The sequence below is a fragment of the Rhinopithecus roxellana genome, chromosome 1 (assembly GCF_007565055.1).
Source record: "Rhinopithecus roxellana isolate Shanxi Qingling chromosome 1, ASM756505v1, whole genome shotgun sequence".
NCBI lineage: Eukaryota > Metazoa > Chordata > Mammalia > Primates > Cercopithecidae > Rhinopithecus > Rhinopithecus roxellana.
The window spans coordinates 178,521,264-179,674,696 of NC_044549.1; the positions used below are offsets into that span (position 1 = coordinate 178,521,264).

The 1,153,433-nt window shown below is 38.8% G+C and overlaps 9 protein-coding genes, 1 long non-coding RNA gene, 2 other non-coding genes and 1 pseudogene across 20 annotated transcripts in view; 6 read left to right on the top strand and 7 right to left on the bottom strand.

Moving 5' to 3' along the window:
- Window positions 1-5,139: 5,139 nt before the first annotated feature.
- Window positions 5,140-113,692, top strand: COL6A5 (collagen type VI alpha 5 chain). The gene is given in 42 exon segments (XM_030933673.1): window positions 5,140-5,206; window positions 7,730-8,329; window positions 10,906-11,538; window positions 16,273-16,833; window positions 20,044-20,598; window positions 22,639-23,214; window positions 26,345-26,920; window positions 28,707-29,047; window positions 29,154-29,235; window positions 32,174-32,316; window positions 32,899-32,991; window positions 34,756-34,809; window positions 36,742-36,813; window positions 37,147-37,173; window positions 37,285-37,329; window positions 37,421-37,474; window positions 40,445-40,489; window positions 40,491-40,508; window positions 41,128-41,193; window positions 41,598-41,651; window positions 44,948-44,983; window positions 45,498-45,560; window positions 47,062-47,124; window positions 48,179-48,241; window positions 50,286-50,348; window positions 52,533-52,583; window positions 52,705-52,740; window positions 54,099-54,161; window positions 55,232-55,294; window positions 57,611-57,646; window positions 57,764-57,800; window positions 60,980-60,991; window positions 69,094-69,578; window positions 77,145-77,238; window positions 77,789-78,141; window positions 78,143-78,449; window positions 81,473-81,563; window positions 84,119-84,330; window positions 98,376-99,062; window positions 100,457-100,553; window positions 101,257-101,501; window positions 113,592-113,692. Coding segments are annotated over 42 exon segments (7,845 nt in total). The 3' UTR covers window positions 113,618-113,692.
- A 36,938-nt stretch (window positions 113,693-150,630) lies between these two features.
- LOC104675733 (collagen alpha-6(VI) chain) lies at window positions 150,631-302,773 on the top strand. Its single transcript, XM_010380392.2, has 37 exons — window positions 150,631-150,680; window positions 193,066-193,163; window positions 195,480-196,076; window positions 197,311-197,931; window positions 199,017-199,577; window positions 200,381-200,938; window positions 203,337-203,912; window positions 206,925-207,494; window positions 214,467-214,810; window positions 214,895-214,973; window positions 220,521-220,675; window positions 223,071-223,163; window positions 224,422-224,475; window positions 225,930-226,001; window positions 226,085-226,111; window positions 226,450-226,494; window positions 226,588-226,641; window positions 227,682-227,744; window positions 231,652-231,717; window positions 233,018-233,071; window positions 239,946-239,981; window positions 242,232-242,294; window positions 243,976-244,038; window positions 255,197-255,259; window positions 259,556-259,618; window positions 260,391-260,441; window positions 262,121-262,156; window positions 263,228-263,290; window positions 268,721-268,783; window positions 269,877-269,912; window positions 270,032-270,068; window positions 272,038-272,049; window positions 276,054-276,547; window positions 286,194-286,290; window positions 289,480-290,151; window positions 292,841-292,934; window positions 301,906-302,773. Exons 2-37 carry the CDS (start codon window positions 193,097-193,099, stop codon window positions 302,093-302,095), a joined length of 6,789 nt encoding a protein of 2,262 aa, XP_010378694.2. The 5' UTR covers window positions 150,631-150,680; window positions 193,066-193,096; the 3' UTR covers window positions 302,096-302,773.
- A 2,881-nt stretch (window positions 302,774-305,654) lies between these two features.
- On the bottom strand, window positions 305,655-380,811 carry PIK3R4 (phosphoinositide-3-kinase regulatory subunit 4). The gene is made up of 20 exons (XM_010380382.2): window positions 380,299-380,811; window positions 378,444-379,219; window positions 367,315-367,448; window positions 364,986-365,568; window positions 361,746-361,880; window positions 359,913-360,134; window positions 355,158-355,331; window positions 350,434-350,579; window positions 348,442-348,645; window positions 339,409-339,610; window positions 337,781-337,968; window positions 336,412-336,622; window positions 331,569-331,734; window positions 317,521-317,685; window positions 312,904-313,115; window positions 310,936-311,067; window positions 308,199-308,299; window positions 307,676-307,764; window positions 307,306-307,414; window positions 305,655-306,206 (listed from the first exon to the last, which is right to left on the bottom strand). The coding sequence occupies exons 2-20, from the start codon at window positions 379,174-379,176 to the stop codon at window positions 306,036-306,038; spliced, it is 4,077 nt and encodes a 1,358-aa protein (XP_010378684.1). The 5' UTR covers window positions 379,177-379,219; window positions 380,299-380,811; the 3' UTR covers window positions 305,655-306,035.
- Window positions 380,812-453,211: 72,400 nt separating this feature from the next.
- LOC104675793 lies at window positions 453,212-454,002 on the top strand (annotated as a pseudogene).
- Window positions 454,003-475,802: 21,800 nt separating this feature from the next.
- Window positions 475,803-634,343, top strand: ATP2C1 (ATPase secretory pathway Ca2+ transporting 1). Of its 7 annotated transcripts, none has more exons than XM_010380337.2 (29): window positions 511,563-511,932; window positions 512,195-512,377; window positions 546,595-546,705; window positions 548,194-548,310; window positions 550,816-550,905; window positions 553,976-554,011; window positions 557,257-557,318; window positions 558,158-558,266; window positions 570,673-570,828; window positions 571,876-571,944; window positions 572,968-573,043; window positions 576,083-576,149; window positions 580,735-580,859; window positions 581,713-581,810; window positions 583,897-583,992; window positions 584,082-584,171; window positions 586,348-586,452; window positions 591,977-592,133; window positions 595,893-596,063; window positions 597,227-597,324; window positions 610,245-610,295; window positions 611,223-611,389; window positions 613,345-613,413; window positions 613,986-614,102; window positions 614,913-615,060; window positions 615,596-615,691; window positions 616,855-616,996; window positions 618,548-618,672; window positions 633,786-634,343. In XM_010380337.2, exons 2-29 carry the CDS (start codon window positions 512,372-512,374, stop codon window positions 633,879-633,881), a joined length of 2,850 nt encoding a protein of 949 aa, XP_010378639.1. In that variant the 5' UTR covers window positions 511,563-511,932; window positions 512,195-512,371; the 3' UTR covers window positions 633,882-634,343. The 7 variants fall into 7 exon arrangements, with proteins under 7 accessions (XP_010378621.1, XP_010378631.1, XP_010378639.1 ...); XM_030933688.1 differs by having other exon boundaries at window positions 511,594-511,932; window positions 512,310-512,377; XM_010380344.2 differs by having other exon boundaries at window positions 511,610-511,932; window positions 618,548-618,642.
- A 1,794-nt stretch (window positions 634,344-636,137) lies between these two features.
- ASTE1 (asteroid homolog 1) lies at window positions 636,138-645,030 on the bottom strand. The gene is made up of 5 exons (XM_030933727.1): window positions 644,706-645,030; window positions 643,373-643,495; window positions 642,113-643,229; window positions 641,962-642,010; window positions 636,138-636,199 (listed from the first exon to the last, which is right to left on the bottom strand). Exons 3-5 carry the CDS (start codon window positions 643,202-643,204, stop codon window positions 636,138-636,140), a joined length of 1,203 nt encoding a protein of 400 aa, XP_030789587.1. The 5' UTR covers window positions 643,205-643,229; window positions 643,373-643,495; window positions 644,706-645,030.
- On the top strand, window positions 644,903-966,280 carry NEK11 (NIMA related kinase 11). The gene is made up of 17 exons (XM_030933708.1): window positions 644,903-645,209; window positions 647,767-648,036; window positions 697,411-697,576; window positions 720,732-720,850; window positions 738,006-738,070; window positions 739,095-739,221; window positions 758,165-758,314; window positions 758,408-758,486; window positions 760,856-760,941; window positions 772,359-772,478; window positions 775,374-775,467; window positions 777,210-777,317; window positions 779,205-779,319; window positions 838,602-838,762; window positions 855,018-855,078; window positions 889,480-889,576; window positions 965,410-966,280. The coding sequence occupies exons 2-17, from the start codon at window positions 647,867-647,869 to the stop codon at window positions 965,597-965,599; spliced, it is 1,908 nt and encodes a 635-aa protein (XP_030789568.1). The 5' UTR covers window positions 644,903-645,209; window positions 647,767-647,866; the 3' UTR covers window positions 965,600-966,280.
- LOC115892058 lies at window positions 709,819-709,925 on the bottom strand. The gene has a single exon (XR_004051951.1). It is a non-coding gene; the product is annotated as a U6 spliceosomal RNA (small nuclear RNA).
- Window positions 966,281-971,517: 5,237 nt separating the features above from the next.
- Window positions 971,518-977,148, bottom strand: LOC115898656. Its single transcript, XR_004058317.1, has 2 exons — window positions 976,928-977,148; window positions 971,518-972,690 (listed from the first exon to the last, which is right to left on the bottom strand). It is a non-coding gene; the product is annotated as an uncharacterized LOC115898656 (long non-coding RNA).
- A 108-nt stretch (window positions 977,149-977,256) lies between these two features.
- NUDT16 (nudix hydrolase 16) lies at window positions 977,257-981,726 on the top strand. The gene is made up of 3 exons (XM_010380289.2): window positions 977,257-977,587; window positions 977,691-977,960; window positions 978,807-981,726. Exons 1-3 carry the CDS (start codon window positions 977,450-977,452, stop codon window positions 978,984-978,986), a joined length of 588 nt encoding a protein of 195 aa, XP_010378591.1. The 5' UTR covers window positions 977,257-977,449; the 3' UTR covers window positions 978,987-981,726.
- Window positions 981,727-1,060,434: 78,708 nt separating this feature from the next.
- Window positions 1,060,435-1,101,266, bottom strand: MRPL3 (mitochondrial ribosomal protein L3). Of its 2 annotated transcripts, none has more exons than XM_010380272.1 (10): window positions 1,100,982-1,101,266; window positions 1,099,788-1,099,972; window positions 1,098,684-1,098,775; window positions 1,096,140-1,096,238; window positions 1,087,967-1,088,066; window positions 1,085,676-1,085,736; window positions 1,069,227-1,069,335; window positions 1,067,765-1,067,842; window positions 1,065,953-1,066,030; window positions 1,060,435-1,060,767 (listed from the first exon to the last, which is right to left on the bottom strand). In XM_010380272.1, the coding sequence occupies exons 1-10, from the start codon at window positions 1,101,071-1,101,073 to the stop codon at window positions 1,060,615-1,060,617; spliced, it is 1,047 nt and encodes a 348-aa protein (XP_010378574.1). In that variant the 5' UTR covers window positions 1,101,074-1,101,266; the 3' UTR covers window positions 1,060,435-1,060,614. The 2 variants fall into 2 exon arrangements, with proteins under 2 accessions (XP_010378574.1, XP_010378581.1); XM_010380279.2 differs by having other exon boundaries at window positions 1,101,047-1,101,199.
- Window positions 1,077,190-1,077,326, bottom strand: LOC115892201. Its single transcript, XR_004052086.1, has one exon. It is a non-coding gene; the product is annotated as a small nucleolar RNA SNORA58 (small nucleolar RNA).
- A 39,808-nt stretch (window positions 1,101,267-1,141,074) lies between the features above and the next one.
- The window catches only part of CPNE4 (copine 4), a 736,278-nt gene continuing 723,919 nt past the window's right edge, over window positions 1,141,075-1,153,433 (bottom strand). The window contains exons 17-18 of one of the 2 annotated variants that reach the window (XM_010380265.2): window positions 1,148,930-1,149,166; window positions 1,141,075-1,141,671 (exon numbers count right to left, since the gene is read on the bottom strand). In XM_010380265.2, coding sequence (XP_010378567.1) covers window positions 1,141,537-1,141,671; window positions 1,148,930-1,149,166 — 372 coding nt within the window. In that variant the 3' untranslated portion in view covers window positions 1,141,075-1,141,536. The remainder of the gene's footprint in view (window positions 1,141,672-1,148,929; window positions 1,149,167-1,153,433) is intronic. The other variant, XM_010380256.2, reaches the window with a different exon arrangement.

The window sequence follows — 1,153,433 nt, forward strand, 5'->3', positions numbered from 1 at the left end:
TGTGTATGTGTGAGTGAGTGTGTATGTGTGTATGTGTGTGTGTGTGTGTGTTACTGGGTAAGGAGGAGAAGTGGGGGATTAAGAAAGTCTTTCAGTAGCTTCAGTACAAGGCAAAATATGATAGGTACCAAAGAAGAGGAGGGACTTGGCAGTCCAGGTGGCTAGAATGAGTGTCTAGGTGTGGACAGATTTGAGAGTGTGGAGGAGTGATGCCATGGAGGAAACAAAAGTAATGAAAACCAAAGGAAGTAGAGTCATATGGCACTCACAGGATGGACAGCCAGCACAGGAAAATGAGGCTAAATAATTATCTAGCCTCACAGTTTGTTTTGACAGGAAAACTCAATGTGCCCTCCAGATGCTCCAGAAATGGGATAAGGCACCAGGGAGGCTAAGCCGAGAATTTAAGCTTTAGCTCAGCCATGGACTTGTTCTGTGACCTCAGATCCTCAGCTGGGTGTGCGTGAATGGTGCATTTGCAGCCTAAGTCCCTTATCAACTGGAGACTGTGGTCCCTAAAGCTGTGCCCTTCTCCCTCTACTGGAGCTCCATATTCTGGCCAGCTTTTGTTGCATAAATCCTGAGTGAGGGATGCTTAACCAGGGAAACTGGAAGGCAGGCATTAGGGAGAAGGGAAACAGTGTAGAGGACAGAGGGGAGATGACCTGACCTTTATTTCTTACCATATTTCAGGACTTTTTGCTCCTTTGACTGCAAAAGGAGAGAAAGAGAAATTAAACTTGGTGGTTTCAGAATGCTATAGTTTGCCATTACTTTTAATGGTAAAAACTGCAATTACTTTTGCAATATTTGTGACATGCTTGATTTAGGATTTAGCAGTCTAAACCTCCAATAAACTGTTCACATACTTACTTCTAATCTCATGGATTCAAGAATTACACCAAGGCCTCTGCTGTGTGGTTATAACTCGCTAAATAATTTCTTTTTCCCTTTAGTGTCTGAACCTCTTAGAGGGTTGCAGGCTTTATCACGTGCCTTTATGTTTTGCTAAATTAAGCTTTTTCTCCCTACTTCACCAACTCACTTTAACACCTCATGCCATAGGTGATAAAATAGATTGCCCCATAAAACAATACAGTTTCTCATTCAGAATGGTGACATTTGTCTTCACAGATATTTTTAACCAAAGGAATGCAATCAAAGAAGGGATGTGATTATTCATTAGTCTATTATTACCCTCTTATTTTGTCTCCTGGCAGTGGCTAGGGAGCTTTAGCCCCCATCTCTATGTGGCTGATCTACATGTGCTGAACATCCCCACAAGAAATAGCAAAGCTAGCTGATTGTTGCCCAGCCCTTGGCATGTGTGCCTTCTCTTCAGATGTGCAGTTTGGCTGTTGGTCCACCCTGAAGTGGGCTTGGGGTGCCCTTCCCTCAGATGTGATACTAACTTTGAATTCCCAATCAGCCTCTGAGAGTTTGAGCATTTGAAAGTGTGAGAAAGGGTGAGTTGGTTCACTAGGTAGCTATTCAAACTTGGAGTTTCTTTGGGCCCCAAGTCTAGTTTGGGGTATATCTCCTCCAGAATGGCCAATTAATTCCTTAAAGTATCACTCATACATGCCACTCTCTGCCTCAGGTCCTTCCATCATAGAATCACAGGATCAGAGAATTTTAGAGTTAGGAGGAGCCTTAGAGATATGATTCAACTATCTCCAAAGGGACCCCTACTATTATATCTTAGAGTCTGTATATTCTAAATATTTTTTTCATTTTTCCTTTGGTATAGGAAACTTTGAATTTTGGAAAAGTTGGAAATTTAGCACTGCCTGCTGACTTCCTGCACCAAATCCAAACTTCAAGATGTTACAAAAGAGACAGGGAGGCTGAGCCATCAAAGGACCAAGAGTCATAGAAAATAAACAATTAATAAGGAGTGGCTTCCCCTGAATAACTACAGGGCTGTAAGAGGGGATTGGGAGTGGTAGAGCCTAGATTATAACACTGGACATTTTCTTTTCTGAGAGGCTGCCCTCTTCTATCTCCATCTTATCTGGAGGAATACAAACTTTCACTTTGTTCCCAGGCATATATTACTTGCCAAGGGAATTAAAAATAAGCATATAAAAAAATGAAAAAATACTGAAAAAAATTCATTTCAGAAGCATGAACAATAAAAAAGACAGACTAATCAGAATAACTTATACCAAAACAGTGTAAATAATGGAAAAGACAAATAGGAATGTGAAGTGAAAATAGTGAGACATACTATGTCGGGGTAGGTAAGGGAATATTATTTGGTACCCAAAGGATGGCAATTTGGCAGTATCCAGAGAAACTTAAAGTAAATATACTTTTGACTCAGCAATTCCACATCTACAAAATTAAGCTATTGACACTATTTTGGAGTCAAGACATGCAAAGTGGGAATTTGAGCTGAAGAAAGAATGGGAGCAGGAGCTAAGCCAAGGGATGTGTGCATGAATGGTCACCTGGGATATGTCCTATGGGCTCCAGTGTTCATAAGTAAAACTCTACTGAGCTTTACTGGGTTGAGACCAGCTTAATCTTACTCTCTAAACATACCACCAACCTAAAGAAGGATGTATACACAGCTCTGAACATTTATTGGCTTTGGAATTCATGTGGCTGTACAGAAAGGTCTCCTCTTTATCTTTGAATTCTTATGATCTCCTATATTTAAAGAACATCAGAGAAAATATGAAATAAGATCTCAAAATTCTATTCTCCATAGAAAACCCATATTAATGGATTGTAAGATAATATTAAGATGCTAAAACTCCATAAATTTGTCTACCTGTTCAATGAAAACCCTATCAAAATCCAGATGCCTTTTTTTTTTTCCAGAAACTGACAAGGTGATTCTAAAGCACATGTAGAAATGCACAGAGCTCAGAATAGCCAAAACAACCTTGAGAAAGAACAAAGTGGAAGGACTCACACTTTCCAACTTCAAATCTTTCTTAAAAGTAGCATAATCAAGACTATGTGGTACTGGCATAAGGATAGAAATATAGATAAATAGAATACAATTGAGAGTCTAAAAATAAACTCATCCACTCATAGTAAATTTGTTTTTGATGAGGGTGTGAAGACAATTCAATGGTGAAAGAAAAGTATTTTCAACAAATCGTACTAGGACAACTGTAATTGTATATCCACATACAAAAGAGTGAAATTGTATCCCTACCTCACACCACACACAGAAACAACTTAAAATGGGTTAAAGAACTAAATGCAAGGCTAAACTATAAAATGTTTAGAAGAAAATATACAAGTAACCCTTAGTGACTGTAGGCAATGGTGTTTTAGATATGACACTAAAGCATTAGGAACAACATAAAACAAAAAAACCCAGATAAATTGGACTTTATCAAATTTAAAATCACTTGTGCCTCAAAAGACACATTTAAAAAGTGAAAATACAACCAACCCACAGAATGGCAGGAGTATATTAGCAAGTCATATATCTGTGAAGCATCTAGTATTCTAGCATCTAGAGTATATAAAGAATTTTTATATTACAACAATAAAAGACAAATAACCCAAGTAAAAATGGGTAAAGCATTTAAATAGATGTTTCACCCAATAAGAGATACTAATGGCCATTAAGTATGTGAAAAGATAACATCATTTGTCATTAGGGCAATGCAAATGAAAACCATTTATACCCACTAGAATGGCTATAATAACAAAATGGAAAATAAGTGTTGATGGCGATGTGGAAAAGTTGGAACCTTTATACATTGCTGTTGAAAGTGTAAAATAGTACAGCCACTTTGGAAAACAATTTTGCAGTTTCTCAAAATGTTAAACATAGTGTTATGATAGGACCAAATATTTCACTCCTAGGTACCTACTCCAGATAAATGAAAACATATATTCACATCAGCATGTACATAAGTGTTCATAGCAGTATTATTTATAACAGACCAGAGGAGAAACAACCCAAATGTTCATCAACTGACAATTAATGTTTTAAACGTTATACATCCATACAATGGAATATTACTCAGCTTTAAAAAAGAATTAAGAATTAAGTACTGATACACACTCATACTAAATGAAAGAAGTCAAACATAAAGGCCACATATTATGTGATTCTGTTTATATGAAATGTCCAGAATAGGCAAATCCATAGAGAAAGAAAGATCAGTGCCAGCACCTATAGAAGGGTGGCATGGGGGAGGGAGTGGGGAATGACTGCTATGGGTTTGGGGTTTCTTTTTGAGGTGATAAAAATGTTGTTTCCTCTGAACTGGGGGCTTAATCTAAATGATTTATTGGGTCTTTTCCACATCCAGCTTCCAATGATTCTGTCAATCTTCTTTAATGAGTAACAATTTCAAAAGAGCTCTAAAAATCAGCCCTTATACCTTTGGTATCTGTTTTAAGGCCAGATCTATTTTTTGAGTATTGGCCATTTTAATCTATTTCTATTCTTATAAAGAACAAACTATGATTTGGTTAAATTCCTGAGATTTTAATTTCCCAGGAAGCATTCTGATTGATTGTGAACTATGTGGAAAAACCAAACCTAAGGTACTTTGTGAAATTGGGCATAACTGTAAGTGAGGAAGCAGTATTCACAAGGACTCAATGAAGGAAGAGACATGTGTAGCTGTTGGCTTTTTAAGCCAAATTATGAACATATATGATAGTGGCATAATAATAAAGGGTAGAGAATAGTGACTATGTAAATTTTGTGAGGACACTAATTTTGTATAAAGCTTATGACATAGTGGTTAAGAGGTTGGGTGATGCAATTGCTTTGTCTGGGTTAGTACTGTGGATTGATCTACCTCTTACCAAGACATTTGGTGCTTCAGTTTCCTTATCTGTCATGTAAGTGTAGTAATTGTACCTCCCTATAAGATTGTTGTGAGAATTAAATTAGATGACACTTGTCAAGCAAGAGAAAGGTGTTTGAGCCTTAGCCAGGGCTCATCAAACATTAGCATTAATATTTTCAACAAATACTCCAAATGCTTGATGAATTTTATAAACACACTTGGCACTGCTTGACAAATACTTGTTTACAGTGTACCATGATCTAATACAACTATCTTCACGGTTATTTAATGGTAAAAAATAAAAAATTTCATATCATAAATAATTTTTTTTTGCAGAACAAAAGTAAAAATCTTCACTAACAAAATGAAGATCCTGCTAATTATATTTGTCCTAATCATTTGGACTGAAACATTGGCAGACCAGAGCCCAGGTACCAGTATATTTTATGTTTATTATTATTTAGGAAATATTTTTATACCTCAGTAAACTTTAATAAACAGAGGGAAATAATTTATTTACTAAAAATCAAAGTATGCAGCATTTAGTAATTGTTATACAATATCAAACAAACTTAACTTGTCAAAGACAGCACAAAGCCATGAGAAAAAGTCATGAGTTATGTTGCACCTGGCTAGAAAAATTCAGTTATCCATTGATTTGCTTCAATCTCAATATTACATGTCTCTATGGATTGAGTCAGTCCATTTGTTTATAGATCCATTTGAATCTTGATCTTATAAATGAAAGAAAAGGAACCCCGCACAGAAATAAATTCTAAGTATTTCATGACTAAACCATTGCCTTCCTTTCCTTTTATAAGCATGAAATATATATTTACACACAAACACACACACATAGTCATACATCACTTAACAATGGGTGTACTTTCTGAGAAATGCATCATTAGGCCATTTTGTCATTGTGTAAACATCATAGAGTATACTTATAGCCTACACCTAGGGTATATGATACAGCCTATTGCTCCTAGGCTACAAACCTATACTGCATGTTACTATGCTAAATATTATAGGCAAGTATAATACAATGGTAAGAATTTATATATCTAAACACATCTAAACACAGGAAAGGCAATACCTTGCACTGCCACATTATGACAGCTGTGATGTTATTAGGTGATAAGAATTTGTCAGTTCTATTATAATCATTTTTTTTTTTTTTTTTTTGAGACAGTCTCACTCTGTCACTCAAGCTAGAGTGGAGTGGTGTAGTCTCGGCTAACTGCAACCTCCGCTCCCTCGGCTCAAGCAATCCTTCTGCCTCAGCCTCCCAAATAGCTGGGACTACATATGCATGCCACCACACCTGGCTAATTTTTATATTTTTTGTAGAGACAGGGTTTCATCATCTTGCCCAGGCTGGTCTCAATTTCCTGGGCTCGAGTGATCCTACCACCTTGGTCTTCCAAAGTGCTGGGATTACAGTGTGAGCCCAGCCAGCTTAATTATAACCTTCTGAGGACACTATCATATATGCAGTCTGTTGTTGACTGAAATGTCATTATGTCATTGTGAAGCACACGACTGTGGTGTGTGTGTGTGTGTGTGCACGTGTGTCTGTATAGGAAAAGAGAGAGAGAATGCATGAAAGGCAGGATTTTCTACTCTATTGTAATTAATAAAAACATCATTCAAAGAAGTATTTTTAACTGTGCATTGTCACTGTGTTACTCTAAGATTTCCTGATGAATTTCTGAGTTACCTTGAAAGAGAGAGCCAGTTGTTAGACATTTACTAGCACATTACTAATTTCAAGAGCAGCATGGCTGACCATGACTGCTAAGGTAGATACTATTGGCACCTCCCTTGCCAGACTTTTCTTGTCTGGCTGGTGCACCCACCTCCCAGATACTGTGAATACTGCTGGCAACAGCTCATGGCTGTGGCCCATTTTCTCAGGGGAACTGTTCTCAGCTTTCCCACTTAACCAAAAGGTTCTGCCTACAACCCTCTGCTCCTCTCCAACTTCTGGGGATAGTCTGCAGCCAATGACTGACTGATAGGGTAGTACAAAAAACTGGCCCTCTTGCCTCAAAGAGGGACAGCTCTGCTGTAATTTAGGCTCCAGAGCCTCTTGCAGAGCAGGCCAAAGCTAGACCTTACCTGATGACATGCCCTTCTCTGCTTGTTCCCTGTCCTGTTCTGTTTCTCTTACATTGCATGCCCTCAATCAAGCACTTTCATCTGAAATCCTGGTTTTAGACTGTGTTCTGCCACCTGAGACAATTGCTTACCTATACTGTTTCCAAAAATTGCTGTAGCCCTCAGACTGCTTTGGCCCATTCTTACACTGCTAGTGAAGAAATACCCGAGACTGGGTAATTTACAAAGGAAAGAGATTTAATTGACTCACAGTTCCTCATGGTTGGGGAGGCCCCAGGAAAATTATAATCATGGCGGAAGTGGAAGCAAACATGTCCTTCTTCACATGGTAGCAGGAGAGAGAAGTGCCAAGCAAATTGGGAAAAGCCCCTTATAAAACTGTCAGATCTCCTGAGTGCTCACTCACCATCATGAGAACAGCATGGGGGTAAGCACCCCCATGATTCAATTACTCTCTACTGGGTCCCTCCCATGACATGTGGGGATTATGGGAGCTATAATTCAAGATGAGATTTGGGTAGGGACACAGCCAAACCAGTCCAGTCAGGGACTTTCTGGGTTGGTACAATATCAGAGTTTGGGGTTCCAGAACTAAAAAAGGAAAGAAGTTTATTGTCTCTTGTATATCTGTTGGCTAACTTTACTAAAGCCCTTCTGTTTGACATTTTAGCAAAGGCAATTATCGTTTCTTCTGTTTGACCTCCAAAAGATACTTTTCTTGGGATTCTGATGTGTACTTAACACTAGGGTGTAGTCTTAAATAAGTATTGTGATGTAAAATATAAAGCTGAATAATAACTTTGTTTTTGCGTGTTGTTATTTTATTTTGATAGGGCCAGGCCCTGAGTATGCAGATGTTGTGTTTCTGGTGGACAGCTCTGATCACCTGGGACCTAAGTCGTTCCCATTTGTCAAAACGTTCATCAACAAAATGATCAATAGTCTCCCCATAGAGACCAACAAATACCGTGTAGCCCTGGCCCAGTACAGCGATGAGTTTCACAGTGAATTCCATCTGAACACCTTTAAAGGTAGGAGCCCCATGCTGAACCACCTCAAGATGAACTTTCAGTTCATTGGCGGGTCCCTGCAGATAGGAAAGGCTCTTCAGGAGGCTCACAGGACCTATTTCTCCACACCCACAAATGGGAGAGACAGGAAACAATTTCCCCCAATTTTGGTGGTCCTGGCTTCGGCTGAGTCTGAGGATGAAGTGGAAGAGGCTTCAAAAGCCCTGCAGAAAGACGGGGTGAAAATTATCTCTGTGGGGGTGCAGAAAGCTTCTGAGGAAAATCTGAAGGCCATGGCCACGTCCCGTTTCCATTTCAACCTTCGGACAATCAGAGACCTCAGCACATTTTCCCAAAACATGACACAGATCATCAAGGATGTAACCAAGTACAAGGAGGGAGCCATCAATGCTGATATGCAAGGTAAGGAAGCCCTTGGTTGAAGAAGTGCCTGATCCACAGGTGGGTCTACATTTGTCCACCCTGACCTCTTGCAACTCATGTTAGGTTTTCATGATTAGCCATGTTGGAGTATTGGAAACTTCTACACATCATACCTGCTCACTTCTGCCTTTGCTTGTGCCATTTTTTTCTGACAAGAGCTCGATCTTATTGCACTCCTTTGTTTTCTTATAGCTTGAATAACTCCTGTCATCATATAAATCTCATCCCTACATCCTTTTCCTCTTGGAATCTTTCCTTTCTAATTTCTTTTTGGGTTTCAGTTCCTTGCACACAGCTTATGACAGCAGCACTTTCCGTTTAACTATCCATTTCTGTGTTTGTCCTCCTTTCCTTCCCCACGACCACCGAGCAAGAAACAGGTAGCACATGAGGGCGGGATTGACAACTTATCTCTCTATCCTTTGTGCCAAGCACAGTGCTTGACAATGAGCTGGTGTTCTATTTCTTAATGAATTAATACATAAAGATCTTATAGATAAAGAAATAGGATCATTGTCTATTCTCTTTCCTTCACAGTCTTGTTACAGTATGAGGCTCACAATAAATATTCAATAAATGCTTGTGAACTGATATATAGTGATACTCAGTGAGAAGAATGATAACCTTAGAATGAGACACTAGTAGTACATGTTCGTATTTTGTGTTCAACTAGGAAGAAGAGGGGATGCCCTCAGTGGTGCGGTAATGCAATGCATTCTGCTGTGTTGAGCCCTGCATCTGATGTGTTGTCTCATCCTGGACTTTTAGAGTTTAGGACCAAAGACTTTGGAGTCAGGAAGGTCTGAGTTCAAACCCTGGCTTGGCCACTTAGGACACTGAGTCCCTTACTTAACCCTGAGCATCAGTTTCCTTACCTGTAAAGTGAGGATAATAGTGTCTACCATATAATATGAGTGAGGTGGTTTGTATGGCATTTGGCACACTGTTTACTGTTATTAATAGTGACAACTATTTGCAAATCAATACTGACCTGAGAAGGTCATTCTTGGAATTTGTTTAGCTAACTGTGGGGGATTCAGAGTAGATTGGTAGATTTATGAGAATTATTTTTAATTCTATAAATATTTTTGAGCTCTCACCAGGCACCAGGTACTGGAGGGATAGTGATAAGTAAGACACGCTTTCTGCCTTCTCAGAACTCACAGATGGGTAGTTCTTGGCAAGGTTGAGCTTATCTCTTGGCTAGCTTTCCACACCTGCAGTTCATCCACCTGTGCTTGGAGTCTATGTTTTATGTGAATATGGCGTACTTTCCCTTAGATTCCAAATTTGTATAACCAACTGCTTACCTGGCATCTCCTCTTCAATACTCAGTAGTTTCTCGAACTTCCCATGTCTGAAACAGAACACAAATCCCCCCTGTAACTTGTTTTTCTCACTATCTTCCCTATCTTGAAAAAAGACACCACCACCATTCACTCAGTCGTTCAGGCCAAAAACCCAGGAGTTTTCACTACTTCCTCTTTTGTTGTCAATACTCACATCCAATTTATCCAGCTTTCTGTTCTACCTCTAAGTCATGTATCAAAACTATCCTTGTCGTTCCATCTTAGCAGCTGTAATACTTGCCCAAGAATCCTTATCTCTTTCCTGGACTAAGACCATTGTTTCTTAATTATTATCCCTGAATTCATTATTTCCTCTCAGCAACTGGAATGATATTTAAAATATTTAAATAAGATCATGTGACTCCCAGAATATCTGGGCCCTGCTTCCCTCTGGCCTTATCCGTCAGTGTTTCCCCTCACTCATGGACTCCAGCTACTCTGGACTTCTTGCTTGTTCCCACCTCTTGCTGCTCTATCTGCCAGAATTCCTCTTCCTTCAGAACTCCACATGGCTGAATTCCTCTCTCCAGTCATTTCTCAGCCCATATGTGATCCTCTCAGAGAGGCCTTCCCTGATTTCTTCATGTCTCAGGTAAGTTAACCCTCCCTTAGCGACAGTGTAGTCAGTCAAGTCACCTGTTTTATTTCCTTGCTAGCACTTATTACTATGTGAAATAGTACAATCTAGTTATCTACCCTCCCCAGAGAATGTGAACTTCCTGTGGTCAGAGATATTTCTGCTAACTCATCCCTGCATCCCAGTTCTTGAGAGTGGGGGTGGCAGTGGGAAAGGTAGCGGTGATGGTGGACGTGGTGGTTCCTTCACTTCACTAGTAGTGAAGGTAGTGGCGGCAACTGGTGGTGGTGGTGGTGGTGGAGGTGGAAGTGATGGCAGTGGTGGTGGTGATCATACCAGTAGGTCATGGTGGTCATGGAGATAATAGTGGTGGTGGTTATGGGATGTGGTAGGGAAATTGATCAGAAGCATTCTTCAGACAGAGGGAACAGCATATGGAAAGCTTTTGAAGTCAACGACCTTGTAAGTGTTTAGAATTTTGATCTTTTGTTCACTAAAAGAAAACAATGCTGTCTACATCCATCATGACTACCTCTATCCTAACTAATGTGCTTGACAATGTAAAAAGTACCTTTCTCTCTCTGGGCCAGTGGTGTATACTAATCCTCACACTTTTTCTCTCTCCATAGTTCCCTTCCCCATGTCCTGTCAGAAAGATTCACTTGCTGACCTCGTGTTCCTGGTGGATGAGTCACTTGGGACCAGAGGAAATTTAAGGCATCTTCAGACCTTCCTGGAGAACATTACCAGCTCCATGGATGTGAAGGAAAATTGCATGCGACTTGGACTGATAAGTTACAGCAGTAGTGCCAAGACTATTTCTTTTCTTAAATCAAGCACAACCCAATCTGAATTTAAGCAGCAAATCAAGAATCTTTCCATTCAAGTTGGGAAATCCAATACAGGGGCTGCCATTGAGCACATGAGAAGAGACGGCTTCTCAGAGTCATATGGCAGCAGAAGAGCACAGGGAGTGCCTCAGATTGCAGTCCTGGTCACCCACAGACCATCAGATGATAAGGTGCATGATGCTGCACTGAACCTTCGGCTGGAAGATGTTACAGTGTTTGCCTTGAGCATCCAAGGGGCTAACAATACCCAGTTACAAGAAATAGTGTCTTACCCTCCAGAACAGACAATTTCCATGCTGAAGTCCTATGCAGACTTAGAAACTTATAGTACAAAGTTCCTAAAAAAACTCCAGAATGAAATATGGTCCCAAATTTCTACTTATGCTGAACAAAGGAATCTTGATAAAACTGGTATGTTTTAAAAAATACTTTTCTAATTATAAAAGTAATATAAGTGGTTACCTAGGACTGAGTGGGGGGGGGAGTGAGGATCAACTGTAATTGGATAAAGGAACTTTCAGGAGTTGTGGGAATGTTCTAAAGCTGGATTTTGGTGATGCCCATACAACTTCAAACATTTATCAAAAGTCATCGAACAATACACTTACAAGAGATCAATTTTATAACATGTAAATCATACCTCAATAAAATGTAAAATATATATGTTAATTATAAAATACCATAACAGTATGGCTTGACATACAGAAGAAAATAGAATCACCTGTAATTCTATCTTCATATAAAACCGTTAATACTTTTCATGTTGTCTTTAGTCTCTTCCATCCCTCTCTCTTTCTCTCCCTCCCTTCTCCCATCCCTCCACCCCTCTCTCCCTCTCTGTCTTCCTTTCATTCATGCACACACAGACACAGAGTTTTTAAAAATGATATCACATTGTATATATCAGTGCTGTCCAACAGACCTTTCTGTGATGCTGGAAATGTTCTTTATCTGTGCTGTCCACTAGGTCAGCCACCAGCCACATGTGGCTACTGAGCACTTGAAATGTGACTAGTGTGATGGAGGAACTGAATTTTAAATGTCATGTAGTTTTAATTAATTTTAACTTTAATAGCCAGGTGTGTCTAGTGGCTGTCATATTGAACAGTATAGGCATAGAGAGTTGGGTAACTTTTATTAGTTACAACTATATTTGGGTGTGACCACAGAAGAAACCAAAATTACAGTGATTGAAACAGGGTAAGATTATTTTTTCTGTTTCACAAGTAAGTCCAGAGGTAGGCAGACTGAGCTAGTCTGGTACACCACAGTGTCAGAGACCCTGTCTTTTTCCACATTATTTTTTGCTGTTCGTGGGCTTAATTCCTAGGATCGTTGTCCAAAATAATGGCTCCAGGCATCACCCTCACATCCAGAAAGCAAGAAAGACAAAAGGGAAGAAAAAAAGGGCAGGGCTCTTCACCTTTTCTTCAAAGATGCTCCCGAAAGTTATGTGTACCATTTCTGCTTACATCCCATTGGCCAGCACTTGGTCACATGTCACACCTAAGTTGTGAAAATGGGAGTTGGGAAATGTGACCTTTATTTGGGGAAGTCAAGCACCTAGGTTAAAACTGGCAGTTCAATTGGTGTAAAGAAGGAGAAAATGGATATTGGAGATAACTAGTAATATCTGCCTTACCCACTTTTCCATCATCTTGATATGATGATCGTTTGTCTGTTTCCTTAAATATTCTTTTGAAACAATTCCTTTAGGTTGAGGAAAAATATTCCATGTAATATATATACCATATTTTAAAAAACATATATTAAATTGTTGGATATATAGGCCAATGTTTTGTTTTTGTAAAAGTCTTGCAGGGACATCCTTTTACCTGTATTTTTATGCACAGTCATGGTTATTATCTGACATTTTGATCCTATTTTTTTCTTCTATCATTCCAGTGAAGGATCTTCTAGTTAAGATTCTTTGTGAATCTGCTATAGTTTTACTGAGCTTTTTTCAAAAGTACATGCCAAGAGATACTTAATATGACTTTGAGCTTATCTAATTCTGAGATATCTGCTGTCTTCACACATTTTCTCTGTATAGAAAATGCTTCCAGGCAATTGAAACTGGAATTTGGCAGCACGTAACATGGAAAGGAATTTTAATGTTCCAATGATATTAAAGGCTAATTTTAAACTCAGACCAGCTTCAATGTAATACTGTTATTAGGGCATAGAAGGGATGTGTGGCATAGACTCTCTCAGGAGTTTGCAGTGATGCCACAAAAAACTATTACTGTCATTACAGAAATTGTAAATGGGAAGATGTGGGACCAAAGCTAGGGCACAAGGCCTCACTATATAACTCCTTAGTAATCCAGTTGTTTTACAATGTTGGTACCTGACTTAGGTTGGGCTCCTCAGAAGCAGATGCCAGGTAACAATTCACATGAAATTGATATATTAGGAAGTGTAACCAGGAAAAAAAAAAAAAGGAAATTGGTAGGAAAATGAGGAAATGGGAATAGAAAGGAAAGGACAATAAGAAAAGTCCCATGGATAGTAATGTTAGCTCAGTTCCATGGTGTCATTCTAGAGATAGTGTATATCAAACATCAGAGTTGTCCCAGGCAAGGAAAAAAAATATGTAACTAGAGAATTTACATTTAAGCACATGCAGGGAATGTAAATTTCTGGACACTTCTGGTTCAAGTACCAGGCAAAGAAGTTTCCAGAAACTCAGGGGCAGCTCACCCACAGATATAGCATTTGCCATTGGGAGTGAAAGCAAAGCACTAGAAGCCAGTTTGCATAAAAATGGCAAGAGATTTGAGAAAATATAGGCGAAAACACCAACAGTGTCTGTTGTAAACTTAGAGTCTTTTGAGGAGCTTGTTAATAATTCAGTTGCCCAAGCATCACTCTAAAACTACTGGATTGGTCTCTGAGGGTAGGACCTGGGCCCATGCATTTTAGTGAGCTCCCTAATTAACTCGGGCTAGCAACATTTAAGACCTACCACCTTAGTGATGTTCCTGTGGTCTAGAGTGTGGTGGCCAGCTTTGCAATTTCAGAATGATCAACGCTCAGAGAAAAATCTATATCTAGCTTAGTCACTGCTATATCCACTACATCTGGCACATAGTAAGTGTTCAATTTTTATTCCATAAAACTTCATTAAATCAAGGCTAAACTCACATTAATCAAACTCAAGCGACTGATGTATGGAAAAAGAATGACAATTCTCTACGTAAAAATGAGAGCTATCAATGCCCAGGGGCTTGGACATTCACATCTTCCAAGTGGTACATTCTCTCCCTATAGACATGCCAAATTAGAAGCTAAATTGTAATCAAAAGTCTGCGTGGGGTTGTGGAATCAGAACAAGAGAGTTATTGTAGTTTTATAATTGAAATGTTTAGTAGCATTCAATTGGGCAGATGTTTCTACTTTAAAATTAAATACATACATCTATATTTTTATATATATCTGTATATATGAATGCACAGGTGAGGCCTTGAGCCAAGGGACACATTCTTTGGCACTGTTTAATTGAAATTTTGTAGTGATAGAAATATTCTCTGTCTATGCTGTCTAATAAGGTAGCTGCTAGTTATATGGAGCTGTTAAGCACTTGAAATGTAGGTAGTGTACTCAAGTAGATGACTTTTAATTTTATTTGATGTTGGATAGTTTAGATTTACATTTTAATGGCAACATGTGACTAGTGGCTAGTGTATTAGATAGCACAGCCCTAGGCAGGGATGGATGAGCATTGCTGCAGTTACCTACTCACATTTTTCTCTCCCTCATTGCTGATCACCACTACCTTTCTTTTGCTCAAGACTTAATTCTTCTTTATTAGATATATAAATTAATGCATTCTGGTTACTTTCAAGTTTTGTTGGCCTGGGATCAATCCTGTCTTCTGCAGATAACCACTTATCTTTGCCCTAATGCTTTATGTATTGATTTTATAGTTCATTTCTCAGGGTCAGATTTCTTTTCAGTATATCCGATTTCCTAAGGAGCAACTGCTGTGGGCTGAAGTAGTGTCAATAGCTACAAATTACCTAAGAGCTGTCAAGAAAACCAGATAATGACACACACAACCCAAAATTTTGAAAATATGTTATTTCTCTTACCCGGTTTCTATGAGTGACTACATAAAGTAGTAAACAGACTGCTAAGAAAGCAAAAGTAGTTTTTCATAGATTCAGCTTAACAAAGGAAGGAACATTGAGAAGTATTTTATTAAAAAAAAAAATCAAACTCCTATGATATGCCAGGCCTACTGGGCAGAAGCAGAGAAATAAACAAAGTCTTTGTCCTCATGGATTACATTCTGTGGTAAGAAACAGGCCATGCTCATGAACAAATGAAGAAGGTAACTTCAGAAAGTAACATAAAGAAAATAAACACTGTAAGAAGATAGACAATGACAGGTGTGCTTTAGACAGGGGGAAGTGAAGACCTTTTTTAAGAGATGACTTGATAACATTCATGATGAGAAGGAAGCAGCCATGTGAATATTTGGGGGAAATAATATTTCAAGAAGAGAGGAGGGTACGTGCAAAGACCCAGGGACACGTTCTAAAAACAGAATGAAGCCCAATGTGGTTGGAGCACAGTGAGTGAGATGAAGAATTGCTGGAAATAGGGTCAGAGAGAAAAGCAGGAGACAAGATAAGGCCAAGTTTTAGTTTTTAAGTTCCAAATGCAATGATAGATCATTTAAGAGGAAGAACAATGTGATCTAAGTTTAGCTTTAAATATCTTGTTCTAGTTGCTCTGGGAAGAAGAGATTATTGGTGAAGTAAGAGTAGAAGGTCGTCAATCCCATGCCTTTTTTCAAGAAATGATAGTACATAAACTGTCTAAGAAGGCAGGTGTCAATGCTAGAAAAACTAACTTGGAGCCTTGAGTCTCGGGAATTTGGTCTTTACTCTTTAATTTACTAGTTACGTGACCTTAGACAAACTACTACGTTTTGCCCTGTTTCCATTTTCTCACAAGGTTGTTGTACATTTCAAAGGAGAAAATGGCCATGAGTGTGCTTAATGAAGCACGCAGGCTCTATGCAAAAATGAAATCTTCGTTCTTTAGAAATGCCTCAACCTCATGTTACTTCACAAACCCTCTTGCAAAGTTCTCTCTAGGTTCTCTGATTTACAGAGAATACACTTTGTTTTCCAGGCTGTGTGGATACCAAAGAGGCTGATATCCATTTCCTCATTGATGGCTCAAGCAGCATCCAGGAGAAAGAGTTTGAGCAAATCAAGAGATTTATGTTGGAAGTGACAGAAATGTTTAGCATTGGCCCAGACAAAGTCCGAGTTGGAGTTGTGCAGTATTCAGATAATACAGAAGTAGAATTTTATATCACTGACTATTCTAATGACATTGACTTAAGAAAGGCTATTTTTAACATTAAGCAACTAACTGGTAGAACTTATACTGGGAAAGCTCTGGATTACATACTACAGATAATAAAAAATGGAAGTAAGGATAGAATGAGCAAGGTTCCCTGTTACCTCATTGTGTTGACTGATGGGATGTCCATGGACAGAGTCATGGAACCTGCTGAGAGACTAAGGGCTGAGCAAATCACCATTCACGCAGTTGGCATTGGGGCAGCTAATAAAATAGAACTGCAAGAAATTGCTGGGAAAGAAGAAGGGGTTAGCTTTGGGCAGAACTTTGACGCTTTGAAAAGCATAAAAAATGAAGTTGTTCGTGAAATCTGCACTGAAAAAGGTAAGCAAAACAAAAAAGGCTTTATTCTCCACATTTCGTCAATTGCTTAGGCGGATTAATGGCCAGGCTGAGACAAGGTCTGATGTGACCAGCTGTCTGGATAACATTTTGCTAGCTTCCTTTATCACCATGGAGCGATTCAGCCCCTCACTTTTAAACCAAATGCCAAGACTGGAGAATCTCTCTATAAACAGTTGCCCCAAGGCCATCTTGGAAGTCATAAGTGGGAAAATTGCTAAGAATGTTGGGGCCTTGACAGAGCCCACTACTGTGAAATGAAAAAGATTCTATTCTGCATGTGAGGTGTGCGTGTGTTTATGTATGTGCATACACAGATGAGTACAGGGGAAGTACAGTGTTTGTGTGTGCACAGTTGGGTACAGCGGAAGGAAAATGGACTTTGGCTCTAGATAGCTTAGGGTTTGTCTCACATACTTCCACTTGACCCTGGAACATTGTCATTTATAAAATGAGGATAACACCTACATCAGAGAATCCTTATAGGTTGAGCACCATAAATGCCAACCATTATTTTTGTATTAAATGCATATCAAGTATATATGTAATAATTGTTCATTTTTCTTTATAACAAAAACACGTATTTGCATTTTTGTTCTAATTAGAGATTAAGTACCAGAAGTTAGGAGAAACAATTTGCAAATTTCCGTATCTCGTTGTTTGTTATTTCTATTATTAATAATGGCCACTTACACCACTTATTAGTTAAGATGGTTATGTGTTGATTGCTAGTATTAGCACATGAAAATATTGCTTGCTGAGAAGCACATTAATTTACTGGTAAAGAGGAAAGATGCTAGAGTCAGAGTCAAGGTTCACACCCTAGCTTTACCACTGATTAGCCATGACCTTGAATAAGTTACTGTCTACTTGCCTTGGTTTCCTTGTTTGTAGGCTTATTGTGAAGCTTAATGGTGATAACACACATGGAGCAGTTAGAGGAGTGCCTGGAACATAGTAAGCACTATACAACAGTTAGCTGTTGCAGAAAGTGGTTAAGGTATTCACTGATGAGGAAAGGAAGAGAATTCTCACTTATTTGAACTTACTAAAGTGAAAACATATTTGAATTTTCTCTGAGTCACTACAAAACAAAAATAAAAAATAAGTAAGCAAATAAATAGCATTAATAACAAAATCCTAAGTAAGTAACAATTTTGTTCATTTTTCTCCCTGTTACAGACAGTAACAGAGTTGGGTCTTTAGGATGTCTTAGAAAGAGTGCAAGAATAAAAGATTCCCCAATGTTTCCTGGAGTTGATGCTAAGAAAAGTAAAAGGATCCCAGGAAGCATAAAGTAGGTTATATCTCAGCTCCTTTCAAGGGAGAAGGTCCTGGACCAATCTAGGGAGGTACAGTATATCCCTTGCACTTCAGGTAGTTGCAGTTGAAGTGGTCAGCCTGAGCACCATCATGCCTGGAGGAGGATATACCTTGTGGACAAGGAAATGAGTCATAAAAGGGCTATCAGAGAAGCAGGAAAACAAAGGAGCCAAAGCTTCCAGAGCTAGAAAAACACTAACGAGTCTCAGAGCAGATGCAGATGGAGTGAGGCACAGTGTATTAACAGGGTGCAGGTTAAGCTGCAATAGCGAAAAGACCCCAGACTACACATCACAGAGTCTTATTTTTCTCTTACATCATAGTTTAGGGTGAATAGTCCAGGTCTAGTAGAGAGGCTATGTGTTCCATCCTCAACACATAGCTTCCATCTTTAGGTCAAAACTGAAGATCCGGTTCTTATCACCTCCTGTCCATGGAAAGGGAGAAAGGACCAAGTGAACCTACCACACTCAACTGTTTTAATGTAAGACCCAGAAGTGGCCAGATCACTTTTGCTCATACCTTTTGGTTAAAACTTAGACACAACGCCACAGCTAGCTTCAAGGCAGGCTGGGAAATACAATCTTTAGATGGACAATCATCTGCTGATCTAAAATTTTATTAACATAGAAGAATGGAAAGATAGATATTCAGGGACATGAAGTAGTTTCTGTCACAAATAGATACCAGGAGGTAGATCCTGTGAATACTAAACTGTATGTAAAAGCCTATTTCTTTTACATGTGTTACATGGAAGAGAATCTTCCACACTTCACCACAGTGGTCAAGGCCACTCTATCAAGGCCACAAACATCTTCAGCAATTTCTCCTCTTATGACTTTCAAGATGGTTCTGAGGCAGCTTGAATCTTAAAATAGTGGTGTAGTCCTCCTGGTGGATCAGAATGTGACCTTACACATTTATTAAGTAATAGTTAACATCTTTTCATTTTTTAAATATATGGCTGATGCTGTGTTTATTTTCAGGAAGTATGGGATAGACTTCAGAGTGTTGAGGGAGAAACTGTAAGAGGAAGGAAGGCAGAGATTACAGATAGAAAAAGGGATTAAGACTAAAAAGATAGATGCTAAAGATAATATATTTACATATTATATATATGCAAAACATGTATCATGAATACTGTTTTTAATAGATTATAGAAATTGGTTTTATGTATGTACATATGTCTATATTATATATAGAACAATGAATGTACATACATATGTGTGTATATATGTGTGTGTGTATATATACATATGTATATGTTCATTTCCAATCAGGCTGTCTAAAGTTTATGTATAAAGGAACAGTCCATGTTGAATGAGTATGTGCTTACTGAAGCACTTATCTCTAGTAAAAACTTTTTCTTCAATTTCTAATATTGATTTATAGTGTTTATGAAATCACTTAAAATTATCCCAGAAAATAATGCTGTTTAAAAATTATTTGAAATTGTGTTTCTCCAGAATATACATAAAACCCTGGAGTGTTAGTACTATGAGTGCAAGGAACTGATTGCTTTGGCTCTGGTTCCTTTTTTGTATCACTACTGCATCCTTAACACATGGCTGGATGCTTGGCATTTTTTACACCTCAAAATTATGAATCAATTAATTAAATATGAATAAATGAGTTATGCATGCATGCATGAATGAATAAATACACATTTTGGAAGTTGCATTTCTGCTTCAGGGTTCTAGTCAACTAGCTTCTACTAAAGAAGCAAATACAATTTTCAAACGTAACAACAGTTGCTTGAGTTAATTTTCAATGTTTTCTCATTAATGCATTTGTTTCTGCCCTAATGCCACTTTATGAGAACGATTCCAACCTGGTTTTTTCTGATCTTTTTTTTTTTGTAACATGCAGGATGTGAAGACATGAAGGCTGACATCATGTTTCTGGTGGACAGTTCTTGGAGTATAGGAAATGAAAATTTTAGGAAAATGAAAATCTTCATGAAAAATCTGTTAACTAAGATTCAAATTGGTGCAGACAAAACCCAGATTGGCGTTGTTCAGTTCAGTGATAAAACTAAGGAAGAGTTCCAGCTCAATAGATACTTTACACGGCAAGAAATTTCTGATGCAATAGATAGAATGTCTCTCATCAATGAAGGCACTTTCACTGGAAAGGCACTAAATTTTGTAGGTCAATACTTCACCCACTCCAAGGGGGCCCGTTTGGGAGCCAAAAAATTTCTCATTCTCATCACAGATGGAGTAGCTCAGGATGATGTGAGAGATCCTGCTAGAATTCTTCGGGGCAAAGATGTGACCATCTTCTCTGTAGGAGTATACAATGCCAATAGATCTCAGCTAGAAGAGATCAGTGGGGATGGCAGCTTAGTTTTTCACGTTGAGAACTTCGATCATCTGAAGGCACTAGAAAGGAAACTTGTCTTTCGTGTGTGTGCTCTCCATGGTAAGTGCCCCTGTTATCTGTCAGGACTCAAGGATGTGAGCTGTTGACTTTATAATGAGAAACAGTATATGGCACTCTGGCCCTGGCCTCCACCTGGACTTTAATGTTAAGTTTTAGTCTTTATGTTATATTAAAATGCCTGTGACCTCCAGGGATGTTTCAGACTAACAATTTTGGCATCTAGTTTGGCACAAGTTAGTATGGCATTGGTGACTTCAAGTATATTCCAAAAAGATCCCAGAATTTTACTTTAAACTTCCAAATGTTTAATACCCACATACCTGGATTTTCCAGAGCCAGTTTTGAATCCCAAATTATTTTCTAGAATTGTTTCTTGGCTATCTATAGCCATTGTTAAGCAGAAAATAACTAGAAATACAATTTCGTCTTTCTTTTAGTTAAATTTTATCTAGTATCCTAAGCACCACCCACCAAGAAAACCCTGGGTATTTTAAAGATAGTTTATTTTCATTACTTCACATTATTATTCTTAACCTCTATCAAGTGGATATTTTATATTTGTTCACGTATCCATCCCTTTGGGAAATTGTAATTTGTCACTTTTCTGATTACTTGAGGTCATCATTTTATTCTTACAAATTGTAGTGCTTTTAAAATTGTACTGCACAACCTTCAGTTTGAGCCTATCAATTTTAATGTCTTTTGAATGAGAGCTTTTTCTCAATCCACACATAGACTAAAACACCTATGTTTTAAAATCTATCATGTGCTATTTTCTGTGTTTTGGATACAACTAAGAAAACGAACCAAAGTAAGTTTGTTTTGTGTTGTTCCTCTGGCAACATAGAGATTTTCATTGGACTTTATTCGTCAAAATTGTGCATGTGGAATTTCCAGAAACTTAACAAAATGTCTTATAAACACATAAGTGTTAGGTGATAGTTCTAAAGTTTCCTTGGTAACCGCTTAATTGGAATTTTTTTCTTCCCCCAAAGGTGGCAGTGATTCCAAAACTCTTGATAATGTTGGCAGGTGTACCTAAAGGCTATAGCTTCAACTTTGAAACCTGCAAGGCTCTTCTTGGCATTTCTTCATTTTGATTAATGTAAATGTGGAGGCCTTGTCTACAGCATAACCTGAAATTCATCTGACTCATGCATTAGATTGTCTCCTAAGTATCAGGTCATGACTAGTCACCAGTTCTGAGTGGGTCATTGACCAAGGGTTTTACAGATACAACCTGGGGATATTCACAGTATCAGAAACTTAAAAAATTTGAGACTTTATTATTAGAAATAAGAGTTGACAATTAGCTAGGCAGGTGGAAAGCAGAGAAAGCAAATCTTTGGAATACATGCGCATAAGTTATTGAGGGAAGGAAAAGAGTGGGAAAGAGTCCACACTTTGGAAAGCCAGCCAAAACAGTCACTTGTCTTATAATGTGGAGGAGGGTTTGGGGTCAGGGAAGAAGTGATAGGAGTTTTTGCTCTCCTCCTACTTGGGGCCACTCCTTTCTGAGTTCTAATTGAAAACATCAGGGAGAAAAGCATAAATAACTGCAGAGAGACATGATACACAGGGATGGTGTGCATACCCAAGGGTCCAAAGATACCTGGAGCCAGAGGGAGTAGGGTAAAACCACCAAGTTATACAATGAGCTCCTGAGCTTTCCACAATAGTAGGTCAGTTTGGCAAACATCAGTATGTCTTAGCATTACATTGACATTGAACTAGCTTCTAACATTGCCTTTCAGTTGAAAGCCTGCTTAGTAAAAGACGTTACATGTCCTAATGAGATATAGCAAAATAGAGTGGTGTGGCATAAGGACCACTGATCCTGGAGTGATATAGATAGGGTACAAATGTCCTTGGAGTCATGATGTAGGCAGGTTGTACTTCTCTGAGCCTTGGCCTTTTTTTTTTTCTATAAAATGGCAGCAGCCACCTCTAAGAACTAGGTGAGATGTAGTGTCTGACACATAGTAGACTCACGGCAAATGCTAGTTCACTTACCTTCTCAGCACCCTGCGTAGAATGCACTGCGGAAAGTTTGTGACTCCTGTTTTCGTCTTCTTTCAGATTGTAAAAGGATTACAGGACTAGATGTTGTGTTTGTGCTGGATCATTCAGGTAGCATAAAAAAACAATATCAAGATCACATGATTAACCTAACTATCCATTTGGTGAAGAAAGCAGATGTTGGCAGAAACGGAGTTCAGTTTGGAGCCCTCAAATACTCTGACCAACCTAACATCCTTTTCTACCTTAATACGTACTCGAACAGATCAGCAATAATTGAGAATCTGAGGATGCGCAGGGACACTGGAGGGAACACCTACACTGCCAAGGCTCTCAAGCATGCAAATGCCCTGTTTACAGAGGAGCATGGCAGCCGCATCAAGGAAAATGTGAAGCAGATGCTGATTGTCATCACTGATGGGAAATCTCGTGACCATGATGAGCTCAATGACACAGCATCAGAACTGAGAGACAAAGGCATCACCATCTTTGCAGTGGGTGTAGGAAAGGCCAACCAAAAGGAACTTGAGGGTATGGCAGGGAATAAAAACAATACTATCTATGTAGATAATTTTGACAAACTGAAAGATGTTTTCACACTTGTTCAAGAAAGTATGTGTACTGAAGCACCAGAAGGTAAGTTGTTACTTTTAAAGTTTCTATGGGGGTAGCAATAAAAATTTAAATAAAAAGTAGATCATAAGTCTCAGGTCTCCGATTGCCTGGATGTTATGGACTGAACATTTCTCTGCCCAGGCTATCAGTTTTCTCATCTCTAAAATAAATGAGTTGATTGAACAAGATCCCAAAGTTTCCTTCCCACCACAGCATGCACTGAAGAGATTATACAGGAAAGTTCCAGATGCATTCCCTGGCATTTTGCTACTCTGTTGCCTTTTTCTGGCAGAAAGAAATTCTTCTTAGGGTTGTATTCACCTTACCCCATGTAATGGCTGCTCATCGTGCTCCATTTGGTTAATGGTCTCAGTGTAGCCACTGGACATTAGTTTCAGGCCAAACTCAAGTGGAAAGTCTCATGGTTTAAATGGATAGACTTTTGTCTTCAAAGATCCAGGCCCTCTAAATGGGATCATAGGCATTCTAGAGAGACATCAAAATTCAAGTGGTCTGATGTGCTTTTCTGTGTAAGTGCCACCAGTATAGAGGGCAGGATATGAGAGTTGAATGTGGTACACGTAATGGAAGCTGGCTGAGAGAAACAGGGAGGGAAGGGAACTGAGATGATTACCAGCTACCATCGAAGTTGGTAGGCTGGTGACATCACATTTAAGTGAGGACAGGGTGAGATTTGCCACTTGTGGTCTCAAAAGCAGTAGAGACTGATAAGTAACCCAGGAAGGGCTGCTGTGCCTAATTGGAAGGTCCGAATTCTTGTGATTTGTGTATTGACTCAGTCTTCCCAATCTGGCAAATGAAACAATCAACTTTTGAATTTCCTTTCTTCTTTGCTTCCTTCCTCCCTCCTTTCTCTTGTTTCTTTCCTCCTTTATTCCTTCCTTTCTACCAATAAGAAGCTCACTTTTGTAACTAATATAAATCATGTTTCTAAAACTGACATTAACCCACTTCCATATTTGTAACTTGTCCAACTCCAGACAAAACCTTCCCTCAAATCCTGTGTCAGATCAGCATTTGCTTGGCTAAATAAAACTATGCCTGACCACCATAGCTTTACCTTACTTAAGTAAGCAATTAATTCATCTTCTTGGTTTCAGATATTGAATGATGGTATCATCTTTACCCAAGGAAAATTATGATTTTTCTCAAGACAGCAGGACCACCCCAGTTCTTCTGCCCATTCCATCCTCTCCCTGGACTCTCACCCTGGAGCATAGGCTCCACTTCCTCAGTCCTGACACCTGCCAGTCCACTTAACACTGAGTGTTCCTTCTCCTACACACTGGATGAGGTCACTCTTCTGCTTACAGTTTTTTGTTTTTTGTTTTTTGGGGTTTTTTTTTTGGAGGCCTCCCTGTGCCCTTGGAACAATTTCCAAACTCCTGAGCTCTATCTAGCCCCTGCCCACCTCCCCAAGCTCATTGATCACCTCTCTCCTCTTCAAATCTACCCTGTCCTTCTGAAATTCCGCCACATCTTTGTGCACACTATCCTGCCCACCATGACCACTCCAGCCCACCACTGTGCCTGCCTGCATCTCACTTTTCTGTCAAGTTTCAGTCTTTGTGTGCTAGTTTCCTGGCCCAAAACCTGACCTCATGTCCCCACTGTATCCCCCAACTCTCACACCTCCTATTTTCCAAGTGGTAGCAATTGACACATATTTGCTGTTTTCCTACCTGTATCTGTCACAAGACTACAAGCTCTGCAGGCAGGCTTAATCTCCTTTGTTTGGGGTGTCCTCCAAATCTAGTACATTACTAAGACTACAGTCTTTTCCTAGGAGTGTGAAGGCTGTTTTATTCTCATTTCCCATGGCTACATTTTTGAGGTAGTGCTGAAATGGAGTTTGGGATGCAAGATGTTTATGAGGAATCCACACCTGTAAAATAAACAGGGAAAGCAAGATGGACCAAATAACTCAAAATAGTGACATAGGCTAAACAAAGCTCCAAACCTAGCAGACAGCTCTGAAGCAAATATTGCCCATGAGAACTGTCCAGCATCAGCCTAAAATGGCTGGGACTAAGGGAGAACTCCCTTCCCACTTTGTACCTGGACGTGGTGGCCCTAAGAAGGGCATGACTTTTGGCAAGGCATCTCTCTATAGTGAGACAGACCCTGAAAGTGCTGACAGCTGGAAGCTGTCTACTGCCTGCCCATACTCCCATAGCTGGGAAGTAAGTTCTTCCTTGCAGGTCTATCCAGGTAGCCACCGTCTTTGTGTCTGCCACACCACACTTACAAGGAATTGTGTGACCGTGAGTAACCTACTGTCTCAATTACCTTTAGTAATCACCGTAGTGCTGCTCCTACCACAGCCATTGAGTTTGACTGGAAGTGAGTATAGAAATGTCCCTTCGATTTTGGGACATTTCAGATTGGACTTCAGGGAGCTGACTGTATGCTCTATTTACTAGCCATTCACACTTCTTCTGAGAAATTCTAACATTTGAGTCATGGTATTTTTAAAAAGCATTGCAGTAGAAAAAAGTGCTAAATTTAAGGGTAAAAAGGACCTAGAGGTCCAGATACCAGCTCCACTCCATAGTAACTGTGTGCTCTTATATGAATCACTTAGCCTCTAAATTCTATTTCTATATTTATAAAATTAGAATAATTAGTCGCAAGGTGGTTGTGAATATTAATGTTGTTATTATGTGCCAAAAGCATTTTTAAAATGCTACTCTTCAATATGGATGTAAAGTGATAACATGAATAGTAATAGGAGTACTAATAATAGTACAGTAAGTAAGTACTATTATCCTGATGGGGTAAATGTCCCAATCTTGGTGTTTTGAAGGGATGTCTAGCCTTTGTAATAACCTTTTAATGAGTACATGAAATTTATTCAAACTTCTTACTTTCTTTCTCTGATTAGCTTTCAGTGTCTTTTCAAATGGATTGTATAAATAATTAAACTTTGAAAAAACTCTCTAATCTTTCCTCCTCTTGCTATTTTTTCTTCTTTTTGAGGATCAATCAGTGATTCTTCCTCTTGTTAACTTATCTCAATTTGCTAATGTAAAGCAATTGAAGTATTTAGTAAAGCAATTTAAGTATATGAGGAAAGGAAAAATTTAGAACGATTCATGAGGAAAATAATTTATTCTTTTTTCTATTGCAGTCTGTAGTCTTCAGGAAGCTGATGTGATTTTCCTTTGCGATGGCTCTGACAGGGTATCTAATTCAGATTTTGTTACCATGACAACTTTCTTGTCAGACTTAATTGATAATTTTGACATTCAGTCTCAAAGAATGAAAATTGGTACGGCTCAATTTGGAAGTAACTACCAGAGTATTATTGATTTGAAAAACTCTCTGACTAAAACCCAGTGGAAGAATCAAATTCAGAATGTCTCCAAGAGCAGTGGGTTTCCGAGAATTGACTTTGCCCTTAAAAAAGTGAGCAACATGTTTAATCTATATGCTGGTGGGAGAAGAAATGCTGGTGTCCCCCAAACTTTGGTTGTTATCACATCTGGAGATCCTCACTATAATGTGGCAGATGCAGTAAAAACCCTGAAGGACCTTGGAATTTGTATCCTGGTTTTGGGCATAGGAGATGTTTCTAAGGAACAGCTTCTGCCAATAACAGGCAATTCTGAAAAAATAATCACTTTTCAAGACTTTGATAAGTTAAAGAATGTGGATGTGAGAAAAAGGATCATCCGTGAAATTTGCCAGAGCTGCGGGAAAACCAGTAAGTGTTCCTTGTTTGGTTTTCTTCCATGGAAACCTCATTTCTCCATTTCCCAAGAGTGTCTAATGGGCTAGCTCTAGCAGAGCATATATTTAGAACATATATTTAGTGAGAATATCTCACTTATGGTGCAATGATACGAGACTTCACCGCTTCCAGGAAGTTTAGATAACTCAGCCTCCCTCAAAGACAAGGAAAGGGTGCAGAGGCTAGAGGGGACCCCTGGGCTGTGTCCTTTGGTCAGCCCTGTTCCCTCACAGCAATCCAGTGTTTATTCTCCTTTTAGCACCTAGATCTCTGTCTCCTATTTCTGTCCTCCTAGTAAATGCCCTGCATCAGCAGGAAGTAAGTAAAATAAACATTTGCTGATTGGAAGTTTTACTATTGTACCTTTGTTAAACCATCTTGTAAGGGACTCGTGGTGTGTGTGTGTGTGTGTGTGTGTGTGTGTGTGTGTGTGTGTGCATACAGTGTATTTTTCTTCTTTTAATGATTACATTCATATAATCATAGGCTACAAACGATCTGAATTGTCCTTGGAGGTTATTTAAGCCAGAGGTCACAAAGGCACATGGCTGCAAAGACCAGGTGGGTAATGGAGATGAGTCAAGTGAGTAGAGTATGAGGACAGTGAACTGGAAAACAATGATGCATCTCACAGGAATGCCACCGTTCAGCTCCAGCTGAGATTGGCCACAGGGGACTCAGCTTCTCTAAATTTGAGGCTAGGAGTTGGGAGGACAGCATGTAAGGAAGCAGTAGCGAATGATAACGGTTTGTGGAATTTGCACAACATGCAGAAATTCCTTAGCGTTCTTACGTTTCTAGAGGTGTTACGATTGAAGTCACTTCTTTAACAAAATGTGTTAGTCTTTCCAAACTCTCCATATCTTATATGTCCCATTTGTGGTGCTCAAGTGGAGGCAGATTACAGTGGTGGAAAAAGCCCTGGGCCTGGAATCAGAAAGCCAGAGTTCTAACTCTGGTTCAGCGGCCACAACCTCCACACATCACTGTTTCTTCATCTGTAAAATGAGCAACTGGGCAGGATCAGAGTAACCAACTGGCAGCTTGCAGTTGCCGTTTGTTTGTCGCATCCAGTGTTGATGAGTTGCTAAATTAGTTGACAGCATTCACACTGAAGGTTCTACATTAAAAATGTAGACATCAGGCTCCTCTTTGAAAAATCAGAATATCTGACAACACTAGGCCCCATTTCCCACAGAGCTACTCTCAGCTGGAACTGAACAGCGAACAGACCCAGAAATGGGTCATTGTTCTCGAGTTTATTTTCCTCACACTCTGCCCACTTGAATCATCTATCTTATCTACCTGCATTTGCAGCCATCTGTGTTTGTGATCTCTAAAACTCAAATAATCTGAAAAGACAGCTCAAAACTTTAATGTATTCTGATTATATGAATTAAAATATGTCACCATTAAAATGCATCCCCACATGCATGGCACACACACACACAACAGAGTCACTGAGGATGAGACTAAACTATGGTTTGAACTTCAAATAGCTATTGGAAGTTTTGATATTTTAAAGGGGACAGAGAAAACCCCTGTGATATATGTTGGTATCATATATATATATATATGTGATATACATACACACATATATGCATATGATAAAGCAGCCAATATCTTCCTTCTTGAACACTTTTTGGAGACTAGAGACCCTCTAGCTCTGGGGCATGACAGTGCTCCTTTCTTCTGCCCTATCTCTCCTTCCTTACTCCTGTCTACTCATTAATCTTGACTCTTTTCCCTTGGTTTCCAGATTGCTTTATGGACATAGTGGTTGGGTTCGACATCTCCACTCATGTGCAGGGGCAGCCTTTGTTCCAGGGCCACCCCCAGCTGGAATCCTACCTCCCAGGCATCTTAGAAGATATCAGCTCTATCAGGGGGGTGAGCTGTGGGGCTGGCACAGAGGTGCAGGTGAGTTTGGCATTTAAGGTGAACAATGACCAAGAATTCCCTGCCAAGTTCCAGATCTATCAGAAAGCGGTGTTTGACAGCTTGCTGCAAGTCAACGTCAGTGGGCCAACTCATCTGAACGCACAGTTCTTGCAGTCTCTTTGGGACACATTTAAGAATAAATCTGCATCCCGGGGCCAGGTATCCATATTACATTCTATTTCCCATCTCCACATTCTTCCATTTTTTCTTCATTCCCCAATTATATATTTAGCTTTTACACCACACCATTTTCTTATTTCTCTAGGTGCTGCTTATTTTTTCAGACGGTCTCCAGGGTGAAAGCAACATAATGCTTGAAAATCAATCAGACAGGCTCAAAGAAGCAGGTATTGAGTAGAATTTTTTTTTTTTTTTTTTTTTTTTTTTTTTTGAGATGGCGTCTTGGTCTGTTGCCCAGGTTGGAGTGCAGTGGCGCGATCTCAGCTCACTGCAAGCTCCACCTCCCGGGTTCATGCCATTCTCCTGCCTCAACCTCCCGAGTAGCTAGGACTACAGGCGCCTGGCTAATTTTTTGTATTTTTAGTAGAGATGGGGTTTCACTGTGTTAGCCAGGGTGGTCTTGATCTCCTGACCTTGTGATCTGCCCAACTTGGCCTCCCAAAGTGCTGGGATTACAGGCATGAGCCACCGCACCCGGCCAAGTTGAAAATTTAAACAGTGAAGCATGGAATATGCTTAACAAGTCTCTACCTTTACTCAGATGCTGTAGATGTTGAGATTTGCCTGGCTACTTGTAGCAGAGGCTGTTGATACCTCGTCTAATCCCCTCTTGACCAGCCCTCGCACTCCTCCCCAAAATGCTTGCAAATGCTATGGCCAAGTACTTAGACTTATGACCTTCTATATAGACATATGCCCTTGATTGACCTGAACCATATACCTGGGCGTGCTTGGAATGGGTGTGGAGTTACCATGCCTCACGTTGGTGGTGGTGGGGGGCAACTATGATATAGGGATACAAAAACCTGGCACTCTTGCTCAAATGGATCAACTCTAGTACAATTTGCACTCCAGAGTCCCTCATGAATCAGGCAAAGGCTAAGACTTCATTGAGATGTATTCCTAGTTACAACATCTCCTTCCCTTTCCTGGTCTCTCTCTCAATACAGATACCACATACATACAAAATCCTCTCTCAGATTCCAGTTCTAGAGAACCTGACCCGAGACAGCTCCTACTGTTTCTTATTTCCCATATGAAAGATAGCAACATGGATTTGGAAAAGCGCTTCTCACTATATATTTTCTGTCCATGTCATAGCTTCAGACTGAGCCGGAAGCTCAATGCAGAAGTTGAGAGTAGGATGCAGCGATGGAAGACTCCACTAATTGTCAAATGAGATGCATTGTTTAAGAATTCCTTGGTGTAGCCCAGACTGGCTTCTAGGGTTCAGCTTCCACAGGAAACCTCACTAAAGGCCACAATACGATCTGTTTTATTGCTTGGCGTGTCTCTTTCTCTGCACAGATCCCTTCAATACCTTCTCATTGTTCTTGGGATATAGATCAAATTCCTTGACATGGCCTGGGAGCGTTGCAGAACCTGGCCTCTGCTTCCAATTTCAGCCTTAACTTATTTATTTATTTATTTATTTATTTATTTATTTATTTATTTATTTATTTTTGAGATGGAGTCTCGCTTTGTCACCCAGGCTGGAGTGCAGTGGCCCAATCTCGACTCACTGCAACCTCTGCCTCCCGGGTTCATGCCATTCTCCTGCCTCAGCCTCCTGAGTAGCTGGCACTACAGGTGCCTACCACCACGCTCAGCTATTTGTTTGTATTTTTAGTAGAGATGATGTTTCACCGTGTTAGCCAGGATGGTCTCGATTTACTGATCTTGTGATCTGCCCACCTCAGCGTCCCAAAGTGCTGGGATTACAGGAGTGAGCCACCGTGCCCAGCCAAATTATTTCTTATATTCAGCATTCCAGGCATATGAAACTATTTTCATCATTCTTCCTCCAAGGTTATACATATATATAATTTTTTTAGATGGATTTTTGTTCTTGTTGCCCAGGCTGGAGTGCAGTGACACAATCTCGGCTCGCTGCAACCTCTGCCTCCTGGGTTCGAGCAATTCTCCCTCCTCAGCCTCCTGAGTAACTGGGATTACAGGTGCCCATCATCATGCCTGGCTATTTTTTTTTTTTTTTTTTTTTTTTGTATTTTTAGTAGAGATGGGGTTTCACCATGTTGTTGACCAGTTCGCTGGTCTCAAATACCTGACCTCAGGTGATCCACCCACCTCGGCTTCCCAAAGTGCTGGAATTACAGGTGTGAGCCACTGTGCCTGGCCTCCAATGTACTTTACAGCCTCATTTCTCTGTCCTTGCCTAGAGTTTCCTCTATTTCCTTTCCTCCCCAGGTACTCTCTCCATCTTCCTTCTCTGGTTCCTTCCATTGGCCAACTTACATTTATCCTTTAGAATCAGCTTCGACATCAATTTTTCTGAGAAATCTTCCATGACTCTCCAAGAATGGGTTAGGAGCTTCTCCTCTAGGCTTTCATAGAAACCTGATGTTTCTCAGAGCAGCTATCCAATTCTTGACCCTCTGTTCCATTAGACCAATAACTCTGGGGAAGGAAAGAAGTAAGCCTGACTTACTCATCTGTATCTCTGTATTATACAATGATTAATGCATAATAGGCTCCTATTAATAATTTTAAAATTTGCTTAGTGAAAAGATGAATAAAGTAAATGAACTAGTAAATGAATTAATGAGTGAATAGATGAATTAATGAATGAACTGGATGTGGTCAGGAGTTCAACTGAGACAATTGCCCTGGGTTTTCCTCATGTTCTCAGGGTCTGGCCTCCCAGGGGTGTTTGGAATTGGAAATTAACTTGAGAATTATCATTAATTTACATTTAGAAAAATTCAGAAAAACTCTCTGAAGATGAATAATGCCCTTTCTTAAAAATCACTTTTCAGTGTCCAAGAATTGCACCAACATTGGTGGTAAGATGTGGAACACAGTTTTCTATTAGTGTTTTTCTATAGATTTGTAAATTGTTTCTCTTGAATACTTTTATCAGGGGATTTCATGCAAAAGTCAGGGACCAGAGCTGGTGCATATTCATAAAATGCGGGCAAATTCACCGTTAGTTTCTTCACATGTCAGGAGTACTCCTTCCTCTTATGTTTGTTTTTTCCCCTTTTCAATTCTTTAAATCATGTTCACTGAGCAGAATTATTATGCCTTCTTCTTTTTCATGTACAACCCCTTTGTTTTATTTATATTGTGGTTCTCACCACATAGGACTTGATGCTCTGCTGGTAGTGTCCCTTAACACAACTGCTCATCATGAGTTTTCTAACTTTGAATTTGGAAAAGGATTCAATTACCGGACTCATCTGACTATTGGAATGAGAGAGCTGGGCAAAAAACTCTCACAGTACCTGGTGAGTTGTTGAACAAAATCCCCAGTTGTTCAAAATGCCATGGGAACTAAATTGGAATCTTGATGAGAACTTTCAAAGACTGCCTTTGTTTACCCCTACTAAATTAAGGCATGGTCCTTAGTATATAAAAAAGTGTGGAAGGCCACAGCATAGTATTTTGTTTTTGTGTGTTCTTTCATTCTTTGTCATTCACTAAATGAATGCATAAGGAACTAAAAAACCAACCAACTCATAACTGAATTTAAAAACCCCCAACTGTGTTGCAGAAATTCCAGGAAACAGAAGACTGTCAACCAGAAACCAACAAGTCTTAGGTGAAGTTGGGTCATGGCCATCCACATACTGGATGCCCTGTCTATAAACAGAGGTCATTTCCTTTGGAGAGGCGATATTGCCAGTGCAGTGCCTGGCACCCTCTCTGCAGTGTTAAATTCAGAAAGCACCTCTTATTCTCTGCAGCCCCTCGTCCAAAGGGAGAAGATGAGCTTGTAGGTGGTGGATTATGATTTGTATGAGTACAATTCTTATGAAATAAAGTTTCTGACAATTGTTATTCACTCAGCTTTACTTTTTTTTCCCCAGGGAAACATTGCAGAGAGGACTTGCTGCTATACATTCTGCAAATGTCCAGGAATTCCAGGACCTCATGGGACCCGAGGACCACAAGCCATGAAGGTGCCACTCACCTGTGATACTATTTTATCTAATGTGCTTTAATTTGGTACAGGTAGGACTGAGACTGAGTGATTGAATTTACAACCTTCACTCCATGCTAATGGAATTCCTTTGGACATTTCATATGACTTTTTTGGTATAAAATCCAGGTCAGGAGAGCTCACTTTTGATACTGTTAGCAAGAATAACTCCCTTTTCTCTTATATACCCTTGGCAATGTTGCTTCTTGGTTTTGCAATTTATACTTTTGTACCTGCTTTAGAAAGTTTGAAAGGTGGTAAGAAGTGAAAAATAGTGGAGATGAAACTGGGTGTACTAGCTTGCACCGGTAATCCCAGCTACTTGGGAGGCTGAGGTGGGAAGATCACTTGATTGTTCAAGACTGGCCAGGGCAACATAATGAGACCCTATTGCCTTAAAAATAAATAAATAAGTAAATAAATAAAAAATAAATAAGAGTTGTGCTTCATCAGCAACAGAATGAGATTGAACCACAAAACGATCATAGCATTGCAGATTCATAGCCCTTTAAAACACAAATTATAAAATATTATACAACAATAGGATGAATAAATATGTCATGATATTTTCAATAAAATATGCCAATGAAAATTAATGAACTACAGCTACACACAACAACATGAATAACTTTTACTAACAAGGTAATGACCAAAAGAAAAGCGAAACACAGAGGAATATATGTGGTAAAATTCTGTTTATTAAAAGTTATTGTATCTAGGGAGGAATACTTAGCTGGTGAAGTATTCTTAAAAGGCAAGAAACTATTATCAGAAGTCAGGAGTGCCCTTGTGGAGAGGGGCCAGGGGTGAATTGTGACTCAGGACAGGCGCTGTGCTTGGGACCAATAATGCTCTATTTCTTGACCTGCGTGGTGGCTACATATACCTTATATATAAAAATTATAAGATTATTCTATAAAGTTACTTTATAATAATTAAACTATACACTCATATTTTATATACTTTTATGTACGTTTCAAGTGGATTTTAGGTATCACAATAAAAATGAAGTTTTTCATTAAAAAAAGAGATCAACAATGCTTGCTCATGAGTTCTGCACTGTCTATCCTTATGGAAGGATAATTTATATTGAACTTTCTACTGCACTGTGATGTTTTGTTTAGCACAGTTTTTTCCATTACTTTGCTCAGGTCAATATTAGAATTATGTTCCAGAAGCGCAACCCCCCCAGTATACTGATCAGCCAGCTGGGCCTGTGTTAGAGGGTGGGGAAAACAAACTCAAATGAAATGTTTGCCACAGGTAAGCCACGACACAGTTAAACCACACGTGGCTAAGGGAGAGATGACTGCAATTAAAATATATGCAGTCTTGTTGGAAGTGCCTATTCTTCCTTGAGCTCTCAAAATAGCAGAGCAAAATAAAATAATCCCTTTGGAAATGTTATAGGTTTGTCTGCTAAAAGGGTTGTGGCTGGCACGACTGTCCTCCCTGCAAATCACTCAGGCACAGGTGTGGCTCTGTGGGCCTCATCTGCTGGTGGGTTCCAAAGGTCAGCCTCCCGCAAGAATTAGGAGTGTCGCCTTCTGCAGAGGGGCTTCAAAGCTAAGGACAAAAGCCAGCTCCAGATGTTGTCAGATTCTCCCCAAACTCACAGCCACATCTGCAAAAACTGCAACCAAGTTGGAGGAAGGGACTTGCTTAGAATGCCTAATGATTTCACAAGTTTGACTTGATGATGGGGGGTGGTGACTACAATTTATTGTTCTCTCTTTCTTCCCAGGGTTCTCAAGGTCTGAAAGGCAGCAAAGGACACAGGGGAGAGGACGGAGACCCCGTAAGTTTTTATGACTCCCCCTCTCCCCCCTGCCACTATACACACACTGTACACACACACACACACACACTCTCTCTCTCTTACTTTCTTTTTCACAAAAAGCTTATTTTCATACAAAAGGGGTAGATGGAGTTTTGTTTATATCTTTATTTTTATATGTTTATGTTTATTTTGTTTATATGTTGATTTTTGTGCTTTTTTGTGGGAAGAAGGGTTGCCTTTCTTTTCATTTTTCCTTGTCTGAATTATGAGGCAATTACTAAGTTTAAGTTTGGGGTAAGGAGGGAACAGGCTTACACATGTAGCCTGGCATGTTTTTATCAGTGGGAGAGACCTGGGCACCCTCCTCTCTACCCCCAAGCAGGGCACAGCAGGTTATCTGCCAGGGAGCTCTCTTTAGACCTAAAACCCAGTGCTTAGTACATGGCTTTGGGCCAAGGCTGGAGTATACTCCCTTCCATGGAAAGGGAAGACGGCAAGGCATCCCTCAAGATGGAAGGCATGGCTTCATGGTCAAACGCTACACAGAGGTTTGCAAATCTCCATGTTTAAAACCAGAACTCTCACTTTCTCATCAATCAAATTATGAGAAAGAATTTGAAGAAACTGAAACCACTTAGGTGGCTCTGTTTGGGATGGAAAAAGTTCAGAAAACATCCAGACTGGATTTCTATCACCTTAGATCAAGGCCAGTTCCTCATCTGGGCAGCAAGTTATAAGGATTGAAAGCAAAGACTCTAGAGTCAGACTGCCAAGAGTTGGCCTAGATGTGGGTCCTTGAACGAGATACCTAACTTCTTGACCCTCTGTTTTCTCATCTGCAAGCAATTATAAATTCCTCTACAATCTAATGGCTGACCTAGTTTACAAAATGACCACTAAGGGGGTGCTGTAAATCACCTACTCTGTACCCTCGGAGGCGAGGGTTCTTGGAGACTACCAAACTAGCATGAGAGTGCTTTCAGTGTGGGGAATAGTGTCATCCACCTGCCTGGCCGAACCCACCTCTGGCAGAAAGTCCAGGCAATGGGAAGCCATAGGGCTAAGGTACCTCTCAGCCTGTGGCCATGGGCAAGGCCTCCTCCTTTTGCAGGGAATGATCCTCAGAATAAAGAAAGCAAAGCAGGATGAAGGCAAATCCTTTCTCCCTCCCTCTTTTACTGGCAAGGCAAGAACTAAGCTCATCACTAATTAATTATTCATGCAGCAAAATGGGAGCACCTGCTATGCACCTAGACATGAGCCAGTCACAAGGGACATGATGGTGAAAGACACAGTTGGGGTTCCTGCCCTCAAAACGCACAAAACTGTTCCTTTCTTAAGATCCATTTTACTTTAGCATTTATCTGTATTTAAATATTTCCTTGGAGAATCAGGGTTGTTGGGAGACACAGAAATCATTGACCTTCGGTGCTCATCCCTGCATGGATAGTCTGACTTTGGGGGTCTTCAACCTGGTGATTCCTCCTGTGAGGACTGGCTTTTCTCACCTTTGCTTTCTCATTCTCCTAGTAGCGTCACTTTCCAGCAACTGTTTCTACTCAGTAGCAGTACCCTAGCATTGACTTGTGAGTCTCCTGTCAGCAATGCTGACTCTCCCAGTATAGCATTAGGGCCCTAGATGAAATTACTGGAGTTTTGGAATATGGCTACAAAGTGCAGCCACTGTGCTGTTTGATCAGGTAGGGAAGTGGCTGAGCTCTTCTTGCACCTTTTTGTGATCTTGGGTCCGTAAAAAGCCCTGAAGATTAACAGGAAACATGTTTGAACATAGAGGGGAAAAACAGATGTAAATGAGTGAGATTGAAGAGAATTCACTTTTTCTGAAGCTCATAGTGCCCATGTGCTTTGTCTTAACTCTATGAAAATAAACCACTGTCAGCTTTTGGCAAAAACATCACTTTGGGTACCTGTCTGTGCTCCTTTTCTTAGGGAGTACGAGGAGATGCAGGACCCCAAGGAGATAAAGGGATTGCAGGATGTCCAGGGGAGCAGGGTAAGAAGGTAAGGCTCTTCTGTAAATGTTATTTCAAATTCTCTATAACATTCTCTCCCTCTCTCTTCCCATTCCTTTCCTCCCCTGTTTTCTCTCTTCCATCACTCCTCTCTCTTTTCCTTTATCCAGTTATATCAATGAGTTTTCCTGTCTGCAGATTAATTCTGCTTTTTAATAATGTCAAGGAGTCTTTAGCATTAATAAATTCCATCTCTAACCTCTTTGTAGATGTATAGCTCATAGCAACTAAAGAAATACATGCTCACTCACTTTAGAGAGGCAGTCTTTGAATTCACACTCTGTCTTTGATATGTCAGTGAGAGATATTTCATCTTTTGCAGGGACCCAAAGGATTTTCTGGACCTAAGGTACTGGAATTTTTTCTTAGTTTAATTTGATATCTAAATGGGATTAGTTTCCCAATAAGCATGTGGCAGAGACCTGCTTTTACCTGACGGCTGTCTATTATCGTCTCTCAGGGAGGACATGGAGACGATGGGTTTGATGGACTTGATGGGGAAGAGGTAAGCCATATTTCTTTAAGTATCATAAAACTGTCATGAGGTTGCTAAAATTTTTTTAAGTGGGAATTTTGTTTTTCTTGTATTCTTTTAGGGCTCTCATGGATTTCCTGGAATAAAAGGAGAAAAAGGTGATCCAGGATCTCAGGTAACACGTTTCTTTTCAATACATTGAAGAAGGATAATTTGATGACAGAGACAGTTTTAACTGCTGTGTGTCAGTGGTTATAGGGGATAAAATTTACAACTGACTTAACCACATAATGAAGGCCTATTAATACTGAATATGTGCTGCATACCTGATTGGAGCAAGGGGGTAACTATGTAATTTTCAAGAATTTCCACCTAGAAAAATTTAGCACACACGAGGTTTTTCTATGGGCATCTTTCTCATGTATGAAAATGAATGCTTTTACCTGTCAGTGGTTTCTTTTGTTCATCTGTTTTTTACCACAACATTTCCGTCAATGTCAGTAATTTCTGTGTTGTCTTTATTATGTCAGAAAAAAAAAAGCAAGAGAAAGAGACAAAATTATTTTGGTGGCTATGGTGGCAAATGACTGTGAAACATTTTTTAACTTTACATTTATTTCAACACTCATTAATGTGTGCCTACTTGATTTCAAGCAGCTCTACTTTTATGTTCTGATCCATTTATTTATGAAATATTTTTGAGCACCTGTCATTTGTCAGGCTTGTCATGTGCCAGGCACCTGTCATTGGCCAGGCATATATTCTTATTTAATAAGAATCAGAGGTGAACCACACAGCCCTTGTCTTCAAAGATCCCACAGTATAGTTGGGGAGACAGATATATCAATAGATTTACATAAAATGTGATTGAGGTCATGTTTTAGATATCTACATGGGAGTCCAGAGAATAGCATGTAACTCAGCCTAGGGGCAGGGGTTGTCCAGAAAATCTTCTTGGAGGAAATGACCTCTGAGCTGAAGAGAACAGGAATTCAGCAAGGTGAAGATGTGGAGGAAGGGCATTCCAGACAGAGGGAGTAGCATAAGCAAAAACATGAGGGTTCAGGGCACTGCCAAGTTTTTCTTCCTGGAGGGAGCATTAGAATACAGGCACTGGGAGGTGAGGTTCAAGACGTGGTGGGAAGAGATCAAGAGATTGGGAGGGCACTAGCGAGTGATGTGGAAGAGCTTGGTTTTTAACCATAAGGCAATGGGGAGCCTTTGAAAGATTTTAAGCAGAAGAATCACAATCAGATTTACATTTTAGAAATATTACTTGCAGTAATGTGGACGATATTTTGGAGATGACATAGATGCAAGGCAAAGATGAGAGGCAGCTCTGTAGAAATCAGGTGAGAAGTGATGAAGCCTTCAAGTAAAGCAATGATAGTGAGAATAGACACAAAATATGCTATAGTTGTAGCAGGGCTCAGACTGAAGCGAGGTTAACAGGACACCTAAGGTGCAAAAGGGGCAGAATTATGTGGAGTAAATACCTACCTCCGTTCTGCATCCTAGGTGCCTCTCTCATCTCACACTAGTCCTGGTTCTGGGACCTGAAATCTCCAGATATAGGCGAGTAGAGGAATAGGAAATAGAGAGTCAGTCAATGTGCCTGCAAGGATCCTGGCTTGGGCAAGTTTAATTGGAAATAATTAGGTTTGAGATGACAGTGGAACATGTTACGGGAAGTCAGGGAAGCCGAATGGAGGGGCTGGCTGGAGCCATGGCAGAAGAACACAAATTGTGAAGATTTCGTGGACATTTATCACTTCCCCAATCAATACTCTTATAATTTCTTATGACTATCTTTACTTTAATCTCTTAATCCCATCATCTTTGTAAGCTGAGGATGTATGTTGTCTCAGGACCCTGTGATGACTGCATTATCTGCACAAATTGTTTGTGAAGCATGTGTGAGCACCTTGAAATGAACAGGATAACAGCGATTTTCAGGGAACAAGGGAAATAACCATAAAGTCTGACTGCCTGCGGGGCCGGACGGAAGAGAGTCATGTTTCTCTTCTTTCAGAAAGCGAATAGGAGAAATATCGCTGAATTATTTTCTCAGCAAGGAATAACCCTGGGAAAACGAATGCATTCCCAGGGGGAGGTCTCTAAAATGGCTGCTCTGGGAGTGTCTGTCATATGCAGTTGTAGATAAGGGATGAAATATGCCCTGGTCTCCTGTAGCGTCCCCAGGCTTGCTAGGATTAGGAAATTCCAGCCTGGCGAATTCTAGTCAGACCGGTTGTCTGCTTGCAAATCCCGTTTTCTGTTAAGATGTTTATCAATGACAATGTGTGCCCAGCAGGACATGGATCTTCATCAGTAATTCTAGTTTCACCCTGGCCTTGTGATTTCACTCTGCCTCTCTGCCCTTGTGATATTTTATTGCCTTTGAAGCATGTGGTCTCTGTGACCCACTCCCTATTCGTACACCCCTCCCCTTTTGAAACCCCTAATAAAAACTTGCTGGTTTTGCGGCTCAGGGGGCATCATGGAACCTGCCGACATGTGATGTCTCCCCCGGACACCCAGCTTTAAAATTTCTCTCTTTTGTACTCTTTTCCCTTCTTTATCAGACCAGCCAATACTTAGGGAAAATAGAAAAGAACCTACATTGAAATATTGGGGGCTGGTTCCCCCAATAGAACATCCTTATGGAAGTTTCCAGTGGGCAATTTAATTACAGATGTTAGAAGTTGTTAGACTGGCTAGGATGTCCAATATCATAGCCACTAACCACATGTGATTATTTAAAGTTAAATTTTAATTAATTAAGAAATTATGCTTTTTAGTGGCATTGATTACATTTTAAGTGCTTAATAGCCACATACAGCTAATGGCTACCATATCGATGAATGCAGATGTAGAACATTTCCATCACTGCAGAAACTCCTATTGGACAGTGCTATGTTAGACCATGAGAAGTTTACCAGTTTCTGAGCCTCACTACAAATAATACTGACCATAGGCTTAAAACTGGACTTAGTACTGCTTGAGAAGTCTAAGGGAATCTGACTGTGATGAAGAACAAAGAGCATTTTATCTGATTAACCCCCCTACACACAAAACTTCACATTTAACACCATTATACAAACCTCTTAAAAGCTAACTCAGAAATTTATTTCATTTTTTTCAGGGCAGCCCAGGTTCCAGAGGTGTCCCTGGGCAGTGTGGAGAGAAGGGGCTTCCCAGGAGATCCAGTAAGTTTTCAGGGCCCAGTTGGCCCTGAATTTTATACTTGCTCTACAGTTCCTATCTCCTTTCCCTTTGTGTTTCCTGCTACCCTGTAGGCACATGCTTGTCTTAGGAGTAGGGATGATAGGTGTTGGCTGAGGCTTTGGGAAAAGTCTGTTTGTGTCTTATCTGGGTTAGGGCCATCTTCTGAGTCCTTATGGTACGTTGAGACTTTCTGCTTCCTTTGGGAGAACATTTCCATAGCTTTATTTATTGGACTTCTAATCTTGCAGACCTACAGATTCACTATTTGCAGACTCAGTTACAGGGGAATCTTTTTACACCTTTGAGGGAATAGCCTAAGAATGTTTGAACCAGTGCACCAGTGAAGCTGCCATCATAGAAAAGGGAAAATCTCAATGTAGCAAGCACTCTTTTAATTCTTTATTTATTGCCAAATCTTCTTCAAATTTGAGGAAGTACTGCTTTCATTTTTTTCCCAAAATCCTGCGAGTTTCAAATGTGAAAAATTTTCTCGCACCTCATACCTTGACCCAAATTAGCTTAGTACTTGAACATCATACCATTTTGGAGAAAAAGCTGGTATTTCTGGATTCTAAACTGCTTTTAAAAATCTTTCTCTAGGGTAATCCAGGACAAAACAGTAACATCAAAGGACAAAAGGGCTCCAAAGGAGAACAAGGCAGACAAGTAATTTGATCTATTTTATCTATGAGTTGATTAATTCTGTTATTGATCCAAGTAAATTTAGTAAGATATGTAACCTTTCTGTAATTGAACAAATGCTCTTAAGACCACATTTAAAAGACCTTTTTTTTTTGGTATGCATATTTGTAGTAGGGTACACTTTTATGAGCAAAATTATGAAGTTTCTGACAAGTGATATTATTTGGGAAAATGTAGTAGCAGTGCATATTGCTATACTTTTTTCTTCTTTAAAGGATGTGTATAACTGACTGTTAATATGCAGAATGATCACAGTATGACATGTTTATTCTGCCATTTTAATAGTGCTTGAGGTTTTGATGCTGATGCCTTTATGATTTATTCAGAATTTTTGCCTTTTGATCTTGAGGGAATTATTATATTTTTAGGGTAGAGCTGGACAGAAAGGGGTGCAAGGCAGTCCTAGTTCCACAGGAAGCAGGGTAAGTATTTCTGTGAACATTTATTTCCCCTCTTTACCACTGGAAGATGACAGAGGCATTCAGAATATTTGTTGCACAGAGTTGACTGATTCAGGGCTGAAATATTTTTCAGGGCTTCTCCCTCTTGACACTACTGAAATTTGGGGCCAGATAATTATTTCTTGTGAATGGCTATGCTATGCATTGCCAGATGTTTTGCAGCATCCCTGGTCTCTACCCACTAGTATCAGCAGCACCACCCCTCCCCACTGCCCACTGGTGACATTCAAAAATGTCTGTAAATATTGTCAGATATCTGTGGTGGGTATAATAGTGGTGGACTTGAGAGGTAAAATCACCCCTGGTTGAGAACCACTGAAATATAGTCGGCCTTTCCCTTTCCACCTTCCAGGCATTTTGGGATGTCTTTGAAGAGAGCCAATGATTTTAACACAAAAGCTCTCCTTTGGTAGCTTACATAAGGATATTATGAACTAGGTAAATATACTTTCTCTTTACATGTTGCCAATGAGAAAGAGGACTCATGAATAAATTCTTCCTGAATGGACCAAAGCACGGGCAATTAGGGTCAAGTGGCAACCTTGAGGTGCTGTCATAACTTTACAGCATCCCATGTTATATCAAGCCTGTCACAGCAAAAAACAGAGATATTCAACTTCTCTATCTTTTTAAAAGGAACAACCAAGAAATAGCCTTTCCTTCTGTGGACTGCTGAAGCTAGAAGTGATGTTTATAATGTATTAAAAACTCCTCTCTCATGCACTCAGCATGGACATCATTAAAAGAGAATAATGGACAAAGTCCTAGATTTGGCTCTGAGTTTTGTTCAAGAAGGAATTGAAAATGCTTGGATTTCTTTTCTAGTACAAATTTGGAATCTTCTCATTATTTTGAAGGCTGTGGCTGATTGCCCTTCTCTCTGGGATAGATGGTGAAGAAATATGTTTTTATACCACTTGCCTTTGTTTATCTTGAACCACAGTTCTTGAAGGAGAAGAGCTGGAGTTGGAAGGGGTTAGGCTTCCCAGAGCTTCTGGTAAAATCTTTGGGACTTTGCCGTTTTCTTCACACGAGAGAATTAAAATGTAATAAGAGGAAGCAGTAGAGCAGCAAGATGAGCTAAATGCTATAAATTTTAAAGATAAGTGTATATTTTTGTTGGTTTAAGAGGAAATACTTTTAGTTTAAAATAGCTTTATGACTGACACATCAATCAGGTACTTTAAAAAAAGAGATGCCAGGAGTGGTGTAGGCAATAAATCATGGACAAACCAGCCAATTACTTTTAAGTCATTCTAAGAACATGAGGCTCTCGGCTCCCTCCTCATCTTCTACCCATTTCCCTGCTGCCCTCCTCCTTTGTAATTTCTTTTCTCCTGAATTAAACAAGGTAACACTGATATAAAACAACATCAGGTTTTCTCCCCTCTCCCCCAACTTTCCGATGCAGAATAGAACTCTCTGTGAGGGTGGGAGCATCTTAAGTGGATGATAAATTTTAAACAACATAAGCCAATCCAAGACATTGCCTTCTATGTGACAGAATTTCAACTTATGTAAATTAATTGTTTTACCTGTTGTTGCCAAAACAGTGGATCCACACACTGAAAACCACACTGGAATCCACATTCCAGGCCCTATGCTTTTTGCCTGCCATCCACAAAGAATACTTCTATAGCATCTATTTTGCGCCAGGTCTTGTTCAGATCACATTCAAATATTAATTCATTTAATCCTCATAACATACCTGTGAGGTAGATACTATTATTATATCCATTTTTTACAGAAGAAAAAAATCAAGAAACCTTGGGCAGCTTGCCCAAAGTCACAAGAGCTAGTAAGTGGCACAGCTGGGATTTGAATTCAATCTGCCTCCCTCCAGAGTCTGGGCTGTTAACCACACTGGGTGAGGTTTATTGGGCAATTTCCCTTTGCCATACAGGCTTTAAAGAACAAAACTGAGCTCAAGTCCGCCTGACTTTTAAGGACATATCTATAACCATTCTGCATACAGTCTGTTACACAGAATACACATTATTTTATCCTTGCTTTTTAATGAAGACAGAATTGTGATGTCATGGGAACCATAGCCTCAATCTTTGTTTACTGTTTCTTCTCTGCTTTTTTATGTCAAGAGCTTTGGAGATTGATTCTGGGTACAAACAGCTGAAAAGTTTCAATGGGTAACTTCTTTCGAAGAGGATTTGCATCTTAAAAGCAAAAAGTCCCTTGAATCAAGGGGCAGAACCTCAGTGGAATCACTGTAAGCACTAGCCAACCTAGTGGAGCTGACACTTGATCTGGTAGTTTAGTCTAAGGACCTTCAGAAGGTGGGCAGTTGAAAGAAAACAGCAGTTCTGAAATAATTTCCATGGCTACCTTTCTGAATAAATGAAGGAAGAAATAGAATTTTTAAAAAAATACTTGCTTTGTACCTAAAGTAATCATAGTTGTTTATCACAACACTAAGTGAATTGGTGGTCAGGATGTTCCACGGCTCTCTCAAAGAAGCAAGGACAGGGGTTGAGGGGGTGATATGAGGGTGCAAATCTTATTCTTGCTGTTAAGGGATAAGGAAGTTAGGATCTGGGGACTGAATCCTTTTCCCATTTGGCTACCCTCTGGAAAGGAGACTGTGTAATATCCACTAGGTAGAGGGCCTGAGCTGGCAACGTGAACTTGCTTCTGGATAGGCGCAGACAGAGATTTGGGCTTCAGGGATCAGCCAGGCTTTTTTGTCCTCTGTTGAACCTAGTGGTAGCCATTTGGACATTTGGATCACCATAGTTGAGCAGACCCCATCAGCCATTTATTTCTTGTAGAATTCTATAGAGACTAGCCCCAGCGGGCCCATATGGGACACTAAATCTAGAAATTTTTTACCTTCTCCCAAGATACAATCACGGGCCCAGGACAGAGAGAAAGGGACGTGCCACAGCTCTTCTCCCATGGGAAAGCTCTGATTAGCAGACAGTTCTTTTTGGAATTTGCTGGAGATGGAAATATAGAAGACAGGATCTTCAGGATGATTTGATTCTCTAAACAGCCTCCTGGATAATTGTTAGAGGCTGTCAGACTGGAACTGGGTCTGTAATGACTTTTAGATTGGTTTGCAATCAATCCTCCAAATGTTAGTCTGTAATTAAGTGCCCAGTGTGAAAGGTTGTCTATGGAAAACACCTCAGGGAAACTGTTTCTATGAGCTGCTCATTACTTATGTCAATCAGAGAATGAAAGAGGCTGGAACCCCTCCATTCAGAGATCCACATACTAACATTTTGCCTTTTCTGTCCCAGGGAAGAGAAGGTCGAAGGGGACTCCAAGGTGTCTCAGTATGTAACCTTTACTTCCTGTTCTCTGTGGTTGATGGGACCAAGGACGTTTCTCCCATGTAGGTGGTGCTGGGAATCAAATCAGTAAGCATTTGACAAGGGTAGAGGAAGTGCCCAGTACTGGACATTATCCCCACTGACCCAATGATCACTGCAGCTCCCAGGAACAGAACAGTCCTAAGGAAAAGCCTGCCTGATAGATACCTGGTAGACAGGCAGAACCTGTGCAATTCCAAATATTGTGCGTTTGACTGCTCTTCATGTGCTTTGGGAATCAGTTTCAAGAGGGAAAAATTCCTTATTGGAATAACAAACAAGTTTATGTTCATTCATTAGATAGTCTAGAACAGTCAAATCCTAGGCCAAGTAGAGGGTGAGCCATGAGTCAGACAAAATAGTACCTATTTCTGATGTACATACTATAAAGAGAAAATCTATACGGAAACAATGTGTAGAAAATCTATACGGAAACAATGTGTAGAAAATCTTGACACTGGAAATTCTTGTTCATCAGGGAGAACCAGGAAATCCTGGACCTACAGGCACATTGGGAGCTGAAGGATTACAAGGCCCACAGGTGTGTTGGAATATTTTGTAAATATTGATAAATGCTATAAAGTTATTCTGATGGGAAGAAGGCAGGTATTTCTGTATAAAAATAAATAACTGAGAATCTGCCCCCTGCCCTATTTTGCATTCCCCATCATGGGGTGGGGGATGATTTTGTTCCATCAAATTTGATTCATTATTTGCAGGTCACTAATAAGCCTTTGTAGAGGAAAGATGTGCTGTTGTGCTCACCTGGTATTGTGTCTTCATATTAGTAATAATGAATGATTAATACCTTCATATTACATTAGTAATTAACACCAGGATCAACAAATTGGTTTTCCGTAGCTGGAGTCCTGCATACACAGGCTCTTACAAAGGAAAATTAGTTGGAAGTTGGAAACTGCTACTTGACTTGCCTAAAGCTAACCCTACAGGGGTATCAGTATTTCTGGAATATGACTGATAGGGCTTTCTGTGAGCCATTTGCATCTTTCATGGTCATATCATTAGTAATATGAGCATCGGAAGTCAGAGCATCATAGTCTTGCTTCCCTCCATGCCAGAAAGGGAAGCTGTGGTCATTCTGGAGAGTAGCTTTGTAACACGTGGTTGTTTAGTCGTCTTATGAAGCCCACTTTACATGAAGCCCAACTTAAGCCTGGACTTGTATGGAAGGGCCTGTGTAGCTGTGCCTATTCTAAGGTCTTCCCAGGAATTCATTTTTTTTTTTCTAGAAAGTTCAGATATTAGGACCAAACTGGAATTTGGGATTCTCTCGAGTGGTTCTGGGGTCCCTGAACCAAACCATGAGCTAGCAGTTTCTCTAGATTAGGTAGGGATGGGACCAGCCTAGATCCATTCCCAGGCTTTGGAGTGGATATGGGGGTGGGAATGACAGTTACTTCAGATACCTCAGACATCCAAGCGTCCCTTTGACATTGAGACAGTGAATCAAGGCTCACCTGGTGGCTCCTGGGCAGCCCAGGGCCGTTTCACAGCTGGTACTTCAATAGGAAGAAACGTTTTTGCTCCTATATGAGAGAACCACGTGAGAACCATGTGTTTGATGGCAAATATGGTAGAAAAATAGACTTTGATTCCTCTGATCAGGGTCTGCTGCTAAGATGCCCTTTTGTGCTAACTTGAAACAACTTTACTCTCTATTTTACACATCGATAAGGGCTTTGGCTCAGGTAACCCGTCCCTTTAAAGGAATTCATCTGACTGTTGTTTGCATCTTACTTCCTTTTCTTATAGGTTTCATTTCCTGATTTGGCCTATTTTTATTTCCTCTGTAGGAGAGGGATGAAGGTCTTATATCCAGGCAGGGAATTCCTTAAAAAGATCTGGACCACTGAGTCCACTGGGCCTGTCCTCAATTACTCTTAATACATGCTTAATCTCAGGGTTAAAAGGCTGCGGGAAGGGTTGGATCATTGCTTTTCTGCAGGGTATTTCAAAAGAAACACTGAGAAGTAAGCTTTCATTGACATCATTGCATTATGTTTCCTTTATTACCACTAAAGGGGTCACAGGGAAATCCTGGCAGGAAAGGAGAAAAAGGAAGCCAGGGGCACAAAGGACCTCAGGTGAGTGACAGAGACATTAGGCTCAATGATTCTTAACAGTTATTTTCCTCTTACTGCAAAACAATCTTCACATATAATTTTTTTTGTATTATTTACATATACATTATTTCATTTCTGGATTATCTGGGGCAAAATTTTAGTGCAGCTCAGATTCCTCATACATAGCTAAAGCACTCCTCTTTCTCCTTCACTGGGGTTTTACTCTGAAAGCACAGATCCATTTCATCAGCCTAAAGAAAGCATTTGGAAGAATACAAATATTGCCCAATCATAACATTTCCTCCAAAAACTGATACATTGTTCTGCTTTTTCTAACTTTTAAAATTTATACGTGCCATGCACATATATCTCCCTTGACTACAGATATCTAAAATTGACTGTACAAAGATCCCTCGCTGCTCAAAACTACTTGATTCCTACATTCACCTCTTGAATTCATTATCTGAATCTGTTTTTTTTTTCCTGAGAAATAATAGTTTTGGATGGTGAAGGATTCTTAGGAAAAATGTTCTAAATCTATTCAGTTCTGTTCAGACAGCGAGAGTTCACAAGGCAAGGGATACCCATATTTCTATATTCCTAGCATGTGTGGTCAGTTATCTTTCGGATAATATGTGTGTGAAAGACACTTCTGCCCATTTTTTTATTGGAAAGCTGAAACATATCCCACATGCCGTTATGGATACGCATGTGGTACGTGCACAAAGGTGGCAGCAAAGTGTCTCGTTCTAAAAAAATCAGTGCATTATGACAATTTTCCCACATTTGGAAATAGCATTGTTGACTCAAGGGTGCCTTTTCTTTTTCTCACTAAGCCCCATTTGGACTAGTGATGTCCCTGCGGATGAAAACATGTGGTCTCTAACTAGGACTGGAACCTGAGTCATCTGGTTCAGCCCTGCCATCTGCCTCTCTCCTTCTGAGTGGCTGGATCTTTTGTTAAGGCTGCATCAAGGAGTTGTCGGGAATACCATGAAGGAAAGTGAAATGTTTCTAATGGACTTTCTAAGAATTACTATGGTGCCAACTTTTTAGTCTCTAATATGTTTTTCAGGGTTCTCCTGGGCCAATGGGAGCCAAAGGGAGCACTGGAAGACCTGGACTTTTGGGGAAAAAAGTAAATATTATTTCTGTTTTTTAATTCTTTTAAAAAACATATTTTATATTTAATGGATAATAATTTCATATATTTATGAGGTATAATGTGATATTTTCTTTTTTTAAATTATACTTTAAGTTCTGGGATACATGTGCAGAACAGGCAGGTTTGTTACATAGGTATACATGTGCCACGGTGATTTGCTGCCCCCATTAACCCGTCATCTAGGTTTTAAGCCCCGTATGCATTAGGTATTTGTCCTAATGCTCTCCCTCCCCTTGCCCCCCACACCCTGACAGACCCTAGTGTGTGATGTTCCCCTCCCTGTGTCTATGTGTTCCCATTGTTGAACTCCCACTTATGAGTGAGAACATGCAGTGTTTGTTCTGTTCCTGTGTTTGTTTGCTGAGAATGATGGCTTCCAGCTTCATCAGTGTCCCTGCAGAGGACATGAACTCCTTCTTGAAAAAAGTAAATGTTATTTGTTATGGATTTCAAATACAAAAGTACCTCAATTTGCTTCCTGATTTTCATGTTAATTCCTCACGTGATTGAATCCAAGCACCATCAGCAAGTCACCAGCATTCCGCTAATATGTTCTCTTCCTTCCATTGAGCAAAGAGTGTCTAACTGCTGACCTCTCCATGAAGCTGCTGTTTCCCTAAAAGAGAGTGATCTCATCCATCAGAAACAACTCTAAAAGATCTCTTTCACTCCCTGATCTCCTGAATTCAAGAATGCACATGGTTGCTGAGTTGAGTGGAGGATAGGTGGTGTCAGAACTGAAATCCATTAGTGCATGCGATTCTCAAACCACAACTGTCTCTGAGGTGGCTCTGTTGGGGACTGTCAGAGAGCAAACTATTGACCTCATCAGAATCTGACTCCCTGTTTCAAACCTTTCAATGGCCCCCTCTCCAGGGTCCTGTGACCTGTGCAGCCACACAGGTGGCCTTGCGGAGAAGAACCCCCTGCTGAGTTTAATGCCCTGCTGTCATGGTCTTGAATCTCATTTTTTAAGCAAGGGGCCTGAGTTTTCCTTTTACACTGAGCCCAGCAAATTGTATCATGGGTCTTGGCTTCCCCATGGCCTCCACGAAAATATTCAAACTTTAAGGTAGTTACAACATAAATAAATTCTGGGGAGCTAATGTATAACATGGTGACTCTGGTTAACAATACAGTATCGTATACTCGAAATTTTGCTAAGAGAGTAGATCTTAAATGCTCTCAACATAAAGCAAAAATAAAAAAGGAAAAGTGGTAACAAGATAAGGCAATAGACACATTACCTAACTTAACTGTGGCAATCATTTTACAACATATATGTATATCAAATCATGTTGTACACCTTAAACATATGCAATTTTTTGTCAATAAGGTAGGGAGTCATTTACACGACCCTTTGCTATTTGCCCCATTTCATTCTAAGGTTTCACTGCTTACCTCCCTCCTTTGTGCCTGCCTCAGGCCTCTCACTAATGCCTTCCCTCTTCCTGGATCACTCTCACCCCTTCCTTGCCCAGTCCCCTGACATACAACTCATCCTTCAGTCCTCAGCTTTTCTGCTCCTTGCCTTTTGGCAGCCTCCTCAGGCCCACCAAATCTGACTTAGACTCCCCTTCTGTTTGTTCCCATAGCACCCTGAACCTTATCTCACAATATTATAATTGCCTGTCTAATTATTTCTCTTTCCAGCCAGGTGAGGGCAGGACCACCCCTAATGTGTTTATTTTGCAGTTCAATAAGTAATTGTTGGATAGGCAAATACGTCAGCAAATGAGTCAACTTTCCCTGGAGTCAATTTTCTACTCTTTGCCTTTTCCTTCAGTCCTTTTATAACTCTGGAAAAGTAGCACATCAGTCCAGCTCTGGGCTGTGCTAGGCATCTTCTGCTAGCTATGGAAAAACTATAATTTGTGCCCTACTCTCATCCCCTTAGTGAGGACTGACCCCTCACTGAGAACTTTGAGTCTCCTCATTGAGTGGACAGAACCAGGTTTGATGGTAGGAACCAGGTTTGATTTTACTGATCTGAAGCTCTTCTTGCCCCACTTACTAGGGAGAGCCTGGACTTCTTGGAGATCCAGGGCCAGTGGGGCAAACTGGGCAGCGAGGAAGACAGGTATGAAGTTTTGAAGTCCCTCCCCTCCCCAGATCTGAGTATTCAATTCCAAGGTAAAGAGAAGGGGTTGACACCATCAGCCCAAGTGTGGAGGGCATGGAAGGTATCTCAGCATCCAGGAAGGTGTGCGAACATTTCTCCCACCCGCTAAAGCTCTCATTCCATAGATAGTCTGTCAACATGAAGGAAAACAGCAAGCAGGAGAAGGGGGGTAGGCAGAGAGGATAATGGGTGAGTTAGAACAGGGCATTTCAATACCTTAACAACCAGCATGGCCACATAGATGCATATCCTTTGAAAAACAACACCGCCCATTTCTCCTCCCTTCTTGCAAAAGTCTGGGGTGACAATGAGAGATAGAGGAATAGGGCTATGAAATGGGGCATCGCATTTTTAGGCCTGCACTCTGTCCTAATGGCTTTGGCTGTAACAAGATCTCAGCTCATGGAGCAGCCAGTATAGGAACAGTTATTTCATTTTTAAAAAATTAATGTTTATCATAGAAAATTTACCAAGCACAAACATTATTCACAATAGCCAAGAAAATGTGGACTCAACCTAAGTATCCATCAATGGATGAATGGATAAAGAAAATGTGGTATGTACGCATAATGGAATATTATTCAGCCTTTAAAAAGAAGAAAATCTGGTCATTTGTGACAACATGGATGGATCCAGAGGACATTATGTGAAATGAAATAAACCAGGCATGGAAAGTTAAATACGACAAGATCTCACTTATAGGTGAAACGTAAAAAAAGTCAAAATCATAGAAACAGAGAATTAAAATGGTAGTTACCAGAGGTGGTAACTGGGGAGATGTTGGTCAAAGTACATAAAATTTCAATTAGAAAGAAGGAATAAGTTCAGGAGATGTAATGTGTATCATGGTGACCACAGTTAATAACAATATATTGTATATTTGAAAATTGCAAAAAAAGAAAAAATATGGCAAATAAACATAAGGAGCCAGAGGCTTACAGGAGAACAAATGATTAGGGCACAGCAAGTTTCTGACTTATGGCTACACCCACAATCCATTGCCTCCATAAAGGCTTTCAATCTTCCTTCATTGCATTTTCTATCCATAAAATTAAATGCTTGTAGAATGGTCCAGCAAGTCTTAAAAATTATCTTTTTATGTGATCTAATTTGAAAACATGAATCTAAAAGTAAAGGAAGAAAGAAGGAAGGAAGAAAGAGAGGAAGGAACGAGGGGAAGGGAAGAGAGAGAAGGAAAGAAAATTTACCCAGAATAAAAGATAGGAAAGAAAGAAAAATTACTTATAATCCATCATTTTGATCTATTTATCATTATCCTGGAAATTTTAAAAAATCACTCTAAACAACGTATTGTGAGCATATTTTCATGTCATTATATTTTTCCCTCAACATCACTTTTAGTGGCTTCAAAATATTCTACTAAATGCATGTACATTCATTTATTTGACCAATATCTTGTTAATGGTTATTTAGCTTGCTTTCAGTTTTCCACTGTGATAAATAGCACAACAATGAACATTCATGTACCTAACTAATATTTTGGACAAAACCATAATGAATTTCTACGTAGAGATTTCTAAAGTAGCATAGCTGGATCAAAGACTATGTACATGTTTCATAAAGGCTTTGCACTCCATTATAAAGTACCCTTAGGAAAATTCAAACAGTATGTGGATCCATGTGTTATTTCAGGAGAGTGTTTGTTTTAGGGCATCCACAACAACAGGTATTGTCACTTTTTTCCATCTTTACCATTGACAAAAATACTATCTCATTGCAGGGTCGAATTTGCATTTTTTTGTTACCAGTGAGGACGAACATTTTTTCTGTATGTCTATTGACTATTTATAATCCTTCTTCAGAGAGTTCTTCACCTGTGTTGTTTGGATCAGCTCCTAATTTTCTAGGCAAGAAACTGCCACTGACTCCACAAGTCCCGAATAACCACTCCTCTGCTTCCTGCAATATTTACAGAATGGAACTGGTCAAAGAAGTACAGGGAACATATCAGGGAGTGAGGAAAACACAGCAACACAATGTTCCCAGGGTTCAAGGTCACCAGTTAGGCCCCTTCTGCATGGAAGTCCCAGTGCTTCTCTTTTGACACTGTAATCTCCCCAGTATAGATTAAAATTAATTTCCACTTTTGAGAAATTGAAATAAATTGGTGTGTTTACACAGGGAGATTCTGGCATCCCAGGCTATGGTCAGATGGGACGAAAAGGAATAAAGGTAAATATGGAAAGCAATTATTTTTATTAATTGATGAATCAAACTAAATAATACAAGAAGAAATGATCATACTGCAGAAGTGATATATTGATGTATTTTTGTTCTGTGCTGAAAATTATAGGGCCCAAGAGGATTCCCTGGAGATGTGGGGCAGAAGGTATTGTATGCATGACCTTTTGAAATTACCGTGATCTTAACCTTCTACTTGAGAACTGAGATAAACCTGTAGGTCTGAATGAAATGGGAGCAATAAGGAGAAACCCAGGACAGTTGTTTTCCTTGGGCTTCCTGAGGAAAGAACCATATTTAACCCCTATGAATCTTTACATTGGAAAAGATTGTTCTGTCCATCATTGCCTGATGCCTCTGCCTTGAAAGCCTACCTCCCGGTATCCTTTCAAGTTCAGTACTCTCTCCTCTTCTTGATTTTCTGCCTTGCTGATTTCATTCAATACTCTTGGCTTTGGTTATTGCTATTTGTTCTTCATTATTGTGCTCTTTATTTTCTCTCACGAGAAAGATTACAATATCCTTCTAATTGGGTTCCTACTTCCATCTTCTCCCTGATTCAGTTAATTCCAAACACTACTGTCCCTTGATTTTTTCCAAAGCATAGCCAAATTATGCAACTTTCCTACTCAAACATCTTCAAGAATTCTTCATTGCCTGCCAGATTGAAATCCATCTTCATGCTGTAGAAACAGACATACCTTTCATCTCAACCCGAGTAGCTCAAGTTAGGTCTGTTTTTACACTGGAATTCTGTAAAAAGATCTCCCTTTTGAAAAAAAAAATGTCCAGAACAATGTCTTCTATATAAGTGATGCTTATATTAAAATATAAAATATGAGTTAAAAATAGAATATCTAATTAATCAAATAAACTATAGGAAAACTGTCAACTGTTCAATCCTCTTAAAACTGTTTTTAGTGAGTTGATTACCAAAAGAGATTCTTAAGTACAAAAGGGTGCAAAAGGGACAATATAAATAACCATGAGGAAGAAAGTCCTCATTGTACAGGATCAATTTTCCAATTTACTGATAAAGGGAGAAAATTAGCATAATTCAACTTATTGATAAATGTGAAATAAGCATATTGATAAATAACAGTCAAAATTTTTAAAAATCAGAATATATTATTTCACTTCAACTTTTTCATAAATGTTTTATGAATTTATAAAGTAATTCATTATTTATTATTTCACATAGTCAATACTCCAAATGTTTTTCTGGGTTTTCAAGCATTTTCTTTGGATATTTTTAGTAACTGGATGACCACTGAATTGATATGTAGATGTAAATATTTATATTATTAGAAAATTAAGAACAGTTTGAAGAATAAGTGTACCAATGACTTGGTTCCAAATGACAGGAAAAGATGACATTAAATATTGCATTGGCCTTCATCAATATATAATTGTCATAGTATCAATTAAGTTTGGGTTCAGAGAGTTTTAAAAATTCTTTCATAGCAAATACTTCAACATCTTAACTCTTGATATCTGAATCTTCAGGGTGATATTGGTGATCCTGGAATTCCTGGGGGACCTGGACCCAAAGGATTTAGGGGACTAGCAGTAAGTAGCCTATAATTCCAGAAATGATAAATATTCCTTTGGCAGACTTTGGCTTTTATGTTGTAATAATAAATGTGGGATTATTGATTCAACCCGAGGGCATCTGAAATGCCACTTGCTAGCTGTGACCTTCAACACATCTTTTCAGGGTCTCTATTTCTGTAACATAAGAACTGAACTTAGTGATATGTAAGGTCACATTCAGCTCTAAAAGTTTATGGTTCAATGAATCAGAACTATTTTAAAGATTTACAAACTGATAACTTGCTGTTCCAAGAAATGTCAATGCCTTCCAGTCTTTTCTAAGGTGCATGTTAAATCCTGGCATATTAACCCTGTGAGTGGAAATGAAGGTGACGGTGGGAAGATGTCCTTCCCACTGTGTTCCTGAGGGTTTCTGACGATTCCACTATACATCACAAGGTCATATGGCCTATTTTGAGGAAGGCTATTGAGATCTTCTAGTTAGCAAAGTGAAGAGTAGAATGTTATGCTTACTTACTTAGAAGCAAAATGCTGAGACAAGCAGTCTTTCATTTGAAAGTTTGAGTGCCATATCAGTGGTCACCATCAGTGTGAATAAAGATGCAACTCAATGGATACTTTCCATCTGGCTGGATAAATTTCATTAGTATTCGTATCCATCACTTTGAGGTATGAGAATGACATAACCCACTCGTGTCCTCTTATGTGTGTAGGGAATCATTTTTCTTATCTGATCTTTTACAGATGTGAGTTTTCTTATTAGATCTCTGTGTGCCCTCGTATATTGCTTTTCCTGTTAGCACCAATCCCAATTTATGGCTAGTTAAGATTGAAATGCACAGCCAGTGCCAGAACAAAGTATATCACTATTAAAGAGGCTAGGAGGGAAATGGATGTTTACCAGTCATTAAGAATATATTGTTTATATCACAAGCAATTTACCTGACTTCAATTAATAGCTGCTGTCTTTTTAAAATACTTTTTTAAAATTAGAAAGTCTTATAGAAACTGAAGTAGTCCCCGTAGATAGACAATGTTAGATATATTAGATAGATACTAATGTATTGATATATTCCTATCTGCAGCTCACTGTAGGCTTGAGAGGTGAAGAGGGATCTCAAGGACTCCCAGGCCCTCCTGGACAGAGAGTAAGTGTACCCATAAGAACTAAGTAGGACATAGTAGTTTCCAGCATGTTCCATGGAAAGAGCACAGCATTTAAAGTCAAATGCACGGGATTTAAGTCCAGATTCTGCTTTTTGCTAGCTGTATGACCCAGTCACTGGGTCCTTCAGTTTATTTGTAAAATGAGGGGATGACATATTCTATCCTAACTACTTCAAAAGGTAGCTGTGAGGATCAGATAATCAAATGTGAATACTCTTTGTAAACTGTAAGGTTTACAAAAAGTAATATTGCATTGCAAAATAATTAATAGTTAGTAAATAAAATATATAAAGTACAATGTAAATAGTTAATATTGGTTAACTCCAGTATTAACTCCAGGTTGATGGAGTTTACCAAAACCACGATTGTTGCCTTCCTATCCTCAAAATTTAGACTTTAGAGTGATTTGGAAATACAAGCTCAACTTCCTCCTCTGATTCCATTAAAGAAAAATGGCACCTCTGGCAGCTTTCCCAGGCAGAGTCAGGCATATCTCCCACTGACGAAATAGCCATCTCTCTATTTTAGTGTCTCCCAGGTTGTTGTAATGATTTAGTTACATGTCTATCTCTCCTAACAAGCACAGTCAGGTGAGAATTAAATATTGCGAGCACCTGTGTTTTGTGGCGGAGGCCCAGGCAGCATTGTGTAAGGAATGGATAAGCTGCTTATCTTGTTTTGTGCATTGTGAGTTTTTTCTGATTACTTGAAGAGGTTCTTGAACTTGGGTCTTTATTATAAAAACAAAGAATACGAATGGTTTTGTGGACAACTGAATCCATGTTAGAATGACAATCAGCTAACTTTAAGGATACTCTGATACAATATTTACTTTTTTGTCATTAAGCAATGCGTGAATATTCCTAGTCACGTGAGTGAGAATGTAGTCTCTGGGCCGATCTGGTCTGTTCTGGATTTATCTCCTCAGATTCTGGGGCTCTCATCTGGGGACACCCACATCTTCCTGGTCTTGTGCTCGGCCCAGCTAGTCTGGACTGGAATTTGGCTTCTTTGCCTCAGGCTCTTGATCCTCAGCCTCTGCTTAAGAACTTGCTCAAAGTTATTCAAGGGCTCGCTCTTTCAGGAAATCCTCTCCATGGTTCTGATTCTCTGGAAAATGTGGACTGCCTACTCTGTGTATTAGCCAGAAACTGTTTATCTCTCTGTTTAAATGGTCATGCATTATTTTCTGTTGTCTGCCATAACTTGTAAAAGTAAGAATGACACTGCATGTTTTTGTGGATGTATAATTTCCTGATTTGAGTTAGAAGGTTAGTATGTCCCAATGGGTACAATTAGGGATGCCAAAACAGTTCTGGTTAACTCCAGCAATCCACAATAGGCCACATAGACATTCAGCAGACCTTTAACTGTTTAATGGATGGATGGACCAATGGAGAAGTGACCCAGTTGTCATTTAGGACAGAGGTTCTTATGCCGACATCCCTGGTTGAACCTCTGAGGGACTCAATGAAATTGTACAAGTGTAAGCATGAATCACATTTTTTTTAAGTGAGCATACAGGCATTCATTAGTTGCCCAAGGGAACCTATATATGCAAATATATTAAGAATCACAGCCAAGGAGAAGCCTGATCCTAATTAATGAAAGTAAGAAGGAGCAAAGAGAAAAGCTCAAGCTGCCAAGAAAGACTGACTGCTTTCAGGAAGTCTTCCTTGATTTATCTCACCAAATTATTTGTTTTGCTTTGTTCCATAATCTCTTGGCATTTATGAGCTTGTTGTAATGATTTAGTTACACTTCTATAACTCTTCTTTTATGTAATGTTTATTTTGCTGTGTATTTTGCTGTGTAATTGTCTTTCGGTCTTTCTCATATGTAGAGGCTGTTTCTTATTTCCTGTGTTTTGCACTCTTGATGTGTAATATAACTGTTCCTCTGAATTCTCAATAAATTATTCTCCTTTGCACTGCCCTTTGGAAAGTATGCTGTTTATAATTTTAAGCATTCTTGTGAGAAATGCTTTCCTCTAAGAATTACATCTTTAGTACAAATATCTTTAAGAAATACCTTTGTTTCTTCTTATCACTGAAGAAAAATAATTTCGTTAACTTTGGTAGACATTAGCTTACCTGATCTAACACTGAAACAAAAAATTTACACCCTTGGTGTGAGTAGAGAAAATACATGGCAATTAATCCACTGGGTTCAGGAATATTTTAACTACTCTCTACCAGCTGTGCTTTTAAGAAAGAAAGATTTTTGTTTTCTCTTGTTTTATTACTAAAGACTTCAGTTGGCATACCACTAACTTGCTCTGTTTTTGTTTTTCCTAGGGCATTAAAGGCATGGCAGGGCAGCCTGTATATTCTGTATGTATCTCCTTATTCACGAAAGAAAACTCAACAAGTTCACTGGGAAGTAAACACAGCTACTCAAAGGTCACTGTACTCATGTTTCTTTTCTCTCTCTTTTTTCAACATTTACAGCAATGTGATCTGATCCGGTTTTTGCGGGAACGTAGTTGTGAGTATCTGTTATGGAATGAGAGCATCCATCAGTGGTTGGTGAGGCACTTAGGATTGTATGCAGTGTGAGTATGTGAGATCAGTAGACTGAGTTCACTGGTGGGAAGCCTCTGTAACAAGCTTGCCTGGAGTGCTTACTGTAGAACATTGCACATTAAAGGAGAGAGGAAAGGGGGTATAAGTAAAAGTGCCTTCACTCATGGGGCAATGCAGACATCAAAAGAAAACATGCATATGGGCAAATTAGAGAAAAACCCAAAAGGTGTGTGAATTAACTCACATTCATATAACAGTTATGAGCAAAAGGACTGAGAGGGCATGGTGTTAAAGGGGTGATCATGGGGGTTTGGGACTAGTCAGTTAGTTGCTCAGTTAATGAAGGATGTTTCCATAGGGGTAACTGAATCCAGCTATGGGAAAGTGATGAGAGTGGCAAAAAATGGTTTCAGAAAAGGAATAAAGCAGGAGTTGAAATAAAGAGGTTGTCTTTGGTTCTAAAGAAGGAAAAATAAGGTAGAAAAGCCCAGTGATATCATTTCTGAAAATTTGTCCCAAGGAAATACAGCAAAAGAAAGAAAAAAATATAGGTAAATATGATTGGTGGAATATTACTTACTAAAGCAAAGTGATTATACATTTAGACTGTTTACACTTATAGAAAAATTAGGTTACAATATATCATCTTCTGAGAAAATATTAACCAAATATAGTTTTTATGAAGACAAACTTTGAAAAATACAGGCATTAAATATTATAAAATGAAATTGAATCCTCATTATTTTTGCATGTAGGTAAATACATACATAGAAACAAGTACTAGAAGCAAAAGTAGAAAAACAATGATTTGCTGTGTTCAAGGAGGTGGAATTTTAGGAGATCTTTCTTCATTATGTTTCCATTGTGGTTTTTAAATAATCATAATCAGAAGAATGTAAAAGGGGAAAATCAGAGACTTTACTGAAGGAGACTAGATAAAAATGTTGTCATTGCAAGTATGTGGCAAGGAAAGAACAGCAAAAAAGCAGGTTTAGAATAACTGTCAGGCTAGCAGAGGAGAAGCTGAGTGTGTCACGAAGGATGAGTAAGCAGAGGAGGAATTGTGAAGGGAAATCAATTGGTTGGAGAAGATGGTGAGTTTACATATTTTGGAGGTAGAGGAATGTTGTGTAGACACTATATGAAACGATCGACCCCAGTGAAATGGGGCTTTTGTAAAGATGAGGGAAGGAGACTCAGATGTTGAAATCATTCAGTGCTGGTGGTCCTTAAAAACACATGGATGGATGAGGTTTCTCAAAATGTAAAACTAGAGAGTCAGAAACAGAATCTCAAGAGGTTTCTGTTTCTTGGCAAAAAGAGTGGGGCCAAGGTACAGAAAAATGGCATTCCAGAGATGTGAGAGTCCTGCCAAATGTGGGCAGCTTGAAAGGAGGCAAGAGGAAGGAGGCAATGGAGAGGAGATTCAAAGGGAGGAGATAGCGGGAAAGGCTGTTCAGTACACAGGAGGAGATGAGAACTAGGGACTGGGACTACAGGGAGAGAAAAAGGGAAGAACCATTGTAGGAGAAACGAATGTGGGATCAACCTTCCTCAAGATGTTGCCAGTCTTCTCAGTAAAATCAAATGACGTCTTCCCAAAGAAGACCAAAGTTAGGTGGAAGGGGCTGGGGAGGTGAGGACCAGCCTTGGAGGGTTTGGAATTTGAAGAGAGAAGTTTTCCAACACAGAATAAAAGGAGTTAGCCCATAAATCAGGAGGTCAGAGAAGAGTAGGCAAGTTCTATAACCACACAGGGCACTGATTGGATAACATGGAACTCCAGGATGCAGACTGGAGATAAAGATGCAGGCAACAGGCCATTAGAGCTGATCTAAATGGCCTCACTTAATAACTGACATTTCCAAGGTTTCTCATCTAACATCATTTGCTCCTCAATCCAGTAGCAGCTCTGTGACACCCAGGGGTGAGGGCCAGGCTGAGACCTTCTTTGGAGAATAAAAGAAGGCATCTAGGAGGCTGGGGAAAATTAAGAGAGAAAGGGGGTGGTTGAGAATAAAACAAAAGAGCCCAAGTGATTAGCATTTTGGAGGGAGATACATAAGTAAAGAATTTTAGGAAAAATCAACTTAAAGGAAATTGCTCAAAAGAATTTAAGTAATTTTCCCCTAAGTCACCCAGCTTTGCCAGACTCAAACCCAGCAGGTGTTTCTGCTTCTAGAGCCTGTGCTTGTAGCCTTGGAGCTGTGTTTGAAGTGAACAAGTGGAAGTACTCGGGAAAAAGGGGTCTGTTTTGAGCCTCCAGATGCAAAGGAGTCTGTGGGTTATGTGTGCTGTCTGATGGCAGTTAGCATCCCAGTGGCCATGGGGTTAAGACAAACAAAAGGTGCTCACAGGGTAGATGGCAGGGGACCACTACTGCATGACAGCAAGACAGAAGGCTGGTGTGTTGCCAGTGTTAATAATATCTTTTATTATATTGGAGTGACTCATTTGCTTCCTAGGAATAGAGTGAAATGAACATGGAAATTGTTAGGCCCGTGGTTTCTTAAAGATGTGTCAATACTTGCCCTGATTCCTCTCAGTTTTACAGAGTAAATCAGAGAAACCAGATGGTGTTTTGCTCAGGAGAAACTCCTGGGGTTTTTTCTTTCTCCCTCTGGATGTAGAGATCACTCAAACAGAGGAGCTGTGCTTTTTATCAAAGGCAAAATTCACTTGGAAATCCCCCCATGGTTGTACAGGAAAATAAAGGCTCCCAAGATATTCATCAGGGAAGAAAATAAGAACCCATATTTTAGCCTTGCGTTGCTGAATGACTCTCAGAAGGCTATAAGATGAGAGACAAAACAAATTGAATTTCAGCTATCTTGCCGTTTAATCAGAGACTCATCTATTTTTGCTTCTAAGACGAGTGATCAGTGTTTCAGTTTCAACCAAAATTCTGCTAAAGTCTGCTGGCTGTGGTTTACAAATGGAAAAGGTTAGGAAGGGTCACAAATTAATAAAATTCTGTTGACATCTTCCTCAATACTTTAACCTTGGCTTCCTGTCAAGAATTAGCCTCATTTGCAGTTAGACTCAAATCACATTTTCAGCTTTGTTAAAATGATGTTTTTTGAACTATTTGTAGTCTTGTTCCAAAAACATAACAAACTTTTCCCTCTCTCCTTTTCACAGCTTGCTGGAAAGGTGAGTATTCTTACCATGCTCTTCCCTGCTGAGATCATTACTGCATTCCAACAAGACCAGTCTGAAGGAAGCCCTCACCCCCGTGGGAAACAGGACTTCTTCATTCTATGCAGACAGTTCTTTCTTTTGATTATGACTATAGTTGTCAGTGTCATGATTGACCTGATTATGAAATGGTGACTGAATCCCAGCCCCAAGCCTGGGACCCATCACAGTTTACAACTCACTTTCTCCCCAGAGGCGGCCCTTTGCTGCTGGGGGATTCAGTAAACATGGCTCTCTGACTAATCCACATTCTGTTGCTCTGTCGGCCGCTGATGCCCTTGACACTGACTTCTTGGGTGTGAGATGTGTCCTTTCCTCCCTCTGGCCCACGCTCATACCTGTCATTTCACTGAGTGCCCACTACTTGTAAACCTTTCCTGCCCATGGCTGTGGATGATCTGCCACCGATTTGGGGCTGCACGGCGCCTTAGAGCCCTTGGATGGCAAGGCCACTGGAGCTAGTGGCTATGTCAATTTTAAAACCTCCTGGTCTCCTAGAGGCCTGCTGATGTAGACCCTCAGGGTCTTTAAGTGTGGTGCAGGTTTGGAACTATTCACCTTAATTCTGCAAAAATATATGTTGCACACAGTAAGCGATCAATATAACTTTATGGATTTGGATTAAATGTATCTTGCATTTTTCTTATTCTATTGTTCATTATCAGCTTTCATATTTTAAAATTACTGAAATTTCTTCATGGTAAAATTCTTTGATTCAAAACACTTCTCTAAATCAATACTTCCCTATTTTTATTACCAAGAACAGTGATTGGGATATGGGATATTTTGAGTGTAATATGCTTTGGGAGTTAGCCAGATTGGGGATAGTAGAACAGCCTGAGCAGATGGAAGTGCTTATTAAAAGAAAAATCATTTTTCTTTTCCTGTGTTCAGATTTTAACAAGGACACTGAAAAGTGAGGTTTGGTACCTAGGGTAGATTTTCTGTGAAATTGTAAAGTTCAGTCATCATAAGACATGAGTATCGAGCTGGGAATGGCAGATAGTCCCATTTTTGTAAGAGCTTATTGCAAACCTTCATTGGTTCATGTTGCTTCCTTCCTCTTGCCACCCTGGTCTTCATTGAAAGCCAGCTTTCCTGAAGCCCCTGAGATAGCCCCTTTTTGGAAACAGCCTCCTAATCCTCTGAATCCTCATTAAGAATAATCTTTACTCTATACCTTATAGTATAATGATGCTTGCCAATACAAGTTCCTCAAGGGCAGTGCTGTACTTGCATGTATTTCACAGTGAATGTTATACTGCATTTCATGTGGTAGGTACTCAAATATTTGTTGCAAAAGTGGATGGAAATCTTACAACTATCTTTATTTTTTTATTTTTTTTATTTTTATTTTTTTACGAATCCACAGAAGAATAATGTTTCTTTTTTCTTTTTTTTTATTTTTTATTATACTTTAAGTTCTAGGGTACATGTGCATAACGTGCAGGTTTGTTACATATGTATACTTATGCCATGTTGGTGTGCTGCACCCATCAACTCGTCAGCACCCATCAATTCATCATTTATATCATGTATAACTCCCCAATGCAATCGCTCCCTCCTCCCCCCTCCCCCCTCCCCATGATAGGCCCCAGTGCGTGATGTCCCCCTTCCCGAGTCCAAGTGATCTCATTGTTCAGTTCCCACCTATGAGTGAGAACATGCGGTGTTTGGTTTTCTGTTCTTGTGATAGTTTGCTAAGAATGATGGTTTCCAGCTGCATCCATGTCCCTACAAAGGACGCAAACTCATCCTTTTTTATGGCTGCATAGTACTCCATGGTGTATATGTGCCACATTTTCTTAATCCAGTCTGTCACAGATGGACATTTGGGTTGATTCCAAGTCTTTGCTATTGTGAATAGTGCCGCAATAAACATACGTGTACATGTGTCTTTGTAGTAGAATAATTTATAATCCTTTGGGTATATACCCAGTAGTGGGATGGCTGGGTCATATGGTACATCTAGTTCTAGATCCTTGAGGAATTGCCATACTGTTTTCCATAATGGTTGAACTAGTTTACAATCCCACCAACAGTGTAAAAGTGTTCCTATTTCTCCACATCCTCTCCAACACCTGTTGTTTCCTGACTTCTTAATGATTGCCATTCTAACTGGTGTGAGATGGTATCTCATTGTGGTTTTGATTTGCATTTCTCTGATGGCGAGTGATGATGAGCATTTTTTCATGTGTCTGTTGGCTGTATGAATATCTTCTTTTGAGAAATGTCTGTTCATATCCTTTGCCCACTTTTTGATGGGGTTGTTTGTTTTTTTCTTGTATATTTGTTTGAGTTCTTTGTAGATTCTGGATATTAGCCCTTTGTCAGATGAGTAGGTTGCAAAAATTTTCTCCCATTCTGTAGGTTGCCTGTTCACTCTGATGGTAGTTTCTTTTGCTGTGCAAAAGCTCTTTAGTTTAATTAGATCCCATTTGTCAATTTTGGCTTTTGCTGCCGTTGCTTTTGGTGTTTTAGACATGAAGTCCTTGCCCATGCCTATGTCCTGAATGGTACTACCTAGATTTTCTTCTAGGGTTTTTATGGTATTAGGTCTAACATTTAAGTCTCTAATCCATCTTGAATTAATCTTCGTATAAGGGGTAAGGAAAGGATCCAGTTTCAGCTTTCTACTTATGGCTAGCCAATTTTCCCAGCACCATTTATTAAATAGGGAATCCTTTCCCCATTTCTTGTTTCTCTCAGGTTTGTCAAAGATCAGATGGCTGTAGATGTGCGGTATTATTTCTGAGGACTCAGTTCTGTTCCATTGGTCTATATCTCTGTTTTGGTACCAGTACCATGCTGTTTTGGTTACTGTAGCCTTGTAGTATAGTTTGAAGTCAGGTAGCGTGACGCCTCCAGCTTTGTCCTTTTGACTTAGGATTGTCTTGGCAATGCGGGCTCTTTTTTGGTTCCATATGAACTTTAAAGCAGTTTTTTCCAATTCTGTGAAGAAACTCATTGGTAGCTTGATGGGGATGGCACTGAATCTATAAATAACCTTGGGCAGTATGGCCATTTTCACGATATTGATTCTTCCTATCCATGAGCATGGTATGTTCTTCCATTTGTTAGTGTCCTCTTTTATTTCACTGAGCAGTGGTTTGTAGTTCTCCTTGAAGAGGTCCTTTACATCCCTTGTAAGCTGGATTCCTAGGTATTTTATTCTCTTTGAAGCAATTGTGAATGGAAGTTCATTCCTGATTTGGCTCTCTGCTTGTCTGTTACTGGTGTATAAGAATGCTTGTGATTTTTGCACAGTAATTTTGTATCCTGAGACTTTGCTGAAGTTGCTTATCAGCTTAAGGAGATTTTGGGCTGAGACGATGGGGTTTTCTAAATATACAATCATGTCATCTGCAAACAGGGACAATTTGACTTCTTCTTTTCCTAACTGAATACCCTTGATTTCTTTCTCTTGCCTGATTGCCCTAGCCAGAACTTCCAACACTATGTTGAATAGGAGTGGTGAGAGAGGGCATCCCTGTCTTGTGCCAGTTTTCAAAGGGAATTTTTCCAGTTTTTGCCCATTCAGTATGATATTAGCTGTGGGTTTGTCATAAATAGCTCTTATTATTTTGAGGTACGTTCCATCAATACCGAATTTATTGAGCGTTTTTAGCATGAAGGGCTGTTGAATTTTGTCAAAAGCCTTTTCTGCATCTATTGAGACAATCATGTGGTTCTTGTCTTTGGTTCTGTTTATATGCTGGATTACGTTTATTGATTTGCGAATGTTGAACCAGCCTTGCATCCCAGGGAGGAAGCCCACTTGATCATGGTGGATAAGCTTTTTGATGTGCTGCTGAATCCGGTTTGCCAGTATTTTATTGAGAATTTTTGTATCAATGTTCATCAGGGATATTGGTCTAAAATTCTCTTTTTTGTTGTGTCTCTGCCAGGCTTTGGTATCAGGATGATGTTGGCCTCGTAAAATGAGTTAGGGAGGATTCCCTCTTTTTCTATTGATTGGAATAGTTTCAGAAGGAATGGTACCAGCTCCTCCTTGTACCTCTGGTAGAATTCTGCTGTGAATCCATCTGGTCCTGGACTTTTTTTGGTGGGTAGGCTATTAATTGTTGCCTCAATTTCAGAGCCTGCTATTGGTCTATTCAGGGATTCAACTTCTTCCTGGTTTAGCCTTGGGAGAGTGTAAGTGTCCAGGAAATTATCCATTTCTTCTAGATTTTCTAGTTGATTTGCGTAGAGGCGTTTATAGTATTCTCTGATGGTAGTTTGTATTTCTGTGGGGTCAGTGGTGATATCCCCTTTATCATTTTTTATTGCATCTATTTGATTCCTCTCTCTTTTCTTCTTTATTAGCCTTGCTAGCGGTCTGTCAATTTTGTTGATCTTTTCAAAAAACCAACTCCTGGATTCATTGATGTTTTGGAGGGTTTTTTGTGTCTCTATCTCCTTCAGTTCGGCTCTGATCTTAGTTATTTCTTGCCTTCTGCTAGCTTTTGAATGTGTTTGCTCTTGCCTCTCTAGTTCTTTTAATTGTGATGTTAGAGTGTCAATTTTAGATCTTTCCAGCTTTCTCTTGTGGGCATTTAGTGCTATAAATTTCCCTCTACACACTGCTTTAAATGTGTCCCAGAGATTCTGGTATGTTGTATCTTTGTTCTCATTGGTTTCAAAGAACATCTTTATTTCCGCTTTCATTTCGTTATGTACCCAGTAGTCATTCAGGAGCAGGTTGTTCAGTTTCCATGTAGTTGTGCGGTTTTGATTGAGTTTCTTAGTCCTGAGTTCTAGTTTGATTGCACTGTGGTCTGAGAGACAGTTTGTTATAATTTCTGTTCTTTTACATTTGCTGAGGAGTGCTTTACTTCCAATTATGTGGTCAATTTTGGAATAAGTGCGATGTGGTGCTGAGAAGAATGTATATTCTGTTGATTTGGGGTGGAGAGTTCTATAGATGTCTATTAGGTCCGCTTGGTGCAGAGATGAGTTCAATTCCTGGATATCCTTGTTAACTTTCTGTCTCGTTGATCTGTCTAATGTTGACAGCGGAGTGTTGAAGTCTCCCATTATTATTGTATGGGAGTCTAAGTCTCTTTGTAAGTCTCTAAGGACTTGCTTTATGAATCTGGGTGCTCCTGTATTGGGTGCATATATATTTAGGAGAGTTAGCTCTTCCTGTTGAATTGATCCCTTTACCATTAGGTAATGGCCTTCTTTGTCTCTTTTGATCTTTGATGGTTTAAAGTCTGTTTTATCAGAGACAAGGATTGCAACCCCTGCTTTTTTTGTTCTCCATTTGCTTGGTAGATCTTCCTCCATCCCTTTATTTTGAGCCTATGTATGTCTCTGCATGTGAGATGGGTCTCCTGAATACAGCAGACTGATGGGTCTTGACTCTTTATCCAGTTTGCCAGTCTGTGTCTTTTAATTGGAGCATTTAGTCCATTAACATTTAAGGTTAATATTGTTATGTGTGAACTTGAACCTGCCATTATGATATTAACTGGTTATTTTGCTCGTTAGTTGATGCAGTTTCTTCCTAGCCTCGATGGTCTTTACATTTTGGCATGTTTTTGCGATGGCTGGTACCGGTTGTTCCTTTCCATGTTTAGGGCTTCCTTCAGGGTCTCTTGTAAGGCAGGCCTGGTGGTGACAAAATCTCTAAGCATTTGCTTATCTGTAAAGGATTTTATTTCTCCTTCACTTATGAAACTTAGTTTGGCTGGATATGAAATTCTGGGTTGAAAATTCTTTTCTTTAAGAACGTTGAATATTGGCCCCCACTCTCTTCTGGCTTGTAGAGTTTCTGCCGAGAGATCTGCTGTTAGTCTGATGGGCTTTCCTTTGTGGGTAACCCGACCTTTCTCTCTGGCTGCCCTTAAGATTTTTTCCTTCATTTCAACTTTGGTGAATCTGGCAATTATGTGTCTTGGAGTTGCTCTTCTTGAGGAGTATCTTTGTGGCGTTCTCTGTATTTCCTGAATTTGAATGTTGTCCTGCCCTACTAGGTTGGGGAAGTTCTCCTGGATGATATCCTGAAGAGTGTTTTCCAACTTGGTTCCATTTTCCCCCTCACTTTCAGGCACCCCAATCAGACGTAGATTTGGTCTTTTTACGTAATCCCATACTTCTTGCAGGCTTTGTTCATTTCTTTTTCTTCTTTTTTCTTTTGGTTTCTCTTCTCGCTTCATTTCATTCATTTGATCTTCAATCGCTGATACTCTTTCTTCCAGTTGATCAAGTCGGTTACTGAAGCTTGTGCATTTGTCACGTATTTCTCGTGTCATGGTTTTCATCTCTGCCATTTCGTTTATGATCTTCTCTGCATTAATTAGTCTAGCTGTCAATTCTTCCACTCTTTTTTCAAGATTTTTAGTTTCTTTGCGCTGGGTACGTAATTCCTCCTTTAGCTCTGATAAGTTTGATGGACTGAAGCCTTCTTCTCTCCTCTCGTCCAAGTCATTCTCTGACCAGCTTTGATCCGTTGCTGGCGATGGGCTGTGCTCCTTTGCAGGGGGAGATGCGCTCTTATTTTTTGAATTTCCAGCTTTTCTGCCCTGCTTCTTCCCCATCTTTGTGGTTTTATCTGTCTCTGGTCTTTGATGGTGGTGACGTACTGATGGGGTTTTGGTATAGGTGTCCTTCCTGTTTGATAGTTTTCCTTCTGACAGTCAGAAGGACTGTCTGTTGGTCTGTTGGAGATTGCTTGAGGTCCACTCCAGACCCTGTTTGCCTGGGTATCAGCAGCAGAGGTTGCTGAAGATAGAATATTGCTGAACAGCGAGTGTACCTGTCTGATTCTTCCTTTGGAAGTTTCCTCTCAGGGGTGTACTCCACCCTGTGAGGTGTGGGGTGTCAGACTGCCCCTAGTGGGGGATTTCTCCCAGCTAGGCTACTCAGGGGTCAGGGACACACCTGAGCAGGCAGTCTGTCCGTTCTCAGATCTCAACCTCCGCGTTGGGAGATCCACGGCTCTCCCCAAAGCTGTCAGACAGAGTGGTTTGCGTCTGCACTGGCTCCCACTACTTCCCCTGTTGGTCTTCAGCTGTGCGCTGTCCCCAGAGGTGGAGACTACAGAGACAGGCAGGCTTCCTTGAGCTGCTGTGAGCTCCACCCAGTTCGAGCTTCCCAGCGGCTTTGTTTACCTACTTAAGCTTCAGCAATGGCGGGCGCCCCTCCCCCAGCCTCGCTGCTGCCTTGTGGATAGATCGTTGCAGACTGCTGTGTTAGCAGTGAGGGAGGCTTCATGGGCGTGGGACCCTCCCGGCCAGGTGTGGGATATATTCTCCTGGTGTGCCTGTATGCTTACAGCGCAGTATTGGGGTGGGAGTTACCCGATTTTCCAGGTGTTGTGTGTCTCAGTTCCCCTGGCTAGGAAAACGGATCCCCTTCCCCCTTGCGCTTCCAGGTGAGGCGATGCCTCGCCCTGCTTCAGCTCTCGCTGGTCAGGCTGCAGCAGCTGACCAGCACCGATTGTCCGGCACTCCCTAGTGAGATGACCCCAGTACCTCAGTTGAAAATGCAGAAATCACCGGTCTTCTGTGTCGCTCGCGCTGGGAGTTGGAGACTGGAGCTGTTCCTATTCGGCCATCTTCTATCTTTATAATTAATAGATTATTTTGGAAGATTCTGGGGGAGAACAGATTTTCAAGATCCCCAATCAGCTATAATTTCTTTTTATTCATTTTTAAATTTTACACACAGTAAAATTCATTTCTCTGTGTATGTGTTCAGTTTTACCACATGCATAGATTCATGTAACCACTACCCTGGTCAGGACACAGAACAGTTCCATCAGCCCAAGAACTCCCAGCAATTTCATTTTACACAGCTGACTGATATGATAGTGGGCTGTGAAGTCTGGGCATTATATAGCCAAATATTCATGCTCTGCATTTATATAACAGCTTCAAGTGTGCAGACCAGATTTCTTTCCTTTCTTTGTCTGTGGGTACCTCTTGTTCTAGAGCTGGATGAAGCACTTGCTTTGCCTCTGTATGAACCCACTTCATTGGAGTAAAGGGTAGGGGAAAGGATTTTGATCCAGTGAAATAACTTAATACTTCTGCTTTTCTTTTTTCTAGAAAAATGTCCGGTATATCCAACAGAGTTAGTATTTGCTCTGGACAATTCCTATGATGTCACAGAAGAGAGCTTTAATAAAACACGGGACATTATCACTTCCATTGTCAATGACCTTAACATCAGGGAAAATAACTGTCTTGTTGGAGCAAGAGTTGCCGTGGTTTCCTACAACTCAGACACCAGCTATCTGATCCGTTGGTCTGACTACAATAGGAAGAAGCAACTCCTCCAGCAGCTTTCCCAAATAAAATATCAAGACACCACAGAGCCCCGAGATGTTGGTAATGCAATGAGGTTTGTGGCCCGTAACGTGTTCAAACGGACGTATGCAGAAGCCAACATGAGGAGAGTTGCTGTGTTTTTTAGCAATGGTCAAATGGCCGGTAGGTCGTCCATCATCACGGCCACCATGGAGTTTAGTGCCCTGGATATCAGTCCAACAGTCTTTGCTTTTGATGAGAGAGTTTTCCTTGAAGCTTTTGGGGTAAGAATTTCTCTTGGCAACTTCTTTATTTTTAAGATAGTGGTATTGTGATACGGCAGGATGGGAGAGGTAGAGACTCAAGGAATATATGTGGCCTCTTGAAAACTCCTTTACAGTTTTCACAGCTATATTATGTTCAGTGTCTGTGAAATCCAATCCTGAATAATAACAACGGTCAATGATAACAGCAACCACATTTGCTCAGTTCCTGCTGTATACCAGGCACTGTCCCTAGAGCTTTCCATACGTATTCATACATTCTCACAGCCCTCAGGGGTCAATGCAGCTGTCATCTCCATGTTAAAAATGAGGAAACTGGGGCCGGGAGTGATGGCTCGTGCCTGTAATCCCAGAACTTTGGGAGGCCAAGGCGGGCAAATCATGAGGTCAGGAGATCGAGACCATCCTGGCAAACACGGTGAAACTTCATCTCTACTAAAAATATAAAAATTAACTGGGCATGGTGGTGCGTGCCTGTAATCCCAGCTACTCAGGAGGCTGAGGCAGGAGACTCACTTGAACCAGGGAGTTGGAGGTTGTGGTGAACCGAGATGGCACCACTGTACTCCAGCCTGGCAACAGAGAGAGACTCTGTCAAAAATAAAATAAAATAAAATAAAATAAAATAAAATAAAATAAAATAAAAAGGAAACTGAGGCCCAGAGGATTACTAGTGATTTAACTATATACCACTACTAAGTGGCTAAATTGAGATTCCAACTTAAGTGTATGTGATATAAAGGGCCATGAACGTGGTGCTCTACCAGCACCTGCAGAAACTGCTCTGGTGTTTCTCAGATTTGTTATCTGCTTGCTGTAGCTCACAGAACAGCTGGCCTTAACCAGTGATGGAAGACATTCAGGGGATCTTTGGACCCCTATGGTCATGCAAAACATTTGATGTATATGAACATTTTTCCCAAGAGAGGTCCTGTCACTTTTGGATCCACAGATTCTCAAGGGATCAATGCTCCCCTTCCCTTCCTCCTAAGAAACTTAAAAACCTCTTCATCTGTTCTACAACTTTTCAATATATTCAGATTATCCATAAAATACATTCTTCTGGAGCTGTGTAAAGCCATCATGTCCTTCAAGAGATTGTAAAGGTCTATTTTTATAAAAAATGTACAATTTCTACCATATAAAGAGAAAGAATCTCTCTATAACATGGAGAGAATCAATCTGTTCCTAACACATCCAAGCATTTTTTGGAAATAGGAGCTACAGAGAGTTACAACAGATTCTGACAAAAAGGATTGCAGGAAGTCAAAGTCCTGTGGTTTTCAGTTTTTCTTTTTGAAATTTTTCTGCCTCCTTAATTTTTCTCTCTGGGGAAAATAAGTGACATTTCAGCTTTGAGAGTTGCATAAAATTCCAGAATACAAGAAATCTGAATAAGACATCAAATTTAATCCTTCAGATAGGACTGTGCCAAAGCCCTCAGAATCCCCAGTGGGAAAGAGCCTCCAGTCACTCTTGTTAACAAATCATTTTAAATTTGCATCATGTCTACAGAGAAGGTGACCCAGGAAGCTATCTGGTTCTCATCACTCTGCTCTTACCAGATAATAACCCGACACAGTCATTCTGACCGCATATCACGCCCTTTAGTCATTCTTTATTCTTCCCTGCCTTGTGCTCTTCTCCACTCAGGACATCCTCCTCTCTGTTCCCCTCTCTCAACTCCCTCCCTCCAAACCTCTTCAAGTCCTCTCTACTTCAACTCTGAAGGCATAGAGCTGCTACCCTTGATGTCTGAGAGCGTCTGTTTCCCCACATACCCACACTGGATTTTACCTATTGAGCTTTTTAAATGTTTGCCAATTGGGTAGGTAAATAAGAGTATCTCATTGTTTTGATTATATTCCTGTGTGAGGTTAAGCATTTTTTCATATGTTTATTGCCTATTTTTATTTTTCTGTGAAATTCACCTCACATCCATTGTATCCCTTGTTTTTGGCATTATTATTTCTTTTGGCAAGTCTGCTCTGAAATAGTTTGCCTTACCTTTTTTTTTTTCTTTATTTCTTCTAAAAAAAAAAAAAAAAAAACCAGGATACATGTGCAGAACATGCAGGTTTTTTACATGGGTATACATGTGCCATGGTGGTTTGCTGCACATATTGACCCATCCTCTAGGTTTCCTCCCCTCAACCCCCACCCCTCAACAACCCTGGTATGTGTTGTTCCCCTCTCACGGTCCATGTGACCTCAAGGTTCAGCTCCCAATTATGAGTGAGAACATGTGGTGTTTGGTTTTCTCTTCCTGTGTTAGTTTGCTGGGGATGATGGCTTCCAGCTTCATCCATGTCCCTGCAAAGGACATTATCTCATTCCTTTTTATGACTGTGTAGTATTCCATGTGTATATGTACCACATTTTCTTTATCCAGTCTATCGTTGAGGGCATTTGGGTTGGTTCCATGTCTTTGCTATTGTAAATAGTGCTGCAATAAACATATGTGTGCCTGACTCTTTCTTGTTAAATGATTTATATTCCTTTGGATATACACACAGTAATGGGGTTGCTGGATCAAATGTATTTCTGATTCTAGATCCTTGAGGAATCGCCACGCTGTCTTTCACAATGGTTGAATTAATTTACATTCCTACCAAGAGTGTAAAAGCATTCTTATTTCTCCACAGCCTTGCCAGCATCTATTGTTCCCTTTTTAATAATCGCCATTCTGACTGGCATGAGATGGTATCTCATTGTGGTTTTGATTTACATCTGTCTAATGATCAAGGATGTTCAGCTTCTTTTCATATGTTTCTTAGCTGCATAAATGTCTTCTTTTGAGAAGTGTCTCTTCATATCCTTTCCTCATTTTTTGATGGGGTTTTTTGTTTTTTTCTTGTAAATATATTTAAGTTCCTTGTAAATTCTGGATATTAGACCTTTGTCAGATGGATAGATTGCAAAAATTTTCTCCCATTCTCTAGGTTGCCTGTTCACTCTAATGATAGTTTCTTTTGCTGTGCAGATGCTCTTTAGTTTAGTTAGATTCCATTTGTCAATTTTGGCTTTTGTTGCAATTGCTTTTGGTGTTTTAGTTATAAAGTCTTTGCCTATGCCTATGTCCTGAATGTTGTTGCCTAGGTTTTCTTCTAGGGTTTCTTATGGTTTTGGGTTTTACGTTTAAGTCTTTAATTCATCTTGAGTTAATTTTTGTATAAGGTGTAATGAAGGGGTCCAGTTTCAGTTTTCTGCATATAGCTAGCCAGTTTTCCTGCACCATTTACTGAATAGGAGATCCTTTCCCCATTGCTTGTTTTTGTCAGGTTTGTCGAAGATCAGATTGTTCTAGATGTGTGGTGTCACTTCTGAGGTCTCTGTTCTGCTCCATTGATCTATAGGTCTGTTTTGGTACCAGTACCATGCTGTTTTGGTTACTGTATCCTTGTAGTATAGTTTGAAGTCAGGTATCATGATGCCTCCAGCTTTGTTCTTTTTGCTTAGGATTGTCTTGGCTATATGGGGTCTTCTTTGATTCCATATGAAATTCAAAATAGTTTTTTCTAATTCTGTGAAGAATGTCAATGGTAGTTTAATGGGAATAGCATTGAATCTATAAATAACTTTGGGCGGTATGACCCTTTTCATAATATTTATTCTTGCTATCCATGAGGATGGAATATTTCCCATTTGTTTGTGTCCTCTCTTAATTCCTTGAGCAGTGGTTTGTAGTTCTCATTGAAGACGTCCTTCACATCCCTTGTTAGCTGTATTCCTAGGTATTATATTCTCTTTGTGGTGATTGTGAATGGGAGTTCACTCATGATTTGGCTCTCTGCTTGCCTATTGTTGGTATAAAGGGGTGCTTGTGATTTTTGCACATCGATTTTGTATCCTGAGATTTTCCTGAAGTTGCTTATCAGTTCAAGAAGTTTATGGGCTGAGATGATGGGGTTTTCTAAATATACAATGATGTTGTCTGCAAACAGACAACTTGACTTCCTCTCTTCCTATTTGAATACCCTTTATTTCTTTCTCTTGCCTGATTGCCCTGGCCAGAACTTCCAATACTATGTTGAATAGGAGTGGTGAGAAAGTTAGCCTTACCTTTTTATCCTGGATCCAGTCTCAAGTGGAATTTAAACTTGCAAAGCCCTACTGATGTTCTAGAAATTTCTAAAAATTTTTAAAAGTATTAGCAGGTTAAATCTCTATAAGTCTGATTTTTCTCTATAGAGTATATCTTTTTAAAAATTACCCATGATCTTTCCTCTTGTGAAGTTGGATAAAATGGACAGAGTTATTAGTTATTCACATTCCCCTATTTTATTATTTTTATTAGTTTTATATATTATCATTTATTATATTATTTAGTATTAGTATTACTTATTAGTTTTGTTGCTGGAAGAGACCCTCTGTCTACTATAGATTGATTTTTTCCCTCTCTGCCACATTATTCCAATCAGGAGAGAGAAATAAAACAACTTTCTGATCTAGATTTTCAGTTACTGCTTCATTTCTTGGCTCCTATATAGCAGTCTCCTAGGGGAAAAAAGAAATTGTCTATATTTGCTGTCTCTGGTGCCTCTCCTGGCATTCTTTCTTGAGATAATCCCAGGCACATTTTGATTCCTGCGACTCTCCTGATATTGCTCATGTCAAGGTCAACTGTGATCTTCATGTTTCTACACCCAGTGGTTGATTCTGTTGATTCTGTCTGCAACTCACTGAACTTATTTGCAGCACACAACATTGTTGATTCTGCCCTTCTTTGGGAAGCATTTTCTTTTTTGGGCTGACTTTTAGTAAACCTCATCTTCCTGGTTTTTCTCTTACCTCATTAGTTGTCCCTTCTCAGTCTAGTTTTCCGATTCAGCTTCATCACCTTGGCCTCAGAATGTCGGTATTGCCCAAAGCACATGCCTTAGCCCTCTTCTCTATCCTTATGCAATCCCTTGACACTCTCATCCAGACTCAGGGTTTTAAATATCCTCAATGATATGTCCATCTCTCATCCACACTGCATCCTTGAACTCTAGATTCATACACACAACAGTCTATTCAGTACTTCCACTTGCATGTTAATGGATATTTCAGACTTACCACATCTAAAATGAAGCTTCTAATTTTTTCCCAAAACTTGTACAACGTACAGCCCTCTCCATCACAACTAACAAAAATCCTATTCTTCTACTTGCAGTTATCTATGATTCCTCATCCCTTCTTATATCCAACATTCTTAACTTTAATGTGTGTATATATGTGTGTTTGTGTGTCCATGTATACAAAAGTGCATATATGTACATATATACACTAAAATGTGCATATGTGCAATAAAGTATATTAGTACTTATTAGCAAATATAGCATTCATTTAAGTACTAGTATTAAGTATTCGTATAAGTACTAATCTTGGTATTATTTGTAAAAAATATATATCCAGAATTTGACCACTTCATAGTGTCTCTGTCTTTGACACCTTGATCTAAACCACCATTATCTTCTGCCTAGACTGTACAATCACCTTTTCCTTAGTGGCCTTGTATTCGTTCTTGCCCTGCTACAGTCTGTCTGAACACAGCAGCTAGAGTAATCTTATGGAAGCCCTAAGCCACCGGGTTATTCTTCTGCCTGAAACTCTGCAATTTATCATTTCTCTCAGAGTTAAAGCTAAGTCTTTACAATGGCTCACAAGGCTCTGAATGATCTACCACCCAATCCCTTTTAGTAACTCTCTAATCTCACCTTCTCCTTGTCTTGTTCTCTCTCACCCCATCCCAGGCACGCTGTCTTCCCTGCTGATCCTCACACAAGCTAGGCATGCCCCTGCTTCCCCAGAGCTTTCACCTGGCTATTTCCTACGCCAGAAATTCTTTTCTCCATCTTCCCTCTCCTTTGAATTTTTGCTTAAATGTCATGTTATCAGTGGACTCTACTTAAATGTTATCCCAGATTTTTCCATCCCTATTATCCTGCTTGTTTTTTTTTCCCATAAAAAATATTACTTCCCAATATACTAAATAATTTACTTTTTTATTATGTTGATGATATAGCTCTCCCACTAGAATGTAAGATAGAGGTTTTTTTTTTTTTTTTTTTTTTTGTGAGACAAAGTCTCGCTCTGTCACCCAGGCTGGAGTGCAGTGGCACGATCTTGTCTCACTGTAACCTTGGCTTCCTGGTTCAAGCGATTCTTCTGCCTCAGCCTCCTGAGTAGCTGGTATTACAGGCATGTGCCACCACGCTCAGCTAATTTTTGTATGTTTGGTAGAGACGGGGTTTCACTATGTTGGTCAGGCTGGTCTTGAACTCCTGACCTCATGATCCACCCGCTTTGGATTCCCAAAGTGCTGGGATTACAGGCGTGAGTCACCGTGCCTGGCCAAGATAGAGGTTTTATCTATTTCATTTATTTTCATATCCCCAGAACATAAAACTACACCTATAACATTGTAGGCATTCAATAAATATTTGTTGAATGAATGAGTGAATGAATGAATGAATGAATGAAGAGCATGGGGTTTACTCCTCTGAATAAACTTCCTTGGTTTACGAGGTCAACATCCAGTCTTTACATGTGGGACCAACAAGGTCAAATACAAAATAACACCCACAGCATCCAATTTAATAAAAATAGAGAGTAGGAATGTAGTAAACAGTTTCTAAACATATGGCTGGAATGATTATAAATATTTTCCAGTGTTGATTCAGCACTTTACAGAAAAACAGAGGGTTTGGCTTTTCTAGCCCTTTAATTTGCTGAGGGAGAAAGAGAAAAAGCATAAAAATCTTTGTTGATGGAGAGATAGCCTCCTCACTATCTGGGAATGATAGATTTCTTTCATAATAAAAGTATCTGTTTTGCATGTTGCCTCACATAGAGTAAATGCCCAATAAAGAGTTATTGACTCAATGAATGAATGAATGAGTGCTGTATATTGCCCATTACAGTGAGTATTAAAGTATTTTTAAAAGTAATCAGGAAATAAGAAATCAGGGAGTGTACCACCAGGAATTTTGAATAAAATTTTGTCCATTGCTTTTTGAAATAGACTTTTAAGTGGAATTTGTGATTGAGAAGGTCCCCTTGACAACTGAGAGATGTGCCTTCTTCTAGATAGAGTGGACTGGAAATAGTTGGGATCACTACCTACAGAGGCCAAAGGAAGCTTGGGAATGTACAGTTTATGCAGGGCCCAACTTCAGAAGCTGGCATGTGGTGTATAATCAGCTGGTGCATAATCGGAAGTGTGTACAAATTTAGTCCAGAATTGCAGGCTTGGAAAGAAGAGATTTTAATACTTGCCCCAGTGAGTAAATCTGGTCAGGTTATCTCATGGCAGTTTTCTCATTATAATCTAGGGATGATGATACTTGTTCTATACATACTTTTTGTGTTATGTTTAGGATAAGCAGGGGATTTTGTGTGTGTATGTGTGTGTGTGTGTGTGTGTGTGTGAACATGCACTGAATGGAACAAGGAGCTATAATGCAAGGTAATAGTGATTAGTTGGGTGTTTTTTAAACTAATCCTTAAAGTGACTGCACAGTGGTTTCCTAATAGTGACTAAAAACAATGAGCAAACATGCATTCACTTCTTTTCCAATGCAGTTTGACAACACTGGAACATTTCAGGTGATTCCAGTTCCTCCAAATGGGGAAAATCAAACATTAGAAAGACTTCGGCGCTGTACACTTTGCTATGGTAAGACCAATGAAGAGAACTGACTGTGCTGAAGAGCTTAAATGCCTTCTAGATGAGTTATTGAATGTGGCTTTATCCAGAGATTTCTATTTTTAATCATAGGTTCTATTTTCAGTTTTCTAGTTTTTCAATACCATATGTCATGGTTTCAATCTCTGGAATGTTTGGAGTTTCCATACAATGTGAAAATTGGTTTAGAAAATTATCCCAACCAATGTAGCATTTCTTGGGGACGATTGGGTAGTTTATATCAGAAGTCTCTAAAATATCAAAAATATTTTTTAAATGAGTTTGGATATGACTTGTACACTGCAGGTATATGTGCTACCTACATCTGCTTTCAACAAAGCCCTCCCCTTATTGTCTACTAGTGCCTGGAGAAGTATTGGGACATTGAAAATTTCTCATTAATTTAAATGATGTGAGATCAAAGAGATATTGATCAAATTATAATTCTTGGTAATTAGTCACTGAATCACTTGAAGATCTCAAACAAGTGTCCTGTTGGGTCAGTGTTGAACCAATGATGTGTCTCTCTGTGTGTTTTCAGATAAATGTTTTCCAAATGCTTGCATTCAAGAGGCTTTCTTACTTGAAGATTCATACATGGATATAGCCTTCCTCATAGACAATTCTCGGAATATAGCAAAGGATGAGTTTAAGGCTGTGAAAGCCTTGGTGAGCTCAGTGATTGACAACTTCAACATTGCTTCAGACCCTTTAATCTCAGACTCTGGTGATAGGATTGCCTTATTGAGCTATTCTCCTTGGGAAAGTTCCAGGAGAAAGATGGGTACAGTAAAAACAGAGTTTGATTTTACCACTTATAACGACCAACTCCTAATGAAGAATCACATCCAGACTTCCTTACAACAGCTAAATGGAGAAGCCACAATTGGTCGCTGCCCTACTGTGGACCACTGAAAATCTCTTTCCAGGAACACCCTATCTAAGAAAACACAAGGTCATCTTTGTGGTCTCAGCTGGAGAAAACTATGAGAGAAAAGAATTTGTAAAAATGATGGCTTTGAGGGCTAAGTGTCAAGGCTATGTCATATTTGTGATTTCTCTGGGCCCTACACGTAAGGATGACATGGAGGAGTTAGCCAGCTACCCACTTGATCAGCACCTGATACAGCTTGGGAGAATACATAAACCAGATCTGAATTATATTCTGAAGTTCTTAAAGCCATTTTTATACTCAGTCAGGCGTAAGTTATTATTTCATTGTTTTTCTTTGTTTTAATAAGCTAGTGTTTGTTAATATAGTATTGTGTATATATTAACAAATACTATATTTAAAAAAACCTACTTTTGTGTCTATAGCTAATCTAAACATAATTTATGAATTAGGTGGTGAGATGGGGCCAGGAATGGATCATTTGCTGGTTATACCCTGTTTATATCCTGGTCACAAAATGGCAAGGCCTGAGGCCTGTTTTTATCACAGTGTGTCTGTTAGGCAAACTCTCAGCACTAGAAAGCCACAGAGAGACTAGAGGTCTTATGAGTCACATTTGCTCAAGAAGTTCTAGCAGCAGTTAGGTAATTTCCAGAAGAACATTCAAGTAAAAGTTTCACTTGCTATACCTGTTTTATTTCCAACTTTGGTACACCCTGGAGACCTGTGTGAGGATGTGAAGATAGCAGAGTCCTGGGCAAACACATCACCTAGTAGTAACCTTGTTAAAATGCAGGATGTTCTTACTGAGGATGTCTAGGGTGAAGCCTGAGATTCTACATTTCTAACAGGTACCGCAGTAATGTCAATGCTGCTGGTTCATGGATCACATTTTGAATAGCATGGCTCTAGGCCAGTGCACTATAAAGGGTTACTCATTGGATGAGTGCCAGGCTACAAATTGATGTGTGAATAAATAAATACACAGATTGAGAGTAAACATCTAGAAACTTTTAAGGCAATTTGACATTGATTGCTGTGGCATACAGTTGCATGATCAGTGGACTCTCTCTCATTGAACAGGAATTAGACCAAAAGCATCAGTCTGCAAAGAACTAGAAATAAGAATACCTTGTCCTCTACCACAGATGGTTTGGGAAAACACTTTTCTAGAGCAATTGTTCTCAATAAGGCACAATTTGCCCCAGGGGACATTTGGAAATGTCTGGAGGCATTATTTGGCGGTCACAACTTGGGGATGCTACTAGTATCAAGTAGAGGTCAGGGATATTGCTAAACATCCCACAATTCACAGGACAGACCCCTACCACAACAAAGAATAATACATCCCCAAATGTCAATAGCAATAGCACTGAGGTTGAGAAACCCTTCTCCTTAAGATCCCACAGAATCAGAGCTGAACCTTTCCTTTCTGGAAATCTGACAGTTTTAGAAGTAAACTTGGCTGGAATCAGTTCTACCACTGTACAATCCCAGTTTCCTTGCTATTCAAAGGATTTCCCAACAACACCACAGTGATAATGTCTTGAGCGTTCACTTTTCATTGCAAGGAGAGCTCCACCTTTCTCCTGTGATTCATATTCAATTAAATAATCCAATAGTTGCCCTCTTGGGAACACTGTTATTTCTTTAAATCTAAGATGCCCTCAATTGTATAATGTAAAGGAAAAAAAGTTTCCAATTAAATTTTGATACCAACTTTCCTATTAGAGCATTTTATTTTACAGCAATTGAAAGAATTCTTTTGGATGTATAGTAAATATATCACTCCTGTGCATGCATAAAAAGAAAATCTATGTGAAATAGGCAGGATAAAGCATTCCTAAAACAACTTCTTATTCAGAATTTGACTCTTTTGAGCTACTTCTTGGCTCAGAGTCATTGGTATCCATTTTTTTCTATGCAGTATTGTTCTTTGGGCCATTAAGATTGATGATAATGCAACATTTTAAAAGACTATAAAACAACTCAAAGCTGGTCATGCTGGACTGTTAAGTGGCTTTGCAATTATGTAGAGGTAGCCTACTTTTGACTTTTACCTGGGAAGTGTTAAACACACCCAATTCACTGCCTTCCCACAACCACTTGGTTTGTAGGAGTGAAAAGACTCCTCTGCTGGTATTTATGGGAATGTTTTCAAACTGCTATCCCCAATTCTACAAGTTTTGGTGCTGGCATGTTTGCTGTTCCCACATGCACAGGCAATGACCACTGCCTCACAATTCCTGCCCACCCAACAGTAAGTGTCAGATGCAATTTATCAGAGATGCATTTTCATTTTAAAGAAATAGAAAAAAGGCCGGGCGCGGTGGCTCACGCCTGTAATCCCAGCACTTTGGGAGGCCGAGGCGGGCGGATCACGAGGTCAGGAGATCGAGACCATCCTGGCTAACACGGTGAAACCCCGTCTCTACTAAAAACACAAAAAATTAGCCGGGCGTGGTGGTGCGCGCCTGTAGTCCCAGCTACTTGGAGGCTGAGGCAGGAGAATGGCGTGAACCCAGGAGGCAGAGCTTGCAGTGAGCTGAGATCCGGCCACTGCACTCCAGCCTGGGCGACAAAGTGAGACTCCATCTCAAAAAAAAAAAAAAAAAAAAAAAAAAAAAGAAATAGAAAAAAAGGAAAAACATGCTCATCTTAGAATTCAAAAATGTGATTATTATAAAACTACAGACATTATTTGAGATATTTTCATAGAACCTTGGATCATTCAATGGCTGAAGGTCTTCTTTAAAATCTTTTATTTTCCTGAATGGGGCAGGGTAACATACTTCTCAATATTCCAAAATGTATAGAACAACATCAGGAAGGGGATAAATAGGCATGTTATTTAGACCAGTAAGGTAAAATCTTGTCTGTGATTCTTTTCCTCATAGGAATCAATGTTAACGGGTGCAGAAGCACAGAAATGATATCAATATCATGTAATGAAACATTACCTTGTCTCTGTTTGATCTGTTAGCATAAGTCTGGGTGAAAAACCTTTGATGAACCAGAATAGAGTATCTCTTAGATTATGTTAGCCTGAGCATGTGAAAATCATGTGTCCCTGCATCACAGCTAGCCCTTAGATGAACAATTTGAGGAAGTCTGTTTCCATGATTCTGATAATCCTTTGGCTGCTAAAACACTCTGAAATCAAATTTTGAGTGCTATTTCTAACAGCTATTTTCTGTTTTCACCCCAGCCAAATTTTGCTGAAATATGTTAGTGACATTAATTGCTTCAAGAGGATTCCTGTTGGGATTCTCTTTACCTAGGAAACATCATTTCCAGTTTTAAAATCTAACTATAACTTTGTTCTCTCAATAGGGGGATTCAATCAGTACCCACCACCGATGCTTGAGGATGCCTGTAGTCTCATCAATTTAGAAGGAGAGAATGATCGAAATGATGGTTTCCAGTGAGTTAGAAAGCTCTTATATTTACAAGTGACTGTTAATTGGCTGATGGGAGTATAACTGGTTAATAACACTTTATTAGGTTGAGTATGCTAACAAGGTCACTGAAGTAGACTTTTTATGCATTCCATTTTCCATAGCTGAAATTACATATCAGGTATGATTTCCAATTTGATGTTTTTATAACATCATAAGCTTTATTACAATTTTGCTTTTAAATTCATGGTTTCTTCAGAAATTCCTGTATTGAAATTTACCCCAGAATAGAACCCACAATTTATCCTCGATCCACCTCAACCTCACTTCTTATTTCTCCCAACCATGAGTTCTGGTCACACTGAACTCTTACCTGCCTTGTGTGAATTATCCCATTTCACACTGCCTGGGACTCTTGCTCCTTTCAGTGAAACCCTAGCCGTCTTTCATGATCCAGATTGAAGCTATCTTGTGTTTGAAACCAATGTTTACTCCCCATCAAAACCCATAGTGTTTTTTTTTTTTTTTTTTTTTTTTTTTTTTTTTTTTTTTTGCACTGCTGAGGCACTTATTAGGGTCTACCCACGGTCTTGTCTTGCTGAAGTCCGAGGCTACATATGATTCATGTTTCATCTCCAAAAGTTAGCATAAAAGACTCCACAATATAATAGTGTATATAATGTTCCTTGATATTGTATCCTAAATAAAAATATAACTAATTAATCTGAATGAATCTTTGCTCTGAAACTGAGTGACAGTGGCCCGTCTTGGTTGCTTTCTTCTTTTCTATGTGCTTCATCGAGCTTAGATCCCTGAGACCGTGTTTAGACCCAGGTTTAGACCCCGGTTTAGGTCCAGGTTTAGACCCGCAATCACCCCATCTTCTCAAATTGCAATTAAGTAAAAGAGCTTCTCAGAACAGATAAGGTCTCTTTGATACACCCAGGAGCAAAATGGAAAGGTGAGTTCTCCAGAATTCATGCAAGCACGTGTTCCTCTAATGTCATATTTCATTTACTTGGTAATTATGCAGGGAAGCATCTAGCAGCCAACACCTTCTGAAGGACAATGTGGCACTGATCTTACGTGAAGCGGTGTTTCCCAACCTTGAATAAATCATAAAGTTGTTGACAAGGGAAACCAATCCTATAGGACAGCAGACAAAATATAATGTTATTTAAACATTTACAAACACAAATCTAGCTGTAAATATTATACACTTATAGTTCTTATGCAGCTGTTAAACCAAAACAAGTTAATACATCAAATCCAGACAAACTCAGTGAGACAAAAATTTTCAACACTAACTTAATGCAATGAATGATTCTTCTTTGTCAAAATGGAATTTTTAAAAACCAAAAAAATGGTAGATGTTGGTAAAATATATAAAATATGGTGCATGCTGCAGAAGAACATCGACATGCAGCTTGCCTACTCTGTTACATGATGACATGATTCCCCACCACGTATCTTCACCTGCACTACTGCAAAATTATTCACACAGTGTGCCATCACACATGATATCATTTGATTTTCTCTTGGTGTGAACGTATTATTTACGTATTACATCTGACTTTGCTTCCTCTCCTCATTAACTCTCAACAGTTAAAGTCATATTACTGGGTGCCAAACATTAGTATCAAATGCAAATGCAAACACGGACATTGAAATTACATAAAATTGCATAATCAAGAATAAACTTCTATTGAATATGTTTTACATCATCAACCAAATAAAAACACAAAACTCTCAAATTATCACAGAGAACTCTTAAACTGCTATGATTATAAATGTAGACACTATTTTAAGAGGCACTGATATGGGTTATGTTTTATATAATCTTACTTTCTCACAGCAGTGCTTGGTAGATTAAGTTTTTTCTGCATTTTCCATGGTGATTGGTATCAATCTGAGATATAATATGATTGTTCCAAATGCTTGTGAGTTTCTTTTCACTTATCTAAAACTCTGTACATGCTGGACATGATGGCTCACACCTGTAATCTCAGCAGTTTGGGAGGCTGAGGAGGGAGGATCACTTGAGCCCAGGAGTTCGAGACTAGCCTTGGCAACACAGCACGACCCAATCTCTACAAAATTAAAAATTAGCCCGTCATGGTGGCATGAATCTGTGGTCCCAGCTACTCAGGAGGCTGAGGTGGGAAGATTGCTAGAGCCCAGGAGGTTGAGGCTGCAGTGAGCTGTGATTGCACCGCTGCACTCCAGCCTGGGTGACCCTGTCTCAAAAGAGTGAGTCCCTGTCTCAAAAAAAAAAACAACAATAAAACTCTGCACAAATCAAACTTGGTTATTCCAAAGTAGTACTTAATAGCCTCTAGACAGATGTGAGGATAGAATAAGTAGAAAATTTTATCAGAGTTTTAAAAAATAATATGTATAATGAATCTCAATGAATTATTTGATTGAAATGGATTTATATTTTCACCACCCAATTGGTTTTTTAAGGAGATAATTAAATAACTATGTTAAATGTTAGGATTTTTTTATTTGCCTCCTTCTCTAAAGTTATCTAGACTCACCTAAAGTTTTTTTTGTTTGTTTGTTTTTTGTTTTTTCCTAGGTTTACTACTGAGCTACAAGAAGATTTTTCAGGAGAGAATGACTTCATTGGCCAAGAATTAAATTCTGGGAGAGAATCATCTTTTGTAAAGATAGAGGACAATGGAAGTGACTATTTCGTTTACCTTCCAAGCCCAGTGTCTGAGCCACAAAAATTAATGATCAGTTATGAAAAAGATAAAAAATCTGCAGACATTGCAAGTCTCACTTCTGGTAAGAAAATGAAAAGTCATGATGGAAATGTTTAAATAGCTGGGATCCTCATCTTTTAACACTGGTAGAATATCAAATAAATTAAGGCTGGTATCTAAAGCAACTTTTTTTAAGTTCGTTATGGTAGATACAACTTCTACTTTTATTGAAATTGAATGGTGACAGGCACTGCTAGGGAGATCACTGATAGAACCTCTCAGAAATGTCCCTGATATTCTCACCACGCTTAAGATTTCTCTAGAATCCACAGTTTAGAAGGTTAGTATGGTGTAGAAGGAAGCAGTATAGTGAACATCAGAGCAAAGGAGGGATTAAAATGACTTTTTTTTTTGGTGGGGGAGATGGAGTTTCATTCTTGTTGCTCAGGCTGGAGTGCAATGGCATAATCTTGGCTTACCGCAACCTCCGCCTCCCGGGTTCAAGCAATTCCCTTTAAAATGACTTTTAAAAGTTGGCCTGGCCAGTGTTCCAGAATTTGTGATATTATGAGAAAGTATGTTTTATTTTTGTGGTACCCAGAAATGATAGAGCATAAACTCCCTTGATGCCTACTCTATACATTTTAATGGCAAAGCAATAACTTTTGTAAAAATGTAATAATTTCAAACAAATCAGATATAAAGGAGTGTGTCTGTACTTTCATTAAAAAGTGTGATGGGAGGTAGGAATGGTTAATGGGTAGAGAAAAAGGAAAGAAAGAGGAAGAACTTCTATTTGATAGCACAACAGGGTAACTATAGTCAATAATTTAAAAAAATTTAAAAATAACCAAAAGAGTGTAATTCAATTGTGTAATACAAAAGATAAATGATGATTCTCATCATTCCATGATGAGAATGAGGTACCCCATTCTCCATGATGTGATTATTATGCATTGCATGCCTGTATCAAAACATATTATGTACCCTATAAATACACCCACTCTATACCCATATAAATTAAAAATACATTTATTTTCAATTCCAAAGAGACTATTCAGCCATTCCACCTATGCATCTGGAATCTTCTAAAATGCTTATTTGGCAGAATGTCAGCATTTTAAGCATTGTTCCAAAAGTATCATATGGTAGTTAGAATAGGTAAGTACAAGAGAAAAAGGGGCCAATTTTGTACTATAATATTCATTCTTAGTAGCTTCCCCACATAAATTTTTTTTCTTGGGTTTAACACTTACATCCCCACAATTATTTCTAAAATATAAATATTTGAACCTTATCTTTAAAACAGCTAAACTTACCTTTGTACAAGCTACAATTAAGGATAAAAAAGACAATCATTAGTTGAAAAATAGGCACCTTAGCTCAAAAAAAGAAGTGATGCAGTAAAACTAGATATATGTAGTACCATGGCATTAGGACATTCAAATGTGTATTTTTTTTAGTTAAAACTTTTTTTATTTTCTTGTAGACACAAACTAAAGAAGAAAATTAAAGATTTGTACCTTTTAATGGATATTAATTGTGCATGTTCATTTTAATGAATAGCAAATTACAGTAGCCTTCAAGGCACAAGAATTTGTTATGGTTTGGTTTTAAAAGGGGAAAAACGAGAAGAAGTGGTGTTTTGGCAGAGGGTTAGAGTATCAAATTGTCATTTGTGGTAGCTTTGTTAGAGCGAAGCATTCCAAAGTCTACTAATTTAGAAGCTTAACATTTTCAGGAAAGACAGATATGACTGGATATGAAAGGAAGGAAGGAAAGAAGGGCATCTCTGCAGCCATTGTTAATGACTGATGTTCAGTATAAAATAAAGACTTTTCATTGGTTTTTTCAGCTCCCTGAGAATCAAGATATGTGTAGTTAGTGTAAGGTCCCATTTGGCTGAAGAAATAATTGTTCATAGCTCTAGCAGGGAAAAAAATGTAAATCCTACTGCACCCAGTTTCTCCTGAAGTGAGTTGAAGTATGCTGAGTTCTGGGGATGATTACGTCAGATTGGGATAGCCTGGCAACACTGAGTGTTTCAGACAGAAGCATAATGTGTATTTTTTAATCCTTTAAAATAAATGTGAGTCTCAGACCATAAGTGTTTTCTAGGAACTTTGTGCTATTCTTTCTTTCTTTCAATCATCTTTAGCCAGTTGCCAAAAATTGCTGAGAACTTCCTGTATAGTGTGCTGTCCTGTAGAGTGAGTTGTAGTTCAGATATTTTATTCAGTCACTCAGAAATGAGCTTTGATAAGTTCCAGATGTATGGCACAAATAAAAGGTTGGTAAGTTTCATAAGCACCTCCATATGCTGTGTTTGTTACCCATTCATAATCTAATTCTTTTGGCTGATGGCTGATCTGTCTGCCCTTGAACTGAAAGGCTGGGAGAAGTCAGGAATCTTAACCATTTAAGAAATTTGTAGTACCCAGAGTCCTGTGAGCTGGCAATGAGTTGTGTATCTCCCTCTTTCCAAAGAAGCACAGTCACTGACTATCTTCTTACCTATGCCTCTTTCTCTGTTTCTCCCCATCTGCTCTGGTTTGAATTGAAATCATCTTCAATTCTATCACCTTTCCTGGCCCTCCTTTTACTTACAGCAGCCCAAGGACAACCCATATCAGAATTACCTGGAAGCTCATTATAAGCACAGATTCCTAAGCCCTCCTGATAACTACTGTTTCATACTTAGGAGTGTGAATGAGGAGGAGAAAGCTACAAACTTTATAACCACTGTAGGTAATATTTGTATGCCCTCAAGCTTGAGATCAACCACGTCAATGGTTCTCAAAGTGTTGTTCCTACACAAGCAGCATCAGCATCACCTGGGAACTCATTAGAAACACAGATTCTCAGCACTTGTCCTGGACTACTGAATCAGAAATTCTGGGAGCAGGACTCACAATCTGGGTTTTAACAAGAAGCTCAGGTGATTCTGATGTAGGCAGAAGTTTATGGGTCACCGCACGTTTGAACATTTTGGTGTGCCAGATTTAATCTGTGCTCTCAATGGAGCTGAAAACAATTGGGTATCTAGAATCACAGAATAGAAATGAGAATTTGTGTTGCTAAAGAGTTCCACGTGAAGTAGATTGTAATTTTATCTTATTCAAGAACATCCATCCATCTATCCATCCAACATCTATCTGACAAAACACATTTAAGATCTAAATATGTAGACATTATCTAGAGATACTAACAAGCTTTTTGAACATAACATCTGCAATATAAAAATCCCTTGCAACATGCAGTCCCTTCTAATTACTTGCCACAAAATGCACTTTGTTCTTCGACGTTATGTAACTCTAAAATGGGTTGTTTAATTCTAATTAAATTGCAACTATTGACCCACTGGTAAACTAGCACTTTCGTCAAAGATGCTGTATTATGCTTGCAGATATTTTCTTGTGAAATGTTTTTTAAATGCTATATTAACCAGTACTTAAGATACAGCTAATCTACTTTCATAATTAAAAAATAGGATAATTTGTAATGCATTTTAAATACCAACCCAAATGCAGCCTAGGGCCTGCTCCTAGCTTTAAGCAGCCCCAGGCCTTAGGATAACTTCAGCTGATGTTCTTTTCAATGAGCTCATTAAGAAATGAGAAGCAACACTTGCTGCTTCAGACTAGGCTGGAGTTTTGCTTAAGGGAATTTACACAGGTTTTGTTTTTCTGTTTAATTTTTCTAACTTTACTCTTATTCTGATTTATAAATTGTTTTGGTTTTAGAGCCCATATATATGTATTTTTTGCTTTGAATTACTCCTAGGATAATAGAACTGGAAGGGTATTAGTGATGATCTGGTAAAAACTCACCTGGGAGCAGCTCTACCCTACCCCACACAAGGGGACATGTTGCAACGTCTGGAGACATTTTTTATTGTCAAAATTGGAGGACCCTACTGGCATCTAGTGAATAGAGTCATTGCTAAACATTCTCCAATGCACAGGACAGCCCCTCAGAACAATGAATTATCAAGTCACTCTTAAGGGAAGTGTTTTAGAAGAAACCTCATGCCCCCAAGTTTATGGAACTGACAGACTCACTAGACAGGCACTCTACTGCTACACCCTGTCCACTGTTCCCTTATTAACTGTCCAAGATTCTACTATATATTTTTTACAAATGATAAAAGTACTATTATGCCATATAAAATTCAAATACCAAGTTTCAAATCAAACAATTTAGCAAATTGAGTTATTTTCAATGCATAATACGTTCTTTTGTTTTTCCATAGGCATATAGGTTTACAGTTTTATTTAATTGCATATCCTGCTTTTCATACGACATTATGTCACAACATTTTCTATATTACTGTAAGCTTCATACTGATTTTTTTTTTTTTTTTTTGAGACGGAGTCTCGCTCTGTCGCCCAGGCTGGAGTGCAGTGGCCGGATCTCAGCTCACTGCAAGCTCCGCCTCCCGGGTTTACGCCATTCTCCTGCCTCAGCCTCCCGAGTAGCTGGAACTACAGGTGCCCACCATCTCGCCCGGCTAGTTTTTTTGTATTTTTTAGTAGAGACGGGGTTTCACCATGTTAGCCAGGATGGTCTCGATTTCCTGACCTCGTGATCCGCCCGTCTCGGCCTCCCAAAGTGCTGGGATTACAGGCTTGAGCCACCGCGCCCGGCCCATACTGATTTTTTAAATGTTCTCAAAATGTTCCTTTTGAGGAATGGATGCATGTATTTGACCATTTACTTTTTTTGCACACTTGGATTGCTTCTAATTTTTGCTGTCATGTATCAAACTTGAATGTATATTTTTACTTGGGCTAAATTTAAATCTGCACTGGAATAAAATGCAGCAGTATTGGCTTCTGAGTCATCCAAGGAACATCAGCTGAATGTTCTGCTTTCCTATCAGTACACTTTTCAAATAAGAAATCAGCAGCAGAATTGTAGTAATGTCTGGATTTTAGTAACATGTTTTAAATGTTATTAAATAATAACATGTTTAAAATGTTAAGAAATCTTAACCATCGTGTTGCTCTTTGTGAAATAAACTGAGTCTCCCATTACTTCATTTTAAGCTGTCAACTGAGATGGCTGCGCTTCCTTTTACTTGGCAATTTGTTATGAATACTGTCATTATAGTTTTGGTTGTCTTCCATGAAAGTTTCACATGTGAACAAGACGCATGTAAACTGAGGGTTCAGAATAAGCGGACTATCTGAATTCAGACGTACACTGACATTGCTTCTGTATGTTTTGTGCAATCATTTGTTGCAACTAATGAATGTTCTAGAGTGTTGGTGGCATTTTATGTCATGTGACCCTTTCTAATGGAATAAAAACTGGGTACTTGAAGTATTAAGTAGATGATGATGGTGGTGATGGTGATGGAGGCGGTGGTGATGATAGCATTGGTGCTGGTCATGGTAGTAGCAAAGATGATGGTAGTGAAGATGTTTGCTGTTGCTGATGGTTGTGGTTGAGGTGGGTGGTAGGGATGGTGGTGGTGATAATATTCGTGGTGATGGAGATAAAAGTATGAAGGTGGGGTGGTGGTGATGGTGGTAGTGATGATGGTGATAGTGAGGAGGTGATAGTAATGGTAATGATGGCAGTGGTGTGGTGGTGGTGGTAGTACTGGTGATAGAAGGAAGACATGATGGTGGAGTGGTAGTGAGAGTGGTGGTGATGGTGATGGCTGTAGTGGTAGTGGTGATGGCAAGTTAGTTGGATGATGGCAGCCCTCATGGAGGGCTTACTATATGAAAAGACTCTTAGATTTTTGCATGAATTTTTCCTTAACTATTCAGACATTCTTTCATATAACAAATATGTCTTTGGCTCCTGTTCTGAACTAAGCCCTGAAGTGGACTTTTTGGGGAAATTAGGGAGATTTTAAAAAAGACTCAGACATAAGCTCTGTCTTCAAGAAACTTGTCATCTGTCAGGTATATTCTGTGTGTGCAAAAAATGACTACTTCAATTCAGAAAATATTGAGTTTAATTAAAAAAAAAATGTGGCATGCTTTGGGGGATCAACATTCATTCCATTCAGGACACCTTTCAAAGTATTGCAAACACAGTATCACTTTTTTTTTTTTGAGACAGAGTTTCACTCTTGTTGCCCAGGCTGGAGTGCAATGGCACGATCTCGGCTCACCGCAACCTCTGCCTCCCAGGTTCAAGCAATTCTCCTGCCTCAGCCTCCATAGTAGCTGGGATTATAGGCATGTGCCACCACGCCCGGCTAATTTTGTATTTTTAGTAGAGATGGGGTTTCCCCATGTTGGTCAGGCTGGTCTCGATCTCCCGACCTCAGGTGATCCACCCACCTCGGCCTCCCAAAGTGCTGGGATTACAGGTGTGAGCCACCACGCCCGGCGAACACAGTATCACCTGATTGATAAACAATGAATGAGGAATAATAGTAATCACAGAAGCTACTGCTTATTGAGGGCAACCATGGGCCAGCCACCATATAAGCACTTTATAGACATGATTTTATTTAATCTTTATTAAATTAAATCTATCATCATTTCCTTTTACAAATGAAGACACTGATGTAAAGGTTAAGAACCTCACACAAATTCAGGTAGATTGTAAGTGGCAGAGCCAGGATTCAAAAACATGACCATCAACACACAAACACGGACTTTTAACAACGTATGCCATGTTGCCTGGTGATGGTCATTTCTGCATTTACAAATGAGGAGATATATCCAATGGCCAAATTTGAGTATAAACTAAATCACTAAATCATGTAATCATAGTTTTTGTGGCACAATTCTATTTTTAAATTTAAATTAAAAAAAAAAACCTTCTTATAAACTCATCCGGAGGCACAGAGCACAGAATAAATAACTCCATTAAAACCAACCTGCCATATCCCAGGTCATTTGGGTGTAAATGACTCCTAAGGCATGCATCGCCTTTTCTCAGTGTGCTGGTCCCTTTCTGCAGACTACTGTTTCAGAGTAGGAAATGACCCACAAGACTCACTCTTATCATCTAAATGCCACCTAGAAAAATCTAGGCCCAAAAGACATGAATTATAAGTCTTTGGAGAAAAGGATGAAATCGATTTTAAGGCAGTCATCCCTACTTATTCAGGTAAATGAGGAAAAAGGACTTCAAACAGCAAAACAAGAGAATTTTTAGTATGTCTATATTTCCCTTAGGCATAAAATCAATGACATCCATTAGACACATACGTATTTGTGCCTGCCTCCTTTGTTGCCCCAATTCATGCCTTTAGAACTTGACCAGTGACTTTACCAGACAGGAGGGGTGATGGGCCTGGGCTGGCAGCGATAAGTGGAGAGGTGTATGAATGATTACCTACTCCTTGAAGTTAAGCATGTGTCAACACAACAGAATGAGAGTTCTCATTTCTGAGAGCATCTGTACACCTGTGCATGTGTGTGTAAATTAGACCAGCTGACTTTGCTTTTTTCAGTAGAAGTCCTGGTTTGGATAATATACTGTCATGGGAAGGATTTTCAGATGCCTGAGACTTTTCTTTGTTTCTTTCTAAAAATTATATTTGTGGAGTAATTAGGATATGCAAAGCATGGTGCAAACTTTAATTTTCTCAAAAACCTTGTAAGGTTGTGGTATATTATTACATATTTTTAAGGTAATGAAACTGAGGCATGGAGAAAACTCAGGGTCACAAAGTTAACAAATGACAGAGGCAGGACTCAAACTCTGAATATTCTGTTGATAATCACTGTTCTACAATGCCTAAGAAGAGAAAAATTACAAATTGCATTTAATTCATATGTAGTTGCTTACTTTTGGAAGAAAACATTCTCTGGTGGCTTCAGCCAGAAGGAACAGCCATTGACTGAGAAGCACATTTTTCACACCAGGTCCCAGGGCCTTAAGCGAGCTGGTTGATGAGTCACTTCATGTTTCTGCTAGACTCCCATCTCTAATGACCAGTTCTTCTGAAGGAGCTAGACCAAGCTGGGTTCAAATCCTGCCTCTACCACTTATCAGCCATCCTTTCTTAGCCAACTCATTCACCCTTTCCAAGGCTTGGTTTGCTCATCTGTAAAATGGAAATGGTGATTTTTCTACCCTCATAGTGCTTCAAGGAAGATTAAATGAAAGAAGACAAGCATAGAGCTGAGCACAAGACCTGAAGCAAACTAAATGCTTGATTAAATACTAAGAAAGTAGAAAAGCCAAAAGAAAGTACTGCTAATCTCATGGGAAATCATAAAAAATATCAACTTGGAAAATATTAGGTACAGTTCATCTGGACAGAACCTCACAGATCAAGTAGCCTCAATTGTACATGTGGCTTGCCTATGAAGAACACATGGTTAATTTTGTCCCCTGAACAAATTTCAAAGCAGGCCACTGGATAATTCATGTATATCTTGAGATTTCCCACAAATGCCATGAAAGGCAGCATAGCGGCCTCACAGTATATCTCATCCCAGTCCAGATGGCCCAAGTCCGTTAGAGCCTCCCTTCTCTAAGTTTCCTTTCCAGCCCCGCTTCTCCCTAACGTTACTGGAGCACATTTGGTGTTGTGGCTTGAGTCATTGGCCAAAGTCAGGCTACTCTCTGGGGGTGCTTCCCTGGAAATTCTGCTGAATCCCTAATTCCTTCCAAATCTTGCCCGTAGGAAAGTAGGTCAGCTCCCCTTCCTCTGCCATTCTAAGGAAATTCTTTCACAGAGTTGAAGATGAGAATTTGGCTGGGTTGACATTTCCAGAAAATACACAGCACCATTGTGAGCTATGGGTATATTTTATCCACACTTCTGCCAGATTATCTTGAAAGAAAATATTTTTGAAGACCTTGTCTCCCTAAGTAAGATGAATTATTCTCCAAGTAGAATAATCACACCCTGGGTTTGACTAAATTTTAGAGTTTTCAAGGTACATCATCTACATTTAGCCTCAGAGATTCTCATTCTAGTCCTTTAAGTTGGGAAGGGACCTATTTTTAGACATTTTGTAGATGAAACATACCTCTTTAGAAAATAGTTCTGAGGGGTATTTTAGAAAAGGATTGAGATTTTGCTTGTTTATAAAGAAAAAACTGGAAAAACAGTAATATTTCTGGTATGGGCTTGCAGAAAAAAAATATTTCACTAACGTGGTAAGTTAACCCTTTTGCTTCTACTAGAATATTTATGAATCTACTAGAATATTATGAATATCTTTTTCTTTTTCTTTCTTTTTAGAGATAGGATTTTGTTCTGTTGCCCAGGCTGGAATGCAGTGGTGTGATCACAGCTCAGTGCAGCCTCAAACTCCTAGGTTCAAGCGATCCTCCTGCCTAAGCCTCTCAAGAGTAGCTGAGACTACAGGCACACACCACCATGCCCGGCTAATTTTTTAAATTTTCTGTAGAGATGGGTCCACTATGTTGCCCAGGCTGATTTTGAACCCCTGGCCTCAAGTGATCCTCCTATCTCAGCCTCCTAAAGTGTTGATATTACAGGCATGAGCCACCACACCCAGCCATGCTTTTCTTTATGTTTAACAAACTGTGTTGGTTGGCCTTTTTAAAGAAACTGAAATGCTGTAGTTGAAAAACAGAGATCATGGTAACATCACAGGTAATGGTTAGTCAACTCCACAACTCCAAAAAGGATCACAAACTCCAAAAAGTTAGAAATGTTCATTTAATTAATCTTCACAATTCCTAACACACTATGGCTGAGAACTCTAGAAGTGTTTCTGGTGGTGATGTGCAAAGAATACAAAATACATGCTGTGGTCTGCACTTCTAGTTTCATGTTTGGTTGTTTAATCAGGGACCTCAATCTTGACCAGAAATTCTAAGAAGAGTTTGCCACTGGGTTCCTGGTGGAGAATAGGAGGTCCATAAATTTCAAACATGCTTGTGCAATGCAAAATCCTGTTCAATTACTATAAATGTATTTAGTGATAAAGGAAGAATGTGGTGTATATATGACCAGTTCTTAGTCCTTTGTAAGAAGGAAAGAAGCATCTCAAACAAGATGGTCAGTTCTCATCTTTTAGAACTGCCCAAGATGGAGTAAAGTAGTTGAATTTACCTCACAACTGTAATAAACAAAAGAGAAAAAATAAACAAAATATATGAAATAACAACTTTTAAGACACTGGACATTAGGAAATGAAATACAGTAATCTTTAGAGAAGGGAAACAGATGAATGCTACAAGTGCTCCGGCTTATAGTCCTGAGTACTCTCAGGCCATGGTACAAGAAGAGGGCATTGAGGAGGAGGAGCCCAATGAGCTCCTGGAGCTGAGGACTCAGAGCTGAGAGAACAGGAGGCCCAAGACAGTGACAGCTGACAGGGTGGGATACCAGAGAGGGATAACTGCACAGAGAGTAAACCCCAGAGGTCTGCAGAGGGTCTCCCTGGGTTATTCAGGACAGTATTGACAGCACATGCATGTGAAGGAATTACCTGAGACCAGGGAAAGAACCCTCTTAAAATAGTGCCATTTACTCAACAGGACTAGGAATCATGTTTTTTTTCCCACCAGCAAGCCTGGAAAAGAACATAATTCACATAGTAATGGAGAGAAAACTTAGGAAGGTCTTAGCTCAGCAATAGGAAATAATTAGCCCTGAATTAACCACTGCTTTAGACTCACCTAGCAAATCATAACAGCAAGATCCAAAAGGATCAAACTCTTTCCATGCAGCTTAACTGCCTTCCAGAACTAAGCACATGGATATTTACAAGAATACAAAAGTATTTCACACCTAACAAGGAAAATTTCCCAATGTCTGTCATAAGCAGAAATGCACAAAACATAATGAAGAGTATAATCACTCAAAAAACAAACCACAACAGACATAGATGTTAGAATTAGCAAAGATATCAAAACAGTCATTGTAACAGTATTCAATATGTTAAAAAGTTAAGTGGAAACATGAAAGGTATAAAAAGAAGATTCCAATAGAATTTGCAGGGTCGAAAACCATTTTGTCTGAGATGAACGATACACTGAATGGGATAATGGCAGGTTAGATTTGGCAAAACAAAAAGATTGGCAAACTTGAAAACATAGCAATAGAAATTCTCCAAAATGAAACACAAAGGAAAAAATATTTAAAAAATGAAAAGAGTATTAGTTAATTTCAGGATCTTCTCCCAATAATTGATTAAAAAAAAAAAATCAGCAGGAATATAGTAGGCTTGAGCAGCACTGTCAACTAATTTGACCTAACTGACATTTGTAGAACACTCCATCAACAGTAGAATATATAATCTTTTCAAGTGCACAAGAAACATTTACCAAGATAGACTATATTGTGGACCATAAAACAATGCTCAACATTTTAAAGGATTCAAGTGGTAGCAAATGTGTTCTCTGACCAAAACAAAATTAAATTATAAATCAATAGCAGAAAGATCTTTGAAAACTCCCTAAGTATTTGGAAACTAAATAAAGCACTTTCAAATAGTCTGTGGTCAAAGAATAAATAAAAGGGACATTAGAAAGTATAATATTTGGAAATAAAAGAAAATAAAATCAATATGCCAGAATTTGAGGTTCCATTTAAGCAGTACTTAGGAGGAAATAAATAGCATTAAATGCCTATATTGACAAAGAAGAAACGTTTCAAATCAATGATCACAACTTCTACCTTAAGAAATCAGAGAAAGAAGAACCACATAAACCCAAGGTAAGTGGAAGAAAGAAAATAGTAAAAATGAAGTGGAATTCAGTGAAATTGAAAAAAGAGAAACAATAAAGTCAATAAACCCAAAAGTTGTTTCTTTGAGAAGATCAATAAAATTGATAAATCTATAATCAAACTCACCAGGAAGAAAGAGAAGACACAACTTCCCAATATCAGAAATGAGAAGGGAGATGTATTCAAGGATATTAAAAGGATAACCAGGGAATATTATGAATGATTTTTTTTTTTTTTTTGAGGCGGAGTCTCGCTCTGTCACCCAGTTGGAGTGCTGTGGCGCGATCTCCGCTCACTGCAAGCTCCGCCTCCCGGGTTCACGCCATTCTCCTGCCTCAGCCTCCCGAGTAGCTGGGACTACAGGCGCCCGCCACCACGCCCGGCTAATTTTTTGTATTTTTAGTAGAGACGGGGTTTCACTGTGTTAACCAGGATGGTCTTGATCTCCTGATCTCGTGATCCGCCCACCTCGGCCTCCCAAAGTGCCGGGATTACAAGCGTGAGCCACCGCGCCCGGCCATGAACAATCTTTTGCCTATAAATCAGCTTAGGTAAAATACACAAATTTCTCGCAATGTATAAACGACCAAAGCTTACTCAAGAAGAAATAACCTAAGTAGCCTTATACCTATTAATGAGATTGAATTTGTACTTCAAATCTTCCCATAAAGAAAACTCCAGGTATGGATGATTTCACTGGTAAATTCAACTAAAAATTTAAGGAAGAACTAATACCAATTCTATGAACACTCTTCCAGAACATTAAAGAAAAGGGAATATTTCACAACTCACTTATTTCATTTTATTATTTTTAATTTTTATGAATACATAATAGTTGTACATATTTTTGGGGTACGTGTGATATTTTGATAGAAGCATTCAATGTGTAATGATCAAATCTGGATAACTGGGATATCTGTGAATAAAATGGTGGTTAACAGAAGCTAGGAAGGCTAATAGGGAGGCGGGAATAGAGAAGAGCTGGTTAATGGGCACAAGATACTTATTAGAAGGAATAAGATCTAGTGTTCTCATGGTTAACAATAATTTATTATATACTTTAAAGTTAACACCAGTTAGCAATAATTTATTGCATATTTCAAAATAGCTAGAAGAGTAGATTTGGAATGTTTCCAACTCATTTTTTGAGGCCAGATTACCCTGATACCAAACCCAGACAAATACATCGCATGAAAGGGAAACTACCGACCAACTACAGAACATCGTTCATAAGGATGTGAACATAGATGCAAAATTCTAAAGAAAATTTTAGCAAGTTAAATCCAACAATAGATTTCAAAAGAGATAATATGGAATTTATACCGGAAGGCAGGCCCATTTAACCATCAAACATTATCTAATAAAGCATTTTCACAGTTAATAACTTCACCCATGGTGGTGGGGTATTTTTTTTGACATTTTATTTCTATATTAGGTTTATAGTATTAATAAAGGTTGACTCATTTGTTGTTGTGAGAATTAAAATAATGTAAAAGTATCTAACAAAGGGTTGAGTAGAAACAGAGATCAATACATTTCTGCCAGTTAAAAATCTACTTTTTCTTGATTAGGTTCACAAATTCACTTCTTTCATAAAACCAAAGAACATTGGCCATCTACTTCCTGTCTTTCGGAGCTGGCATTTCCTGTTGCCGCCTCGCCAATCAGCCATCATTCATATGATTGTAGACAGGCTTCATGATCTCTTAGGCTTAGAGCAGAACTACTTGAAGTGCTGGTCTGCAGCAAGATAAGAAGCTTGTCTCAGAATATAAATCAAGACAATGTTTTCTTCAAAGAGAAAGTCTTGCTATGAAAATAAATAAATAAATGTCAGCTGAACTAATCAGTGTGCTTAGTAATATAGTTGACTTACATCATGGTGCAAACTCCTTACCTTAAAGTGGGCTGATGCACTGTTTGCAGGCACTTTGAGTACCAGCTTCTTAGAGTATGTCATATCTCACACAGCATTTAGATTCCAAAGTCAGCACTTGTTTATACTTGCTCTCACGACATTGCTGTATGGTATATATTTTGAATACATATATAAAGGTTTTTGTGCTTGTGCCACCAATAAATGTAACTTTAGTATCTATACTTTCTCTTGAGGTCATTACATATAATTAAATTTCATGCAAATGTGTACTCCAAGTTTTTTAGCCATGTGGAGTACATTAAAAATGAATGTTTCTCATCCTGCATATTAAAATCACTGGAGGATAAATCAATCCTTTCACAAAGATCTGAGATAGGATAGCAAATGGGTTTTTTCTTATGTGACAATATGTGTCAAATGGTAATGGCTCTGCATGTGCTATGTGGGTACAGATTTGGAGGGTGCATCTGGGAACAAGCAATGTGATTATTGATGTCTGCCATGAGTATGGAAATGAAGCATGGTAATACCCTCATGCTGTGTATTTGCCATCTATGACTAGGAGCTCCAAACTTATCTTTCATTAAAAAGAATGACTTGAGTTATTCTGTTGCAGGACATGAAAATTATGGCAGAAAAGAAGAACCAGATCATACTAATGAACCTGGAGATGTCTCTCTTCAAGAATATTACATGGATGTGGCTTTCCTTATAGATGCTTCCCAAAGAGTAGGAAGTGATGAGTTTAAGGAAGTAAAAGCTTTTATAACCTCAGTGCTTGATTACTTTCACATCGCCCCCAATCCACTGACCTCCACCTTAGGAGACAGGGTTGCTGTCTTGAGCTACTCTCCCCCAGGCTATATGCCTAACACTGAAGAATGCCCTGTCTACCTGGAATTTGATTTGGTTACTTACAACAGTATACACCAAATGAAACATCATCTCCAAGACTCTCAACAGCTCAATGGAGATGTTTTTATTGGCCATGCCTTGCAGTGGACAATTGACAATGTCTTTGTAGGAACCCCCAATCTGAGGAAAAACAAAGTTATCTTTGTAGTATCTGCTGGCGAAACCAACCCTTTAGACAAAGAAGTCTTAAGGAATGTGTCTCTGAGAGCCAAGTGTCAAGACTACACCATATTTGTGTTTTCCTTTGGCCCTAAACACAATGACAAAGAATTGGAAGAATTAGCCAGCCACCCTCTGGATCATCACTTGGTCCAACTTGGCCGAACCCACAAGCCAGATTGGAACTATATCATCAAGTTTGTCAAGCCATTTGTCCATTTAATCAGACGTAAGTCATTAATTCTCTGATTGCTTTTGTGATAGATTTAATGTTTCTGTGTACAGTCCATCAGCAGACTTAGTAAAATGATCCTCACTTCAGTTAAGGGTGGTAGAGTATAAGTGAGTAGGAGGGAGTAAAAAAATCTCAGAGAAAATTCCCAGATTTTTTGACCATGAGCCTTGCTGCTGCACTGCCAAAGTTTTAGCCAGGAAATCCTCAGATGGATGAAAAGTGCCCTTTAGCCCTAACCTGTGAGTGTTTACTATGTGTCAGGTTCTTTAAATTGATTGTGTCATTTAATCTTCAGTGCAGTCCTCAGAGGAAGGTATTCATAACCCCATTTTGTAAGTGAAAAGATTGAGATTCAGAAATGTTAAATAAACTGCTTAAAATCTCACAAGTAATAATTAGTAAATTCTAGACTCAACCCCTCACATTCTGACCCCAGGGCTATGCTCTTGTCTCGTAAATCATACTTTAATTACTAAACCCTTAGCAAGGTGTACTGCTGTAATAAATAATATCGCAGTGACACTGCCCTCCACCTACTCCAAGGACTTCTATTTTGTCTTGTCATTATAAATTAACCTTAGTTCTGACTTGAATTCTTATGAGCCATAGGGACAAATCTCCTCTAAAGCCTCTATTCCAGACAGCTGGCAGGGATTTTTAAGGGTGTCTTTACACAGTGGGGCTTTGAGGTTGGCTGCCCCAGCCTCTGCCCATGTGTTGTGACTTTAGACAAGCATATAGCAGCACATCCAAAACCTTGTAACATCAAACAAGTCCTAGCCTGTGCTGGGAATTAGGAATGTGACAGAGGTTACATTGAATGGTCTCTGCCGCTGCTGCAAGTTTACTAGAGAATCACAAGGATGCGGGTTTTCTGGCACGCGTAAAGCCCCAGGGCTTACATAGTTCTCAGGAATCTTGGAATTTAGCAGTTATATTTAGTAGCAAGTAAAAATTTGGCTTCTCCCAACCCCAAGATAAATAGGGCAGACAATTTCAATAGCTAATAGAGTCTTCTCCCAGAACTTAAAGTGTAATTTCAAAAAATAAAAAATAAATAAATATTTTTTTAAAAAAATAGGGTCTTCTAGAAAGATCCTCCTTTTATAGGGAGAGAAACAAATGATAGGAAGAATTTAGAGATGTCCTTAAATTATATCACAAATATGTGATAGAGCATTGGAATTATTTATTCAATGACTGGCTGTATCTTCTTGACTCTGCCAAGAACAAACAATTTCCATGTTAGAGTGTGCCTATTTTGCCAAGTCCGTTATAAAAGTTGTTCCTGAAAACACTGCCAACCACATGAAAATATGAACTGACTTTGGGTGAGATAATAATGTAGATGGGTAAAATTTAGACTAACCAGCCCACTCTCTCTCCAGGTGCCATCAACAAATATCCCACCAAAGATATGAAAGCCACATGTGTTAACATGACCTCTCCCAACCCAGAGAACGGTGGCACAGAAAACACTGTATTGTGAGTTGAGAAATTCCAAGTTTGCATCATACCACAACTGGAAACAGTCCTTAAGAAAACTGTGAAATGAACAGCATTTTAGTTTTCAAGATCCAAGTGTGTGTGTGTGTGTGTGTGTGTGTGTTTTAAATGCTACTCGTTTGTGATGATAGCACAGATCTGAAATTAATCACAGATAGAACAGGACTTATATTTGAAAGAACTATGTTTCCATTTTTGTTTGTTTTACCAAAAATGCCTCCTATTAGTACCTTTTCAGTAACTAGATAACGTAACTCTAATATTGGTTACTGCCAAAACAGAAAACTTATATCAAAGATTCCACGTAACATTTTTAGAGCAGAATAAAAACATAAAAAACAAAACACGACATTTGGCCATTTAGAAAACAAAACACATATGAGGATTGGCAGGAAGGATTCTTTCAAGTTTGATTTTACAAAGTACAATCCTAAGTACTCAATAAAAATTTAATGATAGAAATTATATTGGTTTGGAATTCTAAATTGCAGAGACAAATGTCTAATTTCCCTTCAGAATATTAGAAAATTGCACGAGTCAAATTTCATTTGTGAACTGCACTTGGGCTATTCCAATCACATACATAAAATGGGTTCCTCTTATATCATCTGGTGGTATTCACATTTAATCTTTCAGGGGACTTGGCTAACTAATTTTTTATCTCTCTTCTCTATTACTTCAGACTTATTCCTGGGATATATGAAATAAAGACAGAAAATGGTGAGCTGTTTGATGAATCTGATTCCCAGGTGCAACATTTCCTTGTATTAGGCAACAATCATAGTAATGGTTCTGGGACAGCTACTGATTTGATGCAGAAGTTATACCTGCTCTTTTCAACTGAGAAATTGGCAATGAAAGACAAGGCAAAAGCACATTTAGAAGAAATTTCAGCTCCAGTGGTTGATAAACAGCAAGAAAAAGAAGGTAATCTTGAGTACCATAGAGTTGAAGACCCTCAAGTACCTTTGTTTGGATTTTCCGCTGGTGGAAGATGAGCAGTTAGAATTCACTAGGAGAGGCAGAGATGACAGGATGAGGATAAAAGAGGGGCTTATCATCTAAGCATCCAAGGGAGATAAAACTTCAGAAAGGCAAAAAATAGTCTTTGTTGACATATTCAGAATTACAAGCAGGTATAAATGCTTGGTGTGGAGTCAGGAAATTGGGAAGTGGGAGGGACAAGAACAAGGACAGCAGGTCCCAAGTAAGCAGAAGCAGCCCTGCATCTTTGTGCAAGATCAGGGTGAGGGGGAACTGTGCAAGGAGCCTCCAGAGTTTTAATACTCGATATCTGCTCTCTCCCTTAGCAACTAGAGCTTTTTTGGTTTGAGATGGAGGCCCCTAGCTGAGCCTCAGCCTCAGTGGGACGTGGAGAGGACAAGGCCACCATGGTTCTGAGATCTGTGTGGAGACTGTGGGCAGCTTTATAGGCTGGGTGGGGAAATGGACCTACAGCTAAAAGCAAAATAGGAGATGGAGAGCAGGAAGCTGTTGGCTCTACGGCAGTGATTCATAGTCCTTTCTGTGTCCCAGAGTCATGTGGGAAATGATTTTAAAATAAATATTCCTGGGTATCTACTAAAGCTGAAAATATGTATATCCAATGACCCAGCAATTTTACTTCATTGTATACACCCAATAGAAATATACATATTAACCAAAAATTATGTAGTAAAATGCTTATAAAAGCAGAATAAAAAAATAAATTTTGGGATATTTGTATAATAAAATCCCATACAGGGGCATGTATGTATACTTCAAAAAAGTTTATATATATATATAAACACATTTATAAATATAGATATAGTTAAAGCTCTAGATATATATATAAACACACACATACATAAACATATAGTTTTAGATATGGGTATAATTGTAGGTATATCTATATGTAGAGAGAACAAAATCAGCAAAATGATGGAAAATAAGAGAAGTGAATATAGAGAAAATAGGAAAAATACAGACACACAGAGAGAAGATAGATATAATAAAATAAAAATTAAATATAAGTATATTGAAATACCTGGTTCTCATCAAAATGGAATAAGTTCATTTTTGTTTCAAAATGGAATGAGCCCATATCACTTATCTTTTCCACTGATTACAACTGAAAATTCTGGATGAAATACAAAAGCAACTACCTGAGAACTCTGAAAAGTAAGCAAAAGCACGTATATTGTGAAGGGGCATGAGTTTCTCATTTTCTTTTCCCTTTTCTTTTGAGGCTTTATGCTGAGGGCAAGCTCAAGTACAGGAACTGTGTGGCAGTGAAGTAGATGGCTGAACTTCCTTAGAAACCTCATCTTTTTGGCCAGAAGAACTAGGAAAAAAGAGGCCCTGTGCATTAAAGACGTCCTACTTTTTTCCCCCTTTTCTCTCTTGGGTTTGCCTTGAAGGCGGGCATCAGTTGGCAGCTAAGTGGAAAGCTAGACACTTAAAATTAAAGAGAAGCCCTTTCTTTCTTGCTGAAGGCTGAAAGAGTGAGGGTTGTGATCAACTCAGTATACCACTGGAGGCTATTTGAGTAAACAGCAAACTGTTCTCCTAAATGCAGAATGTTGGCAAACTGACCAACTGCGTATGCCACCCAGAAGGAATGCTGAGGGCAGTCATGCCCCAAAAGCAAGTGTTTCTTGTAATTAGGTACATCTGAAGCCTGTTAGTAATGATATGAACCTGCGATCAATTAAGCAGCTGGCCAATCGCTACCTCCTCCTCTCTGCTCTTGCTACTCAATAAATACAAAGGGCGGTGGAAGCTCAGGGACTGACTTTGCTCACTAGAAGCAGGGAGCTCTCTTCTTCTTCCCTTGTTCCTCTTCCTTTAAAAGTTTCTTTTGTCTTAAGTTTTCATTTCTACGTTTGTCCCTTTGTTCAGTCTCATAATTATGGTCTCAAGCAGTAATAGTAGGAACTTGTAATGACGGTCTCAAGTAGTAACAGCAGTAACTGTCGTAGTGATGGTCTCAAGTAGTTCTGGCCAGAGAAACTGGAAAAGAAGACCTTGTGGGCCAGCATGTGTGGGTAACCTTAGAGAGAAGAGAGCTGAACAAAGGAATACTCTACTTGTAGTTAGGGGACCTATATGAGTCTCAGGCTCTTCCCTAAACTGTACATGGATAAGAAAGACCCTAAAAAGAATAGCAGAGGCCCTAGAAACTAAACTGTGACTGTTACTCACAGTTAATCAGACAGCACTTGCATGCTGAACCTGAGATGATTGCCTGCTAAAACAAAAATATTCTACAGAGAATCATAACAGGACTTAGAGTCTAAACAACATAATATTCAAAATGTTCAGGATACAATCCAAAATTATGCCACATACAGAGAACCAGGAGATGTGAACAATTCTTAAAAAAAAAAGACAACCAACAAATGCCAACCTCAAGGTGACTCTAATGTTGCAATGATCAAAGACATTAAAGTAGCTATTATAAGTATGCTCTATGGGGTAAAGGTAAATAACTTGAAATGAATGGAAAGATAGACATTTTCAAGCAGAGAAATAGAGATCACAAAAAAGAACCCAAAGGAAATTTTAGAAGTAAAAAATACAATATCTAAAATTTTAAAACATTCACTGGATGAGCTTAAGAGCAGAGTGATGATGAGAGAAGAAAGAGTCAGTGAAGGCTGAGTGCAGTGGCTCACACCTGTAATTCTGGCACTTTGGGAAGCTGAGGTGGACAGATCACTTGAGCCCAGGAGTTTAAGACCAGCGTGGGCAACATGGTGAGACCCCATCTCAACAACAACAGCAAATCAGTCAGATGTGGTGTCTTGCACTTGTACATAGTACCAGTTACTCAGGTGGCTGAGGTGGAATAATTGCTTGAGCCCCAAAGGTCAAGGCTGTAGTGAGCTATGATCATGCCGCTGCACCCCAGTCTAGGCAACAGAGCAAGACCATGTCTCAAAAAAAAAAAAAAAAAAAAAGAAAGAAAGAAAAGAAAAAGAAAAAGAGTCAATGAACTTGAAGAAAGATTAATTATAGAGTTACACAAACTGAAGAGAGAAAAGATTGAGAAAAAGGCAAACAGAACCTTGGAGACTTGTTGAGTATCAGAATGTCTAACATTTGTTTCACTAGAATTCCATAAGGGAAGTAGAAAGATTCATGAAAAAAAAAAATTTTTAGGAAACAATGACCAAAAATTTACCCAAATTCGTAAATTACCCCTAAATTGTTAAAAGATATAAATTTACAGATTTTAACAGCTAGAAAAAAAATCAACAATTCAGACACATCATAATCAAACTGCTGAAAACCAAGGATAAAGAAAAAAAATATTGAAGCAGCTAAGGAAAAACTATGATACAAAATAAGGGAACAACTCAAATGACTGTCGATTTCTCATCAGAAACCACGGAGGCTAGAAGACAGTGGAACAACTTCTTTTTTTTTTTTCTCTTTAATGTACTGAAAGAAAAGAACTATGGACACAGAATTTTATATCCAATAAAGATATCCCTCTCCCTCTGGAATAAAGACAAAATAAAGGCATTCTCAGATGAAGGAAAATTAAGAGAACTTGTCACCAGCAGACCTGTTCTAAAGGAGAAATATGTGACAGCCAGGGAGTTGGAGTGAGGTCAAATGACCGGTGACCCAGTGGGCAGGAGACATACTGGGCAGGTGAAATTAAGGAAGGGACACAAATGAGAAATCAAGTGGGTGATTGAAAGGGAGGAAGGCTGAGTAAGAAAAAGTGGTGAGAACCAGACACAGATTGCCCATGTGAATAGCTGTACTGTCTGTGAGATAATTTCATACCCATGGTTTCATTGGATTCCCTTAAAAACCCTTTGTGGGAGACAGAAATTAATATCCCTAGTATGCAGATGGAGAAACTGAGACTCAAAGAGGTTTAGGGCCTTGCTAATGACTCTGTTTTGGTAACTTCTGATTCAGGATGCTTTACAAACATCTGGAGGAAGGAATAAGGGGTAGATCAGAAACAGAAATGGTGGGTTGAAGAGGAGGTGTATTAGTTTGCTTGGACTGCCATAACAAAGACCATAGACTGGGTGGCTTAAATAACATTGACTTATTTTCTCATGGTTGTGGAGGCTGGAAGACCAAGATCAGGGTGCCAGCCTATAAGGTTCCTGATGAGGGCTCTCTTCCTGGCTTGCAAATAGCTGCCTCCTCTCCTTGTCCTCATATGATAGAAAGAGGATCTTGGTGTCTCTTTCTCTTTTTATAAGGGTAACGATTCTGTAAAATCAGGGCTTCACCCTTATGACCTCATTTAACCTTAAATGCCTCCTTAAGGGCTCTATCTTCAATACAGTCACATGGGGTTAGGGCTTCACTATATAAATTTGTGGGCAAGAGACACATTTCAGTTTATAGCAGGGGATATAATTAAAAATTACTCACAGGAAAGAACCCTGTAAATTGGTAGTTCCCAAACTTGTCTGTACGTTAGAATCACCTAGTTATTTTTTTAAAAGTCCAAAGTCTTGCCCACACTCCATATCAATTAAGTTACATTAGAGGTAAGACACAGGCATCAGTTATTTTGTTTCTTCGTTTTGTTTTGTTTTTTGAAGCTCTCAGGTGATTTCAATGTGCATTCAAGTTTGCAAAACACTGCTATAAATCCTCGTTGAATCATTCCTGTTAGACAGCTTTACATATCTCAAGGTGATTTGCTGCTGAAAATAATAAGGTTGGTAGAATCAAAAGGATTATCATCAAGTGTGCATCTTTGTTGTTTGTTATTATTCTTCATTATTTTCTCCAAAAGTTTTCTGCATTTTTCTATTGTAATGATATGTTATACATCTAGAAATAGATGATGTCTTTAATTCTTTTTCTCTCAGATCTCTAGCCAACAGCTTGGTTTAGTTATACTTGGCCAGTCCTGCTCCCTGAAGTCAATCTGAGTCTCTTCAGAAAATATCAGCTTGACTTTTTCTTGCACTCATGAAAGCTTAGTGACTGGAAGTCACTGAGTTGTACTTTATCTTTTTGCAGATAAGGAAATGGAAGCTACAGACATCTGAAGCATCTTACCTAAGAATTCACAGTAATTAATCCAATACTTTCGTCATAGTGATTCATACTCTTATGTTTATAGAAAATAAGTTTACCTTAAAGTTAGGCTGTGAAACAGAAATAATAAAATCTATCTCTGAGTTGTTGAAAAGTTGAAGATGATGCATATAAAGCTCAAAATATACACTATCCCTGGAATATAATCAACTTGTATTATCCCTATTTGAATTATCTAAGTTTGATCATCTATTTGACAATTAAAAATATAAATCCATTGTATAGAATTATCACTTTATGTTATTTTGTTCATCTTTTGTTTTCCTAAAGAGATTGAACTTTCCTTTTCATCTGTCCATTTGTTTGATATTTTCATTATATATTTCTACTTAAAGGACAGATTTTCTGTTTGCTCATTATAAAGTACATTTTCAACAATTTGATGTAGATATTTTTAAGTGGAACTGTATCTTTTTTTCTTTAAGCCAAACCCAAGGCTTGTTTCTTGGTCTTTATTTTTCCAGTATCAACTGTAGTGTTTCTCAAAATTTGTTCCCTGGACTAGCCACATCAGCATCATCTGGGAACTCATGAGAAATGCAGATTCTTGGATTGTACGCCAGACCTACCGAATCAGAAATTCTGGAGGTGGAGCCTCCAGAGGTTGAGAACCACTGACCTAGTATTATAAATATCAAGTCTAAATCAGACTTCTTTAATAGGGGTCCTTTCATTGGATATTAATAAGTATTTGGGGAAAAAACATTTCTCTAGAAATCACCGATAAGTAGATATGGGTTTTTCTGCAGGACTTTTTATTGTCTTTAATGGAATATTAAATTATATTAATATTCTGAGAAAACAGCTATAATCAAACCAATCTGGACACAGAATCTTTTAACAGCATTTTATAGGGCTAGTATTTTGTAGAAAACACTTCAGGAAACAGGAGTTGAAAGAGTTAATCCTGGAGCCAGCTGTAAATTTGAATCCTATTTCTGCAATTACTGGTCATGTGATCTTGGGCATGTCACATTGCCTCTCTGAGCTTCCATTTCCTCATCTGCAAAATGGGGATAATAATATAACCTACGTCATTGGCTAATGTAAGCAGTAAATGAATATGAAGTACTTCAAACAGCTCTTAGCATAGAGTAAAAGCTTAATAAATGTTAGCTACTATTTAAAATTGTGATCATGTTGATGATGACAGTGATGATAACAAATGATATCAGAGCTAGCGGTTATGGTGAAAAGAACACCAGATTGGGAATGAGGAGACTCCAGTGCTAGTTTTAGTTCTGTCACTAACTGGCTTTATGATCTTGAGAAGTTACCTGATTGCTCTGGTCCTAAACTTTCTTCTCAGTGTAATGAAAAGCTTGGACAAAGCCAGTGTTTTTTATACTGGGGTGTACATACTGGGTGACACACAAAGATTTTCCAGTGCGTGGATTTCAAAGGCTAGTCTTAAAGGGCTCCATCTACCTGAGAATGTATTTGTGTCTGAGGAATCACAGAAGGGCATCCTTTTGTGCATCCCCTTTTAAAAACATCCCCCACTTCACACACACAAAACGGCACATCTCTCAGCCATTCTGAATCTAACTGTGGTGCTTTGCCCCAGATGTAAAACCCCTCTAGGGAAGTATTTGGGGTGGGGTGGAGTGGGGATTGTCAAACTGGGAGTCATTTAAAAATATTCTGTCTGTAGTCCTTCTTTAATCAAAGCACCATAAACCCAGGTAAGGTTTCAAATCTTTTCCATCCTGTACATACTTCTGTTAAGGAAGAAGTGTGTTGCTAGAAATGGGGTATTTGAACTCATGTTAGAACGTTTTGAATTCTGGTGTATCATGGAGGGAGGGTGATAGCAATGATGATAAATTTCATTTTGTAATCTGGCCCCTCCCATTTCCCAACTATTGTCAAAGGGTGTGTCTCTCCTGACTGGGATTTCCATGAGAACAAACAGTGAGTGTATTGGAGATAGACGGCTGAAGAATGCTATGGCCTGAGTGTTTGTGTCCCCCCAAAGTTAGTATGTTGATGTCCTAACCCCCAAGATCATGGTATTGGGAGTTAGGACATTTGTGATTAAGTCATGGGGGTAGATCCCTTATGAATGGGATCAGTGTCCTTATAATAAAGGAGGCAAAGGGACTCCTCTTCCCTTCCACCATGTGAAAATTTAGTGAGAAGGCACCACGTTTGAACCAGAAAGCAGGTCTCTCACTAGATGCTGAATGGGCCAGTGCATTGATCATAAGCTTCCCAGCCTCCAGAACTGAGAGAAATAGATTTCTGTTGTTTACAAGCCATCCAGTTTATGGTAGTTTGTCATAGCATCCTAAATGGACTAAAACAGAGAGCAAGCATTCTTTTGTCAGGCAAAAAACAAAAAAAAACAAAAAAACAAAACCAAACAACAACAAAAAACAAAAACCACAAAACAGAAAACAAAACAAAAACCCACTATGGCAAGAGCTATCAACCTATCTTGGGATAGAATCATAGTAAGATATCATCACAGGAACCCCCAATACCATAATTATTTCAACTGAGAGATGAGATTAGACTCTTTCAAAGGCAGAGTGTGTGTGGATTGGCTTTTACAATAAAGACCATTTCTTCCAATTAGGCTACATGGGGAACATTTCCCATAAAGTGAATGAACTAAATTGAAGTTTCAAAATTCTGAAGTAAAAACATACAGAAAAGATGATTAAAATATTTTATCAAAAAATATACTACTAATATAAGTGTCAAGTGTGCTTAATTTAGCAATATTAAACTTTTCCAAACATTTTAGTTTTTCAAGATAAATACAGTGCCTCTTAGTAAAAGAGTAACGGGTATAATTAATAGCCATTTGATAAATTTGGTAAAGCACTTTTTAAACAATATTTCTCAGAAATTAGAAAATGTCATCTAAATGACTAGATAACTGATTGTTTTGTAAAACTTTTTGAAAGATTACTGGGTGATTTTTGGGATATGATTCAGAAAGAAATCAAGTAGTTGTTTGACATTGCTCTGACAAAACTCCCTCAAGATCCATTGACATAAATAATATTTATCAGTGCTTAAATATATAACAATAGATATTAATAATTCTATCAGTTCTGATATTAAATCTTGCCTTACTCTAGCAAAAACAGTAATAAGTAAAAATAACAGGGAAGAACTATCCATTTCACTAATAAATGTATTTCGAGCAAAAATGTTTACTTTTTGTCTTAATAGAATTACCAAAATTTAAATATATATAGTTTTGATAAATTCTAATGATAATTCATCTTTAAAAAGTGTTAATACTTAGATGCTTACCGTCATAGAAAATAAGAACATACACTTAAATATATATATTTTTACAGAGAATTATGATTAGGCAAACAAAATATTTTAAAGCATATAAACATATTAGAGTTAGAATGAAATTCTATGGGGAAAGTGGAAGGGAAATACAAATTTAAGGAGAGAAATGAACACTATAAACTATCTGACATTTAAACATGAGCGTGTTTGCATATATTTTTAGTAAATAATGGTAGACTGTTGGATAAGTTAAGAGAGAAATGTTGAGGTTTTATTTTTAAATGTCAGTTTTTATAATATGTCACAACGTACATCTTTTTCAACCACTTAAACTCATAATGAAAAAAATAGATATTTAAAATGTTCAAGGCAAGAAGTAGATGTTTTGTTTTCCTTTGAGGTGTGGCTGTAAGCAAAAGTTTTAAAAGACAACTAGGCTGGAGCCTCTCTAAGATTCTGTTTTAGACCAGATTCCCCTGAAGCCAGCCCAGAGTTGAGAATTTCTGTGCATGTGAGTTATTGAGGGAGTCCTCACAGGAGAACCAGTAAGGAAGGAAGCAAGACAGGGAAGAAGTGCAAGGCAAATAAGGGTGTCATCTCAGGCGAAGTCCCATAGAGGGCAGCTTAAGCCCAATCCTTCAAGGAAACGCAGGCGTCTAAATTAGGCTGCAGAGATGTCCTGAGCTGAGGCAAGAGAGTTAGGCTTTCTTTTTTTTTTTTTTTTTTTTTAATCCTTTAAGTTCTAGGATACATGTGCAGAACGTGCAGGTTTGTTACATAGGTATACATGTGCCGTGGTGGTTTGCTGCACCCATCAACCGGTCATCTACATTAGGTATTTGTTATCACTCCCCTTGCCTCCCATCCCTTGACAGGCCCCAGTGTGTGATGTTCCCCTCTCTGTGTCCATGTGTTCTCATTGTTCAACTCCTACTTATGAGTGGGAACATGTAGTGTTTGGTTTTCTGTTCCTGTGTTAGTTTGCTGAGAATGATGGTTTCCAGCTTCATCCATGTCCCTGCAAAGAACGTGAACTCATTGTTTTTTGTGGCTGCATATTATTCCCTGGTGTATATGTACCATATTTTCTTTATCCAGTCTATCATTGATGGGCATTTGGGTTGGTTCCAAGTCTTTGCTATTGTGAATAGTGCTGCAATAAATATACGTGTGCATGCGTCTTTATAGTAAAATGATTTATAAATCTTTGGGTATATACCCAGTAATGGGATTGCTGGGTCAAATGGTATTTCTGATTCTAGATCCTTGAGGAATCGCCATACTGTCTTCCACAGTGGTTGAAACTAATTTATACTCCCACCAACAGTGTAAAAGCATACCTATTTCTCCACATCCTCTCCAGCATCTGTTGTTTACTTTTTAATGATCGTCATTCTAACTGGCGTGCGATGGTATCTCATTGTGGTTTTTATTTGCATTCCTCTAATGACAGGTGATGATGAGCCTTTTTTCATTTGTTTGTTGGCTGCATAAATGTCTTCTTTTGAGAAGTGTCTCTTCATATCCTTTGCCTACTTTTTAATGGGGTTGTTTTCTTTTAATTGTAAATTTGTTTAAGTTCCTCATAGATTCTAGATATTAACCCTTTGTCAGATGAATAGATTGCAAAATTTTTCTCCCATTCTGTAGGTTGCCTGTCCACTCTGATGATAGTTTCTTTTGCTGTGCAGAAGCTCTTTAGTTTAATTAGATCCCATTTGTCAATTTTGGCTTTTGTTGCCATTGTTTTTGGTGTTTTAGTCGTGAAGTCTTTCCCCATGCCTATGTCCTGAATGGTATTGCCTAGGTTTTCTCCTAGAGTTTTTCTGGGTTTAGGTCTCACATTTAAATCTTTAATCCATTTTGAGTTAATTTTTGTATAAGGTGTAAGGAAAGGGTCCAGTTTCAGTTTTCTGCATATGGCTAGCCAGTTTTCCAACACCGTTTAATGAATAGGAGATCCTTTCCCCATTGCTTGTTTTTGTCAGGTTTGTCAAAGATCAGATGGTTGTAGATGTGTGGCATTATTTCTGAGGCCTCTGTTCTGTTCCATTGGTCTATATATCTGTTTTGGTACCAATACCATGCTGTTTTGGTTACTGTAGACTTGTAATATAGTTTGAAGTCAGGTATCTGATGCCTCCAGCTTTGTTCTTTTGTTTAGGTTTGTCTTGGCTATATGGGCTCTTTTTTGTTTCATATGAAATTTAAAGTAGTTTTTTTCTAATTCTGTGAAGAAAGTCAATGGTTGCTTGATGGGGATAGCATTGAATCTATAAATTACTTTGGTCAGTATGGCCATTTTCACAATATTGATTGTGAAATACCTGAGCATGCAATGTTTTTCCATTTGTCTTCTCTCTTATTTCCTTGAGCAGTGGTTTGTAGTTCTCCTTGAAGAGGTCCTTCACATACACTTATAAGTTGTATTCTTAGGTATCTTTTTCTCTTTGTAGCAATTGTGAATGTGAGTTCACTAATGATTTGGCTCTCTGCTTGCCTATTGTTGGTGTAAAGGAATGCTTGTGATTTTTGCCCATTGATTTTGTATCAATGTGCAAGAGACTTTGCTGAAGTTGCTTATCAGTTCACTAAGGTTGAAATGAAGGAAAAAATGTTAAGGGCAGCCAGAGAGAAAGGTCAGGTTACCCACAAAGGGAAGCCCATCAGACTAACAACAGATCTGTCTGCAGAAACCCTACAAGCCGGAAGAGAGTGGGGGCCAATATTCAACATTCTTAAAGAAAAGAATTTTCAACCCAGAATGCCATATCTAGCCAAACTAAGCTTTATAAGTGAAGGAGAAATAAAATCCTTAACAGACAAGAAAATGCTGAAAGATTTTGTCATCACCAGGCCTGCCTTACAAGAGCTCCTGAAAGAAGCACTAAATATGGAAAGAAAAAACCAGTACCAGCCACTGCAAAAAGCATAACAAATTGTAAAGACCATTGACACAATGAAGAAGCTGTGTCAACTCATGGGCAAAATAACCAGCTAGCATCATAATGCCAGAATCAAATTCACATGTAACAATATTAACCTTAAATGTAAGCGGGCTAAATGCCCCAAGTAAAAGACACAGACTAGCAAATTGGATAAAGAGAAAGGTGGACTTTCTTACTTCCTCCCAGGTTATTGATTGGTCAAGAGCTGCTGTTAAGAAGAATGTAAACTCCAGGTACTCATGTGCATGTGGTTAAAACAGGTCCAGTAGCTAACAGCAGTCCTCGAAGAATAGTAGGTGCTGATGTTGGAAGCAAAAGCTCATATGGCAATGGTTGGGGAGGGAGGCCAAGAAGGGGAAGACAGAAAATGAAGGAATATTGTCCTAGAAATTAATGTTAAAAAAAGAAAGATTACAAGGATTCTGGACAGAACCTTGATATTGTCTATTGCACACCCCTTCAAGCACCTACTTAATACCAACCACTAAATTTGCTAAGCATGGAATGTCAAATCATTAATGTACCAGCATTCTTCCAGGAAGAATTATGTCTATGATTCTTCTTATATATTGTTCATTTATTTCTATTATCACATCACCCTGAGCTGGACTTCTATTTTGACCATTGAAAATGACAAAAGTATTGTATTTGTTTTATATGTGGCATATGAAGGAGCAGACCCTGGAGGAACATTTTGAACAAATATCATGACATTAAAAGCAGTGAATATTTTTATATTTTGCAGATGGTGAAGATACAAGGTCATCATAGGAGAAAAGAAGATAGCTCCACTGACATGTATAATCCTATGTAGTTCTAACCAGAATGTATAATCATCTATTAGAGGTAGTGTGGTAAATAACAGGGACTTTTCACAAAAACAATTGGCTAATAGCATGCTAAATTTGTTCTCCATCTCAAATCTGAGGAGAAGAATTTTCTGAGTGAAGACATCAGTAAGAAGACCTGACAAACCAGGAGTGATTTCATTTCTCCTGAGAACTGGGGAAACCAACCTATAAGAGTTAACTTTTCTTTGAAAGCTCTGCACAGTTCAGGCATCGATTTTGATGATGTATCTGTCTGAAAAAGATTGTCATTATTTTCCTCACATCTATATCTCAGATTGGACTTCTCTAAAAGCATTTAGAATTGGAATTTCCTAGGAATATCTTCTACTCATTCTTAAAACTGGAAAGCCACGCCCATGTCGTTGGTTCTGGGATGAACCTAACATTTCATCTAGCAGTGATTGTCCTCTAAAACCCACCTGTCAGGATACTATCACCCATAGTTAATGCTTGCTTTTCACCAGGACAGTAACAAAAGAATGGAATTGGTGAAAAAGAAAAAAGTGATCAGAGGCTAATTTTATGAACCTCTGTTTTGTGCTATAATCTTTTGTTTATATTTTAGAATGCTTTGCTTTGTGTATACAGAGTTTTTGCAGCAAAAGAATTACGGAAAAGCACAGATACTCTATGTGACCAGAGATGTTCTTGGGAATTACAATGTAGCAAGAGATAATTGCTAAAATAAAAACAAGTCTGACTTGGAAGTTTGTTCTGATCATTATTATTTAACTACAGTCTAATTCAACCCTAATAGAACACCAGTAGAAGACTAAATATATTTGGAACATTTACATAAAATGTAAAATTAGCTAACAGTGAATTAGTTTTAAAAATCATTCAATTTGGCTAAGGCAACAAGTAATTACCAAGTCAATGAGCATCTATTATATTAAAAAATGAAATGACTATGTTAATGGGATAATACCATAGGCTATTTTGTACTTTTCCTTGACCTTACTGATGTTATTTGTATAATTTAAAAATAATCCAATTAATTCTAAGTTGCTGAGATTTTTATAATAACCATTTATTGCTCTCTGGGAAGTTCCAGATTCAACTCTACTCATTTAGTAAAGCTTTGTTTTCCCCTAAGAACTCTGATATGTGTAGGGGTGTGTGTGTGTGTAAACATACACATGAAAAATATATCAGATATCTAAATCTGAAAATGACGTGATTATCAAGAATGTGAAGCCACAGGAACTCACCCTCTGCTGATGGGATTGTAAATTGTTTAAACAGCACTGTAGCAATATTTAGTTAGATGGATGATACACATACCCTAAAACCCAGCAAACCCACTACTAGATCTCTACAACTATGTGTGAGAAGCTCTCACGTATATATGCCAGGAACCAAATACAACCATGTTCACTGCAGCACTGTGTGTTTTAGAGATGAGCTGATGCCAACATGAATGTCCTAATGTGGTCTACTCATACAATAGCATATGATACAGCAGCTAAATTGATAAACTGGAGCTGTATCTGCAAACATAAACAAATTTCAGATATAATATTGAACCAGAAAGAGTTGCAGAAAGATATATTATGATATCATTTATACAACATTTTAAAACCTGAGAAGTAATACCACATAATGTTTATGGCTACTGACAACTGGAGTGAAAACGCAAAGGCATATGTGGGGATGACAAACACCAGATTCAAGACAATGGTTATCTTTCAGTGGTAAGAGGTAAAGTGGGGGTCCAATTATCACCATAATGTTTTATTTCTTGAACTGAGTGATGGAAAAGATGTACTTTCCTTATGAAATATGTATATTCTCTATACATATTTCAATGCCTGACATTCCATAATTTAAAAGAGCAAATTAAGTAACAAAAATGCAAAATTCAAGTAAATCCTTGTCCTACATCCAGGACTATGTTAGGAATTGAGAGGGATTTTTTTGTAATTAGGTAACTCCACTTGATCTTGAAGAGTTTGCACTAAGTCAAGGTCATTAGAGTTAGGTAACCTTCTGAGATAATGGTTCTTCTTAAACATTGACCATCTGGGAAACTTGTCCCCTTCACTGATATGCCACATAATGTTGATCAATATATGAAATTAATTTTATATCTGGTCATTTGAGGTTGCATAGAGCACAGCACAATTTGATGCACATAAGAGCCAAGATGAGTGATACTAAGTGGCATTGTTTCGTTGGAGGAGCAATTACGCTGTAAATACAGGGAGCTTTAAAATAAATTTTGGGCATTCAACAAAAAATATACTACCTGAATGTGTGCTGTGGGCACAAAATGTCAGCAACCAACATCAGAGAATGACCATAGGTTAATAAAAATACAGTGAATGAATTCAGAGTCAGGCTGCTAAGTACAGCCAGTAATTGCTTTGGAAATCAAAGAAGGAAAAAAAATCACCTGGGATTTAAATAATTGAAGAAGACTTCAAAGAATAAATGGGATTCACACCAGGTCTCCACTTAAAGGCTCACAATGCTTTCCTTCCAGTTTCCTCATAATAACAATGAAAAATCCTTTCATGCCTTAGAAGGAGTTTCTATAGGTCATTTTCTAATCTGACCTTTGCTCGCCTTTCCAGCCCAATCTGTTCTCACTGCAAGGAACCTCTTCCACTCTCTACCTCCTATTTATTCTTCCAGGCTGGCTCTCACCTGCTTAGGAACGCTTTCTATACAGTGGGGTTGGTAATCCCAACCCCACCGTATATTCTCCTAGTACCCGGATCTCTCCCTCTGGGCCCTTATTAGGGAGAGTTATAATGACCCATTCACTTGTCAATATCCCCAAGAAGCACTGAAGTGAGCTTCTCCATCTTGTTTATCGCTGTGCTCTCAGTACCCAGGATGGTGCCTGGCACTTAAAAGGCATGCAATAAAGATTTGATGAATAAGTGAACGAACTTGCCTTGAAGGATAAATATGGTTTGGTTTGATGGCTATGAGGGGAACTGGTATGAGCAATGATGAGAAAACAAAAGCTAGAAAGAGCTGTGTGTCTGTGCACTAAGGCAAGTGGAGAAACTGGCTTGTATGGAGGCCAGCGTGATTGGAAATTTGAGACCACAGCACGTATGGTGAGTGGCTGAAGTGCCTTTTTAAAAAAGCCTTTAAAAGTAGCAAATTAAAAAAAAAAATCTTGAACCATTCCACAACATCCAGTTTGAATATGGGATGATCTATAAGCAGAATAGCATGCACATAGCATGGTATGTGCATTAAGCACCCATTTTTCAGAGTTCTATGCAGAAATGACCCATGGTCAACCCACTGCAGCCTTACATGACATGAGAAAATGTGCTGTAGAACAGCTGGTCAGAATTACAGATGACTAAGAATCCTGTGATAGCTCTGGAAAACTGCAGTTGACATTTCAAACCTAATTTCTAGATCTTTTATCTGAGTGTAAGCAGTGGGGGTGAAAATTTGAATAAGCACAGTTGAAAGTTTGTGCAGCTCCAGTCAGCCTCCCTAAATTGGAACCCTTTTCCATCTTTCTAGAGTAACCTGTCTGTACTTCCAGAACACCCCTCCCACTGCAAGATTACCAGAGATCCAGCCCCAGAACCCTGGGATTTTCTTTTGACCAAATTTCTTCTCTAGATGTGCATTATCCACCTTGAAACCCCTAGACTCTCTCCACTGCTGAAATGGAGTCAAGGAGTGATAGGAGAGGAGGATAGAGAGCTTAGCCCAAGCCAGCCTCAGAGGGCCTTGTGCACCAGGCTGAAGAGTTTAGATTCTATTTTGGAGGTAATGGGCTGCCCCTGAAGACAGAGAAGAGACGTGGTTAGACATTTATTGTGGCTCACACTGGCTGCTGAAAGAAGAGAGAACTGGAGGGAAGAAAAACTAGTCACAGGGTAACCAGTTATCTGGGCAAGAATGGATAATGGTGCTCAGGATGGAAATTAGTTGACATATGAGGGAAATACTTAAGAGATAAAAGTAGTAGGATATGATCATTGATGGGTTTGGACAGAAGATAAGGGAGTGGAGAAGACTGGGTGTCTAGACCAGTGGTTCTCAAACTTGAGTGTGTATCAGAATCCCCTGAGGGCTAATTAAAATATTTATTATTAGGCCTCACCGCAGAGTTTCTGATTTAGTAATATGCTAGAATCACTTGAGATTTTTAAACTACTAATGCCTGCACCTCACCCCTGGGATCCTGACGGAATTGCTGTGGAATGCAGCCTGGACACAGCATTTGTAAAGCTCCCGGTGACTCCAATGCTAAACCCAACTTATTTATATTTGGAATACAGGCAAAGGAGCCATTTGGGCATTAAATTTGTTAAAATTATTTTTACATATTCCTACAAATACCTCACTATGTGGGCCCTGATATGTGCGTAAATATATAGTCAATCTCTCTGGAAAATCAATATAGCATATAATGACTACTATGTAAAAGGACAAATACTAAAAAGATAAAATAGATACTACTTCCACACCTAAAGCAAGAGGAAGGAGGAAAAGAAAAGAGAAAAAAAATTCTGTTGAGTTCTTACTATGTGCCAGATAGTATAATAAGTACTTTATATACACTATCTCATCTAATGCTGACAACAAAAGCAAGAGTAAGATATCCTTATCTCCATTCCTTTAATAAGGGATTCTGAACTCAGAGAGAGATGGTCACACAATCCAAGGTAAAACAGGATTTAGATCTGGATTTGCCTGGTTCTTCCAAAGACTATTTGCACACATTCTTGTTGGAAGAGAAACTGGCTATATGGTACAGAGAAAAATAGCCAGGATTAGGCATCAGGTGCCTGAATCCTAACCCTAGCTCTACCCCTAACTAGCTGTGCCACTTTGAATGAATCTCCATCTCTCTGGGCCTTGACTTCCTCATCATCAAAATGGGGATAAAATTTTTACCAGCCTTGTAGGATTAAATGAGATCATACCTAGCCCAATACCTGACATATGGAAGATACTCAAATAACGTTAACTCTTACTATCTACTTCCTCTTCATCCTCATATTCAGTAAAATGAGGGAGCTGGGCTAATCGTCCCTAAAATTCCTTCATATTATGAATGCTGTGATTAAGAATTTACTACTTTCTTTGGTGTCTACAGCTACTTTCTGATACTCTTCAACTAGTGACTTCATCTTAAGAACTGGTCTTTGTTTAAAATCAGCCTCTCTTCCTATAACCCCCTATTTTACCACTTCATCCCCTCCCCTTGGTTGTGTGGCTGGCTGTGGCTGTTTCCTGGCTATCCATTGCTGCCACAGAGTTATGTCAGTGTTTTGGTGACTCTCGCAGGAGCTCCATCACGTCTCTTGTGCAGTGTTGCTGTGTTCAGCAACCTCTGTAGTGCCTGCGTGAGCGTCCTTATGCCAGGTCAGCAGGAATTCCGTTCCGTGAACACATTTGCAGTGATAAATGGACCACACTCTGCAGCTCTGAGGCTAATGATCTTATCTGTTATCTGATGCCCCGTAGGCTTAAAGATGTGTCCAGGATGCAATTTGGAATTATGAAAAGAGTAAAACTTGTTCTACCACATGCTGGTTATGTGATGCTGGACTTGTGGTTTAACTTTCTGGAACCTCCATTTTTCTCTTCTGTGAAACTGGTTTTGTGCGATTTGGCACATTAAGGTGCTTTATATGGTGTTTGGCTCACAGCAGCTCCTCAGAAGTTGGGAACCATCCCAACTGACTCCATTTGGGAAGTTGGCAATAGCCTTCAGGGTAGGCTAAGGAACAGGGTTGTGTAAAATTTTGGAGACGGCTGATCATGGCGTTATAAACCTTTTATAGTAGACTTGCAGTCACGGTGACACTTCTGTTGCTGGGTAAGTAGCAGATTTCAGCAATAGTTTTCACTTCAGCATTCCTATTGGAAACATTTCTAAGGTTCTCCACACAGATTGGGATCTGACCTCTGGCACCTTCAAACTCATAGTAATTGCATAGCAACGGGCTAATCGCATGGTGGAGCAGGGTCTAGGGCAGTCCTTGTGTATATGCCTTCTTTAAAGCAGCAGGCTGGTTCAGCCCCCTACAAACACAGGAGTGACTGTCCCCATGGTTTCTGCCAATGTTAGCAACCTGCCTGGGCAGAAGACTTAACAGCTGCCTGACAACATGTCCTGACATCAGCATTTAGGTTTCTTGTTTCAAAGTTAGAATAACCTTTGATTAAGCAGGGTTTTAGCATGCAACACTGTTTTACCCCAATACCAATAGGGGATGGATACAACTAACATAGACTCCAACTTGCTTGACCTCTACCAGAAACTAGCTCAAGCTGATGTCCCCACCATGTCGTGGCTGTTTTCTAGACAATTGTTTCTCAAAGCGGAGTTCAGGGACCACCTCCATCAGAATTTCGTCAGCCTTGTTAAAAATGCATGGTCCTGGCCAGTCGCAGTGGCTCATGCCTGTAACCCTAGCCCTTTGGGAGGCTGAGGCAGGTGGTTCACGAGATCAGGAGATCGAGACCAGCTGGCCAACACGGTGAAACCTTGTCTCTACTAAAAGTACAAAAATTAGCCAGGCGAGGTGGTATGTACCTGTAGTCCCAGCGACTCAGGAGGCTGAGATAGGAGAATCACTTAAACCCAGGAGGCAGAGATTGCAGTGAGCTGAGATCGCACCACTGCACAGGTTCCTCCAGACTGACTAAATTAGAATCTCTAGATATGAACACAGAAGCTACATTTTAACACACTCCTTAGTTAATTCTTATGTGTATTATATTCTATTTCTTTAATCTGTGTTGCTATAAAAAATATTACTTGTGGGGGACAGGGCACAGCTAAGAAACAACAGGGGAAGCAGCAGAGGCCTGTGCAGACCCGAACAACTCTGTCTGACAGCTTTGAAGAGAGCAGTGGATCTCCCAACACGGAGGTTGAGATCTGAGAACGGACAGACTGCCTGCTCAAGTGGGTCCCTGACCCCTGAGTAGCCTAACTGGGAGACATCCCCCACTAGGGGCAGTCTGACACCCCACACCTCACAGGGTGGAGTACACCCCTGAGAGGAAGCTTCCAAAGGAAGAATCAGACAGGTACACTCGCTGTTCAGCAATATTCTATCTTCTGCAACCTCTGCTGCTGATACCCAGGCAAACAGGGTCTGGAATGGACCTCAAGCAATCTCCAACAGACCTACAGCTGAGGGTCCTGACTATTAGAAGGAAAACTATCAAACAGGAAGAACACCTATACCAAAACCCCATCAGTACGTCACCATCATCAAAGACCAGAGGCAGATAAAACCACAAAGATGGGGAAGAAGCAGGGCAGAAAAGCTGGAAATTCAAAAAATAAGAGCTCATCTCCCCCTGCAAAGGAGCGCAGCTCATCGCCAGCAACGGATCAAAGCTGGTCAGAGAATGACTTTGACGAGATGAGAGAAGAAGGCTTCAGTCCATCAAACTTCTCAGAGCTAAAGGAGGAATTACGTACCCAGTGCAAAGAAACTAAAAATCTTGAAAAAAGAGTGGAAGAATTGATAGCTAGAATAATTAATGCAGAGAAGGTCATAAATGAAATGACAGAGATGAAAACCATGACATGAGAAATACGTGACAAATCCACAAGCTTCAGTAACCGATTTGATCAACTGGAAGAAAGAGTATCAGCGATTGAGGATCAAATGAATGAAATGAAGCGAGAAGAGAAACCAAAAGAAAAAAGAAGAAAAAGAAATGAACAAAGCCTGCAAGAAGTATGGGATTATGTAAAAAGACCAAATCTACGTCTGACTGGGGTGCCTGAAAGTAAGGGGGAAAATGGAACCAAGTTGGAAAATACTCTTCAGGATATCATCCAGGAGAACTTCCCCAACTTAGTAGGACAGGCCAACATTCAAATTCAGGAAATACAGAGAACACCACAAAGATACTCCTCCAGAAGAGCAACTCCAAGACACATAATTGCCAGATTCACCAAAGTTGAAATGAAGGAAAAAATCTTAAGGGCAGCCAGAGAGAAAGGTCGGGTTACCCACAAAGGGAAGCCCATCAGACTAACAGCAGACCTCTTGGCAGAAACTCTACAAGCCAGAAGAGAGTGGGGGCCAATATTCAACATTCTTAAAGAAAAAAATTTTCAACCCAGAATTTCATATCCAGCCAAACTAAGTTTCATCAGTGAATGAGAAATAAAATCCTTTACAGATAAGCAAATGCTTAGAGATTTTGTCACCACCAGGCCTGCCTTACAAGAGACCCTGAAGGAAGCCCTAAACATGGAAAGGAACAACCGGTACCAGCCATTGCAAAAACATGCCAAAATGTAAAGACCATCGAGGCTAGGAAGAAACTGCATCAACTAACGAGCAAAAAAACCAGTTAATATCATAATGGCAGGATCAAGTTCACACATAACAATATTAACCTTAAATGTTAATGGACTAAATGCTCCAATTAAAAGACACAGACTGGCAAACTGGATAAAGAGTCAAGACCCATCAGTCTGCTATATTCAGGAGACCCATCTCACATGCAGAGACATACATAGGCTCAAAATAAAGGGATGGAGGAAGATCTACCAAGCAAATGGAGAACAAAAAAAAGCATGGGTTGCAATCCTAGTCTCTGATAAAATAGACTTTAAACCATCAAAGATCAAAAGAGACAAAGAAGGCCATTACATAATGGTAAAGGGATCAATTCAACAGCAAGAGCTAACTCTCCTAAATATATATGCACCCAATACAGGAGCACCCAGATTCATAAGGCAAGTCCTTAGAGACTTACAAAGAGACTTAGACTCCCATAGAATAATAATGGGAGACTTCAACACTCCACTGTCAACATTAGACAGATCAACGAGACAGAAAGTTAACAAGGATATCCAGGAATTGAACTCATCTCTGCACCAAGCGGACCTAATAGACATCTATAGAACTCTCCACCCCAAATCAACAGAATATACATTCTTCTCAGCACCACATCGCACTTATTCCAAAATTGACCACATAATTGGAAGTAAAGCACTCCTTAGCAAATGTAAAAGAACAGAAATTATAACAAACTGTCTCTCAGACCACAGTGCAATCAAACTAGAACTCAGGACTAAGAAACTCAATCAAAACCGCTCAACTACATGGAAACTGAACAACCTGCTCCTGAATGACTACTGGGTACATAACGAAATGAAGGCAGAAATAAAGATGTTCTTTGAAACCAATGAGAACAAAGATACAACATACCAGAATCTCTGGGACACATTTAAAGCAGTGTGTAGAGGGAAATTTATAGCACTAAATGCCCACAAGAGAAAGCAGGAAAGATCTAAAACTGACACTCCAACATCACAATTAAAAGAACTGGAGAAGCAAGAGCAAACACATTCAAAAGCTAGCAGAAGGCAAGAAATAACTAAGATCAGAGCAGAACTGAAGGAGATAGAGACACAAAAAACCCTCCAAAAAATCAATGAATCCAGGAGTTGGTTTTTTGAAAAGATCAACAAAATTGACAGACCGCTAGCAAGACTAATAAAGAAGAAAAGAGAGAGGAATCAAATAGATGCAATAAAAAATGATAAAGGGGATATCACCACGGACCCCACAGAAATACAAACTACCATCAGAGAATACTATAAACACCTCTATGAAAATAAACTAGAAAATCTAGAAGAAATGGATAATTTCCTGGACACTTACACTCTTCCAAGACTAAACCAGGAAGAAGTTGAATCCCTGAATAGACAAATAGCAGGCTCTGAAATTGAGGCAATAATTAATAGCCTACCAACCAAAAAAAGTCCAGGACCAGATGGATTCACAGCTGAATTCTACCAGAGGTACAAAGAGGAGCTGGTACCATTCCTTCTGAAACTATTCCAATCAATTGAAAAAGAGGGAATCCTCCCTAACTCATTTTATGAGGCCAACATCATCCTGATACCAAAGCCTGGCAGAGACACAACAAAAAAAGAAAATTTTAGCCCAATATCCCTGATGAACATCGATGCAAAAATCCTCAGTAAAATACTGGCAAACCGGATTCAGCAGCACATCAAAAAGCTTATCTACCATGATCAAGTGGGCTTCATCCCTGGGATGCAAGGCTGGTTCAACATTTGCAAATCAATAAACGTAATCCAGCATATAAACAGAACGAAAGACAAGAACCACATGATTATCTCAATAGATGCAGAAAAGGCTTTTGACAAAATTCAACAGCCCTTCATGCTAAAAACGCTCAATAAATTCGGTATTGATGGAACGTACCTCAAAATAATAAGAGCTATTTATGACAACCCCACAGCCAATATCATACTGAATGGGCAAAAACTGGAAAAATTCCCTTTGAAAACTGGCACAAGACAGGGATGCCCTCTCTCACCACTCCTATTCAACATAGTCTTGGAAGTTCTGGCTAGGGCAATCAGACAAGACAAAGAAATAAAGGGTATTCAGTTAGGAAAAGAAGAAGTCAAATTGTCCCTGTTTGCAGATGACATGATTGTATATTTAGAAAACCCCATCGTCTCAGCCCAAAATCTCCTTAAGCTGATAAGCAACTTCAGCAAAGTCTCAGGATACAAAATCAATGTGCAAAAATCACAAGCATTCTTATACACCAGTAACAGACAAACAGAGAGCCAAATCATGAATGAACTTCCATTCACAATTGCTTCAAAGAGAATAAAATACCTAGGAATCCAACTTACAAGGGATGTAAAGGATCTCTTCAAGGAGAACTACAAACCACTGCTCAGTGAAATAAAAGAGGACACAAACAAATGGAAGAACATACCATGCTCATGGATAGGAAGAATCAATATCGTGAAAATGGCCATACTGCCCAAGGTTATTTATAGATTCAATGCCATCCCCATCAAGCTACCAATGAGTTTCTTCACAGAACTGGAAAAAACGGCTTTAAAGTTCATATGGAACCAAAAAAGAGCCCGCATTGCCAAGACAATCCTAAGTCAAAAGGACAAAGCTGGAGGCATCACGCTACCTGACTTCAAACTATACTACAAGGCTACAGTAACCAAAACAGCATGGTACTGGTACCAAAACAGAGATATAGACCAATGGAACAGAACAGAGTCCTCAGAAATAATACCACACATCTACAGCCATCTGATCTTTGACAAACCTGAGAGAAACAAGAAATGGGGAAAGGACTCCCTATTTAATAAATGGTGCTGGGAAAATTGGCTAGCCATAAGTAGAAAGCTGAAACTGGATCCTTTCCTTACTCCTTATACGAAAATTAATTCAAGATGGATTAGAGACTTAAATGTTAGACCTAATACCATAAAAACCCTAGAAGAAAACCTAGGTAGTACCATTCAGGACATAGGCATAGGCAAGGACTTCATGTCTAAAACACCAAAAGCAACGGCAGCAAAAGCCAAAATTGACAAATGGGATATGATTAAACTAAAGAGCTTCTGCACAGCAAAAGAAACTACCATCAGAGTCAACAGGCAACCTACAGAATGGGAGAACATTTTTGCAATCTACTCATCTGACAAAGGGCTAATATCCAGAATCTACAAAGAACTGAAACAAATTTACAAGAAAAAAACAAACAACCCCATCAAAAAGTGGGCAAAGGATATGAACAGACATTTCTTAAAAGAAGACATTCATACAGCCAACAGACACATGAAAAAATGCTCATCATCACTGGCCATCAGAGAAATGCAAATCAAAACCACAATGAGATACCATCTCACACCAGTTAGAATGGCAATCGTTAAAAAGTCAGGAAACAACAGGTGCTGGAGAGGATGTGGAGAAATAGGAACACTTTTACACTGTTGGTGGGACTGTAAACTAGTTCAACCATTATAGAAAACAGTATGGCGATTCCTCAAGGATCTAGAACTAGATGTACCATATGACCCAGCCATCCCACTACTGGGTATATACCCAAAGGATTATAAGTCATGCTGCTATAAAGACACATGCACAGATATGTTTATTGCGGCACTATTCACAATAGCAAAGACTTGGAATCAACCCAAATGTCCATCTGTGACAGACTGGATTAAGAAAATGTGGCACATATACACCATGGAATATTATGCAGCCATAAAAAAGGATGAGTTTGCGTCCTTTGTAGGGACATGGATGCAGCTGGAAACCATCATTCTTAGCAAACTATCACAAGAACAGAAAACCAAACACCGCATGTTCTCACTCTTGGTGGGAACTGAACAATGAGATCACTTGGACTCGGGAAAGGGAACATCACACATCGGGGCCTATCATGGGGAGGGGGGAGGGGGGAGGGATTGCATTGGGAGTTATACCTGATAAAAATGACGAATTGATGGGTGCTGACGAGTTGATGGGTGCAGCACATCAACATGGCCCAAGTATACATATGTAACAAACCTGCACGTTATGCACATGTACCCTAGAACTTAAAGTATAATAAAAAAATTTTTTAAAAAAATATATTACTTGCTCAAACATGTTTTAAAATCGAATACTAAAAAGTTAATAATGAAAGCTAGCCACTACCTTTCTTCTCCTGCCCACCTCTACTTTCCAGAAGTTACCACATGCTAAGTTCTGAATATTCATTTCCCCCAAAATTCATGCCTTGAAATTGTAACCCACAAGGTGAGGGTATTAGAAAGTGAGACCTTGTGGTGGGGGTGGGGGTGATAATTAGATCTGTCTTCATGAATGGGACTAGTGCCTTTACAAAAGAGGCCTGAGGGAGTTTGTCTCTTCCACCATACACGGACCTAGAGAGAAGGTACCACCTACGAGAAAGCAGGCTCCCGCCAGATACCCAAGCTGTTGACATGTTGATCTCGGACTCTCCTGCCTCTACAACTGCAAGAAATAAATTTCCCTTGTTCATACGCTGCCCAGTCTATGGTATTTTGTTATGGCAGCCCAAATGGACTAAAACAACATACTATACTTTTATGAGTTTCTTCAATTTTTACCTTCCTATTTCTAAATAACATGCCAATACTGCAATTTCATGTCATATTTTAGACATATCTGCTGACTTTCTATTTTGATTAATATTTAGCAATTTATCTAGCATAATTATTCATTCTCACCTTCTTGATATAGTCCCTTAAGTTTTTGTTAAGAGTTAGGTTTGCTATTTTAAAACTATATAAATATTGTTCAATATTGATCCAAGAAGGGACTGTGAATATATTCACTTTCTCATTGAACTTCTATTTCATCTTGGAGTTTCAGCTCTATCAAACAACTGTCAATTTTAATTTCTAAATATTTTAAGATATCAAATACTTAGCATTTTATTTCTCTTGCCCTTGGAGACATCACTCCCAGAGTTCCCCATTCTGCTCTGCATGAACTCTTAATTCTGGTTTCCTTATTCTCTATTGGCTGGTCTCATGTTTTCCTCTTTCTTAGTCCATTTACTTACTTTAAGTACATTCTCCAGTAACTTCCTTAAAAAACAGTGCATTGCAGGGATAGTTTTTCAGTACTTATCTGCCCAAAAATATCTTTATTCTGCCCTCACACTTGAGCGACAGTTTATAGTGATTGACTAGTGTTCCCCCAAAATTTGCGTTCACCAAGAACCTCAGAATGTGAGTGTATTTGGAAATAGGATCTTCACAGATGTAATTAGTTAAGATAAGGTCATACTGAATTAGAGTGGGCCCTAAATCCTATGACTGGTGTCCTCATAAGAAGACCTTATAAAGACACAGAGACAGAGACAGAAGAAAGAGGGCCACGTGAAGGCAGAGGCAGAGATTGGTGTGACACATCTATAGGCCGAGGAACAACACCGAGGATTGCTGACAACAACAGCAGCCTGGAGAGAAACATGGAACAGATTCTCCCTCATAGCCTCTAAAAAAAATGAACTCTGCTGACATCTTGATTTTGGACTTCTGGCCTCCATAACTGTGACAGAATAAATTTCTGTTGTTTTAAGCTACCCAGTTTGTGGTGCTTTGTTATGGAAGCCACAGGAAACTAATACATGGTTTGTCTGGGATAAAATTCTGTGTTGAGGCCAGTCACGTGGCCTATGCCTGTAATCCCAGCACTTTGGGAGACCAAGGCAGGCAGATCACTTGAGGCCAGGAGTTTGAGACCAGCTGCCCAACATGGCAAAACCTGTCTCTACTAAAAATATAAAAGTTAGCTGGGTATGGTGGTGTACACCTATAATCCCAGCTACTTGGGAGGCTGAGGCACAAGAATCGCTTGAAATGGAGAGGCGGAGGTTGCAATGAGCTGAGATTATGCCACTGCACTCTAGCCTGGGTGACAAGAGTAAGACTCCGTCTCAAAACAAATAAACAAAAAATTATATGTTGAGCACCAGCTGCCTCCAAATTATGACCACACTGCCCTGTGTCATTATACTTTCCAATGTTGGTTTAAGAAGTCTAATGACACTTTAATTTCCATTTCTTTGTATGTGAAGTGTCCCCCACCACAAGCTTTCGGTATCATGTATTTATCTCTGGTGTCCTAAAGTTTGTTCACCAAATTTAGTCCAATAAGTGAACTAATATTCATTAGGATCTATCTTAGTGTGATTCCTTTTTTTCATCAATTGACATGGGCACATGGAGAGCTTTTTCAATCTGGCAAGTCAAGTCCTTCGGTCCTGAAAATTTTTTTACATTATTTCTTTGACAATTTCCTCTTCTCTATTAGTTGAAAGTTCAATATCCCAGATTGACCTCCCCAAATTTCTTATCCTCTATTTCCTATTCTCTACTTCTCTGGTTTTTTTTCCCACTTTCTTAGTGATTTCCTTGGCTCTCTCTGTATTTTCTGTTTATCCAGGTTGCTTATTCTGTTGGTTTGTATCTTTTTCATATTGAAAACTTTCGTCAAATGTACGTAAACCCAGGCTGTTTGAGTTTAACAGTGTGACCGCAAATAACTGATTAGAAACTCTGTGTACAGGAGGAACTTGTCAACCAACTCTGGAGAGAGAAAGAGAACCTAAAAACCCAACCATTTTGCATGAAAGATTTCAGTCAATTGCTCTATACTCAGATTCATACCTTACCCACATCTTTTGCTGTATTCACCATTTTAAATCCTGAGATTTCCCAAGGTTCTAAAGGAAGAATCAGATTGGTTTCTGTATCTCTTCCTGACACAGTTTATAGGTTTCTCCACTCCGCTGAGAAAGAAAGTCACCACTTCAAAAAGATTTCTCTCTTTGAAAAATTTGTGTTAATCCTTATTTGTGGCTGTATGTTCTCTCATTCTCTTTGTCCTTGTCTTAGTCCATTTGTGTTGCTATAAAGGAATACCTAGCCGGGCGCGGTGGCTCACGCCTGTAATCCCAGCACTTTGGGAGGCCGAGATGGGAGGATCATGAGGTCAGGAGATGGAGACCATCCTGGTTAACACGGTGAAACCCCGTCCCTACTAAAAATACAAAAAAAATTAGCCGGGCATGGTGGCGGGCTCCTGTAGTCCCAGCTACTGGGGAGGCTGAGGCAGGAGAATGGCATGAACCTCAGAGATGGAGGTTGCAGTGAGCCGAGATTGCGCCACTGTACTCCAGCCTGGGCAGCAGAGCAAGACTCCGTCTCAAAAATAAATAAATAAATAAAAAAGGGAATACTGAATACCTGAGGCTGGGTCATTTATAAAGGAAAATGTTTATTTGACTCACAGTTCTGATAGCTGGAAAGTTCAAGATTGGCCATCTGTGTCAGGTGAGGGCCTCATGCTTCTACCACTCATGGTAGAGGTCAGGGGAGCCAGTGTGTGCAGAGATTACCAGTGAGAGAGGAAGCAAAAGAGGAAAGGGGCCAGGCGTGGTGACTCTTGCCTGTAACCCCAGCACTTTGGGAGGTAGAGGTGGGAGGATCACTTGAGGTCAGGAGTTCAAGACCAGTCTGGCCAACATGATGAAACCCTGTCTCTACTAAAAATACAAAAATTAGCGAGGCGTGGTGGTGGAAGCCTGTAATCCCAGCTACTTGGGAGGCTGAGACAGGAGAATCACTTGAGTCCAGGAGGCAGAGGTTGCAGTGAGCTGATACCATGCCACTGCACTCCAGCCTGGATGACAGAGACTCCATTTCAGGAAAAAAAAGAAAAAAGAAAAAGAAAAAAAGAAAGAAAGAAAAGGGAAAGGTGCCAGGCTTTTTAAACAACCAGCTCTCACAGGAAGTAATAGAATAAGAACTCCTCCCTACAGCCCCCTTCAGGTAAGGCATTAATCTATTCATGAGGGATCCACCCTCAGGACTCAAACACCTCTCACTGGCCCCCACCTCCAACATTGGGGATCAAATTTCAACATGAGGTTTGGAGGAGACAAATATCCAAACCTTAGCAGTCCTTGTACATTTAAATTCTTTTTCTTTTTAATATTGAAAGGGATTCCAAGAAGAGATAGATGTGCGTGGTCATCCACCTTGCTGAGCAAAAAGCTTCCTTTGTTTTCTGATGTATAATACACAGGAAATATTTCTATTATAATGTGTTGTTTAGTGAAATACTTGAAGTAAAACAAAAACAGTGGCATTGGAATTTGGAAGATGTGGGTAGACATCGTTTCTGTCACTACACACTTAATATATCTGAAACCCAGCTTCCTTGTCTTTATATTTTAAATGTATTCTTATTTTTTAAATTAACAAACAAAATTTTATACATTAATGGTATACAACATAATTTTTTGAAATATGTATACATTGTAGAATGACTAAATCAAACTAATTAACAGATGCACCTCATATACTTGCTGTTTTTTAATGGTAAAAATGCTTAAAAATCTACTTTCAGCAATTTTCAAGTTTATAATATATTGTCATTAACTATAGTCATCATGATGTGCAACAGGTCTCTTGATCTTATTCCCCTAACTGAAATTTTGAATACTTTGACCAACATCTCCCCAATCCCTCTACTCCCTAGCCTCTAGTAGCCATCATTTTACTCTGTTTCGATAAGTTTGACTTCTTTAGATTCCACATATAAGACAAATAATGTGGTATTTGTCCTTCTGCACCTGACTTATTTTGCCTACATAATGCCCTCCAGGTTCATCGATGTTGTCACAAATGACAGGATTCTTTCTGTTTTTTAAGACTGAATAGTATTCCATTGTGTATATATACATTTTCTTAATCCATTCATCCATTGATGGGCATTTCGTGAATAAGGCTGCAATGAACATGGGAGTGCAGACATATCTTCAACATACTGGTTTCGTATCCTTTGGATAAATGCGAAGTGGGATTGCTGGAAGTGGGATTGCTGGATTTTTAATTTTTTGAAGAACTTTCAAACTATTTCCATAATAGCTGTACCTTTGTCATTAAAAAGAGATAGAAACACCCACCCATGCACAGTCCATGCTAGTGCATGTTGGTTTATGTTTTCCATTTTGGGTGTTACTTAGAGTTAACTGGACCACACGTAGGAAGAAAATCACAAATAGCATAGGCTTAATCCCTGCAATCCCTGTAGAACCTCAGTGTTTTGCCCCATAGTGTGGAATGAAAGATGGGTGATAGGGAGTGATCATTCAACTAACTCAACAGACTAATTCAGTTCCAGAAACTTCCTGGTAGGGAATCTTCCTCAAAGATAACTTACAAATTGTTACATTGCAAACGAAAGGAGAAAAAAGTCAATAAAAATTGCAAACTTTCTCTTTCATTAGGCAAAGTGTGACTTTTCCAGAAGAACAGGGCTGATGGGAAATGAGTGTTTCAGATAGTTTCCAAAGACAGTTTATCTTTTTGAAATTTAACTGTAAGATCCCCCAGGAATAAGAAAATATTAACCCATAGCCAAAATTCAGGATAGTAACAAATTATTCATGGCTCAAGAAAAGAGTTCTCAAAAAATGTGTTGAATAATTGTATTTGAAATATTAACAAATGTCCTCAAGTTCCCACATGTGTATCCAAACTGATTTCCTTTAATTTTAGGTACCGCTCAATGAAATGTCATTTTCCCAATAGTCTAGAAACTCATATTCCTGAAAAGCAGGACATTTGTAAAAGTCACACTTGGAAATATTTTTATTATTTCTTGCTGCTGAAGATGAACTTATATTTTCTTTTTGAAATCATATTTTTCTTTATAAAAGTAACATGTATCCATTATAGAAAACTTCAGGGCCGGGCGTGGTGGCTCACACCTGTAATCCCAGCACTTTGAGAAGCTGAGGCGGGAAGATCACGAGGTCAAGAGATTGAGAACATCCTGGCCAACATGGTGAAACCCCGTCTCTACTAAAAATACAAAAATTAGCTGGGTGTGGTGGCGCATGCCTATAATCCCAGCTACTCAGGAGGCTGAGGTAGGACAGTCACTTAAACCCAGGAGGCAGAGGTTGCAGGGAGCTGAGATCGTGCCATTGCACTCCAGCCTGTGCAACAAGAGCAAAACTCTGTCTCAAAAAAAAAAAAAAAAAAAAAAAAAAAACCTTCAAAATATACAATTCACATTAAAATCTACCATATATTTTACAGTTACAAATTTTCTAATCTTGGGCATTCAGTTTTCATCAAAAATACTTGTCTATTTTTCAGTTTCATAAAATTTAAAGTTAAAAACAGATTGAAATACTCAAGTTGTTTCAAATACCTTTAAAGGTTTTCTAATAGCTAAATTGGGCATAAGGTTTTTAAAATTTTATTAAAATTAAGTTAAAACTCCTGTTCTGCTTTCTCACTAGCCACATTTTAAGTGCTCAAGAGCCACATGTGGTTAGTAGCTACTACATTAGACAGCACAGATTTAGATGGATAGCTATATAGAAAAATAGACACAGGGATAGGGATGTAGCTATGGATATGTCACATATAGGCGTATCCCCATAGGAATAACTATTATACCAACACATGATTTTCAGTGATTGTGGACTATATCATCTCTTCAGTTCCTTTTATGGGTATATATGGCATAATTTGTCTATTTATTCTCAATGATTTTGAACATTACTGTTTTTCCCATTTTGTTTTACAAATTTATACTAAATGATTATTTTCTTAGGATAGATTCTTAGAAATCATATTACTAAGTATTATTAAGTATATTAGACAGGGTTCTCTAGAGAAACAGAACCACTAGGATGATAGATAGGTGATGGATAGATAGATGATGGATAGATAGATAGATAGATAGATAGATAGATAGATAGATAGATGTGTCATATATATATGTACGTCTTTCTCTGTGTCTTGATGGGTGTGTATATGTGTATGTGCATGTATTTTATCTTGATGGGTGTGTATATGTGTATGTGCATGTATTTTAAGGAATACAAATAATTGGCTCATGTGATTGTGAAGGCTGGAAATCCAAACTCTGCAGGGTAGGCTAGCAAGTTGGAGACCAAAGGAAGAGTGTATGCCATAGTTTAAGCCTAGAGGCAGTCTGTTGGCAGAATTCCCTCTTCTTCAGGGAGGCCAGTTTTTTTCTTTTCTTTTCTTTCTCTTTTCTTATCTTTTTCTTTTCTTTTTTCGTTCTTTCTTTCTTGCTTGCTTGCTTGCTTTTGTTAAGGCTTTTAACTGATTGAATGAGGTTTAGCCACTTCATGAAGAGTAATCTGCTTTACTCAAAGTCTATCAATTTAAATGTCAATTGCATCTAAAAAAACGTATTCACAGAAACATCTAGAATGTTTGACCAAATATCTGGTTACTATGGGTTACCAAGTTAACATATAAATGAACCTTCACACTAAGTTTTGTTCTTGATCAGTATCATATCATTGTGATTGTTTACATTCTCATTTGCAGTATATGAGCAAACTCATCATATTACACTCTAGCAAGTAATCAATATTATCTTTTTTCTATCTTTGCCAATTTTACATGCAAATAAATTTCATAATTTTAATGTACATAATTTTGATTTCTATGAGGTTGAACTCTCATGTCTTTATTGATCATTTGTACTCCCTATCCTGTTAGTTGTCTATTCATTATTTTTTGTCTGTCATTTCTACACAAAAGCTACAAAGTAAATCACAAAAGAAAAATGTTTATTGTATTATATTCCACAAAATTTAAGAAAATTTGTATAGATTTTAATCTGTGTCTTGATGGGTGTGTGTAATAGAGGCTATTTAAGCAAAGATGTTATATTTAGTGTTGATATATTAAAATACGTTAAATTCCCTACTGTTCAATAAAATTTTGAGAGGTAGTAAGTTTTCTTGCAGAAAAGGTTTTCAAGCCAAGACTGGGTGACTAATGTCAGGGATTCTACAGGTGGATTTCTAAATTAAGAATGCCCTAAAATACTTACACTAACATGTGGAGCTACTCTTATATTGCCTCCACTTCTTGGAGGTACATGTGGAGCTACTCTTATATTGCCTCCAACACTTCTTCCTGTGGAAAGATCCATGGGTACAGCTGTGGTTATTTACTAAAATATCCCCTTAACATGATTTTGCATAATCCAAACTTCAAGGATTTGTTTTTCAACATACTGTTGAATTTGGACCAGGTTCCAAGAAAAACCAACACTGAATTCCCTTTCTCAAGAAAATTACGCAGAAGCAAAGGGAAGAATGTCTGGCAAAAGCAATCTCAGAGGGACAAATATTGGTGGTGAGGGAGAGTTGGAGCCCCTGTGTGTGATAACTTTCCACTCTATGGCCACTGTACACCAAGTTGTCACAGATGGCAGATCTCAAAGGAAAAGCTTCCAAGCCTACAATTCAACTTTTTAATGGCTGCTCTGACTTCTTATGATGTGAGCATTGCAAGGAATCATTCCAATTCTGGACAATTAATAAATTAAAACCATAAAAAGTTTCTAAAATTCAATAATAAATCGCTAATAGATAAATAGATAAAATGTAACAGGAAATGAGCAGTATCATGATTAATGATAAAATGCTAGAATTAATTCAATGAGTACTCATTGAGCATTAACCATGTTAGCCCTTTAGTAAGTACTGGATATACCATTGTGAGCAAAATACGATGAGTTCTTAGATTTCATGAAGTTTACAGATGAATGGAGGAGACAGTCATTAGTCACATCACTATCCAAATAAGCCTGAAATTACAACTGTAATGGGTACGATGAAATAAGGGTACATGATCCGCTCAGAGACTGTAGTAGGGAGACCTGGACTGGTCCAGGCCATCAGAGTTGGTTGTCCTAGAAGAGGAGGTGAACTGAGATCTGAAGAATAAGTAACAGTTAGTAGGGGAAGTTAAGGAGTTGAATTGAAGAGAAAGAAGTATATGAGAAGACAAGCAATATGGCACATTATCAGAAATAGATTTGATGCTGGTTAACACCACTATTATCAAGCTTAATTCAGGAAATACCAACAAGTGTAATGAGACAATAAAACAAAATGGGAAAAAGAGGCAAAATTGTTATTTTTAGATAATACGATTATCAACTTGGAAAACTGAGGAATATGTAATGAAATTCTAATTATAATTGAAAAGGCTACTCAGTAGAAGGATTGGTTATATAGATATACAAAAATCTGTAACCTTTTATATAACAATGATGAAAGAACAGTATTTACAATAACAACAATGTAAAATGCCCAGGCATAAACATAACAGAAAATGTAGAGAAACTGTTAAATTCCACTGAGCAATATGAAAGAAACCAAAAATAGATAAATTCCATATTCTTAAAAAGCAGAATATTTAAACATGAATTTCTTCCCAAAGTATTATATAATTTAACAAGTTGGGGAAAGTGGGCAAACTATTATACATTTTATCTGAAAGAATTGTAAAAGACTAATATTGGGTGATTTGCTTTATCACACATTAAAACATACCATGAAACCATAATCTTTTTTAAATGGGTACAAAAATATACAAGCAAATCATTGAAATGATACAAAGTTCTAGAAACAGACCCAAATAAATAATTTTATTATACTCATATTTTTAATAGCTTGATTGATTCTGTTGTTTGGATATACAGTACCATTATGAAATGTGCAGAGTTTGGATTTCCAGCCTCCACAATCACATGAACCAATTATTTATATTCCTTAAAATAATGATACTAACTCCTGATCATATACAAGGTGACCACTGTTATCCCAGTGTGCCTGAAACAGGCTTGGTTTATGTTTCTTGTCTTGGCATAATTATTAATAGAGCCTCCTGGCTGGGCACGGTGGCTCACGCCTGTAATCCCAGCACTTTAGGAGGCCAAGGTAGGCAGATCACAAGGTCAGGAGATCGAGACCATCCTGGCTAACACGGTGAAACACTATCTCTACTAAAAATACAAAAAATTAGCTGGGCATGGTGGTGGGCGCCTGTAGTCCCAGCTACTCAGGAGGTTGAGGCAGGAGAATGGCCAGAACTCAGGAGGCAGAGCTTGCAGTGAGCCAAAATGGTACCAACGCACGCCAGCTTGGGTGACAGAGTGAGACTCCGTGTCAAAAAAAAAAAAAAAAAAAAAAAGATAGAGCCTCCTTTTACTCCCAAAAGTATTCCCTTTTGAATGATACATTATATGGTCACCTAATTTATGTAATTATTTTTATTTTTCCTTAATATAAACAGTACAGCAATAAATATGCTTGCAGTTAAGTCTTTACATAGAATTTTTATATGACTGGATCAAACTTTATGTACATTTTAATTTGTTTTATATATATTACCTTGCCTTCCAGAGAAATTGTTTACACTCCCACCAGTAATTATGAAGAGAGCCTTTCTTCCAAAACCTGAAAAAACTGGATAGTACTCTTCATTATTAAGAATCCTTTCTAGTTTTATAAGTGAAATTGTGTATTACTGCCTTAATATGTATTTAGTTCATTATTGTTTTAAATGAACATTTGTACAGATCAATGTTCTTTCATTACGAGCAACAGAAAATGATTCTGGGTGGGTTAAATCAAGGGAAATGCAGGGAAAGGACATCAGAGGCTCACAGAATTAATGAGAGGCTGGAGATCCTCCAGGCTGAGGAATGGTCAGGACAGGCATTTCTGGAGGTGATGAAGCAAGCACTTCAGCATTGGACTCAATATAGAAGAGCATCCTTGGGCTGGATCTGCTCAGCACATAGTCACAAGAATAGGATGGAGCCCAACAGTTTTGGTTTCTTTATTTAGTTCTCAAGATTGAAGTTCCAGTTGACTTAGCTTGGGCCGCATGCCTGCGCTTAGACTAACAATGCAGTGCTCTGATTAACATCCCACTGAACCAGAAGCCAGAGAGACAGTGATAATCTCTCCAGGGAAATCAGAGTCTTATCAGGAAGGGGAAATGGATCTTGAGCCATCAACCCAACAAATGACCATGACAGTTTTTTTCCTCTATTGGTTATTCATTTCTCCTTCTACAAATCATCCCTTTATGTTCTTTTCACATTTTTATCCTGTGGTGTTCATCTTTATTATGCTGACTTATAAGAGATCTGCAAGTATATTTTGAAGTTAAGATCATAGGGCTTTGCAGAAGCCGCCTAAAGATCTCTTCATTCTGTTAACTGGGAAAAGTTAAAGGCCTCCCCATCCCTTGCAAATTTTGTTGTTGTTAGTTGGTTGGTTGGTTTGTGACCTATAATTAAAATAAGCTGTGACAGGTATAGAGCTGGTGCTTTTTCTTTTCTGTCACTGTAGTAGTTGTAACTGTGACATTAGCTACTGTAACATATAAATCTCAAAATCACAGTGGTTTAATTGATTATTTTAAAACATGCTCCCCAAATTCTTTAACATTCTTCCTATTGAAAACTGCCATCTACATCTTAATACCTTGAATCTGGGCTCTCTGCTTGATAAATAAGTTATGGCAGTGGTGAAATTGTATCAGTTTCTGGGCCAAAAGTTCGAAAAACTATTAGCTTCTGCTTTCTGTCTCTTGGGACATTTGCTCTTGGAACTCAGACTCTATGCCATTAGGAAGTCAAGTAGCCTATGAAAAGGCCAGAATGGAGTGGAACTGCGGACCTCCAGCCCTCAGGTCAGCTCCCAGCTGATTCCTAGCACTTACTTGCCCGCCATCTGAGAGACCACCTTGAAATTCCACCCTCCAGCCCCTAGCAGATCTACCCTAGAAGATGCTGTGTGGAACAGAGGGCAACTACCCCTACAGAGCCCTGTCCAAATTAAAGTTCTGTGAGTAAAATCCATGATTGTTGTTATTTTAAGCCTCTGACTTTTGGGGTGGTTTGTTGCATAGTGATAGATAACAGATACAGAGAAAAAATTGAAGTTTATTTCTCATTCACAGCCCAGTGCTGACATTTTGATGAGTAAGCGAGCTTTTACATGGTAACTTAGAGGCTTCCAGGAGGCATGCTTCTTCCATTTTCTGATGCTGTGCTTCCCTTATGGATGCAGCTAGTCTATGAAGAAGAGCAAGTGAAAAAGTACATGGAAAAGTAAAATTTTCTTCTTAAGCTCTTTGGTCTGGAAATAATGCCTTGGCTTCACTTGCATTCCTATTGGCCAAAATAGTCATATACCTACATTCAGACAGAAAGGAATCTGGGAACTGTGGTTCCTAGTTTCCCAGTAAACATTCACATTATGGCAGGTAGAGCACAAATCTTTGGTGGAGCAGCCAGCTGTTGGACACACTCACTTAGCAAAAAAATTTAATGTTATTCTTCTTTGGACAGCAAAGAAAATAAGAGAATCAGTTGTTGCTGTTAGAAAAATCTCATTGTTCACCTTGTGTATTAGTCTTCTCCAGTAGTTTATTTCTCAACAAAATATATGAAACCATAGAAGCCCACTTGTGACTCTTTGTTTTTAAAACACATAGTAAAGTCTATATCTTTCTAGGGTAAGAATTTGCTTATGGGAAATTTCGACTTGTTTCCCAAAAAGGAATCAATCATGGGTAACTTAAAGGAAGATTTCTCAGGAAAGAAAAACTGGTTTGGGTCGTATATTTCCCTGCATGGCTGGGTACAAAGTAAGAGGCCTAGAGGTGTGATCTGGGGAACAGTCGTTTGGCCTTGGTCTTGCCACCATTGGCTGGGTGACCTTGCTTGCCCTCCTTGCACCTCCATTACTCCACAGGGAAAAGGAAGGAGTTAGACTGGATAATCTTGAAGCTTTTAAACTCTGAGCATAATATGACTGTGAGCATAAATACTATTGAAAAAGCTTCAGTCCTGGAAAAACGGAAATGATACCATGATATATACTTGTGATTGCTAATTAATAATCCTCTCCTCAAAGAAGTTAGGGTGGGAATTGTGGATTTTTCCACCTTTGCATAGTGTTCTCTTAGTCACAACAGCAACAGAAACTGCCCTGAGCCTTAGCAATAATAAATGAAGAGATATGTCTCAGAATTCTGTCCCAGGAATAGATTATTATCCTCAGCTTAGAACTTATGTGAGTTCCCAATTTCAACAGGAAGAAAAAAATGAACCTGCATCTTTTCCTCCCTACCTCCTGAATTTAACTTGGGGGAATCAGCTGAAATGGTGAGTAGGGTATAGTGTGTGTGCAGGAGGGAAGTTAAACAAGCAAATTCTGCATCTGTTCTCAAAATTGTAATTAAGAAGAGATAGTGCTCTGAGGCTCTGCTCTCAGTAAAGTGCTGACCAGTTAAACCCCAAGTTTAAGTCATAGGAAATAAAGCTCTGTGCCTGGATGCATTTACCTACTATTCCATTTATTGAGGAAAATTTTGATTTTATACATGGCTGTAACTATTTTTTCCCCATCATTTCTGGAACTACTGTGTAGGAGAATTCTGGTTTTTGTCCCCAGAAACCACAGTTTCAGCAAATTGGAAGAAAGCATATATAAATCTCTGCATGGCATGTACGTGTACATGCACATGTGCCTGTATATGTTTAATTCTGCACCAGGGATCCCAGAGGATGGATGACTAATCACAGTAAGTCTGAACTTCTTCAGAGTTTTTGGGGATAAGAGTGGGAGGAAAATACCATATCTAATGTTTAATAACAATGGTCCAGCACAAGAAACCTTGGGATGGAAATAACATATAAGAAGGGGTGAGTTTTGTGAGATTTGGGGGAAAAATGCAAATTATTCCTTAAATGGGTTTCCCTGAAATAAAAACTGAAATGTTTGCACATATTTATTCAATAATCTTTCTTATAGTAAAATAACCAGTTGGAGCAATGTCCATTGCTATTGCTCCTGTAATAAAGTTCATTGAGACTTTAAATTTATTAACTGCCCTTCTTAGTCTTACTGCAGTCTACTATCAGAGTATTAAAAACTGCTAGAAACATGTAATTGCCATAAATGTTCTCAAGTGGATGAATCATACCCTTTTGAAAATCAGGACTTATTGTTTCTTTTTTAACAATAGAGATTTGCTTCTTTTCCATATGCCTAAAATGGTGCTTTCATTCAGACAGTTCAAATAATACAGTCTCTACTGGCTGATCAAAGATTCTGAGTAGGGCTTCTTCAGAGTAGAACTTCCACTTCTTTCATGAAAACCTAAGATAAAATTTTAATAGAATTTGTCTTTTTTTTTCTTTTCTTTTTTTTTTTTTTTTTTTGAGACGGGTGTGGTGTTGCTCTGTTGCCCAGGCTGGAGTGCAGTGGTGCAATCTCGGCTCACTGCAGCCTCCGCCTCCTGGGTTCAAGCGATTCTGCTGCCTCAGCCTCCCGAGTAGCTGGGATTACAGGGGCATGCCACCACACTCAGCTAATTCTTGCATTTTTAGTAGAGACAGGGTTTCACCATGCTGCCCAGGCTGGTCTCGAACTCCTGACCTCAGGTGATCCACCCGCTTCGGCTTCCCAAAGTGCTGGGATTACAAAGTGAGCCACTGCACCTGGCTTTTTTTTTTTTTTTTTTTTTTTCTTTTCTTTTCTATGTGCCTACCACAAGTTTCTCTCCAAATTCAACATTCCTCTTTTCAGGCTTCTTGAAAAACTGCAAAGTTAGTGTGAACAGTGAGTGGAGGATCCAGCTTTCCAATACAATAGGTTATGCTTCCTAAAACACATACTACAACCACTGACCTATGTTTCCTTAAATAAGGCTTAAAAGGCAAATAATATGCCTGCAGATTGAGAGATTACACTTCCTACTTATTTAACATTTAATTTTGAATCCTGAAACTTCATTATTATTAATGTGAAACCGCAGCCTTATAAAATTTAATATTTGTGGTCACTTTATAGAAATCTGCCTTAGCTTAAACTCATAAATAATTGGAAAGTGATAAGGAACCACAAATGAAGTTTGCCTCCAAGGAGTATCATGTATTTTACCAAGGAATTTCCTCACAAACTCTTGAGAACCTCGGAATCATGTCATAAAATTGAAATAGAATAAAATTATTGATGCTTTGCATTATGGTAAGTGAAATAAGCCAAACGGAGACAGACAAATGCTGTATGGTATAATTTGTGTGGAATCTAATAAAATAAAAAGTCAGACTCATAGAAACAGAGGAGAATGGTGATTGCCAGGGATTGACGGGAGCGGCAGAGTTAAGAAATATTGGTCAGGGGATATGAGTTTTCAGTTAGAAAATGAATACGTTCTGAGTATCCAATGTACAGCATGGTGTCAGTTAGTAATACTAATACTGCATAATTTAAATTTGCTGAGAGTAGACTTTAAGCATTCTCCCACAAACACAAAAAACTTAATTATATGTGATGATGGATCTGTTAATTAACTTGATGATGGCAATCATTTCACAACATATATGTATATCAAATCATCATATTGTACACTTCAAATATATATCATTTTATTTGTCAATATACCTCAATAGAGCTGGAAAAAAACACAAAAGCATTTAAAAGGCAAAATTTTAAAAGAGGGAAATAAATTAAAATGAGGTCATCAGGGTAAGCCCAATCCAATATGACTGGTGTCCTATAGACACAGACAGGTATAGAGGGAAGACCACATGAATACACAGAGAGAAGGTGGCCATCTACAAGCCAAGGGGAGCAGGCTCAGAAGAAACCAACCCAGCGGACACCTAGATCTTACATTGCCAGCCCCCACAACCATGGGAATCAATTCCTTAAAATAAAGTTCTGCTGTTTAAGCCACTCCCAACGCCCAGAACAAACCTTTGGAAAACGCAATATGATAGTTCAATTCACATCTTTGTGAAAGGAAAATACGTACAATTAAGGCACTCAGATTATGAATTTAAGCCTTTCTCATAGCTTTTCTCTAGTTTCCAATTTGGAGAGATTTGGTCATCCGGGTTAGGCACCCAGTCAGCATACTAAATTATTGTAGATGTATCCAAGATAAACAATTCTTGTCAAATAAAGGAAAATCACATTGTAAGCCAGGTTTTAATATGGTGCTTTTTCAATAATTCCTTATCAGCAGCTAGTGTTAAGGAATCCCTATGAGCCCCATGCTGCACAAAGCACATGACACAGCCTCTTTGAACGACACAAGGGACTTTTTCCATGTGATGTTCCCCGGATAGAGAAGTCAATGTTTCTAAAGAAACATTCATGCAGGCAAACAGGCATTGCCCCACTTCCACCATGAGCCCCAGAGGACTGGCAGGGATAAGGGAAACTGAGAGGAAGAACAATTTGGGCAGGCAGAGACTCAGAGAAAAGTGACAGAAGCCAGTATGGGAGCTTGCGTGCACACAGCCTCAAGAGGATTTTATATTCCGTTGGATTTGGGTAATGTGAGCCTCAGTTGGGTCCTAATATTCTTTGTTGTTGCTGTTCTACACTCCTGGGAGCTCCCACACTGACCCAGCAGGCAGACTTGCAGACTCTCCAGCAGATGTTTTCAGTCCCCCTCCATGCTCCTCCCCTCTTCACACTGGATGCCACATGCTAAAGGCTGCGTTGCCTGAACCCAGGGCAAGACCCATTGCAAGAGAGTTTATCCTTCTGAGAGCATCTCTCAGCCATTAACAAACAGGGATTTTGTTAACAGATAACTGAGCATGTCCTGCACTGCTTCCCAGCATTCCCTAGTGGGACTGAGCTCCAGTTGTCCACAGAGGCAACTTGTTCGATAACACACTCTTCACTGGCTGCCTTCCCTTTCCTGTCTCATTTCCCGACTCCTCTAGAAGTGTTTTCTAGGATCGTCCCCCACATAAACTACTTGGATGTGAGCCCTTGTCTCAGTGTCTGCTTTTGGATGGAACTGGGCGGGGGGCAAACCAGGACAATCTCCATGACTAGCACAGAGTGGACAGTAAAATGATGTTTAATTGAATTGTGCAGACAAAGATATGGGAGATATTGCTGTAACCATTTTGGAAATACAATTTGCCACCCATACCTTGTATGGCAGATTGCTTCCTTGTTTTTACATTATTCCTATATTCACTTCCTGGTTCATTGTCTGAGTTCAGTCTTGGCTTCAACAATTAGTACTTGTTGAACAATTTCAACAATTATGCTTGGGCAGCCTCCTTGTCATTTTATGCCTGTTTCCTCATCTGTAAAAGATACTTAATGCATGGGGTTAACTAATTGTTGTTGTTATTATTCTTTCTCTGTCCTGTATGGCTGGCTTGGCCTTTCTTGGTTGTGATCCAGAAATTAAGGAAAGGTTTACAAACCTCCTCTTGGGAGAAAGGGTTAAGATGAGGTACTTGGGAGTGATAGCAGCATCTATGAGGAAAAGCTCCCATGAACAAAATAAATTTTGGGGTCAGTGGTCAGATCACAAGGTCCATTGGTCCTTCACTTTCCATTCTCAGAGGATTACTGTTTGGTTTGATTATAGGAACTAGTGGGTTTTCTTAGAGAAGGTGAGAGAAATGTTACTCTATCTTGGGGTTTGTTTTCTGTTCCTTTAAATATAAAGTATTACTATTCAATCTTGAGAAGAGAATTTAGAAAGTTTCTGCTGAATCCTAATTTTACCCTAATGGCCTATAAAAGTGAATTGGTCTCTCATATAATTGTGTAAGAATTGTATAAAGTCACACAATGAGAGAATTTGGCTTGATGTCTCTAGTTCCTTGACATTAATTTGACCGAACAGGGGAAAAAAGTCTTCCTCTACTCTGACTGCATAGCTGATTCAAAAATCTCAGGGCTTTAAAAAGGGCATTTATCTTAGAATGATCCAACACATTCCTTAAGTAAGTAATTACACCAGTATACGTGACACAATATGACAAGTATAGTCTGCAAATCATTTGCAGAAAATTCAGTTGTGTTATCATGAGGTTAATGAAAATCGGTATTTTTTAGAGTCTATATAATCTCAGAGGGTACAAAAGTAAAGGTAGTGAAATTTATACTGTTCTCAACTGAGCAAATAGCTTGGAGAGTCCTTGGTGATTATTTCCTAACTGAACTCTCCATCCTTCCCATACGTGATAAGGACTTGAGCCCACCCCATCTGAAAATGAGTGTTGAGTAGGAGAAAGAAGCTAATCAATCAATCAGTGGTGATAGGTCCAAATTCACCTACTTGGGGCTTTACTCCCCTACTTTAGAATCCCTACGGCACAATAAGATTGTCCTAGAATTCTCCCCATTTCCTGTTTGCAATAAGACAGTTTCATGTATCCTTATTCCTAGATTCTCTTTTGAAGGATAAAAAAAAGTTGGCAAAGCTTGGGAAGTGTAGACTCAAACTTCCTGTAATGCAGACATCTTCTACCTGCTTCTTTCTCTGTCCCTGGTTTTCTTTATGAGTACAAAAGTCCTCTTGCATTTGTCTTACACTTGAGAGAAAAACTGTGCTATCATCAACAAGATAAGCATTCCCTCAAAAGCATGCCCTTGTGAAGTTACAGACCCTGATCTTCTTCCTTTCTTGGCCATATTTCTTCAAAGAATCCACTCTCTTTATCTGCCTTTCACTCTGAGGCTCTGACTTCCACTTCCACCAGTCACTCCAGCAGCAGTCACAGGGCTCCCCGCATTGCCAAGTCCAAGAGATGTTTCCCAAGTTTTATCCTCTTTAACCTCTCTGTGGCCTCTGATACCTTCCATGAGTCTCTTCCTACAAAGCTGTCCTCCTTAGCATTCTAGACAGATCTTTTCCCTGGTCTTCTCCTGCCTTGCCGGCCTTTCTGTCATAACTAGTCACCATGTCTAATTAGTCACCAAGTCCTGGAGAATCTTAAAATCCTAACATTCTTAAGAATCACCTGGATCTGACTCTCTGTCAACCTTCCCATTTCCCTAAACACCTTTTGTTCTTCCTGTCTCTTAAATGTCAGCTATGTCCCAGGGCTCTGCTGTCAAACCCTGTCCTACTACAGTCTTATTATCTTTTAAAAACAGAAATCGTTTACAAACAGTAGTCATGTCAGTCTCTGCTTAAAACACTGCACTTCTCCCTACAACCTGTGCCCCTTCCATTATGTCTCTAAGTTCATGTCCCCCTCCTACCTCTCCCTTCACTCACTCTGTTTCAGTTACACTGGTCTTTTCTTTGTTCAAATGCACAGCTGTGCTCCTGCATCAGGGCCTTTGCATTGACTGTTCCCACTTCCTGGAACACTCTTTCTTCAGATATCTCTCAGGACTTACTCCTCACCTCCATTCAAGACTTTGCCCAATGTTACCTTCACACTGCATGAAAATTGTAACCTTCCCCTGCCATCTAATAGGATGATTCCAAGCCTTCTCCTGCAAGCACCACAAGAGCAAGAATCTTGTTTGCTTTGTTCTCTAATGTATCCTCAGGGTTAGCTATCCTAGACTCCTCTCATTCATTCACATCCAATGCAGTACCTGCCTCTGCCTACTTCTTTACTCTCGTTTCATACCATGCCCCTCCATTGCCCTGCACTCTGGCTACAACTGACTTCCATACTTTCATATATGTTTCTCCTTCTCTTATTATGTCTCACAGCTCCCAGCCTTCCTCACTCAACTCCAGGCCCAATGTTTATAACCTTCCTCACTCAACTCCAGGCCCAAGCATTGTCTTCCTTACAGGGTTCCTCCCATGGTGCCCAGTGCATACAGACCTTTATCACATTAATAATTAGCTTACTTATCCATCTCCAACACTAGGCTCTGAGGTCGTAAGGGCAGAGACAGTGGCTGAATGCATCCTGGTGTCTAAAAAGTACCTGCCACATAGTAGGTGTTTAATACATGTTTGATAAACAAATGGATTTTAATAACTCAAGATGTCAGTCTTAAGTGTATTATTTTAATTTATGATGAAAAAGTACACATTATTATAATAAAAATATAGAGGTTCACAGTGCCTGGCCCATGGTAAGTAATCAATATATGAGGAGTCTTCAAAAATGTGGAAAATGTGTTTTATGGAGAAAACTCAGCATGGATTTCAGAATTTTGGGGCATTAAAATAATACTACACTAACTTGTTAGAATATGTCTGAACAATATCTAGTTTGAGGCACTAAAAAGGATATGACATCAGTTTAAAAAGAGCCCCTACAGAGTAACACATATTCTGCTAAAATTGAAGCAAAAACAAACATCAAATTTATGGTGAAGCTTTAGTGGAAGAATGGCGGCATTGCTGATGCTTTACAAAAAGTTTATGGGGACAATGCCCTAAAGAAATCAGCAGTTTACAAATGGATAACTCATTTTAAGAAAGGACAGGATGATGTTGACAATGAAGTTCACAGCAGTGACCATCCACATCAATTTGTGAGGAAAAACTTCATCTCATTTTGCCCTAATTGAAGAGGACCACTGATTAACAGCACAAACAATGGCTAACCATAGACATCTTAATCGGTTCAGCTTATACAATTCTGTCTGAAAAATTAAAGTTGAGCAAACTTTCCACTCAATGGATGCCAAAACCATTGTGCCCAGATCAGCTGCAAACAAGGCAGAGCTTTCAATGGAAATTTTAAACAAGTGGAATCAAGATCCTGAAGGATTTCGTCAACGAATTGTAATGAGAGATGAAACATGGCTTTACAAATATAATCCTGAAGACAAAACACAATCAAAACAATGGCCACCAAGAGGTGTAAGTGGTCCAGTCAAAACCAGACTGGTCAAGAGGAAAGGTCATGGCAGCAGTTATCTGAAATGCTCAAGGCATTTTACTTGTTAACTTTCTGGAGGGCCGAAGCATGATAACATCTGCTTATTATGAAAGTGTTTGAGAAAGCTAGCCAAAGCTGTAGCAGAAAAGTGCTGAGAAAGCTTCACCAGAAAGTGCTTCTCTGCAACAAAGCTCCTGCTCATTCCTCTCAGTAAACAAGGGCAATTTTGTGAGTTTTGATGGAAAATCACTAGGCACCCAACTTACAGTTCTGATTAGGCTCCTTCTGACTTTTTGTGTTTCCTAATCTTAAAAAGTCTTTAAAAGGCGCCCACTTTTCTTCAGTTAATAATGTAAAAAAGACTGCATTGACATGGTTAAATTCCCAGGACCCTCAGTTCTTTAAGGATGGACTAAACGACTGGCATCATCACTTATAAGTGTCTTAAATATGATGGAGCTTATGTTAAAAAGTAGAGTTGGTATTTTTATTTGTATCTTTAAGTTCCATTTCTCCATGAACTTTTTGAAGTCCTCTCATATGTGTTTTGCTGAATGAATAAGTAAATAAATGGTGAGGAAACAACCTTAACAATAGTAAGGACATATTAATACAGCATGAAATCAAGCAATGTGGGTCATTACAAAAGCACTGGAACTCACAAGTAGTGGTGTGAGTGTGGCAAATGGCAGGAAATGAGGCAAGAAGGAGTAATGAGGAGAGAGAAGGGATCTTGCATGAGGGATCTGCTCTCCAGGTAGTGGGTACCTCAATATAGCATGAAGTCAGCAGAGCAATTAATCACATATGTGGTTTAGAAGTATCCCTCTGTCAGAAGAATGGCAGGAGTTGAATGGGTGGAGATGATTGAAGGAGAACATTGGGCTTTGGAATACCACATAAAAGCCAACTTTAGTAGCTTGTGGGTCTAAAGTATGAAGGTCTAGCTGGGTCAAAATTGGAGACATTTCAGAAATCAACATGAATCTTCCCAGAAAATGGTAGCTGACTTTCTCCCAAAGTCTTGAACTATAAATAGACAAGACTCCCAGAGTCCCAACACTGTCATTGTAGACACTGTATGTCTTAGCTTAAGAGTTGCCCTTATCTTCTAATATAATTAATGACCAGCTTGTGAGGTTTCATGGGCATCAAAAACCCATACAGACACATATGGCATCACACTTTTTCTTGAGTTACAGATGTTCCTGAAAAAGCTCCAGAAAGACAGCAAAGAGCACTGGCTACTTGCCCATCATTTCTCTGGTCCAGAAATCAAGGGTTGCACAATGGGAAAAACTGGGGTCACTTCAGGCAACCACCTGCATTTATAAAACCCAAGGATCCCTCTTCTTTCCCTTTTTGCTTTAGGCTGGGTAAAAGGAAGCCTAGTTCTTGGGGTGCTTAACCAAGTATGATCCAGTTGTGAAAACTGGTTTGGACATCAGAAGGTCCAGGGCATCAGATAGAGTGTTTTTAGATGTCTCAGAACAATATGTCAAAGGGATTCAGCTTGTTAAGGCAGTGCTGCTAAACCTTCCCATTGGACTGACATGATTATTTGTCCTGGCTGGGCCATGGGTCACAAGCTCATGACTTCCAGAAGCCTTTCGGTGAGACTAGATTTCCTATAGAGCTATCAAAGAATAAGCCTTGTTTGCATGTATGGCACACTTAAAATTTTTTTAGTTGATAGATAATATTTGGATGTATTTATGGGGCACTTGTGATATATCAATACATGCATAGAATGTATAATGATCAAGTCAGGGTATTTAGTACATCTATCACCTCAAGCATTATCATTTCTTTGTGTTAGGGACTTTCAAATCTTCTCTTCTGGCTATTTTAAAATACACACTTTCAAAAGTAGTTTTGGGTGGGGGACTGGCAAATCTCTAGAAACCCTGCCGCCCAGAATTCACATCTGCCTTTTCAGTAGTGATCCTGGAATGAGAAAAGGATATTTGTGTTAAGTGCATTTTTAGAAAGAATGTGAATATTTGAATTACTTAATTGTTTTAGATAAAAGCAATAATAACTTGAGACATTCTAATGTTCATTCTTTTGTTGTTGTTGTTCCAGTGTTCTCCCAGCTTTCCTTGTGTAAAGCCAAGGAGTCCGTGGAGGAATCACCATATTGGAGACACCTGTCCTGGTGCTGCTCCACCAAGTCTCTGAACCAGAACATGAAGCCTCATGATCCAGGACACTCAACGAGGGACATTGGGAAAGCATCTTTACTATTTACACTCCATTGACAAAGAAACTGTGGTTAAGGACCTGGCCAAAATTGCAGTTGATGAGTGGTCCAGCTGAGACTTGAGGTCATGCCCCAGACTCCAGAGCAATCCCCACTCCTTGGTGAATAATCTGTTTTTTAACTTATCATTTGCCAAGTTGACACATCATGCTACATACGGAGTAGCTGGTAAATGCGCACTCCATGGTTAGTCTACCTGCATTCAGATCCAGTTCTACCACCTACAAGTTTACCTCTCTTTAACATTTCCTCACCTGAGGATGACAGCAAATATCAAATTTTAAAAATCACACAAACTTGGCTATTCTGAAGAAGGAAATGGTCCCTCTGTCTTCCCTGCTGCTTTTCCATTTGCCTGAGACCCTCTTTTCCATGCTTTTCTGTCTAGCTCCATCTTTGGATTTCAGTTTGGACTTATTTACCTCAGAGAAGCTTCTTTTGGCCTACCATGGTTGAGTTGGGATTCCCTCTTCTGTGTTCCTATGGCATCATTTCCCCATTCAGCAATTGCCACCCTGCTTTTTGTTTCCGTGTCTATCTCCCTAACCAAACTGTGAGCTAAGATTCCGACCTTGCTGGCTTTTTTCACCCCAAGCAACTGATAGTAGTGCATAGTAGGTGCTCAAATATTTGTGGAATGAACAACAACAAAAAAGGTAGATAGATGAGTGAATGGACAGATAGCGAGAAGAGAAGAAGGTCAGTAGACAAAGAGTCAAGGATATTCCCCAAGGGACTCCTGAATTCGGACCGGACAGTAGGGAAACTGGGGAGGTAGGGGGGCGTGGAGGATGGGATGAGGTGGTGGCTCTGGACCTTAATCTCAGGGTCTCCGTTCCCACGGAAAAGGGAAGAGTTCCTACCACCCAAAGACTCTCTCTGGCTCCCTTGCTACACCCTGTCTTCTGCCAGAAGACCCCAGAATACAGGCAAAGCCGCCAAAGAACAACAGTTCCAACAGTAGAAGCAGAGCTGCTGCCTTCCGTGCCCCTCGGATCTGCACTCCCTGCCTATCTTCCCGGCGCAGAGAAGGCGCGTACCATGAACGCCCCAACTTCCCCTCTCTTTTTTTCTCCCACGGTCGGGAGTTTCAAGAGGGGAGAAGCCGGTGGGGCAGTAACAGCCCTCATAATCTCTCCAGTCCCGCTTCCGTCACCTCCCTAAGGCTGCGCCCCCCTCCCTGGGGACGTGCGCTGGGCCCGGGGCCGCCGGGGCGGGGAAGGGTCGGGCCCGGGGCGGGGAGAAGCGTTTATATGTCGGCGAGGGGAGTGGGAGCTGCCACCCGATTGCCTGCGGGAAACCGGAGTCAAGAGGCTTCCCACACTGCTGCCCGTCCCTTCCACGGTTCCGAGGTCTCCACGGTCTCCCTGCGCGCGGCAGACGGCACCACACGTTGCGCTCCTGGCGGTGCGCTCAGCCCGCGCAGTGCGCGTCCAGAGGAAGTCCGCCCGGGGCTTGGGAAGTGCAGGGCTGGGTGCTGCATGGAAGTTTCCCCAAGGTAAGTCCAGGAGCCGACGCTGGGACAGCAAGAGCCAAAACTAGGTTTACAAGTGATCAGTAGTTGGATGGGAGGGACCGGCCAGAATAGAGGAGGCTGAATGAGAAATACTACCGTGGAAGGAAATAAGTGGATTTCAGAAGCTCAAAATCTCCTCCTTTGTCTTTTCTTGTCCTCCAAACAAGAGTAGCTGCCCTCACCTCATCTTTCTTTTAGATTTTCCGCATCCGACTGTTGAAGAACCTACAGCAAACTCTTGTCATTCTCTGCTCCCACCTCTGCGTCTCCCACCGCACACCAGGGCGCCTCCTGAGAGGTGCCTCACCCAACACTGTGTCCTTACTGCACAGGGCCTGGCGACTGGCATGTACAGTGGATCACTCGCGGAAACAAATGAATGGAGTTAATCAGGGTGAGTCAGGAAAAGTCACTCCCAAGCCTATACATTCCCAGCCTGTACCTTTGTTCTTGCACTTAACCCGAATTTATTAAAGAAAGTTGGGTTTTTATTGCTGAATGAGGGGAGGAAGGAAAGCTTTTCTCAGTTCCCAGAAACATTCTGCTCTGAGTGGAACCCCAACTACCTGACTCAGTATCAACCGTGCAAAGAAGTTTGAAGAGGAGAGGAGGCAGGCTGGAAGAGGAAAAAAAAATATTAAAACTAGGAAGTGATTTTCTTTTCTTTTTTTTGTCCTTTTGTGACAAGGATTCCTTATTCCTCTTGTTAAAAGTCTACTCTATGGATCTGTTTAAAGAGGACCTTTGTCAGTGGATGGCTGTGGGAGTGATAGGAGAGAAGGGTGGTGATGGTGATAAGGAATAGCTGAGACAGTAAAACTCGTAACACTGTGACAGGAAGGATATCAGAAGTCTTCTGTTAAGAATTCTATAGTTACAGAATTCAGCAGTAATGTTACTTTTTCTAAACTAATCTATTTAATGAGTAGTATTTTAATATAAAATGCTCAATGTTAAATTTATTGTTCAGTGTCTTCATAGAGGAAGTCACTTACATAAAAATCCTGAAACTTCTAAATGTTCTTTAAAATACACAGCCTTAATAGTTCTTTTCTTTATAAAAGAAGTTGTCAATTAATTTCTCCGTATTTATTTATTTATTTATTTTGAGATGGAGTTTTGCTCTTGTTGCCCAGGCTGGAGTGCAATGGTGCCCTCCCGGCTCATTGCAACCTCCGCCTCCCGGGTTCAAACGATTCTCCTGCCTCAGCCTCCCGAGTAGCAGGGATTACAGGCATGCGCCACCACGCCTGGCTAATTTTCTATTTTTAGTAGAAACGGGGTTTCTCCATGTTGGTCAGGCTGGTCTCGAACTCCTGTCCTCAGGTGATCCGCCCACCTCAGCCTCCCAAAGTGCTGTGATTACAGCAATTTCTCACTCATTTTATTCCAAAATATTAGAAATGCAGAGGAGAAAAAAAAAAAGGAGAAAAAACAAAAACCAAAAAATACCGTGCCTCAAAAGAAGGTGTGTTTTGGATGTTGTGCCATGTGAAATCAAATTGTATAATGTTCATTAAAGATGTCAGGTTAAGCATTCATGGGAGAATCATCTTTGGGCTTTTATATTTTAGTAATTTAAAAAATTTAATTTTGCTGAATATTTTGTGAACCAATTCTCTGGAAATACTATTGTTAAATATAAAATACTTACAATTTTCAGTCTTTCCATTCCCTTCAGATAATCTGAATTTTAGAAAGTTTCAGTATTTTGAATATTTTGCAGAAAATATTTATTTATTTGTATAGACTGTAGTAAGAGCATCTAATTAAGTCACCAAATGAAGATCAGGTTGTAAAAATTATGAATAAAAATTGGTGCGTTATTTATTAATCTCTATACTTAGTACACTATAAAGTCCCACTAATATAATGGTCTTAAAGATGACTAAAAAGAACTTCTCTGTCAGTAAATATCCCCTGACCCTGGAATTTCTCAGAAATATGGATTTGTGAGCCAGACCCCCTGCAAATATATAAAAGTGATCTAAACTAATGATTATGTGTTGTAATCTAAGAACGCTCATTCCTACAGTCCTAAGAAGTAAGTAGGAAGATTAGATTTTCTATGCTTCTTCTTATGCTTGTAAAAGAATCATGAATATGACTTTTCCAGGGTGATTGTTGGCCAAAATTGTTTTTTTTTTTCCTTTTGCTGACCTTATTGTCATTAAAGAAGGAAGTGGATTAGCTTTGCTCTCCAACAGGTCTAGATTCAAGTTACAGACAAACTCAAACAATGCAGTTACCTGAGTCTTATTCTTGTCACCTGTCACATGGGGCAGTGATATCTACCTACCTCACAGGGGTGTATGGGAAAAAAACAAGATCTTTGTAAAATGCCAAGCACAGGTGCTCAATAAATGAGGACAATGGTGATGGCGATGGTGGTGGTAAAGCCATCATCATCATTAGATCAGGCAAATAGACTTTTTTCTAATAATTTAGTTAATATTGAGCCCAATTTTATCCTGTGTCCTGACCTCACTCAAATACTTTGTTTCCATGGAGTGTAATACATGATTAATAAAAACGAATGATCCGCCAAACATTGTAATCTCCCTGGAAGTGTTCCAGTTTGTAGAGATCATGGAGATCATTTAGAGCCTGTCACTCGGGCATGCTGCTATCCTGGAAGAGATGTTTGGGGGTTGCGGCTGTTCTGCTTTTACTACAAATTTCTTCATATCTTAGGCTTTAGCGTTTGAGGAGACCTTTCCCTGAGAGTCAAATTACGCCTGCAGGTGGGAGGCTTTTAAAAGTGCACTCAATGTTTTAATTTCTTTAGCTAATGCTTTTGCGGTAATAAAAATGTCTTTCTACTTTCAGCAGAAGAGTATTATATTTAGATTTTCTGAATTTTAAAGCAGTTACCAAAAGCAACGCTAAGTTTTTCAAAGGAATTTAAAAGGCATAAATGATCCTTTAGAAAACAGTGACTGACTAAAGGCCGAACTTTCTAAATGAAAAAATAATTGAGTCTTAGTCTCACTTCCTCTTCTGTTTCCGCGTCCTCCTTCCAAAACTGGTTTTTTCTTGAGGTGACCCCAAGGCCTTGGCATGGAAATTTAGAGGAGATTACCACATAAAAGTAGATACCATTAGCTAACATAAGTCATGTGCAGAAGAAGAGATCTTTTGTGTCTCTTGTATCGCTAATGCTTCCCACAATACCTGGCACTTAGTAGGTATTCAGTAATATTTTGTAAGTGAAGGACTTAAAATTTCAAAATTCTGGCTAAATTATGCTTCTCATGTGAAGCTGGAGCAGTTGCACTTAGAAAATCCAATAACATGCAAAATCTCGGGGAAAATCCCTAACATGAAAAATCTCAGGACAAGGTAAAGGAGGCAGTGTCATCTTTGTGTCACTACTTCTGAAGTTCAGTCTTACTAAAACAAAAACACCTGGTCTCTCATTACTGACTCTAAATCTTATCTTTATGAGCTGTTTTGATTGACTGACATAACCCTAAAAACTAATACATTTAACAGTCCCAAAGAACAAGTCTAAGGAGATGTACTCATTTAATTTTGGAGTGATGAGAAAATTTTTCCCCAAATGCTCAACTGGTAGAGAGGAGGGAAGAAGACTAGAATATACAAACCAACTTAGTCTTGCAAACGTAAACCTCAATATTCTCCTTAAGTCACAAAGGCACAAATAAATATACATGTAACCATTTTAAAACCATTTACAGTTAAGGACGTGAACATTGATTCGACTCTGAAATATTTTTGTGTTGCTGTAAGTACTGTATCTTACACTTTAGAGGGGAAAGATTTTGCCAGAGTTAGTTGGCAAAGGCATTTGTGTTGGCTTGAAAAACCATAAGCTAATCACTTATTTAGTCCGTTAAAAACAACTTGGTTAATGTTTGGTAAGAAATTCTGACTAAAATTCTCCATTATATGCATCCAAATACAATAGAACTTTGAAGATCATAAGCAAGTCACAGTCATATTTGGCTATTACTGTTTGTTATGAAAAAAATCCCACAATATGTCAAATGGTCTGTGTACCATATTTTCTTACCCCTACCTCATCCTAAGCCAGCATGTATAGTTAACTTTATAATCTTGTTTACTTTCACATTTTCTCTGGGACAGCTAGAAACTTTAATGCGAAGAAGATGACGTTATACACTATAGCAGATTCCCTCTATGTCCAGGCTTTTCTCCTCTCTGCTGGCTACAGATGGTGTGAGGGCCCTGCCCATATTTTCCCACTGCGTTCATTCTTTCAGTGCATGCTGGAGGCTTCTTACTTCAAGCATTGTGACTCTGAGGGCTTTATCGGGCCTTGGGAGACTGCCTGACCCATGTGGGGTAGGCCAGAAGGGTCTGGGAGTAAACACCCCTGGAGCAATACCTTATCCAATAACATATGAAAGCTGGTGAGTAAATAACCCACTTTCTCACATCTTATGTGAGGCAACTTTTGAGATGTGAACCATATATTACTCCAGAGGTACCCAATGGAACCGAGCTCCAGCTGCCCATAGTGGTAACCTACCTGCTCATTAACATTGACTTTTTTCCCTTCTCTGTCTCACGTCTTCACTCCTTTACCAGGAATCACCTCCCAAATAAACTAATTGTATGAATTCTTGTCCAGGGTCTGCTTTTGGGAGAACCCAGTCTACCATAAACTTTTTGGCTATTTCAGTAAATGCCATATAGGTTACACTGCAGTAAACTAAGTATAGCTTATACTTAGCCAAATGGACTATAGCTGCCATTCTAGCCAAAAAGTAAATCATGAATGGAATTCTTGCTTTCCACAGTGGAGAACAGAATTTTGTCTGTAGCTAATACCGTTTCATTGGTGTCTTGGTGTCTTGTTTCACTTGTGTCTTATTGGTCATAACTGGATCCTAAATTCTCAATCACCTTTTTGGAAACTGTCATGGGACATGGAGGGAGATATCAGTGAAGATTTGGTGTGACTCCAGAACAATGAGGCCTTGGTGTGATCTCATAATTAGAGAAATAGCACAAAGAACACATTCTGCTCATGTTATGGAAAGAGGTTCTGGAAAGTGGTTCAAACACATGCTCAGTGAAGATAAGACTGGGCCCTTTATTTTCCTGCTGGGTGTTCCTATCCCCACCACAGGTTGGTTCACTGTTTATTTATCAGTGATTTTCTAATCCATACCACCATGCCAGACCTCTCCTGAGAACTCCAGTCCAGATATCTAACTGCCCACAAGGCACTTGAAAATGTATTTGCACCACAAATCCAACAAATCCCAAATGGTACTCTTTATCTTCCCCCAAACTCTCCCTTCTTCCTGTGAATGGTGCAAACCAGTGGCCCTATCAGAAAACTTTGAAATAGCCTTGTGGATCTGTCTTCTCTTCATCAACAATCCCATCTAATCAGTCTCCAAGTCTTACAAATTTAATTTCCTAACAATCTCTACAAACTTCTCTCCATTCTCCTTGTCATCACTGCATTTCCAAAACACTGTCATCTATTTCACTCAGCACCGGCCTCCTAGTGCCCCTCCCAGCATCCAGTCATGCCTCTCTTCTAGCATTCTCCACACTCCAGCCCAAAAACATCTGCTCACACTTTTCTCTGGTTAAAATGCTCCAATGGCTTTAGATAAAATCCAAAATCCTTATCCGGGTTGAAAATCCTCCCACCACTCCACCTTAACTGCCTCTCTTGCATCATGCCTTCTTATTTTGTTCCCACTACTCTCAGTCCTCTAGTTCTTTAGGGAGACCTTGCTCTCTCCCACCTCCTGCCACTTGCATTTTGGAATTTCTTCTACCTAGAACCATATTCTCTAGACTCTAAACCTGACTAACTGCTTCTTTCCCTTTGGAACTTATCTACTATGTTCATTCCTTGAGAAAAAACAATACTGGACCCCCTTACTAGGAAACATTACTGGATCCCCACAATAGCCTGGGCTTCCTAAGCCATATCGCTCTCCCACTAAAAGCTATATTTCTTAGTCTTTCATGTTCACCAGGTTGCCTTCAGTGCCAGCTACTGACGTATCTGTGTATGAATAATGAGCCAAAATCAGGTTCCTTCTAGCTAATGACCATGGGCAAGTCACCTAACTTGTCTGAACTTCAGCTTGCTCATCAAAGTGGAAATAATATTCAAGCATAGGGTGATTGAGAAGAGTTGATGAAATTATGGATCTGGGGTTCCTGACACCTCAGTTGGTGCTCAATAAATAGTAGTTATTTTGGATTCAGCAAGGTAGAACTAGGCTTGCTTTGCCTCGTGATGTTTTGAGACAGTAAAGGCTACATCCCAGAAGGTGTAAGTTAAAGGGGCACTTTGATGTAGCAGCTCTGGGAGGAACCCAGAGGGAGGAAAGTATCATTTAGCAAAAAGCTAAAAGGTCTTTTTAAACATTTCAAGAGGTGTGTTTTTGGAAATGCAAGCGATATAACAATATACAATGGCATCTAATTACCTCACAGTTTCTTCTAAACAGTCTTTCTCCTTGAGTTTCAATGTCTGCATTCCCTGGATTAATTCTATGAGTCCAATTTCTAAACTGTTACTTTTTTCCAAGAGTTTTGCCTTAAAAGTTATTCCCTGCTCCTCCTTGGGTTTGTTTTTTTTTCCCCCTTCTCCACGATTACTGTCATCAACCCGAAATGGCACCATTAAGCACCTAATCTTTGAGCCTCCAGGGAACTGTCACCAAAATGCTCAGGAACCAAAATGCACATTTATAGGCAATGTAACTGGGTGGAGGCAAGCACTAAACAAGTTCCTGGGCTTGCACTGGTGAATAATGAAGGCAGAGAATTTTTTAGCTTTTAGTAGGGGGAGTGAATTTAGTACATAACTGGGGTGGAAACTGGGATAATACCACCTCAGGGAGCTGTCTGCACATTTTAAGGGCTTTTGGGTATTTGGTAAGTTACTGCTTTGGCACACTTACCTAATAGTCCGCAGCAAAATAGTTTTCAAGTTCACTGGGCCAGAGGTGCCCTACCCCACCCTAAACATGCAAAGTGTGTGAATTCCTTTTGTTTCTATATATCCTAACAATTTGGAAATACATAGTCACTTGTAAGTAACAGTATACTCAGAAAAATAGACAAAATGATGGTTAATGGTGTTGTCTATGTTGGAGTCCCACCTCATTTTCTTGGATAGGCTTGAATAGATAAATTCATAAATATGTATTCTTAGCTGCAAAATTCTTTAAGTAGTTGCCTTTTTACTTCCAAAACCATGAAAGACTTTATTTACCTGTTTATTTTATTTCTCAGTGATCTATCAAGTCTTTAAATTTCTTCATGGAGAAAGCAACAAGTAGGCAATAAATGTTCCTATGTCATCTCAATCAGCAGTAGCAAAAGTTATTAAGTTGGGCAGTATGCTGGGCACCAATTGCATGATTCTATGCCTTCCATCCCTGCTAAACTCCCCCTTAACAAAGGAGATATGTGCTGTGGATGCAGAGCTGAAGTCATGCCACTAAGTGCAGCCACTAAGCAATTTTGGGCTGGGATGGAACCACCCTAGGGAAAAAGAGATGAATGACTTCAGCTCTTCACAAGGTGGGTCTTTGACTACTCCAATCCAGTAGTTTTCTACATCAATGAACTCAGCACTTATTAAACATATTATATACATTATCACATTTAATCCAGGACAACAACCCATATTCTGTTTCCACAAATGGGAGTCCAAGATTTCAAGTTCATCAATTGCTCAAGATCACAGCTGGCCAATGAAAGATATTTGAATTCTGGATATGGTTAAAACTCAGGCCTTGACACTGCTACCTGTATATTCTGCCAGTTAATCTGGAAAATGTATGCTTCAAAAGTCTAGAAACTTCTAATGTGGTTAAAATTTAGATCCCTGTATGCTCAGAATCATAGGTCAGAAGTCATGTTTTTCATGGTAAGAGGAAATTTTGACTCAGTATTTTTTTAGAAGAAGGGAAAAAAGAGACTGCTAACATTGTGAACATAAAGTCTCAAAGTGGTGATGTTTGAGAAGTCACTCAGTGGCTTGGATTTCTGTCATTGAAATTGACTTTGGTAAATATTTTCAAAAGTCCATTCTCATTTTTTTGCTGTTTGACTTTTTATAGACTCCTAGAATTTCCTAGCAGAAATGGATCTTACAAATTGTTTCAAGTATTTTTTAAGCAAAAGTGATTGGTTCTTCCTCTATGCTCTCCCACAATTAAAATATTTGCATGAATTCTTGTTGATCTTGGGAAAAAGACAGAAATCATGAGTAGGTCCTGCAAAGCCGTGAATGGCCTGGACACTTCCTCTCTTCCATTCACATTTAGTGCCACGCTCCCCTTGTCTCCCTGTGTTCTATTTATACTAGACTTCCTTTGCTTTCTTGACCACACCATTCTCCTTCTTGCCATGAGAACTTTGCATGAGCTATCCTCCCTTCCTGGAACATCACTTTCCTCTTGGGCTCGTTAACTCTCACCATTCCTTCATCAGCTCAAACAGCATTCCCTCAAAGAAGCCTTCCCTGGACTCTCCAAGTTAATCAGTTCTCCTCATTATGTAGTGACATATGTCATTACAGCGTATAATAATTCAACAAATAGTTATTAAGCATTTTTTATGTATAAACCCTATTCTAGGTGCTGGAAAACAAGACAAAGTCCCTGCTCCAAGGAGGATATAAACAATAGAGAAGTCAGTAAGTGACTTATAGGTAGTATTCCATGCAACCTTAGTTAAGAAATTAATTGTGGAGCTAATGACTGACTCTAAAGAAGGTGGGAGGTAATTTTGGATGGGGTGGTCAGGGAGGCTTCCCTGGGGAGGTGTATTTGAGCAGAGATCTGAGTGAATATGGGAAGAAAATATGAGTCCCTCTTTGTGAAGTCAGATAGGGGGACACTTCCAAGCAGGAACAACTTTGGCTTGTTCATGGAATAGCAAGGAGACCATAGTGGCTGAAGTGGAGAGAATGAGAAGGAGAGTAAAGATGAGATCAAAGATCACATGGGCATGGCTCACATCATTAAGAACCTTATGGACTGGGTGTAAGGAATTGGAATTTAGCCTAAGTGTGATGAGAAGTCACTAGAGATTTTGAACATAGGGGCACCAATCTAATTTATGGTCTTCAGAGATCCCTCTGATTGCTGTGTGATGGATCTGTAAAGAAGGACAAGGGTCAGGTACTGTTAGTTCAGTAGTTCAGCCAAGAAGTGATGGTGGCAGTGATGTGGTTTGCAGCTGGTGCAAAGTGGTTAGATTTAAAACGTGTTTTGAAGTACTGTTGACAAGACTTGCTGATGGATTGGCTCAGGAGTTTCAGAGAAACCTCTTTTTTACATGTACCACAGCTGTAACTTTACACTTACTGATGTAATTCTTTAATCAGCACCTTATAGTTTCAAAGGACTATATGCTCCATGAGATTTTAAAAAACATGTCTGTTTTTACTTTTCATTGCATACCTGCTGCCTAACTGCCTACCAGGTGATAGATGCTTAATAAATATTACTTGAATGAAGGCATGAATAAGTGAATGGATAAATACATAAACTAAAACTATCTTATTCTGTAGATAAGGAAAATGGGTCTCTGAGAGTTGAAGGAAATGGCCTTAGGCCTCTCACCTCAGACTAGAACCCATGTCTCTACATTCCTCTTTTAGGCTACTTTTTCTCTTGCCATAGAACCACTGTGAACCTCATACTCTTTTATTGTGGGGAGGGAAGCGTTCTCCAACATGTGTTTCAAAAACTCCTAATGGATAACTAGTCTATTTAGCCTGGCAGTCACCAATGGCAGTCAAGGGTTATTCTAATGACCTTTGAGGCTCTGTTGAGGTAGCACGAGTCTATGACATTTTTTCTCTTCTTTGACCTTGTTTTCTTCTCCAGTAAAGATAACTAATCTTAACTCACTATTGGTGAGTGTTATGCCTAGGACCCAAAAGAGGTCAGCCTAAGCCATCTGATTTGTGTCCTGTTTTGAAAGACACTATAGGGCTTTAGGCAAGAGCAGCTGGTGTGCTTAATCTTTATATAAGAAGGTAGCCATTCAAAAATGTTCATGCCCCCCACCAAAGGCACTTTGAAGAAAATCAGTGGAGGCAAGCTGTGATTAAGAGGGAAAGGAGAATAGAATGCAATTAAGAGTCTCCTCTGTTCTCTTGGAAGACAAGAGCTGCCTGAAATGTAACTTTCCCAAGCAATGATCACATCCTTGGCACTCTGCCTTTCTAATTAAATTGCTGATACATATATATGGATGTTTCATTTAATGAACAGCTGGTAAAATTGGATCCTTGCTCTGCAGAGGTTTACCAAAGCACTTCATAGTTTCGGTATGATTGAATACTAATCATTTACCGCAGAATACAAAAAGAGGAAATTAAACCTAACCTAGCTGCTCATCATCTGAGACCTTCTAGGCTGCATCGCCCATGGTCAGCATAGTAACTTTATCTGTTGTTTCCCATCAAGTTACTTCCAATGTTACTTTTCCATTTTTGTTGTTGTTGTTGTTGTTGTTGTTGCCCTCCTCTTGGAAGCAACACGTGGTGTGCTTTTGCATTTTTCAGTGCTGTTTCTGATGCTCTGAGACCTAAACCCTTATGAGATTTCCAGGAGACAGACATTGAAGAGATAAACACTCAGATGAAAGCTTAATCATAGATTTCAGATGTGCTATGAAAAATAATAAGATGCTATGAGAGGAAAATCACAGAGGACAGAAGGAAAGGACCTCCTTGAGGCAACAGCATTGCAATGAAGACTTGGAGATGAGGACTGAGCAGGAACAAGGATAGTGGAACAAAAAAGTTGCCAGAGAGTGTGGCGGTGGCCACACGGGCGTGAGGCAGGGCTTTTCAAACTTTGAAGGGCATGCAAATCACCTGGGAGCTTGTTAAATTGTTGTTCTAATTTAGTAGACAGGTGATCCTGCATTTCTGACTCCCAGTGGTGCTGCTCATGCTGTTCTGAGGACCACTCTTTAAGTAGCAATGGAATAGGGCAAAGGTTGCAAAGTTTTTCTGTGAAGAGTGAGATAATAAACATTTTAGACTTTGCAGGTCATACTGTCTCTGCTGCAACTACTCAGCTGTGCCACTGTAGTGTAAAAGCAGTCATAGATAGTACATAACTGAATGGGTGTGGGTGTGTTCCAATAAAACTTTACCAAAGCAGAGCATCAGATTTGGCTCACAGCCAATAGTTTTCTGACTCCTGGGGCAGAATTAGGTGATATTGGTTCTTAGGTTCAGATACACATTAAAATCACCTGGGTTTGAAAAATTACCCACAGGTTCCTACTTCAGATCAATAAAATCAGGATCACTAGGGATGGGACTGAGGCACTGGTAGATTTAAAAAATCTCCCCAGGTAGGCCAGGTGCGGTGACTCACGCCTGTAATCCCACCACTTTGGAAGGCCGAGACGGGTGGATCACGAGGTCAGAAGATCGAAACTGCCCTGGCTAACACAGTGTAAACCCCATCTCTACTAAAAATACAAAAAATTAGCCGGGCGTGGTGGTGGGCGCCTGTAGTCCCAGCTACTCGGGAGGCTGAGGCAGGAGAATAGCGTGAACCTGGGAGGTTGAGCTTGCAGTGAGCCGAGATCGCGCCACTGCACTCCAGCCTGGGCGACATCCCCAGGTGACGCCAAGGTGCAGCCTGGGCTGAGAGCCACTCTGGGCCTCAATCTCATTTGATAGCCCCTTATTCTTTTTGCCCTAGGAGATAGGTAAGGCAAAATGACTCCATCTTTTCTTAATTCTGAGAAATCATCAGTTGACCAATAGCTTTCAATGAAGAGGGGAAAAACACAGCAGGAAATGTACAAAAACACAGCAGGGAATGTAAAAAAAAAAGAAAAGAAAAAAAACAGGAAATGTACAAATCTCTAGTAACACACATCCTGATTTCATGCATGTTAACATCGGGGTGGAGTGGAAATGCTCACTCTGAATTCAGGAAATATGGTATTTTCATCTCTAGTATACAGATGAGGGAAATGGAGCACAGAAAACGTATTGTGCAGATTGCATAATGATATTCCAAGGAGACACAGGCAACCTATTGTGACTACTTGCTGAACTGCTTAAGCTTTTCTGTCCCCTCTGGGCCTTTCCAGGTACATGCTGATCTCCCTGCCTTGGACAGGCTTCCTCACCTCATTACAATCACCTGTTTAATTTCTGCTTCTCCTTCAAGTCTTCTCCTCAGCTTAGTCACCTGCTTTTTCTGAGGTATCTTTCCTGGATCCACACCCAGGAAAGGGGCCCTGACTGGGAGCACCTGTAGCCCTTAGTGAGGTTCTCTATTAAAGCCAGATCTCTTCTATTGACATAAATTTAACCTCCTGGCCCTGGAAAAGTTCATGAGGGAAAGGACCATGACTGCCTTGTCATTTTATCTCCAACACCTGGTATATAGCAGAGGCTCAGTGAATTTTTGAAGATTGCATGAGCTTAGTCCCCCTGCTCAGCAGAGGGCAGCACAGTGGTTTAGAGGAATGGTCCTCAAAGTATGGTCCTCAGCCCTTCCGTATTAGCATCACCTGGAACATTGTTTGATATGCAAATCCTTAGGCCCACCATGACCTACTGATTCAGAGTCTCTGGGGCTGTGGCCCAGCCATCTGTATTTCAGTCTAGCCCTCCTAGCGATTCTGAAGCTTGTTCCAGTGTGAGGACCACAGGTTAGGGTATGGACTCTGAAGCCAGACTGCCTGGCTTTGAAACCCTGCCTCTGTTGCTTAAAAACTGTTTGGCTCTGGAAAATTTACATCACCTTTCTGTACCTCAGCATTCTCATCTATAAAATGGAATTGATAAAAATACCATCTGAAGCTTGTTCCAGTGTGAGGACCATGGATTAGGGTATGAACTCTGAAGCCAGACTGCCTGACCTCAAAACCCTGGCTCTGTTGCTTAAAACTGTTTGGCTCTGGAAAATTTATATCGCCTTTCTGTACCTCAGCATTCTCATCTACCAAATGGAGTTGATAAAAATACTAGTAGCTACTTCAGTTGGATTAAATGAAATAAACAACCTAGAGCTGTTAATACAGCACTGCTCAAAGTAAGTGGTGAAAATATGTTATCTGTTAGTATTATTAACTGTGTAACTCTGGGATATTTTATTATTTCTCTGAGTTTTATTTCCTTTGTCTTTAAAACAAGGATTAAATTTGCCTCACAGGGTTTTGAAAGTTAAATGCTTGTAATATGTTAGGGTGCTTAACCTTTGCTAGGCTATGGGGCCCAGTTGTTGAGTCAAACACCAGTCTGGATGTTGCTGTGAAGGTGTTTTTTAGATATGATTAACATTGAAATCAGGAGATTTCAAGTACAGTAGATTACCCTCTAATGTATGTGGGCCTCATTCAATCAGCTCAAGGCCTTAAAGAAAAAGACTGAGGTCCCCTGAGGAAGAAGAAATTTTGCTTCCAGACTCAAGGCGGCAACATCAACTCCTGCTGGAATTTCCAACCTGCTGGCCTACTCCACAAATTTGGGACTTGTCAACCCTCATAATTATGTGAGCCAATTTCTTGAAATCTCTTTCTCTCCTCTCCAGCCCCCTTCTCTACACACACACACACACACACACACACACACACACACACACACACACATTGCCTTTCTGTACCTATTGATTTTGTTTCACTAGAGAACCCTAATTCAATGTGCTAAATATGTTTAGGTCCAGGCTTTTCAACCTATATAGTTTCTCAACTATTGACCTTTGGGCTGCATAATTCTTTATTTTGGGGAACTCGTCTATGCATTGCAGGATGTTGAGCAGCATTTAACATCCTATTAGCAGCATACTAACAACAGTAGTGGGTTGACCTCTACCCACTAGATGCCAGTGGCACCCCACACCTTAGAAGAATCAAAAATATCTCCAGACATTGCCAAATGTCCACTGGGAATGGCAAATCTCCAGGTGAGAACAACTGGTATAAAAAGGAAAATGTAGGAGCTTTTCCCCCTAGTTCACTCCCATTGAAACAGTGCTGCTCTGCTGCCCAGATAGCTTACATTCTCTTCCCTTTCCCCATCAAAACACTGTCCACAAAGTCTGGCTCAAAATCACTACCATCAAAGGTGGCTCGAATAACCTGCCTCCCCCTTGAGCTCCCGCTCTCATGCTTGTCTTCACAGAGTTTTCTAATGTGCTTCTTATAGTCTCATAGGCCTGTGCTTTATCCTTCTCCATTGAAACCCCTCGAAGGCAGAGGCAGCCATGAAAGAGGAGCAGATGATTTGATTTGAGTCAAAATCCTGCTGTTTACCAGCTTGTGGCCTTGGTAGAGTCACTCATTCTTGCTGAATTTCAGTGTTAGTATCTGTAAAATGAGAAGAGCAGAGTCTACCTCATAGAGTGGTTATACTGTAAAAACAATTTATAAACTATAAAAATACTGTATATGCGTTTTCCTCAAAGAAAAACCATGCCTTTTTCTGGTATAGAGATAGACAGTAGAGGGGAAGAGGATTTTGGAGGTGTGCTTAGGATGAAATATGACTTTTGAAAAATGCCAGATGAACATATAAATGCATGGATTTGCATATCATATTTTGCATTTTGTTTTAATTTTCTTTTGATAGCTTTTGAAATAAGATAGGATCTTTTCTCTGTCCTTCTGAGATTAATATGTAAATAACCTAATGAGGCAGTTGACAAGGTGATGCAATTTCCCTAGTTACTGACTTCAAATTCCTGGAAATGATGCCACTTATCAATATTTCTCCCTACCCCTATTGTCTGTTGTCTTTACTCACTCAGGGAGTACCTGTGCTTAACACTGACTATTTTTCCTTCAGAACTTATTAAAGCAGCCATTTTACAGAAAAATAGTTTCTGTACCTTCCCACCCCACCCTGCCAAGGCATTCATATGCCCCTTTTCTGATCTTCTACACTCCTACCTTGGGCTTGCCCACCTATGTGAACACAGGTCTGGCCCTTGTGTCCCCAATCAGACTGTGATTTCATGATGTCCAGGGCTGTCTTTGCTGGATTTTGTGTTCCCAGGGGCTGGTACACTGACCAAAGCAGGTGACTTACTCATGAATGTGACAATGACTCACTAAGGTTCCAATACTATGTGTACATCTGCCTGTGGAATGTCTCCATGCCTATGACTTGTGGACACCTCAAATTCTGTGTTTCAAGGAATTAAAACTGGATCTTACTTTATGCACTAGTTATCTAAGTTTGCAAAGTAAATCATTCCAAAAAGTAGTGGCCTAAAAATCTCTCTCATGGTTCTGTGGGTTGACTGGGTTTCTGGGTAATTCTTGCTTAGGGTCTCAGTGAGATAGTGGCTGAGGCCAGAGTCATCACTGTGTTTTCAGTCACATGTCTGGCACCTGGGCTGGGAGGGCTGGATCATCTGGGAGCTGGTTAGGCATCTCTCCTGACCTTTTTACAAAGCCTCTTCATGGAACTAGCTTAGGTTTCTTCACAATATGGATTCAGAATAGTGGAACTCCTTACTGGCAGGTGACTTGGCCCAGAGCAAGTGCCTCAGGAGCCTACATGCCAGCTCCAAGGCTTCTTATGACCTAGCATTGAAAACCTGAGTGCATCACTTCTGCCACATTCTACGGATGAAGTAAGTCATTAAAGCTAACCTACATTTAAGGGAAGGGAAATTCGACTTTTCCTCTCAGTGGGAGCAGTGGCAAAGAAATAGCGGCCATATTTTACAATATTTTCTAATAAGTGCAGTTTGTTGCCTCTGTCAATAATTCTTTCATAGCCTTACATCTCAGGAATTTAAAAAAAAAAAAAAAAGCAAAAACGGTGTCAAGCACAGGTGCTCCACCTAATTTAATAACAATGGATTTCATCACTTCGTCACCTGCTTCCCACTTACCCTCCAACCCTCTACCACATTGGTTTTCATAAGATATGAACCCTCCTTTTTTTAAAAGACCTTTGTTGGTTCCTTCTTCTTGCGTTACATCATTTAGCATTCCTTTTTTCTTATGATTTTTTTCAAATACGCAAAAAAGCATAGTGAACAATAACATCTTTCAATGTTTGTTCAGACTTTTTTACAAAATAAAATATTAGACAAGTTAGAAATCCTCTTGGTCCCCACTTCTGCTCCCATTTTCCACTTTGCATTCCCAGCGGGGACCACTGTTCTAAAGTTGATTTGTATTGTTCTAAGTTTTGTTTTAATGTACCTCTGCTTAAACACTTCATATTTTGGTGTGTTTTGATAATTTTACATGGATGGTATCGTACTTCTGAGACTTCTTCCCCAAGCCTCTCATCCAAGGATAGGAGCCCTGTTGTGGGTAGGTCATGTCAACCTACAAATAGTTTTCTCACTGTGTTTTCAGATTTATTCCTCTTGAAGGCATGTAGATCTAAATTATTCATTTAATGTTTGAACAATATTCCCATGTATGTGTGCACACCAGTTTACTTTTTTAACTCCTGCATGAACATTAATAGTTGGTCTGCAATTTTTATGAACATATATTCTCTTGTACACATGTACCATAATTTCTCTAGGGTATCTACTTTATTTTTTTATTTTTTATTTTTTTGAGACAGAGTCTCGCTCTGTGGCCCAGGCTGGAGTGTAGTGGCCAGATCTCGGCTCACTACAAGCTCCTGCCTCCCGGGTTCACGCCATTCTCCTGTCTCAGCCTCCCAAGTAGCTGGGACCACAGGCGCCGCCACCTCGCCCGGCTAGTTTTTTGTATTTTTTAGTAGAGACGGGGTTTCACCGTGTTAGCCAGGATGGTCTCGATCTCCTGACCTCGTGATCCGCCCGTCTCGGCCTCCCAAAGTGCTGGGATTACAGGCTTGAGCCACCGCGCCCGGCCTAGGGTATCTACTTTAAATGAAATTGCTAGGTCATCTTTAATTTTACTAGAAATTGCCAAATTGCTCTCAAAGTGAATGCATCAAATTATATTCCCACCAGCCATGTATATAAATTCTAATTTCCCTACATCCTTGTCAACTTTTGGTATTGTCAAACTCATTTTGGCCAGTCTAATAGAAGGGAAATGGAATCTCATTGTTTTAATATGCATTTCCCTGTTACTGATAAGGCTAAGAATCTTTTCATGTGGCTATTGACCATTCAGATTACCTCTGCTGTGAATTTCATGTTCATATTCATTGTCCATCTTTCTGCTGGGGTCAGTGATTTCATACTGATTCATAGTTAAATATATTTCTCCTTGTAGTAGCTTGTTTCTTATTTATGGTGTCTTTTGTTAGCACTAACATTTTAATGTATTTCCATTCACCAGTTCTCTCCTTTACGATTGGTACTTACTGTATTTTCCTTAATAATTTCTTGCAAAGTCATAATGGTTTGGATTTGCATTTTGTCATAATGCCTTTGGAATACTGTGTGTGATTTATCAGAGTTTAATCTTAGTAAATACTTATACTTTTCTTGAGTAACATGAGAACTCAGAAATATGTTTTTCTTGATGATTTCCCTCTCATCTTTCACATTTTTATTACTGAATATTTTAACTACACTTTATTTTAAAACACCCTGGGTTATTTTTTTCCACAGTCAGTACCTACTTAGATTTACCTACATTCAAATTATTATCATTGCTTCCTTCATTTTCTTTTCTGGGTTTAATCATAGTGTTTCCGGTGAATATCTAGAAGTAGATTTTTTCTGTTAATGTTTTATTTCACTCTCATTTTTGAATTATAATGAGTATTGGGTTTTTCCTACTATGTTACAGTAGCATTTATATTAGTCTCTGGCATCTATTGATATAAATGAGAAGTTTACTCATCAAATCTCATTTATCTGTTGATTCATTTTACCTCCTCAATTCAAGTCTTAGTTTGTTCCACCCAAGAGAACTCATAGTATTTTCCTTCAGTTCTGGAAAATTCTCATCCATGACCTCTTCAGACATTGCCTCTCATTCTGTTTTTTTCCCCCCTCACTATTCCTGTTAGACCCATGCCAGTTGTTCTCACTCTAGGCTTTTAACTGCCCTGTTATATTTTCTGTCTTTATTTTTCTTTACTCTGGGTGACTAATTCTCGTTTTAAATGTTCTGTATAAAACACAATGTTTAATGAATCAGTTCTAGTTCCAGTGAACATATTTTCCATGGATAGATATTTTTATGGTTGTTTTTCAAATCCATACCTCATTTTATACTTTTTTTGTGCTCCAGCTGTTTTATGCTCTTCCTTTATTTCACTATGGCTTTCTATAATCTCTTTAAGCACTTTTCACAAATTTGTTTTGCAATGTCTTTTGAATTATTTTATTAGCCAGTGGTCTTGGATGCCACATCTCCTCTTTGTGAAAGCTTCTCCTCCCTTTGAGTGATTCATTTTTTTTCATAGTTGTAGTTTTTTCTGCACTTGTCTTCAGCAGTGGCTATTTTTATGTGTTTGAGAGATTCCTATGTACCTAAAGTGGTGAAAATGCCCCTAAAGAGTTTTGCCTTTGCCTCTGCAGCTGCTGAGCCGTTTCATGGTTGAAACCAGTCTTTGCATTAATTCCTCAGTTTGGGACTCCTATATTATGTGGATTTTGTAGGGCGAAGCCCTGTGTCTACTTTTCACCAGGCTTCTAAGTTTTCTTTTCTTATCTATGACTCTTCTTTAACATAGGGTTCCAGTAAAACACTTTGATTAGTCTTGCGACTGTGAAACTGCTTAGGTTCAAATCCCATTTGTACTACTTTCTCACTATAGGACCTTAGAAAAGTTATCTAGCTTCTGAGCCTCAACTCCTCATCTGTAAAGTGGAGAAAATAATATAATTTCAGAGAATTGCTATGAGTACTAAATGGTAGCTGACACATAAAGAGAGTTCGATATCCTTATTCTAGCCATTTCTCCAGGCCAGTGAGCCAAATTTTCTATTTTTGATTTTCTAGAAGGGGACGCTCTTGTAAACTCTACTATACAGAAAACTTAAATAGTGAGTCTTACATGGTAATTTCTGCTCATGCATCTTCATGAAACAAATTCTTCTCCACTTCTTTCTATATATAACCAAATTCTGTTTATCCTTTAAAGTCAAACTCAAGTCTCACTTTCTCTGTGAGTCCTTCTGTCCTCACACCAGAGACACCTGTCTCTTTTCATTCATTCATCCTTATACATTCATTCATTTACTTGTTCGTTCAAGTACCACAGTGGGTCAGGCACTGTTCCAGACTCCAGGGTGCAGCCTGCAAAACACAAATACCTGCCCTTGTGATACTCACATTTTTATGAAGAAAGACCATAAACAAGGAAACAAATATTGCCACAATAGATTATCTGATGAAGACAAGTTCTCTGAAGAGAAGAGTGATTGGGGGTAGACGGATAGAGAAGGGGAAATTATTTTCAATAGGGTGCTAACAAAACGTCCTTTTAAGAAGGATATAATATTTAAACACACATCTAAGGAAACCAAAGTAGCAGAAACTGCGAAGGCCCTGAGGTAGAACAAGCATGTCCTGTTCAAGGAAAAGTGAAATCAGTGAAGCTAGAGTGGTGAGAGAGAGGAAGGAGATGAAGTCAGAGGATTAATAGGGCCTAGACCATGGAGGGCCCTGATGAACATGGAAAGCAGTTTTGAGTAGATGTGATACTATGTCATTTTTAGTTTAAAATGAAACACACTTGAATAATATGTAATTGGCAAGAGTGGAAGCAAGGAGTCCAATTAGAAAGCTTTTGCTAGAATTCAGGTGAGATGATAGTGTCTTAGATTAAGGTGGAAGTAAAAAAGGTATTGACGAGTGGCTGGATCTGAGATCTAATTTTTTTAAGTAAAACTAACAGTGTCTGCTCAGGGATGTGAAAGGAGATGAGTCAATTATTCCTACGTTTCTAGCTGAGGAAACTTGGTGGGTAGTGGTACCACTTGCTGAGATGGCAGTCACATTCAACTGTGCATGATTTAACAGTTAATTCTTCGTTAGTGTATTTGTTACAGCTCGGCAATTAGATTGTCTATTTCCCTTAACACAGTTAGGGACACTACATTCACATTTGATTGATTAGTTCTATCTCTATCAATTAATAGCTGTGTGACTTTTGGCAAGTTACTTAACCCTCTAACTCAATCTCATCTGTAAAGTGGGTCTGGTACCCATCAGGTTGGTGAGACAATTAAGTGTGGCTCTTAGAATAATGCCTGGCACTTAGTAGTGCTCAGTAGTAGCTGTTACTCATTCCAGGAACACCCCAACACCCCACCAACTATAGTGTGTCAGCCCAGGGATCTTAGGAGTTTCTCTCTACTTAGTTTGCTCAATGCAAGGTCAGAATAGTTTTCAAAGGAGACTAATACTTGAGCTAATAGAGAAAATCCATGCTAGCTTTCAAATGCTACTGTGTGAATCTCTTTAGTTGCATTTTGCTTTTCCAAGCCTAAAACTTAGGTGGTCAACAATTAGCAGATATTTGTTGAATGTCTACTTCGGGCTTAGCTGCTGGGATACACAAGAGTAGCAGTTAAACCTCATTTTTCCTGCCATGCATGCTTTTGATTTAGCTGTAATAAATATTTTATCAGTGACCAAATATTTTATTATCTCTCTAGTTCTCTTGGGTATTGCTGGACAGATTTCAGACTAGCTGATGTCATTACTGGCCGTTATAAATTGTGTCAGTATGGCTGCCCTTTTGTATCTTGGCCAAATACAGAAAAACAGCAACTTGGAGATACAGAGCCTCTATTCAGACTTAATGGGATTAGCTGTCAATGGCAGAAATTCACAGTAGTTGGTATCCATTCATTGAGAAAGAAGACAACTTAAGGAAATTTCCAGTGAAAAATAATTACCAACAGATTATCTGGTACATTCTAACACATTGGATAAAATTCCTTCATCTGCAGAGAACTGGATATCATGCAAAGCTTTGCCTCAAGGAAAGCAATATGATATAGTGGAAAAAGTACTGGACTCAGATCAGCGGGACTGGCTGTGACCTGAGGAAATGCTCAACTTTGCCAAGCCTTAGATGTTTCCTTTGTAAGAAAATGAATAAAAAATTATACCTACTTTACAGGGGTACTCTCATGGTTTGGGGAGATGATGGCTGTGAAAAGACTTGGAAATGTGTAAAATATTATACCTAAGCAAATGTTATACAAGCATGTAGATGTGTTAAGGTTTGAAAATGTGATAAGGAAAGACTTGAAGAGAGAGAGTAAATAAAGTTCCTTGCCAGGGTATTCTTTAGCCAGTGCCTTTCCTAGGTTACCCACACACTGTCCCATTGTAAAGATGGCAACAAAAATAAAAATAATCACAACAGCTAACATTTATTTAGTATCTGCTACAAAGAAGATACTGTGCCAACTTGTTTACACACATCAGTTCATTTAACCCCCACAACAATACCTTAAAGTGGATATAGTTACTAACACCATTTTATAGATGAGAAATGGGTTCAAAGCGATTAAATTACTTGCTTAGTCATACAGCTTATGGGCTATAGAACTAGGATTTTAGTTAGGCAGTTTGATGCCAGCATCCATGAGTTTAACTGCTAGCCTACAGTCTTACAGGTGGATCCTAGTATAATTGGAGTGTGACCTCAGTATTGCCAAGTCATTTTCAGTGGAGTGATTCTGTTTGTGCCTCAGGAATTTCTCACACCTCCTATCCCCTGCTCAGAATTTCTCTCCTATCCCTACTATTTCATGCTATCCTACAACCATATGCGCTAGAGGCTACGTTGGGTAATGCTTGCTGCTGTAGCTAATAAACCTAAAAATGTATACTGATGTACACACAATAGTAAGTTAAATTATCACTGATTTAACAGAAGTAGGTCTATAAATACATACATGGGGTGGCACCTGTCCACACAGCCATTCAGGTCCCCATGCTGAGAGTAACCTTGCCATCTTCAACATTTGGTGCTTGAGGTTGTCTCCATTCCAGCCAATCAGAAGGGGAGGAGAGATTGAGGTGCCCCCTGTGGGAGTTTCTGCTGAGGTTCCACTGGCTGGCACTCATTTAGCCATTGCAAGTGGAGCTAGAAAATACAGCCCCCTGCTGGCTGCCATGGCTCAGTGACAACTTCTCAATGTGAAATAGGCAGCACTAATTTTCGGTGAACAACTAGAAGTGTCAGCCACAGAGATTAAGGTTATTTCTAGGTGGTTTTTCATTGATGAAATTTTATTTCTTTGAGTTCCTTTAATTGGGTTCTGCAGTGCACCATGAAAAATGGGCTCAAGGAAGGTTTTTTTGATCAAAATATGCTCCTTCCTTGTTTCCTGCCACACTAGTACAAAAGTGTCTCAGTGGGACAAATTTTCCCCGCAGTTGTTTCATACCTGCTCCCAGCATTTAAATGAACTGGAGGCGTAATTGCCTGATCTCTTTCCTTCAACAGTATTTAATTGTAAAACTTTTTGTTTTTTAAATATACATTTATTGGATCTCAGGTACATAGAATTGGGTTAATTCTAACCCACAGTTCATTACCTACTCATTTATGGGTCCTTGCAAGAAGTTCTATTTATTTGCTTATTTATTAATAATAAACCATAAACCTCTACCACATGAAAACTGGAATGTTGATAACATATCTACAATGAGTTTATTTTCAGTCCTTTCTCTCTGCCCCACACATCTATGTAACGACTATCCTGGTCCTTATGCTTATTATTTCCTTTTTAAAAATACTTATTTTTTAGAGCAGTTTTACCATCACAACAAAATTGAGCTGAAGGACAGATTTCCCATACATCCTCGATCACACATACATAGCCTCCCTGATTGTCGATATCCTCTATTAGCGTGGGATATTTGTTATAATTGATGAACCTGCCAATGCTGGCACATCATCACCTAAAGTCCATAATTTACATTAGGGTTTGCTCTTCATGTCGTCCATTCTGTGGGTTTAGACAATTTATAATGACATGTGTCCACCATCATAGTATCAGAATGATTGACCTAAAGATCTTTGTGTTCTGCCCTTTTTTTCTTTCTTTTTTAAAAAATTTAAGTTCCAGGATACATTGCATGATGTGCAGGTTTGTTACAAAGGTAAACATATGCCATGGTGGTTTGCTGCATCTATCAACCCATCACCTAGGTACTAGGCCCAACATGTATTATCTCTTTTCTCTAATACTCTCCTCCCCAACCCCACCCTTCCTCAACAGGCCCCAGTGTGTGTTGTTCCCCTCCCTGTGTCCATGTGTTCTCATTGTTCAGCTCCCACTTATAAGTAAGAACACAAGGTGTTTGGTTTCCTGTTCCTGCATTAGTTTGCTGAGGATAGTGACTTCCAGCTTCATCCATTTCCCTGCAAAGGACATAATCTCATTGCTTTTTATGGCTGCATAGTATTCCATGGTGTATATGTACCACGTTCTCTTTATCCAGTCTATCATTGATGGGCATTTGTGTTGATTCCATGTCTTTGCTATTGTGAATAGTGCTGCAGTGAACATATGTGTGCATGTAACTTTATAATATAATTTTTTATATACCTTTGAGTATATGCCCAGTAATGGGATTGCTGGGTCAAATGGTATTTCTGGTTGTAGGTCTTTGAGGAATCCAATATCCAGAATCTACAAGGAACTTAAACAAATTTACTAGGAAAAAAACAACCCCATTAAAAAGTGGGCAAGGGACATGAACAGACACTTCTCAGAAGAGGACATTTATGCAGCCAACAAACATATTTAAAAAAAACCTCAACATCACTGATCGTTAGAGAAATGAAAATCAGAGCCACAATGATCAGGTTGGCTTTCTTCACTTAGCAATAAACATTTGAGTTTCCTCCATGTCTTTTCATGGCTTGATAGTTCAGTTTTTAGTGCTGAATACTATTTCAATGTCTGGATGGACCAGTGTTTCTTTATCCACTTACCTGCTGTACATCTTGGTTGCCTCCAAGTTTTGGCAATTACTAATAAAGCTGTTAGAAACATCCATGTGCAGGTTTTTGTGGGGACATAAGTTTTCAACTCATTTGGATCTTATGGTTTAGTTTTGCAAGAAACTGCCAACCTGTTTCCCAAAGTGGCTATGCCGTTTTGCATTCCCATGAGCAATGAATCAGAGTTCACATTGTTCAAACTCCTTGCCGGCTTTTGATGTTGTCAGTGTTCTGGGCTTTGGCCACTCTAAGAGGTGTGTAGTGGTACCTTGTTTTAATTTGCATTTTCCTGATGACATATGGTGTATTCCCTGTGCTTCTATCTTCTGAAAGACATTATACAAAATTGGTATAATTTCTTTCTTAAATGTCTGGCAAAACCCAGCAGTGTACTCGGAGGCTGAGGCGGGAGAATGGCGGAAACCCAGGAGGCGGAGCTTGCAGTGAGCCGAGATCGCGCCACTGCACTCCAGCCTGGGCGACACAGCGAGACTCCGTCTCAAAAAAAAAAAAAAAAAAAAAACCCAGCAGTGAACATACCTGGGTTGGATATTTTCTGTTTTGGGAGATTATTAATTATTTATTTAATAAAGATAAGCCTGTTCAAGTTGTATATTCTTGTGTGAGTTTTGGCAGCTTGTGTCTTTCAAGGAATTGGTCCATTTCATCTGAGTTATCAAATCTATGGTCATAGAGCTCTTCATATTATTCCTTGATTAGCCTTTTAATGTGGGATCTGCAGTGATGTCCTGTCTTTTCTGACATTAGTAATTTGTGTCTCCTTTTTTTCTTAGTTTGCCTGGCTAAAGGCTTATCAATTTTATTTTATTTTTTCTTTTTCAGAGAACCATCTTTTGGTTTTGTTGATTTTTTTCTATTAATTTCTTTTTAAAATTTTTATTTTTTTCCTCTAATTTTTCTTTGCTTTGGATTTAATTCACTGTATCATATAAATTTTGATAAGCTGTGTTTCTATTTTCATTTTATTCATCTTTTAATTTATCTTTTTTTTTTTGACTCATGTTATTTGGAAGTATGTTGTTTTATCGCCATGTGTTTTGGTATTTTTCCAGCTACATTTTTATTATTTCTAGTTTAACTCCATTGTCACGTGAGAGCAGACATTGTATGATTTCTGTTTTTTTAAATTTGTTAACGTGTTTTGTGGCTCAGAATGTGGGCTATCTTGGTGAATGTTCCATGTGAGCTTGAGAAGAATGTATATTCTACTGTTGTTGAATGAAGTAGTCTATAGGTATCCATTATATACAGTTGATTGATGGCATTGTTGAGTTCAGCTGTGTCCTTACTGACTTTCTGCCTGCTGGATCTGTTTATTTCTGATAGAGGGGTATTAAAGTCTTCAACTCTAATAGTGGATTCATCTGTTTCTCTTCATAGTTCTATTGGTTTTTGCCTTATGTATTTTGACAATCTGATGTTAGGCACATACCTGTTAAGGATTATTATGTCTTCTTGCAGAATTGACTCCTTTGCCATTAGGTAATGCCATTCCTTATCCCTGATAACTTTTCTTGCTCTGAAGTTTGATCTGTCTGAAATTAAAATAGCTACTCCAGCTTTATTTTGCTTAGTGTTAACATAGTACATGTTTCTCCATCCATTCACTTTTTTTTTTAGATGACAGTCTCCCTCTGTCGCCAAGCTGAAGTGCAGTGGCGCCATCTCGGCTCACTGCAACCTCTGCCTCCCGGGTTCAAGGGATTCTCCTGCCTCAGCCTCCCGAGTAGCTGGGATTACAGGCATGTGCCACCATGCCCAGCTAAGTTTTATATTTTTAGTAGAGACAGGGTTTCACTATGTTGGCTAGGATGGTCTCGATCTCCTGACCTCATGATCTGCCCACCTTGGCCTCCCAAAGTGCTGGGATTACAGGCATGAGCCACCACGCCTGACCTATTCAGTCTTAATCTATATCTGGCTTTATATTTAAAGTGGGCTTCCTGTACAGAACATATAGTGAGATCTTGTTTTTGATCCACTCTGACAAACTGTCTTTTTAATTGGGGCATTTAGACTATTGACATTCAAATATTATTGATATAGTTGCATCTATAGCTACCATTTTTGTTACCTGTTTCTATTCGACACCCTTGTTCTTTTTTCCTATTTTTATCTTCCATTCTTTGTCTATCTTTTGTGGTTTTAACTGAGCATTTTATGGTTACATTTTCCCTCCCTTCTTAGCATAACAGTTACACTTCCTTTTTTTACACTGTTTTTAATGGTTGCCTAGAGTATATGACATACATTGCAACTAATCCAAGTCTACTTTCAAATAACACTATACTGCTTCATGAGTAATGCAAGTAAGATATAATAATTTTCATTTCTCCCTTCCATCTATTGTAACATTGCTGTTGTTCATTTCACACATAAACATACGCACATACAAGCATACATAATCAAATGCATTGTTGCTATTTTCATCTGTTATGTGTTAGATGAATTACAAATTAGAAAAATAAATGGTTGTATTTTATTTATTTTCTGATGCTTTTTATGTATATTTGAGTTTCTGACGTACATAATTTTTCCTATAAAAAGTTTATTTTAATATTTCTTACAAAGCAGATCTACTACAAGTTCTGTCAATTTTTGTTTGAGAAAGTATTTCTTTTCCACTTTTTTATTGTGTATTTTTAAGGTATGCAACATGATATTTTGATATATATAGCAAAATGATCAGTCAAATAATATATCATTCATCTAACACAATGGCAGGAATGCCTAAAATCTCTAAGTGAAACTTGTGACTACAATAGTATATTATTAACTATAATTCTCATGTACATTAAATCTCCAGACTTATTCATCCTATATATCTGCAACTTTATATCTTTTGACCTACATCTCTTATATCCTCCCGCTTTCCCCAGTAATCACCATGTCATTCTCTATTTCTATGTAGTCAACTTTTTAAAAAATAGATTCCACATATAAGTAAGATCATGAGATCATGCAGTTTTTTTCTTTATTTCTGATTTACTTCACTTAGCTTAATGTCATCCAGGCTCATCCATGTTGTGGCAAATGGGAGGATATCCTTTTTTAAGACTGAATAACATTCCTCTCTCTTTCTCCCTTTCTCTCTCTGTGTGTGTGTGTGTGTGTGTGTGTGTGTGTGTGTGTATCTCAATTTCTTGACCCATTCATCCATGATGAGCACTTCAGTCGTTTTCATATGTTGGCTATTGTGAACAATGTTGCAGTGAACAAGGGAGTGCAGATATCTTTACAAGGTGGTAATTTCATTTCCTTTGTTGGTATATACCCAGAAGAGGGATGCAGGGATTGCAGGACCATATGTAGTTCTATTTCTAATTTATCTGGGCAACTCCATACTGTTTTCCACAGTGGCTGCACCAATCTACATTCCCACCAACAGTGTACAAGTGTTCCCTTTTTTCTACACCTTCAACATTTGTTATCTCTTGTCTTTCTGATAATAGCTATCCTGACAGGAGTGAGCTGATACCTTGTTGTGGTTTTGATTTGCATTTCCCTGATTAGTGATGTTGAACACTTTTTCGTATACCTGTTGGCCATTTGTATGTCTTTGGAAAAATTTCTATTCGGGTCCTTTACCCTTTTTTTAATCAGGTTTCTTTTCTGCTGTGGAATTGTATGAGGTTTTTAAAATATTAACTCCTTATTAGACATGTGGTTTTCAAATATTTGCTACCAATCTGTAAGCTGCCTTTTCATTTTGCTGATTATTTCCTTTGCTGTGCTGAAGCATTTTAGTTTGATGTATGCCCATCTATTTATTTATTTATTTTTGTCTTTGCAGCCTGAACTTTTGGTGTGATAACCAAAATCATTAAGACCAATGTCAAGAGACTTTTCTCCTATCTTTTCTTCTAGGAGTTTTATCATATCAGGTCTTATATTTAGGTCTTTTATACATTTCGAGTTGGTTTTTGTGGATGGTGTAAGATACGTGTCTGGTTTCATTCCTTTGCATGTGGCTATCCCGTTTCTCCAGCACTGATTACTGAAGAGACTATCCTTTCCCTATTGTGTCTTGGTTCTCTCTCTTTAATTTTTGAAGAGTAATTTCCCAGAATTATCTCAAAACCTTAAATATTTTATTCCACCTTTCATGATTTCTGAGGAGAAGTTGGATGTAATTCTCATCATTGCTCCAAGTGAGGGTTTCCACCTCCTGGCTGCTTTCAGGGTTTTTTTTTTTTTTTTTTTTTTTTTTTTTGATGGAATCTCTCTCTTGTCACCCAGGCTGGAGTGCAGTGGCGTGATCTCGGCTCGCTGCAACCTGTGCCTCACGGGTTCAAGCGATTCTCCTGCCTCAGCCTCCTGAGTAGCTGGAACTGCAGGCACCTGCCACCACTCCTGGCTAATGTTTGTATTTTTTGGTAGAGACAGGGATTTCACCATGTTGGCCAGGCTGGTCTCGAACTCCTGACCTCAGGTGATCCACCAGTCTCAGCTTCCGAACGTGCTGGGATTACAGGCGTGAACCACCGTGCCCGGTCAGGCTTTTTTCTTTATCTCTGATTGTCTATGGTTTGAAAATGTTATGCATTGATGTACTTTTTTTGGCATTTATCCTGCTTGGTGCTCTCTAAGCTTCCTGTATCTGTGAATTGGTGTCTGACGTTAATTTGGGAAAATTCTCTCAATGTTTCAAATATTACTTTTATTTATTTATTTATTTATTTCCCTAGTAATCCCATTTTGCACATATTATACCTTTGGTAGTTGCCCAACCATTCTTGGAGATTCTGGGGTCTTTTTGGTCATTTTTCTGTTTGTTTTTCAGTTTTGGAAGTTTCTATTGAGATATTCTTAATCTCAGACATTCATTCCTCAGTGTCTGGCCTGCCCATAAGCTCATCAAAGGCATTCATGATCTGTTATGGTGTTCTGATGTCTAGCATTTCTTTTGGGTTCTTTCTTAGAATTTCCATCTCTGTACTTACATTGCCCATCTGTTATCGTGTGCTGTCTACTTTATCCATAAGAGCCATTAGCATATTAATCCTAGATGGTTTATTTATTTATTTATTTATTTATTTTTGAGATGGAGTCTCACTCTGTCACCCAGGCTGGAGGGCAGTGGCACCATCGTGGCTCACTGCAACCTCCGCCTCCCGAGTTCAGGCGATTCTCCCACCTCAGTCTCCTGAGTAGCCGGCACTACAGGCACCTGCCATCATGCCCGGCTAATATTTGTATTTTGAAATGGGGTTTCACCATGTTGGCCAGGCTGGTCTCGAACTTGTGACCTCAGGTGATCTGCCTGCCTCGGCCTCCCAAAGTGGTGGGATTACAGGCATCAGCTACTGTACCCTGCCAATCCTAGTTGTTTTAAATCCAACACTCCTGCCATGTCTGAGTCTGGTTCTGATGTTTGCTATGTCTCCTCAAACTTTTGTTTTCATTTTAGAAAGTCTTGTAATTTTTTCCTGGTAGCTGGATACAATGTGCTGGGTAAAAGGAACTGCAGTCAGTAGGCCTTTGGTAATGTGGTGGTAAGGAGAGGAAGTGTTCTATAGTTCTCTAAGTAGGCCTCAGTCTTAGTTACCCTGTGTCTCTGGATTATGAATTCCACAAGTGCTTCTCAGGCCCCTATCCCGCCTTGGTGAGACTGGATGGCTAGAATGGGCAGGAGATGGGTGTTTTCCTTCTCCCACACGGAAATCTAAAGGGGGTTGGAGTTGGATATTTCTTCCTCCGGGTCAGTTAAGCTCTGATAAAACCCCAGTTGGTTAGGAAATCCTTAACTACTTTCTCCTGAGGGCAGTACTTGTTAAGAAGAGCAAAGTGCTCTGGCATATTTCAAAGTGGCTCCTATTTCTCTCCTTCTGCCAGAAGCATGAGGGTATTTCTCTCCAGTATTTACTGTGAGTTCCCAGTAGAGCGCCAGGAGGTAAACTCACAAAGGTGGGTTCTCTATGCCTGGAGTTTTTATTTCTCAGACTTGTACACTTTAAGCCTCCAGCAGTTTGTCAAACAGTTCAGGTTTTCCTACCCCAGCATGGGTTCACACAGATGGTTTAGTTCACGGATTTCTTTTCTGGTAAGTTGTGATTCTCTGTATTTGCCTGTTAGTCTCTCCAATTTGGGGGCCGTGGTTTGTCCTGTCACCTTTCTTCTGTTACAGATCTAAGAAGAATAGTGGATTTTTCAGTTTGTTCAGCTTTTTACTTGTTAGGATGGCATGATGACTTCTAAGCTTCTTATATGGTAGGCTGGAAACCATCCATTGATTTTTAAAATATAATTTTATCACATTTACACTCCTTTAAAACTATTTTTAGTTGTTTCTAATGCTATAAAAAGGATATTATGCTCTATGTAGTTTTCTGGGATTCATGTTTTCACTCTTTATATTGCTAAGATTCATTCCTATTTTTGTTTTTTGAGACAAGGTCTCACTCTGTCATCCAGACTAGAGTACAGTGGCATGATCATGGCTCACTGCAGCCTTGACCTCCTGGGCACAAGTACTTCTTCCACCTCAGCCTTTTGAAAAGCTTGTGCCACCGTATCTGGCCAATTAAAAAATTTCTTATAGAGATAGGATCTCACTATGTTGCTTAGGCTGATCTTGAACTCTTTAGTTTAATTGGGTCTCATTTGTCAATTTTTGGTTTTGTTGCAATTGCTTTTCATGTCTTTGTCATGAAATCTTTGCCAGGTCTCATTTCCAAAATACTATTTCCTAGATTATCTTCCAGGGTTTTTATACTTGTGGGTTTTACGTTTCAGTTTTTTAAATCCATCTTGGATTGATTTTTTGTATATTGTGTAAGGAAGGGGTCCAGTTTCAATCTTCTGCATATGGCTAACCAGTTATTCCAGCACCATTGATTTAATAGGGAGTCTTTTCCCTGTTGGTTGTTTTTGTCAGCTTTGTCAAAGATAACATGGTTGTAGGTGTGCAGTCTTATTTCTGGGCTCTATTCAGTTCCATTGGTCCGTGTGCCTGCTTTTGTACTAGTACCATGATGTTTTGGTTACTGTAGCCTTGTAGTATAGTTTGAAGTCAGGTAATGTGATGCCTCCAGCTTTGTTTAGGATTGCCTTGGCTATTTAGGCTCTTTTTTGGTTCCATCTAAATTTTAAAATAGTTTCTTTTCCTCATTCTCTGAAGAATATCATTGCTATTTTGATAGGAATACCATTGAATGTATTTCCATTTGTTTATGTCATCTCTAATTTATTTGAGCAGTGTTTCATAAGTCTCATTGTAGAAATCTTTCACCTCCCTGATTAGATGGTATTTTATTCTTTTTGTGGCTAATGTGAATGGGATCATGTTCTTGATTTGGCTCTCAGCTTGGATGCTGTTAGTATGTAGGAATGCTACTGATTCTTGTACATTTATTTTTTAAATCCTGAAACTTTGCTGAAGTTGTTTATCAGATCAAGACGCTTTTGGGCAGGCACTATGGAATTTTCTAGTTATAGACTCATATTGTCTGCAAACAGGGATAGTTCAACTTCCTCTTATTTGAATGCTTTTTATTTCTTTCTCTTGCCTGGTTGTTCTGGCCAGGACTTCCAGTACTATGTTGAATTATTTATTCCAGTACTATGATGAGAGAGACCATCCTTGTTTTATTCTGGTTTTCAAGGGGAATGCTTCCAACTTTTGCCCATTCAGTATGATGTTGGCTATGGGTTTGTCACAGATGGTTCTGTGTTAGTTTGTTTTCATGCTGCTGATAAAGACATGCCTGAGACTGGGCAGAAAAAGAGGTTTAATTGCATTTACAGTTCCACATGACTGTGGAGGCCTCAGAACCATGGCAGGAAGTGAAAGGCACTTCTTACATGGCAGCAGCAAGAGAAAATGAGGAAGAAGCCAAAGCAGAACCCTCTCATAAACCCATTAGATCTTGTGAGACTTACTCACTGTCACAAGAATAGCAAGGGAAAGATTGGCTCCATGATTAAATTACCTCCCCCTGGGTCCCTCCCACAACATGTGGGAATTCTGGAAGATAAAATTCAAGTTGAGATTTGGGTGGGGACACAGTCAAACCGTATCAGGCTCTTATTATTTTGAAGTACATTCCTTCAATCCCTAGTTTGTTGAGGGTTTTTAACATGAAGGGATGTTGAATTTTATCAAAAGCTTTTCTCCATCTATTGAGATAATCATGTGGTTTTTGTTTTTAGTTCTGTTTGTGTGATGAATCACATGTATTGATTTGCATGAGTTGAACCAACCTTGCATCCCAGAGATAAAGTCCACTTGATCGTGGTGGTTTAGCTTTTTCATGTGATGCTGGATTCAGTTTGCTAGTATTTTGTTGACAACTTTTACATCTACATTCATCAAGGATATTGGCCTGAAGTTTTTTTTTTTTTTTTTCTGTATATGTGTGCGTCTCCAAAAGGTTTTGGTATCAGAGTGATGCTGGCCTCACAGAATGAGTTAGGGAGGAGTCCCTCCACCTCAACTTTTAGAAATAGTTTCAGTAGGAATAGTATCAGCTCTTATTTATACATTGGTAGAATTTGGCTTAGAATTCACCTGGTCCTGTGTATTTTTTGGTTGGTAGGTTTTTTATTACTGATTCAATTTCAGAACTTCTTATTGATCTGTTCAGGCATTCAATTTCTTCCTGGTTCACTCTTGGGAAGATTGTACGTGTCCAGGATTTATCTCTTTCTTCTAGATTTTCTAGTTTGTGTTCACAGAGGTGTTCATAGTAATCTGAGTTTTTTATAATTCTATGGAGTTAGTGGTCATGCCCCCTTTGTCATTTCTAGTTGTGTTTATTTGGTTCTTCTCTCTTGTTTTCTGTATTAGTCTAGCTAACATCTCTTACTAATTTGTTTTCAAAGAACCAACTCTGGATTTGTTTATCTTTTAGGTTTTCTTTCCCACATCTCCATTTTCTTCAGTTCAGCTCTGATTTTGATTATTTCTTCTGCTAGCTTTGGGTTCAGTTTGCTCTTGGTTCTCTAGTTCCTCTAGTTGTGATAATAGGTTGTTAATTTGAGATGTTTCTGAGTTTTTGATGTGTTTAGTGCTATAAACTTCCCTCTGAGCACTGCTTTAGCTGTATCCCAGAGATTCTGGTATGTTATATCTTTGTTTTCATTAGTTTCAAAGATCTTCTTAATTTCTGCCTTAATTTCATTATTTACCCAAAAGTAATTCAGGAGCAGGTTGTTTAATTTCCATGATGATTGTTTGGTTTTGAGTGATTAGTATTGATTTCTATTTTTATTGCATCATGGTATGAGAGTGTGATTGGTGTGATTTCAGTTTTATTTTTTTAATTTCTGAGGATTATTTTATGTCTGGTTGATTTTAGAGTGTGTGCCATGTGGCAATGAAAATAATGTATATTCTATTGCTTTTGGCTGGAGAGTTCTATATATGTCTGTTAGATCCATTTGGTCCAGTGTCTAGTTCAAGTCCAGAATATTTCTGTTTTCTGCCTCAATGATCTAATACTGGCAGTGGGGCATTGAAGTCTCCTGCTATTATTGTGTGCTATCTGAGTCTCTTCATAGGTCTCTGGGAACTTGCTTAGTGAATCTGGGTGCTGCTGTGTTGGATGCATATGTATTTAGGATAGTTAGATGTTCTTGTTAATTTGAGCCCATTACTATTATGTAATGTCCCTTCTTTGTTTTTTTTTTTTTTTAATCTTTGTTGGTTTAAAGTCTTTTTTTGTCTAAAATTAGAATAGCAAGACCTCTTTTTTTTCTCATTTCTGTTTGCTTGCTATATTTTCCTCCTGCCTTTACTTTGAGCCTATAAGTGTCATTGCATGTGGATAGGTCTCTTGAAGACAGCATACTATTGGGTTGGATTAAGTTGGGTCTTAATCCAACTTGCTACTCTCTGCCTTTTAATTGGGGGCATTTAGCCTGTTTACATTCAAGATTAGTATTCATATGTGTGAATTTCATCCTACCATTGTGTTGTTAACCTAACCCTGGTTATATGCAGACTTGTTTGTGTAGTTGCCAGTGTCACTGGTTTATGTACTTCAGTGTGTTTTTGTGGTAGCCAGTAATGGCCTTTCCTTTGTATATTCAGCACTCCTTTAAGGACCTCTCTGAAGGCAGGTCTGGTAATAATGAATTTCCTTAGTACTTGCTTGTCTGAAAAGGACCTTATTTCTCCTTTATGAAGATTAATTTGGCTGCATGTGTTCTCTGACCCCTCAAGGTTAGGAACCTGCTGCGCTGAAGGAGCCAAGGTGTCCCTGGACTGCTGGACACAACACTCTGATGGGTAGTGCCAGCCAAAGTGCTTTGTTGGATGGTGGCAGCAAGATCTGTGCTCTTTTGCATGTGGCAGCAGCAGCAATAATGCATTGGAGTGCACATTTCTTGGCTGGTATAGAGGTGCCAGCTCCTGTGCAGGTATTCAAGATAGTGGTAGCACCAGATGGGGTGGGGCTGCTGGCATTCATGTGTGCTTTCACAGTGGCAGTGGTGTTGACATGGGGGTGGGGCACTGGCTGGTGCAGGCATGCTGACCTTCATCCAGGCATTCATGATAGTGGTGGTGTTGGGAGGTGGAGATGCTGGCATTTTTGTACACGTTCACGGTGTGTCAGTGTGTCACAGTGGTGTCAGCCCAGGAATGGGATGCTGGTGGGCACAAGGCTGGTGGCCTCTGTGTGCGTATTCACATTGGGTACCAGTGTGGAGCCACTGGTCTCCGTGTGCGTGTTCGTGCAGGTGGCAATGGCAACAGGGGGTGGGGCCGCTGGTCTCCATGCACTCATTCATGCTGACATTGGAGGTGTGGTGGAGGGATTGTAGGGTACACTCACACTGGCAGCAGTGACACCATAAGGTGCACACATGCACCTGTGGAGAAGGGGAAGGTGAGGCCTTCTCGTGTGCTTGCGTGTTGGCAAAGTGACACGGGGGTGGCCATGGGTGAGTGTTCGCTGGTAAAGCAGCGTAGGGAGTCTGCGGTGGATGAGGGGAGCATGTTAGTGGGCTAGTGTGTATTGGCAGGGACTGCTCTATTAGAGTGTTCCAAGGGTCAGGCACAGTCGGCCAGCATAGGAGCTATGATGTGGGCCCCTGAGAGGTACCCCAGTTGGGCAGCCAGGTTGGGGCCCCAGAAGAGGTCAGCAGACAGGGCAGCACTCAGGTCGGACTGACTCCATCTCATGGACAGTGTTGCCCTGCTCTGTTCAGGTCCAACAGTTCCTCTAAGGCAGGGTGAGCCTTGGGGGATGGGCATCCCTGGCCATGCTCCACTGCAGATGTTCCCGCACCGAACTCTTTGGGCTCTGCACAGGCTGGAATCCTGCCCCTGCCACCTTTCTAAGCAGCTTTCTCTGCCATTTCCAGTGTCAGTTTTGGGGTCTCATGCTTCCCGGATTCCAGAAGTCTGTAGTGAGAGCAAGTTGCTCCTCACCTGTTGAACTCACTCCTAACCCAGGAGTCACTGGGTGCCAGGAACAAGTCCTGGTGCATAGTAGTCCTATGCATAGTTCCCAGCTTCCTCCCTCTTCAGCCCCATATCTGTGTCCTCCCTCTGTCCATTCTCAATGCCGTTGCTCTGAAGATCTGCTGAGTGTGTGTCAGTCTCCCCAATGTCCTAGTCCCTTGCTAGTGAATGATCCCCCCCTGGCTGTGGCTAGTCTGCCATCTTCTCCCTGTTCCTGTTCATTTTTTCAATCTTTGTGGCTTTAAACTCATTAGCATCTAGGTGTAAGAGTGGATCACCTTTTCCTTTTCCTAATATTTTTTTTAATACAAAAGATCAATGAAACAAAAATTTTTTTATTTTATTTTATTTTTTATTATACTTAAAGTTCTAGGGTACATGTGCACAATGTGCAGGTTTGTTACATATATATACATGTGCCATGTTGGTGTGCTGCACCCATTAACTCATCATTTACATTAGGTATATCTCCTAATGCTATCCCTCCCCACTACCCCCTCCCCACAACAGGACCCGGTGTGTGATGCTCCCCTTCCTGTGTCCAAGTGATCTCATTGTTCAATTCCCACCTATGAGTGAAAACATGTGGTATTTAGGTTTTCTGTTCTTGTGATAGTTTGCTGAGAATGATGGTTTCCAGCTGCATCCATGTCCCTACAAAGGACACAAACTCATCCTTTTTTATGGCTGCATAGTATTCCATGGTGTATATGTGCCACATTTTCTTAATCTAGTCTGTCACTGATGGACATTTGGGTTGATTCCAAGTCTTTGCTATTGTGAATAGTGCCGCAATAAACATACGTGTGCATGTGTCTTTATAGTAGCATGACTTATAATCCTTTGGGTATATCCCCAGTAATGGGATGGCTGGGTCAAATGGTATTTCTAGTTCTAGATCCTTGAGGAATCACCACACTGTTTTCCATAATGGTTGAACTAGTTTACAGTCCCACCAACAGTGTAAAAGTGTTCCTATTTCTCCACATCCTCTCCAGCACCTGTTCTTTCCTGACTTTTTAATGATTGCCTTTCTAACTGGTGTGAGATGGTATCTCATTGTGGTTTTGATTTGCATTTCTCTGATGGCCAGTGATGATGAGCATTTTTTCATGTGTCTGTTGGCTGTATGAATGTCTTCTTTTGAGAAATGTCTGTTCATATCCTTTGCCCACTTTTTGATGGGGTTGTTTTTTTCTTGTAAATTTGATTGAGTTCTTTATAGGTTCTGGATATTAGCCCTTTGTCAGATGAGTAGATTGCAAAAATTTTCTCTGATTCTGTAGGTTGCCTGTTCACTCTGATGGTAGTTTCTTTTTTTTTTTTTTTGAGACGGAGTCTCGCTCTGTCGCCCAGGCTGGAGTGCAGTGGCCGGATCTCAGCTCACTGCAAGCTCCGCCTCCCAGGTTTACGCCATTCTCCTGCCTCAGCTTCCCGAGTAGCTGGGACTACAGGCGTCCGTTCACCTCGCCCGGCTAAGTTTTTATTTTATTTTTTAGTAGAGACGGGGTTTCACCGGGTTAGCCAGGATGGTCTCGATCTCCTGACCTCGTGATCCGCCTGTCTCGGCCTCCCAAAGTGTGATGGTAGTTTCTTTTGCTGTGCAGAAGCTCTTTAGTTTAATTAGATCCCATTTGTCAATTTTGGCTTTTGTTGCCATTGCTTTTTGTGTTTTAGACATGAAGTCCTTGCCCATGCCTATGTCCTGAATGGTATTACCTAGGTTTTTTTCCAGGGTTTTTATGGTTTTAGGTCTAACATTTAAGTCTCTAATCCATCTTGAATTAATTTTCGTATAAGGAGTAAGGAAAGGATCCAGTTTCAGCTTTCTGCTTGGGGCTAGCCAATTTTCCCAGCACCATTTATTAAATAGGGAATCTTTTCCCCATTTCTTGTTTTTGTCAGGTTTATCAAAGATCAGATGGCTGTAGATGTGTGGTATTATTTCTGAGGGCTCTGTTCTGTTCCATTGGCCTATATGTCTGTTTTGGTACCAGTACCATGCTGTTTTGGTTACTGTAGCCTTGTAGTATAGTTTGAAGTCAGGTAGCGTGATGCCTCCAGCTTTGTTCTTTTGGCTTAGGATTGTCGTGGCAATGCAGGGTCTTTTTTGGTTCCAGTGTGAACTTTAAAGCCGTTTTTTCCAATTCTGTGAAGAAAGTCATTGGTAGCTTAATGGGGATGGCATTGAATCTATAAATTACCTTGGGCAGTAAGGCCATTTTCACGAGACTGATTCTTCCTATCCATGAGCATGGTGTGTTCTTCCATTTGTTTGTGTCCTCTTTTATTTCACTGAGCAGTGGTTTGTGGTTCTCCTTGAAGAGATCCTTTACATCCCTTGTAAGTTGGATTCCTAGGTATTTTATTCTCTTTGAAGCAATTGTGAATGGAAGTTCATTCATGATTTGGCTCTCTGTTTGTCTGTTACTGGTGTATAAGAATGCTTGTGGTGCCCTCTCTTACCACTCCTATTCAACATAGTGTTGGAAGTTCTGGCTAGGGCAATCAGGCAAGAGAAAGAAATAAAGGGTATTCAGTTAGGAAAAGATGAAGTCAAATTGTCCCTGTTTGCAGATGACATGATTGTATATTTAGAAAACCCCATTGTCTCAGCCCAAAATCTCCTTAAGCTGATAAGCAACTTCAGCAAAGTCTCAGGATACAAAATCAATGTGCAAAAATCCTTTTCCTAATTTTAAAGAGAATACTTTTAACATTTCCCCATTAGGATTATATGTATTCCAGATTTTCAAAATATACCTTCTGTTAGGTTAAGTTTCTTTCTACTCCTAATTTGCTAAGTTTTTCTTTAAAATAATGAATTGAATGATGGGTGCTTTTTTGGGTTTTGTTGTGAGATTTAAAAAATATTTATAGTTTATTATTTCCTTAAAGCTATTAATGTGTTGCATCATATTTATGTATTAATTTTAGAACATCTGTACATTTCTGAGAAACTCAACTTGATAGTGGTATATTAACTTTTTGTTATAAGTTTAAGGGATACAAATGCAGTTTTTTGTTTAAGTGGATATACTGTGTAGTGGTGACATCTGGGCTTTTAGTGTGACCATCACCCGAGTAGTGAACATTGTACCCATTAAGCAATTTCTCATCCCTCACTCCCCTGCAACCCCGCTGCCCTTCTCAATCTTCAGGGACTATTATTCCACACTCTGTGTCCGTGTGTACACTCTATTAGCTCCTACTTGCAAGTGAGAACATACGGTGGTTAGCTGTCTGATTCTGAGTTGTTTCATTTAAGATAATGGCCTACGGTTCTAGCCATGTTGCTTCAAAAGGTATGATTTTTATATACGATGGGAGTTAACTTGCTAATGTTTTGTTTAGGATTTTTTAAATATTTATCTTCATGAGTGAAATGGACCTTTAATTTTCCTTTCTCATATTGTCCTTGTTTGATTTATATGTCAGGATTATACTGGCCCTATACAAATAAGATGGCTAATATTCCTTTTTTATCTGCTCTCTGGAATACTTTATAAAAGGTCCAGATAATCTGTTTCTTGTAAGTTTTGGTGGAACTTTCCAAAGGCCTGGTGTTTACCTTCTGTGAATATGTTTAGCTACAATTTCTTTAAAATACTTTCCTTATCTTTAGTTATATCTCCTTTTTCATTTATACGATTATCTATTTGCATTTTCTCTTTTTATTATTGATCAATGATTATCTACTTGCATTTTCTTTTTATTATTGATCAGTCTGTTCCGAGATTTGTCTTTTCAGAGATTAATTTTCTTTTTGAGTTTGATTTCTGCTTTAATTTTTAGTGTTGTTTCTATTTCTCTTAGATTTATTCTTTTTTTCTAATTTCTGTTGTTGGACACATAATTTCTGGTGGATTATTTGCACTATTAAAATTTCAGTCCCCTGAAGTTCATGTAGATCGGTGAATCCTGAAGAATTCCAACAAGTTTTGACCCAGAAAGGATCAGCTGAAGACATGCTCCCTCCCTTGCTGCTGCCTGCCCCTCCGCCAGAGGACCTGCCGTGGGTGGTCATCTGAGGGGCAGTTTTCTCCAGGGAATGGTTTCAAAACAGGCGCTCAGTGTTCAAATGTGTTCTTGGCTTAATTATTCGTATTTTTCTTTCTTTTACTTGTATTTGTTAGGTCAGAAAACTGTTAAGGTGTGGAACTGCTTAGACTGAGAGAGACTGTAATCCCTTATGCTTGAGATTAGGAACCTAGGTGGTGGTGTTTAAGGTCACACGGCAGTTTAGGAATGGAGTGGACCCAGGCCATGATACCTTATAGCCTATGCACTTTTCACTCAGCCAAACACCTCCTCTACACAAGAGAGTATCATTTTATAAAATGGCAAGTTCACCTGCATGACCCTGTTCAAATATGATTAACATGCAAAACTCCTTTTTGTAATTCCAGAAAATGCAATTGGGGGAAAGTAAAAACTGTGCAACTTGCTTGTACCACAAATGCTTTTGTTTTGTTTTTCTCACCAGCATTTATTCAGTATTTGTCTGTGCCTGTTGCGTGCCAAGGATTTTATCCTGCAACATTTTAACATGAACTTAGGCTCACTCTGAATATATTTTTTTTACTTTTTGACTTCAGAGTAGAATGGCTTGCAGAAAGGAAATAATGAAGACATCAGGGGTTCAATAAGCAAACAGTCATTTATCTTTAACACTGTGGCAGAGACCCAATGTTGTTTCTTACAGTAAAACAATGATCTTGTTTCTGAAGAAAAATAAAATCAGTACTTAGAAGTGATGTATCCTTCATACCTTATTTTAAAGGAACAAATATTTATCTTAATTTTGCTGAAGTCTCTCTTGTTTCCCTTATGGGCTCTTACTACTTTTTTTTTTTTCAGAGGTATGGCTTGGATTATGAATTGGTTTGTATGCAGCAGAAGTCCCTCTGAGACTTCTGGTTCTTAATAGCCCCGAGAGGTGTTATACAAGTTCTAAACATTCTGGGTTTGAAGCCAAGTCTTGGGTGGCTGTGTTGCTTTGCAGCTGTAGTTTAAATCAGAAACATTCTAGTTTACAGATATCCAGATTTCTTTTTTTTAAAAAAAGACCTTTATAGCATATAAAGAGAAGGTATTAGCCTCAGCTTACTTGATTCAGAATGAATTGAATGCAAAAAAATTTCAGATTAAAGAGACATGTACCTTTGAGAGTGTTTATAATGAAAGGCAATTAATCTCACTGTTAAGATAGAGCTTACTGCAAATTTAAGTTTTATACTGATTGCTTTAAATGTCTCCTTCATTCTCCCCTCACATGTCTTCAGGTGATTGGTTATTTTTATAATTTAAGTATGAAAATCCTGGTCATAACTGGTAATAGAACAACATACAGATTGCAGGCACTTCATTTGTGTTTTGATACAGTGTAAATGAGCCCATTCTCCCTACCTCCCAAGCATGACCTTGGATGTTTGGTCCTACAGCTTGTTTTAACATATACTACCCACCCGGTGCACACATAAAGTCAGGCGCACACACCTCAAGAACATTTCACTGGGCTTCATCATTGTATAGCCTTACAGCACACTAGACTTTGGATTCCATTGAAAGACTGCAAGAAAATTGTTACACAAGATGCTAAACCAGAGAACTTAACTTTTGAGTAAATACTAGAGGTATAGGTTGACGTTTGTATATGGAAATTTCCAGATGCTGCATGTTGCTTTGGGACTGTTGCAGCCTTTCCAAATCCTTGCTTCTCTGTCCAGATGTTCATCCTTCACTCAATGCCATTTTCTTCCGATTGCAACTGCTTGCAAACTTTTGACATTGGTCCTATGGACTCTTCCCAAAGCATTTTCTCTCTCATAACTCCAAAAGACTATAATAATTTATAAAGCTTATAATATAAACAGAAAAGAAGAAAATAGTGTAAAACGCTGGTTTTGAAAAACAAAAATAAAAAGGTATGAAAACAAGTACCAAAATCTCTTAGTTCTTAGAAAAAAGATGTAGAATGAAAAAACTAGAAGTCATTTTGTGTTCATAACATCAAGTTTGGTCTGCAGGGTAACTGAGTTTTAAAGGTTCTGGAGTCAGACACATGGGTTCTAGTCTAAATTGTGGCTCACTTTACCAGTAGGACCTTGCATCAGTTACTTCTCCTTAAAAATCTGTTTCCTCATCTGCAAACTAAGAACAATAGTAGTAGTAATACCTGCTGCTAGAGTTGTTACCAATATCAAACAGAAGAACAGATGTAAAGCTGTTAGCACAGGGCAGGGCTCATAGTAAAAGCTCAACAAATGGTAGAATTTATTATTTATTGTTATACACATTAATAAAAATTATACAGATGGTATGACTTGGCTTTCACTTTTGGAAATCCACTTTGGGACTTAGTTTCTCTAAAATGAAAAGGTTTGTACTAAATATTACCTGCTAACATCTTTTTCTAGCTCACTGGTTACAACTTGAATAGAACTAATAAATTTATATACAGACTGAAAACTTTACATCATCTAGACTTGTGAAGGACTAGAAGAGAGTCTCAAGTTGCAGAATGTCAGAAGAACAATGACATAGGTGAGGAAACAGGGATGGAACTTCTCATGACAAATGTCCTTTTTCTGAAGAGATTGAATATTAGAAACTTGGAGCCTGATTGGTATAGGGTGAGATAAACATATATAGTGCAAGTACATTTTTGGGTAGCATTTAAGCAGGACATGGAGACACTAGTTTATTAATGAATCAATTCATTTTTTCAATGAATAAACAAGCGAATAAATGAGCCCAACCTGCTTCATTAAATATTTATTTTTAATACATTTAATATCTTGTTTTATTCCATAAAATGAACATTTCAAGGTGGCTGAAAATGCTTTAGGCCAAAATGAGATTGGAAAACCCTTGCCTCATGCAGTTCTAGGAAGTTGGACATAAAAGGGTGTAAGCTGAGCTCCTCGTTCTGAGAAGCAAGACATTATATGGAATATGGAAAATCACTACTTGTTCTGAAGTAGCTACTGTTTCAATTAGCGAGGAAAAGGAAAAAACATGGAATTTTTATCATATCTAAAAATAATTAGTCTTCAAAGATAAAGTACACCTACATGTTCATGATGGTGAGATTACAAAATAGGTCTCAGGGTGTGTCCCAACTGTGAACTCTGAATTGTCTTAGCAATGAATAGATAGAGGATGACACTAGGGTACAGGAAAATAAATACTAGGAACATCTAATATTGTTAGCACTAAAATGCATCTGACTCCTTCTACCAACTGTCCAAAATTTCATGTTTCTACTAGGTCTGGGGACCAAGAAAAACTCTTATGACTTTGTAAATGTTGATGGATTGTTTTCTCTAAGGCACTTCACATATTAGAAGGTCAGTGAACCTCAGACATTCCTTGTCCCCTGTTGCACCCAATTTATTATATAATTTTGTATGCTCTTGTATGTGAGTCTTAATTCCCAAATAATATCCACAACAATTTTATATGTTTACATTTTTGCCTTTTCAGATTTCAAGTTGAAGATTTTTCAGGTCATAACATGAAAATGTTGCTAATTTTGTTCCTCATGATAATTTCTTCCCATATTTCTGTGAACCAAGATTCTGGTAAGGAGAAACTGGAAAGAATTCTTAATTTGTATTATAGAAAATAGATAATACATGAATTTGACCTATTTGAAAGTTGTGAGTTTTGTATCACTTTGTTTTGATTTTGATGGTAGTGAAGGGTAAGGGCGGTAGGTCAAATTCTTTGTGAGGTCACTCCGTGTTCCTTTGAAGATAATTTGTTTCTGGATCTTATTCCTTGTTAATAATAGAAATATATGAGAGCTGTCATTTTGTCCTGCTTCAACCCCTTTTAGGTCTTCTGGGAAGTTGCATAAAAATTCTGTTAATCTTAGGCTCAGGCCTGGAAAACTTGGAATGTCTTATCCTAATTCATTTGTGTCAAAAGGGTGTCTTGGTTTAGTGTGCAGATTTGCTCCAAATTAAGCTATTTGACTGCTTATTGTGAAGAAAGTACTTTTTCCCTGGAGAGAAAACTTCATAGCACTGCCTTCTGTCTGGTGACAATCTCTGTCCTGTGGACTTAAGACCCTGGCACACCCTTAACCACTTCACCATCTCCTAAATAATTGGTTCTTGTCCAGAGCAACTTACGTTGGCTTTTACAGCTTCCTCGAGGACACTGACCTTGGAAGCAAGTTTTGTGAAGACATAAACTAGACTTTGCCCTCCAAACATCTTCCTTTGATGTATCTCTAGGCCTTGAGCTTCTCAAGTAGAAGCCATGTTTTGTCCTCCATTGTTTCATGGTTCAGATGTAGTGATGGACTTTATCAGAACCTGAGTCCACCTTATGTGCCACTCATCTACATTTCCTTTCTCCACAAAAGACATAGGGCTTCATTTATGAATAGAAAGTCACAGGTGGTCACAAATCAAGCCACCCACAGCAGGACTCCCCTTGGCAGTCTTCACAGGGTTTCAGGCTTCTTTTGGAGGAAGGTGTTGATACACCCTCACTTATTTCTTCCACTGAGATGCTGCTGGCTGTATAATCACGAAAAGAATCTCAGAGTGGTTGAATTTGGGTTATTTAAAAGACAAGAAATTATTTTATCCACTATGCCTCGATCATATGGCCATAAAAAGAATGAAATAACACACAGGGCTGCCAAAGCTGGTTTCCCAGCCAGTGTAGAAAGGAAAAGATCGAAGTTATTCTAATTTGATTAGAACTTACCTAGTAACCATTTTAGATAATTGGAATCTCAGAGTGAGGCGGTACCTTAGATATTTTCTAGTTGAATCTACTTATTTTAAAGAAGAAAAAACTAGGGCCCAAGTATGTTGAATGTCTTAATAAAGCTCATAGAGTTAGCTGAAGGCAAAGTCAGGGTGTTCATTACTTGTTCCATTACACTGTATTTTCTTGAACACACACCACACACATACTTCCCTCCCTACCCCAGACAAGAAATGGATCTTATGCTAAGGCAGAATGAGCTCTGAGTTCAAACCAGCAGACCACTAGTAAACAACAGTGTGTTTGAACCAATGATTCTGTATCACATAAAAATATAGTACCAGATAACTAGTGTTGAATCTAACATTGAATGAAGCTTTAAAAGTCAAGCAAAGTATTACATTCCTATATAAAACTTATATTTTTAATGGAAACTAAAACTATAATCCCTTTTCTAGCCTGAGATACATTGGTGCCATCACATTTTACACATGTGGGGATAAAATTCACCAGTTATATAATACAATGTTCATTCATGTGATTCATCAAAAATATTAAGATATTTAAAATAACCTTGAAATAGATTGACTATTTCATATTTTTATGATTTATAGACTTCTTTAAAGCTTAATGTGACTGGAATATAAAACTTATATGTTTTTAAGTTGCTCAGATAGCTGTTGTGTTGCTTAAATGAGAAAGGCCATCTTTCAGATTCTACCATTAAAGTGAATTTGATGGAGTTTGAGTTTCAGTTAAAATTTTTATCTAGTTGACATAGTTGAAGTCAAATTCCAAAAGCCAAAAAAATTACAAGAGGAAATTATCCACAAAAGGTATAAAACCCATGATTTTATTTCTCTGTTTATCTCTTTGTTTTATTTTTCCAGTCACTGTTGTTAATCACTATTTCTAATTAACCAATTCCTTGCAAAAGTTATGCTTAATTTTGTGATCAGTTCAAATGAGAAGTTGTTTAAAAGAATCAGCCCAAGATACAGCTATCTCTTTTTCTTGAGAGAATATGCAGTTGCAGACTGCTATTTTCAGTTTATTGGGAAGGTATTTTAAAAATAAAAAGGAAAGTACATCTCTCTCCCATAGAGTTGGCATTAAATATGGCAGTACATTTTTAAAGTTTTTAGTTCGTTTATATGTTTGTGGTTTTGCAGGCCCTGAGTATGCAGATGTCGTGTTTCTGGTGGACAGCTCCGATCGCCTGGGATCCAGGTCCTTCCCATTTGTGAAAATGTTCATCACCAAAATGATCAGCAGTCTCCCTATAGAGGCTGACAAATACCGCGTGGCCCTCGCCCAGTACAGTGATAAACTTCACAGTGAATTCCACCTGAGCACCTTCAAAGGCAGGAGCCCCATGCTGAACCACCTCAAGAAGAACTTTGGATTCATTGGTGGGTCCCTGCAGATAGGAAAGGCTCTTCAGGAGGCTCACAGGACTTTTTTCTCTGCACCCACAAATGGGAGAGACAAGAAACAGTTTCCCCCAATTCTAGTGGTCCTGGCTTCATCTGAGTCTGAGGATGATGTGGAAGAGGCTTCGAAGGCCCTGCAGAAAGACGGAGTGAAAATCATCTCCGTAGGGGTGCAGAAAGCTTCTGAGGAAAACCTGAAGGCCATGGCCACGTCTCAGTTTCATTTCAACCTTCGGACAGTCAGAGACCTCAGCATGTTTTCCCAAAACATGACGCACATCATCAAGGATGTAACAAAGTACAAGGAGGGAGCAGTTGATGACATCTTTGTAGAAGGTGGGCCTAGGATATATGTATAGGAATGATGATGAAATGCTTTTGAAACATTAAAATGGGGAGAGGATTGAAATTCTATGAATATTTCTATCCCCAAAATGGGCCACATTTTCAGATGTTATATACCCATACATTTAAGAGAGTCCAGTGATTATGACTATTTTCAATTCAGTGAACCCCACAAGTCTTGGTTTTTCATGTTTCACTTATCTGTGTTGCCCGACATTCACAGACTTCCTAACATTTAGGGATGCTTTCTCCCTGCCACCCAGCTGATCTCTGAGCTATTTCCCTTTGCTTTAGTTGCTATGTAGTTTTAGTACTGGTTCATTTAAAAGGTAAATTTGCTTCTAAAGAAATTCTTGACTCTTAAAACCACATAATATAATCGTAGAATGTTAGACCTAAAAACAACTTCCAGAAGTCCATATCCCCCCCTCTTCTTTTTTTGGAAATAGGAACTTATATATATCCTTAGAAGTGATGTGCCTTGGCCCAGGCCAGGCTGTGACTTTAGTCAGAGCTAGTAGGCCAGGTCTCCCATTTCCCAGCCATGTAGTTTCAGCTCCAGACTGCCTTGCTCCCTGCTACCCTATTCTGAATTAGTTTTCCCTGTGTTCTGCTCTGGGGCCAAACTGCTCTCCTGGTCTATCCTCTTGTACTACTCCAGTATGTACGACTCTAGAATGATCAAGAGTTTATGATCATCATTCAAGTGAGGGGCAGGGGATAGCCAGTAAAAAACAATGTGTTCAAAGTGTACATGTCCAAATATGTATATAGGAAACTCACATTATCCCTGATTAAATCAGTCTGAATGAGCTGATATATGTACTTACCTATTGATAACAGAGAATGCTTTCATCTGTAACCGCTGACTATAGGGTAGATGATGCTTAAATGATTTTAAGATGATAGTAATGGCTATGGTTCATTGAATGAATTTTACGTACCAGGCCCCATGCTAAGAATATTATCTCATTAAATCCCCATAACAATTCTATGAGATTAGTATTATCTCCCTTTTACTGATGAGGAAATTGAAGCTGGGAGTTTAGCTAAAATGTAGTATTTGAACCCAGGTCTCTTTAACCTCAACTTCATAATTATTTGTCTACCTCCTGCTCTAAGTGCATAACTGAGCTCTGCTGTATGGTCTTCATGCCTTCTGATGCTCACCAAAGATGCTGAACCACCAGCTAAAATTGTGCTCATTTATTTCTTGCCCGTACAGCTTGCCAAGGCCCTTCTATGGCCGATGTTGTGTTCCTATTGGATATGTCAATCAATGGAAGCGACGAGAACTTTGACTATCTTAAAGGATTCTTGGAAGAAAGTGTATCTGCCCTTGACATAAAGGAAAATTGCATGAGGATTGGCCTTGTGGCCTATAGCAATGAGACAAAAGTGATAAATTCACTGAGCATGGGCATAAATAAGTCAGAGGTTCTCCAGCATATACAGAACCTTTCTCACCAGACTGGGAAGGCCTATACTGGAGCTGCCATCAAAAAGCTCAGGAAGGAAGTCTTTAGTGCACGGAATGGCAGTCGGAAGAATCAGGGGGTGCCCCAGATTGCCGTGCTGGTGACCCACCGAGATTCGGAAGACAACGTGACAAAAGCAGCTGTTAACCTCCGACGGGAGGGTGTGACCATCTTCACCCTGGGCATAGAGGGGGCCAGCGACACCCAGTTGGAAAAGATAGCATCCCACCCTGCTGAGCAGTATGTCTCCAAACTGAAGACCTTCGCTGACCTGGCTGCTCACAACCAGACGTTTCTGAAGAAGCTGCGGAACCAAATAACACACACAGTCTCTGTCTTTTCAGAGAGGACCGAAACGCTCAAATCTGGTAAGGTCTTCTGCTGAAAGAAGGGTTGTTTGGATTCTTTTTTTCTTCTCTTTCAAATATTCTGTATACAAAGTGGATTGGCTTGGTAAGATGTGGATGGGGAAGGGGATAAGTTCGTAATTTTTTTACTTGAGCTTGAAAATATGAATCCTAATTTGGGGACAATAAAAGCCATTGAGGTGTTGGCATGGGGAGAAGAGATTTCTTCTTCTAGTTCCTCTTTTGTGCAGCTTTAATTAGGTTTGTTACTCATCCATACTGCAGAATACCTTCCTTTGCTATTTTTCTCTCTTCATTTGTCTTTCTCTCTTTTGCCTCTCATGTTCTCCTGCTCTTCCCTTTATTTCTTTATTCTTTTTGTACTTTTCTCGCCCAAATCTTCTTCCCTCATTTCCAAATTCCAATGTAGAGAATAAACAGGAGTATGATTTGAATGAAGAACAAAGTAATTATGTAATTTGTTGTGGGGTACCATTCTAGCACCCACTAGTGCAGGGACAGAGACAGAGGGCGATGCATCTTACATTCATATATACACTTATACTATATAAATATGTTTATGTATTGGTATACATATAGATGTATATATTCTTCCATAAATATAGCATATTTACTACAAATGTCATTGTCTCACTCATGAATAGTATCCGTAGTTAGTTGACTAGGAGTGGGTAAGGAGTAAATAATTTGCTCAAGAGAGTTCATGTGCCCACAATGTCCAGTTAAATACCTTCTCCATTTCCCAACACACTACTTGACTTTTTGCTAAGCAGTTATTTACTAATGGGTGAAGTGTCTTGTAAAAAGCAGCTTCCAATTTTTTAAATCTCCTACTATATTCAGATTTATCCTGATTCATGGCAGAGAATTAGGACAATAGTCTTAAAGTGTCAGAAGAGATTCATTTGGCTGAAGGGATGCTGAGATTCCCCCATTGTAAGCTAACAAAGCATGGATTTTAAGCCTAGAAGCTGTTTCCCGTTTTTCTGTCTGAAGAGGTTCATATTTGTTCTTCTTTCCACCTGCTCTCATTTTTTCTTCATGCCTGCTCAAATGCCACATGCAACTTACTGATTCCATTTTAGGTTGTGTGGACACTGAGGAAGCAGACATCTATCTGCTCATCGATGGCTCAGGGAGCACCCAGGCCACAGATTTCCATGAAATGAAGACCTTCCTGTCAGAGGTGGTAGGGATGTTCAACATTGCCCCCCATAAGGTGCGGGTTGGGGCCGTTCAGTATGCTGACAGCTGGGACTTGGAATTCGAGATCAATAAATACTCCAACAAGCAGGATTTGGGAAAGGCCATTGAGAATATCAGGCAGATAGGTGGGAATACAAATACAGGTGCAGCACTGAATTTCACACTGAGTCTGTTGCAAAAAGCAAAGAAACAGCGAGGAAACAAAGTTCCATGTCACCTTGTTGTCCTGACAAATGGCATGTCCAAGGATAGCATCTTGGAGCCTGCAAACAGACTGAGAGAAGAGCACATCCGAGTTTATGCTATCGGGGTTAAGGAGGCCAACGAAACACAGCTGCGAGAAATTGCAGGAGAGGAAAAGAGAGTGTATTACGTGCATGACTTTGACGCATTGAAAGACATAAGAAACCAAGTTGTTCAAGAAATCTGTGCTGAAGAAGGTAAGAGAAACCGTTGCTCTACCTACTGACCTTCACTCGCAAATTGCCATCCTGGCAATAATTGACATTGCTGGTTTAGAAAAACAACAAAATTACTAAGTTGAGATTTGTTGACTTGTGTAACTGTGTTTGTTCTCCAGAACAAAGCTAAGAGCCCACTATAGTGTTGTTTTAAATAATATCTGAAGCATAAGAAAAATATTTGGAGGAATTTCCCTAGTAAGTAATAATTAGCTTCCTCTCACAATTTCTTGCCACGGTAGGTATGAGTGTATACCACATGTGTAATATGATAAAATGATTTCAGATTGTAAGGAATACTTCAGATTTATTTGAATGTCTTTTTATACAGCTCTTATGACATTTTTTTAGAGTTATATCATTTAGAGCTCCTGTTTTCACCCAGGAGTGATTTTGCGCCCTTAGGGGTTATTTGTCAATGTCTAGAGACATTTCTGATGGTCATAACTGGAGGGTGCTCCTGTCATCTAAGAGTAGGAGGTCAGGGATACTTCAAAGAAGTATTTTACAGGATCCTACAACACACAGACTTCCCACAGTAAAATGATGCCCAAGATGTCAGTGGTGCTGAGGTTGACTAACCCTGAGTTATGTATTTAAGCAAATTAGTAAATAACAAATAGAATATTCTCACTTTTATTGTCTTCTATGCTTTATTTACTACTAATTATTACTAAGTACATATTTCAATATAAAATTATTTGTGTTTTAGATTTTCCTGTTTACTCTGAACTTTTTACATGTAGCTGACTTGAATAAACATCCCAGTTTTTCTTTTGCAGCTTGCAAAGAGATGAAAGCTGACATCATGTTTCTGGTGGACAGTTCTGGAAGTATAGGACCTGAAAACTTCAGCAAAATGAAAACATTTATGAAAAACCTGGTGAGCAAGTCTCAGATTGGACCAGATCGGGTGCAAATTGGTGTAGTCCAGTTCAGTGACATCAATAAGGAGGAGTTTCAGCTCAACAGATTCATGTCCCAAAGCGACATTTCAAATGCAATAGACCAAATGGCTCACATTGGACAAACCACCCTGACTGGTAGTGCCCTGAGCTTTGTGTCTCAGTACTTCAGCCCCACCAAGGGCGCCCGGCCCAACGTCAGAAAGTTTCTCATCCTTATCACGGATGGTGAAGCTCAGGACATAGTAAAGGAACCAGCGGTAGCGCTTCGGCAAGAAGGTGTGATCATCTACTCTGTGGGAGTGTTTGGCTCCAATGTCACTCAGCTTGAGGAGATCAGTGGGAGGCCCGAGATGGTTTTTTATGTTGAGAATTTTGACATTCTGCAGCGCATTGAAGATGATCTTGTTTTTGGAATATGCAGCCCCCGTGAAGGTAGGCATGGGTATACTCACTAGCAGAACTATCCAAATAACAGATGTCTTTTTTAGCCTCTGTTTCTTGAATTTCATTCTATTTGCATATTGTAAACTTTTGGTTTAATTGAAATGTTTCTCCTAGTGGCTTTGACCTGTTGAAGTAAACAGACAGTGAGGAAGAATTTTGGTTTACCTAGATCCATTCCCATTTATAGGTAAATAGCACTAGAGAGATGAATCTCCATTTAAGAAAAACGGTATCATAGCAGATCTTAGATCAGGTTCCCTAGAAGCAGAAGCTAAGTCAGGGCTCTTTGGAAGTGATTTATTTAGGAGGTATTTTCAGAAGGGGTGTAGGAAACAGGTCAGGGCATGGGTAGGAACTGAACAAGGAAGTCACCTTAGCTGGAGTCTAGTTTGACCTGATCCCATGGGGAGCTCCAGACCATGAATTACAGAGCTGGTCCTACTTTGAGGCGAGGGGCTCAGCCTTGTGTGCCCTGTGTCACTGGGCTACGTGTGGGTTGCTGAGGCAGGACTGGCATTTATCCTTCTGGGCAAGGTGTCTCCTCTTTGACCTACACATCTACTATATATGGTGTTTATTTTTACAATTTCTAAAGACCAATACTTGCATCAAATGAGATAATGTTTGTGAAAACACTTTGATAGTTATTAAATTTTATAACGAAGGAATATAGTAAGAGGACTTGAGCAATGGTTGCTTCAAAGGAAGTAAGGAACCTAGTCCCCACTGTCTTCCCATGAAACTGCAGAGTAATGGAAATGATCAAAAGTAATGGAAATATAGAGTAATGGAAATGATCAAATAAAACCTCAGCAAATATAAGGGGCTGATTTATACTGTGACCCATAGGGCTTGGTGACAGAGGCATTCTGAACACGAAGGACATGGATTTTCATGGAGTTTAAAGGGAAGGAGAGGAACATTGTTTGCTTATTCAAATAACAGTTCTGTTCAACTCCCACTGGAAGGTTTGGTACTCATGATCTGTATTTTGTAGAAAAAGAGTACACCTGGTTTCTATTTCCTGTTAATTTCACCCAGAACAAATAGGAACTTTCTGAAGCATTTTGATGCAGTGTAATTTACCCCCACTCCTCTGGGTAATCCAGGCAGGCTTCCCAGGCAGTCAAGACCACGGGGACATAGTTCTTCTACGTAAATTCGCAAGTAGAGCCAACTTTTCTTGGGAATTTGGTTGATGGCCCTGTACACATGGCCTGCCATTAGTGGGGACAAGTACATTGGCTCTAAGGTTTTCAACAGCCCTTACATAGCCAGCAAGTGGCTGGCAAAAGAAGAAAATGTGGCAAGCCTCTGGGGGGTGGGTGCTTTCTCACAATTCCGTTTCTCAAGAATGGATGAGTTAATATTTGGAACATACCTTTCTATGGCCTGTAGAGAGAATGTGCTACATAAGGACTAAATAACAAACCATCTTACAATTCCCCTTCTCCAGAATGGATGAGTTAGTTTTGGAACACTGCACCTTTGGAGGGAACTTGCTACACATGGATTAAGAATTAATTGGGTCTTTCCTGCTTTTCTGTTCCATGGTGCTCACCTCAGATTTAAAAAGTTAATAGGAGCATCATGCTAAAACAGCTTAGTTGGACCAAGTGTGAAGTAGGCTTATTTCTGTGATGAGACCAAAAAATGAAAATAGATGTTTCAAAAAAGTCAAAAAGTGAGGAAAAAGTAACTTTGAAAAGTCACCCATCAGAGAATCATGAAAAAAATACAGTATTGCCAAATTCATTTTCATTTGGTCATTTTCCCAAGGTTTATATTAAGAATACAAATCTCAAGATCATGGGTAAAAAAAAAAAAAGAAACAAATTTGTATAAATGAAAGCACATGTTGGAGAAACCACTTATACAGGAAAATTTACACAGAATTGACTTTTTTAGTCCAAAGGTTTCAAAATATTTTATTCCTGACAATCCTGTGATTGTCACTTCACCCCATCCCACTCCCTGCAGTGGGACCCCACTGACTCCTTTATCTTTCAAGCTCACCTAAGTGAGTATTAACTATATACTTCCAGCACCAATGTATGTGTATTGTCTCTCTTATCTTTCGTATTGAAAATTCTCCTTGGGAAAGAAAAAAAGTACTAGATTTCCAAATCTGAAACAAAGTAATTTAATAAGTTAACCAATTCCTAAAGGATTGATGTACCGTATTTCTACTTATCACTTCTTTGCTTATGTGGACTTAAGGAGTCTCAGACACCTTTAATATTTCTGAGGCTATTAGAATTGACATTCTAATGCATAGCATGATCCTCATGGATAGAAAACACTAGCAATTTATAAAAAGATTGGGGTGTCTCCCATGCTGTCCCAAGCTAATCTCATATGGTTTACCTTTCTCTTCCTCTTTCAGAATGCAAGCGGATTGAAGTTTTAGATGTTGTGTTTGTCATTGATAGCTCTGGCAGCATTGACTATGATGAGTATAATATCATGAAGAATTTTATGATTGACATAGTGAAAAAAGCTGATGTGGGCAAGAATCGGGTCCAGTTTGGGGCTCTGAAGTATGCTGATGACCCAGAGGTGCTGTTTTATCTGGATAACTTTGGCACAAAACCGGAGGTAATTTCAGTGCTCCAGAATGACCAAGCCATGGGTGGCAGTACTTATACTGCTGAGGCACTGGGCTTCTCGGACCACATGTTCACTGAAGCCCGGGGCAGTCGCCTGAACAAGGGGGTCCCCCAAGTCCTCATTGTGATCACCGATGGGGATTCCCATGATGCTGATAAGCTCAATGCCACAGCAAAGGCCTTGCGAGACAAAGGCATTCTTGTCCTGGCTGTGGGTATTGCTGATGCCAATCCCGTGGAACTGTTAGCTATGGCAGGATCAAGCGACAAGTACTTCTTCGTGGAGACTTTTGGAGGTCTGAAGGGAATAACTTCAGATGTGACAGCCAGTGTCTGCAACTCTTCAAAAGTAGGTAAGGTTTGCCAAGGAAGTTTTTCCTAATTATTAGCAGAGTGACAAACGAGAGAGAAAGCAAAACAATGGCTCTCAGGAATGAGTTTTCCAGAGAGGAGAGAAGGATTTCTAATTGTTTCATTTTCTTTTCTTTTTTTTTTTTTTTTAATTATACTTTAGGTTCTAGGGTACATGTGCACAATGTGCAGGTTTGTTACATATGTATACATGTGCCTTGTTGGTGTGCTGCACCCATTAACTCATCATTTACATTAGGTATATCTCCTAATGCTATCCCTCCCCCCACCCCCCTCCCCACAATAGGACCCGGTGTGTGATGCTCCCCTTCCTGTGTCCAAGTGATCTCATTGTTCAATTCCCACCTATGAGTGAGAACATGCGGTATTTAGTTTTCTGTTCTTGCGATAGTTTGCTGAGAATGATGGTTTCCAGCTGCATCCATGTCCCTACAAAGGACACAAAGTCATTCTTTCTTATGGCTGCATAGTATTCCATGGTGTATATGTGCCACATTTTCTTAATCCAGTCTGTCACTGATGGACATTTGGGTTGATTCCAAGACTTTGCTAGGACTTTCTATATTATAAAATCTCAGGGTTGGAAAGACCTCAGGGATATTTCATTCAGACTACTCCCCCAAGGAAGATACTTTCTGCAGCATTCCTAATCACTTCTTCCTAAACTCTTCTAATGATGGGGAATTCATAAGTTGTTTTGTCTTTTTTTTTTTTTTTTTTTTTTTTAGACAGGGTGTTGCTCTGTCGTCCAGGCTGGAGTGCAGTAGCATGATCACAGCTCACTGCAGCCTCAACTTCCAGGACTCAGGTGATCCTCCTGCCTCTGCCTCCCCAAGGAGATGGGACTACAGATGTGTGCCATGAGGCATGGCTAATTTTTTTTTTGTAAAGACAGGATTTCACTATGTTGCCCAGGCTGGTCTCAAACTCCTGGATTCAAGCCATCTGCCCCGCTTGGCCTCCCAAAGTGCTGGGATTACAAGTGTGGGCCACTACACCTAGCTGAATTCACCAGTTTTGAACAGGCTTCATGAGAACACAAATGTGCTTACACATTTTTCCACTTACTAGTTCTTTTTCCTCTTTATGCAAGAAATCAAATTCTCCTCCTAAGAACCATCTATAATTGCCTGAAGTCTTCTTTCCCTCAGGCCAGAAGTCACCAGTTTCTTTGCTTATTTCAGTTATGACGCAAGGTCATTTAAAATGTGAAGCCCAGTATTAAAACCTCTGTTCCAGCCTCAGAGGTTTCCAGGACAGAGCATAGTGGGACTTCCTTTGCACTGGATGCTGGGCTTGTGTTCTGACAGCTGGAGATTGCATTGTTGCATGTGTGTATGTATTCCTTCCTTCATCATTTTACTTTCAGTTTATAAGTTTGGTTCAGAGAAAGATTGTTCTCTACTTAGTTTCCTATTTTTCCTAAGATTTATTTTACTAAATATACAAAATGTTTTTACTAGATGAATTGCTATTAATTCATGATTCCAACATCTAGATATAGTAGTTCTTTTTAAAACTCATCTAACTTCTCTGGTTTTCCTAAACCTTGCCTCCTTAGAATGCAGCTACTATCTTTTTCTTTCACAAAACTAACAAAATCTTTCTGGGTCTTACTGAAAACTGGGACAAATTTCTTCCTTCCTTGTAGCCATTGCCTAAAATTGGATCTATCCTTCACCAGTTCACTGTAGAAATTGACATTGCATTTTCATATTGAAAATTCTCCTTCGGACAGAAAAACAGTACTAGATTTCCAAATCTGAAACAAAGTAATTCAATAAGTTAACCAATTCCTAAAGGATCAATTTACCGTATTTCTTCTTATCTCTTCCTTGCTTACCTGGACTTAAGGAATCTCAGACACCTTTAATATTTCTAAGGCTGTGATGACAACTAAGTTCGGACAGTGGTGAGATCACTGGGGATTTCATGGAAACGATCATGCTTACCAGAAAGCTAAGGAACATGCATGTGCCAAGCATAACTCATTCATTGGCAATGGTCTCTCATGTTCTTCTTGTTTTATATTTGCTGTGTTAATATGGGGGAAGCATCTCTATATTGCATTGCTTGTTCAAAAATATTTTTCTCAAGTAGATATTTTTGCCTACATACAGCAGAAAGGGACTGATAACAAGGAAAACTGACTAGATACAGACCAAAAGGCATCCTTTTAAAACCTCTTCTCAATATGCCCTAATGAACTAGAAAAATAATTCTTGGCTCAAATGACCAGGGAGGCTAAGTCAATAATACAAACCATCTGCCTTTTTGTTCGAATCCCTAAATGTATGTGTGTTTTGTTTTCTCTTGATGTGCTGCTACTGTCACCGGGCTTTCTGGAAGAGCTTAGGCTAGATTGTAGATGAGAACAAGTTTTCCGTAGCACTGGCCCCAGTTCTCTGGCATCTCAGAAAATAAAATGGCCTAAGACCAAATCAACAAGCCAAGAGAAGCATAAAAAGATGTGTGATTCATGCCTTGTACTGACTTTATGAACTGATCATTTGCCTTTATTTCCTCTCCAATTAATGTGACCACATGCTAGCATAAGTTAAGAAACCACTTTCAGAAATATCATTTCTATATAGCTGCAAACTTTTTTTTTTTTTTTTGGAGATGGAGTCTCTCTCTGTCTCCCAGGCTGGAATGCAGTGGTATGATCTCAGCTCACTGCAAGCTTCGCCTCCCAGGTTCACGCCATTCTCCTGCCTCAGCCTCCCTAGTAGCTGGGACCACAGGCACCCACCAGCATGCCCAGCTAATTTTTTGTATTTTTTTTTTTAGTTGAGACTGGGTTTCACCATGTTAGTTAGGATGGTCTCGATCTCCTGACCTTGTGATCCACCCGCCTTGGCCTCCCAAAGTGCTGGGATTATAGGCATGAGCCACCACGCCCGGCCTATAGCTGCAAACATTTAATTTACTCTTGGTGGATTAAGGAAAGAATAACAATCTGGGTTTGCTGTTGTTCCTTCTCTTCTTTGTAGATTGTGAAATTGACAAAGTAGATCTTGTTTTCCTTATGGATGGTTCAACTAGCATTCAGCAAACTGACTTCAAGAAAATGAAGGAATTTCTGGTATCCGTTGTTCAAGACTTTGATGTCAGCCCCAACAGAGTGCATATAGGAGCGGCCCAGTTTAGCGATGCCTATCGCCCAGAGTTTCCACTGGGAACTTTCATAGGTGCAAAAGAGATATCATTTCAGATTGAAAACATCACGCAGATCTTTGGAAACACGCACATCGGTGCCGCACTCAGGAAGGTGGAACATTACTTCAGGCCAGACATGGGCAGCAGGATAAATACAGGTACCCCGCAGGTGTTGCTGATCCTTACAGATGGCCAGTCCCAAGACGAGGTGGCCCAGGCCGCGGAAGCCCTGAGACACAGAGGTATCGACATCTACTCTGTGGGCATTGGGGATGTGGATGACCAGCAGCTCATTCAGATCACCGGGACTGCAGAGAAAAAACTGACAGTGCACAACTTCGATGAACTGAAGAAGGTCAATAAAAGGATCGTTCGCAACATCTGTACCACAGGGAGTGAAAGCAGTAAGTATTTAGCAAGTTCATATCGATTCCCCACACCATCTTCTCTGACATTTTCTTCAAGCTCCATTGTCATCCCCTGGGGCTAGTGGGAGCATTTAGAAGTGTGCCTCTGGATTTCAAAGTGAGCTTTTCACAGTTATTAAATATTTATCTTGACCTGCGGATTGAGAAACAGGGTGTCTGAACTCCTGTGCCCTTTTTTCTCCCTGTCTCCTGGGTGAGCATGCCTCCTTTGTGAGTGGGAATGCCTGCCTTCCGGTGTGAGGAAAAGGCCATTGTTTGCAATCTGGCTGGTTTCAGATGTTGAAGAGCATGCCTCAAAGAAAGCAAATATTTGACTGATTTTTTGGTTGCTTGGCAAGAGGGCCTATAGGGCTGCCAAGAGCTGTGGTACAGGTAGGTAGGAAACCTCCTTTATATCTTTATTATGAAACTTTACCACAGAAGTTAGTAAATATCTTCTTTACAATGAGTGCATTTTGACACTTTTTTCAACAGATGGAAGTGAAGTGTCTTAAAGGAGAAGTCACTTTTTCTGTTATAAAGGCACCTTATGGGTTGGCTATGATTCTGTGTAACTACCCATGGTAGACATTAATCCCAGATTTCCACTCAAAAAAAAACAAAAAAGTTGCAAGGTCATTAAGAGGCAGCTCTGAAGACAGACAGCCTGACAGCAGATCCCTGCTCTATGGCCATTTTTTCTGAGACAAGTTGCCTAACTTCTCTAAGTTTAATTTTCTCACCTATGAAATGTGAATGATAGCAGCACCTAGTTCAAAAGAACATTGGGAGGACTAAATGAGAAAATGCATATTTAAACTTTAATAAGCATGACACCTGGAATATAATTATAAAGTGCCTTCATTTTTATCTACCAGTAACCGTTAAATTTATGAATGGGAGCCAGCTCTTCCCTTGCCTCTCATCACTTTCAGGAAATAACCTCCTTTTGGTCATTAATATGTCCATCCCAGTGTAATATTAAAACTTTACATTTTATTCAAGGTTACCCCACATTTCCAGCTTGCTACAGGCTGCCTTGCTGTGAGAGAAGTGGTTGACATTTCACCCAATGTCCCCAGCCTTTCACTGCACTCCCCATCTTCCAGGTGCTGCTCCATCTTACTAACCATAATTTCTAGACTCTCCAGAAGGAGAAGGTACTAGGAAAGGGGGAACAACTAAAAGGGTACAGGAAAGTTTTTAATCTGTCCCTTATCAGGAATTGGTTTTCTCTGACAATAGCCCATGTCTAAAGCTGGGTCCATTCATAGGTCCTTCAAAGATTTCACCTCCTGCCCCACATCATCGCTTCCCCCACCAAGCCACCTTTGTCTAAAGATCTCTCCATCACAGTTTTTTTTAGGGTATGCCTCTATTCCAGAGTGTCTCTTACGCCTTCTTCAGCCTCTGGGCATCTGGTGACACCTCCAGCTTTGTTCTGCTGAGATTTCTCTGCCCCCGCCAGGGGCTTCTTAGATGGGAGATCAGAGGAGCCCACAACAACTTGCTCTTCCACTCAGCCACATCAGCTCCATGGTCAACAATAACATATCAATTGCCCTAATAAAAACTGGGAATCACAGCCCCCCAGTGTGATTGCCTCTTCTTTGTAGGGAGGGCAATATGCCATCCTGTGTCTCATGCTTTAGAATTTCCAGGATTAGGTTATCTCCAGATTATCTCTGAAATCCCCTCTCTCAGCTTGAAAAGGAAGTCACCCACTCTCCTTGTGTGTGTGCCTGATGAGAGAGCCCACAGCACATCAACAGCTCTCTCCAAACACACTTTTCCAAACTGCAGTCCGAAACATTTAATAAGACCTGATGTGCGGGTTAAAAGTTAAGAGTTCTGTAGTCGATTTGGGACTACTGACTCTCTAAGTCCTGCTTCACATACTTTGGAATGTATCTGATTACCTCAGCCAAACCTTCCACATTAATTTTTTGTTTCATATGAATTACTCAAGTCCAAGTATTAGGCAGAAAATTATCTCTGAACCATCTAGTTTCTATCTGAGTGCGATGAAAGAAAACCATGTGGAAAGTGAAAAACAGGAGTATGAACTCCAAGTAGTTAATGAGTTATTTTTAAGGAAATAGTCATGAATGCAAAAAATAAGAAAAATACTCTGTATTAAGATAAACTTGAGGTTATTACTCCAACAAGGAAGAATGTGAGGCAGGCTGTGAGCTGAGGACTGATGAGGCTGGAATGAACACCGATAAAGCTTCAAAGGCATGTACAAATATATTAGGGGATGCCAGTTCTTTTTAAACTGTAAATCCCAAAACAAGGAAATCAGACAATAGCTGAGTACGGCTCAAAGCAAACTGGACTTAAGGCCTGAACACTTGCTCTGCTTCTTATTAAAATATGCATAACTTTGGAGATGTCACTACCGTTTCTGAGTCTTAGTTTTCTGGTTTGTAAAAGTTCCTCTAGTTGCATACTGTGATTAACGTATGTGAAAGGGAGGTCAGCCGCGTGGAGGTATGAGGGAGGTGACTAAGAATCTATTTTTTGAGCATCTACGAAGGGTCAAACCTGGTGCTCTAAGCACTTTAAATGTACTATCTCACTCAATTCTCCCAGCATCTTATGTGGTTTGTATTTTTGTTTTCATTTATAAATGTGGAAGCTGGACTTCAAGGGAATATTTGTAGCCTGGTCTAGATCATACAGGAAGTAAGACTAAGCACATTTTGAAACCTAGGCTTGTTTGACCCCCATCTGTTCCTCCCACCACCCCCATCCCTGAGTTTTTTGTTATATTAAGCTGTCTTCTTGATATTAGTTGTCTAGGTTATCTGATGTTGACATTATAAAGAACTAATATCTAAGTGTTGTGCTTCACCAATTAATAGCTGGAGCTTATTAAGACATCATAGGTTTGTATCTTTAAAATTGTTTCCACAAGCTGATATTCCCTAAGGAAACCACTTCCTGCTGTCACTTCCAATAGCATAATCTAGTCATAGATCTAGCAATCTACATGACTTGTCATCACTGGCTAACCAGGAAGTGGTAGAATAAGGTAGTTCAGCATGTGGACTCCAGAGAAGTCTGGATCTGAATCCCAAGTGTGAGAAACGAGACACGGTGTTAACTGTGAGATCTTGGGCAAGCTTCTCTGTCACAGCTTCCTCATCTGCAAAATGAAAAAGAGCTTCTACTTATTCTGTGTCTTATGAGGAGAAGTGAGACAGTGAATTGGAAGTACATGGTAAGTGTTCATTGAGAGTTAGCTAATATAGCATGTTGCTGAGAGTACCATGAATTGATCTCTTGAATGAAAATTTGTGGAGTAATGGGGTTAGTTCACAGAAGGACAACTTACCAAGAATTCCTTAGTTTAGGGACTTAAATATTTTAGCCACATTTCAGAGCTATATTCAAATTTAATAAATCTACACGGTATTTTCTCACTTTTATCCATACTTATTGTCTTGATTTTTCTTTGAGACTGGCTATTCTGTCCAGTAGAGGAGACTTGGAGCAATTTTTAGAATGTGGAGGTTCTGTCTATTTTTTAGCATGGAGCCATGATTAGGTAGCAAAGAATCAGGAGCATCTCTCATCTGATATATCTGTCATTATGGATAGATGAATCGAAAGGGAGACTGTGCAAAAGACTAGTCTGATTAGGGTAAGAGACAACCTCAGGATTTGATTCAAGAGATGTGAAAAATATAAGGAAAAAATAAATGTTCATTTCCAACTTTTAATAAGGAGCTATTTTTATGTTCCTGCCTTAACTGGATCTGGGTTCTCTAGAAAACAGACCTTTGAAGCTCTTGAGTTTACGTGCCAATACTTTATTGGGAGTGCAGTCCCAGGGAAGCAAGAGTGAATGGAAGGGAAGTGATGCGGGAAAGGCGGAGAAAGTAAATACAAGGTAGTATGTTACCAAGTTAGCCACAGCTTAAGAAACATAACTGGTGCATTGGTCATGCAGAACATCACTAGAGAAGCCCTACAGAACCACTGTGTAGACGAGCCCAGCAGGGGGAATAAAGGAGAGGATTTACCTGCCAATTCCTTCCCATCTACTGCCTCTCATAAGTCAGAGAGCTAACTTCCCTACACTACTGGGTTGTGTTATCCAGCCCCTTATGGAAACTGCTGGGGAAACCAGAAACAGGTCCCACAGTACACAACATCTAGGGCGGGAAATGGTGAAGGGGCCAGGGCCTCCCTAAGTTCACATGGGTTGCACACAGGCCCCAGAGTCAGTGTGGCCATTCTGCAGTGAGCATGGTGGAGGCCGTGTCAAAGCCAGGCTGTCACCTCCGCGGTTAGCAGACTAAGGATGGTGGCAGCTAGGGCTCTTCAGTGGACAAATGTCTATGCCTTGGGGAAGGGAGGAAGCAAATCTGGGAGGTGTATAAACTGAGTCTCTAACAGTCCCTAGCTATACTTTATAATCATCCTTTCTTTTTTTAATCTAAAATACCACATCTTTCAAAGTCCCAAACAGGTTTATCTCCTATCCCAGCTAATAACTGCCACTTTCCCCTTTAAAGTATTTTCTCAAGAATCTGTCTTCTAGTCTTACAAATGTACCCTAGCCTCTTGACAGTATTTCTTAATACCAAGAATCTGCCATCATCAGCTCCAATTAAGAACTGTCTTTATAAAGTAATAATTAGAATCAGCTTTTGGGCTTGGCAGGAAGCAATGAGATTTGTAACTGTCTGGTCCAATTCACTCTTTTCTGTGCTTTTGTATTTTTACTTTGAGGTATATAACCCCCTTATTTGTATAGATAAGAAAATTAATGCCCAGAGAGGATAAGAGTTGCCAAAAGTAGTTTGGCAGTAACAGAGTAGTGACCAGCATATGACTGAAACTGAACTTCTGTCTTCCCACTCACAGACCTGCCCCCCAGGATTCCACATTGCTATTTGGAGGACTAGTCAAGGGCTCAGCCTGCTACTCTTACTTCTTTTGTCACCCTCTGGAGCCATTCCTGCCAATTACCTTCTTAAATATTTTGCTTTTATTGCCCCTTTCTTATTCCCACTGCTGTTATCCTACTTTAATTCTTTATTATTTCTTTGGAAATCCAATTTCAGCCTTCTCCCTAGCTCACTTCCAAAACTCCCTGCCTCCAGTCCTTTGGAGTCACCAGTGGCAGATTCACTTTAAAGCACAACCTGTGTCATGGAAGACTTCAAGACAGGGCTCCTGATTTAAGGGCAGATGTCTCAGTGGAGTTTTTAGGCTGTTGCATGAGAGCCTCTTGCTCAGTATGGTTTGGTCTCTCTCACTGTACTTAGACACATAGTTATTAATTCTGGACTTGCCCACCAAATTCCATTCCTTCTCTCACATTATTATGGAATCATTTGTCAATTTAAATTAAACACAAGAAACTTGTTTACCTAAATAAGTTTGTACTTTCAGCAATGTACACAAAAATTTAAAATACACAATGTTTATAGGCAACAGTTCCCAAGGTCACTTGATGTCATTTTGGTATTTCTGCTGGTTGTTTTTTTTCCCACACAAGTCTGTTTTTCTCAAAGACATTATCATATCTTATTTACTACCTGGTTTTCTGCCCAGGTTTAAACAGTTGTCATCAAAGATGAAACTTTCGAGCTCAAGACAGATATGAGAAGACGTTGATGCAAGAGGAATTTTGGAAAGGATATATTCTGCTTTTTTTCTAAATAGTTTATCTTATTTTCTGATTGTCTAATTTTCTGATTATCTAAGATTTCCAATAAAGTAAAATACAGTAAAATAAGATGTCCAGTCTTCCAGATTTTTGATAACACTTTGATTTACCTTGAATCTCATGATGAAAATTGATTATCAAATAAGATTTTTGTGTTCCCTCAGTCAACTCATTAAAAATGAAGTTTCCAACAGTTGTTTTAAAAGTTGAAATTAACGATTTTGGTTTTAAACACTTGTAAATGTCCAGCTGACCATTGTGTCTGGGAAGTAGGCATTTGCCTTTACAAGGAATATCTTAAACATTGCTGATCTAAGCAAACCAAATTAAAAACAACCACTCATTTTATCAAGCAAGCTGTATGTGTTGAGTTTGCTGAAAAAAATTAGAGTTTTTAGCCAAGTTAAAAACTATTGAAAGAAGAGTGTTTGAGTCACATGACTTTATTCTCTGTCTTTTAGGACACTCAGCTTAAAATATCAAGCCCTTTCTAGTTTATCCAACTCTTAAGTTTCCCTAGAATTAATAAGAATAAGAGCAAAGCACTTTAATGCAACACCCCTCTAAGTATTTAACCTCAAAATGGTGGTGTCCGTCCTTGGCTTCTGGAATGGCTGAGCTCCTGAAAGCGGCACCATCTTTGACATGGTCGAATGTGAATGATTTGGTTACCAGTTTCTTCGCTTGTCAGACTTACACCAGTTAAGATTTCAAAGGATCTCCTGAATTTTTTAGTTTTGTTTTTTTCTTTTCTGAGTGGATGTTAGAAGATGACAAGAGGAATCAGAGGCCCTTTTTAGAACGATAAATCATCAAAACCATTCCTTAGATGAGTCCTTAGTGATTTATTTTTTCTAAATGACTTTATTCAAATGTTCTTAAATTTCCCTTATAATTATTAAAATTTAATATTTGTCAAATTACCTCAATTGATAAGTAGCATTCTATGAATGTTTTAGACTATTAACATTTCCACAGTGTACTTTGGGGATATTTAAATGATTCTGCATGACTTTTTCAATATCTAAAATAAAATCTTTCAGAACTTCATTATAGAATCAACGGATTTTTTATGACCTGAAAAAATAATAATGTACCCTTACACTTTTACAGATTAGAAAAGAGTTGATGCTTAGCCTCTTCCTTTATTCATTTATGCCTTTCATTGTGTTCTAACTTTATAACTGAAATAGAATTCCAAGTCCCTTGATTCAGACATGGTGTCTGAGTTAAATAAAGGTATTTGTTGATTTATTAAGACATGCTTTTCCTTTGAATCCTAGACTGTTTCATGGATGTTGTGGTGGGATTTGATGTCTCAACTCAGGAGAAAGGGCAGACTTTGCTTGAAGGTCAGCCTTGGATGGAAACCTACCTTCAAGACATCTTACGTGCCATCAGCTCCCTCAATGGAGTAAGCTGTGAGGTGGGTACAGAGACTCAGGTCAGTGTGGCTTTTCAAGTGACAAATGCCATGGAAAAATATTCTCCCAAGTTTGAGATCTACAGTGAAAACATACTGAATAGCTTGAAGGATATAACAGTTAAAGGACCATCGTTTCTCAATGCAAACCTCTTGGATTCTCTATGGGATACATTTCAGAATAAATCGGCTGCTCGAGGAAAGGTAACATGGATTTATCTTATTTGTTGGTCTGTGATTGCAGTGAACCCCTTTTAACTCATTTTTCTTTTTTGGAATACTTCTTAGGTGGTCCTTTTATTTTCAGATGGATTGGATGATGATACTGAGAAACTTGAACAAAAATCTGATGAACTTAGAAAAGAAGGTACTGAGTATGGAGGAGGAGTGGGAAGGGAGTGCTTATTAACTTTATAATCTCAGAACTAACTTCTGGCTCTTAAATTTCCAGGCTCTTAAATTTTGAATAACCCTGATTTTGACAATCTCCATATTCTGTATGTACTAGGCAGAACAAATGAGCTCTCAGAATATTTTGACATGCACTTTTTTCCTCATGCCTTATATGTATGAAACAGCACTGAATACAAAGTCCTATTCTTTGTATCATATTACTGTATTTCTTCTTCCTTTCCTGGAGAATGTTCCTCTCTTGCCGCATATTGTCTAATATTGCTACTTCTTTAGTGTCACCAGAAGGGAATAGTATGTTTCTCTTTGACCAGAGAATGAGAGTCAGTTTTCTTCTAACAGTTGTAAAGTTCCCAGAGTTGCAAGCATTGTTGGATAAGTTTACTCATGTTTTGGGGCTTTCTAATCAGTTCCTTCCTTCAGACCACAGATGGGCCAACCATGGTGTTTGAGATTTTTAAGCTCTGGCACCAGGCTTTTAGCTTTTGAACCAAAAGCTTCTATTCTGAGTCAGACAAGAACATGTGGATGTTCTTGTTTAGTCAAACAAAGAAGTTCTTGTTTGACTCAGAATAGAAATCCTCTTCTGTAAGTGGGTGCAATTTCTGCCCTACCCAGATCTCCTTTACTGGGAGATTCATTTATCCTCTAGCTGCTAACAACTCACAGCTTACTCCTTCTCTGAAGAATTGCCCTTGGCCAGTAGAGCCACGTCACCTGGAAGGTTGCTCTCCACCCCATCCTTGGGCAGCAGATTAGGTTGCAGAGTTGGACCTTTGCCTCTAAATGACACCAGTGGTGTGGTGCAATTTATGCTCCAGAGCTTCGTGGGATCAGGCTAAATAAAACTAGACTCCAGCTGCAACATTGTCTTGCTCAGTAACTTCCTCTGCCCTATCCTGTTTTCCTCACTCCCTTTCTTCTGAAAGTGCTTCCTCAACAATTTGTGCACCTCCAAATCCTTATCTCAAACTCTGTTTCTAGGGAACCTGACCTAAGGCATTACCTGTCAGGTTAGCTAATAGAGGTTGACAGGACTTTGTGTTTTCTATTTTGTTCTCTCTCTCCCATCTTAAACAAATTGCAAAATTCTCTGAGTTTACTACTAGGGAGTATTGGGGGAACTAGCCCCCAGTATTTCAACGTAGGTTCTTTTCTATTTTCCCTAAGTGCTGGCTGGTCTGAGAAATAAAGAGAAAGAGTACAAAAGAGAGAAATTTTACAACTAGGCCTCCGGGGTGACATTGCATGTTGGCAGGTTCTGTGATGCCCCCTGAACTGCAAAACCAGCAAGTTCTTATTAGGGATTTCAAAAGGGGAGGAGGGTACGAATAGGGAGTGGGTCACAGAGATCATATGCTTTAAGGGCAATAAAAGATCACAAGGGCAGGGAGGTAGAGTGGGATCACAAAGCCACGGCAAAACTAGAATTACTGATGAAGGTCCATGTCCCACTGGGCACACATTGTCATTGATAAACATCTTAACAGGAAACAGGGTTTGAGGGCAGACAACCGGTCTGACTAGAATTCGCCAGGCTGGAATTTCCTAATTCTAGCAAGCCTGAGGGCACTGCAGGAGACCAGGGCATATTTCATCCCTTATCTACAACTGCATATGACAGACACTCCTAGAGCGGCCATTTTAGAGACCCCTTCCACCGGGAATGCAGTCTTTTCCCAGGACTATTCCTTGCTGATAAAAAGAATTCTGCGATATTTCTCCTATTCGCTTTCTGTAAGAAGAGAAATATGACTCTGTTCTGCCCAGCCCCGCAGACAGTCAGACCTTATGGTTATCTCCCTTGTTCCCTGAAAATTGCTGTTATCCTGTTCTTTTCAAGGTGCCCAGATTTCATATTGTTCAAACACACATGCTTTACAAACAATTTGTGCAGATAACGCAATCATCACAGTGTCCTGAGGCCACATACATCTTCAACTTACGAAGATGATGGGATTAAGCGATTGAAGACAGGCATAGGAAATTTTATAAGAGTATTGATTGGGGAAGTGATAAATGTGTGTGAAATCTTCACAATTTATGTTCAGAGATTGCAGCAAAGACATGTAAGAAATTATAAAAGTATTAATTTGGGAAACTAATAAATGTCCATGAAATCTTCACAATTTATGTTCTTCTGCTGTGACTTCAGCTGGTCCCTCCATTTGGGATCCCTGACTTCCCACAACAAGGGAGTAAGGGTTTTTATTTTATCCCTTATTTACTAAATCTGCCTTGTTTTTATTCTCTCTGGTCTTGGCCTTTGTTCATGAGCTATGATTAAGGTTTTAATTAAGACTGAAAAAAGATACCAGAGTGCTTAGTTGGGATGGGTAATGTTGTTTTGGTGGTTGCTGTTGTTTTGTTTTATTTCAGCTTTTCCTTTGTGGGGAAAAGATGTTTCTCTTGCAAACGACAGTAGAGTTTCTTCCAGGAAGTGCTTTGGAACACCCAGAATTCTAAGACCAAACATCTTTCTTCCAATGCCTACTGAAAAACTAGTAAATGGGTATCAACTTCAGAAGCTATATTTTGAATAATATCCTCAGATATTTAGATTCTTCAAATGGAAGATAGAAATCATGGCAATAACATTCTTTGAAAAGTGTCTAGTTCTTTGAAATGGACCATCTTTGACTTGGTCGAGTGTGAATTTGGTTACCAGTTTCTTCACCTGTCAGGCTTACACCAAACAAGATCTCAAAGGATCTGAATTTTTTAATTTTGTTTTTTTCTTTAATAAAGAAAAGAAAGTGGCTTTCTGTATGGACAAGAAGTATCTCTCTCACTGGCTTCCCATACTTACACACACAGGACTTCACTTGGTGCTGGGCCCTATGATCTATTCACCTAGGAAAGCTTTCTTAATTTCAGGCCAAACATCAATATGTGTAAACTGTGCAATCATCACTGAACAAGAGGAGACAAGGAAAAAACAATCCTTGATGGTGGACATGGCTTTAAAACTTATGCACGTGGATTGGGGCTTAAATTAATTATTTTTTTTAGAATTGAATACCCTAGAATCTACTCAGTGATTCTTTATTCTTCCAAGTTTGAAAATCTTTTCTTTCTTAATTCATTGTTAGAAAATTGAAAACATTGTATTTAGAATCATATGACTCATTTATTGGATGAGTCTGAAAGAAGATTGGAGTCCCTTGATCCTAAGAAAAGCAGTTATAAATAATAGTTATATATGTATTTCTTGCAAGTCAACAATCCCATGGTTCTTATTTTATCATTTTACATTCTTAAAATTTTACATTTCCTGGATATTGTAAGAAAAATCAGATGAGAGAAGGTTTTTTTTCTCTTACAAGTAGATCCATTAGTATGCTTCTCTTGATCACTAAACACCAATTGATGTACAAGCATTTCATATCCCAGACGACTCTACAACCTCTTTTCTCCCCCTCCTCACTCTCATTCTAGAAGAATGACCAACTGTCCTGGTTTGTTTGGAACAAGATGGGAACTTTGAGCACTAGAACCAGGAAAGTCCCAGGAAATGAGGACAAATTGGTGACCCTATTCTTCTTTGGTGGTGATGGTTCTTTTCTTTCCTTTTTTCTTTTCTTTTTTCTTTTCTTTCCCTTTTTCTTTTCCTTTTTCTTTTCCTGTCTTGTCTTGTCTTTTCGACAGAGTCTTGCCTTGTTGCCCAGGTTGGAGTGCAGTGGTGCCATCTCAGCTCACGGCAACCTCCGCCTCCCAGGTTCAAGTGATTCTTGTGCATCAGCCTCCCAAGTAGCTGAGACTACAGGCACGTGCCACCACACCCGGCTAATTTTGTGTATTTTTAGTAGAAATGGAGTTTCACTCTGTTAGCCAGGATGGTCTCTATCTCCTGACTTCATGATCTGCCCACCTCGGCCTCCCAAAGTGCTGGGATTACAGGCGTAAGCCACCGCGCTCAGCCTCTTTCTTCCACTGCAGATAACCATTCTGTTTGCCTCTCTTGGAACTTGAACCTCTCCAATATGTCCCTGAAACTTCATTCTCTTGATTTCTCTCTTCATCTACTCGTTTCATATGAAATCATATCATATAAACTTATTTAAGAAGGTTTTCTTGACTCTCAGCCAAGTCCTTGAACATTTATCTATTCTGGTTCATTGGTTCCAATTCTCATCAAATAATTCTTTACCCATCAATAATAATGAGAAAAATGTTGCCAGTGGAGTCAGGTTTACGTGAAGCTAAATGTATTTGATTTTGAGACTGCCCTTTATTCCAAGATTCTATCGTTAGCACATTTTTATTGTCAAAATATCCTTTGAATGTGAGCTATGGAATTAGGCTATCTGGGTGAAAAACCTAAAAATACCACTTACAGGGTGTCATTTAACCTCTCCAAGCCTGTTTGCTTGTCTGTAAAATAGGACTATAATAATACATACTAATAGAGTTATATTTGAACCTTACAAATAAGATAATGCATGTGAAGCCCTTAACCATTTTCCAGGCACACAGTTTCTATCAACAAGTGATAGCACTGTTGTTGCTGAATTACCTCCTCCACCATGATGACTGCCACCATTATTTAATGTTCTTACCTAGCAAAATAAGTCATTGGCAACCCTATGTTGGTCCTTAACCAACAGTTTTCTTTGAAATAATTGTATTCATAAAACCCCAAAGCCTCTGAGCCACAGCTCCTGGATGATTGTCTGTCATCTGTTCCTAATTGCCTGACAGTAGGCCTGTTACTCTTTTACTACCTATAGTTCCAACTGGGTTATTGATGTTTTATCAGATCATACAGAACTGTGCTTTTCAAACTTTAATGTGTATACAAATCACCTGGGGATTTAGTTAAAATACAAATTCTGATTCAGTAAGTGTGGGGTGGGGCCTGAGATTCTGTATTTCTGATGAGCCCCCAGGTGATGCCAGTGCTGCTGCTTCAAGGATCCCCCACTGAATGGCAAAAATGTACAACACGTATTTTCTATTTTTGAGACAGGGTTTTGCTCTGTTGCCCAGGTAGGAGTGCCGGGGCACAATCACAGCTCACTGCAGGCTCAACCTCCCAGGCTTAAGCAATCCTCCCACCTTAGCCTCCCATGTAGCTGGGACCACAGGCATGTGCCACCATGCCCGGCTAATTTTGTAAAATTTTGTAAATTTTTTGTAGAGGTGGAGTTTTGCCATGTTGCCCAGGCTGGACTTTCTTGGTATGTGAATTTCTCTGTACTTTAGCACGCTCTGTAGATCTTTGAGAACTGTCTCCTTCAAATCAGGGAACTGGAAGTTCTGTTACAATTTTCGCTATCTCCAATTTAATTAGTTTTGGAAAACGTAATTCCTTTTGTGCTCTTATTATAGTCTTCTCACTTGTCAAGTTTACATCATGTGTTTGGGGGAAATACCTCAAAATAAAGTAAACTGACTGTTCCTCTTGCAACTGTTCGCTGAGAATAACAATTTAAATATGCTTGCAAAAAAATGAAGTAACCAAACCCACCTCATCTGGAACATTGTAAACTGTGTTGGATAGGCCTGAATGCACTCATAACTGTTGCTCTGGATGGACCTGCTGATTCAAGTGACTTGGCTGATCTTCCCTATATTGAATTTGGGAAAGGATTTGAGTACAGGACGCAGCTCTCTATTGGCATGAGAGATCTTGGGAGCCGTCTGTCAAAGCAGCTAGTAAGTTATTCTGAAAAGGCTGGTAAGCTTAAATTTTCAATTATTTTGTATGTAGGTTTAATACTTATGCTTAAGAATTTGAACTTATTCTGTTTATTTGGGAGTGAAGAAAGGTTTTTATGAATTAGTAAACAGCGTAAGAGGGTTTATTTGGAAGAAATGTAGTACAGTAAAGAGATGTCAAAGCATGTTTAATGTATATGCTTGGCAAAAATAGGAGGAGGAGGAAACAGGGAAAAAGAAGAAAATTTAAATAGTACCCACAATCATGTCCAAATTATAGCCAAAGAACGTAAGTGACAAAAAGAATCTGAGATGTGAGCATGAATCGGCTGTTACCTCCACCAGCCAGTCTTCACACCCCTTGCAGATCCTAGGCATAACAGCTTTCCGCACTGAGTGTAATTCTAGTATTTAAGATGTGTATTTTTCCCAGGACAAGACCTGTAAATGAAAGCAAATTACATTTGGAGTTCAACTAGAGAAAGCGTAATCTGCTCTAAAGCTGGAGGAAAAGCCTAGTGACAGTAAACCTCACATGTACTTTATGAGCAATTGAAAGATTAAGGGTTGTGACTCCTTGAGATTTCTACCTTATATTCTGTTTGTTTGTTTGAGATAGTCTCGCTCTATCGCCCAGGATGAAGTGCAGTGGTATGATCTCAGCTCACTGCATCTCTGCCTCCCAGGTTCAAGCAATTCTTCCGAGTAGCTGGGATTACCAGCGCCTGCCACCATGCCTGGCTCATTTTTGTATATTTAATAGAAACGGAGTTTTGCCATGTTGGCCAGGCTGATCTCAAACTCCTGACCTCACCTTATGTTCTATTTTTAAACCTGATGCCTCTATAAGATGCATCTCAATCGTATTTCTTTCAAAAACATACAAGAATTCAAACTCGAGTGGTAAAGCGTCAGCAAGCTCTGTGTGGCTCTACTTTTACTTTAATGAATTGCTAGTAATTTTGTAATTTGCTTATAACTTACAGAATCTTTAATCGGTATATGAGAACACTTTCCAAGGAAGTGCTAGCTCCTGCTATTTTCCACCTATAAAATTTCTATACACATAGGTATTTAAGCAACTTGTTCAGTGTTGTAATTATGTAAAAATAATTACATAAAGAATATGAAAGTTTCGTTGGAATTCCTTTCTACATGAGAAGACAGTGTTTTACAAAATGTATTTTTTTTTCCTGTCGACTACTCTGTGAAATCTCTTTGGTAATTCATAGAGGAAGAAAATTATTCTTCAAACAAACCTGTCAGTTTTTGTATATCATATAAATGGAACACACTCTACAAGAAAAACTTAATCATAGGTCAGTTTTAATAGTAATAGATTTGATGCTGTAGAATTTTGGTGATCCAAAGAAAATTGATGTTATCTAATATAAAATCATAGTATCCATTTTGTTATTGTTTGCTTTCACACATTTCCAGTTTGATTGCTTTTTCTGAAATTGTCAGGAAAAAGAATTTCATAACGTCAGAAAAGAAACGTTATATAGTAGGAAACAATCAAAGGGAGAAAATTGCTAAATGGCTATAACAAAAGATTTTCATTTTTCATTTCACTAGAGATTTATTGGGAAACTTCTCAATACAAAGATTGGTTCTACCCCATTAAGTGAAGTATAACATTTATTTGAAAATAGAATTTTTCTAAAAGTAAATCTGGTGAGTTAATTGTAAAAACGTAAAGCAATATGTCATCTATTCAGGGGATGACTAGGTAAGTCCAGGATGACATTTATTCATGTTTTAAAATACATAATATGGATTTTTTGACCAGAGTATAAAGAGGAATATTCTCCTGTGCCCCCATCCCCTACAGCAAGTGCTTCCAAAATGTTGCACATGTAATTTGTGTTTTGGAAATCCTATCAAAATTGTTTTGGAAGAGTTTACCATTGGACTTAGTTCCAAGAAATGTTACACTGGGCACTGTCTAAATTGTCTAGCATGCCAAGATTTCACAAGATGAGGAAAATAGCATACATTCATTTTATTGAACAAAATATTTGGGGCAGAATTATATAGGGAAATTAACAATATCATGGTCAGTGCTAGGGTGAGATAGGGCAGGGACAGACAACCACATCAGTTGGCATGCAGTCAGTTTGCCACAGCTAAACTGATACCAATTTGAAACACAGGAACATTTTTGAGTTGATTTGGAATACCTCAAATGGTGGAGAGTGCAGATGATAGAAGGAAAGATGGAAGCAAAAAAAAAGACACTGTTTCATGCATTCTTTCTAAAGGACAGTCATTTGAATGGTGACCAGGCTTCTGAAACTGTGGTTGAAGTCTGGATCGCATGGTTGAACTTGCATACGAGATTTGGGAAGCAATATCACCAAATGTAATGTATTTCTTACCCTCTCCCAAGGTCAACGTTGCTGAAAGGACATGCTGCTGTTTGTTCTGCAAGTGCATTGGAGGAGATGGCTCAATGGGGGATCCTGGACCACCAGGGAAAAGGGTGATTTTAGTTCAGATTTATGGGTTACTTTGAGTTGTAGAATGTCCTTTAGACATGGGTTTAAGTAGAAATAAGGGGTGATTTTTAACTTCTAAATAGAGCCTCTTATATAAGAGTTTATTATACTCCTCTTTTTATATGTTAAGTTAGTCATGGATTTTCCTTGGCATTCTAAATTGAAGTCTTTTAAAAAAGTTTTTGTGGAAGACTCAGGAGAAACAACTGTCAAGATCCTTGATTATCCAGTATTCTAGTACTGATGACAATGATGCAGAAAAATCAGCTGTAATCCCTCATGTTGAATAATGAAAGCCTCCTCCATGTGAATAACCCATTTCAGCATTCATTTCTAATGATGGCAGAGTTATTAAAATCAAGCAGGAGATACTTTGTGTACTCTGCTGAAAACCAGGCTAGATCAGATCACTCTCTTATAGCAGAAGATGTTAAGATGTCTCATTCAGCTTAAGTCAGGTCAAAATGTTATCACAGATACATAAACAAAAACAGGCTCATTATTTAAAAACAGAAACCAACAATGATGATTCATATATTTCATAACCAGAAAAAGTATATGTACCCTTGTGTAAAAATATTATTTTGAACTTTAAGAAATGTTTAAATACATATAAACACTATGGATATGTTATAATGATTTCAATACAGTTTGTTTACATGTGTTTGATTTTTGAGTAATTTATGGATAGCACTATAACTCCCAAATCACCAGGGCTATGTGTCTGCATATGTCTCTGAAAGTTTTTGGACTAATTATTTCCTGAATGTTTCAGCTTCATGTAAAGAGAGTGATAGATTTTTTAAAAAACAAGTCTCAGAAAGAATGGAAAGAAAGGTGTGTGGTCTATTTTTCTATGTGTAGCATAAATCCTAAAAGATTTTTTAATAAAGGGAGAATAATTCTAATTTACCAGTGGCAAATATAGCTGTGTTGACTTGAATGTTTGTTTAGAAAGAAGCTCTGGAACAATATATAAACCCAGAGTTAGAATATTATGATTGTCACACACTCACACACCCTCTTGGGTTAACTGGATACTTGTCTCAAAATTCCATGTCTTTTTATGTGTGTAAATGTAACCTACACTGGGAAGCAGGGACTTTCCGCTCCCCCCGCGCCCCCCGCTCCCCAAACCCTTACTATTCCACATGAAATAAAACTGTAAAGTTGAATTTGGTTTGGTTACCTCTGATTTTTGGTTCATAGATGCAAATGTTTTCTTCCTTTTCTTATTTCCAGGGACCTCCAGGTTTTAAAGGCAGTGAAGGCTACCTGGGAGAGGAGGGAATCGCTGTAAGTCAAGGCTCTTTTTACCTCCATTTATCTCTAAAAACATATCTACAATATGAACTTCCTTGAGTCAATTCTGAATTGGGGAAGCAAGAAAGGTGAGATTCTAAGGATTCGTGTACAGAATCTGAGATCTTCTTTTGTTCTCACTGTGCTTTGCTTCTGGTGGTCATTAGTGGCTTATTGACCTATTGTCTCTTCTTTGACTACCCACCAACATTGCACAATGAATTCAATGCAGAAGTTACCTTCTTCACTAGGGGAGTTGAATCACTGCTATATCCCCCATTCTGGAGCATTCTGCAAAGGAAACCAAATCACCACATTGCGTATCAAGGACCTCACTCTTTCTTGCATTCACTCATCCTTCCATTCTCCCATCAATCCATCCAAACATTTGTTTACCAATTATAGATTAAACATCTTACCATTTACTACATTATTTATCAAAGACCTCACACTTTAACATATTCATATCACTGGTTCATTCAACAAATATATGTTATATATATGTGTGCCTGGCACATGATCAAATACTTAACATATATTTGTAGGCTTCAGAAATAAGAAAAATAAATAAAAGGAAAAATATGGTTTCTACCTCCAGGAAACTTTCAAACTAGTAGAAATGCAAATGAGACAATAGTGATTCTGGTTGTTATACACAAGGGCTAGACTAGAAGTATAGAGACATGCAAAGGAGTGTGGCAGAACAACTCAGTTACCTAACAGCCTTGGCTAAAGTTGAGGCTTGAGAGGGGAAGGCTGCAAACAAGGAGAAGTACTTGGGCAGACATTTGAAGGATGAGTAGGAATTTCTACAGGCAAAGTTTGGGGGAACAGTGTGTTCAAGGGCATGTGTCTGAGTCAGAGAAGATCATGTTCATAAGATGGCACATGGTCAACATGGATGGAACCCGGGACAGTGCAGGAGGAAAATATATGTGGAAGGTAAAACTCAGGTTATTATGAGTCTTGAATCCCCTGCTGAAGATTTGGATTGAGTCTTCTAGTTGATGGGCAGTCACTGAATGGTGGAAAGCACAGGGGTCAAAATTGTGGGAGTGTTTGGAAAGCATGCCCAAGCAACATTACAGATGATGATAAGGTGAAGGTTATAGGTAAGTCTTGCAGTCATAGGTGCAAGACAGGTCTTAATTTGTGCTTGGGACAGTATGACTAGATATGTTAAGAAGGTTGGAAGGATGTAACTTGGTGACCACTTGGTGAGAGAGAAGCCTCACAGAGGCAATATGCAAGTGGGATCCAAAGCAAATGGCTGTCTGTCATCAGGGTATCTCTGATTTATTTCCACTCTTAGTTTTTATAAGCAAGAACTCTGGGTTGTGAACCATGAGCATTCACACTCTTTTTGGTAACAAAAAACTTGGCAAGTTTTCAAGACATATCCCAGATTACAAGAGAAAAAGCTCATTTGGATATGTGCCCTTTCTCAGGGAGAAAGAGGAGCTCCTGGACCAGTGGGAGAGCAAGGTACTAAGGGATGCTATGGCACCAAAGGTCCTAAGGTAAGGATTGCATTAGAGTATGGAGTTTTCTCAACATTAATTCCATTTTCCTACACTAACTATTACTGTCCTTTTATTTTCAGGGAAACAGGGGACTAAACGGACAGGAGGTATGGTATACCAGGCACATCCATTTACCTACCTATATGTTATCTAGAAATACTTTTATTTTTGAGATTAAATTGATCAGTAAGTTATACAAATAAAGTTGTCATTGACTTTCCTTTTTTATTGCCAGCCATTTCATTTTGTTTCTTCCTCTCTTTCAGTGCAGGCAATATATATTATTTGTTGATAGTTTCTATTACTGAGTAACCTTTAATATTACCTAGGCCCAGCCTAACAAAGAGGCTGTGTGTGAAACACAAAGATAGAGTTTTTGTTTGGCATCTGACTTCTTTCCACATGCATGTGATGTACTCTGTTCTAATCATATCTGTCTTTTCAGGGAGAAGCTGGGGAAAGTGGAATTGATGGACTAAACGGAGAACAGGTAGAGCCTTCTTGTACCATAGAGACCCTTCTGAGCTATTTACCGTTATGAAAATGAGAATTCTATTAATAGCTTTCCCTTCTTGTTTTTTAGGGTGATTATGGTCTTCCTGGAAGAAAAGGAGAAAAGGGTGATGAGGGATCCCAGGTAGGGATTTAAAAAGGAAGAACATAAAAATTGTACTGGGGATTAAGGGTGTGATTAACAGAGTAGAATAACTACCCTGGGTGTATCAGTCAGCTATTGCTACAAAACTGTTTTGTGACAGTCATAAAACGTCAATCGCATACAACGATGAACATTTATTTCTTATGTTTCTGAGGGGTTCAACTGATTGAGGCTGGACATGGCTCATGTCTGTAAGGTGGCCGGGGCCTTTACTCCATATGTCACTTACCATCCTGGGACCAGGAGCTAGCCTAACCATGCTAGCCATGACCTTTTTATGCCCATAGCAAAAGCACAAGAAAGCAAGTGGAAACACTAGAACTCTCAGGCCTTCTTCAGACCTAGGCTCAGAACTCTTTCCACACTTGCATCTCTTTCTGTTGGCCAAATCAATGCATATTGCCAAACTCAGAGGAAGGGAATCTTGCCCACCAAAGTTGGAAGTCACTGTAGAGTTACATGGCAAAGGACACAGGAATAGGGAGAGGTAAAGAACTAGGGCCATCAATGACAAGCAGCTACCATAGTAAGAATAGAAGTGGATGTTGACAAGGGTCAGTGGTGCCAGGCAGCACATTGAAGAGTGAATGTCATTCATTCCCACCTAGAATGAATACCAACAGCAGCCATATTTTCATCCTCTACTTTGTCTTTAGAGTGTGAACAATTGAGTCAGAAACAACCGTCTTGGGCAAAGTGCATATTCTTTCTGAATCTCAGTTGCCTTATAAAAGAAAGATAATAAGGAATACCGGGTTCATAGAATATTTGTAGAAAACAACAAGATGACAAATATGTCTGGAACACAGACTTCACCACTGTGGCAAATAATTGAGTTCACTATTAAATTATATGGTGCTTGAAACTAATTTTTTCGGTTGTTCATCCTTCCAACTTAAAAATAGCCTTGATAGAAAAATGTTCAATTATTCACACAAGGGAGAAGAAAAGCTCTGGGTTTTTATTAATTTTATTAAAACTTCTTGTCTTGTTCTTCTTCTGATTTGTATTAACTTTAGGGAAGCCCAGGGAAGAGAGGGATTCCTGGTGACCATGGAGCAAAGGGCCTGCGAGGGGACCCCGTAAGTGCCTGGGCTGCATGGGCTGCGAACTGGAGTGAGGGCTTGATTCCCATCAGTACTTCTGATAGGGAGTCTCGATTTCAGGGTACTACAATAGTAACCCTGAGTTTAAAACACCACAGGCGTGATTGTAAAATTTTAAATTCAGGTACCTGTGCTAGATCCTCTTCATATACTGAATGAGTGTGAGCAGTGAAAAGCCCTTGCGTGTCTTTTGCAAATGCAGTTTTATAAATACATACTCAGAATTGTTCTTGTGCTTCAAAACAAGAAATTCTGGTCCACTTTGTTATCTTCCAAGCACCTCAAAATACAGAATGAGAGAAACAAAGCCATCTCTTTTCTTTCTATTCTTGTGTTAGTCTGTTCTCATATTGCTAATAAAGACATACCTAAGTCTGGGTAATGTATAAAGGTAGGAGGTTTAACTGACTCATAGTTCCACATGGCTGGGGGGCCCTCACAATCATGAAGAAAGAGCAAAGGGACGTCTTATATGGAGGCAGCAAGAGAGCTTGTGTAGGGGAACTTCCATTTATAAAACCATCAGATCTCGTGAGACTTACTACTACAGGAACAGTATGGGGGAAACCACCCCCATGATTCAATTATTTCCGCCTGGTGCCACCCTTGACATGTGGGGATTACTACAATTCAAGATGAGATTTGGGAGGAGACACAGCCAAACCACTATCAGTTCTCCAAGAGTTTTATCAATCAAAAATATCAGCCTCATTTCCTGTAACCCAAGCTGAGTAGGCAAAACTTATGAAATAAAGACACTGCTCTCACAGGGGCACAACCCAGTTGAGTAGGCATGACCCACGTTAAAGAAAAAAAAAGGATATAAGCCAACATATAGGGAATATGCCAAGTCCAATAGAACATCAGTACTATAGGATTTTCATCACCATACCCACACTTAAGTCTCCAAAACCTTAATGAATTAAGACTTAGCTTTGTTTTTAAATGTTTATTGAACTGTAACATACATCAGAAAAGTCCCTGAATTATAAATACATGGCTTAATGAATGTGAATAATGAATGTGAATACACCTGTGTAGTCACCACCAGGTAAAGAAATAGAACATTACCAGCATCGCAGAAGCCCCCTCATGCCCACTGCAGCCACTACTCCCCTTCCCCAAGGTAATCATTATCCTATCACTATCAATCAGTTTTATGTGTTCTAGAACTTGATATAAATGGAATCATATAAGTGTCTGCTCTTTTTTTTCTGGCTTCTTTTGCTTTGTGCTTGTAAGATGAATTGATGTTGTATATAATCTCATGGCTGCATTGCATAGTATTTCATTGTGTGAATATGCCATGATTTATTACTTATACTAATGATATGTGGGTTGTTCCCAGTTTTTGCTTTTATAAATAGTGCTGCTATGCATATTCTTATATATGTCTTTTGATGCACTTTTGTACATATTTATATTGGGTCTATATTTTAAGAGTAGAATTTCTGGATTATAATGTGTATGGCCATACTCAGATTGTCTTTACAGTCAAATGGTTTTCGAAAGTTTGTACTCACTTATACTCCCACTAGCAATGTATGAGAACAGCGTACTACACACTCATCAGAATGGTTACAATTTATAAAAAAAACAGTACCAAATGATGATAAGGATTTGGGACACCTGGGAATCTCATGAAATTTTTTTTTCATTTAATATATCCTCTTGTATACAATGGGTTGACCAAAGAAGGAATTCGATGCAATATATATGAACATGTAAATGTTAGACAACTGTATTTAAAAAACAGAGGAATTCACGCATGAAGAAAACACTGTTGACTAAGTGACAACTTCTGATAACAGTGTCCTGAGAATTTTCAAACTTCAAAGAATCTAATTTAGAACCAAAGAACTACATATAAGCATAACTTAGAAATATTGGTTCAAATACAAAGACATTTTAGTCATCCATCTATGATGACCAAAAATTCATTTGGGGTATGGCTATATAACTTCCACTGATTTTGATCAGAATTTCTCCTAAATTGTCTGCTAAAGATAGTGTGATTATGTAGCATATTTAAAAGAGTCTGAATAACATAAAGACCTTTTATTTTAAAAGAAATGTTCTGTGACTTCCAACTGTAAAACAACTCTATGCTTACTTACATGTGGCTTCAGTGTGTTGCTATTCGAGGAAAAATTTCAGATAAATAAATAGAACATGATCAGTTTATTCTTAGGAAAACATGCAAATGGCACAAATTTTTGAAGCCCTAAGCTTATTTAGATAGGCTTTATGATCACATGGAAGCGCATTTGGTTGTTCAGAATTTCCCATCTTGACGAGCTGTTTGGAATTTCCCACACTGGGAGTGTTTTTTCAATCTTAAAATCTTATTGGGGGTAAGCAGCTAAATCATTTTGACAACATGTTATTATAAGCCTGTGTTTCATTGTAAATTTGTGGAAGATAATGCTTTTTTGCCCATGATGTATACATGTAGAAAGACTAAATCGGTTCATATTCACATTGGCCAACTGTCTATATGCAATTTGGGTTGTCCTATTCTGTAAAATGTGCTGGTATATGATTCTTTATGTTACCTCTTCAAGTAGTTTAGAATTGAGCTACAATAAGGGGCTTTTATGTCCAGTGGAATAAAATTCTGGACTTTACATGACCTCCCTTTTCCTTCCTTGCTTTTTCCACCAAAATACAATTTTCTGATATTGTAATTGAGGTATACCCTGCTTGGAGAATGCATGCAAATGGCGCAGATTTTTGAAAACACATTTAAGAGACAAATATTTAAACTTAAGGGAGAAAAAGAAGATGCAGAAAATGATATTTGGCTTTGGTAGGTGGAGGAAAGAAGCAATTTTTCACCTACATTTTAGTAATATCAGTGTTACAAAGTAAATTCCAAACCCTTCTTTTTTACCCTATTAACTTATAAGCTCTGTAAGTACAAAACCACTTGTTTAAAAAGCTTACTAAGCATCTGGAACAATGATATGTTCCTGCTGGTGACCACAAATTACTTGTTGATTGATGAAGGAAATCTGAGCTGCTATCAGCCTGGCAGCCCCATAGCTGGCACTCAGCAGGACTGGATAATTGTTGTCCTCTCTCAGTTTATTGGAGGATTGACTGAATTCACCAGATCAATTGATTTTCTCAGCAGCATAGAGACATAGCTCTGTTTGTGGTTCATATGACTCAAGCAAGAAAGACTTTGGTTTGGCCTAGCTAAAGAGAATATCCCACAATGTATGCTTGTTTTCAGTGAGTTCCCGGGAAATATTTGCATGAATAGTGGGAAAAAATCCACATTTCAGGATTTTTTGAAAACCAGAAAAGTAGGAGTGAACATATGGGGGTAGCATATGGGAGTGCCCAGGTGTCCAGGAAGAGAAAGAGGGAGCCGGTGGCAGGTAGAATTCTCAGTGTCACTCAGCGTGCTTATTACATTATCAGGGTGGAACCCATTACAAATGTTTGTCTTTTCCCAAGGGTATGGTAGAATAAAATCTACCAACTTACCAACTCTCAAGTGTAACTTTGCCTAGCCTCCAAGAAAAAAGAGGAAAAGTTAAGAGAAGGAGTGACAGTAACAAGAGGGGGTTCCTCCAGACCCAGGTTAAGAGTTGCCATGCACATGAGTCACATCACCCTGGCTTGCCTTGGCTGTGCCTTCTATGGAGAGCTCTTTCTCCCCCGACACACACTTTAGGTCTCCATTCTGTCTCTGATAACATCACAGGAGGAAAAGAAAATACTTGTAAGCCATCTGTAATTTTAACCTATTTCTGCTTTCAAATGGCTTAGACTTGTCAACTTCTCGAGAGATAGCTAAATGTTATACATAAGTTATATTTTTAAGGAGAAATGTTCAAATATATTAATTTTTCTCTTTATTTTCTATTTTTAGGGGGCTCCTGGAGTTGATAATAACATAGAAGGACCCACAGGCTTGAAAGGAGAACGTGGAAGAGAAGTAATTATGTGGGCTTGTAAAATGATGATGCAACAACTGTGGGGCTCAAGTTCTTAGTGGTAGAATATGAAATGCTTAACAAAAAAATTGTAATCAAAGTGGATATACTTGGTACAGAAAAACTATTATTAGCAAAATGATCTTCTGCCTATGTACTATGGGATTTGAGAAGCATTCTTGTCTTCCTCCTCTAAATTTGGGGTGACTTGATTCACCAAGACATATCCTCGAGGTCTTCATTCATGAATATCAACATTGGAACTCTAACTTAAAATGTAGGGTTAGCTGATAGAACTGTGCTGGCAAAAGAGTTGTTGGCCTTTCCAGTATCTGGAGGTAACATACCCTAAAAACACATATTAGTAGTACATGGTAAAAAGAACAAGATCTGGTAGATAGATGTGGTCCACACAATCAAGAAAAGTTCTTGGGATTAATCTCATAAGTCACAATGTGTTCATCAAAACCTGTTTTCAGTATTTAAAAATAGTTATCTAAAAAATGTGTGTCACTGGATTTTTTTGGATAACGTTCCCTTGACTGTACCTACGGAAGAAGTATAATATAGTGGAAAGAAGTGTGGAGACAGCCCTAGGTTCTATCTCATGCTCCATCACTTACCAGCTCTGGGCCTTGGGCTACTTTCTGTAAACCCCAATTTTCTCATCTGCAAAATAGGGTGAATAGCCTACTTTAGAAGGTCATGATGGGAATTAATGATATTTAATTTAATGACATTATAACCTTTAGTAAATATTATCTGCCATTATTAGTAAGTGGTAAATGTAAGTCTCATAGGAGACTCATAAATTATTGCATACTTTTGTGTCTAGTGATCCTCTCTAGTGATCGTACAAGTCTTTGTATTATGAGACTTTATTTACAATAAGATAATAATCCATTTGATTAGCCAAACAGATCAAGCGATTCAAAAGTAGAAATTCAAACCAATAGTAGCTGTACCTGACACATAGTATGCTTAAGTTATCCACACCGTGGCAACGTAGTAGGGATAGTTCGAATTATCTGAGACATGTACCCCAAATACAACTTAGACAGTAGTGATGAATGATGAACAGATGAAGCCATGTCATATAGCATTTTTTTCCTGCAATTCCTCATGACTCACATGGAAATGTGACTTATTTTCAGTAGAGTTCGTGCCATTTTCCAAAGGAAAGGTAACTTTCTCATTGGTGTGTAAACCTATCTGTCCTCCCTGGAGTAAAAATTGGTGTTAAAGATGAACTCTGTCAATGCTGCATAATTACCATCACACATCTATCTGTTCCTTTGACAGGGTAGAAGAGGCTGGCCAGGCCCCCCCGGGACACCAGGCTCCAGAAGAAGGACAGTAAGAGCCCTTCTAGACAAGGAAACTCACTGTACTGGTGGCTTATTTTGTGGTGAAAATGGCTGACTTGGGGGAGTGGGCGGGATGGTTCTGCTGGAGCTTACTATCTTGGGGAATCTAACTTAGGGCATCTTGCGGACTAGGGCTGGCAAAGGACTTGGGAAAGCCCTGGAAGCTGAGGTAGGAAAGTGCTGACTACAGAAGAGTTCACCAGTCAGGAGAGAGAGCTGGGCAAAGAAAACCAAAAAAGCCTCCAACTAGGGGAAAAGCGGTCAAAGTGTGGCCTACTAGCTAGGTTGAGATCACCTGTGATAGCGTTTTAAATCCAAATTATTCTACTCTTTTTCTGCCAAACTATATGACTATTAAGAAAAGTAAGAATGGAGATAATTAAAAAGTGAAGAAACAATAGATGCTCGTGAGGATGTGGAGAAATAGGAGTGCTTTTACACTGTTGGTGGGAATGTAAATTAGCTCAACCATTGTGGAAGACAGTATGACAATTCCTCAAGGATCTAGAACCAGAAATACCATTTTACCCAGCAATCCCATTACTAGGCTATACCAAAAGGAATATAAATCATTCTACTATAAAAACACATGCACACATATGTTTATTGCAGCACTATTTATAATAGCAAAGACATGGAACCAACCCAAATGCCCATCAATGATAGACTGGATAAAGAAAATGTGGTACATATACACCATGGAATACTATGCAGCCATAAAAAGGAATGACATCATGTCCTTTGCAGGGACATGGATGAAGCTGGAGCCATCATCCTCAGGAAACTAACACAGGAACAGAAAACCAAACACTGCATGTTCTCACCATAAGTGGGAGTTGAACACTGAGAACACATGGACACAGGGAGGGGAACAACATGCACCCGGGCCACTTGGGGGTTAGGGGGGCCAGGGGAGTGAGAGCATTAGGATAAATAGCTAATGCTTACAGGGCATAAAACCTAGATGAACAGTTGATAGGTGCAGCAAACATGGCACACATACACTTAGGTAACCTACACATTCTGCACTTGCATCCCAGAACTTAAAGTAAAATAAAAATAAAAAGAAAAAAGAAAAAAAAAAGTCAGGAGAAAGAAAAGAAATCAGTCCTGGTATAGGCATATCTGAGACTGAAATTCAGTCACTTGCTTGTTGGGGGTGCAGTTTTGGTTTGTTTTTTATTTGTTTTGTCATTTTTTCATTAAGTACTTTAAAAAATTTCTGTGTGCAGAAAAGCACAGAGATGATGAAAGAAAATATTCAATAAGAGATAACTTTAATAAAATATACTTAGATGCCTACATCAACTTCTAAATTAGGCTTTCTCGTTTCATTTTGCTAGGTTTTCTTTCCATTCTTTATGTAGTTATCCAGCCTTCAATTTCCCCCACCCCCTCCCAAATACGAAATGTTTTAAAATTAAGCACAAGTAGAAACTACTTTAGTATATTGCATTTATTACATATTGTCTTTTCTGAGCAGAAGTTTATAGAACCAGGTATTATACTCCATCAAAAAATATGTGTTTATCTTGGAGCATACCCATGTTCTTTGCAAGGCAGAGAAAATGAAAAGAAAAGAGATTACGTTTAAAATATGCAGAATTTGATTGCTGGAAAAGTGCTTTACTAATGCAGTTTCAATGCATATAAAGAAATGCATTTGCTATTCATTTCACTTTCTGAAAGGGTGTAGTCAGCTTATATACCTCTGGAAAATATTTTCAACTTAAAGAATATCATCCAGGAAATCTTGGCATGTAAGGATGTACTTTCACTGTTTTATAGCCTCCAGGGGCTAATGCAATATTGCTATGTATTATTTAAACCACACCACTCCCATGAAATATGACCCTCATCTTGGGTTATAGATTCAGACATGTCATTCAGGAGTAAAAGTGGGACTTCCAATTGAAATGGCAGAATAAAGATGTTTTCACACTATTTCTCTTATGTGCATCTCACCAAAAACAACAAAAGAAATTAAAAATGGTGAAACAAAGAATAACCACAGCTTCAAGCTGCAAATAATAATAAATACCGGCCAACTGTTTTTAAATCTCAACCCTAATGAGTGAGGATTTAGAAAGCTGACACATCAAGTGTGACCTCATGCAGGGATGAGATTTCTTCAAAACTGACTGCCGTAGTCCTGAAGAAACTGGTGAACAAAATCCAGGGACATGGTAGATTTTGAGAGAAGCAGGGAATATACACATAGGGCCATAGTTCAACAGCAGAGGCAAAATGAGAAATTGGAAAATATTCCATTTTTATTATGTACAACTAGCAACCAAGACCATGGAGGCAAACGATGAGGAGAGAGGCAACAGTGTCTGTCACAACACAGAGAAACTGACTTAAGGGGCTTCATGTGAGTGCCATGAATCCCTTAAACATGAATAGTAGAAGGAAGATGTAGCTCTAAGGTAAAAGAAATCATTCGTTTGATGAGAAAGTGTTTGAGGCAACATATCTGTGTCAAAGCTACCAGCCCTGTTCCAGCCACACATCCCCATAATTTCTTCAATAAACAAGTGGTCCTATTCAAAGATGGTGAATGGTCAGGAACATTAATAATCTTTATTAATTAGATGATTAATCAGAACATAAAGCTGCAAAAAAAAGAAAACTATGGCCAAAGGGCAGATAAAGCCTCATTAGAAGAGGAATTATTCAAGGAAAAATTTGAATTCCGGCAAATAGTTCTTCAGAGTCTCAAAGAAGTGAAAATAACATTATTGCTCTTAAAATTTGAAGCACAGACAACATAAAGTGAAGAAAGCAAGTTGGCAGTGCTTGAGGAGCAATGGAAGGGAAACAGTAGAGATGTAAGATATGTTAACACCTGACATTTCTATTCTTTGTTTTTTCTTCTGTTCAAGTAAAATTAGATGTAATATTTTAATTTTAAAATAGTTTAGTGTCTCTCTTTAATGAAACACTATTTAGAATTTTATCTATGAATGAGTATAGAAGATGTCAGGAATCATGATTAGCATATTTCTAGATGGAGGAGTTGGGTGATTTAAATTTTTTTTTCTATATTCTCTGTATTCAAATATTTTTTAAATCAGCATATATCATTCTCATAATAGTAAAGTCATTTTTTGAGAAAGTAGAAAAATCTAATGTTCACTGCAGAACTCTAAAATGAATGTTACAATGAGCATGGAGGACTTATCAGTGCACTTATGTTCTGCTAAGCTGGTAAGTGATTGGATGATGGCCAGTGGTAGGAGTGGCATGCTGGGAAATAAACAGCAAATCTGACCTTTACTCATTTGAACACCTACAATCTACCAACAGCACTACTAAATACTAGAAATAAACTCAACTACAACCTTAACTAAGACCATGTTTCCTGTCAAGGAACTTAGAATCATGTTATAGAGTATGGTTTCTCAGCCTCAGCACTATTGGCATTTGGGTTAAACAATTCTCTGCTGTAGGGGGCTGTCTTGTGCATTATAGAAGATGCATGTTATGTATCATGCATGTTATGATGATGTTAACATCATCCCTGGCCTCTGCCCACTAGCTGCCAGTAACACCCCTGACCTGTAACAATGAAAAATGTCTGCAGATATTGCTAAGTGTTTTCTGGGGAAAGGGAGGGTGCTAAATCCCCCACTTCCTGTTGAGAATCACTTTGTAGGAGGGGATGGACCTGTAGAGTTAATGAGCTGTTACCAGTGCTATGCTAGCAGACTATAGTGAATTGGGGGGGAAAGGCAGGAAGGAGGGACAAGAAGGAAGAATCTGGGTTAGAATGTGGTAATTCTGTGGGGAAGATGAGGAAGAAAGTGGGGATCGTCTCTTTCTGAGCCAAACCTGAGAATTAAAACAGATTCTTGTGCCAAGGATAATGAGAAGCAACTGTAGCCTGAAATTAATGCATATCCTTCATTCCTAGTTAGTCTAGAGGGCTGTTAGTTATGACTTGCCCTTTTCATCCCTCTTGGCACTAGTTAGAGGCATCCTGAAGTGGTGTTGGACAATTGTTCACCATTGTAAATGCTTGCCAGTAAGACTCAGTATTAATGTGATGTTTTAGCATTCAGAATGTCCTGCTTTTTACCTGATAATTCTCCATCCCGATGGTTTATATCCAGGAAATTGGGTCCTATAAACAACCAGGAAGCCAGGCTTTGGGGAACGAAGGACTGAGTACCCTGTTCTTGCCCATCTTCTTCTCAGGTCCCTTTGGGGAGATTTTCTCTTCTGATGTGCCCATTCACAGTCTATTTAAAGATATGTCAGATTGTCTAGATGTGTTATCAGACATCTGCAAGTTCTTGGGTAAACCATTAAGATATTTTGGAAAATCGTCTTTCTCATATAAAACACTTGAAATGTTTAGGCAAAATTGCAAAATCATCTTCCATATTTCCTTGTTTTCTGTCTCTCACAGCAACCCAATGTATCTCTCCCTATGACTTTCATTTGGAGCTTAAATCCCAAGTAACCATTAACAAAGGTGCTATACGATCATTTCTGAAGATATTTTCATTATTTGCATGAATAGCGGATTAAAGTCTTTCCCATCCATTAGGCTTATAAACTAACTAGGGTCAGGAGTCAGATTTTGTTCACCACCACCCAGCCCAGTTCCTAGAAGGGAACAGGAACTCAATAAATATGTGTCACAATAATTTATTTTCAGCAAGCCCTTTCAAAATCAAACCTTAAAGACACAAGGGGGAAAAAAATGTTTATTGATGATGTTTGAAACTTGCGACAGCAAGCCAGAGGTAGATTTTTGAACATGGAGGTCTGTTCCACTTCCCTTAAACATACTGGAAACTCTTTATTTTGCTCAAATATAAAGTTCCATTCAGTTCCTCTTGCCACAACCAGATGTATCCAACTGCAGCTGGGGTCTGACCATGTACCTTTCCAACTCAAAAAACCCTAGTGGCTTCTGCTAAATGTAGTAGGAACCTTTCAGCCTAGTAACCCTGCTACTTCCCTTTCTTTTCACACTTTTGACACAGATGGCCTTACTGCTGCTACCAAGTATGCTTCCTGTTTTTCTGTCTACTTCATAGCTTAGGCTGTACCTCTTCTGGAAAGACCTGACACATTCTCTGCCTGTAGGACTGCTACCTATCCTCTGAAACACCCATCTCAAAAATCTCTTCTTCCAGGAAGCTTTTCCTGATTTGACCAACTGGATATGATTGCTTTCTTTAAAACTTGTGTTTCTATCTTTTCCCCTTTTTTATGGCATTTGCAATACTTTGCCTTGTAAATATTTGTAATATGTATCTCCTCCTCCCAAACCCAAAGAATGAGGGTCCCCTAAGGTCAGAAATGTGTGTATGTGTGTGTGTGTGATCTTTATGCTCCCATATTTCCCATCTAGTGTGTTTTGTGGGTAGTATATTTTTCGAATGAAAATATCTATTGCTATTTGTCAAATGGAAATATCTACTGATATTTTTCTGAATAAAAGAGAAGTGAATTGAATCAGAACAGACAAACCCATGTGCTGAAGGAAGGGAAACAGCTTATTTTCCTCCCTCTGATAGACGATTTAGGGTTTCATCTCAAGATGATTCATCAGTTTTGTAAAAAATAAAGACCTCTAAGCGTTTCCCTAAAATACAGTCTGTTTCTTATGTAACAATAGTGTATTGGTCCATTTTCACACTGCTGTGAAAGACATACCTGAGACTGGGTAATTTATAAAAAGATGTTAAATGGAGTCACAGTTCCATGTGGCTGAGGAGGCCCCACAATCATGGTAAAGGTGAAAGGCATGTCTTACATGGTGGCAGGCAAGAGAGAATGAGAGCCAAGTGTAAGGGGAAACCCCTTATACAATTATCAGATCTCATGAGACTTATTCACTACCATGAGAACAGTATGAGGGAAACCACCCCCATGATTCACTTGTCTCCCACTGGGTCCCTCCCACAACATGTGGGAATTATGGGAGCTACAATTCAAGGTGAGATTTGGGTGGGGACAGAGCCAAACCATATCAAATAGATTTTGACTGAAATAGGATTAGCAGAATTTCAAGTTTGAAATACTGGCCTCTCAGAGAACATCTCAAATTTCAATCAAGACAATGTCTGATTTTATTGAATTTTGCAAATGCTGGGTTTTACTTTTACTATAACATTACTCAATGATCCTAAGTTAGACAACAAAATGCCATTGTCTCTTGATTTCCAGGTCTATGAAATATTGATCTAGAATATATCTAGACCCTACACTTACATATGACAGTGGCAGGAAAACCCACTTGATTATGTAGCATCATTTTGATTGGATATTAATATACTGGATTGAGTAGCTTTTGAATGTTTGAGAAAATTCTTTCATTTTTCTCAGGTAAACATTGGCTTTTTAAAAATAAAATTAGTTTGGCCATCTTTATGTCTGAACTTTATTATAAAGTACATGGAGTCAATTATTCCAGTTTTTCCTCTGGCCTCCTGCCTTTTGGCTAGTTTACCCTGATTTCTGACTTCTTTAGTAGTGCTTCAGGAAAAATAAAAGAAATAAAATTCAAACAAGTCAATTTGCAGCTTGTGAACAGCTCTAGTAAAAGTTTAATAGAGAACAAATTATTGACCACAGTCTGTTCTCATAAGTATCTGTAGATTTCAATTGTCTATTATTTCTATTGTCAGTTATTTCAGAGAGACAAATATTCTATTGCCCTAGGATAGAAATGTAGATTTAGCAGTGTTTTGCTTTCATGGTACAGTGGAAAATTGAATGTTGTAAGCACTTTGCGGGAATTGTTATGTATGCTGGTGCCTTAAAGTGTCCATTATTAATTTAAATCATATATAAAAAAGCATTCTTTCTGAATTAAAGATATCTACCTTTTTCTTCTATTTTAGGCAGCTCATGGCAGAAGGGGACATACAGGTCCACAGGTACAACGATTTTTCCCCTTAACTCCAAATGACAAATATTGCATCCACTCAAGGAGCTGGAATAAAGTCTCTAAACTTCCCCTTTTGATGATATTGGTTATAGAATAGAATGCTGGAAAAATTTTAGGATAAGATTTTAAGAGTTCATATTTTAACTCTTTTAATATGTGGGCACTTTGGTCAAAAACCATAAAAAATAATGGCCAGAGATATATTTAGCACAATTATTGTTAAATTTAACTTTGCTTGGATTTTAAGTACAAACTTGAATAACTTAGTAGATGACTCTTCTTTTACGTTTTCATTTAACTTCGGAATCTTACAATTATAAAAAAAACCCATATAAGCCAAAATAATACAATGAAACTTTTGTACAAATTGGATAGTCTATTTTGTTCACAAAGTCAGTTAAATCAAAAACCATATCTCATTGCACATGTTGGTGATACATTATATGTGTTTCATGAAGCTGTAATATTTATGAAAGAGTGGTTGTGACTTACAATTTTGTAAAACACACATCCTCAGATTAAAAATACAATGAGGATAAATAATCCACTCTTAATGGCAACATGGTGAGACTCCAGAATGTTAAAGATAAAAAGCATCTTAAAAATTACCAGAGAGAAAAGATAGCTTTACTCATGAAAAGAATGACAAATTAGATTGCAGCAACTTCTGTTCAGCAATAATACATGCCAGAAAATAACAGAGTAATATCCTGAAGGTACAGTGGAAAAATAATTGTTAACTTAGAATTTTATACCTAAACTATGAGTAATGTAAAATAGACACTTTTGGGCTTGGCGCTGTGGCTCAAGCCTGTAATCCCAGCACTTTGGGAGGCCGAGATGGGCGGATCACGAGGTCAGGAGATCGAGACCATCCTGGCTAACACGGTGAAACCCCGTCTCTACTAAAAAAAATTCAAAAAACTAGCCAGGCGAGGTGGCGGGCGCCTGTAGTCCCAGCTACTCGGGAGGCTGAGGCAGGAGAATGGCCTAAACCCGGGGGGTGGAGCTTGCAGTGAGCTGAGATCCGGCCACTGCACTCCAGCCTGGGCGACAGAGCCAGACTCTGTCTCAAAAAAAAAAAAAAAAAAAAAAGAATTTCATACCTAAACTATGAGTAATGTAAAATAGACACTTTTAGACAAAGAGAGCTTACCATCCAGACATTATCCCTCCCTCCCACATACTTTATCTGTTTCTGCTTCTGTAACAAAATAGCTTAAACTGGTAATTTATAAACAACAGAATTTTATTTCTTATAGTTCTAGAGGCTAGGAAGTCCAAGATCAAGACATGAGCAGATTCAGTGTCTAGTGAGGGCTTGCTGTTCACTCCAGAAATGGTGCCTTCTTGTTGCATCCACACATGGCGGAAGGGGCTGACAGCTACCTTGAGCCTCTTTATAAAGGCACTAATCTCATTCAAGAGGATGAGCCCTCATGACCTAAACACCTCCTAAAGGCCCCACCTCTTAATACTATTACATGGAGGATTACTTTTCAACATATGCATTTTGAAGAAATACACACATTCAGACCACAGCACATTTCAAGGTTAGACTTCAGCAAAAAGGAGAACCTACCCAGAAAAATAGCATGATATAAATGAAATGAAATTGGAGACAGAAGGTGTTAAATTTTTTTTCTGATTTCTAGGAAAAGTTATCTGTAAGTGCCATTTAATCACATCCAACTATATAACAACTGAAATATAAACTTAGGCTCTCCTAATAGTTGCCTAAATTATAAACTTCTTGAATTCTTTATGCTTTTTATAATTCTTGTCTGTGACAGAATTCAAGAGCAATATGGAGAGAATACTCAACTTTTGTTCCCTAGATATTTAATTGATTTGAATATAAATATTAATATAATCATGTAAGATGCTTGAAGATGTTTGCAGAAAATGTGAACTAAATTTTGGGTGTTTTTAAGGTCACATAGCTAAGTTAGATATAATACAAATTGTATAGGAAAGGGGTGGGGGCTGCATGTGTGCATGCATGCATATATATAAAGATGGAAAGGAAATACACCAGCATGCTAGCTGTGGTTACCTCTGCTTGATGAGATTATAGATTTTTATTTTCTTTGTATTTGCATTTATTTTTCACTTTTTTTTTTTTTTTTGAAAGATCCTGCATTGACATTGTGACTAAAAAAATATTTATAAGCTTGCAGGTAAAGGAGACAAAATTTTCAGGAAACAGTGTTAACAGATTGATACTTTCTCACCACAGGGAACAGCAGGCATCCCAGGACCAGATGGACTTGAAGGCTCCCTGGGACTTAAGGGCCCTCAGGTATATATCAAGACCAATCAGGGTGTGAGAACATAAAGAAGAATCTGGGAATGGAAAAATCTGAGGACCTGATAGAAACCCTCAAATCCCTCTTGCAGAATTCCAGATGTTTAAAGTTTTCATGGTAATAAAGTAAGGAAACAATACAGTTTGGACTCATGCAGCACTTGGTCTGCTTTAAGTTTTGTCCCAGTCAAGAAGTGAAAAGTGAATGAACAGGCTAGGCAGTGGTCCCTGTGTACTGGGTTCAGGGTAAGTAGGATATTCCAGGGAGATCTTGAGCCAAGGAAAATGTTGAACCTCAGATCTGGGAATTGTGGTCAATTTAGCACAGTAATAGTTCAGTGTTACATATCTTGGTGCTCATGATGTAGAAAAATTGGCTTTATTCTTAGGAAAGAATTGCTCGAAAGACAGCTGGAGACATCAGCGGGGTGATCTGCAGTGCAGCACTCAGCCTCCCCTTGCCAGCTCACTTCTCCAGGGAGCTACCTCCAGCACTTTTTCCTTTGCAAGGAACAAGCCATACTTGGCTCTTTACACTGATCACATGACGGGGTGCGTGAGGGGTCACATGAGGGGCCAGAGAGAGCAACATTTAGCTAAAATGTTATAATAAAAGAAAGGAGGTCCTAGCAAAGATTGAGGTGAAAGAAAGGCCAGACCACAAAAAAGTTAGAACTTTTTTTTTTTCCTCTCCAAACTTAGTTTTGAAAGCTTGAGGAATAAGTGTACTATTTGGCATAGGCAGGACGATCAATGGTTCTGCTATTTTTCAAAGTTTTAATCCACATAGTTTAAAAAAGTAACTATTATATGTTGGCAACTTGTTACATGGAAGTTGGTCAAAATATCCTTAAACATCAGAAGGGAAAGTGTGTTCACATTTTGCCAAGATTCAGAGCAGTGAACAGTCTTCCCCTTGGACCTTTATCTCTTCCTAGCTTGATTACTTTTCTTTGTTGTTACTTTCCAGCTGAGGAAAGCTCACTGTTTTATTTTTTTTTTACCTTCAAACGAGAAATAGTTGCCACTGGGGTTGTGGGGAGGCATTTCAATAGATTGACTAGCTTTATTTCATGCTAAGGAAGTGATACTACAGCATCCCTTCTTCCATTTTATAGGAACTTACTTTTTTTTAATGGTATAATTTAAAAGCAGAGGCAAAAACCAAGCACAGCATGAAAGTTTCTCTGCATAACATATGAAAGCCACAGCTAATACGCAGTATAATATTCCAAAAATAGAAATAGTCAGATTTCATCTTACCACATACCATATCTTGTTTATGACCAGTCTTCAGTGTGGTTATTGAATAGAAAACTTATTTAAATGTTCTGGTTTCAGATTTATATTTGTAAGGAATATTTTTCTTTTTAACAGAAGAAATGTAGGGAAATGTAGAAAGCAATATGGAAAAGCTCAACCATTCAGTATTTTTTCCAAGCCCCAGTCAGTTTGACTGCAAATCCTCAACTGCCTAAATTTCAGATTGGTCATTCATATTCCTGCACAAATGAGAATGAGCTCCACAGGCCAGGATGGAAGGAAAGGCGTGATTGGAGCTCTCTTTCCCATTTCTGTCCATGTTACTGACTTAGTATTTCTACTTGCAATATTCAATTTAATATTCAATATTCTCTTTTAGGCAAAAAATAATGCTTTAATTCTATGTACTTAGGGCCCAAGAGGAGAGGCTGGTGCGAAAGGAGAAAAAGGAGGTGTGGGAAGTAAAGGTCCCCAGGTAAGTAATGAGATAAATGATTGCATCTGACTTTGATCTTGGCTTGATATGTCTTTGTGGTTTCTTTCATGCAGGTGGAGTTATTTACTGCTTGGGAACCAGGGAAGTGTATTAGGTTTGACTTCAGCTCAATGTGGTGGCCACATCACATCATGGTTCCCATCTTGCAGAGCAGGCTATCACTATCAGACACAGAGGTAGAAAATCAAGCCCTCTTTGCCTCAGCTGCTCAGCTGTGCAAATCAGGTCACAGCACTCCCCTGATCTCAATCCTTGTGGGGTTTCCCATCCCCACCCCACCTCCAGAATACAGCCTACTTTAGTAGTCTTCAAACTGGCTAAATATGAGAATCTCCTGGGGGGAATTATAAAACATTCCACCACCTAGAAACCTTCCCAGGACACTTAAATCAGAAGCTCTGGCCATGAGGCCAGGGTAGCAGTAATTTAACTTCTCCCTAGGAGATCTTAATATAGACCTAGGGTTAGGAATGACTGCTCTGCATTAGCACTGCTCCGGCTTCACAGTGCAGAAGAACCCCCTAGAGGGGATTGTTAAGTAGAGAACTTATTAAAGTGCAGATTCTGAGTCAGCAGGTCTAGGGCAGGGCCTTAGATTCTGCACTTCTAGGGCACTCCCAGATGATGCCGATGCTTCTGGTCCAGACCACATTTTTAATAGAACGGCCCTATGTGATCTGGCCCTCAGCTACCTGCTATCAATATTATTTGTTTAGCTGTTTGCCTGTCTCTCCTTCTAGACTGCAAGTTCCATAAAGGATAGGACTTTGTTTTATTACACTCTATTCCTGGAGTCCAGAATATCAGTACCTGGCACATAGCAGAGCTCAACACATATTTGAATATTGAATCAAACAATAAATGAATGAATGAGACACACTTGGGAATTGTGTTCTCCACTAACACTAGGGTAAAAGGAGTCCATTACTTGTGTGGATTAGTTTAACCAGGCAGTCCAATATGTAAGTGGTTGTGTTTATCACCAGAAAGTTTAAGAAAATTTAAGAGGCTATTTGCATAAACTTGTATCTCATGACACTATTTTTTAACTATAACTTTTATTTTACATCTAGGGGTACACGTGCAGGTTTGTTATGAAGGCAAACTGCATGTCATGGGGGTTTGGCATACATATTATTTTGCCACCCAGATAATAAGCATAGTACCAAATAAGTATTTTTTTCTGATCCTTTCCCATCCTTTACTTTCAAGTAGGCTGCAGTGCCTGTTGTTCCCCTCTTTGTGTCCATGTGTTCTTGTTGTTTAGCTCCCACTTGTAAGTGAGAACATGTGGTATTTGTTTTTCTGTTCCTGTGGTAGTTTGCTTAGGATAATGGCCTCCAGCTTCATCTGTGTTGCTGCAAAGGACATGATCTCATTCTTTTTTATGACTGTACAGTATTCCATGGTGTATATTTACTACATTTTCTTTATCCATTCTACTGTTGTTGGGCATTTAAGTTGATTCCATGTCTTTGCTATTGTGAATAGTGCTGCAATGAATGTACACATGCATGTGTCTTTATGGTAGAATGATTTATATTCTTTTGGGTAAATACCCAATAATGAGATTGCTGGGTTGAATGGTGATTCTGTTTCAAGTTCCTTGAGGTATCACCACACTGCTTTCCACAATGACTGAACTAATGTACAGTCCCACCAGGAGTGTGTAAGTGTTCTATTTTTTTCTACAACCTCACTAGCATCTGTTATTTCTTGACTTTTTAATAATAACCATTCTGACTGTATCTCACTGTGGCTTTGATTTGAATTTCTCTAATGATCAGTGATTTTGAGCATTTTTTAATAATACAGAACTGTGTTTAATACTACAAAAATATAAGTGTTTGTTGTGCTTCTCTACCTGGGTTTCATGGGAGGACTGCAGGGCTCCTCTGAACTGTAGTGCAACACAGAAAGGCTTGACAGCCTGGGGGTAGGGGATGCCCCTGGATTAAAAAATGAGAATGAGGCCCCTCTGGTGAGGTCTGTGTCCATGAGGGTGAGAGGTGGGTTACAGGCATGGGGGCATCAGAAAGGGGAAGGTTGTATGGAGTGGGATTGAGCATATTTTCATATACCTACTGGCCATGTGTATGTCTTCTTTTGAAAATTGTTCATATCCTTTGCACACTTTTTAATGTGGTTGTTTGTTTTTGGCTTGTGAATTTGCTTAAGTTCCTTAAGATTCTAGGTATCAGACATTTGTTGGATATGTAGTTTGCAAATATTTTCTCCCATTCTATATGTTGTCTGTTTACTCTGTTCATAATTTCTTTTGCTGTGCAGAAGCTCTTTAGCTTAACTGGGTCTGTCAATTTTTGTTTGTGTTGCAATCGCTTTTGTCAATTTTCTCATGAAATCCTTGCCAAGTCCTATGTCCAGAATGGTGTTTCCTAGGTTATCCTCCAGGGTTTTTATGCCTCTAGATTTTACATTTAAGTCTTTAATCCATCTTGAGTTGATTTTTGTATATGGTATGAGGAAGGGGCCTGGTTTCAATCTTTTGCATATGGCTAGCCAGTTCTCCCAGTACCATTTATTGAATAGGGAGTCTTTTTCTCATTGCTTGTTTTTGTTGGTTTTGTCAAAGATCAGATGGTTGTAGGTGTGTGGCTCTATTTCTGGACTTTCTATTCTGTTCCATTGGTCTAGAGTCTGTTTTTATACTAGTACCATGCTGTTTTGGTTACTGTAGCCTTGTAATATAGTTTGAAGTCACATAAGGTGATGCCTCAAGCTTTGTTCTTTTTGCTTAGGATCGTCTTGGCTATTCACACTCTTCTTTGGTTCTATATAATTTTAAAATAGTTTTTTCTATTTCTGTGAAGAATGTCATTGGTAGTTTGAGAATAGCATTCAATCTGTAAACTGCTTTGGGCAGCATGGTCATTTTAACAGCATTGATTCTTCCTGTCCATGAGCACAGAATGTTTTCCCATTTGTGTCATCTCTGTTTTCTTTGAGCAGTGTTTTGTAATGCTCATTTTAGAGATCTTTCACCTTCCTGGTTAGCTGTATTTCTTGGTATTTTTATTTGTACATTTTTGTGGCAATTGTGAATGGGATTGCATTCCTGATTTGGCTCTTGGCTTGTATGTTGTTGGTGTATAGGAATGCTACTGATTTTTGTATTTCAATTTTGTATCCTGGAACTTTGCTCAAGTTGTTTATCAGATCAAGTAGCTTTTGGGTAGAGACTATTGGGTTTTTTAGATATAAAATCTTGTCATTTGCAGACAAGGATGGTTTGACTTCCTCTCTTCATATTTGGATGCCTTATATTTCCTTCTCTTGCCTGGTTGCTCTGGTCAGGACTTCCAGTACTATGTTGAATGGGAGTGGTGCTAGAAGGCATCTCTGTATTGTTCTGGTTTTCAAGGGGAAGGCTTCCAGCTTTTGTCCATTCAGTATGATGTTAGCTGTGAGTCATAGATGGCTGTTACTATTTTGATGTACATTCCCTCAATCCCTGGTTTGTTGAGGGTTTTTAACATGAAGGGATATTGAATGGTATCAAAAGCCTTTTTTCCATTTATTGAGATAATCAGGTAGTTTTTGTTTTTCGTTCTATTTACATGATGAATCACATTTATTGATTTGTATATATTGAACCAACCTTGCATCCCAGAGATAAGGCCTACTTGATTATGGTGAATTAGCTTTTTGATGTGCTACTGGATTCGCTTTGCTAGTATTTTGTTGATGATTTTTACATTTATGTTCAGCAAGAGTATCAGCCTGAAGTTTTCTTTTTTCGTTGTGTCTCTGCCAGGTTTTGGTATCAGGATGATGCTGGCCTCATAGAATGAGTTAGGGAGAAGTCCCTCCACCTCAACTTTTAGGAATAGTTTCAGTAGGAATGGTATCAGCTCTTCTTTATACATCTGATAGAATTTGGCTTTAAATCTATCTGGTCCTGGATGTTTTTTCGTTGGTAGGCTTTTTATTATTGAGTCAGTGTTGGAGCTTGTTATTGGTCTTTTCAGGGATTCAGTTTCTTTGTGGTTCATTCTTGGGAGGTTGTTTGTATCCAGGAATTTATCTATTTCTTCTGGATCTTCTAGTTTTTGTACATAGAGGTGTTCATAATAATCTCTGAGGGCTTTTTTTTTTTTTTTTTTTCTCTGTGGGGTCAGTGGTAATGCCCCCTTTTTCATTTCTCATTGTGTTTATTTGGATCTTCTTTCCTTTTTTTGTATTAGTCTAGCTAACTAGTCTATCCTATTTTGGCAAAGAACAAATTCCTTGATTTGTTGTTCTTCTGTATGGTTTTCTGTATCCCAATTTCCTTCAGTTCAGCTCTGATTTTGGTTATTTCTTATCTTCTTCTAGCTTTGGGGTTCGTTCTCTAGTTCCTCTAGTTGTGAAGATAGGTTGTTAATTTGAGATCTAATTTTTTGATTGGGCATTTATTGCTATAAACTTGCCTGTTAACACTGTCTTATCTGCATCCCAGAGATCCTGGTATGTTGTATCTTTGTTCTTACTCGTTTCAAAGAATTTCTTGGTGTCTGCCTTAATTTCATTGTTTACCCAAAATTATTCAGGAGCAGGTTGTTTAATTTCCATGTAATTGTATGATTTTGGGTGATTTTCTTAGCATTGATTTTTATTTTTATTTCAGTGTGGTCCAAGATTGTGGTTGACATGATTTTTTTTTTAATTTACTGAGGATTGTTTTATGTGTAATTGTATGGTCAATTTTATGATATATACCATGTGGCGATGAGAAGAATGAATATTCTGTTGTTTTGGGGTGGAGAGTTCTGTATATGTTTGTTAAATCAAGTGTTGAGTTCAGGTTCTAAATATCTTTCTTAATTTTCTGCCTAGATGACCTGCCTAATGCTGTCATGACACTGTTTTAAAGCATGTTAATTATTACTTGTAAAGTTGCTTCTTCAAAAAGCATAAAAACTTTAAAATGTCATGGTATAAATAACTTCATGAAAATAACTATTTTGCACTCATATCCTTGAATCAATAAAAGCTTGCTGGTATGACAAACTGAAATTTTTAAAAGATGGAAATGCCAAGAAAAACATATATCGTGATTATCTCATCTGTTTATATAAAATATGGAGATGTGAGTGGGTGGAAATCCAAAAGTCTTGGTATTTCTCTTGTTCTAGAATCCAAATTGCATCCACATGGCTGTGCAGAGCACGTCTGTGGATGAGTACCCTTTAATCTTGCTTTGGCAAGATTGGTCAAGGCCATAAATCATTCAGCCTCTTAGCATTGTCAGAGTTAGTCAGAAGGTACTACTTCTCTCTAGTCTACGTCTTCCAGTTTTCTGGCTGGCAAACATGGTTTTTCTTTCTATGCTTGGTTTTCTTGAAATACGTTTGTCAATACAGTGAAAATGCTATTTCAAAGATGTTTACAATTTTTTATGTTCAGGACATGGATGAATGGGGTCACAACGTCGTTGTGTCCAAAAGAAAGCCACAGAGACTAACACAATCAGATGTACAAGAGAGTATTTTTCTTTACTGGTTCTATAAATCCCCTGCCGTAAGTTTCATATTGTTTTATAGCACACAAGGACTAGCCACTGGAGTAGAATAACATGAGTGCTTTCTAATTTCAGGATTTGAAGTTTCTCTTAGGATATACATTTAGGAAAAGATGTGATTTCTGTTGACAATATTCTGAAGGCTTATTAACTGGCATTCTGTATAAATCACATGTGTGCTAATCCAGCCAAGTATGTGACTATGATACAAAAGAATACAGTCCATGGCACAATGAAAAGGAAGAAAGAGCTTTGAAAGGAATGGGGTATTCTTCTGTACCTTCCTTCATTCCCCTTTTGGTTTACCTTAAGGTACTATTCTAATTTAATCAATACCTGAAAAAAAAAAAAAAAAAAAAAAGAATGGAAAATCAGACACAGAAGTACAAATTTCAATTGAAGCTGTAATTATTTTTTGAATACTTATGCTTTCTTGGTGAATGAATCACTAGTGGCTTGTACAATATCAAGAAAGTTTGGGATGTTCAATGCAATTGGGAGTCCAGAATAGAATTTCTCTTTTTGTCTTTACAAAGCATAGCATAGTGCTAAATGGTATACAGTCTGGAGCCAGACTGCCTAGGATTGATTCCTAACTTTGTACCTTACTAGCTCTGTGACCTTGAGGAATTTATGTAACCACTTTGTGCTTCAGTTTTTTGCTGTGATAATAAGGATGGTAATAGTAGCTACCTCATTGGATTGTTGTGAAAATTAAAGGATTTAATATATGTAGGTGCTTAGAAAATTGCATGCAGTCATAAGCTCTACGTGTTTGTTATTACTACTATATTGTATCAATATACCCAATTTAATGGGGGTATTTTAGGGCTCAAAGAATGCAGGTCACCATTCCAGGAAAGACCATGATAGTAATATAACAATATGTAACCTGTAGTAGTCAACAAGTTTCATCATTCTGTATAAGCTAAGTTTGGTGGTCCATTAACCATTCCTTTTACTCATTTAACAAACATTTACTAAGTGCTGCTTGTGTGTTGGGCCCTATTCTAGGATACAAGAATGAATCAGGTATAGACTCTAGCCTCACGTATACCCAATCTCATAAAGGAGGCTCACACAAACAAACAATTGCCATGTGATGTGCTGAATGTTAAAAGAGAATTATACTCAAAGTAGAGTGATGTGGTAAAGGATGGAGTTAAACGAGATGAGTGTATTTGGTTTTGCTGAATGAGCAGGTGTTTTCCGGGTAACCAAGGTAAAGGCAGGCATTCAGAAGGAGGACAACCAAGTTACACAGAGATATCAAGGTGAGTTTTGGGAACTACAAATGGCTCAATATGGTTGGAGTGTAGAGTGCACGGAGAAGTATTAGAAGTTAAGGTTAAGGACTAGTACTGTCAAGATTGACATCTCAGATGTTTTGGGGTTTTTTCTTGCATTAGCTCACCATTTTTTAATGCCCTCTTGATTTTTGTTTTCTCAGACTTAGCTGATATCTAACTTTTAAAAAAGCTGAGCATTTGATCTCCTTATTTCTTTCCACCTTGATATCTGTTCATTGTGAGTTTTCATACATTTCCCCCACACAAATAAAAAGAAGTGACAAGGATTCCTTTTAAGTGTGGGAAACCCTGCACCTCTTCTACCTGCCCTGCCTTATCTAATCCAAAGTCAGCGTGTCCTTGGCAGTGCCCCAACCATTAAACCTGAACTCCCAAGTGCAGTCTCTTCTGATAAGGTGCCAAGCACAATTTTCAAAAAATCATTAACCTCTAAACACTTCTTTCCTATACTTGCTTAACACTAAAGCAGTTGTGGTTACCAAGGGCTCTGTAACTAACTCAACATGAGAAAAAAAGTGGGACAATCAAGTCCCACTTTTGGAGGTTTGATGTGGCCCCAGCCTTATGCATCAAGTTTGGAGAGCCACATTTTTTAGAACTCCAATCTGGACTAATGCATGGATGGTAAGAGTTTGGGAATCCTGTCCCATACAAGGGCCTCAGAGCAGCAGGCATAGTGACTGGGATTTTAGTCTTTAGAGTCAGATACAATTAGGTTCAATTCCCATCTAATCCTCTTATTAACTGAGCAATTTGGATGTGAATGCCTTGAGAAACTGTTTTTGATCAGTAAATGGGGTTAATAACAGGCATCTCACTGTGTTGTTGTAAGAATTGAAGACTGTATTTATTTTCCACTCAGCACAGTGCCTTGCACAAAATGTGAATGCTCAAGAAAAGGCAGCCATTACAACAAAGCCAATGAAGATTTGATCTCTAGCTAATGCCCTTCCCCTTTAAATGCCCTAAACTTCTCTTAACCCTCCATAGTTATTCTTGATCTCAAGTCAAGTAAGCTCTTTCACTCTGATATCTTTCTGGGGGCGATAACTTTTTTGTCTTTATTTTAGAATCCACCAGTGTGATTCCTTGTCTAACCAGCAGTATTTGAGCAGGTGATTTATCTGGGTAACCATTCACTGAGGCTTGAGCCCTTTTCACCTAAGTCACAAACCTCACTTTGGTACTTTGCAAGATCCTGCATAGGAAACAGAATTAGGTTTTCTGATTCTCTGATGGCAAAGTCCTGTATGCATCCAACCATCTACTCATCCAAGACATTTTTTTATTTTGAAAGTTCTTAAAACAGGATATCTCTCATTGCGCTTGTGTATGCTTGAAGTAACTACACATGAAATAATCTCCCCAAATCATCCTCTGTCTCCGAATTTATGTCGGGATGAAGAATGAAGAGTAGACTTCTAGACAAATCTACCAATTTATACCTTGCTTTTCAGGACAATTAGAATCTCTCTACTTCTTTGTACAGTGCATGAAAATTTCATATGGAAAACCAGCTAATTAAACACATTAGTTCATCTCTCTTGAGAATCTTTCCTGGGTAGATAAATGGATGGGTTGATGGGTCCTAGGTAGCCTATGATGCTCCAGAGATATGAATTAATAGGATATGCCCATTAAAGAAGTATACAGTCTAGTCTCTAAGGAATGAGAGAGAAATACGCTAACAATTACATACAGAGTAGAGGAATCTGGGGGACAAGCATGAGACCCAACACAGCCAGGAAGTTTGGGTATTCTTCCTGAAACAGTGATGCCAAAAGTAGGATTTTTCAGAGGAGGGAGATTGTACCTCTCCTTGGAGGGAAAAAAAAATGGACCAGCTAAGGGAAAAATTTGCATGACTATGGAGACGTAAGACAAACATTTGATGAATCACTTGCTTTGATGTGCCTGAACATAAAGCAACGGAAGTAGTCACAGAAAATGAGGCTCCAGAGGCATACAATTCCAACATTTTGAGGGATTTTGCATATTAAGAAGACCTTAAACTTTATTCTGAAAGATATTCAGAATTTCAGACAAAGTGGTAACATGAGCCTGACATTTTAAATCTCTCTCTAAAAACGGTGGAGAATGGATTAGAGGAAGACCTGGCTACAGCTAGGAGAGCCAAGAATTTAGGCAGGATACAAAATGGGCCTGAAGGCGAGTAATGGGAATGGAAGAGGGAGGGGTACAGAAAGTAGACAGAGTCTACTGTGGGTTGTAGCTGAGGGGTTTTGAGAAGTGAGGCAGTGGAAGGGTCTAGGATGATTCTCAGGTTTCTGGCATGGGTGTCAATGGTAGTAAAGGGTGATACTATTCCTTTATGAAAAGAAAATGAGACTGGAAGCATGATTTAGGGTAAATATGATGGTTTTGAGAATCCATTTCTATTCAATAGGATGTCCAATGGGAATTGTATTTTTTTTTTTAGACAGAGTCTCACTCTATCACCCAGACTGGAGTGCAGTGACACAATTATAGCTAACTGCAGCCTTGAACTTCTGGGATCAAGTGATCCTCCTGCCTCAGCCTCCCAAGTAGTTGGCATTACAGGTGTGTGCTGCCATGCCTGGCTAATTCTTGGGCTTTGTTTTGGTTTTTGGCATAGAGTCTTGCTATGTTACTCAGCCTTTTAATACATGGCTCTGGTGTTCAGTTGAGTGGTTGGGACAGGAGAGCATGTATTTAGGAGTCATTGTGTAGAAGTGGTATGTGAATTCATAGGGGTGCCATTCAGGAAGAGGGGGTAAAGTTAGAAAAATAAGGTCAGAGGATGGAGTCCTGGGGCACGCAGAATTTAAAAGGCAAATAGAATAAGGGAAACCTTCAAAGGTTAATGAGAGGAGCCTAGAGAGGTACCAGGAAGACCATGGTAAGTTGGTGTGACAGAAGTTAAGGGAAAAGTTTCAAAGAACACATGATCAAACTCAAAAAAGGTGAGAGCAAAAAAATGTCAACTGGACGGAACATGAAAGTCAAAGGAGTTAGCTCCATGTAGTGGTGGCAGTGAAAGTTAGAAGGGACTGGGTGGAGAGCTATCTATGGAGGATGACAATAATGAAATGTTCTTTAAAGATGAAGGAAGGGGGAGAGATAGGGTATTATGGAAAGATTATTATCTTTGTTAGTAACCAGTTTATTGTTCAACAATCCTTCCTATTAGGAAGTTTTTTATGTCCAATGTATTGCTTTTTACATTTTTTAAAAGATGAAAATGTTAATGTTACTGTATTTTTGTTCTGAACGAAATAAATTTGCAAGTATCATGTTCATTACACAGAGGTTGGTTGGTTATTTACTTTTAAATTACAACAACCATGACAAAAAAAACTGTGCAAATGATTTCAGCTCACTGGGGTTGGGATTATTTACAAATACCTGTAAACAGTTTTACCAAAAGAGATTTCTCTTACCATATGTTTAGATATCCCAAAGGAAAAATCTGATTCTAAGTGTTAATAACAGGGGAAGGCAGTTGTGTCATCTCTGAATTGGTATTTTAAAATGTTAAGTCTAAAGTTGTTCCAATGAAATATGCTTTCTAGAATGTTGGAAGGACTTACTTCCATTATATCTAATAGCTTTTCCATATAGATTGGTGTTATATTTATCATCTGTTTAAGTTTTGCTATGTTCTTCAATAAGATCTTAAGACTTGCTTTCTTTAGGTTTTGCGTCTTTCTTGTTAAATTTATTCTAAGCATTTTACAGGTTTTTTCTTCTTTTGGTAAGTGGGAATTTGTTTACATTTATTTTTCTAACTTATCACTAGGAAAGAGAAAATTATTTCAGAATATTTATCTTATACTACCTAAACATATCTTATGAACACTCTTTTAGTAAAGTTTCTTGAGCTTTCTAATATGCATATCATATGATTTTCTAGTAAAGATCATTTTGTCTTCAAAAAATGTTTTCTACCAAAGCCAGTCCTTTCTACCAAAGGACAAGAAGGGTTATAGTTCAAGGCAAATGTCATTTGGAATGGCTTCTTTAAGTGTTAAGCATTTTAACAACATCTGTTCTTAGAGCAAAACAACCTGAAATCACTTTGGAAGAGAAAACTCACAAGGAAGCACAATTCTTTAGACAACATCTGGCATGAATTACTTTATTAATTTTCTTGTATTTACTAGTCTTTATTTGATGGTGGCAGTGCTTTTTTCAGAGCAAGAATCGATGCAACCATAACTCTTCTCTCATCTGTGGTTCATTTTCCTCTTATAAGACAAAGAAAGGGTCTGAAGGAAAGTTGCTTTATGTTTTGCTATATTTGCAATCCCCTGTTTTGTTTCAGGGACCTCCAGGACCCGGAGGAGAGGCAGGGAATCAAGGCCATTTCGGAAGCCAAGGAAATAAAGTAGGTCACATTCTTTATACTCACCAAAGTTGAGGTTTTCTGCTCAAGAGAACTCTTATATTAGCCAGAGCCCTTTCAACACAAACGAGGACACATTTTCTGGTCCCTAAACCCTGGCTTGATTCTTAGACAGCCAGCAACCTCTAAGGACATGGGTGTGGACCTGGATGAGATCAGGGATTCCAGCTCAGTGTAATTTCAGAGGGGAGGGATACACCCTATTGGAGCTGAGGGATCTCAGGGAACAAGGGATATTCTGGGGCAGGCCTTCGTTTTTCTCTTCCAGTCTCTCTTAATTTCCTCCCGCCACCTCTTTTTTTTTACTTCCTTTCTTTCCTCTATTTGCACAAACTTTTGGTAAGACCAAAGGCCTTTAAGACCAAGGCACTATACTGAGCGTTCAGTTGGGCTGAAGAATCAGCTCCAGGAGAGACATCTTTGTTTTGGTCATTGATTGCACCCTCCATGCTTAGAACAGTGCTTGGCATGTAATATGTGCTTAGTAAATATTGAATAAATGAATTCGTGGGTGGCATAATATATATGACATGAAACCAACCCCAAAGAATATTTTCATAACAATCTATGACGTGAAATAGAGATAAGGGGCTAAAATGGAGGTTTAAATAGCATTATTAGAAGTATTTCTGGGATGGGAAAGGAGGCATCATAGAAAATACAGACTTTGAGTAGAACTTAGATTATAAAAATTTTGGCAAGCAGAGAAGGGAATGGGGGGACTGTAATGAGAAAAAAGCTGTGTGAAGGAAGGCACAAGGTTGTGCCTGAAAATCCTGAAACAGGAGGTACCTAGGCATGAAAAATGATCCTGTCTGGCAGGACAAAAACAACAAGAGAGACTGTGGTGAATTTATTCAGTGGCCAGCACAGTATTATCTAAAACTTTTGAATGGAGTGGATGAACACAGCCAGACTTTTGGAAGATTTTAAATAGTCAATTCAGTGTAGAAATATTATGAAGCCTAGGCCGTGCATGGTGGCTCACCCCTGTAATCCCAGCACTTTAGGAAGCTGAGCCAGGCAGATCACTTGAGGTCAGGAGTTCCAGACCAGCCTAACCAACATGGTGAAACCCCGTCTCTACTAAAAATACAAAAATTAGCCAAGTGTGGTGGTACATGCCTGTAATCCCAGCTACTCAGGAGGCTAAGGCAGGGAGAATTGCTTGAACCCAGGAGGTGGAGGTTGTAATGAGTCAAGATCCTGCCACTGCATTCCAGCCTGGGTGACAGAGCGAGACTCCATCTCAAATAAATATTATGAAGCCTGAGAGATTGAAAGTTAGGAGAACAGTTGGTACACTCTTATAGTCTCCAAGGCAAATAGTGATTAGGTGACTTAACAGGGTGAGGACTTAACTTGTGATGATTCCTTAGAACTCTTCCAATAGGGGACTGAGGCAGAGAGGAGTGGGCTAGATGACTTGGATGCTTTGTATATGAGGGGTAACCCTATCACAGACATAGGAAAGTCATTAGGAAGAGTGAGTTTAAGAGGAAAGAAAATCACTTGAGGGGATAGAGGAAAGGGTTTTTAGGTATAGTTGGATATGTAAATTTCAGAGTCATTTGGATTAAAAATAACTCTTGGTGATGCCTCTTTGTAAGAAGTCCAAGAGGAAACAAGACAATTATTAGGAAGGAAGGAAAATCAACAAAAAAGCACACTGGATTTTGAGTAGAGTTCAAGAAGGGAGGTGAAGAGTATCAACTGGTAAAGAAAAGTTAAGGAGGGGAGGAGTGGAGAGGCCATGATATCTGGTGGCTAAGATATTCTAAAGAACAGTTTCAAAAGTGTAGCAGTTGAGAGGAGAGAAAGGGAGACAGACTGCAAAGGACCAAGAAATGTGCGAGGAGAAAATGGATTAAAATCTGTAAACTACTCTTTGGAAAACTTAGGACTTTAAGGGGAAGAGGAAGACTACTTATACTGGCAAGGTCTAGGAAAGGTTGATGTGGGATATTGGTTTGTTTTTAATGACAGGAGAGACCAGCATGTTTATAATCAGAGGAGAAAGCCAGGGAGAAAAGAGGAGATTGAAAATGTAAGAAAGAGTAGACAGAGTAGATGATTAACAGAGAAATTTGGCAAAGAGGACGAGCTTGAGGGCATAAGAAAAGGGGTTAACTTTGTACTGAAGAATTGTTCAAGGCTGATATGATGGAGTCCAGCAGTTGAGTGTTGCAGAGACAGTTAATTGGAGGATGTAACAAGATAAGTGGATGACAAGAACAATCAACTGCAAAAGGAAGGGACTTCTATGGCATGTAGTGTAGCAATATATGGTGTGTAATCAGGAAATCAAAGTTTGGAACAAAGACAATGCTGCCTTCTTGCCCCTGAAGAAGGCTCTAGGGGAAGTGGTGTCACCGGTAAAAATAAAGTTTCTCTTACCAGGGGTAGACATAGATAAAGGGACCCTAGAGTAGGATGGAGGTGACCATGGGGAAGTAGATAAACAGGAGGAGGGAAGTTGTGCCTTAGAAGATCATTATTAATACAAAAGACTTGGTGGGGGGGTCCGGGGGGCGGGTAGTCAAGAATTTAGATGGCAAGTGCCCCAAAGAAAACCCAAATCCTCTGTACTGCCCTAGGGTGGACTGGGCACTCTGGACTCATGATTCACTGAGATAAACCTCAAACACTTACCCCTACCTTACTCCAGTAAGTTCAGATTTCCAGGAGGCAAGTAACCTGGCAGTTAATCCTGGGCTCAACACTTGTCTCTACCAATAACCAACCATGTGGCCCTAGACAAACCATATGACTTTCCTTGTTTCCTTATCGTAAGGCAGATGTTCTGAAATTTTAGTGTGCATGTGAATCAGCTGAGAAGCTTATGTAAAAGCACATATTTTGGGTTCCACTTACCAGAGTCTAATCCAATGGGATCCAAGAATTTTCTTGACACATGAACCCTGGATGCAGCAGGTGGTCCCCACATCTCACTTTGAGAACCACTGTACTAAAAGGCATCAAGGCAGATGATCTCCTGCTTCCCTTTCATAGAATCCTATTCTTCGTCGCCCCCAGAGCAGTGCTGGTGGTCACTTGTCCATTTTCCCTTATGTTGCTTTTCTGTCCCTAAAAAAGATTTATTAATTCCGCATCTTTTAAGTGTAGGTTGCACACACTTGCACACTCTATCTTCCAAAGAGTACAGTATAGAAGGGGAGGGAGACGGAGAGTAGCTTGGCATTAGGGAAACTTGACTGCCATTATCTCAACCAGAAGATCAAGGTTAACATCAACAGTGATGTCATGTTGATTATATATACCCTTAATATAATGTGATGAGAATGGCCTTTTACCTGTGTAATCTTCCTCCCCCAAACCCATAAGCCCAGTCTAATCAGAAAAACAGCAATGGGGAACATTCTACAGAATGCCTGGCCAATACTTCTCAAAATGGTCGAGGTTATCAAAAAGGGTGGAGAAACAGTCCCAGTTTAAAGGAGCCGAAGGAGACATACCATGCGGATCCTGGATGGGATCCTGGAATAGGAAAGGAATATCAGGTTAAAAAAGAAAAAAAAAGAAAAAATCTGAATAAAGTATGGGCTTTAGTTAATAATAATAAATCAGTATTGATTCAGTGGTGACAAATGTACCCTACAAATACAACTAGTGTAATGTAATGTTAAAAACAGGGGCAAATTGATGTGGATATATAGGAACTTTATTATGTTCACAACATTTCTGTAAATTTAAAACTATTCCAAAATTAAAATTGTTACCTTTTAATAAAAAGGAGTTAACCTTCCTCTGTAAACCTGTGTTGATTTCCCATGTAGCTGAACTTCCCTCAACATAATACTGAGATTGATTAATAACCCACAGTAAATGTTCTACTAGTCAGAAGTTAGCAACTATTGCCAGGATATCATGGTCCCTTGGTTAACTTGATTCTCCCTCAGAATATTAAAACTAGATTAATCAATCTGCCATCTTTGCAGGGGCCAGATGATTTGCATGAATCATCCTGGAAACGATTTTGTTATTTTTTTAAAAACAGTACAGAGCTTTTCTCTTGACTCATCTTCATGGCATTGAGCTGCTAAGATGGCAACTTGCACTAAACAATAAATCATGCTTGCTGAGGCTTCACTAATCAATGGAGGACACCTCCCTGGCCAACAGCATTTCCTCTTGTATCACTTGCACAACACACAGTTCTGGGCACAAACCCATTGTGCGTGATCCACACAGGTGAACTGAATTAGTGCTATCATTTCTATTCTAATTTCCAACCTAAAAACAATCTCTGTTTAACAGGGTGAACCTGGAGATCTGGGAGAAAAAGGAGCTATTGGCTTTCCTGGTCCTCGTGGCTTGCAGGTTTGTATTTTGTCACTAGTTTTCATCTGGTTCTTGGAATCTTTTAGTTCAGTAGATATCTGGCGTGGTTCTCTGAAGAGAGTTTTAAGGATACCATCCTGATGAAGTTTTATAGTTTTCTAGAAATTAAGAGGGATATTGTCCTCATCTTAGTTCCTTGGCCAGCTTTCCCAACGTGGCAATTCCCCAGGTGCCAAACATCATGGCCAGAATGCTCTTGAAGCCAAATAGTAAAATGAACAAAACTTGTCTTCAGCAATCACATAACCCTTTTCCCTGCCTTTCCTTTTATCAGAGCCTCTTCATCAGAAATCCATTCCATCCTTCCCCCATTGCTCAGGGTTTCTACAAGGGTCAGACAGTAGCCAATACCGGGGCATTTACTTCTTGTTTTTGTCTAGCAAAGCGAAAATGGTATTAAAATCCAAGTGGTATCGGGGAGAGGTAATACTACTATCTCCCCTTACTGAAAGATTATTATATGCCTGATTTTTTGTTCATGTAATCCTCATAACAACATATGAGTAGGTATAATTATTATTCCCAGCTTACAGATGGGAATACCTAGGGACAGTGCATTGTCTGTATCTGTTAACTAACAATTGCCGTTAGTACTACTATCATAAAATGTTGGTGGTCAGCCCCAGAAGTAGAATCCTGTGTCCTGGTTTTCCTTTATCAAACCAAAAAGCTGGCAATCTTGTTCTGTTGAGGAATAAGCCTGTCTCTATCTGTAGTCTGGGATATTGGTAATCAGTTGCTCTGTTTACAGGGCGATGATGGCAGTCCAGGTTATGGTAGTGTCGGACGCAAAGGAGCAAAGGTAAGTCACATCTGCTGAAGCTGGATGTTTCCATTTATTTTTTGTTGCTGGTTTTGTTTGCCACATTTAAGAGAAAAAGGGAAGCAGGGAATAAGGCAATCTTGGACAGTTAGAAATATATTTTGATAATTTATTTGCTGATATTCCGTGAGGAATGTGGTAGAAAAGAATGTGATGGTTTAAGGTGCAGGCAACAATTGAAACTTGAAAATAAATTTTCTGGTTTTTTTTGCGGTGATGTGTGGCCCTAGTCTGACTTGTTCCAGCCTGAACAGTGCATGTAATCTTAGCTGCTCTAGACTCAAGTTTACTCAGGGAAGCATTCCAAAATTAGTCCTCTTCTTATTATGTTTGATTTAGCCAGTAGTGAGAGGTTGTGCAGGAGTTTTCTAAATGTACTGGGCCAAGCAATAACTTAAAAATAAAACTGTACATCAGAATAGTAAGTTGATATTGTCACTGAATATTTAGGTGGCTGGAACTGAGAGAGAAGTTTACCAAGACCAGTGATTTCTGTATACTAAGAATTACCACTAAGAAGTCAGAATGAAAAACATCCCACCATAATTACAAAATACAGAAAACATAATACAGTTAAGGATATCATGTCTGCAAAATGTTTGAGACCTATGACAGTGAATTGCTGAGACAGAAAAAAGAATTCGATAAATGAAGAGACATTCCAAGATCTTGTTGGAAAGTTTCAAATACTGAAGGATGAACATAATTCCAAGTGAAATCCCAATGGGAATAATGCAAGAGGCCATCTGGAAGAATAAAGAACCAAAAACTAGAACAATTTGAAAAATAAAACTAATGAATGAGAGATTTCCAGTGAAATGTTCATTAGCACAGAGAACAGTTAATATTCCATAGTATAATCCCTTAATATCTTACAGGAAGGGAAATATTAAGTAGCCTGTGGCATTGGAACATTAGCCACCCTATAAAATGAATGTATATGAAATTTATAATTATGTAAAGAAATTTTTGTGACAATGTCAAGTAAAAATTTAGAATATACTCAGAAAAAAACATTCATCCCAATTGTGTTACATTGTATTTTTAAAAGTTAAAAGGAAATGACAACAAAATGTATATAATCACTCTGGGCAGTAAGATTTTGGTGATTTTTCTTCTTTCTATTTTTTTGATTTTATACATGTTTGAGGATTTATTATAATCAGGAAATGAACTTTATTTTAAATTAATTGTATAGGTTTTTTTTATCCAATAGGAATTATTAAATCTCTTCAATTATAGTCTTTGAATGAAGTAAGGTAAGCAGAGGACCCTAAAATGAATGATCAAGTTTAGACTCTCCATAGGTTTTCCAAATTTCTCCATGGAAATCCGTTTTAAGATCTTCTCAGAGACACATGGCCAAGTGACCACCTGTGCCGTTACAAAAGAAGGAAAGCCGAGTTGTAACTTTTCAGATGTATACTTTTAACCAGCTAGGTAGTTATGATATATTGATGAAACCCTTAAATACTTTAACTTATAAATCAGAGTTTGTTTCTCAAATACTGCTATTTCACTTCCAGATTTCAATTGTTTTGGCCCTTCCTTAATTCAGAGGTACCAAAACTACAGAGGGCCGCAGGTAAAATGAAAGTCAGTGTAAACTTCATTGGGTGATGTGTGCCTGTATTAATCTTCCCTCCTGTCCATTACAGGGACAAGGAGGATTCCCTGGAGAAAGTGGACCTAAGGTACCGTATGCTTCCTAGTAACTAGAGATCAGTCAGAAATACTTCTGGAGGTTATGTAATGTATCCTAGGCCAGTAGAAGAACAGCTAATGACAAATAAATTTCCTGCCTTTGTGGGGAGAAGGAGGGAAGAAGGAAATAGACCAATATTTTTTCAATTTTTAAGATTATGCATTTGTTTAGGAGTATAAGACTTAAAAAGTATTTCTAGTTTTTTAATTAATATGAGAAGATAGAAAACTTATCCTTTTTTTCCTTAAATTTACTCCTTCCCTCTATCATATATATCATATATATTTTCTTATTTACTCAAAGAAAAGTATAATGTAAGGCCGGGGACGGTGGCTTATGCCTGTAATCCCACACTTTGGGAGGCCGAGGCAGGTGGATCACTTGAGGTCAGGGGTTCAAGACCAGCCTGGCCAACATGGCAAAACCCCGTCTCTACTAAAATACAAAAATTAGCTGGGCATGGTGGTGCATGCCTGTAGTCCTAGCTACTCAGGAACCTGAAGTGGGAGGATCACTTGAACCCAGGAGACAGAAGCATTCCAAAATTAGAGGTTGTAGTAAGCAGAGATCGCTCCACTGCACTCCAGCTTGAGTGACAGAGCAAGACTCTGTCTCCAAAAAAATAAAAGTATAATGTAAAGAAAAAGTTACTTGATTTCACCTGTCTCAATTTTCCCACTATGTTTATAAATCATCTTAAATAACTAGTTAGCAATGACATCTTCTACCTTGGAGATACCACTTTTTCTAGAAACCCTTACTGAACTCAGAAAATGTCAGGTCCTGTAATAGAGTCGGAGGATAAAATAAAGAACAAAGTTCATTTCTCCAAAAAACCAGTGTTCTCGTTGGGCAGACAGCAAAGTGAAACAATGCTGATGCGGTGTGCTATGTAGAGGGTTACACAAATGGAAACACACACACTCACACACTTCAAAGAAGACTGTTAAAAATGCATATGAAAAATGTCTTCATGTTAGAATCAGTTTAAAGATGCACATATATTAAGTATGTATATGTTTGATTTTAATAACTATTTTACTTTAATGAATGTATTTAGGGTGAGACTGGGGACCCTGGTGGTCCAGGAGAGACTGGGCTGAAGGGAGCTAGAGGCAAAACGGTAAGCTCCTTAGATTCCAATTGCTGACAACCTCACTACATTGGGAAGTCCTCCTTCATGCATTTACAGTAATTTGAGTTGTCTTTTGTTACCAGTGACTTGCAAAATGCATGTTTTTCTATTAAGGCAAACTTGGGGAAGGGGGAATGGACATTCATCTATCAATGCCAGTGCAAAAACCATGAACTGTTTGCTTTTAGTGAGCAAGTTCACCTGTTCTAGCTGCCAGGGTACCATACTTAACACTGGTGATACGATTTTTTAAAAGAAATCCTCGTGATTCAAAACAGTTTTTGCACTGCCAAAATGTAGTTAATTTAATCCTGTCTCACTGGCAGGTTTACTGCAACCTAATGCCCACTGGCATCTTGTCTTCACTATTCAGGTTTTGTTAATCTACTTTTAGATATAAATTCTGCATAGAGATATATGCAGAAAGATCATCTTCCCATTTAGCTCAAGGAGGTTATCTCTTGAGCTTTGTGAGAAAGTTTGTTTGCTATGTAACTGAGTAGGTCTATATTCTGTAGAGGGGCTTAGATATTGTCTAGTGGTTTGAGTCACTTGGAATAAACAAAGGTCTCCAGTACAGTTCATCTCGTAGGCTTGCCTTGGGTTCCTGTGGATTAAGAATGGGTTTCTTGCATTTGCTGACTCTCTATATATATTAGACTGTGTATAAGTGAGAATGCTGTTTTAGTTTTTTAAAAGACAATCCTAAGATAATTGTCTCTTGATACAGCAATTATCTTTTTTCTTCAGAACAGCACTGATCAGGCAGCCTGGTCTTAATTCATCATGTCAATTAGCAAGAATTTTAAAAGTCTGATAAAAATGTATACTTGAAATGGTTTTCCAGTTTTGTCTTCATAGCTCATTTTGCTCTGATCTATTTTTGTTTCTACAAACTATACGATCTTTATGTATAGATATTACTTGTGTAGGCTTTAGGGGTACAAAATCAGGAAACTCTTCTTCTTCCTCCTCCTCCCCCTCCCCCTCCCCTTCCTCCTCCCCTTCCTCCTCCCCTTCCTCCTCCCCTTCCTCTTCCTCCTCTCCTACTCTTCTTCCTCCTCCTCCTCCCCCTACTCTTCTTCCTCCTCCCCCCACGAGAACTGCTTCCCAGCTATAATGCTTGTCCTCATACATGTTTTTGGATGGCTATCCATTAACATTATGCTCTAAAAAAAGATGAAGACAGATATAATTAGAAAAATAATTGAAAAAGACTTTCAAATTAATCCAGATGTCATCTGCATTGAAGTATCTCTGGATCATTTATTTCCCTTGGCTTATTAATGAACAAGTTTAACCTTGAACATCAGAAGCATGCTAAGAAGTTCATGGTTGGATTCCTCCCCACAAAGGCACATTAATCATTTTTAAAGACAATAAACGAATGGGAAACAAACTTTTTCTGCTGGCCTTTGAAAATATTTGAAAATTTTTTTTTTGTTCTCCACATTGAACAATTTATCACTGTTTGTAACTTGCTCTTTCCACCCACCCAGCTACTTTTTCCACATTTACATTAATGTTTTTGGATTTGAAGTTGAAGTTTAGACACTGAAAAAATCCAGGTTTTCTCTCTGAAAGAGCTGAAGTTTCTATTGGAAGATTTTGGTAAAACTTCAGCTTAAATTCTGAATGCTTCTTCAGTTCTCTTTGAATGATGATACTCCTCGTTTAAATTCTCTAAATCTTCACTTTGGGTTTTTTTTTCCTCAAAAAACATTTTTTAAATTTTGCCATGATTTTTAACCTGTTTTATTTTGTGTATACATGTATGTTTGTATGCATTTTGTTTTTCTTTTTACCACCTTTAAAAGCATGCACATAGTTTAAAGCAGGGTTTCTCCATCTCAGCGCTATTGACATTTTGGGCTGGATAAGGCTCTGTTGAGGGGCTGTCTTACGCATTGTAGAATGTTTCTCCACATCCTTGGCACCTACCCACTAGATTCCAGCATCAACTACCGTCTGTCCTCCCCACACCCCAGGTTATGACAATCAAAACCACCTTCAGACATTGCCATATGTCCCAGGGGAAAGAAAAGGAGGCAAAATTCTCCTTTGCTAAGAACCACTGGTTTAAAGAGTCAAATAACAAAGTTTATTATATTAAAAAAAAAAAAAATCCTTCACCCCCTCACTCACTCCCATTTCCTTCTGCCCAGAAACAACAGCTTTCACTTCTGAACTGATTTGTCTCAGAATTGACAATATGTCTCTAAATGTCATACTTACATTCTTACTTTTTTGATTTATAAATTTTAAGCATTATGAACTGATTTCCTCCTGCTATAAAAGTTGCTGATGTACCTTTCTTGATTTTCACTTTATCTAAATCCTGTCTGAAAACATTTAGATGAGGCAAGTATTCTCTCCAACTTAGTCCCGACCCAGAGCCTTCCAACCTGACCCACCTGATGGAGATTCGTCTGTGGCTGGTGCCCAGCTGCCATACTGCAATCATCCTTCACCTTTACCCTTCCCTTTGTCTCTCTTCTGCACTGGATCTCTGCTTCTCATTCTTATTCTCAGACTCCTCCTGTTGGATTTCTCCCTTGTTTCATGGAAAACTCATCCAGTAGCCTGCTAAGAAGGGGTGAATGAAAGGTGTAGTTTTGGAAACAGCCACCATCGGAAAGGAATTTGTACTACCTTAGGATGTGATTGGATATTTTGGCTGGTATACAGTTCTGGGATGGAATTAATTTCTTGGAATTTGGAAGGCAGTCATTCCTCCATTATTTCTAGCTTCTTTTGTTGCTTGGGGAAGTCCAAAGCCATTCTGATTCCTTATGTGGCCAGTGTTCTCTCTCTGGCACCTTATTGCGTAATTTCTCTGCAGTGTTTTGCTATTTCCTGGGTTTTGTGAGTTGATGTCCATTTTTATCCATTTTCCTGGGCATTAGGTGGGTCCTTCATAGGCACTAGGAGCCTGGAAATATGTGTCCTCCAAAGAAGTGTTGGTCAATTATTTTGATGATGTCTTGCCCTCTATATTCTCTATTCCCTATTTATAAAATATCTGTTATTTGGTGTATTCGTATAGTCCTTTAATTTTCTTATTTTTTCTGTTCTATCTTCCAGTTTTTTTGTCTTTTTGCTCTACTTTCTGGGAGAGTTTGTTGAGTTTCCTTACAGTGTTTCACACTTGAATTTTCAAGAGCTTGTGTGTGTTCTCTGAATGTTCCTTTTTATAGCGTACTTTTTTTGTTTCATGATTAAAATATCTTCTCTTACCTTTCCGAGAATATAAATATTTTTGTCTTTTTTACCCAACATAGTCGTTTCCTGCATTTTATTTTCCTTTCTGTTTTGATCTCTATTACTCAGATGTTTCAGGAATGAGCTATTTCTTCATAGTTAAGAATTGAAGACAAAAAGACTGACTGGGGTCAGGCACGGTGGCTCACGCCTGTCATCCCTGTAATCTGGGAGGCCTAAGCAGGCAGATTGCTTCAGCCCAGCAGTTTGAGACCAGCCTGGGCAACATGGTGAAACCCCGTCTCTACAAAAAATACAAGAATTAGCGAGGTGTGGTGGCATGTGCCTGTAGCCCCAGCTACCAGGGAAGCTGAGGCGTGAGGATCACCTGAGCCCAGGAAGTCTTGGCTGCATTGAGCTGAGATTGTACCACTGCATTCGAGCCTGTGTGAGACTGAGACCCTGTCTCAAAAAGAAAAAAAAAAAAAAGCCACTGATTGGAAGCTCTGAGAGCATGAGTGGGGCTTGTCAACTACCAGTTTTCCAAAGAGAGTGATCTAGCTAAAATCTTTCTTTAGCAAACCTCTGAAATCAATACCTTTTGGTCTTTCTTCTTTGTCTAGTGAAGTTCTCCTGAAAAAACTTCTTAAAATTTCCTACCTGGAGAGTAAAGGTCTGGCTGCCAGCTTTCTAGGAGCCATATAGAAAAAGAGAGCTGGAGACTCTCACATTTACTATACATACCCTCATTTACTCTCCTTGTTTCGGATACTGTATGTTCTCAACTCAGCCTGGAGTCCCACCTTGGTTTTACCTCTGTTTGTTGCTAGGGTGTGAAAAGGGATATTCACCCAATCCTTGAGAATAGAGAGGAGATTTGGGGATTCCTAAAATGATTTTCACCTAAACACCTTTACTTCACCTCTCTCCCTCACCTCCACTTCTGGAGGTTCCCGGTGCAGCCAAATCCTCGGCCTTCTGGGACATATGATATAAAACACATTGGTTCTTGGCTTTCCCTGCTGCTGGCTTAGGATTCAACTTTCTCAGGTCTATTCAGTCATTTAACACTTACACATTTGCTTTCCAGCCTCACATTTTATGGCTGTCATCTCCTTTCTCCTTCTCCCCACCATTGTTTTTTGCCTTTAAAATAATCTACTTACTGTCATTTTAGTAAGATACTGGAAAGGAATGAAAGTAAATACGTGTGCTCAATCTGCTGTTTTCTCCTTGGAGGTTAACCTTTATCTTCTAAATAAAAATACTTCATTTTTCACTCAACCAAGCACACTGTCAATATCATTGGAATGCCCAAAGGATATCAATCATTATTTACTGTTTTACAGGTAATGCTTTTACAAATTAAGTTGATTTTAAACTTCATTTTTTATTCCTGTAAAAGTTGTAAATCTCGTGGCATTTTGAATGAAGAAAGAAATATTCCAGTTTTTAAACTAAATCCTAGCCTTATGATAAACATATTGTTGAAAGTACGTGAAAATATTTCTGACATCTAGTAAGCAGATAACAACTGTTGTTTTTATTGCTGTTATTCCCCATTTCATTACAATATTTCCAACTAATGGTTGTGTTTCTGTTCTTTTAAAAGTTTTTGTATTTCAATTTTGTTTTTCTAGACATTTTGCTTTTTGTTTGTTTTTTCAGTTTAGTTACCTACCACTCCATTTAGATAAAAAGTTTTCCTCTGACCGGCAATTCTAGTCCTAGCAATCTTCCCTAAGGAAATAATCAGAGTGATGCATATAACTTTGTAATAGCATTGCCTATTACAACAACAAACAGTAAGGGACTAACTAAATTATGGTACAACCATGTGATGGGATAGTATGCAGCTGTGAAAAATGATTTTGCCAAATAATATTTAGTAACTGAAAATGTCCAGAGATAAATTTAGTTTAAAAGGTAACAGAAAAGTATGATTCAAATGAGTTTTAAAAAGGAATATATGTCTTAATACCATCAAAAAATAAGAAAAGACATCAAAACGTTAATGCGGATTATTTGGGGAAGAAGGGATTGCTGGGAATATTTTTTCCTTCTTTATGTTTTTTGGAAAACTCTCAATTTTCTAAAAAGTGAAATTTTCACTTTCAAATTTTCACCTTTGAATTTTAATTTTTTTTACATTTGAATTTACACACACACATACACACGTATAAATATAATTTTTAAATAATTAAATTCTCCTTTGAGATATCTGCTGGGCTTCCAGGAGAGATGGGATCCCCTGGGGAACCAGGACCTCCTGGACGTAAGGTAAGTAGAAAAACTATAAACCACATCAGGTCCTTTTCCACTAAAAAAAAAGTCAGTGCATGAAATCTTCATTGTCCAAATGTGCATGCCTTCTGTCTCTGCTTCTTGGCCACTATTTTCCCACCTTTATGGGTGAGAAAATACTGATTAAATATTTAGAGGAGAAAACATACTGATTAAATACATCTCTTGAGAGAGAGGGGAAATTGAAGGAGGAAATCAAAAGTATTTAGACTAAAATGGTAGTTCTCAATTATATTCTGTATCTGTGCAGTCTTTCTACAAGTAATAAATGATCATTGAATGAATGGAAGTGAAAGGAAATAAATAGTGACTGTGATCAGTGCTGCATTCACATGGAACTTAACTTGCTTCAGGAGTTCGGGTGGGACTCTGTTGCATTTTTTTCCTTGGGTGTCTCTCTTTGAAAGAAGCCAGACTCTTCCTCTTCTGAAGATGGGATTGAACACATGAAATTAAAACCAGTTCCATTTGTTCTTTCTATCCCAAACTCTGACAGAGTTACATATGTGTGTGTGTGTGTGTGCGTGTGTATAGTTTTGGGAAGGTAGTTGAGATAACCTTTCCAGATGTTCAAATTGAGTCCGATCCTTTTGTCAGCTAACCAATGATGGGAACAGATTAAGGTTCAGCTCTGGCTGTTGTTCAGTGGCTCAAAGAAAGGGGGTTGAAGACCTTGAAACTTCTGCTGTGAAAGAGGGCAACTGCACCTGTGTGGCTCACTTTAGCTAGTCCTGAGGCGTAGGTGTGCTCCAGAGCTCTGCGGTAAGTTTCAGGTTGTCAGCTCCATCCTTGTAATTCTGGACAACCCTTGTTATCCAGAGATGGACCTGGAGGAAAGTGGCCTCTCAAGGCTTGTGTGCACCAAGCTTGCTGCTTAAAGTTTGTTCTTTCCAGAATGTTACTGTTAATTAGGCAATGAGTATCTACCTGAATTCTTTTTTCCCTCTTAACAATTTAATGAAAATAAAACTTCTGAAAGTTTTCACTTTCTGAGGGCGATGTTGGTGCACACTGGCTACTGATGTGTATATCTAGAGTCATTAAAACAGTGTTTCGTTTGTTTTCCTAGGGTGTGAAAGGAGCCAAAGGCTTGGCTTCATTTTCTGTACGTATCTCCCGACTACAACAGAGTGCTCTGGGTGCTCCGTTAAATTTACTTATTTTTAAACTTCAGGGCCCAGTAGTTTGTTGTTTAATTGTTTCTGTTTTATTTTTGAACTGCAGACATGTGAGCTCATTCAGTATGTGCGAGACCGCAGTCGTAAGTACCCTGCTTAAAATGATCACCCAAGTTGTCAGCATTCATACAAGAAGAACAGAGAACTCTACACTCAGAACTGAAACAGTTCACCAGCCAATTTCTTTAAAATTAGAGATGTCACTGCATGTATTTTTGAGTCAGCATAGACTGGTGACTTTTAACTCCCTCTCTGGCTGCTATCATGTCTATTGAAACCCATGTCAAGCAGTAAGAAATAATCGATTGAGTGCTTTTAATCTAAAGAAAATTGAGATTTGATGTCTGAATTCACTTAATAGTGAAATCAGTCACTTGAGAGTCACATGGAACTTTTTAAAAGATGATTATGAATGCCTGACAGTAACAGACAGAGTTGAATTCACCTGATGTGAAAGAAGCAGCTGTGATAATAGGGTGTCCTGGTGGGTGGGAGTCCTGACTTTGGTTTGTTGTTTGTTATTCCTTTCCCAGAAAGAGATGTTTGATTATTTTTTGTTGGACTGATTGATTTGCTTTAAAAATTCATAGTAATACTCATTCTGCCAGTATTTTTTTATCTTTCTCAAAATTTTAAAATCAAAATGATATTTTGGTTTGGCAAATGCTCATTTGAATTTGTTTTAAACCCTTCTGGCAGCCTGTTGTATCAAAATATGTGTTGATACCATCAAAAAAAATTTCATGTGCAAGATTAGGAGAGAGTTGACTCTTCAGTGTTCATCTACAAATGCATAATGACTTTCCAAATAACAATATGACAGAAAGGAGGAGCCAAAAGTTTCCTCTAGATATTTTGGGGAAGAAAAATAAATTAGAGCCTATTTCTGTAGAGAATATTGGTCTCAAAGACAGACATTTAAAAGCGTTGAATGCAGTGTCTATTGGAACTCTGTCTTTTTGTAGCAGAATAGAACCATGATGGGAACCAAAACACATATACGTTGAGTCATGAAGATGGGTTGTTTTAGGGCTCAATTAGCGCAGTAGGTTTTATGACATAGGAACCATGTAAATCATAATGACTCAAGGGCAAATCCAAGTATGTTGAGACCTGATCTTTTAAAATTTAAGGGACTCAATACAAAATCACGAATCTAAAAGTGGGGGTAAAGGTATTTCAAAAGTAAGTGTTATTTAGAACAAAAAAGAGAAATCATAACCATTAACTTTTGCATATTTTATTTTATAAGAGTACGTGATTGTGTGAACAACATGGCTAGGGTTCCTCCCAAGAAGGGCATTGCAAGGGGCCCCTGCAAGAGAGAAGTCTAAAGCAGTGTTGTCCAATAGAAGTTTCTGCAGTGATGGAAGTGTTCCCTGTGATGTCCAATTCAGTAGCCACAAGACACATGTGACTTTGAGCATTTCATATGTGGCTAGTGCAACTGAGAAGCTGAATTTTTATTTAATTAATTTTAGTAGCTGCATGTGGCTTGTGGCTGCCATGTTGAACAGTACAGGTCTAAGGCAAGTGTTCATTTAATTCAGAGTAAATCCACCTCTGATATTTACATAACATATAAATATGCATATAATATATAGTATATACATATATACTATATATAGGTATAGATACATTTGTGTATATGTGTATATATATTTATCTATATATATATAAATGATAGTTATAGATATCTACATGGGGAAAATTTAGAGGAAAGAGAGGTTGGACCTTTCAGCTTTCCAAATTCAGCACACCTCCCTGCAATGTCATGTTCCCTCCCAGGCAAAGATTCTTTGTCTCTTGACAGCCGGCTGCAGGCCGCTGATTTATGGCTGTATGTTGTCCCATTTCTCACATCTTCTTCCCTTTGGAAGGAATAGTGCTTTTACCAAGACGTTAGACTCTGCATTTTCTCCAAACTCTGTTGCCTTGATTTTTGAGTCATCTACAAAAAGCAGACAGGATAGAACCTTTCTTTTCTGCACGATACAGAACTCTCTTCTCCTACCAAATAATAATCCAATCTCCTTTGTTCTTCTTCCCCAGCTGGCAGACGTGGTGAGTAATCTTTATTTACAGCATGCTTTAATCAAGCTCTAAAATGTCATACATCTGGAAAAGATGAGTTAGAGCAATGTATTGGCTTCCAAATGATACAAATTTTATCTGGGCTTTCTTTGCCACTGCCTCATACCGGTAGCAGAGTCTCGCCTCCAATAAATCACTCAGTTTTAGCTGAGCTTCACAGCTATTTCTCAACCAAGCAATTTGTTTTTTATTAATATTAATAAAAAATCATTAAGATATTAATATCTGAATGACTAACATCACCATTCACCTTTTAAAGGTTTTAGAAATATGTTGGGTTTTTTTTTTAGACAGGGTCTTGCTCTGTCACACAGGCTGATCACTGTTCATTGCAGCCTTGACCTTCTGGGCTCAAGTGATCCTTTCACTCCAACCTCCCGAGTAGCTGGGACTACAGGCACATGCCATCATGCTTGACTAATTTTTGTATTTTTTGTAAAGGCAGGGTTTTGCCACATTGCCCAGGCTGGTCCTGAACTCCTGGGCTCAAGTGATCCACCTGCTTTGGAGTCTCAAAGTGCTGGGATTACAGGTGTGAGCCACCGTGCCTGGCCAAAAATAGTATTTCTTACTCCCTTCATTTTCTCGCTCTGTCATATCATCTCTGTCATCCAGTGGTTCATTAGGTATTAAGATGCAGAAGGCAGAATAAACGTGGGGATGATCAGATAGCAAGTAAGTGGAATGTGCAGCTCAGATAATGCCAAAATCCATGGAGCTCATGCCTGATGTTAATTATCAAGTCGGCTTCATATTTTTCAGTGCTAGTTTTCAGGTATCTTACAAATGCTTACATGATGTTTTTGGGTAAACTTGTCACCCTCTTATACATTTATACACTTTTACCTTTTGTATAAGCCCACCGACCCTTGTCCTCTGATTGCTTATCCACACATTTAAGAATATTTGTTGAAAGCCTAGTAAGTGCCAGTATCTATAGTAGGCATTAGGGATACAGAGTTGAACAATGAACCTGCTTCCTGTGCTCAGAAACTTCCATTCTTATGGAGGATCCAGATCACAAGCAAATAAAGGGAAGCCCAGCACATTAGGTGCTGTTTGAAAGAGATAAAGCATAGGATGCTGTGTCCTGGGATAATGTAAGGGGGGAGATGTTTTTGGACAGAGGGCTCTTTCTGGGGGCAGTGAAATTAAAGTTTAGACTGAAGAACACAAAGGAGCCATCTTTCAGCTGGGCGCAGTGGCTCACACCTGTAATCCCACCACTTGGGAGCCCAAGGCAGTGGATCACGAGGTCAGGAGTTGGAGACCAGCCTGGTCAACATGGTGAAACCCTGTCTCTACTAAAAATACAAAAAATTAGCTGGGCATGGTGGCACACGCCTGTAACCCCAGCTACTTGGGAGGCTGAGGCAGGAGAATCACTTGAACCTGGGAGGCAGAGGTTGCAGTGAGCCGAGATCATGCCACTGCACTCCAGCCTGGGTGATAGTGTGAGACTCTGTCTCAAAAAAAAAAAAAAAAAACCAAAGGAGCCATCTTTGCAAAGGCCATGAAACAGAGCAGACCTAGGTAGGCATTTCCTAGGAACTGATGGAGCCCAACAAGGTTGAAATACAGGGAGGGGGAGAGTAGCACATAAAAACATGGGGAATAGGCAGAGGCCAGAGCAAGCTGAGCTTTGCACATTATAAGGAGGCTGGATTTTATTTGAATGGTGATGGGAAGGGTATTAAAGAGTTTGTTGAAAGTACGTAGGGGAGGAACATGATCTGATTTTAAAATATTACTTGGGCTGCTATGGGGAGAGTGGATTGTGGCAAGGGTGAAGGGTGGGAAATGTCAAAGCCAAAGGCCTAGTTTAGACAGGGTTGTAGTATTCAGGCAAATAGGATGGTGACCTGGACAAGGACCATCAGTGTTGTGTTTAGGTTACATGGCAGTAGTTTGGGCTGATCCTTGCCTCCCTGTCCTTTCTTTCACCTCCTCTGTGGCAAGTAGCAGTCCTCAGTACATAGTGTGTGGTGACAGAGCCATGTTAGTTGGGGAACCGCATGTGGCAGTAGCCCTCCCTTCTTGAGGAGGGCCTCTTAGGTACCACTGCAATCCAGCCTAGGCTTCTTCAGAATCCTTGGGACTCCTGGCAGCTTGCTGGGTTTTAGGGCTTGTGTTTTGGAAGCTGAATTATTCCTTAGATTTTTCCCCTAAAACTTGAATTTTTTTTCATATCTTCTGCCAGTGCTGTGAACCTTCCCCCACCCTTATCTCTAAGTTGTATCTGAAGCATTTTTGTTGGTTTTGTTTCCATATGCAAATAACCACCCCCAAAAAAGTCAGCAGAACCACTTTCATGTTTAATTGTACTTACTTTTTTAAACTCTAAAAGCGACACCTCAGTTTATAAAAATCTGTTCAGCCCAGTAATTTAGACTTGGAGACTAATAAATGATTTCCTGTCTCCATCGAGATGAACAGTTTGATTTGGGTTTGAAGATTTATTCTCACTGGTACTTCTTTTGCCTTTGAAGGACATGGAGTCAAGGATAGGAGGAGGTCATAGTTTAGCACTAAGGTAGGCAAGGCCCAGTTGGCCCATGGCAGAAGGATGTCTCCTTGCCAGCCTACGTGAGCCCCAGCAAGTCTGTTCCTGAGCTTGTTGTAAAGCAAGATGGTCTTTGCTGTGTTTATTATCTCTGAATCTGACTTGCTGATATCTGAATGAGAGGAGGCACCTCTCCAAGAGAAACACATCACTGGGGTGTCCTTTTACCAATCAAATTCCAGCACTAGGCATCTCATATGTTATTAAACTTTCATTATTTCTATACCTGTTGCAAATAACTGCTCTTTTCTGAGCTCTTTTTCATTCATTCAGCATTTGTTAGATATCTGATACATGGCAGGGACTAATAACTTAAAAGATCAGCAGATACTGTTCCTATCCATACATCATAAACTAGCAGAAATGAACATTAATCAGATAATCAAAAATAAGTTGTCAGCTGTGACAAGGACAAGGTACTGAGATTAGAATGAATTGGAACCAATGAGTACAGATGCATAAATATGCATTTAACACAGGGGAGCTTACCAACCATAGTCAGTTTCTCTAAGTAATAAGGCATATTTATTGAGTATACTTGCATTTGTAACTGTTAAACAAAAAAGTATCTGTTAAAGCTTTCCTCAGTCTCCTTTTAGTGATGTATTTCTCACAGTGAAAAAGTCTGGAATGATAATTATAACAGCAATGGTTGACATTTATTGAGCACCTTCTATGTGCCAAGTTCTGTTATTCTGAGTACTTTACCTGTGCTGATTCATTTAATGCTCACCTCAGACCTATGTAGCAGGCGATGTTATGACTCACATTTTACAGATGAAGAAACTGAGGCACAGACAGGATGAGTAATTCGGACAGGGTCACATGGCTGGTTAGTGATTGGGCCAAGGGCACCAAACTCTACCCTGTATTGCCTACTCTCTTTACATCTCATGCTTTGCTCTGTGAACTATGTCAGTTTTCTTCCAATTTTTCTAAAATTATCAGCAGAGCTTTCACAGCCATTCCTTTTTAACTCTTATTACATTTCCTTATTAAGTAAAAGAAGAAATGTGTTTAACTGAGTAAACTTTCACCAATAAAACTTGATACTTTTAATCCAGTCTCTGTAGGTGAAGGGTATTTCCAGGAGCTCTCTATTGTTTAGAAGGAATTTGATAATCAACTTTAACATTTCATATAAGATAAAACTGAATTCCAGATGTTTTCCTTTTGGGCCTGATTCAAAAGAGCAGACTCAGCTTTTAGAATAACATCTATAATTATTCAAGATTTAAATATATAATATTTTACATGTTTGTTTTAGTACTTAAATTACTTACTGTCTTTAAGTATTTGAATAGTTAACATTTAAAATTACTTTGCCTTCTATGTGTCTTTTTTTTTTTTTCAAATAAATAAATAAATAAATAAATAAGAATGCTATGTGATAAGGGATATGGTCTTTTAGGAAAAACCGAATGCCCAGTGCACCCAACTGAGTTAGTGTTTGCCCTGGACCAGTCCCGGGATGTCACTGAGCGGGAATTCGAGCGGATGAAGGAGATGATGGCTTTCCTGGTGAAAGACATTAAAGTCCGGGAGAACAGCTGCCCCGTGGGAGCGCGCATAGCCATCCTCTCCTATAACTCCCACGCCAGGCACCTCGTGCGCTTCTCAGATGCCTACAAGAAGAATCAACTTCTCAGGGAAATTGAAGCTATTCCTTATGAGAGATCCTCTTCCAGCCGGGAGATTGGCAGAGCAATGCGGTTTATTTCCAGGAATGTCTTCAAGCGGACGCTTCCGGGGGCGCACACGAGAAGAATTGCCACATTTTTCAGCAGCGGTCAGTCTGCGGATTCCCAGTCCATCACTACGGCTGCCATGGAGTTCAGCGCGCTTGAAATCATTCCCGTGGTGATCACTTTCAGCAACGTGCCTTCGGTCAGGCGTGCATTTGCGGTATGAGGGTGAAACCTTTCACACAACAATTCTTATTTATCTTGCCTGTGTTCAGAAGCTCCTATACTACCTTGCCTTCAAAATCAGGGTCATTTGTTAGGAAGTTTAAAAAATTCTGGATCGGCAGAGTAGAATAAGTATTTCTTACTGTGTACTGGGAACATGTTAAGCTCATTCTATTAAATGGGATAATGTCTTTGCATTAACCTGTTTAATTTTCACAAGTAGTGTGTATAAAATAGATGATGAGAAGCTGAGCATGCAGAAGTTAAGCCACTTTTCCCGGTTCCCACAGCTAAGAAATGGCAATGTCAGAACTTCAAGTTTGCTGTTCTAGTGCTTCCCTGAGCTACTCTTTGAGTTGCCTCTGAATCTAGAGATACTGAATCAGAAGGCCAGTAAACATACATGTCACTTAGTCAGGGTAGTAATTGTTGCTGTGTGATGAAAGCCAATTGGCTGATTTTATAACTTCGCTAATTACATAACGACCTGCAATTTATAAAGGAAAAGCCATTCCAGTTATAGCTTCTTAGCTTGTGGAGTAAAATCTGAAATGTATTGCATTCCTAAATAAATCACCTGGGATTAAGACGACTGAGGATAACTTTAAAATATCCCGTTAATAGTGGCTCAGTGGCAGGGCTTCATCACTGGGGACCTGCTGGGCCAGCAAAGGGTCATTCCAGTTGGCCTCTTGGCACCACACGATGTTCTGTTCTCCATGTGGAGGCCATGAATGGGGCCCAGGGAGCAGCAAAGAGGCACTGGAAAATTTAACTTAAATAAAAAGTACAGGGCCGGGCGCGGTGGCTCACACCTGTAATGCCAACACTTTGGGAGGTCGAGGTGGGTGGATCACGAGGTCAGGAGATCGAGACTATCCTGGCTAACACGGTGAAACCCCGTTTCTACTAAAAATACAAAAATTAGTCGGGCGCGATGGCAGGCACCTGTACTCCCAGCTACTCGGGAGGCTGAGACAGGAGAATCTCTTGAACCCGGGCAGCAGAGCCAAGATCGTGCCACTGCACTCCAGTCTGGGTGACAGAGTGAGACTCTGTCTCAAAAAAAAAAAAAGGCCAGCCATTTGAAAATTTATTTCGAGAAAAGAAGACATACAAGAAAACAATCACTGTCTTCAAGCATATGAAAAAGTATTACTGGAGAAAATAAGCCAGCTGAATTCCAAATTTGCAAAATCTCTTATACTAGGGGTGACAGCAGTAGGAAACTTTAGGTTTTAAAAGAGAACTTTTGAAAGGCAATGTTGATTTACTGGGCATGGATTAATGCTGCTAGACAAGATGTTACCTTTTTCTGCACGTCTTTTATAGGGGCGGTCACTCACCTGTGGAGGGTGACTTCTGGTTTTCCTAGATTAGAAGCTAAAGGTGGCCTTTTGAGGCCCTTTCCACTGCTCTAAATTTGCTGTGAAAGTGTTGAAATAAGCATAACAGAGTTGGAATACATTTCTCATCTGTAAAATATCGGAAGCAGAAAGTACCTGGTTCCTAGAGTTGGTGTGAAGATTAATTGATGCAACACTGCATTAGTGCCTAGTGTCACTCAAGGATGACAGCTTTTGGCTGGGCGCGGTGGTTCACGCCTGTAATCCCAGCACTTTGGGAGGCTAAGGTGGGCAGATCACGAGGTCAAGATATCAAGACCATCCTGGCCAACATGATGAAACCCTGTCTCTCCTAAAAGTACTAAAATTAGCCAGGCGTGGTGGCGTGTGCCTGTAGTCCCAGCTACTCGGGAGGCAAAGGCAGGAGAATGGCATGAACCCAGCAGGCAGAGGTTGCAGTGAGCCGAGATCACACCACTGTATGCCAGCGTGGGTGACAGAGTGTGACTTGGTCTCAAAAAAAAAAAAAAAAAAAAAAAAAAAAGATAGTTTTTGCTCTAATTAGCATTCAGTTGCTTGATCCTGAACTAAAATTTGTTTAATAATAATAAAATCTAGATTGTAAAGGAGTTGAAACTGCTATTATTAATAGTAGCATCATTGAACTAATCTTAGAATGATGCAGATGAAAGGCTGATGGATCAGGTTCAGATACGGAAATGCAATAAAGTAGAAAAGGGTGGGGCTGGGCTATGCAAATATAGCTGCTATGAGAAGTAGCAGTAGCTACAAAATTCTATAAGTGATTTTGGTTACACAGTCCTTGTAATTCCCTCATCCCTTGGTTTTATTTAGTCATAAAAGGAGATAACTTTCTCTCCTGATGCAAATTGTGATGTAAGCTTAAACTGACACAATTCCGCTCACCCACTCAAAGGTGTGTGCACAACATTTAACTTCTGAAAATGTACTTTGTGTTTTAAACTTTTGACTGCTCAGTCTCACCTAGAAATTGATGAATCTGGTTTCTTGATTCTACTTAAATCTTCTAGAAACTCTTTACTCCTTTTTTGAAGAAGTTCACCTCAAAAGAGCACCAGTGAAGGTGTAAGTTCTTGATAATGACCCCCATTAATGTAAGCCGCATTGGCCCCCAACACTCCCAACTGAAGTGTGATTATCGGATTCATGTTTATTTTTCCTAATGTATGGTGTGTGGCAATAGGAACAGTATCTGCTGATCTTCTAGGTTACTGGTCCCTGCCATATATCAGATATTTAACCAATGTTGAATGAATGAAAAAGCTCAACAAAGAGCAGTTCTTTGCAACAGGTATAGAAAGAACAAAAGTTTAATAATGTGTGAGATGCCTAATGCTGGGATGTAGGTTGGTAAAGGAAAACCCCAGTGATGCGTTTCTCTTGGAGAGGTACCTCTTTTCATTTGGGTATCAGCAGGTCAGATTCAGTGATAATAAACACAACAAGGACCATGTTGCTTTATAACAAGCTCAGGAACTCAGACTTGCTATGGAGTTAGAGATGAAGTCAGAATTGCTCCCAAGTTTCATCCAACAGATGTTTAGTGAATGCCTCATTTTATATACCAGGTACTGTCCTACGGTCTGAGAATACAGGAGCAAACTGGAAAACCAAAGGCCCAGCTTGACATTGGAAGATGAAATCAAGCAGGGTTGTCTGGAAGGGTTCAAAACAGAGCCATATATGCAACTTGGTTAGAACCCAGTGTCTGACATTACAGAAGAGAAATTACATTACTACCTCTGTTTGCCACCTTTTTCTTTATTTTATCCATTCTCTTCCATCGTGCTTTACCTACATTCAAACTGTTGTCTATTTTTTTTTTTGAGACGGAGTCTCGCTCTGTCGCCCAGGCTGGAGTGCAGTGGCCGGATCTCAGCTCACTGCAAGCTCTGCCTCCCGGATTTATGCCATTCTCCTGCCTCAGCCTCCCGAGTAGCTGGGACTACAGGCGCCCGCCACCTCACCCAGCTAGTTTTTTGTATTTTTTTAGTAGAGATGGGGTTTCACCGTGTTAGCCAGGATGGTCTCAATCTCCTGACCTCGTGATCCGCCCGTCTCGGCCTCCCAAAGTGCTGGGATTACAGGCTTGAGCCACCGCGCCCGGCCTATTGTCTATTATTTTTTAAGAACAGAACTTGAAAGTCTCATGACACAATGCATTTTCATTGTGGGTCCACATTTTAAAACCCTAGTTTGTTTCATACCTACCAAGGCTTTTCTAAATCTTGATCCATCTGGGAGTTAAGTAGTCCAGCGGGAAATTTGGTACCTGTGCAGCCATGTGTGTTGGGCCTCAGAAGCACCCACTCTGACAGCATGTACTGATTTCCCTGTGTTTTAGCAAATGGACTGTGATCACCATCTTGGAAGTTTTTCATGATAGTATGAAGTTGAGTGGCAAGTTGTGCCTCCCTTCACAAATGGAGGACCATTTTTTAATGGAAAAACATGTTTTTTGTTTGTTTGCTTGTTTTGTCCCTAGGAATTTGCCTTTAGATTTGTTTAGCAATTGCCTCTTCTGATAAAATTTTACTTGCTGCACATTGAGGCTTCTAATCTAGGGTGACTCTCCCTTTCCAATATTTTTATAAGAAATATGTCTTTTAGCTAGCCTGGCTTTTTATTTTACACTGCTGTGTGGCATTGCTGGTAAGAGGAAAACTAAGTGTAGTCTTTAACATTATAGATGATTCTCGTGATTGGAGACAGAGTTGAAATGGGGGGAGACTTCTAATGGAAAATAAGCATTTTGGCACCCAACCTTTTTATTTTGAAGATAATTTTTATTTGTTTATATATAATTGTCTAAAAGAAAATTATTCATAATATTCATTGTATTTTTTTCTTAGATGTTTAGAGATGCCACATGATGTTTAGAGAGGAAAGAGTGGGGTATCATTCAGAACCATTTGCTAAATGCCCCAAACCTCCCATCTTTGAGTGTAATAGCTGTGCTTTCATTCAAGCTGGTGCTTCTTTGAATCCACAAGAAGTGAGAAATAAGAGACATAAATAATAGGTCTCTTTTATTTTAAATCTCTAGCCCACATTCACTTTAAGGAATTTTTCTGTAATATGCTTACTATACTTACTCGATTGGTACGTGGTAGGATGAATGAACTCTAAAACTACATCTTCCAGACTTTACTGACTGAAAGATTACTTGGTTAAGGGGGAAAAGGTTGGGGGAAGTGGGGAGGTATTGGGTGAGAGTGCAGACCCTCTGTGGACTCTCACCATAAAACAGCTCACTAGAATCAATGAGAAGGTTGATGTCACTCTAAGTTGACACCAATGTGTTGATATGTGATTAAATGTGAGCCTAAACTAACAAGGACCAATACCAGAAATATGGAAGTGGTCACACTGTAGTCATGTAGAATGTGTAGAACACAAGACTAGTTAGCAAATAGCAGCAATGTTTGGGCAATGTCTTGAGAAACACTGCTCTAAATTAAGTTAGAGACCCACTGATACAAAACTCTAATCATAAAGGTAGCTCATACAGAAGATGGAAGGTAGCCCTTGTTTGGGGAGAGCAAAACTTAAATTGGAGCCTTCCATAATCCACCCCTGCTGGGGCTCACTTGGCTCATCTTTAAAATGGTGAGAATAGGTGACATGATTCCTGATTTCTTCGGGATCAAATGTTCTGTGATTGGTTTTTCTTCCCCTGGATCCTGATAGTCGGCAATAAGAAAGCTCTTGGCCCTTCCCAGCTAGACTGAGCTATGCTGTCTGAACTGACACTGGGTTTTGTTTCTAGTCATTTACCACAATCCAGATGGAGTGAAGGCATGATTCACTTAAAACATTGCATAGAGATACCTCTTAGTAGCTATTAATAATGCAGACTCTATCCTGGCTAACCCGGTGAAATCCCGTCTCTACTAAAAAATACAAAAAACTAGCCGGGCGAGGTGGCGGGCGCCTGTAGTCCCAGCTACTCGGGAGGCTGAGGCAAGAGAATGGCGTAAACCCGGGAGGCGGAGCTTGCAGTGAGCTGAGAACCGGCCACTGCACTCCAGCCCGGGCAACAGAGCGAGACTCCGTCTCAAAAAAATAATAATAATAATAATAATGCAGACTCTTTCTCCTGGTGTGTAGTCAAGACTACTTTGTTTACAGATCACAAAAACCAATTTAAGCTAGCTTAGGTATACCCATATACACATATCCTAAGTAGAATTTATTATAAGTATCTGGAGCCAAGGTGTCCTCTGGTCCTGAGTCCAGATAACTAGCCTTTGCTTTTGCCCTGTGCTCGTGTAACCTCCCAGTAGGTTCATTTTGCCTGCTGCCCACATAGAGCTGATTTAGCATGCTGGGGAATTGCAGTAGAGAAAGAGCTTAATTAATGCAGAGCCAGCTGAACAAGAGACTGGGGTTTTATTATTATTCAAATCAGTCTCCCTGAGAATTCGGAGGATAGGGCTTTTCACGGATAGTTTGGGGGAAGTGGGCAGTGGTTAGGCAATGGTGCTTGCTGCTGATTGGTTGGAAGTGCAATCATAGGGGTGTGGAAAATGGTCCTCAGACACTCTGAGTCAATTCTGGGTGGGGCCACAAGAGTGGTTGGTGGATTCAGGTGGAGCCATTATTATTAGAAATGCAAAACAACCTGAAAAGACATCTCAAAGAGCCAATCTTCTGTTCTACAGTAGTGATGTTCTCTGTAGGAGTAATTGGGAAAAGTGCATATCTTGCGAGCTCCAGAATAATGGCTAGTAATGGATAATATAGCCCATTGGTCCTGAGTTGTCCAGGATCCCCTTCTTAACCTCCAAAGTGCCTCATAGATAAGCAATTTTGTTTGAGTTAAATCTTTCCCACGGCGGCCATTATAACTCTTATTTTTGGTAAGGTTCACCATTTCTCTAGAAGAGAATAGGTTCCAAGATAGAAGACTCGTTGAATCCAGATGGACCCACTCTTCTCTGTCTTCCTTAATCTTACCAACCTACTGGACCCAGTCCAGCTTCTGCCTGACCCAGTCAGACATCTGAGGCCTCTAATTGGATGCAATCCTATTAATTATAGGATCCAGTCTGATCTTGGACCCAGCCAATATAAAAATTACTCAAATAAACTTGAGCTCAAAACACAAGTTCGTGGAGCTTGAATCAAAGAGAACTCACCCATGACCCCAGTTGCTGTGAGAGATCAGTGATCACAATGGACCAGGCAGGTATATTTACCTGGTCACTTGGTGCTCCTGGGAGTCACTGGAAGTCCACTTTGGATCCCATTTTTGATACCAAAGTGTTAAAAACTTTAGGCAAGTTAAATTTTGCAGAGTTTATTTGCACTAAAAGCAATTTGTAAATCTGTCATTGGATCCTTGGGGTGTTGCTTCGTCAGCTGGAAACCTCTGTGGCCAGTGGTGCCTTTGCCCAAGTTTTTACTCAGGCCCACTAGGCTCGTTCCACCCATTCACCCTGGCAGGCTGTGCTTGACTCACGCTACCAGCCTGAATCTCAAACCCACCAAGGGCAAGCCAAGCGTGGAGCAGCAAGGGGTGTGTGAGCAAGTGAGTGTGGTGTGGCAGGGTGGGCAGCTCCCCGCGAGGCTGTGGCTGGACCAGGTGTACCCCAAGCAGCTTCCACAGATGGCACCGGAGAACATGGTGGCACCTGGAAGCTTGGAGATGCCAGGAACTGCAGAGTCCCAGAGAGGGTGTCACAGCCCTGACTTGGCAAGCTCCTAGGTCTGGGCTCCAAAGGGTTGCAGCTCTTCTCTCCTCTCTTCATCTTGTTGTCACCCACAACATGGTGAACAAGGGGCATGTTTCAGCCCTGTCTGTGTTACAGCTCTTTTAGCTCCACCATTCAGTGCGTCCTGAGTTCTTGTCCTGCATCCTGGAAGAATGAGGTACGCAGACAAGTGGAGGTTGAACAAGGTGAAGAGCTTTATTTAGTGACAGAGCAGCTCAGAGGAGACCTGCAGTGGGTAGCTCCTCTCTGCAGGCAGGGTCTCCTGAAGAGTGTCTGTCTCTCAGCAGAGAGGAGGCCCTGGGGTGGGTAGCTCCTCTCTGCAGCTGGTCATCTGGTGGCCTCCTTGAGTCTGTCCGAGTCCGGGGTTTTTATGGGTTTCAGAGGGGAGGAAGTGTGTGCTGATTGATTCATGGGAGGCCATGGACAGGCCAGAAAAAGCACAGTAAGTTCCCATTTTTGTCTGTCAGCCCAGCCCCCAGGCTTTGGGCCACCCCTGGCTTGAAGGTGGGGTTTCACTGAGGACCTACCTACCCCTTTCCACGCAGAGGCCGGCTTGTCTCCTTCTGTCATCCACTGGAGCCCAGGCGGTTTGCACTGAGGGGTGCCTGCAGGCCAGCACCAAGCTGCCCTGAGCACCCCCCTTGGCCTCCCTCGTGCTCATTAGCACCCAAATTCGGGAGGGGGCTGAGGCAGTGAAGCTGGCATGTCAGCAGTGCCCCTAGTGTGTGCACACTTGGCCGGGTTGCAACAGTGCCTGGGCTCAGTCTCAACTTTGCTCCAAGATCAGAGCAGGTGCCGGAGCAGGGAGAAGCTAGGTAGCGGGAGCAGGCACTTCTGAGCTGGTAGGGGCAAGGGTTTCCTGGGTCTCCAAGAGTGCAGAAATGTGTGGGCCCACAGCTAGGGCCAGGCAGCTGCAACTGCTCCTAAGAGGGCAGGGCTCCTGTCCACTCCCAGCCCCCAAGAGCACAAAGATGCCTGGGTCTGGAGCCACAGCTGGATGGCTGCAGCTGCGTTCAAGGAGCAGGAGCTCTCACCCTGCCAACTCGGAAGTGGGTGAGGCTTCCACCTGTTCCCAGCTCCCAGGGTTCCATGGAGTGTGCAGCCCCGACTGCACTCAGGTAGCATGAGCCAAGCACAGTCTGCCAGGCTGAATGAGTGGAACAAGCCTAGTGGGCCCGACTGCAGCCAGCATCGTGGCAGTGGCCACTCCAGATGGGCTGCCGCTGCCATCAAATTGAGTAGCCCTCAGAACCAGAGGAGTTTCAGAGAGCTGCTCTTCACAATGTGGCAGGCAGTGTTTATAGATGAAAATGGAAGTACAGAAACAGCTTGACTGATTACAGCTTGGCCTTTGCCTCATTTGAACATCGTCTAATCAGTTGGCCACTTGTGACTAACTGAAGCACAGCTGCTATGATTGGCTAAGACTCCACTATTTGTAAAAAAAAAAATAACTCCTAAGACAGGTTTTCAGTTAGTACGTACTAAGGTTGCAGTTGGTTACATGAGGACTCGAAGTACAGAGGTGTCCTCAGACCAAATTTACTTTAACACCATATCTCGTCCAGTCAGCTCTGGTTGAAGACTGAGTTACTCCATATAAACAACTGCTGAAGTTCTACCTCTGTGGATTAATTATGGTGGCAGGGCATCTTCCCAGAGAAAGAGAGTAGTCATTAGCTTAGGACAGGAGAATCACAGGGAAAAACTAAAATATCATCTGACTCATCTCTTAGGCATTAGGGTCATGTCTACAGTTTTTCTTTAATTATCAATGATCTCTGGGTCGATTAGCGAAGCTCATAATTCTTGTTTGGAGCCTCCTTATCTTCCCCCTGTTCTCTACCCTCAAACTCCCCACATGGGTTACTAACAATGGGGCCATGCTGGGAAAGGGTTGGGAGTTGTTCAGAGAGCTGCATGGACGGACATACATCTGAGTGTATTTCAAAGACAGCTTCAATGCCTAGTTTATAGTAGAAACCTAAAGATTGTTTATAAAGGGCATCCCATGATTTTGCATGGGTCTCTGAGACTCAGGTGGGGGAGAGGAGGTCTCTGATACTCTTCCTTAAATGGCTTCAGTGTCTTTTGATCGATCCTTTTAACCTTTCATTGAGCTTCAGTTTCCCCATCTGTAAAATTGGGATGATGAGCATAAGAACTCACTGTATTGCTGCGGTAATAGATATGAAAATGTTTTGTGGTCATGACCCACATTGTACCCACTCTGTGTCAGTAAGTGCTTTACAAATATGAACTCATTTAATGCTCACAGTAGTCCTATTAGGAGGTAGTAGTAGTATACTCATTTTACAGATGAAGAAACATGGAAAATAAGTTTTCATTTAGCTAAATTGAGAGTCAAGGTTTAAACCCAGGCAGAGCTCTTAGCCATGCTCGCATGCTGTGCCTCCCCAGTACCTTCTTAGGAGCAGTGTTACTCTCTCCAGATGTCAGTTCTGTATGTAGTCTTAAGAGGTTCTTGCAGCCCTACCCACTAAGTTCTTCTTTCTGTTGCTTCTGCTTCTTTTAGATTGACGACACTGGCACATTTCAAGTAATAGTGGTTCCCTCTGGAGCCGACTACATACCAGCATTAGAGAGACTCCAGCAGTGCACTTTCTGCTACGGTAAGACCCACAGAGAGAAGATAATTTGATCAGGCCTATTAAGCAAGTTGAGTCACCATTGGCAGGGGCAACTGGAACTTGGCAGCAGGGATACTCATGGCCTTGGGAGGACTTCTCTGGGGTTCTGGATGCACCCTGTCACACTTCATCTTCCACAGATGAATCCTCTCAGCTCAGCAAACATGGTCTCTCCCTATATATCCCAGCAAAAGAGTTACATTCCAGGCCTTTCTACATAGTGCAGCTTACAGGAAACAGTAATGATTTTTAGAACAACTTAGCCTACTTCATTGCCAAGTTTTTATGCTATAAAGTATATTTATGTGTTTTCTAAATCTCAAATGTTCACAGCCAGAAAGAAATGCTTGAAAGCAATTCAGCACCCTCCTACCTGCTTGGGAATATTTTTTAGTACAGTCAAAGTGGAAAATAGCAAAATTCATACATTTCTCATTGAAAAAAGTCTCCCAAATATTAAGCATCAGAAAGATTTTCAGTGTTGATTTATTTGTAGTGTTTTATACATAATGTATAGGTCTAACTAGAAAACTGGACTCTAATCTTCCATTTGAGTGTTCTAATAACTACAAAGTGGAGCCACTGGAATCATTGGTGGCTGTAATAGCTAAGAGATATAAAGCATTTTCTATCGGCCATGCACTGTTCTAATTCATGTAATATCAATGATGGTGATAATGACAGTTAATACTTAAACTATTGTGTTTATATTCCAAGCACTGTTTTAATACCTTTAAATGAATTATGTCATTCAGTCTTTAAAATCACCCTAAAACATTCGAACTACTATTAGTTCCATTTTACAGATGAGGAAAATGAAGCTTAGAGATAATAATTTGCTCAGGGCTTCACAGCCATATCAAACCCAAGGCGGCTAACTCTAAACCATTTGCAGTTTATGAAAAACAGAGGTCTCATTCTTCTGCTCCCTAAATCTCTCCATTTGAGCCTGTAGAAAATGCTTGATTTTTCTCCTTCACATGTATCAGTGAGGTGAAAAAGGCTGCCATATAAATGACCTAAATGAAGAAGGTAGTAATTCTGAGGGAGAAGTAGGGTTTCTGGTCTTCTAATAACCCCTCTTCTTTCTGTCTTCCCTCTGCTCCCCTATAGTAAATTTCCCTCTTTCCCTCTCTTTCTGTTGACTGCACAGAATTGGTTTAGGCACTGGCAGTCTTACTCAAAACAGTTGAAGTGCTTTACATACTGTGGGGAGGTATATTCCACCCCATGTATTCTCAGTTGCTTTTTCAAACATATCAGTTACAACAGTATGATGGTATGTTGCATAGTCAGAAGTTGCACATGTGTGACTGGGGATAGATTTTGGCTTCATTTCTTGGCTTAAAACCTTGTTTTGTCTCTTAGGCGTATAATAAAAGATTTTGGCTGTCGTTTCCTGCAATTAAAAATCCTACAAAACTGAGCAAATGGGCAGCCTACTGTCCCTGATTTTAGAAACTGCTTTGCACACAGGTGACTGTTCTATCATCTGACCATTATACAGGACCATAAAATTTTAGCAAATTTCAGTAAGGGAACCATAACTTATCCAAAGTCACATCTTTATTGAGCCCATGAACAAGACTGTAGTGAGAATTTTGTTACATCCCCTAGGATCAGCACCCTGGTTATTAATCTTTCATCTAAGTTTTTATTTGTGGCCCATGCCTATATATCTAGTACCAGCTGTCCATACTCATGTTACTCCATGTTTCTTTCTTATCTTTGGTTATTAAAAAGACTATTTTCATTCTCAACCATCAATTAGTATTGATAACCTTGGATTATGAAATGTCAGTCCTGAAAGGGGTCTGTAGGTGGGTCTGGTCCTACCACCTAATTTTGCAGAACTATGCTGAACTGAGGCCCAGTGGTGGCTGGCTAGGGGCACACAGCTTGTTACTGAAATGAGACCAGAACCCAAGCATCCCAGCTCTCAGGCCAAGGGACCTCCCCACTACTATACCACCTGGCCTCATCTCTAACAATAAAATGCTGACTTCGTATATAGAAACTTCTAGAAATACTGGTGTGTCCTTTGGCAAAATTATTTTACTATCCTGGCCACAGTCTCTTCTGTAAAATTACAAGATTAAATGACCTCTAAGATCCTTCCATTTCCATTTTTTTATTCCTCTGAATATTCATTGTGGTCATATTCAGTAAAATCCTGTCTGTTTTTAGTACTATGCATTCTTTTATTAAATGAGATATGCATATTTATAAAATGACCTCATTTAGGAAAGTCCATTAATATCCAATATTCATTTAACAAACATGTATTCAGTTTTCAGCTAATAAGCACTATGGAAATGCACAGATGAGTTTTGTCCTTAAGGATCACTCATAGGTAGACACTGAGTTATAAACTTATTTAAATTGAAATAAAAGATACATTGCTTTTTTCACTTTTACTTTGTAAGCACTTCTTCATAGTAGAACAATATGAGCATAGCGATAATACTGTCATTCTGGAGCGATCAGTCACTGTTATGTTGTGATACAGTATACCCTTGCATGCATGAGACAAACTGTCCACTTCAAATGACATAAACTGGAAACACAGCCAAGATTAAACTTCTGTTGAAAACAGCCTGGCCGGGCGCGGTGGCTCAAGCCTGTAATCCCAGCACTTTGGGAGGCCGAGACGGGCGGATCACGAGGTCAGGAGATCGAGACCATCCTGGCTAACACGGTGAAACCTCGTCTCTACTAAAAAAATACAAAAAAAAAAAAAACTAGCCGGGCGAGGTGGCGGGCGCCTGTAGTCCCAGCTACTCGGGAGGCTGAGGCAGGAGAATGGCGGGAACCCGGGAGGCGGAGCTTGCAGTGAGCTGAGATCTGGCCACTGCACTCCCGCCTGGGAGACAGAGCGAGACTCCGTCCCAAAAAAAAAAAAAAAAAAAAAAAAAAACAACAAAACAGCCTAACCTTTAAAAGTCTGATAGCTTTAGTAAATGGAGTCAAAGACACAGGCTGGATATAAAATCTGTACTTTTGGGAGACAGATGCAAACCATGTACTAGGAAATCTTCCTGTTACTATTAAAGTATTTAGTCACTATTTTAACATCAAAGACTATGCAGTTTCTAAATGTCAAAATATTTGACATGCTATCTTCCCTTTTCTATTTCTACTTAGTAACACAGAATGACTTTTGGTTCACAGATGTATGCAAGCCAGATGCTTCTTGTGACCAAGCCAGACCACCCCCTGTGCAATCTTACATGGATGCTGCTTTCCTTCTGGATGGCTCCCGGAACGTGGGAAGTGCTGAATTTGAAGACATAAGAGCTTTCCTGGGAGCACTATTAGATCACTTTGAAATCACCCCAGAGCCGGAGACTTCTGTCACTGGAGACCGGGTGGCCCTATTGAGCCATGCTCCCCCCGACTTCCTACCCAACACTCAGAAGAGTCCAGTTAGAGCTGAGTTCAATCTTACCACCTATAGCAGTAAGCGCCTCATGAAGAGGCATGTGGATGAGTCAGTTAAACAACTAAACGGAGATGCTTTTATTGGTCATGCCTTACAGTGGACTCTGGACAATGTCTTTTTAACTGCACCCAATCTGAGAAGAAACAAAGTCATATTTGTGATATCTGCTGGGGAAACCAGCCACTTAGATGGGGAAATCTTAAAGAAGGAATCTTTGCGAGCCAAATGTCAAGGGTATGCCCTATTTGTGTTTTCCCTTGGCCCTACTTGGGATGACAAGGAACTGGAGGATCTCGCTAGCCACCCTTTGGATCACCACCTGGTCCAGCTTGGCCGAATTCATAAACCTGACCACAGTTATGGTGTGAAGTTTGTGAAGACCTTTATAAACTCAATCAGGCGTAAGTCATAAAATCTGTTCTTCTCTGCACATTAAGAATATACATTGTATCACTAAAAAAAGGTTGATGAGCTAACATGGATACTTGGAAACCTCTTGTCTGTCTTCAAGGGCACTTCAGGGTCAGAAAGGAAAATATATAATGACGGATGGTAGAAGGGAGGAAACCTCTGGTTCCTACACATTTAGTTTTCTGGCTCATTTTTTTTATGTCTCTGGTTCCTATGGAGAAGCAAGCATAACAAGCAGCTGTGAACATCTGTCTTCATGGAGCAGTGCAGTCCGGGGGTGTGAAGTCACAGCCTGGACTTTAGCTACAAAGTAGAAATCCTTGCCATGTAACCTTAGCATACTGCCCTTTGATGGAAAGTTTTATCTGTTAAGGCACCAAAAAAGAGAGCCAAAGAAAAATTAAACAGTTCTTGGCTTTGCTTTCACAAGTTCCTGAGGCAGAGTTTGAAGTGTTAGGAGATACCATTTTACCTGTCAGAATGAAAAATACAGGCTTGCAAAACTTTCTTAGCCTTGTTAATGGCTCTTTTTATGATGCCAGTAATTAGTGTAACTGGTGCCCATTAAAAAGAAACATGGGCTGCATTTCTTAGAGTAAGTTTGCCTTGAAAATATGCAATCCATTTTGAATGCAACAGGATGGATAAAAATAAGCTGTATCCTAATATGATTCTGAAGGGTGAAAAGCACTTGGTAGGATTTGCAAATGTTTTCATGGTAAATGATCCCTTGCAGTCCAGATGCAGAAAAATGAACACACAGGCAAAAGAGTACCCAGTGTGGCTCAACTGAAGTCCTAATTGTGTCTCAAATGTGCCTGTGATATTACATGGCAAGCCCAGTTAAAGCTGTAGAGACATAGACTTATCAATCAGTGTAGGGTGAGGTCTAAAGAAGCCTTTGTTTGTTGGGGCTGATAGTATATCCTCTATGATTCAAACTGACTCTAGGACCAGTAGTACCAGTGTCACTTGGGAGCCTATTAGAAACATAGAATCTTAGGACCCAATGCAGTCATTCTGAACCAGAATCTGCATATTATAAAGATCCCCAGGTGACTCATACGTATATTATGGTTTGAGAAACACTTGGATAGGAACAATAAGCTCCCAGAATGAAATTTATGTGGATATATTCAGGAATAGAAGCCAGAAAGAAAAGCTAAGGATAAAAGGAAAAAAAATGGGGATGGGGTCATTCTGAAGAAAAGAATCATAAGGCACTTGTAAGGGTAAAAAACGTATACCTCTCAAGACTGATAAACTTGTAAAGAAACTCTCATCAAGAGTTTGCCAAGAAGTTGAAAGAAGTCTTATGATGGAATTTCCTTCCCCACTCCCCCAAAATTCTTGGTAGTGTTTTCTGGGTTATTAGCCAAATTTTATTAGATAAATAGCACCACCCCCTGCCCCCAGCTGAGGAAAGGTAAAAAGATGTTTTAAGAAAAAAGTACTTTGGGTACGTGAGAGATACATAAAGTGCTTTGGGAAAACTATAACCATGATGAAATTATATACCATTCTTCTGGAACTTAGATCTATAAATTTGCAATCTTTAAAATGTAACTATAAAAGTACAAGTCAAGAAAGACTTTGCATAATCATGTTCAAGTCTACATGCTTAATTCCATAGCAGGCCCACAGACTTGCACTAACGCACTCAACATTAACATATATTTATTGGGGAACTTCTCTGAGCCACTCACTGTTCTGATGCTGGGTATCAAGGAGTGACCAAAACAGTCCTGGTTACTGACTGGTCTTCTGGTCTAGCTCCCTTGCTTTGTGGCTCTTACTTAAATATACTGTTATAGTAGAGTTGACTGTCAAGCAGTCCACATCAATCAACACATTTTCTAAGAGAAACAAAACTGTTGACAAACCATCTGATACTTAACACAGGTAAAAAGAAATTAAAATTCAGGTGCTCAGTAACAGTAGTCTCACAGTCTTAGGCCATTCAGTCCAGAGCACACAATCCTACCTACAACAGCAGCTCTGGAGACAGTGTTGGATCACAGTCCAGGACCAACTTGCTACTTATCATGACCCTGGGTGATCAGGAAGAGATCTAGTTGTGTTTAGCAAATCTATTTGATTTAATGCTTCAAAGAAATATATAATACATTTTTAAGAATTCCCATCAAAAATGGCTTTTAAATCTTTACATGGTATAAAAAGAGGCATGCTTCATTGTTATGAAAAATTAATACACTTCCAAATGAAATGAGCCACTAATGAACTGAACCCAAGATGTTAGTGCTGTTGTCGCTGTTGTTACCGATTCAAAGACCATAAAGAAAATGTTGTTTTCCCTTTGCATTTTGATATTTCTAAGAAGCAAATAAATAAATACTCTTGTTAGTTTATATCAATTAAAAGCCAGACCATTAGAACTGGCTCATGGTATCTCCTCTACTGGTTGACCTGCTTTAGCAGCTAAGAGGATCTTACTGAAAAGTTAGTTGAATTCACCTATAAATTCAGAAGGGATGTGTTTTCTAAAGTCAGTTTTAAAGATTCCCCTGAGAAATCTGCTTTCATTTCATGTGACCACCTTAGTTGGTATTTTTCTTGATGGCTATTTAAAACAGTAAAGTGGCACTTTGTGTATAGAGGAGATTGCAGTAATGTTAACAGTCATGAATACAAGACTCATCACAGGCTTTTCTCTTCTAGGTGCAATCAACAAATATCCACCAATAAACTTAAAAATAAAGTGCAATAGACTTAACTCTGCAGATCCAAGGCAGCCCCTGCGACATTTCCGAAGGTATTGTCTGCTTGGTGTTACTTGATAAACGAGAATGCCCCCCGCCTTTCTTCTCTCTAGTTTCCTCCTCCTCCTCTTCTTGCTTTTCTTCCTCCTTCATCTAACATATATGATGGCTGCAGCCTACCTTCAGATGGTTTTCCTAAAGGGAAGTAGGATAGGGTGTGTGTGTGAATGAATATATGTGTACATTATATACATATATACATATAGAGAGTAGCAAGATAGTAACTGTTGGAGAATATAGGTGAAAGATATACAGATTATTTATGATTCTGTTCATTCTAATTTTCTGTGAATTTCACAATTAAAAACTTGTAAAACTTAGTGAAAGAGTCAACAGTAATAAATGTGTCCGAAGAGAAGCTTAATGAACTATAGAAAATGCTGAAATAGAATGCAGAGATGATCAAGAATTTTAGAGACAAAATGAAATGGGAAGATCTAATCTATATCTAATTGGAATTCTAGAAAGATGAAATAGAAATAATGAGAGCCAATATTCAAAGACATAAAGAGATGATCATTTTCTAGAACTTATGAATGACATGAATTCACAGATGAAGAAAAAACAAGATATAACAGGCAAGATAAATAGAAAGCAACAGTTGGACATAGTATGGGGAAATGCAGGACACCAAGACAAAACTTAAAAGCAGCCAAAAAGAAAAGTCAGATCATCTACAAATAAATTATAATTAGGCTGGTAGGTGATGTATCAATTGTAACAGTGGAAACCACCAAACTATTGAATAACTTTAGTGGAAGAAAATTTTGTCAACTTAGAAAAACTGTCTTAAGACAATTTAGACTTAAAAAAATAGTTTACTACAAAGAAGTCTTTACTAAAACTTCTAAAGTATGTACTTCAAGAAAAATAAAAAATAACCACAGAAGAAGGGAATGAGATGCAAGAGGCAATAGTAAGTGATAAAATTTGTCAGTATTGAGTTAAATCTAAACAAATTTGTTTTTGTTTGTAAGACAGAGTTTCACTCTGTTGCCGAGGCTGGCGTGCAGTGGCATGATCTCAGCTCACTGCGAACTCCACCTCCGAGGTTCAAGCAATACTCCTGCCTCAGCCTCCTGAGTAGCTGGGATTACAGGCATGCACCACTATGCCTGGCTAATTTTAGCCACGCCTGGCTAATTTTTTTTTTTGTATTTTTTAGGATAGATGGGATTTCACCATGTTGGCCAGGCTGGTCTTGAACTCCTGGCCTCAGGTGATCCACCCACCTCAGCCTCCCAAAGTGCTAGGATTACAGGCGTCAGACACCATACCTGGCCTAAACAAATGTATTTTTAAGTAATATATCTAACTTTTGGGATTACAAAAAAGCTGTACTTGTTAACACTATGAAAATAAAACATTTCACCTGGTGATTTGAACAGAAAAAGTTCTAAGACTATTAATAAATATTTTTGATTTATTTAAATATGAGAAAAGACATCAAACAAAAATAATCTTGTATTATTAAAAAATGAAGCCTTGGACTTTAAGGAAAGAAAGGTGATACTAAAAAAAGAGGGTATTAATAATGTAAGTCACAGGGAGATAAATGGAGTTAAAAGATTCTAGGAGCTTGTATCATTTGGGCCGGGGGTTAGGCTATTGAAAAACTTGAGATGCTTAAAAATGCATTACAAATTTTAAGGGCACACATGAAAAAGAAAAATAGAAATTAGCTAACTAACAAAAATCTAGTGAGGGAAAATAGGATAGAAAACAAGAATGTAATAAATATTTTTTTAAATAAAAAGCCAAGAAAAAAAAGTGTCTTTAAAAAGGCCAAAAAAAAAAAAAAAAAAAAAAAAAAGACAAGTAGAAGGCACATTAACAGCAGAATCAAGTCCATTTAAATATGTGAGTAATCACAAAAAAAAAAAAAAAAAAAAAAACCAACAACATGAACATGCCAGTTACAATCAGCGATTGATGGATTTGATTTTAAAAACAAAATAAAATCCAGCTTTGCCCGGGCACAGTGGCTCATGCCTATAATCCCAGCACTTTGGGAGGCTGAGGCAGGTGGATCACCTGAGGTCTTCAGTTCGAGACCAGCCTGGCCAACATGGTGAAACTTCATCTCTACTAAAAATACAAGAAATTAGCCGGCGTAGTGGCAGGCATGTGTAATCCCAGCTACTCGCGAGGCTGAGGCAGGAGAATCACTTGAACCCGGGGAACAGAGGTTGCAGTGAGCCAAGATTGCACCATTGCACTCCAATCTTGAGGACGAGCAAAACTCTGTCTCAAAAAATAAATAAAGAAATAATAAAATAAAATCCAGCTTCTACTGCTTTCAAGACACACATCCACAATATAAGGAAATGGAGAGGCAGAAAGTAAAATGATGGAAAAAACATACCGGGCAAATATATCAAAAATAAAGGTAAAATAGCTATATTTATATCAGATAATATATACTTTTAAATAAAACCATTTCATAGGGATAAAGAGGATGACTACATGATGACAAAGTGTTAAATTTATGAGGAAGATAAAACAATTTTAAATCGATAAGAGGGTCGTAAAATCTTAAAATATACAAAAGAGAAACTGAAAAACCACAAGGAGAAATTGTCAGTGAACCATCATCAAAATTTGAGATTTCATTACACTAGTTTGAATATTGATAGGTCAAGTAGACAAAAATTAGTAATGATATAAAAGATTTAAACATAAGTAATAAACCATTTAGCAGATACATGCAGAACCCTGAACAGAAAAATTAGACATTCTTCTAAAGAACATATGGATATTAACAACTGTTAAATCAAGGTGGAGTGTTTACAAGTGTTCCTTGTGCAACTTCTAACTTATAAAGCAAGTGTCAACAAATCTCTGAGAACTGGTGTCATACAGTCCACATTGTCTGACCACAATGCAATTAAGTTAGAAATTAATAACAATATTTTAGGCCAGGTGCGGTGTTCACGCCTCTAATCCCAGCACTCTGGGAGGCTGAGGTGGGTGAATCACCTGAGGTCAGGAGTTCAAGGCCAACCTGGCCAACATGGCGAAACCCCATCTCTACGAAAAATACAAAAATTAGCCGGGTGTGATGGCACACATCTGTAATCCCAGCTACTTGAGAGACTGAAGAAGGAGGGTTACTCCAACTCAGGAGGCAGAGGTTGCAGTGAGCCAAGATCACATCACCGCACTCTAGCCTGGGCAACAAAGTGAGACTCTGTCTCAAAATAAATAAATAAATAAATATAAAAAATATATATATATACACACACATATATATAAAATAATGTTTTAAAAGCCTATACATTTTTGAATCACCTTTCTCAATAATGGGACAAAAAATTATAGTGAAAACTTAAAAATACTTAGAACTGTATAACAATCAAAATGCTATATGTAAAAACTTTGTAGGATCCATCAAAGTCATGATTTAGGAAATTTTAATTCTCATGTGAGGAAAGTTTTTTAAATTCAAAAAGCTAATGAGCTAAGCATTGATCTGAAGATGTTATATATTTGAAAAAACAGACTATATCCAAAAAAATGAATATAATGAGTAGACTTTTTTTTAAAATTAACATATAAAAGAGTGTCAACAAAGGCAAGTCAGTTCTTTCAAAACGTAAGAATGTGCATATATATTGTATCTTTAGCACATATGAATATTACTTTTTAAAAATTAGAAATAAGTGAAATCAAATGGGAGTGTCTTTATTTCTGTGGTAAATTATTCTGTACAAACACACATATACATTACTCAGCCACCAACCACAATCAAATGTGTACCAGCACCTGGACCCACACTTAGGCAAATACCTTTGGTGACGTGCCTACTTTTATTGTGTGATGTGTGCATTTCTGCATGGTGATCAAGGCCAGGGAGGCACTCCTAATGCAGAAGCCCCAGCTCTGTCACCTCTGAGAAGCCACCACCTGGAATCTCTTGCTTACCTTGACAGATGAGCTGTCCAGGGGAACTGTCCAGCAGCAAATAATTCCTGAAGTCAAGCCTAAAACAGGCCTGTGAAGTAAGTCCGAGAAGAGCAGGGCTCCCCCATGCTGCAGGTGTCTGGCAGCTTGGAAAAGGGATATAGACAAGATGCCGTGCATGTGACTCTTGCCGAGGCCAGCGTCTTTGGCATGGAGGGTACATTAAAGCTGGTGCTAAAGCAGTGTTTTCACCGAGTCAGGCTAAGTGTTACAAGCTGGTTAGCTTGCACAGGGCCTGAAGGCTCAGTAGGGCACAGCACTTGGGGTTTAGTGCTCTGCAGTCACTATTAATGTTATTTTTGAATTTGAGTTTTATAGTGAAGTCCAATGGGATAATAAAGCATGTGCTGGGGAGTCAGGACCTGGAGCCTTGGTTCACTTGCCAGTCCATCTCCCTCCACTTCCCCAGAACTGGTTCTCACAGCCCACTGTGTATCTCCCAGCTCCCTGGGGTTCCCCTGCCCCACCCTCCCCTAGACTGGGAGACTTAGGGTCAGTTATGCTCCCACAGTCTTGGGACAGGGAAGCAGCAGCCATCCACCCCAAGCTGGCAGTGCCACACTGCATTTGTCTTTTGCCCACTTATATTTAGGCACCCAGCACGTCCCAGCAAAGAGGCTGCAACACTGTACAGCAAGCTTGTCGAATCTGTGGCCCACAGGCTGCACAGACAGCTTTGAATGTGGCCTAACACAAATTTGCAAACTTTTTTAAAACATGAGATTGTGACTTTTTTTTTAAGCTTATCAGCTATTGTTAGCGTTCGTGTATTTTATGTGTGACCCAAGACAGTTCTTCTTCCAGTGTCGCCCAGGGAAGCCAAGAGACTGGACACCCCTGCTGTAGAGGATCACCCCTCTGCCGCAGGTTGGGATGGCCAGCCAAGGGAAGGGGCGAGATGTCTGGCTCGAATTCTGGCTGTTGGGAAAAGGAACTCAACAGCTGGCCACACACCAAGTAAAGGGGATGGGCAAAGCCTTTTGAATGACAAATAGAAACCTCCATGGTAGATGGAGAGATCACAGAAGCTTTTTCTGAGTAGTCCCAGCTACTCAGGAGGCTACTCAGGAGGCTGAGACAGGAGAATTAGGAGCCTAGGGTTGCGGTGAGCCAGGATTGCGCCACTGCACTCCAGCCTGGCAACAGAGCGAGACTGTCCCCCCAAAAAATAAAATAAAATAAAATAATTTAAAAAAAAATTAGGCATGGTGGCAGGCACCTGTAATCCCAGCTACTCAGGAGGCTGAGGCAGGAGAATCACTTGAACCCAGGAGGTGGAGGTTGCAGTGAGCCGAGATCACGCCACTGCACTCCAGCCTGGGTGACAGAGTGAGACTCCATCTCAAAAAAAAACAACAACAACAACAACAAAAAAAACGAGTACTAACTCCTACATGTAACACAGTGAAAAATGGAAATTCAAAGATATGGTATTAATGTTCAACCTTTTGAGAATAAAAATATTTGAGAGGGGAAAAAAGATAGCAATATCATGCTATACAAGCACTTACTAATTTAACAATTTTTTCTTAAAGATGGGGAGGAAGATAACATAACTAAACCTGCCATAAAAGAAAACAAAGGACCTAATGGAAAAGGGGGCGGGGGCCGGGGTGGGGCAGCATGAAGGGGCTGGGGAAGAGTCCAGTAAAGATAAGACCATGAAAACAATGTGCTTCAGACTCAAAATAATGCCCTTCCCATGATCAGTGGAGCCATGTTCTATGCATACAATTGTCACTTTGGGGAATTTTGTAACTTTCAGTCTGGAAGATAATAAGGAAATGCTGGGATAGCACATGGGTGGCTCACTACTGTAATCCCAGCACTTTGGGAGGCCAAGGCAAGAAGACTGCTTGACCCCAGGAGTTCAAGACCAGCCTGGGCAACATAGTGAGACCTCAGCTCTCCAAAAATAAAACAATTGGCCAGGTGTGGAGGCACGCACCTGTAGTCCCAGCCATTCGGGAGGCTGAGGCAGGAAGATCACTTGAGCCTAGGAGATCTGGACTGCAGTGAGCTATGATGGCAACACTGCACTCCAGCCTGGATGACAGAGTGAGACCCTGCCTCAAATAAATACATATAACATTATATTTGTATGTTATATATAATATGTATGTATATACACACACACACTGGGAAGAGCAAAAATGAAGGGAGATGTGAGAAAATTGTATTTGCAGTGAAATTTAGCCATGGCTGCTGTTCTTGGTAGATGTTAATAATATATTTGTATATTATGTATATTATACATTATATTTGTATATTATATATATTATATACACACACACACACACACACATACACACACACTGGGAAGAGCAAAATGAAGGGAGATGTGAGAAATTTGTATTTGCAGTGAAATTTAGCCATGGCTGCTATTCTTGGTAGATGTTAATAATATATTTGTATATTATGTATATTATACATTATATTTGTATATTATATATAATATATATTATATATATACACACATACTGGGAAGAGCAACATGAAGGGAGATGTGAGAAATTTGTATTTGCAGTGAAATTTAGCCATGGCTGCTGTTCTTGGTAGATGTTTGTTGATCAACTTATTACATCTCTGATAACACTGATGGAAGTGAACTGAGATACACGTTGGAATTTGAGTTTCAGAAGCCTAGACATGTAGTATACAATGCATGGAGGCTTTGGGGTCTATGTAACATGAATTGGCATGGTGTTTTTTGTTGTTTGAATGTTTCCTTTCTGCTTAACTCTGTTTATAGGTGGAAGAAAAAGTGTGTGTTTCTATGTGAGAGAAGTGAAATATCTTTAATTTTAAATGTTCTGTATCTTTCACTATACTCATTTTCTAAATACTGATTTTTTTGAGAGGTCAGATTTTATAGCTGGTAAAAACAGAAAAATAAGAAACGGATCACAATGAATATTACCACTGTTTTGGTTTCAATGTTTTGAAGTTCTCTTCAGTCCTCCTGTATTAGTCTTTGCATTGCTATAAAGGAATAGCTGAGACTGGGTGATTTATAAAGAAAAGACATTTATTTGGCTCACGTTTCTGCAGACCATACAAACATGGCACCAGCATCTGCTCAGCATCTAGTGAGGCCTCAGGAAGCTTTTACTCATGGTGGAAGATGAAAGGAGAGCAGGCATATCACATGGCAAGAGAGCAAGCAAGAGAGAGAAGGTTCCAGGCTCTTTTTAAACAACCAGCTCTCACATGAACTAAGAGCGAGAATTCACTCATTACCACAAAAACAGCACCAAGCTATTCATGAGGGATCCACCCCCATGACTCAAACACCTCCTACTAGGCCCACCTCTAACACTGGAAGTCACATTTCAACATGAGATTTGGAGGGGACATCCAAATCATATCACCTCCCTTGACTGTAATTCAGCTAATTGCTGAAGTTTATCAGTATTAAGAAGCCTCTCTCACTCTCTTCATACCATCAGTTTTCACGAATTCATCCTACAAATATTTATGAAGAGCCTGCTGTGCAAGCTCTCATATCTTAGCTGTCTAGCCTGCCCCAAGCCATCTGTGTTCCTATAGTTCTACTCCCATTTCCAGGTGTTTCTGGTAGTATGAAATTTATCTCACTTTCTTACTCCAAATATGTTAATAGTTTTCCATAGTGTCCTGAATAAAAACCCAGTTCAATGGCAGTAACATTGAACTCGGTCTCAGAACAGTTGGGTTATAGTTCCAGCTCTGCCATTGACCTTCACCTCAATGCACTTCAGTTTCCTCATCTGTAACCAACAGAGGACCATGGTAACTAGTCTAGGGGACTTCAGTTGTTGCTCACAACAGAAATCATTTTTCATTCCCATTTTACACTTGAAGAAACAAGAGTCACTCTAGTTAAATGATTTGCCCAGAGCTGTTCAGCTAGGGGCCAGAATATAAGAATTTAAGAATGTGTCTGAACCCAAAGCTCTTTCCACAACATCCCTGTATATAGGATTGTCTGAAATGGCTCCCTTTTTGTACTGGCTGATACAGTAGCCACTAGCTATATGTGGTTATTAAAATTAAATCTCAGTTCCTCAGTCACACTAACTACATTTCAAGTACTCAAAAGCCCCATGTGGCTCATGGCTGCCATATAGGCAGTACAGATTCTCAGACACTTCTGTCAGCACAGGTTTTTTCAGACAGGCTCTAAGTTCTAGTTAGCACTTGGCTTCTATGATTCCCTGATTTCTCAACCTGTCCTGCGAGTCCTACCTGACTCCAGTTCCTCTTTACTGTTGGGTTACTCATGACTCCTAGCCAGGCTCTTGATGTGCCTGCCAGACTGGGCTCTATTTCTATGTCCCCCATTGTACCTAACACCATGCCTTCTATTAAGCAGATAGTAAACATATGGATGGATAGATGGACCTATGGAAGAAAGGAAGAGACGAAAGAAGGGAGTGGCATACATTCATGCTTTCATTAGACAAATACTTATTGAGTGACTGCTATGTGTTAAGCACTTTTAGGTTCCTGGGATTACTATAGTGAACAGACAAGATCTCATGAACCTTCTGTCTGGTTGGGTGGAAAAGTGGGGAACAGATCACAAAGAAGTTTACAGGTAAATAAAAGTTCAGATAGTGCCAAGTGTTATAAAGAAAATAGCATGATGTGCTGAGGCACTGGAAGTAGGAGTGGATCTAGGAAAACTATAGATATGGTGGTCTGTGATGAGGTAACATTATGAACCCAAATCTAAATAATCAGAAGGGCCATCCTTGGTAGATCTGAGTGGTACATATTCCATGAGGAAACTTTGCTGCTGAAATAATACTTTTGCATACTTTGATGAGATGTATCATTTGTCAGCTTCTGATATATGAGCCAATGTAAGTACCCAGTTTAATAATTTTAAAATTACCCTGGAGGAAGGCTGCAACAAGGAAATGGGTGAAACAATTAATTTAGTAAGATAGATTAATATGTAGTCTATTAAAGTTGAAATGGCATTTATCTTCTATGATGTTCTCTTTTGTTGTATAGCTTTGTTCCTGGACCATATAAAGCTACTCTCAAAGAAGATGTATTACAGAAGGCAAAATTCTTTCAAGATAAAAAATATCTTTCAAGAGTAGCAAGAAGTGGCAGAGATGATGCTATTCAAAATTTTATCAGAAACACCTCCCATACCTTTATGAATGGAAGAAGGGTGACAAAAAGTGCTCCCAAATGACGTGTTAAAAAAAAAAATGCTTGAACAACTTAGCCTTAGGAAGCATAGTAAGACTCTGGACTTAAATAGTAACTAAATCTGCTGCCAGAACTCAAGCAACAGTTTGTCGGTTATCAGGAGACTTGACCCCCTGCATTCATTGGTATTAAGATATATCTTGTTCATTTATTTGACCACTCCTGACAATTCCAGCACTCTACAACTGATACGTCCAAGAACTGTTTCATTAGAAGACAGAAGAATGAAAGAAGTGTTTTGAAAAGTCTAATGGAGATATAAATTGAAGGTAAAATTTATATGATGTATGCATATGTGTACATGAGTCAATGTTAATTCTTTTATCTCTGTCCAGTTCATTTCCTGCAAACCTATCCTCCTTTCCTAATTTAGTAATGTCTAACGCTCATCTATTTAATCAGTTATTTTTAAATGTTTTAAGCTACTCCAGAATTTACCCTAGAAATGGATGCTGTTTATAGTCATATTTTTAAAATTTGACCTTCTATTCCATTTAAACACACCACTGTGGGAGTTGTTTGCTTGGACTGATGAGAAGAGGGTAATTTTCTCCATCTCTATCTAAATCCTCCTAAACTCACTGAAAAATTCATTAATTCCCACAGAACATAAATTACTGCTTTTGAGCTGGAAGTCTTCTCTTCATTAGGAAGCTTACTGCCATTTTGATGGAGCTTGAAGCCATTTTGATGGACTTCTAGTCTGTCTTTCCTGTTATGGTCATTTATTAATTTTCACTAATTCATATATGCTTTAGACAAGGAGAGTCAAGACACAACTTGTCATAGATGAAGCTCTGAGTTACTTTTACCCATCAGGTAGCTGTTTAGTCAATAATAAACAGCACCAAAACAGGACTGGCAGAGCTCTTAAAAACAGCCTTAAATCATGCTGAGTTTAGAAAAATGTAAGAAAACCATTGTTTTAATCTACAAATTCATATGCAGTTGCAGAGATGCAAAAGAGATCTGAGTAAAAGTATGAAAGGTTTTAGTAGAAGTACCTAGTCTCTAGTAGCATGCTCTGATGGCTACGTCCTCATCTGCATTTAATTTTTATTTTTATGATAGGGCTGATATTTTCAACAACTGAACACCCAAAGTATTATAGCATTATTTAATTTAAACACAGTGTTCAGACCTTACCTCAGTCTAAGAGCTGGCTCCACAGCTGGTAGCAATGGCCCTGTTAGGCAGACTGTCCCCCTCTTTGGGAATGGAAAGAAGCCCTGCTTGGATGCATGGAGCAGATGGATACTGACACCAAGGACATTCAGATTTTCTTTCCTATACCTATTTTCATAAAACTTGGAAAGAAAAACTATCTGCAGTATTTTTTAAAAACCACTTCTGCCATTCTTACTTAGGTAAATCCAGAGATAGCACCTAATGTCTTCAGAAGAGACAGAAATTCAAGGAGTTAAATGTCACATTCATACTCAGGTAGCAGAGAAGAATAAAACACATCAGGTTTGCTTCATCTATCCTAAGTGGTGCTTAGAGGTTCAGGAAAAATGTCTCAAGTACAGGAAATTAATGAGCAATATTTACGATGTATTTTAATATAAGGGATTTTTCTAGTTAACTCTGAGTTAAGCACAAACTCCTTTCTTTTGTTAACTGTTGGAAATACCATTAAGATGTATTTGTCTGTTTTTCTGCATTGGCAAGTAAAGAACACCAAACAAATATTCCCTTGGTGACAGATTATTTTTAGCATTTTGGGCCATCTTTTGAATCACTAACAGGTGAGAGCTCTGAAGCATGCTGCAAATAGAAGTTCCTTTTTAAAAATGCCTAATATTAGTATTTTCCCTGATTTACCTCTTTCTCCTAAAAGTGGAAACAGCAAAAATTAAGTTGAATATAAATTTAATAAAGCTATATTTAACCCAAGAATCACACAAGCAGGATGCTTCTTGGTTTACAAATGTGAATTAATCGACTGTAAAGGAACTGCCTCCCATTATCTCTGCACTGAGCTATGAGTCAAACTTTTTTTTTTTTTAAGTAGAGGTCAAAAGGAGATGCAACTTAACATGGCATCAGATTGTAATACTTAGAATTCAACCAAATAACTTTTTTTCCAAAACTGGGGCTTTTCTGTGGGGCAAGGGGACAGAGAAGAATGGGTGGTAGCAGGAGATAAGGGGAGAAAAGGATCATATCTCTGTCAGCCCACTCCATTTTTTTTTTCTTAGCATTTCCCACATTTATCAGTCTTACAGCTTATCTAATGGCTCCAGGCTGAAGTCCAATCTCAGGATTACAGTTTCTATTATCAAAAAAAAATTTTCTCCAACCCTCTGCAGACTCTAAATCTGACTTAGTAGCTAGAAACCCTGTAAATACGGTCTTGGCAGACATTAAGGGAAACAAAGGCAAGGCAACATGACAATGCCAAATTTGAAGCTATCAGGCCTAGTTAGTCCATCATTCCTAACTTTGATGTTTCTGAATGACTGGCATTTTCTGACAGTTTTGTTGTTTACCTGTCTAAAAACTAAGTGCAGCTGGCTCTGTATCTGTGAGTGCTCCACATCCATGAATTCAACCATGGATAAAAAGTATTCAGAAAAAGAAAGATGTTTGTGTCTGTACTGAACATGTACAGACGTTTTTCTTTTCATTCTCTAAACAATACAGTATAACAACTGTTTATATAGCATTTATAGTGTATTGTATCACAAGTGATGTAGAAATTTTAAAGTATATGAGAAGATGTGTGTAGATTATCTGCAAATACAACTTCATTTTATGTAAGAGACTAGAGCATCTGTGGCTTTTGTTATCCTTGGGAGATCCTGGAACCAATGCCCCAGAGATACCTAGGGATGATTGTATTGAATCAATGAAACTAGATGTATGCTTTGTAAACTACATGTACTGTAACTTAATTATATAATTATAAAAATACAGAAAATTCTTAGCGTATTTCTAAGCAAGTAGGCTTTTCCCTTGGCTGAGATTTTTATAGACTCATGTAACTCATTTTAAACTAAAATATTCTGAATACCATAAACCCTTCTGCAAGTGGATGAGAACTAAATATGGAGACAGTCTGTATGCAAATAGTAATCCATAACCTTGAAGGGTTTTATCTTAGTGGAAAAGACCAATTTTGGCCCTTTAAAAATGTTATTTTTGGTGTACTTTTTAACTTTATTTTTCTTTTTCATGCATTCAATAGTCTATACTGGATAAAAGCAACCTGTTGGGTCAAGTGTCAGAATTTATGGTACAGCCCATAAAAAATAATGATGGCCAAGAGGAGGCACACTTGTATAACTAATATGCAGGAAATCAATTCTATAATGTTAAATAACTAATAAGGCAGACTGTAAAACACACAAGAAATATTAGAGCAGAAAGAGCACACTAGAGTCCAGAGATTTGGACCTAACGCCTGGTTCTGTCACTGATTCCTTGTGACATCGAGTCCATTTCTTCACCTTAGAACAAATGCTGCTGAAGAGATTATTCCTCTGCTTAAATTTACCATTTAAAAACACCACCAAAAACAAACACTTAGGATGCATGAATACAGTTTAACTGCTTTGAATAGCATTTTTAATAGCAAAAATGTGTTTATACTTATAATAGCTTACAACCATCTTTTCAACCATCTTTTTCAATACAAAATAAACATTCATTTTCATATTTTATATTTCTCACCTCTATAACATATACAATAAAAATCCCAGACATTGTTGGCTGGCTGATTCTTGCAAAGAGATGCGTAAGTAAACTAGTCAAGTACATCTTAACCATTTTGGGTTTCATTTAGTCAGTCATGAAACAGTAATATACAGACATAATTCTGAAAATTAAGCAAATGAATCTGTTCTCTAGAAAGGCCTTTTCTCTTGAGTTATAGTAGTATATTTATAACTTTATTACAATTTATACAAATCAGTAGGTTTTTATTTCCACACCTTCACAATCCCATCTCTAGAAGCAGTTACGATGAAGCCCTGTGTTGTCTGGAATGTGGCGACATCAGTGATGATGTCGTGATGTCCCACGGGCAGGGACTCTGGGCCCCTTCGAGGGGTGTCATCACTTGGTCCTACTTTCTGCTTATTCTGAATTTCCTGTCAGGGAGCAAGCCAGAAGTTAAAAGTCTGTACCATATTCTTCTTCTCGTCAATAGTCTTGCTTCTGAGATACTGTTGTATTTAAGTTAACAACTTTTGTAAAGTAGTCATGCTTTCACAAATACACTGAGCAAAAGGAGTAGAAGAGCCAAAAATGACATTCACAGGGTCCTAGTCATTGGATTTCATGAGTAGCCACTTACAGATACGGAAAACTTATTTTAGGTCAATATTCTGTGCATATTAACTTTTGCCAACATCAAAAGAAAAAAGGGATAGAATATAATCAAAAGAGGTACAGCCAGGCATGCTGGGTCACACCTATAATCCCAGCACTTTGGGAGGCCAAGGTCTCCCAAGTCACAAGGTCAGGAGATCGAGACCATCCTGGCCAACATGATGAAACCCCGTCTCTACTAAAAATACAAAACTTAGCCGGGTGTGGTGGCACACACCTGTAGTCCCAGCTCCTCAGGAGGCTGAGGCAGAAGAATCGCTTGAACCTGGGAGGCAGAGGCTGCAGTGAGCAGAGATCGTGCCACTGCACTCCAGCCTGGCAACAGAGCGAGACTCCGTCTCAAAAAAAAAGGTATACATGACCAGAATATAAAAAATACATAGCAGATGTTCTAGCACTTCTAAAGCTCATTAATATTTGTCACGAAGGAAGCACACTTTTATTTATGGAACACCTACTTTGGCCCAGGTACTAAGGGTATATTCTCTCACTTGAAGTTTTTGCCTGAGTCAAGAATACAAACTTTACAGTCCTAAAGCCAGGTTTGAATCCCAGCTTTCTGTTTACTCGCTGTGTGACCTTGAACAAGTTACTTAACTTCACTGTACCTTTTTCATTTGTAAGAGGATAATAAAAGTACCTCCTTACGATGTTATAAAATACATACTGGTCATGTGAGCTATTACTTATATGTACTTTCTTTATGCTTATTTTACCTTAATAAAAGTTAATTTTTTTAAATTCAAGAAAAAATAAATTTCCTAAATTCAGAGTACTCCTCGCTTGGTCATTTATTTTAATTCTGTTTACAAAAGCCATGTTTGTGCTTACAGAAGTTGAATGAAAAGACTACACTACCTGGACAACTTCAGTGCCTTCAATTATTTTTCTGTAGTAGGACACAGATGGGGAACTAGTACTTCCTGCAACAACATAGGACCTTTCTGGGTAAGCCAAGTCCCAAAACCTAGGGAAGAGGAAATAAATGACAATCTTTATAGGACAATGAGAGGAACTAATAATCATTGGCTTATCTTCATCAATGCATTGTTTTTCTTTTGCATTAGAAAAAGAGGTTTTTATAGAACAGCGTACCATTGGTTACAAATAAAGTATTAACAGCTGTCCTTATAAGACGATTTTAAACATTACAGTGCCATCAGTATCTGTAATAACGTCTTGTAAAAGTATCCATTTTATTCTTTAAGTATTTGTTGAGATCGTGTACCTTATTTTCATATCTGAGCCAGCTGTTAGCAGGATAGGATTTCCATCTGCAGGACTACAGTAGATACCATGGACGCTATGAGGAGAAGGCTTAAAAGAAATAAATGTGGAGTCAAATAAAAGACATCCGTGTATTCCATAAATGATGGTGCTATTTCTAGAGGCAAGTTAACTGTCAGTAGCTTTACAAGCACCTGGTTACCTGAAGAAATGAGAGACCAGTTATGTATGCCCTATCTACCTCAATCTGGGCTTTTCCTAATTAAGCTAGATCTCATTGGGGTTCCAAAGAGACATCACAAGCTTTATGGGCTAGCAACTTATTTACCCACTAATGCAGAACACTAGCAAGGAAACACTCGTGTAGCAATGGCCACATGATACTTGATGTTATTAAAAACCCAAATTTAAACATAACCCAAAAGCCCAACAGATACTAGGTTTGATTAAATGCCTGAAAGTACTTAGGATGTAGGGAATAATATCATCCTTTACAGTAAAAACTGTAAAAACTGAAGTCAAACCTGTAATTCAGAAAGTGGTGGTGCACTGCTGGCCCAGAGAGTAAATCTTCTGTCACCAGTCTCCATGTCCCACATGGACACTTCATTGTTGCCCTGAACAGCTAAAAGAGACAAAGGCCAGAATCTAGACTCAGACAAAAAGAGTTGGGGAAGATTACAACAAAACAAACTGCAGTCCTGAGAGAAAGACAAATCTCTTTCTTTCAGGAGGAGAGACAATATAAGAGGCTTTATTCATTTATTAATATTTACTGAGCCAGTAAATATTTTTACTATGGGCTAGTCATTGCGCTAGGCACTGAAGAAAAGATGGCAAAGCAGAAACATTTCCAGTTTCATGGAACTTCCATTCTAGTGGGGACAACAGACAAAAATGCAAAGGCCTTTCTGAAGCAGGAGTGTGCTTAGTTGAAAGAACAAGTCAGTGTGGCAGGAACTGAGAATGGGAGATAAGTAGGAGAAAGGGCAGTAGTGCTGGTCATTTTCCATTTGCTGCTCTAAATCTGACCTGAATGAACCACATCAACAAGCTCCTGTACCCCCTCTGGCTGGGTTTGCCAGCCTGTGATAGGCTAAATAATGGCCCCAAAAGTATCCAAGTCCTATCCCCTGGAATCTGTGAATGGTACCTTATATGGCAAAGTGACTTTGCAGATGTGATGAAATTAAGGACCTTGAGACAGATTATTCTGGATTACTCAGGGGGCCCCACATGCAATCATAAATCTTAGATGAGGGAGGCAGATTTGGCAGCAAGAACAGAAAGCAACGTAACAATGAAGATGCTATGTTGCTGGCTCTGAAGATGAAAGAAGGAGCCATTAGCCAAGGAATTTAGTTCTAGAAGCAGGAAAAGGCAAGGAAATAGATGTTCCTCTAGTGCCTCCAGAGGGAATACAGGTCTGCTGCTACCTTGATTTTGGTTCACAAAACCCATTTCAGACTTCTGGCCTCTAGAATTATTAAAAAAATAAGTTGTGGTGTAATAGGAAACTAATACATGCCTATGGGAAACCGCAGCAGGAGATCAAAGGGAGAGAGGGAAGAAAGTCAAATCATTCACATCAGGCTGGTTATATCCCTCATCTCAAAGTCACTGCTCCTTTCAAGGCGGCCTTCTCTATTCCTTTCCAAATTCAGTAACCATGCCCTCCTCCCCTCAAGCCTTCTACTGCTACTCTGCTGTTACCAGCCCATATTACTGTGCTATCTTTTGTAATACCCCTACACCAAAACCTTTGTAAACAATTTTATTTGAAAATAAATTCTTAAATTATCCTATCTTGAGTGTGCTACTGTTTCCTGTTAGAATTCTGACTGATAAAGGTCAGGGAGGTGGCAAGAAGGCAGGTCCCATAAAGTCTTTTGGACCAAGAAGCCAATGGGAAGGTACTGAGCAGAAGAAACAAAATGGTCTTAAAAAGTACAGACAGAAGCAGGCTGTGAAGATATTACATTAATAGGGAAAAGAGATTATAGTGGTTTGGACTAGGGAGATAGTGATGGAGGTAGTAAAGAGTGATCAAATTCTGGATATACTTTAAAATAAAACTTACAGGACTGGTTAATGGACTGGAAGCGGGATGAGAAAAAGAACAAGTGAGGATAATTCCAGGCTTCTGAGCACCTAGCTGCCATTTACTGAGAGAATACCATAGGAAGAGCGGGGTAGGAGGCAGTGGTGGAGACACTTAGTAGAGAGGAAATCAAGCATTCAGTTTAGTTAGACATGTTGAGTTTACAAAATGGCTATTAGACATCTTAAGAAAAATAGATATGAGTCTGAATGATAGTTAAAGCATGAGATTGCATGAGATCACACACACAGCCAGTGTAGAGGAAGTGGTTGAGACCAAAGAATGGGTCCTAAGGCAGGCCACAAATTAAATGCCAGGAAGATGAGAAGGAACCAGCAGATCAAGAAGTTGTAGAACCAAGAGAAATGTCCTTGAAACCAGGTAAGGAAAGCATCTGAAAACAATAGAAATCAACTGTTCAAATGGTAAGTCAAATAAGAAAAGGGCTCACAATAACCACAGAACTTGGCAACATGGTGACTTTGATAGCAGCAGTGTATGCGATGGACTATATGTACAAGAAAGGACCACAAAGAGCCTAGAGGCAAGAGGGCTGAGAGGAAAACATAAGAATAATAAGAGCTATTATTTACCAAGCATTAATTGTGTGGTAGAGTATGTACTTTGCATGTTTTATCTCAATTCCCTATAACTCTACAAAGCAAGTATTTTTAACTACATATTAAAGATGAGGAAAATCAGTTTCAAGAATTGCCCAAGTGTCACACCCAGGAGCCATACAAGAAAATTTGAGTGCCTAATGATGGAAGGGAAGCTTTCAAGCAACACAAAGGAAGCAGAGCAACAAGAAACTGCAACAGAGAAGGATGAGTCAAGGTTCCTAACTTAGCTCTCTAGGAAGATGGTGGCAGCTGTAACAAAAATAGGGGACACAGGAGGAAGAAAAAAAGGATAGGAGATGGTGGTGGACAGTTAAGAATGGAGAGGAGAGTAATGATGGTGACTGATGAGATCATTTTTGAACATAATAAATATTAGATGACAGTGAGGTATCAGTAGTGGCAACCTCCATAATCAGAAGAGAATCAAGCATTCAGTTCATATGTAAAATGAAACTAAAAACGTGAGTTTTGGCAGCAGGTTATTATGTACTTTCCAAGAAAATCTCCCAACACATGAAAGCTAGCCCTCCATCTTACCTGCAATCACCCAGGACTGATACAGAGGGTGCATTGAGAGGCGCCTGATTCGAGCCCTGGAAGGATGACAGTGACTTGAAATTGGCAACTGGAACCTCATGTCCCAACAAGCCATGGTACCACTGCTTGTACCTTAAGGAGAAAAAGCACAAAAAGATTACCATCTAATGATCAAAGTACATCAAGCTGCATTTATACAAATAGAATTAGCTTTTTATGAATTTATTTGAAAAATGCCTTCATTACTTAAAAAAATTTTGTTCTCATGAAGCTGTCTCACCAGTTTCAAACAGTACCCCTTTGGTTGTTAAATAACAGATATAAAGTGCTTATCATAATGCTACTAATAATAATGTAAATTGAAAATGAATAATTTATTAGTTGCTGACATTGTTATTAACTGCCAAAGGCACCCACAAAAACAGAAGCTATTGAGAAGATACAAAATGAATTTGGTATGTCAAAATGTTCAGATTGCCTTAAATACCCAAAGATGTTTTACTGGTACTCAATGATCATTTTACCAATCCCAAAGTAGCAGCAGCTTTGTATCAATCATCAGATTTCAATTGTTTCCATTTGCCCTTCCCTCTTAAACATTCTTTAGACAGGTATATTACATCTTTCTGTCCCTCTGCAGTTTATTCACACAAAAGGCAAAAAAAAAAAAAAATGCATTCCATATAAACATATAAAAAGTAATAAAGCAAAGGGCACACACTTAACAGTGTAACAAATGTAAGTTAGGGAATCTAGAAAACCTAAATTCAAGCACAGAAGATAACTCCTCTGAATTAGCACGCCAACTAGAAAAGAGTAAGATGTGGTAGTTTCTCAAGCGGCAGGTTCAAAACACCATGAGGGAAAAACGTGAAACTTAAAGGAAGAAAGGGGCAGATAGGAAAATAGGCAATGTTGATCAAAGAGTACAAAGTTTCAGTTAGGAGGAATAAGCTTTAGTGATCTACTGCACAGAATGGTGACTATAATACAGTGTATATTTCAAAGTTCCCAAAAGAGTAAATTGTAAATATTTTCATAGCAAATATGTATGTAAGGTGATAGATTTGTTAGTTTGATTTAATCATCCTGCAATTAATACATGCATCAAAACATCACACTGTACCCCATAAATATATACAATTATTTGTCAATTAAAAATTAAATTTTACAAAAGCAGCAATCCCATTCTTGGGTATATATATGCCTGAGATTAATGGAAACATATGTCCTTACAAAGACTTATTTGCAAATATTTACAGCAGGTTGACTCCGAAAAGCCAAACACTAGAAACAACTCAGCTATCCATCAACTGAGGGACAGAGGGATACACAAATTGTTATCTATAAAATGGAATATCATGAAACAATACATTTTCTAAAATCCTGCTTAAGCAAGCTACATCACTTGGTTCATCTTTAGCCTTTGGAGACAAGGCAAATAATGAAGTAAGAAACCATTGCTTAGCTCTTCTCTCAACACTACGCACTGTGACAGATTCTTTTACTTCATTAAATCCTCAAAGCTGCCCTTGAAAGGATTAGCCCCATTTGAAGATGAAGATAGCTGAACCTCAGAGGAGTTAAATAACCTGCCTAAAGCTACTGGAATTTAAACCATGTCTGCCCAAACTCAGATGCTATTTTCCTTAAGTCAAGTCTGCTGCTTCACTGGCAGAGTAAGAGAATGCCAGCAAATCTGATCACCTAATGATATATAAAGTAAGGAGGCTCATTTAAGACAAGGACAATGAGGAGACTTTTATGCCTTAGGATACTGATTTCACCCTTTCAAACCTGTTTTTTACTGAAAAAAAATAAAATTGCAAGTTATTTTAACATGACTATGAAAAAAAGAGATGGGAAAAATTACCAATGAACAAAGTGGAAAAAACTGCTTTCACAAGACAGCAATTGCAGGCATTAGTGGCACTCAAAACCCAGTCAATGACTTGAAAGTCAGCTTACCGATGCAGAGCCAGCATTGGTGGATGTCCACAGCAAAGGAAGTGATGAGGCCCGACTTTAAATCATGCTTTAAAGTCCACGCATTGCTTGAAGACCTAAGGTCCCAGCCAACCAGAGAGCCATTCACAGTGGCATAGGCAAGAACAGACTGTGCCCCAGAGTTGAAGTGATGCATATCCACAACACAACCGTCCTCCTTCTGATCTAGAATTCTAGAGAAATACACAAAGCACAGACGTTTCCAGTCACTGAAAACATAGCACTAGTCTCCCTTTAAGATGACTTTATATCCTATCCATAGTCAAGAAACAAAAGCTATGTGACTCCATCAAGCAAATGAAAGCTGATACATTAAAAAAAAATTCCAGATGTAGAGAAGAATTGCAAAAATAGCAGAGTTCTTGTATATCCTTCACTCAAGCTTCCCCTTAGGTAAATAACTTATATAACCATAGAACATTTATCAAAACTAAGAAATTAACCTTGGTATAATACTAGTAATTAAAGTACAGAACGTATCCTGATTTTATCAGTTTTCCCACTAGTGTCCTTTTACTATTCCAGAATCCAATCCAGGATAATACAGGGCAATATTAAATTTCTTCTAATCTGTGACAGTTCCTCAGTCTTTCATGACCTTGATATTTTTGAAGACTACTGGTTATTTCAGAGAATGTTCCTCAATTTGGGTTTGTCTGACATTTTCTCATTATTATCCTGAAATTATGCCTTATTGGGAAAGATATCACAGAAGTGATGTGCTCTTCTCAGTGCATCATTTGAGGGAGGACCTGATGTTAGCATGTGCAGGTTAATTATCACTTAGCCAAAATCCTTGCAACCACAACTGTTTCTGATTTTTGTCTTTTTGTTTTTTGTTTTTTTTTTTAAGATGAAATAACATAATGAGGTATCTTGGGAATGGGACCCAAGTCTAAACATGAAATTCATTTGTTTCAATATACCTTATACACATAGCCTGATGGTAATTTTGTACAAAATACTATTGTGCAGGAAACACAGTTTTAACTGCAACCTGTCCCATGAAGTCAGGTGTGGAATTTTTCACTTGTGACATCAAATTAGCATTCAAAAACTTTTAGTTTTTGGAGAATTTTGGATTTTCAGATTAGAAATGTTTAACCTGAATCACTTATGATGTTAACTTGAACCATCTGAATTAAGCTGGTGTCTGCTAGGATTCTCCATTGTAAACACTTTTTCCCTTTATAATTACTCAATATTTGGCAAAAATACTTTGAGACAATGCAAAAATTCTGTTTCTGCTTTAACTTTGGCCCACTAATTTTAGCATCCATTTGAGGGAGCATGCCTGTGGTGAGCTAATGGTGGCTTTTTGTTTCCCTCAGTCCTTCTACATTAGTTGACTGGGATTCTTCTGTAAGTTGTCACTTCTTCCCCAGAAACTTATTTATTCACTTATTTATATCAGTATGGATTCACAGATATTTATTTTATTCTTTGAGTTACAATCCAATACTACAGTTATTCATTTTGTTGCCCAAGTTGTTCCAACTTTGCCCACTGGAAGCTCTTTCATGTCAGCTCTTGTGCCCTTTCTCTCTCTCTCTCTCTCTCTCTCTCTCTCTCTCTCTCTCTCTATATATATATATATATATATATTTTTTTTGGAGATGGAGTCTCACTTTGTCGCCCAGGCTGAAGTGCAGTGGCCAGATCTCAGCTCACTGCAAGCTCCGCCCCCCGGGTTTACGCCATTCTCCTGCCTCAGCCTCCCGAGTAGCTGGGACTACAGGCGCCCGCCACCTCGCCCGGCTAGTTTTTTGTATTTTTTAGTAGAGACGGGGTTTCACCATATTAGCCAGGATGGTCTCGATCTCCTGACCTCGTGATCCGCCCGTCTCGGCCTCCCAAAGTGCTGGGATTACAGGCTTGAGCCACCGCGCCCGGCCTCAATATATTTTTTTAAATACTTTCTAATTTTTTGACACCACAAGATGCTCCAAGCTTATGTTTTATTTTCCCTGCCCTACACACCTGGAATCAACCAGTTCTAGAAGTACTAGTTCCTTTTATTGAAGAATGTATTTAGAAACAAAAATCTAGGCCCTATGTGTTCACTGCTATGGCAGTGTGCCCGCTTCTAGTTCCTCTCAATGGCCAGAGCTAAAAGATACATTATGTATACTACTTCAGGCATGTGGACACATCTATATTTCTGTATCTGTTCGTGTGTTTCTATACATGTATATATTTATGCCTATGCATATACAAATATCATGAGTCCATACTGATAATCTCCAACTCCTACGCAGCACCAGAGTTCATTCATCTGTAATACCTTTCTCTAACAGTGACAAACCTAGCTCCCATAACTACAATATATTTACTTATTTGTTCAACCTGAGTACACAAACGAAGGGTAAAGTTTCAGATTTGTTAAACTTGAAACTTAAAATGAAGTTGTTAACCCTGTGAAAAACAACCAACTAGAATACAATGTTTGAGTTGAGTTCCTTGTGTCATTAGCCTCCCAGTATCAAATTTAAAAACTGTTTTGCAAAGTTACTCCTTTATTCGACATGCCCTTCAATATGATTATGTGATTCACTTGTAAAACAGATTAATTTGTCATAGACTGCATTCCATCTTTCCCCTTACATCCTGGTTAACTTTTTAAATTTTACATACGTTAAAATTCACTTTTTGTGGTATACAGTTAAGTGTGTTAATTAGCAAAACGCATTTAAGATTCATCAATGTTGTTGCATGAGTCAATAATTCATTCCTTTATAATGCAGATTATTATTCCACTGTATAAGTGTACTAGTTTTTTTCAAGCTGAGGCATTTTTAAAACTAAAAAGAACACATAAAACATTGGCCAGTCTCCTTGATTCATACATATCATGCATTCACACAGGTAGTTTTGGTTTTATCTTGTAGATCAGAGGTCAGCAAACATCATCTATAAGAAGTCAGACTGTAAATATTTTAGGCTTTGTGAATCACATATATTCCTGTTGAATACTATTTTTATTTTTGCAACCCTTTAAAAATGCAAATATCATTCTTATTTTATGGACCATACTGCAAGCTGTAGTCTGCTAACCCTTGGATAAACAATTGTACTTATAAATATTATAATTTGGACCATATTTTCCCATTGAGGAGTGATGAAAAATCCAACCGCAAAGTAAAACGTAAAATGGTTCCTTCCATAAATTCTAATTAGTAAGAGCTATCTATGACAACAGTTGACATAACCAAAACAATCAAAGACTTATGACCTTATGGCAAGGTTTCTTTGAAGCACACACTGTGAGGCAGAGTAAAAGCTAAACATCCTGCCAGTCTCCTTATCTAGGTAGTTAACATTTGCTTTAAGATAGTAACATTTACAGTGAGAAGTGCCATTGGCTGAGAGAAAACCGTGCACTGAATGTGCATGTCTGTCTGTGTGTGTGGCCTCTGGGCTCAGTCATCACATAGTGCACTATGCCAAGTTATTAAATAATTTACATGAAACTCAATAGATACGTTACTAGACAGGCATCATCTGCTGAAACAGATTTTCTTAAAAATGGGCAGGTATTTTACTAAAGGCCATAAAGAATATGTCCTGGAAAAAAGCTGCTTAAATCTGTTCAGTGAATGTGTGGAAAACCTTTTTAAATGCAAAAGCAAAACAAAACAAAACAAAACGCCCAGGTGACCCAACAAATATCCCTTTCTGCCTTAAGCTACCTAATGGCCATGGCTTATCATCCACTAAACAACTCCTCATTTTGCTTTCTTCTATGGGGTCCACCACCTCCACCTGGCCCTTCTTAACCACCTTGCTTCACCTGGCTAACTCACACCTGGTCTTACCTGTTGTCTTCCCTTTCAAGCTGGCTCCTGTTATCCATGTAAAAATTACCACACTGCACTGAAATTGTCTGTTCACTTGTCTATTTCTCCCACTAGACTGTAGATTCTTAAAGCATAACATGTCTTTGAAATCTTCAGTGTGTAACACATATTGGTCAGTCAAAAATTGTTCTGCTTTGTCTTTAAATATGTTACCTTGCATGCATTTAATCTGCAAGCAACCACAATTTATAAAAAATGAAGAAAATTCTTACATAGAACCACTGCTATTTTGTTTTAAAATGAAAAGCAAATCATCTGTCTAAATGCTCTTCTCCATGTCCCCCTCAACTTCAGAGACTTTAATGCCAAGTCACGGAATGCTGACATTTGAGTTTTCCTTAATGAAGAACACTCACATTCTCAAAATCAGGCAGAGCTGTGTTTTTAGTAACTGAGAAAGAAGATATAACTGGTAATTTTAGGTTATTCAGACAAATTCCAGACTGGGATGAGCTGCAAGTTCAAAGCTGCCCCTTTGACCTCTTGACAAGTTTGCAGAAGGTAAGATACATAGGTATCATCTTCTGAGACTAACCACATGTGACAGTTTTGAGCTGGAAGCACATTTTTAAAATTTGATTTATTTATTTTATGGGCTTAAAAAAAGAAGTGCAATGTAAGAGGCCCTCAGTTGATCCCAACTACATTGCAGGGTAGAAAGGAGAGTTAAGGTACTGTAGTGCACTAAATACAATGTTTAAAAAAGACAAAAGATAGATACCTGCTTTGTAAAGGATGGATTTTAGGAGACTTGGGCAACTTAGAAGCCTCAATTCCAAGAAGCTGGACAGCACCATTATCAGATGCTATGGCTAAATAGTGGGAGCCTTGGCAGAATGTGAGCGTCTTGACTCGACCTCCAATTCGGCTGTATGTAAGAATAGATCTGAATGAAAGAAGAATAAAATTCATTTATGAAACAACATCACTGCTAATGTTAAATATCCACATGGCTATTAGCAAGCAAAATTATTACTGTGAGGTCCACTTAATCTCCCTGATCTCAGGACAAAAACAAGAATTTCCTCTCAAAAGAACTGTTACAAAAATCACCTTTTCTTCTGATATTTTCAAATGGCCATCTGTACACACTTCTCTCTCCTATCATAGACTATCCCTCCTTCTTTTTTTTTTTTTTTTTTTGGAGACAGTGTCTCACTCTGTTGCCCAGGCTGGAGTACAGTGGCCAGTGGTGCAATCACAGCTTACTGCAGCCTCGACCTCCTAGGCTCAAGTGATCCTCCGACCTCAGCTACCCTGGCAGCTGGGACTACAGGCGTGTATCACTATGCCTGGTTAATTTTTTGTAGAGACACGGTTTCGCCATGTTGCCCAGGCTGGTTTTGAACTGTTTTCTAATGAGAACTCCCACACTTGTGGTCCTGATCGTAACTCCTTCAACTCTTGAAATATCTTAAACCCTCACTCTTACACCCTTCAGTTATTCCATCACACAGCTTGGCACAGAAGGAAAAGCACTGGCTTTGGAATCAAGGACTTCCACTACCAACTACTTACATGATGTTGATCAAGCTACTTAATCAGTTGTATGCCTCAGTTTATCCTTGACCTATTTCCCTAACTGGACCACAGGGAAAATCAGGTAATATGTAAACCATAAAACATTTATAAATGCAAAATTATAATATTCAGTCTCTCCCACACATATGCTGATCTCTCAAGCTGTTTTCTACTCTCTTTCTTTAAATTCACTGCCAAATTTTTTGAATATATCATCTACACAGGAGACTTCCATTATCACCAACTCCCTCCTCCATTACCCTCCACACAGACTGCAACTTTACACTTCTAAGGGGCCATACCTCTAAAAAGTCAAAAGCCCCTAAACACTGAACACATTCATCTATCTTGTGTAATTTATTTCACTTTATTATAAAAGTTAATGCATATTAAGTGCACTAAAATACAGAAATGTAAAAACATTTATAACAATACCACCCAGAAACACTATTAATATTTTGTTAAATATCTTTCAAAAGGTTTTCTATACATATTTACACTTGTTTTTTAAAAAAAATCTGTAGTATTTCATATATTTTATCAATCATCTCTCTCTCGTTGTTTTTTTGTTTTTGTTTGTTTTTCTGAGATGGAGTCTCGCTCTGTCGCCCAAGCTAGAGTGCAGTGGCACAATCTCGGCTCACTGCAAGCTCCACCTCCCGGGTTCATGCCATTCTCCTGATTCAGCCTCCGGAGTAGCTGGGACTACAGGTGCCTGCCACCAAGCCCAGCTAATTCTTCTGTATTTTCAGTAGAGATGGGGTTTCACTGTGTTAGCCAGGATGGTCTCAATCTCCTGACCTCATGATCCACCCACCTCGGCCTCCCAAAGTGCTGGGATTACAGGCATGTGCCACCGTGCCTGGCCTAGTTGTTTTTCTTAATAACAGCTTTGCTGAAATGATTTTCAAATACCATAAAGTGCATTTTAAAGTGCACAATTCAATGTTTAGTATATTAACAGATTTCTGCAAAGATCACCACTAATTCCAGGCCATTTTCATTAATTATAAGAAATCAAAAAATAAACTGTCCTCATACCCATTAGCATTCATTCCCTAGTTCCCCCTCTCCCTAGCCTCTGGTAACTACTAATCAACTTTATTTTCTATGAAATTCCCTGTTCTGGACATTTCATATAAATGCAGTCATACATTGTGGTATTTTATATTAAGCTTCTTTCACATAACATAATGTCAAAGTTTATGGTGTGATATGTAATACCTCATTCCTTTTTAGGCTGAATATTATTCCATTGTACAGCTACATCACATTTTGCTCATTCATTCATCTGCTGATAAACATATAGGTCATTTCCACCTTTTGGCTACTATGAATAATGCTGCTATAAACATTTAAGTCTTTGTGTGGACATATGTCTCAAACACAATGCCTACAGGGGCCCAATCAGTATTGTAGATGAGTAAAGACAGCCAGTGACAAGCAGTGGCAGAGATGGGGGTGCCAGTGTGCTTGGTCTCTCACACACACTTAGGCTTTCTCTCCCCATCTCTTTTAATATTGACATATCACCAAATTTACCCTTTTAAAGGGCTTTATAAATAAAGTCACCACATTTTACAACTATCACCATTATCTAATTCCAGAACATCTTCAGCATACCCAAAGGAAACCCTGTATCCATTAGCTGTCTCTTCCGAATGCTCCCTTCCCCCAGCACCTGGCAATTCCTAATCTACTTTGTGTCTCTCTGGATTTACCTATCTGAATACTTAATATAAGTGAAATCATACAACATGTGGCCTTTGGATCTGACTACTTTCACTTAGCATACTGTTTTCAAGGTTTATTCACATTACAGCATGTAGCAGTACTTCGTTCCGTTTTATGGCTAGTTTTCCATTATGTAGATATACCACATTTTATTTATTCATCACATGATAGAAATTGTGGTTTCCATTTTTTGACTATTATGAATAATGCTGCTATGAACATTTGTGTACAGATTTTTGTGTGAACATATGTTTTCAACTGTCTTGGGTATATAGCTAGGAATGGAATCATAGGATCATATGGTAACTCTATGCCTACCATTTTGAAAGGCTACCAAACTGTTTTCCAAAGTTACTGCACTATTTTTACATTCTCACCAGCAATGTATAAAGATTTCAGTTTCTCCACATCCTAACACTTGTTACTGCCTTTTTTACTATAGCCATTGTAGTGGGTGTGAAGTAGTATCTCACTGTGGTTTTGATTTACATTTCTCTAGTGACTAAGGAGCGTCTTTTCATGTGCTTAATTGGTCCTATTTGGAGAAACATCTATTCACATCATTTGCTTTTTAATTGGGTCATTTGTCTTTTAATTTTTGAGTTGTAAGGTTCTTTATACATTTTAAATAATAGATATTTATCAGATATATGATTTATAAGTTATTTCTCCCATTCTGTGGGTAGTCTTTTCACTTTCTTGATAGAGTCCTTTGAAGCACAAAGGTTTATAACATTGAAGTCCCATTTGTCTATTTTTTCCTTTGTCACTTGTGTTTTTCATGTAATTTCTCAGAAATCCTTACCGAGTCCATGGCCATGAAGATATACATGTCTACGTTTTCTTCTGAAAGTTTTACGGTTTTAGTTTTTTCATTTAGTCTATGATCCACTTTGAGTAAGTCTACTGAGATTCATCTTTTTACATGCGGAAATCCTGTAATCCCAGCACTGGTTGTTCAAAAGGCCATTCTTTTCCCCATTGAATTATCCTGACACCTCTGTCCAAAAAAAATGATCATCAATGTATTTCTGCATGTCAGTTCTATTCCATGAATATATGACACAGATATACACATAGACATGATCTATATGTCTATCCTTATGCCAGTACTCCACTGTCTTGATTTACTGTAGCTTTGTAGCAAGTTTTGAAATACAGAAGTGTGAGTCCTTCAATTTGGTTCTTTTCTTTCAAGACTGTTTTGGCTATTCTGAGTCTCTTATCATTCTTTATGGATTTTAGGATTAGATCATTGATTTCAGGATAAGAAAACAGGCAGCTAGAAATTCCAAAGAGATGGCATTGCATCTGTACATCGAGAGGTCTGCCATCTTAATGATATTAAGTATTCCATTGCATGAACATGGGGTTTCTTTTCATTCGAGTCTTCTTTAATTTCTTTCAATGATCTTTAGTATTTTTCAGTATACAAATCTTATACTTTCTTGTGTAAAATTTATTCCCAAGTATTTTGTTCATTTTGATACTACTATAAATAGATGGTTTCTTAAATTCATGTTTGGACTATTCATTGCTACCATATGGAAATGCAAGTGACTTTTATATATTCATCTTGTATTCTGCAACTTTGTTGAACTTATTACTTCTAGTAAGTTTTAAAAACAATTATTGTTTAATTATTGCTAATTCTCATGCTAGCTGCTAACAGAAAATTTTACTTTCTCCTTTCCAATTTGTATGCCTTCAATTTCTTTTTCTTACCCAAATGTCCTGGCTAGAACCTCCAGTACAGTATTCAAATGAAGTGGCAAAAGTGGACATTCTTGTCTAACTCTTAGGGGGAAAGCTTTCAATCTTTTACCATTAAGTACAATGTTAGCTGTAGGGTTTTTTGTGTAGCTGGCCTTTTTTCATTCTTTTCTATTACTAATTGGTTTGTTGAGTTGGTTTTAATCATAAAATGATATTGGACTTTGTCGAATACTTTCTGAGAGTTTGTGAGATGATCGTTTGGTCTTTACCCTTTATTCTATATTATACCATATTAATGGTACATTATACCATATTAATGGTACATTAATTGATTTTCATATGTTGAACCAACCTCATATTCCTAAGATAAATTGTACTTGGTCATGATATTATTTTTTACATTTTGGATTCAGTTTACTATTATTTTCTGGCAGATTTTTACACCTATATTAATTATTGATATTGGTCTATAGCTTTCTTGTGAACTGTTTACCCGGCTGTGGTATCAGATTGACATCTGCCTCAAAGGATGAGTTAAGAAGTGTTCCCTCATTTATTTTTTGGAAGACTTTTTGAAGGATGGATATTACATTAGTTCCCTCTTATCCACAGCATTTTTTTTTTTTTTTTTTTTTTAGACAGAGTCTCACTTTGTCACCCAAGCTGGAGTGCAGGGGCGCAATCTCAGCTCAGTGCAACCCCCACCTCCCGGGTTCACTTTCCCTGGTTTCAGTTACCTGTGGTCAACTGCAGTCAGAAAATATTAAATGGAAATTCCAGAATAAACAATTCCTAAGTTTTGAATTGTGTACCATTCTGAGTAGCGTGATAAAATCTCACACTGTCCTGTTCCCTCTTGCCCAGGACTTTAATCATTCCTTTATCCAGCTGAATACACTACCTGCTCGTTGGTCAGTTAGTCACTTAGTAGCTGTCCCAGTTATTAGATTGATAATCACAAGAAGGGTGAGTACAGAATAGTAAGACATTTTGAGAGATAAGAGACTCTATTCACATAACTTTTATTAAAATATATTGTTGTAACTCTTCTATTAGTGTTGTTGATCTCTTACTGTGCCTAATTTATAAATTAAACTTTATCACAGACATGTACATATATCAATAAACACAGTATACATAAGGTTTGGTACTATCCAAGGTTTGGGGCATTCACTAGGGGTCTTGGATCATCTCTTCCGCACATAAGGGAGAACTACTGTAATTCTTTAAACCTCTGGTAGAATACACCATGAAGCTATCTCAGCCTGGGCTTTGTGGGAGGTTTTTTGATTACTAATTTCTTTATTATTATAGGTCTACTCAGATTTTATATTTCTTCTTTAGTCATTTTCAGCAGCTTGTGTCTTTCTAGGAATTCATCCATTTCACCTAGGTTATCTAATTTGTTGGCATACAATTGTTTATGGTATTTCCTTCATAGTACTCTTTTTTTATTTCTGTCAAGTCAGTAGTAATGTGTCCCCTTCAATTCCCGTTTTTAGTAACTTGAGTCCTCTCTTTTTATTGATCACTATAGTAAAGGTGTGCCAATTTTGTTGATCTTTACAAACAACCAATTTCTACTTTTGCTGATTTTTTTTGTTTTTCTACTCTCTATTTCATTTATTTCCTCTTTAGTCTTTATCATTCCTTTCTACTTGCTTTAAGTTTGCTCTTTTTCTAGTTTCTTAAGGTTAGGGTTAAATTACTAATTTGGGATCTTTCTTCTTTTTTAATGTGAATGTTTACAGTGATAAATTTCCCCTTTAGTACTCCTCTAGATGCATTATCCAAGTTTTAGTATGCTGTTCCCATTTTCATTCATCTCAAAGTATTTTCTAATTTCCTTTAGAAATGTTGGGTATTTAGCCATATGTTGTTTAATCTCCATGTATTTGAGAATTTCCCAACTTCCTTTCTGTTACTGATACCTAGTTTCATTCCAATTTGGTTAGCAAACATACTTTATATGCTTTCAATCCTTTTACATTTATTGAGGTTTGTTTTGTGACCTAATATATGGTTAAATATAGAAAAGATTACATGTACACTTAAGGAAGATTTATATTCTGCTGTTCCTGAGTGGAGTATTCTACTGTTACCTGTTAAATCTGGCTGGTTTGTAGTGTTGCTCACATTTTCTATTTCTTTGCTGATCTTATGTTTAGTTGTTCTATCCATCTTGAAAACAAGCTACTAAAGGCTCCCACTATTATAACGGAATTATCTATTTTTCCCTTCAATGCTATTGGTTTTTGCTTAGTGTGTTTTTGGGGCTCTGCTGTTAAGTATGTTTGTAATTGTTATGTCTTGATGATGAACTGATTCTTTTACCATTATGAAATCTCCTTCATTGTCTCTAGGAGAAATTTGTGCCTTAAAGTTTATGTTCTATCTGACACTGGCCACTCCAGCATTTTTGTTTTGTTTTGTTTTTTAGACAGAGTCTCGCTTTGTCACCCAAGCTGGAGTGCAGGGGCGCAATCTCAGCTCAGTGCAACCCCCACCTCCCGGGTTCAAGCAATTTTCCTACCTCAGCCTCCCGAGTAGCTGGGACTACAGGTGCGTGCCACCATGCCTGGCAAATTTTTTTTTTATTTTTAGTAGAGTCATGGTTTCACCATGTTGACTAGGCTAGTCTTGAACTCCTGATCTCAGGTGATCCACCGCACCTGGCCTAGCTCTTTCTTAGGTACTATTTGCATGGTTTATCTTCTCATTTCTTTTACTTTCAGCCTATTTATATCTTTAAATCTAAAGTGTGTCTATCACACATAGCATATAGTTGGATCATGTTTTTCACCCTTTCTACCAACTCTGCCTTCTGATTACATTTATAAGTTGTGGTTGCTCTGAGAATACAATGAACATCTTAAAATAATCAAATTAATACCAACTTAATTTCAGCAATACATAAAAACTTTGCTCTAATGTCTCTTCCCTCCTCCCTCATACGTATAACTATTGTCATACAAATTACGTATCTACATGTTATAAGCCCACTGACAGTCTTATAATTATCTCTTTATGCAGTCATCTTTCAAAATCAGATAGCAGGTAAAAAGAGTTACAAATAAAAATAATTTGTACTTTTGTATTTACTTATGTTATCTTTACTAGTGCTCTTCATTTCTTTATATGGATTGAAGTCACTGTATCATATTCTTACATTTCAGCATAAAGGACTCCCTTTAGTATTTCTTTTAGGGCATATCTACTGGCAACAGAGTCCCTGTTTTTATTTATCTTGAAATGTCTTAATTTCTCCTTGGTTTCTGAAGGACAATTTTACTGCCACAGAATTACTGGTCGACAGTCTTTTCCTTTCAACACACTGACTTCTGGTCTCTATCATTTCTGACTTAAAAATCAACTTAATTTTATAGAAGATCCCTTGTATGTGACGAGTCACTTTTCTCTCTCTGCTTTCAAAATTCTGTCTTTGTCTTCCAACAGCGTATGATGTGTCCAGGTATGGCTTGCTTGATTTTGTCCTATTTAGAGTTCATTGAATTCTTGGCTCTGCAGATTAATGTTTTCCATCAAACATGAAAAGTTCTCAGGCATTATTTCTTCAAATATTCTTTCTGTCCCCTTTTCCATCTCCTCGCCTTCTGGAACTTTTATTATGCATGTGTGAGAATGCTTGATAGTACACCACAGGACTCTGAGGCTCTACTCATTTTTCTTCATTCTTTTCTTTTTTGTACCTCTGACTGGATAATATCAACCATCTTCAAATTCTCTAATTTTTTGCTCTTATCAGTGGAAATCTGCTACTGAAGCTCTCCAGCAAATTTTTTCAGTTATTATACTTTTCAGTTCCAGAATTTCTATTTTATGATTTCTACCTCTTTATTGACATTGTCTATTTGGTTAGACAATGTTCTCATATTTTCCTTTAATTATTTAGACACGGTTTAATTCTTTGCACATATTTTTAATAGCTGATTTAAAATCTGTGTCTAGTAAGGTTTTTTCCTATGTATAAGCCATCCTTACTTGCTTCTTTGCCTAACTTGTAATCTTTTGTTCAAAACTGTGCATTCAAAATTAATATAATGTGTCAACTTTGGAAATAAGATTCCAAAGCTGTTGCTATTTGTTTAGTGACTTGCTTGGACTAATTCTATAAAGTCTGTATTCTTTGTCATATGTGGCCACTGAAGTCTCTGTTCAGTTAGGTAAGTGGTCATCTAATAACTGGCAGGTGTTTCCTTCAATGCCTTGAACAATTAAGTGTTCCAGCCTTTTACGGAGGGTTTTGTTTATGTTGTGGCACACCTTCAACACTCCATCAGGCATTTTACATCTCTGCTTTAGTCTTAAGTTCTTGCTTGCACAGAGTCTCAAAGCCAGCCAGACATGAGAATTTGGTCTTTTCAGTTCCTTCCTGGGTATGTGCACAACTCTACACATACATGTGGTCTTATAAGGACCCAGGGATAGATCAAAACTTTTCAAAGGCCCATATGGACATCTCATTACCCAGTTCTTCCTTTTAAGCTGTCAGCCTCTTGGTGCCACCTCAAGATGACTGCTATGTTAAATAAATGGTGATGATTATTTTCAACAAGTACCCTGTGAGTAAGAGTTTTCTCAAAGAACAAGGTATGAGCCAAGTCAAATAAAGATGGGCCCTGAAAATGGAACTTTACAGCCAGCTGGCGCAGAGGTCAAATAGTGACAATTCTCTGGAGATGGGCTTCTGGGGAGCTCCAATGCCATTATGACCCCTCCACTGGCTACTAAGGGGCTAGTTTTCATGGCTACCATAGTTATGAGGCTGTTTTCCAGACTACCACAGAGCTGGTAAAGGGGGATGAGATTACACTAAGTTAAAGATGACATGGCTCACTGTTCTTATGGAGAGTCAGGTGTTTTTCTTGAATCCACTTTAGATTGCTGCAAGGCGTTAGCTGATTTCCAAAGTTCTCAGAAAATTGACTTTGACAGTCTTTGCCAGTATTCTCATTGCTTTATGGAGGAACAGTTTACTCTGCCGTTCCAAAATAGAAACCCCATATGCTCTTCTTAAACCTAATTTTAAAAAACACAATTATCAATGTCTTTCACTGATAATGGCTGCTGAACTTTTAGTGTGCTCCTAATTTTTTGCTATTATAAAGAAAGTCAATCTGAACAGTCTTGAAACTAAATCTGAGTTGATTCTTAGTTATTTCCTTAGGATATGTACATCATAAAGGCTTGGATACATATATTGTAAAAAAATACCTCCAAGGAAGAGGCATCAATTGCATTCCACCAGAGGGCACTGTATGAGAGTGCACCTATGGCATTATGAAATTTTCATGCTAGTAGGAGTTTTTGTCTCCTTTGAAAGAGGCCTACATATTCCTTTCATAAGTTTTCTCTTTCATTGTAGTTTATAATATTAACTTAAATGGTTTCTTCTCTTTCTCTTTCTTGCCCTCTCTTCTGTTCCAAAAATTCAATTTCCTAAGATTCAAACATCAGGCCTTTGTTGCCCTTCATAATCCCTTTACTTTATAGTCACTCAAAAACTTTGACTTTCAACACTACTGAGAGACAAGACTAGCTGGACTTCCTAGGCCGACTAAGAATCCCTAAGCCTAGCTGGGAAGGTGACCGCATTCTCCTTTAAACTCGGTAAAGAAATAACCAATCATCTATTGCCTGAGAGCACAGCAGGAGGGACAAGGATCAGGATATAAACCCAGGCATTCAAGCCAGCAAGGGCAACCCCCTTTGGGTCCCTTCCCCTTATATGGGAGGTCTGTTTTCACTCTATTTCACTGTTTTAAATCTTGCAACTGCACTCTTCTGGTCCGTGTTTTGTTACGGCTCGAGCTGAGCTTTCACTCGCCGTCCACTACTGCTGTTTGCCACTGTCGCAGACCCGCCGCTGACTTCCATCCCTCCGGATCTGACAGGGTGTCCGCTGTGCTCCTGATCCAGCAAGGCGTCCATTGCCACTCCTGATCAGGCTAAAGGCTTGCCACTGTTCCTGCACGGCAAAGTGCCTGGGCTCATCCTAATCGAGCTGAACACTAGTCACTGGGTTCCATGGTTCTCTTGCATGACCCACTGCTTCTAATAGAGCTATAACACTCACCGCATGGCCCAAGATTCCATTCCTTGGAATCTGTGAGGCCAAGAACCCCAGGTCAGAGAACACGAGGCTTGCCACCATCTTGGAAGTGGCCCGCCACCATCTTGGGAGCTCTGGGAGCAAAGACCCCCCGGTAACACTACCAGTGACTCCAAAATATGTAACCCTAACACTGACAACTTTCTTTTGTGCCACTCACATTGTTTTTTCACTGTGATAGAACTCCACTTATTTTACTACCACCCCAATTTCAACAAATACCAAATGCATCCATCTCCCCTAAAATTGAGAAGCTGAATGAGCCAGAAATAAGGTAGCACAAGAAGAAAACACAGAAAATATAATGTAAAATACTATAAATAAGTTGAAAAATCTGTGCAAAAGTTTAGAAAAACAGCAATTTTTCAAGAACTAGTCCCAAAGGGACAAACTGAAAGTTTAACTCAAATAAGAAAAAAGAAAATGGCAGAGCCAAGATCTAAGTAGCATAAATCACCAATCATAATTCAGTAAGAAAATCAGGACTGGGAACTAAATGGTCTGCCAACATCACTCCTGGGGGAAACTCCTCTTAGAATGTATTAGCAACATTTCCTAAGAAAACACATTAGTTTTGCTGTTCTTTCCCTGCCACCAGCTGTTCCCCACTTGGCTCTAGCAATAAGAATTGCTTCCTTCTCCCCCACTAGTCAATAAAGGGACATGATAAGGGCGACACACTGCATTTTCTTACACTCTTTCCCAATCCAAGGCCCATGGCTGCCCACAAACAAGAGCAGGTGTTACAGCAAAGCAAAAGAGTAACTGCATTCAGAGGAGATCCAGTCTCCTAATCATACAGACTTCCCAAATTCTATTAAGTCAGCTAAATTGCCAAAATTTGGGGGATATTATTAACTGAAATGGGATACCGAAATAATACTGTCTAAAGCATGACACTGGGATACAGAAAGTATGACTGTAATAAAAATCACTTGAGAACTAACAAGCAGAGTTTTTGCAATTTACCATCTAATAAAGGGGACAATGAATCCAACTGATAATAACAAAGAACCATTTGGAAAACAATTATCAGAAGAGGTTCTTAAAATGCTAATTAAAATGCTAAGAATGGGCTGGGTGCAGTGGCTCACACCTGTAATCTGAGCGCTTTGGGAGGCTGAGGCCGGCGGATCACTTGAGGTTAAGAGTTCAAGACCAACCTGGTCAACAATGACAAAACCCCTCTCTGCTAAAACTTCAAAAATTAGCCAGGTGTGGTGGCACACGCCTGCAGTCCTAGCTACTTGGGAGGCTGAGGCAGGAGAATCACTTGAACCCAGGAGGCAGATGTTACAGTGAGCCAGGGTCATGCCACTGTACTCCAGCCTGGGAAACAGAGTGAGACTGTCTCAAAAAAAAAAAGAAAAGAAAAAAGAAAAAAAAAAAGCTAAGAATGGTTAGGAAAAAAATCAAAAGAATGGTAGTAGCAGGGAAAGAAAAGAGCAGGGATTTAAAAGAAAGGGATAGGAGGGAACATCCTGGTATGATGGTCAAATTTTGTATCTTGAGAAGGATTCAGGATACAGAGGTTTTATTTGTCAGAACTCATGGAATGGTTCACTTAAGATCTGTGTACTTCATAGCATACAAATTTTATATCAAGAAGAAAAAAGAGCTATAAATTAACTGGGTGTGGTGGCATGCACCTGTAGTCCTAGTTACCTGAGAGGCTGAGGCAAAAGGATTACTTGAAACCCAGGAGTTCAAGGTTACAGTGAGCTATGATCAGGCCACTGCACTCTAGCCTGGGCAAAAGAGACCCTGACTCTAAGAAGTAAAATAAAAATTTTAAAGAATAGACTGATGGGAGGTGGATAAATGAATAGTTATAAAACACAGCAAATATAGTAAAATCATTACAAATCTAGGTGGCAAGTACATGGATGTTCACTGTTAAACACTTTCAACTTTGCTTGTATATTTGAAAATTTTATAGTAAAGTGTTGACATAAAAATTTCTACATGGACCTAGGATTCTTTACTTCTTTTTAAATTATCTTCTGACCAATACAACACAAAGACAGAATGAGGAAAAATACAATAATTAAGCATAGTGTAAAAATATAGAGCTAATCAGCACAAAATCTTATCAGGTTGGTAAGTGAAGAGTAAACTTTTAAATTATTTTAGTTATCAAAGATATTTTGTTGTTTGATGATTTTGTGGTTAATTATGGTCAATGAACTTACAAGAAAAGCACCCGAGATTCCCCACATCTTTTTACATAGATGAGATTCAATTCTGATTTCTAGTAGCTTTCTTTTCACACCAAACTAGGCAAAGAACAAATAAGAATATGGTAGAACCGGCCGGGCGTGGTGGCTCACGCCTGTAATCCCAGCACTTTGGGAGGCCAAGGCAGGCAGATCACGAGATCAGGTGATCGAGACTATCCTGGCTAACATGGTGAAACCCCGTCCCTACTAAAAATACAAAAAAATTAGCCCAGCGTGGTGGCAGGCGCCTGTAGTCCCAGCTACTCGGGAGGCTGAGGCAGGAGAATGGCCTGATGCCAGGAGGCAGAGCTTGCAGTGAGCCAAGATAGCACCACTGCACTCCAGCCTGGGTGACAGAGCGAGATTCCATCTCAAAAAAACAAAAGAATATGGTAGAACCAATACAGAGAAAAAAAGAAACAGAAGGAGGATAAACTGCAAATCAGATAGGGACATACTTATAAAGTTGTACAAATCTAAAATACTTATCATAATCACATTTATTAAAATCATATCATGCATATTTACAGTCTTAGGGATTTGAAGTCATAAATTATATCCTTCTTGTCCACAGGAGTGTGGCAATGGTACACTATTTGTTTTCCTTATACAGTTAGCCATTCCATAATTTTTTTTACTTTTCTCATGATCATATTCCATCTAATCCATTCAGCAAATCTTGTTATAGCCAGGATCTGATCGTTTCCCACCACCTCATACTGCTAGCAAGCCACCAGCTCTTGTCTGATTATTAAAAGTCTTCTAACTGCTTCTGCCCTGCTCCTCTTCAGTCTATTCTCAACATAATAGCCAGAATAATTCTGTTGACAACTAACTCAGATCATATCTCTCCCCAACTCGGAACTCTTCAAAGGCTCCCCACCTCACTCAGAGTCAAAGTCGAAGTCCTTTACAACAGCCTACAAGGCCATATCTAATTGGCCCCTCTTACTCCTCCATCTTGCTCACTCTGCTCCAGCCACAAAGACCTTTCTGCTATTCCTCAACCATGCCAAACATGTTTCTTCTTCAGGGCCTTTGAAATGACTGTTTCCTCTGCCTGGAATGTTTTTCCACAAGATATCCACATGGCTTTCTCTCACTTTTTTCAAGTCCTTCCTCAAATGTCACTTTCCCTGTGAGGCATTCTCTGGTTAATTTATTTAAATTCTACCCTACCCCACCTCTACCGCATTTCCTATCTTCCTTTCCAGATGTATTTTTTAACACAATTATTTTTAACCATCTAACACATTCGCTGTTTTACTTATACTTTCATTGTCTCTCACTTTCCAGTAGAAGGTAAGCTCCACCACAGAAGGATTTTTGTCTATTTATTGTTGCTATATGTCTGCTATCCCAAATAATGGTTGTTATACAGTAAGCACTCAATAAACATTTGTTGATTTGAATTAATGAACTGATTCATTCCTGAGCATATGGTACCTGGTAGTGGTGGTCTTCCCTTCCATCTTTTGACTGTTCCAGATTTTCACTGTGCCATCATTTGAACATGTTGCAAAAAGTGAGTGTTCATCAGAGACCCTAATTCGATTCACAGCAGATTTATGCTCATGAAGATGGGCAACTAATAGCCCTTTAGGACGCCATCCTAAGGAAAAGCAAAGGAGGGTATCATAAACTGTAGTTTACAAATACAATCTCCCCATCATCCCCCATTATAATAACCAACAACCAGCTTGCAAACAATCATAACAACTAAAATATTTGGAAGTACCAATAGTTGCCAATAAAGAGTGGTCTATTGGACCATGACAGATATTATTTACTGAGACATCAACTTAGCAATTAAGTGTTGCTTAAACAGCTTCAGAAAGGCAGCCCCTGGGGCCCTTCTCCAGTATCTGACAAGGCACGACAGTTAACTGAAAATGAAGGCACAGGGGTACCTGCTACCTCTGAAATCCCTAACTACTGACTCAGTAGATGGGGTAATGACTAGTCTAGAGAAACTGTGCACTAGGAGGCCCAGTTCCACTATACATAAAAGTGAGACCTTGAGCTACTTATTTAAACTCTACTAACTTTAATTTCCTAAATGTAAAATGAGGGACATATTAGTTAACCCAAAGGGTGACTATATGAACAAATGAGATATATACAAGAATCTAATATTATCCATAGCCTATAGTAAACATCCAAATGTTGGTTGATTCTCTTTTTACTTGAAATCATTTATTCTATGGTATAAACACATTAGTATAAATGGTATTATAAATTACAGCCTCAGAATGTTCATGGACTTTCCAGTACTTTGACATCTATAACCTATGTTTTCTTATGTATATTCTTTTTTTGAGTATGATTAATTTCCTCTAATAAATTATACATGCCCTGGGGCCAGAAACCATGTCTTATCCATTCATGGTTCATTCACAGCACCTAACATAGGTACCTGCACATAACTGTCTTCAATGTTTGATAGCTTCTTTTGTATTAAGTATAACAGTTCATTATATTTAATACCATGAGATTTTAAAATAAAACAGAAAGCTATGCTAAAGAGCATACTGTACTGGGAATCACCACTGTGGGAACCTGAGTGATGATAATGTCATTTTAGAAATGATTTATTTTCACCAAGAAACAAAAATGAAACTGATACCACTGCCAAACCGAGCTTACTCTAAAACGAAAAACAAAATGTTTCCCCTTAGATCTCTGGCTCACATGTGTGGGAACAGTAGCTAAATGTGATTTTTAAGAATATGCTGGATTTGAAAGTGATCAAAAACACTTTGTCATGAAGTCAAATAATCTACCAGGCTAGGCTGCACATTTCCCTTTGGAGAAAATCAATTTCACACAGCTATTCAAGTGCAGAAAGAAAAAAATCAAGAGTCCAACAGTCACTGCACATTTCTTTTTTTTTTTTTTTTCTTTTTTTGGAGCATTATATAATGTTCATGTATTGAAAGACTCAATATTATAATCATACATCTTTCCTCCAAATCTGTAGATCCCAATTTAATCCAAATCAAAATCTTAATAACAGCATTAAAAATAACATTATTGAGATATTCACATACCATAAAATTCACCCATTTTATGTGTACAATTCAATGGCTTTTAGTGTAGTCACAGATATGTGCATCTGTCACCACAGTTAATTTTAGAATATTTTCATCACCTCCAAAAGAAACTCCATACCCTTTAACTATCATTCCCCTATCCCTTCCGTTCGCCTACCCCTAAGCAAACACTAATCTACTTTCTATCGCTCTAGATTTTATGCTTTCTCTTTTATGTCATGAAATGTCTTTTAATGTATTACTGAATGACTGAAATAATTCATGTCATAACAGCAGCAATAATTTTTCTTTTGGGAATATTTTGCCAGTCTGTAGTGTTAGCCATTCTAAAATATGAAGTAGTATCTTATTGTAGTTTTAGTTCACATTCCGCTAACAACTAATGATGTTGATAATTTTTTCATTAGCTTATTGGCCATTTGTGTATCTTCTTTTATGAATGTCTGTTTAGAAGTTTTGCACCATTTTTTTTTTATTATTTTTATTATACTTTAAGTTCTAGGGTACATGTGCATAACGTGCAGGTTTGTTACATATGTATATTTGTGCCATGTTGGTGTGCTGCACCCATCAACTCGTCAGCACCCATCAATTCGTCATTTATATCAGATATAACTCCCAATGCAATCCCTCCCCCCTCCCCCCTCCCCATGATAGGCCCCGATGTGTGATGTTTCCCTTCCCGAGTCCAAGTGATGTCATTGTTCAGTTCCCACCTATGAGTGAGAACATGCGGTGTTTGGTTTTCTCTTCTTGTGATAGTTTGCTAAGAATGATGGTTTCCAGCTGCATCCATGTCCCTACAAAGGTTGCAAACTCATCCTTTTTTATGGCTGCATAATATTCCATGGTGTATATGTGCCACATTTTCTTAATCCAGTCTGTCACAGATGGACATTTGGGTTGATTCCAAGTCTTTGCTATTGTGAATAGTGCCGCAATAAACATACGTGTGCATGTGTCTTTATAGCAGCATGACTTATAATCCTTTGGGTATATACCCAGTAGTGGGATGGCTGGGTCATATGGTACATCTAGTTCTAGATCCTTGAGGAATTGCCAGACTGTTTTCCATAATGGTTGAACTAGTTTACAGTCCCAGCAACAGTGTAAAAGTGTTCCTATTTCTCCACATCCTCTCCAGCACCTGTTGTTTCCTGACTTTTTAATGATTGCCATTCTAACTGGTGTGAGATGGTATCTCATTGTGGTTTTGATTTGCATCTCTCTGATGGCCAGTTATGATGAGCATTTTTTCATGTGTCTGTTGGCTGTATGAATGTCTTCTTTTGAGAAATGTCTGTTCATATCCTTTGCCCACTTTTTGATGGGGTTGTTTTTTTCTTGTAAATTTGTTTGAGTTCTTTGTAGGTTCTGGATATTAGCCCTTTGTCAGATGAGTAGATTGCAAAAATTTTCTCCCATTCTGTAGGTTGCCTGTTCACTCTGATGGTAGTTTCTTTTGCTGTGCAGAAGCTCTTTAGTTTAATTAGATCCCATTTGTCAATTTTTGCTTTTGTTGCCGTTGCTTTTGGTGTTTTAGACATGAAGTCCTTGCCCATGCCTATGTCCTGAATGGTACTACCTAGGTTTTCTTCTAGGGTTTTTATGGTATTAGGTCTAACATTTAAGTCTCTAATCCATCTTGAATTAATTTTCGTATAAGGAGTAAGGAAAGGATCCAGTTTCAGCTTTCTACTTATGGCTAGCCAATTTTCCCAGCACCATTTATTAAATAGGGAATCCTTTCCCCATTTCTTGTTTCTCTCAGGTTTGTCAAAGATCAGATGGCTGTAGATGTGTGGTATTACTTCTGAGGACTCTGTTCTGTTCCATTGGTCTATATCTCTGTTTTAGTGCACATTTCTTGAACTACAAAATTTGACATCTTTTCTGTGATTTATTAAATAAAATGTATTACTCTACTAAGTATAATATGCCACTTACAAAGACAGATTCTATCATAAAATACAGCAGTCTGTGCTCAACTTTTCAGTTTTTAAAGTAGCGCTGGTATATAATATTGATTCGTATCACAAAAAGTTTCAACATTAAAAAATTCCAAAATGTTTATTTTGATAAGAAAATTTATGCAACTAACGATGCTACTTGCCACTGAACAGTATCTTCTAAATCTTTAAATCATTGACCTTTACCAGCATTTTCCCCAAGTCCACATCAGTAGCTCATGGGAATTCACATGATTTGTAAACTATATATAAGCACATTATGCATCTTCTCAATTTCAATTTTTATCATTAAAATGTAGAGACAGAAACTCAAAAAATATTTTTAAACCTACAAATCTAGTGTCAAAGACTAGCTCTGCTACATTACACTAGGCAAGTCTGCTAAGATAGCTGAGTCAGATTTTCATTTGAAGTATCTCTAAATTACTTTTAAGTCTTAACAATACAGAACTGCTTCCTCATAATTTTAATGTTGATCATCGTTAAGGCGGAGGGTTAGAGGTGATGTTGTTTTCTTTTTTAATTATTTATTTATTTACTTTTTTTTTTTTTTCTTCTGAGATGGAGTCTTGCTCTGTTGCCCAGATTATGCAGTGGCATAATCTCAGTTCACTGCAACCTCTACCTCCCAGGTTCAAGCAATTCTCCTGCCTTAGCCTCCCGAGTAGCTGGGATCACAGGCATGTGCCACCACACCTGGCTAATTTTTGTATTTTTAGTAGCGATGGGGTGACACCATGTTAACCAGGCTGGTCTCGAACTCCTGACCTCAAGTGATCCGTCCACCTCAGCCTCCCAAAGTGCTGGGATTACAGGCGTGAGCCACCACACCCAGCCTATTTTCTTTTCAAAAGTACTCGTCATTTTCTAAATTTTCTAACTTTTTCTTAATATTAATCAAAGTATGTTAAACCTTCCAGAAATTAAAAGCAGGAATTTGGTCAAAGAAGCCAGACATTCAAATGAGAAAGTGGCAAGACATTAAACAGGTAAAACTTAGTACTATAAGTGGGGAAAATGAAGCACAGGCTAAATTATTATGTGATTGGCCTAAATATGACTTTGCCAGCTGCCCCCACAACTAAAAAGATCCAACTCAACAAATAATGACATGATTTCTTACTCACTGCTTCTTCCTCTGGGTTTCCCAAACAACATTTTTGTTCTTACCTCTTTTGTCTGGTAATTAAGTATTCATTTCCTCTATTAGATTCTAGCCTTAAGCACCTAGACTAGACTATAACTACCTATCAATGGAACTTTTACCAGGTGGTGGTGGTTTACTCTCCCATTCAGCATTTTCCATCATCTGCTTAGCTATTTTCTCAGCATTGCACTGCTCCCGCTTTTGCTGGATGAGCTGCTGAAGTTCAGTTTTACAAGTTGTAATCCGAATCTGATAGGTGGATGGTAAAATTGTACTACTTAAAACCGGTATTACTGGTTTTTTATTTTGCACAGTTGTCACTTCTGGAACCTACAAAACAAATGGAATTCTATGTCATAAGCAAAGTATATTTGAAGATAAAAGCGTACCCATGTTTTCATCTATAAATTATAACAGCTTTTTGTCGTCATTAATGTACCAATTTTAAAATTCATTTAAATACATTTTTTCAACGAAAACCCAGTTAAAATGAAATTTAACCACAAATGCTACATTTCCATTCTTTATATAAATCCTACATTTTATATATAAAAAAACTGATCAGCACAAAAATAACATTAAACAAAAATTATCATTAAGTGAAAAGAAGAAATGGAATTTCAATTTAATTAATCTGGTTCAATTAATATTTTTTATTTAAGATACGATTGACTAGGAAAGAGCTGCCTTAAATTAAACTTATTTCAAATACAGATGCTCCTTGACTTACAATGGCATTACATCCCAATAAGCCTATCATAAGTTGAAAATATCATTAAGTCGAAAATGCATTTAATACACCCAACTACTGAACATCACAGCTTAGCATAGCCTACCTTAAACATGCTCAGAACCCTTACATTAGCCAACAGTTGGGCAAATTATCTAACACAAAGCCTATTTTATAATAAAGTGCTGAATATCTCATGTAACTTACTGAAATCTGTACTGAACACAAAAAATGGGATGGCTATATGGGTACCAGAGCACAGTTTCTAATGAATGAATATTACTTTCACACCATACAAACTCAAAAAATCCTAAGTCTAACCATTGTTGTGAGGAATGATCTATACATCAAAAGCATCATGACATTTATCACACATAGGAAATTTGGGACTTCTTCCCAGAAGTATTTTTGCTATTTTATAGATATAGCTATGTTATACTGGAGGAGGAATAAAAAAGATTTAAAAGGTTCACTGCAGCGTAATTATAATCACAGTTCATAATAGTGTCTTCAACCCACAATTTCAGATCACTTTATTGGCAAGTACTCTAAAATGAGACCTTTTTAGTACTTTCAATAACTACATTTCCTCCTCACTATAAAATTAAAGATAAACCTGTCTTAGAAAGGAATATGTCCTCCCTAAAAGAAAAGTCACCATATTAATTTTTCTACTACAGTACACAGCCTTTAAACATCCAAAATAGCAGAACGGGGGTTCAAAGACATTAGAAGGACTACTGACTGGGTGACAGTACCTGTGGAGAAGTTGACAAAGGGACACAAATGCCAGCAGAGGACTCGGAACGAGGAGGTTTCCCAGTCTGAATCATCTCCTGATCACTCCCTTTAGGTAGGGCCTGTGGCATGTTTGGTGGGTCCAGTGACCCAAACATGCTTTTCCATTCTTCATTTACGTTTGAGTCTTGTTTTACATGTTTTCTGGCTATGAAAATATATTCAGAATAGTTAGTCTGAAGGTAGCCTTTAAAACCATATGTGCTTTTATTGCCTTTGGAGGGGACAGGAGAGGGGGCAGGGACAGCACTACACTTCATATTCTTTTTGTTCCTTAAGATTTCTAATTTATTCATATTCATATATCAACTCATTAACTCTCATTTCATTTCTAGGGCAGATGGAACAGATGTGCTTCCAATGATTTTATTTTTTTTTTTGAGACGGAGTCTCGCTCTGTCGCCCGGGCTGGAGTGCAGTGGCCGGATCTCAGCTCACTGCAAGCTCCGCCTCCTGGGTTTTACGCCATTCTCCTGCCTCAGCCTCCGGAGTAGCTGGGACTACAGGCGCCCGCCACCTCGCCGGGCTAGTTTTTTGTATTTTTAGTAGAGACGGGGTTTCACCGTGTTAGCCAGGATGGTCTCGATCTCCTGACCTCGTGATCCGCCCGTCTCGGCCTCCCAAAGTGCTGGGATTACAGGCTTGAGCCACCGCGCCCGGCCTTTAATAATAAGACCTAATTACTTCCTAGTTTCCCAAGGCCAGCTCAATTTCAAGTAACCACTATATCTAAAGTAGCAAATAGTAAGAAAATGGCATCTGTTTTAATTTGCGTTTATTAAATTATTTACCTTTTCATATATATGCATTCTACTCTATCAGTTGTCTGTTCAATCTTTCTTTTTTTGGCTTGCTTTCTTATTAATCTGTATGTTTTATATATTATGGATCTAAACCATTAAAACTTAAGTTACAAATACTTTTTCTCGAATTTGGCAATTAGAAGTTTATTTTAAATAAAATTCACTAGCTGTCTTCAAAATCTAATGCTAGAATAGAGGAAATTTTAAAGGCATATAATTGGCAGTGAATGCACATGCAAAAAGGGCATGCACAGGATCTTAAAAAACTTCATACAATCAATGTCAATGTCACAAGAGCTCACAGTTTCAAATCTCAAGACTGCAAATAGTTAAGTCTTATCTGGTCTCTACTCTTGCATTTCATTGTTAATAGCAAGACCTTTCTTTTGAATTCATTGGGTATTACCTACTAATAATGAACTAGAAAACTTGATACCATTTTACATAGACTATTGTTCTTGGGTTGCTGGTTAAAGGGTTAAAAAAAAGAATTTCATCTTCAGTCATACACCTCCATGGTGACAACGTGATTTTATTGTAAAAGCAGAGCTATGGAATCAGACCTTGGTTTGTCACAGAGTTGTGATTCTGGCAAGTTACTTCCTTAACTGTTAGTATGCTTCCCTATTTTTCTTCCCCAAAATCTCCCTGCTAAGTAATGGAGTCACTGTATTTGAAAGTTCTTTATCTGTGAAATGAGGCTTTTTATTATTAATTAGCTAAAAAACAGTCTTATGAAATAATTAACAACAACAAGCTACACACACACAAACAAGCATACTAACCCCGTTTGTCATCTGGTTCTTGTTTGGTTTTAACAAGATCAACTTGTCTCCCAGTTATGCCTAAAGCTGCCAAGTCAATTACACCTTTCTGACTACTATCATGAAGATGGCTCTGGTCCACTATATTGGCCTTTGCTTTATTAGATTTCATCATGAAGTCTTTCAGTGCCAGAAGTTTATCTTCCTCTTCCTCTGTCATTCCCTAAAGCCAAATAAAACCATATGTTCTAGTTTATTTTCACAAGTAATAAAAACAGACCTCAGAATGACTAACAACTGAAGGAACAAATCACCCAATTTAAAACTGAAAGAGTCAGAAGGGTGAAACAATCAAGTGCAAGTGAAAAATAAAGTTAACAATACAGAATGACATGTCACTACTAAGATCTCCCAGAACATTCTATTAGGGCACTTTGTAATTTGTATCATGATTTATATCTTAACTTTCTTCCTAAAGGACCGTATTCAAACATAACTCATCTTTGGAATTTCCAAAGAACACAACGTGTGATATATAGTAATATTTAAAATACAACTGTTGAATAAATATTTATTATCTGAACAAAACTCTGAATGTATAATATTAAGCAAAAGAAAGTGTACCGACTTCAACTTTGCTCCTGGTTGTGTTGAGAAATGTATACTGAATGAGTATATAAAGGCATTCTATGATACATAAAATATACTATGCAACTAAAGGATTGGAATGCTGCCTGAACTGCAGATCTGAGCAACAAATCCAGTAGCAATCCAGGATAATGGCTGAGGTCAGACTGCGTAGGTTCAAATTCCAGCCCTGATTACTACTTACTATATGTGTGCACTTCTATTTATCTATAAAGATAATTACTAGCACCCATCTTATCAGATTATAGTGAAATTTACATGCTAATCCACCTAAAATATTTAGCGCACTTGAAACGGACAAATACTAAGTAATCAATCTAAATAATTATTAATTCATTGGCAACTTAAATATTCTGGAAAATGTGGCAGTTCTGCGTGTCTTTCTTTCCAACCATCCACAGAATCCTCTACTACATTTTTATCAAGCAAAGGAATAAAAAACATTCATTTAATAAAATGTCAGTTCTCCTGAGGCCTCAATCTAGAATCCCACTAGAGTTTAGAGTCATATTCACAATTCTCAGGCAGACTATGATAAAACCAACCCTAGGAGGGCACAAAGCTAAAAAACATGAAATAAAATTGCATTAAAGTACAATAATAATAGACATATTCTTGACTAAATCCCAGTGTTAACTTGCAACACTTAGTTTATTTTCATGTCTCCTCCTAAAATTCACTTTAAATAGACAATAGGTACTTTATAGCTAAAGTAAGAGCTCTCTTTTTGTTAGTCTATGTTTTAGTCCACAAAAGGGAGGGCCACAGTAAGGGCTATAAATAGTAATGAAGTACTGATATATGCTACAACATAGGGGGACCTTAAAAACATTAAGATCAGTGAAAGAAGCCAGACACAGAAGGCCACATATTGCATGATTCCATTAATATGAAATGTCCAGATTAAGCAATCCATAGAGACAGAAAGTAGATTAGCGATTGCCAGGGGCTAAGGGAAAGAAAATGACTGCTAATGGATACAAGGTTTCTTTTCAGGGTGATGAAAATGTTCTGGAATTTAACAGTGGTGATGGTTGCACAACTTTGCGAATGTACTAAAAAGCAGTAAGCTGTACACTTCAAAAGTGAATTTTATGGTAGTGAATTGGATCTCAATAAAAAAAAAATGTTAGCACTGCACCATGAAAAAACAAACAAATTGACAAGAACATTACAAGAAAGGAAAACTACAGGACAAGGTTGTTCATAAACTCAAACGAAAAAATATCCACTAAAGTAGGAGCAAACCAAATCCAGTGTACCTAAAAACATTTTATATATTTATATTTTATTTATTTTCTAAAACTACATTTATATATAGATACAATATGACAAAGCTATGTTTATTTCAAATATCCAGGGAATAAAGTAAGTTTAAAATATGAAAAATCAATCAACATATTTCAACACATTAACAGAATAGAAATACCATATAATAATCTCAACAGATAAAAGACATTTGATAAAATTTAGCATTCTTCCAATAATCATCTTAACAAGCCAGAAAGAGGATTTCCTTAATCTGTTCAAAAGATTGTACAAAAAAACTAATAGCAAAAATCACACTGAATGGTACAGTGTTGAGAGTTTTCCCTCTGATATGCGAAACAAGGATGCCTGCTCACACCAAATCTCTTTAATACTATACTAAATATCCTAGTCATTTAAATAAGGCAAGGAAAACAAAGGTATTTAGATTGGAAAAAAAATGAATAAAATAGTCACTGTTCGTGCATGATACAATTGTGAATGTACAAGTTCAAAAGAAAATGTACAAGCAAATTATTATAATTAATAAGTTTTATGAGGTTGCCAAAGGAAATATAAAATTTTTTCCATATACCAGCTACAAACAAAATAATGTTTTAATTTGCCAATTGTAATAGCATTCAAAATAATCAAAAGTGACAAGCTGACTTCTACAGGTTCAATGTAATCTCAATATATCAACAAATTTTTATTGTATAAAGTGACAAGCTGATGAAAAAAATCATATAGAAAACGTGTAAGAAAATGCTAAGAATCAAGGATAGCCAAGAAACTCTTGAAAAAGAAAAAAAAATGTTAAGAACCAAGGATAGCCAAGAAAATGTTGAAACAGAAAGGAAAAAAAAAAAAAGCTGGGAGATGTTTTTTCCCACCAAAGATCAAGCCTAAGTCATGGTAACTAAGAAAGTGCAGTACTAGTGTTTAAGTCCATAAACATACCCACAGACTTCAGCTTCTGACTATGATGAAATCACAGGGACCAGACTAGTTTTACCCTTCCACTTTAAACAACTTCAAACCGTACAAAACACACACACACACAGGCACACACTTTTCAGGCATGGGAAAACAGGCAGACAGGGCTACAATGCCTAAAATATTTAAAACTGAGTCCTATGACTGTCCCAGCAATACTGTCTAGAGTTGCCAGGCTATGGCAGAAGGAACATAGAATAAAACAGAGCTGATTTCAAGGACACATCAGAGTTCAAGAAAGCTACAAACGCTAACTCTGTGGGGCAGAGAAATGAAGAAGAGGGATCTGCACAGAATGAGTGCTTCAGAGGGCTACAGAAGGGTCTCCTGAAGTCTTTGGCTGAATATTAAACTATGTATGCATAAGGAAACTACCTGAGGCCATAGAAAGAACACCACAAGGTTAGGAACAGTGAAAGACCTCTTACTATACACAAGGCATCATGTTCTGAGAAGTCCTTAGCAGTGGTACTAAACTGACCAACTAAGGGTTGGTCTGGACCTATCCTAAACCTATCTTAACAAAGCTTAAAAGCAAAGCTTAAAAGGATGAAACTGATTCCAAGTAACTGTGCAGCAGAACAAGTCCAACACTGCAAAGCAATTCAACACCCAACATAAAATTCACAATCGTCAGAGAAAGAAACTGCATGGCTGGAGGGCAGGGATTAGATAAAAACGTAACATTGCTTTATGTATCTTCTTATAGCTTTTGAATTTTAAAGCTGTATTTATACTAATCTGTCAAAAAGTACAAAAATAAAAATCATTAAAAATGAACTCATTTTTTAAAGGAGTGAAATCATTTTGTATTATTTATTAGAACCTGATTAAATGCATACAAATAAAACAGGAAGCTCTTGTAGATGGATCTAACGACAACAGTCCTTCCAAGAGTTGTCTCTTGATGTAAGTTCTACTGAAAATCTGGAGTACAGATTCCAACTCCCATATGGGTAATGTTCCAAAAGTGTATGTTAAGTCTATTAGCTGGAACTACTAACATATTTTCCCATAGAAACAATGCTAGGCTGGTCTAGAAAGGCCTACTTTACCCATGATGTGTCTCAAGTACAGTCCCGTATAGAAGAGCACTGAAGAACTGTAAGCTAAAAAAAAAAATATGTAGGAGTGCTCATACTGCCTGCTTGCAGAAACTAAAAATACGACCCTTTGCTCTGTAGCCCTGATATCAGAAACAAGGACTCGCCGGGGGCGGGGGCTCATGCCTGTAATCCCAGCACTTTGGGAGGCCAAGGCAGGCAGATCACCTGAGGTTGGGAGTTCACGACCAGCCTGACCAACATGGAGAAACCCCATCTCTACTAAAAATACAAAAGTAGACAGGCCTGGTGGCGCATGCCTGTAATCCCAGCTACTCTAGAGGCTCAGACAGGAGAATCACTTGAACCCGGGAGGCGGAGGTTGTGGTGAGCCGAGATCGTGCCATTCACTGTAGCCTGGGCAACAACAAACTCCATCTCAATAAAGAAGAGAAGAGAAGGAGAAGGAGAAGGAGAAAGAGAAAGAGAAAGAGAAAGAGAAAGAGAAAGAGAGAGAGAGAGAGAGAGAGAGAGAGGAAGGGGAAGGGGAAGGGGAAGGGGAAGGGGAAGGGGAAGGGGAAGAGGAAGAGGGAAGAGAGAAGAGAAGAGAAAAAAGAAACAAGGACTCAATTCCTATCTCCAAAGCCTCCCCTGGATCTAAGTCTCTGCTAGTAATCCTAAGAAACTCAGGTAGCACAGGGACCAAAATGAAATGACGGTAGAGAAAAGGCTTGTAAGGTGCTGGAGGAGATAAACTGCACATGAGCTTCTCCCTAAGTCTGTATAAAATCCAAGCAAGCTTCTGAGTCTTAGCTCTATGTCCTTTGTTTATTTTACTTTAGAGGCAACACAGCATAGTGTAGGAGTGTAGGCTTTGGAATCAGGTAGGTTTAGATTCAAATGCCAACTCTGAAACTTACTGTACTATCTGAACATAAGCAAGTTAACTACCTTCCTTGTGTCTCCATTCCCTTATCTACAAAACAGGAATAACATCTGTTGCTCAAATTTGTTTTAAGGATAGTCAAAAACATGGAAATCACAAACTACAGTGGTAAAGTCGTTGTTGGCTTTCAAAAAACCGGAAGCTGGTGTTGTTCTGCTGTTATTTCTGGTAAGAACTTCAGAGATTCTGGCCTGCTCTCCCTTCTACTAGCAGTGCTTATCTCTTGAACAGAGGATTGTCCCCTAACCTTTAGGAGTCTCCTAAAGCCATTGGCACCAGAGATAACATAAAATGGGGGATTGTTTGTTCTTCTTTTTCCACTCAGACAAATGAGGGGATCACTGACAGACCAATGAAGATACCACGCACTGATATTTCAGAGGAATATGGGTCAGTGAGCTTTAGTGATTTGTATCATGGCACCCACTAATGGGGGCTGGCATTGAGGGAGCAGCAGTGGTAGAAGCGGTTAGAAGAACCGTAGGAAGCAGGAAGTAGAACGGCTATGGAAATTGTTCCTTCCCACTCCCTCCTGTTACCAGTGTCAAAACCTACACCTTAGCAAGGTAAAAAGAAGAGATGAGGGGCTAGGGTAGCCCCATGAGGTAAAGTAATGACTGACAAGGAAAAGAAAATGTCAGGATGAAGGTTTGTTTTGTTGTTTCTTGAGACGGAGTTTTGCTCTGTCACCCAGGCTGGAGTGCAATGGCACGATCTTGGCTCATTGCAACCTCTGTCTCTCAGGTTCAAGCGATTTCCCTGCCTCAGCCTCCCAAGTAGCTGGGACCACAGGTGCACACCACCACGCCCAGCCAATTCTGGGGATTTTTAGTAGAGACAGCATTTTACCATGTCAGCCAGGCTGGTCTCAAAACTCCAACCTCGTGATCTGCCCGCCTCAGCCTCCCAAAGTGCTGAGATTACAGGCATGAGCCACCGCACCAGGCCCAGAATGAAGGTTTTTAAATTAATATATAGGATAGGTACGGGAGAGAGAAATAGAGTCACAATGGCCAAGCCTGAAGAAACATTTAGATTGAGATGGTTTTTACTGCACACTGAAATCTCTTTGGTAAGGATTACTTACTCAGGACAAACATCAGAAAAATGTGATTCACATTAAAAAATCAGGAAACAACAGGTGCTGGAGAGGATGTGGAGAAACAGGAACACTTTTACACTGTTGGTGGGACTGTAAACTAGTTCAACCATTGTGGAAAACAGTGTGGCGATACCTCAAGGATCTAGAACTAGAAATACCATTTGACCCAGCCATCCCATTACTGGGGATATACCCAAAGGATTTTAAGTCTTGCTGCTATAAAGACACATGCACACGTATGTTTATTGCGGCACTATTCACAATAGCAAAGACTTGGAATCAACCCAAATGTCCATCAGTGACAGACTGGATTAAGAAAATGTGGCACATATACACCATGGAATACTATGCAGCCATAAAAAAGGATGAGTTCGTGTCCTTTGCAGGGACATGGATGCAGCTGGAAACCATCATTCTCAGCAAACTATCGCAAGAACAGAAAACCAAATACCACATGTTCTCACTCATAGGTGGGAACTGAACAATGAGATCACTTGGACATAGGAAGGGGAGCATCACACACCGGGTCCTATTGTGGGGAGGGGGTAGGGGGGAGGCATAGAATTAGGAGATATACCTAATGTAAATGACGAGTTAATGGGTGCAGCACACCAACATGGCACATGTATACATATGTAACAAACCTGCACGTTGTGCACATGTACCCTATAAAGTATAATAATAATTTTTTAAAAAATGAATGAAAGGAAAGTAAAAAGAAAGATTGGTATTCTTTATCTTTCATTCTTTTTTTTAAATTGTAGAACCAAAAAACAGAAAAATGTGGTTCAGAATCCAATTTTCCACAAATTGCTTTCTAAAATACAAAACATATCTAATGTACAAGCCAAGGTTAAAAGAAAACCCAAAGAAGAAGCTCTTCAGGAATCCAAGTCACATCAAACTAAGTCTTTAAAATTTCCATTATGGCTCATAGAGCATATATTCAGCAACTGTATTCTTTATTTTTAACCATTTTTATTCCTATCTTGGCTTCCCTAAGTTCCACATATCCCTCATGAAACAAGATGTAAATTTAGATTTAATATTTCTTTTTTTCTTGGCTTCCCAAAGTGGTGGGATTACAGGCATGAGCCAACATGCCTGGCCTAGACTTCATATATTTATTTCTTGTTTTTTCTCTAAAAAGCAAAACGGGATACATGTACAGAACATGCAGGTTTGTTACATAGGTATACGTGTGCTATGGTGGTTTGCTTCACCTACTGACCCATCCTCTAAGTTCCCTCCCCTCACCCTCCACACCTCAACAGGCCCTGGTTTGTGTTGTTTCCCTCTCTATGTCCATGTGTTCTCATTGTTCAACTCCCACTTATGAGTGAGAACATGTAGTGTTTGGTTTCCTGTTCCTGTGTTTGCTGAGGATAATGGCTTCCAGTTTAATCCATGTCCCTGCAAAGGACATGCTCTCATTCCTTTTTATGGCTGTGTAGTGTTCCATGGTGTATATGTACCACATTTTCTTTATCCAGTCTATCATTGATGGGCATTTGGGTTGGTTCCATGTCTTTGCTATTGTAAACAGTGCTGCAATAAACATACATATGCATGTGTCTTTATAGTAGAATGATTTACATTTCTCTGGGTATAAGCCCAGTAATGGGATTGCTGGGTCAAATGGTATTTCTGGTTGTAGACCCTTGAGGAATCACCATACTGTCTTCCACAATGGTTGAACTAATTTATACTCCCACCGACAGTATAAAAGTGTTCCTATTTCTCCACAGCCTCCCCAGGATCTATTTTTTCCTGACTTTTTTTTTTTTTTTGGAGACAGAGTCTCACTCTGTCACCCAGGCTGGAGTGCAGTGGCGCGATCTCTGCTTACTGCAACCTGCACCTCCCAGGTTCAAGCGATTCTCCTGCTTCAGCCTCCCGAGTAGCTGGGATTACAGGCACAGAACACTACGTATGGCTAATTTTTGTATTTTTAGTAGAGATGGGGTTTCACCATGTTGGCCAGTCTGGTCTGGAACTCCTGACCTCAGGTGATCCACCCACCTTGGCCTCCCAAAGTGCTGGGTTTATAGGCCTGAGCCACAGTGCCTGGCCCGTTTCCTGACTTTTTAGTAACTGCCATTCTGACTGGCGTGAGATGGTATCTGTGGTTTTGATTTGCATTTCTCTGATCATCAATGATGTTAAGCTTTTTTTCATGTTTGTTGGCTGTGGAAATGTCTTTTTCTGAGAAGTGTCTGTCCATATCCTTTGCCCACTTTTCAATGGAGTTATTTTTCTCTTGTAAATACGTTTAAGTTCCTTGTAAATTCTGGATATTAGATCTTTGTCAGATGGGTAGATTTCAAAAATTTTCTCCCATTCTGTAGGCTGCCTGTTCACTCCGATGATGGTTTCTTTTGCTGTGCAGAATCTCTTTAGTTTAATTAGATCCCATTTGTCAATTCTGGTCTTTGTTGCAATTGCTTTTGGCCTTTTTGTCATGAATAGAATTCATATTTCTAAAGAGGCATTACCAATGCCAAGTGTAGTAAGATTACTTCCTAGTTCTAATAAGATTCTGTAAATTGATTCAAATTCATAGGCGTTTAAGATATACCAGTAAACTGCTGGTCTATTAAACCTGAGATGCATTCTAAGTACCAGTTGTTTCAGCTGTTTACAAGTATTAATTACAAATTTGGATCAAAATGAACCAGGATTTTTCTATACTTCATCTGTGTTTTGCAATGTTTCTTCCAGTTAAATTTCATTATATTTTTGGTAAAACATAGAACTGAATCAAGAATACTAATTAAATCTAAGGTTATTTCTACAGTCTTTCCCTCATTTATTTAGCCAGTAATTACGAAAGAAACATAACAGGTCTCCCATGATTCCTTATTTAGCTTAACCTGATACTGTATCATCATCTTAGTATTATCTTTGTTTTAGGATTCAAAGCAAATGCGTAAGATGTTTGCCAGATTTACTTACTCATGTTTTAGGATGTAATCTAATCAATCAAAAATATTTTTTAAAAGCTAAATGGACACTTCAATATTTTTATTAAATTCGCATTTAAATGTAAGACTTTGGAAGGGTGATACAACCTGTGAGAGCAGCTTCTTCAGAAGCTGTGCTATGGCAGGATCCTCTGGCGGAGGGCAGTCGGGAAGAGAACCATGTCGTTTCTTCTGACGCATGTGAAGATGTCTGAACAAGCTAGTAATATCTTTAGACCTCAAAGCATAATCAAATATAGAACGGCTTACTGGTTCCTTTAAAACACTGAGCAGAACAAGTTTTCTTTCAATCTATATTAGAAAAACAAAAAGGATCAGCCAAAAATATAACATGTACAGTTATTTTCAAATTCAATAAATACAACTTGCGAAAAGTTAACATATTCATTTTCTAAGAAAATAATATATATCAACATCTTTGTGTAGAAGAAGAAAGAATACTAGTAAACTTTAAGGAGCTAAGGTATCTCTTACTTTTCATCGTTAGCACTACACCACACATCTGTATCTATCATTGGAAGACTAATCATCCAATCCAGGAAATTCTAGAAAACAAAAAGAGCCTTTTCTAGATCCCAATATGTCAGACAACATCCTACACCCAAAACATACGTACAGTTCACAGATCTGACAACCACTAGGTACTGATCCAGAAAAGATGCTCAATAACCACAGGTCTTCCTTCAGTCATCACATTTTCCTGGTAGATTCAACCACTTCTAAAAACCACTGCTATCTCCATAGTGTTTATAAAATCTTTCCTTTAATTATCCAAAAGGAATACATTCCTTGTCAATGCAAATATAATAAAATGGATGAATACTGCCGATAGTAACCAAGATTATCTTCTTTTTTTTCCTGTGACTCTAGCAGAAGCACCAAGAGGACTTCCTTAAGTATATTTAACTCCTTGGTGAAGTCAGTCAGTGGAAAGCAGCATAAAAAGGTACCTTTTCTCTAATCCAAATTGTAGAAAAATAAGATTCATGAAGCAAATGAATAATTAGCCTCTCAACTTCTGATCCTGGCCTTTCAAAATACAAAACAGTGACAAAAGAAAAAGTTCAATGAGCAAACTTTTAAATAGAGTTAACTACTCAAAAGGAGTAGATATCTCTAGGCCTAATTTCCAAGGAAGCATAAACTTTTCTAAAAGGGCATTTTTTCTGATAGCGCTATCCATCTTTCATGTATATATAAGTTGCTCTTGGGGTAAAAATAAAAAAAAAATCCTACAAACTCTATGAAATAAAGAATGATAACCTCTAGAAATGAATGAATCTACAAAGAAAAGAGGGTATAACCAAAACTTCCTAGTTTCCAGAGTTTATCCAAGGCCATTTTCTCCAAACAAAGAGAAGGCACACTGAAATACAAAAGTGGCAGAAAGCCAGACAGGTGTGTGAATTCCAAATGGGAAATGGAGTTCTGGTAAAAATAGGAACTTTCAGGATGTTTTAACAGCTAGAATCATCCTTCACCATTTCATTCCATTTAAATGCCTATCTTGATACTTTGCTGTCTAGCAAGATGAAGGGTATAAACACTGAAAAGCTAGGTGAATAATATTTGCCCTGTACATACCAAAGACTCAAAGTTTATCACCAAGTACTGCTAGAGGTGGGGCAGAGGTTGTGGTGTTGTTAGAATAAAAAAGAAAAGACATCAAAACAACCAGTTAGTGGTGAAAAACTTAAATTTGAAAAAGACTTTTTCTAATTTATTATAACTGGATGCAATCAGTAATACTTTTAAAAATAAAAAGCAGAGGTCTATCAACATATATTTTTGCTAGACTATATTTCATTTTTAACAGATGCTTTATATTACACAAAAGAAAATACATGAACTACTATATGCTACATTAGATATAACATGATGTAAAACATAATAATCTTTTGCACTTTTCTGACCTTCAAAGGTGCTTGGTTCATTAACATTAATTAGCTTGAAAGAATATAAAAATGCTATAGCCCAATTTAAATACTTAAAAATGTTAAGAAAAATAGGGCTCTCTACACATTTTTTTTAAAGAGGCAGTTTGGAGGAAAGACTGACTCCAACTTGGAACATGTATACCTGTATTATTGGTTGGGTAATATATGGGTTGAGATAAGGCATCAGTTTACAGTAGACATCAGCTGTACTTATTTGATGAGCTACCACTGTGATAAATCCCACGGCACCATAACGTATCCATAAATTGGGATGACACAAGAAGGGGGCTAAAGAGGAAAAGAAAAGGTAGGGATCAAATAAGTTATTTCAAACTATCGGGATAAACAAATTTTTACATTATAACATAACTGACAAAAGGATTTTGCCACAAAGTTACTATCAGGAGCCTTCACATACTCAATTACCCTGAAGCATAAACTCAATCAAGTGGACACACTGTTTATAATATTCTCTTATCATAAATATCACAGAAGTACCACAAAAGAATAAAAACAGTTACCTCATAGCTGAGGACTTAAAATTTATATGTTTTTAGTCAGAACTAAAATTGTATGGGCACTACTCATTTATAACACTGGATTAAAAACTGTTACAGACATAACAAGTCCCAACAGCATATAGCTAACTATTATTCCCCAACTTGTACCCCCACAGACGTTCAAGGACATATACCCTCTACCACCCAAGGGGCAGAGAAATTGGGGAGAAGTTACTTCTCCAAGCTACAGCATAAAGATGAAGGGAACAATCTAGCCTATCTGATATTCTTTTAATGCAGTGGTTTGATCAAATCTAACACATAACTCACAGTTACTTTCACAAGGCATTAATGAATGGAAACAAAAAAGCTAAAAACATGATACCTATTCTTAAAAAGTTTAAAATATGACATTAAACCAAAGAATTAAATGAATGTCTTTCCATACCTTTTATTTTAACGATTTTATGTACTAAACATAAAATCAATGATTTCAACTAATTGACATTAGACTAACCTGATTTAGAATAAAATCCAAACTTTTAAAGGCAAGAAAAATTGTATTAGCTCTGAGCATGCAAACACATCAGCATTCAGAGGATATTTATTTATCCTCTGATACTTATTTAATGTATATAAGAAACATACATTAACAGAGAAACAGGAATACAATTATAGGCTAATAATACTTATATTAAAAGGGGAAGGAGAAAAGATGCATTCAAAATATCTCTCTCCCAAGGTCTCGCATTTCTAAATCTTCTAATTATAAATGAAGATGATTTTGTCTATTTCATAAATACCCTGCAGCCTCTGATCCATCCAACAAGGGACAGTGGGTATGTTCCCTGTGATAAGAGGGAAACTGAGGATTGGAAAAACATTGGTAAACCTCCAGAAAGTAGCTAAACCCATAACGATTTGACAGGAGTTGGGAACTGTATTATAATGTATTATTTATTCTTAATTTTCCTGTATTATACAACCACACTCATCCACTTTGTATACACCTGCGGTATACAAAGGATACTTCTCTGCCCTCTTGCTTTTGGTTTATATCACTTGCTTTGGCCAATGAATATTAGGACAAACAGGAATTTGAAATGTGCTACATAGCTGGGTTTGCCCTCTCGTGCTTCTGCCATCACCATGAGAACATTATGTGGGTAGCCACTGTCCCTACAATGAGGGCCCCAGAATGAGACAGATGAATCACAGTCATCACAGACAACCTGGAGATGCAGAACCTGAAGCAGAGCCACCTATACAACCCACGGGTGCATGATGAAAAATTTACTGAAGGATTTACTGAGATTCTGTGGTTGACTGTTCTACAGCATTATTATATCAGAAAGTAGGTGCCTGATACAAAGCACCTCAAATACTCAAAACAAGAAGCCTGAATCTAAAGAACTGCCTATGAAATAGCATATTCAATCTTTTCTTCCTTTTTTTTTTTTTCTGAGACAGAGTTTTGCTCTTATTGCCCAGGTGGAGTGCAATGGCACGATCTCGGCTCACCACAACCTCCAGCTCCTGGGTTCAAGCAACTCTCCCGCCCCAGCCTTCTGAGTACCAAGGAATACAAACATGCACTGCCAAGCCTGGCTAATTTTGTATTTTTAGTAGAGACGGGGTTTCTCCATGTTGATCAGGCTGGTCTTGAACTCCCGACCTCAGGTCGGAGTTCGCCTGCCTCGGCCTCCCAATCAGTTTTTTCTTTATCTAGCACATTCAACTAATCAGAAGAAAAGTGTGGGGAAAATATTCACAATAGCTAAGTGGGAAGAGAATAATTTTTAAAAGGAGTACCAAAGAAATCATAATCACCATCAAAACCACCACCACTATTCTCTTTAAAAGTCACTAGGCAGTGAAAACAACATGGCTGAATAGGACATTTCAGCGTTCATCCTCTTGTAGAAAAAAATCTGTTTTAAAAACTATCAATGCATAAAAACACCATTACAAAGGAATCCAGGTGAGAGATTACAGCACCTGGGTATAGCACAAAAATGAGAAAAGCCCCAAAGAAGAGGGCAGGAAGGGTAGTTTCACATAACCCACGTCAACATTCCCTAAAGTCCAGGCAGCCAGCACAGAGCAACAAGAGCGAAACTCCGTCTCTAAATAAATAAATACTAGCCAGGCATGGTGGCACATGCTTGTGGTTCTAGCTACTCGAGGCTGAGGCCGGAAGAGAGCTTGAGCCAGGGAGATCAAAGTTGCAGTGAGCTGTGATCACACCACTGCACTCCAGCCTGGGTGACAGAGCAAAACCGTATGTCTTTAAAAAAAAAATTAAAAACAGAACTATCTATGATCTTACAATCCCACTTTTGGGTATAGATCCAAAGGAAATGAAATTAGTATGTTGAAGGGATATCTGCACTCCCATGTTCACTGCAGCATTATTCATAAGAGTCGAGATAGGAAATCAACTTAAGTGTCCATTGATGAATGAATAAAAAAACATGGTGTATATATACAACTAAAATACTACTCAGTCCTAAAAAATAAAAATATCCTGTTATTTGCAACAACACAGATGAAACTGGAGAACATTATGCTAAGTAAAATAAGCCAGAAACAGAAAGACAGATACTGTATGATCGAAGTAATACATATTATCTAAAAAAGCTGAACTCATAGAAGTAGAAAGTAGCATGGTGGTTACCAGGCGCTGGGGTAGAAGGGAGGGTGGAATGGGCAGGTGTTAGTCAAAGGATACAAAAGTTCAGTTAGACAAGATGAATAAGTTCTTGTACAGTGTATGTGCAAGTACAGCATGGTGATCATAATTAATAAAAATGTATACTCGAAAATCACTGGGATGTAACTCTTAAATGTTCTTACCACTAAAGAAAAAGAACTATGGATATGTCAATTAACTTGATTACCATAATTACTTCACAAAGTATACATATATCAAAATATCATGTTGAACATAATATACTATCTTTATTTGTTGATTATACATCAATAAAGCTGGGAAAAAAAATCACTACAACAAAATACACATAGTTTAAAAACAGAATGAGAGAGATGTATGTAGTCTATCATTTGTTTTAAATAAGTAAGTGTTTCTAAGTTACTAAAATTGTTTTTTACTTTTAAACAGTTTTAAATGCCAACAAATGATTGTTTACTTGATTTTTCTCGGAAAAGTGTTTTTTTCCCCCATAGTTTTCATATCAAATTCAGTTGTAGTTCTAAGGGAGTTATCTATCGAAGAAGTAGTACCACACTGGGTTTATTCTGTATATAAACATAATTTATTCTGATACTAAAGATATATGAGCACTCCATATATTCATCCTGGGATCAAAGACTAGAAACAGCAAGGTCCAGAAAAATCTCCGCAAACTTTGCGTGTAGGGGTAAAAAACTATTTTCATGATAATTTTTGCTTTAAAACTGATGCGCATCTGTTTTGTAGATAAATAAAATGCTAATTATAAGCTATATTAAATTTCAAAAATAATTTCCAAAAGTTATTTGGAAATAACTAATTAGCCACAGAAGCAATGTATTATGTGAAATTATAATAGAATAAACACATTATTCAAGTCTATGAATTCTTAGCTGGTAATCAATGCAGTGACAGATCCTTCACATCCAATTTTCAACTTGACTGCTGGTCAAGTGCCCAAAAATAATTTTCATCTTCAGACCAGTCTGCCCAAAAATAATTTTCATCTTCAGACCAGTCAAGGCTTGACCCATATCATGGTTTTTTTTAAAAAACAAAGTCTTGGCCAGGCACGGTTGCTCATGCTTGTAATCCCAGCACTTTGGGAGGCTGGGGCAGGGAGATCACAAGGTCAGGAGTTCGAAACCAGCCTAGCCAACATGGTGAAACTCCGTCTCTACTAAAAATACAAAAAAAAATTAGCCGGGCATGGTGGCAGGCACCTGTAATCCCAGCTACTCAGGAGGCTGAGGCAGAAGAATGGCTTAAACCTGGGAGGTGGAGGTTGCAGTGAGCCAAGATCACACCACTATACTCCAGCCTGGGCAACAGAGTGAAACTCTGTCGCAAAACAAACAAACAAACAAACAAAAAAAACACCAAAGTCTTGCTTTTTGACAAAGGTAACACAGACTTAAAAACAGATGAAAACAAAGCAGTACTTCCCAACTAGCCTGGAGGACCCAATGAGTCAGCTTGTCTGTCTCTCACATACACATAAGCATGCACATATACACATACATACATGCATGCATGCACACCCACACAATCAATGGTAGGAACCCCACACAATCAATAGTAGGAACAATAAAGTTGCAATTCTCATTCTATATTACCTAGAAATTTTATAAAGTTCTTCCAATCACATTCTAATTTTGAGAAACAGAAACTTACCAATATCACTGGCGAATTCGTAAACATGGGGTTTTTGTAGCAGTCCTAACTGGCACATACAAGTAAGGGCATAAAGAGCTTTCACAATGACAAATTCCTCAGCATCACTAAGACCTTGTTGCAGCAGGGGCTTGAGAATTGAGGAGCTTTGCCAGCCAACGTAGGCAGCAACACCTGGAAATGAAAAGCAATATTATGTGATTATTCAATATCTAAAAGTACATATATCATTAAGTAAAGCAATAAAAGTAAGCAAAAGCCAAACATACTGATCAATTACCTAGGAAAGAACACTGCACTTCCTACCCAGCATGATAAAGTTAAAAAGACCCACAGCAAAGCAAATCATCAGGAAATTCTCAGACACCACAGAAAAACTAAGATCCTAAGAACTTACAGAAATGAAAATACAGATCTCCTAAAAAGGAAGAATCAGAGTTGGAATTATATAATCTTCAGCAACAATGGAGGTTAGAAGACAAGACATAGGCAAGCATGGCATTAAAAGTTATGAAAAGAATTCTATTTTCAGTCAAACTATCAATTAACTTAAAAAGTCATTTCAAGACATGTAAGGACTATTAAAGGTTTGCCTCCCATGCAACCCCTTCTAGGAAAGTATCAACCTAAGAATTCAAGGGCAAAAAAAAGCTAGCAAAGACCTAGAAATCAGTCAGCCCAGATTAGAATTAAAAGTTAATAAATTTCAAGAATGTCATCGAGAAGAAAATGGAATAGATTCTAAGCAACAAATAAAATTAATAAGAAAGAAGCTAGCTATTACAGATATGGTGACAATATATTACTTTTCTTTCTAAAAAGAGAACAAAGAAATCTAAAATTCTAGAACAAACAAAAAATTGCTCAAGAAAATCACAGTCCAAATATGAAATTAAAATAAATAGTGTATTTAGGACCTAGAAGAGGGAGCAAAGTAGAATCCACTGGCCTTGCTATAAACATACTCAAATGGTGAGGGGGGCAGTCACTGAACTGGGATTGTGATGGAGCAAATATAATTACAGTATACTACTTGGCTCCACAGTCAATAAAACTTATACATTCATAATCATGTATTTTGTTTTGAAGCTTCATAATCAGTCTATACCTGACTTCATTGTGATTACAGAACAGAATGTATTATTAACTATGACAAAAAAATTGTTGAGAATTCTGAATTCTCAACTAACCAATTAAAAGAGAGACAGAGGTAAAGAGAAAAAAAAGGGGGGCACTAATCTTGTAGTGCAAATCAGAGGTGGAGCAATACAAAATAGATTTAATTACTTCAAGTTATTAAAACAACAAACTAAAAACTAAAGCACTGAAGATAGTAGTCAACATCTCAAAAACTCAGAAGAAAAGAAGGATCAGGGCATGTTATGAGTGAATTAAATCTTCATCTGGCACAGAAAACAAAGAGATAAAATCCAAAGTTGGTTATTCTAAAAATAGTAATATGAAAATATTATTTATAGATATGGTAATAATCACCTGAAAACACTAAAATAAAAGCACAAAGCCGAGTAGCTGCCTCTAGAAAATCAATTATTGTTTTTCATACATTATGAATTTTGATTAAATTTTAAATAATTTCTGAAAGCCTATTTCCTTTATGATTAAAAAATGATGTTATAATTGTTTTCTTTAATAAAAGGAAAAATACTATCTAAAATTCCAGTGGATTAAATTTAGGAACTTTACAAACTGAAATGTACAATGAGCTAGAATAGCTAAAAATATTTTGAAAATGAATAATGACATCTGAAATTTACCCTATCAGATAATACAGGTGATTAAAAATATATAATACTGTAAATTGAATATGGCTATGAGTATGAGTACAAGAACAGAAAAATCAATGGAACAGACTAGATAGCCAGAAAACTGACCTTAACAGACAGAGAGGCATGCAACAGATGATAAAACAGTTTCACAAACCAGTAAGAAAAAAACAAAAAAATGCTTAATAAACTATGCTGGGAAAATCAGTTACATATCTGAGAAGAAAAAGAAAATTTAGATTTCACCTCACATCACAGACCAAAAATAAAGATCAATTAAACAGTTAAGTAAAAAAAATAAAGCATGAAAAAGAAAAGACAAGCACACAACAGATTATTAATCTAATTCTGGAACGGGAAAAGACTTCACATACAAAAGCAAAAAAAAAAAAAAAATCACAAATCAAAAAGATCAAATAAACTGACTTCAGAAAAACTGTCTACAAAAATGATTTAAAAATCAAGTTAAAGAATTAAGAAACATGCACTTAAAATTAATTTTAAAAATTAATGTTCTTAATATGTATGTAAAGGTTCAAAAAGAACAAGAAAAGCATATCAGGAAAAAAAGCCAAAATAATGAATATTAAAAATCATAGAATTAGAAATATGAATACATCATCATGAGAAAGTTTTTCAACTTGATAGTTAAGCTAAAAAATATATATCAAAACAAGTTATCATTTTACCCTTCCAACAGGCAAGGACTAAGTAAAGCCTATTTCACACTGGATGGGTGTGCAGCACTTAATGGAGATGGGAATGCAAAATGATATAATCTTTTTGAATAGCTTATAAATGTGTCATGAGTTTTAAAAATAAATTCACATTCTTTAACACAGTAATTAAAATTTTTTACTTCTATCCTAAGAAAATAATTAGAAACAACTACTTACATACATGTTACATATTTACACCAAATATACAGATAATCTATATATGACAGAAAAAAATGAAAATAATTTAAATATCCAAAAGAAGGGTTAAATTTTTGCAAAACTATATCATGGAATAGTTTAGACCTATTAAATTATGGTTTCAAATAAATTTTTAATGATATGAGAAAATGCTTCAAGTATGTTATTAGAAAAAAGTATAGGAAATAATAAAATTTGGAAGTAATATAATATATACACAGCACTTATGCCAGGTACTACTAAATATATTAATTCATTCTATCCCCCAACAACCAGTAAGACAGGCACTATTCTTATTTCTATTTTACAGATAGGTAAACTAAGCCACAAAAAATTTAAATGATTTTCCAAGAACCACCACTAGTGACAGAGCGAACACTTGAACCCAGAAGTCTAGCTCCACAATGCCTGCTCTTACCCATCAGCATATGACAGAAAGGGATAAGTGAGGTGGAAAGAGAAAGGAAGTGCTATGGGAAAAACATCAAAGCTTTAACAGAGATTGTGCATGGGTTGTAGGATTAACCATCATTTATTTTCTTCTTGGTTTCTGTATTTTCCAAATTTTTCTAAGTTTTATTTCCAAAAGTAATATAAACATGTATTACTTTCATCAATTAAAAAATTTATTTTTAAATTTAAAAAGAACTAATATATGTTTCAAAGAACACATGAATTGACCAATAGATAGGTGAAGTTGTAAGAACCAACTTTTCCCGAGAAAGAAATAAAAATAGCATTATTTGGAAGAAGAAGACAGCAAGGAAGTCAAAAAGATGTAAGGATCAAAGAATAATACTGTATTCAGGAACTGAGTTAGATGAAGTCCTAGATGGAAGGCTAAGATGCCTCTATAAATTAATCTAAAAATAAGAAACAAAAGATGTCTGAAAAGAAAAAAACAGGTACAGTAATTTCCAAAAATAACAAAGCAAGAAAAACAGGGAATTTCAAAGTTTTTCAAAGTAGAAAGTACCCTTTCCTCCAAAACATATGACAGTATTTGTAGAAATATCAATCCTGTTGCCACATAGGTTTCTTGCGTTTTATTTTTTTAGAAAAAAAAATCAAACAGCGAACCTTTCCTAGACTGTTGGGAACCAAAACTTTAAGTCTTACAGCTTCCTGCTACCTCACAAGAAAGTCTGGATACCAGTCAAGCTTTCTATTGTGCAGAATAGTCTTTAAACTTTTTGGGTTAACAGATAAACCATTACAACCATGTGAGAAATGATATAATGGGGGTATTGGATAATCATAATAATATGAATTTAGCATATATTTCATAATTGGCCAAATCTTAAACTGAAAAGATCAGTACATTCAGGCAAAAGGGGATTGGTTATTATTTAAAAGAGAAAAATATTAAATCCTGTATCAAACATGACTTAACCCATGCAAAATACTGTCCACTTCATTTACTTCTAATTCTGAATCCAAATGTAATAGAAGTCATGTATCTAAAACACAAGATGTCTAACTTTAGATATATCTAAAAATCAAAAATTGTAAAATGAAAGAACAGCAAAAAAAAAAATGCTGCTTAAATTTTCAAAAATTTTCAGTTACACAAAGCAAAGCCTTTAACTTAATTCTTTCCAACTACATTGATTTTCAACCATGATTATATTTTAACTGTTATTTTCTGATTCTAAAAGTGATGCGTGTTCACTTTTATTAACATGTTTATAAACATGTATGATTCCTGTTATTGTTACCTTTACACAACAGCAACCATACTTTAAGAGGATTTACAATCTACTTATGTCACTTTAACATATCTCACGGTACTTTCCAGGTCATTATTCTGTCTAAATATAGTTTTTAATGACCACATGGTATTCCTTCATACGGATGTAACACAGGTTGATTTACCAACCCTTTATTTTACCAAGCTACAATATTTACATCATCCAAAAGCAGCATGAAAACAGAAATACTAGGAATTCATTTCATTATTAATGAAATTTGGTAGTATCTATCCTTCAGATTGCATGGAAGTATTTGAGAGGATGATTAAAAATCTTAAATGAATTTAAAAGCAAAAAACATACCAACTATACTATCAAAAAATGCTCCACGTAGATGCCAATCATTCTTATCATTTAGGAAAGTAATCATGTGGGACAACAAAACATCATTGGCTTTCTGACGTCCAAAGAATACACACAGCCGTGTTATTCCATTTTCCATCAAGGTTTGTTTTACAATATTTTCAGGATCACTTAGCAAAGTAACAACTTTCTGCTGGACCATTTCATGTAAGGCTTGGAGCTCTAAAAAAAAAAAAAAAAGAAAAGAAATAGTCAAGAAAAGGTCAATTTTCCCCATACAGATAGTCCCAGTCTTCTTTCTTACTCATCAGACAGACTGATTACAGAAGCCACCGAAGTCTTTAGTCACCAATTTTTTCCATTATTCAAAGCTCTGAAGGATAGAAAACTGAAATATAAAGTGAAGAAGATCCTAACAAGCAGATGCCACAAGCATAGTTAATATCTCACTAATTAAATAGTTTCATTTATGAGCTCAAGGGGAAAATTATAGAGAAGCACCAGAAAGGAAATCACATGGCCCCAGTAAGATCCCACTTAATCAAGGACTTGAAAATACTAGATAGGATCAGGATATAATATGACGGTACTGAGCAATCCTTTTAGAAAGTGTTTTTAAAGGTCAGTTTATTTTAGAAAGCCACAAAACACACTGCAAGTTCTGTCAAGGCTTTACCTCATCTGGCCACTGTTGTCTTCTCTGGCTTTATCTCTTACTCACTGTCATTTTTTCTCACTTATTTATTTACTTACTGCCTGTCTTCTTTTTACTAAAATGTAAGCTCAAGAGCAAGGATCATTTCTATCTGATTCACCGCCATGCTCTAGTGCTTAAGGCAGGCTCCTGATTGCCTTATACAGAGCTAATCTTTAACAATTATCTGTGAATAAACAGAAGACAGGGGCCACCCTTGGTCCAGCTACTCCTGTCAAGGAAAAAGGTAACTGGTCTGACATGCAAAACTATATGCTCACATAAAGAAAAACTTTAGATTCCCTCCCCCAAAATTTTAACATTTAACTTTATTATCTAAATAGGTCCAATTACATGGTTATAGGAAAGTATTATTTTCCAAGTAATTCCACGAAAAAAGGCTAGGATTTCCTGATACATCCTCCTGAAACTTCAAAATTAATCCACTGTATTCAACTCTAGATAATACATGTTGTCTAAAAATGGTGCCATTCTAACAAGTAACAGTAATTGTAGCTGTTTGTAGCATAAAATTCTAAAAAACTAGATTTCTCTAGTTTTTCATAGCTAGAAGCATCTTGGAGAAAATTACATCTATTACTTTACTTCTAAATCTTTTACTCAACAAACATTAAGTAAAAATCTCTAAAGAGTTGTATAATGCAAAGAAACCTAAGACAAGGACTTTGACTTCAATAAGTTTACCATCACCACATCTGCTCCTTTATGGTTTTGAAATGTAAATCACAAACAGTATGAAATAAAAACAATTTATGATTGAGGATACTCGGAATATACTCACATAAGGGGAAAAGGTTTAGCTTCTTTAGCTATGACGTTTCTAATTTTTTCTTCTTTTACGAGAATTATATAATTCAGCCGGCTTTACTGTTCACACAAATCAATTCTGGCTGACAAACAATTGAGTTTAGTATCCATGGTGACAAGTTGATTGTTTTCGAGTAAGGTAACAGTATATGAGGATAGAGAGAATAATCAGACACCAGGGACTCTTTCTATTTAATATATATATCTGGTATTCCTTCACCTTACATGAAAACTACAAATGATAGTTTTACAAGTTAGCATCAGCAATTCATTCTAAACAATAGGAAATCTGGAAGAGAAAATTATACAACCTGTGTCATAATTTCCATTTGGATGTGTAACTTCATCTATTTCTTCATTATTGGGGTCATTTTCCATATTAAGATTTTTTAACTGTACTAATTCCAGGAATCTTAAAGCTGTTTCTGCCAGCAGAGCTATGTTTTCTATAAAATAAAAAGGAAGAAATTTATAATTACAGTCTTAACTCTCTGTAAAGCTTATAACTTTTCCTCCCTGTCTTTATACATAAATAATCATAAGCCTATGGGAAAAGCAGAACTTTTCAATTTAGCATTTAACCTAATCAGATTTTAGTAACCCAGTTCATAATCTATAACTATCTCCAAACTGCCAGTCTTATTAATGAAACACAGCTTTAAAAAATAATAATACAAAAACAATCTAATACCCCATTTACTGAGGACAAAAAAAAAAGCCTAATTCTCTGCAGGGAGAATTACCCTTCAAACAGTATCCTTGACAAGTGAGAGATATTTATTAGACTAACAAAGAAATATCCACATTAAAATAACAGATCAAGCTAAGCTTTGGAATCAGACAGACCTGGGTTCAAATCTCAACCTTGCCACTTACTAACTTGGCCATTTAAGCAATATGAGGCTCAGTTTCTTCACACATAAATGAAGAGTCACAAGTGCCTCAAAGAGAAACCATTGTTAGACTGCTTTACAAGTGATACTCAAGTTCTTAGTGAACCAAAGTGGCAGTCTGTTTGCCACATTTCTACAGCTGTCTATATCTTCTCTTTTCTCTTTCTGATGACCTACAAAGACTGATACTCCTCACTGCTGCAAAATAACTACTTCTAATTTCTGCTGTCACATTTACTATCAATTGTATCTGCTCTTCACTTATACTTTCTTCTCTTACCTTGCCTCCCACTTAACATACGTGTTTCTTAACATATGACCATAACCGGTCAATGTACTCTTTTCCTTCTTAGCAGTGAATAGCCCTGAACATAAAGTTTAACTACCTTAAACTTAAAATAACCTTACTTTTTCCTTACTTTCCAACATCTCTGAAATTGAAATGTCAACATCTCTGAAATCGAAATGTACCTTATGGCAGTTAAGATCCTTGAGTCAATCAAATACAATTATTCCCTTCATCCTGGGGTCCCACTCCCCACCCGCCAGGTTCAACAATGCGCTGAATAGAATAAAAATTTACCTCTAAGTAAGCAAGATGTTAATACCCTGTAACGCCTGCTCACCCTAAAGATGGAAAAACTCTGGGCCATATCCTGATAATATGCCAAAAATTCTAGATGAGTATCCCCACTTTAATGAACAAATTTTTATTAGGAAAAGTCTCTTACTTTCCTGGGTACCTCTAAAGTGTGAGTAGATGTATGCTTATTTCCCCATAAACCACAGCATACTTGGAAGTTCACTTTACACAAATCTGTACCAGCATCTATGATATTTAAAAAATACCGTAAAGAAAAAAATGTTGATTTTAAACTTTTATAATTACTGACACATATATTTTAATTATATTTAACCATACACATTCAAATACACTGGCTCTATTTTAAAAGACCGCAAATTAGCCAGGCGTGGTGGCCCATTCCTACAGTGTTTGCAGGGCTGCATTTGGAGGATGGCTTGAGCCTGGGAAGTCAAGGCTGCAGTGAACCATGATCTCCCTACTGCATTCCAGCCTGGGTGATCACATACTGGGCCGTGAAGAAATGACAATGCAAGGTGCTGGCACTGACCCTGGGTTATCATGGACTCTCACCATAAAGACCCAGAAGACCAAAGAAAAGCCAGATTGCTTCAAAATCAAGGTCTAGAACAGGAGCTCTGAGAACTGAGAAATAGACCGGATACATTTGGGTCATGTTATTTAGTCTCTCCTAATCCCAATTTCCTCACCAGTCATATGAAGGTAATATAACATCTAATGCTCAAGGTTGTTGCAGCTAACCCTTGCAACAACCTAGAGCAGATTTTTCAATAAACAGTAGCTATTATTTTTATGTGATAGCTATTAGTAACTGAGTGTCAATATGTTAATATGGCACTTCATCAGAACATGACCTGTTTAACACAATTGAGAACAGATTAAGATACACTGCACCAAAAAGTAGGATCATAAAATTCTGGTAAAGAAGATAGTGCTTGCTTTTAAAACTGATAAACTTTGATTTGATTTTATCTGGTTCAATTATTTATATTTGCCAAGTGAGTTACAACTATGCTTTGTTATAAATGATAAACTTTGATGTGTCTTAGAGAAATCCTGGATTTCTGGGCCTGAAGTTCATACCTATATGGTTACAGAAACCATAAATAAATAAATAAGCAAAGATAAACATAAATAAAAATATATGTATGAAGAAACATAAAAACACCTAACAATCTCAATCACTTTATGGGTGTGCCTAGAGATAAGACCAGAGTCCAAAGACCATTTTTCGCATGTTTCATTAAAATAATGACAAACAAATCATAAAATGAATGAACTATGTTTCTTTAAAAAAAAAAAAAAGACAATATCATCACCACACCCATACTATTTACAAAAATTCAAAACAGAATCCCTGATTTCTTTCAGATTATATTATAGAAATAAATTATTTATACTCAGCGATATTATATATATTCAGTGGTATTTCTCATGCAGAAATAAGCTCTCAGAATTAATTTGGGGAGCTAGAAACATGAATCCGTATCACCTGATTTTGAGTGAGACTTAGAGGCAAAACAGGTAGGTGTGTATAACACACCCACCTCATCACAAAGAAGATGTACATCCTAAACAGTACAGTAACTGGAAAACCCACCTTAAACTTCAGTAAGTTAGTATGCTAGGTTCTTTCAACATCAAATTATCCAGCAAAATTAATCTTTTTCAGCAGCAATAGACTGTTATATCCTAAAACTGACAAATAACCATATTTATCAGAGAAACTTCATAAAGGCCTGAAGATACTAGATCAGAAGCACATACTTGTAAACATTAGTAACATTAGTCTTATTCCAAGTTGAATGTAATATTCCTAACAAAATCACAAAATTCCATCACTTGATAATTCTGATTATTTCAAAAGTGAGAGAACACAGAAACATTGATTCCCAGGAACACAGTATCTAGAATTATCATCAAAATGCACACAAACAGTTCAAAGAGCAAAGTTCATACTTGGAATTCTCAAACAAATCAGAAAAACAAGCAGTATTATAGTCATTAACTTAAAAATTATCTAAGTGGTTAATATTTGGACAATAAACTCTTACCAGCATAGGCTAGTCTAACGATAGTAGCATCATCTTGGGCTAAGTGGGCTATGCCTGGCAGAATGTATTCCGGATAAATATTGATATCATTACGAGGAACCTCTTTGACAAGAGCAAGAACTTTGGTCAATGTCCTCAAGGCTTCAGCCCTCACCCTAGGAACCGAGTCATTGCTGAAATGCAAAAGATATGGAGTAATCCGATCCAAAAGAATTTCAACACTTAATCTTGGAGCCAAATGAAGAATAAGTTCCAAAGCAGCTAATTTGGAATCACAATATTTAAGGGTCTGTAGGCAGGATGTTATAACAGATACCAAGATAACCAGCCCATTTTCCTTAGGCTCTCCTTCGGCTTTTTCTGGCAGATCATGTCCACAGAGATTGTGAATAATGTTGCCCAAATCCTTCCGTATAACCAGAATACGCTCATCTGCAGAAAGAAACGTTTCCTTGGCAAACTGGGCCATGTAGGGCTGAAGGAAAGTGTAAAATATTTCAGGAAAGGCGTTGCCACGCTGCTGTTTTAAGTAATCTTCTGCCTCTAAACGTTTATCTGGCTCACGGTGAATCATCTGAGTTACCTACACCAAGGGAAGAAAAGGAATTAAAATAGATTTGAGAATAGAAAAGTAAAGCAGATGGAAGGCAATTTACATACGATGTAAAGGATCTTTCAGAACCTGACTGCTAAGTGATTTGTGACTCCATCATCCTAGAAAGCAGCAAAAAATCATATACAAATATATTTCAGATGGCCCTGACACATAAACAGGAGGTTATACCATGGCTCAGTATTCCCCATTTCTTAAAATAGGGACTAATATATTGCTGTCCACAACTCAAAGATTCTTATAAACTTTTCTGAGTAGGAGATACCATGAAGGATCTGAGGAAAGCAATGGATCTTCTCCAGAGAAAAATATATATACACAATTTTTGCATTAAAAAACCCATACAATTCTGGAAGGAATCACAGAACCCCTAAAATCCATTTACATATCCAGGGTTGAGTTATGGTTCAGAACCTTATTGCCACAAGTGCAAAGGAATCTGTGGGTTAAGTACAGCTCTAGGATCTAATCAATAGGGGAATCAGTGGCTTAAAGTTTTCAAATAGTGTCAAAGAGATGTTAAATTCTGCAAACACTAGAAATGATACACCTAATTTGAATTTATCCTATGTTTTCTAGTACCATAGGGAAATAAATATTTTTCAATGCACAGAACATGGTTTAATCTCTCCTGGACACTCATAGGGTATCAGTCATTATTTAAATAAAATATCACAAAATGTATTGAGTTATCTGAACTTTCTGTTTATATTTTAAATAAGAGCCTAGTAGTGAACACGGGGGAATCAAATGTACTAAAAGAAAATGTTAACTAGTTAGAATTGCTTTTAGTTTGGATTAGGCCCTAAAGATTAAACAAATTCACTTCTTTCTCAGTTAAGAAAATGTATGCCCAAAGACATGAAGTTACACAACCAAAGCAACATAAGAAGTATGTGCCATACCCAAAGACAGAACATTACACCAACTCCTAATCCAGTGTACTGTTCAATAAATATGGCCTAAACTGGCTTCCTCTGAAGCACCTTAGTTTTTAATATTTGACATACTTAAGAGAAATTAAAATGTATTATAGATCTCCCTGTATTATGTATCTTCCTACCTAATTAAAGAATATTCTAAATACACCACAATCTTTTCCATGACTCAGAGTCATCACCACAATATTAGTTACCCTACAAATGACTTAGAAAAGATGCCCTCAAACAGTAATGTAGCTATGTGGCTTAGGTGATCCCCCATATGACTCCTCACGCCCATTCTGCTATACTAATTTGTGCTTCTGTAGCTGCCTTTCCAGAACTGCCCTCAGCTTCATATATTAATACAAAGCTATTTGCTTCTATATGCAATGGCCCTGTATTGCTGTATTATATTCAAGTTGACATTTCCTGTCCCCTCCATTTTAAATGTCTGTCTTCTTCATTTCTTACTAGCAAGCTCTATCCAGGACAACCTCTCCAACCCCTAGAAACCACCTTACCTCCTTCCAAATCTGTAAAACACACACTGAAGATTATAGTGGGAAAATAGATAATAAATAGATTTTTTTTAAGTCAAATGAGCTCTGTGCCTGAAGGGGAAAAAAACAGTACATTCTGCCCTAACAAAGTAGTAACAAAAGGCTGTTTATATTAGTCTATGGTGTTTTACTGCTTTATTCCAAATTTACAACATTCCAGAAATCTGATTAAAGCAAAAGTGGGAACAAGAGCCTATTAAAAACTTTATGGCAAATATTTGTAGCATAGTTACCAATTCTCTGATACTGTGATCTTCAATTTTATTTAGCACTTGTTCAGGGAAAAAATGTCCATTTCTATAAGCCAAAAGTTGAGAGAGATCAAATAATGGTACACCTTCTGTAAAAAGCTCAGCTATCACACAACCTGAAAAATAGCAGGTATAATTCTGTTAGAAAAGAGATGAAAAATATCATGCAATATAGATTGAGAACTCAGACAGTTCATAAAACCCAAAATGCAAAAACCCCAAAGTAAATGAAATTTAAAATGTTGATGCAACATACAACTACAATCAAACTGACAGGGAAAATGTCTATTGCCTGAACACTGGTTTCTAAAGTATAAAGTCAAAAAAGAGCCATACAATTTTTCTCCCTCTTAAAAAAAGTTAAATACTTCCCCAGTTCTGTAATTTTAAATGAATGTATAAACCAGACATGGTGGCTCACACCTGTACTTCCAGCACTTTGGGAGGCCAAGGTCAGCAGATCATCTGAGATCAGGAGTTCGAGACCAGCCTGGTCAACACGATGAAACCGCATCTCTACCAAAAATACAAAAATTAACTGGGCATGGTGGCGCACACCTGTGGTCCCAGCTACCTGGGAGGCTGAGGCACAAGAATCACTTAAACCCAGGAAGTAGAAGTAGGTAGAGGTAGGCTGCAGTGAGCTGAGATCATGCCACTGCACTCCAGCCTGGATGACAGAGCAAGACTCCATCTCAAAAAAATAAAATAAAATAAATAAATAAATAAAATAAAAGTATACATGTAATATATACAATTTACATATAGAGTGATAAAACAAGAAACTTTTATTTAAGTATGCACTTACAGACATTAAATTCATAAGGAACTACTACTACAAAGTCATATCTGACAAATCATTTATTCATCATAAAACAAAAAGTTATTAGGTGACCACTACACCCTAGGCACAAGTAGTACATAAAGCAGATAAAATCCTTGCCCTCATGAAGCTTTCATTCTAGGAAGGAAGACAGAAAATAAAGCAGTGAACAAACATAATATGTGAAAAGCTAAAAAGTGTAGCTGTAAGATTAGGGAGAGGAAAAGAGAGAGAACTCTCGTTTTGCACTTACATAATCTTCAAACCAGAAATTTTTAAAGTACTCACATTTCCAAAAGGACAACACAGTTTCACTGAATCATTACATGACAGGCATTTAACAAGTTTAAAGAGATCCTTAAATAACCTCAGTTCACAGCCTGTGCATTTGCTAGTCCCTATACCTAGAATGCTATTTCCCCCAAGTACCTCCACCTCCTTCAGATCTTCAGGTGCTCAAATGTCACTCAGCAGTAAGGCCTTTCTTGATTGCCTGTTTAAAATTGCAGGCCCCACTTCCACAACTACCCCCACATCCCTCACCAGACACATTCCTTTTCTCTTTCCTTACTGTTTTCCCCCCATAGCACCAACTTCCAGGTTATATTTTACGTACAGATGCTGCTCAATTTACAACGGGGTTACATCCCAATAAATCAACGAAAAGTAAAAAATATTGCACAGTGGTTCATGGCTGTAATCCCACCACTTTGGGAGGCCAAGACAGGTAGATCACTTGAGGTCAGGAGTTCAAGACCAGTCTGGCCAACACAGTGAAACCCTCTCTCTACTAAAAATACAAAAAATAGCCAGCTGTGGTGGTGCACGTTTGTAATTCCAGCTATTTGGGAGGCTAAAACAGGAGAATCACTTGAACCTGCGAGGCAGAGTTTGCAGTAAGCAGAGACTGGGCCACTGCACTCCAGTCTGGGCAATAGAGCCAGACTCTGTCTCCAAAAAAAAAAAAAAAGAAAAAGAAAAGAAAAATAAATGGATTTAATACATGTAACCTGCTGAATTTTCCAGCTTAGTCTACCTTAAACATGCTCAGAACACTTACATTAGCCTACATGTGGGGAAACACATCTAACTCAAAGGCTATTTCACAATAAAGTAAATAAATTATGTGAGATATTTCTCTCACGTAATTTATTAATATTGAACTAAAAGTGAAAAACAGAATGATTGTATGGGTGCTCCAAATACATTTCAACTGAATGTGTATCACTTTTGCACTTTTGATTTTGGTAAAATCAAAAAATCATAAGCTGAACCATTGCAAAGTCAGGGCAGTCTGTATGTTTCTTTTTGTCTACATGCCTATTAGAATACAATTTACATGAGGAAAGGATTTTTCTACTTTTCTCTATTCATTGAAAAATCTCCAGCAACTAAGTGCCTAACACATAATAAACACTCAATAAATTTGTTAATTTCTCTCTGTATAGTGTCACATTTTAGAATAAAGGACTTCGAAAAGCAGCTATTAAAAACACCATAAGCAACAAGGAAACACAGGATCCAAAAAATACAATTAAAATTAACCAGCTAACTAACGTAAGTAAGTTTCTGAGCACGTTTAAGGTAGGGTAAGCTGGGAAGTTCAATAGGTTAAGGTGTATTAAATGCATTTTCTACTTATATTTTCAACTTCTAATCAGTTTATTGGGAAGTAACTCCATTGTAAGTTGAGGAACATATGCACATAAAATAGAATCTAGAAGTTGGTGCTGTGGAGAAAAAACAGTAGGGAAAAACACCAACTGGATCTAACAGATACCAACAGAACACTCCACCCAACAAAAGCAGAGTACAACACACGCATACTATATATACCGCCTGGCGTTGTCAGCTGTAAGAGCCAAGTGTCAAAGACAATCTAACAGCAATGAGCACTAGACAGAGGCTTCTAATATCGTTCACTACACACTGAAAGAATTAGGATTCCTTAATGGCTTGTTTGAGCACTAGGGCACAGTAGGTACGATATCTTATACCAAAAAGTAAAGAAATGCTTAAAAAAAAATTATAATAATAATGAGGACTGTCACAAGGACACGGGAATCAGCCTGAGAAGGCTCCTACTACCACTGGCCAAATCTGAGACAACTGATGCACCAATATAATTAAGGTAATAAATACAAATGATTGAAAAAAGTAAGAATTAACATCTATACCAATAAATAAATAAATGGGGCGAAAGAGAGGATCCTTGAGTCTAGCAGAATGTTGAGGTCCTACTGTTGAATGTGGAGGAAGTGTTTGAGTGAAAGAATCATTTTTGCAACCATCACAGTAAAAATTTGATCATGCAAGAATCATCAATGGATGCCAAATGCCAAGGGATAAACTGTAGTGATGGGCAGGATATTTGCACATCTTTTTTTGTTTTTTGATACAAGGTCTCACTCTGTCACCCAGCCTGGAGTGCAGTGGTGTGATCACAGTTCACTGTGGCCTGGACCTCCTGGGCTCAGGTAATCCTCTCACCTCAGCCTCCCGCGTAGCTGAGACTATAGGCATGCACCACCACGCCCAACAAATTTTTTGCATTTTTTTTCTAGAGACAGGGTTTTACCATATTTTCCAGGCTGGTCTTGAACTCCCAGGCTCAAGAATCTGCCCACCTCAGCCTCCCAAGTGTGGGAGGCTGGGATTACAAGTGTGAGCCACCACACCAGGCATATTTGCACATCTTAAAATTTCTTCCTACAAGTTGCTTATTAGTTGCAAAGGATTAAAAAAATAAAAAATTACAGAGGGGAGAAATCGGGGAAGATTTTGACCAGATGATTAAAATTAACATCACAAACAACCATCATTTGTTTCAAGATGTGACCCTGTGAAAATCCATCATCATCTATGCAGTATTCCTACTAAGTTATAACCTAAATCTAATCACGAGGAAACATTAGACAAACTCAAAATGAGAAACATCCTATCAAAAAACAAAGGAGTGGGTGACATACAGAATGCATGTAAAAGCTGGTGAAAACGGAATAAGTTCTATACTCTAATTAACAGTAATGCACCTATGTCAACTGATTCTGATATGGTACGACAGTCATAACATGTCATCATTGGGGGAAGCTGAGTGAAGGATACCTCACTATTCTTATAACTTCCTTTGATTCTACAATAATTCAAACTAACAAGTATAAAAATGATTTTGAAAAATTAAGTGGAGGAAGGCATTCTTCAAAAAATGGCAATGTGATCATAACAAAAAGAAAAAAAACGGCCGTAGAAATATTAAAGGAGGCTAAAAGGATATGACAACTAAATGTAATATCTGACCCTAAACAAGGCCCCGCCCTGAAGCAGGCAAAATGCTATAAGAAACATGATTGGGTCAAATACAAAATTAGAATAAGAAGTGTAATTACTGTATCAATGTTAAAATTACTGTAGGCATTAACTATATTGTGTTTTGTAACAGACTATACCTCATCTTACAAAACACTGAAGGCAGGGGAAGGTTCCAAGATTGCTGAATAGGAACAGCTCCAGTCTACAGCTCCCAGCATGAACAACGCAGAAAACGGGTGATTTCTGCATTTCCAACTGAGGTACTGGATTCATCTCACTGGGGCTTGTCAGACAGTGGGTGCAGCCCACAGAACATGAGCCAAAGCAGGGTGGGGCATTGCCTCACCCGGGAAGCACAAGGGGTCAGGGAATTCCCTTTCCTAGCCAAGGGAAGCCGTGACAGACAGTACCTGGAAAATCGGGACACTCCCACCCTAATACTGCCCTTTTCCAAGGGTCTTAGCAAACAGCACACCAGGAGATTATATCCCACGCCTGGCTCGGAGGGTCCCATGCCCATGGAGCCTCGCTCACTGCCAGCACAGCAGTCTGATATGGAACTGCAAGGCTGCAGCGAGGCTGGGGGAGGGGCATCCGCCATTGCTGAGGCTTGAGTAGGTAAACAAAGTGGCTGGGAAGCTCAAACTGGGTGGAGCCCATCGTACCTCAAGGAGGCCTGCCTGCCTCTGTAGACTCCACCTCTAGAGGGGCAGGGCATAGCTGAACAAAAGGCAGCAGAAACTTCTGCAGACTTAAATGTCCCTCTAAGACAGCTTTGAAGAGAGTAGTGGTTCTCCCAGCACGCAGTTTGAGATCTGAGAACGGACAGACTGCCTCCTCAAGTGGGTCCCTGACTCCCAAGTAGCCTAATTTGCAGATACCTTCCAGTAGGGGCCGACTGACACCTCATACAGCCAGGTGCCCCTCTGAGACGAAGCTTCCAAAGGAAGGATCAGGCAGCAACATCTGCTGTTCTGCAGCCTCCACTGGTGATACCTAGGTAAACAGGGCCTGAAGTGGACCTTCAGCAAACTCCAACAGACCTGCAGCTGAGGGTCCTGACTGTTAGAAGGAAAACTAACAAACAGAAAGGACATCCACACCAAAACCCCATCTGTATGTCACCATTATCAAAAACCAAAGGTAGGTAAAACCACAAAGATGGGGACAAAACAAAGCAGAAAAGCTGGAAATTCTAAAAATCAGAGTGCATCTTCTCCTCCAAAGGAACGCAGCTCCTCTCCAGCAATGGAACAAAGCTGGACGGAGAATGACGTTGACAAGTTGAGAGAAGAAGGCTTCAGACGATCCGTAATAACAAACTTCTCCAAGCTAAAGGAGGATGTTCGAACCCATCGCAAAGAAGCTAAAAACCTTGAAAAAAGATTAGACGAATGGCTAACTAGAATAAACAGTGTATGGAAGACCTTAAATGACCTAATGGAGCTGAAAACCATAACACGAGAACAACGTGATGCATGCATAAGCTTCAGTAGCCAATTTGATCAAGTGGAAGAAAGGGTATCAGTGATTGAAGATCAAATGAATGAAATGAAGCGAGAAGAGAAGTTTAGAGAAAAAGAGTAAAAAGAAACGAAAAAGCCTCTAAGAAATGTGGGACTACGTGAAAAGACCAAATCTGCGTCTGATAGGTGTACCTGAAAGTGACGGGGAGAATGGAACCAAGGTGGAAAACACTCTTCAGGATATTATCCAAGAGAACTTCCCCAACCTAGCAAGGCAGGCCAACATTCAAATTCAGGAAATACAAAGAACTCCACAAAGATACTCCTCAAGAAGGGGAACTCCAAGACACACAATTGTCAGATTCACCAAAGTTGAAATGAAGGAAAAAATGTTAAGGGCAGTCAGAGAGAAAGGTCGGGTTACTCACAAAGGGAAGCCCATCAGACTAACAGCGTATCTCTTGGCAGAAACTCTACAACCAGAAGAGAGTGGGGGCCAACACGCAACATTCTTAAAGAAAAGAGTTTCAACCCAGAATTTCATATCCAGCCAAACTAAGCTTCATAAGTGAAGGAGAAATAAAATCCTTTACAGACAAACAAATGCTGACAGACTTTGTCACCACCAGGCTTGCCTTACAAGAGCTCCTGAAGGAAGCACTAAACATGGAAAGGAACAATCACTACCACCCACTGCAAAAACATGTCAAATCATAAAGACCATCAATGCTAGGAAGACACTGCATCAACTAACGAGCAAGATAACCAACTAACATCATAATGACAGGATCAAATTCACCCATAACAATATTAACCTTAAATGCAAATGGACTAAATGCTCCAATTAAAAGAAACAGACTGGCAAACTGAATAGAGTCAAGACCCATCAGTGTGCTGTATTCAGGAGACCCATCTCACATGCAGAGACACACATAGGCTCAAAATAAAGGGATGGAGGAAGATCCACCAAGCAAATGGAAAACAAAAAAAAGCAGGGGTTGCAATCCTAGTCTCTCATAAAACAGACTTTAAACCAACAAAGATCAAAAGAGACAAAGAGGGCCATTAGGGATCAATTCAACAAGAAGAGCTAACTATCCTAAATATATATGCACCCAATACAGGAGCACCCAGATTCATAAAGCAAGACCTCAGAGACCTACAAAGAGACTTGGACTCCCACACAATAATAATGGGAGACTTTAACACCCCACTGTCAACATTAGACAGATCAACGAGACAGAAAGTTAACAAGTATATCCAGGACTTGAAATCAGTTCTGCACCAAGCAGACCTAATAGACATCTACAGAAATCTCCACCCCAAATCAACAGAATATACATTCTTCTCAGCACATCACACTTATTCCAAAATTGACCACGTAGTTGGAAGTAAAGCACTCCTCAGCAAAAGAACAGAAATGATAACAAACTGTCTTTCAGACCACAGTGCAATCAAACTAGAACTCAGGATTAAGAAACTCACTCAAAACCGCTCAAATACATGGAAACCGAACAACCTGCTCCTGAATGACTACTGGGTACATAACAAAATGAAGGCAGAAATAAAGATGTTCTTCGAAACCAATGAGAACAGACACAACATACCAGAATCTCTGGGACACATTTAAATCAGTGTGTAGGGGGAAATTTATAACACTAAATGCCCACAAGAGAAAGCAGGAAAGATCTAAAATTGACACCCTAACATCACAATTAAAAGAACCAGAGAAGCAAGAGCAAACACATTCAAATACTAGCAGAAGTCCAGAAATAACTAAGATCAGAGCAGAACTGAAGGACATAGAGACACAAAAAACTTTCAAAAAATCAATGAATCCAGAAGCTGGTTTTTTGAAAAGATCAACAAAATTGATAGACCGCTAGCAACACTAGCAAAGAAGAAAAGAGAGAAGAATCAAGACACAATAAAAAATGACAAAGGGGATATCACCACTGATCCCACAGAAATACAAAATACCATCAGAGAATACTACAAACACCTCTATGAAAGTAAACTAGAAAATCTAGAAGAAATACATAAATTCCTGGACACATACACCCTCCTAAGACTAAACCAGGAAGAAGCTGAATCCCTGAATAGACCAATAACAGGCTCTGAAATTGAGGCAATGATTAATAGCCTACCAACCAAAAAACATCCAGGACCAGAGGGATTCACAGCCGAATTCTACCAGAGGTATAAAGAGGAGCTGGTACCATTTCTTCTGAAACTATTCCAATCAATAGGAAAAAAGGAATCCTCCCTAACTCATTTTATGAGGCCAGCATCATCCTGATACCAAAGCCTGGCAGAGACACAACAAAAAGAGAGAATTTTAGACCAATATCCCTGATGAACATCGATGCAAAAATCCTTAATAAAATAATGGCAAACCGAATCCAGCAGCACATCAAAAAGCTTATCCACCACGATCAAGTTGGCTTCATCCCTGGATGCAAGGCTGGTTCAACATACGCAAATCAATAAACATAATCCATCATATAAACAGAACCAAAAACAAAAACCACATGATTATCTCAATAGATGCAGAAAAGGCCTTCAACAAAATTCAACAGCCCTTCATGCTAAAAACTCTCAATAAACTAGGTATTGATGGGATGTATCTCAAAATAATAAGGGTTATTTAGGACAGACCCACAGCCAATATCATACTCAATGGGCAAACATTGGAAGCATTCCCTTTGAAAACTGCCACAAGACAGGGATGCCCTGTCTCACCACTCCTATTCAACATAGTGTTGGAAGTTCTGGCCAGGGCAATCAGGCAGGAGAAAGAAATAAAGGGTATTCAATTAGGAAAAGAGGAAGTCAAATTGTCCCTGTTGGCAGATGACATGATTGTATATTTAGAAAATCCCATCGTCTCAGCCCAAAATCTCCTTAAGCTGATAAGCAACTTCAGCAAAGTCTCAGGATACAAAATCAATGTGCAAAAATCACAAGCATTCTTATACACCAATAACAGACACACAGAGCGCCAAATCATGAGTGAACTCCCATTCACAATTGCTTCAAAGAGAATAAAATACCTAGGAATCCAACTTACAGGGGATGTGAAAGACCTCTTCAAGAACTACAAACCACTGCTCAATGAAATAAAAGAGGACACAAACAAATGGAAGAACATTCCATTCTCATGGATACGAAGAATCCATATCGTGAAAAACGGCCATACTGCCCAAGGTAATTTATAGATTCAATGCCATCCCCATCAAGCTACCAATGACTTTCTTCACAGAATCGGAAAAACCTACTTTAAACTTCATATGGAACCAAAAAAGAGCCCACATTGCCAAGACAATCCTAAGCCAAAAGAACAAAGCTGGAAGCATCACGCTACCTGACTTCAAACTATACTACAAGGCAGCATGGTAACCAAAACAGCATGGTACTGGTACCAAAACAGAGATATAGATCAATGGAACAGAACAGAGGCCTCAGAAACAATACCACACATCTACAACCACCTGGTCTTTGACAGACCTGACAAAAACAAGAAATGGGGAAAGGATTGTCTATTTAGTAAATGGTGCTGGGAAAACTGGCTAGCCATATGTAGAAAGCTGAAACTAGATCCCTTCCTTACACCTTATACAAAAATTAATTCAAGATGGATTAAAGACTTAAATGCTAGACCTAAAACCACAAAAACCCTAGAAGAAAACCTAGGCAATACCATTCAGGCCACAGGCATGGGCAAGGACTTCATGACTAAAACACCAAAAGCAATGGCAATAAAACCCACAAGTGAGAAAAAAATTAAGCCAAACTATCACAAAATTTACCAAAAATGGCACTGATGCCAGATTTCTTTCGAAGTCCCTCAGAGTACCACCCTCAACACACTTCTCCTTCCTCTCTATCCCATAAATTCTTAAATAATCTGGAATCCATAGCACAGTTTCATGTGGTCTGTGTATGTGAAATAATATATAGGAATGAATGCATGGTACATTTTTCAGGGAATGAGTCCACTAATTTCATTAAATTTTTTAAGAGAGTCCAAAAAAGCTTAAGAATCACTTCTGTACAAACTTTTCCTGGCTACAATTTCTACCTATTTCCTGATAACTCCCAAATCTCCGTCTCTATCCCAGATTTCTATGCCCAAAAATTTATAACCAATTGCTGGGCTAGGTGTGGTAGTTCATGCCTATAATCTCAACACTTTGGAAGGTTGAGGTGGGATGATAGCTTGAGCTCAGGCATTCAGGAACATTCTGGGCAACACAGTAAAATACAGTCTCTACCAAAAATGTTTTAAAAAATATCAACTGGGTGTGGTGGTGTGCGCCTGTAGTCCTGACTACACGCAGAAAGCTGAGGCAAGAGGATCTTTGGAGTTGAAGGCCGAAGTGAGCTACGACTGCACCACTGCGCTCCAGCCTAGGCAACAATGTGAGATCCTATCTCTAAAACATAATAATAAATTAAAAATAAATAAAAATATAACCAAATACATGTTGTACATCTTCTCCTGAATACTTGGCAGAAATCTCAAACTTAACATATCTAAAACAGACCTCATTATCTTCCCAACCTTACCTGTTCCTCCTCCTGTGTCTCCTTGTCTCAGGGACAGCATCACCATCCACTCAGTTTGGTGGGCGGGGAGAAGTTCCTGTGACTTCATCTTCCAATGACAGAATCCTAACAATTCTATCTACTAATAATCTCTTGAGCATTACCACTTCTCTCCACTCCTTCCAACTCTGCCACAACCTTAAGCCAGTCACAATCATCTTACCTGGACTGTGGCAGTTTTCTCCTAACTTGTTTTCCTGTCTTCTGTGTAGCTTCCCTGCAAAATTCACTCTCTATGCTACAGTCAGGCCAGACCGTTTCTGATCTGGCCTGAGTTTGGGCCTTGCTTAATTCACATCCTGTGTTCCAGAAAACACATCAGTGCATCATGTTCTGGTTTTTAAGCTTTTGTGTAGGCAACATCCTCTGTCTGAAACAAACTACTCTACGAAAGTTAACTCCCAATCAACTTTCAGGTTTCAATGTAAATATCATCTTTCTATTAAAGAGGCCTTTCTTCATCCCACCTCTTGACTCATCACCACCATGAGGACTAATTTAAGTATCTATGTGTTCATATAGTAGCACTCGATGCTTATTACCACCACAGTAAACAACACTGCATTGAAATGTCCTTTTGCAATATCCATGGTCACTTTAAAATGGAAGCATTATGAAAATATATTATCCATCAACGTCCCTAGCACTTAGGACAGTGCCTGACACATACAAAAAAAGTAAGCAAGCAAATATGTTTATCTGTTTGTGTAAACAAACTGCTGTTTGAATTTCCTAGGCACTTAAACATATCCAATGCAGGAATGCTGCCTCTAATTGAAATAGTGTCTGAGGACAAACCAAGACATTAACTTTTCAGTATCTGGTGACTAAAAAAAGCTACATTTCTGATTAACAGTTGAAAGATAAACACATGCTCCTTTAGCAAATGTGACCCACTCAAATACCTGCTGAAAAGATGTCCATTGCTCTCTTCAACTCTCCTCTTGTTCTCTGATTGCTATTTAAGTCTACAAGTGGAGTTGAAGGATCTCTCATATATTCTAACTCAGTGGCAAACATCCCACCATCAACAAAACGTTCAGGAGCAATATAACAAGTTCTCCTCCGTGATGTGTCAAAGAAATAATTGAAATCTGCCGGGTTGTCTTCTGGAAGATAAGTGGGCTTAAAACTGGCAAAATCAGTTAGAAGAACCCAATTCCAACTGGTGACCATCACATTCTCAGTCTTGATGTCTCCATGACGAACTCCAGATTTGTGTGCTTGGTCCACAGCTGTCAGGATCTGGAAAGCAATCCAGCGCTTCTCAATGTTATTCAAGAATGGACGGGTACTGATGCGATCATAGAGATTGTCTCGCACATACTGCCTAAAGAGCATAGCTGCTTTCTCAGATGCTTTTTCTGATGCTTTTTGGAAAGGTAGACAGTTCTGTGCAGAATTAAGCCTGATTTTCAGCTCCTCCAGCTCTTGTTTATAGCTGGTTAAAGGCAATGTGGGATCCTGAATTGCAAAAACCTTCACAACGACCAGGCCTTCTCGGTGCTTGGCTCGAGCAACTTTAAAAAACCGGGTACTCCCCAGGCTTTTATCATATTCAAAGTCATGAATATCTGAAAAATAACTCTCTACAGAAAGGATCTGGGAGGGAGCAATTCCAGCAAGCTGATTTCCCATAATGTCAAGCACCTCTGGGGTCGGTAAGGTTAGGATACAATACCTATATAAAAGAAAAACAAATGAAGAAAAAAGAGAAGAAACAAAGAAGCAGTGAAACACCATTATTCCATTATTTGGTCTCTTCCGAAAAGACAGATGCAGCATATTTCTCTTCCACTAAGAGCACTGTACCTAGCCTTCTGGGCAGTCTCTAAATTTCACACACATTTATCTAAAAAGACCATGTTATTTTCTCTAAGAAGACCTTGTTATTTTACCTAAAAGATCCTGCTATTGTGCATCGCCATTTCCAGGAGCTTAACTATATTTAGATAGGTCTCTTCAACTTTAAGCCAAAAATGTTAGAATGTGTTATTTTCTGATATTTAAAGTATTAATGAGCCTTCACTATGTATTCCATGCTGTGCTTGGGGCTATGAGAATCACAAAATTACTATACGACATAGTTCTTGTTCAAGAACCTGTAATTTCTTGGAAATAAGACACAGACACATTAAAAACTTAAAACTGGCCGGGCCCGGTGGCTCGCGCATGTAATCCCAGCACTTCAGGAGGCCGAGGCCGGCGGATCACGAGGTCAGGAGTTCAAGACGAGCCTAGTCAACACGGTTAAACCCCCCTCTCCACTAAAAATACAAAAATTAGCCGGGCGTGGTAGTGGGCGCCTGTAATCCCAGCTACTCGTGAGGCTGAGGCAGGAGAATTGCTTGAACCCAGGACGCGGAGGTTGCAGTGAGTGGAGATCCCACCACTGCACTCCAGCCTGGGTAACAGAGCGAGGCTCCGTCCGTCTCAAAATAAAAAAGAAAAGTGTAAAACTGACTAGGAGTCATCTAATACAAATAGGTCACTAAATTCCTGAAATGGTCAAACTAAGATCTAAAAATTCAGTTAACTCCTGGACACTTCCTGCCTAATTCCAGTGTGCCCTCTCACCCAGCTAAAAGAAGGTGCAAACTTCCCTAGTCTGCAACAAGAAACCTTGCCACAAATGTTAAAGAAATGTAGACCAAAATACGCACTTGCTAACCGTAGCCCAGGGTTTTGCTAACTCAGGTTTTGCAGGAAATAAATGCCACACATATACACACACGACCTTAAGCACACATAAACATTTACCCTAGGCCTCGGGAAAGTGTCAAAAATCGTTCAGAGGCTTCACAACGAGGTCATAGTGGACTACTTCGAGGACGGGACAGGAAAACGCGTCAGCAGCGGGGAAGCTATCTCTACGAAGGGTCTTTCTTCATAGGCAGGAGACGGGCTGTTGGGGGAGGGGCGCAGAAAAGTCCCGCTCTTCAGAAACCCGGGTGGTCCTGGAAGGAGAACTGGGAAAGCTCTCGGGGTCTCAGCAGAGAGAAGAAGCCACGCAAAAGAGTTTCCACAGGTACCCTGGGATTTGCCCCTTCCAGCCCCCTAACCTGCCCTGGGGCCATGCGTTCCTGGGCCTCGTCTTCCTCTAGCGCGGATCGCTACACCCTTCCGAGCCCTCCTCGAGGGCCTCACCACCGGGCTGGGGGAGATGGAACCCAGGAGAGAAGTGGAGACCGCCAGTCCCAGGAAAACACTATACTTCAGCTGCTACAGCCGCTGCAAACGCCGAACTCCCGGGAAAGCAGCCGGTCTGACCTCACTTCCTGTCGCCGAGCAGAAGTGACGAAACAGAGTGAGCTTTGAGGAATTGCCAGGGTAGGAAACTGGTTGCTAGGAAACGAACGAAGGCGTGGTCTTACTCCGGGCGAAACTACAGGGAGAAAATAATGCTCTGACAACGATCTATCCCCGTCCGCCTCTTCTACCTTTCATTCTCGAACGCTGAGGTTTCTGACATCCGCTAGAATCTGTTCAGACACCCCTTCACTCCCAGGACAGCAGAACAGCGTTAAGAGAACTCAAGAATATTTAGGAAAACTAATATATCCCAAGCTGGATTTTTAAGAGTTCTATTGAGATATAACTTACATACTATAAAATTCACCTGCTTAAAATGTACAAAGCAGTAGTTTTTAATACATCTATCGAGTTGTGCAATCATCCCTATAATCTGATTTTATTTAGTTATTTATCTTTGAGACGGAGTCTCGGAGTCTCGTTCTGTAACCCTGGCTGGAGTGCAGTGGCGCGATCTCAGCTTGCTGCAACCTCCACCTCCCGGGTTCAAGCCATTCTCCTGCTTCAACCTCCCGAGTAGCTGGCACTACAGACGCCGGCCTCCACGCCTGGCTAATTTTTTGTATTTTTAGTAGAGACGGGGTTTCACCGTGTTGTGGTCTCAATCTCCTGACCTCGTGATCCGCCAACCTCGGCCCCCCAAAGTGCTGGGATTACAGGCGTGAACCACCGCACCCGGCTTTTTTTTGGAGACAGAGTCTCGCAGTGTCACCCAGGCAGGAATGCAGTAGTGCCATCTCGGCTTACTGCAAACTCCACCTCCACCGGGTTCAAGCGATTCTCATGCCTCTGCCTCCAGAGTAGCTGGGACCACAGGCATGTGCCACCACGCCCAGCTAGTTTTTGTATTGTTAGTAGAGACGGGGTTTCACCATGTTGGCCAGGATGGTCTCGATCTCCTGACCTCAAGTGATCCGCCCGCCTCGACCTCCCAAAGTGCTGAGATTACAGGTATGAGCCACCGTGCCCAGGCTGCCTGATTTTAAACATTTTCATTACCCCAAAAGGAAACCGTGAAACCATTCGCAGTCGCTCCCTGTTCTCCCCTATTTCTCCTCCCGCTTCCAGCCCTAGGCAATCACTAATCTACTTTCTGTTTCTATACGCTTGCCTCTTCTGGACATTTTATATATAATATGTGGACTTTGAGACTGACTTCTTTCACTTTGCATAATGTTTTTGAGGATTATCCCTGTTGTAGCTTGTATTAGTACTTCATTTATTTGTTGTTGCAAATATTTTTTTGTATGGATATGTCACATTTTGTTTATCCTTTTGTCAGTTGATAGATATTTGAGTTGTTTCACTTTTAGGTTATTATGAATAATGCTGCTATGTTCATAGCATTAGTGTATAAGTCTTTGTGTAGCCATATGTTTTCATTTCTCTTGGATAGATACGGAGGAATGAAATTGTGGGCTCATATGGCAGCTCTATGTTTAACATTTCAGAAACTGCCAAACTGTTTTCCAAAGTGCAGGCACCATTTTACATTCCCATTAGCAAGGTATGAGGGCTCTAATTTCTCCACATTCTTGCTGATACTGTTATTATCTCCTTTTTTTATTATCCTGGTGGCTCTTAAGTGGTATCTCGTTGTTTTGATTTGTATTTCCCTAATAATCAATTCTGTTAAGCATCTTTCTTATTGTGCTTGTTTTCTATTCATACATCTTCTTTGAAGAGATGTCTATTTAAATTACTTGACTATTTTTTAATTGGTTTGTCTTTTTATGATTGAGCTGTAAGCATTCTTTGTATATTCTAGATACAAATCCCTTATCGGAGATAGTATTTGCAAATATTATCTCTCTGTGTTGTCTTTTCACTTTTTTGATAGTGTTCTTTAAAACACAAAATGTTTTCATCTAAAGCTGAAATTGTTATTATCCCTGCGACATTCCCTCCTCCGTTCTTCTCCAACTCAATATGCAGCACTACTACCCACTGAATTCCTCCAGACTGTAAATTTGGAACTCATTAAGTCATCCTTAACATATTCCTACTCTCCTCCTTCCTCACCACACTGATTCCTCCCATTCAGTGATCACTTGCTCTTGCTGATTCCATCCCCGAAATATACCTTGAACCCATTCACTGCCATCTCCTCAGAGCCTAGGACAAGCAACCATCATTGTCATGATGTCTACATTTTGAAACCTACACAGAAAAGGCACTCCTCACTCCTGATATTATTTTGTATACTTCTCCCAAAATTTTTTCTGAGTCTTTTATGGTTTCATTTTGTGCTCTTAAGTTTCTGAAGTATAGCTACAACTGTATTTTTTTCTAGAGAGTTACTCAGTTATCTAAAAATGTTGAGTAATACATTTCCCCCCACTTAGTTGAAATGTCATATTTACCATATAACGGATTTCCTATATATATCTGGGTCTTCTGCTGGACTTTCTTTTCTGTCTATTGAGGTACTATTTAATTCATCTACCAGTACTTTTAAAATAATTGTATAATGTTTTAATGTCTGACATGGCTAGTCCTGGAGTAGTCTTTTTTATATGAAATTATAATCATAAGACATCTATGCTTACATCCTTCTAGAAGCTCCTCCTCGTTTTTAGGCTAACATTAAAAATCCATAGCTTGGCCTACAAATCCTTGCATGATCTGACCCCTGCCCACCTGCTGCACTGCAATTGACATCACTTACTGTCCCTCTCAATCTCCCACACTGGCTTTCTCTTTGCTCCTATCCTGTTCTAATTGTCAAACCTTTCCCTACTGCTAGTCCTTCACATTTACTCTTTCCTCTGCTTAGAACACTCTTTCCCCTATTCTTCAGCCAAAATCTTTTCATCTCTCAAGTCCCAGATTAGGTGCCATCACCTCATGCAGTTCTTCACTGACTGCCCCCCATTATATACTTTCATGGACCTTCTACTTTTCCTTCACAGTACTTGTTATTATTGAAATCCTTTGAGTTTGAGGCATAACTATTTGTTTATTGTCTGTTTTATCACTAGACTGTAAACTCCACGACAACAGTGATTGTGTGATTCTTACTCATCAGGGTATCTTCAACACCTAGAACCATACCTAACAGATGATAGACATTCAATCGGTATTTTTTGAATCAATAAATGCGGACTTTGTGAGGTTTGTGATCATTAGGGCCAAGGTCAGGAGTCCCAGGACTGGGAACATCTAAAATATATACATAAAATCAGTGGAAGCACTCAGTTAATTACGAGATAGTATTTTTTTAAAGAGTAAGCTTATATTTCAGACTCTGAATACCATGTATGTAAGTGCTTTAGATATCTCTCCAATAGAGAAATAATGGTATGGAAATATGGTAAATATGTCTCAATTTAGATTATTTCTGCTTTTCCCCACCTGTATTTTCCCCAACATTACATTTTGTGAAATAACTTATGGATTTTTTCAATGCCTTCTATACTCACTGCTATGGTTTTCTTTTCTTTTTCTTTCCAATTCCTCCTTTTTTCTTTCTTTCCTTCTCATTCTTTCTTCCTTCTTTCCTTGTTTCTGTTGTTAAATAGCAATCATGACCGTCCATGGAGGTTTTTTTGGAGAAATCTCACCTAGTTCTTTTCAAAGCAAATAAAAAATAAAATTTACTTGCTACTGTTGAAGTCAAACTAAGAAAGAGCCAGCAAACACTGGACCATCCTCTAGCCAGTGTCCTTGCAGCTGCATTTTGGCAGTGATGGCTAACTGTCCCCTTCCACAGAAAATAGATGTTTCTGGGAAGTGCCTGAACTATAGGAACCAATTTTTCAGTCCCACACCACTGTTTGCACCTAAGTGGAGCCATTTTACTAGCTTTCACTATGAAGTTCAGGTGGAAATTATGTGTTTCATTTCTAGTATACGACAGTTAGGAGGTGAATGATTTCCACTTTCTTTCCTCTTTAGCCTGGTTGTGGAAGACTTAAAGGCCCTAGTTAATGCCAGAGCCACAAGAAGATAGCAGCCTGTGTCCCCGAATCACAGCCTGGAGAAAGACCCCTGCTTAGCAGGCACGCCCACATAGAACTTTTACATACACAAAAATATACCCCATTATAAGCCAGCAAAATCTCATAGTCTATTAATTATAGCAGTTAGCCTTACCTTTACAAATACACTCATCTGCCTGATCTCTATTCATTTCCTCCCTCTCCTGAGCTGTTTACTCCACCAGTGCATTTGCAGTCCTGTGAGATGTCCATGTGAGCTCTGCTATCCTTGCATCCTAAGGGGAAAAATAAGGCGGGGGGAAGGATCCCTAATGTAAACAGTTCCTTCTAGTTAATAGTAAATATTTTATCTTCTTATACAAGAATGCCAGCTAGGCCAGGCGCGTTGTCTCAAGCCTGTAATCCCAGCACTTTGGGAGGCCGAGACGGGCGGATCACGAGGTCAAGAGATCGAGACCATCCTGGCTAACACGGTGAAACCCCGTCTCTACTAAAAAAATACAAAAAAACTAGCCGGGCGAGGTGGCGGGCACCTGTAGTCCCAGCTACTCAGGAGGCTGAGGCAGGAGAATGGTGTAAACCCGGGAGGCGGAGCTTGCAGTGAGCTGAGATCTGGCCACTGCACTCCAGCCTGGGTGACAGAGCGAGACTCTGTCTCAAAAAAAAAAAAAGAATGCCAGCTAATACATGTAAAATAAATTGTAAGAAATTACCATTTTGTAACCTGCAGTGCAATAATTGATTTTTACATGGATTGTCAATGGGTTCTAAGATCACTGGGTAAAAGTTGTGAACAACAAGATAGTCTCATGGTACCCAAGGAATATCTACAGATTATTTTCTGTGTTAAAAAGGAATGAAAATGAACTTTTTATAGTGGAAAACCTTTTCATAATCCCTTTATCCAAGTGATCAAAGTTAGTATCACTAATAATAGGACACAGATATTTTGAGGCTTCTGATATAATGCAATGGGAAATATATACTGTCACCCATGAAGCATTCTTGCCAAGAAAATTTTTGGTTTTTTCTCTTTTTTTTTTTTTTTTTTTTTTGACACTCTTGCTCTGTTGCCCAGGCTAAAGTGCAGTAACATGATCTCAGCTCACTGTAACTTCTGCCTCCAGGGTTCAAGCAATTCTTGTGCCTCAGCCTCCCAAGTAGCTGGATTATAGGTGCATGCCGCCACGCCTGGCTGATTTTTGTATTTTTAGCAGAGATAAGGGTTACACCATGTTGGCCAGGCTGGTCTTGAACTCCTGGCCTCAAGTGATCCACCCACCTCAGCTTCCCAAAGTGCTAGGATTACAGGCGTGAGTCACCTCACCCAGCTGCCAAGAATGTGTAACCTGAATTCAATCAAGCCCCTAGACCTCACTGCTCAATATGATAGCCACCAGTTACATTTCACTATTGAGTTCTTGAAATATGGTTAATACAAATTGAGATGTGCTATCAGTATAGAAAACATACAGATTTAGAGAACTTAGTACAAAAAAAATGAAAAAATCTCATTAATATATTTTGATAAATATATGTTGGAATCATATTTTAGATATATTGGGCTAAGGAAAATATTTAATTAAAATGAATCTTTCTTTCTACTTTTTTCTTTTTTTTTTTTGAGATGGAGTCTCACTCTGTCGCCCAGGCTGGAGTACAGTGGCACAATCTCAGCTTACTGCAAGCTGCGCCTCCCGGGTTCACACCATTCTCCTGCCTCAGCCTCCTGAGTAGGTGGAATTACAGGCGCCCGCCACCATGCTGGCTAATTTTTTGTATTTTTAGTAGGGACAGGATTTCACTGTGTTAGCCAGGATGGCCTCGATCTCCTGACCTCATGATCCACCCACCTCAGCCTCCCAAAGTGCTGGGATTACAGGTGTGAGCCACTGCTCCCGGCCTCTTTTTACTTTTTAAAATGTGATTACTAATTTAAAATTACGTATGTGGCTTATGTTATGTTTTTATTAGACAACCCCACTCTAGACCCAATGTCCAGCCTATTAAAAAAAGGAATAGAAAAATTAATTAAGCAATACCATCAGGAAACAAGCAGACAAATCCAGAAAATGGAATATTAGCCTGGATTCTTCAAAGAGTCCATACCGTGAAAAACATGGACTGACTTTTCTAAATTAAAAGATTCTAAAGAGACATGAAATTTAAATGCGATGTGTGAGCTTCAACTGGATCCAGGATTAGAAACAGCTATAAAAAACATTTCATGCATAATTGAAGAAATGTGAATATAGATTGAATATTTCAGAGAGAAACAAAGTGGCAGAAATGTTTTTAAAAATTGGTAATTATTTCATTGCTATCACTTCTCTGGAACTTATTTAAAAACACGTAAGCTGCCTGACCTAAAGCTCTTTCACCATTACACAGGAAAAAATTGGCAGACAAAGGATAGGGAGAACTAGATTCCAATTTTATTGGAATATATAATCTTGGGTAAAACTGTTCTTGAATACATGGAAATGAAAGGGTTAACGTTTTTTAAAGTAGATGATTTGTCAAAAAAATCAAAGGATTTCAATGAAAATAAGTGTTATGGAGAAAAAGTACAGGGTCCACGAGAGTATATAATAAGGGGCAGTCAGGGAAGACATGCCCATGGTATGGGCATTTAATCTGGGATGTAATAGATGAACAGGTTTTGGCTAAATAAAGAATAGTGGGAATAGTGTTGTAAGCGAAAGGAAGAGTAAAACTAAAGGACTAGCAGTGGGGAGAAGTTTGACAAGTTAGGAACAAAGAGAAGGCCACTGTGGGGTATTGAAGGGGGCAGTGAGTGAGATGCTGGCCGCAGAGGAGGAGGTGGGCAAACGGAATACATCTATCCAAGCCATTCCTCTGTCTTCCACTATTATCCACCTCCACTCCTTCACCAGTTCTCTTCCACAAAAGATTTGAAATGACTTTACAAAAGTAACTCAAAGAAAATGAGAAAATAATAAATATTCATTCAAAAGGAGCAGAGAAATAGTACTTGGAATTAATAAATTAAACTTCAGTTAAATTTGGCTGGGCATGGTGACTCACGCCTGTAATCCCAGCACTTTGGGAGGCCAAGGCGGGCAGATCACCTGAGGTCAGGAATTCGAGACCAGCCTGGCCAACATAGTGAAACCCCATCTCTACTAAAAATACAAAAATTAGCCAGGCATGGTGGCAGATGTCTGTAATCTCAGCTAGTCAGGAGGCTGAGGCAGGAGAATCACTTGAACCTGGGACGCAGAGTTTGCAGTTAGCCAAGATCACACCACTACATTCTAGCCTGGGTGACAGAGTAAAACTCCATCTCAAAACAAACAAACAAACAAACAAAGTTAAAGTATTAATTTAGCTTTGAAATTGTGGCAGCACAAAAGGTAAATTTGTGACTTATATAGTTCTTGTTGTTCAGTAAAGGGGAATAAATTAGTTAATATGAAATGAAAAGCTTTTCTTTAGACCAAAATCCAGATGGGATTTTTTTTTCTTTGAATCTTTATAGTGAAGACATTTGTTAACATGTTAAAAAAACATCATGGGCAAAGTTTTTCTTTTCTTTTTTTTTTTTTTTTTTTTTTTTTGAGGCAGGGTCTCACTCTGTCACCCAGACTGGAATGGAGTGGCATGATCTTGGCTCCCTGCAACGTCTGCCTCCTGGAATCAAGCAGTCCTCTTTCCTCAGCCTCCTGAGTAGCTGTGACCACAGGCCTGAGCCACCACATCTGGCCAATTTTTTAAAAAAATTTTGTAGAAATGGGGTTTCACCGTGTTGCCCAGACTGGTCTTAAACTGCTGAGCTCAAGCAGTCTACCCACCTTGGTCTCCCAAAATGCTGGGATTACATGAATGGCCCACTGTGCCTGGCCAGGGCAAAGTTTTTCTCTTGAGTTAGGTAAATGATTTGGCAAATATAGTGCTCACTACTTGAGATCAATTCAATAATATGTTTATAGCATCTTCTGTTTTTCTAGGTACTTCATCTCTATTTAAAATTTCTCCTTAAGTGAATTTTTTCGGTTCTGTGGATTTAAATATCATCAGTATGCTGATAATACTGTTTATCCCCTCTCAAACCTTTGCCTAGTCGCTGAACTCATGTATCCAATATCTACATGACCTTTATATTTGAACACGTAATATTACGTTTTTTGAGAGAGAGACAGTCTCGCTCTATCACCCAGGCTGGAGTGCAGTGGCACAGTCTCTACTCACTGCAACCTCCACCTCCCGGATTCAAGCAATTCTCGTGCCTCAAACTCTTGACTAGCTGGGATTACAGGCACCCACCACCACGCTTGGCTAATTTTTGTGTTTTTAGTAGAGATGGAGTTTCACCATCTTGGCCAGGCTGGTCTCAAACTCCTGACCTCAAGTGATCTATCCACCTCGGCCTTTCAAAGTGCTAGGATTACAGGTGTGAGCCATGGCGCCTGGCCAGAACATGTCATATAACCTTGAAAAGTTAACCCTGTTATAAGGCATAAAATATGCCAGATATTAATTCATTTGAACTGCCCATCGATTCTATGAAAAAACTGTCCCCGTTTTTCAGATAATAAAACGAAGGTACAGAGAAGTAAATGACTTTCCTAAGATCACATTACTAATAAGTCAAAAGTAGTAACTGAGAAGCACAAAAGGCTGTTTTACAGTTAACTTTTTTTCATAAATAGAAGGCGTACACTCTAGTGATATAAAGCATAATATACTAAAAATAGTAGTAACATAGTCATTTATTGTCGTTACCAAGTATTATGTATTGTGCATAGTTGTATGTGTTATGGCTGGCATAACACATGCCTGGCAATATATGGCTGGCAATTAGGTTATTTTGCACCAGCATTACCACAAACAGGTGAGCAATATAAGTTTTTCAGCTCCATTATAATCTTATGGGACGTTGTATATGTGGTCCATCATTGAACACATTTTTATGTGGCCATTGGCGATACTTGTTTTTCCAGTCTTCCTTAACTGAGGCACAGCCATGCCTTATGTTTTGTCCAAAGAGATACAAGGAGAAATCTGCTGGCACCACCTATTTCCCCTCTGACTTTCTTCCAGCCTTGAATACAGATGCCTTGCTCAGAGCTGCAGTAGCTATAATGTGACCATGATTCAAGAGGCATGAGGAAAAGGTAAAGAGAGTAACAGAAATACTGGCCCTGGGCCAGGCATGGTGTCTTGCCTGTAATCCCAGCACTTTGGGAGGCTGGTGGGCAGATCACCTGAGGTCAGGAGTTTGAGACCAGCCTGACCAACATGGAGAAACCCTGTCTCTACTGAAAATACAAAATTAGCCAGACATGGTGGTACATGCCTGTAATCCCAGCTACTCAGGAGGCTGAGGCAGGAGAATTGCTTGAAACTGGGAGGCAGAGGTTGCAGTGAGCCAAGATCACACCATTGCACTCCAGCCTGGGCAACAAGAGCAAAACTCCTTCTCAAACAGAAAGGAAGGAAGGAAGGAAGGAAGGAAGGAAGGAAGGAAGGAAGGAAGGAAGGAAGGAAGGAAGGGAGGCCCTAATAGTAGTCAAGCCTCTGAACCCACAGCCCTGATCTCCAAACATCTTATTACATGGGAAAAAGAAACATTTGTTGACGTCGCTGTTGGTTAGATTTTCTGTATTTGTAACCAAAGGTCTTCCTTAACTGATAAAGTAGTGTAAAAAGTTGACCAATGTATCTTGTTCTAGAACTTTAAAGTCACTTAATTCCAGGGGCTGTCACTGTGCAGAGTTTGCAATTATACTGGAGATGGCTTTTTTATTATAGTCTGACCTTTACAGGTCTCTTGTTTGTAGCAGGTGGGTATGCCCATGTGGCTTGAAAAATAAAACCAAATCCATGGCCTTTAGTTCATGTGTTTCTAGCAGCTGAATATAGTGTGCTTATAGGAATGAAATGGCCCTAAAATGTTAATTGATTCAGTTTGACAGTGCTTGCCATATCATAAATCAATATGATGTTTTGTGTGCTAGTGATAAAGTAGTGGTATGGGGGAAGGACCTGGTAGTTATGGGATGAGTATGGTTGTTTTTAGTCATTTAGTTTTGTTTTTAATGGAACTCGGGAAGACTGAGATTCTTTCTCCTTTTGGAATGCTTGCACGTTGTGGAGAAGGATGGGGTAAAATCAGTATTATGGGCCAATCTTAATCCTAATCAATAATATTAGACTCTCCTTATTTAAAATATTACATATATATTATATACATATTATATATACACACATAATTGAGATCTGATTCAAACTGTATATTTTAGCTGTATTTTGCTGTGTAAGCAATTACCCCAAAACTTAGTAGTTGAAAGTAATTTAAAAAATTTATTGTCTGTCTATTTCTGTGGATCTGGAATTAGGGACAGCTTGCCTCTGCTCCATGACTTCTGGGTCCTTAGCTGAAGCCTTGAAGACTAGAGGTTAAAACTATCTGGAGGCCCTCTTATTCATATAGAGGTCAATGCTGGCTGTGGTGGAGGCCTAGCTAGGATTGTTGGCCAGAATATTCACACATAACCTCTTCCTGCAACCTAGGCTTCCTCACAACATTCTGGATGGGTTCCTAGGACAAGCATCCAGAGAGAGACATCCAGGTAGAAGCAGTGTTGCCTTTTATAACCTAGCTTCAGTGATAGACCTTATATTGGGTGAGACAGTTACAAAGTTACACCCTGGTTCAAGAGAAAGGAGCATAGATACCCTCTCCCCAACACACACACCTTTCAACGATGCATGTCAAGGTCACATTATATGAAAAGCAAGTGAGATTATATATATATGTATAAATATATGACATATATATTTATCCTATGTATCTCATAAATATATGTTGAGGCAGTCATCTTTGAAAAACACAATCTGTAATACTATACCATTATCTCATCTCTTTAATGAACAGCCATGTCATATATACAAGTGTTTTGATTTTATTGGCAATGTCTAGAGACATTTTTGATTGTCATATGGGATACGGGTAGTGTTTGCTACTGGCATCTAGCCTTAGAGGCCAGGGATGATGCTAAACATTCTACAATTCACAGAAAAGCAACACATACACATACACACACACACACACACACACACACAGAATTATCGGTAACATAATAGAGGTTGAGAAATCCTACCTTATAATATTAACACTCTACAAGTATTTAGAATAATTAAACTGGAGGAGGAGGAACAAGAATTATCGGTAACATAATAGAGGTTGAGAAATCCTACCTTATAATATTAACACTCTACAAGTATTTAGAATAATTAAACTGGAGGAGGAGGAACAAGAATTATCGGTAACATAATAGAGGTTGAGAAATCCTGCCTTATAATATTAACACTCTACAAGTATTTAGAACAATTAAACTCTAGGGGGAGGAACCTATAGAAAACATCAACATCCTACAAGTCTTCTAACTATAAAATTTTATTTGCAATTTGGTATTTATATGTGGTATGGTCTATAATAGCAAAGATCATTGCCTAGGCAAATTTTCATTTTGTATGTAATATGCTAAATGTCAATTCTCAGTGAACAAAAGAGTTTATCAACATACATAATCCATGATTTTTACCTATCCTACATTTCTACACTGAGAAGGCATTTTGCCATCGTCTTTTTTTAACCTTGTGTGGGTAACTTATTTGTGTACTAGTTGGAAGAATATTTGTCTTAAAAATTGCTTTATGTTAGTTTTAACCATCTTCTTACCTGTCCTGAAACCTAACCTCAAAGAAAATAAACAATTTTAATGTAGAGCACAAAGAGATATTAATATAATTTCCTCAGGAAGCCTTGTACGATTCTGTCTTTTATTAAATGTTATACGTGCCATATAACCCTGTCTTTGCTGCTTCTCCTTTTTCATATTGGTCATTCACTAAGCACAGGAAGAGCTGGCTTTCTAGTAAAGATGAAGCTGAAGGGGTTTCCCCTCCCCGCCCACAGCATGTTCCACTGGCTGCGCACAAAGCAATTACAACTCATGTCAGCCCTTTTCCATGTGATAGCATCAGCAGTTTTGCCCAGGGCTTCTTTTTTGATGAACAGTAGCAGAAATAATGGCCTAATTCACTAAAAACAAAACAAAACAAAAAACATTATCCCTGTTGCTTTCTCTAAAACAATGCGATATTAACCAAAGTTCTTCCTAATTAAAATAAAGCTATCCAATTATGCATTTTAATACTGTGAGGATTTTTAACAATATTAAAGTGAAAAAGATTCATTAGAAACACATTAAAAACTAGGCCATACATGGGTGGCTCACGCCTCTAATTCCAGCATTTTCGGAGGCCGAGGTGGGCAGATCACTTGAGGCCAGGAATTTGAGACCAGCCAGAGCAAAATGGTGAAACTCCGTCTCTACTATAAAAAAAAATACAAAAATTAGCCAGGCATGGTGGCCCACACTTGTAGTCTCAACTACTTGGGAGGCTGAGGCAGGTGAATCCTTTGAACCCGGGAGGCAGAGGTTGCAGTGAGCTGACATCACACCACAGTACTCCAGCCTGGGCAACAGAGTGAGACTCTGTCTCAAAAAAAAAAAAAAGAAAAAGAAAAAAAGAAAAAGAAACAAAGAAACATATTTTAAAATGAGGAATTAACATGAGCTCAGGCAAAACAAATTCTGGTCTATTTGAATTTCTTGTGTTTTAAATATATTTTCAAGTTATTTATGGATCCCAGGAGAGTCTACTTTGTCTTTCAGTGCTGGTCCTAACACAATTTGACATATCCTCAAGCCTTTAAATGTAATTTTAGGAGAGATGCTTTAAATATCCTGTTAACTTCAGGAAATAGTGGCGCCATGTTTATTTCAATGCCAGGAACAATGAATTCTTTCTTGAAGTACATTTCTGAACTTCTCTGGGGTTCGATTTATTTTCCACATACCCCCCAATAGGAATAATCATATCTCTCTACATTAAAGAATACAAGATAAAAGACCTTTTAACACTTTATCATGTTTAAAATAAAGCAGCAACAATAAATAGTTATGCAACAAGAAAACAACTTTTTATCCTGGGGGCAGAGAGGGCAAAATTTTCTTAAGAATAGAATTCCACTAGAGGGCAGTGCACCCCTGTGGAGGCTCAGAGCAAATGTGCACAGGACGTCTGATTAAGAAGTTATGTAGCAAACACGGAAAATGTTTGTGATATAATAATCCTATAAATAAAACAGCTACGGGAATTTTTTTAAAATTACTTCAGATACTCTGTGAAAATCACATATGTCTGTGGGCAAATACCGTGCAATATTTGAGAACATGATCTTAGACCTGGGGTAATTCCTGTGTGCACCACTGTCCTTGGATGAGTTGTTTAAAATCTCTTGAGTCTCAGTTTCTCTATCTGTAAAGCAGAGGCAATTACAGATACCACATAGGGCTGTTGTGAGCATTAAAAGGGATCATATATATAAAAGTCCAGCATGGAACCAGGCATATAATATTGCTCAGCAAAAAAATAAAAAATAGCAGGATGATGATCACAAAATATACTAAAAAGGAAAATAAAACAATTTTAATTATTGGAGTGGGTTGTTTAGAGATTTATTGCATAGTATATCTTATTTACATTTACAGTGGAGAGCTTGTGATGGAATATATATTTTTATTGACTTTAAATGAAATTATTCTCATCGATAAGAGAATAATTCTGTTATTCTCTTCAGCATTTTAAACTCCAGTAAGAAAAATTTTCACGTAGCTACAAAATGTTATTTTTCTCATTTTAATATCTAGAATATCATTATCACTTTTTTGCTATTTATTTTCATTTCCTAAATGAATAAACTGTCAACACCCAAAGGAAAAAATGGAATATACAAATAAGTTACCTCTTAATCCTTTTAAATTTATTCCTCATAAGTTATGTAGCCTTGGGATAGTATAGTATATTTCTTTTGGAACTCTCAGTGTAAGAAAATTTCATCTGATGAAAAATAGAAATACGTCAAATATGACAATTACTCTTTACAAAATGGTTGTTTAAATATAAGTTCCAGTAATCATTTAGGAATTTCTTTACAAAATAACTGTATGTTACAGGGGCAACAGGGCATTGTAACTTAAGGCTAAAATACTCCATCACTGACAATGAAAGGTCATTCAGAAATAAAGATTGAATGTCTCTGAAATTATAGTATGAATCAAAGTGGAAATATTTAAGTTATAAAATTTTGATTTATACATGTCCACTCTGTTCTTGGCCTTTTCAAAGTAGCTGACTCACCCACCTATCATGTGAAAAAGATCAACTAAAAGCCAGCCCCAGGCACTAACCGTCATCACAGGCATTTGTCAATGGCTGCATCAGTGTTACCCAGATGACCGACATCATCATCATCACCAACATCTCCACTATAACTACTACTTCCTCTGACTATGTAAACTTACTGTTCACTTTTTTCATCTCACTGTTTATTTGACCTCACCTGGCCAGTTAAGAGAGGAAATTGGTTAGGAATTTCCTGTACCTTGTTGAATTCTAACCTCAGATGTAAATGACAACACATTCTTATGAAACTAAGGATGGCAGTTACCCACCTCCATGTCTAAACCAAAGATAGCTTCTTGGAACATCAGACTTTTGATAACCACTAGGAAATATCATCAGACCAGGAAGCTAAGGAGCTGTCCCCCTAACCCACCTGCCCATCACAAATGAGCTCTAATGGAAGATGGCTGAATAGAAGGCTCCACACTGATTGTCCCCCACAACAGGAACACCAAATTTAACAACAACCTACACCCAGAAAGCACCTTCCTAAGTACCAAAAATCAGGCGAGCATTCACAGTACCAGGTTTGAACTTCATGTCACTGAAAGAGGCATCTAAGAGGGTAGTAAAGACAGTCTTGAATCGCTGATGCCACTCCTCTCCCATTCCCCTGGCAGTGGCTACATGGTACAGAGAAAGAATCTGCACTTGCAAGAGAGAAAGAGCAGCGATTGTGAGACTTTGCATTCAACTCAGTGGTGTCCTATCACAGCAGAAAGCAAAACCCAGCTGAAGTCAGCCAGTGTGTACTGAAGGAAGGAGCATCTAGATGAGCCCTAGCCAGAGGGAAATTACCCATCCCAGTGGTCAGAACTTGAGTTTCAGCAAGCCTCATCACCGTCGGCTCAAGTGAGCTGGAGCCCTAATAAACTTGCAAGACAGTCTAGGCCACAAGGACTGCAACTCCTAGGAGAGTAATAGTGCTGAGCTGGTTTCATAACCAGTGGACTTGAGGGGTACACCACCTACTAAGAAGCCGGCCGAAGTGGCTACGAGAGTGCTTGTGCTACTCCTCCCATAAACTCAGGCAGCACAGCTTATGTTTCAAAAGTGACTCCTTCCGTCTGTTTGAAGAGAAAAGAGGGGAGAGTAAAGAGGACTTTGTTGTGCATATTGCACCAACTCAGCTACAGTAGGATAGGGCACTGGTCAGAGTCGTAAGACCCCCCATTCCAGACCCTAGCTCCCAGACAACGTGTTGAGACACACCCTGGGCAAGAAGGGAACCCACTGCCTTGAAGAGAAGGGCCCAGTCCTGGCAGGATCCATCACCTTCTAACTAAGCAGCCCTTCAGCCCTGAATAACCAACAGTGATACCCAGGTAGTATGCCAGGGGCCTTGAGTAAGACTCTGAGATGAGCTGGATTCAGGTGAGACCCAGCACATTTCCAACTGTAGTGGTTATAGTGAGAGACTCCTTCTGCTTGAGAAAAACAGAAGGAAAACTAAAGGGGACTTAGTTTTGCACATTAGGTGCCAGCTCAGCCACAGTCAGGTAGAGTACCAAGCAGTCTCTTGGGGTTCCCAATTATAGGCCTTGGCTCTTGGATGGCATTTCTGGACCCACCCTGGACCATGGGAGAGTACACTTCCCTTAAGGGTGAGTCCTAGGCCTGGCAGCATTTACCACAAACTGACTGAATAGTGCTTGGTCCATAAGTGAACGTCAGCAGTAGCCTGTTAGTACTTCCCGTGGGCCTGTGGTGGTAGTGGCTACAGGGTGAGGCTCCTTTGCCCATGGAAATGGAAGGGAAGAGTAGGAAGGACTGTGTCTCATGGTTTGAGTTCCAACTCAGCTGCAATCTAATAGAACACTGGATACATTTCTAAGGTTTTTGACTCTAGTCCCTAGCTCCTGCATGGAATCTCTGTATGCACGCTAAGCCTGTGGGAATTTGCTATCATGAAGGGAAGGACACAAGCCTGGCTGATTTGCCACGTGCTAATAGTAGAGCCCTAGGGCTGTGAGCAAATGTAAGTGGTAGCCAAGTAGTAGTTATAGTGGGCTTTGGCAAGACCCAGTGCTGTGCTGGCTTCAGATATGACCCAGTGCAGTCCTAGTGGTGAAGGCCACAGGGGTGCTTGTGTCACTCCACTCACAGTTACAAGTGGCTTAGCACAGAAAGGGAGACTCTGTTAGGGAGAAAGTAATGGAAGAGAACAAGAGTCTCTGCCTAGTGATCCAGAGAATTCTTCTGGATTTCATCCAATACCACTAAAGCAATACCTCTACTATCTATAAGAACCACAATATTACTGAGCTTGGGGTGACCCCTAATGCAGATACAAATTAGATTGCAACAAATCCTTTCAAATACCTGGAAAGCCTTCCCGAGGAGAATGGGTACAAACATTCCCAGACTGTGAAGGCTACAATAAATACTGGAGTCTTCAATGCCCAGACACTGATGAACATCCATAAGCATCAAGACCATGCAAAAAAAGTGACCTCACCAAACAAACTAAATAAGGCACCAGGTGCAAATCCAGGAGAAACAGAGATATGTGACCTTTCAAACAGAGAATCCCAAGGACTTCAAGATAACACAGAGAAGGAATTCAGAATTCTATCAGATAAATTTAGCAAACATTGAATTAAAAAGAATCAAGAAGAAATTCTGGAGTTGAAATATACAACTGACATACTGAAAAGGGCCTCAGAGTCTTTTAACAGCAGCGTTGATCAAGTAGAATTAGTTTGAAGACAGGCTACTTGAAAACAGACAGTCAGAGGAGACAAAAGAAAAAAGAGTAAAAAAAGAATGAAGTGCACCTCTAAGATCTAGAAAATAGTCTCAAAGGGGCAAATCCAAGAATTATTGGCCTTAAGGAGTAGATAGAGAAATAGATAGGAGTAGAAAGTTTATTCAAAGGGATAATATCTCAGAATTTCTCAAATCTAGAGGAAGATATCAACATTCAATACAAAAAGGTTAGAGAACACCAAGGATATTTAACTCAAAGAAGAGTAGCTCAAGGCATTTAATAATCAAACTCCCAAAGGTCAAGGATAAAGGAAAGATCCTAAAAGCAGCAAGAGAAAATAAATAAATAACATACAGTGGAGCTCCAGTACATCTGGCAGCAGACTTTTTTTTTTTTTTTTTTTTTTTTTTTTTTTTTTTTTTTGAATCAGAGTCTTGCTCTGTCACCCAGGCTGGAGTGCAGTGGCACGATCTAGGCTTACTGCAAACTCTGCCTCCTGGGTTCACGCCATTCTCTTGCCTCAGCCTCCCGAGTAACTGCGACTACAGGCACCCGCCACCAAGCCTAGCTAATTTTTTTGTATTTTTAGTAGACACAGGGTTTCACCGTATTAGCCAGGATGGTCTGGATCTCCTGACCTAGTGATCCGCCTGCCTTGGCCTCCCAGAGTGCTGGGGTTACAAGCATGAGCCACCACACCCGGCCGGTAGCAGACTTTTGAGTGGAAACCTTACAGGGCAGGAGAGTAGCAAAACATATTTAAAGTGTTGAAGGAAAAACTTTTATCCTAGAATAGTATATCCAATAGTATATCCTTCAAGCATGAAAGAGAAATAAAGGCTTTCCCAGACAAACCAAAGCTGAGGGATTTTTCATCAACAACAGACCTATCCTACAAGAAATGCTAAAGGGAGTACAGAAAGTAAAGCACACTAATGAGCAATATGAAATCATCGGAAGTACAGAACTCACTGGCAATAGTAAGTACACAGAAAAAACACAGACTAGTATAACACTATAATTGTGGTGTGTGAACTACTCTTATCTTAAATAGAAATACTAAAAGATAAATCAATCAAAAATAATAACTTCAAAAACAATGCAAGACATAGTACAATATAATGTGAATAGAAACAACAAAAAGTTTAAAAGTGGGGATTAGGTTATTAAAGGCTTTTATTTAAAATAATGGGTTATGTTAGTATTTTCAAGCCTCATGGTCACAACAAATAAAATAAAACATACAATGGATATATACACACACACAGAAGCGAGAAATTAAACCATACCACTAAAAAAATCACCTTCACTAAAAATAAGACAGGAAGAAAGGAAAGAAGGAAGAGAAGATCACAAAACAACCAGAAAACAAATAACAGAATGGCAGGAGTAAGCTATTTATCAATAATAACATTGAATGTAAACTCTCCAATCAAAAGAAATAGTGGCTAAATGGATTAAAAAAAAAAAAAGACTCAATGATCTCTTGCCTATAAGAAATACACTTCACCTAAAAAGATACAGAAAGACTGAAAATAAAGGGATGGAAAACGATATTCCATGCCAATGGAAACCAAAAAAGAGCAGAAGTAGCTATACTTATATCAGACAAAATAGATTTCAAGACAAAAACTGTAAGAAGAGACAAAGAAGGTTATATAGTGATGAAGGGGTCAATTTAGCAAGAGGATATAACAATTATAAATATATATGCACTCAGCACTGGGGCACCCAGATACAAAAACCAATTATTATTAGGGCTAAAGAGAGAGATGGACTCCAATGCAATAATATTGGGAGAGTATAGCACCTCCATTTCCAGCATTGGACAGATTATTCAGACAGAAAATCAACAAAGAAACATCAGACTTAATCTGCACTATATACCAAATTTACCTAATAGATATTTACAGAACATTTTATCCAACAGCTCCAGAATACATGTTCTTTTTCTCAGCACATGGATCATTCTCAAGCATAGACCAATTGTTAGGTCACAAAACAAGTCTTGAAACATTTTTTAAAAATGAAATAGGATCAAGCATCTTCTCTGAACACAAACTAGAAAACAATGACAAGAAGCATTTTGGAAACTATACAAACACATGGAAATTTAAAACTATGCTCCTGAATGAACAGTGGGTCAATGAAGAAATTAAGAAGGAAATTGGAAAATTTCATGAAACAAATGAAATGGAAACACAACATATCAAAACCTACGGGATATAGTGAAAACAGTCCTAAGAAGGGAGTTCATACCTGTAAGTGCCTACGTTGAAAAGAAGAAAAACTGGTCAGGCACGGTGGCTAACACCTATAATCCCAGAACTTTGGGAGGCCGAGCCAGGTGGAACATGAGGTCAGGAGTTCGAGACTAGACTGGCCAACATGGTGAAACCCCATCTCTACTAAAATACAAAAATTAGCCAGGCATGGTGGCATGCACCTGTAGTCCTAGCTACCCAGGAGGCTGAGGCAGGGGAATCACTTGAACCCAGGAGGCAGCAGTTGCAGTGAGCCAAGATCATGCCACTGCACTTCAGCCTGGTGACAGAGTGAGATTCCATCTAAAAAAAAAAAAAAGAAGCAGAAAAACTTCAAGTAACCCAATGATGCATCTTAAAGAACTAGGAAAGCAAGAGCAAACCAAACCCAAAATTAGTAGTTGGGAGTGTAAATTGGTACAACCACTATGGAACACAGTTTGGAGGTTCCTCAAAAAACTAAAAATAGAAGTACCATATGATCCATACCAATCCCACTGCTAGGTATATACCCCAAAGAATCAGTATATCAAAGAGATATTTGCACTCCTGTGTTTACTGCAGCACCATTCACAGTAGCTGGAATTTGGAAGCAAACTAAGTGTCCATCAACAGATTAATGGATAAAGAAAACTGGTACATATATACAATGCAGTACTATTTAGCCATAAAACAGAATGAGATTCTGTCATTTGCAACAACGTGGATGGAACTAGAGGTCATTATGTGAAGTAAAACAAGCTAGCCACAGAAGGACAAACTTCACATGTTCTCACTTATTTGTGGGAGCTAAAAACTAAAACAATTTACCTTATGGAGATGGAGTAGAAGGATGGTTACCGAAGGCTGGGAAGGATTAGTCTTGGTGGGTGCAAGGGAAGTTGGTTGGTTAATGGATACAAAGAGATAAAAAGAATGATTAAGACCTAGTATTTGCTAGCACAACAGGGTGACTATAGTAAAAAATAATTTAATTATACATTTAAAAATATGTAAAAGAGTATGATTGAATTGTTTGTAACACAGAGGATAAATGTTTGAGGTGATGAGTACCCCATTTATCCTGATATGATTTTTATGCATTGTATGCCTGTATCAAAATGTCTCATGTAACTCATAAATATATATACTTATTATGTACCCATAAAAATTGAAAATTAAGGAAAAAGTAAGCTCTAATGGATCCCAAGGCAAGTTCTTATCACTGGGGTGTACTCTGGAAACAGGAAACAAGGGCTCCATAAGTATCTAGAAGAATATGAAATTAGATGTATATAAAATAGGTCAGCAGCCTCAACCTAACACACTTCGATCTTTGCCTTTCGAGTGGCCCTGACCCACAGAAAGCTGGACCTCCAGGGCACCTACAACCTTGACCAGCACTTTGGGAGGTCGAGTCGGCTGGGTCACTTAAGGTCAGGAGTTCGAGACCAGCCTGGCCAACATGGTGAAACTTTGTCTCTACTGAAAATACAAAAATGAGCTGGGTGTGGTGGTGGGCACCTGTAGTCCCAGCTACTCGGGAGACTGAAGCAAGAGAATCACTTGAATCGGGGAGGCGGAGGTTGCAATGAGCCGAGATCATGCCACTGCACTCCAGCCTAGGTGACAAAGTGAGACTCCATCTCCAAAACCAAACCAAAACAAAATAACACACACACACACACACAACTCCCCAGATGATTTGATGATTCTTCATGCTTGAGAACCACGGGACATAGATGACCATCTTATCTGTTCACGAATCCTGGCATCACAAAATTCCCTGATGTGAGTATTCTTTGATTGATGGCAATAGAACTGCTGTGTGGGCCCAGACTAGGATATATGTGCTTGCCAGCCTGAGGTAGAATCCCTGGCTCCTCCCTGCCTAGCTCTGGCCCCACCAGGCAGAAAACTCAACCTAAAATAGATGGCAAAGTGAGGGCACCAGGCCCTAGGACACTTTGGCACAAGATCTCTGGCTATCCTTCCCCAGTTTCAGGTAACAAAGATGATGCAGTAGCTCCTGCTAGAGCTCAGAGCTATGCAGATGAGGCCCAGGGGTCAAGGGTTGCAAAGGCCACTAATCTAGTAGGATGACCTGTTTTGTTTCACAATCTGAAATACTGTCATCCTGGAACTACCCTGGATAACTGATTAAACCCAGTCGTCAGAGACTTTGAGAGAAATAAGCCAAGACGATATAGCTGTTCCCAACTCTAAATCTAAATGAAATATTGTGGCAGTGCACTTCATTTCAGACTAAGATGAGGTACCTATAGTTCAAGAAGAGTTACATGCCAAAAGCATCGAGAAATTCAAAGCGCTATTGTCCATCTGACTCCCCTCCCATTGTTAACATCTCACTCATACCAAGGACAAGATGACTTCTGCTAGGACTACTAGATGACAGAGATCATCTGCCCCATCACCTGTACTGTAATACCCACCTTCCCTTCCATGTGTATCCACAAAATTTTTACTATTCTCTGCTGCCCACAAAGCTCCTATCCTCAGTCCCATATTTCAGTGCCTAGCCCTGGTGAACCAAGATTGAGAAGATGCAGTGGGTTCCTGGGCACATCAAATCTCACTTCAGTGTTTGGTTCACTAAGAAAGGAGTGGCTGAAAGGACAATCATGGGATGCTGCCTTACACTTTGGAAACAGGATCTACTGGAACATGTAAAGTAAATTGAACAAAGAGAGTCAAAACACATCCCACGCTTGTCCCTTTGAATGGGTCTGACTCTCCTATGCATTGCCCCATATAGGGCAAAGGAAGACAGATAACTGGCCATAGCATATCTCAAGATTTGCCCATAGTGTCCTCTCACACACCTGCTCATGACATTAACTTAAATGCTCCTCTTTGTATTGGATTCTCATGCAACCCTATTGAATACCAGACCATGCCTCTCCATTGCCCCCTGGCACCTACCCACACACAACTTGCCTTCATCTGTCAGGTCATAGGACTTACACAGATTAGGCTGGCCTCTCTAGTCACTCCTAAGCTTCCCCACTATGAGCGAATATTCGAGATAGGCTTTAAGACTATCCTTAGTGTGTGAGCAAGGTTCTTCCTTCCCAGTTTAGTATCTTAGATTCAGGGAACCTCTGTCTTATGCATGGCTATGGATTCCAGGAAAGACCTAACCCACAAAGAAGCTAATTTCCCCATATTCAGGAAGGCTGAGCTTTCTTATGGCAGCAGTTACTATCCATCTGTGTTCTTCTCTTAATGTAGATTCAGTGTGTAGGTAAGGACTTGGCGGGGTGACAGAAGATATCTTTGTCTAGGGGCAAAAGTAATTTACAAAGGAGATATGCACAGAGACAAACAGGAGTTCCTTGAATTAATAAGAAAGCTCTCTGGGAATTTCATTAGTAATAGTATTTTAAATGTGGTCAGTTTGGATGGTTTCTGACTTTTCAGAGGATGACCTTTGAATTCAGCCTCAAAACCTGAAGCAGAAGGTAACCTTATGGGAAGCTTTCAAAGATGTCTGAGCTTCGTGCTTGGATTTAATTATCTCTTCCCAGTTGTGAACTTTGGCAAAGTTACAGAAGAGCTACTGTCCTGCCAGCAAGCTGGCCATTCCTGTAGAGACTGATTTCACACTTTGTAGTCATTGATCCGCGGAAAGCAAATTAATAGCACAAGTAGAAAGGCAAGGCATAGGATGTAGGTTATTTGCCAAGTGGGCCACTGTTCTGGAATGCATTTGGTGACAAATGTCAGCACTGGACATATTTTCAGTGTTTAAATCTGGCCCATTAATCCAGTAGCTGCGACACTGAGCACCTTTCTCTTTTGGGCCACCCTCAACATTGAATCATCAGTTTGGTCACCTTCTCCTGGAATCCTTCATTAAGCCCTTAAGCAGGATGATGTAATTTTGTATCTACCCTAGTAAACACAATTTCCATAGGATGTATTTCACATAATACAGATAAGTTATGTATTTTACTGCCTGAATATGACTCAATGGAAACAGATCTCTTTTTAAGGAGGATTTAAAAACTTTTAGGACACAGAAAAACTGTGCTAAAGATAAGAGTACCCACATGAACTAGAATGAAGAGGAAAAATAACCAGAAAACCAGACTTATGAGCTGGCAAATTAGGCAGCATCTGCTCAGCTTGGCAGAGTTCCTTGAATTAACTTCACACTACCCCACGGCTGATAATAAGCATAGCCAAAGAGGTTCATTGACTGAATGAGCCTAAATCTCCAGCTAGATCTGAAAAACAAACTTCCTTTTATTTCTCTGGGCTGAACTTCCAACTTCACTGATTATTTTCCAAGTGGGCCTTGGTCCTGCCTTGAACTTGACCATGCTTCGTATTCCTGGTCATGACTTTGGAACCTTCCAGTGACCACCTTGCATTTCTTTCCTGGCAATGAATCCACAGAATACTTGGTTTAAACACCCTCTTGGTTTGACATTATTCCCAGGCCTCTCCTCTCCAATACCACCTATAACCATGAAGTACCCCCTTGGCTTAGTCCAATAGCAACTACCTGGTGGAATTTTAAAGGCACCAAAAGGTCTCCTTTCCTCATAACTTATATCTCTATAGAAGCTTTCCTAATATATTCTTGTAGAATTGGCAACTCCCTCCTCTGTGCTCTCACTGTTCTAAAATTTGTTAAATTAATAAATTTACTCATGTGGCTATTTCTCCTACTTACCTCCTTAATAACGGATACTAAGTATCATTTAACTTTTTATTTCCTCCATTTTCTTGCAAAGGGCATTCATGGCACATAGCAGGTCTCTAATAAATGCTTGATGAATGGATGGATGAATGAATAGATTAATGCTTTCATAACATAGTCATCTTTTCTGCAACACCAGGATGAAATCATTTCCGCATAAACTACCCTAAAGTTACCTGTTTTCCTATCAACTATGAAAAAAATATATATCTGCTTCTAGGAATGTCATATGAACTTTCAGAATTCTCCACTCAAGGTAAGAGTCTGCATTTATATAGTATATTTTCATTTATGTGCCATTTTTCAAGATGATAATTGTAACAGACATTGAGTAGTTACTATACTCTAAGCGTTGTTCTTAGTACTTACATATATTACTCCATTAATCATTACTTCAGCCCTATAAAGTAGGTGCTATTTGTTATCTTGAGGAAATGAAATCTGGAATGGTTACAAAAATTTTCAAGTTGTCAAAGCTAGTAAGTGACAGAACCAGCAATTACACCTAGAACCCCCTTTCCCCATTCTTAACTATATACAACCCACCCTAGACAATAATCTATTCATCTTCCTCAAACACCAAAGATATACCTTCAGAGGCCATGAAAGAGGTGGAGTCTCTAAAAAGCAAAGTTACAGGATATAAAGACAAAGTCTAAAATCTAAATTCTATGATTCCCTTTCTAGTTCCTTAGTAAAATATTAAACTAGTGTTCTTCTCGATCCAATGAACAAAATAGGGATTTTATAATGCTAAAGCCCAATAGATTGCAGTCTCTATTATATTTCTTTTTATTCTTAATTTTGAGCTTATTTCCTTATTATCTTTCCTCCTTATTGAAGTTCATCTGCCCCATATTATTCTCTCAGATACCTCACACAATAAATGCACAGGAGGAAGGGGGAAGAGACACACAGATTTAAGATAAAGATGTAAGCTGGGGAGGAGACTAGTGAGGACTCCTGGAAATCTGTGCCAGTGTGTAAGTGACCTTCCATCTCCAACTTTTCTCATTACGTTGATCATCCTTCAGCAATTTGAAGAACACTGCCCAACAACTCGCAGAAGAAAAAAAAAAGAATGACCAATAAGTATATAAAAAGGCATTCAACTTCTTTAGTAATCAAGCAAATAAAAATTAAAACATCAATGAGTTACCATTTCATATCTATCAGGTTGGCAAAAATTAGAAGGTATGATACACCAGAAATGAGGAAAAAGGAATTTTGAACCCCTTCTGGTGGACATATAAATTAATATAACCACATCAATACAGCCATTATGGAAAATATTGTGGAGGTTCTTAAAGAAATTAAAAATAGAGCTACTGCCTGGGTACCATGGTTCATGCCTATAATCCTCACACTTTGGGAGGCCGAGGCAGGTGGATCACTTGAGGCCAGGAGTTCAAGGCCTGGCCAACACAGTGAAACCCCAGCTCTACCCAAAAATACAAAAACTAGCTGGGCATGGTGGCATGTGCCTGTAATCCCAGCTACTCAGGAGACTGAAGCAGGAGAACCTGGGAGGCAGAGGTTGCAATGACCTGAAATCCACGCCACTACACTTCAGCCTGGGCAACAGAGCAAGACACTGTCTCAAAAAAAGAGAGGCTACTATATGAACCAATAATCCTTCTTCTGGGTATATACGTAAAGGAAATGAAATCATCACCTCATAAAAATATCTGTACACCCATGTTCACTGCAGCATTGTTTACAATAGCCAAGATATAGGAACAACCTAATGACCGTATTACCCAAAGCAATCTACAGATTCAGTGCAATCCCTATCAAAACACCAAAGACATTCTTCACAGAAACAGAAAAAAAATCCTAAAATTCGTATGGAACTGCAAAAGACCCCAAAGAGCCACAGCAATAAAACCAATACTGAGTGAAAAGAACAAAGCTGGAGGCACTGCACTACCTGACTTCAAAATATGCTATAAAACTATAGTAACCAAAACGCCACAGTAGTGGTATAAAAACAGACACACAAACCACTCCAACAAACTAAAGAACTGAGAAATAAATCCACATACATACAGTCAACTGATTTTTGATAAAGGCACCAAGAACATGCGTTGGGGGAGAAACAACCTCTTTAAGAAATGGCGCTGGAGAAACTGGATATTCATATGCTAAAGAATGAAACTAGACTCCTATTTCTCACCATATACAAAAATTAACTAAAAATAAATTAAATAATTGAATGTAAGACCCGAAACTATAAGAAGAAAACATAGGGGAAATGCTTCATAGCATTGGCTTGCACAAAGATTTTATAGATAAGACTTCAAAAGCAGACCAGAAAAGCAAAAATAGACAAATAGGATTATATAAAACTAAAAAGTCTCTGCAGAGCAAAGGAAACAATCAGCAGAGTGAAATACAACCTGCAGAAGGGAATAAAACACTGGCAAACTATTCACCCAACAAGGGGATTAATATCCAGAATATACAAGGAATGGAAAACTCAACATTAAAAATAATATTAGTCTGATTTTAAAATGGGCAAATGATCTGAATAGACATTTTTCAGAAGAAGAAATACAAATGGCCAACCCATATATGAAAAAATGCTTCAACATCACTGTTCATCGGGGAAATGAAAATGAAAACCACATTCTCACCCCAGTTAGAGTGGCTATTACCAAAAAGACAAAAATAACAAATGCTAGGAAGGATGCAGATAAAAGGAAACCCTTGTACACTATTGGTGGGAATGTAACTTAGTACAGCCATTATGAAAAGCAGTATTCCACAAAAATCTAAAAATAGAACTACCATGTGATCCAGCAATCTAATTACTGGATATATATCCAAAGAAAAGGAAATCGGTATATTGAAGAGACATCTGCATCCCTATGTTTACTGCAGTACTATCCACAATAGCCAAGATATAGAATCAACCTAAATGTCCATCAATAGATGAATAAAGAAAATGTAGTGTGTCTACATAATGGAATACTATTCAGTCATTAAAAAGAATGCAATCCTGTCACTCACAACAACATAGATGAGCCTGGAGGACACTATGTTAAATACAGTAAGTTCGGCCCACTAAGATAAACACCACATGTTGGCACTCATATATGGAAGCTGAAAAGTGAAACTCATAATAGTAAAAAGTAGAAAAGTGGTTACTAGAAGCTGAGAAAGAGTTGGAAGTGGGAATAGGGAGACGTTGGTTAACAGATGCAAAACTACAGCTAGATAGAAGAATAGGTTCTAGTGTTCTATAACACTGTAGGGTGACTATAGTTAACAAGAATTTATTTTATATTTTCAAGGAAATAGAAGAGAGAATTTTGAATGTTCCCATCACAAAGAAATGATACATTTTTGTGGTGATGGATATGCTAATAACTCTAATTTGACACATGATGTGTAATGATCAAATTAAAGTAATTTGAAAATAAAAATCTTCAAAATTAAATTTAACAAGTTCAAATAAAAAATAAACTGTTAAATATAACATTATATATATAACGAAATATCATTTAGCCTTAAAAAAGAAGGAGATTCTGCCATTTGCAACAACATGGATGAACCTAGAGGACATTATGCCAAGTGAAACAGGACGGACACAAAAAGCAAAATATTGCATGATCTCACTTGTATGTGGAATCTTTTTCTCGAAAGTTAAATACACAGAGATGGAGAATAAAACAGGGGTTTACAAAAGATGGGGGATTAGGAAGAGAGAGGAAATGGGGAGATGTAAGTTAAAGGATACAAAGTAGTAGATATGTAGGATGCCCAAGTTTAGAGATCTAATATACAATATGAGGACTATAGTCAATAATATTGTATTATTTTTAGGATTTTTGCTAAATTAGTACAGTTTAGCTGCTCTTGCCATACACAGAAAAAAATGCATAACTATGTGAGATGATGGATATGTTAAGTTGTTTCACTATAGTAACCATTTTATTATCTGTGTATACCTCATACATCATGCTCTACACCTTAAATACACACAACAAAATGTTTAAAAATATGCAACCACATCAGAGAGTAATTTGGTAGTATCTGGCATAGTTGAAGATACAGGAGACTCTGTACCCCAGAAACTCTGCTTCTACATCTATCTCTAGAGAAACTCTCCCACATACATATTTAAGAATATTATTTGAAGCACTGTGTTATAGTAGGAAAAAAAAGAAATGTAAATGCCCATTAACAAGAGAATGGATGCAACAATGAAAATTAATAAACTAGATGTGTTAACATAGATAGATTCCAGGCCAGGCATGGTGGCTCACACCTGTAATCCCGGCACTTTGGGAGGCCAAGGCAGGATGACCTCTTGAGCCCAGGAGTTCAAGACCAGTCTGGGCAATGAGACCCCCTCTCTACAAAAAAAAAAAAAAAAAAAAAAAAAAAAAAATTAAAAATTAGCTGGGCATGGTGGCATTGCCAGTACCCCCAGGTACTCAAGGGGCTGAGATGGGAGGATTGCTTAAGCCCAGCAAGTCAAGGCAGCAGTGAGCCATGATTGTGCCACTGCAATTCAGACTGGATGACAGAGAAAGAACATGTCGCAAAACAACAGCAACAAAAATAGATTCCCAAAATGAAACATCCAGTGAGAAAAGCAAGTTAGTGGATGAGACGCCGTGGAGTATAATAATATTTATAAAACTTTGAAAAGACACCACAATTCTAAATATTTTTCACAGATATAGACATGGAACATAAACATTAAAATATGCACAGAATGAATCAACATTCATTCAATCATTTGAATCAACATCGAAATAGTGGTTGCCTCTGCAATGAGGGAGCTAAATAGAACTAGCTTAGAGAATTAAGGGGACTATGGATTCATTATATTTTTTCTTTTTCAAAATGGTCTGAAGGAAATACTACAAAATAATTTGGGAATTCTAGATAGTCATTCTATAGATGTTCATAACACTTCTGTATTTATGTAGGTCTAAAATATTTTAGTAAGAAACCAAACACTTACCATAGTTTCAAAGGGGTTAAAAATAGAGCCTAGTAAGGGAGGCTGCAATTAAGGACAAAGAGGCTTGAGGACATAAATGAACCCAGACAGCGCTGCACTCCAGAGACTGTGAATTACTGTCAAAGCCTGGCTATGCATCATTTAGAGTGGAAGGTGGTTCCCTTCAAGGCCAGCTGTGGTTATTTACCAATAAGAATGATAGTTTACACCTGTCGGACAACGTTTATTTCTCTAGAAGTTAGGTAGAGTTTCTGTGATTCACATTCTAATACTGCTTGTCTTTGGCAAATCCTGCCACTCACACAGTCATGAGACTAAAAATAATGAAGCATAGTTCGGTTTCTAGTAAAATAGGGCATGTACAGACTATAAAAACAAAATTGCTAGATGAGCCAAAGCAAATCCTTTTGGTGCAAAATTTTTATTTCCTTTGTGGTCTTTTCTCACAGCCAGATTCTTGTTAAAAAGAATTCTAAAATATATCTTTTGTAGACTTGGGAGCCAACTCAAAGTTGGCCCCAAAATGAGATAATTTTAGCATGAATAAGGGTATTATCTGTCAGATTTCTAAACACATCAAATATGTATAAATCAATGAGTTAATTCTCTCTCTCGCTCACACACACACACACACACACACACGTGTGAATGCTAATTGATCACCTTGGAGATGCTAGCAAACCAATTACTTATTTTGGAAATTAGTAAATAAAAGAAAAGAACTATTTATCCTTCCTTTCCTATATGAACTCTATCACTACATAATCAAGTGGTAGATAAGGCAAGATTTCTCATTAAAATTTTCAGCAAATAAAGAGGGAATGTGAGAATAGGAATACTGCCATTTTGCAATTTGTAAAGAATTAAATCATCTGGGCAATATGCAACCATAGCTGCTCAGGGCACAAAAAGAGAGACAATCAGACATTGTGTGCCTCCTGATGAAGTATATATGTCATCGCCTGTGAAATAGTCTTGCTAAAACAACCAAACTTGAATCTGACAAGTTTTCAAGATCAAAATATCAATTCATGGGAATACAGCGGGCAGAGGAACCTGTGAAAAGGGGATATAATCAGTAAACCCAGACTGTTGGAAAATACGGGAGAAATAATCATGTTTCTACAACAAATAATTGCAAGGCAAGAGAGGGAGGAAGAAGAAATCTATAAATTAAAAGACTCAAAAGGCAAACATTTTTTAAAAAAACAAACAAAACTAAATGGCAATTTAGTGATGCACACTTGGGTTGTGAAACTGTACAGAAAAATAAGAAAGTGAATATCATAAAGTCAAGACAGTGCTTACTGTTGGGAAAAGGATGAGGTGAGATCGGGACTGAAAATGTATAAGATTTATGGAGTATTTGGAGAGTCTCTGTCTTCTGACATGAATGGTGGTTGTAAGGATGTTTGCCTCATACTAATTTGTAAAGCTTTATGGACCACTAATTAAAGACAGAAAGCCTATTGAATATAAGCATTGAAATATAATAAGCTGATGAAAATAAAAAATAATATCACTATTGGCCGGGTGTGGTGGCTCACGCCTGTAATCCCAGCACTTTGGGAGCCTGAGGCAGGTGGATCACGAGGTCAGGAGTTCGAGACCAGCTTAACCAACATGGGGAAACCCCATCTCTACTAAAAGTACAAAAATTAGCCAGGCGTGGTGGTATGTGCCTGTAATCCCAACTACTCAGGAGGCTGAGGCAGGAGAATCGCTTGAACCCAGGAGGTGGAGGTTGCAGTGAGCCGAGATTGTGCCACTGCATTCCAGCCTGGGTAACAGAGCGAGACTCTGTCTCAAATAATAATAATAATATCACTATTAATTTGCCTCAAATAGAACCTCAATAGATCTGTAAGTTGCATGATTCTTATCAAAAGCTTTGAGAGTACATCAAATAATTACAAAAACAGTGTTAAAAAGAAGGACAGCATAGTGACAATTACATTCCATTTGGCTCTTAATTTTCAGGAATGAAAATAATGCATTCCTGCCATGTGTTATTTTCCAAGAGAATTCTGAAACCTTGTCTCCCATGATGCCGTTAAGAAGCAAAACATAAAAAAGATAAACACAAACCTGTTGATATCTTAAAGTAAAACAGGAATTTCAAATATCAGGCCCTGAAAACAATTTGAATGTTTTTTGATCCCATAGAATAAAATTAAATTTCACTTCCACATTTCAGTATATACTAGGTTCCAAAGCCAAACACAGTATGTGTCATATTTTAATTTGGTAGCTGACAAATCACACTTATTATAGAGTTTAAATTGAACAGCATGCATGCATTCTTAATAGGGGAATAGGCCAGACTTGTCTTCATATATTACTGATATTAAACAGTATATCTAAAATAAACTTTTTAATAGTTATATATTTTACTTCAGTCCATTCAATTGTCCTGCACATAAAAATGATTAAATTGATCAAAAATAAATAAAAAAATTAGTTGCAATATTATATATTTCTGTGAAAGTGGTTCCAGAAATTGTTTTAAAGGCCTGAGGAAAGGAATCTGGCAAATGCTGGTCTACTTAGCTTGTCTAGATGTTCCTTCATAATCCGACTCCACCCATCCTCTCGCTTCTTCCTACTTTATATAACCCTATGAAAACATGCTCATCATTATTAGCATTTGGGTAAATGCTAATTAAAGCTGCAATGGATATTACTGCACATCCACTAGAATAACAAAAAGAAGAGAGTCTGACAATACAAGTGCTGATGGAAATGTGTAATAACTGAAACTTTTATATACGGTTGGTGAGAATGTAAAATGGTACAACACTTTGAAAAACAGGTCAACAGTTTTCTTATAAAGTTAAACATATATTTACCATACAATCATATATATGTGTATGTTATATATATGTAGGTACATATACATATATAGCTGGTATATATGTATGCATATGTGTGTGTAAGAGAGAAATGAAAATATATGTCTGCACAATCAAAAAGAAATTGTATATGTAGAAAGTAGAAGGGTTGTTACCAACGGTAGGGAGACGGAGGGAATTGAGAAGTGTAGGCCAGAGGATACAAACTTGCAGTTATGTGGAATGAATAAGTCTAGGTATCTAATGTACAGCATGAGGACTATAGTTGGTAATATGGTGTTGTATACTGAAAATTTGCTAAGAGTGGATTTTAAGTGCTCTTTTCACACACATATAAACTATGTAAGATATGGATATGTTAATTTTTTTGACCACAGTAATTTCACTATTTGTATGTATATCAGAATATGTTAGACACCTTAAATATATGCAATAAAAATTGATTAATTTTTTAAAAAGAAAAATATATGTCCATAAAAAGATTGTACAAAAATGTTCATATTAGCTTTTTATAGTAGCAAAACATGGAAACAGCTTAAGTCTCCAACAGTAGGCGAATGGATCAAGTAATTGAGATCTATTTGTACAACAGAATACAACTCAGCAAGCAAAAGGAATAAAATACTGATACAAAAGCATAGGTAAATTGTAAGAACATTATGCTGAGCCAAATAAATTGGACACCAAACAGTACATATCATATGATTCCATTTATATGAAACTCTAGAACAGCTAAAACTAATCTACAATGACAGAAAGCAGATCAGGAGTTGTCTGGGGGCAGAAGAGGTGATATAATGGAATTGCCTACAAAGGCATGATAAAATTTTGTGGGGAGTAGAAATATTCTGTACCTTGATTATGGTGATGGTTATAAGGGTGTATACATTTGACAAAACCCATCAAACTTACATTTACTATGGGTAGCATTATATGTGAACTGTAGTTTAATAGAGTCAATATTTTTTAAAGTGCTAGAAGAAACTATGCCTTAAAGGTGCCAAAAGTGGGCCTGGTGGGGCACACCTGTAGCCCCAGCTACTTGGGAAGCTGAAGCAAGAGGATCATTTGTGTCCAGGAGTTCAAAGCTGTCATGTGCCATAATTATGCCTCAAAATAGCCATGGCACTCCAGCCTGGGCAACATAGCAAGATCCCATCCCATCTCTAAAAATAAAAATAAAAAGTACTGAAAAGATTCAGAATGGGGAAATATTTAGCATGCTGTGGTCCCCAGAGAGGGTTTCCTAGAAAAGAATCTTAAAGAGATGTTTTAAAGAGACAAGAAGCCAGGGGCAGGGTGTGGTGGCTCACGCCTGTAATCCCAGCACTTTGGGAGGCCGAGGCAGGTGAATCATGAGGTCAAGAGATCGAGACCATCCTGGCCAAAATGGTGAAACCCTGTCTCTACTAAAAATACAAAAATCAGCTGGGTGTGGTGGCACGCGCCTGTAGTCCCAGCTACTTGGTAGGCTGAGGCAACAGAATCGCTTGAACCTGGGAGGTGGAGGTTGCAGTGAGCTGAGATGGCACCACTGCACTCCAGCCTGGCAGCAGAGTGAGACTCAGTATAAACAAAGAAACAAACAAAACAGACAAGAAGCCAGCCCAGGAAGAGGAAACAGCAGAAGCAAAGCACAAAAGTAGGGAATTTACACAGTGAATTAAAAAAAAAAAAAAAAAAAGGATTATTGTTAGTATATTTTGAAGTTGATTTTTTTGATGAAATAATATTGTTGAGAATTTGGGCTTTTATTATTTTCTCGACATTGTTTTGCAGCAATAAAGCAATTTTTAAAATGCACCAATAATTAAATATTGCAGCTTTTAAATAATGTTCTTTATGCTTTTGTTTAACGGATTTTCTGGAGGTTGAATGGTTGTGTCCAGTCCTTGACCTACACAGTTTAATTATCCTTATTGACTGACTCATGAAATTCTATCATGCGCAGTGGTGTGCTATAAATGAAGCTTTGTTCCTTTTGTGAAATTGAGAGTTCTCTGCCTTTCCTCCTGGCTCATGATCAAGAATTAGGACATATCTTATCCCACTGACTGAAACAGAAACCTAGCAAGTTAGATGACTATGAAAAAGACATCGTGATCTTTTATCAGAAGTCCAGACAATGACCTATCATATGAGATTCTTCTATGTTATACAATGAGACCAGATTTCAGAATCAGGGTTAGGCATACCAGCAAAAAGAGGGGTGGCTGAGGTGGGGTGATTGCTGAACATTTCAAAGACCAGGCTGTCTCTTAAAATGTATCCCTCTTGCTGACTGGTGGCCAAGAATCTATAAGAAAGTGCCGTTCCTGTAGTTTGAGGCCTTTTTAAAATAGATGACCTCTGAGGCTCTTTGGTACCCTCAACTTTTAACATTCCAAAAGAGTGTTTGAAATTTTGAGGTTCCTGAGCTAAAATAGGCCTGTGTCTATGTTTTTTCTCAGACTGCCTAGTTTTAAATTTGTGTGTGTGTGTGTATTCAGAAAAAGAATAATAAACAAAATTGTAAAGGTTTTTTTTCACTCCAGCTCACCCATCCAGGTTATCACTTCTTTTCACTGTCTGAGCTGCTTTTAAAAATAATTCTGCTAGTTACAGAAAACAAATAAGTATAAGTGATTCTTGTCCAGAGACATACAAATTCATTGTGTTTAGTGAAATGCAATTGATTATTACATATAGATGAATGATAGATGATAGAGATAGATAGGTAGATAGATCTGTTTAAATCCTTTTTGCACCTGTTTAGAAATTTATTTCATAATTTTTTACTCCCTTGTGTAAGTTTCTGCTCTTTAAATGTCTTTTGAATTGGTCATAGCATCTTACTGGTTCCCGCTGTAGCATCGTGACTGGTTCACACTGATTAATGAGTTCCTCAAAATATTTGACACATGTATATTTTATAGTTGGTTTTACCTTTTAAAAAATCTTTTAAATATACATTATTTTAGATCTCAAAAGGAGAGAGTTGAATGAATCATTAACTATTTATAATTGAGGATGCATTGCCACCTTTGATTCTGAAAAGTCCCTTTCTTTTTTTCTTTTTTTTTTGAAACGGGATCTCGCTCTGTCACCCAGGTTGGAGTGCAGTGGTGCGGTCTCGGCTCACTGAAACCTCCGCCTCCCGGGTTCAAGCGATTCTCCTGCCTCAGCCTGCTGAGTAGCTGGGATTACAGGCACGTGCCACCATGCCCAGCTATTTTTTGTATTTTTAGTAGAGATGGGGTTCCATTTCTTATATGTTTGTTTTCATAATGTTTTTATTCCCATAGCTCACTTCTATTTTTCTCTTCACCCCCAACATGGACCTCTGTTTTAATGAGTATGATGGATATCTTGTTATTTGAGTGTGTTCTTGAAGAATGGTGATATTTTGTATGTATATATGTTTTTAATTGAGGTAAGACATATATTAAAGTGCATAAAGTATTCTTATCTTAGGTCTACAGTTCAATGATTGCTCAATCACCGTATGTGTATCCATGTAATCACCACTCAGTTATAGAATATTTTCAACACCGTAAAGTTTCCTTGTGCCCCTTCCCAAGTAATACCACACCTACCACCTGCCCTATCTCCTCAGAGGTAACCACTATTCTGACTTCTATCTCTATAGACTAGTTTTGCCTATTCTTGAAACTTTATATATGTTCTTGAACATATCACACTGATTTCTCTTCTGCATCTGGCTCCTTTCACTCATCATCATCCCTATAAGATTCATCCATGTTACCGTGTATAGGAATAGTTTGTTAATTTTTTGTTGTTGAGTAGTATGTAATATTCGATTTTATAAATATGCCACAATGTATTCATTCTCATATTGAGAACCCAAACCATCTACATTTATACAGTTGACTACCTACATTAGCATAACTCTACTATTCCCCTGGCATCGTCAGGATCGTTTTACTATTTTAAGAAACTCTTCTCTAGGAAGATAAAAGTCACAAACCACTTTATTATTCATTCCAGGAAATTCTTGAAACTCTTCAATAGAAATCAACAAACAATAATTTACACCTTTAGTTGCTTTAAACCCTTTACCTTGCCTTGCTGTGTCCATCAATCCTAAATTATCATATCCTTATCTGCTCCTAACCAAGACCTATTCTCTTACACTGAAAGACTCACCTTAAAGCACTTCAAGCTATGAGTAAATATCCTGACTTGGTCCTTCCCACTCTGAGACAGTACAGAGACTCTGTCACACTGCAGACTGTCAGAATAGCTCTTGATTCAGCTTTGTCTTTATCAACGGGTAGTTTGGGTGATAATTTAGGGAGCCAACATTAAATAAGGGACGGTTGGCTTGTTTCTCATTTTTTAGCTTTTACGAATAAAACTGCTATGGGCATTCTTACACATGTTTTTATGGACATATCCCCTTTCTCTTGGGTAGATAGCTAGGAGTGGGATTGCTCACTTGTATTCTAAGTTATCTATTTAGCTCACTGGAAAATTGTAAGATTTCCCCTAAAATCAAGTTTTCCATCTTTTTTGAAAACCTGGAAAATACTTGGCAATACTGGGCCAGCATACCTCATTGTCACAGTCAGCTAGAGCTGAGTAGCAGCTCATCACTAGACAATGACGAGCTCTCCACTCTGGCTCATCCACCCACTTTCCCCATGTAAGTCATCTGTCTGTCTGCTTCAGTAGGAATGTTATTAATAGCTGGTAATCTCTGTTCTAACCATAGGCTTGGAAAGGGTAACTCTTTAAGCTTTTATTAATTCTACTCCAGTATAGATAAGCAAGAGTGGTTTTTATTGGAAAGGAATAGGACCATCAGGAGCTGAGAAATGAGGCCCTTCTGCCACTGATGGGGGAAAACTGCAAGAACAGAGAGCAAAGATGACTTTGGAAATCTTGATCTATTTTGCAATTTAATCCGAAGCCAATGCTCTCTAGAAAGAGACTGGCAGTGGAGAAATGAGAGGAATCAAAACCCAAAAAGACCTAAATCAGTCTCCTTTACTTATTATCATCATAAGTAACATTTATGAAACATTTTTTGCACTTAAGGTATTGCAGATGTAAAGAAAAGTTGAAATAGCTCCCCACTGTTGAGCTGAAAGAATTTAATCTAATCCAGAGTCCTTTGTGCTATAAAAAAAGAAATAGGTCATTAAAGACTAATACAGCTTCTTTTTATTTTGGTAGGTATGGGAAGAGAGCAGAACAGAAATCAAGTGTACTTCCACATAATCAATGGGGGCTCATCGACTCCAAGGGCCTGGGATAACACTTTATGCTAATTGAATAATGTTTTTCTTCCTCAGAATGGATTTTTTTTCCCCAGCTGATTAAGACAGTGCTTGGGAGGCATGTCTATGCTTGGTATAATAAGCCTATTAAAAGGAAGTGGTCTGTCTAAATCTGATACAGAGTTGCAAAAAAGATGCTATTCCTTCCCACCACCTGGCATGTGGGGGAAGGAGAGATCAACTCTTGGCCTTCCTTATAAACTTATGCTAAAATTGCTTACCCCTCCCATAAATAAAAGTTATGTGTACCTGCTTGGCCTGGTATGATGGTCTTAGGGCAACTGAGTGGTCAGTGAGGAAAAAAAAGTGAGGCTTGAACCACCCCATTCTCATATTGGCTCAGCCTATTCTGTGTACCAAACCACAGAAACACCAGCAGGAGGAGGGGGATGGCTAGTGGAGAGATGGAAACATGAAGACCCAGGATGCTGGGGCACAGCTCTGGTAGTATAGAATCTTCTGTTTGTCCTGGTAGCTAAGAAGATACTATCTTCTGATAGGTGAAGGGAGGGAGACCATATATCTGGATTGCACTTACACTGTTTAAGAGCCAAATAAATCATATCCAACATCATTTATCAAAGAGCTTGATGTGAATTGAATGACTCCATCAGATGTCAACCACGAAGAAAGATAAATGAGAGGGCTTTTCACACCAGGCTAATTGTTAGCTGCCCAGAACAACCTTGGGGTTTGCAAGCAGTACTTGACCCCCAGACTTTCAAAGTGCGTGATCCTCAATCATTCAGACCAGAGCCTGCTGCTGTTAACCCTCTCCAGGCCAGGCCAGGCCAGGTCAGGGACATCGTGCTATGAAACATCTGAGCCTCTATCTCCAATTTTTACTCTGCCTTTCTTTCTCTGATCCTCTGCAATGTCTTTCCAGGTTCTCTCTGCTCCTACCCAGTATCCGGCTTCAGCCTGTCAGTCAACCTGAATCCTTATATTTCAACCCACAAATTTGTCCTTGAGTTAATCACCAGTCTCCTTTGTTCAAGTTCTAACAATGCCCAACAGTCAGCCTGACCTCCCTGGGTCTCCTCTCGAGAATTGTTTCAACAAGCAGCCAGGCCAAGTCTCTTGCTTCCCATGTAGATGTTGGAAAATATTACAATGAAAAGCATCTCAAGATATTCCTCCAACCTTAGCCCTTTATGTAATTTTGTTGTTTAAAAACTTTATCAACTGCTTTCTTTATGCCAAGTGTATTAGTCCGTTCTCACATTACCATAAAGAACTACCTGAGATGGGGTAATTTATAAAGAAAAGGAGTTTAATTGGCTCATGGTTCTGCAGGCTGTACAGGAAGCATGGCTAGGGAGGCCTCAGAAAACTTAAATCATGGCAGAGGTAAAGGGAAAGGAGGCACATCTTACATGGCCAGAGCAGGAGGAAACGGGGGAAAGTGCCACACACTTTTAAACAACCAGATCTCATGAGAACTCACTTACTATCACGAAAACAGCAAGGGAGAAATCTGCTCCCCTGATTTAATCATCTCTCACCAGGCACCTCCTCCAACACTGGGGATTACAATTTGACTTGAGATTTGGATGGGGACACAAATCCAAACCATATCACCAAGCATGGTACTAAATATTAGTTTAGGCATTAACTCATTTTATTGACATTTCCATGTTTCTAAAGTGATGTATCCTCAGCAAACTGATGCTTGGGACAGTTCAGAAAGTTACTGTATGGGATCACTTATGCTTTTAAAGTGTGAAGTCTAAGCCAATTTCCTTAGCTACCTCAGTCATCAGCTCCAATGAACTAAAATCAAGTGAGGCCTTTATCAATGAGTTTGTGGGAAACGTTAAGGATATAAAACACATTTAGCAGGTATTAGAAAGGCATCATACAGAGAATTAAGTTTAATGCCCTCCATTTTCTGTGTAATAACCTGTAGCTGCTGCCTCTCAAAGCTCATCAGTTTCGGCTGGACAAGATATTTCATTTGAGGTCATAACTACACTTAAACATTTATATTGGGATCTACAATTTAATAAATTTATCTAACTCAGTCTCTCTGTGGAGTCACACTCGTCATAACCCATGTGTAGAAGCACTGAATGAAGCTGAGCCCTAAGCAAACCCATGGGAGTCAGGAGACATTGGTGCTACACAGTCTCTCCCACCACTAGCTCTGTGACCTTATGAGAGTCACAATATCTGGGAACCTCCTTCATAATCTGTAAAGTTAAGGGAGAGGTTCAAATAATCTCAGTCTCTTCAGTCTAACATTCTATCATCGTGTTAATCTCCTATTATACGAGTTATGTAGTCACTACATGAAAATGCATATAGGAGCCAGACTAAATAATGAAATGGCTAAATGTTGGGGTGAAAACAAAACTGGGCTTGGGGAGGGAGGTATTTAACACAAATTCCCCTAATCCCCAATACATTCTCCAGTCTCAGGTATGGACAACTGATGTTTTCTCATCTTGTATAAAGTGCTAAGTAAGCACAGCCTCACGATAGCATTCCACTTCCAGCCAGTGTCATGCCAAGTCACTCCATTATAGAAACCCTGAAGCTACAGCTGGCCAGGAGTGAGAACTGGAAGTGGTAGGACTGTGACACACTAGAGAGCATGTACCCCATTTGTAGTGGACCTTGTTGGTGCTCCAACTGGAACCTCTAGATCTCTTTCACCAGCTGTGTGCCCTTCCCCCACTTCTTACATGCTTTGCTGCTAATACTTCACCTGTGTGGCCTTCAGAGGCTTGCTCTTGGGCCCTAAAGTTAATCACTGATAAGAACGAGGGAAGAACTTGGTGGTTATGCTGTCTCCTCTTTCTGCAGGGGAGGAGGGTATATAAAAGCATACCTCCTTTAACACTAGGAACAATACACTGAGGTATCATTTGTTTTAGTCTGTAACTTCACCTGGAATCACACCCTTACTGGGCTTCTCCCCTTCCTTATCGTGTTTCCCAACTCCCTTGTCAGTTTCTCTTGGGAGTGCTTTATTTATTTTTGTTTTTAAGGCAAAGTCTTGCTCTAGAGTGCCGTGGTGTGAGTGCAGTGGCATGATCACAGCTCACTGGAGCTGAAGCGCAGATTGGAGTGCAGTGGCGTGATCCCAGCTCACTGTAGCCTCAACCTGCCAGGCTCAAGTGCCTTGGCCTACTACAGTGCTGGGCGTGAGCCACCATGTCCAGCTGGGAACGCTTTTTAAATACATCACTTACACCCAAATTCTTGGTTTAGAGAATCTTCTGGGAGAACCCGATCCACAATACTACCTAAATGCATCTACATGCATTTTTTAAAAAGATTACTATTCTGTCACATAAGGTGTATCAAAGAGTCAAATTTAGCCAGTAAACTGCCAGTTTACAATGTCTGATTTAATCTAAGAAAAACTTTTATTCCCAGTCCAGTAAAGAAAGCAAGAAACTTGACAAGGGTACTGAAAAATTTGACAAAGATGTTGAGAGTCTCCAGAGACCTGTATATCTAATGCCTATGGCTATTACAAGCTCTTAAGCTTCCTAATGCATTTGGTTCTTTCTGCTCTATATATCAACATCTGCTATAAAGATTGAAGAACAGAAACAGAGTGCTGCAATTCTTAGGCTGGTTTATGATGCAGAGTAGAAATCACTTATTCTTCTATATTTTAAAGGTCCTGTAGTATTCTTTATATTAATAATGCCTAACACTTGTTTAATGTAATATACTATTCAAGTACTTTCTCATACATGACCCTGTGCAATCCCTACAATGTTTTTGTGAAGTAATATTATTATCCCTATTTCACAGATGAGAAAACTAAGGCTGTGAAAGTTGCAAATCAGAAACATGAATCTAAAGCGTGGATGTTTTTCTGGCATATAGCGCGTAGGTGAAAGATCTACTCTTTCAAGATCAGAAAACTGCTGATTCCAAACCAGATAGCTTGTAGGAGAAGAGTGTGTGAGAACTGAGATAGAAACAATTAATATGGAATGTAAAAAAGGGAAAACAAGATGTTTCCAGGAGAAACCAAAGAAGGCGATACTATGAAGAGTTAAAAAAAAATAAGCAAAATAGAGACAAGGCAGAAAATGATGTGGTCCATAAGAAAGGTGGAAAGGTAGAGGGAGGAAAGTTTGGTGGAGTCAGATGAAGAGCCCACTAAGAAGATAAGTGGGAAATGACAAAAAAAAAAAAAAAAGGAAGAGTCAGAACTGAGGCTGGTTGGGTCAGTTTGGAGGGTAACAAAATCCATAAACAATACACACTCATTGGGCAAGCCAGATGTTCGGGCAGTCCTGACAGATATGAAGGAAGTCCAGAGAGCTGTCTGCCGGCCTTAAGAGAGGCAGATAGCTAATAAACTGGCCAAAGACTGGGGCAAGTCAGGCATGGAGAGGTTTGGTGATAGGCGACAGGCTATAGCAAGCCGCAGAGTCTGCAAGCCTATAAGGAAGCAAAGAGTGCTTAGCAAGCTAGGATCAGGAGCTCCAACATCAGGTTGTAGGAACTCTGTCCCATACATAAATTCAAAAAAAAAAAAAAAAAGCTATCTTGTGCAGGAACTATGGTTTGAGAGAGCAAGAGGTGATGTTGAAATACATACCCAATCATGAACACTGAGGTCCAAGGCAAAGCAGATCAAGTCTGAGCTGCAGGCCAACAGGATGCTGATCTGGCCTTAAGTTTTTCTTATTTGCTGGTCAGTTTGATCTCAGAACCTGAAGTCAGCTGTGAGACTGTGGAGCACAGTGGTTAATAGTATAGACTCCTAGAGTTCATCTGCCTGGATTCAAATCCTGGTCCCACCACTTGCTAGCTGTATGTCCTTGGACAAATTACTTAACTTTTCTGTGCATCAATTTCTCCATCTCTAAATTGGGGATAAGAATAGTATCTTCTTCATAGGATTGTTAGGAAAATAGCATTAATACTTGTAGTGGCTAGGAGAGGGGTTCATATGGTATACATTACATAAGTGTCACCTGTTGTTTAGAGTAGAGCCTGCAACTGGTATAGGGGAAGGGACCATACGGCTAGGACACCAGGCAGGCTATTACAGATGGGAAGAAAGGCAAAAATCCTTAATAATCAATATAGTATCATACCGAAGGCTATCAGGTAGCTTTGGAGAGGGATTGCAGACACTGTGAGGAAAAATCACTGTCAGAATTTTATAGTTTTGTTTTTCTCAGTGGCCTTTAAAAGGTCCAGAACTTGGCAATAAGGCTGCACTTTGTCAGCCCTTGTTTTTTGTTTTGTGCAAACACAAAGAACTTCAATTCTATTAATACCATGAGTCATACAAACCAGGACATTTTCTGTAACCTGTCCTGAGTTTCATAATCTTTCACCTGAAAGTAGCTATACCTCTGAATTGGGCCAAGGATGGAATTGTGATTTAAAATGTGTGTCTTTTCAAACAGGAAATGATGGAGATAGCTTTTGTCATGCCAAAGTAGATTCAGAGAGGCAAAGAGTTTGCTACATTATTATTACATATATGCATACATTAATTACAAAAGCTTTTGGTCAAAAGCTTTTATCTGGGAAAAGAAAAAGGAAGCCGTGGCTTTAGCTTCATAAGAAGACAGGGTAGAAGAAATGTAACAATGAGAGGGATCCTCAAGTATCTAGGAATAGCAGGATATTGTAGAATCACACACGGTAGGATTTGACCCTCACCTAACACTGATTTTGGAAGTCCATGGCATGTGACAAACTGTACTAATCACATTTATATCATACATATTTTTTCCTACTATAGATGTAGTTTAAATGCTAACATCACAAACTATCTGAAGATTAGTTAATGGTTCAGTTTTTCCATTATATGTAATATTACACTAGCAAGCCATGCATAAAGTTGAATTAAAATATTAATTTTCTAAGAGTTCTGGAAGTTGCAAGTTTTATTTCCAGAGATATGTAGCACCTTCTAAAAATGAGCTATGACTGCTGTGATGATTTTAGTAGAATTCCCCTAAAACCTCTTATTTTTTTCCAGACAGTCTATGTTCTGGCTAATGCAGGAGTGGCATAGAGCTAAATGAAAGGTAGCAAACTCATTTGCTGAAACCATTTTCCCAGTCTGAAAAATAACGACAGTGGCAGCCTAGCATGGGAAAAGGATTTGAAGATAACCAAAAAACCAATCTGTGCACCTACTGAGAATCACAGATACAATATGATTTGACAATGGGCCAGCCAGCCTTGATCCTCAGTAAACAAACATTTCTGAAGGGTTTACTGCACAAAGGGCATACCATTAGGTGTTGTAGGAGATCTAAAATAAACAGAACTCATAACCACTACCCTGAGAATGTTTGTAGCCCATTTTGTGGAGAACACAAACATATTTGAAAATGTGGCAGAACTTCAGAATGGAGGACCTCCATAAGTCCATTAGGACTCCCTCTTGCAAGAAGAGAAAATAAACTTGAACATTAGAAAAAACTTGGGCTTATATCTCAGGAAATCCAAAGATCAAGTGGGATGCAGTTGGTTTGCCTGGTCAGCTCTGCAATGTCATCAAGGTCCTAATTTCTTCTTGTTTCTCTACTCTTCCTCCTTTAGGCTAACTTCCCTCATTATCCTGAAATGATTGCCACAGTTCCAGGCTTCACCTCTGAATATCACACCAACCACTCTGAAGAAAGAGAATGTATTTGCCCGCAAATTAAATAAGAGTCTTGAAATTTAGTTTGATTGGGCATCTTAAATCCCATGACCACCTGCGTGGTGGATATGTTTATTAATGTAAGGAAATTGGGATCCACCCCTGGAATGAGGGAAAGAGTGAGATTCCCTCCCACATAGTTTTGGGCTATTTGAAGGAGGGATAGATAAGCATAGTAGATTCTGGGTACTATTAAGAAGGGGAGGCAGAGCACAGTGGCTCACGCGTGTAATCCCAGAATATTGGGTGGCTAAGGCAGGTGGATCACTTGATCTCAGTAGGAGACCGGCCTGGGCGACATGACGAAACCCCGTCTCTACCAAAAATGCAAAAAAGGAGCTGGGCATGGTGGCACGCACCTGTAGTCCCAGCTACTTGGGGGCTGAGGCAGCAGGAACTCTTGAGCTCAGGAGGTTGAGGCTGCAGTGAGCAGAGGTCACTCCACTGCATTCCAGCCTGAGTGACAAAGTGAGAACCTGTCTCAAAAGAAAAAAAAAAAAAAAAAAAAAAAGGGCGGGGGGAAGAGGAAATGGACATTGTATATGCAACTACCCATGTCCATCCAGGAAATTCTGCAATCTCTCCTAGAATTGGGTCTAAGGTTTCACAGTTAAAATAGTAACCATTTTGTTGAGCATAAACCCATCATTGAGATTTAATTCATTTTTCCTTTATCCAGAATACAACTGAAACAGTATGAATTCCTTTTTGTCTTCATAACACCTCCTCATGTATTTGAAGAGGTCTATTAGATCATGCCTTCAATTGTCATACATCCATTTCAAATAATTTGAATTCCTTTTATTTCTTAAAACTTGCTTGAGAACGACCTATTTTTCTACTTCAGGATACTTATTTATCTTCCTTCGGTGCTCTTCAGTGCCTCAGAATGTGTTGTTAAAGCAGAGTAACAATCTCAGTGGAGTCCTATATTTGCTATAGCTACCATTAACTGAGAACTCTGTGCTGACAGAGTCTATGTGGTTTTCATACTTTAGCTAATTTAATGTTCCTTACAATGTAATGAGATAGTACTCACATTTTTAAGATGAGAAAACAAGATCAAAGAGGTTAAGTAACTTGCCCTAAAGCATGCCATAGCAGAGATTGGATTAGAACCCAGTATTCTCTGATTCCAAAACTTACTCTCTACGCTAAGCCAAGCTGCCTCTAAAACACTAATCTTCTAGCCTGAGCAATGCTAAGTATAACTGGTGAATAAAAAATATTCCTGCACATTATGTAAATATAAGGAAAGAATAAGTGCCAACACCTGCAAGCCTATCACTTAAAAATTATTCCAAGGTTAAAATATTAAAACAACCTATCCTTCTTCAGTATTCAAATTGTGTCCCCCAAATCACTTAATTCTCCTCTAAAGTCAGGTTTATGAAGTGGTGTGGGTTGAATGCATTATAATATAGAAATGATTAATGATTTGCATTAATGCTAATAACAATTTTATAACCCTGCTTCGAGTCTTGCTGATTAATTTTAGGCAAGGTTACTTAGCTTTCAAAATATAAGAAAATGAATATCCTTTGCTTTAAAGTCAGTAGAAATTCACTGATGAAAGCAGTTATTGGAAGGGGTTAAAAAGGAAAAATGCAAAAATTATGTAATGTTGAGTTTAAGTGAGGAATAGGGGATAAAGGGCCTCAATTAAAGCCATGCCAAAAAAAGTAATTAGGCTGCACATAATTGTCAGAATGAACTGGAACAAGAAAAATGAAAAATCTGGTCAGGAAAAGAGAGAGACACGTCATAGTGCTGTCACTTACATTAGCACAAAATTATCTTCTTGGTGACATCCCTTTTCCCCTCTCTTTGTGAAGAATGCAGCTCTTCACACATTTGCAAATGCTTCTGACAGTCTTAACTTGGTCTTACTCCTAACAATCAAAGCACTTCTTTTCCAAATGCTTTTTAGATTTCCTTTTCTCTAAAACCACCAACAGAACATATACTAAATAGGATTCTGTCTGGGTTATGTGACTCCAAGAAGAACATTTGGCCTTGGTACACTTTTAGAAGGAAAAGAAACTTCATCCTATATTACATAAATGGAGACACTCAGTTAATTCAATCCAAATACTTTTATTTTCTGGAAACATTTTTAGTTACTAAAAAAAGTTTTTAAGTTTTTCTGCTCACTGTAACCTACTTTTCTGATCCACTCTGTATTTACTTATTATATAAATATTATAATAAATTATAATGTTTATTATATAATAATTATACAAAATAATGTCACCCTTTTGTAAAGAAACATACACACATTTCCATTAACCTAACAACTCAACTATTCTTCTCTCATAGTTTGCATCTTTATGTATATAAAACTCAAAATTTGTTGAAATTTTAACACAAATAAAATTTGTATTCTGCATTTTTCATTTAGCGTTGGGTGATAAACATTTTACATATTGCTATGTGAACATCATGAATATTTTTAATAATTTCATGATAATTCAACTAAAATAATGTTCTATAATTTACCCAACCACTTCTCTATTGTATATACAAAATATTTTCAATATTTCCTGATTACAAATGAAGCTGCCATGAATTTTATCCTGTATAAAACTTTCTCTGTATTTTGATATTTTCTTAGGACAAATTCCCAGATATTTTGCTATAATTTTTTAAATGTGCCTAAGTCCATTTGGTCTATACTGCTGCTCAAGTCTAATGTTTCTTTTTAGTTTTCTGTATGAATGCTCTATGTATATTGAAGTCTCCTTCTATTATTGCATTGCTGTCAATTTCTCCTTTCAGATCTGTCAATATTTGCTATATATGCTTATGTGCCCTGATGTTGGGTGCACAAATATTTACAGTTATTACATCTTCCTGTTGAATTGACCCTTTATCATTATGTAATGAAATTCTTTGTCTCTAGAGACAGTTTTTGACTTAAAATCTACTTTGTTTGACATACGAATAGCCATTTCTGCTTTCTCTTGGTTACTACTTGCATGGAATATCTTTTTCTACCCCTTCTTTTTCAGTTTGTCCACAAATTGAAACAGAGTCTTTTGTAAGTAGCATGTAGTTGGATGCAGTTTTTTGTTAATCTATTTGGCCATTCTGTGTCTCTTTTTTGGGTTTAGTCCATTTACATTTAAAGTAATTATTGATAAGAAAGTATTTACTACTGTCATATTGATAACTGTTTTCTGTTTGTCTTGTGTGGGTTTTTTGTATGTTTGTTGGTTGGTTTTATTGTTTGTTTGTTTTTGAGACAGTCTCAAGATCGCGCCATTGCACCCCAGGCTGGAGTGCAATGGCGCGATCTCGGTTCACTGCAACCTCCACCTCCCGGGTTCAAGTGATTCTCCCACCTCAGCCTCCGGAGTAACTGGGATTACAGGCACCAGCCATCATGCCTGGCTAATTTTTTTTGTATTTTTATAGAGACGGGGCTTCACCATGTTGGCCGGGCTGGTCTTGAACTCCTGACCTCAGGCGATCTGCCCACCTGAGCCTACCAAAGTGTTGGGATTACAGGCGTGAGCCACTGCACCCAGCTCGTGGTTTTTTTGTTCCTCTTTCTCTTGACATTTTTTTATATTGCTAGGTTTGGGTTTCTTTCTCGTTTTCTTTTATGAACTTCTGTAACTATTTTATTTGTGGTTACCAAGGGCCTTATATAAAATATCTTATAGTTTGATAGTCTATTTTAAGCTAATAACAATTAACTTCACTTGCCTGCAAGAACACTCTGCTTTTACCTCTCCACCCCCTGTGTTATATGCTATTGAAGTCATAATTTGCAACTTCTTACAGTATATATGCATTAACATTTTTTAGTTATAGTTGTTTTTAATATTTTTGTCTTTTAATTTCCATAGTAGGATTATAATAGATTTACCCACCACTGTTATAGTAATAAAGTATTCTTTTTTTTGCCAATGAGTTTTATACTTTTTAATGCTTTCACACTGCTGTTTAGCATTGTTTCATTTCAACCTGAAGACCTCCCTCCAAAAGACTCCTAGATTTGATTAATAAATTCAGTAAAGTCTTAGGCTAAAAACTCAGTGTACACAAATCAGTAGCACTGTTATACACCAACAACAACCAAGCTGAGAGCCAAATCAAGAACTCAATCTCAATTCCCTTTACAACAGCTGCCAAAATAAATTAAAATACCTAAGAACATACTTAACCAAGGAGGTGAACGATGTCTGCAAAAATAACTACAAAATACTGCTGAAATAAATCATACATGACACAAGCAAGTGGAAACACACCTCATGCTCATAGATTGGAAGAGTCAATATCATGAAAATGACAATGCCGCCCAAAGCAGTCTATAGATTTAATACAATTCTTCTCAAAATACCAACATCATTTCTCACAGAATTAGAAAAAAACAATCCTAAGATATATATGGAACCAAAAAAGAGACTGAATAGCCAAATCAATCCTAAGCAAAAAGAATAAATCTGGAGGCATCACATTACCAGACTTTAAATTATTCTACAAGAGTATAGTTACCAAAGCAGCATGGTATCAGTATAAAAATAGACACATAGACCAATAGAACAGAATAGAGAACCCAGAAATAAAGCCAAATACCTACAACCAACTGATCTTTGACAAAGCATAAAAAAACATAAATTGGGGAAGGGAAACCCTATTTAATAAATGGTGCTGCGAAAACTGGCTAGCCACATATAGAAGAATGAAACTGGATCTCTATCTCTCCACCTTATACAAAAATCAACTCAAGATGACTCAAGATTTAAATCTAAGTTCTGAAACCATAAAAATTCTAGAAGACAACATAGGAAAACCTTTTCTGGACATTGGCCTAGGCAAAAAAATTCATGACTAAGACCCTGAAAGCAAATGCAACAAAAACAAAAATAAATGAATGGGACCTAGTTAAACTAAAAAGCTTCAGTACTGCAAAAGAAATAGTCATCAGAGTAAAGAAATAATCCACAGAATGGAAGAAAGTATTTGCAAACTATGCATCCGACAAAGGATGAATATCCAGAATATACAAGGAACTCAAACAAATCAGCAAGAAAAAAAAAGTTCCATCAAAAATGGGCAAATTACATGAACAGACATTTCTCAAAAGAAGATACACAAATGATCAACAAACATGAAAACATGCTCAACATTACTAATCATCAGAGAAATGCAAATTGAAACCACAATGAGCTACCACCTTACCCCTGCAATAATGGTCATTATTAAAAACTCAAAAAACAATAGCTCTTAGTGTGGCTGTGGTAAAAGTGGAATGCTTATACACTGCTGGTGGGAATGTAAATTAGTACAATATCTATGGAAAACATTATGAAAACTTTTTAAAGAACTAAAAGTAAATCTACCATTCAATCCAGCAATCCCACTACTGGGGATCTACCCAAAGGAAATGAACTCATTATACCAAAAAGACACCTGCATGTGTATGTTTATTGCAGCACAATTCACAAATGTCAAGATATGAAATCAACCCAAGTGCTCATTGACCAATGAGTGGATAAAGAAAATGTGCTATATATAACCATGGAATACTACTCAGCCATAAAAAAGAATAAAATAATGTATTTTGCAGCAACTCGGATAGAACTGGAGGCCACTATTGTAAGTGAAGTAACTCAGGAATGGAAAACTAAATACCATATGTTCTCATTTATAAGTGGGAGCTAAGCTATGGGTACACAAAGGCATACAGAGTAGTGTAATGGACTTTAGAGAATCAGAAGGAGGATGGTGGAAGGTGGGGTGAGGGATAAAAACTTCACATTGGTGGTGGCTCACGCCTGTAATCCTAGCACTTTGGGAGGCCGAGGCAGGTGGATCACGAGGTCAGGAGATCGAGACCATCCTCGCTAACACAGTGAAACCCCTTCTCTACTAAAAATACAAAAAATTAGCTGGGCATGGTGGCAGGCACCTGTAGTACACCTACTCGGGAGGCTGAGGCAGGAGAATGGTGTGAACCTGGGAGGAGGAGCTTGCAGTGAGCCAAGATCATGCCACTGCACTCCAGCCTGGGCAACAGAGTGAGACTCCGTCTCAAAAAAAACAAAAACAAAAAACAACTTCACATTGGGTGTAATATATATTACTCGGATGATGGGTGCACTAAAATCTTAGACTTCACCACTATGCAATGCATCCATGTAACCAAAAATTACTTGTACCTCAAAAACTGTTGAAGTAAAAAATATTTTTAATAAAGAAAAAGAAAATAAAAGATAGGCAAAGTAGTAGAAATAGTTCCTGCCTTATGGCTACAAACTGTACAGAAGCCATTAAAATGAGTATTTCTACAGTTTGTTTAAAGAAAAGAAAAGAAAAATAGTTATTAAATACACCTTCTGTGATAGGAACTGGGCCAGGCAATTTTACATAAAATATTCACTGTATTATCACAATAGCCTGTAAGTACCATTATTCATTTTCATGTAAAGAGACAGACTAAGTGAACTTAGGAAATTTACTTAAAGTCATTTGATGAGAGAATGTTAAGACTTACCTTTGTAGTTCTGAAAATTATCATTTATAATTTCTAGACTTCTTTTTGTTTTGTTCTTGTTTTTATTGTAGGGCTACTCAACTATTTGAACACATTATGACTCCATATGCATACTGTATTCCCACAACAGTTGCAATATTCATAATTATTAACAGAGTTGAAAATGAAAACAAAGCAAAAATAAACCTATTAACGTACTTTAGTATCTTTTAAAGTTTTACTCTTACCCCACAAAGGTTATTCTCTCATGAAACATGTATCAGATACAGTCTCTGAAAGAAAATATAACTACCATTGAAATCAATGTTACACGATTAGTTCAAATATTAACAAAGACATGTATAATGGTTCCTGATGTATTTAATACTCAAAGATTAAATATTTACTGCAAGAAAATAGATAAATGATTCAATGAAAACAAAGCAAAAGGTTCATGTGATTGTCAATTCTGTTTCTTAGCAAACTATGAATATCCCAAGAACTAAATTTAAATCACCTTCAGTCAATCATGCAGTAGTGAAGGTGACCACATGGTTGCTTTTATTTTAATTTTCTAAGACAAAGAACAAAGTCCAAATGAGTCACCTGGTGGTATTAAATCTCCAAAGCAAATAAAAAAGAATAGGAGGCAAATATGTAAAGAATATAAATTGGCCAGGCATGGTGGCTGATGCTTGTAATCCCAACACTTTGGGAGGCTGAGGTGGGCCGATCATTCGATGTCAGGAGTTTGAGAACAACTTAGCCAATATGGTGAAACCTCCGTCTTTACTAAAAATATAAAAATTGACTGGGCGTGGTGGTGCGAGCCTGTAGTCCCAGCTACTTGGGAGGCTGAAGCAGGAGAATCACTTGAACCTGGGAAGCGGAGGTTGCAGTGAGCCAAGATCATGTGATTGCACGCCAGCCTGCACATGGCAGAGAGATTCCATCTCAAAAAAAAAAAAAAAGGATGTAAATCATATAAAAAAATGGACATTTTTTAAAAATGTCCAGCAATATTAAGTTAAAATGATAGCTATTTAGTTAATTGTATTAACTATATGTTCAGTTAAGAATAATTCTACCTTATAGTGGCTGTCTTAGATTTCATGTCATACTTATTAAACTATAATTTAAAATGGATGCCACATAAATAAAATATGCTTTGACTTATTAATTTTAAATATTGTCATTTTAAGCATTTTTGCTAAAAAACGATAAAGTGAGACTAACAAGCAAAACAAATTGTGGCATTTATATAAAATGAAATATTATTAGCCTTTGCTAACGAAGGAGATCCTGCCATTTGCAACAACATGGATGAGCCTGGAAGATATTATGTTAAGTAAAATAAGCCAGACACAGAAAGAAAAATACTGCATAATCTCACTTATATGTGAAATCTTTAAAAAGTCAAACATATAGAAACAGAGAGTAGAATGGTGTTTACCAAGGGCAGACAGGGGAAGAAAATGGGCAGATGTAGGTTAAGGGGCACAAACTTGTGGTTACATAGGATAAGTAAGTCTAGAGATCTAATGTATAGCATGGGGGTTATAGTTAACAGTGTTGTATAGTATACTGAAAATTTGCTAGAAGAATAGATTCTAGCAAATTTGAAAGATAATTATTGGAAGTGATAGCTAAGTTAATTTGAGTACAGTAACAATTTCACTATGTATATGTATATCAAAAGATCACTTTGTACACTAAATATATACAATTTTAAATAAATAAATGCCTGCTAGGAAAAAAAAGAAAAGTAGACTCACATGCCCAAGTTGTTCAAAACTTACTTAAAATTTTCAAATAACTCAATCAAGTATCAGTTTTTAATTTCAGTGAATGGAAATTAAACAAAATTTAAAATGTTGTTTCTCAGCTCCACTAGACATATTTCAAGTGCTCGGTAGACACATGTCGCTCTTGTGTTGGACATTGCAAATGTAAATAGAGGTATTACAACTGATTTTTTTTTCTGAGTAAGGGCTATAGTTCACAGAACCATTAATTGCTTTAACATTTATTTCCTTTTCAGAAAAAAATTTGTATTGGCCTTCTTAAAAGTATTTACCTCCCTTCCAACAAGAAAAATCATTCAATAATCATTGGGATTCATGTTGGTCAAAATGGCCCGTGGGGATCCAATAGATGGAGTACCAAACTCTTCTTAAAGTCTTGAATAGATGGATACTAAAAGAAGATTTTTGTGAATAAAATGTTCCCATATAAAAAGAGAATAAGTTCTTTTAGAAGCTTTTTCTGAGGGAAGTGGAAAAATCCAATTAACTGTTTTTATATCACCAGCTGGTTCCTTGGAGCCGAAAGAAATAACACCTCCCAGGAGTGAACATTTATTTCACTTCTAGTTAGAAATTCAGTCACCCGGCTTCCCTCAGAGATCAGGCTACCTGTTAAACAATATTGATGGTAATTAGGATGACAAATAACAACAAGTAATAAGGACACAAATTCTTACCCTTGAGGCTCTTCTCTAATCTTTATTTAATTTATCTATGTGTTTTCGGTACTAATGAGATTTTTAAAATCTATCTCAAGTTCAAACTTACTTTCCTGCCTTTTGAGAGTCTGGTGCTTCATGATAGTTCCATGATGCTAAAAATAATGATGATAGCCTCTATTTTATTTTAAGAATTTCCATTTTTCAGTGCTTAGTATGCATCAGACACTATTATACACATTTCATAATATATTAAACTATTTAATGCTCACAATTACTGAATAAAGTAGAGGTTAAGTAACTTACTCAAAACCATACAGTTATGATATTCACAGACATTATTTTAGATGGGGAATTTGTATTGAATACTATGTGCTGCTTCCTAATGACACCTTTCCACACATATCCCATTTACTTGCCTTCATTCATTTCTTCCTCCCTTCCTTCCTTTGTTCCCTCCCTCCCTCCTTACCTCCCTCTCTTTCTTCCTTATTCTGTACCTTTTCTCTCCACTTTGACTATTCAATCTATCACACCAGAATGTGTCTTCACTACCCAAAACTGCTTCTGTTGAGGTCACAAGTGACTTCCTAAATGGTCATCTCAAGGGGCCAGCTTTCAGTTGCCTTGAAAGTATCCACAGCAAGTGGTCTCTTAAACATTCTCATCTCTGGATTTCTAGGGTACGTTCTCTCACCTGATTGTCTATGCTTTTTCTCCACACTCCTAGTCAGTCACCTTTGCTATGCTCCTTCTGTTTCATCTTCCCTTAAAGGTAGATGTTTCACAGATTTTCTTTTATTCATATATATGTATTAATTTATATATAACTGTGTGTATATAACTATATGACTGACCAAATAATCCTCTCTTCTCTACCAACACTCATATCCTGAGTGAGCTCATCTAGTCTCATGCCTTTAAATAACATGTATAAACTGCCAACTCAATCTCCATTTTGGACTGAATTAAAAACTTATATACTCAACTGTCTTCCTGACATCTCCACTTGGATGTCTATGGGGGATCCTCAACTTAGTATGTCTAAACCTAACACCAAACAGCACCCCCACCACTAGCACACACTTAAAACCAAACCTGCCTCACCTTTTCCCACATCTAAGTTACCAGACTGGATTAACTTTATCTTATGGGTTTCCATGAATTCGTTCCCTGTCATCACTATCCTAGTTCAAGCCATTGTTGTCTCTTACTGGTATCAGAATTACAACCCCCTAATTCGTCCCTGAAATGCAGTCATGTTACCTCATCCTTCTAGTTCCATCTTAACTCTTCAGCCTCAACTCTGGTCTTTTTCTCACTCACATTCTATGCTTCTATAATACTATAATTATTTTTTCAGTTTTAAAAATATTCCAAGACTGCTCTTGCCTCTGCACCTTCAAATATGCCATTTCATTTACCTGGGAGGCTCTTCCTTATTCTTTTCTCTACTCATCTTTACCTGGGCACAATAAGAGCACCTATACATAAAGATCTTTGAACAGTGCCTGGTACAAAGTAAGTGCTTTTTACTCAATATCTTTTACCAGAAGTATTATTTTCAGAGATATTTTCATGTCAGTCTATAATTCTCTTTACAGGCCACATAGTCTATCTAACCTGTCTGCTTCTGTGGGCATTTATGTTGTTTCCAATCCTCAGTTATTATAAACTATCCTTGTGCATATGTAATTTCAAATATGTCTTGGATTTGTTCTCTGGAAACAGGGAGTTGTGTGCAAAATACTTATTGGAGGTACTCTTAAGAGATACATGGAGAAGGGTGTGAGAAAGGCAGAATTGGGAAGAGGGAGAAGCTGGCCTGCAATGTGGTCGTAACAGGCCTCAGCTGACCTATGGAGAGCTCTCCAGAGGTCTCAGGGTACCGTATGACTTCTACTTTTTCTCTCGTGAAACCCTGTGACTGCTATGTGACTGCCATGTAAAAACACCTGGTCTAGTCTCCTTAATGATGACAGATCACATGGAGAGAGATGCCTAGTTGATAGCCAGCAAGTAAGTAGGCCACTTAGATCATCCAGCCCCAGTCAAGCCACCAGATAATTTCAGCTGCATGAGTGATCCCAGATGAGACCAGTAGAAGAGACCATATAGCTGAGTTCAGACTAAATAGCTGAACCACCTAAAAACCACCATAAGCAAAAAAAAAAAAAAAAAAAAAAAAAATTGTTTTAGGTCATTAAGTTTTGGGGTAGCTTGTTATGCATCAATACCTAAGTGATAAAAGAGACAATACTGTAGGAGAAACAACAAGATGGAAGAAACATGATGCCTGGGCTGCTTCACAGAACGGAGATGCCTGAATGTGTTGGATTATTATATGAGACAGAAACTTCTATCAAGTTTGAATCACACATCACATATTATTTCATTTCATTTTCATGCCATCTATGAAGTAAATAGGGAGATTATTTTATTTTATTTTATTTTATTTTTTGAGATGGTATCTGGCTATGTTGCCCAGTGTGATCTCAAACTTTTGGGCTCAAGTGATCTGCCTGCCTCAGCCTACCAAAGTGCTAGGATTATAGGCATAAGCCACTGCACCCGGCCTTCTTTATTTTATAAATAATGAAACCAGGCCGGGCACGGTGGCTCAAGCCTGTAATCCCAGCACTTTGGGAGGCCAAGACGGACGGATCACAAGGTCAGGAGATCGAGACCATCCTGGCAAACAAGGTGTAAACCCCATCTCTACTAAAAAAAATACAAAAAATCAGCCGGGCGAGGTGGCGGGCACTTGTAGTCCCAGCTACTCCGGAGGCTGAGGCAGGAGAATGGCGTAAACCTGGGAGGCGGAGCTTGCAGTGAGCTGAAATCCGGCCACTGCACTCCAGCCTGGGCGGCAGAGCGAGACTCCGTCTCAAAAAAAAAAAAAAATAATAATAATAATAATAATAATGAAACCAAAGCTCTCAATGGTAAGAGAAATTTTTTATACCTAGTGGTGTAAGAAAAAAGCATTCAGGAAGCTTAAAAGCATTTTTGGCAAGGATCTGTGGATCTGGACAGTAAGAGGATTTTAGCACTAGGTTTGAATTGCTTTCTCACTGCAGGAAAAAAAATTATGTAGACGTCACTATTTGAGAGCTTGGTTACAGATTCTAGCAGGGGAGTGCAGCTACTCATATTCCCTTGATCAAATAATGGTCCTCCACTCTCAGGAAAGGTAATCTTCTTCATGTACATGTACAGCTTCAGGAGGGATGCACATGGAGCAGAGAGGGAAGAAGGGGACACCCTCCTAGATCAATGGGGTGACAGATGTTGCAGCCAGATCACCCTCACAGCCATAGTACTATTTGAAAAATGCTGTTCTCAAGCATTTTATATTAGTATATTTACTCAACAAATATTTATTGAACTCCTCCTATGTGCATCACTCAAGACATTTGGGATATGTCAGTTAAAACAAACAAACAAACAAAACCAGAAAATGATGTCTGGCTTTGTAGAGCATATATTTTAGCAAAAGGACATAGTAAAAAATAAATAAATAATACAATCATTGGTATATTAGAAGATGATTACAGCTATGATGGAAAAAAACAAAGTAGAGTAAGGTGAGGGGCATGGGTGGGTGGAAGCATATTATACTTTAAATAGAGAGGCCAAAGTAGACTTTTCTGAGAATGCAGCATTTCAGCTAAGACAAGAAGAGAGTGAGGCAACATTCATTTGTGATAAAAAAATACTCAAGCAACTAGGAATGTAAAAGAACTTCCTCAATCTGATAAAGGGCATCTACTAAAAACCCACAGCTAATATTAAACTTAAAGATGAAAGAATAATGTTTTCCCCTAAAGATCAGGAATAAGATAAGGATGTCCATTCTCACCACTTCCATTCAACATAGTAGTGGGGATTCTAACCAGGACAATTAAGCCAAACAAAGAAGTAAAAGAAATCCATATTGGAAAGAAAGAATAAAACACTTTTTATTTGTAACTGCCCTAATCTTATATACAGAAAATTCTAAGAAATCCACTTTAAAAACTGCTAGAACTAATAAATTAGTTTGGCAAAGTTTAAGGATATAAGATTAATATACAAAAGTAAATAGTATTTCCATATGCTAGCAATAAACAGTCCAGAAATGAAATTAAGAAACCATGTGCATTGACCATAGCACCAAAAAGAATAAAATACAGTATTTACTAATAAGTTTAGCAGTAGAAGACTTGAACACTGAAAGTCACAAAAATATTGAAAGCAATTAAAGGCAGCCTAAATAAATAGAAAGACATTTCCATGTTCGTAGATTGGAAAACTTAATGTTGTTAAGATGGCAATACTTCCCAAATTGATCTACAGGTTTAGCACAATCACCATAAAAATCGTAGCTTTCTTTTTACAAAAATTGATAAATTGGTGCTAAAATGTATATGGCAATGCAAAGGACCCAGCGTAGCAAAAATAATCTTAGAAAAGAACAGACTTTGAGAATTCACAATTACTGTAAAGCTAAAGTAATCAAGACAGTGTGGCATAAGCATAGATATATAAGTAAATGGAATAGAACTGAGCCCAGAAATAAACTCTTGCACTTACAGTTGACTAATTTTTGACAAAGGGGCAAAAATAATTTAATGTGGGTAAAATAGCCTTTTCAACAAATAGTGCTGGGACTACTGTATATTCACATGCAAAAATATAAATTTGGACCTCTATCTCACATGATACAAAAAAGTTAACTCAAAATGAATCATAAGTTCAAATGTAAGAACCAAAAATTATAAAATACTTAGAAGAAAATGTAGGTGTAAATCTTCACAAACTTGGATTGGGTAATGATTTGTTAGATATAACACCAAAAGCTCATGCAATAAAACATTAATAAACTGGACTTGATCAAAATTTAAAACTTTTGCATTTTTAAAGGACATCAAGAAAGTGAAAGGATGCATGGATTGGAAGAAAGTATCTCCAAATCACATATATAAGGGCTTTGTTTCCAGAACATATGAAGTACTCTTACAACTCAATAACAAGAAGACAAATCACAGAATTTAAAATGGGCAAAGAATTTGAATAGACATTTCTCCAAAGGAGTTATATAAATGGCCAATAAGCAGATAAAAAGATGCTCAACATCATTAATTATTAGGGAAATGCAAATCAAAACCTACTGTACATTCACCAGAGTTGCTAGAATTAAATAAGTATGACAGAGGATGTGGAGAAATTGGAACCCTCTTATATTGCTGGTGGAGATGTAAAATAGTACAACCACTCTGGAAAACAATTCGGCAGTCTTCAAAAGATTAAAGATAGATTACCATATGACCCTGCAATTCCATTACTGGATATATACACAAGACAACTGAAAATATTTTAACATAAGATGTATACATGAACATTCACAACAGCATTATTTATAACAGCCAAAAAGTGGAAACTCCAACATCCATCAAGTGATGAATGGATAAACAAAATGTGGTAGAGATCCATACAAGGAATATTATGAGGTCATAAAAACAAATGAAGTACTGATACATGCTACAACACGAATGAACCTTGAAAACACGCTAAGCGCTGGGAAGGACAGGAGAAGTGAAGAATGTTAGATAAAATGTAAAAGGATTCTTTTTGAGGTGATGAAAATGTTCTAAAATTGATTGTGGTGATAATTGCACAACTCTATAAATATGCTACAAACTATTGAAGTGTGTATGTATTTATACTTTATTTTATTTTATTTTGAGACACAGTCTCACTCTGTCACCCAGGCTGGAGGGCAGTGGCATGATCTCGGCTCACTGCAACCTCTGCCTCCTGGGTTCAAGCAATCCTCCTGCCTCAGCCTCCCAAGTAGCTGGGATTACCAGTGCGCACCATGATGCCCGGCTAATTTTTGTATTTTTAGTAGAGATATGGTTTCACCACATTGGCCAGGCTAGTCTTGAACTCCTGGCCTCAAGTGGTCCGCCCACCTCAGCCTCCCAAACTGCTGGGATTACAGGTGTGAGCCACTGTGCTAGGCCTGAAGTGTGTATTGAAAACAGGTGAACTTTATGACATGTAAATTCTGTCTCAATAAAGCTATCCAAAAGGGGAGGGAGGGGAAGATGGAGTGGATCACATAGATATCTGAAGAAAGAACATTCTAAGCAGAGGGAACAGCCAGAGTGAATCCCCTAAGGCAAAAGAACAGTTGGTGTGTTCAGAGACAGCAAGGAGGCCAGTGTGACTGGAATAGGTGAGGGAAGGGAAAGCTGACAGGAGACAAGGTCAGAGAGATCATGAAAGGCCTGGTCATATAGGGTCTATAAGACCCTATAAGGCCATTGTGAAGACTTTGTCTTTCCAGTGAATGAGATGGAGAGTTTTTGCAGGGTGGTGAGCAGAAGGATGACGTTACATCTGATTTACATTACAAAAGAATACATCTGGCCACTGTGTGGCTGGGCAAAGGTAAAGACAAAGAGACTAGTGAGGAGATTGTGACCCATAAAGAGATAATGATGGCTTAGACACCATTGATAGGTATCAATGGAGATGGTTAAGTAGTTGGGATTTGGTGATATTTAACTCTAATCCTCACAACAACTCTATGAGGTAGCTAATAACATCATCGACATTTTACTGATGATAAAATGATGACATATAATTTCATAGCTTGCAACATCCCACACAGAATAGGTCATAATTTTATCAAATGTTAAACCCGAGCAGTCTGAGTCCAGAGTCTACATCTCACTCATCATCCTATACCACTCCTCCAGAAGCTCATCTGTGAAGGAAATCTCACCTGTGCCTGTCAGTTCTGCCACGTAAACATACAAGGATGTTTAAAAGTTTTCAAGCCACAGCTGTATCCTGGAATTCTCTTCCTAATAACAAACAGTATTCCTGGGGTCTTGGTTTAACAAGTTCATACTCATATTGAAATAATTTGTTTCCCTGAAAAGTGAACGAGCATCAATGCTGAGCTAGACAGAAAAAACAGTTGAGGCCTAAAATGAGAAGAAAAAAACACAAGGCTGAAAAGTATGGCATTGTTCTAACAAGGAAGAAGAAAATAAATTCATAAGAAGAGAGATTCTGACAAATACCACAGAGGGGAATTATCCTGTGAGCCTTTGTGAATTGAAATTTGGGGTTCTACTAAAATTATATAATGGGATTGGAATTCTTTCTACTTTTTAAAATGTTTGAATTGATCCATTGTGTAGCTTTTCCTCATAGCTCCGATGACAGCCTTAACTACAATCCTGAAAGCTTATTCTGGCCCTAGGCTGGCCTATATCCAAGTTTTCTATAAATCCAAATTTTTGAATTGGAAGGAAATTGCATGTGATTGGTTTTTCTTTTGCTTCCTCCAAATAATGGCATCTATCAAGGGTAGATCAGAGCACTTTGCCAGAATTCATACTTGCCTCCCCCACTTCTCTCCCCCCTTCCTCTCATCCTCTTTAAATCCAACCCATACTCCTTCCATTTTTAAAAGTATATTTTATTTTGTAAACAAAAAATAAAATTCAAAGATCCTCCTGTTATATGTAAAGTTTCAGTGCCGCAAAAGGAATAGCACTTGAATATAAAGTTTTCTTTTTAATTCTCAGCAAGGCAAGTTACTTCTATAGAAGGGTGTGCCCTTACAGATGGAACAATGGTGAGCGCACACTTGGACAAGGGAGGGGAAGGGGTTCTTATCCCTGATGCACGTGGCCCCTGCTGCTGTGTTGTTCCCCTATTGGCTAGGGTTAGACTGCACAGGCTAAACTAGCCAATTGGAATAGCCACCACCTTGCAGCTGAAGGAGAATGCCAGGAGAATTTTAGAGTGCCACCTCATACTGAGATTCTCCTTCCTCCAACTTCTTATTGTTTGGACAAACGGAGGCAGGATGGCGCACTTCTGGGTTCTTCATCACCAACTTTTCCCGCGTGCACGAAAATGCAGCCGGCACCCGGGAAGGTGCAGACCAACCGGGCATGCGCCAGGTGACATCAATCCGAAGAGACCAAGATTTACCTGGTCGCACCTGCGGAACGCCCCCGACATGCCCGTGCCCTGCCTATCGCCCTCCCACTCCTAGAAAAGCCGCTCCCGGCAGACGCCCCACGCGGACTTCCCAGCCCCCCACTCCTGTCGGGACTGTATTAGGAACTCCGTCCAAGATCTCCACCGGGCGACTCTCTTGGCCTCCTTTGCCGGAGGCCAACAGACCTCTCCCTACCCACCTTCTTCCCTGAAGCCAGGTGATCAAAAATAAATTTGCAGTTTTGCTCCTACTCTTGCCTACTTGCTGGTTCTTTTGTGCCCGCTCTGGTGGTCTTAGAAAAAACAAATCAGTTGGTGCCGAACCCGGGAGGAGACCCCTCCTCAGGCCTCTAAGGGTTGAGGAACCTCCTCCTGCTCCCACACCGCAGACGGACCAGGACCTGAAACCTGCTTCCCTCACTCTCACGGCCTCTCTGGGGTAAGAGAGGCCTTGTCTCCTCTTTACCTCCCTCAGCCAAAAATCCTGCACAGGTCCAAGGCCCACTTTTGAGCCACCAAGTGGCTCGGGAGACCTGTTCAGGACGGAGACGTCCACCTGAAGGTAATCTCCACCTTGGCTCCAAGAGCCTCCAGTCTGTCTCTGCTGGTTCCAAAGGATGCTTTGAAGCCAGGCAGAGATCCACTTCCATTTCCATTGTGTCCATTGCGTAAGTAAAGAGGAAACAAATGGGAAACCCCCAGTCCAAATTTCCAAAGAGCACCCCCTTAGGTGCCTCCTAGCCAATTTAAAAACCTTACAGCTCGAACAAGACCTTAGGAGGAAGCGGTTAATTTTCCTTTCCACTGTGGCGTGATAGACCTCAGCAATTTCTGCCAGCAGCTAGGCAAGTGGTCTGAAATTAATTACATACAAGGCTTTTGGGCCTTACACTCTCGTCCCGATCTGCCCTATACTCCTCCTTCTCTCCCCGCTCTCTCCACCCCCTCCCTTCCTGCCCAGACTCCTCCTCCTCCCCCCATCCAGACTCCTCCTTATCTACTAGTAATCCACTCGGTCCCATGCCTCCTTCGGGGCCCCCAACTGGCTGTCTTGAGTCCCCTATCTCTGCCCACACGCTCCTACAGTGTTAGCACCTTTGCGAGAAGTAGCTGGGGCAGAGGGGGTAGTCAGAGTACATGTCCCTTTTTCACTGGCCAATCTTTCCAAAATTGAGAAGCGTTTAGGTGATTTCTCAGCTAATCCTACCATATACATAAAGGAATTTAGATACCTTTGTCAGGCCTATGACTTAACTTGGCATAACCTCCAGGTTATCCTAACCCCTACCCTAAACTGACTGAGGTTCTAACCCAGTATACCCGGTTAGATCCAGCCTCCCCCACAGGGGCCACCATTTTGGCGTCTTATTTCATTTCTCAATCAGCTCCTGACATTCGTAAAAAACTTCAAAAGGTAGAGGATGGTCCTCAGGCACCAATACAAGACCTGGTTAAATTAGCCTTTAAGGTCTATAACTCCAGAGAGGAGACGGCAGGCTTGCCTCAAACAGAAGTTACAGCTCCTAGCAGCGGCTTTACAGCCCAGTCGTAACCCCAGACCAGAGAGCACACACCCCGCAGACTCCAAGGCTACGAAAGGAGCCTGCTATAAGTGCGGCAAGGCAGGACACTATGCCAACAGGTGTCCGCAAGTTCCCCGAGCCCCAACGCAGCCTTGCTATAAGTGCAAGGCATCAGGACATTGGGCCAGTGAATGTCCTAACCCTCGTCCACCAGCAACCCCCTGCCCTGCTTGCCAGCAGGGAGGACACTGGAAGTCTGATTGCCCCACCCTGAGAACAGGTGCCGCGCCTCCACGTGACCCCCTTTCCCAGGATCCTGGGAGCTCCTTCCAGCTCCTACATCTGGACGATGACAACTGAAGGTGCCGAGACTTGGGGACCCCCATCACCCTCGCCGAGCCGCAGGTAACTCTCCTGGTAGCGGGTAAGACAATTAATTTTTTAATCGACAGCGAGGCTACCTATTCTGTTTTGCCGTCCTTCTCTGGACCTAGCCTTCCATCCAATATCTCTGTAGTAGGAGTGGATGGAAAGCCATCCACTCCACGAAAAACTCCATTCCTTAATTGCTGCCTGGCCAACAACTACTTTGCGCACTTGTTCCTCATTCCCAGCTAAAAAGGGCCCCTACTGAAAGCAATCAGTGGAAATCAGTTTGGCTTTCCCCCACTTGCCTCAAACTTACTAAATTTTCGTAACTATCTCATACTCCCCAGCCTTGCCAGGACTATCCTTCTGGGTTTTGCCCATATTCCAACAAATGCTTCCATTCCTCATTCCTATACTAATACTGTGCCTTATTTTATTCTCCATCCATACATCCAAATACCAACCATAGGCCCCGACCTTAATGACACCCCTTAACAGCAGGAAGTAGCCAGACAGACCACGGCACCCCTTATCACTATTATCAATAAAAGGTTGGACTGTTTGGATGAACGGAGGCAGGATGGCGCACTTCCGGGTTCTTCATCACCAACTTTTCCCACGAGCGCGAAAATGCAGCCGGCACCTGGGAAGGTGCAGACCAACCGGGCATGTGCCAGGTGACGTCAATCCGAAGAGACCAAGATTTACCTGGTCGCACCTGCGGAATGCCCCTGACATGCCCATGCCTCGCCTATTGCCCTCCCACTCCTAGAAAAGCTGCTCCCGGCAGACGCCCCTTGTGGACTTCCCAGCGCCCCACTCCTGTCGGGACTGTATTAGGAACTCCGTCCGAGAGCTCCACCGGGCAACTCTCTTGGCCTCCTTTGCCAGAGGCCGACAGACCTCTCCCTACCCACCTTCTTCCCTGAAGCTAGGTGACCAAAAATAAATTTGCAGTTTTGCTCCTACCCTTGCCTACTTGCTGGTTCTTTTGTGCCCGCTCTTGTGGTCTTAGAAAAGCAAATCACTTATTATAGGAGCTATTTCAATGATTTTGTTGCCTCAATTTAGTTTTCTATTATAGCAGAGGTATCCTAAGGAATCAGATAATTCCAATCTCACCTTTTATTTTTTCTTCCACAACTCTTCTCTAATATTAGATCGGGGTAGGGGAGTGGGGTAGAGGGTGATATTTGCCTTCACCTGTTCCCCAGCCAGTGCCCAGTCATACTAGGTCTAACTTTCTAAACATCTGGGTCTTCTCTCCCTCCCTTCTGCTCCTCACTGCCCTCCCCCATGCCCCCAGCAATCAAGTCCTGTAAGAATCAGGATCCACTTTCAAAAATAACAACTACATTTTCCACTGTGGGTCTGCGTCATAAAGAAATGGCAAAAGGTTAGTGTAATAGCAGCTTCCCACTGACTAGTCTGTAATCACCATTCTTTTGTGGAACTCAATCAAGTATCTCATTACATAAAATACTGAACATTATTTTGTCATTTATTTCCTTGGTTTAACCTGCTTAAATAAATATTTCCCCCAATGCAAAAGCAATTTAAAAAGCAACACAGTTTTGTAAATTGTATGTAGTTTTTAAAGTTTGGGTGGCAAAAAGCAAGTACCTTGTCTTCTTTTATACACACAATAGTGTTGTATAGACTTGAGTTTTGCATGGACTGACTTTATCTGCTTCTACAGTATTTTAATAAATTCAGCTCAGTTAAATTCTCTGCTTTCCTCCATGACCTTTCTTTACTGTGACATTATCCTGCTATGATTGATGGGAGCACTGTACAATGTGCTGGCATATTATAAAAATTGTATTTGGGCTGCCTAACTTACTTGTGATGAAAAACTTTAGTATACCTGCTAAAGCAATCCCTATTCCCTATGAAGACCAGCTTGAGTTTCTATTCCTTTTTTCAATTTTTTTATGAGTTTGAATGAACTTGGAATCTGTCTCAGACTCAGGAGCAGAACACACTTTATGTTTCTGCAGAGCTGTTTTTCATCACAAACCAATAAACAGTAGACAAAGCTCTCTGTGGAGTCTGCTCACCAAATCAGATCTACACTGTATCACTACTTAGACAAAATGAAAAAAGGCCAAGAAATCAGACATATCCACAAATATATGGCAACCTCTATGATAAGGTTGTCATGAGCAACTGGTGACAGGGTCTGTCTTCCCAGAAATAAAAAGATGATGGGACACTATGACAGAGATGTCTCATGCATTGACAATTTTCTTCACAGAGGCTGTGCCTCTGATCTATCTCCACTGCATTTCATTGGGAATTTAAATTATATCCAGACATGAGTGTTTCTGAACTGACTTAACTGAAATATAGCCTTTAGTCTTTTTCTTCGTCTATGGATATTTGTTAAATCTTTATTTGCATGTATATACAAGCTGTCCTTAGGGGAAATAGAATTCAGCCCATGTAAGATAGTATTGAGTTTTCATAATATATCCACCCAGGTTCACTCTAAGGGCTCTGTTGGTTGTTTTATCGTCATAAACCACCTGGAATCTCTCAACAAGACTGGGTACTATGTAAATTACATTCCAAGACAAGAAGGGCTGTTTTAAATCCTCTTCAAGAGAGTTTATATTGAAAAAAGGAAAGGACTCAATCATAAAAAAGTATGAGCATGACTTTGAGGGCAGAGTCAAAGGTATCTCTAATGTTACGACTTGAGATTCATGTGACAGGACAATTCCATGTAGCAAAAGGGGCAGATGGAGAAAGGAGGGAACCTAGAAGTGTCAGGGAGGCAGTGTGGCATGGCTCTGATCCCTGCTCTGCCACGTAGCAGTGATGTAATTGTAGTGGGCACTTCCTAAGGCCACCTCCAATGAGTCACACCTTTGCATAATCCCACATCCTTATGTAATCCTCCGCCTTTGAGTGCAAGTGGAAACTGTGACTTGCTCCTAACCAACAGAATATGGCTAATGTGATGGAATGTCACTACTGATGGAATGTAATTACATTGCATTATATGGCAAAGGCGATTTGATGTCACTCCCATGATTCATGTTATGATATATAAAACTCCATCTTAGTTGACTAGAGAGACTTTCCTAGCTTTGAAAAAACAACCAGCCATATGAACTACCTATGAAAAGGGCCACGTGGGAGAAACTGTGGGTCATCTCAAGGACCTGAAGGGGGATCTCCAGCTGAAAGCCAGTAAGAAGCTGGGACCTCAGTCATACAGCTGCAAGGAAATGAATTTTTCCAACAACCTGGATGAGCTTGGAAACAAATTCTACCCCACTCGAGTACTCAGGTAAGGATATATCCAATCTGACACTTTGATTGAAGTCCATGAGATCCTGGGTAGAAGAACTAGGCTAGCTGTGCCCAGACTTCTCCCATGAGAATTTTGAGGTAATAGATGTGTGTTGTTTTAAGGCACTAAATTTCTAGTATGTAATTTGTTATGTAGCAATAGAAAATTAATATGATAATCTAGGAACAAGTTTTTTCTTTTTCTCTGAGTCTAATTCTCATCTATATAATGGGGATAATAACATCTACTTATAGGTAGGTTTAATCATCAAATAAATTTTAGTTCTTGCTAAAATGGTAGTTGTTTTATTATATTATTAATATTACTATTCTTTTCCAGGTACTTGAGACCCAGAGCACCAGGCTAATGGATTCAGGAGTTGAAGTCTGATCCTGGGCCCTAGCCCACAGGAACCCAGGTAGATGAACTAGGCTAGCTGTGCCCAGACTTCTCCCATGAGAATTTTGAGGTAATAGATGTGTGTTGTTTTAAGGCACTAAATTTCTAGTATGTAATTTGTTATGTAGCAATAGAAAATTAATATGATAATCTAGGAACAAGTTTTTTCTTTTTCTCTGAGTCTAATTCTCATCTATATAATGGGGATAATAACATCTACTTATAGGTAGGTTTAATCATCAAATAAATTTTAGTTCTTGCTAAAATGGTAGTTGTTTATTAATATTACTATTCTTTTCCAGGTACATGAGACCCAGAGCACCAGGCTAATGGATTCAGGAGCTGAAGTCTGATCCTGGGCCCTAGCCCACAGGAACCCAGGGAATGCCATGCATGAATAAAGAAGAAATATAGCCAGCTGTCCTATCTTGGCTTTCCTTGAGGTTGATACAGTGATGCACTAAATCTTTTTCTATGACCTTCTCTGTGCCCAGCAATATGCTAACTATGCTAGGCACAGATAATACCAAGAGAAGTAGGAGGTTCTCCCTGCCCTTGAAAGTGTCCAGGCTAATGGCCACAATTTAGACTCTAAGACTCACATTGCAGTTCTGTGTTCAGAACTGGGATTCCAAAATTTGAGGGCAACCAGTGCCAAGCTCTGCATATTTTAGGGTGCAGTGGGAAGCTCTGAGGCTGCTAACATCCTTGGGTATCCAACACCTGAGGTAAGTAAGGGCTCCGTTAACACAGGGAGCAAGTAAGGGCTGAAGCCAAGGGAATGATGTTGCCTCTTGGCATCACTATCATGAACTATCTTGAATCTCCCAACAAGGTAGGGCACTGTGCAATTGACATTCCAAGACGAGGCAGGCCTATTTTCAACCCTCTTTAAGAGGATTCACAATCCACTCTCTTGCTGCCCTAGCATGGGTAGAGCAGGAAAATTCTCCAGATTATCATCGAAGCTGTAAAGGTTTGGGAGATGGGTCATTCAAAATATTCAGAAGTTCTTGAAAGCCAAATGTTAGTGGTTGAGGAACTAAATTGGCTTCTGTTTCATCATTGTTAGGTTTCTACAGCAATACTATCTTGAATGGTTTGTCAACATGTTTCACTGAGCAAACTTAAAGCAACTCTGGTAATTACAAGTGGAACCCTGTTAAAGCAACTCTGGTAATTATAAGTGGAACCTTGTTACAAGTGGAACCCTGACAACTTCAGAAGTGCCCATCACAACCAAGCATTCCTGCTCTGAATCACCTGACATTCACTGTCTCATTCACGCCAGCTTCTTCAGGTGGCCCTTGATGATCTGCCTGCCTCCACAGAGCCTCAGAAAATTAGCCTTTTCTTTTTTTCTAGACTTCACTCTTCATGATGGATGTGAAAGACAGTAAAGTATGCTAGTTAAAACCCAGCCTCTGGAGACAGATTGATGTGGGGTAAATCCAGCTTTGCCACTTAACAGTTCTCTGCTCTTGCACAATTTTACTTAACCTCTCTGAACCTGAAATCAGGCTAGTTACAGCATATTGGTAAAGCATTCAATACAGAGCCTGAACATAGGGAGTCCTTATTAATGACAGTTATTATTATCATTAGTATATTATCATCATATGGCTATTGCTTTGTACTTATCATATAGTCATTAATGTCCCTACAATAGTGCAGATCAGATGACACCAGTTATAAGACCCTGAGAAGCTTAATTCAGCAAAACTAAGTTGTTTAAATCTATGTTCTAGCTCAGAGGTTGGCAAACTTTCTCTGAAAAGGGCCAGATAGTAAATATTTTAGGCTTGCAGGCCATATGGACTGTTTTGCAACTACTTAATTCTGCTATCATAACTCAAAAGCAGCCATAGACAATACATAAGAAAATGAGAGTATGTTTGTGCTCTAATCATATGTTATTTACAAAAAGAATTGGCTGTTTGGATTTAGTACATAGGTCATAGTCTGCCAACCCCTTCTCTAGCCCCTTGTCCATGTACAGCAAGGTACTCCCAAACAGAATGCTAATGGGAAGGGCATGTGGCAGAGTAGACACAACAGAGTTTGAGTCTCAATTTTGTCATGTCTTGACTGTAGCATTCTGAGAATATTACTTAATTCCTCCATGCTCCAGGTTCTTCCTCTGCAAATCCTAGGCAATAGTACTTCCTGGGCAGGGTTACTGAGGATAAATGACCCCAAATATATAAAAGATAATTAAGTAATAGAGATAACATATGTAAATGAGATAATGTAAGTATGTATATTTCAGGCTTTTTTGCATGAATTTACTTTGTATCTGTTCAACTGGATTATGATTTTGTTGAAGGCAAAACATCTGTTATCTATTGCCTTTATTTCTCTCATCCTTGTCTCTAGATCCTAGAAAAGTCCTCTGCACAGAGCAGGGCATGGCCTGCATTCCAAATTTTGTTATTCTCAAAGGTCAATTGTTCTCAGTGGCAGACAACAGAAGCCAAGACTTGCTAAGTGAAACAGAAGACAAATTTGCTGGAAGGACATGTGAAAATGGGCACAAATTAGGGAGCAAGGTCATACTTGCACCACTGCTGTTAGGCCGCTACCACTGACTCCTCTGCTCCTGCACTCTCAACAGCACCATCAGGAAAAACCCCACACATGGTTCCTTCATCTTTGCCTTACTTGCTGAAGATTAGAAGTCCCAGGTAGGAGTCTTTGAATGACTAAGGCCAGATCACCTGCCCATATCCTGGCTACAAGGAAGCAAGGAAAGAAAATTTTAGCCAGCCTTTTTGGCTTCTGGAATGCGAGCATTTTACCAAGTCACTTAATGGTGTAGAACTCCCCAGTAGGAAAGGTTTTAGGGGCCAGGCAGCTAGAATAAAGACAAATGGCTACTCCTCTCATTATCTGCTTACCTGGGCCACCTGTTTATAGAGAACTCTGAGGGCACAACATAGTCCACCACCACTATAAGTTTCAAATTGGTTGCTTGTTGCATAGGTAGTGGGATTTTAAACTAAGCCCTTCAACCTCTCTCCCTTGGTTCCCTACAGTGGATACACCAGTGCCCCCTCCCTATTGCCTTGCTTCTGTGCAGGCCAGTCTGCCTTCCAACACTCAGCTTTTACAACTTTGTTAGAGGGCTGCCCTCAGACTGCTGGAACCCACTTTGCCTTCATGCAGGGCAGACCCAAAGTGCCCAGGTAACTCATAACCCATCAGGGGTATCCTTTAACCAAAACTTACTAAGTACAATGTATAAATACTCCAGCTCCCTTGCCCCTTGACTGGAATCATAATTAAGTGTGTGTTTTGCACAATTTTTAAAAACTTCTCCAAAGAATTAAACTTCAGGTGGACACTATGGTAGTTGCCTTAATAGTATAACCATTATAGATTAGCTTCCTTATATTATTTCTTTCTGTCTCTTCTGCCCTTCTCTCTCAACATTCCAAATAGACTATGTGCACTCAATCTTTGTCTCAGCTTTGCTTCTGAGAGGAGCCCTGCTAACACATCTCTCTTATATCTGAGTATTGGCATGCTCTTTTGCAGACATATCAGGAATACTGAGACAACTATTATCACAAAACTCTATAATTCACAAGAACATTTGCAGATACAAACTAGGTAAACATGAGATCAAGAACGTATTATTTTCTTTCTCTATTAGAATTACAGTGCTCTGTGCTTATATTAAATCTGCCCCTATGATGAAAACACAGATGCCAGAAAGAAAGAAAAAAAGAAAGAATGACAGAAAGAAATGAAGGAAGGAAGGCAGGGAGGAGGAAGGGAGGGGAAGAAAGAAAGGAAGGTAAAAAGGAAAGGAGGGAGGAAGAGAGGAAGCAGGAAGAAAGAAGAAAATAGACAATCATTATTTCGGAGAATCAAAAGAGCATAAAGGAGATAAGCCTTGAAATTCCAGGAGATGATAAGAAAAATTGCTTTGAGGCAACAGGGTAAAAGGAGAGCTCCCTATACTCTGGAAAAAGGAGATATGAGAAGCAAATGAGAAGGGCTGTAAATCACTGAGTAATCAAAGCAAAAGTTATTCTGCAGGGCCCTGCAGAAAGCTTTCAGAAGAAGAAAAGTCAGGTCAACTCTCTGTGCCTGAAAAAACACAAAGCTGTCAAGTCTTGAAACGGAGGAGACTCATCTTGGTATTTCTAATGGCATTCAGTAGTTGCAGTGGCTGCTGTCTTCCTTTGGGAATTGGGAGGAGGGGCTGTTGCTGGATGTTCTTGTACAAGGAGGAAGATAACTTGAACATGATTTCTTCTCTTCAGTGCATCCTGCAAAATTGAATTGTGATGATAAAGATCAGGCAATTGTGCAGAAGCACTGAACTCTTTATGAAATAATAGCCCAAGTGCTGAACTCTAATCTTGTTTCTCTCTTTGTTAGAAAAAGGGAGGGGTGGCACTTGTGCTATCACCTAACTATGCACAGGCAGGACAATGGAGTAATAGTTATTCTATGCCTTGTGACCAAAGCTCTCGTTGATGCAGGGAGTCAGCTAGGCAACCAATCCAATATGGAGGAGCTGAGATGTCCATTTGTACCAGAGGAGAGAAAATCCTTAGGACCAAAGGAGGGTTAAGAGAAGTGGGGAAGGGGTAAGGAATTGGCTGAATGTGGAGATAAAATTCAACAAAACAACAGATAAACTCCAACTCTTACCCCCAAAAAAATTAGGAAGGGGAAAAAAACCTAGAATGAAGTTTGAGTGAGCAACCCTAAAAGCTGTTGATATCCCAGTATCCTGCAGAAAGTAAACTACATGAATTTGGATAGCAGAGATAATCTAGTTGATATAGGAAATTCTGGATAAAACATATTTTTTGTGGACTTAGAACTGAATTGTGTCATAGTCATCAACTACAAAGAAGATTCTAGACCACACATAAGGGCTGCAGAGAGTTCTCACAGTGGTTCTAACAGCTAACACATGCTGGGCTGGTTATAAGTGGATTTTTCCCACTGATAATATCTGTTTTCTTTCCTGAATGTCATAACTGAGGCCTTGTTAGCCCCTTCTTCTCATGGAACAGAGAGCACATAGCCTATCTTGAGTCTTGGAAATGCCAACAGGGATAAGGGATAAGGGATACAAACACATATTATTTTTGAGTAATCATTGAGTATTGACACATTTAGATTAGTATGACATTCTAATAACTACACCATTAAGTTCAAAAAGGAAGATACATTTCTACTTTAGTGTTACTCATAGACAAATTCAAAACTGTCATAAGGGATGTGGTCCCGGAAACCCAAATCATACCGGCTCATCTATGGTGGCAGGCAGTAAACACATTTTTTTTTTTTTTTTTTTTAAAGATTACCTATTAGCATCAATGTTGTAAGCATGGTTGATTCCCTCCCTGGACTGGTCACTTCTTTATCTGAAATGCAAGGCATGATTTCTCCCAAGGTTTAGCTGAAAGTAGTTCATATAATGATTCTGGATGGTTTATGTGCAGGCATGCAAATACAATGAAAACAACATGAGGTCATTAATAACTGTAGACACTGGCAGGTGACAGATGTGAAATGAATGAGCTCCTGAGCATTTCTTTACTTAATCTTTAAAAACTGAGTTTTCAGGCCAGGCCTGGTGGCTCAAGCCTGTAATCCCAGCACTTTGGGAGGCTGAAACAGGTGGATTGCTTGAGGCCAGGAGTCTGAGACCAGCCCGGCCAACCTAGCAAAGCCCCGTCTCTACTAAAAATACAAAAGTTAGCCGGGCGTGGTGGTGCATGCCTGTAGTCCCAGCTACTCAGGAGGCTGAGGCAAGAGAATTGGTTGAACCTGGGAGGCAGAGGTTGCAGTGAGCCGAGATTGCCCCACTGCACTCCAGCCTGGGCAATGGATTGAGACTCTCCCTCCAAAAACCAAAGAAGAACAACAAAGCAAAACAGAAACCTGAGTTTTGAATTTGTCTATGAGTAACACTAAAGTAGAAATGTATCTTCCTTTTTGAACTTAATGGTGTAGTTATTAGAATGTCATACTAATCTAAATGTGTCAATACTCAATGATTACTCAAAAATAATATGTGTTTGTATAACTTTGGAGTTTTTTTTACTTCATTAAATATTTTAAAGTTTAAAGAGATGTCAAATGTTCAAAATGTCGATGTCGAGAGCCTGCGGCACTGGGAGCTTGGCCTGCGCTGCGCCGCGATGTCCGAGGAGTCAGCCAGGAGCCTGCGGAAGGGAAGCACGCCCCCGGGGCTGGTCCCAGAGGGCCAGATCCGAGTCTACAAGCATGAGGTTCTGCCCGTTTGCTGAGAGGACGCATCTGGTCCTGAAGGCCAAGGGAATCAGGCATGAAGTCATCAATATCAACCTTAAAAATAAGCCTGAGTGGCTCTTTAAGAAAAATCCCTTTAGTTTGATGCCAGTTCTGGAAAACAGTCAGGGTCAGCTGATCTACTAGTCCGCGATCACCTGTGAGTACCTGGATGACGCATACTCAGGGAAGAAGCTGTTGCTGGATGACCGGTATGAGAAAACTTGCCAGAAGATGGTCTTTAAGTTGTTTTGTAAGGCGCCATCTTTGGTAGGAAGGTTCCTTAGAAGCCGAAATAAGGAAGACGGTGCTGGCCTGAAAGAAGCATTGTGTAAAGAATTTAGCAAGCTAGAGGAGGTTCTGGTTAATAAGAAGACAGCCTTCTTTGGTGACAATTCCGTCTCTATGATTGATCACGTCAGCTGGCCCTGGTTTGAACGGCTGGAAGCAATGAAGTTAAATGAGTGTGTAGACCACACTCCAGAACTTAAACTGTGGATGGCAGCCATGAGAGAAGATCCCACAGTCTCAGCCCCGCTCACTGGTGTGAAGGACTGGCAAGGTTTCATAGAGCTCTACTTACAGCCCGGAGACCTGTGACTATGGGCTCGGAAGGGGGCAGGAGTCAGTAATAAAGCTATGTCTGATGTTTTCCTTCACTTAGAGAAAAAAAAAAAAAGTCCGTATCAAAACTCTAATAAAACCTTAGAGAAGAGATCAAATAGTACACAGACTACAAAGGACTAGTAACAAGGAAGATAGGCAACCCTGAAGAAAAAAATGACTGCAAAAGAGATGAAGAGTGAACATAAATCTCTCTGAAATTTTACCATATTAACCAGATAGCCTTTGCTGCCCACGTTAATATACTAATATACTCTGCTTTCTGCAGGGTTATGGGACATTAACAGCTTTTTAACATTACTCATCCAAATTTGATTTTAGGTCTTTTTTCCTTTCTAAATCCCTTTTAGGTGATAGCTAGAGTCTATCTATAAATAAATAAGTAAAATGAATTGGAATAATCAACAAGAAGTAATTAACATAGATGTAATTAATGTTAGAAAATCGTCCAAACAGGGAAGGCTTCAATAAATTTGGTTTCTTTTCTTACAGTACCTTATAATTCTATTTAATATAAATACCTCTTTCATATTCAGAATAGAACAGTGTTTCATTGCTTTGGCCTTTTCATGACAATTAACAAATTATGGGAAAAAACCCACATTTTAGGTTATATATTTTAAAATTTTTCTGTTATGATGTTTTGATATCTTAAAAACCCTATCTAGCTAGGGAGAGACAGCCCCTTTCAGGGTTAGCCAATTCTCAGAGGCAGCAAAAGACTCAGCCAGGAGCATGCATACCTTTGACATGCAAACTAACCAATCCAGAGTCTTACCTCCACTATCTGACTCATACACCCAAGAGACAATATTCCTCTGCCTTAATCATCCCAGTGCCAGGTACCAGGCAACTAGTAATATAGGAGTTAGAAAAAACTATTTAGCCGGAGAGTGAGGGTACAAGAGTTCTCGGTAAGACTTTTCTTTTAATAAAAAGCAGCCCCCAAACCGTTTGTTTTCTAACAAAGAGCAGCCTGTAAAATCAAGCTGCAGGCAAGCTAATGGGTACGTGTATTCTAGTTAGTTGCTTGGTTGTCACCCATTGACTTGTGAATAACAGAGACTTACTATGACATCGATTTCACTTTATTTTTACCTTATTTTTCTCTTAAAAACATTTGTTCCTTAGTTTTTCATGGCAATTTTCCATACAAAAGCTTTGTATGGAAAGCTTTTATCATTGGTTTTTCAGGGAATCCAACCTTATTTTATCTTTGAAAATATCCTGAAGTGCCAAATAAACCAAGAATCTGAAGTGGGGGAAGACTCCAGCCCCAGCAATACCTGTGACTACTAATGAAAAAGACTTGACCAGCTGAAACTGCCTGAGATTTCTCACATAATGTCATCATTACGTGGATGTGCTTCAGTGCTCTGAAATAACGGCACTTTAGTCTTAAGTCCACCTGCCACCATCTGAAAAGGGGGAAAGAAAGTCAAAGATACAAAATACTGAAGAAAGGTGAGGGTACTGCTTCATTATCCATACAATACGGTTTTATTTCAATGCTACAGTATAATTCTTTTTCCTTCTGGTACTAAGAGTTATTTAGTGTTATGCATTCAAAATTTTACTTCATGACTTACCATGAGAGAATCTCATTTTACTTAAAAATTTTAGTTTTTGGTCGGGCGCAGTGACTCACGCCTATAATCCCAGCATTTTGGGAGGCTGAGGCAGGCGGATTGCCTGATGTCAGGAATTCAAGACCAGCCTGGCCAACATGGTGAAACCTCGTCTCTACTAAAAATACAAAAATTAGCCAGGCATAGTGGTGCGTGCTTGTAATCCCAAATACTTGGGAGGTTGAGGCAGGAGAATCCTTTGAACCCAGGAGGCGGGGGTTGCAGTGAGCCAGGATTGTGCCACTGCACTCCAACCTGGGAGACAGAGTGAGACTCTGCCTCAAAAAAAATTTTTTTAAAAATTAGTTTTTGTGAAACTGTTTTCTCTGTAAATAATCGGTTTCCTTACTCATTCTGAAATGCGTCTATTGTCTATAATAGCAACTCAGTGATGTCCTGTTGTTCTGCAGAGGAAAATGCATATAGAGCAGCAGCCAGGACAGATCAGTTAAAAGCTAAATAGGAAACATCCTGAGAATTGTAATGGGTCAGAAATGGGGTAATTAGATATTATTATATATATATGTCTATCTTGTGTTTACTTGATGCCTCTGTAACAGTCTGCACAATTGACATATTCCTTCTAAAACAAAAAACAAACAAAAATTTTCTTCCTTTTATTCTGGAACACAGTAACTCACTTATCCCATCCTATTGCAATTAATGGGTCTCTGTCTTTCTTTTAAATTTGCTTCTCATTCTCTAAATTTCTTCTGGCTATATCTATGTTCTTTGCCAGCATTTAAATCCTGGCTCTGCTGTATACAAACTATGCAAACTAGGTCATATGCTTAACCTCAGTGAGCCTCAGTTGCCCCATCTATAAAATGGGGCTAATAGTAGCACTCACTTCTTTATGTTGTAATGATTAAACTAACACAAGTAAAGTACAATCCTAGGCAGTGCTGGGCCTATCATAGGCTCCTCATATTTTCTTCTTTCTATCTGTTATCACCCTCAGAGACTTCATCTCCATCATAGGTTTAGCAGTCACTGCATTTGAATGATGCCCAAGTTGACATATGCAATCTTGATATGCCCACCTGGGCTCCACTCTTGCATCTTCAACTCATGGTAGGCATTTCTCTCTGACAGTTCAGCTTCTCCTAAACATCAGTGCATCCGAAATCAATCTTATCATCTTATGCTCCCTGAAAAGAAAAGACCAAAAAATGGTTGGCAGTTTTTACAAAAACTTAAACATAGAGTTACTATATGACCCAGCAATTCCAATCACAGGTATATACCCTGTGGATATATTAATACATTTACATAAATATGAAAACATATGTCCACAGTAAAACTTATACCTGAATATTCATAGCTGCATTATTCCTAATAGCCCAAAAATGGAAACAACCCAAATGTTAATCAACTGAGAAATGAATACATAAATAAAAATAAAATGTATATCTATACAGTGGAAAGATAGCCAAATAAAGGAATGGAATACTGAAACATGCTACAACATGGATGAACCCTGAAAACCTGCTAAGTGAAAGAAGCTAGACACAAAGTCCAATAATTATATAATTCAATTTGTATGAACCATCCAGAATAGGCAAATCCATAGAGACAGCAAATAGATTAGTGGGTACCAGGGAAAAGGGAGGTGGAGGAATCAGGACATGACAGTTAATGGGTACAGGGTTTTTTTGGGTGGTGCTGGAAACATTCTGGAGTTACTGCTGATAGCTGCACAACATTGTGAATATACTAAAAACCACCAAAATGTGCACTTTAAAAAGGTTAAAATGGTAAATTTTGTTATATGGATTTAATCTCAATTTTTAAAAAAGAAGAAAAAAGCAACTGCTGCAGACAGCAGAGTGATACTTGCCCATGGAAGTGGGAGGAAGTGGAGCCAGAGCTGCAGGAGGGGATCTCTGATCTCCAGGAAACCAAGATATTCACTAACAGCACCAGAGCAAGGCCCCAGGGGGATATCACTATGCTCACTTCTAAGAAGCAATCAGAATTTGACTCCCAAGGCACAGCCAAATGGGTCATTATGCAGCTTTGTTGAAATATCTGCAATTCTAGACCTAAAAACTAGAAAAGAGGATAGAGATTGGAGGGTGAAAATAGCCAAAGGAAGGACTTGAAGTGGAAAAGAAGTTCCTCAGGGGGCAAATTTATTATATTCTCTATTGTTAGATTGAACTGCAGGGGCAATAAATCATATGCCCATTTAATATTTTCAGTATATTTTCTGTTTGTCATTCTTTCTCCTTGGTATTTCTTCTTTAATCAACTTTTGACCAACAAGGCAAATAGACTTTATAAGATTTTACAAGTAAAGCAAAATCAGCCCTTACAAGGACTCAGCCTGTCAGAGGACCTGATTAAAGGTGATGAGAATATTTCAGGGGGTTTTCAAGATATTCTCTATCTGCCTCTATCAAAATTTTATTAACCTTTTGCTTTGGAAAAGTTTCCATGAAAAGGACCTAGGAGAAAAACATTCCCAAATCACCCCCATCAGACTGTAGAACAGTTCTTAATAGCCACTAACTGAAGGAGTCCATGTGTTCCCACAGATGGCTGTGAAAAATGAATCACGCTTATCAATTTGGGAAAACGGAAAGAAAAGAACAGGAGTATAGAACTTCAGGGTTTAGCCATTCCTATTCAGGATCTCACGAATGACCAAAGTAAAAAATCTGGAGTTAGTTTACTCTTCCCACGTTATTTTCTCCCCAATCTCCATTTCTATAATGAAGTGTTTCCAAAAGGGCAGGCACTGCCTTCTGATCCTCTGTTGTATTCCACATGATCTAAAAATGATGGAGAAAAGCTAATGCACCTATCTGGTTGTATTAATTTGCTAGAGCTGCCTTAACAAAGTACCACATATGATGTGGCTTAAACAACAGAAATGTATTGTCTCACTCTTCTGAAGCTAGAAGTCTGAAATCAAGGTGTCAGCAGAGTTGGTTCCTTCCGAGGGATGTGAAGGAAGGATCTGTTCCAGGTCTCCGTCCCTGGCTTGTAGATGGCTTTCTTCCTTGTCTCTCTTCACATCATCTTCCCTCTATTTGTTTTTATGTCATGGTGTCCAAATTCGTTCAAATATCTGTTATCTGTATTCAAATTTCCCTTTTTTATAAGGACACTAGTCATATTGGATTAGAGTCCACCCCAATCTCATTTTAACTTGATTACTTATATGGCCTTATGTGGAAGTAAAGACACTATCTCCATATAAAATCACATTCTGAGGTACTGGAGGTTAGGACATCTATATATTTTTGTGGGGTGGAGGGAGGCACACAATTCAACCTATATCACTAGTCTATGCAACTTAATGAAGGGCTGAGGGAGAAGCCCTTTCTCTCAGCATCTAGGAAACTCTTGTTCCGGGATGAATCTAGAGATGTTGGGTTCTGAGCCAACCAGGAAGGACTGGGGCCAGTGGCTATAAGGCAGTTCAGGAAGAAGTATATGCAGAAAACTGGAGATAAAATGATGTGTGGAATCACCAGGAGTCTTGAGGACAAAGCCATAATCAGATGATCTGGAATCTGACCAAACTGACTCACACAGGCAAAAATCAGAATCTATGTCCTTGACATACATCAAAGATGCTCAGCAAGAATTGAAATGAAAAGAAGTGCGGAGGACCAAGCTGGGCACAAATGCAAGATAGGATTTTATCATCTAGGAAGTCTCAGTTGTAAGCAACAGAAACTGACTCTGGCTGATTTGTAATAGAAAAATGAATCAATTGAGAGGATATTGGAAATATAAGGAAACTTTTGGAGTTGAACCATACTTTTATTATTTTGCTTGTGGTGGTGGTTTTACAGGTGTAAATATAATGTATGTCACAATTTATCAAATTGGATAATTTAATATAGAATGTATTATATATCCATTATATCTCAATAAAACTGCTTTTGAAAAAGACATTGGAACCGTATGTTACACTGATGCTTAGAGTGTAAACTGGAACAGTCACTTTGGAAAACTCTTTGGCAGTGTATATAAAAGCTGAACAAATGCTATATCCTATAATCTACCATTTTCATTTCTAGGTAACCATCTAATAGAAATGCATACAAATCTTTAACAAAAATGTGTACAACAATGTTCACAGCAGCACTATTCATATTAAATAAAAATGTAAACTGCCTAGATGCTCATCAACAATATAATGATACGTAAACAGGGTTAACCCTGTATGCCTGGGCTCCTCAAACCCTGTACATGCCCAAGGTCTTCAGCAATGGCCCTTAGCCTGATTCCTGGGAAAAGGTCTCTGAGCCTTTGGACTATCCTGCCTGAAAAGAGTATCTTTTTATGCCTAATGCTTTGGGCTATGTCAGCTAATTAGCACTAACAAAAAGCCTATTTTTGTATGCCTGAGGCTTTAGGCCTCACTGTATCCATTTGACCTATGGGTTCTGAAGACTGAGTAGTTTTGTCTCCAATAAGTATCCTGGATGCCAAGGGTCAAGTAGCTTCCCTAGTTGGCAACACTTTGCATGTGCTGTCACATACCATTGCTGAAAAAATTAAGCGCTATCTGTGTGACTCAACTGGGAGATGACAGCTACAAACTTGTTCCTGGTTTCTCCTGGACTCAACCCTGTGCACCTTTTCCCTTTGCCAATTTTAATCTGTATCCTTTTATGCTTAAATCTTAAGCATGAGTATAACAGCTTTTCTGAGTTCTGTGAGTCTTCCCAACAAATCTTTGAGCCTGGGGGTGGTCTTGAAAACCCCCAACACAAATGCATAAATATTATAGTATATTTATAGAATGGAATACTTTGCCATGCTAGTAAGAGTGAGTGAGATACAACTAAACCAAACAACATGGATAAATTTCACAATCAAAATGTTGGACCTACACAACAAATGTGGTATGATTCTATTTGTATAAAGAAGAAAAATGAGACAAGGAGAATTAATCTACGATGCTAGGAGTCAGGGTTTTGGTTATCCTTGGATGGCAGATGGTAGTGACTAGAGAGGGAATGAGGAAGCTTTAAGGTTGTTGGTAATATTCTGTTTCTTGATCTGAGCACTGGTTATAAAAATGCACTCAGTTTGTAAAAATTCATTTTGTAAAAAAAAATTTATGTGCGTGTTTTTCTGTATCTATGCTATACTTTAACAATGCAAAATGTTAAAGGATACTGGATGGCATGCAGAATCTTTGGAAGAACAACCAGATTGCCAGGCGACACAGCTAGAAAAGAGCCCTAAATCTCACCACAGAACAGATTTAATGAAAATCGCACTTCTGCACTGATGGACCATTATTACTATGGCCACTGAGAATGCTGCCTCTAAAGAGTGGAGGGAGCTGCTCTCACTGCCCTGCTGCTTCCTGTCCCTAGAATAAGCTCAGTGTAGTCTCTGCTTCTTCTCTTACTTTCTTCTTTGCAGTTTCTATGACGGCAGACAAGCTCTGCCTGATTAGAAGACATTATAGACGCTGGGTAGTCAAAAGAATGAGAAGGCTGGGCACGGTGGCTCACTCCTGTAATCCCAGCACTTTGGGAGGCCGAGGTGGATGGATGCTTAGGTGGGTGGATCACGAGGTCAGGAGATCGAGACCATCCTGGCTAACATGGTGAAACCCCATCTCTACTAAAAATACGAAAAATTAGCCGGGCGTGGTGGCAGGCGCCTGTAGTCCCAGCTACTTGGAAGGCTGAGGCAGGAGAATGGTGTGAACCCAAGAGGCAGAGCTTGCAGTGAGCCGAGACCACACCACTGCACTCCAGCCTGGGTGACAGAGCAAGACTCCATCTCAAAAAAAAAAAAAAAAAAAAAAAAAGAATGAGAAATGTCCACTAAAGTTTATTGTATCTGGAGATCCAAATTGGATTTTTAAAATATTTATTGAGTCCCAACTATATGTTGGGCAACAAGTTAGAGGCCTTTACATATATAAAACTCTTGATCCTGAGAACTGCTCTGTGACAGAGCATAGACCCCAGAGAGACCTTAGAAATATACTCAAGGTCCCCCTTGAACATTTAGCTGGGTAGTGATCTATGTCTATATGATCTGCAAACTACCTAAGGCTGGGAAAGAAACATCCAAAAGAAGTAGAGAACAACAGTGCCTAGTTAACATGGGGTCAGGCATAGTACCTGTTCTTAAGCCATTTGGGGAAAAACTCAAAATTCCTGGTGCATTGGGTAGAAAACTCAAGAAAGTTTTATCTTATTAATAGGAAATAATTAACTCTGGTTGAATACAGCTAAGAAATCATAAATCATAGATGTGTACACCTAACAAATCATAAAAGTAAGACCCAAAAAGATCAAACTATATCTAAGTAACTTAACAAACATTTCAGAATGAAGCTTAAGAATATGTATAACAACACAAAAATATTCCACACTCAAAAGATAAAATTTATAATGTCTGACATTCAAACAAAAATTACCAGACATACAAAGAAGCAGAAAAATATGACCCATAATGAGGAAAATAATTAGTCAATTGAGACTAACCCAGAACCAACACAGATGTTAGAATCAGAAGATGAGGACATTACGATAGCTATTATAACTGTATTTCATATGCTCAAAATGTTAAATAGAGACATGAAAGTATAAGAAAAGATTCGAGTAGAACCTCTGAAAATAAAAACTAAAATGACTGAGATGAAAAGTACACTGGATGAAATTAATAGCAGATTAGACATAACACATTAATTGAAGACGTGAACAATAGAAGGTATACAAAGTGAAACATGGGGAAAAAGAATACAAAAATTGCTGGACTTGGTGGCTCACACCTGTAATCCCAGCACTTTGGGAGGCTCAGGCAGTTGGATCACTTGAGGTCAGGAGATTGAGACCAGCCTGGCCAACATGGCAAAACCCCCGTCTCTGTTAAAAATACAAAAACTAGCCAGGTGTGGTGGTACATATTTGTAATCCCAGCTACTCAGGAGGCTGAGGCAGGAGAATTGCTTGAATCTTGCAGGCAGAGGTTGCAGTGAGCCAAGATCACGCCACTGCATTCCAGCCTGGGTGACAGAGAGTGGCTCTATTTCAAAAAAACAAAAAAAGAAAAACAAAAAACCTAATGAGCTGTGGGTCAACTTTAAGTGGCCTAAGACACATGTTATTGAGGACTCCTAAAGAGGGACCAGAAGAAATGTTTGAGTAAATAATGGCCAAAATATTTTATACTTGATTAAAATAATAAACCCACAGATTCATTGTTTTTAATAAATAAGAAATGAATGTATTGTTCAATGAAAACAAGCACAAGAAACATAACATAGAAGACACCAAGGCACATAATCAAACTGCTCAAAACCAATAATGAAGACCAAAATCTTCAATGATTTGGAGTGGAAGGAGGGTATTTCAGAGTTACTGGACAGATCTGGAACTGTGTTCCGGACATTATAAATGTGTATTATCTTTGTATATCTTTTTTAGAACCACACACACTCTAGAAATATTAGGTTAGATTAGAAACAGCTGGAAAGCAAAGAGACACGTTAGGAGGGTTTTAAGGAGTACCATAAAAGTTTAGTGAACCTGAACTGAGGTTGTGAAGTAACAATGGAATGTAGGAAACATTTAAGAATTAAAACTGACAGCACTTGAAAACTGTATGAGATGGTAAAAAGTAGCACTTGCTAGGAACTGATCAATAATATCAAAATTCATTGATCTAAGAGAGAAGATAATGATTTAATTTTGTACATGCTGAATTTGAGGTACATACAGGTTCTTATATTGGGAAAGATAGCTGGTATTCAGATACAGGTTTGGGAGTCATTAACACATAAATGGAATGTTCCCAAGTCCTCCAGCCTTCTTATGACATCTTTACCTGTAATATATACAAATAAAACGACCTGAATTTCAATTCCATGCATGTAAATGCAAGAAATCTGGGCCTACTAAGTATTCCTAGTGCAAAGTGGGGAAGTCTAAGACCTAGACCTGTGAGGAAGGAGGCACCGACCAGCTGGTATTCCTGTGTCTGAACTCAGAGGAGAAGAGGAGGGTCCTGGGGGCTGGAGCCCAGATATTTGAGGAGAGAAGACTGGCTGGGAGTGGTAGAAAAACTGCAAGCTGGACTCAGCTTCTCCTAAAAAAGTGAACTACTGCTGCCAAAGTCCAGTTGCTTGGGTGAAAAAAGTGTTGCTTGAGTGATTGTCAAGAACAGGAAGCAAAACTAAAATAAAAAGGAGTAAGCCCCCTCTTATTCCTTCAAACTTTCAGTTTCTTTCCATTGGCAAAGGCTAATGGGGAACAGCTGGCAAAGCAGAAAAGTGTGTAGAATCCCAGCATTGCTAAGTAGAGAACAGAATTTTGAGTTTGGAGTTGAGAAACAATAACTTTAGTAATTGGCATACTTCTCTTAGTGGGGACACTGTCCTTTTCTGGCTCTGATAAGGAATTATGCTTCCAAGGAATGGTTGTCTTAAGTATAGCTTGATGGTCACATGAGGCTGGCTGTGCTTTCAGAAGGAAAGGTAGCGCATTACTTCTGTCATAAGTCACCCCTTCTTTTCTACAAACAAGGCAAACTGTGTATTTGAGAAGAGAGAAGCTAAGCTAGGACCACACTGAAAAGTTGATGTCCTGTAAAATTGTTTAAAAATGTGTTCTTTAGCACTTGCGTGTTTAAAATTAGCAAAATGAAATCTTCATTCAGATGTTCTAGCCAATCTGATCCATTTTACATTTCAAATGGTAGTCTCTACATTACATCTGCCTCAATCAATTGCAAGAAGCCCAGCCACAGACTGGAAGAAACTCAAGTGGCTCTGGCAATGTTAGCTGCCAAATAAAGACACCTGTTACAAGGCTGCCTCCTTGCAAAACAAAGGAAGTAACTCCTAATAAGGACAGAACTGTAAGAAATAATGCAGATGGAAGTTGAAAGTTGGACACCTGCTGTTAAGTGGGGGGCGGGGCAGTCAGTTTTTATATACAATATGCCTGGTAGGAAGTCATGAAATACACTTGGGGAAAAATTACTGGGAAGGAGAAAACCTTGACACACTCTTGGAAACAGACTCGTTTATGCATTTGTAGCCACAGGAATGAAGGAGACTCAACCCATGCTGTCATTTTGAGCTACTTTTCCAATTCTGCAGAACGGTGGCAATAATAGCACTTCTGTTGCCCTATCCCCCTCTTCAACCTTATATTCTTTTGGAGCTTGACAAGCTCAGAGTTTAAAACATTGTTTTCATTGTGGAGCATCTCAGAATCATAAGATGTCAGATCTAGACAGGACCTTCGAGCAGGAGAAATCATAAAGAGCTAAAATGAATTCTGTAGCAATAAAAATGTTAGAACCATAAACAAAGGCTTCTGGGGAGATAGAGTAATATGTAAGTGTTTGAAAACTAATATTGAGGAAGGGAAGAGATTGTTTGGAATAGTTTAATGAAATAAGTTAAAAAATTTAACATAAAGCAACTGTGAATTAGAATAAGGATACATTTTAATGCTGAAGATAGTAATAGAGACTTTATTCATTTTGATGAAATGTTTTACACAATTAATACAGGGCTCTTTCATCCAGGGAACTGAAGCATAATATAAATAAATTTTTAGTAGATAATATTATTCAAAATTTTATAAAGATGTGGATTCCTCACATTTAGGAAAGATAGAGCAATTTAGGTATAAACAGGCATTGTTCTAGTCACAATTAATGCGCCTAACAGTGGGCTATTACTACCACCATCAGGAGCCTTCCTTCCATATTTCCATCCTAAACAACTTGACTCATCCAATCAACACATTGTTATAGTGTTCATAGGTCAACCACTGCAGAATTCTTTAGTGATCATGGATAATTAGCATTTATTGATTACCTATTTGCTAATTAATCTTTCATAAAAGTATTTTATTTTGATATTTAAATGAAAGCTTTTTATGGCATTTATTATTATTATTATTATTATTATTTTTTTTTTTTTTTTTTGAGACAGAGTCCTGCTCTGTCACCCAGGCTGGAGTGTAGTGGTGTGATCTCAGCTCACCGCAATATCCACCTCCCAGATTCAAGCAATTCTCCTGTCTCAGCCTCCCAAGTACCTGGGATTACAGGAGCGTGCCACCATCCCTGGCTAACTTTTGTATTTTTAGTAGAGATGGGTTTCACCATGTTGGCCAGGCTGGCCATGAACTCCTGACATCAAGTGATCTGCCCACTTCGGCCTCCCAAAGTGCTGGGGTTATAGGCACTAGCCACCACACCTGGCCTATGACATTGGTTTAACATGCTGAGTAATGGTAGCATCAAGTACACAATGTATTGGAATTTGGTTTGAGGTTATATTAAAGACCAGGAATATACAGGAAGGAAATGATAACTCCCAGTATTGGGAAGCATAGGCTCTATGTGTTGTGGGGATGAGGAGGACCTGATCACATATCTGTTACTTCAGCCACAGTAATCCAGACCTAAAATAGCTCATTAGTCACAAGAGTTTTTAAATAGAAAGAATAACATCAAAAAAACTTGTTGGTTGGTGTGCCTTTCAGCTTAGTTCACTTTCTAAGCACATATATTAAATACCTACAGTGCAGCAGGCACTCTATGGGGAGATGGAAGTGGGTACAAAACAGCTGTCAAGGCAGTGCTGCGTAATGGCTAAGAATTTAGGATTTGGAGTCAAATAGAGATGGTTGGAATCTTAAGTGGGTCACTCACTTGCTATGTGCTCTCAGGCAAGTAACTTTACTTCTTTAAGCCTTATTTCTACTTCACAGGATGCAGATCCAAGAAAAATTCAAAACACAGTGTTCAATACAGCGTAAGCATCAATAAATGATTATTAATATCAAATATGAATATTTAATAATATTTAGTAATAATTTAGTTATTTGAGCCCTGGGAGCTTGCAGTCTAGTTTGAATACAGAAGTTGGCATACCTCTTTATAAAGTGAACAGTATTATAATGGAGGTTCAAATAAAACACAGGGAGAGGTATATGTTTCTAGCAGGAGAGTTGAAGAGATTGGGGAAAGTTTTACAAAAGATATTACCCCTGAACTATTAAGAAAAGTTAATTTCTAAATTGTAGATTGTCTTCTAAGTAATCTGTAAGTTTGTCCCTGTGATAACACAGGAATAGACAAATAGAGCATCTGAAAATAGATTCAAATTGTTACGGACTGAATTGTTTGCTTCCCTAAATTAATGCGTTGAGGTCATAAACTGCTGTACCTCAGAATGTGATGTTATTTGCAGATAGGGTTTTTATTTGGAGATAGGAAGACCATGTGAATACACAAGGTGAAGATGGTCATCTAGAAGCCAAAGAGAGAGGCCTCGGAAGACACCAATCCTGCCAACACCTTGATTTCAGACTGCTAGCTTCCAGAACTATGAGACAAAAAATTTGTATTGTTTAAGCCACTCAGTCTGCAGCACTTTGTTATGTCAGGCCTGGCAAACTAATACACAGCATATACTAGAAATGAATAGATGCTAAATGTTGAATTATAATTCTGTGGCGAATGAATATATGGGGCTAGGAAAAATGGCTATCCATTTGTAAGAAAGTAGAATAGGGCCGGGCACAGTGGCTCACGCCTGTAATCCCAGCACTTTGGGAGACTGAGGCGGGCAGATCACGAGGTCAGGAGATCAAGACCATCCTGGCTAACACGGCGAAACCCCGTCTCTACTAAAAATTAAAAAAAAAAAGTTAGCCGGGCATGGTGGTGGGCGCCTATAGTCCCAGCTGCTCGGGAGGCTGAGGCAGGATAATAGTGTGAAACTGGGAGGTAGAGCTTGCAGTGAGCCGAGATTGAGCCACTGCACTCCAGCCTGGGCGACAGAGGGAGACTCCGTCTCAAAAACAAACAAAAAAAGAAAGTAGAATAGATCTCTACTTCATTTCATACACAAAAATAAATTTTAACTGTTGTTAAATATCTAAATGTAAAAGACAAAGCATATTAGAAAACATAGAGAAAGGCCAGGCATGGTGGCTCATGCCTGTAATTCCAGCACTTTGGGAGACCGAGGTGGGGGGTGGCAGGGGGTGGGTCACCTGAGGTCGGGAGTTTGAGACCAGCCTGACCAAGATGGTGAAACCCTGTCTCTACTAAAAATATATAAATTAGCCAGGTTGTGGTGGCATACATCTGTAGTAATCCCAGCTACTCAGGAGGCTAAGGCAAGAGAATTGCTTGAACCCAGGAGGTAGAGGTTGCAGTGAGCTGAGATTGCACCATTGCACTCCAGCCTGGGTGACAAAGGGAGATTCTGTCTCAAAAAAAAAGAGAAATATTTTATAACATCAGGGTCAGGGAAATCTTTCTCAGCAAGTCAGTTAAACCCAGGAACCAAACACTGGTGAATCTGACATGCATTAAGGGTGGTAGCAGCCCTGTGGTTGAGAGGATAACTTTGGGCCAGGTTCCTAAAGCTGCAATGAATGAAGAGCCTGCCAGGGAAAGAGAACACTCTAAACAACTGCCAGGCCCAGAGAGAACGAGGCCATCTTACCACAGCACCAGCCAAGTGAGAGCTTTCTATTCACAGTGTCTCTCCTTCCAACCCCTGCCTTTGCCCTGGCAGATTCAGAAATCTCAGTGAGCAAGCTAGGAGAGGAGGAGAAATGAAAGAGTGAGACCACTCCTCTCTCTTCTGCTGAAAGTAGTCAGTGCTCAGTAGGTTTCAGCCAAAGCGAAGCGAGAAGGTCAATCATGTTGAAAATATTTTCTTAGACTAGGCTATATCAAATAGAGACTGGCTTAGGTTGAAATTATTGTAGGATTTTGTAGCTCCTTTGAGTAACAAAAAGTCATGCAGACTGCTCCAACGTTTACTCATATATAGAGGAAGGTGTGCACGCATGCACACACACACACACACACGGGTCATATATAAAGGGATAGTAGGAGTAGAAAATAATTTCTTTTTCTTTTTCTTTTGAGATGGAGCCTCACTCTGTAGCCCAGGCTGGAGTGCAGTGATGCAATCTCGGCTCACTGCAAGCTCTGCCTTCTGGGTTCACGCCATTCTCTTGCCTCAGCCTCCCAAGTAGCTGGGACTACAGTCGCCCGCCACCACGCAAGGCTAATTTTTTTGTATTTTTAGTTTCACCGTGTTAGCCAGAATGGTCTCCATCTCCTGACCCCGTGATCCACCTGCCTCGGCCTCCCAAAGTGCTAGAATTACAGGCGTGAGCCACCGCGCCCAGCAATAATTTCTTTTTATAATATCACCCCATGACTTCCCTGTGTTCAGTGAACAACTTACACACAGAAAGAACTTACCTGGTGAGAAAAAAAAAAAAATCAGGGAGAACCTATTCTAGATAGAAAAGTAGGTCGGGCGCGGTGGCTCAAGCCTGTAATCCCAGCACTTTGGGAGGCCGAGGCGGGCGGATCACGAGGTCAGGAGATCGAGACCATCCTGGCTAACACTGTGAAACCCCGTCTCTACTAAAAAATACAAAAAACTAGCCGGGCGAGGTGGCGGGCGCCTGTAGTCCCAGCTACTCGGGAGGCTGAGGCAGGAGAATGGCGTAAACCCGGGAGGCGGAGCTTGCAGTGAGCTGAGATCCGGCCACTGCACTTCAGCCCGGGCGACAGAGCGAGACTCCGTCTCAAAAAAAAAAAAAAAAAAGAAAAAAAGAAAAGTATGGAAACCCCCTCCAAGCAGGTATGATTTAAGCTGAGGCCTAAAGAATGAAAAAGAAGGCAGCTGCATACAGGGAGAAGGATTGCTATTTTTTTTAAAGACACAAATTCAAAGAGCCAAGAGAACAGGAATGAAAATAAATGCCAATCTTCCGCAAAGAAATTTCTATCCTCTCCTTAATGGAGTAGGGAGGGGTCTGGTCAAAATGCACCTTAAAGATTGTCAACCAACCACCTTGTTTCTACCCCCATTTCCAGAATTACTTGGTCTGCCAATTCTGGAGACTTTGGGGAATTCTGTAGTGCAAATTGGGTTTCTTCTCAGTGTTCCTTGCTGTTGCCTTAACTTGCAGCTCATTTGTTAAGTGAGTTACCACTTGTTCTTCTGTTCCCTGGCTTCCACATCGTTACCATCTGTGCTAAGTGTTGGGGACAAAATGGTGACTGAGATGAACAAGATTCCTGCCCTCATGGAGCTTATGTTCCAGTACAGAAGACCAAACAAACAAACAAAAAAAAAGAGTAAACAAATGAATTTTAAAAATAGCAAACTGTGATGAGTATTAATGGAAGAAACTCCTGTAATTAAAGTTGGAGTTTAAACTGAGGCTCTGAGATAGTGTTGATTTTGCATTCCAAAAGAGGTACTGGACTCTTGCTAATTAAAATAAGATACACAGAACATCAACATCATCCTGGAGCTTGTTAGAAATGCAGACTCTTGAGCTCTATCCCAGACCTTCCAGGTAATTCATGTGCACATGAAAGATTGAGAAGCATTGTAGTAACACCGTATTTTTAGTTTTCATATAGAATTATTGGTAGCATGCTCACCAATTTGAAATTCCCCCATTTTCCTTAAAAAGAAAAGCCTCTTTCCTCTTGTTCTGGGTTGGTGCTAGGTCTCCCAGAAGGAGCAAATCATGACTGCTGGAGAGAAGAAGGCAACGCAGCTTCAAAGACCTGCCCCAAATCCATCAAAAACAGTAAGTTTGCTGGGAGATTTGAATGTTTCTGTTAAAGGAATAATTTGGAATTCCATCCCGAGTGGGAATTCTCAAGACTGGATGAAAGAAGATGAAGTTAGAAGATTCATCCCAAACCATGGGCATGTTGGAGACAAAGATGAGCAGGTTGTGCTTGGGGATGGGTTTGAGAAAGGATGTGATTTGGGAGGTTCTTGGTGGTAAGGGGGGCTCCCTGTTTCAGGTTTAGGATCCCCTCATCCCAACTTGAAAAGGACGAGAAGCTAGTGGCAGAAGAGGGAGAAGAGGGGGCATTGGGTAGAGCTGGCTCTATTTTCTGGTCCTGGGCCTAAAGCAAGAGATGATCTCCTTGAACTAAGGCTACTAATAGCACCTCTGTACCTTGATAAGAGAAAATGAGTGCGAGAGAATGTGGGAGCAATCAGATATCAAGTCAAGATATCACCTAATGGGAGGCCCATGTAAAGACTGATATGCAGGAATTTCCTCATGGGAAAGTGACTGCAAGAAAAGAGATGGGCATTGGCCTGAGGAAAACCACCCCTACTGGGGAAGTGTATTTTAAACTGTGGGCCTGATGGAAGCTCTCGTGCTTTAGCAAACAGGGCATCTATCTTTCAAACTCCACCTGGGAAATCCCTCTACAGCCATGTCCCTACCTGACAGCTCCCAAACCAGTGACTCTCAAAGTGGGGTTCCTAGCAGCATCAGCATCACTGGAGACGTTGTTAGAAAAGCAAAATCTCTGCTCCTCCCACAAGTCCTACAGAATTAGAAACTCTGAGGGTGGGGCCCAGCCACCTGTGCTTTAACAAGCCCTCCAGATTCAAATGCATGTTCAAGTTTGGCCTAAACTATGCAGAAAATGTCTTTTTTTCTTAAGTGGAGGATAAGTGTCTCATGAGTATGGAAATATTGTTGAATTTGAGAAATTAATACTTGAAACCGAAGAGCAAAAGGCATAAAAGTTGCACAGTTTATAGAGCAATTAGAAACATCAAAGTTGCTGAATGATGGTTGTAATGGGAATATAGAGGGAATTTTGAAAGTGAATTTTGGGAAAGTAAAAATGCACCATCTGCAGATGTAGGATAATTACTCCCTATGTGGTGAGGGCACTAAGAAAATGTTGTCCTATGAAGTAGCAGAAGTGCTTTAATCATGCAATAAGGTGGAATCTGGTGCTGCATAAACTTGTCCTGATGAGCAATATTAAATGCCTCCCATTCCTCTCTTGATTGTATTTGATGCTGTCCTTTTAGGAATGTGAGACTGGACCAGTATCTACAGATCTAGTGAGATGAGAGTGATTTATCGGTGGAATTCATAATAATAAATGATTTCTGTTTTCTGAGCTAGCAGCTTCTCCATCATCCTAACTGCCGACCCTTCACTATGTATCCGGGCTGGATTAATTCCCAGAGAACAGAGTCATTTTCCTGATAGGAACTCTTAGCACTGATTGGAAGGAGGAGATTAGTGAGGTTTTCATTTTTGTCCTGATGCAATTTGAAAATCTCATCAACTCAAAGGTATCCTGGAGACACTGTTTCTCAATTTTTCTTTCACGTTTCTCAACCTGTATTTAACCCTTGGATCTCATTCTCTTTTCTTTGTGATTCTCTTTCAATGAATATGCATTGGTATATGTTAACTAAACACCTACTGTGTGCGTGCACAGAGCTAGATGACTTCACAAACCTACATTTTCATCCTATCTTCTTTAACATTTGAAAAAGGATAAACTGTAAAATATCTTTTTTTTTTTTTTTTTTTTTTTTTTGAGATGGAGTCTTGCTCTGTCGCCCAGGCTAGAGTGCAGTGGCCAGATCTCAGCTCACTGCAAGCTCCGCCTCCTGGGTTTACGCCATTCTCCTGCCTCAGCCTCCCCAGTAGCTGGGACTACAGGCGCCCGCCACCTCGCCCAACTAGTTTTTTGTACTTTTTAGTAGAGATGGGGTTTCACCTGTGTTAGCCAGGATGGTCTCGATCTCCTGACCTTGTGATCTGCTCGTCTCGGCCTCCCAAAGTGCTGGGATTACAGGCTTGAGCCACCGCGCCCAGCCTGTAAAATATCTTTCTCCTCATTCCCTTGACACTATTTTTCCTGGTGTTAGCTTTGCCTCATTATGTTGCTTTTCAAGTGAAGAATTTGGGATTCCCCATACTTTAAGCCATTTACAAAAAAGCAGGTTATTATTAGAAAGCACAGAGAACAAACAAATATCCTTTCATTGTGGGATTGCAGCCTTAACCTATGACTTTCCTGGATTCATGGTTTCTCTTGGCTATTTTTCTATCAAGGATAAGGGGTGGGAGTGAGTTCTGCAAAATAACAGATAACTGCTTCCACTCTTTTTTTTTTTTTCTTTTTGAGATGGAGTCTTGCTCTGTCACCCAGGCTGGAGTACGGTGGCACGATCTCGGCTTACTGCAACCTCAGCCTCCCAGGTTCAAGTGATTCTCCTACCTCAGCCTCCTGTGTAGCTGGAATTACAGGCACACACCACCACGTCCGGCTAATTTTTGTATTTTTAGTGGAGATGGGGTTTCACCATCTTGGCCAGGCTGGTCTTGAACTCCTGACCTCATGACCTGCCTGCCTTGGCCTCCCAAACTGCTGAGATTACAGGAGTGAGCTGCTGTGCCTGGCCTGCTTCCACTCTTTATTGTGCTACTTTGCAGAGGACAGAATATACCTCTTATACTTGTGGAAGAAACATTGAGCCCTTCAGTCCTTGCAGATATAGATTGTAGCTATCAGGACTCTGGTCAGCTGTCTTTCATCAAGGCACCTGGGTCACAGTGGCAATTAAAAGTGGCATTCCTTAAAAAAAAAAAAAAAAAAAAAAAAAAGCACTTCTCCAAGCTGCGATGGCAGAGATATCCATACTGTAAACTTAAGGATACTATGCCTACCACCTGAGAATCAGGGTGCATAAATTCCCACATTCATATTGTATTCAATATAGAGGGACCATTGAAACCTACGTCAAACAGAAACTGAGATTATAGTAGTTTTCAAAATATGGGAAGCAGAATATCTGTATCTACAAATACAGCTTCTTTTTAGCATCACCAGAATCATTTCATAAAGGAATCTTTAAGAGGTAGGTAATGATATGAACATTATTTACAGAGAATTCAGGATAGGAAGTTGCATGATTGTTTGAGAAGACGTACTTGCTTTCCAATCGTAGTCTGCAAATTCCTAGCAGTCTACATTTGTATTTCTCTCTCTTTTTCTTCTTTTTTTTTTTTTTTTGGAGACAGAGTCTTGCTCTGTCACCCAAGATGGAGTGCAGTGGCAAGATCTGGGCTCACTGCAACCTCCGCCTCCCAGGTTCAAGGGATTCTCTTGCCTCAGTCTCCCAAGTAGTTGGCATTACAGGCGCGCACCACCACACTCAGCTAAGTTTTTGTATTTTTAGTAGAGACGAGTTTTCATCATGTTGGACAGGCTGGTCTCAAACTCCTGACCTCAAGTGATCCGCCTGCCTTGGCCTCCCAAAATGCTGGGATTACCAGTGTGAGCCACCACGCCTGACCTGTATGTCTCTTTAACAAGGTAACTCCATGTCTTTCCTTCTTCAAGTTAATAGGTCCCTGATCATTCATTTCTGGGAGGGGGTTAAGTGGTTCTGCAGTATACTGGAGTCAGGTTTATCTGGTTACAATCCCCTTCGCCTCTGTTTTTGTAGCTGTGGGACCTCAGCAAATTGTTACCTTCTCTGAGCTTTAGTTTCCTCATATGTTACTGTAGGATTACATGTCATTACATGTAGGATACATGTAAAGACGTTAGCATATCACCTGGCCAAAAGGCCCAATTAGTATTAGATATGATTTATATTTGTTATCAATTAAATTCCTAAGGGAATTTTAGTTGCATTTGTTTCACCCATTTTTCTTTTTTTGTGCTTAATCTAATAGAACAATTTTTGTTTGGGGTTGCTGCATTTCTCCCTCCTCCCCATTTCTTTTCATCACTTGCCTCAGCCCAAGAAAAAGTGATCCTGAAACAACCGCGGAAATGAAGTCTGCTTTGTGTTCGTCTGTTGGGAAAAGATTGGATCACCAGTCATGTTGTGGGTGTTTAGTAGGCTGCTGGCTTCTGCCCACAATAAAGAGGCATCTCCGAACGTTTATTTTTAAAAAGAGAAGCAAAAGGGCAGTTAGTGGATCTCAGAGGTATATTTGAATGGCACATTTCCCTGCCCCCACAATCCCTAGGGCTGCCTCTCCTTCCAGGGCCTCAAGTTGGCCCAGGGTATCTGGCCTTCTACACTTCTTGTTTTTCTGGGTCATGAACTGGCAGGGAGCATGCAACACTGTGCCGTTAGCATTCAGGTGTTTCACAAGCACACTGCTTCGCTCTTGCCCTCATTAGAGTCAGCTGTCTCCAGCATACAGAGAAGGACGTGCAGAGCCTCTGTATGCATGTAGCATGGTGCACCTGGAGAGGTGACAGAAGGGCAGGGCCTCCTCCTAGGAGCCAGCTCCAGCAGCAATATGTAAATGACTTCTTGGAATTGCCAGACTGGCCCTGGTGAGTCTGGAAGATCACCTTGCCAATGGGCCCAATGCCAGCCTGACAGATGGCCTGGGCTGCTTGCAGCGCAACCAGCTTTAGGCCATCAAGTGTGTTCCCTTGGCAGGTGACCCATCCAGGAGTGTCAGGGAGGCTGTCCAGGGGGACAACTCAGGCTGCAACGTCATTTCCCTAGCGCTGCCTACCAACTCTTCCCCTCTAACTTGCAGTGCTCTCTGTGAAGAGGGAAAAACCAGGTCTTTCTCTCACCCTTAAAGAAAACTCTGGGTCACATAATTTGTGTTGATGTCCAGTCTATTCTCTACATGACAGCCCCTCACAGAAGTGACCAAATATTTCCATCAAAGGAACCAGCTACTGCAAAGTTTAAAAGGATAGTAAAATAGTAAAGTCTATTTGGGGCCCTAGTTTAGAAAAACCCTGTGATCTCTATAAAGTATTAAGAAAATATTGAACTTTAAAATTTTATGATTTCATGTCCTCTAAGACCACAGACCTCTTGGCATTATTTTTCTTTTTCTTTTTTTTTTTTAGGCATGAATTTTTTTATAAGAGTTAGAAAGTAAACATATAATATTTTCTCTCACTTACAATCATAATTTTTAAAAGCCTAGGGAAAGTTAATGTTTCTGAATTCAGCCTGTGGATTTGAGATAAGGATTCAGGGAGAGAAGGCTTTTAACTCAGAACAGAATCTGTTTGCAGCTATTGTTCAATTAATGTAAAGTATCTGGTTACTGGGCATGTTGCATAATGTATCACAGTGCAAGTCAAACGTTTTCAGTGCTGACAATGAGCTCCTTGATAACAATGAAGAGTGAGGTAATTTGTTAATTTTTTTTAGTAGTCCCCTAAAACAGTCTTCTCAAGACTGAATGAATCAACACTTTCGAGCTCAGACCGCAACTGAGCTATGTGTCTGTGTGTGCGCATGATGATAAGAAATCTAGAAGGAAACTGGGAAAACCACATCTCATGCCCTGTTTAAGAAGTAGAAAAAGTGTCAGAAGAATTAAAATTAAGCCTCACGAGAGTCTGTGGGTATGGAAAGTCACCAGCTAGCTAATATTAACACAGCCTGCAACAGAACACTGTTGCTAGAAATAGGACAGTCGCATCACTACCACTAAGTAATTTGCATTCTGTGGACCAGCCCCTGAATTCCTATTGCCCTTTGGGCATTGCATTTCTGGACGCTTCTAGACAGTGTTCATACTTGGCTGTCTGGTTTCACCAGGAACTCTACCCAAAAGAGGAAACAGCAAGGAGAACATTTGCTTTGTTTGTAGGAGGGAAGTGGTCGAGCTACAAACAAATCTTTAGGCATCTGAGGAATTGCTAAGTTTTTAATTTCGTATGGTTGCTGACAAGGAAGTGCAGACAAAGACCCTCTTGCTTTCCTCACCATGGATAGTCTGTTGCCTCCATCTAGATTCTCTTATTTCAAAAAATATCCTCTCCATGCAATTAGGAGATATTTATCGACGCTGAGAAACCAAAGAGCCGAAGAACAGGTATCATTTTGTTTATATTATCTTTAAAATTAACTGGTGCTTGTTCCTTGTTGCTTTTACGTCGCTTAGTGATTTCATGTGTGCTGGTTTACGTGTTTATAGGTACAGGTCAGATCCTGCTTGTGGCTGTTCAGACTTGGCAATCAGAAAGCAAGCAGGCTTGTGAGAATTTATTTAAACTTGGAACATTTAGATCCTGAGATTAAGCGGAGTTCTGTAATGAAGCCACATGCTTGCTTTCTTCTAAAGAGCTACTCTATCAAAGTTAAATTTTGAATTCTTTGATCATTTTCCAATGCCTCAGATACAAAATTTGACACTATTAATATCTCAACAAAGAAAGTATCAGACCCTAGGTACGCTTGTCTTCTTGTATTTATGGTTATGTTTATATAGCCAGAATTTGCAAAACAAAAAACATTTTATAAACTATAATAACCTTAAACAGATCATTAACAAGATGTAAAGATCATTCAGAAGCAGTTGGTCATTTTTGTGTGTGTAAAAGGTAGGAGGTAGAGCACTGCCGTTTTCAGTCTTTTTAGCCAATCAAAAGCTATGATTTCTCGTAGGAGATACTATCACTTGGGAACATAAGCATTTTAAAAACTGTTAAAATGTCTGATCATGTCTCATTTAAAATAATGCACTCATTTTTATGGCGTGAGATTTATATCATTCCATTCCTTTGGTCTCCAAAAAAGACTTTTCTAAAAATGATTTTTATGAATTTTACCAAATTGTTAGAAGAAATAGCAATATCTGATCCATTTAAATCTAGTGATTCATTTAGGAAGAAGTGTGATGGTGGTATACAAATGTGAAGGACAAATGTATAGCCATACCAAAGATCCAGCAGTCATAAATTGCTTGTGCATTGTGCTTGTAGTGAGAACTGCAAAACTGTGCAGTAGATATCACCAGTGTCCTGGATTTTTTCTCCTTTGTGACATGAGATGACCCACTTAGTAAAACACTTCCAGGAAATGCAAGATAGGTTTAGCAGGCAGAAAATCCTCTCATGACAGGTTTCCCAAAAAGGCAGTGCATAATTTGGAAAATAAAAATCATTGCTACTGTTTGAGAGGAAACTGCTTGTGTGCCCTGCTTTAATAATTTTACATGGGCCAGAAATTCAAACAGACTCTGTTCACTAAGGGAGGTAGGCTGGTCCAGTTTATCTCTTACTTAGGCAAGGTGCCATCATGAAAAGACAAACCTCTTGGTTTCCAGGTTTCAGCCTGCACTTGTGTTTGAAGTAGAAAACTAGAGAACCAAGTGGTAGGGCACTAAGTTTTTGTTTGCCAATCTTTTAATGTTCACAGGCTTCTTCAGGCCTCATTCATTATGGGAGGAAGAGAGGTGGCTGAAAGGATGAGATCGAAACTGTGGAATATGAATTGAGTGATTTTTTTTTCTTTTTTTAGTATTGTAAGTTTTCAGAGATGAGGCTACATTGTTTGTATAGTTCTACGGTTTGTTGTTTTTAGTTTATTGAAGAAGTATTACAAAATGCATTCAGAAGACCATTAGAATTTAACCTAAAACTTCTGACTTGGACAGGGTGGGCAGTCCCCTCCCCAGTTTACAACCATTTGGGACAATCTAGGAACAGCTGGGAGTGAGCATTATGCTGAGTTCTTAAATTCTTATGTAAGTTAATTGAATACTTAAGAGAAATAATATATTTGATTTCTTTTTAAAGCCAAATACAGCTCTGCAGACCTAATGTCTCACATAATTAGAGGAATTAGGTCAGAGTCCATCATAACTAAACTTGAAAGCTTGTTGGGAAATTATAAAGGAGATTAATAATGTCTACAATCTTATGACCTGCATATTTGTTGCCTCTAATCCTTACATTCTTGTATAACTAATCCTTGATATAAAGGTGAAGGAATTGAGACTTAGAACCCTTAAGAGCCCTTGTCCATGCAGCTAGAAAGTAGCAGAGGAAGATGTGAATTTCTATCTCATGGTTTTAAATTTTATCCATTTTACCATGCTTGATCCCTGAACAATATAGTAATACCAAAATATCACCCTGCTAACTTTTCTCCTTGAGAGTATTTCTAAAATTTCCTATATTCACATACCATGGTCATAATTTTTACTGTGTTTACCACGTCTGTATGATTAACTCCTCCATATTTTTCTGTACTTAAATCACATTATTAGAGTTTATTTAGAAAAAAATTTTCATATCATAACTGTAAATGGAAAACCATTGTAATTAGCCATAAGTAAAAATAATTAATAAAAGAAAAATAATATTAAATTCTAGGTAGATACTATTGCCTGTAAAACCTCCAAACCTGAAACCTGCTCATTTGTTAATAAGGAAGATTAGCTTTTAAGAGAAAAGTTACAGCATCCTAGGAGCCAACTGAGAAAGTTTCCTGGGTGAGGAAGGAAAGGAATTAAAAGGTAGACAATTTTTTCAAACCCAAATGATTCAGTGTTATTGAATGTAGTGTCTGCATGCCACTTAAAATCTTCTCCCACCTCACTTGGCACTGCTAGGTACCAACCATGTTGAGGTCCACATACTTGGGGAATATTATCCCAGAACACCATCTGCTTCTTTACTTTTGCACATTTAAATGAACTTCCCCTCTAGTCTAGAATTCTCTCCTTTACTTACAACTTGCCCACCTGGAAGTCTCCTGTACATCCTTCAAGACTCAGATTAAATGGGCTGAGTGAAAAGCTTTCTCCAGTGCTGCTAGGAAGAGTGAAGTCTTCCTTTTCCAAGATATTTTGTTTGCTTCAGATAAGGCCCTTACTACATCCTATGTAGTAAATAATGTGATTTCATATCAAAATGTGTGCACCATGCACACATGACACAGGATATTATCTTGTTTTTTGTTCCCTCAGGCACATTGGAGCCTGGCAGATACTGGTGTAAAGGTGACCCACACAACAGGCAGAGGGTACACACTGGATTGCCTGTGACACAGGTGCCTTTACTAGACCTAGAAGGTCCCCATACCCCTTTTCTGTGGTCCAAATTCTGATCATTGTTATATTCACCTTGTTCATGTATGCTTTCTTGTTTAAAGCTTCTCCTAGTGCTCTTCTCCTTGCACTTGGTGTCATACAGACAAGAAGATTTGACACAAGGGTGGATTTGTTCGGCAGCTTTTTCTGATGGTGGTAGTGTTATTCCTGTGATACAGCAATCAATAGGTTGGTAGGTTATTTATCAAATTGAGAAGACATATTTCATCCTTTGCTTCCCTAGATTCTCTGGTAGCAAGTGTTTCACAAAGCCAAATCCCCACATAGGTAGAAGATTAAGAGCATTAATGAAGATGCTGAAGGTTGGGAAAATTTGTTAACCTTTCTCTCAAAATTATTCAAATGGTGTGGTAGTAACAGTGGTAGTGGTGAACATGGTGGGCAGCCTGAGCCTAAATGGAGTCTCAGACGAGTTTGAGTAGGTGTGCTGAACGCATGCATAAGGGTATTTGGTTTCAGTTATGTGATTTTGGTCTGAGGGCAACATCCAGTGCCTGGCTCAGATGTTGGTGTCTAGTTTATAAGGAATGAGCGAGACTTGCAGGTAATGTTCTCCTAAGTACTAGAGACTCAGCAGCCTGATCTGTGACTCAGGTGACCAAGCGGGACACTGAGTGTGGAAGAGAGAATTTGCTCCACTTCTGGGCTGACTGTAGTCTAGCTTTAGCCCAGGGATGCCTGCCAAGAACCAAGTACGCCATGAACCCCTGGGGAGTACTGCTCTTAGGGGCCAGCACCATTGGTCTACATATGACTGCTAGCACCAAACAATGAGAGAAGACAGTTTGTGAGCTCATGTGGGACAGCCTGTTCTCTCTCCCTGGGTGAGTTTCTCTATTCCCATGGTTTGAAACACTTATTTGCTGAAAACTCCCAAATGTTTATATCCAGAGCACTTCAGCCTTGCATCCAATCATTATTTGATATCTCCATCTGAATGTCTTGTGAATGTTGCAGACTGAATGTGTCCAAGGAGAACTCCACAAGCTTCAAACATGCTCCTCCCCAGGCTTTTCCATTGATCAGCACAAAAGCTCAAACCAGAAACCTGGGAGTCACCTTGGCACCTCTCTTTTTCCCTTTCTCCCCCTTACGTCCCCTTCCTAATCCTTCAGTAAGACTTCTAAAATAGTTACTGAATTCTCCATCTTCACCCTTCCAATCCTGCCAACCATCCTCTCTTACTTGAACTATTGCAATAGTTTTCCAATTCATGTCTCCATGTTCACTCTGGTTATCCTACAATCTGTGTTCCCTGTAGCAGTCTGAATGTTCTGCTTTGAATGAAAATCTTATTTTAGCTCAATGCTGGGAATATGATATTATTTTGTTTGCTAGTTTAGTCCCAGTGCTAAGCATAAATCTGGCATATAGATGATAAGTTAATGTAATTGAATGGAAGAAGGGGACTTTGTAAGTATTAGAGAAGCCGTGGGGCTGGAGGGTTCATGGGGCTGATATGTTGTTATGCAGGTGAGGGTAAGAGATGATGAAAATAGGGTTATTACCCTTAGTAAGCAGAGGCTGTTGAGATCTAGGGGAAATCACATAGAGGAATTTATTTTACAGACATGAAACTAGTGTCACAAACTAAGAGATTTGCCCAAGCTCGCATGGCTCATCTGTGTCACTGCTGGGATTAGAATTTGGTTCACTTGACTCTCATTTCGGTGACCTTTCTGTTATGTATAGTGAGCCCCTAAGCAGAGATGTAGAAAAAGACCATATGAGAAAAAAAACTCTACAGGCTGGGTCCAGAGAATAGGTGATGCCTGCGCGTCAACTTATCAATAACAAATAAGACCTTTTGATGAGAGACTGAGGCAGAGCGGAGCCTGCTCTTTTGTGCCTTCTCCCTCAACTTACACTGCCCTTCAACAGCCTTGCCAGTCTGAATCCCCCCTTCTATGTGTCCCTGCAGGAGGAAAGCAGACTAGGAGTCAGAAAACACAGGCCAGCTAATTTAATCTATAAGAATTTGGGATGACCTGTACCAATGCCTCGCTCTCTCGAACAGAGACTTTTTTTTTTTCGGATTGAGAAATACTACTTAAGGGCTGACCTGACAAGTCTTGCCTGTTTAATAGTGAATCTGCTTAAAATGAGGAGAGTGGTCTTTGGGCCCAGGGGGCATGTACTATAGCTACATTTTAATTACAGAGTAGAATCAAATTTTGTTTTGGAGGCTGTGCTAAAGTTTCCTTTCAATGGTTTAAAAAAATGTTTCTAGTTGGAACAGGATCAGTGGATTTTTTTTTTCCTTTGCTGCTTTGTTTCTTAATGAATGCTAACCTCAAAGTTGCATTGTTAAATAAATATTTGAATTTAATTTGAATTTTAGAAACTTATTTCTGCATTTTGGCTCTCATACTTGCTCTGAATTACACTTTAAAAATTAAGAACTCCCCACTCCAAAGAAAACTATATTGAGATTTCCAAGGATAAATAAGAATTTGAGGTTGCTAATGTAGGCTCTGATTCTTTAGGTAAAATGATACACGTTTCACTACAACTTGATTTAAGAAATGTTTTTAGCTCCATAAAGTCAGTAAGTTGGTTATATCTTGAGTGTATACCAAAGCTATTCATTGTAAAAAGTCTTTTTAAAAAGTCATGAAATGCTATCCGTTGTCAGTTCAAATGATATATGAGGGGAAACTGAAAGTGCTTAGCCCATGTCCTTGTGCTTGAGTTGAAAAAGTTTCAGTCCTTCACAAACAGGAGGAAAAGATTTTCCTTGTCGAACTTAATAAATGTTATCTCATTTATGCCTAGTGTTCCATTATTGGAACACTAAGCATGTGGGAGTTATTTACATCCTACTGCTCAAGGCCATCACCAAGGTCTGATTGTAAAAATTCAGAAAATTGCAACCTTGGGCATAAATGGGTTAAGACAGAGGACAGAGAGTCTATGGCACTCCTGTGGAGGAATTTGTATAATTATATACAGGTAACATTGACAGTTAAATTGTGACAACATGAAGTTGAACTTTAATATTTCTGATTACTAAATGTGACATTAAAAGTGGAACTATTTTATTATGGTAATGACAAACTTTTCCTCTATCTGAAGGGAGAAATTTTTTAAAAGAGCTATGTATTTACCAAAAAATAAAAAGCTACCAATGGTTTTTCACATTATCTGCAAGACACCTGAAAGTTATCATCGATAGCTTGCATAAAGATAAATGGCTTTGGCCGGGCGCGGTGGCTCAAGCCTGTAATCCCAGCACTTTAGGAGGCCGAGACGGGCGGATCACGAGGTCAAGAGATCGAGACCATCCTGGCTAACACGATGAAACCCCGTCTCCACTAAAAATACAAAAAAAAAAAAAAAAAAAAAAAAAATTAGCCGGGCGAGGTGGCGGGCGCCTGCAGTCCCAGCTATTTGGGAGGCTGAGGCAGGAGAATGGCATAAACCCGGGAGGCGGAGCTTGCAGTGAGCTGAGATCCGGCCACTGCACTCCAGCCTGGGCGACAGAACGAGACTCCATCTCAAAAAAAAAAAAAAAAGATAAATGGCTTTCTAGCTGCCAGCAACCACCCTCATGGTCTTTCTCTCTCCCAAACCTGTCTTCACTATCTAAGAAGATATCACCATCCTGATATTGAGGCAGAGGCCTAGGTTCATCTTTGGTGCTTTCTGCTCCCTTAGTCAATACTTAATCTATCACTAACTTCCTTCAATTCTACCCCTAAATAACTCCCAAACCAGTTGGTCTACTTCCCTCTTGGGAAGTAGTACCCTAGCTAGTACCCTAGCCCAAAGACCATCATTACTTCTTACCGGAAATACTGTAATACCTTCCTCATTGGTCTCCCAGGAATCCACACTACAGTCAGAGAGGTCTTCTGAACACTACCTCTGGCCCCATGCTTATGATCTTTCACTGGCTTCCATTTGCTTTTTGGATACAGACAAAGCTCCCTAACATGGAGGGGTTTGTGTGGTCCAGCTCTGATTCTCTCTCTGCTGCATGTTGACCTTGCCCCCCTGTATTAGTCAGCGTTCTCTAAAGGGACAGAACTAGAGGATATTTGAACATATAACAGGGAGTTTGTTAGGAGAACTGACTCACATGAGTCACACGATCACAAGGGGAAGTCTCACAATAGGCCGTCTGCAAGCTGAGGAGCAAGGAAGTCAGTCTGAGTCCCAAAACCTCAAAAGTAGGAAAGCTGACTGTGCAGCCTTCAGTCTGTAGCCAAAGGCCTGAGAGGCCCTGGTAAATCACTGGTGTAAGTCCAACAGTCCAAAACCTGAAGAACTTGGAGTCTGATGGTCCAGGGCAGGAATCATCCAGCATGGGAGAAAGATGAAGGCCGGAAGACTCAGCCAGTTTCCTCATGCCACTTTCTTCTGCCTGCTTTATTCTAGCTATGCTGGCAGCTAATTAGATGGCGCCCACCCAGATTGAGGGTGGGTCTGCCTGTCCCTGTCCACTGACTCAAATGTTAATCCCCTTTGGCAACACCCTCATAGGCACATCCAGGAACAATACTTTGCATCCTTCAATCCAATCAAGTTGACACTCAATATTAATCACACCCCCTGTTCTCTGAACCCTAGCTATAGCACCCTTCTTCTACGTATGCAAGTTTTCCTGCTACTTCCTGGGTAGGGCCTTTGTTCCAATAATCATCTTTCTATCCTCCCTCAGTTAGTATCTACTCTTCCTTCAGATTTTAATTCAATATTAACTCCTTTAGGGCAGCCTTTTCTGACTTTTCCACCTTGCTTCATTACATCCTTTGAAAGCACTTGGTAACTCTCCTTTGCTATATTTATCCTAGTAGCAATTTCGCATCTTTCTGTGGGGGCTATTTGATTCCCGATGTATCCCAGGTGACTAGCAAAGTGCCTGACAGATGGAAGGCACTGAATACAGGTTTGTGGAATGAGTGAATGTGGGGAGTGCAATGAATTCTCTCTTGAGACCGAAATACTTGAAATAATCCTGGATTATTTCAAGACTTTATGAGGAAGATATATGACTGCTTTTGTATATGTGTTTGTGTATGTGTTTTATAAGAATCATAGGGCTATAGTACCAGAATGGCTGAGTGATTAAGGTATTGGACTTAAGAATCATAGGGCTAATTCATGAAGAAAGATAGGTATACATTTGGGAGGTTCCAGAGGAAATAACCATGACCAATGGGCAGAATTGCAGGGAGGGGTTATGATATACTAATAAAGTTGAACTTTCTAAAAATGAAAGGTAAAGGAATGAACTATCTTCTGCAGAGTGCAGGGGTATGTGGCCCCTTCTTAGGGGATGTTGTGGCAATGGTTTCTGCATCATAAAAGAGAAGATTCAATGACTTATTAGGCTGCAGCTCTGATATTCTAGTATAATAGGCAATAGAGAGATGAACAATTCAGATATTTTAGAAATAAGGAGAGGGCAGAGGGTATAGATGTATCAGTTAGAATTCCCCTGTTTTATTTGGTTAGTGGTAAATATTCCATAGTCTTAGCATGATGCTCTAGAGTCTCAGACCAAAGAAGACAGAATCAAATGCCTTTGGTGATTACAGTAGCATGTAATTCTCCATCAAGGGAAAAAAATATAGTTATATCTAGCAAAGACCTCAAGTGAAGAGCTATGTACCTGTGACTAGCTTTTCTAAGCCTAATCGACCACTTAACTACTTCTAATCCATAGTTTACAGGTTATCTAACCCCCTCCAGTATAACAATAAATAGCTAAGTATACATAGCAGTCATTGATGAATGGGGGCACCAAGAAATTTCAGGTTATTTTGTGGCACTTTAACCACTGTTGTTTTTTCTTCTTCTTCAATCAAGCCTCTTGTACCTTCAGATTTTCTTTAATGCAGTCATTGCTGACAACTTGCTGTTTCTTATAATCCCTTCTGAAGGTGTTCCATCCTTCTTGTCCACAGCATCACAGCTGTGAAGTGTCAGATAAGCCTAAGAGACCCCTGGACCCTGGGTTGACTCCTGAGCTATTTCTAATCCATTCATTTACTTTAAAATTTTTATAATCTACTGTGCTTAGGTGCCTGTGAAACATGGGAGTCAGTAAATGGATGAATATCAAAACTGTTGCTTTGTCTTTGAAATAAGCACATTATTAGAATAAGAAATTGAATTAGAAATCACAACAAATTACAAATTCGAATGACAAATATCACAAGCATCAAAAAATCTAGGAAATAAGTGTTTTTACCAATGAAAAGTTAACAGATGCATCCTAAAATATTCTGTTCCTACATTGTGGGGGCCATGGGGTCTTTAATCACCTCCTCATACAGTGATGGTTTTTAAATATTCTGTGAAGAGATAGTAGAAAGATAATTTGGATGCTGCCCTAATACAGTTAATTTATGATTATTTTTCATTAAAGCAAACATAAAGTGCAAAACCTTTTTCTGTGAGTGGCAGTGTAGCTTCTTATAAAGATTCCTAAATTTGCTATCCCATTCCATGTTTTAGACAGTTCATCTACAACAGTTTGTTAACTTTTGTTCAGAATGAAAGATGACATATTTTTGCACCTTGTACAGACAGTCTCATGTCTTGACAGAAAACGAAATGAAATACCCACATATGTTGTACTGTTCATGATTTGCTATGAAGAGAGCAAGAAAAATGTTGGAATTATTTCTTTCCTACTCACCCTAAAGGTGGCATATTAGTAAGGCTATTTCAGGAGATAAAACTTGGGTTATGCATTCAAGAATAAAACATTTTAAATTTGTATTAAATGCCTTATATGTGTCAGGCACTTGACAAAGTGCTTTACATATGTTGCAATTTATTTCTCATAATAACCTTGCTAAGTCAGTGGTATTATCCCCATTGTATGGATGAGAGAACTGAGGTTTCAAGAGGTAAAATAACTTGCTACATAGCTCATAAATGATGACTTTGAGATTTTAGCGCCAGGTTTGTCTGTCTGACCCCAAAGCCCAACTCATTCCCTCATACACAGATACCTCCCATAGATAGGATTCCTTTCTCTCCTTCCTCCCTTCACTCCTTCCTTTTTTATTTTTTCCTTCCTTTTTTCCTTGACCTCAGATTTTCTCTCATTAATGAGGACAAAGGAGTTGAAAATAAAGCCATCACAACTATTGTGTTGGGAAGATACCTTAAATCTCTTTTAGAATGAGAAATACAGGTGGAAATACAGATTTTTGCAAAGTTTAAAGTTTATTCCATTTGGGAGACTTCGTCTAAGAAAAAGAATATAAAATCTGTATCAGGTTTATCGGCATGGTGTGGTGGCTCACACTTGTATTCCCAACACTTTGTGAGGCTGATGTGGGTGGATTACTTGAGATCAGGAGTTCAAAACCAGCCTGACAACGTGGTCAAACCCTGTCTCTACTAAAAATACAAAAATTAGCCAGGCTTGGTGGCATGCATCTGCAGTCCCAGCTACTTGGGAGGCTGAAGCAGGAGAATCACTTGAACCCAGGAGGCAGAGGTTGCAGTGAGCCGAGATCGTGCCACTGCACTCCAGCCTGGGTAACAGAGTGAGACCTTGTCTCAAAAGTCTGTATCAGGGTCGTCTACAGGGAGAGGTATTTATTATGGGAATTGACTCATGCAATTATGGAGGCAGAGAAATCTCATAATTTGCTGTCTGTAAGCTTGAGAACCAGGAAAGCCAGCAATGTAATTTATTCAGAGTCAGAAGGCGTAAGAACTGGGAGCACTAATATCTGAAGGCAGGAGAAGATTGATGTTCCAGTTCAGAGAAAGCAAATTCACCCTTCCTCTGCCTTTTTGTCCTACTTGGATCCTCAATGCATTGGATGAGGAACATTCACACTGATGAGGGTGAATCTTCTTTACTCAGTCCACTGATGCAAATGCTAATCTCTTCCCCAAATACCTCACAGACACACCCAGAAATAATATGGTTTTTTCCCCAGTGATCTGACCATCCCTTAGCCCAGTAAAATTGACACATAAAATTAACATCACATTGGGAGGCCGAGATGGGCAGATCACGAGGTCAGGAGATCGAGACCATCCTGGCTAACACGGTGAAACCCCTAAAAAATACAAAAACTAGCCAGGCGACGTGGCGGGCGCCTGTAGTCCCAGCTACTCGGGAGGCTGAGGCAGGAGAATGGCGTAAACCCAGGAGGCGGAGCTTGCAGTGAGCTGAGACCCGGCCACTGCACTCCAGCCTGGGCGGCGGAGCGAGACTCCGTCTCAAAAAAAAAAAAAAAAAAAATTAACATCACAAAATTGTCAATATTAAATTAGATACGAAGTGAATATTTATTTAGAATGGAAGAAGAAATCACAACAAATTACAAATCTGAGTGACAAATCCATAGGCATCACAAAATCTAGGAAATAAGTGTTTTTACCAATTAAAAATTAATGAATGCACACTAAAATGTTTTGTTCCTACAATGTGAGGGCCGCAGGATCTTTAATGACCTCCTCACACAATGATGATTTATTTTTATTAAAAATTTTTTCTTTTGAGACTGAGTCTCGCTCTGTTGCCCAGGCTGGAGTGCAGTGGCGCGATCTTGGCTCCCTGCAAGCTCTGGCTCCCGGGTTCACGCCATTCTCCTGCCTCAGCCTCCCGAGTAGCTGGGACTACAGGCACCCGCCACCACGCCTGGCAAATATTTTTTCTGTGTTTTTAGTAGAGATGGGGTTTCATCATATTAGTCAGGATGGTCTCAATCTCCTGACCTCGTGATCCACCCGCCTCGGCCTCCCAAAGTGCTGGGATTACAGGCGTGAGCCACTGTGCCCAGTCTTTATTATTTATTTATTTGTTTATTTATTTTAAGAGACAGGGTTTCAACATGTTGTCCAGGGTGGTCCCGAACTCCTGGCTTCAGGTGATCTGCCTGCCTCTGCCTCCCAAAGTGCTGAAGTTATGGGTGTGAGCCATCGTGCTTGGCTGATTTTTTTAACATTCTATAAAGAGATAATGGAAAGATAATTCAGACATAGTTAATTGCTTTTCATGAGCGTCTAGAAGAGTTCCATCACCTAGCTTTTTGCTCTGTTTCTCCCTTACTACCCACATACTTCAGGTGCTGAGCACCATGGGACATATTTATATTAAGATTTCAGCCCACTGATTTAGTACAGGTAGTAGGGATATTCCTGTATGTCTTTTCTCCACCAAAACATTTAGCAATAACTGTAAGCATGCACAGGCATGACTACAAACCACAATTATATAATCCACTAAATCCAAATGAAATCTCAGGGCTTCCCCTTCTCAACTTTCTTTGAGCCAGATCCAAGATATACCTATGGCCACTTCAGTGCTACCTGATAGAAGTAGAATTGTGAAGGAGGGAAAGTCAGTAAAAAGAGTGCCCTCAAGCCAATTGCAGTTAAAATATATTTTGCAAATTTTTATTGAAACATAAGATTATGAGAACATTGCTACAGTCTTTCTCAGGGCCTTGAAAGAGGGTTCTGCAAGTGAGGACCTTGAAGCTTAAGCTTTGTTGGCTTCCAAGAAAACCCAGCTCTGGAGGAAAGGTGTAACCAAAAAAATGGTATTATACTATAATACACAAGAGGCCATGCCATATAGCACTTCAAAAAGATGATGTTATATGAGATGCTATTCTGAGCAGCTTCAGCTCCCAAACTCATTGAATGAAGTAGAGGATATTCTTTCAGTATATTTTATAAATGATATGTTGAAGATATAGATGTTCTGGTACTGCTAAAACTCAAAGCTTTGTTTCAGACTCCTCTGCCACATTTATATTCAAAAAAGAATTATTCGCAAAGGGATTCTTTGCCAATACAAATAGATCTTTATACTCCTATATTAGTCTAATTAATATTAACACACCATTTACTATACTTCCAAGCAGTTAACACACACATAGAGAAAGACTATGTTATTGCTGTTTAAGATTACATAGTAGAAAAATTAAAACATCACTAAGGAAAGATAAAGTCTTTAAGAATTCATTAAGATGTAATCAAGCTTTTGCAAACTCATGTGTTATTTGCAATTATAGCATAGTGATAAGGTTTAGTTGTGTTCCCACCCAAATCTCAACTTGAATTGTATCTCCTAGAATTCGTAGGTGTTGTGGGAGGGACCCAGGGGGAGGTAACTGAATAACTGAATCATGGGGGCTGGTCTTTCCCGTGCTATTCTCATTATAGTGAATAAGTCTCACGAGATCTGATGGGTTTACCAGGGGTTTCTGCTTTTGCTTCTTCCTCATTTTCTCTTGCTGTCACCATGTAAGAAGTGCCTTTTGCCTTCCACCACGATTCTGAGGTCTCCCTAGTCATGTGGAACTGTCATGTGGAACCAATTAAATCTCTTTTTCTTACCAGTTTCTGGCATATCTTTATCAGCAGCGTGAAAACAGACTAATACAGTAAATTGGTACCAGTAGAGTGGGATGTTGCTGAAAAGATACTCAAAAATGTGGAAGTGACTTTGGAACTGGGTAACAGGCAGAGGTTGGAACAGTTTGGAGGGCTCAGAAGAAGACAGGAAAATTTGGGAAAGTTTGGAACTTCCTAGAGACTTGTTAGACTTGTTGAATGGCTTTGTCCAAAATGCTGATAGTGATATGGACAATAAGGTCCAGGCTGAGGTGGTCTCAGAAGGAGATGAAGAACTTGTTGAGAAACGGAGTAAAGGTGACTCTTGTTATGTTTTAGCAAAGAGACTGGCAGCATTTTGCCCCTGCTCTAGAGATTTGTGAAATTTTGAACTTAAGAAAGATGATTTAGGATACCTGACAGAAGAAATTTCTAAGCAGCAAAACATTCAAGAGGTGACTGTTAAAGACATTCAGTTTTATAAGGGAAGCAGAGAATAAAAGTTTGGAAAATTTGCAGCCTGACTATGTGATAGAAAAGGAAAACCCATTTTCTGGGAAGAAATTCAAGTTGACTGCAGAAATTTTCACAAGCAGCAAGGAGCCTAATGATAATCCCCAAGACCATGGGGAAAATATCTCCAGGCCATGTCAAAGACCTTCACAGCAACCCCCCATCACAGACCTGGAGGCCCAGGAGGAAAAAGGGGTTTCATGGGCTGGGCCCAGGATCCCTATGCTGTGTGCAGCCTAGGGACTTGGTGCCCTGTGTTCCAGCCACTCCAGCCATGGATGAAAGGGGCCAATGTACAGCTCAGGTTATGGCTTCAGAGGGTGGAAGCCCCAAGCCTTGGCAGCTTCCACGTGTTGTTGAGCCTGCGGATGCACTGAAGTCAAGAACTGAGGTTTGGGAACCTCCACCTATATTTCAGAATATGTATGGAAATACCTGGATTCCCAGGAAAATGTTTGCTACAGGGGTGGGGTCCTCATGGAGAACCTCTGCTAGAGCAGTGTGGAAGGGAAATGTGGAGTCAGAGCCCCCATACAGAGTCCCTACTGGGGTGTTGCCTAGTCCAGCTGTGAGAGGAGGGCCACCATCCTCCAGACCCCAGAATGGTAGATCCATTGACAGCTAGCATCGTGCTCCTGGAAAAGCCACAGACACTCAACGTCAGCCCATGAAAGCAGCAGGGAGGGAGGCTGTACCCTGCAAAGCCACAGGGGTGGAGCTGCCTAAGACCAGGGGCACCCACCTCTTGCATCAGCATGACCTGGATGTGAGACCTGGAGTCAAAGGAGATCATTCTGGAGCTTTAAAAATTGACTGCCCTGCTGAATTTTGGACTTGCATGGGCCCTGTAACCCCTTTGTTTTGACCAATTTCTCCCATTTGGAATGGCTACATTTACCCAATACCTGTACCTCCATTGTATCTAGGAAGTAACTAGCTTGCTTTTGATTTTACAGGCTCATAGGCGGAAGGGACTTGCCTTTCTCTCAGGTGAGACTTTGAACTGTGGACTTTTGGGTTAATGCTGAAGTGGCTTAAGACTTTGGGGGACTGTTGGGAGGGCATGATTGGTTTTGAAATGTGAGGAGATGATATTTGGAGGGCCCAGGAGCAGGATAATATGGTTTGGCTGTGTCCCCACCTAAATTTCAATTTGACTTGTATCTCCCAGAATTCCCATGTGTTGTAGGAGGGACCCAGGTGGAGGTAATTGAATCATAGGGGCCAGTCTTCCCCATGCTATTCTCATGATAGTGAATAAGCCTCACAAGGTCTGATGGGTTTATCAGGGGTTTCTGCTTTTGCTTCTTCCTCATTTTCTCTTGCTGCCACCGTGTAAGAAGTGCCTTTTGCCTCCCACCATGTTTCTGAGGCCTCCCCAGGCATTTGGGTACATTTAATTGTACGTCCAATTAAACCTCTTTTTGGTCCCAGTCTTGGGTATGTCTATCAGCAGCATAAAAACAGACTAATATACGTAGCTTCTGCAACTTGTCTGATACTCTGGATAAAGATCATCTTTATGTTGATTTGATTTAAAATTTTTTTAACTTTGTTTAATCCCCATAAACAAGCATATGTTGACTTTTTTGCTGAATTTTGCTCATTGATAATGTATTGAAATATCTACTTTTTTCATATATATCCTCTTCTTAGCTGAAACTCCAGAATCCTCCTTTATTGATTATCTATGCATAACTATCCTTAAATATAAGCAGTGCTTACAATTCTGTTCTGTACCATTACTATATTACCCATATTTACAACTTAACTAGACCATGGCTTATAAGTACATCTCAAAATAAATAAAGCAAATTATAGAAGTATTTTAGCCCCAGATAATGAAGACATAAGTTTGTTTCAAGTGATTAAATAGTGAGAATAGTGTAAAGCCAGTCAAAAAACTATACTTTTGCTCTCTCCCCAACATAAAATTTGTGTGTAATATACTTGAAATTTTTAGAGCCTCTGAAATGTTATACAACTTCTTTTCTTTAAGGATAAAATTATTTGTTTGAGAAACCCAGTTTCAAGAAAATGACATTTTATCCTTACTTTGTGAAGCTTCCCTACCCCTCTTCTTTCATCTAACTGGTGCTGCTAAAACTTGATACACCTAGTCAAAGAAGCATTTTTCCAAAGGTCCTGACCTGGAATAAGAAAACAAAAACTGACTTCATAGCTAGGATGACAACTGTAGCTTCATTATCACTGAATTGCTAACTTTTGTTCTTATTCTTTCAAACCATGGTTTTGTCAATGTGATACTCAATTACCTAAGAGAGTAGAAGTATGATTTCTTTATGATTTTAATACTCTTTCCTCTCATATTTATGTACTCGAAGAAGTTCAAATCCTTATATAATTTAAGAACACTGGAGGAAGTTTAAATATTCATATACGGTCATACTTCCATTTTATTCCACTTCACTTACATATACATAGCACTCAACAGGTAATTGTGTTTTTTATAAATTGAAGGTTTCTGGCAACCTTGCATTGAGGATTTTGATTGGCACTATTTTTCCAAAAGCATGTACTCACTTCATGTCTCTGTGTCACATTTTAGTAATTCTTGCAATGTTTCAAACTTTCCCATTATTATTATACCTGTTATGATGACCTGTGGTAACTTTTGATGTTACTATTGTAATTGTTGTGGGGTGCCCTGAACCGTGCCAGCATAAGACAGAAAACTTAATGGATAAATGTGTGTGTTCTGACTTCTCCATTGACCAGTGATTTCCCTAGCTCTCTCCTCCTTGGGCCCTCCTATTTCTTGGGACACAATAATATTGAAACTAGTCCAATAATAATAACCCTACAATGGCCTCTAAATGATCCAGTGAAAGAAAGAGTCATATGTTCCTGTCTTTAAATCAAAAGATAGAAATGATTAAGCTTAATGAGGAAAGCATGTTGAAAGCTGAGGCAGGCTGAAAGCTAGGCCTCATGCATCAATTAGCCAAGTTGTGAATACAAAGGAAAAGTTCTTGAAGGAAATTAAAAGTGCTACTCTAGTGAACACACAAATGATAAGAAAGCTAAACAGTATTTTTGCTGATGTGCAGAAGTTTGAGCGGTCTGGATACAAGACCAAACCAGGCATAACATTCCTTTAGGCCAAAGCCTAATTCAGAGTAAGTCCCTAACTCTCTTGAATTCTGTGAAGGTTGAGAGAGGTGAGTTAGCTGCAGAAGAAAAGTTTGAAGATAGCAGAAGTTGGTTCTTGAGATTTAAGGAAAGAAGCCATCTCCATAACATAAAAGTACAAGGTGAAGCAGCAAGGAGTGATGGAGAAGTGGCAGCAAGTAATCCAGAAGACCTAGCTAAGATCATTGATGATGGTGGCTACACTAAATAACAGATTTTCAACGTGGATAAAAAGCCACAGGCTGACTTTCTTGTTAGGAACCAATACAGCTGTTGACTTTAAGTTGAAGCCAATGATGATTTATCATTCTGAAAATTCTAGATCCCTAAAGAATGATACTAAATCTACTTTGCTTGTGCTCTATCAATGGAACAACAGAGCCTGTAGGACAGCAGATCCATTTATAGCATGGTTTACTTAATATTTTAAGCCCACTGTTGAGACCGCAAAAAAAAAAAAAAAGATTCCTTTCAAAATATTACTGCTCTTCACAGTGCAGCTAGTCACCCAAGAGCTCTGATATGAAGTAAAAGGAGAATAACGTTTTCATGTCTGCTGTCTATTCTGCAGTCCATGGATCAAGGGAGGATTTTAACTTTCAAGTCTTATTATTTAAGAAACACATGTCATAAGGCTATAGTTACCACAGATAGTGATTCCTCTGATGGATCTGGATAAAGTAAATTGAAAACTTTCTGGAGAGGATTCACCATTCTAGGTGTCATTAAAAACATTTGTGATTCACGAAAGAAAGACAAAATGGCAACATTAACAGGAGCTTAGAAGAAGTTGATTCCAGCCCTCATGGATGACTTTGAGGGATTCAAAACTTCAGTGGAGGAAGTAAGTACAGATGTGGTAGAAATGGCAGATGTTACTGAATTGCTGCAATTTCTTTTTTTTGTTTGTTTTTTGAGATAAGAGTCTTGCTCTGTCACCCAGGCTGGAGTGCAGTGGCACTATCTCGGCTCACTGCAAGTTCTGCCTCCCTCCCAAGTAGCTGGGACTACAGGCGCCTGCTACCACCCCCAGCTAATTTTTTTATGTTTTTAGTAGAGACAGATTTCACCGTGTTAGCCAGGATGGTCTCGATCTCCTGACCTCGTGATCCTCCCGTCTCGGCCTCCCAAAGTGCTGGGATTACAGGCATGAGCCATTGCGCCCGGCCTGCAATTTCATGATAAAAGTTGAACAGGGCCAGGCGTGGTGGTTCACGCCTGTAATCCCAGCACTTTGGGAGGACGAGGCGGACGGATCACGAGGTCAGGAGATCGAGACCATCCTGGCTAACACGGTGAAATAAAATACTCTACTAAAATACCCGTCTCTACTAAAAATACAAAAAAAAAAAAAAAAAAAAAAAAAAAAGCCAGGCATGGTGGCAGGCGCCTGTAGTCCCAGCTACTCAGGAGGCTGAGGCAGGAGAACGGCGTGACCCCGGGAGGCGGAGCTTACAGTGAGCCAAGATCGAGCCACTGCACTCCAGCCTGGGTGACAGAGTGAGACTCCGCCTCAAAAAAAAAAAAAAAAAAAAAAAAAAAAAGTTGAGCAGATGAGGAATTACTTCCTCCTAAGAAAACACAGAAAATGTTTTCTTATGATAGAACCTACTGCTGGGTAGATATGCTGTGAACCTTGTTGAAATGACAACAAATGATTTAGAGTATTTTATAAACTGAGTTGATAAAGCAGTGGCAGGGTTTGAGAGGACTGACTCCAATTTTGAAAGAGGTTCTACTATGTTACTAAACAGCATCAAACGCTACAGAGAAAGCATTTGCGAAAGGAACAGTCAATTGATGCGACAAACTTTATTATTGTCTTATTTTAGGAAATTGCCACAGCCAGTGTAACTTTCCGCAATCACCACCCCGATCAGTCAATAGCCATTAACGTCAAGGCAAGATCCCCTACCAGCCAAAATATTATGACTCACTGATGGCTCAGATGATCATTAGCATACTTTAGCAATAAAGTATTTTTTAACTAAGGTATGTACATTTTTTAGACTTGCTATTGAACACTTAATAGACTACAGTATAGTGTAAACATAAATTTTATATGCACTGGGAAATCAAAAAATTTGTATTCCTTGCTGTATTGTGATATTTGCTTTATTGTGGTGGTCTCAAACCAAGCTCACAATATCTCTGAGTTATCCCTGTACATTCTTATTCATTTTTAGAATTGAATACTATTGGCATGATCAAAATATTTTTAGATGAAAGATTAATGCTTCTTGTAAACAGCACCGAAACTTTAGCATGCATTGGAATCACCTAAAGGACTAATGAAACAGAATGCTGGGCCCCACCTCCAGAGTTTCTAATACAGTAGGGCTGAGGTGGGGCCCAAGAGTTTACATTTCTAAAAAAATTCTAGGTGGGAGGGACCACACTTTCAGAACCACTGTTGCAGATCATTTGATGATGTATATTTTCAAAATCAAAGCTGACAGGGGTTGTCATACCTACTTAAGAATAGTATGTATGCCACTTAGAAGATGGTAAGTCATTGTCAAAGCCAGAGGGATACTAATGATGACTTACAGTTTCACAGGTTCTTAATTGACCATTTTCATCCACCTTGGCTGATGCCTAGTGTTACTTAATGCTTAGTAAAGTAAGAAATCTTTAGGCGGGGGGCAGTGGCTGACGCTTATAATCCCAACATTTTGGGAGGCAGAGGTGGGCAGATCAGCTGAGGTAAGGAGTTCAAGACTAGCCTGGCCAACCCCGTCTTTACTAAAAAATACAAAAATTAGCCAGGCGTCGTGGCACTTGCCTATAATCCCTGCTACTTGGGAGGCTGAGGCAGTAGAATCGCTTGAACCCAGGAGGCAGAGGTTGCAGTGAGCGGAGATTGCGGAGATCATGCCATTGCACTCCAGCCTGGGCAACAGGAGCAAAACTCTGTCTCAAAAAAAAAAAAAAAAAAAAAAAACTTTAAGCAACGTCTTGGCCCTAAGAATATAACCTAAAATATGTTCTTATCTGTTTATATCCTCTTTGATAACTGATTAAAGTTATGCAGCAACTGAGAATTTCAATTGTTGATTTAAATCATGGAATATACAAAAAGATACAATCCTTGTTATGTCCTTCATGCTTTCTAAAGCCATTATGAGGTCTTAATGAAAAGAAACAAAAAATAAAACCCTCAATTTTTCCCTAGCCCTTACTCTGCTTATTATTTAAATATAATTATAAAGACTCTGAATAACAAAAATTTAACTGGAAAGATGAAATCAATATTCTGAATACTACTTAGTGGCGTTTGATCTAGGACATATGTTTAATATGTATTCTGTTGATTTTTCAATAGAGCATGTTAATTAACATGTCTCAATTACCTACTGAATAATGTCTATAAAATGCCTGTGATTATTATTCATGAGATCACACTCCCATTTTTACCAGTACTATGCCTATCTGTGATTATTATTCATGAGACTACACTCCCATTTGAGCAGTACTTTTCAACTCCAAGAAGATAAACCCAAGGGATTCTAGAAGAGGATCTGCTTGGAGAATGATTTCTTCAGTAATGGTATCTGAAGGTTGAATAACAATAAGTGAATAGATGTAGATACTGACCAAGAGTGACTAAGAAAGACAGTTACTTTATTAACACAATCTTGAGAGTCATCAAGTTAGCTATGGGGCAAATATCCTAGACTCAGGAATTAGACACTATAACAGTTGTAGGGGGCCACACTGAATTGAAACAGGCAAGAATTAAACAAACAAAATGATAAACTACAAAAGGTAACTAAATAAACGGAGCAGCTTCTTATATATTCTCCAATAAGGCGTTGTGGAAACATTGAGGGATGGAGGGATACCCAAGCCAAGATGGATATTAGACTCCTAACTTTGACATTAAACACTTAGAAATTCTTGAGCAGGGAGCTTCCTTTGTATGAGTCGCATCTTCATCACCTTTAAAAAGCAATTAATGAAATCTAGTCTGCTTTCTTCGCAATGTTTTGAGCATTAAATTTAATTATATATAAATATGTAGTTTTGGTGTCTGTTCAGTGAGAATTGATTCTCATTTCCCTAAAAGAAATTTCAATGTTTTAATCAAATGTGCAATGCTGACATCTTTACCTTTCCAAGTACTTTTGTACTTTTCCAGGGTTAAAATAACATTTTGGTCATTTAAATGAGGAAACAATAACTATAAGTTTTTTAAAAACTCAAATGTCATAGCTTTTTAACTGTTCTAATTGTGTCTGCTAATAGAAACAAGTTGATGTGCAAACCACAAAATAATAAACATTTTTGCCTACCTTTTGGGAAAAAGAAAAGACTATATTATACTTTAAGAAAGTGTAAACTTAGTTTCATTTTAGCAATTCCATAGTCGAATCTGTCACTAACTAATCATTAGTTAAAGAAAAAAACTAGCCAGGTGCTGTGGCTCACTCCTGTAATCCCAGCACTTTGAAAGGCCAAGGTGGGCAGATCACAAGGTCAGGAGTTCTATATCAGCCTGACCAACATGGTGAAACCCCATCTCTACTAAAAATACAAAAATTGGCCTGGCGTGGTGGAGCGTGCCTGTAATTCCAGCTACTCAGGAGGCTGAGGCAGGAGAATTGCTTGAACCCAGGAGGCAGAGGTTGCAGTGAGCTGAGACCACACAACTGCACTCTTGCCTGGGTGACAGAACGAGACTCTGTCTCAAAAAGAAAAGAAAAGAAAAGAAAAAAATCTAGTGTCAGGGCACACAACTATATAAATAAAAATTCTAAAAGATCATCAGTGTTTAAGAATAAAACACAGTCAGTTATATAATTTTAAAATATTTCTAATGAGTGATAAGGAAAACTTGTCAATGGAATTTCTGAAGTCAATAGCCAGTTTTTAACTTTATCTGCTAATATGGCAATTATTTAACTTAAAAAACAGACACATTTCCTCATTCAGTTTTTGGACATCTTATTCTGTAACTTCCTATTGATTAATATTGCCTTTAACATTTTAAGCACTTAACATTTTATCGTTTGAATAATTCATATTGTTTTAAACTCTTCACTTTTATAGGAACAACCAAACCATCAATCAACGAACATTTTAACCTATTAATCTAAACTAAACTTTTCCCCCCTCATTTAATCTGTCAATTAAGATGCTTCTGATTGTATGTAACAGAAAATGTAGTTTATTCATTATCTCACATTAGAGGAAGTCTAGTGGTAGGGGAGGCCCCAGAGTTGGTTTGTTAGCTTAATTATATAATAAAGGACTTGGCTTCTTAGAGTCACTACTTTGCCATTCTTAGTATTGTCTTTTCTCAGGGGAAGGGTGGAAGGAGGGATAAAAAGGTGGCTGCTGTACTTCCAAGCATTCAGAATCATTGAAAAGTCTTGCTAAATCAGACTTCTGCATCTAATCCCCAGAATTTGATTCAGTTGGACCCACTGGAGTGTGAGAATTTGCATTTCTAATAAATTCCTAGGTGATGCTGATGCTGTTCATAGTAAAGCCACACTGGGAAATATTAACTTAGACTAATGATCTTGGAAACAAATGGATTTTTTCTTTTCTTTTTAGTCCACATATAATAGTTGTATATATTTATGCAACACAGAGTGATATTTTGATACATCTGTACTATGTGTAATCATCAAGTAAGGGCAATTAGCATATCCATCACCTCAAAAATTTATCATTTCTTTTTGTTGGGAACATTCCAAATCCTCTCTTCTAGTTTTTTGAAAACATACAGTAAATTGTTGTTAAGTATACTCATCCCACAGTGCTATAAAACACTGGAATTTATTTCTCCTATCTAGCTGTAATTTTGTATCCATTAACCAACCTTTCCCTATTCCTCCTCCCCACTACTTTTACCAGCCTCTAGTAACCACTATTCTACTATTTCCTTCTATGACTTCAACTTTTGAGCTCATATATGGGTGTGAATATGTGTTATTTATCTTTCTGTGCCTGATTTATTTCACTTAACATAATGTCCTCCAGGTTCATCCATGTTGCCATGAATGACAGGACTTAATTCTTATTTATAACTGAATCGTTTTCTATTGTGCATATATACCACATTTTTTCTATCCATTCATTTGTTGATGGAGTTGTAGTTTGATTCCATTACCTTGGCTATTGTGAATAATGCTACAATAAACATGGGAGTGCAGATACCTCTTCAATACACTGATTTGCTTGTCTTTGGATAGGTATCCGGTAGTGCTGGATCACATAGCAGTTCTATTTTTAGTTTTTTGAGGAACCTCCATACTGTTTTCCATAATGGCTGTACTAATTCACAATCACACTAATACTGTATGAGTTTCCTTTTTCCTGTATCCTCACTGGCATTTGTTATTTTTTGTCTTTTTGACAATAGTCATTCTAACAAGTGTGAGGTGATATCTCATCGTGGTTTTGATTTGTATTTCTCTGATGATTAGTGATGTCGAGTGTTTTTTTTTTTTTTTTTTCATGTACTTGTTGGTCATTTGCTTGTCTTCTTTTGAGAAGTCTTTAGATCATTTGCCCATTTTTAAATCAAAATATTTGAGGTTTTTTGGAGTTATTTTTTGAGCTGCTGATTTTTTTGAGTTCCTTGTATATCCTGGATATTTTGTCAGGTAAATAGTTTGCAAATATTTATTTTCATTCTACAGGTTGCCTCTTTGTTGATGATACCCTTTATTGTGTAGAGGCTTTTCGTTTGATATAGTCCCACTTGTCTATTTTTATTTTTGTTCCCTGTACTCTTGAAGTCTTATCCATAAATTTTTTTCCTAGACCAATGTCCAGAAGCATTTTCCCTGTTTTCTTCTAGCAGTTTTAGGGTTTTGTGTCTTACATTTAATTATTTAATCTATATTGGGTTCATTTTTATATATGCTGAGAGTTAGGGGTCTAATTTAATTCTTCTTTAATATGAATATCCAGTTTTCCCAACACCATTTAGTGAAAAGGATGTTCTTTCACTAGTGTATGTTCTTGTCGTCTTTTCGGAAAATTAGTTGGCTGTAAATAGTTGGATTCATTTTTAGGTCCTCTATTCTGTTCTATTTGTCCTTATTTCTGTTTTTATACAATATCACGGTGTTTTGGTCACTAAAACTTTGTAGTATATTTGAAGCCAGACAGAGTGATGCATCCAGGTTTGTTCTTTTTGCTTAGGATTGCTTTGGCTCCTCAGGATCTTTTTTGTTTCCATATGAATTTTAAGACTGTTTTTTCTATTTCTATGAAGAATGTCATTGGTATTTTAATTGGAAATGCATTGAATCTGTAGCTTGAGTAGTATGGTCATTTTAACAATACTAATTCTTTCCATTCATGAGCATAGGATGTCTTTTCATTGTTTTTGTGTCCTCTACTATTTCTTTCATCAGTGTTTTATAGTTTTCATTGTAGAGATCTTTCACCTCCTTGGTTAAATTTACTCCTAGGGATTTTTTGTAGCTAGTATAAATGGAATTGCTTTCTTGATTTCTTTTTGTTGTTGTTTTTATTGGCATACAGAAATGCTACTGATTTTTGTAGGTTGATTTTGTATCCTACAACTTTACTGAATTTGTTTATTAGTTCTAAAAGTACTTTGTGGAGTATTTAGATTTTTCTGTATATAAGATCATGTTTTCTGCAAACAGGGACAATTTGACTTCCTCATTTTGAATTTGAATGCTCTTTATTTATTTCTCTAGCCTAATCTATTTTGTCTGATATAAGTATAGCTACTCCTATATACTTTTGGTTTTCATTTGTGTGGAATACATTCTTCCATTTCTTCACTCACAATCTCTGTCTGTTTTTACAGGTGACAGGAGTTTCTTGTAGGCAGAATAAAGTTGGGTTTTGTTTTTTCTTATTCATTCAGCTAGTCTATATCTTTTAATTGGGAGGATTTAAAATGTTTAAAAGAAACTACCATCAGAGTGAACAGGCAACCTACAGAATGTGAGAAAATTTTTACAATCTATCCATCTGACAAAGGGCTAATATCCAGAATCTACAAAGAACTTAAACAAATTTACAAGAAAAAATCAACCCCATCAAAAAGTGGCCAAAGGATATGAACAGACACTTCTCAAGAGAAGACATTTATGCAGTCAACAGACACATGAAAAAATGCTCATCATCAGAGAAAAAACTGGCCATCAGAGGAATGCAAATCAAAACCACAATGAGATACCATCTCACACCAGTTAGAATGGCAATCATTAAAAAGTCAGGAAACAACAAGTGCTGGAGAGGATGTGGAGAAATAGGAACACTTTTACACTGTTGGTGGGACTGTAAACTAGTTCAACCATTGTGGAAGACAGTTTGGCAATTATTCAAGGATCTAGAACGAGAAATACCATTTGACCCAGCCATCCCATTACTGGGTATATATCCAAAGGATTATAAATCATGCTGCTATAAAGACAAATACACATGTATGTTTATTGCAGCACTATTCACAATAGCAAAGACTTGGAACCAACTCAAATGTCCATCAATGACAGACTGGATTAAGAAAATGTGGCACATATATACCATGGAATACTATGCTGCCATGAAAAAGGATGAGGTCATATCCTTTGTAAGGACAAGGATGAAGCTGGAAACCATCATTCTTTGAGCAAACTATAGCAAGGACAGAAAACCAAACACCACATGTTCTCACTCTTAGGTAGGAACTGAACAATGAGAACACTTGGACACAGAGTGGGGAACATCACACACTGGGGCCTGTTGTGGGGTGGGGGGAGCGGGGATGGATAGCATTAGGAGAACTACCTAATGTAAATGATGAGCTAATGGGTTCAGCAGCACACCAACATGGCACATGTATACATATGTAACAAATCTGCACATTGTGCACATGTACCCTAGAACTTAAAGTATAATAAAAAAAAAACATTTAGAAAACCATAAAATGTTTAGCCCTAAGGTTGCTATTTATAAAACAGAATTTACTTCTGTCGTTTTGTTAATTGTTTTCTGAATGTTTTATGTACCCTTTGTTTCTTCTTGTTTTCTTTGCAGTTTAACGATTTTCTGTAGTGATAATGTTTAGTTCCTTTTTCTTTCTTATTTTTGTATCTGTTCTACCAGTGAATTTTACACTATTGTATGTTTTCTTGATGGTAGTTATGATGTTGTCCTTTAGTTTCCAAATGTGGGACTTTCTAAAGCTTTTTTTGGAGGGGTATGAATGCATTCACTGTTTTTGGTTTCTGGAAAATACTTTATTTCTCCTTCATTTCTGAAAGTTAGCTTTGCTGGGTATAGTATTCTTGGCTGATGATTTCTTTCTTTCAGCACTTTGAATATATTATCCCATTCTCTCCTGGCCTGTAAGGTTTCTGCTGAGAAATATGCTGTTAGTCTGATGGGGATTCCTTTATATGTGACTTAATGCTTATCTCCTGTTGTTTTCAAAATTCCTTCTTCAACTTTTGGCAGTGTAACTATAATGCATTTCAAATAGGACATTTTTGTGTTGAATTTATCTGGAGATGTTTCAGCTTCCAGTACCTGGATGTCTATATCACTCCTAAAATTTGGGAAGTTTTCAGCTATTATTTTATTAAATTACATTTCTTTATTTTGGGACCATTCAACATACACTTTCTAGCTATTTGAAACTATATAAGTATTGTTTATTTCATTCATTGGGTTCTTCAGTTTTAATATTTCTGTTTTTTTTTTCTTTTTCTTTTTCTTTTTTGACAGAGTCTCGCTCTGTTGCCCAGGCTGGAGTGCAGTGGTGCAATCTTGGCTTATTGCTACCTCTGCCTCCTGAGTCCCAGTTCAAGCAATTCTCCTTCCTCAGCCCCCGAGTAGCTGGGATTACAGGCACACACCACCATGCCCAGCTAATTTTTGTATTTTTATTTTTCAGTAGAGACGAGGGTTCTCTATGTTGGCCAGGCTGGTCTTGAACTCCTGATCTTGTGATCCACCTGCCTCAGCCTCCCAAAGTGCTGGGATTACAGGTGTGAGCTACCATGACTGGCCAATATTTGTTTGTTTGTTTGTTTTTTTAATGAAATGTACCTCTCTGTTGAATTTTTCATTCAGATCCTGAATTGTTTTCTTGATTTTATTGTATTGTTTATCTGTGTTTGTTTGCATTTCACTGAGTTTTCTGAAGATAATTATTTTGAATTCCTTTTCAGGCATTTCATGCATTTCCTTTTTTGGTATTCTGCTACTGAAGAACTACCATTGTTTTTTGGTACTGTTATTTTCCTTGTTTTTTTCATGTTTTTTGTTTCTCTATGTTAATATCTGTGCATCTGGTGTAACAGTTGTTTTCTTCCAATTTTATAGAGTATCTTTCATAGAAAAAGGCTTTTTCCTATAGTTGTATTCATAATGTCAGTTGGGTAGAGTGCGTTGGCTTTCGTTCTGGGTGGGTGCAATAGTATATTCTCTGTATAATTTATTTTGCTGTCATTAACATCAGTGGTGTCTGCAAGTTCCTCAGTGACTTAGGTTGCAGTTGTCTGTGGAGGCTGTAGGAAAGCTGTGTTGGATGGGGATGCCAGGTGAGATGATCCTTGGGTCCCTGGGCAGCACATGGGTGCCTGGTGACCTCATCACTGGAATGGGCTGGGTTGCTGGCAGAAGTGATAGTGAACCCTAAGGTGATTTGGTCCTTTAACCCCTATTTGGTATGGTGGTGGCAGCAGGTACCTAGGAGGAGTGCAGAGGTGTTGATGATGGCTGGGAATAGATGTTTGAGGATTACTTATGATATTCATTAAAAGATATACTATAATTATCATTTGGAAAATTACAGAGTTCCCTTTACTCACCTCGAAGGGCCTGGTGCCATTTTTAGGTCGTAAGCCTCCTGTTAAATATTCTAGACTGGGACACTGCTCATTTCAAACACCAATATTTCTAGTAGTTGATGTAGCACTTTTGCAGAAAATAGTTTTGCATTCAGTTGTTTGAATTGGGAGCTGATTGGGTCAGTTCAAGCCCCAAATTTTCACCTCAGCTTATCTGTTGCCACTCATAGAAAGTTTTACCCTTCAAATCCTCATTTTTCTAATTCCCCCAAATATAAGACATTTGGAAATACTAAAAACTTAAAATATGATATAGGCTACAAAAGCATTACCTTTTATAACCAAGGAATAAAAATAAGGTTGTCTGAAGGCATACTGTAAATGCTTCTAATACAATTTTCCACCTGATCTTTTATTGTAGCAATAAATTTTCTAACCTAAAGGATTAACAGTTTGCTTGTGTTGCAAAAACTCTTTCCTGCCAATTTGTAAATACCCTTCTCTGTCATTCATCTCACAAACTATATTGCCAAAATTGTAATTTCCCCCTTTTCATTATCTATTTCAAAAACCATCTCATTGATATGGGTTCTGTATTTCCCATAGTATGCTCAGTGGGAGTAGTGGTCTGTTTGCATGATTGCCCAGGGCTAAACTGCAGGATCCTCATAAAGCCTTGGGGCTGTGTATCTCACTCTCTAATTTATTATCATAATAGCATTTTGTGCCTTTTTTCTCATTTATTTGCACAATAGGAAGCACACTGGAGAGATACGATTTCTGCAGGGGGCCTGGAAGGACATGGGACAAGTTCAGACACAGATGCAAGCTTTGCAGAAAATATCTGACTTCTAGCAGTTATTGGCATAGAAAACTTTTAAGTGCAAAATGTACCATTTTGTAGGTAGAGGAAATGCAACCTTTCCCAAAGCACTCTCACAGCCCAGTGTGCAGCAGGATAAAGAGAGATTGAAAATGTTTCTGATATGAAATTGATACAGCATTTAAATGGAGGGAGGAGGCCTAGGCTATTAATGCAAACACAGCTAAAGGCATGCAGATATGATATAGAATTTGTCCCACAGTTTCAATTTAAAACAAGCAACCCATCAGCAAAGTTTTCAAAGTTGGTGGAAGATATTGGCTGGTGGCAATTTAACTTACCTATTTTAAGACCTCCTTTTCTTCTTTTTCTCCTCCTCCTCCTCCTCCTCCTCCTCCTCCTTCCCGCACTTTCTCTCTCTCTCATCCTGGTTGGAGTGCAGTGGTGTGAACATGGCTCACCACAGTCTTGTCCTCCTGGGCTCAAGCAGTCCTCCCACCTCAACCTCCCAGGTAGCTGGGACGACAGGTGCACACCACCATGCCCAGCTAGTTTTAAAGTTTTTTGTAGAGATGATGTTTCTCCATGTTTTCCATGTTATTTCTATTTCTGTGAGGAAAGTCATTGGCATTTTGATAGAGATTGCATTCAATCGCTAGATTGCTTTAGACATTTAAAAATATTAATTCTTGCATTCAATGAACATAGAGTATCTTTACATTGTTTTGCATCCTCTTCGATTGCTTTCATCAGTGTTTTACAGTTTTTATCATAGAGATGTTTCACTTCTTTGGTTAATTTCTAGGGATTTAATTTTATTTGTGGCTATCATACATGGGATTATTTTTACCTCTTTTTCATATTGTACTCTGTTGACATATAGAAATGCTACTGATTTTTGTATGTTGATTTTGTAGCCTGCAACTTACTGACTTTATTTATCAGTTCTAACAGTTTCTGGTGGAGTCTTTAGGTTGGTTTTTCCAAATATATAGTCATATCATCTGCAAATAAAAATAATTAAACTTCTTCCTTTACAATTTGGATGTTCTTTATTTATTTCTCTTGCCTAATTGCTCTAGCTAGGACTTCCAGTACTATGTTGAATAGTAGTGGTGAAAAAGTGGGCATCCTTTTTATGTTCCAGTCTTACAATAATGACTCGCAGTTTTTCCCCATTCAGGGTGATACTAGCTGTGTGTCTGTCATATACTTTTTTCTTTCTTTTCTTTCTTCTTCTTTTTTTCTTACTCTGTTGCCCAGGCTGGAATGCAGTGGTGGCCTTGGCTCACTACAACCTCTGCCTCCTGGGTTCAAGTGATTCTCTTGCCTCTTTTAATCCTGAATAGCTGAGATTACAGGCATACACCACCCACCTGGCTATTTTTTTTTTTGTATTTTTAGTAGAGACGAGGTTTCACCATGTTTGCCAGGCTGATCTCAAACTCCTGACCTCAAGTGGCCCCAGGAAAGGTCATGAAATGCCATCTAAGAGGTTAGGCCTGGGATTGGGGACTTCAAGAGCCCACTTATTGATCTACCCTACTCTGACTGAGCTGGTATCTAAGGTGCAAGACTAAGTCCTCTTTACTTTCCCCTCTGCTTTTCTCTAGCAGAAGGAGTCTCTCACCATAGCCACCACAGCTGGCAATGTTCTGGGTGTCACTTGAAGACACGTCTCAGAGTCTCACCCAAGGCCCATACCATGATGCAATACCTGGGTATTGCTACTGATTATTTAGTGACCAAGGGCTCTTTAGTCACAGGTGATGAATCCTGCCAGGTGTGGATCCTTCCCTTCAAGGCAGCGGTTTACCTTTTGGCCCATGGTGTGTCTAGACATGTCGTCCATGAGCTAGAGTCTGGCATGGGGGCCTCATGACTGCCCAGTGCCATATCCTACTTGACTGAGCTGGTATGCAAGATGCAAAACAAAGTCTTCTTTGTTCTCCTCTTCATAAGCAGAGTCACTTTTGTTGCTTCAAGCTGTGCTGCCTGGGGTTGGGGGAAGGATGGCATAAGCACTCCCTTAGATTCCCTGGCTGGTGTCTCCCTAGGTCATGTACCATCCCAGCCCAGCACTAGAAGTCGCCTAAGAACTGCAATCCCTGTGTCCTAGACAGCCTTTCAAGTTTACCTAGAACCTCAGAGCACTTTGGCCCATGGTGGTGAGGCTTGCCAAAAAACTCAAGTTCTGACAATTGGGATGGTCCATTCCCCTCTGGCTAGGTCTGGTCCAAATGCTCCCTTCATGCATGTGTGCTGGCTGAACCCAGCATGGCTTTGCTCTCCACTGTGACAAGGCAGCACTGAGTTCAATAGAAAGACTACTAGTGACTGCAGTCTCCCTCTCCCAAGTGTATAGACTCTCTGTGTAGCATGGCTGCTGCTAGGTTACGGGGAAAAGGGGTGGTGCCAGTGATTCAAGACTGTCTCTCCTACTCTCTTCAATGATTCTTTCAACGATATGAATATAAAACCAGGTACTCTGATTGCTCTGATTTTTGGTTCTTGTGATGGTGCCTTCCAGTGTGCAGATAATTGTTAAAATTTGTTGTTCCTGTCGGGAGTTATCAATGGTATAGGCTTCTATTCCACCATCTTGCTCTGCTCCCAAAACACTTCAAATATTAAACACTGAAATAAATGTGAGTTATACATACATTTAAGAAAGATTAATAAAACAAGTAAGGTAATTATTTACCCAATTATTCCAGTTTCAGGTTGTAGGTGGCTGCAGCCTATCTGGCAGCTCAGCACTCAAGGGAGGAATCAACCCTGGACAGGATGCTACTCCATCGCAGGGTACAGACGTACACACATTCACTCACATTGGGACAATTTAGACATGCCAATTAACCTAACATGCACAACTTAGGGATATGAGAGGAAACCAGAATACCTGGAGAAAACCCATGTAGACACAGGGAGAATGTGCAAACTCAATACAACGGCCCCACCAGTAATTGATGTTCTTTTTTCTCATCATTTAATGAAATGATGTTGAAAATGACCTTATTCGAGGACCTAGTGTATAATGCTTTTTGTCAGGCATTAATATGCATGCCATCAAAATCAAAAGCACAGGCTCAGCTAAAATTTCTCAAATGCATGGAAACAACCACCTCAACACTGTTATCTTTTAATTTCAAATGGTTACCTGGGCTCAAATTCTGGGTGTGCAATTTTATCTGCTCTGGGCAGTGCTCAATATCAAGCATTTCTTACAACAATTAGGACTTATTCCCATTCAGATAATGTTGTCCTAGTTAACCCCTTTGTGGTTTTTGGAGATGTAGGTTCATATTTTTAAACTTTTTTTTTTTTTGAGACAGGTTCTTGCTCTGTCCCCCAGACTTGAGTGCAGTGGCATGATTATGGCTCACTGCAGCTTCGACCTCCTGGGCTCAAGCAATCTTCCCACCCCAGTTGCCCAAGTATCAGGGACCACCAGTGTGTGCCACTGCACCCAGCTAATGTTTTATTTTCTGTAAAGGCAGGGTCTCACTATGTGGTCCAGCCTGGTCTTGAACTCCTGGGCTCATGCAATTTTCCTGACTCAGCCTCCCAAAATGTTGGGATTACAGGTGTGAGATGCACCAGACCCTTAAACTTCTTAAAAATCCCGTAAGTCCTCTTTGTTTTACAGGAAAGTAGAAGCTTGGATTTTAGTCTGATCATAGGAAACAAGTAGATTGTTATTCATTCAACAAAAAATATTTATGATAAACATTTTTCAGGCTATCCATTTATTTAATAGGTCTTTATTATATGTTCACTGCTGTCAAGTGTTTTGGGGCCAGAGGTAAATTATCCTAGTTTGGATAAATAAAATGTTCAACTTAAAATAAAACGACAATTTATTTTCTAGCAGCTAGGTGAAATTTCTTAACCATTAACCTCTGATACTTTAAACAACATTAAAACAGCCTTTAAAGAAGACATTAATTAACTAAGGAAAGATTTTAAAATAATCTTTCTAAGTTTTAATTTTTAAATCCCTAAAGAACCACATATTCTTTTACCATCCAGGTTTATAAAAATGCAGCTATCAAATTTGGTATTAAAACCAAGATGCCTCACATCCTTTGTGGAATAAAGCACAGTATAAAGAAAATTAGAACATCATGACCATTCTTCTTCAATCTTTCCCATTTGTAATATTTCCCCCAAGCGGAGAAGCCTGACAAATTTCCCCTTCTTGCTCATGTGACCACTTTTTGCATCAAATGCACTTAATTTTGTAGGTTAAATATTCAGGACAAAAGGGGAGTAGAAAGAATTTTTAGAGCTTTGATTTCTATGGAAGCAATAAGATGAAACTTAGACATAATATATTTCATTGCCATCAGTCTCATTGTAGCTAACACTCCAGGGATTTACTCGTTTCTCCCTATAATAATCTTATACTTCTATAGTGCTTATAATTTGCAACCTGTGTTCACTTACTTTATGAGATTCTTACAACAATCTTTTGAAAGAAGGGTAGTGTGTATGTATGTGTATGAATATATGTACATGTATGTGCATATAGTTATTTGTATGTATACATACATGTATATATGACATGTATGTATATAGTCATCCCTCAGTGTCCACAGGGGATTGGTTCCAGAACCCCGTCAGACACCAGAATTCGCAGATGCTTAAGTTTTTTTATATAAAATGACTCATTGGTCAATTCTTCTTGGTAAAGCTGATCTTGATCTTACCAGTTTCTTTTTTGGCTTAGTAATAGGAACAATGATTTTCATAATTTAGGCGACCAAAAGTAAAATTTCAGTTTAAGTCATTTTAGGAATAAACCATGGAGCTATAAATCTTTTGGAAGAGTTATAGATTCAGTGTTAATGCTAGAGTATTGCAGTCTATTAATACAATAGATAGCTCTGAAAAGTTGCTTTAGAAAAATGTTTCAGCTAAAGTGACCCAATATCAAATTCTCTACAGTTACCCTCTATTTTGTAAATGCATACGTTAATGCCAAAATGTTTATATTGTGTAATTTCCTACCTTAGATGCTTTCATTTTTAATATAATGCTGTTTCAAGGTTGAATATGTAGTGATAACTGTTACAAATTGATTACGAGAGAGCACAATCATTGTACAAATCATAGGCTATGTCATTATGTAGACAAAAATCACTGACAATGCATGACAGAGGTGGATCATAAATAGTAACTCCTAAGACTAGAAATCTACTTGATAGTGATTTTTATGGGTTCATCTTTAAAAGTGACCTCACTGAATAAAAGTTTAATATTTCTTAAAAGAAAGGTAAATCTAAAAACTGTCCAGAATTTTCGATCCTAGTCTAGTACCACTTACTTGGGAACAAATATAGAAACACAGGCAACCCTGTCCGTTAATTTGGCTCTATATCACTGTGTAGACAAAAATCGCTGACCATGCACGCCAGAGGTGGATCATAAATAATTAACTCTTAAGACTAGAAATCTACTTAATGGTGATTTTTATGGGTTCATCTTTAAAAGTGACCTCGCTGATTAAAGGTTCAATATTTCTTAAAAGAAAGGTAAATCTAGAAAGCTGCCCAGAATTTTCTATCCTAGTCTAGTACTACTTACTTGGGAACCAATATAGAAACACAGGCAACCCTGTCCGTTAATTTTGATGTTGAACGTGTGGTTAGAGAGCACACTGGGATATGTTACAGGACCTGAGATAAAAAGCAAATTTGTAAAGTGTCTAAGTGTTGATGGAGAAAAACACATCTAGCATATACATAAATTTTCTTTTTGAGTTCTCTGGAGGGTGATCACCAACTCAGTAGGTGAAGCCCTGCCCTCTAGTGGTTATGGATGTGCGAGGACTTCTATTCAGCACTACGTGTCTGGCTCACCAAGGTTTATTAAAATCAATCGTTCATTAAAAAGCACTTATTAGGGGTCTGGGTAAGATGCCGGGCAAGTGAAATGTTTACGTGTGAAAAGGCATTGCCACTGGACAAAGGTACAGCGGCCGAAGAAGTGCTCGTTCATTGGCTTCGACCGCTGTACGACTGGTTTCTAATTGCTGTTCCAGCCTCTCCCCAGTTCCATACACCGCAAACGAAGGAAAAAGATTAGTTCTCCCTGGAGTTCTCTGAGGCTGAACCTTGCTCTCTCATTACACATGGTAACTAAGCACACCCCTTACGGAATTTTGGGAAGTCGCCCCGCGATGACCGGCTTCCGCAAAAACCAAGCACTCAGTGCAGGGTTTTGCAAGTGAGAGCGCGAGACCTGGGAGGCTGCTCATGGTGCTCCAGTCCCTGGCAGGAGCATGGATACCTCGTCCCTTTCTTCCGCGGGCCTCAACGTCGCCTGCTGAGATTGTGACTGCCACCCCGTCGGGAGCGGCTTCTCCTACAGAATTTGTAGAGAGCGCTTAAACGCCTCAGGGACAGCGGCCATGGCTGTCAGCTTGGGCCGACCCCGCGGCCGCCCCACGGGAATGTGTGGCCAACACGCGGCGTGGGCGAATCTCCGACCCTCGCGTTCAGTGGGTGCACATAAACGGGCGGACACCGTCCCTGGGATAAGGGAGGCGCCGACAAGAACGGGGGGGGCCACCAACCCCGCGCGACCTCCTACCGGACGGATCCAAACACAAACATTGTCCATTCCAGGCCGAAGACTCGGCCTTCACTTCACTTCCGCCTTCCCCGCCCGTGAGCACCAATACGCCTGCGCGCACCTCTCGCAGCGGAAGTAGTAGCGACAAAGCTCGCTGCGCGGCGGGCCCAGGAGTGCGGGGCGCGACTGGGCGGCCGTCGGCGGGGAGGGGCGGAGCGCAGGAGTCGGAGGCGGGAGCAGACCAGCACGGCCTCGCGGAGCCGGCTCGGCGGACCGTGACGGGTCCCCTCACCTCGTCTCCTTTCCCCTCCCCGCCCATCCTCTCTCCCTCCCTTCCTCCCTCCCGCTCGCTTCTTCTCACGCTCGGAGCAGGCTTCCGCCTCGCACCGCTGCCCCGCGAGCAGCTCCTCTTCTCTCGAGGCGCGCGGGGCGCCCCCGCGAGCCCCGCGGCTGAGACCCCGCAGCCTGGAGGAGGGCTGTGTGGGGCTTTGGGTGGGTACCAGTATTACCTCCTGCCCCCATTTCTAGAAAGTTCCAGGTTCTGAAGGAAGGGGAGGTTCAGGGATCCCCTGGCTGGGGGGGCATCTCTAGGGCGCCGCCCCACTGGCGTGAGCTGGGGACGTTGCGGGCACACGATGGGGCGGGTGCGGGATCTTGGCGCTGGGCGGAGGGGCTCCCGAGATAGCGGCTGGGCGGGGAACTCCTTCCTCATCCTCTCTCTCGTCAGCGCCGCTTCTCTTGGTTTCTCTTGCAGATGCTGCTGCTAGGGGTGGTGGGAGCAGCCGTGGGACGCGTGGCCGGGAGCGGGGGTGACAGCCTGGGATTCCGGGGGCTTCTCTTCCTTGTCCTCCTCTTCTCTCTATTCCCAGTGTGGCCGTGGCTGACACTAAAGACTTTGTAGCCATCAACCCGAGTGCAGTTTCGATGGAAAATGAAGGTAAAGGCCCCTGGCCGACCGGTTGCAACGCGGAGTTGAGGGTGTGGTGGTTTGCTTTTAAGTTGACTTTGTTTTTCCACCTTTTTATTTTAGTGAGCTTATTTATTTACTGTGTGTGTGAAGTGTCCAAGGATTTGCTTACTTAGGGTATCCAGCTTTTATTTTGGTAACACGGCATTTGAGAGATTGGGGTTCTGTGGGTGACTGAGCTTGATTCAGCTTTCTTGAGGAATTCCTGCTTTCTTCAGCTTAGGGAATGGGAGGAAAGTTTTCATTTCACATAGCGTCTATGTATGTTTAAATAGCTATTTGAAAGGAATTACCCGAGGGGAAGTAGAAATGGGGGACAAGGGGATGGGCTGCATCTTTGTATATTGGCGTTTCAAGCCTCGATGTGGCAGGATTCATTTATAAGAAAGCAAGCCATGTTTTATTATCTCTAGCACTGGGGGAAAAAGCTCATTGTTTTTCAATTCACACACACACACACACACACACAAAAACAACAAAACAAAAACCTGTGAATTTAATGAAATGTTATGAGGTGAGTGCTTTTCTTAAAGTTCTACCCTATTTCCAAACATCATTTAGGAGGTTGACAGCGGAACCTGTTTGTTCACTGTACACTTTGGACACATTAGATCGTCATTCACATGTTACATGATCCCTTTGGCCTCGTTAAAATATTTAATGCTTTTCCTGCACAACACTGATTATTTTTAAAATTGTTGAACAACTGTGAATAAGTGATTTTTTTTCCCCCTCCTGAAACAACACTTATTCTTTGGACTGACTTCTGACTTGTGCGTGATCTTTTTTTTCTTCTGCCTTTAACCGGGCTGCAAAATACTATAAAAGATACTTAACAAATGACAGGTTTTTCCTCTTCTATAATTTGTTTTAAAAAATCTGTATCTGGTATAAAGGAGCTGCAGTCTTGCTTGCTGGCTGCTTCTAATTTGTTTTTCCATTGTTGAGAATGTAAGCTTGATTGTCTTACTAGGACTAGTAATTTTGAAATGGATGTTTCTTATAGATGCAGTAATCAGTTTTGCTATCTGAGACCTCTGGGCTATGTAGGGAATATGATGAGAGTCATGATTATATTGTCCAATTTTACTCTGGATGGATAATTGGTGGAAGACATTTTCTGAAATACTAAAGTGTATAACTGCAGAGGAGTTATACTGTCTAATTGGGTCTTGAGAAACATTTGAAAGCAGTGATGTTTTTGGTGATAGGAAAATCACTTTTCTGAGTCTTTTTCCTCTCTTTAAGTTTATAGATTTAAGAAAGGCAAATCCATTCTGCACATGAGACAAAGAATGTTAAATGCATTCATATACTTGTTTCTTGGTAGAAACATCTTAAATAACTTCTAAAATTTAATGTATGTTTATGAGCTTGTTTTCAGAATGGTACCCGATTTAAGAGGGTAGCCTAAAGTAGGTGGATTCTTTCATGTTGCTTTTGTTTCTTGATCTCTCAGGAAGAGGAGCATGAGTAATGAAGCCGATTCTCATTATCTACTGAGGTGGGAGGCGGTGGTTGTGAGATAGGAGCATGGTGCCTGCTTGTGTCTGTCTCTGTATTTTGTGGCCAAATATGAATTTTGTGGTTTCATAGTAAAAGATTATACAGTTCTTCAAAACGTGTGGGATTTTCTGTCCTGTTATTCTTGACCATCAGGAGACCATTTTTGTCAGTTTCCTCACTATCATAACATGTTTTTTTAATATATAAACAGTTTGAAGAAGAACCTGTATATAGCCTAGAAATTTTCAAAAGTGATTGACCATATTAAACTACGTAGATTGATACCTGTTCCTTTTTATTCACTCGCCTTTTTGTGGTTCTCATCCTTCCTTGATATGGTGTAGTATTAACAATTTGGAGGTGTGAAACAAAAATGAATTCAAGTCTTGACTAACTTGTCTTGAACCACTTAAAGCTGTGTGATTTTAGGTAAATTACTTCACCTATTTGAGCCGGTATTTCTTCATCTATAAATTGGAATTGATAATCTTTAACTCACAGAGTTGAGAGGATTAAATGAGAAACCCTGTATGAATTCTCTTGTGAGGGAGGAATGATAACGTATAAGAGCTTGAGTTGTGGTGAAACCATGGAAACTGAGTTGAATGCTGGATTCGTTACTTACCGTTTATCTTTGTGCATATTAAAGTTTTCTGTGCTTCCCTTTCTTCATAAAATAAAGATAATGATAGAACCTACCTTATGAGGTTGTTGTAAACATTTCAAACAGTATCTGGCACATAGTAAGTGCTCAGTAAATGTTAATTATAAATAGCCTAGTTGAATGTTTGATACATACTAATAGGCCACCTGGCTTTAATATTGCATAACAGCTGAATGTTGGAAGGGGGAACAGTTGTGGCCAAAATACTCTGTATGAAGTTGTCATTGTTAGTTGAGGGTTGAGTGGAGTTAGGTAAGGAATTTTCTATGGCATTAGTGCTTTTAAGCCTACAGAAAAAGTTAGGGCTCTAGCAAGAAGCCAGGGTCCGGTATAGAAAGAGACAGGTTTGGGTTTGAAGCCTGACAGGTAATGTTTTCCTCCGCTAAAAAATCTGACAAGTTACTTGGCTTCTAAGCTTTCTCAGCCTCTAAGTTTTCTCATCAGTAAATGAGACAATGCCCTCTTGCAAAGTTGGTGTAGGTAATAAATGACGCTGCCAGAGCAATGTTTGACTTACAGTTAACTTGGATGAATTGAGTGATGCTGCTGTTCCCTAGTAACAGAATCCTCCAGTAGGTATGCAGGTAAGTTATATTTGTAGGTGTGAACAGTGTGGAATTGATAGTGGCTCCCTAGAGCATCAGCATGAAGGTTCTTAGGTAGCTTACAGTGGTGTGGGGAGGAAATGGTTTCATCCATGTGTCAGTTCCTTCAGCAATGGTGGTATTTTCTTTGGCACTTCAGTTTCGATTCTTCTGGACCTTTTCCCCAGGGCCCATTTAAACTTTCTCAGCAAAGCTTGACCAATTTTTAGCTGTAGACTTCAGGATGTTTCATGAACACTTTCTGCTTGTCACTAGGAACATTTAAAATGTTAATTTCCTGGAATTTTTGGACTACTTAACATTCAGTCGTGAGTTAGGATTTTATCCAGACCCTTTGGAATTTCTTTTTACATGTTTATCACAAATCTAAACAGATACCACTTAGGAATCTTGAGATGCACAAGTAAACAGCTCTTACCTGATTTTTAAAAATTAATTGCATGTTTAAAGTGATAGCTTACTAGAAAAGATATTTCTAGCTGGAGAAGCTTGCAAATTAGTTTTTCCTTTCTAGTAATGGATTTATTTTTTGGAATAAATTTGGCCTTTCCCATAGAAAATTCAGTGTGACTTTAATACACGTGAAACTTTAATATAGCCTTAAATGTTTGACTAGTGAATAGAAATGTAATAGTCTTCAGGATTTCAGGATGTGGTTAATTTAAGATTATAGACAGAGCTAATAGGTGTAGAGAACAATCCCTCAATCTTTTTCGTTTGAAAATGGATGTATTTACACTTTACTTTTAAAAGCAGTTTCTTAATTCAAGTTCAAATTGTTAATCATCTAGGAATGTCTCAAGAAAAGATTGTGCTACTATAGTTGGAGAAGCTATAGGGAAAAAGGGATGAGAAGCCACCTTAATTTGATTCCTTTAACTGAAAATAGGAAACCAGGTTATAAAAATATTTTATATCTTTGGGTGTGGGAAATATAGTTTATGTTGTTTGCAGTTTTGTTCATAAAATGATACTCTTAATTAGTACTTTGAAAAAGAGTTGAAACTAGAAGAGACTGTATGTATGACAACATTTTATAAACCGTAGTAATTTAAGCCAGAGGATGCTGTAGAGAGTACTTGTATGCAGTAGCCTTCTGACAGTTGGATTCCAAATACTTGATTTGTCTTCATATTTTTGTCATTCATTTAAAGTCGGCAGAATTCAGGTCTGTTAACCCAAAGCATTATGAAACAAAATAGTTTCCTAGGGAACACACCCCTAGGGGCCCAGGACTGATTTTGGAGATCTTAGTTAGCCATGTTCTGTTTTACAAGGTTAAATTTTGTTTTAAAGGTGCCAAGAACACTGTGGTTTGATGGTAAAGTTAGCATGAATTTTAGATTACATTGTTGTTACATGTAGCATCTTAAAATATCTTAAGGATCAGTTCACGAGGTCCCCTCACATTTACTTTGTTAAAACAGAAATTCTTTTTAATAATGGTTTCAGGCATTAGTTATGACAACGTTATCTTTATGCTTTTCATGTAGACAAATGTTGGTAAAAGGCAGTAAAGAGTGTATTCTGAGGTTAATGCCGTCATTTCATAAAAGAAAGGATTTCTCAAAGAAGACTAAATTGATAATTTCCTCTTGGATGTGTATAACTGCTACTTGTATGTATTTGTTAATACAGTTGACCCTTGAACAATGTGGGGGTTGGGGTGCTGACCCACCATGCAGTCGAAAATCTGCACGTAACTTTTAAATCTCTGAAAACTACTCCTAATAGTCTCTGCTGTTGCCTGGAAGCCTTACTGATAACATAAATAGTCGATTAACACATATTTTGTATGTTATATGTATTATATACTGTATTCTTGCAATAAAGTAGAGAAAAAAAACTTACCAAGAAAATTATAAGGAGGAGAAAATGTATTTATAATTCATTAAGTAGACGTGGATCACTATAAAGGTCTTCATCCTCATTGTCTTCATGTTGAGTAGGCTGAAGAAAAGGAGGGGTTGGTCTTGCTGTCTGGGGTGACAGAAGCAAATCTGAGTATAAGTAGACCTTTACGGTTGAAACTCATGTTGTTAAAGAGTCAACTGTGTATCTTCTGTCTTCAGGCTTTAGGTTGCTACAGACAAAGGTATAAATTGTAGAATTACAAATAAATTAAACCAATTGTGTTAATTTAGATTAGACTAAACTTGTGATGTGTTTAGAAAAAGTTTGAATGTTGAAAAGCTGTCCTAGGTTATAGACAGAAGACAGTAATAGTTGGGGTCAGAAGCATTATCTTAAGATGGCTGTAACTGGGTGTCTAATTCAATTTCTATCTCTGCTTTTTAAATTCTGCTATAGGTATTAGAGAATGTGTGAATTGAAATTATTTAATATACCTGTTTGTTATAATTGCTTTCTTAAGTAAAGGCCTTTTGGTTTGACATTGGGTCATTTCATAAACGTGCCGACCTAAAATAGTGTCCCTTAGAAGGAAATGCATTAATTTAGTATGACATCCTTTTTTTTTCTTTGTGTGTGTGTGTGTGTGTGTGTGTGTGTGTGTGTGTATGTTTTTTTTTGTTGTTGTTGAGATGGAATCTCACTCTGTAACCTAGGCTGGAACACAGTAGCATCATTATAGCTCTTCAAAGCTCCAAACCCCTGACTAATGTGATCTTCCTGCCTCAGCCTCCTGAGTAGCTGGGATTATAAGCGCACATCACTATACCCAGCTAATTTCTTAATTTTTTGTAAAGACGAGGTCTTGATTTATTGCCCAGGCTGGTCTTAAACTCCTGGACTCAAGTAGTCTTATTGCCTTGGCCTCCCAAATTGTTGGAATTACAGGCATGAGCCACCATGCCCAACTGTAGAATAACATTCTTTATTCTTTTAGAAAGCTTTGAGATATTGATGCATCCTTATAGAAATTACTTCCGTTTATTTATTTATTTAAAACAGCTTGATAAAGTTGGAAAAAGCAGGACCCTAAGTAATAAGTATATTTGCCATCAGCCCTTTATAGGAAAACTCAGAAATAATAAGTGGAAGTATTTAGGAAGTCACTCATCAGACTTTTTTTTGAACATGTAAATGTGTTTTTTTGAAAATTTAAACATGCAGAGTAAAAATTAAAAGTTTTGGTTAAGTTGTGCATTTCAGAAATTTGTCTTGATTATGGTGTTTGGAAGTTAAAAAGGATAGAGCATTAGTACATTAGTACATAAACATTCTGTTATTCTCTGCCTAAGGGCAAGATCCAACTTTGAACCGGGTCCTGGATTTCCTCTCATCTTAAATAGGAGTCTTTTTCATTTGTAGTATAAATAAATTAGCCTTTTGATGCTGTGATTTTATTTGTATATATTATATATGAGATTTATATCTCTCTTTGTATGCAGGCATTTCACTAGATTTTGTTTGGCCATCTATTTTAGTGTTTCCCCAGCAGCATGTTTGCTTTACCTGCCTTCATCTAGGTTTCTACATCAGCAGGGGTGGAAATATTAGTTGGTTTAATTAAGCTTTCTTTGGGAGTTGCACCTTACTTGCTCTGTTGAGTGTCAGTTCTACCTTCTTTTGAAGCAGGCAAAAGCAGTTCAAGGCACAAATGCCAGAAATAGCATGCAAATCACTTTGTAATGGCATGCAAACTAATTTCTGCTGTGTCCTTTTCTTAATGCTTGTGAGGGTTACTATTATGAAACTACTATCAGATGAGAAATTCCAGCATCCCTCCCCACCCCAGAGAAAGATGTGGTCATTGTGGACTGCTCTGAAGTCTGCCAGCCCTCTATCCTAAAAGTTGGTAGATCAGTTGTTATATCTTGATATGTACCCCTAATTCATATGAGGGACCAAGAGATTAGTTACTCCTGATATCTCCTGTTAGAAGATACAGGGAGTTTGGTTTGTATCTATATTAGAGTGATGGGAATGAAGGGTAGGGATGGATGACGGAGATATTTTACTCCTAAGAAAAATCAGCAGGACTTGGACAGTGACTAGATACAGAGAATTAAGGGAATAGTTGAATCAGACATGACTGCAAGATATCATTTAGGTCAGTGAGGGTGCCATTGATTGTGGTTGAAGGAGTGAGCGGATTGAGGGGCTGGCTGAAGGGAGTATGTAGGTCAGACTGTCATGGTGTGAGGCTCATATGGCTATGCCTGGAGAGAGGTTTTAAATCAAGTACCAGGTTTCAAAGTGAGCTCTTGAAGGCAGAGACCTCAGTTTGTCCTTTATTCATCTTGAACAGAGTCTGGGACGTACCTATTGTCACGTACCTATTGAATGAAAATGCTGGCTTCTTCCTTCTAACTAAGTGGTTCTCATCTCGGGATTATTTTGCCCCCAAGGGACATTTGGCAATGTTTAGAGAAATGTTGGGTTGCCACAACCCAAAGAATGCTACTGGCATCCAGTGTGTAGAGACCAGGGATGCTGGTAAGCATGCTACAATCTGTAAGACAGCATCTTCTACCTCCCCCCTGCCACCCCCAAAATTGTCTAGCCCCAGATGTCAGTGGTGCCAAGATTGAGAAACACTATTCTAACAAACGGCAAGAAAGTTGACTCCTCTAAGCCTTGGTTTCCTCGCTTGTAAAGAGATGATGACTACTTCAGGTTTGTTAGAATTAGACAAGGCAGGGTGTGTACAAGGGCCTGGCATGTAAGAGCCACTCAGCAAATGCTAATTTCCCTTACCTTACTTGTTGAATAGATTTAGGGGAGTTACTTTTGGTCTTTTAATTGCTAATTTCAAAGCTACACACACACACACACACACACACACACACACACACACACACACATTTTTTTTTCCTGAGAGGTGAGTGGGATGCCTAGGAAACATAGAGTAGCTTTTATAATCTTAATGCTTTTCTCTTGGTTTTATCAAATTATGATTTTGATTATACTTTGGTTTGGGTTTGTACTATTTCAGGATTCAGTATTTAGTGTTCCCTTAGCAGTAGACAATGAAGTTAAAGCCTTAATATAGATCAATGAAGTTAAGCCCTTAAATTGTACTTTTTAGCCTGTAAATACATTTTATGTATTATTTATTGCTCACAGAACTGTTATTGTTTGGAAGCAATTTTACTATTCTTTGAAATCAAGACCAAAATGTACTGAATTATTTCTCATGGAAAATGGTAGACCTCCTGTGTTCTCTATTGCCTTTTTCCTTTTTATCCATTTATGATTCTAAGTAGACCCCTCCCTGAAGTCCAGAACTCTTCCTTAGATTTCCTTTTTAGGGTCTTCATTAGGTGGCTTTCTTTTGCTTGTCCTTAGGTACCTTTTTACTTTATTTTGTACGGTGCTGAATGTTCCCTCCAATTTTTTCGGTGATGTTAGGGACAGGACCACCTACATTTTCATCTCTAATACCATTTCCTTAGTGATCTGTTCCAGTCATAGCCTCAGTGTTTAAAGTCTCCTTACATGTACATAGTTGTGTGGCATTCTCATTTTTAGGGAGTCACTGGAATTTTTTGCTATTTCTTTCCTTTGAGGAAAAAAACCAGTTTACTCTTACTATACGTTATTTTCTCCATCTATAGAATGGAATTACTGTAGGTAAAAGTCCTTGAGGTTCGGTAAACTATGTATTGGACTTAATAATGTACATTTTATTAATTGCAGATGGAATTTAGAAATAACATGCTTGTTTTTCATCTTAAACTAAGATTATTTAAATATTCCATTCATTAATTAGTTGTTTAGAAAAATTAGCTTTTGAGGAACACTATTTAAAAATGGAAAATAATAATAGAGTACATTTTGTGACAGCAAATAAATTATTGTTTAACTTAACCCTATAGGATTCAAAGTTGGTAGCTTTAAATGATGTTGAATTGTATTTGACCATCAACTGCTTTTACAGGCTTATGTGGCTCCCCATTGTACCTGTAGTTATTTAGGTCTGGAAGCACAGGGTGTTCAGAATGCCACCATAATGTCTTTTCATAAAGGTTTTGTTTGTCATAGCCTGTAAAATTAAGTTCACCAATTAGCTGCTTTATGAAATGAATGTCATTGGTCATGGTGGGGGAGGTATTAGGAGAAGGTATAAGGGAGTCTAAAAAAACTTTCTTTCTCTCCCTCCTTCACTTCTTTCCTTCTGCCTCTTCCTCCTCCTTTCCCTTCACTCCCCTCCCCTCCCCTCCCCTCCCCTCCCTCCCTTCCCCTCCCTTCCCCTCCCTCTGTCGTCTTTATTGCTAATAAAATAATTGTTGCTCACTGAAGGCTTTAAAAAACACTAGTTGCATGCTTAATATAGGATGGCAACAAAATGGACTGGTTTAAAAAATATGTGAATGGTATGATACCCCTTTCCCCCACCCTTGTACTGGAATTCTTTCAAACCTAGAATAATTTATATAAACGGATGTATCAGTAGATGGAGTATTATGCCCACTTTTTAATTTAATGATCAAAAAATGCCAAATTCTTTCCAGAGTGGTAGTATAATTCAGGTGTAGTTAACTGCTCGATGTAAATTCAATTATAGTAGAAAGATTTACTTTCCTTTGAGAGGTTTTTCTAAAATCTTCTAAAATTATGTTGATTTTTAAAATTTGAAATAACTTTAGACTTACATAAAAGGTATAAAAATAGTACAAAGAGGTCCTGGATATCCTTTGCCCAGTTATTTCTCCTAATGTTAACATCCTATATAACCATAGTATAATTATTAAAACCAGGACATTCACATTTATAAACTATCCTTTTTCTAGTTCAGGATCCAATTTGGGATCCTACCTTGCATTTAGTTATCATCATCTTAGTCTCCTCCCATCTGTTAAGCTTTTCAGTTTTTTTTTCCTCCTATCTTTTATATGTTACTGACACTTTTGCAGAGTACTGTTAATTATTTTTTAGAGTGTTTCTCAATTTGGGGTTGTCAGATCTTTACCCATGATTAGCATGTCTTATGATGGGTAAAGTTAATGTGATTACTTCATTAAGGCTGTGTCTGCCAGATTTCTTCATTGTAAAGTTACTGTTTTTGCCTTTGTAATTAATAATAAATGTTCTTTTTAACCTTGTATTTGTATAATAATTAGTAATTCCTTTGTAATTAATACCTTCCTCTAGTGGGGAGGTACTGCAAATATCCTGTGTCCCATCATACTTTTCATGGGCCAGTTTTGCAATATCCTGTGTTCTATCATACTGTACATGGGCCAGTTTTGCAATCTGTCAATGCTTCTTACTGGCAACACTTATTACTGCTTTGGTCTTTGCTTAATGGTGAGTTTTCTATTTCACTCATTCTTACTATATTTGGAATTCTACAATTAAGGAAGTAATGTCCCCTTTCCTTTATTTATTAATTATCCAATTAATTTATTTACATGACTTTGTGGATATTTTACTTTATGGGTTAAAATCCAGTATTTGTTGCTCAAGTCATTCTCGCTTTGGTTATTGAGGGCACTTGAAAATTTGTTCCTGTGTCCTTTCTACAATACCCTCTCTGATTTTGTGAGCACTGATTTACTTTCTGATATCACATGATATTCTGAGTGTATCTTGTATTTTTCCTGCTTGCACCAGCCATGGAATCAACCATTTTTCCAGGGAGCTGAGTTCGTTTTACTAGATAATGATATCTAGAAACCAAGATCTGGGTGCCGATTGTGCTCCTTGCTACTGGGTGTCATTGCTTCTAGGCTCTCTTAGTAGATAGAACTAGCAGTGTATATGTTTAGTAACATGTATGAACACATATATTTTTATTTCCTTATCCATGAAAGTATATAAATTAAAAACTGCCAGTGATGCTTCCAGTTCTGTTCTCCCACCATAGGGTCCATTTTGGTCTTTTTTCCTCTTCAGGCCTTTTCTCTTTCCTTGTTACTTCCTTATCCAAAGGTGAGAAACTGTTCTCAGCCACAGTATATTGACTTACTTGTTTCATCGGAGTACACACAAACAAAAGTAGTTTTAGAATTACTAACCTAGTCATTCCCTGGTGAGAAACACAGTTTTAAACTAGAGTACAATATTTGTCTTTAACTTTATAGTGTATAGGCAAATTCTGTTTTCAGAAGTTACTTGGGTTGTTTTCATCCCTGCCTAAGGGTTAGTCATTTGTAATAAAATTAGGTTCACTTGTTATTGTTTATATGCTGTTTTAAGTTCCTCCTACATCCTGTTTCATCATAGCACAGTATCCCTCCCCCATTTATTTATGATAAAGATGTGTTCTTAAAAGGACTGGGTTTGCTTAAGGTTGGGTACAGCTGTAATTGCTTTGCAGGATAGCAGTTAAAGGACATGTGCTTTGGCAATCATTCTCTTGGGCTTGCTTGCCTGATTCCTCAGTTACAGCTCTGATTTCTACATCGCTTACATTTAGGAATTGGTATCAGCTGTGGCCCCATAACTGTCAGTGCTTGAAATCATGCCCATTGACTAAATCTTATTTGTTCTGGATGCACAATTTTAGACCCAGAGCCACCTACAGTATTAATGCTAATTCTTTTAAAGCTGAGGTAAATCATGAATTAAATTATTTTGTAAACCCTGTCCTTTACTGGGTTTTTCTTTTTCAAGATAGAATCACTTACCACAAAATTTATCAGTTTAAAATATATAATTCAGTGGTTTTTAGTATAGTCACAAAATGGTATATTGATATAATTCCAGAACATTTTTATCACCCCAAAAAGAAACCTCTTACCCATTAGCAGTCACTTCCCATTCTCCCCTTTTGCCAGCCCCTGGTAACCACTAATGTACTTTGTCTTTATGGATTTGCCTGTTTTGGGCATTTCATGTAAATGGAATCATACAGTATGTGACTTTTTATGTCTTCCTCTAGCACGTGTTAGTACTTCATTTCTTTTTGTGATGGAATAATATTCTATTGTATGGATATACACACTTTGTTTATCAGTTTCTACTTTTTGTCAAAAAATAACACTATTGTGAGTATTCATGTTTTTGTGTGAACATGAATGGGGTTTTTGTGTGAACATGTTTTTGTGTGAAGATGTTTTCAGTTTTTTCAGGTGTATACTTAGGAGTAGAAGTGCTGGGTCATGGTAATTCTATCTTTAATTTATTGAGTAACTGCCATAGTGGTTGAACCATTTTTTCATTCCCAGTAGCAGTATATGAGGATTCCATTTGATTAATTTCTCCACATCCTCTTCAACACTTTGCTGTTTTTTTTTTTTTTTTCATTGCATCCTAGGGGGTGTGAAGTGGTTTCACATTGTAGTTTTGATTTGCGTTTCCCAAATGACTAATGATGTCATTATGCATGGATTTTCATGCGAAAGAATGAAGGTGGGCTCTTATCTCACAGCATACACAAAAATCATTTCTGCACTCTGACTTCTAATCTGTTGGTTTATAAGTCTTTGCTGATCCAAGTATCACAATGTTTTGATTACTGTAGATTTTGTGATTAGTTAGTTTTGAAACTAGGAAGTGTGATGTGCTTATTGGTTATTTGTATATCTTTGGAGAAATGTCTGTTCAAATCTTTTGACCATTATGTAATTTGGTTATTTACTTTTTTATTGTTGAGTTGTAAGAGTTCTTTACATATATATGTGTGTGTATACACACACACACATATTTATTCTGGATACTGGGTAGGAATATATTCTATACTTGTACGAGTATACAGAGACGTTTACCTAAGAGTGTTCACTGCAGCAATGTTTATAAGATAATTTTCAGAGATATGGTTTGTAAATATTTCTCCCATTCTGTGGATTGCCTGTTCACTTTCTGAATGGTGTCCTCTACATCAGAAACTTTTAAAATTGTGATGAAGTCCGATTTATATATGTTTTTCTTTTATTGTTTGTGCTTTATATATCTAGGAAACCATTGCCTGGTTCAATGTGATGAAGATTATAAGAATTTTATAGTTTAACTCTCACGCTTCATCCATTTTGAGTTCATTTTTGCATATGATGTGACATAAGGGCCCACCTTCATTCTTTTGCATGGAATATCCAATTATCCCAATACTATTTGTTAAAAAGACTATTCTTTCTCCATTGAATGTCTTGGCACCCTTGTCAAAAATCTATTGACCATAAAGTATGGGTTTATTTCTAGACTCTCTATTGTGTTGGTTTATATATCTTCGCTGATGTAAGTACATAATGTTTTGGTTACTCTAGGTTTTGTAGTAAGTTAATTTTGAAACTGGAAGTGTGAGACCTTTAACAGTGTTTGTCTTTCTTTCTCTCTCTTTTTTTTTTTTTCAGATTGTTTTGTTTATTCTGGGTCCCTTGCATTTCCATATGAATTTTAGAATCAGTTTGTCCATTTCTGTTAAAAAGGCAGTTGGAATTTTCATAAGTATTGCCTTGAATTGTCCTTTACTTTGAGAATATAATATTCTTACATAGGTACAAACATAAGACTTTTTGAGTACTGTGTTTGGGTGTGACCTTATTCTAGGTAACAAGCATTTCACAGAAATAGAAGGCCAAAAGATACATGAAAAGACGTTCAACCTCAGTCATGGAGAAATGCAAATTAAAAACAAAATTATAATTTTTCACTTGTCAGATTGGCGAAGATTAGAGTGTAGTGATGACTAGTCTTGGCTAAATTGTGGAGAAAATAGAAGTTTCTGAGTTTGAAGATTTTGACACAGTCCCTTTGGAGATCAGTAGCGGTAGCTATCAGAATAAAAAATATGCACAACCAAAAGTTTCACTTTCAGGAATGTATTCTGTACCTGTACTTGCACAAACATGTCAAGAAGTTTGTACAGGATGTTTACGGCAGCAACATTTGTCATAGCAAAAGACAGGAGTCAGCCTAAATGTCATCAAGAGGACTAGTTAAAATTGAAGTACTACATATAATGAAATGCCCTGTGAGCCATTAAAAAGAATGGGGCAGGTTAGTTATATAAGGTGACATAGAGTCCAAGATGTATTGAATGACAAAATTTGCTATTGTGTGGTTCTATTAGTAATTGAAAAAAAAAAAAAAAAAAAAAACAACCAGAAATACTTATATACACCCCTGTATAGAAAGCGGCTGGCAGTATACACAGAAATAGTTAACAGAGGTTACTTCTGGGCAGTAGGACTGGAAATCTCATTAAATCCTTTCTCATTACTTGACTTTTTTTAAAACAATGAGCAGGTTTTTGTTTTCTGAAAAATCATTAAGAATGACTTAGTAGTGTAAGTAAAGTTAGAATTAATACTACTCTTTAGGAATAAGATATTTGTTTTTGTTTTTTTCAGTTTGATTGTTTTGTAGTAATCTCTGTTGGTCTCCAGAGCAGTTTGATTGTTTTGTATGTAATCTCTGTTGGTCTCCAGAGGTAAATTCATTTTATTGTGATTTTTATTGCTATATGGAAAATGGATTGCAATTAGTTCTTGGGTACAAATATTTAATAGCATTTAGAACCACATTTTTCATTTCTATGTATTGTAAGTATGGGAGAAAAATATGATTTTTAAGAGTTGTGATTGTGCTAGTTTTTAATTCATCAAATGAAGAATATTTAAGAATATTTACTTCTTTAAGTACAAATAATATTTAAGAGTACTTAAGCGCATTGAAGCCTGATTATGCCACTGTTCTTTGGGTTCATGCTCTGGAACTTAAGGTTCAGTGAAGAAGGTAACCGTTTCACATTATCTCCCTTAACAGAGGTTAATGATACATTTTCAGAAATCTTAGTACCACAGGCGGTAAGGAGGCAGTGAGATCCCTCTGCATTTTGCTAGACCATTCCTAGAATTTTTAAGGTAAGGGGACCAGCTTCCCACCCCATTCAAAAATGGCACCAACATCTCTCCTAGAAACTTTATGGTGATTGGAAACTTATCTGTTGATGCTCTGTCTTTAGGGAGAATGTCATGTTTCATGTAACATATCTTAAAATATTTGAAGGTGCCTGTCATATCTTTTATTTATTTAGAAATCTTTATTGAAATCCAATTAATTGTCAGGTACTGCCCTTCATACTTCTCTAGACCGAATATTCCTAATTCCTTCCACTGATCATCTTAAGACCTCATTTCCAGAAATGTCACCATAGTATGCCATGCTTAGTAGCAGGCTCTAATGATGCCCTAAATTGAATATAGACTTCTCAAGGTGTGTTTGGATTGTTGTAAAATATTCTAGACTTGACTTCGTTGGACTAAAAAGCTGTCTTTCTCATAATGCTGTTTAGGGTAATGTTTACCTTTTTAGCAATAGGTTTACACTGAGAATGCTTTTACAGCTCTTTAAATGATGTATGAGGTCAACTTAACCCATGTGTTTGTCTGAATTATTACTGTGGAACCTTAGCATCTGGTATGTTAGTAGTTGGTTTTTCAGTATAATAGTAGGTTTTATATATAATATATATTTATATTTATTGTCAATAGAGTTAGGGTCTCACTATGTTGCCCAGGTTGGTCTTGAACTCCTGGGTGCAAGTGATCCTGCTGTCTTGGCCTCTTAAAGTGCTGGGATTACAGGCATGACCCACGGCACCCAGCCAGTAGTAGGTTTTTACATTTATCTCTAATAAGTATACGTATGCTTTTGTAAATGTTGACATGGTGGTGTTTTGCCTCTTCTCGTTGATTCTGCCTGATAATCACTTGTTAGAATTTTGTTTTGATTATGAGGCAAGGTGGCTATCCCTCTCCAGCCTTGAGTTAATGTCATCTTGGATAAGTATGCTATTCAGTATTTACCTGAGTTGTTGATAAAATATTAACGGAATAGAGCCTTGTGTCATACCTGGTGGTACTGAGTAATACTACTGGCTCACCTATCAGAAATTATGTAGTTTGCCTGTGTATTTTCATGTGACAGTGTTTGTAAAATGTCTTGTTGGCATCAGAAGACTGTACAGCCTTATTCTACTTAAGACATAACTGTTTTTAAATGATTGTTTTCTCTTTTTTGAAAGTTAAAATCTGCTGTATTTATTTAAGATTTTTTGGTGTGTGTATGGGGGAAGAGGGGAGGTGGAAGGATGAAAAGATTCTTTGCACGAAGGTTGCTTTTGGCTAAAAAGAAGCTGTCTTCTTAGATCTTAAATCTAGTCTCACTGTACTAAAATTAGTTCTCTAAACTGGATTTACTTTGAAATTTTTGGATTACGTGACTAATTTAAATATTGTACAATAGTTAAGAAGGAGGGCTTTTGGAGTTACACAATGGTTCACTTACTGGCCATATCACTTACTAGTTTTGTTAGTTTCTTTTTATGTTGGGCACATTACTTCTTTAATCTTCAATTTCCCTATGTAAAAAAATAGTAAAAATAATGCCCCCTTCAGAGCGTTTTCCGAGGATTAAATGAAGTATTAGAAAGAAAGCACTCAGCATCAACACTGGTACTTAGCAGCTTAAAGGGCAAGCCTGCTCTTTCCCTCCTCCTCCTTATACTCTTCTTCCTATTGTGTTTCCTCCAACTGCTACTGTGATAACATATAAATGACTAAATGTGAAATCAGTAGAGTTTTAGACTTTTTTTTAAACTCAAAGCTTCGAAATAAAAACACCCTATTTCTTGCAGATCCTTTAAGGATAAATAGTTGATCTTTTAAAATGAAAGTGCCCTGTGAAAGTTTCATAACTAGACATTTTTGTTCTTCAGTTTAAGGCTTAAGCCATATAGGGTTTTTTGTTTGTTTGTTTGTTTGTTTTAACTAGTCAAGTGCATTTCAGTGAGAAGGGGGAAAGAGTAGAATAAGGCGTAGGATCTGTAACTAACTGTGAACAATCAGTTGAGGTAACTCAACTACCTTCAGACCAGCCAAGCCCTATAGTTTCATAAGGAAAAATTCATTTCAGATTACTAACTCATGTTGAATTACTTTTGGCTACTTTGTGTTCAGCAATACAATTTTGGGGTGTCTTTGTCTTTTTTAGGGGGCAAGGAAATGGGGTCTTGGTATTTTGCCCAGGTTGGGCACAAGGTAAAATTCATTCAGGTTACTAACTCATGTTGAATTACTTTTGGCTACTTTGTGTTCAGTAATACAATTTTGGGGTGTCTTTGTCTTTTTGGGGGGCAAGGAAATGGGGTCTTGGTATTTTGCCCAGGTTGGGCTTGAACTCTTGATCCTCTGCTTTAGCCTCCTAAGTAGAGGGTGTCTTTGATTAATGAAAGGATTGGAAGTTGAAGCAAGGAATTAAAAATATAGATATGAATTACTGATATATGTTAGGCAAGTAGTTGTGTAGGAGTGACTAACTTGCTTGACTAAGATTTTGATTGCCCATCCCTTTTACGTTCTGCCTCCCTACCCCATAGCATACCTTGAGCACAGAAAACATGGGGAACATGACCAATAGAAGAAGCCCAATTATTTGTGAACAAGTATGAGAACCATCTGGATATTCTGCAGTTGTTATAATACAGAGCAAATAGAGCATTAGCACTTATGGGAAAACAGTAGGATTGTTGAATCTTCTTTGACTTGTTTGTTGCTTTGGATGACAAGAGGGTTCCCTCCTACCTCTTAGTAAAGATTGGGAAAGAAAAAGGTTAATTGTGAACTTACTGGGATTAATTCATTGTTTTTTTTTTTTTTTTTTTTTTTTTTTTTTTCCCTTGAGACAGCGTCTTGCGTTGTTGCTTAGGCTGGAGTGCAATGGTGTGATCTTGGCTCACTGCAACCTCCGCCACCTGGGTTCAAGCGATTCTCCTGCCTCAGCCTTCCAAGTAGCTAGGATTAAAGGTGCCTGCCACTATGCTCAGCTAATTTTTGTATTTTTAGTAGAGACAGGGTTTTACCATGTTGGCCAGGCTGGTCTTGAACTCCTGACCTCAAGTGATGCACCCACCTTGGCCTCCCAAAATGCTGGAATTATAGGTATGAGCCCCTGCGCCCGGCCTAATTCATTCTTAATTATAAGAATGTACAGTTTTTGTTTAGGGATATAGTGTTGGTTGAAAAAATTAGGGAAAAAGTCTGGTTACTTAGTTTTTCATTTATCCTTTTATGTAACAGTTACTGAGTACCAGCTATATGCCAGGCATGGTCAGTGTTGGTTTGTGTGACCTGCAGTTCTTATAGCTATTGAGTTTATAGTGTAGTTGAGGGGAAAAGACATGTCTGGAGGAGCAGTGATAGCTAAGTGATAGGGAACTGGGCGTGAGTAATTGGTTCAGAGTTATCATAAGACATCACAAAAATGCTCATAGAAGGAATGAGGCCTAAAAGCTTAGTGTAGGGTATGGAGTGTGCAGGCTGCACCTGGCTCTTGCCTGCAGAAATGTGCTACAAGCATTTCAGGCCAAGGGACTTGGTGGTAGACCTCCCCTACATATGCCACTTCAGTAGTGTGATTTTAGATTTTATATTTAGCCATTTATATTTAGCCTGAGGCGTTCTGAGTCAGTCCAGATCCACTGTCACTAAATAAATGGGTTATGTATCTTAATAATCGAGGATTCGCCATCCTTATATGTGAAGGGCAGCATTACTGGGACATGTAAAGCAAACTTATTTGTGACAACAGAATATTTAAGTATAGTTAATAAATAGGATTCTTATAGTCTTCTATTTGGTAACATTCCTTTTAGAGATCCTCATGGAGTATGAATGTTTAAAGTGAGGTGGAGGCCAGGCACAGTGGCTCACGCCTGTAATCCTAGCACTTTGGGAGGCTGAGATGGGTGGATTGCCTGAGCTCAGGAGTTTGAGACCAGCCTGGGCAACATGGTGAGACCCCGTCTCTACTGAAATAAAAAAATTAGCCAGGCATGGCGGCGTGTGCCTATAATCCTAGCTATTCAGGAGGCTGAGACAGAAGAATTGCTTCAACCTGGGAGGCAGAGGTTGCAGTGAGCAGAGATCACGCCACTGCACTCCAGCCTGGGCGACAGAACAAGATTCCATCTCAAAAAATAAAAATAAATAAAAAAATAAAGTGAGGTGGAAACTATGATTTCTTTGGAGGATGGGCCCAAAAGGTGATTGATTAGTAGGGTTAAAGATGAAATTTGTGCTTACATTTATATATATATATATATATATATGTATTTTCTTCTTTTTTTCTCTTCAAAGCCATTATATATTGCTGCAGTACCAATTTCTTTTGCCTTAGCGGGGAAACAGCTGGTACCATTGCAGACAGAATTCAAGTTCCCTGATTAATGAAGTGGAGGACTGTTTGAATCTTTAATGTCTTACCTTTATGTTTAACTTGACCCCTCAGTTCTCTTTTGTTATTCTTTTTTTATTCAGCCACTCAACAGCTCAATTTTTCTTTTTCTTTTTTTATTCAGCCTTCAGTTCTCTTTATCTTTTTATTGTCCAAAAACCACACAAATGGTGTTTCCTTGCCCTCTTTTCTACTCAGGTCGAGGATTGGTTTTTCTAAACATAGCTTTTGTAAGTCAATGTGTACTGACTGATTTCACTTCCCTGATTGTATCCTTAAAGCAGCTAAGGTCATTGGTTACCAGAAATGAAGTACACACAAGTCCCTGACTTGTGATGGTTTGACTTAGGATTTTTCAACTTCACAATGGTGTGAAAGCAATAGACATTCAGTAGAAACTGTACTTCCGTTTTTCACTTTCAGTACAGTGTTATTTATTAAATAGTGAGATAGTCAACACTTTATAAAATAGGTTTCATATTAGATTATTTTGCTCAACTTTAGGCTAATGTAAGTGTTCTGAGTGTCTTTAAGATAGGCTGTGCTAAGCTATGATGTTTGCTTCGGTAGGTTAGGTGTATGAAATGCGTCTTTGACTTGTCACTTTCAACTTGTGATGGATTTATTGGGATATTATCCCATTGTAGTTCAGGAGAATAGTGGATTCTATGAAGATAAACTTAACTACCAGGTAAAAGACATTTCTTTTTTTTAAAAAGCAGATTAATAATATGTGAATGCCTTTGAATTTGTTTTATCTAAGTAAGACTTTAGATTTTGTTGTATTATAGATGGTTTGCAATTGTGTTTAACACATAACATTTGGGAATGAATGCCAGAGTATTATTTCTGAATCTTGCTTACATGGTAGTGTGTGCTAAAAATTAAGATGTAACACTTTTGCTTTTATTTTACCTCAACATTTAAAAACACTAGTAAAACTTGGGATCAGGTGAAAACTTTTTTTTTTTTAACTTGCAAAAATATTCTCTTAAAAATATTGTGGTAAAGGGATCTCTCCTCTTAATGAATTTGAAAGTATACATTATTGTTGGCTATAGATACAGTGTTGTACAGCAGCTCCCTGGTGCTTATTCTTCTTGTCTGACTGAAACTTCATGACCCTTGATTAGCTACTCTCCATTTCCCCTTCTCCCAGCCTCTGCTAACCATCATTCCACTCTTTGATTTTTATGAATTTGTATTATTTTAGATACCTCATATAAGTGGAGTTATGCAGTCATTTGTCTTTTTGTGACTGGCTTATTTCACTTAGCCTGGTGTCCCCAAGATTCATCCATGTTGTGACATTTTGTAGAATTTCTCTTTTTTTTTTTTCAAGCTGAGGTTTTATTTAAAGTGTAGAAGAAATGGTTCCCAAAAAATGCTGGCAAATAAAGCAAAAGGATAAGATACAGTGCTCTCTTCCTACGAGTTAGCCAGCCTATCCGAGTACAGGGTAATATATAGTACTTAATGCTGGTAGAATTTTGCAGTAGTTTAGAAAGATTATCTGTGCCTAGATTATGAAGAGATTCTCAGTGTGTGATGCTTGGTTCTGGGTTTACACCTTACTGGGCATGAACAAGAGCCCTGCTCCTTGGCCATAGCCAAATCCCTTGGGTCCACAGTTCTTTGCATAGCACCCTTTACAATAGATTTCACCTTCTTTTTCAGTCAGAGTGTTGATTCAAGACTCTTCCAACACTTTGCCATCGGAAACAGTTTTTGTACCCGGACTTTCCAGCTCCAGTTACCTTCTCAACAGCATGTACGGAATCCCCACATCTGGAACACTTCTCAGAACCTCTGTATTTCTGAGCAAATTTAGAAGTCTTTGGATTTGTTGTAGGCATGTGAGGCTGAACACTCTGGCTTGATGCCCAGCTCTCACCACAGTCAATGTTAAGTGTGCCAGCGCCCTGGCCGTAAACTGTAGCCTTTTGGCCCATGCTTCTTTCCATAGCAGGATTTGCAGTAGATCTCTTCATCCTGAATTGCCACTGTCGTGCTATCTAAATTATTCCTGCAAACCATGCATAGAAAGCAGTATGGGTAGAAGCGCCTGCCGTTACACTGCACCTCTTCTGCGTGGTGAATGGCCCTCCCGCAGACCCCACACTTACTTCCACCTCTCCACGCAGGCATTTTGAGTCGGAGGCAGGAGCACGCATCGCAGGCAGAGATAGCGAGGCTGGGCTGGACGGAGTGTCCAGGGAGTCCGAGATCCCTAGAATTTCTTCGTTTTTTTTTTGTTGAGACAGAGTTTTGCTCTTTTCGCCCAGGCTAGAGTGCAATGGCACGATCTCAACTCACTACAACCTCCGCCTCCCAGGTTCAAGTGATTCTCCTACCTCAGCCTCCGGAGTAGCTGGGATTATAGACACCCACTACCACACCCAGCTAATTTTTGTAGTAGAGAAGGAGTTTCACCATGTTAACCAGGCTGTTGTCGAACTCCTGAACGCAGGTGATCCGCCTGCCTCGGCCTCCCAAAGTGCTGGGATTACAGGCACGAGTCACCATGCCCAGCCTAGAGTTTCTTTTTTAAGGCTACATAGTATTCCATTGGACATATATTCCACATTTTAAAAATCCTTTCATCTGTTGGTGGACATTAGGTTTCTGCACCTATCACTATCACATTGTGAATAGTGTTGTGAACATCGGAGTGGTAATATCCCTTTGAGATCCTGATTTCATTCTTTTGGATAAATACCCAAAAGGGGGACTGCCGGAATATATAGTAGTTCTGTTTTTAAATTTTTGAGGAACCTTCATACTTTTTTCCATAGTGGCTGCACCATTTTGCGTTCCCACCAACAGGATTCCAATTTCTTCACATCCTCACCAACAGTAGTTGTGTTTTGTTTTGTTTTGGTTTTTTGATAATAGTTATCCTTACAGGTGTAAGTTTTGATTTGTGTTGTGGTTTTGATTTGCATTTCCCTAATGGTTAATGATGAGCATGTTTTCATGTGCTTACTGCACATTTGTATATCTTTGGAGAAATGTCTCTTGATGTCCTTAGCACATTTTTAAGTTGAGTTATTTGTGTTTTTTTTTTACTGTTGAATTATAGGAGTTCTTTATATATTTGGAGGCTAGCCCCTTGTCAGATACATGTTTGCAAGTATTTTCTCTCATTCTATAGGTTGCCTTTTTACTCTGTTGATTATTTCTTTTGCTGTGTAGAAGCTTTTTAGTTTGATGTAGTCCCACTGTTTATTTTTGTTTTGGTTGCTTATGCTTTTGGTGTTAAATCCTTGAGATAATTGCTGACACCAGTGTCACGAAGTTTTTCCTCTATGTTTTCTTCTAGGAGTTTTAGTTTCATGTCTTATGTTTATTAAATCATTTTTAGTTGATTTTTGTGTACAGTTTAAGAAAAGGGCCCAGTTTATTTTTTTTTAGATTTTTGCATGTAGATACGAAGTTTTCCTGATGCCATTCCTTTCCTCATTGTATATTCTTGGCATCCTTGTTGACGGTCAGTTGACCATATATGTGTGGCCTTATTTCTAGGATCTCTTTTTGTGTTCTTGTGGCTCTATATGTCTGTCTTTATGCCAGTACCATACTGTTTAGATTATGATAGCTTTGTAATATTAATATATTTTGAAATCAGGATATGATGCCTCCAGCTTTGTTCTTTTACAAGATTGATTTGGCTATTTATGGTCTTTTGTGGTTCCATATGAATTTCACAATTAAATTGTTTTTCTATTTCTATAAAAATACCACTGAAATTTTGATAGCGATTGCACAGAATTTATAGATCACTTTGGATAATATGGACATTTAAAAATATTAAGTCTTAACAATCCATAAACGTAGGTGTTTCTGTTTTTGTGTGTGTCTTGTTTAATTTCATTCATCATTGTTTTGTAGTTTTCAATAAACAAACCTTTTACCTCAGTTTATTCCTAGGTAATTTTTTTTCTATTGTAAATGAGATTGTTTTCCTAATGTTCTTTTCAGATAGCTTGTTAGTGTATAGCAACATTACTGATTTTTGTATGTTGATTTTGTATCCTGCTACTTTACTCAGATTTGTTTATTAGTTCTAACAGTTTCTTAAAAATGGAATCTTGAGAGTTTTCTTTCTTTCTTTTTTTTTTTTTCCAATACAGAGTCTCATACAGTCGCTCAGGCTGGAGTGCAGTGGCACAATCTTGGATCACTGCAACCTCTGCCTCCCAGGTTCAAGTGATTCTCCTGCCTCAGCCTCCCAAGTAGCTGGGATTGTAGGCCCCTGCCACCACGCCTGGCTAACTTTTATATTTTTAGTAGAGATGGGGTTTCACCATGTTGGTCAGGCTGGTCTCGAGCTCCAGACCTCGATTGATCCGTCCACCTCGGCTTCCCAAAGTGCTGGGATTATAGGCATGAGCCACTGTGCCTGGCCCAAAAGGGACAATTTTACTACTTTCTGATTTGGATGTATATTTTTAAAATATATTTTATTAAGCATTTAATTTATTGATTAATTGCTTTGGCTAGGATTTCCAGTACTATGTTGAACTGAAGTAGTGGGAGTGGGCATCCTTGCTTTTTTCCTGATCTTTCAGGAAAAATTTCTGTTTTTTGCTATTGAATATAATGTTGGCTGTGGGCTTTTGATACACAGTTTTTATTATGTTACTTTTTATTCCTAGTTTGTAGAGAGTTTTTATAATGAAAGGGTGTTGATTTTTGTTAGATGCTTTTTCTGCGTCTATTGAGATGATCATGTGATTTTTATCTTTGATTCTGTTAATGTTGTATATCATATTAATACATTTTTTATATGTTGAGTCATCATTGCATCACAGGGATAAATCACACTAAGTCATGGTGTAGGCTGCTTGTAATGAATTGTTGGATTTGGTTTGCTAGTATTTTGAGGGTTTGCATTTATCTTCATCAGGGATATTGGCTTGTTGTTTTCATTTGGAAGTGTTTTACCCTTTTCAATTTTTTGAAAGTGTTTAAGAAGGATTGGGGTTATTCTTTAAATGCTTGGTAGAATTCACCAATGAAGCCATAGGATCTTGGGCTTTCTTGTGTTGAGAGGTTTGTGATTGCCGATTCAGTTTTCATACTAGTTGTAGATCTGTTGAAATTTTATTTTTTAAAATGGTTTAGTCTTGATAGGTTGTATGTTTTTAGGAATTTATCCATTTTTCTAAGTTATCCAGTTTGTTAGTGTATGATTGTTGATAGCCTCTTATGAATCTTTTTGTTTCTGTGGCAGCAGTTGTAATGAGTCTTTTTTCATCTCTGATTTCATTTGAGTTTTATTTTTCTTAGTCTAGCAAAGGGTTTGTGAAGTTCGTTTCTTTTCAAAAAACTAACTCAGTGCTTTTTTCCCCTATTTTATTTATTTCTGCTCTGATCTTTTTTATTTTTTTCTCCTAGCTCTAGACTTGGTTCTTTTTTTTCTGGTTCCTTGAGGTGTAAAGTTAGATCATTTATTTGAGATATTTTTCTTTTTTTCTGGAAACTGAACTTAAATCTTTTTATTTATTTATATATATTTTTTATTTCAGTAGTTTTTGGGGAAAGGTGGTTTTTGGTTACATGGACAAGTTCTTTAGTGGTGATTTCTGAGATTTTGGTGCACCTGTCACCCAAGCAGGGTACACTGTTCCCAATGTGTAGTGTTATCCCTCACCCCCTCCCACTGTTCCACCTGAGTCCCCAAAGTCCATTGTATTATTCTTATGCCTTTGTGTCCTTCATAGTTTAGCTCCCGATTATAAGTAAGAACATATGATATTTGATTTTCCATTCCTGAGTTACATCACTTAGCATAATGGTCTCCAACTCCATACAGGGTGCTGTGAATGCCATTATTGCATTCTTTCATATGACTGAATAGTATTCCATGGTATATATATACCACATTTTCTTTGTCTACTCATTGGTTGATGGACATTTAGGCTGGTTCCATATTTTTGCAGTTGTGAGTTGTACTCCTATAAACATACATTTGCGAGTGTCTTTTTCATACAATGACTTATTTTCTTCTGGGTACTTAGTAGTGGGATTGCTGGATCGAACTGTATTTCCAGTTTTAGTTCTTTAAAGAATATCCATACTGTTTTCCATAGTGGTTACACTAGTTTACATTATCACCAGCAGTGTAAAAGTGTTCCCTTTTCACCACATCCATGCCAACATCTATTTTTTTTATTTTAAATTATGGCCATTCTTGCAGGAGTAAGGTGGTATCTCATTGTGGTTTTGATTTGCATTTCGCTGATAATTAGTGATGTTGAGCATTTAAAAATAATAAATAAATAAATAAATAAATTTATTGGCCATTTGTATATCTTCTTTTGAGAATTGTCTATTCATGTCCTTTGGCCACTTTTTGGTAGGATTTTTTTTTCTTTCTGGTTTGTTTGAATTCCTTGTAGATTTTGGATATTAGTTCTTTGTTGGATGCATAGTTTGTGAATATTTTCTCCCACTCAAGGGTTGTCTGTTTGCTGATCATTTCTTTTGCTCTGCAGAAGATTTTTTAGTTTAATTAGGTCCCATCTGTTTATTTTTTGCTTTTGTTGCATCTGCTTTTATGTTCTTGGTCATGTAGTCTTTACATAAGCCAGTGTCTAGAAGAGTTTTTCTGATGTTATCTTCTAGAGTTTTTATGGTTTTGGATCTTAGATTTAAGTAAGCCTTTAATCTTGAGTTTTTACGTAAGGTGAGAGATGAGAATCTAGTTTCATCCTTCACATGTAATTTGCCAATTATCCCAGCACCATTTGTTGAATAGAGTGCCCTTTCCCCATGTTATGTTTTTGTTTGTTTTGTCAAAGATAAGCTGGCTGTAAGTATTTGGCTTTACTTCTGGGTTCTCTATTCTGTTCCATTTGTCTGTGTACCTATTTTTATACCAGTACCATATTGTTTTGGTAACTATAACCTTCTAATGTAGTTCGAAGTTAGGTAATGTGATGCCTCCAGATTTGTTCTTTTTGCTTAGTCTTGCTTTGGCTGTGTGAGCTCTCTTTTGGTTCTATATGAAATTTAGGATTTTTTGTTTGTTTGTTTGTTTGTTTTTTGGTTCTGTGAAGAATGATGATGGTACTTTGAAGGAAATTGCTTTCAATCTGTGGATTGCATTTGGCAGTATGGTCCTTTTCACGATACTGATTCTACCCATCCATGAGGCATGGAATGTGTTTCCATCTGTTTGTGTTATATATGATTTCTTTTAGCAGTGTTTTTTAGTTTTCCTTGTAGAGATCTTTTCTCCCCATTGGTTAGGTATATTCCTAAGTATTTAATTCCTTTTTTTTTTTCCAGCTGTTGTAAAAGGGATGGAGTTTTTTAATTTGATTTTCAGCTTGGTAGTTGGTGAATAGCAGTGCTACTGATATGCGTACATTGATTTTGTATTCTGAAACTTTGCTGAATTCATTTATCAGATCTAGGAGCCTTTTGATAAGCCCTTAGGGTCTTCTAGTTTGGGAATATGATCATATCATGTTTGAACAGTGACAGTTTGACTTTCCCTGTACTGATTTGGATGCCCTTTATTTCTTTCTCTTACCTGATTGCTCTGGCTAAGACTTACAGTACTACATTGAATAGAAGTGGTGAAATTGGGCATCCTTGTCTTGTTCCAGTTCTGAGGCGGAATGCTTTCAACTTTTCCCCGTTCAGTATACTGTTGGCTGTGGGTTTGTCATAGAGGGCTTTTATTACCTTGAGGTAAGTCCCTTCTATGCTGATACTACTGAGGGTTTTAATCATAAAGGGGTGCTGGGTTTTGTAAAATGCTTTTTCTGTGTCTATTGAGATGAGCATATGATTTTTGGTTTTAATTCTGTTTATGTGATGTATCACATTTATTGTCCCTGCATCCCTGGTATGAAACCCACTTGGATCATGGTGTATTACCTTTTTGATAGGCTGTTGGATTCAGTTAGCTAGTATTTTGTTGGGAAGTTTTGCATCTATGTTTATTCAGGATATTGGTCTGTAATTTTCTTTTTTTGTTATATTCTTCCCTGGTTTTGGTGTTAGGGTGATACTGGCTTCATACAATGATTTAGGGAGGATTCCCTCTTTATCTTTAGGAATAGTTTCAGTAACAGTAGTACCAATTTCTTTGAATGTCTGAAATAATTCAGCCATTAATCTATCTGGTACTGGACTTTTTTTTTTTTTTTGGCAATTTTTTCATTCCTGTTTCAGCCTCACCACTTGTTATTGGTCTGTTCAGAGTTTCTATTTCTTCCTGATTTAATCTAGGAGGGTTGTATATTTCCAGGAAATTAACCATCTCCTCTAGATTTTCTAGTTTGTGCATGTAAAGGTATTTATAGTAGCCTTGAATGATCTTCTCTATTTCTGTGGTATCAGGTGTAATATCGCCCGTTTCATTTCTAATTGAGCTTATTTGCATCTTGTCTCTTCTTTTCTTGGTTAATGTTGCTAATGGTCTATTGATTTTGTTTTTTTTAAAGAACCAGCTTTTTGTTTCATTTATCTTTTGTAATTTTTTGTTTCAATTTCATTTAGTTCTGCTCTGATCTTTGTTACTTACTTTCTTCTGCTGGGCTTAGGTTTGGTTTGTTCTTGTTCTCTAGTTCCTTGAGGTGTGACCTTAGGTTGTCCGTGCTCTTTCAGACTTTTTGATGTAGACATTTAATGCTATGACCTTTCCTCTTAGCACAGCTTTTGCTGTATCTCAGAGGTTTTGATAAGTTGTGTCACTCTTACCCCTCAGTTCATAGAATTTTAAAATTTCCATTTTGGTTTCATTATTGACTTGAAGTCATCATTCAAGAGAAGATTATTTAATTTCTATGTATTTATGTAGTTTTGAGGGTTCCTCTTGGAGTTAATTTCCAGTTTTATTCCACTGTGGTCAGAGAGGATACTTTATATAATTTCTGTTTTCTTAAATTTATTGAGTCTTATTTAGTGGCATATCATATGGTCTGTCTTGGAGAATGTTCCATCTGCTGGTGAAAAGAATGTATATTCTGCAATTGTTGGGTAAAATGTTCTGTAAATATCTGTTAAGTCTATTTGTTGTAGGGTATAGTCTTAAGTCCATTGTTTCTTTCTTGACTTTCTGTCTTGGTGACCTGTCTAGTGTTGTCAGTGGATTATTGAAGTTCCCCCACTATTACTGTGTTGCCATCTGTCTCATTTCTTAGGCCTAGTAGTAATTGTTTTATAAATTTGGGAGCTCCAGTGTTAGGTGCTTATATATTTAGGATTGTGATGTTTTCCTGTTGTACTAGTCCTTTTATCATTATGTAATGTCCCTCTTTGTCTTTTTTTTTTTGAGACGGAGTCTCGCTCTGTCACCCAGGCTGGAGTGCAGTGGTGCGACCTCAGCTCACTGCAACCTCTGCCTCCCAGGTTCGAGCAATTTTCCTGCCTCAGCCTCCCAAGTAGCTGGGATTACAGGCACATGCCACCATGCCTGGCTAATATTTTGTGTTTTTAGTAGAGACGGGTTTTCACCATGTTAGTCTTGAACTCCTGACCTCATGATCCATCTGCCTCGGCCTCCCGAAGTGCTGGGGTTACAGGCGTGAGCCACGACGTCTGGCCTTCTTTGTCTTTTTTTAACTGTTGTTGCTTTAAAATCTAGTTTGTCTGATATAAAAATGGCTACTTCTAGGCCAGATGTGGTGGCTAACACCTGTAATCCCAGCACTGTGGGAGGCACAGGTGGTGGATTGCTTGAGGTCAGGAGTTCAAGACTAGCCTGGCCAACATGATGAAACCATGTCTCTACTAAAATACAAAAATTAGCCAGGTGTGGTGGTGGGCGCCTGTAATCCCAGCTACGCAGGAGCCTGAGGTGGAAGAATAGCTGAACCCAGGAGGTGAAGGTTGCAGGGAGTCTAGATTGCACCACTGCTCTCCAGCCTGGGTGCTGAAGTGAGACTCTGTCTCAAAAAAAAAAAAAAAGAAAAAAAAGAAAAAGCTTTCTCTGGTGCCTCCTTGATTAGCTTAATAACTGGCCTTCTAAATTCTTTTTCTGGCAATTCAGAGATTTCATCTTTGTTCGGATCCATTGCTGGTGAGCTGGTATGATCTTCTGGTGGTGTTAAAGAACGTTGTTTTGTCGTATTACCAGAATTGGTTTTCTGGTTCCTTCTCGTTTGGGTAGACTTATGTCAGAGGGAAGATCTGGGATTCAAGGGCTGCTTTCAGTTTCTTTTGTCCAATAGGGTTCTCCCTTGATGTGGTGTTCTCCCCTTTATCCTAGGAATGGGGCTTCCTGAGAGCCAAACTGTAGTGATTGTTTTTGTTCTCCTGAGTCTAGCCACCCAGTTGAGCTACTGGGTGGGTGCCAGGGTAGTACTGGTGAGTGTCTGTAAAAAGTCTTGTGATGTGATCCGTTTTCAGGTCTTGCAGCTGTGGATACCAGGACTCGCTCTGGTGGAGGTAGCTGGGGAGTGAAGTAGACTCTGTGAGGGTCCTTGGTTGTGTTTTTGTTTAGTGTGCTGGTTTTGTGTTGGTTGTCCTCCAGCTGGGAGTGGTGCTTTCAAGAGCATATCAGCTGTGGTGCTATAGGGAGGATGCAAACTTGCCCTAGAGACACTTGGTCAAGTATTCAGGTGTCTCAGGCAGTGGACAGGCCCATAGAGTTTCCAAGAGATTATGGACGTTTGTCTTTGGCTACCAGGATAGCTAGAGAAAGACTACCAGGTGGGGGCAGGAATAAGGGTGTCTCAGCTTCTCCTTGGGTGGGCTTGCTGCAGCTGCTGTTGAGGGGGTGAGGATGTGGTTCCCAGTGCAGTGGAGTTATATTCCCAGGGGGATTGTGGCTGCCTCTGCTGAGTCATACAGGTCACCAGGGAAGTGGGGGAAAGCTGGCAGTTACAGACCTTACCTTGCTTCCATGCAACCCGCGGTCTTAAAGGCTGGTCTCACTCCCATCATGCCTCCCCAACATCACTCAGTCTTTTTCCAGGCAGCCGGTTACCAGGGCGGATAACTTGCCCCAGACCACAATCTTCCCCCTTGAGAAAGCAAGCAGACTCATAGTTTTTAGGCCTCCTGGAGAACCTGCAGTGGGAATCCAGTTTCTTCAAAGGATCTGTGGATTCTCTTGGCTTTCCTGGCATGTTCCTGTGGTGGTTCTTGTATTGTAGCAAAAGTTCATAAGGTGAGTCTCTCCACATGTTGCTGTGTCCGTCGGAGTGGGAGGTACAAGCTAGTCCTGCCTCCTATCCACCATCTTAATTTGAGCATCTAGATAATAGTTTTGAATAACGTGTATCTACCTACAAAGTTTAGGCATGGAACGAGGCAAATAAACACAAAAAGAAACAAAAACTCGATAGCAAAACCACTCCAATGAGGAGACAAAGGTTTTCAAAAAGTACTTGGACTGGAAAGCCTAGGTGATACTAAAACATAAAATAAAATAGTATATCCAAGGCCCAGTATATGTTATGTGGGCCTGATCGTTTTAACTGCTCTGGCTAATCCTCATTTCTATAAATATGTAGACAAAACTAGCACAGCTATGTAGTGCTAACTACCAATATACTGCTTTATCCTTTAAAATGTATCTGCCATACTAGACTCAAACTATTAAAGTTTTGCCACTAAGGCTAGGAATGTCACATGTATGCAGGGATGAGAACCTTATCGCTCACACACACACACACCAGCTCTGTCAACCCTTGGGCGTCACCTTCCAACTCTCTGTGTATTTTATGCATGCGATCTTTATATGTGTTCTTTCACAGTTTTCCTATCATGTGAAACACATTAAACATCTCAACACATTTGCACCTGGTTTTGGTTGCCCTGTAGTTTTCTTGTGTGCAATGAAACCAGTGAACAAGTACACATAATAGGAATTATACCATCTTGGTAGAAAACAAATACATAAACACAGATGTACAGATTTCACTGGAAATCTCAAGGACCCACCTCTTCAGTCTATAGCAGAAATCTGCTTGCCACATCAGATTCTTTTAGCCTTCACCTCTATTCTTGGACCCCAAAGCAGGACCAGTGTTTTTAGTTTTGTATCTGGTGTCCTAAAACTGAATATGGAAAGTTCATAAACGCTATATAAGTACTATGTGAGTCTGGATGAAAACAGGTAAAACAACAAACCTACATATATTAACTGGTAGTTAAATTCATTTTACAAGAAAGCTAGATTTTTTTTAACTTTTTTTTTTTTTTTTTTTTTTGAGATGGAGTCTTGCTCTGTCGCCCAGGCTGGAGTGCAGTGGTGCGATCTTGGCTCACTGCAAGCTCTGCCTCCCGGGTTCACACCATTCTCCTGCCTCAGCTTCCCGAGTAGCTGGGACTACAGGTGCCCGCCACCATGCCTGGCTAATTTTTTGCATTTTTTAGTAGAGACGGGGTTTCACTGTGTTAGCCAGCATGGTTTCGATCTCCTGACCTCCTGATCCGCCCACCTCGGCCTCCCAAAGTGCTGGGATTACAGGCGTGAGCCACCGCACCCAGCCTTTTTAACTTTTTAAAATAGAGAAAACAGTATATTCCTTGGGGAAAGATGAGAGATTAAGAAAACCAGCTCTGGGTAAAAATTATTATGACTGCACCTGGAGTTGATTAGGCCTGCCTAGGAGAGAAACAGGCAACTGCTATACTACTACAGGGTACAGCCACCATCTGAGTCTCAGCAGACCAGTTCACACGCCATGCAAAGTTGCTGTGTATTCAAATTGTAAAAATCATCTAGCGTATCATGAAACAAGCTGCATTCATCGTCAGAGACTGTCAGGTCATCATCCCCACCTGCAGGCAGAGCTTAAGCAGCCTCTTACCTAGCTTAAAGATGAAAGACTCTTGTTCACTGTTGCCAAAGGGGCTGCTGTTCTGTTTCCTCAGTGAGCTCCCAGAGTTGGTTCCTTCCTTGGGCCCTGTATCTGTTTATGTTCCCATTTTCTGTCTCTGGCTCCTTTGTACCACCATCAGGGTAGGCAGACTTGGAACAGTTCTCTCCAAATGGGCAGCTTCCATGTTCTTCATTAAAACACCTACATGCCTTATTGCTCTTCATCTCCTTGTATTCCTGAGTTTCTGCTGCCTTCTACTCCACGCAGTACTCATGTGGAATGACAAAGTTAAATATGGCCTGGCATTCTGGGATGGACTTTACCATCTTGCTTTTCTGTTGCTTAGTACTCCTCCACTTGTGAACACACTTGAGGTAGGTGTGGTTGCAGCTGGAGAGCATCTCAAAGCAGTCCTTTATGTATTTAAAGAGTATGATGCCCCTTTAGTGTTTTATTGTTTATTATATGAAATAATACAATTTCCTACTCTGCAGATTTACAGCTACTTTGAGCCCATGGAATGTCCCTGAAGGGTTTTATGTAAGTGTGTTCAAATGTAGACTGTATCTATGTACCAACTACCAAAGGATTACTTGAGAAACGTTTTATGAGTAAGGCTGTCATATTGCATACTGGCTACTAGAGTTAGCAATTTCCAATATATTATTGATAGAAAAGTAAGCATTAATAGGGAATTATCATGAACTGACTTTACTCACCTTGTTTAGTCTTTATTGATCTCGTTAGAACAAAAGTATTAATAGCTGTCATTTGAGCTCTTACTAGTGGTAAGTCAAACGCTGTGTTAGTGTATTTAATCCTCAAACATCTCTGTTTAGCAATATTATCTCCAGGTTATATATGAAGAAGCTAAGGTTTGGGGAATCTTAGAAATAAGAGATTTTATTGATCTCTTTGTCACTGCAGGCAGTGCAAATTTACTTGATTCTTCTTAATTTTGCTTTATGATCTCACAAGATAAAATAACCATGTCAGTTATTTCAATTCTCATTGTTTTAAGATTTAAATCATTTTGGGGGGAATCTTCTCCAATGTTTTACTTAGGAATGGTTCAGTGAAGTCTTTCCTCTGTCTTAGTTTGTTTTATAGATTTGAAATACGGGCATTTCAGTGTCTGTAAAACCTGTGTGTGGCTTTTGTAAAATTCCTAATCTTTCCTCTAAGTTTTTACATTTCTTAATTATGTAAAAATATGGTACTATAAAATAATTTCAGTAATTTGCAGTAAAGAAAGGTAATCTGTCTCTAGTTTCCTCATATTTCTTCACCAATATCTCCTCATTAAAAGTTGAAAAATACTACTGCTGTTTGTTTTAAAGTATTGAGACATCCAACTGTACTTTTTACATAAATAAGATTAGAAAACATGATTTGATTGTTCCAGAAACTCAGTCATACCGAGAGAAGATTTTTTTCCTCAGCAATTTATCATTTTTTGGAGTAAATGCAAAAAGCCTTTATGCGTGCGGGCCTCTGTAATGACACTCTAATGTAGTGGAATCTTCTTTAATTTCATTTGCTTAAAGATAATGCTTTAAAACTTTTAGGGAAATATTTTATCCTAAAAACGTTAATTATCCAAGGTTGAAAAGATCTTACCTGAAAGCTTAAAAACTTGTATCTTGGCAGTAAGATGATCATTTTAGTTTTCGTATTATTTTAATTGAGTGGATGTGTGGCAATTCAAGTGTTTTTGTCTCTGAAAGTTTCAATAGTGGGCAGTTTTTGTCCTCCTCCTGTTTTCACTCAAAACTTTTTGTCTGTAAAGAATCTCAGCTTAGGACTCAAAACAAATCTGTATTGAGGATTTATTTCTAGAATTGTGTTAAACAGTTTTTTGTAGATACAGATATTTACTTACGAAGCTGCATCAAGTAGGTACCTTGATTACTACTATCTCGTGACTATGCTTGTTCACAGCCTTCCCCACCCTTACCTCCAGCCCTCCTTCACTAACCTGTGCATCCTTTGCTTATCTGGTCTCTTTTACTTCTTGTTTTTCTCCTAGTTTGTGAGTAGCTCTTAAAGTCTGACTTGTTGTCATGGTGCGTTGGTAAGAGTAGCCAGTTTTCTTTCCTGGGTACATCAGCTATGAGCTGACTGACTAAGAGGAGTAGTTAAAATGGAGAAAGCTTAGCTGTACTTTGTCTTGCTTGTTAAACATAATGAGTTTAGAGGATTATGATTATTTGTAATCATCAGGATCTGCTAGATAGTACATCTGTTTTACTTTTTACTCTTATGTTGGTGGAGAAATAGTGTGCTTTTCATTCAGTGTGAAAATATTGTGTTCTAGCTGGACACTGATGGCTTAGTTTTTGAAATGTATTTTCTTGAGAAGTAGCATGTGGTTAGTATAAAAATTGTCTTTCCTATTAGGACTAGATACATAATTAGTCTGAAATATTTTTCTAACTGGAAAATTAGTTGCTGTGAACTTTGGGATTTTTATTACTCTAGACTGCATTACACTTGTTTGCTGTATTCAAATATTTTTTCTTTGGTTTTACTTCCTAGGTTGCACGTTTTCAAAAAATACCTAATGGTGAAAATGAGACAATGATTCCTGTATTGACATCAAAAAAAGCAAGTGAATTACCAGTGAGTGAAGTTGCAAGCATTCTCCAAGTAAGTGGTTAGTGGGGAGGAAGGGACTAGATGGTATAAAGTCAGTCACTTAGAGTCTATAAATCAGTGCTGTCTAATTTAATTTTCTTCAGTGATGAAAATATTCTGTTCTGTGCCGTTCAGCATAGTAGCCACAAGTTGAATAGGACTGTTGAGCTTGACTTGGGGTTAAACTTGACAGAATTAAACATGACTTTATGACTTGAAATGTGGCTAGTGTGATGGAGAAACTGACTTTAATTTAAATTTATTTAAATAGCTACAGGTGGCTTAGTGGCTACCTGATTGGACAGTGCAGCTCTAGAACATAATAGCATTTCTAGGAACTATATTAGTGCTGTGTAAGGATTTGTTGGATTAGGAAAATAATTAACGTAAGTAGTGGTAGGAGTTTATCTTTTTTTTGATAAGGGTTTTCTAAGGTAAAGTAAAAACTAAGTATAGGTTTAGAATTGCAGATAATCTATAATTGCTTATGTAGGGTCTTCCTGGTTTTCAAAAGTAGTATCTATCGAAACATAAAAAAGATAATATTTTTTATTTTTCCTTCAACAGTCACATATTTTAGTGATAGCATTAAAAAATGGGTATCCTTTTTTAGTTTTGTTGTTGTTGTTATTGTATTTATACTCTGCTTTAAAACCACTTATTTGTAATATGTTTGTTTTGAAGGGCTCCATTATTGGACTCTGTTATAATCACCTTTTGGTCAGGGCAACTATTTTGGGGGTACAGATAATTTTATTCTTTAATAGTTAGAATACTAAATCATGAGAGAGAATAACTGAAGGATGTAGGTAGTGTTTTTAGAACATAAACTGTTCCAAGAAGAAGTTCATCTTAACTTCCTTACTTTTGAGTAATTTAGGAAGCACAAAATTTCAGCATGAAATAATTACACAGTCCAAGAGTAAAAATTAATACCAACCCCAGGGTTTTGATAGGCTCAGAGAACAAGGAAGGCATTTATGGCCCCTTGAACGTTCTTTTGGAGAAACTAATTTTAGAAAACAGCTGAACAACAATGAAAAGGAAAAAGCTAATTAAAATGTACTGTTATGCTTTCTGTAAGTCTTGTGGCTGGTTGTGTTGTTTATTTTTCTCCCTAAATTTGGTTTGGTAAACTCTGCCTTTTTGTTTACATTTTTTTTAAAATCATCAATTTTGTTGAGATACAATTTACATAAAATACAATGTACTTTTTTAAAGTGTACAGTTTGCATTTTGACAAATGTAATCACCACCACCATTAAGATAGAACATCTTTATCACTCCAGAAAGCTCCCCCATGTCCCTTTGTAATTAATCCCTCCCTCTCTATGTATCCCTTCTGGCCCCAGGCAACCACTGATAGGTTGCTCTCATAATAGACTAGTTTTGACTGTTGTAGTTTCTATAAATATGACCATACTTTATGTTATGTGCTTTTTTGTGTTTTTCTTTTCTGTGCTAACATTTTCAGTAACTTTCATATATAAACTCTAACAGGCTGATCTTCAGAATGGTCTAAACAAATGTGAAGTTAGTCATAGGCGAGCCTTTCATGGTTGGAATGAGTTTGATATTAGTGAAGATGAGCCACTGTGGAAGAAGTATATTTCTCAGGTGAGATACTTTTACTTCCTCTTCTACTGTGTAATTTATTAATACATGGACTTCTGTTATTTAGTTGCTTACTTTGGTGATATTGTTTATGGAGAAAGGAAATAGTTTTTAGACTTTTTTACCTAAAATTTTTCATTTTTTGGGGCTTACTGTTAGGTTGGGAATTCCTGTATTTTTAGTATGCAAATCTTAAAGACAACATTTTCCATATGGATATATTACACAAAGATAATACTATTGACTGTAGTGTCCTTGCTGATACCAAACCTACACTATTTAAATGATAGGAATGGCAATATTTTTTAAGGTAATCATGACCAGCTCAGAAAACTAGTAAAAAGTAAGTTAGGTAAGTGAAACTCAGGCTACCTGGGTACAAATTATACCTTCATTTCTTATCAGTTGTATGGTCTTTATTATCCTCTGAGCCTTATCTATAAAATGGTGATCATAACCTTACAGGAGATAGTTAGCTCTCAGTAGATGATATTTATATTTTTTCATCCTAATTTTTAGGAAAGACTTATTCTAGGCAGTTTTTATCTTGATAATGATTGTGTTAATGTAAAAAGTTACAGGTTGCTAGGATTAGTTTTGAAGTAATTGGGTTGGTTTGTTAAACAAATATTTTTTGCTAAAAATTTCTTTTTAGTAAATGTCTGTGCCTTTTAACCTGCAGTCTTTCTAAAAAGATCTGTGTTTAACTTTTCTTTTCTAAAGTGCCTTTTCTGCTAATGAACTTAAATTTGCCAGGCTTAATTTTGCAAATGAGTTTGTCTAAAGTAGCAACACTGGAATTTTAAAGGTTAGATGAACCTCGTGTGTATCTGTCTTATTTTTATGGAGTATTATTTATATGTGTCTTTGTATTTTCACACTTACCACATTCCCAGAATACCAAGACTTCAGAAAGTATTGACATAGTTTACTCTGGATTTATAAACTGTAATGATTTGACTTATCCCTAGGCAGTATGATTTAATGTTTTACTTTCTTGATCCTGTTATCAAAGCTAGAGCACCTGCCCCTTGGGATGCCTGTGAGAATTAAATAGTGCTTGTAATGTAGTTAAGCACAACCAAACAAATAACAGTAAATAGTCATCGTAATCATAAAGCGCTGGGTGATTCTTTCCTCCTCTGCAGCCTGCCATCTATCAAGTGGTGTGCTTAGTAATGTGGCACAGCTTTTTCAGGGGAAAATAAAAAAGATCATGGGGGTTGCCCTCAAAGTGTGGTGTTAATAGCTAACATTTTAAAGAACGTTTTTTGGTTTACACGGTGCTTTAATGTACATTCTTAGTTAATCCTTATAACAGTTCTTATGGTATAATGCTCTGTTTTACCAGATGAGGAATCTGGAGCTTAAAAAGATTAAGGTGACACACAGGTGCCAGCAGCTGGATTCAAACCTAGGTACTCTGACTCAGTCAGGTTTCTGGTTGGTCAGCCCTGAACCATATTGCAGTTGTAGTGTTGTTTTGTTAGGGCGGTTTAACTTATTTTTTTTTTTAAATCCTCATTAGAATCACTTGGGGAGGGTTAAAAAATGCTAAAGCCTGGGCCTTATGCCTAAAGATTTTGATTTAATTAATTTGGTGTGAATCTGGGCATTGGTATTGTTAAAAGTTTCTTATAGGATTCTGATGTGACCTGGATTGGGACTTGTTCCAGGGAATGGAACCATAAAGGGACTTTGGAGGTGGTGGCATGTAACCTCAGAGCTATGGTATCTAAGGGCTGGGGCTTTCTGGTGGGATGGATTCTTTGTGGCCTAGTCAGTTACTTCGCAACTTTGACAGTGATGTAACACTTCAGCAGAGGAAGAGATTCTAACATCACAGCTTCAAGGAATAGAATGTCCAACTGGAAGAATTTGGGGTTGACTCTGGTGTGAGGTCATTTAAATGCTTTCTGATCAGGTTGATGCTATAGTCTTGTTTCTTTAGATATGATTTTCTCTGGTAGATGGAAACCAGGAGAGCTAGCCGTGAGGAAAATCTTCAGTTTCTTTTGTGGAGAGGAGGGAATTTTTTTCTGTGATATGTGAGTCAGCCACAGAATTGTAATCTATACCAATGTACTTACTTGAGAAATGTTTGAATCTCAGTGTTCTATTCAGTATTTAACCTAAATTTTTAGCTTAAAAATCATCTTCTCCTGCTTTTTATAGCCTCAGTAGAAATTCAGAACAGCTATATTTATTAAATTAATATACCAAAAATTGCTGTATACTATAAGGAATTGGTTAATTCTTAGTTCTAAGTATTGCTATTTAATTTTCTTTTTTTTTTTTTTCTGAAAAGGAACTGTTACAAAGCTTTTAAATGTAGTTAAGTATAAATTTTTTTTTTTTGTTAATCGAAGAGATACATGAAATAAACCGAGTATAGACTTTTATAATTTTCCAGTCATACTCTTATGGTTTTTTTTTTTTTTAAAGCCTTTGCTGAGCGAACTGTCATGTACAAAACTGTGTTAAATTGCTGTTTGTTTTTACTTTCAGTTTAAAAATCCCCTTATTATGCTGCTTCTGGCTTCTGCAGTCATCAGTGTTTTAATGCATCAGTTTGATGATGCCGTCAGTATCACTGTGGTAAGAAAAAAATTACATATTTTTGATCTGTTGAGTAAGTGTATAAATTGGGATTGGTTTTTATTTTGGAAAATAAATTGAGAAATGCTCTCAGATTTTTTTCAGTGTCCAAATTCTGCTTTTATTTTATTCTTTTTGTTGAGACAGTTTCTTGTTCTATTGCCCAGGCTGGAGTGCAGTGGTATAGTCATGACTCACTGCAGCCCCAAACTCCTGGGCTCAAGCTATCTTCTGCCTCAGCATCCTGAGTAGTTGGGACTACAGGTGTATGCTAACACCCCCAGCAATTTTACAAAATTTTTGTAAAGACAGGGTCTTGTTATGTTGCCCAGGCTGGTCTCAAACTCCTGGCCTCAAGTGATCCTCCCACCTTGGCCTCCCCAGAGTGTCAAAATTACAGGTGTGAGCCACTGTGCCTGGCTCAACTTCTGCTTTTATTATAGTTACAGTAATTTTGAGTAATGTTCAAAAGTCTGTGACTAGCACACATGAAAATTCTTTAGCAATCTGATAATTTTCACAGATACGAAATTTTATAATTATCTGATTAAATTTTAAATTTCTTTCACTTTGCAGTTGAGAATATATTTTGACTATTTGTGAACTAAAGCCTGACATGTGGAATTAAAAATATTCCTTACAGTGCATACTGTATTTACTGCATACATATACTATATATGATTTTATTCTTTCCAGCTAGGTTATTCTAGCTTTCATTGAACTATTTTCTCGTCTTTTTCCTTTTTGCCCCATTTCATTGTTATATAAAAAATTTGTAGCAAGTAAAAGCACTATGTTATGCTTAAGAACACCGTAGCTAGTATTGTAGAGTTGCAGCTCTTGAACTATTGCTTGCAGTCTCCCAGAAATCCCTGAGACCTGTTCAAGGGGTGTGTGTGGTCACAACCATTTTAATAATACTAAAACATTATTTGTCTTTTAATTATAGACTTTGGGCATTAATGGCACAAAAACAGTGGTGGGTGAAATTGTTAGGGCCTTAGCACAAATCGAAGTAATGGCACCAAACTTTGTTAACAGTCACTGTTTTCTTTCATGTTTCTCTTAAGAGTGTTCTTGATAAAGCAGTAAAAATTAATTTTATTAAATCTGGACCCTTGAGTACATACCTTTGTAGTAATTTGTGTAATGAAATGGGAAGTGTGCATGAAACTCTTTTGTATATTGAAATACAATGGTTGTCTCAAGGAAGGGTAATTATTGTGAGGCAAACTAGCCGTGTACTTGAGAGACTGACTCAGACAAACTATGGGTGTTAGGACTTGGGTAACCAGCAGATTCTTATTTTTGAAAGTGAGTTAAATGAGCGAATCAGACCAAGGAAAGGCAACTGGCAGAATATGTTGCTAATGATAAAATCCAGGTTTTCAAGCAATAATTAGAGTTTTGGAAAATTTGTATGCACTCCTATGGGCTGGAAAACATCCCAGTATTTAAGACTTTATTCCATTTAGATCAGTAGTGATGTCAACAAATGTGTGTTTTTTAAAAAAAATTGTTAAGAAATGTGATAACCTTGGGAAAGATTTGGGGAATCGTGGGAAAGATTTGAATAACCAAGTGAACCAATATTTCCCAGAAGATCAATGCATGATGTTACAAAATCTGAAATGGTAAAAGATCCGTTCAAATGCAAGATAGGTCAATGGATTTTAATATAATAGACTATGAAAAGTTCATCGATACAGTTTTATATTCTACATTGCAGATTACCTTTAAGTAACTATCACTTGTTGAGTTTTGGTGTAGTAACTAAGAAGAATATCCACAATCTTCTGAAAAAACTGTTAAAATACTCCTCCCTAGGCCGGGCGCAGTGGCTCATGCCTGTAATCCCAGCACTTTGGGAGGCTGAGGCGGGCGGATCATGAGGTCGGGAGATTGAGACCATCCTGGGTAACATAGTGAAACCCCGTCTCTACTAAACATACAAAAAAAAAATTAGCCAGGCGTGGTGGCGGGCGCCTGTAGTCCAAGCTACTCGGGAGGCTGAGGCAGGAGAATGGTGTGAACCCGGAAGGCAGAGCTTGCAGTGAGCTGAGATCATGCCACTGCACTGCAGCCTGGGCGACAGCGCAAGACTCCGTCTCAAAAACAAAAACAAACAAACAAAAAAAATGCTCCTCCCTAAAAAAAATAAAAAATAAAAAATGCTCCTCCCTTTTCCACCTTATCTGTATGGGGCTGGATTTTCTTCATATGCTTTAGCCCGAGCAGTATGTTATAGTAGATGGAATACTAGCTTTCTAGAAAGTCAGATATTAAAATATAAAAATTTAAAACACTGCTGTTTTTCTCACAATTTTTTTTGAAAATTTATTTTTCATAAAGTTATTTGTGTTAACATGTAATGAGGTTTAATTTTATTATTTATTTATTTTTTTTTTTTTTTTTTTTTTTTTTTTTTTTTTTTTTTTGAGACGGAGTCTCGCTCTGTCGCCCAGGCTGGAGTGCAGTGGCCGGATCTCAGCTCACTGCAAGCTCCGCCTCCCGGGTTTACGCCATTCTCCTGCCTCAGCCTCCCGAGTAGCTGGGACTACAGGCGCCCGCCACCTCGCCCGGCTAGTTTTTTGTATTTTTTAGTAGAGACGGGGTTTCACCATGTTAGCCAGGATGGTCTCGATCTCCTGACCTCGTGATCCACCCGTCTCGGCCTCCCAAAGTGCTGGGATTACAGGCTTGAGCCACCGCGCCCGGCCTAAATTTTTTAGATGAGTTAAGTAGAAATGAAAACTGACTAGTTGAAAAATATAATATGGTAAATATCAGTATATATAACCCACTTAAACAAAAGCTAGTCCTCAATTTGTGAGAGCATAAAAGGGCCCTGAGATCAAAAAGTTAGAGAAGCTGCCCTGGTAATGGCAAGCCACTGTAAACTGTTGGCTGCTTCCCCCACAGGCTTTAAGGTAAAGTTGTGATTTTTTCTCCAGCTGATCTCAGTGTTTAAAATCTGTTATTGTGGGACTGCAGATAGAGAAATAAAATAACAGTTAACAGTTACTTCTCAAGTTAATGTCTGATTTAAAAGCCTGTTTCTTTTGTTTAGGCAATACTTATCGTTGTTACAGTTGCCTTTGTTCAGGTAAGTAGTCTATTTTGCCAACATGAAAATGGTATGTTAATTGCTTAAAAATTAAGGTGTCTTGTGGTAAAACCTACTGCTATTGGGGGTTGTAATGCCCATCAGAACAACTTATTCTTTGTTTTCAAAATAATTTCAGATACAGACAACTCTTCAGGGAAGCTTGTGGTGAGACTAAGGAACTGCTTTCATTTAGGTAGTGAGATGAAGAAAATCTAGTTTTTTATTTGATAATGTTAAGGCTAACTGAAGCAGATGGAAACAAAAAGCATAGTAATAGAAATAAAATCCAGCAGTATGCTTTTTTATTTTTTCAATTAAAAAATTAGACCAGAGTTTATAGTTTCATAACACTGTTATGTTTTAATACCTACTAGAGCTAAGTCTAGATGAAACAAAAAAGTGTAGAATTAAAAGGTTGATCTATCATGTACCATTTGAAGAAAATTCCACAGGTTTCTGTGACTGATTCCCTTAGCCAAATGCTGTACTTGTGTGCTGAATTTATTGCCTAACCTTATTTTATTTTTGAGTCTTTTTTGAGGAATTAAAATGGTTCTACTCATTGTTGGCATGACCTCCTCTCCCCTCCCTTTAAAACAATTTATCATTCCTCCACAAAAGGGGTGTTGTGATCTGGATCAAAGTAATTGAAACAGTAAATAAAACGTTTGTAAAGTAGCCCTTTTTAAAAATTACTATGAATAATGTGGAGATAATGTCAAGATTTCTTTTAATAAGTACAGACATAAACAGAAATGTAGGCTTTTTTTTACGTTTATTTAAATATCTGAAGCTTCTGTAGATTTTAGAACAGTGTTTCACAATATCAGCAGATTTCCTTTTTAGCTAAAACATGGTTAACAAGAATAGAATTATTCTAGCTTAGGGAAAAATGTAATACGGTTGTATAAGCCTGAAGTTCATGCTGTTTTGAATCTGAAGCCTGTTCATTGAGTGGCTATGGTTGTTCTTACATCTATGATTTATTACGTGGGTATTTCTTTTCACTATCCTAGCCTCTTAGGGTAATCTCTAACATAGTTGTTATTAGTTCTGTAGTAACCCAGTGTGGAAAGCCAGTTGGAATCAGATTATTTGCAGCAGGTTTGTGAGCTCCATTAGTAGACTATCAGGGTTCCGCTTTTAGGGGAATCTTCTTGCTTGCACAAATGTTGCCCATGGTCAGGTGGAGCTGGTTAGTCTAGCATAGGTCATTTCAGGCTAAGCATTATTCAAGGCAACTCTTCATTCAGCCAAGTGAGTGGTATGACCTACTGGATGACTGGACCTTCTTGCGTCTTTAAGAATGTGTCAGATATGTGGAGTGCCCTACTTCAGAAGGATTCCTGCAAATAGTATCATTTTGTATGGAAGACCTTAGTACCTTGTTCTCTTTGATCACTAGAAAGCCCCTGCTTTCAAAAAACACCACAAAATTGTGATTTTAACGTAAGTCAATATGGAATTTTACACAAGACAGTGTTATATACATTAAATGCTATGGCTGAGACTATTAAATGTCTTTATGATAGGTACATTTGATGGAAACCTCACAAAAGGATGAAAACTTTATAAAAAACCTATTTTCAAATTGCTAGGTCTGATTCTTACAGACATGTGACCCATCACCAAATATGCCTGTGAAACCAACAAAATAGTCTATAAACAAGTAAAAATCCTCTCCAAAAAGATCCTATTTATTGTCAGTTGAACTTATAATGCTTTAATCAAAAAGCTCTTTATCAAAAATGTATAAAAAATTCTTAATACTTTATCATTATTTGGTATTTGTGCTATATTACCTGTGTCTTAAGAGTGCTTTTTATATTCCTTTTTATATTTATGTTCTCCCTTTTTCCCGTGTGTCTTTGTAATCCTCATTCCCCACACCACTGTACTTCTTCCCAGCCATAAAAATAGCTAATTGTTTTATATGATCATAATGATGTCACCTTACAATAAATTTGAAAAATGACTTATAGGCATTTATTAGGTTTTAGGTGGTATGTTTAATGATCATTTTGATGTAGAGGTATCTGTAAAGTGTTGGGATTACAGGCGCGAGCCACAGTGCCCGGCTGTATTTAACAGGTGTGTGTGTGTGTGTGTGTGTGTGTGCGCGCGCGCCCGCGCGCGCGCGCTTAAGTATGTAGGGAGTAGAGGCTAAGGAACCAGAAGAGATAGGTCAAGATTGGGCAGCATCTAGGTCATTTATTACTGGGATCTAGGATTGGTGGGTATTTTTTAGCGTATTACAGAATTTTGGGGTAAACTTCCAAATTCCTTAATATCCTTCGTGTGTTTGGGGTGTTGTCTTAAGATTTTTACATTTGTAGATTTTCCTTATATTTGTCCCTCTAAGATTAAGTAGAGACTGATTATGTTCTAAGTTATTCTTACATAGCCTTGTGTTTTCCATTTGAAGTTTGTGATGGATATAACACTTTGACTGGTATTAGCAATGCAGTCATTTCAAAACACTCCCAACCTTTCTGCCTCCACTATTTGCCTCTCCCTCTTTTGACTTTAGATTAGCAGATTCTTTTGCTTACTGCAGACATGAGGCAAAAATAGCAGTGATGTGTGATGCAAGACTGCTCATGGAAATATGGACTAAGTAGTAGTGTGAGTTGAAGGATGTTTCTGACCCTCAGCTATTTGTTATCTGGATTGAAAAAAGCTGGAAATCACGTTGTTAGAACGCCTGAGAATTTTCCCTTTTGGATACACAGTTTGAATGGGAACTGGGTCTGTCAGTATGGAGCCAGCCACATCTTATTCCTTGTTTTTCCCATGTTTGTTCTAAGCAAACTTACTTTGTAAACCATTGCTGTTAGCATGGGCTTAAATCCCTAAAGCAAATGTTGTTTACAGTTAATTTTCTTTGACTTCTGCGGTCATTAGACACTTAACATAAGAGTATCTAAATTTTAAGGCTCAATGACTTAAAACTTTTAATGACTCAAATTATGTACTCTTTGGACATACTAGTCAGTTTTCATCTTTTTTCTAAATAACCTTAGGTTTATACATTGAATATTAAAATGTAAAACTGAGAATATTTAATTATCAAAATTGATCTCTACAATTTAACATTTTAAAATAAGGGACAAGCTTTTCTGGGTAAGAATATAAGCACAAGTAAAGGAAAAGATGAGAAGTGGGGGAAATTTTAAAATAATGATTGAGATGGAATATATTCATAGGAACAAAATTAAATTCTACTTTTTTTGTTTGAATAGGAGTATCGTTCAGAAAAATCTCTTGAAGAATTGAGTAAACTTGTGCCACCAGAATGCCATTGGTATGATCCTTTTTTTGGTATGGATTTCCGCCCCTTTAAAAATAGAAGTTGAATGTGACTGGTACCGTATGTATGGTTATCCCCACTTCGTCTGAATGTAAGGAAGACACTGTTAATCTGACACAAAAAGTTCCTGGTCTCATTAATGTAGCAAACCTGTACCATTGAAAACTTTAAAGTCTGAGATTCTTGAGACATGGATGTGTTTAACAGATTTTTAATATATTTTTTTGAGACATAGTCTGGCTCTGTCACCCAGGCTGGAGTGCAGTGGCACAATCTCGGCTCACTGCAAGCTCCGGGTTCACGCCATTCTCCTGCCTCAGACTTCTGCATAACTGGGACTACAGGCACCCACCACCAAGCCCAGCTTATTTTTTGTATTTTTAGTAGAGATGGGGTTTCACCATGTTAGCCAGGACGGTCTTGATCTCCTGACGTCGTGATCCACCTGTCTCGGCCTCCCAGAGTGTTGGGATTACAGGCGCTAGCCACAGTGCCCGGCTGTATTTAACAGGTGTGTGTGTGTGTGTGTATGTGTATGTGTGTGCGCGCGTGCGCTTAAGTATGTGCTACACAGTGTTCTGAGTATAGAGATTCACAATCAAACAGACCCAGGTGATTGAAAAGGTTGCTTCAATTTACACATTTTACATTTGAACAAGTAGTTCGTTTTTCAAGTGATTTTCTGTCATCTTGGCATCTTAATTGTTTAGAAACAGTCTTTTTCTTGGTTCTTATATTTGCCTTTTCCTCAGACAAGCCTACTGGAAATAATTTTTTAAGATAAGTTGCATGAATTTTTTTTTAACCACGGTTGTTTCTATTTCATGTTACAGTGTGCGTGAAGGAAAATTGGAGCATACACTTGCCCGAGACTTGGTTCCAGGTGATACAGTTTGCCTTTCTGTTGGGGACAGAGTTCCTGCTGACTTACGCTTGTTTGAGGTAAGTTTGGGGATCTGATTGTAATAAGTGAAAATACGTGGATGTAGATTAAAGGATAAACATTAAGGAATTAACACGTAGTTGATTTGAAACATTTGGTATTCTACTTTAAAATGTGACATATATAAACTTTTTTTTTTCCTTAAAATATATCTGTCCCTACTGTAGCATCTTTTGAGGTGTCTGTTTAGTGAGTCAGCAGATCTTTATAGAAACCTGCATGTTAGGGACTGTGGGAGATACAAAGATGATATGATAGAATACTTGTGACTAGGGAACATACTATGTGTACATAAATTACTCACCATAAAACAGAACTCAGTAATTGAGTAAGAGAAGTTCAAAGAATAGGTAATAGACATTTAAAGAAGGGAGAGGTTCCACCTGATTTGAATGGGATCAGAATATGCCTCAGACCACATGACTTTGAAAGTGATAATTGAAGAGTAGTACTGGACAAAGATGGGGAAGACAATGAAGCAACACCATTCAAATCACTATAAACATTACAGTGTATGAAACTCTGCTGGGATTGGTAAAGACAGAAAATGTGTGATGGAATCAGATTTCAGAGGCCTTGAATACTAGGCTTAACTTCAGATTTTTTTTTGGTTAGGAATTACCTTTTGAGGCTCCTGTGCAGTTGGCAAATAATGTTATCCTTAGTCTGGCTACAGTGTGTAGAATAGATTGAAGAACTGGAAAATGGAGATAGGCACCTGGCTTAACAGGCTTTCAGAACCCATTAGTATGCAGGTCTTATCCACCATTGGAATTAAGCTGTTTGTTAACACCTACAGAGCGGTCACTCTTTAAATACTATGGCCAAAAGTATGAGTGTTCTCATAGATGCTGTAGAAAGCCTGAAAAACCTTTCAGACTATAGTAAGAATGAACTTGGCTTAATCTTGAAGCAGAGGCCTTTTTTCCAAATATTTGAAATTTATCCTTAGAAAGCTAGTGAATTGCTTTAATTGGGTGACTAGGAATAATATAATATTGCAAGTGCTATTAATTTTACTTCATTATCTTTTTTTGTCCTCTTCGAGGTCTTTTTAATGTTAATTCTTTTCTACTCTTCTCCTTTCCTTCAGTACCTAATATTTTGTCGAAGACAATACTTTGAATTATTCTTCCTCAGAGATTAAGTAGTCTTGTCCCTTGGCATAAATTATCTTCCCCCTCCCCCAGAAAACCCTAATTTCAATTCACGGAGTTGATGCCATTCTTTATTCTGGGCTGCTTCTCTTCCAGTTGAGAAGCAGAACTTCTCATTGGGATAGTTAGAAGATGGTGTTTCCCGTTTGCATGGTTCGAGAAGTATAATGATAGGAGCTTCAGAACACCATTAGGGCTTGCTAAAACTATTTTAGGGTGTTCATTTAACTAAGGGTTGATTGACTTAACAGTTAATTATTTCAAAGTTCACATGTAAACAGGAAAGAAAACCTGTCAGTATGGATTAGTGTGTGTTTTATCTACTCAGCAAATATATATTGAAGACATTGTGAATTTTTTATTTTATTTTTATTTGTTTTTGAGATTGAGTCTCACTCTGTTGCCCAGGCTGGAGTGCAATGGTGCAATCTCAGCTCACTGCAGTCTCCGTCTCCCAGGTTCAAGCAATTCTCCTGCCTCAGGCTCCCAAGTAGCTGAGATTACAGGTGTCTGCCCCCACGCCTGGCTAATTTTTTAGTATTTTTAGTAGAGACGGGGTTTTGCCGTGTTGGCCAGGCTGGTTTTGAACTCCTGACCTCGGGTGATCCACCTGCCTCAGCCTCCCAAAGTGCTGGGATTACAGTCGTGAGCCACCGCTCCCGGCTGACATTGTGAATTTAGTAAGAATTATAAGCATATGTCTTGTGGGGTAATTTATTAGTTATTGTTTTCCCCCTACTTGTTAACTTTGCAAGCACTTCATCAGCACATTTTATTCTGCAGTACTGTAGTTAGGTTGATTTTGTTCTAGTTAATCCACTTTTACAGATATAGTTGAACATTTTTTATTCTCTCTACCTTAATTCTGCCCTATTTGTTTTGCCTATTACCTGGTACCCCAAGCAGACTTTTACAACTACTTTGACTGCAGATTGAAATAACCTTCTTTAAAGAGTTGGGGGTCTTTTATCCTGCATCTAAATTTAAATGTACTGAGTTAAGATATAGGCTGATAAAGTCAGTTTCTCTTCTGGACGCAGAAGCTGCTGGTTTTTTGAAATTAAATTGGCTTATTGGAGTTTTGTTGGCTCAGTTTGGCTGTGGTGATCTTTGGATAATTTTGTAAGGCTAGCTGGTCATTTAATACTACTGTATGAAATAAACTCTCATTTAGGGTTTAAAGGAACCAGAAAACTCCTTAGTCAGCTTTGGGATATCATTAATTTCCTCCAAAGCACATAGATTTCACTTTAGAGAAAGCAAGTGAACTTCTGCTATGTAGTTAGTTCCCTTACAGACTAGGCCTAAAGCCAGGGTTGCAACTTCAGTGTCATCATTTTGCAACTGTCATAAATTTTAGTGCTTTCAGATTTTGACTGTAAACTTGCCTGGGTCCTCAGCAACTTCTTGTTAGCACATTCAGTGACCTGACTGCTGTACAACTTTTGTCTGGTACAACTTTTATCTTCATAAGCTGTGTCTTAACTTGGGCTGCTTTTAACAAAATACCATGCTATTTATTTTTCACAGTTATGGAGGCTGGAAGTTCAAGGTCAAGGTCTGGCACGGTTTGGTTTCTGGCGAGGACCCTTGCTAGCTTGAGATGGCTATCTTCTTGCAGTGTCCTCACGTGGCAGAGACACCAATTTCTCTCTCTTCCTCTTATGCAGCCACTAATGGCATCATTAGGACTAGCCTCATGACCTCATCTAATCCTAATTACTTCCCAGGGCCCCATCTCCAAATACTATAATGTTGACTGTAGAGAGCTACAGCACATGACTTTTTGGGATACATAGTTAAGACTGTAACAGGTTGAGACTGCCATTTTGTTTATACTTTTTAAAGACTAATATTGATAACCTAAGGAATTGTGTAGTTTTCCCCTTGCCTGTATCAGGTTTTCAGAAGCCAGTGGTTGAGTCAAGATAGTTTTCCCATGGTATCCACTAGGGATCGGTCCTAGTAGATCCAGTGAGAGCAAAATCCAAAGATGCTCAAGTCCCTTATGTACAATTGAGTAGTATTTATATATAACCTCTGCACATTTTTCTGTATACTTTAAATCATCTCTAGATTACTTATAACTCCTAATAAAATATAAATGCTATGTCAACAGTTGTTATACTGTATTTAAAAACTTTTATATTGTTTTTTACTGTTGTATTTTTTGTATTTTTTTAATTATACTTTCTTTGAATATTTTCCGTCTGTGATTGGTTGAATCCACTGCTACAGAGGGAGGACTGTATGGTTGGTGGCAGTGGCCTTTCCAGCAGGAGCCTGAGAGGCATTGATGGAGCTAGGACAGTAAAACTTAGAGGAATTGAGCTTTGGGCATGTTCTTTGTTTTTTTTCCCCCTGAGGGTTTTTATTTTAACTTTTAGTGTTATTTGAGAAGAGGCACCACTGGCCAATTACTTGATGATAACCAATGAATTGGTCAGACAATGACTTTAGATGAAGCAATCTTATTGACTATGTATGCCTGGATAACAGTACATTTTATTTTTATTTTTATTTTATTTTATTTTTTATTATTATACTTTAAGTTCTAGGATACATGTGCACAACGTGCAGGTTCGTTATATATGTGCACATGTGCCATGTTGGTGTGCTGCACCTGTTAACTTGTCATTTACATTAGGTATATCTCCTAATGCTATCGCTCCCCCATCCCCCACCCCACGACAGGCCCTGGTGTGTGATGTTCCCCACCCTGTGTCCAAGTGTTCTTATTGTTCAGTTCCCACCTATGAGTGAGAACATGCGGTGTTTGGTTTTGTGTCCTTGTGATACTTTGCTCAGAATGATGGTTTCCAGCTTCATCCATGTCCCTACAAAGGACATGAACTCATCCTTTTTTATGGCCACGTAGTATTCCATGGTGTATATGTGCCACATTTTCTTAATCCAGTCTATCATTGAACAGTACATTTTGCCTTTGTGAAAACACAGCATATTTTCGGTATTGTTCCAGGTAAAGTCGATATCAATATTTGAATAAATAACTCTTTGTAAGAAAAAACAGTGTGAGGGTCAGATGAAAAAAGGTTGTTTTTTTTTTTGTTTGTTGTTTTGTCTTTTGAAAATGTTTTACCTCTCTCAGCTATAACTTTCTAAGCCCAATAATACATCGCTTGAAATGATAGCAAGATTTTCTTTCACTTGAAGTTCTGAATAAGTCCATTGACACTTTGCTTTGTGGTTCATATGCTTACAGTTGGCCCACATCATTTTTTTAAACCTGTTTATGATCTGATGATTTTCTAAATGTATCAGACTTCTTTCAGAGAATTACCACTTGGGCTAGCAGCCAAGATTAAGCTGTTTTTATGATACTGGATTACCAGACCATTTTAATTTGGGCAGAAAGGTTAGTTCTATTAGGACTCAGGATCTACTGAGGCCAAGCTCAGGAATTCAAACTTAAGAACACGCCAGTGGGCATTATATTGTGAGCCATTTTTCAATCTCATGAATCCTTGTACTTTGTTATAGTATAGCAGTTTGGCTCAGTGAGTAGTTTTTGGTGTCTTCAGGGCTTGTTCCTTTCTGTTCCCTAGTTCTAAGGAGAAGTAAAAACCAAAGATAATGGGCATGATTGAGCCAGCACAGATATACTTTGGCTACCTGCCACCTGAAGGAGTCAGAAATAATCTCCTTGACTGGAACCCTATGTAGCCATTATGTTTCTATTTGTGAGGCTCACATTCTTGCACAGTCTGTTGTTAAGACCCACTAACAAGCAGCTGTCTCCACGTTGGGTAAATCCATTACTGGAGCAATCATTCTGTGTCAAGCATTCTGATTTCCTGAGTTAATGAAATACATGTTCCATTTACTCAATGAAAAAATATTCTGGTAAAACACAGGTTACAATTCTGATTTGGTTTGGTATGCTTTTTCAAAAAAATTTTTTTCAAATATTTGATAAAATGTAAACATATAGTGATATTTTAAATTTACTTATGTTGGTAATGAAGCTAATTTAGGCAATTGTAATCCATTTCTTAGGAAATTGGTCTGTTAATGAAACCATTTTCGCCATTTAGCACATATTTGAAAACCATGTATGGCACATTGCACCAGGCTTCAGGGCTTCGAAGTGAAAAAGACAGTTTGTGCCCTCCCCATTGGCAGACACCAACTTGTAAACAACTGTGATTCAAAGAATGATACGTGTCTGCTCATGAAATGAATTGACTATGTGAGCTTAGGCAAGCCGCTTGATTTTTTCAGGCCTGTTTTGTCACTGTGACATAAAGTTGCCCTAGAGCAATTCATTCCAACTTCTAATGTGCATAGGAGTCAGCTGGGCTCTGTTTTGGCAGGTGTGGGGTGGGGCCTGAGATTCTGCATACTTAACCAGCTTTTAGACCATGCCAAAAGCACTAGTCCATCCACCACATTAAAAAATATATATATATATTAAAACAGCTTTATTAAGATATAATGTGCATATCATACAGTTCACACATTTAAGGTGTATCATTCAGTGGTTTTCAGTATATTCACAGTTGTACACCCATCACTACCATCTAATTATAGAGCATTTTCATCACTCTCAAAATAAAACTCTTACCTTTTAGCATTCATTCTGCATTTTCCCTGCCTCTAGCAGCCACTAATCTGCTTGCCACTGAAATACATTTGCCTATTCTGGACATTTCATATAAGTAGAATCATACAATATGTAGTCTTTCATGTCTGGCCTCTTTCATTTAACATAATGTTTTTAGGTACTCCATTCAAGTATGTCATTGTTTTTTACTGCCAAATAATTTTCCGTTGTAAGGATTTATATCACATAGTTGGTGAATTTAATCCATTTACACTTACAGGGATTGCTGATAGGAAAGGACTTCTGTTGTTACTTGTTTCCTATTTGCATTATCTTTTTATGTTCCTCAGTTTCTCCATTGTGCCCTTCTTTGTGTGTTTTTTTTCACACCCCTCCGATTGATTTTTTTTTGGATGTACCTTTTTTATTTCCTCGAATTCTTTTCTCTGCATACTTTTTACTTATTTTCTTAGTGATTACATGTGGATTACAGTGAACATCCTAATCTTATAAGAGTCTAGTTTGAAGTGATACCAACTTTGCTTCAGTAGCATACAAAATTGTACGGCCCACACCTCCCTCATCTTTGTTATTGTTGCAAATGACATCTTTATGCATTCTGTGCCCATTAATATAGATTTATAAGCATTTTATGCATTTATACATTTTTAATTATATAGGAAGCAAACACAGGAGTCATGAACTCAACATACATATGTTTACCTACATAGCTTCATTGGAATTCTTTATGTCTTCATATGGCTTTGAGTTACTTTCTACTTTCTTATTTCAGCCTAAAGGGCTGTCTCTTAGCATTTCTTATGAGTCAAGTCTGACTAGTGATGAACTTTTTTAGCTTTTGTTTATTTAGGAATTTAAAAATTTCTCCTTCATTTTTAAAAGATAATGTTGCCAGATAGAAAATTATTGGTTGACAGTTTTTTTTCTGAGTATTGTAAATGTCTGTTCTTTTTGACCTCTATGTTTTCTCATTATTAATAAGCTATTAATCTTAATGAAAATTCTGTTATGTGATAAGTTGTTACTGTGGCTGTTTTCAAGATTCTGTCTTTATCTTTCAATGGTTTGATTATAATGTGTCTCATTGTGGATGTCTTTGAGTTTATTCTATTTGGATTTCATTGAGCTCCTTGGTTGTGTAGATTTATGTCTTTCATCAAGTTGGGGAAGTGTTCAGCCATTTTATCTTCAGCTATTTCTGTCACCTCATTTTTCCTTCTGAGATTGTACTGGCATACCTCATTTTATCATGCTTCAAAGATAATGCATTTAAAAAAATATATTAATAGATTTGTGGCAACCCTGTGTCAGGCAAGTCTGTTGGCGCCATTTTTCCAACAGCATGGTGCTCACTTTGTGTCTCTGTGTCACATTTTGGTAATTCTCACAGTATTTCAAACTTTTTCAGTATTATGTCTATTATGGTGATCTGTGATCAGTGATCTTTGCTGTTACTGTTAAAATTGTTTTGGGTCACCATTAACTATGTTCATGTAAGACCATGAATGTAATCAATAAATGTTGCATATTTTCTGACTGCTGCATTGTCCAACTGCTCTTTCCCTCTCCTTGGACTTTCCTGTTCTCTGAGAAACAACAATATGGAAATTAAGCCAATTAGTAACCCTACAGTGGCCTCTTAAGTGTTCAAGTGAAGGAAATATCGCATGTCTTTCACTTTAAGTCAAAAGCTAGAAATAATTAAGCTTAGTGAGGAATGCATGTCAAAAGCCAAGACAGGCTGAAAGCTAGGCCTCTTGCCTCAAACAATTAGCCAAGTTGTGAATGCAAAGAAAAAGTTCTTGAAGGAAATTAAAAGTGCTATTCCAGTGAACACACAAATGATAAGAAGTAAAACATCGTTATTGTGTATATGAAGAAAGTTTGAAAGGTTTTGATAAAACGTAAAAGCAGCCACAATATTTCCTTAAACCAAACCTAATCCAGAGCAGGACCATAACTCTCTTCAGTTCTGTGAAGACTGAGAGAAGTGAGGAAGCTGCCAAAGGAAAGTTTGAAGCTTGCAGAGGTTGGTTCATGAGGTTTAAGTAAAGAAGCCATCTCTATAACATATAAGGGCAAGATGAAGCAGCAAATGTTAGTGGAGAAGCTGCAGCAAGTTATTCAGAAGATGTAGCTAAGATCATTGAGGAAGGTGGTTATACCGAACATTTTCAATGTAGATGAAACAGCTGTATCTTCTGAATAACTTTTTCTGTATACTCGAATCAGAAAGTTAGCAATTTATGTAAGCATTTACCATGGGATAAAATTAATTTCATGTATTGTTTTCAGTAATACATAACACTTGGTTGGTTTGGCTTTGAGTGTTAATAAGTTACATACATGAAGATTTTAAATTACATTGTCTTCATTTGCATAAACAGTGAAGTATCTTAATTTTTGAAAGCAGAAGTAAGACATTTTGTGATCAGGCAGCTATAGGTGAATATTTTGGAAGATTGTTTCTGGGGAGAAAAATCCATTTCTAATTTGCTTTTTAATGATTTGCTTTTAATTCTAGACTCGAGAGGTGATTGCCTTATCAGTATACTGTATGTCAAACAGTTCTTTAGCTTAAGAACTTATTTGTAGCTGCCAGTTGTTCCATGTTAACCTGAATTTTTAAAAGTACTTTCTGCCTTTCAGGAAACCTTTGTGACTGGCATTTGATTTCTTTCTCCCTAGTGTTTTATGTGAATAATAATCTTGTGAATTTTTCCAATCATTTTTATTGTGTAGATGTTAAATATTTAGACTGTGAATTATATAGTCATCTTGATTCTTATTTATATTCTGATTTTTGAACTGCTTTATAGCATATTCACACCTCCACCAGAGTGCTTGAAGAAGAATGAAAGTGCAAATCAGTTTTCTTGTTCATTAACAGGTCTTCTGAGGGTTTAGTACTTAAACTTTTGGCTAGGTGTTATGGGGCTGTCTGAGTCTTTGATTTCACTTTATCCTACCTTTCTCTCTCTCATGAATGCAATGAATAATGACTGTAATATCTTTCTTCTCAGATGAATTAAATTGTGACTTTATTAAACTGTAATAGGCTTGCCTCATTTATTAAATTCCACCTTTTCTTTCCCTCTACTCCCTCAAAACAACTTCCTAGGAAAACTCTTGCAGTCACTATTAAGAGAAAATAACTTGTGACTTAGAAAGTATTCGTATTCAACAGATAGTTGAAATCTTTGCAGATCGGGACATTGTGAGATTTAGACACATTGAATGATAATTTCAGTTTTAGTTACAAATTTGTAATGATATAGAAAAAAATTAGGGTCCTGAGCCCCTTTTTCTTCCGCATTAGCTTGTGTATTACACCAGACAAGGGCTCTCTTAAGTGATTGTTGTTCTGAGGCTGAAACCAAAGAGCTAGGTTGCTGACAGAGCCATGAAATCATGCTTTTCCTCTTTTTAAAAACAGCAGATTAAAAAAAAATTCCTTCTCTATTAGTCACTTCATGTTAGTATTTATCCATGTTTAAGATTTACATTTAAAGCAAAAGTCTTCAAAGGGAAAACATGAGTTTTACGTCTCTTAGGGAAGGAATTCTGTAAATTTCTACAAGTATTTATTTTTAAGTATTAGTGGATCTCTTTTCTAGTTAAGATCTTGGAAAATTTTGTGCAACTCTGATTGTTGTAACAAGCATTAAAGATGAGCTTGCTAAATAAAATGAACCTTGTATAAATTTACTTGTAATTCAGGAAATACATACTATTTTTCATAAATTTGCTTTATGTGTTATACCTGTCTTTTTCTTTTTTTTTTTTTTTTTTTTTTTTTTGAGACGGAGTCTTGCTCTGTCGCCCAGGCTGGAGTGCAGTGGCCGGATCTCAGCTCACTGCAAGCTCCGCCTCCCGGGTTTACGCCATTCTCCTGCCTCAGCCTCCCGAGTAGCTGGGACTACAGGCGCCCGCCACCTCGCCCGGCTAGTTTTTTGTATTTTTTAGTAGAGACGGGGTTTCACCCTGTTAGCCAGGATGGTCTCGATCTCCTGACCTCGTGATTCGCCCGTCTCGGCCTCCCAAAGTGCTGGGATTACAGGCTTGAGCCACCGCGCCCGGCCATACCTGTCTTTTTCTATAAGTGGTTACAAAATTGGGGAGGAGAAATAATTTGTAGATTGATCCTTTAAATAAGAGGAATCTGGAGTTAAAATCTTTCCACACTGGAATTTTATCTGCATAGCGTTCTACCTCTATAATGTTGGGTGAGTTACTTAACCTTTCAGTGCCTGTAAAGCAGGGATAATAATAGTAATTACTTGCCTCATAGGAGTTGTTAGTAGGATTAAATGTGATAATTTAGCGTAGGTATGTAGCATAGTGCCTAGCAGATTGTAAGCAATGAAATGTCAGCTGATTTTTAGTATTGACATTATCTTTGAAGAAAGGCCCATTTTAAGATTTGTTTCTCTTGCCTTGCTAATAAATGTGTTATGTGAAAAGTTAAATAGTTCCAAGGTTAACGTGGAAAGAAAAGTCAAATAAATATGTTCCTTTAATAAAGAAAAATTCACTTACCTTTGAACATGGCAGGTGTTTTTTAAATCTTCAGTTGGGTTAAGGTAATGAACCCGAATTTATTAACTGGTTTGTGTTTGTATACACAATTAATGTTAAATGCAAAATCCTTTAATGTCTAAAGGACTATTGATCTGTGTTTTAAAGAATAATTTTTGTAAGCTTATTTTGATACGAAAATGCATTCCATTGTCATACTATCTAAACTTTTGGGAATTGCTAGCACAATTTTGTCTCTTTGGAGTTATATTTATTTTCATGATGAATATTTTAAAACTTACAATCTAATGTAAACTCTTATTTTTGCAGTTATGTGTTTCCCGAACACACAAACACACCAAGCATGTTCCTGCCCCCAAGGTCTTTGTACTTTTTTCCCTTTACGGGAAATCCACTCTCCCTAATTATGGCCCAGCCTTCGAGCTCTCAGGTCTATCAGGGCACTGCAGAGGATTACCTGGTTTTGGGGAATGTTTTCTTCTAAAATGTGACTCTATCTTTATTATGTTTGTTGTTTTCCCCCACCTGGCATTGTATATTATATACTCGTGGTTGTTTAAAATCACTTTCCCATTATATCCAAGGGTAGAAACTTTGTTTTGCTCACTGCTGATTCTGCTGCTGTGTGTGATAAAGTACAGGGCATGGTACGTTGTAAGCAGTAATAAATACTTGTTAAGTGAATGTAGGAATGTTGTTGATCAAATTAAAACAGTTTTGTTGCAGAGATGAAGAGTCTGTGAACCAATTTTTAATAATCATTTTACATGAGGTTATTTGAGGTTTTTATGCTCAGAAATGAACCATTTGAAAAGATGTAATTTATAACTTTTCACCCCCCGCCAAAAAAAAAGAAAAAGAAGATATAAATTTAGAACACTTCGTACATAGTGTGAACTGAGGATTAAGAAAGGCCTGATTGAGAATACTGACTCAACTTAAAATAGCAGTGATACTGTGCAGTAATTTATCCTGTTTTCTTTCCAGGAACTTGCTCAGTGCCTAACACTGATAGTCAATAAATGTTGGGTGAATGAATGAGCCTGTAAAATCAGTAAAGTCATGAACTAATTCTTAGTTTGTTAAAGAGTACCCTAAGGACCCTTGAATAATAGCTTCTGGAATAAAATGGGTGGAAGTTTGCAACAGAATCACCTGGAGGGCTTGTAAATACAGTCTGTTAGGTTGACTTTCTCTACCTTGTGTTGGAGGTGTAGCAAAGGACTCTTCTAACAAGTTCTGAGGTAGTGGATGTTATGCTGTCCTCCGTTGAGAACCTTTGCTGTATACCTGTATTCCTGTTGAGGTGATTCACATTAATGTATTGAAGGTTTTGAGAAGCACTGCAGTAGAGGAAGCTATTTAACTCTTAACTATTTCTGACTTACTTGGCCCTAGTCCTCTCCCCCACTTGTTTGTATGTATGTATGTATCTATCTATACTCTTAAAATAGTTTTTTTTTTCCTTTTTTCTGTATGCTTGGGTAGGTAAATACTGTGTCAGGAGTGAAGCCTTCAAAATTGAGCTCTATTGCAGAGTTGGAAGATATTATGATAGTTATGATCTGCATGAAAACAATTGTATACATTTTTGAGTCTTGCAAATTATAATTTGGAATAAACGTAGGGATGTATAACAAGAATAATTTTATGAAAATTGATTCCAAAATGAAATGATTTCTAAGTGACATTTTTCCCCTTTATTCATGTATCCACTTTCAGTCATCGTTGGTGGTTTTAATCTGCCAAGCCATTTTTCCAGAACTTTAGGGACTTGACAAAATTAGGAAATAATATTTTGTCATGAAAAGTTGAGTTTTCTCTAGATGAAGATTGAGTCTTAGCTAATGTCAAATTTTTCCTAGTTGTATTTTCAATTTTGGACTAATCTAGTCTCATGGTACAGCATCCTACTTTGCTTGTCTTAGATTTTGTTGACTTAATTGTATTTTAAAATAAGATTGTACTGATTCTGGTCTTTTGTCTTAGAGTGATGGTTTTGATACAAGATGTGGCTAATCAATGGAAAAGGGATATTTGAGGAAGAAGTGATGATAGTTATGAACTCTAGAGATGTTAAATGTAGCACAAAATTTGAATCTGGGTTTCTTTATGTTCCCTAAGGCTGTGGATCTTTCCATTGATGAGTCCAGCTTGACAGGTGAGACAACGCCTTGTTCTAAGGTGACAGCTCCTCAGCCAGCTGCAACTAATGGAGCTCTTGCAACAAGAAGTAACATTGCCTTTATGGGAACACTGGTCAGATGTGGCAAAGCAAAGGTAAATTTTTTTTCCTGTTGTGAAAAAAGCAGTTCCTTTGTTTGAAATTATTTTCTCAATTATTTTTTTTTGCTGATTTTATGTGGAATTTTTCAAATACATGACAAAAGATAAAATTGAACTTAACCCATTACATCTATTTGTGAAACGGGGGAGAATCTGTGTCCCTGAAGTAGAACATTTCCATAGTTCTGCTATTTCACAGATAATGGATAATCCTCATTACCTGTTTCTTTGTAAAGAGAGAAACAGTGGTTTCATGGATGTGTTTATTATTAGTTAAATAAATTTTTAATGTAGTTGATATGATACTGGCTGTAATAATCTATATATTGTTCACCTGTTGATCGATTTCAAATGCTTCGTATCCTGAATTCTGATACTCCACCAGTGCAAAAGACATCATTCACTAGGGATAAAAAGAAACTATATTAAATGTCTCCTATTGAGTATAATACATATTTGTATTTCAGAAATACTAATATAGGCAAAAAATAGGCCTCAGAATTGAGTCTGCAATACTTTTTGTTTTGAGACGGAGTCTCACTCTGTTGTCCAGTCTGGAGTGCAGTGGCGTGATCTTGACTCTCTGCAACCTTCACCTCCCAGGTTCAAGTGATTCTCATGCCTCAGCCTCCCGTGTAGCAGGGATTACAGGCACATCCCACCACGCCTGGCTAATTTTTTGTATTTTTAGTAGAGATGGCATTTCACCATGTGGGCCAGGCTGATCTCGAACTCCTGACCTCAAGTGATCCACCCCCCGCCCCCTTGGCCACTCAAAAGTACTGGGATTATAGGCGTGAACCGCAGCACCTGGCCAGCAGTACATTTAATGTAATGTTTGTTTCCAGGGTTTAAATCATAAGGGGCAAATGGTTATGACAGTAACACAAAAAAGTAAATTTGCTAAGGAAATCTTACGAGTGTGTATGTTAGACATCTTCACTGTAGGTAAGACTTTGAAAGTTGTTGGATGTGTGTGTGTATGTGTTTTGGTTTACATTTCATCTGGATGTAAATGTATTTTCCTGTTTTTCCCCTTAGGGTGTTGTCATTGGAACAGGAGAAAATTCTGAATTTGGGGAGGTTTTTAAAATGATGCAAGCAGAAGAGGTGAGTACTTAATATGTTAATGATGTATTTGTTCCAAATCTGGAATTCTTCATTGTAAGTAGAGAATATTGGATTACTTTGTATACTTTTGAGAGCAATATTTTATTCAGAATGGAAATCAGTTGTCTCTGTTTAGAAACATAATTGGAAAGCCTGTAATTGAAAAGGTCTAAATTGATGTTGTTAGTATTCTAAAGGATTTTGAGCTTTACTCATTGTTTATAGCAGAAAAAGGCTTTTAACCACTTATTTGTAGATCTTATTATTTTCAGAGATTAGTGTTGTGGTAATTTTAAGGATTAGTAATTAGTATATTTGTACCTTGGAACATGTCTTCTATCAAATTTTTTCAACTTCACATAATTCCAAGTAAGGGTGGCAGGGAAAAGATTGCCAAGTAAAATAACCTACAAAATATTCTTGGCTAAAAGTATTAAAGATGAGTTCATTTTAAATACTTTCTTATTTAAAAGGAAGTTGCATTCTGCAAATGTCATGTTCTCCCCAAATCCTCTGGATTTCTCAGGTAACCTGCCAAAACTCCAGTATGTGATGCAGAGTGGGAACTCATTCCAAGAGGCGTGGTAGTGAAGGGATGAATAGAGAAGAGGGTTAGCAGATGAGGGGGGATTAAAAGACCTGGGTTACTAGCATGTTTGTGGATACAGAAAGGGGAAAATTGGAAAAGTAAGTGAGAGAGCAGCTGATGGTAATGAAGTCCTGCAGTGGTTGGTAGGAGGGAGAACAGATTTTTTCTCAGAAGGAAGCATAGGGAGAATGGACCTTTTCAAATAAACAGGTTTTTAAAAGTAGAGAATTTCTATTCCTCACTGTGTGACCTTGGGCATTGTGTAAAATCTAAGTCTCAGTTTTCTCAGTGAAGGTGCTTATTTATTTACCTTATGGGAGAGTTGGATGGTTAACTTAGGAATTGCTTTGTCAAGCACTTAGCAAGTCCCTGACACTTGATAAAGCTTAGTAAATATGGCTAATTGTGGTGACACTCTTCTTCAATTTATCAAGGCACCAAAAACCCCTCTGCAGAAGAGCATGGACCTCTTAGGAAAACAACTTTCTTTTTACTCCTTTGGTATAATAGGTAAGAGAAGAGTGAGTATGTGTATATTTTTATTTGAGTTTTCTTTTTTGAATGTGAAGGGTGGTGGTATTCTAGTTTTATTTATTGGCTTTTCTTTTTTTATTAAGTTTAATACTTTTTAAAATTGTAAGACTACTAGTCATTATTCATTTCAACAAAGAAAAAATAGAACTCTGATTCTTGTAATCAGAAAATATTTCTTTAAACATTTGAGTATTTATCTTTCAAAAATGTAATACTGTAGTTTTATGGACTGCTTTTCTATTTTTATTTCACATGTCCTGTCATAAAACTCTTGTCATTAGATTGATGCTCACACAAAACAAATGTAAAGGTTGTATAGTATTCTATTTTGTGGGAAAACATATAAGAAGACCTCTTCTAGACATTTAGGATTTTTTGAGTTTTTTTTTATTATATAAATACTTCTCCAGTGTGGGTATCTTCTGGTAAATACCTCTCTTTTTTAAGGAAAAATTCTTAGAAATAAAATTTATTTAGTCAAAGGGGATCCATGTACCTTTTAAATTTTTGGCCAGCTTTAAGTGTTGTCATTAACTTCAACTGTAAATAAAAGAGTTCTCATTGTTTGATTTCACAGTTATTAGGGAAACCGAATGCTTTGTCATGTGTGGGTTGATCATTTTTATTTCATTTTATGACCTGCCAGTGATTATTGTCCCTTTTCCTGTGTCTTGAGTCTTAGATTGATAAAAGCTTTTTATATGACTAGATTTTCAGTATTTTTGTTGTATAAGTTATAAGTATTTTTTTCCCATTTAAATTGCCTTTGAGGCATGTAGAATAAACTTGGTAAGAGGGCAATATATGTAATTAACTGTTTATGACTAGTGTTCCATTATTGGATCGCTAAGCATGTGGGAGTTATTTATATCCTACTGCTCAAGGTCATTGCCAAGGTCTGATTGCAAAAATTCAAAAAATTGCAACCTCAGACACAAATGGGTTAAAACATCCCCTCTTCCTTGAGATTCTGTTATCACCCTCCTATTGATAATCTCTGCAATTAAGTTGGTTTTGTTCTAGTCCTAAAGATTTCCCAACCTCATGTTTATAAGAACATTTATTAAAACATTGTTGTATAGTTTTTTATTTTTGACATTTTACTATTTTATTTAAAATTTATTTTAGTACATGACTTAAGGCAGAGTTTTAACTTTTTTACTCAAGTTAATTATCCCATTAATTCTGTAATCCAGTCTTTATTCATGGGGTTGAAGTCACGTTTTTATCACACATTAAGCACTTGCATTAATTTTGAAGCCTTTTCTCCTTTAATTTTCTTACCATGTTAATTATTCCAGCTAACAGTATTTCAAAGTCAGTAATACAATTTTTTTTTTTTTTTTGAGACGGTGTCTCGCTCTTGTTGCTCAGGCTGAAGTGCAATGACACAATCCCGGCTGATTGCAACCTCTGCCTCCCAGGGTTCAAGCGATTTCCCTGCCTCAGCCTCTCAAGTAGCTGGGATTACAGGTGTGCGCCACCACACCCGGCTAATTTTTTAATTTTATTTTTAATAGACACGGGGTTTTACCACATTGGCCAGGCTGATCTTGAACTCCTGAACTCACATGATTGCCCACCTCAGCCTCCCAAAGTGCTGGGATTACAGGAGTAATGCAATTTTGAAGCACTATTTCTGTTAATACAATATTAGTTGAAATAACTTCTTAAATAGTAATTCTGTTTATCCATCTATCTTCATTGTAAACATAAAGTAGAAGGGTAGGAAGTTGTCTTAGTTTTTTTTCACTGGTGTGTATGCCCTCATAACTCCTTTCATTTGATTATTGCTCTTTTCTGGAAATTTTATAGTGAATTTGATAAACTGAAGGACATTCTAGCCAATTAAATCTTTGTAGTTTCTATTAGCACTATACCATAAAACCATTTCAAGTTTAGTAATAAATATGTTTCAACTTTATGATTATCTGGTTTTATGTTAGTATATCACATTGGACATAATTTCTCTTGCCAAGGTCAAGAGCCAGATCAGGGGTCAGCAATTTTTTTTTTTTTTTGTAAAGGACTAGATAGTAAATATTTTAGTCCATATGGTCTCTGTTGGAAATAGTTTACTTTGCCATTAGCATGAAAACAATCATAGAAAATATGTAAATAAATGAGTGTGGCTGTGTTCCAACAAATTTCATTCACAAAAGCAGACAAGAGACCCACAGATTGTAGTTTACTGACCCCTGGTATAATCCTTTTTACATAATTCCATCATGATAGTGTTTGGGATAGGATCTTAGAAAGTTACTATTTGGATATTCTTTAGCTATACAAAGATGAAAAAAACCTTGTCTTAAATGTTCATATTGATTTACAGTCTTGAGATAGGTTTATTTTATCAAACCTCTGATGAATCTGTTTGGTTTTTCCTTACAAACCTGCTTGTGTGCCCCTTTACCCCTGTTGCTTTCAAAGATAAAAGGTTAAAACAAGGAGTATTGGTTTAATTGATTTTTAAATTTTTGAAATGCCTTGAAAGTAGTAATTTTTAGATGTTAGTGCAGTCGTAGGTGCTTAACGTAAGGCACATCACTTTTTGAGCCAAGTCCTAAGTGTCCCTTTGTATGTAGTATGGATTTGCTGAGAAGTGTCCGGATATTGTGTTATGGAAAATGAAGTTTTAGGGTTTAATTTTGCACGTTTGATATTAAATAGAAGACCTATATGTTTGCTGCCACCTTCTGTTTTTCATTGTATGAAAATACTGGTAATTTTTAAAAAAATAGTAAGATACTATTGCTTTAAGGGATAGATGGGAGCAGTGTCAACCAACAGTAAAACTGTGTGAGCACACGTGTACCTATGTGAGTATGCACAGTATTCACATTAAGCAGTGTTAACTTTAACCTCCCCTGTTTAATGGATTTTTATAAAATCTTGTAATTGTGATCTGATATGCTTTCCCTTTTATTGTCAAGGGATGTTTTAGATGCCTTCAGCTTGTTCTATTCCTTCTAGGTGATTGTATGTAAAAGGGAAGAATAACTGTTTGTCTTTCAGGAATCATCATGTTGGTTGGCTGGTTACTGGGAAAAGATATCCTGGAAATGTTTACTATTAGTGTAAGGTAAGTTCCAATACTTCATAATTGGAGTCTCTTTTGCCTCTTTTATTTCTCTAATGGACATAGCTTATGTTTTATTATGGAGGTCAGTATTACATGGAGACCATAAGAGTATAATATCGCTACATAAATAGTTCAGAAGTCATATATTAAAATTACCTCCAGAAAAATGAAAATGTATATATATGGTAATGAAGAAAACCCACACTAGATGTCTGGAATTACTAATGCATTATTGCCTTTTTATATATAAATAGACAATTAAGGATTGGCTAATTGAAAATTAGCAGCATGAAAGAGAAAGTTCACAATATAGAAATTGAATAATCAATTTCAGAGGAAAACGAAACATTGAAGAAATGAACACAGATTTAAAAACCAAGTGTTTGTATTTTCGGAGACTTGTGAAGAAACTGCATCCATGAGATAGATGGTTGTAGAAAAGGATCAGAGAACAGAAAGAGTTTTTAGAAATTAAGATTATGAATGCTGAAATTAAAAATTCCATTGAAGGGGTGTAATATAAATTCAAAGAGGTTCCTCCCCTAAAAAGAGTAAAAAGTCTTAGAAAGAATGAGATAAAATGATGAAAAGGAATAATTTCAGAAATACTATTTCTAACTAATTGGAGTTTCAAAAAGATGTAAGGAGAAATTATGTAAGATATGACACACAAATATTTTCTCAAGCTAAGGCAAAATAAGTCTTTATAGATTGAAAGAATTCACTAAATGCCAAGCAGAATGGAAAAAACTTCAACCTTGATACATAATTGTGAAACTAAAGAAAAAATGTCAGGACATCTACAAAGGAAGGGTAACTACGCTGGCATCAGACTTCTCATTAGCAACTGCAGTTTCTACCACGGGGTCTTTTTAGGTTCTTCTAAACATTCCAACTCACAAGACATTCACAGACCACATCTGATACCTGTGCCCTGAACACAGCAGGGTAACTTCAGGCAGCCTTCTAAGAGTCTGCAGCAGTCCATGTAGCAATTCACTCAAGTAAAAGGAGATAAGGTCAACCTTGTGAGTGTGGGATTTACCTTGGGTTAAAATATCTCTATGAGAGACATATTTTGAAACATGTGTTTCCAGATGCCTGCAAGGGACGTGTCTAGTTATAAGAGTTACTACACTTTAGAAACTCAAAGCTATGACTTCCTATAAGATAATTATAACTTTCCTCGTCCAGAGAGATTTTATTAGTCCCTTAATTCCTTAATCATAGCAGTGTTACCTAGCAGCATATTTGATATATTATTCTTACCAGGTCACTAGGTGAATAGAACTGGAGTTAATCAAATCCAGAAGGGGAAGATTATTTTATTAGCTCTTCATCCATAGCAACATCAGATTGCATTAGAATATAGTGGAGCAGTGGTAACAGATTACGGGGCAAATGATCATAAATCTGTAAATTAGGCCTAGCCAAAGGATTGGTCCGATTAGTTACAAATAAGTAGGCAAGTAGAACATTCATTTCCTACCCATCCTTGTATGAATTCCAGCAAAACACGGGTGAAGGAAAGTAAGATGATAATAGACATAAGAAAGGGCAAGAATAAGGAAAAGAAATCCTGGTAGACATCTGTTGTAGGCATAGGAAATATTTCAAATATTAGAACAAAAGTCAATGTCTTTCAAAAAGAAAAGTCAAATAGATTACAAGGAATCATGAATGAGAAGTAAAAAGATATTTGTGATATAGTGAAGGAATTTTTTTTTTTTATTTCTCAAGGGGGTGAAAATGCAATTTGAAACTCTTGGTTTAAATTTGTATTTAAAAAAGCCATGGGTTAAATATAAAATAAATTTAAAATAGGGAATAAGTTTGAGATATTAAACACTGACATATTATCCATTGGATCATTTTTAGTTTTTGAGGATTTGGGGTTTTATTTGAGTTCTTTTTGTACAGATTGACATATCATAACTTTTATTTTTTCTTCAAGGTCTTCCAAAGGACAAGAAACTTAAAAATTTTCAAACAGAATAAAACTCATTCTGTTTTGCAATTCTGTTTTGCAGTATGGATCCACTGGAATCTTTTATAAATATAAGCTACATTATGGGACCTTTAATGATCCTATTTTTCCTCTTGAAGTATGTTACAATTTCTTCACCCTAGGAAATATTTTAACAATTATTTGCAAGAGTGCTGAAGATGACTAAAACAATAAGAAAGCAGAAAAATGATGGAATCATTTAGAAGGTTGATGTAATAAAATAAATCATCACTATTCTCTTATTATTTAGTTTTCTTATTGTGTTTCCTAAAGTATTGCATCATTTAAGAAGGTGTAAAAGAAGTCAAAAGGCACAGTCTTTAGGTTCGTTTGTTATAGCTTTCATTGAACAAAAGTGAGAATTCAAAATTTTTCACTTTCTACTATAATGGCAAAAAGAATAATTGACAGAGAAGACTTTTCACAATGATTAGGCAAATCAGAAGATCAGTGCAAGGAGCCAAGTAGAAGCACTGTAGGCTGTAAGGATGTGGGTGAAATTAATCATACAAGTGAAATCTCAAGACTGAGTCTTTGGATGATGATACTCTAGATCTTCTCAAACTCCTTAGTTTTGATGAGTGAGCAGTCTGTTTTTAAGGACAAAAAAGAAAAAGGTATTCTCTTCCAGTTAATCATTCTGCAGCAAGGACTCTATCATGCAGTAGTTTTTAGCAAGAATCTGGACCATCTCTTTTTGCTAAACGAATATATGACCCTATTTCATTCATCTTTTATGATGTTTACCAGCATTGACTTCATACTGTTTTTAAATGGAGAACTGCTGAAGACTGGTATGAATATAAAAGTGATTAAAAGGAAATAGATTATGCAGAAGTAGAAAAATTCATTGGAGTCATCATTGTAATTGGTGTTTATAAATCTAAAATTGAAAATGTTTTGCAGTCATGGACCAAAGAAGGTAGCTGTTCTCTTTTCAACACAATTGGGAACCATCAATGGTTTTAGAAGTGTTGCAATTTGACAGAACAAATGCAAGAAAGAAGAACTAGAATGATAAGCTAGAGCCTGTTAGAAATATGTTTTGAAATCTGAAATCAGTATTTATAAGATAAATATGTTCCAAGTTCACCAAAAACAGTGGATGAGCAGTTAGTTGCATCCAAAAGATGTTACCCATTTCAGGTATAGATGCCTTCAAGCCCAGGAATAGTTTTGGGTTATCGTTAAAATGAAAATTTAGAGTGAAGTTTTTTACAATTTATTTATTCCTCTACAAAGTTTTGCTAAGATGACTTAAATATAAGATTGAAAAGATTCATTGTATCTAGATTGTAAGTGATGATGCCTATTTTTCCTTAATGGAAGCATTTTAAAAAGGAAAAAAAAAAAAAAAAAAGGATTCCTTTTGAGCTAGGAACATTCTCTTTGAGTAGCCCAAAGGAGAAAAGGAAGTATTAATGATAATACATATTTCTTGACTCTTCAGTGTGTATTGTTTAGCTAATAATATTGTTGCTTATTTGCTTTCAACTTTAAAATCAACCAGTAAATAAAGCATGAAATAGTCAATTACGGTTATAGAAACAGATGCTAATGTACTAGATTATGCAAAGAGAAGTTGGTAATGGAAATTAGGAAGTAGAAGCAGCAGAGGGAACAGTGGTAGAATGAAGGGTTGGATTGCTTATGTCCTTATTTCTAGCAGAGTCAAGAGGTAGTATTTGGAATGGCACAAAGAAAGACTTGTTATTTTTTAATTATAAAAGACAAGAGTGAAATGATTTTTTAAACTGTGATAAAATACACATATCATAAAAATTTATAGTTTTAAGGAGTTAAGTTGGTGGAGTTAAGTATGGTCACAGTGTTTTACAACTGTTAACTGCTATCTGGATTCAGAACCTTTTCATCATGCCAGAAGAAAACCCTGTACACATTAAGCAGTCGCTCCCCAGTTTCCCTCTTCCCCTAGCCCCTGGCAACCATTCACTAATCTGCTGTCTCTATGGATTTGCCTTTTCTAGATATTTCATATAAATGGAATGATAGAATATGGGACCTTTTGTATATGTCTTTTTTCACTTAGCAAGGTTTTCAAGGTTTATTCATGTTGTAACATGTGTTAGTACTTCATTCCTTTTTGTGGCTAAAGTAATATTCCATTGCATGGATGTCACAATTTTACATTTATCAGTTGATGAATATTTGGCCTGTTTCCATCTTTTGGCTATCGTGAATAGTGTTGCTGTGAACATTCATGTATAAGTTTTTGTTTGAACATTTATAGTTATCTGTATTTTATAGATGAGGACAGTAAACTGCAGACCTAGATTAGTAAGTAGCTCAGGATCACACAAGTAAGAGATGGTGAAGCCAGGGATACAAATCCAGGCAATTTGATGTCAGAACCTACATTTTTTAACCACTGTGCTTAACCTGGCAGCTACTAGGTATCCAGTAAATGTTAACTTTCTCTTCCTTTTGAGAAGTTTATTTTTTAGGTATTGACTATATTAATTTTGCATTTTATTAAGCTTTAAGTAACATCCAATTTAAATTTTGCTGTGAGTATTGTTTAACCTATATTTTATACTTTGTATATATTGGTTATAGTTTGGCTGTAGCAGCAATTCCTGAAGGTCTCCCCATTGTGGTCACAGTGACACTAGCTCTTGGTGTTATGAGAATGGTGAAGAAAAGGGCCATTGTGAAAAAACTGCCTATTGTTGAAACTCTGGGTAAGTCTGTGTTAAGAGCATTCTTATGCAATGATGCATAAATTTATGTCAATAGTGAATCATCTCAGAGTTTTACAATTTTTATCTTAGAGATTTGCATAATGATGTTTGGCTTATGGCAAAATTGGATATGGTTTTAACAACCGAAAAAGGCAATTAAAAATTCCTATCCCTTAGGTAAGGGGCTTGAAGAGAAATCTTTCTACATCATAATGTTCTAATGCTCAAATCATGTTAAGAAAAATCCATACAGCAACTGAAATCTTGGAGTAAAATTAATAGAATTTTTTTTTTTGTGACGTGTCAAAGAAGATAATGTATTATTACAGATCCCAAATGTCATACTTGAGTTGAATTTGCCTGTAAGAACAGTAAATTTATAGTAGTTATCTTGCTCTAACAAAACTTTATGTGCAATAGGCTTTGAAACTCCAAAAATGTACTGAATTTAATTTCTAGTTTGTATTTTAATATCTACTCCATATACGAGAAACTGAAATACCTTGAAAAATCCCTACTGAAGAAATTATATGGGTTTATATTTAGGAACTCTCCAAACTTTCTAGCAAAGATGTTATATAAGATCATTACATAAAGCTAATGTGAAGTAACTTTGTAGAAACTAACTGTATGTAAATAAGAAAATGTCAACATCTAATTTTTATTTTTAATTTCAGAAACTGCTTATGCTGAAACAAGCATAATGAGGGAAGTTAATCTAAAATTACCAATGAGTTTGATCTCTATAAAATTCAGAGAAGTAGGACAGGATTCTAGTCTTTGATTTGTTTTTTAAATGAACCTATATTTCTCCTTGATTCTTTTGGTGACTTGTAATGATTTAATTCTTTAGGCTGCTGTAATGTGATTTGTTCAGATAAAACTGGAACACTGACGAAGAATGAAATGACTGTTACTCACATATTTACTTCAGATGGTCTGCATGCTGAGGTACTCTATAGGTTTTTAACAAACAAAAACAGTATCGCTTTAAGAAACTTGATGTTTAACATTCCTAACAGTTCCAGTGTCTTACCTTCAAAAGGGCTGTAAATTAGTAGCGGAGTTATTTTCTCTCTCTGTGATTCTACCAAGTCTTTGTCTCATTTCGCTTGTACACTTGTTCAATCCAAAACTTTGATTCCTCCTTGACATCTCTCTTTCGGTCACCCCTTCATCTATCCATAATTAAATCCTGCCAATTTTGACTTCTAAAGAATTTTCCCAGCCATCTACTTTATAGCCAGCTTCTTTAAGTTACCGCCATTTCTCACCTGCCATTCTGATAAAGCTTTTTGACTGGTCTTTATCCATTCTTGATGCCCTCACTCCGTAAGTAGCTCGAGGGATCCTTTTAGAACCAAATTTTTAGCATGTCACTCCATAAATTAAGATGCTCCAATGGTTTTCCATTGTGATTAGGATCCTGAACTGTGGCCTCTCAAAGTCGTACATGTTCTGTCCCGTATTTTCCCCTCTATCCTTATATGGTACCCTTTGCTTTCTATGCACTAAATGTACTGGCTTTATAGTTCTTTTGATGTGACACAATTATTCCTACTTTAGGAACTTTGCTGCCTTTCTCACTGTTTAGGATAGTCTAATGCCTCTTCATCCTTTGCACCTTAATTCAACCCAATTCTTCAGAACACCCAGAAGTGGCCCTATGTTATATGTTTTCTTAGCATTTCATACCTCTTAGTCCTTATCTTAGGTAAAATTTTCTGTCCCTTTTCCTCATTATAAGAGAACAGGAACTATATTGCCTAGCACAGAGCCTGCTTCATAATAATAAATACTTGATAAATGAATAAATAAATGAATGAATGAATCATTTTATTTTAACAATTATATATTGATACATTGTCTCTTAAGTGCACATCACTGTGCACTGAAGATGCTTATGGACAAGTCTAATCCTACTCAGTCTCTGCAGGATTTTTGACTGGAATGCTCTTAACACTACTTATGTTGGGTACAGTAATTTAAAATGTATTTATAGCTAATTCTTTGAGAAAAATAAGCATTAGACAAATTGACAGAAGTTGTACTTGGGTTTATTTACGTCCATTTTACATAGGTTTTGAAAAGAGACTCGATATTTATGGTGTTAGATTTGGTCAAAGATCCCCCATGCTGTGTTGGTGAATGTGCCCTTTCTGGATGATTCAGAAGGGTCATTGGGATTACATGTGCTTATATGATCCAGATATGGAAGGTAGAATATTAGTTTTTCTTTTAAGGTCATGCTATATGTAATGCATTAATCATTTGTTAATTGTTTACCTCTAAATTATGTCATGAAACATTTTTTATTTATTTTTATTTTTAATAGACATGGATCTTGCTTTGTTGCCCAGGCTGGTCTTGAACTCCTGGGCTAAAGTGATTCTTCTGCCCCGGCCTCCCAAGTGTTAGGATTACAGATGTGAGCTACCACACCTGGCCACTAAATTGTATGATTTTTATTGTGAAATTTCCTTTTGTTTGGCTTGGTTTGTTCTAGACATCTGATATAAATACCTGGTTTGTCTCTACCTCTGATTTTTAAAATTGGTGTGTAATATGCTGTGTTAAAGTGATTTGTAAGTGCTAGCATATATCTCAATGTCTCCAGGCCTGCATGTTTGCAGAAAGAATACTTTGAATACTACTTTTGTCAAAGTCACAGGTTTGTGTTATATGTTACATGTGGTAATGGATTTGAGTTCTTTGCAAACTGTAGTATGCTATATAAGTGTAATGTCATATAAGTTTAAGTTTATGTATATTTTCATAGCTTATTCTTTTGATAGTATATTGTAAGTAGAAAACAATGTCTTTTTAGATTAATAATTTTGATGAGATTTAGAATCTATATTTCTTTACTAAATGTCCTTTTTAAAGACAAGTTTTAATACTTTTCTAGATAAACACTTTAACAGTGTCATTATAAATAAAATGAACAGAACTCAGTATAGTTTTTGGGTTTTATAGGTCTTGTCACCAGCACGTGTTTGTAGTGTTTGTATTATTGATCCCACTTTGTGATCTTTAGGTTACTGGAGTTGGCTATAATCAATTTGGGGAAGTGATTGTTGATGGTGATGTTGTTCATGGATTCTATAACCCAGCTGTTAGCAGAATTGTTGAGGTAAATACTTTGTTTTCCAAGACGGTGACTTTCTTCATAATAACTTAAGACACAGTGATAGGTTCATAGTTTATGTGTATTTTTCTTAGGCGGGCTGTGTGTGCAATGATGCTGTAATTAGAAACAATACTCTAATGGGGAAGCCAACAGAAGGAGCCTTAATTGCTCTTGCAATGAAGGTATGTACCTAAATTTCTCTTCTTTGACATATGAGACACTACCCTCACAACAGAACGCAGTGTCATCAATTTCAGTATTACTGGTTTTTAGGTATTGAGTGAAAAAAACTCATACTATTACATTGTTTTTACTATCTTTTGGGTATCAGTTTTACTCCTGTAAATATAAAGTATAGAGGTTTTTCACTATAACTTTATTGTTCACATGCAAGTTACAAACTAATGAACAGTCGTTGATTTCTTATGAAGAAATGTTCCTGTCCTCCACAATATTGAGATCTGCATGTGAAATACTTCATAAATGTGTGTAATTGCTGATAAATACTAACTTTTGAATGAATAAAAGGCAACATTCTTTAGTATTTCTATGTAAAGATAATAACACAGTCATGAGAGAACAGCTTTCTTTTCCCAGTCTTTCCTTTCTGTCCTTTGTTAATTTTTCAAAATGATTGTAAAGTTATAATTTGTTTTGGGCAGAAGAAGTCTCAGTTAACTTTTCATCTGTCCCAATCTGTCTCCTTATCCCCTAAGTCCTATATTTGATTCAGTGAGAAACCTAGTAAGTACAGGCTGTCACTCACAACAAAAATCACTATTCCTACCTCAAGAGTATTCAAAGGAAATTTTGATACTTGTGTAAAGCAAGAGGCTTCTAAATGAGGTTGCTTGAAATGAGAGACAGTATAGAATTACAGGTTATTATAACATATTTAATGAAATAAAATTTACAGTTTTAGAATATATAGTTTCCTTGGCAGAAAAGCACATTTCTGTATCATTTGGTCTCCTTACAACTAAAATAGTATAGTACTCAAAGCATGAATTAGTTATCAAGTATTTCCTGTGTTATGCTTATAAAGATATTAGTTTCTTTGAGAGATAAAGAGTACGAACCTATCTTTTTATGGGCAGAGACCTCACATTTTAGGTAAGGAATTTATACTGACATTCTTGAGATAAAAGGCAATCCAAGACAGCAGACACTGAAATCTTAAACATTAAGTTACATATAAGAACAATGCAAATTCAGAGCTGGGATATGAGGGCTTTGAAGGATAGGAAGGGTTTAGATAAGGTAAGCTAGGGAATGAACTAAAGTAGAAGTAGAGAGGAGTAAAAGAGCATAGAGTGGGTTGTGGCTAATGAATTGGCCAAACTGGATAAAATGAAATGTATTTGTGTGACCAGGAGGATTTTTTTTTTTTTTAAGACGGAGTCTCGCTTTGTCGCCCACGCTGGCGTGCAGTGGCACCATCTCCGCTCACTGCAGGCTCTGCCTCCCGGGTTCACGCCATTCTCCTGCCTCAGCCTCCCGAGCAGCTGGGACTACAGGCGCCCGCCACCACGCCCGGCTAATTTTTTGTATTTTTTAGTAGAGACGGGGTTTCACCGTGTTAGCCAGGATGGTCTCAATCTCCTGACTTCAGAATCCGCCCACCTCGGCCTCCCAGAGTGCTGGGATTACAGTCATGAGCCACCACGCCCGGCCGACCAGGAGGATTTTTATAGACACTGTATGTGGTGGGTTTCTGGAGAACCTTTAAGGCCAAGAAGAAGAGCCTGAACATGTTTCAATAGAAAATAGAAAGCAATACATGGTAGAATTTTGAGTATTTAAGCATTTTTTGATATTTGGAAGATATTTTTTGTTATTTTTGATATTTGCATATTTGATACTGATGCAAAGGTGATTGGGAGGGAAAACAACAATATGACTGGTAGTATTCAGGATATAAAGTGGTGGAGGGTAAGGGACTAGGATGATAACAAGTGAGACATTTGAGTCCCTAAGAAGTGAGAGATTTAATCTGAAACTTCTATTGATTATAAAAATACATGCTCAGAATTGATTGGGTAGTTTTATTTATTTATATCCTGCTTCCTTTCAGAATTTGAGCTGGTAGAGGGATTAATATAGTGGGTGTGGGAGGTTTAGTCAGCGTACAATCCAGAAAACCTGCCTTAGACTCTATCTACATACCTGGGCTTTCATGTTGAAAATGTATACTGATGTGTAGGGAAGTACAGTATATATAAATGGAGCATTTATTCTTTCACCGTTAACTGAAAAATAATCCAGCCAACCTAGCTACAAGTTGTGATCCTTGTTCTTTGTTAAAGGAAAAAATAATCACATATAGGTGAGAATTAACTTTCTTTTTGTGCTATACAGATGGGTCTTGATGGACTTCAACAAGACTACATCAGAAAAACTGAATACCCTTTTAGCTCTGAGCAAAAGTGGATGGCTGTTAAGTGTGTACACCGAACACAGCAGGTATCCATCTGTTTAAAGAATACGTATTTCCTATTTAGCTTAGATGACTAGTTTTTCATTTACCATCCACCTTTGGGTTTAAATAGTCATTGTACATAATAAAGACTTGTTGCTTGAAAGTACGTGTAATTAATAGTACACTCATCTCTTACTGTTTGTGTTCTCTTTGATAGTCTTTCCTTATAGAATCCATGCATAGATATATTCATGGAGTTGTTGCTGTGTGAGCAAACAGCTTAAATGAGTTGTAGCCTAGTCTCAGTCTCCTAAAGCTTGTGACATCTGGTTTTTTCAGAATTTTTTCAGTTCTTCATGGCAGTTCCTTATAAGGTCTTTGCAGACTGTGTTTCAATCTGTGTTCTTTCACTGAAGGAATGTCTTATCTTCAGAACAAATGAAACCACCTTACTTTTTGAAAAGTAGTTTGCAAATGTATGTAATTCATGTTGATTACTCCAGCTTACAAGCTGACAAAATGACATACCAATATTTTAAGCTGCCACCTTATTCCTGGGTGCTTTAGAAATTTTTCCAGTTAGTGTAATAAGAGTTCTGAATTATCTACAGTGTATGATTATATCACTCATAGTTGCTATTACCAGCTTGATGTTTAAACTGAACTTTAAAAAATATTGAAGCTTAGGCTGGATGCGGTAGCTCACACCTGTAATCCCAGCACTTTGGGAGGCCAAGGCTGGTGGATCACCTGAGGTCAGGAGTTTGAGACCAGCCTGACCAATATGGTGAAACCCAGTCTCTACTAAAAATACAGAAATTAACCAGGTGTGGTGATGTGTGCCTGTAGTCCCAGCTACTCAGGAGGCTGAGACAGGGGAATTGTTAGAATCCAGGAGGCGGAGGTTGCAGTGAGCCGAGATCGCCCCACTACACTCCAGCCTGGGCGACAGAGTGAGACTCTGTCTAAATAAATACACACACACACACACACACACACACACACCCCACACACACACCCTTAAACTTTCCTTCACTCTGTTGCCTAGGTTGAGTGCAGTGGCATGACCTTGGCTCACTGCAACTTCAACCTCACGAGCACAAGTGATCTTCCCACCTCAGCTTCCCAAGTAGCTGGGACTGTAAGCACGTGCCACCATACCTGGCTAATTTTGCTTATTTTTTGTAGAGATGGGGTTTCATTATGTTACCTAGGCTGGTCTTGAAGCCCTGGACTGACATGATCCTCCTACCTCGGCCTCCCAGAGTGCTGGGATTACAGGCGTGAGCCACTACGCCTGGACTTATTTGTTATTTTTATAGTTCCTTTGACAGGAATGACTAGTTGGTTATATGTTTTTACCTATGAGCAAACACATGATTTTTGCATATGATACCTATGATTACATCTCTGTAGAAAACAGGAATGAAGGGATCTCCCTTCATTCATATAAGTGGAAACATAAAAGGAAGGCCAAGTTGGTTAACACTGAACTTTGAATTGAAGTCTTCCAGGACCTATGTTCATGAGGGCCAAAAAAAAGATTTCCGTCTGTTCTTTAAAGGAACTTTTATAAACTTAGGTGAAAGAAGACAATTGGAAATAAAACTACGAAAATAAAATGCTTTACACTTTAAACCTTTTAATGTAAAGCTTTCAGAAATTGCATTAAACTTAAGCGATTTTCAGCTGATGGCCCTTAACCATATAGTTACATGGCAAGAATATGCATATGACTTTTTTTGATAGGTCTGTTTCACTACATTTTATAAACCATCGCTCAGTACTTGAAGATAGTGTGGCTCATGTAATGTTTAATAATTTTACTTTTCAGCAACTTTTAATGTTATCTTACCAAAGTTTTACATTGGAAGACTAAATCTTCTTAGTTGTGGGAGTGGGGGACAGAAAGTAGCAGGATATGTTTGGAAACATTTGATTCTTCTTCTCATTTGCTCACCTGAAGAGTTCCTCTTGCAAAACAAAACCAACCGGTGAAATGAACGAACAAAACCCCAACCCACAGATGTGACTCAGGATCTGTAAGAAGTCAGCCTGACACAGATAGGGAAACTTACCAATTTAAAAGTAACTTCGGTGGCTAGTTTGCTTTTAAAGGACTTTCACTTGAACATGACTATATATATTTACTATCTCCCTGAAACCCATGAAAATCACTAACAAGGAATAAAAGATACAAACTCAGGAAGTATAGGGAAGATTCAAAGGTGCCAGGTACCTTTGGAGGCAGGGAGTAAGGCATAAGGCTAAAAATAGTAGAGATATTTGAAATTCTGAATAAGGAACCAACAGAACTCCCCCAAGTACCTTTGCTGCTGCTTTAGGCCAGATGGTTAGCCTTCCTTTACCCCTGTGGAACACCAGAAATCTGGGGATAAGAGTAGAGGGTAGGAATAAGCCTTAAGACTGAAAACAATGATTAAGAAGATGTCATTGTCCTGAAGGGTAAAGCCCTAGTTCTTAACACCACTTGTCTCTTAGAATACATGAAGGCTGGCATCTCCCTACTCTCATTCCCTAAGTAAGAAGATTCAAGAGTTTTAGAAAAGCTGCCTGGTCTCGTAAGGCAGCGGTCCCCAGCCTTTTTGGCACCAGGGATTGGTTTCCTGGAACTCTTCCACACACAGGGAATGGTTTTGCAATGACACTGGTCCACCTCAGATCCTCAGACATTAGATTCTCATAAGGAGTGCACACCTAGATCCTTTGCATGTGTAGTTCACAATACAATTCATGCTCCTATGAGAATCTCATGCCCTGGCTAACCTGACAGGAGATGGGAGCTCAGGCAGTAGTGCTCGCTTGCCTGCAGCCCAATTCTTCTTTGGGCTGGGTTCCTAACACACCACGGACTGTACTGGTCCACTGCCTGGGAGTTGGGGAGCCCTGTCATAAGGGGCACCTCTGAGCTAAACTATTTGTTCATTGGAAGCACTTACCTACTCCTGGACTTCATCTCATCACCCTACAAGAAGGCTTACCAGTTGATCCTTAGCTCTGCCAGTGCTCATGGAGCTTCTAGTCTTTTAATTTCTTCACTCTTAAAAACAAGTAACAGGGAGGGATTACTAGATACTTGGAGAAAATCTTTAGTATGAAAGCCAAAGACCAAACCAACAGAGAAAGGGGTCTTAGAGAAAGGTAATGACAGATGCTAAAGAAAATTTCCAAAAAACATAAAAAAGATGAAATAACTTTCAATGAAATGTTTATCAAATAAAGTCAAGAAATGTATCAAAGTAGAGCAAAGTCAAAGACGTGTACAGCATAAAAGGTAAGAAAAATAAAAATAAATACAGAAGATCCAGTAATGACCCCGTGGTGGTTATAGGAAGGGTAATAGGAATAGGTTAATAAGAAGAAAGAACAGAAAATGAGAAGATTTTATCAACTAATGTTGGAAACTTTTCCAGAACGAAAAGACTTTGGCATCTTAGAATAAAGTGGCCCACCAACTGCTCAGCACAATACCTGTGTTAAAGCAGGGTGGGGTGACGGATAAACACAAGACCCATAATTAAGAAATTTGAGAACACTTGGAGAGAGAGAATTTGAAGAACTTCTAGAGAGCTTTAAGCAAAGGGGAGATCATATAAAAGGGCTTAGGAACTAAAGTATGGTACTCTGCCACTTAGCCCAGTGGGGTACACTCCAAGACTCCTAGTGGATGCCTGAAACCATGAATAGTATTGAACCTTATATATACCATGTTTTTTTCATTCCAGTAACATAGATGGCTACTAAGTGATTAATGGGCAGGGAGCATATGCAGTGTGGATATGTTGGACAAAGGGATGATGTCCTTGGCAGGACAGAGTGGGATTTCATCACCATACTCAGAATGTTGTATAATTGGAAACTTATGAATTATTTATTTTTGGAATTTTCTATTTAATATTTTTGGACTGCTGCTAAGTAACAGAAACTGCAGGAAGTTAAAATCTGGATAAGGGAGCACTACTTTAATTTCTTTATACTTTTCAGTGAAAACATTGACACTGTAGGCTGCAAGATAATAGAGCAAAGCCTTCAAAATGAGAGGAAATTTATCCCTAGCTAAACTTACAAATGTGAGGATAGAAGAAAAATGTGTCCTACACCACACACCCTTTCTTAGAAAGATATTGGTGGATTAAAAAAACAAAAGAAAAGCGAGACTTAAAGACTTAAAGTTCAGTGAGGATAGAGGTAGAGCATTGTTCCTAGATACCAGTGGTACAGCAGGCCTAGAAATCAGCCAATTAGAAATGGAAAGAAGAGTGAAGGAAGGCGGTCTCCAGTAATAATATAGAGGTAATAGCTTATCTGCTTCTTTGTTGTTGTGAAAAAATACCATGAGAAGGGTTTTATATTACATTGAAGAGTTTAGGAAGAATGAATGATAGGTATACAGAAAACAAAGCAAATTAAAGAGGTTATTAACGTTCTAAAAGACGAAACTTGAACAGGAAAAGAAGTATCCTATTTGAGCTATCAATCAGGATAGGCCATGAAAACAATATCATGCTCTCCTGCTGCTTACCTGTCCCCAAATATCTGCTCATTTTAGTTATTTGGGAACTCAGGCAGATGGAAGCTCCATTTTAATGTGAGCACACATTGTCACAGCAGGGGTAGAAGAATAGGAAATTATGCACCGGCACCTACATTTCCATTTGGAAGTGACACAAGTACTCATGTTTATTGGCTAAAGCAAGTCATGCCTGACTTTCGAAGTGAGGAGGGCAATAGGGAAATACACTCCTACCTACCAGGAGAGCTAGGATATTTGTGAATTGCTGTAGTCATTACCACACTTGTCTTAGCAGCAAGAAGTCTTGATGTAAACAAAATACTGGCAGATTTTGCTTTAACTATATCATAAAGATGGGGGGGGGAATAGGTAGTGGGAATGGGGAAATCAACATCTGTCACAATAGACAGTGTATAAAATTGACACCTGAAGAAGAAGCAGTATAAACATGTTAAAAACATGAGGGTAAATATCAGAGAAAACAGCTAAGAGTGTTAAAATTATTTTGCTTCCATGGAGTAGGACTAGTGGTGAGAAGGGTTGGACAGGAAGCTGCAGTATTTCGTTATAAGCTTTATAAGCTTATTTACCATGATAAAAAAATAAAAGAAAAAGTCTGATAATACCCATAAATACACCGTGATTGGGAGAATTAAATGGTGTTTTAGGTAGATAGGGAGATGTAGATGTATATAGTAGCTAATAGAGAACTTGAACCATTGTGAACTGTTATTTCTCTACCATTTCCTGTTATGTTGCAATGAGCCTCTTTCCACATTCAGAGTGCCAAATTTGGGGCTTGGTATATAGCATTGCCTTTAATGTGTGGGATGGTGGGATAGATGTTTTCTATAAAAGATACAGAAAGCTCCATACAGGAATATTTAATCTTCAGAGTTCAGGTGGCAGTCAAAACCTTAGGCTTGAGTAGCTTCTCTGGGAATTATGAGAAATGAATGCCACTTAATTTTGGAGTCCAATGGAAGGTATGTACAAGTTGAAATTAAACTTGTGTTTGGTACATTTTTTCTTAGGACAGACCAGAGATTTGTTTTATGAAAGGTGCTTATGAACAAGTAATTAAGTACTGTACTACATACCAGAGCAAAGGGCAGACTTTGACACTTACTCAGCAGCAGAGAGATGTGTACCAACAAGAGAAGGCACGCATGGGCTCAGCGGGACTCAGAGGTAAGGCTATTTCAGCATAGTCCCCTGGGGTGGAAAGGTAGCGCCTTTTTTTAATTGCAGATGAATTCATGCTTCACATCTCAGCTGTCCAACTCTTCCAGGCTTTGTAGAACCCTTGCCGGTATTGAGGTGTTGTGTTTTAGTTAGTTAATTGGCCCTCAAAAGATGGAAATTTGAGAATGTGGCAAAATATGAATCACTGGTTCTTTTAGATCTCCAGAGGTCTTTGAGTAGTTGTTAGAAATTTTATTTTAAACAAGTTTATCTTGTGAGAAGGGAAATGGATCAGGGTAAAATGGTGTTACTCTCTTTTTATCATTTTGTCTTAAAGACAAAAATAATTTTCTAAAAATTGAGTCTGAAGCCTCTAATATATCCCTTAAGGTGATTGCTAACTTGATATGTTACTGTTCACCAGGGAGGTAAAGAAGTCCCCAGATAACTGCTTACTTATATGCTGCTAACTGAGCAGTGATGGGGAGAGGGTCTGCTGGACACACACACATCAGGCCACCTCTCCTAGGGATGTCATGTGTAAGACTAGGGGGTTGGTGGTTGGTGTCCTAACCTGATTCTTACCTTCTGGATAGTCATCTGGCTTCTGCAGAATATATATAGTTATGTAGTCTCAGAGCACTTGGAAGAGTTGGCTTCCTTAATTTTATTATTTTAATGAAATAGGAGTCTAAGCACTACAATTTCTGGGAGGAAGAAAAACAAGTTATGTGAGAAATGTTTTTATTTGTTGTTCACTTAAGCAAAGGCTTTTTTTTTGAGTTTTAAACATTTGCATGCTTTTATAGGGCTTCTGTTCTTAAACTAAGTTTGGAAAGGTGCTCTTATCAGCAGAGAACACTGCTCCCAGCCTGCTGCCATTGCTTTATGCCCTTCTCTCTGAACCTTCTGTGCCAGCCACTAGGCTGCTGAACCAAGATCACTCTTCATACCCCTGCCCCCAGAGCTTGGTGCATCTCATCTGGGATACGGGCTGTATTGTGACCATCTTAACACTTCATCCCCTGTCTCCAAGGAAATGGGAGGCAGAGACTCGTGGCTGAGAAGTTATTTTGCAAATGGATATTTTGGATGGAAAAAAATTTAAAGGAAAACAACTTTTCCTTCCCCCTTTTAATGTAAGAGGCTTTGATGGCAGGTTCTAGAGTTTCTGGGGTTTCATCCCAAAGGCCTGAGTCTGTAACATTCTCTGGATCCCCCCACCTCAGTCCTCAAGCTTTCTGGACCCCTGAAGCCAAGGCAGATTCTTTCTCTCAGCATCAGTTCTGGGGCAGGAGGAACCTCTTTTCTGGTTTACTTGGGCCTGACCCAGGGTCTCTGAAACCACAGGGTTTTGATATGTTTTTATCAAGCCAAATGTACAAATGCTAACTGACACTCTGGAGAATTGAGCACAGGGGTTGCCCTCATACATTGTACCCTCGCTCCCTTCTGAACAGTTGGCAAACCAAACTGTTTGGTGGCCCCAGCTGCTGGAAGCTGAGATACTCTGGCTCAGGGTAGTGCTTTGTTCCCTTTACACTCCTCAACTTTCCACCTCAGCTAGGGAAAGAGAATGACAGTTAAGGCTTGGCCCAGGATTACAATCCTTAGAGCAAGTGGGAGTTTCAGAGACTTAAGGGGCACTGCAGGGAGGCTTTGCTGCCACAAAATTAGGGTTTTGATTGCTAAAGCCTGTGTATGAAGGGGCAGTGGCAGCTCCACTGAGCCAATCCTGGGAAGACTGGTGCAGAGGGCCTGTTACTCCCCTGATTCATCTCCTTCTTGATTGCTGACATCTGGGGCTTTGACCCTTTCTTTTTAAATTTACTTTTGCTAAGATGCACTTACTTATTTTTTAAAAAGACTGTTGGTGGACAAAATGTAAACCCATTTCTCTCCTCTTTTGAACTTCTGGGATGTAATCACTTCGAGTTTGTTGGCTTTGTTTCCAGCTATTAATACAGCATTAAAAGAGTGGAGAAAAAAAGGTAGGGAACTCTTAGCAGCACTTAGCAAGAGGTTTTAAAGTGGCATGCATTTAGAGTACTTAAAGAGGTTTTGAAGGTCTAGTGTATGCTCCCTCTTTTTCTTAGTTTCTGGAACAGAGTTTTCCTACCTCGTTATAATGACTAACTCTTTTCATATGAAGGATTGTGGAGGTTTGTGTATGTGTGTTTTGTATTGTAACATTATGAAGTAGACCAGAGTTGGTAGAGGGGAAATTTTTTGTTGCACAGGGTTTTGGGAAACATTCTGCTCATTTGTCTCTTGCTTCATGTCTTTTCTTCTTTATCTCCCCTTGTGCTCCATTTCCCTCCTCCCCCTGCGATTACCATAATGAAGAACAGAAAGATTTTAAACCTCAGTTGATATGTACTTACGTTATATCTTATAAAACTTAAGTTTCTAAAATACTGTGGTTCTTAATTTTTATATTAGAGTATATTTTGTTTTATGTCAGGGGTTCTTCACATGAAAAAAGTTTACCTCTCCTTGACTCAGAGAGTAGCAACAGATTTTCATTGGTGCTAAAGAAGCAAATAAATACAGGATACTAACCTCTAGACTAGTGCCACCCCGCCATTAGGAGTATGCAGAGCTGATCTTTCCGTCTTAGGATTTGCTGACGTACATTTTTGTCACTGTCCCCTTCTGTTACCATCAGCCTCTATCCCAACACCAGAAACTGTGAAGTGGCTCATTCTCTCAAGGGTGAAAGCCTTTGGAGCCCATATCTACATGAATAGTTAGGTATATGACTCTTACACATTGGAAAAATAGAATTATTTGCCTTTAACCTTGATTTTTTTTGGGGGGTATATGTAATCTTTCATACCTTCTGCTTAAACAAGAATAGATACTTTCTTTGGTCTCTCTGGGGCTTTTCAGTCTCCCCTTGACTTATTTATGTTTAGTTTGTATGTGCATGTTGTTCAGTCTAATGTCTCAGATGCAGGTACATCCCTTTGGTTAATGAAAGTAGTTACTGGAGTTCCATAATTCTGAGAGCAAGCTAAATGATATTTGGGAAATGAAAAGTATTTTGTACTTTATCTTACATGCCCAAGGATGACAGGGAAATAAGTAGAAATAATAATATGATGGTGTTATTTACATACTCTTAGAGAACCAAAGTTACAAATAAGAAATGTCTGTTCATGTTATGGAAAGAGTAAAAGAATTCAAACTATTGTTGGTATTTATGGTTTTACAACTGCTTTCCAAATTAACTTTACCTTCCAGGAGTTTTCATGTACAAAGTTGTTACAGGCTGTGTATAATTAATTAATACAGCCTTCTCTTCAAAGTGTTTAATTTTTCTGGAGATCTTGCAAATAGAAAGATGAAGATCCATTGGAAGCCACCTTCAAAGGTGTTTGTTTAAAATTGACTTTAAAGCTTGACAAACCCATAGTTTCTCTAAATAATTAATTCTATTTTCTAAAGAGACGGTAGTTCCTGTTGAAAGTAGCTGCATGTGGTTACTATGTGAAGATACTGTTCATTTTCCGTCTCTTGCCTACTCTGCCCTTCAGTTCTTTAGTTTGATTCTTTTTAGTTAAAACAGCTTAAAGGGACCCCATATCCAGAACCATTAAACTATAATGTTTTGGTCTGTAACCAATTTGATTTTACAAATGACATTATAGTCTTAAGTGATTTATTTAAGAAGTGTTACTGTCTCCAAATTCTGTCAACTAGATTCTGATGTTTTTGTGACTCACTTTTTTTGTTGTTGTTTGGATTTTATTATTTCCTAAGTTCTTGCTTTGGCTTCTGGTCCTGAACTGGGACAGCTGACATTTCTTGGCTTGGTGGGAATCATTGATCCACCTAGAACTGGTGTGAAAGAAGCTGTTACAACACTCATTGCCTCAGGAGTATCAATAAAAATGATCACTGGAGATTCACAGGAGACTGCAGTTGCAATCGGTATAACTAGACTGCTTTCTTTTGTTTTCGATAGTTTTTCTTAAAATATTGTGGTGCATAATTTTGTGAAGTATTAGATATGAATATGTTTATGTAATATTGAGATTATACAGTTGAAATCGACTCATGGTTTTGCTCATGGTCTATATAAAGTTTGCAAAACTGATTATAGTTTTAAAAGTAGTAACATTGACATGCATAACTAAATCATGAAATCACATGTATTTTATTCACAGAGGGTAATTATTTTTAATCTCATGATCACCGTGATGACAGAATAAAAGCACTAGATGATGAATATCAAAGCAAACATGAAACTTAGTTTTTCCTTTCAACTTAAGTATAATTTTCAAAGCAGACTTGTGCATAATTTGGAAGAAAATAGCTTGTTATATGTATTTGTTTTTTATCATGTATACCTATATTTGAATGCTATTTAAGATTACCTTAAGAAGTATAATAAAGGCGGAAAAGAGAATGAAAGTGAATTTCCCAGAGCCTCTAAACTGTAATTCATACTGATAAATTTAACAGTTGGCTAAACTCCATTAATTCTTATTTGGAGAGGGGCTAGTCCAGGAGTTTCGAACTATATATGGTCTAAGAATAGGTCACTAGGAACATGATATTATTGGAAGAATAACTTTTCAATGTTTATTTTCATTTATGTATAACTACATGATTACCGCAGATCCACCACCATTTTGTCTGGCTTTGGACACTGTACTTAAAATACACTCTGATCTTCATTGCATTTCAGCTGCTGAGCAGAACCTGATTGGCCTAGTTTCAATTGTTAGGTATGCTGGCTTAAACAGTCAAAATTCTTTTTTTTTTCTTTTTTCCTGTAGAGACAGAGTCTTGCTATATTGCCCAGGCTGGTCTTGAACTCCTGGGCTCAAGCGATCCTCTAGCCCCGAAGTGCTGAGGTTACAAGCCTGAGCCACCGTGGCCAACCTTGAAAATTCTGTATTCTTAAATTTAAACAAAAATAAAAGTCAAACATAAAACCCTAGACTTAATATTGATTCAGACAGGTTTGTATTACTAGTAGGTAAAAAAAGAGAATACATAGCAAATCATACTAACTGAGCATTATGTTGACTTAGCCCGTCAAGCGAAAACAATTTGGTTTGTTACATTTTCTCTCTCATTCACTTTAGCCAGTCGTCTGGGATTGTATTCCAAAACTTCCCAGTCAGTCTCAGGAGAAGAAATAGATGCAATGGATGTCCAGCAGCTTTCACAGATAGTACCAAAGGTAGGCCTAAACTAAAGCCTTTTAGACTGAAAGGCCTTATTCTAAGTGTTACCATTTCTACTACTATCTTAATGAAACTGTTTAATTTTGAATATCAGGGATTTAAGTAACCACCAGATTTGTTGGTTCAAATCCTGAAATGCAGTCTTATCATTGAAGTAGTCTTATGGATTATTTATGATATGATGTTTATGAATATCAGTGAAAAATTGTTAATTTTATCAAGAACCAGATTTCCTCTGAGAAAAGTACTGTGGAAATTAAAAGTGCTTGTATTTATGAATTAGACGATAGAGAGAGATCATTGCTTTATACTTCTTACTCTTTTGTTCAATTTTAATTTTAGCATGAGTATGTAATTTTTTTTTTAGGTACAATTTACATATAGTAAAATGCACCTATTTTAGTGTATAGTTCTGAGCATTGACAGATGCATGCAGTCTTATAATCACCACCACAGTCAAGATATAGAACAGTTCCATCATCCCCTCAGATTATCTTATGCCTTTTTGTGGTTACCTTCTCTCCCCCTACTTCCACGACTTGGCAGCCACTAATTCGCTTTTTGTCTCTGTCACTTTACCTTTTCTAGAATGCACTAAAAATTGAATCATACCGTATGAATGAAGCTTTTGAATCTGCTTCTTTCACTTAGCATAATGCATTTGACATTTATCTCTGTCGGTGGTGTGTATTAGTAGTTTGTTGCTGTTTTTTAAAGTAATAATTCTATTATGGATGTACCTTACCTATTCACCAGTTTAAGGACATTTAGATTGTTTCCACTTTTTGATGATTATGAATAAAGCAGCTGTCAACATTTGTGTACAGGCTTTTGCATGAAAATAAATTTTCATATCTCTTAGGTAAATACCTGCGAGTGATTGCTGGGTCATACACTTAATGTATGTTTAATTTCATAAGAAACTGCCAAATTGTTTTACAAAATGGCTTTATTATTTTGCACCCCCACCAGCAGTGCCTGGAACTTCTAATAGTCCTGCATCCTCCCTAGCACAAGGGATTGTCATTGCCCTCATCCCCCATTCTAATAAGTGTACAATGGTATCTTACGATGATTTTAGTGTGCATTTCCCTCACAACTAGTGATATTGGGTATCTTTTCATATGCTTATTTGCCATCCATATATCTTTTTCAGTGAAGTGTCTGCCCTGCCTATTTTTAAAAAATTATGTTTTCTAATTATTGAATTTTGAGCATTCTTTATATAATGTGGATACAAGTCCTTTATTAGATATTTATTTGAAAATGTTTCTTTCCAGTTGGTAGTGTGTCTTTTCCAAGAGGGGAAGTTTTTAATTTTGATTAGGTCTGGTTTTTCAATTTATTCTTTTATGGACTATGCTTTTGGTATCTCAGAACTCCCTGCCTAACCCAGGTTCACAAAGATTTTCTTTGTGTTTTCTTATAGAAGTTTTATAGTTTTGGGTTTTATACTTAGGTCTGTGATCCATTTTGAGTGTGTTTTTTGCGTATGTTTTAATGGGTTAAGGTTTATTTTCTTTGCATATAGGTGTTCAATTATTCCAGGAACATTTGTTGAAAAGACTATCCTTTTTCCATTGAAATACTTTTTTACTTTTGGTTATAATGCTTTTCTAACAAATTATTTGTAGGAAGAGAGGAATCTTCTGCCCCACAGCAGAGTAACTTCTTTAGAGCCAGGTTCCCTGATATGAGATTAATTTACACTTTATTATCTTGGGCTGCCTTGTAAGGGGCCTATCAAAGCTTGGTTTGTGGGTACACAGGTCCCATAGGAAGTGCCCCATAAGAGGTGGGCAGCAGTCTTCCCAGTTGCTGACAGTTCAGATTTCTTGGTTTTATTGTTGGTTAACTTATATATGCACATCTATTTGTATGTCCTTCAAAATAAGCACTTATCTGGAATTTATTTTATTAGCTATTTTGTAGCCATCCATTATTACTAATAAAATGTGCTACCTCTTCCTTCATTTATTTTACACTTACAACTTCAAGTTATATATTCGGAATATGGAATTTTCTTAAATTATTTCTGCATCTTAAGGTAAGGTATGTCTATACTTTTTTGATTAGAAAATTTATTCATTAGTAGTATATGTTCAACATAGAAAAATCAAATGGTATAGAAAAGTAAGAGCTACAATAGAAGTTGTCTGTAATCTAACCCACACTTAGGTTATGCATCCACAGAGTATCCATAATAAGTTAACCTATTATGACTTAAAAAAAATATGTTTAACAAAACCTGGTTGCTACTTTATACTGTTATAATTCTGAACATTCATTTTATATAACTGGCATTTCTGAAGTCAGTTATTATTAGAAAACATGTTTTTAATTGCTGTACAGTATTTTGAGTATACCATGTGTATGTGTGTGTAAATGCACAGCATATATATATATATATATATATATATAGTTACATAACCATTTTCCTGTTGAAATTTGAGCTTCTATTCTTTTTACTACTGTAAATGTTCCTTTAAGGATAATGACAATAGCAACCATTTACTATCTGCCAATGCATGTATTACCTACATTATCTAATTTACTTCTTATAGCTACCTTATAAAAGATAGGCAGCACCACTTTAAAAACTCTAATAATTAATAAGCCCTATTTCTTAGCAGTGTTAGATTTATAGAATAATTGAGCAGATAACAGAGTTCTGCATTCCTACCCCATCTCTACCCTCTACTCCTAGACAGTTCCCCTTCATATTAATAGACTGCATTACTGTAGTATATTTATTGCAATTAGTGAGCTAATATTGATACATTTGTATTTTATTTCATGGTTTACATTAAGGTTTACTTTTTGTGTTGTACCTTCCTAGGGGTTTTGACAAATGCATAATGACATATATCCACCATTACAATTTCTTTTTTTTTTTTTTTTTTTGAGACAGAGTCTTGCTCCACCATTACAGTTTCATACAGAGTAGTTTCATTGCCCTGAAAATCCCTGTGTTTGACATTTTCAGCCCTTCCCACTCCCCTCAAATCCTTGACAACCACTGATCTTTTTACTGTCTCTATAGTTTTGCCTTTTCCAGAATGTGTATGGTTGGAATAATAACGTATGTAGCCTTCTCAGACTGGCTTTTTTTCACTAAGCAATATGCATGTAAGGTTCCACCATGTCTTTTCCTGGCTTAGTAGCTCATTTCTTGTGAGCACTAAATAATATTCCATTGTATGAAAGTGCTACAGTTTATCACTTCACCTTTTGAAGGGCATCTTAATTGCTTCCAGGTTTGGCAATTATACATAAAGTTGCTCTAAACATTCATATACAGGTTTTTGTGTAGACATAAGTTTTCAACTCATTTGGGTAAATACTAAGGAGCACAATTGCTGAATCAGATCATATGGTAAGAGTATATTTAGTTTTTTAAGAAACAGGCAGTTCCATTTTTGTGGATGAGGAAATTGAGGCCCAGAGTACTTGGGAGACTTGACTGATGTCTCAGAGCTAGTAAGTAGTGGTGTTGGCATTGGAAGTGGAATCCAGGTCTGTATGCTCCAGAGTTCATCTGTTGTTTGCTGTTTCTTTGAATATTATTGAACCTAAGATGTACCCATCTCTGACTATTATTATTATTTTTACTATTTTTTACCACTGCCCTTATCCATATACATCTCTGATTATTTTTATACACTAAATTCCTACATGTGAAATGATTGGACTAGAGTTCAACACATTTGTAAGGCCCTTAACATATATTGCTGAATTGTTCTCTGGAAAGGTTTCTGTTTATATCTCCATAAACTACGCTTCATATAATAGCATTAAGTCCCTAGACCTCTAGTCCCACTTCCCTCATCCTCTAGCAAGTGGTTAGATTTTGGATGTTGTTACTAACAGAAATACACTATTTTGCTTATCCATATTTTTTCTTTCTCAACTTCTAATCACTCACAAATGCTGTTTTCAGAGAGAGGCAATCATAGTCCTGAAAGATGTAATCTCGAATGTTGAAATCCTGAAAGATTGAAATCCTTAAAGTCTTAAAATCCTGAAAAACCACAGCCCCCAAAGATCAAAATCCTAAAAATCTAATTCTGGAAAAAATAATTTTAAAATAAAATAATTTACATTTTTAAGAAGGAATTTATTTGAGAAACATAAAAACATGAAAATGCTTCATTGGTCACTTTATACAAAATAAGCAATAATAAATAACCTACACAGTTTTACAAGCATTTGCAACCATAAACACTCAGGCATAGTATATGACAGACAGATATAACATAGGGCTCTTATGAGCATGTGAACTGTATTTATAAAGAAATAGGTCATAAGGGAAATGCGCAAACACCTATCACTATGGTTGCTAATTGTGTGCACCCCACTTTATAACTGTGGGTCATTTTTATCTTTCACAAATGCAGATGTATGAAAAGGACATCTGTTCATTTATTGAGGAAGTTTCAACATTTTTACATACATGTACAATGCTTACATACAAAGTCAACATTGTGATCATGCACTTTCTTGAAGTCAAATTTGTAAAACATGCATAAAACAAATTAGAACCCTTTAAGTCTCTATAACTTACGCTTCCAGTGTTGGAAATGATGCAGAGGTGAAATACACAGCATAGCAAATTGTAAAAAATAATGCTGACAATTTAAAATAGTGGAAAATGAAACTAAAAAAAGAAAAACAATGGCGGGGGATGGTGGCTCACACCTGTAATCCCAGCACTTTGGGAGGCTGAGGCAGATGGATCGCCTGAGGTTAGGAGTTCGAGACCAGCCTGGCCAACATGACGAAACCCCATCTCTACTAAAAATACAAAAATTAGCTGGGCGTGGTGGTGGGCGCCTATAATCCCAGCTACTCAGGAGACTGACGCAGGAGAATCGCTTGAACCTGGGAGGCAGAGGTTGTGGTAAGCTGAGATCGCACCAGTGTACTCCAGCCTGGGCGACAGAGCAAGACTCTGTCTGCCTACCTCCCCCATGAAGAAAAAAAAAAAGAACAAAAAAACCTAAAAAGAAACTATGACATGGAAAACTATATTACAGAGATAGATGATGGACAGTTGCATGGAGATAGTCCATAAAAACTGGCTGACCTTCATGATCATTAACTATATTTTGAAGTCTTGCAGCATGATGAATAGTTGCTTTTTTTTCTTTAAGAACGTGGCTATCAGAGTATGTTCATATTCATTTTCTACGTGGCACTGCTCTTTTTGAAATTCTATGATTCGATGTACACTAACATGAACGTTCTCTATTAAATTTTCTTATCCTGTGATTGTGATTTTCAGGAGTTTAGACTTTGTTGTTGTTTTTGTGACGGAGTCTCGCTCTGTTGCCCAGGCGGAGTGCAGTGGCGCGATCTCGGCTCACTGTAAGCTGCGCCTCCCGGGTTTACGCCATTCTCCTGCCTCAGCCTCCTGAGTAGCTGGGACTACAGGCACCCGCTACCACGCCCGGCTAATTTTTTGTATTTTTAGTAGAGATGGTGTTTCACCATGTTAGCCAGGATGGTCTTGATCTCTTGACCTCGTGATCTGCCTGTCTCATCCTCCCAAAGTGCTGGGATTACAGGCATGAGCCACCGAGCCTGGCCGAGGAGTTTAGACTTTAGGGATTTTGATCTTTAGGGATTTCAGCATTTGGTATTATGGCATTTGGTATTGTATCTTTCAAGATTATGATCCCAATATGTTGAGATCATAGATCACTGTTGGGATCACTGCCACCCAGGGAATTTGGGCAGTGTGGATGTTTGCTTTGTTTTTAGGGTGGGGAAGGTGTTTATATATTTGAATAGGGCTTTGTGTGTGTGTGCACATTCTATCCTGGTAATCTCTTCCTGATGTTTATTTCTGAATAAATCCCATATTGGACTTTTTTAGTGGTATTGGGATAGGGTATTAGTAAATGTATGTGAAATCTGCAGTTACTTAAACATTTTACCATTAGACTTTCGCTTAACTTTTCAGAGATGCTAAAGGTGGTGAAACTTTCATTTTATTTGCTTTCTTCAGTTCGTCCTCTGGCTGAATTTTATAAAAATTATGGTGAACTCTGTAAACCAACCTAAAGGTATTTAGAGAAGAAAGAAACTAATTACAAATTACATCATCAGCCTGGACAAATCACATTGTCGGGATTTCCCAAGTAGAGTGGGTGTGCATTAATTATAGCAGATATCCTGAGGCTATTCCAAGGAGACTAAAACAAAGTAAGACCTAAGCCCTGTCAGAAGCTCATTGAATTGCTTAAATTCATCCTACTTTAAAGTGGAATTCTATAAATACCAGCTCTCCCTCCCAGGTAGTTTGTATGTTTTGAATACCTAAGTCTTTACTCTAAATATTATTAGTGAATTTTTTGTCTCATTGGTTAGCAGGACTGCCCCACCCTCATTTTGTCTTTTTTCCCACTTCATTTTGTGTTCATGTAACCCTCTTACAGCCAATATGTTTATTTGGTTTTCAGCTTTTTAATTATTTTATTTTATTTTATTTTGTTTTTTTAGAGATGGTGTCTTGCTTTGTTGCCCAGACTGGAGTGCTGTGGTATGATCATAGCTCACTGCTGCCTTGAATTCCTGGGCTCAAGCTATCTTCCGCCTTTGCCTCCCAAGTAGCTGGAACTATAGGTGCTCGCCACTATGCTTGGATAATTTGAAAAAAAAAAGAAAAAATTAATTTCTGAATGGATTTTTAAACTTTTTTGAAAGAAAAGATTTGTAGAAATGGAGTCTTACCATGTGTTGCCCAGGCTGGTCTTGAATTCCTGGGCTCAAGTGATGCTCCCACCTCAGCCTCCCAAAGTGCTGGGATTATAGGCATTAGCCACTGCACCTAGCCTCATCTTCTGCTTTCCTTTGTTTGTTTTTTGAGACAGAGTCTCTCGCTTTGTTGACCAGGCTAGAGTGTAGTGGTGTGACCATAGCTCACTGCAACCTCAAACTCAGGTGATCAGGGTTCAGGTGATCTCCCCGGTTCAGGTGATCCCTCATGACTCAGTCTCCAGAGTAGCTGGGACTACTGGCATGTGCCACCATGCCTAGGTAATTTTGTTATTTTTTTGTAGAGATGGGGTCTTGGGTCTTGCTCTTGCTGTGTTGCCCAGGTTGGTCTCAAACTCCTGGGCCCAAGTGATCCTGCTACCTTGGCCTCTCAAAGTGTTGGGATTACAGGCATAAGCCACTGCACTCAGACAGTTTGCTACTTTTGCTTCACATCAGTTTGAATAACTCTTATTATTGTTACAAATAAAACAGACCTTTTGTTCTAAATCACTAGCTTGTTGAGGTTTTCCCCCATGTACTAGAATCATATTAATTCTGCCCCTCATTAAAATATTTTTCAGCCATCCTTTTTCATAATTCTTTAGAACACATTTCATTCTCCTTTTGGAATAGAGTGTTGCTATGTACTTTGACCTAGAGCCAATTAAAAAGGAGTATGAAACTCAGTTTTGCTTGTTTATTAAGTCATCTGGGAATTCTCAGTGTTTTCCATTTGTGACTTTTTCTAGTGGGTTCTACATTTTCCATTGATTCATTGATAGAAATGGTCATCCTCTTTCATTCTTCTTTGTCTGATTTTTACAGCATTACTTCCATTTATATTTCTGCTGAATGTATTCACCAAGTCCCCATATTATTATTCCAATTCCTATATTGTCTAATTTTTAATAGATTGTAAATCTTTATTTCAATCACTTGTTTTTTCTTCAGTGCATTAGTTTTCTTGAATCTGTCGTAGAAGATTTGAGGATCTTTGGTAGGTTATTCTAATGCAAGACAGATCTTTTCCATTAACCTCTCCTTTAATATTTTCCTTCCTTTTTTTTTTAAAACTTCCTTTCCCTAGTACATCTTGTCTATTAATCTCCATCAAAAGAACTGTGAGTGCTGACCACAAATGTGACACTGAAAAGGAGGACTCATAAGAAGAGAAAAATACCCCTTGTAGATTGCTTCTGAAAATATGTGGCCTTGTTCTACTCTGATGATTTTTTTTTTCCAAGATAAAAATGCCTTTCATTTATTAATATTACACATAAAAGTTCTGTTATTTAAAAATTGTTAAAATATTGGTTGATAGTGTGGCATGGCAGTTTTTCTTTTTTACTCTGATGATTTTTATCTCTTCGCCCAAATCTAAAATCAGGCCAAAGTACCCAACTGTCACAACTGGATCAAGCCAGCTGCACCTTTTACCACCAAGTACAAGGCTCACTGCAACCCACGGATATCCACCTAACCTCGGGACAGCCATGATCCCCAATAGGCAGGGTTGACACCCATGACCAGCAAGAAGCAGCTACAGAAAATTGATCCTCAGTGCCTCTGCCTCCCATAAAGATTTCTGGGGATCATGTCTCTCAGGGAGAAATGAGGCAGGAGAATAGAGAATTAGGGTACTCAAGGGTAAACGTATAAGTAAAAGAACAGTAGGTGCAGCCAGTTCTGGGCAAGATAAGTAAAAGGACAGCAGGTGCAGCCAGTTCTAGGCATGTAGGCGACATCTTTACTCCTGTGATAACAAGACAGAAGTCTCCACTTCAGCCTCTGATTGGCTGGGAAGCAAGTCTCCACTTCAGTCTCTGATTGGTCACAGGCTAATCCTTCATAGGGTGTAACCAATTGGAGGCCTCTAAAGGGCACCTAGGAGTGTTACCAAATTCTTTTAACTTAGTAAAAACCCTAGGCTGGGCATGGTGGCTCACACCTGTAATTGCAGCACTTTGGGAGGCCAAGGCCGGTGGATCATGAGGTCAGGAGTTCAAGACCAGCCTGGCCAAGATGATAAAACCCTGTCTCTACTAAAAATACAAAAATTAGCTGGGTATGGTGGTGGGCACCTGTAATCCCAGCTACTCAGGAGGCTGAGGCAGAGAATTGCTTGAACTCAGGAGGCTGAGGTTGCAGTGAGCTGAGATCACACTACTGCACTCCAGCCTGGGTGACAGAGCAAGACTACGTCTCAAAAAAAAAAAAAAATGGCTGGGCACGGTGGCTCACGCCTGTAATGCACTGTGGGAGGCCAAGGCGGGCAGATCACCTGAGGTTGGGAGTTTGGGACCAGCCTGACCAACATGGAGAGAACCCGTCTCTACTAAAAAATACAAAATTAGCCGGGCATGGTACGGCTCGTGCCTGTAATCCCAGCTACTTGGGAGGCTGAGGCAGGAGAATTGCTTGAACCTGGGAGGAGGAGGTTGTGGTGAGCCAAGATCGTGCCATTGCACTCCAGCCTGGGCAACAAAAGCGAAACTCCATCTCAAAAAAAAAAACAAAAACAAACAACCAAAAAATCCCTGAAGAACATTGTAGTTGGGACTCATGAGCCACTTGCTCGAGCCCATTTCTGCTCTGTGGAGTGTACTTTTGCTTCAATAAGTTTGTGCTTTCGTTGCTTCATTCTTTTGTTCCTTTGTGTGTTTTGTTCAATTCTTTGTTCAACACACCAAGTACATGGACAACTCACAGTCAAGACCTTTCATTCGCTAACAGATTTATTTTGCAGCTTTTGCCAAACACTTGTTATATTTCAGTGCTGTGTGCTACATGATTAATTTCTGCAGTAATTAGAGTTTTCACTTAGAAGGTTACCAGTATGTTTTGGATATATATGTAACTGAGTCTTTTTTAAAGACATAGTGAAGAGTTTCTGAATGGATTTTTGAACTTTTTTGAAAGAAAGGATATTTCCCAAATATAAATTATGTGATTCATGATATTTGGATTGCCTAGGGATAATCAGTAATGTGATATTACAGTCCAGCTGAGTCTTTTAAGAAAATAATACCATTTTTTATTTAGACCTTTATTAAAAGGAGAGAACCAGGGAACAGTCTTTATGGTAGTACTGGGATATATTCAGTTGTTCATTCATTTTATTTGTCTTTATAGAGCACTGTTGGTATAGGACAAAAATCTCTGACTTCTTGAGTCTTAGAAGATAAATGGATATATATTATGTTAAATAAGTGCTTAAGAGCACCCTCCCACCCCCCCAAAATAAAAGGGCAAAATTTGAATGATTAGAGAGGGAGATTGAAATTTTTAGATAGTATGACTAGGGAGGGCCTCACTGAGAAGGTACATTTGACAGAAGGGGGACCCATGTTATATCCGAAGAAAGAGCATTCCAGACAAGGGCAGAGGCTGGGAGTGAGTGTGCCTGGCATGTGTGAGGAACAATTAGGAGGCCAATGTAGTTCAGTCAGGAAAAGACTAATGATAGGAGTGCAGTGAGATGTGCACTTCATGAGGGACCTGGTAGATGATAAAGGACTTCGGCATTTGTTCTGAGAGAGATGTGAAATCATTTGAGGGTTTTGAGAAGACACGTGATCTCACTTCTGTATTAACAGTGCCACTTTGGCTACTGTGTTGCAAATTGGGGGAAACTAGGGCAGAAATAAGAAAGTCACTTTGGAGGTATTGGCCTGGAGTGTTGGCAGTGGTTTTGGAGTAAGGTGGTTGAATTCTGGATATATTTGTGAGTGGAGTCAACAAGATTCGCTGTTAAACTGCTTGTTGGCACATAAGAAAAATGGAGGAATTAAGGATGGCTCCCCAAATTTGGAGCCCCAGCAACTGCACATATGTACTTTTCATTAACAGAGGATAGGAAGGAGCAAGATTGAGACATTGAGGAGATGTGGAGTAGGGATGGGAATTAGTTTTGCTGATCTGGATTTCAGAAGAAATGTCTGGGCTTGAGATAAAAATGCATTCAAATAAATGCGTGTAAGTAAAATCCAAAGCCATGTGCCTGGGTATGCTCACCTGAGGCGTAGGGAATTCTGAGACCTCTTATAGAGAAAGGAACTGAGCCCTGGGGTGCTTCAACATCTATACATCAAGAGAGATCAGGAGAATTCTGTACAAGAGGAACAGCCAAAAAGGTAGGAGGAAGACCAGTATTGGTGGTGGTGGAAGCCAAGGAAAGATGGTGTTTCAGGAGGGACTAATCATCTATGTTAGGGTACGGTGGAGAGGTTAAGTCAGATGAGAAATGACTGTAGGCATTAGCAATGTGGTGGTGGTGGTGGTGGTGAGGGTCTTTGAAAGTCATGAATTGTGTTTCAGTGCAGTTGTGATGACAGTATGATCATGGGATGGATTCAGAGAGAATAGGAGAGAGCAAGTATAGGCAACTTTCTAAGGAACTCTGCTCCAAAAATCCTCCCTGTTCCTGTATCAAAATTTTTTCCTAGCTGCTGCACTTTACCATCAGTATACAAACATGTTTCTTCTTCCATTAAAAAATAATGATAGGCCGGGCTCGGTGGCTCACTCACGCCTGTAATCCCAGCACTTTCGGAGGCCGAGACGAGCAGATCACGAGGTCAGGAGATCGAGACCATCCTGGCTAACACGGTGAAACCCCGTCTGTACTAAAAATGCAAAAAATTAGCTGGGCGTGGCGGCAGGTGCCTGTGGTCCCAGCTACTTGGGAGGCTGAGGCAGGAGAATGGCGTGAACTCGGGAGGCGGAGCTTGCAGTGAGCTGAGATCGCGCCACTGCACTGCAGCCTGGGCGACAGAGCGAGACTCTGTCTCAAAAAAATATATATATATAATAATGATAATAAATAAAAGAAAGGAAAGGGTGGCAGCTGAAATGGGAAGGGAAGAGAAGTGGTTTTCTTTCTTTTTTTATATGGAAGGGACAACATGTTTTTGTATACTGATGGTTAAGATGTAGCAGTGAGGAAAACATTTTGGCACAGGAGGGAGGAGAATTTCTGGAGTAATGATCTTAATAGGTAAGGAAGGTAGAATCTTTGACCTGCAGTAGATGCATATTCAGTTCATTGTAGTAAAACTAGAGCAGTTTAGTTCCTGGATACAGATACTGAGTTGAGGGAATTGTGGAAATTCTCTTCTGATTCTGATTTCTCCAAAGTAGGAAGCAAGGTGGTCGGCTGAGAAGGAGGCTAGAGAAAGGGGATAGATTGGAGGTATGAGGAGAGAAAAGTAATATGAACTAATCCTCTAGGAGAGTAGGAAAGAGAATGGTGTATTATGTGTATTGAAATCACCATAACTTGTAAATATTGTTAGAGACAGTGACATGACAGTGAGGCAGAAGTTAAAAATCATTGTGAAATGAGGGGTTGTGAACTCTGGAGCAGTGAATGCCTACAGTTAGTGAGTGACAGTCTCATCTGACATTCAGAACTGAGGTTTTATGAAGGGAGAATAGAGGATACCATGCTCCACCTCTACGCTCCTCTGGTGGTACTATTTGAGGAGGTTATAGGGATGGCGGTGTTTTGTGGAAACACTCGGTTAGAGCAAAGTGAAAAAGAGTAAAAAATACAGGAGATTTGTTGGGACACAGTGAAAGGATTTCAGGAGATCAGGAGATGGGGTCAGAAAAAAGGATTAAATATGTGTTTTGGAGAGATAAAATCATATAAGCAATTTAGAGGTACAGTGGAAGAGAGGCTAATGAGTTAACCTGAGTAAAAGGGAATGAGCAGACACTTGACACTAAAAAATGGCTCTACAGACATTGAGAAGCAGCTGTTCTTTATTGCTCCTGAAGACAGAACAAAGGGAAAAGGCTATTTTAGTTGTAGCGAGTGTTGTAGGAAACAGATGCAAGAGAATTTTTCCTTTTTTTGTCTCTGGAACATTTCAAGAATAAGGCTGTTTTCTCTCCAGAGTTTACACATAATGGTATAAATTGGATGACTTGTTTAGATTGTGTATTTCCTGTGGTACCTTTGGTAAAGATCGAAATGACCATATCAGATGAATGTCTTAAGAAACCTATGGCATATTGCTTAAGCTTGATCTCAGTGGCAAATTAAATACAGCTTAAATTGATGAGTTTTTCATCATTAGTTATGAATGCATGGGTTATTCTGTGGAAATCTTAATGTTGAAAATTTTTAGTGTATCTTGTATTTTAACAGGTTGCAGTATTTTACAGAGCTAGCCCAAGGCACAAGATGAAAATTATTAAGGTGAGTGTCTAAGAATCAGATTGTTTTATTTCTGTATACAAAATGCTGCTACTTTACTTTTGTTATGTTTGCATTACAGGGAGTAGAGCATCAAGGTCAGAAATACTGTGAAGCAAAACAGTGTTTGTTTTTGTAAGAGCTTGACATAGAAACACTAATAGAGAATTTAGTTGGCATAAGATGTAGAAGAAAACTTGAACGAAGTATCTGCAAATGTAGCCTTCTTTAAACAGACAATATAAAAGAATGTTCTAACTGGGGTCCATAGCCACGTCTTCCCAGTGTGAATAGCAGTAATTAGTTAGAAACTAAATAAATACAGCAAGGAAATAGTGTTGTGATAGTGTGAACAATACTTAAAAGGCTATGATTATTTATATTAGTCAATTATATATAAAGCAACTGATATAGTATCCAGTAGTTAATGGTCTTAAGTTATTAATCATGATAACCAGCCATTGTGTAGTTTAGAGTTTCTCAACGTAGGCACCATTGACATTTTGGACTAGATAATTCCTTGTTGTGAAGGGCTGCCCCGTGTGTTATAGAATGTTTAGCAGCATCCTTAGCCCCTTCCCACTAGATGCCAGTGACATCCCCCAAATCATAACACTCAGAAACATCTCCAAACATTGTCAGATGTCCCCTGGGAGACAAAATTGCCCCTGGTTGAGTAACATTGTATAGTTTGGAGAACAGAATTTAGAGATACAGTTCTCACAGATGGAAATATTAGTAGCAACTTTTTCTAAGCTTTATCTTACTGAGATCTCCATTTGTTGAAGTTTGTTGAAAAATGGGTGGTCTATATTATTTCTAATCTTAATTATGTGAAAAATAATTAGGGAGAATTTGTTTATTGCTTTGTATGGAAGCAACATTTTTATCAGAATTCCTTGCTCTCCCCTGTCCTCTGCTCCACGGTAGTCGCTGCAGAAGAACGGTTCAGTCGTAGCCATGACAGGAGATGGAGTAAATGATGCAGTTGCTCTGAAGGCTGCAGACATTGGAGTTGCGATGGGCCAGACTGGTACAGATGTTTGCAAAGAGGCAGCAGACATGATCCTAGTGGATGATGATTTTCAAACCATAATGTAAGCTTTGTTTCAGTGAATGCCTATCAGAGAATCTTCCCCTATCCTTTCCTGTCTCCCACCCCTAGAAAATTCAACTGGAAAAGAATTAGTATTTAAAAATTAGGTAAACTAAACCATTTTTCTCGGGTAATTATCCTATTTTATGGTCTGTTCTATAGTTCTGAAGAAAATGATTTGTGTGGCTGGAACAGGCATAGTAAATGGCAGGACCCTCATTTAAGAAATATTTGCCAAGTGCCAGTCACATGTCACCTTTTTCTGGGCACTAATATGATGGTATAGTAATGGCCTTTATGTTAAATTCAAGTAGTTAGAATTACGCATATGTATGACTCTTTTTTGGGCCTTATAATAAATATTGAAAATTATGAAGTTTACATCCATGCCTGTTTTTTTTATATCAGTAATTTATTTATGTTGCCCTCATTTAATGTTATAATTTATTAAATTTAGATAGCTTTATTTGTGTAAGCCACAGTTTCCAGTTAAGACTCCAGTGTAATACATGGTGGTGTCAGTTTTACAGTGTTCAGTTGGGGCTCATGTGAATCCCATTTATTTATTTATTTATTTTTGGTAGCCACCTGTTGGATGACCTGAGTTTAGTGATACATTCTAATTATATGTTCCGGGCTGTTTCATTACTCTGATTTGGCCTACAGCGAAACATTTGGGAGCTCAGGACTCACAGTATTTGCTAAGCTTTTGCAAGGATATGAGTTTTTTCTTTCCATTATTAGAATTATATAGAGTTCTTAGAAGAAATGGGAAGTTGATTAAAAAGCCTAGATTTTCTTGGATTCAGCTAAATGAATGAGAGAATTTATATGAATCCTTGTAAACCGTGTTATTTAATTCCTCTGCAACATGTGATCTACTTGATGTGTAGGAACAACACGTAGCTTAAATTCTATAATTCTTATATATCTCATTGCCATTTGATTCCTGACAGGCATTAGTTTAAACCTTTACTCTGCATTTTGTACCACTAAGAAAAATGAGCTTAGAGGAAGGTGAAGAAGATAATCATGGTTGGGCATGGTATCTCGTGCCTGTAATGCCAGCACTTTGGGAGGCTGAGATGGATGGATCACTTGAGCCCAGGAGTTCGAAACCAGCCTAGGCAACATGTCAAAACCCATCCCTCCAAACAATACAAAAAAAAAAAAAAACAGCTGGGAGTGGTGACTTGAGCTTGTGGTCTCAGCTACTCTGGAGGCTGAGTTGGGAGGATTGCTTGAGCCAGGAAGGTCGAGGTGCAGTAAGTCAAGATTGTGCCACTGCACTCCAGCCTGGGAAGCAGAGCAAGACCCTGTCTCAAAAACAAAAACAAAAAAAAATCATTTTTTGTATTATGAATGTGAAGTATTTTCTCTTGTGGGGAGAGACAATGTATGATTTTAATGTTGAAATATCTTCAGAATAAGAATTTTAATACTTGACAAATTAGTTCAGATAGAGCTTAGGCTTGACTTTAATTCTTTGCTAAAATAAATGTTTCCATATTGATACATGTGTTGTATTAGTTGGAATTTTATTTTATTTATTTGTTTGTTTGTTTGTTTGTTTGTTTGAGACAGAGTCTCACTTTGTTGCCAGGGCTGGAGTGCAGTGATGTGATCTCGGCTCACTGCAACCTCTGCCTCCTGAGTTTAAGTGATTCTCCTGCCTCAGCCTCCCAAGTAGCTGGGATTACAGGCATGCGCCACCACACCTGGCTAATTTTTGTATTTTTATTAGAGACAGGGTTTTGCCATGTTGGTCAGGCTGGTCCGAACTCCTGACCTCAGGTGATCTGCCAGCTTCGGCCTCCCAATGTGCTGGGATTACAGGCATGAGCCACAGTGCCTGGCTGGAAATCTATTTTCAAAATTAGCTCCACAGTGTTTTAGTATAGATACATTTTTATATGATAATATTTTCTCACTTCATCTTTATTTTTTAAATTTCAGGTCTGCAATTGAAGAGGGTAAAGGGATTTATAATAACATTAAAAATTTCGTTAGATTCCAGCTGAGCACGTAAGTTTGCAAGGAATTTGTCACCATGGGTCTTCTGGATAAATTATATGAAAAGTAGAACCTAAGCAGAATGCCTAGAAACTTATCTGCCTTATATTTCTGAGCATTGTTCATATGTCAGTTTTCCAAAAAGAAAATGTATTGTATTCAGAAATTTAAAGTGGCATGATAAATAGGTTGTAAATGTAACAATTAGATGTCTGTATCATCAAAATATATAAATCTTCGTGATTAATAGCTCGTGAAATCAGGGATGAGTCGCATCTCATTGTTTCCTCTTGGTATCTTTTTCCAAAAGTAGAAGGGGTATTGTGTAGTCAAAAAACAGTTACCAAAATACTGTTGAAACTATCATGCAGATATAAAAATTCTTTATTTGTTCCTGTTGGCTAAACATCTTGAAAATCCTTTGTTAAAATACTATTAGCTTTAAAATGTCCACATGAATGAAGAATAGTTTACTTGAAACAGTCTTCCTTTAAAAGCATAGTAGTAACGAGATTTTTAAGTGGTATCATAGAATCAACAGATTTACTGTGCTGATATTTTTAAATGACTCTCTTTTTCAACAGGAGTATAGCAGCATTAACTTTAATCTCATTGGCTACATTAATGAACTTTCCTAATCCTCTCAATGCCATGCAGATTTTGTGGATCAATATTATTATGGATGGACCCCCAGCCCAGAGGTACGAGTTTTTTATTGCATGAGCTAGAAAGACAAGGAATGTGTGCTACACTGATAATTAAGTTTTAAAACTTGATTTATGGACAGTGTTGGAAAACTTTGCAGCAAATGTTTTAACATTTATATTATAAATTGTGTGATGTGCATATTTTATTTATTCTTTTTGAGTGTGCATGCAGTGTAGATCTGAGCCTTTCCACTGTTAGATGCCTAGCCTAAGGTTGAGAATAGATCAGGAATAGGTGCTATCCCTGTCCTCAGGAAGTAAATAAGCCTTTTATTTCTAAAAATTGAATATAATGGAGAAATTTCTGGGTTCAGTATTATTATCTAGGTTCTGCTGTTGTCAGTTTTAGAGACTTTGGGAAAGTATTAGAGGACCTGAGTGTCATAACTTTTTAAAAAAATTTAATACTAATGGAGTAGTTGAGTGATAGATGTCATTTGGCCACTCCAGCAAATCATCCCAGTCAAAACCTCTTTATATGAAAGATAACTTCAAAATTCAGTTGGTAGGTCATGTATTTTCACACTGTATTTGAGGTAAACTTACATATAAATGAATTGGATGGTTTTTTGAAAGTTGATTATCCCCTGTCAAATTGTGCCAAACAAATAAAGAGGAGAGAAAAAGTGACAAAATCAGTGTTATTTTTGCATAATCATAGCCAAGGTTTTCTTTATGATTCAACATTTTGTTTCCATAAGAAAGCATTTAATTTGCTGAATAATTGAGGTTAGTGAGGTTGTGAAAGTAACAAATCCAAACCTTAAAACTTGAAAGTAATTTATTTTTCTGTTTGTTTTTAAGCCTTGGAGTAGAACCAGTGGATAAAGATGTCATTCGTAAACCTCCTCGCAACTGGAAAGACAGCATTTTGACTAAAAACTTGATACTTAAAATACTTGTTTCATCAATAATCATTGTTTGTGGGACTTTGTTTGTCTTCTGGCGTGAGGTATATTCACTGGCCAAGCTGCTATATTAACATGAATTCTATATATATAATAGGATTCTTAGTTATTTTGATGGGTTACCCAGAAGGCTGGGAAGTTAAGGGTGCTCTTTTAGTGAAAAATATGATAAGAACATTTTAAAAGAGTTTGATTTCCATCTTTATGGATAAATAAAATTATTGATTCATGTATTAGAATAAATCTGCAGAGAAGTATCAGATACAATAAAAATACATGAAAATTTAGAATTTTGAAAACCTGAGTCTTAAAATCATACAGCCACTTTATTTTTAAATAATAACAGTATTTTAATATCTAATATATAGTTCATGAGGTTTTTTTTTTACTTGTTATTATGTAGATTACAACTATTCGCTAGGTGATTTATAGGAAATTTGGGTAGCTTTTATGTTTCATATGTTAGGCTAAAACTATTTCTTCCTAATAGAAAGAAAATATTTATATTTTTTAAAAAGCATGTTATTTATCCATTAAATTCAGCCACTGAAAAGTAATTTCGTTATTACCTCTTGACAGCTACGAGACAATGTGATTACACCTCGAGACACAACAATGACCTTCACATGCTTTGTGTTTTTTGACATGTTCAATGCACTAAGTTCCAGATCCCAGGTATGTTTAGGTGATCTTAGTTGATTGACTTGATTGACTCACTTGAGTAGACTGCTTTCTAATAAGTAGGCAAAGATTATGGGTTTTTAGCTTTGCTTAATTTTGTAACCACCGATTGCAGCCCCAGACACAGCCTTCTTATAAACATGTGCCATTGGTCACAATGAGGATGGGGCATTTGCGGGAGGTAAGCTTTATGTCTGACTAGAACATAAAAGTATTAATAATTCACAGGTGTTGTCGTCTGGGTTTAGCTGGCTATAGCTATAAGATAGATTGTGGTTAACATTATCTGAGCATAGAACAAACCTCATAGGTTCTGTTGAGATTTTATTAATCTCATCTTAGAAGACAGTATTGCTAGGAGTACAATAGCTGTTTTGTGCCTATTTTTTTCCCATCACTCCTGTCATTGTGTCAAAGCTTAGGACATTTTAATTTTGTTTTTCTTTCCTTGTTGTATCTTAAAGTGTGACTACTGCTTGTTGGTCTAAGTGTTTTGATAGAAAATAATGGGCTAGAGTTTTGTGGTACTTTTTTAGAGCATATTGTCCTTAAAAACTAGTTTCATTTGAGGCGTGACTATTCATTTCAGCTTTAAAGCACTTTATGAATCCTTAACTATATTACCATTTGCCATGCTAGAACTTCCAAGTACAGTGAATTCTCACTAATTGACCAATTTTTAAAGAAGCTGTAATTATTTTTTTAAGAAAAGTGGTTTTACTTTTTCAGTACACACATAATTAGGTCCATTCTGCAAGAAAGGATTTTAGATATCTACCTTAGTGAGAATGGATAGAAACGATTTAGCAAACTACAAATAAAGTTTCTTGATGTTTGGGATGTTAAAAGAAGAAATGATTTAGCAAAAACAAATAAAGTTTCTTGATGTTTGGGATGTTAAAAATGCTCTCATTTACATAGTGCCACTTTTTTTTTAAGCAAGCCCTTTCTTGATAAATATAATAAAAGCTACTTTAATATTTACCCTTATTCCATCTGAATTATTCCAAAAGTAAAATTTAAGAGATTTCATAGAATTGACACTGTAGAATTCAGTGATAAAGTGATACTGCTTATTAAAAATTAGAAGTGAATATAATAAAGAAGTTATTTCTGTGACCAAGGAGTAATAATTGAACTCTCTGCTCTGCCAACAGACCAAGTCTGTGTTTGAGATTGGACTCTGCAGTAATAAAATGTTTTGCTATGCAGTTCTTGGATCCATCATGGGACAATTACTAGTTATTTACTTTCCTCCACTTCAAAAGGTTTTTCAGACTGAGAGCCTAAGCATACTGGGTAAAGAAAACGTTATCTTTATCATTTATATATTTTAGAGAAATCATATTTTCTTATGTGTTTTAATTTTAAAATTCTTTTAAAATAGCAAAATAAGTAAATCACTTGATTTGAAAAAGGAATCTATTTTTTCATTTGGGAAAGCTCGACAATTACTCACCTAAATCCAGGGTTTTGGTTTTTGCTTTTTCATAGGTTATCAGTTGTTATAAAAATCATATTATGTGATTCTCAAATGTAGCAAATCAAAACCTGCTGTATAGTTTATAACTTTTTATGTACTATGCCATCTTGTATGAAGAGAAAACTAGACTTAATCTCCCTGAAAACCAAGTTGCTCTCTTCTTTAAAGTTAGAATTTTCAGTAGTTAAACTAATAATTCTTCCTTATTCTTTCTTGTTTGTACATTCTAATTTCACAAAATGTCAGTCTGACCCAAATAGCAGAATGTTTTATAAAGATTATTTGGAAATTACACATTATTCTTACGTTACCATTTATTATATGTATAATACAGTGCATTTAAAAGTCAGTTTTCCTATGTAAGTGTGAGGAATGATGTGTTTGACAATAATGCTATCCTTTATTGAATTCTTAATTTGGGTATTTATGAAAATAGTTATACAGTGTCACTGTATTTTTCGTTACAAGTTAAAATTACCTTGAAATTGAACTAGTTGAATTTCAGTATTTTAATTCCATATTCACATTGCTTCCCCTTTTTTAAAAAAATGGCATTTTAAGGAAACATCTGCAATTTTCCAAGCAGTAAATAAGAATTGAGATAGTGTGGATACTATTGTAAAGACAAGTTTTCTATGCTTTGAAATAGAACATAGTAATGTCAAATTTTTAATCTTCAGATAGGCATTTTCATTCAAATTGTCTACTACTGTTGATACAGTACTTTTTTAAAGGGCTGTGTGATCTATGAAAGAAAAAACTCCTTTTGTTGGTGTTACTGATAAAGGCTAGCCACATAAGGTTTCAGGGAAAGTGGTCAGAGGACTTAGGTTCTAATTCTGGCTGCTGCCTTTCCTAGTTATATGACTTTGGATAAGTCATTTAATATCTTTTTTCTTTTCTTATTTTTAACTGAGGGTGATTGTGCCTGCGTTATGGAATAGTTGTGAAACAATGTATTTGAAAGCTGTGGTGGCCAGGCGCCATGGCTCATGCCAGTAATCCCAACACTTTGGGAGGCTGAGGCAGGCAGATCACTTGAGGTCAGGAGTTCGAGACGAGCCTATCCAAAATGGTGAAACCCCATCTCTACTAAAAATACAAAAATTAGCTGGGTATGATGGCACATGCCTGTAATCTAAGCCACTTGGGAGGCTGAGGCAGGAGAATGGCTTGAACCTGGGAGGCAGAGGTTGCAGTTAGCCGAGATCACACCACTGCATTCCAGCCTGGGCAACAGAGCAAGACTCCGCCTCAAAAAAAAAAAAAAAAAAAAATTGGTAAAATGCTAGAAAAAATGTAAGCTATTAAGCTTTGCAACTGTAAGTTTCAAAGAAATGTAAAACCCAACTTATTTTCTCTTGCAGATCTGTTGTTTCTTTTGGGTCTCACCTCATCAGTGTGCATAGTGGCAGAAATTATAAAGAAGGTTGAAAGGAGCAGGGAAAAGATCCAGAAGCATGTTAGTTCGACATCATCATCTTTTCTTGAAGTATGATGCATATTGCATTATTTTATTTGCAAACTAGAAATTGCAGTCTGAGGATCATTTAGAAGGGCAAGTTCAAGAGGATATGAAGATTTGAGAACTTTTTAACTATTCATTGACTAAAAATGAACATTAATGTTAAAGACTTAAGACTTTAACCTGCTGGCAGTCCCACATGAAATTATGCAACTTTGATATCATATTCCTTGATATAATTGGCTTTTGTGATTGAGTGAAACTTTATAAAGTATATGGTCAGTTATTTAATTTAAAAAAAAAGGGCAAAACCTAAACCACCTTCTGCACTTAAAGAAGTCTAACAGTATAAATACACTATCTATCTTAGATAGATATATTTTTTTTTATTTTTAAATATTGTACTATTTATGGTGGTGGGGCTTTCTTACTAATACACAAATAAATTTAATCATTTCAAAGGCATTCTATTTGGTTTAGAAGTTGATTCCCAGGAGTGCCATATTTCAGCTACTGTATTTCCTTTTTCCTGTAATGTAAGCACCTCAGATACCATGTGCTACCATTTTTGTATCAAATTTTTTGCACAGGATGTGACCACTGTCAGATCACTGTTCTTTTCTTTCTTTTTGTGATTGAAAAGCCTATACTACAATTTGAAGTAAATTTTTGTTTTTCTTAGTAAGTGTAAATGGTTGCTTTATTTAATTTAATTTAATTTAATTTAATTTAATTTAATTTTAAAAAGGTATGTCTTTGGTATAGCAGAATTAATGCAGGGCTATCAAGTAGTATTCTAGGATAACAGTGTCCATAATTAACACTTAGTCATAGAGTCGAAAACATTTAAGACTGATTGGGCTGAAGTTTATAATAAATTATATTAACATGTCTTCCTTTTTGAGTTAAAGGAGACTATATACTTTGTCAAATATCATTTTGTCATCCTCTAAATATAAATCCAAATACCTCAGCTAAGTAATTCTATTTTAATATTTTTGCTGTTATGTAGTTTTTAATCATATTTCTTAGGAAGTATAGGCTACTGGACTTAAAGAATAAAAAGTCCCCAAACCCAAGCAGATGGTTTATGAACCAGAGTATATGTGGAAGATTCTTTGCTGGCCTTGCTCTGTGTGCATCTGAAGCTTCTTTGGCCTAGATTTTAGCACAAACCTGAGTCTGTCTCTTCTACTTTCATCACATGTTCTGTACCTTCTTTTTGTTTCATTGGGCATGCTAGGGAAATGATGAATTTTGTGTGTAATGCCATCAGTTTTCATAGAAGCTTGATGAGGTATAGGTCATTTGTTTTGAGTATGTGGGCCAGAAATTTAAAATTAGAAATTTTTCTGTTGAATATTTCTATCTATAAACAGAAATGGGTCCCAATTCTTAGAGGTTTAATCCTTCTTGAAGCTGGTAAGTTTTGTCTTTTATAATCTGTCAGGATGAACCATTCCTTAGCTTTTATCCAATATTAAACTGCAAGTGTTAGCACTGAACTATTGTCATTGATAGGGAAAATATCTATTCTTTGAGTCTTGTTACTGAGGCAGTTGAGTGTAAGGAGCTGCCTGAAGTTTATTCTACTTAACCCTTTAAGGCTGAATTGTCAAATGTACATTGTTCCATGTCATTAGATGGAACATGGAAGCCATTGTCTAATCAACTCTATCATTAGTGACTTGATGTCTCATACCTTAATTTTGTAATGATTTTTCTTCTCTGTTACAAAGACTTGAAATACGTATTAAATGCACGTTAATCTTTTGCTTTGCATTTTAGGTTCAGATTATGACTTGATTGAAATAAATATGCCTATACATTCATTTGCTTTGTACTATAAAAATAAAAATGATTTCTTAAGTTAATGGCATCCCAGTGGGGACTGTTAGCATTAAAATTATCCATATGGATGCTGAAGATACAGAAATTAAAATTATCCATATGGATGCTGGAGAATGCATAGTACACAGAATCTATGATTTAAAAAGAAGTTGAATGTACAGTACAGATCCAGATTGCAATTTTCCATAATATATTAATCCAAGTTGACATGGATGATTTAAATGTGCTGGTATCTAAATTTTAAATTTTTACCCCATTTCCTAATCCTAGGACTTGCTAGAGTCCCTAACAATACTAACTTATTTGATGTTTTTCCCTGTTAGACTACCTTACGGAGTTATTTGACCCCATAATGGCTAAACATCAGGGAAGAAAAGAAAAGAACTTAAAATAATGCACTGATGAGGTAAAGAGTTCTGAAGTGATCAAAACTGGCCACACAGAACAAGGCTGAACATGTTGTGTCACATTTATGCTGGACATTGCATAACCCAGAGATGAAACAAAAGTGAAACCATGCAACCCAAAGACCCTCCCCTTTCAGGATATAGGCTTTGTTTATATAGCAGTAACCACCCTCACAAGAATAAGACACATTATTTACCTGTCATGTCCATGTAGGGTATGTATTTTACATTGGTAGTCTTTTTGAGATCACTTAAGTTTTGGTCTCCTTGATACACTACATAAGTAAAGTATGTATTGGTCACACTTAAAAATAGTTTCTCACTGAAATGAGTTGGAGGCAAACAATAAACTAATATTTAGGAAACCTAATTAACTTTACCTTGCTTTCTGCCTCTGTCACTTGGTGATTCACTTCCGCATATGACTCATCCATGAAGTTAGATGATGAACTGGTTATCTTTTCATTACATTTATTTAGTATGTGGAGTGTGCTAGAAGTAGAACGATGATGGCATCCCTGCCCTATAGGAGCCCATGAACACAGATAGCAGGGGATATTACTGCTAATAAGCTATTTCAAGAAAGTTAATAGGGATCTTTGCCCATTTACTTTAAAAATACACATAGATTAAAATGAGTCCAGTGCACATTTCACTAGATATTTCCTTGACGCTGGCATTTGAAAATCTTCGAAGCACTTTTTAAGACTGAGCTCTTGCAATCCAAACAGCAGCTGATTTGCATACTAAAACGTGGTATGGATATTCATCCTTAACTAGTATGTGATTGGACAGACAGATCACTCTGATGGTTAAGATTCCTTGAGCTCAGTTACCACTTGAACCATTAACTCTTATTTAATGACATTATTTTGGGTTTTGGTTGTCAAGAGTTGGTTATTGTTAATAATGGATAATGGTTAGCCAGTCCCTGGTATTAATGTAGATACAGTTGTCCATAAACATTGTTGTGGGTTTAGATTTAAAGAAAAAAGTAGTATCATGCCTTCAGGAAGTTTTCAGTCAGTTCTGGAGACCAATGTGAAATATATCCAGTAGGATGGTAAATGTTGTCCAGAATGCTACAGTAGCTGAAGGAGACAAATAACTTCATGGGATCCTCAAAGAAATTTGTCATGGAAATTGCCTAGAACTAGTGACAGCTGAATCAAATTTTAAGTTGGGAAACTCCAGCTGAGAAGCAGTAGGACATTGCAGCCAAACTGCAAAGCCACTGCAGAGGTGGTGGTAGGGGCTAGAAGGAATCTCTGAAAACCACAGTGAGTTTGACACTGTTAAGACAGGAGGTACAGTGTGAAGGGTTGGAGAGAGAGGCAGAAGCCTAATGGTGAAAGCAGAGACAATTGATTTGTCTGATACCATGCCATGGCATTTCAAGAGTTTGATGTGAGTTTAGATTTTTGTATCGTAACATGCTGATGGAAGCAGAGAGGATCAGTTGTGAAGACTGAAATAGGGAGACCAATTAGAAACTCAAGGAAGCTTAAGGAGTAAAGGGATGATTGAGCTGTGGCAGTCAGGATGGAGAGAAAGGCATGGAATTTGAATTGTCTTTTTTTTTTTTTTTTGAGGCAGGGTCTCACTCTGTCCCCCAGGTTGGAGTGCAGTGGTGTGATCTCGGCTAACTGCAACTTCTACCTCCCAGGATTAAGTGATCCTTCCACCTCAGCCTCCTGAGTATCTGGGATTACAGGTGCACACCACCATGTCTGGCTAATTTTTTTGTATTTTTAGTAGAGGCAGGGTTTCACTTTGTTGCCCAGGCTGGTCTCGAACTCCTAAGCTCAGGCGATCCACCAGCCTTGGGCTCCCAAAATGCTGGGATTAGGTGTGAACCACTGTGCCCAGCCTTGAATTTGTATCTTCTGAGAGAGAACATTGACGTGACTGGATAGGAGAAAAGGAAAATGGAAAAGATACTAGTCTGTGGCCTTTGGCTTGAATAGTAGAGCTATTAGCAGAAGAACCTAAGCTAAGCAGGGTTTAGTGGGACACAGGTCCATCTGAAATGTAAAGCTTGTTGTGTCCTTGAGATTTCCCAGCTGGATGTGTTGAAGCTATGGCTGACTAATGATAAGCTAGTAGAAAAACAAGCATCCATTTTTTTGTTGTTAAATTAAGCAGTAAGTGAAAGTAAACTCAGGTTTGATAGAATAAGATTTCCTTTAAAAACTTTCCTTTAGCATAGTTATTAATCAGCAAACAGTTGTATAAATTCAAAATGCAGAAGGACAAGATAATATTTCTATCTCCTTTGTTATCGAATGTTAATAGTGAATCTGTTATTAAGGTTACTGACTGGAAAACACTGATCTAAATTACTGGTAGCACTTTTTTTTTGATACTTGCAGTATAAGACACTTTCTAAGAGGTGAGAGTGTGTGTATGTATGTTTATGTGTGTGTCAACGAACCACATAGCTTAAGGTATGCCACATGAGGAAACCCCAGTGAGTAAATAACATTACCATTAGAAAACAGCTACTTACTCTGAATGAGTAATTGTGGCAGAAGAGTAGAAAACAATGTTGATTTTTTTGTTTGTTTTTTGAGAAGGAGTCTTGCTCTGTTAAACAGCCCAGGCTGGAGTGCAGTGGCGCAATCTTGGCTCACTGCAACCTCTGCTTCCTGAGTTCAAGTGATTCTCCTGTCTCATCCTCCCGAGTAGCTGGGATTACAGGCATGTGCCACCATGCCCAGCTAATTTTCGCATATCTAGTAGAGACAGGGTTTTACCATGTTGGTCAGGCTGGTCTCAAACTCCTGACCTCCGGTGATCCACGTGCCTCAGCCTCCCAAAGTGCTGGGATTACAGGCACGAGCCATAGCACTTGGCCTGTTTAGTTTTTTAAATTTTACGTGTAATTCTTTTGGCCTTTCTAGTCTCGTCTCCTACACAATGCTCTAGTACAGTCGACTTTGAGATCATTGTGGACAGTGTTACTTTAAGTTGAAATCCTTTTTTCTCTGTCCCAATGTTAAGAATCAGAGCTTTTACCTCTACTTCAAAGCCCAGTGAAATGCCAACAAGAATAACCTTTCCAGATTTCTATAATGTGTGTGTGTGGGGGGGGGGGGGGGTGTACAGTTTCTTGAACACTTTTTTTTGGTTTGAGGCAGGGTGTTGCTCTGTAGTGTGATCATGGCTTCCTGCAGCCTGGACATCTGGGCTCAAGTGATCCTCCTACCTCAGCCTCTCGAGTAGCTGGGACTGCAGGCACATGACACCATACCTAGCTAATTTTGTGTATTTTTTTGTAGAGATTAGGTTTTGCCATGTTGCCCAGGCTGGTCTCAGACTCCTGGGCTCAAGCAGGAGCCCAGGAGCCACTTTGACCTCTCAAAGTGCTGGGATTATAAGCATGAGCCATCACGCCCAGCCTAACTTCTTGTAAACACTCTTTAAATGTAGCAATAAGTTTGCATATAACTTATTTAAATATAAGTTAAAAATAAAAAATATTTACATATAACTTATAAAATTGTGGGATTTTTATGTTTTAGAAAGCATTAAAAATTTAAGTTGAAAACACTTGTTGATAAATCTAAACAGAAATTTGGTAATCTCTTTCATAAATTAAGTGTCAAAGTTTGGGGAGAAAAGTGAAAACAATTATTTGAGCCATTAGTTTTTATCCTTAGAAATCCTTTTCTAATGTAAATCTGCTGGTGTTCTCGTGTACACATGAGCATATATGATGTAACAGCCTGTGCTTGCACAGCTGCTTCAGGTAGATGGTGTTTCATGTGCAGGTCACTGTACACACCTGAGTTTGCTATTCCTATCCTGTTTTACTCAAATCTGGCCAAACTGACAAATATACTGACAAAGGCTCGCATTTCTGTGGTGTTAGGCCTTCATGGCCTTCATGGCTGTTAGGCCTGACAGAACTTCTTTTCATATTTAACGCAAAGGTGCCCTAGCATCATTATTTCTTAAGCAATAGTTGCATTGCTCTACTTAGTAACCCTTTTGAGTAGAAACCATATCTCATTGTTATGAGCACTCAATGCCAGAAACTGAGCAAATCGTTCTATATAAATTCCAGAGATCCATTTTTGGGCTCTGGATTTGTAGGTTTTGAAAATATGCCTTTTAATAGTTTTTTAAAAAATTACTAATCTTCTCAACTACATTAAAGAACTTTCTATTAAAGTTTTCTCTGTGATAAGTATATCAAAGTGCCCTTTAGTTGACAAGTGACAATTTGGTGCCATCTTATGGTCATAAATAAAATACCATATAATGCCTGGACCATTGCTCTTGTCAGGTCTGCATCTTGCAGGCATACTGTGAAACACAAGATATGTGCGTCTTACAAATAGGTGACTGTGTAGAAAATGTATGTCTGATAGGAAAGACATGACAAACTTTACATTTAAGCAGTATTAGATCAATTTTAAGAAGTTATAAATTAGAATGTTTTAATTCCTATTTCTGTCTCTCATTCATCTGTGTGGTTGCGTAATAGGATTACATTAGATTTTGTATTTTTCTATATGGAGTGGGTCTGGATGGTTGGATGGTCCATGCATCAGCTAGAGGTATTACAAGTTAGGGAAATAGTTTAATTTAATGTTGTTTAACTCACCCACATGGAGCTATTATTTAGTTTTGGTGTAGAAACTATGGCCAGGCGTGGTGGCTCACACCTGTAATCCCAGCACTTTGTGAGGGTGGGGAAGGCAGGTTGCTTGAGGCCAGGAGTTCGAGACCAGTCTGGCCAACATGGCGAAACTAAAAATACAAAAATCTGTAGGGCGTGGTGTTGCATCCCTGTAATTCCAGCTTCTTGGGAGGCTAAGAACCAGAACTGCTTGAACCTGGGAGGCAGTGAGCCTAGATGGCGCCACTGCATTCTGGTCTGGGAGACAGAACAAGACTCTGTCTCAAAAAAAGAAAAAGGAAAGAAAAGAAAGAAACTACGCCATGCAGGTCAGATTCTCCTGTTGCCTATTTTTGTAAATAAAGTTTTATTAGAACACAACTATGCACATTCATTTACAATATTTTTTATTGGCACTGTCATGCTATGGCAGCAAAGGTGAGCCGTTGCAAGAGACTATATGACCTGTAAAGCCTAAAATATTTACTATCTGGCCCTTTGTAGAAAGTTTGCCTCCTCATTTAGATATTCAAAAAGAGGAAAATAGGCCTGTACCTTGCATTCAGTGGATTAGAAAGGAAGTGGCACCAATTTTCTCTACCCTCCAATCTCCCAACAGTATATTCTCTCTTGCATGGATGCACTTGGTAGCAGATTTGATGTCAGTGACTACTCTGAGTCTCCGTCAAGGCCCCCATGTAGAGAAAGTCAGAGTGTCTCAGACTGTTGTTAAAACATCATCAACCAGGAGGACATGCCATCACATTATCAAGTCTTCTTGTTCTTACAGTAGGTGGAGTATTCTGATCTGCTGTCCCATCTGAATTGTGCTTCCTATCTCTCTCTCTCTCTGCTCACCCAATTTTTTATCCATCTGAAGCAGTCTTCTCCTGTGTGGTTGATGGGCTCACTTCTACCTCTTGGATGCAGAAGAGAAGTGGAGGTTTCCCTCCTATTGGTTGTACAAACCCAGAGAAACAAAACTTAATCTGAATAGGCTAAAGTATATTATCTTGCTTAGAGAAGACAACATTTAGTAATAGTAGAAACTAAACTATCCTAACAGCTCAGTCTTAGGGAAAAAAATATAGTCACTAACTCATTTTCTCAGAACAGAACATTCTAAACCAAAACATATCTGCATAGTTCCCACAGATACCAAAAGGTGACTATATATGTGCATATATACATAAATATAAAAATATATTTATATTTTGAGAGAAAGACTTAAGCTATTTTAACCAAATAGAATGTTTTCAAGAGTAGCAGGAATAGAAGAGATTGAATGTGCATTGTAACATGTTCCTTTTTCATTTGATTTCTCTCCCTAAAAACAGAATCCAGTGAAACTAGCTGGAAATTCTTCTTTCGTGTATTATCTCATTCACTTCTCCCATTTAACAGACCGTCGTGCAGTCATGCCTTTTAAATTTTAAAACTTCCTTCCTCAACATGAAGTTCTCATCTTAGAAATTTTACAGCTGGATGGACTTGAATTTAGTATTATTCATACCTCTGGAAAGAAATGCAAAAGCAGCTTATCCTGTATGGCTCAGAAAGCTGCTGCTGGAAGTGGGGTGGCATTTTTCCAAGAGTAGTATTTAATTTCAAATTGGTACAAGATGCAGAATCACTTTCAGCTGTGATGACTGAAGTGTGTCATTAAAAGACATGAGATAAACACCAAGTACCCCACATCTATCTTATTGAAAATACAGTGTCACATTTTGAGTCAGGCACCACTGAAAGTTTATCTTTTTGTGGAACCTTCTGGTCTTGGTAGTGATGGCTTTCCAGGTGCTGCTCAGGTTCATGGTACGCCAGCCAGCCAAACAGCATGTGGTAGAGAGCAGCACCCAGTGAAATCTGGCAACCTTGCTAAGGGTAAAACCGGGTTTGGCCTCCTTAGGATTATGGAGTAGGGCCAGGTTTATGACGCTAGTAGTTGCAGGAATAGGAAATTCCTAGGAAATGGTAATATCTGCTCTTCACCTTTTTCTCTTTTTTTTTTTTTGAGACGGAGTCTTGCTCTGTCGCCCAGGCTGAAGTGCAGTGGCATGATCTCGGCTCACTGCAAGCTCTGCCTCCTGGGTTCACGCCATTCTCCTGCCTCAGCCTCCCAAGTAGCTGGGACTACAGGCGTCTGCCACCACGCCGGCTAATTTTGTTTTTGTATTTTTAGTAGAGATGGGGTTTCACCGTGTTAGCCAGGATGGTCTTGATCTCCTGACCTCGTTACCCGCCCACCTCGGCCTCCCAAAGTGCTGGGATTACAGGTGTGAGCCACTGCACCTGGCCACCTTTTCCTATCTTTAAACATGTCAAGGGCTCTTTCAAATTGAGCTTTAAAAACACTACAGAAAACTCTGAAAACAGGAAAAAGGGCTAAAGGGGGACAGGTACTCACATGGGGATAAATCCTTCTAGTCTTTTTTCATTATTTTCTAAGTTTGAGCTTGGCTGCCCATTGAAATTCTCTTGGTAGTTTTCTACCCTTTCCAGTGCGGCTACTGCTGGAGTTGCTATAATAGTCTCACATTCCTGCCCGTCTCTCTTCTTCACCATAGTTGATAGTGTTGATCTCTTTTGCCTCTGCAAAATTCTGGTCTTAAACCTATGGCAATTCTGGTCTCAAACGTTGTCTTAATCTTTGTACTGCTTAACACTCACTCACTTCTTCCCACATTCCTTGCTTTGCCCTGGCTTTTCACTGGGGATATAACAATGGCCATCACTTAACACATTTTTAGTATCAGGCACTGTGTTAAGTAACTTAAAAATACATGTTATTTTATCTTTTACACAAGAATTTGGACTGTTAAAATCCTTTGCAGGTAGGGCAACTGAGGCATAGTCATTGATTTATTTCCTTTTGTGCACAAAGGAGAAAGAATTCTGAGGGCTTTTTAGCTATGGTCTTTATCTTCTGAAATTCAAATTCAGATGCTAAAAGGTTAATTTGAATTCTTTCCCCATGATCAAATAGCATGAAAGACCTGTGATTATATTTACAGGATGTATATTAAACTTTCAAGGTCCAGGTGTCTCAAAAAGTGCTTGTACAAAATAGACTTCACATATAATTTTATCACCACTAAATACAGAACATGATTAGGTTATAGTAAAAGTTTTCCTGTCTCTTCAGCTTTATCTCTAAAATTTATTCATCTTAGCTGCCCAGAGTTCCTTTTGTTACTTGAGCTGCTAACTGAAGACAATTTCCAAAGCCTAAGATGAGATTTCATTTGTTAGAACTGAATTAGAAAGAGCGGGACCTAATCACTTGATTGCAAACATAGGAAACTAGATTTTGGAAAGGGAATATGGGATGTATAACATTCTGCTTCTACACAGGTGTTCCTAATGTATATCTGATCTGAATTTTAAAATTCCTATTCTTTAAAGCCAGGTCAAAAGCCAGGCATGAGAATCTTCCTGTGATTTAACCTCTCATCCTGGTGACTGCTGTTTCCTTATTGTAGTATTCAGTCTGCACTTTGCCATTTTGCATCTGACAGACAATACTTTATATAATGGTAAAAACCACAGTTACTTTTGCACCAACCTAATAAAATAATCTTTTGTCATTTCATTGTATGTTGTCTCCCAAGCAGCTTAAACAAGAATGTCTTCTGCAGGGGGTTCAGGTGCTATGTCATCATTCTTCGGTGAACCACCTTACATACTCCTGTGAAGTGCCTGTGACCTCTCATCTAATATATGTAGGAGAAGGTATACACCAGGGTAGTATGCTTAAAGGGACATTATTAGACTTTCACTCCTTTACTGCAAGGCTGGATAATTTTCAGTGGAATGGTCCTGAGTGCCATGGTTAGAGAAAGGAACCTGACTTACTACTTCTGCTGGAGGAGGACACTTTTAATCAAAGAAAAACATGATAGGTAATTCAGTGGTTTTAAGAAGCAGTGTTGATGACAACCCAGGAAATGGGACAGTTATATTAATATAATCTCCAGATTAGCCTCAAACCTCCAGGAATCAAGGTAGGGAGGATTTGGTATAACAAAGGTCTAGTGTGTGTGTGTGTTTTTTTTGTTTTGTTTTTGTTTTTGTTTTGAGACACCTAGGCTAGAGTACAGTGGCGCTATCTCGGTTCACTGCAGCCTCTGTCTCCCAGGTTCAAGCAATTCTCCCACCTCAGCCTCCTGAGTAGCTGGGACTACAGGTGCCTGCCATGATGCTTGGCTAATTTTTGTATTTTTAGTAGAGATGGGGTTCACCATGTTGGCCAGGCTGGTCTTGAACTCCTGACCTCAAATAATCTGCCTGCCTTGGCCTTCCTAAGTGCTGGGATTACAGGCATGAGCCACACACCCAGCACGGGTCTGACATGTTTATAGTCCCCATTAGATACATTATTTTCCAGTAACATTTCTTTTCAAAAATAGATGTACTTGACTGCTCTTTTCTTGATTCTTCTGGGAATAACTATCTCTTTGGAGATGGTTGTTAGTAAGGTTATAAAAATAACCTTACTGAAGAACTCCCATGTAATCCTCTGAAAATAATAAAAATTTCCTTATTTCAAGAACTCTTATTTAACAAAGTAATTGTTAGGTTTGAATATTCTAGGAGCAAATGATGTATTGTGTCGTTTGTAAATGGAGAAACCCAGTCAACACTTGGCAGGTGTGTGTTTGACACTGGCTGATGCTGGGCTTATTCCTCTAAGAGTATGGTACTTCTAGGAAAGTAAAGAAAATTGTTTATCAGATATTAGGAACTGTACATAGGCCTGCTCAAAATGGCAGCTTTAAAGCTACCTTTAGGGCTATTCCTGATGGAATATACCAGTGAGAGAGTACAGAAGGAAGAACACAATTTGTATGAATACAAGTAAAATGAAGGTTGAATATATTTTCGGATCTTTCCCAATGCATTTATTCTACTTGGTTCTCTTTATTTTCAAGTTCTTATTTGGAACTGGCTTGCACCTTCACAACTCTTCAGGTATTTCTAATTTTAGTAGCCTCTATTTGGCAGTATTTTCCAGAGCAGTACCTTTTAAACTTTTTCACTACAGTCCACAGTAAGGAATACATTTTACACAATGACCTAATACATGATATGTATATCTGATATTTTCCATTCTAATTTTTTCATTAAAAAATAATGGCCGTGACTCATTACTTTCACATCTCATTAATGGGTCAAAATCTATAGTATAAAGAGGGCATAGAGTCTGGTATTGCTGCATATATCTCTGATATTTTCACTTCTCACTGTTTCCTCCTCCTCTAGGTCTAACAGCTCAGGATGCTGTTTCTTATTTGGCTGGGGCCATTAGTTTCAACTTCTGCTTTAAAACCTGGAGTGTACCTAAAGTGCTCTTCAATCCTGTCATGGTCTCATTGACTTAAGTACTTACTTTTAGTAGAGACATTTTCTGTCTGGCATCCTCACTTCTCTACCTTTCATTGCCCAGACTTCATACGAAAGTACAAAGAGAAAACTGTTCTTAAAAATTTTTGAAATGATAACCAGCTGCTACTTAAAGGCAATAATTGAGTGAGACTTCTACTCTTTCTGAGAATGTAGCTGGCTAAACTGCAGCAATTTAAAGCATATAGCATATATTACCGTTAACTTGCTGAAGTGGAACGTGAGAAGTATAAACATGGTTTCAAACATATTTAGAAATACAAAAGTTTCTTAAATCAGGTTGTATTTATTAAAAGCAAAATACAAAATAACTTGGAATTCAGATTGTTGTGATGTTTATCCCCTAACAGGTTAGTCCTAAAGAAAAAGTTAATTGTTTCAAGGGAGGTAACAGAATAATTTTAAGTAAGGATTATATTAAATACATCTAGTTTGATGCAAACTGAATTTTATTCAAGGTTGGAGGCCTCACTGTGTTCCTCTAAGTTTTCAACCATTAACAACCCAAACCGGTTGTTTCCCTTGTACCAACACTTGGTGTGTGCAGTGGTTCTCCCTCTGTTCTTAGAACAGCTGGTATTCTGTTTCTTCTGCCTTTTTTTTTTTGAATTTGATTTACCTTTTGGTAGGAATATTTCAGTGGGGGCATATGACCTTGTGGCATTGAATAGATGTTCATAAAGTTGCTTAGCCTCAGGACACATACTCAGGAGACTTTCTACAGAGGTCGATGCTAGCAGTTGTTGGCATAGCCCGTGCACCAGGCTTCCACTGTACAGTCTGTTCAAAGGGAGAAAACAGTATGTTGTTAAAGAACTAATTCAGTGCAACAGGATAACCGCCATTGACATAGCTTCAACAAATGCATCTAAACAATGAGAGCTCTTATTGCTCTATAATATTATTGAAATTACTTAAGAATAATCAGTTCTTTGAAGGAAGGAACTGAGCTGGTATGACAAAGATTCTTTGCTGGTGATACTTAAAAACTTTTCATCAACAAATTACATGATGCATGCTTAGCTGGTTCTGCAGTTAGTCCCAGGCTGAGCAGGTGTCTTTAACACTTTAATTTTAAAGAAAAGGAATTTAAAATGACCCTGATAAACCAAACAGGTGGTTTGTTAGAATATGAGAAAATTGGCCGGGCGCGGTGGCTCAAGCCTGTAATCCCAGCACTTTGGGAGGCCGAGACGGGCGGATCACGAGGTCAGGAGATCGAGACCATCCTGGCTAACACGGTGAAACCCCGTCTCTACTAAAAAAAATACAAAAAACTAGCCGGGCGAGGTGGCGGGCGCCTGTAGTCCCAGCTATTCAGGAGGCTGAGGCAGGAGAATGGCGTAAACCCGGGAGGCAGAGCTTGCAGTGAGCTGAGATTCGGCCACTGCACTCCAGCCTGGGCGACAGAGCGAGACTCCGTCTCAAAAAAAAAAAAAAAAAAAAAAAAAAAAAAAAGAATATGAGAAAATTTATTGGCATCATTTGCAAGGTCATTCATTGGGACTAAAAACCTTCACAAATAGAAGATGAGATTAATTGGAATCCACAAGTTTATTAGTTATGGACAAAGCTGATGAACTGGTACCTCAGCAATCCATGTAGAACCATCATTTAATCAGTGTAAAATCTCTGTAAAAAGCCTTGGTTATGCTGAGATTAAAGAACAGTCCTGCTCTTTAAATCATAATTAAGAGAACTGTTTGGTTTTGTGTTTCCTGTTTTGTTTTAAAAGGATTTGTGGTAACTAAAGAGGATCCAGTCAAGAATGACCTTAAATTATTAAATAAAAGAAATAAAGAATCCATGGGTCAAAGACCAATTAGTCTTATTTGTGTTAGCTCAGATATAAGGCCTAGAGATACATTAACAACACTGTTTACTGCCAGGAGGCTTTTTACCTTGAAATACATAAAGTCCCACCATATTTTGTATGCCTCCATATATCCTCATTCAAAGTATTGAAGGCACTGGGGCTGCAACAGCAAATTAAATAGACAAGCCCCTCCACCCATAGAGTTTACATCTGAGTGGAGAGACAAACAAAACATAATCTATCTCCTTTTTATCTTCATCTCTCCCTCAAGTACCTCCTGGATGGTCAGTTAGCAAGATGTCCAATCCATTGATCCTATCACTTTTTTCACTGCTCCACACCCTACTGCTGCTGTCATTTCTTTTTATGATACCCAGCTTAAACTCCACAGACAAACATTATAATTACTCTGTGGCACATAGGCTCAACTCCCTTATTGTCTTTCTTGCCTGGTAAAGCAAACATCCTATGTTAAGTTCACTTGGGCATCTACTCATCATCTCACTTAGAATGAAAGCTCCATTAGAGCAGAGATTCTGTTTTTGTCCCTACACCCTAGCACAGGGTAGGCATTTAATATTTGAATGAATGAGTAAGCCATATGCCAGGTGGTAAGGAATGCAGTTAAAAAAATACAGAGTAACAGGACTAGAGTGAATGAGGGTAGACAGTATGTCTCACTAGGGTGGGTTATCAGAAAAAGGCTCTACAAAGTGACATTTAAAGAAGAGGAAAGGAGAGAGTTATATCCTACCAACAATTACCTCCCCTCTCCCACATATTAATGTTTTACTTAAAGGAACTGATGTTTTAAAATTGGATTGAATCATGGAAACATTCTTCAAGAATATGGAAATTTAATATTTTTCCTGTTTCTAGCTCTTCAGCTGTAACACTGACTCAAAATCAATTACACTAAGATTAGGTTTTTTTTTTTTTAAGTAACTTTGTTGCTTTAAATATAAGTGAAAGTACTGTATTTACTTTTGTGTGCTTCCATCTGAACTAAAGTTTCCCATGGTGCTTACCGAGTTAGGTCTGGCTCTGGGAGAGGAGTGGACAGCAGCTGGTTGAGATACATCCCCATCTGGAGACAGGACTGCCACTGACAGAAGATGTGAGCTGTGTCTAAGTCCAGTCTTGTGCCCAGCCGTGTCTGCACCTTCACTCTTTGGAACTCTGCATACAACATCTTAGCACCATCTTCCTGCAGCTCTTCCTTACCTAAATAAAGAAACAACCCAAGGGCAGTATTTCAAAAGCTCTGTCACAGCTTTTCATTCCCCACACAGACTGCAAATTCCATACAGAAAACAATGCACTGAAAAAAACTAAGATGTTTTCCTCTTCTGGCTTCATAAATGCCTTGCTGTATAAATGGAAATACTGATACTGAACTGTTTTTTTAATGATGACCTAACTTGATTCAACCCATCAGAATTTACTTTTTCCCTGAAATAAGATTTCTTCCACTGGTCTAGTACCTGACTATAAACATGTCTGCATTTGAATTCTCTAAACCCTAAATATGTGTCTATGAAAAATACAAATGACTATTAAATATTATTCTCTTTACTGTTCTCTTTCACCGAAACTCCCATGCTGTGGTACGTTTGTGTTAAAGAAACAACCTGTGTGTTCAAAACACATTTTGACCTCTGTGTTTTATGGGAGGAAGCTAAAGTATGACTTGGAGAATTTGGCAAATAATCAGCTTCTTTTCATAGTAGAGGATAAGGGGCAAGAAGCAGCAATCCTAGGAAATAAGGAATGTTGCGTGTGTTTAGCTCTACGTTTCTACAGATTTGTTTGGGCAGGGGTACACAAAATGAACATCTGGACCAATTTGAAAATAATCAAAAGGAGGCCCACCTTTTAACAACTAGCGAGCAGCAAGGCACTGAGCCTGCCTGGGGACAGGGTCCACGTTTCCTAAAAGAAAAGAAACAGACCCTTGACATGCCCCTTCTGTTGGACTCAGGTAAAAATTTAATAGGCTTGTGCTCTGAGAGCTTTCTTACAGTGTATTTATTATTCAATCAGAGGAAATATCCTAAATCTGTGTTCATAAAGCAGCAGTGGGCCTTCAGTCATTTAAGTTGGCTGTCATATAACAATAGTCCCTCTGACAGCTGTCAAGCTTGAGCCTTAATACTTGGGAAACAGGAGTCCATGCTGTTCCATTCTTTTATCTAACTTATTCTTATAAAACAGTAAACTAGAGTAGAGTAGCACTATCTAATAGAACTTTCTGCAGTGCTGTCCAATACAGTAAGCTAGTCTATGGCCATATGTGACTACCTGACACTTGAAGTGTGGCTAGTGTAACTGAAAACCTCAATTTTTAATTTAAATGGAATTTAACTTTGGCCACGTCTGGCTAGTAGCCACCATATTAGATAGTACTATTCTAGAGTATAATTATTATACATATTTATACAGTGGTAGAGCATTCATAATCTTTAAAGAGGATATTCCACTAGAGTATTAAAGTGTCCCAATGTTTCAGCATTTACTTCACCTTGTATTATATGCAGATAAACTTGCTTCGGTGTATTTAAGAGAGACTACTGGCTGGGCGTGGTGGCTCATGCCTGTAATCCCAGCACTTTGGGAGGCTCAGGCAGGTGTATCACAAGATCAGGAGTTCAAGACCAGCCTGACCAAGATGGTGAAACCCCCGTCACTACTAAAAATACAAAAATTAGCTGGGTGTAGTGGCAGGCTCCTGTAATCCCAGCTACTCGGGAGGCTGAGGCAGGAGAATCGCTTGAACCCAGGCGGCAGAGGTTGCAGTGAGCCAGGATTGTGCCACTGCACTCCAGCCTAGGCAACAGAGTGAGACTCCATCTCAAAAAAAAAAAAAAAAAAAAAAAAAAAAAAAAAAAAAAAAAAAGACAAATTACTATGTCATCACTACTTACATACTAATTGAAACTTACAGCAGAGAAAAAGGAATAAAAAGATGTATAAGCAAGAATGCAGTGGCTGTAGGTATTTAGAAGTTTCTCTTCTGGGCAAGTTTCTTGTGATGACGCTGCTGTGCAAATAATTGGACAGGGAACATGGAATACAAATGCAGCTGGCAAAATACACTGTCATACTTCACAAGTTAAAGCAGCAGGTGCCACCAAAGAGATGGGAGTTGGCAGTATCCCAACACATCTCACTGCTGTATACTTAAGATTTAAGCCCTCCAGCACTGAGTCTGGCACATGAAGTGTTAAAAAATATTTACCAATGAATGATATTTTGATGATTCCACATCTAAGTTCTGATATAATTAATGGGAGTAAATAATCCAAGAATACTTTCTTGTTTGTGTAAACTCTTGAGCAAACAGTTTGCAAGCAACATGCAACAATATACTCCTGTAATTTCCAGTTACCTACCAGGGCTGTTGATTATGGCAGTCAAGGGTCCCACTAGCATTGCGAGCAGTAAGGATTGTAGATGATGTAGCTTTGTTTTGGTCTCAGTGTGCTGCAACCAGTAGCAACTGACAGCAACGGGCAACTTCAGTGAAGCAGGGATTGGCTCCAGGATGGTCTGTTTCACCTTCAGGGTTTCTAACAGAAGCATCTGCCGCCGCCTCAAGGAGAGCTGAAAATACACACCAAGCATCCTGCAAGTTACTTTGGGAAATGTCTGTTATTTTTTTTTTCCATCATAGCATGAAGAGATTTAATGCTAATGAAACTTCTGTCAGCTGTTAAAACTTCTTGTGGGGAAAAAAAAATCAGCCACACTCACAGCATTTAGAACATGAATAAGATGCTTTATAAATACGGTTGGTTGAATGGGTGTACTGCATACTCCTACACAACCTTTACTTATGTCTTTCCATCCTCTTTGTATACGCTGGTGAGCATCTTCAGTGCACATGTCACATGGGAAGCTTGTTAACAATTCAATCCTGAGGCCCTACTCCATAAATTTTGATTGACTAACCTGAGAGAGCGCCCAGGAATATACATTTTAACTAGCAGCCCAAGTATTGTACTTTGAGAAACAAAGCTCTATACTCAACCCCACCTGTTGCCTGTGTAACAGGCATTTGCCTTCAACATGATGCCATTACTAATTGCCTCCAGAAGACAAACGTTGCTTATAGGAACCCTTTGTGGCATATACTCTTTCTATTTGTTTGGGTCCTGTCTCATGTCCCTTCCCTGTTGAATGCTTTATTGTCTTTGCATAAAAGACACACAGGGATTGTCCCAGGGGGCTGCTTGTAGATTAGAGGTATATTCAAGGGAGATAGGAATATTTTAAGGACTACTTGCATTGTGCTTGCAGTAACACACCACACTCACTTTTACTTCATGGTTTAAAGTGTACTTCAAGTAAAAGCTCAGAAGTAAACAGCTATAAGAGCACTGAGGTTCTTGTTGAAATAATTTTACCTCAATGAATTACCAAGACTTGTAAGAACCAGAAGGGACCTTACAGGTCATGCACTCATAGGAACATTAAAAGGGCATCTTCTGGGGGACTTTAAAATCAAACTTTATGGAAAAAAAAGTTGTATCCCTAGTGTCTGCACATAGCCAGAAAAAGATTTTCTGCTTTCTGGAAAGTTGAGATGGTGATAGATTTCTCAGCACGTAACATCTAGTTAGTAGAAAGAGTGGTTGACAGCTGAGACTAGAGATGTTCACCTGAAACAAAACACATCATAAATGACAAAATAGTTTTGTCATTAATGCATGAAAACTTTAGTACGATATTTCTAAATACTGCTTTTAATAATATTGTGATAAAAATTTTAAAATTAGAAATATGCAAAGAGCTTTATAGTATAACCAATCACCTCTACTGGAAGTAGTTTTAACTACTTAAAGTGTAAACTAAACTCTTAAACTGGTTTTTAAAATGCACTAAGTAGAGCTAAGAAAATACACCAATTCTTTTCTGATATATAGTATTTAAACTACTGAATTATAGAGCCAAGTTACAACTTTTCATAAACAAAGCAGTCTGGCTGTGACTTCAGAGATGTTCTGCCCTGCACTAACCCTATGGCCTTGTTCGAAAGGTTTCAGACCTTTTCTACAGTCTGTCTGACTTATCTGTAAAATGGTCATTATAATGACTTGTGTAAGATGTTTCATCAAACTCACCAGTCCTCAGTTTCTTCCAAAAGGGGAAGTACTCAATTCACAGCCCTTAAAGTTAGGTTCTATCCCATGTGACCACTACTTTCCCTCTTCCCCAGGGGGAGCGAAAGTACAAGCCTGCAGAAGCAGCTGCCCCGAGAGGCAGAGATGCCCGGAGAGAGACTGGTCTACTGGTCTTGGCTGCCTTACTCCTTAAGAATGATCCACTTCTGTGTCTCCTTATGATTAACCTTCCATTGGTTAACTTGAATGGTGCTCTGTCCATTGCAACTAACATAACCAAAATGAAAACCTATCCCATGTGGTTATTGTGGGAATTAAATGAGAGACTATACAGTTTCTATTAACAACAGCTGGTCAAAGCAGATAATGTATTACAACAAGATGTAAAAAACAAAATGAATAGGTACTATCACAAGGTTTCTATACTTGTTCCTGCATTTGTGTTTGGAATCACGTTAGCACCTGGTACATTTATAATTTTCATGGGCTAATTAGAACAATTAAGCATTGAGCTAAATTCAGAATTGATTAATTTATGCCAAGAGAAAGCTGGGTGATGGCACAGCACAGAGAGTGAACTGAAATTTCACTCTATTTTGAATCCAGGTAAATGAAGAGAACACTAAGTCATCTCTACTTAACAAGGAATATAAGCAGCCTGCTATACTCATGGATTCAGTTGGATTTCCATGTGGGGAAAAAAGGTGTCCTGATCCCTATTTCACACCATACGCACCCCCCAAAAACCAATTCTAGCTAAGTTATAGATCTAAATGCTAAACGTGAACAGCAAAAAATTTTCATGACCCTGGAGTAGGCAATTTCTTAAGCAGTTCATAAAAGTGGTAACCACAAATAATAAAAATGTAAATTAGAGTATAGTAAGAACTTCTGTTCACAAAACATACTAGAGTGAATAAACAATGGGAGAGACTATTCACAATATGTTATTTGACAAAGGTACCGTATATGGTAATAAAAATGAACAAAAAACTGTACAGAAACTTCATGTAACAGAATATCAAATGGCTAATGAACACATGGAAATGGAAAATTGGAAAGAACCCGAATGCTCATAAGCTGTATAATGAAAAAAAAATGCTCATAAGTGTATAATGGTAATATACCAAAATAGAATAATGTTACAGCAACGAGAAATCGGCTACTCACAGCAATGCAAATGAATCTCATGTGGAATAAAAGCCAGATGAAACAGTTCATTTCTAAAGTAAAAATTCAGTTAAAACTATTCTGTGTTGTTAAACAGTCAAGAGAGTGATTATAGGGAGCTGCAGAGCGAGTGACTGGAACCAGACACTAGGAGAAGCTTCTGGGGTGGCGATAATGATTCTTTGCATGGATGTATAGACCTTGCAAAAATTTATCATGCTGTACAAATTATTTGTGCACTTTACTTTGTTTATACTCAAGGAAGCATGAATTGCAAAGGAACAAGATGAAACGTTAGGGGTTATGGATACATTCATTATTTTAATTGTAGGATGACTTCACAGATGTAGACATGTCAAAACTCATTAAAGTACACACTTTAAATATGTGCACTTCACTGTACATTACTTCTCAGTAAAGCCATTAAATTTTTTTTTAAAAAACTCTCCTTCAACAGCACCATTTATGTTTCAGCAGAAATGTAATTTCAGCAAAACATTAAGAATGTAGCTATAGTTTGAATTTTATTGGTGTGGGTAAAGTGTTAATAAATCCCTTGGAGAATTTGACTTATGCTCCACTTTCTAGTTTTGTACCCCTGGAAATGTGCTAAAGGTAGGTTGTCAGTTGTGTTACCAAGCATTATAAAGATGACTTATAAAATTGCATCTAAGCTTAAACTATATATAAATGTACTATAAATACCTGGTGGGGACACCATATCTTGGGGTTCCCTGAGTGCAGTGTCTTAAGTAGGCTATCCCTCTCAGGGACCTAGCTAGCTATGTTTATGGCATGAATTATAAGAAAGACTGGATCCTATAGGGAACAGGGCTTTTAAGCCAGTGAAACCTTTTTTTCTCCTTTATTTAACGGAGATATAATTCATATGTAATAAAAATCATCCTTTTAAAGTATACAATTCAGTGGGTTTAGTGTATATATATTTTTAGAGACAGGGTTTTGCTCAACAGGGAGCACAATCACAGCTCACTGCAGGCTTGACCTCCTGGGCTCAACAATCCTCCAACCTCAGCTTCTTGAGTAGCTCTACCACCATGCCTGGCTAATTTTTAGTTTTTTTTTTTTTTTTTTTTTTTTGTAGAGACAGCGTCTTCTTGTGTTGCCCAGGCGCTGGTCTTGAACTACTGGCCTCAAGTGATCCTCCCACTTTGGCCTCCCAAAGTGCTGGGCTTACAGATACGAGCCACCTTGCCTTGGTTTAGTATATTTATAAACTTGTACAGCCATCACTAATTCCAAAACATTTTCTTCACCCCGCCACCAAAGAAACCCTGGGGGTTTAACAGTCACTCGCCAATGCCAAGAAGGCTCTTGCACTCATACACTATGACATTCATCTCCTGTCTGAGATGTGACTGATGAGGAGGCTACGAGGCTAGTTCCTGGTCAGCTGTATAGCCCAGGGAATGGCACTACTGGTGTTTTGAGCTAGAGATTCTTTGTTACGGGGCACTTTCCTGTGCACTGTAAGTACAGATTATATAATTTAGCAGCATCTTTGGCCTCTCCCCACTAGATACCAGTAGCAACCACTACCCCTTCTACTCCCTAGGTAGGGACAACAAAAATGTCTCCAGGCATTGCCAAATGTCCTCTGGGGGACAAAATCACCAATGTTGGTAAACTGATGTAGACTGATAACAGTGCTGGGAGAACTCTGACAGAAAAGGAAAACCTGACTCAAACCCACTGGGAAGCTGTGGTTGCTGTCCTACATCCTTGAGTAGACTGGTGCCACGTGTGGTCTATGAGTCTTATGAGACTGAATATTTCATTGGATCTAAGAAAATCCCCTAATGGGCATTGCAATTGTTTTTTTGTTTTAAGTTATCTGTATTTAATTTCTGAATCTAGTTTGCTTATGAGCATCGTTTCATATCTATTTGTAATTTTAAATATGTAATATAAAAAGACAACACTGGGATCCATGAGAATTTTTTTCTCCTTGAAAAGGTGGTCTGTTACTCAGGTTTAAGCAACACTGAGTTAGGCTAAGAGTCATGTTTTCTGTATCAAACTAGGCAAATAACCATAATGACACAAAAACCTATTTCTTTTTTTGTTTCAAGACGGAGTCTTGCTCTGTCGCCCAGGCTGGAGTGCAGTGGCGCAATCTCTGGTCACTGCAAGCTCTGCCTCCCAGGTTCATGCCACTTTCCTGCCTCAGCCTCCCGAGCAGCTGGAACTACAGGTGCCCGCCACCATGCCTGGCTAATTTTTGTATTTTTAGTAGAGACGGGGTTTCACCTTGTTAGCCAGGATGGTCTCGATCTCCTGACCTCATGATCCGTCCGCCTCGGCCTCCCAAAGTACTGGGATTACAGGCGTGAGCCATCACGCCCGGCCACAAAAACCTATTTTAAAAAAGGTCTTCATTAATAAAAGTTAAAAAATTAGACTTTAGTATCAGCACTAACCTTATTTGAAATCTGATGTAGTCTGAGATATTATGCCTATCATTAGTGTCTATACTTTTTTTTTCAGTTGTGAATTTTTTTCCTTTTAGCCACATAACCCCATTCTATTGATAGCTAGTATTAACCTAGTAGTAATAACAATATAGTAGTAATAACTGTGAAGATAACACAGACTACTGAAGTACAGTGGAAATGGTAGATTTAGAGCTAAAGGAGCTGGGTTTGAGTCCTAGCACTGTCACTCTCTGGCTAAGACATTACCTAGTTCACTCAATTTCTAGATTTCTTAGCTATGAAATGAGGGCAAGATAGCACTCAACCTCATCAGTTTGTTATAGTAAGCGAGCTAATATACAAGACAGCACTTTGTAACCTGTAAAGTACTTTACAAAAATTTCATTAGTATTATAAATACTTACCTCAGTCAATTTGCTTAAGTCAGAATGATCCTTGGCCAGTTCTACTGCATCAATGATTGAGGTTTTGATATTCTTATTAATCCTTTCTACTTCACTGAAAGCTAGAGGCTGAGGAGGCAACGCATTCCTGGATGTCTTGTCCAGATGTGGTGAGGCATTTAAAAGAAGCCCATAGATGATTTGCCTGATGGGCTGAGATATTCTGTGGGCGTTTGGTTGCTGCATGTTTTCCACCTGTGTGTGAAGAATGGTCCGTCTTAGGACCAAAGCATCACTGATGAAAGGTGATAGCTGGCCTTTAGCTAAAGCCACTAATACCCATTCTGGTAAACCAAGATTCAAGGCATCTGGACAGACATAAGTACCACACTGGAAGAAGTCCTGCAGCTTCACCTGGGACTGTTGGTATTCTTCCATGGAACAGCAGAGAAGTTCCTTAACATTTTCTCGATCCTTTTTTGGGAGGTATTTCAGAACATTATCTAGTGCTTCAGTAGGGTTGGCAAAATGAGACAACCAATTCAGAAGTCCCAGGATTCGGTGGTGTCTCCTCCCTTTAGAACTGGTAGCTCCAAGAGGAAGACATGCTTTACTTAAGAATGTCTCTATGATAGGTAGATTAATATGGTCATTTCCACATAGCACCGCAAAGAGAGGCAGTAGAGCTTTATTCATATTGCTAAAGTGATGGCAGAATGCATCAAGGGAAAAGCATTTGGCAGGGATATAGTTTTGTGTGCCCTTAATAGTGTTAATATTTCTCCACTGAAAGCTATTCAATGGGCAAAACCCAGTTTTCAGGTCAAAAATGCAAAAGTCACTATCTGACGATAACACAGGGCAATTCCAATGATTAGCAAGTGTCATAATGTCCCGATCTGCTTCTGAAAAGCACTGGACAAAACATACCTGCAGCTTGATCAAAACCTGTATGAATACTTCCCGGATGAGTAAGGGACATACATACCCACTCCCACCAACAGAAAGGGAATGGGCCATCTGGATCTTCTCTCTAGCTCTATCCTTTAAAGTTGTAAGCTTTTTATCCGAAATGTCACATCCTCCATCTAATACAACATATGGGCATATATTACAAGCAAACAGTGATTCAAAGAATTTTTGTACAATATCTGCAAAAGAATCATAGTCCCCACCATACCGGAGCTCCAAGTTTGAATTGAAGGAAAGACGGTGGAAAAGAGCATAGCCATCAATGACAATTTTTGTGTCCTGCAACTTCAAATCAGTGAAGAACTCATTACTGTGATCTTCCACAAAACTCATTAGTCCTCGGATACCCATGACAACAGTCTAAAGAATTAATCACCTGTTTAAAACAACAGAAAGCATTTTCAATTGATGCTGGCTATGGGGCACCAAGTCATTGCTTCCAGCACCACTAAATCAACAGCAAATGTTATGAAGTGCTCTTTAGATAGAACATAGATATCAACATCCATAAATTCTTACCTAGATCCTCAAGCAATGTTAGCGGTTTGCTTTTTCATTCTCCTCTGCTTTCTGATAGAAAGCACAAACTCAATGATTTCATGGGTTGTGATCTTTGGATGGTGACAGAGGCTGCTGCTAATTCTAAAGAAAAATCATTAAAGTCCATTACTGACACAGAAGTATAGAAATTCTGTGAACTTTGATTCTGAAGTGGTAATAGTCAACATCTTACAGCACACAGTATTTGTTTTGTGGGGTCAAAGTAAAAAGTCCTAAGCTTAAAAAATGATATCATTATTCATCTCATAATCACAAAGCATTTGGGCTTCAGTACAGTGAGCTGTGTAGGACCTATGATAGCGATCAAGTTTTTCTTTTGTATTGACAGTCACGGAACTTCTTTCAGACTTTAGGCTTGTGGGCCCTTCTTAATTGGCATAGTTTTTGGTATACGGAAAACTGCTTCATGCCTCTAGGAACCCCTCTATCCAGTTACACCCCTAATCACGAGCTCTTTTCATCTTTTTTGTTTTGTTTTTGAGACGGAGTCTCGCTCTGTCGCCCAGGCTGGAGTGCAGTGGCGCGATCTCGGCTCACTGCAAGCTCTGCCTCCCGGGTTCACGCCATTCTCCTGCCTCAGCCTCCCAAGTAGCTGGGACTACAGGCGCCCGCCACCTCTCCCAGCTAATTTTTGTGTGTGTGTTTTTAGTAGAGACGGGGTTTCACCGTGTTAGCCAGGATGGTCTCGATCTCCTGACGTTGTGATCCACCTGCCTCGGCCTCCCAAAGTGCTGGGATTACAGGCGTGAGCCACCGCGCCAGGCCTTCATCATCTTATTTTGCATATCTGGCCCAGTTACTCTTCCTCGTCTGGCTAACTTAACTCGCAGGATCAGAATTGATGGTTTTTCTTTTGGCGCCTCAGGCTTCAATATGGCGCAGCACGGTATTGTTACATTAAAATCGTGACATTTTGTCACTCACAGATTTTTTTTTGCAATAATTTCGAGTTTTAGAGATACTGCATTAAAACTTATCTTGATTACTGAATTTTATTGCAATCCATTTACATTTTACACTTACCTCACGCTAGTCCCAGCCCTGTCAGTATCTCAGAACCCTATCCTGTATAGTACTTATTTATTTGCAAGACAGTCTTGTAAAGCGTCGACAAGCAGAGACCCTGTCAACTCGTCCTATGCAAATTACAGGGCCTTGCATCGACAGTTGCATACAGCTGCACAGGGGAAAGGCGGGCAAAGGTTTGACCTAAGTCTTCAGACACAGGCCTTCACACACCGTGCCACCTCGGCCCTCACAACGCGCCGCCCGGACCTGCAGCAGAGCCCACCTGCTCTTTCCTCCCAGAGAAGTAGCTCCTCCATCAGAAGCCCGCTAGAGCCCAGCGAGGACTGGCTCCTGCACGTGAGAGTCCAACCCCAAGAGCGGGAACCGGAAGTATGCCGTGTGACGTCTCTGGGAAGTACAGTTCCGGGATGCCGGTGGCGCCAGACTGCGCCAAGGAGCAGGTGCTCCCGGGCCCGGAGGCGCTAAGTAGCTAAAGAGGGCTGGGACGTACGTTCCGAAGTGGCTACTGTCAGGCTAGGAAAGCTTGACCCGCCGATCCTCCTCTCCTTTCTCCGCCTACTTGGGTCGGCGAACACTTCCGCCTTGCTGCAGCCGGATCCCGACTTCCCAGTATGCCCCGCGCCGTCTCCCTGGCGACGATTCCAAACAGCCGTGGCCCGCGGTGTCTGGCGGTCGGTAGGTGCGGTTGCCCCTAGTTTGAGGCCTGCTCGATTACTGGCAAGACTTGGGCAAGCCCCGGGGGTCGCTCCGACCACAACAGGGAAAGGTAAAGCGCACTGTGCTCCTCGGGGCTCGCCAGGCTGCCCTGCGAGGGGGAAGGTAATGGTTTCAAGCTGTTCGGGCTGGGTTCCGAATCTCTAGGACTCCATGGCTGCGATCTCCTCGCTTTCCTGGACGTCTTATCTCCGCATCTACTCCAATCTCAGTGCCCCTCAATAAACGTTAACCTGCTTTGCCAAAATGTAAATGTTTAAAAAAGTGAAGAAGCACGGAATTGTTCGTTTTACCTTAAGGTTAAGGTTTACTTTAAAGGTAGATTTCTATTATAGCAGAACCTGGTGACAAATTGGCTTCCTCTTATTACCTGGGAAGGTAACTACTGATTTTCAACTTGTGGTAAATACTCCTCCTTCCGTTGTGTTTTGCCCCCAGCCAGATCTGTTTCACCGAGAAGCGGTAGTTTGCACAAGTGGTAACTTTCTCCAAGTTCCCATCTAGCTTTCTCAACCAACTTTTTTTCCCTCCTTTGGGCGGGAGTTGATCTCCTGGACACTTATTTGCCCTAACAAGATTTATTAAACACCTAGTGTATGCCAGGGGTTATGCCAGGGATTGGGGATGCAAAAATAACGAAGATGTGTTCTCAGTGCCCAAGTTCACTCACAAACCTCGAGGGGGAGGGTGTTGTCAAGTGAACAGATAGTTCTAGAATCTAGACAATGCGAAACATTCTTGGGTAGGTTTATGGTTGCACAGAGGAGACTGATGGAATGGATGACCTAAAAGTGGACTGGAATGGGGGTGGCAGGGCTGAGTCTGTGAGGTTGGGCGGGAGGGAACCTAGTCCCAGAGTCTTCTGCAGCCCGGACCAGACTGCTTAAGCACTGCTGGGTTTAGACTGTCCTTTACAAATAGGAGCCGCTAGAAGTGAACTTTTCATAACTATTCTGTCCGTCCGTAATTCTGTCCTTCCCTAAAGGGAACCTTAATCTCATCTTTAAGGAGAATTACTGGGTGACCTGAAGGACCCTTTTCGGTTGGAAAGGCTGTAAGTCCATATATTTATTTGAACAGCTTAGTATGGCCAGACGGCATCACTTTTATGACAGTGAAGGGGAAGTAAAAACAAAGGTACATTTAGAGGCCTGCTCTCTAGTTGTTTTTTCAGCAGATTTTACTAACATGTCTTTGGAAGGGGAAAAAAAAGCTGGCAACTAATCTCATTGGTATCAGGTACAACTTAACTGATTAATACATTTTAAGAAGGAAAATGTTGTAAATGGGCATTTACTTATGTTCTGTTTTGAGATTTTTGTGGTTACTTGCCCTAGTAGTTTTTGTGGTTGACGGACACCATCACGTAAGGCCCATTGACCATCCTTAAAAACTACGTTTTTGTCTCATAGCTTTGGAATTGTTGAATATGAAAACCTAGCTTCAAGGTATAAGCAGTTTTCAATTAAAAGTTTATTTCTATATAAATTTAAAACAAAAGCACACTTTTCTTGATAACTAACAAAACATTTAACATTCTGATGGAATAAAAATGATTTTACTTTGTACCTACTCATATGAAACAGTCCTGCCTTTCTTTTTTTTCTTTTTTTTGTTGAGATGGAATCTCGCTCTGTCGCCCAGGCTGGAGTGCAGTGGCGAGATCTGGGCTCACTGCAAGCTCTGCCTCCTGGGTTTATGCCATTCTCATGCCTCAGCTTCCCGAGTAGCTGGGTCTACAGACCCGCCACCACGCCCGGCTAATTTTTTTGTAGTTTTAGTAGAGATGGCTTTCACTGTGTTAGCCAGGATGGTCTCGATCTCCTGACCTCATGATCTGCCCGCCTCAGCCTCCCAAAATGTTGGGATTACAGGCGTGAGCCACCGCGCCCAGCCTAAACAGTCTTGCCTTTCATAACTGTCACATCTCATAGCTCCCTGAAGAACTACAAATATATGTGTAACATTTATATTCCACTGACATTAAAAGATATACACAATGTGTACAATAGGAACTTTAGAAACTAGAATTTGCTGAGCATGGGAAAAAATTCTCTCTGAATCCTTATCTTTCTTTGCATCTGCTCTAATAAATGCAAAAACTGTGGTTTAACATCTACAGAAAAAAAAAAAAATCTAAAGGAAACAGCACCTGCTAATTCCTTGTTTAATCCTAACTCTCTTTGTAAACCAAAGTAAACATAAGGTGGGAAGAGGGCATTACAAAAAGGTTGATGCAGATATATAGATTTAAGGAAGTGATAATGTTCTTGTATTTGGAGTCTTTTATAAGTAGGTGGGGAGTATAAATCTTAAATGAAGAGATTGTTGATTGTAAAACAGATGTCCATCCCAGATATTTGTGGAAAGTTGGCTATAATTCAGTTCTGCCAAATTTCAATGTACAAAGGGAGGCTCTTCCTGTGAAGGATTGCCTTCTACTGGAATTTGTGGTATCTCTACCTTTTAACATTTTTCTTTCAAGTCGTTAACCAATATGTTGTCATTCAGTCTGCTGATCAAGGTGCAGATAATCACTGCACTTACACTTTTTGTTAGAGATCGTTTAGCATCCTTTAGACCTGATCTTTGAATTTTTCATCTTTAAGGAATTGACCAACACTGTTTGGATGAATTTGACCATTTCTTAGGAGACTCGAATGTTAAGTTTCTATAAATGAATGAACCAGTTCTCTCTTGTTTGGAGCAATGCTGAAATTCCAAGAGGCAGCTAAGTGTGTGAGTGGATCAACAGCCATTTCCACTTATCCAAAGACCTTGATTGCAAGAAGATATGTGCTTCAACGGAAACTTGGCAGTGGAAGTTTTGGAACTGTCTATCTGGTTTCAGACAAGAAAGCCAAACGAGGAGAGGAACTGTAAGTAAAAATACTTCGTATGAATCTTGAGTAGGCTGCTTTTTGTTTGCAAGTCTTAGCTGATTAAGAACATGAAGGAGGCCAGGTATGGTGGCTCATGCCTGTAATCCCAGCACTTTGGGAGAAGGTGGGCGAATCACTTTGAGGCCAGGAGTTCAAGACCAACCTGGCCAATATGGCAAAACCCTGTCTCTACTAAAAATACAAACATTAGCCAGGCAGGGTGGTACATGCCTGTAATCTCAGCTACTCGGGGGGCTGAGGCACAAGAATCGCTTAAACCCAGAAGGCAGAGGTTGCAGTGAGCCGAGATCATGCTACTGCACTCCAGCCTGGGCAACAGAGCAAGAATGTCAAAAAAAAAAAAAAAAAAGCATGGAGCAATGTCCACTTTGCTCTTTATACCAAACCAAGTATTTCGTGAAGATAGGTAAGCTCCCTAATTAGTCTTTCGTATTAGGTTTAAAGACATTTCAGCAGGTGAATATAATATCCAAATGACCTTGAGAAGGGAGCTAGAAATGGGAAAGATTATGTGAAAATAAGATGTTTGGGCATGCCACAGTCTCAGTGACAATATTGCTTCCACTTAACTTGATTGGAACTTCTTGAATGAGAAAATGAGAATTGTTCATCATGACTATTTTTAGAAATATTACAAAATACAAAGGAACAGTTATTAACATTTGAGATGAATAGGGTATACCAAAGAAAGTACAGTATTAATTTTCTTTGGGCTTTCTATGGGGGAGATTTTCAAATTCCGTAATCAGAAAGCCGTCAGATTAAATACTTAAACCAAATGGACAGTCCCATTTAAAATTAGCTTATGTTGATGACCGCCTTGTCACCTTGTCTCTTTTGATTATAATCGGACCCTATACACTTTGATAATAGAGAAAAACTCTTAAAAACTTTAGATGGTACCTCCCTTGCAGATAAACCTCCATTTTTGGTATAAAGGTTTTTTAATTTCCTGCAATGGAAAGTAAGTTGGAACTGAAGTTAGGGTAAGAAACTTGCCTATCAGAAATGCGGGAGGAACAGAAAGCAGAAGGAAGAATGATCCAAGATATCAGCCCTTAACCCCAGAAGACCACATTTTCATCCCATAGTATATTGTTTTCTTCTGAGGTTTTAAGGCTACTCTAAGTTCTTCCAGCTTTTGCCTATTGGATATTTCAGAGTGGATTTAAAATCAGTGTGATAAACACTTTTCTACATCCTCATAGGTCATAGGAATTGTAAAGGTAAATGTTAGTGATGTTACTACTTTGTTTTGAAACTCAACCTTTTAAATGGTCTCTGTCCAGAATTTTTAAAAGCTGTAATTATCTAGAATTTATAGTTTTTAGTTAATTTCTACATGAGGGATGATAAAAGAGCTGGCGTTTTTCTGATGTCCTTAGAACATGCATTATGATTCCTACTGAAAAGGATTTTTTTCCTTTAATCCTAGAGGTGCTTTTCTACCCATTTAGAATAGAATGACAAATTTCTGACAATTATTAGAGAACCTTTATGGAAACGTTGAGAGTAAGACCTAAACCAGACCCAATACTTCTAAAAACTACACTGTAGGATCATATCCAATTTTGGTTTCTTCAACTAATGAGGAATATGAAAAATTTTAAGATAATTCACAGGAGGACTAAAAAGTTGATTAAAAGGATGTAAAATAAGATGTATGAAGATCAAACTTGAAACCTTTAGACTTGAGATAGTGAGTGAGTGGAGAGAGTATATTTGTAGTTGGGGGGAAGAGAGAGAGAAAGAGAACGAGAGAGAAGAAAGGGGGCTGGGGCTGGTTGGTTGGTAAGTGAATTGTTAGTGATTTTTCTTGTACCTGAACCAATCTTAAAAAAGTATGACCAGAGCTGAAGATGGCAGACAGAGTCTGTGTTTGTGGAATGAATCCAATGGTGAGGATAACGGACAAAAATCATTTGGCACCAGAAGGTCTAGTCCAGAATCTCTGGGAAAGGAATCTTTCATCATCAGAATCCAAAACATATTATTGCATACTGGCCACATGTGGCTTTCAGATGTCTTTTGTTTGGTCTGGGTAGTGTTTCTTTTTAGTAAATTAGTCAGTTTTTTTGTTTTGTTTTGTTTTGTTTTGTTTTTTGAGACAGAGTCTCACTCTGTCGCCCAGGCTGGGGTGCAGTGGCATGATCTTGGTTCACTGCAACCTCCACCTCCCAGGTTCAAGTGATTCTCCTACCTCAACCTCCCAAGTAGCTGGGATTACAGGAGTGCACCACCACACCCGGCTAATTTTTGTATTTTTAGTAGAGACAGGGTTTCACCATATTGGCCAGGCTGGTCTTGAACTACTGACCTCAGGTGATCCTCTCGCCTTGGCCTCCCAAAGTGCTGAGATTACAGGCATGAGCCACCATGCCTGGCCAGTAGTTAGTATTTTTAAATGAGCAGCTCATATAAATTGAGCATGTTGTCTTCTCTAGGAAAAAAAAAAAAAAAAAAAAGATTTGGTAACGTTTGCTAACATCAGTTCCTGTGTAGCCACAATGGGCTGCTAAAGCTAGGTAGCAGCTACTCCTTTAGACAAATTCTGTATTCTCCAGTTAGCCACATTCCTGCCTCTCCTCACTGTCTCTTGCATACAGCTGCATCACACCTTTCCACTACCTGCCAACCTTTGTAGACAATTGCTTTTAGAATTATTTGCTAAAATCAGAAAAAAGTGTGAATGTGACTACTCACAAAATTCTAGAATGCTATAATAGAAACAGAGCAGTATGGTGTCATTGTTAAAATACCAGCTTTGGATGTAAACAAGGAGTAAAGCCAGGCCTGTTCTTAATGTGAAGTCTAGATTCTGCACATTCCTAATCTGAGCTTTGGTTTTCTCATCTTTAAAATGGGTATAATACCTCATAGGACTGTAATAATAATACGATATCTGCATATTTATGTAAGATTTAGATATCACATTGCGTCGCTCATAATTATCCCTCAAAAGCAGCACAGATTCACCTTAATTATAAACAATCCAAGTTAAAGGAATAATTAAAGGAAGCCTAACAAAACTTTAGCTAATTACCACCCAATGACTGCAATTGGAAACCTCTAATAAATGGAAGGTTTTTTTGGATTACTTTTAAATGAGAAAAATTTCCCAAATAAACCAATCTGAAACCAGGAATGTAATTTTAAAAACTTATTCAATGATTTTTCTTGAGATTGTAACAATTCTGTTGTCATCTTTTATATCTCTATGGCTGTCCAAAATAAACTAGTTCTCAAAATGTGAACCTTTTAGCTAAGGTATCAACTCATCAGTGATTGTTATGTGTAATGCATGTATGGAGGCAGGAAACTAAACTCGTTTTTTGTTTTTTTTTTTTTGTTTTTTTTTTAGTGTTGATACTGAATCATTAGTTTGTGAGCAAAGCACATTATAGCACTACTCATTGTCTAAGCAATTTGACTAGATAATGGTTTTAAATTATGCTTTACATGCTAGACATAGGGAATTGGTTAATGTTAGAGGTGGCTAGAAGGTGAATAGTTTTTAGAGATTTTTATAATGGTATGAATGCTATTCCTTCAACACATCTGAATAGGTATGACTTCCCTTTTTGTTTTGCAGATACACCCTTAACTTTTTGAGCTCATGAGGAAGGTATCAGACTCTACCTTGGTATCAGTGTTAAAGGAGTGACTTGGGTAGACCATAAATTTGTAGGACTTATGACTAGTTCCTGTGAAATACAGATTCCTTATGTACGTTTCTAGATTTAATCAGAACTTGACAAAATGGAAGAGCTATATGTACATAGTACTTAACTTTTCAATCAAAGTATTGCAATTTATCATTATGCCACCTGGGGGCATCACTCCACCATTGACATTTTGCATATGGGATGACCTGTAATTTTACAATGTAAATACCATATTCCTTTACATTTTTATTGACTTTCTGAATTAGCTGTGAGATTAAAATAAAAGCTACAGACATTGCACTTGCTTGATGCATGTTTGTAGAGTTTTCTTTCTGGCATAAATATCGGGCATTGCTTGTTTCATTATAACAGTAGAATAAAATTAAACTGTTAAAATGCGTAGTGGATAGGATAGAGGTTTTTCCTTTATTATGCATCATGAAATTCATAAAACAATATTTGAGAATATTTTCTTTCATAATTATAGACACTCTGGTCTAATTATGTTGTCATAGTCCTAAAAAGATTGTGCTAGTTCTTATTCATTTTATTTTATAGTTTTGTTAAGTTGTCAAAGTATCTTTTCAAAAAATCAAACCCAAAAGATTTGATCAGCCAAGAAACTATTTTGGCCCTTAACATTAGCATAGTGCATGTAATTTAATAGAAAAGAGATGTTAAGGAAATAGGTTTACCCTAAAATACATGATTAAACTTGTAATTAATCATGGCCACAGCTGCAATGAGTTTCAACATTCATCTTATTGGCATAGAATGTTTGTGATAATGATTTTTTAAAAATTTATCGCATTTAAGATACAGTGATCTTACTATGCAGAGTTGGTTTTCTGCTATAGTCTGTTTTAACCTGTCAACTATTAAGTATTTAATACAATTTAAATATTAAACCTTTGCTTTGGACTCAGCACGAGAGAGGAAACTGAGGCAGTAGGAGATAAGGCCTGGCCCTCAGGTGCTTCCAGTCTGGAAGACTAAATCAGCACACACAAAACAACTAGTATACAGCACAAGACAATGCTTAAATATCTGTGTGTCAGGTTGTTGCTGCCACACAGATATTTAAGCATTGTCTTGTGCTGTATACTAGTTGTATACGGAGATGTTGGAGTGGCCACTGCCTAACTCCCTTTCTAGCTCAATATGGTAATTATCTTATTGTTTCTATGTACTATCTAATTTATGTGTATTTTCCCCCTTGGTCCTATCCATGTACATATCCAAACATTTTTCCCCTTAACTGTGATCCTACATCTTGGTCTTTGCCTAAATATGGGAAAAATGGTAAACATGGAAATGTTTTATCTCTATAGAAGGCATTTTTTTCCCCTTCTATCTCATATGTCTGTCTAAGATGAGGATCAGGAATTAAATAGGAAAAGGCCTACAAGTCCTTAAAAAAATGTCCCTCAAGTCCAGGTTCTTGCCTCCTCGGAGAGCTCTTGGGTCCATATTAAAGCAGATTTTTAGAAGTCCTAGCAAGCTGATTTCCCACCCAGCTATGGAAACAAAATGAAGGATAGGGGGCCAAGAGTTGATGCTAGAATGAATCATACTAACAGAGGGGAGTGGTCTTAGACCATAAGAGTAAGGGAGGTAGAAAGTAAGAAAAAGATAATTGAAAAAATCCCCAAAGCCAAAACAGTCTGGGTCCATTGTTGTAAAGCTCTCCCTACTCCAGTTTCTACTTATAGAAATCTCAGACATGCAGCCCTGTTCCAAAGTACTGTATTGAGATAGAATCACCAATTGGCATGGAGTCAAAAGGGCTCAGGGTCTTTAAAGGACTGAACCATAGTTGAGTCACCACCCTGGGGTCCAGGCCTCAGCTTTTCATATTCATATACCCAGAGATGGTCAGTCTTGGAGAGGAGCTTATATTAACTAAATCAAGAGAAGGTAGATCTATAAACCATGATGCCACTTATTAATCTGGTTCCTGGGATGAACAGTACCTCCTCCTTTTGTGCGCCCTCCCACCATTTTCTGGTAGATGTTCTGGAGAAGCTGTATATCTAATCAGAAGTGAAAATATAACCAAAATAAGCAGGCAGAATAATTGGGCAATTATTCGCTTAAACCAGGTAAAGGCTCTCTTCTTTGAACTTGACAAAATGGAATAGCAGCTGTATGTACATTCTAAGTGGCTATTGCTGTGGGAGCCCTGAGACCCAGTGTTTATCTACTAAATAGCTCTGGATGCATACCCATACAATTATTCTTAGGGTACCTCCTTTCCCAATATTGAAAGGAATGTGTATACATTTTACAAAAAGTTCAGGTGTGCATAAAGAAGCAGTAAAATAATCTATAATCCTGCCTCCAACTTGTGGTCTTTTCTGTATGCATTGACAAATATTCAGTCTTTTAAGGAAACATGACATTGGTACCAGTCATTGCCTCAGAGGTGGGAGACAGGAAGAGAAGGAGACTTCACTTTTTACTGAACCCTTTCTGTGCATTTGGAATGGTGTATCATAGGCAAGACTGAAACAAAACAAACCCCACAAAATAAAGTGAAAAAACCCCACATATGCATTCAACAAATACTGGTCACCGTTTACTGGTCATCTGGAGCTTGAGTCTGGTCCAGTGATTCTTAACCTTGACCAAACGGTGGAATCACAGTATTTAAAAAGTACAGATGCTTGAGTCATACTCCAGTGAATTCTGTTTGGCCTGGGGTATGGCCAAGGATTTTTGAAAACTTCCAGGTGATTCATATGTGTCACTAGACTTGAAATATCTGGTCTGGAGGTAAAAACTCTGCTTCCATAATCATAAATAATTATAGCTGCAATAACTTGTGAAAGAAAAATCTTGGTTCTTGTGAGGTACAATAAACTCATCTATGCTTGCAGGATGGGAGGTTGGGCGAGGCAAGACTTCCCTGAGAACTGTCAGCTGAAATCCGAAGAATTACTAAGAAGTAGCCAGTGTTTTTCACAATTTATTGAGCATCAGAATTGTCTGGAGAGCTTATTAAAACAGATTGCTGGGCTCCCCCCTACACCAGAGGTTTCTGATTCAGCAGATCTGGTGGGCGGGGCCTGACAATTTGCATTTCTTTTTTTTTTTTTTTTATTTAATAACTTTATTTATTTTTTTTTATTATACTTTAAGTTCTAGGATACATGTGCATAACGTGCAGGTTTGTTACATATGTATACTTATGCCATGTTGGTGTGCTGCACCCATCAACTCGTCAGCACCCATCAATTCATCATTTATATCTTGTATAACTCCCCAATGCAAGCCCTCCCTCCTCCCCCCTCCCCCCTCCCCATGATAGGCCCCAGTGCGTGATGTTCCCCTTCCCGAGTCCAAGTGATCTCATTGTTCAGTTCCCACCTATGAGTGAGAACATGCGGTGTTTGGTTTTCTGTTCTTGTGATAGTTTGCTAAGAATGATGGTTTCCAGCTGCATCCATGTCCCTACAAAGGACGCAAACTCATCCTTTTTTATGGCTGCATAGTATTCCATGGTGTATATGTGCCAGACAATTTGCATTTCTAACAGTTGTTACTGCTTCTCAGAGGACTGCGTTTTGAGGATCCTTGTACTAGGCAAAGGGGTGGGAGCACAGTTGTGTTCAATGTGAAAGGCACTAAAATGGAATAGGGTTCCGTGTTTATACAATCTTATGCTTTTTTAAAGCACGAAAATGTAAGCATTTTCCCATGTTAGTAAATACTCTTTAAAAGCATCATTTTTAATGCCTGCATAATAGTCTATGGCTTTCATGTCATTTAACTGCCTCTTGTTGGATATATAGATTCTGGTACCTTCTTTGAAGTAGAAGACTATTGTGCCTTTTAGCGTCCTCAGCAATTTGATGTGACGACTGTTTCAGCATTTTCTTCCTGTCAGTAGCATAACTGAAAAACTAAGGAACCAAGCTTTGGTCACTGAGAAGTGACAGGCATTCTGTGTCATTCAGTGGAATCACTTTTTGGGTCAGTTGTGAGTTATAGCTACACTTGCTTGGTAGTAATTAGATAAAAATAACTTCTTCTTCTTTTTTTTTTTTTTGAGACAGAGTCTTGCTGTATTGCCAGACTGGAGTGCAGTGGCGTAATCTCAGCTCACTGCAGCCTCCACCTCCCGGGTCCAAGCAATTCTCCTGCCTCAGCCTCCCGCATAGCTGGGATCATAGGCACGCACCACCACACCAAGCTAATTTTTGTATTTTTAGTAGAGATGAGGTTTCATCATCTTGGCCAGGCTGGTCTCGTGATCCCAACCTCATGATCCACCTGCCTCGGCCTCCCAAAGTGCTGGGATTACAGGCGTGAGCCACCGTGCCCAGCATGAATAATAATTCCTACTAAAATGTGTGGGTTTTTGTAATATTAAAAATACGCTTTCAGCTATTCAGATTGTGACTATAATTTCTGCCATTTAATAGCTGATAGCCTTTAGCAAAGCTAATGTTTATACATTGCATCTACTAATACCTACTTATGGATATTTCTGTCTGATTTATTTAATCATTTTAACATATCTTTACTTTCAGTTTTGAGTCATTTAAAGCAAAACATCAATAGAGTTAATGAGTTCAACTTTGAGCTCAAGCTATGTATTCTTATTAAAGCTACTATTTCTATATTATGTGTAGGGGTTCTCTAGTGGTTATCTGTGAAGGGAGAGTGGGTTTATTGAGTGGGCTGAGTTAATTTAATAGGATTCAGTGGTTTACACAGTGGAGAGTTATGAAAACAATTTGGAGGAAACTAATGATTTCTTTCTATTTTGCCCTGCCAGACTTCAAAACACAGTTTCTTTCAGTTTCTCACAGTTTAAAAAAAACTTCCTGCTTATCTTTTTTTTTTTTTTTTTTTTGAGATGGAGTCTTGCTCATCACCCAGGCTGGAGTGCAGTGGCGTGATCTCGGCTCACTGCAAGCTCGGCCTCCTGGGTTCACGCCATTCTCCTGTCTCAGCCTCCTGAGTAGCTGGGACTACAGGCGCCTGCCAACGCGCCCGGCTAATTTTTTGTATTTTTAGCAGAGACGGGGTTTCACCGTCTTAGCCAGGATGGTCTCCATCTCCTGACCTTGTGATCCACCCGCCTCGGCCTCCCAAAGTGCTGGGATTACAGGCGTGAGCCACCGCGCCCGGCATTCCTGCTTATCTTTTAAGAGAAAGTATAACATGAAAACATATTAAAATCTCTTTTAAAACAGTTCAGATTCTTAGAATCTTGTGCTTAGGTTCCTCTAAGTAAATATAGAAAGAGTACATTTGAGCTTCACTTTGTGCTTTGCCAGTTCTCTGCACACAATAAGGTCAAGCCTCTGAGCTTCTGGCCATGTTACATTTAGAGTTTGGGAGATGGAATGGATAAGGGGAGAAGAAAATGCAAGGGCACATAGTTACTTTGATTAGTTTCAATCATGGTAATGAAGTCAATATTCTGAGGTAAATGACTTTCCTGAGGCTGCTTTGCTGCATGTGTTAGCATAAAAGAAACCATGTTCTTTATATCTGGTTTTTAATATTTACAGATCAAAGATGACTAATAAAATATTCTAGGATGAGTAGGCTTCAGGGAAACCCTCAGTTTCTTTTTGGCTTGGGCAGGGGCCAAAAAAGCCTCCTTTTAAGACTGAATTGCCAAGAAACATTTAGGAAGAAGACAACAGTTAAGAAGAAGGCAGCAATACTCAAAATTTCTTCTTAAAAAGAATTCTTTTTTCTTACATTACTGTTGTTTGAAAGAAAACAAAAGTGATTTATTTAAAATATTACAGCTGTGTTAGTGTCAGCAGTAAAAGTATATTAAATTACAATAGTATACTTGTTAGATTTTCAGACTTATTTAAATTTATCATTCCACTCTGTTCTTCCAGTATGTTGTTCTGGTGAATATGAGTGTAGGGAAGCTGACGGTTTGGCTAACACTGAATGATATCCTATGAAATATGGAATAGCATTCTTCATTTAAATGTATGAGACGGGGGAATATCTAAGCTATTCTAGTAAATAATAATAATAATAATAAATGTAATTGGATATGCTGATCCCTTTACATAGTCATTGTTGACTTCCTAAAATTTTTAACGTGCAAGATTTGTGTGTTAAGCCTATTAAGTTATTGTATCTCATTATTCAATAAATAAAGTATTTTAGAATGAGTGCAAAAAATGCAATAGCAAAATTTGATGGCTGTAGTCTACCTTGTGGGTTTTTTTCCTTCACCTAAAAGGGCTTTTTTCATTGAGATGTATTATAATAAAAAGTGAGCTGATTTTTAATAGAGTCCAGAGGAACCTCAATAACCAAATCCAGAGTTTTTAATGATTGGTGAATATTAGAATATTCAGTCAACTAATTTCCTGACCCCAAAGCAAGCATGACACCCTCAAGTATGATCTGTAACTAGCCCTTCTTGCTGTTGTTTCTACACAAGCAGCCTTTTTGGGAGAATTTTTCCTCCAACAACTTTTGGTGCATCCAGCAGCCCTGCTCTCTTCCTGGCAAGCAGCAGGCAGTTCTCTTTTACCACTGCTTACTTTAACTGGATCAGTTGAGGGAGGCATCTGTTTTGCTCAGTCCTTTCCTTCTAAACTGATCTGGTTCCTTTTTGATGCATGAATATCTCTTAAGAGTAATATGGGCAATTTTGGCCAGCACCCAACTTTATACCTATTTTGAACTGAAAATTTTAGTTGTGATATCATCTACCTTTAAGTAACTTGAAATTAGATACTTACATGACTTAAATTTTAAAAAAATGAGAAGGGAGAAAATTTCTTAAGTTAAAATTAGTTTCTGGATCAATTTATTACTCTTCAACTGATTTTCCTGGGGAAAAAAGTTTAGTTGCCATGACATCCACGTTTAAAAAGTGCACTTTGAGTGATGTGCATGACTTACAAGTCAACCTAAGAGAAAAACAACCCTCATGTTACTCATAGTTCTTGGTCAGTTATTCCTAAGCTTGGTTTTTGGAAAGAGTAATTTGTAAATTTAATTAAGAGTAATTTGTATATCTATGTGGGAAATAAACATTGTTGGCACCAGAGTTCTAAAAGTAGTTAGTTTACTCCACCAATTGTGCATTGTATAGATAACGTTATGTAGTATCAAAAATAAGCAGTTAATATTGTGTGACCTTTATTGCTTTAAAATGCTATGAAATTGAATTTCCATTCCATAGTTTAATGAGAACACTTTTTATTTATCCGATACTCTTATAAGCCCTAGTACCTGCTACTCATGAATGAATAATTATGAACCTTTGACATGCTATAGAACATACTTATTAGTATAGTAGTGCTGTATTTATTTGGGTAGTTATATGGAAAAAAAAAACACCCAAAGTTTTAGTTATTAAGAAAGCAAACCCTGAGCCTCATGAAACATGTGGGAGTGATGGATATGCTCATTATCATGATTGTAGAGATGGTGTCATGTCTCATGGGTATACACATGTATCAAAATTTGGCAAATTATACACTTAAAATATGTGCAGTGTATTATATGTCAGTTGTACCTTAATAATTGTGTTTAGAAAAAGCAAAAACCCTGTACCATGATATATGAAAACCCTTAAGATTGTTAAACTGGCTGAATTTGCAGTTACTGATGATAATCATTATGAAACTTGACAGTTTCAGCCGAGTGTTGCTTTTTAATCTTGGGTTCATACCAGCCAGTTTTATTGTCTTTAGCTCAGAGAAAAATTATAGGCTTTGTTTTTGGTACCTTTATTGGGCAAGTGAAGAAGGGAGGTCAAAATGTAGTTGATAATATTGTCCTAGGTTTCCAACTTTCTAAGAGTGGAAAATTTGGAATATTGAATTTTTGATTAGAATGTGCTTGGGTGTCAATTTTCTCAGTCTCTCTCACGTGCATTTTAATTAAAGTTTGGTTGATGTTTCCACTTCCCTATTAGTTTGAATTTTGAGAAACCCTTTAAAATCTAATCACTTAGCTATGGCTGCTTTCCTTCAGGGGAGATTCAAGGAAGATTTGTGGCCCAACAGCCCTACATTTCCTCTCTTCTTTTCTTATGTCTTCCATCTCATAAGGCTCATACAAATGCATACACTGTGAGTTTGGGGATAATATCAGCCAATCCACTTTTTATGATATTGGATTTGCTATTTGGTGATCAGCTGCTTTTAATTTATATTGCTATTTCAAAGACATTTTGGTGCAAAGATTACTGAGCTCTAATGAGTAGTTTCTATTATTTTTAGAATTGCTTTAGTAATCAAAATTACAGGAAGGATTAATGACGGATGTGAGTTGCAAGGCAGTTTAACATTACTTAAAAAAACAAACATTTGGGTATTCCATATAAATTGGACCTGACACATATCTGAAATTGCATTTTAAGTAAGCTTTAAAGCAGTTGACTACTGAACTTACAGAGAGTAAGTACATATTCAAAAGGTTTTGAAAACTGACAACAGTAGATAATTTCCCCCAGATAAAGCTTATTTTGGCATTATTTTGCTAGCTCACGTAACCATAAAAGCTCTGTATGTGTGTGTGTGTGTATACATACATAAATATATACTCGTGTATGTGTGTGTATGTGTGTGTTTAGGGTGTGTATCTGTGTATGCATTTTTTAATTTGACCGTTTTTTAGTTCAACACTAGTTTCAGCAGCAAAAGTTGTGTTCAGCTGGTAATAATATCCTGTTCTGATGGATGAAGAGGCAAGGGCTCAATATTTCATAACTATACTTGGACAGGAACTCAGTATTGAGTACTTGGAAGTACTCAGTGGAGACTTCTACTGTATAAGAATTCAAAAGGCGATTCCAGGGCAAGCTGGCCGAATAACAACAGCTCTGGTCTGCACCTCCCAGTGAGATCAGTGTAGAAGGCGGGTGACTTCTCCATTTCCAACTGAGGTACCTGGTTCATCTCATTGGGACTGGTTAGACAGTGGGTGCAGCCCACGGAGGGCGAGCAGAAGGAGGGTGGGCTATTGCCTCACCTGGGAAGTGCAAGGGGTCGGGGAGCTTCCTCCCGTAGCCAAGGGAAGCTATGAGGGATTGTGCCCTGAGGAACAGTGCATTCCAGCTCAGTCTCTCCCACTGTCTTCACAACCTGCAGACCAGGAGACTCCGTCGGCTGCCTATACCACAAAGGCCCTGGGTTTCAAGCACAAAACTGGGCAGCTGTTTGGGCAGACACCAAGCTAGCTGCAGGGTTTTTTTGTTTTGTTTTGTTTTGTTTTCCATATGCCAGTGGTGCCTGGAACGCCAGCGTGATGGAACTGTTCACTCCCCTGGAAAGGGGGCTGAAGCCAGGGAGCCAAGAGGTCTTGCTCAGTGGATCTCACCCCCACGGAACCCAGCAAGCTAAGATCCACTGGCTTGAAATTCTCGCAGCCAGCACAGCAGTCTGAAGTCGACCTGGGATGCTTGAGCTTGGTAGGGGGAGGGGTGTTCACCATTACTGAGGCTTGAGTAGATGGTTTTCCCCTCACGGTGTACACAAAGCTGCCAGAAAGTTCGAACTGGGTGGATCCCACTGCAACACCACAAAGCCACTGTAGCCAGACTGCCTCTCTAGATTCCTCCTCTCTGGGCAGGACATCTCTGAAGGAAAGGCAGGAGCCTCAGTCAGGGGCTTATAAATAAAACTCCCATCTCTCTGGGACTGAGCACCTAGGGGAAGGGGCAGCTGTGGGTGTAGCTTCAGCAGACTTAAATGTTCCTGCCTGCCGGCTCTGAAGAGAGCAGTGGATCTCCCAGCACAGTGTTTGAGCTCCGCTAAGGGACAGACTGCCTCCTCAAGTTGGTCCCTGACCCCCATGACTCCTGATGGGGAGATACCTCCCAGCAGGGGTTGACAGACACCTCATACAGGAGAGCTCCGGCTGGCATCTGGCAGGTGCCACTCTGGGATGAAGCTTCCAGAGGAGGGAACAGGTAGCAATCTTTGCTGTTCTGCAGCTTCCACTGGTGACACCCAGGCAAACAGGGTCTGGAATGACCCCCAGAAATTACCAGCAGACCTGCAGAAGGGGGACCTGTTAGAAGGAAAACTAACAAACAGAAAGCAATAGCATCAACAAAAAGGATGACCATGCAAAAACTTCATCCAAAGGTCACCAGCAGCAAAGACCAAAGGTAGGCAAATCCACGAAGATGAGGGAAAAACAGCACAGAAAGGCTGAAAAATTCCAAAAACCAGAATGCCACTTCTCCAAAGGATCACAACTCTTGTCCAGCAAGGGAGCGCAACTGGACAGAGAATGAGTTTGATGAATTGACAGAAGTAGCCTTCAGAAGGTGGATAATAACAGACTCCTCCGAGCTAAAGGAGCATGTTCTAACCCAATGCAAAGAAGCTAAGAACCTTGATAAAAGATTAGAGGAATTGCTAACTAGAATAACCAGTTTAGAGAAGAACATAAATGACCTGATGGAGCTGAAAAACACAGTGCGAGAACTTCATGAAGGAAGCATACACAAGTATCAATAGTCGAATCAGTCAAGCGGAAGAAAGGATATCAGTGATTGAAGATCAACTTAATGAAATAAAGTGTGAAGACAAGATTAGAGAAAAAAGAATGAAAAGGAACAAACAAAGCCTCTAAGAAATATGGGACTATGTGAAAAGACCAAACCTACATTTGATTGGTGTCCCTGAAAGAGACGGGGAGAATGGAACCAAGTTGGAATATGCACTTCAGGATATTATCCAGGAGAACTTCCCCAACCTAGCAAGGCAGGCCAACATTCAAATTCAGGAAATACAGAGAACACCACAAAGATACTATTCAAGAAGACCAACCCCAAGACACATAATCGTCAGATTCACCAAGGTTGAAATGAAGGAAAAAATGTGAAGGGCAGCCAGAGAGAAAGGTTGGGTTACTCACAAAGGGAAGCCCATCAGACTAACAACAGACCTCTCTGCAGAAACCCTATAAGCCAGAAGAGAGTGGGGGCCAATATTCAACATTCTTAAAGGAAAGAATTTTCAACCCAGAATTTCATATCCAGCCAAACTAAGCTTCATCAGGGAAGGAGAAATGAAACCTTTTACAGGCAAGCAAATACTGAGGGATTTTGCCTTACAAGAGCTCCTGAAGGAAGCACTAAATATGGAAAGGAGAAACCAGTACCAGCCACTGCAAAAACAAACCAAAATGTAAAGACCGTCAACACTATGAAGAAACTGCATCAATGAATGAACAAAATAACCAGCTAGCATCATGATGGCAGGATCAAATTCACACATAACGATATTAACCTCAAATGTAAATGGGCTAAATGCCCCAATTAAAAGGCACAGACTGGCAAACTGGATAGAGTCAGGACCCACTGGTGTGCTGTATTCAGGAGACCTATCTCATGTGCAAAGACAAACATAGGCTCAAAACAAAGGGATGGAGAAATATTTATCAAGCAAAAGGAAAGAAAAAAAAAAAAAAAGCAGGGGGTTACAATCCTAGTCTCAGATAAAACAGACTTTAAACCAACAAAGATTAGAAAAGACAAAGAGGGGCATTACATAATGGTAAAGGAATCAATGCAATGAGAAGAGATAACTATCCTAGGTATATATGCACCCAATACAGGAGCACCCAGATTCATAAAGCAAGTTATTAGAGACCTACCAAGGGACTTAGAATCCCACACAATGATTGTGGGAGACTTTGATGCCCCACTGTCAATATTAGACAGATCAACAAGACAGAAAATTAAGGATATTCAGGACTTGAACTCAGTTCTGGACCAAGCAGACCTAATAGACATCTGTAGAACTCTCCACCCCAAATCAACAGAATATACATTTTTCTCAGCACCACATAGCACTTATTCTAAATTTGACAACATAATTGGAAGTAAAACACTCCTCAGCAAATGTAAAAGAACAGAAATCATAACAAATGCTCTCTTAGACCACAGTGTAATCAAATTTGAACTCAGGACAAAGAAACTCACTAAAAACCACTCTATTAGGTGGAAACTGAACAACCTGCTCCTGAATGACTACTGAGTAAATAACAAAATTAAGGCAGAAATAAGTTCTTTGAAACCAATGAGAACAAAGACACAGCATGCCAGAATCTCTGGGACATAGCTAGGGCAGTGTTTAGAGGGAAATTTATAGCACTAAATGCCTACAGGAGAAAACGGGAAAGATTAACATCGACAATTGTCTATTTGTGCCCTTTTAGACTTTTTATTGTGGGTATTTAAGTCTATGAATTTTCCTCTACCACTGCCTTTGCTGTATCCCAGAGGTTTTGATAGGTTTTATCACTATTATAGTTCAATTCAAATAATTTTTAAATTTCCATCTTGATTTTATTGTTGACCCAATGCTCATTCAGGAGCAGATTATTTAATTTCAATATATTTCCATGGTTTTGAGAGTTCCTTTTGGAGTGGATTTTCAATTGTATTCCACTGTGATCTGAGAGAGTACTTGATATAATTTCAGTTTTTTAAAATTTATTGAGACTTGTTCTATGGCTTATCATATGGTCTGTCCTGGAGAACGAATGTTACAGGTGCTTATGCATAGAATGTATATTCCATAGTTGCTGGGTAGTACGTCATGTGGCTTTATTAACTTTTTATCTTGCTGACCTGTCTGTTGCTGTCAGTGGAGTGTTGAAATCCCCCACTATTATTGTGTTGCTGTCTATCTCATTTCTCAGGTCTAGTAGTAATTGTTTTGTAAATTTGGGAGCTCCAGTGTTGGGTGCATATATATTTAGGAGTGTGATGTTTTCCTTTTAGACAAGTTTTTTTTTTTTTTTTTATCATTGTATAATGTCCCTCTTTGTCTTTTTAAACTGCTGTTGTTTTAAGGTTTGTTTTGTCTGATATAAGAATAGCTACTCCTTGCTTTTGGTGTCCATTTGCATGGAATATCTTTTTCCACCCCTTTACCTTAAGTTTACGTGAGTCCTTATGTGTGAGGTGAGTCTCCTGAGAACAGCAGATAGTTGGTTGGTGAATTCTTTTTCATTCTGCCATTCTGTATCTTTTAAGTAGAGCATTTATGTTATTTACATTCAACATTAGTATTGAGATACATATTATTCTATTCATGGTGCTGTTTGTTGCCTGAATACCTTTTTATTTTTTCATTGTTTTTGTTTTATCGGTCCTGTGAGATTTATGCTTTAAGGAGGTTCTATTTTGGTGTATTGTGAAAATGTGTTTTCAAGATATAGAACTCCTTTTAGCAGTTCTTATAGTGCTGGCTTGGTAGTGGTGAATTCTCTCAGTATTTGTTTGTTTGAAAAAGACTGTATCTTTTTTTTTCGCTTAAGAAGCTTAGTTTTGCTGAATACAAAATTCCTGGCTGATAATTATTTTGTTTTAGGAGGCTAAAGATAGGGTCCCAGTCCCATCCAGCTTGTAGGGTGTCTGCTGAGAAATCTGCTGTTAATATGATGGGTTTTCCTTTATAGGTTACTTGATGCTTTTGCCTCACAGCTCTTTTTTTCCCCCCTTAATCAGAATATATATCTGGTTTCCAATAGAGTGATTCTTTTTTTTCTTAATTGTACTGTAAGTTCTAGGGTACATGTGCACAACATGCACGTTTGTTACATAAATATACATTTGCCATGTTGGTTTGCTGCACCCATCATCTCGTCATTTACATTAAGTATTTCTCACAGCTCTTAAGATAGTTTCCTTCATCTTGACTTGAGACAACCTGATGAGTGTGTGCCTAGGCAATGATCTTTTTGCAATGAATTACCCAGGTGTTCTTTGAGCTTCTCGTATTTGGATGCCTAGATCTCTAGCAAGGCCAGGGAAGTTTTCCTTGATTATTCTCTCAAGTATGTTTTCTAAACCTCTAGATTTCTCTTCTTTCTTGGAAAAACCAGTTATTCTTTGGTTTGGTTGTTTAGCATAATCTCAAACCTCTTGGAGGCTTTATTTAAAAATTCTTTTTTCTTTGTCTTTTTCAGATTGGATTAATTTGAAAGTCTTGTTTTCAAGGTCTGAAGTTTTTTCCTCTACTTGTCGATTCTCTTGCTGAGACTTTTCAGTGCATTTTGCACGTCTCTAAGTGTGTCCTTCATTTCCAGAAGTTATTGCTTTTTATGTATTCTATTCCACTAAAGTTTCTTCTTTTCATATCTTGTATCATTTTTTTTGATTTCATTAAGTTAGACTTCACCTTTCTCTGGTGCTTTCTTGATTAGCTTAATAACTGACCTCCTGAATTCTTTTTCTGGCAATTCAGAAATTTCTTCTTGGTTCGGATCCATTGCTGGTGAGTTAGTGTGATCTTTTGGGGGTGTTAACTTGTTTTCTCATATTACCAGGATTGTTTTTCTGGTTCCTTCTCCTTTGAGTAGACTATGTCAGAGAAACGATCTGGGGCTCAAAGGCTGCCATTCAGATTCTTTTGTCTCATGGGGGTGCTGCCTTGATGTGGTGTTCTCCCCTTTCCCCTAGGGATGTGGTTTCCTGAGAGCTGAACTGCAGTGGTTATTTGTCTTCTGGATCTAACCACTCAGCAGAGCTACTGGGCTCTGGACTGCTAGTGTGGAGTGTCTGCATAGCATCCAGTGATGTGAACCATCTTCAGTCTCTCAGCCATGTATATACCTGCACCTGCTGCAGTGGAGGTGGCAGGGGAGTGAAGTGGACTCTGTGGCAGTCCCTGGTTGTAGTTTTATTGTGCTAGTTTTGTGTTGGTTGGCCTCCAGCCAGGAGGTGGCGCTTTCAAGAGAGCATCAGCTGGGGTAGTATAGGAAGGATCAGGTGGTAGGTGGGGCCATAGAGCTCCCAGGAGATTATGTCGTTTGTCTTCAGCTACCAGGGCAGGTAGAGAAAGACCATCAGGTTGGAGCAAGGTTAGGTGTGTCTCAGCTCAGACTTTTCTTGGGTGGGGCTCGCTGTGGCTGCTGTGGGGTATGTGGGTGTGGTTCTCAGGCCAGTGGGATTATGTTTCCAGGGGTATTATGGCTGCCTCTGCTGCGTCATTAAGGTCACCAGGGAAGTGGGAGAAAACCAGTAGTTAAAGGCCTCATGCAGTTTCCACGTATCCCAAAAGGCCAATCTTACCCCTACCATGCCCTCTCAATAGCACTGAGTTTATTTCCAGGCAGCGGGTGAACAGGGCTGGGAACTTTCCCCAGGCTACCAGCCTCCCCACTGAGAAAGCAAGCAGTACTTTCAGGTTCTCTGTTTCCGCACCTGCCGCAGCTTCTGTGCTGTGTTTGCATTCCCTATTCACCCCCTCCCCCAGGTTCTGTCCAGGAAATTGCGTCTGGTCAAAATGGTTACAAAGTACAGCTGGAAGTTTCCTTCTCCCTGTGGTCTTTTCCCAGTTCCTCTGGCAGCCCTCCCCAAGGACCCCTGTGAGACAAAGTCAGAAACAGCTTCCCTGGGGACCAAGAGTGCCCACAGGGCTCTTCCTGCTGCTGCTTCTACACCTGTATTTCACTTGGCTCTCTAAATTTGTCTCAGCTCCAGGTAAGGTCAGATCCTTCTTCTGTGATCTGGACCTTCACGTTCCCCAGTGAGGATGTGTATTTGGGGGCAGACATCCCTCTTTCACACTTTGGGCACTCACAATGTTTTGGCTGTCTCCAGGTGCCTGCAGCAGCAATCCGCTTCCTTCAAAGGATCTGTGGATGCTCTTGGCTTTCCTGGTACGTTCCTGTGGTAGTTGTTGGAGCCGAAGTTCTCTATGTGAGTCTCCACGCACTGCTCTGTCCGATTGGGAGCTGCAAGTTAGTCCTGCCTCCTGTCCACCATTTCTTTTTTTTGTGTCCTGGCTAGTAACTTCTGAGTGGAATGATGCATCATTTATGTGTCACTTCAGCCTGAGGAGTAGAGCCCTCCTGACCTTGCAGCTTCTCTTCTGAGCTTTTGCATTGAGACGCTGGCAGCTGTGTACTGAAGCACTGTAAGGAGGATAGCTGCCTGCTGACTTGCTTTGCCTACAGGGGACTTGGTGTCCATTTTGACTTCCTGAACCTAAGGCTTGAACTAGCATAGCGTTTTCTAATTAATAGTACATACAGTAACAATGATTGTTTTTTGGCTGTAGTTAGCTAAAAGTTTTGTTAGTTTAGTATTTTGGTTCTAAAACACATTTTAAGTTAAAGGCATAAATCCATATACAATAACAAATCGACCTCATGGTATGGACTCAGCATGATTATGTTCTATGTGGAATCTAGAGACAAATTTAGAGATCCAATTTCAGATACATATTTCTGTGCAGTTTTTATACCAATTAGCAAGGAGACGATTGATGGTTGCTAGTCCTGTGAACCAGCAGTAGTTAGGCGGTATGTGTCCTAGTGGTATGCAGTTTGAGAATGAAAATTTTATCTTAAGACAGCCCACTTTTAATCGTCACTCTACACATCACTTATTTTGGGACTCTTCTTGCTTTTAGATGACAATTTAAAACATTGTCATTTCTTTAATTGGTATGTGTACTTATGTCACACAAGTGGCTTAATTTGTGTGCCCATCAGTGGCATGTTAAGCCCACTTTAGCCCATATATGTTACTCAACGTTGTAAAACGTGTGTTTTCTACTAAACTATCTATTTCAAGAGTTTGTCAGATAAACTGATGCAGAACCAAGATGTCAGTTTTGTCTTTTTATTTCCTATATTGCCTTATTTATAACAATAATACATGATCCTCCAAATTTGCCAGATATTGTTCAAACTGTGTTTTCTAAAAGTAGAGATCTTCTGAGGATTTTTTTTGTTTTTTAAACTATGTATCTATGAATACTTTTAACTGCATGTTATAACTAACAAAAACAATTTAAAAAAACAATTGTTGCTTGTGATAACACTAACATCAAGGAAATTTTGTTTAGATTGGGAAAATAAAACAGGTGTTTCAGTCCAAAAAAAAAAAAAAATTCAAAAGGCATTAATATGGCCCCTACTGAAAAGCCCACACTGAGAGGTACTAACTACTCATGCCTCTGCAGCATGAGGTTAATGTGGGGGTGTCCCCTCAGCAGCTGCCTCAAGCTCCTACTTTGCCATTAACCAGACTCACTCCAGGATTCCTTGGAAACTGTGTGCCTACCTGAATAATTTATTACCCAGTGATCAATTATTCATAATTCTTTATTACAACTGGAATAAAACCTAAAGGTGGAATCATTTTGCCACTTATGAATATCCAACAGATCATCAGGAGATTGCAGTAGAGTTTTAAGTCCTTGCGGTCCCCACTGCCTGTTTGTTTCTCTGAAGGGATTCCACAGAGAACAGCCTTCTGAGACGGGATTGAAATCAAAGAAAGCAGTAACAAATGACTCCCTGCTGGTCGTGCTGCATGGTTCATCTATTCATGCTGTTTGTCTTTTTAATTCTGGCCTCATTTATACCTAGAAATAAAATTTCAATTTGAAAGAATGTAGGAGACTTTTATGACACTGTTGGTTTATTAAATCATTCATAGGAGGTAGACAAGGACATAAAACTTAACACCTAGAATATCTTTTCTGGAATAAAATGCAGGAAATTTTAGTATGTTTTATTGACACTAATCATATTGCATTTGCTTGTTTCATCAGTTATATTTGAGTTATATTTTATCCATTTATTAGACCATATAAAAATGCCATATATTTTCCACATACATAGAAAGCATTTTAGTAAAAGTTCTATGAAAGTATAATAAGGCCAGGCACGGTGGCTCGTGCCTATAATCCCAACAATTTGGAAGACTGAGGCAGGAGGATCACTTGAACCCAGAAATTCCAGACCAGACTGGGCAATATTGGGAGACTCTGTCTTTACAAATAATGATAAAAAATTAGCGGGCATGGTGGCGCATGCCTGTAGTCTGTCCCAGCTGCTCGGGAGGCTGAGGTGGGAGGATTGCCTTAGCCTGAGGTGGTTAGGGCTGCAGCGAACTAGAATTACACCACTGCATCCTATCCTAGGTGACAGAGTGAGACCCTGCCTCCAAAAAAAATTAGTATAACCAAATGAAGCCTACTTCTTTAAAATTTGGGAAATGTAGTGGAAAATTGTTTGGCTTAAGCCAGACTGCTTAATTTTAAAAATAATCACCAAGCTTTAAAAAATATTTTGAAAATACTTGGAGAATTTTAATTGCAGTTACATTAGATTATAAAGCAGAAGGTTTGCCTTTGAGGTTTCTTGCCTCCCAACCAGTGCGCATAATTCTGTGACACTCCCCATTTTGGGTTGTCATTTCAGTGTTGTGGCATTTTCTCTGTAGTTACTTCCAAAATAAGTTAGTACTAATTTTGAGCATGAGTCCAGGGACCCTCCCTGGGGTTAATATTGCCAGGTCTAAAATACCCAAGCCTGTAGATAAAAATCCCAAACTGTCGAACAAGTATTTTTTAGTAGAGATTCCAGATATTTTTTGTATTGATGTTGGTTTACCAAATGGAATGAAGGCTAAATGTTTAAGCAACTTTTAAGTGGCCTAAACCCATATGTTTCACATAAGACCCTATATATCTCAGATAACCTATCAATCAGAGTTTAAATATGGATTAAGTTGTACTGTTATATACTGAAAATATATGGGTAATTTTTAAAACCTTTAAAAACTATATTAAAGATTTTTTTTTTTGATACAGAGTCTCAGTGTTGTCCAGTCTGGTCTCAAACTCCTGGTCTCAGACTCCTGGTCTCAAGTGATCCTCCCTCCTCAGCCTCCAGAGTAGCTATGCCCTGCTTCTTAAACTCTTAAGACAAATCTGAATATGTTATGAAGTAGAGTAAAACATTTGCATGATTTTTGACTTTATAATTAATTTTTAATAGGTTACACATTCATGTGGCTCAAAAAACATCAAAAGATCTAGTTTTGAGTTTCTCCTCATCCTTATCTTCCTTTTTCTGAGTTCTCATCCTCTTCCCTGAAGGGTAACCACTGTTAAGAGTTTCTTCTGGTTCCTTTTCGAATTGCTTTATGCATACATTAGCAACTTAAGAATACAGATTCTTATTTTTCCCCTTTCTGATAAAAGCTAGCATGTTGTACCTTTTTTTTTTTTTTTTTTTTTTTGGTTTTTTCATATGACACAATATCTTGGAGATATTTCCATGTTAGTGTGTAGAACATTTCCCCATTCTTTTTTTTTTTTTAAACTCAATAGTATGTTCCATGGTATGGTTGTAATATAATTTATTTAACCATTTTCCTGTTCATGTGCATTTGGGTTATATTAAATCTTTTCTTATTAAAAATACCACTGCAGTGGATAATCCTGAACATTTGTCATTTCACAAACATGCCACTATTTCTTGCATGAATTTTTAAGATAAAATACAAGATTTCAGAAATGTGCTGTTTTTGGCAGTCTCATTCCAGGGGTTTGAATTTATCCTTCTTTACTGTCAGGGGTGTTTTGCTGGCAACATTTGAGAAGTACTGCTGTAAACTTGTTATTAAGGCCTAGTGGTGGGATGATTTTTCACTTTCAGAAATAACTGCTGTGAAGTGATAGTGAGAACAGTGGTACCTTGCCATCCTATGTTTCTTGAAGGTAGTATAAGAAAAGTGTAAACCTGGTGGCAAGTTATGAGCAGAAATTATGTTGTAAAATTGTCTAGTTTTCTTGTTGACATTTGATAGAATGAAACACTTGCAGCTATGAGTTTTTGGAATAGGCTCCTACCCTCTGACCTTAAGCCCTACAGCACCAAACTCTGATGTCTTGTAAAATATTAATAGGTGGTATACCTAAAAAGATTTCCATGATTATACAAGCTTGGACCACAACATTGAACCAGTTTCTTTACTGAAGAACTCCTCAGATCCTTAAATTTGCTGGGGTAAAATTGTGACTTTTTAAGCCTGGATGTAGCAAGCAGCATTTCCAAAACATTTCACTACCGAACTCCTCTCCCCTCCCCCACCCCACCCCCAGGGACACCGTTATTAGCGTTAGTGTACCAAGGAGCCCAAATTGGGAAATACTACCCATGTTGGATACCATGGGCCCCGTATTGAAATTAGTGGTCACAAGTATATGTGATATTTAAATTTACAAAAGATTCACTGAGGGAAATAAGAATAAAAGTCACTATTTAAAAATTGACCATTATGAACAGTAGATGGTGGTAATGTAACATGTAGATCAACTATTAAGACATGTCAACATTTCCATTGGCAGCATTAATTCAAGGTCCAAAATGTCTTCACTTAATTACAGTCTACCAGTACTTTAATTTCACTGGCTAAATTAATAAAAGGCTAAACATAGGTATTTAACAAACTTTTAATTTCTCCCTAGGAAAAGCACAAATTGGCTGAGAACTAAATCTGAAGAAATCTTCTTATCTTCACAGATCATTGTAACTGGCATGAGCTAGATCTGGTTTTATTTGCCGTCCATGTATTAGTTTGATGTTTCCTAGCTTGTGTGTACACAAAGGTATATGTGTATTCTTTCTTTTTGAAAAGAAAAAGCTGTCAGTTTAACCAAACTTAACTCTCCAGTGTCCATGAGAATGGCAAAGAGCAGTTTCAGTCATTCATCAAGCATCTGAAACAGCCACAGCCTTTGTACTCCAGGAACTGACATTTGGGCTGAAAATAGGATGTGAATGCCAGTAACTCTATTAGAAGGGCCAATGGGATGAGAGAGATCAGGGTCTCTTAGAAGTTGAGAGGGATCTGAGCCACTTCCATTCTTTTGAGGCCTATTTAACTATAAGACTGTGTAACACAGGACAACAAAAATGGGATACACTTTAAATATTTACATTTGATAAAAAATTAACATACCAAAATGCAATACAATGTAAGATTACACAACTGACAAGATTATTATAAATTTTAATTCCTAGTGTATTAGACTTGGGGTGGCCCAGAAATGGGACACACATTTAAAGTTGTGGTGAACATCTTTCCAAGCTGTCAGTGTATCTTAGGGACAGAGGCTGTAACCCGGTTTAGAGCTCTTATTAAGAGTCAACATTTGTCCAGGCAGGGTGGCGCATGCCTGTAATCCCAGCAGTTTGGGAGGCCAAGGCTGGTGGATCGGTTGAATCCAGGGGTTGGAGACCAGCCTGGGCAACGTGGCGAAACCCCATGTGTACAAAATATACAAAAATTAGCCGGGTGTGGTCCCAGCTACTCTGGGGGCTGAGGTGGGAGGATTAAGCTTGTGAGGCAGAGGTTGCAGTGAGCTGAGATCGTGCCATTCTGGCCTGGGTGACAGAGCCAGACCTTGTCTCAAAAAAAAAGAAAAAAAAGAAAGTCAACATTTGAAGTCCTGCATGAATCTGCAGGCCTGAGCAAAAGAGACATAAGTCCTGATGCAGTTGATAAATCTAGAGGAACTGCAGGGAGTGGAGGTTCTTCCAGTGAAGGATATCTCAACTTACCTGATGATGGAGGGGAACCATGGCTCATGCCTGTAATCCCAGCATTTTGGGAGGCTGAGGTAGGTGGATTGCTTGAGCCCAGGAGGTGGAGACCAGCCTGGCCATTAGAGTGAAACCCTGTCTCTACAAAAATAAAAAAAATTAGCCAGGCATAGTGGTGCATGCCTGTAGTCTCAGCTACTTGGGAGGCTGAGGTGGGTGGATCGTTTGAGCCTGGGATGTGGAGGTTGCAGTGAGCCTAGATCGCGCCATTGCACTCCAGCCTGAGTGACAGCCTGTCTCTAAATAAAAAATGCACCCGATAGATGTGGAATTGCTGAATATGGCCAAGGGAGGGGTTTATCATTTAGGTTGATGGTTGTACCTTAGTTGGTGAAACCAAGGTTTGAAATTACTCTTCTAAGGTACAGTTGGGCAGTTTTTTCACCCTGCTTTTTCCTTTTTTCTGATCCAAGGGTGAGCTTGCTTCACCTTTCTTTCCAGATGTAGCAGAAGGACTAGCCTCAGGCAAGCAAGGCTGATGTCTTAATAAACTGTCTGGACCATGGCACCCCTGGGGCAGGAGAGCCTTGATGTCTTGCTGTGTTCCTCAGGCAGGAAGGGGGTCACTTTGATTTGAAGACCTATCTCTTCAGGTCCTGTAGTAAAAAATAGAGATGCAGTTTCTATCAGCCAAGTGCTTAATGCAGTAGAATCATTTAGTCTGTAAAAATTAGAAAGTAGTGTTTACTATAAGTAATCTACAGCATGAATGTCTTCATTCAGTCTTTGGTCAATGGATAGAATGCTGACAATGTCAGGCACTGTTTCAGGCAGTGAACAAAACAAAGTCTCAGTTCTCAGGGAGGGGACAGTCTAGTGAGGCTTTGGAAGGAAATAGACAATAAATACAAATATATAATATACTAAAATGTGATTAAAGACTATAGATAAAAATAAATCAGGGGCCAGGTATGGTGGCTCACTCCTGTATTCTTAGAACTTTGGGAGGCTGATATGGGAGGATTGTTTGAGGCCAGGAGTTTGAGACCAGCCTGGGCAACATAGTAGGACCCCATCTCTACCAAAAACAAAATCAGGATGTGCTGGCATATGCCTGTAGTCCTAGCTACTGGGGAGGCTGAGGTGAAAGGATCACTTGAGCCCAGGAGTTTGAGGTTACAGCAAGCTATGATTGCACCACTGCACTCCAACCTGAGCAGCAGAGTGAGACCCTGTCTTTAAAAATAATAATCATCATGAAATAAAAATAAAACAAGGAAAGAGGATAAGGAGTGTTGAATGTGTGTCTGGTAAATGCTAGTTGGTAGTTCATATTATGTTTGTTTAAGCAGTAAATATTTAGTCTGACAGAAACACCCAAAACAAAAGATCATTGGAAGAGATTTTGGAGCAAAATTTACCACTAAAGCTCTTGTTTTTCCAGTAGCAGAAGGATACAGTTTTCTTACGTATGTTTATGTTTCTACGTTTGGGCAATAGTGCAAAGAGACCAAGTATACTGTGTGTTAATCAGTTCCCTTTTTCTGGAGAGTTGGAACCATTTTACAGGGGAGTAAGGCATGAATGAGGGTGGGGAGAAATGGCACTTGGGGTTTTCTTCCGAAGGGCTTCATTTTACTGCCTTGAGATCAGTGAAGACTTTCACTTTTAGGTCTCTGGGCTGGTTCGGTCTGTCTCTGCCTCATTGTGTGTTTCTGCTCTGCTGAAGAGATTTCACACTGGGATGAATGGGTGCTATGGGATTGGAATAGAGAGATCTAGATGGTTGTCCCCATCCCTCCCCTTGTAGACATGGTCTCCTTGCCTATGCTAGGAGTTAGGTGTTTTCAGAGAGGCTGTGTTTTCCAGATTTCAGCTTCATTCAGTGCCTGAAGATATTTTGTTCCTTTAGCAGAGGTCAGCAAACTCACTGTGTTTTTCCCTTATCACGGTTAGATATGAAGGTCCTCAGGGAAATCATCCATTTGGGGCCTAAAAGCATCCAGACACTCTCATTAATGGTTTCTCCTGGGGAGCTGATGGTTCTGATGTTCAGTGACTACTGTTTATTCTTAAGTGTGTTACCCCAAGATCAGAGTGCCTTCTTCCAGAATATATGCTACATGTTGTAGTGAGAGAAACATGCAATGTTTGAAACTCCCTGTGAGTCATATTCCTGTTGGTCAGAAATCATTGCCAGCTTGTTCTCTATGGTTCTAGTGGAGAACAAAGAGAAACTGGCTCTGTGCATCCTGATGTACAGTTATGTCATCAAGGGCCTGCCATTTCTGCCTTGAGAGAAGATAACAAAGGGAGTCAAAGCATATGCCCTCTATGTCTATAGGGATGCAGCCACAGGGGCAAACCCTCCTGTCCTGGGCTTCCAATTTTAGAGAGAGCAATACCAGCCCCAGATTAGAGCTGCTTGGACATTGAGGAATCTCCCCTTTAGGCTGAGGACTAAAAGAAAGCTCTGGGTATAATATCTAGATATTGCATGTCATTGTATTTTATGTAGATACAACCCATTGACTTATCTTCATCTCTTTATGCCTCAAGATATCACAGTTCCCTTAAGAGATTCATACTGCAGTATAGACAAGAGAGGGATATCAGCCCTAAGTTTAGCTGCTGAGATGATCATACCTATTAGCTCTCCCATCCTCACAAACAAGTCTGTCTGGGAAACAGGAATTATCCCTGGTTACAACTGAGGTTAACTGAGGAGAGGTGACTGGCCCAAATGGAAGTAAAATTTCATAAAGCTAATAATGCTTTTATTCCAAAGAATTTCCATTTTCTATGTTAACAGTAGTGTAACTTTTTCTTTTGAAAAAACTAAGTACTTCAAAAGCATCTTTTCATTTGGTTTTATAGTAGTACTATCAGGAGGCTTCAAAAGAAAGATTAAAAACATTTTTATACAAGGTATAACTGATCTCTGTTTCAGGAGAACCCTTAATGAACAATGAAAATACATTTGAAATTATGTTATGGAGAAGTACTAGTCTTCTTGGTTCCCCTGAAAATATGTTTTGGCTAATCAAAACTACTATGAATTTTATTTTGAGGTACTTTTATCTGGAGCTGGAGAATCAAATACAGAAAGAAATTGTATATGGTAATAGTAGCATGGTGTATGCATATGCCCAAACCCATCAAATTGTATACATTAAATGTGCAGGGTTTTTGGTATATAAATTACATCTCAATAAAGTTGTTATAAAGAGGAAATATGTACATTAATTTTTGTGTTTTACATACATTTTTGATGTTACTGTAAAACTGTTATGACTTAATATTCATATTTTCCTGAACTTTAGCAATGTAACCCATAACAAATACAACCTGATTTTGAACATGTAATGAAAGTCCCATCAGAGGCATACCATTCACTGATGCCCTTTCAATGTGCAGATATGTGCATTTAATTATTCCATATAGCCTTTTCAAGAAGCCAAATTAAGATCCATTCACATAGGGTGAAATATATGCATTTAATGGACTTGTATCAAAGTATGCACACAATTGACTCCCATTTGCATTGACAGATGATGTTTTAGTTCTTTTAAGTGTTTCTGTAGCCGCCTTGACTTCCCCATCTGTAACCAACATCTTGCATCACTTTCAGAGAACTTACTGTATTGACAGACACATAGAGGGTTGACAGAACTGAGCCCTGCCCCACTTAATGGAATATGTAAAAGGAAAGTTGATCCAGTGACCAAGAATGATATTGGTTAGTTTAGCAAGAGTCCATTGTAAATAGGTTTTATGCTTGACTAACACAGACAGGACCAGCTACATAATTTGTGGGGCCTAGTACAAAGTGAAAAATGTATAGTCCCTTGTTAAAAAATTATTAAGAATTTCAAGCCAGTGATAACAGAGCATTAATCCAAGTGTGAGACTCTTTTAAGCACTGGGTCCTATGTGACTGCACAGGTACCATGCCAATTCTATGGCCTCGAACACAGAATATTATGGATATTATGGGGAGGGAGGGCAGTTAAAGCAGCCCCTGTTAAAAGACAGATGTATGGCGTAGTTCAGTAGCAATCAGAATAATTGAACTGTTTTGGCTCTACGAGTCTAAAAACAATGAGCAAGGGTGAAGTTATCTCATTTGAGCAGATCTGTATAACCTCACATGGAGTTTTAAACATAAAGGTATTGGAGGCCAATTTTAGTGAGAGAAAATATGCTTGGTCTTGCCCTTAACTGGCTCTGGTTGCTTTTTTCATCAAGGCAATTTAGCCTTCTAATAATACATTCCAAGTTTATCTGGCAAAACATTCTCTGGGGTGAAGGATGATGGTTCAAGTGTAGGTGTGTCTCACATTCACTCTGCTTCCTTTCCCAAGTTTTCCTATTACCTGAGAGCAAGTGCTCCTAAGCTTACATCTGTAGCTTTGATCTTTCATCTGTGTTTTTCGTCTCATATTTTCAGAGATCTAAAAGGAATTTCCACTTCGGTATCTAGGCAGTGTCCAAAATTTAGTAAAGCAAATGGAAAGTATCCTTTTCTTGGGTAGATATCATTCCTAATTCTGAAGACTGGTAAACAGTATCACATGTGACTGTCTTCTCTTTGCCCAGATTGTTTTCCAAAGTGGCTGTACCATTTTGCATTCCCTCCAGCAGTGTATGAGGGTTTTAATTTCTCTGCATCCTCACTGATACTTATAATTTGTCCTTTTGATTCTAGCTTTCCTAGTATGTAGTATGTGTAAAGTGGTCTCGTGGTTTTGATGTGCATATCCCTGATAGCTAAAGAAGCTGAGTAATTTTTAATGTGCTTATTGGCCATGTGTATATCTTGGAGAACTGTCTATTTCTGTTTGTTTTTATATCCCCAGTCCCCCATCCAGAACTGGGCATACTGTAGGGACTCAAAATGAAAGTCATAAATCACTTGTAGCAGAATCACCTACAGCTCCTAGAACCCAGCTGAAACCTACTATAGATCAAAGTTTCCATGCTTTGGCCTAGGGATCTACATTTGAACAAGATCGTGGGGGTACTGTTTCACTCCGAAGTTTGAGTACCATCGCCTTAACTAAAGATGTTTTAAATATCTGAAGAGCTGCAGTGTATTCAAAGGTAAGCATGATCTATGCTGTTCTAGGCTGCAGAAGTGGGACTAGCAGACAAGAATCACAGTCAGGAGGACATGGCCTCATTAAGTGATGTCAAGTTGAGTTTAGCTGGCCCATCTGCCACAGAAGGAAGTCTTGCATTGGGTAGAAAGTAGGGCAGGTAGGGCAGGATGTAGTCTTTCTGGAGATGTTATGCTATTTCTACACCTGGTAGACCTCGTCTAATTTTTATTCTGCCTTATGATCAAATAATGTATCTTGGTATTGGCTGTATCTAAAATGACCAGGTCTCTTCTCAAGGACAGTGTGTACATTTTTCCTACCTCTGTTTGATTTCCCTACTCTTGCTTTTCTCTGAGAAAGAGAAAACAAGATTTCTATTGACCGGAGCCCAAAAGGAATTTATTATAAATTTAATGGGTGGGTCACAGATTCACCAGGGATTTCTGGAGGGCCAGACTGGGGACAACCTCCCTGCCATCACTGGCGCTGGGCCCCATGGTACTGCTGCCCAGGAACTCCATCTTGCTGCCTCTGCTACCACCACAGTGGCCTTCTTGAGGCCCCTGATTCTTGATGTCATCAGCACCCAATTCTTAGTCCAGGGGATCAGACTGTAGCATACACCATGTTCAATCAAAAGATAACTGAGTTGATAATGAATGAAGTCAATGGGCCTTGGTAACACTAGGCACCAAAGAGCAAGTAAAAAAGTAAAACAAAACAAAAAAAAACCAACAAACAAAAAACCAAAACCCTCTTCTAGGAGTTTACATTTTAGGGGAAGAGCTAAGGCACACAAAACTTGTTAGGCAACAACATTCCCCATACCAAGGAACACAATTTAGGGTGACAGAATGTGTGTGTAGCAGTGTAACTACGGTGTTGTGGAGTAATTTTCATATTGCTGTGTAACTTGGGAATAGATGTACATGGCAGCTCCTGTTATCTCTGGAACTCTGATCACCATAAAAGGTACTCAACCTTGTGATCTGAACCAGAGAACCTTCCAGGTTAAAGACTAAAAATGCCTTTGCAGCCTTTCTCTCCTCTGCTACCCTCTCATTACTGTAGCCTAACTTTTAAATAAACCAACTTCATTGAAGAATAATTTATAGACAATAAAAGGTACCCATTTGAAGTGCACATTTCTAATAGTTTTGACAAATTTACACACTGTGGTAACCACCACCAGAAATAAAACATAGAACATTTCTACACCCTCAAAAAATTCCCTTGTGCTCTTTCTAATCCTCCTCTACCCCAAACCCAGGCAAACACTGATATGCTTCTGTCACTATAGGTAAGTCTTTTCTAGCATTTGAAATACATAGAACCATATGGTATGCACTGTTTTCATCTGGCTTCTTGCACTCAGCATCGTGTTTTAGAGATTTAGCACCACAGCCTGATTAAACAAGTCGTGGTGCTAGTAGAGATGTGACTCCACAGCTCTGACTGTCAAGGAGGAAAGGGACCACCACATCATCTCCTCTATTCTGGCCAGTTCCAGGCTCCAACCTGTCCCAACTAATGCTGTAGTAGGAGACTTAGGCATTCACTGTAATCAACTACTTAAAGGTAGGCAAGAGAAATGGAAGTAAAGGGATCTCAGGGCAGGGTGGGCCCAGCTGATGAAGATGATCTGTCAACAGAATCAGAGAATCTTAGGTATGAATGAAGTTTTAAAAAATCATTATTGTTTTTTAAGAGACAGACTTTTGCTGTTGCCCAGGCTAGAGTGCAGTGGCACAATCATTGCTCACTGCAGTCTCAAACTCCTAGGGTTAAGCAGTCCTCCTGCCTCAGCCTCCCAAGTAGCTGGGATTACAGCCACGTGTCACCATCCCCAGCTAATTTTTTTACTTTTTATAGAGAGGGGGTCTCACTATGTTGCCCAGGCTGGTCTCAAGCTCCTGGACTTAAGCAATTCTTCTGCGTTGGCTTCACAAAGTGCTAGGATTACAGTTGTTAGCCACCACATCTAGCCTGAATGGAGTTTTTATGTCATCTAACCCAAGCCCCTTACTCTGTGGTTAATTAAGATATTAATTCAGCCAATTATTGTTCATTCCAGGACCATCTTCTCTATGCCCTGAATTCTGAGTTGTGAATACAATACAACTCTTGGAGGGCATCTGTCCTTTTCTCAGATGTGATAGACAGGAAGGGGACAGAGTAGGGACTAGAAGCAAGAAAAATGATACAGAGATAGGATCATGAATAGAGGAGGTAGATGAGAGTAATGATTAATAGTCCAGATAGGGTCCAGCTGATAGAATACCTTAAACTTGAGGCTTAATAAGTTTTGTCTGATGGGGAATATAAAAGCTGTAAGATCTTTAGCAAGAGAGTGACATAAAAGTAGTATTTGAAAAAATGATTATCCTTGAGCTTGAGGAAATCATAGAGTAACTCAGCAGCCAGAAAATTTACTACAAATGTAAAATTACCATATGATCTAACAATTCCATTCCTAGGTATATACCCAAAAGACATAAAAACATATATCCACACAAAACCTTGTACACAAATGTTTACAGCAGCATTATTCTTAATAACCAAAAGGTGAAGCAACCCAAATGTCCATCAGCTGATAAATGGATAAACAAAAAGTGGTATATCCATACCATAGAATATTATTTAACCATGAGAAGCCATGAAATACTGATACATGCTACAGTGTGGATAAACCTTGAAAACAATATGCTAAGTGAAAGAAGTAACAAAAGACTACATATTCTATGATTCAATTTATATGAAATATCAAGCAGTCAAACCCACAGGAAGAAAAGTGGTTGCCAGGGGCTATGGAGAGGAGATGGGTAGTGACTGCTGATAGATAAGGGATTTCTTTGGGGACTGTGTTAGTTTTCCAGGGCTGCCATAATGAAATGCCACAGACTAGGTGGTTTGAATAACAGAAATCTATTTTCTCACTGTTCTGGAGGCCGAAAGTCCAAGATTAAGGTGCCAGCAGGGTGGTTTTTTCCTGAGGCTGCTCTCCTTGGCTTGTAGATGGCCACCTCTTTGCTCTGTTTTCACACGACCTTTCTGCGTTTGTGCAAGTGTGTCCGTGGTCTCTCCCTCTCCTTATAAGGACAACACTCATATAGGATTAGGGCCCACTCTGCTGGCCTAATTTTAACTTAATCGACTCTATCAAGACCTTATCTCCAAATACAGTTACATTCTGAGGCACTGGGGGTTGACACCAACATATGAATTTTAGGGGAACACAATTCAATCCATAATAAGGATAATAAAAGTGTTCTAAAATTAGACAGTGTTGATGGTTGCAGACCTCTGGGTATATACTAAAAACTACTGAATTGTACACTCGAAAAGAGTGAATTTAATGGTACGTGAATTATGTCTCAATAAAACTGTTGGGAACAAAAAATAAAAACTAAATTGAACATGTGATCTTCATGGACATGAAGGCTCTTGCCTTCAAAGAGCTTATGGACCAGTCAGGCAAACAAGAATGTAAATAGGCATTTTCAACCCCTTGCAGGGCATGCTAGATGGAGATGCACTTATTCTATTTTTATAGAGTAGAGAAGACATTCTGGAAGAGTGAACACTGGAGCCAAACTTACAGAATGAATATAAATCTGGCCGAGAAAGGGTAGAGACAGAGTGTCCCAGACAGCAGAAATAGCATAAGTGAAGGCACAAAGGCATGAAAACCTGGGCATATACAGGAAGGAACTTTACAACATAGTTATCATGCCCTTGCTAGTCTGATTTCTCTTGTTATTGTTGAAATTTAAACGCTGGCTAAAGATTACATTAATAATGAGTAGAAAGAGCTTTGGTCTTAAAGTCAGACCTCCTGTATTTATATCTCAGTCTTTCCACTTACTTTGGACAATTACCTAGACTACCAGTCTCAGTTTTCTTCTCTGTAAAATGGGGAAAATAAGGATGACTCTATATGGTTTTAAGTCTTAAATGAATGACAAGGAAAACATTCCTAGCACATTTTCACAAGTTATTCCTTGAAATACATTAGCTCTGTCGATCTCCTTGTTTCTCTGACTCTTCCTTGGATAAGTTGGTTTTAAGACCTCTCAACATCTTAAAATCATTCCTTGAACTAACTTTGGTGACAATATTCCCCTTGAAATGAGGCCTGAACACCAGGGATATGATGGAACCAAGTGTAATGATACTAAAATCTTTCATACATTTCAAAATCAGCCTGGAATATTGGCTCTTTTAGCAGCCACATACTGTTTCATATTGAATTGGGGTGATGGGGGAAGAAGTATTCCCCTTCCCACACACTCTCCCCAGAGTTTTTATAGATGAGCCATTCTGCTCTTAAGCCAGGTGTCACTCATCTTAGATTTGAGGATTTGATTCTCCTGACTCTAACTATAAACTTCAGATTTTAGTTTGCAAAATTTAGTTTTGTTGATTTCCAGCTCATGTTTCAGCTTCTTTAATCATTTTGAAAAGTTCACTTTCCCTTATGTCTGTTGATTATGCTGTCTGGCTTTGTGTCTTCTACAAACTTGGTAAATGTATCTTTTTAGATTTTCGTCCAAGTCATTAATAAAATGTAGGTGAGGATACTGTTAGGGATCTCAATGGCATTAGGAAGTACCACGTGAAAAATGACCTGAGACACAAGACTCCAGCATATTTGGTCTACTTGTTCGACGAGCCATGAATCCACATGAAGACTGCATTTCTCCCACATGAAAAGGATATCACAGACTCTTCTCTTTGACATGTTAACATGGTTTTATCAGATGGGCTGAAGTCATAATATACCACAACTAATTGCTTCTCTGTGATCTACCAATCAAATAACCCTCCACAGAAAGAAATCAGGTTAATTTGGCATGTTCTCCATAAGCCCATGTGGGCTCCTGCTGGCCGCTGCTTTATATTTTAAACTTTCACAAGCCACCTATTTAATCATGAGTTCTTCAATATTGCCAGCAATTTGTGTCAGGATTATTGCTGTACAATTTTTGAAAAATACTTTTCATAAAAATTGGAACATGGGCCTTGGGGATGGGGAGGGCAGGAAGTCGCCTCTCCCCTTTTTTCCAGATTATTCAGACTATCAACCTTGTGCAGAGATGTATTTTTGAGGTGTGTTCTTGGTGTGAAGCTCATTGGACTTTGACATCATAAACTCAGAAGGCAGCATCCCATAGTGGTGTGATAGTGAGATGCCCAGGATTTGGAAGTGGGGGCCAGGTGCGGTGGCTCATGCCTGTAATCCCAGAACTTTGAGAGGCCAAGGCAGGCTGTTCACTTGAGGTTAGAAGTTCAAGACCAGCCTTGCCAACATGGTAAAACTCCATATCTACTAAAAATAAATAAATACAAAAATTAACCAGGCATGTTGGCGCATGCTTGTAATCCCAGCTGTTTGGGAGGGTGAGGCAGGAATCACTTGAACTCAGGAGGCAGAGGTTGCAGTAAGCCAAGATCACACCACCACACTCCAGCCTGGGCAACAGAGCGAGACTTGTCTCAAAAAAAAAAAAAAGAGGATTTACAAGTGGGATCCCAGTTTCATTATTATTGAGTGTGGTTTGTCACTTAACAGACTCTGTGTCTTAATCTCTCTGTATCTTAGTTTCTTTATTTCAAGAGGATTTTAATAATTTCCTAGCACAGTACATGGTGCCAAATAACTGTCTCACGTATAGCACTTACTATTGCCATAATCATCACCAGTATCACTATTTTAGTGGGTAGAGGTTTTCTTATGATTATCTCATATCTTGGTCTTTGATTACCTCTTTAGAATATTGATTTCATCCTTTTAAGGTGCATGACGGTTTCTTATAGCTTTTAGTTATTTGTCTGTGCTCTCCCACTGGATTGCAAAGTCCCTGAAGGCACAGGCTGTGCCTGTGACAAGTAAAGTACGTTCCACAGATCAGGTGCCCCGTACATGTGTACTGAATTTAGAAACTGGAATTAAGGTAATAGTTGAGAAGCTTTTCTTGTTAGACATCAAAGTGCATTATTTCATATGTAAGTTGGAATTTTGTTTCTGAATGAATTTTATTTAATAGAACCACTGATGTTCTCGTTGGGAAACATCTTCACTGTTATGTGACTAAAATTAAAACTAGCTTATGACACTCAGGATCTAAAGATTGAAATACCCCTTGTAATAGGCAAGAATTGTATCTATTACATTACCATCAATAACAGCAATAGTATTAATAGTGATAATAAAAATACCTTTCAAGAAGTTTGGAATTAAATTTGAAGCTCAATCATAGCAATAATTTCTGGCCAGCATATTTGTGTTCTTTTCCCTATTTGTGTTCTGTGCTTGCTGGTCTTAATTTTTTGTTGTATTATATAAGTTATGTCAAATTGTCTGTGAAATGAGGCTGAGTATAAATACATTAAGGTAATAAATTATGTAATAAGAAATGTTCAAAGGGTCATTGGGCAGCTGTACTTTATCATTACTGGGAACAGAACAAGAAGAAACCAGTGCAAACTATAGTTTAAATAATTTGGGTTAAAATGTAAGGAAGGTTTCCTTCATAGTATTTTAAAACGGACGGTTTTGGGGTCACATCAGTGTTGGCTGTGGAATATCCTCAGGAGGGCATGTAATCCACTCTTGCAGCCTCTCTGAGTTCCAGTGTTCTCATCTGTAAGGTGATGGAGCTGGACTAGCAGCTGTTCCCAGTTCTTTGTTTTCAAATGAGATTTCAAGGTTGCTGGGAAGGAGGGAGGGGTGAGTAGATTGGGGAGTAGAGGGGGACACATTCCCTGTCTGTTGGTCTGCTCTTCAAATCCACCCTCTGCCCCAAGCCTCTAGAGAAACACTGGGGCTCTTCAACACTTTTAGCCCTGGCAGTCTTCTGGACCCCTACCTGCTCTCAACCTTGCTGCTCAAAGTATGGTCCCTGGACAAGCAGCTGCAGCCATCACCTGGGACCTGAGAAATGTAGGCTCTTAGGCCCCACTGTAGAGCTGCTGAACCAGAAGCAGAATTTGAACAGATCCTGTGGTGATTTGTGTGCACAAAAAAATTCAAGAAGCACTGCTCTAAGACGCTGTGTCCCTTCTTTGAGACTTATTATGACACTTTTTGATTCTAATAATATTTTCCTTTGATCATATTAACATGAAAACATTTTGATTTATCCTCAAATTCCAGAATCTCTAGAAACAAAGCTCACAGAAAACCATGCTCAAGCCTCTTTTTCTTTTAGTGTCCCTTACTCAACATTATGACCTGAGGAGGATGTCTCTGCTGCCGAGCTCCTGTAGACAACCTGAGCAGGCGGGCGAAACCACAAAGCATCTCTGTGACTGCAGCAAGTGCTAAGCGTCCAAGGCACTTTATTTAGCCAGGCTCCCCTCCACCCTCCTGTCTCCAGAAAAGGAAGCCTGTGTAATCAAAGACAGGCGAGCCATGTCTCTCTCCCTGTCTCCGCCTCCTCTTACACAGTCCATGGTGACTTTGTGTCTGTTACAAATCAATGACTAAATCCATAAGCTGTCGTTCAGGGAAACTAGATCCTTCCTAGTAGTAGATTCTACTTTGAGCTCTCTTGGTAGGTTAAGCCTTGACTTTTAGGTGTACAAAAATAGACTTTTATTTGGGTATAAGCATAACTCAGCAAAAATGAAAGACCCAGAATCAGTTATTTAGACCCTCTAAGGGAAGTATGCTTATACAGGGTTTCGTTTTCTTCGCTTCCATCTCAAACTTAAATACAGTAACAACTTGCTTTGTCCTATAGTCAGAAAGTTGTAGCTCAAGCCCGCATATTACACTTGCCATGATGATGAAATAGAGACTGAAATTTAGAATTACAAACTTTTGCTATTTTGGCTGTCTTACTGTTAAGACAGCCAATCTACTACTGTTATTAATAAGGTTCAGGAAATTTATATCATTAAAACTCTAGATTTTTTTATTTTTTATTTTTATTTTATTAAACAACTTCTTGCCTAGATCATAATTTAATTTTACTTTAAACAGTGTTTATCTTTTCTCATTTTTACCTAGTCAAGGAAATGGAGCTAATCAGCTTTTGTTGCTTCTTAAAACTCAATTTGTTTCTGTATCTTGATTTTATGGTCATCTGATTATCTCACTGAAATCTGCAATTCTTGTATTTTTCTGTAATGTTCAAAATACAGACCTGGAATGAATTATTCATTTGAATATTGCGTTTTGAATATTAGCCTAACACTGATTTTAAATTTGGAGCATATAATAATTGTAACAGAAGCTAACCAAATTATCTGTGGTAATTTTTTAATATCCTTATTAATATTGTTATGCTCCTTAATTTCCTTGCCTTCATAAGTAGAATCTTTGCTATAAGCTCAGAACTTTTCAAAGCGTAAGGGAGTGAATGAGTGATTTGCTGCCTAGAGTCTTATGTTATCAATATTTATTTTTGTTTTTAAGACATATTACTACTTTTCCATTGTTTAACAATTTAAAATCAAATGAATTTTGCTCAGTTGAACTTTTAAAAAGACTGGCTCTCAAACACAAAATTATACCTGCAGGGTTGTGGTACTTAGAACAACCTCAAAATGTAGACTTCACCACCTTGTTAGGAGAGTAAGTCCTGAGAAACGCTGCCTCCCTCTTCTGTATGATGTCTTTTCCCAAACCTCCCAATCTGTGGCGCTATAATTGGCAGTATTCCTGGCTTCCATGTGATTTCTATAACTCTCAAATGATAATGAAGAACAGACATAGAGTCATTAGTGCCTCATTGAAAGCAAAACTATTATTCCAATCACAACGACAAGATTTTTGTTTTTGATTTTTTCTTTTTACTTAAGTGCTAAGGAAGGGAAGAAAGCAGGTATCAGGAGTTTTTGTTCTTTGAAAAATGAAAAATTTTAGACTGTCTTACTCATTAGACACGGAAGATCTCTATACTAACAGCAGAAAGGGAAAACCATTAAATCTGGAGACAAAAGTCCATTCTTCAGAATTGATGGTCTGTTTCCTCCTTCAAGAGGTAAATGGTGGCTCCATTGAAACTTGCTTCGTGACCTTGGATTAATTGTTTAATGTCCCAGGACTTCAATTGGTTGAGGTGCTTTATCTGCTTTCAGAAGGTCTTGTCCAGCTTTAAAATTCTACAAATACATAAAATCCATTTCAAAACTGGAAAAGAAGCTGAATATGGGGAACACATTAAGAAAATTGGGTAGCTTTGTGCTTCTCTTGGGCCACAGTATTACAATGGGTGTTATCATTTCTCTGAGATATTGTGAAACATCGGAGCAAAACCTTTTTTTCCAGGTAGGAATATCTGCCATTTTTTTGGTGTATGCTAATGTTATTATCAGCTTCTGTTGGTAATTCAGCTTCCAGATCAAAGCTATTCCAGCACGTATGTTAGCAAGCAAATTTTTATAAACTTGCATTTTTAGTACCTTTTTCTCTCCTATCACTAGAGAACTATAGAAAAAGGTATATTTATTACTGTTCATAAAGTGTACTTTCTTTTTATTTTCTTTTTTGGCAAGAGAGAGTGAAAACCAAATATTTTAAGAATTCTTTTTTTCTTGGTCTTTTTCAACTCAGTATTTATTTTAAAATCTTTATATTTTTTGATTGGTGAATCATCCATTCCCCTTGCTTTACTGTTTTCTTTCTTGCCTCTCATTTTAGATTATCTTCTGTTTGCTATTATTACTTCTATATCATCACCTAAAGGAAGAAGTGTAATACTGGTGAAATTTTAATAATTTTGAATCCTGATGTTTTTAAATAACTTAAAATTTTTTATATAAAATAATTTTGAATTATGTTTTCAAATTAAATATCATGTTGTTTTAGTTTTGAAATGTACTAATAACAATTTTTAGTCATTTATCCCCCAGTTTTTTTCTCACAATGGGTTCATTTCTGTGTCGTTCACTGTAGTTCATTTTGTCATGATTTTTAAAAGATTCATATCAATGCTCAAATAGAAAAGAGCCAAGTTATACATGTTTTAAATTAGGAGACTCATTAACTGCTTTCTAAGTAAATAAGACATAACCCAGTTCTCAAAGGGCTTACCTTTCTTCTAATCTTTTTGTACAGCATAGCTATGCCTAAATAACTTTATCATTTGGGATTTTATAACCTTAAGCATTTACAAATAGTGGAATATTTACTGTACTACATTCTCTACCTCTGTTTCTAATCTCTTCTTTAAACATCTCCTCTTACTTCTTGTAGCAAAGTGTTAGTATCAGGAAATGGCTGATGCTATCAAATTGGCTTAAACCATAAGAAACTCTTACCCCCTAACAAGAAGTCTGGAGAGAGAGCACTTCCTGGGTGACTAATTCAGCGGCTCAGCAACATCATCAGGGACGTTGGTGCCTTCTGTCTTACCTCTCCATGCTTCTGCCAGTCATGTTAGGGTGGCTTACTTCATGACTCCAGCTGGCTACCGTAGTTCAAGGAGTCACAAGCAGATGATCACATGCAGAGGCGGATGAAAGAAGAGTTTCCTCTCATACATCTCTTTTTATCAGTGAGGAACATCTTTTCCAGACCAATTATGATTCACCGCAGGAACTAGGGAGAGGATCCTCCTTTCCAGAACATATTATGTTAGGGGTGTTGGGGGATGACTTTGTGTGGGGTAGGCAGTCATCAGTGTTTCTCACAATAATTAAGCCACAATATCCAATGACTTTGCCCATCTGTATAAATAAGAAAAATAGAATTGCTTGACCATTTGTCTCAGGGTGTAGGGGAGAAAGACAGGGACGAGGAGGAGTTACATATGATTTTAAAAGGGAAGTTAGAATTGACCCAGCGCATCCTTGGTGGTAAAGAGAATTTTTAGAGAAGTAAACAAAAAGAAGTTCCAGAAAGCTGTCTCCTCCATGAAGGGAATCCACTCATATTGTAGGTAAAAGAAGAGGGATGGGCAATTTTTTCTCCAGTCTTCTAGGAGACAGCCCCAGAAGCTTTTATAGCGGCTGTGATTTAGAAATGGGGGTAGGGGGAGGACATGACTGTCACGTTGTGAGTGCACAAATGCACAAGCTTTTCCAACACTGCCTGAACAAATGCAGACTTTTGTTGCTCCCCAGTTAATTAGCATGCACTCATGCATTTTTGTTTGGCTTGGCTAACAACTCTTTGGTCATGTGCTTGGGGAGGGGCTTTGTACAACAGAGCAGTCAGACATTTTATCTTCTCTCCACGTCACTTCCAAGAAGCCCTCTAGGGAAATGCAGGACATGGTCCATTTGGATGCCAGCTCTATTCTTGCATTAACACAGGAGATTCTCTGCAGAGAACTCCAGGGAGCACCAGCACTATTGCCAGCCTTGAGACATGCGCTCAAGTCATTTCTATTTTGCTTATTTATACAGATGGGAAAACTCATAGAATTCACATGGTGGTGATTAAATATTTTTTATTCATGCAATATTTGTCTTCAAACCACCTACTCCTAAAATTTTTGTTTATCCTCTTCTGCTCCCTTAAAGCTAAAAGGCAACTTACAATGATTTCTTACAGTACCAGCATTGAAACACTGCATGAAAGTTGTCACCACAGATGGAAATATAATCTAGACAGCAGCCAGAAATAGCATGTTTGCCAAACAAAAATATCTGAAATAATTTTATTCTTTTTTGTTCTTTATTAGCTGTATTATTAATTATTTGCCTGTTATCTGTATGTGATACTCTTACATGCTGCTAAAATATTTGTAAACAAAATCAGTCTTGAAAAGCATAGTAAATGGAATTTGTCTATAGGTTATAATTTGTTTGCAATTTCATTACTGAATATTCAAGCCACTTTATTTTACTTTGTCTAGGAATCTTTATATACTAGCCATCTTCAGGAGTATAGGGAAACCAGGCCAGAATTAAAAATGAGAGGAATTTCCTTTATTTTTATCCTGTGGAAGACAGTGTTGGGGTCCTGCCTGTATCCCCTGGGCACTTAACATTTTCTTATGCATGGACTCAGCCTCCAGCTGCCTGCCATGCAATTCTGCCTGAGTGCTCTTTCCAGCCACTAGGATTTCCTGTCCTCTGCCTAGGGAGAAGAGTGGAGGAATTAATACTTCCAGGGAGCAGTTTTAGCCAGTGGACAGTGGAAACTGGCAGATTAATATCCCAGCCCCATCACTCCTCACCCTTTGTGCAGGAGAACTCTGAGGTTAATGTTCTACGCTAGCTCCCAGAGTTTCTTAGAATTAAGCTCCAGTTGCTCTCAGTGGTACTGTCTTGATGATACACCCTTTCATGGCTTCCTTCCCCTCCGGTCTCACTTCCCCACTTTCCTATTACTTCCCAAATTACTACTTGCATTCAAATCCTTGTCTCAGGGTTTCTTTCTAGGGGACCCAAATGAAGAGAGTCTTCCAGAGCAAAGCATGGCTTAATGGGAGGGTTTCTAACCCTGATTTTAAAGATCTTGCTATGTAAAGCTTCAATATTTTTTTTTGGAAAAAATGGGGAATAAACAGGTGGAGAGGAAGGAAGAAAGAAAACAAGGAAGGAAGGAGAGGTTTATGAACCTGACAGTTTTACGTATCTCTTAAAAAATACTCCTCTTCCCTGTAACATTTTAATTCCACATTCCATAATGTATAGTGTGATTTTGTGTATGTGTATGTATGTGTTTAAGGAAAAATACACCATATATAAAATATTGTAATATATAATATAATGTATTAACTAGTTTTTTTAAAGAGTCATATGCTGATTAGCTTTCATAGTCTATTCAGGTAATACAAATACAGACACTCTTCTATTGGATATTAGACACTCTTATATTGATTTACAGGGCAAATAGTAAAGAATGATGAATTCATTTATTTTGCTGCTTGAGATCCACCCAGGGAAAAGGCAATGTAGCAAGTGTAAAGCAGTTTGCATTTGCAAAAGTGAACATCCTGAAACTCTAGTCCGTAGATTTTGCCTTTTCTTCTCTCCTCAAAGAAAGGTTAGGAATCCTCACTGCCCACCCCCAGCTCTATTTATCATTTATCATGAAGTTGTCCAACTATTTATATACTTGTTGGCCTCCCCATGGGACTGAGCTCTCTTGGAGAGCAGGAGTTTTATCTTTTTCATCTTTGTATCTCCAGCACATGGCATGGTATTTGTCACACAGAAGATAGTTAATAGACGGTAAAGTAACAGAAAGGTGAGATTTCCTTTCTCAAAGTCTTTGGCAGTTTGTTCCCCAGTTGCTGATGTCTGCCATGGGCACCTACAGTTTGCCATCCCTGCACTGCACCATGATGCCCTTTTAACCCGTGCTGTGTCCAAAGACTCTGCTACATGTTTGTGATCAGGGGTATGTAGAATGGACAAGATGAATTAGGGGTGCGTAGAATGGACAAGATGAATTAGGGGTGCGTAGAATGGACAAGATGAATTAGAGAGTTCTAACCCCGAATGAGCTAGGTCTACGAGTTTAATTGTTAAAAAACAAAAAGCAGTGCATATTATGGCATATGGTGATAACCCATAAAATAATTTTGTCTTTTAATGTGACACAGACATAAAAATAATACTTTTGTTTTACCAAGGGAAGGGAAAACAACAGAAATAAAATGAAACTCCATCTGTAGTATACTGTAGTATACTTGCTACTAACCTCTACTCTTTTTTTTCTCCCCACCAGCTATTCCTTTAGGTACCTTTAGTTCCTGGCTTTTCCATTATTTTTATCAATGTGCCAACTTTTGAATAAACATTACTCTCTGCCATTATATATCTTTTTCATGCTCCTTTACTTTTGAAAGTTATATATCATATTAAAAGAGATGAAATAACTTTAAAACAGGATGTTTTCCACCATCAATTTCTATCTATCTGTAAATGGAGAAAGAATTACCGCAGCCTTAAATGCATTAGAAGAGTCTAAGGTGGAAATAAAAACGAACCAAATGAGCCAGACCTTTGGAGGATTGGCTTTCATTGCCCCAAAGTGTTTACAGTGATTTGTGGTAACACCTGAAAGTACTTCTGTGATGCATAATTGCATTGGTCAGCACTCCCAGGTGCAGGTAAGAGCAGCCACCCTTTGCCAGTTGAAGCAGAAAAGGATTTGTTATAGAACACAGATAGTTCATAGCAGTGGTGGGAGGGCTGGGGGAGCAGGCTAGAGGGCAGAACATCACCAATGAAGTGACCTACTGCCCTTGAGCTCAGGGCTATGCTGTTTCTGATGATACGTGTATTTGCAAAATGGAGACCCTGTGCCGCCTTGTTTCTTGATGCAGCTCACACTCACGTCAGAGTGTTGGCTGGATGCAGCTGACTGACAGAACCTAGGTCACACATCAGCACCCAAGCTCAAGGGAGGCTGGGAGTCATGGGGTTGGTTTGTCTGTTTTTCTCTCTCCAGTGGAGGCAAGACTCACAGCCCAGGGATCTGCCACAATGTAAGGAAGCTGTCTAAAGTGGGCAGCCACAAATGACAAGTGTCTGCTACCATAATGTCTCATGAAAACAGCAGTAAGCAAATTGTGTAAGCTGTTTGGTCTCTACTATTAAATACATGTAGCAAAAAGATTGTAAGGAAATACACAGAAATGTTAATTCTGATGGTCTCTATGTTGGATTGTGGGTAATATTTTCCTTATGTTGTGTTTTCAAATTTTTCTATAATGAAACTATTTCCTTGTAAATTAGAAAAAAGAGACCTTCCCATTTAAGAAAGGCAGATAAAAATAATTCCTCCCTTCCTAGAGGGATGAAAAATCTTAAAACTCCTGATTATATTTGATAATCTCTCTTTGTAAAACAGGCAAATGATAAACACACACACACACACACACACACACACACACACACACACACACAAAAGCAAAATCCAAAGCCAAAAAGTTACTCGTTTAAGTTGAAATGAAAATTTCCCGTGACTTAGGCGAAGTGGGTACAGTAGCTGCTGATCACATCAGGGTCACAGTTCTGAAAGCAGAAGGGCCTCAGACATCCTTACCTCAACTTCACAGCATTCATCGGAATTGGAAGTTTTGAAAAACACAACCATACATGATATATATACACATTCATGCACATTTACCTGTTGTCTATCTTTCCCAGTAGACACAAAAGCAGAGACCTTAACTCCTCAGTGCGCACCACACTGTAGTCGTGTAGTAGGTATTTACTAGTTACCTGTAATGAATGTTAATAGTTAAATCAGAAAGGAAAGGACCGTTGTCTCTACTGCAAAGGTTTCCAGTTCTACCAGCTGACTGGCCCTCACTGAGATGGCTGTTGACTGCATGATGTCATCTCATTCTGCTGCTTCCCACGCCTTCCTGGGGTACCGGAGATTCTAGAGCTCTCTTAGGCCCATCTGTTTACACGCCCCTTGGAGAGTTTTTTGCAGCTCCTTACCCTTGCTGGACATAAGAAAATGTGGGTGTTCTGCAATCCTTTAAGCCCTACTTTGGAGGGAGAGCACAGGTCTCTTCCTCTCAGACCTTCCTACCCATCTCAGAGTTCTCTTTTTAGTTGCCTTTCTGGACCTGACAGCACAGCAACTATTTTCAAGGGCTCAGCAGTTCCTAATTTTTTTACCTGCCCTCTGACCCTGTCCCCTTCCCCTGATCTAGAGAAAGATCTCTTTCTCACCTGGCAGAAAAATGCTTACACACTCACTGTTCATATGTTCCTCCAGATCCTTTCTCTTTAGCCTTGGTCTTTTCTTTAAAACTCAAGACATGTGTTTGACTCATATTCTCTGTGGTGATGTCACCTTTTTCCTGAAGCAGTGTATGCTGCTGGTTGAATGGGGAAAATGTGAAAAGATATGTGAAAATTTGGAGAAAAATAGCCCTTCATTAATATCTCAAAGATATCATCTTCCCCATTTCTACAAAATGTAGGCCAATTTCAAGGGAATGAAATTAGCCATAGTTATCCCGAATCTCCAAAGTTATTCTCCAAAGTTTGTCAGTTTGCTGATTCTAGAAAGAAAGCATGTAACTTGGGAAGTTTGCAAAATGAGTACGTCTCCAAGGGATGCCTAATTTTGCTACTGGCATGAAATTTCTCCTGAGTTGAGGCTCTGATAAAATAAATGTCTGTCATGTTATTTAGGAGGGGTGACAGACTGGGAATCACTGAGCGAGTAACAAGCTGTCCCTGACTTGGTAAGTTTCCATGCTGTCTTTGGCTGATATGGATCTTGTATTAAGTGATATGCAATGAGAGTTTCCTCTGTCAGCTCAGTGATGTGATTTCCGGCAAGGAAGGTGAATGTCTCTGCATCATCTACGAGATGATTATAATAGATATCACCTGTCTTAATAGCCCTCCCTTCATCTGCTAAATTGTGGACAAATGGGTTATGCTTTATCATCAGGGTGCCAGATGGGGCTCAGGTAGTTACATTTTGTACGTAAAATCTCATGCTCTGCTGCATAATAGTTGGTGTTTGCGAGGAAAAATAAGTATCTTGAAGCTTTTTATGGCATTTGTTCCTTCACAGCAAGAGAATATTGCAAGTCTGTAAGACTTTATATTGTCAAGCTTAACCACTGTGACTTTTATAACTGCATGCTAGCTGGGGTACAGTAAATTACTGAAAAAGCTCTACGAAGATGTCATTGTGCTTCGCCTGCTGCTTTGTAATCTTCAGTAGTTACAAAAAAACATAGTCTTGTATGTCATTTCAAGCTTCTTTGGGTATACTAACAGTCTGAAATGCCACTCCTAATAACATTAGGTCATTTTAAACCAAATTCTTGATAGAACAGTCTTTACAGAATGTTACCAAGCAGGCATTTCTCTAGAATCTACTTCTTATTAAGTAGGAGCCTACTTAATAAGAAACTAATGTGTTCGAAACTAATGTGAAAACACCTGTTAGGGGAAGGAAGACAAGTGTTCCAGCTTTCTGTGTTGCAGTCACATTGAAAGACACCTGTTAATGTCATAGTAGAGTCCTTGTCTGTGAGGCTCCTGAGGCACAGCTGCCCTTTCTAATGCAAATTGGCCTCCTCTGTGGAAGCAGCTTATGCCTGCTGTTGGTGTCTTTTGGGGATGAGATGAGTTCAGAATGGGAAGACCATGGAGAATATTTAAAGTGAATAAAATATTAAAGGACTCAAATTTTAGGGGACTCAAATTTTAGGGGAAGTGACTTCCAGTAATGGTCATCTTGGATTAGAAGGTTTTCCTTATGAGATTTTTGGAGAATGTAAACTTAACCTAGCTTTTACTGCTCTGGGAAAAAAAAAAAAAAATCAAATGTTACCCAACCCCAGAATAGGATAAGGGCACTTTCTACATTTTCCTACTTAGGCTGTCAGCTTGTAGGATGGATTTCCTAATTTAGAATTGTAATGAGTTTTTAAAATTATTTATTTATTTATTTATTTATTTTGATTGTGGTCTCTCACTGAGAAATGGTATGGGGGAATACTATACAATAGTGTGCTGACTGCAATATCAAAACTTCTAGACCCTGAATATGAAACAAGAAGAAAGCTCTACCTCTGGTAATGCCTGAGGATATTATGGTTCTTCTATCATAAAACACAGGGAGAGGCTTGTTTGAATTACTGAAAAGTTAATAATATAATCACATTTTTAAAAATGGTAGAAGCTCTGCTCTCCAAAGTGATTGGAGCTGGTACTTGGTTAAAAAAAGGAAACAATTTTAGAATAAAATGACATTAATTAAAACATTTACATCAACTTAAAATATATCATTGTACATTTTCTCCAGTTTTGGGCTGTATAGTCAGTGTCCAGTGTCCTCTGGTTAGAGACTTCATCTTTTTTTTTTTTTGCATAAATTACATCCATAAGATATATATTGTTGTTATATTATTTTTAGGACCTAGTTTTCTAGATTTATTTTTCTGTAACAATCTGAATTTAGAATACTAGATTTCACATTTTTAACCTTTTCAGAACGGTCTTTTCAGTTACTTGACAGCTTTTTATTTTTACAACTTTTTATTTTCAAGTTTTTTGGATTTCATTTGACTTAGTTTTCCTAGCAGAGATAACTCTCATGCTCACTCTTCATTTACGTTATACTGAAGTCGTAAATTTACAATGATGAGCATAACTGGCATTAGCAGACTTGGGAATAAACACAATGACTTGGGTAAGCACACATCTCAACTGGGAGGGCAGAAGTTTGTGGGCATGTCAAGGAGAGCTTACTAGCTGGAGGCATTCCCTGTGGCAAGGGCATCTGTTAGCATCTGTTAGGAAGGACTGGAGAATGATGGTTAATCTATGAGCTGGTTAAAGGGGCTAAAGAAATTTTCTACGATAATACATTTTTATTGACATGCATAGGTAGCTACTCCTAAGGAAGATTTTTGTAAAATGTTTTCTAGTGCAGGTCCTGCTGAACTTGCTTTAATGAACTGCCAATGCTTACTTATAATCAACAGACTGTGTCTGCAAACATAATTGGTGTTCTAAGGTATTTTTTTCTATAGTCTAGTTTACACTTTGGTATTATAATTGATTTGTTTATCAGACTCTTTTTTTTTTCTTAGATGAGAAGAGATAATGTTTTGGTCTATTCCTCACAGTTATCACAATTGTTAAATTAATGGCTTGGGGATTTAATGAGCTCTTTCATTTATACATGTTAGAAATACTAAATATCTCTATTAATGTTTTTAGTTAATGTTTCCTTTTAAATACTGGTAGTAATAAAGTATGATATGCCAAGGATAGTTTTAAAAAGAAAATAAATAAATATTGCTCCTACCGATATTAAGTAAATATATTTGGAAAACTTTAAGCTGAGAGAGAGAAGCATGCCTGTGAGTGTGTGTAAATACGTGTAAATACATACACAGAGGCAAAGAGAGACACAGAAAGAGGCAGAGACAGAGAAGGAAAGAGGCAAAGAAAGAATAAGATACAGAGAGAGTGATGGATTACATATATGTGTGTGTGTGTGTGTGTGTATGAACACACATAGAAAGAGACAGACAGAAATAGATAACTATAAGAGAAACCAAGAGACACTGAAACATCTAGAGAGGTGGAGGAAGGGCCACCCCAGCAATATTGCTCAAGATTAGTTCCATGTCTGCCCTTATAGAACAGTAGGGTACACAGATGAGGAGGTCAGAGGCCTTGGGGAAGCAGGACAGGAAAACAGGCCCAGGTCCCACCAGGAGACACAGTGTCATAATAGGCAATGCCAGATATATGAGTAGGTCACAACCTGGGCATTAATTAATGTCTCTGTACCACTTGATTATATTTGTTAAATGTGTTTTTCGGCTGTAAATGTTTTTAAAAATTTTTTTTGACTGCAGAAAGGTACTTAAGGAGATATCCGTTGGAGAACTAAATCCAAATGAAACTGTGCAGGCCAACTTGGAAGCCCAGCTCCTCTCCAAGCTGGACCACCCAGCCATTGTCAAGTTCCATGCAAGTTTTGTGGAGCAAGATAATTTCTGCATTATCACGGAGTACTGTGAGGTGAGACTCTCCTTTTCTCTTGGAAGTCTTCATAAAAATATGCTGAATGGTAAAAAGCCTTCTGTAAAGAGATCGTAAAAGTCCAATTATCAAACCATAACTGAACTATAAAGACCTGGGATCCCATGTCTTGCAGCTAAGAATGATTATCTGTAGATAATTGATAAAACTTGTTTCTAAGGAAGGGTTTTTCCCTCCACTGGCAAACTCAGTAAAAACGAATATATTTTAAGGAGGAGGCCAGGTGTGGTGGCTCATACTTGTAATCCCAGCAGTTTGGGAGGTCAAAGTGAGAGGACTGCTAGTGCAGGAGTTCGAGACCAGACTAGGAAACATAGTGAGACCCCCCCTCCCCCACCCCCGCATCTCTACAGAAAAATTTAAAAATTAGCAGGGTGTGGTTATATGAGCCTGTAGTTCCAGCTAGCCGAGAGACTGAGGCAGGAGGATTGCTTGAGCCTAGCAGTTCAAGGCTTCAGTGAACTGTGACCTTTCTGTCGTGCTCCAGCCTGGGTGATAGAGTAAGACCCTATCTCTAAGAAAAAAACAAAAAAACAAAAAAGGAGAAATTACTGCAGAAGAATGCTTCAACAATTTTTTGATGGGGGAGGGGCAGACCTTCTAGAATGGTCTGATGATTAGATGGACATTTAAATGCTCTAACAGATGCTTGGTTAGAGTAGAGATACATGTCCTGAGTTTTGAATTCCAGCTCTATGGTTTAATTTCTTCAGTGGAAGTTTAGAAATGGAAGTATGGCTTTTTTCCCCACAAGAATTCTTCGTATTTATCAATTTGTGGTTTATAGCTTGAGGTATTTACAATTTTTCCAACCACTCTGAGTTCTGTCCAAGTAATAGCTGTGTATTTACTGAGCCCCAAGGGAGTGTGAAGCTGCTTAGAGAAGTGGGAGAGGGGAAAATGGACATGTGTAGCTGCAGTGTGGATCTGTGTGTTTACTCCTGAGAGGTTATGGAGAGGGGACTGACAGGGGTTGGGTCAGGCAGAGAATACCCAAAGATGACTATGCTCAAAAAGTATCTCCCAGAATATTATAGAAGCTAGGGTTAGCCAAATGCACCTTGGGAGAATTTGGTGCTGTTCATACTTTAGGATGAAGTCAGCTTATCGCTTGGATGTTGCTGGAGCCCAAAAGACATGAGGAAAAAAAGATGTTCTTTAGAGTAGACGACAGTCCTGTTTGGGCCAGAAACTTTGGACAACTCGACCTAACTTGAAGGTGCCATTTGTTTGAGAGAGAAAAAAGAAGAGACAGGAGAAAGAAAAGAAGCTCAGAAGAAGGGATAGCAGCGAAAACAACCTTGCCTGCTTTACACATTAGCTGATGTGTCACCCAAAATGAAACCAATAGCCAAGTTAAAATATCTGAACAAGTTTGAAATATTCCATGTCTTGGCCATTCCCCTTCAGGTCAGCCTTGGCCTTGCTGGGTATTTTCCCATCTATGTCTTAACCCTGCTTTGCTTGGAGGAAAGTGGACAGGGCAGAGGGTAAGTGGAGAAGAACCAGGATATTTGGATATCTGCTTGTCCGTCATCCAATGGATTGTTGAGAAAATCAGTAAGATGATGACAGGTGTGACCAGTGATATTGAATAGTTACTCTGGCAAATATGTCACCAATTCATGCAAAGCTAAAGATACTTGCATATGCATATGTTGCATACTATGATCCACCTGCTGTAATTTCATCATATTTCTTCTTTAGCCTCCTTCAGTTAATAAACTGTTATTTTAGAAACAACTGACTCATACTGCTTAAACTGTTACTGCTATCTCTCTTGCTGCTTTTAGGACATTGACTTTTTCAAAGACTCTTTCCATGTCTTAGAATATTTTAAACTGTAGTCAGCACTATTCCTCAGAACTTTCTGTGCTGATGGAAAAGGGCTATACTTTTGCTGTCTAATGTAGTAGTCACTAGTCATATACATGGCTCTTTAGCACTTGAAGTGTGAATAGTGCAATTGAGGGCCTGGATGTTAAATTTTATTTAAATTTAATTAATTTAAATATAAATAACCATATGTGGCTTCTCGCTACTGTATTAGACATACATGGTATATATTGCTATAACTTTCTTTCCCTGTATTAATTGAAAAAATTTATAATTTTAGTGTAATTTTAAACTACCAGAAATGTTACAAGAATAACACAATAAACTTCCATATGCCCTTTATCCAGATTCCCAAACTGTTATTTTTCCACATTTGCTTTATCTTTCTATCTACATTTTTTAATGAACTATTTGAGAATAAGTTTCAGACATGATACTCCTTTGTCCTAAATATGATATAGCTTTGAGTATTTTCTAAGACCAAGGACATTCTTTTACATAACCATAGTACAGTAATCAAAAATCAGGAAATCAACAGTGATACAATGCTAGTATGTAACCCAGTGGTTCTCAAAGTGTGACCCCAGACCAGTATCACCAACCTTACTTGGGAACTTGCTAGAAATACAAATTCTTTGCCTCTACCCCAGCCAGCTGCATTGAATCAGAAATTCTGGGGGTGGGGTTCTGGCAATCTGTGTTCTGACAAGCCCGCCAAATGAGCCCAAAGCATACTGAATTTTGAGAATCACCCATAGAATTCACAGTCTATATTGTCTGAATTATGTCCTTAGGACAGTTCTATAAAATTTTTGTGGTTGTTACACAGGATCTCATCTGGAATCATCTGTGTTGATTTTTAAATGATGGATGGTTTCAGTGGGCTGAGCTGCTCTCCTGGGAGGGGCTGTTGCCATGGTAATGGCTGCTGGCAGTGCTGAGAGACAGCTGTGGGGCCGCCTGGGCTCTGTGTGCCGCTGAGCTGGCAGGTTGCCACTTCCCCAGACTCCTGAGGAGTGACTTGCACAGATTGCTCTGTTCTTGTTAACAGAGATATTTCTCATCATCAGACCCAAGTTTACTCTTAACTTGCACAGGACTGGTGTTATCTTCTTTTTAATAAGGTAAAATAATAGTATAGGAAATGGCAGGTGACCAAAATTGCACCTCAGAAAAATGCTATCACTACCATTGAAATGGCTGATCTCTTTATCTCCAGATTCCCTCTTCTGTAATTTAATTTGGGGCCTTTCAAGGCTGAAATATATAAATGCATGAGTGAGGCCTCTGCATCTACTACCCAACCCTTTGGACACATACATCAGATTATGAGTGTTAAACATCAGACAACTGAACTCTCATAATTTCTGGTCAAGATTTAACCAAATCTTTGATGGGGAATAGTTCCAAAACTACCAGAATGACAGAATATTTCAAATATTAATGTCTTCTATTTTCCTCCATGTAGGAAGGAAATGGAACTACTGCCCATCCTCCACAGTTTCACGCCTTTTCATCTTTGCTTAGGCCATATCCTCTGAGAATGCCCTTCCTCCTAGTCCCACATTTTCAAATCTTACCCTGACTCCCAGGCCCAGCTTAAATGCCATCCCCTCTCCCATAATCAAAGGTTCCAATAAACAAGGTGCCTTTCCCATAAACAAAGCCTCTTATAATCTCCTGGCTAGAAATCACTCCCCACCCCAATCCCAGTCCCCCCAACTCTCATAGCATCTTTATCTCTCATGGTACAAAGCACAGTTTACATCGTATGAACCATGTCAGATTCTCAGCATGTTGGATTGATCTTTTTCTGATTCATTTTTCTATCACGTCGTGGACCCACATAGTGAACCACAAAGAAGTTAGCACTCAAGACATTTTTGGATGTACTCTTTACCTCTTGGTTCCAGCTGCCTCCCACCTCATTTCTGTCAAACACTGATGGTAATAATAAAATATTGAATCCTTCTGCCTGTTGTATATGTTAAAAGTATTTTGTCCTACCTTACTGTGCTGATAGACCTAACAATGTGCTGCACTGGAGGCCTGTGAGATACTGCCTGAAAGCCTTCCATTTGGGTGAAGACAAGGCGTCTCCAGAAACCTAGGCATTAAATTAGTAGACACACTAGAGAATAGGTGAGATCACATATCCTCAGGAGAGGGGGGTGGAGAGAACATATGATATCAGGGAAAAAGGCAGGAAATGTTGGACTTGTCTGTTTTCTGCTTGGTGATATTAACATAGGTAAGCAAAAATTTTATCAATATAGTACTAGTTCTCAACATTGGCTGCATCTTGGAATCACCTGGAGAGCTATCAAAAATCCTGAGGCCTGAGACCCACCTCTAGAAAGTCTGATTTAATTGGTCCTCGGGAATGGCCCAGGTATCAGGGTTTTTGAGAGTTCTCCAGGTGATTTTAAAATGCAGCCAGGGCAGAGAATGGCAAAATAAATGATAAAAAAAATTTAAAAAGGAGAGAATAGTTAGGGTGGAAATAGACAAATAGTCATAAAGGAAAAATTTGTCAGTATTGATGGAGCACTAAGCAAAGATGAGGCCCAGAGCTGAGAACAGGAGAGTCTGGCCCTGTAGTGGGTGTAGTTTTATGATCAAGCCATTTAGCCTGTTGCTCTATTCACGAAAATTGCCCAACTTATTCTCCTTGCTTCCCCAGCAACCTTCTGATCCTAATTTAGCTTTCCATATATGCTTCCTCTAATAGGAAAAAATATGCTGGCTAACCTGAGGTGAGCTCCCTTTTGCCTTGGCAGTTCTGGCTCTCATTGCATATGAATACATCGGCAGTCTGGATTATTTATTGATGCCTTGCAAACTTGAAGTTCACAATGGCAATTGTAATCAAGGGTCTTTTCAAAAGCCATTACTGAGCACCAGGTCTGTTTCAGATACAATTATAGTCATTGTGTGGCATAACAGAGATAATATGATAATATTTAATGGATCTTGTCAGGCAGGATTAATGAATCATATCAGTTACTAAAATACAAGGGGGAATGTGGTACGTGTTATGGTAAGGGTTTGGTTAAAGTGCTGTGTGAGTAATAGGGGAGAGAAATGACTTCTGACCATGGGAACCATGAAGGTGCTAGCATTCTATTCTTGGTACGGGAAAGACTTGGCCAAGAAGAATAGAACAAGGACATTTCAGCTAAAGCGAATGATGTGATAAAAGACTCAGAGTTAGAAAAGCATGGGATGTGATTTAGGAACCCAATACTTCACCTTTAATTGTAATATGTTTGCAGTTAAATACATTCCCTAATTTTAACAACTTACATAATCATAGTTTAATTATCAAAACCAGAAAATTAATATTTTACTAGTTTTCCCCTTAATGCCTTTGGTCTATTCTAGGATCCAATCCAGGATTTTACATTACATTTAGTTCTTTTTCTTTAGTTTCCTCTGATCTGTGACAATTTCCCTTTCCTGCCTTGTTTTTTATGAACTTCACACTTTTGATGGGTACTGGCAAGCTATTTTGTAGAATGTTTCTCGGTTTGGGTTTATCTAATGTTTTCTCATGATTAGATTGAGGTTACATATTCTTGGCAAGACTACTGCCATGGTAGTATTGTATTCTTCTCAGTACATCATATTAAGGGGTACAGGCTGTATCTTATTACTGATGATGTTAACTTTGATCACTTGGTTAAGATTCTGTCTTGTGGGTTTTTTCACTGTAAAGTTTTTATTTTTTCCCTTTGAAATTGATAAATATCCTGGGTAAGATAGTTTGAGAGTTTTCTATTAATAGTAGCCTGTTTCTTTTCAAATCTTCACTCACTGATTTTAGTCTCTTTCAGTGGAAGTTGCCTGCGGCGATTCTTACTCTCTAGTCTTTGCCTAATTGTGATTATATATTTCTCTCATTCTTTCTGTATTTACTGATTGGGATTCCCCTGTAAGGAAGAGCTGCTTCTTCTCCTCCATCCATGTATTTTTTCAATTATTTATTTATATTAGTATGAACTCATGGATTTTAAAATATTATATGGGTTATCACCCAGTACCATCACTGTTTATTTTGTTGCTCAAATTGTTCCAACTTTGGCTAATGGGGCTCCTTCAGGTTGGCTCCTGTGTCTTTTTAACATGTCCCTATCCTTTTTTGAGGAGAAGTAAATTCTTGATTATTAATTCCATTTTACAGATGAAGAAACAGGAGCCCAGAGAGTGGAGTAATTTTCTGACTGTTACATCCAGGGCAGAACTAAGACTAGGGGTATTGGGATAGCTGCTCTTTTTCTTGGCTTATTCTCAATTATTTTCTATGTCTTTATCCATCTCTATTTCTACAATACATATACATATTCATAGAAACTATTTGTACACAAATGCAAAATTTTAATCTCATGATATGACAATTTTATTTTCTCTCAATGGAAGACTAGATAGGGCTTTAAATAGTGGAAAATGTAGACTTTGGCATCTTCTGTTCAAATCTTTGTGCATTTCCTTCAGCAGCTTATTTCATTTCTCTGACCTGTTTTTCTTAAGAGAGTATAACATATATTTTGTTTTTATAGGGATTTGAAATAATGAATGTTGAAAAAGTGACTATCAGAGCTTTTCTCCTAGTAGATTCTCAATAATGAAAGTTATTATAATTGTTCGTTGTTTCATTGTTACCCCCCTTTCTGCCCTCCAGCTATTTTCTAGAAGGCAAGCTAGTTTTTACCTCTTGAGTATTGGTGTGCAGCCTTTAGTATGAGGATTCATGCCAAAAGGAAGAAATATGAAAATTCTTTTTTTTTTTTTTTTTTTTTTTTTTGAGATAGAATCTTGCTTCGTCACCAGGCTGGAGTGCAGTGGTGCAATCTCAGCTCACTGCAACATCTGCCTCCCGGGTTCAAGTAATTCTTCTGCCTCAGTGTCCTGATTAGCTGTGACTACTGGCATGTGCCACCACACCCAGCTAATTTTTGTATTTTTAGTAGAGATGGGGTTTCTCCATGCTGGCCAGGATGGTCTCCATCTCCTGGCCTTGTGATCCACCCACCTCAGCCTCCCAAAGTGCTGGGATTACGGGCATGAGCCATAGCGCCCGGCCGCAAATTCTTAAATACTAATAGGCCTGATAGTAACTTTCAGGCAAGTACTTTCCAATCTGATTGTACTGTAAAACAGAACATTTGAAATTTCCTCATATGTTTCTTGTTTATGCAAAAGTATTTGAATGAACCAAGTAAGCGGGTTGAGTTTTGCAATCTTGAATCTCTAGTGGGTGTCAATAGACTATTACAAGTAAATTTGGCAATGATGTGCAGCCGCCAGGCTTACTAGTTCTCAGAGGGTCCTTAGAGAACTTCATATTGGGTGTGTTGTGTCTAGTATTAGAGACAAATCGTTTTCTGTCCTTCACAGCCACTGCTCATAGTCCTGAAACCTGTTTGGGACCACCCCACGCCCCAGAATTGGTCATTTATAGATGAGGAACACCCCTGGAATATTGACATTGTGACACTGATTGGTGATCATCCTTCCTAGTGTGAGCTCAAATCCGGCATCCACACAGTGGGGCTGTACACACATCAGGACTGTCTTCAGTGGTTTGCATTGCTGGGATTGCTGCTGATTGAAGGAACTAAGCATTGTTTTCAGAGTGGTGGGTCCAATCAGGGCCCTCTGGTTTTCCTGGGCAGCTCCATCTAGGAGTAGGTAGGCCTCCCTGAATTTATCCTGTGTCAATTCTGTGGGTCTAGATTTTGTTCAGTTAGGGAAGGCTGTAAATAATATGAGTGTCTGATGTTTTTATATACCTCAACTGATCCATTTGAGATTTTTGTAAGTATCAAAATTAAAGTCATTTGGTTTGTTCCATTTACTTTCTTTCTTAAACTATGAAATATTTCGACATTTTAATGAAAAACAATAAAAAATAAGACCACTGATTTTTACCTAAAATTGTTAAATCTAACAATTGAAAAGCAAAACTACTTTTGTTTAAAAGAAATGCACTAATTCACTAATAGAAAGCAATCTGCAACCCAGTAGAATTTATGATATTTGGGGTAAGACTTTGGCTATCATATTAATTTATATAAATCTAAATGTTTAAAAATAGAATCACACTAATTTATTTCAAATAGTTTTTTTTAAAAAAAAAAAAACCCTGTGCTTTATAGATAAAAGCATTATTTCACATTATTTCACATCACTTAAGAATAAGTTCTGATGTTTCTTGTTCATCTACATTTACCTCAGCAAAAAGAATACTATCTCTAAAAGAATTTGAAAAAAATACTAACTAAGCTCAAGATGTTCATTTATTTTATTAGAAATGAAAATCATAATACTTCATGGCATGCTTCAGTACCTATTTAGAAGCTGTTTTTTCTTGTTTTGTTTTCAAAAGCATAATGTGGCTTGACATTTCCCCCACATTTTATGCAGTCTCTTAAAGTGCACTTCCAAAATTGTAGGAAAATGTCCTCGGGTTGTACAATATAATGACAAAGGATTTCCTCCCCCACTGCCTTCACCTCCATTTATTGGTATTCTCCTAAGTAATGAAACAGGCTTTCAAAAACATGTTATTGTAAAATGACTCTTATTCAACCCTGCCTTTCCCAAGTACATTTTTGCCTTTGGAGTTCTTCAAACTATTAAACAAAATGTTTCCACTGACAGGCTAAATATTAAGCACATGGCCTGTTTATATTATTGCCTAGCATCATGCCTCAAAGTTTGTTCCATGGACCACCTGTCCCAGAGTCATGAAGGATGCTTGTTAAAAATACAGATTCCTTGGGCCTATGTGAATTTACTGAGTCGGAGTTATTGTTGATAATGTCTAGGGATGTGCATTTTAAACAAGCAACTTGGAAGATTCTGATGCATAAAATTTGAGGTCCACTGGAAGGATGCTTATTTAATGGAGATATGGTAGGGTGTGAAGAATAGCATTTTAAGATGTCAATCCAGTGAATTAATAAGGGAACCTTTTTCATGATTTTATTTTGTTTTATTTTGCAGTGGAGTCTTGCTCTGTTGCTCAGTCTTGAGGGCAGTGAAGGGATCTTGGCTCACTGTAACCTCTGCCTCCTAGGTTCAAGCGATCCTCCCACTTCAGCCTCCCAAGTAGCTGGGATTACAGGCGTGTGCCATCATGAACAGCTAATTTTTGTGTTTTTAGTAGAGATGGGGTTTCACCATGTTGGCCAGGCTGGTCTCAAACTCCTGACCTCAAATGATCTGCCTGCCTTGGTCTCCCAACGTGCTGGGATTACAGGCGTGAGCCACTGCACCCAATCTGCATTTACTGAGTTGGAGTTATTGATGATAATGATAATGATAATTATGATAATAGGGATATGCATTTTAAACAAGCAACTTGGAAGATTCTGATGCATAATATTTGAGGTCCACTGAAATGATGCTTATTTAATGGAGATATGGTAGGGTATGAAGGAATAGCATTTTAAGTTGTCAATCCAGTGAATTAATAAGGGAAGCTTTTTCATTTTTTCATTTTAAAATAAAAAGTAGGACAGAATAATTTTTGAAGCTCCTTTTAGTCTTAAACATTGCAGGGATTTTTTTGTTTTTGTTTTTGTTTTAAATTCAGGCTTCTAAGAATGCTTTTCTTTGGTCTTTTAAGGTTGTAAGTGCTTTGATTGCTAATGTTAATACAAGGATTAATTTTTAAAAGCAAATCATTTTGGGATTTAAAATTTGATAATAACAATCAAAGGTGGGGTTGAGAACACTGTATTTTGGTTGTTCTTCATTTCTTTAAAGCCTTGGCATTTCAAAGTCAATCTGTCGTTGGCTAACTGGGATGGTGAAAGGAGGAGATACTATTAATCAATCCATCAAATGTTGCAGTTTGGGTTGCAGATTTTGAAAACCTTAGAAGTTAATATCAAATCTTTTATTGCAACCTTCAAGGGATAATCTTAGTGAAGAAAAACATTTTTTTGATAGCTGTATAGACTTAGGGCAATATTAATTTTGGGTCAGTTAAAGTCAATACATTTTCATGAAAGTTATTTTAGCAATAAAAGTCAGTATTAAATATTTCTCAAGGACAAAGTTAAGAAAACAGAATATTCTTACAGATGTTATAATATGAATTTCTTAGACCAAGGCATTACATTTCATCAAAAACATTAGCTTTTTTTCTTTAAACACAGCTTAGAGAAAGAAAGTAATGCTTTTCATATTGCTGAGTTAAAATCAGACTAAAAACTGTATTTCTTTGTTGTGTCAAATCATAATTTGTTGTGTCTAAATCTTTGAGTGACTTGTCTATCATAATTAAATCCTTAGAAAAATCAGAGGTTTTTGTTTGTTTGTTTGTTTTTTGTATTTTTGATATTGGGGTTTCATTCTGTTACCAGGCTGGAGTGCAGTGGTGCAGTCGTAGCTCACTGCAGCCTCAATCTCCTGGACTCAAATGCTCTTCCCACTCCAGCCTCCCAAGCAGGCTGAGAATACAGGCATGGCACCAGGCTGGGCTAATTTAAAAATTGTTTTTAGAGATGGGATCTTGCTATGTTGCCCAGGCTGGTTTCAAGTTCCTGGCGTTAAGTGATCATCCCGCCTCAGCCACCTGAGTTACTGGGATTGCAGATGTGAGTGACTGCATCTGGCTGTGTTTATTAAAGAACAGAGTAAGTGCAAGACAGATAGTTTTTCTTGAGGATAAACATGTAAAATGGAAATAGGAAGAATAACTTGAGGAGCACAAGACACAGATCTTGGATTAATTTAATCTTTCAGTGTTCCCTCTTCCTGTTGATTTCACATAGCCCTTGCTTAATGCTAACAACAGGTATCTTTCTTCTTTGTAAAGTTCTACCCAGAAGGCAAGGGGGAATTTGGCTATTTCCTTTGGACATTTCACTTTGAGACCTATTATTGAAGGCCCTTTTCTGTTTTTTTCCTTCAATAGTCTAAATATATATTTATTTAATTACAGGAAATCAGGCATTTAATATCAGTGCAGAAAACAGACACACAACTTTTACCCATCTCTGTTGTTCTGCATCTCCCCTTCCACTTGAAAGAATGTAAGCAGGTGATTGTCAGACCAACAATAAATGTCACTCAGAGAGCGTGCTTCCATATGGCAAGATAACCCAGAAAACATAATTATGCTCATTCACAAAAAAAGAAAGAAATTGATACAAAATGTATAGAATTTAGTATTTCTTTAACACAGTTTAAAAATGACAATAGGATGTGAAAAGCACCATTGCAGTCTGGGGATAAATTCCTGAAAGGAATGCTATTTTAACACACAAATGTCTCCAAATTTTAGTATTACAGCTGTTAAAATAAAAATTTTAGATAAATTTACCAAAGTTTATTTGAGCACACACACACAGAATTCTTGAATTGGGCAAACCTCAGAACTAGAAGAAGTTCAGAGAGCTCTTTCTGCCCAGCAACCTGAGCAATGAGCTTTTATAGGATGGACAGAAAAGCAAAATAGATAAATCATTTGATTAGCTACAGCTAGGCATTTGCCTTATTTGGGCATGGTGTGATGATTCAGCTTCCTGTGATTGGCTGAGACTCAGCTATTTGTTCTGTGTATCAGTTTGTTTACATACTAAATTAGGGTGAAATTTGCTGCACAGGAATGCAAGGTATGGAGGCAGCTTCAGGCCAAATTTAAGTTAATTTAACCATATCTTCCTTTTAGTCAGTCTCTTAAAATTGGACATTGATGCCGCTCTGTCACCATCGTCATGGACTTGTTTGGTCTTGGTATGAAATACATCATTCATGGCATCAGTCTCGTTGAATGATTCCTTATGTTCTTTGTGTGTTTTTGTTATTTTAACAGTAGTGAAACCATTTGATGTACAACAGATGGCTGTATATGAGCATTTAAGACACTTGAGAGAATATAGCACACCAGGGAGACTATTGTGATGGTTATCAGGAGGATAATACTAAGAGAGTGAAGTATATTCCTTAACAGAGTCTATCATGAACCAAAATAATTAGAATAAAATCAATCAAAAAATGAGCCAGAAGAGGAATCTACTTGTTTTAACCAAGTAGCTTGTTTGTTGATTTTTTAAAACTGGGTTTCTACCATATCAGACATATTTATGAAAGGGCAGCATGAGGTATTAGCCATTGCATATACATTTCCCTGTTCAGCCAACAAGTAGTCCAAAGCAGTCTAAAACAATGTTAGCAAGAGAATTTATAAAGTATTCTGGGCAGTGATAGCCTTTGCAATACAGTCAGCTATAGTAGCTAATCTTTGAGGCAGATTTCTAATGATAACTCTATATACATTTATGCCAAACCAAGGAAGAACCATTCTACAAAAGATGCCCATTTAGAGCAATTTAAGCCTGCCAGAAAATTCCTCTTTATTATTTTTAGTTTTAAATATGGAACGCTTCATGAATTTGTGTGTGATCCTTGCACAGAGGCCATTCTAACCTCCTCTGTGTCGTTCCAATTTTAGTATATGTGCTGCCGAAGCAAGCACAATTTCTTGTTAATCCGGGGCACAAATTAAGAGATATAGACCAATACTCAGTTTCCAGTTGCTTATGAAGTGACAGTGGTACTATTAGAATCTCTAATCCACATTGGTCCCTTATTTTCCACTTGAGACAAGGAGTTGCCCACACATATGGTTGATCATTAAATCCTCCACAGATAAAAATATATCCTGGAGGGGCACAAGAGACAGCTCCTTGTGTGATACGTTGTGTGTTAGAAATCACCAGTTGGGAAGCACTGGTGGTATTTATCCAAGGGTTCATTATTGAATCGTTGTATGGTAGATGACTTTTTACAATTAAGGGATTAGGGTTATAAAGTTGTCTACAAACTGTCAAATTTTACCTTTCTTTTGGTTTTCTTAGTTTCCGGCATAATTTAGCTGCAAAACCCTCAATATAGGTTTTTCCTACTCTCAGATTTAAACAAGAGTCTGAATGTATGAATCTGAAAACCTAATCCTATGGAAAGAACCAGACGAGTAATTTTTTTTTTTTTTTTTTTTTCAGACAGAGTCTCATTCTGTCGGCCAGGCTGGAGTGCAGTGGCATGATCTCGGTTCACTGCAGCCTCTGCCTCTTGGGCTCAAGCAGTTCTCCTGCCTCAGCCTCCTGAGTAGCTGAGATTACAGGCATGTGCCACCAGGCCTGGCTAGTTTTTGTATTTTTAGTAGTGATAGGGTTTCACCATATTGACCATGCTGGTCTTGAACTCCTGATCTCAGGTAATCTGCCTGCCTCTGCCTCCTAAAGTGCTGGGATTACAGGCGTGAGCCACTGCGCCCAGCCCAGATGTGCAATTTGAACAATAGTCACACTTGGAATATTAATGAAATCTGTTACATGGTGAACTAGAATATCTCTAAGATCATATAGGGATTCAGGTTTAACATGAGATAGTCAACATTCAGTCTAGTTCCCTGCAAAAGCTGTCAATTCTGAAATCTTAATTATCACATGACTAGGGAAAAGCTTCCCTAGTCAGCTTTACCTTGAGATATCCAGTGGATTTACTGTCCTAAGAGTCTGGAGGGGCTCTCTTGAGTTGAGATGTAGGGATCCAAGGCTTGAGGCCCTGAAATTTTGCGGTAGTGTGCATGGTGGGCAAACTTGGTATGGTCCCTTTCAGTGAGTCTCAGGGCAGTCTTTCTCTGGTGTTGCTTCCAAAAGACCCATTCAGTGGGTTCTAGATCATGAAAGATCTAGTTGTCATCAGCTGGTGGGTCACAAAGGGTTTCTTTTAACTGGTAAAAATAAGCATGGCTGGGCGCGGTGGATCACGGCTGTAATCCCAGCACTTTGGGAGGCCGAGACGGGTGGATCACGAGGTCAGGAGATTGAGACCATCCTGGCTAACACGGTAAAACCCCGTCTCTACTAAAAATACAAAAAAATTAGCCAGGCGAGGTGGCGGGCACCTGTAGTCCCAGCTACTTGGGAGGCTGAGGCAGGAGAATGGCGTGAACCCTGGAGGGGGAGCTTGCAGTGAGCCGAGATCCCGCTGCTGCACTCCAGCTTGGGCGACTAAGCAAGACTCCGTCTCAAAAAAAAAAAAAAAAAAAAAAAAAATATATATATATATATATATATATATATATACTTAAGCATAATGCATTAAAATCTTGTAATATTAAGTCATGTCAGAACTTATGAAAGTGTTCTTTCATAACTTATGAAAGAGATTTGTGAGTCTATTATTAGGGCCATACATCTTCCGGTAACTATTTTATAAGGGGTCAGTCTATGTTTTCCAAGGGGAGTGGAGCTGATTGCCATCAATCAGTAATACCTTTGAACAAGTCAATGCAGTCAATTCAGTTGGCTTTGCCTAATACCATTGTGTTTGTAATAACTTATTTAACTGCTTTATAACTTGTCCAGTGAAATGAGCACCTCTACCACTGGAGGAATATTCTCCAGGAATATTCCATAAAGCAAACACATTTCGTGATAACCTTTTAGCTACTGTTACATCAGCAAACTTCCTGCATGATGGAAAAGCTTCTGTACATCCAGAAAATATTCATTGAAGGTGGGAATTGAGTGATGTCCGTCTGTAAATATTCAGATGATCCAGCAGGTGCTGGAAATGTATCATCAGAGTCTTTTATTGTCTTGTCAAAATTATGGGTTTGACAAACCAGACATTGGTTATAAACCATTTTAACAGTTTGAGAACAGACAGCCTGCCAGTATTTTTAAAAATAATTGGAATTATTTTATCTTTCCTCTGATGAGTTAAAGAGTACAGAGCTTTTAATAATTAAAGCTTTAAGGAGTCAGGAAGGACCAAGCAACTGTCCAAGCCCTCCATTAGCCCACACTTAACATTGAATTTATATCCTTTTAAATACCAGTTGGTTTCTCCAATTCAGGCACAAGGCACTGGTTATGAAATAGTTCATCACAGGTAATTTGACCTCTCATGGAGCTCATGGAGCTCACTCAAATTGTATATCTTAACAATTTCAGTACTGGCTGACTTAGTATGAAAAACGGCCGAAGGAGTCCTTGGCAACCAATTAATTCGTGTTCTACTTGATGTGGGGTTAGTGGTTTTATGAACCAATCAATTTATTCATTAGAGTTCTGGAAATTCTTATCTAATCTAATTGTATGAACCTAAGGTTATCAGAAACCTATGTTGTCAGAGTTGTTTCCATGAATCCCCTCAAAGGTGAAAAATTTAGGTTTATAGTTGTTTTCAATAGCTTTCAGGAAAGTACCAAAGTAAAACAATTAGCTGTCTGTGGATGATAAGATTTTAAATGATAATGGTTAAATGTCTGGTGAAAATTAATTACAATGCAATTGACAAGAAAATTTTGTTTCCTTTTCTATATATACAGTATTTTAAAATAATTAAAATTATGAGTGATAGTAATATATCAAGACTATCAGGTTTCTGGGAATTTCATATAATTTCTGGAAAACATATTAATAACATACCCATGCAATATAACTTAAAGATGGTTCAGCAACACTTATTATTTGACAATGCTTCCCAGGCAATTTAACACATCTCTCTTTTTTATAAGAAGAGAGGAAAAAATTCCTTTGAGAAATTCCAGAGGTCAGTTGGGAAACTTCCAAAGTTAGTTTGAGGTCAAAAGGCCTTAATTTAATGTTTGATTTTGAGAAGTTGTTAAAAAATGTCAAAAGGTTTAAAATATTTAATTAAAATAGGATCATAGGTCACTGGGAACAATAGTCATTTAAGCAGAGTGATAATTAAAATACTTCAAAGACAGTTACGTAATTATAGAAAAACCTTAGCTTTTTAAATAGAGAGAACTGCTTTGCTTTTCTGAGAAGCGTTTTATTTCTCTTTCACTTATGAAGCTTTGTTTGATGGGATATGAAATTCTTGGTTGAAATTTCTTTTATTTAAGAATGCTGAAAATAGTACCCCAATTTCTTCTGGCTTGTGAGGTTTCTGCTGAGTCGTTTGCTGCTAGCCTGATGGATTTCCCTCTGCACATGAATTGACTTTTCTCTCTTTAAGATTTTTTTTTTACCTTGACCTTGGTGAATCTGATGACTATGTGCCTTGGGGATGGTTGATTTATATGATGTCTAGCCAAGGTTCTCTGTATTTATTGGTTTTGCATGTCATCCTCTCTAGCAAGATTAGGGAAATTTTCATGGACTATATCCTCAAATATATTTTCTGAGTTGTTTATTCTCTCTCTCTCAGGAATACCATTGAGTCATAGATTTGGTCTCTTTACATAATCCTATATTTCCCAGAAGTTTTATTCATTTTTAAAAATTATTTTTCTTTTTGTTTAACTGAGTTGACTTGAAGAACTGGCCTTTGAGCTCTGAGATTCTTTCCTCAGCTTCGATCCTTCTGTTAATACTTTTGATTATATTATGAAATTCTTATAGTGAATTTTTCAGCTGTGGAAGCTCAATTTGGTTCTTTCTTAAAATGGCTATTTCATCTTTCAGCTCTTAGATCATTTTACTAGATTCCTTGGAATCCTTGGGTTGGGTTTCAACTTTCTCCTGAATATTCATGAGATTCCTTGTCATCCAGATTCCACATTCTATGTCTGTCATTTCAGTCATTTTTGATTGGTTAAAAACCATTGCTGAGGAGATAGTGGACTTGTTTGGAGGTAAGGGTACACTCTGGCTTTTTGCATTGCCAGAACTCTTGTGTTGGTTCTTTCTCATCTGAGAAGGTTGCTGTTCCTTTAATTGTGGTATAAATTGAGTATAGTTAGTTGGCTTCATTTCTGGATGTTTTCAGAGGGCTAAAGCTCTATGCAGGTTCTTTATTTGGGCTGAATTCTTACCCTTAGTCTTACAGGGGGTTATATTAGCAAAGTATTTTTGTTGTTGTAGTTTGGGCTGCAATCCAGTAGATGATGCTTAAGAGTATTTGCTGGTAGAGGCTCTTACTCAGCTGCATGGCTCCTTTGTATTTCCTGCCACTTGCAAGCTTGCTCTGTGGTGCAGTGGCAAGAGAGGTGACCCCTTCACCAAGTTTACTCCTGGGCCTTGGGGGAACTCCCTCCAATCACTGGCACTGTACCTGCCTTTCTTCTGTTAGGGGTTTAGGCTACAGGGTTCCCTCAGTCAGAGACTGCAGTAGGGAGATAGACCACACCTTTTCAGTCTGGCTCTGTGGAGTGAGGCATGCCTATTCCTGCTGCAGCCCATGAACCCCTGTGACTCACCCCTCTTAGTGCTCTGAGAGTGTGGGCTCCATTCCCACTCGAGTGCCTTAGGACTCCCAGGCTATGCACTGCAGACCTGGGGAGAGATCAGGCTTTTTGTTCTGTCCCCACCTTGGGGGCAGCAAGGGGTGGGGACTACAATGGCAGCAATGGCATACAGCCTGCCAGTTACCTCAGGGGGTGCCACCCCAAAGAAATGCATAGCCATGGCTAATTTGAGTGATCAGCCAGGGATGGGGCAGCTGTGCTGTGGGCCCAGGCTTGGGGGGTGCTCTGCCTAGGGAAAACCAAAGAAGATAGTTTGGCCTCCTCTCCATAGGATAGCTGTGGTGTGCTGTAGGCCTGCAACAACAATCAGGCTGTTTGTTCCCTTTCTAGCCTCGGTGGTGGGACTGATGAGTGGGTACTATGGTGGTGTCAATGACAGAGGGCCTGTCAGTTGTCTCTGGAAGCTCCACCCCAGAGAAATGAAGAACCACCACTAACTGAAGTGATCAGGTGGGAGTGAGGCAGCTGCTCTGGGGGCCTAAGCTGGAAGGCCCTGCCCAATCTGCAGCAGCAAAGTCAGAGATCTGCATGGAAAACAGTCTGGCCACCTTACTGTATAGCAGCTGTGGCATGCTGGAGGCCAATGATAGGTCTTAGATTCTTTACTCTCTCCCCAGCCTGAGGACAGCAGGGGCAGGGGCTGCAGCAGTGGCAATTGCAGCAGGCTTGTTAGTTGGTTCTGGGAGGTCCATCCCAGAGGAAAGAAAAGTGATGACCAGCTGGAATGTTCAGGTTGGGGTGGGGTGGCTGTGCTGGGGGCCCAGGCCATTGGACCTTCCATGATGAGGTACAATGTGCAGTTCATCCTCTCCTCAGCACCATGCATGTGGTCCCTATCCTAGAGGTGCACTAGAGAGCCTCAGCTCCTTTGTTGGTAGGGCTATGGCAGCTGGCACCAGCATGCTCGGGAATCCAGGGCTCATGGAGCTCAGTGTGGGCTTGAGTGGTAGCTCTGCACAGAGTCCGCAAAGCTCTCTGTGTCAATCTGGAAGCCCAGGGGAGCTGGGGGCCTCTCCTGTGCCCAAGATTACAAAGCTTATGCAGACGTGTGGTCCCTGGGGACTCTCGCTCATCCTTTCCTCAGAGCTGGGAGCCTCCTCTGGCTCTGCACCAATCCTGGATAGGCAGCTGTCCTGCCTTGCTTTTCTTTGCTTTCTGTGGGGTTGCTGTTGCTTCCTTGATGAATCAAAACATGGCCTTCTATATGATCCACTTGAAGAACTAGTGTTTACTTGCCACTCTGCCTCTTCTCCATGACAGCAGCATGCACTAACTGCTTCTAGTCAGCCATCTTGGCAAGTCAGCCATCATGGCATTCCTTTTACTGACTTTCTTAATTATCTTGACAAAACACAGAATATTTCCTTGGCCAATTACCTAAAAGGTAAAAACAAAGCAAACAAACAAAAAGTCTTTTCACAATTTCCTGTTAAAAGTAGACCAATACCTGAAGAAAAAGTTGTTTTAACATAGGGGATGAAATTCTAATTTCCCTTCATAGTGTTTTTGATATTAATGCTTAATTTTTAGAAAAATGTACAAATAGCACATCTAATCTTAGCTAGCTGAATCACATATAACATTTCTTTCCCAAGGTTCCTCTTCTACAGTCTTTTTGTATTAGTCCATTCTCAATGAAGAAATAGCCAAGAATGGGTAATTTATAAAGGAAAGAAGTTTAATTGACTCACAGTTCCTCATGGCTGGGGAGGCCTCAGGAAACTTATAATCATGTTGGAAGGCAAAGGAGAAGCAGGCACTTCTTCACAGGGCAGCAGGACGGAGGGAATGCAAGCAGGGGAAATGCTAGATGCTTATAAAACCATCAGATCTTGTGAGACTCGCTCACTATCATGGGAACAGCATGGGGGAAACCACTCCCATGATTTATCTCCACCGGGTCCCACCCTTGACATGTAGGGATTATGGGGATTACAATTCAAGATGAGATTTTAGGTGGGGACACAGCGAAACCATATCACTTTCTAATATCCAGTCAGTTTTTTTCTCCCCCTATACTTCTTTCTCGTTTTGGATCAATCATTCTACTTTAGAACAAAAATTTTTCTCCTTTTGTTTTAACAGAGCAATACACATCCTCATAACTTATGCTTTTCCTTACCAAGAGCACATCTTACCTATATTATATACTTGCATGTAAAATAGTTTTCCTATTTCTAGTAATTTTAGTTACGTATTTTAATTAGAATTCTTAGCCCTTTATGACCTTAATTTCTAGTGAACACTAGGAAGAAAGCAAGTGTGAATATCATACCAGCAGTCTATAGATTGGAAAATCTGTGGATTATAATTCTAGGAGCATGTACTGTTTTATAATACTTTTTTTTCAATGTGGCACAGAACATTTATTAACAGTCCCAACTGTCTTTAGTCTCTCTGTGGTAAGAAATGGTAGAGGAAGCAAATTTTTATTTCTATCTTGTTAGGGCTTTTTTTCCCCCCATCCTTCGTAAGAATATTAAAAATTTCTAGTATAGCAAGGACATTTTTCACATGGGAATTCTATCTTACCTCTATTTAACACTTACTTTTAATAATTATACTTGACATGCTCATAAAGATGAGATATTAAATAGCTAGCCATCACCTTAAGTTATTTTTCTTGCTGACAAGTTATGTCACATAGAGATAGCATGAAGTTATTTTACTAAATAAACCTAGGGAAGAAGAGTTGTGCATCTGTATTATACTAAATGCCAACAACTCTGAAGGTATGCCTGCGTTAATCAAGCCAATATACTTTTATTAGCTACTATTTACCAAAGATTATCCAAGATTATGTAAACATGAAAAATATTTTAGGTTTGTTTCTAAGGTTTTAAGGAATACCTATTTTATGTAAGAACTTATTTTTCTTTAAGCCAATTAAATAATTCTCTTTTACAATTTAATTTTGGCAATACCATAAGGAAAAAGAAATATATTACACATTCATAACATACATACTGACATATATAAATATAAACATAAAACCAAATCTTGTAGTATTCATTTAAAAATTTTAGCCCGGTGCCAAGTACAGTAACACAAAGCTCTCTAATATGTTAAAGGATATCTGGAAGTGAATTTTTTCTGGCCCATGAGACAAGATTACGTACCCAGATGGCTAAAGCTTTTGACTGATGTTTGTAGAAAAGACTTAGGATTTTTTCGATTCACCTTCTCTAAGAAATCTTTTAAAGAGGAAATCTTTGATTGATTTAATATCTTAGATGTTTAATACTTCTGTGTATCAATTAAAGAATGTGTCCCATTGCTTTTGTGGTATGTTGGATCCTTTCTTCTCTAATGTGCCTCAGAAGCGATCAATTTTATCTTGGTTAACAGTTCACTGTGGCCACTGTAATTCCTTCTTGTCCTTAGTGAGGTTAACAGGTTTAAAAAAAATGCACAGGTTCTAGGGCCATAATTTTTGTACATAGAGAAAATTGTGCTATTTTTGGTGTTTTTAAAGCGATAAACACCATCTGAAAGTACTAGGGTTACAGTGTGAATCACTGAGCCCAGCCACAGTTAAACCTTTGTTCATAAGTCTGTGCATTTATTTTCAGTTATTATCTTTTGTATGTTTCTTGGTTTTTAAATAATACATTTGAATTGCCAAATGCCTTTGTGGCATTTGGGTTGATATAAGAAGCTAGCAGGCAGCTTCACTGATATTTCTTTAAGGCAAATTTTTATTTTCCTTTTTCTTTATCATTGTCTTCATCTTCTCTCTCCTTTCACTCCTCCTCTGAAGGTATTCTGGAAGAAGATGGAAACATGTATGCAATAGTCTTTCCGCCACTGGAGATGTTTGATCGTATCAGAGAAACTAAATGAGATATACCAGAATCCTCGCATATTCAAGTCCTGCAGTTGGCCCTGCAGAACCTTCATATATACAAAAGCCCTTCATATATGCAGATTTCCATTCCTGCAAATACTGTATTTTCAATATGTGTTTGGTTGAAAAATATCAGCTTAGAAGCTGATATTGTAAGCTTATAAACTGACATTTTAAGCAGACCTATGCAATTCAAACCCATGTTATTCAAGGGCCAACTGTATATTTACAGGTCATCTTTCATCTGAAGGACTTTCATGTCTACTACACAGGATGTCATAATGATCTATTGTCAAAAATGTTCTTTGCAACTTATAGAAACGTGAGAGTACAGCTTGTGTGGCTCAACAGAATTCTGATAAACTCTAGGATTAAAAAGAGAGAAGAAATAAAGGCAGGGTTGAAAAATGAGAAAGAAGTGATAGTCTTTTAGACAAGGAGTTAAGTATTCAATTTGCCATGTTTTTGAATTCTACCAAACTTTGGAACACTCTCCTTGGCCCAGAAAATCTATCAGGAAACCGTACTTGAGCTAGGCTGCAAGTGAATGTTTGCTATACTTTCGATTTGTTATGGTCGTGTGTGGGAGAGAAAATGCTAAGCAAATATTTGCACATTGCACTGTAAGGAAATAAAAAATGCATTATAAGTGAATCAGTTGACCTCATGTTGTTTCATTAGAAGTAATTTCTTTTGGATTGTCTCTTTGCCTATAAATGTTCTTCCTTTGCATCTTAACAATAACTCTGTCATGAGTAGTCTGTGACTAGCTTCATTTTTTCCAGTTTTGCTCCCCATGAACATGGTAAGTACCTCTCCCACTCTTTATGGGGCCTGCGTTTTACATCCTGCAAAGACCAGTTACATTTAATCCATTCTTTTCTTTAGAGGAACATTTCTCAAATTATCTCTAATTTTTCGGTGTTTTACAGTAAAATGGATCAGGTCTAAGGGTTCTCTAAGAGAATTTAGCGTTTGACATTTTTATTTTTATAGCAATTGAAATACATCAATAAAACATATTCAGAAAGGACATTATATCAGACACTGCTGGCCTATTTTAGATTTTGTCATTTTTGATCATAGTCAGTTTTTGACCTTAATAATAAGTATTATTTTACTTATTGCCGGTGAGTGATAGGATAGAGCTTAACTAAATGCTTAAATGATGTGCCTGGATCCCCACATAGATCTACAGTTATTATATTCCTTAGGGTTTTGCTATAGCTATATGGAGGAAAGGGAATTCAGTCATCCCAATGCACATGGTACCCTAGGCATGCCAAACTCAAAAGAATCTATACTATAGCAGCTATATGCACAATGTAAGTACCAATTTAGTTTCACCAAAAATCATCACTTTGCATTAAATTCATATCACTGATTGGAATTTTATTGGCCGACCTTTTTAAGTTTTATATATGTTAAGATTCTATAATTATATACAACTCTAAGTGTAAGAAAAGTTATTGCTAGTTTTATGTGGGTGCATATATAGGTAATATAATAAAAAATAATTTAGGTTGAAGGTTTATGTGGTAACTTTTCTCCTTATAAGGGTTTTTTCCTGGAGTGATATCATTAAAACATTTAAAACAGATTTTATGAAGTAACTACTGACACTAGGGGAAAGAGCTGAGCTCCATTCTGATTTGTGCAGAGTGACTGGGTATTCAGGGAGAATAAGGGAATAGGAAAGAGGAACAGCAGGGGCCTGAGCAGAGCCAAGGAAGTGAAAAATTACAAAAATCAGAAAGTGGAGGTTGGTCCCTATAAACCCATGTGGGTTTGTTAACTGGTGCTCATCAAAGTTAGACTCCTAACCTTCTTTAGAGATTGGGAGACAAGAGCCCTATCTTCAGGCATTGACTGGAGGAAACAGTCAATTCTTTTGTCTACCTTGAGCTGATCAGGCAGGAACTTTAAGGGGTGGGAGGACCATCCTAGGGTTGTGGCCTTAGGCTTTTAGAAACTATTAATACATGTATGTTTGTTAAAGTCTTTATAGGTCAATGTTGAGGCTGAGCTGAAAAGAGTGCTCAGAGGAACCTGGAGAGAATTTGGTTAAAGAGAGAATCTTTGTCAGTGATAATTACAGTGTGGCACTTTCTCATAAACAGTGACTGCTATGTTTTAACTGTTGTTAAGTGAGCTTGATTTTAATATATTAGCTGAAAAAATATGGAAGATTATGCTCTTCATTTCAGGGCCGAGATCTGGACTATAAAATTCAGGAATATAAAGAAGCTGGAAAAATCTTTCCAGATAACCAAATAATAGACTGGTTTATCCAACTGCTTTTGGGAGTTGACTACATGCATGAGAGGTATGTTCATTTGCTACTGGGAATATGATGTATTTTTAACAGTCATGTCTGAACTTGAAAAGTGAATTTTTTTTCTATAATTGAAAGAAAACAAGTTCAAAAAATATATGATTGTAATTAAACATCTATAATATGTTTTTCCTTGAGAAAACTGTTGAATGATTATATCTAGAGGATTTATTTGCATAGTTTTTTGTTGCTTTTCTAAAACTCAAGTTGGCCTTGAATATAAGACAGAAATTTGTGTTAAACACATTTCATTATATCTGATCATCTCCTGTGAATTACAGGAAGTTCTCAGATACCTTTGGCATCCTATGAATTTATTGTATCTTACAGCAGGCTTGAGTGGTAAATATCTTAGTATGCCGCAAATGAATTGTGTGGTCACCTTGGAATGTGTCAGTGCACACTTAGCTAGGTTCACATCCCAAAAGAGCTCAGTAATTGAGACAGAATGTATTCTTTAGCCTCAGAGAGGTAAGTATTCAGATAGAAAGTCAGTTTTGACGTGAAGTATCTGATAATGAAGATCAATTATTTCGATTATCTATGATTTACATTTACGATCTCTGCCTCAAAAATGTATTTTAAAATTTTAATGAATTTTTATAGGTCAAAAGTAAGAAGTTTTAGAAGTTAAATGTTTTAGAGACCCAAAAATGATATGAACACGTTTGAAAAGATGAACATACATAGACAAAAAAAGAAGTGGATACTCTGAGGTGTATATGGTAGCTTTCATCTTGGGAGTGGGCATTAACACATAGTACCATTCTTCTTGAACGAAAGGGGTAATTTATAAGGCACACCAAGGTCTAGCTATCCATGGATGTCAGATTGCTTAAATGTGTCATCTGTACTTTCTGACAGCGTAAAAAGTAATCGGATTATTCTGAAAGTTGCCATGTATCTCCTAAAACACATGCTTGTTGATACAGATAGCTACTGATTTATTGACACCTCATAACAATCTGTTGGATGATGTCAAACTATCTTAAGAAATCTTTTATTGAAAGATTATTTGACTTAAAATAATCAAATAATCTTTTAATAAGGTACCCAAAGCTACTGACTATAAAACGTCTGTGTACATACATTTATATTGGTGTTTCTTTTATTTTCTTTACTATTTGTTAGCATATTGTTAGGTTACACACAAGAAAAACAACTTAAAAAAACACATATTAAGATGCTAACTATTGTATTCTATGCCCAAAATACAAAACTGGAATCTGGTTGATTTAAGAACCCAAATAGTTTTGATACCTTTAAGACTGCTTAGTAATAGTTCAAATAATGAGTTTAAAATAACCCTTCAAACAAAGGCTTATATTTTTTAAATCCTTTAATATTCAAAGAAAGTCATTAAATGAGACTAAATATTTGGATATTTGTGAATCCTTGGATCTGAAATACAATCCTTTGTGATTCAGGTAACAAGTGATGGTGCTTCTTAGTCATTGTGTTATTATAACCAATTATTGTAAAGTTTTTGTGTACAGAGAAATTACAGTTTCATATTTCAGTTCATTAATTCCCTCATTAGATAGTGATAAATTAAAAATAAGTGTCAACCTCAAAGAGCTGTCAGTAAGCGAGCAGACATAAAACATGTACTCTTATAACTATAAGCCATGTACCATGGTGGATGTACATGATTAAGTGTCTCCACTATTCACTAGATTTGTGACCTTGAGCAAGCTGGTCATGAGAGCAAGCTCTCCTCTCTGAACCTGTTTCCTCATCTATTAGGTTGGTGCAAAAGTAATTGTGGTTTTTGCCGTTACTTTTAATGACAAAAGCCACTATTTTTGCACCTACCTAATATAAAGTAAGGATAATAATAGGACTCTCCTTGCTTACATTATAGGGTAGAAAATATGCACTGAGATATTATACAGTTTAAAAATTTGCAAAATGTTAAGCTCTGTGTAATGTCGTTGTTATAATTTAATATAGAAATGAGAGCACAGACATCAAAAGCGGTTTTAAAAACGATGACAGTAACAAGTGTTAGTAAGCATATGGCGCACCTGGAATTCTTTTATATTGTTAATGGGTATACATTGATATAAACACTTTTGAGAAATGTTTGGCAATACTTCCTAAGCCAAACATACAAATGCCTATGACCCAGTAATTCTATTCCTAAGGGTAGAAGTGAGTGCTGATGTCCAACAAAAGGTATACAGAAATGTCCATAGAAGCCTTTTTTGTAATTGCGAAAACACTAAAAATTATTCATCTACAGTGGAATGGTTACATGAGTGTGGTATGGCCCTATAATGAACTTTTAAAATTACTATTCTATAATTTTAAAACAATAGACAATTGATAATAAGCATGACCTGGGTGAATCTCAGAGATCAGATGTAGGATGAAAGAAGCCAGGTGCAAAAGAGTCTATACTGTATGACTACATTTATATGAAGTTCAAAAGTGGGCAAAACTAATCTAAGATAAGTCAGAATAGAGATTATACTTGCAGAGGGGTTTTGCCTGGAAGGGGCACAAAGAAAGCTTCTGGGATGTTAGAAATGTTCTATATATTAATCTGGGTAGAGGATTACAAGAGTGGTACATATGTTGATATATATGTAAAAAATCATCAAATTTAAGACTTTTACATTTTAATGTAAGTTATACTGTAGTTTAAAACAAGTGATAAAAGTGCCAAGAAGAGTACAATTTAAGTGTTACAGGAGATCAGAAGAGAGATAATGTTTTCATTTGGGGAATCAATGGAGGCTTCTTCTTGGAAGAAGTAGCACTTGACCCAAGATAGGTTTTGAGTATGATGAAAAATGGGTCAGAGCTTTCCAGATATAGGGAACAGAGCACAGCCACAGAGGTGGAAAAACATGGAAATCTTAGAGAGAATGGTGCGTGGTTCTGTTGGGAAGGCTCTTGGAGTCATGAATAAAGTTGTTGGCAAAGGTAGGTTGAGGTCAAGGCGGCTTTATTTTGGAGCATAGACATTGAACTCCACAAGAGCTTTTTGAGTAGAGTTGTATAATATTGCCAGAGCTTGCTTCAGGAAGGTTAGATGATAAATTATACCAAGTAGAGAAGATAACTTGAGTTATCAGTCAAGAACCTTTTATAATATACATGTATGAGATTATAAGGCCTAAACCAAGCTGGCAGAGGTGGGTAGAATGAGGAAAGATAATAATGAACTCAGTAAGTTGAAGTGGCTGGACTTGAAATTAAGTGGATCTGTGTCATGTGATAGAAGGTCAAAGATGAACCTGAGGTTTTGTGCCTGGATGAATGAGAAGTTGGAAAGACAGGTTTGAAACAATGGTGATGAGTTTAATTGTGAATATGCTGGGTAGAATATGGAGAGAGAAGGGAGAAGAAGAGGGAGGAGAGAGAGAGAATGAGAGAAGGAAGTTAGAAGTGAGACCCTGGATCTTAGGGAACCATCAGGGCTTGACTTTGTTTGGGTTCCTACAATATCAGAGCCCTGAAACAAAGACTAGGGTACAAATAGATTTTTTAGGAGGTAATCTTTTTTTTTTTTCTTTTTTCTTTTATCTATTTATTATACTTTAAGTTCTAGGGTACATGTGCATAACATGCAGGTTTGTTACATATATATACTTATGCCATGTTGGTGTGCTGCACCCATCAACTCGTCAGCACCCATCAATTCATCATTTATATCATGTATAACTCCCCAAGGCAATCCCTCCCTCCTCCCCCCTCCCCATGATAGGCCCCAGTGTGTGATGTTCCCCTTCCCGAGTCCAAGTGATCTCATTGTTCAGTTCCCACCTATGAGTGAGAACATGCGGTGTTTGGTTTTCTCTTCTTGTGATAGTTTGCTAAGAATGATGGTTTCCATCTTAGAAAGCAGAAGCCAATGAGTGGGAAGAGTGAGAAGAAGCCAGAAAAGCTGTGCAGAATTCATGATTGAACTAGTGACTGCTGTGGGTAGAGGGATGCAAAGGCAGGACTCTTCTAATAGTGGGTTAAGTTTTGGGTTTCTCTTCCTGCTTTCTTTCCTGACTTTTTGGAGAAAAAAAAAGCAGGCTGGGCACAGTGACTCACGCTTGTAATCCCAGCACTTTGAGAGTCCAAGGCAGGTGGATCATGAGGTCAGGATTTCGAGACTAGCCTGGCCAACTTAGTGAAACCCCGTCTCTACTGAAAATACAAAAAATTAGCTGGACATGGTGGCGAGTACCTGTAATCCCAGCTATTTGGAGGCTGAGGCAGGAGAATGGCTTGAACCCGGGAGGCGGAATTGCACTCTAGCCCGGGTGACAGTGCAAGACTCCATCTCAAAAAAAAAAAAAAAAAAAGCAACCTTGCTTAAATATAACTGTTGTTTTCTAGCACTATTATGAATTTCCTCTTGAAAAATTTCTTGTATTTCTGGGAATTTGGAGTGAGGAGGGGAAGGAAGGTGTCTTCCTCTTGATGCAACTTTAGAATGGTTTTTAAATGGAGCAGTTACATATATATATGTTATTTCTGATTGTAAATGTGTAATCTATGTTTCACTTCTGTTGGTTTTCAATATTTAATTTAGGATAAAACATATTTCCTTCAGAAAATAAACTTATTTATCTTAATTATCTGATTTTAAAACATTTTAAATCCAAAAGAATGATTTTTTTAGGATATGGCATAAACATTGATAAATAATGATGTTAAAAAGCCAAGACTATTCACAGCTCACTGAGAGCTACTTTGAGAATGTAGCACTAAAACATGTTCTTGCTAAAGGGAGTCATGCTGTATTAACAAAACTCCAATGTCAGTGGCTTACAGCAGCAATCATTTCCTGCTCATGTTGCATATTGACAGATAGGGGTCATCTGCAAGTCTGTTCTACATGTCTTCATTCCAGTACCCAAACTGAAGGAGCAACCCCTATCTGGGACGGGCTTTACTCCTGGTGGAAGGAAAAGCAAGACAGCGGAAACCCCTTGCTCAGACATGACAATCATCCAGTCTGTTCACATGTCATTGACCAGAGAAGTCACATGGCCACTCCTAATGTCAGAGGTGTGGGATGCCTCTTCCTCCCAAAGGGAGCCCTCACTGCAAGGAATAAGAAGTGTGAATACTTGGGAACAAGAATGAGTCTACTACAATGTTTCACTCAGTTTTAAACTAAAATCTTTCAAATCACAGCTGATAAATGTAGGCTTATCTACAAAGCATTATTCTAGTTTTCTCCTTGTATGATCTACAGTATATATTAAAGTATATTTTGAAAATTACATAAATTGGCTTACATATGAGTTAAGAAGATTACCTTGGACACAATACATGTGAAGAGGTTAGGTTTGTTGCAAATGCCTTGAAAAACTTTTAGTTTATATATATGATGGTTGATTTTATGTGTCAACTTGACTGGGCAGTAGATGCCCAGAATTAAACATTGTTTCTAGATGTGTCTCCAGGGTGAGATTAGCATTTGAATCTGTGGACTCAGTGAAGTAGATTGCCCTCCTTAGGCGTCATCTAATCCCTTGATGACTTAAATAGAACAAAAGACAGAGGAAGGAGGAATGTGCCCCCTTGTTCCTGCCTCACTACTTGAGCTAGACATCTCATCGTCTACCCTCGGACTGGGATTTACACCATTGGCTCCCCTGGTTCTCAGTCCTTTGGACTGGGACTGAATTTTACCATTGGCTTTCCTGGGTCTCCAGCTTGTAGACAGCAGATTGTGGGTCTTCTCAGCCTCCCTAATTTGTGAGCCAATTCTTTATAATAAATCATTTATCATGCATTTCTCTGGAGAACCCAGACTAATACAGCACAGCCGCAGAGGAGATAAAGACGACCCTGGAAACACTAAGAAGAATGAAGTTACAGAAAAAATGAAGGATCTGTTCACTCCTTTGGAGCTTTCCTGTACTTATTTTAATTTGGTTTATTTATATGCTATTCTAAATCTGTAACATATGGCATAAACATAAATAATGATGTCAAAAGCTGAGAGTATTCACAGTTCGCTGAAAGCTGTCTTGAGAATGTTGCACTGAAACCCATTCCTGTTCTGGGCCGGGAGTTCAGTTAATGTCAATTTCTTACAATAAAGGACAGAGCAGCCTCTCTGCAGACAGCCCACCTGCTGGTGGTCTTGAGGCTTTGCGATTTTGGTGCTTTCCCAGTGGAGGAGAGAACAGGGCTGGGACACTTACTCCAAGATGGCTTCCTCATCACCTCACTGCCCATGCATTTCCCAGCCAGCTCAGTGAGGTATTGTGGTAGAGTGGCTAAAATGTTCCCTGAAAGGCAGTGTTAAGAACTCATTTTTAGTGTAGTGAAGCTTCCAGGGAAGAGACATACTTGGAAATCTGAGTCAGTAAATATGACTGTGGAAGGAGGTGTCCTACCCCAGATTTGAAGATGGAAAAGCAGAGAGAAGTTGTGTTTGGTGTTACTGGAGATTCCTGCTTTCTCCTGGTCCTCACCTCTTCAGGATATCGTGTAGTCACTTTTTCAAGGCAAACTCACCCCTGAGCCAGGTGTGGGCACACTCCTGATGTGCTGGCAGTGGCCAATAGTTTGAGGAAGACCTGACCCTGCTTCTGACTTGTAATATAGAGGACTCATTGTGTTAGTGAGGGGACATGAGACAGATGAAGAAAGGCAGGTGCCTCAGCACCCAGGACAGGGGCCAAATGGCAGAGACCAGTAACGGGATTTGCCTAGGTTGTGCGTCACGAAGGATCCATTGGCTGTGCCAGCACCTTTGGCAAGAAGAGTTTGTGATCCACCCTGAGAACCTGCCAGATGAAAGATAGACCTCCAGGGAGGGTTTCAGAAACTATTCATATAAGGGCTTGAGGGGAGGTGAAGAGAATTGTCCATACCTTCTCCACAGTTCTACCTTGGGCTGGAGGCCTGAGAAATGCCTGCTCTCTGTACCTCCACAGACTGTTCTTCATCTTAACATGGGCCCTGGATGCTGGGGAAGAATGGCCTGATGGGGAGATGGAGATGGGATTTTTAGCATGAATTTTATTTTATTTTTTTATTTTTTTTTGAGATGGAGTCTTGCTCTGTCACCCAGGCTGGAGTGCAGTGGCGTGATCTCGGCTCACTGCAAGCTCCGCCTCCTGGGTTTATGCCATTCTCCTGCCTCAGCCTCCCGAGTAGCTGGGACTACAGGCGCCCGCCACCTCGCCCGGCTAGTTTTTTGTATTTTTAGTAGAGATGGGGTTTCACCGTGTTAGCCAGGATGGTCTCGATCTCCTGACCTCATGATCCGCCCACCTCGGCCTCCCAAAGTGCTGGGATTACAGGCTTGAGCCACCGCGCCCGGCCTTTAGCATGAATTTTAACCACAAACTGTCAGCAAATCTTAACCATATCACTTGGGTATCATGAAACATAGAAATGAGAAGGACCCACCACTGGAACAGATATGGTATGGTGCACATGAGATAATAGATGGAGAACTGTGTTGAGGATTTTAGAAGAAAGATTTCATATAAACTGTCTGTATTGCCTGTTACCTTATTATTTCTTAGATTTCATTTTCATATACTTCAAAGGAAAGGATATTAGCAAGCATGGGACAAAAATATGCTGGCCCATTTTGGCTTACTGTAACCGCTAAGCCAATACGTTATGATTTTTTTTTTTCTCCTGAAACAGAGCCTCGCTGTGTCACTCAGGCTGGAGTGTAGTGGCATGATCTCAGCTCACTACAACCTCCACTTCCTAGGTTCAAGCAATTCTCCTACCTCAGCCTCCCAAGTGGCTGGGATTACAGGCATGCACCACCATGCCCGACTAATTTTTGTGTTTTTAGTAGAGATGGGGTTTCACCATGCTGGCCAGGCTGGTCTTGAACTCCTGACCTTGTGATCTGCCTACCTCGGCTTCCCAAAGTGCTGGGGTTACAGGCATGAGCCACCATGCCTGGCCAATTATGATTTTTCAATAGATATTTAGCAAATAGCTTGATACCTGGTTTGTTGCATAGAATTTATTGTTCCATTACCACAGTGCCAGCTAATTACTTCTCATAACTGCTTTCTAATATATTGTATGCCTTATTCTTAAAGTATCTACTGATGAGTTACTAATTTATATATTTATAGAGGCCTATCAGTGTATTATTACTTGTGATTCATCTTCTGCTTGTCTAGTCTAGGTGTCATCAGGTGAGTTTCTTTGGAATGTTTTACTTATTCCAAAGTTATAGCACCAAGTTGTCTGGTGGGCTCCTTAGCTCACTATTCCAAATCCTAAACCTGTGATCTCTTTGGCTTCCTAGAATCAATAGCTGTAGAAACTAAGTGATCAACTTAAGATGCTCTTAATTGCAAATAACAGCAGCAGATTAAAGAGTAGAGAAAATTTATTACCTTGCCTAACAAGAAGTCTCCAAAGTGAGTTGTTCTAGAGCCGGTTAACTTGGGTGGCTTGGCAGTATTATCTGGGGTTCTAGTTCTTTCTCTTTATTCCACCATTCTCAGTGTGGTTGGTTTTTGTAGTCAGGCTTGTCTTGTGGTTGCCAGGATGGCTGTAACACGACCACATATTCCGCCTTCATACAACAGTAACCAAACTCCAGAAAAGGTAAAAGGGACATATGGCATGTCACTCCCCTGCTTTTTTGTCTTTTACAAGAGTAGGGAAATATTTCCTACAAGATTCCAACAGACTTCCCTTATGTCTCATTGGTGTTAAAAATATTTTCAAAAAACATGGAAGAGACAAAATATATTAGTGGATTTTTTTTTCATTGCAGTGCTGGCCTTAACTTTCTATTATCTGGGCTACTTTGTAACTCTGTGGAAGCAGAGGCACACTCGAATATATTTGTCCAGCAGAGATGCAAATAATTTGTCTAATGAAACAGATATCCCTGGTGATGATGGTTTATGGCCTTGTTGGGTATTAACCAGTTTTGTATCTAACTCAGTAATCATATCCCCCTGCCGCATTCACCCCCTACTCCCCCCACTTCCTTTACCTAACAGGTCTGAGGAGGGCTGAGCCTCCCCAGAGGCTCATGGGTTCTGGTGTCAAGGGAGAAGAGGAGGAGAATGGTTATGGGTAGGCGTTTAACAGTTCCTGCCATACCAAGAGAACCCCAAGAGTGGGCATAGAGAAAGCCAGATTTCATTTAACACAGTTAGTAAATACTGTTGTTCTCTTTTTAAATCAGTAAGTAGTCAGCAACATATTCATGTACAGCACAGGTCTAGGTATTGTGGGAATGTAAGAAGGCAGTAGAAAATAGTTATTGAATAGCAAAGTTTTTGCAGATAAACAGACCTACGTGAGAATAGTGGTTTATAGAGTCAAATAGACCTAAGTTTGAACCAATAGGCTGTACAACATTGGGCAAGTTATTTGGCCTTTCTATGCCTTGATTTCCTCATCTCCAGATTGGGCATAATAGTAAAAAGATAGTAGTATAGTGCTTAGGATTATAACATCTGGAGTTATGGACCTCAAGATGAAGTGGCCTAGTGTTGCATTGTCTAGTTTTGCTCTTCTCTTTTCTCTCTATTCTTAGAAACATACTTATTCCTCTCTAATCCACTGAAAGGTTAAAGAGGCTAAAGATTATTTGAATTGGCAGAATTCTCACTGTCATATCCAGTTCTTCACTTTATATGATGATTTTATAGGCCCCGTTGAGTTTCTGCCCATTTGTGTCCTATAAAGTAAACTATATGATCTTTATGAGTGACTTTTCTTTAAAATGTTCTTAGTCAGAATTTGCAGCTTTATTCAATAATTGAATAAAGCTGGATGGTTGAGGCCTGAACACTTTACAAAGGTAACTTTGTTACACTTGTATTATCATTAATTCTAGTGGTAAAATTATTTTTATAATTGATATTTCTGGTTTTAATTTATAATAGTAATATTAATTTGGTTGGCATGTACCTGAGAGTGATCATTTACTGAGAGAGATGTTTCCTTATGACCAGATGAATGTCTTTATTGGTAATTATTTACAATTATAAATAATTCTTTAGTAAAGTGACAATGGTTAGGTTTCCCTTCTGCCATCTGTTACAGTTGCTGGTGTACTTAAAAAACTCTCTAACCTGAGTGTAAGCATTATGAGATACTTAGCCCTGTCTTGTGAATCTTTATATCTGTCACATTATATAGTATAGCACATAACATCTAGTTGGCACTCAATAATTATTTTTTTGATTAATGAATGAGTCCCACTAGAGAGTATTCATCTTTGTACCAAGGATGGTGTTTTAAAAACCAATATGCATTTCTTGAGCATCTACTGTGATTGAAGAACTGTGAAGAAGAAGAGATGATATTAATAGAAATGTGGCTCAAGCATTTGCTAAGGCTGCCAGAAGCATTGGTAGGGCCAGATCTTGAAATCTCTAGCAGACTGTAGACTCTATTCCAGAAGCAGTGCAGAGCCACTGAAGGACTTAAGTTGGTGTTTAAAGGACAGATTTTCATTTTGTAAAGTCACAACCCCATTTCTGACCTAAGGCTCAAGAATACTGCTCCCAGACTGGGTTCTCCTGTTTAAGCAGGGGGGTAGATACACTGCAGTCAATTTCTCCTTAAAGACTTTGACTCCAATTGTGTCCTTCTTTTCCATTATTTTTATTCAGGATTTCAGTTCTACTTTCTTTATATACCCCACAAATTATTAATTAGTGCTACCATTATTATTGGCTTATAAGCCAAAACTAGTTTAGATTTCCCCACTTTTGTCAATCTCTTAGTTCACCACGTCTTCCACCCCATGTCTTCCTTCTGTGGTCATGTTTTTCTCTCCCTAAAAGAAATCCTTAAGTTATGTGAATGGTAAACACTCAGTTTCTTTGCTTGTTTCTTTGAAAATGTTTTTATTTTTTTCCTCATTCTTTTATAATAGTTTAACTACTATTTCAGCTAAATATGTATTATTATTTAGCTGTTATTAAAAATGAAATTCCAGATGGACAGATATCTTATCTGACATTTTGAAAATATTATCTCACTGTCTTCTGGATTCTGTTATTGATGTTGAGAAGTCACTTTCCATCTAACAGACGTTCTTATTAAGGTAATATCTTTTCTTTCACTTGATTTTCAACATCTTCTTTGTCCTTGGTGTTTTCCAATATTACAGGGTTATGTGTACTTGCGGATTTTTTTTTTTTAATTCTGCTTGAGATTTGTTTTGCTTCTGAACTTGTGAATTCGTGTCCTTCTAAATTCTGAAAATACCTAGTCATTCTCTCTTTGAATTTTGCTTCACCCCTGTTTTCCTTTCACAGTGCTTATAGACGTATGTTGGACCATCACTCACATTCTGCTCTTCGTTGCTATGCACTCCTTTTAGGAATCCATTTATATATATATTAGAACTTTAAGCCCATATTTCAGATGTCTCTTATACTCTTTTCTATGTTTTCTTTTTCTTTATTTCTTTTTCTTTTCTTTTTCTTTTTCTTTTTTTTTTTTTTTTTTTTTTTGAGACAGAGTCTCACTCTTGTTGCCCAGGCTGGAGTGCAGTGGCATGATCTTGGCTCACTGCAACCTCCACCTCCCATGTTCAAGCAATTATCTTTTCTCAGCCTCCTGAGTAGCTGGGATTACAAGTGCCTGCCACCATGCCCAGTGAATTTTTGTACTTTTAGCAGAGATGGGGCTTCGCCATGTTGGCCAGGTTGGTCTTGAACTCCTGACCTCAGGTGATCCACCTGCCTCAGCCTTCCAAAGAGCTCGCATTACAGACATGAGCCACCGTGCCCAGCCTTTTCTGTTTTTAATCTTTTTTTCTTTTTGCACCTCAGTTGAAATATTTTTCACTAACCATTATGCCAGTTTCTAAGTCTTCTTTTCTGCTGTGTCTAATTTGATTTCAAACATATGCACTGAATTCTTAATTTTAGTAAAATTTTGTTTCAGTTTTAGAATCTTCATTTGATTCCTAGAAAATCTAGCTCTCTATTGAAATTCTCCATTGTGTCAATTATTTTCTTGAACATATAATCACAGTTATTTTCAAGTCCTTGTCCAATCATTTCAATAGGTGGATCACTTGTGTATTTGTTTCTATATCTCTTTTTTTCCTTTGGTTTTTAATCATTTGGTCTTATCTTTTGGCGTGCCTGGTAGTTTTTGAGTGAATGCTGAACAATATATGTGAAATATTGAGAGATGTTAGATGATATTATCTTTCTCTGGAAAGGGTTTATTTATTTTTTTTTTTCTCTGCCTGACAGTTATATTTAGGGCAGATCACCTTGATCTAATCAGGAACTGAAATAGTTTAACTGTAGGCTGTAGGCTTTTGGAGGTTTGGTCTATTTTTTGTTTACCTTTATTTCTATGAAGAAGTTTTTCAGAGCTTTCAGCTGAAAGCTTTAGTTTTTTACTAAGATACCTCTTCCTTTGTGGACCCTGAAATCCAAATTTATTGAATCTACTCAAAGCTGTGATTAAAAATTTAAATAAACTTTATTTTTTAAAGCAGTTTTAGGTTCACAGCAAAATTGAGTGGAAGGTACAGAGATTTCCCTTATACCCCCTGCTCCCACACATGCATTGCCTCCCCTGTTATCAGCATTGCTACCAGCCATACATTTGTTATAACAGATGAACTTAAATTGACAGATCATTATCGTCAAAGTCTATAGTTTACATTAGGCTTCATTCTTAGTGCTGTACATTCTTTGAGTTTGGGCACATGTGTGACATGTAACCATCATTTTAGTACCATAAAGTTGTTGCATGACCCTAAAAATTATCTGTGCTCTCCTTACTCATTCTTCCCTCCCTCTTAAACCTTGGCAACCACTTATCTTTTTGTTGTCTCCATAGTTTAACATTTTCTAGATTGTCATATAGCTGGAAACATATATGGATTTCTCAGACTGACTTCTTTTACTTAGTAGTATGCATTTAAGTTTCCTCTATGTCTTTTCATGCCTTAATAGCTCATATCTTCTTAGCACTAAATAATATTCTATTGTGTGAATGTACCACGGTTTATTTAACCATTCACCTACTGGAGGACGTTTTTGTTGCTTTCAAGTTTTGGCAATTATGAATAAAGCTGCTATAAACACCATTGTGCAGGTTTTTGTGTGGACATAGTTTTTAATTCATTTGAATAAATACCGAGGAACATGATTGCTGGATTATGTGGTAAGCATTTGTATCATTTTGTAAGAAACTGCCAAACTGTCTTCCAAAGTGGCTGAACCACTTTGTATTCCTACTAGCAGTGAATGAGAGTTTTTGTTATTCTACATCCTTGTGAGCATTTGGTGTTGTCAGTGTCTGGATTTGGGCCATTCTAATAGGTGTGTAGTGGTACTTCATTGTTGTTTTAATTTGCATTTCTCTGATGACATATGATGTGGAACATCTTTTCAGGTTTATTTGCCGTTTGAATATCATCTTTTGTGAGGTGTCTGTTAAGGTCTTTGGCCCATTTTAAAACCAGATTGCTTTCTTGTTGTTGAGTTTTAATAGTTCTTTGTATATTTTGGATAACAGTCTTTTTTTTTTTTTGAGACTGAGTCTGTCTCTGTCACCCAGGCTGGAGTGCAGTGTCACAATCTTGGCTCACTGCAAGCTCCACCTCCCGGGTTCATGCCATTCTCCTGCCTCAGCCTCCCAAGTAGCTGGGACTACAGGTGCCCGCCACCATACCTGGCTAATTTTATTTTTGTATTTTTAGTAGATACAGGGTTTCACCACGTTAGCCAGGATGGTCTCGATCTCCTGACCTTGTGATCTGCCTGCCTCAGCCTCCCAAAGTGCTCGGATTACATGGCATGAGCCACTGCGCCCGGCCAACAATCTTTTTATCAGATATGTCTTTTGCAAATCTTTTCTCCCAGTCTGTGGCTTATCTTTTTATTCTCTTGACAGTGTTTTCTTGCAGAGCAGGAATTTTTTATTTTAATAATGTCTAGCTTATCAATTACTTCATGAATTGTGCCTTTGGTGTTCTATTTTAAAATTTATCACCAAACTTAAAATCATCTAGATTTTATCACGTATTATTTTCTAGCAGTTTTATAGTTTTACGTTTTACATTTTTTAGGCCTGTGATTCATTTTTGAGTTAATTTTTGCACAGGCTATAAGGTCTGTGTCTAGATTCGTCTATTGTATATGAATGCCCAGTTGTTTCAACTGTGTTCCATTGCATTGCCTTTGCTTCTCTGTCAAAGATCAGTTGACTGTATTCATGCAATTTTATTTCTGGGCTCTCTATTCTGGTTTTATTGGTCTTTTTTTTTTCTCCCCAATACCATACTGTCTTAATTACTGTACTTTATAGAAAGTCTTCACATCAGGTAGTATCAGTCCCCCAACATTGTTGTTCTCCTTCAAATGACCAAATATAGGTCTTTTGCCTTTCCATACGAATTTTAGAATCTGTTTATCAATGTCTACAAAATAACTTCCTGGGATTTTGATTGGGGTTACATTGCATCTATTGATCAATTTGGAAAGAATCCATATCTTGACAATATTGAGTCTACCCATCCATGAACATGGATTATTTTTCCATTTATTTAGTTCTTCTTTGATTTTTTTTTTTTTCATTACAGTTGTGTAGTTTTCCTCATATAGGTCTCGTACCTATTTTATTAGATTTATACCTAAGTGTTTCATTTTGGGGGTACTAATGTAAGTATATTTTAATTTTAATGTCAAATTCTACTTGTTCATTGCTGGTATATATGAAAGCAATTGATTTTTGTATATCAATCTTGTATTCTGCAACATTGCTACAATTACTTCTTAATTCCAGGAGGTTTTCTTAATTGATTCTTTTGGATTTTCTACTTAGATGATCATGTCATCTGTGAACAGAGAGAGTCTGTTTTTTCTTTTTCCATCTCTAGACCTTTTGCACTTCTTTTTCTTGTTGTACTTAATTAGCTAGGACTTTCAGTATAATGTTGAAAATAAATGATTAGAGGGGACATTTTTCCCTTGTTCCTGATATCAGGAGAAAAACTTCAGGGTTCTCATTGTAAAGTGTGATGTTAGCTGTAGGTTTGTTGTAAATATTCCCTATTTCTAGTTTATCAGAGTTATTGTCATGAATGGGTATTGGATTTTGTCAATTGCTTTTTCTGCATCTATTGATATTTTCATGTGATTTTTCTTCTTTATTCTGTTGATGTGATGGATTACATTAATTGACTTTCAAATGTTAAAGCAGCTTTGCATACCTAGTATAAATCCCACTTGGTTGTGGTGTATAATATGTATATTTTTTAGACAGCATCTCGCTCTGTCATCCAGGCTGGAGTGCAGTGGGGTGATCTCAGCTCACTGCTGCCTCTGTCTCCCAGGTTCAAGCGATTCTCCTGCCTCAGCCTCACAAGTAGCTGGGATTACAGGCGCCCGCCACCACACCCAGCTAACTTTTGTATTTTTAGTAGAGATGGAGTTTCATCATGTTGGCCAGGCTGGTTTCAAACTCCTGACCTCAGGTGATCTGCCCACCTCGGCCTCCCAAAGTGCTTGGACCACAGGAATGGGCCACCGCACCTGGCCAAATCAATGTTGGGTTTGATTTGCTAATATTTCATTGAGGATTTTTGCATCTACATTCATCAGAGATACTGGTTTTTAGTTTTCTTTTCTTGTAATGTCTTTGTTTGGTTTTAATATTGGGATGATGCTGACATCTTAAAATGAGTTAGGGAGTATTTCCTCTGCTTTTATTTTCTGAAAGAGATTATAGATATTTAGTGTAATTTCTTCCTTAAATATTTGGTAGAATTTGCCAGTGAACCCATCTGGGCCTGGTGTTTTTTATTTGGAAACTTATTAATTATTGATTGAATTTATTTAATGAAGATGGGCCTATTCAATTGCCTGCTTCTTCTTGTGTGATTTTTGACAGCTTGTGTCTTTGAAGGAATTGGTTCTATAATCTATGTTATCAAATTTGTGGTTATAGATTGTTAATAGTGTTGCTTTTTTATTCTTTTAATGTCCACGGAATCTGTAGTGACACCCTCTCTTTCATTTTTGATTTTAATAGTTTTTGTCTTCTATATTTTTATTTTAGTTAGGCTGGCTAGAGGCTGGTTGATTTTATTGATCTTTTCAAAGAACCAGCTTTTATTTTTATTGATATTCTTTATTGGTCTCTTGTTTTCAGTTTTATTATTTCTACTGTAGTATTTCTGCTTACTTTGGATTTAATTTGCTTTTCTTTTCTAGTTTTCTGTGGTGGAAGCTTAGATAACTGATTTTAGATCTTCCTTTTTTTCTAATATATACATTAAATGCTATACATTTCCCTCTAAGCACTGCTTTTGCTATATCGCACAAATTTTGATAAAGTGTGTTTTCATTTTCATTTAGTTCAAAATATTTTAAAATTTCTCTTGAGATTTGTTCTTCATTGTTTAGAAGTGTGTGGTTTTATATTCACATATTTTGTATTTTGTGATTTTCCAGTTTTCTTTCTGTTATTAATTTCCAGTTTGATTCCATTTTGATGTGAGAGCAGAAATGGTATGATTTCTCTTCTTTCAAATTTGTTAATGTTTTATGGCCTAGAATGACTTTCATTTTCTTTTTGAGTAATTCCCAGGGAATTTTTCTCATTTTTATGTGAGCTCAACTGTGCATATATGAAGATATTTGTATACTTTATTCAGCATTTTAGTTTTTTATGTAAAGATTTTCAAGTTTTCTAGTTCTTCATAATTCCATAAAATAAAGGTCTTAACTGACATAATTTACAGTACTGGCTTGTAGTCAGATTTAATAAATGTTACCTATTCTTAAATGTCATCAACAACATTCTTATTTTCACAAGTATACAAAACTTGGACATTTGGGTAATAATAGATTACAAACTGGTCTATCAATTGAGGATATGGTTACTGGATATAGTACTATGTAGATTATGCTACAAAAACATAATAAAATATAGCCTACTGAAATAGTTGAAAGCATATCACCTTTCTCCAAACCACATGTTCCCCACCCTTTAAAATCTTTATTTTAAAACTTTTGTTTCCTCAAACAGAGAAACTGGAAAGTGTTGTGACTTTGTAGCTTTTAAACATTGAAAGATATATCTATGGGAGTATATATTTATGTATAAATCACATGCAATAATATATATTATTTACGTGGGGATTTAAACATTTTATATTCTGCATGAAGTTGTGTATCTTTTTTGCCTTTTGTAGGAGGATACTTCATCGAGACTTAAAGTCAAAGAATATATTTCTGAAAAATAATCTACTTAAAATTGGTAAGATTTTAAAAGGTATGAATTCCAAAAACACAGAACAGTATATTCTAGATATTATCATATCAAATTTAAATAAATGGTACATGGAAGTGTTAGAGTAATCATTGGTTTATTTAAATTTCTCCAATTTTTAAGTATGTGTGCTGCTGAAACGAACACTAAATTTCCCAGGTTTCTTACCTGATGGGCCCAACAAAACCTAATTATTTTGTTTCTGAGTATCTGATATAAATTGAGGTATACAAATTTACCACATATTTGATAGATTTTCAAATATACTTTGAGTTCCCTGTGTCATGCCAGGCACTTTACAAGTTATTAGAGTCTTTTTACTGGTTTGATTAGTTACTACGGGTTTCTCATTTATATTATTTCATCACAAGCAATAAGCGGTTATAGATAATTAAAATGTTGATGTAATGGCTTTATTAACCTTTAGTTCTTCAGAACTGTACCTCTCCTCATACCAGCTACTAGATCATCTAATCATCATATAGGGTGTTCTTGGGGAAGGAAGGAATAAAAGCGTGCAACTAGTTAGGCAAGTATAAAAAAGCTGATAGATTCAAATTTTTATAGTCATAGTCATGTTCTTAAAAAGTCTCAGATCTTTTCTTTAAAACTCTCCTTTATTGTAAATTTAAGAAGAAATTCTTCCCCCCTCAGGTGAAATTGTATATCATCTTGTTTAGCTTTTCCAAAATCATTCTGTTTGCCATTATTCAGACTTGAAATAGCTTTTTATATCACATTGTCTAGTTTCCCATAATTCCAGAAGTAAAGAATTTTAGCTTACATAATTCACTTTCCTGGCTCTAAGTCTTCCTTCTCCTATAAAACTTACGTTTTTAAAGCTATTTACCAGTGTTGTGTAATTTAAGATATATTACTTCTCTTTCCTGTTAAACTACTATGAAGCATTGCATAATAAAATGGTCAAATTAGGCACTCATTCAGTTGTTAATTTCCAAGGCTAATTTTCTGTTGGCTTAAAGTATTCATAAAAATTAATTATTTTTTCAAGGAGATTTTGGAGTTTCTCGACTCCTAATGGGATCCTGTGACCTGGCCACAACTTTAACCGGAACTCCCCATTATATGAGTCCTGAGGCTCTGAAACACCAAGGCTATGACACAAAGTCGGACATCTGGTGAGTGGGCTAGTGGGCTAGACTCTTCATCTGCTGTCCTAAAAGAATGGTACATTTGTCTTTCAGCTCATTTGCTTGCTGCATACGTTCACTTTATCCCTTTGATGTGAATATTTCTGTGACCAGAGTAAAAGAAGGTCTTTTGCATTTAGAGCTTGATATATTTCATTAAACTAGTTTCAGAAATTCTCTTTATTCATTGATTAATTGGTTGGTTTTGGATTTTTAGTTCCTGAATCACAAGGGAAAGTTCTTAATATACCGTAAGCATTAAATTTTAATACACTTCTGTTAACCTATTAAATAAAGTATTTGTAACCCTAAGTACTGTCCTTATTCTATTTTAAGATTAACTTCAATCTCTGTGGGGAATGTACAGATTTTCTATATATTTTTTCTTTTTGTTACTTTTAAGAATTTTACTAAAGATACTGGCTTTAAGGACAAACTATTTTTTTTTTTTTTTTTTTTTTTTGAGACCGATTCTCGCTCTGTCGCCCAGGCTGGAGTGCAATGGCATGATCTCGGCTCACTGCACGCTCCGCCTTTTGGGTTGAAGCAATTCTCCTGCCTCAGCCTCCCAAGTAGCTGGGACTACAGGTGCCCGCCACCATGCCTGGCTAATTTTTTTGTATTTTTAGTAGAAATAGGGTTTCACTGTGTTAGCCAGGATGGTCTCGATCTCCTGATGTCATGATCTGCCCGCCTCAGCCTCCCAAAGTACTGGGATTACAGGTGTCAGCCACCGTGCCTGGACTAGGATAAACTAAATTTTAAAATTTCTGGATTTTCAGTGATAGATACATCTGCGATGTCTCCATTTCTCTGAGCTCTTGTATCAAAGTAATTTCTCCTTCCTTGTTATGGAACTAGGTGAAATCTCACTGCAGAAGCCATGTGGAAAACTGTGTTCAGTATGTTCTAGTGTAAGCAATAGGTCCTATTTCTTTTCCTTTGAAGAGGAAACTTAATATATACTTTTCTGCTTGTTAAGGACTGAAAGAACAATCTAGCTGAGGGCTAGTTAATTAAGTAAATAATTATTGTATACAAATCAACAAATAGTTCTGAGCTTTCAAAGATAAGCAGTGCAAAAGATGTGCTCACTTCACTCTTCTAAAGAAGACAAAGTAGAAAATTACGTTTTCTCTGGTTAGGGAAAAGTGAACCACAACAGGGCATATTGCTTAGGATTTTCACAAGGGTCGTTATCTGTTCCTTGTTCTCGTGCCTACCAAATGGGAAAGAACATTGTCAAGATTAGGTCTAGGTGTGGCAGTTCCCCACAAATCCTGTCCTTTCAATTCAGTCTTGCAATTGTTCATTTCTAAATTATTGACAGGTTTTTTTTTTTTTTTTTTTTTGTTTTTTTTTTTTTTTTTAAATCATTGGCTTACTTCTGCCCTGGAAGTCTTTTCCAATTCACCTATCATCTTCTCTCTTCTTTCCTTCTAACCCACTTAACTACCACATCCAAAAGAAAAGGAAAATCCAAACCAAACAGAACCAAACATCACAAAGGTATTTTTAGAGGAATAACTAATGAGTTCCTTTAAATTTTGCTTTATTGAACATCTACTATTTGCCCAGAACTATGTAACATCCCTTAGGTATAAAGCAAAAGTGATAGGATTCCTACCTATCAGGAGAAATCTTGCTTCTTTTGGAGTCCCTTTCTCTAGTTTGAGAAATCAGTTTCGGGCTTTGCTTCAGATTGAATTTCAATTATGTACCTATATATCTCTTTACATCTAATTTTAAAAATTAATATTATAGACATTTTTAAATAGACTCAAATATATATCTTTATAGTTTAAGGTTATGTGGTATCTCAGGAAGATATTATGTCATCTGAATTAAGAGTAAATTAATTTACAAAGCCTATCATTTAAGTTTTTGGAATTATATGTAACAAACTGGCTCCTTTTGACGGGCATCTGTATCTGCTTTCCAGATCAGATGAATGTCTTCTAGAAGATGAAAGCAAAGAACCCACGGAGAGGAAAGGAAAGCATAGAGTATTTGTCTCAGTTATGTCAGTGTTATTTCTTTTTTAAAAAAATTGCTCCTGCTCTTACTATTACTATAATGGAGAATTATGGGATATCAGACAGTATTGCTGTAGTTTAGGATTACAAAAATGTCTGACTAAAGAAAAAAAAACAACCAAAACCTCCAAAATATAACAAATGCTGAAGGATTTTAATGTGTTTCTCAGAGCTTTAGGTTAGCTCTCCTTGCAGAGATTATTAACTTTTCAGCAAGTACAAGCTTAGGATTCATCATCATCCTGACCCCAAGTAACCACCTTATTATGGATTTAGTAATTACCTTGGTTGTATCAGAATCAAAGTGGGCTTATCTGGTAATGAAATTTCTATTGCCAAACCTAAAATGGGAAGAATAAGATAACTATTAATTATAGTGGCAGATACATACATGTGATGAGTAATCTTTAGTAGACACTCTTAGAAAAATTAGATTGAAGGAGGTCGAGAACCTGTCTCTGAATCTCAGTGTGTAGCATCTGTTTATTGTGGAATTTTTTGTTTTAGAATTGGAAACACTTATGAATAATTGACAAGTGTTTTATTTTAGCACTAATAGCTGTACATATTATATTTATAATGCTTAAAGGAGAATTTGCTTAAAGGAGAATTGGCCTAATACTAATTATGTTTTCATCTGTTAATGTTTGCTCATATGTAACATTATCTTCATTCTGAAATCTGTTAAACTTTTCCAGCTTCATTTATTTATAGCATTCAGTACAGGAAGTCCTTCTCCTAAAAGTGGGTTAGGTTCCAAAAGTTTATAAAGTGATTTGCAAAGTTAGGATAATTAGGTTTACTGAGGACAATGCTTTGTTCACAGCTGATTTGTATAAGCAATTGTTGAATACTCTTGTACCCACAGGAGAAATACAAATATGAGTTGGGTTCCTAGGCCAGCTCATTAAATTGATTTAAACTGTGAATAGTTAGAGTATGTTATTTTGGTAAGAGAAACAAATAAAGGACAATATTATTTGAATAATGGTACTGCAATTAAACAGAAAGAAAACAATATTTCACTGTTGGTCTTGTGTACTTTGTTGTGAGAAGCCAACTAGATGGCTCTTTGATCTTGTAACCCCCATATTCTTTGAGTGATTTAAGTAAAGGGAACAGTGGTGGGAATAGTGACAACATCCAGAGTGTACTGTGAAGCTCTCAGGGTTTTTCTTGGAGATTGGGTGTGGAGGTTGGTTGGGTAGCGGACAGAGAAGGAGTCTAGTTCATGCCCAACATTGGACTCAGGCTCTTGTGATCTTGCGGCCGAAGTATCAGACAAGGATTAGCTATGGGTAGAAGAAAATAGAGAAGAACCAGCACCTGCCTGACCTGCCAGGACCAAGAAAGTATTCTCACAGAAGAACATTTCCAGGATGGTCAGGGAAGGGATGGGGACAACAGCCTATTTTTTTTGAGAAATACAGTCCAACTTGGCAGCATTTCCCGTAACTAAAATGGGGCCATCTAGTAGCTGGCAGCCAACAGCTTCATCAGCTCCCTCTTAGTGAAGAAAGCTCTGGAGCAAAAGAATTCATTTTTTTTCATTGCCCATGGCCTGGGAAGTTCTTATATGGGTTCAGAAGGAAGCTATTGACTAGGGAGTGCTTTCCTAGGGAATAAGCACTGGAGTCAGTTTTTTCATCCAATAGAAGCTTGGGTAAGAAAACATTGCAGTCAGGTGAAGTATATTTGAGCGTTAATATATTTTTTTCAATGACTAGAATGAAATGGTTGATACAAACTCTGCAGATAGTACTAATTTGGCCTGATGAATTTTAAAAAGGTTAATAACACAGCTAATGAATCCTTGTTAAATTGATATTGATGGAGGAGTGACAGTACAAGATGGCTGAATAAGGACCCCACTGATCATGGCCCTCCCCAGGAACACCAGGTTTTAAAAAAAATTAAATTTTTAATTCTTGTGGGTACACAGTAGATGTATATATTTATGGGGTACATGAAATATTTTGATATAGGGATGCAATTCAGAATAATCACATCATAGAAAATGTGGTATCTTTCCCCTCAAGCATTTATCCTTTGAGGAAGACCAAGTTTTACAACTGTCTACACAGAGGAATCACCTTCATAAGAACCAAAAACCAAGTAACAGCTCAACCACAGTGGTGTAGAGGACCAAGTGAGATCTTGGAGTCCCTGATTCCATTTCTTAGCTCTTGGATAGCATTTCTGGACCTTCCCTGGGCCAGAGGGGAGCCACTGCCCTGAGGGATGAGTTCCAGGCCTGGTGGTATTCACCACAAGCTGAAGGAAGAGTCCTTAGGCCTTAATTGAGCATCAGTGGTAGCCTGGGAATATTCCCTATAGGCCTGTAGTGGTGGTGGCCATGGAGTGAAGCTCTTCTGCACATAGAAAGGGGAGGGAAGAGTGGGAAGGACTGTGTCATGTGGCTTGAGTGCCAGCACAGCCACAGTAGAATAGAACACCATGCAGATTTCTAAGGTTTTTAACTCTAGTCCCTGGCTCCGGGAGAGCATCTCTGGACCTGCCCAGAACCTAGGAAACTCACACCCCTCAAGGGAGGGACACAGACCTGGCTGGCTTCATCATCTGCTGATTGTAGAGCCCCAGGGCCTTGAGTGAACATAGGTAATAGGAAGTGGTTACAGGGTGCCATGCTGGCTTCAGGTAGTGTTGACCAAAGGAGTGCTTGTGTCACCCTACCTTCAGTTCCAGGCAACTCAATACAGAGTTGATACTCTGTTTGTTGATACAAACAATACTCCGTTTGTTTGGGAGAAAGTAAGCAAAGAGAACAAGAGTCTTTGCCTTGTAATCCAAAGAATTATTCTGCATGTTATCTAAGACCACCAAGGTGTGGTACCTCTACAAGTCTGTAAGAACTACAGTGTTACTGGGCTTGGGGTAGCCCCAATGCAAATGTAGCTTAGATCACAACACCCAAGTATTTTCAAATACCTGGAAAGCCTTCCTAAAGAGGATGGGTACAAACAAGCCCAGACGGTGAATACTACAATAAATACCTAACTCTTCAATGCCCAGGCACTGATGAACATTCACAAGTGTCAAGACCAACCAGGAAAACATGACTTTACCTAACTAACTAAATAAGGCACTAGGCACCAATCCTGGAGAAACAGAGAAATGCAACCTTTCAGACAGATAATTCAAAATAGCTGTTTTGAGGAAACTCAACAAAATTCAAGATAACACAGAGAAGGAATTCAGAATTCTATCAGATAAATTTAACAAAGACAGTGAAATAATTAAAAAGAATCAAGCAGAAGTTCTGGACTTGAGAAATCCAATTGACTGGAGAAGGCATCAGCATCTCTTAATAGCATAATTGATCAAGTAGAAGAAAGAATTAGTAAGCTTGAAGACAGGATATTGGAAAATACGCAGAGCTCTGAAATAAGAGAAAAAAGAAAAAAAAAAAAAGAATGAAGCCCATCTACAAGATCTGGAAAGTAGCTTCAAAAGGCAAGTCTAAGAGTTACTGGCCTTAAAGAGGAAGTGGAGAAAGAAATAGGAGTAAGAAGTTTATTGGAAGGAATAATAACAGAGAACTTCCTGAATCTAGAAAAATATTAATATATAAGTATAAGAAGATTATAGAAGACCAAGCAGATTTAAGTCATTAATAAATGATGTGGCAAATTTATATACTCTTGTTAATTCTGTGGGAGACTTGGAGAGGGAGGCTTAGCTCAGAATTTTCTTTCATTCCTCTTACTAAAAGAAAAATTTGCTTGTGTTAACAAGTTCTTATTTCAAACATGCAAATTTATTTGGCAAGTATTAAATCTTATCACTACACTTCATTGTTTAAGTTGCTTTTTAAATTTAAGTCTTGGAATCCCTAGTTGAGACTAATCTTTCTATAGGAAGTCAAATTGGGGTTGAATCTTTCAAATTCCAGGATTGGGCACTTTGTAGCAAGGAGCATCAGGGGCGAGGAAAGAGTGTGGCCATGAGAGCCTGGGCAGGGCCTGGGTTTCTGAGGAAAGAGACCTCTTTGTATGGGAGCATAAGGTAAAATGGCCCATGATCCATAGGGGCATGTGGCAGATTGTATTTTCCAAAAATGGCCATCATAACATATCACTTTTCACATGTTCTTTTTATAATGTGATGTTGACACACTCTTATTGAGAGTTGGGGTCTGTATTCCCTCACCTTTAATTTGGGTAAGGCTGTGATTATGGCAAAATTGATGCTATGTGACTTCTGAATCTAGATAATAAAAGCAACATAGATTTTGCTTGGTTCTCTTGAAATTCTTGTTCTTGGAACCCAACTACCCTGTTGTGAGGAAGCCTGAGTGGCACATAGAGAGGCCAACATGGAAAGGGCCACATTGAGAGGAACCAAGGCCTTTGATCTTTACCCCCACTGAGCTTCCAGCTGATAGCCAGCATTGATTGGCCAGTCATGTGCGTGAGCCATCTTGGAAGTGGATCCTTAAGCCTCAGTTGAACATCACCAGCAGATGCTATGGGGAGCAGATTCAAGGCTTCCCTGTCAGTCTCTGACCAAAAAGATTTGTAATCAAAATGACTGATTATTGTTGTTTTAAGGTACTAAGGTTTGGGTGGTTTTTTATGCAGCAGTGGTGACTGGAGCAGGACTTCATCAGGAGAGCAGCAGGCAGGAGTTGAGAAGTAGCCTCTAATCTAGGCCTCCATATGACAATCTGGCAGTGTTCGTTTTCTTTATGTCAAAAGGCTCAATAAATTGCTTAAGAGAAGAGGCTTGTGCTGGGAGAGCAATCTGGCACTCTACTTGCTGGTCTGTTTGGTGGGTAGAACCCAAGAACCTGGACCACAGCTGAGAACTTCCAGACCAGCAACTTTTCCATGTGCCTCAGAACTCTTCTTTCACTCCTCCTGACCTTGCCTTCTTTCTCCCAACCCCCACCCCAACGTCTGCCCCAGCACTGGACCATCTGACTCCAGCCTTATCTTTCTATCACTCCCATGATTCAGTGGTATGCTGGAGCTCATACCAGCTCATAAGACCCAATTATCTACAATTCTTCTCAAGTCAGTGTTCACTGATGTCACATTAGTAACTTGAAAACAACCATGGTATTTATACCATGGAAATTTGTAAATTAGGGCTTCTCCTCCTACCTCAGAAAGGTGGTGTACCAGAACAGCTCATACCTTTAGCCTTACTCTTTCTTGCCCCTAGGGTAGTATTTGCAGAAAGGAAGAGACGTGAAGACATCAAGGTTTCTGTCCTCAAAGGAATGATAAACATGTAAACAAATTGCTGTATACTGTTATAGTACAATACATGTTCTGATATATAAAGCGGAGAGTGATTGACAGCTGGGGATAGGGGTAGAGAGCATCAGCTACAGTCTTAGAGAGTGCATGATTCCTGCTCAGGATGGGGAAAAAATGGATAAGAGTTTGGCAAATGTATTTCAGGTAAAAAGACCCAATGGCAATGACCAAAAATGAGGGGTGCCCACTGGGAGAAGAGGGAGGGAACTATGTAGGGAAAGAAAGTGGCTGGCCAGAAGAACCATTTGGCCAGGGCCTTCTCATTCACAAAGGGCTTCAAATGTATATGTTTAAAGTTATCTCCAAATGAGGTGGTATATGTTAAAGGTATTTATTTATTTAATGCCAAAATTTCAGATATACCTCCAATTTTGAAACTTTTATTGTGGTATTTATTCATTTAAAAAATATACTGGGAATTTAAAAGTAGTTACAAATGACTTGGACCTTCTCTGACTCCTGAAAGACTCTGAGAAAAGGTATGAAAGGACATGGAAGTATGAGAAAGCTCAGAGTCCTCTGATTAGCTGTAGGACAAAGTGTGTGTGTGGCAAAGAGGGGAGTTCTGGTACATTTGACTGAAGGGTGGGCAGGGGTCAGATGGTGAATGACCCATGTAATTATGATAAGAAGCTTGTACTCTTCTGGAGTATAAGAAACTGCTAAAGGCTGTTAAGCAGAGGAATGATGTATCAGTCAGCTTTGCTGCTGTAACAAAGAACTCCAAAAAACTCTCAGTTACTTCGTATATTTATTTTTGGCATTACATGAGGACTGCAGATTAACTGAGTTTCTGTTCCAAGTTGCAGTCCTGGTCTGATCCATGGTTTTCCCAGCTCCAGGACACAGGTTATGCCCTGAGCTAACATGGACAATACAGTGCTAGAGAGAGAGTATATGTCTGCCTTTAGATCCTCCACTCAGTTGTGACACACTTTGTATCCACCCATATTCCGTTGACTGAAGCAGGTCCTGTGCCAATTCCCCCCATGGGGGAAGGGAAAAAGAATATTTGCAAAGAGCAATCAATCTACCAGGGGAATCAGTCTTATTATGATGCCAGCTGGGCTATAGAAAACTGACAAGAGGGAGAAGATTGGTGAAGACCAAAGGAGGAAGATAGGTAGGTCTTCTATTAACCTGGCACGTTCTACTACTTTTAATGTTCTGTCCATCATAAAAGAGCCTCCGGAGACGATATAAAATTATTAAAGCAATTGGAACATAGCAATTCGGTCAAAGTATGAAGCAGTTGATGCCCCATGAGCAGTGCTGGCTGTTGCCATATTCGGTCTTGATGGAGTGGCTGAGTGAATAACCGTTGGTAATGTAAGGATGTTTTGATCATTGTTTCCATTGCCAACCTCCCTCCCTACCCCAACTCCGAACACTGTCCACATCCTTTCCCAAGTTGTATGGTTTGCGTAGAATCTGTAACTGTGACCTCAAGAACAGCTAAAGATGCAAAGAAGCTTTGACTTTTGGTCAGTTTTTCTCTTCTGCCACCCTGTGGTCTCTTTGTCCTCCTCACTCACTGGTTTTGATCTTTTTCCTCCATTAGCCACATTCTTATGATATGGAGGACATGGGACCACTACAGTGGAGAGAGATTTGATAATCTTCCTTGAAACATTGTAAAGCTCAGTTGTGGAGGAAAGTAATTAGAAAGAGCTGGTATGAACAGGAGAAAATGCACCGAAACCTTGTTTTGTCTATAATTTTATGGGTCGTCTTCCCTAAAATGTGACAGTATATTAGAATATGATAAAAGAAATGAGTTCACTTTTCTTTTTAAATATTCTTTAAAAAATTCAGCTCATCAGTCACGCTAGCCACATTTTCAGTGCTCAAAAGCCAAATGTGGCTGGTGGCTATTGTTTGTAGAAATAAGAACATTTCCATGAGTTCAATAAATTCTTTTTTTTTTTTTTTTTTGAGACGGAGTCTTGCTCTGTCGCCCAGTCTGGAGTGCAGTGGCCGGATCTCAGCTCACTGCAAGCTCCACCTCCTGGGTTCATGCCATTCTCCTGCCTCAGCCTCCCGAGTAGCTGGGATTACAGGTGCCCACCACCTTGCCCGGGTAGTTTTTTGTATTTTTTTTTTAGTAGAGACAGGGTTTCACCGTGTTCGCCAGGATGGTCTTGATCTCCTGACCTCGTGATCCGCCCATCTCAGCCTCCCAAAGTGCTGGGATTACAGGCTTGAGCCACCGCGCCCGGCCTCAATAAATTCTTTTGGACAGCCCTGAACTGTTTTACTCCAGCTGCTTTAAGCCTTATCTTGGGATTTCTTGCATTCATCCTGCTTTTGGATTGGGCAGAACCCCTGCTGGGTTTAATTGCTATCCTTAGATTGGCCCACTGTGGATAGTTTGAGGTTCTTCTGTTGTCATGTCCCTTGATCACTCCATTGCTTCCCTCTGCTTCTTCTCACAGAGATGCTGATACTATGCCAGTCATGTGGCTATGTGGTTTGTGTTCCTTCACTTGCACTGTGAGGTTCAAGGGGACACCTTATCACCTGACTTTATTATAAATTATAATAAATATTATTCATGGATTTTGAGTTTTGTTCTGTAGCTGCTCTGTTTTCATATGTGGATTCAAGAAAGATCTAAAAACTATGCTTCCACTGTATATACTGTTTCCCCCCAAATGCTTGGAATCAGCATTTTAACAAAACCCCTAAGTGATTCGCATATATGTTAAAGTTTGGGAAACACTGATAGAGGTTCTGAGATGTGATAGGTTATTCATAAACAATTGCTATATAATATTGTTTCTTAAGTACTATTACTTCAAGCAGCCCAATGTTTTTCGTTATATTTATTTTCATTTCATTATATTTAGATTGAATTTAGGTTAATACTCAATTCTACCTAAGTAAAGACTTCCATTTAGGGTGATACACACTAAAGCAAAACCCACTACTCTTGTATTACATTTCTATTACTCTTTCCGTAGATTGAACTGATTACTCTTTTCTAAATGAATATATCAGGATGCTCCTCAATTACATCAAATAAAAACATTATCTAGAAGATCAACAAAACTTCTTAACCAGCTAGAGTCATGCATTGCCCTGGGGCAGGCCTGCCTTTGCAGAGTCTGGCAGATTTTGAAGGGTAAATTTAGTTACCTTAAGACAAGACAAAGCCTGAGTTACATTTGTGATTTATTGTCAATCAACCTGTGCTTCAGAAATTTTCTCAGTAGTTCTGGACAAGTTGTTCAACTTGGACAGATGGTAAGTTTATGGAGTTCAGGTGTAATTTGCTTCACAGACACCTGATCCCAGCCTTCTTTTTCATTGCTTGTATTCACTCCCTCAGGGATTTATTTGCTTACCTCTTCAAAGTTATCTGTATTTTGGAAAAAGAAAGGAATGCAAATCATAGACTTCTAAGTAAAATACACGTCTCGCTTGTTTATTTCAGCTCTCCCCCACCCCCAGTCTACTTTTGTATCAGCAGATTGAAGACCTGGGAGTCAAATAAAAGAAATTATTTTAAAAGGATAGAAGTGAAGAGTTTTAGATAATTCCTATATGGAAATGTCTGGTTGGAAACTAGAAAAAAAAAAAAAACACTTGGTACATAGAAATATAGTCACCATATGTATTTTGGTTACCTACCGTATGTATTTAACAAAACCTCTAAGTGATTTGCATGTATGTTAAAGTTTGGGAAACACTGACAGAGGCTCTGAGATATGGTAGGTAACCAAAAATCTTTTACCTTTGAGTGTCAAGGTAGTTTCTGTAATCAGTTGGTCCAAGTTTCGGTTACTGGCGCCCATTCCAGGGGTAGGTACACTGGGACCACTATAGCAGGTCCGTTTCCACAAGTTACTAACTGATAAATGAAGTCTTCTCTATGTGCTAGAGTGCAAGCAAATATTAGTCATTAAAGTGAAAAAGGTAATTGCACTGCATACTGAGAGGATTTCCAAAACGGAGAGTACTGTAGTCTTATATCAAAATTAATTGATTACTAAGCCTGTAGATCTAATTGTTCCATAGTTTCTTTAGCCAAATAATTGCATATCTTTTTTATTTTTATTTATTTTTAGAGATGGTCTCACTCTGTTGCCTAGACTGGAGTGCAGTTGTGCAATCATAGCTCACTGTAACCTCAAACTCCTGGGCTCAAGTGATCCTCCCATCCCAGCCTCTGGAGTAGCAAGGAATACAGGTGTGGACTACCATACCCAGTTAATATATTTTTATTTTTTGTAGAGATGGGGTCTTGCTGTGTTGCCCAGGCTGGTCTTAAACTCCTGGCCTCAACTCATTGCCCCACCATAGCCTCCCAAGTCACTGAGATTACAGGTGTGAGCCACCGTGCCTGGCCTACCACATCTTTTTATAACCTTAATAAATTCATCAAAGTAGAGTTACATCTCCATCAAACCAGAATTTGACTTGGTGATCAATTCACTGTTAATAGACAACTAAGCCTTCTTTCCTTCCAAGCAATGAAAAGACAAAACCAAACTTGTCTGCCTTCCTTTTTCCACAGAAGGTCTCATTGTCTGTGTGCCCTATATTTGCCGTAGTGTGATGCCCTGCATAGCTTGTTGTCTAAGGCCCCAATGATTTTTAAAAGTGAATTAAGATTCTATATAGAAACTGAAATTACCTTGGGAAATCAGCCCATGCTTAAAAGGCTGTGTCAGGGCTAGCCATGATTTCCAACTCAAGAGAGCCTTTCGTGATCCAAAATGCTCTGATTGGTGCAAGATCCAGAAGCAGGATAGCATAGAGAGTCTGTGTCTCTAGAGCCGGATAGCCTGGCCTACAATCCCAGCTTTATGACCTACTCAATATGGAACCTTGAACAATTTACCTAATCTTATGGTTTTCTCATCTAAAAAATGGGAATGATAATAATAGTTCCTACCTCATTAGGATTGTTGTGAGGGTAAGTCAATGAGTTAAAATATGAAAGGAACATAGAAGAGGGCCTGGCTCATAGTAAACACTATTAACATTCCAGCTATCATATTCATTATTACCCTTATTATCATTATTGTTGTTACCATTTGTATTATTGGTGGAGACAATCTAATAGCTGCTTCCAAGACACTTTAAAATGTTCTGGATCAGGGGTTGTTGCTCCCATACAACCCTTCAGATATGCCCAGGCCAGGAGAGGTTGTCTAGCTTGTTCTGTTTCTAATCTTCTCCTCAAGCAGACCCTGAGCCTATGTGGGGTGAGCATAAATCATCAGAAGAGAGTGTGTAGGTGCTGAGTGATTGCTAGCCTTCTGTTACTTGGACTTGCAAATTTGATTTCTTTTCTTTCAGTTTTCAGATTATTATGTGTGTATTAGGCTATATAACAGAATGCGGTCAATGTAACTTTGAAATTTTAAAAAGTATTGGATAAGAACTAATACCAATACCAACATGAACTGATCTGACATGGTATCTTCCTGGGCAAATTACTTCCTCTCTCTCAGCTTTGGTTTTCTCACTGATAAAACCAGAGTTTGAAATGAGCAAATGTTTATAGTCTCTTGTAACTCTTCTATTCTGTATAAGAGGACATTCTTGAAGTTTGAATTATAGATTCTTCTATGGGGAAATAACTAAGTATATTGTGGCAATTCATAACATAAATATTTTACACATTCTACATTAGTAAAAGTATTTGGTTCAACTTGATGATTATATTTTTTTAGTGATATTTAGCCCCTCTTGTTTTCCTAAGGAAACTTTTTTTTTTCATAGTTTAACAAGTACTGACTTGGTATTGTCTGTCTTTTTCTTTTTAGCCATTCTGATGAGTGTGTAGCATGTAGTGGTAGGATACAGTGGTTTTAATTTGCACTTTTCTGATAACTAAAAATGTTGGGCATCTTCTCATGACTTTTGGCCACTGAGTGTTTGTTAAGTCTTTTGCCAATTTTTCTATTGGATTCTCTCATTTTTCTTGTTGATTTATAGAAGTTTTAATTAATTTTATCCATATTTTGGTAGTCTGATGAATATTTGAGTTGCAGATATTTTCTTACACTATGTGTCTTCCTTTTCACTCTCCTAATGATGTCTTTTTATGAATAGAAGTTTGTAATTTTAATGAAGTTCATTTTATAAGTTCATAACTTTATCACTAGTGCCTTTTGTGTCTTGTTTAAGAAATCTTTGCCTATTCCAAGATCATGAAGGTAGTCTCTTGTTTTCTTTTAAAAGCCTACTCAGTTGATTCTATCTTCTGTTTTCTTTTAAAGCCGACTCAATTTGATTCTATCTTTCACAGTAACATCTATCTATAATTGATCTATGTGTGTATGTGGCCACATGGTATGAGACAGAAATCCAAGTACATTTTTTTCTATATGAATATTCAATTGGCCCAGCATAATTTGTTGAAAAAGTCATATTTTCCTCTACCATGGAGTGCAGTTTATTTTTGCGTTAATCAAGTGATTAAATATGTGTGAATCTGTTTTTGAGTCCTCTATTTTATTTCATTGGTATATATATTTTCTTTTTTGTCAATACCACACTTTCATAGGTAATATAACTTTATAATAAATCTTGATATTTGGTCATACAAACTTCTAAATTTGTTCTTGTTTAATTGCCGTGGCTATTCAGGTCCCTTTGTATTTCCATATAAATTTTAGAATCTGCTTGTCAGTTCCTGCCAAAATGTCTGCTAGGATTTTGGTTGGTATTTCATGGGCCACTTTAAGTGTGTTTTTGTGCAAGTTTATAGAAATGAAAGGCTTTGTATTCAGCAGTCTTGCGTAATTCCCTGGTTAAGTCTAACAGTTTGTCAGGTCTTTGGAATTTTTTCTGTACACAGTCATGTTGACATGATTAGTGACAGTCTAATGTTTTCTTTACTAATCTTTATAGATTTTTTTTAAAAATTTACTTTTTCTGGCATTATCACTTTGGGCAGCACCTTCATTACAGTGTTGAATAGAAGTGATGATAGTAGACATTCTTATTTTGTTCCTAATCTCAGAAGAAAATAATAAACTTTCAATATTTCACCAATAAGCATCATGTTTACTATATATTTTGAAGCTTCAAAAAATCAGATTAAGGATGTTCCCTCCTATATCTGGTGTGCTAGGAGTTTTCTTCTTTTTAAAAATACAATACATTTTGAATTTTATAAAATGCTTTTTTGCATCAATCAAGATGGTGATATGGGTTTTCAACTTTATAATGAGATATATTTTGATTTATTTATTTTCATATATTAAGTCAACTGTATTTCTGAAATAAAATCTACATGGTCATGATGTATTATCTTTTTAATATGTCATTGTATTCCATTTGCTAATATGTGTGTGTAAATGTGGGTTATTTGAATCAACATTCATGAAAACATTTGCTTGTAATTTTCCTTTCCTATAATATTCTTATTATATTTTAGTATCAAACTTGTCCTGGTCTTACAAAATGCAGAGGTTGAGTAAGATTATTGTTATTTATTTCTTAAGTGTTTGGAAGAATTTATCAGTAAAGCCATCTGGTCCTGGAGTTTTTCTTTGCAAGAGCTTTTTATTATTTTGTTTTATTTTTCTGTATTCAACAAATATCTCTATTGAGAAGATAAAGCTAGCCACTGTTCTGTTGTTGTGCTGAAAATACATGGGTAGGCAAAAACAAAGCCAAACAAATATAGCTCCTGTTCTTACAAGGATTGCTTTATAATATTTACTTTTGAGATAGAGGGTCAGGGGATACTTCTGTTGTCTATCTCATTTATTATTATTTTAAACTTTTAGGTTCAGGGGTACATGTGTAAGTTTGTTTTATATATATATATAAATAAAAATTATGTCACATGGGCTTGGTGTAGAGATTATGTCATTACCCAGGTGTTAAGCATAGTACACAATAGGCAGTTTTTTTTTTATTAAAAAAATTTTTATGCATATATAATAGTCGTACATGTTTATGGGGCACATGTGGTATATTGATACAAGCTTACAATGCATAATGATCAAATCTAGGTTATTGTGATATTCATTGCTTCAAACATTTATCATTTCTTTGTGTTGGGAACATTCCAAATCTTCTAACTATTTTGAAATACATAATAAATTATTGTTAACTGTATTTTTTGTGTTTAAACCTTTATTTATTTGTTTGTTTATAGTTTGTTACAGCAACTGCCTCTTTACTTTTATTTTTGAGTTCCTCAACCTCCTCCTCTCCCTCTACCCTCAAGTAGGCCCCAGTGTTTTTTGTTCCCTTCTTTGCATTCACATGTAGTCAATGTTTAGCTCCCACGTATAAGTGAGAAAATGCAGTATTTGGTTTTCTGTGCCTCTATTAGTTTGCCTCCAGGTTGATCCATGTTGCTGCAAAGGACATGATCTCATTCTTTTTATGGCTGCATAACATTCCATCATTTATGTGTACCACATTTTCTTTATCCAGTCTACCATTGACGGGCATTGAGGTTGATTCCATATCTTTGCTATTGTGAACAATGCTGCAATGAACATATACATGCATGTGTTTTTATAGTAGAATGATTTACATTCCTCTGGGTATATACCCAGTAATGGGATTGCTGGGTCAAATGGTAATTCTGCTTTGAGTTTTATTACCTTAAATAAGAAATTATCTCTGTTTAATAGATAAAATCTATTCAGATTATCTTTTTCTTCTTGTGTCAGTAAGTTGTGTTCTTAGAAGACTTAATTTTATCCATATTGTCAAATTTATTGGAAAAAACATGTTTATAATGTCATCTTAATACTTTCTAATATCTGTGGAGTCTATAGTGTTGCACCTTTTTCTATTTGTGTTATTGTTAATCTATGTTTTTTTTTTCTGATTTTCTTGATCAGCCTTACTACAGATCTATTAAATGTATTAGTTGTCACTGACTTTGTTTCCATTGTTTATTTCTATTTCATTAATTTCTTCTCTTTTAAAATTTATTTCCTTAAACTTTCTTTGGTGTGATTTGCTGTTTTTTTAGCTTCTCAAGTTGACTTATATGATAGATTTTAAGCTTTTTTTTTTTGTAATATATGCATTTAATACTTTGAATTTTGCTGTAAGCACCTTAACTGCATTCAATGTGTTGATATTTGCTATCTTCATTAGGATTCCATTAAAAGTGTTTTCTAATTTCTTGTTTGACCTAAGGATTATTTAGATGTGTATTTCTTAGTTTTCAAGCAGTTGGAAATTTTATGGTTTTTCAACTATCTCTTTATCTCTCTGTTATTCATGTCTAGCACAATTTTACTGTGGTCAGGCTTTGAAGATTTCAGTCCTTAAAAACTGTTAAGGCTTGCTTTATGGCCCTGTGTAAATTGTCAATTTTGGTAAATGTTCCCTGTGCCCTTGAAAAAAAATTGAATTCTGTTATTGTTGGTTGCATTGACATCAACTTGCCAATTGTGTCAATTTTGTCATCGTGTAGATTTTTTCTATCTTGATTGATTTTTTTAATTTTGTCAGTTCTTGCTTCATACACACACACACACACGATGCACATGCACACACGCACACACACACATTATTGGGTGTATACAGATTTAGAATTGTTTTATATTCCTGGTGGTTTACTTGTTTTATTGATCCACCATCTTAATCTTAGTTGTGTTTCTTGCCATTTTGGTGTTGGTATGGTTTTTCTATCAGCCTCTCTGTGTTCCTACATTTAAAGTTTGTTTTGTGAGCAGAATATACCTTTTATTTTTCCAGTCTGATAATTTAGTTTTTTAATTGGAATCTTTTCCCTCTTGTGTCATTTGCCTTATTTTTGTCATGAATTTTTAGTCTACATAATTTTTAAACACCACAAGATATTGTTAATTTTATTTTGTAGAGTTAATATTCATTTATGCATATTAACAAAATTACTTTTTGGTGCTCTTTTTTTCTTCTTGTACTCATTGTTTTTGTCTGGATCATTTTTCTTCTGTTAGAAAAATTTATGTCTAGGATTTAAGAAATGCTTTCCCAGGAATGTAATGTTTAATTTAAAAAATAATTTTATGATTTTTTTTGCATAATGATAAATGTAGTTACTACACACACACACACACACACAAAACAAAACAAAACAAAACAAAACAAAAAAGAAATGCTTTCCTGCTGATAATGAAATCTCTGTTTTTGCTTGGCTAAAAACATCTTTATTTCATCTTAATTTGAAGGAATGGTTTTTCTGGGTATAGAAATCTAACCAGATGCCATTTAATAGTCTTTCAGATAGATACAAAATTTATTGATTTTCAAATAATTTTCATCATTTTTAATATTTACATTGATATTGGTATTCTAGTTGATTTCATGCACTTTGTTCTAATATCTCCCCCTTCTTTCTAGCATTCCTTAATGGAAACAGTCTAGGATTTTGAAAGATAAATGCCTTAATTCAAGAGTCAGTTCTACCATTTACTACCTATATGACCTTGGCCAAGTCATTTAAGTTTTCTGAGCCAATTTTTTATCTATAAAATGGGAAAAATATTACATGGGTTCTGCTCTATTTCACTGGGAAGTTATGAGGGACTGTTGAGATATTGTCAGTGCTTTGTAAAATGTAAAGTATCAATCAGCTCAGCTGGAAATTTTTAGTATTATTATTTACTGGAACAGAAATATTCTCAGTGTATGTATCCAAAATTCTCTTACAAATGCACATTTTCATGAACACCCACAAAATAGTTCAATGATATTATTAATGTATGTATTTCTGTCTATCCTTTGTTGTGTTAAGGACTTTGTTAAAAGTTACATAAAATGTAACTTACACAAGGTCAATCACAAGTTTATTTCTTATCTTTCAACTGACTAACATGAAAAGGAAAACCTGGACAGCTACATAATTCATAAAGTCCATAAGATAAAAATAATTCATTATTCAGGAGAAGTGCTATTATTTCTTAATACTAAGCTCAGACAGGAATTTCTCTTTCAGTTTTTTTTTTTTTTTTTTATGATGTAGAGTTATTTAAAATATTGTCCTGCTGGTTTAGAGGTTATTGATTTGCATGGTTAATCCAAATCAGTGTTGGACTTATCTAGAATTTTAATATTCTGTTTCATACTCACCATAGGAGAATTATACATTTTAATGTGGGCTTCAAGTAGCTGCTCTTCCATCCCACTTGCAAATGGATTATATTCAGAGAATAATAAATAATGCCAGTTTCCTTTTAAAAATGCTTGGATACACATTAGAGGGAAGGTTAGGCTGCTAAATTAAAATTATATTTTGCATATATAAAATTATCAAACTGCCTTAGGAAGATAATCTTCAGCTGCATTTTATTTATTGAAGGCTAATTCAAAAAATCCTTACATTGATCAAATACTTAGAATCTTTACTATGTGTGAGCATGTTGTTAACTCTTAGTCTGCTTATTCTTTGATAAAAAAGCTGTCATTCAGACTTACTTTTTGCTTTATTCTTTCACTTTTTTTTTTTTTTTTTTTTGGTAAACATGTATTTAAATGGAAAAAAACAGTATGAAACTGCAGTTTTTAAGTCAACTACTGAGTGCATGTTTGTGCCTCACAGCCAATGCCCCAACACATCTGAGGTTTTGTATGATGAAAAAATTTAAAATAGGATATTTGTTCCTTGTTTAAATTCTTTGACTTTGTCTTCAGGTCACTGGCATGCATTTTATATGAGATGTGCTGCATGAATCATGCATTCGCTGGCTCCAATTTCTTATCCATTGTTTTAAAAATTGTTGAAGGTGACACACCTTCTCTCCCTGAGAGATATCCAGAAGAACTAAATGCCATCATGGAAAGGTATAGAAATAAATATGTTGTCACAGAAATAGTTGAAAATTATACTTATATTTTAGTTCATTTGAAAAATAATTTTCTTTTTAAACATTACAGCATGTTGAACAAGAATCCTTCATTAAGACCATCTGCTATCGAAATTTTAAAAATCCCTTACATTGATGAGCAGCTACAGGTATTTAAAATGAAAGGGATTCTGCGAAACAGGTATTAGCATTTATATACACATTCCATGACTTGAAGATATGCAGAGGGGATACGATGCAGTAAGAATCAACCAGAAAGGAGGAAAAAGGTCAAAAAGAAGCTGAGAGGCTGAGGCGGACGGATCACAAGGTCAAGAGTTCGAGACCATCCTGGCCAATGTAGTGAAACCCCGTCTCTACTAAAAATACAAAATAAAATAAAATAAAATAAAATAAAATAAAATAAAATAGCTGGGCATGGTGGTGCGTGTCTGTAGTCCCAGCTACTCAGGAGGCTGAGGCAGGAGAATCACTTAAACCCAGGAGGGAGAGGTTACAGTGAGCCGAGATTGTGCCACTGCATTTCAGCCTGGTGACAGAGTGAGACTCTGTCTCAAAAATAAATAAATAAATACATATTTTAAAAAGCTGAGAAAAATAGTAGTCAGGACAATCTCTTTCCAAAATAAGGTGTGTGTGAACTCCCATTCCCTAGTGCCATTGAAAATGAGAAGTGAGGGTTCTGATTTTATGCCAAAACTCAACATCCGTCCTTGGAGCCCTGTTGACAGATCTTACCCAAACACTTTGTAACTATATCCCTGCAAGGACAAGAATATGCTAACAGAGAATACTAAAATCTAGGATTATCATTGAGCATTTATAATTCCAATACTTTTATTATATATCTCAATAATACTTTTTAATGATTAGCTAAGTTTATTTTGTTTTCTTGTAAATTAGGAAATGTGATATAGAGGCCGTGTCTCAGGTATTAAGAAAGCAGCAAATGGTCCCCTCTAAAGAGGACTTTTGTTTGTTTGTTTGTTTGTTTTTAACTTCTCAGTTAACTTTTAACAATACAAATCCCTGAGGCAAGTTTCCTCTGTAATTTCATGTGTAACTTTAAGAAGAACCACAAAATGGTCATCCATCTTAAAAACTGTGCTTACCTTTTCATCAGTGGGGCATGTCCCAAATCCAAAGGAAGCAAAGGTGATAAATGATGTGTACTTATTAGTTGAGTGCTGGGCACTGTGCTGACACCAGGGGATGCCAAAATGAAAGGAACAGATATGTTTCCTGTCCTTTTGAAGCTTGACTAGTGAGAGAAACCAATAACCAAGAAAAAGTAAGGATGTAAGTAACATATAAGTATATGCCTAGCACTAGGAAGAAAGTATAATAAACAAACAGGAGTAAAAATAAGGGAAAAAGGAAGGGCTTTGGTGGTCAAAGGAGTACTTGACATTTCTTTACCAGCGAGCCAATGGGAAGCAACCAGCCATGTAAAGAGCCTCAGAAACAGTGTTCGAATCACAGGGAATAGCAGGCACAAAGGTCCTGTTGTGCCTTGGAGGTAGATACAGATGGGAGGCTTCTTATGCAAGCATACGCTCTCAGGGAAGCCCATGCGGTCATGGGGAAGGCAGGACAGGAGAGAGGGGGGCAGGCTTAGGTTTCCTGGTACTTCATCTCTCCTTCTATGAAGGCCAAATGGGATCCAGTAGAACCTGCAGGTGGTCCTCTGAAAAAGAGCTTCATATGCTGGTTGTGGGGACCAAAAACACACTGAAGAGGCTGTGAGCATTCAAAAAAAAGAAAAGGGGTCAAAAGGTATTCACAGGGATCTGCTGGGACCAAGACGAGGCAAGTGAGCCCCTTGACTCTGGGGCAAAATTTAAGGGGACACTAAAAACTCACAATATTTTAAAAGTAATATTTTAAAAATCCAGATTAATGCTTAAAATCCCAGGTAACAAGATATTAACAGTTTAAAGAAAGGATCCAGCAGGGCCAGGATTAGGGTGAGGCAAGTGAGGTGAAACTGTGTAAGTTCAGGGTTGGATCCTGTCTTTAAAGTTTTGCTATTGTATTCTTTATAGTTTTTTGACATTAATTTTGGTTTTTAACAATAATATTCATTAAAATTATTTATCTTGGTTACTGAGTTTTTTGGTGTCCTCTTAGATTTTGCACTTGAGGTATCTCACTTGCCTAAACCTTGCACTGGCCCTGGGGGTGTGGATACTGTCCTCTACAGTCTGGGAGGTTGGAAAAAGCTTGTGTCTTTTTGTAGCTGAAAGTAGGCCTGCCCATGACTGGCAAAAGGGAGTGAGAGAGCAAGCAGTGCAAGATGAAGCTGGAGAGACAGGCAGGAGCCTGACCCTGCAAAACCTTATTGGAAAAGCTACCATGTAATTTTATGGGACCCAGGAAAAAATAGCGTGCTTTGTTCTCAGGCTCCCTGCCATGGTCAAAAGTACCCCAAATCTGAAAAGATACTTGGTAATTTATTCCCTTTCATCCCGAAAGAGGAGCCTTTAAGGTATGTCAGGGTTGTTGATCTTTTTTGCAGCACCTAATGTGTAGACATTCAGAAATGACTCTGGAAGACAAGAATTTGGATTGTCAGAAGGAGGCTGCTCGTATAATTAATGCCATGTAAGTAATTGCTTTGTTTTTAAAAAGCCCATCGAGTATAAATGTTGAATGCATTTGTCTTTAAAAATCTATTAGCACTAAACTGACTGCATGGAGTATCCTAGAATTCACTTAAGTCTTGCCAAGAAATTAAGGAGCTTCAGGAACTTGGTGTTCCAAAGCCCTTTACCCCAGGTGGTAGCAAATTGAAATCATAAAAGTTTAAACCACTGCACAGCTTACAGATCTGCAGGGTAGCTCTGCAGTTGCCTTGCAAGGATATAGAGAAGTTAATATCCCAAATATTTAGTAACATTTATGCTAATGCCTTCCATAATAACCATAAATGGCTTTCACATGTTGTTTGTTTGATGTGAACTGGCAGAGTATCTATTGACAAGAGAACATTGTGAAGTCCTGGGACAATTGAAAATAAGCCGAAATTCACTTTCTTGAAATATACATTCCTTCATATAAGAACTAAACAATGTATTTCCCAAAGAAACAATTATTTCCTGATCTAACTTCTCTCTCCTACCTCGTTCAAAATTTTTGTTCTATAACTTGCAAGAACCCAGAATACTAGGTTCTTATGTTTTGGGTTTTTGCATAGTTGTACAGTCATGAACGACTGTAGTATACAAGAGGTGTGCAGGACAGTGGAGTGAAAACAGAAGCCCTCAATAGGCTGCTCTAGCACAAACATACTCCTCCAACACCCAGTCCAATGTTTCTCAACTCCACCATGTTTGCTTTCCATCTTCACTTTCAAACTGAGGAAATTTGCATGATCTCCAGTTAAGATACACTATATACCACAGGGGGTAAATTTTTAGGCATGTTCCTAATAACCTTGTTTTTATGGTTTATTATCTGCTATTTCAAGAAACATCGAAATTTCCAATTGTATTTTATTAACTAGAGATGTGAGAGTAGTAGGTATTTTTTAAATACTGGACTAGTTTTGTCTATCATTTTGTACTGCAGTTATAAAACTGACACTGTTTACAATTAACGGTGTTCTAGAATCCAGTTGTTTGGACAGTATTTTACATTATGAAATATTGACTTCAGATGGTCACTGCTATTTTTGAGATCTATGACTATGTTTCAAGGAGATCCATTGGTCTGACAAAATAAGAGATGTATATTCCTGAAAATTGAATGTCCTCTGGACTCTGTGGTCTGGATGGTGTCAGAGAGGTATTAGAACTGTCCTCAGAGGTCATTACAATTTTCTCATAGTGTTTGTCAAGGAAAGAGTGGAGTGCAAAAGGTCTTCTATACTATTGGGCCCTAACCAAGTCAGGAAGAGAAGCAAATGCCAGTGAGAATGTGGTTGGAGTTCTTTCAATGTGCCTTCCCTCTGAAGATTTTTAGACGTGTGCCAGTCATCCCTGTCCACCTGGCTGCCTCTCGTCAGCCGTCTTGCCCCCTCCCTCATGCTAAATTGTATTGACCATGTCTTCTATTCCAGGCTTAATACAGTAAATATTTTTTGCTGTGGCATGGTGTAGTGCTTACACAGATTAATAACACTCTCTCAATTCAAATTCTAGCTCCCAGGTAATACTCTATATTACCTTGGACAAGTTACTTAACCTCTCTATGACTAAAAAAAGTACCTACTTCACAGAGTTGCTCTGCATTTAAGTGAGTTAATTCATGTAAAGTGCTTATAAGCATGGGGTTATTACCTGCTAAAATGTTAGCCAATGTGATTATTTAGCCTCTTTTTCAGTTAAAGAAACATGCTTAACATTAATCATACATCGAAAGAGGTTTATGTGCTGATTGTTGGGATCAAAAACACTGAAGAGGCTGTGAACATTCCACAAAAAAAAAAGTCTAAAGCTATTCACAGGGATCTCCTGGGACCATGATAAGGCGAGTGAGGCCCTTGACCCTGTGGCAAAATTTCAATGGGACACCAAAAACTCATAATCAAGATCAAATTTTAATGCAATATTGCAAAACTCCAAATTAATGCTTAAAATCCCTGGTAACAAAATATTATTAAAAGTTTAAAGACAGGGTCCAGCAGGGCCAGGATCAGGGTGAGGAAAGTGAGGTGGAATTGTATAAGTTCAGGGTTGGATCCTGTCCTTAAAATTTTGCTATTGTAGTCTTTATAACTTTTTGAAATTAACTTTGATTTTTAAAAATAATTTTCATTAAAATTATCTTGGTTACTGAATTTTTTGGTGCCCCCTTAGATTTTGCGCCTGAGGTATCTCACTATCCTAAACTTTGTGTTGGCCCTGGGAGTATAGACATTGTCCATTACAGTCTGGGCAGGGGGAAAAAGTTTGTGTATTCTTGAACCCAGAGTGTGTTATTAATCTGTGCAATTAACCATGACACCATGCTACAACAAAAATATCTACTGTATTAAGCCTGGAATAGAAGACATAGTCAATAAAATTTAGCATGAGGTAGGGGACAAGATGCCCAAGTAGGTGCAGCCAGGTGGAACAGCTGCCGCTGAGGGACCAGGACTACTGGCACACTCCTAACAGATCTTCAGAGGGAACAACTGAGAGTGGCTGGAGAGAAGGCACAGAAACTGGGCTGAAGGGGGAGGAAGTTGGGAATCCTGCATGGGGCCACTGTACACCTGTGCACCAGGACCCATTCCTGGTCTCCAGTGACGCTGGGGGAATGGGTGAGTTGAACTGGCAGGGAGCAACCTACTCTTGCCACAGGCCTCTGGAATTCCAGATGCAGGAGACCCCTTGACCACCAGGGACACTTGAGTTGGTAGGGAGAGCTGCTTAGAGAAGTGGTAGGGGCAGCGCACCAGCCGATGTGGAGCCCAGAGTGTTTGGTGCTTGAGTGTCTGCAGCAGAGCATGGCCAGGGAGACCATCCCCCTAGGCTTGACTTGCTCCCATGGGAGACTTTAGACCCAGGGGAACTGTCAGGCCTGAACTCTGCAGGCAGTCTTGCCCATCAGAGGAGGCTGATCTGACCTGAGCACCCCTTGATCTTCTGGCCTCTCCTGAGGCCCAGCCTGACCATGCCTGCTTGCAGTGCAGCCGCGGGTACCCTAGGGGTCTACATCATAGCTCCTGTACTGCTGAAGAATCATGCCTGACTGGAGGAGAGATCCAGTGGGGAGACCTACTCCTTCCCCTAACTGCAGCTTCCCCAGGCTCACAGCCACACCCCTCCCCATGTTGCTTTTCTGGCATGTATATACATGGGCAGATTTTGACTTTCCTGCCCTGCCAACATGCATGTGCCCTGCTACTGCTGCTGACGGGAGTGTATCCCACCTCACCTCCCCTGCCATTGCAGTCAGAGCCTTGGCGGCACAAAGACAGCCAGCCCTGGCCCTGCCAGCACCCTGCCCCTGTACCAACAGTGCTGCCTAGAGTGAAACTAGGTGCAGAGAACAGCGGACCCTTCCCTGCCCTGACATGCACTCCTACCTCTGTGCATGTCAACATGCTGTGAACGCCCTGCTGCTGTGAACGCCCACAGGGAGACAGGCACCCTGACACCTGCTAGCACCTTTCCACAGCTGACAAGTGTGCACCCCTCCACACTGCCACTCCACCACCGCTGCCGCTGCTGGCACATGCAAGCAAGGATGGATCCTGCTGCCACCATCCTACAAAATGCTTTGGCTGGCACCACCCATCAGAGTGTAGTGACCAGCTGTCCAGGAGCAAATTGGGCCCCCCAGTGCAATGAGTTGACTACCTTGAGGAGCCAGAGAACAAAGTTGGGGCCCAATAACTCCCAGAGTTAGAGCGCACAGCCCAGAAGTTGGGAGCTGAGCACTGGCTGCCTAAAATTTTCCAGAAACAAAGCCATTCTACTGAATCCATCTTATACCAAAATCAAACTGTCAAAGTTATCGAATAGAATAAAAGGAAAAAAACTTCAAAGATTGAAGGAACTTCAGCCCACAAAGATGAGAAAGAGCCAGTGCAAGAACTTCGAGAACTCAAAAAACCAGACTGCCTTTTTTCCTCCAGGTGACCACAGTACCTCTATAGCAAGTGTTCTAAGCCAGACTGAGAAGGCTGAAATGACAGAAATAGAATTCTGTATATTAATAGGAATGAAGATCATTGAGATGCAGGAGCACATTGAAACACAATCCAAGGAAGCTAAGAAACATAATAAAATGATACAGGAGCTGACAGATGAAATAGCCAGTATAGAAAAGAATGTAACTGACCCGATTGAGCTGAAAATCACACTATAAGAATTTCAGGCCAGTCACTGTGGCTCACGCCTGTAATCCCAGCAGTTTGGGAGGCTGAAGTGGGTGGATCATTTGAGGTCAGGAGTTCGAGACCAGCCTGGCCAACATGACGAAACCCCATCTCTACAAAAATTAGCCAGGTGTAGTGGTAGGTGCCTGTAATCCCAGTTACCAAGGAGGCTGTGGCAGGAGAATTGCTTGAACCTGGGAGGCGGAGGTTTCAGTGAGCTGAGATAGCACCATTGCACTCCAGACTAAATGATGGAGTGAGACTCCATCTCAAAAAAAAAAAAAAAAAATGCAATCTCTAGTATTACTACCAGAATGCACCTAGCTGAAGAAAGAATCTCAGAGCTTGAAGACTGGTTTTCTGAAATAAGACAGGGAAGAATAGAGAAAAAGGAATGAACAAAATCTGCAAGAAATACGGGATTGTGTAAAAGAGATCAAATCACGTCCCTGAAAGAGGTGGGGAAAATTGAAGCAACTTGGAAAACATAGAAATATGTTATATAGAAACATAGAAATTTCATCCATGAGAACTTCCCCAACCTAGCTAAAGAGGCCAACACTCAAATTCAGAAAATGCAAAGAGCCTCAGTAAGATACTTCACAAGAAGATCATCCCCGGGACACATAATCATCAGGTTTTCCAAGGTCAAAATGGAAAAAAAAATGTTTCCAGTTTTTGCCCATTCAGTATGATATTAGCTGTGGGTTTGTCATAAATAGCTCTTATTATTTTGAGGTACGTTCCATCAATACCGAATTTATTGAGTGTTTTTAGCATGAAGGGCTGTTGAATTTTGTCAAAAGCCTTTTCTGCATCTATTGAGATAATCATGTGGTTCTTGACTTTGGTTCTGTTTATATGCTGGATTATGTTTATTGATTTGCGAATGTTGAACCAGCCTTGCATCCCAGGGATGAAGCCCACTTGATCATGGTGGATAAGCTTTTTGATGTGCTGCTGAATCCGGTTTGCCAGTATTTTATTGAGGATTTTTGCATCGATGTTCATCAGGGATATTGGTCTAAAATTCTCTTTTTTTGTTGTGTCTCTGCCAGGCTTTGGTATCAGGATGATGTTGGCCTCATAAGATGAGTTAGGGAGGATTCCCTCTTTTTCTATTGATTGGAATAGTTTCAGAAGGAGTGGTACCAGCTCCTCCTTGTATCTCTGGTAGAATTCAGCTGTGAATCCATCTGGTCCTGGACTTTTTTTGGTGGGTAGGCTATTAATTGTTGCCTCAATTTCAGAGCCTGCTATTGGTCTATTCAGGGATTCAACTTCTTCCTGGTTTAGTCTTGGAAGAGTGTAAGTGTCCAGGAAATTATCCATTTCTTCTAAATTTTCTAGTTGATTTGCATAGAGGTGTTTATAGTATTCTCTGATGATAGTTTGTATTTCTATGGGGTCTGTGGTGATATCCCCTTTATCATTTTTTATTGCGTCTATTTGATTCCTCTCTCTTTTCTTCTTTATTAGTCTTGCTAGCGGTCGGTGAATTTTGTTGATTTTTTCAAAAAACCAGCTCCTGGATTCATTGATTTTTTGGAGGGTTTTTTGTGTCTCTATCTCCTTCAGTTCTGCTCTGATCTTAGTTATTTCTTGCCTTCTGCTAGCTTTTGAATGTGTTTGCTCTTGCTTCTCCAGTTCTTTTAATTGTGATGTTAGAGTGTCAATTTTAGATCTTTCCTGCTTTCTCTTGTGGGCATTAGTGCTATAAATTTCCCTCTACACACTGCTTTAAATGTGTCCCAGAGATTCTGGTATGTTGTATCTTTGTTCTCATTGGTTTCAAAGAACATCTTTATTTCTGCCTTCATTTCGTTATGTACCCAGTAGTCATTCAGGAGCAGGTTGTTCAGTTTCCATGTAGTTGAGCGGTTTTGATTGAGTTTCTTAGTCCTGAGTTCTAGTTTGATTGCACTGTGGTCTGAGAGACAGTTTGTTATAATTTCTGTTCTTTTACATTTGGTGAGGAGTGCTTTACTTCCAATTATGTGGTCAATTTTGGAATAAGTGCGATGTGGTGCTGAGAAGAATGTATATTCTGTTGATTTGGGGTGGAGAGTTCTATAGATGTCTATTAGGTCCGCTTGGTGCAGAGATGAGTTCAATTCCTGGATCTCCTTGTTAACTTTCTGTCTCGTTGATCTGTCTAATGTTGACAGTGGAGTGTTGAAGTCTCCCATTATTATTGTATGGGAGTCTAAGTCTCTTTGTAAGTCTCTAAGGACTTGCTGTATGAATCTGGGTGCTCCTGTATTGGGTGCATATATATTTAGGATAGTTAGCTCTTCCTGTTGAATTGATCCCTTTACCATTATGTAATGGCCTTCTTTGTCTCTTTTGATCTTTGATGGTTTAAAGTCTGTTTTATCAGAGACTAGGATTGCAACCCCTGCTTTTTTTTGTTCTCCATTTGCTTGGTAGATCTTCCTCCATCCCTTTATTTTGAGCCTATGTATGTCTCTGCATGTGAGATGGGTCTCCCGAATACAGCAGACTGATGGGTCTTGACTCTTTATCCAGTTTGCCAGTCTGTGTCTTTTAATTGAAAACTGGCACAAGACAGGGATGCCCTCTCTCACCACTCCTATTCAACATAGTGTTGGAAGTTCTGGCTAGGGCAATCAGGCAAGAGAAAGAAATCAAGGGTATTCAGTTAGGAAAAGAAGAAGTCAAATTGTCCCTGTTTGCAGATGACATGATTGTATATTTAGAAAACCCCATCGTCTCAGCCCAAAATCTCCTTAAGCTGATAAGCAACTTCAGCAAAGTCTCAGGATACAAAATTAATGTGCAAAAATCACAAGCATTCTTATACAACAGTAACAGACAAGCAGAGAGCCAAATCAGGAATGAACTTCCATTCACAATTGCTTCAAAGAGAATAAAATACCTAGGAATCCAACTTACAAGGGATGTCAAGGACCTCTTCAAGGAGAACTACAAACCACTGTCAGTGAAATCAAAGAGGACACAAACAAATGGAAGAACATACCATGCTCATGGATAGGAAGAATCAATATCGTGAAAATGGCCATACTGCCCAAGGTTATTTATAGATTCAATGCCATCCCCATCAAGCTACCAATGAGTTTCTTCACAGAATTGGAAAAAACTGCTTTAAAGTTCATATGGAACCAAAAAAGAGCCCGCATTGCCAAGACAATCCTAAGTCAAAAGGACAAAGCTGGAGGCGTCACGCTACCTGACTTCAAACTATACTACAAGGCTACAGTAACCAAAACAGCATGGTACTGGTACCAAAACAGAGCTATAGACCAACGGAACAGAACAGAGTCCTCAGAAATAATACCACACATCTACAACCATCTGATCTTTGACAAACCTGAGAGAAACAAGAAATGGGGAAAGGATTCCCTATTTAATAAATGGTGTTGGGAAAATTGGCTAGCCATAAGTAGAAAGCTGAAACTGGATCCTTTCCTTACTCCTTATACGAAGATTAATTCAAGATGGATTAGAGACTTAAATGTTAGACCTAATACCATAAAAACCCTAGAAGAAAATCTAGGTAGTACCATTCAGGACATAGGCATGGGCAAGGACTTCATGTCTAAAACACCAAAAGCAACAGCAGCAAAAGCCAAAATTGACAAATGGGATCTAATTAAACTAAAGAGCTTCTGCACAGCAAAAGAAACTACCATCAGAGTGAACAGGCAACCTACAGAATGGGAGAAAATTTTTGCAACCTACTCATCTGACAAAGGGCTAATATCCAGAATCTACAAAGAACTCAAACAAATATACAAGAAAAAAACAAACAACCCCATCAAAAAGTGGGCAAAGGATATGAACAGACATTTCTCAAAAGAAGACATTCATACAGCCAACAGACACATGAAAAAATGCTCATCATCACTCGCCATCAGAGAAATGCAAATCAAAACCACAATGAGATACCATCTCACACCAGTTAGAATGGCAATCATTCAAAAATCAGGAAACAACAGGTGTTGGAGAGGATATGGAGAAATAGGAACACTTTTACACTGTTGGTGGGATTGTAAACTAGTTCAACCATTATGGAAAACAGTATGGCAATTCCTCAAGGATCTAGAACTAGATGTACCATATGACCCAGCCATCCCACTACTGGGTATATACCCAAAGGATTATAAATTATTCTACTACAAAGACACATGCACACGTATGTTTATTGCAGCACTATTCACAATAGCAAAGACTTGGAATCAACCCAAATGTCCATCTGTGACAGACTGGATTAAGAAAATGTGGCACATATACACCATGGAATACTATGCAGCCATAAAAAAGGATGAGTTTGCGTCCTTTGTAGGGACATGGATGCAGCTGGAAACCATCATTCTTAGCAAACTATCACAAGAAGAGAAAACCAAACACCGCATGTTCTCACTCATAGGTGGGAACTGAACAATGAGATCACTTGGACTCGGGAAGGGGAACATCACACACTGGGGCCTATCATGGGGAGGGGGGAAGGGGGAGGGATTGCATTGGGGAGTTATACATGATATAAATGATGAATTGATGGGTGCTGACGAGTTGATGGGTGCAGCATACCAACATGGCACAAATATACATATGTAACAAACCTGCACGTTATGCACATGTACCCTAGAACTTAAAGTATAATAAAAAAAAAAAAAAAGAAAAATAATGTTAAAGGCAGTTGGAGAGAAAGGTCAGGTCACATACAAAGGGAAGCCCATCAAACTAACAGCAGATTACTCAGCTGAAACCTTACAAGCCAGAAGAGACTGGGGGCCAACATTCAACATTCTTAAAGAAAAGAAATTCCAACCAAGAATTTCATATCTGGCCAAACTAAGCTTCATAAGCGAAGGAGAAATAAGATCCTTTTCAGACAAGCAAATACTGAGGGAATTTGTTACTACCAGACCTGCCTTATAAGACCTCCTGAAGGAAGCACTAAATATAGAAAGGAAAGACCATTACCAGCCACTACCAGTATACACTGAAGTACACAGACTATAAGTGACACTATAGAGCAACCATACAAACAAGTCTGCATAATAACCAGATAACATTGTGATGGCAGGATTAAATCCATGCAGATCAATACTGACCTTGAATGTAAACAGACCAAATGCCACAATTAAAAGGCACTGTGTAGAGTCGGATAAAGAAGCAAGGCCCAACTATATGCTGTCTTTAAGAGCATCTCACATGCAATGGCACACATAGGCTCAAAGTAAAGGATGGAGAAAAATCTACCAAGCAAATGGAGAATAGAAAAAAGCAGGGGTTGCTATTCTGATTTCAAACCAAACAGACTTTATACCAACAATAATCAGAAAAGACAAGGGCATTACATAATGGTAAAGGGTTCAATTCAACAAGAAGATCTAACTATCCAAAATATACGTGCACCCAATACAGGAGCACCCAGATTCATAGGGCAAGTTCTCAGAAACTTTTTTTTTGAGACGGAGTCTCGCTCTGTCACCCAGGCTGGAGTGCAGTGACCAGATCACAGCTCACTGCAAGCTCCGCCTCCTGGGTTTATGCCATTCTCCTGCCTCAGACTACCAAGTAGCTGGGACTACAGGCGCCTGCCACTTCGCCTGGCTAGTTTTTTGTATTTTTTTTTTTTAGCAGAGACGGGGTTTCACCATGTTAGCCAGGATGGTCTCGATCTCCTGACCTCGTGATCCACCCGTCTCGGCCTCCCAAAGTGCTGCGATTACAGGCTTGAGCCACCACGCCCGGCCAAGTTCTCAGAAACTTTACACCAAACAGAATGGTGGATCATGAGGTCAAGAGATCGAGACCATCCTGGCCAACACGGTGAAACCCCGTCTCTACTAAAAATACAAAAATTCGCTGGGTGTGGTGGCACGCACCTGTAGTCCCAGCTACTCAGGAGGCTGAGGTTGCAGTGAGCTGAAATCGCGCCACTGCACTCCAGCCTGGTGACAGAGTGAGACTCCGTCTCAAAAAAAAAAAAAAAAAAAAGTCAAAAAATAGATGCTGGGGAGGCTGCAGAGAGAAAGAACACTCATACACCATTGGTGGAAGTGTAAATTACTTCAACCATTGTGGAAAACAGTGTGGTAATTCCTTAAAGACCTAAAAGTAGAATACCATTTGACCCAGCAATCCCATTACTGGATATATACCTGAAGGAATATAAATCATTCTGTCATAAAGACACATACACGCATATGTTCATTGCAGCATTGTTCACAATAGCAAAGACGTGGAATCAACCTAAATGCCCATCAATGATACACTAGATAAAGAAAATGTGGTACGTTTATGCCATGGGATACTACACAGTCATAAAAATAACAAGATCATGTCCTTTGCAGCAACATAGACAGAGCTGGAGGCCATTATCCTTAGCAAAGTAATGCATGACCAGAAAACCAAATAATGCATGTTCTCACTTATAAGTGGGAGCTAAATGATGAGGACACATGGACACACAGAGGGGAACAACAGACACTGGAATTTTTCAGAGGGTGGAGAGTGGGAGGAGGGAGAGGATCAGGAAAAATAACTAATCGGTACTAGGCTTAATATGTGGGTGACAAAATAATCTGAACAACAAACCCCTATGACTCGAGTTTACCTGTATAACAAACCTGCACATGCACCCCTGAACTTTAAATAAAAGTTAAAAAATAAGATTCAGCTATTATAATACTAGCATTTGGAATACTTTTTATGTGCTAGGCAGTGTGCATATGTTATCTCATGTGATACTTACTATGGCCCATTCTTTGCAGATGAGAAAACTGAGATTTAAGGAGGTTCAGTTACTTGCCCAAGGCCACAGAGCTAATGAGTGGTGGAGGTGGGATTCAAACTCTGCCTACCTCTAAAGATTATGTGTTTTATACACATAGTGGAATTACTGTGCCCGTCTATTTACTCTTTAATGACCGAGATCCTAATTTGTTTTACTTTATGAAAACTAGTCATTGGCGTGAAATGAGCAGGAATTTGGAAAGTAAATAATTTCCTTTAAATAAGAATCTAATTTGGAAAGTGTTGCTTATTAACTACAGTCCTGCTTGGCTCATTACATACCCAAAGCTTATTAGTTTTTGCCTGGCCTGTCTCAAGATGCTTTTGCTCTCAGTAGTGTAGTGATAGTTTTATAAAATATTTGTTTAATTTTTCTGAACATGTTTGGGATGGGCTATATGAGGGGAATCTTTGTTATTTATAGGCAAAAAAGGATCCACCTGCAGACTCTAAGGGCACTGTCAGAAGTACAGAAAATGACTCCAAGAGAAAGGATGAGGCTGAGAAAGCTCCAGGCGGCTGATGAGAAAGCCAGGAAGCTGAAGTAAGTTGCTTTTCCTTTAGGCACTCATGCTTAGTACTACTTCTCAGGGTTCTCAGGGAATTTACAGAGAAAAGCAGAAACCAAAACAGGAAACCCCAATGCATACGATTATGTATTTATGTGTTTATTCATTCACTTGTTCACTTCAAGATGACTATTGAGCCATAGACTGAATATCAGGTGCTATTAATATCAGGCTTTCAGTCTTGTGTGAAGGGAGAGATTAACTATTTGGGAGGTTATTAGTGATGAAAATAGAGTCAATTTCCAAATGAAACCTCATCGCTGTTGACAGCTTCTGCACATACCCCAGCAGGAGACATCACTGTTTTACCCAGATTCCCTAGGTGCTTGCTGCGTACCTTCTACCAGGAGACCTCACTTATTTATAGGAAGGAGACTTTATTGGCAGGAAATTGTTAGCTTTTGGAAGAAGTAAACGGGAAACAGAGCTCTGTTCTGTCAAGTGAAATCTTTAGAAAAGTCTATGCTCAGGGCAGTGTTGCTGGTGGGAGATATCACTAGTAATTAGAGTATTTACATGAAAAAGTGAAATTTCAGGTGTTAGGATGTAGAGAAAAGGGATCCCTTCTGCAGTAGTGGTGAGAATGTAAATCAGTACAGCCATTATGGAAAAATAGGATGAAGATTCCTCTAAAAATTAAAAATAGAACTACCATATGATCTGGCAATCCTACATTTGGATTTATATCCAAAGAAAATGAAATCAGTATATCAGAAAGATACTTACACTCCAATGTTCATTGCAGAATTATTCACAGTAGCCAAGATATGGAATCAACATATGTATCTATCAACAGATAAGGGGATAAATAAAATGTGATATAAATACATATAATGGAGTACTATTTAGCCTTAAAAAAGAAGGGAATCCCGTCATTTGCAACAACATAGATGAACCTGGAGGACATTATGTTAAGAGAAATAAGCCAGGCATAGAAAGACAAACACTGTGTGATATCACTTATATATGGAATCTTAAAAAGTTGAATTCACGAAAGAGGAGAGTAGAATGGTGGTTACTAGGGGCGGGGGGCATGAATAGGGAAATGTTAGCCAAAGGGTAAAAAGTTTCAGTCAGACAGGAGAAATAAGTTTTGGAGATCTATTGTACAGCATTGTGACTGTAATTAATAACACTGTTTTGTATTTTTGAAAATTGCTAACAGAGTAGAGCTTGATTTAATCATCCTACAATGTATACATATATGAAAACATCACATAGTATATATAAATCTAAACATTTTTGTCAATTAAGTTTTAATAAAACTGAAAAAATACATGTATAAAATGAAATTTCAAAGAGCCTAAGAGCCTCAATTTCTGAAAAACTGATTTATCTGTTGGTAGGTTATCAAATTTCCTAGTGTTTCTTATTTTTTCTTCCTCTACCAATGTTTTGGTAGTTTAGGAGCCCCAGTCAAGAACTAGAGAGACAGAAAGAACCTGAACACAAATCTATTCATTTTGTTACCTTGTTAGTTTATCTGAAAACTGATTTAGAGGTGTCCTTGTACTTAGAATGAATATCATGATAAGCCAAATAAGAATCTATGAGTCTATTTTCCCTTAACATGTGCTTTCTTTAATAAATGGGTAGAAAAAGATTTCCATGAAAGTACATTGTGAGCAGTGGTGTGCTGGTAGATATTTAATAACCAGCTCTGGATTTGAAGGGGGCTGCTGATTTGTTTGCTGCTTTCTGTGATATAAATACTTCCGCTGTGACTAATATCAAGCTACCAATATGATATCATTTAATTTTCAGTTGGGAAGATATTTACACAGTCTGCTCTTGGGAGCCAATACAAGTTGGCTTCTGCAAACCACTGTGACATTGAGTGTGAATTTTACTGGGAAAATATATTCACATAAATTGCTTGAGCCATTGCATCAGCTCACAGCCCCAAATCTGTTTGTAATACCTCAGAAACGGTGATATTTCCAAGGTGCCATGATTCATGTCATTGGCTGAGGATAAAAGGAAAATTAAATCTCTGATAGGAACAGCTTAAAAAGGTAAATTTAATAACATATGCAGATTACAAAATATTTATATTAAAACTGTTTTTTAATACAAAGAAGTCACATATCTTTCACATGTTACACTAATATATTTTTCTTATTTGAAGGTAATGGTTTTAAATAAAGTTTGGCCTTGATTTTGTGAATAAATTGTATTGGAATTGTTTCTAATTGTTGATTGTAGAATCAAGGGGGTCTTGTGTTTTAGCTGGAAAATGACTCTATTGTCAGAAGAATTATAATGTACCCATTTTAGAGACAAGAGACCAGAAGGGTGTTCAGTGAGGAAAACCTGAGTATCAATTAGCCCACAAGTAATCAAAGAACTCAGATCTTTCTCCCAGTTTAGTAGCAGGTCTCTTAAACTCACTCTCCTGTAATAAGAGAAAACAAAGTAAATGCGTCTAGAAAAATTCCCCTGCACAATAACTCCCATATATTTCCTCACACATCCTTTGATATGTGGCTCTAGTTTTACTTTTTATGGGTTTGTTCATCCTGAAAGCAGTTTTTGTGTTATTAGTATGTGTTAGGCACTGTGCTTGGCATTGGGAACACATAGCTCTGTCATTGCACTTGGAGAACACACAGAGAGGAGCACTGCCTTCTCCTGCTGCTGCATTTTGGGATTTGTAAGGGTGAATAAGGAACCAGAACATCCTGTGTGTGCTTTAAAAGAGAATCAGCTGGGTGCTACACCACATTTACCTTGATGAGGAAGAGAACTGATAGCCTAATTTTCTAATCCCGCAGTCGATCTGTTGAAATAAGGATCACATTCATCTGTATAATATAGACACGGTTTTAGCAATTCACAGTTATTTTTCTACATTCACTTTAAACTTACAGAAAGATTGTGGAAGAAAAATATGAAGAAAATAGCAAACGAATGCAAGAATTGAGATCTCGGAACTTTCAGCAGCTGAGTGTTGATGTACTCCATGTAAGTATCCTCTTATTTTAAAGTTTACATGAAAATTTTTCTTGCTTCAGATTCTTGGCGATGATCGGGTAGGAAAAGGGATGAGGGAGAAAACAAGAACATCCAGATTAACTTTGCCGAGTTCCAGGAAGGATTCTAGAATGTAGGTCAACAGTTGGTGACAACGATTCGAAGTGGCTGTAGCGAGAGGTGGGTCAATTGATCCATTTAACAAAAATCAAGCGCCTACTCTGCACGAGACAACTGAATTGGCACTGAATGCGTAACTGATGGGTTAAAATGATTAGCTGACAGGACAAATGTGTGTGTATCTAATTTTTAATTCCACCCATGCTGTTGTTGCTTTACCTCTTTAGTACATTGTTCTCTTTGGTTTTTGTTCTTTTCCTTTTTATTTTGTTTCCTACCCATTTTGTTGTACAATATGTTGATAACTTCATTCAAATTTTAACTGCCATAGATGTTCAATAATGAATAGAGTTGCAGATTCACATGAAATGACCCCAAATTCATATCCTCAGCATTCCAAATCTGTAAATAGCAAACACCATTTTCTCTAATGGTTGACAGTGTCTCCACAGGCCTTGGGTAGGCTCTGATTAATAAGGTGGTCTTTACAATGTCAAATTTGGGCAATAGATGTCAATACCAACCTCATAGCTCTTCAGGTAAAAGCAACTTGGGATGAAGCCATTTTTATAGAGAACTTCTACTGTCTCAAATTCTGATTTTTATTAATGGAGATCCCTGCATGTGAGAGATTCTCTCCTTTAGCAGGAAGCACCAAGCCCCCTGAGGCTGTGGGTACAATCCCCCAAGCCCCAGGGATGCTAATTCTGTTGTAGCTTAGTTATTAGAGGGCTCCAAACCTGGGGGCATGCATGAGACCTCACCCTCAGCCAGATAGGGCCCCTCTTAAGGGGAGATCTGCCAGTAATGCATCTTTCTCAATTATTTAGGGGTTCTATGTGCTTTGGAGTTCTAAAAATCCCAAGTTGGGACCAATAAGAGGCCTAGCTTCCTCTAACCTCAGAAGTCTTCCTCTGTTTAATGGACCAGTTAGCAGACAATATGGGGATGCTGGTTTGATATGTGCTCAATTCCATCCCCCTTTTCCCACCCATCCGCCACTCCATTTAAGTGAAGTCCCCATGTGGGATCTGTTGCAGGCTACAGAGACTTGGGAGATGGGTTCTTTCCTGCTCAGGGAACTTGGTGAGTGAAGAACCTGCTGGCTGAAAAGCCGTGGGGTCAACAATAGGGCTGGATCCCTACTTGGAGAAGGGTCTTGATGCCACCACTATGGAAGGACTCAAGCCCCCTCTGAAAACTGGGTGCCTTTCTTCAACTTCCCACACACTTCTAGGCCCTGCAAATGATAGCCTGTGAAGGTGGGTCTTCTTCTCTGGTTCAGTCTGCTTTGTCCCCCTGCAGTGCTGAGAACTGCCCATTCCCACAGATCCTGACAAGGAGGCTGACAGAATTGTAAGAATTCTGAGTGTGTTCATGTGTAAAGTACTTGTTTATTCAGCTATAGAAATGGGGACATAGTTTTCTAGAACGCTCAGAAATGTTGTATTTCTTACAAGTTCTCTGCTAATTCGTATGCTGCTGGTCTGATTCCTGTGTACACTCTGATTAATAATGAATAGAAAATGGGCCTCCTGAAAGCAGCACTTCACCTCAGATGAGGGAAGACTTGGAAAACCACTACTGAACAGACCTTGTCATAATCTCTTTAGGAAAAAACACATTTAATAGGAATGGAAGAAAAGGAGGAGCAACCTGAGGGAAGACTTTCTTGTTCACCGCAGGACGAGGATGAAGAGAGGTGGCAAGACAGGGAAGAGGCAAGTTTAATCATATTCACACACATATTCAGCACAAAAGTAAGGCAGGTTTAATGATATCCAGAGAACAAAGGGGAAATAAAATGGGAAGCCGAACACTTTGCAGAGGAGCCTGAAGGGTTTTAAATGTAGCAGGAAAAAGCTTCATTGAGCTGAAAAAGATGAAATAAATATAGGAAAGAAATTAGATTAATCAGATGCAAGAGGCTAAAGAAAAATGTGATAAAGAAGGAGAAGAGGAAGAGAAAAATGCTCCCATCTTTGAGTGCTTTCCTTCCCCTTGCCCATACACATGTTTATGATTTAATTTCTTACTAATCTCACTGGGGCTCTGTTCTCTATTCCTTCTTCCATGTCTCTCGCCTGACGGAAGCAAGCTACTTTATATTTCTAAAGCACTTATAGGAGAGAATCAGAGTTATGGGAGAGAATGGGCTCTATGTCACCTCTTAAACATGTTATAAAAATTATTTGAGGCATACAGGAGAGTGGCTTGCTTTGTTTTTCAGACCCTAGCTGACAAGGCCTTTTATTTTGGCAGGCATTTTCTGCTTGGCTGAATTTGGGCTTTGAAATCTTGAAGCACCATTGAATGTGGAATCATGTTAGGCACCCTTTCTCTAAAGAATAACAGCTTAAAGCAGTTAGATACCATAATACATAAGACAGGCCAGGTCTGTCTTTGATCCTGTGGCGTATACAGTTGTGCTGGGGCTAAAGTTAGGTCTCTGTGAAAAGTACATAGCAGATGAGGTCTCCATACATAGAGTGGTAATGGGGACCAAAGATCAGACCAGGTCCTTCTCCTTTTAAAAGAAGCATTTATAATAAGTCTATCTTTCTCTTCAAAGAGAAACAGCAAATCAAAGTTAATTGAGAGTCCAAATACATTCTTATTTTCAAATAATTTTCGAAGTGCACGTAAAGATGTATTTCATGTACTCTCTGTTCTTTATCCATAAAGTTATCTGTGTACTCTCAGCAATCCTTTGAAATTTGGAACCAATTTCACCTGAAACAAGTATTACACAGTACAGAAAACTGACTTCTTAAAAACACTTTATGATGATATTCTCACAAATACTGCACTGCAGTGTGGCATGGCTTCATTTTACTTATTGAGATTAGATTGAACTTTCTTTTAAATTTTGTTTTATTAAAAAAGATACTCTTGGAGTAGTTTCCCATGAATACCATTTATCAAGAAAAATAGATCAACTCAGCACCAGCTCCAGGTTCAAACACAAATACACACACACACACATACACACACACACACACACACACACACACACACACACACACACATAACTAAGGGGAAAAGGCAAAATGATTTATTGAAATACCTATTGATTTTGACTAAACCTTTTATTTTTTTGAAGTGTGAATTCTTTCATCATGTGGTATCTTAGATCTTTTTCTTTTAGGAAATTGGAATTCATAGAATCACAGAGATTTAAAGCTAGAGGGGAACTTGTAAGTCATTCAAGCTAACACCTTTAATTTTGAGATGCAGAAACTGAGCAGGGCTGGAGTAGGGTGTAGTAAGTGGAATATCCTAGGTGCCAAATTGAAGGAGGCCCCCCTCAGCTGTCAATGGAGTGAGTACCTTCAGTTGGGTACCTTGGGCATCCAACTTGGCTTACCTAGTCATGATCCTGAAACTGAGCCCATGAAGGTTAAATGCTTTGTGCAAGGTCACCTGTCTCATTGATTCAGGGCTGTTTCTCTTATCCCAACTTACCTCCTGAAGTTTGAAAATGTTTAAGGGAGAGGATTAGGTAGGCTTCTTTCCAAGTAGTCTTCTGAGTAAGAATTTTTTTTCATTTGTGGTAGTGCTGTTTCCTTCTATCAGCATCTCATGAATTGTTAATTACCTTCCACAAGGAATTTGATGAACCGACTTTAGAGAACCTGCCTGAGCCTCAGCCTATTCCTTCCATGGACCTCCGCAAACTTGAATCAATTGTAGAGGATGCCACATCTGACCTTGGATATCATGGTACGTGTTTGCATTGGTTTTCACAAGGATGCTCACAGCTGCTGCCCAGGTTGCTGTGGCTGACTTTGCAGTGGGCCTGTCTGGCCTCTGAGAGAAGCTCTGGGTATATGCAGCTACCTGCTATCAGTTTGCCAGGGCTAGGCTATGACCAGGATGAAAAGTAGAGAAGCTAAGGATTTTTCTGTCCTCTCTATCTTCTTTGCAATAGTGAGGATGAGTTGGAAACTCACACCTGGTGAGAAACCTCTTCTGGGTGGGTTAAACAATGTTGTCGTTAACCTGACTTTGGAATCATGCAAACTCTGAATGCTCTGGAGCACTGTGTTTTCCCTGTTCTGTAAATGGTTCTCCCAACTGTCATAAATTTAAATTGAAGAAATGAAGCCAGGCTTTGGAAAATCAACTATGCAGATGTACATTACCAGAAAATAAAAGTGCTCAGAGCAGGAATACAAAGGCAGGTCTGTAAGATGGCTGACTTTGCTAGAGGACTTCCTGATGCTTTTGCTACCTCAGACTACACAGCAAATGAGTACACTTCCAGCAAACCTCTATTTTCACTTGGGATAAGACTTTAATCAGTGGTCCACATGGAGCAGATACATCCAAATGGAGTAGGTACATCATAAGCTAGTGGTTAAATGCATGGGTTTTGGAGTAAAAATGTTGGCCCTATCAGAAAAGGCTCTGACAACATAATCTCTCTAGGTCTCTGTTTTCTTATCTATGAAATAAGAATAATAATGCCTTCTTTCAGGGTTGTTGTGAAGAGCAAATGAGATGTGGCATGTGGAGTGGTCTTAGTTCAGTGCCCAGCACACAGTAAGTGCTAAAGAAGGGGAAGCAGTTATGACGCTTTGAGCAGAGAAGGGTTATCAATGTGTCTTCTCAGTATAGTTCACCAGTCTCCCCAGTGCCTAGAGCAAACTTCCAGGAACATTCTAAGCACTCTATACTTATTGACTGAATTAATAATTCTTGACTGAATTAATGAGTGGATGAATACATGAATGAATGTTAGTCTGGACCTCTGAGAAGCAGATGCTAAGACAGGACTACAATTGCAATGTTACTTTTAGAGAAAATGCTTACATAAAAGAAAGTAAGGAAGAGCTAGAAAAAACCAGGGGAACCATTAGACCACTGATTAAAGTCTTATTCCAAGTGAAAAGAGATTTGGTGGAGGTGAACGAGATTGCTCTGCAGTCAGAGGTAGCAAAGGCATCAGGAAGTCCTCTAGCAAAGTCAGCCATCCTACAGGCCTGCCTTTGTATTCCTACTGTGCTCCCGTAGTAGCCCATCGGGAGGCATCATAGCCTCTGAGAGAATGCAGAGATGGATTTCAGAGCACAGCAGCTGGGATCCTTGGCCAGTTGCACTTTGTGTTGTTGGAGGTCTGCAAGTGCATCCTTAGGGCTGCACAATGATAAAACAGCTCTCTTTGGCAGCAGTTTAGCTCTCTTCTCAAGTTGAGAGTTAAGGTAGTGAACCTTGGATTATCTTGTCTTCTCATCCCAGATTTGCACTTGAAGTCTTCCTGATAGAGCTGTTAGAGCCTGTGCTGCCTCCTTCAGCTGTATGGAGACAAGCCCCTTGAAGCTCTTTAGATTGGCATTAGCCAACTTTTAAAATGGTGCTATGGAAGCCATCTTGTAACAGACATTCTCGACAAACAAATATGTATATCAGATGAATTTCTATCTTAGGCTTTTTATGGTATTTAATATATTATTTGTTAGTTTCCAAAAGTAAAATTCGGAAGTATAGAAATATCCCATGGACTTCTGTTTCTAAAAATAGAAATGTCAGAGACATTAGAACCAGAGCGACTCCATCTTGAGTAAGGGCTGAGTAAAATAAGGCTGAGACCTACTGGGCTGCATTCCCCGGAGGTTAAGGCATTCTTTGTCACAGGGTGAGACAGGAGGTCAGCACAAAATACAGGTCATAAAGACCTTGGTGATAAAACAGGTTGTAGTAAAGAAGCCAGCCAAAGCCCACCAAACCCACAATGGCAATGAAAGTGACCTCTAATCATCCTCATTGCTCATTATATGTAAATTATAATGCATTAGCATGCTAAAAGACACTCCCACCAGCACTGTGACAATTTACAAATGCCATGACGACATGGGAAGTTACTTTATGTGGTCTGAAAGTAGGAGGAATCCTCAGTTCCGGGAGTTTCCCACCCCTTTCCTGGAAAACTCATGAATAATCCACCTGTTGTTTAGCATATAATCAAGAAACAACTATAAGTCTATTCAGTCGAGCAGCTCATGCCATGCTCTCCCCATGGAGTAATCATTCTTTTGTTTCTTTACTTTCTTAATAAACTTGCCTCCACTTTTCTCTATGAACTTGTCCTGAATTCTTTCTTGTGCGAGGTCCAAGAACCCTCTCTTGGGGTCTGAATTGGACCCTTTTCCAGTGACAGAAAACTGAGAAAGTTAGGCAGTATGTAACTCCCAATACCTGTGGCTTGTGCTCTGCTGGAGGACAGAGCCATCACTATTTATGCATAGGAAGCCCCAGGGCAGGATATTGAATGGGTGGTCTAGGACCAAAAAGTCTGAGCTTCCTCCTGATTTCAAATAGGAAAAGTACTTAATACTTCATTTCATAGATGAGAATCCAAAGACATTAAATGACGTGCTTAAGGACCACAGAGTTCCTGCTTTCTATCTAGTACACCACCCTTTCCATTTCCCCCAAAGGATGTGTTTCCAGTGGTGGTGGGTAGAAGCAATCGACTTGTAAGAAACAGAAAAATATGTCAAAGGAATTGGACTTTCGAAAGGCAGAGTCTTTGTCATGTGTCTCTGCTAATTTTTGTGAACTGTAGTAGCCAAATTACTCCCAAGCTAGTCTTGACCACAGGTTCCGGCTACCATGGGAAACTCAAGCTATGTCCTTCTTACCTCTCATTTTGTCCTTTGTCATGGAGGTTTCAGTATGGTAGATAGTGTGTTGATTTACCAGCCAAAGTGGAAATCGTCAAATCTACTTCTTTGACCACTTTGTTCATGTTGTAATGTAAAGACTACTTAGGACTCTATGATAAACTATCAGATTAGAAAAAATACATAATAGTTTTAGGTGGATCAGATGCCTTGTAAAATACTTTAAACATTTCCGCTATTTTTTCCTGTCTGTAAATTCATACTTTCTAAATGCTATTCTTTCTTAATATTAAATTCAAAAAATAAACTTAGAACTATGAAAATACAACCTTGGTAAGCATTTAGGTTGATTCTATGTCTTTGCTATTGTGAATAGTGCTATAATGAACCTAAAACAAAAGTAAAAAAAGAAGAAAAAAAGAAAATGCAAGCCTTGGGTTTGACAAATCATTAGAAAGGTGGGCAACTACCAGAAAATTAGTGATCACAGGGATTAATTGAAGTTTTGAAACATGAGACTTAATTTGTGATGAACTCTGAAGTGGTTAATTATTTTTTCAATGCTTTTTGCCTTTTAGAAGATTAGACTGCAAACTTTCAGCACCCAAAGGAAGTTTTTATTAGTTTATTTTTTATTTGGCATGTATATGTAAAATAAAATTGCACAGTCATTCTTTCAAAGCTCCTACACCAAACGTTTAATTAGTCTTTGATGTTGAATTGGAAAATTCCCTCTGGCACATGAGGAGTTAGTTGCAGGGAAAAAAAAGACAGGATAAGACTTATTATTTACATTTGATATGCATTAGTTGACTATGCATATGATTTAATCTAGTGAAAGTCATGGGTAACCATTATAATCAATTGAGAAAGTGCAACTGAAATGTTAAAGAAATTATCCCCATTTAACTTCTTATATGTAATGCTAATGATTTCTTGCCCATTAATTTTTGCCAGGAACTTCCTTGTACTCTACCCTTTGTATTTTATTTTATGTTATGTTATGTTATGTTATGTTATGTTATGTTATGTTATGTTATGTTATGTTATTTTATGTTATTTTATTTTATGTTATGTTATTTTATGTTATTTTATGTTATGTTATTTTATTTTATTTATGTTATGTTATTTTATGTTATTTTATATTTGTTAGCAACTCACAGCTGACTTTCAGAGCAGTGTTTTTTCCAAAGCTGGAATAGCCTGAGACTCTTGATCCTAGGTCTACCAAGAGTATGACTCCCTACCCCACCAATCAGATGTAGAAAATGCAGTGAAGTAGGCCTTGGCTGCTTACCCACATCCTGACCAGCTGTCACCTCTTCATTTCCTGTTCAGCCACTCTTTAAGCAAGCACTGAGCCCAGTGCTCAGAGATAGCTCTGACCTCTAGGTGGTTGTGCTTTGCTTGCCTGTAGGAACCCCATATGCCCTTTGCAGTTCTGGGCTGTTCTATGACTTATGATGTCACCTCTTCTTCTTAAAAGTTCAAGTGGAAATAAAGTGATTTGAAGTTTGTTAATTAAACATGATATGTTTTTATTGTTTTAATTTTAAAAAGAAAACCTCTACTCACTCAGTAATTCCACTTTTAGATAGTTATCTGAAAATGTGTCTACAAGACCTGTACACAAATGTTTCTAGCAGTTTTATTCATAAGTACTCAAAATTAAAAGCAAGTCAAGTGTCCATCAACAGGTGAATGGATAAGCAAATGTGTAGTTTGTCGATGGAATATATACTACTTGACACTGAAAAGGAACACACACCAATATATACAACAATATAGATAAATACTTTTAAAATTATGAGAAGTGAAAGAAGCCTCACATAAAGAGTTCATACTGAATGATTCCATTTCTGTGAAGTTCCGGAACCAGAAGTACTTATCTATAGTGATAGAAATTAGGTGAGTTGCTGCCTCGGGGTGGTGGTGGTGGGAGTTGACTCCAAAAGGGCACAAGGAAACCTTTTTTTGTGATAGAAAAGTTTGTAAGTTTGCTGTCTTAATTGTGGTGATAGCTACCCAGATGTGTATATTTGTCAAAACTCATTGGACTCTATACTTTAAATTAGTGCATTTTATTGTATATAAATTATACCTAAATAAAATTGATACATTTAAAAAATTGTTAAAATATTCAGAAGAAACAATGTAATGCTTAACTGTCTATGTGTTAGCTAATGAATGGCCAAGAAAGATGCAAGTGAAGTCATGGCGATAGAAAGCAATTGGGAAGATCTCTGGGTATCACCTGGGACACAGAGTCCTTAATCCAGAGGGTGATCATGGGGTTTGAGACTTTATTCTAACATCAGCTGAACAACATTGTCTTCCACAATGAGTGTTAACAAAGCTTTGGGGTCCTTTCCCGGGAGGAAAGTTGGCTATTTGGAGATAAGGGACACAGATCTTTTAGCTCCTCTCTCTTCTGTCTTTATAGTTGGGGGTGGAGGTGCACACATCTGAGTAGCAGAGAGCCCTACCAGCAGATCTAAAAGGACCTAGTGTCCACTAAAGCCACCGGAGCTTAATACAACAAAAGGTAGTAGCTCAGACTCCAATGCCCAGCCCAAGATGTCTCCAGCTGGTGGAGCTGCCTGGCTCTTTAGCTCTCAGAAAAGAAGACCAAACAAATGCCAGGGGTTACTTCCACATTCCTAGATCTTCCATCATTTCCAGAGCTTTAGATGTCTTCAAGACTTGATTTATAAACATAAATTGATGGTGATTTTATTTCACGATTGTCACTTATTCCACTGAGTTATATTTGCATTTCCTAATAGTGTTTCCACCTGACTCTAATACTTGCTCTCAGGAATAAAGATGCCTGCAGTTCTCACTAATTTCTGAGTTCTACAGGGTAATTAGAATGAATCTAATACTGAATGAAGATGTGCTGATTCTCCACCCTGAGGCATATTTAATAATTTAGAGTGTTCCTTCTATATGACAAGTCTCTAACTAAAATTTCAAAGATGATATCCAATTTGAAAAGTTAAGCTGGATGCTGACTAACACCTGCCCAACAAGCCACTTTGACATGGCATGCTAAGCAAATGTAATATAAATAGGGTATAGCAACAAATGTAATAGAGTAAAACCTTTTATAATGTGTGTTTCAGACAGTGCTCTGCACATACACAGTATGGTTTTCCTTTAGTTGATAAATTTATTTATTTTCCATACATGTAGGTTTCACAGTTGTGCTCAGGGCTTATGTGCTTACCACTTGGAGAACATTGTTATCATGCCCAAAGAAAGCTAAGCTGCCGTATGAAAGGGAATCTTTCAGATCTGCATTTGAGTCCTGACTTTCCCATGTCATAGCACTGTGATTTTAAGGAACATAATTTCTGTGCTCTGCAGTTTTTAAATTTATTTTTTAATCAGTAAAATGCAGTTAGTAATACCAATCTGAAAATTTCACTGTGAGTATTGAGATAACATGTATTAGATATAACACATTTGTTAACATACAGTGACATACATGTCTGTTACTGTGTTTGGCTCAATCAGTGACAGGAGCTATTTCTACCAAGTCAGATATAGAATACTTAGATGCTGCTTATCACCTCCTGTCTACTTGTTAGAAGCAAACTTATCTTCTAAGACCGAGCTCAAAGACGTCCTCCTTGATGCGACATCAGAAGATGTCTCCTACCAGGACTCCTTGACTAATCTCCCTGATCATTTTTCTCCTTTCTTAGAACATATCCTATGCTGCTTTACAGTACTGAGGTTGTGAACCTGATTCCTGCCCTAGCGTAGGTTGAAAAACTGGGATGTCTTTGTTAACAAGTCTTTGAAAAGCACTATAAAAAGAATAGTAAGTAGTTATATTGTAAAAATTACAGACATAGGATGAGTAACAACATACAAAAAAACCTATTCAAATATCACTCAAATGAATACAGTCATGTACTGCTTAATGACAGGAATATATTCTGAGAAAGTGTCATTAGGCAATTTCATCCTTAAGCAAACATCAGAGAGTATACTTGCACATACCTAGATGGCATAGTGTAATGCACATCTAGGCTCTGTGGTATAGCCGGTTGCTCCTGCACTACAAACCTGTACAGCATATTACTGTCCTGAATCTTGCAGGCAATTGTAACACAGTGGTAAGTATTTGTATATGTAAACATAGAAAATAGACAGTAAAAGCACAGTATAAAAGATGATACACCTGTATAGGGCACTTATCATGAATGGAGCTTGCAGGACTGGAAGCTGCCATGGGTGAGTCAGTGAGTGAGTGGTGAGTGAATGTGAAGGTCTAGGACATTCACTACTGTTTACTACTGTACACTTTATATATAAGCACTGTATATATAACATTCAGGCTATACTAAATTTCTTTTTAAAATATTTTTCTTCAACAATAAATTAACCTTGGCTTACTGTAACTTTTTTACTTTATAAAATTTAATTTTTTTTTTTTTTTTTTTTTTTTTTTTTTTTTGAGACGGAGTCTCGCTCTGTCACCCAGGCTGGAGTGCAGTGGCCGGATCTCAGCTCACTGCAAGCTCCGCCTCCCGGGTTCACGCCATTCTCCTGCCTCAGCCTCCCGAGTAGCTGGGACTACAGGCGCCGCCACCTCGCCCGGCTAGTTTTTTGTATTTTTAGTAGAGACGGGGTTTCACCGTGTTAGCCAGGATGGTCTCGATCTCCTGACCTCGTGATCCGCCCGTCTCAGCCTCCCAAAGTGCTGGGATTACAGGCTTGAGCCACCGCGCCCGGCCATAAAATTTAATTTTTAAAAACTTTTTGATTCTTTTATAATAGCACTCAGCTTAAAACACAAACACATTGTACAGCTGTACAAGAATATTTTCTTTTTTATATCATTCTATAAGCTATTTTCTACTTTTAACATTAATTTTTTTAACTTTTGAAGTCTGTGTTAAAAATGAAGTCACGAACACACATACCAACCTAGGCCTTCTGCCTTTCACCTCCATATCTCATCCCACTGGGAGATCTCCATGGGCAATAACATGCAGGGAGCTGTCACCTCCTGTGATAACAATGCCTTCCTCTGGAGTATCTCCTGAAGGTTTTACAGTTAACATTTTTTAAATAAGTAGAAGGAGTATACTATAAAATAATGATATTAGTGTAGTATAGTAAATAAAGTAGTAGCATAAGTATTTATTATGATTATATTGTACATACTTGTAGGTACTATACTTTTATGTGATTGACAGTGCAGTATGTGTATTCACACTGCATCACTAGGTGATAGGAATTTTTTAGTTTAATTATTATCTTACGGGACCACCACTGTATATGTGGTTCATTGTTGACTGATACGTCATTAAGCAGTACATGACTGTACTTGTACTTTAAGATTGTTATGGCTTGAATGTCTGCTCTCAAAAACTCAGTTGTTGGCAATTATTAAGAGGTGGGGTCATTAAGAGGCAATCAGCTCATGAGGACTCCCTCCTTATGAATGGGATTAAGTACCCTTATCAAAGGGCTTGATGGAGTGAGTTCATCCCTCTTGTTCTTCCACCTTCCACCATGTGAGGACACAGTGTTCCTTCACTCCAGGGGATCGAGCAATGACACGCCATGTTGGCAGCAGAGAGCAGCCCTTACCACACAACCAAACCTGCTGTTGCCTTGATCTTGGACTTCCCAGCCTCCAGGACTGTGAGAAATAAATTTCAGTTCTTTATATTACCCAGTCCGTGCTATTTTGTTATAATAGCGCAGACAAGCTAAGAAAAAGATAGAACTTGTACTGACAGTTTCCTAAGCAGATTTCAAGGAGAGCTTTATCAGAAAAATATGAGTTGGAAGTATGGAGTTGCACAACTCATAGTCATGACAAGGACACTTAGTCTGTATGCATGTGAGGAGTTTAAATAATTGTATTTCATGAAATTTCAGAGTGGGAAAAAAGCAGTATCTCTAAATATTTTATATAATATGAGAACGTAAATTTAAATTTGTTACTAAATTAACAATGTATTATAAATAGAAATGTATCTGTTTGACTTATACTCCTAATAGTTCAACATTCAAGTTTGATATTCTTATTAGAAAATGAAGCAAGTCTTAAAATTTTCTAGGTTTCCTTATAATTAGACATATACCATATTTCATCCAGTCTAAAATACAGTTTTGCATATTTGAACAACTCTGAAATTGAGATGCATCTTAAAATAGATAGCATATCATAATTCCATGGACAGTAGTTTTATTAATGATACATAATGATTCATTTCAAAATTGATGGTGTCTTTGATTCTGTGATGTACAATATGATATTTCTCAGTTGTATTGGTCAGGCTAGGCTAGACTTGCTGCTGTAACAAATACACCTACTGACCTAGGTAACAGGGGATTTATAGCTTATTCCTATAAAGTCCTATGTGGGATGGAATCTCTCAGGGAAGATATTCCCTGTGCAGTGACTAAGGACCAAGGCTTCTTCTATTTTATACTACCACCATCTCAGCATGTGGCTTTCAATGTTCCCACAAGCAGCAGAAGTAGATTGGAAGTAGCACACCCACAGATAAATTCTTCAGCTTGGAAATTACTTCCTCTCAATTTCACTGACTAAAACTAGTCATGTGGCCCAACTTTCCACCAAGGGCTTGGAGAGTACAGTCTTTCCTGTGCCCAAAGAGGAGAGAATCAGATATGGGTGAACACTACTGATCTTTTTCACAATAGTCTATCTTAGTTGCCTGACTCTGAAATTAGGATAATGAGCAAAACCCAAATACATAATTGAATGATGTGAAGTTTATGTTCCAATTAGAGAGACTAACACTTTTATTCTTTTACAAAAGAATATATTGACTTGTACCACAAAGAACTATTATAAAATAAGCTTATTCATATTCTATCATAAAACTGGTGACAAGAACAATGTATTTTTTTTTTTTAGTTTTAAATTTCATGATTAAACCTAAAAAGCAAAACTTTCAATGTATGTGAGGCATTTGTTAAGTTGGTTCTTGAATCTCTTAATTCAGTCTATAATATGTAAAATTCTATATTGGGGCCATATGAAGCCTTGCTAAAACTGCTGGAGAACAGGGTTATATTCGTAAGGACAATAGTTACAGTCTTTCTTAGCTCCTCGTTTCTGCCAGCTAAAGAAAGCTAGTATTGTAGGAAGAAGAATGGGCTCCAAAGATGTCCTTAAAATCCTGATGTCCTAAGGCTGTCCTACTCCTTGGAACCTGTGAATATGTTAAGTTACATGACAGAGGCGAATGAATTAAGGTTTCAGATGGAACTAAGGTTGCTAATCAGATAGGGAGATTATTCTGATTATTTGGATGCTCTCAGTGCCACAAGGGTTCTTAGAAGTAGAAGAGAGAGATAGACAGAGAGATGGCAGTGAGACAAGGAATTGGCCCAACATTGCTAGCTTTAAAGATGGAGGAAGGAGACAATGAGCCAAGGAAAGCAGGTGACCTTTAGAAGCTAGAAAAGGGAAGGAAATGGATTCTTCCTCTCTGGATCCTCCAGAAAGGAAGGCACCCTGTCAACAAGTGTATCTTAGCTTGGTGAGCTCCATGTCAGACTTCTGATCTACAGAACTATAAGATAACTTTGTATTGTCCACGTGCAGTGGCTCATGCCTGTAATCCCAGCACTTTGGCAGGCCAACGTGGAAGGATCACAAGGTCAGGAGATGGAGACCATCCTGGCTAACACGATGAAACCCTGTCTCTACTAAAAATACAAAAAATTACCCGGGCATGGTGGCAGGCGCCTGTAGTCCCAGCTACTCGGGAGGCTGAGGCAGGAAAATGGTGTGAACTCGGGAGGCAGAGCTTGCAGTGAGCCGAGATTGCGCCACTACACTCCAGCCTGGGCAACAGATTGAGACTCCATCTCAAAAAAAAAAAAAAAGAAAAGAAAAGAAAAGGTAACTTTGTGTTATGTTAAATCACAAAATTTGTGGTCATTTGTCACAGTAGACATAGAAAACTAATACAACTATATTGGATTATGTCTGCTTCCAGTCAAATAACCACCATCTTTGATTCATATGCTAGGTTTTTTGTTTAAGTGATTGCAATAACTTGGTTTGGTGTTTAGGCCAGACTTTAATTTAGAAATTTATGATAGGCATTTAAATTATTATTCTTTGATTTTTATAAAGGAACTTCCTATTTTGTTCTGTGACATGAAGAGCCACCTCAGTACCAGACACTAATTGTTGTAAGTGAGAGAGCCCCAAGAATCACCTGTCAAACTCTTTCGTTTTTTGAAGTGAAATAGTACATCTCCAGAAAAAAAAAAAGAACTTTCTGGCAAGTAACTATGGCAGCAAAACCTAGTATCTTTTTCACTCATCAGTAACAACATTTTCAGCTGACTTCTCTTTTTCTCTTGCTTCTAAAAAAACTCAAAAAAAAAGAAAACTAGGAAACCTCTAAAAAGATCCAAAATGATTGTTGCGTTTCATAGTGGTGTGCATAAGTGTGAGCAGTATAATGAATTTGACTTATTCTCTCCTTTAGCAGTCAGTTTTCCACGTCTGTCTTCAGGGAAGTATGCAAAGTCACCAGCATTTGCAGCTCACCGGGTAGACTTGTCTCTGATCTTGCAGGATGGGTTCCTTGCAAACCCGTCTCATTGGTCTGTGCATTGCCATCCACATGTGGGGATATATTTATATGAATGTGTAGTATAAACATACCTACCTACCTTCACAGCTAACCTTGATCATCCTTTCCTGCTAACCCCTTCATTTGTCTGATTTTTTTTTCTGGCCAAGACTCCTTTAAATTACTAATGGGAGTTCTTCTTACTATTAAAGATTAGCTGGCAAAGTAAATATTTGTAGGTGAGTTTAAGATGCCTGCAGCCTTTCATTGCATGTGTTGATGCCTGGGCATTTTGGGTTGTAGAAATCAAAGAGACTTTACCCTTTTTTATATCTCAGATTGATTTTCTTTTTTGACTCTAGAAGAAATGAAAAAACTCAACCCTTCTCCCAGCTCAATTCCACATGACCTGTTTTCTTGGCTTCAAATAGCATGAAACTAAATTAACCTGCTTCTTTCCTTCCACCCTCCACCTCCCACAAATCCATTTTAAGATATAATAATTTGACAATTTGCATAAGCAGTTGCTTATGAGCATATGGTGTCTAGCCATATATTTAGCCTCCTTTTATTTGTGAGATTATACATTTTGAACAGGACCAATCTTTGTGTGTTTTTGACATCCCAAATCAAAAATTTTAGTGGTATACTTGAGAGAGCTGAAAGGTGACTACTGATTAAGAAAGAGCAGAGTTTAGAAAAATGTTTAAAATGTTTCCCTTGGCCCTTTTAGCTCTGTGCCAGTTTTGAGGAGAGTAGGTCATTGCCCTGACTATGCTAACATGTTCACAGGCCATCTTCTTTTTTTAAATTAAATACAATTTAAAGTTCTGAGATATGTGTGCAGGATGTGCAGGTTTGTTACATAGGTAAACATGTGCCATGGTGGTTTGTGGCACCTGTCAACCCATCACCTAGGTATTCAACCCCACATGCATTAGCTATTTATCCTGATTCTCTCCCTGCCCCTGGCCCCTGACAGGCCCCAATGTGTGTTGTTCCCCTCCCTGTGTCCATGTGTTCTCGTTGCTCAGCTCTGACTTATAAGTGAGAAAATGTGGTGTTTGGTTTTCTGATCCTGTGTTAGTTTGCTGAGGATAATGGCTTCCAGCTCCATCCATGTCCCTGCAAAGGACATGACCTCATTCCTTTTTATGGCTGCATAGTATTCCATGGTGTATATGTATCACATTTTCTTTATCCAGTCTATCATCGATGGACATTTGGGTTGATTCCATGTCTTTACTATTGTGAATAGTGCTGCAATAAACATACCTGTGCATGTATCTTTATAACAGAATGATTTGTATTCCTTTGGGTATATACTTGGTAATGGGATTGCTGGATAAAATGGTATTTCTGGTTCTGGGTCTTTGAGGAATCACCACACTGTCTTCCACAATGGTTGTACTGATTTATATTCCCATCAACAGTGTAAAAGCGTTCTTATTTCCCCACAGCCTTGCCAGCATCTGTTGTTTCTTGACTTTTTATAATCGCACAGGCCATCTTCTTACCTGTCGCAAGGAACTCCATGATTCTTTGGTGCCATCATGATGTCATTCAATGCTTCACCTCTTACCTTTTGCTCTCGGTAAATCATATTCCTATAATCATTGCTCTCTCAGCTCAAAATTCCATCCAGTAGACATCATGGTGAAAATATGTATTTTCCATTATATTGGCAATATTCATTGATTCAAAAATCTCAAAGGAAGTACTCACAGTGTAGGAATGTATCATACCACAGCAACTTAGAGTCAATAAACTAATTCTTTGTTACTCGAAATGTGGCCTGTGGATTAGCATCACTAGCATCCTGAGAATTTGTTAGAAATGCAGAATCTCGGACTTCACTTCAGACTCCTTAGACAGAAGATGCATTTTTAACAACATCTCAGTGATTCATAGGCACATTAAAGTTTGAAAAGCACTGAGCTAGACTCTAAACCCAAGGAAGTATGGACCATGTCTGTCTTGCTCATCATTTTATTCCTGCCTACTTATACAGTAACTAGTTCAGAGTTGGTGTTGGTAAGTATTTGTTGAATGGATGACTAAACCTAAGGAAAAATCCTGTTAAGAACATGAATGCTTTTTATCTTAAACAGCATACATTTCGTGCAGAGATTAATTCAGTTGGGGAAACAGTAGAATAACAAGTTACCAGGAGAGGATAAGTTGTATGCATCACTGTTCATCTTTAAAATTTTTCTCTTTCTTCTTAAAGGAGACTGTAATCTAATTTCACTAGACGAATACTGGACAAATGAAAAATAAAGGAATTTCTGATATAAGAGAATAGAATCCTCCATGCATACTTTTTGAGTCCCCTAGCTGTTGCATCTTTCTTTATTGATACCCCTACATTTAAATAATCTTTTAGGTAAGCCACCAACAGTTTAAAAATATGGTTTGTTCTTCTGCAGTAACTATAGAATAGTATTTAATTTAATAGAAGCGGCCAGCCGTCCTTTAATAGAAGGACCACCAGAGTAATCCTCCCAAGACTCCTTGGGATGTGTCCGCCTAAGAACTACTGGGAATTAAAGGGTTGTATGAAGTATAGTCTGTATTACAGGTGCACACTTGTTTCTTTTGTTTATATCAGTTTAGTCTCCCCATGGAATTCATGACATCACTTTCCATATGACAGAACATTAGCAAATATTGGTTGAATCACTCTTTTTTTTTTTTTTTTTTTTTTTTTTTTTTTTTTTTTTTTTTTTTTTTTGAGACGGAGTCTTGCTCTGTCAACCAGGCTGGAGTGCAGTGGCCGGATCTCAGCTCACTGCAAGCTCCACCTCCCGGGTTCACGCCATTCTCCTGCCTCAGCCTCCCGAGTAGCTGGGACTACAGGCGCCCGCCACCTTGCCCGGCTAGTTTTTTTGTATTTTTTAGTAGAGACGGGGTTTCACTGTGTTAGCCAGGATGGTCTCGATCTCCTGACCTCAATCACTCTTTTTTAATAACAGGCCTAGTAGGGCCATTATGTGAAAATATTTTTTATTGGTTGTGTTGACTGGATCTTCTGGAAAGTGGATAATAAAACAGAGTTAGAAGTATAAGAGCTGTATTAGGGTAATGTCTGTTGAAAGAAAACTGATAGAAGGATTGGGAGTAGGCAGAGAACCTTCAGACTATGATGCAGGCCTGACACCTGTGAAAGGCAAGCATGAAGGAAAATGGACTGGGCAGAAAGAGTTTCAGACAGCACTGGAGCTCTGACACAGCCTCTTTCAGCCCAGTGGGTGGCTTTGAACCAGCTTATATTGGTTCAAAGATTTCCCGTAGAGGAATCCCATATTGGACAGAAATGCTATGCCCTACTGTCCCCCACCAACTCAAATGCTCAACTAATCCCCAGTATCTCACAGTTGGAGGTGCTGGGCTCACTGCATGCCTTGCAGCTAATCATCAAATTCTTGAAAGATGTGAGAGGCAGACTTCCACAGATGATTCATAGATAGTGGTTCCTTTGAGCCATTCCATATGCTTGAGATGATAAAAAGAGTATTTTGATAACAGTCTATAATTCAGTAGTTTTCTCTGACTTAAAGTAACCGTACCTCCAGTATGTTCAAAGTAAGAATGACTAAAATTTCTGGAATATTCATACACATTTCCACTAAAAATCCACTAAACTGATAGCCACTGGTATTCTTTAAAGAGATTTGGGGCTAGACTTTGTCTTTTCCTTACTTATGGCATTTACCAACTATGTGGACATGGACAAAATTTTAATATTCCCAAGCCTCAGTTTTTTCATCTGTGTAATGGGAACAATCGCACCCATTTCATAGGGGTTTAGTGAGGAATAAATAAGATGGTACACAAAGAGCTTAGCACAGCACGTGAAACAAAGTACACAGCAATTTTTTACTAAAGGAATACAATCACAGTGTCAAAGCAAGTTGCAATGTTTTCCCAAGTTTCACATAAAACCTTTGAAATGGTGATCAATAATATTTCAGCTTTAATCACCAAGAAACCTTCTAATTTTAACCCATAAACACCTTCACTATATGAATTAAGAATAATTTAGAATACAGGATTTTTATTTGCTATTGTTTTTGCATTTATGAAAAATATAAAACCGCTTTGGCTGATTAGTTCTACGTATCAAATGATAATCTTGATGATGCCTATCTGGGCCAGTGAACTTAGTACCAAAATAAATTATCTTCTTTGTCAGGTCTGTAGACAGCCCCCAGAATTAGAGCCAAGGCCCTACAAATGTTTATCAGGATAACGTAGGGAGAGTGCAGCAAGCTGTTAATGACCTAATTCATGCCAAGGAAGGTATGTCTAAATGGGTACCCTCCTGTTGGTACATCAGGGATAGCACTGTTATATCCAGAACTAGAACCTGGGACAAAGTTCTTTCCTTAAAAAATGCTCCTTTGCCAGCCGTTTAGAGCCCATAAACTAGCAGTTAAAATTTCCATCTATTTTCTCTAAGTACATTATAAATGTAAATATATTTTGTGCTAAGGAGCATAATAAGGACCAGAATATGTATCCGTTTTTCCATTGTAGTCTCATTTGAGATTTAGGCCAAACTCAGTAGATTAAAATATAGAACTTGGTAGACATAACCGCAACTTTTCTATGGAAATATTTAGGTAATATATGTGGTTTATTTTAATGTAATCCTCTGCTTTGGGTTTATAATAAAATCAGGTAATTTTCCTGATACATAGGGGTTTGTTACCCACTCTACCTCAGAGGCTGTATGTATAAGTGAACTCCTGGTTTTAGACAAGTTGCTTTGAATTACTTCCATTATATTCTCCTTTAGTTGGAATATGAAGAAATTTCAGCAGGCCTTTTTTTTGTAGCATAGATTTCGAAGACAAGGAAAAATCTGTGCTTGTTTCAAATGAATGTATGATTTTGCCTTCCTTTGGGCTACATCTGGCATTAGAATATTCTAGATATGATTAAATATGCATAGTTTCATCATTTGTTTCTTATCACAAATCTATTGAGATAGGTCAAATTTATACTCAATAAGGGCATGTTCTGGAAGTGATATATAGTGGTTCGTTCAAGACAGTATTTTTTTTTACCACTGTAGGTTGTAAATAGCAATAAACTGTCTTCAGAAATTTTCTGGTTGATAAAAGAGTTTGTTAAAATAAAAATTAATTGGAGCAGATTCTGAATTATCCTAATAATATAATAATTCTCACTCTTTGTCTTAAGTGGGAGACAAAGGGTGAAGTTGCAGCTAGAAAGCTGGCATTGCTTATATGTTGGGTCTACCCATAGAGCGGATTATGCCTGTGATGTCATTTATCTTACCAAGATGGTGGAATAGCTTCTGTAAGGGAAGGCAGGCTGGATGTGACTCTCTACTTTGAGGGCTCCAGTCTTGTCCATGCTCAGGAGTGAGAGGTATTATAGTCTGAGTCTGGCTCTTCAAGGTGACTTGGTTTATATGAGTTCTGAGTCCAGGCCTTCCAATTGGGCTGCTTATTAAAATCCCTTATGAAGATTTGAAAATATAAACACCATTTTATCTGTTGTTTTAGACTCTGATTTAGAAGGTCTTGATCCATGGCTCTCAAACTGTACTGGGCATCAGAATCAGCTGAAGGACTAACTGGAACGCAGATTAATGGGTTCAATGGCGTGCTGGAGCTGACGCGCACTCACTCTCAGAGCCTACTATATATATCTTTTTCCAATCTTATGTTCAGGTGATATCATGTGAGTAGCTTGAAATCAGCCATATTGAAAGTATTTACACCAGGAACATTGGCAAATACTACTAATCAGGGCTTCCCTCTCTCCAGGAGCCAGTTGTTAAAACATTTATTTACCAGCCCACCAGTGGCAGAGCCATGCCCTCAGGGCTTCTAATTTAATAGGTCTTGGGTAGTGGGTATTTTCTTTTGGGCAGAGATCAAGAATTTATGTTTCTAACAAGTTCCTTGGTGATACTGGTGCTGTGGGTTTGAGGAGCACACACTAAAAGCAATTTGTCTAGAAGTATGCTGTCTAATTTGAAATCCACTAGTCACATGTGATTACTTTAAATTAATTAAAGTTAAATACAATTAAAAATCTGTTCCTCAGTCACATTAGTCACATTTCAAGTGCTTAATAATTATATGTGGTTAGTGGGTACTGTGTTGGACAGCATACTTCTAGAACATTTCATCATCGAAGAAAGTCTTATTGGTCAGCACTGTTCCAGAGTAAAATCTAAGTATCTAAATTTTTTAAAAGTTCCACAGGTGATTCTGGTGGGAAACCTGTTTCAATAATCACTATAACTACTATTAAATGTTGATCTTATATTTCAACTTAAAACTAACAAAAAATTCTATTTCCCTCATTTTCTAGTTCTTCCTTGGAATGAGGGATTGGTTTACAGAAATTCTCAAATACTGACATGTGTCAATAACTCTTCTGCTTTTTCATAGAGAAGGACACTGAAATGCAAAGAGGTAAAAGATAAAAGAGGTATTGTTGAACTGGACCCAGCCCCATCTGTAATTTTTTTTCAGAGGTTTCTCTTCTATACTGTGACAGCTTTCCACTAAATAGAAGAAATGAGTACAGGTGTTTGGTTGAAGTGCTATTTCCAGATCATATTAGGACCCAACACTGTGATACTGTTATGCTCTCTCAGACCATACTGTGGCAGGTGAAAGCCCCAAAAGTCACACAGATTGAAAATAAAATATTTCAGAGTTTACCTAATAATAATTCCTTCCCAACCAGTGAAAGACGAAGCTTACATTTATTCAAAACCAGTTGATCATGTTAATGAATCAGAAGTGTTCAAACCAGCTGATTTTACAAGACTGAAGACAAAAAACAATTTAATTAGAGATGGTCCGGTCAAGTAGCTAACAGTCATTAGTGGCATCTGGGAGCAAATAACCTAACCCTGAGTTAATGAAGGGTACACAGGCAGATAGAGGCTTGACACTGGGACTAGAGCTGGCCTGGGGTGCCAGCGTGTGAGTTTGTCTCTTATGTGTAGTTGTGTAATGAGCTGTTTCTTATATAGCCTCATACATAGAAGTGTGTTTTGTGAGTTCATGTCTCCAGAATGCTTGTGTGGCCTCAACAATGTCCATTTATTTTGGTTCGTTTGTGATTAAAATAGTATGATTTTATGGTGATAGGAAAATAGTCAGTGGTATTTCTTTTTCCTCCAAAAGATTTATTATTAGATTGGTGCAAAAGCAATTTCATTTTTTGCCATTGAAAGCAATGGCAAAAACCACAATTACTTTTGCACTAACTTAGTATAATAGACTTTATTTTCTTAAGTGACAGTTTGCCTCTTTGAGCTTCAAAAGTGGTTATCTTATGTGGCTCTGTAGAAATCTCTTAAAAATTACCTGTTTTCTTCTTTCTGGGCTTCCTTTTAGGAATTCTGGAGTCCTTTCTTTTAGGAATTTAACATTGCTGTTATCCTTGTACTTTGTAGGTACCATTATATCCTTACACTTTTGAATCCTAATTGATTTTCCTGCTCCTAATGCCTTTCATATCCTTTAGCAAAGCATTCCCTGAACACCACTTTTATCTTTCATCAACATTCAATCTTCAACAAATATTTATCAGGCATCCATTCTGCTGAGAAAAGGGAATCCAGTAGTGAGCAAGACAGACTTGGTTCTGCCCTATAGAGCCTACAGTGAAGTTTTCAGTTTTCCTGTACCTCAAAGTGTTTCATTACTTCCTATAGTGAGTTGAATTCTGACCACCAAAAGATAGGTCTGCTTGGAACCTCAGAATGTGACCTTATTTGGAATGAAGATCTTTGTAGATAAAATTAAGGTAAGGATCTTCGGTTGAGATCACCCTGGATTACAAGTGGGCCCTGAATCCAGTGACAAGTCCTTATCAGATAAGAGAAAATAAAATAGAGATATATTAATACAAAGAAGATGATGTGAAGAGATTTTAGTAATGCAACTACAAGCCAAGGAAGACCAAGGATTGCCAACAGCCACCAGAAGCTAGGAAGGAGGCCTGGAACAGATTCTTCCTCAGAGCTTCCAAAAGGAACCAATCCTGCCAGTGCCCTGATTTTGGACTTCTGACCTCCAGAATTGTGAGAGAATAAATTTCTGTTGTTTTAAACCACCAAATTTGTGGGAGTTCATTACAGCAGGCCTAGGAAACTAAGACATTTCCTGTCTTAGTCTGTTCAGGCTGTTATAACAAAATACCATAGACTAGGTGGCTTATAAACAACAGAAATTTATTTATTACCATTCTGGAGGCTGGGAATCTGTCAATGCATTGGCAGATTCAGTGTCTGGCAAGGGCCTATTTTCTGGTTCATAGATGATGACTTCTCACTGCATCTTTTATAAGGGTACTAATCCCTTCATGAAGGTTCCATTCTCACAATCTGATCACCCCTCAAAAGCTCCAACTTCTAATATCATCACATTGGTGATTACTTTTTAACATATAAATTTAGGGGAGACACAAACATTAAAACCATAGCATTTCCTTTATTTATTTTAAAAGCATAAACCCTTTTGTCTCCTTTTTGAACAGCAGTCAAGAGAACAGGTTATTTAGCCAGACTGTCTGGGCTATAATTCTATCTTTACCAATCACTAACTGTATAATTTGGGTCAAATACCTTAAACATCTGTGCCTCAGTTTCCTCATCTGTTAGATGAAAATCGCAATAATATTGATGTCATAGCATTACTGTGAGGACTTTAAAAGCACTTAGAGCAGTTGCTGGAGTGTAGTGATTAATAATTATTTTACTAGTATTTTACTAATTTTCGTTAATGTTAAAGGCTTACAGACTGTTTCACAGTCAGTCCAAACAGAAATGTTTTTTCAAATTGCTCACTTACCATAGAACTTTATATCTCTACTGTTTTTAATCACATATAGCCTTGTGATTGTATTTAACTTTACACATCAATGTATAAATCCATAAATATTTACTGAGAAACTGCTAAGTTCAAGGTATTTTGTTAGTCGTTTTGGGAAACTTGAGCTAGAAAACTTTTTTTAAAGAAGCAAAAATTCTTTAGCAGCAAATGAACTTATTCATGCTCTCAAAAACTACTGTTCCAGCACTCACATGTGCCCAGCACTGTCCTGTGCACTGGGGATTCAGGAGTGAACAAAGCAGACACAAATCTCTGCCTCCATGGAGCCTCCATTCAACTGGGGGTGATAGAAAAGAAACAAGACAAATATGTTGGAGGTTGGGGCTGGTGGGAGGTATTTGGATCATAGAGGCAGATCCCTCATGAATGGCTTAATGCCATCCTTAAAGTAATGGGTGATTTCTCACTTGATTCATTCAGATGAGATCTGGTTGTTTAAAAGAGTGTAGCATCTTCCCCCTTCTTGTTCCCCTCTATTGCTTCCTATCTCACCATCTTCCCCCTTCTTGTTCCCTTCTGTTGTTTCCTGTCTCACCATGTGACACCCACTCCCCCTTCACCTTCTGCTATGATTTTAAGCTTCCTGAGGCTCTCACCAGAAGTGGATGCCAGCACAACACTTGCTGTGCAGCCTGCAGAACCCTAAGCCAAAACAACCTTCACTTCTTTATAAATTACCCATCCTCAGATATTCCTTATAATTGTAGTGATACTAATGGACTAATACCCTGTGGTAAAAAGTTTAGTGGGGCACTGAATCTCTTAATCCAGGGTAAAATTTGAAGATAATCTCCCAATTCTGAAGACTAAAATGTCTCTAGAAATTATGATTTCAGAACAAAATATAATTATTGTAAATATTACAACATTTAACAACATAAAAATAACATGTTACCAAAACTGGGAGGTATGGAAAGGTGAGTTGGGAAAAAGCCTTAGTGTACAGACTTCTTTAACAGCAGAAAGTCAATTAATAGTATCTAAAAGTGAAACACATAGCCAATAAAAGATATAATGACTCCAGCCTCTTCACATTGTTATAGTTATTATCCTTACAGAGGTATGTTATATCTCTTGTGGTAAAGGAACAATTATCTAAAGTTTAGCAACTACTCAGTTTCAGTTTTTTTCTTTGATAATTTCAAAAAATACATTTAATACCTAGAAAAAATAGTACTGTATTGCTTTCTCATTGCTGCTGTAACAAATAATCACAAACTTAGTGGCTTAAGCAATGCAAATGGACTCCCTTACAGCTCCGCAGATTAAAAGTCCAAAATTGGTCTCACTGAGCTAAAATCAGTATGTCAGCTGGGCTGCATTCCTTCTGGAGGCTCTAGTGACCTTGCTGTTTCCAGCTCGTAGAGCTCTTACATTCCTTGGTTTGTGCCCTCCTTTCTCTATCTTCAAAACCAGCAACACTGGACCAAGCCCTTCTTATGCTGCCATCTCTCTGGTTCTCCCTCTTCTGTGCTGTGCCCTCTTCTATTTTTAAAGACTCTTATAATTATATTGGACCCACCTGGGTAATCCAGGATGATCTCCCTATTTTAAAGGTGGCGAATTAACAATCTTAATTATGTCAATCTTAACTCTGCTTTGTCATGTAAGATAACATATTCACAAACTCTGGGGATTAGGATGTGAACATTGTTTGGGGGTTATTATTCTGCCTACCACAAATACTCTTAATTCTGATAAAAAATATAATGTTTAAAAAGAGAGTTAAGGACAGTCTTTCAACAAATGATATTAGGAAGACTGGATATCTACATGCAAAATAATAAAGCTGAACCCTTACTTCATACCAAAAAAAAAAATTAACTTAAAATAGATCAAAAACCTAAAACTATAAAAACACCTGGAAGAAAGCTCATGACATTGGATATGACAGTAATTTATTGATATGACACCAAAAGTACCAGCAACAAAAGAAAACATAGATAAACATGATTTCATCAAAATGAGAAGATGTTATGTATCAAAGAACAGTATCAGCATAGTAAAGTGGCAACCCACAGAATGGGAGAAAATATTTGCAAAGCACATATCCAATAAGGGATTAGTATCCAGAATATATAAAGAACTCTTGAAAACAACAACAACCAATCAAACAGCTCAATTAAAAAATGGGCAAAAAATTTGAATAGAAATTTCCCCAAAGAAGATACACAGATGGCCAATAAGCACATGAAATGATGCTCCATATCACTAATCACTAGGAAAATGCAATTAAAAATCACAATGAGATACCACTTCACACCCATTAGAATGGCAACTATCAAAAAAACAAAATAACAAATGTTGGCCAGGATGTGGTGAAATTGGAGCCCTTATGCACTGCTGATGGGAATTTAAGATGGGGTAGCTGCTGTATAAACAGTATGGTGATTCCTCAAAAAATTAAACATGGAATTACCATATTTTCCAGCAGTTCCACATCTGATTATATACCCTCCAAAATTGAAAGCAGGATCTCAAAGAGATATTTTTACACCGATGTTCACAGCAGCACTATTCACTAGAGCCAAAAGGTGAAAACAACTCAAATGTCCATTGATGGATGAATGGATAAACAAAGCATAACATACATGCAATGGAATATTATTCAACCTTAAAAAGGAAGAAAATTCTGACACATGCCACCATGTAATGAACCTTGAAGACATTATGCTACATGAAATAAGCCAGACACAAGGGGACAAATATTGCATAATTCTGCTTTAATGAGCTACATATAGCAGCCAAAATCATAGAGACAGAAGGTAGAACTGTGGTTGTCAGGGGCTAGGGGAAGGGAGTAATGGGGAGTTACTGTTTCATGGTACAGAGTTTCCATTTGGGAAGATAAAAAAGTTCTGGACAGGGATGGTGGTGAAGGTTGCACAATAATGTGATGGTGTGGTAATCGGCTGGTGTCCCCAACTACTGAAGAAACTCTAGGTTAGCAGTTTTCAAACTTTTTGGCACCAGGACACCTTAACACGCTTAAAAATTGCTTGGGACACTGAAGAGCTTTTGTCTACATGGTTATATCTATAGATATATACTGTATTAGAAAGTAAAACAATTTAAAAATAGTCACTTAAAAATAACAGTAATAAATCTATACATATTAAGATAAATTGCATACTCATTATGAAAGGTAACTATATTTTCCAAAATAAAAAATTTGTTTAAAGCAATGGTGTTAGTTTACATTTTTATGTTTTTTTAATGACTAGCCTAAGAGAAGGCAGCGGTAGTCTCATATCTGTTTTGTATTTAGTCTATTGTGATATCACATGCCATATAGCCTTTGGAAAACTGTTTATTAATGACAGGACAAGAGTGAAAAAGGCAAATAACATCTTGGTATTGTTAGAGTTTGGACTTCCTGAGTCTCAGAGACTTCCAGGGGTTCCTGGACTACTCTTTGAGAACTTCTATTCTAGGCATAAAATGACACTGCAAGAGCTAGCATTAAATATTCCAGGATATCATGAATAATTTCTACATTTGTTCTGGACTATTAAACAATGTTAATAAACTGGAAAAGGAATAATGAAGCAACAGGAATCCATTTCATAAATAGGGTACTGTAAGATAAAAGCCCTACTTTATTTGAATTTCATGGGTGTGAAATCATTAATAAACAGAATTAATGTTTTCAGTGTTATTGTAGCTGTCATATAATTCTACATTCTTACTGAGATGATGCACTTTTGTAGTTTAATAGATATCATTTTATGTGCTAAGTAGGTAGGTGCAAGATCTTGAAATTGTTGGGGGGCCTCCTGTGGGGATAATTGTGTGGTGAAGTACAGTCATTTACTTAAATATTTCTCCCAAGAGTTTGAGAGTTTCTAAATGAATCAGCCAAATGCCTGGCTCCACATTCACTAGACACAGCAGTTTTTCATCACTGAAGAATCCCAAATAAGATGCAATTGTCTGATAAATAATTTTGTGTTACTTGTCAACTTCTCAAAAAAATAGTCCTTGGAGAGCTGTAGTATCAGCAAATGCAATCAACACATTACAGCAAGTTGATTTGCAGGTTTATCATCATGGAAATAAAACTTTCAGACACTGCAAGGTATGGTGACAGTGAAATGTTTTTCTGCCCCTGGTGGCATGGATTTCAGAGAGTATCTTTAGATGGATTGCTCTATGTCAGCATTGACAAATTACATGTATAGTTTTATTTCCGTTTTCCCAGATATGTTCTTACATGAATGTATTCCTTTTTTTGTTTCATTTTCTCTTGGAAAGATATACAGTTATTTTTAGTTGAATAGCTTATGAAAAATTAGGTGCATTTGACAAAGGTGCTTAATGTATGGTTGGAATAAATGCAGTTCTAGTTGAATGCACAGCAATAGTATGATGGGCCCAAATTTATATTTCTATCTATATGCACCTCTTCCATTGTCAAGATTTATTACATCCTAGAGAGTTTTCTAGGGTTTTCAGTAGGATCCTATAAATTCAGAACTTAGAGTCAGAAATGCATAATATTTTCTTACTTCAACATTGATAATGTTTCTCTTCCCCACTGTTCAAAGTAGTCATTTTCATTTTTCAAGTGAAGCCACACAATATTTACACTGTTTACATTAAGTTTTTATAAATTTATATTTTATAATTAAATAATCTCAACATTTTAACTGTGAATTTTGTGTTTTAAATTGAGTTTTAACAAATGATTAGGAGAAATCACAACATTTATTAACTACAAAATATATTTTCCCCTTTTATTTTTCTAAGAAACTGTCATCCCACTGATCATGCAATTGAATGCATCTTTTCAGGTTTGTTTTCTTATCTAGGAAATATAAAGCAAGAAGTCTGCATGGTATAGTGAGAATCAAGAGATACAGAGTGAAAAGATCCGAGGTTGAATCTAGCCTTCCTACACTGGCTGTGTGATATCAGACAAGTTCTGAAACTTTCCCAAGTTTCAACATTGTCATCTATAAAATGGATTCTGAGGTACTATTACCAGGCTGCTCATGGTAATGAGCATGGTAAGAACCTCTAGTTGCCCAACTCTGAGGAGCCCTCATCTCATCTCAAGTGCTGCATTTGCCTCCAGCTAGTCTCCTGCCCCCAACCAGTTCATTCTCTACATGCCTACCAAAGTGATCTTTTAAAAATGTAAAGCAGAGTTTGCCATTGCTTGCTTGAAACATCTATTAGCTCTCTGTTGTGTGTAGGATACACAACAGAAAAACTTTCACGTGGCCTATAAGGCCCCTGCTTGCTTCCTGTTCCCCACCCCACCTCCAACCTCACCCCATGCTACTACACTCCATCTCACTCCTATTGTGGTGACCAGCCATCCCAGTTTGCCTGAGATTTTCTTAGTTTAAGCACTGAAAACAAGAATGGTTGCCCACTGCACTCCTGATAGTCCAGCCATATTGTTCTCTGGGTGTGCCCACATCTTTCCCATCTTTGAAAAGTCTGTTTGTCTTGGAAGCCACATCATATGCCCTCACCATGTACCTAGTTCATGCCTATCCATCCTTCAGGCCTCAGTTTAAAGGTCCTATTTGCAGAGGATCCTTCCCTGAGTCACAGATATAAATTAGATCTCATGTGTTATTCTTATATTAGCACCTGCAGGGCTACTGCATACAATTGTGCCCGCTGTGTGCTGCACAACATCAGGGACCTCCATAGATGATGCGAAGGTGGTCCCCGGAGTTGTACCATGAGTTGATGCTAGAACCGTTCTTTTCCTTTATAGCACCTTTGTCAGTTGTGGTACATATAATGTCTACAAATTGTATATATAAAGAATATATATTTCAGAATATATATATATATGTAATTGAAGAAGTTTTTATACACCCTATTGGTATGTAAGTTTCATAAGTGTAGGAGCTCTGTCAATTTTGATAATTTTCGTACCTATTAACCAGTACAGTTAGTTATTTGTAAAATGTGTCCAATAAATATTTGCTTAATGAATGAATGGGAGCATATTTTATATGGGTTTGATGACTATTATGTGATAATATATTGAAAGTCCTTTGTAAGTTATAATTATTATTTATGATAAATATTAAATAGAATATGAAAAAGGATTATTAGTAAAATATCTAGGTTCTACTGTGATATAAACTCTTAAATGTTTTTTCAAATACCCTATTAGCAGTCCTTAAGATTTTCCAGAGATTAGCAATGATAAGCAGATCAATGGAGCAAAGTAAATAATACAGAACATTGCCTAAATATGAGTTTAGTATATATAAATGCTTTGTTTCATTTAGTGAAGAAAGAAGACATATTTAAATAAGTAGTCTTGGAAAAATTGCCTGTTTGGAAAAAAAAATAGATTCTCACTGTATACCACACCCAAAAATAAATTTCAGTGAATCAAAAATTTAAATATTTAAGACATAAAATAAATAATAGAAGAAGATATTGAAGAATAACTTCATATTCTTGGAGTAAGGAATTTCTTTATAATTATGAAATGAACCCAGAAGTCATAAAAGACTTACAGAATTGCCTATTTAAAAATGCAAAATTTCTTTTTTCTTTTTCTTTCTTTCTTTCTTTCTTTCTTTCTTTCTTTTTTTTTTTTTTTTTTGATACAGTGTCTCACTCTGTCACCCAGGCTAGAGTACAGTGGTGTGATCTTGGCTCACTGCAACCTCCGCCTCCCCAGTTCAAGTGATTCTCCTGCCTCAGCCTCAGCCTCCTGAGTAGCTGGGATTACAGATGCTGCCACCACGCCAGGCTAATTTTTGCATTTTTAGTAGAAATGGAGTTTCACCATATTTGCCAGGCTGGTCTCGAACTCCTGACCTTGTGATCCGCTCACTTCAGCCTCCTAAAGTGATGGGATTATAGGCATGAGGCACCATACCTGGTCGCAAAATTTCTATATAGCAAAAGACATAATAAAGTTAAAAGACAAATGACAAATAGCAAATTAAGAAAACATTTGCAATTCTTCCAATATATGCAGGTTATAATGTATAAAATATATATTCTACCTACCCCTTTAAATTAACAAAAAAAGAAAACAGAAAAATGAGCAGAGGAAATTACGAATTTCGTGAAGAATCTCACAAATGGCTAATAAAAGGTGATTCAACCTTATTAAATAAATAAAAATAAAACTATAATATGTCACAGTTTTGTAAAACAGGAAAGATTTACAAGACAGAATATACAATGTTAACAAAAGTGTGGGGGGAAACAGGACTTTTATACATTGTTAGTAACATGCATAATAGTTTTGAAGAAATATTTTACAACTTTTTAAAAAATTAATATTTTTATTCAACAGTTTTTAAAAAGATCATATGTAAAGAACTCTCTGGGTGTTGAGAATACAATGCATTTTTTTTTTTTTAAAGTCCCTAACCTCTTGGAATGTAACATTCTGGAGGAGAAGTTAGAAAATGAACATAAAAAGGCCGGGCGCGGTGGCTCAAGCCTGTAATCCCAGCACTTTGGGAGGCTGAGACGGGCGGATCACAAGGTCGGGAGATCGAGACCATCCTGGCTAACAGGGTGAAACCCCGTCTCTACTAAAAACTACAAAAAAAAAAAAAAACTAGCTGGGCGAGGTGGCGGCGCCTGTAGTCCCAGCTACCCGGGAGGCTGAGACAGGAGACTGGCGTGAACCCGGGAGGCGGAGCTTGCAGTGAGCTGAGATCCAGCCACTGCACTCCAGCCTGGGTGACAGAGCGAGACTCTGTCTCAAAAAAAAAAAAAAAAAAAATGAACAGAAAACTACAAATAAAAGTAAAATACAATATCTTATAAAACACAGTGGCGTTCTACTTCTGATAATGCAGGCTGGGTAATGCCAGCAAGATTTCAGTAGATTAGACTAGACTAGTTTTCATAAAGCTTATATGCCGCTAAAGCAGAAATTAATGAACTGAAAGAAAGGTGAGAATACATTAGAGTACTGAGAGCAAACACAGGGAATTATAGAAGAAAGGGCAAAAGACCGCGGGAACACAGTGAGATCTAATATCACTTAACTGAAGTCCCAGAGAGAAACAGTATTTCAGGAAATAACAGGGGAAATTTTTCCAGAATTGATGATGGATATCATTCAATAGATTCAAGAGACTGACAAATACTAAGTAACAAAATACAGAAATCTGTATTCTGCTTGATATATCATATTAAAACTTCAGGCAACCAAAGATGTAGAGATTCTTAAAAGAATCCAGAGAAAAACCAAGAAATTACTTTCAAACAAGTGACAAGGAAACTAATTGCTAATCTAAATAGCAATAAAGAAAGGCATAAGTAATTGACATCTTCTGTCGATTACTTCTGTACTGAAAGAAAGTAACTTTCAACCTGTAATTCATAGAGTAAATCAAGGTAATGAAAATTAAAGTCCACACTGAGATACCACTACATACCACTCAGGACAAAAATGTAAAAGTTTGATAATACCAACTGTTGTTAAGGATGTGGAACTGCAAAGACAAATTATGCTTCCATTACTGGTGGGAGTCTTGGCATCATCTAATAAAGGTGCATGCCCTATGACTCGATAATTTTACTCCTGGGTGTATTCCTTAGAAACATGTATGCATATGTGTGAAACTGACCCAACAGTCCCATAGACAGTTGTTTTGGGAGAAACATAGAAATTGATCCTTCTGCTCTTAAAGCTTGAAACTTGTATTTGTTTTATCTGAGTTTTTTTCACGGAAAAGGACTATCAGGCCTCTCAGAAAAGTATCAAAGAACCAAAACTCACCAGATGCCTCCTTGCTCCTCCCTAGTTCTTGCTTGCTTATACATTGTTACATTTCTTCCCTGCTATATAAACCCCTAGAGTTAGTGAGCCAGGGAGATGGAGTTGATGCTGAGCTCCCATCTCTTTGGCTGCAGCACCCAATTAAAGCCTTCTTCCTTGGCAGTACTCATTGCCTCAGTGATTGGCTTTCTGTGCAGCACGCAGCAGGACCTAGACAGAACCCCTGGTGTATCGGTAACATGTATACCAGGAGACGTATACAAGAATGCGGTAATAGCCTCTAGAAACAATGAAATGCCTATTAATAGCATAACAAATAAATTATAGTATATTCATACAATGGGATGCTCTATAGCAATAAAACTAAATGGACTTCAGCTCTCCGTAACAACATAGATAAATCTTGTAGACATGATATAACTAAAAGAAGCAAGATACAAAAGATTCCCTAAGATATGATTTCTTGTACATAACCATTAAACCAGATAAAACAGACTATATCATTTAGGAATTTTATATATATATATATATGTATATATATGAAACTATAAAGAAAAACAAGAAAGTGCTTACCATAAAAGTTAAAATATTGGTTATTTCTAGTGTGAAAAGCAGGCTTACAAGTAGGAAGGGATGTGGAATATCGGAATGTGGGTGGTGTTTCTGGGCCTATATAGTAGTTTTGCAAGTATTTGCTTTATATTTATTATATTGCACTTCTTTGGTATTGTTTAGGAGGTATCATTTTAGTAGAGACAAAATAAGAGAGCAAACTCTACATATCTACATATCTAGGGGAAATGTTCTTTCTGACAGAAATGTGCCTCTCCTTTTACCCAGCATTTTCTTGTAGTGGTTTATCATCCAGCAATACCTCTACAAACTTTGCAAAGTTATGTGTTCACCACAACATTGGAGTGTGTAAGTAAATTTAGATTGAGAGTTTATCATGAGTGGAGATTTTTCTCTGAGCAAATGCTAAACAGCAGGTTGTAGGAATGTCCCTCCAGTCATTTGTTTTTTCTTTCTGGCAGGCATCCTGTATAACTAACTACTCCAGACAAATTTAATGTTAATTTCTCATGAAATCCTACAACATATGAGAAATGTAAATTCAGATTTTTATTTTATTTTATTTTATTTTATTTTATTTTATTTTATTTTATTTTATTTTATTTTATTTTGAGATGGAGTCTCAATCTGTCGCCCAGGCTGGAGTGCAGTGGCATGATCTCTGCTCACTGCAACCTCTGCTCACAGCCTCCCGCGTTTAAGCGATTCTCTGCCTCAGCCTCCTGAGTAGCTGGGATTGCAGGTGTGCAAAACCACACCTGGCTAATTTTTGTATTTTTAGTAGAGACAGGGTTTCACCATGTTAGCCAAGATGTTCTCAATCTCCTGACCTCATGATCCGCCCACCTTGGCCTCCCAAAGTGCTGAGATTAAAGGTGTGAGCCAGGGGTCCATTCCAAGATGGCCAAATAGGAACAGCTCCGGTCTGCAGCTCTCAGCGTGATGGACGCAGAAGACAGGTGATTTCTGCATTTCCAACTGAAGTGCCTGGTTCATCTCCTTGGGGCAGGCTGGACAGTGGGTGCAGCCCACTGAAGGTGAGCTGAAGCAGGGTGGGGCATCACCTCATCTGGGAAGTGCATGGGGTCAGAGGATTTCCCTTTTCTAGCCAAGGGAAGCTCTGACAGACTGTACTGGGAAAATCAGGACACTGCCACCTACACACTGCACTTTTCCAAAGTTCTTAGCAAATGGCACACCAGGAGATTATATCCAGCACCTGGCTCAGTGGGTCCCATGCCGTGGAGCTTGCTTGCTGCTAGTCCGAGATTGAACTGGGAGGTGGCAAGCCTGGCTGGGGGAGGAGCGTCCGCCATTGCTGAGGCTTGCACAGGTAAACAAAGCAGCATGGAAGCTGGAACTAACTGGGTGGAGCCTGCCCCATCTCAACCAGGTCCGCTTGCCTCTGTAGACACCATCTCTGGGGGCAGGGCACAAGTGAACAAATGGCAGAATAAACTTCTGCAGACTTAAATGTCCCTGTGTGGCAGCTCTGAAGAGAGCAGTGGTCCTCCCAGCAAGGTGTTTGAGCTCTGAGAACGGACAGACTGCCTCCTCAAGTGGGTCCCTGACCCCTGTGTAGCCTAACTTGGAGACATCCCCCAGTAGGGACCAGCTGACACCTCATAGAGCCGGGTGCCCCTCTGAGACCAAGCTTCCAGAGGAAGGATGAGGCAGCAGTATTTATTGTTCTTTAACCCTCTACTGGTGATACCCAGGGAAACAGGGTCTGGAGTGGACCTACCGCAAACTCCAATAGACCAGCAACTGAAGGACCTGACTTAGCAGGAAACTAACAAGCAGAAAGGAATAACATCAACAACAACAAAAAGGACATCCACACCGGAACCCCATCTGTAGGTCACCATCATCAAAGCCCAAAGGCAGATAAAACCACAAAGATGGAGAGAAGCCAGAGCAGAAAAGCCAATGATTCTAAAAACCAGAGCACCTCATCTCCTCCAAAGGATCGCATCTCCTCGCCAGCAACGGAACAAAACTGGAGGGAGAATGACTTTGACAAGTTGACAGAAGTAGGCTTCGGAAGATCGGTAATAACAAACTTCTCCGAGCAAAAGGAGGATGTTCAAACCCATCACAAGGAAGCTAAAAACGTTCAAAAAAGATTAGAAGAATTGATAACTAGAATAAACAGCATAGAGAAGACCTTAAATGACCTGATGGAGATGAAAACCATGCCACGAGAACTATGTGACAGATGCACAAGCTTCAATAGCCAATTCGACCAAGTAGAAGAAAGGGTATCAATGATTGAAGATTAAATGAATGAAATGAAGGGAGAAGAGAAGTTTAGAGAAAAAAGAGTAAAAAGAAATGAACAAAGCCTCCAAGAAATATGGGACTACATGAAAAGACCAAATCTATGTTTGATTGGTGTACGTGAAAGTGATGGGGAGAATGGAAACAAGTTGGAAAACACTCTTCAGGATATTAGCCAGTAGAACTCCCCCAACCTACCAAGGCAGGCCACCATTCATATTCAGGAAATACAGAGAACACCACAAATACACTCCTTGAGAAGAGCAACCCCAAGACACATAATTCTCAGATTCACCAAGGTTGAAATGAAGGAAAAAATGTTAAGGGCAGCCAGAGAGAAAGGTCGGGTTACCCACAAAGGGAGGCCCATCAGACTAACAGCAGATCTCTTAGCAGGAACTCTACAACCCAGAATAGAGTGGGGGCCAATATTCAACATTCTTAAAGAACGTTCAGCCTAGAATTTCATGTCCAGCCAAACTAAGCTTCATAAGTGAAGGAGAAAGAAAATCCTTTACAAACAGACGAGCAAATGCTGAGAGATTTTGTCACCACCATGCCTGTCTTACAAGAGCTCCTGAAGGAAGCACTAAACATGGAAAGGAACGACTGGTACCATCCACTGCAAAAACATGCCAAATTGTAAAGACCATCGATGCTAGGAAGAAACTGCATCAACTAATGAGCAAAATAACCAGCTACCATCATAATGACAGGATCAAGTTCACACATAACAGTATTAACCGTAAATGTAAATGGGCTAAATGTCCCAATTAAAAGACACAGACTGGCAAATTGGATGAAGAGTCAAGACCCATCATTGTGCTGTATTGAGAAGACCCATTTCACATGCAGAGACACACATAGGCTCAAAATAAAGGGATAGAGGAAGATCCACCGAGCAAATGGAAAACCAAAAAAAGCAAGGGTTGCAATCCTAGTTTCTGACAAAATAGACTTTAACCGACAAAGATCAAAAGAGACAAAGAAGGCCATTACATAATGGTAAACGGATCAATTCAACAAGAAGAGGTAACTGTCCTAAATATATATGCACCCAATGCAGCAGCCACCAGATTCATAAAGCAAGTCTTTAGAGACCTACAAAGAGACTTAGACTCCCACACAATAATAATGGGAGACTTTAACACCCCACTGTCAACATTAGACAGATCAACGAGACAGAAAGTTAACAAGGATATCTAGGACTTGAACCCAGCTCTGCACCAAGCGGACCTAATAGACATCTACAGAACTCTCCACCCCAAATCAACAGAATATACATTCTTCTCAGCACCCCATCGCACTTATCCCAAAATCGACCACATAATTGGAAGTAAAGCACTCCTCAGCAAATGTAAAAGAACAGAAATCAAAACAAACTATCTCTCAGACCACAGTACAATCGAATTAGAACTCAGGATTAAGAAACTCCCTCAAAATCGCACAACTACATGGAAACTGAACAACATGCTCCTGAATGACTACTGGGTACATAACGAAATGAAGGCAGAAATAAAGATATTCTTTGAAACCACTGAGAACAAAGACACAACATACCAGAATCTCTGGGACACATTTAAATCAGTGTGTAGGGGTAAATTTATAGCACTAAATGCCCACAAGAGAAAGCAGGAAAGATCTAAAATTGACACCCTAACATCACAATTAAAAGAACTAGAGAAGCAAGAGCAAACACATTCAAAAACTAGCAGAAGGCAAGAAATAATTAAGATCAGAGCAGAACTGAAGGAGATAGAGACACAAAAAAACCTTCAAAAAATCAGTGAATCCAGGAGCTGGTTTTTTGAAAAGAACAATACAATTGATGGACTGCTGGCAAGACTAATAAAGAAGAAAAGAGAGAAGAATCAAATAGACCCAATAAAAAATGATGAAGGGGATATTACCACCGATCCCACAGAAATAGAAACTACCATCGGGGAATACTATAAACACCTCTACACAAATAAACCAGAAAATCTAGAAGAAATGGATAAATTCCTGGACCCATACACCGTGCCAAGACTAAACCAGGAAGAAGTTGAATCTCTGAATAGACGAATAACAGACCCTGAAATTAAGGCAATAATTAATAGCCTACCAACCAAAAAAAGCCCAGGACCAGACGGATTCACAGCCAAATTCTACCAGAGGTACAAAGAGGAGCTGGTGCCATTCCTTCTGAAACTATTCCAATCAATAGATCAATAGAAAAAGAAGGAATCCTCCCTAATCCTCATTTTATGAGGCCAGCATCATCCTGATAACAAAGCCAGGGAGACACAACAAAAAAGGAGAATTTTAGACCGATATTCCTGATGAACATTGATGCAAAAATCCTCAATAAAATACTGGCAAACTGAATCCAGCAGCACATCAAAAAAGCTTATCCACCACAGTCAAATTGGCTTCAACCCTGGGATGCAAGGCTGGTTCAACATGCATAAATCAATAAACGTAATCCATCATATAAACAGAACCAAAGATAAAAACTACGTGATTATCTCTTTTCTGCATCAATAGATGCAGAAAAGGCCTTCAACAAAATTCAACAGCCCTTCATGCTAAAAACTCTCAATAAGCTAGGTACTGATGGAACGTATCTCAAAATAATAAGAGCTGCTTATGACAAACCCACAGCCAATATCTTACTGAATGGGCAAAAACTGGAAGCATTCTCTTTGAAAACTGGCACAAGACAGGGCTGCCCTGTCTCACCACTCCTATTCAATATAGTGTTGGAAGTTCTGACCAGGGAAATCAGGCAGGAGAAAGAAATAAAGGGTATTCAATTAGGAAAAGAGGAAGTGAAGTTGTCCCTGTTGGCAGATGACACGACTGTATATTTAGAAAACCCCATCGTCTCAGCCCAAAATCTCCTTAAACTGATAAGCAACTTCAGCAAAGTCTCAGGATACAAAATCAATGTCTAAAAATCACAAGCATTCCTATATAACAATAACAGAAAAACAGAGAGCCAAATCACGAGTGAACTCCCATTCACAATTGCTTCAAAGAGAATAAAATACCTAGGAATCCAACTTAGAAGGGATGTGAAGGACCTCTTCAAGGAGAACTACAAACCACTGCTCAGCGAAATAGAAGAGGACAAAAATGGAAGAACATTCCATGCTCATGGACAGGAAGAATCAATATCGTGAAAATGGCCATACTGCCCAAGGTAATTTATAGATTCAAAGCCATCCCTATCAAGCTACCAATGACTTTCTTCACAGAATTGGAAAAAACTACTTTAAAGTTCATATGGAACCAAAACAGAGCCCACATTGTCAAGACAATCCTAAGCAAAAAGAACAAAGCTGGAGGCATCATGCTACCTGACTTCAAACTATACTACAAGGCTCCAGTAACCAGTAACCAAAACAGCATGGTACTGGTACCAAAACAGAGATATAGATCAATGGAACAGAACAGAGCCCTCAGAAATAATACCACACATCTACAACCATCTGATCTTTGACAAACCTGACAAAAACAAGAAATGGGGAAAGGATTCCCTGTTTAATAAATGATGCTGGGAAAACTGGCTAGCCATACATAGAAAGCTGAAACTGGATCCCTTCCTTACAACTTATACAAAAATTGATTCAAGATGGATTAAAGACTTAAATGTTAGACCTAAAACCATAAAAACCCTAAAATAAAACCTAGGCAATACCATTCAGGACATAGGCATGGGTAAGGACTTCATGACTAAAACACCAAAAGCAATGGCAACAAAAGCCACAATAGACAAATGGGATCTAATTAAACTGAAGAACTTCTGCACAGCAAAAGAAACTGCCATCAGAGTGAACAGGCAACCTACAGAATGGGAGAAAATTTTTGCAATCTACCCTTCTGACAAAGTGCTAATATCCAGAATCTACAAAGAACTCAAACAAATTTACAAGAAAAAATCGAACAACCCCATCAAAAAGTGGGCAAAGGATATGAACAGACACTTCTTGAAAGAAGACATTTATGCAGCAAACAGTCACATGAAAAAATGCTCATCATCACTGGCCATCAGAGAAATGCAAATCAAAACCACAATGAGATACCATCTCACACCAGTTAGAATGGTGATCATTAAAATGTCAGGAAACAACAGGTGTTGAAGAGGAGTTGGAGAAATAGGAATACTTTTTTAATTTTTTTTTTTTTTGAGATGGAGTCTCGCTCTTTTGCCCAGGCTGGAGTACAGTGGTGCTATCTGGGCTCACTGCAAGCTCTGCCTCCCAGTTCATGCCATTCTCCTGCCTCAGCCTCCCGAGTAGCTGGGACTACAGGCGCCAGCCACTGTGTCTGGCTAAGTTTTTGTATTTTTAGTAGAGACGGGGTGTCACCGTGTTAGGCAGGATGGTCTCGGTCTCCTGACCTCGTGATCCACCCGCCTTGACCTCCCAAAGTGCTGGGATTACAGGCATGAGCCACTGCGTCCAGCTAGGAACACTTTTACACTGTTGGTGAGACTGTAAACTAGTTCAACCATTGTGGACCACAGTGTGGCGATTCCTCAAGGATCTAGAACTGGAAATACCATTTGACCCAGCCATCCCATTACTGGGTATATACTCAAAGGATTATAAATCATACTACTATTAAGACACATGCACAGGTATGTTTATTGCAGTACTATTCACAATGGCAAAGACTTGGAATCAACCCAAATGCCCATCAATGATAGGCTGGATTAAGAAAATGTGGCACATAGACACCATGGAATACTATGCAGTGATAAACAAGGATGATTTCATGTCCTCTGTAGGGACATGGATGAAGCTGGAAACCATCATTCTGAGCAAACTATCGCAAGGACAGAAAACCAAACACCGCATGTTCTCACTCGTAGGTGGGAATTGAACAATGAGGACACTTGGACACAGGGTGGGGAACATCACACAATGGGGCCTGTTGTGGGGTGGGGGGGAGGGGAAAGGTATAGCATTAGGAGAAATACCTAATATAAATGATGAGTATATTAGGTATATAGAAATACCTAATATAAACCAACATACTACATGTATACATATGTAACAAACCTGCACGTTGTGCACATGTACTCTAGAACTTAAAGTATAATAAAATAAAATAAAACAAAAGAAAAATAAAGGTGTGAGCCACCACGCCCAGCCCAGATTTTAAATACAATTCACATTTGATGTTTTAATTTCTCATGAGTGTTTTTTTTTTTTTTTTTTTTTTCCTACTGGAAGCCCTGAGTGAAAACAAAGCTTTCTTGCATTTCCCTGAACCAAGAGATTGTTTAGTTAACTGATAACAGAGGGTACGGACTTTAGAACCTCACTGATTCACACAGAACTATGTCGCCTGTCCCTTTGTGGCTCTGGGGGAGGGGTTTGTCAATGAGGTTTAGTGTGTGAGTAAGACTTAACTTGGTAAGCTGAAATCATATACTAAAAATGGTTTCTCCCATCTTTGGCACTTAGAATCCAGAACAAGCTCAATAAGATTTTTCTCTTGTCATGTGAAAAGGCCTTTGCTTTATGATGGAGATCCTAGGCTTCACTGACCACAAAGACTTGCAGAATTTCCAAGATTACTATGAATGGATGCATTGGAAGCAGTCAGAGATTTGAAGCAGAGACGGCTCCTAGTGGTTTGTCTATGGAGAGTGACTGGTAGCTATTTATTGTCAGATTCAAGGGTTAAAAACTTTCTTAAGCAGTAGATAGTAAATATTTTAGGCTTTGTGACATATTATCTCTGTCACAACTACTCAGGTCTGCTGTTGGTTGAACTCTGGCATTACTAAAGAGAGAAAACAGCCATAGGCATTATAGGCTATGGCTGTGTTCCAAAAAACTGTATTTATCAAGGCAGGCAGCCCAGATTTGGCCTCCAGGCTATAGTTTGCTAAACCTTAGTCTAAGTCATTTTCCGCCCATTGCCTTTGTGTTCTGAGCATATTGGTAGATACACTAACAGCGCTGGGAAATGTAAATTTGAAAATAAAATTGCTTGCTAGACATTCTCCTTCCCTTTATTGAAACTTGGCTTCAGCTCTGCTGAAGCAAAACTTTTCAAAACTGATATTATGATACACACACACACATATATATAAAGCACATATATATAAAGTTTATATATATACACATATATATGTGTATATATGTGTGTGTGTGTATATATATATATATACACATAAAGTTTTCACCCATGGTTCCTGGCTCATAACTTCCATAGCCCTTGTTTCAGTAAACAGAATCTCTCTCTCTCTGACCTCCTGACCTCCTTTCACCCACCCACATTACAACTCTAATCTGATTGTGAGTCATAAGACCTTCATTCTAGAGAGGGTCCTACTCCATACCCTGGAGAAACGGATGCTGCGTAGAGAGGCCAAATGGAATCTGAACAAACAGGCTTTGCTAGGTTTAGATCTTACCCTTTTTGTCCAATCACATTTTGACACAGTTATCCATGCTTTGATTATGCCTATGCAATGAAGTCTCCAAAATCCCAAAAGGACAGAGTTTGCCCAGCTTCTGGATGGCTGAACACATGGAGGGTCCTAGAGGGTGGCACACCCACCCAGGGAGGGCATGGAAGCTCCATGCCACTTCCTCCATGCCTTATTCTATGCATTTCTTTATCTGTATCCTATGTGGTATCCTATATAATAAACCAGTAAACATCAGTGTTTCCCTGAGTTCTGTGAGTCACCCTAGCAAATTAATCAAACCCAAGGAGGGGGCTGTGGGAACCTGATTTATAGCCAGTTGATCAGAAGGCCTGAATTTGTGACTGGTGTTTGAAGCATAGGGGGCAGTCTTAGGGACTGAGCTCTCAACCTGTGAGATCTGACACTACCTCCAGTGTCATAGATAGATATTGTGGATAGTCAGAATTGAATTAGGGGACACCCAGCTGGTATCCATTGCAGTACTAATTGCTTGTTTGTGGGAAAAACACCCACACATTTGGTCACAGGTGTCTTCTGTGTTGATTGTTTTCTTGATGTGACAGCAGAGGAAAAATGGTTTGAGGTTTTTTTTTAAATAAATACTATTACAATGCAAGTGTACAACACATCTATTTCTCCCTAGTTATTAAATAGGCCAAAATTAATTTTCTAGTGGAATGACTTAGCATTGCTGTTTATGAAAATAATTTCATGCAAATCAGTAGGCATGCCCTGGGCTTTTTCATTGTTTGCAGCATGAGGACCATCAAAGTGCTCTGAGAGAATCAGAAGCAGAATATTGATGGAGAGAGGACATTAAACCTTGTGACTTCAAGATTTTCTCCATTGAGGGTGCTAATATTTGGGGAAAATTATCAGCTAAACATGAGTTATAGTTCAATAAACACCATGGCTGAGCAATTTAGGATGATATATAAAAGGTGCAGTCCAGATCAGGAGGCCAAGTGGACTGGGGATTGGGATGAAGGTAAGACTCACCATCCTTAAGGAACTAACCTCTGTATGGCAAGATGCTGGAGTTGGGTGGGCTTGGTGCAAAGTGAGCCAAAGATTCACTTGGGTTTGGAATTTGGGTTTGGTAAAGGCAAAATCACAAATGGATAGGGCTAGATCAAATTGAAATTTAAATGGTATGTAAGAAGTGAAAGTGTCGGTCCAAGGAGTTGACAGCCAACAAGTGTTGGAATGCACTTTTGAATCCAGAACAGGTAACCACCTTGGCTTTCATTACTCATTCTCAGTGGAGGCATGTAGCAGGAGGGTGTCTGATTAGAGGAACCACAAATAGGTAGAACTGCACAAAGCAGAATAGGAATCAAGTGTCAGGATAAAAGCCTCCAGTATAGCAGTCACTATCAGTGTTGTGTTCATACCCTGTTTGATCCCTTTACCATTTCCTTGTGCTTTGTGTCCCAGCTGTGTCTCTTTTTGTGGGGGCTACTCTCAAGCTGCCAGAGCTTGATTTGCCTATACTCAAAGAGAGCCAGAAGGACCTGGGAATATATACCTCTCTCCCGCACCCCCAGCCCTCAAGAGGCAGACTTTTCAAAATGACTAATGTATGGAAGAGCGTAAACACTCCAGTACCTCCCTGTTAATTGTCTCTAGAGCTCTGTGGGATTAAGCGAAAGTTAGGCCTTGTGGACCTCTGCTTGATACTGCCCTTCTGATAAATAACTTTTATAAAAATTCTCATCTCAAGAGTTTTTCTGGGGAATCCAACCTAAGACATCTAGCTTTTCAAAAGTTTGGAAGTAATTCCTGGCTGTTTTAAGAGATCTGGGGGAGTTTTCTTATCAGTTTTTCCTGAATTAGGCTTTAAACTTTTTTTAAGAATATTGATGATGTTATTGATGTGTTGTCTGTGTCACAGGATAACCATGGAATCACTGCGTATCAGTAAGGAAAATAATTTTAATGAATCTGCGAGCCTTTAATGCTGACACTTTCTCTATGGTTACGGTATAAAACAGCATCCACATCCACCAAAAGATGCTTTGTACAGGCACCACGCCATAACGTGACCTGGTTACCTGGTTCTGTCGACGGCGGGCATCAGTGTCTTCACCCAAAGAGTCAGGCTCTCCAGAGAGGTTTGAAAATTTCAGACAAAGTGAAGATGACAATGATTTTCTCAGAATGATGAGGAGAACTCTACCAGAGAATTGTAGACAGTTTACCATGGCTACGTAGAGACAAAGAGCTTTTCCAGATAGGCTGTAAGATGTAGTGGTTGCAAGTTTCTATTTGTTAAGAAACTTTTTATTTTTAAACTTAACAAAGGTTTAATAGCTTTAACTTTTAAAAAATTTATGCACAAATACCTTGGTCCTAAACCAAATATTAACAAGTCACAGAGCAAAAAGTAAAACAGCTAATAAAAATATTAAAATCATTAGAGTTACTCATAACTTTTAAAATTCAATTAAAATGAGTACAATAACACATTTATCTATCACACAAGCAAAAATTCAAATAAAAAACAATAAAAATATGCATCACCAGAGGACTAACATTACAGGTACTGCATCATTCCCTTAACATGCATTGTTTTATTTTATTTATTTTTTAATTATACTTTAAGTTCTAGGGTACATGTGCACAGCCTGCAGGTTTGTTACATATGTATACATGTGGCATGTTGGTTTATATTAGGTATTTCTCCAAATGCTATCCCTCTCCCACCCTCGACACCACGACAGGCCCTGTTGTATGATGTTCCCCACCCTGTGTCCAAGTGTTGTCCTTGTTCAATTCCCACCTATGAGTGAGAACATGCGGTGTTTGGTTTTCTGTCCTTGTGATAGTTTGCTCAGAATGATGGTTTCCAGCTTCATCCGTGTCCCTACAGAGGACATGAAATCATCCTTGTTTATCACTGCATAGTATTCCATGGTGTCTATGTGCCACATTTTCTTAATCCAGCCTATCATTGATGGGCATTTGGGTTGATTCCAAGTCTTTGCCATTGTGAATAGTACTGCAATAAACATACCTGTGCATGTGTCTTAATAGTAGTATGATTTATAATCCTTTGAGTATATACCCAGTAATGGGATGGCTGGGTCAAATGGTATTTCCAGTTCTAGATCCTTGAGGAATCGCCACACTGTCGTCCACAGGTTGAACTAGTTTACAGTCTCACCAACAGTGTAAAAGTGTTCCTAGCTGGATGCGGTGGCTCATGCCTGTAATCCCAGCACTTTGGGAGGTCAAGGCGGGTGGATCACGAGGTCAGGAGACCGAGACCATCCTGCCTAACACGGTGACACCCCGTCTCTACTAAAAATACAAAAACTTAGCCAGACACAGTGGCTGGCGCCTGTAGTCCCAGCTACTCGGGAGGCTGAGGCAGGAGAATGGCATGAACTGGGAGGCAGAGCTTGCAGTGAGCCCAGATAGCACCACTGTACTCCAGCCTGGGCAAAAGAGCGAGACTCCATCTCAAAAAAAAAAAATTAAAAAAGTATTCCTATTTCTCCAACTCCTCTTCAGCACCTGTTGTTTCCTGACATTTTAATGATCACCATTCTAACTGGTGTGAGATGGTATCTCATTGTGGTTTTGATTTGCATTTCTCTGATGGCCAGTGATGATGAGCATTTTTTCATGTGACTGTTTGCTGCATAAATGTCTTCTTTCAAGAAGTGTCTGTTCATATCCTTTGCCCACTTTTTGATGGGGTTGTTTGATTTTTTCTTGTAAATTTGTTTGAGTTCTTTGTAGATTCTGGATATTAGCACTTTGTCAGAAGGGTAGATTGCAAAAATTTCTCCCATTCTGTAGGTTGCCTGTTCACTCTGATGGCAGTTTCTTTTGCTGTGCAGAAGTTCTTCAGTTTAATTAGATCCCATTTGTCTATTGTGGCTTTTGTTGCCATTGCTTTTGGTGTTTTAGTCATGAAGTCCTTACCCATGCCTATGTCCTGAATGGTATTGCCTAGGTTTTATTTTAGGGTTTTTATGGTTTTAGGTCTAACATTTAAGTCTTTAATCCATCTTGAATCAATTTTTGTATAAGTTGTAAGGAAGGGATCCAGTTTCAGCTTTCTATGTATGGCTAGCCAGTTTTCCCAGCATCATTTATTAAACAGGGAATCCTTTCCCCATTTCTTGTTTTTGTCAGGTTTGTCAAAGATCAGATGGTTGTAGATGTGTGGTATTATTTCTGAGGGCTCTGTTCTGTTCCATTGATCTATATCTCTGTTTTGGTACCAGTACCATGCTGTTTTGGTTACTGGTTACTGGAGCCTTGTAGTATAGTTTGAAGTCAGGTAGCATGATGCCTCCAGCTTTGTTCTTTTTGCTTAGGATTGTCTTGACAATGTGGGCTCTGTTTTGGTTCCATATGAACTTTAAAGTAGTTTTTTCCAATTCTGTGAAGAAAGTCATTGGTAGCTTGATAGGGATGGCTTTGAATCTATAAATTACCTTGGGCAGTATGGCCATTTTCACGATATTGATTCTTCCTGTCCATGAGCATGGAATGTTCTTCCATTTTTGTCCTCTTCTATTTCGCTGAGCAGTGGTTTGTAGTTCTCCTTGAAGAGGTCCTTCACATCCCTTCTAAGTTGGATTCCTAGGTATTTTATTCTCTTTGAAGCAATTGTGAATGGGAGTTCACTCGTGATTTGGCTCTCTGTTTTTCTGTTATTGTTATATAGGAATGCTTGTGATTTTTAGACATTGATTTTGTATCCTGAGACTTTGCTGAAGTTGCTTATCAGTTTAAGGAGATTTTGGGCTGAGACGATGGGGTTTTCTAAATATACAGTCGTGTCATCTGCCAACAGGGACAACTTCACTTCCTCTTTTCCTAATTGAATACCCTTTATTTCTTTCTCCTGCCTGATTTCCTGGGCCAGAACTTCCAACACTATATTGAATAGCAGTGGTGAGACAGGGCAGCCCTGTCTTGTGCCAGTTTTCAAAGAGAATGCTTCCAGTTTTTGCCCATTCAGTAAGATATTGGCTGTGGGTTTGTCATAAGTAGCTCTTATTATTTTGAGATACGTTCCATCAGTACCTAACTTATTGAGAGTTTTTAGCACGAAGGGCTGTTGAATTTTGTTGAAGGCCTTTTCTGCATCTATTGATGCAGAAAAGAGATAATCACGTGGTTTTTGTCTTTGGTTCTGTTTATATGATGGATTATGTTTATCCATTTGTGTATGTTGAACCAGCCTTTCATCCCAGGGATGAAGCCAATTTGACCGTGGTGGATAAGCTTTTTTGATGTGCTGCTGGATTTGGTTTGCCAGTATTTTATTGAGGAATATTCCATCGATGTTCATCAGGAATATTGGTCTAAAATTCTTTTTTGTTGTGTCTCCCTGGCTTTGTTATCAGGATGATGCTGGCCTCATAAAATGAGTTAGGGAGGATTCCCTCTTTTTCTGTTTATCTATTGATTGGAATAGTTTCAGAAGGAATGGCACCAGCTCCTCTTTGTACCTCTGGTAGAATTTGGCTGTGAATCCGTCTGGTCCTGGGCTTTTTTTGGTTGGTAGGCTATTAATTATTGCCTCAATTTCAGGGTCTGTTATTCGTCTATTCAGAGATTCAACTTCTTCCTGGTTTAGTCTTGGCACGGTGTATGGGTCCAGGAATTTATCCATTTCTTCTAGATTTTCTAGTTTATTTGTGTAGAGGTGTTTATAGTATTCCCCAATGGTAGTTTCTATTTCTGTGGGATCGGTGGTAATATCCCCTTCATCATTTTTTATTGCGTCTATTTGATTCTTCTCTCTTTTCTTCTTTATTAGTCTTGCTAGAGGTCTATCAATTTTATTGTTCTTTTCAAAAAACCAGCTCCTGGATTCACTGAAGGGTGCTGCCAATGGGAGACAAATGTTTTCCAGGAGACCAGAGGTGGAAAAGAGAAATTATGATGTTAGGATTTTATTGAAGAGGAACTCTCATTTGGCTTACAAGGTGTTCTCTCTGCCAACAATCATACAAGTTGCTAAGTGCATTCCAAAGTACATGGCAGAAACTTTGTTAATGAGAAAATACAGTCAGAAAAAAGTAAAAGAGAGGAAGGAGAGGCCACCTATGTTAGTAGTTTAAATCCTTCAGCTGTGGTGGTCTTAGTTAGAAACTCACTTTTTGTCAAATATTTGGTGGCCAGAAACAGAAATCAGTGGTCTGTTCTTTTACTCCTCTAAGTGTGGTTTGTGGACTAGCAGCATCTCTGTCACCTTGAAGCATGTCAGAAATGCAGAATCTCAGGCCCTACTCCAGTCCTGCCAGTCTGAAACTGGAGTTCATCAAGTTCCCCACGTGATTCATGTGCACACTGGTTATAATGTAGTGCATGTTTGTGACCCCCCAAATTCATCATATTGAAACCCTAATCCCCAATGGGATGATATTTGGAGATGAGGCCTTTAGGATGTGATTTGGTCATGAAGGCAGAGCCCACAGGATGGGATTAGTTCCCTTGTAAGTAGAGACATGAGAAAACTGGCTTCCTGTCTCTATGTTTCCGTGCTCTACCATGTGAGGGTACGAGAAGAGGTCAGCAGTCTGCAAACTGGGAAGGGAGCCTTCAACCAGACACTGAATCTGCCAGCACCTTGACCTTAGACTTCCCAGCCTTCAAAACTGTGAGAAATAAATTTCTGTTTTTTAAGCCACCTAGTCTGTGGTATTCTGTTACGGAAGCCCAAACTAACTAAGATATTGGTCTGGTTTATTACTCCTTATTGTAAATTTGTAAGTCTTAATGCAGAAAAGTAACCTGAAGTCATTCAGTTCAGGCTCTGGTTTTAAAGTTGGTAAGTTATCACCATCCCGTTCTACACATAAGACACCTAAGGCCTGGGAACTTAAACCAGCTGCCTAAAGTCATAGAACAAGGTGCCTTCTGCCACCAAACACAGCACATCCTACTATGTACCAAAGTTTTCAGAATCTCTGTGAAGTCTTGCTACATTTCTCCTTGACAGAATGAATGTCCTGGCCTGAATTCATTTCTCTGAATTTGGGGGAGAAAAGACAAACGTTACCTAGTCGTTTTGAGTTTTACTCTCTAAACCAGGAAAAACAAGTTTCAGGGAAACATTACAGTTTTTCCTGAGGGAAAATCATCTTGACATATAGGATAAAAGTACAGACTCTGGAGCTTGAGGGAGACCTATTTCCAAAAGGATCATGGAGCTTATTTCTGTCACGTGCATGTGCATGTGTGTGTGTGTGTGTGTGTAGGAGGGAGTAGAGAACTTCTAGTACACTCAGTCAAATATAGAGATGCCACTTAGAGAGACACTTAGAGCAGAACCTGCTGTCCTCTATGTAAAAAATGGTACTGTACCGTACTTAATTTAGCCCTCCGGAAAGGGTCATGAATATGCATTTTGTCTAAGGAAATTATTTCTTTTCACAACCTCACGTGTGATGCTGTAGGCTAAGCTAATCAATATAGTTAAATTTAGCCCTGGTTTTGAAAGTTTATTTTAGAAAAGTCAAGGTACTAACCCTATAGCTTATTGTGTGAGGAAAGAAAGCATCATGGCAAACCAAGCAACTGATGTGCACCCCCATCCTAAGAATATAAACATATCGTTTGTGTTTGAGGTTCAGTTCCACTTGGAGTTAGTGATATTATTCTCAAAGTTGACTTGATCCCTGCTGTGCTGTGAAAGATATTGTCTACCATGGGGATGTGGGAGGTCCGTGAGCTTGCCTTTCTCTGGGCAAAGGGTTGCCCAGAAGGCTGGGTTTGGGCATTTATTCAAACTGTACATGTAGATATGGTGTAAAAGAAGGCAGAAAAGGGCATCTTACAGATGAGAAGATTTGATTGGATACATCCTTTGATATGGCACTCAGTTACATGAAGAGGCTTAGGGCTGGGGTGCGATGGGGGCACTACCTCTCCCCTGCTACATCCACGACCATGAGAGCTGGAGCGCTTTCAAGGGCCAGGAGATTCTGCCTTCTCTTTGCAGAGGTGGGGATTAGTGATGGTAGATGGTGTGCTGGCCAGGAGAAGAATTAAGGATCAGAGAGGTAAAGTGACTCACATCCCATAGCTTCAAAGAAATCTGGCCAAACTGAAAGCGGAGGCTGTGGCCCTCTGTTTAGAGAGATGACAGCCTAGAACAGTGCTGTCCAGTAGGATTTTCTGCAGTGTTGGAAATGGGCTATAATTTTTGTCACAGGTGACTGTTGAGCACTTGAAAAGTAGCTAGTGCAACTGAATTTGGCATTTTGTTTAATTTTAATAATTTTAATTCAAATAGCCACAAGTGGCTAGTGTCTACTGTGTTAGGTCAATTCTAAAAGAAGTGGTACTTTCAGATGAAGTGGGAAAGCAAAGAGTGAATTCAGGAAAAATGCAGAGTTCAGGTGATAAAAGCCAGGATTCTGAAGATATATATGAGAACTGTCTGGAAAGCATCAGAAAAATAAAGCTTCCTAGACCCAGAGCAGGACTGCCCAATCAGAGTCTTTTGGTACATACCTTTAAATGAGAGCTACCGTATTCATTGGTAAGAAGAGGCAGATTTGGGAATGTGGGTTGCAAATGATAAAAGGTCTTGCCTGCCAAACTTAAGATTTTATACTCAATTTTATTGGCAGTGAGGGCATCATTGAAAGGGGAGAGTCACACGGTGAGTGCATTAGGCAAGGCTTGCAGCAGCCTGTGTAAGACATGATGCCAGTGGAAGACTGGAGATGATTGCAGAGCTGAGTGTTAAAAGATACCTGGAGTGTTCATTTCTCCCTCAGAATATGAGTGTGTTTATTTCACTGGGGGCTGTCCATATTCTTCCCTGGCTTGAACATTGGTTCAAAACATTTATTAGCAAATATGCTGCTGCACACCTCCAGTCCCACTAAATGTTATTGTGATTGAAAATTACCATTGCTTCCCTTGGGCACAGAGGAAGCTCTTTGTAATGAAATAGAGATGCAGCAACCATTTGGCATGTGGAGTAACAGCTTCTCTGGGACCTCCAGCAGGGGCCCATGGTATCATAAAAGGGGATGACTCACCAGGGAAAGGAACAGTTGCGGGTCTCAGAGTGTGCCCTTCCTTCTCTATGACTTCTGAGCTCCACTGAGCAATCTTAACTGCTGCCACCGGGAACTCGGACACCGTGAATACAGTGTTCGAGGCCCAGCAATGACTCACTGCATAACCATTTCATGGTTCACAGTGGGGAGAGAGATTGCTTTTAAAAATTGAAAAGGAAAAAATAAAATACAATATATATTGAATTGAAGTTTTGAGGTGGACAAAATGCCTTTTCCCAAACAGCAAAGTGTCAAAAGAGTCAGTTGTTTTTCTTTAATAGTGCTGGGGAAGGCATGGGTGAGGGAGAGACTGGGTATCCTTGTTAGCTCCTGGGAGAATGGAAAGCTGGGGTTTTCGGAGTGGTTTTTATCTCGTTGGGAGAGTTCTGCTGTCGTCCTGAAGGACAGGTGACCTCTGCCTGGGAAGTGTTTTCCTCTAGCTCTGCTGTTGGCCCTTTATGTATACAGTCACGCATCACTTAAAAATGGGGATGTGTTCTAAGAAATGTGTCCTTAGGCAATTTTGTCATTGGGCAGACATCACAGAGTGTACTCCCACAAACCTAGATGGTACAGCTATCCTAAGTTTCGGGTGAATTTGGAGTCTTACAGAGCACATGATCGGCCACCATCTCACTCTGGCCCCTCCCACTCTCTTTCTCTCCACCTTTCTGGAACAGGGCCAGAGCCCTCCTCTTGTTCCTGGCAGAAGAGATCATGTCATTTTCTTTCCCTGCACTTTTGTCACGTATTTTTCTAAATACAATTTGTTAAAAAAAAATTCTCACAACAACAATTATAAAAATGTGTCTTTCTACCTACTAAATTAATAACTGCCATTTTATGGAGCACCTACCATGTTCTGGACACTATGTAAGATGAAGCATTTTAAGAAGACTTTGAAGAGGGCCAGGAGACTAGACCTCCAGAGAGAAAAAAAATTTAGTCATCTGAGATATAATTGATATCTAACAAAGGACTCACTTTAGCAGTGCCACAGATGTGGACTCCATTATTTTCTGGAAGGTCTGAGGATGAAAGTTATAATATTAAAGAATGTAACTTTGCTGGCACCTGACTATTTTCCTTTAAGGGATGTTTATCTCACTGTATAGCGTCACTTATCTTTTATATTTTGTTTTGTAACCATGAGTCAAGATATTTTTATTATAATATCCAAGTCTTTAGTTAGGTTCCTTAGAAGCACAGCCTGATATGGGCATCTGATGCATGTATCTTATTGTGGAGAGCTCTAAGGATGTGGGCGTGTGTATGGGGTTTTGTGTGGGGTTGGGAGCTGTGTCCAGATAGAAGGAACTGAGCAAGGATGTGGTCTCAGCTGGAGACTAGCTTCAGTCTGCTCGCACAGGGAGCTCTGGGGCATGAGTAACACCACAAAGATGGTTCTACCGTAAGTCACTCAGTCATTGGCCAGGACTGCCCCTGAGGCAGAGATGTGGCATCATCTTTTCAGTAAGTAGGGCTTCTTTGATCCAAGAACAATTCTGTGGAGAATAGAGTATCTGTGTGCTGTCAGCAACTGTTATAGGCTTAACTGAGTCCCCCCTAAAAACCATATGTTGAAGCCCTATCCCCCAGTACTTCAGAATGTGACTGTATTTGGAGACATGGCTTTTAAAGAGGTGATTAAATTAAAATGAGGCTGATAGGGTAGGCTCTAAGCCAATCTGACTGTGTCCTCATAAGAACAGAAGATTAGGTTTTTCAATGATCGCCGTTCTAACTGGCGTGAGACGGTATCTCATTGTGGTTTTGATTTGCATTTCTCTAGTGACCAGTGATGATGAACTTTTCTTCATGTTTGTTGGTCATGTAAATGTCTTCTTTTGAGAAGTGTCTGTTCATATCCTTCGCCCACTTTTTGATAGAGTTGCTGGAGAGGATGTGGAGAAATAGGAATGCTTTTATACTGTTGTTGGAAGTGTAAATTAGTCCAACCATTGTGGAAGACAGTGTGGTGATTCCTCAAGGATCTAGAACCAGAAATACCATTTGACTCAGCAATCCCGTTACTGGGTATGTACCCAAAGGATTATAAATCATTCTACTATAAAGACACAGCACATGTATGTTTATTGCAGCACTGTTCACAATAGCAAAGACTTGGAAACAAGCCAAATGCCCAAAAATGATAGACTGGATAAAGAAAATATGGCACATATACATAATGGAATACTATGCAGCCATAAAGAAGGATGAGTTCATGTCCTTTGCAGGGAAATGGATGAAGCTAGAAACCATCATTCTCAGCCAACTAACACAAGAACAGAAAACCAAAAACCACACGTTCTCACTCGTAAGTGGGAGTTGAACAATGAGAACACATAGACAAAGGGAGGGCAACATCACACACCAGGGCCTGTTGGGGATGGGGACTAGGGGAGGGATAGCATTAGGAGAAAAACCTAATGTAGATGATGGGTTGATGGGTGTAGCAAACCACCATGGCACATGTATACCCATGTAACAAACCTGCGTGTTCTGCAGATATATCCCAGGACTTAAGGAAAAAAAAAAAAAAGAGGAGATTAGGACACAGGGACACCAGGGTATGAATGCACAGAGGATGACCTTGTGAAGAAGCAGCAAGAGGGAAGCCAAGGAGAAGGGCCTCAGAGGAATCCAACCCTGCTGGCCCCTTAATCTCCAACCTCCAGAACTCTGGGAAATAAATTTCTATTGTTTAAATCACCCAATTTGTGGTATCATCTCATGGCAGCTCTAGCTGACTTAATACAGCAGCCAACACGCACAGCAGCTAGCAGACGAGGGTGTGCCAATTATACTTTGGAGTGTGTCTGGTAAGGGAATTTGGGTGGGACATCGATAGTAGCCACTACACCCACTTACAAATAAGAACACTGTGACCCAGATAAGTGAAGTAGCCTACCTGTGGTCACACAGCCAATAAGCAACGGAGGCAGAATTTGATTGCCATCTGACCCTACAGCTGGTCCTCCTAGTCATGACTTTGTATCATCACTTCTGGTGGAAGGCAGTTTTTCTCAGAAGCAGCAGATGTCACCAGTTAACTTTGAGTTCAATTTCTTTTTGTTTTGTTTCATCTAAATTGTGCTTATCTTATACAAAATGGAGCTTCTGGGGGAGATCGAGGCAGCTCAGCACAATGCCTATGTCTGTGTGTCTTCTCAAGGTATTGACTTTTACCTTATGTAAAAAGTAAAAAAAAAAAAAAAACTTATGGTTTTAGGGACATTGTAGTAGCATATTAATCATAGGTTTCCTATACATATGAGAAAATAATATTTTAATTTTAATGTGTTTATTAAAAAATGAATTTGAGCCATTTTTCACACCCATGAATGTCATTTTTGGGAAAATAAGAGATGCTTTGATAGCTGCCATGTCAGTGTAAATAATAACTGTACTCATTCTAAGCACTGCCACTCCCAATTTGTAATGAATGAGCATGGTCTTCGTAGAGGTCACATTGAGATATAAGAATAAATCAGTTTGTTCTTCTTACAGCCTTATAATAGCCTTTGTTCAGTATTTTCTGGCTTGGTGTAATAAAGCCATTACCCTCTTCAGAAAATTAGAAAAGAAAGGAAAAATAGAGATGGACATCTTTTGGTAGCTGCCTTCTGCAGAGGGCTCCCACAACCCACCCTCTGTCTGCCCCATGACGGCCAGCTCTGCAAACATTAATGCGGAACTATGATTAGATATGCAGAGAGAGGCAGGGTGTCTGGGGCAGACTCTAGGGCACCTGGAGAAAGCCCCAGCCTAACAGCATGAGCTGTCACACTCTGGGTCATCTTGACTGAGTTCTGGGACTTAGTGGGCCTGCGGGATGTAGCTGGAAGTTTTAGTATGATGAAGACATTTTTTGCAATTCAAAGGTATGATTACATCTGAGATATAAGTTCAAAGTATGTGAAAAAGAGGAAAGGGGTGGGGGTCTTAGGAAAAACATCTGTATCTTCTTCCTCTCCTCAGCTTCCCCTCTCCATCCTACTCTCCCAAAAGATTAGTAAATTATTTGTATATGATACTATGTGGCAATTTGAAAGTCCTTATTGCTTAGAGATTTATGTACTCATTTATTCAGTAAGAAGTTTTGGGTGTCTGCTTTGAATCATCTGTTGGGGATACCATGGTGAGCAGGATGGGCATGGCCTCTGCCCTCCTGGAGCTTACCATCTACCTGGAATATTAGAAGGGATTTTTATTTCAGCAGACATAAAGTGCCAGTCATTGTGCTGAATTAGTGGTTCTCAAACTTAAGGGTGCATCAGGATCACCTGGAGAACTTGTCAAAACACACATTGCTGGACCTTCATCCCAGTTTCTGATTCAGTAGGTTGGAGATATAGGCAAATTTTGAAATTTCTATTTCTTTCTTTTTTTTTTTTAATTATACTTTAAGTTCTCGGGTACATGTGCATAACATGCAGGTTTGTTACTTATGTATACTTGTGCCGTGTTGGTATGCTGCACCCATCAACTCGTCACACCAAAAGCAACGGCAACAAAAGCCAAAATTGACAAATGGGATCTAATTAAACTAAAGAGCTTCTGCACAGCAAAAGAAACTATCATCAGAGTGAACAGGCAACCTACAGAATGGGAGAAAATTTTTGCAATCTACTCATCTGACAAAGGGCTAATATCCAGAACCTACAAAGAACTCAAACAAATTTACATGAAATTTCTATTTCTAATAAGAGCCCAGGTGATGTTCTTTTTGCTATTCTGGGGACCACCCTTTAAGAACCATTCTGACAAGCCTGTCACATGGATTTGCTCAAGGCATTCTAATGGTTAAAACCGTTTGGGATGGTTGTGGGCCCACAGACTGAGATCTTCTAAACGTCTAAAAGGCATTCAGTTCCTTTAGAGGAAACTTGGTTTTCTCTTCAGGCAAAGTTCTTGTTTATGAAAACACTCTTTTAAAAAAAATTGTTAATGTATATCTGGATCATTTTAGAAGTTTAAAGAGCTAAGGCAGTAGATGAAGTGACAGGGAGTTTGTCATTTAACAGTTGCATCTGGATGTCATTTTCTCCTTGAAGTTTCTATAAGATAGAGCAATAGTTCTCCAAGTGTATTTCCAGATGAGTGGCATAGTTAGAAATACAGAATCTCAGGCCCCATTCCGGACCTACTGAATAGAAACACTGGGTGTGGGAGCAGGAATGTGTTTTAACAAGCCTTCCAACTGATTCTGAGGCACACTCAAGTTTGGCACATCTGAGATAGATGGTAGTGAGAACTAGGCTCAGGCTGAATCTGATTCTCCCAGCTCCCTTAAGACAATTTACCAGGATGACTAAGCTTCAGTTTTTCTATCTCGTAAGTCGAAAGTCTATCCCTTGTTCTCTAATACCTTTCAGAGCTACAAGAAAGATCATTGTGACCTTTATGAAATGGTTTAACTAGCAAAGATGAAAATTCCTAACTAACCATAAATAGACTTATTCAGTGGAAGAAAGGGGATTCAGATGCAGCAGTGTGACCTTCAGTTGGTCATTAGCTTGTCTGAACCTTACTTTTCCTGTCTGAAAAGTAGGCGGAAAAATGTCATTCTAGTCTACACTGAAGAGTTGTTGCAAAGATCAAGTGGTATCTTTGTGCTATCAAATGGTATCACATTTTTGTGGTATCAAATGTATATCAATGTGCTTTTTAAACTGTAAAATGCACACAAATATAAAGATTATAACTTTGGCCTGCCCACCGTTAGCTTTGTTCTTTTCTATCAACAAAATGGGAATAGTTCAATTACTTATACCTCCATGGAGATTGTAAGTAATTTAGACAACTAATAGCACAGCAACTTGAGCTCTTCTAAGGCAAAGTTTTTCTTTTGTTTACATTTTGTCTTTAACATACAAAGGTTGAAATATGTAGAGATAGTATAAAATCTTTTCTATTTTGTTATAGTGTATACTCTTATTTGAACTAGTCACATTCTAGAGCAGTGATTCTGAGAGTGCAGCCTCCAGACCAGCAGCATCAGCATCACCTGGGAACTTGGGAGTCATGCAGATTCTCAGGTACCACACCAGACCTACTGAATCAGCAAGTCTTGGGGTGGGACCCAGAGATCCATTTTAACAAGCCCGCGGGTGATCCTGATGCTCACACAAGTCTTAGAGAAAGGCATTTATTTGGGTCTTAATTGGAGGATCTGATAAAGGCCATCATTTTCCTGGAACAGGGTGATGTCTTCGTTTTTCCAGCATGGATTTGAAACATGTGTGTCCAAACTCGTGCAGCCATTATTGGATTCCTTCATAAACACGTTCTGTTACTGCTTACCCGGCATACAGAAGATCTGGAATGCCACTCTAGTATACCCATTATGAGGCTGACTTCAGGGTACAAGGAAATTAAAGCTATTTATCAGACTCTTTTCCCCTTAGTGACAGGAGAAAGGAACCTTAGCCTAATAAGGCTTCAAATTGGGTCTATGTATGAAAAACATGAGGCTTGACAAACACAGTTCAAACAGACTTACATTTCTTTTGACTTTTCCCTTTGAAAATGAAAGTGAGTCCTTTCGTGGGCAGTACCAAGTTAATGGAGCTTACTTAAGAAATACTGGAGACAGATTCATCCCAGTTTGTTTTACAACTTAGGTGGCAGAATGGCACTTTTCCCTGGCCACTTCTTTCCCTCTTCCCCTTCTAGGAGGAAATCCTAGGTAGGAGAGGGAAAGGGACTAAGGCTGTCTGTACATAGTGAGCTACGTTTTGGGAAGAGGAACTTAGTATTTTAACAAAAGAAAGATTTGTCTGTGTTGTAGAGATCTGACTTGGTTTGCTGCCTATGTTTGTAAATAAAGTTTTATTGGGACATAGCCACACTCATTCATTTATGTATTGTCTGTTTTCACACTACAAAGGCAGAGTTGGGTAGTTGTGTGACAGAGACCATGTAATCTGCAAAGCCTAAAACTTTTTACTATGTAGCCCTTTACGGAACATATTTGTCAAACCCCCTTGCAGAGGTTTCTCCTGAGCTGCTTGAAGGAAACCTAGACGGAACCAGTGGACAGGAAGGACAGTGGGAGGTGAACAGTGTGGTGAATTGCCTAAGGATTCCTGTGGAGTCCAACAGAAAGGAAACCAGAGAGAATCTAGATTCCATATTACCCATTTCAGTTGGGTTCAGTCTGAATTTTGAGAAGTTATTCTATTTAAAATAAATATTTTAAACCTGGGTATATATTTGCAATTGTCTAATACAGTCATACACTGCGTAACAATCTTTTGGTCAATGATAGACTGCATGTACAATGGTGGTCCCATTAATGAAGCTGAAAAATTCCCAAGACCTAGTGCTATCATAGCCATCAAAACATTGCAGAACAACGTAGCCACTCGCATATTTGTGGAGATGCAGGGTAAATAAACCTACTACACTGCCAGTCATATAAAAGTGTAATGCATATAATTATGTACAGTATAGTGATAACAAATGACTGTTACTACTTTATGTATTTACTATACTTTTTTTTTTTTTCGAGGTGTGTTCTCACTCTGTCACCCAGTCTGGAGTGCACTGGCATGATCTTGGCTCACTGCAACCTCCACCTTCCAGGCTCAAGTAATCCTCCCACTTCAGCCTCCCAGTTAGCTGGGACCACAAGTGTGCGCCACCACACCCAGCTAATTTTTTGTATTTTTGGTAAAGAGTGGGTTTCTCCATGTTGCCCAGGCTGTTCTTGAACTCCTGACCTCTGGTGATCTGCCCGCCTTGGCCAGCCAAAGTGCTGGGATTATAGGAATGAGCCACCATGCCTGGCCTGCTATATTTTTTATCATAATTTTAAAGTGTACTCCTTCTACTTATTAAAAAAAAAATTAACTGTAAAACAGCCTTGGGCAGGTCCTTCGGGAGGTATTTCAGAAGAAGGCACTGTTATTACAGTAGATGGAGGCTCCATGTGTGTTACTGCCCCTAGAGACCTTCTAGTGGGACAAGATGTGGAGGTGGAAGACAGTGGTATCAGTGATCCTGACGCTGTGTAGCAGTAGGCTAATGTGTGTGTTTGTGTCTTCATTTTTAACAAAATAGTTGAAAAAGAAAAAGAAAGAAAAAATGTTTATTGACTATCTCCTAGTTAGGAGAGAAGTAAAAAAAAAGAAAATATTTTCGTACAGCTATACAATGTGTTTGTGTTTTAAGCTAAGTGTTATTACGATAGAGTCAAGAAGTTTAAAAAACTTAGAGTAAGCTGTTTAATTTATTATTGAAGAAAGGAAAACATTTTTTATAAATGTAGTGTAGTCTAAGTGTCCAGTGTTTATAAAGTCTATAGTAGTGTACGGTAATGTTCTAGGCCTTCACATGCACTCAGCACTCACTCACTGACTCACCCAGGGCAACTTCCAGTCCTGCATGCCCATTCATGGTAACTGCCCTGTACAGATGTGCCATTTAAAAAGTCTTTTACATTTTTACTGTACATTTTTAATGTTAAGATACACAAATACTTACCACTGTGTTACAGTTGTCTACAGTATTCGGTGTAGTAACATGCTGTCCAGGGCTGTAGCCTAAGAGCAATGGGCCATACCACATAAACATGGATGTGTAGTAGGTTATACTGTCTAGGTTTGTAATAAGTGCACTCTTCGATGTTCATGCAATGATGAAATCACCGAATGACATATTCCTCAGAAGATATCCTCATTGTTAAGTGATGTGTGACACTGTTAAGTGGTGTTGGGTATTACAGGCAAAACTACTGAGTGTTTGCCTTATTATTTCCAATAGTAACTAACATTTATTTGATACATACTTTGCATCCATTATACTATGGAATGTTTCCAACAATTCCATGAGACCAATATTATCATCTTTATTTTATAGATGAGAAAACTGAAGTGCAGAAAGCTTAAATAACACAATGTTACAGAGCTACTACTAGAGGCTTGACTTAAATGCAGATTTTGTTTTTATGCCAAAGCCAGCATTCTAAAGGAGTGTTTCTGAATGTTGGTCTCTCTAGCTAGGTTGGGGTGTTTTTCAAACTGCAGGTTGAGAGGTCAGTTTAGTGAGTTGCAACCAGCATAAAAAAATGATTGAACAGAATGAAAAATACCAGAGTGTATCATATGTAGTTTGGGTAAGTAGGTCTTGAAATATGAAACTTTTGTTTCAACTATAAAGATATTTACATACATACATATATAAGCATATTTCTGTGCACTGGGCAACCAATGTAAATGATATTTCTTACCATGTCATAGTTTGAAAGCCAAGGGAGTAGACAAGGAGGAATGAAGATAAAGGGAAAATGGGAGAGCAAGAGGGAAAAATATGAATGAGTGAGAGAATGAATAACTGTCAAAGGGACAAAGAGACTCAAGGAGAGGGAGAGGAAGTAGAAGAGAGTGGGCAAAGAGAGAGAATGGACAGCTCAGAGAAGGACACAGAGATTCAGAGAGAGTTGAGGGTGGGCAAGAGAAGGAAGATATCATATGGTTCTGTCTTTCATTCCACTCAGCAAGCACATGCCCCTACTTGATGGCAGAACAGGAGATTCTCAGGGGATTTTAGTTTTCATACACTTCTCATGCTGTGATCCTCTTGTCATTCTCAGTGTAAGTAAAATGAAGATTTTTATTAAACATGGTTTCTAGTCATTATAGCAAAAAGATACCTGCACGTTTATGTTTATCACAACACAATTCACAATTGCAAGGATGTGGAACCAACATAACTGCCCATCACTGACAAGTGGATAAAGAAAATGTGGCATATGTACACCATGGAATACTACTCAGCCGTTAAAAAAAGAATGAAATACTGTCTTTTGCAGCAACTTGGATGGAGCTGGAGGCCATTATTCTAAGTGAAGTAACTCAGGAATGGAAAACCGAATACCATATGTTCTCACTTATAAGTGGGAGATAAGCTATGGGTACACAGAGACATGCAGAGTGGTATAATGGACTTTGGAGACTCAGAGGGGAGGAGGGTGGGAGGGAGGTAAGGGATAAAAAACTGCATATTGGGTACAGTGTATACTACTTGGGTGAGGGTGCACTAAAATCTCGACCTCACCACTGCAAAAGTCACCCATGTAACCAAAAAACCACTTGTACGCAAAAGATATTGAAGTTCTATATGCATCTACATACGTGTATAGGTATGTTATATATATGTGTGTACATACAGACACATGCAGGTGTCTTCTTGATATAATGACTAGAAGCCACATTTAATAAAATAATATATATTATTTCAATATAAATAAAAAAATAAAAACTATGGCTTCTCCATAACAGTATTCTATCTCATCTGATGATCAGCTGAAAATCAGTGATCTGAACTGATCTGGAAAAAAAAACAAAACACTGTGTTGAAATTGCCGAGAGAAGGTATGAGATCCCTAGTACACTGCTTTCTAAGGAACTGGCAAAGGCAGTTTTGAATATATGTAATTTTTGTCTTTTGAGCTGACTAGTTTTTATTCTACTCTACAGCAGCCTTTTATGTTTTAGCGCAAAACCATAGATAACAAACACATTTTAACATCTTCTATTTCCAGGGAATTCTAAATCCATTAAGTATTTTACTTTGAAAGGATTCTGAACTAATTTAATGAAAAGCCCATTTTTACAGACATGGAAATTGAGTGAACATTTGTATGAAACTTCCCTGCATACCGATGCTTTCATGAGAATTCTATTACTAAATCTCAGTAGCCACTCTACTAGATTACACTTATGTTAATTTTATCACAGAAATTGGAGCTCTGTGAGTTTAAGTCTCTTGCACAAATTTTCATCTAAAAGGTGGAAGAGCTAGATTCCAGCCTTGATTTTCTGACCCCAAATTTCGTATTTTTCCCACTAGACAGGAAATAGCAACAATAGATTGAAAAATAATGTGTTATAATTTAGAATACAAATTTTATTTTTAAGTCTGAGTATGGTGCAAAGTCTAAAATGCCTACTGTTTTGCTGCAGTCGAGTATTACAATTTTCTCCTCCCCCGACCCAAGGGTAGTTCTTTGGGTAGTTCTTTATTTCTAGGCCCCCATTAGTAAATAAGAGTTTATATCGTTATGCTTTATTGTGATCCATTCATGGCCTTTCTTCACTGAAGATTGTTAGAAACACCGACTTTATTCTAGTTACTAACAATGTTGCATCAAGTAACTTGGGTAGATGCTTATTGTCATCAGTTCAAGTGGGTATTCTTTTTTAAAATAAGTGCTGAATGTAAGGTTAAGTAAATAGGACCCACCAGAGTGAACTCCATCTCAAAAGCTATCATTACCTGTTAGAAAAGAATTGTGTTTTTCCCAGCTTGCCAAAATGCTGCTGCTGTATATCCTAGTCATCTTGTTTGGTCTTAGCAGTAATATTAAAAAAAAAAAAAGAAAAGAAATATCTAGAAAAAATGCTGCGGTAGTTTTGCTCCAACTACCTACGCTAAGAACTTTATGTGTGTTGTGTAACAGGACCCTTCAGCCAGGACATCTTGTCCTACCTTTGCTCCTAAATTTCCTCATTTTAAATAAGGATTCATGCCTCCAAATGTCAAGATGTTCAAGCATATTATTTATTCTTGTTTCATGATTTTTTTCTTGCCTTCAAAAGGTAGTTGCTAATGGAAATGTTCCTCCTTTCCTCCACTGGTTTTATTTTGCTGAGTGTTTATTACATTCAACCAAATACTTTCAGGAAGCTGAGATTCAGCTCTACACTCCATGGAAGCTTTGTTAGTGCAAGCAAAATATACATCCCTGTGAAAAGACAGGGTATTCTTACCTCATTATAATTTTAATAACTGGTAGTATCTGACTGTTGTTTGTTCATTATTTCAGAGATCCCAGAAGACCCACTTGTGGCTGAAGAATACTATGCTGATGCATTTGATTCCTATTGTGAAGAGAGTGATGAGGAGGAAGAAGAAATAGTGTTAGCAGGACCAGAGAAAGAAATCAAGAATGAGGGATCCCAGCCTACTTACAGAACAAACCAACAGGTATATGATACTCCCCATTGGAAGCCATGGAACTGTTCAAGGTACTGACTGGACTCTCCCAGAGAGGAAAGGAAGTCTTCTAAGGTGAAGTTGGGGACACGGTGGCCAGGGTTATTATAATAACTACTTGTGATAGGTCTGGCTTATCAAGGTCCAGAGGCAGGCAGGGCCCTATAGAATTTGGAGAATCTGATCTGAACCATGTTGATAAGGGAAGAGCTGGAGTACACTGTACTTATTTGGGTTGTTGGGGGATGGCACACCACATTGCACACTGAGGAGGGATTCGTATACAGCTATTGAATTAAAAAATGCAAGTGTCTCTTTAGCAGAGAGAATGGGATTTTTTATATACTTTTTTGTCTGGTAATCATATTTTGGGGTCATGTTCACAAATTAAATGCAAATACAAATTTGTAAAGACTGACTTGGTTTTTTTTTTTTTTATTTTTATTTTTTTTTATTATTATACTTTGGGGATCAGACCTAAAGATCCTGGGCTTAGGGGATAATCTTCCTAGCTACTTTTAGCCTCTGAGGACACATTCTTGCTTAAGTGATGAGGTCTCTCTGAGTATATGCCCTATGCCCTTGTAGTAGATCTCTTTGACTATAGCAAGATTAAGCCTTATATGAGCTATAGGCCAAGAAACACCCCTGACATGTGCTTTCTGTGTTGGGTGTCTGCAAGAGAAAAAAAGCAAGAGGCATATGAAGATAAAGGGGAGAGCTTTGGGCAATGTATACATCCATACCTCATTTTCTTCTTACCTTCCAATCCTAAACTTCCATGAGTTACAGAAGCTTTTATTAACTGAGAACCATGCAGTTACTAAAATAAAAGTCCACCAAAGGACACCTAACTGAGCGAAAGCTCAGCTAGAGGAGATGATTTCTGGAGTGAAGATGATTCACTCCAAAAATCCATTCAACCATTTTTAATAAAGATCATGCAATATATCCTAATATTCAATCCATTCAGCCTCTTAAATCCATTCAACCATTTTAATAAAGATTATGCACCATAATATTCAATAAATAAAAGCAGTAAGAAGTGCTCTCCAATTTGATACTAGGAGAGAGAGGCAAGGAGAATGGAACTAGTAGGGTATAGGTATGGGGCCAAGCAGAAAAAGGGATGAGATAAAGAGGAGAAAGAGATAAAGAGTAAGGATTAGAGAGAGGTAATTTAGGAGACAAATACATGAAGAGAGAAACAAATAGATTTTGAGAAAAATACAGCTAAAAGGGGGATTCAGAATGCCAAAATAAAAACTTTGCTTATATGATTTCCCCATTTTTTTCCAATGGAATCTGGAAAACAACAGCACCTCCTACCACAAATCAAAAATACAATTTCTACTACCTTCTGAGCCACTGTCACAAATAACTGTAACGGATATTATTGCAACATTACAGAGCCTTCATTCTGCACCTATGGTTGCAAAACACACGATATGCAAAATACATCCAGTGCCCAATTTTTGGTCAAAGCATCAAGTGGTAAAATTTTAGCTACTAATACTATCACTTAGAAATGTTTTTTAAGAAAATATAACAGATTCAGAACCACATGAATAAAATACTATATGGCAAACAGCTCCTAGGTCAGGAAATACAATTTTGCCAGTCTCAGAATATCCATCTTTGGCAGTTAGAATATAGGATTGGAAATCAGATTGCTTGCATCTGAATCTAGCCTTTATAACTTGCAATTTGCATGATCTTGTTCAAATTACTAGACTTCTCTGTGCCTCAGTTTTCTAATCTGTAAAGTGAAAAAATAATGTTTTCTACCTCATAGAGTGGTTCTGAGGATTAAATGAAGTAATCAATATAAAGTACTTAGAATAATGCTCAGAACTTAATAAAATACTTAATGAAATATTAGCTATTATTATTATGAAGTTACCCAGTCATGGTATCTAGTACCTCTTTATGATACTGCCAAAACTCCTTAATGTTAAAGTGAGATTTTCTAACCTGCTTTTAAGTATTTTTTTAAAATTCTTTCTTATTAGTCTTAAGGCAGATGATAAATATAAGGGCAGCAGTTTTTGTTCTCTGGGTTGTGTGTCTATCACATGTTACATGACAGATTGTGATTGATTTTAAGTAATCTATTGGGACAAGATGCTAAGGCCTCTGATATGGTTTGGCTGTGTCCCCACTCAAATCTCACCTTGAATTGTAGCTCCCATAATTCCCATGTGTTATGGGAGGGACATAGTGGGAGATAATTGAATCATGGGGTAGTTTCCACTATACTGTTCTCATGGTGGTGAATAAGTTTCACGAGATCTGATGATTTTATAAGGGGTTTCCTCTTTCGCTTCACTCTCATTCTCTCTTGCCTGCTGCCATTTAAGACATGGCTTTCACCTTCCACCATGATTGTGCGGCCTTTCCAGCCATGTGGAACGGTGAGTCCATTAAACCTCTTTTTCTTTATAAATTACCCAGCCTCAGGTATGTCATTATTAGCAGTGTGAGAACAGACTAAATACAGTCTCTCACATACATGATGGTATTTTGTCTCACAAACGCTGTTGGGTAGTTATCTTATTCCTATTTTCTAATTCAGGAAACTGAGTTTCTGAGAGAGCTGTAGCCTTCCTGTGGTCACGTAGCTAGGCAAGGATCAGACTCATGCCTCAGGCCCACATCAGTCACATTCTCAAGTCAATGTTTTTGCTACTATAGAATATTTATTGACCTAGAATGGACTTGGCATAAGGGAAACAGAAGTGTTGCCAAGTCCATTCTAGGTCAATATATATTCTACAGTAGCAAAAACAATACACAATAATGTGTATAGAGTAGCAAAAAATAATTTGTATAGAGTAGCAAAAACATTTACACAATAGAGTAATTTGTAATAGAGGCAGGTAATTACAACCCCATTTGTTTTCTTCCAGTAATTCAATATTGTTTCTCCTCCCCCAAAGGTGATGAGTATGGACTCTTCCCTTTTAGGTTGTTTTCATTAGCAACATACAAATTACACTACAGAACTCAGTCATGGTCAACTTTGTGAATTGAGAGAGACCTACTGCCATCTCTCAGATTGGCCTCTTCTCCCCTTTCCCTAGTCTTGCCCTGGACCTCTGAGTGTGCCAGGGTCTGCTTAGGTGGTTATCACACCAATGCATTCTATGTGTGTCATCAGATCAAAGTTGATTCCCCTTCCTTTAGATGGAGCCAAAGTCACATAGTTATTTTGATGAAAGAAGTGCTTTCAAAAAGAAACACAGCCACGGACTTCATTGAGATTGATTGCTGAGTTCTTTGTGCCACCCATGGCAATCTTTTCAGCAGCAGTGTCTCCAAAGCAGTTTCATTAAGCACCTAATTGCTGCTGATTGCCAGCTGTTTCTCTGCTGTGATAAGCACAGCATCAATAAAACCTGTTTCACAAGCCATTATCATATTGTTGATGGCGCCTCTGCTAAGTCTGTGGTCACTGAATTGGAACCAGCATCTTAGATCTCAGGAGAATTGAGTTTATAGCTGCCGTCATAAGAGGGTTCCCCGCAACTTGTGCGACCTGTCACTGAAAAGTGTTCTATGCGTTCTGGTGGACGTGGCTTAGGGCTGCAGGCTGTCAAGTGTTTTCACAGACTCTTCTGTCTTTCCCTTGCTGCCTTGACTATCATTTTTCTCTCCGAGACTAATAAATGGCTCAGATGCATCCAGTAATACACATACTAGGTGGACAATAATGACTTGACACAAAACTTCCTCAGAAGGGCTTTGTTTAATGAATGTGGCTCTCACTGAGACTTGTTTTAAGAAGGCTCTTCAGGACTATGGTGTTTGTTCTTCCTAAGATGAAAGGTGTTGGACGTCCACTATTCCAGTTGATTCTGAAGTTCTCAATGCTTTTACCCCAAATCATTCAGAGGTTTTGAAATTCTCACTGCACAGTGAAGCATTAGGAAAAAGAATTGATTTTCTGTTTGGAACGTTGTCCCAGGGACAGAGAACTGGATATGCGATAGGCAAGGGCTGAGATTCTGCTGAGGACCCTTGGATCTGATTGTCATGATGGTAGATGCCTCCAAGAGTTTCTGCTGTTAGTTGAGTCATTAATCAGATCATAGTAATGATAACAGTAACAGCTAGTATTTCCAGAACCTTCATTCTATGCTCAGTACTTTGCATGCTGTGTCAGTTCAGGTTCTCCAGGAAGCAGGTGATGAGACAGAATTAGAAATAAAAAGGAAATTCCTATCAAGTAGGTGGGAGGAGTCTTAAACCATACTGATATATTTGAGGGGAAGGAAGGAAGGAAGGAAGGTAGGTTGGCTGGATGAGATCCTCAGGCTGCAGCGCAATTCTGATAAAGCCTTGGCAGGCAGGCTGGCAGGCAGGAAGGAAAGTAAGGAAGGAGGGAGGGAGGGAGAGAGAGAGGGAGTAATTGGATGAGAGCCTCGGGCTGCACTGCAATTCTGAAAAAGACTTGGCCCAGCCGAGAGGGAGCGCAAGGTCTGTTGCTGGAGTCTAGCACTGGGAAAGAATGGCTGGCCCTAACTTCCCCATAGTGCTTACATTGCCTGGGAGCTGCCTGGGAAGAGCAGGACCTCAGTGTGGACCCTGCATTGGATTCTGAAGGTGTTGTAGCCGAGGGCTGTTAGATCACTAGGCTCCTCGCAGCAGGGTCTCTCTTGAAGGGACTGTAAGTGGCATATCGCATGGCTGTCACAGGTGTATTATTTCATTTAATTCTTGCAACAACTCTGATGTGTATATTCTAGATGAACTGCATCAAACTAGAATTTAACTGGCTAGAATTCAAATAAGGGAGAAGACAGAGGTAAAGGAGAAGGTGAAGGTGGGAGAGAGGAAGGGATCGTTAGTTAGGGATTTCATGTGACTCTGCTGAATGCTCCAGAGTGAAAATGAGCTGAGAGATGTGAGCCCTGTCCCTCTCCTGCATCTCAGTTCTCGCGTCTCTCAGACTGTAAAAGCCTCCTGTTGCTTTGGATTGTTGTTGTAGACTTCCAGTATTTAAGATACAATTTTTCACACAATCTAGTCCCTAAGTGCAAATCAACTGTCTCATTTGCTCAAAAAACAAACAGCAGTGGAGGCTATTTCAAGTGCTGACTTTAAAACCTAGGTCCCTTGAAAGATAAGACTGTTTGTGACATCCTAACTTCACACAAGAGGAAACTGAGGCATAAGGAAATGAAGTTACATCTGCAAGCCCACACAGCTAATAAGTAGCAGAACTGGACTATATGACTTTATTTTTAGCCTCTGCTTTATACAGTCTTTCCTCTGCACAACAGTTAAAATCCCTTCTCCTCCACTGATGATAGAGTAAATGCATTAGGTGCGAGGGAATAGCTGCAGGGCCATTGCATTATCTGGTACTCTGGCAAGACCTTTTTACTAAACAGAATGACTGTGCTATGTACAAGGCAAAATTTAAACCAGTTCCAGGGAGAGTGCTGAGTTATGAAAAGTAAAACCAAAAAGACCCAACATCTCTCATCTGTTACGGGATACAGATTTATCTCCTCCTACTATGTCCATTTCTTTTTTCTTTCTTTCTTTCTTTTTTTTTTTTCTGAGATGGAATCTCCCTCTGTCGCCCAGGCTGGAATGCAGTGGTGCGATCTCTGCTCACTGCAGACTCCGCCTCCCGGGTTCACGCCATTCTCCTGCCTCAGCCCCTGAGTAGCTGGGACTACAGGCGCCTGCCACTACGCCCGGCTACTTTTTTGTATTTTCGGTAGAGATGGAGTTTCACCGTGTTAGCCAGGATGGTCTTGATCTCCTGACCTCATGATCCACCCGCCTCGGCCTCCCAAAGTGCTGGGATTACAGGCGTGAGCCACTACGCCTGGCCTATGTCCTTTTCTTTTTTAAGAGAAGTTGCCAGAACTGTTGAGTCCCAATAGTGGGACTTACTTGCCTGTTATTTTTACATGATCTGACCTAATTAATTTACCTTCACACTAGGGAAGAAACACTTTTTGTCTTAAAACCACCTTAGAGGTCATCAGTTCTTTTTTTTTTTTTTTGAGACGGAGTCTTGCTCTGTTGCCCAGGCTGGAGTGCAGTGGCGCGATCTCAGCTCACTGCAAGCTCCACCTCCCGGGTTCACGCCATTCTCCTGCCTCAGCCTCCTGAGTAGCTGGGACTACAGGCGCCCGCCACCTCGCCCGGCTAATTTTTTGTATTTTTAGTAGAGACGGGGTTTCACCATGGTCTCGATCTCCTGACCTTGTGATCCGCCCGTCTCGGCCTCCCAAAGTGCTGGGATTACAGGCGTGAGCCACCACGCCCGGCCAGAGGTCATCAGTTCTAAAAAGCAGACTCCCAGCTGTTTCAGATTGTCGATCATTTTTCCATTAGCATTCTGCTGGCCTGTGTCCCAGGCTGTAAAGCAATCAGCCTTGCTAAAGTGTCAGCGGATACTCCCAATTTGGTGTGTCATTCCTTCTAGGTGGTAGGCCTTCTGTACACTGTGTGTTGCTCAAAGGAGAGACTTTGAGGTAACAATTTCCATCCCTACCCCCATCCCAGCCTTCATTTCCATCATGATTCTTCCCCCTTCTCTCTCTCCCATTTCTTGTCCAGATCAAAGCACAGCTCATTGCTAGTCATATTGGGACCAGTCAAACCTTGCTGTGGGATACAGCACAGTGGGCTTTTTTTTTTTAATTGTATCACTTACTTCTCTTAACAATTTGATATGCTGTTCTTTTTTCTTTCTTCTGACCTTTATTTTAGGTTCAGGGGGTACATGTGTGAGTTTGCAGGCTTTGTAGGAGACCTTAGACATTAAGTCTTTAAAATTAGGTCCATTATAGGATTTAGGATCACACCTACATTTTTCACCCCAATACCAAAGCATGGAGAAAAAGGAGAAAGGTAATAGGGTGAATAAAGGGCAAAGCAAAACTGAGCAGGAATGCAAAGCATCTGAGTGTTCCCTTCAGTGTGCAGATGGTGAGGTCACCAGCCCCACGGTCTCCCTTGTTGGTGGCTGCTCAGAGGTCTACAGGTCAATGGGCAAATAAAGGAACAGTGACCTTCACTGTGAGATGCCCTGTGCTCTGCTGTGCTGCTCCTGGAACTTTGGGGTGAGAGTGGTGAGACACAGCTGATAAGACTAGTTGTAATGGACCCTGTAGTGCTTTTCTCTCCAACAATCTTCTCCCTCCACTACCCTACATTAATCCCTATTTCCCTAGCTATCATCAGAGCTGAGGTGCCCTGACCATATGGTACACAGAAAGCCTGCAAAAAATATGAAAACCATCCTAAACAGTGTTGGCAAACAGAAAAATACAAATCCCATCCAGCTGTTTTGTGATCAGAAATTTAATTTAATTTTCTGAATATTTCATTCACCTAGACAGGGAGAGTAAATACCATTTAATGGTGTCCAACCTGGGAGGAAAGGGTTGTGACACATGGGGGCCATTATTGGGGGTGCATTGTTCCTACATAACCTGGTAATCTGGAGGCACAGGGGTCTATGTCATCCCTGGGAAAACACCAGTCATAATAAGAGAGAGCTACCTTGCAGCATCCAGGTATTGTGCCAAGTCCTTTACATGCCTTATCTCATTCATACTCTCAGCACTTGATGGAATTAACATCTCTCACCCATTTACAAATGAGAAGACTATGAAACAGACAGAATAACTAATTTGACCTAAGTTACCCCATCCAATGACAGAGCTGGGGTTTAAACCAGCAAATATTCATTGTACCAACATTAGGAATTTGGAGTAAGTATAGAACTTAATGTGGAAGTTGGTAAAGGAGAAGAAAAGGAGATGCTTGGGTCCTAAGTGACAGCTCCAAAGTGTGTGAAAATGGACTATGAGCTGATGATTTAAAATCATATTTAAATCACAGGGCTACATTTTTCACTTACTTTGTAGGATTTAAATAAAAATAAAGCTAGAACTAGAGTTAAAAATAGAAATCTGCAATAAAGACTGTGTACCACAATGACTATCTTTTGGACTGAAAAATTCTTTTGTCTTTTTGTGGCAATAAACCTCCACTAAATTGCAGGACTCTCTTCTCTAGGCTATTGCATGTATAGAGTGGAAAGAGATTAAGTAGTTAATAAGGAACAAGTGGAAGGATTGATTAGAGGTAGCTTTTCTTTCACTGTGGGGGAATTCTAGAAATGGATTGTTGCAGAAGGAGTACAGGCCTCACCAGTTCCTGGAAAATCCATTGCCCTGTTTTGTGTAGGTGTTATGTTTCCATTCTATCAGCCCCGCTTTCTTTTTTCGTCTCTTTATCCTTTACATTTCTAAGCCGTAATTCTAAATGTCTTAAGAGTTCTGTCATTGGATACCTAAGAATGTCTTTGAAACCCTAAAGCAACCCCACAGGCATTGACTTGCCAAGAACCTGGGCATTAATAAGAGACAGCTGCAGTTAGAAGGTGTTAATAATGCAGAGTAAACAAGGCATTAGCAGTGAAATGTGGACACATTGACAGTCATGTTTCAGCAATTCGGAATTCAGTGAAAGAAGCTTTTAGTCTTATGGGAGCTTTGGGGGCTTGTTGGCAGTTTGAGTTTTGTAGATGTGGCTCTGTGTTCCTATCACTGCACATACTTTAAGGCAGAAGGCCACCATCAGTAGTGAGAGGGGAGTTGTGATATCAGCTTCCTGATTTCAGGGAAGCCCTCACAAAGGTGCCATCAGCCCTGCCCTATGGCTTTATGCTAAACGGCATCTTCTGCCTTCCTATGAATTATGAATGCATATAAGGAAGGACTTGGCTTCTAATGAGATCAAGCTGAGATGTGAAAGGTACATCTGAGTGTGAAGAAGATGGATAAGGTCACCTTGGTGTTTTGGCTTCAGTAACTTAGTAATATTTTTCAGAGCTGTTCTGGACATCATTTGTGGGAGAGTAGATAATAGTTTAAAATGCAACTTGCAGGAAAAATAAAGTAGGTGGGGCTGGGTACACTGGCTAACTACTGTAATCCCAGCACTTTGGGAGGCTGAGGTGGGAGGATTGTTTGAGCTCAGGAGTTTGAGAGCAGCCTGGGTAACATAGTGAGACCTAATCTCTATCAAAAAAATTTAAAAATAGCTGGGCATGGTGGCACCAAGCTTCTTGGGTGGCTGAACCTGGAACATCACTTGAGCCCAAGAGGTCGAGGCTGCAGTGAGCCATGATTAAGCCACTGTACTCCAGCCTGGGCAACAGATAAGACCCTGTCTCAAAAAAACACCTTTAAAAACATAACACAGGGCCGGGCGTGGTAGCTCAAGCCTGTAATCCCAGCACTTTGGGAGTCTGAGATGGGCGGATCACGAGGTCAGGAGATCGAGACCATCCTGGTGAACACGGTGAAACCCCGTCTCTACTAAAAAATACAAAAAAAAAAAGCTAGCGGGGCGAGGTGGCGGGCACCTGTAGTCCCAGCTACTCAGGAGGCTGAGGCAGGAGAATGGGGTAAACCTGGGAGGCGGAGCTTGCAGTGAGCTGAGATCCGGCCACTGCACTCCAGCCTGGGCAACAGAGCGAGACTCCGTCTCAAAAAAAAAAAAAAAAAAAAAAAAAAAACACAACATAAACACAGATGAGTTACTTTTTGGGTCATTCATTTATGCATCACAGATGTGAATGGTCTAAGCACTGGGTATATGGTAATGAACACAATAGACATAGTTCCACCTTCATGGGATCTCACTCAGCCTTGCATATTTACATAGTATTTATTGATTGACAGCTCCCAAGTGTGTGCCTTCCATTCTTCAGTTCTGTTTTCACAGAACTCTAGACTCACATATCCAGTCTGAAATAAGCGTGTACAAAAGAATCTCTAGACTCACATATCCAGTCTGCCTGGGAGTAGGGTTAGGAGTCTCTAATGGACATCCTGAAATAAGCATGTACCAAAGTTAAGTCCCTCATATACTCTACCCTCAATCCAAATTAGCTTCTCCTGAGCCAACCTTGACTGACATCCTTTCACTCACATTCATATCCAATCCATAAGCAAAACCTGTTGGCTTGACCTTTAAAGTGTACTTGGAATTTGACCTCGACTTACTACCTGCATTCCTACTGCCAAAGCCATCATCACCTCCTTGTCATAGCTTCTAACTGGTCTCCTACTAACCCTCCCATCTCATTCAAAGCAAATAAAGGCTTTTCAGTACTTCATCATCATCACCTCACTAAGCCCCTCTCTTCCATCAACACAAGAACTGCCCTCACTCACTCCACCCCTGTGGCTTCTTTCCAGGTTCTGGAACACACCAAGCATGTCCCTGCCTTTGGAAGCCTTGAATTCTCTTCCTGCCAGATACACAAATGATTTGCTCCCTCCCTATCTTCAAGTCTCTGTTTATATGTCATCTTATCAGGGAGGACTCTGACCACCTTGTATGAAATAGCATTCACGGGACTGAGAATCCCCTCTTTCCTCCCCTACTTTATTTTCTTCCATAGTCTTTATTGCCAACTGAGTTGCCACTATTTTCTTGCTTATTCATTTATGGCCTGTCTCCCTCTACTAGAATGAAAGCCAGTAGAGCAGATATTCTATTTTTTTTTTTTTTCACTGCTATATTCCCAGCACCTTGAACAGTGTTTATCATAGAACAAATACTTAGTAGATATTGTGGAATACATGAATGAATGGATGCAGTGTACGGTCTATTGGTATAGGTAGCCTATTAGCTAGGACACAAACAAAGAAGTAAGAGCAACTAGAAAATGAAGAAGCTGAAGTGATAAAGGAATGAGCATTTGGTTAAGGGAAGACCTACTAATAACGGAAGTCAAGGAGAGCTTCTAGATGACTTTTCAGCCATGACCTGGAGGATGGAAAGGAGCCAGTCCTCAATGGGACAAAGGGGAATTGGGAGAAGAGTGCTTCACAGAGAGGGAACAGAGAGTGTGGGAGAGCAACAGGTCGTGAAAACACTGGGCACGTTCCAGAAACTGCATAGTGAGCAAAAAGATCTATGAGGTTGGAAAAGTCAGACCAGCTACAGCTATGCACGAAGAACTTGTAAGGAGGGTGAATTTTACTTCAATCAAAGGCCAGTGCAGTGAAGAGTAACATAAACAGTCTTACAATGAGTCTATGGTGATAGAAATCAGAACAGTGCCTGTGGAGAATGGGGATTGGCTGGAAGGAGGCCTGAGGAAACTGTTGGGGATGACAGAGATATTCTTTACCTTGCTTTAGGTGGTGTATACACAAGTGTATACATTTTTGAAAACTCACAGAATTGTACCCTTAAGATCTTGCATTTAATCATGTGCAAATTTTGTCTCAATAAAAATAATGCATCATTAATAATGGCATCAAAAGAAGAAAAACTACAAAAAAACTGCAACAGAGTTGCAATATTCATGTACATAGATGAGCTCTATAGGTCCTCAGCCTGCATTGAGGCCACTTCCTGGCTGCTTGTGGCCAGTGCATGGCCACAGCTTCAAGATGTGAGTACACTCAAATGAAGTCTTTCAGGAAAAAAACAAAACAAAACAAAACAAAAAACATGGGTCCAGAGTGACTCTGGGTGAGGAGGGAAGAGGATTTTGCATGATTTGGTGGGATTTACATCTCTGTGGGATGACTCTGAGAGGAGAGGTGATCAAGAGGTGAAAGAAATCAGCCCCTCTATACCTTCACATCTGTTGACATAAGGTTAAGTGAGGATGTGCCTGAGGCCTGAGCAAGATGAAGCTCAGCTTCTCCATAGCTGGGGCTGTGATAGAAGGTTATGCATACTCTACTCCGTACATACATTTATAGGTCTATGCCTGCTTGGGATTGTTTGGCAGATGGAGGACATGGTGTCAGGCCTGGCAGCACAGCATGAAAGCATGCATGTATCCATTCTCACTCGCTCAGAGCAGCTTTCGGCCGCTGGAAACATAAAACACTTCTGTAGCTCTGAACCTGTCTATGCGTGTGTTGATATGTGCCAAACCTTCTCTAGATATGCCTTCAGGAGTCAGTATAGCCTACCAGCCAGGAGAGTGCTGAGGGTGCTAGATGTAGACAGATGGCTGAGTTTTCACACCTTCAAGGTGAAGGAGCCGTGAGCAAAAGAATAACCTTTTGGGAGACTCTCAAGAACAGCTAAAGATAGATATGCCATCTCCAAGGGACTGCTGGTGCTCAAACTGAACTCTCATCCCAAGCTAAGTTCTTGTGGCAGCTAGGTAGCTTTCATTCATTCATTCATACAGTCACAATTCACTTGCTACCAAACAATATACATAATATTAAATACAGTTATCATTTTACAGATATCATTCCCTTAGTTATCCATTCAGCTTCAATGAGAACTGTGTAAATGGTTTTCACTACCTAACTTTCGAACAGAACCCTCTGTCGTTGGTTTATCATCTCCAACTCTTTAAGTTTCAAATTTACTCAATATTTTTCTTAACCAAATCATTTATTTATTGTTTTTAGTCAATGTAAATTTGTTTTTCCCTTTAACTCATTTAGCGAGAGCAAGTTCACCGTGGATAGTGGAGGAGGGAAGAATATGGCATCTTATCTCTTTAAGCCTTGCCTTCCTCTGGCTCCTTTCTCAGAATCTTTATCCACATAAAGGCTAACTGTTCTTAGACTTGAGAAAAATAAACCTTTTAGAACTAGGCTTCTCCCATGAGTAGGTTTTTATTGGTTTGTTCCCTAATAGGTGTGGCAAAACCTCTTTCCTACCTTTCTGCACCTTTTTCACTGGAGTTGGCTGCAGCTTGGATAATACACCACGACCAGAGTCTCTTGGATAAGTGATTGTCAGCAATAGCTTGAGAAACAAACTGTGTCAGAAAATGATTATTTTTCCCCAAATGGTAGGCTTAGGCTTCATCTGTCTTCCTTGTCTTTGTATACATTTGACACATAATTGGTTTTTGTTTTGTTGTTGTTGTTGTTGTTGCTGTTGTTGTTAGAAACAGGGTTTTATTTTGAAAACAGAAAAACCAAACAATATTTTAAAAATGCAATCTATTGATGTCATCATATTTGGCTTGGAATACATAAGAATGCAGTGACTGAAATGTCTGTTCTAAAAACATAAACTTTTTTTTTATATCAGTACCAACCCTCTTTAATTTAATAAATGTTTCCTGAATGAAATACAACTGGATAATGAAGTGACACAGTTTTTTTCTTGTGAATGGTATCTTTCATTATGACTAGTTCTAAGGTGAGGAGGTAATCTGGATTATTTTGTCAAACAACTGCCTGATAACTAAATGAAGATCTACGTGGTGTGATTTGTACAATCCTGTGAAGACCCCATCCGACTTCCTCCTTTGAGATTGCCTACTTGCTGCTGCCTAAACTTTTGCTGTTAGAAATTAACTCCTGATATGAGGTTATATGCCTTATGAAACACAAATATCCTGAGAGAGATAACACATGAACTTTATCAAGCATTTTGACTTTAATGGATCTGTCATATCTATTCTTGACAGAAAGCATATTTTAATAGATAGGAGGATGAAAATAAATATGAAGGCATATATTAGCTCCTTATGGAGAAAATATACTTGTTGGGATGTGTAGGAGTGCAGAGAAAAGAATAAGAACAGAGAAAGAGGAAGGTTTCTAAATTGTCATATTCCTTGACCCAATAATTCTATTTCTGATTGGCCAACCTGAAGAAATAACAATAAACATGAAACAAAGATGTATGTGTAATGATCATCATTGCAGTATCATTTACAACAAAATAAAATGAAAGCAGTCTAGATGTCCAATGATAAGGCTATGGATAAATACATATGATATGCCTTTAGGGCGCAGTGGTCCAGCCATTAAAATTATGCTTCTGAATAATTTTTAAGAGCATCAGATAAAAGTTCAAACAATATTGTACATTTTCTGTTTGGAAACAGAAAAACCAAACAATGTTTTTAAAATGCAATCTATTGATGTCATCATATTTGGCTTGGAATACCTGAGAATGCAGTGACTGAAATGTCTGTTCTAAAAACATGAACTTTTTTTATATCAGTACTAACCCCTTTTAATTTAATAAACTTAATATTCCAAACAATATTGTACAATAGTACATTGTACTGTTTTATGTGTATCTTATGTATAGACACATATACCATATATATGTAGTATAATCTCAAATATCTAAAAGATAGGCATGCATATAGCATACATATATAGTATGATCTGAAATATCTAAGAGATAGATGTATATAGAAAAGACCGACTATATATGTTTATGTGTGTGTGTTCGTATTAATAGCAGTGGGATTTAGGGTATTTATTGTCTTTGATAATTTTCTATATTTTCCAGATGAAAAATAAATGGGAATTGTTAGAGAAAACATTATTTTCAATATTTATATATTGACATTGTCTTAAAAGGGAGATTCCTTCAGATATGATAGTTTTTTTTCTGTGGCTGCTAGGCAGGCATTGATAGTTATCATGTACTTCACGGATCTGACTGTACGTTTTGAGAAGAGCTACCATAAAAGCAATGTCTAATCCATTAGTGAAATGACTGCATAGGTTTCTGAAAAAAATGTGGGCATTGGACTAAATTTGAATCTGTGGGACAGTTTTTCAGAATTGAATTTTACAAGATGTTCCTCATGCCTCTAAGGCATGTTCTTATAATGGAGGGGTTTATGGCTATGGGGGAAGGACACTTAAAGAACATTTAAGTTCATCAACAAAGAAGCTGTTATTTTCAGGCCGGGCGCGGTGGCTCAAGCCTGTAATCCCAGCACTTTGGGAGGCCGAGACGGGCGGATCACGAGGTCAGGAGATTGAGACCATCCTGGCTAACACCGTGAAACCCCGTCTCTACTAAAAAATACAAAAAACTAGCCGGGCGAGGTGGCGGGCGCCTGTAGTCCCAGCTACTCGGGAGGCTGAGGCAGGAGAATGGCGTGAACCCGGGAGGCGGAGCTTGCAGTGAGCTGAGATCCAGCCACTGCACTCCAGCCTGGGCAACAGAGCGAGACTCCGTCTAAAAAAAAAAAAAAAAGAAGCCGTTATTTTCACAGCATTTGAAAATCTGGCTTCCCAGCGTTTGGCTGAGATGACTGAAGGCTGGTGACACTGTGATTTGGCATCTAGCAAGATGTAGTTACTCTCTCAGGCCATTTAGCTCCAGTAAGTTTCAATTTAAATTATGAAACAGTGAAGAAATGTGAAAGTTCCAATCAGCAGCATAATTCTCAATCACACTGGCCATAATATGCTCCTGAAAGATGTTTTCTTTGACTGAATCTTTGCCATGAGCAGCTAATTTTTGTATTTTTAGTAGAGACAGGGTTTCACCATGTTGGCCAGTCTCGTCTTAAACTCCTGACCTCAGGTAATCTGCCTACCTTGGACTCCCAAAGTGCTGGGATTACAGGTGTGAGCCACCGTGCCCAGCCATAAATTCTTAATTTTCCTTAGCATAACCACAAACCTGAAAATAATTAACACTTTCCCCAGATCATTAGGATGCTGTTTTGGATTATTTCAAGCCTGCTGGGTGAAGGACAGATTTATTTTGTATTGAAGACAATATTTTTAATCAAATACAGTTCTGAGATTTCCCCAACCCTTATGGGGGATGTCTGACTCTTATTGAGGGTTAAGGTAAATGGCAAGTGATATTCTTAGATTTAGCACTCCTTGAAGACCATACATTTCCAAAGAAGAGCTAGTTGTTCTCCAAGGAAAAAATGTGTCAGATTTCTGCTGTATTGACTAAATTGTAAATTGAATAAAATATTTCTTTTATTCTGATAGCATTTACTATATTTATAGAATTAATATGTATTTATTATAGATAATTTGGAAGACATAAGCACACAAAGGAGACAATAAAGATCACTCATAATTTAACCTTTTAGTCAAAACCACTGCTAACATTTTTTGTGTATGTTTTTGCCATGAGAGACAGAGCAATAAATCTAGAGATTGTTGACGAGTTAATGGGTGCAGCACACCAACATGGAACACGTATACATATGTAACAAACCTGCACATTGTGCACACGTACCCTGGAACTTAAAGTATAATAAAAAATTTTTTTTAATCTAGAGATTGTTATGGAGAGAGTGATGTAGATATACATAAAGATATTTTTCTTTTTAAAAATAAGATTATACTGAAAGAATTTGGGAACAAGATTTTTTTTTTTTTTTTTTTTTTTTTTTTTGCCTAAATGGAGTAAGAACATTTTTCCATGTTATTAAGTATCCTTCTACCACACAGGGAAAATAAATCTTTCTCCCTTATTTTGACAGGACAGTGATATTGAAGCGTTGGCCAGGTGTTTGGAAAATGTCCTGGGTTGCACTTCTCTAGGTGAGTAAGTTCCTTTAGACTTCAAAATACATGGGCAGCTACTGATTATCTTGAAATAACTTTGAAGAAATCTTACAAGTGTTTCAGTCTGATATCCTAGTATAACAGATGAAGAAACTGAGGCCAATAGAAGTTGAATGTCTGACCCAAGGGCCAGGAAACTCAAAGAAAAATTGCTTATTATTATTGTAAGTAACTCTTAGTCTCCAAGGATGAAATAATTGAAATTCAGTCGTCCCTTGTGATCAAATGGCAGCCTAGCAGTGCATAATAACAAGTTTTTGCAGTTTCTGGAAAAAGGAATCTCCCTACCTAACTTGTCCTGTAGAAGCAGAGTACATTCAGTTAAGCTGGGAGGACCATCACTCCGAAGGTCAGTCAGTTATTTGAAGAGACTTGGTCTGAAAAACAAAACTAAAACTCGTTTAGCATTGTCGGTCTCAATAAATAGGACTTCATGGATATGCTTCATGGATAAAGCCCTATTTCTTAGTTTCTTCTATTTTTTTTTTTTTTAATCTGAAAAGCCTAACTGCGATACACTCTAGCACTAGATGATAAACTGTGACACAGAGTATTCTTACTAGATGAAAGGGCTGAGATATTTTTTTCTTCTAAATTTGATTACAAGGTTTTATTTAAAATATTTAAACTGTAAACCAAAAGCAATCTATTCAAAGGGAATGGCAGGGTAAAAATAAACAGTTAAGTTTTCAGGTGGGCAAACATTCACTATTTTATTAGGAGCTTTACGCACAATTTATAGCCTTTATCTTGCTTATTCCACATCTCCATATGGGAAGCCTCAGTCATAACACAGGTCTTTGATTTTCTCACCTGACCATCACCCTGTGATCTGTTTAATTGTATATCAAATACACTTATTTGATACATTTAACATTTAACAAATACATTTAACATTCAAGCATGACTTAAGACCAGGAAGGCTTTTTCCTCTCTGGACCTCAGATCAGATGGCTAATTTTCAAATTAGGCTCCTTGGAGACCTCCAGAATGAGGGGTTGGGGATACTAAGCAGCATGAGGACAGAAGCTGTGTCTGTACTGCTCATCTCTGTTTTTCCAGAGTCTAACAACTGTGTCTGTTGCAGAAGAGGCTCTTAAAAAATATTTTAAAATATTTAGGGTCAAAGGTGGGGGCTCACACCTGTAATCCCAACGTTTTGGGAGGCTGAGATGGGAGGATCACTTGAGGCCAGGAGTTTGAGACCAGTCTGGGCAACATAGCAAGACCCTGTCTCTAAACAAATTTTTTAAAATTCAGCCAGGCATGATAGCCTGCGCCTGGAGTCCTAACTCCGTGGGATGCTGAGACTAGGAGATTCCTTGAGCGCAAGAGATTTAGGCTGCAGTGAGTTGTGATTATACCACTGTACTTCGGCCTGAATGCCAGAGTGAGACCCTATCTCAAAAATATATATTATTGTTATAATTTCTATAAAGTAAAGGGGTACAGTGCAGTTTTCTTACATGGATATATTGCACAGTGGTAAAGTCTGGGCTTTTGGTGTAATCATTACCTGAATATGGTACATTATACCCATTAAGTAATTTTTTATCCCTCACCTCTCTCCCAACTTCCCAGTCTTCTGAGTCTCCAACGTCCATTATTCCACACTCTATATCCATATGTACACATTATTTAGCTCCTACTTATAAGGGAGAACATTGGTATCTGACTTTCTGTTTCTAAGTTGTTTCACTTAAGATAATGGCCTCCCGTTCTTTCTATGTTGCTGCAAAATTCAAGATTTTATTCTTTTTTTGTGGTTGAATAGTATTCCATTTTGTGTGTGTGTCTGTGTGTGTGTGTGTGTACTGTTGTTATGCAATCATCCTTTAATGGACACTTAGGTTGGTTCCACATCTTTGCTGTTGTGAATAGTGCTGCAATAAACATAAAAGTGCAGGTATCTTTTTGCTATAATGATCTTTTCCTTTGGGTATATACCCAGTAGTGGGATTGCTAGATTGAATGATAGTTCTTCGAGAAATCTCCATACTGTTTTTCATACAGGTTGTACAAATTTATATTCCTACAAAAATACTGTATAAACTTTCCTTTTTCTCTGTATCCTCATCAACATCTGTTATTTTTTGTCTTTTTAGTAGTAGCCATTCTGACTGGTGTAAGATGCTATCTTCTTGTGGTTTTAATTTGCATTTATCTGATGATTAGTGATGTTGAACATGTTTTCATGGTTTTTGGCCATTTGTGTCTTCTTTTGTCTTCTTTTGAAAAATGTCTGTTCATGCATATCCTTTGCCCTCTTTTTATTCAAGTTAGTTGCTTTTTTTTTTTTTTTGTGATGGTTGTTCAAGTTCCTCATAAATTCTGGATATTAGTCCCTGCCAGATTCATAGTTTGCAAATATTTTCTCCTATTCTGCAAATTGCCTGTTTATGCTGTTCATTTGTTTCTTTTGCTATGCAGAAACATTTTAGTTTAACTAAGTCCCATTTGTCTATTTTTGGTTTTGTTTCTTGTGCTCTTGTAGTCTTAGTCATGAATTCTTTGCATAGACTAATGTCCAGGAGAGTTTCCTCTAGGTTTTCTTAAAAAAATTTTTTTTTTAATTCCAATAGATTTTTGGGGAACAGTTGGTGTTTGGCCACATGAATACGTTCTTTAATGGCAATTTATGAGATTTTGGTGCACCCATCACCCAACCAGTGAACACTGTACCCAACGTGTAGTCTTTTATCCCTCACCACTCTCACCCTTTCCCCCAAGTCCCTAAAGTCCAAATGTATCAATCTTATGCCTTTGTGTCCTCGTAGCTTAGCTCCCACATGAGTGAGAACATAGGATATTTGGTTTTCCATTCCTGAACTACTTCACTTACAATAATAGTCTCCAATTCCATCCAGGTTGCTGCAAATGCCATTATTTCTTTCCTTTTTATGGCTGAATAGTACTCCATGGTATGTGTACCACATGTGTATGTGTATCACATTTTCTTTATCCACTCATTGATTGATGGACATTTGGGCTGGTTCCATATTTTCGCAATTGCAAATTGTGCTGCTATAAACAGTGTGTGCAAGTATCTTTTTCATATAATTACTTCCTTTCCTCTAGGTAGATAACCTAGTAATGGGATTGCTGGATCAAATGGAAGATCTACTTTTAGTCCTTTAAGGAATCTTCACACTGCTTTCTGTAGTGGTTGTACTAGTTTACATTCCCATCAACAGAGTAAAAGTGTTCCCTTTTCACTGCATCCATGCCAACATTTATTATTTTCTGATTTTTAAAATTATGGCCATTTTTTGCAGAAGTAAGGTGGTATCACATTATGGTTTTTATTTGCATTTACCTAATACTTAGTGATGTTGAGCATTTTTTCATATGCTTGTTGGCCATTTGTATATCTTCTTTTGTGAACTGTCTACTCATGTCCTTAGCCCACTTTTTTATGGGGTTTGTTTTTGTTTTTTTTTTTTTTTTCTTGCTGATTTGTTTGAGTTCTTTGTAGATTCTGAATATTAGGGCTTTGTTGAATGCATAGATTATGAAGGTTTTCTTCCACTCTGTGGGTTGTCTGTAAACTCTGCTGATTATTTCTTTCGCTGTGCAGAAGCTTTTTAGCTTAATTAAGTACCATCTATTTATCTTTGTTTTTGATGCATTTGCTTTAGGGTTCTTGGTAACGAAGTCTTTGGCTAAACCAGTGTCTTACAAGGGTTTTTTTCCGATGTTATCTTCCAGAGTCTTTATGGTTTCAGGTCTTAGATTTAAGTCTTTGATCCATCTTGAGTTGATTTTTGTATAAGGTGAGAGATGAGGATCCAGTTTCATTCTTCTACATGTGACTTGCCAATTATCCCAGCACCATTTGTTGAATAGGATGTCCTTTTCCTACTTTATGTTTTTGTTTGCTTTGTTGAGTATCAGTTAGCTATAAGTATTTGGCTTTATTTCTGGGTTCTCTATTCTGATCCATTGGTCTTTGTGTCTGTTTTTATACCAGTACCATGCTGTTTTGATGACTATGGCCTTATAGTATAGTTTGAAGTGAGTTAATGTGATACCTCCAGATGTATTATTTTTGCTTAATCTTGCTTTGGCTATGCAGGCTCTTTTTTCATTTCATATGAATTTTAGGATTTCTTTTTCTAGTTCTGTGAAGAATGATGGTGGTATTTGATGGGAATTGCATTGAATTTGTCGACTGCTTTTTGGCAGTATGGTCATTTTCATAATACTGATTCTACCCATCCATGAGCATGGGATGTGTCTCCATTTGTTTGTGTCATCTATGATTTCTTTCATTAGTGTTTTGTAGTTTTCCTTGTAGAAATTTTTCACTTATTTGGTTAAATGTATTCCTAGGTTTTTTTTTTTTTTTTTTTTTTTTTTTTGTAGCTATTGTAAATGGAATTGCCTTCTTGACTTGGTTTTTAGTGTGATTGTTATTGGTGTACAGAAATGCAACAGATTTTGGTATGTTGATTTTGCATCCTGAAATTTTACTTAATTTGTTCATCTAATCTACCAGTTTTTGGAGAAATCTAGCATTTTCTAGGTATAAGATCATATGATCAGCAAACTGAAATAATTTGACTTTTTTTTTTCCAATTTGGATGCTATTTATTTATTTTTCTCTTGCCTGGTTGCTCTAGGTAGGACTTCTAGTATCGTGTTGAATAGGAGTAATGAAAGTGGGCATTCTTAACTTGTACCAGGTTTAGGGGAATTACTTTCAACTTTTCCCCATTCAGTATGATGTTGGCTGTAGATGTGTCATATATGTCCTTTATTATTTTGAGGTAGGGTTCTTTTATGCCTCATTTGTAGGTTTTATCATGATAGAATGCTGACTTTTTTCAAATGCTTTTTCTGCATCTATATAGATGAACATATGGTTCTTAAACATTTTATGTGGGTACATAGTAGGTGTTTGTATTTATGGAGTATATGAGATATTTTAAAATAGGCATACAATACGTAGTAATCATATCATGGAAGCTGAGGTTTGGGTCTGGGAAAATGCTTAGGGTACTTCCTGGAGCCTTTCTTTCTTACCAGCCTGCCAGCGTTTTTCCAAGTTAGCACCAGGGCTGGGGAGGGACAAGGTGCTCCTCCATGGCCTGGATTGCATGGTCCCCCAGTGGAAAGCTGGATCATAGAGGAACACTCTCTCTCTGCCTCCCATGTTAGGGCTTTACTCACAGTTCTCAGTCAGTTGGTGGCATGAAGGCTGTCTATCCATCCTCTCTTTACTGAGATCTTTCCTTTTCCAGTGAATTCCTCTGTTCTTTCTTGAATAAAAGATTATAGTGTGGATCTCTGTGCACTATTTTGCTTTTTCCATGTGAAATGTTTAAAAATACTTTTAGGAGAAATTAGATGTAGAACCTGTTCTTTTCCCAGTTTCAACCAAAATTATCTTCACTCTTATCTATTTTATAAATTGAATTTCTATAAAAGATTGTGTCTTGAAAAAGATAGATTCCACTGCTAAAAATTGAAATAACACTGATTGAATAGTTAATATCCAAATTTCCTTCTAAACTGGGTGGTTTTTTTTCCTTAAAGAAATGAGCATTAGAATCATGGAGTAAAAATACACATTTATCTCTGCTTGAAGCCCCACTAATGTGACAAAAAAGGAATAAAGCTGATATAAACCTACAGAAAAAAAGAGAATATAAGAGGAGATGGAAGCAGATAAGAGCTTTAGTGAACTTGAGAAAGATATAAAGCAGATGGATGAGTAATAACTGATTTAGAAAATGGAGAAAGCTGGCCAGGCGCAGTGGCTCACACCTGTAATCCCAGCACTTTGGGAGGCCGAGGCGGGTGGATCACAAGGTCAGGAGATTGAGACCATCCTGGATAACATGGTGAAACCCCATCTCTACTAAAAATACAAAAAATTAGTTGGGTGTGGTGGTGGGCACCTGTAGTCCCAGCTACTCGGGAGGCTGAGGCAGGAGACTGGAGTGAACCCAGGAGGCGGAGCTTGCAGTGAGCTGAGATCACACCACTGCACTCCAGCCTGGGTGACAGCAAGACTCCATCTCAAAAAAAAAAAAAAAAAAAAAAAAAAAAAAAAAAAAAAAAAGAACAGGGAAAGCTGAAAGCTAAGTGCCTGAGATGTATATAAGGAAAGAAGGGAGGGTAAGGTGTAGGCTAGGAGAAGCAAAGCAACTGAACCTACAGAATCTCATAAATGCTCGAGATTTGGAGGCCTCAACTACCTCTGAAGGCATGGTATAGGTGAAAATTAAAATGGGAAGTTTCCGGTAGCAGCCATTGCAAAAACATGCCAAAATGTAAAGACCATCGAGGCTAGGAAGAAACTGCATCAACTAACGAGCAAAATAACCAGTTAATATCATAATGACAGGATCAAGTTCACACATAACAATATTAACCTTAAATGTAAATGGATGAAATGCTCCAATTAAAAGACACAGACTGGCAAACTGGATAAAGAGTCAAGACCCATCAGTCTGCTGTATTCAGGAGACCCATCTCACATGCAGAGACATACATAGGCTCAAAATAAAGGGATGGAGGAAGATCTACCAAGCAAATGGAGAACAAAAAAAAGCAGGGGTTGCAATCCTAGTCTCTGATAAAACAGACTTTAAACCATCAAAGATCAAAAGAGACAAAGAAGGCCATTACATAATGGTAAAGGGATCAATTCAACAGGAAGAGCTAACTATCCTAAATATATATGCACCCAATACAGGAGCACCCAGATTCATACAGCAAGTCCTTAGAGACTTACAAAGAGACTTAGACTCCCATACAATAATAATGGGAGACTTCAACACTCCACTGTCAACATTAGACAGATCAACGAGACAGAAAGTTAACAAGGAGATCCAGGAATTGAACTCATCTCTGCACCAAGCGGACCTAATAGACATCTATAGAACTCTCCACCCCAAATCAACAGAATATACATTCTTCTCAGCACCACATCGCACTTATTCCAAAATTGACCACATAATTGGAAGTAAAGCACTCCTCAGCAAATGTAAAAGAACAGAAATTATAACAAACTGTCTCTCAGACCATAGTGCAATCAAACTAGAACTCAGGACTAAGAAACTCAATCAAAACCGCTCAACTACATGGAAACTGAACAACCTGCTCCTGAATGACTACTGGGTACATAACGAAATGAAAGCAGAAATAAAGATGTTCTTTGAAACCAATGAGAACAAAGATACAACATACCAGAATCTCTGGGACACATTTAAAGCAGTGTGTAGAGGGAAATTTATAGCACTAAATGCCCACAAGAGAAAGCAGGAAAGATCTAAAACTGACACTCTAACATCACAATTAAAAGAACTAGAGAGGCAAGAGCAAACACATTCAAAAGCTAGCAGAAGGCAAGAAATAACTAAGATCAGAGCAGAACTGAAGAAGATAGAGACACAAAAAACCCTCCAAAAAATCAATGAATCCAGGAGTTGGTTTTTTGAAAAGATCAACAAAATTGACAGACCGCTAGCAAGACTAATAAAGAAAAAAAGAGAGAGGAATCAAATAGACGCAATAAAAAATGATAAAGGGGATATCACCACTGACCCCACAGAAATACAAACTACCATCAGAGAATACTATAAACGCCTCTACGCAAATCAACTAGAAAATCTAGAAGAAATGGATAATTTCCTGGACACTTACACTCTTCCAAGACTAAACCAGGAAGAAGTTGAATCCCTGAATAGACCAATAGCAGGCTATGAAATTGAGGCAACAATTAATAGCCTACCCACCAAAAAAAGTCCAGGACCAGATGGATTCACAGCTGAATTCTACCAGAGGTACAAGGAGGAGCTGGTACCATTCCTTCTGAAACTATTCCAATCAATAGAAAAAGAGGGAATCCTCCCTAACTCATTTTATGAGGCCAACATCATCCTGATACCAAAGCCTGGCAGAGACACAACAAAAAAAGAGAATTTTAGACCAATATCCCTGATGAACATCGATGCAAAAATTCTCAATAAAATACTGGCAAACCGGATTCAGCAGCACATCAAAAAGCTTATCCACCATGATCAAGTGGGCTTCATCCCTGGGATGCAAGGCTGGTTCAACATTCGCAAATCAATAAACGTAATCCAGCATATAAACAGAACGAAAGACAAGAACCACATGATTATCTCAATAGATGCAGAAAAGGCTTTTGACAAAATTCAACAGCCCTTCATGCTAAAAACGCTCAATAAATTCGGTATTCATGGAATGTACCTCAAAATAATAAGAGCTATTTATGACAAACCCACAGCTAATATCATACTGAATGGGCAAAAACTGGAAAAATTCCCTTTGAAAACTGGCACAAGACAGGGATGCCCTGTCTCACCACTCCTATTCAACATAGTGTTGGAAGTTCTGGCTAGGGCAATCAGGCAAGAGAAAGAAATCAAGGGTATCCAGTTAGGAAAAGAAGAAGTCAAATTGTCCCTATTTGCAGATGACATGATTGTATATTTAGAAAACCCCATTGTCTCAGCCCAAAATCTCCTTAAGCTGATAAGCAACTTCAGCAAAGTCTCAGGATACAAAATTAATGTGCAAAAATCACAAGCATTCTTATACACCAGTAACAGACAAGCAGAGAGCCAAATCAGGAATGAACTTCCATTCACAATTGCTTCAAAGAGAATAAAATACCTAGGAATCCAGCTTACAAGGGATGTAAAGGACCTCTTCAAGGAGAACTACAAACCACTGCTCAGTGAAATCAAATAGGACACAAACAAATGGAAGAACATACCATGCTCATGGATAGGAAGAATCAATATCGTGAAAATGGCCATACTGCCCAAGGTTATTTATAGATTCAATGCCATCCCCATCAAGCTACCAATGAGTTTCTTCACAGAATTGGAAAAAACTGCTTTAAAGTTCATATGGAACCAAAAAAGAGCCCGCATTGCCAAGACAATCCTAAGTCAAAAGGACAAAGCTGGAGGCGTCACGCTACCTGACTTCAAACTATACTACAGGGCTACAGTAACCAAAACAGCATGGTACTGGTACCAAAACAGAGATATAGACCAATGGAACAGAACAGAGTCCTCAGAAATAATACCACACATCTACAACCATCTGATCTTTGACAAACCTGAGAGAAACAAGAAATGGGGAAAGGATTCCCTATATAATAAATGGTGCTGGGAAAATTGGCTAGCCATAAGTAGAAAGCTGAAACTGGATCCTTTCCTTACCCCTTATACGAAGATTAATTCAAGATGGATTAGAGACTTAAATGTTAGACCTAATACCATAAAAACCCTAGAAGAAAATCTAGGTAGTACCATTCAGGACATAGGCATGGGCAAGGACTTCATGTCTAAAACACCAAAAGCAATGGCAGCAAAAGCCAAAATTGACAAATGGGATCTAATTAAACTAAAGAGCTTTTGCACAGCAAAAGAAACTACCATCAGAGTGAACAGGCAACCTACAGAATGGGAGAAAATTTTTGCAACCTACTCATCTGACAAAGGGCTAATATCCAGAATCTACAAAGAACTCAAACAAATATACAAGAAAAAAACAAACAAGCCCATCAAAAAGTGGGCAAAGGATATGAACAGACATTTCTCAAAAGAAGACATGCATACAGCCAACAGACACATGAAAAAATGCTCATCATCACTGGCCATCAGAGAAATGCAAATCAAAACCACAATGAGATACCTTCTCACACCAGTTAGAATGGCAATCATTAAGAAGTCAGGAAACAACAGGTGTTGGAGAGGATGTGGAGAAATAGGAACACTTTTACACTGTTGGTGGGATTGTAAACGAGTTCAACCATTATAGAAAACAGTATGGCAATTCCTCAAGGATCTAGAACTAGATGTACCATATGACCCAGCCATCCCACTACTGGGTATATACCCAAAGGATTATAAATTATTCTACTACAAAGACACATGCACACGTATGTTTATTGCGGCACTATTCACAATAGCAAAGACTTGGAATCAACCCAAATGTCCATCTGTGACAGACTGGATTAAGAAAATGTGGCACATATACACCATGGAATACTATGCAGCCATAAAAAAGGATGAGTTTGCGTCCTTTGTAGGGACATGGATGTAGCTGGAAACCATCATTCTTAGCAAACTATCACAAGAAGAGAAAACCAAACACCGCATGTTCTCACTCATAGGTGGGAACTGAACAATGAGATCACTTGGACTCGGGAAGGGGAACATCACACACTGGGGCCTATCATGGGGAGGGGGGAGGAGGGAGGGATTGCATTGAGGAGTTATACATGATATAAATGATGAATTGATGGGTGCTGACGAGTTGATGGGTGCAGCACACCAACATGGCATAAGTATACATATGTAACAAACCTGCACGTTATGCACATGTACCCTAGAACTTAAAGTATAATAAAAAAATAAAAATAAATAAATAAATAAATAAATAAATAAAATAAAATAAAATGTTTGCACCCAGTAAAAAAAAAAAAAAAAAAATGGGAAGGTTGGTTGACAGTGTGCATAAGGAGAAATAGATCCCAGGTGCCTTTCTCTCCACTGGCAAAGCCACAATATTCCTCTCCACAGTCAAGACAGAAGAAAATAGACTCGATTTGGTGGAACATTGAATCAGGAAGGTTCTGGATTTAGGGACACCAAAGGAAAGGATGACGTGATGTGATGAAAACAAAGAGATGAATTGAAAGTCTTCATATTAAGTTATGAAATCCCCAGATACCCTTCCTACTTGGCTTCTGAAACACTGGAAGAACAGCATGGACTCCTTCAGGTTCAGAAAAACATGGACTCTTTAGAAGATATCTCTCTGAAAGCATTTACCAGCCTGAGAATCCTAAGGATGTTAACATTTCCTCAACAAAATGGTGGGAATGAGTCCTACCAGTTGACAATCCCTGAATCTACAGAAAGAGCTTAAATTGACTTTTAATGTTTCACACTTACATGTGAACATGTAACAATGCAGTAGCCAGTATCTGAGGAAATCTAACCAAAAAGAGAAATCAAGACAAAAATATACAAAGAACTCAGAAAACAGACAATATAGGCAAGAAAATAAAAATTCAAAAACTACATGTCCACAAATCTTTTTAAAATAAAAAATTAAAGAAACAATATTAAAATTCTAAAAGATAGCAGAGAAGATATTATCTCTGTGAAACAAATAATACAGAGAATAAGAAAGAGCTCTTAAAGTTATAATTTTAATAGCAGAAATAAAAAATTCAGTAGAAGGTTTGGAAGATAAAAGTGAGGAAATTTACCAGAATATAATTAATAAATGATAAGAAAACAAAGTGGTTCATCTAGGTGATTCAGCACCTAACAAATAGAAATTCCAGGAAAAAAGAACAGGAAATGAAAAGAATTATCAAATAAATAAGAAAAATATCTAGAGAGAATCAAACAGACCACATATAAAGTATCAGAGAAAAGAGTGGTGTCTTATTTTTCAACAAATACCTAAAAGCTAGAAGACAATAAAGTTTGAACCTACAATTATTTATCTATCCAAACTATCAATCAAGTGTGAGAAAGGAAGAAAGACATTTGCAGGAATCCAGTATCAAAAACAAGGTCTGAAAAACATCTGCCTCCCATGACTTTTCTTAGGAAGTTCCTAGAGGATATGCTTCATCAAACATAAGAGTCAATCAAGAAAGAGGAAGGCATGAACTTCAGGTGATAGGAAATCCAATATAGGAGAGAGGTTAAGGGGATTCCCAGAATGAGAGTAAAGAAAGGTCCCTGAATGATACCTGGGCAACAGGCCTGGAAAACAATCCATTCAGACTAGAATGAGTCTGAGAATTCCAAGGGGTGAGTAAATATCTCCTAGAGAGGAATGGAACTAATGGATAACCCATTTGGATTTTATCATAATTAGAGGAGTTTTCAGTTCCTTTGGTGAGTTTAGGGATGAATTAGAAAGAATATTAGAAAACTAAACAAAGTGAAAAATCCAGGGCAATTATGAACTCCTGGAAAAATAAAAAGTCATTTTTAAAAGAAAATATTAGTAATCTGCACACATTGAGTGCTTAGCTTTGTATAATATTTGCATAGTCATAATTTAAACATTCAATTATTTTTAAAATGTGATGTAACTATATTAGAAAGATGGAGGGAAGAAAAATATTTGTAAGCATATGTGTGCATGTGTGTGTGTGTGTGTGTGTATGTGTATTTAACAGAGAGAGGAAAGAAAGAACAAAATTTACATTACCCATATATAGTAGGATGTCCATAGATAGTCTAAAACAGAAAAGTTTTAAAAAATGTTGTATAAACATGTACTATAGAGAGATAAAGGTAAATATAAAAAAAAAAAGTTAAAGAGTTGAATATGGTCGACTTTGGAGACTGGAACTTGAAGGTGAGGCAGGAAGCTGCCTTGTTTTTAACATTAAAAGCTTTGACTTGAGGAAGTACTAGGTACATGAATTCTTAGATTAGAAGTCAATTTTTAAAAAGAGGTAAATGTTGGAAAGCAAAGAGCCCAATTCTGCCCTCCATTACTTTAGTGTGCCTGCTAGTAAGGCTGGATTAAGACTTTTGGGCACTCTGATTACTGAGAAGATTATAGTAAACTAAATTTGTAAATTAAACAGAAGCTAGATTATAAAATAAAAAATACATATACCCTGAAGTTATAATAGCTTCTTTTCAGATTGTCTGATTGCAAGGTTCTGAATACGTTCATTAAATGTATTTTTCAGTTTTGCTTGTGTCCTGGCTTGCATCCTGCTTGCGTCCTGACATCTGCTTGTGTCCTGGCATCTGCTGGGATGATCTATAGGACATTTCAGTGCTCATTCCATGTAACTGCTAAAGTGCTTGCTGCCCAAAACTGTGCAACACAGGAAGCCCCTTAATCCTTCTACCGCTTCTTATGACTATGATGACCCCTTATTGTGACCTCTTATGTTACCAGAACAGTAGAATGTAATTAATGCTGCTGCTGAAATGGAAGGAGTTCTTTGATTATGGCTACAGACATTAAGGTGATGGGAGCATATGCTTTTGAAATACCTGTCTGGTGTGGAAACTCATAGCAGGACCCTCATTACACATGAGAACTGTATTGCTTTCAGGACTGCAAGAACTTCCTGTCATTATATAGAAATCATGAAGACAATCCCATCACATTGTCTTATAAGGGTCTAACACTGCCCAGGTAGCTGGTGTCTGTTTTGTTCCTATTACATTTTTGGGAGGCCCACTAACTATAATAATAGTTAACGTTTATTAATCATTGTGGTTGTTAATGTATGTCAGAATGTTAACAGGATCCAGGGCTAATTTAAGCTTAAATATGTCAGAGTATAAGCTTTGTCACTTCAGAATGAAACCTCTGTGAATTGAACTAGGCTTTACTCATGCTCAGTATCTGCCTAGGCACTATGGTAATGCTCAGGTGCCTGCAGAGCATGTCAAGATAGGCTTGTATCTTCTACAGACATCTTCAAGAGCTTCTTCTGTCTCTTAACCAGAGAAGAAAGAAAAACAGACATATACTTGTCCTTTCCGGTAATTTCAACCAAGAAAATTTTAACTTTGAAACCCTGAAAATGCTGTGTGTAGTGGTTCGACCCTATTCATGACCCCGATTTAGTTTGAATTCTGCTTGGAACAGGGACAGTGATATTTTTCCTTCTTACATCACAGATGAGTGGACTGAATGAATGAGTTAGCATTTGTGTGGCTTCAGTAGATCCTGAAGATGATCTTTTACATTTCAAGTTCAGTGTATCGGTCTCCTTTATAGCATCAAGATTAGATTAAAGCTTTGAGATCAGTGATTTTCACCTTGAGCATGCATCCAAATTACTTAGAGGGCTTAAAATACAGGTTTGGTATGTGTCTGAGAATTTGTATTTCTGACAACTTCCTACATGATGCTGATGCTCTGGGTCCAGACTGTACTTTAAGAACTATGACTTTATAGTCCTTAAGCCCTGAAAGGATTATTGTACACACTCACTCCAATTTATAATTCAAACAGAACAATACTGAAGTGTAAAATAAAAGTTTTATTTCCAAAAATTATAGAGAACTTAAAAGCTATAAGCTAAAATGACATGTTTTCTTCCTAGATTTTTTTTCCTCTTTTTGTGATCCTGTCCTGTGTGATGGGCTATCTGGCACTGTGTATAAGAGTTACTGAGCTTCCTCAGAAACTCAGTGTCCACATCAGGCATTTAGAGAGGTCTGGAAGGTTAAAGGCATTGTATTAAGAGTTGGATATTGAGACTCATTTGGAATATGGTCCTTGTTATGAGGTGGGCTCCTGGACAGACCAGTGCATAGTTTTGTGAAAGTACCAGGGATTACCTACTAGGTGCCTTTTTCATACATGGAAAACAAATTGTTGTGCATGAAGGCCCCTCATTTACAAAACTCTAAATTCCCATCAGAATTTCCTGTGGGATACAAGAAGCAAGACCAGACATGGACAGGATATTAAGTGATTCTAGGCAGAATTAGGAGAAAGAAAGAGGGAAGAAATGAAAAGGGAACAGAAAAAAAGGCCAGAATGAGGGCATGGGGAATAGCCAATAATATAGCCAATAGCTATTTTACTGAGGGCAGATGCTTTGAAACATGACATTTCAATAGTTGAAATTTGTATCCTCGACTTCTTTTCCACTTCCTCCTTCCCTACAAATGTTTGTAAAGTTTGTATTATAAGCCAGATGTCACAGAGTGACGAAGAAAACCAGTCCCTGTCTTAATGATTTCCCAGTCTAGTCAGGGAGACAGATAATTGCAGAACACTGTGATGAGTACACCACACACTGTGAACAAGGCAAATGTGTGTTGGGTATGTACTGGGGTACAACCCCAGTGCAATGTATAGTATCCCTGCTACAAAGTATATTAACTTCAATGAAACCATAATACATGCGTCTTAAATGAATTAATGATTGGCGAGTTTCTCTTTTAGCTATGTAGACTTGATTACTGGAACTTCTTTCTAGTTAGCACCAATATACATAATGTCCTTTGCTATTAGTATGCTAATAAGAGTAATTAATAATATTGTTGTAGGGATTTATTTATATTACAAACTCTTCTCCTTGCCACCTCTCCTTGCTACACATGGATCAAATAGAGCTGTCTGACAAGGTAGTAGACACATAGCAGGTTCTCCGCAAGTTGTCACTAATCCTGAATCTGTTGCATTCTTTGGAGTTTTAAAGAAATTGTAAAAAATTAAATTTTTCACAAGATGTAAATCTCTATAAAACATAAACAGAAGGGATAATGGAAAACAGATATTGTGCATCCACATCAAAACGATCCAACTGGCTTATGATCCAAAATATCCCTTCTCTCTTCCAGTGAAAGTGGTCGCAATGTGTCAGTAACCAAAGATAAAACAGTATGTTGAAATATCTGTGAGACTAGCATGAAAAGTTTTTTTCTGTCAAGGTGAAAAACACAATAGTGCAAGATTAACTGACTGTAAGTCATCACCACACTTAATGACTTAAGAGTTTGAAGAGCTTAAGCAAGGGAAGTTTGTAAGGGATTCAGAAGCCCTGTTGCTTTCTCTGGTCTATATCAGTGTTACTGTTTAGCAGAGATTAAGGAATTATTACCAAAGTTCTGTGGAAGAATTGAGGGGTAACAATTTTCAAAAAGCGGAACTGATCAGACATATTAACACACTAAAGGAATCCTAATGGGAAGCGAGGTTTTGGAGCATCTGTGAAATTCTAATTACTTCTGTAACAACATCCAGTTTGGATGTACAAAGCCTTTTTATAAATATAGTTTACCAAGGACATGTATAATTCTGCTGATAACTTTTCTCAGCTAGAAGTACAGCTAATTTGGCTAGGCATGGTGGCTCACATCTGTAATCCCAGCACTTTGGGAGGCCAAGGTGGGTGGATCACATGAGGTCAGGAGTTCAAGACCAGCCTGGCCAACATGGTGAAACCCTCTGTCTACTAAAAATACAAAAATTAGCCAGGCGTCATGGTGGGTGCCTGTAATCCCAGCTACTCAGGGGACTGAGGCAGGAGAATCACTTGAACCCAAGAGGTGGAGGTTGCAGCAAGCCAAGATCACACCACTGCACTCGAGACTGGGTGACAAGAGTAAGACTCCATCGCAAAATAAATAAATAAATAGAATAAAATAAATAAAGCAGTACAGCCAATTTCCCAAACATTTAAGAATGTTAAAGTTTGTAGATTACCTTGGCTCATAATGTAGTTACTAAGATATAGAGACAGAATTTTCATTTCTAAGAAGTTCAAAGAAAATGAAGTCAGAGGTCATCTTCTGTCTTTCTCACTGAGCAGTGATGATCCTAAACAGTTACTATAGTAACATGTGATCTGTTATCTGAGCAGTAATAACATATACCAAGTTCTACATTTCAAGTCACTGCTTTCAAAGCACTATCCTTGTTTGTTAAAGGTGATCTTTTCAAATCGTGCTCTAAAAAAATACAACAGTAGTATCCTAACCTACAGGATAAGATTCAAACTCCTAACCTGGCACACAAGACTTTTTTTCTGGCCTTGGTGCTATACATCTAGGTTCATCAATCCCTTCCTCACACCTTACATTCCAGTACCACCAGACTTCTTGATATTTCCGTGAATATACTCAGTTGTTTCACACCTCTGAGCTTTCACACTATTTGATCCTTTGTAGAAAATGCTTCCCCTCCCAACTGCTTGGCAGCTCTACTTCTGTCTTTCTATTCATTCATTAAGTGATGGTTTAAAAAAAAAATTGTATGCCACACTATGTGTTGGCCTCTGAGAACATTATAGTGAACACAACCTTGCTCTGCCCTGACAAATACCAGAATTATAAACCTTCTACTTCTCTGTGAAGCTTTCCTTGGGTTGCCAACTGATTAGACCATGTCCAAATAAGGCAAATGCCCAGTTGTAACCAATAAAGCTGGTTCTGTACCTCACTTCCATTTTCTGTCAATAACTGCTGCTTGCCCACACTGCAGAATAGAGTTCTCCAAACCTCTCGTGGTTCTGAGGGCTGTGCGATTCATAAATCATTCTTTGCTTAAATAAACAGTTAAATTTGTCTCCAGAGGCTGGGGAGGAGCGAGGAGAGGAAGATAGGAAGAGATTGGTCAATGAGTATAAAGTTAAAATCAGATAGGAAGAATAAATTTTGGTATTCTATTGCACAGTTGGGTGACTGTGGTTAGCAATATCATAATTTACATTTCAAAATAGCTAGAAGAGGAGATTTTGAATCTTCTTACCATGAAGAAATGATGAATGTATGAGGTGATGGATATGCTAAATACACTGATTTGATTTTTATACAATGTACATTTATCTAAACACCACATTGTACCCCATAATTACATACAATAATTATGTGTCAATGAAAACCAAATTAAAAACATTTTTAAGATATTTAAGAAATTAAGTTTTTCAAAGTTATTCTTTTAACCCTACGTTCTAAAAACTTACTGTAACTTAGGTCTTCTACAAAGACTATGCACCAATATAGTGATTTCAAAACTGGTTTTAAGGTAAATGCAGAAATATTTTTTATGTATTTGTTTCTTATCTTGACCTACCGTAAAAGCTCAATTCCTATATTGGTCATCTATGGATGCATAACAAATTACTCAAAAACATACGGGCTGAAAACAATGATAATCATTTAATATCTCTCATGGTTGCTGTAGGTCATGAATTCAGGAGGGTGTAACTGGCTGGTTGTGTCTCAGGGTCTCTCAAGAGTTTGCAGTTAACAATCACCCAGGGCCACAGTCTTCTGAAGGCTTGACTGGAGCTGGAGGTTGCATTTCCCAGGTGACTCACACAGCTGGCCTCAGATCCCCTCCAAATTGGCCTTCCCACAGGGAATCTTGAGTGTCCTCAAGGCTAATAATATGAGATACTGGGCACAGCTTTTAGACTGGCCAACATTGCTGCCTTGGGAACCTGGTTGTGGCTGATGTTTCTACCCCAAACCTGCCTGGATGTACTTCATGTGGCCTCTGTTTCTTCTCATTACCTTTTTTTTTTTTTTTTAAGACAGGGTCTCACTCTATTGCCTGGGCTTGAGTACAGTGACGCAATCATGGATCACTGCAGCCTTGACCTCCTGGGCTCAGGGTAATCCTCCTGCCTCAGCTTCCCGTGCAGCAGGGACTACAGGCACGTGCCACGATGCCTGGCTAATTGTTTTTTGTATTTTTTGTAGAGATGGGGTTTTGCCATGTTTCTGAGGCTGGTCTTGAACCCCTGGGCTCAAGTGGTCCACCTGACTCAGCCTCCCAAAATACTGGAATTACAGATGTGAACTACCATGTCCAGTCAAATTCATCTTACTGGCAGAGGCTGGTCATATTTCTACACCCTAATGACATGGGAGACTGGTAAGTTAGTCTCTGGCATTCATGGCTTTAATGGGAGCTGGGCTCCGTCTCACAAAGTATAAGATTCCCCTTACAAGGGAAATGAGAATGTAAGGCCAAAAATAACAAATATTTACTCTACTAATGAGCTCCACTGTTGTAAGGATAGAATTTTAGGAATAACCTAGAGGTGTGGAAGGAGAGATGGCTCTTGCGTGTCTTGTGGAAACATCTCCTCTTTTGGCTTTCATAGAAGCTAAGGAGTAGGTGATGCCAGGTAATCACTTTTCAATTTATCTTCTGTTCTGCTAACTATAGAGAGAGCTACATGCTTCACATGGCAATTGTTAGGATTCGCATTCTAATGAAGAGTGAGAACCCATCCTGGTGGTAATGTAAACGAGTACAATCACTGTGGAAAACAGTATGGAGATTCCTTAAAGAACTAAAAGTAGAACTACTATTCAATCCAGGAATCTCACTGCTGGGTATCTACTCAAAGGAAAAGAAGTCATTATATGAAAAAAGACACTTGCACATGCATGTTTATAGCAACACAATTCACAATTGCAAAAATATGGAACCAGCATAAATGTTCATCAACCAATGAGTAAAGAAAGTGTGCTATATAAACACCATGGAACACTCTTCAGCCATAGAAAAGAAGAAAATATTGGCATGCACAGCAACCTGGATAGAGTTAGAAGCCATTATTGTAAGTGAAGTAACTCAGGAATGGAAAACCAAACATCATATGTTCTCACTTATAAGTGGGAGCTAAGCTGGGGGGACACGAAGGCAGAAGAACGATATAATGGACTTTGGGGACTCAGCGGGAAGGGTGGGAGGGGATGAGGAATAAAAGACTACACACTGGGTACAGTGCACACTGCTGTAGTGATGGGTGCACCAAAATCTCAGAAATCATCACTAAAGAACTTATCCATATAGCCAAAAACCACCTGTTCCCCAGAAACTATTGAAATAAAATAAAATACACCATTTTTTAAAGAAAACTTAAGAGAAGGAAGTACTGCTGATACACTTTCCTTAAGTATTTGAATCAGTCTTGAAACCAGATCAACCTCCTATTACAGAAAAGCAGGTTTTGTTTTTAAAGCTAAGTTTCTTCATGTTGGCAGATAAGAATAATTAGACTCCCCAAACATTGGCTACTGTCTCCACAGGGAAAGCACAAATGAAAAAGTTAGGGTCTAGCTTCCACAAATCTCATCTTAGCCTGTATCCACATTTAATTACTGAATGTCAATCCAAAAAACAGACACCTCCTCTCTTCCTTTTACTGGTAGGTACTGTTCTTAGAGGTTTCTCCTGTTGTATTCAAAATGAAACAAGAATTTCCAAACTCCTTAACTCTTGTTGTTTTTAATCATCTATAAAATTCAGGTGAATATTTGCAGTGTGAAATAACCATAGTAAAAATATTTTATTTTCTATCTTCTGGTACTTTTTATATTTCCTATAAGTAGCAAGTTTGTTTTTCCCAAGTTGATCCACTTTTTCCCAACTATTTAATTTTGGTGTAGGCAGTAGGGTCCTATTGATATACTGAGAAGCTGCTTCATGCAAAGCACTGTGGTGGACATCGTGGGGAGGCAGTGTAAATTTGCCTTGGGTCTTTTGTAGCAATAATACACATTTATGTATAAGTTTAATATACATTTAAGCTTTACTAGAGCCATAGAAGATAGGGTTTTGTTTTGTTTTGTTTTGTTTTTTTGTATCAATGAGGCAACCGAGTCACAGATTTTTACTTTTCCAAATGTCACAGAATCAGGATTCAAACCCAAGTCCTCTAAGCCAGCTCACATACTTGTCCTAATATGCCCCAGCTCCCTTCCTACTGGAAAGCATTTGAGGCCGTTCTCTCCTAGACCACCTTCTTCCTTTTCCTCCCGTGCTTTTCTACTCCAGCCTCCTAATGTGGTTTGGCATTGACACCGCTGATGCTACAGGGTTGACAACAACTTCCTTGGCGGTGGCTTCTGTCCTGTACCAATAACACCAATTCTCTGAAAGAGCTGGGGATGGACAAGAAGTGGGAGGAATGGTCATGTCATTATTTCTAATACTGCTCTTATCAAATACCCACCTTGTTAAAGGAACCAAGACAATCATCTCCATGCCCTCAACCTTATCCACTTCAACCTTTAGGCTGGGTTTTCTAGGAAGCAGTCTCTGACAGAGTTGAGTAGGCAGGACTTTTATGCAGGAGTGCCCTTGGGATTGACCCTGTGGACGTAAGGAGAAGGATGCAGGATGAGGCAGTGGGAGAAGTTGAGCAGTCATGCAGGCCTGACAAGCCTTAGCCAAATCCACAGGGAGCTCCAGTCCCATCAGAGTTGCCAGCAAAGGCCATAATGGTTCGGTTCTCTACCTCTACCATGATCAGTCATTAAAGGTTGCTACTTGAAAGGTCATGATTTGGGGCAAGGCAGCTTTCTGCGGCTAAAGAAGCTCCTGAAGGGGCCACAGCTGGAGGCTGTCTGTCTACTCCCAGCAGTTGGGGTAGCAAGTTCTTCCTTCAAGGAGGATCTGCGTAGTGCATCTCCATTTCTGGGGTGTTGAGGTGAGGCAGTGCAGAGACTACCCTGCTTTGCAGATTCTTTGATAGTTTTATTGCCATTTGCTGTCCACTGTTGTCACAGGAGAAGCTTAAGGAAAAATCTTCACCAAGTTTGGGTCAGCTAAACCTCTCAGCAGAGTAGAGCAGCTTTCACATTGCCCAGCTGATTCACAGCCCCTCATAATAAGTCATGGGGCTGTCATCTGGAGAGGTGGAGAAATGAGATGGAAGACATAATGATCACCCCAAATTTCAACCTTTTAGAGGGGGAGTTTTGTCTGATGATCTTATTTTTTTAAAATTATCACATGAAGCTTGTTATTTGGGTGTGGCAATTCTATGGGATGTTAGAAAGAGCACTCATTTGGGAGTCAGGAAACCACAGTTCTAGTCTGGGCTCTGCCCCTTTCCATTATAGCTCTATGACCATGTGCAAGTCATACAGCCTCTCTTGGCCTTAGCCTCCACACCTGTAAGATGAAGAAATTTGGCTTGAAGCGCTCTAGGGTCACATCCAGCTCAGAATCATGATGAATCTCTATCATTTAGGCCAGCGGTCAGCAAACTATGGCCTGCATTCCAAACCTGTCTCACTGCCTGTTTTTGTAAATAAAACATTCCTGGAACACAGCCATGCTCATTCATTTACCTATTGCCTATAGCTGTTTTCATGCTACTGCCGCAGACTTGAGTAGTTGCAACAGAAATTCTATGGTCTATAAAGTCTAGAATATTTACTACCCATCCCTTTACAGAAAAAGTTTTGCTGACCTTGATCTAGGCAAATCTTCCATCATGTCCCATGCCAAGGAGTAGGAGGAGAAATACAAACCATGAGGATATGCCTTTGCAATAATTTGGCAAAGAGTGGTATCAGTCAAGTAACTGCTATTTCCTAAGTATTCCTTAGGAAATTAAGAGCAAGAGGAGAGTTAAAGATTAGGTAAGAAGCATTGTAAATGTACAGTTCACCAAGGGCAGTGTCTGTGAGGATTCCTGAGTAAGCAATGTCTCAGGTGCTTAAACGAGATCTTGTTTGCCAAAATATCCACCTCTGCGGTTCCTGCACCAGCTCTTTATTACCCACATGGCAGGATGTTTAGCAGGGAGGGCAAACACAGGTTTTTCTTTTGTGATCAAGGTCATTTGTCCAGCAAATGAAATGGGTAAAGGGAAATTTTAGAAGAAAATTTTCGAAGAAATGAGAGGAGAAACTCTCTCTGTTAGTGAAATGTCAGAATTATCAAGCTATCACTCCTTCAGGGAAAATGCCTTTGCTGGTGAGAGACCATAGATGTAGGAGGAATCCTGACAATATTATTATTATGAGCTGTGTTTTGCACTCAGGAAACACGGTATCCAATTGTTTAATGTGTCTTCATATCATTTTGTTTTCATCTCATTGTCAAAACATCCCCATGGGATATTGTCAAGTGTCATAATCCTCATCATTCTATATTTCGCAGATGAGAAAAGAGATTTCAGGGTGATCTTGCCTGACATAATGCTCATAACATTTACTGTTGGTCCCAGCCACTTGCTTCATAGCATTTGTTTCGTTTGATTGTTCTTTATCTTTGTTAGCACAGCCATTGTCTTCCCAAGTAAATGCTATGCCTCTGACCTACGTCTTATATCAGATCACAGAATGTCAGAATTGAGGGAAGGCCTTCAGTCTAATGAAACTATTGAAATATAAAATGAGGGAAGTGAGACCCAGGGAGGTGGCCTGAGTTGGTGAGAGAACCAAAAGAATAACTGGAATAACTGTGGTCCCCTAACTTGAAGGCTATTGCTTTTTCCACGGACCTCATTATACCTCTTTGCATGTCCCATATGTAGTATAGTGTCTTATGTATATGTACTCCATAGTACTGCTAGGGATCATCTGTATAGATAGGCCATCTTCTTAATTGACTGCAAGATTTTTATAAGTTAAGAATCACAGCTACTATTTATATTGCTTTTGATTTTAACTCCCACCTATTGAGCATGTGAAATATATGGCTTAAAAAAGTAGAAAAAGACAAGCAAATTAAAGCCAAAGCAAATTGAAGGGAGAAAACTATAAAAACCAGAGTGGAAATAAGCAAAATAAAGAATGGGAAAACAATAAAGGAAGTCAGTGAAACAAACAAACAAAAAAAAAATAGGTTCTTTGTAAAGATCAACAAATATTGACCAACAAAATAAGAGAAGATTCAAATTAATACATCAGGAATGAAAGAGGGGACATTACTACTAACCTTAAAGAAATAAAAAGGATTATAAGCATGTACTACGAACAACAGTATACCAACAAATCAGATACATTAAATGAAATGGACAAATTTCTAGAAAGACACAGATTACTGAAACTGACTCAGAAGCAATAGAAAGCTGAATACAGGGTTGTGCAACTGTACTCCCAGCTACTTGGGAGGCTGAGGTGGGAGAATCACTTGAACCCAGGAATTCAAAGTAAGCCTGGGCAACATAGCAAGAGTCTGTCTCTAAACATAAATACACAAATAATTTTTTAGCAAAAAGAAATAGAAAACCTGAATATGCCTATCATATTCTCTAGGACATAGATTTTCTATATACAAAATCATGTTATCTGCAAATAGAGATAATTTTACTGTTTCCTTTCCAATTCGGATTCCTTTGATTTCTTTTTCTTGCCCAATTTCCCTGGCTATAACCTGTAGTACAATGTTATATAAAAATGGCAAGAGAGAGATTCTTGTCTCATTCCTGATCTTAGGAGTAAAGGTATACTATTCTTTTTTCATGATACTGGATTTGACTTACTAGTATTTTAATAAAGGCAAAATTAAGGTTTTTGTATTAAGTTCTGCGATACATGTGCAGAAGCTGCAGCTTCGGTACGATACATGTGCAGAAGCTGCAGCTTTGGTATACACATGCCATGGTGGTTTGCTGCACCCATCAGCCCGTCATCTACATTAGGTATTTCTCCTAATGCTATCGCTCTCCTTGTCCCCCAACCCGCGACAGGCCTTGGTGTGTGATGTCCCCCTCCCTGAGTCCATGTGTTCTCATTGTTCAACTCTCACTTATGAGTAAGAACATGCCGTGTTTGGTTTCCTGTTCTTGTGTTAGCTTGCTGGGAATGAGGGTTTCTAGTTTCATCCACCTCCCAGAAAAGGACATGAACTCATTCTTTTTTATGGCTGCATAGTATTTCATGGTGTATATGTGCCCATCTTTTTTAAATTATACTTTAAGTTCTAGGGTACATGTACACAACGTGCAGGTTTGTTACATATGTATACATGTGCCATGTTGGTATGCTGCACCCATTAACTCGTCATTTACATTAGGTATATCTCCTAATGCTATCCTTCCCTCCTCCCCCCACCCCACGACAGGCCCTGGTGTGTGATGTTCCCTACCCTGTATCCAAGTGTTCTCATTGTTCAATTCCCACCTGTGAGTGAGAATATGCAGTGCTTGGTTTTTGGTCCTTGTGATAGTTTGCTGAGAATGATGGTTTTCACCTTCACCCATGTTCCTACAAAGGACATGAACTCATCCTTTTTTATGTCTGCATAGTATTCCATGGTGAATATGTGCCACATTTTCTTAATCCAGCCTATCAATGATGGACATTTGGGTTGATTCCAAGTCTTTGCTATTGTGAATAATGCCACAATAAACATACATGTGCATGTGTCTTCATAGCAGCATGATTTGTAATCCTTTGGGTATATACCCAGTAATGGGTTCGCTGGGCCAAATGGTATTTCTAGTTCTAGATCCTTGAGGAATCACCACACTGTCTTCTACAATGGATGAACTAGTTCACAGTTCCACCAACAGTGCGAAAGTGTTCCTAGTTCTCCACATCCTCTCCAGCACCTGTTGTTACCTGACTTTTTAATGATCTCCATTCTAACTGGTGTGAGATGGTTTCTCATTGTGGTTTTGATTTACATTTCTCTGATGGCCAGTGATGATGAGCATTTTTCCATGTGTCTGTTGGCTGCATAAATGTCTTCTTTTGAGAAGTGTCTGTTCATATCCTTTGCCCACTTTTTGATGGGGTTGTTTGATTTTTTTCTTGTAAATTTGTTTAAGTTCTTTGTAGATGCTGGATATTAGCCCTTTGTCAGATGGGTAGATTGTAAAAATTTTCTCACATTCTGTAGGTTGCCTGTTCACTCTGATGGTAGTTTCTTTTGCTGTGTGGAAGCTCTTTAGTTTAATTAGATCCATTTGTCAATTTTGGCTTTTGTTGCCAGTGCTTTTGGTGTTTTAGTCATGAAGTCCTTGCCCATGCTTATGTCCTGAATGGTACTGCCTATGTTTTCTTCTAGGGTTTTTATGGTTTTAGTTCTAACATTTAAGTCTTTAATCCATCTTGAATTAATTTTTGTATAAGGTGTAAGGAAGGGATCTAGTTTCAGCTTTCTACATAGGGCTAGCCAGTTTTCCCAGCACCATTTGTTAAATAGGGAATCCTTTCCCCATTTCCTGTTTTTGTCAGGTTTATCAAAGATCAGATGGTTGTAGATGTGTGGTATTATTTCTTAGGGCTCTGTTCTGTTCCATTGATCTATATCTCTGTTTTGGTACCAGTACCATGCTGTTTTGGTTACTGTAGACTTGTAGTATGGTTTGAAGTCAGGTATCATGATGCCTCTAGCTTTGTTCTTTTGGCTTAAGATTGTCTTGGCAATGCGGGCTCTTTTTTGGTCCCATATGAACTTCAAAGTAGATTTTTTCCAATTCTGTGAAGAAAGTCATTGGTAGCTTGATGGGGATGGCATTGAATCTATAAATTACCTTGGGCAGTATGGCCATTTTCACGATATTGATTCTTCCTATCCATGAGCATGGAATGTTTTTCCATTTGTTTGTGTCCTCTTTTATTTTGTTGAACAGTGGTTTGTAGTTCTCCTTAAAGAGGTCCTTCATATCCCTTATAAGTTGGATTGCTAGGTATTTTATTCTCCTTGAAGCAATTGTAAATGGGAGTTCATTCATGATTTGGCTCTCTGTTTGTCTGCTATTGGTGTACAGGAATGCTTGTGATTTTTAGACATTGATTTTGTATCCTGAGACTTTGCTGAAGTTGCTTATCAGTTTAAGGAGATTTTGAGCTGAGACAATGGGGTTTTCTAAATATACAATCATATCATCTGCAAACAGGGACAATTTGACTTCCTCTCTTCCTAATTGAATACCCTTTATTTCTTTCTCCTGACTGATTTCCCTGGCCAGAACTTCCAACACTATGTTGAATAGGAGTGGTGAGAGAGGGCATCCCTGTCTTGTGGCAGTTTTCAAAGGCAATGCTTCCAGTTTTTGCCCATTCAGTATGATATTGGCTGTGGATTTGTCATAAATAACTTTTATTATTTTGAGATACATCCCATCAACACCTAGTTTAGAGAGTTTTTAGCATGAAGCACTGTTGGATTTGTTGAAGACCTTTTCTGCATCTATTGAGATAATCATATGGTTTTTCTCTTTGGTTCTGTTTATATGATGGATTATTTTATCCATCATATAAACAGAACCAGCTTTGCATCCCAGGGATGAAGCCAACTTGATCATGGTGTATAAGCTTTTTGATGTGCTGCTGGATTTGGTTTGCCAGTATTTTATTGAGGATTTTTGCATCAATGTTCATCAGGAATATTGGTCTAAAATTCTCTTTTTTGTTGTGTCTCTGCCAGGCTTTGGTATCAGGGTGATGCTGGCCTCATAAAATGAGTTAGGGAGGATTCCCTCTTTTTCTATTGATTGGAATAGTTTCAGAAGGAATGGTACCAGCTCCTGTTTATACCTCTGGTAGAATTTGGCTGTGAATTCATCCGGTCCTGGACTTTTTTGGTTGGGAGGCTATTAATTATTGCCTCAATTTCTGAGCCTGTTATTGGTCTATTCAGGGATTCAACTTCCTGGTTTAGTCTTGGGAGGGTGTGTGTGTCCAGGAATTTATCCATTTCTTCTAGATTTTCTAGTTTATTTTCATAGAGGTGTTTATAGTATTCTCTGACGGTAGTATTTCTGTGGGATCGATGGTGATATCCCCTTTATCGTTTTTTATTGCATCTATTTGATTCTTCTCTCTTTTCTTCTTTATTAATCTTGCAAGCAGTCTATCAATTTTGTTGATCTTTTCAAAACACCAGCTCCTGGATTCATTGATTTTTTGAAGGGTTTTTTGTGTCTCTATCTCCTTCAGTTCTGCTCTGATCTTAGTTATTTCTTGCCTTCTGCTAGCTTGTGAATGTGTTTGCTCTTGCTTCTCTAGTTCTTTTAATTGTGATGTTAGGGTGTCAATTTTAGATCTTTCCTGCTTTCTATTGTGGGCATTTAGTGCTATAAATGTCCCTCTACACACTGCTTTTAATGTGTCCCAGAGATTCTGGTATGTTGTGTCTTTGTTCTCATTGGTTTCAAAGAACATCTTTATTTCTGCCTTCACTTCGTTATGTACCCAGTAGTCATTCAGGAGCAGGCTGTTCTGTTTCCATGTAGTTGAGCAGTATTGAGTGAGTTTCTTAATCCTGAGTTCTCGTTTGATTGCACTGTGGTCTGAGAGACAGTTTGTTATGATTTCTGTTCTTTTACATTTGCTGAGGAGTGCTTTACTTCCAACTGTATGGTCAGTTTTGTAGTAAGTGTGGTGCTGAGAAGAATGTATATTCTGTTGATTTGGGGTGGAGAGTTCTATAGATGTCTATTAGGTCTGCTTGGTGCAGAGCTGGTTTCAATCCTGGATATCCTTGTTAACTTTCTGTCTTGTTGTTCTATCTAATGTTGACAGTGGGGTGTTAAATTCTCCCATTATTATTGTGTGGGAGTCTAAGTCTCTTTGTAGGTCTCTAAGGACTTGCTTTATGAATCTGGTGGCTCCTTTATTGGGTGCATATATATTTAGGATAGTTAGCTCTTCTTATTGAATTGATCCCTTTACCATTATGTAACAGTCTTCTTTATCTCTTTTGGTCTTTGTTGGTTTAAAGTCTGTTTTATCAGAAACTAGGATTGCAACCCCTGCTTTTTTTGTTTTCCATTTGCTTGGTAGATCTTCCTACATCCCTTTATGTTGAACCTGTGTGTGTCTCTGCACACGAGATGGGTCTCCTGAATACAGCACACTGATGGGTCTTGACTCTTTATCCAATTTGCCAGTCTGTGTCTTTTAATTGGAGCATTTAGCCCATTTACATTTAAGGTTAATACTGTTATGTGTGAATTTGATCCTGTCATTATGATGTTAGCTGGTTATTTTGCTCACTAGTTGATGCAGTTTCTTCCTAGCGTCGATGGTCTTTACAATTTGGCATGTTTTTGCAGTGGTTGGTACTGGTTTGTTCCTTCCCATGTTTAGTGCTTCCTTCAGGAGCTCTTGTAAGGCAGGCCTGGTGGTGACAAAATCTCTCAGCATTTGCTTGTCTGTAAATGATTTTATTTCTCCTTCACTTATGAAGCTTAGTTTGGCTGGATATGAAATTCTGGGTTGAAAATTCTTTTCTTTAAGATTGTTGAATATTGGCCCCCACTCTCTTCTGGCTTGTAGAGTTTCTGCCAAGAGATCAGCTGTTAGTCTGATGGGCTTCCCTTTGTGGGTAACCCGACCTTTCTCTCTGGGGGTGCCCGTAACATTTTTTCCTGCATTGCAACTTTTGTGATTCTGACAATTACATGTCTTGGAGTTGCTCTTCTCAAGGAGTATCTTTGTGGCATTCTCTGTATTTCCTGAATTTCAATGTTGGCCTGCCTTGCTAAGTTTGGGAAGTCCTCCTGGATACTATCCTGAAGATTGTTTTCCAACTTGGTTTCATTCTCCCCGTCACTTTCAGGTATACCAGTCAGACATAGGTTTGGTCTTTTCACATAGTCCCACATTTCTTGGAGGCTTTGTTCATTCCTTTTCATTCTTTTATCTCTAATCTTGTCTTCATGCTTTATTTCATTAAGTTGATCTTCAATCTCTGATATCCTTTCTTCCACTTGATCAATTCAGCTATTGATACTTGTGTATGCTTCACGAAGTTCTCGTGCTGTGTTTTTCAACTCCATCAGGTCATTTATGTTCTGCTCTAAACTGGTTATTCTAGTTAGCAATTCTTCTAACCTTTTATCAACGTTCTTAGCTTCCTTGCATTGGGTTAGAACATGCTTTTTTAGCTCAGAGGAGTTTGTTATTACCCACCTTCTGTAGTCTACTTCTGTCAATTAGCAAACTCATTCTCCCGCCAGTTTTGTTCCCTTGCTGGCGAGGAGTTGTGATCTTTTGGAGGAGAAGAGATGTTCTGATTTTTTTGAATTTTCAGCCTTTTTGTGCTGGTTTTTCCTCATCTTCATGGATTTATCTACCTTTGGTCTTTGATGGTGACCTTCAAATGGGGTTTCTGAGTGGACATCCTTTTTGTTGATGTTGATGCTATTCCTTTCTGTTTGTTAGTTTTCCTTCTAACAGTCAGGCCCCTCTGCTGCAGGTCTGCTGGAGTTTGCTGGAGGTCCACACCAGATCCTTTTTGCCTGGGTACCACCAGTGGAGGCTGCAGAACAGCAACGATTGCTCCCTGTTCCTTCCTCTGGAAGCTTCATCCCAGAAGGGCACCCACCAGATGCCAGCCCGAACTCTCCTGTATTTGTCTGTGGACCCCTGTTTGGAGGTGTCTCCCAGTCAGGAGGCATGGGGTTCAGGGACCCACTTAAGGAGTCAGTCTGTCCCTTAGCAGAGCTTGAACACTGTGCTGGGAGATCTGCTGCCCTCTTCAGAGCCAGCAGGCAGGGATATTTAAGTCTGCTGAAGCTGTGCCCACAGCTTCCCCTTCCCCAAGGTGCTCTGTCCCAGGGAGATGGGGGTTTTATCTTTAAGCCCCTGACTGGGGCTGTTGCCTTTTTTTCAGTGATGTCCTGCCCAGAGAGGAGGAATCTAGAGAGACAGTCTGGCTACAGAGGCTTTACCAAGCTGCGGTGGGCTCTGCCCAGTTCAAACTTCCCAGCAGCTTTGTTTACACTGTGAGGGGAAAACCACCTGCTCAAACCTCAGTAATGGCAGATGCCCCTCCTCCCACCAAGCTGGAGCATCCCAGGTTGACTTCAGACTGCTGTGCTGGCAGTACACATTTCAAGCCAGTGGATCTTAGTTTGCTGGGCTCTGTGGGAGTGGGATCCACTGAGCTAGACCACTTGGCTCCCTGGCTTCAGCCCCCTTTCGAGGGGAGTGAATGGTTTTGTCTCGCTGGCATTCCAGGTGCCAGTGGAGTATGAAAAAAAATTCCTACAGCTAGCTCAGTGTCTGCTCAAATGGCCACCCAGTTTTGTGCTTGAAACCCAGGGCCCTGGTGGTATAGGCACCCTCCTGGTCTGTGGGTTGTGAAGAACGTGGGAAAACCATAGTATCTGGGCCAGAGTGCACCGTTCGTCATAGCAGTCCCTCACGGCTTCCCTTGGCTAGGGGAGGGAGTTCCTTGACCCCTTGCACCTCCCCTATGAGATGATGCCCCACCCTGCTTTGGCTCACCCTCTGTGGGCTGCACCAACTGTCTAACCAGTCCCAGTGAGATTAGCCGGGTACCTCAGTTGGAAATGGAGAAATCACACACCTTCTGGGTTGATCTCACTGGCAGCTGCTGACCGGAGTTCTTCCTATTCGGCCGTCTTGCCCGTTCTGCCAAAAATTAGTTTTTAAAAATTAACATGGGGATTAAGGATTCAGCTATTTTTTCAGAAAGCAGAGCTTTAAGAAAGCAGTGCTCTAGAACCAGGGCTTCATGGATGTGAGACCAGTGCAGTTACACAGTACCCCAGGTTCAGGAAGGAGCCCACACAAGGGGTTTCATAAAATTTTATCTTTGAATTTGTATTTTATGAGTGAAAGCTAGTAAGACAGTGGACACAGGTTCAGGGCTTAAAGCCTTGCTCATGTGCTGTCTTGCCTTTAAGACATCTACCTGGGAAGGTTCCTCTGCCACCCACTCCTAATCCCCACCCCATAACTACTGCAACCCTCCATTCCCAGCGTGGTCCTAGGTAATACTGAGGAAGAGTTGGGGTGAGGTAAGACTGCCAGGTCCCTATAAGTGTCTATACTCCTCTGCAGAGTATCTGTCCTAGTTCCCGAGGGAGAATGACATTAAATACCCAACAAAAAGCACGATGACAGGTCCACAGACAAATACAGATCCCCCCAAAAACCAGCTTTTCTCTTGTTTCTTGAAAAAGGATTTCTGCATTGTCATTTAGCACTGGGCCCCACAAATTATGTAGCTAGCCTGTCTAGAGCCTTACTACTCAAAGTGTGGTTGCAGGACCAGCAGCATTGGTATCACCTGGGAACTTATGGAAATGCAGAATCCCAAAAATTCTAAAGAAGAATCTGCATTTTAACAAGATCCCTGGATGATTTGTATGACATTAGTTTGAGAAGCAGTGGTCTAGAACACACTCTGGGATTCAGTGACCTATTGGATGACATCTATGATTCTAGCCCCAATTATTTTTATTATGATTGTTAAATGAATTGTCCCTTTCTTTGACATAAAGCAACTGCTATTCATGTTGGAAGATGGGATGCAGAGGGAAAGAAAGTTGGCCGGTAAGAAACACTGAAAAAGGAATTGCTCTGAGCACCAAGCTTTGCCAACCCTGTTGCTTGACATGACACTTGCCCTGTTTTCTACCTTGGGCTTAAGGCTTAGCATCTTTCCTAGCAGCACTGAGTGCCTTATTGAGGGGAACTGTAGCCAGCTTAAAATAAATTGCAGCTCTCCTGGAAATTGCTTTGACCTTTATTTGCATAAGTCTTCAAAACTTGCTAGCTCTGGAAAAGATGGGAAAGGAGCACCTTATTTTTATTATTGGCAGAACTGATTTTTGAGCCTGTTTGTGAGTTACTTGGCATGGTATGGTTGGTTTTGTTTTAGTAACTATTTAGGTTCTAGGAAAAATTGTTTTAAAAACCAACCAAGAGGAAAATGAAATAAACCCCTATGCCTTCCTCTTGCCCACTCACCAGGCTTCCCTGGGGAAAAGTATCTGTCTTGGCCAGAGCTAGTGGGAAGGTTGGAGCTGACAGAAAGCTGCTGTCCAGTTGCAGTGAGGGCTGAGGCAAATTTCTTCTCCAGGTGTGAAAGGGGTAATCTCCAGGAGTGAGAGAAATAGGAGCAATCAGTCTCTGGTACTTGTGCCTTTATCATGAAGTCATAATTGGTGAACGTACTATGAGCAACACATTGTTAATTTGTACTATGCCCTTTACAAGATTTGTCGCTGTCAATTCAGTATTTCCATAACTAGGGATCTAGTCTAAGGAAAGATCAGAGACTTTGGCACAGAATTAAGCTGGAGAATATTCATCTCAATTATACCTATAGGAGCAAGAAGTTCAAAGTGGGATGCATGCCCCACCAGGTAGTGCAAAAAGAGGGTGTATGTGAGACATTAGAATTTGAATTTAACTTTTAAAATTTAAAAAATAGGGCGGTGGCTCATGCCTGTAATCCCAGCACTTTGGGAGGCCGAGGCAGGCGGATCACCTCAGGTCAGGAGTTCGAGACCAGCCTGACCAACATGACGAAACCCCATCGCTACTAAAAATAAAAAAATTAGCCGGGCATGGTGGTGGGAGCCTGTAATCCCAGCTACTTGGGAGGCTGAGGCAGGAGAATCACTTGAATCCAGGAGGCGGAGGTTGCAGTGAGCCGAGATCTCACTATTGCACTCCAGCATGGGCAATAAGAGCAAAACTCCATCTCAAAAAAAAATAAGAAAGGTCAAATGTGGTGGCTCACACCTGTAATTCTAGCAGTTTGGGAGGCCGAGGTGGGCTGATCTCCTGAGGTCGGGAGTTCAAGACCAGCCTGACCAACAGGAGACCAACAGGAGAAACCTGTCTCTGCTAAAAGTACAAAATTAACCAGGCATGGTGGCACATGCCTGTAATCCCAGCTACTTAGGAGGCTGAGGCAGGTGAATCGCTTGAACCCGGGAGGTGGAGGTTGCAGTGAACCGAGATCACACCATTGCACTCTAGCCTGGGCAACAAGAGCGAAACTCTGTCTCAAAGAAAAAAAAAAAAAGGAAAGAAGAAAAAGCTTTACTAATATGTAAGATGGGGACTCCACCTTGCTGCTTTACTTGGTCCCTAAGTCAGGCAGGCACATATTATATGAGATATGTTGAGAAAAGAATAGGAATTTCATAACATGAGTCTCTTCTCTCTGACATAGCAACTGCATGGATATAATTTATAAATGATCATTAGAGTGGACAGTTTTTTACTGATGGGGTGCAAAGTACCTTATAAGAGATCTAAGGAAGTGCACAGGGAGGACTCTGCCCCCAGTTTCGGGGAGGAAAGAGCAGCACAGGGCCAAATTGTAAATTCAGCTCTGTGGATTGCCCTGAGCTCTTGCTAATGGGCCAGTTTTAGAGGCCTCTTTTTTTTTTTTTTTTTTTTTTTTTTTTTTTTGAGACAGAGCTTCGCTCTTTCACCTAGGCTGGAGTGCAGTGGTGCAATCTTGGCTCATGGCAACCTCCGCCTCCCAGGTTGAAGTGATTCTCCTGTCTCAGCCTCCAGAGTAGCTGGGATTACAGGCATGTGCCATCACACCCAGCTAATTTTGATATTTTTAGTAGAGACAAGGTTTCACCGTGTTGGCCAGGGTGGTCCCAAATTCCTGACCTCAGGTCATCCGCCCACCTTGGCCTCCCAAAGTGCCAGGATTACAGTTGTGAGCCACTGCGCCCAGCCCAGTTTTAGCTTTTTAATGGAAAGTAGTGTTGTTTCAGTTGATGGAATGTTTCTTTCCCTCAGTTTCAACTTGTTTTATAAGAGCCTTCAGGATGTTTCATGAAAAACTGTAGCTCTCTCAGCAGATTTCATTACACCTCAACTTTCATTACCAGCTCTACCTTCTGAACACAACTTTGGCCTTCTGCTCCATTCTGCTGTAGTTTAAAGCTGCAGATATGACCTCTGTTAAGCATTTTGCTTTCCACTGCAAAAAAGCTAATGCTCAGGTATAAGATTAAGATGAAAGGAAAACTAAGCTTATTAGAAAAATTCCTAGTCATTTAGTCAAACATCCACACCTGCTGAAAGAGAGTGGCCAAACGGTCCTCGGGAACACTTGCTTTTCTATAGATACATCCCCTGAGTTTTCTAGGATGAAAAGCTCATCTTTGAAATAATGGTGTTTTGTTTAAACAATCCTTTGTGAGAGAGGCTTTGTCCTGGAATGCCTTGTGCATATTAAAACTGTAAATAATCTTGTCATTTGGAATAAATCTTCTTAATGTGCACGTTATAATTGAATTCATCTCTAATTAATGTAGCATTACCATGTGGCAAAGGTGGATTGGCTTCTGTTTTCTGATTGCCCTTGAACGTTGCCTTGAAGTTGCAGGATTGCTGATGAAGTCAATAAGAGCTGTGCATTGATTTTCAGACACAAAGACCATCCCCAGCATGGCTGCAGACATGTCCCCAGGACCAACAATTTTCCACAGTGCGATGGCCAGTACCAAGATGAAACGCATGAGGGAGTAAGTAGCGTGTTGCCTGCCCCCTAGGAAGGTGCAGTGTTAAAGCATATTGACCAAGTGTGTGACCCAGTCATGTGATACTGTCTTAGTCCATTTGTGCTGCTGTAACAAAATACCTGGGACTAAGATGCTCCAACTTACAAACTTCTCTCTAAAATTCACTTTCTGTATTGGTGCTGGTTGAATAATTAGTGAACTTTGGCAAGAATTATTTTTCAGTTGATTTGCACTTATAGTATTCTTGTAGCACAGCACATTCTCATCCATACTAATGTTTGCAAGCAAAGGAAAAAAAATGCTGAAAGTTATTTCCAAGCCTAAAGCTGTTAATATGTTTATATACTTACTGTTTTCCAACCCTACCTGTACCAGAGTAGTCATATAATAACATAATTACCATGGCAAGAAGTGATTCCCAGAAACTGGAAGTGAAGGAGTTTGGATTAATCTTTCCCTCTGTAGACGGAAGCTACCTCCACCTCTCCTTGCTTGGAGGAGATAATATAGAAGGCGTTGCTAATTTCCCAGTTGATAGTCTTTAAAGAAAAGAAAAGTGGTTTGCTTATTTTACCCGTAAAAGTTAACAATGTCGTGTCAGATTTTTGATCTAAGACTTCATTACTTTTGCAAAGTACACTATACTCCATTTCCGAGCATATTATGAAATGTTTTAAATAATTAAAATGAAAATATTTTGCAAAATTAATTGGCCAATATGCATTCTAATGATTTTATTCCTAGTGTGTTGTTTTTCTCCTTATTGCTTTATTGTAATTGACCAAGTACTTTCTGGCTCACCTTTTTAATGTGGGCTAATGCAGTTTGAGTTATTCCCCCATGGATGGTATTGCTCCTTTAGTGCAATAACCTGCCATCCTTTTATATTTTATATTGTGACTCCTTATGTCATTCCAGAAAAGACAAAAAGGAAATCAAGGCTGCAAAGCTGCGTATCTTTTGAGCATGTTGTGTTTTCTCAGTTTCAAAGACTTAGAAGCCAGCCAGAGAGAGGAAATCTTGCTGTTCTTTCTCTGCACAGTGATTTTCTCTGCACAGTGATATACTACATGCTTAGCATATGGATCTCAACTATTGGGATGCCAAGAAGAACAGTTAATGACATTTGTCTCCATAGAGATTATAATGTAGAGACAACACAAAACTTAAAAATGCAAAACGTTAAGTGACAACATAATGGTTATGTAATATGAAGGGATAGTTAGTAACAGTCCCCAAATGGGAGCGTGGCCATGAGCCAAATAGATGATGAGAGTTCTAAGGTCAGAAAGGGGAATTTGGAAGGCCTCTGGGAGAAGCAGGGACTTAACCTTCACAGAGCGATATAATTTGGAGAGGTAAAGAAAAAGGAGGAGAAACGGGAGGTCAGCAGATTTGGTGTCTGAGTCTTGGCTTCACTAATAAATGGCTGTCTAACCTTTCACAAGTGATTTTCTAAGATTCAGTTTCTTCATCTGTAAAATGGTCATGTTAATTGCCACAGCTGGATACCCAGGAAGCATACTGAGAGATGGAAATTAATGTGTAGGAGGAGTTTTGTGAGGGAATCTTCTGGAGACCAACACCTGTAGAAAGGAGGAGGAAGGAAGCAGACTAGTTAGGGAGAAGTCAAGCTGTGACATAGGTCATTAGAGGCCTCTGCCAACCCCATAGGGAATTCTGGGGCTAGATGGCCCTGCAGGACTGTCCTGAGTTGGGACAAGAGGGCCTTCTTAACCCCATCAATCAGACATTGCATCTTGGCCACTCTGGGAAGGGGCTGTGACTGAGCAAGATGTTGACTTCTGTATTTACCAGTATAGACTTCATCTTGATTTACCAGTTGTTAACATTTTGCCACATTTTTGTAATTTTTCTTTCTATCTATCTATATAGTATATACACATATACACTTATAAATTATTATTACTGATCCATTTGAGAATACATTCCATGCATCACAATTCTTCATCCCTAAATATTTAAACGTGTAGCTTCTAAAAACAAGAACATTCTCTTATATAACCACAGTCTGATGATTGAATTTAGGAAATTTCACATCAGTACATACTACTATTTAACATACAAATCCATATTCAGATTTCATTGATTATCCCAATAGTACCCATTATAGCAATTGTTTTTCCGATTCAGGATACAAGCCAGGATCACACATTGCACTCAGTTGCTATGTCTCTTTGGTGTATTTACTCTAGAATGGTTCCTCAGTCATTCTTCGTCTTTCATGACACTGACATTTTTGAAGAGTTTAGGCTGGTTGTTTTATAAGATATCTCTTACTGTGGGTTTGTCTGTTGCTTCCTCATCATGAGCTTCAGGTTATACACTTTTGGTGGTAGCCTACATAAGAAATATTATGTGTCCTGAACTTTTAAACATTTAATTATAGGAAGTTTCAGCCACAAATAAAAGTAGTCAGAGTAGTATAATTTTTCTATAGACTAATCAACCCAACCAGTTCAACAGTTATCAACCATGACCAATCTTGTTTTTCTATACTTCCACCTGTTCTCACATGTTACTTTTAAGGAATTCCTATTCATCATATATTATATCTATAAATATTTCAGTGAATATGTGAATTTTAATCTGCTCTTTGACATTTTCCCTTGGATGTCCATTAGGCATCTCAAGCTCAGGATTTCCAAAACTGAATTCCTAAATTTCCCTACCACACCTGCCCCCTCCACAGCCTTCCCCATTGTTACATAAGCAAAGGCGAGATCTAGGTGAGAAGGAACCTTGTAGCTCAGTAAGTAATGCCTGAAGGCTTACTTAGTGTGTGTCAGTTTAAGGATATCAGGCAAATGACTTTGTCATCTCCTCTATGAAGAAGTTGGGTGGCAAAACACCTGGTGATCATACTGACATCCTTCTCCAAGTTCTCTAAACTGGGACCCTGGGGCTTTGTGAGTATTAATATATACAATGTCAGTCATAGAGTAGACCCAGCACAGTGGTCAGGAGGGAAGATGCAAGGGGCAGGCTGCTGGGATTTATATCCCTCTTTGCCACCGACTAATATGTATCCTTGGACAAGTTAACCAAACTCTTTGGGCCTCAGATTTCTCATCTGTGAAGTGGGACTAATAATGATTTGTGCCTCGTAGAGTTGCTGTTAGGGTGAGTTGAGATAATGTATGAAATGCACTAAGAATAGTTTATGGCACATAGTAAGTGCTCAGTAAATGTTAACAACTTAGACTCTCAATATGTGTGCAGTTCCTTCATTTTGAAAATCCCCAAGCCAAGTATCTGAAGGTGTTGACATGTATTAGTGATGTTTTATACCTGAGGGCATTGGTAAGTGAAGCAGCTGTTTGTTAAAACATTCATGTAGTATCTTTTTAGCATGCAAAAAGTGTTAGTGCCAATTCTCTGAGAAAATGCCATGAAGTTGTTTAATACAAATTCCAACCATTTGCAATTCTCCAACTTGGACTTCTGGCCACAGCCACTTCTCACTCTTGCAGGGAGACTACTCCATAAATGAAACTCCCCTACTGGTGCACAGACAACACCAGCTCTCAGAAGTTATTAGGTGGTACTGCTCAGAGTCATTGGAATGTTGGCAGAATGACAAGAAGTCAGTGATGACTTCTTTTCTGACTGAGGAATTTCCATGTACATTTGAAGAGAAGTTGCTATTCATAATATGGATAGATAAATGATGAATGGATAGATGAACAGGTAGATGGATAGATGAACAGGTAGGATAGATGAACAGATAGGACAGGTAGGTGGATGGATGGGTGAATGGGTGGATAAGTGGGCCTTTGTGGCTCCGTGGTCCTCCTGAAACTTCTGCTCTCAGGGAAGGGTTTCTGTTCAAAAAAGCTTTTTTTAAAATTTTTTTAATTTTTATTTATTTATTTATTTATTTATTTATTTTAACTGCCTCAAGCCAGATTAAATTCCAGGCCTGACTCCATTTTCCCACTAGAGGCCAGAAAGGAGACCCTATGGAATGACAGCTAGACATCAAGTGAGACCACTGGTGTCCTGTGCCCTGAGTGTGGTCCCTGACTGGCACCAGGGACATCATCTGGAAACCCGTGAGAAATACAAACTCTCTGGCCTCATCCCTCCTGAATCAGAATCTCAGTTTTAAACTATTTGGAAATTCATATACGCATTAAAGTTTGAGACATTTGTTACCAGAATGTGAGTTGGAATCAGTCTTAATAAAAATCAAATATTATATAACATATATTAATATATTTATGTTTTAAGGCCCTAATATTTTTGACTTTAAAAAATGTACTTATGCTGGGAGTGGTGGCTCACACCTGTAATTCCAGCACTTTGAGAGAACGAGGCAGGTGGATCACTTGAGGTCAGGAGTTCGAGATCAGCCTGACCAACATGGTGAAACCTTTCTTTACTAAAAATACAAAAATTAGCCAGGCGTGGTGGTGCACACCTGTAATCCCAGCTACTAGGGAGGCTGAGACAGGAGAGTCACTTGAATCCAGGAGACAGAGGTTGCAGTGAGCTGAGATCACACCATCTCACTCTAGACTGGGCAATAAGAGTGAAACTCCATCTCAAAAAATAAAATAAAATAAATTCTCTTATTTTCCATTTATTTTAATAAGGAGTATATAATTTGCCTGCGGCAAAACTCACCTCTTTTTATATAGTTCTGTAAGTTTTGATTTGTATACAATAAGATTCACTCTTTTTAGTAAACAGTTCTATCAATGTTGACAAGTGCAAACAGTCATATAATTATCAGCACAATCAAGATTATAGAACATTTCTCTGTCCCGAAAATTCCCTGTGCTACCCCTTTGTAGTCAGCTCCTCCCACCATACCCTGTACTTCACAACCATGGTCTGCTTTCTGTCCCTATAGTTTTTCCTTTTTATAATGTCATATTACTGAAATCATCGCTTGGCATCATAGACCCCCATTGTAACTGGATAGTAGTTATGAATACGGATCTAGATCTATGCATAGTCATATGCTAGAGCCTTGTAATTTTGAATAACTTCATTCCCCACAGAATTGTCACAAGGAGACTCAGGTCTGGCATTAAAGTCACAGGCACCTCACTAGCAACTGTCCCGAAGGTTTCTGGCCCCAGTAAGAGTCTGCTGTTAGAGGAACTTTGTACCCAGAAAATTTTGAGGCTGAATTGCTGGTTTCCTTGTCAGACTTGTCAGCTTTTTGCAATGGCTGGGAGGCCTTAGTTCCTGGGAACAGTATGAGTAGAGGTAGGCTCCTTCATCTTGCTCTATTGAGATTCCTAGGGATCAGATCCACCTCACTAAAAAGCTTAATAATGGAAAAGTCCCGAGAATCTGGGGGAGCTCCTGGGCCCACTTTTCCAGTTGAAAGTCAGGGACCTGAAAAACATCTGGGCCCTAAGAAACAGTTTAATGACAGGGATGGCATCATTCTCTGGTGACATTCTCTGAATCGCCTTTGCATTGCCAATTTATGCAGTGAGCACAAGAAAAAAATTAATCTTTGTAGGGATATTTGTTCTCCACTTTAGGAACTGCAATTACACATATAGTAGGCTATTTAAGTTGTCCCATAGCTTACTGGTGCTCTTTTTTTAAGGCTTTTTTCCTTCTCTGTGTGTCATTTTGGATAACAGTTTCTTTTGCTATGCCTTAAAATTTATTAATCTTTTCTCTGCAATGTCTAATCTACTGTTAATCTCATTCAGTGTATGTTTATAAATAGACATTATAAGCAGTTTGAGATTCATAGCAAAATTGACTAGAACATTCAGTGTATTCTTCATCTTAGACATTAAGTTTTCATCTCTAGAAGTTTGATTTCAGTCTTTTTGTTACATCTTCCTTGTCTCTGCTAAACATGCTCAATATTTCCTCTATTTAATAAGTAGAGTATAGTTATACTAATTATTTTGATGTCTCTGACATTGTGAGTTAAAACTCACCCTGTTTGGATGCTGGATGATTTTGTATTCCAATAAATAGCCTAGATCTTTGTTTTAGTTGCTTGGAAGCAGTTTGATACTTTTGGTTTTTACTTTTGAGCTTTGTTATGTGGGACCAGGGCAGCATTTAGGCTACAGCTGGTTATTTCCCATTACTGCAGCAAGACCCTTCTGGGTTCTCTATGCAATGGCTGATGAATGACCAGGTTTACCAGTTTGGCAAGTATGAAGATCTGAAGAGGCACTATTCATGGCACAATGTGAGCCCCAAGTACTAATTTATCGCACCCACTCGTGTCCTTCTCTCTCTCAGCTCAGTAATCTCCCCACATGCATGTGCTGGTCTACACTCAGCTGAATCACACTCTATGTGTGGGTATTCACAGATTTATTGACTTCTTTTGCTTCACATTTTTTGAAACTGCTTTTGTTTTATTACTTTTGTTAATTATGTAACATGTTTTCATGGGTCCAAAGTCAGATCTATTAAAAGCCATATTTAATGAAGACTAGCTTCTATCCTTGATCCCTTGCCCTATTTCCTCCCTTCCATGTTTAAAAATGTCATGGTTCATACTTTCATTTAAAAATATATTCAGATAAATGAATCTCTCTCCTACTGCTTAAGAAATTGGTAACATATTATATACATTTTGTCTCCTTTGTTTAGTAGTATATGCTGGAGCACAGCAATATATGGCAATATGCTTCACTTCTTTTTACAGCTTCCAAATTCTCCTCTGTGTAGATGTACTATTGTTTATTCAATCTGTAACCTAATGACGGACATATGAGTATTGGCAATCTTTTGCTAGTTCAAATAGTGCTGTAATGAATAGCCTTGCACATTCAGGGTTGTTTGTTTGTTTTATTGCCAGTTTATCTTTGAGATAGATTTCTAGAAGTGAGAGTACTTAGTTAGAGAACAAATGCATACATAATTTTGGTAGATATTTCCAAAAGCCGCTTTGTATTCCCACCAGCAATGTATGAGAGTGATGTTTCCCCACAAAGTACGTTATCAAACTTTTGGAGTTTATTCTGTCTGTCTGTCTATCTATCTATCTATCTATCTATCTATCTATCTATCTATCCATCCATCCATCCATCCATCCATCCATCTATCTATTGTATATCTACTTTTGTCTTTTACAAATATAATATTTCATTGTGTGGTCTATTTTACTTGCTTTTGATATATTTTTTGGAATTTAGGAAGCTGTATTTTCATGTCTTACAGCAAACACACTTGAGATTAAAGTACACAAAATGTCCCCAAATCTAAATTTGGAGTGGAAGGGAAGAAACCGCTTTTAGCCTCAGGTTTCAGCTGAGATGTCCAACACAGCTTACCAGAAACCTCGCTTACTGGGAGTCAAATGGTGTTGCTTGCAAAGATTAATAAAAGTGATACTTTTTTTTTTTCTCATTTAGCTATTTAGCCAGAGATTTTTGTTTAAATTATCTTAATGAGGAGTGGGGGTTTGTGGTATTCTAAATCTCTAATATCTAGGAGGAATCACCTCTCCAGCGCTGCTGATTTTGGTGTCATCAGTTTTAGATTATTAATGCCTAGAGATCAGACATGAGTCTGGCATTATTAATGCCATAGAGTTCAGTGTAGTGACATGCACATCATGCCCAAGTGAGCATTGCTTCTTCTATATGTGGACATTGTGTCTATAGTATTTATAGAGGAAGATGAGGGGTAAGGTGATCTTCATGGAGCTGTCTCACGTCCTGGCATATCGAATGGCTACCACAGTGCATGCCACTGCTGATGCTCAAAACAGGTTTCTGTATTTTTGCATCTGTGTCATAGATGCCTGTTCTCCTACCCAGGTCAGGGCACAGTCGTGGTAGAGTGCTGCCGTGAGGGCTCAAGTCAACTATTTACAGGCTGCAGAAGGCACAGGGAGTTTCTATAAGTAACAGTGAGGTCAGACCTCATAACTGATTCAGTCTCAGCCGGTTCAAAACTTCTTGAAATTTTTCTTTCACTTTCAATCACAGGAAGATCTTGACAGGAAGATCTAAACAGAACATGAGAAGTCCATGATCTTTATTGTCCTTCTTGTTAACCTGATATATAGCTCATGGTACAGTAGCTATCACTTGTAAAACTGATGGTGACACATTAAGCACTTGCTAAAAATGTTCCCAAGATGGTGTAGTAACATTACGTTTATAATCGTACCAGCTCAGTTTTCGAATGGGACCAAAGCCATACCAATGTTTATATGGAGGGAAACTTGCTTTCAATGCATGCCTCGTTTGTGCCAGGGAGTGTGCTAAGCCAGACACCTTCTGTTTCATGAAGTTCTCACCATATACCTGTGAGGTGCAGAGGACTCTCCATTTTATAGGTAAAGAGTTTGTATTTTAAGAGGTGAAGAAACCCTCCCATTGCCGTATAGCTAGTAAGTGGCAAGACTACATTTCAAATAGAAGTGTTAATTCTAAAACTAGAACTGGAAAGTACTGCCAAGATGAGATGGGAACAGTGGGAGCTGAGTGATGCTAAAGTCTAGATCTCATCAGGAACTCTAAAGAAGCCTCTCTTTTTTTATTATTATACTTTAAGTTCTAGGGTACATGTGCACAACGTGCAGGTTTATTATGTATACATGTGCCATGTTGGTGTGCTGCACCCATTAACTCGTCATTTACATTAGGTATATCTCTTAATGCTATCCCTCCCACCTCCCACCTCCCCACAATAGGACCTGGTAATGTTCCCTTTCCTGTGTCCAAGTGATCTCATTGTTCAATTCCCACCTATGAGTGAGAACATGCGGTATTTGGTTTTCTGTTCTTGGGATAACTTGCTGAGAATGATTGTTTCCAGCTGCATCCGTGTCCCTACAAAGAACACGAACTCATCCTTTTTTGTGACTGCATAGTGTTCCATGGTGTATATGTGCCACATTTTCTTAATCTAGTCTGTCACTGATGGGCATTTGGGTTGATTCCAAGTCTTTGCTATTGTGAATAGTGCCTCAATAAACATACGTGTGCATGTGTCTTTATAGCAGCACGACTTATAATCCTTTGGGTATATCCCCAGTAATGGGATGGCTGGGTCAAATGGTATTTCTGGTTCTAGATCCTTGAGGAATCGCCACACGGTTTTCCACAGTGGTTGAACTAGTTTACAATCCCACCAACAGTATAAAAGTGTTCCTATTTCTCCACATCCTCTCCAGCACCTGTTGTTTCCTGATTTTTTAATGATTGCCATTCTAACTGGTGTGACAGGAAGAATCAATATTGTGAAAATCATCATACTGCCCAAGGTAATTTATAGATTCAATGCCATCCCCATTAAGCTACCAATGACTTTCTTCACAAAATTGGAAAAAAACTGCTTTAAAGTTCATATGGAACCAAAAAAGACCCCGCATTGCCAAGACAATCCTAAGCCAAAAGAATAAAGCTGGAGGCATCATGCTACCTGACTTCAAACTATACTACAAGGCTACAGTAACCAAAACAGCATGGTACTGGTACCAAAACAGAGATATAGACCAATGGAACAGAACAGAGCCCTCAGAAGTAATACCACACATCTACAGCCATCTGATCTTTGACAAACCTGACAAAAACAAGAAATGGGGAAAAGATTCCCTATTTAATAAATGGTGCTGGGAAAATTGGCTAGCCCCAAGCAGAAAGCTGAAACTGGATCCTTTCCTTACTCCTTATATGAAAATTAATTCAAGATGGATTAGAGACTTAAATGTTAGACCTAAAACCATAAAAACCCTAGAGGAAAACCTAGGTAATACCATTCAGGACATAGGCGTGGGTAAGGGTTTCATGTCTAAAACACCAAAAGCAACAGCAACAAAAGCCAAAATTGACAAATGGGATCTAATTAAACTAAAGAGCTTCTGCACAGCTAAAGAAACTACCATCAGAGTGAACAGGCAACCTACAGAGTGGGAGAAAATTTTTGCAATCTACTCATCTGACAAAGGGCTAATATCTAGAACCTATAAAGAACTCAATCAAATTTACAAGAAAAAAACAACCCCATCAAAAAGTGGGCAAAGGATATGAACAGACATGTCTCAAAAGAAGACATTCATACAGCCAACAGACACATGAAAAAATGCTCATCATCACTCACCATCAGAGAAATGCAAATCAAAACCACAATGAGATACCATCTCACACCAGTTAGAATGGCAATCATTAAAAAATTAGGAAACAACAGGTGCTGGAGAGGATGTGGAGAAATAGGAACACTTTTACACTGTTGGTGGGACTGTAAACTAGTTCAACCACTGTGGAAAACCGTGTGGCGATTCCTCAAGGATCTAGAACTAGAAATACCATTTGACCCAGCCATCCCATTACTGGGGATATACCCAAAGGATTATAAGTCGTGCTGCTATAAAGACACATGCACACATATGTTTATTGCAGCACTATTCACAATAGCAAAGACTTGGAATCAACCCAAATGTCCATCAGTGACAGACTAGATTAAGAAAATGTGGCACATATACACTATGGAACACTATGCAGTCATAAAAAAGGATGAGATCGTGTCCTTTGTAGAGACATGGATGCAGCTGGAAACCATCATTCTCAGCAAACTATCCCAAGAACAGAAAACCAAATACCACATGTTCTCACTCATAGGTGGGAATTGAACAATGAGATCACTTGGACACAGGAAAGGGAACATCACACACCAGGTCCTATTGTGGGGAGGTGGGAGGGGGGAGGGATAGCATTAAGAGATATACCTAATGTAAATGACGACTTAATGGGTGCAGCACACCAACATGGCACATGTATACATATGTAACAAACCTGCACTTAGAACTTAAAGTATAATAATAAAAAAAAAAAGAAAGAAAGAAAAAGAAAGCATGCAACATGAACCTTTCAATTCTCAGAATAAACTGCCATATCTGGGGTCCCAGTGCCTGGGACCTCAGAAAGGAGGCAGGTTTACTCTGACAGTATGGTTTGAAGATATTGACCAAAAAAAATTTACAAAGAGATTATTTTGGATTCTTGATAAGATGGGGGTAGAATCAAGAAGTTGCACCTGTCCTTCATTAAGCCCCTCTGGGTGTGAGGGGCACATGCAGTTAAGTCACCCTTGTGCAACATGAATGTGCAAACAGAGCAGCCAGAAGCACTCTGGGTAGTCAGGTGCAGAATAATGGGCGAAACCTTAGAAAAACTGGAATAATATTAGAGCCCTATCATTTCCCACTCCATATGAAATAGCAGTTTTTTTCTGTCCATCTGTGCCCGTAGAAGCTGAACTGCAGGGAAAGGTAATCTCATAGGAGCAGGCATGCTCTTTGGTGCAGCCAAGGATTGTTTAGCAGACACAGAGATCCCTGCCTCCAGAACAAGAGGTAAGGGTGTATCATGGGAATGGGACCCAAATTTGGCCACTTGATCTGTTTCAAGGATGGTCCAAAGATGTTTGTTTGTTTGAGACAGGGTCTCACTCTGTCACCCAGGCTGGGGTGCAGTGGTGCCATCTCAGCTCACTGCAACCTCTGCCTCCCGAGTTCAAGCAATCCTCCCACCTCAGCCTCCTGAGTAGCTGGGATTATAGGCATGCACCACCATGCCCGGTTAATTTTTACATTTTTAGTAGCAATGGGGTTTTGCCATGTTGGCCAGGCTGGTCTCGAACTCCTGACCTCAGGTGATCTGCGCCCCAAAGTGCTGGGATTACAGGAGTGAGCCACCATGCCCTGCCAAAGATCTTTGTTTCAAGCCTACTTCTATCTAAGATTTTTAAGGCCCAGGTGATATCTGAATCATAAGAGTATCTCAGAAATGTTATCCTCCCTCTGTCAACATGGGAAAGGCTGTGGATTTGACCTACTTGCCACAAGTCCTTCAATCCTCCAGGTGCCAAGCTGAGCCGGCCCACCTTGGTCTAACTCCAGAGCATTTTGATTTGTACTTCCTCGTGGCATTTCAGCCCTTGGAGAACACTATTATACCAGTAATATTATGTAAGGAAGGCTGAGATTTTGGTTTGCCTTAACATTCTCCACTTCATCCCAGGGGTATCCCTTTCTCTGGACATGATACAGATTTATATGCATTCCATGTTCCTGCCATAGAAACTATCATTAGTCCCTTGCTGTCCAATATTCATTAAAAACCTAGTGGCAAAAATTCATATTCATAAAGGTTAGCTGGAAAGATACGACCACCACCAGTTTCTCCCCATCTTCTAAATCTTACTGCTGGATCCACCCATTTCATGACCATGACATTTAAGGAGACAGAGGTCTCCTCTGCCCACTTGCTCTCACTCCCAGTTGTTTGTCCTGAGTGTGCTCTGATTTCATGCTGTTGATTTCAATTAAGGATATAACAAGAGATATTGTCACCTTCTGTATCATGCCATGTTTTCAGGTTTTCCTCCTCTACATTGAAATATTCTCTTTCTCTGATGTCTTAGTATCTGGGAAGCTGTTTCTCCTGAGTAGCAAGTTTGTTTTTAATCCTAGGGTTTGAGTTGGTGAGCATACTGATCATCTTTTCTGCTTCGGCCACTAGGAATCATAGAATCAAATTTACCTCTCTCTTCAAAGATTATATGGTATGCAATTCTTTTTCTTTTTTTTTCTTCTTTTTTTTTTTTTTTTCTTTTTTTTTTTTTTTTTTTTTTTTTTTTTTTTTTTATTATACTTTAAATTCTAGGGTACATGTGCATAACGTGCAGGTTTGTTACATATGTATACTTATGCCATGTTGGTGTGCTGCACCCATCAACTCGTCAGCACCCATCAATTCATCATTTATATCATGTATAACTCCCCAATGCAATCCCTCCCTCCTCCCCCCTCCCCACTCCCCATGATAGACCCCAGTGTGTGATGTTCCCCTTCCCGAGTCCAAGTGATCTCATTGTTCAGTTCCCACCTATGAGTGAGAACATGCGGTGTTTGGTTTTCTCTTCTTGTGATAGTTTGCTAAGAATGATGGTTTCCAGCTGCATCCATGTCCCTACAAAGGACGCAAACTCATCCTTTTTTATGGCTGCATAGTATTCCATGGTGTATATGTGCCACATTTTCTTAATCCAGTCTGTCACAGATGGACATTTGGGTTGATTCCAAGTCTTTGCTATTGTGAATAGTGCCGCAATAAACATACGTGTACATGTGTCTTTGTAGTAGACTAATTTATAATCCTTTGGGTATATACCCAGTAGTGGGATGGCTGGGTCATATGGTACATCTAGTTCTAGATCCTTGAGGAATTGCCATACTCTTTTCCATAATGGTTGAACTAGTTTACAATCCCACCAACAGTGTAAAAGTGTTCCTATTTCTCCACATCCTCTCCAACACCTGTTGTTTCCTGACTTCTTAATGATTGCCATTCTAACTGGTGTGAGATGGTATCTCATTGTGGTTTTGATTTGCATTTCTCTGATGGCCAGTGATGATGAGCATTTTTTCATGTGTCTGTTGGCTGTATGAATATCTTCTTTTGAGAAATGTCTGTTCATATCCTTTCCCCACTTTTTGATGGGGTTGTTTGTTTTTTTCTCGTATATTTGTTTGAGTTCTTTGTAGATTCTGGATATTAGCCCCTTGTCAGATGAGTAGGTTGCAAAAATTTTCTCCCATTCTGTAGGTTGCCTGTTCACTCTGATGGTAGTTTCTTTTGCTGTGCAAAAGCTCTTTAGTTTAATTAGATCCCATTTGTCAATTTTGGCTTTTGCTGCCGTTGCTTTTGGTGTTTTAGACATGAAGTCCTTGCCCATGCCTATGTCCTGAATGGTACTACCTAGATTTTCTTCTAGGGTTTTTATTGTATTAGGTCTAACATTTAAGTCTCTAATCCATCTTGAATTAATCTTCGTATAAGGGGTAAGGAAAGGATCCAGTTTCAGCTTTCTACTTATGGCTAGCCAATTTTCCCAGCACCATTTATTAAATAGGGAATCCTTTCCCCATTTCTTGTTTCTCTCAGGTTTGTCAAAGATCAGATGGCTGTAGATGTGCGGTATTATTTCTGAGGACTCTGTTCTGTTCCATTGGTCTATATCTCTGTTTTGGTACCAGTACCATGCTGTTTTGGTTACTGTAGCCTTGTAGTATAGTTTGAAGTCAGGTAGCGTGACGCCTCCAGCTTTGTCCTTTTGACTTAGGATTGTCTTGGCAATGCGGGCTCTTTTTTGGTTCCATATGAACTTTAAAGCAGTTTTTTCCAATTCTGTGAAGAAAGTCATTGGTAGCTTGATGGGGATGGCATTGAATCTATAAATAACCTTGGGCAGTATGGCCATTTTCACGATATTGATTCTTCCTATCCATGAGCATGGTATGTTCTTCCATTTGTTTGTGTCCTCTTTGATTTCACTGAGCAGTGGTTTGTAGTTCTCCTTGAAGAGGTCCTTTACATCCCTTGTCAGCTGGATTCCTAGGTATTTTATTCTCTTTGAAGCAATTGTGAATGGAAGTTCATTCCTGATTTGGCTCTCTGCTTGTCTGTTGCTGGTGTATAAGAATGCTTGTGATTTTTGCACATTAATTTTGTATCCTGAGACTTTGCTGAAGTTGCTTATCAGCTTAAGGAGATTTTGGGCTGAGACGATGGGGTTTTCTAAATATACAATCATGTCATCTGCAAACAGGGACAATTTGACTTCTTCTTTTCCTAACTGGATACCCTTGATTTCTTTCTCTTGCCTGATTGCCCTAGCCAGAACTTCCAACACTATGTTGAATAGGAGTGGTGAGAGAGGGCATCCCTGTCTTGTGCCAGTTTTCAAAGGGAATTTTTCCAGTTTTTGCCCATTCAGTATGATATTAGCTGTGGGTTTGTCATAAATAGCTCTTATTATTTTGAGGTACGTTCCATCAATACCGAATTTATTGAGCGTTTTTAGCATGAAGGGCTGTTGAATTTTGTCAAAAGCCTTTTCTGCATCTATTGAGACAATCATGTGGTTCTTGTCTTTGGTTCTGTTTATATGCTGGATTACGTTTATTGATTTGCGAATGTTGAACCAGCCTTGCATCCCAGGGATGAAGCCCACTTGATCATGGTGGATAAGCTTTTTGATGTGCTGCTGAATCCGGTTTGCCAGTATTTTATTGAGGATTTTTGCATCAATGTTCATCAGGGATATTGGTCTAAAATTCTCTTTTTTTGTTGTGTCTCTGCCAGGCTTTGGTATCAGGATGATGTTGGCCTCATAAAATGAGTTAGGGAGGATTCCCTCTTTTTCTATTGATTGGAATAGTTTCAGAAGGAATGGTACCAGCTCCTCCTTGTACCTCTGGTAGAATTCAGCTGTGAATCCATCTGGTCCTGGACTTTTTTTGGTGGGTAGGCTATTAATTGTTGCCTCAATTTCAGAGCCTGCTATTGGTCTATTCAGGGATTCAACTTCTTCCTGGTTTAGCCTTGGGAGAGTGTAAGTGTCCAGGAAATTATCCATTTCTTCTAGATTTTCTAGTTGATTTGCGTAGAGGCGTTTATAGTATTCTCTGATGGTAGTTTGTATTTCTGTGGGGTCAGTGGTGATATCCCCTTTATCATTTTTTATTGCATCTATTTGATTCCTCTCTCTTTTTTTCTTTATTAGCCTTGCTAGCGGTCTGTCAATTTTGTTGATCTTTTCAAAAAACCAACTCCTGGATTCATTGATTTTTTGGAGGGTTTTTTGTGTCTCTATCTCCTTCAGTTCTGCTCTGATCTTAGTTATTTCTTGCCTTCTGCTAGCTTTTGAATGTGATTGCTCTTGCCTCTCTAGTTCTTTTAATTGTGATGTTAGAGTGTCAATTTTAGATCTTTCCTGCTTTCTCTTGTGGGCATTTAGTGCTATAAATTTCCCTCTACACACTGCTTTAAATGTGTCCCAGAGATTCTGGTATGTTGTATCTTTGTTCTCATTGGTTTCAAAGAACATCTTTATTTCCGCTTTCATTTCGTTATGTACCCAGTAGTCATTCAGGAGCAGGTTGTTCAGTTTCCATGTAGTTGAGCGGTTTTGATTGAGTTTCTTAGTCCTGAGTTCTAGTTTGATTGCACTGTGGTCTGAGAGACAGTTTGTTATAATTTCTGTTCTTTTACATTTGCTGAGGAGTACTTTACTTCCAATTATGTGGTCAATTTTGGAATAAGTGCGATGTGGTGCTGAGAAGAATGTATATTCTGTTGATTTGGGGTGGAGAGTTCTATAGATGTCTATTAGGTCCGCTTGGTGCAGAGATGAGTTCAATTCCTGGATATCCTTGTTAACTTTCTGTCTCGTTGATCTGTCTAATGTTGACAGCGGAGTGTTGAAGTCCCCCATTATTATTGTATGGGAGTCTAAGTCTCTTTGTAAGTCTCTAAGGACTTGCTTTATGAATCTGGGTGCTCCTGTATTGGGTGCATATATATTTAGGAGAGTTAGCTCTTCCTGTTGAATTGATCCCTTTACCATTATATAATGGCCTTCTTTGTCTCTTTTGATCTTTGATGGTTTAAAGTCTGTTTTATCAGAGACTAGGATTGCAACCCCTGCTTTTTTTTGTTCTCCATTTGCTTGGTAGATCTTCCTCCATCCCTTTATTTTGAGCCTATGTATGTCTCTGCATGTGAGATGGGTCTCCTGAATACAGCAGACTGATGGGTCTTGACTCTTTATCCAGTTTGCCAGTCTGTGTCTTTTAATTGGAGCATTTAGTCCATTAACATTTAAGGTTAATATTGTTATGTGTGAACTTGATCCTGCCATTATGATATTAACTGGTTATTTTGCTCGTTAGTTGATGCAGTTTCTTCCTAGCCTCGATGGTCTTTACATTTTGCCAAGTTTTTGCGATGGCTGGTACCGGTTGTTCCTTTCCATGTTTAGGGCTTCCTACAGGGTCTCTTGTAAGGCAGGCCTGGTGGTGACAAAATCTCTAAGCATTTGCTTATCTGTAAAGGATTTTATTTCTCCTTCACTGATGAAACTTAGTTTGGCTGGATATGAAATTCTGGGTTTAAAATTCTTTTCTTTAAGAACGTTGAATATTGGCCCCCACTCTCTTCTGGCTTGTAGAGTTTCTGCCGAGAGATCTGCTGTTAGTCTGATGGGCTTCCCTTTGTGGGTGACCCGACCTTTCTCTCTGGCTGCCCTTAAGATTTTTTCCTTCATTTCAACTTTGGTGAATCTGGCAATTATGTGTCTTGGAGTTGCTCTTCTGGAGGAGTATCTTTGTGGCGTTCTCTGTATTTCCTGAATTTGAATGTTGGCCTGCCCTACTAGGTTGGGGAAGTTCTCCTGGATGATTTCCTGAAGAGTGTTTTCCAACTTGCTTCCATTTTCCCCCTCACTTTCAGGCACCCCAATCAGACGTAGATTTGGTCTTTTTACGTAATCCCATACTTCTTGCAGGCTTTGCTCATTTCTTTTTCTTCTTTTTTCTTTTGGTTTCTCTTCTCGCTTCATTTCATTCATTTGATCTTCAATCGCTGATACTCTTTCTTCCAGTTGATCGAGTCGGTTACTGAAGCTTGTGCATTTGTCACGTATTTCTCGTGTCATGGTTTTCATCTCTGTCATTTCGTTTATGATCTTCTCTGCATTAATTAGTCTAGCTGTCAATTCTTCCACTCTTTTTTCAAGATTTTTAGTTTCTTTGCGCTGGGTACGTAATTCCTCCTTTAGCTCTGATAAGTTTGATGGACTGAAGCCTTCTTCTCTCCTCTCGTCCAAGTCATTCTCTGACCAGCTTTGATCCGTTGCTGGTGATGGGCTGCGCTCCTTTGCAGGGGGAGATGCGCTCTTATTTTTTGAATTTCCAGCTTTTCTGCCCTGCTTCTTCCCCATCTTTGTGGTTTTATCTGTCTCTGGTCTTTGATGGTGGTGACGAACTGATGGGGTTTTGGTATAGGTGTCCTTCCTGTTTGATAGTTTTCCTTCTGACAGTCAGAAGGACTCTCTGTTGGTCTGTTGGAGATTGCTTGAGGTCCACTCCAGACCCTGTTTGCCTGGGTATCAGCAGCAGAGGTTGCCGAAGATAGAATATTGCTGAACAGCGAGTGTACCTGTCTGATTCTTCCTTTGGAAGTGTCCTCTCAGGGGTGTACTCCACCCTGTGAGGTGTGGGGTGTCAGACTGCCCCTAGTGGGGGATTTCTCCCAGCTAGGCTACTCAGGGGTCAGGGACACACCTGAGCAGGCAGTCTGTCCGTTCTCAGATCTCAACCTCCGCGTTGGGAGATCCGCGGCTCTCCCCAAAGCTGTCAGACAGAGTCGTTCGCGTCTGCACCGGCTCCCGCTACTTCCCCTGTTGGTCTTCAGCTGTGCGCTGTCCCCAGACGTGGAGACTACAGAGACAGGCAGGCTTCCTTGAGCTGCTGTGAGCTCCACCCAGTTCGAGCTTCCCAGCGGCTTTGTTTACCTACTTAAGCCTCAGCAATGGCGGGCGCCCCTCCCCCAGCCTCGCTGCTGCCTTGCGGATAGATCGCGGCAGACTGCTGTGTTAGCAGTGAGGGAGGCTTCGTGGGCGTGGGACCCTCCCGGCCAGGTGTGGGATATATTCTCCTGGAATGCCTGTATGCTTACAGCGCAGTATTGGGGTGGGAGTTACCCGATTTTCCAGGTGTTGTGTGTCTCAGTTCCCCTGGCTAGGAAAACGGATCCCCTTCCCCCTTGCGCTTCCAGGTGAGGCGATGCCTCGCCCTGCTTCAGCTCTCGCTGGTCAGGCTGCAGCAGCTGACCAGCACCGATTGTCCGGCACTCCCTAGTGAGATGACCCCAGTACCTCAGTTGAAAATGCAGAAATCACCGGTCTTCTGTGTCGCTCGCGCTGGGAGTTGGAGACTGGAGTTGTTCCTATTCGGCCATCTTGCTCCGCCCCCCTTCTTTTTTTTTTTTTTCTTTTTGAGATGGAGTTTCACTCTTGTTGCCCAGGCTGGAGTGCAATGGCATGATCTAGGCTCACTGCAGTGTCCACCTCCCGGGTTCAAGTGATTGTCCTGCCGCAGCCTCCTGAGTAGCTAGGATTATAGGCATGCACCACCACGCCTGGCTAATTTTGTATTTTTAGTGGAGACAGGGTTTCTCCATGTAGGTCTGACTGGTCTCGAACTCCCGACCTCAGGTGATCCGCCTGCCTTGGCCTCCCAAAGTGCTGGGATTACAGACGTGAACAACCGCACCTGGCCTATATGGTATGCATTTCTGTGTTAATCTTACTCTTAGATTATGGCTTTCCTGACTTTATTTTTGCTCTACCCTGATTTCAACTAATTAGTTTAATGTTTTATATAGTATAACATATATTCTTTTAGGCTCCCTCAAATGCTTTGTGAAATGAAAGGGTATATATTAATAAATAAATTATAGAACTATAAAATGGAGATTTAAAATGTTCCTGTCCCCTCCCAGATTAAAGCTACTCATCAGAACTCATCAGAAAAATCAGGTGTATTAGTCTGCTCGGGTTGCCATAACATAACTTGGTTATTGGGTACCATAACCAAGTTGCTTAAACAACAGAAATGTATTTTCTGACAGTTTTAGAGGCTGAACATCCAAGATCAAGGTGCCAGCAGGTTTGGTTTCTCCTGAGAGCTCTCCCCTTAGCTTATAGACGGCTGTCTTCTTTCAGTGTTCTCGTATGTCCTTTTGCTATGTGGACCCACGTCCCTGGTGTCACTGTGAGTCCAAATTTCTTCTTATAAGGACACCAGTCAGATTAGCTTAGGGCCCACAGTAACAGCCTTGTTTTAACTTAATCACCTCTTTCAAGGCCTGGTCTACAAATATACAAATATTTAGAGGTAATGGGGGTTAGGACTTCAACACATGAATTTGGGGGATACACAGTTCTGTTTATAACATAAGGTGTTTTTATTATCTGTGGTGGAAGGACTTTCTCACAGGCCCTTTTCTCCCTTGGTCATGAGGGATAGGTAAGAGTGTTTGGAAGGCACTTGCACAGACCATGACACTAGCATCAAATGCCTTCCAAAGGACCTCCACCTGTGGAACAGAGGTGATTGATGGGATTTGGTTTGTAAACTTTTTTGCTTAGTATCACCTATGACAGATAAAGAGGACAAGCCTTATGCTCTCCCATTAGAAACTGTTGTCCACTCCTATGCCTAGGTCTGAGGTTCTAGGTGGTGCACAGTTCCAGACCTGCCAGCAGCACCACAGCTTGTATCTCAGCAACAACTGGTCCAGGGCACACCTGAATTTCACACAGATTATTCTCAGGATGGTCTGTTATCACCCAGAGGTTCTTGATAAGACAAACTCAGTGCTACTGACTTCACTGTCATGGTGCAGCACAGCTTGGAGAAATGGGAAAGAGCATGCCTATCTTTGCCTCACCTGTCATCCAAAGCGGGAGAGAGAACTCTGATTTCTTAACATTGTCTCTGCAAGTCAAAGGATCCAAATTCTTGACACCAGCAGTTAAAACACAGGGCCTTTGACTGAAGCAGACAACTGAGTGAGTTTTCCAGGAGGTCTGAGAAAGCCAACTCATTATCCAGGTCTCTGAGTAGACAAATAATTATGAGACTCTGAAATATATCTTCCCACGCAAGTCAGAAAAGGCTCAGCCTCTGTTTTGCACTGTTGATTACAATATTGGGTGGAAACCTGTTACAGTTCTTGGTCATAGACTTACCCTTGATGCCTGGCAGCATGGGTAGGAAACTGAGCTAATGTGTGGTCCTGCCTTACATCAAAATGTGTGTGCACCCTCACCAGCGTCAGGTCAAAAATGAGAGGCAAGAGGAATTTCAGACATAGCAGGAGTGCCTCTGCTGTTATATCAGCTTATAAGAGAAAAGAAGACAGTATTATTTTGCAGTGTATTTTGTCAGCAGCAATGTTCTGATCCCAAGAAATTGTGATGTTCACCATGGTGAATCAGTGAACTAGCTGAGACTTGAGAGAAGCAGGGAGAATGCAGCTTACATAGGCCCAGGCTGCTACCCAGGTCAGGGGTTCTGTCTCCGTTGTCTCTTGCCGAAGTCATTGTTGACTAGACAATTGTCAGTTAGTGTTCTAGGCCTAGAAATGGCCCCTGCTGCTGTCATGCTGCCAGACTCTGTGACCTCACCCAGCACTTGATGCAGGAAATTTGAGACAGCTTTCAACCGTGCACCTAGATTTCTACTAGTATGCCAAACTGTGTAAGATCAGATAACTGCTTACTGGAAAAATCAAGATCTTCCCTTTCTTTTTTTAAAAGTTGTTATTTTTTAATTTTAGGTTCACAGCAAAATTGAGAGGAAGATACAGAGATTTCCCATATATCCCCTGCCCCCACACATGCATAGCCTCCCCATTATCAACATCCTGCACCAAGATGGTACATTTGTTGCAACTGATGAACCTGCATTCATACAACATAATCACCCAGAGTCTACAGTTAGCTTTAAGGCTCACTGTTGGTGTTGCACATTCTATGGGTTTGAACCAATGTATAATGTCATGTATCCATCATTATAGTATCGTACAGAATAGTTTCACTACCCTAAAAATACCCTGTACTCTGCCTAGTCATCCATCCCAACCCCTGGCAACCACTGATCTTTTTACTGTCTCCACAGTTTTGCCTTTTCCGGAATGTCATATAGTTATAATGATATAGTATGTGCCCCTTTTCAGTTTGGCTTCTTTCACTTAGTAACATTTCAGATTCCTCCATGTCTTTTCATGACTTAATAGCTGATTTCTTTTTAGCATTTGTATAATAGCCCATTGTTGGGATATACCACAGTTTATCCATTCATCTGCCGAAGGACATCTTGGTTGCTTCCAAGTTTTGACAACTATAAATAAAGCTGCTGTAAACACCCATGTTCACTTCTCTCTGTGGACATATTTTCAGCTCCTTTAGGTAAATACCAAGGAGTGTGATTACAGAATCATATGGTAAAATATGTTCAGTTTTGTAAAAACAAAATAAAACAAGAAGTCCACCAAACTGTCTTCCAAAATGGCTGAACCATTTTGCATTCCCTCCAGCAATGAATGAAAGTTCCTGTTGCTCCTCATCCTTGTCAGCATTTGGTGTTGTCAGTGTTTTCCAGATTTTGGTCAATCTAATAAGTATGTAGTAGTATCTCATTGTCTTAATTTGCATTTCCCTGATGACATACGATGTGGAACATCTTTTCATATGCTTACTTGCCATCTATATATTTTCTTTGGTGAGGTACCTGGTAAGGCCCATTCTTTAGTTAGGTTGTTTGTTATCTTATTGTTTAGTTTTAAGAGTTCTTTGTATATTTTACATAATAGCCCATTATCAGATAAGTGTTTTGCAAATATCTTCTCCCAGTATGTGGCTTGTCTCTCATTCTGTTGACATTGTCATTTACAGAGCAGTCCAGATTATCATTCCTTGCTCTCAAAAATCATGCCTTTGTTGTTGTATCTAAAAAGTCATTACCATACTCAAGGTAATCTAGGCTTCTTTTTGTTATCTTCTAGGAGTTTTATAGTCTTGTACTTTACATTTAGGTCTATGATCCATTTTAAGATAATTCTTGTGAAGGGTGTAAGGTCTGTACCAAGATTCAATTATTTGCGTATGGTTGTACGATTGTTCCAGCACAGTTTGTTGAAAAGACTGTCTTCGTTTCACTGCATTGCCTTTTGTAATCTGTCAAAGATCAATTGAATACAGTTATGTGGGTCTATTTCTGGACTTTCTGTTCTGATTCATTGATCTCTTTGTCTATTCTTTTGCCAATACTACATTGTCTTGATTACTGTAACTTTATGGTAAACTCTTGATGTCAGATATTGTTACTTTTCAAACTTTGTTTTCTTCCTTCAAAATTGTGTTGATGATTCCAAACCTTTTTTACCTCTCCATATAAACTTTAGAATCTGTCAGCATCCACAAAGTAACTTGCTGGGATTTTGATTGGCATTGCATCTATTGATAAAGTTGGGAGGAACTAACATCTTTTTTTTTTTTTAAGAGATAGAATCTCACTCTGTAGTCCAGGCTGGAGTGCAGTGGTGTGATGATAGCTCACTGCAGCCTCAAACTCCTGGGCTCAGGTGATCCTTCTGCCTCAGGCTCCCAAGTAGCTGAGACTACAGGGGTGTGCCACTACATCCAACTGATAGAACTAACATCTTACCAATATTAAGTCTTATTATCCATTAGTATAAAATCTCTCTCCTTTTTTTTTAGTTCTTCTTTGATTTATTTCATCAGAGTTTCATAATTTCCCTCATATAGATCTTATATATATTATGTTAGATTTATACCCATTTCATTTTGGGGGGGTGCTGATGTAAACGGTATTATGTTTTTAATTTCAAATTCCACTGATTCATTGCTGATATATAGAAAAGTGATTGACCTTTGTATATTAACCTTGTATCCTGCAACCTAGCTAGAATCACTTATTAGTTCCAGCAGCCTTTTTATCCATTATTTTTTATTTTCTACATAGACAATCATGTCATCTCTGAAAGAAAGAGAGCATTATTTCTTCTTTCCCAATCTGTATATATTTATTTCCTTTTTTTATCTTGTTGCATTGGCTAGAACTTCCAGTACAATGTTGAAAAAGTATGGTGAGAGAGAACATTTTTGCCTTGTAACTGATATTAGTTGGAAAATCTTTGAGTTTCTCACCCTTAAGTAGGATGTTAACTGGAAGTTTTTTGTAAATATTCTTTATCAGGTTGAGGAATTTTTCCTGTATTCCTAGTTTACTGAGCGTTTTTATGAATGGGTGCTATATTTTGTCAAATGCTTTTGTTTTCATCTATTTATATGATCATGTGATATTTTTATTTTTAGTCTGTTGATGTAATGAATTACATTAAATGTTTTTTGAACACTGAACTAGCCTCATTTAGAGGGGATATGTCCCACTTAGTCATGTTGTATAATTCTTTTTATATATTGTTAGATTTTATTTGCAAATATTTTGTTAAAACTTTTTACGTGCATGTTTATGAAAAATATTGGTCTGTAGTTTAATTTTCTTATAACATCTTTGGTTTTGGTTTTTATTTTGGTTTAGGGTGATTGTGGTCTCATAGAATGAGTTAGGAAATATTCCTTCTGCTTCTATCCTCTGAAAGGATTGTAAGGAATTGTTATAATTTCTTCCTTAAATGTTTGGTAGAAGCAACAGTGAACCCATCTGGGCCTGGTGCTTTCTGATGTGGAAGGTTATTAATTATTGATTCAATTTATTGAATAGATATAGACCTAGTCAAATGATCTATTCTTGTACAAGTTTTAGCAACTTCTGTCTTTCAAGGAATTGGTGCATTTCATCTAAATTATTAAATTTGTGGACACAGAGTCCTTCATAGTATTGTTTTATGATCTTTTAGATGTTTCTTACATCTATAGTGATGTCCCCTCTTTCATTTCTGATACTAGCAATTGGTGTTCTCTCTTTTTTTTCTTAATTAGCCTGTTTAGTGGCTTATCAATTTTACTGATCTTTTCAAAGAACCAGCTTTTGGTCTTCTTGATTTTCTGTATTGATTTCCCATTTTTAATTTCATTGATTTCTGCTCTAATTCTTCATTATTTCTGCTTACTTTGATTAAATTTGCTTTTCTTTTTCTAAGGTAGAAACTTAGATTATGGATTTTATATCTTTCTTCTTTTCTAATATATGCTTTCAATGCTATAAATTTTTTCCTAAGCACTGCTTTCACTATATCCACAAATTTTGATGTTGTGTTTTCATTTGTATTTAGTTCAAAATGTTAAAATTTATCTTGAGATTCCTTTAACCTATGTGTTATTTAGAAGTGTGTTGTTTAATCTCCATGTGTTTTGGGATTTTCTAGTTATCATTCTGTTACTGATCTCTAATTTAGCTCCACTGTAGTCTGAGTACAGACATTGTATGATTTCTATTTTTAAAAAAAATTTGAAATGTCTTTTATGACCCTAAATATAGTCTGTCTCCATGAATATTACATGTGAGCTTGAGAAGATTTGTATTCTGCTGCTGTTGAATGTAGTCTGTAGATGTCAGTTTTATCCTTTTGATCAATGATATTGTCAAGTTCAACTATGTCCTTACTGATTTTCTATCTGCTGGATCTACTTCTGAAAGAAGGATGTTGAGGTCTCCAATAATGAGAGTGGATTTGTCTTATTTTTCCTTTCAGTGCTGTCAGTTTTTGCTTCACCTATTTTGACACTGTTGTTAGGCACATACACATTGAGGAACATGTGTGTTAAGGATTGTTTTGACTTCTTAAATAATTGACCCCTTTATTATTATGTAATGCCTTTATTTATCCCTCATAGCTTCCCTTGCTTTGAAATCTGCTCTGTCTGAAATTATTAAGGCTCCCCTTGATTTCTTTTAATGAGTTTTCACATGGTATCTTGTTCTCCAACCAATTGCTTTTAACCTATTGTGTCTTTATATTTAAAGTGAGTTTCTTGTAATTAACATGTAGTTGGATCTTGTTTTTTGATCCACCCTGATAATTTCCATCTTTTAATTGGCACATTTAGATCATTGATGTTCAAAGTGATTATTGATGTAGTTGGATTAGTATCTACCCTATTTCTTACTGTTTTCTATTTGTTGTCTCTGTTCTTTGTTCCATTTTTATCTTCTAGTCCTTTCTGCCTTTTTTTTAAAGAGGCCAAATAAAGATTTTTAAGGCTGATTTGAATAGTCAGTACAGGTTGAGTATCCCTTATCTGAAATGCTTAGGACCAGAAGTGTTTCAGATTTTGGGATTTTTTTGGGGGGGGATTTGGGAATATTTGGTTCAGCATCCCTAATTAGAAAACCTGAAATTTGAAATTCTCCAATGAGTATTTCTTTTGACCTTCATGGTGGTGCTGAAAAAGTGTCAGATTTTTGAGCATTTTAAATTTTGGATTTTTGGATTATGGGTACTCAACCTGTAGTACATTATCTTGAGAATCATGAAGAAAAAGTTAGAGATGAGTACATATCATATTGTGAGGCTGTAATTTTGTTATGTGTAAATTTTTTTGCATTAAACAATTTTTAAGGCCAATTTGGTTCTAAAAACAATGGATTGCCTTTTACATAAAGTTAATATATCTGCCCCATTTTATTTAACTGTTGCAAAATACTATATATTATGGATACACCATCTGTTTTTAACTAGTATGCTATTGTTTTCTTTTTATGGTTTTAATTGAGCAGATTCCCTTATCTCTCCTTTCTAGCATATCAGTTATACTTTTTTTAGTGGTTGCCCTAGAATTGGCAGTATACATTTACAACTAATCCAAGTTTACTTTCCTTTTAAAATTAAATTTAAATTTTTTTGAGAAAGGATCTCATCTGTTGCTGAGCTAGAGTGGAGTAGTGTGATTTCAGTTCACTGCAGCCCTGACCTCCTGGACTCAAGTGATCCTCCTGCCTCAGCCCCCCTGAGTAGCTGGGACCAAAGGTGAGTGCCACCACACCTGGCTAATTTTTGTGTTTTTTGTAGAGATGGGGTTTCACCATGATGCCCAACCTGGTCTTGAACTCCTGAGCTCAAACCATTCACCTGCCTTGGCCTCCCAGATTGCTGGGATTACAGGCATGAGCCACCATGCCTGGCCCAAGTCTGCTTTCAAACAACATTATACCACTTCATAGGTAGAGTGGGTACCTTATAATAACAAAATAATCCTAATTCTCTCCTCCGTCCCTTCTATAATTACCATCACTCCATTTATATATGAACATACATAAGAAAATACGTATACACACATGCACACATAAGCATACATCATTGAATACATTTTTACTATTATTATTAGAACAAGTTGTCTGTTAGATTAAGAAAAATAAAAGTTTGTAAAACCTACCTTCCTTGATTCTTTCTTCAGTGGTCTTTCTTTATGTAGATCTGAGTTTCTGACCTATGTTATTTTCCTTCGTTTAACATTTCTTGCAAGGCAGGTCTGCTAGCAACAAATTCCCTCAATTTTTGTTTGTCTGAGGAAGTCTTTATTTCTCCTTTACTTTTGAAGGACAATTTCTCAAGGTACAGAATTCTAGGTTGGTGGGATTTTCTCATAACTTTACATATTTCACACGGCTTTCATTTTACTTGCATGATTTCTGAGAAGTCTAATGTAATTCTTATCTTTGTTCCTGTATAGGCAAAATGGTTTCCCCCACTCTGGCTTCATTCAGGATTTTTTCTTTACCTTTAACTTTCTGTGGTTTGAAAATAATATGCCTAGGTGGTGGTGGTGGTAATGGTGGTGGTGTTTCTTTTTGGTGTATATCCTACTTAGTGATCTCTAAGCTTCCTGGATCTATGGATTGTTGTCTGACATCAATTTGAGGAAATTCTCAGGCATTATTGTTTTAAATATTTCTTCTTTTCTCTCTGTTCTCCCTCTAGTATTTTTCATACATCTGTGTTTGTATGTAGCAGTGTCATAATCCTTAGATATTCTCTTCTGTTTCTTTTAGTCTGTGTTCTCTTTGTTTTTCAGGTTTTGGAGGTTTTTATTAAGATATCCTCAAGCTCAGAGATTTTTTCCTCAGCCATTTTGCATCTACTAATAAGCCCGTCAAAGGCATTCTTTGTTTCTGTTACAGTATTTTTTTACACTTTTATTTTAGGCTTAGGACTACTTGTGCAGATTTGTTATACAGATAAATTGTGTGTAGCAAGGTTGTGATTTAAGATTATTTCATCACCCAGGTGACAAGCATTTAATTTATAGGTGGCCTTTGTTTTTATTTTTGTTTGAAACAGAGTCTCGCTCTGTCGCCCAGGCTGAAGTACAGTGGCACCATCTCAGGTCACTGCAACCTCCGCCTCCTTGTTTCAAGTGATTCTCATGCCTTAACCTCCCGAGTAGCTGGGATTACAGTCATGTGCCATCACAGTATTATTTTTAGTAAAGCCAGGGTTTCACCATGATGTCCGGGCTAGTCTCGAACTCCTAGCCTCAAGTGATCCACTTGCCTCAGCCTCCCAAAAGTGCTGCGATTACAGGCACGAGCCACCATGCCTAGCCCTTGGTAGGTAATTTTTGATCCTTACCCTCCTCCCACCATCTGCCTCTCAGTAGGCCCCAGTGTCTGTTGTTCCCTTCTTTGTGTTCATGTATACTCAATGTTTAGCTTCCACTTATAAGTGAAAACATGCAACATTTGGTTTTCTGTTCCTGTGTTAGCTTGCTTAGGATAATGGCCTCCAGCTCCATCCATGTTGCTGCAAAGGATATGATCTCATTCTTTTTATGGCTGTGTAATATTCCATAGTGTATATGTACTACATTTTCTTTATCTAGTTTACCATTGATGAACATTTAGGTTGATTCTATGTCTTTGCTTTTGTGAACAGTGCTGCAGTGAACATACGTGTGCATGTGTCTTTATCGTAGAATGATTTCTATTCCTTTGGGTACATACCCAATAATGGAATTGCTAGGATGATTGGTAGTTCTATTTTTAAGTTATTTGAGAAATTACCAAACTGGTTTCCAAAATAACTCAACTAATTTACATTCCCACTGGCAGTGTATAAGCATTCCCTTTTCTCTGTGTCCTCTTCAGCATCTGTTATTTTCTGACTTTTTAGTAATAGCCATTGTGACTGGTGTGAAATGGTATCTCATTGTGGTTTTGATATGCATTTCTCTGAGGATTAGTGATATTAAGCATTTTTTCATATGTTTTTTGGACACATATATGTCTTCTTTTAAGAAGTGTCTGTTCATATCCTTTGTACACTTTTTAATGGGGTTGTTAGTTGTGTGCTTGCAGATTTGTGTCAGTTCCTGATAGATTCTGGATATTAGACCTTGTCAGATGTATAGTTTGTAAATATTTTCTCCCATTCTGTAGGCTATTCGTTTACTCTTGACAGTTTCTTTTGATGTGCAGAAGCTCTTTAATTTAATTAGGTTTCATTTGTCAATTTTTGTTTTTATTGCAATTACTTTTGTCATCTTCATCATTAAATCTTTGCCAAGGCCTGTGTGCAGAATGGTATTTCCTAGATTACCTTCCAGGATTTTTATTGTTTTAGGTTTTACATGTAAGTCTTTAATCCATCTTGAGTTGATTTTTGTACATGGTGTAGGGAAGGGGTCCAGTTTTAATCTTCTGCATATGGCTAGCCAGTTATTCCAACACCATTTATTGAATAGGAAGTCTTTCCCCACTGCTTGTTTTTGTCAACTTTATCCAAGATCAGATGGTTGTAGGTGTGTGACTTCATTCCTGGCCTCTCTGTTCTGTTCCACTGGTCTATGTGTCCGTTTTTTGTACAAGTACATACTGTTTTGGTTATGGTATCCTTGTGATATCATTTGAAGTCAGGTGATGTGATGCCTCTAACTTTGTTCTTTTGCTTAGGATTACCTTGGCTATTAGGGCTCTATTTAAGGTTCATATGAATTTTAAAATAGTTTTTATAATACTGTGAAGAATGTCATTAGTAGTTTGATAGGACTAGTATTGAATATGTAAATTGCTTTGGGCAGTATGACTATTTTAACAATATTGATTCTTCCTAATCATGAGTGTGAAATATTTTTCTATTTGTTTGTGTAATCTCTGATTTCTTTGAGCAATGTTTTGTAATTCTCACTGTAGAGAATTTTCACCCCCTTGTTAACTATATTCCCAGGTGTTTTGTTCTTTGTATGGCTATTGTGAAAGAGATTGCATTCTTGATTTGGCCCTCAGCTTGGACATTGATGGTTTATAGAAATGCTACTGATTTTTGTACATTGATTTTGTAGGCTGAAGCTTTGCTGAGGTCATTTATCAGATTTAGGAGCTTTTGAACGGAGACTGGGGGGTTTTCTAGGTATAGACAGACTCACATTGTCTACAAACAGATAGTTTGATTTCTTCTCCTATTTGGATGACTTTTATTTCTTTGTCTTTCCTGATTGCCCTAACTAGGACTTACAGTACTTTGTGGAATAGAAATGGTGAGAATGGGCATCCTTGTCTTGTTCTGTTTCTCAAGAGGATTGCTACGGCTTTTTTTTGTTCAGTATGATGTTGGCTGTGGGTTTGTCAGAGATGCCTCATTATTTTGAGTTATGTTCCTTCAATGCCTAGTTTGTTGTGGAGAGTTTTTAACATGAAAATATATTGAATTTTATCAAAAACCGTTTCTTCATCTGTTAAGATGATCGTGTGATTTTTGTTTTTAGTTCTGTTTCTGTGATGAATCACATTTATTAATTTGTGTATGTTGAACCAACCTTGCATCCCAGTAATAAAGCCTACTTGATCATGGTGGTTTAGCTTTTTGATGTGCTGCTGGATTTGGTTTGCTAGCATTTTATTGAGGATTTTTGCATCTATGTTCATCAAGGGTATTGTTGTGTGTCTGCCATATTTTTGGTATCCGGATGATACTGGCCCCATAGAGTGAGTTAGGGAGGAGTCCCACCTCCTTAATTTTTTGGAATAGTTTCCATAGGAATGGTACCAGGTCTTCTTTATACGTCTGGAATAATTCAGCTGTGAATCTCTTGGTATGGGACTTTTTCTTTTTGGTAGGCTTTTTATCACTGATTCAGTTTCAGACCTCATTTTTGGTCTGTTTTCAAGAGTTCATTTTCTTCCTGGTTCAATGTTGGGAGGTTATAGGTTTCCAGGAATGTATCGGTTTCTTCCAGGTTTTTTAGTTTGTGTGCATAAATATGTTTGTAGTAGTCTCTGAGGATTTTTTTTCGTTTCTATGGAGTTGGTGGTAATATCCGATTTGTCATTTCTAATTGTGGTTATTTGTGTCTTCTCCTTTTTTTCTTTATTATTCTAGCTAGTGGTGTATCAGTCTTATTTATTCTTTTAAAAAACCAATTCCTGAATTCATTAATCTTTTGGAGGGTTCTCACATCTCAATTTCATTCATTTCAGCTCTGATTTTGGTTAGTTCTTGTCTTCAGCTTTGGGGTTGGTTTGCTCTTGTTTTTCTAGTTCTTCTAGTTGTGATGTTAGGTTGTTAATTCAATATTTAACTTTTTGATGTGAGCATCTAGCACTATAAACTTTCCTCTTAACACTACTTCAGCTGTGTCCAAGATTCTGGTATGTTGTATCTTTGTTCTCATTAGTTTCAAATAATTTCTTGATTTCTAATTGCATTGCTTACCCAAAAGTCATTCAGGAGAAGATTGTTTAATTTCCATGTACTCATATGGTTTTTAGAGATCTCCTTAGTATTGATTTCTGCTTTTATTGTGCTGTGGACTGAGAGCTTGGTTGGTATGATTTCAATTTTTTTTATTTTGCTAAGAATTGTGTTGTGGCTGATTGTATGTTTGATTTTAGAGTATGTGCCATGTGGCAATGAGAAGAATGTATGTTCTGTTGTTTGGGGTGGAGAGTTCTGTAGATGTCTGTTGGGTTCTTTTGGTCAAATGTCAAGTTCAAGTCCTGAATATCTGTTTTCTGCCTTGATGCTCTGTCTGATACTGTCAGTGGGGTGTTGAAGTCTCTCACTATTATTGTGTGGTTATCTAAGTCTCTTTGTAGGTCTCTCAGAACATGGTGCTTCTGTGTTGGGTGCATATATATTTAGGATAGTTAGGTCTTCTTGTTGAATTGAACCCTTTACTATTATGTAGTGCACTTCTTTGCTTTCTTTGATTATTGTTGGTATAAAGTCTGTTTGGTCTGAAATTAGAATAGCGCCCCTGCTTTTTTCTGTTTTCCATTTTTATGGTAGATTTTTCTCAGTTCCTTTACTTTGAGCCTATGTGTGCCATTGCATGTGAGATGGGTCTCTTGAAGACAGCATACAGTTGGGTCTTGCTTCTTTATCCGGCTCAACACAGTGCCTTTTAATTGTGGCATTTGGTCTGTTTATATTCAAGGTTAATATTGATATGTGTGGATTTGATTCTGTCATCATGTTATTAGCTGGGGTTATTATAGAGACTTGATTGTGTAGTTGTTTTATAGTGTCAACAGTCTATGTATTTGTGTTTTCGTGGTAGTTGATAACAGTCTTTCCTTTTCATATTTAGCACTCCCTAGAGGACCTTTTGTAAGGTAAGTCTGGTGGTAATTTATTTCCTTAGAATTTGCTTGTCTTAAAAGGATCTTAGTGTTTTGTTGTTGTTGTTGTTATGTTTTTGTTTGTTGTTTATGAAGCTTGTTTGGCTGGGTATGAAATTCTTGATTGGAATTTTGTTTCTTTAAAAATGCTGAATATAGTCCCCCTGTTTCTTTTGGCTTGTAGGGTTTCTGTTGAGAGGTCTGCTGTTAGCCTAATTGGGTTCTGTTCGTAGGTGACCTGCCTCTTCTCTCTAACTGACTTTAGCATTTTTTCTTTCGTTTTGACCTTGGAGAATCTGATGACTGTGTCTTGGGGATGCTCATCTTTGTCTAGTATCTCACAAGAGTTCTCTGCATTTCTTGATTTTGAATGTTGGCCTCTCTAGCAAGGCGGGGAAAATTTTTATAGACAGTATCCTTAAATATATGTTCCAAATTGCTTGCTTTCTGTCCCTCTCTTTAAGAGATGCCAGTGAGTCATAGATTTTGTCTCTTTACATAATTCTTGCTTTCTCTCCCTCTCTTTCAGATATGCCAGTAGATTTGGTCTCTTTACATAATTCCATATTTTTTGAGGTTCATTCCTTTTTATTCTTTTTTCTTTATTTTTGTCTGAGTTAATTTGGAGAACCAGCATTTGAGCTTTGAAAATTTTTCCACATCTTCGTCTATTCTGGTGTTACTATTTGCAATTGTATCATGAAATTCTTTTTTTTTTTTTTTGTATTATGAAATTCTTGAAGTGAGTTTTTCAGCTCTATCAGATCAGTTTGGTCCTTTCTTAAAATGGCCATTTCATATTTCAGTTCCTGTATTGTTTTATTGTATTCCTTAGATTTCTTGGATTGGGTTTTGACTTTCTCCTGAATCTCAATGATCTTTTCTATACATATTCTGAATTCTACGTCTGTCATTTCAGCCAAGTTAAGAATCATTGCTGGGGAACTTGTGCAGTTATTTGGAGGTAAGAAGACACTCTGACTTTTTGAATTGCCAGAGTTCTTGTGCTGGTTCTTTCTCATATTTGTGGGTTGATGTTCCTTCAATCGTTTAAGTTGCTTTCTTTTGGATGGATTTTTTGCTTTTATCTTCTTTGACGCCCTTGGGAGTTTGATTGTGGTACAGGGTGGGTTCAGGCATCTGGCTTTGTTTATGGAATAAGCTGAGCTCTGTGCTCTAACTCTAGTGGCTGGTACCAGTCCCTGGGCTTTGTTCTCTGGACTCTTGAGGTTAGGAACCTACTGCACTGGGGTGGGGGGTGGGAGGTTGTGGTGTTCCCAGTCTGCTAACCACAACATGCCAATAGTTGGTGCTGACCAAAGGGTTCTGTTGGGGCAATGGCAGTGGGATCTGTGTTCACGTGCACATGCCAGCAGCTGAGGCAGAGTTGTGGGGTATACATCTGTCAGCTGGGGTGGAGCACCTTTGGGAATGGAGTGATGGCATTCCTGCACCCCCTCGTGCTGGTGGCAGTGGTGGCATGGCTGGGTGGGCTGCAAGCAGGGGTGGGGTTGCCAGCATTTGTGTGTGTGCTTGTGCTGGTGGAAGCAGGGGAGATCTTTCCAATATCTATGCATGCATTTGTGGTGGCAGCATGGTGGGGTGCCCACACATCTGTGGAGGGGACAGTGGGGGTGCGCTTGCACCAGCAGAAGTAGTGCTATGGTGTGTGCACTAGCTGGGGAGGGAAGAAAGGTCTGTCTACACATGCATGGCAGCAAAACAGTGGTAAGAAGGTTATTGGTGAGTGCATGCTAACCAAATGGCAAAGGAAAGCTTCAGGTGAGCTGGTGTGTTTTGGCAGGGGCGGTTCTGCTGGAGCTCTCCAACAGTCAACTGTGGCCTGCTGGTGAAAGAGCTATGATGAGGGCCCCCAGGAAATATCCTGGTTGGGCATCCAAGGCTGCACTGCTAGCAGGCATAGTGAGGATGGGGCCCCAGGAGAAGCCAGCAGACATAGGAGTGCTCAGATTGGACTGGCCCCATCCCACAGGCAAGATTGCCCTGCTCTGCGTAGGTCCAATAGTCTCCCTAAGGTTAAAGTCTCCTAAAGGAGCATGGTGAGCCTTGGGGAACTGGCTTGTCTTGTCCCTGGCTCCACTGCAGATGTTCCAACACCAAACCCTTTGGGCTCCGCACAGGCTGGAATCTCACCCCATCCACCCTCTAAACAGTTCTTCCTACCAGCTCAAGTGTCATTGGGGATCTTGGGGTCTTCTGTTGCTAGGATTCCAGAGGGTCATGGCAAGAGTGGGCCATTCCTCACCTATTCAACTCACCCTTTCTCAAAGAGTTGCTGGAGCCAGGAATGAGTCTTGGTTCTTGACAGCCCCATGCAGGGCTCCCAGATTCTTCTGCTTACAGCTAAGCATCTGGGTCCTCCCTCTACCCACTCTCAATGCCTTCTCTCCAAAGATCTGCTTGGAGTGTCCCAGTCTTCCCAATGTCCCCGTCTCTTGATGGGATATGTTCCTTTTGGCTGTGTCTAGACAGCCATTTTGACTTGGGCCCTCCTTTTTTATCTCTAGCATTTATTTTTGGTTCTTTCTTAGGATTTAAGAAATCCTAAGATTTCCGCTTATGTTGCCCATCTTTTTGTGCATGCTATCTACGTTATCCATTAGAGACCTTAGCATAATCATAGGTGTTTTACATTCCCAGTCTGGTAATTCCAGCATCCCTGCCATGTCTTGTTCTGGTACTTTGTTTTGTCTCTTCAAAGTGTGTTTTTTACCTTTTAATATGTCTTATAATTTTTGTTTTGATAACCAAACATGTTACACTGAGTAAAAACTCTGCTGTAAATAGGACTTTAGTAATGTTGCAGTAAGTGTAGGGGGAGGAGAAGCATTCTACACTCCTAGGAGTAAGTTCTCCGTTTTCTAATATGTCTGTGCCTCTGGCTGTGAACTTTGCAAGCCTTTCTCAATTCTCAGTTTCTCAAGGACAAGATGGCTAAAGTGGGCTATAGTTGGGTATTTCCCTTCTCTCATGTTGAGTGGGCTAGAGCTGGGTATTTTTATTCTTCCACATGGAAGGGTAGAACTAACTGGAATTGGACATTTTCTTTTGCCTGGGCCAGTTAGGTTCTGATTAGTAGATTAGGTTCTAGTTAACTAATTTCTCCTAAGAGCAAGCCTTGCTGAGAAGAACAGAGTGCACTGACTTATTTCAAAATGGTTCCTTCTCTTTTCTCCCTACTGAAAGCATGCAAGGCCGTTTCTCCCATATGTACTGGGATAACATAGACAAGCTCCTGGAGGTATATCTCACACAATTATGGGGACCCTGTATAACTGAGTTTCCCTGGAGTTTTTAACTTTCAGATTTGTCCACACTGAGCCTCCAGGAATTCATCAATTACAGTTCATGTTTTCCCACCCCAGCACTGGTTCCCACAATGGTTTCTACTTGTGAGTTTACTCTGGTAAGCCATGACTCCATCCATGGATTTGCCTGCCTGTCTCTCCAATCTTGGGGGCAGAGGTTTGCCCTGTGTCTTCACCTCTCTAATGGATCCTAAAAGAGTTGTTGATTTTTTAAAAACTCTGTTCAGTCTTTTACTTATCAGGAGGCAGTGATGCCTTCTAAGTGACTTCCATGGAAAATGAGAAACTAGAAGTCCTTCACCTATCTTCTTATCCTGTGCCTCCTATTTTGGGATTAAAAATAGCCTCCCAAGTTAAATCAACTTTCAAGAAATATAAACCAAACCCTCAATAGACAAGTGTTAACTCTTGTTGCCTTCAGTATCCTTTACTGAACCCCTGCTGTTTGCAGAGAATAGTGCTTACTGCTATAAAGTGGAGAGAGAAATAGAACAGTCTTTGCCTTTGGGAGACTGAAAGTCTGTTTCAATTGAAAATGTACTTGTTCCCAAACTCTTTGTCAAAAGGATTTGAAAATCAAGTTGCCAGTTGATGCATGTGTATAGCACATTTTGCTGAGCAGGGCTTAACTCATTAGAGTTATCTGAGAGACATTTATTTAATCCCCTTTTACATCAAGTGCAATATATAGTAAGGCTAATAATAAAGGAATATCTATAGAAAGTGAAGATCAAAGGGAAGGTGAGGAAGTCAATGTGCTGACCATAGTTGCTGTGTGAATATATAGTTTGAGCTTCGAGGAAGCCAAGTCAAAAAGGGAAAACATGATACAATTCCTAACTCTCATTATCAAGAATGCAAATGTGCTGCCAGTTCTTCAAGGAAGACAGAGCTTCTCATGTGATGTTTTATATAGAGCATATTGAGCACAGCAATATCTTCAATAGTTCTGCATGAAATGCAGTGTGAATTTTATAAAGGTGGTTTCTTTGGTGACAAAAAGCTATTCTATAATGAACTAAACTATCTAGCCTTCCAAGGGTCTAACTCTATTCAGTGGTACCTAGAGAATTTATAATCTGTTGGTTTTAATTAAAATTAAATGTTTGCTTCTCACTTTTTAAAATTAAAAATATGTGACCCTTGAAGAAGGAAAAAAAAAAAACTGAAGGCAGATTTTGATTTAAATTCTCAGAGGAATAAATGACAGGAATGCCCTTGGCTGATTTGATGAGTATGCTTCTCTACTGTCATGCATTAATTAACTATGTTTTGACTTTCTATTTTTATGGTCACCTCCTAATCAAGGAGTCTTAAAGCACAATTACTATTGTTGATATTCTAAGACAGGCAAGATGCAGAATAGCATCCAATAGTAACTCAATATGGAGCTTCATCAGTCTTTAGTAAGGGGTTCTGCTGGGTTGGTTTGCCCATTCTTTAGGCAGTAGAATCTTACCCATAATAGTCAAGAAAGTATTAATATAATAAAAAACAGTTCTTAACTCGGAATTGTCTAAAGCAGCTCAAGGATTTGTTGTGTGTAATCAACTTTACACTCTGGCATGAGAATAATTTATGAATGCAAAAATATGTAAAAACAAATTCTGATGACTAAGTGAATGGGGGCAGAGGACCAGAGTGAGTGAGCACAATAAATTTACACCCCTGTCTTTCAGAATTGGGAATTACCCTCTTACTTCTCCCATCTGATCTACATTTTTCTCTTCCTTGTATGGTACACATTTTGCTGATGGTCTTCTGCATGTCACATTCTATTCTGAACTAGGATAATCTATTCTTTGTAACAGAGTCCTTTTATAATTTGCTAAAGTTTATACATGCACCTGAGGATTTTCAAGATTCAATTTAAGTGTAATTGCTATTGGATGATTTCTGTAACCTGTGCATCATCTAACGCAGCAGTCCCTGACTTTTTTGACACCAGGAACTGGTTCTGTGGAAGACAGTTTTTCCAAGGATGGGGTAGGGGTGGGGTGGGGGATGGTTTCAGGATGAAACTGTTCCATCTCAGATTATCAGGCATTAGTTAGAATCTCATAAGGAACACGCAACCTAGATCCCTCGCATATACAGTTCACCAGAAAGTTTGTGTTCCTATGAAAATCTATTGTTGCCATTGGTCTGACAGGAGGCAAAGCTCAAGTGGTAATGCTCGCTCACCCGCTGCTCACCTCCTGCTGTGCAGCCCGGTTCCTAACAGGCCATGGACTGGTACTGGTCCGCGGCCCAAGGGTTAGGTACCCCTGCTCTAGTGCACCAGGTAAAATGCTTGGTGCTACTTAATTCCCCCAGAATGTTTTCTGCTTTTGCTTGGCCTGTATCGCTCCCTAACTTTGGGATTCTTGTTATCTGTGTGAGTGTTCTACCTGCTGTGGTCCTGGGAAAGGCATTTTAAAATTCATTGACACATACTCTTTCCTAATTGAATCTTTGGGGGAAGAAACAAAGCAACACGAGCTGGGCTCTGGCATTATTATTTGGATTGTTAAAAAAGGAATCATTGGCATGGAGTCATTTCCTAGTTGAAATCCAGGGTAAAATGGATCTTCCACTGTCAGAAGCATAGACGTCTTTTTTTTTTTTTAATTTTTTTTTATTATACTTTAAGTTCTAGGGTACACGTGCACAACGTGCAGGTTTGTTACATATGTATACATGTGCCGTGTTGGTGTGCTGCACCCATTAACTCGTCATTTACATTACGTATTTCTCCTAATGCTATCCCTCCCCCATTCCCCCACCCCACAACAGGACCCAGTGTGTGATGTTCCCCACCCTGTGTCCAAGTGTTCTCATTGTTCAGTTCCCACCTATGAGTGAGAACATGCGGTGTTTGGTTTTCTGTCCTTATGATAGCTTGCTGAGAATGATGGTTTCCAGCTTCATCCATGTCCTTACAAAGGACATGAACTCATCCTTTTTATGTCTGCATAGTATTCCATGGTGTATATGTGCCACATTTTCTTAATCCAGTCTATCATTGATGGACATTTGGGTTGGTTCCAAGCTTTTGCTATTGTGAATAGTGCCACAGCAAACATACATGTGCATGTGTCTTTATAGCAGCATGATTTATAATCCTTTGGGTATATACCCAGTAATGGGATGGCTGGGTCAAATGGTATTTCTAGTTCTAGATCCTTGAGGAATCGCCACACTGTCTTCCACAATGGTTGAACTACTTTACACTCCTACCAATAGTGTAAAAGTGTTCCTATTTCTTCACATCCTCTCCAACACCAGTTGTTTCCTGACTTTTTAATGATCTCCATTCTAACTGATGTGAGATGGTATCTCATTGTGGTTTTGATTTGCATTTCTCTGATGGCCAGTGATGATGAGCATTTTTTTCATGTGTCTGTTGCCTGCATAACTGTCTTCATAAGAGAAGTGTCTTTGCCCACTTTTTGATGGGGTTGACTTTTTCTTGTAAATTTGTTTCAGTTCTTTGTAGATTCTGGATATTAGCCCTTTGTCAGATGGGTAGATTGCAAAAATTTTCTCCCATTCTGTAGATTGCCTGTTCACTCTGATGGTAGTTTCTTTTGCTGTGCAGAAGCTCTTTAGTTTAAGTAGATCCCATTTGTCAATTTTGGCTTTTGTTGCCATCAGAAGCATAGACATCTTAAAACAACCTCCTCTCTTCCTACTTGCAGTAGCTCAGGAAGATGTTCTTATTAAACACAAGTCTCAAACAATGATGTTTCATGACCTCTCAGAATCACACTAATATTCTTTATGAACTGAAACATCTGGGTACAAGACAGTTGCTTTTTTTTTTTTTTTTTTTTTTTTTGACAATATTATCTGCCTAAGTGGAAGAATGGATGTTCAGTAAATTAGGGAAGTGCATCTTTTGCCAGATAGCCTGAAGAATGCTATAAAGAAAACCACCCTTTTGTTCAGAAATAGGAGGGTAAAACATTTTATTTTAAAAGGCACTTGAGTTTAGGAGCTTGAGATCAACCTAGACAACATAGCAAGACTCATTCTTACTAAAAATTAAAAAGACAAATTAATCAAGCTTGGTGGCACATGCCTGTAATCCCAGCTACTCAGGAGGCTGAGGCAGGAGGATCGCTTGAGCCTGAGAGAGTGAAGCGGCAGTAAGCTATGATCATGCCACTGCACTCCAGCCTGGGTGAGAGAATGAGACCATGTTTCAAAAAAATAAAATCCTATCGATGTGATTACATGATTTCCTTATTGCATTTTGTCTATTGAGAAAAAGACAAATGATTTAGACAGGATTCATTGGATTATTGCCCATTCCTCAGCACAAAGCAGTGTTCAATAAATAGCTGTTGGGTGAGTAAATAGATGAATGAATGAAATATAAGGTCATAAAAAGTATTTATTCTCTATTGTACCCTTGAGTCTCCAAAAGTTTGCCCATTAATTTATGATAATTCAGATCTTTGGTTATCCTAAATGGATTGTGATTAGGCTTAAGAAAAATGGGTTCTGGGGCAGTTTTCAGGTGCCCGTAGGTTTGTTTTCTCTGGACAAGATGCAAGGCTCCAGTGAGGAACTGGGTTTTAATGTGATGATTAATATGAGGTGATTATAGGAGATACATCATAGATCTGAAAGACTAATTTTCAGGATTGTATGTGAGAGATTCTTGTAGACAACTTCACTGATGAACAACTTAGCTATTTTCTTCTAAAGACTTTTATTTTAAAAATCTCTTGCATCTCAAGTTTTCTTCTTTGTTTCTTACTTTTACTTTTTACATGACAAATATACTTTCAAACTTTAAAGTGAAAAGCGATGTCAGAGGTGCTGGTATTCACACCTTTTGAGTGTCAGCTGCAGGGAGATATGTTTCTTGGCTGCTTCTAAAACATCTTCAGAAAAAAAATACAGTGTGTTATCTGCACAGAAGAATTGACAAATGCAGGAAAAGACAGGAGTCACACAGCAACATTAATGCAGCATCTTAGGCAGTTTGCATCACCCAAACTGTGTCCTAAAATGAAGGTGTTTCATTTTTTAAGCTGCTGTTGTCAATACCCTTGATGGGATGTCTGTAAATATGCAGCCTAGTAATTGCTTCTAGCTCTACAGCATAAGCATCATGGACCTCCTTCCTAAGCCATGGTTAGGAGAGAAGGAAATATCTATTGACCCTGATAGCTATTTTCCCCTCTCCTAACTCCCCTGTGGATTAGTGGGGTTCCTGGGATCCCTCATCCTTTGCTTAAGTAAATATGTACAGAATTTTATCAGCCCTAGGAGATTTAGAAGTCCTGGACTTTTTTTTCAAAAAGTTTTTAAATCGATATATAATATTTGTATGTATTTATGGGATGCATGTGATATTTTGTTACCTGCATTGAGTATGTAATAAGTCAGGGTATTTAGGATATCCAGCACCTCCAGCATTTATTATTTCCATGTGTTGGGAACATTTCAAGTCCTCTCTTATAGCTATGTTGAAATATACAATACATTGTGGTTAACTATAGTCACCCTACTCTGCTATCAAACATCAGAACTTACTCCTTCTATCTACCTGTATGTTTGTATCCATCAACCAACCTTTGTTCACTCCCCTCAACCCCACACAGGAAAGCCCAAGACTTTTAAATCACCTCTGTGACTTACTAGCCCTGTAGCTTTGGGCAAATTGCCTAAGTTTTCCGGACTTCCTCTTCCTGCTCTATTAAATGTAAAAGATCATTAATGTTGCCTACTGTCATTTGTTTATTATGAACCTTGAATTAAATGCAACAAAGCAAATAGAAGCACCTTGTATTCTATGGTGTTGGCTTAATATTGCTGAGTGAATAATGTTAGAAACATGGACGATTGTGGAAGGGCAGAAGTATTACAGAGTGTGCTAAGGCAGCTGACGTTTGCCACTTGGAAGTGAGACTTGAGAGCAGCACTGAAAGGGATATGTTTGAAGAGTATAGCTCTTGGAAATATATGTTGTATGCAAATCAGTAAGATCTAGTGACAAAAATCCCAGAGAAGATAAAGATTTAGCAAAAATTGTAAACCACTGTCTGTTGTTTTAGAGAGCTGCTGAAAAATTCAATGGAAGCCCACAAAGTCTAGAGATATTTGAACTTATTTTTGAGTTGAAATAACTGGTTGGGTAATGTATCTTAGGAAAATGTTAGAACCTGCCATAGTTACCAGGTATATATAGAAAAGCTCGGAAGGCAACCAGGCCACAGTCACCCAAGAAAACATGGGTTTTGTCCATAAAATTTTAATTGCCCAAGGGGGTAGAGCCAAAATGGGGAAGGGTGGAGTTGGATGAGGATGTGTAATTGCCCTGAGATGTTAGGAGCCCAGTTCTTTAAGTCTGGGAGACTTAGACTCTGATTTTTCTTGCCACTAAACAACTTTATGATCTTGGGCAGGTTGCTTTACCTCTTCAAAGTTTAATTTTGTCATCTATAAAACGTGGATAACAATGCCTGCTTTCCAGGGTTGAAATAATTAGATAACACATTAAGTGATTAGCATAATGGACTCATGGAAAGCACTGGACCATAGGGAAAGTCAGAACATTACAATTAGTTTTATTGTCCTCAGCCCTCAATGGCCACCTCTTTCCCCATGTCAGTATTGCTGCCTCCTACACTAATTACTGTGTCCAGCCGCTGTTTATAACCTAGATGCTGATCAAAACCAGCTGAATGGGAATAGACAATGCCCACACTGTGGAAATTATAACAGTTCTTGTGCCTTAGAGACATTGTAACATCTTTCCAGCCCACTGACCTTGGGGCAATGGGGGAGTCAGGGTGGGATAATCATTGTAGACATGACCCCATTTTACAGATGAAATAAGTATCTTCTAAACTTCAACCTATGTACAGAGCAGACCTAGAATCCAAATTTCCTGAGAACTAGTCCAGGCAATTTATGTATAGTGTGGGTCCCGGGGTGAGTGTAGGCTCCAGGGCTCCTTCCTCTGAGGAATCTGTTCATAGCCTGAATCTGTTTCTTTAGAAGACACTTAATATTTATTGAATGGTCAGTCAACTCAGCCTCATAATTGTACCTTCTACATGTGTAACAACCAGCACAAATTCAAGTTGATCCCTTCTAATCTAGAATAGGGCCAAAGATGATTCAGCCAAGTTTCAGAACCCCTAAAACACTTCTGAGTGCCTATTTCAGAACAGTTCAAATAGGAAGGCTAAAAATTAGAGGTAAGGGAAGTAGACAAGATGTAAGTTTTTGAAAAACTTTTATTTTAGTTCAGGGGTCCCTGTGCAGCTTTGTTACGTAGGTAAACTTGTGTCGGGGGGTTTGTTGTACAGATTATTTCATCACCCAGATACTAAGCCTACTACCCAATAGTAGTTATTTTCTCCACTCCTCTTCTTCCTCCCACCCTCCACCTTCTAGTAGGCCCCAGTGTCTGTTGTTCACCTCTTTGGGTTCATGTGTTCTCATCAGTTAGCTCCCACTTACAATTGAGAACATGTGACATTTGATTTTCTATTCCTGTGTTAGTTCGCTAAGGATTATGGCCTCCAGCTCCATCTATGTTGCTGCAAAGGACATGATCTCATTTTTTACAGCTGCATAGTATTCCATGGTGTATATGTACCACATTTTCTTTATCCAGTCTACCACTGATGGACATTGAGGTTAATTCCATGTCTTTGCTATTGTAAATGGTGCTGCAGTGAATATACACGTGCATGTATCTTTATGATAGAATGATTTATATTCCTTTGGTTACATACCCAGGAACAGGATCACTGGGTCGAATGGTAGTTCTCCACACTGTTTTGAGTTTTTGAGGAATCTCCACACTGCTTTCCACAATGGTTAAACTAATTTACCTCCCACCAGCAGTGTGTGAGTGTTCTCTTTTCTCTGCAACCTCGCCAGGATCTGTTATTTTTTTGACTTTATAATCACAGCCATTCTGACTGGTGGGAGATGCTATCTCATGATGGTTTTGATTTGCGTTTCTCTAATGATCCATGATCTTGAACTTTTTTTCATATGTTTTTTGGTAGCACATATATCTTCTTCTGAAAAGTAAGACATAGGAAGTTTTCACAGTCCTCACTATGTTATAGACCCAGCAATACATCTGAAAATGTTCATATTAACATGTCTCCATGCACAATTTTGCTGTTTTAAACCAACACAAACAAAACAATCTTAGGAATTTTCAAGAAGGGGACTTTTACAACACTGCTTTTACAACAGTAGCATTTTAGTGCGAAGTAGGGGTAACAGTTTTGCCCCACAGGTTTGCATATGAACCAAGTAGCATTTCAACATTATGTGTTTTCCTAACAATAAATGAATTGGCAGTTTTTAAAACTCATTTAAAAGGTCTTCAAGTTAAGGTGTATTTACTTTTCAGTCCAATATATTGGGAAATAAGTGTCAGCTGCCAACTCAACAATGCTGGCATTTATTCTTGTAATGACATCTAATTATCTTTGTTTAACTATACCCAGGATTCTGATTGATAATCTCCAGATTCTTCTCCAGAAATCTCTCATTGCTTTCTTCCAATTTATCCATGGAGAAAAAGTGTGTGTGTGTGTGTGTGTGTGTGTGTGTGTGTGTGTGTGTGTGTGTGTGTATTGCATTAAGGAAGTTGTAAAATACTGTAACCACAATTTCATGCCACACTACACTCTGTTTATCTTCTCTGCTATTAGAGCATCGACAGCAGGAGCTGGAGGTGGAAACTCATGGAACAACCATCAAGAATACTGGGTTCTTTTGTGTCATTTCTGATGTTCTACACAAGGACCAGGCTGTTCCACCCGTAGCTGATTTAATATCAAATTATGCAACAAATCTTGTGAGAAAATCCTCTAGGCTTAAGAACGTTATGTATTGAAAAGGAACCCTACCCAGTCATTCTCAACTTGTCCATCATTCACAGAAACTATAGGATAAGTCTTTTTCTCTTCCAGCTTTCCAGTCTCTCGTTAGCACTTCCCATTGGCAGAGCCTACCTAGTAGGAAGCAGCTGGAAAGCTAAAGTAGGGTTGGCAGAGTCTTGAGCTCAACATCACAAGGCAGAGTACAGAAATTGGGCTTGGAGCTGAGATCATAGCTGAAAAACTGGCACAACTTGCCTGCCCACCACACACCAAAAACACTCTTGGAGTATATCATGCTTCTGTGTTTCTTGCTTCACCATGAAACTTGAGCATTTCCTTCAGCGTCCTAGGTGGAAAACAGCCTTGACTTCAGTTGTCCTGGGACAAGCCTTTCTAAGCTCCCATACTCATGTTTTAAAAACATATTTTATTACCTTAGCAGCTCATTATTCAATGCCAAATATAGCAGATAAACAGGCTTCAAGTTAAATATTTTAAAAAGCAACAAACAAATAACTTATAAATTATCTTAAGGGATGGAAATTGCTGAGGAGCTTATTATATTTTATTTTTATTTCACTTTTTTATTATACATATTTAAGGGATACAACATGATGTTTTGATATATGTACCTTGATATACACATACATAATGAAGCAATTACTGTAGTCAAGCAAATTAACATATCCATCATCTCATATAGTTTATTTGGGTGTATGTAATAAAAGTACCTAAAATGTACTATCTTGGCAAATTACCAGTATACAATACAATATTTCTGACTATAGTCCTCATGTTGTATATTACATCTTTAGACTATTCATCCTACCTAACTGCAACTGTGTACGCTTTGACTTACATCTTCCCATTTAATCCCTTCCCCCAACAGCCACCATTCTATTCTCTGTTTCTATGTGCTGTATGCAATCTGTTTCCTTTTTTTTAGATTCCGATCATGCAGTATTTTTCTTTCTGTGTCTGGATTATTTCACTTAGCACAATGTCCTCTAAGTTCATCCACGTTGTCACAAGTGGCAGGATCTCCTCTTTTTAAAGCTGATTAATATTCCTCTGTGTGTGTGTGTGTGTGTGTGTGTGTGTGTGTGTGTGTGTGTGTGTGTATTCATCCATCAGTAAACACAGGTTGTTTCTATATCTTGCCATGCTTCTTTTTTTTTCTTCAACTTTGATTTTAAGTTCCAGGGTACATGTGCAAGATGTGCAGGTTTGCTACCATGATGGTTTGCTGCACAGATCATCTCATCACCCAGGTATTAAGCCCAGCATCCATTAGTTATTTTTCCTGATGCTCTTCCTCCCCCACCAGCCCCCAACAGGCCCCAGTGTGTGTTGTTCCACCCTTGTGTCCGCGTGTTTTCATTATTCAGCTCCCACTTATAAGTGAGAACATGTGGTTTTCTGTTCCTGTGTTAGTTTGCTGAGGATAATGGCTTCCAACTCCATTCATGTCCCTGCAAAGGACATGATCTCATTCCTTCTTATGGCTGCATAGTATTCCATGGTGTCTATTTACCACATTTTCTTTATCCAGTCTATCATTGATGGCGTGCTTCTATTTTTTTAGTTATCAGTACAAAGGCATAAATATTTTTATGGCTTTCTATATATGGATATACAAAGAAACTTCTCAAAAAGCTATTTGTTTTGTTTCATACACCCGGTAGACAGACAGTAGTTCTGTGGTTATCATAAACATATGATCCAAACAGCCTAATTTTCTGAAAAAGGAAAGAAACATCATGCCTGTCTTATTTTCTACTTAAATAGAACTTTTTATTGCAAATAAAAGCATGAATCAAGCATAAAACAACCTAAATGCTAATCACTATATTTTAAAATTATCCTTAATTAAAGAAAAATCTAAAGTGAATACTGCATATTAGAAACTTTTCTTGTGTGTCCTTAATTTGTATCTGTCACTCATAAAGCTAACCCTGCATGCCTGTCCCCTCTCCAGCTTTAGAGAAGCACACAGTTTTACTCACATTGAACCTATTTCTCAAATGCAAACACCATCATCCTAGGCATAGACACAGAAGGTACATTTAACAGCTTCACTAGGTGACGAAGTTCTTCAGACCTGTGCTATTCTGAGTCTTGTCCTTTTGATTATATTTTGAAAATGAGAATATATGCATTAACTAGTTTTCTTAAGGCTCCACGCCTGAGCTCCCGCCTGTATTTTGATTATGTGTGTTTTTGCTTTTTTGTTATTGTTCTTCTTTGTTTTTGCTTTTTTTGTTGTTGATACTTTAAAAACAGTATCTTTATGCCATCCTGTCCTTAGGTGGAAACCGAGAGAGGGAACACCTAGGCATGCCAGCATCCAACACTGTCTGGCTTAGATCAGAGAAGTGGAAAATATTCCCGTCAACTTCAGCTTGCGAGTTTTTTGAAGTTAGCATTTGTACTTTCCTTGATTTGCAAAAACTGATGGTAAAGAAACTATTATACAGGAAGAATAAAATATAAAAGCACCTGGTTCCAAAGCATACATGAACAATCCCAACTTTGCTGGAACATGGTACTTTGAAAACTATTTCAGTGGAGCATGGAGAGTTTATAGAGGAGCTTAAAAATGGCTTAAAATTTCAAATGGAAATTGAGATGCTTTCAAGCTTGGACTCAAACTGCTTTAATGCTAGGCCTTTAGGCAATAATTTCCTTTTTGTTCTTCTCATCCAATATAGAAAATAATGGGGTGAGGCTTCCATCCTACCAGCTGCAGTCTGTGGGCACCCTCAGGACTGAAGCTATGGCAAGCAATTGCCACTTAAACCCAGGACAGTGTCAGCAGCACCAGATATTATGTGAATCAAGGAAATGTTGAAGGACTCTGTGACAGAGCTTTGGAGATGAAATGAATAAAATTTGACCTAATTCCTCAATAAGGGTTCCTGCCAGAGTGAAAAACTAAGCATTGGTATGAGTGCAGCAGCTGTTTGGTCCTGGTGCTGGTGTCAGCACAGGTTGCAACTGATGGGTGAAGCAGTAGTGCTACACTGCTCCCCTCATTGCTTTCATCCCCTTGTTTCATTTGCAGGAGGCAGTCCTTGGCTGTAAATAGTGATGATCACAGTCCTTACCACTGATTAGGAATGCTCCTGCCTGCAATTTATGGCAACTAATTGCCACTCCTCAAAGTGTGGTCCCAGATGAGGAGCAGCAGTATCACTAGAGGTCCTATTAGAAATGCAGAATGTGGCCAGCTGTGGTGTCTCATGCTTGTAATCCCAGCACTTTGGGAGACTGAGACAGGAGAATTGCTTGGGGCCAGGAGTTCAAGATCAGTCTGGGCAACATAGTGAAACCCCTGTCTCTACCCCCACTGCAGAAGAAGAAGGGGCGGGGGGAGGAGGAGAAGGAGGAATGCAAGGAGGAGGAAGGAGGAGGAGAAGGAAGGAGGAGGAGGAGGAGAGAAGGAAATGCAGAATCTTAGGCCCTACAACAGACTTCTGCATTTTTCTGTTTGTTTGTTTGTTTGTTTGTTTCTGAGATGGAGTCTCGCTCAGTTGCCCAGGCTGGAGTGCAGTGGCCTGATCTCTGCTCACTGCAAGCTCCGCCTCCCGGGTTCACGCCATTCTCCTGCCTCAGCCTCCCGAGTAGCTGAGAGTACAGGTGCCCGCCACCACGCCCAGCTAATTGTTTTGTATTTTTAGTAGAGATGAGGTTTCACTGTCTTAGCCAGTATGGTCTCGATCTCCTGACCTCGTGATCCACCCGCCTCAGCCTCCCAAAAGTGCTGGGATTACAGGCATGAGCCACTGCGCCCAGCCAGACCTCTGCCTTTTTAAACAAGTTCTTCCCGGATGAGAAAATCATATCCAAACTGTCCTCCTCAGCATGTTTTACTTGCTCCACTCTGCAGATTTCCATGTATTCCCAACAGTCTGCTTCCAACTTAAGCCCGTTTCCTGCTTTCTTCAGATTCTTCACTATCCTTCAGTCCAATTTTTCTTCTATCTCTTCTCCCATTAGATAAAATAGTAAGGTAGAATGATGGGAAAGAAAGGAGGAAGAGGGGAAAGAGGGAAATAAGGAAAGAAAATTTGAAGGAAGATGAAGAGGAAGAAGAGGTGGAAAGGGAGATAGGGAAGGAGGGAGCAATACCTAATTTAGTTGTGCCATAGTATCATTGGAGTTCTTGAACTCTATTTCAATCCCAAACAAATACACAAGCACAAATATATCCCAATCACTATTTCCATTTTAAAATGAAGCAGTTACTTTCATACAGAGTTGAAGAGAATGTTAATTAGTGTGGTAATTTGGAGAGCAATTTGGCAATGTCTGTTCAAATTTTTTAAGTGAAAATCCTCTTTAATTCAGCAAATTTCAGAATTTATGCTATGTAAATACTTGTATAAATGCACAAAACATATATCAAAGGTATATACTTACAGGATTTTTTAATAACAAAAAGCTATAAATAGCCTGAAAGTATCAATAAGAGTTGTTTTGGAAAATCAACATATATCCCTGCAAAGGCATACTATCCTGGCATTAAAAAGAAGTGAGAAAGATCTGCAAATGCTTCTGTGGTGAGCTCTCTAGAGTATATTGTTAACCAAGAAAAGAAAGATGCAGAACAATAGGCATAATATGATCTCATCCATATGTCATTGTTTAGTACGTGTGTGTACATGTTTATATATATATATATTTATAAAAGGATAATTTATAATATTTACATCCAATGGAATATTCTATAGCCATTACAAAAACTATTTTGGTAGAAATTTGAATAACTTAGGACATTCCTGCGATGTAATGCTAAGTGAACCTATGTAAGCAGGACATTAATATCATTTTTTATTTTTGACCCACCTTTCTTGAGCATTTTCCAATGTTATTAAATATTCCAAAAACATCATTAATTTCTCTATAATATAATATTGTACTCTTGGGTTTTTGGTTGTTTTTAGTTTTATAACTCATATATAATGTTGACATAAACTTTTTTTTACCTAATGCTATTTTCAAATTTCAGACTAAGATAAATATCTTGTAATTACTAATTCATAGATGTGACCTTTTATTATAATCACTAGTTCATAGGATTCTTACTTATTGCCAAATTGATTTCCATACTCCAAAAAGATTTTTAATATAATACTTCAATTTTTTCTAATGTGACTTGTTATTAAAAGTCATCATTTATTTAACAAACTTTTAAATTTGAAAGAAAATAATTATCAATGCCTGCTGTGTGCTAAGCTCCCTTGGCACTCACTAGGCACATCATTACAAATAAGCATGATTCCTACTTTACTACTCAAAGTGTGGTATCGAGCTAGTATGGGGAAAACAGACCTTTAAACACACAATTACACTGTGACGCAGTTCAGGCTGTCATAGAATTATGCCCAGAGTGCCATGGAAACTCAGCATGCTTGTAGTATAATTGTAACAATTAACCAAAAAGGGACTACTTTGCTTTGAAATATTCAAATATTCTCCCACCTTCCAACTAGAGTGGTGGTAATGTGTTGTTGATTCTGTAGGGGAAATATCTTCTCTTCTTACTTCTATCAGAGTTTACCTGACTGTGGCAAGGAAGTAGAAAAGAAACTTTCCCTAGTTTTTGGTGTCAAAGTCTAGCACCATTTATATCTTTCTTTCACACATGCAAAAAATAAATCTCCTTCAAGGACACATACGTTCATCCTGAATCTATAACTGAACCTTACTTTCTAACGCACTATTCTTTTTTTTTTTTTTTTTTCTGTAATCTAAAGGTTTTTATTTATTTATTTATTTATTTATTTATTTATTTTCATTTTTTTATTACACTTTAAGTTCTAGGGTACATGTGCATAACGTGCAGGTTTGTTACATATGTATATTTGTGCCATGTTGGTGTGCTGCACCCATCAACTCATCAGCACCCATCAATTCATCATTTATATCATGTATAACTCCCCAATGCAATCCCTCCCCCCTCCCCCCTCCCCATGATAGGCCCCAGTGTGTGATGTTCCCCTTCCCGAGTCCAAGTGATCTCATTGTTCAGTTCCCACCTACGAGTGAGAACATGCGGTGTTTGGTTTTCTGTTCTTGTGATAGTTTGCTAAGAATGATGGTTTCCAGCTGCATCCATGTCCCTACAAAGGACGCAAACTCATCCTTTTTTATGGCTGCATAGTATTCCATGGTGTATATGTGCCACATTTTCTTAATCCAGTCTGTCACAGATGGACATTTGGGTTGATTCCAAGTCTTTGCTATTGTGAATAGTGCTGCAATAAACATACGTGTGCATGTGTCTTTGTAGTAGAATAATTTATAATCCTTTGGGTATATACCCAGTAGTGGGATGGCTGGGTCATATGGTACATCTAGTTCTAGATCCTTGAGGAATTGCCATACTGTTTTCCATAATGGTTGAACTAGTTTACAATCCCACCAACAGTGTAAAAGTGTTCCTATTTCTCCACATCCTCTCCAACAACTGTTGTTTCCTGATTTTTGAATGATTGCCATTCTAACTGGTGTGAGATGGTATCTCATTGTGGTTTTGATTTGCATTTCTCTGATGGCGAGTGATGATGAGCATTTTTTCATGTGTCTGTTGGCTGTATGAATGTCTTCTTTTGAGAAATGTCTGTTCATATCCTTTCCCCACTTTTTGATGGGGTTGTTTTTTTCTTGTATATTTGTTTGAGTTCTTTGTAGATTCTGGATATTAGCCCTTTGTCAGATGAGTAGGTTGCAAAAATTTTCTCCCATTCTGTAGGTTGCCTGTTCACTCTGATGGTAGTTTCTTTTGCTGTGCAGAAGCTCTTTAGTTTAATTAGATCCCATTTGTCAATTTTGGCTTTTGCTACCGTTCTAACGCACTATTCTTTATGGTGGCTTAGAATACAAAGATGATTATCTAGCCTCTGAAAACATTTTTTTATTTCATAAAAACAAGTCTCCAAGTAAAATAAACAACCCAGCCTCCACAAATAGTACTTTCTATTTTCTCAATATTTCTTAAGTCAAGAAATTCTAAACTAAAATATTCTAATTCGTCTGAACTATATGAAATTGCCCATATTTGACTTGCTTTTAACCTGTAAAAATGGCAATTCCATATAACTCAACATGAAACCTGTGATTTAATTCTTTTCGTTTCTTCCCCAGGATTGCCCATATGTTAGACCTTATCACAACTATTTTACACCAAATAATTTCTATAGTACCTTCCCCAGATACAAAGAAAATCAAAGAAAAATTAAATTCTTAACACAGCTTTATGCTTAGTTGTTTTCTAGTCAGATCATCAGTAAAATAAAATTAGAATGTAGTAGTACCCAAATTAAAGAGAAAATGGTTTCCTGCTTAGTTAAGCAAAGAGAATTCTAGCCAGTGCAGAATTAGAAGTCAGGAGTAAATGTGGACAAGGAGATCCAGCAAACTACCAAACAGATTCATAATCTCCATCTCATGCAAGGCTGGTGCTCTCCTCTTAAGACATAGAACAGTAGACTGATTAATACTAACAATGTGTTAAAAATCAAAATTATCAATGCAAATCTGTCCTCCAGAAATGGGGAAGAAGAGGGAGAGACATAGAGAGAAGGAAAGACAGCTGTAGCCTGAAATTGATGGTGACTCCTTCTACAGTACCTTTACCAGATTTAAGCTCATATTGTAAAAAAGGAAGCTTAGTATTTCAGTAGAGGATGCTGTGTGGGAAACAATGCCTCCCAGCTTAGAAAGCTGCCCTGATCCTATAAGAATGTCAGAATTCTATGTCAATCCTAGTTCATAAGGCAATCCCATTTACAATAGCCAGACAAAAAATAAAATACCTGGGAATATATCTAACAGAGGAGGTGAAATATCTCTACAAGGAGAACTACAAAACACTGCTAAGAAATCATAGATGACACAAACAAATACAAAAACATTCCATATTCATGAATTTGGAGAATCAATATTGTTAAAATGGCAATACTACCCAAAGCAATCTACAGATTCAATGCTATTCCTATCAAATGACCAACATAATTTTTTCACAGAATTAGGAAAAAACCTATTATAAAATTCACATGGAACTAAACAAGAGGCCAAATAGCCAAAGCAATCCTAAGCAAAAAGAACAAAGCCAGAAGCATCACATTACCCAGCTTTAAACTGTACTATAAGGCTACAGTAACCAGAACAGCATGATACTGGCACAAAAACAAACACATAGACGGATGGAACAGAATAGACAACCCAGAAATAAGCCTCATACCTACAGCCATCTATTCTTTGACAAAGTCTTCCAAAAATACGCAGTGGGGAAAGGACTCCCTATTCAATAAATGGTGCTGGGATAGCTGGCTAGCCATATGCAGAAGAATAAAACAGGATCCCTACCTTTTACCATATATAAAAATTAACTAGGCCGGGCGCGGTGGCTCAAGCCTGTAATCCCAGCACTTTGGGAGGCCGAGACGGGCGGATCACGAGGTCAGGAGATCCAGACCATCCTGGCTAACACGGTGAAACCCCGTCTCTACTAAAAACTACGAAAAACTAGCCGGGCGAGGTGGCGGGCGCCTGTAGTCCCAGCTACTCGGGAGGCTGAGGCAGGAGAGTGGCATAAACCCCGGAGGCGGAGCTTGCAGTGAGCTGAGATCCGGCCATGGCACTCCAGCCTGGGCGACAGAGCGAGACTCCGTCTCAAAAAAAAAAAAAAAAAAAATTAACTAAAGATGGATTAAAGATTTAAATGTAAGACCTCAAACTGTAAGAATTCTAGAAGAAAACATAGAAAACACCATTCTGGACATCAGCCTTGGGAAATAATATATGAATAAGTTCTCAAAAGCAATTCCAACACAAGCAAGAATTGACAAGTGGAACCTAATTAAATGAAAAAGCTTCTGCACAGCAAAAGAAACTATCAACAGAGTAAACAAACAACCTACAGAATGGGAGAAAATATTTGCAAACTATGTAACAAAGGTCTAGTATCCAGAATCTTTAAGGAACTTAAATAATTAAACAAGCAAAAACCCAAATAATGCCATTAAAAAATGGGCAAGACATGGACACCTCTGAAAAGAAGACATACAAGTGGCCAAGAAACATGAAAACATGCTCAACATCACTGAATATCAGAGAAATGGAAATCAAAACCACAATGAGGTACCATCTCACATCAGTCAGAATGGCTATTATCAAAAAGCCAAGAAACAACAGATTCCAGTGAGGCTGCAGAGAAAAGGGAGGGTTTATACACTGTTGGTAGGAATGTAAATTAGTTCAGCCACTGTGGAAAGCAGCTTGGAGATTTCTTAAAGAATTTAAAAAAGGAATACCATTTGACCTAGCAATCCCACTACTGGGTATATATCTAAAAGAAAACAAGGTTTTCAACCAAAAAGACACATGCACATGTATGTTCATCGCAGCACTATTCACAATAGCAAAGACATGGGATCAACCTAGGTGCCCATCAGTGGTGGACTGGATAAAGAAAATGAGGTATATCTACACCATGGAATATGCTGCAGCCATAAAAAAGAATGCAGTCATGTCCTTTGCATCAACATGGATGCAGCTGGAGACAATTATTCTAAGCAAATTATTGTAGGAACAGAAAACCACATGTTGTCACTTATAGACACCGAAGACTACTAGAGGAGGGAGGGAGAGAAGGGGAAAGGGTTAAAAACTGTTGAGTACTATGCTTGCTATCTGGGTGAGGGGGTCATTCATATCCCAAACCTCAGCATCACACAATATACAATATACCCATGTAACAAACGTGCACATATATGCATCCGCTCGAATCTAAAAGTTGAAATTATATTTTTTGAAAAGCTAGTTCATAGTTGTAACTACTTTCTAGAGTCTTGCTAATTTAAGTGTAATCACTGCTCAACATCACTAATCATCTGAGAAATGCAAACCAGAGCTCGTATTTCTCAAACTCTAATGTGTATATGAAGAACTCGGGGTCTCGTGAAATGCAGATTGTGATTAGTAGGTCTGAGGAGGGGTGAGAGATTCTGCATGTCTAAGCAGCTCACATGTGATGTGATGCCATTGGTGGGATCACATTTCCTTGAGGCTTCAGTGGAGCATCCTTGTGGTGGCCTTGGCTCCTCTTTTCTAAATTGTCAGTCTGACCCTGTGGGTCACATACTGAGCACTGATGAAGAGGCCCCCACTCTCCTTCAGTGTCCTTGCTCTCTCCTTGTTTGAATCTTTCCTTCTGTAAAATGGGATTAGCAAACCCATGTAGAGAGTCCACTGAATGGCAGAACCTTAGACTTTCCAGTCAGAGAAAACTTGGGAGATTATCTGATCTAACTTGTTCCCCTCTTCCCTGCATCACATCTTATGTCTGAAAGCCCATGCCTGAGATCCTACCCACTGAGTGTGCAGTTGTTATTCTCATCTCATTCCATCAGACCTAAGAAAGCTCTGCAGAATAAGGGCCTCTTGCAAATGTTTTCAAATACATGGAAGTAGCTAGGACAAACAAACAAACCATTGTTCAAAAATCACTCAGCAAACCCCACCTTAATGAGTAATTTTCTCTTTTGGCTTCAGAAAGCAATTAAAAAACTCAGCATTTCTAGGTGAAAAGCTTTAGCAGTTCCCCTCGTTCTTTTCTCCCCACAGCAGGTGCTAAAGCACAGCTCAGTCTTGATTCATCCCTTCTGTCAAGAGCAGGTGTCAGCCTCAATTATTGTTTTGCAAATTCATTTCAGTCCTTTAATGCAATTTCTGGAAAAGGAGGTATTGATTCCCCAACCTCAGCTGTTTTTCCTGAAGCCTATACCACATTGGCCTTCCTGGTCTCTTTCTATATCCTCTCTGTCTCCTTCCCCTGTCTTCCTCTCTTTCTGGAATGCATGTCACATTTCTGGCTGGTGTTCTATAATAAACCCATTTGTAGTTTCCAAAGGAGAGGCATAATAAAGGTATTGTATGAATATGTTTGAATGAGAAATTCATGAAAATCATCAATTTTTAGTTATGGTGAAACACTTAACTAGGGTAGAATATGATACAAATCAAACGTAACTATGCCTCTGGAGGCACTGTGAAAAAGGGAGTGTTCTAGTTTCATGAATTTGCTCGCTTTTGTTCTGTGTATATTGCTGTAGCACCATTTTTAAAGTCCTCTTCTTAATGAGTGTCTCTAGCCAGTAAATTTCACACCTCATGTGTGTGAAGACAATTTATTTTGCAAACCAAGGCATTTTGAGAGTAGATTGGGCAGCCACTGGTAATTGTGCTCCTGTGTCAGGCAGGCACTGGGACTGTCTCAGTAAAGGGATACACATGGCCATCCTAATTACAGGCAGTTTCGGATGAAGGACTCAGTGACAGTTTAGTATTGGGAGGTGAATCTGTTGAAGAAAAAAGCATGAAACATAATTAAACAGGCAAGAAAGGCTTTATTCAAGACTATTGCAGCAGGGGAGAGATTAATCTTGACTCTGGATGCAGCAGGGACAGCTGGGGATTTATGGCCAATGGGCATAGCGAAGGGGTCAGTGGATGGGAAATTACTAAGAGGATTTGGTTATGTATCAAGGGTTTGGGAATTCTTGCTGATCTGGGCTCTGCAGGCCAGGACCAGGCCTAGTCCAGAAGAGGCCTCAGAGGAACAAGATTAAGCTTTGGTCAAGGAAAGAGTCCTTGTTGAAACTCACCAAATGAAATGCAGATTTTAAAATTCACTCTTAACTAAGGAAACTGAATAGTTTCCCAGTCATGGGAACTCATCCTTGCTCTGAGAAATTCTTCCAACTTTATGCTCTATTTTCTCCTTTGTGATTTTTTAAAATTTGTCCTTTGTAAATCTAGTTATTCTAGTTATGCTTGGTAAAGAAATCTATTTTATCTTCTGATCTTTGCTTCTACTTCAGTAAAGCTGAGGTGAAATTGACTCTTCAAAAATGAAAAAAGAAATGTGGCTTGAATTGATAAAGGAAGCACAATTGTAATTCATTCAGGAGGGACTTCATCAAGTGGGCTATGTTTCATAGCACATTGTTTAGTGAGCCTTGGAGAACAGAAGGGAAAGCAAGGGGTTTATGTGTAAGGTTTGTACACATGACCATCACAGTGGAGGCTCAATGAAGATATCTGCTGCCCCCAGTAGCCCTGTGCTCACTACTGGGCAACTCCTTCCCCCTCTGAGCATTGGTTTTCTTGTCCATAAAATGAAGGTGTTCCATTAGGTGAGCTCCTTGGTACCTTACAGGGATTTTTTTTTAATTCTATAATTCTGATTTTTTTTTATAATTCTGATTTTTAAAATTACTCTGTCCCTCTCTGGATTGTGCTCCATTGTTATAAAATATCCTCTTGAGGCCATTCTAAAGGATTGAATATGAGCAATGGTAAATCAATCTGAAAATAATGACTTAATGTAGAACTTGTGTCTGAAAAGCTCAATATATTTTGTGGTTTATGATACAAAACATCCAAGGAGATGTATGCAAGAATGTTCCAGCAGATTTATTAATAAAAGCATGTGTGTTGGGGGAGGGGGATCAGGAGAGGAATAGAAACAACCTGAAATATACTTCAGCAGGAGAATGAATACAGAAATAATGATGGCATGACTCACAGTGAAAGCCAATCAGCCAAAGAATCAAAGGACATAAATATCAACAGTTTTGAGCAAAAACAAGAAAAAACTTATACTATTTACTTAAAGTGTAAAGACACACAAAACATACTACTACTCATTTCTAAGGGATACATACTTGTATATATATAGTAAAAGTATTTTTTTAATTCTTGGTGGTGATAAACACCAGGCTCAGAATAGAGGTTCCCTCTGCGGGTGGGAAGGGAGTATGATTTGGGAGGGGAATTCATGGAGCTTCAGCTGTATTTGCTAATGTTTTATTTCTTAAACTGGGAGTTAGATATATGGGTATTCACTGTATTATACTTCGTACCTTTTCATATGTCTTAAAATATAACAACCTTATGATAAAGTTGGGATAATCATAAAAAGAGATTGCATACATTTGTTTGTAAATTAGAAACACTCAGTCACCATAATTTAGTGGTAGCAAAGCTAATGTGAATTTAAAATCTTCTTACTACCTGTCCTGCAATTACAATGTACAAACATCAAAAACAAAACAAACAAAACTTCCAGTGTACACACTGGTGAAAGAACCACTAGTCAGATACCAGTCTCAAGTTGTTACTACTTATATGAGTAATTGCTATTGTTATTTATTTAAAATTTATACTGTGTGAGAAAAGTTTATGAAAACATATAGGTAGTTAGCTAAAAAGTTGTGATTGGATGCCAGATTGATAAATGAGCAGCTTACTCTGCAAATAAGTGCAAACTCAGCTATGAGCTTTCAGGTGGTCCAGACAAGAAGAGAAACCTGCCTACTGGTTTCTTAGTAGACAACCTTATGATAAAGTTGGAATTGTCATGAAAACACATTGCACATATTTGTTTGTAGATTAGAAACAGAAGCTCTAATCTACAACTCTCGGTAGGAGAACTGGATTTTTCTTGGCTCTAAAATTCGGTGAAGAATTAATCACGAGAATCCTTATGTAATGGGTACTGAGACATTCTGAGTGGTACTTCTGTTAATTTGCTTTTGGCTACAGCTTCTTGCTATTCATCCATTTCACACAGCACCCAGAGTGATCGTGCTGTAACAGAACTCAAATCATTTCAACCCTCCAGAGGCTTCCCATTGCACCCATGGCAAAGTCAAGACCCCTTACCTGACCTCCAGGCTCCCTGCTCCTGCCTGACCATCATCTCACGTCATCTCTTACCATTCTTCTCCTCCTAATTAGGCTCCACCCACCCTAGTTGGTGACTCTTCCTTAGAGCTTATGAGAGCTGGGCATGTCCTCTTCTCTCACTTAGGAATGCCCTTCTCCCAAGTCTTGGCTCATCTTTATCATTCAAGTTTCCATTCAAATGTCATTCTCAGCCCCACCTCTCAAAGAGGCTTTTCTTTTCTTTTCTTTTCTTTTTTTTTTCTTTTTTTGAGACGGAGTCTCACTCTGTCACCCAGGCTGGAGTGCAGTGGCATGATCTTGGCTCACTGCAAGCTCCTCCTCCCAGGTTCACGCCATTCTCCTGCCTCAGCCTCCCGAGTAACTGGGACTACAGGCCCCGCCACCACACCCGGCTAATTTTTTTTTTTTTTTTTTTGTATTTTTAGTACAGACGGGGTTTCACCATGTTAGCCAGGATGGTCTTGATCTCCTGACCTCGTGATCCACCCACCTCAGCCTCCCAAAGTGCTAGGATTACAGGTGTGAACCACCGCACCCATCCTCAAAGAGGCTTTTCTTAATGAGCAAAAGTAGCCTCACAACCACCACCTATATTATCCCTAAACCCAAGACAAGAGGGGTGCTCTGGGCCCTGTGCTGTAGAGGGGTACCCTCCAGCCACATCCCTTCCCGTGAAGCAAGAAGTCCATGGAACCAAGGGGACTTGCACACCCAGAGCTTGCATCTCCTCTACTAGGTCATGCCCTGTGCTGTGGCTTGAATGTGTCCCCTTCAAAATTCATGTAGAAACTTAATCTTCATTGAGGTAGTATTAAGAGATGTGATTTTGGGAAAGTGATTAAGTCATGAGGGCAGAGCCATAAGGAATGGATTAATACCTTTACAAAAGAGGCCTCAGAGAGATAATTGCCCCCTTTTGCCCATCTAAGCTTTCTTCCCCTCCAGAGGACACAGCAAAAAAGTGCCATCTTGGAAGCAGAGGGAGCAGCTTCCACTGGACAGCAAACCTCCTAGCACCTTGACCTTGGACCTTGGACTTCCCAGCCTCCAGAACTCTGAGAAATAAATTTCTCATATTTATAAATTACCTAGTCTGTAGTATTTTGTTTAAGCAGCACAAGCAAACTAAGATGCCCTGCTTACCTGGGATTCCACAAGTCTCTGCCCAAATGGCCCCAAGCCCATTTCTAGAGTCTGTGAGCCTCTGCTTTGGTTCCTTTTGTCTGTATTGTCAGTTTGCAGACCCCTAAGCCCAAGGGTCGTCACACAGTGGCTGTTTGCAGAAGGTATGGATAAATATTAGACAATAGGGGCTACAGTATCATATGTGTACAAGAACTTCCTCTCAATGGGAGTTGGAGCCAGGCTGAGAAGATACGGGCACAGGCCGGGAGGCAGGGATCAGGGACCCAAGGGCTGGCTTGAACAGCCCTTCCACATCCCAGTGCAGAACTCTGAGGAGTCTGAGAATCCTTGAGTGCAAACTTGTTCTTCCAGGTGTTGGAAAAGTTGATTTGTCAAGCTAAGAGGGTAGATCATATTTTATTAAACAGTTTGTTAGCTTGATTCACACTCTTTAATTATTTATACATATGTGGGTCTCCATTTATACTCTTGCCGCCTCTTACAAATGTTAGCAGCAGGCCTGGCTTCCTCTGCATTTGAGTCAGTCCAGAAGATGGTGGTTCAAATTCCAGAGCCTGGTGGTTAAAAAAAAAAAAAAAAAAAAAAGTGGGGGTCTGTGCCAAATCCATTAGAAATATCTTTTCTGACACCCACCTTCTTGGGGATTCCAGACTTTCTTCTCAACAGTCCTGTTCTCTACTGTCTATCTTATTTCCCTGTTTTTATTTTGTAGCACTGAAAAAAATCTAAAATTACCTTATTTGTTTATTTGTTTAATATGAGTTCTGTGAGGTCAGAGGCTTGTGGCTACATCTGCCCCACGTGACACATACTAAGTGCTCATTTAAAATGTGCTTATAGCCAGACATGGTGCCTCATGCCTGTAATTCTAGTGCTTTGGGGGGCCAACATGAGAAGATTGCTTGAGGCTAGGAGTTTGAGACCAGCCTGGGAAACATAGCAAGACACGCTTGTCACTACAAATTTTTTTTAAATGAGCTGAGTTGTGGTGGTGCATTCCTGTAGTCCCAGCTATTCTACTGGCTGAGGTGGGAGGATCACTTAAGCCTGGGAGGTCGAGGTTGAAGCTATGATCGTACCACTGCACTCCAGCCAGGGTGACAGAGCAAGACTCTATCTCTAAAAATAATAGAAATAAATAAATAGATCATTGCTGAATGTGTCATGACAGGAATATTGTTTTAAAAAATTTGCCGAATGAATGACTTAGGTGCTATTTTGTGCCAGGACTGTGCAGGGTACAAAGATAACTCAGAAAGGTCCTCTGCCTTCATGGTCTCCAAGCCTAGTGGAGGAGCAATCTTGAAAACCAGTCTTCTCCTTTTAATTTTACACTTCTGGCATCATTAATGAATCTGGAAACAAAAATACGTATGTAGCCATTATTGTAGCACTTCTGGGCAGACAAACAATTTCCAAGGTAAATAAGCTCCAGAGAAAGGGAAACAGACTTTCTGTTAGTTTCTCTAAAGGGTTAGGGATAAGAGAGCTTTTAAACTTGATGACCCATCAGAAAGGTGGAAAGTGTTTTTTCTCCCTCTCCCTGAACATACATTGCTTGTTTTTCTAGGAGTGGGGTAACATGTTAAACGTTTTCTGCTGTTAAGCTAAAATACTGCTTAGAACAGGAGGCTAAAATCTCCTTAGCTGCTGCTGTCTGCCTTATTTAACTTACATGGCAGACGGTGGCATCTGTTGAACAACACTGTGTTGGCTGCTTAACTCCTCCAAGGAGCTGAGGGCCTCTGGAGTCATTCTTCTCAGAGGGCTCCGTGGGCAGCAGGGCAGCTGGGGCTTCCAGCAGCTCTGGGCAGACTTCAGTTTCACTCCAGATGGCCTGGGTGTGCAAAGTGTGAAAGAAGACAGGCAGAAACACGGTCCCTTCTGCATAGAATTCCTTTTTAAAAATTAGGGCTTGTTTCTAGTCACCCAGAAATGTAAGAGGTCATCTTTTATCTAAAGATGATTGTGCAGGCCCCATAAAGCCAATTCATTTGCAATAATGATGAATATGTCATAAGAAATACTGAAAACTACTTGTTTGGAGTTTTATCTTGAAAAACAGCAGCTAAAAACCATAAAAGTGATTTTAGAGGTTTTTTTTTTTTTTTTTTTTTTTTGAGACGGAGTCTCGCTCTGCCGCCCAGGCTGGAATGCAGTGGCCAGATCTCAGCTCACTGCAAGCTCCGCCTCCCAGGTTCCCGCCATTCTCCTGCCTCAGCCTCCCAAGTAGCTGGGACTACAGGCGCCCGCCTAGTCACCCGGCTAGTTTTTTGTATTTTTAGTAGAGACGGGGTTTCACTGTGTTCGCCAGGATGGTCTCGATCTCCTGACCTCGTGATCCGCCCGTCTCGGCCTCCCAAAGTGCTGGGATTACAGGCTTGAGCCACCGCGCCCGGCGATTTTAGAGTTTATAAAATTAGGCTATAATTTTACTATTAAATTCTATTTACTATTAAATTCCTAGCTATTCTTAGAATACTAGGGATACATACATTTTTTAATAAAATTGTATGACATCACCATATTCCTTCCTATTTGACTTTCAAGACATCTACTTATTCATCCAACAAATATTTATTAAGTACTTACTATGCACCAAGCACTGTTGTAGGCAGTGGGATCAGTCAAAAAATATTTTTCGTGTTCTCATGGACCTTATATTCTAAAGGGTGATTAATAAATCATAAAATATTAGGGAAAAGCAGATCATGGTGGAAAGTAGCAAGTACTAAGAAAATACAAAAGCAGAGCTGGTGAATATGTAGTACAGAATACTGGTAAAGATTACAGTTTAAAAAGGGTGGTCAGAATATGTTCTCTGAGAAGATGACATGAGGGAAAAGATTTGAAGATGATGAGGAGAGAAACATGGATATGCAGAGAAAGAGCATTCTAGTCAGAGGGAACATCAAGTGCAAATGTCCCGGAGCAGGATGTGCCTAATGTGTTCAAAGAAGAGCAAGAAGCCAGCGCAGCTGGAATGGAGTAAGTGAGGGGAGGAAGGTAGGCAATCTGGAGAGATGTGATTGGATATTATACACCACTGGAAAGACCTTCACTCTGTCTGAGAAGAAGAGTCCAATAGAGTTTTGAGCAGAGAAGTGAAAGTAGGGCTTACCATGGCTGCTGAGTTGACAACAGACTGTAGAGTAGTGAGGATGGAAACAGGACACTAATCGAGAGGCTACTGAAATAATCAGGTGGGAGACAGAGTAGTAGTGGAAATGGTGAGAAGTGTTGGGATCCTAGTTACATCTTACAAGTGGAGCTGATTTGGCTTACTAATTGATCTGATTATGAAAGAAACTGGACTACTGGAATGTGAGAGAAAGAGAGGAATCAAAGATAACTCAGAGGTTTTTGATCTTAGCAGGAACTGACATAAACAGAAATGGGGAAGACTGAATGGTATTAAGATATTTTAGAGAGAAGAGCAGGAATTTGGGCACAATAATTCTAAGATTATTAGACATTCTACTAGACATCCACACAGAAGTATCAAGTAGGTAGTTGAATACATGAGTCTGGAGTTTAGGAGAGAAGTGACAAGTGCATATTTGAGAACCAACAGTTTAAGGGAGGATTTAAACTCATGAAACTAGATGACCCACCTTGGGAGAGAATGTGGATAGAGGACAGAAGAAGTCTAGGGATCAGGGAGATATGGAGGAACAAGCATAGTCAAATCAGAGAAGATCATTTTGGGGAAAATATTGGAGGACCTTGTTAAGTTTCTCAAAGTCTTCTTCCAATTTCCTAAAATTTAAATCATCCTATTTGAAGAGTCTGTCATCATTGTTACTGATTTTTCAGTTTTTTGGTAATTGACCTAATGCTCAGATCCTTTCTTATCAATGACAGCACAAGATTCCAACATGATTTTCATCACGTAGTCCATTTTGCGTTGCTGTAACAGAACACCACAGTCTGAGTAATTTATAAAGAAAAGAAATTTGTTTCTCACAGTTCTGGAGGCTGGGAAGTCAAATATCAAGGTGCCAGCATCTGGTAAGGGCCATCTTGTTACATCATCCCATGGCAGAAAGCAGAAGAGCAAGAGAGAGGGGAAAAGAGAGAAGGAAGAGGGGGAAAAAATCATCCTTTTATCAGGAACCCACTCCTACAATAACTAAGCCACTCCCATAGTAACAGCATTAATCATTCATAAGGCAGAGCCCTCAAGACCAAATTACTTCTTAAAGATCCCACCTCTTAACACTGCTGCAATGGGGATTAAGTTTCCAACCCGTGAACCTTGGGGGACACATTCACGCACCATGTGAAATCCTGCATCTGCAAGTTTTGTAATGCCATTTTAATGAAGTCAGTTTACTTTGCATTTGCTCTTTGTGTTTACCTTGTCACAGCTCACCAGTAACAGAACTCTTAGTGTGATGGACCGAGACAGAAACTAGCATTCAGCAAAGAGGCAGTTTTCAGGGTGGACTAATTTTATATACAACCATTTATCAGTAAATATGTTTAAGTTCTGATGCCCTAAACATCCTTGTAAATCTGGGGACTTGAGTAGTGAATATTAGATGATAATGACTTTCCGTGTATCCATTAAACCATTAGCAATGTCTCCAGTTTGTTGAGAATTAATAGATATTAAAAATCAGCTTAGAGATTGTTCCAGAAGTTAATGTCTTCATTTATAAAGGAAGATAGTGACTGGCCTGGAGAGTTGAGTGACTAGACCACACAGCTAGCTAGCAGCAAAGCCTGAATGAGAATCAATCTGAACCCCGCATGTAGTGCCATTTAGTGGTTAAGATACTTAACATCTGTGCCTCAGTTTCTTCAACTGTAAAACAGGAGTTATATTGCATACCTCATATGATTGTGTAAATAAAACATTAAAAACAGATAATCAAGTGCTTGGCATAAATTTTTTTTCTTTCTTTCTTTCTTTTTTGAGATGAAGTCTTGCTCTGTCACCCAGGCTGGAGTGCAGTGGTGCAATCTCAGCTCACTGAAGCCTCCACCTCCTGGGTTCAAGCAATTCTCCTGCCTCAGCCTCCTGAGTAGCTGGGACCAGAGGCACATGCCACCATGCCCGGCTTATTTTTGTATTTTTAGTAGAGACGAGGTTTCACCATATTGGCCAGGATGGTCTTGATCTCCTGACCTCGTGATCTGCCCGCCTCAGCCTCCCAAAGTGTTGGGATTACAAGCGTGAGCCACTGCACCCGGCTGTTTTTTTTTTTTTTTTCAAATACCAAGTCTGGCAAGGATATGGAGCAACTAGAACTGTCATACACTGCTGGTGGGAATGCAAAATGGAAACAGTTGAGTGGTTTATTCACACTTGATCTTCGCCAAAAGGCTGAGAAGCAATAAGCAGTTTCTTATAAAATTAAATATACACTTACCATACAATCCAGAAATTCCACTCCTAGGTATTTATCCAAGTCAAGTGAAAATATACATCCACACAAAAACCTACATATGAATACATATAGCAACTTTATTCACAATCTTCAAAAACTGGGAACAGCCCAAATATTGGCCAGATATGAATGGATAAACCAACTGCAGCACATCCATACAGTGAAACACTCATCAGCAATAAAAGAACAAATTATAATACACATAACAGTTTAGATGAATCTCAAAGATGCTGTGTTAAGTGAAAGTCACCAGTTCTTAAAAAGCTACATTCTGAATGATTCCTTTCATATGACATTCTGGAAAAAGCAAAACTGAAGGAATAGAAACAGGTCAGTCACCACCAAGGGGTGGAGGGAGGATTTGGTTACAAAAGGATGTGAGGGAATTTTGGAGTGTGATGAAATTGCTCTGTATCTCAGTTGAGGTGTGAGTTAGATGACTGAATGAGTTTGTCAAAACTCCTAGAGCTGTACACTCAAAATAAGAAATTTTGTTATATATAATTTTTTTATCAATTTAAAAAATATATAAAAAATAAAAGAGGGAATTCCACAAAGATGAAATAAAAACAAAAGGTTCCTGGTACTTAACATACTCTTAAAAAAACACATTTTCTTCTATATTCCCCTCTCCCTGAGCAACAACTACTCATGATTGAAAGCTCTTAATTTGCTTACTCAGATATTATTTTTAAAAAGAGTGAAATTCGTGACTCACAATGTCTATTTTCTTCTGGCCTTTGAGTCATTTTTTACTTCATTTTGTCAACAAATAATTATTGATCACCTATAAGCAAAGAATGTCTTCCTGAGCTCTCACTTATAATTGAATCTGAACATTTAGAGCTGAAAGAATCCTTAGAAATCATTTAGTCTACATTGCAGATGAAGTAACTGAGGCTCTGAAAAGTGAAAGTCCCTCACCCAGAAAGTTGGCGGCAGAATCCCATCCAGCACTTAGAGTGTCTGACGAGGCTTCAGTCTTTTCACTGTGCTCAGCTTTGCAGCCCCTGACCCTTATCCTAGGAAGCTAACAGCTGCTTTGAGAAGTGATTTCTTCAGCTGTATGAATGTACCCTTCACTGGTGGGATTTATAAAGTGTGATGGTGAGGGTACAGGGAAATATTTGGGACAAAGCATTGTATTCTGAGCTTCTGGAAACTCACTTCACAAGCTGCTTCCCTTCCCTAGGAGGAGTCCTGTTTTTTACAGTACAACAGGAACAGATTGCATGGAAGAATCACTAGTAGGCACCTGGAAGTGGCAAGATCCTTCTCCTGTTACTATCAGGGCTTTGTTCTTTCCCAAGAGAAGTGAGAACCTTCTTGAACTGGCGTAGGTGGAGCTCTCTAATAATGCCTCAAGATAATGAAAGACCCTACTCCTGAAGACATCCTTTAGGCTAATACATAAAAGGATGGATGACCAGAGGGTAAGAGCTGGTAAATCCCAAAGGTATGATGAGCAGTGCAAATTGAGGGACATTCTAGCATCCAGATCATTGAAGGAAACTAAAGAGACATGACAAGTAAATGAAACTCATGATTATTTTGAATGCTTTGTTATAAGGCTGTGTTATTGGACAGCTGGGGGAAATCTGAATGTTTCCATATACAAGATAAGAGAGTCAGATCTGTCAATGTCAATTTGATTGGTGATTTTGGTGGCAGTTTTGTGGTTATGTAGAAGTGTTTTTATTCGTAGAAAATATACACGAAGTATGAGTTGGGGACATTGGGGTAGCAACTTGTTCTCAAAAAACTCAGGGACAAAAGAGTTCTTTATACTATTCCTATAACGTTTCTGTTAGTATTGGATTGATTCAAAATTAAAATAATATTTAAAATGTGAGTACATTTTACATATTATCCTTATAAAATTAAGCAGCTATGGCTCTGTTCTTTAGAACCCTTATGAGATAGAGATAGATAATTAGAGGGTACACAGCATAGTCTATAATTGATGGGCAAATAAGCAGATGTGATAAAATGTATTTTTTTTTATAAATGAAAGGTAAGCACAGGAAGAAGTCAGTAAAGGAATTTGGAGGATGACAGACTGAGTTTGGAGGAAATGGGCAGGGGAGAGAGGAAGAGCTTTCTTGGTGTTTAATAGTTTTTCATCAGCAGGGGAGTCAGCCAAACACATATTTGGGATGTGACCCCAAACAGTTCAAATTTTAGAACATTAGGGAACCTTCCTTCAGGATTCCTGACTCCTGTGTCCAGGGAACATTATCCAGCCAATGAGCACTGTCCTGAGAGTCCTGAAACCTGGACTCTAGTCCCCTATTTGTCCCCAACTACCAATTCAATCTTGGGCAAAACAACCTGTAAATGAAGTATTTGGACTAAAATGATGCTTGACGATCCCTAAAAAACTTAAAAGGCTTTTGATTCTTGAACAAAATGATAAAATTTAGAAAGGAAATACAGCATAGAAATAGAAAAAAATGAAAATATAAGTTCTTCTTATTTGAGAAACCCAACTAAATAAAGGAATAGTTCCTGCCACCCCACATCCCTCTCTTTGAAAAAGGGAACATAGGAACTCTTTTAATTTGAACAGCACAGAGAACACTGCCCTCCCTTCTCACATCTTAGATAACAGCAAGAGTCCTCTTAAATAGAAATTTCTATTTATGAATCCTAAAAATTCAAATGCATCATTGCAGAACTATTATGGTGTGTTTTCCAAATATCAGAATAAGTTTACATGGCAATATTCCAAGACTGGAACACCTATAGCTTTTCTGTCAGCCTGAGTTTGTTTATGGCATGACTGGTTTTGGTTTTGACCCATAATTTATTTAGAATGTATTATTTTAAAATTTACTCACATGTATAAATGTTTAATCTTTATTTTTACTACAGATTTCTAACCATTTTATTGTGGTCAGACACTAGATTTTATGTGAAACCAATTATTCAGCATTCATTAATATTCAGCATTCATTGAAGCTTAAATTGTCTAGCACATGGTCAGTTTTCGTAAATGTTACATGAGAGCCTGGGAAGAATGTCTTGCTCTATGTGTATCTATTAAGTTCAGCCTATTAAGTATGTTATTCAGATATTTTCTATCATGACTAATATTTTGAATGCTTCACTTATCAATAACTGAGCAAGGTATATTAAAATCCAGCATTGTAAGAATATATCTGACAGGTTTTTTATAGTGCTTTATGTATTTTGATTGTTTTATTAGATGCATGCTCGTTTAGAATTTTTTCTTCTTTGTGAATTGAATTATTATGTAGTGACTTTATCTCTAATAATGCTTTTTTAATGTATTTTTATCATATTAATATGGCTACCCTAGATATCTTTTGGTTATTATTTGCCTGGTAGCTTTGTGAAAAATTATTTTACTTTTAATCTTTGAATGCTCTCATGTTGTAGGTGTATTTCTTGTAACAACGCCTAGCTGGATTTTGTTTTTCAGTCAGTGAGTCTAGTCCATCTGCATTTACTATGATTATGAATGATGGTGGGTATTTAAGTCACAATTAAAATAATCTTTTTAGAAATGGTTTTTAACAGTATATTAAACCAACGTTTGCACTCAGGATCATGCCTAGGGTGAGCTGAACAAGAGGGAAGTGCTATTGACAGAAAGAGGCCTTCAAGGCACATGCTCCATCTGGGCAGGCTGCAGGCTATGGAAGCGTCTACCGGTTCACCTGCCTGTTTCTGGAGAGAAAGCTGTTCTGTCTTTGCCCACCTGATTCAGAGACAGCCATTTGAAACACTACACATGGAGAATTGTAAACCTCTTTCTGTAAAATGTATCCTTAATGAAGATTCCTGATGCTTGTTAGCACCAAATGATTGTTGAAATGACAATATTAAAGGTAAAGTACATTGTACCATTCCATTCCTACAGTGACTCATACATATTTGATGTGCAGAGATTTCTTATATTCCATAAAATCATTTTCAGGGTTTCCTTAAACTATGCCTGTGTTCTCTTAAGGCTTTCTGGTAAACCAGGTTTTCATGATTATTTCTAAGAAATTACATGTTTTTCACTCCCACTGTGTCACTAGTCTCCTGGTGTCTTTTTTTTATCAAATTCATCCAGAGAAGTTAAAAAAACTAAAATAGTGTCTTAACCAAGATAGAGCTACAAAATTGTTTGAGGCTTCCATTTTAACAGAAATAGGATTGCTGTGCAATTCACCACTGAGGAAGCAACAATAACGTGCATGATAGTAAAATAATAGCTATCACGATAAGGGGTGTATGTGTATATATGTATGCGTGTATGTGTGTATATGAAATCCCCACTTAAATATAAGAAACCCAAGGCACAGAAAATTTAAGTATTTTACTCCATTCCAATGCTATAACAAAATACTTCAGACTGGCCAATTTATAAACAACAGGAATTTTATGGTAAATGACTTTTACCTCAATTTTTAAAAAAGAATTTAAAAATTTATGTATACAAAGAAGTGACCAGGGGAATTGGCCATATGAAAGTCATTGATACCATAGCAAGAGTAGTTTCAGGGAAAAAGAGAGGACCAAGAGTCAAGAGGAGTGGATTGACAAAGAGTGTGCAGTAAAAAAGCAACAAATAAAACTCTTTCAGGAAGTTTTGTTGGGAATAGAGATCAAAGTGATGGGTTGAGAAGGGGATGAGCCTTGGGGGATGTGGAGGTTAAAGGAGGTTTTATTGTTTAGGAAAAGATAGAGCAGGTCATGTGTGTACCCTGATAGGAATGATCCAGTAGAGGTAGAAAGTGATTGTGAGGTAAAGAGAGAAGATGACTGCAGGAGGGAATGTCACTGTGATGGTGACAGAGGCCAGGATTCAGAGCACTCAGGTAGAGTTTTGTCTTTGATAAGAGCAGGGAGGATCCCTTAATTAGGCACAGAAGAGGAGGTCAAGTATATAGTTACTGATCCAAATAAGTGGGCAGTTTGAGTACTGGGAAAATGGAATGTTTATATGATTGTTTTGGTTTTCCATTTGAGAAAATAGGTAAGGTCATTGGCTGAGAACCAGGGTGACAGTCCAACCTTACATTCTCCTTCCACACTGCCCCGGCAGAGTATCTCTGTGAGGGCTTCACCTCTGCAGGAGACTTCTGTCTGAACACTAGGCTTTTGCATACATCCTCTGAAACCTAGGCAGATGCTTCCAAGCCACTTTCACTCTTGCATTCTGTGCACCTGCAGGCTTAACACTATGTAGAAGCTGCCATAGCTTATGGCTTGCACCATCTGGAGCTCTGGCCTGAGCTGGGCCTTTTTGAACCAAGGCTAAAACCAGAGCAGCTGGGATGTGAGGAGCAGTGTCCTAAGGCTGTGCAGGGCAGTGGGTCCCTTAGCCTGGCTCCTGAACCCATTCTTCCCTCCTAGGCCTCTGGGCCTGTCATGAGAGGGGCTGCCATGAAAATCACTGAAATGCTTTTAAAGCCTCTTCCTCATTGTCTGGATATTTACACTTGACCCACATTTAGGTATGCAAATATCTCTAGCAAGTGGTTGCTCCATAGCCTGCTTGAATTTCTCTCCCCCCAAAAAAGCTTTTTCTTTCTTTGTCACATCTAGGCTGCAAATTTTTCAAACTTTTATGCTCTTCTTCCCTTTTAAATATAAATTCCAAATTTCATCGTTTCTTTGCTCCAATATCTGAACATATGTTGTTAGAAGCAGCCAGGCCACATCTTGAAGGCTTTGCTGCTTAGACATTTCTTCTGACAGACCCTCAATCATCACTTTGAAGTTCAAACTTCCACAGATCTCTAGGGCGTGGACAGAATGCAGCTAAGCTCTTGGCTAAGGTATAACACCTGTGACCTTTGCTCCAGTTCCCAATAAGTTCCTCATTTCCATCTGACACCTTGTCAGCCTGGACTTCACTGTTCATATCACTATCAGCACTATAAAACCTTATAAAGTGTTCTGGTCACAACCATTTAACCAGTCTCCAGGAAGTTCTAAACTTTTCCTCATCTTCCTGTCTTCTTCTGAGCTATCTGAATTCTTCCAATTTCTGCCCATTACCCAGGTTCCAAAGCTGCTTCCACATTTTCAGGAATCTTTATAGCAATACCCCTCTCCTTGGTATCAATTTTCTGTATTAGGCTATTGTTGCATTGCTATAAAGAAATATCTGAGACTGGGTCATTTATAAAGAAAGAGGTTTAATTGGCTCATGGTTTTCCAGCCTGTACAAGCATAGCACCAGTATCTGCTTGGCTTCTGGGAAGACCTCAGGGAGCTTTTACTCATGGCAGAAGGGGAAGTGGGAGCAGGCATGTAACATAGCAGTAGCAAGACAGACAGAGTGGGGAGGGGAGAGGTGCCACACTTTAGAATAACCAGATCTTGTGAGAATTCATTCCTTATCACAAGGACAGCACCAAGCCATGAGGGAACAGCTCTCCAGACCCAAACACCTCCCACCAGGCCCCACGTCCAACACAGGGGATTACAATTCAACATGAGATTTGTGCAGGGACAGATATCCAAACTATATCAGTCCCTTATAATCCTTTTTTATTTCTGATTCATCTGTTGTAATGTCTCCACTTTTATTTCTGTTTTGATTTATTATTTGTGTATTTTCTTTTTTTTTTCATAGTTAGTCTAGCTAGAGCTTTCTCAATCGTGTTTTGTTTTTCAAATGACCAACTCTTGGTTTGATTAATTTTTTCTATGTTTTTTATTCCCTATTTGATTTATTTTTATTCTGGTCTTTTGCAAAAATAAATTAATGGTACTATATAAAACTAAAAAGATTCTACACAGCAAAAGAAATAATTAACAAAGGAAAAGACAACCTACAGACTGGGAAAAAATATTTGCAAACCACGTATCTAATAAGTGGTTAATATCCAAAATTTATAAAAACTCTTACACCTTAACTGCAAAAAACCAAATAACTCAGTTTTTAAAATGGGCAGAGGCAGTGACTCAAGCCTGTAATTGCAGCACTTTGCTAGGCCAAGACGGGCAGATCACGAGGTCAGGAGATTGAGACCATCCTGGCTAACACGGTGAAACCTTGTCTCTACTAAAAAATCCAAAAAACTAGCTGGGCAAGGTGGCGGGCGCCTGTAGTCCCAGCTACTTGGGAGGCTGAGGCAGGAGAATGGTGTGAACCTGGGAGGCGGAGTTTGCAGTGAGCTGAGATCCAGCCACTGCACTCCAGCCTGGGTGACAGAGCGAGACTCCGTCTCAAAAAAAAAAAAAAAAAAAAAAAAAAAAACTGGGCAGAGGACCTGAACAGATACCTCTCCAAAGATGACATTAAAATGGCCAAAAGATATATGAAAAGGTGCTAAATGTCACTAATCATCAGAAAAATGCAAATTAAAACCCATGAAATATCACCTCACACTCCTAAGAATATCTGTTATCAAAAAGAAGAAATAAGAAATGTTGGTGTGGAGAAAAGAGAACCCTAATATATATAGCTGGGGGACAGTAGACTGGTACAGGCACTATGGAAAACAACATAAAGGTTCCTAAAGAAATTAAAAATATAACTACCAATGACCCAGCAAATCCCTCTTCCCAAAGGAGAAGAAAATACCACTTCATCAAGATATCTCCCATGTTCATTGCAACATTGTTCACAATAGCAAGATATGGAAACAACCTAAATATCTATCAATGGAGAAGTGGATAAAGAAAGGGTGGCATAGATATACAATGGAATATTATTCAGCCTTATAAAAGGAGATCCTGTCATTTGCCACAACATGGAAAGACCTGGAGGACATTATGCTAAGTGAAAAACAGCCAGACACAGGAAGAAAAATATTGCATGACCTAACTTATATATGGAATATTAAAAAAAAAAAGAGTTCAAATACACAGAGATAGAGAATGAAACAATGGTTACCTCAGGCAGGGTTGGTAGGGGAGAGGAAATGAGGGAATGTAGGTCAAAGGATACAAAACAGAAGATAGGTAGGATGGGCAAGTCTAGAGATCTCATGTGCAATATAAGGACTAAAATTAATAAAATTGTATTGGGAATTTTTGTTAAATAAGTAGATTTTAGCTGTTCTTGTCATTAAAAAGTAACTGTGAGGTCATAGATATATTAATCTGCTTCACTATAGTAACCGTTTTATTATGTATGTGTATCCCCAAATATCATGTTGTAAACCTCAAATATACACAATAAAATTTAAAAATCAAAAATAAAGTATTTTTTAAAAGAATAAAGGCAAACATTTGAGATAGTCATTTGGGGAGGAAAATAAACATACTGGAGAAATACGGTAAGATCGTTGGGTAGTGCTGAGAGCCATTCTGAATCAAGATTATCATCTTAAATGAGAGACTTGGTACATTTGGATGCTTTTCTCCATAAATATTCTCTTGTTTGGGTACAGCCATGGAGTAGGTATATGACTGAGTTTAACCATTAGGTCTTTGCCAGACAAAGGGAAAAGGAGTGGAAAAAGTCAAAGGTATTTGCAAGATAATGATTGTGATGATGGGCCATGAAATATAACTGTGAGGAGGTGGGGAGTGAGTATATGAGGTTAAAAAGGGAGTGAGTAATTATTATCATGGGGGTAGAGTCGAAGGAATGAAGAGCACCATGAAGTGGAAGATTGGCTGGTAAGTATGGTGGGAGGGCATAGAGGGGTTGGTTAGAGAGTAGGAGGCATGAAATCAGTTTCAGAGGTCATGTAGTCATTGGCACTGATGAAGTCAATTGATATGATCATGTGAATGGGCAACTCAGGTAGGGTAAAAGAAATGACGGCTGAATGTTAGGCAGTTCAAAACCAGAGACAGCAAGAATACAGAAGTCAAGAATGATGACAAGATACAAGGTGGAAGAAAGAGAGTGGGCTGGTCACTGAAGTAATCAATGTATGAAGGGAATGACCAGGGTTTGGTAGATGTCAGCAAAAGAAACACCTGATTTTGGGGGGTAACTGAGGTGACTAGGGATGTCAGGCATGCTGGAATCAGTCCTGATAATCTCATGACAGAAGGTGGGAAACCTATTGTGGAGCCTAGGGCTGCTGGTTTCTCCAGCATCTGGTGTTTTAAGATCAGCATTTGAGTCCAAACTCCACTACACTAACTGTGGAGCTTGCGAAAGACTACTAAAAACCTACTTATTCTCATCTGTAAAATGAAGACAAATGTTTAATGAATTGCCTAGTTCACAAGGAGCATTTGATATAATGAATGCAAAAGCACTTTGCAAGCTCTAAAGGGCTATAGAAATGTTAGTTAAAATTAAAAATTTATGTCCTGCATTGTCATTACTAGCCTTTAAACCACAGCTAGAAGAATTACTTATTCATCTCTTTATATGCCACAATACGTAACACATATCCTATGATTTAGAGATTACAAGGTTGAATAACACTGAACAATAAAAGCTTATAAAATGAGTGAGTCTATGACTAATGTCTCCAATGTTATTATCAACATTACCATCATTACTGTTAAGCATTAATGCTTCAAAAATTGTGAAAAAAGCCTGGGCGCGGTGGCTCACGCTTGTAATCTCAGCACTTTGGGAGGCCAAGGTGGGCGGATCACCTGAGGTCAGGAGTTCGAGACCAGCCTGGCCAACATGGTGAAATTCCGTCTCTACCAAAAATACAAAAAATAGCCAGGCATGGTGGCAGGTGCCTGTAATCCCAGCTACTCAGGAGGCTGAGGCAGAAGAATCATTTGAACCCGGGAGGTGGAGTTTGCAGTGAGCTGAGATCACGCCATTGCACTCCAGCCTGGGGGACCAGATCGAGACTTCATCTCAAAATAAATAAATAAAAATAAAAAAAATTTTTAAAATTGTGAAAAAATACACATCCTGGTTTTTCTTTTTACCAAATCCATTGAAATGAAGAAAAAGAAATATTTCTTCAAGTTAAAGTCACACAAATATTTATACACTTTGACCTAATAATCTCATTCCCATAACATTTTTATCATTTAATCAAGCACAATATATATTTACTCTTTTCTCTGTTCTTCAGAGAAAAGTGCAGAAACCCTAAGTACGCACATACATTTTTAGAGCGAACACACACATGTAATAGCCCAACTCCTAAAAATGTGATGTCATAAAATATTCCTCTAAAATGAAAAAGCCTAATGTCTAAAGATGAGATATTCATACTATGTTATAGTGAAATGAAGCGAAAAAAGCTCATTGTTTGGTGAAGGGATAATGGAGTAAATATTAGCACATAAATTCAGTGGAACAATATGGGGCCATTAAAAACAACAACTGTAAAGAACCGCAAAGCTAAATCCACCAACTTGAATGCCCTTGAGTTAAGCAGGTAGAAGAACTAGGAGAAGCAGCCTGGTATAAGGTGATAAAACATAGGGGAGGTAGGTCAAAGATGGTCAGAAAATGCAGAGTACAGAGCTCTTGCAGGCCCCACATAAAGACATTCACATTAAAACATTTAAAAATAATAAAGGAAGATAAAACATGGTATTGACAAAACATGTTGTGGGCCAAATTTTGCCCATAGGTCTTTAGTTTGTGACCCTTTCTGGAGATAGAGGAAAATAGTCAATGGTGAAATAAACATACTAGATATGGCAATGTGATTATAACGTAAAGATTATGTTGACATAAGGACAAACACTGGAAGTGTGGAAAAAATGAATGTTGGCCTTGTTGGAAACTTAGCCAAATAACTTTGCCCCTTTTAAGCCTCAGTTTCTTCATCTGTAAAATAGGGATTTAAAAAATTGCCTCCTTCGTAAAGCTGTTGTAAGGGTTAAGTGTGATTGTAAGGGCAAAGTGAGTAGAAAAGGGCCTGGCAAGTGGTAAATAAAACTGTTCTCCCCCTCATTTTCCTCCTCCTCCTCCTCATTGTTGTTTCGTTATTATTAACTATTTCAGGATTTTATATCCCACAATCCTGTTTCCCTTTGTTCGACTAACTCCAGCCACAATAGCTTTCTTGTTATTTTTCCAATATATTTTAGCCTAGGTCCCAAATTCTCTAGCCCCTAGTATTTGTCTTACTTCCTGAGAGCTTTTGCTTAAATGATACTTCCTCAGAAGAATTTTCCTGCCTGCCTCACCCTGCTTTTTCTTCATTGCACTTAGAACCATCTGTTATCTTATGTGTATATGTGTATATATACATACGTTTATATAAACACATATGTGTGTATATCTGTGTATTATATATATACACACACACAAGGGCAGGACTTTGCCTGACTTGTTTACTGCTATATTCCCAGTTCCTTGAAGGGTACCTGGCACATAATAGACATTGAGGCATTATTTGTTGAATATTGTTAAATGTTTAAAAAAGGGCACAATTTAGACATTGTGCCCTTTCCCCCCCATTTTTTCTAAATCCCAGAATGACAATGTTTGTAAAATCAATGATTTAAAAGCACATTTTCCTGCAGGTGATCTTAATACGTAACTCTTCATAATCTTTTGTAACTTTTTTGGCAGATCAGCCATGCAGAAGCTGGGGACAGAAGTATTTGAAGAGGTCTATAATTACCTCAAGAGAGCAAGGCATCAGAATGCTAGCGAAGCAGAGATCCGGGAGTGTTTGGAAAAAGTGGTGCCTCGAGCCAGTGACTGTTTTGAAGTGGACCAGCTCCTGTACTTTGAAGAGCAGTTGCTGATGGGAAAATAACCTACTCTCCAGAACCATCTCTAGGCAACAGTCAAAAAGAAGCAGGAGTTCAAGTGGACAAATGTATGTGAAAATTCATTTAACATATAAGCTGAACTCTATTGTGGAGAATGGATACAAAAGCGGAGCTCCCATATTGACTTTCAATTCCTCGTCAGAAGTACCGGCTTCTTTAGAGAGCGGTAAGCATGGCTGCCTGTGCTTGGAGTCATAAGTGTTATTTGGACTATACCCTGAGATAAGCTTGTAGATCAAGTTTGGCTCTCTTGTAAAGCATTTCTCTCATGTGCACCCTCTGGGCTTCCAGCAGAATTGAGTCACCCTGACAATGACCGGGGAGAAGCCATGTGCTCTTCATCATTTTCAGCTGGCGGACAGAGCTCAGTGCCTGACTGCCTAGGGTCTCGTGGACTGTGGGCAGCCAGCCAGTGAAGGTCACTGGACCCTAGCCTACAACATGCTGAGCTGCAGCCCAGAAGCCAGACATACCTGTCTTAGCTGACCTGTTTTTGGTCCACTTTTGCCCTTCCATGACTAACAAGGAAGAAATGTATGTATTTCATACACACACAAGGACCTGGATTAAAAATCCAAAAAGTGATTCTCTTCTATGATTTATTTCAAACTCATCCATAGATAATTCAAGATTTGTATTCAAAATAAACATAACTCATCCATAGATAATTCAAGATTTGTATTCAAAATAAAGTTTTCACAGTTACAAAATAAATTACCTATTTTATCTTTTCCTTATGTAAAACTTTATTGAATGCAACATATCCATCCTTTGATAATTATTACTTAGAGCCAGTAATATTTGGTTAATTTGGTGCCTGTTGGGTACCAGTACTGTGCTTAGTAGTTTAAGGGCCTTCATTGGATCTTTTCACTAACTCGAGAGAGATAGAGTGAAAGAGAGAGAAAGAGAGAGACAGAGAGACAGACAACAGAAAGAGAGATGCTCAGGTTAGGTAATTTGCTTAGTCACTCAGCTGCAAGAAGCAGAGTTGGCATTTCAAACCAGGTCTGTCTCATTCCAGAATCCATACTCTTAACCACTGTCGATCAGAATTTTCAACCATGGAGCTACATTAGATTTGCCTGTGAAGCTTTTTAAACATAGACACATTTAAATATACTGTTAATGAAAAAATTATTCTGACACTTATTGAAACGACAAAAAGACTATACTCAGGACTATTTTGATAGGTATCAACAATATTGCAATATGGGAGAGGCATTGGGCTCAACTCTGAAGTTTCTTTGCTGAAGCAAAGAAAACTAGAGATTAATAGCCAATTAGCAGAATAGGGGCCTTGGCGGATGGAAAATTTCTAAGAGGAGTATTCAAAGGTTAGGGGTTGTATTCATCTGTTTAGTGTTGCTATAAAAGAATACCAGAGACTGAGTAATTTATAAAGTAAGGAAGTTTATTTCGCTCACGGTTTTGTAGGCTAAGAAGTTCAAGGGCATGGCCCTGGCTTCTGGCAAAAGCTGGCGTGCTCCCTTCACGGTAGTGAAGGGGAGGTGGATGAGTATGAAGACAGGGAAACCTGAGGGGTGTCCTGGCATTATAACCCCACCCTTCCGGGAAATAATTCATTCCCACAAGAAGTAATCTAGCCTAGAGAGCAAGAACTCACTCACTCCTCCAGATCTGTACCACAGCTATTTATGAGGGTGCTCCCCCATAACCCAAACATTTTCCACTAGGCCCCACTTCCCAACATCACCGCTTTGGGGATCAAATTTCAACATAAGTTTTGGAGGGGCAAATATTCAAACCATAGCAGGGAGACTCCTGCTAAACTGACTTAAGGCTTCCGCTGAAGGCAGGCCAGGGTCATCAGAGATAGAGGGCAGGTGATGAGGAATCTGATCAGATACTGAGGGTGAGCAGCTATCAAACGTGGGGGATTCTCAATAAACTGAGTTTACCAGAATTCTTGCTAAAACTGGATTTGGCAGGCTGAAGACAGAGCCAAGAATGAGTCCTCATAAAAAGAGGGCTCAAAAGAGCCTGTCTAAAGTTTGGTCAAGGAGATAATCTTCAATACCCAGACCCACCCCACTCCCTTCTCTGGGAAGATAAGGGGCTAAAATATATCTATTGTTTCAGAACTATATGGGTGAATTTGATGCCCACACTATTGTTAATTCACTTTTCTGCCTCCTGCTGATGACTGAGGAAACTAAGAGAGGTTCTTTATCTTACTAAACTGTTATCAGTGGTGCTGTGCTTCCTGCATGATGCACTCCTTTAAACCAGTGATTCTCACATTTGAGCATGCATTTGAATCACCTGGAGTGCTTGCTGAAGCACAGATTGGTGAATTCCATCACCAGCATTTCTGAATCCAGAGGTCAGGGTTTCTAACACATTTCCAAGTGGTGCTAGTGCCACTGGTACCACACAGAACCATTGTTCAAGACCTTTCTTTCTGTTGTCTCTATTCTCCCCCTCCCTCTTTTTGGAACAGTGGTTTGGCTGCTCTTAATTGGGGGCTTAATTAATCTAACATCTTGGAAGGTGGTATGAGGACTTCAAAGAAGGCTCCAAAGACTTCAAATGCTTCACAGCGAGTATAAACAAGTAGTAATTGGGGTGGAGTGGTAGGGGAGTCAGTGTGAATAACTTGAGAGAACTTAATGGGCTTATTTTAAGGACAAAGGGGCATGGTCACTGTGCCCTAACGCTCTACCCTGTGGCTTCACTTCTATCCCTGCCCAGCGACCAAAGGAACCAACCAGGTGAACCCACAATTTCTCTAGTGCTCAAGGGTTATGAACATCACTCTTCTGAGTTCCCACAATTCCCTTACACTATGGAGAGGTATTGGGGCTGCACAAATCTTCACTCTGCCTCTTCCCAAAGCTAACAATGCTCGTTCTCACCCTCCCTCCCTGCATACTGGAGAATGATTCCTGGCTGGGAGGCTGGGGGACAGGAGCATGTATGTGCTCTCACAGCCCCTGTGTCTGCAGCAGGAAAAGCAGACCTCAAATACTGGCTTCTGGAGGTGGGATCTGAGACTTTTCAGAATTTGGAACTTGAGTGTGTTTCCCAAGTCAAAATCTAGGACCCATGGTTGTTGCCATGGTAGAACACTGAAAATCAGGTTTGCCCTGGGAAACCTGTGATGATGGGGGCATGTGACCACACTGCTGCTGACAGTGGGCATGCAAATTGCCATAATATTAACAGGGACGAGACCTCACCCCAGAAAATGCTCCCCAGAGCCCACATGCCCTTTTGTGACCAACCAGATTGCAAATATGACTGGAAGAGCAGGGACCATAATATTACCCCAGTTAATAAAAATTGCTGAATCTTCTTGTTAATGTTTTCCATAACATTAGAACAAAACGTGTGTGCTGGGTCCTAAGAGGAAATAGCTAGATTTTCAAATAGTCTCTTTCACAAACAGATTCACATTCCTATACCTTGCATTTCAGAACATGGTTCTTAGAAGACAGGTGCAGACCAAAAACAGCTTACTCTCCAGGGATTTGTGTTATGCACTTCATCAGGCTTAAAAGAAAAAAGAGCTAGGAAGAAATATCATTTTGCATCATAGCTCCATGCCTCTAAAGAGAAGCTCACTCAAATTTACTTTCATTTGGTTCACTGGGGTGGGAGTGGGGAACAAGATTTAACAGTACTTGAAGGTTAAATCTTTGACTTATCGTCATTGGGAAAATGTTTTCTCCTTCGGCTACACTCAATCTTAATTTTGAACCACTTCAAATTGTATTAATAACTGTCCAACTGCAAGACGGCGGGGGAAATTGACTAAGGAGTTAAACTAGAAGTTTCTTGCTATGAAACAGTCACTATGAGCAAATAAAGGGACCCTGCTAGCTTGCTGCTTTGTAAAAAAATATATACATATATATTTCAAAAATGCCAATTGACCTTTCTGCTTTCTATTTATACAGAGGAAATGCCACCAGCTATTTTGGGTGATGCAGAGATAAAGCACACAAAGGAGAGTGCTGGAAGTTAATTATTTAATGTCTTTGGGGCTGAAGTTGGAGCAAAGCTCTAGGTATATTATAAGAGTCCAGCCATCACAGTGGGCTCAGGGTAAAGGAGGTTGACAAATTAAGCAGTAGCTCAACAGGGGGAAATATACCACATTTCTCTTTCAAGATGATGGGTTCACTAGTTAGTGTATCAGAAGGGAATGGGGCCAGGCCACTAAGGGGATAAACAGAAACAGGCAAACAGAAGGAGAAGGTGTGGGGCTGGGGGAAGGAGAGAGACACAGCAGAGCAAAAAATGTTTTAAAGTACTTCTGCCACACCTGTGTAAGGAAAAAAATTGAACTTGATAGCAGATGACTTGGATTCCAGGCCGACTCTTACCATTTACTGTGTGATCTAAGGCAAAAAAAGTGATTTCCTCTGAATCTGTTTCCTACCTGTGTCTGAAGATTGCCGTAAAGAATAAATAATACAATAGGTTGAATCACATGAAATTGCCAATGCGATTCAGCCTAATGTGTTGAAGTGCTTTAAATGCCATAAGATGTTCTCAACTTTGAGGAAAAAAATCATTAAATGTATTGTCATCTTCCACCATTGGAGATTCATCCCTGAAGACTTCCTTAGGTTTCTATTATTACCATCGAAATGTACCCTGAAAGATAAACACTTTTAGCCATTTTCAGCTAGCACTTAACAAGAAATTAGCTGAGAGCCAGCTAAGAGCTGACAGAACCATAAGGAAGACAGCTTTGGAAGGGCAAGTCAGTGGACTCTCCAGACCAGCCTTGCTTTCTTTCAGTGCCTCAACCCACTTTACAGTTCATGAATCTGCAACACCACAGTGTTCATCATCTTAGGATGCTCAAGTTTTCTTTAACTTCAGAAGGAAGTTCAGAAATTTGGTTCAACAAATATACATTATAAAATTATATATTCACAAATATTCACTAGGAGTACCATAGTTATTAACATTTATACAGAATTGAAAACGTGACTCCAATAGGAATATTTTCTTTTTTATTTCATTTATTCATTTATTTTTGAGGCAGAGTCTCACTCTGTCGCCCAGGCTAAAGTGAAGTGGTACCATCTTGGCTCACCACAACCTCCGCCTCCCGGGTTCAAGCGATTCTCCTGCCTCAGCCTCCCGAGTAGCTGGGATTACAGGCACCCGCCACCACACCTGGCTAATATTTTTTGTACTTTTAGTAGAGACAGAGTTTCACCATGTTGGCCAGGCTGGTCTTGAACTCCTGACCTCAGGTGATCCGCCTGCCTCAGCCTCCCAAAGTGCTGGGATTACAGGCGTGAGCCACCCGCACCCGGCCCCAATAGGAATATTTTAAAAGTAGATTTTTAGGTTTAGTTCAGGAGACAATCTTTCAACAGCTAGAAACATTCTCTTTTCTTCCCAAAATATTGGCTTTTCCCACTTTGATAGTTTGAATTTTTAATCCCAATTTACCCCTCCCTATACCCCTGACCGTTGCCTTATAACTCTGTAGTTCTCAGTATTTCCCCACTCCTTGACTCTGAGTTTGGTCATGGAACTTGTTTTGGCTGAGGAAAGTACTAAGGGGCTGGGAACGTGTCGGTGCACTTGGATATGTTCTCTTGCATCTCCCTCATCGCCAGCCAGCCTGTCTATCATAGGAGGATGACAGAGGTGGAGCAGAGCCACCCCAGCCAGCCCACAGAGTGACACAGAGTCACCTCAGCCACTGCAGAGCAAAGCAGAGCTGCTCCAGGTTAGGTACAGACTCCCGAGCAAGAGATACATATTTCCTGCTGCATGCTGTTCAGGATTTGTGGTTGGTTGTTACGTGGCATTATGTGTCAATAAGCTAACGAAAATGTCTTCCTTCTCCTGACATCACTCTCTTTATTCCTTCTCCAACACTTTGGGCTTTTTTTTTTTTTTTTTTTTTTTTGGCATTGATTTTTATAAATCTGGAGGAAGTTTATCTCCAACTAAATTATTCTGTGGCTTCTTAGAAAAAATACAGATACCCTTTTTCAAAATGGCCCAGGTAAGTCACAAACTCTGACTTTTCTGACCTTCAGCATATTTCAAGGTAATGTGGGATGACAGCCTGGAGCCTACCTGGACTGTAAATCTTCTAATTCTATTCTTTGGATTTCAGCTTAATGTGTACTGAGCTCCCATTCTGTACCAGGCACTAAGTATAGGCACATAGTTTTGAATAAGAATTCACCAGGCAAATAGAAGTGAGGAAAAGATCTTGCAGGCATGAGGAACACAAAGATGGAAGACATAGCCCTATAGATTCTGGGAATCTGAAATCCTTTGGTGCTGGTGGAACATGAAATATGAGAGTGATAATGTTAGGTTTAGAGAGAAGGGGATGGTGACCAGCCTCCAACATGACTTACAATGATCCTCACTTCTGGTATATTCACGTCCTGCGTAGATCCTTCCCACACTGCCTCAGGGGTGGCCTGTGTGACCAACAGAATACGGTAGAAGTGATGGTGTGTGACTTCTGAGACTAGGTCACAAAACACATGGATTTCATCTGTTTCACCCACACTGGACGAAGCCAGCCACTATATTTTAAGAACATGTACGCAACCCTATGGAGAGATCTCTGGGATAAAAATTTGGGGCATTTTGCCAACAGCCAGTACCACCTTGCCAGCTGTCAGTGAGCTATGGGAGCATATTCTCCAGCCCTAGTCAAGCCTACATTTGACTACAGATCTGGCTGACATCTGGACTAAAACCTTATGAGAAACCCTGAACTAGAACCACCCCCTTTTAATTCCTGACCTACAGACACTGTGAAATAATGAATGTTTCTTGTGACGGTGTTAATACATTTTACAATATGTTTCAGCAATACATCACCAATACAGAAGGCAAAGCTCAGATATATGCTGCCATGTTTGCTCTGCTGTGTCCTGTAGTTAGGGGCAGCCACTGCAAAGTTATTGATGAACATGATCTTTAGCTGTATCATGGCACCGGGTGGAGAGCAGGTTTGAAGAGGGTGAGACTGGAGGCAGGACAGCAAGGCAGGAGCTTTGTCCAGGTGAGAAAAGATGAAGGCCTGACTTGCATCTAAGGAAGTCAAGACATCCTGAGGGGAGATAATGAGAGAGAACTGAGGACTGACTGGATGGGTAGAGGAGTGATGGAGTGGTCTATGAGGACTGGTAGTTTTATAGCACGGGTGACTGGGCAGGAGATAGGTCATTCACAGAGCTGGGGATACAGGAAGACAGGCAGATTGGGCGGTGGGAAAAATACTGAGCTCATTCCTGGGTGTTTTGAGTTTGGGGTGCTTGTGGGGTATTCAGTTAAAGAGGTCTCCGCGGCCGGGCGCGGTGGCTCACGCCTATAATTCCAGCACTTTGGGAGGCCGAGGCAGGCAGATCACAAGGTCAGGTGTTCGAGACCAACCAGGTCAACATGGTGAAACCCCATCTCTACTAACATACAAAAATTAGCCAGGCGTGGCAGCGGGCATGTGTAATCCCAGCTACTGGAGAGGGCAAGGCAGGAGAATGGCTTGAACCTGGGGGGTAGAGGTTGCAGTGAGCCAAGATCACGCCACTGCACTCCAGCCTGGGTGACAGAGCGAGACTCTGTCTCAAAAATAAATAAATAAATAAATAAATAAATAAATACAAATAAAAGGTCTAGGCATGGAGCTTCAGGTGTCTGAAAAATTCTGTCCTGATAGTGTGAAATGGATCTACTTAATGAACTCCAAAAACAGAGCAGTGGATGGTTTTGATGCTATACCTGCAAATAACCAAAAACAGTGTTAGCTTCTAGAAAATGCACCTCCTTTAAGGCTCCTGAATGGGATTTTAGGTTATGTGAATGCTTAAAAATATGATAATAATAAGCAACAGCATCTAGCACTTTCAGGAAGTAACTGGGTAAAATTACAGCCTCTAGCTGATCGCTGTCTGCTGGTGGCATTTCCTCCCCACTCACACTATGGTATATTCTTCTAAATTAGTAGTTCTCAACCTTGGCTCTGCATTCAAAGCACCTGGAAAATTTCATGAGGATTAAGTGGAATGGTTTAAAAATAACTGTCAGATGGCAGATGTTTGCTATCACTTTCTTCCTGCCTAAAAAGTGAGACTACACTCTTACCTCTCTCCCTCTCCTGAACCAAAAGGGATCCTCTCATTGAAAGAGTTTTGTACAATGCAAAACTTTATTCAAATATATGTGTCTCTAAAAGATAACTCTTAAGAAACATAGCCACAATATTATCACATCTCAATTATCCATAATTCCTGTATATAAAATATCCAATCAGTATTCTCATGTCCCTCACTAGTTGAATTTTTATTTGTTCAAATTAGAATAAAGCCCAGTTGCTTCAATTGATATGTCTCCTCAATCTCTTTTAATGTACAGAGTCTACCACCATGTTTCTTTTTCCCCTGTAATTCATTTATTAATGAAACCAGGTCATGTTTCTTGTAAACTTTCCTTCAGTCTAGGATTTACTGATTGCATCCTCATGTGTTTTAAAAACAAACTTTTACAAAAAGTTTTACATTTGCAGGCCAGGTGCAGTGGCTCACTCCTGTAATCCTAATATTTTAGGAAGTGCAGGTGGGAAGATAGCTCGAGGTCAGGAGTTGGAGACCAGCTTGGGCAATATACTGAGACTCATCTATATATTTTTAAAAACTTTTTACATTTACAGGAAAATTGTGGAGACAGTACCTAGCGTTCCCATTACTCCAACTAATTTACTCTATAATTAACATCTTACATTATGGTACATTTCTTGCAATAATGAACCAATTTTGATACATTATCATTAGACAAAGTCTATACTTTATTCAGATTTCTCTAATCCATTTAGTCATGTCATGTGTCCTTAGGCTAGTCTTTGTTGTGACAGTTTCTCAGACTTTCATTGTATTTCATGGTTGCTATTAACTGAATATTTTTGTTCCCCCTAAATTCGTATGTTGAAATCCTAACTCCCAATTTATTGGCGTTTGGAAGTAGGGCCTTTGGAAGGTGATTAGGTCATGAAGGCAGGGGCCTCACAAATTAGATTAGTGACTTTATAAAAGAGGTGTCTACATATCTATAAATATTTCCCTATGTAAACATATGTAGCTATATTAAGTTAAACATGAGTTAATACTGATGTCTCCAACTCAAATCCACTATTACATGGATCATTCTAGTCTCTTCCTGATATTTTAAAAAGGGGCATCTTTATATTTCTAATAATTGGTATTTAGGTTGAGATTCGACTTCAATTTTGTGCAAGAAAAATTTATAGGAGGTGATGTATTCTTCCATCATGAAGTGCACAGTAACTGGTTCTTTTCATGATGTTAGCAACGATTGATGATCATTCCCTAGGATCCATAAATTCTTTAAAGTTTAAAGACTTTATTTGAGACTCCATCTCAAATAAATAAATAAATAAAATAAAAAAGGATGATAAATGCTTAATTCTTTTCCTCATTATTTTACAAATGAATTGGTTCCTTAGCATTCTCCTAGACTGACCACAGAGCTATTTTTGGTTCCCTGTACCATTATGAACTTGGAGCAGCTCTTTAGGTACATGGCTCAGCCCTCTACCTGCAGCCTTGAGTCCTGGGCATTCTACCTCAGGATAGTGAAATGGGGGATGGTTGGTGGGGGTGGGGAGGTGGGGCAGAGGCAAGAGGGATTTGAAAGGGATGGCAAGGTTGGGGGCTTTTAAGGGCTTCCATATTCCTTCATCCAGAAAAAGCTCTGGTCTCCAAAGCATTAATTCCTGAATAGCTGTTGCCTTGGTTTTTATAGATTTCGTGTTGCCTGATAAATAGTTGCGTCCATCTTCAAATGTCTCTTCAAGCAACCAGGAAAGAAAGAACAGCCTGAAGATCTGGAAAGGGCATGTTTAACCCTAAATCCTTAAAAGTAGCTAATCTAGGAGACAAGGTCACCTTTGAAATGCTGGGGAAAGGGGTAGATCACCTCTTCTCCACCTTGGCTATTAGTTACCTGAAACACCTTTGAAAAGCCACATATGTCCCTGCATTACCTCCACAGATTCTGATTCAGTTGGTCTGGTCGGAACCCTGAAATTGGCAGTTGCTATCAGCTTTTAGAGCAAGGTGAGTGTAACATGAAGCTAGGCCATTTCCAAGTCCCCAGAATGATAGCAGACCAACGTGGACTGTATCACACCTACAGCTTTATCACCTTGATCTGGCCGTCTGATGTTAGTAGTTGGCATCTCCACCCTGTAACTCAGAAGACTAAGCTGGGAAAAATGATACCCAACAGTTTTCATCCTTGATGAGTGTGGCTCAGTTCCAACCCCTGGGTCTTTAACATAACACATAGCACTGTGCCCCAACCCTCGACTCCAAGAATGGCTACATTTACTTTCCGCCCGGTACTGTTACAAGTGCTTTACATATCTCAACATCCCTAATAGGTTAGTATCATCTCCACTGAACAGATGAGCTATTGCGATCTGAGGGAGTTAAGTGGCTTGTTAAGGTCATAAACCCGTTTCTGGGTGGGTCCGGACTTTTTCCCACCACATGCTGTCACTTACAGGCTGTAACTTTATGCCCAGCCCCCCTCAAGGAGCTGCCTCCTGCTTTCTATTGCATAATCAATATCGACACCTGGTGTAGGGGCGCTCTGCAGGGTGGGGAAGGCCTGGCCTGGGGTGAGGGATCCTGCATCTCAGCATCAGGCCCTGAGTAGGCCTCTGCCCTTGTGGTAGGGTAACCCACCCTCCTTCACAGCTCAGAGGTCTCAGGGTGTTTGAGGGAAAGACTAGAAAGCCTAGGAGGCTTCTACCTCTCACCCCTCCTCACTCCCAGTCCTGTGCCACAGGATTTCACTCACAGCTCCTTCCACCCCCACACTTCCCCTGAAAATCTCACTTGCCCTGTGACTTCTCCATGTGCCACTTCCTGTGCGTCAGACCCCCACGATCAGCTGCCCACTGCCTATGGCCACCCCAATTCCTGACTAGAACTACACTTATCACTGCTCACCCTTCTCCTACTCTCCCCTTCTCAGAAAATGACACCACATCCAGGAAACTCTGAACCACCACTAGCCCAGCGCTCCCTCTTCCCCATTCACTCAGTCACCAAGTCCCCTCAGTTTCACCACTCAAGATAGTTGTTAGACCATGGCGCCTCTCCACCCCCATTTCCCTAGGATGGGTCTTGGTGTCTGAGGCCAACCCTGCCTCATTTCCTCCTAAAGCCCACCCAGGCCTTGTGCTTTGTGTACCATCACACCCAACCAAATGTACTTATTGCTTCTTTGGCTCCCAGCACCAACTGAGCGCCCCAGCTCTTCCTCACCTGATGGGACACTCCAGCTGACTCCAGATTGTGACGTAGGCGTTTATGTACCAGCTTTGTTTATGTTCAGGGCGCTGCCATACCTTCAGTCCCGCCCCGCCGCAAGCCTCATTTCCTCCGAACCCAACCCAGGCCTTGTGCTTTGTGTACCACGAAACCCAACCAAAGCTACTTCCCTGACTTACTCTTTTGGCTCCCAGGAACCTTTGTGTACTGGCCTTGCTCCAGGTTCAGGGCGCGGCCACACCCCCAGCCCCGCCCCACCGCAGACCCAACCCAGAGGCTGCTTTCGGTTTCCCTAGCGTTCCTGGGCCCTGGACTTCAACCCGGTCTGCAAGTCCCGCCCTGATTAGCTGCCTCCCGCACCAGTCGCGGCCCCGGGTCCTAAGGCGCCTAGGTTCCTCCCCTTATTCCTGCAGGGATTGGGCCTTGCGGCACTGCCCAGGCTCGCATTGGTCCGAGGTGAGACCCGCCCCTCTGCACACTTGGGCCTTCCGGACAGCGGAGGAGCAGTGTCCGGCCATGGCCGGGGCCCGCAGGCTGGAGCTGGGCGAGGCCCTGGCGCTGGGGTCGGGCTGGCGTCATGCGTGCCATGCTCTCCTCTACGCGCCGGACCCTGGGATGCTCTTCGGCCGCATCCCGCTGCGCTACGCCGTACTGGTGAGAAGGGGGCGCGCCCGGCCACTTTCTGCCTGAGCCCCGCACCCTCTCTGGGGGTCTCTTCTGGGGCTCCCCTGCCAATCCCTGCCTCCCCCTCTCGCAGATGCAGATGCGCTTCGATGGACGCCTGGGCTTCCCCGGCGGATTCGTGGACACGCAGGACAGCAGCCTAGAGGACGGGCTGAACCGCGAGCTGCGCGAGGAGCTCGGCGAAGCGGCGGCCGCTTTCCGCGTGGAGCGCACTGACTACCGCAGCTCCCACGTCGGGTCAGGGCCACGCGTTGTGGCCCACTTCTATGCCAAGCGTCTGACGCTCGAGCAGCTGTTGGCTGTGGAGGCCGGCGCAACACGCGCCAAGGACCACGGGCTGGAGGTGGGACCAGCGTGGGACTCTGTCCCTTTCCCAGTTTCCTCTTCTCCCAAAGCTTTCTTTACCCCAAGAAAGCATCCCTGGAGAAAAGTTTTTTGCCCCTCTGACCTTGCCCTCTCCCCAGTTTTCTTGGTGGAGTTGAGATCGTGGTCATCTCTACTTTGAATTAGTACTGCCAACCTGGGCTTTCTGTAAAGGTCTTTCCCACCCTTTACCAGGAGAGATCCTTTCTAGAACACACTCATCCATGTCTCTCTGCTGTTCCCTATTGACAGTGTGATAGATTATCACATTATCTAGGTGTGGCAACCTAGGTTTTATTCTTGGGTTTTGCTTTTCTTGTGTAGGAGATGTGGCCCTGATATTTCAGGCAGGGCTAGTAGATAGATTATGTATGAAAGTGGTTCTCAAAATTTGGCAAGCAGCAGAATCACCTGGGCGTCTTATTAAAATAGCGATTTCTCTCAGCATTCCTGCATTGGTGGCGGGGCGGGGAGACAGGAAACCTGACAATTTGCAATTTTCAAAAGTTCCCAAATACTGATGCAGATAATCCGAGGACCACATTTTGACAACCACTGGTGAAAGGGTATGAATACATCTTTGAGACAGGAGCCATTAGAGGTTTAGAAGCAGATGTGGGAAAGATTAATTGATAGAGCTAGATAACATGTTTTGGGTCATTTTCCTGCAGAAGGTTGGGCCACTAGGCTTTAGTGAGGTGTGAGCCTTGGGCCTGGTTCTGCTGGAGTATTAAGGGGTGAGGCCTCTGCTCTAGAAATATCTGCTGGAGAGAGGATGGAGTTAAGGGAATGAGCCCCAGTGTCTCCTGTCTCCTTCCTTTTACAGGTGCTGGGCCTGGTGCGAGTGCCCCTGTATACCCTGCGGGATGGTGTGGGAGGCCTGCCTACCTTCCTGGAGAACTCCTTTATTGGCTCTGCCCGGGAGCAGTTACTTGAAGCTCTCCAAGACTTGGGACTGCTGCAGTCTGGCTCTGTTTCAGGCCTTAAGATTCCAGCTCATCACTAGAGGCAGCCCTCCATGGACCCATGGAAACTGAGATGAGGACCTTGGTACTAGGGAGGGAGGGAAGGACGTGGGAATGTTTTCTTATTGGACTTGAGAGATGATACATGATCCCAGATTAAAAGAAGGAGAAGTATGTACCATATGTTTTGAGCCAGAGGCCCCTCCAACTCATGGCATCAGGGGCAAAAATTCACAGCTCATCCCAGGCACCCTGGCAGGTTCTCAGAGCCTGCCTCCTCCCTGTTTATATGCATACAGCCTAGTAACCCCCAGGCATGCAAATATACAATCTGTAACAACACACAGCCTGACACCTTCCCCTGGTCATGTCCAGTATAACCATGAAGTGGCATTTGTCACCATACCCTGGTCCCTGATTGCAAGGAACTTCTGAAGCAAGGGTGAGTCCTTCCTACACTCCTCCATGGCTGCCCTCCAGGGTCTAGCCCAGCCTATTTGTTAGGGAGGATAGAGAAGCAGAGGCCCCCCTGTGCTTCCTGAAAATAGACTTGCTCTTGTCTTGAGTGGTGACCAAGGCAGTTGGCTCTTTAAAGGTGGGAGAACAGCCCAACCAATCCCCAATCCTTTTCTTCTGAAACTGAGCAGGAGGGGTAAGGAAGTGGCTAGGTCTCCTTGGACGGAGCATGGACATGAGACCTGTGAGTACTGGTGTCTCTCCTCCAGAGCTTTCATCTTTGGGATGCCTGAGACTCTGAGACTATCACAAGGGAATTGACCCACCCCAGTCTAACCCTGCCCTGCCTTCACTTCATGTACATAAAGGTGGCATAAAAACATAGACTGGAGGAGGTAATCCATGGGAAGACAAAAAGAAGAGGACTCAGGACAAGGCCCTGAGGAAGCCCAATCCTAAAAGTTTGGGCAGAGGGAACCAGGCATGTTAAAGACAGAAAGTGGACTATGTGGAGTGCTTGTGAGGGTTTCACTAAAACAGAGGCAGAACTGTCCATTGAATTCAGTAACATGAAGTGTTTGATGACTATGATGGCAGCAATTTCAGGAAGGGTGGTGTGGAAAGCAGGCTGGATTGGTTGAGTGAATGGAGAGTGGGGGAACACAGCATGTGAGAAGTTGGCCCTAAAGGGGCTCAGGTTAATAACTAGAGAGCTGTGGAGTCAAGGCATGTTTGAGATGGGAGGTAGAGCATGCCAATGCTGATGGCAACAGTCAAGATGGTGTGATGAGAGAGGTGGGAGGGGCATGAAGAGGAGGACCCCGAATGAGCAGAGTTCATGAGAAAGGAGGAGGGATGGGACCTTTGTAAGAAGAGACACAGCCCTGCAGCCTCACACAGCTCAATAAAACAGAAAGGGGCAAGTATAGAAGATTAGGATGACTAAATTAATGGGGAAATGATGACGGAGTTTGAATCGCTTTGTGAAATGAAGTGAGACTATCAGCTAGATGTGGGTGGGGCACGTTCTCAGAAAGTATGAAGTAGATGTTTTCCTAGGTGTTGAAATCAGGTTGATTAAGGAAACAGCAGAAGGGCAGGGCAAGGCTGAGCTCTGAGATGGTCAGTTTAGAGTAGGATGCTGGGCACTCAGGTGTGTGTGTGTGTTGAGTGGGGCTCTGCATGCACCTGTCTTCCCCTCATCAGGATTCAGGAGCTGGGATGGAGATGCTTACTGCAGTGCTGGGGTTTTGCCAGGGGAGTATAGGAGGTGAGAGAAAGATGGGCCAATTCAGATGATATGCACAGGAGAAATTATAGTGATGAAATGTGTGGTCTGAGGATTAATCTGACCAAGATGGAAACTGAAAACTGGAGGTGACTAGGGAGAGATTAGGAAATTAGAGGTCTTGACAAGGTAGAAACTCCAGCATGGTGAGGGGTTGGGCAGGGAGGTATATTTGAGCCAGACAGGAGTGCTTTGGAAATTGAGAGGTGGAGCAATCTCAGGTAAAGGGAAAATAGAGGGTATGACCTGGGGTTGCTGGCCAGAGCCAGGGGAGGAGCCTTAAGAAGTGAGATCTAGGGTTGGTGAGGCTGGAGGGTAGGGTGAGCCTCCACGTGGGTGCTGGAGCAAGAAACCGACAGATGTTGAGGAGGATGGTGTGACCTAGGAGTCAGCATCCTTGGTGAACACGAGGAGTGGCCACAAGGCCAGTGGCACCTGCCAGAGGGGAAAGCAGGCATGACAGGATAGCATCTCCCAGGTGAGAGCCTTTTGAGGAAGGGAGGGTGGGCAGTGGTCTGGAAGCTCAACGCAGAGCAATGTGGTTCCCACTCTCAGCCCTTGGTCTTAGAAGAATGGGAGTACCCAGTGGGGGAACAGCTGTACAAATGAGATAGACCCCTAGAGGTTAATCATCATCTCCTAATCTCACCCTGACCCTTTTGTCAAATGTTATCTAGATTAAACCTCAGTATAGGCAGGCTGCAGGAAATGGACATTCCAGTGGCTCCCGGGGTCCCAGCCTGTAGCACCTTCATCTGCGCTTTGCGCACTTGGCTCTCAGTCATATCTGCAAGGGACCCTGAAGCCTGGGAGGTCAGAGTCACTGACCCTTGATGGCACTGCTGACACACCCCTTCCCTTAGGTAATTCTGGATGCATAACTCATTATGGGATGTAATCCAGGTCAACATTAATGCCACCTGGAAGGTTCCGCCCTCAGCCTCTCTGCTTGAGTATCCCAGTGATCAGTCTCTCAGGACCTGCCTACTGGGCAGCTCATCTCTCCACTTATTTGCATTAAATTGACTTTTTATTTAGGTCTCTGGAGATGGTTGCATGGGGAGGAGCCCATGACTTTCCTGTATGATCCCTTGAATACTCTCCAGGTCAGTAGATTACTTCTCAGGCAGCCTTCATAAAAGTGTTTCAGTTGCACTGTACTAGGGTTTGTGTTCATCTCACTCACATAGACAGTCTCTGGGTAGGCAGACGGGGGGTGATACAAGCTCACACTCTGCATTTCTCCTCCTCTTCGCCATTCCCACCCTGCTGAAGTTTAAGGAAAGCCGGGGATGATGACCCACTTAAGCTTTCCTTGGCCTTGTGAAGTCCAATCATCTGGGGCAGGAAGAAGAAGAAGAGAAATGCTCATGGCAATCTTTTTTTTTTTTTTTTTTTTTTTTTTTTGAGGCGGAGTCTCGCTCTGTCGCCCAGGCTGGAGTGCAGTGGCCGGATCTCGGCTCACTGCAAGCTCCGCCTCCCGGGTTCACGCCATTCTCCTGCCTCAGCCTCCCGAGTAGCTGGGACTACAGGCGCCCGCCACCTCGCCCGGCTAGTTTTTTGTATTTTTAGTAGAGACGGGGTTTCACCATGTTAGCCAGGATGGTCTCGATCTCCTGACCTCGTGATCCGCCCGTCTCGGCCTCCCGGCAATCTTTGATCCCCACTAACTGCTGTGGTGACTTTGACCCAAGCCCTTGACCTCCTTTTCCTTCTCTGAAATGTTGCTGTGATTCCTGTGGTGAGATTAGATGAGGCAGCACTTGGGATAAGCGTGCAGAGATGCACTGAGCGGTATGAAAGTACAGGATGCCGTATACTTTCCTGCTTCACAGCACATTTTGTTTCTTGCAAGGTGAGTGGCCCGGCCGCCTCCCCACAAACACCTGTTTCTGCCTTTCTCAGCATAATCAGCAAGGTGTTCCCACTTCTCAGCATTGCACTTTTCTGCTGGTGCAGAATAAAAACACTTTGAGCTCCTCCCTGTTCTGAGACAAAGTCCTCTGCGGTCACCCAGCATATGGCAAAGCTGCTGCTTTGGGCTGGAACATTTGACGCAACAGTGACTTCTTCCTTTCCTAGTTACCTGAACCCTTAGAGCCAGGAGCCGGCCAGTGAAACAGACAAGGGGACGGGAAGAGAAGAGGGAAGGCATGTTTCCTATATGAGTTTCAGTTTATTGCACAGAAATGTGTCACCTTTGTCACCAATAGAATCATGACTAGGTGTCAGAGAGTCAAAAATAGAGGAAAAAGTTTAGTCTGTAAACAAATCATTGGATGGCATTAGAATTTGAGCCAAAGTAAAAGAGGCTGGACCTCGGCCCTTATCAGAGAAGTATAGAAGAGCCAGGTAGGGGATTTTATTTACAACATGTTCAATTCTGAGGAAGAGAAGTATGGGCAGGGCAGAGGAAAAAGGAAAAATGGGAAACCCCCATGGACTTAAGGCCCCCACAAAGAGAAACCATGTGCCTTCTCCCCACTTCCCTTCCGACTTGGGCAAATGAGGCAGTACATGCTCCCTTTAGGGGTGGAGGCAGTCTACAGGGGCCAGCTGGGCAGAGATGAAATCTTGCAAAGGAACCTTTCTTACACTCAAAAAGCAAGAATAGCAAAGGGACTTTGGGAAGGACATAAAACAAGAAAAGGAAGCTCCTCACCAACAGCTCCCAGATGGAGGGAGTTTGTGTGTCTAGCGTTTTCACCAAAGTGTTGCTCATCCTGATGCACAGATGCAAACTGGAGCTGCTGCCTGTGCTCTCACCATGGGCATGTACCCACCACAGGCATTCCCAGGTGATGCAGGGGCGGAGGATTCCCTCTTTCCACTCAGGATAACAACCCCTGGATGGGGTTTTCAATAAGTATAGAAAGCTCCTGGGCGCAGCCAAGACTCTCACCCACAGTCCCAGTCCTCCCACCTTCTTCAGGTCTCTAGAAGACAGAACAGATGGGTTTACAACATCCTGTTATCCTCACTAGTCCTAGGCTGTGGATGTAGGGAAAGGCCAGGCAAACAAGGAAGGGAGAACAGTTGAATGACTCCATTGTTTGAAACCAAAATTGCAGAATTGCCCCCAATTAAGTAAACACTAAGTAACATAGGTCTGTTCCAGAAATACTACAAAATAGAAGAGTATGTGAGCACCAGATGCACGTGATAAAGACCAAGCTCTGGAAGATTCATTCCAAGGAGTAGAAGCAGTATATGCTCAGGGCATTTAAGGAGAGCACGGACTCTGGAATGAGGGGAGAGAAAAGATAGGACATGCAGGAACAGCTGGCAACACCAAGGAAAGGATTTAAGGAGAGAGATCTCTCTATTAGAGAACTTAACATTACCCTAGAAACAGCAAGAGCATCATCAGCCCCAGGAAAATCTACCTCTGATGTGGAGACCAGGCTTAAGAAAATCCCCTAGAACCCAGAGAAAAAGTGCAAAACAGGGAAAATGGCCAAAGAGAACATCCTAGATATAGAGATCAGACAATGAGAATCCAGAGTCTTGTTAAGTGATAGAAGGAAAATACTAACAGAACGCGTGTAACAGGAACACCATTTTACAGGAAAGAAGAAGAAAAGTTTCCTAAACTCAAAAAGTACTACACCAGAAGTGGGCAGTACTCACTATGTTCAGGAAAACGAAAAGATAAAAACTGAAAAGCATCAGAATATTTTTTGTGTGAAGGAAATCTGTAAGGTAGGAGAATTAGGTCATTTACTACAGCACAAACTGCATGTCTATCTAAATAGACATTTAAGTGCAAAAACATGGATATTACTCGTAGTTTTACTGGAAAACCATACAGATGTTTTTTATGAATGTACAGAATGAGAGTAAATAACTGATCAACAGGAAAACTGTAGGAAATTTGTGAGCTGGTTGTGAGGCAGTGGCTCCTATTAGGTATAATTTTAGTGCTGCGTACTGCGTTAATGATGGCTGTCAAACAATACGTTAGCATTTGAAAGGAAATATGTATACTGGGAGCATAGTAATTATTTTATAAAGAATAACAATAAATCATTTGATTTTATGCTAGTTCCTAGGTTCTCATTTATTTTAGTAAAAGTGAGTAGTGAGGAGGGAGGAAGCAGCATAAAAATGTGCTGGTTTTGCTGAGGAAATTAGCATGATTTGGTTTCTGAAAATGGTAAGACTTATGAAATTTTACTATTTCAAAGTGCATACCAAAACAATATGATTCTGGCTGAATATGAAAAGATGAGAAAGAATGCCAGGGAATTACAGTAAAAAAGTAAGAGATCATCATAATATTAATATCAAAGGCCCTAGAATTATTTAATTGATCAAGAGATTATCCACAATAATCACACAATCACCAACAACTTCAGATTATATACAGCAAAGTCTATTAGAAATTCATAAAATAGTATTAAGAGAGTGCTAACATACTTTCATCAATGTTTCACAGTTAAAATGTCAGCTGTAAGTATGCCTATCTAGTATCGAACAAGAATGAAAAGGAAGATGCTGATGACAACATTTTAGGGATGCCTACTGTGTGGCAGGCACTATTCTAAGCTCTTTTCATGTATTAACGTATTGAGTCCTTAGAACAATCTTATGTTGTAGGGATACTATTGTCTTCATACTCGAAATAGACTCAGCACAAAAGTCTAAAATAAAATGAATGTATTTTGCTTATATATTGAGCTCTGTAACCTCAAGCAGTGAATATCATTTTAAAGGGTTAGGAAACATTTAGCAAATTAGTCATTTACTGGACCTTATAAAACCTCAGTAGGCCGAACACAGTGGCTCATGCCACCGAGGCAGGTGGATCACCTGAGGTCAGTAGTTCGAGACCAACCTGGCCACCATGGTGAAACCCTGTCTCTACCAAAAATTAAAAAAAAAAAAAACTAGCTGGATATAGTGGCGCACACCTGTAATCTCAGCTACTCAGGAGGCCGAGGCAGGAGAATTGCTTGAACCTGGGAGGTGAAGGTTACAGTGGTCTGATACTGTGCTACAGCACCTCAGCCTGGGTGACAGGGAGAGACTCCATCTCCAAACAACAACAACAACAAAATCTCAGGGGAACATCACACACTGGGGCCTGCTGGGGGTTGGGGGGCTAGGGGAGAGACAGCATTAGGAGAAATACCTAATGTAGATGACGGGTTGATGGGTGCAGCAACCACCATGGCACGTATATACCTGTGTAACAAACCTGCACATTCTGCACATGTATCCCAGAACTTAAAGTGTATATGTATGTGTGTGTGTGTGTGTGTATATATATATATATATAAACCTCAGTAAATCCTCTGGTCCTCTACCAAGTTCTGGACCACATATAGTAAAACTAGAAATAAATTACAGGGACAGACACTCTGAAATATTCCTGTTATGCCTTTCTACATTGTTCAAATCTTGCACAATATGTATGTATTCTATGGTCATAAAATGACTAGTTAAAATAATAAAAAGGAACTTTTTTTTTTCTTGTGAGTGTATAGAAACCAGCCCTAATACATCTAAAAAACAAACAAAAAGGCTCAGGGGTAAGTGAGGACCTATCCCAGTAAGAATTTTGGGGTAATATGTGGAGTTGAAGGAAGATCTCTTCCCCAGCCCCAAGAGATCAAAATCAGATTAGAGGCTGATTGACTCTGAGCCGTGCGCTCGCGTGGATCCCCTGTGCTGACTGGAATATGCAGTGTGACTGGGCCCTCTGCTCTCTCTGTGGCCAGCAGGGTGGAGAGTTGTGGTTGTCAGTCTCACCAGATCAAGATCTGCGGGAGAAGATTTGTATAGGAGGAGGAGGCAGTGTATAGCAAAAACACCTGATGTCCACCACGCAGCGGGGAGAACAAAACCAGGTAAACTCACACAAAGGTGCAGGGCCAGAGACCGTGTTATGTTAGAAGCATGCCCTGTGGCATCCAACCTGGAATTATGAGGATAATAACAAGGAAACAAGGCTAGAAATTAATATTGCCAGGAGCTAGCCTGTGGAAAATTCTTCCTAATCTTACAGCTCATATGCAGAAACAGACAAACACAAAAACTTGAGGTTTTTTAAACATTTGACAAAAATTTTAAAACTTTACATTACATTACCAATAACAAGTTGTGAAACCAAAAAAAACTGTTTAAACTATCAATAATTAAAAACACATTTTGATTACCATACTAGAGGACAACTGAATAAACTTCCAATACACCATAGGTAGAATGATAGCATAAAATTGTCATATGAAGACTAATCAAATAGTATGCAACTAAAAAAAGGTACAAAAATATTATAAGGGCATATTAGGTAATTAATTATGTTGTGGATGTTTTCATGACTGTAGGATTTTTGAGTTTTTTCAAGTTGTAATTTGTTGTGAATTTATATTCTAAATCACTTTCCTAATTTTGGTTTCTTTTTTCTTAAAAAGTGTTCCCAGAGTTGTAAAAGATTCAAGCCCCACACAACGTAGCTCTGCCCATGCATTGAGGCCTGGCACCCCTGGCCACTTGGATGGAGTGAAGTGGGGCAGGAAGTAGCTTTTCACTATCCCACATTCCCTGAAGACCCTGATGCTGGGGTTGAGACCCAAACGAGAAAGCTGGGGTATAACTAATAGGGAAATAACTATCATCTCTTTGAGCTTTTTTCAGTTTGTAGAACTAACTGAAGTTATTCCTTATTTATCCAAGAGATGGTAAGTTATGTAAATATTCTATACCAGGACTTATGGTGATGAAGAGGATAAGAGGTGAGGCAGAGAGAGTAATCGAACTCCAGTAAGTGTAAGTGGCTGAGAAACGATGGCCCCTGAACCTGAAGCCTTTCCTTGGTGTTGGTATACTTGGTGGTCACATGGATGATTTAATGTCCCTAAGGCAGTTGTCTTCCATGAGAGGGATTCTCCTTAAAGGGAATCTTCCTGTTACCAATGTCATGTAACAAACCATCCCCACATTTAGTGGGTGAGAATAACAGCAATTCATGATTGCAGTCAGATGGAGGCAGGAGCTCGAGTAGCTGGGAGCTTGAGTAGTCTCTCAACTGAGAGCAGTAGTCTCTCTCTCTTCAGATCATCTCAGGGCCTCTCCACATTTGTTTGGGCTTGATCACAGCATGGCCAGTTTACGGCAGTGAGACTGCTTACATGGCAGGTCTGGACTCCAGCATGAGTGTTCCACCAAGCAAGGTGGAAGTTGCATCGCCTTTTCTGACTCAGCCTTAAAAGTGACAACTTCACTTTTCCCACATTCCATTGGTAACAAACTACATACAAACTCAGATTCAAGGAGTGGGAGGACTGGGCTCCAAATCTTGATAAAGGAGCAGCACAGTTCTGGAAGATGGTGTGGGACAGGAGATATTCTACGGCAATCTTTGGAAAATACAATCTGCTCAGTGTCCCCAAATCCTTATTTTTTTATTATTATTATTTAATTATTTATTTTGATACTGAGTCTCACTGTGTCACCAGGCTGAAGTGCAGTGGTGCGATCTTGGCTCACTGTAATCTCTGCCTCCTGGGTTCAAGCGATTCACCTGCCTCAGCCTCCCAAGTAGCTGGGATTACAGGTGCGCACCACCATACCCAGCTAATTTTTGTATTTTCAGCAGAGATGGGGTTTCATCCTGTTGGCCAGGATAGTCTCGATCTCTTGATCTTGTGATCCACCGGCCTCAGCCTCCCAAAGTGCTGGGATTACAGGCGTGAGCCACCGCACCCGGCCCAAATCCTTATTGTAAAAAGGAGGCACTGGATCTGAGAACCCTTATCACAGCCCTGAATACGTTTTGGATGGAGCCAAGCACTAACTGACAGGATTAAAATCAGAGTGCTTGGCAGCAGGTCTTGCTCCGGTGCTTGACTTGCAGCTGTCATCCTGCTCCCACCTCACAAGGGCCTGACAGACATGAGGCTGCCAAATCACGTTAGAAACCTCTGGAGATGGATACAGGTTTGTGCCATGTAAAAAGTCAGAGGGAAAGTTCTGGATTCTGGACTTTTCTTCTGCTAAGTTTTAAAGGCGTAATAATGTTCTAAGAAACCTTAGGTCTGGCTTACCATTGTTTCAATTATTCTAAGACACACATTTTTAAAATCTCTGAAATAGGAATGAATCTTACAATTGATGCCAGGTTTTGTTCTTGTCATAGTTGATATTTGCTGCATACAGCTTTAAAAGTTTTAGAAGGAATGTCAGCATCTTGGGAAGAAATCCAAGAGACAAATGTGGGGAAAGCTTAAGAAACGTTGCACATCATGGCTGTTAATGGCACAGAGGATGATGTTTTATAGAAAGATATGGACACCTATGATCCGAATTTGAAGTGGTTCAAAGAGATGGATGTTGTGTAGAAGTTTTAGAGATATCTAAGTCATTTTATTTTGCTTATATTTCCTTTCTATGTATGTACAAATGTGATCTGTAATAAAAGCTCATGTCTAAATGAGTCTGAAAGATCTTTTTTTAATGTGCAGAACATTTTAAAAACACCTTCTAATTGGCAAGAAACCATCATGTTATGGCTCCATGGCAGTATTTTTCTTTCTTAATGGTACCTAAAATATTAATGCATGTTGCAATCAATGATGTCTCAGAGTGGGTGAAACACAGGAGATAAGCCTTGTTTTCACCTCAGAGGCAGGTGAACACCTAAGTGACTTCTAAGAAAGATCCCATGGAATGCAGTGATGTCTGAGAGGTGAGGAGTCAGAAATGTCAATGATGTGTAGGCCCATCCCCTGTCTGAGAATCCAACACCTTGTACCTAAAGATCTGTTCAAATATTGGCTTCACTACCTCATTTCCCAAACTCAGATCTGTGGTCTGCCAAGGTGCTTCCAATTTTTAGGACAAAAAAGCTGAATGTTTGAAACTGGACACATGGTCTCCATAGGTATCAGGCATCTTGCTCTCAGACACTACTGAGAAAATGTCAATCCTCTTTTTAGTAACATTAATCACATTAAGTGCAACTCACATGCTGTTCATTCCTGGAATGTCCCACTTGTCCCAAGCCCCTGTAATGTCTGACTTGTCCTTCAAAACTCATAATCCCTTTAGGGCTGCTTTTGCCCCCTCTCTTCTGGGCTACCATGGCAACCAGAGTATGCCTCTGCAATAGTACATATGCCATTGCCCAGGATTCTGTCTTTAAATTGCTTTTGGCCCTACTAGAACACGACTTTATTTCCCCAGCATATGGTATGTTTCTTATGAAGTAAACTCAATAAGCACTCAGTAAAATGCTTATTGAATGCATGCTTCATGAGAAGTCTTTGCTCTTATGGAAGCTAAAGAAGCCTCCAAATAGAAGTTCATTTTGAATATTAATTTATATTAACTTTTGTCAAGAGTTTTCTCACATTGTGGCAAACAGCACTGGACTAAGATTCAAGTCTCTTTTACAAGGTCCTATGACCTTGAGCAACTTCCCTAACCCTGCTGGGTCTTTGTCTCCCCATCTTCTGTGAACCTCTCAAGGGTGCCCTTTATTTTCCATTATTTAGCACAGTGCCTGACACATAGAACGTGCTCAATAAATATTTATTTTAATAAAGTAATCTGTAAAACAAATGAAGGGATTGGACCAATCTCAAAGGGCACTCTTTGGTTTCCTCATAATGCAAATAAATACTTCTCTTCACCTCATCCAATCAAAACACTTAATAATTCTTAATTCATAGGATATAGTTTAACAAAGTAAACTTATAAGGCTGCTTGGAAGTATCTCAGCAACTTATTACCATCCTAGCAACTTACTACCATTACACTCAAATGACGGGTATAGAACAGATAAATTTACCGAAGGTACATGTTGAAGTTTGGAACTTAAGGCCATTCATATCGATTACCATGTAATAGGGTTTTATCGGTTCCTAGAGACATTCCTCTGACCCTCTCCCACCTATTGGCTGACACCTGAAATTTTATCTTCTCAGTGTGAAGATCTTTCTATCTTTAAAAAAACCATAGAATATTTATAATTTTTTTCAATAGTACTCAATACTAGAATAAATATCTTTATGTATTAGCTACATGGAGCTTTTAAAGATAACATTGGTGATTTGAGAATTAATATTGTTCCTGTTTCATGATACTATATATATATATAAAATGTATATTTACTATCTCTATATGAATGTGTATCTGTGTGTGTGTATATGTTTGTGTGTGTGTGTGTATATATATGTGTGTGTGTGTGTATGTACACACACATACAGAGAGAGAAAGAGAGAGAGAGAGAGAGAAAGGGTCTCACTCTGTCACCCAGGCTGGAGTGCAGTGGTGCAATCACAGCTCACTGCAGCCTTGATCTCCCTGGGTTCAGGTGACCTTTCCACCTCAGCCCCCGCAAGTAGCTACAGGTGTCTGCCACCACACCTGGCTAATTTTTTATATGTATATACACACATTTTTTTTTGGTAGAGACAGGATTTTGCCACATTGCCCAGGCTGGTCTTGAATTCCTGGGCTCAAGGCATTCACCTGCTTCAGCCTCCCAAAGTGTTGAGATTATAGGCATGAGCCACCACAATTGGCCCATTATAACATTTTAAGGGAATTAAATTAGTAAATCGTTACTGTAGATCTGCTGTATGACAGCTGGTGGCAATTTGTTATACGTTGGTTGTAGTGGGCAGGTTAAGCCTGCAAGTTCATATGTTATAGCCGATGATATAACAAGTCTTTGCTAAAAATCATAGGCGGGCCACATTTTCCTTGGAGCTCTGTATTGGATGTCAAGGTATTAAGTTAGTATCACTCATTTATATCAATGCATGAAGAAAGGTCTGGAAGTGCACTCTTTAAGTGGGAAAAAACCACAAAGTTTCAAGGATAAAAAATGGAGCAACAGAGGCATTACTAAAATGGAAACAAACTTATGTTCAGAAGGCGGCATGGGGCATCCTGGATTTCATTAAATAACAATTAATTGACATTCCATTAATTAACAATTACCAATGCTCTATAACAACCACACAATCTCAGCAGTGAGTAACATAATCATCTATTTAGCTTGTGTGCCTGCAGCCCTCCAGCTGACCTGGAGTTAGCTGTTCTGGGTTGGGCTTAGCTGAGACTGACTCTGCTCCATGTTTTTCTCATCCTCCTCCTGGGACCAACGGGCTAGATCAAGATGTTCATCTCTTGGTTACAGCAGTGAAGCAAGGAACAATTACACAAGTCCTTTTCCAGCCATTAGTGATACCACACCCACTAACATTCCATCGGTAAAAGCAAGTCACATGGCTGAACCCAAAGTTAAGAGGCAGGGAAATATATTCTGCCTCTTGGTAAGAGGAACTTCAAAGTCAAATGGTAACAGGTGGGAATAGATACAAGGAGAGGTAGAGAATTCAAACCATTCATGTGGCCGGGCCTGGTGGCTCACGCCTGTTATCCCAGCACTTTGGGAGACCAAGGCAGGTGGATCACTTGAGATCAGGAGTTCAAAACCAGCCTGACCAACATGGTCAAACCCCAACTCCACTAAAAATACAAAATTACCCAGGCATGGTGGCGCACTCCTGTAATCCCAGCTACGTGGGAGGCTGAGGCCAGAGAATCACTTGAATCCAGGAGGCAGAGGTTGCAGTGAGCTGAGATCATGCCATTGCACTCCAGCCTGGTCAATAAGAGTGACACTCTGTCTCAAAAAACAAACAAACCAACAAAACACTATTCATGCAATTTACCCCATATACTAAGATGTAAATTATTTACTGCAGGCGTTATTTCCAGTAAACCAAGCCCATTGGAAGAATAGTGGATTTTTCAGGTATCATTAAATTTGGCTGAAAACCTCCCAGCTCTGCCTGTGATCTGCAATCTTGTCATTCCCAATTAGAACATTCTGGGCTGTGAAAAAACAGAACATTAAAAACTAGTAGAACTATCCAATTGTTCCCTGTCTTTTTATTTATTTTTAATTGAGATGTGGGCACCTGGGTGGTTTTGACTGAATTTCTTACTAGAACAGGAAAACTATGTCATAGCTTTATGTCAGGAACATGTATAAATAAATGCTGCTTACTAATTATGGAAGACCAAACAAAATGGACAGGAAGAAAAGGGTGGGTAAGTTCACTAATAAACTTCATTCCAAACTTCCTTAAACAAACCCATCTGCCCTTCCTTGTTGACAAAGCAAGCTAGAAAACTGACCTTTTGAAGTTAACCCTGTAGAAGTATTGGCACTGACCCTTAGTTCCTACTGACCTATTCATTGGCTAATGGATGTTAAGGTGTTTTGCCTGTCTGGTTGCCTCATTGATGTTGGACCTATCAGGTGGGTACCAGATCTAATTCTGATTCTGCATGACTTTTTGAGTTCTAACTGCTTAATCACTACTCATGGAGGCAGCCATAATGACTGGAACTCCATAGCTCAAATTCAGTGCTCACATACAAACAAGTTGCAAATTCAGGACTCAAACTCTACTTCCGATGTGAAGAAAAATCATTTTGCTTAAGTAAGCCTATCTCCCTTTATTATACATGCCAATACAGGAAGTTGTGTGCTGAGCCCCCTGTCATGGAATGTAGGAAGTCAAATATAGTTTTGGAAATGCAAATACATTTTCATTTGCTGATGGACATGTATTATTTATGAAGTCATTAGTTGTAAGTAATAGAAAATTCAATTTAAACCTTTTTGGTTCATGTACTGGAAAATCTCAGAGGCATATGGGTTTCAGGGGAATTTGATCCAGGGACTTGATAATTCAGTTTTTCTCTCTCACTAGACTCTAATATGTATAGTGAGGGCTCCATCGCAAGGCTGGTTCCCCTTATTTGAATCTAAGGGAGAGTCCTTACATTTGCAATGATTGGTCTGCCCTGAACCAATCCCTGTGGTCAGAGGAAGGGACTGGACTGAGACCTGGGCAACCTAAAGTGGGCTCACTGTGCCAAGACGGATAGGATCAAATTTCATGACTACCATTCAATGAGGAGAAGAAGAGAACCACGATGTCCAAATAATGGTGTCATGGAAGGCGGAACTCTATCTCCAAATTGAGTACATGATTATTTTTGTCAACTGAAGTATAAAAGGTTAACAAATGAAACTTGTATTTTCTGCCTGATTTCAAACAATTCCCTGGAATTGAAGGATTTATATGAAATTGTTGGTTCTCCTTGACAGCCTACCCACTTCCACCCCATATTTAATAAGAGACCAAAGTCAGAAATGGATAGTGCAGCTTATATACCATGGTAACTAAAATCATAGCCAATCTGTGTCCATAGCTTGTGTTGTTTAGAAAGCTTGGGCAGAGATAAAAGGGTCAAATGGCCTCTCATCTATCTGGCATAACTGTTCTACTTTAAGTCAAAGTTGAATATTCAAGCCTCAGCAGCAATATCTCAAATGGTCAATTTAAGAAAAAACTTCAATTTCAAATTAGCTTGTTCTTCAAAGGGTGTTTGAAAACATTTGTTTGCTTAAGCAACTACAAACTTAGTCATATGGTTGGGACTCAAAGTAATGGGCTGGTGCAGCCTTGTAAGTTTATAAGCTCCACTTGCCCACATGTTTTTTGCATTAATTTGTGTCATCCTTAAAGCCAATAAGTTATCGAGCCTTTTACAACCGACAAAGTAGCATACGTCTTCCTCTTGGGGATATGAAAGCACGTTATAAACACTATTACCCTAGAATCCCTTGAGATTGTGTATGTGCATGTGTGTGTATGTGTGTGTGTGTGTGTATGCATATGTAGGTACCATATGTACCTCCTTATGAACAGATAATTGAGTATCTACTATGTATAAGGCATGTAATGCAAATCACCTTATTTAATTTGCAGAATCACCATATTTAATATAAGTCCTATTGTACAGATGATAAAACTGAGTCTTGGAGAGGCTAAATGATTTTCCCAGTAGTCATAGAGCTGCCAAGTAGCAAAGCCTGAGTTGAACTCAACTCTGCCTGTGGTCATAGCTCATGATCTGATTTTCTAAAATTTCACTGCCTCATTCCCTCTCTAGGACTTGAATTAAGTCACATTTCTCATTTTGCTTTTTAGCTTTGCCTCCTTCCCTGCCCACCTCGTCTGCTGAATTCCATAGTCATTGACTCACTAAATATTGATGGAGTACCTCTTATATGCCAGACACTATTTTAGGTGCTAGAGATGCAGCATGAACAACCTAGACAAAAATCCCTGCCCTCGTGGAGCTTACAATTTTAGTTGGAATGGTTCAGTCAACTATGCCTTGATCTCCCAGATTTCCATCGTAAATACCTTTTTCTTCTGATCATTCAATAAACTCAAGGCCTCTCCTCAAAATGTTGTCCTGAAATATAACTCCATATGTCAAATTCCTAAGGATGGTGGCAATTTTCCTTCATTCTTCTGATCCAAGACACTATTTGCTGCCCCATTGCTTCAGTTTCAGAGAAGGTGGCCAATCTCTGCATTGACTGCTTGCCCAGTGGCACCTGGATATATGGGCACTGAGGCATCTAGTGGGTTAAGAGATGGGAGTCACAGGTCCAGTTTCCAGGAGAGCAGCTTCTGAGCCTGAGATGTGCAGGTAAGGAGTTTGTTGATAAGTGCTCTCAGGCACATACTGGGCAGAGAGAAATGTTGAACTGCTATGCACCCACCACAGAGGTCAATTCTACAGGGAGGCCTGGGGCTAGAATGGCCTTCAGAGACGTACCCAACTGGTGTGAGAGGTTGATGCCTTTGTACTCCCACTTCAATCAGTTGTTAGATATAGGCTGCCCTGGGAAGAGACTGACTTTGGGGGAGGTAGCTCTCTCTAGCCATGGCAAATTTCCAGATAGGGTCTCACCTGAGTGTTGGACTTCAACACACCTAGAAGCTAGAGGAATGAATGCTTCAGTCCTGGAGGGGAGGTTCCAGGAAACACACCACAGTCTCCACTGCAAAGGGCTTCTTCACGTGTAAGCAGAGAGTGGCATCTCCTCCCTGCCTTCCCTAGCTAGAATGTTCTCGTGGGCTCCTCAACTCTAGATATTACTTCAGCAAGGTTTTGAAGAAAATCAGAAGTCTCAAAAACATGGAACACAAACTTCAGTACCCTTAGACTCACCAACACTACAGGAAAACTGGGCAGAAAGCCTCTAAGGCAAAGCTGTAAGTTGAGCTACCATTGATCAAATCTGCTACTTACCTGTAACTGGCTTTTCCATGTTGGTAACATCAGAAACATTTATTTGACTGGCTTTTGTTATTATTTAGTTCCTTTTGCTCTTAAGCACTATGATATTGTTTTGTTTAGTTATAGTTAACACTTATTGGGCCAAACTAGGCTTTGAACCTAAAGTTACACAGATTATCTCATTTAATCCTCAAAATAATTCAATGAAATAGGTATCACTATTATCTCCACTTAACAGATGAGGATATTGTGAGGCACAGTGAGGTTAGGGAGCTTCCACATGGTCACGTTACTAAGTGACAGAGCTGATATGAGAACCCAAGTCTACCTGACATTGCTTGAGCTCTTACCCCTGTACTTCCCTGCTTCTCTCCCTTTCACAGGGTTGTCCTGGGTTTCCTTTAAATTACGTATAAAGACATACTCTTGGATCCTCCATGTCCCATTGACTTATTGATTGAGTCATTAAGCAAACATACCATATTCTAGATAGTATCCAAGGCACTGGAGCTGTGATACACAAGACAGGGACATTTATTGCTCTCAAACATTCTCACAGGATGGTGTGAGGCATCAGAGAAGTAAACAGGCACTCACAAGATAGAGGGATACATGATAAGCTATGTGTCTTAATCCATTTGTGTTGCTATAAAGGAACACTTGAGGCTGGGTAACTTATAAAGAAAAGAGGTTTATTTGACTCACAGTTCTGCAGGCTGTACAAGAAGCATGGTGCCAGTATCTGCTGTTGGCAGAAGCCTCAGGCTACTTCCACTCATGGCAGAAGGCAAAGAGGAGCCAGTGTGTCACACTGTGAGAGAGGGAGCAACAGAGAGGGAAGGGAGGTGCCAGGCTTTTTTCAACAATGAGTTCTGATTGGAACAGAGAATGAGGACTCGTTCCCAGTGAGCATGGCATCAGATAGTCATTCATAAGGGGTCTACCCCCATGACCCAAACACCTCCTACCAGGCTCCACCTCCAACAGTGGGAATCAAATTTCAACATGAGACTGTGGAGTCAAATAAACTACACCCAAGTTGTAGCAATATGGGAAGCCCAGAGTACTGTAGGTGCACATAGGAGGGACTCCACCCAGTCGTGGGGGTGGGAGAGATGGTCAGTGAGAGTTTCATGGAAAGGATATCTAAGCAGAATCCTAAAGCAATTATCCAGGTAAATGTGTATACGTATGTGTAGGGGTAGAGCACGGGAAAAATGTTCTAACAAGCAATAGAATGCAAATGCTTGGAGGCAGACCCAAGAATTGAAAGAAATTGAGATATCTGGGTCTCCTATTTGAGAGTTTGGGTATGGAAAGGACATATTGAGTCCAGATCATGCAAGCTTTCCAAGCCACATTCTAAAGATTGCATTTTATCCTAAGATAATTGGGAAACCATTGAAGAGTGTTAAATAGGGTGACATTGTCAGATTTGCATTTTATTTTGTGAATAAGTGGTTAGTTTTCTTTTTAACAGCTTCATTGTGGTATACTTTGCAAAAAATAAACCGCATATAGTTAAAGTGTACAATTTGATAAATTTTCACATATGTATATACCTAAAACATTATTTTCCGGCTTCAGATTGCTAACACATTCTCACTTTAAGTTATACTTGTTATGTTTATTTAAGCTCTTGCTCTATAAGTTCCAGTCAACGTTTGTTGTCTTTAGGAGACAGTTATTTTGTCCTGGGAAAACATGTTTCTGTTTTAATCTACCCTGCCTGGTAATGTGTTTTAAGCAGGAGCTGAATCCCTCCATGTGAGTTTAAGAACAGAGAAGGAATAAATCCAGAGCTGGATGCTCCAGATACCACAGAATTCGATAGGCTACTATTTTTGGTACCACTCTGCTAGGCAACTCCTGCAGGCAATAGTCGCCTAGATTAAAATCTGCCATCCCAGGGAGTTTGATGTGGAAGAGGTGGATGAGTGGATGTTAAATATCAGCTGGCCAGACCCATTTTCATCAACCCTCATCCCAGTAGGGGTTTTTGCAGTACTTTTATGTATCCTGACAACACTAGCAGACTGCGTTGATGCTGCCAGTTTCAATGGCAAAGGGACCAGCAAGGATTCATTTAAAGCCAGGCAGTGAAGAGGAATGGGCAGAACCCAAAGGCCTTCCTCCACTATCCCCTCTGCCTGCTGCACATACCCAGCTGTCTGCCCCAGCCTGCCACCGCTCATTCCTCACACTCCTACTCTAGATGGCCTTCTGTCTCTCTAGGGCATTCTCACCCTTTTGGGTGTCACTGGTAATTTCCTCAGAGTTTTGATTGTATCTGCTTCTGGAGCTATCTGCAGTAAATTTTGGGGGAGGGAACCAGCAGCCCATGCTAGTATACCACCTTAACAGAAAGAGGAAGAGGCCTGAACACTTTCCTTATAGACACAAAGCACCTTTGAGTCTACCTCCCCCATAAGAAGAGTGGTAGGGCGGGCCGCCCACGGAGGCCTGGTCAATAACTAGCACTTCTTAAAGGAGAAGAAAAGATATTAAATGCTAGCCTTCTATTTTCCTCTCAAAGTAAACCTAAGTTAAATCTTTAAGGTAATGACTCAGAAACTCTGAAAAGCGTTTAATAATAGTTCTTGATGATTCATATGAATATTTTACTCTAAAGATGCTTGTCTTGGAGGAATGTTGGTGTGAAACTTTTGCTCCTAGGAAGTAGAAGTGAAAGTCTGAGTACTTACTGCTTTGTGAAGTGGTTATGATAATAGTAATTAATAACTTTGTTTCTCTATGCACTGCCAAAGAAGTGGGCATTGCAAAAACACTGTAGAATAAAGCGATAAATAGATGGAGTAGCTAAAGACATTAATTAAGCTGCTTAAAATAAAGTACTGTTTCGTTCCTTTTTAACCCCAGTGTCTACAAACTTTACAAAAGAATCACTGAACTAATTGCTTGGGTAGATCCCAAGATTATAATTTGCGGAACTCTATTATTAGATAAAAATAAAACTCCAAGATTCTAAAATGCATTTGATATCAATGCTTAAGTTTGAGGCCAAACCTCTTCTAACTGATAGAACTGAGAGGGTTCTTCACCTGGTAATCTCGGCCTGGCCTGCCGCCAAGTGGCTGTGTGACCTAGGCCAAGTCACTTACCTCTCTGGGCCCCAGTTTCCTCATCTATTTTAGTTCACCAAAATAGATCTCTAGGCTAGTCCACCATTCTCTTCACTTCCATGAAATCTATCCTTTGTGATATACTGCATGCTTTAGCAGACCCATCCCCGGAAAACTGTATGTAAAAACTGCTTTGGTATATCAAACCTAATTTTTCCCATGGGCTTAGGCCAGAGCTTTCTGAGGAGTGCCTCGTACACTGGTGAACCAGGAAAGTAATACAGATGGTAGCATCACTGATGCCCTCAGTTTTCAGGGTGGCTAGGCTGGAGTCCCCAAGACAACTCAGGATCTGAAGTAACCTCACATACTGTACAAATATAATTTTTATGAGTGCTTGGATGTGAAAAATTTTGGAAAAGCCCTGTCTTCGGTTTATGAAGTAAGAGAAACATCCCCCACAGGAAGAAAAATTAAGATGCCATGGAATGACACTTAAGATTTCAGCAAAACTTAAACAAACATGTGCATACAAGCAGTACATTTCAATAAAAACTTTCAGATGAAATAGGGATAGTCCTAAATATACATTATGGTAATTCAGAAGAAAAGCCTGTAAGAACCCTAGTAACTTTCACAGCAGATGTGGGAGAGCTAGACAGGAGTTTTCCCCCTTACCTCTGACTATGGCTGACATGGAAAAACCTATCACTCTCCAAAAAACTTTTACAGAAACCAAGTTTACCTTTTTTTGTCCCTTTTATCACCTCGTGGCACCTCTTTCTCTCCCTTTTAAAAATAGTCTGGTCCATTTCAGAGAGCACAAGATGACTGGCTTTGGCGTCTGGAGAGAGAAGGTCTTCTCTCAATTCCAATAACCAACAGTATAATACTGACAAGTTACTTTAAAGGAAGAAATACAAATTCCTGTACAAATGTTTACCTTGTCCATTTCTAAATACTAAATTCCAGGGTGACTTAAGATAAAAATAATCATTTTTTCAGCATAATTATGGGATCTTCTTGTTTCTTTGTTTCAAGTCATGCCAAACACAGAGATGATCTGAGAATGTGACACTTCACAGCCATCAACATCCAGAGAGTTCATCTGATTCAACACTTTGATTTCAGATATAAAAACAAGGTTTCAGAGGGCTAGCTACCCCTAAAAAGTATTTAATGAGTCCAGAATCCAGGTCTACTTAAAAATTTTATATTCGTTTCCCTTTCTTCCCAGCCTTTCCCTAGTTTAAATGGCATTTATTATATATTTTAAAAATATTTTGGTTTTGGCTGCCCAGCACATGAAGTTCTTTTTTACTTGCAGGGAGCTCCCAACTTTTGGTCACCTTCCCAACAGAAGCTGAAAGTGTTAGAAGAGGGCTTGCTTACCTAGACTCCCTTGCAGCTAGGGCACAGACATGTGATCTGCCAATCTGATGTACCAGCAAAGACTTTTACTCTGGAATAGAAGGGAAGCAATTGCTCTCAGACAACATTAGCACAGTGGCTTCCTCACCAGAACCAGTAATGAGATATCATTTGGGATCTGCCCTTTGGCCTTGAACTTGGTCCTCCAGACACATCAACATTTTTGTGAGCTCACCAGTATCTATTCAGTAAATTCTTTGGCCAGAATCTTCTATTCCTTGCAGCTAAGACCCTTGACAAGTACAACTAATAATATTTCTATTTGTAAATCTTATCAAACACTTGCCACGTTCTAGGTATTGTTCTAAGCACTTACAAGTATACATTCATTTAATCCTCATGATAACTCCATGATATAGGTATCATGATTATGTCCATTTTACTGGTGAGAAAACCGAGGCACAGTGAGGGAAATAATTTCAGATTCAGAAATTTTCTCAAAATTTTAAACAATGAAGAAGGAGGGTTAGGATTTGAACCAGGCTGTTTGGATCTAACTCTGAGCTCTTAATCACTACACATACTACTTCTGCCTAATTTTTTCTGATTACATAATTAATAACTATAGAAATATTTAAACACTATAGAAGAGTAGAAGGAATAAAATACAAATAAACCACAACTCTACTGCTTATCAAAAACTATTGTCTACAATATTTAAACTATTTAAGTTTAGCCAGTACAGTACAATTTACTTCCTTGGTCACACTAACTATATTCCAAGTGCTCAGCAGCTCAGGAGCCTCATGGCTACTGTGCAGATGTAGCACATTTCTGTCATCTTAGAAAGTGTTAGTGGATGATGCTGGAGAGTCTGCTGGCATCCTCTCTTCATAGCCCTCTGTGGCTATGTACACACACACATAATTTTACATAAATGGTAAAAAGCTGTAGATGAAAGAGAATAAAGAAGAGCCCCACAATAAAAAACAGCTTTTACAATATTATTTTCTCTTCCTTTGACCTTTCCCCTCCCTTCTCTCTAATAAACTAAGAGTGCATGACTTCTTCGGTTCATAAATGTTTTTCTCTAGGCTCTTACAACCATATAAAGTCACATATTCACATGTATAAGGCCTTATTGTTGTTGATAAACACTTTTAGCCCACTTTCTTTTTTCACTTAATAAAACATTATGAAAATCATTTTAAGTTGGCCAGTGCAAATCTAATTTATTAGTGGCTGTGTGGAATTCCATGGTTCAGACGTTTGACAATATTTCCAATCTTCCCTCATTGATGTGCTTCTTTCCATTTTTTTCTATCACAAGCAATGCCCAATAAACATTACTGGCCATAGATCCTTATAAACTAAGACTTCTATTTCTACAGGATTGATTCCCAGGAGTAGGATTGTTGGATTAAAGGGAATGTTTACATTTAATTTTAAGAGCTACTGCCAAATTCTATACCAAGGGCTAGAATGATCCCCATCTCCTCCAGCAATGCATTAGTCTACTGTAATCTGCCCTCTCTTTTCCTCTTCTGTCTCCCCCTACTCCAGACACCCCCATCCTGGCCAGCACTGCATGCTATCATATCTTTTAATGACTCTCAGAATTATTAATGAATGTATTGTCTGTCAACATTAGCATACCAAGGGTGGAACGGTGGCAGTAGCTGCCCAAAGTATAAACAATAAAACATCACACTGTATGTAGAGGATACAAAAACAGTAATAAAACTGACTAAAAGTTGGTTTGCTTTTTATTATCACCAGACATTGGCCATGCTAAACAGTGTTATTGGTAACATACCCCTCCCCTCAAAAATCTTTCATTGGCCTAAATTCTAGGCAATTTCTGTGGTTACTGTTGAGTCTTAAGAATAGATAGAATAGATATGTAAAGCTTCAAATCCCAGTTATGTACTTGGCCTCAAACACACATGGACTCAGCTACACATGTTTGCTTCAAGAGTAAATTTATGAAGTTCTCAAAAATTCTCTCTAACTTCAGGTGTGGTTTATGTATGCAGCCATTGTGGTACCACACATTTTTGTGCTTAAACAGGAGATTTAAAATAAACCATGATAGCTGAATGCAATTTTTCTTTTTTGAGATTAAAAAAAAAAAACACGAAAATATTTCCAAACAGTTAGAATCAGTTTTGAAAAATGTACTCTGAAGATACATTACCACCAGGCTTTAAAATTTTTCTTGAAGTTTGGTGCCCAGAAATTGTGGAGAAGCCCATGAACAATGCAATAACCATAAAAAATAAGGAAATAAATAATTCCACAGAAAACATAATCAAATGTTGAAGAAGAGTGCCAGGAAAAATGATAAAATGTGCCGGTCTTACAGTGCCAAGAAATCACAAGGGCAATATTTGAACACCTTGATCATTTTCACCAAGAACTAGACATTTACTCTACAGCAGTGGATCAAATCAGTGTTCACTATTCAATCATTTGTTAAGTTTTAGTAGAAGATGTAATAGAAACTTACAATGAGTTTTCTGGCAAAAATATTTTAGTGGAAGTGTTTCAACTGCAGAGACATTTAAAATCTACTGAGGTCAATCCTGAAGAAACAAAGATGTGAACAATGGTACAATTTCTGGAGTTTCTTGTGAAATGTGATTTTTATTAATCTCTATCTAATTTATCTTTTTGCTTAAGACTTTTCTTAAAAATTTATTGGTTGCTTCGTGTTAAAGAAACTTTCAAAATTAAAATTAATAATGGGTTTTTAATGAACTGTGAGTGAAGATAGGTGGACAAATCTGGCTGTTTGTTTAACATGGATATGCAAATGTTGACAAAATAACTGACATTTGCAGAAGTTAAAGCTCAAAATCAAGAAATACAATGTTTTCAGAGGAAAATGGTGGATAGGACGCAGGACTAATTTGCAGCTCTCACTCGGATAGACAGACCAGCATGTGGAGACCCATATCGTGAACCTTTGCTCTAAGAACCATCACAGGAATATACCAGGAAGGCCAAGAGAATTCGCAGACCCTTTGAAGGAGGTGGATTGCTGTTGCAGGCTCCGTGGGACAGCCAACGAACTCTGAGGACAAAGGACATAATCTCTTGGGAGCTCTATGGCCCAGCACACCACCTGACCAAGGGCAAACTTGTATCCTTCCTATCCTACTGCAGCTGATGCACTCTTGAAAGCACCATCTCCTGGCTGGAGACCAACCAACACGAGACCAGTGCATTTAACAAAAATACAACCAAGGACCCTCAGAGTCCACTTCACTCCCCTGCCACCTCCACCAGAGCAGGTGCTGGTATCCACGGCTGACAGACTAGAAGACGAGTCACATCAAAAAACTTCTTGTGGACACTCTCCAGTACCAGCCTGGAGCCTGGTAGTTCTGCTGAGTGGCTAGATCCAGAAGAGAAATAATAATCACTGCAGTTTGGCTCTCAGGAAGCCCCATCCCTAGGGGAAGGTGGAGAGGACCACATCAAGGGAGCACCCCTGTGGGGCAAAAGAACAGCAACCCTTGATTCTCAGATCTTCCCTCTGACACAGTCTACCCAAATGAGAAGAAACCAGGAAAACAATTCTAGTAATATGATAAAACAAGGTTCTTTAATACCATCAAAAGATCACACTAGCTCACCAGCATTGGATCCAAACCAAGATGAAATCTCTGAATTGCTGGAGAAAAACTGCCAGGAAAAGAATTCAGAAGGTCAATTATCAAGCTAATAAAGGAGGCACCAGAGAAAGGTGAAGTCTGACTTAAAGAAATTTTAAAAAAAGATGCAGGATATAAATGGAAAAGTCTCCAGTGAAATAGATAGGATAAATAAAAAACAATCACAACTTCTGAAGATGAAGGACACATTTAGAGAAATGCAAAATGCACTGGAGAGTCTCAGCAATAGAATCAAACAAGTAGAAGGCTTTCAAATTAACCCAGTCCAACAAAGACAAAAAAAAAAAAAATTTAAAAAAATGTACAAAGCCTCCAAGAAGTTTGTAATCCCTCCAACAAGGGATTACATTAAATTACCAAACCCAAGAATAATTGGTGTTCCCAAGGAAGAAGAGAAATCTAAAAGTTTGGAAAATATATCTGAGGGAATAACTGAGGAAAACATCCCTGGCCTTGCTAGAGATTTAGACATTCAAATCCAAGATGCTCAAAGAACACCTGGGAAATTCATCACACACAAAAAAATCACCACCTCAGAACATAGTCATCAGATTGTCTAAAGTCAAGACAAAGAAAAGAACCTTCAGAGCTGTGAGGCAAAAATATCAGGTAACTTATAAAGGAAAATCTATCAGATTATCTAGAAGATCTCTTTAGCAGAATCCCTACAAGCTAGAAGGGATTGGGGTCTTATCTTTATCCTCTTTAAACAAAACAATTATCAGTCAATAATTTTGTCTCCAGTGAAACTAAGCTTCATAAATGAAGGAAAGCTACAGTCTTTTTCAGACAAGCAAGCACTGAGAGAATTCACCACTACCAAGCCAGCACTGCAAAGTACTATTAGTTAGAGCTAAAAGGAGCTCTAACAAATCCTCAAAGTACAACAAAATATAATCTCCTTAAAGCATAATTCTGACAGGACCTATATAATAATAACATGATGAAAAAAACCACAAGATATTCAGGCAACAAATCACACAACGAACAGAATAGTACCTCACATCTCAATACTAAGGTGAATGTAAATGGCCTAAATGCTGCACTTAAAAGATACAGAATGGCAGAAAGAATTCACCAACCAAGTTATCTGCTGTTTTCCAGAGACTCACCTGACACAGAAGGACTCACATAAACTTAAGGTAAAGGGGTGGAAAAAGATATTCCATGCAAATGGAAACCAAAAGTGAGCAGGAGTAGCTATTCTAATATCAGATAAAACAAACTTTAAAGCAACAGTTGTTAAAAAAAGACAAAGGGGGACATTATATAATGATAAAAGGACTAGTCCAACAGGAAAATACTACAATCCTATATATATATATATATATATATATGCACCTAACACTGAAGCTGCCAAATTTATAAAACAATCAGTCCTAGACCTAAGAAATTAGATAAACAGCAACACAATAATAGTAAGGGACTTCAGTACTCCAATGACAGCACTAGACACAGGTCATCAGGATAGAATGTCAACAAAGAAACAATGGACTTGAACTATACCCTAGAACAAATGAATTTAACAGATATTTACAGAATATTCTACCCAACAACTGCAAAATATGCATTCTATTCATCAGCACATGGAACATTCTCCAAGATAGTCCATATGATAGGCCACAAAACAAGTCTCAACAAATTTAAGAAAATCGAAATTATATCAAGTACTCTCTCAGACCACAGGGGAATAAAATTGGAAATCAACTCCAAACGGAACCCTCAAAATTATGCAAATACATGGAAATTAAATAACCTACTACTGAATGACTGTTGGGTCAGCAATGAAATAAAGATAGAAATTTAAAAATTATTTGAACTGAACAATAATAGTGACACAACCTATCAAAACCTCTGGGATACAGCAAAAGCAGTGCTAAGAGGAAAGTTCATAGCATTAAATAAATGCCTATGTCAAAAAGTCTGAAAAAGCACAAATAGAAAATTGAAGGTCACATCTCAAGAAACTACAGAAACAAGAACAAATCAGACACAAACCCAGCAGAAGGAAAGAAATAGCAAAGATCAGAGCATAACTAAATGAAATTGAAACAAAAAAATTACAAAAGATCAATGAAACAAAAAGCTGGTTCTTTGAAAAGATAAATAAAATTGATAGACCATTCATGAGACTAAACAAAACAAAACAAAACAGAAACAAGAGAGCAGATCCAAATAAGCTCAATTAGAAATGAAATGGGAGATATTACAACTGACACCACAGAAATACAAAAGATCACTCAAGGCTACTATAAGCACCTTTATGTGCATAAACTAGAAAACCTAGGGGAGATGGATAAATTCCTGGAAATATACAACCCTCCTAGATTAAACCAGGAAGAAATAGAAACTCTGAACAGACAAATAACAAGCAGTGAGATTGAAATGGTAATTTAAAAACTGCCGACAAAAAAAAGTCCAGGACCAGATGGATTCACAACTGAATTCTATTCAAAGAAGAATTAGTACCAATCCTATTGACACTATTCCAAAAGATAGAGAAAGAGGGAATCCTCCCTAAATCATTCTATGAAGCCAGTATCACCCTAATGCCAAAACCAGGAAAGGACATAACAAAAAAAGAAAACCACAGACCAACATCCCTGATGAACATACATGCAAAAATCCTCAACAAAATACTAGCTAAGAGAATCCAACAATACAGCAAAAAGATAATCCACCATGATCAAGTGGGTTTCATACCAAGAATGCAGGGATGGTTTAACATATGCAACTCAAGAAATGTGATACATCACATAAACAGCATTAAAAACAAAAACCTCATGATCATCTCAATAGATGCAGAAAAAGCATTTGACAAAATCCAGCGTCACTTTATGATTAAAGCCCTCAGCAAAATCAGCATACAAGGGACTTACCTCAATGTAATAAAACCATCTATGACAAGCCCACAGCCAACATCATACAGAATAGGGAAAGGCTGAAGGCGTTCCGCCCTGAGAACTGAAACAAGACAAAGATGCCCACTTTCACCACTTCTATTCAACATGGTATTGGAAGTCCTAGCCAGAGCCATCAGACAAGATAAACAGAAAAAGGGCATCCAAATAGGTAAAGAGGAAGTCAAACAGTCATGTTTGCTGACGATATGATTGTAGACCAAGAAAACCCTAAAGACTCATCCAGAAATCTCCTTGAACTTGTAATGACTTCAGCAATGTTTCAGGATATAAAATTAATATGCACAAATCAGTAGCTCTGCTATACACCAAAAGTGACCAGGCTGAGAATCTGACCCCTTGAATTCAACCTTTTTTACAATAGCTGCAAAAAAAATTAAAATACTGTGGAATATACTTAATCAAGGAAGTAAAATACCTCTACAAGAAAAACCACAAAACTACTGAAAGAAATAACAGATGATACAAACAAATGGAAATATATCCCATGCTCATGGACGGGTAGAATCAATATTGTACAAATGACCAGATTGCCAAAAGCAATCTACAAATTCAATGTAATTTTCATTAAAATATCACCATCATTCTTCACAAAACTACAAAAAAAGTCCTAAAATTCATATGCAACCAAAAAAGAGCCCACATAGCCAAAGCAAGCCTAAGCAAAAAGAACAAATCTGGAGGCATCACATTACCTGATTTCAAGCTATACTATAAGGCTATGGTCATGGTTAATACCGAGTGTCAACTTGATTGGACTGAAGGATGCAAAATATTCATCCTGGTTGTGTTTGTGGTAGTGTTGCCAAAGGAGATTAGCATTTGAGTCAGTGGGCTGGGAAAGGCAAACCCACCCTTAATCTGGGTGGACACCATCTAATCAGTTGCCAGCACAGCTAGAATATAAAGCAGGCAGACAAACATGAAAAGACTAGGCAGGCCTAGCCTCCCAGCCTAAATCTTCCTCCCGTGCTGGAGTCTTCCTGCCTTCAAACATTGGACTCCACGTGCTTCAGTTTTGGAACAGGGACTGGTTTTTCTTGCTCCTCAGCTTGCAGATGGTCTATTGTGGGACCTTGTGATCATGTGAGTTAACACTTAAAAAACTCCCCAACTCCCCTTCAATCATCCTATGAGTTCTGTCCCTCTAGAGAACTCTGACTAATACAGTCACCAAAACAGCATGGTATTGATATAAAAATAGGCATATAGACCAACAGAACATAATAGAGAACCCAGAAATAAAGCCAAATACTTACTGCTAACTGATCTTCAACAAAGCAAACAAAAACATAAAGTGGGGAAAGGACACCCTATTCAACAGACAGTGCTGGGATAACTGGCCAGCCACATATAAAAGAATGAAACTGGATCCTCATCTCTCACCTTATATAAAAATCAACTCAAGATGGATCAGAGACTTAAATCTAAGAACTGAAACCATGAAAATTTTAGAAGATAACTTTGGAGAGACCCTTCTAGCCATTGGCTTAGACAAAGACGTCATGACCAACAACCCAAAAGCAAATGCAACAAAAACAAAGATAAATAGATGGGACTTAATTAAACTGAAAAGCTTCTGCACAGCAAAAGAAATAATCAGCAGAGTTAACAGATAGCTTTTTCTCTCACATAGAGTGGGAGTAAAGCTTTGCAATCTATACATCTGACAAAGGACAAATATTCAGAATCTACAAGGACCTCAAACAAATTAGCAGGAAGAAAACAAACAATCCCATCAAAAAGTGGGCCAAGGACATGAATAGACAATTCTCAAAAGAAGATACACCAATGGCCAACAAGTATGAAAAAATGCTCAACATCACTAATTATTATGAAAATGCAAATCAAAACTACAATGTGATATCATCTTACTCCTGCAAGAATGACCATAATCAAAAAATAAAAAAAAATAGATGCTGGTGTGGATGTGGTGAAAAGGGAATACTTGTACACTGTTGGTGGGAATGTAAACTAGTACAACCACTATGGAAAACAGTGTGTAGATTCCTTAAAGAACTAAAAGTAGATCTATGGTTTGATCCAGCAATGCCACCACTGTGTATCTACCCAGAGGAAAAGAAGTCATTATATAAAAAAGATACTTCCACACAGATGTTTATAGCAGCACAATTTGCAATTGCAAAAATATGGAGCCAGCCCAAATTCCCATCAATCAAGGAGTGGATAAAGAAAATGTGGTATATATACATACATATATTATATATAGTATAAATATGCACTATATATACATATATGTATATATATTAAACAAATTGTATATATGTAGTATATATACACATATTTATATGTATATATACACATATATTATATGTATATATTATATATACATGTATGTGTGTATATATGTGTGTGTGTGTATGTATGTGAGTGTGTATATACACACACACACACACACACACATCGTGGATACTACTCAGCCATAAAAAGGAATGAAATAATGGCATTTGCAGCAACCTGGATGGAACTGGAGACCATTTTTCTAAGTGAAGTAACTCAGGAATGGAAAACCAAACATCGTATGTTTTCACTCTTATGTGGGAGCTAAGCTATGAGGACACAAAGACATAAGAATGATACAACAGACTTTGGGGACTCGGGGAAAGCATGGGAGGAGGGTGAGGGATAAAAGACTTCACACTGGGCTCAGTGTACACTGCTTGGATAATGAGTGCCAAATCTCAGAAATCACCACTAAAGAACTTACACATGTAACCAAACACCACCTGTTTCCCAAAAATCAATTGAAATATAAAAATATTTTAAAAACAGAAATATAATGTTGTCATTACTGAGATAAAGTAGGTAATTTTTTTCTTTTTTTCAAAAATCAGACTGATACAATTTTAAAACATTAATAATTATTTTTCCTTATTGTAATATAATATTTAATTTTTAATTTTTTGGCATAATTATACACATATAATACAATAATAGAAACATTCTCAGTCTGCATTTCTTTTCTTACCTTCATTATGATTAGTTTCACTCCATGATTATTACTGAAAATTTTTTTGCAGTATAGAGGAGGACAGGGTGTTATAAAACCATTAAAAAGATACCCAGTTGGTTTTAAACAGCTAGAATTGGCCTTGAACAGTGTAATCTGAAGCACTGAGCTTTAAAATTGTTCCTTGAAGGTTGGTGCACAGAAATTGTGACACCATTGGGCACATGTCAGCATGTATCAGGTCTAGAACTACCACAGACATCCCAGAAAGAGAAAAGTGAGTGACCAAAGGATCCATACATGATTTAATGAGCCATTTACCGTTTCACCGTACCAGCCATGTACACTTACATATGCATGGCTTAATCTTTCTGACAAGCCCATTTCTTTCATTTACATTTCCCTGACTACAGGATAGCCGAGCAGCTTTTCATGTTTTTGGACATCTGACTACCTGCTAGAATTCATTCAGTCCTCTCTGGGATGGTGACACCCAGCCTGCTTGGGTCGGGAATCTCTTTGAAAATATAATGAAGCCTATGGATTTCTTTCTGAGCAAACGGCCCACATTTTCATTGGTATAGACCCTCGCACCCAAGTTTAGGGGACTCAGAAACTACCCCTTCCTCATTCTACAGATACAGAAACTCAGGCCTATGATCTTGGACGAAAATAGAGAAGCCCCAGGCCATTTGAGACTTGTTTTTCTCATCTGCAGAACAGAACAATCACACTTAACCTCATAGGATGAATGTAAGGATTAAATGAGTTCATGTCTGAGCAATGAACAGTCTGGAAAACAGAGTTTTCTTAAAGTTTGAGTTGATTTCCAATATTTAAAAATGAAGAGATCTCACACTTTTTGAAAAATCCACATTTTTTGGCCTCTCTTAGAAAGGCAGAAACCAGCAATCCTGTGCTCACCTTGTCATGAGCTAGCAATGGGCTGGGCTGGGAAAACTGCTGTTTCCAGACGCAGGCTTGATTTGCAGATCGCCACTGTTCTCAGCACTCCTCATGTTGCCTGGCAACAGTGTTGACCACTGTTTCTCTTTTCCAAGTAAAGGGGCTTTTACTTTATCTGCCAGGCCAGGAGGGCTTTTGGGCTGGGACTCCTGTGCATGTGTCAGTGTCAAGTCAGTCACACAAAGGTGATAAGGCCAGAAAAGGATTGAGATGGTGCTATCCTTCTCTGAGAGACTTGCATTCTATCACTAAGGGAAGGGCCTTCCCATAATCCTGCCACCCTGATCATGAAAAATCCTAGTAATTATTTGAGAACTCTTTTTGCAATCTAGTCAAAAGACTAAAGGTGAAATTGCAGTTGCCTTTACCTCCAAACTGTTTGGCAATTGAGTCGATTTCTCTGTCTCCACTGTCACAACCCTAGTTCAAGCCACCATCACCTGCCCAGATTCTCATGAGACCAAGAAAAGCATTCAAATACCTTTTTGTGTCTTCATGTCCTTTAGATCACACTTGTTTTTAATAAACTCTCAAATTTTAGAGGTAATAAAGTCACAATTGCTGATTATTTCTCTGTTGCCTCTTTTTCATTTCAGGAATGCAAGGGGCATGAAGACAAATCATTGTACAGAAGATGAGGGCTGAGGGTTTGGCTGAGCTACAGTGATATTTGTCAACAAATTGGTAACCTGAAGTCAAATATTGTGGGCACTAACTTCTCAGAGGAAAGGTTTGTATGAGCAGCAAGGAGAATAGGAAGAGGAGCTTGGACAGGGATTTCCCAAAGTTTGGAGTTGATACTCTCCAAACACCACTCTTGGGAATTATGAACTTGCAGTTTTGAAATTCAGCTACTGAAAAGCCAGCTTAAACACCATGAACAGAAAAGAAACTATGCAAAGCCGGCTGTCTTGGGAGCACACACATGGTTAGCAGGCTGACAGAGTCCTCTGCCTTCTGTGCCTGCAAGGTAGCACATTCCTCTCCATGCATTTTCTTCTATTTTAATCAGGTACCATATGGCCTTGGTAAAACCCCACAGGTATCCCTTTCTCTTTTTTCTTTCTTTTTTTTTTTTCTTTTGAGACGGAGTCCTGCTCTGTTGCCCTGCTCTGTTCACTGCAAGCTCCACCTCCCGGGTTCACACCATTCTCCTGCCTCAGCCTCCCGAGCAGCTGGGACTACAGGAGCCCGCCACCACGTCTGGCTAATTTTTTTTTTTTTTTTTTGTATTTTTAGTAGAGATGGGGTTTCACCGTGTTAGCCAGGATGGTCTCGATCTCCTGACCTCGTGATCTGCCCGCCTTGGCCTCCCAAAGTGCTGGGATTATAGGCGTGAGCCACTGAGCCTGGCCACAGGTATCCCTTTCTGAGGCAAACTTCTGCAATGCCCAAGTCTTGTTTAGTGTCACTGGATGCTTAGCAACACTTTGAGAAATAGGGGTGTTCTAGTACTTCTTCAAGTGGGGTTCATATGTATGACAGCATGCCCTGGGGTCCTGGCTAAGTCTCAGGCCAGGTCTCCTAAATCAGAGTCTCCAAGGGTAGGTTTGGGGACCCTGTATTTTAAATCAATCAGATCCTGTATCCTTTGCACTTAAAATCCTCCAATCACTTCCCATTGTTTTTAGAAAACAACAACAACCCAATCTCTGTATGTTTCCATGTCCTATGAGGTCCTACATGGTCTAGACCCTGCCTGTTTATCTCCCATGAGGCTGCCCTCCACCTCTGAGCTCATAACCCAAATGGCCTCTTGTCTGTCCATCATGGCAAGCTCTCTCCTTCCACAGGACCTTTGTACATGCTCTTACCCCTGCCTGAAATGATTTTTTCTTTCCATTTCACCTGGCTAACAACAAATCATCATTTGGTTAAGTCTCAACTCAGAAGTCTCCTGCTGGGTCATATCTCTCATTACTGCTTCTCATAATATTTGTCCCCTATTCACTGGCATGAATAAATTCCTGTAGCGAGATCTCAAAACTGCAATTAAAAAAAAATGTATCATGGCAGGAACACTTAACATGAGATCCACCCTCTTAACAAATGCTTCTAAAATGTACAATACAGTACTATTAATTCATACTATACACTTCTCAATGGTGGGCCAGTGTCGACGTCTTCTTCCACTAAATCCATAAAGCTTAAATAATGCCTGGCACATAGTAAGTGCTCAATTCATATTGAGTAAAAGAAATGGTGTTTCCCAATGTGATATCATCCAGTGTCATGACTTTAAGGCCCATCTACTAGATGGTGACTCCTAAATTTACACCTTCAACCTCAAAATGTCTAAAATTAAACTCTTGATCCAATGTTCACCATCTTGGAAAATGGTTTCATCATTCACCCAGTTGCTTAGGGTCCAAAACTTTGTGTCATCCTTAACCTTTCTCTCACCAAATATTTGATCCATCAGCAACTCCTACAGCTTCCTTTCAAAATATGTTCAGAAACCTTCCAGTTCTCACCTGCTCCCCTGCTACTAGGTGCAAATCATTACCACCTCTCAACAAAACTTACTTCTGTAGTCCTTTTTAGAGGGAAACCCTTGGGTTTGTGGAAATAAAGAAGACAGCTCTAATGCAAATAAACAGAAACTATGTATTCAGAGTTGGCTACAGCAAGAGAGTCAGCCTCCATTCCTTTTGGTTGGCACAGACTCAAAGGCAAGCAGTGCAGTGTGAATGATTTATAGTGTGAAAAGGGAAGGCTTCATGTTTGCTAGATTGGAAGTTGTTGGTATGGGGAAGTAGGAAATGGGCTAACTAGAAGCAAGGCATCCTATGTGATTGGGTTGGGGAGCATATTTGGTTGTCTCTCGTTGGTCCTGAGTTGGAAGCTGACTAAGTTGTGACCATTTTAGACCAATTGCTGCAGAGGTGGTTTGGCTTTCTGGACTGGTTGCTGCTGAGTTTGTGGATCAGAGTTCTATTTTTAAATGGTGTGGCCACCCTCTGTTTGTTTATTCCATCTCTCAGGTTGATGGGATATTCTATGGCCCCTTGTACTGTCTAGCTGGCCCCAACCCTTAATCTAGTTGTAGGGAAACGATGGTAGGTTTAGTGTTCAAAAGAACTGCTTTGCTTCAGGAAACTCCCTCAGAATCACATAATTGGTCCAGCTAGTCATTGTCTTCCCCAAGAAGGGGCAGGTTTTACAAGTAGAAGAGTGTAGACTTGGAAAAACCAGCTTCTCCTGGTGCACAGAGTAAGGGCTCTTACCTCCAGGGCATGCTTGAACCTGTGCTGGACTCTGAAGAGGCAGACCAACAAAGCCCCACTCTGCCTGAGGATTTCCCAGCCTTCTATGAGGAGTGTGGCTCCTTGCTTGGTCCCTGCAGACTTCAGTTTGGCCTCTTCTTTCCTCAAGGCTCACGGACTTCCTTGGGAAGGGAGGCCCCTGTCTATTTCCTTGGGTTCTAATTTCATCCATTCTCTGTGTGAGGAATCTCTGGTGGTTTCAAAGCATGTCTGCAAATTCTTTGACACTCCTTTCTGTAAGAGATGGACTTTAGTTTCCCTCCCATTGCATACAGGCCAACCTTAATGATTCATTTTTAATGAATAGAATGTAGCAAAAGTGATGCTATGTGATTTCCAAGTTTAGGTCATGAAAAGTGATAGAGCTTCTCCTGGATCTCTCTTTGGAACATGCACCTTTGGTTCTCTCAGCTGTCATGCAAGAAATAGGTCCACTGTGAAGCTGCTGTACTGGGGATCAGATGCAGAGCCCATGTCGAGAGCAGAGAGATGTCTGAGCAGCCCCAGCCGTTCCAGCTCCCAGCTGCTTGAGTCTGCCTAACCCAGGCATCAGACATGTGGGTGAAGAAGCTTTTGAGATGACTCCAGCCCCAGCCACCATCTGCATACAAACAAATGCATGAGAGACCCAAAGTAAGAACCACCTAGCTAAGCTTAGTCAGACCTCAGACCTGTGAAAGATCTAATAATAGATGGCAGTTGTTGTTTACACTACTAAGTTTGGGCTACTTTGTTACACAGCAATAGATAACTGCTACAGAATCCTTGAACACTGCTGAGATAAGGAAAGAACAGGCGAGAGGAGCGATGGAGATTGGCCACCATCTGTGTGGTACCTCACTGCCAGTCGTATCTGCAGCCTTGCTGAGGGGCAGGTCACTCCACTGCCACTGACCTGGGAGGATCAGCCTGGGATTCTTCAAATGTAAATGTCATCAAAATATAATACTAAACTCATAATTAATACAAGAATACCCTTCAAATTATACCTCCTAGGGAGGGAGAAATTTAAATGACATTTGGTTATATGTGGTTAAAATTCTAATTCAGTCAAAAACACTAGGTTTAGAGATAATTTTTTTTTCCCTCCCTATGGAAACTATCTCATCTTTTCTTTCCTTGTGAATACAAGATTTTTCTGGAATTTCTACTAATTACAAAAATAAGCCATGGTAAATTATGGGACCTTCAAGATTATTTAGTTACACTCTCATTCTTACTGATAAGGAAACTGAGTCACAGAGAAGTGAAGAAATGTCCCTGAGTTAATAGATGGCAAGCAGTGGCTAGAGTTTAGGATTTTAGACTTCCAGTCCATTGTGCATTTCAAGTCATGAATGCTTGTTTTATATATGTAACAAACCCTTATACAAGCACTTATGGGCCAACACTAAGTGCTGCACAAGTATTAACATATTTAATTTTCATGATGACCCTAGGAGGTAAGTGCTATTTTTATTTGCCATTTATAGTGAAAAGAAACAACTGAGTACAGAGAGGTTAAGTAACTGGCCCAAAGTCAGTACCTCCTTTAGACCTGGACAACAGGAACCCTGAGGCTTTAGAAGGCCCCATTCTGGTCTCCTCTTGCCTATCCCTGTGGGATGAGGAATTAGTGGGGCCAAGATGCTTGCTTAGCTGGAGGCTCTGTTCTACCTTCTAGAACACAACCATGTACCCTAGAATTCCCTGCCCAAACAGCCCTGAGAACACTTCCAGGTCCTGTGCAGGCATTTTCCTCCAGGGCTGGCCTCTGGAGGTGGACCTCCCCTCACATGTGTGTACCCTTGAGCCAGAGGGATGGTGAAGGAGCAGCTGTTTTGATTGTGAGGTTTGGGGGCAGCTTGAGTGTGTAGGATGGGGAGTTCTCACATGGTGAGGGATGGAGCTGGGGGCAGAGTAGAAGGAGAGGGAAAATAGGGGGGCTGGCTCTTCCCTCACTGCCACCTAACACAAAACTCTGAAGAACATTAGAATTCTAAGTTTAAAAATGGCACTCCAGAGCCAAGTGCAATGGTGTGCACCTGTGGTCCCAGCTACCCGGGAAGCCTGAGACAGGAGGAACCATTGAGTGCAGCAATTCCAGTACAGCTGGGCAACATAATGACTCTGTCTCAAAAAAAAAAAAAAAAAAAAAACAAGAGGTACTCCAGGTCATTATGAAGATATATTTGCCAAGGTAGAAGATAGAATAATTCTATATGACAGTTTGCTAGAATAACCTATAACTTTTATATATTTGGATGTATACATGAGAGTCTTTATACTGTTATTCTGAGCCCCATAAATGTTAGCACTGAGCAGTGGTGTGCTGGTAGATGTTTAACAACCAGCTCTGGGGGTGGAGATAGTGTGGAGGAAGCCCTGATTTGTAGATTTCCATGATGTGAACACACCTACTATGGCTGATTTCAATCCACCAACAGAATATCACCGAGCAGGGAGCTGGGAAAGGACATGCACAATCAGTTCTCAGGAACCAGACAAGCCAGCTCCAGCACATAATTCAGGGCTAGCCAATGCCACACGGCTAGCAAGTGGCAGAGGCAAAATTTGAACAAAGGCAGTTTGATTTCAGAATCTGGACTTCTAATCGCTATGTTGTTTCCTAGCCCTCTCTTTCCTAGACCCACATTATTAGACCCTGTAAAATATTGAGGATTGTTGTACTAATCTGTACTTTGAGTCCTGGACTCTAGATGGCCATGTCCTAGCATCAACTGATGCCAATATAACCACAGACATAGAGAAGACTTTCTACCAGAAGCAAGGTGACCATATTTCCCCTCATTTTCAAAATCTCATCTATGCTGTGTTGTTCTTGACTTCTGAGTTTATTCCAGCTTCTGGGAACTCCTGCTTCCTGGCTGCTGGCTGCTTGCCTCACCTTACCTCCCACCTCAACTTGATCACTTTTACTCATTTGTCCCTGTGGCCTGCCTGACCATGACCCACTGGGCATCTAACTGCTAAGCCTGGACTGTAGTTCCAAGCTGGGGACATTAGGTGGTGGGTTTTTTAAAGGGTCAGTTATCTTTCTACTTAATAGGTACTCACATGGGGAAGGGAACATATAAAATATTTTGACCAGCCAGGTGCGGTAGCTTGTAATCCCAGCACTTTGGGAGGCTGAGGTGGGCAGATCACGAGGTCAGGAGTTCAAGACCAGCCTGACCAATATGGTGAAACCCCGGCTCTACTAAAAATACAAAAATTAGCTGGGCATGGAGGTGCACGCCTATAGTCCCAACTGCTTGGGAGGCTGAGGCAGGAGAATCACTTGTACCCAGGAGATGGAGGTTGCAGTGAGCCAAGATCATGCCACTGTACTCCAACCTGGGTGACAAAGCGAGACTGCATCTCAGCAACAACAACAACAAAAATATTTGACCATATAAAGGAATTCTACTTTTGAAAAAATTGAGAACTACTCCTTTTTCTTGACCACTCAGACTTTCTGACTATTCTATGAGAAAATAAAATTCTAATGCCTAAAGCATCCATTAAGTATAATGAATTTGGATATTGGATGCCGGGCTCTAATTTCCAAAGGTGCTACTTGTTTTTTTCCAGTTGTGACCGAAAGAGGGTCCTTGAAGTAATAACATTAATTGAAAGGATTTATGGCCAGCACAGTGGCTCATACCTGTAATTCCAGGACTTTGGGAGGCCAAGGCAGGTGGATCGCTTGAACACAGGAGTTTGAGACTAACCTGGGCAACATGGCAAAACTTTGTCTCTACAAAAAAACAAAAATTAGCTGGGTGTGGTGGTGCACGCCTACAGTCCCAACTACTTGGGAGGCTGAGGTGGGAGGATTGCTTGAGCCTGAGAGATGGAGTCTACAGTGAGCCATGATCATGCCACTGCAGTCCAGCCTGAGTGACACAGTGAGACCATGTCTCAAAAAATAAAATAAAATAAAATAATATAAAAAAGAAAAGAAAGGATCAGGGAACCAGAGTGACACAACTCTTTAGCTAGAAGACCCCAGTACCAAATTCCATTAAATTCAACTGGTTCATGGTCCATGATAATCTCTAGATTTGATTCCTGGGACGTATACTCTTTTTTCCCCTTAACGTAGAGCAGTCATACTTATACCAGATAGCTATTTGGCTTTTTGGGAGTGAAAGATTTAATGAAAAGAATGCATCTGGGGTCTCAAGTAAAATCCACAAGCTTTTAGGAGAAACGAAATGTAGACCATTGTGGATAGGATAATTTTTGAGGTCTTTCTGATGCAAATCACAAAATTCAGAGACCCAGCATGGTATGTTCTGATAGTTTCAGCCCAAAGCTGAGCTGACTGACATGCATGGGTTTTTGGAATATGTGCTATATTTTCACCAGTTCTGTAAAGACTGAGCAGATGTTTGGTGGCCCTAAAGGTCTGTCTCCAATTGCTACTCTTTCTAGAGCAGTAGTTTTCAAAGTATGATCTTTGGAAACTTGTTACAGTTGTAAATTCAGCCCAGATCTGCTGAACTGGAAATTCTGGAGTATATTCCAGTAATCTGTGTTTTAACAAGTCTGCTAGGTGATGCTGATATGGCTGAAGTTTGAGAACCACTGTTCCTGAGTATAACTACAAGTTTGAATGTGCCTCTAAGAACACTGGAAACATGGAGAGATAAGAAGCATGCTGGAGATGGGGGAGGGAGACGAAGGGAAGTGGTAGAGGACTAGCAGCTTGGTGCATAAATTAATGGCCTGTAGCATTTCTCCAGGTGTAATTATCCCCTCTGAACTGACAATCAGCCTTCTACCAGTAGAGCAGCATATTGGTGGTTAAATTTTGTCACCACTTAAAATGTCTCATGACCCATTGGGTTCCCAAATCTGTGTTCCATTCTGGTTTCCATTCCAGAGGTGATCAGATGGCTTCCTGTGATTGCTTTTCAAGCACCCCTTGGAGAGGCACATGAACCTCCCTCCTCTCTTTCCTTATTTGCATGGAAAATATCTTTTTAACAAGGATGATTCAAATTTCTGGCATTTGGCCTTTCTTCCTCCCTGTGCTTCCCAGCACAGTAAACAGCATGCTAAACAGAGCTCAGAGGGAGCACATTAAATGCATAGAGAAGTAATACTATAAAGGCAAGCAGAAGTCTCAACCAGCCTCATCTTGCTTGTAATTGATACATTATACAACCTTTTTTTAAATTTTATTTTATTTTCTTTTTGAGGCAGAGTCTCGCTCTGTCGCCCAGGCTGGAGTGCAGTGACGCGATCTCAGCTCACAGCAAGCTCCGCCTCCCGGGTTCACGCCATGTTCCTGCCTCAGCCTCCCGAGTAGCTGGGACTACATGCACCCGCCACCACGCCTGGCTAATTTCTTTTGTATTTTTAGTAGAGACACAGTTTCACTGTGTTAGCTAGGATGGTTTCGATCTCCTGGCCTCGTGATCCGCCCACCTCGGCCTCCCAAAGTGCTAGGATTACAGACGTAAGCCACCATGCCGGGCCACATTATACAATCTTAAAAAGAAAATGCAGAAGTCTAGTTTCCTTTATGGCCAAACATTAATGAGTCCTGACTCCTGAGATCCTTCAATATATTCCAAAACCATAATGCTAAATCTAGGACTGTCATGCAACCCTGCAGTGTCAGAGTATAATCAGAAAAAAAAGTCATCTTTGGACACACAGAGAGACGGTGGGAGAATGGGACTTGTCTTTTCTCTTTAGCTGGAGGACATACATGGAGTTGCTTGGCTGGGAGCTTCTCCAGTATTATAGCACAAGCTGCAGGTGTCTCGCCCGCATTCCCTCGGGACACTGATAATTGCATGCTGCAAACACCATTGACTCTCAGCTTGAGGGTTTTTGTCCGGCCAAGGGAGTATGCTTGGTCTGTGTGCAGGGTGAGCCAGAAGTTTCAGGAGATAATAACCCTAGAAGCAACACTCACCCAACTGGTAGATAAATATTCCCTCAGAGTCCTCACCTCTTGGTTGGGACAGCACTGAAGAGCATCTTGCACAGCCCCCTAAATCACCCCAATAGGACTTAGCTCCTGTTGCTCACAATGGGAATTGGCTTAATAACATATCCTTTATTGCCTCTTTCTTTTCCTTGACTCACTCTCCTACTCCTTTGCTGGTATTTTCTTGGATAACCTCTTAAATAAACTACTTGTACTTGAATCCTTGTTTTCTGAGGTAAGTCACATTAAGACAAGGATGACAAAAAAATATGTAAGGTGACACATACAATAAGGGTAAAAAATAGCTTTCATTCTTAAAAACAAAAAGCAAACCATTACATTTAGGTAAATGGTACAATGAATTAATTAATTTGTTCATTCATTCGTTATCAACATTTATTGGGTACCTACTGTATGCATAATACTGGGCTAGACACTGTCCTCAAAGAATTTAGTGTTTAAATCTAGTTTTGACTATAAGACCAACATGAAATGTGATTGAAGGATATTCAAATCAAAGGACTGTGGGAATAGAGAAGAAAGAACATCTGCTGGTGGTCAGGGGGTATTTGATAAAAACTTTGCAAGGTAGACGGAAGAAGATTTAACCAGAAGACATTCTACGCAGAGAAAACAACAAGAATAATTGTGAGGAGGTGACAGAGTAAAAGGTATCTGGGGAGGTGAAGAATTCTGTATGCCTGGAGCCCAGGGTAGATGTAGAGAGGCTGGGGTATGATGGTAAGAGGGCTTGAATAACACCCATCTTAAATCCAGAGGAAGGGACTATTGTGTTTTGAGCAAGGGAGTGATATAGTCACAGCTGGACACTGGGAAGTTTAATCTGGTTGTATAGTATAACCTGGGTGGGAAGATTGGGCTATGGAGGCACATTACAAAAGTGCTGGAATATTTATAGTGTAGGTGTTAAAAAATACTTTTCAAAACGTCACATACATGGCTTTCAAACAAGTATAAAATGAGTATGTCAAAGATTAGGAATCTCGAATTGAACTTGGAAAAGTCTCTATTTTCTTTCCTACCCCAAAGCTTAGAAACAGACCAATAAACTCTTTCCACCATATTTGTCCTGGAGAACCTGTAAATTTGGTGAGTTCCTATCGTCTTGAAATCTACCCAGTTTTCTGAAGTTCCTGGCCTGCCAGGAAGTGACCTTTCTTAACACCTATGAGGCTGATAACTCATTAACAAGGTAGCAGGCTAGTTTCCTAGGAGAGTTTTGTAGGCATTGGCTCATATATAAATTCAAACCCTTAATTCAGGGTTTGTTGTATGTGACTGGGCACAGAAATGGTTTCCAAGTATACTGATGTGATAATTCTTGTGCACTAAGCAATCAGCATACCTAGAAGCCATTTTTACACCCACTCACAGAAAACATACCTCAAAATCTTCCAGTGCATATGTGAAAGGAACTGGATAATTTGTTAATTCGACCACAATTCTGAAATCCTACATAGCTTCACTAATAAGGAGCACTAAAGATCAAAGAAATTTTTCAGAGCTATCAATAATGATAGCAGGTTAGGCACAGTGGCTCATGCCTGTATTCCCAGCACTTTGGGAGGCCAAGGCAAAAGAATTGGTTGAGCTCAGGAGTTTGAAATCCGCATGGGCAACATAGAAAGACCTTGTCTCTACAAAAAATAAAAATAAAAAATTAGCCTGATGTGGTGGCACACATCTTTAGTTCCAGCTACTCAGGAGGCTCTTTAGCCTGGGAGATCAATGCTGCAGTGAGCTATTATCATGCCACTGCACTCCAGCCTGGGCAACTGAGTAAGACCTTGTCTCAAAATAATAATAATAATAATAATAATAATAATAATAATAATAAAATAATGTTAACAGAAGCAAGATGGCCAAATGCAACCCTCCAGTGATCATTCCCCCCACAGGAATAACACATTGACCGACCACACAAGAAAGCACCTCCATAAGAACCCCAAGTCAGGTAAGTGATCAAAGTACTTGATTTTAACATCATATCAAAAAAACAGGCACTGAAAAGGGTAGGAAAGACAGTCCTGAATTGCCAGCACCACCCCTCCTCCATCCCCTGGCAGTGGCCACGTGATGTGGAGGGGAAAATCTGTGTACTTGGGGGAGGGACAGGGCAGTGATTGTGGAACTTGCATTGATACTCAGTACTGCCCTATAATAGCGGAAAGCAACATAGGGCAGAACTCAGCTGGCACCCATGGAAGGAACATTTAGATCAGCCTTAGCCAGAGGGGAATCATCTCTTCCAGCAATTGGAACCTGAGTCCCAACTGATCTCATCACCATGGGCTAAAGCATTCTGGGGTTCTAAATAAACTTGAAAGGTATTCTAGACCACAAGGACTGCATATCCTAATCAAGTCCTGGTGTTACTGGGCTTTGAATCCAGTGGACTTGGGGTATACATGCCCTAGTGAGACACCAGATGGAGCAGCCAAGGAAGTGCTTGCACCATCCCTCCCCTAATCCCCCAACCCCAGGCAGCATAGCTCAGAGCTCTGGGACAGACTCCTTCCTTCCACTTAAGGAGAGAAGAGGGGAGAGTAAGGAGGATGTTGTCTTGCAATGTGGATAACAGCAAGCCAGGCCCTAGCTCCTGAAAGACATTTCTAGGTACACCCTGGGCCAGAAGGGAACCCATTGTCTTGAAGGGAAGAACCCAGTCTTGGCAGGATTCATCACCTGCTGACTAAAGAACTCTGGACCTTGAATAAACACCAGTGGGAGCCGAGTAGTACTCTCTGTGGGCCTTAGGTGAGACCCAGTGCTGTGCTGGTTTCAGAGGAGACCCAATATATTCTGACCTGTGGTGGCCATAAGGAGAGACTTCTTCTGTTTGAGAAAAGGAGAAGGAAAAATAAGGGATCTTTGTCTTGCAGCTTAGATATCAGCTCGGCCCACAGTGCGGTAAGCACAAAACTGGCTCCTGAGGTACCCAATTCCAAGCCTTGGCTCTTGGACAACATTTCTGAACTTGTCCTAGGCCAGAGGGGAGCCCGTTTCCCTGAGAATGGAGAGACCCAGGCCTTGTAGCATTCACCACAAGCTTATTGAAGAGCCTTTGTGCCTCGAGTAAACACCAGTGGTAGCCAAGCAGTACTCGCCATAGACCTGAGGTGGTGGTGGTTATGAAGAAAGATGCCATCAGTTTGAGGAAATGAGAGAGAAGAGTGAGAAGGACTTTGTCTTGCAGCTTTGGTGCCAACTTAGCCACAGTAGAATAGAGCAGATTTCTAAGGTTCCTGACTCCAGGCCCTGGCTCCTGAACAGCATTTCTGGACCAGTCTTGGGCTGGTGGGGAGCTTGTCACCCTGAAGGGAAAGACACAAACATCGCTGGATTTGCCACCTGCTGACTGAAGAGCTCGGGGCCTTGAGTGAACATCAGCAGTAGCCAGGCAGAGGTCACTGTGGGCTTTGGGTGAGACCCAGTGCTGCACTGGCTTTAGGTCTGACCCACTGCAGTCCCATTGGTGGGGTCCACAGGGGCACTTGTGTCACCCCTCCTCTAGTTCCAGGCAGCTCAACACAGATTGAGACTCTGGGGGAAAGTAAGAGAAGAGAACAAGAGTCTCTGCCTGGTAATCCAGGGAATTCTCTTGAATCTTACCCCAGGCCACAAAGGCAGTACCTATACAAGTGCGCAATAGTCACAACATTACTGGGCTTGGAGTGTCTCCTAATGCAGATACAGCTACAGTGACAAAAGACTTAGATCACAGTGCTCAAATGCTTATGAATACTCGGAGACTTCTCAAGAAGGATGGGAACAAACAAGCCCAGACTGCAAAGACTACAATAAATTAACTCTTCAATGCCCAGACATCAAAGACTTCTCAAGAAGGACAGGTACAAACAAGACCAGACTGCAAAGACTACAATAAATAACTAACTCTTCAATGCCCAGTCATCAATGAACATCCACAAGCATTGACCATCCAGAAAAACATGACCTCACCAACATACTACATAAGGCACCAGTGACCAATCCTAGAGTGACAAAGATATGTGACTTTTCAGATAGAAAATTCAAAACAGCTGTTTTGAGGAAGCTCAACGAAATTCAAGATAACACAGAGAAACATTCCAGAATCCTATCAGATAAATTTAACAAAGAGAGTGAAATAATTTTTAAAAAATCAGGCAGAAATTCCAGAGCTGACAAATACAACTGACATACTGAAGAATGCATCAGTCTCTCAACAGCAGAATTGATCAAGTGAAAGAAAGGATTAGTGAGCTTGAAGACAGGCTATTTGAAAACACACAGTGAGAGAAGACAAAAGAAAAAAGAATAAAAAAGAATGAAGCATGACTAGAGGAAATAGAAAATAGCCTCAAAAGGGAAAAATCTAAGAGTTACTGAAACTAGAGGATATAGAAAATAGCCTCAAAATCTAAGAGTTATTGGTCTTAAAGATTAAAGAGAGAGATCGGGGTAGAAAGTTTATTCAGACAGATAATAACAAATAAACTTTCCAAACCTAGAGAAAGATATTAATACTCAAATCCAAGAAGTTTATAGAACACCAAGCAGATTTAAGTGAAATAAGACTACCTCAAAGCACTTAATAATCAAAGTCCCAAAGATCAAAGATAAAGAAAAAACCCTAAAGGCAGCAAGAGAAAAGAAATAAATAACATACAAAGGAGCTCCAATACATCTGGCAGTAGAATTCTCAGTGGAAACCTTACAGTCCAGGAGAGAGTGGCATTTAAGGAGCTGAAGGAAACAAACTTTTATTCTAGAATATTATATTCAGTGAAAATATCATTTAAACATGAAGAAGAAATAAAAACTAACCCAGGCAAACAAAAGCTGATGGATTTCACCAACACCTGGCCTAGCCCACAAGAACTGATAAAGGCAGTTCTTCAATCTAAAAGAAAATAATGTTAATGAGCAATACAAAATCATCTGAATGTACAAAAGTCACTCATAATAGTAAGTACACAGAAAAACAGAATATTATAACACTGTAATTGTAGTGTGTAAGCTACTCATATGTTGTGTAGAAAGATTAAAAGTTGAACCTCTCAAAAATATTAACTACAGCAACTTTTCAAGACATAGACAGTACAATAAAACATAAATAGAAACAAAAAGTTAAAAAACAGGGGGAATGAAGTTAAAATGTAGAGTTTCTATTAATTTTCTCTCTGTTTCTTCATTAATTTGTTTCTGCAGTCAGTGGTAAGTTGTCATCAGTTTAAAATAGTGGGTTATAAGATGTTATTTTTAAGCCTTGTGGTAACCTTAAATCAAGAAAACTATAACAGATGCAAAAAAAACCACTAAAAATAAAAAGCAAGAAATTAAAACCTACTGCCAGAGAAAATCACCTTCACAAAAAAGGAAAGGAGACAAGGAAAGAAGAAAGAACAGAGGGAGGGAAGGAAGGAAGGAAGGAGGGAGGGAGGGAGGGAAGGAGGGAGGGGAGGAAGGAAGGAAAGAATGAAAGAAGGAAGGAAGGAAGGATGGGAAGAGTAGGCCACAAAACAACCAGAAAACAAATAACCAAATGGCTGTATTAAGTCTTTATCTATTACTAATAACATTGAATGTAAATGGGTTAAACTCTCCAATCAAAAGACATAGGGCATGGGCTAGGCACAGTGGCTCATGCCTACAATCTCAGTATTTTGGGAGGCTGAGGTGGGAGAATTGCTTGAGCCCAGGAGTTTAAGATCAGTCTGGGCAACATAGTGAGACCTCATCTCTACAAAAAATAAAATTAGCCAGGTGTGGTGCTGCACACTTGTAGTACCAGCTACTCAGGAAACTGAGGTGGGAGGATTGCTTGAACCCAGCAGTTTGAGGTTACAGTGAGTTATAATTGTGCACCACTGCATGCCTGCCTAGGCAACAGAGTCAGTCCCAGTCTCTAAAAACAAACAAACAAATGACAACAACAACAAAAACAGAGTGGCTAAACTGATTAAAAAATAAGACCCCTTTGGGAGGCCGAGGTGGGTGGATCACGAGGTCAGGAGATCAAGACCATCCTGGCTAACACGGTGAAATCCCATCTCTACTAAAAATACAAAAAAAAAATTAGCTGGGAGTGGTGGCGGGCGCCTGTGGTCCCAGCTACTCAGGAGGCTGAGGCAGGAGAATGGCATGAACCCAGGAGGCAGAGCTTGCAGTGAGCCGAGATCGTGCCTCTGCACTCCAGCCCGGGTAAGAGCAAGACTTCGTCTCAAAAAAAAAAAAAAAAAAATAAGACCCAACAATCTGTTGCCTACAAGAAACATGCTACACCTATAAAGACACACACAGACTAAAAATAAAGGGATAGAAAAAGATGTTCCATGAAAATGGAGGCCAAAAAGGAGTAGGAGTAGCTATACTTACACCAGACAAAATAAATTTCAAAATGAAAACTATAATAAGGACAAAGAAGATCATTATATGACAATAAAGGAGTCAATTCAGTAAGAGGATATTGTAAACATATATGCACCCAACATTAAGGCACCCACATATAATATAAAGCAAATACTATTAGAGCTAATTAGAGAGCGAGAGACCCCAGTATAATAATAGCTGGAGACTTTAGCACCCCCACTTTCAGCATTGGACAGATCTTCCAGACAGAATATCAACAAAGAAACATTGGGCTTAATCTGCATTATAGATCAAATAGATCTAACAGATTAGATACTTGTAAAACATTTCAGCCAACAGCTGCAGAATATACATTATTTTCCTCAGCACATGGATCATTCTCAAGGATAGGCCATATGTTAGGCTACAAAACAAGTCTTAATTTTTTTAATGGAAATTATATCAAGTATCTTCTCTAACCACAAATAAATACAACTAGAAACTAATAACAAGAGGAAATTTGGAAACTATATTAACACATGGAAATTAAACAATATGCTCCTGAATGACCAGTGGATCAATGAAGAAATTAAGAAGGAAATTTCAAAATGCCCTGAAACAAACAAAAATGAAAACAGAACATATCAAAACATGGGATTCAGTGAAAGCAGTACTAAGAGGAAAATTTATAGCAAAATTACCTACATCAAAAATGTAGGAAAACTTCAAATAACCCAACAATGCATCTTTTTTTTTTTTTTTTTTTTTTTTGATATTTTATTCTATTGTTTATTTTTTTTTTTTTTTTATTTATTTTTTTTTTTTATTATACTTTAAGTTCTAGGGTACATGTGCATAATGTGCAGGTTTGTTACATATGTATACTTATGCCATGTTGGTGTGCTGCACCCATCAACTCGTCAGCACCCATCAATTCATCATTTATATCATGTATAACTCCCCAATGCAATCCCTCCCTCCTCCCCCCTCCCCCCTCCCCATGATAGACCCCAGTGTGTGATGTTCCCCTTCCCGAGTCCAAGTGATCTCATTGTTCAGTTCCCACCTATGAGTGAGAACATGCGGTGTTTGGTTTTCTCTTCTTGTGATAGTTTGCTAAGAATGATGGTTTCCAGCTGCATCCATGTCCCTACAAAGGACGCAAACTCATCCTTTTTTATGGCTGCATAGTATTCCATGGTGTATATGTGCCACATTTTCTTAATCCAGTCTGTCACAGATGGACATTTGGGTTGATTCCAAGTCTTTGCTATTGTGAATAGTGCCGCAATAAACATACGTGTACATGTGTCTTTGTAGTAGACTAATTTATAATCCTTTGGGTATATACCCAGTAGTGGGATGGCTGGGTCATATGGTACATCTAGTTCTAGATCCTTGAGGAATTGCCATACTCTTTTCCATAATGGTTGAACTAGTTTACAATCCCACCAACAGTGTAAAAGTGTTCCTATTTCTCCACATCCTCTCCAACACCTGTTGTTTCCTGACTTCTTAATGATTGCCATTCTAACTGGTGTGAGATGGTATCTCATTGTGGTTTTGATTTGCATTTCTCTGATGGCGAGTGATGATGAGCATTTTTTCATGTGTCTGTTGGCTGTATGAATATCTTCTTTTGAGAAATGTCTGTTCATATCCTTTCCCCACTTTTTGATGGGGTTGTTTGTTTTTTTCTCGTATATTTGTTTGAGTTCTTTGTAGATTCTGGATATTAGCCCTTTGTCAGATGAGTAGGTTGCAAAAATTTTCTCCCATTCTGTAGGTTGCCTGTTCACTCTGATGGTAGTTTCTTTTGCTGTGCAAAAGCTCTTTAGTTTAATTAGATCCCATTTGTCAATTATGGCTTTTGCTGCCGTTGCTTTTGGTGTTTTAGACATGAAGTCCTTGCCCATGCCTATGTCCTGAATGGTACTACCTAGATTTTCTTCTAGGGTTTTTATGGTATTAGGTCTAACATTTAAGTCTCTAATCCATCTTGAATTAATCTTCGTATAAGGGGTAAGGAAAGGATCCAGTTTCAGCTTTCTACTTATGGCTAGCCAATTTTCCCAGCACCATTTATTAAATAGGGAATCCTTTCCCCATTTCTTGTTTCTCTCAGGTTTGTCAAAGATCAGATGGCTGTAGATGTGCGGTATTATTTCTGAGGACTCTGTTCTGTTCCATTGGTCTATATCTCTGTTTTGGTACCAGTACCATGCTGTTTTGGTTACTGTAGCCTTGTAGTATAGTTTGAAGTCAGGTAGCGTGATGCCTCCAGCTTTGTCCTTTTGACTTAGGATTGTCTTGGCAATGCGGGCTCTTTTTTGGTTCCATATGAACTTTAAAGCAGTTTTTTCCAATTCTGTGAAGAAAGTCATTGGTAGCTTGATGGGGATGGCATTGAATCTATAAATAACCTTGGGGAGTATGGCCATTTTCACGATATTGATTCTTCCTATCCATGAGCATGGTATGTTCTTCCATTTGTTTGTGTCCTCTTTGATTTCACTGAGCAGTGGTTTGTAGTTCTCCTTGAAGAGGTCCTTTACATCCCTTGTAAGCTGGATTCCTAGGTATTTTATTCTCTTTGAAGCAATTGTGAATGGAAGTTCATTCCTGATTTGGCTCTCTGCTTGTCTGTTGCTGGTGTATAAGAATGCTTGTGATTTTTGCACATTAATTTTGTATCCTGAGACTTTGCTGAAGTTGCTTATCAGCTTAAGGAGATTTTGGGCTGAGACGATGGGGTTTTCTAAATATACAATCATGTCATCTGCAAACAGGGACAATTTGACTTCTTCTTTTCCTAACTGGATACCCTTGATTTCTTTCTCTTGCCTGATTGCCCTAGCCAGAACTTCCAACACTATGTTGAATAGGAGTGGTGAGAGAGGGCATCCCTGTCTTGTGCCAGTTTTCAAAGGGAATTTTTCCAGTTTTTGCCCATTCAGTATGATATTAGCTGTGGGTTTGTCATAAATAGCTCTTATTATTTTGAGGTACGTTCCATCAATACCGAATTTATTGAGCGTTTTTAGCATGAAGGGCTGTTGAATTTTGTCAAAAGCCTTTTCTGCATCTATTGAGACAATCATGTGGTTCTTGTCTTTGGTTCTGTTTATATGCTGGATTACGTTTATTGATTTGCGAATGTTGAACCAGCCTTGCATCCCAGGGATGAAGCCCACTTGATCATGGTGGATAAGCTTTTTGATGTGCTGCTGAATCCGGTTTGCCAGTATTTTATTGAGGATTTTTGCATCAATGTTCATCAGGGAAATTGGTCTAAAATTCTCTTTTTTTGTTGTGTCTCTGCCAGGCTTTGGTATCAGGATGATGTTGGCCTCATAAAATGAGTTAGGGAGGATTCCCTCTTTTTCTATTGATTGGAATAGTTTCAGAAGGAATGGTACCAGCTCCTCCTTGTACCTCTGGTAGAATTCAGCTGTGAATCCATCTGGTCCTGGACTTTTTTTGGTGGGTAGGCTATTAATTGTTGCCTCAATTTCAGAGCCTGCTATTGGTCTATTCAGGGATTCAACTTCTTCCTGGTTTAGCCTTGGGAGAGTGTAAGTGTCCAGGAAATTATCCATTTCTTCTAGATTTTCTAGTTGATTTGCGTAGAGGCGTTTATAGTATTCTCTGATGGTAGTTTGTATTTCTGTGGGGTCAGTGGTGATATCCCCTTTATCATTTTTTATTGCATCTATTTGATTCTTCTCTCTTTTTTTCTTTATTAGCCTTGCTAGCGGTCTGTCAATTTTGTTGATCTTTTCAAAAAACCAACTCCTGGATTCATTGATTTTTTGGAGGGTTTTTTGTGTCTCTATCTCCTTCAGTTCTGCTCTGATCTTAGTTATTTCTTGCCTTCTGCTAGCTTTTGAATGTGATTGCTCTTGCCTCTCTAGTTCTTTTAATTGTGATGTTAGAGTGTCAATTTTAGATCTTTCCTGCTTTCTCTTGTGGGCATTTAGTGCTATAAATTTCCCTCTACACACTGCTTTAAATGTGTCCCAGAGATTCTGGTATGTTGTATCTTTGTTCTCATTGGTTTCAAAGAACATCTTTATTTCCGCTTTCATTTCGTTATGTACCCAGTAGTCATTCAGGAGCAGGTTGTTCAGTTTCCATGTAGTTGAGCGGTTTTGATTGAGTTTCTTAGTCCTGAGTTCTAGTTTGATTGCACTGTGGTCTGAGAGACAGTTTGTTATAATTTCTGTTCTTTTACATTTGCTGAGGAGTGCTTTACTTCCAATTATGTGGTCAATTTTGGAATAAGTGCGATGTGGTGCTGAGAAGAATGTATATTCTCTTGATTTGGGGTGGAGAGTTCTATAGATGTCTATTAGGTCCGCTTGGTGCAGAGATGAGTTCAATTCCTGGATATCCTTGTTAACTTTCTGTCTCGTTGATCTGTCTAATGTTGACAGCGGAGTGTTGAAGTCCCCCATTATTATTGTATGGGAGTCTAAGTCTCTTTGTAAGTCTCTAAGGACTTGCTTTATGAATCTGGGTGCTCCTCTATTGGGTGCATATATATTTAGGAGAGTTAGCTCTTCCTGTTGAATTGATCCCTTTACCATTATGTAATGGCCTTCTTTGTCTCTTTTGATCTTTGATGGTTTAAAGTCTGTTTTATCAGAGACTAGGATTGCAACCCCTGCTTTTTTTTGTTCTCCATTTGCTTGGTAGATCTTCCTCCATCCCTTTATTTTGAGCCTATGTATGTCTCTGCATGTGAGATGGGTCTCCTGAATACAGCAGACTGATGGGTCTTGACTCTTTATCCAGTTTGCCAGTCTGTGTCTTTTAATTGGAGCATTTAGTCCATTAACATTTAAGGTTAATATTGTTATGTGTGAACTTGATCCTGCCATTATGATATTAACTGGTTATTTTGCTCGTTAGTTGATGCAGTTTCTTCCTAGCCTCGATGGTCTTTACATTTTGCCAAGTTTTTGCGATGGCTGGTACCGGTTGTTCCTTTCCATGTTTAGGGCTTCCTTCAGGGTCTCTTGTAAGGCAGGCCTGGTGGTGACAAAATCTCTAAGCATTTGCTTATCTGTAAAGGATTTTATTTCTCCTTCACTGATGAAACTTAGTTTGGCTGGATATGAAATTCTGGGTTGAAAATTCTTTTCTTTAAGAACGTTGAATATTGGCCCCCACTCTCTTCTGGCTTGTAGAGTTTCTGCCGAGAGATCTGCTGTTAGTCTGATGGGCTTCCCTTTGTGGGTGACCCGACCTTTCTCTCTGGCTGCCCTTAAGATTTTTTCCTTCATTTCAACTTTGGTGAATCTGGCAATTATGTGTCTTGGAGTTGCTCTTCTGGAGGAGTATCTTTGTGGCGTTCTCTGTATTTCCTGAATTTGAATGTTGGCCTGCCCTACTAGGTTGGGGAAGTTCTCCTGGATGATATCCTGAAGAGTGTTTTCCAACTTGGTTCCATTTTCCCCCTCACTTTCAGGCACCCCAATCAGACGTAGATTTGGTCTTTTTACGTAATCCCATACTTCTTGCAGGCTTTGCTCATTTCTTTTTCTTCTTTTTTCTTTTGGTTTCTCTTCTCGCTTCTTTTCATTCATTTGATCTTCAATCGCTGATACTCTTTCTTCCAGTTGATCGAGTCGGTTACTGAAGCTTGTGCATTTGTCACGTATTTCTCGTGTCATGGTTTTCATCTCTGTCATTTCGTTTATGATCTTCTCTGCATTAATGAGTCTAGCTGTCAATTCTTCCACTCTTTTTTCAAGATTTTTAGTTTCTTTGCGCTGGGTACGTAATTCCTCCTTTAGCTCTGATAAGTTTGATGGACTGAAGCCTTCTTCTCTCCTCTCGTCCAAGTCATTCTCTGACCAGCTTTGATCCGTTGCTGGTGATGGGCTGCGCTCCTTTGCAGGGGGAGATGCGCTCTTATTTTTTGAATTTCCAGCTTTTCTGCCCTGCTTCTTCCCCATCTTTGTGGTTTTATCTGTCTCTGGTCTTTGATGGTGGTGACGAACTGATGGGGTTTTGGTATAGGTGTCCTTCCTGTTTGATAGTTTTCCTTCCGACAGTCAGAAGGACTCTCTGTTGGTCTGTTGGAGATTGCTTGAGGTCCACTCCAGACCCTGTTTGCCTGGGTATCAGCAGCAGAGGTTGCCGAAGATAGAATATTGCTGAACAGCGAGTGTACCTGTCTGATTCTTCCTTTGGAAGTGTCCTCTCAGGGGTGTACTCCACCCTGTGAGGTGTGGGGTGTCAGACTGCCCCTAGTGGGGGATTTCTCCCAGCTAGGCTACTCAGGGGTCAGGGACACACCTGAGCAGGCAGTCTGTCCGTTCTCAGATCTCAACCTCCGCGTTGGGAGATCCGCGGCTCTCCCCAAAGCTATCAGACAGAGTCCTTCGCGTCTGCACCGGCTCCCGCTACTTCCCCTGTTGGTCTTCAGCTGTGCGCTGTCCCCAGAGGTGGAGACTACAGAGACAGGCAGGCTTCCTTGAGCTGCTGTGAGCTCCACCCAGTTCGAGCTTCCCAGCGGCTTTGTTTACCTACTTAAGCCTCAGCAATGGCGGGCGCCCCTCCCCCAGCCTCGCTGCTGCCTTGCGGATAGATCGCGGCAGACTGCTGTGTTAGCAGTGAGGGAGGCTTCGTGGGCGTGGGACCCTCCCGGCCAGGTGTGGGATATATTCTCCTGGAATGCCTGTATGCTTACAGCGCAGTATTGGGGTGGGAGTTACCCGATTTTCCAGGTGTTGTGTGTCTCAGTTCCCCTGGCTAGGAAAACGGATCCCCTTCCCCCTTGCGCTTCCAGGTGAGGCGATGCCTCGCCCTGCTTCAGCTCTCGCTGGTCAGGCTGCAGCAGCTGACCAGCTCCGATTGTCCGGCACTCCCTAGTGAGATGACCCCAGTACCTCAGTTGAAAATGCAGAAATCACCGGTCTTCTGTGTCGCTCGCGCTCCCAACAATGCATCTTAAAGAACTAGAAAAGCAAGAGCAAAGCAAACTCAAAATTAGTAGATGAAAACAAATAATAAATATCAAGCAGAAATAAATGAAACTGAAACAAAAAATAGAACAGAACAACAAAATGAAAAATTGATTTTTCTGAAAAGATAAAATTGACAAATCTTTAGGCTGACCAAGAAAAAAAGATAGAAAACTCAAATAAAATCAGAGATGAAAAAGGAGACATTACAACTGATACTGCAAAAATTTACAGGATCATTAGAGACTACTATGAGCAACTAAATGCCAGCAAACTGAAAACCTAGAAGAAATGGATAAATTCTTAGATACATACAACCTACAAATATTGAACCATGAAAAAATCCAAAAGACCAATAACAAGTAATGAGATCACAGCCATAATAAAAAGTCTCCCGGCAAAGAAAAGCTTAAACCTGATGGCTTCACTGCTGAATTCTACTAAATATTTAAAGAAGAATGAAAACCAATTCTCAAACTCAAAAAGTAAGTGGAGGAAGGAATACTTCCACACTCATTCTATAAGGCTAGTATTACCCTGATACCAAAACCAGACTAAGATACATTAAAAAAAAAAAACAGGCCAGTATCCCTCATGAATATTGATACAAAAATCTTCAACAAAATACTAGCAAACCAAAATTAACAACATATTAAAAAGATCATTCACCATGACCAAGTGAGATTTATCCCTTGGATGCAAAGACAGTTCAACACACACAAATCAATCAATGTGATACATCGTATCAACAGAATAAAGGATAAAAACTATATGATCATTTCAATTGATGCTGAAAAAGCATTTAATAAAATTCAACATTTCTTCATGATAAAAACCATCAAAAAACTGGGTCTAGAATGAACATACCTCAACACAATAAAAGCAATGTATGGCAGACTCACAGCTAGTATCATACTGAATGGAGAAAAATGGAAAGTTTTTCCTTTAAGATGTGGAACACAACAAGGATGCCCACTGTCAGCATTCTTATTCAACATAATAGTGGAAGTCCTGAGCAATTAGGCAAAGATTTCTTGAGTAATATTCCACAAGAATAGGCAACTAAAGCAAAAATGGACAAATGGGATCACACCAAATTGAAAAACCTCTGTGCAGTAAAGGATACGGTCAACAAAGTGAAGAGACAACCCACAGAATGGGAGAAAATATTTGCAAACTATCCATCTGACAAAGAATTAATAACCAGAATAAGGAGTTCAAACACCTGTATAGGAAAAAATATGAGAAAATTTAAAAATGGGCAAAAGATCTGAATGGACATTTTTCAAAAGAAGACATACAAATGGCAAACGGTTATATGAAAAAGTGCTCAACATCATTGATCATCAGAAAAATACAAATCAAAACTACAATGAGATATTATTTCACTGCAGTAAAAATGGCTTTTATGCAAAAGATAGGCAATAACAAATGCTGGCAAGGATGTGGAGAAAACAAAACCCTCACACGTTGTTAGTGAGCATGTAAGTTAGTACAGCCAGTATGGAAAACAGTTTGGAGGTTCCTCAAAAACCTAAGACAGAAGTATCATATGATCCAGCAATTTTCTTGTCAGGTATATATCCCAAACAAAGGAATCAGCATATCGAAGAGATATCTGCACTTGCAATCCTATGTTTATTGCAGCACTATTCACAATAGTCAAGATTTAGAAGCAACCTAAGTGTCTATCAACAGACAAATGGATAATGAAAAAGTAGTACATACACAGTGGAGTATTCAGCCATAAAAAAGAATCAGATTCTTTCATTTGCAACCACATGCATGGAATTGGAGGACATTATGTTGAGTGAAATAAGCCAGGTACAGAAAGTCATATTTCATATATTCTCACTCATGTATGGAAGCTAAAAATTAAAACAAGTGAATTCATGGAGGTAGAAAGTATTAATAGAATGATGGTTACCAGAAGCTGGAAAAGGTAGTAGGGGTGGGAAAAAGTGGGGTTGGTTAATGGGTACAAAAGTATAGTTAGAATGAATAAGATCTACATGGGAGGCCAAGGCAGGCAGATCACTTGGGGTCAGGAGTTCAAGACCAGCCTGGCCAACATGGTGAAACTCTGTCTCTACTAAAAATAGAAAAATTAGCCAGGTATCATGGCACATACCTGTAATCCCAGCTACTCAGGAGACTGAGGCAGGAGGATCTCTTGAACCCGGGAAGCAGATGTTGCAGTGAGCCAAAATCCTGCCACTGCATTCCAGCCTGGGCAACAGAACAAGACACTGTCTCAAAAAAAAAAAAAAAAAAAAAAAAAAAAAAAAAAAAAAGATCTGGTATTTGATAGCACAACAGCGTGGCTACAGACAACAGTAATTTATTGTACATTTATAAATAACTAAAAGAGTATAATTCAATCATTTTTAACACAAAGAAAAGATGAAGATGAATGCTTGAAGTGATGGATACCTCATTTATCCTGATGTGATTATTGTATGCCAGTTTGGGACTTGAGGAGAGAGGGTTGTGGAAATCTACGAATTGATTTCTCAGTAAATGATCCTGCTGCATGAGTTAATATGATTGCTCGAATTGTTTTAACAGTCCTATTAATGTCTATCTTCAACAAGTAGATGACATTTATATAAAAATTAAGTAATACCATAAAGCATATCTTGAGTCAGTTGAGGGGAAAGAATGGTCCTCTAGAGTTGCAGAGCGACCCCAGCAGTTGCACATATGAGACATTCTAGTTTTTGCTATAAAATCGGAGGAAGCAACCAGAACTTCAGCAAGTTCTGGGGCTTCTCTCACATCACTGCCATATGCTCCCAGATGGAAACATAAATAAGCAACGAAAAGGGAATGTTGAAATGAGAGATCTAATAACAGGTCATTTGAAAAGACAAAGACTTGTAGCCATTTTCTAGCAATTTCACAACTACTACTGAAATCAGCATAACATTTGCAACCTGGCCTACCTCAGAAAAAAAAAAAGGTGTGTAATATACTATCAACGGAATTGTGGTTTGAATTCTCTCTGAATGTGCGTTTATTTCTCTTTTATCCCAGCTGCATCTGTACCTACCTTGCTGTGAAACAGCATAATTAACCAGTAGGTTGCAGGGAGAGGTGATAATTTTCAGTGTATTCTAGGTCATTTTCAGTCAAAATTTTAGCTTGAAAATGCTTTTCCTTTTCACTTTGGCAGCAGCTTTCAGAAGTGGATTTTGCTGAAGCCTTCTATTTTCATCACTCTGATTGCTTTATTTATGCAGCAAATCACTGATTTGGTGTTTAGGAAATTGTCATGTTTGGGCAGCAAAGCTTTTTAGTTAATGGATTGAGGAGTTCTAAACTTGTTTATAAAATACATGTATTTTTTAAAAGGCCCATAAAGTTCCAACTCATCATTCATTATATTCAAGGTAGTGATTAACAGTAAGTTCTTTTACCATTTACTTCAACTCTTCCTGTCAAATCAACACTGAAGAACATATTTATCTAAACTTAAGAATATCTTGGTACTTGTCTTAATAACTAGGTTGGATAAATCAGTCTTTTCTTTCAACAACACTCTTAGTACTTTCTTCCCTGAATATCTAATCTCGTTGAATACTTTCTACTTTCAGGAAAGTAGAAAGATAGCCTGGAAAGATAGTCTCGCTATGACACTTCCCGTCTGGAAAACGATTAGGAACACTTCTGTTGAAATGACAACAGTGAACGATACAGAGTAATAGATGCACAGGCCATAGATTTTGGAATTAAGTAGAAATCAAGGTTATGTGCTAGTCTTGGCTCTGCCATGACTTGATTATGTCACTGTCTTGACCTTTCATGGCTTGTTTCTCCATCAATGAATTAAGAAAATTGGATTAGACTGTTACTTTACAATTTTTTGTTTTTGTTTTGTTTTAAGCAAGAGCTTTTCAAATGAAAATTTACTTGAAATTCAGATACATAATGCAATATGTTGGTTTTCTATTGCTGTGTAACAAATCTCCCTAAAACTTAGTACCTTAAAGCAAAGGTAGTAATTTATTAATCTCTCACAGTTCCATGGGTTAGGAAACTGAGACTGATTTGGCTGTGTTACCAAACTGAACTTGCGTCTACTTGCCAAACACTAATATTAAGATTTGCAGCAAAAGAAATTATTGCATTTATTGGAGGGTGCCAAGCAAGGAGAATCAGGCAGCTAATGCTTAAGACCTGAACTGTCTGATGGCTTACAAGCAAGGGTTCTGAAAGGCAGAGATATATTTTAAGAAAGCAGAAGTTACAGGTAAAATCATAGGTGAATACATGGAAGTTATATATTGGTGTGGCCCAAAAAGGTAGGATATCTTGAAGTGGGAGCTTATAAGTCATAGGTGGATTCAGAGATTCTTTGATTTTGTAACTGGTCAAGGAAGCAAGGCTTTTGCTAAAAACTTGGGTTCAGCAGAAAGAAATGTTAAGGTATGGTCTGTGGGCATGACCTTTTCCAGGCCCCTCAGGAATAAATTTAGAACAAAGAACAATGGTCAGAATGTAGTCCTCAGTTCCTTCTTAACTGACGTCTACTTGTTGGTGGTCAATGTTTTCCATCTGTTGGGAAAAAGTAACTCAAGAACATATGTCAAGATGTCATATTTTGCTTTTGTAGGGAGCCAATATCTTATGAGTCTAATTTACTTGGGTCTCACTAGTTGATAGCTGTTAATGTCCCCCTTGTTTTTCTCCCTCCAGGTGGCTTCTCTTCAGTGATTTCCATTAGCTTGTAAAACTTAACCTTATTAAGTATTGATATTAGAGGCATTTATTTTTACTGTGGTTAGAGGAGTGAAAATGTTAGGTCTTTGCAGGACCCATTCATATGCATGACTCCCTGCAGCCCTCAGCAACCCTTTCTGAGGTTCTCCCTTCTTCAGGATCTCAAAGGCACTGGAGAACTGTGAGAGCAGGAGCCTAAGGGGAGACCAAGGAAGTGCCAGCCCCAGTCTTAGAAAACCCTCCTCCCTGTCCCCTACATGCTTCTAGGTAACCTGGGGTGGGACAGCATCTCTCTCTCTCCCCCTGCCCCCAATAGTATCCTTTAAAAAGGGCTTGGTGGGAACATCCTAGGCCCTGAATCTGCCAGTGCAGGTGCAGAAGACACCAGGTGGAAGCCACCCAACTGGCTTTTAATCAGTCTGACTTAGTACCACTGGACTGTCTCAAGTCCTCCAGAATCCTGGCCTCCCCTATATTTAGGGGGATTCTTGAAGGCACATGTTTCTTGTAGTTATTGCTTGCTCTGACTTCCTGTTTCTGTAGATTGCCATCCCTTACAGCCACTTCCTTCTTTCTGCCTTGCATCCACCCAAACATTGGATCCAACTTTCTCTCCCTGCCTTCTCCAAATATACCTCACACTCCTGTGGAGCCTTTGCTACTGACTCTCTGGGGGAAACCATGGTTCTGAGGTTGGGAGTCCCTGTGGGTAAACACAGCAGGTCAGTTAATATCAGATATCAGGGATCCCTGTTTTCAGAAGTTTCTCAGCCAGCCCTCCCACCTGTACCTTGTACTCACTGCCTCTTACTGGGTCTCGCTTTCCTGCCTTCTTGCTTGGTCTCCACTCAGCTTCTCTCTGGTTTCAACCCCTTCATTTCCTCACACTGTGGGGAGCTCCCACAGAGCTCAATATTCTTCCATCTTTACAGGTGGAGCAATTTTATACTTCAGTCATGTTCCTAGTTTGATCCAGGGCATGTGTTGAGGGCTATCTTTCCACACACAAAAAAATTTTTTAAAAATACAAATATAAATGCATATAAGTAAATATTTTTGTATCTATTCTCCCTGAGATTTTCCAATGCCTAATATTAAACTAACAATCATTATTTTAGCTCCCACTACCCGTGTAAGGGTTTCATGGTGGGGAATGAGCCACAGGACAGAAGGGTGTGTAGCAAAATAGTTATGCCTTTAACTTCCAGACACAGAGAGACCTAGATATGAATCTTGGCTACAATACTTATTTGCTTTGTGATCTTGGGCAAGTTACTCAACTTCTCTGAGCTTCAACTTCCTCACCTGTAAAATGGAGGTATCAACAACTACTACCTTATAGGATTCCCATGAACATTAAATGAGAAAATACATATAAATCCCAGTGTTTGCTGCTTAATGAGCATTTGATATGTAGCTCTTTTATGTAGGTCACTGTATGAAGCAGAGAAGACAACAAGGTTTTGCCAGAAGAATAGTTATAATAATGTTATTAGCAAATACCATTATATATGCCAGGCGTTTTACATGTATTAGTTCATTTTATTTTATCTTTTAACTTTTTAAACTTTAATTTTTTGTAAGAGACACCCAGGCTGGAGTACAGTGGCATGATCATGGCTCACTGCAGCCTCTAATTTCTGAGCTCAAGTGATCCTCCTGCCTCAGCCTCCCAAACAGGTAGGACTACAAGTGTGCACTACCATGTCTGGCTAATTTTTAGAGATAGGGTCTTGCTGTGTTGCCCAGGCTGGCCTTGAACTCCTGGCCTCAAGTAATCCTCCCACTTCAGCCTCCAAAAGCACTGGGATTACAGGGATGAACCATTGTGCCTGGCACATTAAGTTTTTTTTGAGACATAGTCTTACTTTGTCACCCAGGCTAGAGTGCAATGGAGCGATCTTAGCTCACTGCAACCTTTGCCTCCCAGGTTCAAGCAATTCTCTTGCCTCAGCCTCCCAAGTAGCTGGGACTACAGGCGTGTGCTACCACACCCAGCTAATTTTTCTATTTTTAGTAGAGATGGAGTTTTGCTATGTTGGCCAAGCTGGTCTCAAACCCCTGACCTCAAGTGATCCACCCACCTTGGCCTCCCAAAGTGCTGGGATTACAGGTGTAAGCCACCATGCCTGGCCTTAACTCATTTTAATTCACATAATAAATCTCTAAAGGACAGAATATTATCTGTCTCTCAAAGATGTGAAAACTCCAATCATTACTTCAAGATCACATGGCTAGGAAGCACAGGATTTAAACCAGACTTGCCCATGTCCTTGCTCTCTGCACTATTGTTCTCCCTCTTTATTTCCACACTGACCATTAGAACTAGATATACCCTAGCAAGCACAAATCACAGAGTGTATATATGGTTAGATCTCCTAAAGCAGAGGCTGAGATGGAGTTTGGGGCACAGGATGATTTTTAGAAATCCATACCTGTAGAAGAGGTAGGGAGCAAGAAGCATGAGGCAGTGGAAGGTGAACCCTGATACAGGGACTGACAAACCTTTGACCAACCCCACAGGGCACTCCAGAACACAGATAACTCATCAAAATGGTTTTAGGAAGTGAAGCAGTTTTTGGTGTAGCAAAACTGAACCCATGCTAAGTATTCAAGGGAGGTCAGTTATTAGGGATGTTGTCAGTTAGCAACTGTATTCAGCTCACATTGGAGATAATTTCCCTCAAAACAAATTAGGGATTGGACTTTTCTTTCACATAAAAGAAACCTGGATATCAGCAGTATGAAGTTTCTATACTATCCTCCATGATATCAGCAGACATACTTAAACTTTTTTTTTCTTTTTTTTAAGCAGCAGCAAGATCTATCGTGAAGAGCAAAAGGACCAAGCTTCCACAGCGTGGAAGGGGACCCCAGCGGGTTTCCCTCTTAAACTCTTTCTTAGCTCTGATAAAGACTCCCTCCTTGGCCAAACTTTAGCTGAGCTCCACTGAGCTCTCTTCTCAACTAGGTCTAAGCAAATTAATGCAGGAACAGAAAAGCAAATACTGGATATTCTCACTTATAAGTGAGAGCTAAATATTGGGTACACTTGTAAGTGAGAGCTAAACATTGCAATGGGAACACTGGAATTGTGTGAACTGAGCGATCATTTCAGAAAATAAAAGGGTTTTCTGCCAAGGTTTCAGCCCCTGGTGTTTCCAGCCGCTTCTACACAAACAGCAGTAGTGTCAACTTACCTGGCCTTCCTCTGCCGCCAGCCCCAGGCTGTCATGTTTGCCTAACTGAACACTGGAAGTTTTGCTTTCTCCATCACACCTTCAGTTCCATCTCAAACTTCTCTTCCCTTCCCCGGATTTTAACACTGCTCAACATTACCACCAGGAAAATATCCTGCACCATCTGTCCTACAAGCCCCACAATATGTGTGAGCAGGCTGATACTATCCAAGTTCATGAACCTAAAGCGTTGTGACTTTTCTGCAGCAATGTTCAGCTGCTGAGGCCAGGCCTGGAGAAGATGAAAAGCCAGGCTTTGCTTTCAATAAGATCAGTGGATGTGAGACAAGGCAGATGAGCTAGAACAGAAGATAAGTGGTCAGAGAAAGGAGTGTATGAAATCAAGAATTTGGAGTTTTATACCACAATTCTATCGTGAGTGGCCACTATGTGCCAGGAGAATTCTATGATTCAGTTCCTTTGTAAATCTTGTCTAGAAGGAGGAGAGAAGAGACCAAGGCTAAAGTTGGAAGTGTCAAAGAAGTAGAAGTCACTCACATTAGCTAGAATGTGGGATGTTTGGTCATTTTTGTGATTTGGACAATGTTCATGCTTCGTGTTCAGACATGATTACAGAGTGGTCTTGTTTTGTTTGGATCCATCAGGGTCACTGAGTGGCCTTCTCTGATGTTGTTTTTCTGTGAAAGTGTTGTGTTTGACAGGAGAACACCAACGCCCAGCTGATAGTACCAGGCCAGCTTCCAGGTGTCAAGGACTGCTTTTCTCTTTTGTCACCCCTTAGAACTAACCACACATTAAAAGAAAGAAAATTCCAGTTTTAAATAAACTGGCTTTACTAGTCTGACATTCAGGAGAAACACAAAAGGCAGGGTTAACATGTTCCTCAAGCTCCCAACAGTAGAATGCTTTTGAAGACAAATTAAAATTCGAATTAAAAAATAATAAAATTTGCATTCAAACTATTGGAATGCAAGAGCAATGAAAACATTAGAGTTTTACTTATTATAGACACAGTCTAGAAACACATAGTCTCAGAGTCTGACCTACTTTAAAACTGTGATAATCTTTGGGGGATTAGCTCATGGACACGAAATAATTTACTTTTAAATTCCATTATAGTTGCTGTGGTTTTAAAATAACAAATACTTTGTATTTTCATGACCTGTATATTGGTTTTCCTTCCTCCCCCAACACCATTCCTGCTATTTTAGCAAACAAATGCATCTAGAAACAACATATGATTCCCCAAATCATACTATTCAGGGGAAAAATAAAATAAAAAGTGAATGCTAGAAGGAAGGTATCAGGATCCCAACCATCGTCACAGTCACCAAGCTAGAGTGGAAGCACAAAAAGCTGATCCTAGGTTGCTGGAATCCTTGCTTTAGTTGGACAGTCTGATACTTGGGTGGGCAGAGAGATTTTCTGTCTAGTAACTGTTGGATTTCCACTGCCTAGGATGTTGCTGGATAAATTATAAGGTCTCAATAAATGAATACATAAAAATTTTTGATAAACAAAGTGCTTTTCTTTTTTATTTTTTTGAGATGGAGTTTGGCTCTTGTTGCCCAGGTTGGAGTGCAATGGCGCGATCTCAGCTCACTGAAACCTCCACTTCCTGGGTTCAAGCGATTCTCCTGCCTCAGCCTTCCTGAGTAGCTGGGATTACAGGCACCTGCCATTATGCCCGGCTAATTTTTGTATTGTTAGTAGAGACGGGGTTTCTCCATGTTGGTCAGGCTGGTCTCGAACTCCTGACCTCAGGTGATCCACCTGCTTGGCCTCCCAAAGTGCTAGGATTATAGGCGTAAGCCACCGCCCCTGGCAAACAAAACACTTTTCTAGAAAGTCAGTGATTCGGAGTTGTAAGGTACTTTAGACCTTGTTATTGAAAATATGCTCTGTTGGCCAGCAGCACCAGCATCACCTGCTAAATTGTTAGAAAAGTGGAATCTCAGGCTCCACCCAAAATTACTGAATCTGAATCCGCATTTTATTTAACCAGTTCTCAAGTGATAAATAGGGAGGTGAAAGTTTGAGAGGTACTGCTATAGACATCATCTATGTTTTCTAATCTTGGCTGCATATCACTGTAAGGAGCTTTTAAAATATATGAATACCTTTGCCCTATCCCAAAGAATTTAATGTTCAGTCAGGATTGAGGACCACTGTTTGTAGCCAAATATCCTGTGTAACTGAGTTACTTAACCTTTCTGTGCCTGTTTTCTTATGTGTTAAATGGAGCTACCAATATCCTCTAGCCAAAGACCATAAGGAATATACTGTAATTAAACAGTTCCTTCAGTGGCTTGCTGCAGTAAGGAAAATACCACACCAAAAGAGGCCATGAGTCATTTCAGAAACAATGTGTTAGGGTAAGGTTGTTTACAGGATATGAACTTGTGTTAGGTCATGTGGGAGACAATTCAAAGTGTTGTTCTGCTCTGAATTGAGTGCTGTCTAGAAGTGGGAGCAATTCTATTACGCCTTAATAATTTTTATATAGGAGATGAGAGGAATAAAGCAAATTAAAGGCTGTAATTTGTAAACAAGTAGTCACTCATATTAGCTAAATGAGGGGGACACTAGGCCGGGCGCGGTGGCTCAAGCCTGTAATCCCAGCACTTTGGGAGGCCGAGATGGGCGGATCACGAGGTCAGGAGATGGAGACCATCCTGGTTAACATGGTGAAACCCCGTCTCTACTAAAAAAAAAAAAATACAAAAAACTAGCCAGGCGCAGTGGTGGGTGCCTGTAGTCCCAGCTACTCGGGAGGCTGAGGCAGGAGAATGGCGTAAACCTGGGAGGTGGAGCTTGCAGTGAGCGGAGATGGCGCCACTGTACTCCAGCCTGGGCAACAGAGCAAGACTCTGTCTCAAAAAAAAAAAAAAAAAAAGAGGGGGATATTTGGTCATTTTTAATGGGTTGGATTGTTCTTGTTTTTTCTGTGTTTGGACACAACTTTAGAGAGACCTTGTTTTTGTCTTGCTACATCATGGTCAGAGTAGCCTAGTCTGCTGCTGGTGTACATGAAATTGTCTGTGTCCAACATGTAATAATTATAAAAGCTGTTGATAAAATATTTCACTTTTTTTTTTTTTTTTTAAAGGAACAGGGTCTAACTCTGTTGCTCAGGCTGGAGTATGGTGATGTGATCATAGCTCACTGTAACCTTGAACTCTTGGGCTTAAGTGATCCTTCCACTTCAGCTTCCCAAGAAGCTAGGACTACAGGTGCACGCCACCATGACCAGCTAATTCTTTTTTTTTTTTTTTTGGTAGAGATGGGGGTCTTGCTATGTTGCTCATGCTGGTCCCAAGCTCCTGGGCTCAAGTTATCCTCCCACTTTGGCCTCCAAAAGTACTGGAATTACAGGCATGAGCCATTGCACCCAGCCCATTTTTTTCTTTGTATTATTATTTAGTGTTCCTGTTTATCTCTACTAACAGTTTTTGCTTAAATATGACCTAGTCTGATGTCAGTGTTGCTACAATCAGCTTTCTTTTTGTTAATATTTTCTTGGTACACATAGTTTTCCTTTAAAAATACTTTAAACCTTCCTTTGTGGTTTTAGGAGATCTCTCATTAATGACATCCAGCTGGTATTTCTTTAATCTCACAATCTCTATATTTTATAGGTAAATTTAATCCATTTACATTTATTATAGTTTGTATGACTGTCTCAGTACTATCTTTTTTAATTCTCCTTTTCGTCATCTAAAGTTTGTATTAGATATTGAGTTTTTTCATTTCTAGCATTTTAAATTCTTCATAGAAATCCATTCTTGTTTCCTATCTGCCTATTTTTATTTTGTAATTTCTTGCTATGTTGAATAAAATTTACTTTTATTTATCTTCTTGAGCATCTGTTTTAGTTCACTCCTACTGCTATAAAAATATCTAAGACTGGGTAATTTATAAAGAACAGAAATTTATTTTTATTCACAGTTCTGCAGGCTGAACAGTTAAAAATCAAGGTGTTGGCAGATTTGGTATCTGGTGAGGGCTGCTCTCTGCTTCCAAGATATCACTTCTTTCTGTGTCTTCACACAGAAAAATGGGCAACCAGATCCCTGGAACCTCTTTTATAAGGGTGCTGATCTTGTTCATAAGGGCTTGTCCTCATCATTTAATCACTTCCTAAAGGTACCACCTCTTATTATTATCACATCGGCAGTTAAGTTTTAACATATTAATTTTAGGAAGACATATTTAGACCATAGCAGCATCCTAAACATATTAAGATTTTTGTTGAACTCTTGCATACATTAATTTTATATGGAAGACATTTGTTCTGTTGATCATACTGGCTTTTTTTTTTCTTTTTGAGACACAGTCTTGCTCTGTCAGTGCAATGGCACGATCTTGACTCACTGCAACCTCTGCCTCCTGGGTTCAAGTTATTCTCCTGCTTCAACCTCCTGAGTAGCTGAGATTATAGGTGCCCTCCACCATGCCCAGCTAATTTTTGTATTTTTAGTAGAAACAGGGTTTCACCGTTTTGGCCAGGCTGGTCTCGAGCTCCTGACCTCAACTGATCCACCTGCCTTGGCCTCCCAAAGTGCTGGGATTATAGGCATGAGCCACCACTCCTGGCCCATATTGGCTCTTTGCATTGATTTTTTATGTTTTAGAATTTGGATTTTGAATGGGAGAGATTTTATTTCCTCTTAAAAAATGTATTTTCTGGGCTGGGCACGGTGGCTCATGCCTGTAATCCCAGCACTTTGGGAGGCCGAGGCAGGTGGATCACGAGGTCAGGAGATCGAGACCATCCTGGCTAAAATGGTGAAACCCCGTCTCTACTAAAAAAAAACACAAATTAGCCAGGCATGGTGGCATGCGCCTGTAGTCCCAGCTACTCAGGAGGCTGAGGCAGGAGCTTTGCTTGAACCCAGGAGGTGGAGGTTGCAGTGGGCCAAGATCGTGCCACTGTATTCCAGCCTGGGCGATAGAGTGAGATTCCGTCTCAAAAAAAAAAAAAAAAAGGCAGTATTTTCTATTTGTCTTTATATTTCAATGTTTGTCTGTCCTATTTGATGTTTGCATAGTTGCTTCCATCTAGCTTCTGAGCCGCCGCAGTACAAAATGGCTTCAAGGAATCTTGACCTTTGGTAATACTGAAGACTTTGCAATTCCTGTTACTGAGCCAATGAAAACTTAGTTTATCTCTTAGGGGTCATAAAATTTCAAAGGTGATCTCCCACATCCCCAGGCAAGCAAATGCCATAGGCAACAGTACAGTTTTTCATTTTTGTCTTCATTTGATACAGATATTGGAGCGATTAAATTCCTTCTGAACCTCTGGCTTCATGCAACAAGTTTGGCTTTGGTCTCTCCTCTTGGGTGAAGCATTTTGGTCCCCTTAAATCCCACTGGTACCATTTTTCTTCTTACCTATGCCCTAAGTGTCTTGTGCTTCAGTTTATTCTCTGCTTTATGTTTTTTTTTTTTTTTCCCTTGTATGGTTTATCTTGTTGTGAAACATGGCTATGTCTATTTTTATACTTAATTTATCACTGCTATGTTTTGAAGCAGAGGAGGTGCAAAAAAACATGATCTCATTTCACTTTATTTACCAGAAGTCCCAACTTGCCATTCTTAGTATTATTCTGTTACATAATCCTATGAGTATATAAGCTCCTGGAGGGCAGGGGCTATGAGCTCCACATCACAATCTCCCCAGAGTTATTATAATGTCCAGGACATGGGAGAGGGTCCTCCATAAATGCTGATTTGAGTATGTTGACTTGGTAGGTGCCAGCCTTATCTCGAAGCCTCATGTTTTGAGAATCTATCACTACAGTCCTTTTTAAAAGTCTCTTCTCAGACAGAGATGTTCATTCATTTCTTTATCTTATAGGTGTAATTTTTTAGTTCTATATTCGTGCATTAAGAAGAAGACCAAACTAGTCTCAAACGAAGTCCTCATAAACCTAAAAGCTTACATAAATGGTCAAAGAAGATAAATTTGGAAGAAGTATGCTGTATATTTCCCTTTCCCTCCAACTTCTAAACTTCCTTTCAAATCCTACCTCAAGTCTCCTGGATATCTTTCCTAACCAACTCTTCTGACAATCCTTCTCTGACTTAGAATCCCTTCAGCAATGGTGGGTAAAGGTATGTTATTATTATTCTATTGTGCATGGTTCTATGGTACTTTAAAATAGTAGCTTCATTTATAAAGTTCTGAGGCAAATTTTGAAGTTTTTCTTTGGCACCATTCTATTACTTACTTTGAGCCCATCTGACAGCCCTTCATTGTAACCCTCACTTTCCATTTCCACCCTTCCATACATGACTTGCTCTTAACAGAGAATTAATAAAAAATATTTTAAATTCATTTTGAATTGAGGTATAGCATATATAAGTGCGTAAGTTTTAAGTGAACACAATAAAATTTTACATATAAACATATACACTCATGTAGTCATTACCCAGATAGAGAGATACAGAGCATTTCCAACATCACAGATGGCTCCTGTGAGCTCCTTCCCAGTCAATATCCTCTATTCTGTGGAAGTAACTTGCCAATTTCAATTCTGATCTCTAGTATTACATATTAGTTTTGCCCGTTCTTGAACTTCATATAAAATATTAGTTTTGCCTATTCTTGAACTTCATATAAATGGAACCATAACTGTATGTATTCCTAAACTTTAGAAATAATTTCAAACTTACAAGTTGCAATCATAGTACAGTGCATTCATATGCCCTTTGCCCAGATTTATGTACTGGTAATATTTTGCCTCTATTTGCTTTATTATTTACTTCACTAACTACCTTTATATTTCTATCATCTATCTAAATATTTTTTTCTGAGCCTCTTCTTGAACATTTGAGAGTAACTAAGTTGTACATCCCATAGCTATTTACCTCTATATACCTTCAGTGTGCATTTTCTAAAAATAAGAGTTTCTCTTATATAACCACAGTCGGGTTATCAAGTAAACATTGATAACATATTTTTATCTAAAGTACATATTCTGGATTTACCAATTGATCCAATACAGGATTCGGTCTAGCATCAGGTATTACATTTAGTTGTCATGGCTCTCTAATCCCTTTTAATCTGGTATATATAGTCTTTTATTTGGTCTTTTATGACATTTAACATTTTTGAAGAAATTCTCTTTTTTTCTTTTGGTGGGATTTGCCTGATACTTCTTAATGATTAGATCTGGGTTATGCATTCCCAGCTGGGATATTACATAAGTGATGTCATGTCTTTGGTGTCTCACATCTGGTAACACATGATGTTCGTATGTCCCTCATTTGACATATTAATTTTGTTCACTTAGTAATCATTGTAATACTTAGAATTTTCATCTTTCAACTAATAAGCAAGCTGTGGGGAGACACTTTAAGACCATACACATATCCTGCTCCCCAACAAAATCTATCCCTCCCTAATCCTAGGTTTAGTATCCATCGATGATTCTTATCTGAACCAATCTTTCTCATGATGGTTGCAAAATAATAAAGTTAATAATAAAGTTGGATTTTCCAACTCTAACACCCCTACTATATTTATTAGTTGGTACTCAACATTCTACTGTAATCGACAGTCCTCCCTTTTCTCTTGTTTATTTATTATTATTTACATGAACTCTGGATTCTGTTTTCCAAGTTTAAAATTAGTAAGCTGACCTTTAAAAGTATTTTTCTGTACTTGTTCTATTTTAAAAATCTACTTATTGTTGTGCCAGTACCACATGCACTTTGTTCATTCTTAAGACAGAGTCTGTGGTTTAGATAAATCTTGCCCCTATTACGTATTATTCTGGGTGAATTTTAGAACCACTTTAACAAAATTATACCCCCCATGCCTTTTCTACTCATGGCTCTCCTCAATGCTGGTGGAAGATGGCAATGTGCTGAACCTACAAATTAACTTAGAAATAACAGGGAATTTTGTGGTATGCAGTCGCTTCATCAGCAACAGGTCTGCTCTCCATTTATTAAAGTTTTAATCTGACCAACATTTCTAATGGGCATATCTTCTGTAATACGTATAGGGTACATGGATGTGCTATTGGCTTGTAAGATTCTAGAATGATCTTAAACTTTTACAAGAGTATCACTATGGTGTTGAAGTCAACCAAGAGAAAATCAAACAAAATAATCAAAGAAATAAAAAGATGAAGAGAAAGAAGACTCTATGTTTATTTCATCCATTTACCAAATAAACCTTCTGGAAGTTCTAGATTTCATTTGCCAGGCACTGTACTAGACATGGAGATGTAGAAGGGAAACCAGACCAGAAAAAGCAAATAAAATAATTAGGTGGATTAAATAATAATAGGAAGCCCTGCTTAACACAGCAGGTAGTAAAGTGCTTGTTGGAAAATTATTAATAGTTTGATGAGATTTAATGTTGTATGATTAATTCATAATTTGCTAATTTACAGTCTAGGAAAACTGTACACAAAAAGGAAATGTCAGTATGTCATATATTTTTTAAAAATTCTCTTGAGAAAAATATAATTTAAAATCTGCAGACTTTTCCTCAGAGTTCCACTCTCTATATTCTGCTCCATAAGACAGAACTACCTGGAAAAGGCAGGGACTTCCATGGCATCAATTGAAAGCATGCAGACCTTGGCTTTCTGTGTTCTGCAATAAACAATTAAGATTATCAGACACCAGTGAAAATTACAATGAATGGGTTCAACGTGCATGCTGCTCCTTCTTTAGCCTTTAACAGCTTCTTAACATCTCTTAGGAGTCTGTCATCTCTGTTTAGAAGCATCGGTTTGTGTTACTAGAAGCACTGGCAGAATCAGAGACCCTGGGATGTGGCCTAGATCACTTGTCTATCAGATTAGGTTTGAACCCTCAGATGTAAGCATCATTCATAGCAGGGAGAAATGGAGGGCATAACGGCTCTGCAGTGCTAATTCTAGCTCTAGGCTCTATCTGTAGTTTAAAGAGATGTTCCCAGGCCATAATTTATTTCTCCTTCTTTTCTTCATCCTTCCTTCCCACAAGGAAGTATTGGGAAACATGACCTCAAGTATTTTCCTATCTTCCTGAAGTTAAATCTTTGGTAAACAAGAATTCAATGCACATTTGTCATGTCCAACTCCTTCTGGATAAATGGGAGGGAATAAATTTAAGTACACTAAAGTGGAACCTAAGAATTACAGTTCCAGTTTCAAATCAGCCAGTCGCAAAAGCCTCCAGTTGATCTCCCTTTCTTCCTTCCCGTCTTTTTTTTTTTCTTTGAGAGAGGGTCAAAGGCACGCCCTGATTTGCCATAAAAGACACACATTTGACCTTCTGAGGAATACATCCTCTTCTCTATTGTTTTTGAACTCACAAGGAGGGGTCAAGGTCAGGGGGTGGGTGAACCCTGGGGATGTGTACATGCGAGGCCACCAAGGAGTGTGGAGAAATACATTTTTTTTTCTTTTGGCAGAATTTAATATTTCTCAATGATTAGATCCAGGTTATGCATTCTCAGCTGGGATATTACATAAGTAATGTTATGCTTTAAGGGCAACACGACATTCAGACACTTTCTGCTTAATGGTAAGAGAAAAGGATCACTAGAGGATTTCTTAAAGTTGGTCAGATCAACCTAATCAGGTTGATTATGTCAACCTAATTTATCAAGAGGAGAAATGAGTCACCCATGTATATTCTTCCTAGGTCTGCCTGTCCACGAAGAGACATGCAGAAGTCAAGAGTGCCTCTCTGTCCTGTCCAATGTACCTTACCACTTTGTTAGGTGGAGAGAAAACTGGAACATCATCCTGAAAAAGCTGCAAGAACTCTCTAATTAAATTTTGAATCAATCCTTAGATGACTCAGCAGTTGTGGCTTATATGACTTCTTTGATATTCCAGAAACTAAGAATTTGCCCTCTTAAAGAAAGTTTCGAGAAGGCCATGTGAAAACAGAGGCAGCCACAAGCCAAGGAAAGACTGGAGTCCCCACAAAGCTGAAAGAGGCAAAAAGAATCCTCCCCTAGAGCCTTCAGACGTAGCTCAGTAGTACTAATAAGGAAACATTTCTGAGATTAAAAAAACAAAAAAGTTTCATATGTTTTGCTGCTCAGAGCTATTTCCAGGTCTAATCAATAACTGTTAGGCCCAGGACTCTTGCTCAAGTCTAATTTTGGAGTTGGTTGAGAGGGTACATATGACCATCTTGACCAGCAACCTGGAGTGAATGGGCAAATGTTTTCCTTATTTTTAATTTATCCTCAACAGCACTGAACCCCTCCAATACATACTCAACCCTTTTCCCCTTTGAGGATGGTGAAGACGGCCCTGAAAAATACGCAATTTCACTCAAATATAAATAGGAATGGCATCACCAGAGTTCTGCAGTCCAGTAGGTGAATTGGCCCACCCTCATTCAAGCTCTGGTAATCTTCTTTCAACTCTCTTCCTGGCTCAGGTAATGGGAGAAGAGGGAGGTGGAGAACTTAAAGGACACAATGCACACTTTCTTTTCTTTTGGATACATGGGAGAAACTGCCTCCCAGAAAATCTGTCTATGCCATGTCTTCGGGTATGACATGGGGGAGGGGATTCATCTCTACCCAAAGCTTAAGAGAGGGCTTATGCAGCAGCATTCACCAGAATGGCTAGGAAACTTGGGTGACTAGAAGCTGGGGCTCTTCCCAGAACGAATGACTTGAAGTCCAGAGGCAACCTTTAGCTCTTAGTCTTAGTCACTCACTAGATATTTGATTCAGAAAAGTCACATAATCTCTGAGTCTCAATGTTCTTCATCTATGAAGCAAAGATAACAACTACCTGGCAGGGTGGTTGAGGATTAAATGAGAGACCATGTATAAAACATCTGACAGTGGGTGTTCAATAAATGCCATGTAGTTTTGATTCAAAACTTCAAATATTAAGGGAGAGGGGCCCTGATGAGGCCTGGGAGGAAGGATTCATTGATTACTAAGTCAACCATTAGGAATCTGCTGGTGCAATGTCATCCTATACTCAAGATTATCCATCTCCACACCAGTTTATCTGGAGTTGTACCAAAACATTCAGCCATAAAAAGAAAATAACAATCTGAATCTATCCCAGTTTATAAACACAGAAACTAAGTTAATGGATGAAATTTTCTTCATTCTCAATTTTCCCTCTCAGTACTCTTTCTTAAACCTTTGATACTTGATGCAGATGCAGGACAACCCTAACTTAAAAACTTTAGACAAGATTGACAGCTTGTTTCACTTGTGATTATATTATTGATTTGAGATACCAAAGTAACACATTCCAAAAGCAACCTAAAAGAATTCATTATTTCTGTGTGAGGCCAATCGCAGTTCATAACAGACAAAAATACGGTCAACGTTTTACAGCATTCTTCAAAGGAAATCATGATTCCCAGGATAGAAGAATATACGAAAGTGTCCAGTGCCCCAATTTTAGGCTCTGCCAGTCACTTCTTTAGTGAGACTCCAAATAAGTCCTACACTTGCACTCAGCTTGTTTTCTCAAATTATAATACTGGGTTGATGATATCTAACATTTGCACAGTTTTACAAGATGCTAAGCATTTTCCTGAGAGCACCCTCACATGAACATAAAAACCTTAAAATATAAAATACTATACACATATAAAACATCACTATTATTACATTTGTACAGAATTTTCTCCAATTTGAATTGTTTTAGGGAGACGGCCAATTAACTGGCCTGAGTTCCACAAATGATTTGCCTGTCTATACATCATGTTGTTTTAGGTCAGTAGTTCTTAATCTCGGCCCATCTGCCCCTCTTCAAACAGGGGAGTTAAATATTTAACTGGGGAGCTTTAAAAACCACTGATGACTGGGTCTCCTACTCTCTCCTGCCCTCCAAATTCCGAGAATATTGGACTGGGAATTTTAAAAGCTCTTCTGTGGGGATCTAACATGCAGCCAGTGTGGAGAACTCCTGTGTTAGGTGAGGGTAAGACTTGCCTTTGTAAGCCACTATGAAAATTACCTGTGCCTGACATGCCCCCTTCTTGTGTCCCCTTGTGTTTGGGTGGACCCTGTCATAAATACTTATCTCAACGGCTCCGGGCCACAGAACCTTTGGGCCTCTCTTTATGGCTAAGTGGTGTCTAAAAATGGGCTTTGGATCATTAAATCACAAAATCACACCTTCTTCCCCATGGCAGGCGTCCTTGTTGGTTACCAGCTAAATAAAATTACCCTGCAAGCAGGGAGATGCTGCCTGTCCCAATATTATAGATCTTTCCTTTATCTGCTTTCTATCAGTACTTTTTTTTTTTGCCTACTTACTAAGCTTTATGTTTTCCTAAATATCCATTTCTTCTGTTCTGTCATTGATGATATTTTAGTAGTAGGCTGGCTGTTATTAGCAATGTGCCAAACTGTTTGAAGAGGGGGAGATAAGCACACCATTACCCCACAAGGTAGGGCATCAGATTCAGTGCTTTTGCAGTTAACAGAAAAAAAGGGACAGTCGGCCAACAGCTCCGATGCCATCTTTGCTTCATCATTTAAACAAACCACTATTTTAGATAAGGAAATTTATGTTGGATTCTCAGTACAGCCATGTATTATTATTCATTCTGACACAGTCTCGTTAATATAGCCATCCGTGCATCTTTGTCAGGACTTCTGTGATGAAGTGTTTAGTTAGTTCCTTTTGAAATAAAGCAGATTTGGTGCAGTGTCAAATATTGATGTCTTATCCTCATCTGTTCAAACAACAAACTTTCTAAATGACCTAAAATATACTTGGTGCTCATAGAGTCTGCTTTTGGAGAATCAAAAATCACAACTCTCACTCTCCAGTCAAATTCAAAAAGCAACAATCATGCACCTACTGTGCCAAGACTTTGTCCAGTTAAAATCATTTGTTTGCTTTTGTGGTGCTAAGGACCACATTCACTGAGATTAATATGGCCTGTCTAACTTGAACAGGCCACCTCATTAATCTAAAAAGAATAAAACATGTGACATGGACTGCGGTTGTTTGCAAACATTTAAAAGCAGAAAAGCAAATGATGAAATTGAGGCTGGCAACCCTGCACGGTCAGGACTGGCTGTTTTCTGGAGGGGATAATGACACTGAGTCCTCTCATTCCAGGGAATCCTAGGTAATTGCTGGAGGCAAAGTCTGAATGGCAGTCTTCATTTGTCTGGTAGGGCATGCTTTGAGAGACCACTATCATTTATGGGGCCAAGCTGGTGGATGAGGTGTTCTAGCAGAAATAGCAATAAAACTCAAAACTGAAGAAATGTCTGTTGTTACAGTAAAGTCAACTTTAAGGAAAGTTCCTGAAGAGAGAAGCTTTATCTATCACTAGTAAAATAAACTCTCATGTGAAGAACTTCTTCCCATTTAGAAAACAGGTAGCCATGAAGTAACACATGATTATAAAGCTACTGAAGGCCAGGCTTGGTGGCTTAAGCCTTTAATCCCAACACTTTGGGATGCTAAGGTGGGCGGATCACCTGAGGTCAGGAGTTCGAGACCAGCCTGACCAACATGGAGAAACCCCCTCTCTACTAAAAATAGAAAAAATTAGCCAGACGTGGTGGCGCATGCCTGTAATCCCAGCTACTTGGGAGGCTGAGGCAGGAGAATTGCTTGAACCCGGGAGGTGGAGGTTGTGGTGAGCTGAGATGATGCCCTTGCACTCCAGCCTGGGCAACAAGAGCAAAACTCTGCCTCAATAAATAAATAAAAATAAAAATAAAGCTATTGAAGATGTTTGCCCAAGGTGGCCTCATAGCATAGTGACTTGCTTCTGTCTGCCTGTCTTCACTCTCTTGGTTCAGCAGTTCAGTAAAAGTTATCAGCAACATGCCCTACCTCATCACGAAAGGGCTCCACTATAAAACTGTTCATAAAAGCATGATAAGCAGTATCATGGTAAGTACCATAATAGAAACATAACATTCTTTTTGCCATAGTTCCTGCAAAAGTGGGGAAAACTTCCCAAGTGGTGACCTTCAGGCAAAACCGGCAGTAAAAGGCATTTTTAGAATCACACACATCCTACCAAGGGAAAAGAATCAGCCATAGAAAAATAATGTAGCTAGGAGAAGCACATCCCCCTCCAGGCTAGAAAACAATTTTGCAAGACTCAATGCCACAGGAAGCCCACACTGTGTTTCTATTCTGACAAAAATGAGGAATAACACAAACATTTGAAGGTATTCATCCCAGAGGTCCAAATAACAGGTTCAGAGTCAGCAATCTGAATGCTGCTCTTTTCCCATGATGGGTTTTCACTGTGACACAGCCAACAGTCTCTCTCTTTCTCTCTGGGCAATGATTTAGGGCGTAGGTTCAATCTTGCTGGAATCAGGAGAGACTTCACTCTGACACATTCTTTCTCAAAGAGGGTTTGTTTATTATTATTAGTAGTAGTAGTAGTAAAATAAAATAAGTGACTGGATGTAAGGCAAGTAAGCCTACAGACTAACAGAATTCATTCTGCATATGAGGAACCCTAAGTACGAATTCAACTTCCGTGTGTGTGACTGTGTTCTAATACTCTTTACACTAGAAAAACACGCCATAGTTCTATACACATTTCTCCATATGTGCTGAAACATGGTCAGGTCCCATCTGCAAATTTACCTTTGTAAATCAGCTGTAAAAGCCATCCTTATATTCCACCCCTTGAGGAAAGTTGAAAAGCAGATTTGTACCTCACCATTAAAGACTGCGAAAGCACTACTGACTCTGAAATGCTTAATACTCTTGTAAAGTATATCCTTATACTTGCTGTAAGAAATACTTTCATTTATAGCTTAATGTTTGTGACAGCTGGCATCATCCAATTACCCATGCCAGGGGCCACTGTGGAAATAGGACTAATTAACATTTGCATTTCAGCTTCGGCTACCCTAGCAGGTAGGATAAAGGTCTTGGAGAGGAAGGATGACCAGTAGTGTACTCTTAAAGTATCCCTTAATCTGTAGGCCTAAGGCTTACAGAATTATACAAAGTTCAGTATTTCCATATTTTATTCCAAATAGCTAGTACCAAGGATGCTGGAACAAATGTCTAATTTGAATGAAGTTTAATTACAAAAAGGTTCTCCATTTCAAGACAAAATCTAAAACAGTAAATCAAACTCGAGCTCAGCTCAGGCCCAGGATGGCTCCACTGCTGAGAACTGAATTGCCATCGTATCTGTCCAGTGGTCAGCACTGCTCAAGAGCAGGCTTCTAGTACTGCCTGGGATGCACAGAGTTGAGCAGGAGAGTACTGGGACCATGTACTCCCTATCTACAGTAGGCAGATTTCCATTTCTGAGCTGAACATTTGAGGACAGCTGCTGAGGCAAAATGCCTGTGCTGTAGCCAGAAATGGTAACCCTAAAATTCTTGGGAAATCACATTTAGTAGTGTTGGACTAGGCAGACTGGTTTAGGTATTCCACAACTGGAGAGAAGAATCCAGTTCATCTGGGCCACTCAGTTTGTCAGAATGGAGTCCAGATCCTCTTCAAAGGATATGCATCTGTAGAAGCTGCTGGCAGTGGGGACTGGTTGGGGTTGGCGGGTGAGACTGAAAGTTTTGTTCCCTTATTCTAGAAGACATGGATCATATCTGTAATCCCAGAAGGTGATCAAAAATGTTACTTTAAAACTCAAAAACAGATCTACAGACCACCAACTATAGTGAAAGAAGGTGGTAAGTTTGGGGCAGGCTCTTTAAGTGCAGAAGGTTCCCTGCCTTCGTCGAAACATCTTATGTCTGGGCAACTGGCTACTTTCATATACTGATTCATTTCTCACAAATAATGCAGGAAAAAGATTTTATGTTCTCCCAGAAATAATTGTCCATTTGTCTCACAAGATAACAGCTCACTGACAATGCACCTAAGTTAGTCAAGATGAAGATTTACAAGAATAATGTTTCCATGCCTAACACATCTATTCTGTAGTCCATGCATAAACGTGTAATTGTGACTTTCAAACTCTAATCATTTAAGAAACATGTTTTGTAAGGTTACAGTAGACATAGTCCTTAATATATAAAGTTGCTATAATCCATCAGGACAGGATTTGCCATTTTAGATGCCATTAAGAACATTCACGATTCACAGGAGAAAGTAAAAATATCAACATTAACAGGTGTTTGGAAGTTGATTCCAACTCTCAAGAGTGGCTCTGAGGGGTTCAAGGCTCCAGTGGAGGAATGAACTGCAGAAGTGGAGCCTGAAGATGTGACTGAATTGCTGTAATCTCATGCTAGAACTTGAACAGATAAGGAGGTGCTTTTTATGGATGAGTAAAGAAAATGGTTTCTTCTAATGCATGACTAAAGAAAGTGGCTTCCTGAGATGGGATCTACTTACGGTGAAGATGCTGTGAATGCTGTTGAAATGACAACAAAGGATTTAGAAGATTCCATAAATTTAGTTGTGAAGCAGCAGCAGGGTATGAGGATTTACTCAAACTTTGAACAAAGTTCTACTGCGGGCAAAATGCTACCAAGCAGCACTCCATGCTACAGGGAAATCTTTTGTGAAAGGAAGAGTCAATCAAGTGGCAAAGTCCATTGCCTTATGCTAAGAAACTGCCACAGTCACCCAACCTTCCAGAAACTACCACCCTGATCAGTCAGCATCAACTTTGAGGCAAGACCCTCTACCACTAAAAAGATTACAACTTGCTAAGGGCTCAGAAGATCTTTGACATTTTCTGACATTTTAAAATTAAGGTATGTATATTTTTAAAGATACAATGCTATTGAAACACATTATAGACTTCAGTATAACTTATATATGCATCAGGAAACTAAAAATTTTGTTACTTGCTTTATTGTGGTATTTGCTTTATTGCTGTGGTCTGAAACCAAACCCACAATATCTCTAAGGTATGTCTGTATAAGTTCCTAAGCATAGTATGGGGGCATATCTAACTAATGTGTAACATTTTAAGTAGTGGCTATTCTTGAATTTACACTTTCACGTGAATTTTAGAATCAGTTTGACTAGCTCTAAGTCCTGTTGAGAGTTTTAAAACAGGATTGAAATGAATTATTTACAATATAACCTTCCCATTCATGGCCATGATATTCTTCTCCATTACTGAAGTTTTCTTATCTTTCAAAAAAGGACGTAAGACCCTAGCATATTTCTTGTTAGGCTTTTCCTAGGTGATTTTTTAATTGCTATTATAAATAATATCCATTTTCCCATAAAATATTGCTATATGTTTGTATATTAATCTTGTACTGTTACCTTTTTCAACTCTATTGGTTCTGATAGCTTGTCAGTTGTCTACCTTTCATCTTCTAGGTAAATATTTCTTACAAATAATGAGATTTGCTCCTACTTTCCAATTTATCTCATTAGCTTTACTTGTCTTACTGCACTGGCTAGGGCACCCAAGAATACTATGGAATAGAAGTTGTAGAGGGTATCCTTGTTTGATCCCTGAAAAGAATTCTTCTAGCATTTTACCCTTGTATATGATGATTACTAGAGATAACTTTTAACAAGTCAACAAGTTTCTAGTTTGATATATTTTTTTAACCAAATATGGTGTGGTGGTTTTAAATGTAATCTACTCCAGTTAAAGACTATGACAGTCTATTATCACTATTCAAACTCATGAATAATGAACAGTATGTAACAAATAATGTTTTACTTTAGCACCCAGGAAGCTCAAAACCAAACGATCTGAATATAACAACTCTGCACAGCATAGCCTGCTCATCTATATGACATTGACGCTATTCCTTCCCTAAAATACCGCCTATTCTAACTTACATTATCTTAAATATTTTTCTCTTATTTTTCTATTTTATTGAGTGGATTTCATATCAATTGCCATATGTTTTTAATGAAATAAGATAAAGTATAAATAAAAACTTTTAAAAAATGTGGCTATCTTTGGATTTAAAGTGAAAAATGTGATACAACCAGGATAGTATATCACATGGAGATCTAACACTATGACTAACAAACCTATGGGGTGATGTCAATTAAGAATTTGGTTCAGAGGAAATCAAGTATTTAAGCTGAGGTCTGCTTATACACATGGTTAAGCTTATTTGTCATGAGTAGCCATTAGTAAATACATGTTAATTTCATACAATTAAAAAGAAACCCACAAACCATGAGCATTTTGATTAATACATGATTAATAAAAGTCTGAACATACAATCTTAGATCACTATAAATTCTTTTTGAAACGTAGGCTGGGTGCAGTGGCTCATACCTGTAATCCTAACAAATTGGGAGGCCATGGAAGGTAAAAAGCTTGAACTCAGAAGTTCAAGACCACCCTAGGCAACATAGTGGGACCCCATCTTTACAAAAAATTACAAATATTAGCCAGGCATGGTGGTGGGCACCTATAGTCCCAGCTACTTGGGAGGCTGGGGTGGAAGGATTACTTGAGATCACAAAGTCATGGCTGCAGTGAGCCAAGATCCCTCCAGCCTGGGCAACACAGCAAAATCCTTTCTAAAAAACAAACAAACAAAACAACAACAACAACACTGATCTTATAATTGAGTGATAAAACTACAAAGTAATCACCTCTCCTAACAAAAATGTAAACAGGACCCATAATTTATGATTTTACTGTCTTTCCTTTGACCGGGCTTTAACATATATGTTTCTGTAATTTAAATAAAAATCTATTTACTTTCTCCATTTTAGCAAATGGTTTCTTTACCCAAATATGTTGCACCATAGTCCCCATATGGTTTTCTACTGTTCCACAACCACTATTTCACAAAGATTGACAAAACTTTAATAAAAGTTAAATTTATAGACATCTTAACTTGGGAAATATGCAGTAAAAAAGAATGGAGTTGACAAATTACGAATATTTTACCAATATGCCAAACACCAATTTCAGCAAATCCAGCAAACCCCATCTACTTAACTGATATGTTTAATGTGGCAAATTTTCTGTTTTTTTTTTTTTTTTTGAGATGGAGTCTTGCTCTGTTGCCCAGGCTGGAGTGCAGTGGCGCGATCTCGGCTCACTGTAAGCTCCGTCTCCCGGGTTCACACCATTCTCCTGCCTCAGCCTCCCGAGTAGCTGGGACTACAGGCGCCCGCCACCACGCCCAGCTAATTTTTTTTGTATTTTGGTAGAGATGGGGTTTCACCGTGTTAGCCAGGATGGTCTCGATCTCCTGACCTCGTGATCCATCCGTCTCGGCCTCCCAAAGTGCTGGGATTACAGGCGTGAGCCACCGTGCCTGGCCTCAATGTGGCAAATTTTCTAACAAAATTTAATGGGCGTACGAATGATATATTTATGCCCCTGACAAAGATGACATGTTTTTGTTCTGACTAAGAAAGGAGAATATGATTTCTGGTGGTGATTATATCACTCTGGCTCATCGAAGCTCACAGAATATGTAAGGTTCTGCCATATCCAAAGATGTTAGGCAAATGTAATAGAAGGTGCACCAGGCTGACACACGTTTTCATCATACAAATCTTCTGGCAGTTCCTCTTCATCTCCATCAGGAAAATATGTAGGGAATGGTAGATTTTTACCGAGATCCTTATATGCAGGCAGTTTAGAATCTCTGACCTGAGAGAAGGCAAAAATCTTGGTAAGTGATACCAATTAAGTTCTTTAAAGGTAGCCTTTTCAGCGATTATTCATAATCAAAGAAATACCCGCTACTACATTTTCTAATGTGAGTAACACTACTGTTACGTATATAGAGCAAAAAGAACTCAGTCAATGCTTTCCTTTAATTCTAAAAAATCTGACTAACCCAGTAACAGAAACTCAAGCTATAAGAATAAAATCACCCATTATTACTTTATATCTTAACTTATAAGAATCTCTAGGACTGTCCCACAGGATAAAATCACACTCTAAAATTACTACTTGAATTTCATTTATATGGATTCATTTTCAAATATAATGACCTGACAAACTAGCATTTTTGTTAGTCTTAACTCTAAGAGCACATAATTAAAAATATCACCTCTTATTAAGGAAATTAGCTTACATTTTTCTTCCCCTACCAAAAGAGTCATTTCTCCAGCAAATAAAACAAATAAACAAGATTGTATTTCTGTGTCACATGGTCAAAAAAAAAAAAAAGTCCTGTATTGATGGAAGATTTAAAGATAATTCTTCAGCATTTTCAAATTTGGGTGAGGGCCTTTAAGTTAAGATTATTTTATATATCAAGTTGAAACTATTTTATATCATCCTTGATTTAGTACTGAATATTCCCAAGGCCTTACTGCATTTTCTACTTATAGGTGTGAGCAACAAGAACCAATCCTATCTTCATATACAATACATGCGGCATGATGTATGTCAGAGCATACATTCTTATTGAGAAGTTAAAGACAGAATAATATTTAACAAAAACAATAACAGACCTATGAATCTCTATAAGAGTTCTGTTAACTCTATATATTCTCAAAAATTCTAATTATATCTGTGAATTCATAGACCGAACCATTTTAATATAGGTACTGATGTGATCTAAAACGTTGAGCTTTATTTTTGGAAAATATTGGATTATTCAGAACTTCTGACTCATTCTACAGCCTTCATTCATAAGTAAATTTAAAAAAATTTATATGTAATTGTATACACAGAGTAAAATGAGGCATAATTACTTTAGCAATAAGAAATGAATAATTTGGTTGAAATAAGGTACACAGCTGCTAGGAACAGCTTGGTACAGAAAAACAGATCTACTTTAATCCCTCTTATTAAAATTGTTTCAAGAAATTATGAGTAAATTACCCAGAAGAAAGTCAACTTGCTTAGTTTTGTCCCTCAATCCATTAATCTTGGGTTGAACTTTAAGAACGGAAAAAAGTCATATTCTTACCAATTTAAATTTGCTCAGTATTTAGGATTGAAAATAAATCCCAAGCAAAAAATCCAATAAAACCAATTACAACAAAACCTTCTGTGCTAATTTGAGAAATAAAAATTGTCATCAATGACCCAAAGAGATAACTCTCAGTTGCTTTCACACTTTTATAGAACTATTACACCTGATCAATATTTTAGATAATAGAAGCACTGTTTATAAAATCTAAGTATTATAATTCATGGATCTGAAATGTAAATGACATCTCATCTCAACCATTTTTGTCTCGGTGGTGCAAAAGTTGAGGGCCAAAGGTCTGCAGTCCATATGTATTTCTGTGTATTTGATCTTACCCCAGGTTTACTATTTCCCTGCCTGCACCAGGACTCCCTCAATTATCTACCTCATTCTTTTTATGTCTATCAGCAAACCAGTCTAAATCTTCTAAGAAAATATGGGGGAAGGACAGACAAAAACCAGGCAAATCTGAAAACAAATTATACATAGGACATAGGAATGAACACGAATGAACAGTATTTTATAACATACATTTATACTTACTATGCTGTAAACAATAGTTCTCTAGCCTTCATTAATACATTTAGTGAATCCGAACAGCAAAACAAAAAGCTCAAGACAATTTAACAGGTTGGTCATCTCTAAGACTATCTTTACTAACTTTAGAATCTTAAAAAAAAAAAGTTATTGGTAACCCTGTACTCTGAGGAAACAAAAGCTCCCAAGAGGTGAGTGGATGTTAATGAAGTTGGCTGCCCACTAGGAAATGGCTCAAAACCCATGGGCAAGGAAGGACCAATTTACCTGCTATGGAGTCATTGGAAGAAGGGAAATAATGGAGTGAAAGGACATAGCAAGTTTTACCACTTAAAACACAAACCTACAACATGTTCCCCAAATTCATACTTTAATTAATGCCTGGGCAGATACTTTAAGGTTACAAAAGAAAGTTATTTAAGCACCATATTTCAAAGATTTTTTTAAAGAATGAGTTCTTTTATTATACAAATATACTTGCTGAAAATATATTCACTAGTGTGTTAATAGTTCAAAGGGGACTGGACATTGTTCTGATGCCACAGTTTCTCAGAATGTATTTAGACTCCTCTTTCAGAACTCTTTGGTGTATATTCTGAGTATCTTCAGTGATGGCAAACTATTATCAATTATGAGAGTGAATGGAGTTTTTGGAAGCAACCTTTTATCGAAGTAGGCGACAAATCTGAGTAATAAATGTTACTGGTTATCAACTATTTATTTATACAACCACATCAGAATTTCATTGTATGTACTATAGTTTTTCAAGATAATTGACCATTCATCTCTGCTGGTGGCAGGGATATTGCAGAAGTACTTGAGAAGTCACAGCAATCAATGGTAAGGTTCGGCTAGAAAACCCGGCTAGAATCATGTATGTAGAAAAATGGGCAGAAAAGGAGGATTTGACATTTAAAAATTAATCTGGTGTCCAGTATACTTTTATTACAAAAAATAATCCTTCTCCTTTATTAGACTGTGCTATTTATAACCTGTGATCTGAAATGTGGGGCCAGGGATATGAAGATATGTCTTCATATGATGATGAAGACAAAATACTATGGGAAGTACAATGACAATCCTCTGGCTTCAACTACCTGTCATTGTAAGTATGACTGCCTTACTTGGGGACTAGAAATCTACTTAAACTTAAAAACCCACCAACTTAAGGAAAAAACAAAACTTACAAAAATTCATCAAATGCATTTTTCTTTTCTTTTTTTTTTTTAAAGAAGCGAGGTCCCACTCTGTTGCCCAGGCTAGAAAGCAGTGGTGTGATCATAGCTCACTGCAGCCTCCAATTCCAGAGGCCACGTTATCCTATCCTCCCACTTCAGCCTCCTGAGTAGCTGGAATTACAGATGCAAGCCACCAGGCCTGGCTTAAATGCATTTTTTTCTTTAAGAAAAATGAGAATAATCCAGTCAGTAAAGTGAAGTGTCCCAGAAAGGTTATTTTAAAAAGCTAAACTCTTATTCCTTGTAAGATTTCAAAAAATTATTTCTTATGCTAGTAATGGAACCTAGAAATGAAAAAAATATATAAGGAAACACTGAGTTTAAAAAGTCAGAAGTTTAAGTTTCACTATTTCTTTGCTGCTATCATTGGAAAATCAATGAAGGATATACTCTGGAGAACAGCTGACATCACGTCTAATACAAACATCTTCAGCACGGAAGATTCAAAACTCAGAGGTAAGAAAATTTGTATTATGTTGGAATAAACCCCACACAGAATATTTATTTTGTATTTTATGGAAGTAAGTCTCTGAGAACTTAAAGAGTTTTTCTTAAAATGTATCTATCTGTACAAATTTTTTACCTTTTTTTTTTTTTTTTTAAAGAAAAACACTTAAAGATGTAATCAGAGCATGGTGCTAGTAATGATAAAAAAGCTCCTCCTCAAATGGCTACCTTTAACCACTTTTGATGATTCTAATTTTTACCTCATGTATTTCTGGTTTGTCAAAGTAACTCTTTCAAAAGCCAAAAACCATTTTTGGGGGGAGTGGGGGCAGGGTTTACTTATAATTGACACATAATTGTACATATATATGGGATACGGTGTGATGTCTCAATACATATATACATTGTATAATGATCAAATCAGGATAACTAGCAAATCCATTACTGTAAACATGTATCATTTCTTTGTGGTGATAACATTCAAAATCCTGTCTTCTAGCTATATTGAAATATACATTACTATTAGCTATAGTCAATCACCTTACTATGTAACAGAACACCAGAATGTATTCTTCTTCACTAACTGTGCTTGTAGACCACCTCTCCCAGCTCTCCTCCCCACTATTTTCCCCCAGCCTCTGGTAAAACCATTCTGCTCTCTACTTCTATGAAATCAACTTTTTCAGATTCCACATAAAAGTGAGATCATACAATATTTGTCTTTCTGTGCCTAGCTTATTACACTTAACATAATGTCCTCCAGGTTTATCCGCATCACCACAAATAAAAGCAATTTATTCTGTTTTATGGCTGAAGAATATTTTAGTGTGTGTATGCATTCTCTACAATATTCTTCAGCCATACACACACACACACACACACACACTTTATCCATTCATTTGTAGATGGGGCACTTTAAAAAAGCTAACATGTTTCCTTTTGGAAGGATAAAGATATACTGCTATTTTGGCAATAGTTATCCAAGTATCTTTCTCATACTCCTGAAGATCTTTCTGCTCACTGGCCTGATATGGTTTGGATTTTTGTCTCCGCCCAAATCTCATGTCAAACTGTAATCCCCAGTGTTGGAAGAGGGGCCTGGTGGGAAGCGACTGGATCATGGGGGCAGACTTCCCTCACTGTTCTCGTGACAGTGAGTTCTCACAAGATCTTGTTTAAAAATGTGTAGCACCTCCCCCTTCCCTCTCTTCCTCCTACTCCAGCCATGTAAGACATGTCTGTCTCTCCTTCCCCTTTTGCCATGATTGTAAGTTTCCTGAAGCCTCCCTAGCCATGCTTCCTGTACAGCCTGTGGAACCACGAGCCAATTAAACCTCTTTTATTTATACATTACCCAATCTCAGGTATTTCTTTATAGGAGTCCATCTATTCTATTAGGATGGACTAATACACAGCTTTACCCTTTTTACAGGTTCTTGGTTTTACAGAAATAGAATATAGGTTATGTTGTGCATTTTTTTCACTCAGGTGCTACTAAAAAGCAGAAAGATTCAGTAGAGAACATGTGAAAAAACAGCCATTTATTTATAAGCCACATATATGAGTCAAAGGAGACTTTATGGCAAATATCCACACACATAAACAATAGAACATAAAGATAGTAACTTGTCAGCTTGCGAGTAAGAAACAAAAAAAAAGGAAAAAAAAAGAAGACACTTATACTTACCTTTACTAAGCAATTTTTATGTCCAGGTACAGAGCCATTTACATAGATTATGTTGTGCTTTGTGTTTATTCTCCACACCTAAAGCATGAAACAAAACCAAAAATTTTAGGATATAGTTGTATTAAAACAAACAATGTTATTAAAAGCTAAGGATGTAAGTTGCTTGTAAAGTAATAATCTTATCAGTACTTGAGAATGTTGAATAAGAACTGAAAAACTTCAAGTCCTATGGATGACTGGTAATAGAAGACCACAGCAGATATATCTCATGGAAGTAGTAGAAAACTCTCATTTTAAATAGAGATCTCTGTGACTGAATGATCAAGACTATTTGGATATCTCAAAGGACTCTGTTGGCACCATTAACAGTAACAAGTGGAAATTTAATTTAATTTTATTTTTAGTTAATACTAGCTTGCTGTAACTACAGGCTGGAGAAGCTGCAACCTCACTGATTCTAATTTCTAAAGTAAGGAGGCTGAGTAGATGGTCCTCAAAAGATCTTCATGTGGAGAAAAAGCTTAATAAATGGGAGAGAATGATTGGTCAAAAAATGGTACTGAGAAAATAAAATATTTGGAGAAGAAATCAAGTTTGACCCATGGCTCCTATCTAATAATGAATAAATATTAAATATTACAGAAATTGAAATCACACACATGAAGAAAATATAGCAAATAGATGGTCTCTGATGAGTATAACTGTAATAGAAGGGGTAAAAAAAATCTTAGGTTTAATTATATAAAATTTGAAAACTTCTCCTGGTCAAAATTTATATAAAACGTATAGAGAATAGAGACTGGGAGGATATGCACCAAAAATGTTTCCAGTGATTGCCTTTGGGTACTGTTCTCATGGGTGGCTTATTTTCTTCTTTGTACTTTCTACACTTTAAAACATATATGCAAACAAACATAAACATCAGTTGCTTAACAGAAATACAGTTATACAGCATCCGTCATAGCATAACTCAGTTTTACCTAGATACGTTTCTCATTGGTGGAGATTGAATCCAACTTCTCTTAAATACACATAAATATTTTTTATAACAACGGATGTATATCACAATCCTTTTGTAGTGCTATTGTTTTCTTCTATTTTGATTGTCTCCCACTCTCCTTCTCCTTACCTACATCCACTTCCACACACACATATCTGATATATAATCCAAGAACCTGGCATATACCCTTCCACTCTTCTGTGATTATATCGTGGCACAGCAACATACATATGTAGAGAGCTTTTGTTCAATCTTTTACTCAATAAAGAGTATTATAGTGAATTAGTGAATGCTCTGAAACTTATTTTTTTCATGCAACAATATCTTGTAAAAATCTTCCAGGTCCAAAAGAAGACTACTAATTTTGTCTCTTTAATGATTGCACTTTTCATGGCTTGAAATATACACTACCGCCGGGCGCGGTGGCTCAAGCCTGTAATCCCAGCACTTTGGGAGGCCGAGACGGGCGGATCACGAGGTCAGGAGATCGAGACCATCCTGGCTAACACGGTGAAACCCCGTCTCTACTAAAAAATACAAAAAACTAGCCGGGCGACGTGGCGGCGCCTGTAGTCCCAGCTACCCGGGAGGCTGAGACAGGAGAATGGCGTGAACCCGGGAGGCGGAGCTTGCAGTGAGCTGAGATCCGGCCATAGCACTCCAGCCTGGGTGACAGAGCGTATCCTCTTTTCCTCAATAATTTTAAAGCCTATTAGAACAATGGTACATAGACACAGATTAAATACATATTCTGCTGCCTTTGCATTTAGACAATTTAGCTGTTCCTAAAAAGAACCACTTGTAAAACTTACTTTCAGTCCATACGCTGTCCTATATATGTTTCCCATTTTTCCAGGCATTTTAGTTCCAGGCCAGACTCTGCCAATATCCTAAATGAGAAAACTAAAGTTAACACTTTTAAGTACTATCAATTTTAAACAGAACTGATCAAACCACAATGCAAACTAAAAAATATATATATTATTAAAATGTTTTATTTTTCCCCTATTCGGCTAGGTCCCAGTAAGGAACTAAATATGGATTCAGACATATTTACTCCTAGAGAATTTCCTTTCTAAATGAGACTAGACTGATAAAATAAATACAGACTAAGAAACAGATTTAGGAGAAAAACTCAGTAACAACTGACCTAATACTGGGTAAGAATTAAAAAAGGACAAGGGCATACAGACACACCGACACATCATTCAAAGAAAAAAATGGACTGCCAGGCCTGTTTTGAACTCATCTTTTGCATTAACTGACCTAATGGACTTCATCCATATCACTGGTGCTGGGATGGTTCTACTCCTTGCATTAGATGTTACTTTCCTTGACCAAAATATTAAAGGACAGAATTAGTTATCAGAATACTCAGTTTGTCTAGCCCTGGTTTTCTCTGATTTACATAAATCTAACAGCTTCACACAGTCTCTGATTTTGGCTCTGATAATGGATGATAGTTCTGTATCTAAAGAAGTAAATCTGAATTACGACTAAAACGGAACAGCTTCTTACAACACATGAATTCTCAGAATATAAACACTTTTCCATCAGTTGCTCTCAAAATAACAGGTGAAACTTCATCATGGCATTAGATATGTTTAATATGTAACCAATAGGCTTAAAAGACGATTCTGAGTATTACAGACTAAGTATCACTCTTATTCATTCTACAAATATATTCCATTATACATGACTACAATGACAGAACTAAGACATATACACACACACACACATCCCTCTATTTCTCCGTGTTACATTTTTCCTTGTGTGCATGCATGCATTCCCCTCCCCCACCAAGCAGTATATGCATACTTATAGTTTGAATTCAACACTATAGGGTTCATTTTAATTTTCCCATTTTCAAACTTTAATGCCCTTTTCCAACAGTGAGAAACCTAGCTCCATTATCAGTGTATTTACTTATCTGCTAAATCCTACAATTCACAGAAAATTATTTCAGAATTGCTAACTGTTACTAATTCGAAAGACAAACTGAATTCAACATTTGCACAAAGTACCTTTTAAATTTAGACTCGGGGTATATACAGCCAAACTACAGATGCTCAGCTAACCTTGTGGAATATAACTAATTCTAGTCTGGCTCCGGGAAATGAGTGAGGGGCAAGCATCCATAAAAGTGTGACAAGTACTTGGAGCCCCCTGGTGTCAGACTAAAATTATGTGACTTCATATCAAGGACGGACTGAGGACTACATGTGCAGAAGTTGAATATTTAGCATTAAAAAGAGCTTCACTAGTTATACTCACACCAGTTGAAATAGCTCCAGGTCTCCTGTGGGTTTTCGTTTGACCATGCGTAGCAGGTTGGCCTTTAAATCCCCATCTTTTCATGACTCCTTGAAAACCTTTACCAATACTGAACAAAACAAACGTTAGAATTTACATAATGAAAAGAGCATAGACTATTCCCAATTGTACACTTTCTAGTACCAACTGTACACTTTGTTAGAGTTTTAACAAAGCTTCTTATCTAAATAACTAGAAAACGCTATACAAGTAAAACTGCAAATAAACATTCCTTTATCTCCGTCCTGGTCTGCACCCCTTCCTGGAGTCTAATTCTATATAAAATGATTAATTCAAGATTGTGAGACACCAGCAAGCTAAGCATAGGGAATTTTATCTGAACAGGAGTTTTATCATCCTAATCCTGTGAAGATGACACAGTAAAAATGGAAAAGCTCTAGAAGTTTCAAAATACTTATAACAGATATGGCAAGCAGCCATTAAGATGGAACCCAAAGATCACCACTTCCTGGTACTCATGCTCTTGCTTAATTCCCTCCCCTTGAGTTTGGGTGAACCTAGTCCCTTGCTTCTAATAAATAAAATATGGCAAAAGTGATGAGATGTCACTTCTAAGATTTGGTTACAAAGAGACTATAGCTTCCATCTTGGTACTCTCTTGCTTGCCAGGCTCTGAAGGAAGCCAGCTTCCACAGTTAGTGTAAACTGTCCTATGGAGAGACAAGGTGCAAGGATGTCTCCAGCTATTAACGAAGGAGCTGAGGTCCACCAATGGCCTATTAGTGGGTATGAAGATAGATTCTCCCCAATTAGAACCCTGACATGACTACAGCCCTGGCTGATGCTTGACTGCAGCCTTGGGAGAGACCCCAAGTCAGAGGCATCCAGCTAAGTTATAATGGGAATGCTGAGCACAGAAGACTGAGATAATAAATGTTTTTTACTTTAAGCTATTAAGTTTTAGGATAATGTGTTAGGCAGTAAAAGGTACTAGTATAATAGAGGACTAAATAGAAAAAAATAATGCTCTAAATGCTGAACAAATTTTATTTTAGAAGATATCAGAAAGATCTTCATCTCAGGGTTGAGAAGAAGCAAATGGAGAAATAAAATCAGATAGTAACAATTTCTTACTATCTAAAATCTCCTTTTAAAATGAAATCACTCTATTTTCAAATTCTGTTAACTTAGAAGAACACCCCATGATCCAGGTAGAAAGCAAACAAAACTAAAGCTCAAGCACTATTAAAGTTTGTTTCTGAAATGCTCAATATATTAGGTATAGAAGGTATGTAGCTTGAAACAACAAAGGCCATATATGACAAACATACTGATGTTAGGCTTTCAGCTGTTCCCCTAAGATCAGGAACAAGACAAATATGCCCACTTTCACCACTTCCAGTCAACACTGCTAGAAGTCTTAGAGCAATTAGGCAAGATAAAGAAATAAAAGGTATCCAAATTGTAAAGGAGGAAGTAAAGTTGTCCCATTTGCAGATGGTATATATAGGAAATCCTAGACTCCACCAAAAAAGTGTTAGAATAAATTCAGTAAAGTTGCAGGATATAAAATTAATGTATAAAAATTGGTAGTGTTTCTATATACTAATAGTGAACTATTTGAAAAAAAAAATCAAGAAAACAATTCCATTTCCAATAGCTACGAAAAAATAAATAACCAGGAATAAACTTAATAATGGAAGTGAAAGATTTCTGCACTGAAAATGATAAAACATTGATGAAAGAAACTGCAGAGGATGTGGGTAAATGGAAAGATATCCCCTGTTCATGAACTGGAAGAATTGCTAAAATGGCCATACTACAGAAAGTGGTCTACAGATTCAATGCAACCTCTATCAAAAATACCAATGACACTCTTCATGGAAATAGAAAAAATAATCCTAGAATTCATATGGAACCACAAAAGACACTGAATAGCCAAAGCAATCCTGAGTAAGAATAAAAAAGCTGGAGACATCACACTACTTGACTTCAAAACATACTACACAAAGCTATAGGAGCCCAAAGAGCATGCTACTGGCATAAAAACAGACACACAGAACAACGGAATAGAACAGAGAACCCAGAAATAAATTCACACATCATGGTCAATTGATTTTTGACAAAGGTGGCAATACCACGCATTGGGGAAAGACAGTCTCTTCTATAAATGGTGCTGGAAAACTTGAATACCCACATGTAATGAGGTTAGACCCCTCTCTCTCACCATATGCAAAAATCAATTCAAAATGGATTAAAGACAATGAAAAAAAAAAAGTATGAAACTACTAGAAGAAAATATAGGGGAAATGCTTCACAATACTGGGCTGGGCAAGTATTTTTAAACGAGACCTCAAAGCACAGGCAGCAAAAGAAAAGACACATGACATCAAACTCAAAAGTTTTTGGCACAGCAAAAGAAACAAAGCAAAGAGACAACCTACAGAATGGGAGAAAACATCTGCAAACTACATCTGACAAGAGATATCTAAAATACATACTAAAAGAACTGAAAAAAAAACTAAAATAACTGCAAAGGAACTCAACTACAAAAACCCAAATAACCCAAATAAAAAATGAACAAAATATCTTAATACATTTCTCAAAAGGAGACAAAAAAATGGCCAACAGGTATATGAAAAATGTTCAAAACCACTAATTATCAGGGAAATGCAAATCAAAACCACAATGAGATACCATCTTATTCCAGTTAGAATGGCTACTGTCAAAAAGACAAAAGAAAACGAAGCATTGGTAAGAATGTGGACAAGAGAACACATACACTGTTAGTAGGGATATAAATTAGTATAGCCACTACGGAAAACAGTACGGAAGCATCCCTCAAAACATTAAAAATATGACGACCATATGATTGAGCAATCCCACTATGGGGTAGATATCCAAAGGACATGAAATTAGCATTTTGAAGAAATATATTTATTGAGCACCAATCACAATAGCCAAGATACAGAATCAATCTAAGTGTCCAACAACAGACAAATGGATAAAGAAAATGTGGCACACATACACAATGGAATATGATTCTGTCATAAAAAATAAAATCCTGCCATTGCAACAACGTTAATGAAACTGGAGGACATTATATTAAGTGAAATATACCAGACGCAGAAAGACAAACAATGTTGATCTCACTCACATGTGGACTCTAAAAAATGTTGCTATCATAGAAATAGAGAGTTTAACAGTGATTACCCAGAGACTGGGGAGAGGATGAGGATGGGAATGAGGAGGATGGGGAAAGGTTGGTTAATAGGTACCAAGCTACAATTAGAAGGAATAAGTTCTGGTGTTCTATGGTACACTAGGATATCTATGGTTAACAGTAAATTATTATATATTACAAAATAGCCAGGAAGGTTTTTGAATGTTCTCACCACAAAAAATGATAAATGCATGAAGTAACAGGTACCATAACTATCCTAATTTGATCATTATACAATATACACACATATTAAAACATCAACTTGTACCCCATAAATACAACTGCAATGTGTCAATTAATTTGAATATATCAGTACAAAGGACCCAATGAAAAGACTGGAAAAAATTATAAGACTGTACTAGACTTTAAATTTTTATTTTATTTTTTTTAAAGAGAGGGTCTTACTCTGCCAACCAGGCTGGAGTGCAGTGGTACAGTGATAACTCGCTGCAGTCTTAAACTCCTGGGCTCAAGCAATCCTCCTGTCTCAGCCTTGTGAGTGGCTAGGACTAGAGACTACAGGTGCATGCCAGCACACTCAACTAATTTTTAATTTTTTTGGTAGATAGAGGGGTCTTGCTTTGTTGCTTAGGCTGGTCTCGAACTTCCAGTCTTGAGTGATCCTCCCACCTGGGCCTCCCAAAGTATTGGGATTACAGGTGTGAGCCACCATGCCAGGAATGTGACATACTTTTATATACTCTTAAAATGAAGATTTTTTTCACCTTTCACTAGATAAAACATCAACATATTTTTAATAGAGTATTCCCTAACTCCACCAATGTTAGCTATTATTATATAGTGTACTGTTCAGGCCATTTACAAAGAGGACAAAGAGAAAAAGATTATAAAAACAAACTTATTTCCACAAGGACTTTGCTATGCATTTAACAAACAATTATCAGAGAGCAATAGATTGAAGAAAGCCTACATGAATAATACAGTTTGTTTTCGATACATCAAAAATCCACTCTAAAAATAAGGATAAGGCTGGGTGTGGTGGCACACGCCTGTAATCCCAGCACTTTGGGAAGCTGAGGTGTGAGGGCTGCTTGAGGTCAGGGGAGGCCAGCCTGGCTAACATAGTGAGACCTCAAACTTAAAAAAAAAAAGATACATTATATGTACAACTTAACAGGTAAATGCTATCAAATCATAGGTCAAAAGTTACTTTTATAAGAATAATTTAAAAGTAGCTTACACCACATTCTTCACATTAAGCCCGTTAACAGTGTGTATATAATTTTTTTGATGTGAAAACTCAAAATAATGTGTATGTCTGATCAAAGAGCTAAAACATAACACATATTCAATAAAAACCCATTATTTAGTTATGTAAACTGATTGACATCTAAGAAGAGAATAATCAAATATTTAACTGAAATTATGCTTCAGAAATTTAACACGTTTCCATTTAACATTGAATTTTAGAATATAATTGAAAAGTACAGTGCTTGGCAATTTAAAAATGAAAAGGAAATACCTAAAGAGTAATTTGAACTTACCATATCATTTGGCAAACAACACTTCAAAGAAAAAAGGAGAGAGAGACTGGCAACACTAATCTAAATGAACATGTTACATTGGCCATTCTTGGTAGAAAGTTTACTGGCACTTTTGTGTTCTTAAACGGATGATCTCTTACTTAAAAAGAGAGTGTGAAGGCATGCACCAATAGAACACATGCCAGGTGAACTACCGAAGATAATTTAGCTCATTTTAAGAGTAAATAATTATAAGATAAAAGTGGTATCCTGAAAGTGCTAATTATCTGTTGGCTAATTACAGATTGCTTTTCAATCCAGCTCTAGAATACATCATGTGGTTATACTGTGTACAATGAGAACTTCTTCAGTAACTTTTAAACAAAAGAATAGAACACAAATAACATGACAAATTATTGGCTGAATTCAGATTAGGGAGAACAGAGTGTACCTGTTGATCCATGGGAGGTACAGGTATTTATATTACTCAGTTGTCACTCAACTTGAGAACAAAAATAAAACAAAAGCAAGAAATGAATTAATCTATCCTTAGCATAGCCAGATACATTTCAAATATAAGGTTTTCACAGGTCATACAAAATAAAATCTTAATTTTACTAAAAATAATATACAACATACTTTGTTTTATATCCCTTACCCCTTTTCTGTTGTAGTTTTAAATTAATGATAGCAGAAAAAATCAAATAAAGGAAAGCTTAAAGTGGAAAGAACATAGAGATCCCAATTTTAGTGAGATATATTTGAAAATTAAGAAGACACAAAAGATGTATTTTATTTAGAGTATCTATACTAAAACACAGAAATTCAGATGTATCATTTAATCCAGGAAACATTATTGTCCTTGCTTCTCAGTCCATTTCCCCTTGGTACACTTTCAGTGCATGAAGGGTAGTAGAAACTGTGTATTATTTAGCCCTAGTGCCCTGTCTAGAGACGTCAGAGTAAAATTTGTTACTGGCTATAGCTGTGTCCTGGGAAGACAGGGGATTAAGTCTCCTTTCTTATGTCCTGTAGTTTCTGATTATTGTATAATGGGCATAACTTTTAGTTCGAAAAAATGGTTTGAAGAAAAGAGGAGAAGCTTAAAGCTATGGCTAATAATCCTGCAGAAGGGAATGCACAATTTAATGTTTCCCACTGAATTCCATAAATCTCTAGAGATTCTTACTATGAAAATTGCATTCCCTTGCTATACTGTGACAAATGCCCAAACGTCTACCAGCAGACACACAGGTTTTAATATAAATCTGTCATGTATTTCTTTACTTTGTGGGAAACTGCCTTTCCTTGCATGATTCTAGATATACTTGTCTATGGGGATAAAATGAAATGTCCATAAGGTAAACAGTGACCATATACCTGCTTTTAAACCCATCCATTCTGTGTTCTCTGAGAACTTCCTCTAAAATTCCCATCCCCTGAGTCTTTCCCTTGAGAAGCCACTGGATTCTCCTACCTTCTTTTCCTTTCATATCCCTCCTCCTCTTCACTGGAACACAAACTGCTTCTCCTTCTCTCATCTACCATTCACTCTCTGCAATCCATCTTTCTCTCCAATTACTCTTTGGAATTCACTCTGAGGTTAATCCCCAAATCCCAAATCCAAGTCTTACTAAAACAGCTTTTTATTTTGGAAGTTTTAAGGAATATTCAGGAGCAGAGAGATTAACTCAATAAATCCCTATGTATCCATCACCCAGTGTCAAACAATTATTGACTCAAGGCCTATTTTTTTTTTTTTTTCATCTGTTTCTCTCTCCTGACAACCCCAATAGATTATTGTGAGGCAAACTCCAGATACCCTATCATTTCATTCACAAATATTTCAGTACAGATCTCTAAAAGATAAGAATACTTTTAAAGAACAAAACCACAATACCATTATCATGACCTAAAAAATTTAGTAATTTCTTAACATCAGTGTTTAGATTTCCACAGGCTCTTTTAAAATAGATTCTCTCCACAGGGTTTTCCTCTACCCCTTAACGTCCCATCCCTTTCCATTGTCATCATTTCTTCCGTATTTTCCTGCTTCCATAATATTCTTTGAGAAATTTCGTTTCTCTTGCTGCCTCTGATTCTCTTCTCACTAAGGTTTAAAAAGAGGGATTGGCAAACTGGCCTGTGCTGGCTGTATGTTTTCATAAATAAAGTTTTATTGGGATAGAGTCATGCACACTAATTTACGTATTGCCTATCTCTAATTTAGAGCTGCAATGGCAGAATAAGTTAGTTCTCTCACGGGCAAGAGAGAACATAATGTCTGCAAACCTAAGATATTTACTTCCCATTCTTTGAGAAAAAGTTTGTTGACCCCTGAAGCTATTAGTAATAAGCGGGAGCTCCACAACCTTGCACTCTGGCAAGAATTCTGCTACGATCCCATTCTACAGATGTACCAACCATATCCAATTGGAAGTACCTCAGCTATTCACTTACAGTGTTTCAATACAAAGCAAACATTCCTCTTCCTTCAAGTTATCCTTCACAGCCACCATAGCAAAATTCCCAAGGTGGTAATCTAATCAAATAAATTTGTACTCTGCTTTAAGAAACAAAAACAAGCAAACAAACTTAGATGGTTCCCCAGTACTATTTTTAGCTTAGAATATATAAGGCTTTTTATAACTGGATCCAACCTGACTTCCAAACACTGAAAAATCTTAGTCATAGCAGATTACTCCATAAGTCCCTAAATAAGCCACTCTTTCATGCCTTTGTTCATTTTGTTCCCTCTGCCTCAAATACCCTTTATACTACATTGTCCATCTTTCCACTATTGTCATGAAAAAACCACCAAGTATTTATTATCAAGTTGCATCACCTGTAAAATACTCGATTTTTTTTTTTTTTTTTTTTTTTTTGAGACAGACTCTCGCTCTGTTTACCGAGGCTGGAGTACAGTGGTGTGATCTCGGCTCACTGCAACCCCCACCTCCCAGGTTCAAGCAATTCTCATGTCTCAACCTCCCAAGCAGCACCTGCCACCACGGCCAATTTTTTGTCTTTTTAGTAGAGACGAAGTTTCGCTATGTTGGTCAGGCTGGTCTCAAACTCCTGGCCTCGAGTGATCTGTCCACTCTGGCTTCCCAAAGTGCTGAGATTACAGGTGTAAGCCACTATGCCCAGCCCCAAATATCTGATTTTTATTTTTTAAAAATCAAAATCCATCCTCTAAGGAGAGGTTTTTCAGTTAGAACCATTTCCAAATTAAGTTTTCTTTTTTTCTTCAGGGAAATGTTTAGAGTCCTGCAATTCATCCAGCCACTGATGAAGCTGGTTAGAGCTGGCAGGAACTCCAAATTGTTCTTGCATACACTGTCCCCCCTGCCTGGCCATGAGCACAGTCAGGCAAGGTCTACTAGTATGCCCTCGAAATTAATTTTTAACTTTCTCTCTTTATGCTGTAAGATGTTTAAGTGACTTGTACATATATCACTCAAAACACCAGTAACTGTGTAACAAATGGAAAAAGGACACTTGACTTCTTTAAGAATATACCAAAATCAGGCTACATTTTTAAAATTTAATAAATAGAAGTGGGGGTGGGAAGGTGAAGAAATTACTGGTTTAAAAATCAGCTTCTCTGTTATGGTAAAATGGAGATTCACAGGAAAATGGGGATTCACCTGCGTTTCTAGCTAAAATCAAGACTGAGCTGAAATGAACCGCTAAAACAGATCAGATGAAATCTTTTAACTGTGATACAGTATTACTGAATATAAAAGCAAAATGTCTAAATCAACATCAAAAGAAATTCTGGTAGGATATAATACTTTAGTATGCTTTAGATTCAAACTATCCAAATGTTCTTAGTTTTAAAACAAACAAAAAATTCCAATAAACAAAAAACAATTTTTGCCAAAATATATTACATGTATATAAAAGGCTTATTAGCTAGTTGACAATCTCCCTCAGGATTAGCTTTTAACTCATGATGAACTAATATGGCACAAACATACTAATCTTTTACTATAGCTTCTCCTCATTTCAATAAACTCCCCCAGATGTTTCCTACTTACTTGCATTTCCACATAGCATCTTTACTGAAGATCCCTGTAAAGTGTGGGAGTCAATTTCTACCCAATTCAGTGTTGCTGTCTAAACCTACTTGATTAGTGATGAACAGCTGCTGAGCCCACAAGTCAGTTCCAGTTGCTTTGTGTTCCATTCACATATAGTTAGAAAGTGGCATGGAATATCGGTATAGCTGTAACTCTTTAGGACAAATTTGTGACAGCATAACCTGAAACGCAGGTATATGATTCCTGTCTAAAAACCATAAACCTCCCATCAATATATGGGAACATTTTTATCAACAAGAGTGCGAGGAGTGCACTGCTTATGGCTTTTCTGACATCAAATCTAGCTCATTTAATAGTACAAACAGCCAAATGTGCAGTGATTCCTTCAATTTCCCAACTGCACTAAATAAACCCAGAACACCACATTTGCTGTCCTGCACATCTTTGTTCTTCTCATAAAAGAAAACACAAATAAACAATTCTACAATATCATGAAAGGACATATTTTCTGAAGGTCTTCAGCCATATAATGTTCTTCAACAGATTAGAAAGCCATATTGTCATGAGCTATGAATCTGCTGTCGTGTATTACTTCTTTATCAGTGCAGATAAGGGTGAGTTATGCCACTTAGAAAACTGAGGAATTATTTTTTGGAAACAGATTTTTAGAATTGAAAGAAACCTTAGAAACCATTTAGCCTCAGACCCTCAGGTTAAAGACAACAAAATCGAAATCCCCGCAAGTTAAGCCACTTGCCCAAAATCAAATTGCTGGTAAATGGAAGCATCCAGCCACGCTTTCAACCCAGGTCATAGTGCCTCTCAAGAAACAGATTAGAAGAAAAATATTGCCGGGCGCGATGGCTCAAGCCTGTAATCCCAGCACTTTGGGAGGATGAGATGGGCGGATCACGAGGTCAGGAGATTGAGACCATCCTGGCTAACATGGTGAAACCCCGTCTCTACTAAAAAATACAAAAAACACTAGCCGGGCGAGGTGGCGGGCACCTGTAGTCCCAGCTACTCGGGAGGCTGAGGCAGGAGAATGGCGTGAACCCGGGAGGCAGAGCTTGCAGTGAGCTGAGATCCAGCCACTGCACTCCAGCCTGGGCGACAGGGTGAGACTCCGTCTAAAAAAAAAAAAAAAAATATATTAAAATATTCCAGCAAATCAGAGAAATGGCATGAAGCCATTTCAAGGGCATCCTCATTACTCTGTAAATTCCAGATACAACGGATAATATGTGATCTTAAAATTACCTAGAGTGTTTTGTAAAGCTACTACTTCGTTACATAAAATATAAAGTAAGGCAAAATTTAACGTATTAGAAAACACGAGAACTGAATTCCTAATAATGTCATGTTTTCTATTCATTTCGAAAGATATTTTCTATTCAGGAAAACACAGATCTTTCTTTTAAAAATTGAAACAAATTACAAAGCAGCAACATTAATAACAGTGATAGTAGCTAATACTTCTGGGCATTTACTTATTATGTGCCAGGCCTTGATCTAAGAGCTTTCTATGCACTGTCATTCAATCTTTGTAATATGGCTATGAAGTACATTTACAATTATTCTTGTGTTAAAAATGAAGCAGCAAAGAGATTAAGAAAGTTATCTAGGTCACAGAGCTACTGAAAGGCCCATGCTTTTAGCCACCACCCTAGATTGCCTCTTATTAGGCCTTAATTTTGCTTATTAGGCCTTAATTTTGCTGAGTAAAAATGTGCTGCTTTGTAAATAGGGAGGCAATTATAGATGACCACTAATAAAATTTTTAACCCAACAAAACAACTAAATAAAACCCCAACACACCACTCTCCAACCACACATTCATTCTGACTGATTTAAGAGGGATTAATTTTTACAAAGATTATTTCTCTCTATAGTTTAATCACTCATCTTGAAAATTGTTTCACTAATACATTAAAAACATACTGCTTTGAATAACTTGTACATAAAGTTACTTGTTAAAAATGAAATAAAATTGAAAATATACAGGACAGCACAGCAACTGTATCCTGAAGGCAGCACATATCTTGCTTTCTCCTTCCACAGTTTACAACCAACATCTACCAGTTGGAACAATGAGTTTGTGGGCAGAGTTTCTGACAGTGTGTAGACACTCTTCACTCAGTGTACTGGGCTAGGTCTAGAGCCCATAAAGTCCTTACTCTTTTAAGAACCCATGTTGACAGTTTAAACACTTTTAAGACTTTGATAGGCAACATACTTCTTTACACATTTTGGTATTTGAATGAAAGAATCCAAACTAACTGAATCTCAGTAAATGTGCCAAGGTGCTCCAATACCTAATCTCCTCCACCCCACTCCCCTTAATTTTTATTACTGGCCAGGTGCGGTGGCTCACACCTGTAATCCCAGCACTCTGGGAGGCTGAGGCAAGCGGATCACGAGGTCAGGAGATCGAGACCATCCTGTCTAAAACAGTGAAACTCCATCTCTACTAAAAATACAAAAAATTAGCCAGGGGTGGTGGCAGGCGCCTGTAGTCCCAGTTCCTCGGGAGGCTGAGGCAGGAGAATGGCGTGAACCCGGGAGGCGGAGCTTGCAGTGAGCCGAGATCACGCCACTGCACTCCAGCCTGGGCAACAGAACAAGACTCTGTCTCAAGAAAAAAAAAAAACAAAAACAAAATTTATTACTAATGATAACATTATCAAGTAGTTATTTTTCTGTTTTGAGACCAAAAGGTAATAAGAATTTAAAAGGGCACTGATAACTTTAAAGTAGTAAGATTGTTCCTGAAAATATGAGTTGTTTTAATCAGCCCAGACTTGTAGACAAAATTTTTAAATTATCCTTTCAGAAAGAAAAAGGTATTTTAAGTACCTGAAGTCTTCTGACTTCAAATTTTAAGTAAATAATTACAGATAACCAGAAGAAAAATTACTTCAGGTACGCACTGTAATGAATTCAAAGATCAATAAGACACCTAGCAGGAAGTGTCTCTCCATGCTGTTATGGCTGCATCACTACCATCTCTGTCCTTTAAGTCCTTTCAGGCAGATACTAACACTGCTCCCTGAACACAGCAGAATGCATCTTTAGTTTTCTTTTTACTTGTTCTTTGTTTTATTCTTCTCTCATTTCTCCTTTTTTTTTTTTTTTTTTTTTACAAGTTATAATAAGCACCACTAGAATTCAACAGAAAAAAAATGGGCTAAACATCCTATGCTGAGGGTAGCATTAACAGTTATACCTCAGCTTACTCACTATCTATACATTATCTATACTTGTTCCCTCTTCAAAATTGAGACTGAAAGAATGGGAAAATGTTAGACTCTAAACCATCATCTATTAAAAGTTACAATGGAATATAATTGCTACTATAGAACAAGAACATAAACTTTAAAAATGTACCCAGGGTAGGGGCAGGGAGAAAAGTCATCATGATACATGCTCTTTTAAAGATTTTATTTGGAATGAATTACATAAACTGCCATATTTCAAAGACTGGGCTTCATTATCTATTGATAGTGTAATAAAACTATGTAAAAATGTTCTACTAGGCAGTTTTATTTATTAGATGTAAAAATCTTCCTCATACAATCTAAATAAATTTGTCTTCTACCATCCTTTTGATGAAGAACTACTTCTGGTATTAAAAGTAAAAATTAAAATGAATTCTGGTAAATTATATATTCACCTCACACCCTAATGTGACACTGGTAAATTTACCTATTTATCTAGAGAATTATGACCAACATCAGTACAGGTAAACACAATGTTTCTTTCAAGTAAGCAAGTTTCCTAATGCAATTTTATTTTAAAAGGAACACTTAAAAATTGTAAGTATATCTTCAAGAAGCTGTTACTGTTGGTTACTGGCCACTTTTTAGAAAACTGTCTGCAATTTCATTCCTGAGGTAGACAGATTCTACTAACACTATTTTCTTGAAATGTAGATAGTGTTTGTTCCTTTAAAAAATTTTCTTCGTTATTTCTAAAGTACATTTAACTCAGCAATTAAAGTTGAAGGTCTAAGGTAAAAAACATTGAAATCTAGTACTAAAAATATAAGTGAAGATTAGTAATTAAAATATAATTAATTATTACAACATGAGAAACATTAAAAAATTAGGGATTGAGATTTTTCTCTTTTCTAATGAAAAGGTAATGAAGCTAATTACTAAACAGACTAGTTTTCAGTTTTATGCTAACTAAAATGTAATAAACAGGGCCACTTTTATTGACAATGTTATTTTAATTACATTAAACTAGCTTGCTTTTAAACAGATTTTTGTATGTTATAATTCAAGCAGAATTAAGGAAAGAAAGGCATTCGGAATTCTGTGCTAGGTAGAGGAGTGAGGAGGAAAAGTGGTTTAACTGATGAGCTTCTATTTTCCAGTCCAGTGGTTCCCAATGTGTGTTCCTGGACCAGCAGCATCTACATCACCTGGAAACTTGGTAGAAATGCAAATTCTCAGGTATTAACCCCAGACCTACAGAATCAGAAGCTCCATGGGTAGGGTCCATCAATCTGTGCTCAACTAAACCTCCAGGAGATTATAAAGGCCACTCAAGCATCAGAACCACTGCTCCAGCCTATAAATCCATGTCCTTTCATCACTCCCTTAACCATGGCACTGCACAGATTTTCCCCTAGTGTTCACACTTGTAACAGGATTAATATCCAGAAGATAGTGCTCAAAAGTTCCAAAATGCATTAAAGAAAGAAGATAGAGGAGTTTAAAAAGGAAAAAAAAAGTTAAGCAAATGCATGCACATGCATGTGTACATGTACACACATATAACACAGGGAAGTCAGTGGCAGAGAGAAGAGAGAAGAGGCAACAGCAACTAGGGCTGTATGCAGCTGGGAATACAACGCTGCCCTCAAAGGAAATTCAAAACAGTTTCAGATGAGAAGGACAACGAATCCTATAAATTTACAAGCATTTAAAATTAAAAGCACCTTACAGCAATAACAACATGTCAGCTACAAGAGCTATAGTTATTGGTAACATTTAGCAAAAGGTCAAATAAAATCCAATTCATTCTCATGTAAGTAATAAATACCTCATGAAGGTATGCACACATACATGCGAGGAAAACCCTGCCCCACTGTTAATACAGTAAAAGTTAAACTTTTTTGTACTATAGCCCATATAATAGTGGTAATCTTCTCAAATGGAGGTCCTCACTTCTCCAGAGCTGACTGTCCCTACTTTAAATTCCAGGGCTGGTTATTCCCCCAACTCTTACAAGCTATTTAATCCTGAAGCTGGTGCATGGCTATACACAATCTTGTTTTCTACGAAAATGATCTTATGAAAAACAAAAATAAAGTTTTCCTCTTTTACTTTATGCTTACAAGAAGGCAGCTAAAGTTTTAAAAATCTCTTTAAAGAAGCCAAGGAAACCAAACAGAAGCATATGAGATGAAAGCATTTACTGAAGATAGGCATTTGAAAAGCCAGGCTCTAATCCAAGTTAGTCACAAGTCCAGCCACAAGGCAAATGTTAACAAAGGCCTCTGACTTTGCATGGTTTCTTAGAATATTCCATATATTGTATAAAATACGTAATGGAATTCACACAACATTAACTGTGTATAAATTAACAAAAGTACTATGTGGCATTTTATATGTAATAATTCAAAAATTAACAAGCAAAATAATCTGATTTACAACACAGATATTTCTCGAAGTAACCAAATCAAAGCTTTTAAAGCTCTAATATTTTGAGTTCTTGCCAAAGGAAAGCAAACAGAGTTACCAAGGAAACAGCGATTTCAGGGGTTCTTGTAACTAGGAACAAGTTCATGATAATCAGGAAGCAGGAAAAAAAAGGAGGACAGGTTTACAATCTCTCTAAAAAGAAGACTCACCTTGCTACCAATCTATCCCACATTTCATTTCTAAATAGCGAAATGAAGGTTACTAAAGCAGCCAGTAGCTTTTGCAATGGCCTATATTTGAAACTAGGAAGACTGCATCTTAACTGTGTGAAGGAAAGTGGTATTAGCTCTTGTCCAGTTTCTTTTGATAAAAGGTGCTCTGGTTCAGTCTCTGTGATTACAAACTTATCCCAGAGCACCTGTAAACAATGGCATATTTTTCAGAAGGTTCCTAGTCAGAATAATCCCTGCAGAATTATCATGCAACAAAAAGGAGAAAACTGAGGCATCAAAAGAAATGAAATTATCATTTATGTTGAAGAAACAAACATTTGATCTTCGACAAACCTGACAAAAACAAGAAATGGGGAAAGGATTCCCTATTTAATAAATGGTGCTGCAAAAACTGGCTAGCCATATGTAGAAAGCTGAAACTGGATCCCTTCCTTACACTTTATACAAAAATTAATTCAAGATGGATTAAAGACTTAAATGTTGGACCTAAAACCATAAAAATCCTAGAAGAAAACCTAGGCGATACCATTTAGGACATAGGCATGGGTAAGGACTTCATGACTAAGCAACAAAAGCCAAAAGAGGCAAATGGGATCTAATTAAAGAGCTTCGGCATGGCAAAAGAAACTACCATCAGAGTGAACACGCAACCTACAGAATGGGAGAAAATTTTTGCAATCTACCCATCTGACAAAGGGCTAATATCCAGAATCTACAAAGAACTCAAATAAATTTACGAGAAACACAACCCCATCAAAAAGTGGGCAAAAGATATGAACAGACACGTCTCAAAAGAAGACATTTATGCAGCCAAAAGACACATGAAAAAATGCTCATCATCACTGGTCATCAGAGAAATGCAAATCAAAACCACAATGAGATACCATCTCGCACCAGTTAGAATGGCGATCATTAAAAAGTCAGGATGCTGACAGATGCTGGAGAGGATGTGGAGAAATAGGAACACTTTTACACTACTGGTAGGAGTGTAAACTAGTTCAACCATTGTAGAAGACAGTGTGGTGATTCCTCAAGGATCTAGAACTAGAAATACCATTTGACCCAGCAATCCCATTACTGGATATATATCCAAAGGATTATAAATGATGCTACTATAAAGATACATGCACACATATGCTTACTGCGGCACTATTCACAATAGCAAAGATGTGCAACCAACCCAAATTTCCATCAATGATAGACTGCATTAAGAAAATGTGGTACATATACAGCATGGAATACTATGCAGCAGCCATAAAAACGGATGAGTTCATGTCCTTTGCAGGGACATGGAAGCTGGAAACCATCATTCTCAGCAAACTATCACAAGGACAGAAAACCAAACACTGCATGTTCTCACTCACAGGTGGGAACTGAACAATGAGAACACTTGGATACAGGGCGGGGAACATCACACACCACACCCTGTTAGGGGTGGGGGGTTGGGGGAGGGATAGCATTAGGAGAAATACCTAATGTAAATGATGAGTTGGTGGGTGCAGCAAACCAACATGGAACATGTATACCTATGTATCAAACCTGCATGTTGTGCACATGTACCCTAGAACTTAAAGTATAATAAAAAAAAACAAATAAATAAAAAGCTATAACCTGATATGAACAGTTTACATACAACTAATTTGGCACAATTTAAAAACCAGTATCGTAGGTAGCATTAAAGATTTGAATTCAGAATGAGAAATATATTTATCCTTTACTCACTGACTTGAAAGACTGCACTTCTTTCACTTACTCTGCTCTCTTTTAATAGATGAAAACAAAAGGAAAAGAGAACTTGCTATGAGGACCTACGTTTTGGCTGTGACATCCACATACTGTCCTGGACGAAAGTGAGCAGCATAAAGAGGAGTGCCTTTATGAAAAGAAAATGAAAAATCAATATGAAATTTGACAGCACAGAAACAACTTTATGCAACATAAACTATATCCAGGAAGGCTTCGAGCTATCTGATTTCAAAATGGTAAAAGATTCTCTTCTGCAATTAGAAACATCCAAACAATGAAATTATTCAACAAACATGTCTTTTGACTGACTTCACAGAGACCAAAAGTGGTGCTGTTTGAAATGAGTGATTCCCATGACAACACAGTGTTCTTGCTGTCAAACACATAAATTTGATGATTCTTGGTTGTTTTAGTGAATAACTGTATATTAAATTAAGATATATTTCTTGTTTTCACATTGGGAAAACAAAAACAAGAATAACTAAAAATTGTTGAGGCTTCATTAAATACCTTGTACCCACTGGACAAACAGGAAACAATTACTTGAACCCAAGTCCCTCACATGGTGAGTATGTATGACATCTATATAAAGCCTCTACATATCAGATTTTGGGTGAACTCCTCATTGTATCAATAAAACACAGTTCTCCAGTTCATGCTTAGATATGTAGAATAGCAAAAAATTGCCTTTATAGATACTCTTAATTTTATATAGAAACATTTACAAAACCAGTTGTATGTAAATAAAGTCTTACTTTAAATGTACTTCGGAAATGTTATTTATGTTATTTAAAAAGTTTTAAAATTTTGTGATGAATCAAAGCCCTTCATAATATTGTTTACATAAACTTGAAACTAACATTTACGAGAACTATTTGGCAATTAATTAGCAAACATTTATAGGGCACTTACAAATATGTGCAGCTAGAAATTCAAGAATGTAAGACACGGCCCCTGACAGCAAGACATTTATTATCTTGGTAAAGAATAAACATTAACATCATCAAGTAAGATACACTTTTTTAAATGGCAGAAACCACTGTAGTAGAGAATGTGACTGAAAGTTGATTATAGTTATAGTTTATTTAATATAAGCAGCAAAGTGCTGTAGGATTTTGGGGGGGACCTCCTTTAAGTTACAACCCAACCTGGATTTATATAGGCAGAGAAAAACGTTGAATGAAGAAAATAGAGATTTAATCATTCCACACTGTCTACGTATTATCAAAACATCACACTGCACCCCATAAATGTATATAATTATGATGTCAATGAAAATAGTATTAATTTTTTAAAAAGAAATTAAAAGTGACCTTTTATGAGGCTGAACTGCTGATTTTTGACCATTTTGGACGCCAAAAAACAATTTTATATGATTTGAGCTACAGCAAAAGTTAATGTGGGCTTAATTTTATCTTTATCATAAACACAGAGTTTAAGAAAGTTTGATGTGTTAATACCAAAGAGAATATTAAAAAGTGCTTCAGAACTGTCTATACAACAAATATTTTAGAACTATCCCTTTATATTTAAAGTAGTTCCATTATAAACCATTCTAATACACAATGACCCAAGTACCTCTATTAATTTTTATATTTAATTCCATTTACCTTGTCTTAAAATTGCAAAATTTTAACTTCAAAGAATACTTTTAATTCTACCTTATATCAAGGCTGACCATGTCACACCAATAAAAGCCCATTGCAACTGTATTTTACTTAAAGCAGTTTAGTTCAGATATTAAATACCAAATCTTAAAACAGCATTCTACTGTCTTCTTGTCAGAACTCAAGTTCAGAGATCAGGGAGCTTTTCTGAAGTTCAGACATCAAAATGCTGTATTTTGCTAACCATATGAGCCAATATAATCATATGCCAAATCTTTACTCTTTGACATTTCATGGATTAAGCAAAATATCTTGGAATTTTTAAGTAAGAATCTTTACATTGAGGTGCTATGGTCAGTTCCTTCTGTTGTTATATTTTCTCCAGTTCTTCTATCTAAGCAAGAGCCTGGCTATTTTTCATGAACGCCAGCCTATGACCAATGATCTTTGAATTTTAAAAGTTACTGTATTTCTTTGAGGTGGCTTTTTCAAATGTTAAACTCTCTCTACATTAAAAATAAAAGTGTTCCTCCCTCTCTCACGGAAAGCAAACAGTTCTCTACAGGTTTTTCCACTTAAAAAAAAAAAAAAAAGGCTTGTTTGTTCCTAGTGATTAAATCAGATACAGTTTTGTATTTAAAAGTAAGTGAGGCTTCGCATTTTAGATGTAGCTTTATTGAAAGGGCTGACATTAAACAAATAGCATATTTGGGTATTTTTACCTCCCTCCTCTCCCCGACCTGAAATTACCTGGTTTAATTGCAGCATTATCTGTTATATTAAAGATTTTAACTGTCTGTTTTGGCGGCAATCCAAGTTCTCGGTAAAATTCCAATACGGATGTAGCTTTCTAGAGGAAAAACAGCACATATAAGTAATACATTGAATACTCAAAGTGGAATTGAATGCATAGAGATCTAAACCAAGTTATTAGCATCCCAGAAAATAAATCAAAGCACACCTTATTCCTTAATGAACAAAGGGCACCCAATACCCCTTATTTAAGGGAGGTGAGATTTATAGCTATATTTTATCACATCTCTGTGAATAATCTTACTACTTAGATTCCAACCATGTACATAGTGTTCACATATAGTACACTGGGAAAGACCTCTGTTCTGCAGGAAAATAAAGAGTTGTGCTCATTTTTAAATTCTGACCAGAGACTGTCTGAATTAAGAACCCAAACCCCGAAAAATCAACTCTGCCTATTTTGCACTTATTCTGAACTGGAAGAAAACATGGTATGTTACATTTAAATGTTATGACCACAAACTTCAGAATCTCAAATGTGGCCAGGTTATATCTACAGATACCTAAATATCTCTGGTTCAATCATTTTCACACTCTATAAGGAAACTAAGTCACATCCTTTTCTAAAATCCTCACCACTGTTTCCTCTTCCTCCCTTTGAGCTGATCAAATAAAAGAATTAAGAGAACTTCTCCATGCTCTTACCAAATCAAATTGTCTATACCAGTACTTGTATATTAACAGTACTATGGTCCCACCCCACTCTAGGTTACACATGAGATGCACATGGAGGGCTTCTAGAAAATGCCAATGGCAAGGGTCCTCTGCTTAGAGATTGTAACTTCACTCTCTAGTGTGGGGTCTAGGCATTGCTAATTTTCAAGCACCTCACATGATTTCTATGTCAAATTGGGGCTGGAAATCATGCTGATAGATAAGCTGTCCATATTTTTATTAAAAGCACTAATTCCCACCCCTTCACACCTATTCAATAGTTCCCTCCTGAAACTGTCCGCACTCTCTTCTAAGAAATCTTCATTTTTCTCCTCTTTCTACTGGAACTTCCTATCACTATATATAACATGTCACAATAATTCACATATTAAAACAAACTTTTCCTTGACCACATATTCTTTAGCTAATTTTTCTGTTCCCTCTTACAGCAAAGCTCCTGGAAGGACTTGCCAAGTCTACTTTCTCTCCTCCCATTCTGTGAACCCAGTTTAATTAGGCGTTTTCAGCCCCTAGCACTCAATGGAAAGTGCTTGTCATTCACCAAGGATCTCCATACAGTCAACGACACTGGTTGATACTCATTTTACTGAATCTACCAGCAATGCTTAACACAGGTGACCACTCTCTCCACAAAAGACTTTCTCTTGGCTTCCAGTTACTACTCCCTCGATTCTCATATATGTGAATGACTGCACATTTCTAACTTCAATTCCAAATTCTACTCTGAACTATAAATTCCTATGTCCAACTGTCAAGCCATTATCTCCACTTCAATGTCATATAGAAACTTAAGCTTAACGTGTCTAAAACTGAACTCCCTTAACCAAGCCTGCCCTTCCCTGGCCTTCGTTCAAATCTCAATAAACAAGGTAACTCCCACAACGCTGCTGTTTAGGCCAAAAATCTTATAGTCACCCTTGATTCTTTTCTTCTTCACATTTCACGTCCCATTCATCAGCAATTCCTCCAGACTATTTAAAAATACAGCCCACACCAACCACTTACCACCCCATCCCAACGTCAACCTCATCCACTATCTTCTGCCTGGATTATTTCAATAGCCTCCTAACTGGTCTCCAACCTTCCACACTCCTGACTCTCTAGTCTGTTCTCAATTCACAGGCTGGCATTATCATTTTAAAACTCAAGCCATATCATATAACTACAGTGGCTCCTACTTCTTGCAGAATCCAGTCCTAAATCCTTACCACGGTTTAAAAGGTTCTACACAATCTGACCTCATCTTTTACTCTCCTCCTGACTCACCCTGCTTCAGAAAAAAATGCACTCCCTTATTGGCCCAAGAACACATTACACACTGGCCTCAAGACCTTTGCACATCCTATTGCCTCTGTCTAGAATGCTTTTCTGCCATATTTTTGCATGACTGGCTCCCTTACTTATTCAGGTATCGATCAGAATATCAACTTACCTTGTCTAATTACTCAATCTGAAATAGCACCATTTTTTGTCACTTATCAACTCTTCAGCCTACTTTTATTTTATTAAAGTATATTATTTTTATTAATACCAGTTATTTAAGCATACCAGGAAGCTTCCGAGAAAAATCCTTTACATTTTTAGTATTATCCTTCAAAGCATTTATCTCCATGTGTCACGATACACATTTTTTACTGTTTCTATGTCTTCTATGATAGCAGTACCTAACCTTTTCGGTACCAGGGACTGATTTCACGGAAGACCATTTTTCCACAGACCAGTGGAGGCAGCAGGAGGGACGGTTTCAGAATGATAACTGTTCCACCTCAGATTATCAGGCATTAGAGTCTCATAAGGAGCATGCAACCTAGATCCCTCACATGCACAGCTCACAAGAGGGTTCGTGCTTCTGTAAGAATCTAATGCTGCTACTGATCTGACTGACAGGAGGTAGAGCTCAGGTGGTAACTAATGCTCACTCACCTGCTGTTCACCTCCTGCTGTGCAGTCCAGTTCCTAACAGGCCACAGAGCAGTCCACAGTCTGGGGGTTGGTTACATAGAATCCCTGTTCTATGTAAGGGCCTCTCCATTTCACCCCCAAACCTACCCAAATGTAAGCTTCCTGAAAGCAGAGACTTGCTTTAGTTGTTGCTATATCCCCAGCTCCTGGTAGATCCTGTTGTCTGCTCTCCACTCCTGCCTTCTGTCCTGCTATTGTAAACATCACTACAACCAGTGTCATTAAAAACAAAACCTATGGACATCTTATTTTCTTATAATTCCTGGGTCTTCCCCCCAACCTTAATTCTTAAGACTCGATATAGATTGCTATAGGACTTGACAAAAAGGTTATGCCACTTTTTATTTCCTGATGTGAAGAGGGCCTCTTTCATCACAATATATAACATAGTACATCTATTTTCCTGCTGTTCCCTCTCCCTCAACTTTCTAACCATACCCTGCAGGCCCCCAATGGCTATTGTACTCTATGTATGCTTACCTGTATCTGTCTGCACCACTCTCTTCAGCTGTGATCTCCTCCCTACCCTGCATCTCTAAAGCTTCAAAGCTAAGGAAGAGGGAACAGCAGGCAGATGTATCCATGTTGGTTTTATTCTGGTGAAAAGAGGCACCCTTCACACTAGGAAATCTAAGTAAATGTCTCCAGTACTAAATTCAGTTATATTTCCTATCCAGATCCCTCTCTGAGCAGCCTTACCAGAGCACATTGCTCCTTTGTCTATACCAACACTAGACACTGGAATATATCTCAATTATTGTCCATATCACCATACACTTATCTACTCAAATGTTGGTCAGCATGCTGACCTGTGAGCACCTGGGTGGTAAACGCTGTTTTTTATTCATCTGTGTCTCTAACTTTACAGCTAAGCACAGTGGCAGGTTAGACAATAAAGAAGTGGGCTAAATGAACAATGAAAAGAAACAGAAGATAAAGGACAGGCATCCACCTGGGTATAAAGTTTGTCTAACTCCTCCTACTTTTCTACTCTTCCGCTGCATCAGTTCTTAGAACACAATGTTACTGTGTTTGTGGCCTCAATCTTTAGGTGTAGTTACTGTAAAAGTACAGGCCTAAAAGATACATCATGACTTGCTCTAAGGATGAACAAATAGGCAAAAAACTACTATAAAACCAAACCAATAGTAACTTATAATTTAAAAAACAAGAATAGCAGCAACTGAAAAACCCTAATCAACTCAAGATAACACTGATAATAACAAAGTATCCTTCCCCGAAATTCCAGTGAAGTGCCTGCATAGTCAGACTTGTTTGTAGAATATGTGAATACTCAGCAAACTTTAGTTACCTGTTCAGTTTAAAATGTAAACCGTTAGCACCCCTTTATAACTTACTCAGTTGCCTATAGTTGACATGAAATTGGGTGGCACTGGCTTGTAAGCACAGAAGTTTAATTTTTGGATCAGTCTACAACTTACCAGGAATCTCCCTGGGGCTCTCCAGTGGAGCCATACAACAAATGCTGAGAAGCTCTACTCTGATGTCCACTGAAGACTGTTTTATACCTCATAGAGTTCTCTCAAGAAGCTATCCTTTCCTCCACAAGAGTGATACCACAAATTCATTACAATCATTCTCTATTATTTTATTTCCTACATGCTGAAATTAACACTAACACCCAACACCACTATTATCAAGTACCCTGCTTTTCATCTTCAATCATACTCACTTCTGCAACAAGTACAAACACAAAATTTTCATTTAACAGTATGGCTCCCTGAAATTATTTTCCTGATGTATAAAATTCAGATTTATTAAATTTTAGAATCAAGTTTATTTTTGACATTCACATATTCCACATGATTTTAAAAGCATATTATTTTGTTAATGTCAGCTTTTTAAGCATATCTGGAAGTTTCTGAGGAAAATCCTTTACTATTTTAGTAATACAAAACAGACCATATAAACATCTCAACCTAAGTAACTTTTTAGATTAAACCATAAATAGAACCAAGGTAAAACATACTTCTTATCATCCAATTTCACTAATAAACACTTTTTTATTTTAAAATAAAAAATCAAAATATTATAAAATTAGGTCTCAGTCAGGAGGAAAACCAAATGCTCAAGTGGACTTAAAACCAGAAGCAGTGTGAAAGACTTTTTTTTTTTTTCAAACTTCTAAATAAGTAAATGATTTCAAAAGGCAATTTAAAAGACTGACAGTATTGTCACACTTGGATAATCCCATCTATGAGGTTGCATTCTTTTACCCCACTTCACAGTTCTCTGCAATTATCCTTCCCACAATGAAAATACCTCTCCTCCTAAGATGAATTGATTTAATCAATGTTGAAGGCCATTTAACTTCCTCATTCAAAAACACTATGTACCACATCAGTTTTTATTTATAATAAGGTACAAAATAAAAAGGCAACGTAGTCTAATTTCTTGGAGGCATAAATTCTTTACAGATGAAAAGAAAACAGTTCTAACACCATTATAAATAAAAGTGATTTAATTAATTTCCAAATGTTTAGATGTATGAAATTCTATATTCATAGGTCTTCGTTTTTTAAAAAATCCTCTATAATCAATCTATTTGCAATTTTTCTTGAGAGCTATAATATGAAGTCTGTATACCTTTAGTTTCAAAATCTGTTTTCCAACAAAAATGTTGTATTTACAAATAATTCTAAAACTTCATTTTCACATTTCATTTTGAAGAAAGGTCAGTTTATAGACAAAGCTTTTTTTTTGATATTGTAATAAATGTCATCTGGACTTAGAAATTTTGTATCTTGAAGAAAGAAGGGCCTTTGCAGTACTTTCTATGCTAGAGAAGTGAAGTTTTCAAAGTTTATGTAACTTAAGTGGGTCAAAATCCAGAACATTAGAACATAACATCCAAATCACCCTGCTGTGCTATGCAACCACTGAAGAGAATAAAGCTATCAGAATAAGCTAAAGAGAAAAAAATGTGTGAACAGCCTCAACTATGAAATGCAGTACCTATCATTTCTGTAATATTTTTAATTATTAGTACTGTTACAGTAATACTATTAGTATTACTTTCATAAAATTTTGATTATAACACATCTTCATCACTAAGTAAAATAGAATAAACTGAGCTCCCACTTTTTTTCTCCAAACTTTTTTTTTCTTGAGAACTAAAATATTCAGAGAACCAATGTGAGACTTTCAGAACTGGAAGAGAATTTAGAGACCATCAAGTACTATTCCTTGTTTTTATGGGTAAGAAAACAGATGTTCAAAAGGTGAGTAAGGGGGACCTAAAGGTAGAAATCAGGATTAGAACTCAACTCTTCTGATGCCACATCACTTATTCTCTCACCACCTCGTATTTCAGGGGAAGCAATCTTCACATACCTGCTGGGGCAGAAGGGATTACCCTAGCATGCTTGATTTACAAATATCAAGGCCATGAAGTCATCAATTTACAAAACTGGTAATGAAAATGAAGATGATGATGCTAGTCATTACAAAAACCCAGAAGTACAATCAAGTAGGAAACAGTGGCATCTATCAAACCAAAGAATTACTCATATGAAGGCTGGTACATATTAATACACTTTTAAAAAGTCAAACACTTGATTTTTTTAAAAAGTTCCCATAAATATTTCATTGTACGTTATAATTACTACGGAGTTATTTGAAGCCCGAGCTTGTTAGTCAATAAATTGTTAAGAATAGCAGGAGAGATATTATTACAAAGTTGTAAAGAAAAATAAATGGTCTATGCTACCATAATACTCAAAAATAGCTAACTTCTCTAACACGAAACAAAATAAACCATGTCACAGATTTCAATGATACCTACCACTTATCAACGATCAGTATTTCTCACCATTTATAGAACTATGATTTTGTGAACATCTCAAACATCGCTTTCCTCCAAAGCTTCCCTTTTCCTTGTTCCTATTCCAGAGTATGTCATCAGCACTGACCTGTGTCCTTCCACCCAGTCCTTTCCAATCCCTGCTTCTTCCAATCTCAATGCAACTGCCTTGCTTATAAAGGCTCTTATCAACTCTCCCCTGATCTCTTAAAACAGTCTCCTAAAGTCTTTCCTCTTGCTAGATTTTTAAAATCTTAGGTAACTAATTTAACAATTTGAACAAGTTACCTAAAGAATTCAGAAAGCACCTCAAAGTTTATAGGATGAAGTCTAAACCTCACACTACCTTGATAGCTGCAACTTCACCACCCTCCCAACACTGGCCTGGCCTGCACACTAAAATGCAGCCACATTACACTTCTCTTCCCAAGAACACATGCTCTTTCATGTTGTCTCTGCTTCTGCAGAGGCCATTCTTTCTGGAATGCCTCTAACACCCATTTTCCTTTCTGTTCTCCTCCTTGTGAAACCTCCTGGGATTTTCCCTGGCAGAATTGGCTGTCTCTGGTTCTGTGCTCCTTAGATTTATAATATTGTACTGGGATGGCTGGTTTATTTGTGTAACTTCCTCACTAGCTTATGAGCTCCCAGGGGGTAGATATCAAGACACACTTAAGTAAGGCTCTGGAGTCTGTCACTCTACTTCTTACCAGTGGGTGACTTTGAATGAGTTAGTTAACTGCGTTAGCCTCAGAGGCTGAAAAGTATACATAAAGCAACAAATGAAAAAGGCGTAATGCTTATGCATCTGGCATGTAATAAATGTTCAATAAAAGTTAACTATGATAAGAAAATAGAGTAGTTAGTAGGCACACAATAAACAACTGATAGTTTTGAGAGTCAGAGAGTATAGGTTGTATCCTAACTTCTGCCTTGTTCATTTCATAAACAATTTACAATGGAAAAAAAGGTTGTCTTAGAGATAAGCAATGTGTTCTAGTAAACCTAAACATGTTTAGTGAAAGCCATCACCATTTTGAGAAAGGTTTTCTGGTTTTAGTTATTCAATACAGGATACTCAGTAGGCAGCTTTTCCAAACTACAAACTCAGTACTCTACTTAAAAAAAAAATGCTTTATTAAAAAAATGTGATTTGGGTTCTTATATAGCTTTCTCCTAAACACTGAAAGCTCCTTCTAGAATACACAAAATTAATTTCCACGTGCTCTTGGTGTCAAGTGTTAAGACAACTTTCCATAGGAAGAAAGTGAAATGAAACATAAAACAGTAACAACCAAATCTACTGAGTGTCTGTTATATTCTAGGCACATTTGAAAAACCTAATTTAATCCATGTGATAAACCTATTAGGTAAGTAGTATTTTTATTCCCATTATACAGATATACAAACGCTACAGCTTACAGAGGTAAAAGTACTTGTTCCAGATACAGGGGGAGGTATTAGAATAAACTCAAGAGTCTCCAAGACTCCCGGGCAAAATGGCTGTGCCAGACTGCCTCCCCCACACACACAATTTTCCTCACAAACAAATGCACGTTTGTGGCTGTGGAACAATCTCAAAACATAAACTCATCCAGATTTGAAACTGATGAAAAATGCGGTATTCTAGCTACGAAAATACATCCTTACACGAAAACGTGACACAGTTTTTCCTCCTACAGACAGGGCGGCCGTTTTTCCATTATGGTTTTCCTTTGAAGTATACTTTAGGACATGGCAGTCTCGTACCTAAAAAAACAAACATAAAAAAACTAAGCATGTGCCAATACATATTTTAACATTGCAAACCAGCCACATTGAGACCTTAGGACAAACAGGAATTCCCTACAGTTACTTACCTCATCTTTCCTCTAACACCAACCACAATCTTAAAAACACAAAATTTTTTTTAAAAAATGATTAAATACACACTTTGGGAGGCCGAGGTGGGTGGATCACGAGGTCAGGAGATAAAGACCATCCTGGCTAACACAGTGAAACCCCATCTCTACTAAAATACAAAAAATTAGCCAGGCGTGGTGGTGGGCGCCTGTAGTCCCAGCAACTCGGGAGGCTACGGCAGGAGAATGGCGAGAACCCGGGAGGCAGAGCTTGCAGTAAACCAAGATCACACCACTGCACTCCAGCCTGGGCACCAGAGCGAGACTTCATCTCAAAAAAATAAAAGATAAAATGAGTATAGGCCGGGCGCGGTGGCTCAAGCCTGTAATCCCAGCACTTTGGGAGGCCGAGACGGGCGGATCACGAGGTCAGGAGATCGAGACCATCCTGGCGAACACGGTGAAACCCCGTCTCTACTAAAAAATACAAAAACTAGCCGGGCGAGGTGGCGGGCGGCTGTAGTCCCAGCTACTTGGGAGGCTGAGGCAGGAGAATGGCGTAAACCCGGGAGGCGGAGCTTGCAGTGAGCTGAGATCCGGCCACTGCACTCCAGCCTGGGCGACAGAGCGAGACTCCGCCTCAAAAAAAAAAAAAAAAAAAAAAAAAAAAAGATAAAATGAGTATAAACAAAATATACATGCAACCACTACCCAGCTCAAAAGTAGAATCCCAAAAGCCCGTGTGTGTCTCTTCCCAATCACCTCCTCATCTTTTTACCCTAGAGCAGGAGTACTCAAAAGTATGGTGACCAGCCAAGCAGTGTCAGGATCCCCTGGGAACTTAAAGATGCAGATTCTCAGGCCTCAATCCAGACCCACTGAAACAGAATCTTGGTGTTTTATAAGACCTCTAAGTGATTCTGAGGTTCACTAAAATTTGAGAAGCACTGCCCTAGAAATAACTGTTGACATTTATGGTAACCATTTACTTTTCTTTGTAATTACTATTTTAGAAAGTATTGCTTAATAATGTATTTAGATTTGTCTGCTTTAAACTTTATATAAATGGAATCAGATTTTAGGTACTCTTCCATGTCTTAATTCACTTATTTGTAAGGTTCATCTATATTGTGTGTAGCTCTATTCTGTTCACTTTCATTGCTGTACAACATTTCATTATGTGAAAATAACATGATCTGTTTACCTGTTCTACTGTGGACAGAGACTTGGGTTATTTCTAGTTTGCTGGGATTAAGTGTGATGCTGCTGCTCAAGTTTTCTAGTAATACTTGGAAGCGGAATTGCTAGACTACAAGGCTTACCCGTCTTAATTTTGCCACATAATACTAAAGTGTTTTCCAAAATGGTTTTGTACCAATTTATAATCCCACCAGCCATTCCTGAAAGTCCCCTGCCCCCACCAGTTTCCTCAGAGTTCACAAAACTACTGTCTTATACTTGATCATTCAGAGCCAATAATAATGAGAAAAGGATCTATAGACTCTTTGTGCCTTATTAGCACTTTAAGCACTTAGGTGCATGAGCTCGTACTTTACATCACCTGTATCATTACTTGCCTAAGACTAAGCCACAAGGATCAACTGAGTTGTTCAAAGTGATTTGGGGAGTGATGATCTCCTACCAGTATCTTTCTATAATAACAATAATAACAACAACAACAATAATAATGATAAAGACAATAGTAGCTAATATATAGTGGACACGTAACATTGTTTCAAGTGCCTGACATTTATCATCTTGTGCAATCTACACAATAACCTTTTGAGGTAGGTCACAATTATTTCTTTTACAGAACAGAGTATCTTTTACAGATGAGGCACAGTGCTCCAAGGAACACACTAGTAAGTGGCAGAATCAGGACTGCAACTCAGGTATTCTGGTCTCAGGACCCACATTCTTACCCATTAGACTACAGCTTATCTAAGTGAACAAAATGCAGCCTCACCAGACAAGAGTGTTATATTCTGTTAGCAAAAAGATCAAAACTGTATTGTGGAGTTGAAAGAATTCCATAAAAGAAAACAAAATGGGACTGAGATGTTTTTCCGATTATGAAGTAAACAAGGGGATCTGTAAAAGGATAGGTTATACTTAAAAAAAAAAATTCATTGCTCCGGTTATCCAAATACCAGTATCAGAAGGCCATTGCTCAGGCAAGGGTGAGGGCATTCCTGAAACCACCATAAGTTCTTTAATACTATTTATGTTCAACATTACCCCTTTCTTCACCATACAGTTCCATGTTTCAGGATACAAACAGTTCTTGTTAAGGTTTGCACAAACAGATCTTGAGACACATAGATATCTCTTACATCTTCTGTTTCTTTCTTACCTGAAGTAATGTGACCACGTGCTTTTGACCATCCTTGGTCCATAAAGGCATCATGCCCAGTTTCAAGGCAATAAGGCCAACTCTAAAGGAACCTGGCAATTAAAACCAAAGCAATGTGAACTAAAGCTTTTGCAACACTCGCCAATATGATGAAATCGTTTTTCCCAAAATCAGGTTTCAGTATGAGGAGCAGGCACAAAAGAAACATGCCAATATATTCAGAGTAAAATAGGAGTGTTCTTTACAGACATAAGTGCCTTCAACCATGCCTGGCATGACATATTGGTGCTCAATAAATATTTGTAAAATGAACAAACATAAATAGATGAAATAAAGAAAATACTTAAGTTAGATATATTCTGGTTTTAAAATAATGGCATTCATACAGGGCATGATAAATCCATCATTTTGCTTTCCTAGTATCAATTCTTACCCAACTTTATTCATTAGAAAACATCTATTACTCAGACTCTGAGAAGATAGCTGAGGCTACAGAGATGTCACAACTGGTCATATATTGCTAAAATATGTACGTCTACAACAAGACACTTAGATTCTTTGCATATACTGGTAAAGTTGCCTCATTAAGAAGTTTTGATAACCAATTCAACTGTCACAATAAACCCTAACCAGGGACCACACACTTAATAGAAAAGGCCTTATTCCTCTTGGTCTGGCTACACATGGGTTTAGCATCTTTCTAGACACCAAGAGCTGATTCAGGGGTTATGCTTCCCAAATCTACAGTGCTACAACATCCCAACTGAACATCCATGCAACACATTACAATTTATATCACACTCTTGCAGCCTTTCTTTCCTGACTTATATTCTTTTTAGCTGAAGTAAACAAGAGAATGTATGCAGAATGATTCTCCCTTCACCTATAAAACAGCTTCTCAAGGAGGTCTTTATTATCATCAGGCATTCACTAAAACTAGACTAGGAGGTTGGAAATAAACTTGCAAAACAAACCACAATAGAACAGACACAGCACATGAAAAATAAATTAATGATAAATTTATCAAGCAGTCACTAGGATTTTAAATGTGTCCAGCCACACAGTAATTAGGAAAAGAGAGCTCACCAAATACAAAATAATCACCTGGTTCCCAAGGATGTATAGGCCATGGTTCATCTTTCAGAGGACATAGTTTACTTGCTAATTGGGCTTTATCTTCATCAGAGACCAACTGCTTAATGAATGGGACATTTTCTTCAGAAAGATGCTCATCCCACCATGTACCACTCTTTCCATGAATACTTCTAACAAAAAGCCAGATGTGTGTTCTATAAAAAGAAAAAATAAAACCAAACCACAATTTTAAAACTTCCTCCATTTAATATAGAAAAGGGAAGTCACAAATTGGAAAGTGCAGTCAGGGGCTTAGGAAAGGGCTTAGATTCTGTATACTTTTTTTTTCATGTCTCCAACCTTTTCTTCACCCCCACATTCCTTCGGATAAGGCTGACATTTAAACTGTTAGCCGTTATCCTGGAGAAAAAAAATTCATTTTCTCCTCGCAGATAAACAGATTCCCAAAAAAACAGTCCTACCTATAGACATGAGAAGTCACTAACCCATTTGGACGTGTACCTTAATAGTTATACATTCAGTGGAGGTGGCAGAAGGTGGCATGCTGATGTTTGTCTAATAAGCTCACCTCCTCCCTGCAATGACATGGCCTGGGTTCAGAGAAGTAAAGAAACTGGGTGTGCAAAGTTAAAAGATCCACAAAAGGCATGATCTCTGAACGATCTCTGAACAGGTGAACGTACCCTTAGTGGGTGGAGGTCAGGAAGAAGGGGTGTAATTCTTGCATGGAGGGTCAGAACGAAAGTAAAGCTTTCTGCAGTCTACTCTCCTTTTGTAGTCAGGTAAATTCAGGTTAGATTCCCAATTTTCTACTTATTAGTTGAGTGACTTTGGGCAAATTAACTCACCTCTCTAACCTTCAGTTTTAACTGTCATCTTTATGATAGTAGTTTGCTCCCGTGAGGCTACATAAGGCACCTCATACACTTAGCAGAGCGCTCAGTACCTGGCAAACGCTCACTAATTGTAAGATATGACTGCTGTTAATAGCCTTCGCTGCTAGGGGCTGGCTCATAAGCGTTTTTTTAAAATCACCACTTCAATCCCCTTACAACGTGCTTCCTTAGGTTAACGGCCCTTATTCTTCTGTGTCCCACGTCTGAACAGAGCCCCTTCCTTCTGCACCCACCGGAGGCCCAACTGCACCAGGCCATTCCACTGCTCCAGGACGCGGCTGTGCAGGACACCCTCACACCTTCCTACCTGTTCCCCGGGCCAAAGGCAGCACCCAGGCCTTCCCCGACTCGACCCAGCACCTGGGCGCCGACCTGGGACAGCAGCCTCCAACCCGGCATGGATTAGCCCGGGAAGACTCGACTCACGACTTCCGGGCGCCCCGCCGCTCTGCTTTCAGAGCGTCCCCACGCCACCGCCACGTGGACTCAGCAGCCGTGGGGAAGTCGCCGCAAGGGTAGCCGGAATGGTCTCCGGACGTTGCCCTCCGCGACGGAAAGAAACGCCGGACCCACTTCCGGTGCGTTTTACAATGAACTCCGGGCACTGGAATCGCTCTCCGGAAACTATAGTTCCGCTTCCACCGTTGTCCTGCTTTGGATCCGAGTTGGAGTTGGTACGGATGGGTGGGGACTGACTCGCCTCTCCAGGGGTAAAATAAAGGGGATGTTCAGAGTTTAAACTTTAGAATAATAAGGACAGACTTCCTAAGGACGCTAAGGAAAATGAAAACACTTCTGTATAGTGCCCATTGTGGGGCAACTCATTATGCTAAGCAGCGCTTGATAATCTTGTATTTGTTAATCGTAAAAAACGGTCCTGAAAGGAAGTAGTTATTTTTGAATTATAAATGAGGAAACTGACTCAGAATTTAAGTGCTAGCCCAAAACAACACATCTGGCAGAGGAGCAGAGTTGGCACTGAAACAGGGTTGGCATGTGTTAGCAAGAGACTACAGCCATAGAAATGATGTATGACTGCCAGGGCTGGATCATAAAACATATTGTTACTTCAGTTTTTGTCTCTTGGATTGCTCCCTATGGAGAAAGCTAGCCGTCATTTCCTGCATACACTCAAACAGCTCTGCAGGGAGAAACATATAAAGAGGAATCAACTAGCCAGTCATGTCTGAGCCACCTAGGAAGTGGATCCACCAGCCCTAGGCTGCGACTCGTGAAGACATTAAGCCTGAATCACCCAGCCAGGCAACTCAAGAATTCCTGACCAAAAGAAATTGCCAGAGAAAATAAATGATTACTGTTTTTTGGAGTCATTAAGCTTTAGGGTAATTTGTGATGCAGCAATAGATAGCTAATGCACCTTCTCTACAAACAATCCCCTGTCCTGGGTTCCAGATCCAGCCTAATCACCATCTATGTGACTAGGACTTTTATTCTTCTACTAATTCCCTTATTTGTCAGATTACTGTTTGTAGAAATTTGGAAATAAGAATTTTAAAGTGTAGCTATTTCAACCTTCTCTTTTTACTAGAGATCTGGCTATCCTGGCTTAACAGGTCCAGACAATGGTCAATTTCTGGCCACTACTTGAACTTTATGGGCTAAAAAATCTTTGCTATGCTTTGCTTGTCCATTCATTCCACTCATTGCTGTTGCAGTTATCTTAGACACTTTTCAATACTATTTTGAACCTTGAAGGAAAAACTACATCTCTTCATTCTAGCCATGCTGCCTGGCTTCCCAGATACTTAAGGATGGCTCTTCATTGAGCAAACATGTTTTGAGGTGTGCTACATGCAAGAAGTTGAGAATAAGAAGACTTCTATACTACTGTCAATAACTAACATTTCTTATCCATCTAATGTGCTAGAGTATGTGCTCAGCATTGTGGAAGCCCATCAACCAACACTACTAGGAGAAAACAAGAACTCATACAAAGTTGAGTTTAATTAGCTTGATGCAGCAAAAGACAGCATATGTCTGAGGATGTTTCCAAAAGAGTGACCTGCGAGGGGCTTGAAATGAAATTTGGACTTAAGGCTGAGTGATTTTAAGGTGGCATCAGAGAAGCAGGAGCTTGTTTTGGAATGGATGCTGTCAAGTAGAAAGGACAGTTCAGAATTGGATATCTTGATAATCTTTGTTCTAGAGACAGGAAGAACAGAGAGGAAGTGGGCATAATGTTTGTAAGAAAGCAGCAATCACTCAGAATAAGGAACTGTTAGTCATTTTGCAGCAGTGGTGTGATCCACAGTATGGTCTATTAGAAATACTGTAATGATGGGCTGGGCGTGGTGGCTCACACCTGTAATCCCAGCACATTGGGAGGCCGAGGCAGTCGGATCACAAGGTCAGGAGATCGAGACCATCCTGGCTAACACAGAGAAACCTCGTCTCTACTAAAAATACAAAAAAAAAAAAAACTAGCTGGGCATGGTGGCGGGCACCTGTAGTCCCAGCTACTCGGGAGGCTGAGGCAGGAGAATGGTGTGAACCCAGGAGGCGGAGCTTGCAGTGAGCTGAGATCTGGCCACTGCACTCCAGCCTGGGCGACAGAGCAAGACTCTGTCTCAAAAAAAAAAAAAAAAAAAAGAAATATTGTATTGATGTTCTGCTATAAACACTGCAGTCTGGTTACTAACAGTATTCAATTTTACTCTCTCAGTATATTTTCTCACTTAAATGTTATGACAATCCACTGTGACAATAGTATAATTATCTGGATTTTACGGTTAAGAAAATAGGCATACAGAGATTACATAACTTAAATAAAATCACCCAGCTATTAACTGGTAGAGCCAAAGACTGTGACTGTAGATAGAGCTTATGCTTTTAGACATTTTGTTTCTTTGGCTCTCTATGACAAACATGTCATTACCCTTGCCTTGGAATTTATTTAAGGCTAAAGAGGAAAATCAGTAAGTAAACATATCACACACAGTGGTCAGTGAGGATTGAAGAGGTAGCCATTTGGTCTAACCTTTTCCCATAGTACCAAATATCTCCTAGTCCGTAAGGAGGACCTTGACAGAAGGCACCACTGCTGAACTGAATCAAGGTAAAACATGGTTTGTCTGCTGTTGTGAAAAATGTGTCTCCTGATTGCCAGCCAGGGCTGAGTGGTGTCATACTTGATTTAGTCACTGCAATATGCTGCTAATTGACAGTTACCAGGCCCAGTTGTCAAGGGACCCAGCCTAAGCTTTTCTAGGGCAGTCAGGCAGTGACCTAGAGCTTCCTGTTATTTCTGATGTCATCCTTCAGAAACTGCCTTAGATCCTGAAATTGTAATGCCATTTTGCCTCTCTAAGATTTTAGTTCCTCATTGAAATAAAGATAACTTGCACCATCTCTTTTTAGTGCCACAATTCTGTAACTCTTACTCCACTAATTCAGACCAACAGATGATTTCATAAATCTTCTCTTATTAAATAAAACATTAGGAATAGATTCATTTTTGAATTACTAAAGCTATGTTCAATACAAGAGAATTGTCATAGAAGGAGTAGATTTCAAACCAAGAATTCACTGGAAATAATCTTTTTTATGTGTTCCTGCCATTAGGCTCTACCATTAGCTCTTACAATGTTTGTGATATATCCTGTATAGTTGGATTATTGCAGGATGGTAAATTTTTTGTTGGGTAATTTCCATTTTAGTATTCATTTGTGCTGTCTCTTAGTTTATAACATACCTTATATTTGAAATTGGAAATATTTTAAATAATGAGTTTGGATTTACTAAGTTATCCTTGACCTTCCTCCATTTTTCTAAAGTTGTGAGAATCTAGCATATTTTAAAATCAGTAAAGATGTTATGAAGGTGAGTCAAGCATCCAATGGGGGTGTAGATAAAATGAACTTTAAGAGATTTTTGAACTTTAAGATTCCATTGCTGGCTGAAATAGAAAATTTGAAAGGCCGTATTGCAAACTCCACAGATACTCATTCAATAAGAGAATGAATTCTGCTTCAATGTCCCTCAGTAAGGTCAAATCACAATTTGTAACTTTAAAATATTGCTTTTAAAACATAATTTTTATTTGTAAATTCCCAAGTAAGCCCACAGTCTTTAGGGTTCTAAGAGATGATCAGAATTAAAATTCATTTGGCTTGAAGAAAGCCTAAAAAATAGAAAAAAGCAGTATGGCCATGTAGTAATCTGGGTTTAAAGTTTTAAAACTTACTGTAATTATACCAATGGGCATTTTTTAAAGTTCTTTGATTACTTAGAAAAAACATTAGCAACAGACAATGTAGCATCACATGCCAGGGAACTAATGCTTTTCAAAAGGACATCTCTTCCTCCCTGGTCTTCCTCCCAATGCCTTGATGGCTAGAGTATAGCTCTAGACCAGTGGATACTCTGGTTACCTAGGATCATAATCAGAGCCTCTGACCCTTGCAGATGCAGAATCTGGAGAAATTCTAGAGACCGAGTTCATTTAGGATTTTGATTCCACTTGGAGGAGGCCTGGGGGTTCCCAGAAAAATGGTAAATAACTACCATTTGCATTGCTTTTGCTTAGTGGCAGACACTGATCTATGTGCTTTCCATATATTTATTAACTTATTTAATCCTCACCTATGAAGTGGGTACTGTTAGTTTCATCCCCATTTTACAAATATGGAAACTGAGGCACAGAAAAGATGAGCAGGTCATTCAAGCGCACAAACTTTACATTTGTTAAAGTGGAGCCAGGAGTTGAGGCCAGGCAGGCTGTCTACAGAGTCCAAGTGCTTAACTGATCTGCTGTACTGCCTCTTTCCTTAGAAGAGAAAGCTGCATAACACATTATTGGAACAGTCAGCTCAGCATCCAGAGAATGCCCCAGACCAGCAAAGATTGATGATGATAGTGCTAAGCCTGCATCTTTAGGTGTCTGATCAGTCTAGATCAGAATCAGTCAGTCTCAAGAGAGAGTGATGAGGCTGAACTGCTTGAAACAGTCACCCATTCAATTCCTATGCAACCTCCCTGGAGGCTTTTCAGAGCCCACGTGATGTCGTAAGCTAGTGATTCTCAACCCTGAATGTGTACGAGATTTACCTGGGAATCTTGCTAAAATGCGGAACCTGATTCATTAGGTCTAAGGTGGGATCTGAGAGTCTGCATTTCTAACAAGCTCAAGATGATGTCATTGCTGACCACATATTGGGTAGCAGCATTCTAAAAAGGGCTGTGAACTCAGAGCCAAGAGACTTGGATTCAATCTCAGCTCTAAACTTAATTAGCAGTGCGACACAGAGTAAATCACTTCACCTCTCTACTTGTTCATCTGTGAGATGGCAGAAAGCAGGGTTTGTCCAGCTGAGGCCTTCTAGTCTTCTAAGTGAAAGTCCTTCTGGAAGGTAGAAAATAATAGTCGTATTCTTCTTCTTCTTTTTTATTTTTTTAAGACAGAGTCTTGCTCTGTCACCAGGCTGGAGTGCAGAGTCTCACTCTGTCACCAGGTTGGGGTGCAGTGGCATGATCTCGGCTCACTGCAACCTCCACCTCCTGGGTTCACACCATTCTCCTGCCTCAGCCTCCCGAGTAGCTGGGTTTACAGGTGCCCGCCACCACATCTGGCTAATTTTTTTTTTTTTTTTTTTTTTAAATAGAGACAGGTTTCACCATTTTGGCCAGGATGCTCTCGATCTCTTGACCTCGTGATCCACCTGCCTTAGCCTCCTAAAGTGCTGGGATTATAGGCGTGAGCCACCGTGCCCAACCACAATAGTCACATTATTCTAAATGTTTATGTCCTAATTCTTGAAATCTGTAAATGTGCTTTATTACATGACAAAAGGGACTTTGCAGATGTAATCAGGGTTTTGAACCTTGAGATGTGGAGATTATACTAGATTATCTGGGTGGACTCAATGTGATTACATGAGTTCTTAAAATCTGAGAACATTTCTGGCTGTGGTGAGAAATGTAACAATGGAGGAAGGGTAAGATAAATGCAATGTAAAAAGAATCAACCTAACAGTGTTTGCCTGGAAGATGGAAGAAGGGGTCCACAAGCCGAGGAATACAGTGACCTCTAGAAGCTAGAAAAGGCAAGGGAATATATTATCCCGTAGGGCCTCCAGAATAGAATGCAACTCTGCAGACACCTTCATAGTAACCCAGTGAGACTCATGTCAAACTTTTGACCCCTGGAATTGTAAGATAACAAATTTGTGTTGTTTAAGCCGTTTAGCTTTGGGTACTTTGTTATAGCAGAAATGGAAAACTATTATAGACCACTAAACCCAAAGTTCAAAATGCTGGTAACTCATAGAGCAAACAGAATTTGATTTTGGAATATTTTGAGATATAGCATCAAGATTTTAAAATAAACGATTCTATTTTCTTTATTTATTTTTTACTTTTTTAATTTTTAGAGATGTGATGGTCTTGCTCTGTCACCTAGGCTGGAGTGCAGTGGCATGATATGGCTCACTGCAGCCTCAAACTTGTGGGCTCAAGTGAACCTCCTGCCTGCCTTCTGAGTAGCTAGGACTGCAGGTGAGTGCCACCATGCCTGGCTAAATTTTTCATTTTTTTGTAGACAGGGTCTTTCTGTGTTGTCCAGGCTGGACTCAAACTCCTGGCCTCATGCAATCCTCCTGCTTTAGCCTCCCAAAGTGCTAGGATTACAGGCATGTGCCACCACACCCAGCCAGCATTCTATTTTTTAGTTTCCTTTTGAGGTCTAAAAAAATCATTATTAGTATGAGTAAGACCCCAAAAGCAAATACAGTAAAAATAAATAAATAGGACCTAATTTAACTAAAAAGCTTCTGTACAGCAAAAGAAATCATCATCAGAGTAAATAGACTGTCACGCATGTCTGTGTGAAGACAGTCCACCAAACAGGCTTTGTTTGAGCAAAAAGGCTGTTTATTTCACCTGGGTGCAGGTGGGCTGAGTCCAAAAAAGGAGTCAGCAAAAGGTGGTGGGATTATCATTAGTTCTTATAGGTTTGGGATAGGCATACAAAGTACATTCTTAAGGGCAGGGGAGAATATTACAAAGTACATTTTTAAGGGCAGGGCAGAATATTACAAAGTACCTTCTTAACAGCGTGGTGGGGAGGCTATATCGTTATCAGGGTGAGACAGGAGCAAATCACAATGGTGGAATATCATCAGTTAAGGCTATTTTCACTATTTTCACTTCTTTTGTGGATCTCCAGTTGCTTCAGGCCATCTGGATGTATATGTGCAGGTCACAGGGGATATGATGGCTTCACTTGGGCTCAGAGGCCTGATGTTCCTGTCTTCTTATATTAATAAGAAAAGCAAAATAGTGGTGAAGTGTTGGGGCAGTGAAAATTTTTGGGGGTGGTATGGAGAGATAATGGGTGATGTTTCTCAGGGCTGCTTTGAGCAGGATCAGGGGCAGTGTGGGAACCTAGAGTGGAAGAGATTAAACTGAAGAAAGATTTTGGGGTAAGGGGTGATACTGTGGGGTTGTTAGAAGGAGCATTTGTCGTATAGAATGACTGGTGATGGACTGGATGCATTTTTTTATGAATTGAGAAACTAAACGGAAGACACAAGGTCTGAATAAGAGCAGTAGAAAAACAGGTATTAAAGGACTAAGAATTGGGAGAACCCAGGACATCCAGTTAGAGAGTGCCCAAGGGGGGTCAGCATAATTATTTGCTTGGTTGGCGAGTTTTTGGGCTCTATCCTTGAGTTTTTTTATGTTGTCATATACCAGGTCAGACTGACTTAGGTAACAAAACAAAACAAAACAAAACACTCTTCATTTAAAAATGTATAGGGTCCTCCTTTTTCAGTGGTGAGTAAATCAAGGCCTTGGCAATTTTGGAGGAAAGAGAAAAGCAAAACCAGCAATTATTTGTTAAAGAAGGATTAGAAACAGCTAGGAGAGAATGAGTGAGATTGATAGTGTGGTGTAGATAGCTGCGGAGAGGTAGAGGGAGACATAAGAATGGTAACGAGGATGACAGTAAGTATAAAAGTAAAGAATAGGACTTCATCAGGGTGAAAGTATTGGAGTGTGTCCTGTCAGCAAAGCTCATCTATCCACTCCAAGAGGGAGTCAAGAGTGGCAGATTGGGGTTAGATTTTCATGATGGAAAGGAAATGAGAGGTTTTAAGTGATGACAGAATACAATGGGCCTGTGAGGCTGAAAGGAGATTTTTTTTTTTTTTTTTTTTTTTGGTCTAAGAACCATCTGCCTTGAGTGGAGAGGGATTGATAGGTGGAAACTTCATTTGGAGAGTAAATAGGAGTCACCAATGAGGAGGAGAAAAACTGGCTGTGAGGGACAGAATTTGGAAGCTAGCTGCTTCTTTAGCTACCTTATCAGCATAAGCATTGCCCTGAGCGATGCAATCTGATGCCCTTTGATGGCCCTTGCAGTGAATGAGTCCAGCTTCCTTTGGAAGTAAAGCAGCTTTGAGAAGAGTTTTTATTAAAGAGGCATTAATGATGGAGGACCCTTGTGTAGTGAGGAAATCTCTTTCAGCCCATATAACAGCATGGTGGTGCAGGCTATGGAAGGCATATTTAGAGTCAGTGTAAATATTGATGCGTAGTCCCTTTGCAAGAGTGAGGGCCTGAGTTAAGGCAATGAGTTCAGCTTGCTAAGAGGTAGTGGAGGGGGGGCACAGCGGTAGCCTCAATGATAGATGTGGAAGATACTATAGCATAGCCTGCCTTTGCTGGTGAGTGGCAATTAAACCTGGTGGAACTGCCATTAATAAACCAAGTGTGATCAGGGTGAGGAACAGGAAAGAAGGAAATATGGGGAAATGGAGTGAATGCCAGGTGGATCAGAGAGATAGTCATGGGGGTCAGGTGTGGTATCAGGAATAATGTGGGGGCCAGTCTAAAACAGTAAGGCCAAGTTGTTTGGACAGAAAGGCTATAGGGCATGATCCCAGCTCTTGTGTAAGAATTCCGACTGCACAGTCCTGCGCTTCGGCTGTGTGTAATGAAAAAGGATTGGGATGAGTTAGGGAGAGCTAGTGTGGGAGCAGCTTTTAGGGCTGTTTTTAAGGAATGGAAAGGGGTGGAGAAAGGATTTAGGATTTATGGGATCAGCTAGGTTTCCCTTTGTGAGTTTATATAATGGTTTTGTTAGGATGGCAAAACCAGGTATCCAAAGGCGAAAGTGTCCAACCATGCCCAGGAAGGAAAGGAGTTGTTGTTTTGTAGAAGGGATTGGGGTTCGAGAGATTGGTCAGACATTATCAGCAGGGAGAGCACATGTGTTTTTGTGAAGAATTATGTTGAGATAGGTAATGGATAAGGAAGAAATTTGGGGGGGTATATGCTATATCCCTTTGAAAATAGATGTTGGAGAAGCAGGAGTGTCCTGTTGAGAAGATTTGTGGGGAGGGGATATAAAGTAGAAGGTCATCAAAATATTGAATAAGGTGAGAAACAGATGAATGGAAAGAAAGTAAATCATGAGAAAGGGCTTGACTGAAGTAATGGGGGCTGTCCCTGAAGCCTTGAAGCAGTACAGCCCAGGTAAGTTGCTGAGGCTGATGGGTGTTAGGATCAGTCCAAGTGAAAGCAAAGAGAGGCTGGGGTGAAGGTTGCAAAGGAATAGTAAATAAAGCATCTTGGAGATCCAGAACAGAATAATGGGTTATGGAGGGAGGTATTGAGGATAGGAGAGTATATGGGTTTGGTACTATAGGATGGATGGAAAGGACAATTTGATAAGGTGAAAATCCTGAACCAACTTTTAAGACTTGTCTGGTTTTTGGACAGGTAGGATAGGGGTGTTTTAAGAGGTTTACAAGCCTGGCCATCAATACCTGCAACAGTTATGGGGCAAGGGAAACAGGCCCTTGAAAAGAAGGTAATGTGGAGTGGGTAGCCTCCATATTGATTAAGAAGGGGACGGACTTACCCTCCACTGTAAGAGTTACCCAAAGCAGGGGCGGAGCAAGATGGCCGAATAGGAACAGCTCCAGTCTCCAACTCCCAGCGCGAGTGACACAGAAGACCGGTGATTTCTGCATTTTCAACTGAGGTACTGGGGTCATCTCACTGGGGAGTGCCGGACAATCGGTGCTGGTCAGCTGCTGCAGCCTGACCAGCGAGAGCTGAAGCAGGGCGAGGCATCGCCTCACCTGGGAAGTGCAAGGGGGAAGGGAATCCCTTTTCCTAGCCAGGGGAACTGAGACACACAACACCTGGAAAATCGGATAACTCCCACCCCAATACTGTGCTTTAAGCAAGCGGGCACACCAGGAGAATATATCCCACACCTGGCCGGGAGGGTCCCACGCCCACGGAGCCTCCCTCATTGCTAACACAGCAGTCTGCGATCTAACCAAAACGGCAGCAGCGAGGCTGGGGGAGGGGCGCCCGCCATTGCTGAGGCTTAAGTAGGTAAACAAAGCCGCTGGGAAGCTCGAACTGGGTGGAGCTCACAGCAGCTCAAGGAAACCTGCCTGTCTCTGTAGACTCCACCTCTGGGGACAGGGCACAGCTAAAATACAACAACAAAAAAGCAGCAGAACCTCTGCAGACGCAAACGACTCTGTCTGACAGCTTTGAAGAGAGCAGTGGATCTCCCAACACGGAGGTTGAGATCTGAGAACGGACAGACTGCCTGCTCAAGTGGGTCCCTGACCCCTGAGTAGCCTAACTGGGAGACATCCCCCACTAGGGGCAGTCTGACACCCCACACCTCACAGGGTGGAGTACACCCCTGAGAGGAAGCTTCCAAAGTAAGAATCAGACAGGTACACTCACTGTTCAGCAATATTCTATCTTCTGCAACCTCTGCTGCTGATACCCAGGCAAACAGGGTCTGGAGTGGACCTCAAGCAATCTCCAACAGACCTACAGCTGAGGGTCCTGACTGTCAGAAGGAAAACTATCAAATAGGAAGGACACCTATACCAAAACCCCATCAGTATGTCACCATCATTAAAGACCAGAGACAGATAAAACCACAAAGATGGGGAAAAAGCAGTGCAGAAAACCTGGAAATTCAAAAAATAAGAGTGCATCTCCCCCTGCAAAGGAGTGCAACCCATCGCCAGCAACGGATCAAAGCTGGTCAGAGAATGACGAGATGAGAGAAGAAGGCTTCAGTCCATCAAACTTCTCAGAGCTAAAGGAGGAATTACGTACCCAGCGCAAAGAAACTAAAAATCTTGAAAAAAGAGTGGAAGAATTGACAGCTAGACTAATTAATGCAGGGAAGGTCATAAACAAAATGACAGAGATGAAAACCATGACACGAGAAATACGTGACAAATGCACAAGCTTCAGTAACCGACTCGATCAACTGGAAGAAAGAGTATCAGTGATTGAGGATCAAATGAATGAAATGAAGCGAGAAGAGAAACCAAAAGAAAAAAGAAGAAAAAGAAATGAACAAAGCCTGCAAGAAGTGTGGGATTATGTAAAAAGAACTAATCTACGTCTGATTGGGGTGCCTGAAAGTGACGGGGAAAATGGAACCAAGTTGGAAAACACTCTTCAGGATATCATCCAGGAGAACTTCCCCAACCTAGTAGGGCAGGCCAACATTCAAATTCAGGAAATACAGAGAACACCACAAAGATACTCCTCGAGAAGAGCAACTCCAAGACACATAATTGCCAGATTTACCAAAGTTCAAATGAAGGAAAAAATCTTAAGGGCAGCCAGAGAGAAAGGTTGGGTTACCCACAAAGGGAAGCCCATCAGACTAACAGCAGACCTCTCGGCAGAAACTCTACAAGCCAGAAGAGAGTGGGGATGAATATTCAACATTCTTAAAGAAAAGAATTTTAAACCCAGAATTTCATATCCAGCCAAACTAAGTTTCATCAGTGAAGGAGAAATAAAATCTTTTACAGATAAGCAAATGCTTAGAGATTTTGTCACCACCAGGCCTGCCTTACAAGAGACCCTGAAGGAAGCCGTAAACATGGAAAGGAACTACCGCTACCAGCCATTGCAAAAACATGCCAAAATGTAAAGATCATCGAGGCTAGGAAGAAACTGCAACTAATGAGCAAAAAAACCAGTTAATATCATAATGGCAGGATCAAGTTCACACATAACAATATTAACCTTAAATGTAAATGGATGAAATGCTCCAATTAAAAGACACAGACTGGCAAACTGGATAAAGAGTCAAGACGCATCAGTCTGCTGTATTCAGGAGACCCATCTCACATGCAGAAACATACATAGGCTCAAAATAAAGGGATGGAGGAAGATCTACCAAGCAAATGGAGAACAAAAAAAAGCAGGGGTTGCAATCCTAGTCTCTGATAAAATAGACTTGAAACCATCAAAGATCAAAAGAGACAAAGAAGGCCATTACATAATGGAAAAGGGATCAATTCAACAGGAAGAGCTAACTCTCCTAAATATATATGCACCCAGTATAGGAGCACCCATATTCATAAAGCAAGTCCTTAGAAACTTACAAAGAGACTTAGACTCCCATACAATAATAATGGGAGACTTCAACACTCCACTGTCAACATTAGACAGATCAACGAGACAGAAAGTTAACAAGGATATCCAGGAATTGGATCCATCTCTGCACCAAGCGGACCTTATAGACATCTATAGAACTCTCCACCCCAAATCAACAGAATATACATTCTTCTCAGCACCACATCGCACTTATTCCAAAATTGACCACATAATTGGAAGTAAAGCACTCCTCAGCAAATGTAAAAGAACAGAAATTATAACAAACTGTCTCTCAGACCACAGTGCAATCAAACTAGAACTCAGGACTAAGAAACTCAATCGAAATCGCTCAACTACATGGAAACTGAACAACCTGCTCTTGAATGACTACTGGGTACATAACGAAATGAAGGCAGAAATAAAGATGTTCTTTGAAACCAATGAGAACAAAGATACAACATACCAGAATCTCTGGGACACATTTAAAGCAGTGTGTAGAGGGAAATTTATAGCACTAAATGCCCACAAGAGAAAGCTGGAAAGATCTAGAATTGACACTCTAACATCACAATTAAAAGAACTGGAGAAGCAAGAGCAAACACATTCAAAAGCTAGCAGAAGGCAAGAAATAACTAAGATCAGAGCAGAACTGAAGGAGATAGAGACACAAAAAACCCTCCAAAAAATCAATGAATCCAGGAGTTGGTTTTTTGAAAAAATCAACAAAATTCACAGACCGCTAGCAAGACTAATAAAGAAGAAAAGAGAGAGGAATCAAATAGACGCAATAAAAAATGATAAAGGGGATATCACCACAGACCCCACAGAAATACAAACTATCATCAGAGAATACTATAAACACCTCTATGCAAATCAACTAGAAAATCTAGAAGAAATGGATAATTTCCTGGACACTTACACTCTTCCAAGACTAAACCAGGAAGAAGTTGAATCCCTGAATAGACCAATAGCAGGCTCTGAAATTGAGGCAATAATTAATAGCCTACCATCCAAAAAAAGTCCAGGACCAGATGGATTCACAGCTGAATTCTACCAGAGGTACAAGGAGGAGCTGGTAACATTCCTTCTGAAACTATTCCAATCAATTGAAAAAGAGGGAATCCTCCCTAACTCATTTTATGAGGCCAACATCATCCTGATACCAAAGCCTGGCAGAGACACAACAAAAAAAGAAAATCTTAGACCAATATCCCTGATGAACATCGATGCAAAAATCCTCAATAAAATACTGGCAAACCGGATTCAGCAGCACATCAAAAAGCTTATCCACCATGATCAAGTGGGCTTCATCCCTGGGATGCAAGGCTGGTTCAACATTCGCAAATCAATAAACGTAATCCAGCATATAAACAGAACCAAAGACAAGAACCACATGATTGTCTCAATAGATGCAGAAAAGGCTTTTGACAAAATTCAACAGCCCTTCATGCTAAAAACGCTCAATAAATTTGGTATTGATGGAACGTACCTCAAAATAATAAGAGCTGTTTATGACAACCCCACAGCTAATATCATACTGAATGGGCAAAAACTGGAAAAATTCCCTTTGAAAACTGGCACAAGACAGGGATGCCCTGTCTCACCACTCCTATTCAACATAGTGTTGGAAGTTCTGGCTAGGACAATCAGGCAAGAGAAAGAAATCAAGGGTATCCAGTTAGGAAAAGAAGAAGTCAAATTGTCCCTGTTTGCAGATGACATGATTGTATATTTAGAAAACTCCATTGTCTCAGCCCAAAATCTCCTTAAGCTGATAAGCAACTTCAGCAAAGTCTCAGGATACAAAATCAATGTGCAAAAATCACAAGCATTCTTATACACCAGTAACAGACAAACAGAGAGCCAAATCATGAATGAACTTCCATTCACAATTGCTTCAAAGAGAATAAAATACCTAGGAATCCAACTTACAAGGGATGTCAAGGACCTCTTCAAGGAGAACTACCAACCACTGCTCAGTGAAATAAAAGAGGACACTAACAAATGGAAGAACATACCATGCTCATGGATAGGAAGAATCAATATCGTGAAAATGGCCATACTGCCCAAGGTTATTTATAGATTCAATGCCATCCCCATCAAGCTACCAATGACTTTCTTCACAGAACTGGAAAAAACGGCTTTAAAGTTCATATGGAACCAAAAAAGAGCCCGCATTGCCAAGACAATTCTAAGTCATAAGAACAAAGCTGGAGGCATCACGCTACCTGACTTCAAACTATACTACAAGGCCACAGTAACCAAAACAGCATGGTACTGGTACCAAAACAGAGATGTAGACCAATGGAACAGAACAGAGTCCTCAGAAATAATACCACACATCTACAGCCATCTGATCTTTGACAAACCTGAGAGAAACAAGAAATGGGGAAAGGACTCCCTATTTAATAAATGGTGCTGGGAAAATTGGCTAGCCATAAGTAGAAAGCTGAAACTGGATCCCTTCCTTACTCCTTATACAAAAATTAATTCAAGGTGGATTAGAGACTTAAATGTTAGACCTAATACCATAAAAACCCTAGAAGAAAACCTAGGTAGTACCATTCAGGACATAGGCATGGGCAAGGACTTCATGTCTAACACACCAAAAGCAACGGCAGCAAAAGCCAAAATTGACAAATGGGATCTCATTAAACTAAAGAGCTTCTGCACAGCAAAAGAAACTACCATCAGAGTGAACAGGCAACCTACAGAACGAGAGAAAATTTTTGCAATCTACTCATCTGACAAAGGGCTAATATCCAGAATCTACAAAGAACTCAAACAAATTTACAAGAAAAAAACAAACAACCCCATCAAAAAGTGGGCAAAGGATATGAACAGACATTTCTCAAAAGAAGACATTCATACAGCCAACAGACACATGAAAAAATGCTCATCATCACTCGCCATCAGAGAAATGCAAATCAAAACCACAATGAGATACCATCTCACACCAGTTAGAATGGCAATCATTAAAAAGTCAGGAAACAACAGGTGCTGGAGAGGATGTGGAGAAATAGGAACACTTTTACACTGTTGGTGGGATTGTAAACTAGTTCAACCATTATGGAAAACAGTATGGCGATTCCTCACGGATCTAGAACTAGATGTACCATATGACCCAGCCATGCCACTACTGGGTATATACCCAAAGGATTATAAATCATGCTGCTATAAAGACACATGCACACGTATGTTTATTGCAGCACTATTCACAATAGCAAAGACTTGGAATCAACCCAAATGTCCATCAGTGACAGACTGGATTAAGAAAATGTGGCACATATACACCATGGAATACTATGCAGCCATAAAATGGATGAGTTTGCATCCTTTGTAGGGACATGGATGCAGCTGGAAACCATCATTCTTAGCAAACTATCACAAGAACAGAAAACCAAACACCGCATGTTCTCACTCATAGGTGGGAACTGAACAATGAGATCACTTGGACTCGGGAAGGGGAACATCACACACCGGGGCCTATCATGGGGAGGGGGGAGGGGGGAGGGATTGCATTGGGAGTTATACCTGATATAAATGATGAATTGAGGGGTGCTGACGAGTTGATGGGTGCAGCACACCAACATGGCACAAGTATACATATGTAACAAACCTGCACGTTATGCACATGTACCCTAGAACTTAAAGTATAAAAAAAAAAAAAAAAAAAAAAAAAAAGTGTTACCCAAAGCATCTGTGATGGTCCAGGAGGCTTCCAAGGCGATTAGGCAGTATCAGTCTTCAGCCGCTAAGCCAAGAAGATCTGGGAAGGAGTCAGCCAGAAAGCCTTGGGCCAGAGTTTCAGGGGTTCTGGGAGTGGCTGCCAGGTGAGTTGGACAGTCGAATTTCCAGAGGGGTCCTGCACAGATGGGACATGGCTTAGGAGGAATCCCGGGCTGCAGGCATTCCTTGGCCCAGTGGCCAGATTTCTGGCACTTAAACCAAGATCCTGGGGAAAGAAGTCCTGAAGGAATGCCTGACCGCTGTGGCTTAGGCGTTTTGAAGTTCTTGTGTGCTGGAGATGTGACTGGGGTTTCTCTCACAGCAGAGACAAGTAATTGCAACTCTTCTCTGTTATTGTACACCTTGCAGGTGAGGTTAATTGAGTCCTGTTATGGGGTTTGGGGGCCAAAATCTAATTTTTGGAGCTTTATTTAATGTCGGGAGTGGATTGGGTAATAAAATGCATATTGAGAATAAGAAGGCCTTCTGACCTTTTAGGGTCTAGGCTGTAAAGCATCTCAGGGTTGCTGCCAAATGAGTCATGAACTGGGCTGGGTTTTTATATTTGACCAAAAAGAGCCTAAATGCTAACTGATTTGGGAGAGGTTGGATATAGAAAAAGGAGCATTAACCTTGACTATGCCTTTAGCTCCAGCCACTTTTTTAAGAGGAAATTTTTGGGCAGGTGGGTAAGGGCTAGTCATGGAACGAAACTGCAAGCCAGAACAGGTGTGAGGAGGGGAGGTGACAGAAGGATTATAGGGTGTGGGAGTGGAGGCTGAGTAAAAGAAAAATGGGAGAGTGATTAGAGGTTTTAGAGCCAGACAAACCCAGTTTCGAATTTCCACTGTGCTACCTATTAGCTAAGTGTGCAAGTTGCTTACCTGTTTTTTTTTTTTTTTTTTTTTTTGAGATGGAATTTCACTCTTATTGCCTAGGCTGGAGTGCAATGGCACGATCTTGGCTCACTGCAACCTCCACCTCCCAGGTTCAAGCAATTCTCCTGCCTCAGTCTCCCAAGTAGTTGGAATTACAGGCATGCACCACCACACCCAGCTAATTTTGTATTTTTAGTAGAGACTGTTTTCCCTATATTGGTCAGGCTGGTCTCAAACTCCTGACCTCAGGTGATCCATCCACCTTGGCCTCCCAAAGTGCTAGGATTACAGGCATGAGCCACCGCACCCAGCCAAGTTACTTACTCTTTAACTGACATGCACTCACATATGTAAAATAGTGAACATATCTATCATTATTGTCAGGAAAAACTGATGGTGTCTATTCCGAGCCAATTACCTGACATAAAAAAGTGCGCAATAAATAACAGGTATTGTCATTGTTATTTTATCTTCTACATTGAATGAAGTGTGATTCAAATTCATTTGATTATTTAAACAATATTTGTCAAGCACCTACTACTAAAAACTGTATATTTCACAGTTGATATTCAATCACGTATTTTTAATATATGGATGTACAAAATAATGCAAGTGATCGTTAATTTGGATTTTTAAAGGATACAAGCCTTCTTACCAAAAATTACTTTTTAAATTTCAACAGCTTTTGGGGTACTAATGGTTTATGGTTACACAGATGAACTGTATAGTGGTGAAGTCTGATATTTTAGTGCGTCCTTTCCCTGAGTAGAGTCCATTGTAACCAATGTGTAGTTTTTTTAACCATTCACTGCCAACTCACCCTCTCCCTTCTGAGCCCCCAAAGTCCATTATACCTTCTGTCTGCCTTTATGTACCCATAGCTTAGTTCCCACTTATACATAAGACCGTGCAGTATTTGGTTTTCCACCCCTGGGTTACTTCACTTAGAATTATGACCTACAGCTCCATCCAAGTTTCTGCAAAAGACATTATTAAATTCTTTTTTTAAATGTCTGAGTAGTATTCCATGGTTCATATATACCAAATTTTTTTAAATCCATTCATTGGTCAATAATTGTGATTGTGAATTGAGCCACAATAAACATATGCATGCAGGTGTCTCCTTGATATAATGGCTTCTCTTGGGTAGATACCCAGTAGTGGGATTGCTGGATTGAATGGTAAATCTATTTTTAGTTCTTTAAGAATTCTCCATACCGTTTTCCATAGAAGTTCTACTAGTTTACATTCCCACCAGTAGTGTATAAATATTCACTTTTCACCATATCCATGCCAATAGGTACTGTTTTTTGGCTTTTTAATAATGGTCACTCTGGCTGGGGTATGGAGATATCTCATTGTGGTTTTCACTTGCATTTATCTGATGATTAGTGATGTTAAACATATTATCATATTTTTTTGGCCATTTGTATATCTTGTTTTGATATATGTCTCTTCATGTCATTTGCCCACTTTTTGATAGGATTATCTGTTGTTGATTTTTCTTGATGATTTATTTTCTTGTAGATTCTGCATATTAGCCCTTTATTGGATACATAGTTTGCAGATATTTTCTTCCATCTGTCTGTGTCAGGCCTCTGAGCCCAAGCTAAGCCACCATATCCCCTGTGACATTTGGTGCCATGACTCAGATCGGGGGACCTCCCTTGGGAAATCAATCCCCTGTCCTCCTGCTCTTTGCTCCGTGAGAAAGATCCACCTACAACCTCAGGTCCTCAGACCAACCAGCCCAAGGAACATCTCACCAATTTTAAATCGGGTAAGAGGCCTCTTTTTACTCTCTTATCCAACCTCTCTCACTATCCCTCAACCTCTTTCTCCTTTCAATCTTGGTGCCATCCTTCAGTCTCTCCCTTCTCTTAATTTCAATTCCATTCCTTTTCTGGTGGAGACAGAGAAGACGTGTTTTATCCTTGAACCCAAAATTCTGGCGCCGGTCATGGACTTGGGAAGACAGTCTTCCCTTGGTGTTTAATCACTGCGGGGATGCCTGCTTGATTATTCACCCACATTTCAGAGGTGTCTGATCACCGCAGGGATGCCTCCCTTGATCCTTCACCCTTAATGGCAAGCACCACTTTCTTGGGGGGCAGGCACCCCCCACTGCTTCTCTCCATTTCTCTACCCTCTCTTTTCTCTGGGCTTGCCTCCTTCACTATGGGCAACCCTCCACCCTCCATTCCGCTCTCTTCTTCCTTAGCCTATGTTCTCAAAAACTTAAGACCTCTTCAACTCACAACTGACCTAAAACCTAAACACCTTATTTTCTTCTGCAACACCACTTGGCCCCAGTACAAACTTGATAATGGCTCTAAATGACCAGAAAATGACACTTTCAATTTCTCCATCCTACAAGACCTAGATAATTTTTGTTGAAAAATGGGCAAATGGTCTGAGGTGCCTTACATCCAGGCATTTTTCACACGTCGTTCCCTCCCTATTCTCTGATCCCAATGTGACTCATCCCAAATCCTCCTTCTTTCCGTCTCGCCTGTCCTGTCAGTCCCAACCTCAAGCATCACTGAGTATTTTCTATCTTCCTTTTCTATTCACCCCTTTGAACTCTTCCCTCCTCTCCAGACTGCTCCTCCTCAGGTCACTCCCCGTAAGGCTGAATCAGGATCTAATTCTTCCTCAGCCTCCACTCCCACACCCTATAATCCTTCTGTCACCTCCCCTCCTCACACCTGTTCTGGCTTGCAGTTTCGTTCCATGACTAGCCCTTACCCACCTGCCCAAAAATTTCCTCTTAAAAAAGTGGCTGGAGCTAAAGGCATAGTCAAGGTTAATGCTCCTTTTTCTATATCCAACCTCTCCCAAATCAGTTAGCATTTAGGCTCTTTTTGGTCAAATATAAAAACCCAGCCCAGTTCATGACTCATTTGGCAGCAACCCTGAGATGCTTTACAGCCTAGACCCTAAAAGGTCAGAAGGCCTTCTTATTCTCAATATGCATTTTATTACCCAATCCACTCCCGACATTAAATAAAGCTCCAAAAATTAGATTTTGGCCCCCAAACCCCATAACAGGACTCAATTAACCTCACCTGCAAGGTGTACAATAACAGAGAAGAGTTGCAATTACTTGTCTCTGCTGTGAGAGAAACCCCAGTCACATCTCCAGCACACAAGAACTTCAAAACGCCTAAGCCACAGCGGTCAGGCATTCCTTCAGGACTTCTTTCCCCAGGATCTTGGTTTAAGTGCCAGAAATCTGGCCACTGGGCCAAGGAATGCCTGCAGCCCGGGATTCCTCCTAAGCCATGTCCCATCTGTGCAGGACCCCTCTGGAAATTCGACTGTCCAACTCACCTGGCAGCCACTCCCAGAACCCCTGAAACTCTGGCCCAAGGCTTTCTGGCTGACTCCTTCCCAGATCTTCTTGGCTTAGTGGCTGAAGACTGATACTGCCCAATCGCCTTGGAAGCCTCCTGGACCATCACAGATGCTTTGGGTAACACTTTTTTTTTTTTTTTTTTTTTTTTTTATACTTTAAGTTCTAGGGTACATGTGCATAACGTGCAGGTTTGTTACATATGTATACTTGTGCCATGTTGGTGTGCTGCACCCATCAACTCGTCAGCACCCCTCAATTCATCATTTATATCAGGTATAACTCCCAATGCAATCCCTCCCCCCTCCCCCCTCCCCATGATAGGCCCCGGTGTGTGATGTTCCCCTTCCCGAGTCCAAGTGATCTCATTGTTCAGTTCCCACCTATGAGTGAGAACATGCGGTGTTTGGTTTTCTGTTCTTGTGATAGTTTGCTAAGAATGATGGTTTCCAGCTGCATCCATGTCCCTACAAAGGATGCAAACTCATCCTTTTTTATGGCTGCATAGTATTCCATGGTGTATATGTGCCACATTTTCTTAATCCAGTCTGTCACTGATGGACATTTGGGTTGATTCCAAGTCTTTGCTATTGTGAATAGTGCTGCAATAAACATACGTGTGCATGTGTCTTTATAGCAGCATGATTTATAATCCTTTGGGTATACACCCAGTAGTGGCATGGCTGGGTCATATGGTACATCTAGTTCTAGATCCGTGAGGAATCGCCATACTGTTTTCCATAATGGTTGAACTAGTTTACAATCCCACCAACAGTGTAAAAGTGTTCCTATTTCTCCACATCCTCTCCAGCACCTGTTGTTTCCTGACTTTTTAATGATTGCCATTCTAACTGGTGTGAGATGGTATCTCATTGTGGTTTTGATTTGCATTTCTCTGATGGCGAGTGATGATGAGCATTTTTTCATGTGTCTGTTGGCTGTATGAATGTCTTCTTTTGAGAAATGTCTGTTCATATCCTTTGCCCACTTTTTGGTGGGGTTGTTTGTTTTTTTCTTGTAAATTTGTTTGAGTTCTTTGTAGATTCTGGATATTAGCCCTTTGTCAGATGAGTAGATTGCAAAAATTTTCTCTCGTTCTGTAGGTTGCCTGTTCACTCTGATGGTAGTTTCTTTTGCTGTGCAGAAGCTCTTTAGTTTAATCATATCCCATTTGTCAATTTTGGCTTTTGCTGCCGTTGCTTTTGGTGTTTTAGACATGAAGTCCTTGCCCATGCCTATGTCCTGAATGGTACTACCTAGGTTTTCTTCTAGGGTTTTTATGGTATTAGGTCTAATATTTAAGTCTCTAATCCATCTTGAATTAATTTTCATATAAGGAGTAAGGAAAGGATCCAGTTTCAGCTTTCTACTTATGGCTAGCCAATTTTCCCAGCACCATTTATTAAATAGGGAGTCCTTTCCCCATTTCTTGTTTCTCTCAGGTTTGTCAAAGATCAGATGGCTGTAGATGTGTGGTATTATTTCTGAGGACTCTGTTCTGTTCCAGTGGTCTACATCTCTGTTTTGGTACCAGTACCATGCCGTTTTGACAAAAAAAAAAAAAAAAAAAAAAAAACTCAGTCTTCGAGGAACTCACAGTGTGGCAGAAAAGACAAAGGAGATAAACAGGAGGAGGTAAGTGCCAAAGCAGAGATGTATGTACAAAGTACCTGGACTGGAAGCGCATAAAGGAGTTAACATCTCAATTATTTCTTAAGGGAAGGGTAAGATTGCCCAGGAATACAGAAAGCATTAAAAATAAAAGGAACATAATTTCACCAACTATTGCAAGGTAACAAACTGCCCCAAACTTTTTGATATCGAGAAACAGTCACTTTACTATTTATATGGCCTCTCTTAACTAGGAATTCAGAAAGGACATGGCAAGGGTAGCTGTCTCTGACTCATGACACCTGAGGCTTCAGCTGCGATGACTTATAGACTGGGAGTGATGTCAGCTGGGGGCTGAAACCACCTGCAGCCTCATTTACTCCATGCCTGCTAGTAGATGCTGGCTATGAAGTGGGATCTCAACTGGGCTGTAAACTGGAATAACTGTATGCTTGAGCTTCCTCAAAATTTGGTAGTTGGGTTCCCAGGGCAAACCTGCCAAGAGAACCAGATTATCTTTTGTGTGACCTAGCCCTGAAAGTCAGAGTATCACTTGACTTCAGTCACAAGCTGGCCCATATTTAAGGGGAAGAAACATAGACCCACCCCTGAATGTGAACATGGCAAAGCCACATTGTAAGAAGAACACGTGGATGGAAGATATTGTTGCAGCCATCTGTAGAATCACAAGCACCATGCGTATGTCCATGTGAAATAATGAAGTTGCATCTAGGTAGTTGCAGGGATTGACCAATTCTGACTATCAAGATTTTAACACTTGAACCATTTAGCCTGACAGTTCCTTGCATCTGATGTCCCTCCTTGCTCACACCACCTCTCCAACACTCCCTCATCTGCAAAGCCTGCCTCAGGTATGCCCCTTCCATGAGGACTTTCTCACAATCAATAGCCCTGGCTGTTAGCTCCCTGCTTTCTTAGCAATTATTGTGTGGGGTGTTTTTATCTTGGGAAAAAGCTTCAGGTTATGTCTGGCTGGCTTACAGGAGAAAAAATAAGCTTTATTCCATATTTTCTTGTGCTACCTAGTGTAGCTTTTACATAAAAACGTAGTGTCTCCTCCCTTTAAAGGCCAGGCTTGAAGAATTGTGGATGCCCAAAAGGATATGGGGGCTTTACTATGATCGAGTGTCAATAGCACAGTCTGGGACAGAAGGGGAGGTTTGCCATCAAGCAGGGTGAGCCGCTGACATTAAGCTCCCTTTCCACTGTGTCTGTGACCCCCAGTGGCAAGGACTGGGCAGCTGAGGTGGGTCCAGTAGGAGAAATGGACAAGCTGCAAGGGGCAGAAAGGACACTGCTAGCTTTCAGGGGTCATGCGGTGACAGTGATCCCACCATTTGTGGTTTTAGACTCCAACCAGCCCTTTCAGGATCGTCATGGCAACTTACCCATCTGTGCCGCCGAGCTGAGACAAGACAGGATTCCCTTAGTAACCAAGGAACCCGGGAGATGATGCTTAAAATAATTCTTTGTGCCCAGGCAGAAATAAATGCCGTTGCAGTTTTAGTAACCATGAAGCATCATGGGGCATGGCTTTCACTGTCCCTTTATTTCAAAATGGAACAAAATGGCTTTTTAAAGTGGGAATTTCCAACCCAGGTCCAAATGTATCCTTGCTTCACAAAGCACACATACCGCTGAAGCCAATGAGCATCACACCTGAGCTTCTGAGATGAGCTTCTGGTCACGATTATATAAATTACCTTGAAATAGACCAGGCTCTCTCTGACTGAAATCACTGTGCTTCATCTAATCTCTTTTTTATTTCCTATTGAAATCTCAACCAGTCTCTCAGTAGGGCAAACAGTTAATGCTTGGTAAGAGTTTAATACTTTAACCATTTAGCCTGACAATTCCTTGCATCTGATGTCCCTCCTTGCTCACACCACCTCTCCAATTCTCCCTCATCTGCAAGGCCTGCATTAGGCTCGCCCCTTCCATGAGGACTTTCTCATAATCTATAGCCCTGGCTGTTAGCTCCCCCATTTTCTTAGCAATTACTGTGTGGGGTGTATATCGTATGTGTGTGTATAATGTATGTATTTATGTTCTTGCATGGTATAATTCTCTTTTATTATAAGTAGTGAGAAGCCTCAAGCTTCTAAATCATGGCTTCTCAATTAAATTGCAAACTCTTTAAGGGCAGAGTTGTAGGATATGGTTGCTTGGCCCTTCCAGGAACCCCATATTTATAATAAGAGCTCCAGAAACACTTGGAAATCTTAGACGTGATGGTTGCAGATGCGTGTACTTTGTGCATGTACTAACAACTGAACTGTTCATGTTGAAAGGGGGACTTTCATGGTATATGAATTACACTTCAATAAGAAAAACCTCAAAACTATGTGGAAATCTCGTATGAAATACTGAGAGAGTAGCCAGAATTATACCAGCAGGAGTAGAGGCAACCACAGAACTATGGCTTGGGTGAAAAGGCCTGAACTTTGATTACCAAACATCTAGCAAAAGGAAAAGTTTCTGTCTTGCCCATCGGCATGCTTCTGCCTCCTCCACCAGCAACATTAGCAGAAGCAGAGGGCTTAATATTGATATACTCATACAGTAGCCAAGAGCTTTTTTTTTTTTTATACTCAGACAGGTCTGGGTTCAAATCCTATTTTGTCACTATTTCTATGCATCTAGGTGAATCGCTTAGTTTCTCTGCACTTCATCGTCTTTAAAGTATGATAAAAAAAAACTTCACAAGGTAACAGTACAGATGAAAGGAAACAATGTATATAAAGTGTTCAACACAGTACCTGGCACATAATAAGAATTAAAATAATGCTGACTACAATTATTAATAGTAATATTTATATTCACTTTCTTTTAGGTATTATAATCATTATAAAAAATCTCTCAAAAGAAGACATTCATACAGCCAACAGACACATGCAAAAATGCTCATCATCACTCGCCATCAGAGAAATGCAAATCAAAACCACAATGAGATACCATCTCACACCAGTTAGAATGGCAATCATTAAAAAATCAGGAAACAACAGGTGCTGGAGAGGATAGTGGAGAAATAGGAACACTTTTACACTTTGCTGGGACTGTAAACTAGTTCAACTATTGTGGAAAACAGTGTGGCAATTCCTCAAGGATCTAGAACCAGAAATACCATTTGACCCAGCCATCCCATTACTGGGGATATACCCAAAGGATTATAAATCATGCTACTATAAAGACACATGCACACATATGTTTATTGAGGCACTATTCACAATAGCAAAGACTTGGAATCAACCCAAATGTCCATCAGTGACAGACTGGAATAAGAAAATGTGGCACATATACACCATGGAATACTATGCAGCCATAAAAAAGGATGAGTTTGCATCCTTTGTAGGGACATGGATGCAGCTGGAAACCATCATTCTCAGCAAACTGTCGCAAGAACAGAAAACAAAATACCGCATGTTCTCACTCATAGGTGGGAATTGAACAGTGAGATCACTTGGACACAGGAAGGGGAACATCACACACTGGGTCCTATTGTGGGGGCGGGGGGAGCGATAGCATTAGGAGATATACCTATTGTAAATGACAAGTTAATGGGTGCAGCACACCAACATGGCACATGTATACATATGTAACAAACCTGCACGTTATGCACATATACCCTAGAACTTAAAGTATAATAATAATAAAAAAAGTAAAAAAAAAAAATCTCAATTCATCCTTTTCTAACTTTCTCACTGGTGTTTTTAGCATGAATAATTCATCTTAATGTAATCATGCAAGACTCCTAAGAAGATGTTAGGAGACCCTGTTTTCATTCTTTTGGCCTCTAGTGTCCTTTATCTTCACATTTGCCAGCTTCCTTTTACTACTATGGAAACACAACATATGCAAAAATAATGTTTTCACTGTTTAAAAAGTCGTCAGCAGCATCATCATCATTAGCTGCACCAGGAAGCCATGACTCCTTTCTGGACAAGATGCACTTGCTTCTCTTCCTTCCATTTCTTTCTTGCTCCTTCAAGTTCAGAATCCCTAGTCCAGGAGCATTGCAGAGAATGCCAGGCATGAGTCTGCAGACTTTACTTTAAAAGAAAACAAGTTCCTTCAAGTGAGTTCATCATGATGGGAATGATAATCCATTTAAGAGAACGTGTGTTCTTTGGCAAAGGAACTACTGTTACACCATAAAAGTGGTAATAGTAATAATAAAAATACCAATAATAAATTTATTTTTGAATTTACTTATGTAGTGTCTGGCGTTATGCTAAATGTTTTGCAAATATTATTTCATTTCACTCCCACAACAATCTATGAGGAAAGTACTGTGGCTGGAGAGGTTAGGTAAATTGTCCAAGACAACACATCTAGAAACATCCCTCGTGAAGCCATTTACCTAGTACAACCTGGTTTAGACCCAGGGTCTCCTAATTCACATTCTTATTATTTCCACTACATGTGATACTTGGCCTTTGAGCTTGCTGTTTTGGGAGACTGAAAGCAGAATTGTTCATAAAATGTCTCCTTGCTTACGTTATGGCCAGAAAGGAAGGGGAAAATAATTTTAAAAATGAAGCATCAATTAGATTGGAAATGTTCACATGTAAAATGTCATTATGAGTAGACAAGTCCTTTGCAAAAAGAAGCCTGTGACTTGGTCAGAGAAGAAAATAAGATTTATCAACATTGATTCTTAGGGAAATAGACTTCGTCATCTGACCTGGACACTTTCTCCCATGAGCATAGGCGAATGTCCCAGCAATGGGCACACGGGAGGTCTCAAGCAGAAAAAAGGTGCTGGTCACAATGGATACTTTCTTGGACTTTAAAGCACAGTGGTCTTCTAAGGAGGAAAATGAAGCCAGCATGGGGGACAAGAAGCCATTCTCCCTCAAACCCTCAGTTTCCCCCATCAAACGTCCAGCAAATTTAGAAAACACCATAATCACTGTGTCCTTCCTGCTTCCAGGAATATGAGATTTTATTTTACTCTACCCATGGTATTATGCATATAAGTGTGAATAATCTTATTCCAAATCCTGAAATAAAAAATGTAAGGAGCCATCATATAATGCACACCAGGGAAGTAGTAAAGAGCGGTCAGTAGAAAATACTGGGAAGGCACAGGGTGGGTTTTCCAGAGATGGAGGAGAGGAGGACACTATAATGGTCTGTCCTTTTGCCTTTTCTCTGCAGTGGCAACTCAAATGATTTGATCTAGGGTACAGCAAATTGAATCGCCTCTGTCTCTTTCCCTCCTTTCCATCTCATGTAAGAAAGTGAAGTACAGGTTGGTGATTGGGCAATGCTTTTGTCTTCTTCAACAAATATCCAAACACCTTCTGTGTTCCAAATCCTATGTGCATCTGCTGTCTACATGCTATCTGCTAGCTATGTGCTTAGTCCCACGGGGAAATCAAAGATGAACCTGTTCTCCAAGGTTCTAGGGCAGAATACTTATAATAAAATATTAGATTAGCAATATCATCATATTAATTTAGATACTTCGTTTTGCCATAGCGGTTCGAGGACCAGAAAGGAAGTCACGGGAATGAGTTCCCTTTGTGGCTGCTGGTGGAGAGGAGGAGTGGCGCGTGCAGCACTGCCTCTGTCTACCTCTGCCCCACCATATTTCTCTCTGCCAAAAGCCAAGTTATATTAATCAGAAATCTTTATTTATTTAATTATTTATTTATTTATTTATTTATTTTGAGACGGAGTCTCACTCTGTTGCCCAGGCTGGAGTGCAGTAGCGCAATCTCGGTTCACTGCAAGCTCCGCCTCCCGGGTTTACGCCATTCGCCTGCCTCAGCCTCCCGTGTAGCTGGGACTACAGGGGCCCACCACCACGGCCGGCTAATGTTTTGTATTTTTAGTAGAGATGGGGTTTCACCATGTTAGCCAGAATGGTCTCGAGCTCCTGACCTCGTGATCCGTCCGTCTCGGCCTCCCAAAGTACTGGGATTACAGGCCTGAGCCACCGCGCCCGGCCGGAAATCTTTAATTGCAAGCAACAAAAGTCCACCTTCAACTGAATTAGACGAAAAGAAAATTCATAGGCGTTTGTGGCTGAAAATTTCAATGGTAGATCTCACTTTAGGCAATGCTGGATCCAGAGCCCGACTGAGGCCATCAGGATGCTATCTTATTCTTTTCTCAATTTTATCTATTACGTTCTGCTCTCTTCTGTTTTGGCTTCATTTCCATGAGGTGGCAGGATGGCCTCCTGCATGCGCAGATTCCTACTCTCACAGTGTAGTAACCCCCAAGGAGTTCTATCTCCTAAGAGCTCCAGCAAAATAATCCAAGCCCAAAAGTCCTGGGTTTGAATTATTTGGCCTGGCTCAGGTCAAATATTTATCAATGAGCTAGTCACTGTATTGAGGGCCATGAAATGCTATAGGTTTCTCCATTTTTTTTTTTTTTGCTGTATTTATTTATGTATTGCCAACCTTTTGCCTCTAGGCTGTACAACTTGCCCATTATGCTATAAATAACGACTTATAGACACTTTACGATATGCCATATACATTGATATAACACTTTGAAGATATTATGTTCTTAAGTACTCAGAAGAACTCTAAGAGGTAGATAATATTGTCTTCGTTTTACAAATAAGAAACCTGAAGGTCAGAGAGGTTAACTAAATTTACACATTCTCTGGGGAACCTGTTTCTGCCTGACACCAAAACTCTTGGTCATAGTCATAATGATTCTGCCTTCTTTTGGAGAATCAGATCGGCTTGTTATCCATTCTTGCTAGAATAGACAAATGTACTTTCTAGGAAGGGCTGAGATCTGCAGGAAAAAAATAAAGACTAAATCCCACGGGTGGGGAAGCTCGGGTAAGCTCATTTTGATCCTAAAGATACTAAAAACAAAACATAGAATAGGATGGTAATTTCTCAGCTGTGGCCATAATTTAATGATATTTTTAGTCACTTTCAATTCTTTTGCTTAATATTAAATTGTAAATGAATTAGTTTAGATTATGAAATTATTTTCTCAGTCTAATTCAGTTCCTGTGCGTGTACATATTTTTAATATCCCACACTCCATTCCATCTGGGTTTGACATTTGGGGTTCTGATTGCTTTCCATGATGCCAGGATTGCAACCCCAGTGGATCCCAGTGTTGCCAAGGATTACCTCTGGGTTGTTAATGAATGCAGGCAAGTCCTTTTTAGCATTTTTTTTTTTTTTTTTGAGACGGAGTCTCGCTCTGTCGCCCAGGCTGGAGTGCAGTGGCCAGATCTCAGCTCACTGCAAGCTCCGCCTCCCAGGTTTACGCCATTCTCCTGCCTCAGCCTCCCGAGTAGTTGGGACTACAGGCGCCCGCCACCTCGCCCGGCTAGTTTATTGTATTTTTTTAGTAGAGACGGGGTTTCACCATGTTAGCCAGGGTGGTCTCGATCTCCTGACCTCATGATCCACCCGTCTCGGCCTCCCAAAGTGCTGGGATTGCAGGCTTGAGCCACCGTGCCCGGCCCTTTTTAGCATTTTTATGTGACTTGGAAAAATAATTCAATATGCAAGAATGAAGAAAAAAAATCCTTCTCTTGAAATATAACAAAAATGTTAATCACCAGTAAAAGAAATTCTTGTCTTAGAAACTACTCTGGTGATCAGGATGGGAACATTAATGGGGAAGTGGTGTCTGCCCACCTTGAGTAAGCCCTGCCAAACTCAGGCATGCTTTCAAATTTTGTAAAAGTGAAGGCTAATATATATATATGCATGTGTGTTCTATATACCTAAAAGAACACTGTGTACTGTAAGATACCATTATATTTTTGAATCTCTTTTTTCCTTCATAGATTCCTGGGCAACATTAGAGAAATTATTTCAGAGCTTGAAGCCATTGTTTACTTTTTAGGAAAAAGCATTTTTTGTTCCATCAACAAGGCTGGAGTTTTAGAATCCTGCTATGTTCTCAGGAGTCACAAATAGGAATGGAATGGCAGCCTGGTGCACGTTTATGAACTTACACTGGGGTTTCAAAATTAGAAAACACTATAAGTTTAATAAAATAAGAAATGCCTACAAAACTTCAGTGTTTCTAAGTAAGGTTCATTATTGTATTATACATACTAAAGACCCAGAAAGGTCAGGATCCCACACACAGTTAAGAATACCAACATTTCTTTGTGATGCTCTGTATAACTGCAAATGGCAGAACAACCTTTAAATTAACAATATGAAGAAGACATAGATTCATTTTGGCACTGAAGAAAAAAGGATAATGGAATTGCAGGGATAAATTTGTCTTATTATTGGCAACTATGAAATTTTTTAAATGAAACCTTTGTAAATGTTTAATGAGATTTTTCTTTTTCTCCTGAATTATCACATTAACAATATATTTTATAGCCCATGACTTCTTACAGCAAACATAGGATTCAGTTTTATGTTTATCTCTTTTGCATCATAATTTCCTTTGTTCACTCCAAGTTTTCAGGAAAGTTTTGTTAAACACTACTTTCTGTTCTTGGTTGCCCTTTGGGGGATTAAGCAAGGAAAATGTGTCCATGGTGGTGTCAGGGGTGGTGGGTGTAGGGTATGATTTAAAGAAAAATGCAGCCACCTAGAAATCTGTTAATGTGATGCAAGGGCAGGAGATAATTAGCAGAGGAACCTGGAACCACATCCAAAGTGAGAAGTGAGGATGGGTTGGGAGGCAATCCAGGTGAGTGACTGGGTGGCATGCTCATCTAATAAATTGGGATATTAGAACATTTTATTGTGTGTTATTTTAGTTGATGTGAAATTCACATAACATAACCTATATAACATAAATTGGTCATTTTAAAGTGGAAAATTTAGTGATATTTAGTACTCTCAAAATGTTGTGAGCCACCACCCCTATCTAGCTCCAGCAAAATACCCCAATAGGGTGATAACATTCGTGTCGGGGTATTTTGTTGGAAGGCTGGAGTAACTTGGGGGCCATCTGAATTACATAATTGCATTACATAAACCTTGGGAAACTGGTCACATTCTCTTATATTACAATTTTGTTGTACTTAATAATGTTTGCCTGAAAATCTTGGTGCTAAACTGAGAATTTTGGTGTAATACCAGAATTTGATTTGTGCTTGCCAGCTATATTGCTTTTTTTTCTTTTTCTTTTTCTTTCCTTTTTTTTTTTTAGACTGAGTCTCACTCTGTTGCCAGGCTGGAGTGCAGTGGCGTGATCTCGGCTCACTGCAATCTCTGCCTCCCAGTTTCAAGTGATTCTCCTGCCTCAGCCTCCCAAGTAGCTGGGACTACAGGCACCCTCCACCACGTCCAGCTAATTTTTGTGGTTTTAGTAGTGACGGGATTTCAGCATGTTGCCAGTATGGTCTCGATCTCTTGACCTCGTGATCTGCCCACCTTGGCCTCCCAAAGTGCTGGGCCAGCTATATTTCTTAAAAGACTGCACTGAGAGTCTGTCGTAAGTGGTCCCCTCCTACCAGAAGGACAACTTCTCTTACAGATTTATTTCTGCATGCTCTAATCATGTATTGGGCACTAAATAGGGTCTCAGTTTAAAGGTAAGACAGGGCTCTGCTCTCTGGGACAAACTAAGGTACGAGGTGGGGAGAAAGGTTCTGACAGGTATGCACAGGTAAAAAGGGAACCCACAAGATAAATATTTGGTCCAATCTAGGGTGGGGAAGGGAGGTCTAGGAGGGCTTTTTTTCTTTTTTCTTTTTTTTTTTCTGAGACGGAGTCTCGCTCTGTCACCCAGCCTGGAGTACAGTGGCATGATCTTGGCTCACTGCAACCTCTGCCTCCCAAGTTCAAGGGATTCTCCCACCTCAGCTTCCTGAGTAGCTAGGATCACAGGTGTGCACTACCATGCCCAGCTAATTTTTGTATTTTTAGTAGAAATGGGGTTTCAACATGTTGGCCAGGTTGGTCTCGAACTCCTGACCTCAGGTGATCTGCCCACCTTGGCCTCCCAAGGTGCTGGGATTACAGGCATGAGCCACCGTGCCAGGGCTAGGAGGGCTTCTGAGAGGAGTTGACATGTGAGCTGAGTGTCCCAACATAAGTAGACATTAACTGGGTGAAGGGGTGGAATGGGGGAAGTTTCAACAAACCAATGTGAAGAGTTTGTTAGCAGTGTAGGGTGGGGTGGGGTGGCTAGAAGTGGGCAGAGAAAGTGTGCAAGGATCATGATGAAAATCAGATGCATATTATGTTCAAGGTCATATTCAAAAATAATGATTTCATTCTGAAGTTTGTGGGGAGCCACTGAAGTATTTTAGGCAGGGCAATGAGATGCTCAGATTTATTTCATAACTACCACTGTGGCAGCAGTATGGAGAGCAGATTGGATGAAGGTAATACGGATTACAGAAACCAGTTAGGAAAATCTTTTACTTTCTAGACAAGAGGGGATAGGGTTAGAATAAGTCAGGAGCGGTGGCTATACAAAGAAGTGTAAAAATGATGACAAATAATAATAGCAAATGTCACAATATACTGAGTACTGTGGCAAATGCGAGGTGTCATAGATGTTGTGCTTTGCAACCCAGATCTCCCCATTCAGGCTTGAGAATTTATTCTTCCAGTTGCTGAGACCCAGAGTCTCAACTTTTCCGAAATTTCCTTAGTTGAGAAGAGATGCTTTGACCAAAACTAACCCTTCTTTTGAGGTATCTGCTGGCTTATCTGTGATGGGGTATGAAGGCCAGGCCCCTTTTCTCCAACTTGGGATCACGTCAAATGACTGCCCCCTTCAAAGCTTCTTATGGGATCAGAGTGCCACTTCCTTTTCTTTCCTTCCGCAGTTCATGATCCTGGTAATACTCCCTTAATAGTCTATCTGCATTCTAATCTTGATCTTAGAGTTTGCTTTTCAGGGAATACAACCTCCAGATATTGTTTTAAGGTGCTTGCATACATTGTCTGAAATTGTAGCAATTTGTCGAAGTAGAAATCATTCTCCCTGTTCTACAGATGGAAAAGTTGAGGCTCAGAGATACCATCCCACTCTTAAATAGCAGAGATTGGATTTGAATTCATGTTGCTTTGGCTTGAAAACACCAGATATTTTCACGTACCATGCTCAAGAGGAAGGCACTGAGTCGAGACAGAATTAAAGGTAGAATTTTTTAAGGAGGGATTTGATTGTCTATTTCATGTGGAAGGCAAAGCAGGGGATGATGATAAAAATGGTTGACTGGCTTGATTGTTCTTCTCACCTGTGTCCTTACCTCTCTTCCTATACCACTACTCTACTTTCAATGTTTGAGAACATCTTCATGAGAAAGTCCTCAAGTAGTAAATGTCTTAAGTGTTAAGGTGTATATAATATGTCTAATGGGATCCCAAAGTCCTAGAGTCAGAGGGCAGCTCTAGGCTGTGAGCTCCTCCAGGAGCAGGGACCAAACATTTTTATCTCTGCTTCTCTCACTTTAACTCCCATTCCCCTAATTCTCACCTCCCAACCTAGTGCAAGGTTGGTGCTTATTAAGTGCTGGGTAGACTAAAAAAAGGGAGGTATTCAAGCAGATTTAGAATAAGCTCTCCTGGGCAAAGTCTAGAATCAGCAGGTATTTTTAACACCACTCCTTGACTTGGTCTATGTTTTCCTTCTATTACCATGGGAAGGCTTTTTACAATTCTTGAACAACCCACATTTACTCTAAGAATCATCTAGTAATATTTTGCATTTCTTTTGTGGTAGGCAGAATGGCCCCCCAAATAAGTCCAAGCCCTAGTCCCTGGAACCCATAAACATGTTCTGTTTATGGGTTTATGACTTGGATGATGTAATTATGGTTACAGAGCTTAGGATCTTGGATTGTCTGGGGGGGTCAATGTAATCATAATCCCTTAAAAGCAGAAAACTTCTTTGGCTGGAGTCGGTGAAATACAGTAGAAAAATAAGTTAGATTTAATGTTTGAGAAGGACACACCAGTGCTGGAGGGGGCCACATGGAGAGCGTGTGAGGGAATGTGAGAAACCCTTCGGAGTACAGATTGTGTCTGCCCCCACCCCACCATCCCTGACACTGCCCTCCTCTGTCGTTTCTTGCCCAGCTCATAGCCAGCAAGAAAACGGGGACTTCAGTTCTACAACTGCAACCAACAACCTGAGTGAGCTTGGAAGCGGATTCTTTCCAGAGCGTCTAGTAAGGAACACAGCCCTACTGACACCTTGATTTCAGCCTTATGAGACTTTAAGCAGAGGATGCACCTGAGTCTTCTTGGATTTCTGACCTATAGAAACAATGTGATAATCAAGGTGTGTTGTTTTACACCCTAAGTTTGTAGCCGTGTTATGCAGAAATAGCAAACAAATACAACTTTGTCAAGTAGGCTATAAAAGCAGTTCTCAGAGGGAGGTCCCTGAGACCCTTTCAGGGGGTATCTGAGGTAAAAATTATTTTCATAAAAGCATTAAAATGTTGCTCACATTTTTCACTATATTCACAACATTGGCATCAATGGTGCAAAAGCAATGGTAGGTAAAACTGTTGGGGCTTTAGCTCACATCAAGAAAGTGGCACCACACCGTACTAGTGTTCCCTGTATTTTTCACCATCACACACTTGCAGAAAAAACATACAGTTTCACTTAACACCATTCCTGATGCAGTAGGAAAATTGTTATCTTTATTAAATCTTGACCCATGAGTTCATGTCTTTTTCAAATGCTGGGAGACAAATTGCAAAGCACCAGAAAGTGCTTTTGCTGCATTTTAACCTAAAATGGTTGCTACAAAAGGAAAAGCATACATGCCATTTTGTTTGGAGCTGATCTAGCTGTTTTTTTCCCACAGAACATCATTTTTACTTGTAAAATGACTGACAGATAAGGCAGAGCTATTCAGACTTGGGAGATATTTTCTTAAAAATGATTGAAGTGAGCCTGTCACTTCAAGAAAAACAACTGACAGTGTTTGTTGGCAATTATAACATTTGAGCTTCCTAACAAAGATTAGAGTTTTGGAAAGCCTGAACCTGCCACCATAATTTGACAAATTCTCTGTACTTAAAGACTGTCTGGTGAAATCAGCAGTGATATTGTACAGCAATAGAAAATGCAGGGTTTTTTGATATTATAAAATAAACTGTGCAAGCATTTGGAACATCTAAATAGCTGAGTGGATCAATTTTCTGAATGACCAGTGCATGATGCTACAAAATCGTGCATAGGTAAAAGAACCATTGAAAATGCTAGGGCAATTTTATTGATATGATTTCATATTCTGCATTGCAACTAACCTTTGAAATTTAAAAGACTACCACTTGTTGAGTTTGGATGTGGTAAAAAGAAGGACAATTATCTGAAAAAGCTAAAAGTAGCTCTCTCCCTTCCAATGACACATCCACGTAAGGTCAGGTTTTCAACATTGTACTTCAACCAAAACATCATTTCACAACACATTGAATACAGAAGCAGATATAAGAATCTTGCAATCTTTTATTAAACAAGACACTAAAGATTTGAAAAATTATAAAACAATGCTGCATTTCTCACTGACTTTTTTTTGGTGTTGAAAATAGTTTGTTATGAAAGTATTTTACTTATGTTATCATGTAATGGGTCTATTATTGCTATTTAAATAAATTAATAAATATATTCCATTTCCAGTTTCAATTCCTAATATAGCAAATATTAATAAATATAAGCCACAGAAATAAAGCCTCTTTAGGATCTTCAAGAATTTTAAAGTGTATATATTATCTATTGAGACCCAGTGGAGAGCAGGCCATACACAGATATAACTCAGTGGTTCCAAATTTTCACACAGAGCCAACATAAGCCCAGAGGTAGTTTTCACTGGACTTGCACAGATTGGTTCTTGCAGTTTTTTTGTTTATTTGTTTTAGACCGAGTCTTGCCCTGTCACCCAAGCTGGAGTGCAGTAGCGCAATCTCGGTTCACTGCAACCTCCGCCTCAGGTTCCAGCGATTCTCCTGCCTCAGCCCCTTGGGGAGCTGGTATTACAGGCGTGCACCACCACACCCGGCTAACTTTTGTATTTTAGTAGAGATGGGGTTTCACCATGTTGGCCAGGCTGGTCTCGAACTCCTGACCTCAGGTGATCCGCCTACGTCAGCCTCCCAAAGTGCTGGGATTACAGGCGTGAACCACCATGCCCAGCCGTCTCTTGTCGTCTTTTAAAACGTTACTGAATTTTAAATGAGCTTTTAATATTTCTAGATCAGTAGGTTTTATGTGAAATACCAGGTTTTTCAGTTTTCTTGAAAAACTGGATGAGCTGGCTGCATTGGGTTCACATTCTTGCGTGGCGCCTGGACCTGGGTAGCAGCTGCCTTCTTCTGGACACACACGTTCCAGTTTCCCTCCATTCTTCTTACTTTACTCTTTATGTCCCTCTGTTAAAACCTGTTTTTTCTTAGTTATTCTTATGGCTTGTGCAGCTCTTGGAAGCATCTGTATTTGTAATGTCCAACCTAAATGGTCTCCTTGATGGCAAGAAGTTGGGGAGAACTGGTTGTGGCTTGAGAATTTTCTATTGCTTTCAGGGGGGATGTTGTACATAACGAGACACTAAGTGCCCAAAACAGTAATCTGAGATCATCAGATGAGATGGATCTTTCTGAATTTGGGAGCAAAGAATATTTTAAGACTAATTTCTCTCAAATTTCCTAATAATCTGCTGCTTGATATGGCAAGTGAATGAGTATAGTGCAAGAAGGATAGCCGAAATGAGGATTACACAGTGAGTTTGGGTTTAGGAGCCAGAGTATCCATATTTAAATCCTGGCTCTGAACTTTCATAGCTGTGCAATCCTGGCAAGCTACCTAATCTCTCTGTGTCTCAGTTTCCTCATTTGCAAAGTAAGGCTATTAATACTACCGATCTCACAAGGATGTTGGGAGGATTAAATGAGATAGTACATTACAAGCACTTAGAACAGTGCCTGGCACACAGTAACCTTTTGTTATGAACTGAATATTAGTGTCTCTCCAAAATTCATATATGAAGCCCTACCCCTCAATGTGATGGTATGAAGAGGTGGGGACTTTGGAGAGAATTAGGCTTAGATGAGGTCATGAGGGTGGGATCGTTGTGACGAGATTAGTACCCTTATAAGAAGAGACCAGAAAGCTAGCTCACTCTCCCTATCATGATAGGACATAGAAGATGGCTGTTTGCAAGCCAGAAGTGGGCCCTCACCAGGAGCCAAATTGACTTGTACTTTGATCTTCGACTTTCCAGACTTCAGAACTGCGAGAAGTAAATTTCTGTTCTTTAAGCTACCTAGTTTGTGGTATTTTGTTATAGCAACTTGAACTGACTAAGACACTCTTCAATAATTCATAGATATTATTTTTATTGTTCTTTTGAGATGAACTTGAGTCTGACTGTGAAAAGGAAAGTAAACTGCCTTAAGGTTCTGCCAGGCCAACTGCACTCTGTCCTCTCTGCCCCATCTCGCAGACTCCAGGAATCCTGACGTAAGTGTAGAGATCCCAACAGATCTTTGTGAGTGACAGGGTGCATCATTTAATTGATAGACACAAACACTTAATCTACCTGTTAAAGCTACAGTGGATTAAAGATTGATCATAAGGAATATTAACAAGTCTATTCATTCATTTACTTATTTTATTAATCATCTCTGTATTTATTAAATGTCTGTTGAGTGTTTACTATGTTCCAGGTACATAGATATGAAAGTTCATGTCTTGGTTTGGGGTTAGAAATAATCACCAGATATTTCCATAATATTGTATCTAAATATTTTAATTCCTTGTTTATTAGAAGCAGTGATCCATGTTTCCATTGTACTATGAAAGAGCTACTTCTAATCTGAGGCCACATTGCATACATGAAATAAATTACTGTTAGGAAATTGCCTTGAAAAGAGAAACAAGACCACAACTCTTAGAAGAATTCTGTAAGTACCCAATTTATTAATAAAACAATATAGCTTAAATAGTTACGAGTTTTTCAGTCATACAATTTTACCATCCTTCCCAAAATGTTCTGCATTTGGTTGACATGTATTTGCAAGATTAGGATCTATAATTGTAACTCTGGAAATCATACAAGGCATTTTATTTGCTTGTTAATACTGCTCTCCCCTTCAAACAAACAACAAATTTTGCCTTGTGATTTACTTCTTCATCTCTCTGACCAAAAATAAACTCCACTTTGTGCCTTTTATGCTTGCAAAAACACTTGCCTGTTTCTCTGCAAGAAGATTATACAAGTTAAACATTCATCCTTTTGGTTCCAGACTGGCCAGCTTATATTGAAACAAAACACCTCCTCCCCAAACAATCATTCCAGGCATTTCTGCTTATAGAGTTTGCTCTCAGAAGTGATAGAAAGGAGGCAAGAAGTTCCCACACTAAGCTCAAGGGTCAACTTAGTGGACCAGATATTGGGAGCTGTGCTGCATGGCCATGTGCCACGCGTAAGTTTCTGTTGTTGTGGTTCCAATGAAGACTCTTTGAGGTCACTTCTAGGGATTGACACCATCCATGCAGTGGTGTGTGATGCCACTTTTAAGAGGGCATGGACTGGCCAGGAGGAGCACTTTCTAGTCTTGTGTAAGGAAGAGGTGTGAGTATAAAGCAGGGAGACTGATTTGAGGTGTGCAGCTTCTGGACTCAGTCTCATTACTTTCTACTGTTGCCCCTGAGACAGGCAGGACTTTTATGCTACTGTCAGAAAGAGGTGCCATTCTCAAGAGACTAGAAGCTGCCCTGTATTTGATGGTCTCCATCATGACATCCTTAAGTCTAGAGTCTCACTCCTCTTGGTATAGTTCAGGGACTGCATTAGCATCACTTGGAGCCTTGTTAAAGATGCAGAATCTTGGGTCCCACACGGACCTATGTATCACAATCTGAATTTTAATCAGAGATATAGACCAACGGAACAGAATAGAGTCCTCAGAAATAATACCACACATCTACAGCCATCTGATCTTTGACAAACCCGAGAGAAACAAGAAATGGGGAAAGGATTCCCTATTTAATAAATGGTGCTGGGAAAATTGGCTAGCCATAAGTAGAAAGCTGAAACTGGATCCTTTCCTTACTCCTTATACGAAGATTAATTCAAGGTGGATTAGAGACTTAAATGTTAGACCTAATACCATAAAAACCCTAGAAGAAAATCTAGGTAGTACCATTCAGGACATAGGCATGGGCAAGGACTTCATGTCTAAAACACCAAAAGCAACGGCAGTAAAAGCCAAAATTGACAAATGGGATCTAATTAAACTAAAGAGCTTCTGCACAGCAAAAGAAACTACCACCAGAGTGAACAGGCAACCTACAGAATGGGAGAAAATTTTTGCAATCTACTCATCTGACAAAGGGCTAATATCCAGAATCTACAAAGAACTCAAACAAATATACAAGAAAAAAACAAACAACCCCATCAAAAAGTGGGCAAAGGATATGAACAGACATTTCTCAAAAGAAGACATTCATGCAGCCAACAGACACATGAAAAAATGCTCATCATCACTCGCCATCAGAGAAATGCAAATCAAAACCACAATGAGATACCATCTCACACCAGTTAGAACGGCAATCATTAAAAAATCAGGAAACAACAGGTGTTGGAGAGGATGTGGAGAAATAGGAACACTTTTACACTGTTGGTGGGATTGTAAACTAGTTCAACCATTATGGAAAACAGTATGGCAATTCCTCAAGGATCTAGAACTAGATGTACCATATGACCCAGCCATCCCACTACTGGGTATATACCCAAAGGATTATAAATTATTCTACTACAAAGACACATGCACACATATGTTTAATGCGGCACTATTCACAATAGCAAAGACTTGGAATCAACCCAAATGTCCATCTGTGACAGACTGGATTAAGAAAATGTGGCACATATACACCATGGAATACTATGCAGCCATAAAAAAGGATGAGTTTGCGTCCTTTGTAGGGACATGGATGCAGCTGGAAACCATCATTCTTAGCAAACTATCACAAGAACAGAAAACCAAACACCGCATGTTCTCACTCATAGGTGGGAACTGAACAGTGAGATCACTTGGACTCAGGAGGGGGAACATCACACACTGGGGCCTATCATGGTGGGGGGAGGGATTGCATTGGGAGTTATACCTGATATAAATGATGAATTGATGGGTGCTGACAAGTTGATGGGTGCAGCACACCAACATGGCACAGGTATACATATGTAACAAACCTGCACGTTATGCACATGTACCCTAGAACTTAAAGTATAATAAAAAAAAAAAAAAAAAAAAGAAGGGAGGCGATAAAAAAAAAAAAAAAAGACTTGCAGGTGATTTGTGTACACAGTAAAAAGTATGAGAGGTGCTGGGCTAGATGACCCAGACCTACCTCAAAAAGACTCACCTCAAAAAGAAGAAGTGAATAAACCTCTTCTTTAGTAGAGAGACCATTCTCAGCAGGGAGGAATTAGAGATGACAACTGCAAAAACCATGTGGGTTTTTCTCTTTTTATTTTAAACATGCAAAATACAGTCCATGCATCTGCCATTTTAAAAAGTCTCTCATCCTATAGCAGATAAAACCAAGTATATTTTGGCTATCAACGTTCAATAAATGTTTCAAAATGCTTTAGAGTGTAAAGATAAGAAATTTAGCAAAATTTCAACAAACCTGTATAAAAAACGGATACAGATACCATTTTATTTCAAGGCGACATGCTGTAATGTAAATAGTAAGTTATTATTATCTGTGTTTCTTTGTAAAAAGTTAACAATACAAGGGTTTAACAGATCCAGGCCTCAGGGCTACACATGCAAGAAAAATTATCAGATAGTTAAAAATCACCAAAACGTGCTATTTTTAAATGTGTATGTGTTGTTTTTTTAAAGTACAGGAGTAGTAGAAGTATTAAATATGAAATATTAGCAGGAGTAGTATTTCAGAACTCTGTAAAACTGTGTGGGGAGTTCATGGTGCTAGTGTTCTGGAAGATTCATACATTTCTGATGAACATTTTGGTTTAATTCCTTTGCCATTGTAATAGTCCACAACTTGGTTTGGGACTTCAGCCAACACGCTCTTTGCCAGGGCAGCTGGAGATGCCTGCAGGGAAGAAGAAATCATCATGACATTGGCTTCTGGTCAAAGGAACCAGACTCAACCTAAAAGACTTGAGTCCTGCTCTGGGCAGCTAAGTTTCATTCACTTTCATTTATTCATTATTTGTCAAGGGTCTACTTCAAGCAAGAGTTGTCAGATTGTTGGAAAATGGGCCTTTAATTTCATTATTATATATTTTTATGCCTGCCTCAAACTGTAAAACTATTTACATCTGAAGATGAGTAAAAGTTGGATGGGAGAATGAATTGTTCTGTAGTTTTATTTCTAATTTTCACTCAACTTTAGACACTTATTTATGTTCCAGGTGCCACACTAGGGTTTAAGGGTCTACAGTTCTTGCCTCAGGAAGGCTGTAATCACATGAGGGGAGCTAGGCATGGCCAATATTAACCCCACTATGAGGCAGAATATGATACATGCTATAGAGCAGCAGTGTCACGTCACATGGGAGCTTATTAGCAATGTAGACTCTCAGACCCAACTCAGAGCTACTGAATCACAATCTGCCTTTTAACTTGATGTGCTAGTGATTCATATGCATATTAAAATTTGAGAAGCACTTCTCTAGAGAATCACAAACAGTGAGGCCAGGGCATAAAAAACATGGAGACCAACTTATCTTGGAGGCTTCTAAGAGGAGGTGGCTTTTAAATTGAGCATATTTTAATACATAGAGAAGGGGTAGGGGAATGGCATTTGACCATCCTAGGGACAGTGAGTCACCTGATGGAGCTGAAGGAAGTGTGTATGGCAGGTGGGGGATGAGGGGGTTTAGGGGTAGATGTAGGATTGATTGGGCATTTGGTTGGAAAATTGGCTTGAGACCAGGTGATGGAGAGTCTTGAATGCCACACTAATTCATTTAGCCTTTATTCTATCAGCCTTGTGGATCTACTGCATGATTTTGGGGCAGGGGCACAGGAGGACCATGTGATTTATGGTGATGATTCTGCAGCAGAGAAAGGTTGAGGCTGATATCATACACAGACTCTGGAGTCATTCATGCGGGCCTGGGCTTTACTCCTGGCTCTGGCATTTAGTAGTAACTGTACAACCCCTGGACAAGCAACTTCAGTGGCCTGAGCCTCATTATTAGCTATTATTGAAGAGATTAAAAACTTGAGGCAGACTTAACAAGTGTTTGAGATTCCAAAAGAAAGAGGGCTGGACTGAATACCACGTGACCTGGTTTTCAGTTCTTTCTTTTCTATGTGGCTTGCCACTTGGCCATTTAACTTTACTAAGCCCCGCTGTTCTTAGAGGCAAAAGAGAAAAGAAAAGAATTCACTCTATCTCACAGAGTCTCAAAATAAGAGACATGTATCTTTTAAGCAATCTGAAAACACTGTAAAGAGTTTTTCTAAAGTGGTCTTTCACATTTTGAAGATGTCATAGCATGATGGACATTTGTGATCTACAGATGTCCCTTTATTTTATAAATAACTGCTCAGGGTTGTGTGTTATATCATGGTCCATGTGTATAGCGGGGCAGATACAAAAGTCATTTATACCCTTTTCTCCCTGGCTGTTTCTCATTCAAAGGTTAGAAAGTCAAATCCTTTATTGTCTGGCTTCCTTTACATCTAGGGATAACAATATGACCCAATTCCGTCCTTTGAGATAGAAGTGAAAATTTCCTAGGGGAGGTTTTTTGGAAAGCTTTTCTCTCCTGGTTAAAAGTTAAAAGACTTTTTCCTTGTGAAAAATCTTTAATGATACAAGAGTTTAACAGATTCTGGACTCAGGGCTACACATGCAAAAAAAAATTGTCAGATAGTTAAAAATTACCAAAATGTCCTATTTTTAAAGGTGTATGTATTTTTTTTTTTAAGTACAGGAGTAGTAAAAGTATTAAATATGAAATATGGCAGTAGTAGTATTTTGGAACTCTGTAAAAGTGTGTGGAGGTCATAGTACTAGTGTTCTGGAAAACTTGTACATTTCTTTCTTTTTTTTTTTTTTGAGATGGCGTCTCACTCTGTCACCCAGGCTGGAGTGTAGTGGCGCGATCTCAGCTCACTGTAACCTCTGCCTCCCAGGTTCAAGCAATTCTCCTGTTTCAGCCTCCAGAGTAGTTGAGATTACAGGCGCCCTCCACCACACCCAGCTAATTTTATATTTTTAGTAGACACGAGGTGTCACCATACTGGCCAGCCTGGTCTCGAACTCCTGACCTCAGGTGATCCACCCACCTCAGCCTCTCAAAGTCCTGAGATTACAGGCGTGAGCCACCATTCCCGGCCTCAAAGACTTGTACATTTCTGATGAACATTTTGGTTTAATCCCTTTGCCATTGTAATAGTCCAGAACTTAGTTTGGAACTTCAGCCAACACGTTCTAGACACAGTTGGCCCTATGTCCCTTTCCTCTTCCTTTCTATCGTGAAATAGAATGTGATTACTGGAGCTGTAGCAACCATTTTATCATTATGTAGGAAGAGCAAAGGGAATCACAAAGTGCTGGCTCTGACACTATTGAATCACTGATCCAGCAGCAATGAGCCCCTCACTTCTAGCTATATGAGAAAAAATATGTCCTATTTGTATAATCCAGGGTTTCTCAATCTTGACACTATTGACATTTGGGGCTGAATAATTCTTTGTGTGGGGGACTGTCCAGTGCATTGTAGGAAGTTTAGCAGCATCCTTCGCCTCTACCCACTAGATATGAATAGAAGCCCTGTATTTGTTACCATCAAAAATGTCAGATATTCCAAAATGTTTCCTGGGGCATAATGTTACCCTTGGTCAAGAACCATTTATGTAATCCCTGTAAGATGGATTTACTGTTGCTTGCAGCAAAAAATATTCCTAAACCAGTCTGTCAAGTAGATCTTCCTCTGATGATGGTAATATTCTATTTCTGTGCTGTCCAATATGGGAGTTCTTAGTCTCATGCTACTATTGAGTCCTTGAAATAAGGCAAGTCTGACTGAGGAACTGAGTTTGAAATTTTATTTTCTTTTAATGAATTTAAATATAAATAGCTACATGTGGTTAGTGGCTACCATATTGGAAAGCATTGTTCCCAAAGGATTCCCCCATCCCCTTGCATCTCTGTGCTGGCAAGCAAATAAGGCTTTGGGGACATGTATTGGCTGGGAAAGGGTCAAGAATATGAATGAAACTGGTAATAACTGTAATAAAAGCTGTATTTATTAACCACCTACATGGACCAGGCACTGTCTTAAGCTTTATATAGACAACACCTTATCTTTGCAATGCGTGTATCAGTTACCTCATTTTATAGATGAAAGTCTGACGCATGGAGAGGTTAAATAACTTGCCCAGAGTCACACAGCTTAAAGCATACGATAATTTGAGTGTGTCTCCTAAATTAATGTGCTGGAAACTTAATTATCAATGCAACAGGGTTGGGAAGTGGGGTCTCATAAGAGGTCAGTAGCATGGGAGCAGGTTAGTTATCATGAGAGTGGGTTGTTATAAAAGAGAGTCTGCCCCTTGTGCTTTCCTTTTCTCTGTCTTACATGTTTGCTTATGCCTTCCATAGTTCTGCCATGAGATGACCCTTGGAGTTGCTGGTGCTATGCTCTTGGACTTCCCAGACTGCAAAACCATGAGCCAAATAAACTTCTGTTCTTTATAAATTATCCAGTCTGTGATATCCTGTTATACGAGCAGGAAAAAAGACCATCACATAACTTGTGCCCTGTAAACTCTAAAGCTCTGAGTTATCATGCAGAGCAGAAAAAGAGAGGCAATTCATGGGCTAATGGCTTACATAAAATGATTTAAGCTGCTACCTTCCCTTTTATTTATGGCTTATTGAAATCAAAGTAGATTAGTTTGGATAATGAAATGGCTTTCAAAATCTAATTTGAAATCTATGAAGATAAGATGCGTGAGTATGCTCCTGGTGTTCTTCCTTGGTCATTCACAGAGCAGCCAGAGACTTTGTGTAGCACAGAGACTATGAGTAGCACCCTAGCATTCCTTGCTCTGCCCCTAGCATTCCTCTTGTTGCCAACGTTCCTGAAATTCCCGGCTCTCCAAGGCTATCTTTCCTCAAATACTTAACTTAAGCTGTAAGCCTTTTCCCATGGCTAATCCTGTCTGCTTTGAGGTCCTGTAGCAACATTTTAATTCTTCTCAACCACCCACAGGTTGCTTAGCATGTGATTTTTCTGCTGGTACCTTTCTCCCAGTTATGCAATTCTCCAGTAAATGTCTTGAGGCCTGGATCCATGGTTGTATCATTTCATTGTGGTCCTAGTGACTAGCATGTGCCTTGCACAGAACAAGCATTCTGTAAGTGTTTTGGGGAAGAGGAGGAGGCTTGAGGGCAGAGGTTAGAACCTTTCATAGCTCAGTGGCATTGTGTTAGCACACAAGTGTGTTGGGGGGGAGGGGGGGAGGTGGGGGACGCAGAGGGGAGAAAGAGTGATTTGGGGAAGTTAATGAATCTCCTAGACAGTGAACTCTTTGATCCTGTTTCACTATGCAAAGCTATCACTGGTATTCAGTGATGTGGCTACCTATTTTGTCTGGCTGAAAAGAATACAGTATTAAAATCAGGAAAAACACCCTTTCCTCCATCTTAGACACGTTGGGAGAAACTAGCTTCATTAATGAACATAATTGCAACAAATTTGGCCTGCTCTACCTCATCCCTCTGTAAAGAATATTACTTCTTTTTAACTCTACTCCTTGCTGTCCATAGGCGGACAACTTGAGGGCTTAGTGCATCTCTTTCATTAATGAGTACCTTTATTTGGAAATCTCTTCCTAGGGAAACTTGAGGATGGGATATAACAACCCAATTACCCCTCATCCGCATGCATAACCCTGGGAGCTTGTGGGAAGATTGACTGCTGCTGCTGTTACTTGGAAACTCTCTCTGTACTCAACTCTGTAGCCAGGGATTGATTTTCTGCTCCTTCAGTGATTTTAATTACACTGCAGCCCTCCTTAAAAGTAGAGTAGTAATTGTGTGGCAGTACAGTTATGAACAGTACCTCATCATCCAAGGAGCCTTGGGATGTGCAGTTACTTCCCTATGAAGTCTGGGTAGGTCAGGAAATGTAGGGTTCAGCTGAGGCAGCTGAGCTGGTGATTTATCTGAATTCTCATTTTAAAGCCTGTCCAAAGAAGGTGGCAGAACAAACAGCAATTTCTGAAGAGCATATGCTAAAGGCTTTCACACTAGGACTGGTACCAGGATTACAGTCAAGTATGCATGGGGGTGGGAGGATGGGTGGATCATTGTTTGGATGATCCATTTAGCTTTCCACCTCTCATCTTTAATTTCCTTACACAGTGTAGGTGAGATTCCAGTGTGAACCCAAATTGGGAGTCAGATGTGTCTGGATATATCTGATAAACTCACTATGAAGAATGTCAGGGATTCATTTGAATGAGTTTTTGACTGGAGGAGAAAGGCTTTACCAAATAAGCTTGAAGTGGAGGGGATGGCATCCTGCCTGACCCAAATAACTGATTTGAGCCCTATGAAGGGAGGGACTGCCATGGAAGTTAATGAAGATGCTTTCCAGCAGGGATCTTTGACATATCTCACTGCATTAATGGCTCAGGTGACAGAGGGGACTCTGTAGCATGGAAAGGAGAGGACTCTCTTATTTTCCAAGGATACTGCAGATAAGCTTCAGGGTACTGAAGATTCTGAAGATTCCCTGTTGCCAGGGCAGCTCAAGTTTAGTCACCAGCCCTGGGGAGTGGTATAGTTGGCATCTGCAGCAGTGCAGAGGGCAAGGCCTCAGTAGAAAGCAGGGGCTGGGCATATGCTCTGCTCTTGGGTGGCTTTCACAAGAAGCACAAAACAAAAAAACACAAAGGCTATCCAGGAATACCCGTTACCCCCACAGAAGCCAAGATACAACTAGGATACTCTAGAGGGGTCTTCAGGACTACCATTAGCCCCGAGGGAGCTTTTATGAATTCAAGATGTCCTTCTGGGTGGTTATAGCTCAATAGGTGCAGGGATTTGTGAAAATTTAAAAAATGCTTCCTTCCTCCATGAACACAATATATCAAAACCTGGGAATGTGGAAAAATTGTTACCAAGCATTTTTTCAATGTCGTACTAGAGCATTGTCTAATGGTTCTCCCTCAAGGCCCTTGGGGAATGCAATGCTGCTTGACTGACTTACTATTTCTTATTGGTAAGAGCCCAAGACTGTAAAGTTAGGTATTAATTTGTAGAAAACTGATAGCATGCAAGTGATTTCTGTCCCATAGAGAGGGCAATTCAAAGATTACTTTTGTTTTTGTTGTTGTTGTTTTTACCCTCTTGGCCATTAATCAGTTTTCAATCTACCTTAGCAAACTTATTCAGCATTTTTTTCCCACTGACTTTAACTGTCTTATTTATTTATTTATTTATTTATTTATTTATTTATTTATTTAGAGACCAAGTCTCACTCTCATCACCCAGGCAGGAGTGCAGTAATGCCATCTCGGCTCACAGCAACCTTCACCTCCCAGGTTCAAGTGATTCTCCTGCCTCAGCCTCCCGAGTAGCTGGGATTACAGGCGCCCACCAGCATGCCCAGCTAATTTTTGTAGAGACAGAGTTTTTAGTAGAGACAGAGTTTTACCATGTTGGCCAGGCTGGTCTCAGACTCTTGAGCTCAGGCGATCCACCCACCTTGGCCTCCCAAAGTGCTGGGATTACAGGGGTGAGCCACTGCGCGCAGCCTTATATACTCTTTTGAACTAATTTTATCATCTTGTTTTGAAGGAGTTAAGTAAATCTTTGATGCTACTTACTATATTTTTATAGAGGATTTAGGTTTCTATCATTTTGGAAATATACTTCTGCCAGGGCACATGCCTTGACAAGCGAAACACAGGCTGCATTTCAGTTTCTCCTTGGTACTTTAGGCAGGCACCTTTGGGCAGGGAACAAGCTGCCCAAGTGTAGGCAGTCCTAGATGCACTAGAGATCCTAAATTATATGAATTATAGGGCAAGAATCAGTGACATTTTGCCTACAATAGTTAGCATGACTCCTGATCTATAACTCAATTTATAATTTTTTTTCTCCAAAGAGTCATGCTGTACATATCCTTGTTGTGGGAGGTGACGTGGCCCAGGAAGGGATAGCTAAACCAGGTCATCTCCCACAGCAAGGGGATGTAGAGCATAGCTGGTGTTGCTTCAAGATTGGTGGACCACTATAAACACTGGTGGACAAATGTGGGAGGTGAGCATGCTTTGGTTCTGCTCTTCCATGGGAAGTGCCCCAGTGTGTATATGCATACGTGTTTGAAGTTCCTGAAGGGCACGAACTGGACGATGTCTCGAAGAACAGGCTCTCCCTTGGGTGACCTCAGAATCCCATCGTCACCATCCAGCATCTGCATGTCACTGAAGTCAGCATTCCCTACTCCCACGATGATGACTGACATGGGGAGGTGGGACGCATGAACAATGGCCTCCCGGGTGTCGGCCATGTCTGTGATGACTCCGTCTGTCAGGATCAGCAGGATGAAGTATTGCTGCAATCAGATGCCCGATGATGACAGGGGGTGAAGAAGTGAGGGAGACAAGGACAATACAATACCAGTTAGACACCCAGGTGTACTCACTTTACATTGACCAAAGCAACAGTGATGACAGACATTTTTTGAGTGTCTGTGCTGATAGTCCTAAAGGCTTAGAGTTCTGATGCATGGAGCTTAAAGGTAGGCATGGCAATTATAGCTTAATTATAATAACTACCTCGCTGACAGTTACAAAGAAAGAGCAACAGACCAAGAGTTAGGAGGACTGGCTTCAACGCCTCATTCTGTGAGACCCTGGGATGATCCCTTAACTCCTCTGTGTCTGAGCTTCTTCATTTCTCAAATAATTTATATGATCTTCTTTGCTTGAAGATATTTAAAAATCTAAAGCTATGACGTCCAATACAAAGATGACTAGCCCCAGGAGACTACTCAGCCCTTGAAATGTGGCTAGAGCAAGCAATGAACTGAATTTTATATTTTGTTTAATTGTAATGAATTTAATGTTAAAATTGGATAACCAATTCAGTTATTAGAAACATTTTAAGTATGTTTGGAACAACTTCAGTACATCAATTTACTTTTTCAACTATCTATAAAATCTAAACAAAGATAAAGTATTTATGATGATAACTTAGTATCCAAATTGACATGCTGTAAGTATAAAGTACATGTGGATTTTGAAGACTTAGCACACAAAATAGAAAACGAATTATTTCATTAATAATTTTTTTATATGGAATACATGCTAAAATGACAATATGTTGTCTATGTTGGGTTAAATAAAATATATAATTAAAATGGATTTCTCTGTTTCTTTTTACTTTTTAAAATACAGTTACTGAAGAATTTAAAATTGTGTACATAACTCGTGTTATATTTCCACTGGATGGCACTAGTCTAAAGTCCTGCTATGAGAGGGTCAGGGTTGCAGTCTCTCCCTCTGAAGACCATGTGCCACAAAGGTGGCAGCTCTTCTCTAGGCACACTTGCAGAAGGTTGCAGTGCTCCCATGACTTCCTGCTTTAAATCCTGACTTCTGGCTTGCAGCCCGCCTGGCCCCTTTCCATCTGGGGAGCTGGAAGATGACTCAGCTGAGATGGGAATTGGAGGAAAGGTGCTGTACTCAGCAGCACAGGAAAGCCTTGGGAAGTGCTTTGGGGGCTGGAGAAGGATGACCCATTGGAGGTCATCACTGTTTTTAGTCAACATGAGAGGCACCATGATGGCCTTTACTGCTAAGAGGAAAGAGAAGCAGATTAGTCAGATACAGCTCAGGCTAAACAGAAAATAACTTTCAATATAATCCTGCAAGGTGCCCAACATTTATAGGGAGTAAGTGTGAAATTAAGCCATTCCACATTGCCATACTTCAAAGGAGAAAGACTGGATAGAAGAGTGACGTTTTGAAAACATCTAGTTTTGAGAATAGTGTACTTAAGGTTGCAAATAGTTTGGTAGTGCTGAAGAGTTTCATTTTTTTTTTTCTGTGAGCCTGAAAAAAATGTTTTAAATGAAAAATGTGAGCTAGAGATAGGTGAACTTCACACTATAAGGAAGACAGCCACATGTTCTGAATGCTTTTCATACAGCCTAATGTAAAGGCTAATTCTATTCCATGTCCATTAACTAACCACTCACCCCAGTCCTAGCTGAATTCCCGTTCCCAGGAATTCCCAATCTGAAATCCTGGTTTTCAGATTCATTCAAGTTGTGTATTTCCATCTATGTCTATATTTTCTGAGTTACATATGTTCACAAGGAAGTTGGCTTGAGAGTTAGAGAAGGATTTCAGTAGGATGAAGTGATGGAGGAGGTAGGGAGGTGCAGAGAGAAGTGGCAGAAAGAGGCAATATTGGTGGTTTGGGGATGGAGGGAAGGAGTATAGAATATACCAGAATCATAAGTCACCCTCTCTAGAGTGCACCTGGAAGACCAGGGCAGATGGCACACCCTAAAGGAGACTACTTCTGATTCATGAGCAGGTGGGCCCTTGAGTGAATCACACTTCTGTGTCTCCTTCCTTTATCCTCTGCCTTCCCCTAACTCCTGTCTGATCTGATCTTAGAGTTCAGGGGATGAATCTTCCCTACCTGATAAATGCCTTAAGAAATAAAACAACCTGGGGCAGACGCGCCCAAGATGGCCGAATAGGAACAGCTCCAGCCTCCAGCTCCCAGCGTGAGTGACACAGAAGACAGGTGATTTCTGCATTTTCAACAGAGGTACTGGGTTCATCTCACTGGGGAGTGCCGGACAATTGGTGCTGGTCAGCTGGTGCAGCCTGACCAGCGAGAGCTGAAGCACGGTGAGGCATCGCCTCACCTGGGAAGCACAAGGGGGAAGGGAATCCCTTTTCCTAGCCAAGGGAAACTGAGGCACACAACACCTGGAAAATCAGGTAACTCCCACCCTAATACTGCACTTTACCAAGGGACTTAGGAAACAGCACACCAGGAGATTATATCCCACACCTGGCCCAGAGGGTGCCATGCCCATGGAGCCTCCCTCATTGCTAGCACAGCAGTCTGAGATCTAACTGCAAGGCGGCAGTGAGGCTGGGGGAGGGGTGCCTGCCATTGCTGAAGCTTAAGTGGGTAAACAAAGCCACCAGAAAGCTCAAATTGGGTGGAGCCCACCACAGCTCAAGGAGGCCGGCCTGCCTCTGTAGACTCCTCCTCTGGGGACAGGGCATAGCTAAACAAAAAGCAGCAGAAACCTCGGCAGATGTAAATGCCCCTGTCTGATAGCTTTGAAGACAGCAGTGGATCTCCCAACACAGAGGTTGAGATCTGAGAACAGACAGACTGCCTGCTCAAGTGGGTCCCTGACCCCTGAGTAGCCTAACTGGGAGACATCCCCCACTAGATGCAGACCAACACTTCACACCTCACACAGCAGGGTACACCCCTGAGATGAAGCTTCCAGAGCAAGAATCAGACAGCAACACTCACTGTTCAGCAATATTCTATCTTCTGCAGCCTCTGCTGCTGATACCCAGGCAAACAGGGTCTGGAGTGAACCTCAAGCAAACTCCAACAGACCTACAGCTGAGAGTCCTGACTGTTAGAAGGAAAACCAACAAATAGAAAGGACACCCACACCAAAACCCCATCAGTACGTCACCATCATCAAAGACCAAAGACAGATAAAACCACAAAGATGGGGAAAAAGCAGGGCAGAAAAGCTGGAAATTCAAAAAACCAGAGTGCATCTCCCCCTCCAAAGGAACGCAGCCCATCGCCAGCAACAGAACAAAGCTGGATGGAGAATGACTTTGACGAGTTGAGAGAAGGCTTCAGTCGATCAAACTTCTCAGAGCTAAAGGAGGAACTACGGAACCAGCGCGAAGAAACTCAAAACCTTGAAAAAAGAATGGATGAATGGATAACTAGAATAATCCATGCAGAGAAGGCCTTAAAAAAACGGATAGAGATGAAAACCATAACATGAGAAATACGTGACAAATGCACAAGCTTCAGTAACCAACTCAATCAACTGGAAGAAAGAGTATCAGCTATTGAAGATCAAATGAATGAAATGAAGTGAGAAGAGAAGTGTGGAGAAAAAAGAGTAAAAAGAAATGAACAAAGCCTCCAAGAAGTATGGGATTATGTGAAAAGACCAAATCTACGTCTGATTGGTGTGCCTGAAAGTGACCGGGAAAATGGAACCAAGTTGGAAAACACTCTGCAGGATATCATCCAGGAGAATTTCCCCAACCTAGTAAGGCAGGCCAACATTCAAATTCAGGAAATACAGAGAACGCCACAAAGATATTCCTCGAGAAGAGCAACTCCAAGACAAATAATTGTCAGATTCATCAAAGTTGAAATGAAGGAAAAAAATGATAAGGGCAGCCAGAGAGAAAGGTCGGGTTACCCACAAAGGGAAGCCCATCAGACTAACAGCGGACCTCTCGGCAGAAACTCTCCAAGCCAGAAGAGTGGAGGCCAATATTCAACATTCTTAAAGAAAAGAATTTTCAACCCAGAATTTCATATCCAGCCAAACTAAGTTTCATAAGTGAAGGAGAAATAAAATCCTTTACAGACAAGAAATTGTCACTTGTCACTTGTCACTTGGAGGTACAAGGAGGAGTTGGTGCCATTCCTTCTGAATTTGAATCAATAGAAAAAGAAGGAATCCTTCCTAACTCATTTTACAAGGCCAACATCATCCTGATACCAAAGCCTGACAGAGATAAAACCAAAAAAGAGAATTTTAGAACAATATCCCTGATGAACGTCAATGCAAAAAT

What these genes read in the sequence shown, in the direction of transcription:
- ATP2C1 (XM_010380319.2), top strand. Translation starts at nt 476,146, where the DNA reads ATGGATAGTCTGTTGCCTCCATCTAGATTCTCTTATTTCAAAAAATAT. An exon ending in ATGCCGTCAGTATCACTGTG is followed by an intron (nt 550,906 to 553,975) that starts GTAAGAAAAAAA and finishes TCTTTTGTTTAG; the next exon opens with GCAATACTTATCGTTGTTAC. An exon ending in ACAAGATGAAAATTATTAAG is followed by an intron (nt 610,296 to 611,222) that starts GTGAGTGTCTAA and finishes GCTCCACGGTAG; the next exon opens with TCGCTGCAGAAGAACGGTTC.
- NUDT16 (XM_010380289.2), top strand. Translation starts at nt 977,450, where the DNA reads ATGGCCGGGGCCCGCAGGCTGGAGCTGGGCGAGGCCCTGGCGCTGGGG. An exon ending in CGCTGCGCTACGCCGTACTG is followed by an intron (nt 977,588 to 977,690) that starts GTGAGAAGGGGG and finishes CCCCTCTCGCAG; the next exon opens with ATGCAGATGCGCTTCGATGG. An exon ending in CCAAGGACCACGGGCTGGAG is followed by an intron (nt 977,961 to 978,806) that starts GTGGGACCAGCG and finishes TTCCTTTTACAG; the next exon opens with GTGCTGGGCCTGGTGCGAGT.
- LOC104675733 (XM_010380392.2), top strand. Translation starts at nt 193,097, where the DNA reads ATGAAAATGTTGCTAATTTTGTTCCTCATGATAATTTCTTCCCATATT. An exon ending in ATGGCACCAAAGGTCCTAAG is followed by an intron (nt 226,002 to 226,084) that starts GTAAGGATTGCA and finishes TTTTATTTTCAG; the next exon opens with GGAAACAGGGGACTAAACGG. An exon ending in TCGGACGCAAAGGAGCAAAG is followed by an intron (nt 260,442 to 262,120) that starts GTAAGTCACATC and finishes TGTCCATTACAG; the next exon opens with GGACAAGGAGGATTCCCTGG.
- MRPL3 (XM_010380272.1), bottom strand. Translation starts at nt 1,101,073, where the DNA reads ATGCCGGGTTGGAGGCTGCTGTCCCAGGTCGGCGCCCAGGTGCTGGGT. An exon ending in AAACTGTGTCACGTTTTCGT is followed by an intron (nt 1,088,067 to 1,096,139) that starts GTAAGGATGTAT and finishes TTTTTCCTCTAG; the next exon opens with AAAGCTACATCCGTATTGGA. An exon ending in GTGGATGTCACAGCCAAAAC is followed by an intron (nt 1,069,336 to 1,085,675) that starts GTAGGTCCTCAT and finishes TGTTTTGTTCAG; the next exon opens with TATTGGTAAAGGTTTTCAAG.
- PIK3R4 (XM_010380382.2), bottom strand. Translation starts at nt 379,176, where the DNA reads ATGGGAAATCAGCTTGCTGGAATTGCTCCCTCCCAGATCCTTTCTGTA. An exon ending in CCAATGCTGGCTCTGCATCG is followed by an intron (nt 311,068 to 312,903) that starts GTAAGCTGACTT and finishes TTTCTCCTTAAG; the next exon opens with GTACAAGCAGTGGTACCATG. An exon ending in CACCACTTTCTGAATTACAG is followed by an intron (nt 307,765 to 308,198) that starts GTTTGACTTCAG and finishes ATTTCTTTTAAG; the next exon opens with CCTTCTCCTCATAGCGTCCA.
- ASTE1 (XM_030933727.1), bottom strand. Translation starts at nt 643,204, where the DNA reads ATGGGTATCCGAGGACTAATGAGTTTTGTGGAAGATCACAGTAATGAG. An exon ending in AAAACATGCAGCAACCAAAC is followed by an intron (nt 642,011 to 642,112) that starts GCCCACAGAATA and finishes TTGCCTCCTCAG; the next exon opens with CCTCTAGCTTTCAGTGAAGT. An exon ending in TAATAAGAATATCAAAACCT is followed by an intron (nt 636,200 to 641,961) that starts CAATCATTGATG and finishes CTACATCATCTA; the next exon opens with CAATCCTTACTGCTCGCAAT.
- NEK11 (XM_030933708.1), top strand. Translation starts at nt 647,867, where the DNA reads ATGCTGAAATTCCAAGAGGCAGCTAAGTGTGTGAGTGGATCAACAGCC. An exon ending in GCCAAACGAGGAGAGGAACT is followed by an intron (nt 648,037 to 697,410) that starts GTAAGTAAAAAT and finishes TTTTGACTGCAG; the next exon opens with AAAGGTACTTAAGGAGATAT. An exon ending in TTATCACGGAGTACTGTGAG is followed by an intron (nt 697,577 to 720,731) that starts GTGAGACTCTCC and finishes TCTTCATTTCAG; the next exon opens with GGCCGAGATCTGGACTATAA.